General features: G+C 45.6%; 7 protein-coding genes and 4 long non-coding RNA genes across 25 annotated transcripts; 5 read left to right on the top strand and 6 right to left on the bottom strand.

Annotated features, from left to right (window-relative positions):
* Window positions 1-6,408: 6,408 nt before the first annotated feature.
* Window positions 6,409-37,051, bottom strand: LOC142828009 (uncharacterized). Its single transcript, XR_012902880.1, has 3 exons — window positions 36,448-37,051; window positions 10,786-10,872; window positions 6,409-7,836 (listed from the first exon to the last, which is right to left on the bottom strand). It is a non-coding gene; the product is annotated as an uncharacterized LOC142828009 (long non-coding RNA).
* A 204-nt stretch (window positions 37,052-37,255) lies between these two features.
* FBXO11 (F-box protein 11) lies at window positions 37,256-208,482 on the top strand. Of its 5 annotated transcripts, none has more exons than XM_075925095.1 (23): window positions 37,256-37,720; window positions 126,279-126,406; window positions 126,517-126,598; window positions 149,162-149,303; window positions 158,279-158,408; window positions 161,375-161,458; window positions 161,550-161,682; window positions 166,956-167,062; window positions 167,144-167,255; window positions 168,141-168,247; window positions 168,333-168,470; window positions 190,990-191,207; window positions 191,544-191,629; window positions 191,716-191,810; window positions 193,853-193,975; window positions 194,059-194,144; window positions 202,358-202,434; window positions 202,522-202,665; window positions 204,257-204,367; window positions 205,466-205,573; window positions 207,154-207,262; window positions 207,509-207,607; window positions 207,701-208,482. In XM_075925095.1, the coding sequence occupies exons 1-23, from the start codon at window positions 37,615-37,617 to the stop codon at window positions 207,828-207,830; spliced, it is 2,655 nt and encodes an 884-aa protein (XP_075781210.1). In that variant the 5' UTR covers window positions 37,256-37,614; the 3' UTR covers window positions 207,831-208,482. The 5 variants fall into 5 exon arrangements, with proteins under 5 accessions (XP_075781210.1, XP_075781209.1, XP_075781211.1 ...); XM_075925094.1 differs by having other exon boundaries at window positions 149,159-149,303; XM_075925096.1 differs by lacking the exon at window positions 37,256-37,720 and adding an exon at window positions 37,764-38,038 and having other exon boundaries at window positions 149,159-149,303.
* A 486-nt stretch (window positions 208,483-208,968) lies between these two features.
* Window positions 208,969-237,688, bottom strand: MSH6 (mutS homolog 6). Its single transcript, XM_075925093.1, has 10 exons — window positions 237,492-237,688; window positions 235,558-235,760; window positions 227,117-227,286; window positions 220,170-222,720; window positions 218,731-219,002; window positions 217,980-218,097; window positions 213,998-214,087; window positions 209,991-210,145; window positions 209,599-209,798; window positions 208,969-209,139 (listed from the first exon to the last, which is right to left on the bottom strand). The coding sequence occupies exons 1-10, from the start codon at window positions 237,686-237,688 to the stop codon at window positions 209,061-209,063; spliced, it is 4,035 nt and encodes a 1,344-aa protein (XP_075781208.1). The 3' UTR covers window positions 208,969-209,060.
* A 7,882-nt stretch (window positions 237,689-245,570) lies between these two features.
* Window positions 245,571-246,882, bottom strand: LOC142827528 (uncharacterized). Its single transcript, XM_075923131.1, has 2 exons — window positions 246,495-246,882; window positions 245,571-246,118 (listed from the first exon to the last, which is right to left on the bottom strand). The coding sequence occupies exons 1-2, from the start codon at window positions 246,880-246,882 to the stop codon at window positions 245,571-245,573; spliced, it is 936 nt and encodes a 311-aa protein (XP_075779246.1).
* Window positions 246,883-260,696: 13,814 nt separating this feature from the next.
* On the bottom strand, window positions 260,697-584,534 carry DAAM2 (dishevelled associated activator of morphogenesis 2). 4 transcript variants are annotated; one of them, XM_075925085.1, is made up of 27 exons: window positions 584,270-584,534; window positions 469,238-469,405; window positions 460,891-461,093; window positions 430,227-430,316; window positions 391,783-391,857; window positions 375,507-375,601; window positions 363,657-363,990; window positions 354,349-354,459; window positions 353,356-353,459; window positions 351,471-351,537; window positions 350,680-350,797; window positions 348,907-349,045; window positions 347,933-347,991; window positions 347,324-347,508; window positions 345,761-346,075; window positions 329,991-330,098; window positions 322,622-322,654; window positions 320,232-320,338; window positions 309,692-309,776; window positions 308,081-308,187; window positions 307,283-307,371; window positions 306,148-306,316; window positions 302,060-302,167; window positions 300,120-300,180; window positions 296,124-296,255; window positions 271,469-271,639; window positions 260,697-268,489 (listed from the first exon to the last, which is right to left on the bottom strand). In XM_075925085.1, exons 3-27 carry the CDS (start codon window positions 461,062-461,064, stop codon window positions 268,274-268,276), a joined length of 3,252 nt encoding a protein of 1,083 aa, XP_075781200.1. In that variant the 5' UTR covers window positions 461,065-461,093; window positions 469,238-469,405; window positions 584,270-584,534; the 3' UTR covers window positions 260,697-268,273. The 4 variants fall into 4 exon arrangements, with proteins under 4 accessions (XP_075781200.1, XP_006131818.1, XP_006131817.1 ...); XM_006131756.4 differs by lacking the exon at window positions 469,238-469,405 and having other exon boundaries at window positions 584,270-584,532; XM_006131755.4 differs by lacking the exons at window positions 469,238-469,405; window positions 584,270-584,534 and adding an exon at window positions 550,423-550,954.
* On the top strand, window positions 573,946-595,498 carry LOC142828007 (uncharacterized). The gene is made up of 3 exons (XR_012902877.1): window positions 573,946-574,081; window positions 581,308-581,388; window positions 595,362-595,498. It is a non-coding gene; the product is annotated as an uncharacterized LOC142828007 (long non-coding RNA).
* LOC142828008 (uncharacterized) lies at window positions 590,741-625,646 on the bottom strand. The gene is made up of 2 exons (XR_012902879.1): window positions 625,137-625,646; window positions 590,741-590,904 (listed from the first exon to the last, which is right to left on the bottom strand). It is a non-coding gene; the product is annotated as an uncharacterized LOC142828008 (long non-coding RNA).
* Window positions 625,647-625,651: 5 nt separating this feature from the next.
* KIF6 (kinesin family member 6) lies at window positions 625,652-993,428 on the top strand. 7 transcript variants are annotated; one of them, XM_075925086.1, is made up of 23 exons: window positions 625,652-625,778; window positions 629,096-629,205; window positions 630,968-631,042; window positions 661,368-661,515; window positions 683,019-683,128; window positions 704,932-705,061; window positions 750,300-750,506; window positions 765,549-765,692; window positions 767,224-767,310; window positions 787,810-787,913; window positions 810,493-810,598; window positions 811,865-812,000; window positions 815,283-815,495; window positions 888,433-888,541; window positions 897,576-897,631; window positions 936,492-936,542; window positions 960,333-960,414; window positions 961,041-961,176; window positions 962,802-962,896; window positions 982,581-982,643; window positions 985,099-985,205; window positions 986,624-986,841; window positions 991,835-993,425. In XM_075925086.1, the coding sequence occupies exons 1-23, from the start codon at window positions 625,701-625,703 to the stop codon at window positions 991,886-991,888; spliced, it is 2,619 nt and encodes an 872-aa protein (XP_075781201.1). In that variant the 5' UTR covers window positions 625,652-625,700; the 3' UTR covers window positions 991,889-993,425. The 7 variants fall into 7 exon arrangements, with proteins under 7 accessions (XP_075781201.1, XP_075781203.1, XP_075781202.1 ...); XM_075925088.1 differs by lacking the exon at window positions 765,549-765,692 and having other exon boundaries at window positions 991,835-993,426; XM_075925087.1 differs by lacking the exon at window positions 982,581-982,643 and having other exon boundaries at window positions 991,835-993,426.
* LOC102445920 (uncharacterized) lies at window positions 659,980-685,260 on the bottom strand. Of its 2 annotated transcripts, none has more exons than XR_331127.4 (5): window positions 685,078-685,260; window positions 671,971-672,121; window positions 666,971-667,199; window positions 664,466-664,598; window positions 659,980-660,126 (listed from the first exon to the last, which is right to left on the bottom strand). It is a non-coding gene; the product is annotated as an uncharacterized LOC102445920 (long non-coding RNA). The 2 variants fall into 2 exon arrangements; XR_012902878.1 differs by having other exon boundaries at window positions 685,091-685,260.
* Window positions 993,429-1,005,675: 12,247 nt separating the features above from the next.
* Window positions 1,005,676-1,020,263, top strand: KCNK16 (potassium two pore domain channel subfamily K member 16). The gene is made up of 5 exons (XM_006126554.4): window positions 1,005,676-1,005,888; window positions 1,012,517-1,012,631; window positions 1,014,692-1,014,858; window positions 1,017,785-1,017,950; window positions 1,020,046-1,020,263. Exons 1-5 carry the CDS (start codon window positions 1,005,676-1,005,678, stop codon window positions 1,020,261-1,020,263), a joined length of 879 nt encoding a protein of 292 aa, XP_006126616.4.
* A 10,003-nt stretch (window positions 1,020,264-1,030,266) lies between these two features.
* On the top strand, window positions 1,030,267-1,070,442 carry KCNK17 (potassium two pore domain channel subfamily K member 17). Its single transcript, XM_075925084.1, has 5 exons — window positions 1,030,267-1,030,592; window positions 1,054,932-1,055,046; window positions 1,061,403-1,061,569; window positions 1,063,284-1,063,452; window positions 1,066,314-1,070,442. The coding sequence occupies exons 1-5, from the start codon at window positions 1,030,380-1,030,382 to the stop codon at window positions 1,066,574-1,066,576; spliced, it is 927 nt and encodes a 308-aa protein (XP_075781199.1). The 5' UTR covers window positions 1,030,267-1,030,379; the 3' UTR covers window positions 1,066,577-1,070,442.
* Window positions 1,070,443-1,087,578: the final 17,136 nt, after the last annotated feature.

Below are 1,087,578 nucleotides of genomic sequence, written 5' to 3'. Positions count from 1 at the left end.
TAAACCCCTGGCATTCTTTTTGGGAAGCATTTTATACATACTTCCCTCACTTTGCTCAGATATAACTACACACGGGGCAAAGCAATAGAGAATCAAGTCCTATCATATGCATGGGAAGTAGGAGTGCATGGTATTGGGCATCCCATCTCTATGCCACTGCTGCCTAGGCTGGCTGCAGCCTGGTAGCTCTACTATTGGCCTCCCACTTGGCCCTGCCACCAACCCCTCATTCAGCCCCACAGGCAGCCTCACAATACCCCATTAGGCTATCAGCTCCCGCTCCCCCTACTTAGCACTGGGGTCCCAGCCAGCTACTGGTCTCATGCCTGGGAGATCTACCTCTGAGCCCCACATGAGTCTTTAGAACAGGCCATATGGAAGCAGACTCAGGGATACTTTGAACAGATTAAATAAGCTAAAGAAGACTCACAAGTACTGGCAGTAAAACATACTTTACTTTGAGGGGGCTGGTAAAGAAGTTGCTGAAGCCCACTGATCTAAAAAACTACTAGAAGCACCCTCCATATCTTATAGGAAATTAATTTTAATAAGTAATCAAAAGAGCTCTGCTATAAATAATGGGCCAAATTCTGGCACTCTTCCTCATGATGGCTGTGAAATACAATATTCAATGTGGTTATGGTAGCAAAAGCAATTAAACTAGATGCAAAGCAGAACAGCAGAACTATTTCTAGAGCACATACTTCTCACTGACCATGAGCAACAATATCAAAATATTTTTATCCAGTACTGCCGAGCAATACTGAGCAAAACCCAAACCCAGCAGTTTCCAAAGTACACAATGAGACTTTTTCATATTTTCACAATAGGAAGAGGGAATAGAGGCCTGTGTAATCTAAAAAGAGAAAAGCAGCTTTGCCTTGCTTTCCTAAATGTTGGAGTTAGAAAAATGGCACATATGCAAAGAAAGGGAAGAACAACTTCACAAGCAGGCTTGCAAACCAAGCTTTAAACTGGGTTTGTCAGGAGACAGAGATCTAAGCTCTGGTGTGTTTCTTCCTAATATCCCACTGCAATGGACAGAAGGAGTGCTGACCAGCACCCGGTGAGTAAGGGGTTAAACTCAGGTAGTTAGCAAAGGTGTTGGCAGGGAGAACCAATTGAGATAGAGGGATGAAATTTGAATTGGATATAGATTCTTTGCCTGCTTTCTTCGTGTGGGAGAGAAAAACTGGGAGTTGAGACACAGAATGATTTAAACCCAGACTGGACTACCATGTCTCCAAGGAATTTGGGGCATGGGAGTGGACTGAACAAAGAGAAAACTTGAAGTAAATAAAGGGAAAAGTTGCATTCGGGGTAATTTTTCTTTATTGTGTGGTTTAGTCTGAACTGCTCTGTGTGAATCTATGCCTCCCCTCCCCATTTACCATCTAGCACTGTGCCCAGAGACTTTTCTCTGTGTTTTAATTTGTTTTCCTTAGTTGTTCTCTAACATCTAGCAACCAAGTATGCTTTATCAAGTTTATCTTATGTGTTGTAAGGTGATTTGATTCTTGTGTCCTGAAAGGCCTGTCTGAGTGTCTCTGCATGCCTCAAACCGAGAGGTCAGCTACTAGGCTATGTTTAGATTGGAGGCTTCTTGCGCAAGAAGAGATCTTCCGCAAAAACTTTTTGCGCAAGACAGCATCCATACTGCAAAAGTGCACCGAAAAAGCAATGCGCTTTTGCGAAAGAGAGCATCCGCATCCAGACTGCCTGCGAGTGCTATGCACAGAATGGCCACCAGGACCTGTGCTTTTTCCTCTTCCCTCTTCTTTCACAAAAAAACCCCTTTTGCCTGTCCACTCACACATTTTTGCGAAATAACTCTTTCGCAAAAAGGAGTTATTCCTCGTAAAATGAGGAATACCTACACTGGAAAAACCCCTCTGTTTTTTAGGAATAAAAATCACTTGATGGTGGCAGCAATTCACCAAAATCTGTGTATTGTGATTTTTGTAACCACTGTCTGTAGAGGCAAAGTTTTTTTTCTTTTCTTTTTGAGCTTTGCAGGCCCTCACCTTCTGTACCTGGAGTGCGAGAGTGGGAAACAGCCCTGACACCCACTTATGTGGAGGAAAGTGCAACAAAGGAGGACCCCTGATTCCCCTACTGAAAGTAGGACAATCAACTAATTATTTAAGGAGTCTGTACATGAACACAAGAAGCCTGGGAAACAAGCAGGAAGCTGGCCCAGTCAAAGAACTATGATTTGATGGGAATAACAGAGACTAGGTGGGATGACGCACAGCATCAGAGCACTGTCCTAGAAGGGGATAACCTGTTCAGGAAGCACAAGGGAGAAAAGGAGGAGGAGTTGCACTGTTTGCTCAGAGCTCCAGTATAAACAGAAGAGAAGCCTGTTGAGAGTCTTTGGATTAAGTTTAGAGACAGGAGCAACAAGAGTGATGTCATGGTTGGTGTCTGCTATAAACCACCAGATCAGGTGGATGAGGTAGACGAGACTTTCTTCAGACAGTTAACAGAAGCTTCCAGATCACAGGCCCTGGTTCTCATGGGGACTTTAATCACCTTGACATTTGTTGGGAGACCAATTCAGCAGTACACAGACAAGTTTTGGAGAATGTTCTTGGTACAACTGCTGAAGAAACCAACCAGAGACCATGTTCAGTGTGACATGCTGCTCACAAACAGGGAGAAATTAGGAGAAGTAGATGTGGGTGGCAACCTGGGCAGCAATGATCATGGGATGGTTGAGTTCAGGATCCTGACCAAAGGAAGAAAGGAGAACAGCAAAACACACACCCTGGACTTTTCAGAAAAGCAAACTTGGACTCCCTCAGAGAACTGATGGGCAGGATTCCCTGGGATGCTAACAGGAAGGGAAAAAGAGTCCAGGAAAGCTGGCAGTGTTTTAAAGAAGCCTTATTGAAGGCACAGGAAGAAACCATCCCAATGCGCAGTAAGAAAAGCAAATATGGTAGGCGATCAGATTGGCTTAACAGTGAAATCTTTGGCGAGCTTAAACACAAAAAGGAAGTTTAGAAGAAGTGGAAACTGGGACAGATGATTAGGAAAGAGTGTGCATGTGTGTGTGTGTATATTGCTCAAGCATGCAGGGGTGTAATCAGGAGGGGGAAAGCACAATTGGAATTGCAGCTAGCAAGAGATGTACAGGGTAACAGGAAAGGTTTCTACAGGCATGTTAGCAATAAGAGGGTGATCAGAGAGGATGTGGGGCCCTTACTGGATGAGGAAGGTAACCTAGTGACAGATAATGTGGGAAAAACTGAAATTATTCAATGCTTTTTTTGCCCCTGTCTTCACAGATAAGGTCAGCTCCCAGACTACTGCACTAGGCAATGCAGTATGGGAAGGAGGTGTACAGCCCTCAGTGGAGAAAACAGGTTAAAAACTATTTAGAAAAACTGGACATACACAAATCCATGGGTCCAGATTTAATGCATCTGAGGATACTAAGGGAGTTGGCTGATGTCATTAGAGCCATTGGCCATTATGTTTGAAAACTCATGGTGATTCGGGGAGCTCCCCATTGATTGGACAAAGGAAAATGTGGTGCCCATCTTTAAAAAAGGGAAAAGGACAATCCAGGGAACTACAGACCAGTCGGCCTCACCTCATTCCCCAGAAAAATCATAGAGGGGGGGATCCTCAAAGAATCCATTTTGAAGCACTTGGAAGAGGGGAAAGTAATCAGGAATAGTCAACATGGATTCACAAAGGGCAAGTCATGCCTGACCAACCTGATTAGCTTCTATGAGAAGGTAACTGGCTCTGTGGACATGGGGAATTTGGTGGATGTGATACTCCATGACTTTAGCAAAACTTTTGATACAGTCTATCACAGTATTCTTGCCAGTAAGTTAAGGGAGTATGGATTGGATAAATGGACCGTAAAGTGGATAGAAAGTTGGCTAGATTGTCAGGATCACTGGCAAGATTGTTGGAATCAACGGCTCAATGTCTGGTTGGAGGATGGAATCAAGCTGAGTGCCCTATAGCTTGGTTCTGGGGCCTGTTTTGCTCAACATCTTTATTAATGACCTAGATGAGGGGATAGGGTTCAGAGTGACCTGGAAAAATTGGAGGATTGGGCCAAAAGAAATCTGATACGGTTCAACAAGGAGAAGTGTAGAGTTCTGCACTTGGGACAGAAGAATCCCAAGAATTGTTACAGGCCAGGGATCGACTAGATAAACAGCAGTTCAGCAGAAAAGGACCTGGGGATTACAGTGGATGAGAAGCTGGATTTGAGTCAAGTGTGCCCTTGTAACCAAGAAGGCTAATGGCATATTAGGGTGCATTAGGAGGAGCATTGCCAGCAGATCTAGGGAAGTGATTATTTCTCTTTATTCAGCTCTGGTGAAGCCCCATCTGCTGTACTGCATCCAATTCTGGGCCCCCAATTACAGAAAGATGTGGATGCATTGGAGAAAGTCCAGCGAAGGACAACAAACGATTAGGGGGCTGGAGCACTTGACTTATAAAGAGAGGCTGAGGGGTTTGGACTTATTTATTCAACCGAAGAGAAGAGTGAGAAGGGATTTCATAGCAGCCTTCAACCATCTGAACTGGGGATTCCAAAGAGAATGGAGAGAGGCTGTTCTCAGTAGCGATGGATGGCTGAACAAGGAGCAATGGGCTCAAGTAGTAATGGGGGAGGTCTAGGTTGGATATTACATAAGAACATAAGAATGGCCGTACTGGGTCAGATCAAAGGTCCATCGAGCCCAGTAGCCTGTCTGCCGACAGTGGCCAGCACTAGGTGCCAGAGAGGGTGGACCGAAGACAACGATCAAGCGATTTGTCTCCTCCCATCCTTCTCCAGCCTCTGACAAACAGAGGCCAGGGACACCATTTCTATCCCCTGGCTAATAGCTTTTATGGACCTAACATCCATGAAATTATCTAGCTTCTCTTTAAACTCTGTTATAGTCCTAGTCTTCACAGCCTCCTCTGGCAAGGAGTTCCACAGGTTGACTACACGCTGTGTGAAGAAGAACTTTCTTTTATTAGTTTTAAACCTGCTACCCATTAAATTCATTTAGTGCCCTCTAGTTCTTTTATTATGGGAATTAATAAATAACTTTTCTTTATTCGCCCTCTCCACAACACTCATGATTTTATATACCTCTATCATATCCCCCCTCAGTCTCCTCTTTTCTAAACTGAAAAGTCCCAGTCTCTTTAACCTCTCTTCATATGGGACCTGTTCCAAACCTCTAATCATTTTGGTTGCCCTTTTCTGAACCCTTTCCAAGGCCAAAATATCTTTTTTGAGGTGAGGAGACCACATCTGTACACAGTATTCAAGATGTGGGCGTACCATAGTTTTATACAGGGGCAGTAAGATATTCTGTGTCTTATTTTCTATCCCTTTCCTAATAATTCCTAGCAACCTATTTGGAAAAACTATTTCCCTAGGAGGGTGGTGAAGCACTGGAATGAGTTACCTAGAGAGGTGGTGGAATCTCCATCCTTAGAGGTTTTCAAGTTCCAGTTTGACAAAGCCCTGGTTGGAATGAGTTAGTAGGGGGATGGACTCTATGAGCTCCTGAGGTCTCTTCCAAGTCTATGATTCTATGCCTGAATAAAATGAAAGTAGAGATCAGAGATGCAGTTTGCACCAAAAGCTGTATTTTAAAAATAAAATATAAATGGCTGACTTGCAACTGTTTGTAATTTACCAATTAAATGTAATTTCTAATCATATTAATCTGTTTTTTAAAACTGTCATAAGGTTAGTATTTCAAATATAGAAAAATCTGTATTTTATAAAGAATTCAGTTTGCAATAATCAATATGTGATGGACTTGGAATTCAATAACTTGCAGTAGTAGTATTAGTTAACACTTTATAGTAGATAAGTTGCAAGAGGTATGCACCATTTATTCATTAAAATGTGTATGCTTTTCTAAGCTTGGTCATGGCAGGGGTGCCGACAGACTCACGGAGCTCCTGGATGAAGTGGGGGAGCCCAGCGCCGTGCTCCCAGAAAGGGTAGGACCTTAGGTGGAAGGGCCCTCAGCAGCACCCAGACTGCACTGCCCTTCCTCCCCCTGCAGTGCTGACTGGACTGCCCTGCCTGGGGCTCTGCAGCTTGGCACAGGGGGCTCTGGCCATGATTTAAAGGGCCCAGGGCCCCTTTGAATCAGAGCCCCATGGCAGTTGCCCCCTTTGCTCCCCATCAATAGGCTTGCATCAAGGAAAGTTTGTGCCATTATTCTGCACGTCAGACCATTTGTTCTTGGGCCGGGTGGCAAAGGAAGGAATGAAAAGGGTGTCGTGGCTGGGGTAATCAAAGTCCTCAAAGGGGCAAAGGCCAGAAATGCACTTGATGTCAATAAAACCTGAGAAAACTGTGCAGCTTATATTGATGCATGGTATAGCTAATTCTTTATCTGGTTACAGAAAGACATTGCCTTCAGCAAGCATTGTTTCAAGCAAAAAATTTCACTTAATCCCCCAAAAGTCTTATCTTCATGATAGTCCCCAAATTCTGCTAGGTCAATATTAATGATAGTTTCTCTCCAAACTATTTCTTGTCCAAACAATTAACTCAAATCTCAACATCTCGCTCTCCTTAAAGTTTCCTCTCCCTAACAGAATAATTGAGCATCTCGTCATAGCCATATGTTGCCCTACCATCCACTCCCCAATTGGTTCCTGTCCAAGCTTTGCAGAAATGCCATAGACCTGTTAAAGCAGCGAGGAGTCCTGTGGCACCTTATAGACTAACTGAAGGTTAGTTAACTATAAGGTGCCACAGGATTCCTCGCCACTTTAACACGGCTACCCCTCTGATAATAGACCTGTTAGTTTTTCTTCTCGCTGCCTGCCACTGTCTAGAGATTATGTGCTTTCTGAGGAGGTCTATGCTGTTTGATTATGCTGATGAGAAAGTTTTCTGAAAGTGCAATCCATAAAAGGCTTTAGCTAAACTCCAAGTCAGAAAAAACAGCTTTGGTTTCACTTGTATAGGATGGAAAAACTGCCACATGTGAGGACCATTTACAGAGGCTCTGGCTAGATATCCCTTTACTTGTAATTGCTGCTTTCAGATGACATTTCTTTACTGCATCTTGTGCTTTAAAATTTAGAAATTCTGCCTTCTAATCCATTAATGGCTTCACTCAGGATTCACAGTCAAAAGATTTTCTTGCTCTCTCTCAGAATGTATACGGGCTGGGCAGAGCTACTAATGTCTACTACCTGACTACAAATATTTTCACAGGGATATCAGTACTCTGTTGTTTCTGTAGTAAAATATCCAGAGCACAAGAAGCTCCTGCCAGAACAGGGTAACATAGCGTCATACTTTTCTCTTTTATTTCTATTTAAAATAGCAAGCATGTGTATGTCAGGGAGGGTTTGAGTTGCTTTTGTTTTGCTTAATCATGTTAAAATATTTGTAGACAAAATAATTTATTATAACCAGGACTAAGATGTAGTGCTAATAATATAATAACCGGTTGTATATAGGCCTAATCTCAGGAACTATACAATTACATTGTTCAGCATTACACATAGTTCTATATAGCTATAAATTGTAAGTTCTATCAAGCAAAAAAGGCTTTCAAATTTACAAGGGATTTCTACAGAGACTTTAGAGTGCAAAAACTTGTGTTGAGTGATATAAAACGATGACTGAGTTATGGGACCCTAAGTAGGATTTGTTTACCCATTTCTTCAGACTCCAGTTTATAAACAAATTAATTCCTTATATTACTAATAAACAATTTCACAGTCCATTTTGGATTGTTTCCTTAACGTATTTGTTGGGTTACAAGTGTTCGGTAGTTAGCCAGCTCTTTTTCTCCAAGCTTCAACAGAGGGAGGTAAACTGGAGACCTAGGGAGACAGAAGAACAATTTTAATCAGTGAGGGTACAGCAACATTATTTCAGAATAACTTAGTTTGCATCTACACAGCAGGTAGTTATTTCAAAATACGGTCAAGCTGGAAGACTTCTTACTGGGGACCTTTAACCCTCATTGTACGAAGAGTAAGGGAAGCTGGAGGCAGAGTGCTCTATTTTGAAATAAGTGCTGTGTAGATGCTCCCAGTTTCAAAATAAGCTATACAACTGATGTAGCTTATTTCGAGTTCAGCCCTGCTTGAATATCATGTACCAATGTGGTTGCCTCATCTCAAAAAAGATATATATTTTCTAGGGTACTGCAACGAGGCTGATATCTCAAGTGAGCACCCCCGTTTGATTGAGCATGTGTGCCTGCACTCTCTGTCTTTCCAAAACCTTGCAGCTACTCAGCCCTCTGGCCAAGTTACACAGCCTTATGTGCCATCATAACCCCCTTCCGAGGTATATCCTTTACCAGGGGCCCATCCAAGTACCTCCTGTAGTCCATTTTCTTAGTCTGTTTCCCCATTCATTATGGCTGTGTCTACATTGTGCGATCTTGTGCCAAAGCGGCTGCTTTCGCACAAAAACATGCTGCCTGTCTACACTGGCTGCGAGTTCTTGCGCAAGAACACTGATGTTCTAATGTGTGAAATCAGTGCTTCTTGCTTCTTGAGAACTATGATGCTCCCACTCAGGAATAAGCCCTCTTGAGCAACTGTTCTTGCGCAAGATGCCAGTGTAGATTTTCTTGCACAGGAAAGCCCAATTGTTAAAATGGCCATCGGAGCTTTCTTGCACAAGAGAGCATCTACACTGGCACGGATGCTCTTGTGCAAAAGCACATCTCTTGCGCAAAGGCACATGCCAGTGTAGACGCTCTCTTGTGCAAATACTTTAACGCAAGAGTTCTTGCGTTAAAGAGTATTTGCACAAGATCATGCCAATGTAGACGTAGCCTTCGATAGTGGTACCTCCAGGGCTTCTCCTCCTGAAGACAACGTTCTAAACAGGTCTCCACTCTGAACTGTTCTTGATTCTGTCAGCCAGCCACCCCTGACCTTCTCCCTTTCAGGTCTGGGCTGCAATTGAGTTGCCACTAGTCCTGCAGCTTCTCATGTAGTCCCTCCTAGTCTCTGATTGGCTGGTTTCTTCCTAGCCACTCTAGCCACTTGGAGGACTACTCTATGGCTCTTTCGGACTTAGGGCCTAGCCCTGTTACAGGTACTCATATAGTTCCTAAGGGAAGTACTATTATCCTCATTTAACAAATGTAAACTGAGATATAAAGCTGCTAACTGACTTGCCTAAACCAACACACAAGTATGTAGAGGGGCAGGGCCAGAAATCCTTGTCTCCCAAGTTTTAGGCTGATGTCTTAATCACTAGGCCAATGTTCTTCTCTCCTTACTGTTTGTAGGAGCACCTAAAGGTCCTAGAGTGTCTCTGCTCCTACAACTTCCAGTAAAAGGCCTTGCCCAGGGTCACTCAAAGTCCATGACAAAGCCAAGAATGTGACATACATCTCTTTAGCTCTATTTCACTGTCACAACCACAATACCATCCTTCTGTCCTCCAACTTTTGCAAAATGTGGAACTTAAAAACAAATGCAAAATTGAAATGTTTCAAAAGATTGATATTTTTAGGTTCTGACTAGGATGTTAAATGGTGTTTAATCAATTAATTGACTAGTTGATGTAATTTCCATCAACAGTCAATAAGGGGGGAAAAACTGCAGAGCTGCAGTGTGGTGAGCTCCCGGCTCTGGGAGCCAACCCTGCTGCTACTCTGCCTTTTAAATGTATTAAGAGCTAGTGGGGGGACCAGGTGCGAGCTGGGAATTACAGCATGTACAGGGCAGCCCTGCTATAAACCTGTACACCTCTGCCTCCCTTCTGGAGATGGTGCTGGGGGGGAACTGGCTCCTGCTCCCTTCCCCTCCCCCCCTTGCTGCCTCTCTCTGATAGAGGCAGCAAAGGGCAGGAGATGACTAGCTGAGTATCTGATAAGTTGCTTACATCCCTAGATCCGACTTCAGCAGGAATATCTCAAATGAATTATTTAAAATCTTCAGTGATGAGCTTGCATGCATTCTCCATCCATGCCAAGAAACTAATCCATGAGAGGCCATGTTAGCTTCAAACCTATAGGGGTTGAATGGTCATGTTAAGAATCTGTATTATTGCAAGAGCTTTCTTAAATAATGTTTTGTTTAATGTTTTATAACATAATTGGAATAGAACAACCAGACTCACCAACTAATTTCCACATTCCAGGAATCTGTAATCAGCAAATGTTTTTCTCAAACAATAACATTAGTGCAGTAATTCAAGAAAGCTCTAGCACCACATATGTAACAGTCACATTAAATTCATCTAACACATTGATCCCTTTAAGACAAAATCTTCATTAATTCAGAAATTCTAAGTCATTGGAATAATTTCTCTGACTGACATATTAGGGCAAAGTGTAGGACTTTTCATAATTTCCCATCTATAAACTTATATCTAAATGTCATTTCTGGTCCCCAATCTGAAGTGAATTTAATGATTATTAAATTATTATTTAATTATGTAATCATTATTTAATATTAGTATTTAATTATTATTTTACAAAACCCTCATGTTCATCAATTCTTACCAAGGAATTGAGTTGTCAGTATTTACGTGTAGAGGGCAATCCCACTATAAGTCACCCCGGTGTATGTTGATTCTGCACTAGCATCGTTAATGCTTGTGGGAACTATTCCATTTTAAGTCCTCCCATTCCTCACTCTTCTGTTGTGCAAAAAAAAAAAAAAAACCAATGTGTGCAAACTGAAGTCAGCTGTGGGAAAAAAAATCCCCACTTTATTGTCCTTCTGCTATATGTCCACTTGTATCTTTTTTCCAGACTTTAGTTTTCAAAAGCACCTTAGTGTATTTAGAAGCCTTCATACCATTTCCACAGTGATTTGCAGATCTTTACTCCGGCCCAGGTCTTACACAGGGATGGGATGAGGGATGTGAGGCTGAATGATGGATGCCTACGGGAGAACAGTGTCAGGGTACTCGTCAGTCCCACATTTCCTTTCTATTTGTGTCATGATCTGCCATTCCAGTTCATCTACAGGGGTGTAACCCTCATCCCGTTCCACCATGCGAGCCAGTTTCTGGAGGGATCACTATTCATGGGGGATTCCTTTGTCCCATTTCCCCTATGTGAGGTGGGATTGGGAAGGTCCCTGAGGCCCACTCCCTGCCTGGCCCCCATATGTGTAACCACCTCCAGGGGCTCTCAAGCCATCTGTGATGATCTGACTGGTCCTCCCTGCCTCCTCACACGAGCTAAATTGTGAGGAAGTTCTGAGTCCCTTCCCCAACCCCCATGAGCTGAGATGTGGCAAGGGGTTCCTCCTCCACAGTGGTAACTGAGCCCTACTCCTGGACACCAGGGACACTGCCCTACTACACAGGTTTGACACCCCCATGCTGACACCTCAGAGATAGGCAGAATAAGGTACACTTCAGAAACTGCACGAGTGGAGGCAGAGCAGGGGCTCTCAAACTTCGTTATACCAGAACGCCCTTCTGGCAACAGAAATCACTACACAACCACAAAAGTGGGGAACAAAGCCTCCTACGCCCAAATGCCAAAGCCTGAGACCCATTACCCTAGGATATGTCTACACTAGCCCCCTCGTTCAAACTAGGGTGGCTAATGTAGGCATTTGAACTTGCAAATAAAGCCCAGGATTTAAATATCCCGGGCTTCATTTGCACGTTCCTGGGCAGTCGCCATTTTTAAATCCCCTTAGTTCGAACTAAGGGGATTTTAAAATGGCACCGGGAACATGCAAATGAAGCCTGGGATATTTAAATCCTGGGCTTCATTTGCAAGTTTGAATGCCTACATTAGCCACCCTAATTTGAACTATGGGGCTAGTGTAGACATACCCTTAGAGAGTGAGGCCAGAGCCAAACCCCAAAGGGCTTCAGTCCCAGGTAGGGGACCTGTAACCAAGCCTCCTCCCATCCAGGGCTGAAGCCTGAAGGCATCAGTTTCTGCCCTAGACAGGCAGGCTCAGACTTCAACTTTAGCCCTGGGAAGTCTAAACCAGCTCTGGCAACACCATAAAAACCAGGTTGCAGCCCATTTGGGGGTCCCAACCCACAGTTTGAGAACCACTGTGTTGGAGGAAAGTAGGGAAGTAACGACAACAGAAATGTTTATGTGGCAGGGAGTGACTGTGTCAGGAAGATCCGTTATGGAGGCTTATTGGACTGCAACAGGAAATCCCATATGTTTTGTGAAAACAGGCTTATGATATGAATGTCACAATTCAGATATGCTTGATGCAAGATGGTTTATGTAACATTTTCCAATTTATGAAAAATTACAATTTACTAATTATTTCATTTGTATAAATGTATTATTTGTATAGGCTAAATTAGGAATATTGACCTATGTAGCTGTACTTGCATTAGGTTGCACCGACTGCAGACATTTCCAGTACAATAATGAAAGAAGCTACAGTGCTGATAGCTCATCAGCAAGAGACAATGAACTGTGAAAGAGTTGAAACTTCCTGGGAATGTGTAGACCAGCCCATGAAGAACAGTACAGAGACATGCAACCCTAGAATCCTAGGGTTAGAAGAGACCTCAGGAGCTCATAGAGCCCATCCCCCTGCTAAAAGCAGGGCCAACCCCAACAAACCCATCCCAGCCAGATCTTTGTCGAACTAGGACTTAAAAACCTCTAGGGATGGAGATTCTACCACCTCCCTAGGTAACCCATCCCAGTGCTTCACCACCCTCCTAGGGAAATAGTTTTTCCTAATATCCAACCTAAACCTCCCCCACTGCAACCTGAGACCATTGCTCCTCATTCTGTCATCTGTCACTACTGAGAACACCCTCTCTCCATCCTCTTTGGAATCCCCAGTTCAGGTGGTTGAAGGCTGCTATCAAATCCCTCCTTGCTCTTCTATAGACTAAACAAGCCCAAATCACTCAGCCTCTCTTTGTAAATCATGTGCTCCAGCCCCCTAATTATCTTTGTTGTCTTCTGATGGACTTTCTCCAATGCATCCACATCTTTCTGTAATTGGGGGCCCAGAACTGGATGTAATACTCCAGATGTGGCCTCACCAGAGCCAAATAAAGGGGGATAATCACTTCTGTAGAACTGCTGGCAATGCTCCTCCTGATATGCCATTAGCCTTGTTTGCTACTAGGGCACACTAACTCATATCCAGCTTCTCATCCACTGTAATTCCCAGGTCCTGTCCTACCCTGTCACCTGTATTGGAAAACATCTTGAATATTGTACTTTTCCACAAGAAGCTAGGAGGGGGTTTCAAACTCTGAAACAAAAGACTCCTGCTGTATGCAAATCATATTTAAGGGTAGGGAGTGAGGTAATCCTGTGTCAATTCTCCCTGCCTACCCCACTCAAGATGACTGCTAGAACCAACTAAGAGTGAATGGGGCAAAGGAACTGGGCCCAGGCTAGCAGAGTACCAGGTTTATGAACAACATTATTAGAACCACATTTAGGTTGAGATCTCACATGTAACTAGTTTATTTACTGTACTAAGCTTAGCTTGTGTGTTTGTTTATTTTGTTCACTTCTCTACTTTGTTCTGTATGCTACTTCATACGACCACTTAAACTCTACCTTTTTATACTTACTACAATCACTTTTGCTTAGTAATAAACCCAGTCTAAGTGTAACCCTTCTGCTAGGCTGAGTTAATAGCAGCAAGGGCTGGGTTCAGTACCTAGGGGTCCCCTCCCAACAATGTAATGCAACACTGGCTTGAGCCCCGACCCAGTGACCTGGGAAATTTTACACACACCTCTGGGCACCTCAAAAAGGCAATTCTTCCCCTCTTGCAAGCACAGAGCCTCGGTATAGCAACAAATCTTTAATAACATGACATCAGCATTAAATTGGGAAAACACCACAACTAGGATTCATAGATCAAACCATGAGCAAAGACCCACCCCTGTCCAGAATCACCTGAAGTCCCCAAAAGTCCAATACCCCAAGGCTATGTCTACACTGGCGGCTTCTTGTGCAAGAACATCTTGCACAAGGGTTCTTCTGCAAGAAGTCTTGCGCAAGAAAGTGTACACACTGCCATGTGGGAGCTGTGCTTTTGAGCAAGAGCATCCATGGCAGTGTGGACGCTCTCTTGCACAAGAAAGCTCTGATGGCCATTTTAGCCATAGGGCCTTCTTGCGTAAGAAATCCCTGCAGAGCGTCCACACTGCCCTCTTGCGCAAGAGCTCCTGTGCAAGAGGGCTTACACCTGTTAAAAAAGAGCGTAGCTGTTGCGCAAGAAGCCCTCTCTTACCACGCCGTACTGTAAATTTTCTTGTGCAAGAGCGGGCAGGCAGTGTGGACGCTCTGCGGATTCTTGCGCAACAACGGCCATACTTGCGCAAGACGTCACAAGTGTAGGCATAGCCCAAGAGTCTCTTGGTAGAGAGTCCAACACACCAAAAGTCACCTGGGTGGAACGGGGGAGGCAGGGAATTGATAAGGGACACCTTACATGGTCCAAGGTCGATGGCCCCGCCTCTCCATCAGATTCTCCTGCAGCCTTTAACGTGACGCGTCCACACAGCCCTCTTGCGCAAGAGAGCTTACACCTGTTCAAAAAGAGCATAGCTCTTGCACACGAAGCCCTCTCTTACCACGCCGTACTGTAAATCTTCTTGCGCAAGAGCAGGTGGGCAGTGTGGATGCTCTGCGGAAGAACGGCCGTTCTTGCACAAGAACCCGGCAGTGTAGACATAGCCTATAATGGATAAGATAGATTTATCTAGGGTTCGCCTCCCAGAGGAGCTGTGTACTTGAGTGCTGGGAAAAGGTCTCACATCTGTGGCTGCAGCCCTGTGCCTGTGTCTCAGTTGAAGCAGGCTGGAGAGCTAAGAACAACAAGAAGGGTTACAGGGTGCCTGGGCTATCAGGGGAAGCAGGCACAGTGGTGTCTCAGCACATCAGGTGACAGTCCCATGGGATCCTCTTACCTTTACTTCCCCACTTTCTTCTAACTCAGCAGTATAACAAGTGTTTGTAATAGTAAGGAGTAAGGATATCAGGAAAATAGATTTGCGGGTGCTTGCTGAAGGAAGAAATTCAGTAAAGGGGACAGGAGCACTTCTGGGGAGATGTTTGGAAGTAAGGGTGACAGGACCCAGTTAATGGGTTGCAGACTAGCTAATTCTGTATGCAAAATGTAGAAAGTGATGTGTACAACTGCCTAAAAGACTACTCAGTTGCTATCAAACAACCATCTGTACTTAAAGGTGCAGATCTCAGTGTGAGAGGGGCAGTGTGGCAAGGGCAGGAAGGAACCTGATGTGAGTGGAAGGAAAGATGGAAGCTGAGCTGAATCCAGACTCATTAATGAATAATCATTATTGACCAGAGAGTATATAAAAGTTTTTTTCAGCATCTGTGACTATGTGCACAGCCAGGGAATTGCATCCTTTTAAACCAGCAATTAGTGCAGGGCTGATCCAACTCCCTTCCCAGTCCACAGGAGTATCTTCATTGACTTCAGAGGCCATAGGCCTAATCCAACTCCCAATAACATCAATAAAGAGATTCCCGTTGGCAGCGGATTACCAGAGGGCCTGCAGCTGGTAGCACAGGTCTGGCCTGCCCCCCACACCCACCAGCGGCAGCAACCCAGCACCAGCCTGCTCTGCTCAGCCATCTCCCTGGCAGATTAGTTCACCTCAGCTCTCTTCATTCTCCAATGCTACTACTTGGAGTGCAGAGCACTTTCAACTGGGGGACTGAGTCATTCCCTTTCCAACCACTGCAATGAGTGTGGGGCAGGACTGACAGCTGCTGCTGGTGACACTCTCCCCTCCCCCTACCTCAGCAATCCCCCAGATCACATTGCTCAGGAAAGGATCTTGGGGGAAAGGGTGCCTCAAAAAATAAACCAACCACGCACAAACAAAAAAATCACTTTCCAGTGTTTTTAGCTTACAAATACAGTTTTGGTTTTGCATTTTTATCTTTGATACACAATCTCAACTGTTTTTCCTAAAAAGATAGGGTACGGCTACAATAGCCCCCTAGACCGAAATTGCTAATGAAGCATGGAATTTAAATATCCCGCTCTTGATTAGCACATTCCTGGCCAGTTGCCATTTTAGAAACTGACTAGCCTTATGTAACTGCTCGCGTCTACATGTGGCAGAGAAGCAGGATTCCGAGATAAACCCCTTAGTTCGAATTAAGTATTAAACCTCATTCCACGAGAAGTAACAGTTAATTCAAACTAAGGGGTTTATCTTGGAATCCCGCTTCTCTGCCGCATATAGACATGGGCAGTTACGTAAGGCTAGTCAGTTTTTAAAATGGCAACTGTCCGAGAATATGCTAATCAAGCATGGGATATTTAAATCCCGTGCTTCATTAGCAATTTCGGTCGCCCTCATTAGCCTCCCTAGTTCGAACTAGGGGGCTAGTGTAGGCATACCCATAGTGAAATGGGGATTCCTGACAGAATGGTGACTGGTGTCTTCACATGGCTTTCATATAGTCTCTGCACACATGCAAAGCAGATTATGGATAGTGCATTTTTGTTTCACCCCAGGACATTGAAAGAATCTTCCCTAACAGACAATACATTTGCATTGCTGATAGCATTAAAATCTTCATTCAGACTTCCTTATTTTAGTAGTCTTGTCTTTATCTTTTGTAAGATGAGAACAGATCAAATTCTTGAGTGCAAATAAGGAATTATCTTAAGTAAAAAAGTCCCAAGCTGATTTAAACCAGAGCAATGAGATTTGAATACAAATAAGACCATTAACCAAAGATAAGTTCTTTTGTTTTACATCTTTAAAAAAAATTTCCTAATAGGATATTTTGCTTTTTTAAGGGCAAAGGAATGGGCTGCTTTATCAGTTGGGATTACCTGAGAATATTACCCCGGGGAAATTCTGCACCATAATATTAAAAATTCTGCACATTTTATTTGTCAGCAACAGTATAATCACACAAGTTACCAAAGTAATTGAAACTGATTTCAAAATATCTGTAAGTCTAACAATACAGACAACAACAAAAATTCAGGAAATGTTTTTTGACAGATTTCTTCCTAGGTACACTAGTACAGAATTCTGAATAATTCATTTAAACTAGAATACAGAACCATATTTCTTGAGGCTGGGGTAGAGGGGGAGGAGTTATAACTTCTGGAGAAGTTGAGGGAGAGGCAGTAATTGCTGGGAAGGAGTCTGGGTGTGGCCTTGGAGGGTTGTTGTGTATATAGGTAAGAATTTTAAAAAGTACAGAACAAGAGAGGGAAGGGAAAACAGGAAGGTATTGTTAGGGAGCTTCCTCTGTGTGGTCCCTGGTGGCCCCCTACCCTCTTCCATCCAGTCATGCATATCTGCCCTGACACGTGTCTCTGACCTAGGGCTGTTCTTACCCATACACAGAGTATGCAGCTGCACAAGGCACCCAAAATGTGGGGAACCACTGGGTCTTAGCATCCATTCACCTGCCTCTTCCTAACCCTGTTCTGCAACTCTGCTTCCTCTGGAGATGATCTTAAAAGTGAAAGAAAAAATTGCAGGAGCTGATAGCAGAACACTGATCCTGAGAGAGCTATTCAAGTGGTAATGAAGCCATTTAATAGGCCAACCCTACGTGTATATACTTTTCTGAATGTACTGTGTTAGTCTATAGTGCCTCAGTTTAAAATATCATTAGTGTGTTCCTGAAGATAATAAAAAAGCATCTCTAAAAATATCCCCCCCTGTGCTGCCATTGGGCATAGGGGTACCAGTGTAATAGTACTGCATAGGGCCCCGTCAATACTAAGGATGTCCCTGACTGCCCCTCCCCTCTGTCCAAGTGTCACTCCATCCCCATTTGGACATTCACTCCCACCAGCCCTGCAGCTTCTCCCCCATTGCCCTGAACCCCTAGGTAGTTCTCTGCCCCCATTCCCAAGTATCTGTCCCCACTCAGTGACCCCCCCTTTCTCCCCTGTGGCCCTGTACCTCCACTCCCATTCAGCCTCTGCCTATCCTCCCACCCTAGCCCTTATGTACCCCAGTGCATGATCCCTCCAGCCACCTCCTGTGCACCATGCCATCTGTCTCTCCACCTCACCTGCCCTGGCTTGACAGGAGCGGTGAAGGAGGCACTGCCAGGCTCTTCCTCTTTCTTAAATGTAGCCAGTGCTAGCCAGGAGTGGCTGCTCTGTTCAGCACCACACCACCCTCTGGTGGGCAAAAGGCAGAACTGCAAATAAACTTTCCAACTGAAAATTTTGTTAAGAAAATAGAAAAAGTGTGCACGAAGTTTGCATGTGCACAGCCAGAACTTTCCCCTAAGTAGCACACACTCCTTGGCCCTGATCCTTCAGTTGATCTTTCAGAACAGTCTGCCTGCACAGATCAACTGGCAAATTTAAGCCTGACACACACTGACATTTTAACAAACAATGAAGGATAGCCATTCAAAACTAGTTCTTTGTTGAGGAAACAATGGGATGGTGGAACAAAGATTAAAAAAAACCTGTTGCGTGGTATGTTTCTTATCTCAGCTTCTCTGGAGTGAAGATATTTTACAGAACCTAGGACCAAATATGTAAGAAACAGATACAAAAATCAGACTTCTTTTAAAAAGTGATTCTGTCTACCTGAGACATCAAATGAAAGGCCACTCAGTGGATTCTGCAGGTAATCACAAGATCATCCCTTTGCTCTTGAACCTTACACTGAACATTGTAGTACAGTAAACTTCCGATAATCCGGCACCTTTAGGACCCAGGGGGTGCCAGATTATTGGAAGGGGGGGCTATGAGGGGTCTGGGGTGAGGTGCCCGAGGGGCAGCGCTACGGGACCAACCCGGCAGCACCCCAGCTGCTCTGCCCCCGGCTTCCCCGATTCAGCTGCTGGTCAGTTTCAGCAGCAGCTGAATCGGGGAAGCCGAGTGCAGAGCAGCTCCAAGTGTCTGGCTGCCTGGAGCACTTATGGATTCCCGATGGTGCCAGACCATCAGGAGTGCCAGAGCATTGGATGCCGGACCAATGGAGTTTTACTGTAGTTTACAAAGTTCACTTGTAGTTTCAGGGGTGCGGAACTTTTTTTGTGTTGGGGGCTGCTGACGCACAGGAAAATCATTTGATGGCCATACACAAGTAAGAAGCACAACAAACCTCCCTGTTATGGCCCCCAACTCACGGTGGAGTCTCAGGAGATGGATCCAGGCAAGCTGGGGGGTCACATCCAGTCCCCGGGCTTTAGGTACCCTACCCCTAAAGTTTAAACCATCCAAGCCTAGCTTCCTCTGTGTAAGCAGCGCTATGTTTTAATAGCAGACATATTTAGATTCTACCTCTCTACTTCCCTCAAAATGGTGACTAATGGAGAAGCTGGTAAGTAAGGATTACACAGAAAAAGGATCTAGGGACCACAGAGGCCCACAAGGTATATACGAATGAGTGTGACACTGTTGCAAAAAACAAACAAACAAAAAAACCCACATTCTGGGTTGTATTAATAAGCAGCAATAGCTAACAGAAAACCTGTAAAGGGGAACACTATCTTCTCAGGGCCCTTTTGCACTCCTTCATGGACAGGAATGATCTGGATTGTTGACTTGTTTCCCCCTGCAACCTGAGAAGACTGGCTTGTATACCTAAGTATAATAGAACACTAGAACTGGAAGGGACCTCAGGAGGTCATCAAGTCCAGTCCCATGCGGGACAAAGCTCCATCTAAATCATCCCTGACAGACACTAGCCACTGGCAGAAGGGAGAATACTGGGCTGGACCTGTAGGCTATGTCTACACTGACGGCTTTTGCTGGCAGAGTATGCAAATGAAGCACTGATTAGCATATTGTCGTGCTTCATTTGCATAATCTATTTGAGCTGGTTTTGTGCAAAAACAAGCAGTGTGGATGTTTCCTTTTTGCGCAAAACCTTCTTTTTGCACAAGATCCCTTCTGGAGAGCCATAAGGATCTTGCGCAAAAAGGGTTTTTTGTGCAAAAAGGAAACATCCACACTGCTTGTTTTCGTGCAAAAAAAGCCTCAAATAGATTATGCAAATGAAGTGTGACAATATGCTAATCAGCACTTCATTTGCATACTCTGCCAGCGAAAGCCGGCAGTATAGACAAAGCCGTAGTCTGACTCAGGCTACATCTACACAACTTCACTTTTCCGCAAAAGCCTATACAATGAAGCAGATTAGCATATTGCCATGCTTCATTTGCATAATTAGGAGCCATTTTTGCACAAAAACCCCCTCTTGCACAAGAGCCGTTCTTCCTCATTTTTTCAGGAAGAACAGCTCATGTGCAAGAGGGGGGTATTGCGCAAAAACGGCCCATAATTAATTATGCAAATCTGTGCTTCACTTGCATAGGCTTTTGCAGAAGAGGGATGCTGTGTAGACGTAGCCTCAGTATAGCTAGTCTCATGGTGCTGCAAAAGACTACTCACCAACATCAGGAAAAAACTGACTTGCAAAAATTTAAGAACAGAGACAGGTTTTCAGGTAAGTTACAGGAATAATAAACTAAAAAAGATATTGGCAGGAGTGGAAAGGGTTACTTGAGATCGTAATAGTCCATGTTCACACTGCCAGAAGATCTTCTTGATCAAAGATTGCCTGTAAAAAATGACTGAATGGCTCAGAACAACGTTGGAAATGACAGAATCTTTGGCAGTATGACTTCAGGAATAGACGACTGGACTGGGACTCAGGAGAGCTGAATTCTATTCCTGGCTTTGCCACTGGGTTATTGAGAGTCATTTCAACTCTGTCTCTCCTCATTTCCTCACTTGTGACATGGAGATGATGATACTCATCACCTATGTAAGCCACTATGAGAGCAACTAATCATAGGAGCCAACTCTGGATGTACTGAAGCGCTCACAGAAAAAAGCATGCTTAGTGGCAGCTTCCCTCCCACCCCCATCAGCTTCTCCCCCATCAGCTCCCATCTGTTCAATGGTGTTCAGGAGGCATTGGTGGGGAAAGGGAGGAGCAAGGGCAGGTCACACTCAAGGAAGGGGGCAGAATGGGGTGGAATAGGGGTGGGATCAAGCACCCCCAGCAACTTAGAAAGACAGCACTGCCACAAGTGAAGAAAACACTGCACAAGGATTGATACATCACCAGTTCAAATCCAGCTACTGTAAATAGTCATAGCAAAAGAGCCCCAGCCACCTGTTTTTCTCCCCCACCCCGAGCTTGCTGTAGCTTCCAGGGGCCTGATCTTTCCCCCTGCAGATTCCTCCAGTTCACGTGATCCCACTCCTGTCATTCATTTCCATATGAACAGTTGCCAGGGGCCTGTTCTCACCACTTCCAACCCCTCCCAGTCACCAGGGGCCTGTTCTCTTCCCACCCCTCTGGGGCTGTGCCCAAGGGCTGGGGGGGGGGGGGTTTCGAGCAGGGGGAGACTTATCCATGTGCCGGTAGGAAAGACGGCAGAGTTCAAGCCCTGCTGGCCACTCCCTCCATAATGTGGCTGCCCCCCGCCCTGGACACTCTGCAGGAGTGCTCTCCCCCGTGGGCTTGCTGCCCCCCAGAGGCCACTCTTATATCATGTTACTCTGAATGGTAGCCCCTCCCTTAGCTCTTTAAGGAAAAAAAACCCTGTCTTTTTCATAGAATCACAGGGCTGGGAGACACCTCAGGAGTCACTGAGTCCAGCCTCCTGCCCAAGGCAGGACCAACCACAACTAAATCAACCCAGCCAGAGCTTTGTAAAGCCAAGACTTAAAAACCTCTAGAGATGGAGATTCCACCCCCTCCCTAGGTAACCCATCCCAGTGCTTCACCCCCCCCAGTGAAACAGTTTTTCCTAATATCCAACCTAGACATTCCCCACTGTAACTTGAGACCATTGCTCCTTGTTCTGCCATCCGTCACTACTGTGAACAGCCTTTCTCCATCCTCTTTGGAACCTCCGTTCAGTAAGTTGAAGGCTGCTATCAAATCCCCCCCCCCCACTCTTCTGTAGACTAAATAAGCCCAAATCCCTCAACCTCTCCTTGTAAATCAAGTGCTCCAGCCCCTAATCATTTTTGTTGTCCTCTGCTGGAGTTTCTCCAATGTGTCCACATCCTTTCTGGAATGGGGGGGGGGGGGTAGGGGGGTGGAACTGGACACAATATTCCAGATGTGGCCTCACCAGAGCTGAATAAAGGGGAATAATCACTTCTCTAGATCTGCTGGCAATGCTCCTCCTAATGCACCCTAACATGCTATTGCCCTTCTTGGTTACAAGGGCACACTGTTGACTCATATCCAGCTTCTCATCCACTGTAATCCCCAGGTCCTTTTCTGCAGAACTGCTACTTAGCCACTTAGTCCCCAGTCTGTAAGAATGCTTGGGATTTTTCCACCCCAAGTAAAGGACTCTACACTTGTCCGTGTTGAACCTCTTCAGATTTCTTTTGGCCCAATCCTCCAATTTGTCTAGGTCACTCTGGACCCTAGCCCTACCCTCCAACATGTGTCTCTCTCCCCCAGCTCTGTCTCATCTGAAAACTTGCTGAGGGTGTATTCTATCCCCTCATCCTGGTCATTAATAAAGATGTTGAACAACTTCAGCCCCAGGACCGACCTTTGGGGCACTCTGCTTGATACCGACCACCAACCAGACATTGAGCTGTTGATCACTACCCAATGAGCCCAACAATCTAGACCGCTTTCTATCCACCTTAGAGTCCATTTATCCAATTCATTCGTCCTTTACTTGCTGGTAAGAATACTGAGAGAGTCTGCATCACAAGTTTTGCTAGAGTCAAGGTATATCATGTCCACTGCCTTCCCCGTATCCACAGAGCCAGTTACCTTGTCATAGAAGGCAATCAGGTTGGGCAGGCATGACTTGCCCTTGTCAACATTGATTGACTTATTCCTAATCACTTTCCTCTCTTCCAAGGGCTAAATGATGGATTCGTTGAGGATTCCCTCCATGATTTTTCAGGGACTGAGGTGAGGCTTTTCCTAGGGCTTCTGATTCTCCTGGCACAACCAAATCCTGACCTTGCTTTAAGTTAGGAGACGAAAAAGCTGAATTACCAGTTTTGTGGCCCTAACTCTTAGGCTGTGTCTACACTGGGCCACTTATTCCAGAAAATCAGCCGCTTTTCCGGAATAAGCTGCGAGCTGTCTACACTGGCCCTTGAATTTCCAGAAAAGCAACGACGCTCTACTGTACAAAATCAGCCGCTATTCTGGAAAAACTATTCTGCTCCCGCTCAGGCATAAGTCCTTATTCCAGAACACTGTTCCAGAAAAGGGCCAGTGTAGACAGCCCAGTAGTCTTTTCCGGAAAAATGTCCTGATCACGAAAATGGCGATCGGGGCTCTTTTCCGGAAAAGCGCATCTACATTGGCCACAGATGCTTTTCCAGAAAAAGGGCTTTTCCGGAAAAGCAGCCTGCCAATGTAGATGTTCCTTTTCCGGAAAAACTGAAAATGGAATAGTATTCCGTTTTAAGCACTTCCAGAAATTCATGCCAGTGTAGACACAGCCTTAATGTTTAAACTTAAACAACAAATAGTCTAGTAGCACCTTAAAGACTAACAAAACATGTAGATGGTAACATGAGCTTTTGTGGGCGCAGTCTTATATATCAAGACTGCTAATATAATTGAGCTTTGAGCAAGAGACAGGCCCTGCTCACACAGTTTGGCAAGAACAGGGCTGATATTACAGACACACTCCTAAATAGGAGGTACTAAGCACAGGCCATAAACACATTCCAGAGGGACGTTAATGGAACACCTGGTTAGGAGACATCTTGACACCAACACACTCCCCAGATATAATGGATCTAGGTTCAGGATAGAGTCTAGGATGACAGCATGATAGAAAGCAATGCGTTGCTAGGTGGTATCTAGGTATGTCAGAAGGTGGCAACCTGATACATCTGAAGTGATGTGTAACATGCTTGTACCCATGTATAAAAATTAGGGCTGTCAATTGACCTGCGTTAATGTCTGTGATTAACGCAGGATAGGATTAACGCGTTAAAAAAATTAACGCATTAAGCACAGGTGTTAATGCTGTGCTGCCCCTCTCAATGCCACTCCAGTGCTTCAAAGGGGCAGCACAAGCAGAGGTGGGGATCAGCTGGAATGCCCCGCTGATCCCAGGCTCCTAATGCGCTGCCCCTTGGAAACACCGCCACAGCGCTTCCAAGAGGTGACTCTGCATGGAGCCCAGGGTCAGATGGGGACTCCAGCTGATCCCGGGCTCCATGCAGCGCTTGCCCCATTGAAACGCTGAGGCGGCGTTTCGAGGGGGAGACACACGCAATTAATCGCAATTCAGTTTTTTAATCACTTGACAGCCCTAATAAAAATCTGGGCATGTCTACACTGGGTAGTTATTTCAAAATAATTTACTTTGAAATAACCTGGTAGTGTAGACATAGCCTCAGTTAGTCTTTTAGTGTAGTTTGATCTTTAAGGTGCCACAGAACAACCTGTTTTTGCACATACAGCCTAACATGACCACCCCTATGATACTTATGTATAAAAAGTATCCAGTGTCCAGACTAGAGAGCAGTAGAAAATTGCACCATTGATTGATTCTATTGTCAGAGTGCACTCACGTACTAGCAGAACTGTAAACACCTGATCTAGTGTTAGGATGTCACGAAGGTGTGGGGAATTGCCAGGCCCTGCACTCCCATTCGCAGCCAGATGCGACTCAGCCAGCATGTAGAGCAGAAGGCTTATTAGTTTACAGCAGGGTAGGTAGTTTTTTGGGGGGGAGGAGAGGAGGGACGCTCCAAGATTTTGGAAAGTGGTCAAGGGCTACACTTTTCTGTGGAAGATATGTGGGATCTAGGGTGGAGGTTGGGTGCAGAAGGTTGCATGGGGTAAGGGACCGGGGTGCAGGAGATGGTGTAAGGTCTGAGAGGGAGTTTGGGTGAAGGAGGGGATTGTGACCTGGGTCAGGGGTTTGGGGTGTAAGTTCAGGGAAGTTCTGGTGTGGCTTAGGGGATAGGACATTTGCCTAAGGAGCACAGCATGGGGGTTTGATTCCTGCCCCCTCGGGAAGCAGCAGGTAGCATAAAGGACCTGCTGGAGATCAGGAGGGTTCCGGCATGGCTTGTGGGATAGGGCATTTACTGGGGGAAGGCAGGCTTCTGGGTTTGAGTCCTTTCCCCATCTGGGAAGTGGCTGCACTGCCAACACAGGCCACCCCAAGGATGGAACTAGCTCCTGCACTAGACAGGAGGGTGCAGGAGAGGATTTTGGCCTGAAGCTCTAGGAAGAGGTGCAAACTACAGGGCTGCATCTAGACTGGCATGATTTTGGGGAAATACTTTTAACGGAAAAGTTCTTCCGTTAAAAGTATTTCCGCAAAAGAGCATCTAGATGGGCACGGATGCTTTTGCACAAAAAGTGCTTGATGCTTTTGTGCAAAAGCACTTTTTGCGCAAAAGCATCTGTGCCCAGTATAGACACGCTTTTGCGCAAGAAAGCTCCAATGGCCATTTTAGCCATTGGGCTTTCTTGCTCAAAAAATTAAGGTGCCTGTCTACACTGGCCCTCTTGCGCAAGAGGGCTTATCCCTGAGCAGGAGCGTCAAAGTATTTGCACAAGAAGCTCTGATTTTGTACATTACAAAGTCAGTGCTCTTGCACAAATTCAAGCAGCCAGTGTAGACAGCTGGCAAGTTTTTGCACAAAAGCAGGCGCTTTTGCACAAAATCTTGCCAATCTAGACGCATCCCAGGAGTTGTGTCAGAAAAACAGCCATTTTTCCAACAAAACTCGAGCAATTGTGTTCTTTTGATTTTTCTTGTGGAAGAACAGAGGGGTTCTTCCAGCATTGGTAATCCTCATTCTACAAGGAAGAAGCCTTTTTGTGAAAGAGGTCTTTCAGAAAAAGGTGCGTGTGGACGAGGAAGAGGGAGATCTGTTGAAAGAAGAGGAAAGAGGAAAAAGCACAGGTGCCCTGGTGGCCACTCCATCCATAGCAATCAAAGTTTGCATGCGAGAGAGTCCATTCAGTCTGGACACTCTCTTTTTTAAAAGCAGATGGCTTTTTTGATCCACTTTTACAGCGTGGATGCTCTCTTTTGGAAGAAGTTTTTTTACAAGATCTCTTCCAAAAAAGCCTGTTGTCTAGATGTAGCCAGGGATGGAACTGTTACCTGGGAGAAGGGGAAAAGGGGGTGCAGACTGCAGAGGGTTTGGGTATGACCTGGGGCAGGGGATTAGGGTGCAGGGTCTGGGAGGATGTTTGGGGGCAGGGGAAGATTGTAGGAAGGAGTACAGGGGTCTGGGAGGGAGTTGTGATCTGGGGCAAGGGGATGCAGAGGGTTTGGATGGTGACCTGGAGAGGGAGTTGGGATGCAGTGGGCAAGTGACCAAGGAGCTTGCAAACAGGTGAGTGCTAACAGGGAGTTTAGAGAGGGAGTTGGGAAGGGGGCGAGGTTCTCTTGCCTTTCTTTTTAAATCCCTTCTCCAGGACAGCAGCGATGGATGGTGATGGGTCTGCTGTTGTTACCTGCACAGCGAGTGCCATGTTTGTCTTCCTCCAGGAAGAAGGAATGGATTTCATCTGCACGAAGTGCAAGCTGGTCGACATTTTGGAAGAAAAAATTAGAGGACTGGAGGCCCAAGTGTCGACCCTATGCTCGATCAGAGAGGATGAAGACTTCCTTGATAGAAGGCAGTGTTTAATCCTTCAAGCACAGTAGGCAGAGGAGCCAGAGAGGGCAGTACATGACCAAGAAGAGAACTGGCAGCATGTAACTTCTAGAAGGGAAAAAAGGCTACCATGGGAATCCCCCAATGCTATAGAGGTAAGTAATCGCTTTCAAGCTCTCGCCACAGGCTCTGCAGTGCTGAATGCTTTGGAAGTGACCTCACATGGAAGAAACTGGAAGGGAACACCATCTACTGGAAGGCATGGGATGCATAGTCCTAGGGATGGGGGTTCCATGGCCACCAACCCCAAAAGAAAAACGATGGTGGTGGTCGGGGACTTCCTCCTAAGAGGGACTGAGCCATCCCTCTTCCGTCTGGACCTGGAATCTAAAGAGGTGTGCTGCTTACTGGGATCTCGTATTCAGGATGTGACTGAGAGGCTTAACAAGCTGATCAAACCTTCGGATTGCTACCCCTTCCTGCTTCTCCACGTGGGAACTAATGATACGACCAAGAATGACCTTGAGCGTGTTACTGCGGATTATGTAGCGCTGGGGAAAAAGGATCCAAGAATTTGGAGTGCAAGCGGTGTTTTCGTCCATCCTCCCTGTTGAAGGGAAAGGACTGGGCAGGGATCGTCGAATTGAGGATGTAAATGCGTGGTTGCGCAGGTGGTGTCGCAGAGAGGGCTTTGGTTTCTTCGACCATGGGACTCTGTTCCGGGCACAAGGATTGTTCGGAAGAGATGGGATCCACCTAACGAAGAGAGGAAGGAACATCTTTGCGGGCAGGCTTGCAAACCTAGTGAGGAGGGCTTTAAACTAGGTTCGTCGGGGGACGGTGACCAAAACCCTGAGGGGAGTGGGAAAGTCAGATACCGGGAAGAAATGCAGAGAGGAAGGAGCAAGAAAGGAGGACCCCTGTTTCGAATGGAGAAAATAGGATGATCAACTGGTTACCTGAAGTGTTTATATACTAATGAGAGAAGCCTGGGTAACAAACAGGAAGAACTGGAGGCCCTGGCCCAGTCCAAGAAATATGATTTAATTGGGATAACAGAGACTTGGTGGGATGACTTGCATGACTGGAGCACTGTCATGGAAGGGTATAGACTGTTCAGGAACAACAGGCAGGGAAGAAAAGGAGGAGGAGTTGCACTATATGTAAGAGATCACTACGATTGCTCGGAACTCCAGTATAAAGAGGGAGAAAAACCTATTGAGAGTCTATGGGTTAAGTTTAAAGGAGCAAACAACAGCAGTGATGTTGTGGTTGGTGTCTGCTACAGGCCACTGCATCAGGTGGATGAGGTAGATGGGGCTTTCTTTGGACAACTGAGCGAAGCTTCCAGATCACAGGCTCTGGTTCTCGTGGGGGACTTTAATCACCCTGACATCTGTTGGGAAACCAATATGGCAGTACACAGGCAATCCAGGAAGTTTTTGGAGAATGTTGGGGATACCTTCTTGACACAAGTGCTAAAGGATCTGACCAGGGGCCGTGCAAAGCTTGACCTTCTGCTCACAAACAGGGAAGAACTAATAGGGGAAGTGGAGGTGGGTGACAACCTGGGAAGCAGTGATCATGAGATGGTAGATTTCAGGATCCTGACCAAAGGAAGAAAAGAGAGTAGTAAAATACACACCTTGGACTTCAAAAAAGCAGATTTTGACTCCCTCAGAGATCTGATGGGCAGAATCCCCTGGGATGCTAACATGAAGGGGAAAGGAGTCCAGGACAGCTGGCAGTATTTTAAAGAAGCCTCATTGAAGGCACAGAAAGAAACCATCCCGATGCGTAGCAAGAGAGGCAAACATGGTAGGAGACCGGATTGGCTTACAGGGGAAATCCTTGGTGAACTTAAGCACAAAAAGGAAGCATACAAAAAGTGGAAACTTGGACAAATGATCAGGGAGGGCTTTAAATGTATAGCTCAAGAATGCCGGGGGGCTATCAGGAAGGCGAAAGCGCAAATAGAATTGCGACTGGCAAAGGATGTGAAGGATAACAAGAAAGGTTTCTACAGGCATGTTAACAAGAAGGTGATCAGAGAGGGTGTGCAGCCCCTAATGGATGAAGGAGGTAACCTAGTGACAAATGATGTGGGGAAAGCTGAAATACTCAATGCTTTTTTGCCTCTGTATTCACGGACAAGGTCAGCTCCTGGATTTCTGTGCTAAGTGACGCAAGATGGGATGAAGATGGACAGCCCGTGGTGGGTAAAGAACAGGTTAGGAACTATTTAGAAAAGCTAAACGTACACAAATCCATGGGTCCGGACTTAATGCATCCGAGGGTACTGAGGGAGTTAGCAAATGTCATTGAGGAGCCTTTAGCCATTATCTTTGAAAAGTCGTGGAGATCGGGAGAAATCCCGGATGATTGGAAAAAGGCAAATGTAGTGCCCATCTTCAAAAAAAGGAAGAAGGACGATCCAGGGAACTATAGGCCGGTCAGTCTTACCTTGGTTCCCGGAAACATCATGGAAGGGATCCTTAAGGAATCCATTTTCAGGCACTTGCAAGAGAGAAAAGTGATTAGGAATCGTCAGCATGGATTCACAAAGGGCAAGTCGTGCCTGGCCAATCTGATTAGCTTCTATGATAAGGTAACTGGCTCGGTGGACATGGGAAAGTCAGTGGATGTTATATTCCTTGACTTTAGCAAGGCTTTTGATACGGTTTCCCACAATATACTTGCAAGCATGTTAAGTGAATGTGGATTGGATAAATGGACAGTAAGATGGATAGAAAGATGGCTAGAAGGCCGGGCCCTGCGGGTAGTGATCAACGGCTTGATGTCAGGATGGCGGTCAGTTTCTAGCGGAGTGCCCCAAGGTTTGGTTCTAGGACCGGTTTTGTTTAATATCTTTATTAATGACTTGGATGAGAGGATGGATTGCACCCTCAGCAAGTTTGCGGATGACACTAAGCTAGGAGGAGAGGTAGATACGCTTAAGGGTAGAGATAGGGTCCAGAGTGACTTAGACAAATTAGAGGATTGGGCCACAAGAAATCTGACGAGGTTCAACAAGGACCAGGGTAGAGTCCTGCACTTGGGATGGAAGAATCCCAAGCATAGTTACAAGCTGGGGACCAACCAGTTAAGTAGTAGTTCTGCAGAAAAGGACCTGAGGGTTACAGTGGATGAGAAGCTGGATATGAGTCAACAGTGTGCCCTTGTAGCCAAGAAGGCTAATGGCATATTAGGTTGCATTAAGAGTTGCATTGCCAGCACATCCAGATATTTCATTATTCCCATTTATTCGGCTTTGGTGAGGCCACATCTGGAGTATTGTGTCCAGTTCTGGGCCCCTCACTACAAAAAGGATGTAGACGCTTTGGAGAGGGTCCAGCGGAGGGCAACCAAAATTATTAGGGGGCTGGAGCATATGACCTATGAGGAGAGGCCGAGGGACTTGGTCTGTTTAGTCTGCAGAAGTGAAGAGCGAGGGGGGATTTGATAGCAGCCTTCAATTTCCTGAAGGGAGGTTCCAAAGAGGATGGAGAGAGGCTATTCTCAGTAGTGACAGATGGCAGAACAAGGAGCAGTGATCTCAAGTTGTGGTGGGAGAGGTCCCAGTTATTTCACTAGGAGGGTAGTGAAGTACTGGAATGGGTTACCTAGGGAAGTAGTGGAGTCTCCATCCCTAGAGATGTTTAAGTCTCGGCTTGACAAGGCCCTGGGTGGGTTGATTTTTTTGGGATTGGTCCTGCCTAGAGCAGGGGGCTGGACTTGATGGCCTTCTGAGGTCTCTTCCAGTTCTATCATTCTATGATGCAAGAGGGGCAGGGGTCCTAGAGGCAGGCTGTGACTGGGAGGTGGTTACCTAAGCCAGCTCCTGGCCTGCAGCTCTCAGATACACAAAGGGGAAGAGGCTTGTGTTGTCCCCATCCTCCTGGCTAATGTCTCAGCTCTTATTGGCTGGTTGTTTCCAGCCTATAGGAGCTAAGGATTGTGAGGAGCTCATGAAGCTCCTTTCTCCCTGCAGAGTAGACAGCCACAGAGACTGCACTTTCAACCATGGCATCTATGTGCCTGAGGGTTCTGATGGCTGACCCATGGGCCGGATCCAGTCCTCAGGCCATATTTTGCCCACCCCCGGTTTTCAGGGATACAGCATAGAACAGGCGCGTCAGCACAGGAACCAGAGGCAGTCAGTACAATCCATTTTGGGGGAGGAGGGAGAGCAGAGCTAGTGCTCTGGGCCCCCTCCCTGTAGTCTCAGCTGGCTTAGGAAAACTCACACACTCAGCAACTGGTCCCAGCATTGCAGGCAGCCCCACCTCCCGCTTTGTCCAGCTTCCCAGGCAAAAGGTGTCATCTGGCTGCACCTCCCTCTCAGGCTCAGATTACAGCAAGCCTCACCCATTCTGTACACACTGAGCTTGGCAGCCTTCCCTCAGTGAGATTCACACCTGAAATCTCCATCCCCATCCAGGAACCTATGCAGTCCCACATGGTTACTACAGAACAGTAGACGTCACATGCAGAATGAATACAATCCTCACTTGGTCACATAGGCATGGACTTGATTTTAATCAATGCTACGCTAGGGCCTCTGGATCAGAAGGGCCCAAGATTTGGCTCTCTGGCTCGTCACCCATACCATGTCTCTATCACCAATTATCAGTCAAGTATGAAGGACACAACAGAGTGTTTGGTCCAACAGCTTTATCTAACAATGCCAAACCTAATTAATAGGACACCTTGGAATAGAGAACAAAACACAAAATCTGATTGTGACAAACAAAATAATGGTATGGAGCCAGAACCCAAAATATAAATAACAAAACTTGGCCAATACAATAAAGAGGGGGTCATGCCACTATGTTCTTGGGGATGCAAGGCAAGGTAGGAAGATGTCACAGGAACAGGAGCCACCATAGAAAGGGAACTCAGGATAACAAGTCACTGTCGTAGATGCTCAGGAGGGAGGTCTTTTCTCTTTTCCCTTCTTGACCTGTCATGTGTGTAGCATATGAACAAGAAGTCATTGACAGGTGTGTGTGTGTATGTCTGAAGAATCCAACTGCCTTAGCCCTACTACTGTTATTTTGACCAAGATCAAATATGCTCTATGCCAGTAACTACTACTGGTTGTGGGAAAACAGGGTTGTTGTTCCACCACTAAGGACTGCACCAGACTCTTTCTTTGGCTGGAGATTGCCAGTCTCTCAATGGTAGGCAAGCAACCAGGCTCCTGCCTCTGGCACCCTATTGAGCAGACTGACTACCCCGTTACCTGAAGGGGTTACCGTTGAGCAATTGCTCTAGCACTGCAGCAAGTGCACATAAAAACACCCATACTGAGTCAGACTAAAGGTCCATCCAGCCCATTACCCTGTCTGCTGATAGTGGCCAAGCCAGATGTCCCAGAGGGAGTAAACTGAACAGGTAATGATCAAGCGATCTTTCCCTGCCATCCATCTCCACCCTCTGACAGAGGCTAGGGACACCATTCCTTACCTATACTGGCTAATAGCCATTAATGGACTTAATCTCCATGAATTTATCTAGTTCTCTTTTAAACCCTGTTATAGTCCTAGCCTTCACAACCTCCTCAGGCAAGGAGTTCCACAGGTTGACTGTGCGCTGTGTGAAGAACTTCCTTTTGTTTGTTTTAAACCTGCTGCCCCTTAGTTTCATTTGATAACCCCTAGTTCTTATATTATGGGAACAAGTAAATAACTTTTCCTTATTCACTTTCTCCACACCACTCATGATTTTATAGACTTCTATCATATCTCCCCTTAGTCTCCTCTTTTCCAAACTGAAAAGTCCTAGTTTCTTTAATCTCTCTTCATATGGGACCTGTTCCAAACCTCTAATCATTTTAGTTGCCCTTCTCTGAACTTTTTCTAATGCCAGTATATCTTTTTTGAAATGAGGAGACCACATCTCTACGCAGTATTCAAGATGTGGGCATACTATGCATTTATATAAGGGCAATAAGATAGAAAATAAGACCGACTATCCCTTTTTAAATGCCTCCTAACATCCTGTTTGCTTTTTTGACTGCTGCTGCACACTGCGTGGACATCGTCAGAGAACTATCCACGATGACTCCAAGATCTCTTTCCTGATTAGTTGTAGCTAAATTAGCCTTCATCATATCGTATGTATAGTTGGGGCTATTTTTTCCCCAATGTGCATTATTTTACATTTATCCACATTACATTTCATTTGCCATTTTGTTGCCCAATCACTTAGTTTGGTGAAATCTTTTTAAGTCCTTCACAGTCTGCTTTGGTCTTAACTACTATGAGCAGTTTAGTACTGTCTGCAAACTTTGCCACCTCACTATTTACCCCTTTCTCCAGATTATTTATGAATATGTTGAATAGGTCCTAGGACCCTGGGGAACACCACTAGTTACCCCTCTCCATTCTGAAAATTCACCATTTATTCCTACCCTTTGTTTCCTGTTTAACCAGTTCTCAGTCCATGAAAGGATCTTCCCTCTTATCCCATGACAACTTAATTTACCTAAGAGCTTTTGGTGAGAGACCTTGTCAAAGGCTTTCTGGAAATCTAAGTACACTATATGTATAGGATCCCCCGTGTCCACATGTTTGTTGACCCCTTTAGAGATCTCTAATAGATTAATAAGGCATGATTTCCCTTTGCAGAAACGACATTGACTTTTGCCCAACAAGTTGGCTGTATCTAGACTGCATCCCTTTTCCGTAAAAGGGATGCAAATTAGACACATCGCAATTGCAAATGAAGTGGGGATTTAAATCCCCCCCCTGCTTCATTTGCATAAACATGGCTGCCACTCTTCCGTCTCAGAGCTTTGCCGGAAAAAAGCGCCAGTCTAGATGGGGATCTTTCGGAAAATAAAGCCTTTTCCGAAAGATCCCTTAAAGATTCCTCTTAAAGGAATAAGGGATCTTTTGGAAAAGGCTTTATTTTCCGAAAGATCCCCGTCTAGACTGGCGCTTTTTTCCGGCAAAGCTCCGAGCCGGAAAAAAGCGGCAGCCATGTTTATGCAAATGAAGCGGGAGGGGGATTTAAATCCCCGCTTCATTTGCAATTGCGATGTGTCTAATTTGCATCCCTTTTACGGAAAAGGGATGCAGTCTAGACATAGCCATAATGTTCTTCTATGTGTCTAACAATTTTATTGTTTACTATTGTTTCAACTAATTTACCCGGTACTGATGTTAAACTTACCTACCTGTAATTGCCGGGATTGCCTCTAGAGCCCTTTTTATACATTGGCATTATATTAGCTATCTTTCAGTCATTGGGTACAGAAGCTGATTTAAAGGATAGACTATAAACCATAGTAAATAGTTCCACAATTTCACATTTGAGTTCTTTCAGAACTCTTGGGTGAATGCCATCTGGTCCTGGTGTCTTGTTACTGTTAAGTTTATCAATTAATTCCAAAACCTCCTCTAATGACACTTCAATCTGTGACAATTCCTCAGATTTGTCACCTACAAAGGATGGCTCAGATTTGGGAACCTCCGCAATATCCTCAGCCGTGAAGACTGAAGCAAAGAATTCATTTAGTTTCTCTACAATGACTTTTGTATCTAGATTGTCCAGGGGGACCCCACTGGTTGTTTTGCAGGCTTCCTGCTTCTGATGTACTTAAACATTTTGTTATTACCTTTTGGCTACGTCTACACTGGCATGATTTTCCGGAAATGCTTTTAACAAAAAAGTTTTCCATTAAAAGCATTTTCGGAAAAGAGCATCTAGATTGGCATGGACGCTTTTCCACAAAAGCATTTTTTCCTGGAAAAGCGTCCGTGCCAATCTAGATGCACTTTTGCGCAAAAAAGCCCCGATCGCCATTTTAGCCATCTGGGCTTTTTTGCACAAAACAGTACTGTGCTGTCTATACTGGCCCTCTTGCGCAAATGATTTAGTATACAGAATAATTGTGTACTAAAGCATGTGTGAATGTACACCACCTGCAGAAACAAAAAACCTAACTGTGGCTGCTTTGCTAATCAGCTAGAGGGCATCTGAATGGCTGCACTAACATAACTTAACACGGAACACTGATGCCCAGCCAACAGCCACTGCTTTCTGGCCACCCAGCTCTGAAGGCAGTGCAAAATGTAAGGCTGGCAATGCTGTGACCCCCATAAAATAACCTTGTGACCTGTTTTCCCTCTAAGCTGCTTGGCAACACAGCTTCACAGGTGATTAGTCAGCCCCACCCATGAAGCTCCCTACAAGAAGCCCTAACCCTCTGACTGGGTGGGGTCGATTAGTCACTTATGAAGTTGTGCTGCCCCACAGCTTATGACCCCTATAAAAACTTCCTTTTGGGTTAGAACCCCCCAGTTTGAGAAATGCTAGTCTCCCCTCCCCCATGAAGTCTGTACAGCATAGGACCACACAAGAGACCAGATTTCATGATCTGTGATGCATTTTTCACAAATGCGAGTTTGGTCTTGTCCTACTTAAAACCTATGCACTAAAAGTAATACTGGTAGTGAAGAATTTAAAATAGTCCACTGGGACACTAAGATTTCATATATTACAGCTAGGTCTATTAGGAAAACACACAAATGGTCTGGTAGCACTTTATAGACTAACAAAACATAGATGGTATCATGAGTTTTTGTGGGCACAGCTCACTTCTTCAAAGTTATTTAGAAGAATATCTATAAAATAATATTGTACTTAAAGACTTGCAAGTTTGCAGAAGTTATATTTGTACATTCATTTGAGTTTCAGAACCAAAGTAATTATGAAATCAAGAGTAATTCAAATGATTGTTTAAAGAACATTTTAAAAAAGTCTCGTCTTACAACCATGATGGAAGTTTTGTAAAATCCTGCAAACTAGACCATACAGTCTGAAACTAGCAGTTTTGTTGCAAATAATTATAACCTACTCTGTTCTCAAAAGAGAATTATGCTATTGCTCAACTCCTTTAATGTGATTTATTTCTCACCTCTCTGTGGAAAGGGTGGAGTTTGAATGCTCTTTTCAGGCAAGAGGATAAGATATGCTAATTTGTTGACCATTTCTCAAGGCAACAAAATGGTACAGGCCACAACATACTGCTCAATGGATGGCATCTTGTCAGATGCAGACATTAAGTTACATTTTACCACTGTGTTATGCTAAACCTGAAACACACCAAAAGAAAAAAAACCCTCATCTGAATTCAAATTTATTTTAGAATATTTCCTGAAGCCTATGCAATCTACAGTTGTTCACTTGAACAAATTCACTTTCAGCCTTCTAGTGTTCACTAGCTATTTGCTTACACTTGGGATAGCTAACAAGTGTTTGTTATTGAAGCTAAGACATAAGTAGTTGAAGGCATTGTAAGGTCAGGACCTGAGTAAACAGGAATAACTCACATGCTCATAATTAAGCATGTTTGCTTGCAGAGTGTTTAAAGAGTAACTTTGGAGACAACAAACACTTTCTTCTTGTTACCACTAAAGGTTTACTTCCAAGTACATGATAAGCAAAGTGGATCTTTGCCCAGGAAAGCTTATGCTCTAAAATATCTGTTAGTCTATAAGGTGCCACAGGACTCCTTGTCACGTTTGCAGATTCAGACTAACACAGCTACCCCTCTGATACTTAACTACAGGATAGTGTTGTTGTTTTTAAACTCTCTCTCTCTCTAAAGTCCTCTGTTGACTACCAACTATGACAAGCAGGGATTATTTTTAAGAGTGTGTGTGTGTGTATATATATATATATATATATATATGAAATGCCAGAACAAAACAAACAATATAGTTAGCAAAAGCCAATACAAGTGAAACTTTGGAAGAGGGAAGATATACATTGCCCAAAAGAAAGAGTTGCTGAACATGATCAGGGAATAGGTAGGCAATGAGCAGAAGCCAAGAAAACCAAACTCCAAAACACTGAGGCCAAGTACACATCTACCAGGGCACACAATAAGAATCTATCAGTCATTTCATACCTACCTACCATTTTATTCATTAACAGAAGGCTCTCAACACTTATTCTCCCACCATGCTTCCTCTTGTTACTGCTCCACATTGCAACCAAAAATAGCAGACCCTGTAGAAATTTCAACTCAGATGCTACTGGAATCTTAAATCTGCTCTCTGACGATTCACATAACACCCACCCCAGCTGTTTAAATAGCCGCTTTCTTGGCTTTGCTGCTCCATAAACTAATCACTCCTCTTCATGAGATTTCCATGTGCTATTGTTATTTCCACCTCTCACAAATAAATGGATCTAGTTTCCCCTTTTAATGAAAAACCTTCACCCCCTCTCCACCTTCTTCCAGAGGCACACACATCTCCCATCCTTTCATCAACATTACTGCTCTTACCACTAGACATTCAAGAACCAGTTCTGCTTCGCCTAAGAAGGGCATTTGTAACCCTTGTGAACAAACCTTTTACTGGTTGTGACTCCCGCACAAAAGCCCCCTTTCTCCTCCCCCCCAGCATCCTCCTTTGTAATCCAAATCCTTATATCCGCTTCCTCCAAACACTCCCACTCTTCTCTCGCAGTATCTGTATTCCCCCCCTTAAACCCAGAGTCTAACAGCAGCCTTTTGTACTCCCATCAGCCCTCCCTACCTTCCCTATGGACTGTGTGTCCCAAACCCCTTATATCCTGCTTCTACCTCCAGCCACCCCACCCCGCTGCCCACAACCCCCCCTCCCCTCTCCGGCCATGATGAAAGCAGCCGAGGGATTGGCGGAGAGATTGCCTCATCTCTGTGTGGGAGATGCTCATTGGTAGAGAGCGGCCGCGAGTGGCTGCCTCTCGCTGAACGTCTCAGGCAGTGTCAATGGCTCCTCCTGCCACGGAGCAGCGACGGTCTTGAGGATTGCGGGGCTCCTTTAACAGAGGGTTTTGGGGGGGCTAGGGAGGGGGGTTGCGGAGCGAACATCCCCCACAGCGAGCGCTCGGGAGACTCAGGCAGCCGGCAGCTCCTGTTCTTCCATAGCGAGCCGGGGAGGAGACGGCAGCGGCGGCGGGACCCGCAACTGGAGACCTCCCCCCAGTCGCCGCCGTGAAGCGGCCACCCCCGGAGCTCCCCTTCCTCCCCCCGAAAAGGTGCCGGTTGCCGGAGGACACCCCCCCTCCTCTCCCGCCACCCACACGACCCGGCAAATGAACTCGGTCCGAGCTGCCAACAGGAGACCCAGGCGAGTGTCCAGGCCGCGCCCGCAGCAGCAGCAGGAGAGGAACAACGCAGCCGCCGCCGCCGGGGAACGGGGTAAGCGCCCGGGCCGCGGCGCCGAGGGCCCTGCCCTAGGAGAAGGCGAAAGCCAGAGCGGTGCAGCCCCCGCTTGCCCAGTCCGGCCGAGCACCGCCAAGGGAAGCCCAGGCTGCCTCGCTCGTGGCTCTGGCTCAGGCCGCGCTTTGTTTGGCTCGGGCTCTGCCCCGGCTCGGGCGGCTGGGCCCTGCCGCCGGGGGGAGGGGGGGAGGGCTGTGTTCTGCTCTGCTCTCTCCCCGGCGCTAGGAAGAGGCTCGGCCCCCGGACGCGGGAGCGGGAGCGGCTCCTCTTTCTCTTAAGGGGAGCCCCCTCGTTGAGGTCTGTGGGGAGCGGCCTTCTCCGCTCGTCCGGGGAAGAGGGCTGGGCGATCCGCTAGCGCTGGGAGGAGGCAGGATACAGCGACCCCCGAGGTGCAGCGCGGGGGCCGAGGGGATCCGCCGTGCCTGGGGACAGGAGAAGATGGTAACCAGGCGGCTCGGGTAACCGAGTAACGTATGTTAGCACCGTCTCCTCTTCCCCACCCCTGTCGGTTAAATGGTGTCTCGGAGCCAGCGCTAGCCGCCGTGGCTCTTCTCCCCCCCTCTCTTTCTCTGCCTCTCCCCAGTCTCCTGAGCCGCACAATGTTTGCTGCGCAGTTCAGATTCAGTGCTTTGGTTACACAGCTCCGAAGGGGGAGGGGGACCCATTACAGCGAAGCATTTCAGTGTAACACATCGGCCATTTATTTACCTCCACCTCACAACTCTCCTTTCCCTCCACCCGCTATTCTCTCACCGCGATTGCCCCTCCTGAGAAAAGCTAACGTTGGGATCCTGGGTGGGAAACGGGATCTGAATCCTGGTTGTTTTTTGTGTGTACGTTGTCCCAGGGCCTAGTGCAAAAATGTCAATTTGGACATAATCAGGGCATCACCATTGTCTAAAGGGCTGAGAATTCACCGAGGTGGGATTTCCCCCTCTAATAGAGACTCAGCACTAGCGTTTCTGTTAGGGTTTTTTTGGAGGGAGAATGGTTCCTTCGTCACTTAGCTCTGTAACTGTTGCCATATTAATTAGCTAGATTTGTGTGTGCAGAGTATTTGCTGGGGTATTTTTAAAGAAAAGATGGGGGTGGCATTGAAGAAGACATTTTGCATGTCTTATCTGGTGGATTGGATTTAAATTTTTTTATGCGGTGCTTATGACATCTCTGGCATGATAAAGGGAACATCTGTGATGCCTTTTAGATATACAAATATCTTCAAAATAAAAAAGCTTAATTGTTAGCTGAATGTCTTTTGTTTCTGAGTATCTGAGATGTTACAATAGAAGCAAGATGTATTTACAATAGTTACATTATGTTTTGATTGCATAAAAACACTAAACCGTCTTACAAATAAAATAAAGAATTTAAAATTAAGTATTTTAAATTCTCCATACCTCTCTTCTCCTCCTTTTCTTTTTCTCCTTCTTCCTGTCCCCACCACCACCACCACACATTGCTAAGAGAGAAATGTTGTGTATGTAACCAAAGGATTTGATGTCTTATGCCCAGTTATTGAGTTTGTGAAAACCTTTACAGATCTTCGGTAATTAGTCAATTAAAATGATTTCTTTGATAAACTTGTAGTTTTAAAATTATTTGGTCCTTTTATGTGATGCACACTAAATGCTTTTATCTCCCAATGTGTATAATGTAAAATTTTTTTCTAACTTCTCCTGGGTTGATGTAGAAAAAAGCAGCTAAAAATAATAATTTAGTAAAAGAGAAAAATTACACAGTTATAGATTAACTGCTGTGATTATTCAGTCTTCAGATTCTGCTAATAATTATAAATTGTTCCAGTTGTACTAATTTGTTAATGATATGAGCAGAAACTTTTTCAGTTAGAATGTCAGGCTGTCCTCACATTACATATTTGAGCTCTTTGTACTCTGAAATTCCTGGACTAGTTATTTACTGTTGTTTACCACATGATGAAGGAACTATAACAACATCAAGTTTCACTGTGGTTGAACCTTAGTGATCCCCCCCCTTCCACTTTCTGTGCTGCTGCTAATAAGTCTGACTTCACTGCAATTTGATTGTAAATTGTTGAGTGTTATGCCAGTTTTATTCTAAAATTTAGAGCACATGCTTGTCTCTTTTTCTGGAAGTCTAAGAGATTGAACTATGAAAGTTAACAGGAAGTACTCCAATCGCTTCCATGAGAGTTGGACTGTAAGTACAGAGGGTAGTCAATGAAGTAAATAAAATAGTACAAAATATTAAAGCTTTAGAGAATGACATTATGAAAATACATCACTGATTTATATTTGTATTACTACCTTTAGATGTGGTCACCCTTTTAATAAAGAAGTGAGCAGTACAAAATTATTAGTAAAAGGCTTTCATATGAAAGGAAATATATAATATTGGGATCTAGTTTAGTAAGCAAAGGCACAAATGTGGTGATGTATAAAATAATTAATGGTATTTATTTGCCTTAGGCCATAATATAGAAGCAAGGGGATTCTTAGATATGCAAATACAAAATAAAGTTTTTAATGCATTGTACTGTTTATCTGTAGAACTCCTTGTTGGTTAATGTTATTGAGACAAATGACATTGTTAATGTATGCAGATTAGACTTTTTATATGTTGTTGAATGCGATATGTATATATGATGCTTTACAACCACAAAAGTGAACTTGAGTAATAAGTAAAGGTTATACTTCCTGCTACAGGAAATAAATGGATCCCTAAGTGGAATAAAAAATAAATGTATCTCTTGGGACATTTGGATAAGTTCCTTATAAAGCTTTGCCCTACAAGTACAACCATGCCAGTGCTTCATGTGTGACTTGACATGACACAGTTATGGGCATTTGTATTCTGACATTTTGTATTTGAAGCGGCGATGTTAAATAGCAGTTAGTAAGCTAATCGAGTAGTTGAGGGGGTTCACACTGGCTCTGCTTTTTAGATATACTAAGAGCCACCAGGCTCTTACTACGCTTAAAAGGCAGAGTTGTAGCAGTCTAGGACTGGGCACAAGCCGGGACAGCTGGGTCCTGGCTTATGCCCAGTTCCTGATAATGCAGCCCTGCTTTTTGTCCCGGTTCATACTGGGTCCCTTGCTGTGCCTCTGCCTCCCTGTCCTCTCTGATACAGTCAGTAAGGGGCGGGGGTAGCGACTAGTCGAGTAGTGACTTGACTAGTCACTTACATCCCTAACTTACAGTGTGAACAGGACACGATGTAGTTTGGTCATGATATCTCCACATTATAAACTATTAAATAGCAGAAGTTGGTAACCAATGAGGTCTTTTTTGTTTGTGGTGTGAAAAGATCATCATCATACAAATAAAATCAAATAAGCCTGTTCCAGCATAGGTAACTGTGAAATATAGTTGTGAGGTGGTAAAGGCTATAATGGTGATGGGTCCTTTCATCTTCATCTGAAACTTGGGCAGATTCATTTCAGAGACAGGATGCTGGACTAGATGGATTTTTTTTGTTCTGTGCTTAAATATTTCCACATTTCCTATGCAGTTTCATTTTTCACTAATAGAAATAATGACTATATTTTGTGGAAGAAAACAAGGTTAGACCCATATCTAAAAATTCTTGCTCAGTACACAACTTAAAATTATTTCCATGAGAAATGGCACAGAAGAGGTTTTCCCCTTTGTTTGCAAAAAGCAGCTGTACACTTGTACATGTTGTTTGTGTCCTAGTCACTGGGTATAATCCGTTGAAATCCAGGGGTTATGTCCTGAACCAAGTTCTTAATGGAATTGGGGATCCTATCTTGTAAATCGCAGGTATATCTTGCAAGTGTGATTTTTGAGTCTATCTGTATTTTACCAAGTTAAAATCTGCTTTACCTTCCTGAGAATTTTTACTTAGGCCTCATTTACACCTAAATCTGCTAGAGATGTAAAACTCTGGTTAAAAATATAACTGTGTAATTGCTAAAAAAAACATAGTGGTAACAGGCACTATGGGCTCTTCAGTATAAAGCTTAAATACTTTAAGCTTTATACTGCATAGTCCACGCAAAGCCATCTTTCTGGGAGTGGGACTGGCAAGGGGAGCCAGCGTGTAACCTGCAGCAGGAGGAGGAGTGGCTTGGCCTGCCATGGACACCCATTAAGGCTAAGGCTTACCTGTTACCACATCCCTAAAATCTATATTGGCATAACAAAAGATGTGTGTTTAAAATTGATTTAGTTGTTTTGGTGTGCCAGTTCAGTCACTTTTATTGTGCAATAAGTGTTTCCACACACAAACTTACACCAGAATAAGTGAATAAGTTTCAGTTTATGTACAGATCTGTTCTTAAATGGCAAGAAAATGGAGAGCAGTTCTAGAAGTAGAAAGAAATGTGATGTTGATTTTTCATGTTCCTTTAAAAATCACATCTTGTTAAGAAAAGGTGATATGCTTATTTCTTAGTCTCTTAGTGAAAAATTTCTAAAAAGTATTTTAAGAAATAAAATTAATGGAAATTATACTCTATTCTGCAGTACTGCTTCAATTTTGGGCCCACATTTTGTGTTGTGAATTGTGGGATGCAGGATTCGATGCCCAAGTTAGTAAAAATGCTGTTGAAAAAAATCAAAGGTAAGTTTGTCTATTGTTAATTTCAAGACCATGACCTCATCTAGGGCACATCTACACAGGAGTGCTAAAGCCAAAATAAGCTACGCAACTAGAGCTACATAAGTTGTGTAGCTTAAGTCAAAATAGCTTATTTCGGCTTTCAGCGCTGTCAACACAGCAGGAAGTCCAAGAAAGCACTCTTCTTCTAACTTCCCTTACTCTTCGTAACTTGAGGCTTACAGGAGTCAGAGGAAGTAGTCCTCCAGCTCAATGTTATTTCGACATTATGTCAAAATAACTACTTGTAGTGTAGATGCAGACTACGTTATTTCGGAATATGTTATTCTGAAATAACACTGCTGTGTAGATATTTCCGCAGTAACCCCAAAGACGCTTTCCATGAATTTGAGAATAGTTGGGTCTGGATCTTAGTCTTTCTTGTGTGAGTATGATGTGTGCCTTTTTTTTTTTTTAATCCCAAATCTTAGTTATCTTGGCTCTGTCTTACAAAAGATTTTTATTTTTCATAGTTTCTTAAATTTCCTTTTTTTGTTGATTAAAAGAGAAATGTGTTATAAAGAGACCAGCAAATACATTTTTGTACCGTTGCTAATTTTTGTTGTGTGATTGCCTTTTGGTTTCCTTTTTTAATAAGAATTAAAGTCAAATATATTTGATATATAGAAAAAATAATTCAGTACTATATGATGTACATAGATTACACATACAGCATAAGGATGAAAGAATAGGAGGGAAAAATATTTTGTTTCGGAGTAGTAATTGTAGAATAAAAGGGATCAAGAGAAAGTAATGGCTATTACCTCTTTAATATTGTTTTTACTTAATCTTTTGACATTGTTTATACATTTCTCTTAATTGTTATACTTTAGTTAGCTCTTAGCTAAAAATCTTCGCTGTCAGTTTGAGTGGTGTTTGTAGTGGTGTAAAAATGCCTGGTAAACTTATTACTTGCATATGTGATCAGCACATAGCTCAGACATCTTTGGTTTAGTTCTTTGCTCATCAGTGAAATTAGTCTCCTATGAAAAGCAGAGAAAACAATTCGTTAAATAACCTCCATATTTTTTAAAATGTACAATTTTTTACTACATTTTTAAAAGGAGATTTTAAAAATATTTAATTAGAGCAAATTAACAAAACAAATGTTTGTGTGCATTCTGTATAAGTATTCTAAATTTTCCATACAGCAGTGGTCTCCAAACTTTCTACACCCAAGATTGCTTTTTAAATGTCAGGGCAAGCCAAGTTCTACCCCATCCCTTCCCCAGGACCCCACCCCTTATTTGAGACCCCTCCTTCTCCATTTCCCTCCTCTCCATTACTTGCTGTCCCTAGCCCTTACTCACTCTCATTGGTTGAGACAGGATGTGTGGGTTGTGGGGGTGGGAATGAGGGATTAGAGTTTGGGAAGGGGGGAGAGTTTTAAGCTCTGGGAGGGAATTTGGGTGCAGGAGGGAAGTGGAGAAGAGGATGCTGGCTCGGGAAGGAAGCTCCAGGCTGGAGAGTGTTGGGGTCAGATGGAGGGTTGGGTTGCTGAGCAAGCCACAGGCTTGAGGATGTGGTGGTGCAGGAGGTTGAGGTGGGGTATATGAGGGGCTCAGGGCACAGGTTTGCGGTGTGTAGGTGGTGCAGGAGAGTGTTGTGGAGCGAGACTGGGAATGTGGGGAGTGCACGAGTTTGGGGATGTTATAGGCTTAGGGCAGGGAGTTCAGGTATATGATAGGATCAGGTTTGGGGCTTGTGGGGGGTGCAGGAGTGTTATGATGCTGTGGCCAGATTGGGGCTTGTTGGCCAGGCTTCATTTTTAAATAAAAGATTATTTCCAACATAAAATGTTTCAATGTTGTCTTTATTTGTGGAAGAAGCAAGGAACATTTTTTGGGGCAGGGACCACTGACCCACAGAAAAATCAGTCAGGGACCACACTAGTGAGATGCAAAAAACCAACCCCTCCAAAATCCCCCAACCCTCACTGATGTGGCCAAAATTGAGATACCTCAATCCCCTGGCACTCCAGCCCTGATGGAGGGAAGGGTAGGTAGGAATAAGGTTCAAGGCCTCAGGCTAGATTAACTCTTCTGGAGTTCCAGGGTTAGTGGATTTTGTGGCCTCTCTCTAGGCTCTGAGCTGGGGCCGAAAATGAAGAGTTCAGTGTGTGGGACAGAGTTGCCAGTGATTGGGATAGTGATAGGGGTACAGCTGGGGGTAGATGTCTGGCCAGGAGGGAGGGGACAGGAGCAGGGTGCTGGTGGGTGTCTCGCCAGGGGGCAGGGTGCTGGGTGGTGACTGGCCAGGGGGCAGGGAGCTGGTGAGGGTCTGGCCAAGGGAAAGGGGGCAGGGGCATCTTGGCCGGGACCTGGGGGTCTCCAGGGACGAGGCTCTCTTGAGCAGGATCTGCAGGCAGCGCTAGAGGAAGCGTGCGTGCAGCTCTTTTAAGAAATCCAGCTGCTCCGGATCCTCCTCCATTATCTTATTCCTCCCTCCCACCCTGGCTCCCCGGAGCATGTGGAAGGAAGGGAAGAAAAGAAAGTGCGTGCGCTGTTGTGGGAGGGGAGGAGCAGCATGCATGCTTCCTGAGAAGCCAGATCTGGTGCAGAGCCTTGGGACTTTCCTCCTCACACCACAGGAAGCCAGAGCTAGCTCCTTTTGTGTGGGGCAGGAGGTTGTAGCGCCAGCGCGTGCTCCTTGTTGCGGGCAGATGGAACAAGGTGGGGCTGGGAAATCTGACTTGCTATCGACTGTCAGTGCCCCTGCGATCGACCAGTTGATTGTGATCGACTGGTTGGTGACCACTCCCATACAGGAACCAGTTGTTCATAAATCCTACTGCTTTCTATAGCAGATTACTCAGTGGTTACTCTGGTGTCTGGTAGTCCGATACTGATTCTTTTCCCTTTTTGGGTATGTCTGTTCTTGCACCCTACTTCGAACTAGGGATGCAAATGCAGGCATTTGAAATTGCTAATGAAGCGGGGATTTAAATATCCCATGCTTCACTAGCATGATAAAAAAATGAGGAGTAACGTTAGTTCGAACCAAGGGCTTTGGTTCGAACTACCATGTCCTGGCATGCACTCCCTGGTTCGAATCAGCTGTGATTCTAATTAGCGTGCCAGCGAGCTCATGCTAATGAAGCATGGGATATTTAAATCCCTGCTTCATTATCTATTTCGAATGCCTGCATTTGCATCCCTAGTTCGAACTAGAGTGCAAATGTAGACATACCCTTTTTGGATAGTTGGAGAGGTCAGTTCAAGGTCTCATCTACACTAACCCATGCCGTCAATCTAATCTACGTGACTTCAGTTACACAAATAGCATAGCTGAAGTTGACCTACTTACCGTGGCATCTTGTGTGCAGTAAGGTTGGTGGGTGTTGCTCTTTCATCAACGCTGGCAACTCTTCTCTTCCTGGTGGAGTTCTGGCATCAATGGGAAATCATCCTGAGATCAATTTATCATGGCATAAATTGATGGCTGGGTATATTTTACTGCAGAGTTGATCCCCAGCGTAATGGAGACAAGCCATAAGTAAAAAAACCACTGTTACTGCTTACCTATAGTTGAGTTGGAGCCAGTGTTTTGCAGATCCAGTTCGTGCAGATTTTGTAAATGGCAAATTCTATCATCCATTTTAGCAGGAGTTTTGTGAAAGGATATTTCCTTTTATAGATCTGTTCACATGCTATTCTCTGTAGGACATTATTTGGGTACCCACTTGTACACCTTTGATAGGATGTGTAAGATGCAAAGAGGGTTGAGTAACATTCTTGTGAGTTGAAGATTCTGATTCCTGTTATGATAGACATGAGAGGGACAAAGTAGGTGATGTAATATCTTTTATTGGACCATCTTCTGTTGGTGCAAGGAACAAGCTTTCAGGCTATGCATAACTCTTTTTCAGTTTGTGGAAGGAAGCAGAGTGTCTGCTATATTTGCCAGGCTGCTAGAGATGGGAGACTAAGATGAAAACCACACTTTTCCAGATGTAGACCTGTGGTTTGGCATTTGTTATCTATCCAGTCCAACTCTTATGAGGCATTAACCCATACAATTTGTGCTTTGATTCATATTATTGACTGCAAAGTTGATAGTTTAATTAGGCTGATACCATCCGTAATTGTTATCGGAAAGGCTCTCAACTTCATTTGTTTGATCCATGGATCTGTTTTATTTGGTGTGCTTTCTCTAGATCAGTGGTTCTCAAACTTCATTACACTGTGATTTTCTTCTGACAACAAAAATTACTACATGAGTTCAGGATGGGGGACCAAAACCTGAGCCCATCCAAGCCTTACTGCCCTGGGCAAGAGGGTGAAAGCCCAAGCCCCATACACTTCAGCCCAGGCAGGGGGCCTGTAAACTCAGGTTGGACTTTGTTCCTAGGTCCCAGCAAGTTTAAGACAGTCCTGGCAACCCCATTAAAATGTGATCACAACTAGGGATGTTAAGTAGCAACTACTTGGCTAATTGACTAGTCGATGGAATTTCCATCAACTACTCGATTAGTCTATAAAGAAGGGCAGTGTCAGCGCTCACTCCCAGCTGATGTCGGGTCTCAGTACAACCTCCCGCTGCCACTCTGCATTTTTAAAGGGAAGCTGGCAGGAGAGGACGCTGGCTGAATCCCTGTTCCTGAGTCTCAGCACTTGCGCCGGCTTCCCTTTAAAAATGCAGAACGGCAGCGAGCAGGGGTGTGCGTGCTGAGACCCAGGTACAGGGATTCAGCCAGCGTCGTGCTGGCTTCCCTTTAAAAATGCAGAGGGAGGAGGGGGGAATGAGTGAGTAGTCAATAGTGCTACTCCTTTACATCCTTGATCACAACCCACTTTGGGGCCCTTTTAGAACTGCTGCTTTAGATGGTTGTTTGGTTCAGCAGAAATAGAGATGAAGTTGGGGAGAGAAAGCAGTATTTGCATCTTGCTCCAAAAACTGATTCACTTTTGTAAGTCTGTGCTATGAGCCCCCGGATAGAGGTAAGTTTTGAGTAGATGTAGTATACAGACTGGTACTTAAGATTTCTGCTCTTTTTGACTGAGGTATCATCTTTGATATTGGAGTCAGCAGGGCTTGATGTCTTGAGTGAGTTCAACATCTAGGGCAGGAAAAGAAGAGGGGTTTCATAGTCCTTATGTCTGTATGTTTTATACCAAGTGTCTGCTTCCATGCACATGGAAGGGTGTACTGTGCACTCTCAGATGAGTGTCTTCTGGTTCTTGGTTTAGGGTAGATATAAGGTGGGGATGAGAATTACTCTTCTGTTACGACTTTTCATTCACTTGTAGTTTGAAGTTTGTGGCCATTTTATTACTATTAGGGTGGAGAATGCATTCCATTGTCTTCTTTACAGACATTAATGGGTATACAACATATGTTCCTTTCTGTTGATTGACATAATTGTATTTTGTCCTTGGCCATTCAAAGAATGACCATTGAATTCCTTTTGTAACATGTTATCCTCACATGTCAGTGTGTTACATACATGACCTGCAACAGATGAAATGTGTTAGTTGTGCTCAATGTAGCAAAAACTAATTTTTATGATGATAGTCCCGTTAAATAATGGAAATTAAGATCTTTCATCTTTCACTTTGTGAAGACCCAAATCATGTAATTTATTTTCAGGTGAGCAATAAGTAGCTGACATGGAACTGCTTCTAATTATAAACAGACAGACATGTAGAACCTGGAGAAGATAAATATGTTTTCTATGAGGTTTTGCCATTTTAGTTACCTATAATGTACTGCCTATACTTACTTTTTAATTGGGCTTTGCTTATAATTGGTAAACTGGACTTCTCCATTTTGTGGCTGATACAAATATAACTGGAGTGAGAGATTGAGGTTCATGGTTGTTTGTTTGAGATTACCAGCATTTCCAGACTAGAGATGTGCCAGCTTCCATTGAGTGGTGACTAGACTTTTGCTCCATAAACCCTCTCTTGAAATTGGTGTTCTTACTGACCAATGCCCCATCTCTATCTAACCTTTCTCTTTCTGGATAGGTTTATTGAGAAGATTGTTGGGAGGAAACTTTGGCCTCATTTGAAGTCTTCAAACTGACAGGTGAAGGAAATAAGCTTTTAAATAAATATTGTATGGAGACTATGCAAGTGAGTTGCATTGTTTTTGCTGTTTTAGACTTATCAGCATTCCTTAATACCATTGATTGTTTGTTGACTTGCTTGCTGACCATGTTTAACATAGGCAGGATTACATTTCAGTATCAGTTACTCATGGGATGATACCATATTGTAGTATTAAATAATGACTCCTCTGTCCCAAGAGTTCTGTTTTGAAAATTCTATTCTACCACTCCTTTAAAATGTAAATGTGGTAGCAAAAGAATATAGTTGGACAATTTATATTGTGTAGTGTTCAGTATATGGGTGGTGTCTCTTAGAAATTATATTCTTCCGCTACCCGGTGTCTAGCTGAGAAGTTCTAGAACAGAACATCCTGATGAAAGTTCTATTCAGACAAAATGAGAATGATTCTGGTTTGCTGAGGAAAGCGTTGGGAAATAGTTTCCCGGTATGATTTCTCTTCTGTGTATTGATCAGACAGGCAGATCATGATTCGGAATTGCTCTGGATTTTCATATCATGGTGGTGGTGAAGAAGCCTATCACCCGAAATGACCTGTTTGGGGGCTTATGATCTTTTCTTTAATATGTGGGACAATGTTTCCTCTAATCTTTTCCATCCACCTGCATTATAAATTTTTATGTGCACCAATGCATGTGCGACTGTGCACCAGTAGAAATAAAACCTAGCTGTGAGTGCTTTGCTAATCACCTGGGAGACATTTGAATCTCTTCTTAGTTGCTGCTCAAGTGTGCAGCTTACAGGGAACACTAATGTGGACCTCTCCAGAGTTTCCCATGTCTTACTTGCTTCCAGATTGGCTATGGCCACTGAATGCTGCCAGTAGCTACTCTAGATAACCGCTCAAAAGCCATAATGGTGCATTGTAGGGATGTAAAAATGCATGTATTTATGTAAATGTGTAGCCACTGACATTTTTCAGCGGCTACACATTTACACACAGAGGGGAGAAATGAGAGAGTTGGTGCTTGAGTGGAGCCTGCTTTTTAAGCTGACTCTATGCCAGCACCAGCTCCCACCTGCCTCCATCTCCCAGCCTCTGTATCAAAGGAAGAAGTGCATGGAGGAGGGGAGGTGGCTCCAGGAGCAAGTATGTATGGGGAGATGGCTTGAAAGCTAGCTCCCCCACCTGCCTTTGATACAGAGTCAGCGGGAGGATGGGCAGGTTGCGTGTAACAGAGGGTTAACCAATGAGCCTGGGCACAGTTCAGGTTAACATCCCTAGTGCAGGTGCAAACTAATCAGAAGTGCTTGTTATCGGAAGCAGGTTGCAGCTGTTAGCTGAAGTCTGTATTTCAGGGTTGGTTCTGGAAGAACTCAGAGGTGTTAATTGACCTATTGGTACTAAATGATTTGGGTCTTCACTTTGGAAACTGCCTTTGTGTACTGTAATGATTGAGGTGTTTTACTCCTAGTCTGTGGCCTTGAGTGGCTGGAAATTGGAGCTAGGACATTCTTTTATTGGATAATCCTCGACTTAAGAATTCACTTCTCCCTTTCATCCAGAAATGCCATAGAGTGTTTTTTAAAGTTCTTGGAATAAAAGCCTGTCTTTTTTATTGGGGGGGGTGGAGGGGGAGCAGGTTTCTGATAAAGTGCATTCTATAGGAATTTGCAAGCCGCTGGAAAATAAGATGATAAATAACAGTTGTCATGGATTTGTCAAGAACAAATTGTGTCATACCAGCTTTGACTGCCCTAATCTCTTGCTGCAGTTCTTCCTAGGTAGTCATTTCCCATTTTACAGTAGTGGGGATGTAAAAGTTGGTTGGAAAACTGTTCTCAGAATTTATCAATGGTTCACAGTCATGTTGGAAGGACATAACAAGTGGGGTTCCACTAGTTCCAGGTCCTATTCTGTTCAATATCTTCACCACTGATTTAATAATTGCATAGAAAGTACACTTACAAATTTGTGACTGATAGAAAGCTGGGAGAGGTTTCAAGAGTTCCGGAGAGAGATTAGAATTCAAAAGGATTTGGAGAAATGGTTTGAAATTTAATAGGATGAAATTCAATCATAACGAATGCAAAGTACTTAATTTAGGAAGGAACAATCAGCCATTCCCATTTTGTATGTGCATAACTGCCTAAGAAGGAGTACTGCAGCAAGAGATGCAGGGGGCCATTGTGGACTACAAGCTAAATTTGAGTCAACAGTGTAACATCTTCTGCTGTACTCTGTGCTGATTAGGCCTCAACTGGAGTATTGTATCCAATTCTGGAGTCTGCATTTTAGGAAAGATTTGAACAAATTTAGGAAAGTCCAGAGAAGAGCAAAACAATGATTGAAGGTTTAGAAAATATGACTTATGAGGCAAGCTTGAAAAACTGGCTTTGTTTAGTGTGGAAAAGAGAAGACTGGAACATAACTTTTCAGGTATATAAAAGGTTGTTACGTGGAGGAGAGAGAAAAAAAATTCTCCTTTACTTCTGAGGACAGGACAAAAAGCAATGAATGAGCTTAAGTTGCAGCAGAGATATTTAGGTTGGACAATAGGAAGAACTTCAGGTGGTCAAGGCCTGGAATAAATTGCCTATGGGAGATTGTCTAACCTGCTCTTATAATTTCCAATATGGAAATTTTACAAACACAAGCAAGGGATGGTCTAGATTAGGGATATAAGAGTGTAACTGTTTAAATGGTTAACCGATAAGCATAAGCTTGTCTATTACCATAATAGTTATATGCTGGTCCTTGCCTTGCTCCAGGGAGCCAGCTGTCACCACACTGCTAGCTCTGTATTGGGGCAGCAGCTTGGGGCAGCTGCTGGCTCACCAGGAGCAGCGAAGCAGGCAGGTGCCAGCTTCAAAAGTATGATAATGGCCAGGGCTTGACAAACGTCGGCGAAATCTACTCGCCAGCCCCGCACGGGTGAGTAGAAGCAGCGATTTGTCAAGCCCTGATAATGGCAATCACTTGTTGCTGTGTATGATCATTTTCCATGGTAGTTGTGTGCCCTCAGGTGGCTGATAAGGTCCATCTTTGAACCACAAGTTCTATTCTAGTGAGGACAGATGTTTCCAGGGACAGCAGGAGGCTGTTGACCATGACTAGAACCTAGTCGCCTCTTCTCCTCAGTTTGTCAATGGTCAAGTTCAAAATGCAGGGAGCCATTGTCTATGACAAGGGTTGGCAACCTATGGCATTTATGGCATACAAGCCAGTTTTCAGCAGCACGTGGGAGGGAATTCAGCCCTGCATCTCCTCCCCTGCTCAGCTGCTGGAAACGCTCCCTCCTCCCTGCAGCAGGTTAGGCTGCAGTGGGAGGAGGCAATGCTGGGACTGAGGTTCCTCAGCAGTGCCTTGGCTGGGACCAGAGGCACCGCTGCTGCAATCTTGAGGTCAGGGGCCGGCCCTGGAGGCTGGAGGTGCGGTTTGGGGCTGGCACCCCGAGGTACCGTTGCCGCAGCCACGTACTCCAGGACCGACCCATGACCCGTGTGGCAGTGGCATCAGTACCTCCATCCTCTGGGGCCAGCCCTGGGACATGTGGGCTGCAGCAGCTAGGCCTCTGGGGCCGGCCACAGACCTCAGTGGCAGACCTCTGGGGCAGCCCCGGACTGTGTCAACAGTGGCAGTGGGCCAATGGGGCTGGGTCCAGACCATGTGGGCCCCAGCAGCGGGGCCTCCATCTGGGGCGACCGGGACAGCATGGGTGTGGCAGTTGCTGCAAGGGGGCACAAATCCAGGTAAGGTCCCTCCTCATTTCCTGCAACCTCAATCCCTCACTTCCCTCCCCCCACCCCCTCCAAGACCCGACACCCCCAGCTAGCTCCAATACTCTCCCTTGTTCCTTTACCCTCTCTCCTGGCCAGACATCCCACCCTGCTCTTTCATCCACCTTGCTCCTGCACCCTCTCTCCTGGCTACACACTAGGGATCTTAAGGATTAGTTGACTACTTGGCTAGCCGATAAGCAAATGCTTATTCAGGATAGCTGACTAGTCACTTCCCGCCCCTCCCCCTCTCCCCTTGCTGCCTCTATCATGAAGATAGGGGTACTTCAAAGAGGCAGTGCCTCAGGGACCCTGGGCTCCATATGGCACTAAGCCTGGGATCAGTTGTGTGGCGCTGCTCCTTTGAAACACTGCAGTGGTATTTCAAAGTGGCAGCGCTGTGTGGGAGTGCCCATCCTTACTACACACTGCACCCTCCCTTGCGCCTGTTCCTTCCACCTGGCCCGACACTCTACTCCCAGCCTGCTTCTGCACCCTATCTCCCACCCACACCTTGCAACTTCTCCCCCTTCTGCACCCTACCTCCCTCCCAGATCTTGCACCCCATCCCATCTTACTTTCTGACAGCCCTGTTTAGCACACTGTACCCCATATTTTTGTCTTTACCTCAGAGCCTAAGGAGGGCCATCAAATTCACTAACTCTGGAACCCCAGAAAAGCAAATCTGGTCTATGGGAAGCCCCGAACCTCAGTCCCCCCCCCCCTTCCCCTCAGCCGGTGAGGCTAGGGCACCAGAGTGAGGTGTCTCAATTGAAGCCGCATCAGTGAGTGTTGGGAGTTTTTGCAGGAATTTTTTTTGCTTCTCACTTGTGTGGTCCTGAACTGATTTTTCCGTGGGTCAGTGATTCCCAACCCAAGAAACAAACATGAGAAAGTTAAAATGCTTAATTTGTTTCATAGTTTAAATTAAACCTTTCTCCCTAGCTGCAGCTGGTTCAGAAAATAAGGTCCCTGTGCCCAGCCTGCCCTTGCCTCCCCTCCCCCTTTTTTCCCCCGGCACACAGATCCGTGAATAAGTTAAATCTTGGTGCGCCACTTCTGAAACTAAAAGGTAAGATCTGTATGTTTGTTTATTAACGAAGCTGCTTGTAAGTAGCACTTTTATTGACTTTAAAAAGTATCACCGGTACTCAGACCTGTACATAGAGACGAATAAATCAAATCTCAGCACTCCACCTCTGAAAGGTTGCTGACCCCTGGTGTAGGACTTCTCTCTATTTTGAATGATCCTGAGCAAGTGTCAATGTCAGTGTTGCACTTCTTTAAGTTATCCTTTAGCAGGTCCTTATAACGCTTCCATTGTCCTCCCATTTTATGGTATCCATCTTTCAGCTGAGAAAACAGGACCTGTTTGTTCAGATGCCAGACCATTGCCTCCCAAATGTGACCAGTCCAGTGGAGTTGCTGATGGATGGTCATTGTCTTGATACTGGTGGTCTTTGCCTCTTCCAAGAACACTGATGTCAGTGTGCCTGTATTCCCATTTGATCTTCAAGATCTTTTGGAGGCAGCATTTGTGATGTCTGTAGGTTGTCCAGGTTTCAAACCCATACAGTAGTGTTGGGAGAATGACGGTTTGATAGACAAAAAGTTTGGTATCTGTTCGAATGTCATGATCTTCAAAAACCCTGGGCCATAAATTAGCAAAGACTGCACTGCCCCAGCTCAGATGATGATGGATTTCTACATCAATATCTGTCTTGGATGAAAGGTAACTTTCAAGGTAGAGAAAATGATTGACATTTTCCAGTGCCTCTTCATTGATTTTAATAGATGGAGCATATGGTACCTCATTTGGAGAGGGCTGATGGAGCACTTTGGTCTTCTTGATGTGAATGGTGAGACCAAGACTTGTGTAAACATTGGCAACAAATGCAGGATAGTTTGAAGATCTTTCTCAAAGTGGGCAAAAACTGCATTGTCTTCCACATACTGAAGTTCCATGATAGATGTGGTGGAAATCTTACTCTTAACTTTCAGCCTGCTAAGCCTAAACAGCTTTCCATCCATTCTGTAGATGATTTCAATGCCATCTGGGAGCTTCCCAGCAATTAGGTAGAAAATTACATCTCTAAAGACTGCAAACATGCTTGAAGCGATGATACAGCCCCGTTTGACTCCTGTTTGTACCTTGAAAGGTTCACTCTGACAGCCAGTGCTGTTCAGAACAGTCGTTTTCATGTCATGAAGCAACTTTAGGAAATTGTATTTATCAGGACATCCAATCTTCGAAAGTACAGTCCAAAGGGCATGGCAATTTACTGAGTCAAAGGCTTTAGTTACATCAATAAAAGCTATGTACAGTGGTCAGTTTTGCTCCTGACACTTTTCTTGCAGCTGCCATGCAATGAAGATCATATGCAGAGTTCCACAACATAGTTGGAAACCACTCTGTGACTTTGGTAAATTTTTTTCTGACAGGGGCAGAAGATGGGTTGCAAGGACTGTGCGTGCAAAGCAAGGAGAGAGAGAGAGAGCTTATGCTGCAGAGCTTGCAGTGCAGCCAGCTCCCCAGAAGTGGGACTAGCCAGTGCACAGATTTATACTGCAGAGCCTCCAACATGTAACCGCTAAGATTTTTAATGGTTACATGGTTACCTAATTAACCACTTTTTAGTCTAGATCAGAGGTGCCCAAACTTTTTTCAAAGAGGGCCAGATTTGATGAAGTGAACAAGCGTGAGGGCCGACCATTTTGCCTGACATTCTTTGAACCATTAAAATTAAATGCAAATTAACTATTTTATGCAAAGTTTATTGCAAATGGCATACTTTTCATTTCGTCACATGGATGACAAATCTAAACAGGTGTTAAATCACTCTGCCTTTCATATCTGAAGGCCAGATGAAAAAAAATCCAGGAAGCTGAAATATATGTCAGGAACATTGTAAAGTACATTACATATTATTGGTAATAAAGGTTGTCTGTCAACTTTTAAGTTAAAAAAATATGAACAGGAACATAACACCAAGTATACATGTTGTATCCAAATATATTTATAACTGATTTAGACCAACTGACATTAACTGAGATTTTACAATGTATTCATCTCAATACATATGGATTCGTTGGGGGCCATAAAAGATAGATATTGCCAAATTACCTGTGGGGCCGTATTAAACCGGAACACGGGCCGCAATTGGCCCGCGGGCTGGACTTTGGACATGCCTGGTCTAGATCAATGGTTCTCAAACATTTTGGCCGATGGCCCACCTAGTTCAATGAAAACCTTTCTGTTGACCCCTAATTGCTAATGGAAACTTGCATTTCCATTAATTACATAGTTAATTACATAGTTATGCCAGAGCCATTTTGCTAGTGCTGCAGCTAGGGAGAACGGTTTAATTTAACCAGTAAGAAGGGAAATATTACTTTAAAATATTAAACAGATTAAAAACTTTAACTTTCTTATGTTAGTTTATCAAACTTTATTTTAAATAAAGTAAAACATAAATTTACGTCCAACACAAAAGGTTCCCATGTTTTCTTTATTTATGGCAGGGGTGGGGAACCACTGACCCACAGAAAAAATCAATTGGGGACCACACAAGTGAGAAGCAAAAAACCCCTAAAAAACAAAAAAATCCTCCTAGGGGGAGGGACAGGGAGGATTGAGGTTCAGGGCTTCCCATAGGCTAGATTTCTGAGGTTTCGGGGTTTAGTGGATTTTGTGGACCCCACCCCAAGCTCTGGGGTTGAGAAAAAATGGGGGGTTCAGGGCTGCCAGGGAGAGGAATGGAGGGGTGCAGGATATGGGTGGGAAGTGGTGTACAGGAGTAGGTGAAGGTATAAGGTCTGGGTGGGAGGCGGGGTATAGGAGCAGGCTTGGAATAAGGTGTCTGGCCGGAGGGGATGGTGTAGGAGCAATGGTAGTTGCAGGAGTGGGTTGGGGGTAGTGTGTTTGGCCAGAGGGAGGGTGTAGGGGCCATGTAAGGTTCAGGAGCAGTTTGGGCGTATGGGGTCTTGGTGGGGGAGGGTGAATGAGGAAGATTGGGGTATAAGGTCTAGGCATGGGGGGCACTTACTTGGGTTGCACCCCTGCTGTTCCTAGGCATGCCTCCCACTGCTCCCATTGACCGCAACTCCGGCCAATGGGAGCAGCAGGGAAAGCCTCCAGATGGCATGTCACTGTGCTGCCGTTCCCCCTGCGGCCTGGGAGGGCAGTGCCAACACATGGAGCCGCTTTCTCCACAAGTTGGGTCTGGCAGGGAAAGGTGGGTCTGTCTTCTCTCACACGTGCACATGCGTACACGCCCTCCGAGCGGGAAGCTGGCGCTGGTGCTTTAGACTTGTAGCAGCTGTGTGGCTGGAGCACCACCACGAGCTCCCCACCGCAGGGGGAGGACAGGAGTGCTGAGCTCAAGCTGCAGACCACCTGTAAAGGCAGCTGCAGACCACTAGTGATCCACGTACCACAATTTGAGAATCACTGGTCCAGATGGTTCTTGGTCCTGCCATGAGTGCTGAGAACTGAACTAGATGACCTCTGAATGTTCCTTCCAGTCCTATGATTCTATGATTTAATTGTTTGTATTTCCATTAATAAAATCTTGTGTGTGTATTGAGAGAAGGGTTTTCAGTAGATTTTTAGAATCCTATACATGAGTTATTGTTGGTTATTTCATATTATCTTGGAAGAATTTTTATCAACATGAACAAAATTTTCATATCAGTTTCTTTTAGTGTGTGCTTACTGGTAAAGTATAAAAAGTCAGCAGGTTTTTTTATGCCCATTTAAAAAAAATCCCATGACTAATGCAACGTGTAAATATATGTATGCTCCCGTTTTCAAGGGTGGTGAACAATTGCTTATCCATTACTGTACATTTAGCTAAAGCTTTTTTGAAAGTGTAATGTGATTTTCTTTTTATGTAAAGATCTCAGTAGCTGTTGATGAAACATACCCTCTCGAGGTCTGCTTTTTAAATAATAAAGCATGTATTGCTTAAATAGCTAGGTAATGGAAAATGTCTCATTGCGTTGCCAAATATCCACATGTAAGCAGGGTGGATTGATTTCCTCCCGTTTTCCCACTGATACTACTTCATATATTAAACAGTGGTGCAGATCTCATCACTAAAACAAATTAATTACAGCTCAATGCAACATTTTACAGCATTTATAAATACATTTTTAGGTAACTTGATTTTTATTAATTTAGGAAATAGTAAAATATACTCCTTACATGTGTTAAGCTGCAGATGCAGTGTAGTATCTTCGGAATGATAAGAAGTAAATCACACACACACCCAATTGCAGTTATATTTAGTTAAACTAAATATTAAATGAATGTTTCATATTTGCAGTAGGAAAGTTAAATAGCGGTTAGGAAGCTAATTGAATAGTTGGTGGAATTTCTATTGACTGGTTGATAAGGGGGTTTGCTGTGGCTCTGCTTTTTAAATGTAATAAGAGCCTGGTGGCGCTCACTACATTTAAAAAGCAGAGGCACAGTGTCTGGTACCCAGCGTGAGCTGGGACTGCTCAGTCCTGGCTTGCACCATTTCCCCCTGCCGCACCTCTGCTTCCCCTCGCTCCTGCGGAGGCAGTGCTGTGGAGAACTGGTTTTTGAGCTGGCTTCCCCCAGCACTAGCTCCTGCTCCCCTCACCCTTGCTGCCTCTGATACAGAGACAGCGGGGGGAGGGGAAGAGAAGCAATTTAGTTGAGTGTAGGGATGTGAAAGACTAGTGAATTATCTGATAAGCAAATGCGTATCAGCCTGTTGACTAGTCACTTCCCTGCATCCCCCTTGCTGCTTCTATCAGGGGCAGCAAGAGGAGGGGTACTTCAAAGTGGCAGCACCTCGTGGAGCCTGGGGCCAGACTCCAGGCTCCACATGGCACTTCCACTTTGAAATGCTGCATGCAGCCTGGGACCAACTGGGGTGTTCCCAGGCTGCACACGGTGTTTCAAAGCAGCAGTGCTGCATGGAGCCTAGGTTCAGCAGAGGAGTCCCCAGATGATCCTGGGCTCCATGCAGTGCTTTTGCCTTTGAAGTGTAGCAACAGTATGAGGATGGGGTTCCCTTGAGAAAGTTTAGTTATGAGTAAAGTAGGGACTAGACTTATGGCATCACCATTATGGTCTGTGCCCTTGATGTTCCAAAAGAGTGGGCATCTATTTTGTAATATAAAATAATAAAAGGACACCCAGTGGCAGCTGGCAACTCTAGATTTCTCTTTCTTCAGCTTCCTGTATCATATGCTTGGGGGATAGAGTGTATACTTAGCTCATTCTTATGACTGGTTTAATTAGTTAACTAAGCCAAACTTTATTTTCTACCAGCATCCAACATAGCATACAATTTGGGGAATTTACCTGTTAAATCACACACTGAAAGGCAGAGAGAGAATCTTGAAGAAATCTTGGAAAGTGAATTATTTAGCTTATTAACCAGTTGATTCACATTCTTCAGACATATACACATCTTCATCCATATAATTTTCTCCCAATAATCAGTTTTCCTTATGGTGTTTTATTCTTTCAGCTAAACCCTGTGTCTTCTTGCATTTCATATATTTGACACATTTTCCTTTTTTACCTAGGGAAGGAATCTCTTCAAAATATTCCTGGATAGGATCTCTTTTACACCCAGAAGTCATGACAATTTCTCTGTGACAAAAGAGTGGGGGAAATATAGGAAGCTGTGTGTTTACTGAATAATACCTTCTCTTTTTCTTTTCAGAACACTCTGCTTTTTTCTAGTGTGCTTTATTCCTTCCTATATCTCTGTCTTTAAGAAAGTGTGTGAACTAAAGTCTCTGCCTTGCTTGGCCCAGCTCCACCATCACATAAGCACAAAACAACACTTATCCTATTCAGCCCATGTCTGTCTGCATATCTGACTTCAGTCAGATATGAAAGCCCAAAACTTTCAAGAAGCAAGAGTTGGTAGTTAGGCTGGTCTGATTAGAGCCATTAATTCATTTTTATGAGACTGTAAGTGTAGGGTTAGCATGTTTGTGATGAGATTTAGTTGTGTTTGTTTTTAATGAGAAATGTTAGTAATTTTATTGCTTAAAAATTAAAAATGATTTTAATTTTTTTTAAATAATTGATTTTTTTATCCATTCTGCACTTAACTGATTAAACAATGATAGTCTCTTGTGAACAGGGGAGGGGGACTTTCCCATATTAACTTAAACATTTTTGTTTTCTTTCTCACACTGGCCTTGAGTCTAGCTGGTTCATTGACTGCCCCAAGAGTGGTCCTATAGTTATGGTTGAAGAGGCACTTTTTTCAGCTTATCTTTTGCTCAAATTTTTCATGTTTATTTTTAGATCAACAATAACTTTCTTTGGAAAGCTTAGTAAAATTCAGGGTTGCCCAGTTATTTGAACATGAGCAAGTGAATGTGAATATAAGTTTTGTTTGTAATTCAAGCATCATATTAAAACATCATGGTTTGCATATTCTTACTGTAGTCCTTTGAGGATTATGCACTTCAAAAAAAAATTGTGAAAACACTTTTTTCAAGTGTTGGCAGTAAGTTGAAAGGTGGTATGCTGTGCACATGCAATATGTTGTCCTTACTAATCTTGGAGGAAAAGAAATTTATTGCACAGAAGTCCATTACAAATAAAATTGACATTTGGACAAGGAAAACTGTTTCCTGCCTACTAGACAAAGACAGCAGGAGAGGCTGAGAATAAATTTCTACTGTATTCATTACCAAATTATGTTGGCATCAACCAAAGTACATATAGCAATAATCCAACATATAGCTTTTCAGAACACTGCTTTTTTCTACTGTTCTTCTACTTTTTAGTGTGTATATATGGTTTTTTTTTTAACAAGTAGAGTATCTCATTTATCCTCAAGAAACACATGCATATGAGTTGAGGATAGTCGTGTAACGACCTTTGCAAAGAGTTGCCACTTGATTTTTCTCTGAAGATAGTAAGATCTTCCATGATCAACGTGACTTGTAGTGGATGGTCTCACCTCTGAAAAAGCTCTGTCTGCAGAAACTTTGCCTGCTAGCTCCAATGTTCCTGTTGATTAGATCTGCTATCTTGGGACATGGATAGAGAGGAGAGGTCAAATGCATGATAGCTTGGAAAATTAAAACTAGGATCCTGAAATGGATGTAGTATTGGTTAAGGATGTTAAAGACTAGTAGACTATCTGATAAGCAAATGCAAAGGGGCAGCACACAGTTGAACCAGGGAATAGCTGTGCAGCGCAGCCCCTTTGAAATGCCAGGGGGGCATTTCAAAGCAGCAGCGTCGCTTGGAGCGACTCAGTTGGGGAGTCCCCAGCTTGTCTTGGGCTCAGTGCGTCATTTCCATGGAACCCAGGATCAGCTGGGGACTCCCCAGCTGATCCTGGGCTCCACTTGGCATTTTCAATCAGCAGCGTAACATGGAGCCTGTGGTCCTTTAAAATGGTGTGCTTCAAACAGTCTTTCTTAATTAATAAATGAGACACTTCATTTGGAACTCATGAATTGCCTCTATTTTTATCTGCAAGTAAAAAGTTATACTGTAGTTGATCGTGGAAGTGACTGTTGTAGAGTGACATAGCTAGATCCTCAACAGGATTGAGTGCAATTCCTTGGCCAGTGGACAAGAAGGGAGAGGAGACCTATATCTGGGTGTTTAGGAGTAGAAGGGATTTGTAATTCTGTGTATTGCCTCTGTTGAGAATGGGTTTATACATTATCCACCATTGCCCAGTCTCCTAGGTATAATGACAGCTGGGAGGGTGCTTCCCAGGACATATGCTAGTTCTGCTCAAGCAAGAATGCTAAAAATAAGTGTGGCTTTGGCAGCCTGTGGATCAACATGGTCTGGTCACCTGAGTATGTTCCCAGGTTTTGGGTAGATTTCTACTCAAGTAGCTAGCCTATGCTGACACAGCTAGCACAAACTGCTGCTTTTAGTGTGCTGGCTTAAGAAAAGCTTCTGAATGTCCATATCTATGTTGGCATGCACACCTCTAGCTGATGTGTTAATATACCCTAGAGTCAGCAGCACCTCATGATCTGTTGACACATTTAACTATGTTATAGATATTTGCCATTGTCTGTTTTAACTTCAAATTAAGTGATTATAAGTGATTTGAAAAAAAACCCCACATCTCTGTGTGCTCAATGAGTATCTGAGAAGGTTCTGTTGTGATAAAACCACCATGATGTAAATAAATGTGTTGCCGTGGGGTTTTCTAAACATTATTTTTCTTAAAATATTTAAATTAGTTTTAGGAAAGACAAATACACATGTATGCCCAAATCATTGTAAGTATTGCTATCTCGTAAGCCTGCTGTGAAGAGCGTTATTAGCAAACATACAAGCATCATTTCTCACAGCAGACTTACCCAGCTAGGCTGAGGACAAATTAAACCATGGATAGGGGGAAGCAAGGGGAGCCAGGGGCAATAGGGGTGAGTTGGTGGTGGCTGGGGCAGGCATTATGGGGGGAAAGAGGGGCTGGAGCTCAAAGCCATGTAGTGGGAGCCTGGGGCTGAAGCCTAAGTTCATCCTGCAGAAGATGGTGAACTCACCAGCTGCACAGTCTTCCAGCGTTGTGCTCCAGGTGTCTCCAGAAGGGTTTGGGGCCCAACCTGTGCTGCTGGCCCCAACAGAAGGCAGTACAGCGAGGAGCAACAGGGAGGGGGAGGAACTGGTATTTCTACCTACCCCCAACAGCCCAGAAAACTGGCTGCAAGAAAAGCCTCTGGTCATCACATGCAGCCATGGTGACCACGTTTCAGAAATACTTTTAGTACAGCAATTGTAGGAACTCATCTCCTCCAACTCAGTGTCCTAAATGAAGTTTGAACATCCAAATTTAATTGAACTAAATGTAAATATTGTTAACTACAATGGTTTTTTGTTTTTGTTTACTTTCTAGCCCCTTCTCCACACTTAAATTTGTATTTTTAAAGCAAAACTACAGTGAAGAGTGAGCCAAAATTTGCCATTACGTTAATGGATACCTCAGAATATACAATAGCTAATAAAAATAGGACTGAACATTTAATAGGAAATTTAGGCATGCTGACTAAGTTAATAGTGCAGTAGGTGATCTAACTTTTTTTACATTTTATGCCTTTTTATGGAGTTGCTTGTATCTACCCCATAGTTAGTGAAATTTTCTTATTAAATCTTAACAGAAGCTTTAAACCTTGTGTTTTTTAAAAAGTAACTAGGTAAACTTGGAATGCTCTTAAAATTTTTTTTTTTTGGTTGTTTGATGGAAATTGGATTCAGAAAAAAAAACAGAGTTAACAAAAGACCCCTTGAAAGCTTTTTACTAGGTTGTCTGACTTGCTTGAGACTCTTTTTGCAAGAAATATCAAGTGCTCAAGGATCTGCTTTGCTTCTCTTATGTTGATTAATATGATATTGGTTAAAGATAAATGGTATTTGTTAGTGTTGTAGTTTATACTTTTTCCATAACTGAAAAGATATTCCAATTTAAGGTTATATAAGATCATTGCAGGCAATGTCAGGAATAGAGTCCAGGATTTAAGCCATGGTAAGTTTAAATCATAGCTACTTCCCTTCTCTCCCCCCCTTAGGCTTTTCAGATAGAGCGTGCTTTGTTTATCCTTTTTCTGTCTAGTATAGTCTTTAGTTTTAGCTAGGGACAGAAGCCAGTTTCCTGATCTCCAATATGTGACTGCTGTTCAGCAAACAGTTGTATAAACCAATGAGCTCCATGCTGTAGGTCATGTTAGAACAGTTTAGTGGTGTTTTAGCTCAGGGGTGGCCAACCTGTGGCTCTGGAGCCACCTGTGGCTGTTCTGAAGTTAGTATGCAGCTCCTTGCTCAGGCACCGACTCTGGGGCTGCAGCTACAGGTGCAAAATTTCCAGTGCTCAACTCATGGCTCCACCTCCTTCTCCAAGTGTAATGCGCCCTTGCTCCTTCCCTCCCCCACAGATCCTCCTGAGTTCCATGAAACAGCTGATTGCAGTGGGCAGGAGGTGTGGAGAAGGAAGAGGAGGTACTGATTGGTGGGACAGCTGGTGGGCAAAAGATGCTGGAGATGGGAGAGGAGGCACCTGATGGGGACTGCTCACAAATTACTGTAGCTCTTTGGCAATGTACATTGGTAAACTGTGGCTCCTTCTCAGGCTCAGGTTGGCCATACCTGCTCTAGCTGCACCACTGGTAGTGGCCCCTTAGGGCTTAGGGATAGTATGTCAATTGAAGATAGCTGGAGTATAGCAAATTCCATCCATTTTCCCTTCTCATTTCTGGACATGTCACCTGCATTGGCGGCTGTGGGGTGGAATGAGTAGAACATGAGTGTCCTCACTCTGTGTCTGCTAGGGGAGTTTCCATCAGGGGACTGATGGGCGGCTCCTTCCTTTGGCCTGCCTAAGAATCTGTCCCAAAGTATTGATTGTGACCTTTTTAAATTAGACTTTGGCCCTGATGTTGAAAAAGTTGGATCACCTTTTGGACCATGGGTTTGGCAACCTTTTGGCATAAGGCCTATCCGGATAATTCACTGAAGGGCCCAGAGATATTTTGTTATGTTGACTGTCCACAGGCATAGCCCCCCTCAGCTCTCAGTTGTCACAATTCAACATTCCTAGCCAATGGGAACTGTGGGAAGTAGGGATGTGAATGACTAGTCTATTATCAGAAAAGCATTTGCTTATCAATTGGAAAGAGGCAGCAAGTGGGGGGAGAGACAGGAGTGCTTCAAAGCAGTAGTGCCATGTGGAGCCCGGGGTCAGCTGGAGACTCCTCTGCTGACCCTGGGCTCCATGCGGCGCTGCCATTTTGAAGTGCTGTGGGGTGCATGGGGCCAGCGGGGGACTGCTTGAGTCCCCCGCTGGCTCCCTGCTCCCTGCAGAGCTTTCGCCTTTGAAGTACAGCAACAGCCTTGGGGTAATCGAGTAATGAATAGTCCTATGCAAATTGCATCAACTGTGTGATTAGCCAATTAATCGAAATTTTACATTCCTAGTGGGAAGTGGCAATCAGCGTGTGTTTGTACCACTTCCTACAGCTTCCATTGGTTGGGAACAGCAAACCACAACCACTAGGAGCTGTCGGGGACTGTTTGTGTGGATGGTGAATGTAAACAAAATGTCTTGCATCCCACCAGCAAATTACCCGTGTGGTGAAGAGTGCCAATATCTGCCCCACAGAATGGCATTTTTAAGCGAACTGCCATCACTTCCCGTTCCCCCCCCCCCCCCCCCCCCCACTATTTAGAGAAAAACTGGAATTAAAACTTAGTGTGAAGTTACTGTGCAAAATTCCATTTGGTCACTTGCCTGCTGCAAGTAGCTCTTTAATAGGAGAGGAAAAATATTATTTCAGCCAGAATGTGAACCTTCCTTTTTAGCATTTATTTGGCTAACAATAGTTTGACCACAACAAATACAGTTTTAAAAGATAAATGGTTTAAAACACATATTTAAAAAAAATCTACAGTGTGATTAAAAACATCTTTGATAACTGATTATCTCAGTATTTATGGCCAAACAGTTCAGAAATCTAAGATTATACCTAAAACTTGGATTTTCCTGACTTCAGACTTAATGTTTTACTCTGCTTCCTATGGATCAATTAGCACTGATGTCATCTCTGAAAAACATTACTTGTATTTAGTTTGTGGTCCACCAAGCCCCTCAGATTATTTTCTGCAGTAGTCCCTCCTAGGCAGTCAGAAAATGAAGCTTGATTGCTTTTTTGTTGTTGTTGTTGACAGTATTTGGTGTTTTATGAAGAAAAATTTAATAGTTTCTAGAGGCTGTTTTTTCTTGTTGTTAAGGAGGCCTTTTAAGGAGCTACCTTTTAAGCAACATTTTAACATTCAGAGAGAAGGGCCCCTTTCTTAGAATGAGAGAGGGGAATTCTTCCCTTGGCCTATATCTATACTACGAGTTTTTGCAGCAGAAAATATGCTAATGAGGGACTCATTAGCTTATTTTCTGCCATTTCTTGTTGTACAAGGCGTTTTTGCACAAAAAGAATCAGTGTATCTGCTTCGTTTTGCGCAAACCCCTTTTTTCCACGAGATCCTTATACATGGCTTTTTTTTTTTGCACAAAAAGAAACGGCAGTAAATATGCTAATGATATCACGACTCATGATAATGAGTCCCTCATTAGAATATTTTCTGCTGCAAAAACTCGTAGTGTGTAGACGTAACCTAGTAAAACTCAGAAAAGCAGCCACTTGGGCATCCTTATGTACTTGACCACTTCAAAAAGACAAGAAAGACTTGGCGGATGCTACCTTTTGTAGGCTAGTCCCGTAATCCTCTTCATTTTTCTGGTTGTGTGTATCTGATAAAATTGGGTATTAATGTAGAAGTTTCTGATATCTTTATTGGTATAGCTAAGAGATGGTGGGGAATAATTATATCTTAGTTTCTTGTAGTCTCCCTATATGAAACTAGAAAATTATACAGTAATTTTTAGATGATGGTAGAGTTACAGTTTTTGAACTATTTAATGCTGCATACATTTTAGTGTGTGTGTGTGTGTGTGTGTGTGTGTGTGTGTGTGTGTGTGTGGTTTTTTTTTTTTTTTGGTAACCAGATAAAGGATTGTAAACATGAAAGGAAATATCAGCCACCACTGCATACTGATCTGTTTTAAAGCCTGGGGTGTACTTGATCCTGTGCATTAAATGGGTATAATGCTGATTAGTCATGATGACTTAAATAATATGCTTTTAATATAAGTAGCATAATAAAATTATTTTACTGCTGTCATTCCAAATACTGTCCACTTGCTTGGGATGTGTATAATTAAATACATGTTTTTAATTGAGTTCATGGTTAAGATGCACCCACCCAGTGAAAACATAGGTTTAACATAACTTTCTAAAACAATTTTGGGGTATCATTTTGTCATGCTTTTTCTCAACCTGTGGTGGTCTAATCTAGAAAAACAGCCATGTAGGACAATTAACTATATTAATTTATGGTCAAATCTCACCTACAGTTCATCCCCAAGAATTTTATCCAAACCAATACATGAACCACACTCTGCACTAAGGATTTTAGATAATGTTTATCTTAGTAATCATGTAGCCACAAAGTTCTTCGAGTGGTGTCCCTGTGGGTTCTCCACTTTAGGTCTTGGTGTGTCTTTGCGCCGCTGATCAGACGTTTTTGGTGAGCAGTGCCCCCTGCGCTGTGCCTGCACAGTCTGCATCTCGCACTGCTGCCGCCTGCTGAGTACACACACAGTGCGAGCCCCCTCACTTCCTTTTCTACTGTCCTTGGAGTCATAGCAGTGCTCTTCTGTGTGATAGGAAAAACAAAGGAATACTATAGTTCAGGGGTGTCCAATCCATTTACCAAAAGAGCCAAAACAGTGGTGGAAAAAATGTGAAGAGCTGCACCAGAATTGTCAAGCAAACAGGAAAAAAAAGCCCCCAGAACAGAATTGTTGAGCAAAAACAAAAAAATTTTAATAAAAAGAAAAGGGAAGTTGCCCCTTTAAGACGGCTGCCATCTTGGGCACCATTTTTTAAAACCCCGCAGCTCTGACCCAGTAAGCACAGAGAAGTCGGAGGAGAGTCGGTGGGAGGGGGTCGTTTGGGGGGGCACAGCAGCGGCTTCATGAGCTTCACTTTTGGGGGGCAAAAGCCGCATGCTGCTATATTTAGTTTAGAATTTCTTAATAGTGTAGTCAGTTAATGATAGTTTCAATGTTTACTTAAAAAAAAAAAAGCCACAGTGGCTTTCTTTCTTCAACATGCCGGGTTCCTTCGGATTTAAAAGATGTGACTCATGTCAGGACTCGATGCCTATTTCTGATGGGCATGCCTCCAGTGCTAAATGCCTGGGAGAGACTCATACAGTGTGACGTTGTGGGGGTGCTGTCTGCTCTGTAACCCGGGGTTCCCCTGCGCTGTGATGTGTGATTCCCACTGACTCACTCACATGTGTATTGACCTAGACATCTAGTCCCAGCCTGAAGAGATAAAAAGGCTCTTCCCTGAAGGAAAGATGAAGGGAGGTGGAGATGGCCGCCTGGCTCGGGGGCAGGGCCTGGGAGCTGGGCAGTCTTGTCTGGAAAAACATGGAGAGAAGAGACTGAGCTGAGTACTGGGGGCTGAGTACTGGACCCCTACCCCAAGGAGTCTGAGGCTGCCTGGCCCTGACTCCTGTAACCATATTATGTCTATGCTGTGCTGTATCCTGGAGAAGCAATAAACCTCTATTCTATTCTCTATTCTACTGGCTGGCGGAGTCTCATCTTGCTGCTATGGGGGTGCAGGATTGGGGGGAGTCCCTGATGCACCGGCACATCACATAAGTGCCCGCATTGTCAGAAATGACAGCCAGAGCCAGAAAAGATGGTGAAATGCGGCTCAAAAAACACCTCTGGGAGAAGTCCCTTCAATGCCATGGGACAAATCTGAGGAGACACAGGGACAGCAAAAGGCCATTGACTGGGCCGTGTCAGCACCCCGTAAAGGCTTTCAAGTTTTGTGTGCTTCCCCGGCACGCTCATTACCAGTGCTGCCCCGAGTCTCTCATTCCCTGGTGCTGTCCGTCTCCAACACCACGGAGAAGCGCAAGTCTGCACTAGCCAGGAGAGCTGAGTCCGAACTTAAGCGCTCCGCACCGGTCAGTGCTGTTGAGGTGGCAGCACCTACAAAGCAGCATATGCCACTACCACCGGCTTCCACAGGTACCTCTATAACGCCTGAACAAGCCATCCCTGGTCAGCCTGAACTAGACCACACTCTGGTCAGCATAAAAAAGCATTGCACAAGACGCGTCATTTACAAAAATCCCCACAACCGGGCACATCACTCAGACCAGGAGCCTGCTAACCGTGCTCCTCATTGGTGTCTCATGCCCAGGGGCACACTCATATGCCAGAAAGGGCTCACCACTCTCCTACGCTCCTCCTACTCTCACCGCAAACTGATTACAGCAGCAGACATAGGAGTAGATTCCAGCAGGATCAGTGGCTTCCTGACATTCATATTGGGATCATGCCCTACAACATCTCCCCTGGCTTACCCAGTCATGGATGTATCCTCCACAACAATTTCAGCCTCAGTGGTCCCCTTAGGAACCATGGCAGGGGTACCGAGCATGTTCCTCCCATGCTTACCACCCAAGAGATACAGCTCCTGCATTACCACAGCACATGACTATATGTTTCCTGACTATATCTGCGCATTCCTTACTATCTCACCTGTCCTCAGTAATAACAAAAACTGGCTCCAAAGACAATAACTTACCTCACTCGGACTTGGAGATTTCCTCACATGATCCCAGATCCACTAGACCAGATGAGGCAGTTTTCCAGGTATCACCCTCTCCACCAGCGGATGATCTAAAACAATTTCAATAATTATTTAAATGGGGAGTTCAATTACAGGACATTATACTCCAAGACATGCAAGACAAACAACATAAACTTCTTCTGATACTACAACTCACAGCATCCTCAAAGATAGCCCTACCCATTAACGAAGCTATTTTGGACCTATCGGATCTGCTTTGGCAAACTCCAGCCTCTATTCCCCCCAACAAATCGCAGGGCAGACAGAAAATATTTTGTTCCAGCAAAAGACATGGACTTCCTCTTTGCACATTCCCAACCAAACTCACTAGTCATAGACTCGGTTAATCACAAGTCTAAAACCCCACAATTTAAGTCTGCACCCTGAGACAAGGAGAATAAGTGGCTGGATACCTTTGACTGTAAGGTATGCTCTTCTACCACCTTCCAATTCAAGATATCGAATTACACAGCCTTCCTGGCGAACTATGATCATGCACACTATGCTAAACTACAGGAGCTGGCACAGGACCTTCCTGAGAATAAGAGACCGTGCCTCCAGTACATTATTAAGGAGAGTTTATAGCAAAAACTGCCCTTGAGGCTGCAATGGATGTCACTGACATGGTGGCCAGGGCCACAGCTACAGCAGTTATGTATAGGGCCTCATGGCTGCACTTATCAGGGGTCCCAAAAGAATTGCAAGCTAAGGTGGAGGGCCTCCCCTTTGATAGAAACCAGCTGTTCACTACAAAACCAGATGAAGTCCTACACTTTATGAAGGACTCTCGTACCACACTCCGCACTCGGGGTATACGCTTCATCTAACAAAAGACGCAAATACGTCTCCTATCAAAGGCCAAGGGACTCTAACTATTACAGACAACAGCAGAGGCCATACGAGAACAGGCTCAGGCAACGCTCCAGCAGAAGGAGGATGCAACAGAACCTGTCCTCCAACACTCAATCGACTTCACACAAGCAACAAATTTGAAGTCTTGGTCAGGGGTCTGACTGATGACCCCACAGATCCAGTGCATTCAGATGTCACCTTCCATCACCATCTGAGACCCTTCTACCAACAATGGGCCCGCATCACTACAGACAAGTGGGTCCTGGAAATTATCAAATTGGGTTACACAATCCCCTTCATATCCATAACCCCAACCCAACCCATAACCTGTCCCTCTTCAGGGACCCATCTCACAAGCCCCTATTACAAGCAGATGTACAAAAGTTACCCTAGGGGCAATAGAAACTGTTCCCACAGAATATCGAGGAAGAGGCTTCTACTCCAGTTATTTCCAAAAAGCCGAAAAAACCAGGGGGATGGAGACCAATCTTGGATCTCAGGAAACTCAATAAGTTCATAGAATCATAGAGCTGGAAGAGACCTCAGGAGGTCATCCAGTCCAGCCCCCTGCCCAAAGCAGGACCAATCCCAACTAAATCAACCCAGGCAGGGCTTTGTCAAGCTGAGACTTGAAAACCTCTAGGGATGGAGATTCCACCCCCTCCCTAGGTAACCCATTCCAGTATTTCACCACCCTCCCAGTGATATAGTTTTTTCTAATATCCATCCTAGACCTCTCCCACTGTAACTTGAGCCCATTGCTCCTTGTTCTGCCATCCATCACTACTGTGAATAGCCTTTCTCCATCCTCTTTGGAAACTCCCTTCAGGAAGTTGAAGGCTGTTATCAAATCCCCCCTCACTCATCTCTTCTGTAGACTAAACAAACCCAATTCCCTTAGCCTCTCCTCATAGGTCATGCGCTTCAGCCCCCTTATCATTTTGTCACCCTCCGCTGGACCCTCTCTAATGCATCCACATCCTTTCTATAGAGGGAGGCCCAGAACTACTCCAGATGTGGACTCACCAGAGCTGAATAAAGGGGAATAATCACTTCTCTGGATCTGCTGGCAATGCTTCTCCTAATGCACCCCCATATGCCATTAGCCCTCTTGGCTACAAGGGCACACTGTTGACTCGTATCTAGCTTCTCGTCCGCTGTAATCCCCAGGTCTTTTTCTGCAGAACTGTTACTTAGCCAGTCAGTTTCCAGCCTGTTACAATGCTTGGGATTCTTCCGTACCAAGTTCAGGACTCTGCACTTGTCTTTGTTGGCACCTCATCAGATTTATTTTGGCCCAATCTCCTAATCTGTCCAGGTCACTCTGGACCCTATGCCTGCCCTCCAGAGTATCTACCTCTCCCCCTAGCTTAGTGTCATCTGTGAACTTGCTGAGGGTGCAATCCATCCCCCTCGTCCAGGTCATTAGTAAATATGTTGAACAAAACCAGTCCAAAAACAGATCCTTGGGGCACTCTGCTAAAAACTGACTGCCAAACTGACATTGATCCATTGATCACTACCCATTGGGCCTGACAGTCTAGCCAGCTTTCTATCCATCTTACAGTCCATTTATCCAATCCATATTCCTTAACTTACTGACAAGAATATTGTGGGAGACTGTATCAAAAGCTTTGCTAAAGTCAAGGTATGTCACATCCACAGAGCCAGTTACCTCATCATAGAAGCTAATCAGATTAGTCAGGCATGACTTGCCCTTGGTGAATCCATGTTGACTATTCCTGATCACTTTCCCTTCTTCCAAGTGCTTCAAAATGGATTTCTTGAGGTTCCTCTTCATGATTTTTTCCGGGGACTGAGATGAGGCTGAGTGGTCTGTAGTTCCCTGGATTGTTCTTCTTCCATTCTTTTTAAAGATGGGCACTACATTTTCCTTTTTCCAATCATCCAGGATCTCTCCCGCTCTCCATGAGTTTTCAAAGATAATGGCCAAAGGCTCCGCAATGACATTGCCAACTCCCTCAGTACCCTCGGATGCATTAAATGCATTAAACCCATGGATTTGTGTATGTTTAGCTTTTTTTAAATAGTTCTTAACTTGTTCTTTCCCCACCAAGGGCTGTCCGCCTCCTTTCAATACTGCATTGCCTATTGCATTTGTCTAAGAGCTGACCTTGTCTTGTCATCCTCTACACAAAATTCAGAATGGTGACCCTTGCAACTATCATACCTGAACTGGACAAAGGGGATTTGTTCTCAGCGCTCGACCTTCAAGAAGCATATTTTTGTGTAACCATCCACCCTGCCCACAGGAGATTTCTCAGATTCATCGTAGGTCAAGACCATTACCAATACCAAGTCCTCCCCTTTAGTCTTTCTGCAGCCCCTTGAGTGTTTTTGAAGACGCTAGCTGTGGTCACACCTTTTCTCAGAAGACAGAATATCATCATCTTCCCCTACCTCAAGGAATCCGCACATCAACAAACTATGGTGATGACAACGACTACTAGGGAATGTTTTTTCCCAACTTGGCCTGCTTATTGATGTATACAATTCCACCATACAGTCAACACAAATGATAGAATTTATTGGAGCACTTCTAGATTCAGGGACAGCAAGAGCCTACCTGCCATTGAAAAGATTCAAGATACTGTGTGACCTTATTTGGGGGAATCAAGCATACTCCCTTTTCCACAGTGCGAATGTGCTTCTAATTATTGCGGCACATAGTGGTCACAACCTTTGTAGTCCTATTTGCGAGGCTACACATGCACTGCCTACAGCATTGGCTCGCAACAGCCTACATTCCAAGCTGACACAGCCTCGTGAAGCATCTTACACTTCCTCTGCCAGTTCTACAAGCTCTCAACTGGTGGGACTTCTCCAGCCAACCTACTTACCTGTATACCCTTCCACCGCCAAGATCTGTCAGTAACTATAGTGACGGACGCATCACTTATGGGGTGGGGTGCCCATTGTGGCACAATGACAATACAGGGCACGTGGTCCCACTGGGAGAGAAACCTTCATATCAGCATCCTGGAGCTCAGGGTCATTCACAAGGCATGTGCTCGCTTCCTTCCCCTGATAAAAGGTAAAACCATTCGTGTCCTTACGGACAACACACCATCTATGTTTTACATGAGCCAACAGGGAGGTGCCCGATCACACTCACTATGTGCAGAAGCAATCAGATTTTGGAACTGGTGTTATCAGGAACCACAACTCCAACTGCCACATATATACTAGGACAGCAGAATGAGAGGGCCAACAAACTGAGCAGGCACTTCTCAGAGCAACACGAGTGGGAGATCAACACCAATGTTCTCTTCTCTGTTTTTTGCAAGTACGGTTTCCCAGGTATAGACCTTTTTGCAACAGCACTCAACCGCAAGTGCCACAAGTTCTTCTCCAGAGCAGGGGTGGGCAAGAGATCGAGCTGAACTGCTCCCCTGCTCTATGCCTTTCCACCAATCCCTCTACTCGCCAGAGCGATCCACAAGATTTGGTCCGACCAGGCCCCCACCTGGCCGAGACAACCCTGGTTCCCTTACTTACGCTACCTCTCGATAGATCAACCCATTCCTCTCTCCATGGTGCTGAACTTTTTAACACAGCACCATGACAAGACATGCCACTTGAACATCAGAACTCTGAAACTCACAGCGTGGCTTCTCCATGGTTCCAGAATGAAGAGCTTACCTGTTCAGACAGGGTCAGACCCATCCTACTGAACAGTTGACAGTCCTCTGCGAGAAGCACCTACCAGAACAAATAGACACGTTTTCAACAATGGTGCACGACTTGCCACTTACACTCCCAATACTGCCCACATACCTACTGTGTTGGAGTATCTCATGGACCTCAGTGATATGGGCCTCTCTATCAGACCTCAACCACTTTCCAAAATCTTACAGTGGCCCCCTATAAAATATTATTGCCCACCCCTGCCCCAGATAAATTGTATAAGCCTGAGTAAATGCCTTTCACTCTTTTCCAGTGCCAGTAATTATTGTAGTAGTATTTGCAAGAAGAAGATGAATATTTCTAGTTGACTCTTAGATTTGTTCAGCATCTTAAAGCTGAGCTGTGTGTGGATAATCTGCATTTTGGTGTGTTGACTAGCTTGAGTTTTTAGTAAGGGTAATGATGCATGTACTCCAAGTGTATTGTTAATTTTCTTTTTATTTGATTGCATATTAAATACCGCATTGCTCCTTGTTAACGATCCCTTGTTTATAATATATAGGTTTTTGGTTTGTATTGATGGTGCACATCCACACTTACCTCAATATTGGCATTGCACATAGTAAATTTCAACCCACCCAAAAGAAAATTCAACCTGTTCAAAGATAGAAAATGTTAAAGGGAACACTGCATGGGAACAACAGCAACACAGGGTGGCAGGCCGAGCTGGTCTGCAAGGAGAGCTGGTTAAAAATCTGCTCCTCATGCAGACCGGCTCTGGTGTGCTTCCCCATGTTGCTGTCTCTGATACAGAAGCAGGAGCACAGGGCAGCAGCAGCCCATCTTCAGGGGGCCCGAGCTGCCTGTGGACAGGCTTGTCCCAGATCCCATGGAGCAGCTGCGGATAGAGGCTGCTCTGGCGTCCGACCTTCGCCCCCCCGGCCCGGCTACCTTTGTTGGAGACAGCAAGAGGAAGAGGGGCACGCAGCTCTGTGGAGCTGGCATGTGCTGAGAGCCAGCTCAAAAGCTGGCTCCCCACATGTATCGGCTCCCACCTGCCTCTCCACTTCCTCCTCCCATGCTGCTGCCTCTGATAGAGAGGAAGTTGGGGGTAGGGAAGTTGGTTCTGCATGGGCATGAAAGCTGACTTCCCATGTATACCAGCTCCTGCCTACCCCTCTCACCCTCTGCACAGCTGCCTCTCTATCAGTGGCAGCAGCACGGAGGCAGGAGGCTCTGCGGGATTCAGTGCTCATGGGTAGCCAGCTTTTAAGATGGCTCCCAACAGCACTGGCTCCTGCTTGTCCCCCTGCGCTACTGCTTTTGTGGGTGCCCCACAGGCTCCCGCTCCTCCTTCGCCCCCATTGCTGCCTCTGATACAGAGGGTGTGTGTGTGTGTGTGGGGGGGGGTAATTAGGATTAATCAATGAGCCTAGGCTTATCTGTTAATTATTTAAACTAAGGATGTTAAAATGCAGTTAATTGACTTGTCGAATAGTTGATGGAATATCCATCGACTAGTCAATAAACACTTCTGCATTCCTCCTTTGAAATGTACAAGAGCCCCATCGGGGGGCCCCCGCTGGCTCTGGGCTGTACGCAGGTGTCTGCTTTGAAATGTATAAGAGTCCCCAGCTGCGCTGCATGCTGCGTGGAGCCCAGGGTCAGCTGGGGACACCCTGGGGAAATGTTGCTCGGAACACGTGGTTAGCTGGGGAGTCCCCAGCTGACCCCAGGTTCCACAGTGCTTTGGCATTTTAAAGGGGCAGTGCCCTGGCTCAGCTGTGTGGCACTGCTGCTTTGAAGTACCCTTATAGAGGCAGTGGAAGGAAGTGGGGGGTGGATTGACTAGTCGACTAGTCCTTAACATCTCTAATTTGAACAACTGTGTGTTAACATCCCTACTCTGCACTGGTGAAAAAAATTGCACATGCTAGATGGGTATGAGACTTTGTTTTATTACATCAACAGGACTGAACCATACACATTTTCTCTATCTATTTCTGGCTGCTCTTAAGTTCAGATCATTTCTTCAGAGAATATTAAAAAGGATAACTGAATGTGTTACCCACTAGTTGGTGTACCTTTCCCACAAAATGTTAAGCTCACTACACCAGAATTGAAGCGATAGTCTCTGCCTGCTTCAGGCCTGTGCAGATATCCAAAAACTGCAAAGCAGTGACATGAAGTAACCCACTAACCTTTCTCAAGCATTGCTTTTGGGACTTAGGAGCCATATTCAATGCCAAGCTCTTTTGATTGTTGTAGCTGAAACTCATTCCTGTCATCTTGAGGGGATCCTTCTTACCAGTTGCCTACAGTGGAATCCACACTGATCTATACTAAGGATGTTAAATTTAGATTAATTGGCTAATTGAGTATTTGATTAGTTGATAAGAGCACCTCTACCTTTAAAGTGTAGCAATAGCCCAAAGGCTGTTGCCATACTTCAAAGGCAAAAGCACTGCAGGGAGCATGGGGGCTGCTCGCAGCATTTTAAAGCGGCAGACCCCTGGGTCCACTCAGTGCTGCCACTTTGAAGCACCCCCTTCTCCTCTTCCCCCCCCCCCCCACTTGCTGCCTCTTTCTGATAGAGGCAGCAAAGGAGGGGGGAGGAGGGCAAAGTGATTAGTTGACTAGTGTGTCGACTATCTGATAAACCGTAACTGTAGTTTTTCCGTATGGTGTTGGTTTCACGAGGCTTACCTGTGCCGATGAAGAAAGGCTTCTTTGTCGGCGCGTCGCGTCCAGACTGCCCCGATCTGCCGACAAACAGCTGATCGGCAGATCAGGGCAGCCATTTAAATTTAAATGAAGCCGTGATTATTTTAATCGCGGCTTCATTTCCCTCTTCCGATCTGGCTAATCTACATGCCTCCGTCGAAGGAGGCATGTAGTCTAGACACACCCACTGTTAAGTCAACTGAGTTGACCTCCACAACATATCTCATAAAGCTCTGCTGTGACTGCTCTGGTGATCATTTTCAAATCTGCTCCACAACAGCTAGGTACATAGGAAACAGCCTCCTGTTTAAAGCTCTAGGAACTTTTGAATTTCCATTTCCTGTTCGTTTGGTATGGAAAGCTCAGCAGCCCAGCCAGTCATGCAACTCAGTGCGTCAGCCTGGATTTTACTAGTCTGTGGGGAAGAAGAATCGGTATAGACTAGGGATATGGAGATTTAACCAGTTAACTGGTAAGCCTCACCCTTAACAGTTAAGGTTAACACATGGGGCTGGAGCAGCTCCCCACCTGCCAGGAGCAGGGGCCTGCTCCAGTCCTGTGGGGGGCCTGCAATGGGCCTGGATGCCTTGCAGGCAGGGGTTGCTCTGGCCGAGCTGGAGCAGCCTGTACCTACAGCGGAGGGAAAAAAGGCATTCAGCACAGCAGCAAGTGGGGACTGTTCCAGCCCCCTTAATTGTCCCCCTGAATCAATTAACAACATGTTTAATCTGTTAGCCAGTTAAATGGGATTTTACATCCCTAGTGCAGACACAACAGTGCACCAGTTAAAGAAACATTAACATCTACGAGAACATTGTGCAGGGCATCGGGGAGAAGAGCTGTAGCAGGTACATGCAACAGTGTCATGTGAAAATCAAAAATTTTGGCAGGCATACTAGAAGACAAGGAAAGCAAACAGTTGTTCTGATTGTACACCACGCATATGATGCTCCTAAGTGATGACCTCACCACAACCTCCAAAAGCTGTAATGGGTTTTTCATAGGAATCTGAGTCCTAGCCCCATGTTCTCTCTGAGCTGCAACCCCCCTCCTCTTTTCCCTCTCCTCCGTAGGTGCTTCAGATATAAACAACGCTTTAGGAGGCTCAATGCTGGTGCTCTGTCTCCGTGCCCCATCAGTGTTGCTAAGTGGTGGAGACCTTGCCCACCTGTGTTCCCGATACGGATTTCCTGCAAATGGTAGCATAAGGCCATGCCCCTGGGCTGTACTCTATGGCTGGAAGAGCAAACCAGGTTATTGATTAGTAAGGGATGCTAATTATGTTCTGGCTTTCACTTCAGTGGAATAAGGGGAGTGATTTTTTTTTTAAATAATAATTCTGTTCTGGCTTTCACTTCAGTGGAATAAGGGGAGTGATTTTTTTAAAAAAAATAATAATTATATGCTAGACTGAGGGTGTGCTCTGATAACAATTGCCTTGTGCTTTGCATGGCTTCCAGTAGACATCTTGTAATGGAGACATTTTCCCAGATTAGGAAATAGAAAAAAAGAATATGATCACTGTCTCGAAGGGTATGTCTACACTAGCCCCCTACTTTGATCTAGGGATGCTGCTGAGGGTGACCGAAATTGCAAATGAAGCGCGGGATTTAAATATTAGCATTAGCATGTTCCTGGCCGGTCGCCATTTTAGAAATTGACTAGCCTGAAGTAACTGCCTGCATCTACACGCGGCAGTGAAACGGGATTCCGAATTAAAGCCCTAAATCGAATTAGCTGGTAAACTTCATTGCAGGAGGAATACCAGCTAATTCGATTTAGGGCTTTAATTTGGAATCCTGTTTCACTGCCGTGTGTAGATGCGAGCAGTTACTTCGGGCTAGTCAATTTCTAAAATGGTGACCGGCCGGGAACATGCTAATGAAGCGCGGGATATTTAAATCCCGCGCTTCATTTGCAATTTTGGTTGCCCTCATTAGCCTCCCTAGATCGAACTAGGGGGCTAGTGTAGACATACTCTATGATAATGAATATCTCTGGGACAGTGGGTATACAGCTAAGACCGTGGATGATTTCACTCTGAAAAATTGGATACAGACATGGAGAACAGGAGAGCATCCCTGGATCATCAATGTACTATGTAGTGTGAGATATTGTTGATTATGAAGGGCCAATCAGACATGTTGAGGCATCCAGTTGAGCTTCTGAAGATAGCAGAGCAGCCTGCAAACATTGCCCTATTTCCCCTCCACCTCTCCTTTCCCCAGACTTTCCATGAGGGAGCTGTATTCCTTCCTCTCAACACCAGGGATGGGTATGAGGGAAAAAAGGTGCCTATTCAATAACCTTAGATAAGTAATACTTCTGTGCTTTTATAGAGAAGCTGACTTAGTTTCTCCACTCTCAATATTTTCACACTGTTTGTCCAAGGTTAAATTGTTTTCCTGGTCTTCCTCCCGCAGGGCAGGACTTGCACGAACTGCTCTGGGGCCACCAGTTCAGCTATTTGTGCTGCTGTCCACTGATCCGGCTCTAGCCACCCGCAGCAATGATTCCTAATTCTCTGGGCCACTGCCCGGGGCCTAGCTCCTGGTGGGTATCGTTCTTGTTGCAGCTGCTGGCTTTGTGTCTGTGGGGTGACTCCGGCTTGATCTAATGTAGCTGCCTTCACCCATGGGTATTCCAGTGCCTCACGGGAGTCCAGATTTTGGTAGGCCATCTGAGCCAGACCCATCAGGTAGGGTGCCAGCAGCCCATGTGGTCCAGGGGCTATCTTGCGGCAGCAGCGACCCACTCAGATATCACCAGAGAGGATTCCGGCTTGTCGTGGGATCCATCTTTGTGAAGCTAAGCTGTAGGGAGGAGGGAGTGCCACCCTCCACAGTGTCATCATCTGCTGCAGCCTCTGGTCTTGCTGGGCCCATTGTTGTGTGATGAGTTTCCTCAGCAGCAGCTGCTGCTGCTTCTGGTGTTGGGAGGCCTACAGTTGTTGGTTCACCAAGTCTTGGAGCAGTTAGTTCTGCAGCTGCTGCTCTTGGGCTGTCTGCTTCTGCTGGTTGTCCATCAGTCACTCAAACAGCTTGTTGGGATCCATTGCGTCAGCCCACTTTTGCTAACTACAACCTCTTCCCTCCGCCCCCCCTTTTTTTAAACCAGCACCTGGGGAGCCCCTTCTGTGGTCTGTTCTCTTACTTATAGCAGGGGAGGGATCACTCTAGATGCCTATGTTCCCCACCAGTTGTCACGGTGGAAGCCGGGTGGTGGGCCTTTTGAGTCTGTCTTTGTGGCTTCACCCTGTAATCTGGCCTCCTGCCTATAGCTTCTAGTAGCAGGGCTTTAAGGCCCAGTGGCCTAGTCTGTAGTAACCCCCAGTTCTTGGGGCAGTATGGCCCAGCAGCTGAGTCAAAAGTAACCCCTGTCCACTCAACAGTAAGGCCCAACAGCCAAGTCAGTATCACATTAGGCATGCACCTCCCTCTGGGGGTCAGTGGGGGCGGGGGTAGGAGGACCTGGGTCCTCCCTCTCCACTAGGCGCCAGCCCAAGTCCCTGTCAGTGGTGGGTGTATCCTACCACTGGCTCAGCGGGGAATCCACCCGAAACATGCTGAGCTTGCTGGGAGGCCTCCAGCTCCCTGCTCTAGGCTACTTACTACCCTGTCCACCAGCCCGTGTCTTCCCTACATGCGACCTCCAGGTTAGTTGCTCTCCCTGGAGTTTTCTTGCTGCTGCTGTATTGGCGACTGTAGCGGTGGTTGCTCCTGTGCTTGGGCAGGAGCTCCTTCCTCTCCCTTGGTCACCCTTGACTGAGCAGCTCCCCTGGCTTTTATACTAGGCCTGCAGTTGCAGCATGCCCAATAGGCCTGTGGGGGAGGGGTCTTCTCAGCCAAGCATGCATGGTTAACCCTTCCGAGGCAGTGCGGGTTGGTACACACTGTCACACCCCTGCTAAAAGCAGGACGAATCCCAACTAATTACTAAGTCCATCACATATTCATAGAATCATGGAGCTGGGAGAGACCTCACGAGGTCATGAAGTCCAGCCCCCTGCCCAAGAAAGGACCAATAACTAAATCAACCCAGCCAGGGCTTTGTCAAGCTGGGACTTAAAACCGCTTGGGATGGGGATTCTACCTCCTCACTAGGTAACCCATTCCAGTGCTTCACCACCCTCCTAGTGAAATAGCTTTTCCTAATATCCTCCTTAGGTCTCCCTCACTGCAGCATGAAACCATTGCTCCTCATTCTGTCATCTGTCACCACTGAGAACAGCCTTTCTCCATCTTCTTTGGAACCCCCCTTGAGGTAGTTGAAGGCTGCTATCAGATCACCCCTCACTCTTCTTTTCTTTAAACTAAATAAGCCCAAATCCTTCCACCTCGCCTCATAGGTCATGTGCTCCAGCTCCCTAATCATTTTGGTTGCCCTCCGCTGGACTTCCTCCAATGTGTCCACATCATTTCTGTAATGGGGGCCCCAGAATTGGACACAATGCTCCAGATGTGGCCTCACCTGTACCGGATAAAGAAGATCTCTAGATCTGTAGGCAATGCTCCTCCTAATGCACCCTAATATGCCATTAACCTTCTTGGCTACGAAGGCACACTGAAGCTTCTCATCCACTGTAATCCCCAGGTCCTTTTCTGCTGAACTGCTACTTAGCCAGTCAGTTTCCAGCCTGTTACAGTACTTGGGATTCTTCCATACCAAGTTCAGGACTGCACTTTTCCTTGTTGGCACCTCATCAGATTTCTTTTGGCCCAGTCCTCCAGTTTGTTTTGGTCACTCTGGATCCTAGCCCTGCCCTCCCCCATCATAGTGTCATCTGCAAACTTGCTGAGGGTACAATCTGTCCCTTTATCCAGGTCATTAATAAAGATGTTGAACAAAAGAGGCTACAGTACTGCCCCTGGGGCACTCCACTTGATACCATCCAGACATCAAACCGTTGGTCACTACCTGTTGAGCCCAAAAATCTAGCCAGCTTTTTATCCACCTTCCATTACATGCATCCAATTCGTACTCCTGTAAGTTGCTGGCAAGAATACTGTGGGAGACCATATCAAAAGCTTTGCTAAAGTCAAGGTATATCTCATCCACCGACTTCCCCACGTCCACAGAGTCAGTTGCCTTGTCATAGAAGGCAACCGGGCTGTTCAGGTATGACATGCCCTTGGTGAATCCATGTTGACTATTCCTGATCACTTTCCTCTCTTTCAAGTGTTTCCAATTAGATTCCTTGAGGATCCCCTCCAGGAACCTGAGTCTGCCACGCAGTCCCAGTCAGCATCTTGCAGCTTGGGGAGGCATGCGGGGGAGCATCTGTCCGGTCTCTCCTCACTGCCAGCAGCTGTACAGGAGATGAACAAATCTGTCCAGTCAGAGCTAAGAAACTCCCTTTAACAGAACATTCCTAGGAACAAGGAGACATCGGATTTCACAGGGACGGGCTTATTTCACAGCTCCTGATACATTTTTCACTTTGTCGAAACTTGTAGGGCCCTAACTATGATGAGATTGGAACAACAGAGGCTTGATGAGGTAACTCACATGACTGGAGCACTATCAGGCATGAATATAAACTGTTCAGGCAAGAAAGGTAGAGGAGAGAAAAGGTGGAGGACTAGTTCCTTTTTATGTAAGAGAACGGTATGATTGCTCACAGCTCCAGAATGAAACTGGAGAATATCTTGCTGCAAGTCTTTGGGTCAAGATTAGAGGTGAGAACAACAAGACTGATGTTGTGGTGGACATCTGCTATGGACCACCAGACCAGGAGGATCAGGTAGACAAGGCTTTCTTCGGATAACAAACTGAAGTTTCCAGACCACACATGGGCTCTTGTTCTCATGGGGGACTTCAGTCGTCCTGACATCTTCTGGGAGAATGCAGCTATCCACAAACAATCCAGGGAGTTTTTGGAGAGTGTTGAGGACGACTTTCTGCTGCAAGTGCTGGAGGACCCAAGTAGTAGGTCATGCTCTTCTTGACGTGCTGCTCTCGGAGAAAGATTGGTAGGAGAAGTAGAAGGTAGGTGACAGTCTAGGCAGCAGTTACAATGAGGTGGTAGAGTTCAGTATCCTGACAAAAGACAGGAGAGCAGCAGAATATAGACTCTCAACTTCAGAAAAACAAACTGACTCCCTCAGGGAACTGATGAGTTTTATCCTCTGGGAGAATAACAAAAGGGGGAAACAAGTCCAGGAGAGCTGGCTGTATTTTTAAGAAGCCTTATAGAAGGCAGAGAAACAAACCACCCCAATAAGCAGAAGGAATCTCAAATATGGCAGGTGATCAGCTTGGCTTAAGAGAAGAAAGCTTCGGTGATCTTAGCACGAAAAGGAAGCTTACAGCAATTGGAAACTTGGACAAATGAGGGTGTAATCCATCTCATCATTCAGGTCAATATTAAAGATGTAGAACAACATCGGTCCCAGGACTGATCTTTGGAGCACTCTGCTTGATACCATCAGCCATTCATCACTACCCATTGATCCCGACCATCCATCCAGCTTTCTGTCCACCTTACAGTCAATTTATCCAATCCATAGTTCTTTAACTTGCTGGCAAGAATACTGGGGGAGACTTTATGAGAAGCTTTGCTAAAGTGGAGGTTTATCATAGGGATGTGAAGGACTTAGTTGACCAGTCTACTATCCAATAATCAAATGCTTATCAGATAGTCGACAGGATAGTTGACTAGTTGCTGCCCCCCCCTCCTTACTGCCTCTATCAGATAAATCCCTCCATCATCAATGGCTTGGCATTGGGTCACGTTTATTGGATCTTACAGGAAAATGCAGATCATTATTCCACCTGCTGTTGTGTGTTTGCCCCAAATTCTGTGTGTTGCCCCAAATTCTGTGTAAGGTGGGCTATGTGAGGTGTCTAATGAAAGCTTACGATATGCTGATTGTGCTACTCACATACATGTATGATTTTTGTCTGTAAGGTTATGAACATGGGCTCTGTGCTTGTATTTTAAATGTTTTCTGTATGAGAGAGAGAGGCAGGCGTCAACCACCTATTGTAAGGGATGGCGGTCCAGTGAATAGCAGTGCTGCATGGACAATGGCTTGTAAGTGTTGCCTATTGACACAATGGCCTCTTGCCTAAGAAGGACGTGGTGATCATGTGGTCAGCTCCATTTTGGGAGGTACCATCACTCAGAAGAACAATAGATTTCTCTCCCCATGGGGAAGGTTATAAAAGTATCCTGAGAGTTCCTTCATCTTTGTCTTTACTCTTGCTCTTGACTTCAGAAGGAGCCTTGCTATGGATGGAGAACCATGAAGGAGCGTTGACCCATCCTAAGATAGGATGTACTCCAGAGACTTCTAAGCTATCAATTTGTTACATCTCTGCTAAGGCCTGCATCAAGAACTTGGTGATTGATGTATGTAATGTGCCTTCTTTAACAATTTTACTCAACCTTCAATTTATGTATTAATAAACCTTTAGATTTTAGATTCTAAAGGATTGGCACAGCGTGCTTTTTTTGGGTAAGATCTGACGTATAAATTTACGTGGGACTGTGACCGGTCCTTTGGGATAAGTAGAACCTCCTCGCCAGATGAGGTGATAGTGGCTTTCCCCTCTTGTAGTGCCCCCAGATGACACGAGAGCTCACCAGGACCTCCTGAGGAGGGTGGCAAATGGCTTGGACCTTCAAGCAGAGGAGGTGCAGGAGATCTCAGACTCCTTGTTGGGCATCCTGGGACAGGCAGGACCCACCAAGATGGGTTTACCTTTACATGAAGCAGTAGCCAAGATCTCCAAGGCCTTGTGGCAGACCCCCTCCTCTATTCTGCCAATAGTGAAGAGGCTGGACAGAAAATACTTTGTCACCACCAGGGACCACGAGTATGTGTATGGGGGTGTGTACACACACACACACACACACCCCTACCCCCCCTCCAAATTCCCTAGTGGTGGAATTCATAAACTACCAAGGCCAGACCGCCCCCACCCCGAAGAATAAAGACTCTAAATGGTTGGATTTGTTTGGTAGGTAACTTGATTCTTCGGCCAGTTTCCAACTCAGGATAGTGAACCGCCAGGCTTTGGGTGTGTCTAGACTACTGAGTTTTGTCAACAAAAGTGAACTTTTGTCGACAAAACTATACCTGCGTCTACACTACCGCTGAGTTCTGTCGACATAACGTCGACAGAACTCAGCAGTTTTGTCGACGCTGGTAAACCTCATTTTCTTCTTCGAGTAGTGTCCCCGTGGGTGCTCCACTCTAGGTGAAAGGTCGCCCTGAGCCGCAGATCGGAGCTTTGCAACGCAGTTTCCCCTCTCTCGAGCCCTTTCCGCCCTCTGTAGCGCGCGGCTCAACCCCCTCCCTTTCAGTTCCTCTTCAACCGCCCTTGTCAGCGGACGGAGCGAGTAGGAGCTCCCTCTCAGTCTTTCAGACTGCATTTCTATTTGTTAGCTTACCACAGTTTTTCCCCTCTTATATTCCAAATTAGTTTTTTCCTTGTTTCTCTTTAAAATAATAACAACAACAACAACATTTTTTTTTATAAAAAGAATGAAATTGACAATATCTCCCTTCGGGGACTGAAACTCGCCTCAGACCGGAGCCCCGGTGAACCGGGGCTCTCTCTCCTCGGCTTTTCAGCTGGAAAAACAAATAAACCACATAAAAAGAAAGAAAGGACTATAACAAACAAACAAAACTCTGAAAACATCAACAGTGTAAGAAAATAAGAATCTCCCGAACTATGTCAGCCTCCTCAGGCTTTAAAAAATGTGAGCAGTGCCGCGAGCCTATGCCGGCTTCTGACGGCCACACAAAATGTATTAGATGCTTGGGGGAAACTCACTCACCCCACAGCTGCATACATTGTGCTTCCCTCACGGCGAGAGCTAGAAAGGATAGAGAACTCCGCCTGAGGATGATTCTTTTTGAAAAGGCTCTGCAGCCTACGGAGCAGGGGGAACCACATGAAACCCCCCCGCCGTCAAAAAGTACAAAGCAGAGAGCCTCACCGTCGCGCTCTCTCCCACCTTCTTCTTCCCCAAAGACACAGGGAAAGGGGCAAGGAAGTCTGAGGACCCCTGCTAGCAAAGCAGAGGGAAGATCCTCCCGTTCGGCACCGGGACCAGTGCGCGCTGCCTCCGAGCCGTCCCGGGAACACGCTAACCACCCGGGGCGGAAAGAAAAGCCGGCGCCGCTTCAAACAGCGGTGCCGCTGCAAGCCCCGGCACCGCTTCAAGCCCCGGCACCGCAAAAAACTCCGGCTCAGCTTAAAGGGACGGTGCCGCTCAAACCGTCGGCACCGCACCAAAAGAAACCCCATACACAGTCAGCACCGGCTGCAACTGTAAATCAGATCTCTCCACTGGTGCCGGCAGCAGACAGCGAGAGGCATCCTCAAGAGTCTGCTACAGAACACTCTAAGACAGTGTCTGACACTCACAGCAGGCAGCAGCATTCATGCCTGCCTCCCACTGACTGCTCACCTGGGAGATCCTTGGCAAGGCATTCCCCTCCCAGATCTATGTCTCCAGTGTCCTTGCAAGACGCTCCCTTACAGGATGATGACCGACATACGACATATTCTTCATGACACACGTCACCAAGGGGGTCTCGCTCATACTATCATAGGGCTGGACCACAACAAAGCCCATGGCATCCTTACTGGTCATACCCACTCCCACCCTACCCACCCCAATGGGGGCCCTGGGATCATTGGGACCCATACAGATGCCGGTCCTCAGCCCACTCCTCACCATCTTGAAGGAGCCTGCCTCATCTACAGCCCCTACCTCCGGCAACACACTCAGAGGAGGAGGAGGAGGAACGAATTTTGGACAATGAATCCGATAGTCAATCAATAAACATCACACACCTTGACGACCTAAGTGCCCAGCAAGACGAGGCAGTTATACCATCAGATACAGTAGCGATCGACGACCTCAAACAGTTTCAAGAATTATTCAAGCGAGTAGCGACAAGTCAGCATGTCTCCCTCCAAGAAGTGCAAAAGAAACATCACTTGTTAAAGAACCTGCATCCTACATTGCACAGTAAGATTGCCCTGCCAATTGACGAGGCAATCATGGAAACATCTGAGGATCTGTGGAAGACACCCGCATCCATCCAGCCGACTAATAAAAAGATTGACAGAAAATACTTCGTTCCACCAAAAGAAAATGATTTTCTGTTTACACATCCACAAGCCAACTCCTTAGTCGTTGAATCAGCACAGCAAAGAGCGAAGTTGCCACAATACAAAAATGGCAATATGGACAAGGACCATAAAAAGCTAGACTTCTTCGGCAAGAAGATATACTCCTCTTCTACAGTACAACTAAGAATATCAAATTATTCTGCCCTCTTAGCGAATCATGACTTCGATAACTATTCGAAGTTGGGAGAACTGATACCACATCTCCCTGAATCCAAAAGATCTATCTTGAAAGCGATAGTCCATGAAGGCCATACGATTGCTCGCACCGCTCTCCAAACCGCAATGGACGTCGCTGACACCGCAGCCAGGACTAGAGCTACGGCGGTAGTCATGTGCAGAACTTCCTGGCTACAGTCATCTGGAGTTCCCCGAGATCTTCAGCCCAAAGTAGAAGATTTACCATTTGATAGGCTAAAATTATTTGCAGCTTCTACAGACGAAATGCTTCACAACAGTAAGAATTCGAAAACCAGTCTTCGTACATTGGGCATGTACACACCGCCTTTCAAATGCAGGTGATACACCCCATATAACACATACAATCGCTACAGGTATGGGCAATACAACCGACCACAGAGACCATATGAAGACACTAGGCCAAGACAGCGACCTCAGAGGAGGCGCCCTAATCAGGGCCGCCCACCAACTGCTCAGTCCTCTAAGCAACAAATTTGAAGATGTGGTCGAGTGTCTGCAATACCTCCCTCACGATCTAGCAACAACGCAACAGGGCCATCTTTTTACCCACCGTTTTATGGCCGTTCCTTCCACAATGGGAATCTATAACATCGGACCGATGGGTTCTAGACATAATTCGAGTCGGCTACACCATCCCATTTACCACTACCCCACCTACCCTTTCCCCTACCCCGTCCCTTTTCAGGGACCCCTCTCACGAAACTCTACGAAGACAAGAGATCGATCGACTTCTTTTAATCGGAGCCATAGAAAGAGTACCAGTAGAGTTTCACAGGAAAGGTTTTTACTCGAACTATTTTTTGATTGAGGAAAAAACGGGGGGCTGGAGGCCCATATTAGACCTCCGCAAACTGAACAAGTTTCTCAGGAAACAATGTTTCAAAATGGTCACTTACAACAATCATTCCTGCGCTAGATCAAGGGGACTGGTTCGCAACCCTCGACCTGCAAGATGCGTATTTCCATGTAACTATCCATCCTGCCCACAGACGCTATCTACGCTTTACGCTCGGCCCAGATCATTTTCAGTACAATGTTCTCCCCTTTGGCCTCTCGTCAGCTCCGAGAGTATTTTCAAAGGTACTAGTAGTCATCGCTGCGTATCTCAGAAGACAAAAGGTCATTATATTCCCCTACCTAGACGACTGCCTTTTAAAGGGCTCGACACAGGACGAAACCGCCTCCATAATAAGTATGATCACATCCCTCCTCAATCGCCTAGGTCTTCTAGTCAACGAAAGCAAATCAACGCTTCACCCAGTTCAAGATATAGAGTTCATCGGGGCACGCCTGGACTCAATCACAGCTCGAGCATACCTACCTCGACAACGTTTCAGAACTATACAAGAAATTATAAGTGCGGTGTTTACAACTCCTACCACTACAGTACTTACTTGTCTCCGACTAATGGGCTTCCGCCACCTATGTAGTCCACCACATTCGTCTACATTTTTGATGCTTCCAACTCTGGATAGCAATTGTGTACATACCTTCACAACACTCCCTCAACAAGACAGTGACTATTCCACCAAACGTTCTTGCATCCTTACAATGGTGGACGGTACCGAACAACCTCCTGGCAGGAGTTCCATTCCAACAAATCGAACCCACTATACAGATTACCACGGATGCTTCCCTCCTTGGCTGGGGAGCACATATGAATGATCAGGGGGTTTAGGGAAGGTGGTCCCCATCCGAGGCACGACTACACATCAACCTCCTCGAACTGCGGGCAGTAAGGAATGCCTGTGCACACTTCGCCCCCAACATTGCCAGTCAGACAGTCCGCATCCTAACGGACAACATCTGCACAATGTTCTACATAAACAGGCAGGGCGGAGCCCGCTCCTGCTCCCTCTGTGCGGAAGCTATCCGCCTGTGGAACTCTTGCATTCGCAACCATGTCACCCTCATAGCATCCTACCTGCCCGGGGTGAACAACACCAGAGGAGATTCACTCAGCTCAACTTCACCTCGGATCACGAGTGGGAGTTACACACGAAGGTCGCAAACTCAATCTTCCGCCGATGGGGATGGCCATCTATAGACCTTTTTGTGTCTACCCAGAACGCCAAATGCCCCCAGTTCTGCTCACGCGCAGGACTTGCAGACATTCCCTGGGGGATGCCTTTCTAATCAAATGGACGGCCCCCCTACACTATACCTTCCCCCCCATACCGCTCATCCCAAGAATCCTACGCAAGATCTGCAGAGACGGAGCCCTAGTCATCCTGATAGCCCCCTTATCTACTACCAAACCGTGTAGACCTGATATCTCAGAGCAATGGCACGATACTACACCCACAGCTCCATACTCTACACCTTCAGGCTTGGCTGCTCTCTGGTTCTCGGAGATAGAGAATCACTGTTCCCAGCAAGTGAAGGACATCATCCTCCACAGTAGGAGATAGTCCACTCGAAAAACTTACCTGCAAAAATGGACACGATTCTCTCACTGATGCCAGCGAACCAAAGTAGAGCCCCTTGTCGCCCCACTGAATACGATCTTGGACTACATTCTAGACCTTAAAGTATCAGGACTGTCAATCTCTTCCTTAAGAGTCCATCTTTCCGCAATAGCAGTGTTCCATACCTTGATTGACGGCTTCTCCATATTTGCCCATCCTATCACTAAAAGATTCCTTAAAGGGCTCCACAACGTATACCCGCCCTACAAGGCCCCACCCCCCTTATGGGACCTAAATCTTGTTCTCCACCACCTCCCCAGACCTCCTTTCGAGCCTCTGGCTACAGTACCACTCCCCTTTCTCTTTATGAAAGTCTGCTTCTTATTAGCTATTACGTCTGTCAGACGGGTGAGTGAACTCGGGGCACTAATGTCAGAACCCCCCTACACAGTTTTTATGAAGGACAGGGTCATACTTAGACCTCACCCAACATTCCTGCCAAAGGTCTGTACGGAATTCCATGTCAATGAACCAATTGTACTATCTACCTTTTTCCCAAAACCGCATGCTTCACAGAAGGACGCCACCCTGCATACTCTGGACATTCGGAGGGCTCTCGCCTTCTTCCTGGAGAGAACAAAACCATTTCGTAAATCCGAAAGGCTTTTTATATCCATCGCTGAGCGTTCCAAAGGAACACCTCTATCATCACAACGAATCTCAAGATGGATCTCGACATGCATAGTCAAGTGCCACACCCTAGGCAATAAGCCGTTACAGGGCCCAGCACGAGCGCATTCCACTCGAGCCACGGCTGCTTCTACAGCCTTTTTGAACAATGTTCCCTTAAGGGATATTTACCGAGCAGCAACGTGGTCTTCAGACCATACCTTTGCCAGACATTATGCTATCCTACCACAACTTAAACATGACTCGGCAGTTGCTACGGCGGTGCTCTCTACCATCGCTAAACATTGACTCTGGCTCCCTCCAGCCATATATTGAATACTGCTTTGTAGTCACCTAGAGTGGAGCACCCACAGGGACACTACTCGAAGAAGAAAAGGTGCTCCACGACCCTCCCTTCCTCCCTTCTGCGCGGAGTCTAAATTACTTGGGCGGAGACGAGGAACTGAAAGGGAGGGGGTTGAGCCGCGTGCTACAGAGGGCGGGAAGGGCTCGAGACGCCTTCTGAGCATGCGCGGCTCAATGGGGGGAAACTGCTTTGCAAAGCTCCGATCTGCGGCTCAGGGCGACCCTTCACCTAGAGTGGAGCACCCACGGCGACACACATCTCGAACACTTGTTACTGCACGAGGTGAGTAACTCCCTTTTACAGAGTTCTGTCGACAGAAGGTGTTATTGCCTGTAGGGTTGCGTCTAGACTACAGGGTTTTGTCGACAAAGCAGCTCCCCGTCCCCTGTCCCTGAACTCTGGCCCCACTGGCACCCTCTCCTCACTTGCAGAAACCTGTCCCCACTGGCATCCTGTCCCCTCCCAGCAGAACCCTGTCCTCTTCCCTCCCAGCACCATGTTCCCTCTTCCCTGCCCCCCAGCTGCAAAACTCTGTCCCCATAAAATGTATAATTATAAATGCTTCATTTTAGATTTAAATAGCATGAATAAAAACCAGACCATTTATTTCATAACTATAAACACGTGATTTTAATTTTATATATCGCATAATTTAAAAATAAACTGTTTATCAGAGTGTGTAAGTAAGGGCTGGGGCTAGGAAGTGATGGACAGGAGGAGAATAGAGAGAGTGGGGCTTCAAGGAAGGGGTGAGGCTTTAAGAAAGGGGCAGGGCAGTAGGTCTTCACCTCTTCTGAGATTTAAAAAGTGATCTTGGGTGTAAAAAGGTTGGAGACCACTGATCTAGGGCCTGTCAGTTTTGCCATATGGATGCAGCACAAGCCACAGACTCAGTCAGAATGTCTGCGTAATGGATGTATAGCTGTGGTCACCAACAGGTTGATTGTGATCGACTGGTCAATCGTGAGGCCTCGACCAGTCACTTGCGAGGTGTCCTGTCCGCGTCTCCCCCCCCCCATTTCCCTCCCACCCCCGAGAAGCCCCACTACTTACCTCAAGTGAAAATGGAAGTAGTGTCGGCTTCCCGGGGATGGACAGAAGTCCCGCAACTTAGCGCCACTTCTGGTGAGTCCAGAAGTGCGCTAGCTGCTCTGCCGGGTGAACTGCGGGAGGGAGCATTGGCTCCCTGCACCGCACCGCACCGCACAGGAGGGGTGAGTCAGCCCTGGGGGAGGCGTGCGGGGGGGAGGGGTTGGCCCCGGGGCAGGCGCATGCACGGGGCTTCCCTGCACGGAGGGGGGTCGGTCTCCTGGGCAGGCGCGCTCGGGGCTTCCCTGCACAGGGGGGCTTGGCCCTGGGGGAGGTGCGCGGGCGCGGGGCTTCCCTGCGTGGGAGGGGGAGTCGGCCCCGGGGCAGGCACGTGCGGGGCTTCGGCCCCGGGGCAGGCACGAGCTGGTTTCCCTGGCGGGGGGAGATCCTGGGAGGAGGCAGATGCAGGGGACTCCCTGCCTCCCCTGTCCCCCCACTCCCCTGTCCCCAGCTACAGAACGCTGTCCCCACTCCCCGGGCCTCCCCTCCATTCCCCTGTCCCCGGCTACAGAACTCTGTCCCCTGTCCCTAGTTACAGAACTCTGTCCCCACTCTGTCCCCACTCCCCGAACTCTGTCCCCACTGGCACTCTGTCCCCAGCGGCAGAAACCTGTCCCCACTGGTGCACTGTCCCCTGCTGCTGCAGAACCTTGTCCTCTGCCCTCCCAGCACCCTGCCCCCTCTCCCCTGCCCCCAGCCGCAAAACTCTGTCCCCACAAAATGTATAATTATAAATGCTTCATTTTAGATTTAAATAGTATGAATAAAAACCAGACCATTTATTTCATAACTATAAACATGTGATTTTAATTTTATGTATCACATAATTTAAAAATAAACTGTTTATCAGAGCGTGTAAGTAAGGGCTGGGGATAGCAAGTGATGGACAAGAGGAGACTAGAGACGGCGGGGCTTCAAGGAAGAGGCGGGGCTTCAAGGAAGGGGCGGGGCGGTAGATCTTCGCCTGTTCGGAGATTTAAAAAGTGATCTTGGGTGTAAAAAGGTTGGAGACCACTAATGTATAGAGTAGACTGGATGTGCTCATGCAGTTATGAGAACTGGGTCCAGCTGTTGTAAACCCAATTTTACAGTGCATTGTGGACTCTCAGGCATGGGCTTGGAAACACCTGAGTCTGCAAGCAGTGGGGATCCAAAGAGAAGAATCTACAATTTAATGAAGACATTAGGGAGTCAACTTGTAGTTGATTACATGATTAACGGATAAGCCCCCATTCCCTTGCTGCCTCTGAGGGTGGGAGAGGCAAAAGTCAATGCCCATGGGGAGCACTGGATCTGTGGGGCTGCCTGCTCCTCTCCCTGCTCTGCTGCCTCTCCCCCTGCTCTGTTGCCTCTGATAGTGAGGCAGGAGCACAGAGATGAGGGGGCAGGCAGGAACTGGTACATGTGGGAAGCTGGCTTTCAAGCCAGCTTACTGTGCTTTTTGGCTCATGCAAGTTGCTTGCCTTCCCTCCCCCCCCCCCCCCACAGGGAGGGCAGGCAGGAGCCAATACATATGGGGCTCTCCTAATGTGCTGGCTCCATGAAGCTGCCTGCCCCTCACTTGCTTCCTCCCACCACAGGAGCAGGTAGGAATTTGTGCTCCCCCTGCTGCACTGCTGCCTCTATCAGAGGCAGCTGCAGTGTGGGAAGGGTAGGAGAGGCTGCCGCAAAGCAGTCTCTGTCTGTGGTGAGCCCAAGCTTGCTGTGGGCAGAGGCTGCTCCGTGGGATGCCAGCGCACAACTCTTGTCCTCACGGAGCTCGAACCTCAGAGGTAGCAGTGTGGGGTGGCGTGGGGCTTCCTGAGAGTGGGGCCAGGAGCACACTGTCTGCTAGTCCCGCCCCTTGGGGACTATCAAATAATTGTGTAATTGCTAAAATTTGATGCAGTTACATGATTATTCAATGAATCTCTATCGAACATTCCTAGTAGACATACCCTATATAAGCATGCTTTTTTATAATGAGGCATAGGTACTTCCACATGGTGAGGCACAGGCTTCTGAAATATCCTTACAGCATGTGACTGAAAATCTGAACCACTTGTTTTGATGCTGTTAAAAATGCAGTTGATTTTTGAGAAGTGGTAAAATACATTATTAGCATACTACATGTACTAATCTTCTTCCATACATTCTCTTCTCCTCCTCATCTTCTGCCCTGAAACAACAAGTACTATTGAGGTGTCATTATGAAGTGACTTCATTTTTGGCTTAAGTGCATAGGAGCGGGTCAATGAATGCTAGATTGCTGATAATTGTTACAGCATCCTTTTAAATACTGGTAAGGTTGGCATCTCTGAGCTCTGCAGTAAGGAGAAGCAGTATACTGGTTAGAGCTTTATAACTTTTCAACCTTGGGAATGTTAAAGCTACAGGAGTATTTGATTATTAATTATTTGAGCAGGCCTGTTTCAGTACTTGTCTGATTTATTATTTGGGGGCATCCTTTAGAATAGCTTATTCTTCAAACATGAAAAGCCTTTGTGTGTGGCATCTTTTTTTAAATGGGAAAATTACTTGTCTTGTAATTTTAAAGATGCCTTTATATAGGTTTGTTGCCTACCCACCTCAGTTGTGCCATTAGTGATATTGTTTTTTGAGGTACGTGTGCTGGGTCTCCTCTGCAGCAATTTTAGTTATTATTAATAAGCTTCATTTTTTTTCATTTAGAATTTTTCTAATAACAACAAGAATTCATTAGCTTAATCACACAACACACAGTCAACCTGTGGAACTCCTTGTCAGAGGATGTTGTGAAGGCCAGGGCTTTTAACTTGGTTCAAAAAAGAGCTAGATAAATTCATTGTGGATTGGTCCATCACTGTTAGCCAGGATGGGTAGGAATGGTGCCCTGAGGCTTTGTTTGTCAGAAGGCAACTGGGGATGGATCACTTGATGATTCCCTGTTTTGGTCATTCCCTCTGGGGCACCTGGCATTGACCACTGTCGGAAGACAGGACACTAGGCTAGATGAACCTTTCACTGTTATGTTCTTATATAATGGGAGCTCTTAATTTCTTTGAACAACAGGAAGTATTTAGAATGTTCTGAGAACTCTGAACTGCATATACAGTTGTGCAGAACCTTTGAACCAACCAAAACGTGCCCCAGAGGGAGAGCAAAAACAAACAAGGGAACTTCTTTGCATAATTTATTCTGGAGGCACAGAGGCACGGAAGTACCAGGCAAATAATTTTTCTTACCTTCCTGTATAATACATAGGAAATATCTACCCACGCTTTTGTAACATACTTTCTGAGCACTAACAGTGGACATTTAAGAGTCAAGCAAAGACTAATGAAACCTTGCTGTCTTTGACATTACTGAAACAGAGCCTGGAAATCAAGTTAGACAGGAGTACCATGGATTTCAGCACTCAGGCTGCAGCTGAGGCAGTTTGTATTGAGAACAGCAAAAGTTGTGATTCAAACTCTGTTGTTTCTTACATAGAGACTGGGGTGAAAATAACTTACATTTCTTACATATACTGTATCACAACCCCTCGGATTGTGTGTGTGTGAGGGATTAAGAGTTGGATGGAGTGCAGAGGTGGGTCCTGGGGGTGCAGGAGTCAGGAGAGGGGAGTTGGGAGGTGTGGGGGCTCAGGGCAGTGATGTGGGGGTGCAAGACTCAAGTCAAGAGGTTGTAGGCATGAGAGGACTCAAGGCAAGGGATTGGGTAAGAAGGGCAGAGGATTGAAGGCATGTGGGGGGGGAAAGCTCCGGGCTGAGAAATGAGGCCACTGTGTTGCCTGGCTGTCAGATCCCCTGGGGTGGTGGGGCCCACACTGCCGAGCCATCTGAGAACCAGGGCTGAAGACGAGGTAAGTGCACAGTGGTCACGCAGCCCCAGGTGCCAGCAGCATCCAAAGCCCCCAACCCCTAGCCAACCAGTTTCTTACCAGTGTACCAGCTTATGTTCACCATTGCATACAGCATATATTAATTTCTGTTTCTGCTCAGTCTCCCTGTTTGTTATCCCCACTGTTTTAATATTTGGGTCCCTTTTGAAGTTTAATTCTGCCCTTCTGTGTATTTTCCCCCTTGTCTAAATCTTATGGTGTCGGCATGTTTGATCATGGTTGAATTTATATCCAGGGAAAAGCAGACAAAGTCACATATTATGCAACCATGCTCATGTAAAGAAGTGTATTTTATATCTCTTTTTTTTTAGTCTGAGACTCCCTCAGCGCTTTTAGACAGGACAACTGAACCAAATTGCAAAGAGATTTGAAGAGATTGATGCAGTTGTGAATGTTAATAGAATGGAAGTAGTTAGTCATAGTTAAGGTTTTTCTTAAAGGAAAAATGGAAATTTTTAAAAATAAAACCCACTCCTTTCTTCTAAAAAGAAACTAATAACCCTAAAGTCCAAAATACCAGATCTAATTTAGGGTGTTTTTTTGGGGGGGAGAGGGGAGGTAGGGGAAGTCTGAGAAGGAACTTAAGAGTAAGTAGATGAAGTTTCAATTTTTTTCCTATTGACTGAACTGAAAATATTCCCACCTGTATTTAGCAAGGGAATGAAAGGGAGTTGTAGGGACCAGAGAGTATAAAGGTCAGGATGCATGTAGATTTGGAGACGTGTGAATGATGGCTGAAAGAGTCTGGGATGGGAAGTACAAGGCCGCTATGGATGAAACGGTGAGGGTGAAGGTCAAAGAAACACAAAATCTTTGTCCATGTTACACTGGGTAGTTCTTATAGAATTGTAACCATTTAGTTTTCAATTTAGGTAAAAAAAAATGAACTGTGGAACAGGGGTAGGTAAAAGATGACCCATGGGTCAGATGTGGCCCACCAAACATTTTCTGTCAGCCTGCCATGACCCTCCGGGTTGTGGCAGGAGGAAAATGTTCTGCGGCCCAGCAGTGCACTCGGTTACCCTGGCTACTGTGGCCACAACTGTGCCGCTTCCAGAAGTGGTGCGGCCAGCTGATTCTGGCAAGCATTTGTCTTTGCATCCCTTGGGGAAGGGGGACAGTGGTACACATGCTGCACCTGCCCACAGCAGCATCCGCTTAGTTGCAGGTGTGGTGCTTGCAGATGCAGGCAGCACATGGAAACCTTCTGTCCCCATCTTTCCATGTGGTACGCAGAGACACATTCACCAGAAGCAGCAAGGCACTTTGAATGGCATGGGACCACCATGGCATGGAATGAGAGCCTATCAAGGAAGTGCTAGAGCCTCCATCACGCATCCCCTTTGGCACCCTGCCCCAGGTCTCAGCCCCACCTGCACCCAAACTCCCTCCCAAATCCTGCACCCCTGTCCCAGGTCAGAATCCCTTCCTGCATCCAAACTCCATTCCAGATCCTGCCCCATGTCACAATACCCTGTCTATAATACAATGGAAAAGTGTGACCCATGACTGCTTTTCAAAATTCTTGGAATGCCTTCTCTGCAAAAATTATTGCCCACTCATGCTTTTAGAATGTTTGTTTGAATGAATAAAAGATGCAGCCAGTGCCTTTGCCTTGTAATCCACCACTCACTATCAACCAGTCTGATTTACATGGCCTACTTAAAATAGGTAGCCACTTAAAGCTGGCAGAAATAATACTCCTAAAGTGAAAATAACAAGTTGTTGGATCATAAAATTCTACTTTCTAGCCAAGGGATATGTAATGTTGTATTACAAAACTAGCAAATACTACAGCGTTTATTACAAAAATTTAGGCATATAAATTGTACATGATATAGTTAATATACTCAAGGGCCTTAAATTCTGCCATAAGCTGAGATGTAGATTTTGTGGTGTATTCCTGGTGTACCTTGGCACTTTGGTGCAACAAGCTGAAATTCTGCAGCAGCTTGATTTATTTTTTTAACATGACTTTTATTGAACAAATATTAAAATGGTATAGTAAACCTTTTTATTTTTATTTTAAATCCATCATTTTAATTTTTACCTCCTATTTTAACTTTCATTGTGCTACACATTTCTGTAGCTGCTATGCATAACTGCATTGCCAAAGTTGTTGAGGAAGCCTGGAGGAAATAGGGAGGATAGAAGACAGCTGGAGCTCTTTGTTTATATAACAGATAGTATAGTAGCAGGTTGGCCACATTAAAAGTGGGCCCTACTAGAATAATCATTGAAAGGTAGGGATTAAACAGATAAAACTGGATGTTTCTGCTTAAATGTCAGCAACAAAAATAGTTAAAGATGACAATTTTAAGTGTCGGCAATAAGGTTTAGAAACTTATTCAGATGAATGGGGGAATATTGTGCTGTATATTTCAGAATTATGGGAACTAGAAAAAAATACATTTCTGAAGAGTCCTGGAAGACATTTGTGTACTGTATGACTGAAAGTAGAAGCCCAAACCCATATTTAGGCATGTAAATAAATTGTCATGTTATTTTCAAAAGTTCTGGATGCCCATCAGCTACTTTTGACCTCCCATAAGATTTGGAGCACAATTCTGTGGCAAGCTGTGACTTCTGTGGCAAATTTAGCAGAATTGTAGGCTTCCTGGAATCTGACTGCGATTTAAAATTATAAATTTCTGACGTCTATTTACAATTAACAGCCACAGCATACAAATTCATAATAAAAACCATTGTAAACATTAATAAAATATACTTCTACATCAACACATTAAAACGTGAAAATTTACAGCGCTCTTTTAGAACTCATGCATTCTATGTTTCCTTCAAAATATTTATGCACATATATATATTAAAGCATCAATCACATTTCTACTAGAGAAGAAACCAAATGCAGAAAATGTTCAAATTGTGTAGGCATTATAAATTGGATAGAATTATAGAAGATGAGGGTTGGAAGAGAGCTCACGAGACAATCTAATCCAATCCTCTGCTCGAAGCAAAACCAATGCCAACTAAATCATTTAGCCAGGGTTTTGTCAAGCCTTGCCGTAAAATCCTCTAAGGATGGAGATTCTACCACACTCATTCCAGTGCTTCACCACCCTCCTAGTGAAATAGTTTTTCCTAATATCCAACCTTATTGGATAGCCTTGCTCTTTGGCACTCCCCTTCAGGTAGTCAGTTCCCTCTTGTTCATCTCTTCTGCTGACTAAATAAGCCCAGTTCCCTCAGCCTTTCATAAATCATATTCCCTGGCCTCCTAATAATTTTCATTGTCCTCCTCCATTTTCTCTACATCTTTTCTGTAGTGGGTGGCCTATAGCACTCCAAATGTTGCCCCACCAGTATTGAATAGAGAGGAATAATCACATCCTTCAGTCTGCTGGCAATGCAGCCTAATATGTCATTATCCTTCTTGGCAGCAAGGGCATAATGTTGATTCATATCCAGTTTCTCATCTGCTATAATCCCCAGGTCCTTTTATGCAGAACTGCCACCTAGCCTGTCACCAGCCTGCAGCAATGCATGGGAATCTTCTGTCCTAAATGCAGGACTCTCAATTTGTCCTTGTTGAACCTCATCAGATTTCTTTTGTCCCAATTTTCCAATTTGTCTAGTTTACTCTGTCATCCACAAACTTGCTAAGGGTGAAATCTGGATAATTTAATGAAGCTGCTGAACAAAGCTGGCTCCCAGACCGGACCCTGTGGCACTCCACTGGATACTGGCAGTTAACTTGATATCAGGCTGTTAATTATTACCCACTGAGTCCAATGATGATCTAGCCAGCTTTCTTTCAACCTTAAAAGTTCATTCATTCAAACCAAACTACTTGCTAGAAATAATATTCTGGGAGACTGTACCAAAAGTTTTGCTGAAGTCAAGCATGTCCACTGCTTTCCCCGTGTTTACAGAGCCAGCCTTCTCATCATAGAAGGCAAGTATGTTGGTCAGGCATGATTTCCCCCTTGAGGAATCCATGTTAACTGTTCCTGATCACCTTCCTCTCCTCCAAGTGTTTTAAAATGGATTCCTTCCAGGGACTGAGGTGAGGCTGACTGGTCTATATTACTTACTCTAGATCCTGCTTTTTCACTTTTAAAAAGATGACTACTACGTTGGCCATTTTCTAACCATCCACGACTCTTACGATGACTATGAGTTTTCAGATAGAATGGCCAGTGGCTTTGCAATTACATCAGCCAACTCTCTCAGTACCCTCCTGTGCATTAGGCCCCCTGCATGTCTAGCTTTTCTAAATAGTTTTTAACCTGTTCTTTCACTACTGAGGGCTGTTCAGTCTCCCTATACTGTACTGCCCAATCCAATGCAGCAGTCTAGGAGCTGACCTTTTCTATTAAGACGGGGAGGGGGGGAGAGGGAACACTTGAGGTGTTTCCACATCATCAGTCATTACGTTGTTCTCCCCCATTCAGTATGGATTACACACTTTCCCTGACCGCTTTTGTTGCTAACGTATCTGTAGAAACCCTTCTTATCTTTCACATCCCAGACTAGCAGCAAATCCAGTTGTACGTTGGCCTTCCTGATTAAACCTCTGCATGCTCGAGCAATGTTTATATATTCTTTCCTAGTCATTTGTCCACATTTCCACTTGTTGTAAGCTTCCTTTTTGTGCTAAGATCACTGAAACGTTCTTCTCTTAAGCCAAGCTGATCACCTGCCATATTTGAGATTCCTTCTGCTTATTGGGGTGGTTTGTTCCTGTGCCTTCTATAAGGCTTCTTTAAAATACAGCCAGTTCTCCTGCACTCCTTCCCCCCTTTTATTATTCTCCCTGAGGGACTCAGTTTGCTTTTCTGAAAATACAAGTACTAGTCTGGCAGCACTTTATAGACTAACAAAACATATAGATGGTATCATGAGCTTTCATGGACACAGCCCACTTCTTCAGATGACCGGAGTGTTGGATGTCTAGGACCAAAATAAATAGGGGAGGGGTAGGGTTTGGGTGGGTGGGTAACGGGGGAGGGGGACAAGAAAAGGCAATGGGTAAAAAATATATCCAGGGAAAGCTGAGCTGGAAAGCAATAGGGAAAACAAATAGTCTATAAGCACCTAAAGACTAGATAGTCAAAGGGGCAGATAAGATCCATTCATTAGCAAACAACTAAGAGTTAGGAAGCACTTATAGACTGATGAAACATCGAGATGGTATCATAAGATTCTTCAAAGACAAAGAACCAAGCAGATATCAGGACGACTGAAGTCCCCCATGAGAACAAGAGCCCATGTGTGATCTGGAAACTTCAGTTTGTTATCCGAAGAAAGCCTTATCTACCTGATCCTCCTGGTCTGGTGGTCCATAGCAGACGTCCACCACAGCATCAGTCTTGTTGTTCTCACCTCTAATCTTGACCCAAAGACTTGCAGCAAGATATTCTCCAGTTTCATTCTGGAGCTGTGAGCAATCATACCATTCTCTTACATAAAAAGGAACTAGTCCTCCACCTTTTCTCTCCTCCACCTTTCTTGCCTGAACAGTTTATATTCATGCCTGATAGTGCTCCAGTCATGTGAGTTACTCCATCAAGCCTCTGTTGTTCCAATCTCATCATAGTTAGGGCCCTACAAGTTTCGACAAAGTGAAAAATGTATCAGGCGCTGTGAAATAAGCCCGGCTCTGTAAAATCCGATGTCTCCTTGTTCCTAGGAATGTTCTGTTAAAGGGAGTTTCTTAGCTCTGACTGGACAGATTTGTCCATCTCCTGTACAGCTGCTGGCAGTGAGGAGAGAGACCGGACAGATGCTCCCCCGCATGCCTCCCCAAGCTGCAAGATGCTGACTGGGACTGCGTGGCAGACTCAGGTTCCTGGAGGGGGATCCTCAAGGAATCTAATTGGAAACACTTGAAAGAGAGGAAAGTGATCAGGAATAGTCAACATGGATTCACCAAGGGCAAGTCATACCTGAACAGCCCGGTTGCCTTCTATGACAAGGCAACTGACTCTGTGGATGTGGGGAAGTCGGTGGATGTGATATACCTTGACTTTAGCAAAGCTTTTGATATGGTCTCCCGCAGTATTCTTGCTAGCAACTTACAGACGTGTGAATGGGATATATGTATTGGATACATGTACTGTAAGGATACATGAATTGGATACATGGATACTGTATCGAAGGATATTGGATACATGTACTGTAAGGAGGATAGAAAGCTGGTTACATTGTTGGGCTCAATGGGTAGTGATCAATGGTTTGATGTCTGGATGGCAGTCAGTATCAAGTGGAGTGCCCTGGGGTCATTACTGTAGCCGGTGTTGTTCAACATCTTTAGTAATGACCTGGATAAAGGGACAGATTGTACCCTCAGCAAGTTTGTAGATGACACTATGATAGGGGAGAGCAGGGTTAGGATCCAGAGTGACCTATACAAAGTAGAGGATTGGTCCAAAAGAAATCTGATGAGGTTCAATAAGGAGAAGTGCAGAGTCCTGCACTTGGGACAGAAGAATCCCAAGTATTGCAGTAGGCTGGTGGCTGACTGGCTAAACAGCAGTTTGGCAGCAAAGGACCTGGGTATTATAGTGGATTAGAATTATAGACTAAATAGCACTGGAAGGGACCTTGAGAGGTCATCATCCCCTGCCCTCACAGCAGGACCAAGCATCTTCTAGATCATCCCTGATAGATGTTTATCTAAACTGCTTTTAAATATCTTCAATGATGGAGATTCTACAGCCTGCCTTAGGTAGTATATTCTGGTGGTTAATCTTCTTGACTGTTAGGAAGATTTTTGTTAAAGTCCAACCTAAGCCTCCTTTGGTGCAATTTTAAGTCCATTTGCTTCTTGTCCTATTATCAGAGGTCAAAGAACAATATTCATCCCGCCAGCTTTTAACTCCCTTTTAGGAGTTTGACAACTGCTATCATGTCCCCTCTCCGTCTTTTCTTTTCCAGATTAAACAAACCCACTTCTTCTTTCAGTCTTTCTCATAGGTCATGTGTTCTAGACCGTTACTCTTTTCTGGACTCTCTCCAATTCTCTACAGCTTTCTTGAAATGTGATGCCCAGTATAGGACACAATGCTTTGAGGCCTAATCAGCGCAGAGAAGAGTGGAAGAATGACCTCTCGTGTTTTGCTCACAACACTCCTGTTAATGCATCCCAGAATCAAGTTTGCTTTTTTTGTAGCAGTGTTCCTCTGACTCGTATTTAGCTTCTGGTCTACTATGACCCCTAGATCCCTTTCTGCAGTACTCCTTCCTAGACAGTCATTTCCCATTCTGTATGTGTAAAACTGATTGTTCCTATGTCGAGTACTTTGCAGTTGTCCTTATTAAACTTCATCCTATTTACCATTACCTTACTACATCCTATTTGTTCAGTTTGTTCAGATCACTTTGAATTATGACCCTATCTTCCAAAGCACTTGCAATCCTTCCCAGCTTGGTATCATCCACAAACTTTGTGTACTTTCTATGTCAGTGGCTCCCAACCTTTTTTTTTTTTTTTTTTTAAATAACGTGGAGTGGCAAACCCGTTCACAAACTTTTGGTGGACTGGTAAAAATGTATTTGCATATTTGCATAATCATTTATGCTAATTTATTTGCATAAAATCAAAGCCCCAGCTCCCAGAGCTGCCATGAACAGCTCCTCTTCCCTCACTCCCCAGCATGCAGAGGAGCCCCATGCGTGCTCCAATCCAACACACAAATGTCACGCACATGTTTGCCTCCCATCCCAAACCACATTCAAGGAACTGTGAGATCATTGCATGGTGAGACTGGGAGATGGTAGAAGGAGTGTGATGTACTGGTGTTTTCAAACCCCGCATCAAATCCAGCCTGGGAGGCAAACACTCAATCTGGGGTAGGCGGAGGATAATACACAGGGATTTTATCTTGAAGAATTTGCACTGAGACATTGCTAATCCACCCAACCAGCTCACCACCACCTTTTTTTTTTTTTTTTTTTTTTTTTTTTTTCAGCCTCCACTCCCAAATCCCCATTTGGGTCAGGACCCCATGGTTACAATACCATGAAATTTCAGGTTTAAGCATCTGAAAATGTGAAATTTACCAATTTTCAGATCTCATGGTGGTGAAATTGGTAGGGCCCTACTCATAATTCCTTGACTGTGTCAGAACTTCCACTTTTCTTTGAGATAGAATAGGATTTTGAATCTAAGGAAGTAAACACCACAGAAGTAAAATTGGAGGGAATATAATTAAACTTTTTTCCATCATAGTAGATAGTTACTTGCTTGGGGTGTATTTTTTTTCCTAATATGATTTCTCATACCCAAATGCTGTAACTGCTGCATAAATGTATGGATGAAAAGGATGTCTTTTATTTTAAAATATGTAAAATTTTAATACTTATATATTGTGACTGAAGGCATATCATGACATAAAAACTTATTCCCAGCTTAATTGTTTTCTGTTCTGAAAATGTGTATTGGTAGAATTGGATAGTGATATGTGTAACTTGTTTTGAAATTTAAATTTTTAGATTTGGTAAAAATTATTCTGCTAGGTCCAACACCAGTCCTAACTGAAAATAAAGGATGAACTATGTTCTTTAAAGGTTTATGCTCACATTTAAAAAGAATCCTAGATTAAGTTTACGATTGTTATTAGGGCTATAATAGATATTGATTGCGTTCCTTGTTAATAGCCACTGGCACAAAATGTAAAGTTGTACTTGAATTGTAAGTTGTGCAGATATTGAAGTTTTAGTACTTTTTTTGTTGAGGCAACATCATTATTCTGTCTGTATATATTTAGAGTGCATCTGTGTATGTGAGTCCATTTGTTTCAAGAGCTCTTCCTAAACTGTAAGAGTATACCCACCATATTTGGTATGCATCTTCCTCTTACCTTAACTTAAAGGTCAGGGTTTGGTTGTGCCAGGAAAATGGGAAGTCTCTGGAATGGGACTGTTTTCCATAATAAGGAGGGGGCAGAGAGGAGGGACATAATACTTCCAGTGGCCACTGGGGGGCAGTGAGTGCTGGGGAGAGCTTTGCTGCAGTGTGACCACTAGGGGCAGCTGCACCACTAAGAGTGGCTAGCTGGAGCGATGGCTTGCCATCTTACCTGCCACCAGACTTGGTAAGTAGCCCCCCTTTGACCCTTGATTGCAGCACGGGGTGGGAGGGGAGGAGCCTTCCTCCAGTGGGATTCCCTGCCCTGAGTCCTTCTTCATCCTCACTCATTCGTTCCATCCCCAGCCTTCTATCCCCCATGCTTCCAGTCATCTGCCCTGTCCCCCACCTCCACATCCCCAAGGCCCTGCCCCAACTCCTGCAACCCCTCCCCATACACACTGCCAGACCTCCCTGCCCTCAGGGCAGTGCCGAGTAAGTGTCCTAGTATTAATGTATGTAATTAGAGTTCACTAGAGGTGTAAGTAGATGAAATGGTGGAAGGGCTCTACTGTGTTTCATTATTAAGCAACTAGAGAGGTATTTTTTATCCCTCTTAGCCAAGCACTTTACAGTTCTTTGGTCTGCCCTTCCCTAAAATGTTACCAGAATAAAAGAGATTTCAAAGGTGAATAGTAATTAAGTGAAGTTAATTCTCCAGTACATGCAAACTCTCTTACAGTTAAAAATAGTCTAGTGTAAACTCAAATTTGTATAAAGTACATTAGATGGGACAAGAAAAGAAATTTGTCATACTGATTTTAGGATAATGAAAGCTTTTGTTCTGTTTCTGTCCTAGACCAAGTACTTAACAGAACTAATCAATCCATTTATAGGTTTCTGAAAGTCAGTGTTCAAAAAAGTCCATCATTGAGGTGCAGCCCTTCAATGAGTAAATGAACAAGAATTTCTTTCCATTCCTTTAATTTATTGATCTGTGATTAGCAGGGCTCGCCGAGCGGCGGAAAGCCCTGCTTGCCAGCTGTGCGGTTCTGCGCTCTGTGCACGCGCAGATCGCTCTGTGCCGGCTCTTCCGGGGGTATAATCTACTCACCACGGGCGAGTAGATCACATTGTTTGTCGAGCCCTAGTGATTAGTGCTTTTTGAAATTTCAACTGCATAGGGATTGAGGATGTTAAATATTGGTTAATTGAATAGTCAAGTAACCTCATGAATTCTTATTGGTTAGTCGACTATTCTGTAGTTCCTGCCGGTGGGGCTGGCAGCCACTGTGCTCCAGCTCCACTCCTCAGAAGTCCTCTGCCACTGTATCAGAGGCAGCAGCAGCACAGGGTGCTAAGCGGGAACTGGTCTATGAGGTGAGCCAGTTTAAAAAACAGCTCCCCATCACCCTGTTCTGCTGCCTCTGATAGAGGCAGCAATGTGAGGTGGCAGCAGCCCATGTCCAGGTGGGATCTGAGCTCCCAGACCTGGTGCAAGCTGGAACTGAGTCAGGCTGCCTGCCCACCTGGCTCCTAATACACTTGAAATGCAGAGCCACGGTGGGGGTTGGTCCTGGACCCTGCATGAACCAGGCTGATGATCACCCTGATAAAAAATTAACTGGAAGAGCGAAGGGGGGAAATTTATATAGTTTATAGCATTATCATATAAGCTTTTGCTTATTGGTTAATTGGTTAACCAACTATGCTATTACATAGGGATGTTGTCTGAATAGTTGCTGGCACAGACCAGTGAAACATCATTCTGAAATTTTTGAAAACTTAAGAAATAGTACTTGCTTATTACATCTTGGTTTTAGCAACAACAACAAAAAAGTGAAAGAGGATTAGCATTAGTGATGTTAGTGGTTTGGGGGAGAATAAGGAAATGAGAGATCTCATATTAGCTCTCTCAATTTGAGGAGTTTGCTTCCCTATTGTAACCCATGCAACCCATGCTTATAACTTAAGGGTGTTTATTAACATCCTTTTGGTGACCATTAGCCATTTTTTAATCAGCTATGCTCTAATTGTGGTTTGTAATCTCACCTTTTTCTATGGATCTGACCATAGTTAGCTATCCTTTTGTCATTTCAGATTAGAGATTTGTTGAAGATTCTAAATTGTCTTAAAATCTTCAACTGGTACAGAATATTGTTGCACATTTACACAAAAAGTGATTTCCCCCAAGGAATACATTATACTTCTGCTTCATAGTCTATGTTTGCTTCTATTCTGTTTTTAAGGAAAGTTTAAGATATTAACTTTGACTTAAATAAATCTAAGTTATGCAGTCTAGTGTAACCATGTAGGTCACAGGATATTAGACAAAGGTAGGTGGCCAGCTTTCAGCCAAGCACTCGGTTGATAAGGAGCCATCCTGTACCTGGTGAAAATGAGCAAGTGAGGGATGGTGGGGAAGAGGGAATGGAATGAGTGGGGTGTGGCTCTGGAAAAGGGCTAGGCCCAAGAGTGTTCTGTTTTATTCGGTTTAAAAAGTTGGCAACCCTAAAAGTAGGTGAGGTAATTTACTTCATGGAGCCAACTTCTGGTTTGAAAACTGAGCTTGTGAGCTTACAGAGAACTTTTTTGAGATCAATGTCACAGCTAAATAAAAGATGGAACATACTGTTTAGCATAAGTAATTCACACGCATTTCCAGGGATCAATTAAGGTGAAGTGGCCTGTTAAGATCCTTCCAATTATCGGGGGGAGGGAGTGGATTGAATACAGGGGGTCCCTGCTATAAGTCGCACTGGTATACATCCGTTCCACACTAAAGCCATTGACGTTTGTAGAAACTGATGCATAATAAGTCCTCTCATTCCCCACTATAAGTCGTGCGAAACACCTCCCCAAATTTGCTTAAACAGAAGTCAGACATGGGGAAAAAAATTACCCACTTTAAGTTGTTTCGCTATAAGTCCCAAGTTTTTTGGAACATATCTTGGATTTATAGCGAGGACCCCCTGTAGTAGGGAGAAAGGCAGCTGTGGGGTGTGTGTTTGAGGTTTATAGAGTGATGTAAATACATGGCGTCCCCCCTATAAGTCACCCCAGTATTCGTTGGTTCCACTCTGGTGTCATTGACGCTTGTGGGAGCTGTTCCGTTTTAAGTCCTCCCATTCCCTGCTCTTCCGTTGCACAAAAAAAAAAAAAAAAAAAAAAAAGACCAAGTCACGCAAATGGAAGTCAGCCGCGGGAAAAAAATGTCCTGATTTACGTCCACTATTTTAAAGTATATTGGATGTGTAGTGGGGACACCCTATAAGCCATGAATCCAGTCTTTCTATTCAGTCTGTGATTTTTTTAAGTATCTAGCAAAGTTATAAATATAACCCCCCCCCCCAGGCTTGTCTTTGAAAGTGGTGTTGTACGGGTATCCTTTGAGGATAGATGTATGTCGCAGGGGTGGCCAGCCCATTACAGATGAAGAGCCAAAATAGTTGTGGATGCAGTACACAGAGCCGAGGGGAAAAAAGTTGTTGAGGGCCCCCCCCCAAAAAAGTGAAGACCACCATTTTGAAGTCTTCATGTGATGCTGGCTCTGTCTCTTTCAGACAGAAACATGCTGCCCCTTTCAGAGCTGCAGGTTCAGGAGCTGCAGTTTTTTCTTTGAAGAGCTGCATGTGGCTTGCAAACTGCGGATTGGCCACCCCTGGTATATCGGATTGGGATGTAAACCTGAATATGTTCAAGACCATTTTCACAAAATAGAGACATTTTACCAGAGAAGTAGATCACATACTGGAACAGGCCCCCCCAAATATCCTGAGGTCTGGTCTACACTAAGAGTATAGATGGAATTTAGCTGCATAAGGTCAATTTTTCTGAACGATGCATCTATGTTACCAAGCCTGTTATGTCGACATTAAGGGCCACTGAAGTCGATGATGTTTGCTATTCTTGACCTTGCATGGTTGAGTTTACAGTTGGGTAGACTCAGCTCTGGTGAAAGTTGAGGCTTTTGGCCTCTGGAAAGCATCCCACTGCTCCCTGCTCTGGGCAGAACTTGTGCCTCCATGGCTCTCCAGGTGAGCAGAAAAAGCCCTGAGAAAATTTAAATTTCATTTCCCATGTGGCCAGCGTTGTGAGCACATCTGAAGAGCGAGCAGCACACTGCGGTACATGTGGACGTGACTTTTAGCAGGTCAAAAACTTCTGCTTTCATAGGCTCCAGTTCCCAGGGGTGCAGAAGAGCACCAATGTGGAATGTCCCAGGGATCTTAGACCTCCTCGTTGTGTGGGGAGACGAATCCATTCTCTTTGAGCTTTGAATCATTAAGTGGAAAGAGGACATTTTTACGAAGATTGCAAGCTGCCTGGTGGAGAGAAGATATTCCAGGGATGCCCAGCAGTGCCAAGTCAAAAATCTACAAACTGAGGCAGTCCGACAAAACTGAGGCAAAAGAGACTAATGGATGGTGTGGTGCACAGATGCTGCTTCTATGAATGGCATCCAGCTATTCTGGGAGTGAAGGGACGAGAGGAGGACAACCAGCTTCCCAAGCATGACTATGGAGTCCAGCCAGACAGGCTTGGCCTTAGTGTAGAGGACAGCATGATGGGGGAAAGAGAGGAGGAGGAGACTGGTTAGCCGTTGATCGACAAGTGCTCTTCATGATGGAGCCAGTCCTCTCCTCCCAGGATGTCTCCTAGTCAAGCACCGACCCCAGGGAGGGCTCTTCTGGTGAGAACACAATTTTTTCTTCCTACAAGCAGATTAAGGCAATTGGGTGATATGCAGCACACTTTGTACCAACACAGAGCAGGAAGCCTAGAACACCTTCGTAATGTGTTTGCAGATGGAGTGAGAGTCTTGCCTGCACATCTTCATGAAGCGCTCAGAGAGGAATTCTTTGATCATTTTCACAGGGTTTTGGGGCAGGCCAGCCTTATTCCGTCTACCACAGTAGGACGCCGTCCCACGCCAAGCCAGCAGTAAGTGGTCTGGCGTCATTGAACCACAAAGCGTTGCAGTGTAAAGCCCAGGTTTCTGACCACATTCAGTCAGCATCCACTCCTGATCACTCTGTGATTTGGAGAATCATAGAGCTGGAAGAGACCTCAGGAGGTCATCAAGTCCAGTCCCCTGCCCAAGACAGGACCAATTACAACTAAATCAACCTAGCCAGGGTTTTGTCAAGCTGAGACTTGAAACCCTCTAGGGATGGAGATTCCACCACCTCCCAAGGTAACCCCTTCCAGAGCTTCACCACCCTCCTGGTGAAATAGTTTTTTCCTAATATCCAACCTAGACCTCCCCCACTGCAACTTGAGACCATTGCTCCTTGTTTTGCCATACGTCACTACTGTGAACAGCCTTTCTCCATCCTCTTTGGAACCTCCCTTCAGAAAGTTGAAGGCTGCTGTCAAATCCCCCCTCACTCTTCTCTTCTGCAGACTAAACAAACCCAAATCCTTCAGTCTCTCCTCAAAGGTCATGCGCTCTAGTGCCCTAACCATTTTGGTCGCCCTCCACTGGACCCTCTCCAGTGCATCCACATCCTTTTTATAGTGGGGAGGGGGACCCAGAACTGGACACAGTACGCCAGATGTGGCCTCACCAGAGCTGAATAAAGGGGAATAATCACTTCCCTGGATCTGTTGGCAGTGCTCCCCCTGATGCAACCTAATACGCCATTAGCCTTCTTGGCTACAAGGGCACAATGACTTATATCCATCTTCTCATCCACTGTAATCCTGAGGTCCTTTTCTGCAGAACTGCTACTTAACTGGTTGGTCCCCAGCCTGTAACAATGCTTGGGATTCTTCCATCCCAAGTGTAGGACTCTACACTCATCCTTGTTGAACCTCATGAGATTTCTTTTGGCCCAATCCTCTAATCTATCCAGGTCACTCTGGACCCTATCCCTGCCCTCCAGCATATCTACCTCTCCCCCTAACTTAGTGTCATCTGCAAACTTGCTGACGGTACAATCCATCCCCTCATCCAGGTCATTAATAAAGATGTTGAACAAAACTGGTCCTTGGGGCAATCCGATAGAAACCGACCGTCAACCTGACATCGAGCCGTTGATCACTACCCATTGGACCCGACAGTCCAGCCAACTTTCTATCCATTTTACAATCCATTTATCCAATCCATATTCCCTTAACTTGCTGGCAAGAATATTGTGGGAGATCATATCAAAAGCTTTGCTAAAGTCAAGGTATATCGCATCCACTGACTTTCCCATATCTACAGAGCCAGTTACCTCATCATAGAAGCTAATCAGATTGGTCAGGCACGACTTGCCCTTCGTGAATCCATGTTGACTATTCCTGATCACTTTCCCCTCTTCCAAGTGCTTCAAAATGAATTCCTCGAGGATACCCTCCATGATTTTTCCAGGACTGAGGTAAGGCTGACTGGTCTGTAGTTCCCTGGATTGTCCTTCTTCCCTTTTTTAAAGATGGGCACTACATTTGCCTGTTTCCAATCTTCCGGGATCTCGCCCGATCGCCACGAGTTTTCAAAGATAATGGCCAAAGGCTCTGCAATGATACTTGCCAACTCCCTCATTACTCTCCGATGCAGTAAATCCAGGCCCAAGGATTTGTGTAAGTTTTGCTTTTCTAAATAGTTCCTAACTTGTTCTTTCCCCACCAAGAGCTGTCCACATCTTTCCCATACTGCGTTGCCTAGGTCCGGGAACTGACCTTGTCCTTGAAGACAGAGGCAAAGAAAGCATTGAGTACTTCAGCTTTTCCCACATCATCTGTCACTAGGTTATGTCCCTCACCCTCATTCTACATGCGTGTAGAAACCTTTCTTGTTACCCTTTACATCCCTTGCTAGCTGCAATTCCAGTCGTGCTTTCGCCTTCTTAATAACTCCCCTGCATTCTCGTGCAATATATTTATACTCCTCCCTAGTCATCTTTCCAAGTTTCTACTTCTTGTAAGTTTCCATTTTGTATTCAGGCTCACCAGAGATGTCCCCAGTGAGCCAGTCTGGTTGCCTAACATATTTGCTTTTCTTGCTGTGCATCAGGATGGTTTCTTCCTGTGCCTTTAATAAATCATCTTTAAAATACTGCTAGCTCTTCTGGACTTCTTTCCCCTTCATGTAAGCATCCCAGGGAATCCTGCCCAGCAGTTCTCTGAGGGAGTCAAAGTCTGCTCTTGTGAAGTCTAGGGTGTGTATTTTGCTACTCTCCTTTCTTCCTTTGGTTAGGATCCTGAAATCTACCATCTCATGATCACTGCTTCCCAGGTTTGTCACCCACCTCTACTTCCCCTGCTAGTTCCTCCCTGTTTGTGAGCAGCAGGTCTAGCTGTGCACGGGCCATGGTTGGTTCCTTCAGCACTTGTACCAAGACGTTATCCCAAGCATTCTCCAAAAACTTCCTGGATTGTCTGTGTACTGCTGTATTGGTCTCCCAACAGATATCAGGTTGATTAATGTCCCCCAGAGAACCAGGGCCTGGGATCTGGAAGCTTTTCTCAGTTGTCCAAAGAGAGCCTTGTCTACCTCATCCACCTGATCTGGTAGTCTAAACTTAACCCATAGATTCTCAACAGTCTTTTCTCCCTCCAAATATTGGAGCTTCGAGTAATCATACTGCTCTCTTTCATGCAATGCAACTCCTCCTCTTTTTCTCCCCTGCCTCTTCTTCCTGAACAGTTTATACCCTTCCATGATAGTGCTCCTGTCATGCGAGTCATCCCACCAAGTCTCTGTTATTCCAATCAACTCATAGTTCTTTGACTGGTCCTGGGCTGCTAATTCTTCCTGCTTGTTTCCCAGGCTTCTCGCAATTGTGTACAAACACCTTAGAAAACCAGTTGATCGCCCTACCTTCTCCATCTGAATCAGGGGTCCTCCTTTGTTGCTCATTTCTCCTTGTGATTCTTTCCAGTGTCTGACTTCTTCACTTTGGTCACTGTCCCCCAACGAACCTAATTTAAAGCCCTCCTCAGTAGGTTTGCAAGCCTGCCCGCTAAGATGCTTTTTCCTCTCTTGGTTAGGTGGATCCCATCTCTTCCTAACAATCCTTGTGGCCGGAACAGGGTCCCATGGTCGCAGAAACCAAAGCCCTCTCTCCGACACCACCTGTGCAACCATGCATTTACTTACTCAATTCGACGATCCCTATCCAGACCTTTTCCTTCAACTGGAAGGATGGACGAGAACACCACTTGTACTTCAGATTCCTTGATCCTTCTTCTTAGCACTACATAATCTGCTGTGACCTGCTCAAGGTCATTCTTGGCTGTATTGGTAGTTCCTAGATGAACAAGCAGGAAGAGGAAGCGATCCGAAGGTTTAATCACGTTCGGAAGGCTCTCTGTCACGTTCTGAATGAGAGCTCCTGGTAAGCAGCACACTTCTTGAGATTGCAGGTCTGGACCGCGGATGGATGACTTAGTTCCTCTTAGGAGGGAGTCCCTGACCACCACCACCCGTCTTCTTTTTTTGGGGGGTGGTGGTTGTGGAACCCCCATCCTTAGGACTACTACATGTCTTCCAGTAGATGGTATTCCCTTCTGATTTCTTCCCTTAAAGGTCCCTGCCAAAGCATTCTCCACCGCAGTGTCCTTGGAGAGAGCCTGATAGCGGTTACTTACCTGTACAGGAATGGGGGATACCTGAGTTGTCCTTCTTTTCCTTCTAGAGGTTAAATGCTGCCAGTTCTCTTCCTTATCGTATACTGCCCTGAGAAGATTGATATCTCGCATTGCAACCTGAAGGAAGGGAGGAGGGGAAGCTATTAGCATTCTCCTTGGAAAGCCGCGTGTGCTAGACATACCTTCCCATCCCCCCCAGGCCGAGAAAGTAGCATTGTTCTGGAAAGCTGCATTTGCCGTACACAGAGGGAAGCTACTTTTTCTCGTCCCCCAACGCTGCTCCTGCCTGCAGGCTCCTTCTCTGCCTGGCCCCTTACCATGCCTTCCTGCCTCTGAACTGAGTATGTCCAGATGCTCTTCTGAAAGCTCTGTGCATCTGCTGAAAAGTGCTACTTTAAAACAAACACTTGACCTGGCGCTTAATACATCTCATTGTCTTTTCAGAGTCCTTAGGTACAGGTTAACAGATATGGGGTAGGCTTAACACAGTGTATCAACTATAACGTGCTCCCTTGTAACTTTTCATTGCAACTGGGACTGCAGCCAGCTCAGTGCATACTCCTCCTCATCCAGCATGTGCCCCCCTGGCTCAGAGCTGCAGGTGAAAATGCACAAGGGAGGACATGTTCAGGGAGCAGATGTACTGCATGAACTGCCTTGTGGCAGAGAGGCATGATTGAGCACCAGGAGAGGAGAGCCATCAGGATGCAGCAGGAGACCCACCCTCTTTGCTTCCCTAACTGCTGTGATAGTTATGTCTAGAGAGGGACTCTTCACAGAACCCCATCCTCCTCAATGACAACACCATTCCCTCCTTTCTCAGCCCTATTGCTTCCACTTAGAGGGCCACCAGGATCCACCGGGGCCCCAGGACATGGGGAGGGAGGCAACTCAAGGTCAGCCTTATCCTCTGGGTCCCACTTTTTTAATTTCCCAGCTCTTTTCCCCAAATAAAAACGTATATTCTTTGAACAATGGTCTCTTTATTACTTGAACTGCACGGGTGAGGTGGGGGATTAAAGGCAAACATGGAATATGTGAGGCAACTTGTTGAGAGTCACATGAAAGAGTCTCAAAATTGTCCTTCAAGGTCTTTCTGATTTGCACTGCCACACACCGTGCTTTCCTTATCACCCTGGTGTTCAGTTGCTCAAACTCTCTACCTCAGTGCTCTGCCTTAGACCCCCCCACTCTTTCAGAAAAGTTTCCCCTTGGTCTCGCATAGATTATGGTGCATACAACAGGTCACAAAGGGCATGTCGTGTTCGCTGAGGTTCAGCTGTTTTAAAAAACTCCTAAACCTTCCTTTTAAACACTCAAAAGCACATTCACCCACCATTCTGCACTTGCTTAGCCTGTAGTTGAAACTTCACCTTTCTAGGGTCCAGGCTTCCTATGTACAGCTTCATAAACCTAGGGAGTAAGGGGTAGACTGGGTCGCCAAGGATCCACCTCTCCAATTCTGATGTTTTTGTCTGGGGAAAAACATTCCACTGTGCACTTTTTTATAAGAAGCAGGAGTTCCTAAAGATGTTTGTGTGATGCAGCTTTCCCAGCCATCCCACACTGATGTTGGGGAAATGGCCCTTTTGATCCACCAGTGCCTGCAGCCCTTGTGATCCACCAGTTCCTGTACCCCTTGCAATTTATATGTATCTTTATGGCAAGGTGGTTGGGGGCCAAGATAGGGATATGATGGGGAGTCTACTGCTCCACCACAGTTACCCCATTGCAGCAAAGCCATCTACTATGGCATCCATGTTTCCCAGAGTCACAACCCTCCATAGCACAATGGTATTGATCACCTTGGCTATCTGTACAATGACAGCCCCCACTGTAGATTTTGCTACTCCGAATTGATTCCCTACTGAACGGTAGTGTTACCAACTTCCAGAGGGCTATTGTCACACACTTCTGCAGGGTTAGAGCAGGTCCCATTTGGATATTCTGGCACCTCCAGGCAGGGGAAATCTAATTGCAAAGTTCCAACAAAGTGGCCTTGAGCATTCGGAAGTTTTGCAGCTGCTGCTGATTGTCCAGTATCCACATCACAATGCGGTCCCACAAGTCTGTTCTTGTGTCACAGCATCAGAACTGGCGTTCCACTATGTCTAGGGGATTGACTGGCGGCTGCACTTTCAGCAGCACCAGGGCTTGCACGTGCAGCGACTCCATGCCAAGCCAAGCTTCATCCTTCTCTTCCCTGGCAGAGCAACAGGCATACATTCTCAAAGGTAGTGCACTGTACGGCACACCACAGCACACATGAGCATCACTGTGGTTTGCTGAAAACCAGGATCCACGCTCGCACTGCTATGGCGTTTGCACAGGAAACCAGGGCACAAAAAGGCACGAGCACACTGCTTTTCGTTGATCTCATGCAAGGGGTGGATTGACTTGATGAGTGCATTATGGGATGCTAATGACATGAGCCCATAATCACCTCTGCACAGTTTTGGTCCCAGCAGGAGCATAGCCCAGAATACAAAGCTACCCATGGTGCATTGCTCTCTTGAGTCAATGTGGTAGGCTACTTAATGGGGACGCACTACTTCAGACTATATTGGATTCTTTCCTATAGTGAGGACACAGACCTTCAACTTTGTAAAATGGGGTCCCCAGAAGTGGGCCATAGTAGATTGGACCTTACCTTGTGGTGTAGTGTAGCCTGAGAAAATCTGCTTCAATGTAGAAATAAAATCCCCTCTGACCACACACCCTTAGTAGTCATCTATTACAATCCCTAGTTGATGGGGACCCCCATACTGAAAAATCTTCAAACAACTCCATTTTCTCCAAGCTCCTCCTCAAAAGCAAAGTGTATCCTAGTCTGTAGGTAGCATAGAGCTATCTGTAGAGGGGAGTGGTCTCTGGGACAACCCCTACCCCCTCTCCCCAGATCTGCTCCAGACTCTGTCCCACCACCATCTACATTCCATCCCTTTCCCCAAACCCTCTTCCCTGAGCGATGCAACCCGAAGTGTTAGCAGGGGGCCTGGTGCCAGTAGCAGGGGTTGGGATCACCCTTGAAGTCACCAGTGGTGGGAAGCAGAGCAAGTTCGCTTCAGTCTGTTCTCCTCCATTGACTCCCAGCCATGTTTTCTCACTTTCCTTTGCTGGCGAGTGCAGAGGACACTTCTGCTCCTTTCCTCAAGCCCTCTCTTCTGAGTGATATGGCTAGGAGCCAGGGGAGCACAGTGGGCTGGTCCCAGGTCATTCCACTTCTCTGCGCCCCTCATGAGTATGTGGGTGGGCCCAGCCCCTGCTGCAGGGCACCCCAAAGTGTAGGAACTGGGGTGGTTGCTCTGAAGCATGAAGAATTTTTCTTTCGTTCATTTATGGTCAGATTGCTCAAAAAGAATTTAGACATGCATCCTACTACAATTTTCAATGAACATAGTGCTTTTATGATCGTGATGTAGAATTCCAGATGTTCAGTACTACTTTACTTGAAAATGCCAGTTTCATTTACTCACATTATAACACTGTTTTTTATGTAGACACTACTGTGTGCTTTTATGATTTTACAGTGTGGATTGCAATAAAGCATCTTTGCAGAAAGTACTCCCAGTAATCCATAATTGCTGTCCTGTCTATACAGGTGACTCTCAAGCACACAGAAAAAAGCAGTTGCCCTTCATTGGGGCGGGGATGAGAGGGGTCACAGTAGCTAATGCATTGAGCGCTCAGGTTTTGCTTTGCCACAGTGAAGATCAGCAATTGATGATGATCTGTTCTTCAGAGAGCCATTTTCTTCCTTTAGAAAATGCTCCATAAAATTGGGGAGGGAGGCAGTGGGGAGGCTTTACCAAGTGATCTGCCTGTAATGGCTACCTATTAGGGACTAAAATTTCGGTAAAAACGAGGCACCTTAGAGACTACTATAAAAATGTCCTATATTTATTAGGACATAAGCTTTTGTGGGTAAAACTCACTTCATCAAGTTTTACCCACAAAAACGTATGCCCTAATAAATCTGAGAGTCTGTCAGGTGCCACAGGACTCTTCACTAGTTTTGCAGATACAGCCTACTCCTTTGAAACGCTTCATAAAACTTCTTTGTGTCTGAGATATGTGAAGTCAGACTTCAATCCAAACGTGGCAACTGCAAAGTTTAGTGATCACAGGCTGGCAGGGCCCTTGAGAGGTCATCTAGTTCCACACTGAGGCAGGACCAAGTAAACGATCTTTGACAGCTGTTTGTTTAATGTAGGGTTAGGCAATAATTTTTGCAAGTTGGCCACTCCAAGAATTTTGGTAAATAATCTCGGGCTGCACTTCTCTATTACATTACTGGACGTATGGGTGGAAGTCCTGGGATACAGTTTGGGTGCAGGAAGGGGTTATGACTTGGGCAGGGGTAGAGGTGTAGGACGGGGTGCTAGGTGTTAGGTTCTGGTTGGGAGATGCTTACCAGCATAAACAATGAGAAGTCTTGTGGCACTTTATAGACTAACAGATTTATTGGAGCACAAGCTTTCGTGGGCAAAGACCCACTTCATCAGATGCATGTAGTGGAAATTCCAGAGGAGAAACTGCTATTGCAGTTGGATAGCCATTCATAGTCTTTGTTTAATCCTAAACCAATAGTGTCAAATTTGCAAATGAATTGTAGCTCTGCAGTTTCTCTTTGAGGTCTGTTACAATTCATTTGCAAATTTGACACTATTGGTTTAGGATTAAACAAAAACTGGGAATGGCTAGCCAACTCCTCTCTTGCTGTTCACACCTCCACATCCCCTTCTAGAAGTGGACCTCATCTTCCCTGACTGAATTGACCTCATTATCTCTAGCCTTACTCTTGATAGGTACTCTTTTTCTTATGTCTACCTGCCTCTGGAATTTCCACTACATGCATCTGACAAAGTGGGTCTTTGCCCACAAAAGCTTATGCTTCAATAAATCTGTTAGTCTCTATAAGGTGCCACAGGACTTCTTGTTCATGCAGATTCAGACTAACATGGCTACCCCTCTGATACTTGCTTACCAGCATAAGCAGCTCCCAGCTGGCGGCACAGTGGGGCACTCAGGCAGGTAGGCTCCCAGGCGTGCCCTGATGACCCCATGCTGCTAGCAAGTGTGTCTCTGCATGCCCCTTGTAGAGAGAGGTACAGTGGGTTTCCCCCAGCACCATCCCCACAGCTCCCATTGGCAGGAAACAAGTGCTTAAATGCTGCCACCCCTCTCCTTCCCCCCCCCCCCCCACACACATATACACGATGGCTCTGCACTTGGAGCTGGCACATAGGCTTAGTCTTGGCAGCTAGACCCCTTCACAGGCTGCCTCTGCATACTTCTTTGCCACAAGCCACAACTACAAAACACTTCTAATTTTATGGAGGAATCTGTTAGCAGTAGGGCATACAAAAATTATATGTCTCACTACTTGCCATGCAAAGACGTCTGCTTAATGTAGGCTTTTGCTTCATATGCACATCTGCTTCATCAGAGGTGACTGGCATCTATAATTAGTGATCTGATTGTGAAACTGTACAGTTTGATCCCACCAAACCAAAGATTTCCTAAGGTTCTTCAGAGTGGTGAATTTCCTCTCCCAGAAGTAAAGCTTTTGATACGCATAGTGAGGAAATCACAGATCTAATGGGTAGTGAGAAATAAGTTAACATGTTAGGGATATAAGTGACTAGTTGACTATATGATAAGCAATTGCTTATTGGAGAGTCGAAGTGACTCAACTTGTCACTTCTCACCCTTGTTGCCTCTATCAGAGAGACAACAAGGGGGGGTGGGGGGGAATAGGATCTGGTGCTAGGGGGAGCCGGCTTAATAGCTGGTTCTCCCTTCCCCTGTCTCTGTGGGGAGAAGGGGCAGGGGTTCAGCAGGGAACTGGCAGCACTACCATCTTTGAAATGTAGGAAGAGCAGGACATTTCAAAAACAGAAGTGCTGTGAGGAGCCTGGGGCGAGTTAGGGACTCAACAGTCCCCCGCTGGCCCCGCATTTCCTGCTTTTGAAATGTACAAGAGCCCCAGGAGGTGCCCTTATTGACTAATCGAATAGATGCAAATTACATTGGCTATTTGATTAGTTGATTAATCTAAATTTAACATCCTTATAGCAGTGAAAGCAAGAAAGCCTTAATCCAAAGTTTTGATACTTGTCTGGCAGACAGAGCTAAGAGAACAAACTATTAGCAAGTGTACCATTTTTCCAAAAATCTTTCCATTAATACGTCTTAGTGAATTGTTCTGAATAGATGATAAAGAAATTGCTTCATCTGCTTATTGGTTAAGCAGTTGTTCAGTTGTTACCCTAACATTGTGAGAGATCATGAGGACATTGTCCATCTTCATCCCAAAGTAAATTTCAGCTTTAATGTAATCTTATCCTTCCTTCTATCTCAGTTTGAAATGTAACAAGAAAAGGATCTTGCACACGCTATAGATCAGAGGTGAGAAACCATTTCTGGGTTGGGGCAACGTTCCCTCCAAGCTGCAGGCAGCACAGCTTCACAGGTGAATCATCAGCCCCGCCCAGCCAGTCAGCTCCCTTCATGGAGCCCTGTGCCTCTGACTGAGTGTGGCTGATCAATCACCTGAGAATCTGTGCAGCTGTGCAACTTAGCGGGAACATAGTTTGGGGGCCACTGATCCACAGAAAAATCAGTCAGGGCCGCACACAAGTGAGGCTGTGTCTAGACTACAAAGAAAAGTCAGAAAAAAAGACACAAATTTTTCTACTTTTCTTCCAAAAGAGGCTTTTTTGACATTTGGCCCATCTACACTGGGCCAAATGCCAGGGAGAGGGGGGGGGGGCAGGAGCCTCTTTTGGAACATCCCTTCTTCCTTGTAGAATGAAGTTTACAGGGATATTGAAAAAATGTATCTGCTTTTCTGCAATTGTTTTCAGAAAAGCAGATCTGTTCCTTGGATGTGGCAGAGCTCTGGTATCCTGGAAAAACTCTGCAGTCTAGATGTACTCTGAGAAGCAAACACCCCCCTCACACTGCCCTCACTGACATGACACCCTGACACTCCCCACATTCTCCTTGCACGCCATAGCCTAGCAGGGCCCAGCCTAGTAGATTTTGTGTGTTCCAGCTCCATGGTGGGCCAGCAGAGGTGCTAGAGTGCCAGCATGGGCTCCCCAAAGTGTGGGAGGGATCTGAGCCTTGGGGGCCGGGCAGATCTTTAAATGTTGTTCGGAAAAGGACAAAAATACTTTGATCAAGTGTTCCCAATATGTTCTGGATCCGCACACCAAGGCAAAGCCATTTTCAGAGTATTACAGGTCAGATGTCCCTTATCCAGCACCCTTGGGACTCGAATGGTCCCAGACAACAGAGTTCTCGCCCTTGTTGACTCGCCCTTGGCGAGTAGATTACACCCTGGAAGAGCCGGCGCAGAGAGATCTGCGCATGCGCAGAGCGCAGAACCCTGCTTGTGATAATTTTCTTTAGTACCAATGAGGGACCATGGCAGAGAGCACTAGGGAGCCTCATCACCAAGGCCCGGTGCAAGCATGCAGCACTTAATTCCAATCACCAGTGCCTCACAAAGAGAAGAGAGAAGAAAGGGGCCACTCTGACTCAGCACACTAGTGGGGTGCCTCCTGAGTCAGGACAGCCTAAGCCTGCTGAGCCCACTACACAGTTGTTGACTCAGTCCATCCGTAGGGAGCTGTAGAGTCTAGTGTGTAGAGAATGTGGGCACCAAAGACCTAGACCTTCCTTCTATGCCAGACACCTTTGAGGTGGCCAGAGACCTGATAGTGCTGACCCAGACTGTGGGCCTGTCCTGCAGGACCTGATACTGCATTTCTCGGACACTGCAGTACAAGTCCTTGAGGGCAAAGTGATTGCTTTCACCTCTGTCCAGTCTGTGCTAGACCCTGTGGACTCTGCAACTTGTATCATGGCAACTGCTATCACTGTGCATAGGCGCTCCTGGTTGCAGATGTCAGACCTTCCGGCAGAGGTCCACAACTCTATCTGGGACCTCCCTTTCACTGTGTGGGCGTGTTAACAACCTCAAAGGCTCCAGAGTGACTCTATAAAGTTCCTGGGCATCCACATTCCTGCCTCTCAAAGAAGCCCTTCAGGTTCCAACCCCCTTGGCATCCTTATCCGGGAAGCTCACAGCAGGACTTTAGCAGACAAAGGAATTGGAACAGCAATTCTGGTAGATGAAGGTGCTCTAGATCCTCCTCCAGTGAGGGGGCAGGCTCCTTCAAGCAAACGTGGCTTCTCGTGTGTCTTATAAAGTGCATGGTGGTTGTAGTTGCCTTCCTCTGGAAATGTAGGATTCAGGTGCTCCCATACCTGGATGACTTGCTCCTCAAGGCCAGTTTGTGGGAACATGTGGAACACAAGTTGCTCCAGATCTTGCAACTCATGATGGCAACTAAGATTGTGATGCCTATAGACAAAGCCATAATGGTCCCACAGGGACACTACTCGAGGAAGTAGTTACTTACCTTATGCAGTAATGATGGTTCTTTGAGATGTGTGGTGTTCTGGGTGTTCTACAACCAACCCTCTTTCCCTCTACTTCAGAATACACATCCTCAACTCAGAGGTAGAGAAGGAACAGATGGGGCAGTGCTTGCAAAACGTTAAAGTGTGAACAACAAGGAACAATTAACAGCATATGCATAGCCCAACTGACTGCTGCTGGAAAAATTTCAGGTCGGCAACCTTTTCAAATGAAAGAGTCACGCTACATCAAAATTCAGAACAAGTGGTCAACAAAGAGCTGTATAAGAATGCTCATTTGGATGACTGAAAATATACAACTTAATATTATTGATAGCTAACATTATGATTAATAATAGCATAAATTAGATGTACTCACAGATCCCCCCTTAGGCAGTGCTCTGTAGTCACAAATAGGCTTGTGGGGGATCATGGGACCCCCAGAGAGCAACAATGCCCATGAGGGACAACACAAAGGGTGCTCCACCTGAGAAAAAGGGAAAGGTATGAGAAGAGGAGACGTGGCTCTCGAGAGTGCTGCCAAGGAACAATGCTGGAGTGCCGCAGGGCCGGGGCGGGAGGAGGAGGAGGCAGACCTACAGGTTTGACCTTACTCTGGCACCCAGTGGGCCCATATACTCACTGCAGGGCACCCTGTCCTCCCTCGTTGACCACAAGGAGCCCAGGCACTCACCTGCCAGGGGCTCCTGCCAGCCCTGGGGCAAGAGGAGGTGGGAAGCAGCTCCTGGCGGCAACCCAACGAGACAGGAGAAGAGAGGCAGGAGCCATAAGGCCTCTTCCCAGGGCTGGAGCTGCAGTCAAGGCCACCTGATGGCTGCTCAGCTGCTTCCGGGGTGGTCCACATGGTGGCTGCCGGAGCTTGAGCCTGGGCTGCAGTGCAGTTGCTCCTGGGGTGGTACACCCCAGCACTGGCCCTTGGAGCAGGCGCACCTTATACTCCGACCCTGGAGGAGTCGCTCCACAGCCCAGCTTCAGCTCTGGCAGCTGCCTGCTATCCAGCCCCACCCCGGGACCAGCTGGGCAGCCGCCATGTGACCCTGACAGTGAATTCCCAATATCAATGAGCGTCTATGCAATACAAATATAATAAACACTACTCCGGTCATCTGAAGAAATGGGCTGTGCCCACAAAAGCTCATGATACCATCTACATGTTTTGTTAGTCTATAAAATGCTACCAGACCATTTGTTGTTTTTTTCTGTAACAGACTAACTTGGCTATTCCCTGAAGCCACTACTACAGTGTTAGGTGGATGAAGAATTCAGTGGATCCTCCACAAGTTCAGCATTTATTTTGGAGAATTTCTTTTGTGAGAATTTACAAGTAAATAAGTTAAAGTAAATGTGAACTCTAATTTTAAAGGGATTCTTAAAAAATAAATAAAATTTGTATTTTGGTGTCTATTGTTGGTTCCAGATTTCAGTAATGGAATATCTCAGGCATTTCAACCTTGCATATAGTTAAAATTCATTGAAATCACATGCTTACATTATATATGAAGAAATTAAGTTGTAATACTTCTAAGTTACTGATTGCATGCAATTTGTTATAAATAAAGACTATAGAGGTAGGCAGTGGAGGTTACTCTTCGCTGGTGCCATTATAACATCAGAATTAACTCAACCTATCATTAATCTTCGTCTATGGCTAATCTGCCTTGTGTCAGTTTTGTTGATTTATAGTTAGTCAATTGCAGGACACACTGGACTTGTTTGAAGAGTTCTCATTAGTAGTTTACTATCACCCCAATAGTGTTTTCTCCTCAAAAGTTCCTAGGTCCACTGTTTACTTGGACACTAGTGCTTTAAAGGTTTCATGTGCTAACTTTGCTCCAGAGCACTGTGAGGCAGTACCTCTGTAGGGAAACTTCATAAAGAGCTCTGTAATGGCCCTTAAAAACAGTGGTGTTTGGACCCAAGGAATTGGGGTCTTTTGCCTCCAACCTAGATCTCCCCTTTGTGCAGTGCCAGTCTCCCTAGCAAGGCCCCTACCCCAAAGATAGCCTCGTTCCTCTCTGCTGTTCTTATCCATAACCTGTAGTTTAACTCTCCTCTCAATTGTATTTAGATCTTAAATTGTTCTTACATGATACTTTTGTATGTACATGTGAATCTTACCTTACACTTTTATGATCTTTGTGTGTTTTTTTTTTAAAAAGTCAAAAAATCAAACAGACTGTTAGGAATCATTTTAAAAAAAGGGATAGAGAATACGACATTATCTTTTTGCTTCTGTATAAACCCATGATGTACCCACATCCAGGATACTGTGTACAGATGTGATTGCCTCATCTTAAAAAAAGATATATTGGCATTGGAAAAGGTTCAGAAAAATGCAACAAAAATGATTAGGGTGTTTGAAATGGGTCCTCTGTGAAAAGAGATTAAAAAGACTTTTCAGCTTAGAAAAGAGGAAATTAAGGGGGGATATGATAGAAGTCTATAAAATCATGACTGGTGTGAAAAAAGTAAATAAGGAAAAGTTATTTACTTGTACCTATAATATAAGAACAAGGGGTCACCAAATGAAATTAATAAGTAGAAGGTTTAAAACAAACAAAAGGAAGTTTTTTTTTCATGCAGCACAGTCAACCTGTGGAACTCCTTGCTGGAGGATGTTGTGAAAACTAGGACTTTAAGGGTGTGTCTACGCAGCCCCCTTACTTCGAAAGAGCTTATTTCAAAATTTGGAGCTATACGTTTCAAAATAAAGTGCTATTCCAAAATATCCCTTAACACGTGATCAATGAGATTTACAGGGACGTTGGAATAGCGAGCCTGTTATAGTTTGATAAAACGGGCTTGCTCTTAAGATGCAGAATAGCTATTTTGGGATACCTCTGGTATCCCAAAATAGTTCTGCAGTGTAGATGTAGCCTAACAGGGTTAAAAAAAGCTAGATAAATTCGTGGAGGCTAGGTCTATCAATGGCTGTTAGCCAGGATGGGTAGGAATGGTGACCCTAGCTCCGTGGTCAGCAACCGGTCGATCGATTGCAAGGGCTCGACCAGTTGATCGCGAGACGTTTGGGCCCCCCATCCGATTTCCGCCCACGCCCAAGAAGCACCACTACCTACCAGCAGCAACAGTGGAGGGTGCCAGCTTCCTGTGGAGTGGACAGAAGTCTGGCAGCTGCGCGCCACTTTTAGGGGTTCCAGAAGTGCGCTGGCTGCTCCCCTCCCCCTGGTCTGTGGTGTGGTGTGCCGGGAACTTGCGGGGAGTCTCCAGAGGAGGCGCACGCCAGGGCTTTAACCTCCTTTGTGGGGGGAGAGGGGGAGTCCCGGCAGGAGGCGGGTGTGGGGACTCCCTGCCCCTCGCAACACCCTGTCCCCTCCTGCCCCCCCCCCCGCACCCTATCTCTTCTCCTCTGCCCCCTGGCACCCTGTCCTCTCTCCCCCACTGGCACCCTGTTCCCTGCCCCAGCACCCACTAGCACCCTTCCTAGTACCATGTCCCCTGCTCCCACCAGCACAGTTGGGGCCACATTAGTGAGGCTTGGGGTGTTTTTGGAGGAGTTATTGCATCTCACTTGTGTGGCACCAACTGACTTTTCTGTGGGTCAGTGACCCTGATTCAAAAAAGGTTCCCTGCCCTTCTCATAAATAAAGACAATACAGAAACTTTTTTTGTTTGACATAGTATTTTATTTAAAAATGAAGCCTGGCCAACAAACCCCCAATTGGGGCCAAGCCCCCATCTGGCTGCAGCATCATAACACTCCTGCACCCCCCCACCCCCAGACCCTAGATCTGAGCCTATCTTACACTGGAACCCCCTGCCCTGAGCCCCTGACATACCTCAACCCAAATTCCTGAACCCTCACATCCACAAGCCTGTGGCTTGCTTAGTACCCCAACCCTACATCTGACCCCAACACTGCCCGGCCTGGAGCCCCCTCACCGAGCCAGCGCCCCCTTCTCCATCTCCTCCTGCATCCAGATTTCCTCCCAGAGCTTGCACCTCTTACCCCTTCCCACCCCCAAATCCCTTATTGCACCCCCCCCAGAGCCTACACATTGACTGTGTCTACACTGCACCCCTTTTCCGGAAAAGGGATGCAGATTAGACACTTCGGAATTGCAAATCCGCGGGGGATTTAAATATCCCCCGCGGCATTTGCATTTACATGGCTGCTGCTTTTTTCCGGCTTGGGGATAAGCTGGAGAAAAGCACCAGTCTAAACGCGATTCTCCGGAAAATAAGCCCTTTTCCGGAGGATTTCTTATTCCTACTTTCCCGCGGATATGCAATTCCGACTCGTCTCATTAGCATCTCTTTTCCGGAAAGGGATGCCAATGTAGACGTAGCCATCCTGTCTCAACCCAGTGAGGGTATGACTAGACTGCAGGGGTTTTTTAGGATTCCGGAGATATCCCAGAAAAACTCTTCTGCATACAGGGATGTGTTTGTTCTTCTGCTTTTTTTAGTGCAAGAGCAAACATGCTCTTTCGGTCACCCCTATATTCCTCTTTCCACGAGGAATAAGGGGGCTTCCAAAAGAAGGGGTTTTTCTGACATTTGGTCCAGTCTAGACAGGCCAAATGTTGGAAAAACCTTTTCCTACAGAAGAATTAAAAATAAATAAAAAGCAGCAGTATAAGGGTTGGGGATAGTAAGTGATGGAGAGGAGGAGAATAGAGAGGGCAGGGCTTCAAGGAAGGAGCGGGGCGGTGGATCTTGGCTTGTTCTGTCATTGATCTTGGGTGTAAAAAGGTTGGAGACCACTGCTCTAGCCTCTGTTTTTCTGGAAGTGGATGACGGGAGGAATCGTGATGATTGCCTGTTGTCTTTACTCCTGGGGCATCTGGTATTGGTCACGGTCGGCAGACAGGATACTGGGCTGGATGGATCTTTGGTCTGATCCAGTATGGCTGCTCTATGTTCTTACGAACTGTGAAGCATGGCTTTTGTTTTGTTTTGTTTTTGTATTTTTCATTCTTAGATTAAGTACATTGACCACAGACTAATTAGCATATTTTGAAAAAAGGGGATTTACTCCTTAGATTTCTCTGCACAGCCTCCATCTCTCTCTTTTACTCTGTATTTCAAGTTGAACATGGTTTAGAATGAGACACCAGGTATGCTGAGTGCAGTTAAGGAAAAAAAGTTTTCTGAGGATTTCTGTGTAAGAACTATATGTTTCTTTATTAATAAAGAAGCCTCAAGTTTGACTTCCACATGTATTTGTTTTTGTAGTTTTGTTTAGTGTTTGTGGTACAACATGGTGAATTAATGGTTTAATTACTAAAGTATTAAAACAACAGATTATTCCTTTTTCACTGCATTAAGTGTATTCCTGTCAGAGCATTTTCATGAGGTACTACTAGCAGAGAATAAAACAGTAATAAAACAAAAGCCCTACAAATGAAATCTTATCATACCATTATTCTTCATTTTATTGAACGTTTGGAGGGAGCACACTTAATATTATCATCTTTTGTCTTTAGCCAAATAAACAAAAACCAAAGCAACTTTTTTCTTCTTTAGATAATGCTATGCTAGTTTCCCCCTTCTGTAAGAAAGAGCTAGCACATTGAAATGCATTATCACTGAACTGCATAGGAAACCCGGCTTTAAATTTTGTGGTAGATATGACGACAGAGTAGATGCCTTCTTGGTCGCTTATGATTAATTGAAAACTTGGGTATCTTTCAGCTGAAAGGTAGTGGTAAACAGAAGTAAAAAGCACTGAATCAGAAAAGTTGACTCTCCATTAGCATAGTGAATAATTTATTGATAAAATAAATAAAGTAAGCCCTAAAATAAAGGACACATCATAGAATTTGTAGCATAAATGTTGTATAATTAAAATGAAAAAATGGGTTAATATGTAGAAAATAATTGAAAATAAAAATATACAGGTCATACATGAAAATGAAGTTGTGCATGCACTTCTAGCGAGTGGATTATTGTGGCATCTTTCTGGTTGCATGTGCTTAGGAAAATGAATAGTTGATGCTAGCAGATGTTTCTTTTTTACCAGAAAAATACTAATTAAAATTTCCTGCACGCTTTTTCTGTGAGTTTTTGGAAGCTGTATAATTCAAATTACTGAATTTCCTTTTGACCTTTTGATAGATGATGATGTACCTGCAGACATGGTTGCAGAAGAATCAGGTCCTGGTGCACAAAATAGTCCATACCAACTTCGCAGAAAAACTCTTCTTCCTAAAAGAACAGCTTGCCCTACAAAGAGCAGTATGGAGGTAATTTTTTTTTTATAAAATATATTTTGTTTTCAGGAATAGATGGCTAACTCTTAACACTTTTACAAGTTCCATAATGTCTTAACTAATTTTTATTTATATGATTAAAGGGTGCCTCCACTTCAGCTACTGAGAACTTTGGTCATCGAGCTAAACGTGCTAGAGTATCTGGAAAATCCCAGGATTTATCAGGTAATATGTTTTGGCAAGAGGGAGATTGGAGAAGAAACATTTTGACAGTGTGCAATGTTGCAAAAGATTTTTTTTCAAATAGGTAATAAAAGAATGAAGTGAAGGGGGGAAAAAAAACCATGTTTCTGGTTCTTTTAACTAAAATTGGAAAGCACATAGGTGTGCAGATCTGGCTTTGATAGGTATAAAGGCGCACTGTTTATACAGAAAGTCTTGCTGCCTGACAACAGGTGCCTGTGCTGAAGGCTGGTCTTTACTGATGATGCTACCTAGTGGTTAGATCATTGGGTCTCAGTTGTTGGCATCCCTTACCAGCCATCACACCAAAGCTGCAGTGGTTCATCTTCTGTTAGGTAGCAGCTTGGCCTTCTGACCACATCACTATCTTCCCTTTTCAGACTACAAAGTCCAACAGAACATATAGGCTATGTCTACACTCGCGTAATATGCAAATGAGGCTAAGTGTTGAATATCGCAGAGCCTCATTTGCATAACTAATGAGCCGCCATTTTGCGGAAGAGGTTCTTGCGCAAGACGGAGCTGTCTACATGGCCCCTTCTTGCGCAAGAAAAACCCTCTTGCGCAATGCTGTTACACCTATTACTTGAGAGGAAGAACGGCATTGTGCAAGAAGGTTTTTCTTGCGCAAGAAAGGGCAGTGTAGATGCTCCTTCTTGCGCAAGAGCCTCTTCTGAAAAAAATGGCGGCTCATTAGTTATGTAAAAGAGGCTCGGTGATATTCAATGCTTAGCCTCATTTGCATATTACTCGCGCAAGAAGATGCGAGTGTAGACATAGCCATAGAGTCCAACAACCCCTCAAGATTAAGGACTTTCAGTCTGCCTCCAGAACTCTATGATTGGGTATACCCTTGACTTGAGACAGTGTCTCTACCTTCTCCTTTCTTCTAAGATGTAGAAGAAGCAAGTTTATGCCCCCTCTCCAAAAAGGGTAATTGTTAGGGTGGCCTGAACCTCCATTTCTACCAACCCATAACTGAGGCCCTATGAGAGGCCAAACACCCTGGAGTACTTTGGGGCTGCCTTCCTGAGCCACTCCTTTTCTTCTCCACATCAGAAACAACTAAATATTCAGCACGCCTTGGCTCAGCTTGTAGCTGCCTTCTTTACAGGCTAGCTGGCCTAAGTTCCTGCAGTTTGCTTCCACTGCTTGATGCTGTTGTGCTCTCTTTCTAGCTACAATTTTAGGCAGGTTGTAGTCCTTGATTGCCCTCCATCTCCAGTCAGGCGACTCCCAGCCCAAGAGAGATTCTAGCTACCTGTCTCTTGGGTCTTTTTCCTGGCCCTTCTCTAGAGCCTGGGGTAGTTGCCATTTGCAGGCCAATTTTAACTAGTATGGTTCTACTTCTGCAATTTCTTTTGTTAACTTGATTTGATCTACTTCTAGTTCCTCCACTATCTTTTGACTTAGGTTCTGTGTTTCTGTATGTCACAGTTTTTCACTGGCTCTTGATTTTTTTCTCCAACCTTGTTTGCTTTTCCACGTTGATGTAATGAATCACAAAAGCTATCTTCCTGACATAGAATAATAAAAGATTAGGGTTGGGAGAGACCTCATGTGGTCATCTACTCCAATCCCTTGCTCAAAGCAGGATTTACCTCAACTAAATCATTCAAGCCAGGGCTTTGTCAAGCCTGGCCTTAATCTCTAAGGATGGAGATTCCACCACTTCACTTTGAAACCCATTCCAGTGCTTCACCACCCTCTTAGTGAAGTAGTTTTTCCTAAAATCCAACCTAGACCTACCACATTGCAACTTCAGACCATTGCTTCTAGTTCTATCATATGTCACCACTGACATCATCCTCTATGGAATCCCTCTTCAGGTATTTGAAGACTCTTATCAAATCTCTCCCCCTCGCCCCCTTCTTTTCTGCACAGTAAATAAGCCCAATTCCCACAGGCTCTTCTCGTAAATTATGTGCCCAACCTCTAATCATTTTTGTGGCCCTTTACTGGATTCTGTCCAATTTCTCCACTTCCTTTCTGTAGTGGGGGGGGGGGGCACAAAATTGGACACACTACGCAAATATGGCCTCCCAATTTGCGAATAAAGGGGAATAATCACTTCCTTTCATCTGCTGGCAATGCTCTTACTGAAGCAGCCCAATGTGTACTGTTAGCCTTCTTGGCTACAAGGGCATATTGTTGACTCATATACAGCATCTTGTCCACTGTAATTCCCAGGTCCTTTTTTGTAGAACTGATGCTTAACCAGTCAGTCCCCACCCTGTAACAGTGCTTGGGATTCTTCTGTCCTTAATGTGGGATTCTTTACTTGTCCTTGTGGTACCTCATGATTTGTTTTGGCCTAGTCCTCCAATTTGTCTGAATCACTCCGGACCAATGTTCCCTCTATATTGTGTGGCAGTACAGCTTCACAGGTGATTAATCAGCCCCTCCCAGTCATAGGCTCAGGTCTTGGTGCAGGGGGCAAGTCTAATTAATCACCTGTGAAGCTGTACTGCCACACAGTGTAGAGGAAACTCTGCTCTGTACCCTATCCATGCCCTCCAGTGTATCTACCTCTCCCCTCATCTTAGTGTCAACTGCAAACTTGTTGAGGGTGCAATCCATCCCCTCATCCAGGTCATTAATAAAAGATGTTGAATAAAACTGGCCCTAGGACTGACTCCTGGGGCACACCACTTGATACCAGCTGCAAACTAGACATCGAGCCATTAATCACTACCGGTTGAGCCCAACTATCTAGTCAGCTTTCTAGCCAGTTTATAGTCCATTCATCTAAGCAATACTTTAACTTGATGGCGAGAATACTATGGAAGACTAGGTCTAAATATTTGCTAAAGTCCAGGTATATCATGTCCCTCTCTTTCCCCATATCCACAGAGCCAGTTATCTCATCATAAAAGGCATCATTAGGTTGGCCAAGCATGACTTGCCCTGGGTGAATCCATGTTGATTGTTTTTTATTACCTTCCTCTTCTCCAAGTGTTTCAAAATGGATTCCTTAAAGATCTGTTCCATATTTTTCCAGGGACTGAGGTAAAGCTGACCTATCTGTAGTTCCCTGGATTCCCCTCCTCTTTTTTTAAAGATGGGTGCTGCATTTTGCTTTTTTCGATCGTCTGGAACCTCCCCAATCACCATATGTTTTACAAGATTCTCTACTGCTCTCAGACATCTTTGTTCCATGCTGCAAGCTTTAGTTCTGGTTATAATTTTTTTCTACTCTGGATTCCTGTGTGGCACTCTGTTTGTGGGAGTGCAGTAGAGGCAGAGAATGTGGTGTCTCTGAGGACCATTTGTCGTAAGTAACCAAGAGATGGAGTGAGGCCTCAGCATCACTAGTACAAATGGTGGTGGTGGGGATGAATGTTTGGGGGGGAAAGAATATAGAGGACTTTGAGAATGTATTGAGGATAGTCTCTGTCATCGCATGGATTTTCCAAATAAAGAGAGACAACAAAAATATAGCACTGATTGATTATCGTGTCTTCAACATTAAAGGGAACCGCATGCAGTGAAAGAAACACATACCTCAGGTATTGGTTCTTAATTTTAACAACTCCCCTGGATTTGTTTCTCCTATAAAAAATGGAGTTTACTATTTCAAATGTTAACGCCTCTATACCAAGGATGTGAAAACCTGGGCTTATTGGTTAACCTTCACAGTTTCATGCAGGTTCCTGGTATGCACGGTGAGCTGGCTTAAAAGCCAGCTTCCTTTCACCCCACTTCCCCACACTGCTGCCACTGTATCGGAGGTAGCAGCACAGCAAGAAGGTAGAGTGTGGCAGATGGGAGCCACCTATCCTCCCACATGTAATTGTGTAACCACTGACATTCAGCAGTTACACGTTTACTTGATTAAATGTATTTTAACATCCCTATATAGTATCTAAAATGTGTCTCAATCTTATTTGGACAATTAAAGTTAGATTTCTAATCTCTCACTTTCTCTTCTTCAAGTGCTTGTTCACGTCCATTCAGTCTAGGTGTGTGTCCTCACCACATGCACCAGTGCTGGAAGATTTTCCCTCAGGAGTATCATAGGGGACCAGCTCCAGCGCCCCTTGAGTAGTATGCATATGCCATGCTTTATAGGACAGTGCTGGGCCCTTTCCCTCACTCAGTTCCTTTCGGCCACCAGCAATGGGGCTTAGAACTGCAGTGCTGCAACCCTTCCTCTGTTAGCGTTAATAGTTGTTTTCCTCTGTAAATAGTTTCCTCTTGAGCAGTAACTGTTAATAATTAGCAGTGATAGACCCCTTAGAGACATGGCTCCAGTTCCCTGGCTTTGAACACAGACCTATTCCCATCAGCAAACCACATGAAGAAAGCTTGTGGTTCTTAGGAGAGCCCATTTTAGTGACAACTGCTGGCTTTGTAACTCTAGCTGCAGACCAAGAGCCACTGAAAAGCTTTTCTTTTGGAATTGGCCCTTGCCCTGTAAGCTCAGCATTCGGACTCAGCACTGAACACCAGTGCCTCAATGCGTAATGCACCTCCAGCATTTTCAGGCCATTGGCACCTGTCATTATCTCTGATCCTGGCCAAGAGGCCTAAGAAGGTGAGCAAACATAAGTCTCAGGGCCCACATAAAGACAAGTCCGAGCAGGGAGGGGACTAGGACACTGATCACACATCCACCAAGGCCCCTCCTCCCAGACTGAGCAAGGTAGTCCACTTTGCTCCCACCATCCACTCTCGACAGCAGTGCCCACATTTGTGTGCCGTCAACCCTAGAGGCTTTCTAGGAGGCTCACAACATCATGTAGATGCTGGTGCCACCGATGCTGGTGGTGATGGGGCCACAGAAAAAAAGCCTTCGTTTGGCCCTCAGCAGTCCCCAGATAGCGTTCCCACTCCGGAGGGCCATTACATTAGGGATGGGAAGGACTAGTCGAGCAGTCCGCTATCCGATAAGCAAATACTTGTCAGACAGTCGACAGGATAATCTACTAGTCACTTCCCCTCTTCCCCTGCTGCCTCTATCAGAAGGGGACAGCAAGGGGGGAGAAGGAGGAGGTAGTTCAAAGTGGCAGCCACTGCACAAGGCCCAGGATCAGCTGACCCTGAGCTCCATGCAGCGCTGCCGCTTTGAAATGCTGCAGGGAGCCCAGCATCAGGCTCCTTTCGGTATTTCAAAGTGGCAGCGCCACTTGAAGCCCAGGATCAGCTATGGACTCCCCAGCTGACCTTGAGATGATGCAAAAATGCATTGACTATTTGATTAGTCAATTACTCGGTACTTAACATCCTTACATTGCACCGAAGTTTGCTCTTCCATATGGACAGACAGACTACCCGTAGCTCACAGGTGATGTGAGAGGGGTAGGTATCTCAAGACCGAGCTCACCAGCAGCCAGGTATAGACCTATAGCGGTGCATGCCCCCTGGCATTCACAGTACACCTGGGACTGCTTTTCTTCACAGTCCAGCTGAGGTTTGAGATACAGGTCGATCCCTGACCCAGTACTGCTCTCTGCACCACTGCCATTTGCCAGTACCTTGATCCTCGAGGCTTGTGTTGGCAGAACACAGAGGCTCTTCCAGATTCCACTCCAAATCTCAGCACCTGTCATCCAATGTTCTCTATGGTTCAGGTCACTGCTCCAGATGCTCCCTATGGTCGCTGAGATCAGCTTCATCCAGGAGCAGCCGGTACTGAGTGGAAGGGAGTACTGCCTTACCATCATGGTCACTGGGCAGTGACAAGTCCATGAGCTGCATGTTCAAGTCCTCCTCCCTTCCTCCAGCCCAGACATTGGTGTCAATTTCATTGCTCTCATCTATGGGCTACACAAAGGTGCCCTGGGAACCTGTGGGGGTTCCCTGTGTACCCCCAGAGGCCATGCTCAACATTTGAGGCTCTCTCTGCCTTCCTCTCCAGACACTCCCCAGAACCAGAATTCCTAGCCTTCCACCCCATCTTTGGAGGAGGAGTCAGTCAAGCAGTCCCCCCTCCCCTCCATACCTCAGGAAAGCTTGTAGGAGCAGGCATCCTCCTCCTTGTCCCTTAATGAGTATATTGTGGCACCTCCGCTGGTGGTCCCTCAGGATGATACGAGGCTCACTGGTCTTTTTGAAGTGGATGGCTTCCAACTTAAACCTCCGGGCTGAAGAGCTGGAGGAGTCTACTGACACCCTCTTTGGCGTGTTGGGTCAGGTAGCCTCAGCCCAAGGTAGGCCTGCCTGTACACAACAGGGTCACTAAGCTGGCAAAGACCTTGAGGCAAATGCCTTCCCCTCTCGCTCTGATTTTTCAAGAGAGAAAAAAGCAAGTATTTCATTTCTCCAGACTGACATGGCCACCCTTTGAACTCATGGCTTCCTGCTCCCTCTCACACCTCTCATTGCAGGTAGCCTTTTTGATAGCGATAAGATCTTTCAGGAGGATCTCTGAATTCTGCACCTTAACAGCGGAGCCACCTTATACTCTCTTCTTTAAGGACAAGATACTGCTTCACCCATTTTACCTTCTCAAAGTAGTCTCTGCTTTGCAGTTGGATCAGGACATTTTCCTACCATTCTTTTACCCTAAACTGCATAAGACCAGTGAGGAAAGGTGTCTCCGTGCCTTGGCTGTCATGAGAGTGTTTGCCATTTACCTGGAATGGATGAAGACATTCGGTAAGTTGTCCCAGCTATTTGTTGCATACGCCTATATGATGACAGGTCCCTCGGTGTTCTCAGATGATCTCTAAATGGATAACCTCCAGCATCCAAATGTGCTATGATTTGGCAGGGGGCACTTCGCCAGGGCGCAGGCCTGTTCAGTAGCCTTCCTGGCCCATATTCCAAGACCCTGCAAGGCAGCAAATGTGGTCTTTGCTGTATATGTTTACATCCTACTATACCATCACTCAGCAGGCCAGGGAGGATACTGGGTTTGTCAGAACAGTGTTGCTGTCAGCATGTCCTTGAACTCGTACCCACCTCCGAAGATACTGCTTGGAGTCACCTATTTTGAATGGACATGAGCACACACTTGAAGGAGAAAAGACAGTTACTTGCTTCCGTAACTGGTGTTCTTTCAGAAGTATTGCTCGTGTCCATTCAACAGACCACCCTCCCTCCCCACTGTTGGAGTTTCTGGCAAGAAGGAACTGAGGTGAGAAGGGGCCTGGAAGTACCCTATATAACATGGCATATTTCCACCATTCCAGAGGGCACTGGAGCCGGTCTCCTACAGATACTACTGAGGGAAAATCTTCTGGTACCAGTGGATGCGGTGAGCACATGCTCCTATGTTGAATGGGCAGTTAGCAACACCACTCAAAGAACACCAGTTACGGAAGATCATATTTAGTTGTTTTTATCTGAACAACACTATTTCTACTGTGTGAAATAGAATCTCTTTGGCACATATGAGAACCTTGATAAAAATGTAATATTTATATTAACATTCAAAATGAATGTCCTAATTACTTTATTAACATAAAAATTATGGATATGAAACACTCACCTAAAATAATTCAGTTCATAAACTGACAGTGTTGTATAGTATTTGTTTGAAATACTCAAATGACACTTAATTTAATTTCCAAACAAAAATAGAAAGATTTCTTTTCACTATACTTGAAACATTTACTTAACCTGAAACAATCTATAGGCAGATACACACCACTTCTACCTTGATCTGTTGCTGTCTTCTGTCACCTTAATTCTGTTTAAGTTGTCTAACTTTCACTGGCTTGTCATGTCACCTTTTTCATCTTTCATTTTCATGTCATTAAATGTTTGTACCTCTCCCATGATGGACTACCCTATTTTAACTGCTTTTGGAACTGCCTTTGATCTTGAGCTTCTTCAGCTCTTTCTGCTTAAAAGGCTTTTGAACTAGTGTAGATGCTAGAACATGCTAGAGGTATTACACAGTATTGGTTTCAGAGGGGTAGCTGAGTTAGTCTGTACCTGCAAAAACTTAAAAAACAACAAATTGTCTAGCAGCACCTTAAAGACTAACAAAACATGTAGATGGTAACATGAGCTTTCGTGAGTACAATCCATTTCTTCAGATGAATGGAATTTTAAATGTCCAGATCCAAGAATAAATCGAGGACGGGGGTGGAAAGGAAAGGGGGGGGGGGAAGTGAATTAGAGTATTCAAGTTACAAGAAGCTGATAACCAATACTTTTCTTATGTGGCAAGTTTGGGCTAAGCCTCCTGGGTCCTGCACTTCCTGGAGGGTCTTTTCGTGCACCCCAGAGGCTCGCGGTGCCCCTATCACTGCCGAGAAGGCAAGGGTACTGCCCTACTAGAGCCCTTTTCATCATTAGCCAGTCCAGGATTTTGGAGGTCAGTCCTTCCATTAGTCTACAGGGCCTCCCCTGTTCCTTACTGGTAGCCCACCAGCCAGGAGGAGGGTTGGGAGGAACCTGGTCCCACCCACTTTCTCCGGGTTCCAGCCCAGTAGCCCCAAGTAAGCTATGAGGCTTGCCTTACTGAACAGCGGCCCCTCCCTGGGCCACTTCCCCAATCCTTCCTGGGTACCTCCTCCCTGACACCTTGGAACAGGCTTTGTAGCTGGCTTCTTTGGGTCTGTGTTCTGTGCTGCGCTGCACTGCTTCTGCTTCTCCTTCTCTCCTCTGGTCTGTCCCTTTTCTCCTTCCCCTTGCCTTGCCTGGCCTGCGGGAAGATTTTTATTGTGTGCTCATCATCCTTAACTGGTAGGAGGTGCTCTAATCAGTCTACCCTCCAGGCTGACTCCAGATGGGCTTCAAATGTCCTAATTGGCTGGGCTACAGACTTTGGAAGCCTACTCTGGGAACATAAACCCCCATACCCAACTCCCCATGTAAGTGTCTTTCACCAGGCTTCTGCAGCCCCCTGTTCTTGGGCTGCCACAGTTATTACTCATCCATTTCTTGAGTGTATATGTACTCAGATAAATATGCAGATTCAAATATAATGCAGTTCCCATTGGCTGCAGTTTGCCATTCCTGGGCAATGGGAGCCATGGGAAGGGGTGGCCAACCTAGAGTGGTTTTCTTCTTCTCCTGTCCCCCACATTTTTCTTCTTTTCCCCCATTCCCTGGTCTCCTGTCCCTTGTGGTTATACCATTTATTTGAAAGGCTGTCAATTTTATACATAATTATATAAAAAATATTCTTTCTTTGTGAACTGAAGGCATCTCAGTAGAGGACAGGGAGAGGGCAGAGAAAAATAGTGAGGAGAGAGTAAACTGACTAGAGAGGTGTGAGGTTTGACCGTAGAAAATAGTGTGCATGTTGCTCCTCCCACACATACCAATGAACCATGACCATTTTCCATTCTCTTCATAGTTGCCCTGTTTGTGAGACTGCATGTGATATTTTATATCAATTGTTTAATGAGCTAATTTACCCTATGTGCAAAAAATTGTATATGACCATAAACTTTTGTGTATGGTCCAGACATCCTTCCCTGAGTAGCGCCTAGGATAGGACATAGAACTGCACAAAACTTGACAACTGTGATACTGCAAGAGATTAGGAGGGTATCTAGGGATTCAGTGATAGTACGGAGGAGTGCTTATGTGTGACTGGGATTTGCTAAACCAAATAGATGGGTGATGTGTGAGATGCTTGGCTTGGTGGGTCCTGATGAGTGTCTAGGGATAGTTGGAAGCTGGTTATTATTTTGGTATCTGGAGGAGTTAGGTGCTGTTCGATTACTGGGTAGGTTCGTAAGCACTGAGTGTCTGGGTAGATGGATACAATCTGGGCTTATCATGCTCTGAAGATAGTGTACTGTTATGTTTGAGAGTGCGAATGTTGCTGGGTGGATGCCGTCTGGTAAGAGGAGTGGGGGCAGCACTGAATTCTCTTTGAGGTTTTCCTATTGTCTTAGGCTTTGGCAGAGAGCCTGGGGTCTCTCTGGGAGTTTGGGATGTGGCTGGGATTCAGGGACTCGGGGGTCAGGTTCAGGGGCAAGGTGAGCTGAGAATTAGTATTAAGCCACCCTTATCTTCTGCTGCTACCTCTCTCTACCTGTCTTGCTGCTGCTCCTTTTCCATTTGAACCCTGCAGGAGCAGCAGCTAAAAGGCAGACAGACTTGTCTGAATCCAGACTCCACAGCTGTTGCTGGTGGCTTCTGGTAGAATTGAAGATCCTTGCTGCAGCTCAGCCAAATGTCTGACATTTAGTTTGAGCTGTGGGAATACAAACTGAGTTCCCTGATACATGAGTGTGACAATTGGTAACCTTGCTCAGTGTTAGGCTCCATAGTGGCAACTTTCTGGTCTCCATAGCAACTGAAGACAGACTATCTTTGGCTCTGAAATTAAGTTGAGGACTGGCTCTCAGGAAGAATTTCCCAAATGTGTCTGCCTACAGATCTGGACAGATGGCTGATTTCAGGTCTTCCTTTATAGCAGCTTTTCACAGGATTTCAAAAAAGAATGTTAACTAAATATCTATGTTTCTTCATTGGCTTTTAGGTTTTTCTTAAAACCTTTAAAATTGGTTGTCTGAGAAGGCCAGTAACTCCCCTCCCCACATCCCAAATGTCAGACAGATGGCTGTGGTAAGCAGCTTTCCGCCCCCCCCCCTTTAGTTGGAAGGTTCCTGGAGGCAAAGGTGACTCTCCGAGCCAGTGTATTGGCATTATCCCGTGAGGTGTTTGATCATGCTTCAAGGAAACTAAGGTCTTAGTCAGTATATAAGCAAAGGTCCATGTTGCTATGGTTGAGCAGGCTGTAGAGAAACTCTAATCTGAGGCCAGGTCAAGAAATATCATGGAGAGCCTCTCCTATTGACCAAGGCAGCAAGCCGAACCATCCACAATATTTGGAAACAGACTAGCTGAGTTTTATCCAGCCTGGTGTGCCATCACCACTGACAAATGGGTGCTGGAAATTGTGAGAACCAGCTACTGCATCCCATTTCTAGTTGTCTCACCTTCCTTGCCCATCCCTTTTCATCAGGGTCTCCTCCCACGAGAATCTGCTCATACAGGAGGTGGAACATCTCCTAAGGCTGGGCTCCATAAAAAAGCAACCACAGCTATACAGAGGCAACGGTTTTTACTTGGTATTTCCTCACAACCAAGAAGTTGGGTAGATGGAGATCCATTTTGGACCTCTGCAATCTCAACCTTTTTGTCAGATACCAATGCCTCAAGATATTGACTCTTGCCACCATTATACCTGCCTTGGAAAGAGGAGCATGGTTGTCTACCCTCAACCTCAAGGATGCTTATTTTCATATACCAATACACCCATCAAAAAGGAGATTCCTCTGATATACAATAAAAGACAGATATTTCCAGTACAGAGTACTACTATTTGGACTCTCGACAGCCCCAGGAGTATTTTCAAAGCTACTGGCAGTAGTAGCCCCGAACTTGCACAAAAGGCGCATCACGATATTTCCATACCTGGATGACTGCCTAGTAACAGGCCCTACGCAACAGGACACACAACAGGCTGTCTCAGTGATCAGAAACCTCTTTGACACCCTCGACTCTAGATAAACACGCCAAAGTGTACTTTGATTCTGACTCAAACCCTGGAATTTATAGGGGCGCACTTAGATTGCACAAAGGTCAGAGCCTCTTTACCACACCACATGTGGGTCACTATCAAGGATCTGATAGCAAAAGTGCAGACCAGCCTGTTCATAATGGCATGCCTATGCCTACAAATACTGGGGCACATGGCAGCAGCCACGTTCGTGGTACCCCATGCTCAGTTACATGAGAGACCATTACAGGCTTGGCTATGCACAACCTACCGGCCATGTATTCATCCCTTAAACAACTTTACCTTGCCAAACAAGACAAAATCCTCCCTCACATGGTGGACCCTACATGAAAATGTATGCGTAGGCGTCCCCTTCCAACACAAACCACCATCAGCAACAATCACGGCAGATGCCTCACTCCTGGGTTGGAGGGCACAACTACGCCACAGAGTAGTACAGTGACAGTGGACCCATGATGAAACCAAATACCACATCAGTTTGCTAGAACTAAGGGCAATAAGGAATGCATGCACTTTTTCCCCCTGGTTTAGTAGAGAACAGTTCAAATCCTAATGAACATCATCACCACAATGTATTACATCAACAGGCATGGAGGAGCATGTTTGCACCAACTCTGCCAAGAGGCTACCAGCCTGTGGGAATGGTCTATCCATGGAACATACACCTGGTCGCAACTTGCCTCCCAGGCAAGGACAACATACTAGTGGACAACCTAAGCAGACAATTTCCACAAACCCATGAGTGGGAGATAAATCACGCAGTGCTTACTCACCTCTTCAAGAAGTGGGTGTTCCCAAAAGTGGACCTATTTGCTACGCACACAAATGCTTGTTGCCAACAATATTGCTCCAGAGCAGGCATAGGCCCCTGCTCCCTGGGGGATGCTTTCAGTATACAATGGAAGGCGCCTCTGGCATATGCATTTTCACTGTTTCCCCTGATACAATGGGTGATTCTCAAGATCAGACAGGACAGGGCCAGAGTAATCCTAGTAGCACCCAACTGGCTCAGACAAACTTGGTACCCGTACCTTTTACAGATGAAAGATCGGCCACCAGTCACATGTCCGGCCAGATGCCCCATCCTGCCATCCACAAGTTACACCTTCAGGCGTGGATGTTGGCTGGTTAAACACCACGGAAAAGACCTTCCCGGAGTCAGTGCAGCTCATCCTCACAAAAGGCCAGAAGACGTACAACGAGAGAGACATATACTCAGAAATGGAGACAGTTCGTGGCCTGGTGCGCAACCCATACCTATGAACCTACCCACGTGGGAGTATTACAGATTCTGCAATACCTATTAGAACTGCACAATGCAGGCCTCTCCCTGAGCTACATAAGGATACATCTTGCCTCTATCTCTGCTCTCCATGCCCTCATACAAGAACACTCGCTCTTTATGCATCCTCTGTCAAATGTTTAATAGGGGGCCTCTACAACATGTTTCCTCCATGCAAGGACCCAATTCCAGCATAGGACCCGAACCTATTATTAAAAGTCCTTATGGGTATACCTTTCGAGCCTTTTGCCACTTGCTTTCTACTACACTTATCCATGAAGGTGGTCTTCCTTGTAGCGATCACCTCTGCCAGACGAGTTGGAGAAATGGCAGCTCTAATGGTGGTTCCCCCATACACAGTATTTCACAAAAACAAGGTGATTCTGCAGACTTATCCCAAATTGCTCTTGAAAATACTTACCTCATTCCATTGCAATGAAACCATAAACTTACCCGTATTCTTCACGAAGCCATAAAAGGACAACAAGGAAGTGGCTATCCATACTCTGGATGTCCGTAGGGCACTCGCCTTCTACCTACAACGGACAAAGCTCTTTCACAAAACTCCTCGACTGTCTATTTCATTTATAGAGAGATCGACTGTCCATTTCATCTATAGAGAGATCACAGGGATTGCCTATATCAAAACAAGACTCTCAAAATGGGTATCTAGTTGCATAAAACCAGCATATATTCTAGCACAGAGAGAGCCCTCACCCAGTATGCTGTCTCACTCTACAAGAGCCATTGTGTTCCCGCAGAACACATCTTCAGGGCCGCCATTTGGGCATCAATGCATACCTTCATACAGCACTCTGCCATCCAGACATTCACGGAGGCAGAAACAAGATTCAGCCAAACAATACGCTCGGTCACAGACTCTAACCTGCCGAAGCTCCCACCTTCTACTATGAATACTGTTTTGTAATAACATAAAGGTGGAATACCAACAGGGATACTCCTCAAAGAAGGGAAGGTTACTCACCTGTGAAGTAACTGGAGTTCTTTGAGATGGTTGTCCCCCTGGGTGCTCCTCCACCCGCCCTCCTTCCCTCTGTTTCGGACTGGAACACTTCTGGGTTAGAGAAGGAACTGAGGAGGCAGCTGGCTGTGCATGTACAGTAACCTCTTCACAACACATACCGGCACTCCGCGCACACGGCTGGCACTGCTCTCACAAATCTCCAATCAGAGGCACAGTGGCACTGACACACCTAAAGGTGGAGCACCCATCAAGACAACCATCTCGAAGAACTCCAGTTACTGCACAGGGGAGTAACCTTCCTTTCCCCTCACGGTAAGAAGGCACCAAAGAGAAGTTTCTCAGTACCTCAGTGGGAGACTGTCAGCAAGAGACAGGCAATTGGCTCACAGGTCTGGCGTCAGCACATATGACACCCTTGGCACCTTAGGCATTGCAGCACCACTGGCCATTGCTGCTTCTAATCACAAAGGCTCCAAACAATGCCTTAGTGCCATTCTGGTAACCTCTGTGGTATTGATGAATACCCTGGCACCGTTGGATACACCACAGGTGTCATTGATGGCACCAATACAGAAAACTGCAGTACCACCACCATTGGCACCGATGACAACACCGGCGACCTCGGTACCAACTACACCATTTTCCATCTCGGCACTGACAGCACCAGGCTTAGGCTCAGCACCGATGGCATCCATCTCAGTCTTGGTACCAATGGCACCAGCCCGCTCTTCGGCACTGACCGGACTTGTGGCTCCAATTATATATTTGTTACCACCAACATATCAACTGTCACTACTATCCGCACCATCAGCACTGTGCAAGCGATGTTGCAGACTCTGGCACCAATCCTGGCAGTATCACACTCATAATATGCACAATGGTGGATCTGGCAGTCACCATTGTTTGGTACAGATAAATCGCCGAGACTGGCCATTCCTCAGACACTGGCTCTGTTACCATGCAATTTTCCAGTGATGAAGATGACAGAGTACAGGCATCCTTTTCCCCCACAATGCCGCGCCCCCAGGCACTATTGCAAGATGCGTTACAACCCACATGCACCCTCTCCATGCTATGGCCACCACTGGATGCCTCCACCAATGCTACACTCTTCTCAGTGGCCTTAATAGAGCCCTTGGGGTTTCCATATGAGACAACACAGTGCCCAGCCCAGCCCTTACAAAGTGCCTATTTCCTATGCACCGTGCACAACCTCTCATGCCAGGTCCTCGAGTGCCAGGCTGCGGAGGAATCACTACCGGACATGTCACTCCGACAATTCATCATCCTCATCTGATGAGGCTGTGATGCCTCTTCCACCTTCGCCTGCGGATGACTTCGCTCACGAAGCGTCACAGCAGAGTTCAAGATCAACACTGAGGAGGTTGCCAAATCGCAGCATGAGCTCACAGACATCCTACAAGCTTCTCCAGCCTCCAAAATAGCCCTCCCCATCAACCCAGGTATCCTAGACCCAGCCAACATGATTTGGCAAACCCTGGCATTGATACCACCCATGTGCAAGAGAGCAGACAAGAAATATTACATGCCTTCTAAGAGTTTGGAGTTTTTAGTCACCCATCCAACAACAAACTCTTTAGTAGTGGAAGCAGCACACCAACAAGCCAAACAGAATCATTTTCATATCACTCCACCAGAGAAGGACACCAAAAGATTAGACCTCTTCGGTTGAAAGGCCTATACTTCAGCAACTTTACAGTTTAGGATCTCGAATTCCTCAGCCAGCTGGCAAAGTATGATTTTAGGAATGATTCTACCACTACCAACCTTATCAATGCCGTTGGTGTCCTGCTTACCTCAATCAACGCTCAGACTCCAATCCGAATAGAAACTGATCTCAGCCCCAGAGAGGCTCACAGTCATCAGGTTCAGCCTCTCCACCACCACCGTCCAAAAAGCAAATTTTGAGGCCTGTGTCGAGGGTCTCGAAGAGCTTTCAGAAGTTTCAGTGCCCACGTGCACATTCCAAAACCCTCTCCACCCATTCTATCACCAATGGGCTGCTAACACCACAGATAGATAGGATGATGTTGAGCACCCATCAGAATACAACATTCCCTTCCTTTCCAAGCTTTCTACTCTCCCTTGTATCCCATCCCTCTTCAGGGACCTCTGTCATGGTAATCTATTACGTCAAGAGGTGATACATTTGCTAGATCTTGGAACTAAGGATGTTATTGATTAATATTGATTAATTTATTGATTAATTTACTAGTCGAGTAGTCGATGTAATTTCCATCGACAACACGACTAGTTGATAGGCACTTCTCGCTGACTCTGGGATCCATGCGGGTGCTTCTGCTTCTACTTGGGCTCTTGTGCATTTCAAAGCGGAAGCGCCCGCGTGAAGCCCGGAGTCAGCAGGACTTCACACTGGCCCTGGGCTGCACACAGAATACCAGCTTTGAAATTTATAAGAGTCCCCTGGGGACTCCTCTCCTGTGCAGAGGCCATCCTTATTTGGAATGGTGCCTCAGCCAGGAGATTACTCTCCACACTGCAACTTCCTAGTGCAAGCAGTTGTCTTCCAGATACCTTCCATGATCCCATGTTCCACTCCCATCTTTCACCAGTAAGGCACACCTTGCTAGGATCTCGTCGCCACTGTGAACAATCACAAACTACATCTCTTTTACTTTAAGGAAGCCCTAGGCCTACACTTGCAAAATGATGCTCTTCTCCTGCCTTGGGCCACCAGTCACCTGTGCCTTGCCACTTATTTACCTGCTTTCATAAGTCCTTCAAAAAATAGTGACTGTCCTTGTGATTCCTGCTTGCCCTTGTCAATACTGGTTCCCACACCATCTTCTCTCTGGCTACGTCTAGACTGCAGGCTTTTTTCAGAAGAAGCTTTTCCAGAAGAGATCTTCCGAAGAAACTTTTTCTGAAAGAGAGCATCCACACTACCAAAGCGCATTGGAAAAAGTCATCTGCTTTTTTGAAAGATAGCATCCATTCAGTGGACGGAGAGGTCACCAGGGCACCTGTGCTCTTTCCTCTTCTTTTGAAAGAACTCCCTTTTCTCCATCCAATGTTGGAAAACCCCTCTGTTCTTTTGGATTTTTTCCCCCAAAAGAACGTGATTGCAGTGTGGACGTAAGTGAAGATTTTTTGGAAAAACAGCTGTTTTTTTCTGAAAAAAAACCCTTTGTAGTATCGACAATTGCCTCTGTCCTCAGTTCACTTTCCCAACCTTCCTAGTTTCCTGACAACAGGACTGTGGTCATACCCCAACCTTGGCTCTTCTTACCTTGTGGCCTGGTATTTGGATGGGGCTCATGGATAGATATGTTGTGCTCCACTCTTATCCATGACATCCTTACACAGATCCGGTACTCCTCCACCGGATAGCTTCATAGGAGCTTCCTATGAAGCCAAATGGCGCCACTTCACTCTTTGAGCATGTGATCATGGCTACTCCCTGGGCAACATCTCTGTCCCTGTCATTCTGCTGTACCTCCCACACCTCAGACAATCCAGCCTCTCCCAGTTCATGTCCACCTGGTGGTATTCAGTGCCTTCCTTCCTCTGGTATATAGCTTCTCCATTTTCACTCATTCAGCTGCCACCTACTTCCTCCCTAGCCTTTTCTTTAGTCTGCAAGCTGACCACTTCCCTGAGATCTTAACTTGATTCTCTTAGTTTTCACTGAGACACCCTTTGAACCCCTCACTTTTCCCTGATCCACCTTTCCATGAAGGTCATCTTCTGATGGTCATTACTTCTGCATGTCACATTAGCAAATTGGCAGCTATGATAGCAGACCCTCCCTTTTCTGTCTTTCACAAAAGTCTGCTTCCATCTCTACTCCAAATTTCTAACCAAGGTGATGGTATCCCCATTTCACCTCAGTCTGACACATTCATCTCCCCACCTTTTACTGCGAGCCATGTGCTTCCCCCAAGACACTCCTCGCTCCACTACCAGGGTGCTCGCATTCCACCTTCAATAGACCTGCCCCTTTCGCACTTCCCCCTGCCTCTTTGTTGCCATTGCAGACTTCTGTTGAAGCTGTGTACTTTACTCACAATGTATTTCCCTTTGGCTCTGCCACTGTATTACTGACTGCTTTACTTTGTCACATGTTCCTCTATTGCCAGCAGTCATGGCTCATTCCACACAGGCTTATGTCACTGTGTTGGCCTTACTTGTGGAGATTGTGTGATAGGACATTTTTTGTGTGGTAAGTTGGTCTTCTGTCCATACCTTTGATACAAATGCTATCACCCCCACTGCATTGGCAGATGTTATCATCAGACGAGGTGTTTCACATGGTGACTGCTATCAAGCCCTGGTGTATACCTCTGCTCTGAATACTGCTCTCTACTGCAATTGGAATCCACATAAGGGCCATCACTCAGAAGAAAAAGAGAAGGTGACTTACTGCAACCTGCAGTTCCTCAAGATGTGTGGTCCCTGTATGGATTCCAGTACCCATCCTCAATCATCTCCTCTGTGGGCTCTGTGCTCTTGCATAGACCTGGAGTGTGGTTGACCCGCATATCATGCGGTTTACATGTGATGCACGTGCATTTCAACGGACACTGCTATGAACAGCTCTGGTGCAGTGTGTGCATGTACACCCATAATTGGAATCCAGAAAGAGAGTTACAGTAAATACACACCCAGAAGTGGCAGCTCAGGTCACCTTATCTCATAAGTGGTTTCATATCTGCCCACCTCCTCCCCCGTAAGCCACTGAAGGTGAAATTAGTGATTATTTCAGAGGAACAGGCCAGCATGATACTGGTTATCTTTTGCTTGACACTTAGACTTGATTTGAATATAACTGGAGCTTTCTGTCAAGATACCAATATGAAAGAACATAGTGTAATGAGGGAATAACCTACATCAAAATTACATGCTGCTAAAATAGTTGGCCTAGCATACAAAGAAGGACCTTGTTCATTTTTTCGAAGTAAGGATAAACATCATCCTAGCATGTCAGTGGAGACTCATTGATGTCTGTGATTCACCTGAATGAGGTTAACATTCTGGTGTTTAAAAGGGATGCATCTGGACCAAGTTAGCTGAAGTAAAGCACTTTCTAGCGTTCCTTGCCTTAGGAAAGGCAAGTCTGTAGCTGCAAGAAATCAGGATACATCTTTTAATCACTGCTACCAGTAAGGCTCCTCCAGACTACCATTTTTATCAGTCTTTCAGTAATACACAGGTTTTTGTTGAGATCTTGACTGATGTGCAAGAAGCTTTTCTAAATCACTTTTCAATGAAGTATTTAAAAAGCGTTTATATTGTTTTTTAATAATTTACATTTTAAATTTGAAAGAACTCCATATGTTCAGGCCTAAGCTTCCTATAATCAATTAAAATTATTTTAATTAAATAAAATTAATGTTTAAAAGTATATATTTGTTTGCCGAATTTTTTTAAAAAGCCCAATAACTGCACAGGTGAAAAAACTGGGTAAATGTCTGTTTGTAGAAATGCTATACCAGATTTTAACACCAGTGGTCTGTCCTGCAGGTGCAGATAGAATACTTTAAATTCCATTTATAAAGCTAGGTCAATTCAATGATTCATTAAAAGTAAAGAAATGTGAAGTTGAAAAAACAGGAAACACAACTATCATCTTAATTAACAGAAAGGACCAAATTTAGTGTAAAATCTATGTGAGTTGCAGATGAACACAATTTCATGGTTACCAGCCTATGAGAATCTGCTTTCTTTGAGAAAATAATTAAAAACTATAAATGCAAGATAAGATTAAAATTATTATTTAAACCAAGGCTTACTGATTTAAATCATGATAAAAATCAGTGATTTGCATTGCTTTGATTTAAATCAGTCCACTTTTGTCTGTGCCTCTTCTTATTGAAAGTAACTTACCTATTTACCACATATTTGGCCAGGGGGATTTTGGAGGTTGGCATGCTCTCTCTGGAATCTCAGTTGTATATTTATCAAAGTACAGGAAGTCTCTGGGTTACATCAGTCCATGTCAGATCCCTAGTTACGAACGGGCAGGGGGGAAGGGGGGGGCGCAGCTAGTGCGGGGTGCCCAGAGGCCGCAGCCCGGCGCAGGGCTGGGTGTTTAATGGCAGAGGCGGATTCCCCTTTAATCTCCCCGCCTGCCTGCCCCTCCCCCCCCCCGGTCTCCCTCTTACCACAATGCACCGGGCGCGCCGGGCTCCCTCAGCGCCGCGTGAATGGAAATGCAGGACCAACCCGGCAGCACTCCAGCTGCTCTGCCCCAGGCGTCTCCGATTCAGCCGTTGCTGGTCAGTTTCAACAGTGGCTGAATCTGGACGCCTGGGACAGAGCAGCTGGGGCGCTGCTGGGTTGGTCCCGCCGCCTGCGTCCTCCGCGGCGAGAAAAGCCGCTCCGCGTCACCCTGGTCTGCTGGGGGGGGAGGGGGGTGCTAGCTTCGAGTCTCCCTGGTCTGCTGGGGGGAAGCACCCCCCGTGCCGCCAGAGGCGGCGACAGTGGGAGAGGCACCCCGCACTAGCTGCACCCCGGCAGTGGCATTTCCATTCAGGCAGCGCTGAGGGAGCCCGGCGTGCCCGGTGCATTGTGGTAAGAGGGAGACCTGGGGGGGGGGGGGGGGGAGATTTAAAGGGGAATCCGCCTCCACCGTTAAACACCCGGCCCTGCGCCAGGCTGCGGCCTCTGGGCGCTGCAGCGGCTGGTCGGGGCGCACGGGGCATGCTTGGCCCCAGCCCCAGAGACTGGCCACGGGGAGGAGCGGGGAAGGGGATGCAAAGCGCCGCCGGGGCCACTTTAAAAAACTCCCCGCGCCGAAGCTGACTTACATCCAAATTCAACTTAGCATACCAGTTCCGACTTACATACAAATTCAACTTAATAACAAACCTACAGTCCTAATTTTGTACGTAACCCGGGGACTTCCTGTATGGTAATTCCTCAAGCTGACCATGTGTTTTTCATAATCTTCCTCTTGATAAGAAGAAGTGGTACTGTTGTCACTTTGGCTAAAACCAGCATTATGCTGAAGTATAAACTTACACGTTTACATGTATGTGACCGTTAACAGAATATGTGTATTAGCAGAGGCATTCACAGCCTCAAGTGCAGCTCTTGCCAAATGTATTACTGCTATGTGTTTTAAAGGAGTGATGATCAATGTGGGCACACACATCTTGTGTTCCACCTGTTCTTTCTCAGAACATCACCCCTTCTGCAGATATTGACTCTCCTTTGCCTCCAGATAGGTGGGTGGTATCCTTGTAAATCACACAATGAAGACCGCCTGATACGGAGGGGATAGAGAAGAAAAGAATCTGTCCGACCATTAATTTTCTTTCCAGAATTTTACATGTCAGCTCATCTGACCCTCTTTGAGAGACTTGAGTTATGAACCAAGTCTGGCTTTTCCAAGCTTGTTAAATAATTTGAAAGGGGTGTAAGTTCCTTTAGGAGTCTACCTAATGTTCTCAATCCTAAAATTTGTTGTGGAGGCTCTGCAGGAAATGATTTGGGTTGAATAATATTGCTTAACTTGTGCATAGATTTATTTATTTAAGCTGTAGAATCTGTTGTTCTGTATAGTTTGTTCTGACAGATGACAGAACAAGGAGCAATGATCTCAAGTTACAGTGGGGGAGGTCTAGGTTGGATATTAGAAAATACTATTTCACTAGGAGGGTGGTGAAGCACTGGAATGGGTTTCCTAGGGAGGGGTGGAATCTCTATCCCTAGAGGTTTTTAAGTCCTAGCTTGACAAAGCCCTGGCTGGAATGATTTAGTTGGGATTGGTCCTGCTTTTAGCAGGAGGTTGGACTTGATGCCCTTCTGAGGTCTCTTCCAATCCTATGATTCTAAAGGAGCAGTCCCAAATACAATCTGAGCCAAAGGACTGGTCTGACTTCAGTGACTAAGGAGATGAGGAAGATCCAACCACTGTTAAGACTGTCAAAGGAAATGCACTAATGACGAATTTTTCCATTTTAAAATGCATGGAGAGAGTTCAGAAATGGAGAGTTGGAGTACAGTACTGGCTATAGTCCCTTTCTCTCCACCATGATGTCCTAACTTAATCCCCAGTATATTTTTAATCATATATAAAGGTAACATTTGAAATGATAAGCTTTCTTTGTTACAGTTTTTTCATATTAAAATAGAGATCAGAGCAAAGGCATTGAAGGGGAGGAATGGGGCAGAGTACATTGGGGTCATTGCTGGATAGTGATCTCTCACATCTCCAGTATTCTTCATCTTTCTTTTTAGTGTCAATGTGGAAAAACAAGGACATTTTATTAGAGGTGTTTTCTAGCAATTAACTCTGAGAAAATTATTTTGTGCTTTGGTGTTTGATATTTTCTCTGGGACTTGGATTTCTTGATTGCTTTCTATACTGAGATATGTGCCAAAAATTAATGACAAAATAAATTGAACACAGTTTTCATTGAATTTTTGTATTGAACTTTTCTATATAAAGATATGTATAATAACTTTAATATAATAATATGCAAACAAGATGGTTGCTCTGATCAGAAGGTAAAAGGAAAGGTTTACAAGTAGGATTTGAAGGAAGTCTAAATTAATCTCACAGCCAGTGCCTCCATCTCTTGCTGATTGTTCATTCTTGCCTCTGCATGTAGATTAAATTTACTCAATTAAATGTATTGTTTAAATAAACTGGCAGATTAAGGCTGCTGAAGGTGTAATGTTTAGTATTGCATGAGTTTAAATAGCTTTTCTCCTTGAATTTGTAGTACTACTCATATGTAAAAGACACTGTAATCATTAGAATAGTAAGGAAAATCACTGATCTGTTTAAATCAGACACTGGGTAGATTAAATGCATCAATAATCTGATGTACATTAATATTTTAATAGCAGCACCTGCAGAACAATATCTTCAGGAGAAACTTCCAGATGAAGTGGTTCTAAAGATCTTTTCCTACTTGCTGGAGCAAGATCTTTGTAGAGCAGCTTGTGTGTGTAAACGCTTCAGTGAGCTGGCTAATGATCCAATTTTGTGGTAAGTGAAAAGCTTTTCCTCATTATCTTGAGATATATTGTATGTGCTGCACAAAATGCCAAATACAGCAGAAAAATTAAAATGCTAGTTAGGAGTTATAATTAGCTTAAATTAAAACAAACATTGGTGGTTTTAATATGGTTAGCTTACATAAGCATTATCTGTTATATGCAGATGTGCGTATACATATCAATTATTTTCAGTTAAAAACAGCAATTTTTTCCCTAGACTTATACCTGTTTAATGATATCAGAAAGTTCAAATACTTATCCTTTTAGTACCTTCCCCCTTTCCACTTAAAGTTTATGTGGGAATTGTATGCCTAAATCCAAAATAACAATTCCTTTAAGTAATCTTCCTTTAAGTGTCAGGGAAGATCCTGTCTACAACTACACTAGGATTTTAATTTTTTTTTATTTTTAAAAAGAATTCATAGGTAATGAGAATGTGAATTTATTCTCTTTAGAGTTATTAAGATCCTGAGAAAATCTCTAACAGAGAGCCAATATGCTTGATTAGAAAAAAATTGAACTTGAATATCATTCTGTTCAAATAGTGTTAGGGTTACCTCTAATAGCAGCAGATATATTTTCAAATGGAAATGTGTCATTATGCCTATAAAACAGAACTTCCTTTTATACTATCAACAGGATGTGACAATGTGACAGTTTCCACATTCTAGGACTAGTTACAGCTTCATCCAGTTGTTGTGCACAAGTTTTTACAACTGTTTCATTTAAATATATTGATTGCTACAATTTATAATTTTTCAAATGTTCCCTGGTGGATGCTCCCCTTTTGGTGTGTGTGTCTATGCTTGTAATCAGAGACTTGTGGTACCAGTATCCAGCTGAGTTGCACATCCACAATACCCATCTCACACCACTTCAGGCAGTTATCTGGTGCAGTGTGAATAACCCTCTCCCCTCCTCAATTCCTTCTTTCCTGCTTTTGGCTTAAGTCAGAGCAGTGCATCAGAGCTTAGTCTTCCTTCTTCTTTAGCCCTAGTGTTGTAGATAATTTACTTTTCCCCCCATTTTTCTCTCCCCATTTATTTCTTCAAAAATTTTGTTTCTTCTCCCTTCATTAGAAGCTCAGGTTTCTATTAAACATTAGTATAGGACTCCTCGGTTCTGAAGATCTGAAATGACTTGCTCCAAAGAGGTGCAGAACCTTTTACTGAATAGTTGCAGAGCAATTATCTATCACACGTATCTATGCAAATGGAAATGCTGTGATTCATGATGACAAAAGAGGTAGATCATATCTCTTCATACTTACCTGTGATTCTGCACTACTTACTTCAACTCAAAGAATCAAGATTTTCAATTAGTTCTGTCAAGGTTCATCTTTCTACCACAAGATTGATGGCATATCTGTTTTTACACATCCAACCACCAAGCACTTCCTCAATATCTTCTCCAAAGTATGCATTCCTACACCTCTGTGGAAGCTCAATTTAGTTCTCTGGGGCATCACCAGATATCCTTTTGAGCCACTGCCAACCTCTTCCATCCTTCACCTTTCAGTGAAGGTGGCCTTCCTTGTCACCATTACTTCTGCAACTTGAGGCCCTTATGGCTGATCTGGAGGTAGGGCTGCAAAATCCTGTCTAAAAAATTAACTGTTTAAGCATTATGTTTAACAGGTTAACTAGGATACCACAGTAGGGCACTGCTCCAGCTTGCCTGGGCCCTGTGTGCTTTGGACTGCTCCACCCAGGCTGGGCTGAGTCCACCTCAAGATGGGCAGGGCCTGCTCAGGCTGAGACTGCTGCTCCATGGATGTGCGGGGCTGCTCGGGCAGGGCTGGGCATCGGTTAATTGCTTACCTCAGTAAGCATGCTGGTAAGCCAAATGCTTACTGGCTAAATGGTTAGCCCTTTACCCCTTAGATTGAGGTAATTTCTTAGGACTCCAAAACTGATCACTGATAAATCAAAAGAAGATGCCAAAAAGACAGCAGCTCTTCAACTACATTTCCAATTGCAGCAAACTCTGTTATAGTCAACATAACCTGAAATCCTCCTACTGGGATTTGCATGCACTTGGTCAGAGAAATATCAACCTCAGTAGCTTTTCTAAACACTGTTCCCATTACTCACATCTGTAGAGCCTGGGCATTGGCTCATACATTTATGCAACATTATGCGTTCTGGATGGTGACCCTTCTGAGGACCTTAAAAAATACATTCTTAGTGTAAAAGAAAAAGTTGAAGACTCTGGCACACTACAGGCAGTCCCCGAGTTACGCGGATCCGACTTATGTCGGATCCGCAGATATGAACACGGATTTTCTCGCCCCGGAGGACTGGAGCGGCGGGACGCCTGGTCCCGCCGCCCGCTTCCTCCGGGGTGAGAAAAGCTGCTCCCCGTCTCCCTGGTCTGCTGGGGGAGCCAGCAGACCAGGGAGACGCTGAGCAAAGCGGCGGAGGACCCGGGTCCGGACCCGCGGCGCTTCCAGCTGATCTGGAAGCGCCACGGTCCGGCCCGGGTCCTCTGCCGCTTTGCTCCGCGTCTCCCTGGTCTTCTGGGGGGGGGACACAGCTAGTGCCCCCCCCAGCAGACCAGGGAGACGTGGAGCAAAGCCCAGGGCCTGTGGTAGAGCAGGTGGGGCGCTGCCGGTTGGTCCCGCAGCACCACTCCTTGGCGCTACTGGAGCAACCCGGCAGCACCCCAGCTGCTCTGCCCTAGGAGTCCTGATTCAGCCACTGCTGATCAGTTTCAGCAGCGGCTGAATCAGGACGCCTGGGGCAGAGCACCCGAGCTGCTCTGCCCCAGGCGTCCCCAAGTCAGCCGCTGCTGAAACTGACCAGTGGCTGACAACAGGAAGCCCGAGGCAGAGTTGCTCTGCCCCGGGCTTCCTGGAATCAGCTGCTGATCAGTTTCAGCAGCAGCTGACTTGGGGACGCCTGGGGTTCTTAAGTTGAATCTGTATGTAAGTCGGAACTGGTGTCCAGATTCAGCCGCTGTTGAAACTGATCAGTTTCAGCAGCGGCTGAATCTGGATGCCAGTTCCGACTTACATACAGATTCAACTTAAGAACAAACCTACAGTCCCTATCTTGTATGTAACCCGTGGACTGCCTGTGCACTCCTGTGCAGATCCTGTTTGAGAAGGGAAATCTGTCTGCTGACACCCACGAGATATTAAAGGGCTCACTGTCTTCTCCCATTCAAGAAGGCATGATCTCTGGCACCCAGTTCTGGAATGCATCTAAAACATTGAAAATTCTAATTGAAGAGGGATACTTTGAGGATAAGCAAAATGTTGATAATGGGTTTATTTTGCCTCCTGTGATCAAATCTATCACATTAGAAAGTGACTCTCTGGAGCTATGTCTACAATGCAGAACTTTTCCAGGATACCAGAGGTATCCTGGAAAAGTTCTGCCACGTCCAGGAAATGTGCCCACTTTTTCAAAACTGTTTCTGAAAAAGTGCACATGTTCTTTTGGCATCCCTGTATTACTCATTGTATGAGGAAGAAGTGATGTTCCAAAATAGGAGGTTTTTCCAAAATTTGGCCGAGTGTAGATGGGCCAAATTTTGGAAAAGCCTCTTCTGGAAAAAAAAGAGGAAACTTTTTCCAACTTTTCTTTGCAGTCTAGACATAAAGCCTGGGTCTTGCTCCTGCCGAAAACTGTGGGTTAGCTCTGTCAGCTCTTGGTGGATGTGTCTTTTACCTCAAGAAATGCCTTATTGATTAGGAGCGCTTATCTCTGGCAAACTTTGAGGCGTATGTTCCTATGGATATTGATGTTACAAAAGCTAAGGGATCAACAGTGTTTTTTGCTAAAACTAATCAGTGGCTGGTGCTGGATGGGGTTACGCTAACAAACTTGGAAATCCTGCAGAATGGAACTACTGGCACTACAGAAGGCACGTTACTGGAAAGGTCTGACACTTGTTGTACTCCTTTTGGAAAGCGACTCTTGAAACGGTGGATATGTGCACCCCTCTGTAATCCACATTCTATCAATGATCGTGTGGATGCAATTGAAGATCTTGTAGCAGTTCCTGATAAAATGTTTGAAGTTAGTGAATGCCTGAAGAAACTTCCAGACCTTAAAAGGCTCCTGAACAAAATTCACAGTATTGGATCACCACTTAAAAGTGATACTCATCGAGACAACAGGGCTATTTTTTATGAAGAAGCAGAACCCCCCTCTCCCCCCAAAAAAAGAGATTGCTGACTTCTTGTCTGCGCTGGAAGGATTTAAAATAATGCTTGAGACCATAAAGATTATGAAAGAAATTGCTGATTTCAGATCTAATATACTTAACCAATTAGTCACCCTCAAATCTAAAAATTTCAAGGGTAGTTTCCCAGATCTGAGCGCAGAATTTAAAAGATAGGATACTGCCTTTGATTATAATAAGCAGAGGTGGGGAACCTAAGGCCCGGGGGCTACATGCAGCCCCCGGCTTGCCTGGTTCTGGCCCCCAAGGTTCAGTCCCCCCCCAACATTGGGGAGCCTTTGCTGATATCTTTGTTGGCTGATACTCCAGCCCCCCCCCCCCCCCCCGGTGGAACTGGAGCACTGAAAACTGTCTACCCTCTACAGTGCTTACAGTGACCAACCCATCCTTTACCTTCTATTTATGACCTTTCTTCCACGAATGAGAAGCTATCCCTTCAGACTCATTGGGTCCTGAAGATCATTTGATCAAGGTACACCATCTCATTCTCCTCACCACCACTCCTTCCTGTCCTTTTCAAGGACCCCTCTCACATGCTGTTACTCCTTTTAGAAGTGTAGCACCTTATCCACCTTGGAGCCATAGAAACAGTACTTACTGAGCGTAGGGGGAAAGGGGTTTTATTCCTGTTGCTTCTTGACTGAAAACTAAAATGGGGATGACTACCCATTCTAGACCTCTGGGGTCTGAACAAATATGTATAAAAACAAAAATTCAGGATGGTCTCTCTCTCTCCACAATAATCCTAGCACTGGCACAGGACGATTGATTTTTCAGCTCTTGACCTCCAAGATGCATATTTTCACATTAATACCTACTTGGCGCACGGGTGCTTCCTCTGATTTACACTTGAGAACACCGTTATCTATGCACTGCCTTCCCTTTGGTTTCTCCACAGCACCCTGAGTGTTTTCAAAGCTACTGGCAATGGTTACAGCATATTTAAGGACCCAAGACCTAATAATCTTCCTATACCTGAATGATTGTCTGCTGAAATCTCTAGCCCATTCTCACACTCTCCATGCAGCAAAGTTGGACCTACAAATAAATAGAGACATGTTAATATTAACACACCCAACAAATCCACTTCATAGGTGCCTTTCTCGACTCCATCACTGGTTGAGTCTCACTGCCACAGGAAAGATTCAGAGCAGTCTGCGATCTCGTAAACATGAGCCCACAGGTCACTGCCTGCATCTACTGGGACACACAACAGCCTCCGCCTTTGCTGTCCACAATGCCCATCTGCACATAAGATGCCTTCAAATCTGCCTGGCTTCAGTATGCAAACAAGAAATGGCACAAACTCCTACAGTCAAGGACTCATTATTACTGTGGTGGACCTTCACGCTACAAATATGAGAAGGGGTTCCATTTGAACAAGAATCCCCCACAATCACCATCACAACTGATACATCCCTCACAGGACAGGGAGCACACATAGGACAAACCACAATGCAGGGACCATGGTCCATTTCTGAAACCCCCTCCACATCAACCTCCTTGAGCTCAGAGCTATACTGTACGCCCGCCTCCACTTCCTTGCTATCATCAATATATCACCACATCCTTATTGCAATATAAGGATCATAACAGATAACGTAGCATGCATGTTCTAAGTGAACAGACAGGGTGGGGCCTCGTTCCCTCTCCAAGGAGGCCATCAAACTCTGGAATTTGTGTCTCAAACATAACATCACCGTATCCGCCGTATAGCTGTCATAGAATTGTAGGGTTGGAAGAGATCTCAGGAGGTCACTGAGCCCAACTCCCTGCCCAGAGCAGGACCAACCCCATCTAAATCATCCCAGCCAGGGCTTTGTCAAGCCGAGACTTAAAAACCTCCACGGATGGAGATTCCACCACCTCCCTAGGTAACCCATTCCAGTGCTTTACCACCCCCCTAAGGAAATAGTTTTTCCTGATATCCAGCTTAGGCCTCTCCCACTGCAACTTGAGACCATTGCTCCTTGTTCTGCCAACTGACACTATTGAGAACAGCCTCTCTCCATCCTCTGTGGAACCTCCCTTCAGGAAGTTGAAGGCTGCTATCAAATCTCCCCTCGCTCTTCTCTCCTGTAGACTAAATAAGCCCAAATCCCTCTGCCTCTTCTTGTAAATCAAGTGCTGTAGCCCCCAAATCATTTTTGTTTCCCTCCACTGGACTTTATCCAATCCTTTCTGGAATGGGTGGCCCATAACTGGACTAAATACTTCAGATGTGGCCTCATTGAATAATAAAGGGGAATAATCACTTCTGTAGGGCTGCTGGCAATGCTCCTCCTAATGCACTCTAATATGCTGTTGCCTTCTTGCCTACAAGGGCACACTGTTGGCTTATATCCAGCTTCTCATCCGCTGTAATCCCCAGATCTTTTTCTGCTTAACTGCTGCTTAGCCAGTCGGACCCCAGCCTGTAACAATGCTTAGGATTCTTCCGTCCCAAGTGCAGGACTATTCACTTCTCCTTGTTGAACCTCATCAGATTTCTTTTGGCCCAATTCTCCAATTTGTCTAGGTCACTCTGGATGCTATCCTTACCCTCCAGTGTATCTACCTCTCCCGCTAGCTTACTGTATCTGCAAACTTGCTGAGGGTGCAATCCATACCCTCATCCAAGTCATTAATAAAAATGTTGACCAAAACTGGCCCCAGTACTGACCCTTGGGGCACTCCGCTTGATACCAACTGCCAACCTGACATTGAGCTGTTGATCACTACCTGTTGAGCTCGACAGTCTAGCCAGCTTTCTGTTCGCCTTACGGTCCATTTATCTAATCCATACTTCTTTAACTTGCTGGCAAGAATACCGTGGGAGACCAAATCAAAAGATTTGCTAAAGTCAAGGTATATCACATCCACCACCATCCTCGTATATATAGTGTCAGTTACCTTGTCATAGAAGACAGTCAGATCGGTCAGGCATGACTTGCCCTTGGTGAATCTATGTTGACTATTCCTGATCACTTTCCTCTCTTCCGTGTGCTTCAAAATGGATTCCTTGAGGATCCCTTCCATGGTTTTTCTGGGGACTAAGATAAGGCTGATCGGTCTGTAGTTTCCTGGATTGTCCTTCTTTCCTTTGTTGAAGATGGGCACTATACTTGCCTTTTTTCAGTCATCCAGGACCCCCCACCCCGATTGCCTCAAGTTTCAAAGATAATTGCCAATGGCTGTACAATCACAACAGCCAGCTCCCTTAGCACCCTCAATTGCATTACATCCGGCCCCATGGGTTTGTCTATGTCCAACTTTTCTAAATAGTTCATAACCTGTTCTTTCTCCACTGTGAGGTACCCACCTGCTTCCCATACTGTGGTGCCTGGTGCAGTAGTCTGGGAGCTTTTCCCACATCATCTGTCACTAGGTTACCTCCCTCATTCAGTAACTGTCCCACACTTTCCCTAACCGCTCTCTTATTACTAATGTGCCTGTAAAAACCTTTCTTGTTACCCTTCACATTCCTTGCTAGCTGCAATTCCAATTGTGTTTTCACCTTCCTGATTACCTTCTCCGGGGCGAGAAAAGCTGCTCCGAGTGCCCCTGGTCTGCTGGGGACCGTCTCCAGCAGACCAGGGATACCAGGAGCAAAGCCGGGGAGGCGCAGGACTCCGCCGTCGCTGCGGCTTTGCTCCCGGTGTCCCTGGTCTGCTGGAGACGGTCCCCAGCAGACCAGAGGCACTGGGAGCAAAGCCGCAGCGGCGGCGGAGTCCCATGCCTCCCCGGCTTTGCCACAGCAAAGCCTCAGAGGCGCGGGACCCCTCCGCCTCCCCGGCTTTGCTCCGGGTGCCCCTGGTCTGCTGGGGACCGTCTCCAGCAGACCGGGACACCGGGAGCAAAGCCGTAGCGGCGGCGGGGTCCCGTGCCTCTGAGGCTTTGCCAGAGGCGTGGCACCCCACCACCGCTGCCGCTTTGCTCCCGGTGCCTCTGGTCTGCTGGGGACCGTCTCCAGGAGACCAGGACACCTGGAGCAAAGCCGCAGCGGCTGCGGGGTCTTGCGCCTCCACTGCGGCTTTGCTCCCCGTGTCCCTGGTCTGCTGGGGGGGGGGGGGGCGCAGCTAGTGCGCCCCCCCACCCCCCCCCCCCCAGCAGATTAGGCTTTTGTTGTGGACCTTGGGGTAGAGCAGCTGGGGTGCTGCCGGGTTGGTCCTGCAGGGACCTACCTGGCAGCCCAGCTGTTCTGTCCCAGGCTCGAGATTCAGCCGTTGTTGAAACTGATCAGTGGCTGATTCCAGGAAGCTGGGGGCAGAGCAATTCTGCCTCCAGCTTCCTGTAGTCAGCTCCTGGTCATTTTTAGCAGCAGCGGCTGAATCTGGAGCCAGTTCTGACTTACATACAAATTCAACTTAAGAACAAACCTATAGTCCCTATCTTGTACATAACCCGGGGACTGCCTGTATGTATCTAAATCATTTGCTGACCTGAGCCTTTAATTGTGCACCAAATTTATGTTACAAAATGCAACAGTGTCTTATCTCTTCAGTCTTCAACAGCTAGACTTGTTTTATCTTAAAGCTACTTTTACAAAATATTTTGAATTTAAAAACTTTGGGTTGAGAACTTTGAAACTACTCAGTACGTGCCAAACTCTGAAATCCATGGAGTTTTATCTTTGACTGCAGTGAGAGTAAAGTAAACAATGAATGCTTTTGAAAATTCCTCCCTTAAAGTTATAAATAAGTTTGTTCTAATTGTAATACATCTGTCATAACTTTTTACCACGTAAGTACACCCTTCATTTTCTGTTCTGATTGACTGACATTTTTTGTTTAGGAAACGACTGTATATGGAAGTATTTGAATATACACGTCCCATGATGCATCCAGAACCTGGTAAATTCTATCAGATTAATCCAGAAGAATATGAACACTCAAATCCCTGGAAAGAAAGCTTTCAGCAGCTGGTATGAATGTTGTTTTTTCACATCCTCAGGAAGATTCCATATTGTAATTTTAAAGACAGTTTGCAGGGGTGAAGTACCAGACTTCAGTAATTTGCCAGTATATGTACAGGAGTCTCTCAACAACTAGGCAGAGACTAGATGCATCTTTGTTTTTAAAATCTTGGAGGGAAAAGTTGGGGGTGAGGGTGTTGGGGCGACTTTTCCTCTTTTGTATTGCTTCTCTTTAGTAAAATTTCTAAAACGAGGAGGGAATCTTATATTTGCAAGTCACCTCTTAAAAACTCATATTCCTGTCATGCTTCGATGGTGATACAGAAGGTTTGCAGTGTTACAGTACAATATAAATAACTGTTTTAAAAATCATTGTACCTGTTTGAAAAAGTGCCTGTTTTTAAGTGACTTATCTTGGATCACTCTTTGCAAAAATTTGACTTCCAGCGGTGGAGTGTCTTGTGAGCTTTCCAGCTCAGTGTTTTGGCTGTGTGGATTGGCACACTCATCTTTGATTCTGTGGAGTTTTGTCATAGCCTTTGGCAAGCAGATAACCTCCAGAATTATTTTTGTTGTCCTAATGGAACTGACTTATATGAATACTTTCACTTTTCTTAGTAAGTTTAGAATTGACAGTAGCATTTGGTCTTGAATGAGAAAGGACATAATAGTTTATTTATATGCCAGGAGTTTAGCAGCAATTATCTTTTAAGGCAAATTACAGGAATTCTAATCCAAAATATAAGAATGGGTAGGCACCACACTTTCAAAAATGTGTGTAAAGGAGCAAGAAAGTAAGAAAATGAGTTCAGCTTAATATTTATAGTAGTATTCATGTTCTAAGACTTTGAATAAAGACACTTGGTTTGACTATAAGTATTGGAGTAATGGTTAGTCTAGAAAAATCAGGTGCAAAGATGCAAGGAATAGGGTTGCCAACCCTCTTGGATTGGCCTAAAGTCTCCAGGAATGAACGATTTCAGAAGGAATCTTCAGATAAGATAATGTAATGTGATAAAACTTCCAGGAATTCATCCAACCAAATATAAAGATTTGTTCAAATAAAATCTCCATCCTACTTTGGTAATGTCACAAATGGGCATAGAATGAAAATGGGGGATGGGCAAAGCTACCATAATCTAGTTACATTTTGATTAAATTTGATTCTTTCCCCTTTCTCTGAATTCCACCTGAAGCAATCAAGCACCTTTTAAAAGGACCTTCATGCTTTTATTTGTATGCAATCCTTGGATGTATAAGTAGAGGAATACCATATATATATGGGGAAGTAGTATTGCAATGTATACAGGACTGGTCAGATGCCAGTTCTGGTGTTCACAGTTTAAAAAGGATGTTACAGGAATAATCTGAGGTCTAGAGGAATGTGCCATACGTTGAGGAACTAAAGAAGGTCAGTATATTTAGTTTATCCTAGAAAAGGTTAGTAAGACAGTTTGTGATCAAGTAACTCATGTACCTTCATGGGAGGAAAAATATTTCTGATATTAGAAGGCATTTTAATCTAGCAAACAAAATCATAACCTCTAGTGTCTGGAAACTGAGTCTAGACAAATTCAGATCTAAAATAAGGTCTAGAATCACATTTTTCACAGAGAAGATAACTATTCAAAGTTTACCTATGGGATCTCCATCACTTAAAGTCTTTGAATCAAGATTTAATGCAAGGATGGGGAACATACGACCTGCAGGTCAGATTCAGCCCACGGCTTGCCTGAAATGCTCGGAATACCCACCCCCCTCAACTGGAACATCAACATCAGCTCCCCACTGCTGGGGGGAACCCTAAGCCTCGTGGGATGGATCTAGGCAAGCTGGATCACAGGCTCTGCGTGGGCAGGGGAGGAAGTGGCTCTGTGTACTGCTGTTCATCCTCTCCCTAGCTGAGGGAACAGCAGCACAGGGAAGCTCTGTCCCTGCACTTGCTTGCAGGCTCCACTAAGGATGTTAAAGACTAATCGACTAGTCAACTATCCAATAAGCAAATGCTTATCAGATAGTCAGTCAACTAGTTGATCCTTTCCCTTCCTCCCTTGCTGTCTCCATGTTGCTCCCACTGGTTGGGAATCGTGGTCAATGGGAGCAGCAGAGGGTGGTTCCTGCAAGTGCACAGCAGCAAGGAGGCACCTGTGCCCTCCCTGGGAGCTGCATCAGGTATATGTCCCAATTCCCTGCCCCCTCTCACACTCCTTCTCCCACCCAGACCCTGCACCCCACCTTCAATCCACTCCTGTACCCTCCTTCCTTCCTAAACTCTGCACCCCAACCCCCAGTCTGCTCCTGCAGCATATCTCCCTCCCAGACCCCACACCTTCAGCCCACTCCATAGCAGCCTATCCCTGCTTACCGAACCCTTCATATTTGGCCCCAACCCAGAGCTCAGGAGCTCCCAGTGAAATCTAACAACCTTGAGCCACCGGAAGAATTAAATTGGTCTTGTGTGTGGGCCCCAGTAGTGTTTTCTGTGGGTCAGTGGCACCTGACCTAAAAAAGGTTCCCCATCTCTTTTTAATGTTTTGGATATACTCTGTCAGAAGTTTATGAGCTTGATTCAGGAATGACTTCAAATTCTATTGTCTCTGCTATGCAGGATGTCAGATTAAGATGGCCATAATTGTTCTTTCTTCTCTTAAAAATTACAAATCTTTTACTGCTTTCTTGTTTGTTGATATCAGTGTTAATGTTACAACTTCTTCCTTGGTACTAAATAACACTTCGATATGTAGCTAAGGGAATCTCCTTTTTGTATACATGATGAAAATTGCAATTCATGGTCCTCAGATGAATAGTGAACACGATTTCCAAATTATTTTAAGGAACCTATCAGACTATTACAACTATACCCTTTTTGGTGATTTACTTTTTACAATGTTTATATATACATATAAACGTGTATATACATACACAACAAGCTTCCTTAGTTACAGGTTTATCTTGTAATATTTTCCTTATTTCAGTACAAAGGAGCACATGTAAAGCCAGGCTTTGCTGAACACTTCTACAGTAACCCTGCAAGGTATAAAGGAAGAGAAAATATGTTGGTATGTTTCTGAATTACTTTATATCAATATATGCATACTTTTCTCATTGTTATTTTTTCCTAAACTCATGTCTGGATTTCTTTGTTTTTAGTACTATGACACCATTGAGGATGCCCTTGGTGGGGTTCAGGAAGCTCATTTTGATGGACTTATCTTTGTTCACTCTGGTATATATACTGACGAATGGATATATATCGAATCTCCAATCACTATGATTGGTGCAGGTATTTTAATTTGAAAAGCATCTTTATTTCGGTGTGTAACCTTTCTTGTCTCTTAACAGATATATTACAAATAAATCTTAAGAATATCAGGTAGCACTTACAAAGACTTTTCTATATCAGTCCAGGCATAGTATATATTTTCTGTAGCAAGTGTCACCAGTAGAAACAATTTGGATATGTCCTGTCCTGTGTCAATAAAACACGTTGCAGATCAGAACGAATCAATTTGCACTCTTGGCATGCTGTCTTTTTCCATTTTTCTTGCCTTAGTTCAGGAAACATCTGATGATTCTGACAGGTGTTTTCTCTGCTTGTTAGTTATTGCTGAAGCCAGTTTTGTTTATAATGGAGTTTTGCTTGTTAGTTATTGCTGTAGGCAGTTTTTTTTTTGTTTAAAAAAAGAGAGAGTTTTAAAAAACTACTTCAAACTGCAGCTCTGCAGTCCTCCCCACCCCTTGGATATGCTTAGGGTTAGTCTAAACCTGGGGTCAGATATAGTCGGTGTGGATACGCTTAAGATTAGTCTAAACCCGGGGTTGGCAACCTATGGGTTGTGATGGAACCAAATATAGTTCTTTTGGCAGTTGCTACGCTAAGTTCCCTCGAAGTGGGTGCCTGTGCGGGAGCGCATAACGAATTTTAGTCTCCTTCATCTCCTCGCGCAGCAGCACTCACTTCTTTGGACAGGGATGGTAAGCTGCTGGTGGTAGGCTTGATGGGAGAGTGCGTGGGCCAATGCTGCATGGTGGCTTCCCCACAGCTGGTGCTGTAGTCATGGTGGGCCACATGTCAGCTGCCAAGAGCTGGAGCCGGGGCTGCGGTGTGACTGTCCCACTGGGACATCCACGCTGCAGCCCTGGCTCCAGCCTTGGCACATGCAGCAGCCACTTGCCATACAGCCTTGCCCTGGGAACAGCTGGGCACCTGCCATGCAGCCCTGACCCTCCCTTCAGAACTTCCCCAGGGTGGGCCGAATGGTGGGCGGCTACTAGAGCTGAAGTCCGGTGGCAGTGCAGCTGCTTTGGGGGCTAGGATTTACCATGGGTCCATCCCTGGCTCTGGCTCCAGCTCCAGCCTTGGCCCCAAGAGCAGCTGAACCACAGCCACCTGGCCTACCCCACGAACAGCCAAGCAGCCACCATGCAGCCCTGGCTGCAGTTCCAGCCCTTCCCCAGGGCTGGGGCTGCCTCCAGGGTCATGTGGCAGCTGCCCTACTGCTCCCAGGATGGGCCGGGTGGTTGACGGCTGCCCCATGTGCCGGAGCTGGAGCCGGGGCTGGGGCCTGGGCCACATGGTGGCTGCCCGGCTGCTCCAGAGACAGCTGTGCCACCACCCTTTAGAATGGATGCATTTTACTGCTATAAACATGCTTATCAATATGTTATCAGGCCTTTTCTCCACTTACCAAGAGATTGATACTGCAGAGATTGATCTCCCAGGGTTCAATTTAGCAGGTTTAATAAGCAGGGCTCGACAAACAATGTAATCTACTCGCCCGTGGTGAGTATATCACACCCCGGAAGAGCCGGCGCAGAGCGCAGAACTGTGCGGCTGGCGAGCAGGGCTTGCCGCCGCTTGGTGAGCCCTGCTAATAAGGACCCACTAAACTGACCACTGATCACATCTCTTGCTGCTCATGCCTCGAGGAATACTGGTGTCATTGGGGAAGTTGACAGGAAAGTTTCTGCCATTGACCCCCACAGTGGGAACACTGCAGAAATTTGAACGGAAGTACATCGACTCCAGCTATGCTATTTGTGGAGCTGGAGTTGTGTTACTTAGTTCGGCTTTTACCTCTAGTATAGACCTGGTCTCATAAGGATTTCCAAAGTGTTACAGTTAGAGTAAAATAAAAATTGTGTAGAGAAGCCCTTATTTCTGTCTGAGAGTATTCCATACAGACTCGTACCAAAATAACTAAAGATGTGAAATATAGTATAATTCACTATGGTATAGTTATTTCGGTTTCAGTTTGTAAATTGGCTCTTTTGCTTACTACTGTTTTTGAGCACCAACATCACTGATGTCAACACAGGCATAAGAAATATTTTTAAAACTTGTGCTCCCTCTGCTGGCTCTTAAGCAATGGCATGCAAAACACTTTTGTGTTTATTGAAATATTGGATCTAAATCTAGACTCAGTGTAAAGGACACTGAAGAACCTTACTAGTCACACCTCAAGTTACTGACTTTTGTAGATTAGCAATTTTAAAATAATTTCAACACTTAATTTTGATAACTTTATTCTGAACTGTAGTTCAGTTTTAAATTGTAATAGACTTTTAATACATTAAGTTTAAAAATACTTTTCTGCAGCACTCTGTATGTAGTTGAGAAATGAGGAGATACCACTTTTTATTTTATGTAGATTGTAAAGAACATTCATGCATTGGCTAGGATCTACTACAGGGGTGTGGAACCTCCAGCCTGCCAAACAATTTCATCTGCCTAGGGTGGGGGGGGGGGGGGGGGGGAGCGGCTGTAAAACACTGTGGGGAGTCCCAGGGGCTGCTTTAAAAACGTCCCCAGCCTCCCCTGCAGTACGGGTGGACACTTTCAGTTCCTCTCCTGCACTCAAGAGACCTGGCCAGAACTCCAGGTGCTGGAGCTTCTGAGTAAACAGGAGCTCTGCATTTCTGTGCTTGCTGCCTTCCCCACCCCCACCCCCAACAGGCAACTGTGAAGAGGCTGAAACTGATAAGGAGGCAGACAGGGACCAGGGAAGAGAAGCCCTCAAGCATGGGGAGGCCACAGCGGGCCCAGCTTCTCCTTCCCTCTTCCTCCCCCTCCCCCGGTTCCAATCTCTTCCTTGCATAGGGTGTCCACACCTGCCAGCAGTGCCCCCTAAACAGTCAAGGAGACGTTGGGGGGAAGGGGGAATCCGTTGTAGGAGTGGGAGGAAAGGAAACCTCCCCCCCCCCCCCGTCCTTGCCCTGCATGGGGTGTCTTTAGGGAGGAAGGAGTGGCCACAGTTGGACAAGGAAAAGCCAACTCAGACATCATGCTAAAATTAAAAAAATAATTACAGAAATAAAGACCATCACACCACTTTTGTGTGGCCCCTGGCTGATATCTCTGTGGGCTACCGAAAAAAAATCCCCACCCTTGATCTACTGTGTGACGGTGTACTGATTTCATTTATTAAATCTTAATTAAAAAAATTCATATCAGATCATACACAGCAGCAGATGGTAACCATTTTAGAATCAAGATAGTCTGAGCCCGGTTATCATATTCATTTATTAGAAAACCTACCTTGTATTTTGCAATCAGTTTTATTTTCCTACATATACTGTATTTTTATCTATTTCTGGTTTGTTTTAATGGGACACAATTTCATAGTAGTTGTAATAGAGAATTGAAAGGCAGAACACATGGGCCCAGACTGCACTAGAAAAGGTTTGTATATTCAATATTAATGTTAGGTGTGGCTTTTACACCATTAAAAAAGTGCTTCCCTGAAAAATGGAAGCTATACTAGCAAAGGCACTTTTATTCCAGTGTAACTGCTTTTAAACTAGGGCCACATCTATCCTTCAGATTTCTGCTAGAATAACTAGGTCAGGGATTTTCTTCAAACTCCTCACTAACAGCTGTACTGGTTGATGGTGGCAACAGGTAAGCTGTAAACAGGTAGCAAAACTGAATTGTTACCAATAGGGTTTGTCTGAACTTACTAAGTTGTGTTACTAAAAACTACCTTTTGGTGACAAAATAGTGAGTGTTCACGCTGCAATGTGACTTGTTGGGAAAAATACCTAGTTTCAGCAACAAAAAATTTCTTCCGCTACGATAGTCTTTTCTTTTCCCCTTCCTTTATTGTTGACAGAGAGCCAGTGTAGACTCTGCTGTTTGTTTTGTCCTCAGAACTGGCTTCTGCCAGTATCCCACAATCCCTGTCCTCTGATAGATCTGCTTTGTTTTGATCTCTGCTGCCTGCAGGCATGTGCCCCTCCACTTTCAAAGCTTTAGAAAGTATCTTACAGCTGAGTGAGGTGCTCCGTTTGGGGGAACAAACAAAGAACAAATCATAGAATCATAGAGCTGGAAGAGACCTCAGGAGGTCATCAAGTCCAGCCTCCTGTCCAAGGCAGGACCACTCCCAACGAAATCAACCCAGCCAGGACTTTGTCAAACCGAGACTTAAACACCGCTGGGGGTGGAGATTCTACCACCTCCCTAGGTAACCCATTCCAGTGCTTCACCACTCTCCTAGGGAAATAGTTCTTCCTAATATCCAACCTAGACCTCCCCCACTATAACTTCAGACCGTTGTTCCTTGTTCTGCCATCTGTCACTACTGAGAACAGCCTCTCTCCATCCTCTTTGGAACTTCCCTTCAGGAAGTTGAAGGCTGCTGTAAAATCCCCCGTCACTCTTCTCTTCTGCAGACTAAACAAACCCCCACATCCCTCAGTCTCTTCTCATAGGTCATGTGCTCCAGCCCCCTAATCATTTTGGTCACCCTCCGCTGGACTCTCTCCAATGCGTCCACATCCTTTCTATAGTGCGGGGCCCAGAACTGGACACAGTACTCCAGATATGGTCTCACCAGAGCCGAATAAAGGGGAATAATCACTTCTCTGGATCTGCTGGCAATGCTCTTCCTTGTGCTCTCTAATATGCCATTAGCCTTCTTGAACTGCATCTCCTCTGCCCAGTATTACGAGCATAGTGGCAGGCAGACGGCTGCTGCGGGGAGCGGGGGACAAACTGTGTCCTGCTTTGACCTTCCTCAGCACAGAGAACTCACGGAGCTGTTTATGATACCACTCCTAGCAGCTTGGGTTACTGTGGGAGAACTTGGAGGGAATTTCAAGATTTGCAAGGATCAGCTCTGCCATTCCACAACACTGCACTGTGGGACACATATCCACAGTGCATTGCTCATAGTATCAGTGATTGTGCCTCCAGTGTGGACATGATCTGTCAACAAAGGGAGCAAGTGTGAACATCCTCTGGTGACTTTTGTTTTGTCAACTTTTAAATGTTGACAAAACTTGGTAGTGTAGACATTCCTTAGTATAATTTGTTTTGCCTCTGGGAGTAGTTTTACTGTGCTAGTACAAAGCATAGCTTTACTGGTATTGCTGTGTATTAAGAGCACTTTTCCAGTATAGTACACTGATATTCTGTAGAATAAAGCACTCCTAATTTACATATGCCTGAGAATCTGTGTTGTTTTTACTTGTAGAACTTGAAATTGTTTCATATTTGTTTTCAGTTTTCAATAGGAAAAGAGTAAACATTTTAAAATAACTTCTTGTTTACAGCACCTGGAAAAGTAGCAGATAAAGTCATTATAGAAAACACTAGAGATTCCACTTTCGTTTTTATGGAGGGTTCTGAAGATGCTTACGTTGGGTATATGACAATCAGGGTAAGCAAGTGGAGTAGAACTTCTTAATTTCCAAAATTATGCTTTAAAAAAAATACAAAACACTACATTTTATTCTTTTAGTTCAATCCTGATGACAAATCTGCTCAGCACCACAATGCACACCACTGCTTAGAGATTACCGTGAACTGCAGCCCAATAATAGATCACTGTATCATTCGAAGTACCTGTACAGGTTAGTATCCTCTTCACTGTTTAAATTCATTTTTAAAAACTGCTACTGAAATTGGATAATTGTAGTGAAAAGAATTTTTTTCCATCCATATGCAGCACAAAACTTAATCATTAACATGTTTCCCTCCCAATGTGTATTTGGCTAGACACCATCCTAGTAGATGCAGATCTTGCTATAGTATATCACAGCCTTAGTCACTTTGAGATTTAAATTGTTACTGTGTGTGCTACATGAAGCTGTGCCTGAAGATCATTTGGAAATTACAGCTGGTACAGAGTACTCCACTCTGGTTAGTGATATTTACAGATATCATAGATGAGATCCTGGCGCTGTTGAAATTGTTTTTAGAAAGGAGCTCTTTACTCCAGAACCTGCTTTTCCTCCCCGTTAGTTAGACAGCGTCATACTCTGTTGATCATCTTGGAATGATACAAAATATTTATTTGCTCCAGGCCCTTGAAAATGCTGAATTACTGAGGGTGTACATAGTCTGAAATGGGAAAGTAGTTAGTCTTGTGAGAGTATAGAGTTGTTGTATCTTGTGTTTGTCTTCTGCTTATTGTTCAATGTGTGTGAAACAAGTTGGATAAACTATTTTTTATGAACCTAAATAAATACACAAAATAGTCTCCATTCTGCCAGTGATATGCCAGTGTGTCCTTTGTCATGTGACTTAAAGTCTCTGCCTCTGTTTCCATATCTACAAAATGAGAATGGTAATAGTTTCCTATCTGGATAAACTTTTTCATTGTTTTAATAAAATGGATTAAATTAAAGCTACATTTTTAGATGTCCGTATATATTGTTTTCTTGTAAGAGCAGGGCCAGACTATCTATAAATACACTATACTTCTAATATTTGATAACTGTATACTTTTCTTCTAGTGGGGTCTGCAGTATGTGTTAGTGGCCAGGGAGCTTGTCCTACTATCAAACACTGTAACATCAGTGACTGTGAGAATGTTGGACTTTACATTACAGACCATGCACAGGTACTTTTCTATTTCTAATTTTTTTCTGGCTTTTGTATTAATGTTTATTACTATTGATTATTGGGTTTTATTTTCTTTTTGCCAGGGAATATATGAGGACAACGAGATCTCCAATAATGCATTGGCGGGGATTTGGGTAAAAAACCATGGAAACCCCATTATCAGACGGAATCATATTCATCATGGGCGTGATGTTGGTGTTTTCACATTTGATCATGGCATGGTAATATACATTTTTGTTTTGAAGAGAGATTATTGTCCACTACCGTACATCTGTAGCTCTCAAATATCACTTCACAATAGTTTTGAAGAAATGTTTTTGTGACCATATATTTTAAAAATCTCTAACGTTCCTTCCTCAGCAACTCTCTTCATAGTCCAAACTTGTTTACTTCAAAGCATCGCATAGTATCATAGAGATTTTTATAGTAGGTTGGCAACACAAATCGATTAGATTCAGAATAACAAAAAATCACTGCTGCAACAAAATGTTGTAAATATTTAGGAGCACACTTATACTAGTTAAAATGGCTCTTAATTCCATATGTAACCTTATGAAAATACCTGAAAGATTTAAGAGTGTAGTAAAAGAAAACAGAAACTATGTGATTTAATGTTGCATCTTGGCAACAGGATATATCAAACCCCTTTTAGTAGTGGGTCCTGAGTAATATACAGGATGCTGGCTCTTCTGTCATGCATTTGGTGATGGAATCCATCTATTACCAGAGCTTTCATTTAGAAGAAAAAGATTCTACACTTAGTGGTTGCAAAGAAAACCTTAAAAATACAAACTAAATGAAACTGATGCAGAATCAAGACAACATCAGTGCACAGATCCTGAAACAATAACTGGAGTATACATTTCCATGAGTAATCCCAGTGGGTTATTATCTCTGAAATATGGAATTCAAGTGCTTGCTCATATCTATTTAACATAGGTATGTGTACCTGCCACATGCACCTGTGTGGGAAGAGTCAGTGACACGGGAGCTTGCAAAGAGGTGATTGCAAACAGGGAGTTTAGCGAGGGAGTTCTCCAGGTAAGGGAGAAGTGACTACAGGACTCTTGAGGGAAGTGGCTGCCTGTAGTGTGAGTTGTGTTTGGGGCTTTCTCGCTGTGTTCTGAGTTTGTGTTTGTGAGTGTGATGTGTTATTTTTTCTTTTTCTTTACCTTTTCCCCCACGCCCCTCGGAGTGTGTGCTGTGACTGGCAGCTGGAAACTGTTGGCATCTAATTAACATTTGAAATCTAGAAGCCTCTGCTGATTGGCTGAGCCTTGGTAGGGGGAGGGACTATCAGGCAGTCCAGTGCTTTATAAAGGAGTGAGTCAGCGACCAGGGAGCTTGCAAATAGGTGATTGCAAACAGAGAGTTTAGAGAGGGAGTTGGGAAGCGAGCGAGGTACTCTTGCCTTTCCTTTAAACCCTTTTTAGGACAGCAGGTATGGATAGTGATAGGTCTGCTGTTGTTACCTACACTGCGGTATGTACATGATTCTGGAGGGGGTACCTGAAAGGAGTTTTGTTTGCATGAAGTGCCGCCTGATCGAGCTGATGGAAGAAAAGATCCGAGGACTGGAGATGCAGGTAGAAACTCTGGTCGAGTTTAGAAGGGGGTTTGAGCAGATGATGGGGCAAAGGCATGACGTGGCTGAAGGGGAAAGTTTAGATATGCAGATGGAAGCAGGATCAAGGGCTTCAGAGGGGGGACTGCTGGGCGAAGAAAATGGACAGTGGAAGCATGTGACTCAGAGAACCAGGCAGAGGAAAAGATGGGTCAGTGAAGGAAAAATAGAGCTCAAGAACAGGTATGTGGAGCTGGAGAATGAAGAAGGGGTACAGCAGGTAGATAATGAAGATGGAAGGGTGAGGAAGAAGAGAAGAGTGGCTAGTCCCATAGATAAAGGGGAAGACTTAATGGAGACAACACCAATAATGAGCATTAGGATTACAAGGGAAAACAGGAATGGCAAGGACTTGCAGCCAGAGGAAGCTAGAGATAGACCAGAGAATTTCACTGTCACTAGGAAAAGGCAGGTCTATGTGATTGGGGACTCCTTATTGAGAAGAATAGATAGGCCTGTAACCAGAGCTGATCCAGAGAATAGAAGGGTGTGCTGTCTGCCAGGTGCTAAGATACGAGATGTGGAACTGAGGTTGAAGAGGATTATTAAGGGAGCAGGAAGGAATCCATTGATCATCCTTCATGTAGGAACAAATGATACGGCTAGATTCTCGCTGGAACGAATTAAGGGAGACTATGCTAGGCTGGGGAGGATGCTCAAGGAAATTGAGGCTCAGGTGATCTTTAGTGGGATTCTGCCTGTTCCTAGAGAAGGGCAACTAAGATGTGACAGGATTACGATGATCAATAGATGGCTTAGGCAGTGGTGCTATAAGGAGGGCTTTGGGATGTATGGTCACTGGGAGGCATTTATGGACAGAGGACTGTTCTCTAGGGATGGACTTCACCTAAGTAGGGAGGGAAATAGACTTCTAGGATGGAGGCTGGCTCAACTGATTAAGAGAGCTTTAAACTAGGAATTTGGGGGAGACAGTTGGAAAATGCCCAGGTAATCTCTATGCCAGATTTTAACACTGAGAGGGAGGAAAACGAAGTAAGAAAGGATATAGCTGGGGGTAGGAGAATGAACATGAGGAAGGGTGGGGTGGATACTAGTCTAATAGGTCATATTGGAGGTATAACGTCCGTGCCAAATTAGGTAAAGAATGTGAATGAGGCCAAACAGGAAAAATTAAGATGTTTGTACACCAATGCGAGGAGCCTAGGTAACAAAAAGGAGGAACTAGAGCTATTGGTCCAGGAAGTGAAACCAGATATTATAGGAATAACAGAAACATGGTGGAATACTAGGCATGACTGGAGTACAGGTATTGAAGGGTATGTGCTGTTTAGGAAAGACAGAAATAAAGGTAAAGGTGGTGGAGTAGCATTGTATATCAATGATGAGGTAGATTGTAAAGAAATAAAAAGTGATGGAATGGAGAAGACAGAGTCTGTTTGGGAAAAAATCACATTGGGGAAGAAAACTATCAGATCCTCCCCTGGGATAGTGCTTGGGGTGTGTTATAGACCACCAGGATCCAATTTGGATATGGATAGAGACCTCTTTAATGTTTTTAATGAAGTAGTGATAGAAATGTAGCCATGTTAGTCTGGGGTAGCTGAAGCAAAATGCAGGACAATGTAGCACTTTAAAGACTAACAAGATGGTTTATTAGATGATGAGCTTTCGTGGGCCAGACCCACTTCCTCAGATCAAATAGTGGAAGAAAATAGTCACAACCATATATACCAAAGGATACAATTAAAAAAAATGAACACATATGAAAAGGACAAATCACATTTCAGAACAGGAGGGGGATGCAGGGGTGGGGGGGAAGGAAGGAAGGTAAGTGTCTGTGAATTGATGATATTAGAGGTGGGGAGAGGGAGATGTTTGTGAGTTAATGGTATTAGAGGTGATAATTGGGGAAGCTATCTTGATAATGGGTAAGATAGTTCAAGTGTTTGTTCATTCCTTTTTGGAGAGTGAATTTTAACATGAATGACAGTTCAGAGGATTCCCTTTCAAGTGCAGATGTAAAAGGTCTTTGTAGCAGAATGCAGGTGGTTAAGTCATTGAGAGAGTGTCCTTTCTGGTTAAAATGGCAAGAAACTGTTTTTTCTTTGTGATCTTGTCTGATATCTGTTTTGTGGGCATTAATCCTTTGGCGAAGTGTCTGAGATGTTTGTCCAATGTACATAGCAGACAGACACTTTCGGCACATGACAGCATAGATTATATTTCTGGATGCGCAGGAATACGTGTTCTTGATCTTATAACTCACTTGGTTAGGTCCAATAATGGTATCAGCAGAATGAATATGTGGACAAAGCTGGCAACGGGGTTTGTTGCAAGGGAAGGTACCAGGGTTGGTATTAGTGTGGTATGTCTTGTGGTTGTTGACCTCATAGATGAAATGGTTGTAGGAGACAACCTTGGCTCTAGTGATCATGAGCTAATTCAGTTCAAATTAAATGGAAGGATAAACAAAAATAAATCTGAGACTAAGGATTTTGATTTCAAATGGGCTAACTTTAATAAAATAAGGAAATTAGTTAGGGAAGTTGATTGGACTAAAGAAATTATGGATCTTAAAGTGGAGGAGGCCTGGAATTATTTTAAGTTAAAGTTGCAGAAGCTGTCAGAAGCCTGTATCCCTAGAAAAGGGAAAAAATGTATAGGCAGGTGTGTTAGACCAAGCTGGATGAGCAAGCATCTCAGAGAGGTGATTAAGAAAGAGCAGAAAGCATATAAGGAGTGGAAAATGGGAGGAATCAGTAAAGAAAGCTACCTTATTGAGGTTAGAGCATGTAGGGACAAAGTGAGAAAGGCTAAAAGTCAGGTAGAGTTGGGCCTTGCAAAGGGAATTAAAACCAATAGTAAAATGTTTTATAGCCATATAAACAGGAAAAAAACAAAAAAGAAGAAGTAGGACCGCTAATTACTAAGGATGGAGTAGAGATTAAGGATAATCTAGGAATGGCCCAATATTTGAACAAATACTTTGCTTCAGTCTTTAATGAGGCTAATGAAGAGCTTAGGGATAATGGTAACTTAACAAATGGGACTAAAGATATGGAGGTAGATATTACCATATCCGAGGTAAAAGCCAAACTTGAACAGCTTAATGGGAGTAAATCGGGGGGCCTAGACAATCTTCATCCAAGAATATTAAAGGAACTGACACATGAACTTGCAAGTCCATTAGCAAAATTTTTTAATAAATCTCTAAACTCAGGGGTTGTACCATTTGACTGGAGAATTGCTAATATAGTTCTGATTTTTAAGAAAGGGAAAAAAAACGACCCGGGTAACTATAGGCCTGTTAGTTTGACATCTGTAGTATGTAAGATCCTGGAAAAAATTTTGAAGGAGAAAGTAGTTAGAGACATTGAGGCTAATGGCAATTGGGACAAATTACAACATGGTTTTACAAAAGGTAGATCGTGCCAAACCAATCTGATCTCCTTTTTTGAGAAAGTAACAGATTTTTTAGATAAAGGAAATGCAGTGGATCTAATCTACCTCGACTTTAATAAGGCATTTGATACAGTACCACATGGGGAATTATTGGTTAAATTGGAAAAGATAGGGATTAATATGAAAGTTGAGAGGTGGATAAGCAACTGGTTAAAGGGGAGACTACAGCGGGTCATATTGAAAGGTGAACTGTCGGGTTGGAGGAAGGTTACTAGTGGAGTTCCTCAGGGATCAGTTTTGGGGCCAATTTTATTTACTCTTTTTATCGCTGATCTTGGCACCAAAAGTGTCCTAATAAAATTTGCGGATGACACAAAGTTGGGAGCTATTGCCAATTCAGAAAAGGATCGGGATATCATACAGGAAGATCTGGATGATCTTGTAAATTGGAGTGATAGCAATAGGATGAAATTTAATAGTGAGAAGTGTAAGGTTATGCATTTAGGGATTAATAACAAGAATTTTAGTTATAAGCTGGGGACACATCAGTTGGAAGTAACGGAGAAGGACTTCGGAGCCCTGGTTGATTATAGAATGACTATGAGCCGCCATTGTGACATGGCCGTGAAAAAGGCTAATACGATCTTGGGATGTATTAGGCGAGGTATTTCCAGTAGGGATAAGGAGGTGTTAGTGCCATTATACAAGGCATTGGTGAGACCCCATTTCGAATACTGTGTGCAGTTCTGGTCTCCCATGTTTAAGAAGGATGAATTCATACTGGAACAGGTACAAAGAAGGGCCACTAGGATGATCCGAGGAATGGAAAACCTGTCTTATGAACGGAGACTCAAGGAGCTTGGCTTGTTTACCTTAACCAAAAGAAGGCTGAGGGGGGACATGATTGCACTTTTTAAATATATTAGAGGGATAAATACCAGGGAGGGAGAGGAATTATTTAAGCTTAATACCAATGTGGACACAAGAACAAATGGATATAAGCTGGCTAGTAGGAAGTTTAGACTTGAGATTAGACGAAGGTTTCTAACCATTAGAGGAGTGAGGTTCTGGAACGGCCTTCCAAGGGAAGTAGTGGGGGCAAAAGATCTATTTGGTTTCAAGATTAAACTAGATGGGTTTATGAAGGGGATGGTTTGATGAGATAACATGATCTTGGTAACTAATTGACCATTCATTATCAGTGGGAATAGGTCAATGGAGGGATGATAGGAGTTACTATAGAGAACTTTCTGGGTGTCTGGCTGATGAGTCTTGCCCACATGCTCAGGGTTTAGCTGATCGCCATATTTGGGGTCGGGAAGGAATTTTCCTCCAGGGTAGATTGGCAGAGGCCCTGGAGGTTTTTCGCCTTCCTCTGTAGCATGGGGTACAGATCACAGCTAGAGGATTCTCTGCATCTTGGGGTCTTCAAAGTATTTGAAGGCTTCAATATCTGAGATATAGGTGAGAGGATTATTCTGTGAGGGGTGGGTGAGATTCTGTGGCCTGCACTGTGCAGGGGGTCAGACTAGATGATCATAATGGTCCCTTCTGACCTTAAAGTCTATGAGTCTATGAGCATGTACCACGTTTGTCTTCCTCCCGGAAGAAAGAAGGGATTTCATCTGCACTAAGTGCAAGCTGTTCGCCATTTTGGAGGAAAAAATTAGAGGACTGGAGGCCCAAGTGTCAACCCTCCGCTCCATTAGAAAGGATGAAGGACTTCCTTAGTAGAAGGCAGCGTTTAATCCTGCAAGCAAGGCAGGTGGAAGAGCCAGAGAAGGCAGTACAGGACAAGGAAGAGAACTGGCAGCGTATAACTACTAGAAGGGAAAAAAAGGCCAGCACAGGAATCCCCCAGTGCTATAGAGGTAAGTAATCGCTTTCGGGTTCTTTCCACAGGCTCTGCAATGGTGAATGCTTTGGAAAGGACCTCACAAGGAAGAAATCGGAAGGGAACCACTTCTACTGGAAGGCATGGGATGCATAGTCCTAGGGATGAGGATTACATGACCACTACCCCCAATATAAGAAGGCAGGTGGTGGTGGTCAGGGACTCCCTCCTAAGAGGGATTGAGCCATCCATCTGCCTTCCGGACTTGGAATCTCGAGACATGTGCTACTTACCAGGAGCTCAAATTCAGGATGTGACTGAAAGTCTTACAAAACTGATCAAACCTTCGGATCGCTACCCCTTCCTGCTTCTCCATGTGGGAACTAACGATACAGCCATGAATGACCTTGTGCGGGTTACTGCGGATTACGTAGAGTTGAGAAGAAGGATCAAAGAATTTGGAGTGCAAGTGGTGTTCTCATCCATCCTCCCTGTTGAAGGGAAAGGACTGGGTAGGGATTGTCGAATTGAGGAAGTAAATGCGTGGTTGCGCACGTGGTGTTGGAGAGAGGGCTTTAGTTTCTTCGACCATGGGAATCTGTTCCGGGCACAAGGATTGTTAGGAAGAGATGGGATCCACCTAACAAAGAGAGGAAGGAGTATCTTCGCGGGCAGGTTTGCAAACCTAGTGAGGAGGGCTTTAAACTAGGTTCATCGGGGGACGATGACCAAAACCCTGAGGGGAGTGGGAAAGTCAGATACTGGGAAGAATTGCAAAGAGGAACAAGCAACAAAGGAGGATCCCGCTTCGAATGGAGAGGGTAGGGCAATCAACTGGTTATCTAAAGTGTTTGTACACCAATGCGAGAAGCGTGGGTAAAAAACTGGAAGAATTGGAGGCCCTAACCCAGTCCAAGAACTATGATTTAATTGGGATAACAGAAACTTGGTGGGATGACTCGCATGACTGGAGCACTATCATGAAAGGGTAGAAGCTGTTCATGAAGAACAGGCATGGGAGAAAAGGAGGAGGAGTTGCACTATATTTAAGAGAGCACTGTGATTGCTCGGAACTCCAGTATATAGAGGGAGAAAAGCCTGTTGAGAGTCTATGGGTCAAGTTTAGAGGTGTAAGCAACAGCAGTGATGTTGCAGTTGGTGTCTGCTACAGGCCTTCAAATCAGGTGGATGAGGTAGACGAGGCTTTCTTTGGACAACTAAGAGAAGTTTCCAGTTTGCAGATCCTGGTTCTCATACGGGACTTTAATCACCCAGACATCTGTTGAGAGACCAATACGGCAGTACACAGACAATCCAGGAAGTTTTTGGAGAATGTTGGGGATAACTTCTTGGTACATGTGCTGAAAGATCCGACCAGGGGCCATGCAGCTTCACCTGCTGCTCACAAACAGGGAGGAACTAGCAGGGGAAGTAGAGGTGGGTGACAACCTGGGAAGCAGTGATCATGAGATGGTAGATTTCAGGATCCTGACCAAAGGAAGAAAAGAGAGTAGTAAAATACACACCTTAGACTTCAGAAAAGCTGACTTCCAACTCCTTCAGAGACCTGATGGGCAGAATCCCCTGGGATGCTAACACAAAGGGGAAAGGAGCCCAGGAGAGCTGGCAGTATTTTAAAGAAGCCTTATTGAAGGCACAGAAAGAAACCATTGCAATGCATAGCAAGAGAAGCAAATATGGTAGGAGATCGGATCGGCTTACTGGGGCAATCCTTGGTGAACTTAAGCACAAAAAGGGACTTTACAAAAAGTGGATACTTGGACAGATGACTAGGGAGGGGTATAAATGTGTAGCTCAAAAATGCAGGGGAGTTATTAGGAAGGCAAAAGCGCAATTGGAATTGCTACTCTCAAGGGATGTAAAGGATAACAAGAAAGGTTTCTACAGACATGTTAGCAAGAAGAAGGTGATCAGAGAGGGTGCCGGACCCCTACTGAATGAGGGCGGTAACTTAGTGACAGATGTTGTGGGGAAAGCTGAAGTACTTAATGCTTTCTTTGCCTTTGTCTTCACGGACATGGTCAGCTCCCAGACTAGTACGCTAAGTGACGCAATATGGGATGAGGGTAGACAGCCCTTGGTGGGTAAAGAACAGGTTAGGAACTATTTTAAAAAGCTAAACGTACATAAATCCATGATTTAATACATCCAAGGATACTGAGGGAGTTGGCAAATGTCATTGCGGAACCTTTGGCCATTATCTTTGAAAAGTTGTGGAGATCGGGAGAGGACCCAGATGATTGGAAAAAGGCAATGGATAGTACCCATCTGTAAGAAAGAGAAGAAGGACGATCCAGGGAACTATAGGCCTGTCAGTCTTACCTCAGTCCTTGGAAAAATCATGGAGGGGATCCTCAAGGAATCCATTTTGAAGCACTTGGAAAGGGGAAGGTGATCAGGAATAGTCAGCATGGATTAATGAAGGGCAAGTCATGCCTGACCAATCTGATTAGCTTCTATGACGAGGTAACTGGCTCTGTGGATATGGGAAAGTCAGTGGATGTGATATACCTTGACTTTAGCAAGGCTTTTGATACTGTTTTTCACAATATTCTTGCAAGCAACCTAAGGGAGTGTGGATTGGATAAATGGACTGTAAGATGGATAGAAAGCTGGCTGGAAGGTCCGGCCCAGCAGTTAGTGATCAACAGCTCGATGTCAGGATGGCGGTCGGTTTCCAGCGGAGTGCCCCAAAGTTTGGTTCTGGGATCAGTTTTGTTCAACATCTTTATTAATGACCTGGATGAGGGGATGGATTGCACCCTCAGCAAGTTTGCGGATGACACTAAGCTAGGGGGAGAGGTAGATCTGCTGGAGGGAAGGGATAGAGTCCAGAGTAACTTAGACAAATTGGAGGATTGGGCCACAAGAAATCTGATGAGGTTCAATAGGGACAAGTGTAGAGTCCTGCACTTGGGACAGAAGAATCACAAGCATTGTTACAAGCTGGGGACCCACCGGCTAAGCAGAAGTTCTGCAGAAAAAGACCTGGGGATTACAGTGGATGAGAAGCTGGATATGAGTCAATAGTGTGCCCTTGTAGCCAGGAAGGCTAATGGCATATTAGGTTGCATTAAGCATTGCCAGCAGATCCAGAGATGTGATTATTCCTCTTCATTCGGCTCTGGTGAGGCCACATCTGGAGTATTATGTCCAGTTCTGGGGCCCCAGTTACAGGAAGGATGTGGATGAATTGGAGATGGTCCAGCTGAGGGTGATCCAAATGATTAGGGGGCTGCAGCACATGACCTTCGAAGAGAGGCTGAGGGAGTTGGGTCTGTTTAGTCTGCAGAAGAGAGGAGTGAGGGGGGATTTGATAGCAGTCTTCAACTTCCTGAAAGGAGGTTCCAAAGAGGACGGAGAGAGGTTGTTCACAGTAGTGATGGATGGCAGAAGAAGGAGCAATGGTCTCAAGTTGAGGTGGGAGAGGTCTAGGTTGGATATTAGGAAGAACTATTTCCCTAGGAGGGTGGTGAAGCCCTGGAATGGGTTACCTAGGGAAGTAGTGGAGTCTCCATTCCTAGAAATGTTAAAGTCTTGGCTTGACGAAGGATTGATTTAATTGGTATTGATCCTGCCTTGGGCAGGGAGCTGGACTTGATGGTGTTCTGAAGTCTCTTCCAGCTCTATGGTTTTATGATTCTATGATTCTCTAAGTTTTTCCCTAAGCAGTACCCATAGGGGCCAGGGTCCCCAGTGTCCCCTGGAATGGCGCGCATATGCAGCACTATACAGGACAATCTCCAGCCCCTCCCTCCTCGATTCCTTACCATCAGTGATGGTGCTTGGAACAGTGTGCTCCAGTCTTAGCTGTAGCTAGCATTCCCTATTCCATTGTGTTATAGTTACCTTCTTAGTTAAGTACCTTTAAATAGTTTTGTGAACTTTTTTGTTTCTCTTAGATACTTTGTCTGGGGGATAGGTATGATATCTGTAGGTCCTTCTATCTGAAAATGATTAAAGAAAGGGGCCTTCAGCTCCAAACTCTACTAACTGAGTCCGCACTTGCTCTGCAAGACCAAAGGTCGGACTCGGCACTGAGAACTGGTGCATCAGTGCACAGTAATGGCTTGGCACTGTTTACCATCTACAGCCCCAGCAAAGCATGCAAGGAAGCTGGGAAGGGACAAGTCCCCCCATAAAGACAAGGGAAGAAGGACGACCACTCAGCCGATCAGGAAGAAAAGGCCCAGATGGCACCAAATTGTTATAGCTAGTTGCTATCTCCAGTGCTGGAGGTCCATCTCTTCTCCACATCCAAAACACCTGGACCATGCTGGTACTGTGACAACCCCAGCACTAACAGGACCTTGGCAGAGCGGGAAGCTGCTGTTTGGCCCTCGGTTGCTAAGTACCATCAGGTCCCACTCTCCTCTGCTGCGTAAGTTGAGAGCACCTCGGAGGTCCGTAAGAGAGAGGCATGGGCATGACATGCTGTTCCCACATCGCCAGAGTTGGTATGCAGACCTGTGGAAGCACATGCCCTCTGGTGCCAGTGGCACCAGAGAAACAGCAGAGGGACATCTCCCCATGGCCACAGCACTGTTTGCTGCACCATAGGTACTTCAGTCTCAGAGGCTTGTCTTGGTGGTCCTTATCCCCATCACAGCACCTAGGCTTCCCTCTTTGATGCCAGTCCCCGCATTTGAGGGATACATCTGAGCACCATAGTTTGAGAAGAGAGGCAGGCACTCCTGGTCACCAAGGTCTCCGTTGGCAGTGGAATCCCAGTACCGGAGCAGTCGCTTTACAAGGTCCTCATTTTGGGTGTCAGAAAGCATTTGATACTGCAATGTGGCCTCACTTTCGGCTTCCATTCCTCCTGCACAGACATCCGTGCATCCATCGGCAGCATCACATTCAGTACTGCTTGTGTCATCCCAGGGTATTCCGTGGCTTCAATCAAATTGGAAGGATCAGTGGTGTCCATGGACTCCCTTGGGTTTCCAGGTCCAACCCCAGCTTACATACTGTCAGCAGAGCATTATAAGCCCCTTCGGTGCCCTCAGCACCTTGTGGGCAACCAGGCAAAGTGAGGGCATCAGCCCCTTCACAGTTGGTAGCTGGGGCAAGTGACCAACCCCCCTTTCAAAAGGAAGGTCAGCCAGCTCAGACTTTTCTTCCTCAGCACCAGATGAGGCTTCTCCTCTGGTGGTGCCCCTGAATGAGATGAGAGTCCCCCAGGACTTCTTAAGAAGGATGGTCAATGGCTTGGTTTTCTAGGCTGAGGAAGTGCAGAAGACCTTGGACTCACTGTTTGGAATCCTGGGACAAGTGGGCCCTGCCAGGGTGGCCTTACCCCTACGTAAGGCAGTTGCCACGATTGCCTAGACTCTTTGACAAACCCCTTTTTCTATCCTGTGTATAGCCAAGAGGGCAGAAATGAAGTATTGTGTCCCTGTGGGAGACCAAAACTACCTTTTCACCCACCCAACTCCCTTGTTGTGAAATTGATCAACTTCAGGGAGCACCAGGGATGGCCTGCACCCACATCCAAGAATAAAGACTCTAAATGCCTGGACTTGTTTGGCAGAAGATGTTATTTTTTGTCCAGCTTTCAGCTAAGTGGCAAAGTCATCCTGTCTGGAGCCTTCCTTCAGTCCCCAGAAAAATCATGGAGGGGATCCTCAAGGAATCCATTTTGAAGCACTTGGAAGAGGGGAAAGTGATCAGAAATAGTCAACATGGATTCACCAAAGGCAAGTCATGCCTGACCAATCTGATTAGCTTCTATGATGAGGTAACTGGCTCTCTGGACATGGGGAAGTTGGTGGATGTGATATACTTTGACTTTAGCAAAGCTTTTGATACAGTTTTCCACAATATTCTTGCCAGCAAGTTAACGAAGTATGGATTGGATAAATGGATTGTGAGATGGATACAAACCTGGCTAGATTATTGGGCCCAACAGGTAGTGATCAACAGCTCAATGTCAGGTTGGCAGGCAGTTTCAAATGGAGTGCCCCAAGGATCGGTTCTAGGGCCAGTTTTGTTCAGCATCCTTATTAATGACCTGGATTGCACCCTCAGGAAGTTTGCAGATGACACTAAGCTAAGGGGAGAGGTAGATATGTTGGAAGACAAATTGGAGACCTGTGCCAAAAGAAATCTGATGAGGTTCAACAAAGACAAATGCAGAGTTCTGGATGGAAGAATCTCAAGCATTGTTACAGGCTGGGAACCGAATGGCTAAGTAGCAATTCAGTAGAAAAGGACCTGGGGATTACAGTGGATGAGAAGCTGGATATGAGTCAACAGTGTCCCCTTGTAGCCAAGAAGGCTAATGGCATATTAGGGTGCATTAGTAGGAACACTGCCAGCAGATCTAGAGAAGTGATTATTCCCCTTTATTCAGCACTGGTGAGGCCACATCTGGAGTATTGCGTCCAATTCTGGGGCCCCCCACTACAGAAAGGATGTAGACACATTGGAGAGGGTCTAGCGGAGGGCAACCAAAATGATTGGGCCGGAACACATGATCTATGAGAGGCTGAGGGATTTAGGCTTATTTAGTCTGCAGAAGAGAAGAGTGAGGAGGGATTTGATAGCAGCCTTCAACTTCCTGAAGGGAGGTTCCAAAGAAGATGGAGAGAGGCTGTTCTCTGTAGTGAGGGATGGCAGAACAAGGAGCAATGCGCTCAAGTTACAGTGAGGGAGGTCTAGTTTGGATTTAGGAAAAACTATTTCACTAGGAGGGTGGTGAAGCACTGGGATGGGTTACCTAGGGAGGGGTGGAATCTTCATCCGTAGAGGTTTTTAAGTCTTGGCTTGACAAAGCCTTGACTGGGTTGATTTAGTTGGGATTGGTCCTGCTTTGGGCAGGGGGCTGGACTTGATGACCTCCTGAGGCCTCTTCTAGCTCCATGATTCTGTGATCGGGGTCTGTTCTACCAGAGCTCAGGCTTCATTGTGCGCTGATCTCATGCAAGTCCCAATTCAGGACATCTGCCAATCAGCGACGTAGTTGTCAGTGCACACCTTCACATCTCACTACGCCATCATACAGCAAGCTAGGAATGATGCTGTGTTTGGCAGGGCTGTACTGCACTCTGCATGGTCTTAACTCCCACCCACCTCCACAGACACTGCTTACAGTCACCTGTGTTGAATGGACGTGACCAAGCACTCGAAGAAGAAAACACAGTTCTGTAACTGGTGTTCTTCGAGATGTGTTGCTCATGTCCATTCAACTTCCCCCCTCTTCCTTCTGTCAGAGTTCTGGCTAAAAGGAACTGAGGAGGGAAGGGTCGGGCAGCGTCCTTTATAGCATGGCATGTGCGCACCACTCCAGAAAGAGCTGGGAACCTCGGTTCCTACAAGTACTGTTTAGGGAAAACTTGCGGCACTAGTGTATGTCGCAGGCACACACACTTATGTTGAATGGACATGAGCAGCACATCTTGAAGAACACCAGTTACAGAACAGGTAAGAGGTAACTCAAATACACTCTTATATTTCATTGCTGCTCGTATGAGCAGAAATATCTTATTGAATTGCATTGGAATCAAGCATTCCCTAACCATAACCCATGTATGCTAGAGCGCCAAGCATGCCAGCTTTCCACCAGACAGTTTTCAAAATCAGCAGTTTCCTCTCAACTCTTCTCACATGATCATATATATAAATAAGTACAGCACATTGACTGAAAATGTGGAGAGAAAATAATTTAATATAATATCAAATTAAAAATACGAGTCTGTGTTTATATTGTCAAATTCAACTCTAAGTAAGGGTAGACTCTGAACCAGGCCAAATACTACCTAATGATTATTTGGATCAACAGTGCCTTCAGGCACCTGCAGATGACGAGGCCCACTTTTGATTATCCATATGTGGAACTGGCAGCAAGTGGAGAGTTTGTCTATACTGCAGATTAAAGTGTAATTGCAGCCCAGGTAGGGTGTTAGGACTATGTTGTAGACAGTAGTAAGCACCTGCTGTGGAAAGCCAGCCTTTTAAGGGTGTCCAGAGTTGGACATCTCAAGTCACTCAAGACACTGGGAAGGGTGTCACTCATGTCTTCAGACTTTACCTTGATTATTCTGATTTATATGAGAAGATTAAAGAAGCTTGGTTCATTCAGTTTATGTTTAAAATGTTGATAAAAGCAATTTATGAACTGGGGGTAAGGGATCCTGGAAGTAAATGACTAATTCAAATGCTCTTTTCTCCACTGAAATGTAGTAAGAAAATATAGTAATTGGGGGATGGCAATAGAACAAATTGCAAGGAATACTTCCCATTTGCTTGTGCCATTTTAGTAGGTTGATTTGTTTTTGCAATTGTAGTTATGCATGGAGCTACATATTTTGAGGATTTTTGGCTACTAACTTAAGTAGCCTACTCTTAAATAGTACTTATTAGTACTCAATTTTCATTCCAAAATTTTCAGACATCTCATGGAGAATTTTTTGAAAAACACATAAAATATGTTGTTGTTATTATTATTATTATTATTATTACTACTACTACTACTACTACTACTGATGGTTGCATGAAAACAAATCCTTTTCTTTACAGTGTTTGTTACACTATTACTTCAAGTGAGAAAAATGCATCAGTTTAATGTCACAGTTAGTTGCTCTGGAAATGATTGATACCAAGAATATGACTTTAGGGAATAAGCACTGAATGAGGGAGTTTGCTGGACCAGGGGAGGAGAATTACACCACTCTGCTGACAGACCCTAGGAGAGCCCAGAGTCTGTCAGCAGACTGGGCAGAACTGCACCATCCCCCCTGGCAGCAGGAGTCCCCTGCCCCTTGCACGTGGGCTCCTGACTCCATAGCCAGCCCTGGCACTGTCGTGGCTTCGCCAGGGCTTCGCTGCCACTCCGCCACCCTAGGGCCGCCATGGCTCCACTTCTCCTGTGCTGCTGCAACCCTGGAGCTGATGGAGCCGCCTGCTGAATCCCCAGAGCAGGAGGCTCCAGGTCTACATGGCAGTCTGTAGTAATAAGGACCAAAAAAAGCCTGAAAAGCAGACGTATAAACTAACTTATTTTGGAAGTGGAATGCTGCTCGATGTCATGCCTCTTTTTCCCCTTCTCCTGCTGTAGTTTTCCATGTGACAGATTTTTTTTTTAAAAGATTGTGATTTGAAAGAAAACCTTAAGTGTGTTAAGCACTCAGTTCCCCTTGATAAATTATTTTTGTTTTTTTGCTGGATTAGGTCTTTGCAGTGCAATTTTGAAGAGACTTTTAAGCAGTACCTTTACTTTGATGAGCAGTCACAGTGACATCTAGTAAAAGTAATTACTTTTCAGAATCAACACCTCAAACCGTGATGGTTCTTATTTTGATTTTGATTGCAGTGTATTTGGGAAACACAAGTAAAGTTTTAGATTATTTTTATGTGGTTCATTTTGATACATTAACAGAACTCAGATTCAATAAAGCAGTTTCTTAACAGCAATTTTTGTATTTGTTTTTTGAACTTGACTCTCAGTATCAGTGTAAGAAATTCCAAATACATTAAAACCTGTGTTATCCGGTCCACTCTTGGGGATCAGGGTATTCCAGTTATCTAAAAATTCTGGAGCACAGGGGGTAGCCGAGTTAGTCTGTTACAGAAAAAACAACAAATATAGCACTTTGTAGACTAACGAAACATGTAGATGGTATCATGAGCTTTCGTGGGCACAGCCCACTTCTTCAGATAACCAGAGTTATGAGTTGGGGATACGAAAACTCGAAATAAATAGGAGAAAGGAGAGAAAGAAAAAGGGAGGAGGGTGGGAGACAGAGCATCATTAAGTATCCGGAGAATGGGTACTTAAACCTAAGCAGATAAAAATCAAAGTCAATAGATACCTAAATCAGGACGGATACCACTCAGGGAGCTGTTAGTACCTTCAGTGGTTATTAAATAGGTAGAGTCCCCACCAGCCTATATCACGATTGAGACCATTAGCATGTGAATTGAATTTGTGGATGAACTGGGATTCCAGGGCTTCTCTGTGTATTTGGCTTGTAGAGCTGGTTTGTGACAAGACAGCTACCTGCAGGTCTGTCAGACTGTGGTTAGGCAAGCTGAAATGCTCACCAACAGGCTTCTGTGTATTTCCTTTACATATATCCTATTTGTGTCCATTGATTCTTTCCTGCAGAGGCCGTCCAGTTTGTCCAATATATATAGCAGTGTGGCACTGCTGGCATTTGATGACATAGATCATATTACTGGATGTACAGTCTCAGGGTCCCAGCTGCCTGGCCCAGCTCCCAGGGCGTCTGCCCAGGAGGGGTCTTGGGGCAGCGTGTCAGGCCAGGAGGGAGGGTACCAGAGGGGACACGGGGACGCTTACCTGGCTTGGCACCCTGCTGTAGCAGAAAAAGCCTCCAGCATGCTCTTGTTCCTCAGGGAGGGTGGGGGGGGGGAGAGAAAAGGAGAGAGAGCTCAGTTCCCCCTCCTCCCCCCATGCAGTGGGGAACCCAGCGGAGCTGCAGCACCAGGTCAGGCTTCCTGCTAGCAGGGCGTGGGGGGCATGTAGAAACCCCGACCTTCCCTGCCAGATCAAACTCTGCCATTTCCCCAGTAGGCTGGAGAGGGGCATGGGAGAGAGAGCGGCAGTGCACAGGGGGCAGCAGAGCCAGAATGCACCCCGGGGGGGGGGGGGGGGGGGCAGCAGAGCCGGAGCCGAGTGCCATGAAGGTGGCAGTTTAAAAATGCCGAGGTCTAAGAGCAGCTACTCGGCTCCTCGGATCCACCACCTCTCCCTCTCCCAGCAGAAGCAGCCACTATAAAAGCTTCCACCTGCACACATGAAGGAGGAGGAGGTTGCACGGCACCGGAGGCCCCGTGGGAGGTGGGGAGGGGGACATGCCATGCACGGGGTGGGGCAGCCGCAGTGGGTGGTGGAACAGCCAAAGCCGGGCGCCGCCAGAAGCCCTCCCCTGGCTATGGGCTCTGCAGGGGGCGGGGGAGAAGAATTATTTCACGGAATCCCAGGGCTCTGCGGAGCACCATTTTGGAAACGCTGCCGTAGGAAATTTGCCGGTTTCTAAAGTTTTCCGGATAGTTAAGTTCCAGATAGTGCAGATTTTACTGTATGCAGCACTAGAATACTGAAAACAGACACGCAAATTCCTGGTAAATTATAGACTCATAGACTTTAAGGTCAGAAGGGACCATTATGATCATCTAGTCTGACCCCCTGCACAGTGCAGGCCACAGAATCTCACCCACCCCTCTTAGAGTAATCCTCTCACCTATATCTCAGATATTGAAGCCCTCAAATACTTTGAAGACCCCAAGATGCAGAGAATCCTCCAGCTGTGATCTGTACCCCATGCTACAGAGGAAGGCGAAAAACCTCCAGGGCCTCTGCCAATCTACCCTGGAGGAAAATTCCTTCCCGACCCCAAATATGGCGATCAGCTAAACTCTGAGCATGTGGGCAAGACTCACCAGCCAGACACCCAGAAAGTTCCCCAGCAGGCTGGAGAGGGGCATGATAGTAATAGAAACAAATCTCTAGTTATGATAGTAATAGAATCAAATCTCTTCTCACTTAATGAATAAGGTTTTCTGTATTTGTCTCAGAGTGGTAGCCTTGTTAGTCTGTAACTTTAAAAACAACAAAATGAGTAGTCCTTAGGGAGGGGCCCTTTCACAGAGCAACAGCTACCTGCTTCAAATGGAGGAGTTCAGAGAGCAGTTAGGGAAGGGAGATGAGGAGGAGGCAAGGAGGGAGTAAATGGCTGGGGGGTGTTCAGGGAGAGGAGAGAGAGGCAGAAATCCAGCACTCTACTCAAGCCCTCTCAGCTGGGAAAGGGGCTGGGGGAGAAGCAGACTGAATAGGGTAGGTGGAGGAAATAGAGGATTCCACCCCCTCCCTAGGTAACCCTTTCCAGTGTTTCACCGCCCTCTTAGTGAAATAGTTTTTCCTAATATCCAACTTAGACCTCCCCTACTGTAATTTGAGACCATTGTTCCTTGTTCTGCCATCCGTCATACAGAGAACAGCCTCTCTCCATCCACTTTGGAACCTCCCTTCAGGAAGTTGAATGCTGCTGACAAATCCCCCCAATGCTCCTCCTAATGAACCCTAATATGCCATTTGCCTTCTTGGTTACAAGGGGATGCTGTTGACTCGTATCCGGTTCTCATCCACTATAATTCCCAGGTCCTTTTCTGCTGAACTGCTACTTAGCCATTCAGTCCCCAGCCTGTAACATGCTTGGGATTCTTCTGTCATAAGTGCAGAACTCTACATTTGTCCTTGTTGAACCTTGTTAACGGCTTAAGATAAGAAAGAAAAAGATTTTGTAACAGAATATTTTGAATGTTATAGATATATAGAACTCTGATTGTAATGATTTTTATAATTTTGTTAATCTAACATGCTATAGGACCACTCATGGTTTTTTAATTTTTTTTTTTTTGAGTTACAGACTAACACAGCTACCCCTCTGGGACTAATTGATACATGGTAAATTTATTGCACTAAGGTCAGATCTTTGCTCTCTGGGGGTACCTCTACACTGTGTGGCTATTTAGGGATACCAGAGGTATCCTGAAATAGCTACCCCATATCTTCACAAGCCGCCTATTACTTCGAAGTACTTTTAGAAATAATGGATGCATTATTTTGGCATCCCTGTAACCCTAGTTCCATGGGAGTTAAGGAGTGTCTCAAAATAGTGCATTATTTCAAAATTTGGCACTGTGTAGACATGTCAAATTTCAAAATAAACTCAAAATAGAATTGAAATAAGATATACAATTTGCGTAGCGCAAATTGCGTATCTAATTTCAAGTTTAGGGTGCTGTGTAGACACACCTTAGTAGAGCTCTGGCTCTTGAGTCAGAAATAGCAAGTACACTCGGTGTGGTACTAGTTTTGTAGGATGAAACCTTATTTGCAAGCTCTTTGAAACTTGGATCATTTTACAATCCCTGAAGCCATGTCTTAATTTGCTCTGAAACTTCTTGCTGAGTTGGTGACACACACAGTGAAAGTTTCAAACTAGGAGAACTTTTATCTGTTTTTACAGATCTCTGTTTCACTTGTTCTTCTATAGCATGGCTCCTAAATATTCCCTAGAAGCTGTGTAATCCTGAATGATTGTCTTTTACACTCCTTTCCAGTGTTAGTAAATATTATATTAATGTTTGCAAGGAGAGTATGACTATTTCTAGTTGACTCTAGGGATGTGAAGGACTAGTCAACTATCCAATAAGCAAATGCGTATCGGATAGTCGACAGGATAGTCGACTAGTCATTTCCCCCCCTTGCCTCCTCTTTCTGATAGAGGCAGCAAGGGGGGGGGGGAGAGAAGGGGATACTTCAAAGCGGCAATGCTGCTTGAAGCCTGAGGCCAGACGCTGGCTCCATGCGGCGCTGCAGCTTTGAAACGCTGCATGCAGCCCGGGGCCAACTGGATTGTCCCCAGGCTGCAAGCGGCGTTTCAAAGTGGCAGTGCCGCGTGGAGCCTGGGATCAGCTGAGGACTCCCCCAGCACTTCAAAGCGGCAATGCCAAGTGGAGCCCCCAGTTTTCACCCTAGCGCTGTTGCTGCAGTTCAAAGGCAGAGGCATCCTATTGACTAATCCAGGGGTTCCCAAACTTTTTGACACAGGGACCAGTAAATACATTCACGAACTTGTGGAGGACCGGTAATGTTCATTTGCATATTTGCATATTCATTAATCAAATGAATATTCAAATAAGTTGTTTCTGGTCCTCCCAAAACCCCCAGTGCCAGCTTTAGCAAAGCTTTTGATATAGTCACCCACAATATTCTTGCCAGCAAGTTAAGGAATATGGATTGGATACATGGACTGTAAGACAGACAGAAAGCTGGTTAGACCAGGGTTTCCCAAACTTTTTACTTTAGTTGGAACCCTTTTTTTTCAGTTCTGCTTTTTGCAGCCCAAAAATATAAACACACAAAAAACAAACTGAGAAAATACCAGACATATAACATGTCTGGTATTTTCTCATTCGGTAAGTTGTATTATTACTAGATGTATCAGTTTGTAGTTTCGAACTGCCTGGCTGGTAAATGTGCTCAGGCTGCATGAGTGTGTCTACCAGCCAGACAGTTCACAACTACTCGAAGGGTGTGGGGGGGGGGGGAGACAATAGAATCCCCGGGCCGGACTAACTCACGCTTTGTGCTTTGCGGGGGGGAACAGGGGCAGTGTCCCAAGATCTACATATGGCTGGGTCAGTCCCACTCCCCGCAGGCCGATTCATTCCTCCCCCTTCTTCCCCCCCGCTGCGCCTCTGGCCAGCCCCACTTCCCCCAACTCCCTCCCAGGCAGCCAGGTTCCCTCCGCTTCTCCTCCCAATCTCCCTTGGCCAGCCCTGCTGCCCGCATCCAGCCCTCCTTCTGGTGGCCAACTCTCCCCTCCTCCTCACCCCAGAATCCCCTGGCACCTGCACATTCCCTTAGCCCTGTACCCTCCCGGTGTCTCCCCCTTCCCTTACTGCCCGTGCCCCCTTTGCCCTCTCTTTCCCTGATACCCACCCCCTCAGCACTCTCTTCCCCATCCCCTCCTGCCCCTCTGTGCCCTCACACATGACTTGCTCCATCCCCACCTCTCTCATGCCCACCCCTTCTTTCAAGCCTTCTCCCAGCACCTCCTCCTCCAGCCCCCCAATGCCCTTCCCCTCTCCTCTCCTCTCCCAGCATCACCCTGTCCCCCCTTCCACTGACACCTCCCCTCCTGCCCTTTCTCTCATTGTCTGCACTTGGCCCCCTGGCATTTGTCTCTCTCTCCTGCACCCTGTCCCTTGCTGCCTTCCCCTCCCCCCGCCCAATCCCCTTCTCATTCCACTCCTCCCCCACAGCGCAAGCCCGCCGCTGCCGCTTCCTTGCCTCTGCCCAAGCCCGTTCCCTACCTTCTGCCTTCCACATTGCGGGGCCGGAGGCCGCCAGAGCCAGCGTGGCCCTGCCACGTGCTTCCGAAGACTTTTAAAATCCCGGGCCGTGACGTCACGTCACGCCCGGGTGGCCTCCCCGCCCACGTGCAACGCCGCACATGGGGAGCAGCAGGCGGGGATGCTCTGGGGGCGGGGTGGGAGGATGCACCAGAGGGTGGGGGGGGCAGCACCCACGCCAGGCAGAGCTGGGGGAGAGACCCAGCTCCACATATCGATGGAGCAGGACCCCTGGCTCTGTAACTCGCCGGCACTTCCGGGTTCAGGGGCGCAGGGCCCAAATCGGCCTAAGGCCGGCCCTGCTGGCAGCCACCAGGCATGCTGAGGCCCAGTATTTTTTTCCCGTGGCCCGGTACTGGGCTGTGGCCCATAGTTTGGGAAACGCTGGACTAATCGAATAGTCGATGCAAAATTCGACACTTCGATTAGTCAATATTTAACATCCTTAGTTGACTCATGGATTCGTTTAGCATCTTAAAGCTGAGCTTTGTGTGGATAATATGCATTTTGGTGTTTTTACTAGCTTGAGTTGTTAGAAAGGATGATAATACATGTACTCCAAAGATAGTATTAATTTCATTTTTATTTGATTTCATATTAATTAACAAGGAGCAATGCTTATGATGTTTATCCCTTGTTTTAATATATTTTCTTCCTTACCTATGGATTGTTTAAAATATATATTTATATGTAGGCTTTTTTGTTTGTACTAGTGGTGCACATCCACAAACTACCTCGATATTAGTATTGCACATAAGAAATTTTAACCTGCCCAAAAGAAAATTCAATCCACCCACGGATGGAAAATGTTAGAGGGAACACTGCTTATGAGTGATGATGGCTACGTAATTACCTAGGTCTGTAGCAATTGAATGGTACTTTTTTTGGACATCGCTACCTTTTTTTTCCCTTTTTATATTTTCAGATTTTAGGGGGAGAATTTAATAACTACAATCTTAACATATTTTTAAAAGATTTTGTTACAGAAAACATTTTGTGTTGTTTTGTGTAGGGTTATTTTGAAAGCTGCAACATACATAGAAACAGGATAGCAGGCTTTGAGGTCAAAGCTTATGCTAACCCTACAGTAGTTCGGTGTGAAATCCATCATGGTCAGACTGGAGGCATCTATGTTCATGAAAAAGGAAGAGGACAATTCATAGAGAATAAAATCTATGCAAACAATTTTGCAGGTGTTTGGATTACTTCAAACAGCGACCCAACAATAAGGTTGGTTTGTTTCTTGGGTGGTTATTAATTGTTGTTTATAGGAATATTTTAGGAAAAAAAAGGACAATGTGTGCCCTATTATCTCAGTTTTTGAATAACGTTAGCATGCGTACATATATAAAAATGAAATTGATATGTTACAGTGCAGTGGAATTATATTTTTCATGTGTATGCATACATTACATTTTCAAATGTGTTTATTTCTTAAAATTCTGATACTTTTCTAGATGTCAGAACTTGGTACATTTTACATTATATTTATATTTATGTATGTTTAGATTATATGGTTCAGTGTAACTTCCTTTCATAGTTTCGTAACGTGGTTTTGATTCTTAGGGGCAATGCAATTTTTAATGGAAATCAAGGTGGAGTTTACATCTTTGGTGATGGAAGAGGCCTTATTGAAGGAAATGACATTTATGGTAAATATATACATTTATCTTACTGCATCTTAGACTTTTTATATTTTGTGTGCTAAATTTTTCTGAAGTGTGACTCCTTTCAACAGGTAATGCATTAGCAGGAATTCAGATTCGAACAAATAGTTGTCCCATTGTTCGACACAATAAGATTCATGACGGCCAACATGGTGGAATTTATGTGGTGAGTATTAACTATACAGAGACTCTAGCCATGCAGATTCTGCTAGGTAATATTTCTGTTGATGTTAAGGAAGTGTAATGTCTTCCATGCAAACTTTTTAAAAGTTTACAGTAAACATTTAAAGTTTTCTTTTCTGTTTTGTTATACTTTGATTGAAGTAGTGTGCATTCTACAGATAGTTAACCTAATTACATTTAATCTTGTTAGTATCCTTCCTATATATTGACTCTGATTCTTATCTGCTTTGTTTTAACTACCCAATCTTCAGGTGCTTACTGATTCCCAGTTCTGCCTTCCTGTTTTTCCCTTTGATATTTCTGTACCCTCTGCTCCTTGTTTCCTGACCCCTTCTTTTTTTTCCTCCCTTTCTCTCCCTCCCCCATTTCTCCTATTTATTTTGGGTCTGCACATCCTAAACTCAAAACTCTAGTCATCTGAAGAAATGGGCTGTGCCCACGAAAGCTCATGATACCAGCTACATGTTTTGTTACTCTATAAAGTGCTACCAGACCATTTGTTGTTTTTTAAGTTTATCTTGTTTTAATGTTGGTGAAGTAGCTCTTGAGCAACATTCAAGAGATTGCCCTGCAGTGGGTAGATAGTAAAATATCACCAATTTTTTTTATACAGGCAGTCCCCGACTTACGTGGATCCGACTTATGTTGGATCCGCAGTTACGAACGGGGCTGCCCCAGAGTACACGGACTGTGGGACCTCGCGGTCCTGCCGCCCGTGTACTCTGGGGCTTTGCTCTACGTCTCCCTGGTCTGCAGACCAGGAAGACGCAGCGCAAAGCCGCGGAGGGGCTCGGGCAGCGGGACAGCCCCGCTGCCTGAGGCCCCCCCCCCCCCCCCACGCGGCTTTGCAAAGCCGCGGGGAAGCCGGCAGCCGGGAAGCCCAGGCGCGCCTGGGGTGCCTTGCTGCCCGAGCCCCCCCCGCAGCTTTGCTCTGCGTCTTTCTGGTCTGCAGACCAGGGAGATGCAGAGCAAAGCACCAGAGTACACGGGCAAAGCCCCAGGCGTCCTGATTTAGCCACTGCTGAAACTGACCAGCGCTGACTACAGGAAGCCCGAGGCAGAGTTGCTGTGCCCCGGGCTTCCTGGAATCAGCTGCTGATCAGTTTCAGCAGCAGCTGACTTGGGGACGCTTGGGGTTCTTAAGTTGATTCTGTATGTAAGTCAGAACTGGCGGTCAGTTTCAGCAGCGGCTGAATCTGGACGCCAGTTCCGACTTACATACAGATTCAACTTAAGAACAAACCTACAGTCCCTATCTTGTACGTAACCCGGGGACTGCCTGTATATAAAGCTTTTACTTTGCATCTGGTTTTGCTAAAATTTTGGCTTCCTGTACACTTAAGTCTAGAAATCTTGGAGCATTTCACATTTACAACTAGACTGACTAAATCATATGTCCCCATCCCCAAACTGGCATAGATGAATAAAAATAGGCAGAGAAGTTACAAGTCAGACTAGAGTCTAGGTCTCTAGCATGTGAAACCAAGGATTATATAGAATGAACTGAATGAAGCTCTCAGACTAGAATTGTATAATTATTTGCTTAGTATCTGGCTCTGAGAATCTAATGTTGTTTTAATTTTAAATACTAATGCACCAGTAAAAATTGTTGTATGCCTTAAGTAAGAAACATGCCAATTTATATAACTTAATTTTTAACAGACAGTTCTAATCCAGTTCTAACCTGGTGTTTCCTACTAAACTGAGAGCAGATCTCTGCCAACAAAACTCAGCAGAGATTTCTTAACTTCAATACAAACCCTTGAAATGTCAAGTACTAAATCAGTTGTATAAAGAGAAATTCTTCATCTATTTTTAAAATGTTTAGAAATATAAAGTCCCATGAATAGTGCAAAATTATTTTTAAAAGGGTGGTAACTTGAGAACTTTGGGAGACTTCTACCATAGGAAAGGACTTTAGTCCTGGACAAAGCAATTTTTTTTTTTGGTAGTGGAAAAAAAAGACCATAAAACAGTATTTGTATGAGGCTATTTTTATTTTTTACTTATCTTGTCTATATTTAGCATGAAAAAGGACAAGGTGTGATTGAAGAAAATGAAGTTTACAGTAATACTTTGGCTGGAGTCTGGGTGACAACAGGAAGTACTCCAGTGCTGAGGAGAAATAGAATACATAGTGGAAAACAGGTGGGTCTTGTTTTTCATGGTAGAAATACTGTTTTCACACTTTTTACTTGCTTATAAACTAATTATTTCATTTTCAATGTCAGGTTGGTGTTTATTTTTATGACAATGGACATGGAGTGTTGGAAGACAATGACATCTATAATCATATGTATTCAGGAGTTCAAATAAGGTAAAATGCACTTTTATTTTGAATCTAAAATGAGATTTTATAATCTCCATTGTATTATCCTTATTTCTTTTTCTACTCCTTCTTAACATTTGGTTCCTAGATTTTACTCTGTGAGATTCCTTTTTCTATTGATAATTATGTGAGTTCATAAGTGTGTTTACTTGGAAACAGTCAAGGATTGCTCATGTTCAGAACGTTGGCAGGGAGCTCTGTGGAGTGGCGCTGGCATATGCACACATATAATCTCCTGCTGGCCCACCATCGCCTCAGTTCCCTTTTACCGCCCATGACAGTTGTTGGAACTCTTATCTCTCTCACAATTGTGATATCAGTGGTATCCACAGCTAGTTAGTGTTACTGTTTGAGTTTTTCATGTTCCAAGTTTCGAGTTTTTCATGTTCCAAGTTTCAAGTTTTTCATGTTTGTGTTTTTTTTCTAGTTAGTTAGTTTGGGTTGGGTTGGGGTTTTCCCACTGCATCCCCTTCTCTCCCCTTCCCTGAGGCATGCCCAGGCTTTAAGCCCTACGTGGACTGCCTTAAGCCTATGCTTTATGGAGACCTGCACGATTCATGCCTGAAGTGTTTGGGTGAGGCTTATATCTCCGCACACTGTAAAAAATGTCAGAGTTTTACGGCCTAGACTCAGTGTGCGAGAGATTTTTACCTTAAGATCTTCCAAATGGAGTCAGCGCTGTGCCCAGCACTGGCTGCTGATCCGGCACCGGCCTCACATAGCGCACTGTCTTCTGTGCAGGAGGCACCTGGGGCCTCTGGGGCCTTGTTGACATGGAGTTGCCCTGCCACCCAGCACTGCTCCCAGTCTCTGGTGCCTCAAAAGAAGAGGGAGACAGAGGCAGGTCTGCGTCACGGCATGCATCCAGGGTGCACCCTCAATTGGGGCACTCTGACTCTCCTGCTCCAGCCTTGAGGCCTTCTGCTCCATAGCCATATTTGGGCCAGCTGAGCACGGCCTGGAATCCCAATCCCAAAGAGGATCCCTGTTTCATGCCCTGTGGCACCCACACCGTTCCTGGGCACCAGCACCAGTACCAGTTGCAGCCTCATCCCAGGCCTATGGGGAAGGCATGGCACTGAGTGCCTGTTTCAGCAGCGCAGCCTGCGGCACCGGGATACCTGATGCCCCCGCCACCTATTTGGCACTGGAGCAAGCCAGCGGCTATAATCTGCCATGCCTCTCGGCACCGGTCTCTGGGCCCCTCCTCTGCACCCCTATTGTCGGGGTCAGACTAACTTTGGGACTCTGACATTGAGTCCACCTGGTCCTGGGCCATGGATTCCCATTCCTAGCACCAGTCCCGCTCTCAACACCACTCTCTTTCCAGTCATCACTCACGACACTACAGCACTTCCGGCCAGTTGGTGCAGCAGATTTGGCCTTCGCAGTGGTAGCACCCAGCTCAGTGGCCCTTCTAGACTCTTTGGGCCTATCATCAGGCCCAGGGGGTGCCCCCTCTGTGGTGGGCTCGTCTATTTGGGGTCCTGGGTACTGCCATCAGGTACACTGTTACCTCGCTCCCCGACACTGAACCAAGGACATTCGGCTCGGAGGCAGTCCCCCAGACGCTCTCTGGGAGGGGGTCAGCGAACAGAGCCCTAGAGGGTTACCAGACCAGTCAACGGCGTCCCAAGCCTCCGAGCACCCGCAGGAGCATGAGGACTCTGCTACATGGGAGGATTCTTCATCCTCCCCAGACGAGGCCCTCAGTTTGGCATCTCCATCTGCGCCATCCATGGATCCCAGGCCCACCAGGATCTGCTTAAGCACCTGGTCCAAAGCTTTGGGGGTGCAGGTCAAGCAGGTGTCAGAGGATTCTGACCCAACAGTGGACATTCTAAATGCAGAAGCCCCATCTAAGATGGCCCTGCCACTGAATAAGACAGTGGGTGAAATCACAAATACCCTCTGGTAGATAGCTGCCTCCGTTCCTCCCACTGACAAGACAGGGGAGCAAAGGTATTTCGCCCCTCAGGTTGGCTACAAGCACCTCTTCTCACATCCCCCGCCAGGCTCGCTTGTGGTCCAAGCAGCCAACCACCGGAAGTGCCAGGGCCAGCCAACACCTACCCCTAAAAACAAGAAGAATAAGAAATTGTATCTTCTAGGTCACAAGGCCTATGCCTGGTGGTGGTGGTGGGGAGGGGGTGGTTTCCTGTTCAGGATTGCCAACCAACAGGTGCTCTTGAGCAGGTACACCTTACATTCCTGGATGGCAGTGGACAAATTTAGGGAATTGTTGCCTCAAGATTCCAGACAGGAGTAAAAGGCCTTATCTGAGGAGGGCAAAGTAGTGTCCCGAGTGGCCCTCCAGGCAGCCCTGGACGCTGCTGACACAGTGGCTCGCACCATGCCAACCGGCCTGGTACTACATAGGAGTGTTTGACTCCAGGTTTCCGGCATCCCACCGGAGGTCCAGAACACAATCCAGGACCTGCCATTTGTGGGCACAGGTCTGTTTTCGGAATGGAATGCATGGGCTAAAGGACTCTAGGGTGACTTTTGAGTCCCTAGGGATATACACCCCAGCCCCAGAGACACTCTCTACCCCAGAGCCCCCTCCTTCCTTCTCCAGCAGGGCAATAGGTTGGACTTCCCTAAATGAAGAGGATGTAATAACAGTAACATCAGATAGCCATCCTGTTCCTCCTCTGACTGAGGGGCGGGCCCCTCTAACAAGCCTTTGAAGGTCTGCCCGGGGACAGCATACCAGCCAGTTCACCACGGCCCTTTGCCAACCAACTATCCCCTTTCCACCATGTTTGGTCGACTATTATGATGGACTCGTTGGGTCCTAGATACAGTGGAAAATAGATACTTGATTCCATTTCTGTCCTGCCCCTTCTCTCTCTCCCACTCCCATCCCTCTCATGAGTATCTCTTACATCTAGAGGTGCAACAGCTCCTCAATCTTGGAGCTGTAGAAGAGTTTCTGGTGGACCGCAGGGACAGGGGTTTCTCCTCCCATTACTTTTTTGGTTCCAAAGGCCAAGTGCAGGTTCCGTCCCGTTCTGGACCTCAGAGGCCTGAATGCCTTCAAAGTGAAGTCAAAGTTTAAGATGGTGACATTAGCCTCTATCATCCCTTCCCTAGCCATGCTGCCTCCAATCTAAAAGATGTTTACTTCCACATTTCAGATGTGGAACCTCACAGGTGCCTCCTCTGCTTTGCAGTGAGCCGAGACAATTTTCAGTTTACGGCACTCTCCTTTGGCCTCTCTGTGGCCCCCAGGGTGTTCACCAAATGCATGGTGGTCATCGCTGTTTTTTTGCACAATGGATGGGTTCAGGTATACCCGTATCTAGACGACTGGCTCAAAAGGGGTTTCCCTACTCCCCTGGTCCTGGATCATATATCTCTAGTCAAGGAAACCTTCCTCTTGTTAGGTCTCATTCTGAACAAGACCAAGTCCACCCTGATTCCCACTCAAGGGACAGAATTTGTGGGGGCTTGCCTCAGTGCTACAGTAGTCCTGGCCTTCCTGCCTGCCGTCTGTTTCCTAGCAATACCGGAGGCTGTTGTTAGGCTCCACCTGTCCCCCATCGCTACAGCCCGGTGTTGCATGAGGCTGCTAGGCTTTATGGCAGTGTGCACATATGTGGTACAGCACACCACGCTCAAGCTTTGCCCACCTCAGCTTTTGTTGACACGAGTTCACAGCCCTGCGGTTCCAGCCCATGGACATGGCGGTACCAGCGTCCAAGGATGTTATGAGGTCCCTCGACTGGTGGCTGCAGGATAACATGGTGTGTGCCAGGATGCCATTCAGCAGCCCTTCCCCGTCAATTCGGTTGGTGACAGATGCCTCCAATATGTGTTGGGGAGCCCAATTCAGGGACCTACAGGCTCAAGATATGCAGTCCCCCACAGACCTGTCCCTGCATATCGACGTCAGGGAGTTGAGGGCTATTGGTCTCGTTTGCTGCGCTTTCCTGCCACAGCTTCAAAACAGATGCTTTATCATCCTGATGGACAACACGGCAGCGATGTTTTATATCAGGGTTGGCAGACTTTTCAAACCAAAGAGCCAAACTACATCAAAATTCAGAATAAATGCTCAACAAAGAGCCCTATATGAATGCTCATTAGCACGACTGAAAATATTAAATATTAAAAATATTAATATTATTGATAATTGACATGATTAATAATAGCACAAATGAAACATTGTGCTCACAGTCTTTATTTAATGGGATTTCTGCTGCTGCATCTTTTTGCACATTTCTTTGACGTTTCCATCATAACTGGTCAAATCCAGCTTCATGCACGCATTCAGGCTATCTTCTGTCAATCTTATGGTAGGGGACTGGGGATGTGGGGGTGCAGGAGTCTAGGTTGGGGTGCATGAGGGGCTCAGGGCAGAGGTTTGGGTATATGTTGGGCTCAGGGTTGGTGTGTGTGACGAGGGGTGCAGGGGTGTTATGACAGGGAACTGGGGATGTGGGGGTGCAGGAGTTTGGGGATGTGGGGTTACGAGGGCCTCAAGGCAGGGTGTTAAGGTGTATGATGAATTCACAGTTGGTGTGTGCAGGTATGCAGGAGTGTTATGATGCTGTGGCCAGATGGGAGTAGGGCCCAAATTTGGAGCTTGTTGGCCACGCTTCATTTTTAATAAAGTAAAATATTATGTCCAGCACATAAGGTTTCAACAGGGTCTTGATTTATGGCAGGAGTGGGGAACCTTTTTTGGATCAGGGGCCACTGACCCACAGAAAAATCAGTTGGGGACCACACAAGTGAAAAGCAAAACTAAAAATAGTCCTCCGATCCCCATCCCCAACCCATACTGATGCGACCTCCAACTGAAACACCTCACTCCCCTGGTGCTCCAGCCCCTTAGTAGGTGCTGAGATTGAAGGCCTCGGGCCAGATGAACTCTTCTGGTGTTCCAGAGTTAGTGGATTTTTGGGCTCGCCTAGGCTCTGGGGTGAGATCAAAAATGAGGCATTTAGTGTGTGGGACAGGGATGGGAGTGCAGGAGGTGGGGTATAAGAGAGGATGAGAGGATGTGGTCTGTCCAGGGGCTTAGGAGGGTCTGGCCACGAGGAAGAGGGCTGAGGGTGTCTGGCCCAGGGACTTGGGGTGTCTGGCCAGGGAATAGGAGCCGATACGCTGTCTGGCCAAAGGGTGTGAGTGAGGAGGTGGAAGGACGCTTCCTTATTTTCATGCTGCATGTGTCAGGGAAATCTCGCTCCCCTGGGGTACAGAGTCCCCAGAAGGGTCCGAGGCTGGAGGTCAAAGCAGAGAGGTCTAAAAGGAAAATTTCATTATGCATGCATGCATGCAGGCTGCCAGCTACAAGAGTGGAGCAGCCCTGAGAGACAGTTTCAGGGATCCTTTATACAATATGTTCAGACAGTTTAGTTGTTGATCGTTTTCTTTAACATATCAAAGTCTCAGCAGAAGTACTCTGAGTTGTTTCTGTTCACACCAGGTGTGCTAGAAGTAAGTTTTACAGTACAAAGGCACATGAGAACCTGAGTGAGGAGTCTACAAGACAAACTGTGACAAGATAAGAGTTTACATGACAAACTGTGACAGACTAGGGGTCTCCATGAACTTGAGATAGGAGGCATTGTAAGGGTCTTGATTAGAGTTAAGATGATTTCTCTCTGTTACAGGGAGAGAGGCCTGGAAAACTTTTAACCCTTACAGTAGTTTTCCTTTAGAGAGTTTTGATTTCCTGCACAGTCCCCCCTTATTTGATTTTTCTCCCACACATGGCAGGCAACATGTAACCCACCTCCCTCTGCTCCCATTTCCCAGCAGGAAGCCTCCAGGAAGTGTTCCCCAGAGGAAGAAAATGGGCAATGCCTGGGAGCCATTTTCGTTGCTTGTTTCCCACAAATGGGAAAGGAGAATGCTGTCTCACCAAGCCATGTTTAGCTCTGCTTGTTCCCTGTACGTGGGATCCAATGCAGAGCCTTGGGGCTTTCTCACCCCTAGGTAGCCAGTGCTGACGTTCTAAACTTGCAGGGGACCATAAGGCTGCAGCACCAGAGCTGGCTCCCTGCTGAGGAGGGGAGCAAGGAGGAGCTGAGTTGGGGCTCCCGAAGAGCCTTATCTGGTTCCCTAGAGAGCCATATTTGGCTCGCGAGCTATAGGTTGCCGACCCGTTTTATACAAAGAGAATTCGCTCCTACCCTGTGTCAGGAGGCTCTCCTTTTGTGGGAGCTCTGCACCGCTCATGCCATTCACCCAGTAACATCTTGTCTGCCCAGGTCGCATTGTGCATTGGTGTGCCATCTCAGCAGGTGCTTTGATAGGCACAAATGGTCCTTCAGAGCAGATGTGCCTTGGACATTTTCTGCAGGTGGGGGTTTCCTACCTGGGTCTGTTTGCGACTCGCAGCAACAGGAAGTATCCTTGCTTCTGCTCGCTCTTCACCCATAGTCCCTGGGAGATGCTCTGCTAGTTCTCTGGCCTCCAGCCCTGTCATATGCCTTCCCGCCAGTCCCTCTCATTTACAAGGGCAGGGAGTTCCAAGCACTAGCATGGTCTCGTCAGCATTGGTTCCTGCCCCTGTATCTGGACCTGATCTCGCAGCACTTGGCTTCGCCACCCAAACATTCAGTCTCTGCATCTCATGGCATAGAACTCCATGGTTAATCACCTTGGAGAATCAGTGTTCAGAGCGCGTCCAAAAAGTTTTGCTGGGGAGCTGTAAACGCTTCACTAAGGCCATTCACTTAGCAAAATGGAAACACTCTGTGTTATGGTCGGAGTGGATGGGGTTCTCCCCTATGGAAGTCCCTGTCCCTGCCATCCTGGACTACCTTTTGGATCTTAGGATCCAGGGCTTCACCGCCTCGTCAGTCATGGCACCTTGCTGCCATCTTGGCTTTCCATTCAGGGTACCGGGGAAGACTGTTATGCCAACCCTATGGTACATCACTTTCTTAAGAGGTTGGACAGGGTGTATCTGCATGTGTGCCAGCCCCTGCCTCCCTGGGACTGTAACCTCATGCTCACTAAATTGGTGACTCCCCCCTTCAAGCCTTTAGCACCATCCTCACTGTTGCACCTTTCCTGGAAGGTTTCCTTTTTCTTGGGTACTACTTTTGCAAAGTGGGTTTCTGAACTGCAGGCCCTGACTTCATCTTCCTCCCCCCCTCCTCCCCCACACACACCATTTTCTTTAGGGATAAGGTTAGACTTCACCCTCACCCACATTCTTGCCCAAGGTGGTGTCTCAGTACCATGGCATTCAGGATATATTTTTGCCTGTCTTTTACCTGAAACTTCACGAGTCAGGAACAGAACAGGCTTTTCGCACTTTAGATGTTAGACGTCCTTTGGCTTCTTATTTGGATGGAACAAAACCCTTTCGTAATCCCCCAGTTTGTTTCTTTAACTGACAGAATGAAGGGCATGCCAGTGTCAGCATATTTCGTCCTGGATCACCACTTGCATCCAGGCCTGTTATGTGCTGACTCGTGTACTAGCTCCCCCATTACAGCACATTTCACTAGAGTCCAAGTTTCGTCTGCTGCCTTTGTAGCTCAGGTGTCCATCATAGATATCTGCCAGGCAGCCACCTAATTTTCGTGGCATACTGTTGCAAGCCACTACGCTATAGCGCAGCAGGGCAGGGACAACGCAGCCATAGATAGAGCAGTGTTGCACTCTGTTTCCTTGTAGTCTCCGACTTTGCCTCCTAGGGGCTAGCTTTGGAGTCACCTGCATGGAATGGACATGAGCAATTACTTGAAGAAGAAAAACGGTTACTTACCTCCTAACGGTTGTTCTTTGAGATGTGTTGCTCATGTCCATTCGAAATCCTGCCTGCCTCCTCTTCATCGGAGTGTGCTGGCAAGAAGGAACTGAGAAGGTGGCAGGCCACTGGAGGATTATATGCATGCATATGCTGGCGCCACACCAGGGGGCTCCCTGCCAGCCCAATGGATACTGCTAAGGGAATATTCGCCTATTTCTGTGCATGCGGTGCGCGCACACGTACGTGGAATGGACATGAGCAATACATCTTGAAGAACAACAGTTACAAAAGGTAAGTAATTGTTTTTTTCTAAAGGCTTGCAAACAGTGTCTTTTATATTTTTACATGGGGTCTGATGTGTAAGCCAACATAATGCTGATACAATAGGAAATGTACTATTTTCCCCCATCTTGAGATGTATTTTAAATGTTCAGTTTTATGAAACTGGAAACTTTAATAACCTTTTTTTGCTTATCTATAGAACTGGAAGTAACCCCAAAATTAGGCGCAACAAAATCTGGGGAGGCCAGAATGGTGGTATTCTCGTTTACAATTCTGGTAGGTCCATTCTTTCATTTTTTCAGACAGTAAGATGCTTTGCAATGTGGTTATTAGAAAGACAATGATGTTGAATTTTTTTTATAGGGCTTGGATTTATAGAAGACAATGAAATTTTTGATAATGCAATGGCTGGAGTGTGGATTAAGACAGACAGTAATCCTACGCTAAGAAGAAATAAAATCCATGATGGAAGAGATGGGGGCATCTGTATATTTAATGGGGGCAGAGGTAGCATTCTTTCCTCATTAGAATACACTAACTATGTTGGATTGTAGCCTATAGTCTTTTAAATTGCTCTTCAGAAATTTGATTATTTGACTTTATGAAGTAGTAAAATATTTATTTAAAATACACTAATACTTTTTTGTCATCAGTTAAATCTGTACTACTAAACTGTAAGAGGCAAAGGGGTAATTCACCTCATTCAGGAAGCCTGTTCCATACTGCTTCTATAAGGCCAGACTTCTTCTGTATCACCTGTAATCTACATTGGTAATATTTTGCCATTTAACTCAAAGAAAAAGTCTGATGTAACCATCAAATTGAAAATCCCAGATCTTGGATTTGGAGGGAAGGGGGGTGTTTTTGTTTTAAATGTATGGTTTTGCCAATAACAAAGATGTAGAAATAGCCTGATTTACCCTATGGTAGTAAAAAGGAAAATACCTTATTAAGAAATTAGGTAGCTAATCCATTGTGGATTATGAAGTTTTGAGTAGAGCTGCACTGCAGCAGCAAAGTACCAGTCAAAAATAGTGCTCTCCTTTTGAGATTACTAAATGCTGCTATAGATGAAAGAGCAGAGCACAAAAAGTCTGACAGATTTGGTTTCTTAAATACAGAGTAGCCTCTAGGTCAGTGTCTCTCCACCTTTCCAGACACTACAGTACAGGGGTACTGATTTATCTTGTATACTTCCAAGTTTCACCTCATTTAAAAAGCTACTTGGTTACAAAATCATATGTAAAAAATACACGTTATAGCACACTATTATTGAAAAATTGCTTGTTTTCTCATTTTTGTGATATAATTATAGATCAATTGGAATATAAACATCAGACTTTTACATTGCAGTGTATAAATACACAGAGCAGTAAAACCAGTCATTTTGACATTGCTTGTACTAATGTGGCTATTCCTTTTATATTGCCTGTTGTAAAACTTGGCAGATTTCTAAATGATTTGATATGTTGCTGTCTGCGTGCTCCCACTTGATAGCGCTGCTAAAGATATATTACTTAGGACAGTGGTCCCAATTTTTTTAAACACAAGCTCACTTTCTGAATTTGTCATTCCAGGATCTAACTCACACCCAATACCCCTGCCCCGCCCCTACTCCAAGGCCCCGCCCGCCTTACTCTGACGTGGGATACAGGAGAGGGGGACAGAATGACATCAGCACCCCACTGCCTCTGTCTTCCCCACCCTGCACAACAGCAGGATGCTCCAAAGGGGCAGCTGTGAGGAGCAGCAGGGCAGTGTGGGGAGGGGCAGCTGAAGTGCCAGCTCTTGATAGTCTCCTAGTCAAACTAGTCAGGATCTCCTGTCAGAAGCTCCAAGATCTACCGGTAGATCCTGATCTACTGGTTGGTGACCACTGACTTAAAAGCTTGTTTTAATGGGTCATGAGTCCCCTGTCTTCACTGAAAATCCTAGTTATATCCTTAAGATATGTATCAATTGAGAGTATCATCTCTAACAACCTGTTAATCCTTTCACTGAAATTATTGGTACTATGAGTAAAATATCATACAGATGGTTTATAGACAGAAACAAGATGATGGTTGGCTTTAAACTGGCGTTGTTGATTCTGTTGTAGGTCTCCTTGAAGAGAATGATATTTTTAGGAATGCTCAAGCTGGTGTTCTCATCAGCACCAACAGTCACCCTGTGTTAAGAAAAAATCGAATATTTGATGGATTTGCTGCAGGTTTGTATTCTTTAAATTATATTTGGAAGGATTAGAGCTAGAGATTTTAATTCAATATTTTAATATAACAGGCAAGCGTCCTTTTTATACAGCTGGGATTATTCATTTGGACAGTGTGAAATATTCTGCAGAATGTTCTAGAAATCATTTGGCATTTCAGAGCTGCTAAGTTACCAATTTTGCCGCATTCTCTGAAATTGTCAGGAAACTTAGGCATTTTCTGTCTCATCACATAGAATATTTCCTACTAACTGTTCACAGTTTTATTTTGAAAGTCCATCAGAGTGTATATATTATTGATTTGTTGAGAGTTGATTTCAATTTTCTTTCACTAATCCTGTCAGAGCAAGGAAAATTTTAGGAACATATTTGTGAAATTCTGGAATCACTTTGTGTGGAAGGCTTCAAAACTATTGAAAATTGTATTTTTAGAATCAGTTGAATATGAATACTAAGTCTTATTGTAATAATGATGACTTTCACATATGTCTGTTAGAAATTATGCTATAATCCTTAATTCTGTTCAGTTGAAATTCTATGCTTGAGTTTTCTCCATTTGTCTTTCAGAAGAAGCAAGCTTCTGTGGAGACCTTTAAAAGGTCTTCTGTGTAATGCTAGGGTGTTGCCTAAATCAAGTTTTGGCCAACTAACCTGAAGAAGTTTGATTTTTGAACAATTTGGGCTTAATCAACAGACTTTTTGGATGCCCAACTTGACACCTTTAAAATAGGGTATAATTACAAAAAATGTACAGTTTCTAAAATCAAGCCAAGATGGGCACTTAAAAAAATCACATCAGCTTTGAAAACTTTGGTCTACTATACTGTCCAGTTATTTGAGAAACTAGTGGTTTGATTACTACAGTAGTTGCTAATTGATACCTATAAGAAGGGATTAAGTGGGAAGGTTTGAACTTCAGCTCTGTCTGTCACAGCACAATTTCTAGATATTAGTCATTTTGTCAATGTTTTTCTTGATTTTCTGACAGGTAAGAGGAAATACTAAGTGCTTAAACTATAATTCTGGAAGCTATAAGACATATAAAATGCACACTGACTAAGGTTTTTTGATTCTGTGCTACTCCTCCCACAAATACAGGTATTGAAATAACAAATCATGCAACTGCAACATTAGAAGGCAATCAGATTTTCAACAACCGTTTTGGAGGCTTATTTCTAGCATCTGGTGTCAATGTAACAATGAAAGGTGTGTATTTGTTTACATGTGTCATTTCTTAAAGATGAATGCCAATGTCGTAGAGTTTGTCCTAATCCTAGTGTCTCATTTTTGGTAGTATCAGACTTTAAATTGTCCTGAACCTAAGAACTCTGTCTAAAAGAAATAAGATGAGCTTTGTTCAGAGTTAAGTCAATAGCTGAACACCTTTAAAGTACTGCAGATTTCAAGGGAATAAAACAAAAAAAAAACCCTATTTTTTATCTAAATGTTCCCTGGCAGAATGTATCCCTTTCCACAAATCACTTCATTATTTAATTCTCTTTATACTGTTTAAATTGGTTAATTCCTTCTAGTATGACAGACTAGACTAAATTTGTGTAATCATAAGTCCTTGCTACATGAGTGAAAACAGTTGTCCGTTATGGATTAGAAACTTGCTTTCCATGTCTGTTAAAGTAAGTAGCTATGAATCAGACACTAATGCAGCACCACTTTGCAAGTGGATTATACCAGTGGATGTGAGACAGCAGACTTGATTACCATGGTACCTGGGGCTTCTACTTGGTTCAAGGAGGAAAGTAGTATGGCCTACTGATAAGAACAATGTGTTTATAAATAGGCTTAGTGGATGAGACCTGTGTTCTGTCCCCAGCTCAGCTGAAAATAACTTTTTATAGTCTTTTACCTTATTTGAAAGCTAAGGGAAAATACCATCCTGCTCCCTAAAATATGGGTGTGAAGCTTTAGTACACCCTATTGACCAAGTCTAAAAAATAAAACCAGAGCTGTTTGTGTATCTTCTAGAGATGTTAAAATGTGGGGTTAACAATTAGCCCTGGTTCATCAGTTAACCATGTACACTATCTCATCCCTAGTATCTTCCATTCTGGTACATAATTAATAATCTTTTCAGAGAGTGCATTCCTGAGGGGATGCAGAAGCAGGTCTTTACATTTAGGAACTGACCCACTAATCTGGCAGCAATCCTGACCTGGAATCTAGAAGGAATAATTTAATTGTTTACATATCAGGAATATCTAAACTCTAGCTTAAAATCCTGACATTGAGAATTCAACCTGTTCCTGTCATTCCATTGCTCCTGGGGGAAATCTGTGCCCACTGTGTGTGTGCATAATTAATCAGCCATTCAATATTTTTAATTTTTTGTGCAGAAAAAAGCTTTTGATGGAAAGTTGCTGCAGTGTTTTTGCCCACTAGAGGGCACTGTGGCAATAGAACAGAGCAGCAGCTAACCAACCTGGCAGGGAAGAGAGGCCCTATTCAGAGCTGGTCAGGAGACAGGGAATAGGGAGAGATAAGAAAGCATAGGGTGCTGGTGGGTGAGATTGAGACGGGCTGAATGGGAGTGGAGAGGCAGTGTGTCATAGGAACAGGGATGTGGAGGGACAGGTGGTCCAAGATGGCATAGAGGTATAGGGACACATTGGAGAAGAGGAGGAAGTGCCCAAGTGAGAGGGCTAGAGGTCAGTCAGAATCTGTATGCCCCCACCCAGGACTGTGCTGTGCAGTTTACCATAGAGATAGGGGGCTGGAGGAGACCTAAAAAGGAATGTTCTGATAATCTGATCATTTACCCTTTATTACAGATAACAAAATAATGAACAATCAAGATGCCATAGAGAAGGCTGTCAGTAGAGGCCAGTGTCTATATAAGATATCCAGTTACACCAGCTACCCAATGCATGACTTCTACAGGTAAATTGAATATCTTTCATGATCTAATGCTGTTTATAATCTCCCCTGCCCAGCCTCTCTATGTAAATCTTAAATCAATTTTCTAGATCATACAAGTGAAGTACTCAGATGTTTGTTTTGGTTAAGAATAACATTACTCCTCCTACAAGGAAATCATTCTGTGCCTAACACATCGCCAACTAGAGATGTTCTGGTAACCATTTATCAAGTTTCAAATCATGCCTAATGTGCTGCATTTTACTTTAGATGTCACACTTGTAACACCACAGATCGTAATGCCATATGTGTGAACTGCATTAAGAAGTGCCATCAAGGACATGATGTAGAATTTATTAGACATGACAGGTATGTTATATATGCATCCATTGGCTGAGCAGATTTACTATTGAAACTTAAAGCAAGTTTAATTCTCCTACTGAAGATAATTTTTTCTTCTAGGTTTTTCTGTGACTGTGGTGCTGGAACACTGTCTAATCCATGTACACTCGCTGGAGAGCCTACACATGATACAGATACACTATATGACTCTGCTCCACCTATAGAATCTAATACATTGCAGCACAACTGAATTCCTTTCAGCAAGAAAATCCTGCCATTCTACTATCATTAACTGTTAAACAATTTTTGGAGGAAATTATACTTGCCCATTTCTGCAGAAAGAGACTGTATTAAAATGGATGTGTAAGGTATTGACACTATGGAGCTCAACCTACCAAAAAGAAAGTGGCAATATGTTGACTCAGGATAACAGAACTGGGTGTTTTAGCATTACTGTGTAAACAAAGACTTTGAGGGGACAGAAGTGAAGAAAATAAGCTGCAATTTTGTACAGATACCAACTTCTGAAAAGCTGGTGTTTTTACAAGTAGCATTGAAACGCAGTCCAATTTGCAGTAGTACTATTCTGTAGACCGGCAGCATTCTTTGTTGCTGCTGTTATGGACATGGGTACCAATTGCTTTTGTAACATGGTAAAATGTGAGCTAGCACTTCTGCATTTCTTTTGGTTTTTTTTTTAACATTTATTCAGATTGAAAAATATGATTTTAAATGCTTTAATCTCATGTAGTTTGTTTTTAATTTCAAGCAAAAAATCTTATTGTACTTGAATGTGTCCTGTTTTGTTAGCACACATAGACTTGCTGTAACTGTACTCATGTCCCAGTATGTATGTTCTTTCTATGAAAGAGAAAACACTAATCTTAAATTATATCCAGCAATTTTTCTGGTATTCTTTGAAAAAGTTAATCTCCTTCCCTGCCCCAGCAATGGTCTGTACTCAAATCACCCTAACAAAAAGCAAGTGTTTTAATGAGACTTTCTAGCATATACAATGCACTATAAAACAAAGTACCCATGTGAACTAAGTTTTTGTGAAGTACACATTAGAAAGTCTCCTCAAAACAATCTTGTATTTTACTGTTAGTTTTTTTAAAAAACAGTCTGGACATTATATCAACAGCGAAAATCACAGCAATTTCCTGCTATAATGAAACTGAGACAAGTATATATACAGCCCTATACAGTTTCATAGCTTTTTTCCATTTATGTGTATTGGTGACAGTGGGTAATCAACAGCCTGAAAGTGTATGCATGTACCATAACATCTAGACTTAATATATTGTGGAGTATTCAATAACCATTATGTAGAGAGTAGGTAAGAATTAAAAGGGTTTAATTTCCTAGGAAAGACAATGGAAAAATGGTCATTTTTAAAAAATAAAGTTTATTAGAGCATAATGTTGTCTGCAAACCACCTTTGTGAGAGAACCACCATGTTGCCACTTGTTACTGTATCTTACAGATTATTGAACGCAGTCATCAGTTTATGTACAGCTTTATCTCTTCCTGCATTTTCTGCCACCAGGCAAAGGTGCCTAAAGGGGAAAAAAAATTAAGTCCACAGTGCTAAACAACATCTATATTTAAAAATTCTATTAAGTTCTTCACTAAGTAATGTTTTCTAGGTAAATCAGGCTTCACCTTTTAAGGGTGAATCATGAGTATGTTTCAAAATAAGGGAGACAACCTACTTTTGACTGCAGTCTCCCACTGTGAGACGAATGAAATTTTAATTTTGAGAGGAGGGGCCATCTTATTCAAATACTTGATGGGTTTTGTATACATTTTTCAAGGACTGTTTCCCTGAAGTCATGTAGTACCCCAGAACTGCCAAGGCATACCTCTTAAAAAAAAAATAGGTGAATGGATCCCTAGCACCACTGTACTGAGAAAATGTCTGTGCTATAGCATAGCCACTTAAAATTAGGTGCTATGCCAGCTAGAGAGGTAACAAACAAATTTTAAAAAAAACAATCAAATGTAGGAAAGCTTACCTAAACAGTCTCAGTGAAAGTGTAACTTTCTCAAAGTCTCTGGCTTTTTTATGGCCTTTCTGGATAATTTCCTCTGGAATATTAGCAAGTTTTGCTGCATTGAAGCCATAGCTTTTAGGACAAGCTCCTCTAATGAATTTATAAAGGAATGTAATAGTTTCTTGGCTTGGATCTTCATTCTCCTTTTCAACCATACAGGCCTAAAAATTAAATAAATACTTATTCAATGCTTTTAGATTGTGTACATAAAACATTTCCTCCTTTCAAGACCCCTTTTTTGATTGCTGGTAAAGAAAAAAAATTGAGGCTCTGTACAAATTGTGGAACATGTTATACACCCCCCCTTTTCCCAAAGTGAGGCAAATACCTTTCCTTGAGCAGTTTGTACATACCATATGGCCTAGTCGCACAGCAGCACTATGTGAATAGTCCTCTACTAATGAATAATAGTGTGTCGAAAACAGTGTACGACACTTTATATTTTCTGCAAGTTCTTTAACAACTGCACTTGCTATAGCGGTACCATCAAAAGTAGCCGTCCCTCTACCTGCAAGAGAAGAAAAACCTTCACACATCCAAAGGAGGAGGAACAATTTTAAGTAAAATACAAGTTCAACCCAGGGATAACTTAAGCCAGATTCAAGTTATTTTACATGTCACTAAAAGTAGAGCCCACTAAATAACTAACAGCTTATCTACACAGGAAAGATGGTGCAAAACAACTCTGTTGGGATTTATTCCACATTAAGATCATCTATGGTATGGGGTGTTTTGGTTTAATTTACATTCCTCAAGGGTGAGTGACACAAATTATTCTGACCTAAGCATGCGTGTAAACAGTATTATTGTTAGGAGAGCTTTCTCCCACCCTCATAACTACTGCCTCTCCCAAAGACAGGAGTAGTTTAGCTGATGAGTGAACCTAGTGATTACTGCTGTGCATGTGGTGGCACTGCTCTAGTATAGATGTAGCCTAATTCTCCCTGTGGATGCTCATTCTGCACTAAGAATTTACAAGCCAATTCAACCTAAAGTAGGATGTGGATTTGAAACAGTTTATCTGAATAGAGGAAAAGTGCCAGCAATTATACTGATTACGCAAGATGTCAAATGTTTGTGTGAAATACCCATTATTTTTTAGATGCATCTCTTTGCTATTGCTGTTTGCATAGGTATTATAAAATCACTAACTAGCACGAGCAATCCAAGGCAGCAGTTGCCTTGGATATTCATTCCTCAGCAATCCCCTCTCCCAAATCTTAATTCCATGCCTGACAGCAGTCAGGTGTCCACCGCAGTGGCAGGAAGTGGTTGATGGGGGAGGGAAAAAATAGTTTAACAGTGGCTCCAAGGGTAAGACTGACCTGCAGTAGCCACTGGAAGGTGGCCACGGGAAAGCAGCCAGCTTTCAGTGGACATCCATCAATATTAAAGAACAAACAGCAGCAGCATTACAGCTAATCCATTTTGAAAGATCCAACATGCTACTGTCATTAGTACATTAACTCGCTTCATGGCCTATCCTGTAATCTTAGATTGTATTTCCTTATCTATAATGGAGTCATAGAAATGTGCAGTTGGAAAGGTGAGCAAGAGGTCATGTAGACCATTCCTGATAAGAACAAACACTTAAGTCTCCAAGTGACAGATTTCAAAACAGATTTTGAAGCTTATTCTAGAACTTAATTTACCCTTATTATACTTGTTAGATATTCAGAAAAATCTTTCTAATGCCTCTTGCGGCAGATTAAGCCTACCCTTCAGTAGCTGTGGGGAACAACTGATCACTCTTCTCTTAACATGCTGAAGGCTTATCAGACATTTCTCAGAACTGAACAAGTAGGCTGTGTCTACATTGGTGTGATCTTGCGCAAAACTTGCTGCCTGTCTACACTGGCGGGGAGTTCTTGCGCAAGAACACTGACGTTCTAATGTGTGAAATCAGTGCTTCTTGCGCAAGAACTATGATGCTCCCACTCAGGAATAAGCCCTCTTGTGCAACTGTTCTTGTGCAAGAGGCCAATGTAGACAGGCAACATGAATTTCTTGCGCACGAAAGCCCGATGGCTAAAATGTCCATCGGAGCTTTCTTGCGCAAGAGAGCGTCTACACTGGCATGGACACTCTTGCGCAAAGGCACATGCCAGTGTAGACACTCTTCTGGAAGAGTTTTTGCAAAAGAGTTCTTGTGCAAAATCATGCCAGTGTAGACGGAGCCGTAGAGTTTTCCTACCCTTTCCTCATTGACCAAGTTTTCTAAACTTACCGTTTTTGTTTTCCTTCTGGGCTCCAGCTGAAGCCTCACCAGTATGGAATATAATGTAAGACAACACTCGTATTGATGAGCTCCAGAATAATAGCCCTTCCCCTCTACTGTTGACTCAGATTATGATCCATTATAACCCCAAAATCCTTGTCACTTGTACTACTACTGAGCCATTTATTCCCCATTTTACAGTTGGACATTTGATTTTTTTCCTTCCTTAGTGCTTTGCACTTGTCTTTAAGGATTTTCACCTTGTTGATTTCACACTAATTCTGTAACATAAGATCATTTTGGATTCTAACTGTCCTCCAAATAGCTAGCAGTCCCTCCCAATTTGGTGTCATCTGCAAATTTCACAGGCATACTCTTCTCTCCAAAGCCAATGAAAATACTGAATACTCAACCTGGAACCCCTGTGGGGCTTGACTAGATACAGTCTCCTGGGTTGACAGCAAACCAGTCACTTGGAGTACAGCCTTTTAACCAAAAGCTACTAAATTAGTCACATTTTCCTAGTGTTCTAAAAGAATTATCTGAGACTGCATCAAAAGCCAATCAAGCTATAACATGTCTATAGTTTTTCCACCAGTAATCCTGTCAAAGGAAATTAAGCTGGTTTGGCATGCTTTATTCTTGATAAATCCATACTCACTATTTCTTATAAGCGATTATCCTCTAGGTATTCATAAATGGTTTTAGTTCCAGTAGCTTTCCAGTTAGTCTGACTTATCTATAATTTTCCAGATTCTCTTTTTTTAAAGGGTAAAAATATACTTACCTTTCTGGTCTCTTAAGACCTCACTTGTCCTCCATGAGTTCCTAAAGAAAAATTCTAATGGTTCCAAGATTGCTTCAGCTAGTTCCTTAAAGTACCATCTATGATTAATTTTACTAGGCCCTGCTAACTTGAATATCTAACCTGCTCTTAATATATTTTGGCTTGTTTCTTACCCCATATTAATACTAACTGTGATGATTACATGGTCACCATTAACCTTCTAGTAAAGACAAAACAGACATTAAACACCTCAACCATTTTTGCGCTGTCAGTTATTAGCTCTTCCCTTCCAAGGAGAGGACCTGAGTTTTCCTTCAACTTTCTCTTATGCCTGATATATCACCATCTTTTGTGGTTACACTTCTGTATATATTTTCTGCCTTAGCTTTTCTGATTGTCACTTACATGCCTATTCTAGTCTTCCCTCCTTAACAATTCATCCATGTTTCCATTTTTATAGGACTTCACTTTGATTTTTAGATCACTGAAAGTTATATTGGCTTATTATTCTTTCTGTTTTCCATCACATCAGGAAAGTTGGCAGTGTACACAACTGCCAACTCTCCTGAATATCTTTAGCCCTGAGATTTTCTTTCCCTGGCATCTTACTAACTAGTTCTCTAAATTTGTTAGTGTGCTATTTTGAATTCCATTGTGCTTAGTCTGCTGCTCATTCCTCCCTTTCCTTAGGATCACAAACTTTTATTTCATAGAATCAGAGCTGGAAGATACCTCAGGAGGTCATCAAGTCCAGCCCCCTGCTCCAGGCAGGACCAATCCCAATCATGATCACTTTCATCCAAATTGTCTTCCATCTTCAGATTTGCAACCAATTCCTCTTGTTGGCCAGGAAAAAAAAAGTCTAAAAGAGCTATCCCTGCCACTCCCCCAGTTATTTTCAGAAACAAAGCATTCTCCCCCATACATTACTAGACTTTATTAGAAATCATGCTGCTGTATTAATTTTGCTACAGATGTCTGGGTAGTTAGAAGTCCCCTATTAGAACCAGGTTTTATGTTTTGGCTATTTATTACTTGTTCTAGAAATGTCTCTTCCTCCTCATCTTGGTAGTCTAGTACACCCCTACCCTACCATAACATCCTTTGTTCTTCCACCCCTACTCAGACTTTCAACTGAGCTACTTCTTCTAGGCCTCAAAGCATGTATGTATTCTTGATGAATAATGCAACATAACAACCCCCCCACGCAATCCTGTACACGCAATATCTTTCTATACCAATATTCCAATCATAAGTTATCCACAAAATCTGATGTCAATTCAGTTATAATTTAGCTTATGTACTAATACTTCCAATTTTTCCTGAGTATTCTCCATACTTAAAAGTACAAATACCTAGTTCATCCACAAGCACAAGGGAATGCTCTGTTGCATGCTGGAGTATACTGGAAGTCTCGCTCAGTTCAACAAAAAAGGTACTCTCTCCTAAAAAGGACAAAAACAAAGCTTCGTTCAAAGTGTATCAAGGTTTTGCAGAGGCAGGCACCTACGACATACAGTTCAACAATACAATATGTTAGCTTGCTGAAAGTTTCCAGTTTATTCTGTGACCAGAGCTTTCGCAAGAGCATCTTACTAGGAAAAACTGAGCTTAGAACCCAATGACAGCTTGAGCAAACAATGGGTAAATTTAAGCAGGTGCTTGTCATAACATTTAACTCAATTTTATTAACATTTTGGAGAAAGAAAGCCCTTGTTACAGATTTCAATTTAAGATAAAATTCAAATATCCAACAGATTCTTCAACAACAACAACAAAATTAGGCCTAAACTTTCTGCTATTTCTAAAGACAGGTTACTGCTACTTCGATTCTATCACAATGCAAGACCTTTTTCTCAATGGGACTCACCTGGTTAGAATTCTGAACGCACACAAACATACATACAAGATGACAGACTTTGCAGCGGTTATTTTTAAACAGCCAGATTAACCAAAATATGAATTTATTCTCCCAGTCAGGGGAGGGCAGAGGGAAATCTTATATAGACTTAACCAGCAACACTTCTCAGCAAAACTGACTCCAAAAAAACCTTCCATCTTCTCAGAAAGAATTTTGAATACTTGCTGCTGCTTTAAATTAACTCTTCAGGTCTATCAATTTTCCTTCCGCTGACTGCCTTGAAGCTGCTCTCTCACCTCTCACTAAAATGTTTAAATGCTGATGTTGACAGTCACACTTCTAGCTACTGTTTGCATTAATTCAATATGTATGTGGTTTTCTAAGATTAAGGTTCTAATTAAGGAGGGGCCTATGTTAAATGCTATGATTGCTCTAGATCATGTCTTTAGAGAGGAAAGGAATTTCTGCAAGAACTTTTCATTAAGAGAAATAAAATTTAACACTGAAGAGCTAAAAATCCAATCCAATCCAAGACCGTATATATTCAGTTCCATGACTGCAAAGAAATGCCATGACTTTTTTTATACAAAAGTAGTCATCCATTGGAGTGCAAATATTTTTACATTTGTATTTCAGTGTCAATACCTGAATACTACAAATCGTGATTAAGTCTTGGAATTGAGAGGTTAAATCAGGCTCCAAATGGAGCTTCTGTTCTAAAAATACGAGACTTGCTTAAAAAAAAAAAAAGGAATTATGCAGTCAGTAGGGTTCAAATACTTTCTTGTGGACCCTTTAAAAACCACATCTATAGGGATTACAGAAAAGAACAACCCTAACTCTATTTTAAATTCAAAACCCCTACTTCCCAAGTTGTCTCTAAATGGGATCTTTCTAACTTTGTGTTAGGACAATATCCAGAATTCATTAATAAATTCAATATTTTATAGTTGCTTGGCTTTTGAGATTCTATACTAGTAGTGGATGAGATTCTACAACAAAAACATATCAACCTTTTCAGATTAGGACCAAATCTTTCTGAAAGATTATACAGAAAACAGATGATACACTACAAAAAATAAATGAATTATGGAGGAATGGATTGTATTCCTAGTACAACCAAACAGACCTGATGCAGCCAGAAGTCTAAATTATCCAGAATATGCAGACTGAGTAGTTCTGTTCTCCTTCTGGCCTTAGCCCTTTAAAGGGGCCTTTCCTAGCCCGACCTTATTTCAGAAGCATTGTTTGACCACCTTCGTTGGGCATACCTAGAGCTGAATTATCCTACTCCTCCTATCCAGAGGAATCAGTTGGGTAAAGCCTGCTTCTGAAGCCAGGAATAAACATTCTCTGCGTTCTCCCGCCACCAACTAATAGCGTAAGCAGTTTCTCCACCCCTACTAGCAAGCCCACGCAATCAGCTCCATTCAGTACAGTCACTTCAGATATTTTGAAGACTCAGCCACAATCCCAAGCAGCAGTAACTGAACGCAGTGAAGTGACAGTTCAATAGAGCAGGTCTTCACAAGCCTCTGTAGCAGCTTTACAGCAAAGGGTTGGTCTATGTCTACTTCCTGCTTGTGGCCTAGCAGCACCCACAGCTCTAGCAGCATCTCAGGCTACGTCTAGACTGCAGGCTTTTTGTGGAAGAGATCTTGCGCAAAAACTTATTGTGCAAGAGCACATCCACACTGCAAAAGCACATTGGAAAAGCAATGCACTTTTGCCCAAGAGAGCGTCCAGACTGCAAGAGCTCTTGCACAAAAAGGCTTATTCCTTGTAGAAAGAGAATTAAGTCTTGCACAAAAATGTGCTTGCACAGTGGACGCTCTGCAAGGTTTGGGCAAAAACTCTGCAGTCTAGACGTAGCGTCTGGAAGATGGATTACAAGGTGACTGCTATTCCTGCTCAGTTTATGAATCCATAAATCCTCATGTCCCCACCCCCCCGACACTTACACCTGTGCCCTACGGTCATGCCATCCCTCAAATTGCTGCTGGGCAACATTTTCCGCCCTGGCTTCCTTCTCTTTTCTCTCAGTAGATGGCTAAGATAAAACATTTCAAGAAATCTATGAGCCCTACTTTTCTCCATTCTCTGAGTAAACAGGACTCAAACAGAGGCATTTTGACATCAGAACCTGGACAAGACCCTTAACACAAGCCACTCTGTTTTGAAGACTTGAGGCAGATGAAGTTGACAAAATAGTTAATTATCTCTGTTCCAAAGTACCCAGAAAAGACTGCTACGCCCCCTGCTCGCTATACTCACCCTGTCCCCAGAGAGAGGGGAGTTGGTATCTGGCTAGGGATAAGTGTGTGGCCAAAGGCAGGGTGCAGGAGCAGGCTGGGGGTAGGTGTTTGGCCAGGGGGAGCGTGAAGGAACAGGCTGGAGGTGCAGGGTCTTGGCAGGCTGGTGAGTGAGTGGGCTTGGAGTGTGGGGGTCCAACCTCCACCCTCCCATGAGAAGGAAAGAGGAAGGCCTCCCTGCTCTGGACCCCCGAAGGAGGACAAAGGCATGTGGTTCCTGGGCCCCCTGCAAGGGGGGAGGGCACAATGCTCCCGGGCTCCCTCCTGCCCCGCTGGAGTACCAGGGAGGGGGAAGGAGGGAGGAGACAGAGCAGAGAGGACAGCAGGACACACAGTGACATGATGATGTCACTGTCATCCCACAGGACTTTTTTTTTCATATAGAGAGATTACCTGGACTTGGCATCAGCTGTTTAATTTTCAGATACCTCAAAATTTGTCTCCCAATGTAGACTTCAATTTCAAGGGTAATCAAGAGTAATCCTGGTCTCCCAGACATAATGGACAAGCATGTAGAATATCCACACACAGGGTCCTGTTTCAGCCCTGACAGTCACCCCTCTCCACCATGAGACAAGCAAGTGAAAAACTGTAGCTGGTTAGTCTCTTTAATGCAGGATGACATACACAGCTTCAGGCCTCAGACTTGATCCAGTAGCAAGGGAGCAGAATTGTACCCAAATATCTAGAGCGGGGGGGGGGGGGGGGGGGGGGGATAGGAAACCTTTTTTGGGTCATGGGCTGCTGACCCACAGGAGAAAAAAAAATCGGGAGCCACACAAAGTTTAGAAGAAAAAAAATACCCACAACCCCTCACTGACATGGCCCCCAACTGAGAAGGAGAAAAACACTCCTCACATTCCCCTCGCCCAGCAGAGTTGAGAGGGGCCCAGGCTGGTAGAATCTGTCTGCTCCAGTACTGTGGGAGGTAGACAGGGGGGCTGGAATGCCAGTACAGGTTCCTCTGAGCTTCAGGAGCCAGATCCAGGCAAGCTGGGGGCTGCATCCAGACCCCGGGCCTTAGGTTCCCCACCTCCCTAGCATTGGGGAACCCATGCTATTGCTTCAGCCCCCCTAAAGAACTACCAAATGAATAATTTGAATCTATTCAAGGACTTTTACCACCTACTCAGTTATATATTTGTACAAATTTTAGGAACTCACCTGACATAATTCTGTCCGAGGCACCTAGTCTTGTAAATACTCTGTCAATAGGAGTAAGCCTGCAAGTTTCAGCAGGTACATAGCATCCCAATTGAGCCATTATTACCAAAAGGCCAGCCTGCAGAAGGAAAAAAAGCATACTACTGACCTACTTTTCTCCTCCCACATGCTTTGCACAGTGATTTAGTTCCACAGTAAAAACCAAACTACATCTTCCCCCACAAATGTTACATTACTTTAAATGCCAGCTAAGTTTACAAGAGTGTCAGATCTCAAGTTAAGTAAAACTGAACCTACCTAATAATCAGACAGATCTCTGAAGAAACAAGACTGCAGGAAATAGTTTTGTGAGAGAGGAAGTAGTGAATTGCCAACACCAAATATTTCATTATCCCAAGAAAGGTAGTGTGTTATGAGAAGCACACACTGTCCAATATAATAAAATCCTGAATCCACCTACATTTATTACAGAATCCCTGCCACCCTTCCTGCAAACAAGAGTATCAATCTTGTTTCTCTGGCTAAATTATTTTAGGTAGGTTACATCCTTGTTATGTAAATATTTGTTGCATTTTTCAATCAGAAGATCTTTCACTTTATAGCCCAATTTGCTGACATGTTGCTGAGCGTGATCAGGCTGTATGACTACACTCCAACCTGGAGGTTTCAATGGTGCAGTTAATTCCTCGATGTAATGTTCTTTAGAACCCTGGAACAAAAGGTTTTTTAAGTAACTATATTTCATAATCACCTGTCTCATTAATGTAGATTTGCCACCCATGTTTGGGCCAGTCACTAAAACACAGTAGGCTTCACTATTGCAGTCTTCATCTTCATTTTTGGAGCCAATCACAATATCATTCGGAATAAAATCATCTCCAAAAAATGTTTTTGTAATGCATGGATGGCGTGAACCTTTAAGTTCCAAGAAAGGTGGAGTACTCAGTTCTGGCAGTAGAAGTACAGGTCGGCAGAATGGTCCATCACTCTCTTGACTATAGCGAGCAAGGCACATCAAGACATCTACAAAAGTTAGAAACATTCTAATTTGTTATAAATTATCCCCCATTCCTGTATTTCTCATTTTGCACGCAGCAGTTGAGAGGAGTTTCTAAAAAATAAATGATCCCTTCTTCTCGGGAGATTACCCTTGCAAACCTAATACATTTTCTGAAGTGAAGACTAGTGGAGACTAAAAATTTTGTATTCCCACCTAACTGATTTTATTGGAGCTGCTCAGAAATAATTTCTTCTATTGGGTATTACATATAAGCGTTCAATATCTTGCCCAGTGCTTTGGTTAGAAGGCAAAAACTCAAATACACTAACTAAAATATGTATGTTACTGTGCATCTTACGCTAGCTTCCCTCTGGGTTCTGACAGAAAACATGGGGAAAAATGATTTCCACAACAATGAATTTACAGCAAAAAGGGAGTCACAAGTTTTTCAGTTACATTATTCTAATAAATTTCAAATGAAGTTTTAAAATATTAAAAGTCCGTTGTCCTATTCTGATGGATACAATCAAATTAATGTTATTTCAGCCTAATACATCCCACAGCTGGAATGTTTATGGCTCTAACTTCAACGCATGGTCACCACAGCTGTGCACTCCTTAAATGTAATCCTTTCCTAAGCTTTTAATTGCCTCAGACTGGAGAACCCTGCTTTTTGGCAAGGGCCAGATAAGCAGGGAACTCATCCCAACAAATATGATTGACACCTATTTTAGGTGTCCTACTCCCAAGGAACTGCCTCTGCCAGCCCCAGTCCCAGAACACTGGGGGTATGTCTACACTACCACCCTAGTTCGAACTAGGGTGGTAATGTAGGCTACCAGAGTTGCAAATGAAGCCCGGGATTTGAATTTCCTGGGCTTCATTTGCATCTTGCCAGGTGCCGCCATTTTTAAACGTCCGCTGGTGCGGACTCCATAGTGCGGACTAGGTAGTTCGGATTAGGCTTCCTATTCCGAACTACCGTTACTCCTCGTGAAACCAGTTAACCAGCACCCCAGCCCAGCCAAAGCAGTCCACTGCCCACAGCACACCACGGGTAAGAGGAGCTCCAGCTCAGCTGGGCCAGACAATGTGGCAGGCCAGTTAAACATATAGCTTAAACAGGATTTTATTTCCCTACAATCATATAATAGGACAATTATCTTAACAAGCAATTTAAAAAGTCTTACCTAACACAGCAAAGCATTCCACTGCTGTTTGCCAGTCCTTGCTATTTTTATCAAAGTTGTAGAACAGTCTCCTCATACAGTCTTTCAGGGCTGCATCTCTCCGTTCTTCAGCATTGACCATCTCTGCCAGCATCTTCTCTATCTCCTTGGTCCAATAACGTTTATAACCCTTTCTGGTGGACTTCAGTTCATATTCCTCAGGCAAATTATGTGATATTGCATTTTCTGGGATTTCCATTTGGTAGCGGTTTTTGCCTGCTCCCCAATACAGCATAGCTCTGAGTCCAAGTCGTTTGCGTTGTTTAACTAAATATTCCTGAAGTTTCTCTTCAATGTCTTTAATATCCTTTAATGCTGTATCATAATCTGGGTCAAATCCAGCCTTAGGAGTGATCACTCCAGTCTTCCGAGCCTCATTATGATCAAAAGCAGTATCCCATCTTTTCAGTTCTGCACTCAGGTCTGGAAAACAGCCCTCTGGATTTTTAGACTTGAGGGTGACTAACTGCTTAAGTATTTTAGATCTGAAATCAGCAGCAATTTCTTCCATAATCTCTATGGTCTCAAGCATTATCTTAAATCCTTCCAGTGCAGACAAGAAGTCAGTGATCTTTTTTTTGCTGTATCTGGTTTCTTCATAAAAAATAGCCCTGTTGTCTGGATGAGTGTCACTTTTAAGTGGTGAGCCAATACTGTGAATTTTGCTCAGGAGCCTTTCAAGGTCTGGAAGTTTCTTCAGGCATTCACTAACATCAAACATTTTATCAGGAACTGCCACAAGATCTTCAATTGCATCCAAACGATCATTGATAGAATGTGGATTACAGAGGGGTGCACATATCCACCGTTTCAAGAGTCGCTTTCCAAAAGGGGTACAACAAGTGTCAATCTTTTCCAGCAATGTGCCTTCTGTAGTGCCAGTAGTTCCATTCTGCAGGATTTCCAAGTTTGTTAGCGTCACCCCATCCAACACCATCCGCTGATTAGTTTTAGCAAAAAAACTGTTTGATCCCTTAGCTTTTGTAACATCAATATCCACAGGAACATACTCCTCAAAGTTTGCCAGAGATAAAAGCTCCTGATCAATAAGGCATTTCTTGAGGTAAAAGACACATCCACCAAGAGCAGACAGGGCTAACTCACAGTTTTCAGCAGGAGTAAGACCCAGAGAGTCACTTTCTGATGTCATGGATTTGATCACAGGCGGCAAAATAAACCCATTATCAACATTTTGCTTATCCTCAAAGTATCCCTCTTCAATTAGAGTTTTCAATGTTTTAGATGCATTCCAGAATTGGGAGCCAGAGATCAAGCCTTCTTGCATGGAAGACGACAGTGAGCCCTTTAGTATCTTGTGGGTGTCAGCAGACAGATTTCCCTTCTCAAACAGGATCTGCACAGGAGTGTAGTGTGCCACCAAAGTTCTGAATCTTGAGCAGTGGCGGTCATCTGGAAACTGGCCCACAGAAAATTTTCCCACTGATGTGTCAACAAAACAGACACCATATGCACGGTAGTGCCCAGATGAGTCTTCAACTTTTTCTTTTACACTGAGAAGGTATTTGTTAAGTTCCTCAGAAGGTTCACCATCCAGAACACCATAGGTCTGTGTTCCTTTGGTAATTATCCTGCATATTTCTCTGCGTACAACCCTGTCAAACTTCGTTGGGTGGGCCAGGGATCTGCAGCGTGCTTCCATCATCTCAGGAGTCTCTGTCTGCTCAACCCGGACTACTTTGTACCCCTTTTGTACTAGAACATCAGAAAATCTGCCAAATGCAATTTCTGGAAAACCTGAATGGGCCCAAATACCTTTCATAAATATCAGTCCCAGCTCATTTACACCAGTGACTGCATCCATATGATACAACTCATAGAACTTCCCAACTTTGTAGAAGATTACAGCATCAAAGTTTTGAGACTTTAGCTGCCACCACTTCCGCATTCCTGGGGTACACTTGTTAAGGTAGTCGTCTGGCACATAAAGGGTACCTGGGTCATAATGAGGATCAGTTTGCCGTCTTCTACATCCATCTCTTTTTTTCCCTTCCTGAAGCCATTCAAGTTTATCATGTTCCCATATATTAGAACTACTAACTCCTCCACTGCTAACATTTGGCTGAGACTCAAAGTTTTCAGGTGCTACAAAAGAGGTAAGCCTTGACTTGATTTCTAATGAAATAGTTACCGCTCTTTTTGGTGTTTCAGGAAGGTCCTTTTCCAAGCTGTTCCTTTTAGTGGGCTTGAAGTCAGATTCTCTCTTTCGTTTAGAAGGGACTTTCACAGAACCATCTGTATCCATCTTTGTGTCTGACTCAGAGCTGGCAGATTCACCTTCCTCCAGTCTGCTGCTTGCTTCATCACTGCTTGCTTCATCTTTAGCATCTGGCTTAAACTCTTCATCTGAACCTTCATTATCACTGTCGGAGTCCAACACTCTTCGTTTTTTAGCTTTCCCGCCACTTCTCCACTTGCTTCCCAGCAGCTTTTTTTTTCTCTCCTCATCCTCGCTATCATAATCTTCACTGTTGCCAGAAGCACTTTCACTAACCTGTTGGAAAGCAAAAGGTAAATTTCTTAATCATCTACAAGGATAAAAAAAGGAGAGAGCAATCATCAACTAATCTATTCTGTTGTCCAGTACCAGCATTTAACAGAGGCTTAGGGATGCATCCTGACTACCTTGGTTAATAGCCATTGATGGACCTATCCAGCATGAACTTGCTTTAATGCTTCTATACACCTTTAACTTCACAACATCCCCTGGCAAGGAATTCAACAGGTTAGTTGTGTGAAGTACTTCCTTTTTGTTTGTTTTAAACTTGCTGTTACTTTTGCTTTGTGTGTTATTACCCCTTCCTATAACACTCCCATATTCACTTTCTCTATAATATTCATGATTTTATAGACCTCTCTCTCATTCCCGCCCCCCCATTTCATGTCTAAATTGAACAGTCTCAATATCTTTTTAATTTTTCATCATGTGGAAACTGTCTATACTATTATTCATTTTTGTTCTCTATTTTTTCCAAATTCTAATATATCATTTTTGAGATGGGGCAACCAGTACCAACCACTCCATTCAAGGTGTGCCTATAGCATTACTATCCATTCTTTTCCTAATGGTTCTGTTTGCTTTTGACTGTCAGTGCACACAATGGATATTTCAAGAACTATCCAAGATCTTTCTTGAGTGGTATCAGCTAATTTAGACCTCATTGTTTTGTATGTATCACTGGGAATATGTTTTCCAGTGTGTATTCCTTGGCATTTATCAACAATGAATTGAATTTTGTTCACTCAGTTTTGTGAGATCCCTTGGTAACTCTCCGCAGCCAGCTTTGGACTCAACTATCCTAAGTAATTTGATCGTATGCAAACTTTGTTACTTGTTTACCCCATTTTTCAGATAGTTTATAAATATGGTGAACCGCAACTGATCCCAGTACAGATCTTTGGGGGAACACCACTTTTTACCTCTCTCCATTCTAAAAATTGACCATTTATTCCTACCTTTTTTCCTGTCTTCTAACCAGTTACTGGTTGGCCCCGAGAGGACTTTGCCTCTTGTCCCATGGCTGCTTACTTTGTCTAAGAGCCTGTGGTATGGGATCTAGGCTTTCTGGAAGTCACAATATACGGTATCGACTAGGCATGTGAAAGATAACTGGTAAACATCACCCTAAATGAGCGGGCAGCGGGCTACTCCATCCCTACAGGGGGCCCACCATGGCCATGGGCTGCTCCAGCAGGGGCCAGGAGCCAGGCCCCAGCCCCTGCACGAGAGCCAAAGGCTGGGAGTAGCAGCTCTGAGGACTACGGGGCTGAAGCAGTGAGATCCTGTTTAGTCAGTTAACTGGTCAAACAATAGGTTAACCTAGCATTTAACCAGTTAACTGACTAACCACCATTTTACCTCCCTAGTGGATACTGATGCAAAGAATGAATTTAGAGTCTCTGCAACTGCCTTGTCTTCCAAGAGTGCTCCATTCACTTCTTGATCTCCCAGTAGCAGCACTGATTGTTTGGCAGGCTTCTTGCTTCTGATGTATTTTTTAAAAATTGCTGTCAGTTTTCAAAGTCTTTTGGTAGCTGCTCTTCAAATTTCTTAGCCTGCCTTATTAACCTTTATACTTGACTTGCCAGAATGTGTGCTTCTATTTTCCTCATTAGGACCTGATGTCCAGTTTTTAGAAAGAAACAAATCTCTCCATGCCTGTGTAAAATTAGAGATACAGCACTTCCCTACCTCGCAGAGGAGTTGTAAGGATAAATACATAAAGGATTGTGAAATTATCAGATGCTATGAATGGGCTACACAAATACGTAAGACAGGACTGGTGGACTTACGACACTGAACAAAACAGAACAAGCTTTAATTTATTAACTGAGGTAATTTGTTTTTTTTATAAACACTGATTTCATTTAACTATTTTAATTAAAAACAATTTTAACAAATAAATCTGATTTAAAAAAAAATAATTTAGTTCAACATTCAAAAATTCATATGCTTGTTTTAAAATATACGTTTGCTGTTGAAGAAAAAAATTCCAGAATACTTAACATTGTTGTTTTAGTTAAATAAAACAATTTAAATATCCATCTGGTGATGTTCTAATACAGCATTAAAAGGAAATCCTCCAAATATTAGTGATTAACCTGTTGAATTGGAAATAGTTCACCTTCCAATGACTTCATAAACATCTGCTTCCTTTACCTTTGGTAAATGAAATAACCAATCATTCATTTTCTGATATAGTTGTAAAACTAATCTGAAAAGTTTTCAAAAGAAACCACTGTTTAAAATGTATAATATATAAAATGCCTAGTATGTACCTCTAAAAGTGAAACCTACATATATCTCTGATTTGCAACGAATATGTATTAAGGTTATAAACAAACAAGAATGCACTTTTATGTGGAAAACCATGATTAAATAGACTGTGATTTAAATCAATTTGATTTAATCAGGTCCACCCTGCAGTTAACTATAATATAAGTGAAACTATGTTGATGCTGTCCCACTGAATCTAGTGATGATAATCTATGTACAGTATAATGTAGCTACTGCAGAGACGGCAATTAGGAGTCCACCAAAATTTGCAAAAATCCATGTTTGTAGTTAAATTCTGAAATTCATGTTTAAGCACTCCCCTCTTTTTTTAAAAAGAGAAGTCTTGGCCCTACTTTGTGGTCAGATGTACTTGTATCTGCCCTCTCCCCCACAAATATAGAACATTAAACCCAGTTTTCTTCTCTCCAGTTTTTAGTTACTGAATATTCAGAGCTTAATCAAAACCACTAGAAGATGTTATAAGTATCCCTTACCAGATGCACACTGTAATGGAATTCTGATTTATGTCTGACTGCTCATTTGTATTTACCATTAATGTCACCCGATATGCTACATGTGGACTGCAACTTATTATTGCAAGTCACCAGCTAAAATAAACCAGGAATAATTATAGCCTAGATCCCTTTTCAGATTTACAAACATGATTCTTCATGGTCCATGATTGTAGAGATCTTCAACAGAAAGATCTTAGATCTCACTAATTTCTTCATTCTTTAATCCATGCTTCAACAGAACCACCTCAAAATATAATACATTTATTATGGCTAGACAGCACTTGTATAGCATTCCATCATTCACAAACAGCTTCAGAGATAGATAAATATCCCCATTTTATAGGAAATCATTTACATGGGAATTCAGTGGTAAAATAGGAAACAGAGAACATGTTTTAAGACTTCCAGTCTAGCATCCTATCTGCTACACCCAGCTGTCAGAACGCCATCCTCAGCAGTGCAATGTAGTTAGTAGAGCATTACAGTAAGGCTCAGGAGTCCTGGGATTATAATCTACGTTCAAACATTTATCTACCAAGCCTGAGGGAGAGGCGAAGTAACTTGGCCCAGTTTCCCCATCTGTAAAATGAGCATAATGATATTGACCTCCTTTGTAAAGCATTGAGATCAACTGATAAAACAGTACCTATTAAACTAGGTATTAAATATGGGAAGGCCTGCAAGAATCTGTCTCCTCATCACAACCATCCATCATAACCACAGCATTTTTAATTAACATATCCCAAATGCATTTTATGTCCGTCTCCAAGAGACAAGGGCTAGGTTCCCCAAACTTCTGCTGAAGTGGAACACAGCCATTAGGATATGTTTTAAGGTTATTTTTGTGACGAACACAACTAAGAGGTTCTGTGTTTGATGTTTTTCTTGAAACAAAATCTGTAACTGACTGTAAAATAATGCTACTAGACTAATTGTTGGGTTTTTTTAAGTTTTCCATAAAAGAATGGTTTCCTTAACAGACTTGAAAGACGAAATGGACATAGGGTGAGATGTATTGCCATGGATTGCAAACTGGCCAGGAAACATGAGTATGAACAAACACTCAATTTTCCACATACATGACAGAAGTTTGCTAGTGAGGGTGCTCACATATCTTCATTAAGACCAATGATTTATATGGACCATTTGCACAAGAAAAGCATAGGGAGCAATTATGGAACATTCAAAGGCATGCAGAAGAATCAGAGAAAATACTGCATGAGACATATACAGGAATAAAAGTCTCAGAAGGGTAACTGTTACTCTGTAACTTTAAAAAAAAAAAAAAAGTAGTCCTGTAGCACCTTAGAGACCAACAAAAATATATGTATGGTATCATGAGCTTTCATGGGGAAACTCCACTTCCCCACATGAGTAAGGTGCTACAGGACTATTTTTTAATACGCAGGAATGCTATTCTTTGGCTATTAGCTAGTTTCATTAGAATCCATATTATTTCTGGATTATTCCTGATTCCGACAACGAAAGGGGTTATTTGAGAAAGGAAAAAGATAAGATACGCATAACAAACGCAAGCTCCTCTTCTCAGTTCTAACACCATTTCTGCAATGCAATCACAGAAAATGGGAAAAAGTTACCTCCATCTCTTCCTCATCTTCAGCATCTGAAGGTTCATTGCATACTGCCAGTTCAAGCCGCTTAGTTTTATCTTTGCGCATAGCATCATCTGCCATTTCCATTGCTCTCTTAATTTCAGGCTTTGAACTATAAAACATACCTCCCCTCTCTGTTTCCTTAACTGCTGACCCTACAAATAATATGCAAATAATATGTCAGAACATGAAGCAAAGGCTAGCAGGAGACCAGTCTTATTGTAGATGCTCTCTCCCCATTTAAATAAATATGGTTCAGACCACCAATATCATCCAGCATTTTTGAGATCTAATATGAGATTAAAATCAGATGGAACAAACACGTAAATGTATGTGTTCAGCCTGAAGTAGAGGATTAGTTTGTATTACTATCCAGTAAAAAGTGTACCTAGAGCACAAATTCTGGATAAATCTCACTTAGAATTGGATAGTCAGATCAAAACTAAGAAAATTTTAAACCAAGAATATAGTTAATTGCAAATGTTATGTTATATCTGACTGTATCTGTAATAGTTGAAAAATGACATTTTACAATGGCAGCATGGAAAGTCAAACTGAGACCATGATCTGGGAATGGGACCTATTCAACAGAGACTTATGCCCTTTCTGGGATCACTTTAAGAAACTGGGGTTGAATAATCCAGCTTCTACACACAGGTTTTTCAATTAGAACAGGGGGCACACCCCACCGGGGGGTAGAGAAATGAAGACGCACAGCTGGGGCCAGCCCCTAAGGAAGGGTGGAACGGGAGTGCCACCCAATCTCTTCCCACCTCCAGTTCTACTCTAGTCCAGCCCCCAGCCTCGACTCTGGTTCTCTGCCCCATCCCCAGCACAACTCTGCTACTAGCCCTGCCCCCATCTCCAGCCTCAGCTGTAGCTCTATTTCCAGACCAGGGCCAATGCTGGGGCCAGGGCCAGGAGCAGAGCCACATGTGGCCGTGATCCCAGCTGTTAGCCTGACTGAAGCTCCACTCCCATCCCTACCCCAGCTCAGTCCCTGGCCTCAGCCACATTCACAACCTCACCCCAGCTCCACAAGGGGGGAGGGAGCACGGAAAGGGGTAAGGGGTGCTGCAGCCCTCAAGTCTGGGGACTACTGATTTAGAAGAACTTGCATACTTTTACAGCTTAGTATAAATGACTCCCCAATACTCATAGGTTATGTTCTCATTTATTCATCTGCTTAATAACTTTAATAATTGATGCCTTGCATGATCTTAACTGGGTTTGGTTTGGTTTACTGGTTTTATAAATAATACACAATGTTGTTATTCATGTGGCATTTCCATTTCTTATATTTATATATGTTTTTATATTTTATATAAAAAAAGTTAATAAAGGTCTTTTTTCCCCCCCAAAATTCAGTACAGATAGTCCCCGACTTACGAACGAGTTACATACCAAACACTTGGTCGTAACTTGATCTGTTCGTAAGTCGGACTCCATTCATTTAAATGTGACCACACTGTTCGTAAGCGAAGATCGTGCATTCATAACTCAGGGACTGGCTGTAATGCACTTAATGGGAGGTTGGTCGTAAGTACGAACGGTTGTAAGTCAACGCGTTCGTAACTCAGGGACCATCTGTATGTGTGATGAGAATAGTCTTAGCCAGCAGTAATGCAGAACAAAGTGTTTTACAATTATGACTAGAAAAACTAAGCTAAAATTGCTCATTGCTTTTAAATAATTTTTTTCTGAACTTGTAATTAAATATTTTTAATGTTATTATTCTAATTGCATTGCTCATTCAATACAAAACATCAGAGTATAAATATTTTACAAACACCCTACAATAAAACCTGTGTTATCCGGCACGCTTGGGGATTAGGGCGTTCCAATTATCTAAAAATTCCGGTTATCTGAGGGTCCCAGAAAGGTCAAGCACAGTAGCGCGCGACCCCCATGCCTCAGGGGCCGCCAGCTACCCGGCCCAGCTCCCGACTGGCTGGATCATAGTGGCGTGCCATGAGGCTGCGCCCAGCCTCGCGCCGGCCAGATCAAAGTGCCATGCAGCCGACCCTGGCCGGATCAAAGTGCCACGACCCTGGGGAGAAATATCCGCAACCATCACTGTTTTAGAAGATACTGGGTGGCTTCAGAAAGGTTAATGGTTAGTAGATTGGTGAACTGTATTGGCCTAATAGGAAATTTGCCGGTTTCTAAAGTTTTCCGGATACAGTAAACTTCCGATAATCTGGCACCTTTAGGATCCAGGGGGTGCCAGATTATCAAATATGTCGGACTATCGGAAGGGGGGGGCTATGAGGGGTTTGGAGTGGAGTGTGTGTGTGTGTGTGGGGGGGGTGCCCTTCGGCGCTGCAGGACCAACCCGGCAGCACCCCAGCTGCTTTGCCCCGGCTTCCCCGAGTCAGCAGCAGCAGCTGAATCGGGGAAGCTGGGGGCAGAGCAGCTCCAATTGCCCAGCTGCCCAGAGCACTTCCAGGTTCCAGATGGTGCCGGACCATTAGATGCCGGACCACTGGAGTTTTACTGTAGTTAAGTGCCAGATAGCACAGGTTTTACTGTATTAAGGAACAATCCTTATCTTTGAACCCATAATATACATACAAAATATTTCGCAGTCATTTGGCCCCTACTACTGTCAGAGTCGCAAATATTGTGTTGACATTCAAAGGTCAATTTTTGGTTTAATTACACAATCATCTTGTTTGCATGTTCATTTGAGTAGACACAAAGGCCAATTCTGATCATCTGCAGATGTAAGGCTTGCAGTTTCACACATCTTATGTGCCCACATTATTTATATATATAAAATCTAGTGTCTATAAAGCAGATTTTCTGAACTATACCAAACAAAAGACCATATGTAACTTATCTACCTAGTTTCTTCCAAAAAGAGATTCTAAGAACTGTATTTATATTAAAAGGCAAATCATCTTATACCAATATAATACCTATTTCTTTACCTTTACCATCTTTAAAAGGTTAACCAAGAATTTCAAAATATTAAAAATGGAAATTTAAGACACTTTATTTTTTATTTAATTTTAAAAATGATTGACCTTATTTGCATCCTTCTGCATGTAAACTGAAAAAATGTTAATATATTAATCTAATGCTGTATTTAATTCTTGAATCGGTTTGCTATGAGGAAGATACAGAAGGTGTTGTAACCTGCACAGGATGTGCCATGTCTCCATATTGGAAGAGAAGGTTAAAGGACTAGAGACCCAAGTATCAACCCTGTGTTCCATCAAAGAAAATGAAGACTTTCTGGATAGGCGTGACAGAGGAGGAACCCTTGATTTGTACTGAGAAGTTAGGGCAATCAGCTATTTATCTAAGGTGTCGGTACATAAATGCAAGAAGCCTGGGAAACAAGCAGAAAGAATCGTATGTCCTGGAACAAAGAACTATGATTTGACTGAAATAACAGAGATATGATGGGATTATTCATATGACGGCAGCACTGTTGTGGACGGGTATAAACTGTTCAGGAAGGACGGATGTGGGAGAAAAGGTGAAGGAGTGTCAGGCTACGTCTACACTGGCCCCTTTTCCGGAAGGGGCATGTAAATTTCAGCAGTCGTCGTAGGGAAATCCGCGGGGGATTTAAATATCCCCCGCGGCATTTAAATAAAAATGTCCGCCGCTTTTTTCCGGCTTTTAAAAAAAGCCGGAAAAGAGCGTCTAGACTGGCCCCGATCCTCCGGAAAAAGTGCCCTTTTCCGGAGGCTCTTATTCTTACTTCAAAGTAAGAATAAGAGCCTCCGGAAAAGGGCACTTTTTCCGGAGGATCGGGGCCAGTCTAGACGCTCTTTTCCGGCTTTTTTAAAAGCCGGAAAAAAGCGGCGGACATTTTTATTTAAATGCCGCGGGGGATATTTAAATCCCCCGCGGATTTCCCTACGACGACTGCTGAAATTTACATGCCCCTTCCGGAAAAGGGGCCAGTGTAGACGTAGCCTCAATGTATGTAAGAGGGCAGTGTGATTGCTGAGAACACCAGTATAAAAACAGGAGAAAAGCCCGCTAAAGAGTCTTTGGGTTAAGCTTAGAGGTGTGAGCAATAAGGGTGATGTCATGGTTGGTGTCTGCTATAAACCACCAGATCAGGTGGATGAGGTAGACGAGGCTTTCTTAAGACAACTGATAGAAGCTTCCAGATCACAGGCCCTGGCTCTCATAGGGGACTTCAATAGTCCTGACATCTGTTGGGAGACCAATACAGTAGAACACAGACAATACAGCAAGTTTTTGGAAGATGTTGGGGACAACTCCTGGTAAAAGTGCTGAAAAAAACCAAACAGGGACCATGCATGCTCAGCTTGACCTGCTGCTCACAAACAGGAGAGGAATTAGTAGGGAAACTAGATGTGGGTGACAACCTGGGCAGCACTGATCATGAGATGGTCAAGTTCAAGACCCTGACTAAAGGAAGAAAGGAAAGTAGCAAAATACACTCCCTGGACTTCAGAGAAGCAGACTGACTCTCTCGAGGAACTGATGGGAAGGATCCTCTGGGACACTTAACAGGAGAGGGAAAGGAATCCAGGAGAGCTGGCTGTACTTTAAAGAAGCCTTACTGAAGGTGCAGTAAAAAAAAAATCCCAATGTACAGTAGTTAAAAAAAAAAAAAAAAAAAAATCAGATATGGTAGGTGACCAGCTTGGATTAACAGTGAAACCTTTGGCAAGCTTAAACACAAAAAATCAGCTCACAAGAAGTGGTAACTTGAATAAATAATTAGGAAAGAGTATGAATATACTGCTTGAGCATGCAGAAGTGTAATTAGGAAGATCAAAGCGCAATTGGAATTGCAGTTAGCAAGGGATGTGAAGGGTAACAAGAAAGGTTTCTACAGGCTTTTTAGCAATAAGAAGGTGGTCAGCAAAGGTGTGGGATCTCTTACAGTATGTGGGAAAAGAAGAAATACTCAATGCTTTTATTGCCTCCAGCTATGTCTAGACTGCAGGCTTCTTTCAGAGGAAACTTTTCCGGAAGAGATCTTCTGAAAAACCTTCTTCTGAAAGAGAGCATCTACACAGCAAAAGCGCATTGAAAAAGCAATCTTTTTCGAAAGATAGTGTCCATTCAGCGTGGATGCTCTCTCGCATTTAAGCTGTGAGTGCTATGGATGGTGGCCAGTAGGGCACCTGTGCTTTTTCCACTTTCATCTTCTTTTGAAAGAACTCCCTCTTCCCCATCCCCACACGCCTTTTTCCAAAAGTGCTCTTTTGAAACAAGGCTTCTTCCTTGTAGAAAGAGGTTTAGCAATGTCAGAAAAACCCCGCTGTTCTTTCAATTTTTTTCTCGAAAGAATGCGATTGCAGTGTGGACATAAGTGACTTTTTTTAGGAAAAACAGTAGTTTTTCTGAAAACATTCTGCAGTGTAGACATACCATCTATTTTCTCAGACACGATCTTCTCCCAGACCACTGCACTAGCCAGCACAGTATGGAAAGGGGGTGCGCAGCCCCTCAGTGGAGAAAGAACAGTTTAAGATCTCTTTAGAAAAACTGGACACACACAAATCCATTGGGCTGGATCTAATGCATCTAGAGTGCTGAGGGTGTTGGCTAATGTGACTGCAGAGCCTTTGGCTATTATGTTTGAAAACTCATGGTGATCATGGGAGGTCCCAGACAATTGGGAAAAGCCAAATGTAGTGCCTATCTTTAAAAAAGGGAACAAGGACAATCCAGGGAACTCCAGACCAGTCAGCCTCACCTCAGTCCCTGGAAAACTCATGGAAGGGATCCTCAAGGAATCCATTTTGAAGCACTTGGATGAGGGGAAAGCAATCAGGAATAGTCAACATGGATTCGCCAAGGGCAAGTCATAACTTGTCATAGAAGGCAATCAGGTAAGTGGCTCTGTGGATATGGGGAAGTGATATATCTTGGATGTGGTGTACCCTGACTTTAGCAAAGCTTTTGATATGGTCTCCCATAATATTTTTGCCAGCAAGTTAAAGTATGGGTTGGATAAATGGGTTGTAAGATGGATAGAAAGCTGGCTAGATCATCATGGGTCAACGGGTAGTGATCAAAGGCTCGATGTCTGGTTTTAGGGCCGGTTTTGTTCAACATATTTATTAATGATTAGATAAGGGGATGGATTGCACCCTCAGCAAGTTCAGAGGACACTAAGCTAGGGGAAGAGATAGATACACTGGAGGGCAGGGACAGGGTCCAGAGTGACCTAGGCAAATTGGAGGACTGGGTCTAAATAAATCATGAGGTTCAACACGGACAAGTAAAGAGTCCTACACTAAGGATAGAAGAACGCTATGCACTGCTACAGGGTGGGGACTGACTCGTTAAGCAGCAGTTTGGCAGAAAAGGACCTGGGGATTACAGCAGATGAGAAGCTGGATACAAGTCAACAGTGTGCCCTTGTAGCCAAGAAGGCTAACAGTGTATTGGGATATACAGGCAGTCCCCGGGTTACGTACAAGATAGGGACTATAGGTTTGTTCTTAAGTTCAATTTGTACGTAACTCGGAACTGGCTCCAGATTCAGCCGCTGCTGCTGAAACTGACCAGGGGCTGACTACAGGAAGCCCGAGGCAGAGTTGCTCTGCCCCCAGCTTCCTGGAATCAGCCACTGATCAGTTTCAACAGCGGCTGAATCTGGAGCCTGGGACAGAACAGCTGGGGCACTGCCGGGTAGGTCCCCTCAGGACCAACCCGGCAGCACCCCAGCTGCTCTACCCCAGGCGTCCACCACAAAGGCCTGGTCTGCTGGGGGGGGGGGGGGGGGGCGCACTAGCTGCGCCCCTCCCCCCCCCAGCAGACCAGGGACACCCCGAGCAAAGCCGCAGAGGCGGCAGGGACCCCGCTGCCTCCAAGGCTTTGCTCGGGGTGTCCCTGGTCTGCTGGGGACCCCTCCCAGCAGACCAGGGACACCCCGAGCAGACCAGGTACACCCGGAGCAAAGCCGTCTCTGCGGCGGGGTCCCGCGCCTCCAAGGCTTTGCTCGGGGTGTCCCTGGTCTGTTGGGGACCCCCCCCCAGCAGACCAGGGACACCCGGAGCAGCTTTTCTCGCCCCGGAGGACACGGTGGCGGGACCACTGCACGTCTGGGTGGTCCTGCCGCCCACGAGTTTCGGGGCGAGAAAAGCCCCGTTCATAAGTGCGGATCCGACATAAGTCGGATCCGCGTAACTCGGGGACTGCCTGTATTAGTAGTAGCGTTGCCAGCAGATCTAGGGTAGTGATTATTCCTATTTGGTACCGTAAGGCCACACCTGCAGTACTGCATCCAATTATGGGCCCTTATAGAAAGGATGTGAACTCACCAGAGAAAGTCCAATAGTGGAAAACAAAAATGATTAGGGAGAGGCTGAGGGATTTGGGCTTATTTGGTCTATAAAAGAGAAGGGGGATTTGATAAAAGCCTTCAAACCTAAAGGAGAGACGGTTCCAAAGAGGGTAGAGAGGCACTATTCTTAATGGTGACAGATGAATGAGAAGCAGTAGTCTCACATTGCAGTGGAGGAGGTTCAGGTTGGATATTAGAAAATACTTTTTCCACTAGGTGGACTTAAGCATTGGAATGTGTTATGTAAGGAAGTGGTGGAATCTCCATTGCTAGCAGTTTTTAAGCCCCAGCTTTACAAAGCCCTGGCTGGGAAGATTTTAGCAAGGGGTTGAACTCGATGACTTCATGAGGTCTCTTCCAACTCTAGGATTCTATGATTCCATGCCAGCAATTATAAAAAATGAAAACTGCCCAATTATTTAAACACAAAATAGATGAACAGAGGAATACTTTAGGGAGGTGCAATGTATTTGAGGGTGTATGATTGGAAAAGCATAATTACTGAGGGGTAAATGCAAACTAAGTTCCAACTGAATAATTAAACCGCCATCTAAATTCTGAATTGTATCAAAATTACATAGTCAAAATATATTCAAGTTACTGCTGTCATAAGATTTATTTTGTCATGATAGAGATTTGTGGTTTCTTGATAAAGTGATATATTCTTTTTTTCATTTTTTCTAAATTCACACGTTGCAAATCACGTTTATATCATTTCAAAGTTGTACTTAGCTAAACCAACCAAAATTTTAAGGATCCCCAGAACTGACAGTTGATTAAGTAATTTAAGACAACCATGTGTCTAATCTATTGTTCTCAGACAAATGGCAAACCTTGAGACTTCCCAAGGTTCTCCAGCAAAGTCAGGGAAGACCAGGCTTGACATTCATCATAAAAATCCAATAGGTGTTCTCTATATCTGGAAGAAGCAAAAAAGGACAAACTTTTTGTGCTTGTTTAAAACTCTTTAGAGCAGTGAGTTTCTGTTCAATGGGAACGGGATTTTTCCCTACACAAAGTCAGCAGAAGTGTAAGGAAGAAGTTCCTTAGTCTCAGACCCATGTTTATTCATTTAGACTAAACTTCCTTTCTCCTGTTCCCTTTTCAGACATTTACATATTATACCTCTTACCTTTATATGGCTTTAAGTATTTAACGCTAACCCAGCCCCTTGTTGGGCTCTCATCAAAAAACTGTACATGCACACGGGAAGATTTTCCTTTCACTCTGACTAGTGTTCCTTCAGTTGGGTGGTTATACACAAGACATGGCCACCAGGGGTACCCTTCCATCTTAGCCCAAACCAAATCACCAGGTGAATAATCACAGGAGACACTGCAAACACAAAGATACAGCTTGATTAACAGATGACAAGTCCCCAATCTTTAAGTCAGTCCTTCCATGAAAGTTACAGCACCACTTAGGCTATGTCTATACTATGTTCTATTTTTGAAAGAGGATATGCAAATTATGTGGGAATTTGCATATCTTCTTCCGATCTCACTTTCGAAAGCGAAAGTAGTCTGGATGTGGGGGGGGGGGGGGTTGGGGGGGGGGGCTTCCTGAAAAAAAACCATGCCCAGACTACTTTCAAAAGCTCTCTGCTTTCAAAAGTGAGATTGGAAGAAGATATGCGAATTCCCGCAGAATTTGCATATCCTCTTTCGAAAATAGAACATAGTTTAGACATACCCTCAGTCTCTACAGGTCTTGCTGGCTACTGAATTAACAAAACTTGCAAACACTTCTACTTAACAAAGTGAGGTTCTTCCACTCCCATCTCTAAGAAACCCTGTAGATTATCTATTGCGGGTGTAAAATACTGGACGTAATTTACTCAGAGGGAAAATTTAGATTTTCAAGAGTCATTAACACTAACAATTGAGGCCAGATTTTTGTTTTTGTTTTTTTAAACAGAACTCAGTTCTCACTAAGATACCTAGAACTTTCAAAAAAAAACTTCAGAAGCTAACAGTTGGATGCTGAGTACTTCTGAAAAGCAGGCCATTTTCCAATTGTTTAATCAACAAGAACTGGAATACAGTGCTGATTATCAGATATTAAGACAAACAAGCAATGATATTCAGGAAAGGTTAGCTAAATGCTAATTGATTCACCATTGTTTCCTTAAGCTAGAAGAAAAACTGTTCCTCCATAAATGCCTCAAAATCTAGTCACTGTTTCTTTGAATATGATTTTCACTGTGCATTAGGAGAAATGACTTCAAAGCTGCTTACAGTTTTATTCCATCTACATTAATACTGATTCATTACTAGCAACAAGCCAGTTTCAGTGAAAATGGATTTTCTGTATTAGAGACATAAACACTGTAACCGTTTACATGAAAGGTTTATGTGCCCCACCATAAATTTGCATGTTAAGAATCTAGAGCATTGTCGTTAATGTTATGATTAATTACAGATAAGAAAACTGTTAGAAAAAAATCACAAGATTAAGCATTCAGAAGCTAGGAAATGCCAGAATTATGGATGCAATTTCAAGTTAGCCTTGTGCGTATGCACATGATACAGTAACTTCCACAATACCCTCATCTCATTCAGCACATAGGATGGAGGATGCTCAGTGAAGCAGCTGTTCAGTATTTTGTTTTCGCCTTGTTTAGTGTGTGGCTATAGGATAGGTATACACTACTAACTTTACATAGGTGAAATTATATTGCGAGGGGACAGGAGGGGGGGGGGGTTGTTAAAAAGCCACCTAACTGACCTAACCCCGATGTCAATAGTGCTATATCGACAGGAGCATCTGCACTAGATGAACAGCCGAGACGGGCTCTCCCGTGTAACAGGGCCTTCGCTACAGGGCTGCGCGTGTGAACGGCACTTTCCACACCCTGCCGGGACAATACGGTCTCGCTCGTGTTTCCATGGGCATGCGTGCGGCTCTGGTCGGGGTGGCAGAGGAACCCCAGGCACCAGTCCGGCTGTGCAGTAGCCAGGCGGGGGGCTGAGCCACGGCTAGGATGGGAACCCGGCCTCAGGGCGCCTCTTGCTCCGGCAGCCCCGCCGGGACACACCGCCCCCCAACACCCGCCGGCGCCGTTACCTGGCGCTCCGCGCGGCCTTGCTTCGCCCCTGCCCGGGCCCCCGGGCCGCGACTCCGCCGGGCGTCCCCGTCTCAGCTGCAGCAGGGCCGCTGCGGGGAGCCCAGCCCCTGCGCCTGGCCGGGGGGGAGCGGGCCGGGCCGGCTCCCGGGGCCGGGGCCTTGGGGAAGAAGCGGAGCAGGGTGCTCTGCCGAGACATGGCCGCGGCGGGAACCAGCGACCTGCTGCCGCCCAATCGCGGGCAGCGCGCGAAAGCTGCCGCCAGCCCCGCCTCTGCCGGGCTGCAGGGGCCGGGCCCAGGCAGCACCTATCCAGAAGCCGCCCCGGCCGGGCCCGCCCCTGCGCTGCTGCAGCCGCCGCCACCACGTGGGGCCTCCCTCCAGCTCACGCGCCCCAGCCCAGCTTCCCCCACAGAACGGGGATTCCCAGCGCCGGGCACTCAGGGGCGGAGCTACCCCCAGACCATGATGGGGGTGGGGAGCCCCTTGCCCCCCCCCTTCCCATTAGGCAGCCCTGCCCTGGGAGAGGCTTGGCACCTCCCCCACCCCGGCACGGGAAACCTCCCCCTGTCCTGTGAGGAACACGCGGCTTTTTGTAGCGCCAGGCCAGAGCGGAGAAGGCTTCGTTGCTCCCTCACCCCCACGCTCTAATTGGATCCGGACTGCAGAGGCCCTTTTGCCCATCCCTGATGTGGATGCATTGGAGAGGGTCCAGTGCAAGGCAACCAAAATGAGTAGGGGGGCTGGAGCACATGACCTATGAGGAGAGGCTGAGGGAGTTGGGTCTAGTTAGTCTGCAGAAGAGAAGAGTGAGGGGGGATTTGATAGCAGCCTTCAACTTCCTGAAGGGAGGTTCCAAAGAGGATGGAGAGAGGCTGTTCAGTAGTGAGGGATGGCGGAACAAGGAGCAATGGTCTCAAGTTACAGTGGGGGAGGTCTAGGTTGGACATTAGGAAAAACTCCTTCCTTAGGAGAGTGGTAAGCACTGGGATGGGGGTGGAGTCTCCGTCCCTAGAAGTTTTTAAGTCTGGTCTTAACAAGTTGACTGGCTGGGTTGATTTAGTTGGGATTGGTCCTCCGCTTTGCGCAGGGGGCTAGAATCAATGACCTCCTGAGGTCTCTTCCAGCCCTCAGATTCTGTGATTTAATCCAGTGCCCTGCATCCCTGTATGCCACCTACATCCTCTTCTCTGCTAATTAGCTGCACAACCAGTACAGCAAGGTGAGTCTGAATTTTGGTTCTAAAAAGGCCCCTAGATTTCCACAGCCTGGTAGATTTGCTGCAGTAGAGTGTAGATCCTGCAGCAGATTCAGATACATTTAAAAATGAAGGCTTTTATTGTATTAAATATGGTAAGTGGATACTACAGTGTTCCCTGTGCTATTTATTTATTTATTTAATAATTTCAATGTATTTTCCCTATCTTTCTATAAGCCTGGACTATAACAACAGCATGATTTGAACAAAGTCTTGGCCATCTAGGATTTGTTTTCAGATAGTTGCCCAACTTGGAAGCTGGGATTTTGAAATATGGATCTACTCTAAAACATGACTCCAAAATAGCTTGTACTTACAGCAAAAATAGCTTCATTTAAAAAGTGTCTCCCCAATTTTGATTTTAAGTGCCCAAGAATCATCAGATAGCAACCATCCTCAAGTAAATGAGAGATGCTTCCTGAAAGAAAAAGGATGTACAGGCAGTCCCCGACTTACGCGGATCCGACTTACGTCGGATCTGCACTTACGAACGGGGCTTTCTCGCCCGGAGGTCGGGGCGAGAAAGCCCCGTTCGTAAGCTGCTCCGGTGCCCCTGGTCTGCTGGAGACCGTCTCCAGCAGACCAGGGGCACCGAGCGGGTTCCCGCGCTTCTGAGGCTTTGCCAGAGCAAAGCCTCAGAGGCGCGGGGAACCGCCGCTGCTGCCGCTTCAGTCTGGGTGCCTGTGGTCTGCTGGGGACCATCCCCAGCAGACCACAGGCACCCAGACTGAAGCGGCAGCAGCGGCGGTTCCCCGCGCCTCTGAGGCTTTGCTCTGGCAAAGCCTCAGAGGCGCGGGACCCCCCTGCGGCTGCGGCTTCAGTCCGGGAGCAAAGCCTCAGAGGCGCAGAGCCAGAGCAAAGCCTCAGAGGCGCGGCACCCCGCTGCCGCTGTGGCTCTGCTCCCTGTGTCCCTGGTCTGCTGGGGGGGGGGGGGGCGCAGCTAGTGTGCTCCCCACCCCAGCAGACCAGGCTTTTGTTTTGGACTCTGGGGCAGAGCAGCTGGGGCGCTGCCGATTGGTCCTGCAGCGCCCGCTCTGGGCACTACTGGACCAACCCGGCAGCACCCCAGCTGCTCTGCCCCAGGTCCTGATTCAGCCGCTGCTGGTCAGTTTCAGCAGCGGCTGAATCAGGACGCCTGGGGCAGAGCAGATGGGATGCTGCTGGGTTGGTCCAGTAGCACCGAGGAGCGGCGCTACTGGAGCAACCCAGCAGCACCCCAGCTGCTCTGCCCCAGGCGTCCCCAAGTCAGCTTCTGCTGAAACTGACCAGCGCTGACTACAGGAAGCCCCAGGCAGAGTTGCTCTTCCCCGGGCTTCCTGGAATCAGCTGCTGATCAGTTTCAGCAGCAGCTGACTTGGGGACGCCTGGGGTTCTTAAGTTGATTCTGGCGGTCAGTTTCAGCAGTGTCTGAATCTGGACGCCAGTTCCGACTTACATACAGATTCAACTTAAGAACAAACCTACAGGCCCTATCTTGTACGTAACCCGGGGACTGCCTGTACTAAAAAAAACCCCAAAGCAATAGTTGCCCATTAATAAAGAGGGGCTAAAGAGTGATTATATTTTTAATATTTTATATTATTTATTCACTTTTTTCCTGAAGCTTGATCTGGTACAGAATATTCATTAACTTAAAACTAACAATGATGGCTTAATCAGTGTAGGCCAGGAAAGATTAACCTGACACAGAATCACAGTAGCTCCCCTATCTCCACAAAAAAGCATAGGTGTGTATGTTGTAGATTTTGTTTATTGATATCCATTTTGGTCCAGATTCACTAAGATACTGAGAGAAAACATTAAACAATTTTTAAGCACCTAGAAGGTAATAGATTGATAAATTGTGATGTTAGATTGTGAGATGAACATACAAATCCCTGTTGCAACCACTGTTATATGTTTGCACCAAAACTTGGGCCAAGTGAAATGTCTATAGAAAGTTTATGATTTTCTGATTTTGTTTATACTGCTCATATAACTTCAAATACAAGAAATATTCCTGCATGAGTATTGGCTACATACTTGTATTTCAAATGTGTGCCTCTTGGAGAGATCAGCAGGAGGCTTGGCCAATCTATTGTGAAAGGGTTGCTAGCCAAGTGAATAGGAGTACTTGACTGACACGTGCATCTCAGGTGGTGCCAATCCACTTCCAATAAGCTTTGCTGTGAATATTCAGACCAGCATGTAAGCAGTTGCTGCTACCTAAAAAGGATTGAGTCATGCAAGGGCAGGTGACTTGCTCATGTGACACACTCCATATTGGGACATAAGTTCACACAGCAAGAACAGTGGAATTCCCTCCAAGGTGTGATGAAGTGAGGATTGTATTTGCTCTGTTCACGCCATTATGGTGCATGTGATTTCTACTGTCCTGCGGTAACCCTGTGTAAGTGATTCAGTTTCCCTGGGCACTGCACCAATACCTAGATGGGGATGGGAACTGTGGGTGTGACTCTTAATGAAGGAGGTTGCCCTAGGGCTAGCACTTACAGAAAGTCTGGACCATTGTGTAACATGAGCCTGCTAGGGGGGTGCAACCAGGTGACTCCTTTTGCCCAGGAAGCTGGTCAGTGGAGGAGGCAGGGCTGCTTGCAGGGCTGGAATGGTTGCTGAGTGCATGATTTAGTCTCTGCTAGTTTGCTTACAGTGAGGGAGCCCAGGGCCTTGTCTCTGCTCTCCTCACAGCCACAAGATGGATTGTTCTGACTGCTTCTGGTTCCTGTGCTAGTAAGTCTGTTATACGCTGTATCCCTGTGAACTAATAAACCTTCTGTTCTATCTACTGACTGTCAGTCACATCTGGCTGCCGATGGGGGTGTAAGACTCAGTGACTTCCCACACCTCGGTGACACCAGGTTATAAAAAGTACCTTAAAGGTTCCTCTAAGACAGGACTGAGCCAGTCTTCAATCCTGCTAAACACCTATGAAGGATCTCTGCCATGAACTAAAGCCTGACATCCTAACAGAGGATGTATTCCAGAGACTTGTTTTAAGACAGCAGTTTATTCCATCTCTTCTACAAGCCTGCACTAAGGATGTTAAAATGCAATTATCTGGCTAATCATATAGTCAATACAGTTTGTATCAACTATACAGTTAGTCGATAAGCACTGTGGTGCAGAGCCACAGCGGAGGTAGCTCCAGGAGCCGGCACCGGAGCCACCCACACTGCTGCTCTGCATTTTAAATGTGGTAAGAGCTGTATTTAAAATGTAGAGGCGCAGCAATCAGCGCCAGCCGGGACTGCTCAGTCCCAGCTCGTGCTGAATCCAGCAGCCTCTGTTTGCAGCGGGCAGTCCTAATAGAGGCAGCAAGGGGGAGTACCATAGAGACCATGGGGGTCCCTGGAAGCGCAGAAGCGCTAGTAGTGGGAATGCCATTTCCCCACTGTGCCTCTGCTTCCCCTGCCCACCGTAGATACAGTGCTTGGGGGAACCGGCTTGGAGCTGGATCCCCACAGCACCGGCTTCTGCTGCTTCCCTTCTTGCTGGTGGGACACGACTAGTCGAGTGTCTGCTTAACTATCCAATAAGCATTTGCTTATATCAGATTGCTGACTGGTTGCTAACATCCCTAGCCTGCACCAAGAATTTCACAGTTGGTGTGCAGAGTTTCATCCCTTTAACAATTTTACTTTCACCCTTTCTTTAAAATCTGGAGGTTTATTAATAAAAAGAGATTCTAAAGGATTGGCACAGTGTGCTCTTTTGTGTAAGATCTGAACTATAAATTGACCTGGGAATGTGTGGTCCTTTAGGAACCTGTTTGGATTTGGTGAGATTGGTTTTCACATCCTCTCATCAGTGTAAGGTGCAGTTCTGGTTGTGGCACAGGTAAAGCTGGAGTGCCTAAGGGGGTTGCTTGTGTGACTTCTTGCTGGCTAGTGTGGCAGCTGAAGTATTATTGGGGACTGATGTTGTGCCTGATAATGGAGGACCCCAGTGTGGAGCTATAAGTCGTCATGTTTCTAAGCAATTTGCCCTGATTTGACCCTCTCAGCAATGCCTCCAGAAATCATTATAGTCTAGCTCCCGCAGGAGTTGTGCTTGAGCCATGGTCAGCTGGCTGAGCATAGCAGGTGCCTTCAGGAGAAGGAAAAGCTCTGGGACAAGCTCAGGAAAAGAAGGGGTATGCCATGAGCCCTGAACAAGGCTCCTGTGAAAATTGCTAAGACCAGTACAAGTGCCAGCAGTAGCCCGATCCTCTCCAAGAAGGAATTCTGGCTGCTCTCATATACTATCAGCTCCTCCACCAAAAGGTGGTGAGGAAGAGCCAAAATTATCCATGGCACCTGTCAGGGCTAATCCCCTCTCTGGCACTCCGAGAGCAGAAGATGGGGGCGACAAGAAACTTTGAGTACCTTGCCTCTATAGGTTCTGCTTACAAAAACTCACCAGAGTCACAGATGCACTAGTTCTGAGAAAAAAAAAAAACAAAGCTGCCACCATCAAGTGAATTATCCTAAAAAGAAAATGGGGGAACACTTGAATTCCTCCACCAGGGGTACCCAAAGCTCTTTTGCCCCAAAAGAGCTTGGGAAAAAAAGAGAAAACCAAGTGTAGGGGTGGGCACGAGGGCCTCCGCGGTCTGGATCTGGCCCACCAAACAGGTTGATCCAGCCTGCAGAGGCCCTGCCGCTCCCCTGCTCCCAGGTCAGTCAAGGCCTAAGGACAGAGGGAAGTGCACAAAGTTTCCTCTGCCCTGCCAGGAGCACACGGCACTTCGTGGGGGAGCGCAGGAAGTCTCTTCCCACCACCAGGGGCATGGGTGATTAGTGGGAAGGGGTTGGGGAAGCCCGAAGCCTCCTGCCCCTTCCTTTTGAAGCCCCGCCCCTTCCGGTGCAGCCCACCCCTGAACACCCGTTGCTCTGCTCCTGCAGCTGCCTTTGCTGTCCCTTGAGGAATTTTGCAAGGCATTGCAGTGCTGCTTTGGAGTGCTCAGCTTCCTGGGACACCCCAGCAGCTTTTTTCTTTTGAGGTTTTTCTGCTTGCAGACCCTTATTTTTGGCATGGAGCCAGAGCTGCCCCTGGGCAGGCGATGGCCCCACACCACCATACTGCAGCTGTTGCTGCATCTTCGTGAGACAATCATGAGGCTCCTTCCCGAGCTGGACCCAGACCAGAGGGACGAGGGGTTCCCCCGTCCGGCAGCCACACTGCCCTTGCCTCCGAACTTTTTCGTGGACAGGCGTGTTTGGAGGTTTGACACCAGCTCTGACTGGTGGGACCGGCTCGTGATGGAGATCTGGGATGACCAAGACTGGCTACGGAACTTCCGCATGAGAGAAACCACTTTCCAAGAGCTCTGTACCTGGCTCGCCCCTGCTCTGCAACGGCAAGACACCCACCTGCGGCCCGCCATCCCCCTGGAAAAGAGGGTCGCCATTGCCCTCTGGAAGCTGGCAACCCCCGACAGCTACCGCTCCGTGGGACACCAATTTGGCGTGGGGAGATCTACTGTCGGGGCCATCTTGATGGAGGTAAGTCATTGTCTGGGGACAGTCACAGTTTGGGGTGGGGGGAAGGGAGACTGTCAGGAAGGGCCAAGTGGAGTGAGAGTGGGAGTGGGAGTGGGAGGGAGCTCCTCCACTCACCCTGAATTGTGGGGGGGGGGTTCTGAGGAGGGGATTCCCGGGCTGTTTGAGAGGGAAGGTGGGCGGTGGGTTCTCCTCCTAAGACATAAGGCACCCCTTCTAACACTTTGTTGTCTGTCTCATTCTGCAGGTGGTGAGGGCCATCAATTCGGAGCTGCTCAACAGGCTCATCTGTCTACCGGATCTGGACAGCGTCATGGCCGGCTTTGCTGCCCTCGGCTTCCCCAATTGCGGAGGAGCGCTCGATGGGACACACATTGCCATCCGTGCACCGCCCCATCGAGCAGCCCAATTCATCAATCGAAAGGGCTACTTTTCTATGGTCCTCCAGGCCCTGGTCGACCATCGTGGACAGTTTTCGGACATTTGTGTTGGGTGGTCAGGGCGGGCACACGATGCCCGCATCTTCAGAAACTCGTACCTGTACCGGAGGCTTCAGGCAGGAACATTTTTCCCCCATCGCCAGTTTGCGGTTGGGGATGTGCACATGCCGGTGTGCATAGTGGCTGATGCCGCCTATCCCCCGATGCCGTGGCTGATGAAGCCCTACACCGGCCAGCTGGATGCGAGCAAGGAGCAGTTTAATGCTCGCCTTAACCGGGCTCGCAACCAGGTGGAATGTGCGTTTGGCCGTTTAAAGGGCAGATTCCGGTGCTTGCTCACATGCCTAGACATGGGGGAGACCAACATCCCCGAGGTGGTGGCCGCGTGTTGCGTCCTCCATAACCTCGTGGAGAGGAAAGGGGAGGCCTTCCTACCAGGGTGGGGGAGAGCTGCTGATGCCCAGGAGAGGCTCTTTGCCCAGCCCCGGACAGCTGCCATCCGCCAGGCTCACCGGTCTGCAGTTGGCATCCGGGAGGCCCTCCGGGAGCAATTCTCCAGTGGAGGCCACTGAGTGCACTGAGGGGCTTCTGCCTGGGGACTGGGCCCTGGCCCCCAGTAGAAGCTTCCCTCCACAACCCATCTCCTGACCAAGTTTGGACACATCACTTACACCAGGGTGTGTTTCAAAATAAAATGTTCTCTTTACTTATTTATAATTTTGTACATATTATCAAACAATGTGGCAAAATAACAAAAAAAAATTTCATTTTTGTTGTTGCCAAACTATATACAATAAACAAACAGTTCCTTTAACCCTTTGTTTGTGCTTAATAAGTGGGGTGATGGGGGTGATTGAAACCTGGAGGGTGGAAGGGGACTGGAAACCTGGAGGTGGGAAGGGGATCAGGTTGAACGGGGCTTGGCAGATTTCCCTTTCCTGGCTGGGCCTCGTGTTTGGGGTGCTCCCCGGCTACGGGATCGGGTGATGCACCTGTCGGTTGGCTGGCTGCTGGGGGGCTCTTGGGACGTGGAAGCCTGGGGGAGAGGAGGGCCAGGGGGAGAGAGGGGCTGGGGAGCTGGGGGGGCTGGGGGAGAGGGAGGTCCAAGGGGGGAAAGGGCTGCTGTTGTGGAAGGGGGGTTTGGTGGGGTGGGGTCATGGGGTGCTGGAGGAGCAGGACCAGGCACAGCAGCAGGCAAGCCGCTGACCTCCCTCAGGGTGGCGTACAGCACCGTGCGCTGCAGGACCAGCTCATTCATGAGCCGATCACGCCACCGCTCCTCTGCCTCCGCCCTCTGTAGCAGGATGGCGTTCTGCTCCTGCACAGCCTCGACGTGCTGCCGGAGGATGTCGGCATAGACACGCCTGTGTCTGCGGCTCCCATGTCTCCGAGATGGAGATGGAGATGGAGGTGGGGCTGGGGTGCTGCGGCCCTCTTCCACGGCTGGTCCGGCTGTGGAGGAAAAGAAGAAGACACAATCAGTCCTATAAACTGGACTCTGTAGCACTTACAATACTAACAGAATGGTTTATTAGGGGATGAGCTTTCCAGGGCCAGACCCACTTCCTCAGATCAGAGTAACACGGCTACATTTCTATCACAATCAGTCATGTGTGCAACAGCTGTCCAAAAGGGCATGCCCTCTCCCTTGAGACAGGGGAAGCAGACATTCTGAAGGTCACACTGTGTGTGTGTGTGTGTGTGTGTGTGTGTGACCTGGGCATCAGCCTGAGCATGACAGGTTTCCCTTGTGCATCACCCACTGTGCACCCACCCACCTACCTCCCCCTCCCCCCCCCCGGGTGTGACACAACCTCACTGTACTCACCTGCTGCTTCCTCTCCCGCGCCAGATGACGCCTGGGAGGCCTCAGAGGTCTGGGTGACTGGCTCCAGGGTGAGGGTCGCCGTCTCCTCGCTGTCCTCCTCCTCTGGGCCCATGTCCCCATCTCCAGACTGCTGTAGCTCCCGCTCTGGAGCGTCCACCACCGGGTCTGCCAGTCCGGACTGCACGAACCTCCGTGGTGTGCGTGCTTCTGCACTGCCACTCAGGATCTGGTCCAGCTCTGGGTAGTAGGGGCAGTAGTGGGGGGCTGCCCCAGACCGGGAGCTCTCCTCCCTGGCTTTGGCGTAGCCCTGCCGCAGCTCCTTCACTTTGGAGCGCACCTGGTCCTGTGTGTGGGGGTAGTGGCCCTTCTGGGCCAGGGCTTCAGCCATGCGGCCATAAATTTCGGCATTTCGCCACCGGCTTTTGAGGGCCTGTAAGGCCTCCTCCTCTCCCCACAGCTCCAGCAGGCTCTTGATCTCTGCGCCGGACCAGGATGGTGCCCGGCGCTTGGAGCCTTTGGCTGGGTCCCCAGAAGGCTCGGTGGAAGGGCCAGGACGCTCTTGGGGCTGTGACATGCTGCAGCAAGGTTGCCGTGTGCTCTGGCTTCTTGTCTGCAACAAGTGGCTGTGAGGGTGCGCCTGTCCCTTTAAGGAATGGCTGCAGCCAGGAACCACAGACGTGCAACCCATGGCCCAGATTGTCCACCAGGGCTTGTTCCTGGAGGCCAATAATTTCGAAAGAAAGGGCTCCCCCCGTCCAGACTCGCGTTCTTTCGACGGATCTCCCTCGAAAAAGGTGTTCTTCCTCGTGAAACGAGGTTTACCGCCGTCGAAAGAAAAGCCGCGTTCTTTCGATTTAATTTCGAAAGAACGCGGCTTGAGTCTGGACGCAGGGGAAGTTCTTTCGAAAAAAGGCTACTTTTTTCGAAAGAACCCCTGAGTGTGGACACGGCCTTAGTGTCCCATTGGACCTCTTCACTAGCCTGTTGGACTGGGGTGATACGTTTAGGCCCAGGTGTGCCAGACCATACACTTCTCCCACAAGAGGAATGTCCTCTGTCTGCAGGCAGCCCGCCTCCCCCTCTGTCACCTGGTCACACCTCTCAGGCACAGGCTGATGGGCGACATTCTCTCTCAGTGAGTCAAACCTACAATCTCCATCCCCCTCTAGACAGCAGAGCAGTGTCCAGAGAAACTGAGGTACACACAGGGGGGAACCACAGGACAGTAGAAATCACCCATAACGGGACAAAGCAAACAGAGTGAACACAATCCCCACTTCGTCACATCTCTCCCCCCTTCAAGATTGAACTGAGCAGGTTCACTCAGCCAGTGGCCTGGGGAAGTTCAGACCCCCTGCGCTGGGATGAAACATCAGCCATGACATCAGTGCTCCCCTTAACATGGACACTCCATGTCATGATCCTGCAGGAGCAGGCTCCATCTCAGCAGCTTGGCTCTGGCCCCCTTCATCTGGTGCAGCCAGGTCACGGGGGAGTGGTTGGTTACACGGTGAAGCATCACCCAAACAGTTACGGCTGCTGCTTTCCAAGGGCCAGCCAGGCATTCCTCCTCTATGGCTGCGTAGCTCTTCTCCCAAGGCACCATCTTCTTGCAGAGATACACGATGGTGTATCTGTAGGAAAGCCTGGACTTCCCTGCCTTGGCAATAAATGGTGATGTCTGCCTTTAACACAGTGCAGATCCCTAAAAAGCAAAATCCATAATAAGCCGGTCTCAAGACTGGTGCACGTAAGCACGCATGCAGGCATGGTTTGGGAGGGAGAAGCTGTGTAAGAGAGGAATGTTTTGCATAACAATGCACATTAGGCATGGTACACGAGACCACACCAAGAACACATGACAAGCAACCTTGTGCTGGTTCTTCTGTTTCTGATAATCAAAAAGTCCAGATGCAGCCATACAACTGTCAGCTACACACAAAGCAGCAACATCCTGAGTGGCAGCATGAACCCCAAATAGGGAATGGGGCATTTTACATATCCTACACAATACGTAATCAAATGGTAAATATTATTAGAATGACCAAGTCTCATTGTGCTATAAAATGGGCTTAGTAAGAGCAAGTGGTAGGAGGGAATGAACAGGATTGACCCACATGTCCTGCTCGATGTAACTAGAAGTAAATAGGCCCTTCACACTGGTGACCCAGTGCATGGTGTTCCATTGCGTGGGAAGAAAAGGAGCCAAAACCTCCTGCCTGGCACTGTAGGTAACGTTCGGTTGACGTGTAAGTGAACTAGGCTTTATTATTGTATTATAGTAGATCTTCTAGTAATTGCGTTTTCATTGCTTTGTGCTGTATTATTTGCTTTAGAATTTATAGTATTTAAGGTTTAAATTGTATAGTAATTGTTCTTAAAGCAAGGAGTTTGGAGTCACCAGGCCCTGCACCCCCATCTGCAGCCAGAGGTAACAGGGGAGGGATCACGTGAGGATTACCTGGTGTGTTCCCTCCCTTTGGGGCATGTGGTATTGGCCACTGTGGGCAGACAGGATACTGGGCTGGATGGACCTTTGGTCTGACCCAGTGTGGCCATTATGTTCTTATGATTCTCAGCCAGCAGGCAGAACAGAAGGTTTATTGGTTCACAGGGTTACAGCATCACACAGACTTGTTGTTAACGCAGGAACCAGAAGCAGTTAGAACAATCCAACTTGGGGAGGGAGCATAGCCGTGTGTACGGGGCGTGCCGGGTGTGCCCAGGCACATCCTAATGTCTCCCAAAAAAAAGTGGCTTTGCATTTTAATTTAATCGCCTAATGCGCTTGTTGTACTATGGATTGTTGTACTATGCAATAAGCACTGTGAAAGTAGAAAGAATTATACTGTAAGAGAAAGATGAATTATGCTGTAATAATTGAATAAGTTGAAGGAATACTGTTTGTCTCTGAACAGAAAGAAGAAAAGTATGTTAATGTTATTTGTAGGTATGCAGATTCCAGAGTGCTAGCCAGAGTTAACAGGAAAAGGAACATTAGGTATTAGGCAGAAAACAATTGAGATAACCAGGGAGATATGGACAGGAGATTGCTGTGTGCTTGATGTTGAAATGAAGATACTTGACTAGTCTCACACTAATTATGTGAAGTTTTGCCCCTCTTTTAATCCTGTTAATTTGGCTTTCTTTTGACTGTATAAATCGAGGGGTTTGAACCTTGTATGGAGCTCACATTTTCTGAGTTAATTTAGCAGAGCAGCTTTGCTAAATAAACAGAGCGGTCTGACAAATCTGTGAGTCCTGTCTGACTTTGACAGCACCGAATTGCATAATACAGATGTTGTAGAAATATATAGAAAGCCCGCGTTCGCTCACAGCATGCATCCCCACTACTGCAGCGCCGCATTACCGTTGGTCCTCCCCTCCCCCTCCAACTACAATTCTAGAAAATTCTTTGACCTATATAAGCAGCCGCGTCAGGCATGCCCAGTACAGTGTCTCGGACTCCTCGGTTAAGAACTTACATGAAGTTAATGCCTCCACCAGTTCCAGTGCGTGCAATAAACTGAGTAATGACCAACAGAAACGGACTTTGTCTCTTAGTACAGGTTAGTGTAGTTCCTATTCAAAGCCATCATTCCATCTGATGACCCAGTCTGTGATATTCCAAAAAATAGATTAGATTATCTAGAGCAGTGGTCCCCAAACTTTTGGGGCTACTGGGCACCTGGGGGCAGGGCCGCTCATGCGCCGCACGTTCAGGGGCGGGGCTGCGCATGCACCGCGCATCAAGGGGCGGGGACGCGCATGCGCCGCGCGTCCAGGGGCGGGGCCACATATGCACTGTGCGCCTGGGGCAGGGGCCACGCATGTGCCGCGCGCCTCGGGCCCAGGGTGCAAGAATGGCTTGGGCCAGCCCTGATCACTTGGCAGGTGCACATAAATGCCCCAGTGGGTGCCATGGCGCCCGCGGGCACCACGTTGGGGACCACTGATCTAGAGGTCCTTATCAGCCTAGACTGAGCATGTTTCCTAGAAGCAAAATAGGGAATAAACAAAGAAGTTTTCAGTCCGATTGGTATGAAAAGTATAGGTTGTTAGAATATAGCCCATCAAAGGAGACAGCTTTTACTGTTGTTTCTTCTCCTCTGATGATACAGCAAACAAAGGTCACACTGACCCAGCATTTATTGATAAGGGATTCAGAAACTGGCATAGGGCTAATGAATGTTGTAAAAACCACCAACTGTCAAAATCTTATGTGTTGAGCTGTTCTTCATGGTCAAGTTTTAATGAAGGGAAACCTATTGATGTATTGTTGGATGAGGGCAAGCAGGCTTATCTGTGTAAACAAGAAGAAGAGTGGTGCCATAACAGAAGTGTAATGGAGCGACTGATTAACATTGTTCTGTGTTTGGCAAAAGGTGGGAGACTATTCAGGGGTCACAATGAAAAAGCTGACAGTTTTGAGAAAGGTTTATTTCTAAATCTTGTCAATATGCTCCTGTAATGGCAAAGCATGCGCAACAATCTCCTTGAAACGCTACATATCTGAGTAATTGCATCCAAAATGATTTAATTGTGGCCTTGCACAACGTTGTGCAACAAAAGATTGTATATTCACTAAATGAAAAAATGGTCTCAATAATTGCAGATGACACTACTGACTCTGGACACCATGAACAGATGTCCATTGTGGTGCAGTATTTTGACAATGAAAAACAGTCCAGTTGAACATTTTGTGTCTGTTCAGAGACTATTAACAGTTGATGCTCAGTCTATTTTTGACCAGTTAAATGACGTCCTTGGCATTCTTAAAATTGACTGGTCATCAGTGATGTCTGTCTGTTTTGATGGTGCATCTACTATGTCTGGATGTACTGCGGGAGTTCAAATGAAATGTAAAGAAAGGAACAGTGAAATATTCTATGTACATTGCTACGCGCATTGTTTGAACCTCGTCCTGGTAGATGCATGCACTTCAAGTAAACAAAACAGAACTGTCTTTGATTTTTTTGGTGTTATTCAGACTCTTTATGCCTTCATGGAGGGGTGTCCTGTGCGACATGCAGTAATGGAGAAGATTTCACAAGAAGTAGGATCCCAGTTGAAGACTTTGAAGTCACTATCAAACACAAGATGGGCATGCAGAGCAGAAGCAGTGGCTGCTGTAAAACAAAACTACTCCATCATTTTGCGAGCTTTACAAGAGATTATCGAAACTCGCCTTGCTGATGCTAAAATAAAAGCCAGGGGCCTTATCCATGAACTAAATTCATTCAAGTTCATCTTTGCCCTGCACATGAGGCACCCTATTCTTCAGATAATGGTAAAAGTGAGTAAGGCTCTTCAAGCTCCAGATCTCAACTTACGTACTGCAATGACAGGGGTGAAAAGCTTGTATAACTCTTTGGCTGTGATGAGAAGTGGCCCAGAATATTTTCAATCTATTTTCAATGACAGTGTGAAAATGTGTGTAGAGAATGATATATAGATTCCCCCAGTAAAGAAGAGAAAAACATCCACTCGTATTGATGACGCGTTTGAGTCCCAGCATCACTTTGATACAAAAGAGGAGCAGGAGAGAATAACTTCATTTTACTACTCCTAGAGTCAATGATTACCAGCATTGACCAGCGATTTGAACAGGAGACTTGTAAAATTGTGACTGCAATGGGAAAACTGCTGAGCTTAGAAATTGGCAGGGACAATATGAGAATCATTGCCAACAAATTTAAAGTGTCCTTGAACGAGTTGGAAGTTGAAGTCAGATTGCTTCGGGGTTATGACAGATCTGTTCCTAAAGGTAGCACTACGAACACCACCAGAGAATGGCTTGATTGGCTAAAGGAATCGGATCGGTCTTCCATGTTCCAGGCCTTTTCCAAATCTATTCAATGCTTTGCAGTCTTACCTGTTACAAGCTGTTCATGTGAAAAAGCCTTTTCGAAACTAGCACATGTAAAAAAACCCTAAGAAGTACAATGTCCCAACAGCACCTCAACACACGCATGATTTTGTACATTGAACAAGAATTGGCTTTGTCAGTTTGTTACAATGATGTGATTGAGGAATTTAAGTCCATAACACCTGGTGAGTGACGTCTCATTCTCTAGGACAGGAAGATGAAGAAACCTTAATCTGTTTTGGTCAATTTGGGTTAGCTCATTATCTGGTTAAAGATAAAGATTGTGAAAATTGACTGTATCTTTGTCACCTGGTTATCACTACAGCACAAATTTGGTATTTTGTGTGTCATTTTTTAAGTTTGTATTTTTTAAGTAAAGTTTAGTTGTTGACGGAGCCATGTAGTTTAGACACACCCAGGCTATGTCTAGACTGGCAAGTTTTTCCGGAAAATCAGCTGCTTTTCCGGAAAAACTTGCCAGCTGTCTACATTGGCCGCTTGAATTTCCGGAAAAGCACTGACGATCTCATGTAAGATCGTCAGTGCTTTTCTGGAAATACTATGCTGCTCCTGTTCGGGCAAAAGTCTTTTTCTGAAAGACTTTTGCACAAAAGGGCCAGTGTAGACAGCACTGTACTGGCAGTCCCCGGGTTACGTACAAGATAGGGACTGTAGGTTTGTTCTTAAGTTGAATTTGTATGTAAGTTGGAACTGGTACATATTGTAGGGGAAACTCTAGCCAAACATTTCTCCAGAGCTCAGTTTTATTCTCCCACACCTCACTTCCCTCAGTCCTTTATTCTCAAGCTGAGGTGTCTGCTGAGAAAAGCCGCTCCACGTCTCCCTGGTCTGCTGGGGGGGGGGGGGGAGGGGCACTAGCTTCACATCTCCCTGGTCTGCTGGGAGGAAGCAGCTAGTGTGGGGTTGCCTCACCCCGTTTGTAAGTAGGGATCCGATGTAAGTTGGATCCATGTAACCTGGGGACTGCCTGTACTGTTTTCCGCAAAAAAAGCCCCGATTGCGAAAATGGCGATCGGGGCTTTTTTGCGGAAAAGCACATCTAGATTGGTCACAGACGCTTTTCCGCAAAAAGTGATTTTGCGGAAAAGCATCCTGCCAATCTAGATGCGCTTTTCCGAAAATGCTTTTAACGGAAAAGTTTTCCATTAAAAGCATTTTCGGAAAATGATGCCGGTGTAGACGTAGCCCCAGAGTCTAATAAATAATAAATAGAGTGAATACATAGAGTGCCACTTCATCACACCCAGGTCCTAGGGGGACATGGGCCCCAAGCCTCAGCTGGATATGGGCCCTGGGTCCCTGGGAGACACTGACTCCAGGCCCTAGGGCTGCAAAGGCCCTGGTCCCTCAGTCCTAGGGGACATGGGCACCATACCCCTGGGGGACATAGGCTGGGCCCTGGTGGGACATAGGCCCAGGGGTACACAGGTCCCCGGGGTATACAATGCCCAGGTCCCAGGCCTCAGACTGGCACAGGCCCCAGGGCTGGGACAACACAGGCCCAGGGCCCCAGGGTGACATGGGTCCCAAACCCTGGTGGGACATAAGCCCCGGGTACCAGGAGCACACAGGACCTGGGTCTCATGGGACCTGGAGGGGCACAGGCCACAGGGGGGACATAAGCCCCACACCCTGGTGAGGATACAGTTCCTAGCCCCAGGACCTGGGGGAAAATGGACTCTGGCCCAGGGTGACACAGGCCCCGAGCCCCAGTGTACACTGTCCCCGGAACCCAGGGGGACATAGGCCCCGAGCTCCAGTGTACACAATCCCGGAACCAAGGGGGACACAGGTCCCGGACCCCTGGAAACATGGGCCCCATACCCTGGGGTACACACACAGGGGCTTTGGCCATAGAGGACACGGGCCCTGGGCCTCAGCGGGGACACAGGCTCCAGGCCCCAAAAGGACACAGGTGCTAGGCCTTGGGGTACCACCAGCTGCCTCCTCACTTCCCAGGATTCAGTTTGTCATGGACCAATCCATTACCGGTACAGAAATCCCTTCTTCCACAGGAACCTCTCCCTGCGGTCCTCCTACAGGTACCCAGCACTGCCCTGGCCAGCCAGGGCCCTCAGCTTCTCTAAAGAAGGATCCCTGTGCAGCTCCATTTGGAATTCCACTGCTGGACTGGTTATGGCCCCGAAGGGTTGTGCCTCAGTTTCCCTACACTGGGCTTGTGGCTATGGGCTGCCCCTGTCTAGCTCTACCCATGGTGCTCCCCTTCCCCTCCTCTGGGGTGTCCCGCACCTCTTGCTGATTCTGACTGAGGACCAGGGTATTTTGCGTGTTCTTCAGGGTCAAACCGATGCAGATCAGAAGCTATCTTGAAGGCAGTAAGGTCGGCATCTATGTCCTCCCCCTCTCTAAATGGAGGTGCAGCTTGGAGTCCAGCTTCCCCCCAAGTGCTGCCATCCCAGAGCCCTTCCCCACTTGCCCCCAGGCAGGCCCTCTTGTCCCAACTCTCCTCCAGCTCCAGCTCATGGTTCTGCTGCTCTGCACCGTCCTCTCACTCTCTCTGCCTGTCCACCAGTCGCTGCTCCCCAGCTCACGCTGCTTCACTTTCAGCTCCAGTTGCAGCCTCCACAGCTCCCCCAGGGAGAGCCTGAATTGGGGCTCCCCTGAGCTGACTGGGGAGTCAGCTTTGACAGACTCCAGGCTTCTATACTGACTGCCTCTGCTCCCCCTCCCCCTCTCCTTCCCCAGCACTTCCCTGGCTCTCCGGGCATCCCAGGAGCCCCACTGGGACTCAGAGCCTGTAGCTCTGACCAGTCATTCTCCACCAGCGGCGCTATTAGCTGCTCCTTAGTGAGGCTCCCAACACTCAGCCCCCTCCCCCTACACAGTCATGCCAGGTCGCTCGTATGGAGCTGGGCCTGGGCACAGGCCATTTCCCTGCTGATTCCTTCAACACCCTCATTTGTTGCTAGCAGCCCCTCACTGCAAAGCGCCTGCACCACAGCCAATGCAAGGAGTGTCGAACCCGCGAACGGGAGTGCCAGGAATGGGAGAAGGAGCACCAGGAATGAGAGAGCAGCAGCATGAGCAGGCCATGGTGGAGCTGAGAGGCAGGGAGGCCTCAGCTGCGGGCTGCGGTGAGTGGGGAGGCTGGGACTCCAGGTCACTGTGAGAGGTACATGTCCCAGTGTAAGGACACGGGAGACATGGATGCCTTAATTCCTTTGAGCGAGCCTGCGAACTGCACCAGGTCCCCCCCCTCTCCCAGCCGACTGGCTCCAGCCACTCACCTCGTGTTGGATCCCAAGGCTGAAGGGTTGCTCGGCCTGGTGGAGGGGCTTCACAGGGGGATGGTGAATGGTTCAAATAAGCCCTGCTGCACATGTCTGAGCTGATCCCTGAGGCGTACAGGAAAAAATGCCGGAGGGCGCTGAGGAGACCTACGTGGAGCTAGTCTCCCGGATGGTGCAATATCTCCACAAGTGGGTAGTCTGGCTTTGGGCCAGATCCCAGAAGACCTAGTTAAGCTGCTGGTCTTGGAACAGCTCTAAGAGAGTTGCCTGCCTGACCTGAGACTGTGGCTGATGGACAGGAAGCCGGGGGACCTGTACAGTGCAGGGCAGCTGGCTGATGAATTTACAGCCAGCAAGTCCGGGTGTGAAGGGAAAACATTGTGAGACTGACCCACAGCTGTGCAAGACAAGAGACAAGAAGAAAGAGGCCTTGAGGTCCCTGCCCATCATCAAGGAGCTTTTCCAGAAGGTGGCGATGGACCTAGTGGGCCCCCTCAGCAGGGCGACCCTATCAGGGAAGGAATGCATCTTGGTGGTTGTGGATTAGGCTACTCGCTACCACAAGGCAGTGGGTCTCCCCATTTGAGCTGTTGTACAGGAGCAGGGTGAGGAGGCCCCTGGCCTTGTTTGAGAGATGCATGAGAAGGGGAGGCCTCCCCTGATGGGGAATCAGTGGTGAAGTACGTACTGACTTTCTGAGAAAAGCTGCCTGAGCTCATGGGCCTGGCCAGCGAGAACCTGGGCAGGGCCCAAGAGAAGCAGAAGGTCTGGTATGACTGCACCACATAGGCACGTGCCTACACCACTGGGGACCAGGTGATGGTTCTCATTCCTGTGAGGATGAACAAGCTGCAAGTAGCCTGGGACAGCCCCTTTAAAGTGGCCAAGCAGCTGAATGAGGTGAACTTTGTGGTGGAACTGTCCAACTGGGTGCACAGACACCAGCTGTACCTTGTCAATATGACGAAATTGTACTGGGGCAGGGAGAATTTGGTGCTGGCCATGAGTAGGCACTGGGAGGGACAGCTAGATGGTCCCCTGGTGGATGCGTTCCCTGGGACCAGAGCTGACTCCTTGCTGGAAGCTATTTCCCTCTGGCCAGCTTACCTCTAACCAGGAGACAGAGATCAGAGAGGTGCTGCATTCCCACGAGAACTGTTCTTCACTAGCCTGGCTAACCACTGCATAGACAGGCACCCACCCTACTGTGCATTGCTCTCCATTCACAGCCACGGGAAAGACAGCCCAGGGCCTAGAAAGAGAGGTCTAGGACATGGGGTGATCCAACCACTAGTGGTGCTAGTCCCCAAGAAGGACGAAGTGAGCTGATTCTGTGTAGACTAGTGGAAGCTCATGTGTCCGACGCCTAGGCTTGATGAGCTCCTGGACAAGCTGGGGGGGGAACTTGCTACCTCACCACCATGGACCTCCCCAAGGGCTATTGGTAGGTGCTGCTAGATCCAGATGACAGGTTGAAATTTGTGTTTATCACCCCTTTGGGGGCTCTATGAGTTTCTGGCCCTGCCGTTCAGCCTCAAGTGGGCACCTGCCACCTTCTAGCACCTGGTGGAACAGCTGCTGAAGGGAATGGAGAGCTTTGCCCTGGCTTATATTGACCATATTTGCATTTTTAGCCTGCCCTGGGAGATCCATGTGTCCCAGGCCAGCCAAGTGCTAGACCGGCTGCAGGGGTCTGGGCTCACTATAAAAGTTGGAAAGTGCATGTTGGGCCTGGCTGAGGTGTCCTACATGGGCCATAAGGTGGGGCATGGCTGCTTAAAGCCAGAGCCAGCCAAGATGGAGACCATCAGAGAATGGCCAGTTCCCCAGACCAAGAAGCTGGTAAACCCAGACTTTGACCAGCCCTTCATGATGTTCACCAACGCTTCAGACACTGGGCTGGGGACGGTGCTGATGCAGGTGGGTGAGAAGGGGGGGGTGATGACACCCCATCATCTACCTGAGCAAAGAGCTGCTATCTTGGGAGCATAGAGAGGAATGCCTGGCTATGGTGTGGGTCCTTAGAAACCTGCAGCCGTATCTGTTTCACCATGTTACCGACCACTCCCCCCCTGACCTGACTGCACCGAATGAAGGGGGCAGAGTCAGGCTGTTGAGGTGGAGCTTATTCCTGCAGGATTGTGACATGGGAGTGGTCCATGTTAAGTGAAGAGCCAATGTCATAGCTGACGCTTTATCCCAGAGCAGGGGGTCTGAACTTCCCCAGGCCAGTGGCTGAGTGACCCAGCTCAGTTCGGTCGTGAAGGGGGGGAGAGATGTGATCTAATGATGATTGTGGTTACTCTTGTAGTCACAGTATTCACTCTGCTTTTTTGTGTTGTATGTGATTCTACGGTCCTGTGCTGTTCTGTAGTGTGTGGGGGTGTGTCTCAGTTTCCTAGGCACTGCAGCACTATCTGGATGAGGAGTGGGAGGCTGGGCATGACTCTCACTGTGGGAGCATGTTCAGCCTCTGAGGACCAGGCGACAGCAGATAATACCTTTTGCTTGGGAAGGGGAACAAAGGGAGAAGCGGGGCTGACTCAGGCTGGGGACTGGGAATGGGGCAGTTTCCACCAGATGAGGGATTAGAGAGAAGACTTGGAGCAGGAGGGGGTGCAGGGCTCAGGTTTTCTTCTCCCCACAATGGATGGTAGTGACTGCTCCTGGTTCCTCTGCTAACAAGGCTGTTCGCTGCTGTGTCCCTATGAATCACTAAACCTGCTGGCTGAGTCTCACCTCTGTCTGGGAATGGGGGTGCAGGGCCCGGTGGCTCCCCATACCTCGGTGACACTGCAGCATAAAGCTAGCATTCATACTGCACAGCCACAGCACATGTAACTGCAATGCGTTTTAGTGGTTACACAGTTGCTGTATTAAATTATCTTTAATTGTGCTAGCCTGTAACTTTAAAAACAATGAGTAGGCCTGAGGCACCTTAGAGACTAACCAAAATATATATCGTGTCATGAGCTTTCACGGACAAAACCCACTTTTTCAGATGAACTGGAAGCTGGGCTAGAAATAAACAAAACCCAGAATTTATAACAGAAAGGAAGGGAAGAAAAAAACGGTACCTATCAATAGTAGTTCAGGCACTAATATTACAAGGCTAACTGAGCAGGCTGGCGGTGTCCCATACTTAGCTTTTGATGTCAATGAGGTGGTAAGTGAAGGGAAGGCTGGCTTTATAATGCAGCAACATCCAGTTAATGGCTTTGCCCAAGCCCAGGGAAACAGTGTCAAATCAGCATACATGATTTTAACATCCCTCTTTCCAACATATTTCCCCGGCCCTCCTTGAAGTACACACCATTCACGTTGTCTCTTCCTTTGCCCTCCAAGATGCTGTTCCACTCTCACTGCTTCTCCTCTGCGTAGCATGCCCTGTTCCCTCCCCCGTCCCCTTTTCCTAGATCAGTTTCTCAACTTTTTTTTATAAAGTACCCCTTTAAAAAAATTAGACATACCCCCAGCCCCTCCCCCACACTCTAACCCAATACATCCACCCCTCCCCCAGGGCCAGGCAAACCCCTGAGCGCTACCCCACTGCCCCTCCCCTTCCCCAGAGCCAGGCACTGGACGTATGGTAACCCTACCTTTGAAGTGCCCACTCCTGCCACCCAGCCCTGCCTCAGTGGCTTGTCTGCAGGGAGCAAGTGACCCACCAGCACCAGGCTCACCGCGTGGGGCTGTGTGCTCCTACCCCTGCCCGCCCCCCCCCCCAGCATGGTGCCTGGGGGCAACTGCCCCCCCCCACCTTCCTTGCTACGCCACTGATGCGGGGAGGAGGGGGGTGTCCTTTGGAGCAAGGCTTATTGTCCTGCTTCACCACCTTTAGCTCCTCTGCACAGCGCCATGGGGAAGGGGTAATGGGGCTGCGTTGTACTGCGCTGTTGGTGGGGGCGGGGGTAATGCGCGTCTCCAGGTTCAGCCACCCTCCCTGCTGGAGAACCCCAGGGAGGCTGCTGGAGAGGAACTGAACTAGGAGAGGTAGCCGTGGAAGTGATTTTATTTTTCTCCCCACTCAAACCCTCCCCCCAACTTGGAACTGCCCTGGGTCTCACGGGAGCCGACGCCGCAGCCACATGCTTTTCCCACCAGCGCTGTTAACGTTGCGGAGCGTGACTCTGACTGTTCAGTTTGACAGGCACGTGCCACCACCACCTCCCCAATCCCCTTTGCAAGTACCCCCCAGACTTCTCTCACATAGCCCCTAAGGGTACGTGTGCCACCGGTTGAGAAACACTGTCCTAGAAAGCTTTATCCATCTTGGGGATGACCCTTCTATCTCTAGCTTCCTTTCAGCTGGCCTCATTCAATTGCTACCTGGGATCTATTCCCTGACATATCCTAGGGTCACTCAGTTGGAAATGTCAAGGTCATCAAGATGATTCTTAGCTAAGCCAGCAGTCCTATGACCTGGATCATGCTCCCTTCCCCTTGCTCTGAGTGTTGCTGAGAATTAGTTTATGTTGACCTAAACCATAGTGTAGGCCAGGGCATCTGTTTCTCTCTTAATATTGTAGATGGTTGGCACTTAACTCAGGTTTGGTGGCACCTGGTGTTGTTCCAGTGATTTTCTAGATACCACAAAGTTAAGTGTTACAATACTTAGCATTGCAGTGCCTAGCTGATCTGTTTTTACCTCTCTGCCCTCTAATATACAGAATGGCACACAACAGGTCTTTAGAAGGGTTACCAACAAAACTATGCTCCAAAGAGGACACTGGATTGGGCTGGGTTGGTATTCAGCAACGCCACACGAAAGGCACAAGTTCTTGTTCTGGCTTGTTGCTGGCTCCCAGCTCTGATATCCTACAGTGGTGGGGTAACAGAAAACAAAGCTGTATTGTCTCAACAGTGGGCAGTGAACACTTTGCCCAATTGTTGGGCTCCAGAGAGGGTTCTCAGTCATGTCTTCTCACCCAAAGAAAGGTCACAGAAAGATAGTGCTTTGCATAGAGGGGCATTAGAACAGCCCTCTCACTTATCAATCAGGTGTGCCCTACTGACATCCAATAAAACATGCAAAATTCAATCATAAAATAACGGCAAAAACTGGGGACAATATATCTTTAATTTTTTTAAGTATTACAGTATATTCTTATAAAAAGGTGCAGATAAAAAGGACACTACAGGTTTTGTACATTTAATTCATTTATAGTCTTAACCTGATCCAAGAAATGAGGATACACCAAGGCATTACAGCAGCACCGGACCCCACTCAAGCTCCTGTGGGCAAACTTTTCTAATTTAGCATTTGTGAGACTTCAAAAGTCTCAAGCCCTGATGGAGAGCAACCTGATCTGAAACATCTGATGTTTGCTTTCAGCGCCTAATGGCTAATGGCATATTAGGGTGCATTAGGAGGAGCATTGCCAGCAGATCCAGAGAAGTGATTATTCCCCTTTATTTGGCTCTGGTGAGACCACATCTGGAGTATTGTGTCCAGTTCTGGGCCCCCCACTATAGAAAGGATGTAGACACATTGGAAAGGGTCCAGCAGAGAGCAACCAAAATGATTAGTGGGGGAGGTCTAGGTTGGACATTAGGAAAAACTTTTCCTAGGAGGGTGGTGAAGCACTGGGATGGGTTACTTAGGGCAGTGGTGGAATCTCCATCCCTAGAGTTTCCAAGTCTTGGCTTGACAAAGCCCTGGCTGGGATGATTTAGTTGGGATTGGTCCTGATTTGGGCAGGGGGCTGGACTAGTTCGGACCCCGTGCCTCACAGCTACACGCTTCACGGACTAGCTAGTTTGGATTAGGCTTCCTAATCCGAACTAGCTGTACAAGAGATTGCAGCCAGAAAGGAATGATAGCCTGGAGCGGTGAGGCCTATCCCAGTTTGTCTCAGTGACTTGTTAATTCTGAAGCCTAACATTGAGATTTTTAAGGAGAATATTGTTCAGAGTTAAGCACTTTTGTGGAAACATTCAGGTCCACAGGGTTGCTGGTCCAAGCTGGGGATTGTGGGCAGAGCTTAAGGAGAGCGCTAATACCTTTTAGCCCACTGTTCAGACTAGGGATAAAATAAAATTAAAGTGTGCACAAAAGTAGCAATCTGTCATTGGTCTAAAAGATAAAGCTCTTCTGGGTCAGCTTATTACTTTCAGGGAGGCACAGGCCAATGGGATACAAAAATCCAGAGAACGCTCCCTGTCTCCCACATTCGCCCTTCATACAACCTATGATACACAGCCCTCGGCCTTTGACCGCCCAGCCCAGAAGTGCCAAGCAGACCGGCTAGCTGGTGTAATGCCCTGGCACAGTCTCAATAGTCTTTGCTGTAGTGCGGTGCATACATGCAAACGTAGCAAACTAAAATAAGGCAAAATAAATAGAGGTATCAGATTTACAGCTTCCCCCTTGAGCTCCCTAAAAACCTTAATTCTTTTAAAAAACATTTAACCAAAATAAAAAAAAATTACCCAGAAACAAAACTGCATATATCATGTACATCATGAACTGTACAACCCGTCTCCATTCCCTTCAAGGACACTTCAGACACATGCCTCCTCCCACAACCCAGCTCAGTACACGAACGCTCCTGATGAGTGGAAAGAGTCTTCCAAAGAGGCTGACCCTCACAGAAATGCCCAGACCACAAAGCCCCTCCCAGCCCTTCTCTTTTCCTCCAACACCAGAGCATGCTACAGAAATGCTTCTGAAGAACACTCAGGTCATCTTCCCAAAAGTCACTGAGCACTACTCCGGTGGCACTACTACTGCGAGAGTGGTTTTGGTGCCTGGCTCTTCAGTTATCTGAAGAACATGGCCTGGCCCTTCTGCTCCAACGTTCTAGAGCTGCTTTAATGTCAACTGTCCCGAGCTCTGGAAAAGTGACATTCACAAGAGTGACCCCGACCCGAGAGAGAGTGACGAAGAACTTGTGCTAACCACTTTACAGTGGCCACCTGGTGCAAACCTCTGAACCATCATGGGCTTGCACTAGGCTAATGAAGGGCAGCCTGGAGGGCCGGTTCCAGGAGCTAGAACGTAGTGGTCTGTAGCAGTGAGATGCCAGGGGAGGGCCTTGCCTCAAGGCAGGAGAGTTAGGCTAAAAACTGAGGGGCTGTGCGGGTGAGGAGAACTGAAGAGGGTGCTCAATTGGCCCACACATCAGCCTGTCCACAGTGGGGGCTAGGCTAGCTCCTTACAGATTCCTCCTTGCAGAAGAGCTTGAACCACTGTTTCCTGGTTCCCTGGCAGGGGGGACTTTCCCTTGCCTGAAGCCTTTACACTGGTCTGACTCTAGAATTAACCAAATCCCAGTTCTGCTGGCAGTTGCCCCAGATAGGCTTGTTTGTCCTCTTTCCCTTGCACATGCTCTGGTCCTTGCGCCACGGTTCCCATCTCCCTTCCTTCCCTGGGAATTGCTGGTGCTTAGCAGGCCACTGTCAGCATTCCTCTGTGGCTGGCAGGGGGTGTTTGGAACAGTGGCTGAATCATTCTTGCTGGGGTAAGTACCATGAAAACTGCTGGGAAGGCTGCAGGAGGTGCCTCGGTTAAGCTAAGGAGAGGTTTAAAAAAAAGTGATGATGATGATGTCATAATGTAGGAGAAAAATGACCAATTCAAGTCCAGCTGCCCGAGGCTGTCCCTTTCTCTTTCTGGAAGAGGGGAAGGTTTCCTGGGGGTGTTCCAGGGATGGGTTTTCTTGCTTTATGATAGCCACCAAATGAGTGAGCTGGGTCTCCTACTGATGCAGCCCTCCCATGGGCTGCCTTTGCCTGCCAATGTGCTACACTGGGGTTTGAGCTGAGCAGCTCCTGCAGGAGAGTGAATGGAATGGTAGGAGACAGGAAGGTCTGTGTCCATGCTACTGCTCTTCCCCATGCCCCTTCTAGCCACAATGCACTAAAAGGGCGAGCTACACACTAGTGTGCAGAGGCACCTGGGGCTAACCAATGCAATGCGAGAGAGGATTTAGGCTCTAGCACAGTCCTGGGCCAAACACCCTCTGCAGGCCGGATCCAGCCTGCCAAGCCACCGGATCTGGCCCACAGACATAGCAGGGAGCCTCAGGCAGTCTCCCCTGCTTGCCCTGCTCCTGCACACCACTCGGAAAAGTGAGATTGTGCTGGGGGGATGGAAGGGGTGCTTCATGGCTGCTCCCGCCCCCCAGCACAATCCCATTGGCTGGTTTCTGGCCTATGGGAGCTGCCTGTAGCATGTGAAGCACCCCCTCCTCCTCAGGCTCTTAGTCACCAATCACACGGCCACTGCTGCCTGTGTGGGGGCAGGGCAGGCTCCTGCCTGAGATACGTGCTGGGCTGCTGGCCAGGAGTCTCACAGATAAGTCTCCTGGCCAAAGCCTGCCTCTGGCACCCTGGACCCCAGCCCTCTGCCCCCCGTACTCCTGTCCCCCTCTCACACATATGCCAAACCCTCTGCCCCCCTCCTGTGCCCATATCCCATGCACCCCAATCCCCTGCCCCGGATCCCAATCCCTTCCTGCACTAGGTCACAACCAAACCCCTGCACCCCAATACCATGCTCCAGGTCACACCCAAATGACCTCACAGGCCCTCCTGCTCCCAAATCCCTTACCCCAGAGGTGGGCAAGACCACCTCCATGGGCTGGATCCAGCTCACAGCCACCCTACCACTCCCCCATCCCCAGGCCAATCAGGGTCTATGGGCAGGGGAGCACAGGAAGCCTCCTGCCCCTGCCCCTTCTGCCTGAGGCCTTGCCCCTTCTGGGGTGGCTTGCAGCCACTTCAGAAATTTGTGAAGTGGCCCCACTTAAAAAATCACTGCCCACCCCTGCTCTAACAGCAAGTCCTGGAGCTGTGAGATCAAGGGCAGGTCCATACATGTGCAGGACTCCCTGTGATTGCAGCTTATCCCCTTACGGTGAACATGCCACTGGGTTCCCCCAAGGGAAACACTGAGGCTGCACCAACCCTGAGTGTTTCAGGGAAACTCTTCCACAGTTGTAGCGTGATTCATCTGCACTCATGCTCGCAATGGCAAGTGTGGACTGGCTGGGCTGAGCTAGGACCAGAGCAGGTGGAGATGAGACAGCTCCTAGGATGCTGCAGGGTTGGATTGAGCCAAGGTGCAGAAGAGCACAGGGGTGATGGAAAAGCAGTGGCGCCATTATGACATTGCAGGACAAGTCTCAGCTCAGGGATCAGATCCATGGGATGAGGGAAGATGGGAAATTGGGAGAAAGCCCAGCAGAGGGAGCCCCTTCATTGAACAGTTCTCTGTCTTCCCTTTCAAGCTCAACACTCAGTTCCTCCCTTGTTCGCGTGAGATGGACATTTATTTCAAATCTTGGGAAATGCTGACTCCTAGGACTTAGCCAGGGAAACAACCACTGCAGCCAAAACAGCGGAAGGGAGCTCCTGCAGGTTCATATGGTCTCACAACCTTCCTTTTCCTTAGCCAGTTAGCTCCCCAGAGAAGTGTGTTTGAATGGCACAAGGGAACTACACGAAGTCACAGCACCTGTGGGTCTAAAATCAAAGTGGAATGTGGTCCCAGCATGAAGGTAGCTGCTCCTCCTTTCCCATGTGGCTGGCCACTTCACAAAAACAAGTGAATGGGCCTTTCTCCCTGTTGCCAACCTTCATGACTCAAAGCAAGTGGGTCCAAGCCCTTGCCAAGAGATTCCTCGTCCCAAGAACATTTTACCATTGGGCAGATGGTCAGAGAAGAGGAATGGGCTGAAGTTGCCCTAGGATGGAGAAAGCAGCCTTGAACCAGCATCAGAGACTCAAACTCCTGATGCTGAGAAAATTAAGCTGGAGTAGATCTAGGAGGTGAATAGGGGTTCCTTTAGGCCTTTCACTCTCAGCATGGCTTACAGCTGCCCAGCATGACCTGATGTGCTATGGACACCAGTCTGGGAGCTGTAAGATTTCATCAACTCCTTTTGACTTGACTATCACACGGAGCTCTCTGCAAATCTTGGGCTGGACTTTGTAACATAGCCTGCCTCTCTCTGCCTTTTCTACATTCATGGTACTGCAAGGTGACACAAATGTCAGAAAGCCTAACACAAGCCTGCTGGTGGGAAGATGCTCTCTCAAATTCCAGGCTCTTCACCCAAGCTGAGTTTTCTTTTATGTCTCAACCTCTGTTGAATTTTTTTAATGAAATGGGTAAGTCTTAGATGGGGGGACCAAGAGGGTACAACTCCAGTGAAACTAGGGAGTCAATCACATCTGCTTACATCAAGGATGAAATCTGACCTTGGTACTAAAACTGAATTAGTAGGTGAACACTAAACCCAGGAAAGATGAAATAGGTTAAAAAGGACTAATATTTATCATCCTTAAAAATCTCAGGCCTGGAATTTGGAGACTATCAAAAACTGAACTCAGTTGTATACCTATTTGGCACATATTATGATCTCATATGGCTCACACAAGGTGGGTTACACGGCATGTTTTAAAAAATAATGTTGGAATATAGCACAGATCTAGTATGGGGGCAGTGAGGAGCTTATTAATATAATTTACAAAACTTTTTTTTAATCTTATTTTGGAGTTTTACAAAAATTGCTTAAAATTGTGAGGTTTTTAAACTTGAAAAATCCTGTATGAAAATACAATCTCTCTCCTAAAAAGGTGCCAACATCTGCCACAACGGACATTTCTGTCAACTGCTAATCCCTGAGGGGATAGTGAATAATACTGAAGGAGAATGCACGCAGCTCTTGTAAGATACCAACTCTTTACCACGAGTATTCTGCAGAGGTGCGGTGGTCTGGAATGTCATCAACAGGGAAATTCTAGGCTGGAAGACTTAAAACACAGTAAAGCATTACAGCTTTCAACTTTTTTCTTATCTCCATAGTTTACATAATTATTTAACTTTCCAAGAGTTCAGAAAATCTCCACAGTGTGATTTCCCGATGTTTTCTGAATATAACACTGATCAGGCATTGTGCCTGGGGCATTGAGTTTTGTTGTGCAGACTGAATGTCGAGCCTGAAGTTAAATGACATTTGAAGAAAAATAAAGCCAAGCAATTAAAGTGGCAAACTGAGCTGTTTCTGATTTTCTCCAGATTTCTGCGCAATTTCCTGCTATTGGTTTTTTATGCTATTTTGTAGAGGATGGGTCTTTTTCTCTCATCAAGTATCACATCCAGAATGCTCCTTTCTTTCTCATCCTTTTTCTGTCTGTGGGAAGATATCCAAAAATCTCATTTAAGGAAGACAAAAGGAAGTGTGACAATCTGCATAAGCTAGTCTCATTGCTAGAGTCATGAAGTTGAACAGAAATAGCAATAAAACTGTTTTTCTGGTTGATTTGTTTGGTTTTGGTTGTGTGCTTTGCATTTTTAGTTTTTAATAAAAAATTCCTATTAACTGTAATTTTCAAAGCTCTCCTGATCCCTTCACATCGGTTTCCTAATTAATTCCTGGATTTTTTTTATGGTCCCTTCATTGTGAGCAGCTCCTTCCACGTGCAAAAGTCCTGTGGTGCCATAGCTGTCCTTTGACATGTTCATATATTATGATGTTGAATGGTTCCCTCAGGGGTTTGCTGAGAAGGCCAACTTGTTAGATGCAAGCTCCAGTTCGTCCCAATGAAGTCATAGCTGGCACCAAGCGGAAAGAAAATATCCTATTTCCACTGCCAGTGACCCCATTTGACAGTTTCTATTTAAGACATGATGATCCCAGACAGTTCCCACTTTCCATTTGGTGATGCTAACAAAATGATGCAAAAGCAATATGAAATTATAGCCAGTAGGTGCTATTCCCTGCCCACCCTTGGACAATTACAGTAGGCTGTAGGATCATCTAGGTCTGGCTCCGATCAGCTGTGGGTTCTTTTTCTAGACTCCAAATTAGAACACCTATTCTACAACATGTATTTTGCCTTCTCCCATCTTCTTGGGTTCTAGAATATCCCTTAAAGCTTCAACAGGTTCCAGAGAAAGGCTTTAGAAAAAAAATCAAAGTTTTGTAAATGCTTTTCTTTTATCAATTCCAATTATGGGCTTTTGAGCCAGGACTCCATCTTAGTCCAAACCCCATTCCTTCCCTTCTGAGTGCCACTTGCTTTGGATACTACAGGCCACAAAAACACAAATAAAAATACACAGTATGTGAGATCAAAAGCATTTTTCAGGTTCTAGTCAACGACTCTTTCTAAATCCAGTTCTCTTAAAACTACTCCATGCAAACTCCCGAAGGCTGCTCCAGGTCTCGACGAAGTGTCATATGTGTTCAGAGCCAGTCTAAAATAGTAATGGTCTTGCTTATTCTCAACAGGCAGAGAACACTACTTATTTGTACTTTGGCACATAGTGAACGACCTTCCCCCAGCTGCCCCGTGGTCCACAAGGCCCAAGTACTTCCTGTTGTCATCAATGGGCCTTTGATGAGCTTGGAGGCAAGACTCCCAGAAGTAAATTGGCCAATAATCTGAATGGCCCAGTCACAAACCCTGGTGGTTCCCCAGAGGCACTTTTCCAGCCATTCCGCATTAGGTGCACGGGGAAGGAGAAGGAAGGGAGGAAAACTGATCTCTGGCCAAGGGCTGGTGAGCCCTTGCGGGCAACCATCAGCCAATTGCTGTCACACATATTCCTCTTTCTTGGTTTTTCCTTTGTCGTCATCTTCTTTGTATTGGTTCTTGCTCTTTACATCCCCTCCTTCCTTTTGTTGTTAATAATTTAGTTTGGTCACTGCCCTCTCCCGACTTGTCTCCAAGCCTTGGTTCCCTGAACGCTTGCGGCTGCGCTTGAGCTTGGATAAGTCTTTGTCAAAGACCTCACCCGACCTCAGGGCTGACACCAGGTCATCAAACTCTCCACTCTCCTCGGAGACGCTGCCAGCTTGTGCTTTCTTTTGTCGCCTCTCTTTCTCCCTTTGTTCTTTCAGCTGTGGAGAAAGACATGTGGATTTAGGCGTGGATGGGGCTAGACAGAACACTGATTGTTAAACGACATTGTCAAGCAGGCACTAAGATTCTAGTGTGTCTTGGAACCTGGATAACAGAAGGGGCCTAATCCTGAGTCCTGCTGCACATGGGGGAGAAAGGAGGCATAAGAAACCCCCTCAGATCTTATGCCTGAGCCGGGAGGGAGGGAATAGCAGCCATTCTTCCGTGCAGGTAGGTAAGGAGTGGGTAAAGCCTTGTTTACACCCCATACCCCACAATTAACCAACCCTTAATTGAACCCAGCAATAAAGGGGGAAGCAAGTAATTTGCAGCTTACAAATACTTCCCTCCTGGGACACTGGAGAAGCAGAGACCAGACTCAGAGTTACAATCTGGTTCCTGTCCTACTCTTGGGGCAGTGGCAGCGACATGCTATGCCTTCTTCAGAGTGAGTTGGAGGGTTACACTTTAGCCCGCAGGTGAAAAGAGGAGAGAGAGCACAGACAGATGTAGCTTAGGCCCCAAACTAAGGCTCGGGAGTGCAGATAAACCCAAACGGGTATAGAAATGTGGCTATTCAAGCCATATGCAGTGGGATGGAGTCAGTCTTTTGCAGGGAAAGGAGCACAAAAGCAACAGAAATAGATTCAGAAATAGAAAACAATTATAAACAGAAAGTGAAGCAGACCAGCCAGACTGCACCGTCCAACCTGAAGGAGAGTCAGAAAGTCAATTAACAGCATCAATGATGAGCAAGAATGGTTAATTTTTTTTAAAAAAAGCTTACTAGCCAAGATCTTCCCTTGATGATGCCCTGCTTCCCTGGAGTGTGGCCACATGAGTTTGTCTCACTGATGTCCATCTAAGCTCCCGGCAATGACTGGCTTCTTGGGTTAGGGCTGGTGACCAGTCCCACATGCACATACCCAACTGCAACACTCTGATTCTGTGTCAGCCTCTGAGATGCAGGAGCAGCACCGCCATATATCAAGTACAACCCTTCGTTAGGGCAGCGAAGGGGCCCTACTCACTACCTCTTCCCTGAATCATGGTGGCTGATGGAAAACATTCTGTAAAGTAGGTTACAGCAGGGACAGATTTCAAGGAGAGAGGCCATCCCATCAAGTTTGAATATGGGACCTGGTGAGAACTTCCCACTTCTCCTTCAACTTACACAGCACATAGACTCCAACTGTGATGAGTTACATCCCTGGTTATTCTAGTCCTGATCTCACACAGTTCTCTCCAAGCCCTTCACCTCTGCCCTGCAGTGCCCCCCTGCTGCTATCCCAGCCCTGGGCTCCCCACACACAGCTCTGCCAGTGCCCCTCCCCCTGCCCTGCAGCCCCCTGCTATCCCAGCCCTGGGCTCCCTACACACAGCTCTGCCAGTGCCCCTCCCCCTGCCCTGCAGCCTCCTGCTATCCCAGGCCTGGGCTCCCCACACACAGCTCTGCCAGTGCCCCTCAGCCCCGAATACAATACCTGTGGAACAACAATGAACCACTTCACTTTTAATACTAAGCACTAATACATTGGTGCCTAGTAGTGGCATTTTAAATGCCCTCATATAGCAGTTCCAAGGACAATACTGAAGACCTGGAATTTCTCATTAATCTCCTCTCTGTCTCTGAACCAAGCCAAACAGAGTGGTTTAAAACCATCCCAAATCAGCAATCATCTGAAGCAAAGTGTGTGTGTGTGGAGGGGGGGGGGTGCTGCAGCTATACTTCAATGTGAGACCACCGAAGCCCGGGATCAGCTGGGGACTCCAACTGATCCTAGGCTCCACGTGCCACTGCTGCTTTGAAACACCGCATGCAGTCTGATGCAGTGCTCCCCGGGGCATTTCAAAGTGGCAGCACCGCCTGGAGCCCAGGGTCAGCAGGGGACTCCCTAGCTGATCCCAGGCTCCATGTGGCGCTGCTGCTTTGAAACACTGTGTGCAGCCTGGGGACACCCCAGCTGGCCCCAGGCTGCACACGGCATTTCAAAGCTGCAGCACTGCATGGAGCCCCGGGTCTGGCCCCAGGCTTCAAGCGATGCTGCTACTTTGAAGTACCCCGTCCTCTTCCCCCCTTGCTGCCACTTTCTGATAGAGGCAGCAAGGGGTGTGTGTGCAACTAGTCAACTATCCTGTCGACTATCTGATAAGCATTTGTTTATGGGATAGTCGACTAGTCCTTCACATCTGTACATACAAGTTCTCTCTGTCCTCTCAGGGCCCAAGGCATTTAGGGCAGCCAGAGGAAAATGCTGCTAGTGTCTGTATGGAAACCACTGGGCACAGCATGCTCCCATCCTGTGCACGATGCGCTGCTCTGGGATGGGCACAGAACGGGCACTGTCCTGTTCTGTGAATCCAGTCTGCATAGAAGTAGCCCAGTGGGAAGAGTGCCCACAGAGTGGGATCTGGCATTCAGAGCTTCAGAACAGGAATTTCAGCCCTAAACCAGGATGGTATCCCCAAGGTGGGCAGAGAAAGCAGCCCATCTTCCAAGTGTGTGGGGGAGGGGGCACTCAGACATCAGCGAGGCAGCTTGCGAGCTGGGACAGCATGCCCTGATTTGACAGAGCAGCCTTTTCTGGGGAGAAGAGTGCGGAACAGATCCCTGGGGCAGATCTCCTTGCCCCAGTCTTGCTGGGAGCCCTGTGATTTCCAGAGAGCCAGTAGGTGTTTGCCCTGGTTACTGAGAATTCTGGGTCAGTAACAAGGCCTGCAGTAGGAGGGAAATCACGCCGCCAAGGGGCATTTTGGCAGGAGGAAGAGCGGGAGGACAGGGAGAGGAGAGGAGTAATGAGGAGACAGGTGGAAGAGAGCCAGGCTTGTGGGAGCAAAGGAGACAGTGACAGATGGTGTGTGAAGCAGTGGCAGAGATGGAGCTTGAGTGGGGGAATTGTCTCATTTGGCCCCTGTTCTTGAGAGGCAGGCAAGAAAAGGAGTATCCCATTTCCCTACCCCCTTCACCAGATTCTCACCATGGCCTCCATGCGTGCCCTGCGCTCCTCCTCCTCCTTCTTCTTCCTCATAGTCTCCAGATCTTGCTTGGCCTCTGCGAACGACTGAAGGAAGGTGTCAAAGATGCCAAAAAATTCATCTGGCTGCATCTTACCCTCGTTTTCTCCAAAAAGCTTCACCGCCTTGGCGTACTGCCAGACAGGGAGAAACACAGAACATGAGCATGGCCATGAGCAGGCTGTTCCATGAGGACATGGCGATGAAGCCCGAGGGTGGTCTGGCACAGCATTCAAGCCTCCTTGGGGTCTTTTGTGGCCAATGGGAAATCGCCTCCACAATCTTTCTAAGGAGAGGGCACTGGGTCTCAACCTGTGGGTCTCCCTGAAGAAGCTGCTCCCTTACCTAGCCAGTCAGCCTATGCAGGCAGATTTGCACCAGTTAAGAAGCAATGTAATAAATCATAAATCATAAAAAAAAAAAAAACCCTAAGGGCCTGAGGTTGCAAAGTAATTTGAGGGAGCAGCTGTTCAACCACAACTCAGCAACATCATTGTAACCAATGAGTGCCCTGCCGAATCAGCCTCCTCCCCCATGTCTCTCCTCGGGGTCAATCCTTTCATGGCTGAAGTTAAGGGACCTTTGCCACAACACAGTGGCAGTCTGTTCCGTCACGCACCTTTACCTGTGTAGTCTGTCCCTGTGGAGACCACTAAGTAAACCTAACAAGTGTTGCTTGGCTACAGAAACCAGGCCGCAAACAGACAGGGCAAGAGAGTGGGGTAAACACAACAGTCAGCACTCCCAGGAGGACTTAAAAGAGAGTGGAAACATCAGAAATGGCCTTTATTTTACAAGGCTAATGCTGAGGCTTTAGGAAGCATTTGAGGGCTGCCAACTGGCAGGACTTCAGTCACTGGGCAGCCTTGATTTGGATGTGGTGAAGTCACATCAAAGCCTGGCTCTGGGTTACGAGCCCTGAAACAGACATGTTGTTACCAGTACACTCAGACAGTGCCATACCCACCCACTTGGACACAGCTGTAAACGCGCACACACCCACATGCCCTGTCGCGACTACTCAGACAGAGCCACATGCAACCTCACGCACTGTCCATGGCATACTCGTCCCCTACACTGATCCACACACAAGCACTCAGCCAACACACGTACATATCCCCCAGCACATATGTTCCCCCCCATCACAGGATTGTCCATTAAACCACATCTGGACTCTCTCAGCCATAGAGTGCTTCATATGATCCCTACTTCAGGGGCACACCCAATTAATGCACATGATGACAGTCCTGGTAGGGTGACAATCCAGGTTCCCATTCCCTACTTGGTGTTTTTATAGCACATGAGAGGGACCAGGAGCCATGCATGTTGTATCTCAAACAGTAAATGAACTCAAAATTCTCTGATCTACCTTCAGAAACCCCTGCAATTCTGATGGCTGCACGAGGACAGACACGGGGAGAGGAACAGCACAAAGACCTGCACCGAAGGTGAAAGAAATCCCTTAGCAAAAGTGAATGAAAGAAGGAACAGTTTCTTTCTCAGGCTGCCTGGAAAACTGTGATTCTCCCCACCCTCTTTGCTCCTCCTGCCAGTGCCAGGCTTGTACAAAGTAGCTCGCAGCCACAGTTTGACTTTTTTAAACAGTTGCTTTCTAGCCAAAAAGAAACAAAGAGAAAATCAGAGCAGCTGACATTAAACAAAATTTGCTGCAAGCATGCAAATTGCGAGCATACTACGAGTCCAAGGAAAAATAGAATTTGTTGTGTTGAATTTAACCCCCATCTCTGGACATATATACTTAGAAAATTACACTAGAGAGCAAGCATCATATGTTTCAACTGTCAGGAGACATGCCAGAGGTTGTCAAGACAGCCTTTAATGGAACTTGAAAAAGAAGACCTTTTGCTTAGTTCTCTCTTTTTATCGCTAGAGGCCAAACATCCAAGGGGAGCAGGGGAGAGGGGAGACTTTCATAGTGCACAGACCCCGCCACAGAGAGCCAAGAATGTTCTACAGCCACCGGGCATAGACCTAGTTGGGGATTCCCTTCCCATTTCATTCATTCCTGTGGCTTGCAGAGAACTAAACAGAAAGGCACAAATAGGGATATGAATGACTAGTCGACTATGTGATAAGCAAATGCTTATCAGATAGTCAACAGGATAGTCTAGTCACTTCCTACCCCCACCCCCCATGCTACCACTATCAGAAAGAGACAGCAAGGGGGTGCGAAGAGGAGTGGGTGCTTCAAAGCAGCAGTGCTGTGTGGAGCCCAGGGTCAACCAGGGACTCCCCCACTGACCCCAAGCTCCATGTGGCACTGCCACTATGAAATGCCACGGGGAGCATGGGGCCAGCAGGGTACTGCTTGAGTCCTCCTCTGGCCCCGCGTTCCCTGCAGCGCTTTGGCCTCTGAACAGTAGCAATAGCCCTGGGACTGTTGTTACATTTCAAAGGCGGAAGCGCCCTTATCAACTTAGGGTACGTCTAGACTACATGCCTCTGTCGCCAGAGGCATGTAGATTAGGCTACCCGACAGAGTAAAATGAAGCGGCGATTTAAATAATCGCCGCTTCATTTAAATTTACATGGCTGCCGCGTTGAGCCGACAAACAGCTGATCAGCTGTTTGTCGGCTCAGCGCGATAGTCTGGACGCTCCCCTGCCGACATCAAAGGGAGTTGTCGACAACCCAGGTATGCCTCATCCCAGGAGGCATACCTGGGTTGTCGACAACTCCCTTTGATGTCGGCAGGGGAGCGTCCAGACTATCGCGCTGAGCCGACAAACAGCTGATCAGCTGTTTGTCGGCTCAACGCGGCAGCCATGTAAATTTAAATGAAGCGGCGATTATTTAAATCGCCGCTTCATTTTACTCTGTCGGGTAGCCTAATCTACATGCCTCTGTCGCCAGAGGCATGTAGTCTAGACGTACCCTAATTGAACAGTTGATGCAAATTGCATTGACTATTCAATTAGCCAGATAATCAAAATTTTACATCCCTGGGCACAAATCAACATCAACGACATTCATTCCCCCCACAAAACATGCGCAAAAACTGTCACTCTCTTGTTCTAGGCAATTTGAACTCCCACAAAATTTGCCGGAATGGTTCTTATTTACTGAAAGGCAGTCCCAAATAGAAATTCTCAACTCTGTCCAGTTGTCTGTGTCTTAAAGGATAAGAGGCCATTATTGGTGTCTGCAGAAAGAATTGTTCTGTTAGAGCAAGTGGCAGAGGAGTGTGCTTTGAGCACTGGAGATCCTGGTTTCAGCCTCTGGAAACACCACACAATGAGCAATCATTACACAGACAGAGTCAGTCACAGGGGTTCCTGTAGGTAGCGATGGGAGAAGCAGCACAGAAAGGGGAAGAACCCTAACACTGCTGTGGATTACAGGGTTTTGGGAAGGTGAGATGGTGCAGATAAGCCAGTTGAATGTAAAACCACAGCGGGGCAATCCCACAGACTTGGGCTGTAAGCGCTTCCTAGAACTCTCAAAAGAGCTGGCCTTTTCCCGGACCTCTTGAATCCTGCCAACTAGTGTGTAGTTTCCAGGGGCCATTCTTAATTCCCCCAGAAGAAGGGAGCCTGCGTGCACACACTTTACACTCCCAACAGCTATCCTGCATCAGCTACTCTTGCTTCCCCAGCAAAGGTGCTCTGATCAGTGCTCCTCCCACTGCATAGAGTCCTGGAGTTCCACTGCCTCCTATAAGGCACACTGCCCTCGTTAAAGAAAAAGAACGGTCAGCAAGGCTTCTGGGTATAACGGGCTCCTGATTTTGCAGCGACACCGAGGAAGGACTGCTGGATGCACTCTGAAAACACCTCATGCTGCCACAATTGCTCGCTGTAAAGCAGTGGACTATGAAAGGTAGAAACATACAAGCTACCAACTATGAAACAGGTGATTGCTAACAGGGAGTTTAGAGAGGGAGTTCTCCAGGTGAAGGAGAAGCAGATACAGGACTCTTGAGGGAAGTGTGTTTTGTTGTTGGGGCTTTCTTACTGTGTGCTGAGCTTGTGTTTGTTTGGTGTGTGGTGGTGTTGGGTTTTTTAAATTTATTTATTTATTTTCTTTCCCTGTTTGAGTGAGGCTTTAGAGAAGGAGTTCTCCAGGTAGAGGAGAAGCAGATACAGGAGTCTTGAGGGAAGTGGGTGTTGTGTTTGGGGCTTTCTTGCTGTGTGCTGAGCTTGTGTTTGTGAGTGAGGGTTGGTGTGTGTTCTTTTTTGGGTTTTTTTTTGTTTATTTATTTATTTTCCCATGTGTTTGAGAGTGAGGCTTTTTTTTTCCCCCCCCACCTCCCCTTTGCCCTCCCCCTTCCCTTAATGGAGTTTGTGCTGTGATTGGCTGTGATTGGCAGGTGGAAACTGTTGGCTTCTAATTAAAGTTTGAATTCTAGAAGCCTCTGCTGATTGGCTGAGCCTTGGTAGGGGGAGGGGCTTTATAAGGCAGTGGGCAAGCGACAGGTGATTGCTAACAGGGAGTTTTGAGAGGGAGTTGGGGACAGGGAAGGGCAGGAGGTTCTCTTGCCTTTCTTTTTAAATCCTTTTTCCAGGACAGCAGCGATGGATGGTGATGGGTCTGCTGTTGCTACCTGCACAGCGTGTGCCATGTTTGTCTTCCTCCCAGAAGAAAGAACAGATTTCATCTGCACCAAGTGCAAGCTGGTCGACATTTTGGAAGAAAAAATTAGAGGACTGGAGGCCCAAGTGTCGACCCTACGCTTGATCAAAGAGGATGAAGACTTCCTCGATAGAAGGCAGCATTTAATCCTTCAAGCACGGCAGGCAGAAGAGCCAGAGAGGGCAGTATGTGACCAAGAAGAGAACTGGCAGCATGTAACTTCTAGAAGGGGAAAAAGACCAACACGGGAATCCCCCGATGCTATAGAGGTAAGCAATCGCTTTCAAGCTCTCTCCACAGGCTCTGCAGTGCTGAAAGCTCTGGAAGGGACCTCACAAGGAAGAAACCAGAAGGGAACACCATCTACGGATGGGGGTTCCACGGCCACCACCCCCAAAAGGAAACGATGGGTGGTGGTGGTCGGGGACTCCCTCCTAAGAGGGACTGAGCCATCCCTCTGCCGTCTGAACCTGGAATCTCGAGAGGTGTGCTGCTTACCGGGAGCTCGCATTCAGGATGTCACTGAGAGGCTTATCAAGCTGATCAAACCTTCGGATCACTACCCCTTCCTGCTTCTCCACGTGGGAACTAATGATACGGCCAAGAATGATCTTGAGCGTGTTACTGTGGATTATGTAGCGCTAGGAAGAAGGATCCAAGAATTCGGAGCGCAAGTGATATTCTCCTCCATCTTCCCTGTTGAAGGGAAAGGACTGGGCAGGGATCGTCAAATTGAGGACGTAAATGCGTGGTTGCGCAGATGGTGTCGCAGAGAGGGCTTTGGTTTCTTCGACCATGGGACTCTGTTCCGGGCACAAGGATTGTTAGGAAGAGATGGGATCCACCTAACGAAGAGAGGAAGGAGCATCTTCACGGGCACGCTTGCAAACCTAATGAGGAGGGCTTTAAACTAGGTTCGTCGGGGGACAGTGACCAAAACCCTGAGGGGAGTGGGGAAGTCGGATACCGAGAAGAAATGCAGAGAGGAAGGGGCAATAAAGGAGGATGCATGTTTCGAATGGAGAAGATAGGATGATCAACTGGTTACCTGAAGTGTTTGTACACTAATGCGAGAAGACCTTTTATAAATACATTAAAAGCAAGAGGAAGACCAAGGACAGGGTAGGCCCACTGCTTAGTGAGGAGGGAGAAGCAGTAACAGGGAACTTGGAAATGGCGGAGATGCTCAATGACTTCTTTGTTTCGGTCTTCACCGAGAAGTCTGGTGGTGTGCCTAAGGTAGTGAATACAAGCAGAGAGAGGGTAAGTTTAGAAGATAGGATACACAAAGAACAAGTTAAAAATCACCTAGGAAAGTTAGATGTCAGCAAGTCACCAGGTCCTGACGAAATGCATCCCAGGATACTCAAGGAGCTGATAGAGGAGGTATCTGAGCCTTTAGCTATGATCTTTGAAAAATCATGGCAGACAGGGGAGATTCCAGAAGACTGGAAAAGGGCAAATATTGTGCCCATCTATAAAAAGGGGAATAAGAACAACCCAGGAAACTACAGACCGGTCAGTTTAACGTCTGTCCCAGGGAAGATAATGGAGCAGGTAATTAAGGAAATCATATGCAAACACTTGGAAGGTAATAAAGTGATAGGGAATAGCCAGCATGGGTTTGTGAAGAACAAGTCATGCCAAACTAATCTGATAGCTTTCTTTGATAAGATAACGAGCCTTGTGGATAAGGGAGAAGCGGTGGATGTCATATACCTAGACTTTAGTAAGGCATTTGATACGGTCTCGCATGATATTCTTATTGATAAACTAGGCAAAAATAACTTAGATAGGGCCACGATAAGGTGGGTGCATAATTGGCTGGATAACCGTAGTCAGAGAGTTGTTGTTAACGGTTCTAAATCCTGCTGGAAAGGGATAACAAGTGGAGTTCCTCAAGGGTCTGTTTTGGGACCCGTACTGTTCAATATCTTCATCAATGATGTAGATATTGGGATAGAGAGTACCCTTATTAAGTTTGCAGATGATACCAAACTGGGTGGGGTTGCGACTTCTTTGGAGGATAGGGACATAATTCAAAATGACCTTAGCAAGTTAGAGAAATGGTCAGAGGTAAACAGGATGAGGTTTAATAAAGAGAAATGCAAAGTGCTCCACTTAGGAAGGAACAATCAGTTCCATACATACAAGATGGGAAGCGACTATCTAGGAAGGAGCATGGCGGAAAGGGATCTAGGGGTCATAGTGGACCACAAGTTGAATATGAGCCAACAGTGTGATGCTGTTGCAAAAAAAGCAAATATGATTCTAGGTTGTATCAACAGGTGTGTTGTAAGCAAAACTCGTGAAGTCATTCTGCCGCTCTACTCTGCACTAGTTAGGCCTCAGCTGGAGTACTGTGTCCAGTTCTGGGCGCCACATTTCAAGAAAGATGTGGAGAAATTGGAAAGGGTACAGAGAAGAGCGACAAGAATGATTAAAGGTTTAGAGAACATGACCTATGAAGCCAGGCTTCATGAACTGGGCTTGTTTAGTTTGGAAAAAAGAAGATTAAGGGGGGACATGATAGCGGTTTTCAAATATCTAAAAGGGTGTCACAAGGAGGAAGGAGAAAATTTGTTCCTCTTGGTTTCTGAGGACAGGACAAGGAGTAATGGGCTTAAAGTGCAGCAGGGGAGGTTTAGATTGGACATTAGGAAAAAATTCCTAACTGTCAGGGTGGTCAAATATTGGAATAAATTGCCAAGGGAGGTGGTGGAATCTCCCTCTCTGGAGATATTTAAGAACAGGTTAGATAGACATCTGTCAGGGATGGTGTAGACAGAGCTTGATCCTGCCTTGAGGGCGGGGGGCTGGACTCGATGACCTCTCGAGGTCCCTTCCAGTCCTATTATTCTATGATTCTATGATTCTATGATTCTAAGCCTGGGCAACAAACAGGAAGAACTGGAGGCCCTGGCCCAGACCAAGAAATATGATTTAATTGGGATAACAGAGACTTGGTGGGATGACTCGCATGACTGGAGCGCTGTCATGGAAGGGTATAGACTGTTCAGGAACAACAGGCAGGGGAGAAAAGGAGAAGGAGTTGCACTATATGTAAGAGAGCTCTACGATTGCTCTGAACTCCAGTATAAAGAGGGAGAAAAACCTGTTGAGAGTCTATGGGTTAAGTTTAAAGGAGCAAACAACAACATTGATGTTGTGGTTGGTGTTTGCTACAGGCCACCGAATCAGGTGGATGAGGTAGATGAGGCTTTCTTCGGACAACTGAGCAAAGCTTCCAGATCGCAGGCCCTGGTTCTCGTGGGGGACTTTAATCACCCTGACATCTGCTGGGAAACCTATACGGTAGTACACAGGCAATCCAGGAAGTTTTTGGAGAATGTTGGGGATAACTTCTTGACACAGGTGCTGAAGGATCCGACCAGGGGCCGTGCGCAGCTTGACCTTCTGCTCACAAACAGGGAGGAACTAATAGGGGAAGTGGAGGTGGGTGACAACCTGGGAAGCAGTGATCATGAGATGGTAGATTTCAGGATCCTGACCAAAGGAAGAAAAGAGAGTAGTAAAATACATACCTTGGACTTCAAAAAAGCAGATTTTGACTCCCTCCGAGATCTGATGGGCAGAATCCCCTGGGATGTTAACATGAAGGGGAAAGGAGTCCAGGATAGCTGGCAGTATTTTAACGAAGGCTTACTGAAGGCACAGAAAGAAACCATCCCGACGCGTAGCAAGAGAGGCAAACATGGTAGGAGACCGGACTGGCTTACAGGGGGAATCATTGGTGAACTTAAGCACAAAAAGGAAGCTTACAAAGAGTGGAAACTTGGACAAATGACCAGGGAGGAGTTTAAAGGTATAGCTCGAGAATGCCGGGGGGTTATCAGGAAGGCGAAAGCGCAGATGGAATTGCGACTGGCTAAGGATGTGAAGGATAACAAGAAAGGTTTCTACAGGCATGTTAACAAGAAGAAGGTGCTCAAAGAGGGCGTGCGGCCCCTAATGGATAAAGGAGGTAACCTAGTGACAGATGATGTGGGGAAAGCTGAAGTACTCAGTGCTTTCTTTGCCTCTGTATTCACGGACAAGGTCGGCTCCTGGACTTCTGCGCCAAGTGACGCAAGATAGGATGAAGATGGACAGCCCGTGGTGGGTAAAGAACAGGTTAGGAACTATTTAGAAATGCTAAACGTACATAAATCCATGGGTCCGGACTTAGTGCATCCGAGGGTACTGAGGGAGTTGGCAAATGTCATTTTGGAGCCTTTGGCTATTATCTTTGAAAAGTCGTGGAGATCGGGAGAAATCCCGGATGACTGGAAAAAGGCAAATGTAGTGCCCATCTTCAAAAAAGGGAAGAAGGATGATCCAGGAAACTATAGGCCGGTCAGTCTTACCTCAGTTCCTGGAAAAATTATGGAAGGGATCCTTAAGGAATCCATATTGAGGCACTTGGATGAGAGGAAAGTGATTAAGAATAGTCAGCATGGATTCACAAAGGGCAAGTCGTGCCTGACCAATCTGATTAGCTTCTATGATGAGGTAACTGGGTCGGTGGACATGGGGAAGTCAGTGAATGTTATATACCTTGACTTTAGCAAGGCTTTTGATACTGTCTCCCACAATATTCTTGCCAGCAAGTTGAGGGATTGTGGATTGGATAAATGGACGGTAAGATGGATAGAAAGATGGCTAGAAGGCCGGGCCCAGCGGGTAGTGATCAATGGCTCGATGTCAGGATGGCGGTCGGTTTCTAGCGGAGTGCCCCAAGCTTCGGTTCTAGGACCGGTTTTGTTCAATATCTTTATTAATGATCTGGATGAGGGGATGGATTGCACCCTCAGCAAGTTTGCGGATGACACTAAGCTGGGGGGAGAGGTACATACGCTTAAGGGCAGAGATAGGGTACAGAATGACTTAGACAAATTGGAGGATTGGGCCACAAGAAATCTGATGAGGTTCAACAAGGACAAGTGTAGAGTCCTGCACTTGGGACGGAAGAATCCCAAGCATAGTTTCAAGCTGGGGACCAACCGGTTAAGTATTAGTTCTGCAGAAAAGGACCTGGGGGTTACAGTGGATGAGAAGCTAGATATGAGTCAACTGTGTGCCCTTGTAGCCAAGAAGGCTAATGGCATATTAGGTTGCATTAGGAGGAGCATTGCCAGCAGATCCAGAGACGTCATCATTCCCCTTTATTCGGCTTTGGTGAGGCGGCATCTGGAGTATTGTGTCCAGTTCTGGGGCCCCCACTACAAAAAGGATGTGGACGCATTGGAGAGGGTCCAGCGAAGGGCAACCAAAATGATTAGGGGCTGGAGCATATGACTTATGAGGAGAGGCTGAGGGACTTGGGTCTGTTTAGTCTGCAGAAGCGAAGAGTGAGGGGGGATTTGATAGCAGCCTTCAACTTCCTGAAGGGAGGTTCCAAAGAGGATGGAGAGAGGCTGTTCTCAGTAGTGACAGATGGCAGAACAAGGAGCAATGGTCTCAAGTTGTGGTGGGAGAGGTCCAGGTTGGATATTAGGAAAAACTATTTCCCTAGGAGGGTGGTGGAGCACTGGAATGGGTTACCTAGGGAAGTAGTGGAGTCTCCATCCCTAGAGGTGTTTAAGTCTCGGCTTGACAAAGCCCTGGCTGGTTTGATTTAGTTGGAATTGGTCCTTCCTAGAGCTGGGGGCTGGACTTGATGACCTTCTGAGGTCTCTTCCAGTTCTATGATTCTAAACAAAACTATGGTTTGTTTAAATAACTGTTTCCTCTCTGGCCCCCACTCAGAAAAAGTATTAGAGCAGAGGGATATGAACCATAAGACCCCACTCTGCCACTGATCTAACCTTCTGCTAGTCCAGCAGCAGTCAATAGGTGGACCGTGGGCCCAATCCAAACTGCTAGGCACTTTGAATGGACCCCAACATCTTTTTCTTCTTATTCATTATTATTATTTTCCATCCCTGGAGTCTGGACCTTGACCATACCTTGACCAAGACATTTGAACTTTGACAAAAAATAATTGCCTACCCCCGTACCAGTCACTTTCCCTATCTGTACCTCAGTTCCCTTACCCTCTATTTCATAAGGGACCTGGAAGCTGATATCTGTAGAGCAGAAGTGGGCAATAATTTTTTGCCAGTGGTCATTTCAGAAATTTTTGAAGTGGCCCTGGGCTGCACTGGAAGGGGCTGGGCCTCAAGCAGAAGGGGTGGGGCCAGGATACTTTCCTACTTTCCCACCCACAGACCATGATTGGTCTGCAAGGTGCAAGAGTGCACCCCAGAGGTTCCCCATAGGCACCTATGCCCCTGGCTGTGGGAGGTGGTGGGTGGCTAAGGGAGATTAGAGAGGCTATCAAATTAAAAAGCTCAGTAAAAGTGGAGGATTTCAACTATCCCCATATTGACTGGGTACACGTCACCTCAGAACAGGATGCAGAGATAAAATTTCTTAATACCTCAAATGACTGCTTCTTGGAGCAACTGGTTCTGGAACCCTCAAGGGGAGAGGAAATTCTTGATTTAGTCCTAAGTGGAGTGCAGGATCTGGTTCAAGAGGTAAATATAACTGGACCACTGGGAAATAGTTACCCTATTGTAATGCTATTTAACTTCCCTGTGGTGGGAAAAACACCTCAGCAGCCCAACACTGTGGCATTTAATTTCAGAATGGGGAACTACACAAAAATGAGGAAGTTATTTACACAGAAATTAAAAAGTACAGTGACAAAAGAAAAATCTCTGCAAGATGCATGGAAACTTTTCAAAAACACCATAATAGAGGCCCACAGGGACGGCCCGTGAGCCTAGGCAAACTAGGCAGTTGCCTAGAGCGCCGCTGGCCCGGGCGCCCTATGATGACATCACGGCCATTGACGGCCGTACAGGCGGGGGCGCCAATTGCTCTGCCTGCCTGGGGCGCCAGCTGCTGCAGCCAGCTTCGGGCCGCTCCTGGAGGCCCAACTTAAATGTATATCCCAAATTAAAAAACATAGTAAAAGAACCAAAAAAGTGCCACTGTGGCTTAACAACCAGGTAAAAGAAGCAGAGAGAGATAAAAAGGTATCTTTTAAAAAGTGGAAGTCAAATCCTAGTGAGGAAAATAGAAAGGAGCATAAACTTTGTCAAATTAAGTGTAATAATATAATAAAAGCCAAAAAGGAGTTTGAAAAACAGCTATCCAAAAACTCAAAAAGTAGTAATAAAATGTTTTTTAAGTACGTCAGAAGCAGGAAGCCTGCTAAACAAACAGTGGGGCCCTTGGATGATTGAGATGCTAAAGGAGCCCTCAAAGATGATAAAGACATTGTGGAGAAGCTAAATGAATTCTTTGCTTCAGTTTTCACGGCTGAGGATTTTGGGGAGATTCCCAAACCTGAACCATTCTTTTTAGGTGACAAATCTGAGGAATTGTCCCAGATTCAGGTGTCATTAGAAGAGGTTTTGGAACAAATTGATAAACTTAACAGTAACAAGTCACCGGGATCAGATGGCATTCACCCAAGAGTTCTGAAAGAACTCAAATGGGAAATTGCAGAACTATTAACTATGGTTTGTAACCTATCCTTTAAATCAGCTTCCATATCTAAGGACTGGAAGATAGCTGAAATGACACCAATATTTAAAAAGGGCTCTAGAGGTGATCCTGGCAATTACAAGCTGGTAAGTCTAACATCAGTACTGGGCAAATTAGTTGAAATGACAGTAAAGAATAAAATTGTCAAACACATAGATGAATATACAGTAGACTTCCGATAATCTGGCACCTTTGGGACCCAGGTGGTGCCGGATTATCATAAATGCCAGACTATCGGGAGGTACTCTGGCAGGGGCAGGTCTCGTCGGAGGGGAACAGCACCGCAAGGGCCGAACCCTCCGCCATTTTAGAAGAAGGCAAAGCCTGCGAGCTGCAGAAGCAGAGGAGGAGAGAGGCAGGCAGCCGCTTCAAGAAGTTCTAGTCAATTGCACTGCCACTGCTGGATCAACAGGCTCTCAATCTACCTTTCCCCTCTACTGCCTGGGTAGGGGGTAGGCGGGCAGGCGGGGGGGTGCTGAACCCTCCCTCCTGTTGCAGGCTAGATCCACAGCCGACAGGATCATCTCCCCTCCCTTGTGAGTTTCAGCAGCAGCCTGTCACCTATGGATCTACCCGTTCCCACCGCCCCTCTCCCCATTAGGCAGTAGAGAGGAAAGGTAGATTGTGAGCCTGTTGCCTGGGCAGTGTAATTGATTAGAACTTCTTGAAACAGCTGCCTGCCTCTCCCTCCCTCTCTTGTTCTGCCGCTTACAGGCTTTGTCTCCCTGCAGCAGGAGGGAGGGTTTGGCACACCCCCGCCCCCTCCCCCGCCGACCCCTACCTTCCTCTGCCCCCCCTTCTCCAGGCAGTAGAGAGGAAAGGTAGATCGAGAGCCTGTTGGCTGTGGATCTAGCCTGGGGCAGTGAAATTGACTAGAACTTCCCGAACGCGGCTGCCTGCCTCTTGCCCCCTCTCCATCACCCTGCAACATGACGGAGAGTTTGGCGCCCCTGCCCCTGCCGCCGAGCTCGGTCCCCTTCCCTTCCCTCTCCACTTCCCCTCCAGAGGCAATAGATAAAGATAAATTGCAAGCCTGTCGCCTGCAGATCCAGCCACAGTTAATGTAATTGACTAACAACTTGAAGCAGCTGCCGGAGCACTTCTGGGTTGCAGTTGGTGCCGGACCATCAGACGTACCGGACCACTGGATGCCGGACCACCGGAGTTTTACTGTAATTTGTTGGGGGGAAAGTCAGTATGGTTTCTGTGAAGGGAAATCATGCCTTACTAATCTGCTAGAGTTCTTTGAGGGGTCAACAAATTGAGTCAACAAAGTGGATTAGGGGGATCCAGTGGATATAGTATACTTAGATTTCCAGAAAGCCTTTGACAAGGTCTCTCAAAGTAAAGTAAGTTGTAATGGGATAAGAAGGAAGTTTCTTTCATGGATTGATAACTGGTTAAAAGGCAGGAAACAAAGGGTAGGAATAAATGGCAAGTTTTCTGAGTGGAGAGAGGTAACTAGAGGGGTCCCTCAAGGGTCTATCCTGGGACTCATCCTATTCAACTTATTTATAAATGATTTAGAGAAAGAGGTAAACAGTGAAGTGGCAAAATGTGCAGATGATACCAAACTGCTCAAGATAGTTAAGACCAAAGCAGACTGTGAAGAGCTTCAAAAAGATTTCACCAAACTAAGTGATGGGGCAACAAAATGGCAAATGAAATGTAATGTTGATGAATGTAAAGTGATGCACATTGGAAAACATAATCCCAACTATACATGATGGAGACTAATTTGGCTACAACTACTCAAGCAAGAGAGATTTTTGAGTCATTGTGGATAGTTCTCTGTGAAAACACACACTCAGTGCGCAGCGGCAGTGAAAAAAGCAAACAGAATTTTAGGAATAATTAAAAAAGGATAGGGAATAAGACGGAAAATATCTTATTGCCTCTATATAAAACTATGGTACACCCACATCTTGAATACTGTGTACAGATGTGGTTGCCTCATCTCAAAAAAGATACATTGGCATTGGAAAAGGATCAGAAAAGGGCAACAAAAATTATTAGGGGCTTGAAAAGGGTGCCATATGAAGAGAGATTAAAGAGACTTGAACTTTTCAGCTTAGAAAAGAGGGGTATGTCTACACTACCCCGCTAGTTCGAACTAGGAGGGTAATGTAGGCATACCGCACTTGCTAATGAAGCCCGGGATTTGAATTTCCCGGGCTTCATTAGCATAAGCGGGGAGCCGCCATTTTTAAATCCCCGCTGCTTCGAACCCCGTGCAGCGCAGCTACACGGGGCTCGAACTAGGTAGTTCGGACTAGGTGCCTATTCCGAACTACCGTTACTCCTCGTGAAACGAGGTGTACCGGTAGTTCGGAATAGGCACCCTAGTCCGAACTACCTAGTTCGAGCCCCGTGTAGCCGCACTGCACGGGGTTCGAAGCAGCGGGGATTTAAAAATGGCGGCTCCCCGCTTATGCTAATGAAGCCCGGGAAATTCAAATCCCGGGCTTCATTAGCAAGTGCGGTATGCATACATTACCCCGCTAGTTCGAACTAGCGGGGTAGTGTAGACATACCCGAGGAGACTAAGAGGTCTATAAAATCATGCGTGGTATGGAAAAGTGAATAATGAAAAGTTATTTACTTATTCCCACAATAAAAGAACTAGGGCTCATCAAATGAAGTTAATAGGCAGCAGGCTTAAAACAAAGAAAAGGAAGTTTTTCTTTACTCAGTGCATTGTCAACCCGTGGAACTCCTTGCCAGAGGATGTGGTGAAGGCTAGAACTTTAACAGGGTTCAAAAAAGAGCTATAGATTCATGGAGGTTAAGTCCATCAATGGCTATTAGCCTGGATGGGTAGGAATGGTGTCCCTAGCCTCTGTTTCTCTGGAGGTGGGAGACAGGGGAGGGAGCATGTGATGATTACCTGTTGTGATCCCTCCCTCTGGGGCATCTGATATTGGCCACTGTCTGCAGACAGGATACTGGGCTAGATGGACCTTTGGTCTGACCCAGTATGGCTGTTCTTATGAGGAGACTTTGTGTGCTCCCCTTTCTGCCCCCAGGCCAATCAACGCTTGGGGGCGGGGGAGTGTGCAAAGTCTCCTCCTACCCTGCCAGGAGCCGCGCACTCTTGGCAGGGTGGAGGAAACTTCATGCGCTTCCCTTCACTCCCAGGCCATAATTGGGTGAGCAGTATCTGGCCTGTGGAGGCCCTTTTGCCCACCCCTGCTGTAGAGTAATCTATAAATGCAAGTATCACAGAACACGGGATGCTAAGGACTCCTCACACTGTCTTTATACTCTTTACATTCCATCCCATCGCTCTATTTTAGGACTTTATCTACCAACAGTCAGTTCTGCCACATGTGCTTCTCAGAATCTACCATCTCTTGGACATCCAGTTTCACGAGGCATACCGGAGTGGTCGACAAAGGCTTCCCTTGTTGACCATGCCGCGTCTAGACTGCTGCGCTGTGCCGGATCAGCTGATCGTCGGCACAGCGCGGAAGCTATTTTTATTTTAATTAAGCGGGGATTATTTAAATCCCCGCTTCTTTGATATGCCGAGTAAACTATTTTACGTGGCTCCGTTGACAGAGCCATATAGTCTAGACGTACTCCAGGGCTACGTCTACACTGGCCCCTTCTCCGGAAGAGGCATGCTAATTTCAAACTTTGGAATAGGGAAATCCGCGGGGGATATTTAAATATCCCCCGCAGGATTTAAATAAACATGTCCGCTGCTTTTTTTCCGGCTTGGGGAAAAGCCGGAATAAAGCATCTAGACTGGCGCGATCCTCCGGAATAAAGCCCTTTTCCGGAGGATCTCTTATTCCTACCTGAAAGTAGGAATAAGAGATCCTCCAGAAAAGGGCTTTATTCCGGAGGATCGCGCCAGTCGAGACGCTTTTTTCCGGCTTTTCCCCAAGCCGGAAAAAAAGCGGCGGACATGTTTATTTAAATCCCGCGGGGGATATTTAAATCCCCCGTGGATTTCCCTATTCCAAAGTTTGAAATTAGCATGCCTCTTCCGGAGAAGGGGCAGTGTAGACGTAGCCCAGGTGTCTCCTTCATTTAGTGCCCTATACCACAGTCACAGGGACCCTGAAGAAGAGTTTGTCATGAACCTCTTTCCGCCTCCACTCTTGGACAAGTGAAATATTCCCAGAGGGCCATCAGGGCCCAAAAGATAAAGGCTTGTTTGCCGCAGGTAATTGTGGGTTCGCTATAGGCATTCTCGATGGACAGACCCCTACGATGTAAGAAGGGCTATTGAGCAAGTGACATCTTTTGGGATAGAGCTACATCCCAAGCCTTCATGAGCAAACATAATAACTGATCAGTTTGCCAAACAGGCTGAACCCACAAGAGGCAGCACGCCCTGTACACAGGCCACTGGCCCAGGAATCAGAACTCCTGACTTTGCCATTGATGCTTTAGGTGGCCCTGGTCAAGTCACTTAGGTTACTTCTACACAGCAATTAAACACCCAGCACTGACCAAGATCTGCAGACTAGGCCTAAGGGGCTGTTTAGGGGTGTAGCGGTTCAAATTTGGGCTGCAGCACAGACTCTGGGACCTGTGAGTTCGAGTCAGCTAACTTGGGCCAGCCATAGGTCTTTTATTCCAGTGTAGACATACCCCAAACCTCACTCTGACTCAGCTTTCTTTTGTGACATGGGGACAATGGTCCTTATGATAGCTGCCTCTTTTGTAAAGTGCTTTGAAATCCACATGTGAAAATCATTATGGAAGCACTAAGAATTACATTATTTTTTCATGTTCTGTGATGTCGAGTGCTGGAACACGGACAGAAACTTGCTAATTACTTAAGTCATTTGGGGAAAGATATATGGGGAAAAGCAAGATGGAAAACGTGCGGGAGAGGGTGGTTAAGGGGGTAGGAAGGATTGTAACATGGTCTGGTCTATATTTTTCATTAAAATAAATTCATTTCTGCAACTTACCACTCCTCCATCTCATGCGATAACAAAGCTGAATTCCTCTTTTTGCCAGAGCAAATGGTTTAGACAGTTCTTTATTTCAAAAAGTTGTTTTCAACATGGAGATGGAAAATAGGACAGCAGCACACACTTGCACCTGTACCTGCCACTGAAACATCAAGTAGCTGCAGAGACCTTATTGGAAGCAGCAGGAACTGGGGACCCATGCACAGAAGAGAAAATAGCAAAGTGAAAATTAGTTGGAGGCTCCAGTATGTTATTGAGGGACTAGCATGGGAAGAATGGATTATACCTCCTTGCCTGAGCAAAACTCAATATACTTCCCTAGTCAAGCAATATCCAAGTCTTTACTACAGGTTGAACCTCTCTAGTGTGACACTCTTTGGTCTGGCAACATCTATGGTCCGGCATGATTTAAGTTAGTCAGATGGCCATTTCTCATGGGTGTGGCCAAGTTGCCCACAGTCCCATAACGTTTACAGCCACCAGTCTTGGCTCTCAGTATTCTGTGCTGTTATTTAGCTTTAATTTACCCCTAAGGGTATGTCTAGACAGCAGGGCTGTTTCGGGATCCCCAAACAGCTACTCCTCATCTTTTAAACTTGCCCATTATTTCAAAATACTTTGTGAAATAACTGGTGCACTATTCCGGCTTCCCTGAAACCCTTGTTCCATGAGGGTTAAGGGATATCTCGAAATAGTTTGTTATTTTGAAATTTGGCACTGTGTAGATGCTCCAAATTTCGAAATAGGCTATTTCAAAATACAATCAAAATAAGATACACAATTTGTTACACAAATTGTGTATCTTATTTCAAGTTTAGGAGGCTGTGCAGACACACCCTAAATGTCTTCAGAGAGCCCAGTAAGCAGTGGGGGTGTGTCTAGACTACATGGCTCCATCAATGGAGCCATATAGATTAGACAGATCGGCAAAGGGAAATTTAAATTTACATGGCTGCCGCGCTGAGCCGACAAACAGCTGATCAGCTGTTTGTCAGCTCAGCGTGCTAGTCTGGACACTCTGCGCCAACCTGAAAGCCTTTTATCGACATCCCCGTTATGCCTCGTAGGATGAGGTTTACCGGGGATGTCGATAAAAGGCTTTCATTTCGACAGGGGAGCGTCCAGACTAGCACGCTGAGCTGACAAACAGCTGATCAGCTGTTTGTCGGCTCAGCGCGGCAGCCATGTAAATTTAAATGAAGCCACAATTATTTAAATCGCGGCTTCATTTCCCTTTGCCAAACAAACAAATCTACATGGCTCCGTCGATGGAGTTTTGACGTACCCTGGCAGTGTTGGTAATGCTGCTGGACAATACTGACCTCCCGTAATTCAGCAAATTCTCTGGTTTGGTGCTGGTCCAGTCATGAGGGTGCCAGACTGGAGAGGCTCAACCTGTGCTAACACTCCAGTTCTTCAACAAGGCAGTTCAGCTACAATGCTGTTCTTTTCAGTGGAAAGACGTCCATCAATTTCAACAGAACTTGGACACAACCCTACATCTCCTCAAAGCCTATTGATCATAAAAGGGGTTTTGAACTAACTCCCTGGTGGCCAAGAGCAGCCCTGCTTATGCAGGAAAGACACCATGAGTATTTTTGACATATTAGATCATTTGTCCTGGGGCCATCTGCATTTCTAGTTGAATGTACGGTGGGTATGTGATTTATTTACCAAATGGCTCTGCTTGAGAGGGTAAGTTTTGGTATCTGTCCATGTCTCTTGGAGCACACCCCAGCTTGACTCCAATAGTCTATTAGTCTCAGTAGCTGACAGAAGGAACTGGTTCCAAAAGATGGAGGGAGGCCAACTTTTGTGTTTGAAATGGTTTCTCTCTGCCATTTGGACTGTAGTATCCCTGCGTGCCTTGTAGCTCTCAGCCATTAATGGCTATTATCTTAGCTGGATTTTCACTTTCAACTGCTGCTCTTCAGAACAGAGACCCTGTGTTTGCCAAATTTACTGGCATCCAGCAGCTGTGCAGATTTTGACCTCCCATCCTAATGATACTTAGTATTAGTTCTCTGCTTGAGGTCTCATTTCAGTCAAGTCATAAGAAAGGCCGAGAATAGGCCTTCTCACTTCCCTTTCATCTTAACCTTGCCACAATTATTCCTTGGCCTTCGTTATGCCCCTGCACTAGATGTCCAGAAGCGGCAGGACACTTGCTGTAGCTTTTATCTAATTCTGACCACTATGGTCGTGATCATGTCTGAAATATACTTTGGATCCTTCTGGAAGAAATACATTAAGCATTTAACAGATTTTGTTATAAACTATACACACAGGTGAAGTTCACCCATGTGCTGAGAACAGATACAATACCATTGCTTCACTTCAGTTCTATCGTCAGTGCTTACATAGGACTTTCATGATATAGCCACGCCCTTCTTAGCAAGTAGGAAAATAAAAAGTATACCCTAGGAAATAATGGTGAAAAAATCACATTGATTTGGCCTGAGCTTTTGCACCTTTTTTTTTTTTTGGGCACAAAAGCAAGGACAGTTTTTTCAGTTGACATTCAATCTAATCCTGTATTCCCAACAAAAAAAACAATTTCTATCTTGATCAAGTATATATCAATTGGGATTAGGTTTCAGGATAGAATTTCTCTCACCCCTCCATCCCAGAAATGGCAGAAAATAACCTTTAATTAACTCTGTGAGTTCTCCTAAAAAAACTACCTCTCCGATGTCACAGTGTACTGAAGATGAAAAACCAGCAGGAGAAAAATGCCCAGCTTTATGAGTGAGTGTCAGGAGAGTGGGGACCAATTTTTCAGCCCGATCTTAACTGAGCATGTTTTGGGCATGCACAGATGATGGTGATCAGTGTTCCCTCTAAGCTGTGCACATCTGTGGCCACTCAGGAGAGATTTAAATGCCACCCAGCTAATTAGCAGAGCGCCCACAGCCTCAGTGCACATAAAAATGTATTCCACACACAAATGGGAAAAATCTGCACATGGATGGAAAAGACTGGACCAATGGTTACCAACCAGGAGATCGGGATCTACCGCTGGATCTTGTAGCCTCTGACAGGTGATCCTGACTGGTTTGGCCAGGAAGCTATCAAGTGCTGGCACTTCAGTTGCCTCTCCCCCCACTGTCATGCTGCTCCTGCCCTCTGCCTTGGAGCTGCCCCTTGGGAGGGAGAAGAGGAGGGGGCTGATGTCAGGGTGTCCCTCCTCCCCCGCTTCTGTACCCCATCTCCACACAGAGAGAAGGGGCTGGAGGGAGCTTGGCAATGCAAATCTCTGTCACTCACACACAGTGTGTGTCTCCATCATTCTCACAAACACACACTGTCCTTCCCTTTCATCTCCTGACCCAACACAAACATGAGAGGTTGTTGTAACTTCCGTTACTCCTTGCAAAGTGGGTTATCTTTGCGTCTTGACTGGCCTGTGCATTTCATCATTTTCATTTCTCTCTACGCTTACATTGAATTCTTTGAGCAGTGAGTTCTCAAATGCCGAACCTGTCGTGGCTGGAGTCATTATCCCTGTGGTAATTGCTGTTCCTGGATGTGGCTGGCATCTCCCTACAGCCCCTGAGAGAGGCAGAGCAGAGAGGCTCCACATGCTGTCATTGCCTGCAGACCCCACTCTTGCAGCTCCCATTGATCAGTATCGGGGAACTGTGGCCAGTAGAAGCTGTGGGCTCAGAGGGTCAGCACATGGCACCATGGAGCCATTGCTGTCCATGTCAGCTGCTTTCAGGAGTGGTGCAAGGTCAGGGCAGGAGCAAGCACACCTTAACCTCACTGCTCCACCAACCGGAAGCCATCTTTGTTAAGTGATACCCAGCCAGAGCCTGCTTCCTGAACCCCTGTTCCAGCCCTGAACCTCCTCCTGCACCCGCCCTCCTGGCCCAGATGCGAGTCCCCTTGTACCCAAACTCCTTCCCAGAGCTTGCACCCTGACACCCCTCCTGGATTCCAATCCCCCACCCTGGGCTAAGCCTGGAGCTCCTCCCTCACTCCAAACCCTTGGCCCTAGACCAGAGCCTGCACCCCAACCCCTTACTCCAGCCTGGTGAAAGTGAGTGAGGATGGGAGAAAAAGGGAGATCAAGTGAGCAGGGTGAGGCCTCAGAGAAGGGGTGGAGCAGGGGCAGGGCCTCAAAGAAGGGGCGGGAAGGAAGCAGGACTAGGGTATTTGGGTTTGAGGTAGATCTTACATTGCACTTAAATTGGAAAAGTGTCTTGTGGGTAAAAAGGTTGGAGACCACTAGACTAGAGGGAACATTCATGGTGGTTATAGCATTTGGTTTGCAAAGATAAAGGCTAGGGTCTGAAAATCTAGACCTTAAAATTTAAAACATCATTTCTTCTGCATTGTGACAGTTGACACCAAGTGGTCCTGTTGCTGTCTGTCTGAGCAAAAAGGCCAGAGACTGCACGGGCCACGTGAGACTGAACACATCCCCCCCCACATTAGAGGTGGTGGTTTGAAGGTAGGGTTGAGGTGCATGGGTAGCACTGTGTGGGGAAAGCTGCAGTACCTGCACTATACCTGCTCTATATTTAGAATGATATTCAACACCTGCTGTGAAAGCCATAACTTCACTATTAAAATCGGTGGACCAGCCCCTTTCTCCCAGGCCTCATTAGCATTTTTATAAACTTAAAAAAAACAACAAATGGTCTGGTAGCACTTTATAGACTAACACAGCCCACCAAAGCTCATGATCCCATCCACCGGTTTTGTTAGTCTATAAAGTGCTACCAGATCGTTTGTTGGTTTTTAAGTTTTTAAGTTTTTCCTGTTTCCTAGCTCGGCTACCCCCTCGGATTTTTATGTCATTTCCCCTCCCCCAGTATGTTTCTAGCAATCAAAAGGAACAGGATAGTGAGATCTCCATGGGTGCTCTGCCCTCCTTTTGCTGAGCAGTTGTAGTTTCCACAGCAGGGACAGGGTTCACAATTCAGCGAACACAGAGAGTCTGTGGAGCACGGGAGCCATCATGGCCTCCGGGAAGCACATCTGTTTTGTTGAGACTTTCCAGTTGTGAAAAAGGAGCAAGGGAGGGGGGAATGGAGTGAACATGAGAACGAGCACAGTGCTGGCAAGGACAGAGTGTTCTCTTTCAGCAGTCCAAGGCAGCTCAATGCCAGTGGGAGAACCCAAGGTCTAGATTCAGCAGAAGCTGGAAAGGCATATGTTCAAGAAGAGTGGGGTGCATTAGGAGAAGGTAATAGGGAACGGGGGAGAGGTTTCCTAAGTATGGTAGAGTCGTTAACATAAAACCTCTCTTGTTAAATGCTTTATGTTGGCAAATGTTGAAAAACATGTGCAACAAGTTCCAGACATGTTGGTCTGACTGCGGGGAGACTCTCCAAAATCTTTAAAGCAACAGGATTCCCTTTTTCCTGCCCTGGCCTGATCAAGGAAATGTTGTATCCCTGCCTTGAGTGAATGATTTTATGTTTTTAACCCAATATCGATCCCTAAATGAATGGCCTTGCTCACACTCAGTACCTGTCAATAGAATGCACCCAGGGCTGGATTTTCAATTAGGCACGTGCATAAGAGCACCAACATTCTAGGGGCACCTCACCTCTCAAACTGTGTGCAACAGAAAGGTCAGCTGGGGGCACTGAAGATGTTGTGTCTAGGGGCACATAAGGTGTAACTCCAGGTCCAAAATACTCCAAGGAATGGCAGCTCTCTTAAGGAAGCCATGCTATAACAGAAGTGGAGGGTCTGAGATATAAACCACCCTTCCTTGCTGAGAGTGCCAGCTAATGACTTCTGTGCCATTTTGCCATAACAACCAACCAACTCTTGTTGGGACCTTGGGATTCCTGTGGTGGGGGTGCTGTGAGACAAATGCTGCAATTCTAACAAGCCAAGTCATGCCCATTGTGATGAAATGTTAGGTCAAAGCAAGGGTGCCCCATGCTGACAGGACACTGACCACACAGTTACTGAGGGGTTCAAATTGTCCTGATCCTTCTCCAGTATCTTGCTTGTCTCCTGAAAAACAGGAGGCCTGGCAACTCAATTACTGATATTTTATTCACTGTGCAGTTTGGTCCTTCACATCTCTCACTTCAAACTATCGACACCAGCAATGGAAACCAACATGTCCCAAGGAAATACTTGCTCACTGTGGACAGCCACTTTTAACATTGCCAGCCGACCAGCACAGGGTTGCCATTCCACATTTATTTTAGGCCTCGTTCCTTTGAACATTTTCAGATCCTTAGGAGCTTTTCGTGCATGTTCTTTCCCATTCAACCAAAAGACGGAGGGATTAATGCCAGCTTCAAGTCATCAGCAAAGAGCTGGCACCTCGGCAGAGGTCTGCACTTCCCTTATTGGATTTGTCCAAAGAAGCAAGTGCAAGCTGATGACAATAATAACTGAACATTAATACACTTAGGGAACTTTTTAACATGAAGGATCCTAATATTTTTTGCAGATTTACATATTTGGGAATCACCCACCTATTACTGAAATGCAGCGTCCTACAGGCTGGGATGAGTAACCACTCTTAGTCAGCAACCTAACAGGGTGTTTCTTTGTTTTCTGAAGAATATAAGAACAGCCATAGTGGGTCAGACCAAAGGTCCATCTAGCCCAGTATCCTGTCTGCCAAAAGTGGCCAATACCAGATGCCCCAGAGGGAGGGAACACAACAGGGATTCCTCATGTGATCCCTCCCCTGTCAGAGGGGAGGAAGTAAAGAATTCATTTCTCCAGTTGAAAAATTTCCCTTCCATTACATCATCAGTGTTTACCTTATTCTTGAAATGTGTGTCATGAGATCTTTAAGAACCAAAGGGGATCTTGTTTCTGACCAAAAGCCAGCAATCCCAGTAACACAACACCTCCTAACAGCACGTCACACAACCCTCCCGTCCCTTTTCTTCCATACACACCACGCTCCACAGTGAGCTCTAGAGAAGCAAAAGACATAATGGGCAAAACCTCAAGGGTGATATGGGTTGTATCCATTCAGTGAATGGGACAGATAGGCCAAATTCATCACCTTTACCCTGAAACTCTTTGAATGTCAAGATGCTGCCTTCCACCTCACGCCACTCACACTAATGTCCTGGTGTTGTAATCTGCTGCTTCCATTTTGGCTCCAGGAGATACTGACCCAAGATGGCCAAAATCTCTCAAGAGCTGCTGGTAAGCTTCAGACTCTGCCCAAGATTCATCTAGGAACCCAAGACCTAGCCTACGTTTAACCCATGCCTGAGTGCTACCACCATGGCCTGCCTCTAGGGCGTAGATGAACTCAGTCCCCAGGGCTACCAATCTGGCACTTTCCACTGGAAAAAAGATACATGAAATATGAAAAAGAAAGTAGCAACAATATCTGTTGGTTAGGGGATTTCCTTCCCTGTGCTTACACAGAAATTGAAGGTACACAATTTGTCCCAGGTATCCCTACAAGCCCACTCATCTGGATCCAGAGGAAGCAGAACAAAGGAGCTTCCTAGCTGTCAGAGTCAGTAAAAAGTCACAGAAGTTGGGTGTGAAAGCTGCTGGCTGAAAGGCACAGGTTCCAGACAAACACTTTCAGGGGTTTGCCTACCTTGTCTCTCGCCTCGTTCAGAAGGTCTTCCAGCTCCGAGAAGCTGAAACTGGCCACAGTGATGAAGTCACTCATGACAGGCACAAACCTGTCCCCTGTTTCCCGCATGCGTCTTTTCTGATAGTCCAGTTCCTGGAAGAGAAGAGGCGAGAAGTGTTGATTGGCAGTCGGCAGTGAGAAGAATGGGGCTGGGTAAACCCGCTTGTTTCGGTTAACATAGGGCACGCTCTCTTTCCCCAATATACCTATCAGCAACTACTGTTCAGAACCACCCCCCACCTCTGCTTTCACCTATTCAAAAGGCAGAATTCTCGCAAGATGGAGGTAGATCTTACTTGTTATCTCCTGGATCCTGCAACTCTAACCGAAGAGTTCCATACTATCCATCTAATTTACTGCGTTGCTAAAGTACCTCTAGTATCTAACTGTCACAGAGCTGGGACACTATGGTTTTACTTATACTTTGATTGGGAAATAACTGTAATTCAGATAACTCCATGGAGTCACTGGAAGTAAATGCTAATCTATTTAATAGTGCAATTGTACTGGGGATCACAGGACATTGCAGGAAGCTGCTCTGCCCTGGAGCTGGGCTGGTGGCAGAAAATAGCTTCCAGAGAGCTGTTGAAGCATCCTGGGCTGCACTGTCCCTTGCACAAAGGGGCATTTTGAGTTTTGCCAGTGTTTGTCCCTAATTAATATTTGCAAAGAGCTTTGAGATCTTTGTACTCAAGACATAGAAGAGCAAAGCCTTGTGAGTGTTCAGATATGGAGCTGACCCTCCACATGGTAAAGTAAACACAGTTTCTGATGTTTGCCTTGCTCTTATTTTTTAAATATTTTACAATCCATTATCCAAGGGCCAGGATTTGGGCTTTTACTGTAGTATACTGCAGTATTTCTATCAGAGGTGAAACAAACCTGCTCAAAATGATCACCAAGGAAATTTGCTGACTCACTGGTTAAAGCCCTAGCCTAGGACTTGGGAGATCTTTGTTTAAGTCCCTACTCTACCACAGATTTCCTGTGTAACCTTGGGCAAGTCACTTAGTATCACCACACCTTAGTTCTCCAGCTGTAAAATGGGTATAATAGCACTTCTTTGCCTACCCGGGGTTTTTAGAAGACAAATGCATTAAAGATCATGAGGTGGACAGGCTCTACAGTGTTGGAGGCCGTACAAGTTTCTCGGATGGACAGACTGGCTAGCTGAATTGACCTTTGTGCCTTCGATAGCAAGTAGAGGGGAGCTCAGTGTCAGAATATGGGAAGCATTTCCTATCTAGCTGGGAGACTGGTTTTACAATCAGGACAACTTTTAATTATGGATCAACATGTATGTGCTTATACATGAAAGCTCTCCTTCTGCTGACTGAGGCACCCCTTCAGCTGGATGGTCAGAAATCCCGTCTTCAGAACAAGAGTTTGCATACCCCTACCACCTCCCTTGGGCTCCCCAGGCACCTTTTCAGCACAATGAATGATCATATATAGAGGCCAATAAATACCAATTGAAGTTTACAAATTTAATCACCAATGTATCCTGCATGAGAAGCCATGGCTGGATGTGTATCTTCAGATGTGTGATTTCTAAAAACTGGACTGAGCGAGAAAGGGCTGTCCAAGCTTTAAATTACACTGTAAAGGTAGGAAAGGGAAGGGGTACAAGGACCTTTAAGAGCAGCTGGCTGTGAAACTATTTTTAGTTTTCTATTCTTATGGGGCCTTGAAGAATCTTCTCAGTCAGCGAAGCCAGGATTGTGGTGAGAATACTTTGGAAGGTGAACAAAAGTTACACCTTCTCCCCCACACCCGACAATGATCTTCTATTGTTGCTCTAGTGTTGTAATTTAAGTGCCAAAAATGTGAAAGAAATGAGACTGGGAAGTGCTGGCAGCTCAAACTGAAAAGCATCATGTAAGGGAGGGGAAAGAGGGAGGATGGTGACTGAATGGGGAGGGGATTTTGCCCCTGAATTCACACATAAAGGTATGCTGGCCATATGTCCTGATCTTTCCAGGCCAGTCCCAAATTTAAATGCTCTGTCCTGGTGCCCCATCAAGTAGTGAAATGTCCCAGAAAGCCCTGCTGGACATTTCACTACTTGATAGGGAACCTGATGTGGCACAGGAATCTCATCCTCCTTCCCCCTGCAGAGTGCGTAGGGCAGCCGGGCAGGTTCTGGTGGCACACAGCCCCTCGCTCTCCTCTTCCCTCACTCCTCCTGTGGGACCGTCTCTGTCATGCAGGGTCCTGGTCCAGCAGCACTGCCTCCTCCTCCTCAGGACCACCTTGGAGCCCCGGCAGGAGCTACATGGAGCCAAGCTGGGGCACTGCAGAGTGGGGGGCACTCGGGCTCGGCAGGTGCCGGGACTGGAGTGGAGGCCACCCACAGTGCTATTTTTAGTACTGTGGTCCAGGTCCCCACAGGTGGTCCCATCTCCAGCTGGAGACAAGTGGCAGCTGCACGAGGTGTGTTGCAGCTGGGATAGCCTCACTGGAATGGGCCTTGTGCAGCTGCCACTTGACTCCAGTTGGAGCCAGGCAGCCCACAGGGACCAGGACTATGGTACTAAAAATATCACCGTGGGCGGCCTTTGCTCCAGTCCCAGCATATGGTCCAGCACATGGTCCTAAAAATAGTACCACAGCCCGGCTCCAGCCCCACAAACTGCTTTCCATGTCAAAGGCAGGTAAGGGGTGGGACTTCTTGTGGCAGGGGCATGGCTAATGTGGGTCAGGAGGCGTGGCTAACGTCCTTAATTTTGCTTCAGAAAATATGGTCTCTGTATATATGGGAGAGCAGAGGAGAAGTAGCTAGAAGGACAAGAGGGCAAACAACCCACAAACAAAAGAAAATGAAGTAGATGCTTGCATTTTGAGGAAGGAATTGCTTCCACGAGGAGTAACGGTAGTTCGAACTAGGAAGCCTAGTTCGAACTACCTAGTTCGTGCCCCGTGTAGCCGCGCTGCACGGGGTTCGAACGAGCGGGGATTTAAATATGGCGGCGCCCCGCTTATGCAAATGAAGCCCGGGAAATTCAAATCCCGGGCTTCATTTGCAATTGCGGTATGCCTACATTACCCTCCTAATTCGAATTAGGAGGGTAGTGTAGACATACCCTTTGTGATTTGGGTTTACTGTTGAATTATGCCTTCATTTCTTTTTTCTTTAAATTCTAATCTCCACATTTCAAGCTCCTCACCCTTCCTTAATAAATATGCCATATCAATGGATACCACTTGTTAGCTACCCTCCTGAATTCCACTCATTTTGCAAGTGCCCTCATGTTGACTCAATACTGTGTATTTTTCTGGCCATCTCTAGGTGGAGAAACCATGTGCTGACATGAAAAGCTCAATAATTCACACCTGTGCCTCAGCTTTAGCCCCTGAGATGGGGTTACATTGAGTGGAAGGCCGGTTCATCCCAATGCAATACTTTGCATTATTCTGTTTTCAGAGAATGTGCTGCAAAAGTGAGCCAGCAGCCCAGGAAGCAAAGGAAGCAGAAATGCAACCGAGGGGACTTTCAGCAACAGTGGGAAGAAATGCCATTTGCCTGGTGTCTTACAATTTCTTCATCCTTGTCCTCTCTGCCTAGTCTATGTCTTTCTTCTCCCTCTCCTGCAGCTGCTCAGGTTGCTGGGAGATAGAGCAAGTGATAATTGTGGCAGAAGGGCATGTGAGACACCTGCTAAGCAACAAGTGATTTCTCAGCACCAAGCAAAGAGGCTTATTTCATTTCATGTCTGCGCCATTTGTCAGTCTCTTGCTCTCCAGACCAAACTCAAACGAGCCTTTTGTTAAGGCCAAAGTCTGCTAGGATCATCACCAAGAGCTTTGCAGGAGCAGCTTTTATTTATTTTCTCCCATGAACGCATTGTGCTAAATGAAAGAAGAAAAGCCCCCTTCTTTTCTCATAGAAAATATAGTGCCCCAGATCCCAAGTGGCACATTCTTAGTGTGGAGATTTGGAAATCTTGACATACTTACAACCTCAACGGCTTTCAATCCAGTCTTTATGTTGTTAACTTCCTTCTCAAGCTCCATCAGGCTGCAAGGGAGACACAGAGACGCAGCCGTGAAAACAAAAAGGGTAGTGTTACACAGGGATACAGGAACTGCTGTAGCAGAACAGACCACTGGTCCATCAAGTCTGGGATCCTGCCTCTGGCACCAGCCATGCCAGATGCTAGGCTTTGGGGGAAGGGGTCTGTGCTTCCTTTTGTATGCGAAGTAAATCCAAGGTCCTAACTGCCTGTGGTCAGATTAAAGATGCCATGATATTTATGGAGAGGAGAGAAAGGTTTAAATTCCAAACATCTGTTACAGGGTACAAGATACCGGGCTGTGAAGTCAACCCAGCTCTAGCATGGAGTGCTAGTCACAAAGCGAGTTTGTAATAACTGCCTGATTCATTGCTTCAGCACACACACCACATGGGCCTCAGATCAGTTTCACAAAACATCTTCTCCCTATCTAATTACAGAATCCCATTAGGGGCAGTTTTATTACTAAACTATCTTTTGCCATGCACTATCCAAATACTGTTGTTGACTTTTTTTTTTAATCACATAGGAGTCCATATCTAGATTACATAATCCTACCCTAGTGATCACTAACAGACAAACTCCTTCTAAACTAGTGTTGAATTGGATATTTCCTTAGCATACAAAAATCAGGGTACTTTTCATTACCACGAGGAGATGAAGTCTGTCACCTCTCCATCACTGGTTAGAAATTGGTTGTAGGTTACTAGTGAGTGAAAAATTGTTTCTCAATCTCTTCATTAAGGAATTGGTTGAGAAGTGTCCACATCTCAAAACACAGCACTGATACTACCTAATCTCTGCAGGAGAGCTGGGAGCACAGAATGTCTCTTTTTATAACCTTCATTCATTCTTCCCTTGCTTTTCACAGGCTGTAGAGGTACCAGACCACTCCAGCTGCTCACACAAAGAACAATGGCTGGGCAAATATGCACCCAAATATTCTGGAACAGTGTTTTGGAAAAACTCCTAAGTAGTTTTGATGGTAATTGAAACCTTTTTATTTGTTTTCCACAAACATCCATAGGAATTTATAACAAGAACTGTAGTGACAGGTTTCAAAGGTAGCCATGTTAGTCTGTTTCAGCAAAAACAACAAGAAGTCCAGTGGCACTTTAAAGACTAACAATTTTATAATAATATAAGCGTTTGTGAGCTGCAACTCACTTACGCAGATGTATGAAGTGAAAGAAAAAGAAGCAGCTGATAGGGATACACAGATGTAATACTCCCATCTCTGTATCCTTACTATCTGTTTCTTTTTCTTTCACTTCATGCAGCTGATGAAGTGAGTTGCAACTCATGAAAGTATAAGACAAAAACTTTAGTGAAAAATGAAAGTATCCCAAACCCTTGTGCAAAAGTCTGTACAAAGGTTTGCACAATCATCTTGAAAATGGCTTAAACAGCCTGGGACTTATTTACTGGGTTTGTTTTACTTTTATGTTTCTTGTTTTTTTAAATAACCTCCAACTCCCCAAAATGGAGCATAAACAATATTATATGATTTAGATTACCAATCGCACAGCACAAGTAGTGACTTACCAAAAGTCTAGTAATTATGATGACTAGTTCAGGTATATTATACAGGATATATGACTAGTTCAGGTATATTATACAGGATATATTTGCATAAAACTCTCAATGATTTCATAGATGACAGAGGCAGGTAGCTATAAGTCAGCACAGCTCCATGGATGCCAATGGACTGAGGCAATTAACACCAGCTAAGGAGCTAGTCCTTACTTGGGAATACACTAGCAGAGCAAGGCCATAAGCGACTAAATGTCTGATTAAAAGCCTACTGAAGTCAATGGAAGCTTTTCCTTTGATTTCAACAGACTTGGAATCAAGATCCAGGACCCACAGTAGCACTGGACTTACTTGACTTTTGCTGCTTCTGGAAGATGCTGCAGCTCAGCCTGCATGTCTAGGATATCTGGGTAGTTCTTCTCAAAGATCATAATTAAATAGTGCAACAGTGTAATATTCCTAAAACAAAAAGGACACGGATGAGAAATGAAAGGAGGAAGGGGAAATGCCAGCCAGCGCAAAGCATTTGGTGCTGGAAGGTGGTACATCAAATGAAGTGAATTTCAGAGAACAAATCAGCAACTCTGTGAATAAAATGAAAGCATCACCAATTAAAAGAGACTATTCTCCTAAGAATCATTCTTTCCAAAAATTAAAGGGACTTGGGTATGCCACAGGATCTGTAGAGTACATTCCAAATATTGAAACTCAAGTTCCACTATGACAAAGGGAAAAAAACCATATCTAGGCAGTAGCCTCCTAGGGAACGAGTAACCTCAGAGTTAGGGTAGCCAAGTTTCTGATGGAACAAAACTTACCACCCTTGCCTCAACCTCACTTGCTTGCTCTCCCCCGCCCTCACTCATTTTGACAGAGGTGGAGACGGTCCCTTTATGACTGGGTGTTTGGTTGAAAACAGGATATCTGGCCATCTTACTCAGCATATGTCTACACTACCCCCCTAGTTCGAATTAGGGGGTGGTAATGTAGTCATACGAGTTGCAAATGAAGCCCGGGATTTGAATTTCCCGGGCTTTATTTGCATAAATCCGGCCGGCGCCATTTTTAAATGCCGGCTAGGTCGGCCCCCGTGCCGCGCGGCTACACGCGGCACGGACTAGCTAGTTCGGATTGGGCTTCCTAATCCGAACTAGCTGTACACCTCGTTCCACGAGGCGTACAGCTAGTTCGGATAGGAAGCCCAATCCAAACTAGCTAGTCCGTGCCGCGTGTAGCCGCGCGGCACAGGGTCTGACCTAGCCGGCATTTTAAAATGGCGCCGGCTGCCTTTATGCAAATGAATCCCGGGAAATTCAAATCCCAGGCTTCATTTGCAACTCCGCATGACTACATTACCCCCCCCCAGTTCGAACTAGGGGGGTAGTGTAGACATACCCTCAGTGTGCAGGGTCGGCCATAGGCCGATTCGTCCGATTCCCTCGAATCGGGCCCCACGCCTAAAGGGGCCCCGCGCCCTGAACCCAGAAGCATGGGCGTTGAGTTATATGGGCTCGTGGTGCCCGTGCTCCAATATTCAGAGCCAGGGGCCCTGCTCCACCAATATGTGGAGCTGGTTCTCTCCCCTGGCCCTGCCTGGAGCAGGCCCTGGCCCCCCCATGTATCCTCCCACTCCGGCCCCAGAGCATCCCCTCCAACCCCAGCCCATCCCTGCCGTGTGCAGCTTTAAGTCCGGCTCTCCCTCTCCGGTGTGTGCTGCCGGCTGCTGCTACCATGCGCAGCATTCCCAGGTAAGTGGGGATACGCCTGGGCATGATGTGACGTCACGGCCCGGGACTTTAAAACTTCTCAGTGCCGCGTTGTGCCACGCAGTCTAGTTCCGGGTTCAGAGTCCGGGGACTTCTGGGGCCCGAGCACAGATTCCAGCCCCGCAAAGTGAAAAGCAAAAGGTAAGGGAATGGGAATAGGAGCAGGAGGAGGATGGGGAGGAAGGGGCTTGTGAGGAGGGGGAGTATGAAAATAGGGGAAGGGGTGGGAGAGGAAGGGGCTTGTGCGGAGGGAGAGGGGGAAGAAAGGGGAAGGCACCAAGAGACAGGGTGGAGGAGAGACAAATGCCAGGGGGCCAAGTGCAGACAATGAGGAAAAGGGCAGGAGGGGATGTATCAGTGGGAGGGGGGACAGGGTGATGCTGTGAGAGGAGAGGGTAAGGGCATTGGTGACTACAGGGGGGAGGAGGAGGAGCTGGGAGAAGGCTTGAAAGAAGGGGTGGGCATGAGAAAGGTGGGGATGGAGCAAGTCATGTGGGAGGGCACAGAGGGACATGAGGGAAATGGGGGCAGAGAGTGGTGAGGGGGTGGGCATCAGAGAAAAAGAGAGAAAAGGGGGCAGGGGCAGTGAGGGAAGGGGGAGGCACCAGGAGGGTGCAGGGCTAAGGGAAGGTGCAGGTGCCAGGGGATTCTGGGGGTGAAGCAGAAGGGCAGACACCTGCAGGGGAGGGACCAGCACCAGAGGAGAGAGGCAGGGCAGGTGTGTAGAGGGAGGTGTTAGAAGAGAGAATGAGGAGGGGTAGCTCACATGATCAGAGTGGGGCTACTGGAGGAGTGGGCACAGGGGGCAGAGAAGGGCTGGTGGAGGGGGGCAGGTCGCAGGAGGTCTGAGGGCAGTGAGAAGGGCAGGAGTCAGGACAGCGAAGGTGTGTGAGGAGTTGGGAGGGAGGGCAGCAGGCACCAGGGGAGCTGATGGAGCAAGGGGAGGAGACATGGCAGCAGAGAGAAAAGGTAAAGGTTTATAAAATATTTATAAATAACTTGGGTGCCACAATGGCACATCCAAACAAGCCACATGAACTCAGTACTGGTACACAACACCATTCATTCTGCTCATGGGAGGAAACTCTTAGGCTATGTCTACACTGGCGGCTTCTTGCGCAAGGGTTCTTGTGCAAGAAGTCTTGCACAAGAGCACGTCCACACTGCCATGTGTGAACTGTGCTTTGTGCAAGAGTTGGACGCTCTCTTGTGCAAGAAAGCTCCGATGGCCATTTTAGCCATAGGGGTTTCTTGCATAAGAAATCCCTGCCAAGCATCCACACTGCCCTCTTGCGCAAGAGAGCTTACACCTGTTAGAAAAGAGCGTAGCTCTTGCGCAAGATGCTCAGTCTTACCACGCCGTACTGTAAATGCTCTTGCGCAAGAGCAGGCGGGCAGTGTGGATGCTCTGTGGGTTCTTGCACAAGAACAACTGTACTTGCACAAGAAGCTGCAAGTGTAGACATAGTCTTAGAGGGAACACTTCCCCCAGCCTCTCTGCCCCTGAGATAATGTCACACACATTGGGTTAATGCAACTGCAGGATAGTTGCATGAGGGGGGTTTGGTGGGGGCCAAACTAATCCCTGTTGGTAGGAGGATGGTGGGAAAAGCCCTTAGAAGGGGGTAACATGACACCTTTTACTTCTGTTCATGTGTCCATCTTGCCCTGAACGTGTTACCTCTGGAGGCCTGGTTAATAGAGGTCAGGGGGTGTGGCTAATGGGGCACCACCAAAAATTATACAAACCTGCTGCCCCTGCCCGGAAGTGTGCCGGGCGCGCTGTGGGAGAGGGTGTTGGCCCCGGAGGAGGAGTGCAGCGGCTGCTTGCGCTGCAGGAGGTGTGAATTGAGCACAGGGTTTCCCTGCGCTGTGGGGGTGGTGATGGGGGATGTGTGTAGTTTTTTTTTTTTTTTGCTCAACCAAAATTGCTGTGGGGCCCCGTCGAAATTGTTCGAATTGGGCCCTGCACTACCTAAAGCTGGCCCTGCAATGTGTGTATTCAGAAAGCACATAGTAACAGTTAAAAAATAATTCAGGTTGATTGGTTTAACGTTTTTAAGACAGGGATTTGTTCCACAGGACTTCTTACTGCAGTTACTCATTCTATGACAGCCCAAAGCTATTCCCCCTGAAGCTGCTGTCTCATCAGATCCCAGCAAACCGGGGTACAGTCTGGTTAATACCTGCATGGGAGTCATGCAAGGAGAATCTAAAGTGCTGCAGGGTGTTATTGGTTCAGTAGGTGGCGCTCTTTCCTCTAAGTCAGTATCGAATCTATACCCCAGAACGGTGGCAGGGGATGTGTTGTGCTGTCAGAGCGACTGCTTTTTGGATAAAATGTAAAATTGTTGGCCTGTTTTTTTTTTTAATCTTCTAAAGATTAAAAAAAGAAAGAAAGGCTATTAAGCAAGGGTGTGTCAGGCAAATTCTACGGAAATTATCCATGCCGCTTAAATTAGCTGTGGAATATTAAATACAAGTATCGTTGTTGTTTGTAGTTAAACAGCTGACGAATTTTGCCCAAGAAGCAAACGAACTGCAGTGCTGTTTTAATAGAGTCAAATGCTCTTTCGGGCCCTCAGCACCATTTGAAATTTTCTACAGTTACATTACCTGAGGAAGCAAGATGCAACCTGGTCGCTTTCATTTGCTGGGTACTTTCAAGCCTACCTGTCTATGCTGGATTTGGTGTCTGCAATTTTGTTCAGGCTGGAGACTTTGAAGCCGTACGCACTTCCCCTCTGGCCCTTGTTCATGTAATTGCCAAAGGCCAGGACAACCTCAAGGAGCTGCTTCAAATGCCTGCTGCGAGTGAGCTCCTTGGAGGCTAGAAGAATGGCTTGAAAAGAAGTAAAAGATGACCCAAGGTTATGGCTCCGCAGCTTTTCTTCCCCCGACTCTAAGCAATCCAAAGCACAGCCCCAGGGAGCCCCACTTTCAAAGCATCCAATCCTGGGGCTGATCACAGCCTCCCCCAGGGCAATTTGAAAATGCTGACTGGCACATGCTCTTGTGCTCACTGTAATTCCCAAGGAGGAAGAGTTTAAATACCGGATGAACCCCACTTTCCCCTACTCCCTACCTTCCCCTACTCCAAAGGGCTAAGTTTATAAAAGAGCACTAGGGACCATGTGCTCCGGCTGTCAGAGCCTGACGGGGGACGTCCAGGAGTTGGGGCTGTGATGGAAGCCTGCTTTTGAAAAGGACACAGGGTATGTCTACACTACCACCCTAGTTCGAACTAGGGTGGTAATGTAGGCAACCGGAGTTGCAAATGAAGCCCGGGATTTGAATTTCGTGGGCTTCATTTGCATCTTGCTGGGCACCGCCATCTTTAAATGTCCGCTAGTGCGTACTCCGTGCCACGTGGCTACACGCGGCATGGACTAGGTAGTTCGGACTAGGCTTCCTATTCCGAACTACCGTAACTCCTCGTGTAGCCACGCGGCACAGAGTCCGCACTAGCGGACATTTAAAAATGGCGGCGCCCGGCAAGATGCAAATGAAGCCCGGGAAATTCAAATCCCGGGCTTCATTTGCAACTCCGGTTGCCTACATTACCACCCTAGTTCGAACTAGGGGGGTAGTGTAGACATACCCACACTGAGTGCTGCTGGTTTAGTGTCACAGGGTAACGTACAGGGCAGCAGTTAGGGTACATTCTGCCAAAACAACAACTTTATGGAACCTTCCCACAGAATGACCATCTTAGCTGGTGTTCTTGCCTGGTACATGCTTCGCGTGTGTGTAAATCTCTCAGACACTCCCTGCCCCTCACGACTCTCTACAGAGGCCCTTGTCGTACCTTCCACTTTTGGCTTGCATTCCGCCAGCCTCTCTGGGAACTTCTTCTTAAAGAACAACGCCTGCAGCCGCTGCTGGTAGTGATCAATCCTACATGACGGGAAGCAGGGGGAGCTCATGAAGCTTGGGCCACCTGTGAAGGCAGCCTTCAGGAACAAACAGATTCAGCACAGGCACCATTCATTTTACACAAAAAACTAAGCCAGATATGGGATTACTGAAGCAGCCTGGGCATAGAAAGACCTATTGCTCCCAATGCCTGTCAGTTAGCATCAGGTGCTATTCCTCAGAGTGCAGCAAACACAAACTTTGTACTGTAACCATATCTCCAGGGCAGCTGGTTGGTTTCCGTTCTCTTTGAGAAAGATGTGTTTTTATAGCAGGCTTCAAATGGAAGAGAGATTCCCACCCAGTAGAGGTGCCAGGTTGGGTTGGGAAAAGGGACAGATCTCAATGGGAGGGGATGTGATCAGCCTCAGGAAATTCAGAAGCTGAAAGCCAGAGCTGAACACCTGAAGGTGTGAACGGTGTTGGAAAGGTATGGCAAACATGTTCTGATCAACCCAAAGTGCTCCCTAACTGGGAGACAGAGAGAGTTCTTAGCACCCAGAAAGGCTGATACAATGACTTAAAATGCCTTCATGTTGTGTCTCAGAGCCCCAGGGTGTGATTCAGTGCAGAATCGGGCTCACAATATATTGATTGTTTCCCACCAATGCCACATTATCTATTTTCTATCACAATTACAGCAACTTCCAGAAAGTCCCCAGGGCTCTTTCTCAGCATATGTCACACAGACCTGCTCATTTCATAGAGGAATCGATCAGCCCGGGCCATGCGGTCAATTTCGTGTTTATGTTCTTCCAATAGATCGATGTCACTCTTCTCAGGAACAAACTTCAGCAGCTAGAACCATAGAGACAAATCAAAAACAAGCATGAGGGACCCAGCAAGAGAGGGGGATACACTCACGCAGATGGGAGGCGAAACAGCATGCAAGGGAGAAAGAGTGAACTGTGCTACTGTGAGGAAGCACAGCTCAGATTCCCCCAACTGACTGTAATATCCAAGCCATGCAGCTGTGGCTACAGAAGTGACCATGTTAAAACATCTGCTTGCTGTTCTGCCTTTATTTTCCCTCACTGATCTCATTAGATTCTTTTTAGTTTCAGAGAGTCTTTCCCATTTGTAACTATTAAGCACCAAATTCTCTTCTCATTTACATCAGTGTAAACCTAGAAAGAACCCCTTAAACTAACACAGCAGATTTACACTGATGTAAATGAGAGTAAATCCCCTCCAAATGTAGATTATCTACCCCACTCACTCTACAGTGCCACACAAAGCTCCAACTATCTCTCTCCTTTCTTGCCCTGCTCTGCAGAAACAATAAACAATATCTAAGTCAGTGTATGTGTGCCTGACACAGGCTGCTATTTATGTGCTGACCTTAAAAGCTCATACTTTGACAGATTTTTGACATATTTGGTGGGAGTTGTGCTTCAATTTGATTATAAATATCGTCATGCACACATCCTAACCCACATTCACAGGATGCAAATTGTGAGGAATACCAAGCAGCGGATCTGTTTTTCATCACTGCGCTAATATTTTATTGCAAGAAACCCACAATCTGATATTGAGATGCCGAGCACCTGAATCTCTCTGGGACCTCAAGGGAATGGGGAACAGACTTGTAAAATGTCAAAACTTTGTGTATACAATTAAACATTAAGATGGAGCATAAAAAGGCACCATCTTTTATGGAGGGGTCAGAATGAAAGCAATATTTTGCACTTTTTAATCCAAGGCTCTCTAAGCACTGTTCAAATATGAATAAGCATCATTACTGCCATTTCACAGATGGGAAAACTCAGGCAAAAAGCGAACCAACTGCAGAACAGAGAACAGAACCAAGATCTCTAGAGTCCCAGTTTGCTGCTCTAGTCAACAAACTGAGAAATGAAGGAAATGAGAATGGTCAATAGAAAAAAGAAGTTGGTTAAGCAGGAAAGAAAGAGTTAAGGGCCAGTAGAAATTAGAGGAAAGAAAAAATAATACTAGTAAAATCATAACCACATATTCACTGGATCAGGAAACTTCAGTTATAATGTAATAAAAAAAGGGCTTATCCAAACTCCATCAAAATCAGTGGAATTATTCCAGGGATGCATTTGGCACACTGGGTAAAATATTCTCTCTCTCTCTCTCTCTCTCTTTTTAACACAAGCAGTTATGTCTCGGAGCCAAATTCAGACTTACTATAAGTAGAGGCATTTCCAGTGAAATTGAATGAGCTGCATCCACTTATCCTAGGTCTCAAATGGGCTGAACGAGCTGCGCAAAGAGGAGAAACTGGCCCTTTATCCTTAGACCAACCATTATAAGAAGTAACTGTAATTCTTCTCACCTGCTCTAGCATATCTTTGGCCAAGTCTTCTTGTTCATCCATCTTCAAGATCGCCTGTTTGATTTCGTCATTGGACAGCTTCAACCTTTCAATAGTGTTAATACTGCTGCATTAGTAATTTGAGGAATACAAACCACTTCCCCCCCAAAAGCACAAGGCATAAAAGGCCACATTGACAGCTTCAACATATGGGCTGTGTCTAGACTGGCAAGTTTTTCTGCAAACACAGTAGCTTTTGCGGAAAAACTTGCCAGCTGTCTACACTGGCCGCTTGAATTTCCGCAAGAACACTGACAATCTCATGTAAGATTGTCAGTGCTTCTTGTGGAAATACTTTGCTGTTCCCGTTCAGGCAAAAGTCCTTTTGCGCAAAAGGGCCAGTGTAGACAGCTCAGATTTGTTTTGCGCAAAAAAGCCCCAATCGCGAAAATTGTGATCGGGGCTTTTTTGAGCAAAAGCGTGTCTCGATTGGCACGGACGCTTTTCCGCAAAAAGTGCTTTTGCGGAAAAGCGTCCGTGCCAATCTAAACGCTCTTTTCCACAAATACTTTTAACGGAAAACTTTTCCGTTAAAAGCATTTGCGGAAAAACATGCCAGTCTAGACGTCGCCATGGTGTCTTACGACACTCTCCATGCTTTGCCAGTCTAAAGAAGTCAGTGGCTGTGTTAAAGATGATCTAATCAATTCTGGTGTACATTGACATTCCAGATCATACTTTTTCTCTTCTTAAGCTAATCAATGCCACATCAAAAGCAGGAGGAGAACAATTAGCTTCCCATAAATCAGAATTGTTTAAAATCTTCCCTCATTAGAGACACCTTGGTTTTCAAACACCTTTACTGCTCACACGCTGAATCCACATGCCATTGAATCCAACTATCAACTTACGGTTCACCTCTGGGAATATTAGGGTATGTCTACACTACAGCGCTAATTTGAACTAACTTAGTTTGAATTAGTTAATTCGAACTAAGCTAATTCAAACTAACGGATCCACACTAAAAAACTAGTTCGAATTAGCGTTTTAACCGGGGTTAAGGATGGCCGGAAGAGGTGCCGGCAGGGCAGGGCAGGGCAGGGCAGGGCAGGGCATCAGATGAGGACTTAGAGTGTGGAGCTGCTGCCTCAGGCTAGCCGAGGGCTGTGCTTAAAGGGACCTGACCCCCACCCCGGACAGACAGTTCTCAGGGGTTCCCCGCTTGCAAAGCAGTCCTGGCTTGGAGTGCCCTGAGTGCCCACACTGGGCACATCACAGCACTCGGCCATCAGACCGGCTGCACTTGCCGCAGGCTGCCATCTGGGGAGAGGGGGCAATTGGGGGGCTGCAGGAGAGCTTCCACCCCCAGAAGCCCACAGAGCCAGCCCAGTCCTCCCCATCAGGGGCTCGTACCCCATTCCTCCCTCACCTCCTTCCACTTACCCTTTCCTAGCCCCCCTTCCTGATGTACAAAATAAAGAAAACGTGTGGTCAAAAATAGAATCTCTCTTTATTGAACAAAACTCAGGGAGACTGGGAAAAGGAGGTGGGAGAGGGGAAGAGAGAGGGTGGGAGAGGGGAGGGCAACTAAAATGATCAGAGGTTTGGAACAGGTCCCATATGAAGAGAGGCTAAAGAGACTGGGACTTTTCAGTTTAGAAAAGAGGAGACTGAGGGGGGACAGGATAGAGGTCTAGAAAAGCATGAGTGGGATGGAGAGGGTGCATAAAGAAAAGTTCTTCATTAGTTCCCATAATAGAAGGACTAGAGGACAGCAAAGGAAAGGAATGGGTAACAGGCTTCAAACTAGTAACAGAAAGTTGTTCTTCACAAAGCAAAGAGTCAACCTGTGGAACTCCTTGCTGCAGGAGGCTGTGAAGGCTACAACTAGAACAGAGTTTAAAGAGAAGTGAGATAAAGTGATGGAGGTTGGGTCCACGGAGTGGTATTAGCCAGGGGGTAGGAGTGGTGTCCCTGCCCAAAGTTTGTGGAAGGCTGGAGAGGGATGGCACGAGACAAATGGCTTGGTCACTGTCTTCGGTCCATCCCCTCAAGGGTCCCTAGGGTTGGCCGCTGTCGGCAGACAGGCTACTGGGCTAGATGGACCTTTGGTCTGACCCAGTAAGGCTATTGTAAGCTCAGGGCTCAGGGTCGGGGGTCTCAGTGGAACCCCTTGATTTTCATGCACACCTGCTCCTGGGTGGCCAGGCTGGCAGCTATCCTGCCCTAGCCGGCCACTTTCCTGTGCCTAGTGCGGAGGTCGTGGACGAGATCCACGATGTCCGCACTAGACCAGGCGGGTGCCCGCCTCTTGTGGTCCCGGGCAAGCTCCCGGGAGCCGCCAGCCTGGTCCCAGGAAGAGGGGGAGGGCTGGGGGGCATCGGGTGGCTGGCTCGAGCCGTGCCAGGTGCAGGGTCTGCTAGCTGGGTGCTGGCAGGCTTGCACCTGGCACGGGCACCGTAGCCAGCCCGTGCCCCTTTAAGGGGTCCGGGGCCGGGAGGGGGGCAATAGAGTTTCCCTGGTGTTGGCCAGAGTGGCCACCAGGGAAAGCTGGGAAGGACTAGCCTCCCACTAGTTCGAATTAAGGAGCTACACAGCCCTTAATTCGAACTAGTAAGTTCGAACTAGGCTTAGTCCTCGTAGAATGAGGTTTACCTAGTTCGAACTAAGCGCTCCGCTAGTTCGAATTAAGTTCGAACTAGCGGAGCGCTAGTGTAGCGCCTATCAAAGTTAATCCGAACTAACGTCCGTTAGTTCGAATTAACTTTGTAGTGTAGACATACACTTAAAGCCTCTCCCAGACCACTGAGTAATGGTGCTGAACCTTCCCTTCTGGATCAGGGAATAGGTTGGTTTTGTACAAGCGTATTGGTTTTGCTTGAGACATTCACAGTGTCAGTATCCACAGCTGAAAAGGGAATTGACACCATGAATCTGGGCAAGTAATGCGTTACCAGCTCCTCATCACCCCTCAATAGAGCCGGGCACTGCAACATAGGAGCTCCTGAGCCAGATGACAAAGTGGTAGAATTCTCTTCCCCCTCTCCTCAGCCTCTACCCTTTTCTTATAGTTCAGCAGTTAATTAGGCAATGAGTTATTGCAAAACAAGCAGGGCTCAGTGAATTGATCAAAGTCTCTTCACCTCTAGGTCACCAGTTCAAATCCTATGCAGACCAGCAGCAATCAGAACTTGTTGCTGTCTTAATGGCTGCCATCTGCCTTGTCTGAAATGGGCCTGGTTCACAATCCAGTTCTTAGTGAACAGCTGTCCACACACATTTAACACCCTCATTGACTATTTCAAGCTGGAATGAAGCACAAAAGGCGCTGCTATCTTACTCCCCAAAAACGTCTCTACATCGTGGTGAACTCTACAGGCTAGGCAGGGATGGGAGAAGAAGAGAAACTTTTGTGCAGCAAGGACTTCAGTCTTCACTGACTTTCCACAATCGATGCATTACTTAACAGTTAGCGGGGGAGGGAAAGCAAAAATAAATGAGTCATGGGGTTGATGAAGGCAGCAGAATGTTTTTGTCGTCAATGCTGAGAAACACCACGGTAGCATTTCATGCTGCTATTGCCATTTGGATGTGATTGCATTTTTGGAGCTATGCAAAACAAATGTAAATGCTTTATTTTTACAGACAGGAACTATTACTAAATCTGAGAAATTTAAATCATTTTAATGTTGCCCAATATAATAAGCTGCTGGAAATTAAAATATGAATCAATAGTCATCCAAAAGCTTTTTAAAAATTATGCCTCCTAACTAGCTTCAGCTATGCTGTTCCCAACTATTCATCTAGTCTGTTTTAGAAATTAAGCTATAGGTAGAACTGGTGCACAGAACCAACTGACAGCCCAAAAATAAGGAAACTAGATATCCATAGAAGGATACAATTAAGCCAGAGTTGGAAGTGATGGGAGGATTAAATGAAAGGTTGGAAAAAAACATGTTACTCCTAGGTTACCAGGTTGACTCAAGCTCAACTTAACATAGGGGGAACTGGCTGAAATTCTATGGCCTTCATTAACATACAAATCTGACTATATGATCTAATAGTCTGACTCATTCTGCCCTCAAAATCAATCGGTTTCTGTGAGTCTATGAGCTTGCTAGTGATTAAAACTTGTTACAATCTGATGGCTGAAGAGCCTAAGGGGAAATGATTTGGTGGGTCTCTGCCTATTTCCTAGTAGAAACGCACACACACTGTAGCTACGTAAATGGCATGGCTTTGTTTTTCTTGGGACTGCACTTCAACATTTCTAGGAGTCTGCTCTCTGCAGGAGGTAGGTGTCATTTTATGTATCAGAGGAGACATACACATACTGTGCTCTCACATGAAACCTAACTTTGCTCCCATTTCCCCCTTGACCTAGAAGAGAAACAATTCAGGCTGAGAGGATATGGTAAAACATAGCCTTTACTACCCTAGACCATTGTCTCCACCTGGTACCAGTTTCAACAAGGGGCCCAAACCAGAAAAGACAGGTTTGAGGTACATTGGCAAGGACAATGGGGGAAGTTCATGCTGCTGCTGGTTACCTGCCCTGCAGCCTAACTGAAGACCCCATTGGCCTGGCACCTTTCACCGGCCCCCAGATCAGTTCATGCATCTTTTGTTCAAAAATATTTGAGAGCTCCAAACAGACCCCCGGGTCTAAAACCACCTATTCCTTGAGTGCATCCGGGCCCAATGACAGGCACTGGTCTGTGTTTGAAAGTGCCAGAAAGCTTGACCACTCATCTGCAGGGAGACAACTGAATTTGGTCACTTGCAAGTCTGCAATGGAGTCATGAAGCCAGCAGGTGGGCATCCCAGACTATATTAAATCTGATAGAAGGAGCTCATCTAAATGGGGTTTATTTTTCTATTGGGGTCAGTAACTGCTTGTCATTCGGGAAATGTCAACAGCACAGTCCCACAGTTAGGGTGTGTCTAGACTACATCCCACTGTCGGCAGAGGGATGTAAATGAAGCATTTTGAAAGAGCAAATGAAGCCAGGATTTAAATATCTCATGTTTCATTTGCATAATCACATAATGGTGCTCTTTTGAAAAAGTGCGATTTTGAAATTGAAACTGCAGTCTAGACGTGGTCTTTCAAAATCGGGGCGCTTTTTCAAAAGATCTTATAAACCATCTAGACTGTGGTTTCAATTTCGAAATAGTGCTTTTTTGAAAGAGCGCCATTACGTGATTATGCAAATAAAGCGTAGGATATTTAAATCCCCGCTTCATTTGCTCTTTCGAAGTGTTTCATTTACATCCCTCTGCCGACAGAGGGATGTAGTCTAGACGTAGCCTTAGAGCCCAGCTAAACGACTGGCCCAAAGAGTTGTTAATCAAACAAGTCTTGTTATATTTTAAATACTCCCAATCAGCCCTGCCATAGATCTGAAAATTGTCCACAGTAACGTGAAACAGATGTGCAGCTTTTAAACAGAAACAGGTGAACTGATTAAATAGGAACCTAAAGCAGATGCGTAAAATCTTTCCATTTTGAATATTGCTTTCCCCGGCGTGACGCCAAATTAAAGTGTAATTATGTCCCAAAAAGTGACACTGTAGAAATTACTGTTCAGCTTTGGAAAGCTGTTCTCCAACATCAGTGGAGAGCTGCAGAGCCAAAGATTATTTATCCAACTGCCACAGTCCTCTAGACTCCAAATGGCATGTGTAATTCCAGCTGTGTCTTCTCTACTTCATATATCTTCAATGACAACAGAGATCCTGGCCTCAAACCCAGTTGGTGACGGGACTTAAAAGTGTATGCAGCACCCTCTTCTTCAGCTACAATAGACCTTGTCTATAGTGCAAATAATGTCCAAACCTACATTCATTCCTGCCCCAGACTTGGAAAAGATGGAAAAGCACCTAAAGAGCACTGGAAGCAATCCCACCCTCTTCTCTCCCCACAGCCTCGAGTGGTGGAGCAAGGAGACCCAATTGCTTGTGACTTCTTCCAGTGGCATTAAAACGGAACAATTACCAAATAGCTTCTAATATGGTACTTAGCTTCTTTCCCTCCATCCCCTCTGGACACATAAATAATCCCTATTGACTCTACAGAGTCATTCATCACCAACCTTCCCCAGGACACCTCGGCTGATTTAATGCCAGCTTCACTTGCAGACATCAAGTGGCTTATTGTTTGCAGAGAAAGATGTCTGCCCAACTGGGAAAATGCCTGGGAGACACGCCATAGTTTTGCATCAATCTCCCTTACTGACATCCAGCACTTTCTCATTTTTCTTCCTTAAAGATATCCATTGATTCAAGCTGGGGTTACCTCCTCCCCTTCCACAGCAAGACCCACACAGTATTCCCATCACTCTTTAGCTAACTCTCTCCAGAAAGGAAAGAGCAACTAGTTTACTGCTTCACTCCTGGGCAGGCATTCTTAGGTCTTGCTCAGCTTTATCCCACTGCCAGTGTACCATGAAGTTATTCAAGTATGCTACATTTTCCTACCAATAAGCTGTCATTCCCACCCAGAAATCTCTCATCTTTGATGAAGACCATTTGTCTTTTCCAAAAGGATTGCAGTTCTTGTGACAGGGACTGGGAATGGCAGCCCTGAAGGCCACAATTTCTGTTTACACACAGACTAGGCATATCAGCACTGAACTCCTTCTCTACATATACATTAGCAAATGCCCCACTGAACCTCAGGCTCCATGGCCCATCTGAAACTTCCATAAAGGCTGATACATTACATGTTTTGGGAGTGTGGATATTAGCCTTAAAGACAATGGATTAACACCTCTCCCCAGCCCCACAACCAATGTTCCCTCTAACTTCTTCCGTCCATTTGCAGAATACGTTTTGTTATGTGCACCAAGGCATGTGAAATTGTGCACCACAAGTAGAAACACAAAACCTAGCTGTGAATGCTCTGCTAATCAGCTGACCGGCTTCTGAATCTCTCTTGAGTGGCCGCGCAAATGCACAGCTTATAGGGAATACGGCCCACAGCATACTTCATACAGCCACCATGCAGCCATTTGATAATAGTGCCTCCTATTCATTGCTACACTGGGCTGGATTTGATCTGGTGGCCACATCCCATTATTGATCCCCCAAGCAATCCCTAGAATACACTGGTATAAGCTAAAGTGATACAACGCTGGTATAAGTGTCCACACATACAGCTGCACTGGTTCAATATCATATCTTGCATTAAGTCAGTGCAACTCCTGTGTGCCGACGAACCTTTCCAATTACATGGAGAGAAAGTGCTAAATGTTTTCACTGCACTTTGCTTACAGACAAACTTCACTGGGCTCCAATGAACTGTGTCCAGACAGAGGTTAATTACTTCATCCCAGGAAGATGGTCACTCCACCTGTTCCCTGCTTAAGAGCTGAAGAGAGATGCTGCCATTACTCCTGGGTGATTTGGTTGCCATGGCAGAGGGTCAGGGCTAGGAGTGCTGTATGGGCAGTGGTTCCATACCCAGTCCCCTTGATATCTGAAGGGGTTGTAGACAAGTGCCGAGAAGGCAGTGAGTACCATGTGGCAGACTGGTGTGATACTCAACCCCTTGGAAGGTGCATTGCATAGCCATAGCTGGGACAGCTGATGTGTGCTCACAGAACACAGGCTGCAGGGCTAAAAATTGCAAAGGGTAGACATTTGGGTTGAGTTGGAACTTACACCCTTAGAATCACTCCCTTCCTTGGCCCACTTGCATGCAATAGTCCCAATGTAACAGTCTTTGCCAGGCCCTCAGCAAGCCAGTTGTAGAGTGGCCCACAAGTACAAGCTTTCAGTACAATACTTACTGTAAATAACGGTTTTCATACAAACTGCCCATGTCCACACTGATTTACAGAGATAAGCAATATAAGTCCTCTAACTACACAGGGCAAACACTACATGGAACTGTGAAAAGCCACCATATTAAATCAGGAAATCCTAATGCCAGGAACAGACACAGAGAGAAGAGGTATAGACAAAGGAGAGCAGAGGAATTTTCAGCTGAGAACTGAAAAGAGATGCAGAGTTGATGTTTCAGGCCACAGAAATCCTATCTCAGACCTCTGGGGATATAAGGAATATCATGAGGGAGGCTGATATTTGATGGTGCGTGTCAGAAACACCACAAAAGAAGCTAGTTTTGGACCTTCTGGGAGCCAGAACACATCACAGAAAGTGGGTCCCATGACCTGGCTCAAACAGGATGCACCGGAAGTACTGTGAGGAACTGACATTGTGAAACATTCAGACCAGAGTTTTGGATGTTTATCTGAGCCCTCTGCAGTTGGCTTATAGCTGAGTGACATGGACTGGGGCTTAGATCTAGACTCATTAGGCTCCACAACATGAAGAATGCTGCACCCGCCACACTGGAGAAAGCTCCAAAATTACAGCAAAGGTAAATGGCTGAAGAAAACAAATCCAGAAACCCTTTCCACAAGGAAGAGGATGAGGAGGAAGGTTGCCCCTAAAGACATTTATCAACCAATTTCCATGTCAACACAAATGACCCAGCATTCTAATTTTCATCCCCTTTAATTTAGCCCAATTAATTCCTTCTGCCACAGCCTTGTTAAATATGAGAGAGAGGACTATTTCTCATTCCAGCTAGGATTTGGCTTGCTGGGCCCTATGAAATATGAGCTCTGCCTGACCCTTTCGAACAGTGTTAGTAAAACAAAATCATTCGAGCAGTGGAAAAAACCCTCATACAGCTCTTTTACTTTAAAGGAGACGACAGTTTAGTGTAAACAAAGGAGGAATAAACTACAGGGATGTATGTACAGTTACAGCCAATTGGAAACAGCTGTTGGAAAGTAATGCAGCAATCTGAGAATTGGATCTGCAACTCTGGATTTTAGGGTTTCACAAATGCACTCTTATTGTGTGGGCATGTGTGTGCATAAGATGCATTGCAAAGAGGTCAGGGAAAGCAACATGCCCATGAATGTCAAGCCCCTTCCATGATTGGAGCATTTCACCTTCAAAGGCTTGGTGGAGGTCAGAAGGGAAGGAGAAAAGGGAAGGAAGGAAGCAGCAAAAGCACGATAAAATCCCTTTTAATTATTGTTTGCAACCAACCCAAAAAAGTTGCACACTGCACTTAGAAGTAAATCTGTCTATAGTCCATGGAGCATGGAGGCATGAATTTAAAGGAAGCTTTTGCCCAAGGATTTCTGCTTCTTTTGTCTTAGATGGGTATTGTGAGGTTGAGAGGGAATTATGGAGCTGTGAATTCTAAATAAAATAATTATGGGCCAAAGTGTTATGCCCCTACTCAGCCTTTACTCAGGGAAAGCTCCCATTGTCCATGATAAAGTTTTAATTTTCTAGGCTATTTAATGCACATAAAAATGCTGGGTCGATAGCCTTGGAGATGCGTGTTTCCTAGTTGCACAGATGATACTTTAAGTCCCCCCATTACTTCATCACTAATTAGGCTCAAATCTGGTCTCCCCAAAGAAAGAAAGGAGACTTCATTTTCCATGATTCATTCAGTCTGTGGCCCCTCTACTAAAGCTGAATGTCTTGCTGTGGGCACCAGTTAACTTGGGTTGTTGGTAATCATAGAACTGGAAGGGACCTCGAGAGGATGCCCAGTTTGAATCCAGTCTAGATCAGTAGCCACTAAAAGGTCATGTTCATTTGACGGTTCGGTGGCCCATGTGAAGTGAGCTGATGGTTAAAGCCTAATTCCTAGAATACGTGTCCACATCTCAAAACCATTCCAAGGCCCATTTGCTAGCAGTTGGAGAAGAGAAGACAAAAGCCCTTCTTACTCTTTCACAGAATTCCCCCAGGTCAGAGGTGAAGGACTTGAGCTGGGCACAACCAGGGCTGTGTGGGAAAACTAGTGCCTCAGACTGTCCTTGTTCTTTTGATAGAGACGCAAAATCAGTCTATGGAGACAGCTTCATGCTGATGCCTTTAACTGGGTGACAGTTAAAGAAAGATGTGGAACCCCCCCCAAACCTCTTATTGACAACACAAATAAGGGCTCCCATCCTGGGATCCTTCCCTATCACCATACAATATAACCCACGTGCCCAAGAGAGTCAGTTTGGGTCCCAGAGTGGTTTTCACTGCCTTCCTCACAAAGGCAAGAATGCAAAAGGGCTGGAGAAAACCACCCTGGCTATACAGGAGCCTCAGAGATCTGATGTACTCCTCAGGGGTTCCTCTGAGCAATATGCAAAGAAGAGTGTGACAGAAAAAGTGCTTCCAAATGACATATATGGAGCACAGTTTACATCATTATGGGTCAGCCCGTGTACTATTTGATTGCCCAATGGCCATATACACTTGCTTATGTGTGTTTATTGCAGTTGAGAGTCTATCTGTGGGGTGCCTGTATTTTGGGTGGCTAGGTGTAAATACATACATTCAGGTCTCCAGGAACAGATGCAATTCCAATTAAGTAGGGTGCTTATATCTCATCTGTGTGCATGTGTAGTGTCCATGAGCTGATCTCAGTGAGCATTTGGGTGTCTGTGTGTTGGGTCTGTCTTTATCTTTATACACATTAACCATGCTTTATCTTTATACACAGTGAATTCACAGCTACTATACTTACTTGGAGAGGAGAATGACACAATTCTGAGCCCTTCGGCCATCAATAACAGAAAGCTCTTTAACCTTTCGTGTGGACAAATATAAGTCCTCAGTTGACCCCATCTCTTTCTGTAAATAACCAGAGAGAAAAAATAATCAATGCCCTGTTTTTAATTCCTCTTCTCACTAGCCCACATCCACAGAACAAACCAAGTGTACTAAGCAAGAGCCTAGCCTAACCCGCTAGGGTGGAATTTGTGGGGAGATCCATTTAGGAAGCAGAATAGGAGATAGGAAGTGCCAGAAATCAACTTCTAGAGCAGGAAGGACTCAGGTAGACCGATTTTCACTCCAATTCACCAGTCAAACAAATGCCGATCACTAACTGTGCAGGGCCAGCCCAGCTTTCAAGGCTTTGGGCCTGACTATGATCTCATTCCCATGTAAGTCAGGACTAACTCCATCAACAGAGTTATACTGGTATAAAAACCAGTCTGATAACAGAACCAGGTGCATTATAGTGCAATGCACATGTGTGTGTGTATCCCCAGGAACACAGTAGAGATTACCCAGTCGTATGGAAAGGTTGCATCCCAGCTGGAGACAGCTGGGCAAGAGTCCTTATATATTGTCTCTTATCTATCGAGTTCACCATTGGAACACAGGCCTGCCAAATTCCCATGGAGTGAGAGATGCCAAAAAGCCACAGAGGAACGACATGATGAACAGGATCCCTGGAGTCAGTCGGTCGTACTCGCCACACAAAAATGTGGACCAAACCCACGTGGCTGTTCCGCAGGAACATGCCTCTGTGCTGTCTCAGTCAGATTCTCCAGAACAGGGAGGGCCAGACACTGACCCTGGAGAATTCCCTCTTAGGGGAATCTCCACGGGGGATGCTAGCAGAGGCAGCATAACCATCTCTTATGTCAGGTGCCTCCAGACCCCAGCATAAGGAAAAGGAAAGGGATGAGTCAGAGGCAGGAAGGGGCATGCTGGAGCAGATCAGCACTTGCTCTCATTCTCCACTGGAATCAGGGCTGCTAGGGAGCATACGCCAGCAGCAGAGTAGCTCTCCTTGGGGGCAGCTCTAGCTTCTGCCTGATAGCTGATAAGAGAATAAGAGGATAAGAGAACTGCAACCAGCTCCCTGCACTTGTCACTGTCTGCTAGTAATGGAGACACAAAGATAGAGTCTGTTCTCCTCTCAAAGGGCTTGAGTGACTCTGAATATGGTTAACAGAAGCTCTGTACAGGCATGTCTAGAACAGACCTTTTTAAAATGTTTCATCTGCAAACTACATGAAAGGCCCCAGTGAGCACGCTCACATGGCAGAGAAATTACTGGGGTATCTATGTTACAGTTGGCCATAAGAATAAGGCTCCCACTGGGAAAATTTCCCTTTGGCTCGTGTGAAAATCCCAACCTAAGAAACTTGCCTTGTCTCATCCCTTGTTGTCCCTTAACATGCTGGAAAATATTGACCCAGTGGCTGAGGTTCTAATAGGACTTTATGGGAAGTGCATTTCCCAGAGAGTTGGTGACGAGGATTCACTATAGGACAGCAGGGACTGAACTGCAGAAGCCTCTTTTGAAAGCTATGCCTTCCTCTGACGTGTTCTCTGCTTTGCTTTAATGTAAGGTGGCTGTAGTGTCATGAGTGAGCCGGAACTTCACTGCATGCGCACACACTTCCTTCCGTCTCTCCCTCCTGGTCTTTGAGGACTACAAGACTCCCAAATAAAGCGGGTTGAAGCAGACTCCTCTCCAGTCTACTTCTCTCTCTTCAATTGCCCTAAAGGGTCACTGTTGAATGACCTGGCACTTTCTCTCCAGTTCAAGCCTGAGCATCTTCTTCCTGCCCCACAGACAGACATTTTTCATGTTACTATCTTGCAGCTGGTGAAAAGGACATGAAGGGACAGGCCTGGCTACTGAAATCTTCTCCAATCTGGGTGTGGGCAGGGCAGTGTAAATTTTCCCCATAGTGCCTCCCACACTGAACGGCAGAAAGCATTGCCAAGGTGGAGGAGGAGTTCACATTCTGTGTTCCATTTGGTCCTTGCTTCTCTGCTAAAAAACAAGTCAACAAGGGGACCAAAAAGAGCAAGCCGCACTGAGGGGGTACCTATGATGTAATCACCTGGCAGTGGAAACCAGAGACCACATTTGTCACAGTTGAGTGGAAGGATGTTGCTTATATTCAGCTTCCTTCCACCCCAGATGAATGTAAGTATGGAGGTTTCTTGTACTTCCTCCTCACCCAGGCAGGAGCTTGTGAAAATTATTCACTAGAGGAGCACACAGCCCCTTATTTGCATGGGGCTGTGTTTGTCTTTGGTCTGCATGCTGTAGTAGTAGAATCTTGCAAGCCAACCATTTGTTTTTAGGGACCAGACAGTGGTACTCACCTGCTTACAGGAGGAGGGGTTAGTTAGCAGGTCCTATGCAGGCAGCAGCCGCAAATAACAGAGAAGGAAACATGCCAAACATTAGCCATGGAGATAAAGATATCAAGTTTAACAAAGAGGCAGATTTTAGCCATACACTGCTTTCTAAGAGAATACAATGATTTGCAAGTAACATAGGCCTAGATTGTGAAATGCATTGCTCTGCTCATTGAAAGTCAGTGGCACTTGGACCTTGACACATTGAGTGGAGCAACACGCACCTCAATACCTTTAAAAATAGGCCAAAGTCCTTATCAAAAGAGCTGCCAAGGTTAACACTCCAGGCTCTGTTCTCCTGTCCTCATACCTGCACACAGCCTCCCATTATTAATCATAACTCATTATGCTTCTAGAGCAACTCCCATCTAAGGATCTGAAGGCACTTTACAAACTACTCAATAATTAAAGCGCATGATAATAATTAAATAATTAATAATAATTAAAACCCTTCTGCAGTTAGTATTATCCCCATTTTATAGATAGGCAATCTAAGACAAGGAGAGCTCAAGTGATTTAGTCAACATCATACAGTCAGTGACAGAATCAGAAGACGAGTCCAACAGACCCGACTCTCAGTGCATGCTCTTCTACTGGATGCAACACCGCTGCTGCCTACACTTCCTGCAGGAGATACATGTGCCAAGGGAGGGGAGAACAGATCCTTTTGTCTTTAAAAAATCAAGAAGCAGTTTAAAAAATGAAACTGGAAAAATATTAAGACCATGTTAGTAGCAGTAAAAGAAAGAAATGCCTTATTTATACGCTCACTTTCTGCGATTTGCTTTGACATTTTTCTTTATAGATATTTGGATGAAATGTAAAAGTCATGAACCCAGAGTAAACACATAGTTGGCCAGAGTGGAGCATTCCTAACAGTAAAAGAGAAGAAAAGACCAAGTGTGAATTAACTGGAAAAGTTCTTATCAGATTTTAATTCATGAGGAACTTCGGTTGGTTGGTTTTAAAAACCTACAAGGGTTCTTGATTGGAATCCAGTTTGCATTGGGATGCATATAGGTGAAAAAGGAAGTATTACTTAAAGGAACAACAAAGGAATCATATATATAGTGGCCCAATGTCTGTGAAATGCTGGCGGTTCCCTCTGGGTGGCGCTGTTGCTTCCTGCTGTGCTGCATGGGAAGAGCGGGGCCCAAACGGTCACTTGTGCCGCTTGCTCCCCTGCGGCAGCTTGGCTGAGCGGTGCAGAAGTCAGCTGAGCGCCACGGCGGGAGAGGAAGGGAATGGGGCGGTGATTTACATGGCCAGGAGGCAGGGCCTGGCCATGTACGTCACTGCCCTGCCCCCCTTCTCCTCCCGCCGTGGCACTTGGCTGACTTCTGCGCCGCTCAGCCAGGCTGCCGTAGGGGAGCCCAAACAGCCACTTGGCCCTCCTCAGTGTCCCTGCTGAGTGGTGCAGTAGTCAGCCGAGTGCCATGGCAGAAGGCAAAGCGGGGTGGGACAGAGACGTGCGGCGTGACAGCAGCTCCAGGCCCTGCCCCCTGGCCATGAATGTCGCCACCCTGCCCCCCTTCGCCTCCCACCGTGGTGCTCTGCTGACTTCTGCGCCACTCAGCCGGGCCACCGCGGGGGAGCAAGCGGCTGTTCAGGCTCCCCCGTGGCGGCCAGGCTAAATGGCGCAGAAATCAGCCGAGCGCCACAGTGGGAGGCAAAGGGGGACGGGGTGGTGACGTGCGGTGAGATAGTGGCTCCAGCCCTACCTCCTGGCTGTGAACGTCACCGCCCCACCCCCCTTTGCCTCCCACAGGGGCACTCAGCTGACTTTTGTGCTGCTCAGCCAGGCCGCCACGTGGGAGAAAGTGGTGCAAGCAACCATTTGGGCTCCGTGCTCCCCATGCAGCATGCGGAACGTGGAGCCCAAACAGCCGTTTGGGTGCCACGATCCCCTGAGTGAGAGGCAGGAGGGGAAGGAGAAGAGAAAGAGAGAGACAGAGACAGAGGCAGGAGGGGGAGGAGAAGCAGGGCCAGACGGAGGCATGGGTGAGCCGGGCAGCTGCCCAGGGCACCAACCCATGGGGGGCGCCTGATGGCAGCTGTAAGGGGCGCGCGGCATCCCTTCCAGCTGCCATCAGGAGCTGCATGCCCGGCTCCCGCAGCGCCGGCCCCACGGTGCCGGAAAGCAGCGCCCTTGCCCCTATGGCCATGGGGCCATGCATGGCCTGGCGCGTGCGGTAGCAGTGCTGGCTGGGCTGGGCTGCACCGCGCACGTGGTGTGCACCCCGGGGGTGGGCCACGGGCTGCGCACCAGCAGCTGTGGCCAGCGCGCATATGCGCCATGCGTCCTGGGGGCGGGCCCTGGGCTGCACAACAGCAGCTGTGGCCAGTGCTCACATGCGCCGTGTGCCCCGGGGGTGGGCTTGCGCATGCGCCCAGGGGCGGCGCCACACGCCCGGGCCCAGGGCACCAAAAGGGCTCAGGCCGGCCCTGAGGAGAAGAGAAAGAGAGAGGGGGGAGGCAGTAGGTGGAGGAGGAGAGAGAGACGGAGCGAGAGACCGGAGGCTCAGGAGAGAAGACCGACGTGGAGGAGAGACCTGAAAATCCCGCCTTATGATGGGCTAATTGGCTAGTACTAAAAGAAAAATGTATAAAACTGAACCCAGAGCTGGAATATAGTCTATAACCTTTAGTACAAAAACATACTCCGGTATTCTACACTAGTATATCTTACATCAGTGATGCTGCAGTGTCTGGGGCTATTGTTATAAAGCACTATAATAGTTTTATAAGGATCAAAAAGACCATTCTGAAACTCCTGGAGGTCACACTCAGAGGATGGCTCCATTCCAGTAGGGAGGGGTTAAGGTCAGGTTAGATTATGGTGGAACAGGCCAACTGCTTTTCAGTGGTTGGTAATGCAGCCATAAATATTATGTTTCTAACTAAGAGTTGGCAGACAAGGACAGCTTTGGCTTTCCATTTTGAGGCCCAAAGAAGGCAAGATTTTGGAAAGCCTTTCCTAGCAATGAAGCTCCAGTACTTACTTCTTGATGTCATGGTTTGATGCAATACCATTGCACTGGGATAGGGTCCTACTGCTATTATGGCTGCTAACACATACATAAGGCAACTTTGGTGATGTCCAGGGTTCCCCCCCACCAGCTGTGCTTTCTATAAATGCCTACAATCAGCATTGGACAAGGAACGAATTCAATGTACTTTAGACTTAGTCAATGGGATTCTTACTGAGGAGCAAATACCTTAGGGGATATTTTGGGGTTTTTCCTCATGCAAATAATCTGCATATTCTGAACATCCCAAGATTACAAGAGTTCTGGTAGGTAATCCTAGCAACCCCATTGAAATGGCAAGATATTTGCACAGGTAGAATAAGGAATAAAGTGCAACATTTTAATCTTATAATGGAATCACAGAAGCTTCAAAGTTGGGATGCTTGTCTAGACAACCAGGGGGTAAGTAAATTTGAAGAGTTCTGCTCACTCTGTTTTTATGACAGCTGGAGATATTTTGCCTAATCATTGCTTCACTGGAAACAATTTGCCAATGCCTGATATCTAGTGTGGATTCAGTGGTACTGGATAAAAATGGAAAGGGAAGCCTCGACTAAACTCCTCATTTTGTGCCATTAAATAAGACTATGCACGATATTTGAATATAGTTATAATTTAACACTGGAGGAAAAATTAAACAAAGAGGAGTGAGAAAGGACAAAGCCAGCTAAGTCTCCATTAATAATTCTGTGGCACTATATGAGGCAACTTTTAAATGTCAAGATGGATTCTAGTTACCATTTCTGTGTCTGATTTCAAACTCAGGAGCAATAGCCTGATTCTAGTGCTGGAAGAACGTTTCCCTGAGTACATTCCAAATGCTAGAGAAATCTGGTGATAAGAAGGGGGCAGAAAAACTATGCTGTTCCTGCTGAATCTTATTCCTGGGAAGCAGACAGATTGCAGGTGACTTGCTTTCCAAGAATAGGAGGAGGGGAGAAAAGACCTTCTAATGAATAGCTGCTGTTAAAGTATGTTGCTTATAATCTGTTACTCAGACACGTTCTGTAACTCAGCCAGATTGGCCAATATGTTGGTTGGGGGGGAAGGGGAAGAGACAAAGCAAAACACAGCTAATTCTGGTCACATTGCTCAATATTCTGAAGCTGCCCAGAGTTTTACCCTGGATGAATAAGAAGAAAAAAAGAAGGACAGAGACTAGAAACACTGAATACAAAGTTCAAGAGCAGGAGTGACCCACAGAAAAATCAGCCAAGGGCTGCACACAAGGGAGAAGCAAAAACAAAACAAAACAAAAACACCCTCACTGGCGTGGACCCCCAACTAAGAAGAAAGACACTCCCCACATTTCCCTTGCACACCAGAACCTAGCTAACAGACTCGTAGATTTTGTGTGCTCCACCCCTGTGGTTGGGCAGGAGGGGGGTGGAGCACCAGCGTGGGCTCCCCAATGCTAGGGGGAGCTCTGATTTACAGGGGCCAGATCCAGGCAAGTCAGGGTCTGCATACGGTCCCTGGGCCTGAGGTTCCCCACCCAGTTCAAGAGCTTTACAGAAGCTAGCTGCTGCTCAGATCAAATTGAAACATTACCGGATGGGATCTGTTGTTTCCAAGGGCTGTCCATTTGGATTACATATCTAGGCAACAGCAAGCTGTACTTTGGTCAACAGTTCCTCACCCACCTCCCCAGTCTTGGACTCTTTTAGGGAGCACCAGACTCTCAAGCAGAGTAGCCTTGTTTGTCCCCTCTCCACACTGCATTCAGTCACTAAGGCTACGTCTATATGGCAATGCTATTTTAACATACCAGAGTATCCTGAAATAGCTATCCCACGTCCTCACGGCAAGCCCATTATTTCAAAATATAATGGGTTCACTATTCCGATCTCTCTCATTCCACGAGGAGTACAGGATGTTTCGGAATAGCATGTTTTTTCGAAATGATAAGCTATTTCGAAATAAGATTAGCAATTTGTGTCGGTGAAATTGTGTATCTTATTTTGAGCTCCGGTGCAGTATGGATGCACCCTAAATGTGTCTTAGCCTAACGGTAGCCCCCCTTCTGACGTTGGAACCTCTAGAATTCATACTTGAAATTTGCTTAAAGCGTCATACTCTGACTCCAGAGGCAAGTCAATTGCAATAGTTTGAGCGGCTTGCAGCTTTGCCTTTGGAGCAGGGAATTTGTTATAAAAAGAGGGAGGGGCAGGGAGATTAAGAATAAGAAAAGGCTGGGCATTCAAGCAATTGAAGGATCATTAGATCATCATGGGTATGTCTACGCTACCCCCCTAGTTCGAACTAGGGGGGGTAATGTAGTCATATGGAGTTGCAAATGAAGCCCGGGATTTGAATTTCCCGGGCTTCATTTGCATAAAGCCGGCCGGCGCCATTTTTAAATGGTGGCAAGTTCGGACCCCGTGCCGCGCGGCTACACGCGGCACGGACAAGCTAGTTCGGATTAGGCTTCCTAATCCAAACTAGCTGTACACCTCATTCCACGAGGCACGGGGTCCGAACTAGCCGGCATTTAAAAATGGCGCTGGCCGGCTTTATGCAAATGAAGCCCGGGAAATTCAAATCCCGGGCTTCATTTGCAACTCCGTATGACTACATTACCCCCGCTAGTTCGAACTAGGGGGGTAGTGTAGACATACCCCATGAAAACATTGCCAGTACTTCACTTAAAAGATATGAGGGGGGGAAAAAAAGAATAGGAATGAGTGTTGTGTTGCTGAGATTTGCATTTGAATCTCTGCTGCTTTATTTAAATGTTCTTGGAAATGGGGTGAATAATGACTTCAATGAATCCAAAGCTGACTGCAAAGAGTTACAAAGGGATCTCACAAAACTGGGTGATGGGGCAACATAAGGGCAGATGGAATTCAGTGTTGATAAGTGCAAAGTAACCCACATGGGCTAATATAATCCTAACTATAGATACACATATGATGGGCTCTCAAATAGTGGTTACCATTCAAGAAATAGATCTTAGAATCCCTGTGATACTTCCCTGAAAACATCTATTCAGTGTGCAGTGGCAGTCTAAAAACTAAAAAGCTAACAGAATGTTGGGAATTATTAGGAAAGGAATACATAAGGCAAAACACCATATTGCCTCTTATATAAAGTAATTCTATGCCCACATCTTGAATACTGTATGGAGACCTAGTCACCCCATCTAAATAAAAAATTTATTGGATTTGGAAAAGGTACAAAAAGGGCAACAGAAATGATTAGGGAGTAAGGAACAGCTTCCTTCAGAGGAGAGATTAAGAAGACTCTGACTTTTCAGCTTTGAAAATAAATGACTAAAGGGTAGTGGTGGTGGTGGGGAGATATATTAGAAGTCTAAAAAATCATGAATGGTGTGGAAAAATAGAATAAGGAAATGTTATTCATTCCTTCACTAACATAATACAAGAAGCTGACCCAATTAAATGTATAGGCAGCAGATCTAAAGCAAGCAAAATAAATTATTTTTTCACAGTCAACTTGTGGAACTCTTTGCCAGGAGATGGTGGAAAGGCTCAAACCATAACAGGGTTTCAATAAGAACTAAATACTTTCATGTAGGTTAGGTCCATCAGTGGCTACTAATCAGAATGGGCAGGAATGGTGTCCCTAGCCTCTGTTTGCCAGAAGCTGGGAATGGGTGATGGGAAGGATCATGATGATTGCCTCTTCTGTTTATTACTTCTGAAGCACCTGGCATTGACCGCTGTTGGAAGACAGGATACAGGGCTAGAAGGACCATTGATCTGGCCCAATATGCCATTCTGATTGTTTTATATAGATCTGAAATGTATGTGCCCCCTTGCTGTAATCCATCAGAACCCAGTCCCCTCCCACAGAGTTAGTAACAAAGTAAGAATATATATTAAAATTTTAAGGCTAACAATTTTCCCTTAAGTGACTTGCCACAAGATGTCAGAATATGTTAGTGTTAGAACTGAGTGGGTCCAATATTTATTTAATTTTCTTTCTTTTATATAGGAATTAGATACAGTGCTTCTGTCAGCTAACTATTAAGTTATCTGCCAAAAAAGCAGAGTTTTCCAGTGCCTTGGTAGCCCCTGGATAGAGACAATGTGTATGGGGGGAGGGCAGATGAGGTTGATTTTCCCTTCCCCGGTTTGGCGCTTGGCTTGTACTGAGCATGCTCAGTATCACTGCTGAAGCCGCTGTCCTCAATCTGCCTCCCATGCTCTCATTCTCTCGTCCCACACCATAATGGCATGCATGGGTCAGTCCCCTCTACCAAATTCTGAAATAAAGCCCCTGTATCCAAAGTCTCAGGAAATGCAAGGCCTACAGTGTTGGGGGAAAAGCCCCACCCTTACCTGGTGTCTTTGATAGGCAGAGAACATTTTTTCAAAATCCTCCAGATCCAACACCTTGAAAGCCTTTAAATCATCGATTTCATGCCAAATGGTGCCATGAATCTTCTCCTACAATCCCAAAAAGAAAACCATACAGTCAGGAGATGAACCACAGTGAAAACTTATAGCTAACCACAACCAGTTTCAGAAAGGCATACCCAGCTCTTGCATCCACTTGGCACAGCAGATGCTGCTGCTGCCATTTTGGTGAGCATGTTTTGTTTCTGGAACATGTAGGAGAGTTTTCTAGTCCAAAGAGAAACAGGAATACAAATGACAGGGCTGTTTTTTTAACCTGGGCATTTTGCAATTTGCATTACATCGGTCCCTCTTTTAAAATGCCGCTTTCCACAACTAGAATAAATCGTTGCAGATACCACTCAAAGTCCCAGGTGTATGTTTCCATCCAACAGTGGCAATTGCTGCAACAGATGAGCATGATTATTGTCGGGGCTTGACGAACGGCGGCGAAAACCGCTCGCCAGCCCTGTACTGCACATGCGCAAGAGCCGCATTGCGCATGCCGCGAATGAACGGGGCACGCAGCTGAAATCTATTCACCACGGGCAAGTAGATTTGTTGAGCCCTGATCACTGTGACATACTGGGGACTATATTCATTGTTTTCTTTGTAATGCTGGAAGTGAGTCCTACTGCCTGTGCTGCTCGTGAGTGAGTGTGTGTGTGTGTGTGTGTGTAGTATCCAGCAGGGGATGGTATTCTGGGGTGAGAACTCCAGAGGGAAGGCATGTAGGGAATGGCCCAGGCCGATCTGCCACCTGATCCTAGGGGGAAGATGCAACCAGTGATAGTCAGATAACACCTGGGGCCTGGGAAGCAGGACAAAGGAGGAGGTGGGGCTGTCTAGAGGGCTCGGACCAGTTGCTGAGTGTACAGGTTAGTTTTTCGGCTGGCTTAGGGAGAAGGGAGTCTAGCTGCCTTGCGGTGAGGGGGATGGGCAGGAGCCTAGAGCCCTGGCTCTGGGTCTGCCTATCCCCAAGATGGAGTGTGCTGACCGCTCCGGGTTCCTGTAAAGAAAAGTCTGTGCTACCCTGTGTCCCTGTGAGCCAATAAACCTTCTGTTCTACTTGCTGGCTGAGAGTCACGTCTGGCTGCGGATGGGGGTGAGGGCCCGGTGACGCCTGCACACAACCATATTGCAGCAGGGGTTGCTGTCATAAGAAGAACTCTAATGTGTGGAAAATCCCAGACACAATTCTCTCCAGCAGCAGATTTTGCAAGAGCTTGCTGCAGACCTTACCTGGGTGTAGAATACAACCTGTGCATGAGTCAAGGAGTCAAAATTTTCCCCTCCAAGTGACTCCCTCCCCATCTTGAAAGGCAAATAATCTCCTCTTGGACATGCTCCCCGTCTACACGAGAAGGTACCGATGGGTCTCAAACAGATGTGATCCAAATTTCAGCCTCTCAAACAGCTGCACTGACAATCATATTGAGGAAAGCAGCAAGACGCAGGGCACACTTTCCCCATCTGATGGGTGGTAAGCATGAAAGACAGAATCACCGGCATGGGGAAGCCAGATTCCCTCTCAGTACTACATGCTCACCACTGGCACAAGGAAGCTTTAAAAACCCTCTACGTTTTAAAGCCAGCTGTCATTCCAAGCTAGGAGAAGGATTTTGTCATCTTTTGCAGACTCAGCAGAGGCACCATGTATCATTGAACACTCCCTAGAGACTGAACTACATTCTCCTCCCAAACTTTGTGGCAGGGCAGTGTGGGGCAAGCTTAGTGCAATCACTCATTCAGAGAGGGCTGATGATGTGGCCTCTTTGAATAGCACTCCACTGAGGTGAAAAAGGTCAGCCTGCATAGAAAGAGAAATAGAAACATTCTGGGGGAAATCTTGGAGATGAAGGCCCAGCAGAACATCACCATAAGAAGGCCTTGAGGACAGGAAGTAAGGAAAGCCAATGAAACTGTCCCTATCAGGCTCTAGTTCTGAAGTATCTAAAGTACACCAAGGCAGTAAAATGCATTAACACTTCATTGTAGGAACAGGTTCTGCTTCCTAGTCACACTCAGAGGAACAAGCGAAAAGTTATGAGCCACAAAGCAGAAGCAAGCAGAAAAAACCTGAAGTGGGGACAAAGAAAAGGGGGAAGCACGAATAAAAGAGAGTTGAAGCATCTGAAGGAAATTCCTGACAAGGTAGAAAGCACAAAGCAAAATCACCCTCCTTCCTCTCTTGAGGCAGGTTGTGGACGCCTATACATAGGAAGGAGGAGCAGTGTGCGTGAGAGATACACATCACAGCTCTAGAAAGCCTCCTGAGTGGGAGGAGAAGAGGGGGTTATTCACATTGGCTATAACTAATGTTCTCCAAGATGAGCCTCCCTGGGGGTGCTCCACGGCAGGTGTTGGTGCGTCCCAGCACTGCAGAGCAGATTCTTCCTAGCAGTGCATTGGGGGCTGCACATGCGCTGTGTGTGAGGAGCACGGTGCCCTCCAGCACTACTGCGCATACCCAGTCGCCCTCCCCTCAGTTCCTTCTCTATCCAGAATCTGGCATGGTGGAAAAGATTTTTTTTTTCTGGCTCCAAAGTAGAAGGGAGGAAGGGAGGGTAGTGGAGCAGCCCCAGGGACACTTTTCTCGAAGAACATCAGTTACAGCCAAGGTGAGTAACCTCCCCCTCTTCTTCTTCAAGAGGTGATCCTCAGCAGGTGACTTCAAAGCAATTTGTACTATGGAGCTAGGAGCTTTGGATCAGGAAGGTAAGCTGTCTTTAGTAAGGCCTTTGCTACCCTTGTGGAGTGCAGAGGGCCGATGGAAAGCACATAGTGCTTAGTGAAAGTTTGTTCTGATGTCCATGTAGCAGCAGCACATATTTCGTCAATGGGAATCTTCCTCAGGTAAGCGACTGAAGTGGCGACCGCTCTCATGGAGTGTGCACGGACTGAGGTAGGTGGTGATAACTAAGTCAAATTGTAGCACATTGTGATGCAGTCAAAGATCCAATGGGATAGTCTTTGATATGATATCTGATGCCCCTTGCTATGCTTTGCAGTGTATTGTTTGATGAAGGTGGAAGGCAGAGCGTACTTTGGGTAAGAACTTTGGATGCGTCCATAGAGAGACTTTGTCCTTAAAGATGGTGAATGGTGGGTCTGCCATTAGGGCAGCCATCTCTCCCACCAGACGTGTTGATGTTATTGCAACTAGGAATGCTGTTTTGAGTGTTAAGTGGAGAAGGGAGCATGTAGCTATAGGTTCAAATGGAGGTTTCAGGAGCATGGTTAGTACCAGATGTAGGTCCCACAGTGCCTGTGGGGCAGTAACATCAGGATATAGGGCATGTAGGCCTTTGAGGAAGCACTCAGTTTTGGGATGTGCAAAGACCATAGTGTTATTACTACTCTAATTGAGCTCATGGAAAGGTGGGATTGCTTGAAATGCAGTAAGTGTTCAAGGATTGCAGGCAGAAGGGCATCATCTGGCTATATGTTACAGGAAGCAGCCCAACATACAAAATGAGACCATTTGTGTCTTCCTCATTGCCGGGGCCCTGCTGTGAAGAAGCACATCTCGTACCTTATCTGAACATTGTAATTCTATGCCTGTGAACCATTGAGGTACCATGCCTAGAGGTAAAGCATGAGAAATTGTGGATGGGGAGCTTTGGTTCCTGGTTGGAACAGCATGCTCAGGTTGTGTGGGAGTGTGAATAAGCGATTTACGGTCATTCTGTTCAGAAGGGGAAACCACAGTTGCCAAGGCCAACAAGGTGCTATTAGGATAACTCTTGCTTTGTCCTTCTATACTTTGATGAGTACCCCATTGAGAAGGGGAAAGGGAGGGAATGCACAGAGTAGGTGATCATCCCACTTGAGGATAAGAGTGTCTCTGAGTGAGTGCTTTCCCATGTCTGCCCTGGAGCAATAAAGTGGGCACTTTTTTGTTTGTTCTGGTAGCAAATAGGTCTATGTGAGGGTAACCCCAATGGTACAAATATCTTTGCCAGAACTGAAGAGTCTATCACTCGTGATCCTGTGGTAGGGTTCAACTTAGGGTGTTGGCTGTGGTGTTTAGGTTGCCGGGGAGATGGCATGTGGTTATGGAGATACCATGATTGAGGTACCAGTTCCAGACTGTTATGGCTTCCGTGTATAGGACATGGTGGGATTGTGTTCTGCCTTGTCTGTTTATATAAAACATACTTTTTTGTGTGTGTATATATCTTCCGGTGATATGAGGTAGAAAATGCTGGCATGCAAGCCAGACAGCCCTGAGCTTGAGGACACTGATGTGTAGTGTCCTTTCTGCTGGAGTTCATATGCCCTGGCTTGTGAAGTCTTTCATGTGTGCTCCCCAGCCCACAAGGAAAGTGTCAGTGGTGATGACCACTGTGGGTTCTGAGGTTTGAAAGGATATGCCTCTACATAAATTGCACAGTTTTGTCCACCATAGAATTGCACTTTTTACTGTGTTGGGGACTGACAGTGTTTTGGTCAGAGAGTGTAGGCTGGGCTTGTAGTTCAATCTGAGCCATCCCTGGAGGCACCTCATGAATACATGGGCACTGGGGACAATCGGATTGCAGGACACCATGTGTCCCAGGAATTGTAAACAGTTGTGGACTGTGATGCATGGCATTATGTGGAGCAATTGGACTAGCTTGCAGATCCTTAGGAATCTGTTGGGAGGCAGTGGCCGAGGCAGGGCTGAGGTGCACCCCAATAAATTGCATTGGCTGAATCGGTGTAAGGACTGACTTGCTCTCACTGATTAGGAGTCCCAGAAATTGGAAGCAATGTTGTATCAGATGGGTGCAGCAATAGGATTTTTCTTGAGTTCCTGTCTTGATAAGGCAATCGTTGAGATATGGATATATATGGTAACGTCCTGTTTTCTGAGGTGGGCCGTCACCACCGCTAACATCTTGGAGAAAACCTTCAGCCTCATGGAAAGTCCAAAGGGTAGCACCATATATTGATAGCGCTGCATACCTAGGATGAAACGGAGAAACCACCTACGAGTAGGTTGAATGGACACATGAAAATATGTAAGTCAAGAGATGAAAACCAATCACTGAACTCCAGAGCGGGGATAATGGTGGCTAATGTAACCATTTTGAACTTTTGCCTGTTGATGAATTTGTTCAAGGCCCTCAAATCAAGAATTGGATGCCAACCTCCAGTTTTTTTCTGGTGAGGAAGTAATAAGAATAAAATACAGTCCTCTGAAATTCTGGAGGAATAGGTTCTATAGCACCCAATTGGAGAAGGTGATCTACTTCTTGTTGTAATATAGTCTCATGAGAGGGTTCCTTTGAAGAGGGATGGGGTGGGTGTGTGGGATGGGGGGATGGACAGGCATGGAATGGTGTATCCAAATGAAATTGTCTGTAGCAGCCATTTGTTAGATGCTATGTTGCTTCATTTGTCAGAGAATGGCAAAAAATGATAGATGAAAGGTTTTCTAGTATTAGGGAGCTCTGGAGAAGGTAAGATGGCTTTCAGTTTCTCAATGGATACCTCAAATTTGCTTATTGGGCTGAGATGGTTGCTTATTAGTTGGTAGTGTTCCCTGATTGCCCTGGTAGTGCTGCTGTCTGCCATGGCCATGTTGTTGGTGTGACGAGTGCTCTTCCCTTTGGTATTGGTACATGAACTGTGGATATCTCGGCCTCTGGTATGGCTGATATCTAAACTGTCTTCTTGTTGCAGGTGCTGAATGCCAAGGGAACATAGCGTGGCCCAAAAGTCTTTCATGGAATGGAGGGCTTTGTTGGTTTTAGATGAGAAGAGCTTTTCGCCCTCAAACAGTAGCTCTTCCATGGATGACTGGATTTTGCAAGGGAAGGCAGAGAAATTGAACCATGAAGCCTGTCCCATGACAACCACCATGGCTGTTGCCCTTGTGGCCATGTCTACTGCGTTTGGGCAGCTTGAAGGACTGTCCTCAATATTGCCTGGCTCTCTGTGATGAATGCTCTAAAGTGCAGTTTTTTCACCTCTGGTATATCGTCAATAAACGTGTTAAACTTTGTGTAATTGTTAAAATCATATTTGCTGAGGAGCACCGCATAATTGGCCACTCTTAGTTGCAATATGGCTTAGGTGCAAACCTTTTTACTCACCATGTCAAGTCTTTTATTATCTCTGTCTGATGGCATGGAATGGTTTTGCTGTTGTTTATTTCTTTGCTGAGCCATGCTGATTACCAAGGAGTTTGTTGGTGGATGAGTAAATAAAAACTCTGACCCCCTAGGGAGAACTTAATAATTTCAGTCTGCCTTTTTGCAGGTGGGAGGAATTGAGGCAGGGGTTTTCCAAAGACTTTTGGCAGGTTCCATGATGGCTGAGTTGATAGCCAAGGCAATTTTTACAGAAGGTGTAGTCTGCAGGATGTTGGTAAGCTCCTGTTGTGTGTCCTGCACTTCCTCCATCACAATACTTAGGTCAGCTGCGACTCTCTTAAAAAGTTCCTGGAAAGGGGTGAAGTCTTCATTGGTTGCTGAGGGCGATGGCATGATAGCCGCGCCTGTCACAGATTGGGAGTTTGTGTCTAATAATGTATCTGGGCCTAAGTTGTTGAACTGTTGCTCATCGATTTCATTCTATTCCCTCTATATTAGAGGGGATAGGGAGAGGGGAGAAAGTGTTTTTATAGTGCACTTTGTCTTAGATAGCCTCTTTTTGTGATGTTGAGGCCATGGGCTCCAATATTACCATTGCAGTGGATAAGGTATGGGTGGTGGTATCCATGACTATGGAGCTCAGGGGCCACGCCCACACTGGTAGGGTGGGCTAAGTTGCCATGGGATGAATGTCTTGAGGTTTGTGTGTGTGGTGACAGCTGGGGTGAAAAACCCCTGGCTACTCACTGTCATCACTTGATAACACAGTAGGTGATGCCGTGTGCTTGGATGGTGGTAAGATGGTTTGTCAGTGCTTAAAAATGGAGAGTTATAAGTTGAGGAGACCATAAGGTCTCTCTGATGCTGGTAGCCTAGTAGTAGGAGTAAACGGCACTGAGCCTAGTGGTGTGCATTCAGTGCCGTGCCTGTGGTATTCCAACTGCTGCAGTGCCACGCTAAGCACTTCTGGCGCCATGGTCTCAGGCACTGCGCTGTTCAGGCCGTACTCAGTGCTGAGTTCTACGAGGCAGGCACTGAATGACCTGTAGCCTCTATACGGGCATCATGTCAGGCGTGTTTGTGGAGAGCTCGGTCAGCACTGGAGGTGCCCTGTTTACTGGCATGATTTGTCAGCTTTTCTTGCCTGTCTCTTGATCAAACACCATTTAGGTGACTGCAGGTCTTGTGGCAGAGAGGTGGCATGTTTCTTTGGGGATTTCTTGGGTTTGTCCCCCTTATTGTTGGCTATCTGCTGAGAGCCTAGGTCTGAGGAAGAGTGTTTGCTCTGCTCAGTCATGAGCAGTGATCTTGCTTAGATCTTAACTGGAGATCCTGCTCTCTCTGCATTCGTGCCCTAAGTTTAGCACAGTGTGGGCAGTCCCATTGAACACGGGATTCCCCAAGACACTTGGCGCATTTTGTGTGGCCTTTTGAGGCTGACCTTGCCTTGCTGCAGTCCATGCAACGTGTGAAACCCAGTGAGCCCATCATTCCAGATGGGTGATCTTAAGCAGCAAGAAAACCAACTTGGGGACGAATGGTGGTTTGCTTGTTTGTTTGTTTTCTTTTGTGAAGAGCTTGGTAAACAACTAGGGAGAAGAACTTGGAGTTAACTAATCTACTTATCTACAGGGCACTATTGAGGAATGAAGAGCACTGCGGAGGTCTGTCTTGAGCTGGGTATGGTATGAAGAAACTGAGGGGAGGGTGGCTGTGTATGCATGGTAGTGCCAGATGGTGCCACGGGCCTCATGCACTGCACATGCATTGCTAGGAAGAATCTGCTCTGAGACACTGGGACGTGTCTGTGGAGCACCCCCAGGGAAGTCTCTCTTGAAGAACCCAGAATCTAATAGGCTCACCAATGGTTTTGTGACTTTGTCCTGCATATAGGGTAGACTTTTCTAGCAACTGAAAAATCATGATCATTGTCATGACATTTGAAACTTGCAACTAGAATGGGATGAACTGGCTGAAATAACAAGCAGCCCAGACCTCAAGGTTTAGGAACGAAAGCTAATTTTCATGTTCTCCCAACCATGGGTATGATTTCCAGTCTCAACCAGAAACATCCAGACAAAGTCAGTTCTCATGAACTTCCTAGCCTGGTTTTATAGACCTTAAACTTCCAGGAAAACACCAAAACTTTTTGAGGTTTCTCTGAGCTCTCAGCCCTAGTAATGGTCACCTCATCACTAGCTGAATGTGCAGCTGTACTTCTTTTTGGGGAATGAGGAGAAGTGTCTTTCAGGAAAAGCCCCATCAAAATTATAAGCACTGAGTGGTCTGTGTGCTACATGTTATGTATAGTGAAAACTTAGATGTGACCAAAACAGCTGCTCAAACTCTTGTTGATCAAGACACCAGGTTGGATATCTTTAATGGGAGCAAAATTTCCTTGTGACTGGAAGGAGGGAAACAAGTCTCACCGGATTTCTCATTTGCCTGGGAATAAAAACTACAAATGAAGCATCAAAGCAAGTTTCCCCCATCACCTGCTCCCTGAGGATAAAAAGCAAACTAGCGGTTATCCCCACTTCTTCAGATTTCTGAATATATTCATTCTGGGTAGGGTCTTATCTACGCCGATTTCCCATCTTTGTTGTATATTAGACTGTTGTATACAAAGGCACATCCAACACTGGGACACTTTATTTTGCTGTGCTCTTATGGTTTAGTTAAGAATTAACTGGACAATCATTTCTTGTCATCGGCCAGAGAGACAGAGGAGTTTAAGGGACACAGACTCACATAGTATGGTTGCTATGATAAATGATTCCTTCAGCTCCATAAAAATATTTATGGTCCCTAACTAGCAATTTAAAAATAAAATAAATTCTTTGCTTTTAAAAAAATGTTACAAACCTGCCAAAATCTGTGGTTCCTTTGCTTTGCACAAGTTTTAACCCACACTGAGAAACTAAACTACACTTCCTAGGTCCCCTAGGGACATCTACACTTATTTTAGAATAAGCTATGCTGGAAGAAATATTCCGAAATAGCTTATTTTGAAATAGAGTGTCCACACTACAGAGAAGCCTCACAACTATTTGGAGGCAGGCTTCCCTAATGTAGACATGCTAATTTGATTTAGAGCCCCAAGAAGCACTGGGGAGAAATTACTTAGAAATGGCGTTGGAGAGGAGCTATTTCCAAATAGCAGCAGTGGAGAATCCATACTACCACTATTTCGAAATAGCTATTTCTGCAGAGGAGTTGTTCCTAATGGAATGAGATTTTACAGAAGTCAGAATAAGCTGTTTATTATTTCAATATTATTTTAAAATAAAGGAATTGTTGTGTAGATGCTCGCATTGTTATTTCGGAATAACGGTGCACTGTAGATTCATAGACTCATAGACTCATAGACTTTAAGGTCAGAAGGGACCATTATGATCATCTAGTCTGACCCCCTGCACAGTGCAGGCCACAGAATCTCGCCCACCCCTCTTAGAATAATCCTCTCACCTATGTCTCAGATATTGAAGCCTTCAAATACTTTGAAGGCCCCAACATGCAGAGAGTCCTTCAGCTGTGATCTGTGCCCAATGCTACAGAGGAAGGCGAAAAACCTCCAGGGCCTCTGCCAATCTACCCTGGAGGAAAATTCCTTCCTGACCCCAAATATGGCGATCAGCTAAACCCTGAGCATGTGGGTAAGACTCACCAGCCAGACACCCAGAAAGTTCCCTATAATGAATGGTCAATTAGTTACCAAGATCATGTTATTTCATCCAACCATCCCCGTATCATAGAATCATAGAACTGGAAGAGACCTCAGAAGGTCGTCAAGTCCAGCCCTCCACTCTAGGCAGGACCAATCCCATCTAAATCAAACCAGCCAGGGCTTTGTCAAGCCGAGACTTAAACACCTCTAGGGATGGAGACTCCACTACTTCCCTAGGTAACCCATTCCAATGCTTCACTACCCTCCTAGTAAAATAGTTTTTCCTAATATCCAATCTGGACCTCTCCCACCACAACTTGAGACCATTGCTCCTTGTTCTGCCATCTGTCACTACTGAGAACAGCCTCTCTCCATCCTCTTTGGAACCTCCCTTCAGGAAGTTGAAGGCTGCTATCAAGTCCCCCCTCACTCTTCGCTTCTGCAGACTAAACAGACCCAAGTCCCTCAGCCTCTCCTCGTAGGTCATATGCTCCAGACCCCTAATCATTTTGGTTGCCCTCCGCTGGACCCTCTCCAATGCGTCCGCATCCTTTTTGTAGTGGGGGGCCCAGAACTGGACACAGTACTCCAGATGTGGCCTCACCAAAGCCGAATAAAGGGGAAAGCCGAATAAAGGGGAACCCCTAGTGATGCACCCCTAGTGATCAGCTAAGAAATGGTGGGAAGTGGTATAGTTTGAGAACCATTGGATTAGTCAGGATGAATCATAATAAGGCATTTGCTCTATTGAGATCAGCTTTTGGTGCATTATATTTATAACCTTAGTTCTTGCAGTGACTTCATTTCTACACTTGGGTGTTTGAAATGACATACAGTTTGCTAGATGGTTGTAGGGTTGTGAAGATAACAAAGCAAGGAGCTACACGGGGCAGGCAGTCCATACAGCCTTGTTCTCCACTGTAGCTACCAAATGTTTCCAAGTCATCAAACACCATCATATCCCAGAATGAGTGAACCATGACTTCACTTTGGGAGGTACTAAATAAAGTCAGGCCTCTCTAGCTGTCCCACAAGTCAAAAGAAACCCGTGAACATTGTAAGGGTCAAGTTAATTTTAGAACAGGCAACCCCTAGATGCCTACAAACTATGCACAACCAAGAGGTGAAACTACTTGGAATTTGAATTTTTTTTCCACATTTCTTTGTGAGTTTCAAAATGTGGTGAAAAGGGATTTCCCCTTTTAATAAATGGATCCCTTTACCCATGTAAATAAATATATTTGGGGCTCATTTTGAGCAAAATGAAGCTTCCATTTTTTTTTGTGGGGGGCAGTGCATGGTTTTTGACTGAAAACATCTACTGTGTGCCATTTCATTTCAAAGCAAAATCTGTGAGGTAATTAACTGCTTGAAACAACAGTGAACATTTTCAGGCTAGATGTTGCAATCCTATATCCCCAAGTACTTCTGTAACAGGGTGGCCACCTACCCCATGCCTTCTCAGGGCCTGGCATGGCTCTTCAGCAGCCCTGCTGTTGTAACTTGCTGCAGTGCCTTGGGCCTCTAGCTAAAGTTTTAACTCATGTCCAACCCATCCAAAAAGTAGAGTTCTAAAACCCCCCCACAAAACATGAAGTCTTTGCCCCAGTCTCAAACTAGGTCCATGGTCTCTTTCCCAAGAAGTCTGTCTTTCCCCTAATTCTTTCCCCCACCATCTCAGCTTGGCTTGCAGCTTTTCCCCAGCCCCTTTCCCTTTTTCTCTTCAGTCCCTCCTGGGCTTGTCTGAGTTGCTTCTCTGGTGTCTCCTAAGAGCCATCCCCAAATGCCAGCCTACCCGGAGCAATATTCCCACGAAACAGAGCTTATGAAAAAATTACAGTGTCCTCAGCAAAGCAGGACACTCAAGGGTTCTTATCTTGTGAATATCTGTGCAAAATTACTGTTTTTATCCATATTAATCACTTGTGATGAAGTGTATTTTTGCAAATGTCCACCAGAAACTACAATTTTTCACAAGAAAATCTCACCACGTGGTCATGAATCCATCACAAGTGTTTCAGGGGGGTAGCCCTGTTAGTCTGTAACTGGAAAAAACTTAAAAACAATGAATAGTTCTACAGCACCTTATAGACTAACAAAACATGTAGATGGTATCATGAGCTTTGGTGGGCACTTCTTCAGATGAATGGAATTAAGGGTTCCAATTGGAAAATCTGTAAGGTGGCTGGAAAGCTGGCTAGATTGTTGGGCTCAATAGGTAGTGGTCAACAGCTCGATGTCAGGTTGGTGGTCGGTTTCTAGCGGAGTGCCCCAAGGATCAGTTCTAGGGCCAGTTTTGTTCAACATCTTTATTAATGACCTGGATGAGGGGATGGATTGCACCCTCAGCATGTTCACAGATGATACTAAGCTAGGGGGAGAGGTAGATATGCTGGAGGGCAGGGATAGGGTCCAGAGTGACCTGGACAAATTGAAGAAATCTGATGAGGTTCAACAAACACAAGTACAGAGTCCTACACTTGGGATGGAAGAATCCCAAACATTGCTAGAGTATGTCTACACTGTCACCATAGTTCGAACTAGGGTGGCTAATGTAGGCATTTGAACTTGCAAATGAAGCCCGGGATTTAAATATCCCAGGCTTCATTTGCATGTTCCCGGGCGGGCAACATTTTTAAATGCCCGTAGTTTGAACTACCTGCCTGCGGCTACACGCGGCACAGACTAGGTAGTTCGAATTAAAGCTCCTAATTCGAACTACCGTTAAACCTCCTTGCAGGAGGAATAACGGTAGTTTGAATTAGGAGTTTTAATTTGATCTACCTAGTCCATGCCGCGTATAGCCGTGGGCAGGTAGTTTGAACTATGGGGCATTTAAAAATGGTGGCATCCAGGAACATGCAAATGAAGCCCGGGATATTTAAATCCTGGCTTCATTTTCAAGTTCGAATGCCTACATTAGCCACCCTAGTTCGAAGTAGGGTGGCAGTGTAGACATACCCCTACAGGCTGGGGGACGACTGGCTAAGCAGCAATTCAGCAGAAAAGGACCTGGGGATTACAGTGGATGAGAAGCTGGATATGAGTCAACAGTGTGCTCCTGTAGCCAAGAAGGCTAATGGCATATTAGGGTGCATTAGGAGGAGCATTGCCAGCAGATCCAGAGAAGTGATTATTCCCTTTTATTCGGCTCTGGTGAGGCCACATCTGGAGTATTACATCCAGTTCAGGGCCCTCCATTATAGAAAGGATGTGGACACATTGGAGAGGATCCAGTGGAGGGCAACCAAAATGATTAGGGGGCTGAGCACATGACCTACGAAGAGAGGCTGAGGGATTTGGGCTTATTTAGTTTGCAGAAGAGAAGAGTGAGGGGGGATTTGATAGCAGCCTTCAACTTAAAAGACACCTCAGCATTTCCATAATGCACAAGAGATTGGCACCTTTCTTCCCAAGCCAATATTAATGCCAGTGAAAAGTACTGGATCAGCAGCCCTGGATGTCACTCAGCTCTGTGGAGCTAGAGAAGAGGTATCCCACAGACCATACAAGTTTCAGGCACGTGAATATAGAGCCCTAGCCAACGTGGACCACAATAAAGGCAAGAGGGAATTTTACTTTCCATGGCCAATTCAGCACTTGTCTCTCTGGTGAGCCCAGCAGCTTTTCAAAACAAGAGAACAAAAGCAACCTTTGTGACAAATTTACATTTCTCAAGACATTTGCAGAGGAGGTCGCCTGGGATTCCTCCCATTTCCATTCACTCCACCCTCCTAAAAATGCAGCAAATACAAACTGCTCCTTCTGAAGATTGTCAGTGCTATTCCCTGTTTTGTCCAGAGGGAATGGGTTACTCTCTATAGAATTAGGAGTCCTGCTGGCCTGGGTATGAATCCTCAAACCTTTATCCTGATTCACCTCAAAACATGCTGAGGTCCAAGAAATCACCAAGTTCCTTCATCAGCTCTTTGGGGAGAAAGGAAGGTATTGTAGTTAAGGCACAGGCTGAGAATTAGGAGATTTGGATTTCATCCCCATTTCTGCCACAGATGCCACATGTGACCTTGTGAAATCACTTACAAAACTTTTCTTTTGCTAGCCATGTCTATTTAGATCACAGGGCCCTGTCTCCATGAGTATGTACAGTACCCAGCATATTGGGCCCTGGATCTGGACTGGGGAAATCCAGATGCTACTGTGATACAGATAATAAACCACTTCTATGCCTCAGCTTTCCTATGTGTACGCTAGAGCTACCACCTTCTATAAGGTGGATTGGTTGTGAGGCTTAATGAGTATTTGAGCGGAGCGCAGAGCCCAGAGGGATGCGCACCATAGAAATGCCAATAAATAAATAAAACTAAAGATGACTCCCTCAAACTAGCCACGCTCTGGCTCAACACTGGGTTTCGACAGTAGAGTTAAAACCTGTAAATTACTCTCCGCAGCAATAAGCAGAGAGGTAGTGCCCAGTGGCAGCTTGGGGAAACCCCAGCTCTGAGAGGAATGGCTCACACATGTTCCTTCCCCTTCCAGTGAGCCATGTCTACTGATGCTTCAACAAAATGTGCCACAACCAACCAACCAACCCAAATACCCATGCCCCCACCTCTGATAGCATCACAGTCTCAGGGATCTACAGAGAGTTCACTAATACTGACCAAAGCTCCCAAAAGAATATCCTGCCTTCTACAACTCCCCAAACTGGTTCATGTTTCCCAAAATAGCAACTTTTACTCACCTCACTGCCTATGCCTTCAATATTAGCACAGCTGCCTCCAGTCCTAACCACAGGGCAGGAGAAGCCTGTGGTTACTATGCACTAACCAGAAACACCTGTGCCTCTCGCTTTTTTAAACTACATACAGTGTTATTATTTCTTTTCTTCAGCGCACTAAGTCCCATGTTCTGGAAAGGAAAATAACTCCCTACTCTGACATTCTCTCCCACACCCCCATGTGGCCCTGACAGACAAGCACAGACGGCGCAGCAAATATTTCACTTTGCTTTATTTTAAAGAAAGGGAGAGAGAGTGAATTCCTGTGGCATTCCAGAGGTCCCCAGACACTCATTCTGAATGCCTGAGTAGGGCCCTGGGTGAGTTTCAGTATAAAAAAGAACGTGGGTTTCTAGGCAGCTATCCAAATTCAACAGACATTTTAAAAAAATTCTGTGGAAAAAGAACACCCAAAAGAGAAGGGGAAACAAGGAAAATCCAGCAGAAGGAAGAGAAGCAGAGGGGTGGGAGTGGCTGCAAGGGTGGCAGAAAAGGAGTGCATTAGGCAACAGCAAGTTTGAATTCTTCTCCCTTTCTCATGGCAGCATCACTGAGAAATTCTCCTACCCAGAGGGAAAGTAAAGGCAATAAGCTGCAAGCCTGACTGTGAAAGGGGCAGATATGGGTTCACGTACAGCCATGACAACATGAGCCGTACAGTGATGAGCAGCTGTCTCCTCTGAGAGGCTGCCCCTGCCAAGTTAATGGAGGCCAATTTAGAAATAAACTTCACAACGTTTGTGTTGCCTCTGCCCGAAACGTACTGGCTGATCACTCTATAGGGATGCTCCTGTTCCCTGATGGGAGTCTACAGGAAGGGGCTAGTGCTAGGTTTTAGCGATGAGGACACCTGGTTCTGGTTTTATGTCATAAGATCCACTGTGACTGGGCCCTACTTACAGACCCACCTGGATCTGATTCAGGAGAGTCTAGGCAGTGCCTTGGTCATAATGCAGTCCATCAGGATGAGATTCATGGCTGAAGTCCTACACTAGGGCCTGCTGAAAATACAACTGGTTCAGACCCAAGGGTTCCAGTGCAGCTGTGAAACCTTGTGGAAGAGAATACAATGCCCTCTCCCCTCCTCAGCCAGAAACCTTGATCTGAAGAGAGACACTAAGGCATCAACTTCTGGCACCCAGAAAGTCTCCCCAGAGGCACCAGCCAAGCCCAGACAATGCTTGATTAGGACAGCTGAGGTGTGGAGGGTGTTGCAGTGCCTTACCTCACTCAGTTTGGCCCAGTTGAAGGATTTCAGAGGGTGAGAAGGTTGTGGGACAGATTTCTTCCTCAGATTGGTCCCGCTGCTGCTGAAAGTAGTTGTGGGAGGGGGCATCATCCCCAGACTGAAGAAAGGAGGGGCTCCCGGTGGGGGCGGTGGTCCGCCTGGTGGAGGTGGTGGAGCAGGCGGAGGGGGACAGCTGGAGAATGGGAGTGGAGGTGGCACGGGGGGTAAACACTCCATCAGAGAGCAGGGTAAAACTAAGGGGCCACCAGGAGGAGGTGGGGGAGGAGGTGGAAAGGAAATGCCACCTCCTTGCTGGAAAACAAAACAAAATAAAAAACAAAACAAACGAACAAACAAAAAGAGAAATAAGCAGAGAATGTTTAAATATGCAATAACATCATGTGGTCCACTCATGTATAATTCTCTCTGGTGTTTTCCTTAAAGCCCCAGATTGCAGAATTTTGTGATAAGGAAGAATCTCACCTTTCATTTAGAAGTCAAAAAGTAAGTTTCTAGCCCTCATGCTAGCAGAAAAGAGCTCGAAATATGACCCTTAAAACACTTAAAACCACAGAAAGCCTGTGAAAGGAGGCAAAATGTAGTTTTGATTGTAATCTCACAAATTGGGAGGAAGGGCTGATGCATGATTTTTAAAATAGCGAATACGTGCCAATTAACCCCGCCAGCAGCACAGACAGGCGGGAAGCCCCTATCCATAGTGACCAGCTTCTAAGGGCTGCATTTAGGCTTCTGGAGGCAGAGGCACAAGGGGAGTGAAGAAGGTGCTGTACCAGGCAGGAGGTAGCTCCTGGAAAGGTTAGGCCTGTAGAGTGCAGCCACAGTCCCTTCAAAGGCCCCCCAGTGAGCATTTATCACCTCCATTTCCTACACTCTGAGAACTGGAGACATCTGCATTCCTCCAGCTGCCCCTAGGAGCGAGAGGCTGTCCCACTTGGGGTTTTCAACACAAACTATGGACAAACGCTGCACTGTGGGGAAGGACATGTATCCCTCGGCTATTTGTGCATGGGTAAATGAAGAGGGTGATTACAAAGAAAGAATGGGACAGACTAGCTATAGCCATATGGGCACTGACCCCTATTACCAGGGCACTTACCATGGTCCCTAATGCAGACCTATGTAGCCTTTACTGGTGCATCTTTGCTGCCATCAGAGGTGTGATTGCAACATTGGCTGGCATATCTGTACTAGTTTTAATTAAGGTAGAAGATGTACAAACAGCTGAGAAGATGCAGCAGCATGGGCATCAGCACAGGTTAGCAGTGCAGACATGCTTGGAGGATTCTCGGTGTGCTTGTGCAAGCTAGACTGAAGCCCATGCTGCCATGTCTTCATTGCTACTTGTAGCCATGTTTGCATGGCATGGGTAATGCTGGTGCAGGTGTGTCGACCCATGCTGCAATCATACTTCTGACTGCAGCACAGATCAGCCTACCTCCATGTGGGGGAAAGACACAATCTACGGTACTGCACCTTTGCTCACTGTTCACTTCACTTCTGTGGGTGAAAGCAGGAGAGGAAAAGTTCCCAACCTCGTACCGAGAACTCATTGAATTGTGCTACCAGGTCAGTCATTTGGCCCCGGGTCTGACGCAGTTCCAAGGATTCTTTCTGCAGCTTGTCCTTCATCTTGTTTAATGTCTTCATCATTTCATCTTTCTCTTGGGTCTTTATCTCGCATTCTCTCTCTTTCTTTTCCAGTCTGCTCAACAGCTCTGCATGTTCTACAGAGGGCAGTGCAAAGAGAACGAGGGAGCATGACTGATGAAGCAAAACCTATGAAAGCTTGCTAAGCAGATGTGAGATAGATTGAGATAAATAATGCACACTGGTAAGGGATTATTACTCAACGCAATGGGATGAAACTGGGCAAAGGAATATGTAGACTGACTTTCAGGATATATTACTTGGTAGAGGTGGCTTCTCTGGCTGTGGAATAATCATCTGTGAAAATCTGTGGAAACCCCATCAGTTGAGTAATTTAAACTAGACTAAAGAAAGCATTGGGAAATATACCACTAGGGCTATGCAAACATTCTCCCAAGGGGATATGGCCTGGAGGGTGAAAAATGTCATCTTCATCTCTACTCTTCATCATTGGGTGGTTAAAGGCAGGTCATCTCCCTCTGTTCTTCAAAGACCACGTACCTTTTCTGAATTTTTCTGCCTGATCCCTCCATTGTTTCACTTCATTCTCATTCACCAGCCTGAAAGATGAAACCAGATCATTTATGGTCTGTTCTGAGCTATTCTGTGGGCAGCTAGCTACAATGAAAGATGAGTGGAAGAGACAACTTGCTGTATTGTAGTACAGGCAGTCCCCGGGTTACATGGATCTGACTTACATCGGATCCCTACTTACAAACGGGGTGAGGCAACCCCGCACCAGCTGCTTCCCCCCAGCAGACTAGGGAGATGCAAAGCTAGAGCCCCGCCCAGCAGACCAGGGAGACACGGAGCAGCTTTTCTCAGCAGACACCTCAGCTTGAGAATAAAGGACTGAGGGAAGTGAGGTGCAGGAGAATAAAACTGAGCTCTGGAGAAATGTTTGGCTAGAGTTTCCCCTACAATATGTACCAGTTCCGACTTACATACAAATTCAACTTAAGAACAAACCTACAGTCCCTATCTTGTACGTAACCCGGGGACTGCCTGTAGTTCTATACTGGGTCAGACTACTGGTCTAGCTAATTCAGTATTTTCAGTAGCCAATATTTGATGCTACAGATGATGGATACACCTGCATTGTTGTTTAATGCTATACATTGAGCGGGTGCAGGGAGGGGGGTGGATGAAGGGTTCATGTGACCACCTCTCTCACATGAAGCAGCTCATAGAATGTAATACAATTTGTTAACATTTTGTGGTTTCTTCTTGATTTTCCATCACTCCATAGCTAACAGAACTCAAAGAACAGAGGAAAGTAATATAGACACTGGAAAATAAGGAGCAGATTAAGTTGTAGTTTGGAAAGTAATTAACTAGAAAATTTACAGCAGACTACAATAAATTATAACACAGATGGAAATTCCACCATGCAGGAACCTGGCATTTTTTTAAGTACCCTTTACAACTAAAGTGCTGGATTACAGGGTTAAGAAAGAATAATTAATACAATTTACATCTTAATGATGTTCTTGACATTGAAGTTGTCCAGTGGAGCTATATCTGGATCATCCCCTTTCTCATCCTGAAGAATGATTTGTTGTAGTATTCTATCTAACAGCTGCCACTGCTGGAAATGTCCCCCATTCCGCTTATCTGCAGGGAAAAACACCAATGTACAAAAGGTTGCTATTAGCATCGGAAAGTGCTTGGAATCTCTGTATTCCCCACATGACAGAACAATTTTCCTTGCTTTCTTTTTACCCACCTTAACAAAACAGTTTGGAGAGGTGGTGTTATTGACCCATTGCAGGTAAGTTATAGAACACAGGTCTTGGTTCCATGGTATCTTGCGTTGTCATTTACACTTGAGGTGTAAAATCCTATTAAATCAGACTAGTGTGAAAAGCACATGCACAATCATGCGTTGAATTTGCACACCCAATTTTCATGATTCCTACTGCAGATCAGGAAAGTGTGTACAGAAATGCACCTACAGCTATGTTTCCATAAGTCAGACTTGTGACTTTGCTACTTATGGGGGGCTGATTTTTTGGGGAGATGGAGGTACCTACATACCATGTGGCCAGGTACTTTACAAATATTTATAGTCACCATTTACATGCTCAGCTATCTGTAATTTAATTCAAGAAAAAAAACTTTGTGGCCATAACAAGCTATAAAAAAATTACCCATTTGTTTTTTTTTAAGAGACTGGTCCCTCTGGTATGTGTTAGAGGGGCCAGGATCCATCACAAATAAGAATATATAGAGCGTATACCCAACAGTGGGAAATGCACTACAGATTAGCCCAATGGATTTCAACGTCTGGCTCTTTAAAACGTGTTTTTATTAAATACTTCAAAACTTCTGAACTGTGTCTCTAACCTGACAACATTCCTATCATGTTTAGCCCTCTTCCGGTAGCATATTCTGGGCTCTCCCTGAGCAACCAAAACATATGTGATGTCTTGTACCACATTAAAGAATTAACTGTGTCATATAGCTGGTAGATGGTTGCCTGTACTTTGAAATCCAGAAGATGCCTCATAACATACTGCATGTAGCCTCTTGGAAAGACATCAGGAGGGTTATCCCCACCCCCCCTGCTAATTTTCTCAGTCTCGCTGCTCAAGCCTAGGTGAAGTTTACTAAAGCTACTGCATAATGATCCTGTTAAAGCCCCTTTCTTGGCCACTACCTTTAGAAGCATCAATCAGTAATTACCGTACCAACTGATTATTTAATGAAATAACCAAGAACCCCATTCAGGCCATGACCTTCAAAAAAAAATGCTGATATGGTTTCTGATTAAAGTCTTAGAGCCTGATGCATTACCGTGAGACAGCAGCCCAAAAACATGTTTACTGAGCATTTCCCATCAACAGACAACAAAGGTTTTAATTAATTTTTTTACATTCCTTACTGCATAGTGGTAAAAATCAAACTGGCATCCACTCCTGGGCAGACCTTGAGCACAAGAGTTCTGTTTCTCCTTTGAACTTTCTACTTTAACTCCCCCACAAAAAACCCTTGGTTTGTGACAAATAGGAGGCCCCCAATTTCTTAATTTTGTTTGCAAATACAGAGTGAAGTGAAGCTGCCACTTGTTAGTTTGCAAGCTTCCAAAATCCACAGGCTGGGGTCAGTGTCAAATCCCAGCTCCTTTACCCACAGTGTCTGTACAACCTGCATCAGAGAGAAAGTGCATTTCCTCCTGTGATCTATTGGCCCTTTTTATAGCAAGGCATCCCACATCCCTTTGACCTAAGAAGCTAAGATGTACTCACAAGGCATCTGCAAACAATGCTGAAGGACTGACAGCAAATAGGGATAGGCATCCGTGTGCTTCAGTCTCTTCTTGATCATCTCAAACATCTGAGAGGCGCTTTTGGTATCAATGTGAATCTGGAGCAGGCACAGAAATAACATGTAAGAGACTGAGAGAAATATACAGAATGGGAAATGGATCTAGGAGTGAAAAGTCTTTAAAAACAGACACGGGCAGACCTCAAAAGGCAGCATTTGCCTTATGATAACCTAGCAGAGGGGCTTCACTGAGAAGGGGGCTTTGGGTTCAGCACTGCTACACCTGGTTGTAGTAAGCACTCCTCCCTCTAGCCCTCTCTTCTAAAATTCCAGCCTGTCTTCACAACTGACAGCTTTCAGAAACATACCACAAATTTGCTATTTGAAAACTCGGAAATGGTCTGCGCCATGCCCAGAGCTCAAAATGGTCTGCGCCACGCCCAGAGCTCAAAGTAAAGGCATATTGGATCCAGAATTTTGGTTCAGCCCATCCCTATTGGGAATGTTCCCAACAACCCAGCCCTCTTCTGTCACTGACATGCTGCATAATGCCGTTGTCCAAAGCCCTTCTGCAGGAGCCATGTCAGTGTTCAATATAGTCATCATTCATAGGTATGATCCCTGTTCTGTACATGAGAAACAGCAAAAGAGCAGCCATTCTCCCTCTAGCAGCCAAGGCTGTTCTGTGCTGCTGACAGCTTGGGAAGCTGCAGGCTTTTTATTGAGCAGTCAAAGCAGATATTCAACTCCAGCTCCCACAGAAGCAACTCACAACATCAAACTGCTTCGCAAGTTCCAGATCATCTTCATTCCTCACCATCTCAAAGAAATCCAAGTGCCTAGGAAAGAGGAAAACAAATCCAACCAATTTGTGTGGACCGCAGCTGTGGCAGGGAGAAGGGGAACTCTATTCCCTTCAAGAGGGTGGCAATATTGGCAGGGATGATGAGGCAATTCCCTCCTCCCTCCCCTGTCAAGGGACTGTCTGAACACCATGGGATATTTACATTCAGAGGACTGAATGTTTCATGGGACTGAATGACTAAGCTGGGAGATGTGAATGGCCTCATGTTCGATGAGTTGTTAATCCCCATTTAACTCCATAGGGCAAGGTTATTACTGCTTTTACAGCCTAAAAATGAAAATAGGTGTATGACATGCTGTATCGTGACTGGCAATACCATCTACTACACAGGGGGAGAATCCATATGCCTTGCTTGCTGGCCAGACTGCTGGAAAAAAATCGCATTTTGTTTATGACATGTAGCACAGAGAATTTCAAGTATTCTATGAAACACAGGACATTTTGTCATGGTTCTTGGGGCCCTCTTCAATCACGCTAGCCCTCAGGGCTTCTTGCTCTTAGTTAAACCTTGTTCCAACTTGTGAGTTCAGCAGCCCGACTGAAATCCTGTTGGACATACTTGGTTATTTGGATAAAGAATCATCAACAGTCAAATGGGCCAGATTCTCACATCATGTACAGTGGTGCCAGTCCAGAGTAACATATCTATCTTCCACCATTTAACCAGTTTTTGACCAGCATAATAGAGCGCAATCTGGCTCGATACAGCGCTAATACAATGGGACGTGTGTGTAAAAGGCAAAGCCCAGCAACACACTGCCATATTCAGAGTCAAAGACGTGAGGCACTATCCTTCATGAGAGGCAATTGGATTTAACCCAGTATTTATACAAAGTGTTAGGCTGAACCATGTCATGCTTTAACCCTTGGGTAGAAATTTCACGCACAGTATTCCCAGCCAGACCGAGGTTTGAAGGAAACTCTAGTTTTGATGGGACACTTGCAAACTCCATATATAATTTATGGCCATAAACTCACTGACACTCTCCAAGCCATTTGGTGCCTCCAGACCAGCCCTGTCCTGGGTTATTTGAACTAGAATAATGAGGGTGATAGCAGGGCAGCAGCAGGGCATTTCCTCTCCACGCATAGGTGGGCCACAGGAGAGAGTTTGCTCCACAAACCCTTCTCTAAACATCACCCTCCATAGCTTCTTAGGTTTCTAATCTGATAAACTTCTACAGGCTCCTCATTATTCTGCACAGCTCATTCAAGATCCTCAAGTTTCTTGATCAAATCACATAGCTTGGTTGTTATAAGGAGTTTATTTTGGGTTGTAGATTTCTGCAGAGCCCAAGGTAAGCTGTCTCATTCAGTGCAGGAAGCTACAGAATTTAATGTAAGTCACCAGGGCCAATGTGCCACACTGGAGAGCCTATTTAATATTCTAGCGTATAAAATATGAGTTTAAAAACCAGAACATTGATCCTGTGTGCTAGGTGTTGATTTGACGTATGTATTGAATGCTGGTTCTGTCTCTTTCCTATCAAAGTTGGGGGGAGGAGTGTTTGTTTGCTTTTAAAAGTGGCAAAATAAACTCATTTTAAACTCATTTTGGATTCTGGTGGTCATCTATATCTCAGAAGCACAATTCTGGAAATTCTTGTTCAAAAATGTTCATGTTGCCTTCACAACCAATGTACCAATTGTGATGAAGATACTCCTTTTTGTGGTGACTTTTAGAGAGAGAGCCAAAAGCAAGCTTACATTGAAACTCAGATGGAAACCTTATTTCTATAACAGCTACCACTGCTCCATAACTGAGCAACTATGGTAAAACATCATGACTCACCTGTCTAAAGTTGCATTTTCATGTCCTCTTAGCTTGTCAATAACAGGTTGAATACCCAGCATCAGAAACTCATATCTCAGGTGCAATCGGAATTCCAAATTGTCCTTACAGAAAGGGGGGAGGGGGGAAAAACAACTCAGCAGATTCCAAAAGATTTTGACAGATGCACTTACAGGTAAATTCTTACTTTGAGTATCACTTCTCCCACTTTTCAGAGTGTACAGGTAGGCTCATATCCCCTGCTTCTACTCAGAATTTCTCTCAACAATCCTGCTCTTGCATCAAAAAGCAAGTTTAAATCAGGTCTTCAGTCACCATATGTCATTCTAGAGTGACTGTGTATCCTACTATTCCCCTTTCAAACCTAGTCCTCCTATAACTGCCATCAGCTCCATGTATCCCTGTGGAACTGGAGCACTCAGAGACAAAAAGGTGCTCCACAAATTCTTCAGCAGAGGACAGAGGAAGAGCAAAGCAATCAGCATTTGTTCTATGAGCCAAGATCAGGTCACTTCGATGTCAGGGTCACAAGTGAAAAGGATTTTGGAGGCTTCATTCAAATTCCATGTATGCTCCTCACAGGGTCCCCACATGTGTGGGGGAGGGGAAGTGTACACTCTGCTGGAGCCTGGCCCAGACTGCAAATCATGGTATGTGTGTGCGACGGGGCCCATGTTTCAAGTTTGTACAGAGCCTGGAAAAATTATGTTCAACCCCGGGCTCCTCACAACCTCCCGCCCCCCCCCACCCCCCCGCACTGGTATATTTGGAAGTCTCTGCACAGGAGGCAAGTTCAAGGGGGAGTCACAAGCAAAGAGTGAGAAAGAGGATGTAAGTTAGGATTGCTATGACCAGTCGAGCACCTTTTCCAAGAACTAAGTCCACTCGATAACACTGTGAGGACTTGCACATTGGTCTAATAGACCTTTCCAAAGCAAGTAACTCAGTAGCAACGGCTCTGCTGCAGATGGGATTTTCAGGGCAGTGACTCACCTCGCCCGCACCAGCATTCAGAACAGCATTGATAAAGGACATGATGGCTGTTTTGAGATTCACCTCGTCCCGATAGCGCCCCATGCTTCGGTCTAGCTCATTCAACAGTGTCTGAAACACAAGGGGGGAGCTGAGAGAGCCTAGAGCAGACGTTCATTGTTTCCCCTGCACAGCCCCCACATTGCCCTCTATCTATTCACAGCGAGCTGTACTCAGCCTGCCTTTGATGGGTCACATCGCTGCTTAAAATGCTTCGAGGAGGGGCTACATCTACCTGTCCACATTCATTACAATTTGGGGCACTCAGTGACAATAATAAAATACCCACTTGATTCTGAGAGAGAATTCCTGCAAAACCCCAATTTCCCATTAAAGTCCTTGCCAGTATGATCTATATGGCAGCTGTAAGAGACGATTGCCTACCCCAGATCTGCCAGTCAGTTTAGTTCTGCACTTGCTAGGCAGAATCTCCATGGTTAATGCATCTTGGCCCATTTATACAAGTGGCATCCAGATAATTTATCATTCTTTTCTTGAACCCTAGCACAGTGGGTTCTACCAGTGCCGAGAGGGAAGATAGAGCATCCCACAGTATTAAGTACCCTGAGGGGAGAAGAACCCCCAGAAGTGCATGTAGACCTTGGAGGGGGTTTAGTTTCCACTTGTTCCCATGGTTCTGTTAAGTTGACACATACAGCAGAGTTTTGCCTGAGTTGTTAAAAGCTTCTCCTGTGTATTTACATACAACAGGAAGGGATGGGGCTCCCCCCAAAACACTGGGAAGCCCGAGTTGGTGCTTCAGCCTCCCCCGCACTGCCCCACCACGGGGCTGGAACACACAAAGTCTACTAGCTTGGGCCCCCAACGCTCTGGTGCATGAGGGGAGCATGAGGAGTGTCTTTCTCCCTCTCAGTCAGGGGCCACTTCAGTGAAGGCTTTTTTGTTTCTCACTTGTGTGCAGCCCCCGACTGATTTTCCTGTGGGCAGTGGCCCCGACCCTGAAAAGGTTCCCTGCCCCTGCTTTAGAGCTTAACAGTGAGTGGCACAGCTAATGTGGAAGTGGAGTTAAACCCAGATATCTGCTTTGATGTCCCCCCCTCCCCCCCCCATCACAAAACAAGCTACAGCAGCATTTGGCACTCAAATGGCTTTGAGCTAATCTTTATTAAATCTTGCCGGGTCACTGGCGATATCCCAGAGTACATCACTGTCACTCACAATGATCATGGAATCCAATATTTATGGTGTTAGAAAACAATTCTTTCTGGGATATCACCAGTGGGCTTAGGAGCACTGACAGATGTTATTGTGGGGTAGAAAAGAATTAAAAACAAATACAATAGTTAACGTGTTTTGGTGCCAAGCCTGGTTAGGCTCAACTCATGAATAGAGGTGGAGCCGGATCCTCATTTGGTGTAAACAAGGGATGTCAATGTGTAAACAATTACATAATCAATAAGCCTGGGCTTATTGTCAACTACACACATTCCTTCCCCCACCCCCTCTACTGCCTCTGCATCATAGGCAGCAGCGTAGCGTGGCAGGCGGGAGTTGGTCTGTGTAAGAAGCCAGGTTTTTTTTTTTTTAAGTTTGATACAGAGGCAGCAGTACTGGGTGGCAGGAGGCTCCCCAGGAGTTGGACCAGTAGGGCCTCAAATAGTTTTGTAACTGCTAAAATGTGATGCAGTTACATGATTATACAATTGCATGCTACCAGACATGCCTAGTGCAAACTGTTGTAACTACACTCATTTCAATGGAGTTACAATAGTTTGGGTCCTGACCGTCGTTTGGATTCTGATCCTAGCTCCACTGGTATAAAACAGGAGTAATATCTCTTAAATTAAAAGAGTTACACCATAGAGTTATAGCAACTTAACCAAAATAAGCAATTGGCCCAAAGTGCAAGCTTTCCTTTTGTAATCTCCCTACTACTTTTTCATTTCCTGGTGTGTCTCTGTGTTGTACTATAGTAGGCATTCTGGGTAGTAACATTCTTGCCCGGGAGGACAGAGATGACTTAAGACTGAGCATCAACCTGTACCAAGGAGAATACAACGTTCTTTGGTTCAGAATTAAATGTGTCGTCTCCATACACTCATCCACCTCCCGTAGGCATGTGCAAGTTAGAAATGATCATTTTTCCAATCTGAAGCTATCAGTGAGTTATATAGAGGCTGAAGACAGCTGCCAATAAATAAAACTGACTCTCACTTCCTTGTTCCTGGGGGGAGGGGGGGTAAAAGCGAGGAAAAAGGAAAATCATTAAGGAATTCCACCAAGAAAAGACAAGAAACAGTGAGAAGGGAAAATAAAACTAACCATTCTCTGGGAGAAAATGGTTCCAACAACAGCTGTCTCACATTTACTCATTGACTCCTTGAGAGAGGTTGCCAAAGAAGATCCAAAAGAGAGAGAGAGACACACACACTGACATTCATTGCTACTGCTATTGGGAAAATGATAAATACAAACCCAATGAGCAGCTGTGATGGAGAATGGGGATTTCAAGAAGAATAGGGGTCAGTTGGTAACAAGAGGGGCAAAGGGGAAAAGGATATGGTGTACCATTGCTGTCAAGATGGGAGAACTGCACTGTTACCATTGTGGAGTGGGAAAGAAAGGCCACTTTCAGAGTCACTAAAAACATAGTTCATGGTCTTCATTATTAGTGATGAATGCTGTTTGTTCTTACAAAGAAGCCATAAAAAGTCATGAGTGAGGGACTAACTGGCTCAGAGAACTGGTAACGGCATATGGAGCTTTTCACCTCTATGTCCCATGGGTTCAAATCTAACTTGAGTTAGTGTTGGCCAAAAAGTTGTAATCATCTGATGCCTCGTGTGAAATGAATTGTCAGATCTCAGTCCAGTCCCAGGAGCACAGGTTTTCACATGATGCAACATGCCATCCAAAGGGGCACCCTTCTTGGCAGTTTCAGCAGAGAATCTGACAAAGTGACTAGAACCATAGAACACTAGAAATGGAAGGGACCTTGAGAGGTCATCGAGTCCAGTCCCTGCTCTCACTGCAGGACCCAGCACTATTCCTGACAGGTGTCTGTCTAACCTGCTCTTAAATATCTCCAGAGATGGAGATTCCACAACCTTCCTGGGCAACTTATTCCAGTGTTTAACCACCCTGACAGCTAGGAACTTTTTCCTAATGTCCAACCTAAACCTCCCTTGCTGCAGTTTAAGCCCATAGCAGATAGGACAAGAAGCAGAGGCCAAGGAGAACAATTCCCCCTCCCCCGCCCTCCTCCCTATGACACCCTTTTAGATACCTGAAAACTGCTGTCATGTCCCCTCTCAGTCTTCTCTTTTCTAAAGCCCAGTTCTTTCAGTCTTCTCTCATAGGAAGAGTTTCTCAAAGTAGTCCATGGATCCACACTGAGGGTACGTCTGCACTGCGGCTCTATTTCGGGATATTTCTGGATATCAAAATAGCTATTCTGTGTCTTGACAGCACGCCCGTTATTTTGAAATATCTTTCGAAATAACAGGTGCGCTATTCCGATGCCCCTGTAAACCTTCTTCCATGAGGATTAAGGGACATTTTGGAACAGAGGTTTATTTCGAAATTTGCTGCTGTAACCAAATCATGAAATAAGCTATTTCGAAATACACTCAAAATAAGCTACACAATTTGCACTATGCAAATTGTGTAGCTTATTTTGAGCTAAGAGTGCTGTGTAGACACACCCTGAGAAAATTGCTAACTGGCCGATGGTTTGTTTATTTATCTACTCTGCAGCCATGGAGCCTCATGGCTCCCATTGGCTCTGGTTCACTGTTTAAAGCCAAGGGGAGCCGCAGGAAGCAGCGGCCCAGCCCACACCACTTTCCATAGCTCCCCTTCGCTGCAAACAGCGAACTGGAGCCAGTGGGAGCCATGAGGATCCGTGGCTATGGAGCTGATACACAAACCGGAGAGGCCAATGAGAAGGTTTTTCAGAATGGATCTGTGAACCACTTTGAGAAACACTGCTCATTGCTCATGTTCTCTAGATAGACCTTTAATCACTTTTGTTGTTCTTCTCTGGACCTTTTCCAATTTCTCCACATCTTTCTTGAAATTGTATCCCAGAACTGGACACAATACTCCAACTGAAGCCTAATCAGCGCAGAGCAGAGCGGAAGAATGACATCTTGTGTCTTGCTCACAACACTCCTGTTAATAGCCAATGAAGCCAGAGTTCCTCACTCATCCTTTCACAGGCTGGTCCCAGCTAGTGAGGGTTGAAACACAGTAACGAAGCTGCATAGCTGCTGTCTCTGTTCTCATCTACTGGTGTCAGTCCAGCAGCTTTCACCAGCACAAAATTCAACTCTAAAGCAAAAGTCCAGACTTTTAGCACTTCTTCATCTTTAAGTTACTGTGCAAGACACAGCAGTGAGTCGTTTTCTAAAAGATGTGCTCTGGTTCAACCTAAGATGTAAAGGAGTCGGTATCTGGCTAATTTGTATTGACTATACAATTAGTCAATAAGGGGAGGCGCTATTCAGAGCTGCAGCTGGGGTAGCTCCTGGAACCGGCGCGAGCCAGGATTGAGCAGTCCCAGCTCGCACCGACTCTGGGACTGCTGCAGCTCTGCCTTTTAAATGTAGTAAGAGCCTAGATCAATGACAAAGATTGAGCTCAGGCCAGGTTCCAAAGAAGACCTATTTTCCACTTTCTATCAACCCAAAAGTCTCACATATGCCAGCTTCCAAGCCTGATATCCTGAAATCACCTTCCTCTTTGGCTCATCTGCTGTCTCCTTAAACAGCGTATTGTATCATCATCTATATGGAAACAGAGCAGAGCCTTTTGGGAGGTCCCAGACATTCTTTTCATGAGGCCAATCAACAATTTCATTTTTTTGTCATGAAGAACAATGGAGCCAGAGAAATTTATTTCCATGCTGCATGTTCAAAATATGATTCTCCTGTTCCTTCTGTATAGTGTTTGCTTTTGATTAACCTTCAATGCTCAGGAAGAATTTTAATTGATTACTTGTGTTGATGCCAGATCGGGGTGTTGTGAGTCAGCGTGGCCTCCCACTGATGCAGATAAGGACACTCCCTCAAGAACCCCTTGGTGGGTGATGCCAGAACCACCCAGCCCCGACCACAGGAATCAGGAAGGCAGGGCTGGAGGTATAAAAAGAGGAGCTCCAAACTTAGTTGGAGCTTGGCTGCCAAGCAGGCCAGAGGCTCTACCTCAGCCCCAGAGGAGAAAGGCTTTGCCATGCTGCTCTCAGAGGCTGCTGCCGGGCCCTGAGAACTGGACCAGGCTGCCACGGCTGCTGCCGGGCCATGATAACTGGACCAGTCTGCGGAGGCTGCTGCCCAGGCTTGCCGATTCATCCGGACCCCCAGGACCCTTGCCAGGCCCAGACAAGTTGGCAGGTATAAGAGGCAAGGGAAGGTCTTCCCAAACTGCCTAACTGGCCCTGCCCATACTCTGCTCCCAGACTCTGCATTCAGCATGGCTTTAACAGTCTCTTGGCATTGCCTGGGCTTCAGCCCTGCCAAGGCTGGGGCCATGTACTAACAGTCCTCCCCAGCTGGGGAGGCGGGGGCCAGGTATTGACCGTGCTCCAGGGACAAGAGAGGGTGTCCCTTCCCCATGATTCGGGAAAGACTGGGTCTGTCAGGCTCTCCATGGCGGGGGGGGGGGGGGAGAAGGGAGGGGCGTGGGGGACAGGGATGGGGTCTTGGGTGCCAGGGGAGGGGCTGGGGATTTGTCTCTCTCTCCCGGTCCTAGGTTCACACACCACCCATGAGCAGGAAGCTCTAAACCCTTCAGAGAACTTTTGCACTGAGAGGTGTTATGAAATGCTCATGTGATGGGAGACATTTCCCACCAGTTATCCTTGGAAGCTAAAGGAGCTGTAAAGCATCTGCAAAATCTTGGTTCTAAAGCTGCAGACCAAGACACAGAATGAAGAGCTGCTCAGAAAGGACATTGTCATTGTTTTCTTGTATTAAATCCAGACTCAGACCTCTATTATCTCCCAGCCACATACAGTAAAAGGCACAAGCTGGCTTGCGTAGTACGTCCTTGGGCTCAGCCACCTCACCCCCTTCGTGAAAGTTCCAGATCTCCCAGTAAAGCAGAGACAAGCAGATCCTTCTTCCTAAGCCCAGCTGTCAAGGGACTGGCAAGACCAATGCCAGCATTAGAGGGTAATAGTGGATCACACCTGATAGATGATCTATGAAGCTTTATGTCACAGGCATTAACTGAGAACCTTAGAATGTGACACTAGCTTCCTTCTTTGCCTTTCACTGAGCATTGACCACATTCACTTGCTGTCACCACTGATCCATTGTGAAGCACAAATGAGTGGAGGGTGGCAGGAGCTGTAGAAGTCACCAGTGTCAAGATAAGAACTGCTTGGGTTCAATCTGGTGGAGAAAGCGCGGAGGAAAATGCCATTCCAGCTTTCAGACACAGACTTTCCAAAACTAGTAAGCAGGAGCGTATCCCTGCTGTTCATCCTATTTTTTTTTAAAGAGGAAGCAAACACTTATATTTTTCCCTAATGCAAAAACATCTGACAAGGGCAATTATTTGTGCATTCCATTCATTCCTGGATGAGATAGTAAGTAAGTTTCCCCAGGCTCACAAAAGCTTCTGTGAATCATTCAATGTGACGTCTCAAAGGCCCAGCTATACAAGATGAGATGTGTTACCACACACTGACCCAGCAATGATTTATCATCAATTGGAGAAAAATTTAAAAAAGATACACAGAGGAGGCACTTGAGTTGACTTGGGTTTGTTACGACATATGGGTTTATTCAGCAGATCAACTCAGTCAAGATGGGAAAAAGAATTAAAAATCGATTGAAAGTTGCCAGGACTAAGCATGCGAGGTCACCCCAAAGCGCCTACAATGTAAACAATCTCAGGCTTGCTCATCTAGGCTAATTACCAGAAAACTGGCAAGATTTAAGGTTGTCTGCTCTTTTTGTTGTCCGTACTGGGACCAATCCTATTCAATATATTCATAAATGATCTAGAAAAAGAGGCAAATAGTGAGGTGGCAAAATTTGCAGATGATATTAAACTGTACAAGATAGTTAAGACCAAAGCAGACTGCAAAGAGCTTCAAAAGATCTCACCAAACTAGGTGACTGGACAACAAAATGGCAAATGAATTTTAATGTTGATAAATGCAAAGTAATGCACATTGGAAAAATAATCTCACCTATATGTATAAAATGATGGGGATTAGATTAGCTATTACCATTCAAGAGACAGATCTTGGAGTCATTGTGAATATTTTTCTGAAAACATCTACTCAGAGCGGCAGTCAAAAAAGCAAATAGAATGTTAAGAATAATTAAAAAAGGGATAGAGAATAAGACATAGAATATGCCGCTGTATAAATCCATGGTATATCTTGAATACTGTGTACAGATGTGCTTGCCTCATCTAAAAAAAAGAGATCTTAACATTGGAAAAAGTTCAGGAAAGGGCAACAAAAATGATTAGGGGTTTGGAATGGCTTCCATTTGAGGAGAGATTAAGAAGACTGACTTTTCGGCTTAGAAAAGAGGAGGCTAAGGGGGGATATGATAGAAGTCTATAAAATCATGACTGGTTTGGAAAAAGTGAATAAGGAAGTTATTTAATTGTTCTCATAATAGAAGAACTAGGGCTCACCAAATTAAATGAATAGATAGCAGGTTTAAAACAAGAAAAAGGAAGTATGTCGTCATACGATGCACCGTCAACCTATGGAACTCCTTGCCAGAGGATGTTGCAAAGGCCAGCACTTTAACAGGGTTCTAAAAAAAGCTACATAAATTCATGGAGGTTAGGTTCATCAATGGCCAGGGCTTGACGAACAGCGGCAAAAACCGCTCGCCAGTCCCATACTGAGCATGAGCAAGAGCCGCATTGCGCATGTGCACGCCGCGAATGAACAGGGCACACAGCTGAAATCTACTCGCCACGGGCAAGTAGATTGTATTGTTTGTCGAGCCCTATCAATGGCTATTAGCCAAGATGGGCAGAGATAGTGTCCCTAGTCTCTGTTTGTCAGAGTCTGGGAATGGGTGACATGAGTGGGATTGCTTGATGGCCACTTTTGGAAGACAGGATATTGGGCTGGATGGACCTTTGGCCTGACCAATATGACCATTCTTATGTTCTTATGTTTTCATACATTCAGACCACAGCATACTAGCCATCATACTCTCTCCATATTTGGCTTCTATTCCCCAGCTCCCTCCTCTGTATCAGCAATTCCCTAACTCTTACTGGTACATTAATCTTATGTGGCAGAGCCACATAAGGGAAATAGAACTAGGTCTCTTGAATCCTTGTTGTGTATCCAGATACAAAACCAGCTGTACTCCCTGAGTCTCTGTACTAGGATCCCTTGAAGAAAAAGGATGACGTGAGCAGTTGTCAGTGACCAGCGACAATTTCCCACTCCGCTGTGAATGCTGCAACCTTCCATAGAACTTGAACTATGTTTATCACCTCAGTTGTACAGCAGCTCAAGATCCACTGAAGCTTGGAGTGCAACAACTGATTGGGAGGCAGGGAATATGGCTGATGTACACAAGATCTGAGGGCCTAATTGTATCTCCTCCTCAGAGTAGTCAGGCAAAATCCAATTGAAACTTCACCCCTGGAAAGAATATCGGATTGTACTGTAAGAATGGTACAGTGCCACTCTGTTGAGAAACCACTGCTCAACAGCGCAGCTCATGAGGTCTGTCTCATCAAGATGGCTGTTTCATTAGGAAGAGGCAGGTCATAGCAACAGTTTATGATCCCCACAATCAAAACCCACCAACCAGAAACTCAGTGATCTGCCTTTCTAAGCTTTTCCTCTATACTTCGGAAATATCTGTGCTAACTGTGGGGCTTATTAATGGCTTTTGCTGCAGGTAATTTACTCCATACTTTCTGCATTATGGTAGCACTGACTTGAAAAGCATCACAGAAGCTACTGGGGCTACCTGCCCTAAATAGCAAGTAAAGGGAGCCCAACAGATACCATTGATCTAGGTTAGCGTGCAAGAATACTGAAAGCCTTTCATTAGTACAACAAAATACAATTGTAAGGTAAAGCACAGTATCTTATATCAGCACTGATGGCAGTGACCGGCTGTAGAATAAGTGTAATAAATAATCTGTGTGGGGAGTTGACACTTCTTTGGTTAATCCAAAATCCAGGTGAGAAAAATGGTCTTTATACCTCAGATAACGTTATACGCAAGTATAATGTGTATGTAAGTGCAAACCACCCTTTTCAAAGATGTGCTGTGCTGGGAATTGTTGGCTGAGCATGTTTATACCTGAAATCTTGTTCTCTCTGCAGCATAGACCTGGTAGTGAAGCATGGCCTGTAGGACCTTCTTATGGCCATCTGGCACCAGGCAGACAGCCCCAAGGATCTCTAGCACAGCGATCTTGGTCTTGATGTTCTCAGTCCGTAAGCTCTGGGAGATGATATTGATACTTTCTGGATGGGCCAGGACATGTGCCCGTCCCTGGGAGTTGTTCATTAGTGCCTTGATACACCCTATAACGGATGTGTGTATGCGGCTCTCTGAGGTCTCATAGTCCATGCTCTTCAGGAAATTCAACAAACAGGTCAAGCCATCTAGTTCAATAAACCTGGTCACAAACCTGAAGGGAAAGGGAGGAAAACTGAATTGAGGCAAATTGTACAGCAGGCATCAAATTAATAGAATATGAAACTATGATGCTAAGAACAGAGGAGTTTGTAGCCTGAAGAACTCCAGAGCACATCACAAAATCAGATGGTCAGTCTTGTTGTCATGATCATTTTCAAACTTAGGTAATTACATTTCATCTGCTCAGAATCCCAACCTTTTTCCCCACCCTATGTGCTTGAACAGTGTTACTGTACAACAACTACCATGTTCAACTCCAGCGGTTGCTGCCTTTCAATGTTTAGTGAAAAGATTCCTATATACTGGTAAATCTATAGGGCTCAGACCTACATCCTGGATCAGGCAAAACTCTTAAATAGCTTGTGTGATCTCTGCTGCCAGGACGAGTGGTTAAGGAGGGAGCTAACCAGTGACAACCTTGAATATTACAAGAGTATGGCATGAGGACACAAAGGCCATGTCTAGACTACAAGCCTCTTTTGAAAGAGACTTTTTAAAAAGCAGTGGCGGCCCATCAATACAGGCGACCTAGGCGATTGCCTAGGGTGCCAAGATAAATGGCTATTGAGGGCTTTGGAGGCGGGGGCGTCGATCATGTGTTTTGCCTAGGGCGCCAGTTGCTTGCAGCTCATCTAAGGCTGCTCCTGTTCAAAAGAATATTTCAAAAAAGCCTCTTTTGAAAAAGAGCATCTAGACTACAACCAATACTTTTGAAAAAGAAAGCCACTTTTTTGAAAGAGAGCACCCAGACAGTCTGGATGCTCTCTTTCGAAAAAGCACAGTTTGCATTACATAGCGCCTTTTTTCGAAAGAGCACTTTTGAAAAAAGACGTTATTCCTCGTAAAATGAGATTTTCCGCAGTCGAAAAAACTACCGCGTTCTTTCGATTTACTTTTGAAAGAACATGGCAGCAGTCTAAATGCAGGGGAAGTTTTTTCGAAAAAAGGCCACTTTTTTCGAAAAAACCCTGTAGTCTAGACACATCCAAATAGACTAGCTATGTAGATAATGGATTTTGCAGAAAGAAGAGCATGGAATAAAGCTGTATTGGAACACATTTTGGGTGACTTTTCAAGTCACTAGGGCTGTGTGTCTTACATTCATCATGAAACCAGGCAAAATATATCTGGTTTCAGATAAAGATTATACACCAGTCTGACTACATAAAACATGATGGGTCATGTGACCCATGGAATTAATCCACTGAAGTCAACTGAGTCCATTGAAGTCAGTGGAATAATACTAGGGACAAATTCACATTAGTTTTACTGTGAGTTTCCAGTTGGCTTAAGAGTTTGGGGTCTTATGCAAAATGAAGTGAATAGGATCCTCACCCAATTCCCTGTCCAACCTATGAACACAAAGGATCCAAATGTGTGTCTCATTGCTTTCTGTTCCCTTTTCTGTGCACAAGAACATTCCCGAGCCTCAGTTACGTATTGATATACAATGCACAACAGAAATATCCAGGTCACTCCTGTGGTTGGTACTCCACTCTATCACACAGGAATTTTCATGGACTACCTGAAAGTTGTGCCGGCTATACTAGAAAGCTTGTCACCCAGCAGCTTATTTGGATCAACGGTTCTGAGCAGAAACCAGACAAAACCTGGTTTCAGATGAGTTTTGCTCGGAGGTTTGTTCAAATTTGAAATTCAAAGCAAATTCAGAAGGGACCAAACACCCATGCACTAACAGTGAGAAAAGGAATTTCAAATTAACTCAGCTCAGCAAGTCTCAGAGGGGCAGCTGTATTAGTCTGTAACTTTAAAAACGAGTAGTCCCGTGGCACCTTAGAGACTAACAGAAATATATATAGTATCATGAGCTTTCATGGGCAAAACCCACTTCTTCAGATGAGCTTTAGTGGAAAAAAAAGGGGGGGAAGCTCAGCTAAGCAAAACTGCCAAGTGCCACACTGTTCTGATCACAAATTACTTGTGTAATAGCCTAACTATCTATATGAACCATAGGAACAGAAGCCCCTCTCTCTCCAGGTAGAAAGACAGATTCACTCAGAGGGCACAAGGAAGCCAGTAAGACATTTAACATGCTTCTTTTGCTTTTTTAAGTGGTTGCAAGAAAACTAAAGGGCAATACAAAACCTGAGACTCATTTGATTGCTGCTCTTTTGGCTGAGACTGCAGTTTCAGCAGTCACTACCAAATGTGGTGATGCTGTGTCAGTCCAGGATGTGCCCACTGAGAACCAGACTGAGACCAAAATCATTTTGCCAAGACTAGTGGATGTCTGTGAAAAGATAACTCCAGTTGTGGCCCAGAAGGCCTGACATTTTCTCTGCTCCTGAGCCCAGTGGTTCTCAAAGTGCGGTGTGTGGACCACTAGTGGTTCACAGCCACCTTACAGGTGCTCTGTGACCCAAGCTCAGTCCCCACCCCTCAGGCAACAGGGAGCCCATGCCAACACTCCAGCCTCATGGTCATCTCTCGGAAGGCACGTGGCTGGTGGGAGGGAAGTGAGGAAAGCCCCGCCTTCCCCACCTGACCTGGCTCTCACAGAGAGGCAGAGCAAGCGGCTCTGTGTGCTGCCGCTCCCCCTCCTCTGCACCCTGCTGATGGAATGGCAGCGCACGGAGCCACTTTCTCTGCCTCTCACCGCAAACCAGGCCTAGTGGGGAAGAACAGGGCTTTCTTCACCTCCCTGCCCCCCACACTGAGCACCCTCGGAGTGGAAAGCCAGAGCTGCATGGCGACCGCGAGGCTGGAGCAGCAGCGCGGACTCGCAGCTGAATGCAAGAGAAGGGGGGCTGAGCTCCCCCTTTCACCCTGTTGGGGGCACAGCAGCAGCACAGTGACTTGTAGTCTGGAGGCTTCCCTGCTGCTCCCATTGGCCGGCCTGGTTTTTGGGTTTATGTCCTTTTGGGTTGGACATAAATTAGTATTTTACTTTATTTAAAATGAAGTTTGATAAATTAACATGAGAAAGTTAAAATGCTTAATCTGTTTTATAATTTAAATTAAACCATTCTTCCCAGCTGCAGCACTAGCAAAATGGCTCGGGCATAATTATGTAATTATCAGTGAGTTTCCATTAGCAACTGGTGCTCCACAGAAAGGTTTGCATTGAGCCAGGTGGCCATGGGCCAAAAAGTTTGAGAACCATTGCTCTAGCCTGAATGGTATGGTACAACATACCTTATATAGTCTCAGCTCTGAGTCGAACATGTCTACTTCAAATCTATTTATTTATTGTGACTCTTGCCAAGTTCCTCTGTGAATCAAAGGGCGTGAAAACTCATTACCAAAGCCCAGTGGCAAAAGCATTGCTGTCATCAAAGCTCCAGGACTAAGGGGTGGTTAAGACTGACACTGTCCTGAGGACACAGCATCCTCTAACAGTTCAAGAAAACCACTCAGAGCCTGATGGATCTAAGTTTCTGAATTCCATTTCCAGATGGAACACTGACTACTGGTGCAAGACACAGAAGTCACTGTGACCTTCCTGTACCTCTGCTAGCCCAGCTCTGAAGACCAAGTGACAAATCATTTTCAAAAGGCACAATGACATTCTCAATGAGTACAATTGGCAGAGCACAAATAGCAGAGAAATGCTGCTAGATTTCTAGGGTGAGGTCACTCCAACAGGAGCGTAGGTGCAGGAAAGAGATTAATGTCATGGACCTTGATTAATGACACAGTTTCAAACAATGTCAGGCTTTTCCTGTACCCTATCTGGTCCAGAAAGCAAAACACTAATCTCGGTTACTCAATAGGAAGTGAATAGAACTACCTCCCAATCACAGCTGACATCAGAAGTAGAAATAAAGCTATGGTTTTCATCTCCCCTTTTCAAAACACTCGGTGCCCTGTTACCAGGAAAAGCTATAAATTGTGTTCAGAGGGGTAGCTGTGTTAGTCTGTAATGGATAAAAACTTAAAAAACAGTGAATAGTCCTGCAGCACCATAAAGACTAACAAAAAATGCAGATGGTATCATGAGCTTTTGTGGGCAAAACCCACTTCTGATTAATGGAATTAAGGGGTCCAGGATGCGAATAAATAGCAGATAAAGAGAGGGAATGGGGAGGGAAAGAGAAGAGGGAAAAAAAGAAAAAAATATGGTCAATTAGAGCATCTATGCTAAATGAAGCTAACAGAGTGGGCTCTAAGTATTCAAAGTACCGAGTACTTGGCTTTTTATGTCATTAGGATGTGGAAAGTAGCAGCCCAGGTTAGGTCTTTGTTTAAACCTGTATTCAAGGTGTCAGACTTGTAAACGAAACCTAGTTCTGCAGCTTCTCTCTCCAGGTGACTTTTAACATTGCTTTGAAATTATATAGACACATTTAGATCCATTACTGAGTCCCCGAGCAAGTTGAAATGTTCCCCCATGGGTTTCTGGCAATTACTGTGATGGGGTGTGAAATAGGTGTGGTTAAAACCCTGTGGGTAGAGGAAGTCCTGCCCCTTCAGCCAGACTGGGCATGCTCCAAGTGCTGGAGCAGTATAAAAGACAGCAGAACAGCTCAGTCTGGGCTGGTCACTGAAGGAGAAGGACCTTTGGCTGGAGCGCCTAGGGTGCACCAGCCAATGACCCAGAGGGAGATAGAGCTCCAGGAGACTGCTGTCACACAGCTCCCGAACAACCCCAGGGATAAGCATCTCCAGAGGGAATGGAAGACCCAGTCACTTCATGGGCGGTCATCCCACCAGCACCAGTAGGAAGTGACCCAGGAAAGGTGCTCGAGTGGCTTCTCCCACCCAGGTAAACTCAGTATGTTTCCGTTGGATTCCCCACTGAGGGAGTGGTGGACTGTTCCGCTGCTAACAGGGCCCTGGGTTGGGACCCGGTGGAGTAGGGTGGGCCCAGGTCCCCCTACGGGGCGATTAGCCCTCAAGCCCCCAAATTATTGACTTGAGTTACCAAGCTGTGCTGCCCTGCGTTTAAGGGCCCTACTCTATTGACTTGGGCTACCAAGCCTTGTGGCCCTGAGTTAAAGGCCATCCCATATTGACTTTGGCTACCCAGCTGTGCTACCTGAGTCAGGGGACACCTTTCTGATGCTAGCTGTTAGGCCATACCACCCTGGACCAAGAGTTGGGGTTCACAGACAATGAGACTGCTGACAATCAATGGCTGACTAGGTGGTATCTACACCCTCGTGTGACCTTCCCCAGCAGACGGGGTTTGCATACGATGTGACAGTTACAATTCTGAATATCTGATTTGTGTCCATTAATCCTTTGTAGTAGAGACTTTCCAGTTTGGCCAATATACAAGGCAGAGAGGCACTGCTGGCACTTGATGGTGTAGACTGCATTGGTGGATATGCAGTTATATAAGCCTCTGATATGGTGATTTGTGCGGTTAGGTCCTATGATGATGTCGTTTGTGTAGATGTGTGGGCAGAGTTGGCACTGGGACTGATTTCAGGGGTGGGTTCCTGGATGATTATGATGGAGATGTGCTCCATGGTTGCTGGAAAGAATTTGTTTGAGGTTAGGGGGTTGTCTATAGGCAAGGACTGGCCTGTCCCCCAAGGCCTGTAAGAGTGAAGGATCATTTCCCAGGACAGGTCGTAGATGGTTAATAATGCAGTAGAGGGGTTTAATTTGGGGGCTGTAGGTGACGACCAGTGGTGCTCTGTTTTCTTTGTTGAGCCTGTCTTGAAGAAATGCGAATGTTACCAGATCTCCAAAAGTTTGTGAATGGGTTTGCCGGTGCCTGGTATCAAAAAGGTTGGGAACCACTGGCTTAGTGCATCTGTGTACACATAGGTGCACACATGTATATGATTGTGCATATCTGAGGCATGCAGACCAGTTTCTAGGGAAGTGTGCTTTCATCGTTGTGTTCTGCATGTGAACATCTAGCTTCCCCATTCCCCACATGTTGCATGAGAGCCTTTTTAGATGGAGATTTAAAGGTGTGATGTCACAATGTGTTTGTTGACACATCTCATGTAACACATTCTAAAACTCCACTGGAGACAAGGCAACATGGGCTTGAAACAGGTGCTAAACTGTTTGAATTAAACCCTAGGATCTCTGCAGGCTTTAGCTTGACTAGCTTAACACACATTAAAAACAGGGTTCCCTTTCCACCCTAGCATTATAAAACACGCTCATTTGAATTTTAGCAAACATATCATACCATAATCCTCCCCCTCCCCCTTTGCAGTGTCCTATTCTCTGCTTTAACCCTGAGCACAGATTGTGTTGTTGCCTCACTGTGAGAAATGACACAGCTTGGGAAAGACGGAAAGACTATACACTGGAAGGGGGTGTATGTGTGGAGGGCAGGATGTTCCCACCCTATTGACAGTGAAGGCAATGTTTCCCAGGCTAGCTGCAACAGTGGCCTTTGGATCAGGAGACATGCACAACCCCTGACAACCTTGGACCTCTGCCCGCCTGAAATTCAAAGCATAATAGGCTACATTTTCTGGGGAGGTTAGTGATCAGCTAAGTACACAGGAGTGTGACATTGTTAAACCAAGCCAAAATAAAGAGAGCCTGACCTCCATTTAATTTAAGTCTGGGTAAAACAGGCTTGGAGGAGGGCAAAACAGTGATATTTATTTATTATGATAATTCAGATTATATAAGATGTTTTCCTCCTTGTCCTCAAACTCCAAAACTCTCCCAAGATTCCAAAAGATTGGATTGACTTCTTGTGCCCCTCATCAATTTTCATTATGCTGCTGCACTTCCAGGGTGAAGTGCTGAAATACGAAGAGCAAAGCTGTTCTCTCACCAGTTCTAGCAATAACCTTTTAGGAAATCAAAGTAAAATCAGTTCCCTTACAATACATATTTTCTTGGATGTTACAGTTGTTCCTAAGTGCTGGGATCCATGCAGTGGCTTATTTTTACACAGCTGCTACTGAAATCCATGTACTTATTTATTATCGCATGGACACTTAGGGTATGTCTACACTACATGGCTCCATTGACAGAGCCATGTAGATGAGCTCTGCAGACATAGCAAAATGAAGCGGTGATTTAAATAATTGCCACTTCATTTACATCAAAATGGCTTCTGCGCTATGCCAATCAGCTGTTTGTCGGCACAGCGCAGTAGTCTGGACACTCAGCGGTCGACATCAAAAGCCTTTGTCAACCACCCTGGTAAACCTCATCCCACGTGGCATGGGCGGTTGACAAAGGCTTTTGACGTCTTTTCAACTACTACCGCGCTGTGCCGACAAACAACTGATTGGCACAGCGTGGCAGCCATTTTTATGTAAATGAAGCGGTGATTATTTAAATCGCCGCTTCATTTTGGTAAGTCTACAAAGCTCATCTATATGGCTCCGACGACGGAGCCATGTAGTGTGAACATACCCTTACACTGGCTTATTAGAAATGGAATGTCCACATCCCACTCATCTGAAAGCAGAATGCTTTAATAAATTAAGCCTCACAAAGACATTTGAGATGCAGGTTTCTATCATTTCAGATTTGTATCCCAGTTAAAAGAAATCAGTTCTACAGTATCATAAAGAACTCGTCCAGATGGGGACATTTTGTTCAGTGATTCCTCTGCAAGACAATCTGAACAGGTGCCCCATCAGTATCTTGTGCCTGCAGACACAGATTCTGTTCAGTTCACTCAATACAAACTTAGGTTTTCATTTGCCATGTTGCTCAGGGATCTAATGAAAAGAAGCAGCTTGGAAAATTGGATTCATGTCCAAATTTAAGTAGAAAGTCTGGTCTCTTGAAGGTCTATGTACAGAGCTGCTTACAGAAGGGAACTGATGTAATTGCAGCCCTCCACCTCCACATCCTTTTCATCAAAGAAGGAATTGACTTGCTGATCAGGCACTGGCAAATGGCCCATTTGGCAGCTAAAAAATTGAGTCACTGAAAATTAGTTAAGACGTGGACTTAATTCAGAATTTGACTTTGGATTAGAACACCCTCCCTTCTCCCCCGTTAAGCACTGTCAGCAATTTAAGAGGGAATGTTTTATGACAGTTCACTGATGCTGGTGCAGATGTTCATTTAGTCTGCAGAAGAGAAGAGTGAGGGGGGATTTGATAGCAGCCTTCAACTTCCTAAAGGGAGGTTCCAAAGAGGATGGAGAGAGGCTGATCTCAGTAGTGACAGATGGCAGAATAAGACACAATGGTCTCAAGTTGCAGTGGGGGAGGTCTAGGTTGGATATTAGGAAAAACTATTTCCCTAGGAGGGTGGTAAAGCACTGGGATGGTAAAGCTCCATCCCTAGAGGTTTTAAAGTCCTGGCTTGACAAAGCCCTGGCTGGGATGATTTAGTTGGGGTTGGTCCTGGGTTGGGCAGGGGGCTGGACTCAGTGACCTCCTGAGGTCTCTTCCAGTCCTAGGATTCTATGATTCATTATTATAAACAAATTAAATGAATTCCTGTTGTCAGGGGGACCCAGCTAAAGCCGCATCAGAGTGTTTGGGAAAGCCCTGTGAATCTGATCTTTGGCTGAAGACACTTCCTTTATCCAACTTACATTCCCATGTCACCAGAAGAGAGGGGGAGTGGGGGGACATATTATTGGAAAGGCCTTCTTGAAGGAAACTGTCGTTGGTGCCTGTGAATACATGTTTGAGCTGAACACTCAAGTCCATGGAGATGCCTTGCTCCACCCTTGGTGTCAGGAACCTACTCATTTGACATAGCGAAAGTCTGTCAATATCACATAATATGCCCCAAAATAGGATTACACCTATGCAAAGGAATTATCCCACATATACTGAAACACTAGCACCTGCCCTACAGGTGGGAAAGTTTTGTGGCAAGCTGCAGATTTCCTATTTATCCTTGAAGTCAATTTGCATGTATGCTTTCCTATGCAAATGGAATACAGGCAGACAAGATTGTATGGCCACTTGCCACTAGGTTGTGCTCAGATGCTAACACCATCTTCAAAACCATTGCACCACTTTTGGCTTCACTGACCAGAAACTCAGTATTTCCTATGAAGTTCTATAAAAAATGCCACAAAGGATTCAGGGTTACATTAGATGAAGTCAGATTGCGACAGGCAGAATATGGGTTCATTGTATGAACAAATTTGAGAACAATATTCTTCCAGGCTAATAAGCCAGTTTTCCTTCTCCACTTAACAGTTACATGCTCACCCAGTACCTGAGCATGTATTCACCCAACCCTGAGGAAGACCAAAGGCTAAAGTGATGGACCATTTGAATTTGCTAAGTGCGTCAGAGAGTAGATGTGAGTGCAGAAAGGTTCTCTTACATTCAAAGAGCAACACAAATAGATTTTTCTGTGACATGTTTCACCCATGCTAGTTGGTGGTTATATTTTGGGAAAACCCTGCACAGCACAGGCTGATTGCTCAGGGTAAGGGGCTTATCAGAGTTCCTGTCTCACTTATAACCAAAGTCAGGCCACATGAAAATACTGGCTCTGCATCCAGATCCAGCTTCCTAAAGCTCAGATCTGAAGCCTCCTATCTGCTGTGTCCCCACTAGAGTTATAAGTAGAGAAGGTCCCAAACCCAAATCCTAGACCTGAACGTTCCTGAACTTGATTCCAAAATCAGACCCAGCTCAGTACTTTGCAAGTGGCCAGCCTCTTTCTCTCTCTAATAGACCAAATTAAAACTCTGGATCCAAAAACTCAAGTTTGAGGGACTGAAACCTGCATTCAGAATTCCTAGCATCACACGATCCTAGAGCTGTTAAGAGAGAGGCCGTTTAGAAAGGATGCACAGGCATCTGTCTGCTTTTTAGATGTTTCCTCCATATCCCTGCAGAACAGAGAACAAGTTTCATAATAAAAGTTGTTTTCACTCCTGGAAAGCAGGTGGCTAGCACACTAGTGAGTTCTTAATGGAGCCTGGCAAAGAAAAGAAGAGTGGGTTACTTCTACTCAGATTAATGTTTTTCTCACTCTTGGGATTTTGGCATTAGCTGCTTTCTCATGCTGCCTCCAGTTGGGATGCTCACCAGATTATCAGTGGGTATGAGGTGAGAGGGGAGAAACCCAAACATATGGAAAGCATGCGAACAAGACACCTTGGTGTTCTCTCTCAGAGACACATTTTCAAGAGCTATGAGTGGACTATGTTTTCCTAGTGTGGAGGCAGAAAGGAAAAAAAATCCTGACAAGGGATGACTGGCTTCCTTCTAGTTAAAAATGATTTATATGGGTTATAATTATGATAGAAGACTTGGCATAATGAATCAGGTAACTGGTTCATCAATGTCTCCATCCTGCCTCCCACAGGGACTAATACCTTATGCTTCGAGGGAAGCTAAACAGGCGCGTGCACATATCACCCAGCTGTGCAAATCTCCGCATAAAGGCAGAAAGCAACCTGTTTTAATCATTGCTCCCAGCAGCTTGATTTGGTTAACTGGAACCCTGGTCCAGAATTATCCCTGGTGTAACAGCATTGACCACATTCAATTTGACCCTTTGCTAAATTCACCTGTGTATAATTCATGTTCACAAGAAATGGCTGCAATAACATGAAGGGTACAGATGTGCAAAACAGCCACTTGGTTGTGCAGCAACACTTGAGAAGAATTTCTTCCTTACTTGCCATTCACCCGGTTTCCCAACTCTCTTGGGGGAGGCTCACAAAGCTGGACGGTTTCAGTAGGAGTTTTTGGTATCTCTCTTGGTGGCACTTGGAGCTTTGGCTTCAGAACTCACCACAGAATGGTCATGCTTCATCAGGATATGTACTGAAGCCTCAAAAAACTAACTTCTACATTGTTTGGATGCAGATACATTAATCAATCTCAGGCCTATTTGAAATATTCATGAACTTTTTGACCAATGTGCTCTGATTCTTAAGATCATACCTGTTATGGTTCTGTTCTCTGTGCACTGTGCTTTTAAATGTGAAGAGTCTCTAAAGTAGCAAGCATGTAATTATTCATTATTACTGCACTCAACAAACAAAAGTTGACCTCACATTTTTAAAGGAATAGCACCCAAATACACAGAAGACAAAAAAGTAAGAATATAGGACGGGAAAGGGACTCCAGGATCACTGAGTCCTCTGCTATCACAGACAAACACATCGTATCATCGAATATCTTGCTTCATTCTCATAGCTATATGCATCATCAGAACAAATCTCCAAACCAGGTGCATGTCAGATGAATTGGATGTTTCACACTTTGGATTTTTAGTTGCTCTAGATGAGATGATTTACACCCATTAAAGTTCAAGAGTTAAGACTGACATGCCATCCCCACTTCACTAATATATGCAGGGAGTATTGCAGGCCATGTGGTATCAAATCTGAGCACCCACAACTTTCACTCATATTTTCAAAGACTTTCTACAGGTTTCTAACGGTGCTACTTTCCTGGAGGCAGATTTTTAAGTTCCCACATGCACCTGGATGGAGTGTGTGGAGGTGAGGGCTGCAAGGTACCCTATCAAAATTATGAGCTACCACAGGCCACTTTCTTACTGTCTTTGAAGATGAAACAATTGGGTAGTTGCCTATGATCTGTTGAAGGTTCTCTCACTGCCACCATTTTGTGTGAGAAGGAGCAGGTGAAAGAGGAGATGAACAACAATTACCTCATGGGTTGAGTCCGCAGAGCTGTTTTTAAATCTTCAACTATTTTATTCCTCATTTCAGTTTCTTCTTCATCAAAAGCATACAAGGTCTGCATCTGTTTGGAAAGCAGAGAGATTGTTACCAAAGCTAGGGCTAGCTGATGGAAGATCAGAGAAAACAGACTCTTACGCAGCCCAGAGGCTATCAATAAGAAATATTCCACCAAATTACTTAGAGGGGTTTGATGCTTCAAACTGGAAAACTAAGTCTAGATGAGGCTGCTTCTAGTCTTGTGGATTGGCAGTAGTGTGTAGGATAGACCAGTGTTCTCAGATTATCAGAAGTAGCCACAGATGCCTTCAGAAAAATAAAATAATGCTCTTGTGTTTTATCTGAAACTTTCACTTCAATATTTCTGAGAAAACAATTTAATTCTCAGCATTTCTAAGAGGCAAGAATTGCTGCTCATATTTTTCAGACAGGTAGCCCAAAGCACAAAGAGCCAAAGATTTACATTTTCAGTTGTATTTACAGCTGGTCCCCGAGTTACAAACGCATTATGAACCAAACACTTGGCCGTAACTCAGAATGGTCATAACTCAGAAACCATTGAGGTACGTTGCGACCGCACTGTTTGTAAGTGCGGATCACCTTCATAACTCAGAGCCCACATTTATGACCACTTTGGTCGTAAGTGCAGATGGTCGTAAGTTGAGGTGGCTGTAAGTTGGGGACCGGCTGTATTGATTTTGGGAGGCGAAGGTTACTCACCTTGTGCAGTAACTGGAGTTCTTCGAGATGGTGTCCACATGGATGCTCCATGCTTGGTCTTGGTGCCGTTCTGGCACCTGGATCAGAGATTTGGAAGCAGTCCCTGCTGGGCTGCACATGCGCAGCACGAACCAGTGCGTGCCGTGCCAGCTGGCACCACACATGTGTGGCCCGAGCCCTCCAGTTCCTTCTCTACCCTGGAGGTCCCCATCTCTGAAGCAGAGGGGAGGCGGGTGGGTTCTGGAGCATCCACGGAGACACCCTCTTGTAGGCTCCGCGCTTGGTGACTAACAAGCAGTTTCGCCCCTTGGTGGCTGGGGCTTCGGAATATTGTGGTAAGCAGATGATCATACCGTGGAGCCCATTGCGTTGTCCACCACATAGGAAAGTGCATAGTGCTTAGCAAAGGTAAGTTGTGATGCCCAGGTGGCTGCCTTCCAATGTCCGTTAGTGGCCTGTGGCGTAGATACGCAGTGAAAGCAGATATGGCCCTGGTGGAATGAGCTGTCAAGCATAATGGTAGCTGTAGGCCCTTGAGAGTGTAGAAGATTTTTATAAAGTCTGTAATCCTTTTCGATATAGGTTGTCTCTTAATTGGCGAATGTGAGGAATAGGCAAGGTGATTTTTCTGAAGGGCCTAGTTCTTTCTAGATAAAAAGCCAATTCTTGACGAACTTCAAGGGCAGACTCAAATGCATTTGCGTTTGGCTTTGGGAAGAATACCGGTAGGTTTACAGGTTCGTTTATATGAAATGAGGAAGGAACCTTAGGTAAGTATTTAGGATGTTTGCAAAGGATAACCCTATCAGACTGAAGGTGCTAACAGCTCTGTGAGTGGTATCCTTCCTGTCTTAGCATCTATCTATTTACTTTAATCTGCTTAGGTTCAAATACCCATTCTCCAGATTCTTAATGATGCCCTGTCTCACACACCCCTTCCTTTTTTTTCTTTTTCTCCCCCCTCTCCTATTTATTTAGAGTTTTCATATCCCCTACTCATAACTCCGGTCATCTGAAGAAGTGGGCTGTGCCCATGAAAGCTCTTGATACCATCTACATGTTTTATTAGTCTATAAAGTGCTACCAGACCATTTGTTTTGTTTTTTTTCTGTAAAAGATGAGTCAGCCATGAGTGCCGTTATGTCTCTGACACGGTAGGCCGATGTGATGGCAACCAGGAATGCAACTTTCATGGAGAGTTGCAAAAGGGAGCAGGAGATGAAGAGCTCAAAAGGTGGCCTGGTTAGGGTTCGCAGTACTAGCCCAAGATCCCAGACAGGCACTGGTTATATGTTATCATGATGTAAAAGATGCAAACCTTTGAGAAACCTTTTGGTGCTAGGGTGAATAAACACAATTCATCTGTCAATTTTGCAGTGGAAGGCTGTAATGGCTGCTAGTTGTACCTTGATGGTACAACGAGAGCAATGATTGCTTTAAGGTGAGTAGATATTCAAGGATAAAAGACAGGGGTGTTGATTTTGGGTCCTGCCCTTTCAATGTACACCATGCTGAGAATCGCTTCCACTGTAGGAGGCATGGGTAGAATCTTTACAGCTGGGGATGAGGATTGTCCGAACCTGTTCCAGGAGATCTAGTTCTAAATGGGAGAGTCGCAGAGGAGCCATGCTGTTAGATGTAGCTTGTGTAGATCTGTGTAGGTTTGGGTTGTCTGTCCCATAGTGATTAGATTGTGCTGGAGAGGGAGATTGATGGGTGTGTGAATTGACATCGTAAGCAGGAAGAGATACCATGGGTGTCTCGGCCAGGTGGGAGCTATCAGGATGACTGTGGAGCCATCTGTCCTGATCTTCTGAACAACCTTGGCCAGAAGTGGTATGGGGGGGGGGGGGGGTGAAGAAAGCATAAGAGAGGTCGTGATTCCATTGGATGAGGGAGGCATCCCCAAGAGATCCTGTCCCTATGCCCACTCTTGAGCAAAACTGAATGCATTTGGTATTGTGTGGCATTGCAAATAGATCTATTGACAGTTGGCCCCATTTGTGAAAAAGGAAGCATGCTATTGAAGGGTGGAGCACCCATTCATGATGTTGGGGAAAGTGTCTGCTGAGAGCTGTCACATTGGAGACCCCTGGTATGTGAACTGCAGAGAGGTGGAAGTTGTGGCTCATGCAAAAATTCCAGTTTTATGGTTTTGGTGCAAAGGGAAGGAGATCTGGCACTGCTCTGTCTGTTGATATAGAAGACACAGGCAATGTTGTCCAGAGAACATGGACATGTTTGTTGGCAATGGCTAGCAGGAAATGTCTGCAAGTATTGTGTATGGCGCGCAGTTCTAAGAGATTTATGTGTTTGGACATCTCTGGAGTAGATCAGAGCCCTTGGGTGGTCTGATCTCAGAGGTGAGTACCTCATCCGGTGGGCAAAGCATCTGTTGTAATCATGTGTGAGGGGCAAGGCTGAAGAAACAGGATACCTGTGCAAAGATTGGCTGGTCTGGTCCACCAAAGGAGCGATGCTGTGACCTTTTACGGTATGGTGAGCAGAAGTGACATGGGGTCAGAGGCTTGCATGCTCCGGAAAACCAAACTTGTAGGCAGCATATTTGAAGTTGAGCATGCAATACTACGAATGTTGTGGCAGACATGTGGCCAAGAAGTAGTAGACAGTCCTTGGCAGTAGTGTGAGAGGAGAAGTAAATCATTGTGGCCAGTGTCTGAATGGTGAGGAAACTTTCGTGAGGCAGATAAACTTGAGCCGCTGTGGAGTCTAGGTGGGCCCCAATTAATTGTATGTTCTGGGAAGGGTGAATAGAAGACTTTTCCCAATTAATTCAAAGGTCTAAATTTTGAAAGCACCGTATGGTCACTGCTGTCACGTGTGCTGATTCAGTCTGTGATGACACCTTGAGAAGGCAGTCCTCGAGAAAGGGGAATAGGATTATTCCCATGGAGTAAAGATGCACAAACTATGGCAAGTACTTTGGAGAAAACTCAAAGAGCCGTGGAAAGAAGCGATTTTGGAAAGTTTGTGTGGTCATTCTCGGCATTGAAATTTGTAGGGGGCTTCAAGGCCCTCAATCAAGCATTCAAATTTCCTTGTTGGCCAGTGGCGGTTGAAGGGCCGACCCCGATGACTGTCTTTACCTCTGAGGCTGGGTTTGATTTCTGGTGGGGTTGTTATCCTGCTGTTGGTTAAGATAGGCAGGATAGCATGGTTGCTAACAGGGCCAATATTGGTATTATTGACACCTGTTGGCGGGCATATGTATCCCTAATGTGTGGAGAGTGGCACGCAATTCCTTCATAGGTAAAGGACCTTGTTGGTCTTATCTGCAAATAGCTTTTCTCGATCAAATGGTGGGTCTTCCACTGTGGACTGAATCTCATGGAGGAATGTGGCTAGGGAGAACCAGGAGGCTCTACATATCACAATGGTGGTGGCCATGGTCCTAGCAGCTGTGTCCATGGTGTCAAGTGCCACCTGGAGGGCAGCGCGGGAAACGGTGTGCCCCTCAGATACTATAGTGGTGAATTGAGGTCTCTTCGCCTCAAGGATGTTGTCAGCAAACTCGAGGGGTTTGGAGTAATTGCAAAAGTCGTATTTTGCTAGCAAGGCTTAATAGTTTGAAATTCTGAACTGCAAAGTTGCAGAAGTATATGTCTTGCGCCCAAATAGATCAAGCCTCTTAGTATCTTTATCTGGTGGAGTGGTGTGAAAGCAATGTTTCACCCGCTGGTGTGCAGTTTCCACCACTAAGAAGTTCGGCGTGGGATAAATGAAGAGAAATTCTGAGGTATTTCTTGTCTGCACGCTTGCATATAGGTGGGATTGATGCAGGAGTTTACCAAATTGTGTTGGCTGGGTCCAAAATAGTGGGATTGATGGGGAGCACAATTTCAGAAGATGGGGAGGCTTGGAATATATCTGTGAGCTCATACTAGGGTTGTGAAACTTCCTCTGGCAATTTTAGGCTCAGCCTCAACTCTCCGAAAGAGAGAGTTAAAGTGCTCAAAGTTGTCTGAGGCTGAAGGTGAAGGCAGCATCACGGCCTCGTCCAGTGAAGACAATGAATTGATATGTCGTGATGTATCAGGAGGTGACTCATTCATTGGTTGAGGCACTGGGGGTCTGACTGTTGCACTGATGAGGTCGTGCATGGTGTAAGAGAGGTATTCTGTTTGTAAGGGCTCAGTTGCATGCTGTAGTGTCTCCTGCATGAGCCCCAGGGCTCCAATATGGCTATTGTACAGGATGAGGTACTGGGGGAGGCATCCAGAGGCCCACACCCTCTTGGGCCATAATGAGGCTTATAATATTGTACCGGAGGGCTGCGGTGCAGAGAAAGAAGGAGGCTTGTACACCTTCCTCATTGGCGCTGGAGTAGTGCGATGACACCGGGGATAAAGCGTGTGATGTCTTCAGTACCGGCAACACATTAATGCCAAAAAGTGGTGACTGAGGAGCAGATGTCACTGCTAGGTGAGCATTTCGCTTGTATGCCAATGGTGCTGCAAGGATCGGTGCCAGGGTTTGCAGTGTCTGTAGGGTGCCAACGGCATGTTTGGCACGGATAGAAGAGGTTGCTGGTATGTTGGCAGTACTGAGTATGACCAGTGCCACCGCTCTGGTTGGTGCTGAGGAGAGTATGTGCACCGTTGGTGTGGAGGAAGTGGTCGGTGCCATCGAATGCACCCGTGGTGCTGGTAGTGGTGTTGGTGCCAAAGTTGTCAAAGGCTTAGGGCAGTGTTTGGGCCCTTTGCAGTTGACGCTGCCGGCAGCCGATGGTGCCTGAATGCATCCCAAATGCTGAGCTGATGGCCTGGTTGGAGACCACTTTCTGGAGGAGGGGGGACGATGAGGCACTGGGGAACTCCTCTTTTTCGGTGCCTTTTTGCCCTGAGGGGAGTCTGGGGGTGACCGTACCTCCCTAGGCTGCATTCCTGGATCCGAAGCAGGATGTGCATTTTTTCCCCCACAGGATCAGCTTTAGCTGAAGGTCCCTGTCCCTGCGAGTCCTGGCCTTGAGTGTGGCACAGTGGGGACCATCTTGCAGTGGGCTCCCCTAAACACTGGACGCTTTGCAAGTGCCCATCCAAGATGGAGATTGAATCTCTGCAGGAGGCGCACCATTTAGAGCCCCGAGAGCCAGGCATGACCAAAACCTTCTTTTTTTTTAAAGAATTACAATCAACTAACTATGTAACAAGAATAGTACTAACTAACTAACTACAGACTAAGAACTACTTGAAGAGTGTCAATAAGGCAGAGAACTATAGAGCTCCGTCTCAGGCCGAGGGTGGTTGAGAAGGAACTGGAGGGAATGGACCGTGCTTGCACAGTGCCAACTAGTACGGCGCATGCTGGTTCGTGCCGTGCATGCACAGCTCAGCAGGGACTGCTTCAAAATCTCTGATCCAGGCGCCAGGACGGCACCAAGACTAACTGTGGAGCATCCACAGGAACCTTTTGAAGAAACAGCACAAGGTTCTGAGCATCTCGGCCGAAGGCGAGCATTCCTAATCTAGTCCCAACCAGCTCTTCTGCTGACTTGCTATTGGACCTTGGGGAAGTCACTTAAGTTCAGGCTTTCAAAAAGCTAGAGACCTAAATTCAGAGCCAAACAACTGAAACGGGTAGCTAGATGTTCAGCGATATTAAGCAGACATGGGTTTCAGTGAATTCAGTTGGACTGGTTTAGTGCTCAGCATCCCTAAGAAACAAGCCACATGTGAGCATTTTGGCCTATGCCTTTCTCTGCCTCAGATTCCTTAACTGTAAAAGGAGGAATGGTCGTTCCTACGTCATTGGCAGAGGTATTCTGGGGCTTCATAAAACAATGGCAAAACTAGGAGAACCTCAGCTCTCCGCTCAGGCTCTTCTTGAATTAATACTTTAATTAAAACATTATTATCCAGTGGGGTTCTTGTACTGAATCCCTTCATAGTAGAATCTGAGCACCTACAATAATGACCGGTTACAGCAGAATATTAGTGTCTTTATTTTAATGGTTCAGCAAGCAAGTCCCAAAGAAAATCCTCCTTTCACTGGAACATCTCTTCCCTCCCCTCTTTCTCATGTGGTGCCAATGCATGTCAAATCCTGAGGATAGTCACTTGACTAAGAGCCGGGACTGTTTTATGCTACACAGACTCCAGGGGTCCTTTCTCTGATCCATGCTACAGTCAAATTCACTCAGTAATAGAGTGAGAGATTTCCTGCCCTAATGGAATGGCAGAGCACTACTAAAAATGTGCTGACAACGTTTTATCTTCTGCCAACACCCCACAACAGCCAGAAACATATATGAAACACTCAAGCCAAGCCATATACAATCCCCTCTTCAAAAAAAACCAAACAAACAGAAACCATGAAAACACACATTGACATCTCAATGGCAGACTCCTGGGAGGGACTTGGGGCTTGATTTGTATTTTCTTGGGGGAGGGTCCATTTCATCAACTTTTCCTGGCCCATAAACGTTCCTTTGAAAGGCTCCCATTTTTACAACAGCTTACTTTCTCCTCTGACCCATTGTTGGAAAGAGGCTCATGGATGGCAGGAGGATGTTCAAAGATATTTTGATGAGAGTAAACAGAGCCTTTTCTCAAGTGAAACAAACATAAGTAATCCTGTTTTGCAGCAGATGATTAATTATAGAAAAACCTTTTCTGGAAACTCTGATTAACCAAGAGCCCTTCACTTCTCACTGCTACACAAGGCCAGGAACATGACTCCTTGTGTCTCCTCTAATGACAGAAGGGTCTTATATCCACATCATGAAATGACAGTGTGAAAATTACATGATCATCAATAGGAGAGAAGGACAAGAACATGTTGTATCTGGGGATAGCTGTTTGTGGCTTTTTTGGATAGTTGTGTTTGGCTGGAAAATAGTTTTTCTAAACTAAAAATGGCACTAAAGGGATAATGTTGAGCTGCTTTAGGAATCCATTTCTTTTATTTCACAGACAAAAAAGGAGGAGCAAACTCTTCATGGAGTATCTCAGGCTGGTTGAAGTCCCTGAAATAATTACATACAGAGACTCTTTTTCACAAGTAAATTTTTGCATGTTCAGATAGGTTGATTTGAATGCATCAGGGAAATCTGATATCTAGCTACTGAATTTGCATGAATTACTTTGAGACTACACATGTGCAAAAACTGTATGCAAGGAATTGTGTTCAAAATGACAGGAATCCGTCCATAGTAGAATCTGAACACCTACAATAATTTTGTTCAAAATCCAGGGTAGAAAGCTCTCCAGCTTCTCTTGTGCCCAAGCATCCCCCTGAAATTCTAGAAATCCAAAACACAACAGCATAATGACTTGGAAAGTAAAACTGACTAGAAGCAGAAAATGAACTGAGCTGTCTACTTTCATTTGCCAAGCTGAATCAGATGGAATAAAGAAAATAAATAGCAGAATTTTTTTAAGTGCAAACTTTTTTTAGATTTTTACAGTAATAATCCAACTTTCTTATTTTGATCTCACCTGTACCTTTTTTCAACATGTTGTTCAACTGACTTCAGTGAAATTACTTCCAATTTAAACAAGTATAAGTGGACCAAAATCAGGCCCTGTGCTATAATTAGAAAAAGGCCATTTATTAATTGTTATTAATGTGACTTGTATCTGTGCAATATGCCTTTAAAATATTTCTTCAAAGAAATTAACTCAGGTAGAATTCATGCTGCTATGACATCTCTGCTAAACTGGATTAGGGATATTCCAAAAGCAGAAATTTTCAATTACAGAATGAATTTAAAACCCCAAATAAATGTAAGATGCTCTGTGCAAACAACAGTTTAGAGCAGCATGAACCAGATGGTAGATGGAGTCATCCCCCACCTGTTAGAGTCTGTTGAAAGATTTTTTTGTGTTTTATGAAGCTGTTTTGCCCTGAGCAAATGATTTCTGAGCCAGAGAAGAGGGTCTGGCAACAGCTGTATTTATTGATCTTGACCCCATTTCATACTCTCAACACAGCTATCAGTCCAAAGAACTGTATCTGCAGCTACTGTTCGCCGGCAAGCCCTTCTGCACAAGTAAAAACAGCCAAGATCATAAAAGCAACATGGTGGTGTCAAAAGTAATCTTCCTTCTCCCCAGTACATGGGGGATTTCATTTATTAAGGCTGCCAGGCAGACAGTATCACAGAGAGATAGACGTGCTAGAAACAGGGTAGCTGCTGTATCCCACGAAGAGAAGTTTCATCACTTGATGAATCAGCTGAGATGATGATGACCCTGATATTTACAATGGCATATGATTTTGTGTCTGCACATAATCGCTGGTATAACTTGTTGTTCTAGAATTCAAGTTACTGGATTTGCAGGAACAAAATTACAGATGTAGAACTGAAGCCAATCTTCTAAACTAGGTCACATTAGCTCCCTTTCTTCCAAGGATTGATGCAGGATGCAGCCCATTTGTGAACTTGTTGATATTGTCCTGCCAATTAGACCATCCAAAAGATAACTCGGTCAATTGTAATGAATCATTATAGCTACAGTGCAAATCAGTATGTGAAACCACAAAAGTCAATGAAGTTATACTGACGTAAACACACTGTGGAACTGGTGAAAGAATCATAGCAATGTCAAGCTGGAAGGGACCTCAAGAGTCAAGTCAAAGCTTCCCCACTGACACAATGCCAAGTAAAGCTAAACCATGCCTGACAGGTGGTCTTCTAACATGTCCTGAAAAAAACTCCAATGACGGGAACTCAGCAATATCTCTTGGAAGCCTATTCAAGAGCGCTAGCTTTCTAGGTAGAAAGCTTTTCTTAATATCTAACCTAAATCTCCCTTGCTGCAAATTAAGCCAATTAGTTCTTGTTCTACCTTCAGTGGAGATTGAGAACAATCACAGTCTTCTACAGAACAGCTCTTAATATAATTGAAGACAGTTATGAGGTCTCCCTCATGCTTTTTTATTCACGCTAAATACGCCCAGGTTTTTTTAACCTTTCCTCATAGATCAGGCTTTACTGACCTTTTACCATTTTTGTTGCTCTTCTCTACATTCTGTCCAATTTGCCCACATCTTTCTTAAAGCATGCTGCTCCTAACTTGACATAATACTTAAGCTAAGGCCTCACCAGTGCTGAGTACAGCAGGACAAATTCTTCCAGGGTCTTACATACAGTGGTCCTATTAAGAAACCCATGACTGATATTAGCCTTTCACAACTGCACATTATTGACGCATATAGTGGATCACAAACTGAATAACCCCCACATCCTTTTCGACAGTATTACTACCTACCCTGTTGTTTCTTAGTTTGTATTTGGGTAGTTGATTGTTTCTGTCTAAGTGAAGTATTTTGCACTTGTCTTTGTTGAATTTCATCTTGTTGATTTCAGGCCAATTCTCCAATTTGCCAAGTTCTTTGTGAATTCTAAACCTATCCTCCAAAGTGTTTGCTTATAAAATCTGCAGATGACACCAAGCTGGGAGGAACTGCAGACTCTCTAATCCATTATCCAAGTCATTAATGAAAATATTTAATAGTACTGGACCCAACGCCGATTCCCTGATAGATCCCACTAAATTCATCTTCCCAGTTTGACAGTAAATCACCAATAACTACTCTGAGTAAGATCTTTCAACTAGAGAACAGAATTCACCCAAAAGCATTCAGGATGCTTAGCTGAAATAGAAACCTGTGACCTCCAGTCCAATGAACAAAGTGCTTCCTAACAAACTGACCTATGGCTGGGAATGCCTAACCTAGCATCCCAAGAGTCACCACAGTACTTGGTCTTCTGGTAACACTATTATTGAAGATGTGGCATTGGAAAGACAGGAACTGATCAAAGATCTTTGAAGTCAATACAAAGACTTTCACTGACTTCAATGGGATTTGGAACAGGGTTTAATTTTATTAGTGAGTAGACATTCTTTAATATAGGTCCCTATAACTAAGCAATTAGGGACAAGAAGATATGAAGATGCTGTTTAAAAGGTCACTGATTGATTTGCAGTATGTTCAAAATCCCATTTTTGCAAAAAAACAGGGTATGACATTTGAAAACAAAAGAAATGTCTATAAAGTTTTTAAAATTCTAATAATAGCTGTGTTTCAAGTTTAACTTTCCCTTGCAGAATCTACAATCTCAATATTGCAGCATGTATTAATGGGAGAGCCACTAAGTGAAACTGACTAGATATGGATTGGAAACAAATATAAATAGGATTAGTCAGTTTCACTAACACTTCATTCAGGGTGGAAAATGAAAAAAAAAAAGCGATCATTAATAGTGAAGGTGAAGAAGCATTTAAAAAATTCTGTTTTAAGAATCTCAGAGGTCTTATTAACACAGGTGAGGACATTTCTTACAAAGTACCTTGATTCACTGCTGTATTCCAGTTTTACAGTGATACAACTCCAATGAAATGAAATCAATGTTGCTAAACTTGCATAAAGGTGGAGCATGTACACGGTAAATGAGGCCCATTAATTTTAAACCATGCAGCCCTGAAATAGCCCTTATGATAGGGTAAAATAGATAAATTGAAAGATTGGGTCACGAGAAATCTGAGGTTCTGATGGGAAGCTGGATATGAGTCAACAGTGTGCCCTTGTAGCCAAGAAGGCTAATGGCATATTAGGTTGCATTAAGAGGAACATTGCCAGCAGATCCAGAAAAGTGATTATTCTCCTCTATTCAGCTCTAGTGAGGCCACATCTGGAGTATTGTGTCCAGTTCTGGGCCCCCCACTACAAAAAGGATGTGGATGCATCGGAAAGGGTCCAGCAGAGGGCAACCAAAATGATTAGGGGGCTGGAGCTTATGACCTACGAGGAGAGGCTGAGGGAGTTGGGTCTGTTTAGTCTGCAGAAGCGAAGAGTGAGGGGGGATTTGATAGCAGCCTTCAACTTCCTGAAGGGAGGTTCCAAATAGAATGGAGAAAGGCTGTTCACAGTAGTGACAAATGGCAGAACAAGGAGCAATGGTCTCAAGTTGTGGTGGGAGAGGTCCAGGTTGGATATTAGGAAAAACTATTTCACTAGGAGAATGGGGAAGCACTGGGATGGGTTACCTAGGGAAGTAGTGGAGTCTCCATCCCTAGAGGTGTTTAAGTCTCAGTTTGACAAAGCCCTGGCTGAGTTGATTTAGTTGGGATTAGTCCTGCCAAGAGCAGGGGGCTGGACTTGATGACCTTCTGAGGTCTCTTCCAGCTCTATGATTCTATGAAAATATAAGGAAAAAGGACAACTTAATCAATCGTTGTAAAGCTAGCGCTTGTCAAAACAGCTTTATCAGAATCTGAGGTTTATTGATATTATGTAGTTAAAATCAGGAAAAATAGGCCAAAATCTGTTCTCAATCCCTGATGCTGCTCTAGCTTTAGAATATTCTCTTCAAATGATTCATTCTAGATTTACACCAGGATAAATTTAGGGTCTGATCCAAATTCACTGAAATTATTGGAGAGAGTCCAATGGTTCTAGGTGGCTTTGGATAGAGCACTCAGATCAGAATTTAGAGTGGTGAGGTTGCTAGGGCTACCTTACCAGGTGAGGCTTACCAGTTCTGGTTAGCTGTTAGTGGCTGGAGCACCTTCCCACCCATCCTGGGCTGGGACCTGCTCCAGCCCCACCAGAGCCCCTCTCTGCGGCAGACCCACCGGGCTCCCTATCACAGGTTGCACACTGGCTCCCCGGGAGCAGAACCAATAGGGGTTGCTGGCCCCTACCCCCATGGAGGCTTTGCTACAAGCTCTGCAGCGTAAAGCTGATTTAAGCGTTATACTGCAGAGCCCACAGCACACGTACCGTGGAACGCTTTTTAGCGGTTATATTTGTAAAGACTTTTTACATCCCTAGTGGGGACCCTGCACAAATACATCCAGCGCTTTCTTCTGAGTCTGGTGGAAACGAGTTGTTGGTTGGTAATTTCTTGGATCTCTTCATTGGAAAACTCTTATCATCTGATGCCCAGAAATCCCAGGCACTAGCTTCCTCCCTTTCCCCACAGATGCTCAATCCCATCATGCTCCATCCACTCCTTAAAGACCCTGCCTCTTCCTGATCACTTCCACTTTCCCCCTCAAGTGCACCCTTTCCCCACTCATTACTCTGCCTCCCCAGTGCCGCCTGCACACCATGGAACAACATACCGTGGTGGGTGAAGGCACTGGGAGGAAGAGGGAGGAGCTGACTGGTGAAGCTGCCAGAGGGTACGAGACACAGGGTGCTAAGCACCCAGTAATTTTTCTCCAACCTTGAAGCACCCACAAAATCAGTGCATAATGACAGAAGCTATCCTAGAAAACTCAATATCTTTGAAAATAAGTACTGTGGAAAGGGCCCCTATTACCCAGTCCACTGCTTGGGCCAGCCTCTATCCTCCTTCCCTGGGGTCAGAGCTTGCAGCTGGTTTCTGGGGTAGGGAGCCCAGCCATTCCTCCTGGGACTCCCTCCCCTGCTGTTTCTGCTCTAGAACTGTACTGGTTTACTGCCAGTCTCAGTCTCTCTCCTTCCTTCCTCACTCCACTTCCAACTGGGGAGGCTTTTAAAGGCCACCAGCAATGGAGTCACCTGGCCCCAGTCTGCCTGAGCCAGCTCCCTTTCGGCTGCTTCTAATTGTCCTGCCAGCCTCTGCTTCTATTTAGCAGGTCTTTTGCCCTTTTTGGGCTGTCTTTCTTCCACTCTGCAGCAACCCTTGGGCCTGACCCTGCCAAAGTACCTAATATTTCAATAGATCTCTGGTGCTTGCAGCCATATATTTTAGCACCATTGGAAATTCTCAGGTTTTGTTTCGGCACTGCATCTCTTTGATTTCTATGCCTTGTTACATTTAGTGAAAGCTGTGGAGGCATGTCCTATCCTTGACATCACTTCTTTCTTGAGCTCTCTGCTGCACTTGGGGCCAAGTTAACCCTAACACCAGGGAAGCACAAAGGTGACATAGCTATTTCTTGCCCTTCCATTTAGGTTCTGTGTTGAAAAGACTTTGGTTAAACCTAGGGTGACCATCCATCCCCTTTTCAGTGGGACAGTCCCGTATTTAAGCCCTCTTGCAGCTGTCCAGGAGGCAGGATCAGCGTGCTGGTGGGGGTCTGGCCAGGGAGTTGGTGGGGGGTCTGGCCAGGGGGCAGGATGCTGGTGGGGATCCGGCCAGGGAGAAGGAGCAGGGTCCTGGTGGTTGTCTGGCCTTGGGCCAAGGGCCAGGATGCTAGTGGGGGTCTGGCCAGGGAGAGGGGGCAGGGTGTTGATGGGGGGGAGGGGGTCTGGTCAGGCAAGAGGGGGCAGGAGCAGCTTGGCTGGTACCTAGGGGTCTCCAGGGATGAGGATCTCTGGAGCAGGATATGCAGGCAGAACTGGAAGAAGTGCATGTGCAGCTCCTTTAAGAAATCCAGCCACTCTGGATCCTGTGTCACCATCTTAACTACCCCCTCCCCACCACCTTCCCGGAGCATGGGGAAGGAAGGGAAGACAAGAAAGCTCACGCACTGTTGTGGGCGGGGGGGGGGGGGGGTGCACACTTTCTTGACTTCCCTTCCTTTTCTGGGTTGCCTTCCTTCCTGTGGGGGGGGGGGGAGGGGGAGGAAGTCTGAGACTCCGTGTCAGATCCAGATCCAGATCCAGATCTGGTGCAGAGCCGCAAGACTTCCACCCCATGCCACAGAAAGCCAGAGCTAGCTCTATTTTTGTGGGAGTCTGTAGCGCCAGCACGGGCTCCTTGTTGGGTGGGAGGGAACAAGGGAGGCTGGGAATACTGCCTCACCGTCGACTGGCAGTGCTCCCGCGATTGTTCAGTCGATCGCAATCGACTGGTTGGTAACCACGGTTCTATATGAAGACACATAAGAAAAAACAGGAATACAAAAATCTCCTATGCAGAGATAAACATCTAATTTAAAGGTTAAACTCACCCTCAGACCAAGCAAAATCCCTTTACAGTAACAGAATTAATTACGACTTTCAAAACCTCTAAACTATGCAAAGACTGTAAACAGCATTTCATAACCAATCACAGAAGCTAGTCCAGTCTCCTGTCACACACAGAAACTCAGACATGACCAAAAAATTAGCAAAGGCCTGAGGTCACACAATGATTTAAATCAATTTTTTGCAGGTATATAGAGCTTCCCTTGTTGTCTCTGCAAGGTGTATAATAAATGGAAATGACCTAGTAGAAAAATGTCAAAATCTGAGGCCCTCCTGAGGCCCGGGCCAAATGGCCCTCCTGGCCCCAACTCTGACGAGGCCTGCCCAGGGTGGGCCACAGCAGTGTGGCCAAGGGCTACGGGGATGGGTTTGGCATAGGGGGGCACTTACCTGGGGCAATGACCAACAAGATGGTAAGCCCTGGCACCATCTGGCCCCTGTCTTGCTCATGCAGTTGCTGCTACTGGTCACTTGCAGTATAGCTCCTCTGTCAGCTCCTGGCCTTTCCATCAGAGGTATAGTGAGGGTGTTATGTACCCGGGGCCAAAGGCAAAATTTGCATCCTCCCCCCCCACCCGTGCAGCGGGGTCCCAAACCTGGCACATGGCTGAGCCCGACCCTGGGAAGAGCCAGGGGAGCTTGGACCATGTCTTCTCCCACCCCCAGGCCAGGCCCCCACATGCACTAACTCACCAGTGGAGATGCAGGAGGATCAGGCTGGGGGTAGAGAGGTGGGGAGGAGGAGCAAGCGAGTCGAGGAATGACAGGGGAAGTGGAGAGGGACTAAATTGGTGCCCCCCCAATGTGGCACCTGGGGGCAACTACCCCTCTCCACCCCCCTCATCACGTCACTGCTTTCCATGTTATGGAAAACAATAGAAGTCCAGGCACATCCAAACCCTGACCTGGCTTTATATTTGGATAAGAGGAAGTTGCATGCGATATTTGGTGGTCCTAGATCTTACCATTTAGGAGGAGTTTTGGGGCAAATGGAGTCAGACAGAGAGACAGACAGATGCGTATTTCTAAAATAAATAGTAAGATAATAATGCAGTGTGTCTTTTAAAGGAGGCTCAGTCACCTTACTGCTATTTTGAAGACTCGTTTTGATTGCTGTTGTAATCACCTAAATCAGAGCAATTTTACCAAATTTGGCATAGGGAAATATGGTAATCCTAGTTAAACCCATGGGTCAAGGCCATGTTTTTATTACTGATTAGGATCTTACGTTTACATTGAAATATGTCTTTAAAGCTTTTAAGATCACCTTTAAGCATGGTTCAAACAGAGGAGAGAGAATATCTGTGCATGTGCACACACACATGTACATGTACACAGGAACACAGAAGAAATTCCATTGCTGATATGCAAGATAAAAGCAAGGTGACAATATCACACCTCATTAATATAATTTGGAGTTTCCAGTGAAGACTCCAATTTCATCATTTTCAATGCTGTGAATCACAGAAATAAGAGCTGAAAAGGCCTGTAGTTCATTCACTCCATCTCTCTGCCAGCGCAGGATCTTATCTACAAAATATGCTCCCCTCTTTGCCAGCTCATTTTTAAATGAATCAAGCCTCTCACCACTCTGAAGAGATGGTTTCACAATCGAAAACTGTTCAGAAATTTTACAGGCTGTGTGCAGAGGTAACTTACTGCAGCCATGGAGTTGATGCGGTCAATGTAGTAATCCGGCCAGCTGGTAGCAAGTTTATTAGGGTCCTCTTGTTCCTGTAATAGAAAATTAAACTTAGGGTTTACATTATATGAGCAGGCTTAAAGGATAAATAGTTTTCATTTGGTTAAAATCTGGGATTTTTGACTGTCTTACCTTCCTCCCATTCCTTTATGGGAATCTTTATGGAATTTGTTACAAATGATATCAAAGGTATAATGCTAAAGCTATCTTTGTGATGGCAGAGAAGGAAAGATCACCTTTCAAGTAAGATTATTGAAAACAACACTGCTGAACTGAGCAAAGGTTGTCCTTTAGTGACTGAATGACAAAATTCCTCTCTTTACAGTATGCTGACAAAGATTGTGCTGAAAGGACAGGGCCTTCAGGGATAACAAACTTATATTTTCAAGTTTTACATTTTACAGATTTTAGAAAATATTTGGTGTTAAGTCTGCTAATTGGATGGGCGAGATTCACCAACATGCATTACAGGAAAAAATGCCAAGCCAAGGTTAAAATGATTTCTTCAGAGGGAGTTAAGTACAACCTCAATGAGTCCAGATGAACAGAAGTGTAACCTGTGAATTACAGTGAAAGCTGCATCAAAAAGACCAACACCAAGAGTGGTCTTAATCACTTTAATATATCTTCATACATTTTGCAGTGCAACTAAATTCATCTTTCAGTTGAAGGTTTACCTCAGCTGGGCAACTGCTTTTAGCTTGTTTTTTGGATGACCACTTGAGAGGTTTCCCCACTTCAGATTTTATTTTACTTTACTTTGAGAAAAGGAGAGACAGATAGAACAGAAACCAGTAAGAAAATAAAAATGGGGTTCTGGAGCCCAAATCTCCCACCACAAGACAGAAATAGCTTACGTTAAAATCAACTGAATTCTATCTTGTGGTAGAAGAACCAAGTCCTTTACAGTTGTACTAAAGATAGTTGAATGGAGATTAGCGAGACAGACAGAAAGATAATCATCCTAACATTCTACTGTCCTGCAAATATCAACAATTATTCACATCAACAGGCTTAGCTCATAAAAGTTATACAGATGAACATTAAATAGCCAGATCTTTATCAGAGCACATCAACTCTTTTGGTAGTGCTACATACTTATGTCATTTGGGGTATGTCTAGACTACAGGCTTTTGTCGACAGAAGTTTTGTCGACAGTATCAGTCGACAAAACTTCTGTCGACAAAGAGCGTCTAGACACATTCAGTTCTGTTGACAAAGCAAGCTGCTTTGTCGACAAAACTCTGTAGTCTAGACACACCCTTGGAGAGAAGAAATATGTCTACACTTTCCCAAACTGACCTGCCTTCTTAATACTCGTCAAGCTCATTTTAGGTTAAATTTAAATTATAGTATGTTTTCCGTGGATTTGTTACAATATGTAAGGTTTCAAATTTGGAATTCATAGCAATAGCAAGGGATAAAAAACTTAGATATTCCTGTTTCAAGACCACAGGTGCCAATCACTTGAACTAACGGAAAGTCTCAATTAGCTATTAGCAGTACACAGTCAATGACATAATAGAGCAGTTCTGCTTCTAAGCAGTAGAAGGCAAAGGTACATACACCTGCCAAGTCAGTTCATTACAGTACCAACTTTGGAGTTATACATAAAGCATAAGGGACTGTCAAAAGTGGCAAGAGGCATCAAATGTATTCCCTGACCCCACAATTTATCACATATACCATCTGCCCATCGGTGTGCTATGTTTGGAAATTCATGCCACACGTGCACACTTTTCCAGTGCATAGTAGAAAAGCCTCCATTTTTCTTCTCTCTGTTTCTCTGATGAAAGCAATGGTCTGATAGAGCTAAATCGTTGCTTACCAACAGATCACCACAAGTAACCAACTGGATTTCTACACCTCATTTCACAGCAGACTGCCTCTTAACATCTACTCTCTACTAGATGTGGTCAGACAACTGTTCTGCTCACAGGAGACCTTAACCTCCTTTCCAAGAGTCAAAATATGACCTTGCTGAAGGAAAAAACACCACCAAAACATGCAGTTGATAAAGACAGCCTTATTTTTAGAAAATAATCTTATCATGACCTGAGTAGCACAGGAGAGACAGAGAGCTAATCTAATGCTAGTTAAAGAAAGGCCATTGCACAGGGCATCATGACACATACAGCAATCTATTTGCAAGGGGACATCAGGCCAAGACACTGATTTGCAGTATAAGTTTTGATTTGTCTTCCTGGAATTTTCCTGTGTGAAGGAGCTTGAAAGAGCAAGTGACCGATGCTACAGTTGTTTCCTATTAAAACGGAAGTGAGAGATGCTATGTATATTGTTCCTCGTGTCCTACTCAATGAACCCCAGGGTAGGAAAGAGGAAATGTATTTATATAAAGAGACAACTACCCAGATCCATTCTCCAAATCTCAAGAACAGTCTCGATGAAAAATTGTCCAAGATGCTTAAAAAAGCAGAAGTATTAAAACACGGTGAGAAATCCTGCTCTTGCTAGATTTACAGCCTAGACATATAGGCTAAAAAGCATTTAAGACAGAAGCATTTGAAAACTTGAGTAGGTCCCTGTCTGAGCCCTTGAAGCTTTCAAGGTTTGACCAGTTGTATGAAGGACCAGGAACTCAGACCTTCCTAGATAGGATTTTTTATTTTTGGTTGGCTGAGCAGATGAAGATAGTTACCTCTGTAATTTACCTCCTGTCCCACTACTTTATACCCTTTATATCCATCATCTATGGTGGTCCTAACCTAAGACCAAAGGTTTATGTCTCCTCTATGCCTATCATGCTACTTTTGAGCTAGAGCTGGGGGGAACTGATTTGGATGGAATAAACATTGATCTGGAATTCAAAAGTTTCATTTTCTTTTTCTGTGTGTGAAACTGCTGTAAGAAGGGTCTGAATCAATGCTTCCATTACAGCTATCTAGAATGAGAGAGAAATCCTGGGTGTGGTTATGTAAAGACAGTTCACTCAAGTTTGCTTAGGCCTGCTAGATATTCAATTGTTAGAATGGTGTTTTGCCCATTGTAACCAAATTTGGCTGTTGTGGGGGGTCATAAAATGCGTTAACCCTAAATGCAGGAATTGTAAGATATGACCACCAATGCTTGCAGTTATTGGGAATGCAAAAAAAGTCTAACTCCATTCAAAGAGGAGAAACTGGAAACTTTCAGTGTAAAGAAACTTGGATGGACAGAGGCTCAACTTCCAGAGCCCTAAAAATTAGGCTGGGGAGGCAAGAGAATCAGCAAGCTGCATGTCCTCCAGGCGTGAGCTGTAAGACCGGTTTGACCTGTTTCTCCCCACTCTTTCAATTATAGAGTTAAAGAAAGGCTCCATAAGGAGTCTCTATGGTATGTAACTGTACTCCAGTGGCTGCTGGAAGCTCTTGTGGCTGGAAGGTTCTCCAGTCCCACCTTCACACAACAGGTGGATGGCGAGTGACCAGCAGAGTAAGATGCCTCCCACCTCTCTCTCAAGTAACTGTGAGGGGGTGCAGAGAAGGGGAGATTTACATTGGTGGACTTGAGAGCCTGAGAGGACAAGGACACTATCCAACCCACTTGACCTGGGACATTTACTCATGGTTTTGGTTATCAACTATGTTTGTGGTGTTTTCTCAAATTCATGCCATGATACTCTCCCCCCCCCCCTTTATTAAAGGTTTCTATTCTACACTCAGACTCCGTGCTGGCAAGTGGGGAAGCGTTGCCTCCCAGAGGTGCCCAGAGGGTTGTGTGAATTTCCCAGGACACTGGGTGGGGGCTCAGGTCAGTTCTCTGTTGGATGGATGGAGAGGAACTCCTAGATATTGAACCTGGCTCTGGCTGCTGCTGGTGCTACCTGGAAGAAAGGTTACATTGCATTTTCTGGTTCTGACCAGAAACAGAAGATCCAAAATGCCATAACAAAAGTTGTTCTGTTTACGGGCCTAATCTCAAAAGCATTCCTCAGTCCTTATTCAAACAAAATTGTTATTGAAATAAAAAATTGTCTTGCTTGGAAAAGGTAAAAAAAAAAAAAAAAAAAAAAGTCAGAGAATCAGAGGACTTGAAGAGAGCTCAGCCCCATGCCCAAGCCAGGACCAATCCCAATTAAATCAAACCAGCCAGGCTTTGTCAAGCTGAGACTTAAAAAAAGTCCACTTTTGTCGACAAAACTTGGTAGTCTAGACACACCATCAGTCTCTCCTCATAGGTCATGCGCTCCAGCCCCCTAATCATTTTGGTTGCCCTCCGCTGGACCCTCTACAATGCAACCACATCCTTTCTGTAGTGGGGGGACCCAGAATTGGATGCAATTCTCCAGATGTGGCCTCACCAGTGCCGAATAAAGGGGAATAATCATTTCTCTGGATCTGCTGACAATGCTCCTCCTAATGCATCCTAATTTGCCATTAGCCCTCTTGGCTATGAGGGCACACTGTTGACTCATACCCATCTTCTCATCCACTGTAATCCCCAGGTCCTTTTCTGCAAAACTGCTGCTTAGCCAATCGGTCCCCGGGCTGTAACAATGCTTGGGATTCTTCTGTCCCAAGTGTAGGACTCTACACTTGTCCTTGTTGAAACTCATCAGATTTCTTCTGGCCCAATTCTCTAATCTATCCAGGTCACTCTGGACCCTATCTCTGCCCTCCAGTGTATCTACCTCTCCCTCTAGTTTAGTGTAATCTGCAAACTTGCTGAGGGTGCAATCCACCCCCTCATCCAGGTCATTAATAAAGATGTTGACAAAACTGGTCCTAGAACAGATCCTTGGGGCACTTTGCTAGAAACCGACCACCAACCTGACATCAAGCTGTTGATCACTACTCATTGGGCCCGACAGTCTAGCCAGCTTTCAATCCATCTTACAGTCCATTCATCCAATCCATAGTCCCTTAACTTGCTGGCAAGAATATTGTGGGAGATCATATCAACAGCTTTGCTAAAGTCAAAGTATAATTATATCCACTGACTGTCCCATATCCACAGAGTGTGTTATCTCATCATAGAAGCTAATCAGATTGGTCAGGTATGACTTGCCCTTGGTGAATCCATGTTGACTATTCCTGATCACTTTCCCCTCTTCCAAGTGCTTCAAAATGGATTCCTTGAGGATCTCCTCCATGATATTTCCAGGAACTGAGGTTCGTCTGACTGGTCTGCAGTTCCCTGGATTGTCCTTCTTCCCTTTTTTAAAGATAGGCACCACATTTGTCTTTTCCAATCATCTTGGATCTCTCCCAATCTCTATGAGTTTTCAAACATAATGGCCAAAGGCTCTGCAATGACATTTGCCAACTCCCTCAGTACCCTTGGATGCATTAAATCCAGGTCCATGGATTTTTGTATGTCTAGCTTTTCTAAATTGTTCTTAATTTGTTCTTTATCCACTGAGGGCTGTCCATCTCCTTTCCATACTGTGTTGCCTAGTGCAGTAGTCTGGGAACTGACCTTGTCTGTGAAGACAGAGGCAAAAAAAGCATTGAGTACCTCAGCTTTCCCCACATAATCTGTCACTAGGTTACTCCCCTCATCCAGTAAGGGTCGCACACCTTCTCTGATCACCCTCTTATTGCGAACATGCTTGTAGAAGCCTTTCTTATTACCCTTCACATCCCTTGCTAGCTGCAATTCTGATTGCACTTTCGCCTTCCTGATAACTCCCCTGCATTCTCGAGCAATATATTTATACTCCTCCCCAGGAGCGGTCCGAGGCCAGCTGCAGCAGCTGGTGCCCCAGGCGGGCAGCACAATCAGTGCCCCCACCTGCACGGCCGTCAATGGCCGTGATGTCATCACGGGCTGCCCCGGCGCCCCGTGACGTCATCGGGCGCCCGGGCCAGCGGCGCTCTAGGCAACTGCTTAGTTCGCCTAGGCTCACAGGCCGCCCCTGTTCCTCCCTGGTTGGTTCCTTCAGCACTTGTACCAAGAAGTTATCTCCAACATTCTCCAGAAACTTCCTGGATGGTCTGTGTACTACTGCATGGTCCCTCTTTATTGTTAATTCCTTTTGTTGTCCTCTGATTGCTATCTTAGTATTGTCCATTTATTTTGTTTATTGTAAACAGGGTATCTATATGCAGAATCCAGAAATTGTCCTGGTAATTGAAATATTGGTGTGGATGGGTGGAGGCACCATTGTGTGGTCACCATAGTTTGGTTTGACCAAGGGGTGGATAACGTTGCATAAAAAGCCTCTGCCTGAGCTATTATCTGATTTTACACATGCATTTTCTGGAAATACAGTAAACTGTAAGATCCTGCTAACACATGACTTAGAAACAAAAACCTCCTGGTGACTGCATTGCTGGGGGAAAGGGCGGGGAGGCAATTGTCTTCTAAGTCACTTCATTACTGTTGATTTGTAAATGATTCTCTGAAGCTTTGTAACTGCATTGCCTTTTAAACTCTGCAGCTCATTGTAATCTTTGTTAAACCTTGCAACTTTGTAACTGTCAGCAACTTTGCTTTATAAGTTCAGAAACTCACTGTAAGCTTACTCTAAACTGCATTCTCCCCTGAGATATGAATGTGTTTGTGATTGGATACTGGTGTGTGTTTGCAATCGCAAAGCTGGGCACATGGTGAGGAGTCATACCAAAGTGGAGCAAACAAAGGAGACTGCTGCTTTGCTGGATCAAGGGAAGTCTGGGCATGCTCTCTGGTGACGACGGTGGATGAGTCACAGGAGCTGTACAGAGGCAATAAAAGGAGAGAGCTTCTTTCTGAGAAGCTCCTCTTTCTACAACCAGTTTCTTTTCTGACCAGCTCCCCAGCCATAGTCAGCAGACAGACCCTCCAAAACCAACATGCCTTGGCTCCTTCTGCAACCCATATGCCTGTGTAAGTGTGTGAGTGCCTGAGGGCAGAAATGAATGTATGTGAATGAGCAAATGAATGAAGGTGTGTGTGTGAGAGCTGGTTCCTGCTTTAGTTGAAACCTTTGGTGGCAGCTCTTTCTTCTTTAGTTTATCGATAAACCCACGCTAGTGTAACCCTGGGTGGTCGCTAGTGGGGATTTTTGGGGGTTACAGAACTGGGAGATCACATTTTGTAGGAAAGCTGGGTGTAGTCTAAGTTGCACTTTGTGGAAAACTGTGTACGGTGGTTCTGATGTAGGAAAGAGCCATCGGTTCAAAGGGGAGACCCAGAAGCTTACTGAGTACCAGGTTCATGTCCCATGCAGGTACAAGTGGATGACAATACAGGTACAACCTGTCCAACTCCTTTCTGAACCGCGTTACCATGGGGAATGCTGAGAGGCAAACATCACCGCCAAGTGGACTTTAACTGAAGAGGGTTCCAGGCACTGTGATTGCAGGTGCAACAGGTACTCCAACACTACTGGAATAGATGCCTGCCCTGGGGAAATTTCCCGCTCCGCGCACCAGCTGGAAAACCTCTTCATTTGGCCAAATATGCCACCCTGGTGGAGGGCTTTCTACTGCCCAATAGAAACTCTTGTACCTGACACAGGCACTGAAGCTCTAACGAATTGAACCATCCAGCTTCCACGCTGTCAGATGGAGCGAGCACAGATCCGGGTGCCTGAGGGTCCCTGATGCTGCATCAGAAGGACTGAGTACAGGGAAAGGGCTATCAGGGTTTCCACCAACAGGTTGAGTAGGGTAGAGAACCAATGTTGGCCCGGCCATGCTGGTGCCAACATGATTAGACGGGCTCTTTCCCTCCGGGCTTTCATGAGGACCTGATGTACCAGGGGAATCAGAGAGTATGCACATAGGAGAGGTGCTTCCCCCCAGTGGAGAGCAAACACATTGCCTAAAGAATCCCAATAGTGATTCTGGAATGAACAAAAGGCGAGGCATTTTTTGTTTTCTGGGGTGGCAAACAGGTCTAGATGGGGAGTCCTGTGGAAGATCAATTTTATCACATCCTTCCTGTTTGACCAAAAAGGTTCTGCTGAGGGCATCTGCCAATGTGTTTTATAGCCCTGGGAGATACTGGGCTTCGAGATGAATTCTGTGTTTCACACAGTAGTACCGTAAAATCTGCACTTCATTGCATAGGGGAGATGACTTCGCACCCCCTTGTTTGTTTATATAAAACATTGCAGTCATATTGTCCATACACACCAAGACGCACCGGCCCTGCATCTGAACCTGAAACACCCGGCCTGCCAATCTGACCACTCTCAGTTCCTTCACACTGATGTGAAGACTTATGTCTATGGGTGACCAGAGTCCTTGTATCTTGAGGCTGCCCTGGTGGGCTCCCCACTCCATGTTTTGATGCGTTGGTTACCAGTGTCAGAGTGGAGAACTACACTTCCTCTTGACAGATTGCGAGGATCCGCCCACCACTTGAGGGACTCTATCACCTTCTGGGCAATGGATTCTACCATGTCCAGGTTGTGACATGCGGGTTCATACACCTAAGTGAACCACCCCTGAAGAGGCTTTACGTGTAGATGTGCGTACCTGATCACATAACAACATGATGCCATGTGGCCTTGAAGCCCGAGGCCCATCCTTGCAATAGTGATTGGATGCTGAGTGAGGGAATCTATGAGGACCTGAACACCCTTAACCCTGGACTCTGGATAACAGTGTCTTCTATTGAGTCTACTGTTGCCCCTTTGCAGTGAGCAGTGGTATATACGCGCTGATATAGTGGCATCACTCTAGGGGTCTCCATGGGAGCTGCTAGGGGAAAAGTTTCTGATGTTCATGTACACAGTGCGTGTACACCTGAATTGGAATCGACATGGACAAGCACTCAAAGAAGAACCTGAAGACACAGGTTTATTTTTTTAACCAAGCCTGTTTAGAGGCCTCAGACCCAATTTAAATAAACTAACGACAGCCTTTAAAAAAAGTTTAAGTTTTGCAGTAATTATCTGGCATGGGTCTTTCCATAGGTTGCTCCAGGATACAATCCCATCTGAGAGAAGTTGAAATTATAGAAGGCCGTACAGTACATATTTAGTTTTGCAAACTCCCTTGTGTTCCTTCCCCCTCCCCCTTTTGGCTCTTTATCATCACCATCATTGGTGTAGACAGATGTAAACTTGTTGGCAATGCTGATAGCATCAGCTACATCTTATTTTTAGTGGGTGCAAGTATGCTTGTCCAAATATAGAGCCCCTGCTGTCTGATAAGGATAGTGTCAGAATGAACCGCTGATTCACAGGAGGAGTGTAATGACAAAAGGGCACCCTCTCCCTGAGTTCACCAGTCTGATTAAATACATCACTGGAGCTGGGACAGGAGAAATGTACCCAGTTCCCCCAACCCCAAAGAGAAAACTTACTTACATGATGGAAATAACTCAAGTTGAGCTCCCACTGTAAGCCATGTTTCTTTCTATCTGATGCCGTATTGGCTAGATCTAATAGGTCATATTGGAGGTATAGTGTCCGGGCCAAATTGGGTAAAGAATGTGAGTGAGGCCAAACAGCAAAAATTTAGATGTTTGTACACCAATGCGAGGAGCCTAGGTAACAAAATGGAGGAACTAGAGCTATTGGTCCAGGAAGTGAAACCAAATATTATAGGAATAACAGAAGCATGGTGGAATACTAGGCATGACTGGAGTACAGGTATTGAAGGGTATGTGCTGTTTAGGAAAGACAGAAATAAAGGTAAAGGTGGTGGAGTAGCATTGTATATCAATGATGAGGTAGATTGTAAAGAAATAAAAAGTGATGGAAAGGAGAAGACAGAGTCTGTCTGGGCAAAAATCACATTGGGAAAGAAAACTATTAGATCCTCACCAGGGATAGTGCTTGGGGTGTGCTATAGACCACGGGGATCTAATTTGAATATGGAAAGAGATCTCTTTAATGTTTTTAATGAAGTAAATACTAATGGAAACTGCATAATCATGAGAGACTTCAACTTTCCAGATATAGACTGGAGAACAAGTGCTAGTAATAATAATAGGGCTCAGATTTTCTTAGATGCGATAGCTGATGAATTCCTTCAAGTAGTTGCTGAACCAATAAGGGGGGATGTCATTTTAGATTTGGTTTTGGTGAGTAATGAGGACCTCATAGATGAAATGGTTGTAGGGGACAACCTTGGCTCGAGCGATCATGAGCTAATTCGGTTCAAATTAAATGGAAGGATAAACAAAAATAAATCTGAGACTAGGGTTTTTGATTTCAAAAGGGCTAACTTTACTAAATTAAGGAAATTAGTTAGGGAAGTGGATTGGACTAAAGAAATTATGGACCTTAAAGTGGAGGAGGTCTGGAATTATTTTAAGTTAAAGTTGCAGAAGCTGTCAGAAGCCTGTATCCCTAGAAAAAGGAAAAAATATATAGGCAGGTGTGTTAGACCAAGCTGGATGAGCAAGCATCTCAGAGAGGTGATTAAGAAAAAGCAGAAAGCATATAAGGAGTGGAAGATGGGAAGGACCAGCAAAGAAAGTTACCTTATTGAGGTTAGAGCATGTAGGGAAAAAGTGAGAAAGGCTAAAAGTCATGTAGAGTTGGACCTTGCAAAGGGAATTAAAACTAATAGTAAAAGCTTTTATAGCCATATAAATAGGAAAAAAACAAAAAAAGAAGAAGTGGGACTGCTAATCACTGAGGATGGAGTGGAGGTTAATGATAATCTAGGCATGGCCCAATATCTAAACAAATACTTTGCTTCAGTCTTTAATGAGGCTAATGAAGAGCTTAGGGATAATGGCAACATAACAAATGGGAATAAAGATATGGAGGTAAATATTACCATATCCGAGATAAAAGCCAAACTCCAACAGCTTAATGGGAGTAAATCAGGGGGGGCCAGATAATCTTCATCCAAGAATATTAAAGGAACTGGCACATGAAATTGCAAGTCCATTAGCAAACATTTTTAATAAATTTCTATAATTCAGGGGTTGTACCATGTGACTGGAGAATTGCTAATATAGTTCCTATTTTTAAGAAAGGGGAAAAAAGTGACCCGGGTAACCACAGGCCTGTTAGTTTGACATCTGTAGAATGCAAGGTCTTGGAAAAAATTCTGAAGGAGAAAATAGTTAGGGACATTGAGGTTAATGGCAATTGGGACAAATTACAACACGGTTTTACAAAAGGTAGATCATGCCAAACCAACCTGATCTCCTTCTTTGAGAAAGTAACAGATTTGTTAGATAAAGGAAATGCAGTGGATCTAATCTACCTCAATTTCAGTAAGGCATTTGATACAGTACCATGTGGGGAATTATTGATTAAATTGGAAAAGATGGGGATCAATATGAAAATTGAGAGGTGGATAAGCAACTGGTTAAAGGGCAGACTACAGCGGGTCATACTGAAAGGTGAACTGTCAGGTTGGAGGGAAGTTACTAGCGGAGTTCCTCAGGGATCAGTTTTGAGGCCAATTTTATTGAATCTTTTTATTACTGACCTCAGCACCAAAAGTGGGAGTGTGCTAATAAAGTTTGCGGATGATACAAAGTTGGAAGGTATTGCCAATTCAGAAAAGGATTGGGATATCATACAGGAAGATCTGGATGATCTTGTAAATTGGACTGATAGCAATAGGATGAAATTTAATAGTGAGAAGTGTAAGGTTATGCATCTATGGATTAATAACAGGAATTTTAGTTATAAGCTGGGGACACATCAGTTGGAAGTAACGGAAGAAGAGAAGAACCTCAGAGACCTGGTTGATCACAGAATGACTATGAGCCGCCATTGTGACATGGCCATGAAAAAGGCTAATACGGTCTTGGGAAGCATGAGGCGAGGTATTTCCAGTAGAATAAGGAGGTGTTAGTGCCCTTATGCAAGGCATTGGTGAGACCCCATTTGGAATACTGTGTGCAGTTCTGGTCTCCCATGTTTAAGAAGGATGAATTCAAACTGGAACAGGTACAAAGAAGGGCCACTAGGATGATCCGAGGAATGGAAAACCTGTCTTATGAAAGGAGACTCAAGGAGCTTGGCTTGTTTACCTTAACCAAAAGAAGGCTGAGGGGGGACATGATTGCACTCTTTAAATATATTAGAGGGATAAATACCAGGGAGGGAGAGGAATTATTTAAGCTTAATACCAATGTGGACACAAGAACAAATGGATATAAACTGGCTCTCAGGAAGTTTAGATTCGAAATTAGACGAAGGTTTCTAACCATTAGAGGCGTGAGGTTCTGGAACAGCCTTCCAAGGGAAGTAGTGGGGGCAAAAGATCTATCTGGCTTCAAGATTAAGCTAGATGGGTTTATGAAGGGGATGGTTTGATGAGGTAACATGATCTTGGCAACTAATTGACCTTTCACTATCAGTAGTAAATAGGTCAATGGTGGGATGATAGGAGTTACCATAGAGAACTTTTTCCTGGGTGTCTGGCTGGTGAGTCTTACCCACATGCTCAGGGTTTAGCTGATCGCCATATTTGGAGTTGGGAAGGAATTTTCCTCCAGGGTAGATTGGCTGAGGCCCTGGAGGTTTTTTGCCTTCCTCTGTAGCATGGGGCACGGATCACTTGCTGGAGGATTCTCTGCATCTTGAGGTCCTTAAACTATTTGAGAACTTCAATATCTGAGATATAGGTGAGAGGATTATTCCAGGAGTGAATGGGTTAGATTCTGTGGCCTGCATTGTACAGGGGGTCAGACTAGATGATCATAAGGGTCCCTTCTGACCTTAAAGTCTATGAGTCTATGAGATCCCTTCAATTACTGTGGGCTGTGGCCCAAAGTCATCAGTTTCCTTCCAGGGGAACTCTGTGCCACCACTGACTAGTGGGAGCTCTGACACAACCTGTTCAGTGGGGTTGCTGAGAACCATTGGACCAAGCAGTAAACACTGCATATGATAGAAATCACTTCAACCCAGAAGATGCGGCAGGTCCTCCCAGCATCACTCGATCCAGCACTTCTGACAAATACCACCACATAATTGAATGCTGGGCAGCGGTCTACCCCCAAAGCAAGCAATAAATGCTTTCCACTTCTCCTGAAAACCCAACACATATCAAGGCTATGCAGCTCAATTTCCTCCCTCCTTCCACTTTAAATCAATTTATTATGGAGAAGGGGCAATATAGTCCCTTCAATAAGTCAAATTATGCTGATTCCAGGCACAGAGTCTTTTAGGAGTGTCAGGAGTCCTCTTCCATGGTAGTAGGGGGATGGGAGACTGAATTTTCCCTCCTTTTAGAGCAAACCCCAGTCCACTCAAAATTAAGGAGCATTGGGGTGAGGAGCAGGGAGGCCCTAGCCAGCCTGGAGACCAGAGGCAGCTGGCTCCCTGACTGCCATCCTAGCAGAGTTTTCTCTGCTAGGCAGAAGGGTGGGGGGATGTTGCCACCATCCAGAAAAAGCTTCTGAAGGGATAATAGCACCTCACTCTCCACTCCCACCTACATCTTCCCAATTGTCCAGTCCCTGCAACTTCTAGCTGTCAACTTCTAGCTGTAGTGTGGGAGTCTCTGTTAGTACCAATTCTGCTTAGTTTGTGGTAACTGACAGGGTCTTGGACCAAGGAGGCGTGCCTAAGGTCACGATCTGCTCCTTGAATGGACTGCCTGTAACTCATCTTGTTCCTTTCAGCAGCAGCCTTTTCAATCGTTTGCCTAAACAACTGATATGTCATTCTGGCTGAGAGAATTTCCTTTTTCTATTCCTTCTGCTTTTTCTTGTCAACCTTTCAGCAGCTTGGTGCAAAGCCAAAGTCACTGTCACTGAACCTCCCAACCTGCCACATGCTTGCACTTGAAGTTTCTCTTTCTGTGCTGATTTGTTTATTTCAACGACTTATTTTCTCTTCCAAACTAAAAAAAAAATTCCCCCCCAATGAAAAGGAAAAAAATCATCCTTTCCTCAAGATACAGGGCTATTACCCTCTGGTAAGCTGGTAATGGAAATCAGACTTCACTCCTCCTCAAAGGTATCACAGACTATTCGCTGTGGGAATACACGTACCTAGAACTAACTAGGGAAACGGTTTGACAGAGCCCTCTTTGCTATTCTGCCCATCACAAAAAAGCTACTTTGCAAATACTTCCCATCCCACTCTTCCATATGCTGCCTCCCCGCTCCCACTCGGGGCCATCTGCTTGCAAGGACAATTGGAGTTTTTGTGGTAGAATGGTTTTCCTTTCACAGGTGCCACTACGGACTAAATGAAGTGCTGGCTATCGTCAGAACTTTTGCAGTAGGAAAGATGGGCTTGCGGTTAAAGCACTAACCTGTACTCATAAGGATCTGACTTCAATTCCTGGTTCCACCACAGATTTCTTGTCTGATCTTGGGTAAGTGATTTAATTCCTCTGTGTTCCCCTTCTGTGAACCATAATACTCGCTCTTTACCAGCCAGCATGTCTCTTGCACATTCAGTTAGTTCACTGCTTGGGACAAACGCTTTCATTTACCATACCAGAGCCCAGCACCTAACCCAATGAGGCCTTCATCTTGGTTTGTGCCTCCAGAGGCTACTGTCTATAAACTTAAAAAAAAAATAATGAAAAAAATCACAAGAGGCCTTCCAAAATCAGAAACCCAGAGAGATGTGTTCGGTTTCTTTTTCTTACAGGCCATAGAGTCTGAAAACATTCTTTAATTTGCTTGTTTCAGAATCTACTGCCTCTTATTTTAAATAACTGGATTTTTAAAAAAAATGTATTTAACTAATTCAAGTACAGGGAATAGACTTGAAGCAGGAATTAATACAGAGAATTCCTATGTCTGCATTTTGCAAGAGGTCAGCCTATATAATCACAATGGTCCCTACTAGCATTAAACTCTATGGCTATGTCTAGACTGGCCGCTTGAATTTCCACAAGAACAATGACGATCTCATGCAGCTCCCATTTGGGCAAAAGCCCTCTTGCGCAAATGCTTTTGCGCAAGAGGGCCATTGTAGACGTGGTATTGTTTTGTGCAAAAAAGCCCCGATCGTGAAAATGGCAGCATTCCTTGGTAAACATGCTTTGTGATTCATTGGCCTCTCATCATAATGATATGTGAAGGAAAGCCTCCAAACAATTGCAACAGTGCTGGGAGAGGTTCAGCTACTTTCTGATCCTGTCCTCCCCCATAATATGGACAGCTGCGAAAGCAAGTGTGAATTTGAAGGCGATGGATAAGATCTGGAAAAGTAAAGCCATTAGCTTAGGAACGAAGATAAGCGTCTTAAAAATGTGTGTATTTAGCAGCATGTTGCATGGATGTGAGACATGGGTGATAACGAAAGATTCAAAGAGAAGGATACTGGCATTCGAGAGGAGTTGTTATGAAACCTGAGAATAGGATGGATGCAGAAGGTCACCAACAAGGAATTATATAGGAAGATACAGCCGAAAGAGAACCTGCGGCCGAAGGTTATACAATAGGGCTGTGTCTACATTGGCACCCTTTTCCGTAAAAGGGATGCTAATGAGACCAGTCGGAATTGCAAATGCCGTGGGGTATTTAAATATCCCCCGCAGCATTTGCATGAACATGGCTGCCGCTTTTTTCCGGCTCGGGGTTTTGCCGGAGAAAAGCGCCAGTCTAGACGGGATCTTGCGGGAAAATAAAGCCTTTTCCGGAAGATCCCTTATTCCTACTTGAAAGTAGGATGCTATACAATGTAATATTTTTGATAATTGACATAATGATTAATAATAGCATAAATGAAATATTGTACTCACAGACTTCTTTGACGTTTACACCATAACTGGTCAAATCTAACTTCATGCACACATTCAAGCTGTCTTCTGTCAATCTTATGGCAAGGAGTTGGGGGTGTGGAGGTGCAGGAATCTGGGTTGGGGCGTATGATGGGCTCAGGCAACAAGATTGGGGTGTGTGGGGGTGCAGGAGTGTTATGGCAGGGGGTTGGGATGTGGGGGTGCAGAAGTCTGGGGATGTGGGGATTGGGGTGTATGATTGGCTCAGGGCACAGGGTTGGAATGTGTGAGGTGCAGGAGTGTTATGGTGGGGGACTGGGGATGTGGGGGTGCAGGCATCTTAGTTGGAGTGTATGAGGGGCTCAGTTCACAGGGTTGGTGTATATGTGGGGTGCAGGAGTTTTATGGCAGAGGACTAGGGGTGTGATAGTATGAGGGGCTCAGGGCAGGGGGTTCAGGTGTATGATGAGCTCAGGGTTAGTGTGTGTGTGTGGGGGGGGGGGTGCAGGAGTGTTATGATGCTGTGGCCAGATGGGGGCTGGGCCCCAACTGAGAGTTTGTTGGCCAGGCTTCATTTTTAAATAAAGTAAAATGTTCAACACAAAAGGTTTCAACATTGTCCTTTATTTATGGCGGGGGTAAGGAACCTTTTTTGGGTCAGAGTTTGGGTGAAGGAGGCAGCTGTGACCTAAGGCACAGGATTGGGGTGCAGGAGTTTGGATTCTGACCTAGGGCAGGCGGGAATTGTGATCTGGGGCAGGGGACTGGGGAGTAGAATCTGGGAGGGGACATGGGCTTAGGAGGCAGGCAGAGGGTTTGAGTTATGTGGGATGGAGGGGAGGCTGGAGAGGACGAGAAGGGAGGGGCAGGGGTACCAGAGGCAGGCTCCAGGCCAGCAGCCCAGCACATTTCTCAGGAGACTGCTCAGCTCCTGCACAGGCTGCCGGGCCATGTGCTCTCTGAATAAGAGCCTGAGGGGATTGGTGCTTCGTGCGCTGCCTGTTCTTGAAACATGTAGCTTCCATGGGATTCTGCAGGGGGTGGGAGCAATCCTGAAACACCACTCCCGCATCCTCTCCTGGCTCACAGTTTGTTTTTCACAAATGGCCCCGCAGCTGCTTTTCTGAGTGGTGTGCAGGGGTGGGGCAAGCAGGGGAGTCTGCCTGAGACTCCCTGCTGTGTCCACAGGCCAGATTGTTTTGCTCAGACCTGCTGTAGAGCCACTGCAGGCTCCCAGCTGCGGGGCAACAGGGCGATGGGGGGGAGAGGGCAGGGCTTGAGCTTCAAGAGAGACCTCTGGCTCCCTGGTGAGCCACATTTGGCTCAGGAGCCATAGGTTGCCGACCCCTACTGCACAGCATACTCATCCTTCCTCTCTCCATAAGTGGTCTAGTGCCATTACATGGGACAGTGAGTGGGTGCGTGAGATACCCTGTGACATCACATCATCAACTGATGGGACAGATAGTCATACTATTCATATGCCTGTCATAGGCCCGTATATCTGCATTTGTTGGTCCGTATTACACGTTTAGTTATACCACAGTAACTCTTGAGATGTCATGATATCTAGATTAGAGAGAATGGTGTGTCCCTGGGACAGTATTAGGCTAACAAATAATCCTACGTAACTGAGCATTAAATCATTCTGTTTAGAGGAAAAACAGAAAATACTGGCAGGAAAATAGCAAGTTAACTCCCAGGAGGCTGGCTTTCTGAAAACTTCCAGCTAAAGAACAGAGAAAGTTACTCACCCTGGGCAGTAATGGAGGCTCTTTGAGGTGGTTGTCCCTGTGGGTGCTCCACCTTAGATCTTTGAGGTGCTGCTGTGCGCTTAGTTGGAGATTTACAGTAGCAGTGCCCTCTGGTGGACCATGCAGGTGAGGCAGATGGCATGCGTGGTGCTGCTACCATGCATGCGGGGCAACCGTCTCTTCAGTTCCTTCTCTGCCCCGGAAGGACAACAACGAGTCCCAAGCAGAGGATAGGAAGGGTGGGTGATGGAGATCCCAGAGGGACAATCATCTCGAAGAACCTCCGTTACTGCACAAGGTGAGTAACCTTCTCTTCTTTGAGAGTGTCCCTGTGAGTGCTCCACCTTAGGTGACTTTATAGCAGTACCAGTAACAGGAGGCTAAGTGCTGTGTTGAGCTTTTATAAGGACTGTGTGTCTGAATTCATTGCCCCCTTTCAGGTAAGCCTTCAAGGTATAATGTCTGGTGAAGGTGTGTGCAGAAGACCAGGTTGCAGCTCTGCCAATGTCCATGAGAGGGATGCTGCTAAGTTAGGCCGTAGAGGTTGCTATGGCCGTTGTGGAACGTGCATGTAACTGGAGTGGTGACTCCTGGTTAAAGCTGGCGCAAGCCAGACAGATGCAGTCTACAGTTCACCTGGACAGTGTCTGGGTAGAGATTTGCATATCCAGGGGTCTTTCAGAAGTGGAGGTGAAAAGTCAGTTTGTTATGATCTATGGACCTTGTGATCTATGGACCAAGACCATAGGTGAGCTGCCTCTTTGCATAGGCGATAAGATCTGGCTCCACCTTACCTGTTTATCTAGTGCATTGTGGCTTGATTGTCTGCAAAAATTTGTACAGTGTTGCCCTGTGTCTGTTGCAGGAAGTTCTGACATGCATAACGCTGATGTGCAGGGAACACTCATATGGATGCCAATGGCCCTGGACTCTGAGGGAGCCTGAGTGTGCATTGTGATCGTGATCAATAGGGGACTACTGCAGAACAGTCACCCAGCATGCACATTTTTTGGATCAGCCCACCAACTTAGTGAGTGTTTGATTCTGTTTGGGATCGAAATCCTTTTGTTGATACTGGTGTAATGGGGTCTGTAGACCATTCTGAGCCATTGCTGCATTGGCCTCATATGCAACCTGGCGTGCAGTACCACTGATGTGGCCGCTGCCATGTGGCCTAGTAACTGGAGGCAAGTTCTTGCAGAAACTCGTGGGCTAATCTGCAGCACCTTGATAAAGTGCTTGATAGACTGGAATTGCTGGTACGGCAGGGAAGCTGTTGCCTAGACACAATTGAGATATGCTCCAATGAATTCTATAGCCTGAGCAGGTTGGAGCTTGCATTTGGATAGGTTTATTTGTATTCCCAGAGTCTGGAACAGAGACGTGGCTAGGGAGACCACTTTGTGGGCCTCTTGGCTCTTCGTCGCTCTGATCACACAGTTGTCACGATAGGGAATATGGGTATCCCTTGTTTGTGGGCAGCCACTACGATGATAATTTTTAGAAGATCCTTGGGGCTGTGGTGAGTCTGAAGGGTATCACTGTGTATTGGAAATGTGCATGTGTAAACCTCAGGTATTTCTGGTGTCCTGGATGGATGGATGGATGGATGGATGGTCACAGCTTGACCTTCTCCTCACAAACAGGGAGGAACTAATAGGGGACGTAGAGGTGGGTGACAACCTGGGAAGCAGTGATCATGAGATGGTAGATTTCAGGATCCTGACCAAAGGAAGGAAAGAGAGTAGTAAAATACACACCTTGGACTTCAAAAAAGCAGATTTTGACTCCCTCAGAGATCTGATGGGCAGAATCCCCTGGGATGCTAACATGAAGGAGAAAGGAGTCCAGGACAGCTGGCAGTATTTTAAAGAAGCCTTATTGAAGGCACAGAAAGAAACCATCCCGACGCGTAGCAAGAGAGGCAAACTTGGTAGGAGACCGGATTGGCTTACAGGGGAAATCCTTGGTGAACTTAAGCACAAAAAGGAAGCTTACAGAAAGTGGAAACTTGGACAAATGACTAGGGAGGAGTTTAAATGTATAGCTCAAGAATGCCGGGGGGTTATCAGGAAGGCGAAAGCGCAAATGGAGTTGCGACTGGCTAAGGATGTGAAGGATAACAAGAAAGGTTTCTACAGGCATGTCAACAAGAAGAAGGTGACCAAAGAGGGTGTGCAGCCCCTAATGGATGAAGGAGGTAACCTAGTGACAGATGATGTGGGGAAAGCTGAAGTACTCAATGCTTTCTTTGCCTCTGTATTCACGGACAAGGTCGGTTCCTGGACTTCTGTGCTAAGTGACGCAAGATGGGAAGAAGATGGACAGCCCTTGGTGGGTAAAGAACAGGTTAGGAACTATTTAGAAAAGCTAAACGTACACAAACCCATGGGTCCGGACTTAATGCACCCAAGGGTACTGAGGGAGTTGGCAAATGTCATTGAGGAGCCTTTGGCCATTATCTTTGAAAAGTCGTGGAGATCGCGAGAAATCCCGGATGATTGGAAAAAGGCAAATGTAGTGCCCATCTTCAAAAAAGGGAAGAAGGACGATCCAGGGAACTATAGGCCGGTTAGTCTTACCTCGGTTCCTGGAAAAATCATGGAAGGGATCCTAAAGGAATCCATTTTGAGACACTTGGTTGAGAGGAAAGTGATCAGGAATAGTCAGCATGGATTCACAAAGGGCAAGTCGTGCCTGACCAATCTGATTAGCTTCTATGATGAGGTAACTGGCTCTGTGGACATGGGGAAGTCAGTGGATGTTATATACCTTGACTTTAGCAAGGCTTTTGATATGGTCTCCCACAATATTCTTGCCAGCAAGTTAAGGGAATGTGGATTGGATAAATGGACGGTAAGATGGATAGAAAGATGGCTAGAAGGCCGGGCCCAGCGGGTAGTGATCAACGGTTCGATGTCAGGATGGCGGTCGGTTTCTAGTGGAGTGCCCCAAGGTTCGGTTCTAGGGCCAGTTTTGTTCAATATCTTTATTAATGACCTGGATGAGGGGATAGATTGCACCCTCAGCAAGTTTGCAGATGACACTAAGCTGGGGGGAGAGGTAGATACGCTTAAAGGGCAGAGATAGGGTCCAGAGTGACTTAGACAAATTGGAGGATTGGGCCACTAGAAATCTCATGAGATTCAACAAAGACAAGTGTAGAGTCCTGCACTTGGGACGGAAGAATCCCAAGCATAGTTACAGGCTGGGGACCAACCAGTTAAGTAGTAGTTCTGCAGAAAAGGACCTGGGGGTTACAGTGGATGAGAAGCTGGATATGAGTCAACAGTGTGCCCTTGTAGCCAAGAAGGCTAATGGCATATTAGGATGCATTAGGAGGAGCATTGCCAGCAGATCCAGAGATGTCATTATTCCCCTTTATTTGGCTTTGGTGAGGCCACATCTGGAGTATTGTGTCCAGTTCTGGGCTCCCCACTACAAAAAGGACGCGGACGCATTGGAGAGGGTCCAGCGGAGGGCAACCAAAATGATTAGGGGGCTGGAGCATATGACCTACGAGGAGAGGCTGAGGGACTTGGGTCTGTTTAGTCTGCAGAAGCAAAGAATGAGGGGGGATTTGATAGCAGCCTTCAACTTCCTGAAGGGAGGTTCCAAAGAGGATGGGGAAAGGCTGTTCTCAGTAGTGACAGATGGCAGAACAAGGAGCAATGGTCTCAAGTTGTGGTGGGAGAGGTCCAGATTGGATATTAGGAAAAACTATTTTACTAGGAGGGTAGTGAAGCATTGGAATGGGTTACCTGGGGAAGTAGTGGAGTCTCCATCCCTAGAGGTATTTAAATCTCGGCTTGACAAGGCCCTGGCCGGGTTGATTTAGATGGGATTGGTCCTGCCTAGAGCGGGGGGCTGGACTTGATGACCTTCTGGGGTCTCTTCCAGTTCTATGATTCTATGATAAGGGGATGGTTGGATGAAATAACATGATCTTGGTAACTAATTGACCATTCATTATCAGTTGGAAATAGGTCAATGGAGGGATGATAGGAGTTGCTATAGGGAACTTTCTGGGTGTCTGGCTGGTGAGTCTTGCCCACATGCTCAGGGTTTAGCTGATCGCCATATTTGGAGTCGGGAAGGAATTTTCCTCCAGGGTAGATTGGCAGAGGCCCTGGAGGTTTTTCGCCTTCCTCTGTAGCATTGGGCACAGATCACAGCTGGAGGACTCTCTGCATGTTGGGGCCTTCGAAGTATTTGAAGGCTTCAATATCTGAGATATAGGTGAGAGGATTATTCTAGGAGGGATGGGTGAGATTCTGTGGCCTGCACTGTGCAGGGGGTCCGACTAGATGATCATAATGGTCCCTTCTGACCTTAAAAGTCTATGAGTCTATGAGTCTATGGATGGATGGATGGATGGATGGATACATGAAAATAAAAATCCTGGAGGTTGAGCGTCGATAACCAGTTCCCTTTATTTAAGGCTGATATTATGGTAGCAAAGGTCAACCATCTTGAAGCTTTGGCATCATATGTGACAGTGGAGCCTCCGGAGATTTGAGAATTGATCTCCATCCTCCTGATTTCTTGGTTGTGAAGAAATAATGGGAGTAGAAGCCTTTGCCCTTGTGATGTTGGGGTACGTGTTCTATGGCCCTTAGGTGGAGAAGGTGCTCGAGCTCTTGGAGTAGAACGCTCTTGTGAGATGGGTCCCTGAAAAGGGACGGGGATTGTGGGAGGGTAGAAGGGATATTGGTAAAGGGTATCCGGTCTTCAGGAGGTCTAGCACCCACCTGTCAGTCATAATAGAAGACCAATGGTGGAAGAAGGGTAGTAGAGGTTGGAAGAATAGCAGATGGGTTTCGGGTTGTTCCAGATGAAGGGGTGATATCAGACTGTCAACCTGACCTTCAAAACGTTTGCCTCGAGGTCAATGGCTGATATGTGGCAGATTGCTCAGTGGTCTGTCTACGCCTGGTTTGTCATTGCCTCCTCCTGTTATCAAATGCTTCTAAGCCCGGTTGAAAGGGGAGGATTAATATCTTTGATTGAAATATCCATTCCGTTTGTATCTGGCTGCAGATACAAGAATACCAATGGGTTTCAATGTCGTCCTGGAATCCTTGAGTGAATGAAGAGACGTGTCGGTAGTGCCTGCAAACAGCTTTGATCCTTGTAAGGGGAGATCTTCTACCACGGCCTGTACCACATGAGGAAAACCTGACAAGTAGAGCCAGGAAGACCTTCTCATCATGATGGCAGTAGTGATCAATTGTGATGCTACGTCAGCTGCATCGAGGCTGGCTTGTAGGGCCATATGAGAAAATCAGTATGCCCTCGTTTATGTTGTCTGTTAACTGGTCTCTTTTATCCTCTGCTAAATTGTGAATAAAAAGTGAAAGCTGTTTGAAGATATAGTGGGTGTATTTTGCCAACATTGCCATGTAATTTGACATACAGAGTTGAAGGGAAGCTGAGGAGTAGGCCTTTCTCCTCATGAGATCTAGGCATTTCCAATATTTGTCATATGGGGTGACACATGATGCTCTGTTTGCCCCTCTGATTGACTGTATCCTTCACGATAGAGTTAGGGGAAAGATGGGAGAATAGAAAATCCACACCCTGTGGGGCCACGTAATATTTACGGTCTGATCTTTTGCAGACCGGAGGTATCGTGGCTGGCATCTGCCATAAGATCTTGGCAGGATCTATAAAGGCAGGGTCCATGAGTAAGGTCAGTTTGGAGGCAGGTGAAGCATGGAGTATGCTAGTCAGCTTATGCTGAGTTTCAGGGGGGCTAACTAGGGAGACTTCAAGGGCTTGTAGAGTTCTTGAAAAGAACAGAAGTCATCTCCTGCCGTAGGAGATGGTGGAATAAGAGTGTCATCGGGAGAAGAGGATGTGTGTTGTGGGATGGGAGGAAACAGAAGACTCCTTATCAGTAGATGGTGGTTCCTCCTCCTCCTGGTAGAACAACCTGTCCAGTGTTGGCAGGGATGCTGCTCTAGAGGGAGGTGCAGTTGGTGTATAGTATTGCACCTGCTGTGGATGTTGGGTTCGATATGGTGCCCATGGGTCCCAGTAGGGCCAGTTGGAAGGGAGCGGCACTGGAGGGGGTAGCCATTATGGGGGTTGCAATTGCATGGTTGTATGCTGTAGTTGTGGTTGCTTTGGGGAAGAATGCCTTGCGGTGTGTCTCCTGACCAAGGGCTCTTCATCTTCATCTCTTGACAAGGGCGGAGTGGAGCCTGGAGTAGCTGAGCACAGGAAACTAATTGACGCGGGTGTGCAGTCGGTGCTGAAGACAGGCATTGTAGGTACCGAGGATACCCTGAGCTCCTCCACAGCGATGAATGGGGCCGGTACCAAGCAATAAGGCACATCAGGGGACAGAGCAGGGGGTGGTTTGGGTGCTTGCACCCATTTTTTTGAGGGAGAGTCACTTTTCCCCAAAGAATGAGATTTCTTCCTGGGCTGGTTGGAGGAAGAGTCTCTCGAGGTCGAGCTGGTGGACATGGCCTTTTCAGACATGGGGAACAACTGGCGCGGGAGTGGGGCAGGTCTCACCATTTTCTCCAGCAGAAAAGTTTTAATTGGAGCTCCCGTGCCTTCCACGTGTGAGTCATTAACTGCTTGCAATGCTGGCAGTGTTCAGTGGTGTGTGCCTGAGCCAAATAGTGCACACACTGGGAAAGACCATCAAAGATGGGGACAGACAGCAGACAGGAGAGGCAACACTTAAAACCTGGGGGACCAGTCATCCCAGGTAATATAAAATCTGCGAGGCCTTCTAATAGATGAAAGGTGTTTTTTTGTCAAAATGAAAACAAAAAAAGCAAACCTTAACACTAACTGTAATGCTAACTAGCTAGACACACATTTAAAAATTACAAGAATGGAGAGCAACCGCGGTTCCGACTGATGCCAACGGCGGCAGAGAAGGAACTGAAGGGACGGTTGCTGCGCATACGTGGTAGGTGCCGCCTGCCTCACGTGCACGGCCTATTGGAGGGCAGTGCTACTGTAACTCTCTGACTAGGCGCGCAGAGGTGCCACAAGATCTAAGGTGGAGCACCCACGGGGACACTCCTCCAAGAAGCAGCAGCTGTTTCCAAAGGGCAACATTCTCCTTGAGATTTTGCTGAACAACAGTAACTGAAATGCAAGACTACTTTCAGAGACTCCTGTTTTGTGAAAATCTGCATTTCAGGCTAGTTTTTCCAGCAGTAAGTCTCCGAGGCTGAAGCCATGCAGAAATCTGGCTGGGAGTGACTGCAGTGCCAGGCACTTGTAAGGGAATTAAGGAGAACTAGAAGTTTCAGTCTGTTTTAAGGAGCAGATCTCCTTGTGATGGTGCAGGAGATGAGGGATGAATCCCAGTCAGGGTAAATATAAGAGCTACACAAACACGGAGACTCACTCTTGCCAGAGTTCTTGTGGGCTTCTGAGGCCCTGCCTAGAAGCAGTTTGGCCTATGGACTCATGTGACATTCCTATTCAACTTACAAGATTGAAGCATTAAACCTCTGTAACAAATTGAGGAGGAATAAGTGGGGAGAGGACCTGCCACCTTTGGTTCCAAAACATAAAACCAAACCACTTCAGCTAAAGCAGTAACTACCTTGATTAGATAGATGTAAGAAGCTTGTATCTGACATATGGATCAGCCACTGCCAAGATGAGGTATCACATACTCAACCAGCTCCCCGTGACTCTGATTTGGGGCTTGATCAACCAGCTATTAGTAGCTCTTACCTCAGCAGCAATGCTACTCTGGATTTAGTGCCTCTCACTAGTTGGACCAAGAGAGCTCCATCTCCTTAAAAGGCACAATATTCACAATCAAGGGAAAGAGCTATCACACAGTCATCGAGCTCTGATCCCCTGGGATACCTAATCAAATGCTTCTCAAGTATTGTACCATATCAGATACTGAGTACGGACACTTCAGCACTGCAACAGTTTCTGAGTGCTGGAGAACAAAGTTAAAGAAGGGCATTAGCGTGTGTCTACCCCACCATTTAAATCCAGGGTTAGTGAAACTTGAGTCAGACTCCAGGCTTGTTAAGCCAGAACATGTGTGTCTACACAAGTTTATAACCACATTTTAGGAATTGTTGAACCTGAGGGTTCCAACCTAGGACATCAGCATTTATACTACATTTAGGCGTGAGTCCAGACATTCGTACCTCAGACTTCTTAGTGCCTTCCAGAAATGTGGCCACTCTAGTCCTTTGTTCATGGTGCAGTATAAGAAAATGTGAATGTCCACCAACTTTGATGGTCTGGAGGACAAAGAAAGATGGCCCAAAGAAGTGTAAGATACTCTTGATGGACTCTCACAACACAAGTCCAGTGGTACTGCTTCTATATTGCAAAGCAATAGGGCTTGAACTCTGGGTCCTGCCTTGCCTGTGTCTTGGACCCTTCATTCTTGTGAGGATCGGTGACTCTGGATTAACATGACCTGTGTGAACAGAAGAGGGGTTATAAGGGCTACAGCCTGAGTGCAAGCCCTAGGCTTACACTGCAGTATAGACATATCTTTAGAGAGGAGATTAAATACGCCTTAGAAATATAAATCCCCCAAAAGTTTCAGATCCTAAATCAGCAGCAGATTCTATGAACAGACTTTCAAATCAACTCCCCCAAAGAGTTGAAAACAATGAAACTAATTTCCATCATGATTAATTATTCACCAAGCATGTGGTTGACACTATACAAATGTAAAGGAAGACATGGCTCCTGCCCTGGATGTTTCATAATCCAAATCAGACAATACAGGAAAAAAAAGGCAAAACCTCACTCGTAGACAATACAATGGTGAGACCGCCATCTGGTGTGTTGTGCCCCTACTTAAGAGCAAATGAAGGCCCGGTTTCCCCCTCTGCTTCTATAGAACATTCCTTTCCATGTCCTCACAGAAGAGAGGTGTCCGAGGGAGGGATTTGAAGGAAATGAATACTTTCCCTTGCTGCAAACAATGGTGTGGCTAAGACCTAAAGCTCCCTGCTCTGCCTTAAACATCAGTGATGAGATCAGCTCTAGCAAGAGTAGTGTGGAGACAAGACCTCAGAGCTTGAGAAGAAACAGCTTTTCAGCTCCCATTCAAGCTGAGAACTTAATACAAGTTATATACTATCAGGTTTTTTAGCCTCAGTAAATCAGGGTGCAAACACAGCATGCAGGGTCCTCAATCAGTTCAACAGGTTTCACCTAAGAGATATGGAAGACTGATTTCATTATTGTCATTTTCTCCCACTCTTACCTACATATGCCATGGAGGTTAGGTCCATCAATGGCTATTAGCCAGGATGGGTAGGAATGGTGTCACTAGCCTCTGTTTGTCTAGAGGTGGATGACAAGGGAGGGATCTTGTGAGGATCACCTGCTGCGTTCCCTCCCTCTGGGGCATCTGGTATTGGCCACTGTCAGCAGACACTGGGCAGGATGTTCTTATGTCAAAAGACATTAAAGCTGCTCTGATTTCATCAGCAGACACCAGAAAGAGAGAAAGGAGATATATCCATGGCCTAGGACAGTGGTTCTCAAAGTGCAGTCCTTACAGGTGGTCCACGACTCGCACTCAGTCCCTCCTCCCCCCACACCCACCTCAGGGAGCCCATGCTGCTTTTCCAGCGTCACAGTCACCACACAGCTGAGAGACTGAAGCATCAGCTCTGGCTTCCCGCTCGGAGGGTGTGTGGGTTGGGGGGACGTAGATGAAGAAAGCCTCAACCTTCCCCCCAAGACCCGGCTTGTGGAGAGAGGCAGAGCAAGTGGCTCCATGGGCTGTCACTCCACCTTCTCTGCACCCTGTTGGGGGAACAGCAGCGCACAGAGCTGCTTGCTCTGCCTCTCTCCATGAGCTGGGGCTGTACCCTCCCTCCTAGCCACACACTGCAGCCGCTCTTGCTTCTTCTCCCTGGTCAGACACCCTACTCCCAGTCTGCTCCTGCACCCTACCTGCCACCCAGACCTCGTAACCATATCTTATCCCACTTGCTGGCAGCCCTGTCCCACACAAGGAACCCTTCGTTTTTATCCCCACCCCAGAGCTTACGGGGATCCATAAAATCCACTATCTCCAGAACCCAGAAAAGTAAATCTGGCCTAGGGGAAGCCCTGAACCTCAGTCTCCCTCCCCCTCCCCCTCCCTGGAGCACCAGAGGAGTGAGGGGTCTCAGCTGGGGGCTACATCAGTGAGGGTTGCAGGTTTTTGGAGATTTTTACTTCTCACTTGTGTGGTACCCAATTCATTTTTCTGTGGGTCAGTGGCCCCCAACCCAAAAAAGGTTCTCCACCGCTGCCAGAAATAAAGAAAAATATTAAAAGCTTTTGTGTTGGACATAAATTAATATTTCACTTTATTTAAAATGAATTTTGATAAACTAACATGAGAAAATTAAAATGCTTAATCTGTTTAATAATTTCAGTGAAGCCATTCTCCCCAGCTGCAGCACTAGCAAAATGGTTCATGTGTGATTATGTAATGAGCGGCGAGTTTCCATTAGCAACTGGTTTGCACTGAGTCAGGTGGGGACAGGGACCAAAAAGTTTGAGAATCACTTGGTTAGGACAAAATGCTGTATGTAGGCAGGCTGGGGCTTGGTGTCGAGTAGCAACTGCTGTTTGGATTATGATAGGAGCTGGATTTAGGATTCTGGTTAGAGAGGACACCGAGGACAGATCTGGGCCTAGACAGAAGCCTCTAGCTTCTACATCCGGTTGCACAATATCATGCTGCATTTTTATGGGCAAAATATTTGTCTGCTGCCAATGTAAACCACAAGGGCAAAGCACAGGTGAGAAAAGAAACTCTCTCTAGGGATATTAGACATTCTCTCCATTAACGTTAGACAGATGGTATGGGCACCGGCTGGGACTCCATGTGACACTGCACTGCACGGCTATAAAAAGCCAGCAGTGAGTGCTGCTCAGAACGAAAGGTCTGACCCTGAGAGGTACTAGGTACCTCTCATTCCTAACACAGTCAGCAGAGAGCACATCATTTGGGAATGTATCCTGCAATGAGCAAACACCCTAAATAATGGGTTTTTACTCCACACAGTCTGAGCAGCAGAACTGAGACTTGGGACGATCTGCAGACTCGGACAGAAAATACCTCTGTACCCCTCGGGCCAGGTGTGCATATTGTAGAGGAGGAAAACAGGACACTTCCATGGAATTGACTAGTTTTACCATAGGTGAAGTTTGTCTCAGAGCATTCTATATTTATAATTACACACCAATTAATAACCCTTGGCCCTAATACAGCAAGCTACAGCAAATAACTGTACAAAGAATTGGAAATAACTTTCAGCTCATTCCAGTGAGACTGGGTGGAGATCATCACCTCCATTTTCCAGATGAGGAAACAGACAAAGACACAAAATGACTTGACTGATTCTATGCAGTAAATCAATGGCAGGGTTAAGTTTCGAGTCAATGGGCTCCTTCCTCCGAGACAACAACTTTATATACACACATGAAGGATAGTAGGAGGATTTTTCAAAAGACAGTCATCCTCACTGAATCCAATTAATAGCTGACAGGAATAAAATGGAGACAATTCTGCTCTCTCTCAAGTGCTACATTTTTTTGGCGGGCACAGCATGGTTTCCACAGAATGCCTCCTTGGTGGCTTTTTTAGATAGCATCTTAGTCATCACCTTGTCACTGAAGAATGGCTTCTCCATCTGTATGGGATTAGGTATTAGTATGGGAAGTGTCACTGCTTGGATGATTAAAAATGCTACAGGATCTCTCAGACACAAGTGCCTCCTCTGGCAGAGCTAGACTGGACTGGCTATTTCTTCAACACCCTGGGGCCGTGCCTAAACTACACTCCTCTGGCAGCAGAGGGATGTAAATTAGATGTATCTAAAGTGCAACTGAAGCCGGAATTTAAATATCCCATGCTTCATTTGCATAATGACAGATGCTGCTTTTTTTTTGGAAATGAGGCTTTTCGAACCCCCCCGGCAGTTTACACGGGACATTTTCGACAGAAATGCCCCATTTCGAAAGATCCTGTACTGCTCATTTTGGCTACATCTACACTACGAGTTTTCTCAGCAAAAAATATGCTAATATGGGGCTCATTTGCATGACTTGTGATTCATTTGTATATTTTCTGCTGATCTGTTTTTTCGCTAGGGTTTTTGTGCAAAAACAAGCAGTGTGGACATTTCCTCTTTGTGCAAAAACCCCTTTTCCCTTTGCCAACAGAAGGGTGTAGTTTAGACGTAGCCTGCCCTGATTCTCTCCTCACTCCCGTCCTCACCTGCTCTGGTATAAATCACAATCAAGTCTCTAGAAGAGAAAGGAGTTACTTCAGGGTAAGATCAGAATCAGGCCATCAAGCCTTCTTTCTGCCACTTCTGCTTCAGCCAAGAACCCTCTGTTATCTCACAAGAAGTGAAACAAAGTAGGAAACAGAGTGCCATAGCCAGAGAGTTTTAACATACCAGGTTCTTTCAGTCAGATCATCATTTAGAAACAGATCTGCTTTTTGAGTCCAAATCAAAGCAAATGACAAGGAAAAAAATCCATCCAAATGCACAAAATCTACTCACTTCCCACTGAAATTTGGTTATTTGGAGGTTTACAAATTAATCTCTGAAGGCAGCAAGGGCTGTGAAAAGAAAATACCCTCACTTGTTTATCTAGCAATAAGAAGTCTAAGCAAGCCAAGTGTTACTGAGATTGTTCAGATGGCACTAGGTGATAACTGGCATGTTAAATCCTGATTGAGGTGCAGAATGTTCCAAAACAGTATGAGTTAAGGTTGCTCAGCAATTCACACCTCTGGCTCTTACAGAACCCTGGTCAAGTAATTTAACCAATAACTCTTTTCCTGGTGAAGCAATAATTAATACTATGTGCATGTGTGTGTTTGAAAAAGTAACTTTAAAAGTTAACAGTTTTTAAGCATTGGTGGTACCACAAACTTTATTATTTCTAAACAGTAATCTGATTGCATCATACAGAGCCTGATCTACAGTTTATGCAAACAAGTAATTCCCAAGAAATTTGCAGGGTGTGTTTTATATGGGCATAATTGCATCAGTAGCTTTACTATAGTCTGGATTTCCACTGCTGTCCAGATGAGAGGCACACAACCAACAAAGGCAGCATATGTTACATGAATGGGTTGAAGGTATCATAAGCTGCAGTCAATACATACACTCCCCTTTCACAATATAGAGATAGCAGAGGGCAATATGCAGACCCAAAGCAGGAATTTGATGTCTGAAGATCTCATAACCCAACTGGCTAAAATAACATAGAAGACTGAATCATGATTTAGTCCTATATAAATGAAATCCTGTGTAATAGCATCAGCACTGAATAGATCTTCCCCCATCCTCCCTTTGGAAACACTCTGAAGGAGCAGAGGGAAGGACATGAGAAAGGTGCAAATGTTTCATGCTGGGACTCAGTAGATCCTTGTCTCCCATCAGTGGAAGATCCATAGAATAGGGTAAGAGTCTACTACAACTAGGAGATAGAGGTGTTATACGCCTTTAGCTCAAGTGGCGATGGATCTGCTTTTAATACTAGCAGTACTAGTTTCAAAATGCCAGTGGTAGCCAGAGTGGAGTTGGTTACACAAATGGTAGAGAATTCTAGATAACTGCAGTTTAGCAAATTTATCTGAAATAAGAGACAGGCCCCCAAAATCAAAATGTTTGGATCCATATTTGAATGTCTGCAAGTCCTGGATGGTGTATTTTGGCTCAGGCCTATTTTTTTTTAAAGTTTGCCTTCCTCCATTTCTTAACAATAAATGATGTGAAAAACAGATTGTAATCATGTCTAAGTGTACCACAGTGACCTTTCACGAGCACCGTGGTAACCACCACCATTAATAAATTAAATCTAAACGATAATTGTCAAGATAAATGAACCAAGTGACTTCTTGAGTGATGTATGAGCCTCATTTTTGTAAAAGACATTTGTTTACTTAAGACAGTCTGTGGGACCCAGAGCCTTTGAGGCAAATTTGGGAGCTTTGACCTTCCATTTGTCTTATACTGGAAATGGCATCTTGGGTTAATGTGTGTGAATGAGCCTTGCAATTTTTACTTCTTAGCACTCCCATGCCAGAGTATACCTCCTATTCCAGACTGGCTGCTCACTTCTCCTGCAAGGCAACTCTCCACTCCCCATTCATCGATTCCAAGGCCAGAAGGGACCACTGTGATCATCTGGTCTGGCCGTTTGTATAGTACAGAGTGCAGAACTGCCCCAGAACAATTCCCAGTGCACATCCGTCATGTCACATTCGGTCTTGATTTAAATGAAACCAATGGGCCTGGAGAGTGCTCAGCACCTTGCAGGATGGCACCTTCCTTGCAGGGCACATCCCAGGAACCTGACAGAATGCTTTACATTAGAGAATTGGAGCCTTTCATCTCTAATATGAGATTGCAAATTCTTTCAAGAAGGGACAATGACTCTCCATGCTGCCTGACATCTAGCAAATTTCTGTCATAGTAGAATAATAATAGATTGATTGGATTGGATACAGACAGTTGGGGAGGAAGATAGAGATCAACACCGATATTCTGACTGTCCTTTGGGAAAGAAAGGGGGTCAGAGTGGTAGAGAAAGCAAAGAACATCAGATAATTAAGAGTATTTATTGTCCAATTAAGGGACATCTGGCACCAGCACATGTTTTTCAGTTAATAGGACACTTCAGAGTTTGCACCATCTATATATTATGCAAGATTTTCCCATGTGTGGCCCCTTTAACTCCAGAGGTCTTTGGAATTCTTATATCAAATCTACTGCCTTAAAAAAGTGTAATGTAGTGAATCCAACCAACATATTAAATACATTAAAGTCTGCAACTTCCTGCCAAAGCTGGCTGGTCCAGGAGATGGAATGTGTGGTTCTCTAAGATGACTACAAATAGATCCTCTCCCACTAGAGCTGAGAAAGCCAGATGAATCTGCCAGCAAAAACGTAAGGCAGACATTAATCACAGAAGCCTGCACCTTGTCTCCACATGCAAGCTCCATGTACCAGCAGGAAGGATAATGTAAGCCACCAAACAGAACAGGCATATGGAATTCTCAGAGCTGAAGAGGTTCTTCGGTATTTCCTGGATTACTGCTAGGACACTAATACTTTATTCATCATCATCATCATCATCATCATTTCCTGGGTCATAGATTTCATCTTTTTGGTTTTTGTGAATAAAATCGTATTTTTTAGGTGATGATTTGACTCTTGTGTCCTAGAAGGTAGCAGGTCTCTATGTGTGCCTGCCTAGACTGAGAGGTCAGCTATCAAAGACAGTTTGTTTTCTCTGTTTTCTTTTTTCAACCTCTCGTGGCAGAAGAGCTTGGGGTACCTCTGGGGGAGGAATTCAAGTGTTCCATCCTGTTTTTTTCAGGGTTCTTTAAAAATTACTTGATGGTGGCAGCCTATCTTCCAGAGTCAGTGCATCTGTAACTCTGGGGACCATTTTTTGTAAGCAGAGGCTAGAGGCAAGGTATTTAAGGTCTTTTGTGGGTCCCCATATTCTCTGCATATGGAGTGAGAAACAGCTCTGATAGTTGGATCATCTGCAGAGTTTGAATCTGGACTCTTCGGTGCTAAAAGAATGAGTCTACTGTCTGAGGCAACTCAATTGTCAGAATCAGAACATTATCCTCTTACGTGGATGAGGTTCTAGAAGACAAAAACCTAAGACCTCCTGGTGGGGCGCGTGCTTGTGCTCTCTTGTGCTCTCTCTCCCCCTCCTGCCCCCAGTGGTTCCCAACTGCTGATCTAAGAACCAAGGCTGCCAGGCCCCGGCACACTTCCAGGCCACACTCATACCTTGATGACTGGCTCGGAGGGACTGGAACAAGTTCCAGAAACCCCCCTTCTCCTCTCCCCAGGACTATCTTCTCCCCGCGCTCAGCGCTGCGTTGGCTTCTCTGCATGACTCTGCCTTGATGCAGGGGACGCTGCTCAAGCCCAGGGGCGGGAAGGTCCCCAGGGACAGGGGCTGCAGTGCGCGGGGTTGCTTGCTAGGACCCAGCAGCAGCGGGCAGGGGCTCTGGTGGCCAGGGCTGGGCTCAGCCCCCGCAGTGCTCACAGGAAGCGAATGGCAGCCGCTGCTTGTGGTGACTCTAGAGCCAGGCTCCAGTTCAGATTCTTGAGTCCCGGTGGGGGCTGCTGCTGGGTCCCCAGAGCCCGGCCTGCAGCCGGGAGAGAGAATCCCCACCAGGGCCAGTCCTACTGCTGGGCCGCGCACCCAGCCTGGCCAGCCCCTGGCCCAGGGCAGGCAACTCTTGAGAGGCAGGTAAGAGAGTCTTCCCTCCCCCACCAAGAGCACTGCCCCCAGTGCCCCGCAGCTGCAGGGGAAGAGTTTGCCCCAAGCTGCTCCCAGCGCAGCTGGCTGTGATCCCTGCCTGGGGGCAGGGAAACTGCTGCCAGCTCCCAGTGTCTGTGGGGTAGGGGAGCCAGTCCTGGGGGGCATAGGGGACTGAAGAGGGTCAGGGCAGATAAGGGATGTGAGGGGGAAAAGGGATGTGTGAGGCAGGGGCAGGGGGTGCTGAAGGGACATTGGAGGGATTCAGGGGAGACTTATGGGGCAGATGGGAGGAGGGGTACAATGGAGGAAAAGGCGGGGGATGCAGGGAGGGGAGGCTGGGGGGAGACTGTGGGAGCCAGAGCAGCCTGGCTGAGGAAGGAGGAGATAGAGGGCAGGGGTTGTACAGAAGGAGATGGGGGAAGATACAATGGCAGCTCCCCCACCCCATGGGGCAGGAGTCGTGGGAGGGCAGAGATGACTGATGGTAGCACTTGGGGGTAGCAGCTCCTATGTCCCTGGCAAAATTTCAGTTGGTAAATAGGGTGCCCCACATGGCCCCTGTCTGTGCCCTTCCCTGTGCCCCTCCCTCTGCAGGCACCAATCAACCCTGGGTAGGGGCTGCCCCACCCAGCAGGGAATTTTTTCTGTGATTTTTTTTTAAGTGTTATAGATATCTGAAGACTCTGACATGTATTGAGTGTATATAAATGTGATGTAAAATTACATGTGACCTCTTAAAATTAGATACCATAATGAATATGCAAATAAAAGGTTACCAGTCTGCCAAAAGTTTGTGAATGGGTTTGCTGGTCCACGATATAAAAAAGGTTGGGAACAACTGTGCTACACCATCAGAAAATGCTTCTTTCTTTATTTCTTATGGACCAGCAAAAATATCCAGGGCTCTACTCCTGGGGGAGTCTCTCAGGGTGTGTCTAGACAGAGGTGCTATTTTGGGATGCGTCCGGTATCCCGAAATAACATTTTCTGTGTCTTAACAGCACACCCGTTATTTTGAAATGCAATTGAAATAACGGACTTGCTATTCTGACATCCCCGTAAAACTCATTCCACAAGGATTAAGGGACTTGTCAGAATAGTGGTTGAAATTTGGCACTCTCTCGAAATAAGTTTGAAATAAGCTATGCAAATTGCATAGTACAAATTGCATATTTTATTTTGAGCTTGCACTGCTGTGTAGATACGCTCATACATGTTTCCAAAGGAGTTAAAAAAAAAATCAAGCCACCTCTCCTAAACTGTCCCCCCCCCCCATTTTTTTAGTGACAGGAGTCTGAGGAAATTAATGTAGGTATCAGCTACAAGTCCTTGCCCTTCTAGTCTCTCTCTTCTTTGACTGCAGTTTTAAAACATTCCTGTTTAGTTGAATAAGGAACTTAGCTCTAGAAACTCACATGAGCTAATCTCTCTCAGATGGGATATATACCACTTGCTGCTTGCTCTGGGGGACACTGAAATATCAAACTTTACAACAGCAACATTATTACACATATAATAAGTTACCTATAGTGGTTCCTAAAAATATTTGTTCCACTCTCTGAACCTTCTATGATTGGATTTATGGTAACTAAAGAAATAAAAAACTTTAAAAATTCCATAAAACATTCTTAATTTTTTGCCATAACATATGTGGCATATACAAAATTTATGATGATGCAGTAAGGGAACAGACAACTGAGAGAAGCTTCCAGATAACAGGCCCTGGTCCTCATGGGGGATGTTAATCACCCTGGGTATGTCTACACTACCCTCCTAGTTCGAACTAGGAGGGTAATGTAGGCATACCGCACTTGCAAATGAAGCCCGGGATTTGAATTTCCCGGGCTTCATTTGCATAAGCGGGGAGCCGCCATTTTTAAAACCCCGCTGGTTCGAACCCCGTGCAGCGTGGCTACATGGGGCTCGAACTAGGTAGTTCGGACTAGGCTTCCTATTCCGAACTACCGGTACACCTCGTGGAAGCCTAGTCCGAACTACCTAGTTCGAGCCCCGTGTAGCTGCGCTGCACGGGGTTCGAACCAGCGGGGTTTTAAAAATGGCGGCTCCCCGCTTATACAAATGAAGCCCGGGAAATTCAAATCCCGGGCTTCATTTGCAAGTGCGGTATGCCTACATTACCCCGCTAGTTCGAACTAGCGGGGTAGTGTAGACATACCCCCTGACATCTGTTGGGAGACCAATACAGCAGTACACAGACAACTCAGAAAGCTTTTGGAGAATGTTGGGGACAACTTCTTGGTACAAGTGCTGAAGGATCCGACCAGGGGCCATTCGCAGCTTGACCTTCTGCTCACAAACAGGGAGGAACTAATAGGGGAAGTAGAGGTGGGTGGCAACCTGGGAAGCAGTGATCATGCGATGGTAGATTTCAGGATCCTGACCAAAGGAAGAAAGGAGAGCAGCAAAATACACACCCTGGACTTCAGAAAAGCAAACTTGGACTCCCTCAGAGAACTGATGGGCAAGATTCCCTGCAATGGCTTACATAAAGAGGAAAAGAGTCCAGGAGAGCTGGCAGTATTTTAAAGAAGCCTTATTAAAGGCACAGGAAGAAACCATCCCAATGCGCAGTAAGAAAAGAAAATATGGTAGGCGATCAGATTGGCTTAACAGTGAAATCCTTGGTGAGCTTCAACACAGGAACTTGCAAGAAGTAGAAACTTGGACAGATGACTAGGGAGGAGTATAAATATATTGCTTGAGAATGCAGGGGAGTGATCAGGAAGGCAAAAGTGCAATTGGAATTGCAGCTAGCAAGGAATGTGAAGGGTAACAAGAAAGGTTTCTAAAGGCATGTTAGCAATAAGAGGGTGATCTGAGAGGGTGTGGGGCCCTTACTGGATGAGGGAGATAACCTAGTGACAGATGATGTGGGAAAAGCTGTGGTACTCAATTCTTTTTTTGCCTCTGTCTTCTCAGACAAGGTCAGTTCCCAGACTACTGCACTAGACAATGCAGTATGGGAGGGAAGAGGGCAGCCCTCAGTGGAGAAAGAACAGATTAAGAACAATTTAAAAAAGCTAGACATACACAAATCCATGGGTCTGGATTTAATACATTCAAGGGTACTGAGGGAGTTGGCAAATGTCATTGCAGAGCCTTTGCCATTATTTTTAAAAACTCATGGAGACTGGGAGAGATCCCGGATGATTGGAAAAAGGCAAATGTAGTGCCCATCTTTAAAAAAGGGAAGAAGGACAGTCCAGGGAACTGCAGACCAGTCAGCCTTACCTCAGTCCTCCAAAAAATCATGGAGGAGAGCCTCAAGGAATCCATTTTGAAACACTTGGAAGAGGGGAAAATGATCGGGAATAGTCAACATGGATTCATGGAAGGCAAGCCGTGCCTGACCAATCTGATTAGCTTCTATGATGAGGTAACTGGCTCTGTGGAGATGGGAAAGTCAGTGGACGTGATATACCTTGACTTTAGCAAAGCTTTAGATACGGCCTCCCACAATATTCTTGCCAGCAAGTTAAGAAAGTATGGATTGTATAAATGGACTATAAGATGGATAGAAAGCTTACTAGATTGTTGGGCCCAATGGGTAGTGATCAACAGCACAATGTCAGGTTGGCAGTCGGTTTCTAGCAAAGTGCCCGAAGGATTGGTTCTAGGACTGGTTTTGTTCAATATCTTTATTAATGACTTGGATGAGGGGATGGATTGCACCCTCAGCAAGTTTGCAGATGACACTAAACTATGGGGAGAGGTAGATACACTGGAGGGCACGGATAGGGTCCAGAGTGACCTAGACAGATTAGAGAATTGGGCTACAAGAAACCTGATGAGGTTCAACAAGGACAAGTGTAGAGTCCTGCACTTGGGACGGAATAATCCCAAGCATTGTTACAGGCTGGGGACCAACTGGCTAAGTAGCAGTTCTGCAGAAAAGGACCCGGGGATTACAGTGGATGAGAAGCTGGATATGAGTCAACAGTGTGCCCTTGTAGCCAAGAAGGCTAATGGCATATTAGGTTGCATTAGGAGGAGCATTGCCAGCAGATCCAGAGAAGTGATTATTCCCCTTTATTTGGCTCTTGTGAGGCCACATCTGGAGTATTGGTGTCCAGTTCTGCTCCGCCCTCCTCCGCCCCACTATAGAAAGGATGTGGACGCATTGGAGAGGGTCCAGCGGAGGGTGACCAAAATGAATAGGGGGCTGGAGCACATGACCTACGAGGAGAGGCTGAGGGATTTGGGTTTGTTTAGTCTGCAGAAGAGAAGAGTGGTGTGGGGGGGGGGGGGGGGGGATTAGATAGCAGCCTTCAATTTCCCTAAGGGAGGTTCCAAAGAGGATGGAGAGAGGCTGTTCTCAGTAGTGACGGATGGCAGAACAAGGAGCAATGGGCTCAAGTTACAGTGGGAGAGGTCCAGGTTGGATATTAGGAAAAACTATTTCCCTAGGAGGGTGGTGAAGCACTGGGATGGGTTACCTAGGGAGGTGATGGAATTGCCATCCCTAGAGGTTTTTATTTCTTGGCTTGATAAAGCCCTGGCTGGGTTGATTTAGTTGGGATTGGTCCTGCTTTGGGAGGAGGCTGGACTTGATGACCTCCTGAGGTCTCTTCCAGCTCTATGATGCTAAGGCATAAAAGCATTAACTTGTTCTCTATGCCCTTCATAAATCACTTGTGCTTTCACTACTCATAAGAAAGTTGTCCCAATATCACGTCAATAAAGCCTTTCCACCACACCACTATCTATTCTGTATAGATTTAGATGGGTAAACACTATACATGCACGCACATACATAATTACACGCAGATACAGTTTATTATGTATCTACTTTAAAAAATCAAAAGGCAGTACCTTCTTTTTGCTGCAGTATATCTGCCATTTCTTCTCTGGCGGGAGTGCAAACATAGCCTCTCTGTTCTTATCCGTGAGATCCAGTTCATCCTGGGATTATAAATGCAACACAGTCAGTTACATGGATACCTGCTGCTACTGTGAGAAGAACATGGATTAAGCATATTCACACACACCTCCGCCCCGCCCCACTCCACCCCAGGTAAAGAGGCAGAGTGTCTCCCTGTAACAATGGACCTTTAACATTTGTACTGAGTGCGTCCCTTTCACTCCCGGCCTATGGTCACATATTCTGCCAAAGGTACCCCCAGTCAGAGCAGATGACAAGCAAGCACAGTGTCTGACTCCTCTTGTGAATTATCGTTACACCTGTGCTCACTTGGCTAAGAGCAATCACTGTTTGATGAATAAGTGATATGTCCTAATATAAAGGTGATATGTCAAGAAAGAGTTGAAGTGAAAAAAAGCCTGTTGTTCTGGCTAAAATAATCAGACCCTAACCTTTCTCGGAGATGTACAGAGAGTCAATATACTGTTTTCCAAGCCCAAAATACCAACTTGTTTCCTGCCCAGCCCTATCCTAGCCTTGCCAAAACACTTCAACACTGACCTGCACCAACCTCTAATAGCACCCTAACTCCCACCCCACACTACCAATGGCATGAAAGGATCCATTTCCACTTCCTTATATCATCCACTTCCCAGTAAAAGATGGAAGTAACACCTCATGTTTGGGGGAAAAAATCAACATATTCCAAAGAGACAAAAATCACCCTTGGTGTAAGTGGGCAAATACCTTTGCCTGTGGATGAGAGCAGCAAGCATGGCACAGTATTTCTGAGAGAGGAAGGGTTACCTTGCTATTAGGAAACTATATTGGATTCAGGAGATCTGAGTTCAACTCCCAGTTCTCCCACAGGTTTCCAGTGGGATTCTGGACATGGCACATGACGGCTCTGTGCCTCGGTTCCTCTTCTGCAAGGGGATGATAATATGCCATCTAAATAGCATGGGAAAGGGGGAAAACTGTTCAGGGTGGGATCTGTTTTTCACTGTGTATGTTAAACACTTTGCAAAATGGGGCTCCACTGTCAGGTGAAGTTTGTAGGTTCTGGTGGGATATAAATATTATTCTCAAGAGGACACATCAACATGTTTTGCTCTGTTTGGTCCTCTGTGCTGACCATGCAAAGACAAGCGGCAGAGGGGTGTGCTTGAAAAAGAGCAAGAGCACGCACGTGTGGTATAAAAACCATGCAGTCTGATCTTAAAGTTTCAAACAATGCTTCAGAAAGTTTTTTTTTTTAAATCTACCTACCTATTGCTACATCTATTTGAAGGAGAAAGCATTCAGGGGTACTATAATAAGATGACATTGTGAGGGCTAACAGAACTGTAAATGCAGCACCCAGCTAGGCCTGCCTATTGCAGGGACAATACCTCTAACTCAGCCCCACAATGGATCATTTGGAAAGCCTTCAGGGCTGGGAAACTTGTGAAAACAGTGAGCTAAATTGCATACTGAGCCTGGTAGCGGCTGCTGACAGATTTAAAGGTCAACAGAGACTTAAGCAGCAGAAAGGTACAAAAGAAACGCAAACAGTAACAAGGCTAGGTCATTGCCAGCAGCAAAAGGTAGAAGAAGCTGAAGGATTTCTTCAAAAATGTTTAAAGAAAAAAATGTTAGTTGTGCATGAAGAACGCAAACCATGTGGAAATGTTTAGGGTAAGTTTCCAACCAAGGGGGCAGCGAAACAAGACAAGGAATTCTGTAAGTTCCAACCAGAACACTATTCTTTTGGGGGAGAGGGACAGAAAAAACTACATGAAAGTTTGTAAGACAAGCAAAGGAATGCTGTTAGAGGTCAAGCGTGTGGGAACAGTGGGAGGATTAGGGAGCAAATCGGAGTTTCCAGGTTTGGAAGAAGAGCTGCTAGGGCTGCAATGAAGTGAGCCAGCCAGTCTCAGCTAAGTACTTAAAAACTCATCATTGCTCTTTTTATTTAAATGACAAATGAGTTTATCATTTGTTTTAAAAATAGCATCTAACCAGCTCTCCTCACCCACACAGCTCTATCAGGAGTAACAACAGGCAAGAAACTGCAGGCAAATAAGATAAACAGCAGGAGTTCTATTACAAAGCTTAATTCATGTACAAGAGAAAGTTGAGACACAGCCAGTTCTGTGTGGTTTTCACAGAAGCTCCCACGTACCATACTGAATGACAGCACACTCAATCAATAACAGATAAGACAAACATGACATGGGAACATCAATGAGCATACCCTGCAGGCAAGATGCTTTAACCTAGCCACTTCCAAAAAGTTGCTGAACCCTTTTTATGGGTGTGTCTCTGAATCTATAATTCATAGATTATAAGGCCTCAGAGGACCATTGAGACAAACTAGTCTGACCTCCTGACCAAGGTGCATGCTGTTGTCTTTGCCCCACCTAGCATACTGCCATTTAAATTATGAATTTTGCATCCTGATAGCATGAGCAGCCTCACAGAACAGATAGACAATAGTCTGATAGAAGAGGCAACAGCAAAAAAGCTTGCCATACCTAGGGTTGCTAGATGGTTTCAACAAAAATACTGGACACACTTGACATTACATCACAATCTACATTACATCTTATTTAGAAAATACCGGACATTTATATTTTCTCAATTTGTTTCCCGAACAGAAAGCTCAAATACTAAACTGTCCGATTCAAAACCGGACACCTGGTAACCCTAGCCATACCCTAACATAACTCCATAACCTAACAAAGTGATCAGACTGAACAAACAGTAAGGCATTGCCCTACCCGTCATCTTTATGTTTTAGGGCATAACTGGCTCACTAACCAAGAAGCATGAAGGAACCTAGTTTCATGGAACAGCATTTACGTGGTCACAGGTGGGCTACTCCTTCCCTCTTCTGAAACAAGCACCAAGGTCAGAAGGCCAAACCCTGGACTCCAGTTCACAGACTAAATGGCAAGGTTGCCAGTGAGGCCACTTCCAGAGTGGATGAGGAAAACCTCCCCTATGGGATGCAGAGCAGCAGCAAAGCCACTCCCTAACCATCAGTGCAGTCATTCTTCTGGCAGCTGTGCTCTCCTTCAGTGAGGGAGGAAAGCCAGTGAAACGCCATAGTCATGGATATATCAGCCTTATTTTTCTTCCTCCCCTTGCCCCAACACCCAAAAGCCCCTCATGCTGAGGTATCAGTTGTCCTGTAAAGGTTCTCCAGATCTTGCCCTTCTCTACCCCTTTGTGCAGTGGCAGGGTGAAGCACCTCTAGAACTGCAGAGGAAAGGGCAGACACTGGAGCACATCGACCATTTGCCTGCTCCAATATGGAATTCTCATGGAAGGCATCTTATGAATCCCACTGCCTAGAAGACTGGTTGTAACAAGCACCTCAGGCTCTGAAGAGCTTTTGGAAGGCTATATCTGATGTGTGCATGAACACGTCACGCTGGCCTGTTTTCAGAGTGAGACTAGTCATCAAGTCAGGGACTCGGTGACTAGATGGCTGGAGGGAGAGTGCACTAACTGTGGCTGCCCACTGAAGGAAAAGAGACCAAGAAGAGAAGGCAAGAGAATATGGTCACTCAGAAGAGGAAAACAAAAGAGGAGGAGGTAGGAGAGTATAAAAGTTGCAAGGACCTTGAGCAATGTCATCTAGAACACCAACAGAGCCAGTTGAGGGAGCATGTGGAGGAAGCTGAGAAATTCTGTTGGGATTAAGAAGAAAAAAAATCCCTCTCTCTCTGTTGTGGTGATTTCCCTACAGAAATGTAGTAGCTCTTCTTCCATGTTTTGAATGGAGGGCTCAGTTCCAGAGACTAATGCCAACAGGCTCCAGTACAACACAGCTCAGCTGCCTGGCTCTCAAAAGCACTTCAAGCTGCAGGTGCTCCAGTGAAATAGAGATTAAAGACATTTGCCAGGGCAGCCTCAGGGAGATGTAAAAAACCCCTCCAGTTATTATTCCTTACATTGCACTCTGTTTTCCATTTCCTTTTTTATTTTACTTACTGAGGATGGGATACTTTCAGTTAATTTCCCTTTTATGTGGGCACTTTTTACAGACAAAGACTGAATTTTGATGATACAACATTAAAACCTATTGGAGTTGGTTTTGAGGTTCAAGCATTTCTAGTCCATTTCTGTGTGCCAAAGGGAAAAATGGTGTGCATTCAAAATGGCTGAAACTCTGGAAAACAAGAGAGGGAAGAGGTGGAATGGACAGAGAACAGAAAACAGTTTTTGTGGTATTAAAAACATAATTACGTCCCATGTTTTGGGGAACATGAAACCTGGATCTTTTGTTCAGCAGCCATTTTTTTTATGATAATAATGTTCCAAGTCCAGCAGAAGCGGAACAAAAGGGAATTTCTCACAAAAAGCCAAACTAAAACCAGCACCCCCCTGGAAAAAGTGTTGCATTAAATTAACACAGGGAAAATAATGTGGAAGAAAATTAAAGTGCCCCATGGTTATCTTGAAGAATCTACATATTAAAGACTGTGTGTAGCGTTAATTTCACTGATCTCTAAATGAATCCATGATTGGGCAGCGTCACTGGGCCCGTCTCAGCTTTTTAGAACAGGAGGAATAATTCATGTCATTGGAACAGTAGGGATTAGGTGGGTAGAACTGTATATACACTACAGAACGGCGATCCTAATAAACTCTTGTGAGGTGTGCTGGGACAGTCTAACTATGCTGTGTGCGGAATCCCGTCACAGCAGTAGGGCTCTTCTTTGACAAAGTTCTTTGTTACCTACATGGACTTTTCTGATTACTCTTCTGAATGTTCCTGGGAAGAACGTGGACGTGGTGTATATGGACTGGCATTGAAGAGAATTACCAAAACGTACTCCTGCATCCTTCCCCACTATTGTAACTCATCTGGAATTTGGCTTAATGTACATTGACTCCACCTACACAATTCTCGTAGCTGGAGTTGTGCATCTTAAGTCAAATTTCTGGGGTAGTGTAGACCTGGCCTCAGTACAGTCACTTAGGTGGTGGAGGTGGAGTGAGCAATACTGAAATGCAGTCCAAGCCAAACCAGATAAAAAGCCCCAGTGTCTTTAAGATTGGAGAGAGAAATGACGGAGGGGCTGATCATAGAGTGATCCTTTCCAATGCAGGATCCAACCCAGCCTAGCTGTTACGGTGTTAACAAATGAACCGAGTGAGACCACATTGCTAACATGTTATTTATATTGCCTGACAGCTACATTTTGGCATTAGTAACAGTGCCAGGAACCATTTATTTTTTCAGTCCCCATTCTATGTGCCAGCCCCATCTTGGCAAGCTACAAATGGGTTACACTGATGGCTTTCACATTCTGTCTGCACTTTTCCCTGCTGAGAAGAAAGAGGAACAGAAACCCCTTCAAAGGTTCACAGTCAGCAGTCCTATAAGCCACTTCAAAGCCACCCAAGAGGGGATGGATAAAATAATCCCTTTTCAGATCTCAATCATGCCACATAGAGATATGAAATCACAGTACTCAGAAATAGGGAAGAATTATTTATTCGATTATTTTGTCCATCTCCAAGGGGCAGTATAGTACTGTTCCTCTGCACTGTAATTTTCCAGTGTTCTCTCCAATCTAGTTTGTCACACTATCTACATATTTTGTTAGTCTTTAAAGTGCTACCAGACTATTTGTTGTTTTTAAACAAGTCACAGTATGCTGGAGAAATCCATGTTTGGAACATAAGGAGTCTGGCAGGATGTGTTGAAAACCGACAACTGAGTTTTCACTGAGAGAGATTAAGTCAACTCCACAAACTGGCTGGAGTCGTCAGCTCAACATAATGTGTGAGAAATTCCATTCACCAAGCTCCACAGCAGGGAAAGAGAGAGACTGCGTTGGATATTCATACTAAGCAGGAACACACTACTGTCACTAGATAGGTGTGGCTCATTATTTTCCCAGTGCAAATCAGAAGTAACTTCATTTAGGTCAATGGTGTTACACTTGTGTGAAATTGGTGTACATGAAAGAAGAATCTGGGCCTGAGTATCTTTCCTCTTCCCTGCCACCTTAGCAGCTGGCTGTCCGTTCCCAAAGTTCAGGACTAGAGCAAAGATGTCACCTGTAAAGGAGAAAGCAGTTCACCACTAAAGAGAAATCTCAGCAGTTCCCCCGAACTCCTGCTGCTTTCTCGCTCCTTCATTAAGCACTGGCTAATCTCTTGTTTAGTTCCTGGAGAAAAGTTGGGGCCCACACAGATCCTAGTCTCAAAGCAGTATCATTCCACATACTATTAAAAAGGTCGATCCCAACAGGCTGCAGGGGTCCTCCCGCCCTGGCAGAGACTTAAACACTTGCCCTTGCGGCTCTTTGCTTCTCCCTCCACGCAGGAGGAGCAAGCACAAGAAAGCTGGTAACCAACTGCACTGCTACTGAGGTGTGTGCATGCACACGCACACAGTACCAGTCAAAGGGCTGAGTGTGTACACGCACACACAGAAATAGTACCTGCATGACTGTCTCTCTCTCTCCCAACATTTGTATGTTGCTCACCATCTTTGGTTGTAAGCACTTTGGGTCCAAGCCTCATGTTTATCTCTATGTTTGGACTTTACCATCACATGAGAGACCGGTCACTTGTCTGTGATTAGAGTCACTGGGTGTTACTATTAACATTGAACATCATCAAGATGTGCTGTTTCAGCACAAGTGACCCTTCCCCACCCTCCATTCCCCTTCCCCTTCCTCCCCTCATTTCCCTTCCCCCTCTCCCTCCCTGCCCATTGTTTGTTTTTCATGTCAGAGCCCTTTAGATGAAACTCTGCATGGGAAGCTAGGTGTAGGAGAAAGGTTATCAGGAAACAGCCCTTTCAACTGTTACATTTCCAGCATCCCCGCCCTAGTATCCCCAGACCCCTGAAGTCTCTGTTCTTCTGTTTAATACTAATGAGTTCAGAGGAGATTCCTGTACTAGAGCAATTCACGGCTCCATTTGTGCCAAAGCATACAGACACACACCTCTTTGATCACTTCCTGCTCAAAACACAGCTCTGCTGGCTCACCCCACAAAACATGGGCCAGAAAGGCACAGCAGCAGAATCACTGCTGCCAGATCTCCATGCCAAAGGCAGGCTGGGTTTCCAGGGGTGGGGAGTACTGCCCTCTCCTTCCCCCTCAGCTCTATCCCCTTGTGTGCATCCTATTGACCATATGCCTTTGCTGAGGAAAACAAATACAAGACAAAGCCTTGGCTGACCTTTAATTCTCTGGGACAACATTATGTAAAAGGGCAGGAGAAACAGAGGACTAATAAGATTTCCAGAGAGTGAAATTAATAAATTGTCAATGTGCACTATCGGATCTCAGACTAAAAACTTTGCTCTCACACAGATGGAACCCAAAGGAATTCTAATCCAATGGGGAATTAGAGGAGTTATTCCAAATTTATACAGGCATAAGTGAAATCAGAAATTGGCTCCAATTCTACTCAGCTACTCCAAATTTGCAACAGTAACTAACCGCAGAATCTGGCCCTAATTCTTTTAAATTTAGTATAGTTACACTTGGTTGACAATGGCACAAATAGGAACACAATCCTCCCCTAACTCAAATGAGGTCAGTGATCTTTCGATTTTTTACCAATGCAACAGAATATTCCCCACAGACTTCCAGGATAGAAGAAACCTATTAAATAACATTTAATATTTTACAGTCTATTCCCTGAATCAGGCTACGCCTAGACTACAGGCTTCTTTTGGAAGAAGCTTTTTTCGGAAGAGATCTTCTGAAAAAAGCTTCTTCCGAAAGAGAACATCCACACTGCAAAAGTGCATCAAAAAGCGATCTGCTTTTTTGAAAGAGAGCGTCCAGACTGATTGGGTGCTCTCTCACATGCAAGCTTTGATTGCTATGGATGGAATGGCCACCGGGGCACCTGTGCTTTTTCCTCTTTCCTCTTCTTCCAAAAGATCACCCTCTTCCCAGTCCACACACATCTTTTTGCAAAAGGGTTCTTTTGCAAAAATACTCCTTCCTCATAGACTCAGAGAGTTTAAGGTCAGAAGGGACCATTATGATCATCTAGTCTGACCCCCTGCACAGTGCAGGCCACAGAATCTCACCCACCCCTCCTAGAATAATCCTCTCACCTATATCTCAGATATTGAAGCCCCCAAATAGTCTGAAGACCCTAAGTTGCAGAGAATCCTTCGGCTGTGATCTGTACCCCATGCTACAGAGGAAGGTGAAAAACCTCCAGGGCCTCTGCCAATCTATCCTGGAGGAAAATTCCTTCCCGACCCAAAATACGGCGATCAGCTAAACCCTGAGCATGTGGGCAAGTCTCACCAGCCAGACATCCAGAAAGTTCTCTATAGTAACTCCTATCATCCCTCCATTCACCTATTTACCACTGAATGGTCAATTAGTTACCAAGATCATGTTATCTCATCAAACCATCCCCTTCATAAACCCATCTAGTTTAATCTTGAAGCCAGATAGATCTTTTGCCCCCACTACTTCCCTTGGAAGGCCGTTCCAGAACCTCACTCCTCTAACGGTTAGAAACCTTCATCTAATCTCAAGTCTAAACTTTCTATTAGCCAGCTTATATCCATTTGTTCTTGTGTCCACATTGGTATTAAGCTTAAATAATTCCTCTTCTTCCCTGGTATTTATCCCTCTAATATATTTAAAGAGTGCAATCATGTCCCCCCTCAGCCTTCTTTTGGTTAAGGTAAACAAGCCAAACTCCTTGAGTCTCCTTTCATAAGACAGGTTTTCCATTCCTCAGATCATCCTAGTGGCCCTTCTTTGTACCTGTTCTAGTTTGAATTCATCCTTCTTAAACATGGGAAACCAGAACTGCGCACAGTATTCCAAATGGGGTCTCACCAATGCCTTGTATAACGGCACTAACACCTCCTTATCCCTACTGGAAATACCTTGCCTAATACATCCCAAGACCGTATTAGCCTTTTTCATGGCTATGTCACTGTGGCGGCTCATAGTCATCCTATAATCAACCAGGACTCCGAGGTCCTTCTCCTCCTCCATTACTTCCAACTGATGTATTAGTTTAGCTTATAACTAAAATTCTTGTTATTAATCCCTAAATGCATAACCTTACACTTCTCACTATTAAATTTCATCCTATTGCTATCACTCCAATTTACAAGATCATCCAGATCTTCCTGTATGATATCCCGATCCTTTTCTGAATTGGCAATAGCTCCCAACTTTGTAATAGAAATGTAACCGTGTTACTGTGGTGTAGCTGAAGCAAAATACAGGACTATGTAACACTTGAAAGACTAACAAGATGGTTTATTAGATGATGAGCTTTCGTGGGCCAGATCTGAGGAAGTGGGTCTGGCCCACGAAAGCTCATCATCTAATAAACCATCTTGTTAGTCTTTAAAGAGCTACATAGTCCTGTATTTTGTCCCAACTTTGTGTCATCTGCAAATTTTATCAGGACACTTCCACTTTTGGTGCCAAGGTCAGTGATAAAAAGATTAAATAAAATTGGCCCCAAAACTGATCCCTGAGGAACTCCGCTAGTAACCTTCCTCCAACCTGACAGTTCACCTTTCAGTATGACCCGCTGTAGTCTCCCCTTTAACCAGTTGCTTATCCACCTCTCAACTTTCATATTAATCCCTATCTTTTCCAATTTAACCAATAATTCACCATGTGGTACTGTATCAAATGCCTTACTAAAAAGTCGAGGTAGATTAGATCCACTGCATTTCCTTTATCTAAAAAATCTGTTTCTTTCTCAAAAAAGGAGATCAGGTTGGTTTGGCACGATCTACCTTTTGTAAAACCATGTTGTAATTTGTCCCAATTGTCATTAGCCTCAATGTCCCTAACTACTTTCTCCTTCAAAATTTTTTCCAAGATCGTGCATACTACAGATGTCAAACTAACAGGCCTATAGTTACCCGGGTTGCTTTTTTCCCCTTTCTTAAAAATAGGAACTATATTAGCAATTCTCCAGTCAAATGGTACAACCCCTGAGTTTAGAGATTTATTAAAAATGTTTGCTAATGGACTTGCAATTTCATGTGCCAGTTCCTTTAATAATCTTCATCCAAGAATATCTGGGGCCCCTGATTTACTCCCATTAAGCGGTTCAAGCTTGGCTTTTACCTCGGATATGGTAATATCTACCTCCATATCCTTAGTCCCATTTGTTACATTACCATTATCCCTAAGCTCTTCATTAGCCTCATTAAAGACTGAAGCAAAGTATTTGTTTAGATATTGGGCCATTCCTAGATTATCCTTAACCTCCACTCCATCCTTAGTAATTAGCGGTCCTACTTCTTCTTTTTTTGTTTTTTTCCTATTTATATGACTATAAAACCTTTTACTATTGGTTTTAATTCCCTTTGCAAGGTCCAGCTCTACCTGACTTTTAGCCTCTCTCACTTTGTCCCTACATGCTCTAACCTCAATAAGGTAGTTTTCTTTATTGATCCCTCCCGTCTTCCACTCCTTATATGCTTTCTGCTTTTTCTTAATCACCTCTCTGAGATGCTTGCTCATCCAGCTTGGTCTAACACACCTGCCTATAATTTTTCCCCTTTTCTTGGGATACAGGCTTCTGACAGCTTCTGCAACTTTAACTTAAAATAATCCCATAAATTCTTTAGTCCAATCCACTTCCCTAAATAATTTCCTTAATTTATTAAAGTTAGCCCTTTTGAAATAAAAAACCCTAGTCTCAGATTTATTTTTGTTTATCTTTCCATTTAATTTGAACCGAATTAGCTCATGATCACTCGAGCCAAGGTTGTCTCCTACAAACATTTCATCTATGAGGTCCTCGCTACTCACCAAAACCAAATATAAAATAGCATCCCCCCTTGTTGGTTCAACAACTACTTGATGAAGGAAATCATCAGCTATCACCTCTAGGAAAATCTGAGCCCTATTATTATTACTAGCACTTGTTCTCCAGTCTATATCTGGAAAGTTGAAATCTCCCATGATTACACAGTTTCCATGAGTATATACTTCATTAAAAACATTAAAGAGTTCTCTATCCACATCCAAATTGGACCCTGGTGGTCTATAACACACCCCAAGCACTATCCCAGGGGAGAATCTGATAGTTTTCTTCCCCAATGTGATTTTTGCCCAAACAGATTCTGTCTTCTCCATTCCATCACTTTTTATTTCTTTACAATCTACCTCATCTTTGATATACAATGCGACTCCACCATCTATACCCTTATCTCTGTCTTTCCTAAACAGCACATACCCTTCAATACCTGTACTCCAGTCATGCCTAGTATTCCACCATGTTTCTGTTATTCCTATAATATCTGGTTTCACTTCCTGGACCAATAGCTCTAGGTCCTCCATTTTGTTACCTAGGCTCCTCGCATTGGTGTACAAACATCTTAATTTCTGCTGTTTGGCCTCACTCACATTCTTTCCCCAATTTGGCACAGATGTTATACCTCCAATATGACCTATTAGACTAGTATCCACCCCACCCTTCCTCATGTACATTCTCCTACCCCCAGCTATATCCTTTCTTACTTCGTTTTCCTCCCTCTCAGTGTTAAAATCTGGCATAGAGATTACCTGGGCATCTCCCAACCGTCTCCCCCAAATTCCTAGTTTAAAGCTCTCAATCAGTTGAGCCAGCCTCCATCCTAGAAGTCTATTTCCCTCCTACTTAGGTGAAGTCCATCCCGAGAGAACAGTCCTCTGTCCATAAATGCCTCCCAGTGACCATACATCCCAAAGCCCTCCTTATAGCACCACTGCCTAAGTCATCTATTGATCATCGTAATCCTGTCACATCTTAGTTGCCCTTCTCTAGGAACAGGCAGAATCCCACTAAAGATTACCTGAGCCTCAATTTCCTTGAGCGTCCTCACCAGCCTAGCATAGTCTCCCTTAATTTGTTCTAGTGAGAATCTAGCCGTATCATTTGTTCTTACATGAAGGATGATCAATGGATTCCTTCCTGCTCCCTTAATAATCCTCTTCAACCTCAGTTCCACATCCCATATCTTAGCACCTGGCAGACAGCACACCCTTCTATTCTCTGGATCAGCTCTGATTACTGGCCTATCTATTCTTCTCATTAAGGAGTCTCCAATCACGTAGACCTGCCTTTTCCTAGTGACAGTGCGATTCTCTGGTCTATCTCTTGCTTCCTCTGGCTGCAAGTCCTTGCCATTCCTGTTTTCCCTTGAAGCAAAATGCAGGACAATGTAGCACTTTAAAGACTAACAAGATGGTTTATTAGATGATGAGCTTTCGTGGGCCAGACCCACTTCCTCAGATCAAATAGTGGAAGAAAGTAGTCACAACCATATATACCAAAGGATACAATTAAAAAAAATGAACAAATATGAAAAGGACAGATCACATTGCAGAACAGAAGGGGGATGCGGGGGGGTGGGAAGGGGGAGGAAGGAAGGTAAGTGTCTGTGAATTGCTGATATTAAAGGTAGGGAGAGTGGGATGTTTGTGAGTTAATGGTATTACAGGTGATAATTGGGGAAACTGTCTTGGTAATGGGTGAGAAAGTTCAAAGTCTTGTTAAGTCCTTGGTGATAATCACCAAGGACTTAACAAGACTTTGAACTTTCTCACCCATTACCAAGACAGTTTCCCCAATTATCACCTGTAATACCATTAACTCACAAACATCCCACTCTCCCTACCTTTAATATCAGCAATTCACAGACACTTACCTTCCTTCCTCCCCCTTCCCACCCCCCCGCATCCCCCTTCTGTTCTGCAATGTGATCTGTCCTTTTCATATTTGTTCATTTTTTTTAATTGTATCCTTTGGTATATATGGTTGTGACTACTTTCTTCCACTATTTGATCTGAGGAAGTGGGTCTGGCCCACGAAAGCTCATCATCTAATAAACCATCTTGTTAGTCTTTAAAGTGCTACATTGTCCTGCATTTTGCTTCAACTACCCCAGACTAACACGGCTACATTTCTATCACTGTTTTCCCTTGTAATCCTCTTTAACCCATCCTGTATCTGCCTAATGCTCATTATTGGTGTTGTCTCCATTAACTCTTCCCCTTTATCTATGGGACTAGCCACTCTTCTCTTCTTCCTTACCCTTCCATCTTCATTATCTACCTGCTATACCCCTTCTTCATTCTCCAGCTCCACATACCTGTTCTTGAGCTGTATTTTTCCTTCACTGACCCATCTTTTCCTCTGCCTCATAGAATGAGGATTACCAGTGCCAGAAAAAACCCTCCGTTCTTTCAATTTTCTTGCAGAAGAACGCAATTGCAGTGTGGACGTTCCTGAAGTTGTCGGAAAAAAATTAGTTTTTCCGACAAAACTCTGTAGTGTAGATATACCCTCAGTAAAAATCCATTATACTTCCTAGCAATTGGTTCAAAGTAGTTTTAATTCTCCCATGCCATGATACATCCTCCATACACCCCACCCACAGTGGGAAACTATTCCATAGGTAAGTACATTCCTTGCCTAACAAAAAATGATGCATATTGTCTGAAGAGAAAAAGTGCATTTGAATCACCTATGCAAACACTATGGAGAAGTTGTGATGGTTGTGTGCACTTAGCCACTCATACTCTTGTGTACCTCACTGATCAAAACTTCTGATGGCACCTACTACGTTGACATCATTTTAGCTAATAAAACATAAGCCAAAGATATTTTTCTTTTACAACACCTTTTAAAAAGAGCATTAAACAGGAAACCTCATAAAACTTGGGGAAAGGAACAGGAGAGAGTTGGGCATTTGGCCTTGTGGATCCTGTGCATTTCTTCAATGCAATTACCATTCTTGGTTATTATCGTGTCAAACAATTGTAATACGAAACTCATCACAGCTAGATGAAGCGGCCAACATTTTCATACAGACAGATTCAACCACCTGTTAGCATTATAGCTCAATGTTGACAGCAAGGTCCTGACCTCTCTTGGCCATTAAAAGTCCCATAGTCTTTTTCCATGACTCAAGGGTATCCCTGGCCAAATTCCAAACTGGGTATTTGAATTTTGCCTGCACAAAATTTCCCTTCGATTTCAACCAAAGAAGTTATTCTTTACCGCCCCCTTACTAAATGGTAACATGATTATTTTGAATATTAGTAAACACACTGTGCCTGTGCTGTAGTTTTGGGCAGGTGATTCTGTACATAGTCAGCAAAGATTTTTGGGGCTCCTAAGGGATGAAAAGTTGCTACAGAAATGTGAGTTGCTCTTATTACATTTGCACTCAGGACTCAGAATGGGGATGAGTGCCCTGCCATGTAAAGCTCTGTACACAGAAACAACAGAAAGCCCGTGTCTCAAATAGTTTACAATCTGCTCAAGAGCACACGCACACCAGAATTGTTACTGAGGAGAGCAAAACAAAGTCCATGAACACCGTGATGGTGATTTGCTGCCGAGATCCAGAATACAGTGGTGATCAGAACTGCATGTTTCACTTTCCTTATAAACTGCTTGTGCCATGGCTTGGTGAATAGTACACAACACTTTACACAGAAGTGCTCTTAATTTCATAGATGGGGATATTGAGAGACAGAAGCAAAGTCATTTGCTCAAGGCACCAGAGGGACTCAGTACCAGAGCTGAGAAAAGAACTCAGGAGTCCCTAGGTTCTCGGGTCTGAACTCGGACCACATTGCTTGGAGGAGAGCATTCCCTCCCACACAACTTCAGGGCTATTGTTAGACTTGCTGAGGCCCAGGGCAGAAAGGAAGGAATGGGTTCTCACCCCGACTCCAACTCCCTTCTCACACATTGGATTTCTGCACCATTTCTGAAACCAAAGCCCAAACCAGGTGGGATCCTGGGCAATAGCCCCGCTTGCCAACCCTAACACCAGCCCTGTCTTTAAAAAATGCAAACAGGCTTTCACAGGATTATTTTAGCTTGCAATCCAGCCCCAGGTGGAAAGCATCAGCCTCTTTCCTTCCCCATGGCATAGTACCTCTGAGGCAGAGCAGTTGCTGAGAGGGCCTAGAGTGATGAGCGACACGGAAAGCCTTCCTCAGCAGTCTCCCTTCCCCTTCCCACAACAAAAGCTCCAGAGGATTTTCCAGTCAAATTCCAGAGGAATGCAGCAGAACGGCTGCTGATTTGTGGTATCTGATGACACTAACATTTTTTTCCCATTCATCACAGAGGAAAGCACCAGCCAGCCACTTACCCCAAAAGAGGGCACCCTTCCAGTTCTCCGCAAGATGTGGTACTGCAAAGATACTGAGTAGAGAATTACAGCCCCTGCCATTTACACTAGGGAACGTAACCAACTGATGCTTATAGGTTAATGGTGTTCGTAACACTCAGCCAGCTTCCAGGGAGGGGACTGAGCTATGGCAGAGCCATGACACCTCCTCCCAGAGAGCCGGGCAGGCAGGGGCTGCCCACTCCACTCCTAGTAGTAGGAAGGAGGCTTCCTGCTCCCAGGGAGGCTTTATACTGCAAGGTGGGCAGACTGACTCAGTCAAAGAAATGAAAAGGAAGTGTCTGAACAGGAGATGAATTAGCTGGGAAAAAACAAAACAAAAGACCCACCACTGCTAAAATTAGGTGAAAACACCTCTCAGGAAAAAAGGTGAAAGACTGACAGGAGGACTTCTATCTGTAGAGCTGGTACCCAGGACAGAGATGAGATACATTAGTTGGGGGCAGGGCAGAATTTATCCAATGGAATATATGCTAATGTGTTGTATTATCACACATTCTCTCCTAGTCTCTGCTTTCTTCATACTGTAGTTTGGTAGGTCTTCCTCCCACCCTGTCCCGCTCTTCATGGGATCCCACCAAGTTCCATTCTTTCCTCTTCTCCATTATAATTTCTCTCATCCGCTTCCACAACTCTGACTACCATCTCTATAATGATGACTCTCAAATCTGCCTGAATGGCCTTCACTTTATCTAATCCCACATTTTAGCCTCTGATATCTCTGCCTGGGACCAACTTGACTCTTCCTTAACTGAGTCCTTAGATTCAAGTTGTATAGGGTTCCCATCTCCACAGGAGTTGATGGTCTCCCTCTCCCTTGTATCCTTGCCACAGCCAAGTCCTGCCCCTTCTTCCTTTACAGCATTATGATGAGATCTTTCCCTACTCCCCCTACAACACACACAGGCATTCAGCATTCCCCAAATCACTACAATGCCTCTTTTCTTTCTGCCACCCACATTGTCCCATTTCAGTGCGTGAAAACCACAGTTGCAAAGATTACTTTACTGGCCTGTTGTTCAGACCTTGTAACATACATCCCCTTTGGAGCCATCCACCTGCTATCCTTTCAGTGCCACATGAAGGTGAACACAAGAAAAAGCCAAAGCCCTAGAAACTCTGCCGTACCCCTCTCTAGTTATCTACATCACTTCATACCCTCAACACCCATACAAGGAGTAGCTAGATTAGAAGACAGACAAAAGAATATACTATTGTGTAGGCTCCTTTTCCTATGGGAGCCTCTGGATTTTACTGGGAGGATCCTTTGTGCCTCAGTCTAGCCCTAGAGACTACAACTCCCATGAGCCCTTGTGGAAAAAGGAGGGAAAAATCTCTGGCTCTCTTCTAGGCAGGGAGAGAGGGAGAGATAGAGTTAGGGCAGGCTCCACTTTGGAAAGAGGAGCCAGATTGCTAGTGTGGAGCCTTTTCCAGGACAGGAGCTGCTGTGATGAAGCTAGAGCCTGTTATTGAGAGCCTGCCAGGACTTGAATGTAGCAGGCTGCTTCAGAGGCTGTTGGTATTGTCCCTGGAGGGGAGAGACCCAGGCTGTGCCTATGGCTGAGAAGGGCCTGTGTAACCCTACATAGAAGGTAACTGTAGCTCTTTGGGAAAGTGCTGCCTGGGACAGAGCACAGAAGGCAAAATGACTCTGGGTCCAAAGACAGCCAGAGTGATCTGCCCAGTGAACCAGAGCTGCTGGCATTCGGTGGGGCCTGCTCCAATGGAAGAGGGATTTTGCAGCTGACTGCCTGCCTGGACTGACACACACAGGACCTGCACAGTGCTGTCTCCATTCCAGTTGCAGACCTTCAAGTGTGTCCACGCAAGCAAGTGAATCCAGAGGAGTGCACACGCTGAGGTGAGATAAATGATGGCCATGTAAATGCCAGACAGATATGTTTCCTTTATTTTTAAGTACTTTGCTAATTGATTTTATTCACTTTTAATCTGTTAAACCCTGTTCCTTTAAGTAAAGGTGTGTTGATTCTAATTTAATCAATTGCATGTACATTATTTATAATTGTTGTTTTGGAGTTAGATCCAGATTGTTACTGGAATAACTGTATTCCTGGAGGCTCCCAAGGCATACCATTGAGTGTGCACGGGGCCAGCCAGGTGGAGGCACTGCCATTGTATATTCCTTTAGGAGCAAGGAGCTGCAGCAAGGGCATGGATAGGGCATCCCCAACTAAACATCACCACCACTGGGGTACTCAGGATCTCCTTTTATGTTAAAATCAGCAGGTGCCCAGGCACACATGTGAGTGTGACCTGCTCCCGAGTAACCCAGAGCGAGAAGACGGGGTTACAATTGTATTGCTAGTGCTACTCTGTTCCCATTGAAGTGAGCAGAAATTACCAACACCAGTCAGCAAGATTATAAGAATAACTGCATGGCTAGAGCCCCAAGCGGACACAAATTGGCATCCACATCTGCATCTGTAAAAACGATTTGGTAGATATCCAAACACATAAAGCAGATATATTCAAATGTGCAAAATTGGCATACACATCTGCAAAAAACGAGCCATGGATCTCTACATGGAAATGTGAATTCATACACAGGAAAACTTCAGAAAAATAGGGGAGGTTGTATGCTTTGTACTCAAAACTGGTGCAGAACAGATCTAAGCAACAGAGAAAGCAAGCAAGACTGCCAGCAGTATCTGCACTCAGAGTGTCAATTCAGCATCTTATTTCAACCACATCTTCTTGCCACAAATTAGGGTATGTCTACACTGCATTCCTCTTTTGAGAGAGGAATGCAAATGCAGATGAATGAAATTGCAAATGAAGCGCGGATTTGAATTTCCCATGCTTCGTTTGCATAATCGCATCTGGGCGCTATTTTGAAATACCCTATTTTGAAAAAAGAAACACTGTCTAGACACAGTTATTTATATAAAGAAAACCCTTCTTTCGAAATTACCCTTAAGTAATTTTTTGAAAGAGACCACTTTTTTGAAAGAGACCACCGGGCAGTCTGGATGCCTTTGAATTCAAGAACGCCTTTTTTCGAAAGAGCACTTTCAAAAAAAGGCATTCTTCCTCATAAAATGAGGTTTACCGCGCTCGAAAAAAACTGCCGTATTCTTTCAATTTACTTTTGAAAGAACGCAGCAACAGTCTAGACACAGGGGAAGTTTTTTCGAAAAAAGGCCACTTTTTTCGAAAAAACCCTGTAGTCTAGACACACCTTTAAGAGTAATTGCAAAAGAAGGGTTTTCTTTCGAAATAACAGCATCTAGACAGCGTTTCTTTTCTTGAAATAGGGTATTTTGAAATAGCGCCCGGACACGATTATGCAAATGAAACATGGGAAATTCAAATCGACACTTTATTTGCAATTTCGTTCATCTGCATTTGCATTTCTCTCTCGAAAGAGGAATGCAGTGTAGACATAGTCCTAATAGGATGCACAATTGTCACTGTATGAACAGCACTGCAATAAGAAACAGGCCACAGTGCAGTTTTATATAAACTTGTCACTCATACTTATGCTAAGAGCTGTGTTAACTTTCAGCTCTATCAGATCATGCAAGCATTTTCAAGTCAGTTGGTAATGTATTAAAGACATTGTGGAAGGATGGTTTCTTAACAGTTAACGTACCAACACTACAACTTCCAAGCAGTCAACAGTGGATTGATGTCAATTTAGCTTCTCAGTGCATCATCCTCTGTTCTGAAAAAGTGACAGCCACCACAGGAACTTATAGCAAAGCTTGTACTTCTACCAACTATTCTGTTCTTCACCCTCTTTTGGATGGTCTACACACCTGCTCCACGCTGCTGAAATTCAAGTAATAGTCCATTGAGAAAAGCAGATTGCTTGGATGGATGATGTGCTTTCCCTCTGCACTGCAAGGGCATCCTACCTCAAATGTGCCTGCCATAGTGAGTGGGTCCTACCTGGGATGTTTTTAGGAACAGCAGGCGTATTCCATCTGGAACGTATCCAAACATTTCACAAGCCTAGTATTTGCACACTACCTAGACCTTTAAGCAGTACAGCAAGTACAACCTGTGGCATTCAGTTGCAGCTAGTCACCATGGAACAGACCCAAAACATCACATGGGCCAGATCCTCCATTAGTGGAAATCAGCATGGCGCTGTTGACTTCAGTAAAGATGGACTAATACTAGCCGAAGATCTGGCCACGAGTTCTGTGACAATGCAGCAAAGTTGCAACACATTCTGTGAGGTGATCCCTTCTAGGTGGTTTCCCTTGGCACTAATATTTCTGACCAGAAATTTCACAAACACATGGCTAATTTTGTAGCCCCTGGCTTCCCTACACCCAAAATTTGGCAACAAGCATAGACCCTAGTTTGTGCTTACTTATAGAAATGTGCATGTCAATTAGGGCTTGCCCAGGAGGTGCAAGGCTTGTGCATGAGTTAAGCAGAATCACATGCTTTAGAAAGTCTGGGCCTGCAAAATCAGAACCTCAAAAGAGGAAATCTATTGGACAGGTTCACCACGGACCAAGGACAGCCTGATGTGAAATGGATTACCTGCAGTTGGGTGGGCCACCTCCCAATCACTCTTTCATGGTCAGGTCTGCAGCACCTTGCTTCAGTTTCCCTTCTTCCCTCAAATGTTACAACACAGGTTTTTCTCTGTGCAACCCAGGGTGTGAGCTAATTAATATCAAAATTTCACACACAATTCAAAGTCTCACCACAAAATTCAATCCATTTCCCTGCTTTTAACTTATCTCTCCCAGCCCTACCTGCCTCGAGTCTTCTCCTTTTGGTGAGTCCAGCTCTCTGCAGCTTCCTTCTCAGAAGACTTAGGTGCTGTCCCTTAAACCCATTTGGACAACAGGGAATGAGTCACAGGTGCACTCAACCTCACTGCCTCTGAAAGAGGCTGCTCACTCTATAGAACACCCATTGCAGTCTCCTATTAGGTCTAGCTTTTCCCTTTGTCTTTTCCATAGGACAGGAAAGAGGGGAAATGTCTGAGGAGAGCAAGACATCCAGGACAAGAATGGAGAGCCTTTGCCTTTAAAGGACTGCTCTCTGAACAGCCTAAAAAATCTGAATCAATAGCCCATTGCATTGGTTTGTTATTTTAATGGAAACTAAACACACCTGATAGCAGCTTTACTTGGGCAGCTACAGTCTAACCTGACAGAGAGAAAGGAGGCTTTGTGGTATGGCTTTGCTCAGCTAGGCAGACAGGCCCCTACTGATCTCTCTGCCTTCAGAGGATCACCTCAGATAATGACTCTTAAGACGGCTGCCCTGTCCCTGGCTCCTGTAATAGCTGAGAAATACCACTTCATCTCTTTATTGGGATTTTTTCATAACCTCCACTGAATCATTCCTGTTTAAACAGCCTCATTCCTAAACAGTAATTAGGAACAAGGAAAGTCTCTGTTGGCCCAAAGCCAGCGAGTCTCCTGCTCTACTGGAACCAGAGCTCATCGTATGAGAATGAAACAGAGGGGTCTCTCTAGATCTTGATAGCAGTTGGCACAAGAACACTTTCCTGGATAATTAGGAACAGCAATTCAATATATAAATGTATAGCAGCAGTGGGCTTAGGCCACGGGCAGTTGGTGCAGCTTGGGCTGAGGGAGATACGCCCCTAACCCCACCTCCTCTGCTGAGGCCCTACCCCCTCATGGGGAGGGAAGGATGCAGGGCAGAACACCGAGCATACCCCAGCCTCCCCAGAGCACCAGGGGAGGAAGGAGGCTGCACAGTTTTAGCCTCCCTAGCCAGGAGCACAGGTGGCTGCTGGGGTAACAGGACTTCTGGGGGTAGAGTGGGGGCAGGGCTGTACCTAGCAGTTTGGGAAGGCAAAGCCCTCCCCTGCCTAGGCTACCAGATGCCTATGGCTCAAGTAGCGAAAAGGCCACATGTCTGAGGGGACAGGAGATCACATACATTTTCAGTGAATTTTCCACAAGTCAATGGCCTTGTTGATTGAAAAAACGTATATTTAGCCACCAAAGTGGTGCCGTATGAGCAGGATCAGTGTGTACCGAGGCAAAGCTCCTACAAGAACTCAGGGGGTGTGTCTAGACTGGCAAGATTTTGTGCAAAAGCAGCTGATTTTGCGCAAAAACTTGCCAGCTGTCTACACTGGCCGCTTGAATTTGCACAAGAGCACTGACGTTCTAATGTAAGAAATCAGAGCTTCTTGCGCAAATACTTTGATGCTCTCACTCAGGGATAAGCCCTCTTGCACAAGAATACTTGTGCAAGAGGGCCAGTGTAGACAGGCACCTTAATTTTTTGTGCAAGAAAGCCCAATGGCTAAAATGGCCATCGGAGCTTTCTTGCACAAAAGCGCGTTTATACTGGGCACGGCTCCAAGAACAAAGTGCCTCTTGCCCTTCAGTGCTGGGGAGACTTCCATCTCCTCTTCCAGACCATAAGGGCCAATACGACTACTTTTTTATAGCCTTCTGCTCTGACCCTGCCACAGTATACAGGGCTGGACTCTAGGCAAACATACCTTTCAAGGACTCTACCTTCTAATATGAATCCAATTTTTCTGTTTTGCAGAGAATTCTAAGGTTCTGAAATGTTTTCTGTTCTAAAACAGAAGTAAATAACATTTTTTTGATGTTTCCTGTGAAATCAAAATCTGAAAAGATGCCATCATGAAGTGATCAACATGTTTTGTTTCAATAAAATTCAAACATTTCATTCTGGATTTGACTTTCTGTCTGTTATAAAATTGAAACTTCCACTTTTTCAAAGCACTGTTCCTTTAATTCTTTCCCTACCCTCTGAAAAGAAGTTTTGTCACAAGCATTCATTTCTGCAAAACGTGACACTTTCAATGAAACAGGATGTTCTGAAAGGGAAATATTCCATTGGAGAAACTCTGTTCAACTCAGCTCTCTGCTTCCCCTACACATGCACCTCATCTCTATCCTGAGTACCAACTATACAGATAGGAGTCCTCAGTCTCCAGAAAGGACCCAGTCTGTCTTTCACTTTTTTCCAGAGACAGTGTTGTTTCCTAATTTGTGCAGTGGTGGGTCTTTTGTTTTGTTCTTTTAAATAGGGACCCTTATCCACTGGGAGCTGGATTGATAAACAGTAATGTCATTTAACATAACCCACTGAACAACCATCTCAGCATGGGGGGTGGAACAGTAACAGCATAACTAAGGCCTGGTCTACACTAGAAAATCAGGTTGGTTTAATTACGTCAGTCAGGGATGTGAAAAATGCACATCCTAAGCTGACCTAAATCCCCAAGTAGATAGCGCTAGGTCCATTCGTGACAGAAATTTTTCTGTCAACATAGCTACCAGCTCTTTGGGCAGTGGATGTCAAATGGGAAAACCCCACCCACAGGGATAGGTAGAATCTATACTGAAGTATTACAGAGTTTTAAGTGTAAACATGCCCTAAAGGAAAGATTATCAGCTTTGCCCTCTCTCTCCAATTTTCATTATAGCCTCTACTAAGTAAATTTCTTGTATTCACTACAGTCTAGGGTTACCTGCTGACTGAGTTCCCTTGACAACCATACGTTTTGATTCTTCAGGATTTGTCCTTCATGCTACAGGATATTTTTAAAACTCAATTTTCCTTTAGAGAGAGAAAATTCACTTTGGCAGAAGAATGCAACAATGGTGCATTGTGACAGAATACACTTTTGATAGCCATGGTGTACTGTCAGTCATATTTTTGTCTTGTATGAAATGTGGAAATACCGCATGAAGACAACCCCTAAATAGAAACAGTACACAAAGAGACTACATGCTTTAAGCAATGTAGCACACAGTTATCAAGAGTTACAAATCTGTATAAAACAAAGATAGCAGTTACAAACAGGTGAACCAGTCTGGTGAATGTTAGAACTACCTCAAAACTTCGCCCTTATGGAAAAAAATGTGCTGATTTAACAGCCCTGGAGATAGATGTCCTACACAGAACAGGTCTAAGCTGAACATTGTGGAAGACTATATACAGTGGTTCTTAGGCTAGGGCCCTCAACTCAGACACTCATCTCGCTGATGTGACAGCTACCAGGAAAGTCAACTTCATTGAGTGATGTAGCAAAGAACACGGAGCCATCGGTTCAAAGGGGAGGCCCAGAAGCTTATTGAGTACCAGGCTCATGTCCCAAGCAGGTACAAGTGGATGACAATACAGGTACAACCTGTCCAACCCCTTTCTGAACCGCGTCACCATAGGGTGGTTAAACAGGGAATGCTGACAGCAACCCAGGAGAAAGGCAGACATCACCGCCAAGTGGACCTTAACTGAGGAGGATGCCAGGCACTGTGATTGCAGGTGCAACAGGTAATCCAACACTACCGGGATAGACGCCTGTCCTGGGGACAAACACCGCTCTGCGCACCAGCTGGAAAACCTCTTCATTTGGCCAGATATGCCACCCTGATGGAGGGCTTTCTACTGCCAAATTGGAACTCCTGTACCTGAGCCGGGCACTGAAGCTCTAACAAATCGAACCATCCAGCTTCCATGCTATTAGATGGAGCAAGTACAGATCCCGGTGCCTGAGGGTCCTCGATGCTGCGTCAGAAGGACCGGGTACAGGGGAAGGGCCATTGGAGTTTCCACCAACAGGTTGAGTAGGGTGGAGAACCAATGTCGGTGCAGCCATGCTGGTGCCAGCATGATTAGATGGGTCCTGTCCTTCCGGGCTTTCATGAGGACCTGACGTACCAGGGGAATCAGAAGGTATGCACATAGGAGAGGTGCTTCCTCCAGTGGAGAGCAACATGTCTCCTATAGAATCCTGATAGTAATTCTGGAATGAACAAAAGGCGAGGCAATTTTTTTATTTCTGGGGTGGCAAAGAGGTCTAGACGGGGAGTCCCCCATGTGTGGAAGATCGATTTTATCACGTCTTTCCTGATTAACCATAAAGGTTCTGCTGAGGGCATGTAGCAATATGTTTTGTAGGCCTACGAGATACTGGGTTTTGAAGTGAATTCTGTGTTTCACACACTAGTGCCATAGCCTCTGCCTCTCATTGCATAGGTGAGATGACCTCGCACTCCCTTGTTTGTTTATATCAGTGTTTTCCAATTTTATTTGGCCATGGAACCCTTTTGAGCTTGAAAGAATTTCAAGGAACCCCTAGGGTTCCTTTGTCGAGAAACAAAACAAAACAAAAAAACCCAAGTCACGCCGTAATTTGTCTCTGTCTCTTTAAGAGGGGGCAGGAGAGTGCCGGGTTCTCACGGAACCTTTACTTTCACTTCACGGAACCCTGGGGTTCTGCAGAGCACCAATTGGAATCCCTCAATAGAATATTTTTTGCCAAGAAAACTCGTAGTGTTGATGTAGCCTAGGAGAGTTTCTTAACAGGTGCATCTTAGTGGCCCTATGGTCGGGGGCGGGGAGGGAGGGAATGGTCATTCCACTCACTGCTAGGCTGGATGGAAAGAGCAGTGATCATAGGCAGAGAGGTAGATTTCAGGCAGACTGGAAGCACTCCGGAAGAATCCATCCCCAGAGAGGATTGCACTCATGTAAGGAAGGAGCTTCTAGGACCCTCTGTAAGGGACAACATACATTAAAACTGTAGGGAGACCAGACAGCAAGTGAGAAAAATCAGGATGCAGAGGTGGTAATAGGTATCTATATAAGATAAAGTCCCAGATGTTGGGACTGTCCTCATAAAACCAGGACATCTGGTCACCCTATAGAGTTGACTCCTAATTCAGAAACCAAGAGATGTTTAAGGTGCCATAGAAAACAGCACAAAGGATTATATGATGTGTGGTAATAGGAGAAGGAAAAAGGAGCAGAGAGTCCTTAGGCTACCAGTTAATGCTGCACATAGCTGTGTAGGCAAACTGGGCTTGCTTGCCAGTCACAGTTAATCTCATTCCCAGGATCCGGAAGGGACAAGAGTACTGCAGATGTTGGGTCCTGGGGAGAAAGAGGTTCATTACTTGGTCTCTTCTCTACCAGATCTTTTATGGAATTGAGAATACTGCAAAGGTAGTGAGACTTTGGATACCCAGTCTATTGCTGCTCAGGCAGGGACCCCTGCTGGAGCAGTGATGGGGAGACACGCTTAGTATCTGTCTTGCTTAGTACCTAGGCCCCTAGGCCAATGAAGGCCAGGAGGGTTAGAATCAGTGTTCCCTGTAACCTGTGCACTTGTGTGACCACTGAGGGGGGAGTCAAATGCCACCCAGGTGATTAGCAAAGCACTCACAGCTATGTTTTGTGTTTCTATTGCTTTGGTACACACAAAAATATTTATTCCACACATGGATGGAAAAGATTAGCGGGAACATTGGCTAGCATGCTCAGTACCTTAAAGGAGAGAGCAAGCTATCCCAAATTAAGAGAGGAAGGTAGGACAGAGTCTTCTTTATTCAAAAGGATGAAAAGTGGATGAGAAGGGGTGGAAGGCAGGAGGAAAACTATGGGAAATCCTCATGTTTTCAGACACAGTGAATGGAAATTCTTTGTCTTAGAAAATGTCTGGAACATCAAAAATGTTTCTATTGTTCTTTGGCATATGACTTAAATAGAGCACTCGCTGGGAGTTTAGGCTTAGAGTTGACTTGTGGATTTTTAAAAGTAACAAACAGAAATATTTCATTAAATAAGTTAGTATTTTTTATGGGGCCAGAGAGAGAAGATAGATTTAAACATTCTTCCTCCTACTGGGAACCCATGACACCACAGCATCACATACAAGAGAAAAAGTGAATCTGAATTCAGTGTCCCAGCTGAGCAACGTGCAAGAAGTATTGCAAAACCAACAACAGAAAGAGGGAAAATAAATGAATTCTTCAAGTTCTTTGAGATCTAATAATCAAATGTGATCTTGGTAACCTAGGAAAGCTAAAAAGTATCACTAATTTGTTAAGCAGCACGTGCTCACATCTGTGAAAGGTCACAGAAGATGACTCAATCTCATTTTCCGGTCTAAATAGTGTATGTGCGCGTGTGTGTGTGTGCGCGTGCATGTGTGTGTGTGCGTGCATGTGTGTGCGTGAGAGAGAGAAAGAGAGAGAGATTATTTTGACAATGTACTAAAAAAACCCCAAACCAACCCACAATACCTATTGTATTTATTTTTTGTCTAACAGCTGACATTCCAGTTATTTTTCTGGGTCTGCTGCAGTCAGCAAATTACCTCCACTAGCAACAAAAGCTTAGTTCATAACCTTGTAATACCTATGAAGTTCAACAAGGAATTGAGTGTTTTTTGGGAAAGAGGATTAAATGAATTCTCCTTCTTTTGCAATAGATTTTAAAACAAATCTTCCAGATTCACTGTAGTTCTTCTTTAGTCAATAATATTGTGCAAAGGAAAACATATAATCCTTAGTAAGGTCACATTTGCCAGCAAGCACACAACCAGCTTGGCACACAGACAGCTTGGGAGACCACCAACTGCGGCAACTCTTAATTACATGGCAGCATGCATGATGCCAGCTGGGAAGAAGAGAGAGAGTGCACAAGAAAAGGTGGAGGCAATGAGCAAAAAGCAATTTAGAATTGTATGCTAGGGCCAGCTTTATCATTTCTGGGGTACAAAACCACCTCCACAGGTATGCCAGGATGCCGGGCCTCCACTACTTTCATTCCACCACCAAGAGAGGTGGAGAAGAGAATCTAGTTCCACATGATCTTTTCCTTCCTAGCGTGGGGCTAGAAGAAGAATTAGGGCTGGCCCTCAAGATGCAAAGCTTAGTTGTCCTAGAGAGACCCAAGAAGCACAAGGATCCAAGGTGGTTGTTTGCTTTGTGTCTAGGGCTGCTGCACTGGACATGGACACATTATGGGAACAGCATTTGCTTTGTACTGCCTACCTCTGTGGGAAGATGGCTTGTGAGTTAACAGTCCCACTGGGAAATGGTACATGCCACATAAAAGGCAATTTCCAGTGAGATCAGCCATGGCTTCAGTTTGCACCCATGATGGGAATGAAAACCCTCTTTTCTTTCACAGCGAGCCTGACTAGGGAGACAGGACCCCAAACATACCATCCAATTGCTAGATTAAGTATCCCAACATAGTCCAAACTCCATCTCCAAATTTGCAAGACTGGGCTCCCAGAAAGCTAGCTCTTTGAAGAAGAAGTTAACATCATGAGAAGAGCAGGCACACAGACACGCACCTGAGCTACAATGTCCCATTACCTGGGCACCCGAGGGGATCCTTTACAGAAGCTAATTCCCTCAAAGAGGGAGGTGGACTGTCCAGAATACTGAATAGTCACTGGGCTAGAAAATGGCCATGCTGAAAAATATCCTGTGAACTAAGCTTAGGTTTTCCACATTGCTGTCTACAATGGGGGACAATGCCCCAGATTTTAGCTGCACAAAGGGAGAACAGGCATGGGCTTTTAAAGGAGAGAGGAGTGCAGTCAATTGCAGGAATATTTTTCATTACACCATTTTACAGAACAGATGGTGCAGGCCAAGCTATGCCCTCCGGACATACTCCGGGAATGCAATGCAACATTTGTCTCACTAGAGATGTCAGACTGTGTCAGTGCCACCATTTTACTCAGGGATTTGGGTCAAAAGTCTCCACAATCATATTTATTTTTTGTCTCAAAGACCATAAAGGATAAAGAGTGATGTGTAATGCAGAGCATCCCCAAACACTTCCAGGTCGCTGATTTACACTGGCACATTTACAGACTGAACCTTTCTAATCCAATTAAAATCTCATCCTAGACATCAATACAAATGTGGTCTGTTCTATTTTAGTGTTTCAGAGAACATACATTAGCCTGGAACAGTGGGTGACTCAGGCCTCCCGGGCAAATCCTGCAATCTGCCAGCCTAGTTTCTATCTCAGGCAACTACATTCAGAAATCTTTCGCTATTTTCTCGCTATCTACCTCTCTAGGAACTTAGACAACTTCCATCACTGTAGTACTTGAGCACCTTCCAAAACTAAGCAATACTTCTTTATCCTTCTGAATGAGAGAACTTCTCTTCCACAATTAATTCCTCAGAAAGTTATAGTTCTTACGGTATCAAGAAATACATAGAAATTGATTTGGGTCAGTTTTCAATTTCAATTACTTCTTTTTTTAAAAAAAATGTAGACTCTGGACTAGGCATACACATGCACTATAATAATGACTCCTTCTAACTTCTGTTCCTCCACCCCCACCCCCACCTCCACATGCAAAGTCTCCACCCAGGAACTTATCCTTTCCACCAGGAAAAACCTGACAAATAATCATAGACCCGGAAGTGTGACTGAATCAGCAGATTCAGGTTCTGGCAAACCAAAGTGGAGAGCAAACACTTCAGAGACCGTCATTGGGAAAACTAGCTGCAGTGTTTTGGTTGATTTTAGCCACCATGTACAATATTCATAGAAAGATAGGTTGAGCTAGTCAAGGCCAGACATTTAAAGATTTGCAGGTAAGAAAATCAACACTACCAACGGTTCCCAAAAATAAATTGCAGATAATGTAGCTCACAGAACACTGGGGGTAATGCAATCCCCCATAAGAGACACCAATCAGCAAGCAGGCTTTTATATTGAGCACCATCTGCAGTTTCCAATACACTAACGGTTAACCATCTATAGAGAACATTGTAGTAATCCAGTCTCTAGCTGACAAAAGCTTAGGTCAGTGTGGTGATAGCCACAGCCAACAGAAAAGGTTGCAACCTTCTGACTAACCATACAGGATGCAAAGCCCTCTTGGCCACTGTAGCTGTTTGGTCATCTTGAAGAAGCTGGAGCAGAAACGACTTGGCATATAACTCCAATTGAGGGAATCAGCATGCAACATTAGAGGAACCTTGGGGCAACTGAGAATTTGCTCAAAACGGTTGTTTTGCAGCTAGAACAGCTCCCACTATTGCTGCCCACGCTTGCAGCTGTGTCAGCACCACCTTGTGGCCAAAGGTATCAAAGGCAGCTGACAGATGCAACAAAATCCCTATGGTTACTTTGTTCTCATCTGTCACCAGCAGGACAACACTGAAAGGTAGAGTCTCCATTCCATGTCCAGATCAAAACCCCTGGGAAGCCTAGTTCGAACTACCTAGTTCGTGCCCCGTGTAGCTGTGCTGCACGGGGTTCGAACCAGCGGGGTTTAAAAAATGGCGGCTCCCCGCTTATGCAAATGAAGCCCGGGAAATTCAAATCCCGGGCTTCATTTGCAAGTGCGGTATGCCTACATTACCCTCCTAGTTCGAACTAGCGGGGTAGTGTAGACATACCCTAAGAGAGTGCATTTCATTCCAACGGCAGCCATATGAAAGTGATCTCTGGAGCAATGACCAGGAATGGCATCAGTGATGCCAAAAGTAGCCCTATCTGTATGCCCTGGGAAAACTGCATTCCAACCCTAAATCTGGCAATCTGCCTAACCCTGTAAGAAAGAATCATCATCATTAACAACTGAATCCCATTCATACCTGAAATATTATTGGTGCCCAAGCAATTGCCCAGCTTCACCCTTGGAATTTCAGCGAAGAACTATTCAAAGCAGCAGTTTATTCAAGAGTGATTAATTAAATTCTACCACAATATATGGAAGCGGAGTATGCAACTCACTGGAGGATTTTCCCCAGCTCCCAGGAAGTCCTTAGCATCTGTCATGATTATGAGGGTTAGCCAGCAGCCTGGGGACTAAGGGGTTAATTACACCTAGCCAGGTGGAGTGGCCAATAGGAATGTAGGTAGGACTTTCAAACTGTGACAAAGGAATTTGGTTTTTTTTCCCCCCTCCTTTGTCTCTCTGTGTGTGAACTCTCTGCAGCTACAAAGAGAGATAAACATGTCTCTCTCTCTCTTTCTCTCCCTCTCAGAAACAATTCTTCATTTTTTGTAAGTAGGGTAAAGTTTAGATAAATCCGTCAGGTTTTCTTGTTTTGTGATTTGGGTATGGGATCTGAGATCTGTATATGTTTTAAAATATGTTTTGGCTTTTCTTTGTAACTAAGTTCTAGGTGCATGGAGTTTCTCCATGAGTATATGTTGTTACTTTCTCATCTAGTCATTATGCTTGCAACAGGAATATTGATGTAATAATAAAAGTTCTTTCTTTTCTTTTTATTAACCTGGCATTGGTTAACTGTGTGCCCTGATTTTTATTTTAGGGGTGAGATTTCCCAAATGATCTTTCCCCTGATTCCTTTATTAACATTTGGGTGGTGGCAGCGGAAGTTTTATTCCCAAAATCTAGGGTTTTAAGATTTTGGGGGAAGTTTTATACCAAAGCCTGGTAGATAAGGCTTTGGGGTACACCTGCTGGCCCCCACTTCTGCATTAATCATGCCAGAGTGGGGAAGGAGCCATGACAGCATCATCAAGTGTTTGTTTTTATCCTCAGAGGATGTAAAAGTTCCAGTCATGGGTTAGGATCCTATTGTGCTAGGTGCCATAGAAAATACAGAGCAAAGAGACAAGTCCCTGCCCCAAAGTGTTCACATAACCCCACGGGAAAACTCTCCAAACACTATAAAACATATGGTCAATCAATGGTAGAAACTCACCACAAGTTCAGAGAACCTCGCATTGAGCTCCTCCGCTGGTGGGATGGGGACAGAGAACTCCAAGAACTGGAGGGGGTTATTATCCTTGAGGTTGATTTCAGGGAGGTCACTTCCCCCGAAGCAGCAAAGAAACCCCAACGTATGACGATTCCTTTTCCGGGGAGCCATGGTCATGGTGTGGGTTGCTATCTACTGATCATGATCTGCAGAGAAGACAGGAAGAGAAGCCATTAAATGACAATCTGCACTACCAACCACAGACTATTTATGTAAGAGGCAGAGAACAGACTGATTTGGACAGGCTAGTCAATGTTTAATACATCACCACCTCCCAGGGTAATATAGCATCTTGCATTCCAAAGGTTCCCAAAAAGGTTTGACAGATGTAGATCAGAACTTTCAATTAAGTAAGCATGACTTAAGTCTGCTCCAATCAAAATCAATTGGAATTTTAAAATTGACTTGAGTGGGAGAGGAGTTAGGCCAACAATAAGCCTTATGGAAAATCCCACCCATAAATGGACATACACAGCTGCTCAATTCACCTACAGCTGACACACAACCCCCCTGGAACAGAATGAAACAGTTCTATTACCCCACACAGCAGATGCTAGTGACATGGAAAGAGAAGAATACAGTATTGCACAACAGTTTAGGACAGGAAGTTCCAAAGAAAATTGAAGCAGTTGAAATGGCAGGGAAAAATGCAGGTTAGCTAACCAGGAATGCTCGGTGCAGCAAAGGACTGGGGTGTTATATTTACAGTTTAGAAAGAAATCACTGAAAACACAGAGCTTGAGCATTTGCAAGTGTCCATTTTATTTCATAACACAGAATTAACTAAAGCCAGCCCAAGCCAGCTGGGCTGACTCCTAGGGTGTGTCTAAACTACATGGCTCCATTGATGGAGCCATGTAGATTAGGCTGATCGGCAAAGAGAAATGAAGCCACAATTTAAATAATCGTGGCTTCATTTAAATTTACATGGCTGCAGCGCTGAGCCGACAAACAGCTGATCAGCTGTTTGTCGGCTCAGCGCGCTAGTCTGGACGCTCCCGCGCTGACCTGAACGTCCTTTATTGACCTCCCCGTTATGCCTCGTAGGATGAGGTTTACCGGGGAGGTCGATAAAGGGCTTTCATGTCAGCAGGGGAGCGTCCAGACTAGCGCGCTGAGCCGACAAACAGCTGATCAGCTGTTTGTCGGCTCAGCGCAGCAGCCATGTAAATTTAAATGAAGCCACGATTATTTAAATTGCGGCTTCATTTCCCTTTGCCAAACAAATAAATCTACATGGCTTCGTCGACGGAGCCATGTAGTTTAGACGTACCCTTAGTGACCTAACTCAGTTACTATAACAAGAAGATCTATATCTACAACCCAATACACAACAAGGAGGATTGGGAGCACTGTTAGTTTTGGTGGCTAAAAACTCCCTCAGAGGCTACGAAAGAAGACTGCAGGCTTCTTTTGGAAAAAACTTTTCCGGAAGAAATTTTCTGAAAAAACCTCTTCTGAAGAGGGTTGCCAGGTGTCCGGTATTCAACTGGACAGTCAGTTTTTTGTGCCCTCTGTCCAGTAAAAAAAAACAGAAAATACTGGACACGTGCAATGTCCGGTATTTTCTGCTTTTCTGGCTGGGTGCCTGATGGAAGCCTGGTGGGGCGGGGGGACTGGCTGGGGAGGCGGGGCTTCGATCAGCACTGGGAGCCCTCAGCTCAGCTGGTTGTATGCGGAAGCCTGACAGGGGCGGGGGGAGTGGCTGGGGGATCGCGATCAGTGCTCCAATCCGTTAACATTGCTTAAGCCTAGCTCTCCTGCCCATTATTGTATTCACCTTCTGCTTTATGTGGCAATTTGCCTGGTTTCCCTCAGGTAAGGCTCATTCTGAGATCAAATAGGCTTAGCACCAGACTTTCCAGCCCTCAGAACAAGCCACTCTGTGATACTGGGTTCCCCTCACAATTCTGTTCATAGTATAGTATAGGGCCTAAGAACCCTGTGTCAAATTTATCCTTATTTGAGCACATACAGAGAAAGCAACTGAGGCAGTGACATTACCTAAACACATGCATATAAAGGAGAGTTAAGAAAAATGTGTGCTTCTTTGTAAGATTGCTTAAATACTGCTAAGTGATAAGTAACTGCAGAGGCAGAATAATACAAGCATTCAGTAGGGAAATTATTTATTTTATTATGATGAAAAGAATAAGCCCAAATAGCTCTTTGGACAAATTTAATTACTAGATTTGAGAGCTCTTAATCTATATCAAATTAAACAATTTCATGGCCTTTAACATTTGGTTTGGAAGTTTCAAGACAACTGCAGCACTTATTTTTCAGCAAACCAGAGAGAATTTTAAAGCACTTCAATTCAGTACAGTATTCTCTAAAGAATCACCAGCTCAAAGTATAATTATGCATAAAAAGAAAGGTGATAAGGTTTTAGTTTATGAACATGCGAGAGAGTTTTAATGTTGACCCAGCTATAGAAGGGAAAATAATGATCAATATTAATCCAACAACAACTAATGGTATAACTATATTTTACAGTGTACAAATAGGGTTGCCAAGTGTCTGGTTTTTGCGTGGACAGTTCAGTATTTTGCCTTCCATCCGGTAAAAAAACCCCAGAGAATGCCAGACATATAAAATGTCCAGTATTTTCTGTTTTCCTCAGATGGATAGCCGGGATTGTCTGCGAGGGCGGGGTAGTGAGGAGCGTGATAATATTCTTTGTTGGTCTTTTTTTTTTCCTCAACCAATTTTTCCCTGCCTGTTTGGGATTTTTTATGAAGTTATCTGGCAACCCTACTTCTGAAAGAGTGCATCCACATGCAAAAGCGCATCGAAAAAACAATCTGCTTTTTTGAAAGACAGTGTTCACACTGATTGGATGTTATCTCACATTTAAGGCCACCCGGAACCAGTTCAGGCAGGGCTTTAGGTCACCAGTTGCTTCTGAGTGCTGGTGCCGAAGCCTAGACACACGCTTAAAGGGACCCCCTGGACAGCTGTTTCTCTGCTTCTGCTACATGTTCAAGGGACAGCAAAGTTCTCACAACACCTGCTTTGGTTGCCCCGCTTTTTTGGACGCCACAGCTTTTTTGTTAGTGCCATGCAGCTGGAGCTGCCCCACGGCATGTGATGGCCCCACACAGCCATACTGCAGTCGTTTGTGCAGGCTACCTTCCTGGCCCTGCATGAGCCTGACTCACAGCTCATTCTGGAGACCCGCTCCCTGTGTGGGGGAGCAAGACTTGTACAACTGAGAGGCATTTTTGGAGGCTGTGCACTAGTTCTGATTGGTGGAACCAGCTGGCCATGGAGCAGTGGGATGACCAGCAGTGGCTCCAAAACTTCTGCATGCGGAAGGCCACCTGTTTGGAGCTGTGTGCTTGGCTCGCCCCTACTCTCTGACAACCCGACACCCATCTGCATCCTGCCATCCCCCTGGATAAGTGGGTCGCAATCGCAAACTGGAAGCTCACCACCGCCGACAGCTACCAGTTGGTGGGCAACCAGTTCGGCGTGGGGAAGTCCACCATTGGGGCCCTCCTCATGGAAGTAAGGCACTCTCAGGCTGCAGTCCCTGCATGGGTGGGAGGGAGGGGAGTCCTGGAAAAGGGGTTCTCTAGGGAAAGTGGGGTTGGGGAGAGCACCATCCCTGAGGAGTTGTGTCGTCCTGCCCTCACACAACTCTGCTGCTAGGGGGGTGGCCTCATAGGGGGTAGGATGGGAAGGGAAGGAAGGAGGCAGCCACCTCCTAAGGGCTCAGGCACTCCCTCTCATTCTCTGTTTTGTGTGTTTGTTTGTCTCCTTCTGCAGGTGGTGAGGGCCATCAACTCCATCCTGCTGCACAGGGTCATCCACCTGGGAGACCTGGACCCAGTCGTCACAGGATTTGCAGCCCTGGGGTTACCAAACAGTGGTGGAGCCCTAGAGGGGACCCACATCCTGATCCACACACCTGAACACTGAGTGACTCAGTATTTCAACTGCTAGGGCTACTTTTCAATGGTGCTGTAGGCCCTGGTCAACCACCGTGGACAGTTTACAGACATTTTTGTTGGGTGGTTGGGCAGGGCACATGATGCCTGCATCTTTTGTAACTCCAGCCTCTATGGCAAGCTGGAGGCGAGCACATTCTTCTCCTGCTGCAACTTTGCAGTTGGGGACGTGCAGATGCCACTGTGCATCATGGGAGACATGGCGTACCATCTGATGCCACAGCTGATGAAGCTATACACTGGCCACATGGACCCCAGCAGGGACCAGTTTAACTCCCACCTCAGCCAAGCGAGGATGCAGGTGGAGTGCACTTTCAGCTGCCTCAAGGTGCATTTCAGGTGCCTCCTGATCCGCCTTGACGTGGGGGAGCACAAAATCCCTGAGGTCATCTCAGCATGTTGTTTCCTCTACAACATTGTGGAAGGCAGAGGCCAGCTGCAAGGGGAGACCCTTTGGAAAACCTCTGGTGGAGATCTTGATAGTAGGGGCAAGTGTGGGGTCCTGCCCCAGAGTGCGAGCTGCACTCTCTGGCCCTCACATATCCCTGGCGGAGCTCCTTTACCTTACTCTGGACCTGTTCTAAGGTCCAGGGTAGGCATCCCGGCTCCGCAAAGGATTCGGCCATCCGGCCATAAATCTCCGCATTGCGGCATCTGGAGCAGAGATCTTGTAGTGTCTCCTCCTCGCCCCACAGCTCGAGGAGGGACAGGATCTCTGCTCCAGACCATGAGGGCGCCCACTGCTTGGTACCTCTCGGTGGTATCTGGGAGCCCTGGTGCTGCTCCCTGAGAGAGCCAGGGTGATCTCAGGGGGCTTGTGGCTGTGCCATGGGTGAGCAGGCTTGTGGCAGGGAGAGCCATGCAGTCAGGGTGCTGCTCCAGGGCCGGCTTCCTGCCACCTGGCTTGTCCAGGGTGCCTGCAGCTTTAAGAGGGGCCAGCAGACAGGAACTATAGAGTTGTGATTACTTGGGACCAAGTGGCCACCAGGGCACCTGTGCTATTCCCTGGAGGCCTCTTCTTATGAAAAAACACTCTTCCCTGTTCACACACGTCTTTTTCCAAGTGTTCTTTTGGAAAAAGGCTTCTTCCTCATAGAAAGAGGTTTACCGCTATCGGAAAAACTCCTCTGCTCGTTCAATTTTTTTTCGAAATAATGCAATAGTAGTGTGGATGTAATTGAAATTTTTTTGGAAAAACAGTCGTTTTTCCCAAAAAAACTCTGTAGTGTAGACATAGCCTCGGAGTCTGGAAGAGGCTGAGGGACAAAACAATCAGGCAGAATCACTGCTTAAAGACTGCTGCACACCACCACTCCCCTCCCCCACAGTGACAGTGGTTCTGCATATGACTCTTGTTTGAGTACTGCTACCTCAGCAGGGGAATGATGGGTGACAGTTCAAATAACTAGAACTACTCAAAATGCTTCATTCCAAGTGGAGGATTTTAAACAACACCCTCCCCCACAATATTCCCCCCTCACACCCAAAAACAAACTCACTCCAAAGCCTGGCCTTTTTTCAAAATTGAAAATGTTCATGTTTTCAGAATTTTCAAACCTTTTCCCCCAACATCCCATATCTGGATTTTTAAAATGTTTTGGTTTGTATGTAAGGATCAATCATTCTTGGTCAGGGCCAAGGCATATTCATTTGTGAGGGAAGCTTGCAGGGCTGCTGACTATGCTACATTTGCTCTAGGGATAGACAGAGAACTCCAGTCACTGACAGCTCTGTGGCCTTCAATTCAGCAAATTCCATCAGAATTACACTCACTTAGTGAAGAAGAAATAAGGACGAGAAACTCTAACATTAACATACCATAGGTTATAAGCAGGAATGAGCTTCTCTTAGTCCAACTGGTCTCCATTAGCACTTTGCCAGTGAAGGGCAAAAATAACCTGGGCGCTTTTTATGAGCATCCCCTGCATCTGAGAGCTGTTATTATTGATCAAGTTTTTACTGGCTTCACCAATTCATGATCAGCTGTTTACAGTAATGGGAAACATCTGTTTTTATTTCTCCTTCTATATGCTTGTGGTTTAACTCAGCACAATACCATCTCCTACCGTCTCCTACCTGACTCACTGATATAACTCCTCTGATATTACGAGTGGGCAGAGGGCACAGAAAAATAGCACAGTTCATGATTGATTAGAAGAATGGGAGAAGTCAAGCTAATCAGACAGCAAAATATTTGGTAACCTCCCCTCTCCAGCCCCTGTTCCTCCCAGAAAACAGACAAGTGGGGTCACCAGCCTGAGGTATTGCCCTGGAGAAAACAAGGATCATAGATCTTTGCTTTTATGAGCCCTTCATAGCTGATTCATTGCAAGAATTTGCTCCTAGATATTATGCTGATACCTCAGGAAGCTCAGAGAAATGCTGCCATGTAATTAAAACATTTCATCCCCTGGAACTATTCTACAGTAAAACTAGTAGTCCTTGGCTCTCCCCATCTAATGGGATTAATTAGATCCAAGCCAGCAAGTGAGAAAATTATTTTCCTTTGTCTTGTTCCTAACATGCCTGTTTACTAGGTGAATCTGTGTTATAAAAGTTAAAGTTTGCCTCCAGTCACTTGTGCACATTCTAACCTGAAACAGGTATTTTGGCTATTCACCACAGATGCTGAGATTTGGAGCAACCAAACTGCACTGTGGGTTTCAGTGGGGAATTGGCTCTGATCACACAAAGTTCCAGATCACAAGCTTATTGAAAGAAAAAAGGCTACAGGCCCCAACACGAAAGTTGTAGGTACCAAATGATATGCATGCCAGAACTTGGGAAGCAGTAATTTAGCCACTTTGTTGCTGAGTGATTGTACACAGGCCAATATACATACTACATACCAGGCACATGGGTTTGAAATGCTTAAGAACAGTCCAGACCTGGTCTTTCATTTACACAAAGACTATTAACACCACTCGAGTGATGAAAAGGGGCCTTAGCCACTTTAAGACCCCCTTCCACTGACAGAATACAGGCAGTCCCCGGGTTACATGGATCCGACTTACATCGGATCCCTACTTACAAACGGGGTGAGGCAACCCCGCACTAGCTGCTTCCCCCCAGCAGGCCAGGGAGACACGAAGCTAGCGCCCCTCCCCCGAGCAGACCAGGGAGACGCGGAGCGGCTTTTCTCAGCAGACACCTCAGCTTGAGAATAAAGGACTGAGGGAAGTGAGGTGTGCGAGAATAAAACTGAGTTCTGGAGAAATATTTGGCTAGAGTTTCCCCTACAATATGTACCAGTTCCGACTTACATACAAATTCAACTTAAGAACAAACCTACAGTCCCTATCTTGTATGTAACCCGGGGACTGCCTGTAGTTTTAAGGGCCTTAGTATAATTCAGGATCTGACCCAATTCAAGATTCCTTACTCTGGAGAACGCTCACTCCCACTGTAAAAGATAAGGAATAAGAAAGGGTATGTGTACACTAGCCCCCTAGTTCGAACTAGGGAGGCTAATGTAGGCATTCGAAGTTGCAAATCAAGCCTGGGATTTAAATAATCCTTTGTTGTATACGGTCATGCCAATTCACTTTCAGAATATGATCTGAAGAAGTGGGTCTGCCCCACAAAAGCTCATCACCTAATAAACCATCTTGTTAGTCTTTAAAATGCTACATATTTTTTTTCCTTTTGTTTTATCAAGATCAGACTAACATGGCTACTTCTCTATTACAAAATGAAGTGTTTCAGTTTAGTTTGGGGAGGGTTTTTTCCCCTTCCTCCTTGGATATTTGGGCTTCTTTCAAACCTGAAATGCAAAATGAAACTGAGGGTGTAAATCCATGTTACTCAAATAAAAAAGTTTGATAGAAACCAAAGAATCAAGTTCCATACTGTATTATCAACTTTAAATTAAGTTCCCGTCAATGTCCTTCAAAAATCACAGACAGCTGCAAAGAGAGTGAATGCTAAGTTGAGCAAACAAGATTTTTTTTCCCCACTTTGCAAGGTTTCATGTTCTCACAATATGTTGTTGTTTCAATCAAAGGACATTTTTCCATTGCTAACCCAGCACACTTTATTTTTGCAGGTAAAATGATGAAGATGCACCAGAACAGAAAAAATGTATCAATCTTCACTTTTCCCTGAGTGAGAGATACCGATGGGGGAACTTAAAGTTTTGGAAATTTGTTTGAGTCAGTATAATTGGGCTGGAAATCATATGACAATAGGCCCATTGACTGAACTGTTTGCTTCCAGTCAGATCAGGAAAAGTCTCATCTAGAGTTTCACTGTCCTACTTCTGGGAGAAATATGTAGCAAGGTGCAACAGAAAAGATTACGGAGGAGAAAGCAACTATCTGGAGGAGAAGGAAACTCACACAAGCTACTCTCCGTTCCCAGCAATGAGACTCATCAATAAAGCTCAGCAGCCAGCATAGGACACAAATTCTAGCTTGATTTCTCTTTTCATGGCCGTAGTTTAGAGATCCAAGTGTTTGTGAAGGAGACTCCATCTGCAGGTTGTGACAGGATCAAAACCACTCATTCTGATCAAACAAAAACCAATAATAGACCCAAGTTAGGAGAAATCAGTGCTTCATGCCCAGCAGCGAGACAGGTCATGGCATAGATGAGCCCTTCATGGACTGCAATAACTCAACAGGGCCAATTTTTCCAATCACATTTTAAAATACATAAGTACTTTGGGACTGTTTCATGAATCAAGGGGTTATTCCCTGTTGGGAAGAGGAGGGGTTGTTCACAGCTAACACACTCCTTCTCGTTTACATTTTAACTGCCAGATCTAGTCTTGATGGGACCCAGGCATGAGGGGCTTGTAAATGCTGTGATGGAAGGGGTGAGGGTTTGGAAGAGGAATGGGGGAGGGGTGGGATATGAGTGATCTCAGACACACAACACTCATTCCGAGCACCCTTTCCAAACAGGAAGTCTCCTGCCAGCAGTATAAAAGGAGGGATCTGTGCAGTCCACAGAAAGCTGCATATTTTGCCCTTTTAAGGGACTTCTTGTTTGACAACTCAGGAGTTTATTTGTGTTTTTAAGGGCTGCATTTTCCCACTTAATGTGCACAATAAACTGTATTTTGAGCGTAAATAAGTAAAGCTCTTTGCAAAGTCAGGCTTCTCTGGGGACAAGACAAGGAATAGGCCCAAAGGCAGGTGAACTGAGTCACGGGATGCCAGATCAGCTGCAACACAGCTGATCTTTGTCCCAAATGCTATTGCTGTACATTTGTCCTAACCTGCCACAGAACCCTTTCTCCTGTTTGTTTGCCAGATTTCCTTTGGAGAGATCAAGTGTATGGGCTAGAAAAGTGACTTCAGAGGTCAGTTGCTTAGGGAGACTAACACAGCATCATGTCAAGCCAACAGCACTTCATGCACATCCCACATAGAAAACACACAGTCTGCCTGTATCCGTGAATGTTTGGCACAGCATGTGTCCCGTACTCCCCAACCTGGATTATTTTATCTAGATCACCCTTCCTTCCCAAGGGCATTGGCTATTTTTTTCATGCAGTGAGAGGAAAAGGGGCAAGACATGGTGAGAGGGGTCCCATTCACAGCACTTGTGAAATGCCCACACTCCCTTGCTGTCCATGTCAAAGCTAACCAGTAATGACTGGGATGTGTCTTTGGGATCTCACTGGAGTAGGCCAACAGCCAACCTAAGTTTGGAATCCAGTCTCTGACAGTGGACCATGCCAGGAAAGGCAAACACCCCCCCATACCAGCAAGGGAGGGGATGTGTTGTCTCTTTGTACCTGGTGAGCAGCATTATGCCCTGTATGTGTTCACAAGAGCGACTCAAAAGAGAGGTTTCCCTTTTCCAGTCCACTCCCTCAGGGTCTGCTCCTTGTCTAATGTTCCAGGCCAAAGATGGAGTTATAATGATAATTATACTTACTTCACATCTCCTAAAAGCATCCCCAAACTCTTAGCCAAATTCTCATGATCTCTCCTGCAATCTAGGACTGAGATATTCCATTGATGACTGCAAAGTTATTGCTTATTGGCCTTGGTGTAACTGCATTCAAAATATGTTCCCATGCCTGCAGATCTTTTCACCAAACTCCAAAACGCAGCAACATTTGGAGAGCATGGAGGTGTCATTACCCACATGGAAATTTGACCAGGATACTGGGGGTATAAAAGAATGTAATGAGATCTTTAATCATTAGCAGTGGCCCAGACTTCTGCTTTCTCTCTTGTGTCTAGAAGAGAGCATCTGTTCACCGGGACCTGGACTTGAGACCCCTCAGCACAGCTATCAAACTTTTATTGCCATTTGTTAGGGAAGACGTACAGAGCTCACATGAGTAACGTGGTTATCCCAAACTCATAGCAGTCAAAGCTTTCCAGCACTCCATTCCATCGTATAACCTATATTTAAAACAGCAGCATTTTCCAAGTTCACATCCCGGTCCCCTGCTGGAGTTCCACACTGACTCAGAGGTGTGACATTCCACCTACATATTATTATAACACTAACTGTAGACAAACGAGATGTATGGAGGGTTTTAAAATATATATATTACTGAGAATTAGTGAGTGAAACACAAAGTATTTTTAAACTGGATCAGGTAGAGAAGGTGAGTTTGAATAGGAATACTGCCTCTCATACCTGGGCTTGCCAGTCAGAGGGTACCAGGACCCTTACATTTTTAATTACCACTAGAGTGTGTTTTTAAAAAGTGATGACATTTGCCCTTTTACATTAAAAAAAAAGGGGGGAGGGACCTGGTATTTTTTTCAATAAAATCCCCAGAAATGGTTTTGTTTTTTCCTCTTTCAAAGCCAAATTAGAAAAAAAGGGATTAAATAGAAGGCAGATGATGGGGGAAAATAGTAGGAAATAATCCCCCTCCCTACACATACCCCTTTCCTCACTGAAAATTATTAAGAAGAAGTTTGGCAAAAAACTATCCTCTCCAAATCTATGGAAAGAAAAAAAATTAAGTCTCAAACATATTAAGTGAAAACTACCTTTTCTTGACCACTTCAATGATTCTATACCCTTTCAAATGTGCTATAAAAATAGCAAACATTTGGTATCTGCTTCTAGACAGTTGTAATGAGAATCAATCGGAAAAAATGCTCCCTGGAGGAGTCCAACTATAACACATGAAATACCCGGCCCTCCTGTTCTTGGCTGTACAATCTTGGCCTTTTCTACAACACAGAACAGCTCACTGTCATTTGAGATGGTAACTTCAGTCCTTGCTTTCACCCACTGCCTAGTCTATGGCTACGTCTAGACTGCAGCTCTTTTCTGGGATCTCCCGGAAAAGTTATGTGCCGTGTCTAAGGAACACGTCTGCTTTTTCGGAAAAATTTCTGAAAAAGCGGATGCATTCTTTTGCCATCTCTGTAAACCTCATTTCACGAGGAAAAAGGGATGGCTTGAAAGAAGATTTTTTCCAAAATTTGGCACCACATAGATGTGCCAAATCTGTGAAAAGCCTCTTTCGAAAGAAAAGCGGAAAAAGATACGCAAATTGAGGTTCGCAATTTGCATATCTTTTTCCGACTTTTCTTTGTAGTGTAGGCATAGCCTCTGGTTTGGCTCATGTTGGGAGGTGAGATCTGGAACTTTGCCTGAGATCTAATTATAACGATTGTCCTCTTTCTTTGACAGGGAGTACGTGTTCGTTTCTAATCCACTTGGCTCGTGACCAAACAAAATTAACCTAATCCAATTTCCCCAAGACTTATCAGATGGATTAGCCACATGTGACGAGATAGGACTCTTACAGGCAATTGTAGTGTCTCTCTCTAGGGCAGCCTCTAAATCCCTTCTTCAGTCTGCTGGGAGGAGAGGAGACAGAAACATCTTTTTCTTGTTCACAGAAATTATGTTCCATAAGCAAAAGGTCCAGAACAGTATGTGCTCACTCTGTACAGAAAGTCACAAACTTAAAGCCATGTGCTAACTCAGCAGTTGCGAGCAAGTCTTTCTCTTCACTGTTCTGTCAGACAGAGCTTAGGTCTGATAAATGTCCAGAGAATTCTTTGTTCAACTGTTGTCACTGCAAAGGCTGGGAAGGAGATTCCCGTACCTGAGTTGTTCTTTTTAGGTGATAAATCTATGGAACTTTCCCAGACTGACCCCCTCAATAGAGGCAGTTTTGGATCAAATTGATAAACAATAATAAGTCCCCAGGGCTACCTGGTAATTCACGTAAGAGTTCGGAAGGAACTCTAATATTACACTGCAGAATTTCTAACTATGGTATCCAATTCCAAGAGGCTTTGGTGAGGGAAAGAGAAAGCAAGCACCATGGCTCAAAGCTACACAGTGGGAGATTCAGGATTAAAGCCAATTTTTTTTCCATCTTTTACCCTGTGCTCTGTTTTGTAGGCCAATTCAATGCTCCAATATATGGATAATCTAACAGTACATTCCAGAGCATGTTCTGATTACCACAGGGGACTTCTTATGTATGTTAAAGCACTTTAAGCCAGATTCAGCATGGGATAGTTTGGCCCAGAGGCAGATGCAGCCCAATGGTTTGATCATAAATAGGAACTCCTAGATTGCTATCATCCCTCATGAAAAGTAATTTCTGGGTTCAGAGTGTACAGAAAGCACTTAAACAGTCCATTACAAGTAAAATATTCACTTAAGAGGGATGCTTACCACTTCCTGAAAAGTGTACCTAAAGCACTTGCATGGGAGGATAAATACTCAAACAAAATAGGATGGGTGGTTGCGGGGGGAGAAGAGTGAAACTTCGCACTGAAAAGCAAAGGACGTTCATTACAGCACTAGTGATGCATTTCCTAAGCTGGTCTGCAGTGCCTATAGCTAGCTATACCACCAGAAAACAAACCTTAGTTCTGAACATACTGCATAAGTACTACATTTTAAGTTGAATTGCTGATTTCCCCTCCCCACCAAAGTTAGACTCTCCTGGAAAAAGAAGCCAGACAACCAGTCCGTCCACCTAAACTTTTACAGCTCTGCTGTACTTGCCTTGTGCGACTCCTTCACAGGGCAAATTCAACTCATCACTTATCCAGTGATGAATTTTTCTATTAAGGCACAGATGGTTGAGAACTTCAGAGATTCCATGGTACCTGTAACTTCTCACAGGCATAGAGTACATTTTATATTACTGGGTAGGCTATGAGATTTATGCCTGAAAATCTATTGCCTATGCAAGCAGAGGACCAAGGAGCTGTTGGGCAATATACAGATCAGCATATAAAGACAGAACTACAGTCAGCCCCTGACTTATGAACGGGTTATGTACCAAACACTAGGTTGTAACTCAATCTGTTTGTAAGTCAGATTACATTCACTTACATCATGGCCGCGCTGTTTGTAAGTGAGGATATCGTTTGTAACTCGGTTTCCGGCTGTATAAGAGGTTGGTCGTAAATACGAACGGTCATAAGTCGATGCGTTCGTAACTTGGGGACCGGCTGTATATCAGCCAAAGTATATCATCTACAGATTATACTTGTTTACATGATAAAGAAATGTGCTGAAATGTAAATAGGCCTAAAAATCTATTTCCTAAAAATAGACTTGACAATCAATAGTCAAAGTGAGGCTGGGTAAAATGTGAATGAATGAAGTAAGAATTTAGAAGCAAGCTAGAGATAAGTTAGGGCGTAGAACCAAAACATGGTTACAACATGACCAGAAGATCACTGGTTTTACAAGCATTTAAATACAATGTTAATATTTTGGAAAATGCCATCTCTATGGATAGCTAATATAGTATGGCACATACACAGATATAAATCAAGATGATGCTTGCTATTAAATAGCCAATGAGAAAACAGAAAATATGTAATTGTTGTAGCAGAAACAGATATGCTAAAAGGTTGCTGAATGCTAATTAGGAGTTTTAAAAGTGACGATAAAAAGTAGAATGCTAATTTTAGGGTAGGCATGCTTATCTGCCAATGTGTTGTTGGAGAAAGGTTTATATTAAACTTCCAATTCAGGGAGTGATCACCCTGAGATTTTATGGTTATATTGTAATGCTCATTTGCTTTTACTATTTTATCTAAATAAAGTCTTTAATTTGATCACTTGTGGTGTCATTCACAGTCCTCTGCTAAATTAGGTTATTTAAACTGCCCTGGAAGAACAAACTAAAGAACTCAGTTCGGTTTTTATACCTAATTAGAACTAAATCAAAGTATACAACGGATGCTTTAAAATGTGGCAGCTGTTAATGACTATTGACATTATGCTTTCAGTGTCCTCAAATCTAATGTTATTTTTGACTCTGTCCTGATGCCAGCTCGCCAACTAAGAATAGATATAAAGAGTTGCAAGAGGCATGCCTTATTGTCTGGAAAAACCTCCCTTGCTCTGTCAGCAAAGCATGCAGGACTCTCATTCTTCTGTTAACTTTATCGCCAATTCAGAATGCAGCTATAAAAACAGATTTTAAAATAAACACAAATCTAGATTCAGGAGCATGAAAGAGGAGGGGAAATAAAGGTGTAGTGGCTAAAACAGAGAGTCAGGACTCCTGTGTTCTCTATGCAACTCTGCTAAGGATTCTCTGGCCTTGGCCAATTCTCCTCCCTATGCCCTGGTTTCTTTATCTGTCTAATATGGACCATAATATTTCTCTACCTCACAGGCAGAGCTAGGTGATCAATTCATCTGAGGAATTACGTCTTTTCTCTATTAATTAATTATTTTAATTTTCAAATATATTTATTATTTATACCTGTTCAACACTATGCAACCTTTGGATCATTTACAAACTATTGAGTTGATCTACATTTACAAACTCAGTCTTGGATCTCCTCAGCCAGATGCCTCTCAGTTACAGCGTACCATTCTGCGGACTTCAACAACTCTAAATTAGAGCTCATTTAATCCACATTAACAAAAGAACTAAGAGGAGATATCCCTATCCACCTATCCAGGCAGAGGCATGCTCCTCATCACCTTTGTGCTTTGTGGTACATCTACACTAGTGCTGGAAAGTGTCTTTTCCAGCACACATTGACATGCTAGAATGATAAAATTAGTTACGGTGGCATGAGCATCAGCACCTCTCCCTCACCCTAAAGTATGTGCCTAGCGTCTCACAGGATCATACCTATGACAGCTAACCATTCCTTCTGATCATGCCAACTACATTTTTACTTTTACTGCACTAGCTCAATCCAGTCTAGTGCAGGTAAATCTTCTCAAGATGGAAATTACATCTTCCAACTCCACTGTAGCTGTATTCCAAGTTATCAAAGACAGAGCTGGAGGAAGGAACAGATATTAGACTGAACAGCTATGGACAAAGCTAAGTTTCCCATTGCAGTTATTAGTGGGTATGAACGTCTGTTTCTTTTCCCACCCTAAATTATTTCATTGCTTATGCACATTCATAGATTCCAAGCCCAGGTGAGACAGCTGTGATAATCTAAGTCTGACCTTCTGTAGAACACACACAGGCCATAGTACTTGCTTAAAATAATTCCCAGAACAGAGCTTTTAGAAAAGCATCCAATCTTGCCAGTAATGGAGAATCTACCACAACCCTTGCTACATTGTCTCAATGGTTAACTGTACTCACTTTTTAAAACATCCGCCCTATTTCCAGTCTGAACTTTTCTAGCGTCAGCTTCCAGCCATTGGATTATGTTACTTACACCTTTCTCTGCTAGACTGAAGAGCCCATTATTAAATACTTGTTCCTTGTGGTGATATTTATAGGCTGTAATCAAATCATCCCTTAACATTCTCTTTAATTAAGCTAAATAGATTATGATGAGCTCTTGAAATCTATCAAAGTATTTTTCCAATCCTTTAATCATTCTCTTAGCTCTTCTCTGAACCTTCTCCAATTTATCAACATTCTTTCTGAGTTCTGAGCATCAGAACTGGACAAAGTATTCCATCAGCAGTTACACAAGCAGCAAATAGAGGTAAAATAACCTCTCCACTGAAAAGTCCCCTGTCTATGGATCCCAGGATCATGTTAGCTCTTTTGGCATGTTCAACTGATTATCCACGACAACCCCCAAATCTTTTCAGTTACTGCTTCCCAGGATAGAGTCCTTCATCCTGTAAATATAGCCTACGATCTTTGTTCCTAGATGTATGTTCACATTTAGGCATATTAACATGCATTATTAGCATGTGCCCAGTTTACCAAGTGATCCAGGTTGCTCTGAACCAGTGACCTGTCCTCTTCAGAATTTACCACTCTCCAGTTTGTGTCATCTGTAAACTTTATCTGTGATGATTTTAAGTTTTCTTCCAGTCATTGATGAAAGTGTTATAAATAGCATAAGAGTAAGAACCAATCCCTGAGGGACACTACTGGAAAAGATACCCAGTGTTCATGATTCCCTATTTATAATTATGTTTTGAGATCTAGCCATTAGCAGGTTTTTAATCATTTAGCATGTCCCATGTTAATTTTATATCCTTCTAGTTTCAATCATGAAGTACCAAGTCAAACACCTTACAGAAATCTGAGTCCTAGTCACAGTAGGAGGTTAGGTCGAAGTTAGCCATGTTCAGTTGATTTTATAACTAATGCGTCTACACCACCAAGCCAATACATCAGTATTATTACCTTTATCAACCAAACTTATATTGTCAGCAAAAAGACATGTTTGCCATCATCCAAAGGTCTATGGATCAAATTCTGATGTCACTTCCCAATGCTGGAATCCATGGGATTACATTCGTTTGAATGTGAGACATTTTTCAAAATTCACCATTAGCCCTCTCCCTTCTCTTCACTGTCTACACCATCATCACCATTTTTCTAGTTATCAAACCTGGGTATTCTCTCCAAATCTTTTATTTTCTCCCCACATCAAAGTTCTGGCTCTGTTATCAGGATCATCTTTCTTTCCCTCAACTATGATTCAGTTTTCTTGCTTCCTCACCCAAGCCATTTTCTTCACATAAAATTCAAGTTCCTTGTCCTAAATCTTCTCCCATGCTTTGTTTCACTAAACTTTCTTCCTAAGTTTTCTTTTTTCTCCCTTGCCTCACTCCAGTCTTCTTTGCTTTCTTTCATGCCAACTCTTATGCCCAGAACAACTTCCAGTTCCCAGTTACTGCACTTCAAACTCCAGTACTCCTCTCTTAAAAAACAACCTCCTGAAAATTCACCGATCCCATGACACAATCTGTAAAGTCTGCACCCCACTATATTTGTTCTGTTTTTATTGTATTATACTTTGTTGTCCCAGCTGGTGCCCTCAAGTTGCAAGCCCGCCAGAGGACGGACTTTGTTACATATTTAACCCAGTTAAGTTGCTCTACAGTGCCATGTAGAATTATGGTACTATACAAATAACAATAAACAGTAGGTAATCATAATATTTTCACCCACATTGGAATTTGTCTAGGACTCTGGAGTTCATACACCTAAAATGAAGAGTTTGTTTGGGGCAGGTTTAGCGAAGCCCACCAGTTCAGTGTAAAGTTATATAATGGCTACAGATGGATCGCTTTATGCTTTGTGAAATACAGAAATTAATGGAATGGTTATCATGACCACATTTGTGGCAACATTAACTTCATGAGATTAACTTACATGGCATGTATCAGTGTTTTCTTGCAAGTCTCTGTGGAAGGTCTCTGGGAATCTATCTGGCAAAAAACAAAACAAGGGGGAAAATCCCATCGATTTCACTGATGCTGTCCAAGGGCCAATCAGAAGCAAAGCCAGTCCCTCCACCATACAGTCACTTCAGACACTCTCCATCATCCCCAGACATTTCCACTGTTGCAAATGATCTTCTACCTAGAATGTTATTTTTAGGCCTGTCCAAAGAATCCACTGTAACATTACACCAGGGATGGGCAAAAGGACCTCGGTGGGCCGGATCCGGCCCACCAAGCAGGCTGATCTGGCCTGTGGAGGCCCTGTGGCTCCCCCACCCCAGGCCAATCAGAGTCCGGGGGCGGGGGAGTGTGTAAAACTTCCTACCATCCTGCGAGGAGCACGCTGCACTTCAAAGAACTATGCGTTCCTCATGGGGCAGGGGAGTCGTCACGCGCTCCCCATCTCCCTCTCAGGAGCACACGCAACTTCAAAGTGCCGTATGCTCACACAGGGCAAGGGCAGGGCGAAGGGGCCTGAAGCCTCCCCAAACCCTGCAAGGAGCGAGTAGCACTTTGAAGTGCCGCATGGTCCTCGCAGGGCAGCGGTAAGGCGGGAGGAGGCTTCGGGTGTTTCCCCCATCCCCAGGCCAATCAGGGTCTGGGGGCGGGGGAGCTGCATGAAACTTCCTTTGCCCTGCCCCGGCCCTGTGAGGAGTGCGTGGCACTTCAAAGTGCCACATGCTCCTCGCAGGGTGGGAGAGGCTTCGAGTACTTCCCCACCTCCAGACCCTGATTGGCCTGGGGGTGAGAGGAGTGTGTGAAGCCTCCTCCCGCCCTACCACCGCCCAGTGGGAGCCTAGGAGAAAGGGGGGGCAAAGGGGCTCCCCCACCCCAGACCAATCATGGTGTGTGGGTGGGGTAGCTCAGAAGCATCCTGGCCCTGCCCCCTTCCGGTTTAGACCCTGCCCCTTCCAGGCAGCACGGGGGCACTTCAAAAAATTTTTAAGTGGCCCTCAGCCAAAAATTATTGCCCACTCCTGCATTACAGCCACGATCACCTCCACAGTTTAATCAATTCTGCTGGAGGCATGCACAAGGATGCTGTGCTTGCAATTCAATGTGTCCCTCTGCTACTCAGCTGAGCGGGTCTAAATCACCTCTCCTGAAATCAATAAACTGAAGTAGTCTGGGTTTCCTCAGCATCATTAGTTTCCTATTCTTCGTTAAATGGCACTAAAATGCCAAATCTAGCAACTTTACCTAAGAGAGGGTGCTAAAGACAAGATAGCATTGCTGAATGAAATCTCTCTCGCACACACATTCCTAGTCAGGACAAAAGCTCTGCTCCTTCCAAACACGCAGGACTCAACCTCCCCATCACTGGAAGTGGAATATAACAGTGTCACTTACACATGTACATGCAATTACTCCAAATACCATTACACCAAATTGTGACTGATATCACTGCTTTGAAGCCACAGATTGAATGGGTCTGCAAAATTGGAAAGGTGCAGTGGGGTGGAAATGTATGTTGCCTTCCTTGTTGTACTCCACTGGGTACAGAGGAAGTCAGTCTCACAGGCTGGCCAATCCTGATCTTTCATTAGCACCAGCAAACACAGCCTTTTAAAGAATGAATGAGCAAAGCACCATTCCCAAGAGCCTCCCTGACTTGTCTGATTCATCTTGATCTTTCCATGCTATCACTATCCAAATATTTCCAGATGTGATGTCACTGTTTTGCAAAGGGATTTGGGAATCAAAATTGTGTTTATTTATTCGCTATCCTGGGTGCTCGAATCTTCCAGACAAAAATAAGCCACAGAGGGAATTAATGCTTTTTGCAGGGAAAAGGAACATTCTGTAAGAATTGCCAGTGTGCTCCAAGCAAAACAAACAAATGGTCGTGCTCCAATTATAGCTTCCCAAACTTCAGCCCCTTCCATGTGAATTGCTGTTTTCTTTTCCAGACAATTAGCAGAAGAATGTTTCATCCCTTGGTACAATGTCATCATTGCTGTACTGCATTTGACTCCTATTCTAACACTAGATCAGGATCAGTACTTCTCTATCGGTTTGGTAAAGACTACCCAGGGAGTTTGCCCTAATCACAGCAATCAGTAGAAAGCCACACGTCACTGTCCCAGTTCACCCCCCAGTGTAATCAGGCAAATCTACTACTTGCCCTAGTGATACTTTCCTTCATGTCAAGCACAAGCATGCTCCATTGGTGCAAAAAACAGTGTTACCTTTCTCCCCTGATGGTTGTAGCAAGGGCAAGACCCCAATATCAGTAAGGCCTAAGTTGTTATCTCCTTTATATGACTGGTACAATATCCTAATAGCTACTGTTCTGCAAGGCCATGTGGAAAAGATGGGTCCGATTTGTGGACCCGCTCATTCCCCATTCTGGAGCCACTTAGTGCTGACTATTCTTTTGATGGCCATTTGCAAGACTAAGAATGTGTCTACACTCCAGTTGAACACCGCTGGCTGGCCAGCATGAGCTGACTCGGGCTTGCAGAGCTCAGGCTTTAGATCTGTTTGACCATGGTGTATACATCTGGGCTTTGGCTGGAGCCCAGGCTCTGAGAACACTGTGGGGAGGGGCCTGAGCCCTAACATCTCCACCACAGCTAAGAACTCCCACAGTCTGAGGCAGAGTCAGCTGTCACGGGCCAGCTATCGGAATTTAATTGCAGTGTAGATGTATCCTAAATTTAAGGAATTGGTGGGTCTCCATTTAATTCTTAGCACACAGATGTCTATTTTTAAAAATACATTAGCCTAAATGAATTGATGTGTCATTCTCATGTATAGTTTAAGCTGAAGATGGCTTGAGTCTCTAGTTTCTCTCTCAGTTCTAGCGATGGTTCCTCCAGAGCAAAGCTGACACATCTTGATAGTGTGAGGTGGCACCCATGCTATCCCAGTCTCTGGACAAATGCAGTGCTTCACACAGCAGAGCTGTCAATCTGGCACCAGCATTAAAATAATGAAATTAAGAAGAGGGTCAAACAAAGTATTTTATTCCAGCAAACAAAGTATTTACTTTCTTTAAGCGTTTTGACAAACACTAATCTGGGTTCAGTGCCCTGAAACCTCAAGATTACGTAAGTAGACTTGCGCTTGGAGCCAGCAACTTGGTGAAAATGCTGAACTTTTAACCTAATGCATCTTCATGAAGAATGGCTAGCTGGAGAGAGTCCTGCCTGATGGATTATTGGTGGTTTTCTGTGGACGTTTTTAAGTAGGCTCCAGATAAAATATTTTCTGGCTGCCCAGATACTTGCAGGGGCAAGAGATTACAGACCAGCTATGGAACGTCTAGGGTTACAGCCCTAGACTTAAAGCTTTGTATTTTGGGGCCAGTGAGTGTGGTTATGTGGATATACTAGAGTGAGCTCTCTGTGGAAACAGTGCTCAGAATGACACGGAAAAGAAATTGTACTGCCTAGAAAAATAGTTGGCCGCTGCTTCTCTGAGCAGTGACTGTCTTTGACAAATACTGTGATGCACACCACCCACTGCTAAGACAAGAAAAGCAAGCCCAGGAATACCTGGGGAAAGTACACCTGTAGTCAGCACTATTTGACTCCAAGGGGGTGGGCGGGCACAAGCCCTCCTGTGACAGGGCGCTTGCCCTGCACTGCCCTGTAAGGGCAAACCCCAGCCCGGAGCAAGGGTTGGGAGTAACACCACAGCTGAGGCAGGCCTCATTAATTAGGGCCCAGCTGGGGCCTATAAAAGGAAGGACTCCTGGAGGGAGGAGGAAGACGGGCTGCTGCTCTGGGAGGAGAGCAGGAGGGCCTAGCTGCTAGGGGAGCAGGAGGCTCCCTGGAGTGAAAGCAGTGCTGGGGAAGCAAGGCGGGGTGAGGAGGGCTTGGGCAGAGTAAGCTCCCAGGCTGCTGGGCCTGACACACGGCCCATGGAGTAACAACTACCCCCGGAAGGGGGCCCAGAGACTGGCCAGAGGGCAGTGTCCTGAAAGGGATGCCGTGACCGGGAGAAAGAGGGGAGACATCACCTGGAGGAAGGCACCCAGCAAAGGCTTGAAAGAACTAATTCCCAGGACAGCCGCCTGGTGACACTGCGGTGGTGAGTCGGCCCCTTCACACCACCCAATACAAAAGGCCCCTCCTCCAGCCTTGCAGGAGGGATCCCATGACCCAGGACTCAACAGATTATGGGGGACAAATGATAAAAAAAAACAGGGTCAGGTGAAGGTCAAAGGTTTAAAACAAGGGAATCCGATGGGGACACCGAGCTGAAAACCTCAGACAGCGCCCACTGCTCCTCAAAGCTGTCCGGGGAGCCAGTGGATGCTGCCCAGAGGAACTCTGCCCGGATTTGTGAGATCAGGGAGGAACAGAAATAGCCCCACAGTTGCAGAGCACCCCCTTGTTCAGCATCCTCCTCCTGGTGCTACAGATGGCAGCTTTCGCCAGGGCCAGGAGGAGGTTGATGAGGAGGCCTCATGACTTTGTGGGGCCATGGATGGGAAGTGCATAAAGAGGTGAAGGGAAAAGTGCAGCTAGAACCTCAGCAAGAGATTCTGGAGGAGCTGGAAAAGGGGCTGCAACCTGACACATTCAAGGAAGGAGTGAGCAAGGTTTTCCCTCATGTAGGCATCTGAGATGGTGGTGAACCACTCCAGGTACACACTCGAGCTCACGGCTGCATGGAGGAGCCGCCAACTTATGTCCCCAATGGGCCGTGGGATCAGGGTGGAATACACACTGGCCCAATGGGGTTCCTCACCTTTGATAGGTCTTAGATGGTCCTGCCATTTGGTGTCGGAGAGGGACACGAGGGTGAGGAAGTGTAACGTGTGGAGCACAAGCGTGTACAGATGGTCTCTGGGCACAGTTTGGAAACCGACCATCTGCAAATCCTACATCTGGCTGGAGGTCCAGGGACAGGGAGGCCAGGGGCACGGGGAACAAGGGCCCGAGAAACAGGGCTGGAGGGTTTGCACTGGGGGGGGGGGGGGAACGTACACTCTCACAGGGCTCGCTGCTGGAAATTGAGAGCGGGTTGTGACAAGGCCACCTTCACCTCCTGGAGCAAGCACAGGGGGTTCAGGGGATGGAGAGCTCCATGCACTAAGCAAGCACCTGGGGATCCATCCAGTCCCCCCTGTAGTAGTCCAGGAGATCTCCGACCTTGGTGGTTTCTGCCAGGACCAAACTCCAGGGCACCGACAGAGACTCCACCACTTGCATGCACAAGGCTGGATTGTGGAGCAGGGGCTTCACAAGGAGGTCTGCTCCCTCGGTGGCCACAATGGACCTGGTCGCTGATAACAGCTTCCAGGTCTGGAGGAGTTCCTCTTAGAACTCTGGCAGCTCTGAGAGGTCTTGTGGAAGACCTCTTGGGTAGAGAAAAAAGAGCTCCCAGTCATATCAGAGCCCTCGGAGGGGGCGGAGGAAGGCGTGTGCCAACGTGCTCCACACTGGACTACGTGGCTGCACATGCAGACTACCTAGGAGATTCCTGTGGTCCGCCCTGTCAAACACCTTCTCCTGGTCCAAGGACAGAAGGGCAAAGGACAGACTGTTCCTAAACCCAAGCTCCAAGAGATCCCAGACCAAATACAGATTGTGGAAGATTCTGCGGCCTGGGATAGTGTAGGTCTGGTCATGGTGGATCACGTCCACCAGCACAGACCACAGCCACAGAGAGATGGCTTTTGCTATGACTTTATAGTCCATGCTGAGGAGTGAGATGGGACACCAATTCCGAAGGTTGCGGAGGTCCCCCTTCTTTGGCAGCAAAGCAAGCACTGCTCACCAGCATGACAGAGGGAGGACCCCAGTCTCCAAGGACTCAGTCTAGTTGGTGATGAGGTCTGGGCCAAGGACATCCCAGAACATACTGTAGAACTCCACAGTCACTCCGTCCATGCCTGGGGTTTTGTTAGTGGGCATTAGACATAGGGCTTCTGAGAACTCGGCCAGAGTGGGAGGCAGCTCCAGCCTGTTTCGGTCGCCTGCACTGATAGTCAGGAGTTTGGTCCAGAGCACTCTGGAGGCGCCAGCATCAGTCAGATCCAATAAACTGGTCCCTAGCTCTCCCACGCATCTCCTCTGGATCTGGGAGGGGGATACCATCCTCTGCCCAAAGGCAGGTGACAAGCTTTTTGGCCCCCCTCTTTTTCTCCAGGGCACAGAAGTGGGAGCCATGATCCATCTGCTGAAGGAGATGGATGCAGGATTGAACAAATGCCCGGCGGTCCTTGAGGGCCCAGAGTTCCTCCTGCTTCTCCCAGTATGTCTCGCAGACGGTGGATCCTCAGGGTTGGATGCCAGGCGCCTCTCAAGCTTCAAAACCTGCCACTCCAGCTGCTTTACTGCCGCATGGCATGCCCATGAGGATCCACCCCAGCCCTCAACAAGAAGTATACCACTACCACGACATTAAATGCCTGGGGCTGTAGGGCCGGTCTCCACAGGAGCTGGGTGCTCTCCTTCCTTTGGAGGGCAATACGTGGTGGTTTTCCTGCCAGAGACCCACATGAGACCAGCCGTCAAGGCAGGGGTCCTGCGTCTCCCACTGGAGGAGGGGGGCCCAGGGCCTAGTCTGAATGTGCAGCCAGGTCCGGACCGTCTGCCTCCAGGCCCTGCAGAGGCTCCTGTATAGTACAGGTAGTCCAACACCGAGGATGTTGGTGCACACCTTCCTCCGCTGGTGCATACCTATCCCGTTTCCACCTGGCATGGGTCCACTCCTCCAGCGTCCAGACCACCCTGTTCATGGACCACCACCTGGTGGCCGTGAAAGCCTCTCTGAGCAAAGAGAGGCTGGGGCTGGCCTACTGGCACTTTAACAACAGTCTGCTGGATGATGTGGGCTTCGTGGCATCCTTCCGGGAGTGCTGCTTGGTCTGGCAGGGTCACTAGCCCGCCTTTCCCTCAGCAGAGCGATGGTGGGGCATGGGGAAGGGCCAGAGCTTGCAAAGAGAGCCAGGGGACAGGGGACATAGCCTTATGTCTATGCTACTGGGCTGCGGCGCCTCCCAAATGTGGTCTGGGACCGAGGAGACGGAGGTGGGGAGGGGGCCCGCACTGACACTGGGCTCAGATGGCTGGGTGGAGCTTGTGGCGGGGGCACCCACAGGCCTGGGACCTAGCTGCTCTGTGCTGGCCATCACCCCTAGAGGCTCGGCAGCCTCAGAGAAAGTGCTTCTGGTGCCCGGGCCAACGGGCAGTATTAGGGGAGTCCCAAGAGTGAGAGCGGAAGTGGCTGCCTGGATCATGGTGGAGGGAGGAGGAGGTGCAACTAATTCACCACCCAGACCGAGGCACATTTGCAAGAGGTCATCCTCCCCCAGGGCCTGAATCTCCTTGAAGATAGAGCTGAAGTCCAGATCCTCCAATGGCTCCAGGGGCACATGCACACCACCTCCCTACCCCACTGCCAGGTTCCTCTCCACCAGTTCCTGGGCAGCAGCCTCCGAGGAAAGGAATAATACGACTTTCCAAACTTTTTGGAGGCTGCTATTACAACCGAGGACCCACCACTCTTGCCAACATCTGCACGTACATTTTGACATGGGGTGAGGCGGGGACCAGGAGACAGCGGACGCCGTGCTTCTTGGTCAGGGTGGGGAAGGGGCCTTGGCCACCAGAGATGGAACTGAAGGCGGTGGTCAGGGCAGAGGATGCGGTGGCCATGAGGCGGTGATGGCCACCTGAGCATACACTTTGGTATGTATCATCATGTATAGTATCTTTTCAGGTTCATTCTTGATGTGTGTCCAAACCACTGCAGCCCTCTTTCTTAAATCTCCTACAACCTTGTTGTTACAACCTTGCCCTATTATCTTGTCACTTTGCATTTTCTGTTGTCTTGAAACTCTCAGGATTTCCCTCAACCAGCATATTTATGTAGTTAAAATATTTTGTTCCTCAGCTTTCCTGAGTAGTATTAGCAGGATGCTTCTCATATATATAGATTTTTGTTTCATCAAAATCTCTTTAGGCTTCCAGATCTTGCAGAGCAGTGTCTGATTTTTCTTTTTAAGCCATCTTCACAATTCCCATTCTTTGATAGTATCCAAGGTACGCACCATTTTCCAAATTACTCTAGCTCTTTAACTCAGTTTGATCTTCTTTCTCTTGGCTTCAAATTGCCATAATATTTGTCTTCTCTAGATGGATCTTCAATCAGAATTTCCTACTTTTCTACTCAATTTTGTCAGTTATACTCCATAAATCCTGCTTGGTCAATGATATGAGGTCACTATCATGTGCAAAACTAAGGTTACACACTGTCCTACCACATAATATGACTCCTTCCTTTTTATCTCCCCATGCTACAGCCATTACAGAGTCAAACAAATCTGGTGATAACCTGCATCACTGTCACGTTCACAGATCATCCAGAGCCATTCCCTCAGCTATCTGTCTACTCTCACTGCACTCGTGGACTTGCTATAGATGTCGTCCATCAGCTTGAACAAAGCACAGAATAAGTGATAGAAAGACTATTTTGAAGAGCTGTCCACTGTGCAGAACACAATAAATGCAGCCATCCCGGAGAAGCTTTCCAGCAACAAACAAGGAAGAACAGATGCCAGAATTCTTAGAAGAAAATATCTCTGTAGAAAGTTTGAAAAAGCAACACTCTAACCACAAAGCGGTTGCAGGTGAGAAAGATACAGTAAAGAGGATCCCTAAGCCAGGTGACAAGATCTATAAGCAATTGCTGAGTGAATAGGGGAAAGCAATAATAGTAGTGATCCATAACAAAGAAAATAAGAAGAACTGCAAGAACTACAGAAGAATCAGCTTATTGAGTCTGCTGGGAAAAGCATTCATTAAGAAGTTGCAGAGAAGAATGAAGATGTTTGAGGAACCAGTGCTTGTAGAGAAACAGGCCAGATTTAGACCAGGAGGACATTAAATAGTTACTTGTGATAAGACAGATATTAGAAAATACCTAAATCACAACCAAGGCTGCTACAGCAACTTTGTTGATTTCAAACAGGCTTTTGACAGCATTTGGCAGAAAGAGTTTCGCAAATGAAAAATTCAAACCTGGAACCTAGAAAGTCAAATTATCAAGAGTTTATTTCCAATCCCCAAATTCTGCCATTCTCCATTATTTATCAACCAGCTGATCCAAACATGTTCACTTCTATAAAGTTCTATTATGGTTTCAGAAGAGGAGCTGCTTCATGCAACTAATACAGCACCCTGCCCATTGTTGAAAAAGGAGAACATCCTATGCTAAGACTAACCATCTGGCAATTTCCCCCTTCTGGCTCCTCTGTTAGAGCTTCAAATAAAATATATCACCATCTTCATTCCTTTGAGTGGTGCAAATATCTTTTCTGCATTGTCTCCTGGCTTTGCAACATGTGATCATTTCACCTTTCCTTCTGCTTTTGTACAGCAGGAAACTGTCTGCCAGGTTTCATGTGTCTGTATCCAAGTCATCACCTAAAGCAGTTTCTTTTGCCACATTCTTCACAAGTATATGCTCAGTTTGCTAGAGAACCATTGAAGCCTTGCTTTTATGTAAAGGATAGGTACAGCTTAGAGAGTAGTAGGACAAGCTTTCCCTCTGCTTCCCAGCACTGGCAGTAACATGATGATGATAGGTTAGCACCTATCATGATGATAGGTTAGCACCAGTGTACATGTGAACAGAATCTGTCCTGTAGATAGTGGGCCAAATGCAGCTCTTTGTGGTCTGTTCATTTCTTGACTTTTCTGCAGACTCTGCCAAGTAGGGTCAATGCTTGGAGTTGAATGTATGATACAAGACCACTCCCACCCTGCTTCAAGAGAGACAGGGATAAGGCGTTTGCTGATTTTTACTTGTGAGGCAGTAAAAATCCTCACCTGAAACCCAATGTTTGCACAGGTAGGTTATTACACTATACCACTATGAAACATCTGAAATAAATGTCACCACACTAGAAGCCTCCTGAAAAATACATTGGGGCTGACTTTTGGGGTTGCTGAGTGCTAACAAGTCAGGTAAAGTCAGTAGGAGATGCCGGCTCTTAGCACTTAACAAATCACATCCCATGTATATCAGAATAGTTGGTAAACCTAGACAGATATTGCCAACATACTTTATATGAATCTCCAGTCAACCACTCAAATCATACCAATCCTTGGTCCCTGGCCTATATTCAAACAAGCATCTGAGAGGTCAAAAGGCTCTCTTCCCCCATTCCAGCCAGGCCCCATGCTCCTCTTCGGTCATGTAAAAAAGGAACCCACTCCTCCTTGAGATCTACTGTTGCAACAAAAAAGCGGAGCACTGAGATGCGGCTCTACTTCCAAACACCTACAAAATCGGGATATTAGAAGGTGGCTTATGCAATCGGTGACTGAACCGTGCTGAGTTGCTCTTGTGAGGGACCTCTTTCAGAAACGGAAAGTCTCCCATTGCTTGTGCAATCCACAGCCTATTCTCAATAAATACAGTTCACATGGTCCACATCGGATAGAACTACATGACTGTGAGCAGGAAGCCCGCAAAGCTCTGGGTTCAAACTACTACCCACTATTCAACTATATTAGGTTTCAGTGAAGTCACCCCAACACAATTAAATTGATCAGATCAGGTGGTTTAAATTCATTGTCTGAATGGATTTTTTTGGGGGGGGAATGGTTTTTCTCAACAGGAAAACTGACTCAGAGAAGAAAAGGCTCCTCTGGCAGGAGTGAGTCTGCTAGGAACCAGCCAGAATATACTGCTCACACTGAGATTTCAAAAATAGTATCAGAGATTATATCATGGACAATGATTTCCTACACTCCTGAAAGGTCATGCTCTAGGGAAAGCATTTTATCTCCTGCAGAACCTCCTGATGACAGCACTGACTCACTCTGATCCCTAGGGCATATTTCAAGAATAGACAGTGAGACCCAAGAATGCGTCTCAGAGTCCCACAGCTAGGAGTTCCACCACTTCTACTCTGATTGCTTAATGCGCCCCACTAACATTCACCCTGCTACCTGCTTCTCAGCAAACACCCTGTGGGAAGACTCCTCACAGCAGGTGGTCCCTATATTAGTCCAAGAATCTGCTGTTTAAGAGGGAGGGTGACATAACATTATGTAACAAGAACAATACATGCTAGTGTTGAGACTGGCCCTGCTGAGAGATGGAGCTTTGGTATCTCCCTTTAAAAGGAGACAAACCAACCCTGACAGCACCTTGGAAACAGGATTGACCAGCCCCTCCTCAGCGATCACTCCTGCTGCCCCAGGAAATCATTTCTCTGACTTAGAAAAGTCTAAGAACTGAGGCCTGGGCTTCAGTTACTAAATATTTGAAGCCAAGGAAGCCATTTATCATAGAGACTGGAGCAAAGGGCAACATGGGAAGATCAGCTTTCCGGGTGGAAGGCTGCTGTGCTCTGTGGAGATTCTGTAGCAGGGTTGTGTTGCAGAAAGGTGTGCAGGCAAGGTAAGTGGATCAGTCAACCCATGGTTCAAACTAGGAAGTGACCACATGCCTTTATAAGAAGATCTTCTCAGATATCTAGGATGAGATGACCTCAGAGGGAATTGCTCTCATCTCTTATCAGAGACCAAAACTCTTCAAAGCTAGGTCCTGTGGAGGGGGAATGTTTTCCTGCCGTGACCAGGAATCCCAGAAAATAGACCCTCTGTACATTCTGAGGATGGAGGAGGAGTCAACAAAGGCCTTATAGTTTCTCTTCATCTCTAAACAGACCTGGGATATGTTACTCAAAAAATGTTGCTTGCATTTAAAAAGCAGAAATTTCAAGATTAAATGAATTGTGGGTTGTAATGCCTATAGCTTTTGGAGCTCAGATGAGCAGACCACCAACAACTTTGTCTATACATTTGTCTCTCCTTGGGTACGTGAGACTCCTACAAACACTGAGAGAAGGACACGCCCAGACTCACGCTCCCAAAACGCAGCTCATTCTTCTGGTGTATGGTCTTTGACTGTACCAGACACACATTTGGGCCCAATCTCCTTATCCCACAAAGAGGGTGGGAAAGACTTTCATCCCTGCAACAGCATTCTCTGGGCTGTACCCCTGAGCAGCACTCTGCTATAGCCAAAGAAAAGACCCTAGCACTGCCATCAGAACCCTGCCGCATCCATCCCAGCTACACACAAATCACAGCACAGGCTGGGCATCAATCCCCTCCTGAACTGGCACATCTTTCCCAGTGCAAGCAAGTACCACTCTGTGGAAGCCTCTTCCCCACCCCAGAAGGAAAAGCAGCAAGACAAAGCAGCCAGTGCTGTGACGAGCTCTTCCTCTGTTCAGAGAACCTTGTTAAGAATTACTTAGGTCTAGAGAAAATGCGTCCTGTTTGTTGGCTCTAAAACTATGCCCTTTGCCATAATTTAGCAGAACTCGGTGAAATGGAGCTCCACCTAAGAGGAGTCTCTCATGATAAGGCAGAAGATACTGGTCATGTTTCATCAATGCCATGTGGCTATTTTTGCTAGGATGGACACACTCAATAAAACTCCTAGTACTCAGCCTTAATAGCAATAACTCCATCTAAGTTGTTGGGCATACACTGAAGTGAGAGAAGCATCAAGGCCTGTGTGTCAGAGTGTCTACATAGCAAAAGCTGGGCATTGGCAAACCTACCCACACTAGACTGAATCCAGCTAGCATTACAAAAGAATAGTGCAGGCATCAGATAAGAGAAGGCTAGCAAGCAGAGTACATAGCCAGGGTCCATGCAAAGTTTGTACCACTCACACTGCACTGTCTTCAGTGGTATTGATCCCATACTAGCTGCATTGAAGCTCACTCAGATGTGCTATTCCATGTCCAACTTTTGCTGAGTAAGATATACCCCTAGAAGGCTCCAACTACATTTGTACCCAAGAGAAGTCTCATTCTAGAGTCTCTCCACTTCACTGATTTCTCAGTCCTTTGCAAATGATAATGCAACCTGCTCACCTCAGCCAGGAAAACAATGCCTAGCCAAGGTCACTAGAAACCAAAATGGTGCTCCTGAAACCAAGCCAAACAGGCAGGCTCAGGTCTACTCATGCCACCAAATTGGGGTTTTCATTATGGCTCCCTCTCCTCCGCAATCATCTTCAGCTTTATGTGAGCGAGGGACTGTGTGTAGGGACAGGAAGGATAGCTGCAAAGCCTTCCAGGAGAGGTTTCATGTTGGGTGATCTGAGTGGCACTCACTTCAGAAAGGGGAAACATATCAAGGGAAAGCAATTTAAGACACTCTTCTTTCTTCCCATGGCGTGCATGACCTCTTGCAATCTGCTACAGTGTTTTATGAATATCACCCATTTATCTAGTTTGAAAAGATCTCTCATGCTCGCCCCCTTTTGGACCTTCCCCCCCCCCCCCAAAGCCCAGGGTACTGGAGAATGATATTTATGCCACCCGCCAAGCAATCCTGCACAAGCAAGCCTACACTAACAAAAACATACAAACAAACAAACAAACCAGCAATTGCAAGCAGCGCTATGACAACAATTCAGGTACAAAGTCTAATGTGTCATACAAAAATAGACCAGCATCTGCAGGCCACACTCCCAAGCAAGCCTACCACAACAAACAAGCTCCAGAGCTGGACATTCACAAACTTATAACCAGATGTCCCAATTTGATAGGATAAAAGGAAAAACTGTGTAGCACATTAAAGACTAACAAGATGGTTAGTCTTTAAAGTGCTACACAGTTTTTCCTTTTGTTTTAGCAAGATCAGAATAACACGGCTACCTCTCTATTACTATTCAATTTGATAGGAACAGTCCTAGTATTTCCAGCTTTTTTTAATAGATGCCTATTGTCCCTCTCCAAGCCTTGTCCTGATTTTTCACACTTGACATCTCATCACCCCAACAACAGAGCAGCATTCAGAACCTGGCACACTTGCTGAAAGAACAACAGAACGGCGTGCTAGTGTGCACGATGAAGAATATTGGTCACCAAAGCTCCCTGGGCATTGTTACAAGTATCCGTGAACAAATACATGCATTTAAAGGTATCTCTTTAAGAAACCTCAACCCCGAACACTGAAAGATCTGCCAAACTAGCAGCTTTCTTTCCTCTGTGGGAGCCGCATTTTCCCAATTTTCAATGAAAGGTGCTCCCACATTGTAAATGTTTACATGCTGCAAAAAAAGTCATAGCAGTTCAAAGGCAGAGATAAACAAGCATTCCTTTCATGCAGGTTTCCTGGACTATTAAGTACAAGCCAGCCCTACCCATTTACAAACAATAAAACACTCTAACCCCCACTTTGCTTCCCCTCCTTAAAACAAAGGATCAGGCTTCACTCCATTGCCAGAGGGAAGACTTCAATTTCTTATTTTCAACCCCCTTTGCACCCAACATACAACCAAAAGCAACAGCTAAAAGGCTCAGGATGAAGGCAAAGGCAACATGTAGATGTCCTGGCACAGTGGCAGCTAGTGGAAGCACATCCATCAGTTCCATTAAAATCCATTGAGAATTTAGAGACCTGGATTTCTTGCCTTGCACCTGCTCCAGGCTACACCTCTAGGATGGACTCTAGGGTTATGCCTAGACTACATGGCTCCATCGACTGAGCCATGTAGATGCGCTTTCTAGACATAGGGAAATGAAGGGGCGATTTAAATAATCACCGCTTCATTTACATCAAAATGGCCGCCGCGCTGTGCTGCCAAACAGCTGATCGGATGAAGCTCTGGATTTTTTTTACCAGGCAGAGGGCCCCAAAAGAAGACTGTCCGGTAAAAACAGGACACCTGGCAACACTACGAGTCGGACCTGGTGCAGGCACCAAGTAATGGGGACTGCCGGAACTTTGGGAACAGAGACTGCAGATTGGGGGTTTATGGCCCAAAAGGGGGCTGAGAAACCTAAGAAAGACAGAGTAGGGGGAGCAGCAGAAGGGTGACAGTCAAGGTGACCCTAGAACTCGGTTACAGACCAGCTGGCGGTGCTGGAGGAGGAGGGAAAAATAGGGAGAAAGGGTCGGAGAGGAAGGGGCTTGTGCTGAGGGGAGGGGGACAGGTCAGGAGAAGAAAGAGAAAGGTGCCAAGGGACAGGGTAGAGGAGAGAGACAAATGCCAGGGGGCCAAATGGAGACAATGAGGAAAAGGTCAGGAGGGGAGGTGTCAGTGGGGGGGGGGGGAACAGGATGATGCTAGGAGAGGAGAGAGGAAGTGCTTTGGGGGCTAGAGGGGAGAAGGGGAGGTGCTGGGAGAAGGCTTGAAAGAAGAGGTGGGCATGAGGAAGGTGGGGATGGAGCAAGGCTTCTGTGAGGGCACAGGAGCATGAGGGGAACGGGGGCAGAAAGTGGTGAGGGGTGGGCATCAGGGAAAAAGAGGGAAAAGGGGGCAGGGGCAGTGAGGGAAGAGGGAGGCACCAGGAGAGTGCAGGGATAAGGGAAGGTGCAGGTGCCAGGGGATTCTGGGGGTGAAGCAGAAGGGCAGACACCTGCAGGGGAGGGACCAGCACCAGAGGAGAGAAGCAGGGCAGGTGTGTAGAGAGAGGTGTTAGGAGAGGGGACGAGGAGGGGTAGTTCACATGATCAGAGTGCGGCTACTGGAAGAGTGGGCACAGGGGGAGAGAGAAAGGCTGGTGGACGGGGGCAGGTCTCAGGAAGGCTGAGGGCAGTGAGAAGGGCAGGAGTCAGGACAGCAGATGTGTGTGAGGGATTGGGGGGGGGGCAGCAGGCACCAGGGGAGCTGATGGAGCAAGGGGAGGAGACAGGGCAGCAGAGGGGAAAGGTAGAGGTTCATAAGATATTTATTAATAACTTGGGTGCCACAGTGGCACATCCAAACAAGCCACAAACTCAGTACTGGTGTACAACACATTTATTCTGCATTAACACATTGGGTTAATGCAATTGCAGGATAGTTGCATGAGTGGGGTTTAGTGGGGGCCAAACTAATCCCTATTGGTAGGAGGATGGTGGGAAAAGTTCTTAGAGGGGGGAATCACATGACACCTTTTACTTCTGGTCATGTGTCCATCTTGTCCTGAGAGTGTTACCTCCAGAGGTGTGGCTAATGGGGGTCAGGAAGTGTGGCTAATGGGGGTCAAAGAGTACATTTTTAAAAAAATTCTTTGGGTGCACACCCTAATGAAATGTGCTGCACATGTCTATGTGTACAGATGTGGTCACCTCATCTCAAAAAAGATATCTTGACATTGGAAAAGGTTCAGAAAAGGGCAACAAAAATGATTAGGGGTTTGGAACGGGTCCCATATAAAGAGAGATTAAAAGGACTTGGACTTTTCAGCTTAGAAAAGAGAAGACTAACAGGGGATACGATAGCGGTCTATCAAATCATGATTGGTATAGAAAAAGTGAATAAGGAAAAGTTATTTACTTATTCCCACAATGTAAGAACTAGGGCTCACCAAATGAAATTAATAGGCAGCAGGTTTAACACAAACAAAAGGAAGGGTTTTTTTTACCCAGCACACTGTCAACCTGTGGAACTCCTTGCCAGAGGATGTGGTGAAAGCTAGAACTTTAACTGGGTTCAAAAAAGAGCTAGATAGATTGATGGAAGTTTGGTCTATTAGCCAGGATGGGTAGGAATGGTTTCCCTAACCTGTGTTTCCCTGGAGGTGGGTGATAGGGAAGGGATCACATGAGGATTACCTGTTGTGATCCCTCCCATCTGGTATTGGCCACCATTGGCTGACAGGATACTGGGCTAGATGGACCTTTGGTCTGACCCACTATGGCCATTCTTATATTCTTATGGGGGTTCTCCAATGCAGAATGGGCTACAGAAGAATGTGTGTGCCTCCCTCATTCCCCAAGCCCTCTCCTGCCCCTGAGCGGCCCTATCCACAGCATCCCATAGCCTGGGGAAGGGGTGTGTTCCCCTTAGCAAATCCAGGGCTGGGAGCTGTACAGTACTGAAAAGCTGACTAAACACACTTCCATAGCTGAGGTGAAACCCAGAGAGAGGAGAACCCTGGTGCATGTTATCTAGGCCACAGGCTGGTGCTGCTGAAACTTAGTCTTTTTGAGTGGATTCAGCAGTTTTGTCAGAATTTCTGGTTCATTCAAATCTGAAGTAGAAGACAGACATGAGCCCCGCAGGAAGCAGACCCACACGGAATGTCCACACTGTAGCTGGGATGAACCTCCGAGCCCGGACAAAGAGACTCATGTGCCCAGTGTGGATGCTGAGGCTTGGACAGCAGCCTCGGCACTCAAACCCACCTGACACTTTGTGCCTGAGTTTGAGTGCCTCCTCCAGAGCCACAATGCTTACACTGTTATGTTTAGGACCCTAGCTCGAGCTGAACTAGTGTGAGTCTCTGACTCTCCAGGCAGCGAGGCTCCAAACCGCAGAGTACAAATGTTGTATGGCTTCAAATATCCCAAGAGCACCCAGTTTCATGTAGCTCTATTCCTGTTCCCACTATCATACATCTACATTCCCTTCTCTATGACAAAGTTTTAGTTCTAACCCAAGCTTTGCAGCTAAGGACCAACTCTATTAACATCAGTGTTTGTGCAGCAGAAGCAGTTGTGTGTCCATGTCAGTTTTGCTAGCATCAAAGGCTACTGCACTAAGTACATGGAAAAAAGGTCAGAGGGAGGTGGGGGGAGGAGGATGAAAAAATTGCCTTCAGCCTTATAGAAATTCTCATGAAACTATGCTTCCTTCACAAGCTTCTATAAAGGGTCTGCAAACACTGCATGGTTAAATAACAGAACAAACCAAACCCTGGCTTAATAATAATAATAATAAACAAAAGAGCTGACAGTCTCCCTTTAAAAGGCAAAAGCCAGGGCGAGCCAATTCTTGGAACCTCGTGCATAGAGGTTAGTCAGCACACGCCCTTCATTCAGAAATCGAAAAATGAATCCTGACCAGCTGGCAGAGAAAGAGGAGGAGGATGGGATGGTGTGAAACAGCAAGACACTCAAATAAACTCCGCAAAGGAAATGGCAGGCCTGCGAAGAATGAATTTGGTACAGGAGGGGGAGAATGAAAGATGCCATCTGCGTGTCTATTCCATAAAGGTTCTTATACTGCACTCACTGTACTGTCAGAGCACCTTCTTGCTGTGCATAAGCAATATCACTAACATCTGCCATATGTTAGTTCTCTCCTCCCATCCCCAGAGTCAATGCTGTGGAGTGGAATGTTTTAAATATTACATTACACACACCGGTCACTATACATTTATGTTAGAAAAGAGGACATCAAAGACATATGCCACGCATTTAGATCAGAACAAGGAAGCAGCTATACACGAGAAGAGCCATCAAGCCAGATTCATTCCTGGGGTAATGTCACTAAGTAAAGTATAGAAGCGAATTTAGCCTGTTTTGTTTTTCAGAGTGCACAATATCAGAGTTAACAGGAATTGTATGGGGCGAGGTAGAATCATAGAGCTGGAAGAGACCTCAGAAGGTCATCAAGTCCAGCCCCCTGCCCAAGGCAGGACCAATCCCAACTAAATCAACTCAGCCCGGGCTCTGTCAAGCTGAGACTTAAACCTCTAGGGATGGAGATTCCACCCCCTCCCTAGGTAACCCATCCCAGTGCTTCACCACCCTCCTAGGGAAATAGTTCTTCCTAATATCCAACCTAGACCTCCCTCACTGTAACTTGAGACCATTGCTCCTTGTTCTGCCATCCCTCACTACTGAGAACAGCCTCTCTCCATCCTCTTTGGAACCTCCCTTCAGGAAGTTGAAGGCTGCTGTCAAATCCCCCCTCACTCTTCTCTTCTGCAGACTAAACAAACCCAGGTAGTCATCTGTCCCACTTGCAAATTGCTCATCATTATTAAATACCAGCAGGGGACAACCACACTGCATACAACTTTAAGGCCACATCAATGTTTATGATTATTTTGAATGTTTCTTCAGGGACTATGTGAACAAAGCACTATTCGTTATTTTATCTTGAAAATGGCAGCAGAGGATACCTGCGGTGGAGGGGGGAAGGGGCAGCCCGTCCATATAGGCGAACTAGGCAGTCGCCTAGGGCACCAAGTTAAATGGGGCACCAAATGGTGGCGCAATATCATTGAGGGATTTGGAGGTGGGGGTGCCAATTGCATGGTTCGCCTAGGGCGCCAGTTGCTGGCAGCTAGTCTAGGGCAGCTCCTGGAGGGAGGTGACTGCACATGCCCATTCATGGGCCCATGGATCTGTCAGAGTGTATGCGTGCCTTCCTTCCATGTATTTGGCCCTTCTGATCTTTGCATCGGCCCCCAGCCCCGTGTATCTTCCCAACCACCTTCTGCTCATCACCCGAGCAGGCTCCATGCATTGCAGCCAGTCCCCTTTGGAACATGCTTCACACTCTTCACTTCCCCACCCTCATGTCCTGCCCAGATACCAAGCAGTGGGACCTCGGAGGGTGGGGAGCCTCGCGGGGTCAGTCTTTACTCCACCTTGGTTCTGTGGCCCATTGGGGACATCAGCTGGAGAATCCTACACAGCTCTGTGACCACGGGTGTGTACTTGGTGCGGTTCACCCGTTCCCAACACTTGCCCCTTCTGTGGTGTGAGGGAGACCCTGGCGCATGTTTACCTCGAGGGCCCCAGGTTACAGCCCCTCTTTCGGCTCCTCCAGAACCTCTTACTGAGGTTCTGGCTGCATTTCTCCCCTCACCTACTAATCTATGCACACCCCATCTGGGGCCCCACAAAGTTGCAGGACACCTTGGTCAATCTCTTCCTGGCTATCACCAAGATGGCCATTTATCAGACCAAGGAGCAGAGGTTGGCTAAGGGAGTGGCCTGTGACTGTGGGGCCTATTTCTGCTCCAGTGTCCATTCATGCATCTGGACAGAGTTCTACTGGGTGGCGTCCACTGTCTCTATCAAGGCCTTCAAGGGGCAGTGGGTGCTGTCCAGGGCTCTCTGCTTGGTGTCCCATCTGGTTCCCTTGTTCTAGCCCCTTGACCCTCACGCCCGTCCCTGTTTTCTTTTTATTTGTCCCTTGGAATTAGTTGGTGTCTAGGGCTCTTTGGATCCTCCCTGTAGGCTAGGGAAGCATCCGGTAGATGTGGGAGGGCTTATGCCCACCCACCTCTCTGACCCGAATAGGAGGCATGCATTGGGGTCTCTTTGGCTTGCTTATGAGCATGTGGACAGAGATAGGCATGTGTGTTTGCTCATGTATAAGTAGCTGGGGGCTTACATGTTGGTGCAGGTCTAGATAGAGCATTTGCTGGGGGTGACTATCTTTGGGCCTGTGTATTTGTGAATAGCAGTGATAGAAGGGCTGCAGAACTAAAGATCAATGCATTAAACATGCCATTTTTGAAATATAACAAAAAACCCATGACAGTCCAAATGTGCTGGTATGGATCATCCTCTCTGCTTGCAGATCCAGACAATTTTTAGGGCCGATGTCTGAGCAACAAAGGACCAACTGTGCCAATTTCTTGTTTGCAAAAGGTTAGACTGCACAAGCTCTCAAATAGCCCGCTGTGTGCATACTGCTGCCCCACCCCTTTCCCAAGCCTGGCTATTAAACTACAGAAAGCACTGAGCACTAGAAACTCCTGGGAAAACTGCAGCTTTGACTGCAGTAGGAGCCCTTCCAATGTTAAAGGAAACCTTAGTCTCATTCATATGAACATTTCCAACCCCTGCACCTACTCAACATACAATATCGCTTTGTAAAGCTGTGTCGCTGCAACTGTAGTCTTATTACATCCCAGCACAGTAAATTTAACCTCTTAGCTGCTGGTTCCCACATCAGCTCTGGTGTGATGGTGGCATAATGCACTGGCCTGTTCTGAAGATCAGATACTTCCCTGGAACACATGAGGAGACATACCAGGTAAGCCAGTCAGCATTTGATACTCTCTTCCACTCAGCAATCTACAATTAATTTACCCCAATTGGTCCAGCTAGCTGAAAAGGGATCGCTGGTACTGGACAAGAGCCCAAAATGCAAGATTCAGATCCAGATCTGAATTTCTCCAAAGTTCAAGGAGTTTCCAATGCCTCCTGTTGGTTATGACCCATCCCTATCCATTGTTCCTGCTCCTATGTAAGTCAAGAGGTGACCCCCCCTCCCATGTCACTGAGAGCAGGAATGGATGCTGGTAGCAATGGGATTGCTGATCAAGTGTCATCCGACCTTTGCTCTTAGGCAGCTTTTCAGGACAAATGTGTGGAAAGCAGACGAATTCAATTTTGGTGAGCAAAAACCCTGTGAGAAGCCAAAGGAGGTGCCCTGGCCTTTCCCAGAGTTCAAGCCCTATTCCCTGAGGTCTGAGAGCAGTAATTTGGCAGGGCTTTTCCGGAGCCTGCTGTAAGATAAAGAATGTGAACGATTTCCTGCTCGGCGGCATTTAACTCCCAAAGCATCTGACAGTTTATGTACTGGAGACTGTCTCCACAGAAAGCTGGCTTGAGAGACCAGAACACCAGCAAGTGCCAACTTTTCAGCAGTGAGAAACTGATCTGCCCTCACCTCTTCATTGCCCTCTTCTTTCTAGTCTCAGCATCCTCTCAGGCGGCTCCCCACAACGCACCCTCAACACACAGGAAACACATTCTGCCTGTCTCCAAACCAGGCTAGAGGGAGGCTCTTTTAATGCCCACATCAATGCTGCACATAAGGTTTCTCCCAGATCTATAGGGGGATCAAATACACTCTCCATTCGACTGAGGTCAACCTCTCGGGCTAGACCAAGGCTACTCAGCTTTCAAAGCCCTGGGGGCCACAATGATACTCACAGCACGTGCCAAGGGCCACAACTAAAGTGTGGTTCTATATACTTGCAAATATATATGCAAATATATGCAAATTGCTTCTTCTACACTGATGGGCATGAATACAAAGGTTAAGCCTTAAGCTGTGGTACCGAACTCAAACGTGGCCAGTGTGAGCCAGTCAGCACCTCTCAGGTTCTGACCACAAGGCTAACAGCCAGCGCTTCCCACAATGCCCCAGTGCTCCCAGCACCTCCTCCCTGGGGGCTAGAAACACCAACACCCTGTACCCATCTGTTCCAAACAGCCCGTCCACTTGCGTCTTTCAGTGCTCACCCCACCTGGGAGACACCTCGCCGTTGTGGAGCATGTTCCCAGTTGGAGGCCCTCTTCAAAGGATCCCACCCATGGGCTGCATGTTGAGCCCCATGTAAACCCAGACCACACTGCGAGCCACAAACAAATAGGCTGTGAGCCGTATGCGGCCCGTGGCCCGAGTGTTGAGTAGCCCTGGGCTAGACAAACACAGTACTGATACACTACTTACACAACCTCTAGAAAATACCTGGGATGGAGTCTCAGAGGGGAGCTTTCTTTTTCAATTGCTCCATAATTCACATCTTTGCTTCCCATCTAGAGAAACAGATTTTCAGAATCTTAGCAGGTAAAAGTTGGAAAGAACCAGAGTAGGTGTTCCCACTCCTGAACAACAAGACAGACACATGATGTGAGGGCCCAAAGAGAGGTGTGGGCTTTGTCAGGGTGTACCATGGAGGGCCTCAGAGTTCTTTCTTCTCAGATTAGGCCCTACTATGCTGCTAGTGCACTGGAGTTTTCCAGAATCTTTCCCATCTGGGATATTCCTGGGAGATGCAGTATACAAGTTCTCACTCTCCGGACCGTCACCTTATCGTGGTGAGTGGGCTTGTGTGTTCCAATGAACCTGAGAGCGATGCCGTAGGGAGTCTTGTACTTCTGGTAGGGTCACCCATGGCAGAGAGGTAAAGGGGGAGGGCCCAGACAAAGAACGAAGAAGCCATCATCATCTACTAACAACTTTGTCGGACTGGTCACATGGTCCATATGCCTGATCAGTGCCTCCCAAAACAGATTCTGTTTTCCAAGCGCAGAAGGAAGGACGGAGGAGCATTAGGGGCCAGAGGAAGCAATTTAAGAACATAAAATCATAGACTGGAAGGGACCTCGAGAGGTCATCGAGTCCAGTCCCCTGCACTCACAGCAGGACCAAATACTTTCTAGACCATCCCTGATAGACATTTATCTAACCTACTCTTAAATATCTCTAGAGATGAGGATTCCACAACCTCCCTGGGCAATTTATTCCAGTGTTTGACTACCCTGACAGTTAGGAACTTTTTCCTAATGTCCATCCTAAACCTCCCTTGCTGCGGTTTAAGCCCATTGCTTCTTGTTCTATCCTCAGAGGCCAAGATGAACAAGTTTTCTCCCTCCTCCTTATGACACCCTTTTAGATACCTGAAAATGGCTATCATGTCCCCCTTCAATCTTCTCTTTTCTAAACTAAACAAACCCAATTTTTTCAGCCTTCCTTCATAGGTCATGTTCTCTAGACCTTTAATCATTCTTGTTGCTCTTCTCTGGACCCTCTCCAATTTCTCCACATCTTTCTTGAAATGCGGTGCCCAGAACTGGACACAATACTCCAGCTGAGGCCTAACCAGCGCAGAGTAGTGCGGTAGAATGACGTCTCATGTCTTGCTCACAATACACCTGTTAATGCATCCCAGAATCATGTTTGCTTTTTTTGCAACAGCATCACACTGCTGACTCATATTCAGCTTGTGGTCCACTATAAAACCCTAGATCCCTTTCTGCTGTACTCCTTCCTAGACAGTCGCTTCCCATTTTGTATGTGTGAAACTGATTGTTCCTTCCTAAGTGGAGCACTTTGTATTTGTCTTTATTGAACTTCATCCTGTTTACCTCAGACCATTTCTCCAATTTGTCCAGATCATTTTGAATTATGACCCTATCCTCCAGAGCAGTCGCGACCCCTCCCAGCTTGGTATCATCTGCAAACTTAATAAGCGTACTTTCTATGCCAATATCTAAATAGTTGATGAAGATATTGAACAGATCCAGTCTCAAAACAAAACCCTGCGGAACCCCACTTGTTATTCCTTTCCAGCAGGATTGTGAACCATTAATAACTACTCTCCGAGTACGGTTATCCAGCCAGTTACGCACCCACCTTATAGTAGCCCCATCTAAGTTGTATTTACCTAGTTTATTGATAAGAATATCATGCAAGACTGTATCAAACGCCTTACTAAAGTCTAGGTATACCACATCCACCACTTCTCCCTTATCCACAAGACTCACTATCCTATCAAAGAAAGCTATCAGATTGGGTGACATGATTTGTTCTTTACAAATCCATGCTAGCTGTTCCCTATCACCTTGCCACCTTTCAAGTGTTTACAGATGATTTCCCTAATTACTTGCTCCATTATCTTCCCTGGCACAGAAGTTAAACTAACTGGTCTGTAGTTTCCTGGGTTGTTCTTATTTTCCTTTTTATAGATGGGCACTATATTTGCCCTTTTCCAGTCTTCTGGAATCTCTCCCGTCTCCCATGATTTTCCAAAGATGATAGCTAGAGGCTCAGATACCTCCTCTATCAGCTCCTTGAGTATTCTAGGATGCATTTCATCAGGCCCTGGTGACTTGCAGGCATCTAACTTTTCTAGGTGATTTTTAACTTGTTCTTTTTTATTTTACCTTCTAAACCTTACCCCCTTTTCCACTAGCATTCACTATGTTAGGCATTCCTTCAGACTTCTCGGTGAAGACCGAAACAAAGAAGTCATTCAGCATTTCTGCCATTTCCAAGTTTCCTGTTACCGTTTCTCCCTCCTCACTGACCAGTGGGCCTACCCTCTCCTTGGTTTTCTTCTTGCATCTAATGTATTTATAAAAAGTCTTCTTGTTTCCCTTTATTCCCGTAGCTAGTTTGAACTCATTTTGTGCTTTTGCCTTTCTAATCTTGCCCCTGCACTCTTGTGTTGTTTGCTTATATTCATCCTTTGTAATTTGTCCTACTTTCCAGTTTTTAATATGACTCCTTTTTTATTTTTAGATCATGCAAGATCTCGTGGTTAAGCCAAGGCGGTCTTTTGCCATATTTTCTATCTTTCCTACGCAGCGGAATAGCTTGCTTTTGGGCCCTTAACAATGTCCATTTGAAAAACTATCAACTCTCTTCAATTGTTTTCCCCCTCAGTCTTGATTCCCATGGGACCTTATCTATCAGCTCTCTGAGCTTACCAAAATCCGCCTTCCTGAAATCCATTGTCTCTATTTTGCTGTTCTCCCTTCTACCCTTCCTTAGAATTGTGAACTCTATGATTTCATGATCACTTTCACCCAAGCTGCCTTCCACTTTCAAATTCTCAACCAGTTCTTCCCTATTTGCTAGGATCAAATCTAAAACAGCTTCCCCCCAGTAGCTTTTTCAACTTTCTGAAATAAAAAGTTGTCTCCAATGCAGTCCAAGAACTTATTGGATAGTCTATGCCCTGCAGTGTTATTTTCCCAACATATATTCGGATAGTTGAAGTCTCCCATCACCACCAAATCTTGGGCTTTGGATGATATTGTTAGTTGTTTAAAAAAAGCCTCATCCACGTCTTCCACCTGGGTAGATGGCCTATAGTAGACACCTAGCATGACATCACCCTTGTTTTTAACCCCTTTTAACCTAACCTAGAACATGTTGAAGGCAAACATGAAAAAGTGCAGTATTGGTGTCGACACTTGGGAGAACCTTGCCCAGAACCATCCCCAGTGGAGAACAGTAATCTGTGAGGGGGTGGCACAATTTGAGAGGTCCCGCCGCAGCACAGATGAGGAGAGGCAGAGAAGGAAGAGTGGCAAAAACCGCTCCCACCCCTCCAAGAGCCACCAGCACCTGCCACTTCTGCAATAAAATCTGCGGCTCCAGTATCAGGCTGCTCAGCCAACTACGGATCCACAAATAGGAGGGTGACAAGAAGACATCCTACTCGATATCGAGTGACTACTGAGAAAGAGAGGTATCCAAGTTTCACCCCAGTGAAGCTGGGTAGCATGGTAGGCTCAGGCCTTTGTTCTGCAGCTTCTGAGCCCACACAATCCTCATGAGAGCTATTATGGTCAGACAGAGTCAGGTCTAAGGAAAGGAAGGAGGATTTGGCACAACACCCATCAGATTCATCAGTTCCAGCCCCCGTCTTAGAAAGGTTCCAGAAGGGGTATTTGGGGTTCTGTGGGCTATGCTTGGCCCTACAGGGAATTTTTGTAAAGTGGGGTCTAATGCAGGGAACATGTTTGTCAATTCCATGCACTATGTCCAATTACATGACATGAACAGAGGGGCCAGAGGAGGACTGAGCATGCTACTCTGTGGAGAGGGGGGAGGGTAGCTGTCTAGGGATGGGATCCTGATCCCAGAAACAGCATGTTCCTGTGCAGTGGGGCTCTGCATGTATAAGATGGTGGAATCGTAAGTCGGGGGATGGGGAGAGCCCGATGGGCACTGTGGAACAAGCCCCTGACCATGCTCCCAAGCCATGTACCTAATAGGGAGATAGCCCTGGGGGCCTAGGAGTGAGTTGTGTTTGGATCATTGCTGCTAGGCAGATTTTAGCATTGCATACCTAGAAGCTTCTGGAATTGGGGGTGGTAGTTTAGGGTCTGCTCCAGTAGGGTCTGTCACTGTTCCTGGGGTCAGACTCCATGAGCAAACAGGCTGGGCAGCTGCTTTGTTAAGGGCCTTGTGCCCTGGGCGAGCTGGGAGAAGTTGAGCCAGGAGCAGAAAGCAGGCTGCTGGCCCTCACTCTGCAGCACTGTGCAGCACGTAGTAATGGTGTTAACCCTCTACCGGGGCACATGGGCAAGGGGAAAAACACCTTCTTCTGTGTTAGTTGTCTGCTTTCAATGCTGGTTTGATTTTAGCCAAACTGTTCTAGTCACTTTCTCCGTCAGTGTGATTCTTCAGCTCCTCTAAATGTGGCAATGGGGAGTCATTTCTATTTTGTTTGTGTATTGTCTTGTACCAGAGTTTTCTTTAAATCTGTTCACTTGTGAGTTATCTGACTGGTTAACCAGTGAGCTGGCTGCCTAGTAGTGATCCCCCGCAGAGGAAGAGGCTGCCTGGACGGCACTGAGGATCCCTACAATCAAGTGGAGACTTGGTTCAGACTCAGCATATGGTGCAGATTTGATGATCAGAGGCACAAACTGAGACTTTGGTGAACAAAATCTCAGCTTCTGCGATCTCTGTCTCTTCTTACTGTGTTTGTGTGGACTGAAGTGTTCAAGTTTTACTTTTGGTTTTCTCTTTGTGTTTGTTGTAACTGTAAAGGCAATGTGGGCTATAAAATGTTACATTGTAAAAAATAGATTATTCTTTGTTTCTTCATCATAAGATTTTATAAAGTCATTTAATTCACTTCATTTCTTTAGTTCCTTTTGGCACTCGACTGAAGGGAGACTGACACTGGGCAATCCTTGCTGAAATTCCTTACAGACTGAACTCTGGGTCTCTAGCTACTTTCTATGGGAGCTGAGGGGTTTTCTTTATAGTACATACTGGAGAAGGGCAGTGTGATCTACCCCACCCAAAGGTGAGCCTAAAGGGACAGAAAAAAGTATCTGCTGGGCCAGATGAGACCCATGGTGTCCCTACCCCAATGTATGAAGGTTTCAATCAGTATTTTTTAATGCATTGTTCAGTTCTGCCACCCGTCCACCCTTCACCACCATTGCCACCTTACAAATAAAGGCTCACACATATACTCTACAATTTTAATAGGACACTTTGTATGCAAGACATGATGTTTAGAGTCAGATTTTCCAAACAGCTTAACCCTGAAACCAGGCCACATTTACACACAAAGCTCAGCTCATCAAGGCACCAAAGCAAGGGAAGAGATTTTCAGAAGACCTTGGCATGCTGGGTGGAGCTGATAAACAAATATACTTATAAAAAGATTCCAAAATATGTTTTGCTCTAAAACAGGAACTTAGGCCATAGGGTGTCCCTTAATTCGTGTGTATTTGAAGTACAGTATATATTTTAGAAAAAAAACACCTTGATTTTAAGATTTCCAGTAATGGAAGATCTAACATGTCCCTGTATAAGTTGTTCCAATGGTTGCTAATTACCTTTACTGTTAACACATATGCCTTATTTCCAATAACAATGTTAAGAGGCAGGTAATTGACTAATCATGTAGTCAATATAATTTGTATCAACTGCACGATTAGTCAATAAGGGAAGGTGCACAGTCCCAGTTCGTGCCGGTCCAGGAGCTACCCCCGCTGCAGATCTGCAGTTCAAATGTAGAAGGAGCTGAGAGCGAAGGCAGCCTGGCTCCTACTACATTTAAACTGCAGAGCTGCAGCAGAGGTTGGTCCCAGACTGGCGCGAGCCAAAACAGAGCCAGGACTGCTGAGGCTCTGCATTTTAATTATAGTAACAGCCACCCAGTTCTTACTGCATTTAAAATGCAGAGCCACAGTGGTCCTGGACTGACGCAAGCCGAAACTGCTCAGTCCCAGCTCACTCACTTTTTAAATCACACGATTAAAAAATTTAATTGTGATTAACTGCACGATTAATTGCATGCCTCCCCTTTGAAACGCGGTGGCAGCGTTTTAACGAGGCAGCGCTGCATGGAACTCAGGATCAGCTGGAGTCCCCAGCTGACCCTGGGCTCCATGCAGAGCCGCCCCTTGGAAGCGCCGTGGCGACGTTTCCAAGGGGCAGCGCATTAGAAGCCTCGGCTGTGCTGCTGCAAAGCCCCTTTGAAGTGCCGGAGGAGCACTTCAAAGGGGCAGCGCAGCATTATTGCCTGCAATTAATGTATTAAAAAAATTAACGTGTTAATCCCGTCCTTCATTAATCGCAGGTGTTAACGCAGGTCAATTGACAGCCCTAGTACTTACTAGGGATGTTAGATATCATGTAATTGAATAGTCTTGCAACCACATGAAATCGTAACAGTTACACTATTTGACAGTCCCCAGAGGACAGTCCGATAGTCCCCAGTAGCCAAGAAACTCGTGCTGCTGTTTCTGTATCAGAGCCAGCAGTGTGAGGTGGTAGGTGGGAGCCAGTCTGTGAGGGGAACCAGTTTAAAAACCAGCTCTGCACTCAGACCGGTTGCCTACTGCCCCAGGCTGCTGCCTCGGATACAAAAACAGCAGCATGGGGTAGCAGCAGCCCCTGTTCACGGGGAGTCTGAGCAGAGGCAGCAAGGGGGGGAGAAAATGTGAGTAGTCAACACAATTAACCGATAAGCCCAGAGTTATCAGTTAATTGTGTAGTAGTCTACATGATGACGTCCCTAGTACTTACAGACAGATCAAGTCACCTCTTAATCCTCTCTTTAAGAAGCTAAAAGAGAGCTCCTTCAGTCTTGCCAATCACTGTAGAGAGTTGGATAATGGAAACATTTTTCTAATACGTGGTGTAGATTACTACAAGTTGTGTATTATAACATTTTGCACTGGAGTAGCATCTTCTAACCAAAAGATTTGAACTGTGCTCAACAAAGCAATGAAATATGACTCACTCTTGTACCTCACAGGTTTGTTGAATTATCCCTATTTAACCGGCATAGAGGGCTTACGTGCTTTACTTAAGGTTACATACCAAGTCACGGCCAACCTCGAGATAGTGCCTATACCTTCTGACTTGCAATCTTGTGCCTTAACCTCAAGTTGCCTATGGACAGACTCTATCTAAAGACCATCCCTGGAGCTAGGTTTTCATGTGAATTTTGCTTACATTAAGTGTAAGTGTAGCGCCAGCCTTCCCATGTATCACTTTCCTCTTGATTATTTTGGGGCATGACATTCCTACATTTGACCTGTAATTAGGTCCCTCTTCCCCTGGGTCTTCAGTGGTATTTCACAGGAGTACAGGGTCCTATAACAGTGGAGCCAATCTCAGGATCAAAGCCTTCATCAATATTTATTTACCCAGTTTGTAACATTTAAAAAGAGTGAACAAAATAGCTTCATTTTAAATTGTCATTTCTAAGACTGCCCAACAAGTTCTCATTCCCATTTTGTCCCTTAAACAATATGACATATTTTGTTTTCAACATTATTTTCAAGTCACTTCTCTCTCTCAGCTGCCAAGGGTGGCGTCTGGGGCTCTGCCTTTCTTGCACTGATGAAATCACTGCCCCCACCAGAAGCAATGCAAACAATGCAACCCAGCATTTGGAAGCTTCCAAGAAACCCTGGTCATTTTCACCTTTAATGATTTTGAGTGTAACCCTTCTGCCAAGTAGCACCAGCAGCAGCCAGAGCCAGGTTCGATATCTACGGGTTTCTCTCCAGCCATCCAACACAGAACTGGCCTGAGCCCCCACCCACTAACTTGGGAAATGCACACAACACCCCTGGGAGCCTCTGGGAAGCAATGCTTCCCCACTCGCCAGCACAGAGTATGAGCATAGAAAAGAAACCTTTAATAAAAGGGAAGGGAAGTAACATGGTATTAATTTGAGAAAACACACAAAGTTCATAACCAAAACCATGAGTAAACATCCCAGCTCAAGTAGGTTGGGCAATGTCCTCTCAGGTTCTTAAGTCCACCAATGTAAATGTCCCCTTTATGTGTCCAAACCTTCTCTGCACACCACTCACAAGTTGTTGCCCTTGGTCAGGGCAGACCCAGAATTCAGAGGTGCAGCTGCAGAGTTCACCTCCCATCCTGAGAGGGGGAGGTAGGAGGCATCTTATTCTGCTGATCACTCGCCATCCGCCTGCTCACTGCTCTCTGGTGCTGCTCTGCTGGCCATTCGTTGCCCCTCACTGCTGCCGCTCTGCTGGCCACTCCTTATTCCTCTCCATTGATCCCTCCCTCGCTGTTGCCGCTCTGCTGGCCTCCTCTTATGCCTCTCCATCGCCGTCCTGCAAGCTGTCCATCATGCTGGCTTGGCGTGGATTTGACTCTGGCCCAAACCTAGTGACTTCATCTCTCAAAGATTTCAGCTCTTAGCCCAGAGCACAGTCCAGCCACAAGAAATTCCAGCATCCACTGGAGGAAATCTAAATATTGAAGAGACTCCTTGTGGAGCCTTTTTAAGCTCTATCATTGAAAGAGTGGGGAGAAACAGGTTGAACCAGTCTTACAGCTCACACCTGGAGGACATGAAGCTTGCTGACTCAGAGTCCTCCTTCTCCAGATTAACCTCACAGGGCTCTGGAAAAGCCTCTGTCCGTCCAAGCGTATTTACACTGACAGGGGCTCTCCTTTTAACTGCGTTAAACACAGTCTGACTTTCTGCATTACCACAATAAATGCAAACATTGGTGATCATATTTAATAATTCCTGCATTCAGTGTACCACAGTTTATGACCCCACAACAGCCAAATTAGTTACAATTGGCAAAACACCATTGTAACAGTTGAATATCTAGCAGGCCTAAGCAAACCGAGTGAACAGTATGTACATGCACACACCCAGAATCTCATTCTTTAAACTGAGAGTTTGTGCTAAGTACAGACTTTCTTCTTTGCATTCCCCCAATATTTACAGACGTTGCAATTAGTATTAACACAATTTGTGATCAACATCAGAAAGTTTGATTACAATGAGCAAAACTCCAAATATCTAACTCATCTAAGCGAAGCAGGGGCAAACTGTATTTACATAACACACCCAGAATTTCTTTCCCATTCCAGCTGGCTATAATGGAAGCATTGATTCAAAACCTGCTTACATGAGTAATGAATTTCCATTTAGATGCAGATGGAGACCCAACCCATGCAGTACAGCAGAGAGATGCAACTGACATCCTTAATAAAGGATCCCCTTTATATTCATTACAACAGAGTCTTGTCTTCTCTACCATGAGGGATACTATAGGAGAAGGGATTAGTAGCTAGCACTCAGAAGAACCAAAGTCTTCTAACCATGCAGAGCCCAAGTGGAGTCTTGTGTTCAACAATATGGATCTCACACTGTGCATGGAGTTCCAGTTTCTTTTGTATTCCTGAAGCCTCAGCTTTTTCCTAGCTGGGGCTCTTGTACATTTCAAAGGAGAAATGAGGAAGTGCCTATCGACTAGTCAAGTAGTCAATGGAAATTCCATCGACTACTTGACTAGTAAATTAACTGCTAGTTAACATCCTTAGACTGACTGGAGGAATAAGTGAAGGGGGGGCTTGGGCATGAAGGGGTGGGGAGGCAGCTACTTGTTTTTGTGCTGCGCGGCAGGTACCGTGTAACATGCCTCCCACTGCTCTCATTCCCCGGAAGTCTCCGGGAAGGGTTCGCGAGGGAGGCCTGCAGGAAGTGTGTAGCGGTGGAACAAATTAGCAATGTGCATGGAGCCATCTTTGGTTCCTGGTTTCCCACATGCCGGGGGGAGGAGGGGAAAGGGGGAAGGAAAACTCTGTCACACTGAGCCATGTTTAGCTCTGCTTGTTCCCCGTATGCTGGATCTGCTGGGGAGGCTCAGGGTTTTCTGCCCCCTCGCTCTCCGCCGGCAGGAAGCTGGCGCTGGCGTTCCAATCTTGTGGGGGCCTATGGTTGTAGTGCAAGCACTGGCTCCCTGCTTCAGGGAGGGCTTGGGAGGCTGAGCTGGGGCTCCAGAAGAGCGCTATCTTGCTGCTTAGTGAGCCATATTTGGCTCTCAAGCTACGATTGCCAACCTGTGTAGTACATGCTCCCAGGAACAGCATAATGTTATCTGGAGCTCTCTCCTGGAATCAGGATGAATTTCCTAGTGTGGCAAGCCACCTAGAGAAGCTGATGCCTGGCTGTGCTACCTCCAACCAGCCATGTGTCCAGGCTTCTTGAGACTGGCTCAAGAGCATACAACTTCCATGTGCAACACAAAAATTGCTCTGCAACACACCAATAATGAAGCATTGGTCATACAATGAAAGGCAATGCTATTTATTCACGAATACAGGCTTTCTCCACTTATTTCCACATAGCAGGATTTCTGCTCATATGCAGAATGTCTAGGTAGGTGCACCTGGCCAGATGCAAGTGCCCTAAAACCACTGACTGCTGCCTACACCTCAGATAGCCTGCATGCACACAAACAGCTCTGTCCACAGGCCAGTACACCACAAGCTTTTCTGACAGACCTTTCTTAAAGTTCACTTGCTTGTCTCTTACCAATGGTCCAAAAGTTCAGGATTCCTGTAATTTCCTGTCCCTTGGATTAGCATGCAAAGATGTCCTGTTTACATTTCAGGACTGCGGTGGAAATAAACATGATGTCAGGATATTCCATCAGTGGGCTTCAAACACAATTATGCTGAGCTTGAGGCAGGATGCTAAATAAAATACAGTCATCTTTTTTATCTTCCTTCCTCATGTTTCACACCAGGAAGTGCCCACTGGTTAGTCAGTCCTTGGAAATGAATTAACACAGTGGAAGGATCTCCACAGCTGAACTTGCTAATTCCCACTCATGACTGTAGGACCTGTTACAAAGCTACCAAATAGAGTGGGTTATCCAGTGAGCAGACAAAGACGATGAAGGAGCAAGGTCACTGTAGCGTAATACTGACTGTTTCTTTTGAAAATGATCATCTCAAAACCATTCATAGAGATTGTTTCCGAACCACTCTACCCATTTTACAGATGAGAACATGGAGGGTAGACAAATGGAGCAATTTTCCCTATGAGACCACACTGCATTCTGCTCTCTGCTACACTGGAGGTAAGGTATAGTTGAGATTAAAATTAATTATTCATGACAGTATATCATAACGCACTAGCCAATGTAAAAAATAAGAGAGATCTCACTACAGCATCTGCTACTAAATCTCATCCAGGATAGCTTATAATGGGTTATACAATTTGGTAACTAGTAAAGGGCCTATGTTCTCTTGTGTTATGATTAAAAACTCGGTACATTGTGCTGTTCATTTACCCAGTGCTTTACAAACAGCAATTAGTTGTCATTTAGTTAGGCAAACAAATATTTTGAAGAATCCTCTTGAAACAAACAGAAAGGCTACCAAGAACAAACTAAGCACTCACAATATGATGTGTTCCAGAACACAATGAGTCTCCTACCATCATGGAAGCTAGAGAGGGGAAAGGTCCATCAACGAATGTAGTCCATCTCCCTTTGGCCAACACAGCTTTGCACCTCACAATGCACTTTTGAGTATTTGGTGCAGTCTAGATGTAAGTAATCGCATCAAAGAGACTAGTTTTTTGGGGGATTTTGCAAGTTACGCTGCATGGTTTAGTCCATAATGGTGTTGACTAAAACAGGAAAACAGAATGGCCAGTGCCATCTTATCTCAGGTGAAGGTGATTTTTCAACGTAGGAACATAGGCAGCACAACTCATTAGGTGACCAGCAACACATAGGGGACTGCATGGCTCATTGCATTTGGAATGGAACATTGAGACTTGCATCTTCAGATTATAGCCCAGCTTGGTGTTGATCTCAAGCCGATGCTACATGTCACTGCAGTCATTCAGTTTTGAGATGACAAAGGCATAGATATCTAAAGTACCCATCAGCCTATTATCTAGTTCACTGAAACTTCCTGGGATTAACCTTGAAGGCCACCTGGAACCTTTAGATAGTATGGAATAGGCATGTAAAATCCCGGTTAACCAGTGAACCGGTTAAACCTTAGGTGGGCTGCAGGCGGGGGGACTGCTCCCAAGTGCAGGTTAACTGGTTACCCATTCACATCCCTACTGTGGAATACTACTCCCTACTTCCAACTGGGACAGACAAAGGGGAACACGTTAGATCTGTGCCACCGTCTACACAAGCTGCTTATACTCTTCCACTATCACCAAAGCCCACCTCTTTTCTGAAATCCTAGATCCCTCTGAGCGCTGAGAATGCCTCTGTCTTACCATGCTGCCTAGACATTAAAAGCACTTGGGCTCTACTTCCCCAAAGCAATAAAGAAAGCTCAGCAGAGCCCATGTAGGGTGCTCTTTTTCCAATGGAATTTGCTTCACCAGAAACACATGCCGGCCTAAGCCTGGCCACATTTAGACAACAATACAAGATTCAACCTTTATCCGAGGCTTTCCACTAACTGCAGGCTCTGGAATCCCTGGCATTTTTCCCATAGGCTGGATGTTCTCCATCCCTTCCTTTAAATATAGCAAGCACAGGGTTGGAGGGGGTAGGGGATTGTGGTGTCTTTGCTCCCTCTATTTGGGAAGATGTTATTTATTCTTGATCTAAACCATGTGCGCTCCTGCAGTATCTAGACAAGGGCTCTATAAATGCATGTAGTGACATGACAGCTGATGGCAATCAACAAAAAATGAGTTTGCTGGGTCTCAGTCCAGTTCCTAATCAACAAGCAACCTCATCAAGCCCCACAGCTGGCACTAATCAGCATTGCAGTGAGTGGTTGCACTGGCATGGCCAGCGATTGCACTGCCCTCTCACCCCTTCCGCATAAGCCCGAGGCATTTTATCAGGCCAGGGAGCGGGGCCGCTTGCTCAGTCACTACCCCTGCTGTACCTGTCTCTAGAACCTTTTCTCTGGAGAAACTTTCACAAATACCATCCGAACTGAGAAAAAAGGAATGAGCCTATGTTAAAAATAAAAAGCAAGTTTGCTTCTGTGAGAAAACAGAAAGGGAGCTGATGCCATTTATAGTCATTCGAAGTGTCACTGAATAGCATCATTTTTATAAATACACTGAAAGCCGGACATGAAATAACTGGTTAACAGGTCCCTAATCAAAAGGGCTTCCTCCTTGCTACACATTTTTCCTATTTATCCAATGGCTTCTGTTTTATATCTAGTTTGTTAATGGAAAGAGGGGGATGGGGAATTGGCCTAAACTGATTCAGCAGATGCACAGAGCTGGGGCCTCAAACACAGGCTTCCTTTTTGCAGCCACCAAATAAAAGACTTTTCAGCAGAATTCTTTCTTTGGAGAAAACTACCACAGAAACACATTCTCCTCTGTTTGGAGCAACTCAAAATAACTGCAGCGCAGATGCCAGGGGAGTATTTCATGCTGTCTGCATCCTTAGTTCCCAGTAAGGTGGTATCAACACTGCAAGTTATGGACTTGATTTTTGTTTGTTTTAGTTTTACCATATGGAAAGAAAAACAAAAATAACCTTAAAACATTTGTTCTTCAAAGATCACAAAGTGTTTTACAAACACCATTGAAAGGTAGACTATATTTTGAGACAATCTGTCTTCTCTTCTGGATCATCCAGGGCAGATGGATTTTTAGAAGTGTTCAAGTGCATAACGTGTACTTACTATTACTATTCCTGTACATACCAATTGGGCTAGCAGAACTGCAAATCAACAGAATCCTTTGCAGTCTCAATAATTGTGAATGCACATATTATGTATATATATTCTGCATGCATAGTTTGTAATACTACAAGTCTTTGCTTCTGTGCCACAGTATAGAAATTTAAGAACCTTTGCAGAGGACTGTCTGTCTCTATGGCTGAGCGCATGGTAAATATTAAAGTTAAAAAAATCAGCATTGTTTGATCCATTTTAAAGAAAGGGGCACAGAGCAATTAAGCGTCTTGTCCTAGTTCAAACAGCTAAAACCCTACATGAATACAAAATTTGTATATGAATCCACAAAAATGATCTGTGGAATATCCACATCCATATCCGCAGATATAAAGTGGATATCCACAGATTTGCAGGACTCTACATACAGCAAATCAGCAGCACAACCAAGAAGAGAACATAGTTCTCCTGATTCCTAATAGCAGAACTAAGGAAAACCTATCCTTGAGATGCTTTCCCAAGCATAAAAGTGCTCATAGATTAGTTAATCCCTTACCTCAGATTCACTCAGCAGGGTAGGGTAGCCAGCCAGGTGGCTTCACGCTAGGGATGTAATAGTGTAGTCAAGTAACTGATAAGCAAAAGCTTATTGGTTAATGCCATAGACTACATGTGTTTCTCCCATGCTCCTTGCAAGTGCATTTTTAAGCAGGCTGGCCAGCAGCCTGGCTGAGTCCTGGCTCATGCCCGATCTGGGACCTACTCCCGTTGCAGCTCTGCATTTAAAGTGTATTAGGAGCCAGGTGGGCAGCCAGCCTGGCTCAGTTTTGGCTCGCGCTGAATCAGAGGCAGCAGCGTGGGGTGACAGGCAGCCAGTTCGCAGACCAGCTCTCTCCTGGCACCCTGCGCTGCTGCCTCTGATACAGAGGCAGCAATGCAGAGTGGCAGGGAGCTTCTTGGGAGTGGGTCCAGAGCACACTGGCTGCTGGCCCCACTCCCAGAGACTATAGAATAATCAAATAACCAATAAGAATTCATTAGGTTAATCGTCTATTCAATTAACCGATATTTAACATCCCTATTTCACACTGCTGGTAACTGGATGATCTGAGGTCAGGTCTGGAGCTTGGCAGCAGGGGGAGGGAGAGCAGCAGGGCTAGAACAGGAACTATGATCTAACAGACACTTTGAGCACTGCTGACAAGTTGTCAAGGGAGGCACAGCCAAGCTCTTTTTGGCCCTCCCAAAAATCACCATGCTACAGGGCCTCAGAAGATAGGTGGGAGTAGTGACTGGCTAAAGAGGAAAATGGGGCCAACACTTGGAAGTCCCAACAGTTAGAGCTGAAATTAACTGCATACCTCAGCAGTTCTGCCTCAGGTAGCAAGGCCTCTGTCTCTCACACACATACTTTTCAAAAGGGGTCCCAGTGCTAACATAACTCCCATCAGATACATAACAAATTTAGCTAACCAGGTGACTCAAGGGAGAACAGCAACATTCAGTTATGAGCCTTGCTGCCAAGAAACTGAGAACTCAAATTACCCTACCAAGACCGAGTTTTGCAGAGGATACCACCACTCCAAAACTCCCCACCCTGCAAGGCCCATGAATAAGTCACACTGTTAATTGACTTCATCATCATTATCACATGAGAGGCCCAACTTACATGTATACCTCAAATTGAAAAACACAGTAAGAGAACCAAAAAACTGCCACCGTGGCTTAACAACCAAGTAAAAGAAGCAGTGACAAATAAAAAGACATCTTTTAAAAAGTGGAAGTCAAAGTCTAGTGAGGAAAATAGAAAGGAGCATAAATTTTGTCAAATTAAGTGTAAAAATATAGTAAGAAAAGCCAAAAAGAAGTTTGAAGAAACAGCTACCCAAAAACTCAAAAAGTAATAGCAAAATGTTTTGTACATGCATCAGGAGCAGGAAATCTGCTATACAACCAGTGGAGCCCTTGGATGATTGAGATGCTAAAGGAGCACTCAAAGATGATAAAAGTCACAGCGGCGAAGCTAAATGAATTCTTTGCTTCAGTCTTCACAGCTGAGGATATTGGGGCAATCCCCAAATCTGACCTATTCTTTTTAGGTGACAAATCTGAGCAATTGTCCCAGATTGAGGTATCATCAGAGGAGGTTTTGGAACAAATTGATTAACTTAACAGTAACAGGTCACCAGGACCAGATGGCATTCACCCAAGAGTTCTGAAAGAAATCAAATGGTAAATTGCGGAACTATTAACTGTGGTTTGTAAACTATCCTTTAAATCGGCTTCTGTACGTAATAACAGAAAGATAGCTAACATGATGCCAATATTTAAAAAGGGCTCTATAGGTGATCCTGGCAATTACAGACCAATAAGTCTAACGTCAGTAACAGGCAAATTAGTTGAAACTATAGTAAAGAATAAAATTGTCAGACACACTGATGAACATAATTTGTTGAGGAAAAGTCAATATGGTTTCTGTAAAGGGAAATAATGCCTTACTAATCTTCTAGAGTTCTTTCATGGGGTCAATAAACATGTGGACAAGGGGGAATACAATGGATACAGTATACTTAGATTTCCAGAAAGCCTTTGACAAGGTCCCTTACCAAAGGCTCTTAAGTAAAGTAAATTGTCATGGGATAAGAGGGAAGGTCCTTTCATGGATTGATAATTGGTTAAAAGACAGGAAACAAAGGGTAGGAATAAATGGTAAGTTTTCCGAGTGGAGAGAGGTAACCAGTGTGGTCCCCCAAGGATCTGTCCTGGGACCCATCCTATTCAACTTATTTAGAAATGATCTAGAGAAAGAGATAAACAGTGAGGTGGCACAATTTTGCAGATGATACCAAACTGCTCAAGATAGTTAAGACCAAAGCAGACTGTGAAGAGCTTCAAAAAAGATCTCACCAAACTAAGTGATTGGGCAACAAAATGGCAAATGAAATGTAATGTTGATAAATGTAAAGTAATGCACATTGGAAAAAATAATCCCAACTATACATACAATATGATGAGGACTAATTTAGCTACAGCTACTCAAGGGAGAGATCTTGGAATCATTGTGGAGAGTTCTCTGAAAACATCCACGCAGTGTGCAGTGGCAGTCAAAAAAGTAAATAGACTGTTAGGAATCATTTAAAAAGGGATAGAGAATAAGACAGAGAATATCTTATTGCCTCTATATAAAACCATGGTATGTAGGGATGTTAAATTTAGATTAATGGGCTAATCAAATAGTCGATGCAATTCCCAGTGCTGTTGCTATTCTTCAAAGGCAAAAGTGCTGCGAGAGCATGGGGCCAGTGGGGTACTCAAGCTGGCCCCATGTACCCCACAGCGTTTCAAAGTGGCAGTGCAGCATGGAGCCTGGGATCAGCTGGGAATTCTGAGTCCCTAGCTGACCCCGGGCATCAGGCAGCTCTGCCACTTTGAAATGCCACAGGGAGCGTTTCAAAGTGGCAGCGACACATGGAGCCCAGGGTCAGCGATGGACTTAAGCTCTAAGTCTTCTCTGTGGAGTTGGCTTGTGGAATTGGCCTGAAATGATACAGTGACTTTGAGGTCCATTAACAAGTGCTCAGGCAAGTTAAAATGTTCCCCAGCAGGTTTCTGTGTGTTACTTTTTCAGATATCTGATTTGTGTCCATCGATTCTCACTCACCTCACTTCTGTCAGATAAGATGTGAGGAGGGTGCAGAGAGAACACTAAAATCCAAGTCTGTCACTGGCAGAAGTAGTGCATTTGTTCACATGAAATAGCCCTGGCTTGCTGCACATCCCAGTGAAAATATTCCTGCTTAATTTGCCCGGGCTTCTACAGCTAGAGAACTGCATGACTGTTATGGGGGCTGGGGACTGGAATAGATCCATCTGTGACCTGGGGGGAAAGAGATTAGCAGGAAATTCCCCCAATTCGTTGCTCAGGTCTAGAAATCAACTGCAGTTTGGTCTGAATAAAAAGGTTTCTTAAATAAAATGGAAAGCAGACAGGTTTCGTATCGCCTCTCTACACTGCATCAATGTGTCTCAGGGAAGTCCTTTTGGGTAAAGATCAGATGCTTTCCTCCTGTCGTAGACAGAGCAGTTGCTTTACACATATCCCCCAGGACCATTGGTATCTCGGATCCTCCTCAAAATGTGACAGGACAAAGCAGCAGTCATACTGATAGCACTGGCATGGCTGAGGCAACATTGGTTCACCGTGCTACTGTCCCTGTCAGTGATCTGGACCATAATGCTCCCCCCTGGTTTCAGATCTGCTGCTCCAGGAGTTTGGCAAGCTGTGCCATGCAAACTTAGAGTAAGCTCTCTACCAAGACGACATACATCGCTAGGGCTACGTCTAGACTGCAAGCCTCTTTCGAAAGAGGCTTTTTCGAAAGATATTTTCGAAAAAGCTTCTTTCGAAAAAGAGCATCTAAACTACAATCAGTACTTTCGAAAAAGCAAGCTGCTTTTTTGAAAGAGAGCACCCAGACAGTCTGGATGCTCTCTTTCGAAAAAAGGCGTTATTCCTCATGAAATGAGGAGTACCACCGTCGAAAGAAAAGCCGCGTTCTTTCGATTTAATTTCGAAAGAACACGGCTGTAGTCTGGATGCAGGTGAAGGCTACTTTTTTCGAAAAAACCCTGCAGTCTAGACACAGCCTTAGTAGAAGAGGTTCTCTCTGTGGTGCCTTGCTAAGGGTATGCTCCCTCAGCAGGCTCCTAGATTACCTCCTTCACTTAAAGCAACAGGGTCTGGCTGTCTCTTCCACTGAGGTACTCCTGGCAGCTATTTCTGCTTTCCACCTGGGTTCACGAATGAAATGTCTTTGAAGACCTGGTGGTGGATCACTTCCTTAAGGGCTTCAAGCAGCTTTACCTTCAGGTGGGACCTGAATCTCGTGCTCTCCTGATTTATGACGCCTCCATTTGAGCCTCTCACCACATACTCTCTAGCCACCTCTCTTACAAAGTGGCCTTTCTGGTAGCTATTACTGCCACCAGATGCACGTTGGAGCGGAGAGACTTTACCTTCGAGCCCCCATATACTGGTTTTTATAAGGACAAGGTGAAGCTGAGGCCACATCCTGCCTTTCTGACAAAGACAGTATCACCTTTTCATGTCAATCAGGACATTTTTCTCTGTGTTCTTTCCAAAATCGCGTACCACAGACAGGGATTGGACACTGTACTCACTAAATGTGAAGCGTGCCCTTGCTTTTTATCTTGAGCATGCTAAACTGTTCCGGCAGTCGACGCAGCTCTTCGTCTCTATTGCAGACTGTACGAAGGCCCTCCTGATTACATAGCAAAGCCTGTCACCCTGGATCACTATGTGTATCAGACTGTGCTATGACTTGGCTAAGTTGCCAGTCCTGTCTATCACAGCATACTCCCCTCAGGTGCAAACCGCATCAGTGACCTGACACAAGCCCTCATACTGGACATCTGCAGGGCAGCTGTGTGGTATTCAGTATATACCTTTACAACTCATTACGCCCTCACTCAGCCATCTTGGGATGATGCGGCATTCGGCAGAGCTATACTGCATGCAGCAACAAGTTGAGATCCAACCCCTCCTCTGTACAAACTGCTGGTAAGTCACATATTGGAATGCACATAAGCAATCACAAGAAGAACGAATGGTTACATATTTCTGTAACTGTTACTCTTCGAGATGTGTTGCTCATGTCCATTCCAGCCCCGCCCACCTCTCCTCTGTCTGACTGTTCCGGCAAAAAGGAACTGAAGTGGGAGTCAGTTCAGCAGGGGTATATATGCAACACCATAAGGTATTATGCTCAGCTCTGAATGCCTACCAACTTCCTTGTGAGAATCATCTTTTGACTTTGACCCACTGAAAGCAAGATGAAAAGGACCCTCCAGAAGAGCTATAACATGATGGCTGTATGGCATCAATAGACATCTGTCCCTCCGAGGCATCCTATTCCATCACATGTTAGATTTGGCACAGAACATCATGAAAGTGTCTAAGGCATTAAGTAGCCTCTAGTCTACACTGTCCAAGTGACAGCATTAGAACTAACCAAAAGCGCGAAAACCCCACTTTCAGAGGATTAAATGCATGTCAGAATGTAGATCTCCTGACTCCCTCCCCTTGGGACAGCGGGTCCCTTAAAACTACCCAGGGAATGCAGGAAAAATGTAACTTTAAAAACAGTTTCTTGTTGTAAAGCCCAGAAGGGACTATTCTGATAATCTAGTCTGACAGCTTGTATAATACAGGCTAGAGGTTTTCACTAAGTGATAGAACACCGGGCCCTGATTCTTGCCTGCATAACCTCTCATTCAAGTGCAGCAACACAAACTCCTGTTGGATGCTTTCAAAAGGACACTTGCCTTAGGCCAATCCATAACATAACCGCAGCTCTGAGGTAGACAGGTTTCCCCTTGAGGTCCATCTATACCTCAGCTATTGTTGCTTCCCAGTTCATTCATCATTGTCAGATGTCTAAGTTGTGGCTAATCAAATCCATCTAGAAAGCAAGGGTTGCCTCCCCTGCACCAAGGCAACCTGAGGAATCCTATTTGCACTGGATCTTTCCTCTTTCCACCCTGTGCTTGTGTCTCACACCAGAAGAAACACCTTAGCTAACACTAGACTAACAATACCTTTCCACAAGTGCGACACCGTAGGCCACGTTCTCCGCTCATGTATACCAGAAGAAGCAGGCTGACTTCAGTGGCATTGCACTGTATTTCTTAGGTCTTCTTGCTTTGTTTACTTGAAGCCATACATAAGCAAGGAATTTAGTTCAAAGCTGCCTTTTGGGACCAAGTCAGTGTCAAAATCCCTACCAATTTCAATGAGACCAGGATTTTACCTTTGAAAATGCTGCTCAAACAAAGGTTTTCCTTTTATTCCCTGGTGGGAGCCATCTGGGAAACAGAAAGCATTCAGCGTGTACAGTCATTTTCTTCTCTCTCCCCTAAGAAGGCTGGAAGATCATGTTTACATTCACATAACTGAAATCTACATGGACTAACTGTGGTTCCTAGGCTTTTGATCCCATTTCTTCTCACAGTGGTGCCTAGCAGTTTCCCGCAAACCTGGTATTAACATGCTTGTGTGCTCTCAGGGTTTCTCCTCTCAGTGGTGAGGCAGTCCTATGCCCACTGACTTATAGTAGGATGAATGTAGGCTGGACCAGGATGCTCAAAGCTATTGGATGTAGCTGTGTCTGCAGATGCACTAGCTAAAACACAATTCATAATGGGATAAAATCCCTCATATGTCACAGCAAACACCAAACTGGACTGACAGATGTCAGGAAGACCCTTCCTTCCTGGAGCATAGAATCACAGGACTAGAAGAGACCTTGAGAAATCCATCCAAGTCCTGCCCCTTGCACTCAAGGCAGGGTCAAGTATTATCTAGACTGTCCCTGACAGGTGTTTGTCTAACCTGTTCTTAAAAATCTCCAATGGTGGAGATTCCACAACCTCCTCAGGCAATTTATTCCAGTGCTTAACCACCCTGACAGGTATCAAGTTTTCCCTAAACTTCCCTTGCTACAATTTAAGCTCATTGCTTTTTGTCCTATCCTCAGAGGTAATTTTTCTCCCTCCTTGTAACTACATTTAAAATACTTGAAAACTGTTGACTCCCCTCAGTCTTCTCTTCTCCAGACTAAAGGAACCCTTTTAAAAAAAAATCTTTCCCTGGGTCATATTTTCTAGACCTTTAATCATTTTTATTGCTCTTCTTTGGACTGTCTCCAGTTTGTCCACATCTTGCCTAAAATGTAGTGCTCAGACCCAGAGACAGTACTCCAACTGAGATCCAATCACAGAATGGAGTGGAAGAATTACTTCTTGCATCCTGCTTACAACACTTTTGCTAATACATCCCAGAATTATGTTTGATTTTTTTTTGCAACAATATTACACTGTTCACTCATATTTAGTTTGTGATTCAAAATGATCTGGACAAACTGGACATAGTGTATTTTAATTTAAGATGTAATTGTCATTATGATGTCTCTTTCACCTTCACCTACTTGTTATTGGCCACAGATCTAAGACTAGATGGACTGACTATTCACCAGATTCTATATTGCAACTAGTTCAGGACCTTTCAGCTATAGGATGTGTATAGTCTGAAGGAAAGTCCATCAGATTTATTCCATTTTTCAGCATGCTGCATTTCCAGTTTTAAGTGCCAAAACTCTTCATGCTTCAGGATATAAACTGATTATTACCTGAAATCAGGGAGGACTTCCTGTACAATAGGTGAAGTGAGTTGCTGTGGGTGGCCTTCATTTAAAGCATCTTTCACTGACCTCAAAGACAGGATTCCAAATTGAAGGGACTATTTATTCTCTGGAGGCAATGATAGTCAATAGGTGAACTGCAGGCCAAATCTAGAACATCAGATATTTTGGGTTCTGTTCAAAAGTCTTTTTATGTACTTATTACTGTTATTTTTTATTTTGTCTTAAGTCTGGACCATGACTATACTTTGATCAAATAATGTGGACCTTGACCAAAATATTAACTACCTTTGCCTCAAGTTCCTAAGTTGCTAAAACTTTGCTAGTGTAACAGGGCTTTTCAGCTTTTGTTTCTGTACTGATTTGATAATGATTTGTTTAAATTGCTGCCAGTTGGGCATACTGAAATCCCAGGTCCCATCACAGAAAGGGAAGAAAGCATAATAGAACCAGAGAGGAGATTTAAATATGCACACACACATCCCTCTTCCTAAGAACATTGTACTTGGCTGAAAAAGAAACCCATGAATACATCTCACAAAGCATCCAGGATTACAACTGTCATGAACAGGAGGAGTGCTGACCAGCACCCGGAGACTAAGGGCTTAACTCAGGTACCTAGCAAAGGTGCCAGGGGGCCAGGAGAGCCAATCGAGATGAAGGATTGGAATTTGAATTGGATATAGGTTCCCTGCCTGCTTTCTTTGTGTGGGACCCACCTCACATGACCTGCAATGTTCCACTATAAATGTTGGTATGGGGCCTCTGAGTTCTGCTTTATCTCAGACATACTTTTGTGATGCATGAGCTATGTGCTGGAACAAAATGCAATAAAAATGAGCTTCAAATAAAGAAAAACAGTGCAAGCAACAATGCTTATCTTCCTATCTGCATCATAAAAATGCAAAGACACTCATACGGCCCATTGCAAAAGAATGAGTTTCCTGCAGGCATTGTGCTGTGTCACTGGTTCACATACACAAGATGTACTGTATGCAGTTAAGGAAATCACAAAATGCCACTGCTAGCAGGGGAAAAACCTCATATTTCATAGCTAGGATGTCATCACATAGATTCATTTCACAACAGATCAGAATGGCTGAATCAGGACTTTTCCAAAAGGCCAAAGCATCAAAATATTTTCTAAGGCTAAGATTCAGAGTTCTCTCTAACATTTTCTATCCTTGGATGGGTTGAATTTTCTTTTGGGCGGGTTGAAATTTCTTATGTGTACCACCAATATTGAGGTAGTGTGTGTGGATGTGCACCACCAATACAAACAAAACACACACACATAATTTTAAGCAGTCCATATGTGTGGAAGAAAATATATTAAAACAAGAGATATTTAACACGGAGCAATGCATACGATAGTTAATATGAAATTAAATAAAACAAAAATTAACACTACCCTTGGAGTACATGTATCAACCTTTCTAATAGCTCATGCTAGTACTTGCTACTTCTGACACATAGCATGGTGTCCCTAGCCTCTGTTTCTCTGGAAATGGATGACAGAGGAAGGATCACGTGAGGATTACCTGTTGTGTTCCCTCCATCTGAGGCATCTGGTATTAGTATGGTGATTATATTTTCTGAACCAAAATTATGGACTTGTTAGCCATGCCCACTGACCTCCGTTAGCCACACACCCTGATCCCAGTTAGCCACGCCCCCTGCCACAAGAAGTCCCACCCCTGAAGTACTCCCGGGGTCAAGATGGATTCATGACCAGTAGTAAAGGGTGTCACGTGACCCCTCTAAGAACTTCTCCCACTGTCCTCCTCCCAATAGGAATGGGTGTGGATCCCACAGGACCCCCCCACACGCCCCCATGCAACTATCCTGCAATTGCATTAACCCAACTTGCATTGTATTTACTTAGCGGGAGAGGCGGGGGGAAGTGTCCCTCTAAGATTTTCCTCCCATGAGCGGAGTGAATTTTGTCATGTGCACCAGTATTGAGTCCATCTGCACTTGTTCGGATGGGTGCCACCATAGCACCCAAGTTATTAATAAATATCTTATAAACCTCTCCCTTTTCCCTCTGCTGCCATGTCTTCTCCCCTGCCCTTGCCCCCTCTGCTCCCCTGGTGCCTGCTACTGCCCCCTCCCCCACCCTCACCATTTTCTTCTGTCCTGACTCCTGCCCTTCTCACTTCCCTCAGTCCATCCTCCTTGACTAGACATTCTCTTCCTCCTGTGCTCACTTCTCCTCTAGCCCCACTCTGATCATCTGTAGCTAACCCCTCTCCATCCCCTCTCCTAACCCCTCTCCAGCCCCTCACCACCCTCTGCCTCAGTTCTCCTCATGTCCCTCTGTGCCCCCACACATGACTTGCTCCACCTCATGCCTTTCCCAACCCCTCTTCTCATGGAACCCACTCCTCCCCTCTTCTCTTCCTCCCTCTTGCCCCCATTGTCCCTCTCTTCTCCCAGCATCACCCTGTTCCCTCCCTTTTCCATCCTGCCCCTTGACACCTTCCCCTTTCTTCTCCTGCCCTGCACAAGCCCTCAGCACAAGCCCGTTTCTCCCCTCACCCCTACCCCTTAGTTGTCACCCTGCCCCTTCCCTCACCTTCTGCCTTCAACGTGGAAAGCAGTTTGTGGGGGCTAGAGCCGGGGCCACGGTTCTGTTTTTAGTACCATGATCCCAGCCCCAGAAGCCCCCACAGTTCCAGCCACAGCTGCTCCTGGGGTGGGACTATGAGCTGGGACTGAAGCAGAGGCCTCCCACGGTGGTATTTTTAGTACCATGGTCCCTATTCCCAGCTGAAGTAAAAGTGAGGCTGCCCCGGCTGGAACACACCTCTTGCCACTGCCGTTTGACTCCAGCTGGAGCTGGGGATGCCCGTGGGGACTGGGACCGTGGTACTAAAAATAGCACACGGGCAGCCTCTGCTGCAGTCCTAGCATCTGCTGAATCCCAGAGTACCCTGCCTCACAGTGCCCCACTGGCAGTGGCTGCTGTATTAAAAGGTGGCCTGAAGGAAGGGATTGTGCTGCTGGACCAGGATCTCATGCAGCAGAGGCAGTCTCATGGGGGATAGGAAGGGCCGCATGCCACCAGAAGCTGGCCCAGCTGCCTGCTGGCAAAGCTCCAATGGAGTGTCCATGCACCTTGCTTGGGGCGGGGGAGATGCTGCAATGCGCAAGGAGTAATGGCACAAAAGCCATTTCTTGGTCTCTTCTTTCCACAAGCCGGTGTCCCCATCAAGTAGTAAAATGTCCGGCAGGGCTTTCCAGACATTTCACTGCTTGATGGGAACACTGGGACAGAGTATGTAAATTTGGGACTGTCCCAGAAAAATTGAGATGTACGGTCAGCGTAGGTATTGACTGATCTTTGGTCTGACCCAGTGTGGTCAAATAGCTACCAAATAGCAAAGATGAATACAATACAATACAATGCAATACAATATACCATGTATTAATTAGTAACAGATTTTTTTAAAAGTCATTAAGTTCCGAATTTTAGATACATGCAACAGGCCAAAAACATTGTTAAAGAATCTTTTTCTTATCTTAAGCCATCAACACCTTATGCAAACTTTGGTTGAAATGCAATCATGCAAACGTCCTGGCACATACACTTCCCTTGCAGCCTGCTCCTCCCGTTCCCTCTCTCAACCCAGTTTGACAGACAGTCAGACACCCCAAACAAACTGCCCCCTTTCTCCATCTCACTGCACAGATGCCAATACCTTCCCTCCCTCTTTCTCCCACTTACCCCATGCAGTCACCGCTTATCTCCCCCTTCCCAGGAGGCTTGAGTGTGCTGAGTTTCTGCCTCTCTCTCCTCCTGCAGGGGGGGCTCTAAACTCCCCTCCCCTCTGACTTCTAATCAATCAATCAATCAATCAATCAATCAATCCGTATCCCTCAGCCACCAATTGTCTCCTTTTCACCTGCTCTGGGAGCTCCTCAATTCAAGCAGGCAGCTAACTTGGTTTAGCTGCTGGCTCAGTGAGATGCCCCTCCCCCTCTGCAAATCAGCTGAGCTCCCTGATGCGTGGGACCTTTGAACTTCCAAGAGGAGCTCAGGAACCTGCTGCGCAAGCGCACATGTGTGCATCTTACAGAGAACCTTGGCTGAGATGGAAGGTTTCCGTTTACAACAGAAAAGCATGTTCCAGCTAGAAAAAACTAGATGGAAATCATTGTAAGATGATGTGTCAATGTATGTAACAGTACTAGCCAAGAAGAGCAAGCCTTCGGACACAGAAGAAACAACGTGTGTTATGTTCACAAGGGGTGTGTGCACGTCTGCCAGTGTACATGTGGTCCTGAGAATGTAAGCATACCAGTGCATTTGCAGCCTGAGGGTGGGGATGTACCTGAGCAACATGTGCCTCTTTTCCAGGGGCAGATATAGGGCAGGGCGAGCGGGGCGGCCGCCCTGGGCCTCGTGCTTCAAGAAGCCCCACGCATGCACCGTGGCAAAGGGGGGCCCCACAAAATTGTGCTGCCCTGGGCACCGCAAAATGGTGATCTGCCCCTGCTCCTCTCTGTATCCAAAAAAAAGTGTAGAGGATGAAGATTGTAACTTTGCAATCAGAAAGGGGCGAGGTTTCTCCTATAATAAACAATACCCTAGCTACAAAAGCCATTTGCTTCTCTTCTGTTCCATTTCATGTGCTCGGCACTTCCTGCAGGCATGATATTTTTGTGTATTTCCAGGACCAGCTCATTTGGCTTTTCTGTCAGCTAACCAAAAACTGCATAGACCATAGAGAAACTCAAATGGTTAAGCTTGGGGAAAACACCCTCCACAGAAATCTTGGAAATCCAAGAATTTCAACAGAGTCAAAACCATGGTAAGGTCATTTGGTGACTGAAGAAGACAGAAGCTTCTATAGGCTCTTATCCAGTTTGCCTCTGCAGCATTAATAATCTGGGAGCTCTGACATTCATAACAAGATCCAATCCTTTTCTGACAAAAACAACGGAGAATGATGCATGCTTCGTTGTACACAACAGTATTAATTGAAGATTTCAAGCAATGCTGTGGGTCTTGGATGGCTTTCTTGTATTTTTAAGCCACTGTCTGCTTCAGTTGGAACCAAACAGTGTGACATGTCTTCCTTCACAGGCATTATTTTCCTGGAGCATGTTAGGCCATCTAAAAAACCCAAAGGATTGTTTTGGACTCTGCCTGCCTGAGTCAGCTACTAATTTAAGAGCTTTCAAGGTCCCAGAAAGCACAGAATCCAGGCGCTCCAATTACCTGAAGCCATGCCAAAGAATCTATGCTTTCACCCTCCTAGAACTTCAGTAGCATTCTACACATTTCATTGAATTCCAAGGGTGTAAATTAATACTAATTTTGTAGTGACAAAATGTTGTTTCCAGCAAATGAGGGTGCTGCATCTCATCTATGTAATGAATTTGCTGTTTCCCACCAAGGATAGGTGCCCACAACAGAAATAAAAAGTCGAACACAACAGGCTCTGACCACTGACAATGTTAGCAACATGGGCAAGAACTGAATAGACTTCTCTTGGGCCTGGAGATGGTCACACTAAAGCTAGATTGGAGTATGTTTGATGGGGACTAGAGGGTGAGTATTATTGTGCACTCAGACCTTTCTTTACCAAATAGGTTGCAAGTAGGAAGGTGGCATAACATCTCCCAGAAGCTGGGTTGGCCCCAGCAACAACAAAAAATGGAAAAATCCAAAGCAAAGAAGTTAATTATAAACAATTTTTTTTCTCTTCCTCACTAACAATGCTCTATATATTGCAAAACAAAATGCATTCAAACAACACCTATAAAAAGGCTGCATTTGCCATCTAGGAAACTGAGATTCATCACCACTTTTTAAAGTGTGACCAGAGTCCCCAAATAAAAATTTAGCCTGATGTCAGATAGCTGAGAATAATTTATTCTCTTTCCTAATATATTCAGCTATGCACATTGGGGAAGAGGGCCGAGAACATGTTATCGAGGAACCAAGAGCTATGAATTCAGGCAATGTTTCACAAGCATAGGAGGGGAAATTATTCCTGTGCCAGGCTATTTTTAAGGCCTCCCTTCCTACAGCATCATCACCTCTATAGTAGACGTAACTTTGCAGCAACTTCAGTAGTGAAAACATGAAAGCTATCTGAGACAGCAACTGTCAGGTGCACGTCCTGAAGACCACAAAGCCTCCTCTTCTCTGACACTTTTTGTTTCAGTGGCCTGATATAATTGATCGTCACTGAGCTTTCCCATTAATAGTTCTGCAGGAACCGATCGCGTCGCAAGTTGGGAGCCGCCTGTACAAACCCCCATCGAAATAGCGCAGTTTTATATTGAAATAGTGAGTCTACACTGATTGAAGCCTGAATCGCATTTAAAGCCCCCCAAAAGCACTCCAGGCAGGGCATGAGGACAGTAGTCACTTCCTGTAACTGCATCCAGAGGCTTTTGCTTAAAGGGACTCCTCCTACACGTGTGTCTCAGACTTGTCTTCATTTACTAATTCCTTGAGGGACAGCAGGCTCACCCCATGCGCTCTGGTTGCCCTTGCGGACACCACGGTACTCTCTTCACGCAGCCAGACCTGCTGCAAAGCAGTGCCAGGCTCTTAGACCACTTGCTGCAACTTCTGGCACAGTTTATGCAGGCTGCCCATGTGGTGCTGCAGGAGAACAACGAGCAGCCAGGAATGCTGTGGAACCTCCTCACACAGGCCCAGGCACCCCTGGTGCACCACATACCCGTCCATCCTCCCCTGCCCACCATGCACCTCTGCTTCTGGTGTTGGGAGACCAGTTTTGATTGGTGGGACTGCATCATCATGGAGGGGTGGCGACCAGCAGTGGCTCCAGAACTTCCACAGGCAGAAGGACACCTTTCTGGAGCTGTGTGAGTGGCTCGCCACTGCTCACCAGCAATGGGACACCTGCATGAGGCCCACCTCCCTCTTCAGAAGTGGGTCGCCATCGCACTTTGGAAGCTCGCCAAACTGGACAGCTAGCACTCTGTGGAGAACCAGTTCAGTATGGGGAGATTAACCATCGGGGCTGTGCTCATGGGCTTTCCAAAGGGTCTCTGAATTGACACTCTGTCCTGTGCTATCTGTCCCTCCTGGAGATCTAGTCAATTACTTGTGGGAGAAAGGGAACAATAAGGGCCTTTAAAATTAGACTAAACTCTATAGGAAAGCTGCCCACGGCCAACGGAGAAGTGGCAGACCTGGAACAACTTGACATGCTGCACTGTGCCCGTTCCATCGCCTGTCTCCTGAGGGGGAACAGCTGCACAAAGCCACGCAGTACAGGAAAACTGCTGTATGAAGGGTTGTGGTTGCTGTTAAGTGACTGGAACAGGAAGTTTATTTAAACACCATAAAAAGTCTTGTCTTGGGGCAGTTTAATAGTTTGATAGTTCGTGAGGAGTTAAGCTTTTGTTTAGGAGGGAGGAAGGTCCTGGGAAAGCACATTCCTGTGTCCAAGCGTTTGAAGTAGCATTAACTGACCATCTGTGGCAGAGAGAGGGAGGCAGCAAGAGCAGGAACTTAGAAATGAAGTGGGGAAGGAAAAACTTCAATACAAGTTACAAAATTATTAACTTCCCCACTCCCCAAACACATGCAGTGGACATCATCTCTTCTCATGAGGGAAACAATCCTGCAAAAAGGGGGTGAAGGTGTCTTTCAAACTAATTCACTATAATCAGTGCAGGGACCTGGGCTGTCAGGCCAAGCCCCTCCTATCAGCTCTTTGAATGTTAAGCATGTGGAGCATTTATTTTAAAGCCAAATTATGTCCCTAGAAAATGCAAAGCTCCCACTGGCCTGCTAATCTAGGCATTTGTAACACATCCATTACTGTAGTAACTCAGAATCTTGTAATGTTCTATCAAGCCATTTGAGTGGCTACAAAGTCCTGAGTTCTGACTTCTCTCCCACTCCCTAAAGTGAGGTAGGAGCACTAGGAATTTAATTTCACTTCTCTTTGCTGCTTTTCCCTCAACTGGAAGCATCTGGATTTACTGCAAAAAGACCTTACAATTGACTTCAAGCTTTCACCTGCCTATTGCTAGTGGTGTATGAGTGAAGGACCTCAATTTAAATCTCTCAGTTACCTGCTAGTACAGCGTAAGCATGGTAAGGGCCTCCTTATTAGCTCTTAACTCAGATGTCAGATCCCTGGGGTTCGTCCAGGCCAAAGACAATGCCATATTCACGAAGCTGCTCTGAACTCTCCAGCTGATGTAAACAACATGTGTGCAATCACTGTTTAACACACTACAAAGAAAATCCCCTTATAATCACAGAACTTTAATAATATGTAACAAAAACATACTGGGCCAAATCTTAGTGCCAACAAAGTCAGTGGAAAAACTCTGGGGGATGTCAATAGAGACCAGATTCTTGCCAATCTTTTTGGATTGACAAATTATCTTTATTCGCCTGCTTTGACCTGTCTGTTTTCCAACCAACAGCAAAATTCAACTGAGTCTCAAATAAACAATCTCTGCACAGTGTAAATCCCTTTCTAAGGTCCACCAGCAATCCTCCACCCTGCACACTTGCTAACAGCTGCGGCCATTCTGTCTGCAGCCTTGGCATACAGTGATCGTACAGAAATGGCACGCTCACCTCCTATGTTACAGAGGAAGCTGTCTATCAATGCCTTGGTATTCTTACCAGGAATCAAGTCAGGATGCAATACGGGAGAAACTGTGCCCACAATTTTCAGTGAATGAAACACAGCATGTGGAGAAATAGCATTAAGGGTGAATCAACGTTGCACCCTTACCTTGATATAAGCTATACAATTTGTGCTATGCAAATTGCATAGCTTTTTTCGAGGTAATTTCTAAATAGCTTATTTTGAAATTTGGTGTTGTCCACACAGTGCCAAATTTCTAAATAAAGTGCTATTCCAAAACATCCCTTAACCCTTGTGGAACAAGGGTTATAGGGCTGCCGGAACAGTGTATCCATTATTTTGAAATAAGGGGCTGCTTTAAAGACATGGAATAGCTATTTTGGGATACTTCTAGTATCCCCAAAAAGCTCCACAGTGTAGATGTAGCCTAAAGGTCTACCAAAAACAAGCAAAATGTGTTGACAAGATTTCATTCCTCAGAATCAGCAGGTTTCCATATTTCAGCAGCGCATGAGCAAAGGGACTGAAACCACCCAGAAGGAAATTCTCAGCAATACTACAATTTTGTAGCATAGCGGTCTACAAATAAACAAGCCCAACTAGTGAACAATCGCACTGCTTAACATTTCCCATTATAATCTAAAGTATCATTGACAAGTCAACTTTTACAAGTGATTTTTACTTCCCGCCACCCCTAAGCATTGTGTTGGGCTTTGGCCATTGAAACAGAAAGGTGAATGAAGATGATGCTCTTGCAGTCAACCAACCAGATTGTTAGAGAGCCCAAATCAGAACAGAATGTACCAAGATTCCTCTAAAGCTGCATGGCTGGCTATTACTATTTATCATTTGTATTGCGGTAGCCTCTAAGAGCATGTCTATGCTAGGAAGTTATTTCAAAATAATAACTCCTCCAATAACTGTTTTGAAATAGCATGTCCACACTACAGGGAAGCCTTGAAATTAGTCCAAAGCTACCTTAATGTGGATGCACTACCTCGACAGAGCCCCAGGAAGCACTGGGGTGTAATTACTTTGAATGACTCTGGGGAGGAGCTATTTTGAAATAGCAGCAGTGGAGCGTCCACACTGCTGTTATGTCAAAATAACTACTTTGAAATGAGCATTATTCCTTGTGGAAACAGGGATACTATTTGGAAATAACCTGTCCATTATTATTAAATATTATTATTTGGAAATAACCAGCAGTGTGTGGATGCTCTGCTTGTTATTTAGAAATAACTCCCTAGTGTAGACCAGGGCTAAGAGCCCTACTTATGGACCACATCCCCACTGTGTTAGGTGCTGTACAAACATAGAGTAAAAAAAAGACCTTCCCTATCTCAAAAATTTACAATCTAAGGTCAGTTTCTCTTGCACCAGAAGGTATTTGCCTTCTGGTCAGAAAAGCTTCTCTAATGGTCTTCTCCTGTTGCTGCCACCTGCAGCAGCATCTCCCCTCCCACATTTCATTGCTCAGAAAGCATTAGGCCCTTTACATTCTTGATCTGTTATACCTCCTTTCTGTCGCATCTGCCACAGGACAGAACAGCACAGCCAAGTGAGGAATTTTCCAGTATGAGCAACAATTCCTTCTATGGAAATTGTATTCCCTTAAGTTCATTTATTACTGGTCCGGCCTGAACCCTCTGTCCAGGATCCCAGAGGGAAAGAGAGGAAATCTAACTTTGCTGTTGTCATTCCAACATCCTTCAGCAGAAATCCACGAGGGATCCTTGTATGTGACCCTCTCTCTGTATTTCCATTCAAAATTCAAGGAACGAAGAAAACAGCACAGCAAGGGACTGTTTACAGATATATGAGAGAGTCCCTGAGAAGCAACAGCATCTGGACTTGCCGGATCCTGGGAATTCCACCTCAGTACCTATGGGAAGTCTCAGAATCCTTCTCCCACCCACAGGGTCCTGGGAATTCCCTCAACCCCTTGCTCCATGAGCCACTTTCCTGTGAGCTAGATCCCAGGAAGTCACACTGTACCTGCTAAATTAAATCAGGCTCAGATCGCAGAGTCTGCCTAGCTATTTTCATCCTTCCGCATATGTAACAAAGGATGAGCAGGGGAGAGATACAAATCAAGTCTAGATCCTCTTCCTGACTCTGCCACAGACTAACCATGTGGTCTTCAGCCAGTCACTGCTTCTCTATTCCTCTCACCTGCAAAATAGAGGTGGCACTTTCACAGCATTCTCTCCAGAGGTAAAAGAAGCTTACCTGGGTTAATATGGTGTTTTGAGAGCCTCCAAGTCTAATAAATTAGCCCAATTTATCCCAGGATTGCTGAGCTCTATCATCCCCATTTTACTGCTGGGGAAACAGAGGCATGGAATGACAGACCATTTATACCAGATGACAGTGGCAGCAGGACGACTAGCACGTTCATCCGTAACTAAGTCCCACATACGCTCCAGGAATTGGTTCTGTGACCCTCCAATGCACACAGAGGGGTTGTAGAGCTATTCTAACTAATATATCTCTATCATAAGAACAGCATAGGGAGCACAAGACGTATGGAGCTATCGCAGCTGCTGTGGGCCTGCCCCATCACTGCACTCACAGCAGAGGCAGTGCAGAGTTACCTCAGCTGTTGAACTGGTTCTGAATCACCTGTGACATGTTCTGTAGCTAGCAGCCAGTTGCGATTGTGAAATGGCTGTGATTGGAGGCCAGACCCTTTGAGTCCCAGTGGTCTGGCGCACGGAGGATGTGCTGCATACGCCTTTTGGCATTAGGTAGAAGATCCCTCAGACATTAATAATGACACTGCCAAGCGAGCCTGACTGCCCAGGGAGGGAGGCTGCATGGAAGTGTATCAAGGACACAGCAAGCCAGACCCAGCCTCCCCTGGCTTGCGCATAGTGTGGGATCCTGTCAGCAGGAGATTCCCACTACACATCTTTGGCTGCAGCTCTCCCTCCACCCCATGATTCTTCACTCTTCTCAGGGACTCCTCATCCGCTCAGAAGGGAAACAATGGATTCCAGGCATTCACTGAGCATTTCTTCATCGGGAGCTCTGTGAGCCACTAGCCTCATTCCTGCTGGGAAAGTACCTGGAAGGTTGTTTTCTATTTATTCCCCTGGCACTCTCAAATGCTTGTCTGTGATCTGCATTCCCTCCAAAGCCTGTCAGCTGACTCTTTTCACGTGGGTGTTGAAACACAGGGATGGGCAAGCTGAGGCGGATGAAATAACTGACCCAGACCTCCACCAGTCCCAGGAACAACTCCTCCCCTTCTCTATTCCTAGCACCCCATCATCCATTTCTTCCATTAAACCTTTAATGGTTATTTAAACAGTTTTCTCCCTCCCCTTCAATGTACTTCCTGGTCCCGGCTAGGGCTGAAATAGCCAAAATGCTGTACAAGTCTTCTAACTAGTCCAGGGGATGGGAAGTGAGCATCTTTTCCTGTTTTTGTCTAGATGGGCACTTGGGGGACCAAGGACATCAAAAAGCCCCTAAAGCTGTAGACCATCTTTGCCCTATGCCCCCAGGTTGATGCCATTAATAGCAGGGAATGTTGTAGGAAGCAGAAAGGTCTTCATTGCATTTCTGTCTTCCTACCTCGTCTGATCTAAGGAGTTAACATCTACACAAAAGGTAAGGAATGGAATGTAACAAGAGCAAGAGGATATTATCAATGTGGGCTGCAACTGAGCAGTGCAACTTATCAGGGGATAAAACATAGTTTCAGTCAACCCAGAACTATACCCAGATTGAAGCTGAGATTTTTCTTGGACAGGAAGGGGAGGTGGAGTGTCTCCTTTATAAGGCTGAGCCCAGTGTTTAGGGTACTTGTCTGGGACGTGGAAGACTGAGACTGAGATTTGAATCATACACTGGAGCAGGGCCAGGAACTAAGGTATTCTGCATCCTCCCCTGTCTACCGCCAGGTAGGTGCCCTAACCAGTCTATAAGCTGTTCTAGGGATATTCTACTTAGATTAAATACTTAAACATTCATTGTGCCAAAGAAAGAGTAACTTTATAACCTGATGGTTACAATACTCACCTGGGAGGAAGATGTGGATTCCAATTCTTCCTCTAAATTAGGTTCAAGATTACAAGGCTAGGTGATGGGAGCAAAGCCTTCCAACCTGAAATGAATTTTACTGGTTTGCTGACAAATTCTTGACATTTTTAGAACTGAACCAAGTTTCCCCAAACTTTTTGGTTTGCTGAATGGAGCAAAAAATATACATGCAGCTCTAGTTGGCACATCATTTAATTCCATGGAGTTTCCTTAATTTGGTTTTTACTAAAGGAAAAAAAGAATCCACACAGCTTTGAGGTCTGGGCTAGAGTTTACAGGACAATGGGGAGATAGAAATGTGGTTCACACAGGAGAGTCATCATAGAATCCTAGGGCTGGAAGAGACCTCAGGAGGTCACTGTGTCCAGCCCCCTGCCCAAAACAAGACCAAACGTAACAAAATCATCCCAGCCAGGGCTTTGCCAAGCCAGGACTTAAAAACCTGTAGGGAGGAAGATTCCACCACCTCCCTGGGTAACCCATCCCAGTGCTTCACCCCCCTCCTAGGGAAATAGTTTTTCCTAATATCCAACCTAGACCTCCTCCACTGTAACTTGAGACAACTGCGCCTTGTTCTGCCATCCATCACTACTGAGAACAGCCTTTCTCCATCCTCTTTGGAACCTCCTTTCAGGAAGTTAAAGGGTGCTATCAGAGGTCATGTGCTCCAGCCCCCTAATCATTTTGGTTGCCCTCAACTGGATCCTCTCCAGTATGTCCACATCCTTTCTGTACAGGGAGACCCAGAACTGGATGTAATAATTCAGCAAGTATTGGCCTCACCAGTGGCCTTTATTAGGCCTCAGTAGTGCCAAATAAAGGGGAATAATCACTTCTCTAGATCTGCTGGCAATGCTCCTCCTAATGCACCCTAATATGCCATTAGCCTTCTTGGCTACAAGGGCACACTGTTGACTCATATCCAGTTTCTCATTCCCTGTAATCCCCCGGTCCTTTTCTGCAGAACTGCTACTTAGCCATTTGGTCCCCAGCCTGTAACAATGCTTGGGATTCTTCCGTCCCAAGTGCAGGACTCTGCACTTGTGCTTGTTGAACCTCATCAGATTTTTATTGGCCCAATCTTTCAATTTATCTAGGTCACTCTGGACACTAGCCCTGCCCTCCAACGTATCTACCTCTCCTTCTAGCTTAGTGTCATCTGTGAACTTGCTCAGGGTGCAATCCATCCCCTCATCCAGGTCATTAATAAAGATGTTGAACAAAACCAGCCCTAGAACTGATCCTTGGGGCACTCCACTTGAAACTACTAACCGTACATTGAGCCGTTGATCACTACCCTTTAAGCCCGACAATCTAGGCAGCTTTCTATTCGCCTTACAGTCCATTTATTCAATCTGTATTTCTTTAACTTGCTGGCAAGAATATTGTGGAAGACCATATGAAAAGCTTTGCTAAGTCAAAGTATATCGCATCCACCAACTTCCCCACGTCCACAGAGCCAGTTACCTCATCACAGAAGGTCAACAGGTTGGTCAGGTTGGCATTCAGGACAATCATACTTGGAACCTCCTTCCTGGCCCAGTGTAAAGGAGCCCCATAGAACAAGGTGAGGAGATGAGTCTCTTTTCCACACCATGTGGGGAATAGGTAGTCCCAGAAATCAACAGCAAAAAGAAATACACAAAGATGACATTGAATCCAGTCCAGAGCTCTCAAAGGAGATGAAGCAATGAGAAACTATGTGAAAAACCTAAAGAAAGCAAGTTATTCGTGAAGTATCATTGCTAAACAGAAAGTTTGTCTTATTTGAAATGGTAGCCCATTGCTCTATTTGCATGTCAGTCTTGTTCCAGCCTTGTTTCAGGTAGGAATGGGATATCACTAGAAAGAAGCTGATGAAATCATTTAAAAGCCAGCAGGAAGCAATATGTCTGTACTATTCACTTCACTGAGAAATCCACGGTAACGCCTCCATAGTTCAAGAGACAGAAAGCCATAGCACCATAACATAAGGAGTCAATTGTGATCTCTCTCCACAGCACATCAAACGTGAGGCATTCATTCATTCCCACAGAGTCAGCATTGATCTAAAAGCTGCAGCCCTGTATTACACATTTCAGTATCATCCATTTAAGTCATGGAAATGTTCCCAGGGGTTTGAAAGAACCCAGCTACAGCAAGTTATGCATCTATTCTGGATCATATGACGGTATCAGGCACTGGGATAAAGCTCAATAAGGCAAGTAGAATAAGCAAAGCTACAATGCTTTCTCCATGCACATCATCATATTAATACAATTCCCTGCAGATGTTCACAGAGACATCCAGACAACCACATACAGACAACTGCATGTTCCCATAGCCACACCCAGCCTCAAACCAACATTCATTTAACCATACCCCTATATAAACACGGCATGACACACACCCTCATGTGTCCAGCTACACAGTCATATCAACACTGCATAAAGGAGTTGCTCTGTTGCATTTGTGGGAACACAGGTGAATGGAAACCTCCATTATGGTATGTTGGCTCCATACTGCCAAACACTGTAGGAGTCTATTCAACTTAAGGGGCCATGGTGGGGGTATATTAAGGAATGAGGATTTTTAAAAGTAAAGTAGAGAAGACTGATTTCTTTTTGATTGCTCAGCCTTTACTTCATGTGTCTTGACCCTGCATGCTCCCAAGAGAAATCAATAATTCAGAGGTCTGGCAGAAAAACCTGTGGCATTGTAAGGCCTCTCTGCTGGGAATTTAGGACTGCTGAGGTTTGTGTTTGGTTCCCAGAATAACTAAGATGACAACATGCAAGTGCTCACTCCTTTTAGTCAAGGATCTCAAAAATTCTTCAAAGATTTACCTATACCTTTCTGCACCCTCTTAGACAGGCAAGACTATGTGTGTCTCTGTCAGATGAACAGAGATGAAGGGTCAGACTTGAATAAAGCTAATGTTTAGGCATGACAATAAGGGGCTAGATTTTCTAAAGAGCTCAGCATATTGAATGATCTGCTTTTTTGAAAATCCAGCTGTGGGAGTTGCTAGGGGCTGAGCTCTTGGATATCTGTCCCCAATTGTCATTGCTGATTACCTGCCAACCTGGGTTGGAACTCTGTTGAAAATCCAGCCTTGCATAACTTGCCCAAGATAAAATAGCGAGGGAGTAGCACTACCAGAAATGGCGTCTCAACCCCTGATCTTTACTCTCTTGCTCTCATCACTGCACTGCTCTGAGAGATTTTCCAATTGACTCTTCTGTCCAAACTGAAACATCTTAAAAATGAAACCACCAAAATAAAAAAAAAATTAAAAAAAAGAGAAAAAGAAAACTGGCCATGGTTCATCCTTATTTTAATTACACCTACTAAGAATAGCCAAATTAGCTTCCTGAAGTATGACACCATCTGGCTTGCCTTTGGCCCAAGATTTAGGTGAAAATCTAAAATAAATAGAAATAATATCACAATTAGGTTTTTTTTAAATGAAAACTTTTCTTTTTGTTTGGATGTAAATTTATCCCTGTAGTATTTCCAGCCAAAACAGTCCATGTCTTAGTGCGTGAAAGACTGATAGTGAAACTCACAAAAATTAACACTGACGACATTTGTTTTGCTTTCTAAACTGAGCAACATACAGTGAGTAAATAAGCAGTATAAAGAGTGAAAAGTAACTTTAATTTTAAAAATGCTTTCAGGTTTAATTTTCTAGTGATCTATAAATATAAGTTAGGAATTTATTTAGACTATATTATATTTAATAGGACAATGCTTTTTTATAGCACAGAATCTTTTGAAAAAGCACCCCGTTGTCGAAAAAACCGTGTCTAAACTGTGGTTTCAGTTTTGAAATGGCTTGTTCAAAACAGCACCATAATGCGATTATGCAAATGAAGTGCAGGATATTTAAATCCCCACTTCATTTGCACTTTTGAAACATCTAATTTACATCCCTCTGCCAACAGAGGAGTGTAGTTTAGATGTAGCCTTGATTGTTATCACACTCTTTATATCACTGACCCACATATTCTTTTAACCCTACCTTCAAGTCTATGAACTAGGGATGTTAAATATTGGTTACTTAAATAGTTGAGTAACTTCATGAATTCCTATCAGTTACTTGACTATCTTAAAGTCCCCAGGGGTGGGGCTGGCAGCTGGTGTGCTCTGGCTCCACTCCCGGGACGCCCCCTGCCACTCCGTGCTGCTGCTTCTGTATCAGAGGCAACAGTGAGGGGTGGCAGGCAGGAACTGGTCCACAAGGGGAGCCAGTTTAAAAAATAGCTCCCCTTGCAGACCAGCTGCCTGTTGGCCTGTGCAGCTGCTGCTAATAAAGAGGTAGGAGCGCAGGGCTGCAGCAACCCCTGCTTGGGGGGGTCTGTGCTCCTGAACATGGTGCAAGCTGGAACTAAGCTGGGCTACCTGCCTGCTTAGCTCGTAATACACTTTAAATGCAGAGCTGAAGCGGGGGTAGGTTCTCGACCTATCACAAGCCAGGACTGAGCTAGGCTGCTGGCCAGCCTGCTCAAAAATTTAATGGCAAGGGGTAGGGAATGCGTGTAGTCTATAACATTAACCTATACACTTTTGTTTATTGGTTAATCGGTTAATCAACTACACTATTACATCCCTACTATGAACACCAATCTCTTCTTTTTTTAAGCTTAGACTGATCTTCAAGTCAGACACTAACAACAAAAATTCACAAATCACAGTCTTCCCAAAGGTTCCAAGGAGCCCCAGTAAGTTGAAGGGAGAATGGAAAGCCTGGAAACAGACTTTGTACAACTTGAAGAAGTATGGAAAAGTTACATCAGAAGGACTGAAAGATATGAAGGGCTGATAATGGGATACAGAACCTCTCCTCACCAGATCAGTTTGTCAATTCATTTGTGATAAGGACCAAAACTCATCATCAGTCAGATGGCTGTTCAGATGAAATGAGTTGGAAGAGTCTGGTCAGCTCCTAATGAACAAGACACCACATACCATATTATTTACTCCTTGTAGTAAGGTAGACTAAGTACCCCAGTCAGAATTAGCAAATCACATATAGGCAGATAAGATCCCTGATCCAAACAGCCCACAATCTGACTACCATCACAATTGTACCTAATTGCCCGCCTGTTGGCAAACGATGACATTGAACAGGGAGACCGAACATGGCACTTGGTAATGTAGGTCAGTGGAAACACAATGGCAAAGGGAAGGATGGGGGAGTTTACTGTCCAAGCTACATTTATTCTGTGCATGAGGAGACGACTACTGTCTTTAGGGCTGTCTCTTTGGCACCTTCTACGAACACTAAAAAAATCACTTGAAGAAGGAAACATGAATACAAAAAAAAAATCACTTGTGTAGCTGCCCAGAATTTGGGAAAGATAAGTTTCCCAGACAGTGAAGTAAAGTTAATTGATCAACATGGGAGCCAATAGAAGTATGCTGGCCCCAGTTCCTCATGGCCCTTTCTTTTCAAGTGAATACTGCTTTCTGTTCGTAGAAAGGAAAAAGGGACATCAAATCAAGTACCTTCTCATTTTATTGAAGGATTGCCTGGCTATACAATTATTTTGTTTGAATCATAGAATCCTAGGGCTTGAAGAGACCTCAAGAGGTCACTGAGTCCAGCCCCCTGCCCAACCCAGGACCAACCCCAACTAAATCATCCCAGCCAGGGATTTGTCAAGCCAGGACTTAAAAACCTGTAGGGTTGGAGATTCCACCACCTCCCTAGGTAACCCATTCCAGTGCCTCCTAGGGAAATAGTTTTTCCTAATATCCAACCTAGACCTCCCCCACTGCAACTTGAGACCATTGCTCCTTGTTCTGCCATCTGTCACTACTGAGAACAGCCTCTGTCCATCCTCTTTGGAACCTCCCTAAGTCCAGGAAGTTGAAGGCTGCTATCAAGTCCCCCCTCACTCTTCTCTTCTGCAGACTAAATAAGCCCAAATCCCTCAGCTTTTCTTCATAGGTCATGTGCTCCAGCCCCCTAATCATATTGGTTGCCCTCCGCTGGACTCTCCTTAATGCATCCACATTCTTTCTGTAATGGGGGGGGAGGGGCAGAATTGGATGCAATACTCCAGATGTGGCCTTAGCAATGCCTAATAAAGGGGAATAATCACTTCCCTAGATCAGCTGGCAATGCTCCTTCTAATGCACCCTAATATGCCATTAGCCTTTTTGGCTACAAGGGCGCACGGCTGACTCATATCCAGCTTCTTATCCACTATAATCCCCATCCTCTTTGGTCCTGTTCTGACGAACTGCTGCTTAGCCAGTCGGTCTCCAACCTGTAACAGTGCTTGGAGTGCTTCTGTCTCCCTGCACTTGTCTTTATTGAACTTCATCAGATTTCTTGTGGCTCAATCCTCTGATCTGTCTAGTTCACTCTGGATCCTATTCCTGCCCTCCAGCGTATCTACCTCTCCCCCTAGCTTAGTGTCATCTGCAAACTTGCTGAGGGTGCAATCCATCCCCTCATCCAGGTCACTAATAAAGATGTTGAACAAAATTGGCCCTAGAACCAATCCTTGGGACCTTCCACATGAAACAACTACTAACCAGATATCGACCTGTTGGGCCCGACAATCTATCCAGCTTTCTATCCACCTTATAGTCCATTTATCCAATCCATACTCCCTTAACTTGCTGGCAAGAACCCTGTGGAAGACTGTATCAAAAGCTTTGCTAAAGTCAAGGTATATCACATCCACCGACTTCCCCACGTCCACAGAGCCAGTTACCTCAACATAGGAGCTAATCAGATTGGTCAGGCATGACTTGCCTGTTGTGAATCCTGATCACTTTCCCCTCTTGCAAGTGCTTCAAAATGGATTTCTTGAGGATCCCCTCCATGATTTTTCCGGTGACTGAGGTAAGGCTAACTGGTCTGTAGTCCCCTGGATTGTCCTTCTTCCCTTTTATAATGATGAGCACTCCATTTGCCTTTTTCCAATCGTCTGGGACCTGTCCCAATCTCCACAAGTTTTCAAAGATAATGGCCAAGGGCTCCGTAATGACATTTGCCAACTCCCTCAGCAGCCTTGGATGCAAAATTCAGCCCCATTGATTTGTGTATGTTTAACTTTTCTAAATAGTTTGCCTAACTAGTAGATAAGATGGTACCTTTAAAATGTTTTTCCCAAAAAGCCATTCATAGGCAAATACTTAGTTTCCACTTTATGTTCTTCAGTCCAAATGTTTTAGTTCTAGTAAAATAAACTCCCAAGAATTGGGAGGAGAAAAATACTCCTCCTCCATTGGTTTCATGCCTTTACCTGATAGCACATTGCATTATCTTGGCAGCTGTGTAAACCAAGGGCGGTCAGAGCAAGGGTGAAGTGTATTTGTAAAACTGCCTCTGTAAGTGATTAGGGCTTACTTTTTAATAAACTGAAAATGATAACACAGGGACTTTTCATCTCGCTCGTGCTTAGGCTTCTTCTGCTTCCGGAAAAGATTGTCTCAGAGAGCTGAAATTACAGTGCTTCTCCATGTTCTTTCAGTGGCTTTCCAAATAAACAGCTATATGATCATGCCTCTTAGTAGCCAGAGATAGGTAAGGTTACATTTAGAAAGAGGCTTTCAGAGCTAGACATATGAGGCATACATACCACATTGGTTAAACCACAGAATGCCAGGTTGAAGCAATGCCTCTGACACTAGTGGAAAAAGCAGATGGGAAAATCAGAAAGAAGGCTCCCTGCATGTCCTTAACCCACCTTCCTGTGCATGGATATAGCATTAGGCATCACATAGTATGGAATCCTGTGAACCCTGCTCAACCACCCACACTACTCAGCCTGCCAAAAACCAAATACGAGACCCAGTAGGAGACAGAGGAGAGTGTAGGAAGCTGAAAATGAGGAGAGATGAAGGATTTTGTCCTTAATTACATTTACTATCTGCACCTCTTCCCACATCAGTAGTTCTGCCCTAAACACTGTAAAGTAATAAACAGGACAGCAGGAGAGGAAGGTGACTTGGGGTCTAAAAAACAGTTAAGCTTCCACCTTACAATGACAGAGCTATGTGGCGGCAGTGACTCAGCAGCACCTTGGGCTTTCAATTAGGGATGTGTTAGTGTACAGATTTAAAGGGTGTACACAGGCTCATCGGTTAACCTTCACAGATACTTGCAAGCTGCTGAATCAGAGGCAGCAGCTGTATCCGAGGCAGCAGCACAGGGCAGAGGGGAGCATGTGGGAGCTGTTGCTCACAGGGAACCAGCTTGTAAGAAGGTTTCCCACGAGCACCAGCTCCAAGGGAGTCAAATGCTGCTTCCTTCCTTCCTTCCCCCCCCCCCCACACACACACACTGTTGTTTCTGATACAGAGGCAGCAGCATGGGCAGGGCTTGCATGTATCAGAGACAGCAGGGGGTGGGCAGGTGGGAGTCAGCTTTTAAATTGACTTCCTGCACATACCAGCTCCCATGAAGCTGCCTGCCCTCTTCCCCCCACCTCTGCTGCTGTTGACTCCCCGTGAGCACCGGCTCCTGCTTGCCTCCCTCCCACTTCCTGTGATACAGAGGCAGCAGCAGGGGGGGGGGGGGAGGAGAGGAGCTTGCAGTGTTGCCCTCCAATGTGTAAATGTATAATCACTGAACATTTCAGCAGTTACACATTTACCAAAAAAAAAAGAAAGAAGAAGAAGAAGCTTTTAAATGGCCTTAGTTTTAATGGGGATGCTCTATAGTCTCGGATGTCTTGAAATTATCTTGTCACAACAGTGAGTGGGACTTCCAGTGAGGCATTTCTAATCGGGCCCTGAGACTATGGAAATCGTTCTGTCCTTGCCCCCCACTTCATCATTAGCTTGGCTGAGTTAGTTTCTGAACTATGATTATTTAATGATGCTGGGTGATCATTATGTTTCTGAAAATTTAGTAAAATGTTAGGGTGGCTAAAAGCTTTTTGTTGCTCAACTCAAATGAAACATAAAATAAAAATAATAATAAATCATAGACACTGGAGTCCTTGTGGAAACTGCACTGGTGCGAGAAGAGGAATAAAACTCAGAATAATAGGCTCTGTCAGTAGAAACAACTAAATACTAGTAGATGGCATAATGAACTCCCAGAGAACAGATATGTAAGCATTGGCAGGTCTGATTTAATACATCCAGAAGAGTCACTCAGGACTAGCTTTATCTGGGTATCTTCAGCACAGTTATTCTTGGAGGAAACTGACCTTTCAATCTCTTCCCCTCCAAATCCTTTTAATCTCATCTCCTGGCCTTCATCTTCTCTGCAGGTCAATATGGTCTTGTAATCACACATGCCAAGTATACATTAAACACACCAGCAATTGAGACTCCCACTTTTATGAGGTTTCCACAGACTCTTGGGGAAAAGGTGCACTTGCACAAGCCACAGAGGGCATCAATACATAAATGAGCTACAGTAGATGGCAGTTCTACAGAGTCCTAGAAACACAAATGTAAGTGTGACGGGGTGCGGTCACAGGCAATCCCTTGGGGTGCCTCCCAGAGTGCTAACATGGCCATTGCCACTTGCATTCCCGCTCTCTGGGGTTCCTCACCATCCGGTCCTGCTGGGCCAGCTCTGCTGGTCTCCCCCAGCCAAGGCCCTGAACTGAGGTCCCTGTCCTTCCCCCACCCCCTTTGAAGCAGTACAGATCCTGAACCTCTTCAGATCCAAGGAGAGTGTAGTTTAGGACACAGTTTCCTGGGATACCACTCCCCAGATGAGATCAAACCCCAAAGAATTAGATACGGGTAAGCCACCTTTAACAATGAAACACTGGTTTCCTCCCCACCCCCACTCCGGCAACAATTATTTACACTGCAGTTGATAGAAAATAAAAATGATTTTAAGTACAAGCAGTAGGATTTAAGTGATAATAAGCGAGAACAGGCAGAGCAAAGTAGGTTACAAATCAAAAGAAACGAAATGCTTGGCTAATTCTACACTGAGCCCTCGGAACAAACGTATTCAAACTCACTCTAAAACCTCTTGTCCAGCTGCCCCTCCAAACCAGGGCCGTCTCCCCACCCTGGGGTCTTCAGCTCCTTTCCTTCAGGTGCATCCCAGCCAAAAAACCCAGGCCCCTGCTTTCCTGTTCTTTTTGCTAAAAATTGAGGCCAGTCCCTACCAACCACTGCTAGGACTTAAGAACAAAAGATATTGTTTAACTGTTGCTCATCAAGACTTTGAGGGTAACACTCACACCTTTGAAACTCACAAAGTATACCCCACTCCGTATGTCTAATGTTACACACACAAATGATACATACATCAAAGTAAGATAAACAGAACCAGCGAATCATGACAAAGATTAATGGGTTACACAAAATAATTTGCTCAACACACCTTAGCGTTATGTATATTCATGTCCATAAGTCTATTTCATAAAGCATGGGGGGGAGGCAGTCCATCACAGTAAGGCTAGAAGGGACCTCATCTGTGCATGTGTTACAATGTTTAAAATTAGACGTAACAGTCTAAACCCCTAGCTTCCATCCTTCACTCACTCCTCTTTACATTCATAAAGCATCTCTTGTGCAAAGATAAAAGGGGATTGACCAACCTGAGAACAGCAGAGAAACCCAAAACAAATCAATCCCATTCCATTTTATAAACGGATGGCAGATCTTAAAGAGCAGAAGATGCTATTGATATACTGGCTACTAGAAATGGTATTGAGCAAGTAATGTCAAGAACTTGGAAATAAAGCAACCTGGTAAATAAGAAAGAAATCACATGAACAACAAAGAGCAAAGTCAGATCCAGCTCTGTTAGGTAAATATCAAAAAACTTTACAGTTCTCTTATAGTTCTGCAGGAAGCCAAGACTGTTCTCAGCGAAGGGATGCTATAGGAAGACGTGATAAGCAGACTATGATAGAGGCTAACTTCTTCATTAAGAACTTAAACTGGAAGGCCTGCAAAACAAAGCCTACTAGTCACAGAGCAGAAGTGACCCAGTATTAGGAGCTGAACTGTCAGCAACTAGCATAGTGGAATCTCCATCCCTACAGGTTTTTAAATCCAGGCTTGACAAAGCCCTGGCTGGGATGATTTAGTTGGGATTGGTCCTGCATTGGGCAGGGGGCTGGACTTGATGACCTCTTGTGGTCTCTTCCAGCCCTAGGATTCTATGAGTCTATAGTAATGATAGGTCTCAGTCTGGCTAGACTCACAAGGTGATATCACTGAAGGTACGTCTACACTGCAACACTATTTTGAAATAACTAGCGCTATTCCAAAATAACTTAGTCCACATCTACACAGCAGGCAGTTATTTCAAAATAGTGTCAAAATACTGTCAAGTGGATGACTTCTTACTCCGACTCCTGTAGCCCACATTGTCCGAGGACTAAGGGAAGTTGGAAGAAGAGCACTCTATTTCCAAATAAGTGCTGTGTAGATGCTCCCTCTTTCGAAATAAGATACTCAATTGACATAGCTCAATTTGCATAGTTCATTTTGAGTTAAGCCCTGCAATGTAGAAGTACCCTGACAGCCTAATTGAATGTAAGACAAGAGTTCAAGCTTCATAGTCACTCCAAGGTCATGGGTATCCTTTGGAGGATAAAGACAAAATACTGTGGTGTTACAGAAAGAGCTTGGCATGGGTGACCCCGGAGGCAGCAGAGCCAGGAAAAAACATTCAAAGAAGCCCAGTTTTATCTGTGTCAGGTTTAAGAAAACAGGGAGGGTCTCTCCAAATTTCAGAAATCACAGACAGATAGCAAACAAAGAGGATGTAATGCAGATGCCAGAATTAGATGTGAAAATACACTACATTAGAAAATAAGGTCTGCTTAGCTATGTCACTCAGTGGTGTGAAAAATCCATACCCAAGTCCATACCAATTGTAATATGGATACCAAACAACCGAAGTCCCTAGGTAGACAGCACTATGTCTACAGAAGAAGAGTTTCATCGTTTGGGGAGGTGGATTACTAACATGGATGGGAGAACCCCGGGTATGTCTACACTGCCACCCTAGTTTGAACTAGGGTGGCTAATGTAGGCATTCGAAGTTGCAAATGAAGCCCGGGATTTAAATATCCCGGGCTTCATTTGCAACTTCGAATGCCTACATTAGCCACCCTAGTTCAAACTAGGGTGGCAGTGTAGACATACCCCCCCTGACAAAGGCACAGAGGCAGCAGCACAGAGTGGTAGGGGGCTACTGGGGAGTGGGGCCCAAGAGAGCTGGCTGGTGGCCCCGCCCCTGGAACTACAGATTAGTCAACTAACCAATATGAATTCATGAGGTTACTCTGTCTTCACGGACAAGGTCAGATCCTGGACTAATGCACTAGGCAACACAGTATGGGGAGGAGATGGATAGCCCTTGGTGGGGAAAGAACAAGTTAGGAACAATTTAGAAAAGCTAAACATACACAAATCCATGGGTCCGGATTTAATGCATGTGAGGGTACTGAGGGGGTTGGCAAGTGTCATTGCAGAGCCTTTGGCCATTATCTTTGAAAACTTGTGGAGATCAGGAGAGAGCCGGGAAGATTGGAAAAAGGCAAATGTAGTGCCCATCTTTTAAAAAGAGAAGAAGAACAATCCAGGGAACTACAGACCAGTCAGTCTTATTTCAGTCTTTGGAAAAAATCATGGAGGGGATCTTCAACTAATCCATTTTGAAGCACTTGGAAGAGGGAAAAATAATCAGGAATAGTCAACATGGATTCATGAAAGGCAAGTCGTGCCTGACCAATCTGATTAGCTTCTATGATGAGGTAACTGGCTGTGTAGATATGGGAAAGTCGGTGGATGTGATATACCTTGACTTTAGCAAAGCTTTTGATGCGGTCTACCACAATATTCTTGCCAGCAAGTTAAGAGAATATGGTTTGGATAAATGGACTGTAATATGGATAGAAAGCTGACTAGTCTGTCGGGGCCCAATGGGTAGTGATGAACAGCTCCATGTCAGGTTGGTGGTCGGTTTCTAGCAGAGTGCCCCAAAGATCTCTTCTTGGACCAGTTTTGTTCAACATTTTTATTAATGACCAGGATGAGGGGTGGATTGCACCCTCAGCAAGTTTGCAGATGATATTAAACTAGGGGGAGAGGTAGATATGCTGGAGGGTAGGGATAAGGTCCAGAGTGACCTGAACAGATGAGAGGACTGGGCCAAAAGAAATCTGATGAGGTTCAACAAGGACGAGTGTAGAGTCCTGCACTTGGGACAGAAGAATCCCAAGTATTGTTACAGGCTGGGGACTGAATGGCTAAGTAGCAGTTCTGCAGAAAAGGACCTGGGGATTACAGTGGATGAGAAGCTGGATATGAGTCAACAGTGTGCCCTTGTAGCCAAGAAGGCTAATGGCGTATTGGGGTACATTAGGAGGAACATTGCCAGCAGATCCAGAGAAGTGATTATTCCCCTTTATTTGGCTCTGGTGAGGCCACATCTAGAATGTTGTGTCCAGTTCTGGGCCCCCCACTATAGAAAGGATGTGGACGCATTGGAAAGGGTCCAGCAGAGGGCAACCAAAAAGATTAGGGGGCTGGAGCACATGACCTATGAGGAGAGACTGAGGGATTTGGGTTTGTTTAGTCTGCAGAAGAAAAGAGTGAGGGGGGATCTGATAGCAGCCTTCAACTTCCTGAAGGGGTGTTTCAAAGAGAGAGACTGTTCACAGTAGTGATGGATGACAGAACAAGGAGCAATGGTCTCAAGTTACAGTGGGGGAGGTCTAGGTTGGATATTAGGAAAAACTATTTCCCTAGGAGGGTGGTGAAGCACTGGAATGGGTTACCTAAGGAGGTGGTGGAATCTCCATCCCTAGAGGTTTTTAAGTCTCGGCTTGACAAAGCCCTGGCTAGGTTGATTTAGTTGGGATTGGTCCTGCCTTGGGCAGGGGGCTGGACTTGGTGACCTTCTGAGGTCTCTTCCAGTTCTATGATTCTATGACTAGTCAATTAATTGATATTTAACATCCCTACTCTGAACCTCCTTCCTTTTACCTTTCCCAGTCCTAACCACTTGACAATATTTCGTTCATTCATAAGAGTAAAATTTCACAAAACTACGTTTCCATCCCCTGCACTAATCACTGGACCATGTTTGAAACAAACCGGTTCCAGACTCGGTGATCTACTTCCTACCTGAAACTTGGTCAACATTGAATTAGACCTTGAAAAAAAAGCATTTGCAGATGCTAACAAACCTTTCAGATTTGGCATCACCCAAATTCTAATCCAGACTTACTCTAAATGTGCAGCACAACACACAACAGAGCACTACTAGCAACAAACATTTTGCATGTTTAGTGGTTGTATAGCACTATTTCTTTGTAGTCCTTAAAAAGGTGTGTCAGTGAGTAAAATGCCAAAAAAGAAAAACAAGAAAATATCGATTAAATATCGATTAAATATTTAACTCCTTTCAGCCAGGAGTCTAGAATCTATTTTTATAAGTAGTCTCTGACTTGCTTAACAGAAGTTTTAGTCTTATAATAATTCAAATAATTAACCTAACTTTCATCCCCTGAAGTGCAAAAATTAAGCCACTGAATGGATGCACCTATGTTGGATAGTACACTGGAGAGATTGCTGCTCCAATGTATCTTTTTTTTACCAGTTTATACCATTAAATTATTCATAAATGAGTTCCACCAAATTCTTTCACCAGTTTACTATGAATTACTACCATATGCAACACCAGTGCCCTCTGTCTGCCACTGAGAAAAAGGCATTTTATGCATCTGCCTACTCTCTCAGATCTACCAATACATTTTATCCGAAACAAATGAACTATTCACTAGTTGCCTAAAAGTAATTTGAAATCTGACTGCAGTCAATAACATTAAAAAAAATCCATCAGTACTACACACAGTCAACAGAAATTTTGTAAAAAATTGGTAACCATGAAATGTTTTACCTCTTTAAAGTAAATGACAAGTCACTTTACTTCAAACTACTTGATTTTTTATTCTTTTAGATCTCCTTCTTGATTCATCCTCACTACAAAAGCCAATTAGCACTTTTACCAGTGTCCTCCCCCCACACAGAAGCACTTGCTGGCTTTCCCTTTTCAGCTCCTACAGCCAAGTGTTAATGTGGAAAAGGGATTTTAAAATAGGAGCACAAATGCTGACACATGCTAGAGATCTACTTTTATTTTCTCCTCATGTTTTCCCAGTTGCTCTGTTCAGAAGACAATATTACAAAAACCCTGTCTGCAAAGAATATTAAAAATAAAGAGACTAGAAAGCTGCATTCCAAAGAGGAGGATGTGACTTTAGTTTGACTTACCAATTTTATCCAGCTGTATGTTTTCCTACTTGCTTTTTACAGCAGCTGAGCTCAGTGCTCAGGAACGTCCATCCTGTGTCAGGGAGCCAGGCTGGAGTGCTGATCTCCACGCTAGATGTTACTGTGGGAGCTGGAGTTGGGGTGGCTGCCTATGTGTGTGTGTATTGTATTCCGATGAAGATCAAGAACTGTTTCCCCTTCCACAGCCCAAGTAGAGTGCTACAAGCTCTGGGAGGCAGGGCCTTCCTCTGCTACTGGGCTACACTTTTCTTAAAGAGACAAGCTCCAGCCTCACAGGCAATACCAATGAACAGACTCTTGAAAAAACCTGAATGGGATGGTGTTTGAAGCAGGAGAGGGGGGAGTTGTGTTCTCATTGTTTAAGGCCTGACTGATAACCATCAGGATATGAAACAGTTTCCTACATGCCTCATTAACAACAAGATATTACTCTTCCACACAGCCTTTCATTCAAAGCTGTCAGAGCACTTTTCAAAAGTGGGTAAGAATTGTTATATGGACAGAAAAGCTGAAAGAAAGAGAGAGAGAGAGATTGGTCTACTTGCTCAAAATCACCTGTCAAGTTTGTGGCAGAGATGGAACTAGAATGCCAGGGAATTGACTCCAGATACCTGATCTAAACACTAGAGCACGCATTCACTCCTAGTGAAGAATGACTACACACACACATTATCCAATCAGAAATGGCTGCAAGTCACTCACATTACATTGTCCTTAAAAGTATTTACTCCCTTGTAGGGCAGAGAGTACACTTTAACAAATGGAAACCTATAATTATCCTCACTCACTCTGAAAATAACTTTAGGTTGGTAACAATGCACTGTTTCTAAAGGATTTTCTACTCCCCAGCATCCCATTCAGGAGATGTGTCTGTTTTCAGTGCATCACATCCTAAAATGAAAGGAGTTACAACCTCTGTTGGTTAGGGGGGAAAGCTGAGAGTTCAAGGCCAATGGCAGTTACAGAGTAACTGTTTCCAGAGACTTTATGTTTGTTCTTTCTTCTGTTCTTTTCCTTATTCAAAAAAGCAAGTAACACAGCCTGAAAGTATGCTCTTTGTATATAGTAAACACTGATTCGTCATGCAATAACTAAACAACACACCAAAATACATTACAAGGAAAAATCTTACGTTCAAAAAAGTATAATCAAGAAATAAAAGGGCAGGACATATTTCAGTGAAAGAAAAAGCAACATAATCTGAAAAAGGCAATACCTTCAAAACAACAACTTAGTTGAGAAAGCGAGGGTAATGCACTGCTGCCTTGTGCCTTGCACAATCACTCACTGTAGCACAGAGTAACTGTTGCAGTGTTAGCATTTTACATCCATTTTGCATAATGGTGACAATTATACAAGGTGCAGGACACTGAAGACCCTTCCTAAATGGGCTCAGTGGATGCCAGCTAACCAGAGGGAAGGTGCATCAGTGGAGAAGCCAACCAACCACCCAATGAAATGACAAACTTCAGCACCAATAGCCATGGGTCAGACCAGCAGGGCCCATTATTTTTCTTCTAGCATGAGATCTGCTACCTACCTTGGCTGCAGGCTGGAGACAATGTCAGATGATTGATACATTAAGGTAGCATAAGATACCCAGAGGAGAAAAGGCCTTTATACCCCAGTCCCCACACCAGTGTGTTAGTCTTCCAGTCCTCCATTCCACTCGTCCCCTGCTCCCTTGCCCTTATCTCCCACTCCCCCAAGCCAGATGCTTGTCCACAGCCACTTCTGCTCTTCCCTTTCCCCTACCAGCTGGTCCCGCACCCAACTCAAAGTTCCTTCCTTATCTCCCTTTGAGATCTTATTGGAGGTGGGTGGAGGGAGTGAAAGGTGCTGACTGACTAATCAGGGGACAAGGCAGGGAGACTCAACATCTGCCCATTTGGCAGAGAGCCTGGAATCACAGATTTAGCCAAGAGGCTAGAAAAAGCCTTCTGGCCAAAGGTCATGAGTTAGGCAGATTCGTGCGCTATTAACACGCTCTCCCTTCTCACCTTACCTCTCACAGTACCTATACTGTGTGTGTACATATGCTAGGGAAACAAGATACCCTAGAAACCCTACCAGGTCATCTAAAATCCCCCACTAGACTTTCAGTTCAGCGCACAGGCATGTGAAACAGGGATAGAGAGCTTGGCTGAGAGGACAGAGGAGGAACATTGCCATGTGCACATGTTTGATGGGGAGGGACACCAAAAATGTAGAAGAATGACAGGACAGAAGGGGAACACAGGAAGGGCCATATCCCATAAGAAAGGATGGAGGCACCACTGCAAGGCACCTTTAAAAGTAGACAGGACAAAATACAAGCATCTGTCCTGTAACGGACAGTCCTACACTGTCCCCAGAGAGAAGGGCTGGATATTTTGGCAGCTCTTCTCCATTCCAACATTTAGGATTATAATTATTTTATACACCTATGCAAAAATGTGAGCATCCAAACATGGATTTGGCTGGTATATTGATAGACCATGGTCTAGTGATTATACCAGGACACTTAGGTTCTCTTCCTGGCTTTAGGAGGGAATGGTGTATAATGGTTAGAGCAAAGGACTGGCAAGGAGAGGCACTGCACTCTGTTTCCTGCTTTGCCACTGATTCAGTGTGTTGCACTGGGCAGATCTCCTAACCGCTGTGTGACTCAGTTTCCAGCTATACAATAGATACCTTAAAACTAACCTACATCACTGAGGTGTTGTGAGGATGAATTCATTCATATTTGCAAAATGATTTCAGAGCCTTGAAAGGAAGCAGCTCTACAATGTAGAGCTTGGTTATTATTAAGAGATCCTGATGCCTCCCTGAAGACTAAGAAGTGTTCTGTTTAGCAAGACCAAGACCAGTCTTACAGCCCTTACTCAAGAAACAACCATATACTTTCAGGAGGAATGGCTTACTTTAGATTAAGGGGAAACACCGAACAAAAAAAAGTTTCTGAATAAGAGCAATGTGCGTGCATACCTGTGTCTTCCTGTCTCCCTCCAACATGAACAAAATGCCTCACAATGTAGCAATCGCCCCTGCAGATAACCAGCTTCCCTAGAAATGCTAGGGTGCAATATAAAACAAACGAGGTCCACAGAGAAATCAAGGAACTACTTAGGCACTGCAGGATTTGGTCCAGAATTATGTGTTTTCAGGTTGTGTACTCCAAGGATAACAGAATCTATGCTACTTATGTGTTTTTAGGGTAACAAAATAAGAGTGAAATCATGGCCCCATTGACTTTAGTGGGGACAGGATTTGTCTGCATTACTCCTTACTTTGTTAGCTGTTCCTGCAGCTTATGTTTGATGGCTCAAATATGGGGTTATTAATCCAGATAGGGAAGAAGCAACAGGATCATATAAAAGCTGGAATAAACAAAGTTGTATTGGATCTGTAGCGAAAGAAAAGGAACGGTCTGGGAGAACAGGCTTTTTAAGATGATCCGTTATGCCACAAGCACAAAATAATGGATTCCACACTGAATGTTCTGCAAAGGTTTCTGTGAGATGTCACGCTGCCTTTGGAGATCTACATTGTTTGTTAGAGCCATTCTCAAAACAAAGAGACAGGGCATTATTAATCTGAGAACAAAGGTACCCATTGTGAATGGCGCTCCAGTGCCAGGCTTGCTTCTCCAGCCAGCAAGGAGATTAAACACCACGGCTTTGTGGGCAGGGCTGAATGCCATGCCTTACACTATCACTCAAAGGCAGCTACCAGGCCCAGTGACTGGACCCTCTTATTGCTCAATCACCACAGGCTACAAAACTAGCAAGTCTTTATTTCAATCCCTTCTCTGCAGATTCATCATGCCCCCCTTTCTAAAATGCCATGTGGCGCTCGCAGTGTCTCCTGGCTGTAGTGAGAGCATGCAGAATGGTTGGTACTGCACTGCCAGCAGATGTGCCCGTGAGGAGGTGTTATGTTTAACCATATTGCCGCAGGAATGATCTGTTCCCTTGGGAAGGGCAGTGCTAAGAAATCTATTAGTAATAAACATTCATGCAGCTTCATTTAGTTAGTTCAACTCATTTTATTAGAATGTTGAGGTCAAACCAACCCCCCAGATCTAAGGGCTTGATCCTGCTCCCATTTACTTCAATGGTGGAAGCTCATGGCCAAAACCCACTAAATCCGGGAGGCTTGAGTTCAAAGTTCAAACTTTTCACCTTGGCCCATCTGTAAAGAATCAAGCCAGAATCCCAGACTTGAGCCACCTTTAAATGTATTGAGATTAGGAGCTGGACTCTGCTAGTCTATAAAATGAAAAGTTAAAAAAAAATTAGGGGGCTGTGCCCCTTGCTCGCTATGCTCTCCACCTCCTCCCTCTCTTGGGGTAGGTGTCTGGCCAGGGCGGAGGGGCAGGGGCAGGTGGACGGTGCAGGGTCTCAGAAGGGGATGGCGGGGGTTGGGCTTGGATGTGGGGCAGCCCTGTTGTGGTGGTGTCAGGCTTGGATAGTGGAGGGGACCCATGGCAGCCTGGGGAGTGGGGACCAGGCTTGGATGGCAGAGGGGACCCAGCCCAGTGCAGCCCAGAGTGAGAGTTGGGCTCACAGGTGACCCAGCGCAGCTTGGAGGGGAGGGGTCAGGCTTGGATGGCAGAGGGGACCCAGCCCCAGAAGCTCCTCCCTGGCAGTACAGCTCCTTGGGGCATGAAGTGGGAGCCAGGTGCTGAGGCTGGCCACAGAAAGTGGCTGAGGACAGAGGCAGAGGTGGGCGGCGGTGGCATGAGGACACAGATGACGTCACTGTCGTCCCACAGGAAATTGTATATATATATGGAGAGAGAGAGAGAGAGAATCAACAAAACTAATAGGCCGGATCTGGGAGGAGGGATGGGGGGCAGTGGAGTAGAGGGGCAGGAGCAGGGGGGCAGAGGGTTGGGGAAAGGAGGGGCTGGGGTGCTAGAGACAGCCTCTGGCCAGGTGACTTACCAGCCAGCAGCCCCTTCCTTAATCAGCCTCCCTCCCTGCCCTCCCCCCCCCCCCAGGCTACAGCCATGTGCTCTGTGAATAACTACAAGCCCCTTGTGCTTTGTGGCTGCCTGTTATGGAAACATGCAGCCCCCATTGTCCAGCTGGCCAATGGGATTGTGCTAAGGGTGGCAGCAGCTTTGAAAGCTTCCCCCCTGCCCTCTGGGCTCAGTTTTTAAAGTGAAACTGCCCTACAGCCACGTTTCTGAGTGGCATGCAAGTGGGGCAAGACAAGTGGGGAGTCTGCCTGGGGCTCCCCGCAGCATCTGCAGGCTGGATCTGGTGGCTTAGTGGGTCGGATCTGGCCCAGGGGTCATATTTTGCCCAGGACTGTCCTAAGGTATTTCAGTTTGAAATGGACTAAAATTGATGTATTGGTTTGCTTCGGCTTCTGAACTAAAATGGTTTGCTTTTTTATAGTACTCTCACTAGCATGCCTCTGGGAAGATGGCTGATTAGTTAATCACTGCTGCTAGAAGAAGAAAAGATATTTGTTGTTGCAGGTCCAATATAAAAAGAGAAGGTTGCTTAGTTTCTCAGTGAATATTGTTAAAATATGAATATTTAAAAAAAATAGTATTTAGAGCTAAAAGTCCCTCCAGATTAGTAACAGATGTAAAGTAATTCAACGTTCTGGACAGCATCCTTTGTTCAAAGGAAGTCAATTTAATAGCTACCTAATTACTTGTAGCAGTCTTCAGAATACTACAGCGGGAGGCTCTCGGTTGTTCCAACATAACTATACTAGCCCAGATATTGCTCTGCTAAATTAAAATCTGTGTTGGCCCCAGAGAAGGGCCTGAACCACAACATTCAGCTCCAGACCTGAATGTTCCCAAAACTGGGGGACATTTCAATCCAGGGTTAGGGATTGGCCAGTTAAAAGAGTTTAGGCCAAGCCAAACACTAAGTTCTGACCTGGATCCAAAGGGTTGTTTGACTCTGGGGTATTGGTTTGGGCCTTCTTATTGCAGCCTCCCCTCTTTGAGTTCCAGTCTCCCCCCTTCTTTCCCAGACCCCTTTTAACTCTGATTCTGTATCTCTTTAGATTTTGTGATTTAAGACAGCTGAACCTGGAGGGAGGGGAAGTAAGGGCTGGCAGCACTGAAGTGAGAGCAGCTGGGGAAGGGGCTGAAAGGCAGCCCTTTATTTTTAGACAGTGGAAAAGTTTCCAAACTATTGGAAGAATGAAGGGGGGTGACCTAACTGGGAGTGAGGAGGGAAAATTAAAACTTTCTAAAAGTAAATTGTCTCCCTAATTATCTCCTGTCACTGGGCCTGCTCTCCCTGTGCACCCCCTTATGGCCAAGGGGCATGCTATTGGCTGTCTGACCAAGTAAAGGTTCTTTCAGGCTTCTGGTCAAAAATACCCCACCTTGAGGTTTATAAATATAAAAAACTGCAAATAATACTTGACATCCCCAAACCAAGACCATTCCTAATTCCACACAAGATTTCTCTTCCCTGGGGCCTCCCTCCCTGGGTACTTTGCAGTCTCTCTCAAGCACCTACAACAGCTTCCCTGTTCTGAGGATCTCCTCAGTATACACCTTTCCTTACTCCCCACATCTTTTTGCACTTCCTCCTTCAGTGCTGCCAACTGCTCCCTGTAATAGGGAACTACCTGATTTCACACACACACACACACACACACACACGCACACACACCAAAAACGTAAAAGACAATGAATGATCTTGTAGCACCTTAGGGTATGTCTACATTACCTCCCTAGTTCGAACTGGGGGGGGGCGGTAATGTAGTCATACGGAGTTGCAAATGAAGCCTGGGATTTGAATTTCCCGGGCTTCATTTGTATGAAGCCGGCCGGCACCATTTTTAAATGCCGGCTAGTTTGGACTGCGTGCCGCGCGGCTACACGCGGCACGAACTAGCTAGTTCGGATTAGGCTTCCTAATCCGAACTAGCTGTACACCTCGTTCCACGAGGCGTTCAGCTAGTTTGGATAGGAAGCCTAATCCGAACTAGCTAGTTCGTGCCGCGTGTAGCCGCGCGGCACGCAGTCCGAACTAGCCGGCATTTAAAAATGGCGCCGGCCGGCTTTATGCAAATGAAGCCCGGGAAATTCAAATCCCAGGCTTCATTTGCAACTCCGTATGACTACATTACCCCCCCCCCAGTTCGAACTAGGGGGGTAGTGTAGACATACCCTTAGAGACTAACAAAAACTATAGACAGTATCTTGAGCTTTGGTGGGCATAATCCACTTCTGATGCATCATCTGAGAGCAACAAAGTAGCTGGAGCAGGTTGCTGACCTGGTAACAGCTTCCCTGATCTTTGGCAAGCCACTTAAAAATCTCTGTAAAATGGGGACATTAACACCTGCCTACCTCCCTACTTTGTGGAAATGTGATAAGAGTTAGTTAGTGAACTAACATGGTACAGTGTGCCATGTGAATTTTAAATACTAATATTCTATAGTGATTACAGGCAGTTTAATTGGCAGAGCCTTAGTAAGAGGCTGTGATCAATTAGGAAAGAAGCTGATCTTATTATAGCAATGGATGATAAATGACGTTTGGTCTCTGTGCTCCAAAACCCTTCATCAGTTTTTGCTCTTGTGCCATATTTAACCCACCCTAATTTTCCTGGACATGGCATGACTTCCCATCACACAGAAATTGTCCTAGTCTGTGACACACAATTTCCTGAAGAATACTTGGCTTTTCTAACAGGAATTCCTGTATACTTAGGAGTCCTGGAAATGTGACAACGTTCCTACGGAAAGGTGGCTCCGTGTTCTTAGGCACATGGTGCCAAGTCATTAACTTGAAAAGCTGCTTGATCTCGAGGGGTGGAGGGGAGGAAAAAGGAGGGGTTAAAAGCGGCTTTACTATACTTGGCAGGACGGCTGTCAGTGCATTAAGAATGATGCAGAGAGGTGCTAAGTGGTCCATAAGTATGATTGCACAGCTCTAGAAACAAAAAAATGCATTATTTGGTGAAAGAGCTGACTGACACCCAGTCAACACCAAACTTAGACCAACATACCTGCATTGCCAGGGATGTGAAACATTCTTAGCTCTGAGTGTCATAGCTCTGCTGGCCTAGCCACCAGCTTGGGCTGATGGAACAATCCTTCTGTTGACCCAGCTACCTCCAATCAGAGAATGGAGTTCCTGTAGGACAGGGGTCTCTAACCTTTTTAACCACAAGATCTCTTTTTGAATTTGACTGCAACCCAAAATCTACCTCAGACCCAAATACCCTCACCCCGCCTCCTTCATGCCCCTTCTCCGAGGCCTTGATCCTGCTCACTTGGTCCTCCATTCCTCCCTCCGCCATTTTTCCTCCCTCTCACCAGGCAGGGGCAGAGGGTTGGGGCACAGGCTCTGGTCTTGGGCTAAGGGATTTGGAGTATGAGGGGGCTCTGAGCTGAGCCTGGGGCAGGGAGTTAGAGTGCAGGAGGGGGTTCAGAGTACAAGCTCTGTAAGGGAGTTTGGGTCTAGGGAGCTCAGGGGCTAGGGCAGGGGCTTGGGTTACAGGAGGGAGTTCCTGACTGGAGCAGTGGTTTGGAGCTGGCTTCAGCTGGACACTGATTACCTCAGGTGGCTCCTGATGGTGGGGCAGTGGGGCTAAGGAAGGCTCACCCCTGTCCTAGCCCTGCACTACTCCCAAAAGCAGCCAGCAAACTCCATCCATCCCAAACCCTGTTGTGCCCCCGCCTCCCCACTGTTCTGTGGAGATAGAATACAGGGTGGGAGAGGGGGCATCCTGACATCAGTGACCCTGAGCTGTGTGCTGTGTCCTGAGCTTGTGTTTGTGAGTGAGGGTTGGTGTGTGTTCTTTTTTGTTTTTTGTTAATTAATTTATTTATTTTCCCCTGTGTTTGAGAGTGAGGCTTTTTTTCCCCCTCCCCACAACCTCCCCTTTACCCTCCCCCTCCCCTTGATGGAGTTTGTGCTGTGATTGGTAGGGGCTGTGATTGGCAGGTGGAAACTGTTGGCTTCTAATTAAAGTTAGAATTCTAGAAGCCTCTGCTGATTGGCTGAGCCTTGGTAGGGGGAGGGGCTTTATAAGGCAGTGGGCAAGCGAGCAAGGAGCTTGCAAACAGGTGAGTGTTAACAGGGAGTTTTGAGAGGGAGTTGCGGAGAGGGAAGGGCGGGAGGTTCTCTTGCCTTTCTTTTTAAATCCCTTCTCCAGGACAGCAGTGATGGTTGATGATGGGTCTGCTGTTGTTACCTGCACGGCGTGTGCCATGTTTGTCTTCCTCCCGGAAGAAAGAACGGATTTCATATGCACGAAGTGCAAGCTGGTCGAGATTTTGGAAGAAAAAATTAGAGGACTGGAGGCCCAAGTGTCGACCTTACGCTTGATCAGAGAGGATGAAGACTTCCTCGATAGAAGGCAGCAATTAATCCTTCAAGCAATTAATCCCTCAAGGAGCCAGAGAGGGCAGTAAGTGACCAAGAAGAGAAATGGCAGCATGTAACTTCTAGAAGGGGAAAAAGGCCAGCACGGGAATCCCCTGATGCTATAGAGGTAAGCAATCGCTTTCAAGCTCTCTCCACAGGCTCTGCAGTGCTGAAAGCTCTGGAAGGGACTTCACAAGGAAGAAACCAGAAGGGAACACCATCTACTGCAAGGCATGGGATGTGTAGTCCTAGGGATGGGGGTTCCATGGCCACCCCCCCCAAAAGGAAACGACGGGTGGTGGTGGTCGGGGACTCCCTCCTAAGAGGGACTGAGCCATCCCTCTGCCGTCCGGACCTGGAATCTCGAGAGGTGTGCTGCTTACTGGGAGCTCGCATTCGGGATGTCACTGAGAGGCTTAGCAAGCTGATCAAACCTTCGGATTGCTACCCCTTCCTGCTTCTCCATGTAGGAACTAATGATACAGCCAAGAATGACCTTGAGCGTGTTACTGCGGATTATATAGCACTGGGAAGAAGGATCCAAGAATTCGGAGCGCAAGTGGTGTTCTCGTCCATCCTCCCTGTTGAAGGGAAAGGACTGGGCAGGGATCGTCGAATTGAGGACGTAAATGCATGGTTGCGCAGGTGGTGTCGCAGAGAGGGCTTTGGTTTCTTCGACCATGGGACTCTGTTCCGGGCACAAGGATTGTTAGGAAGAGATAGGATCCACCTAACGAAGAGAGGAAGGAGCATCTTCGCAGGAAGGCTTGCAAAACTAGTGAGGAGGGCTTTAAACTAGGTTCGTCGGGGGACGGCGACCAAAACCCTGAGGGGAGAGGGAAAGTTGGATACTGGGAAGAAATGCAGAGAGGAGGGGGCAAGAAAGGAGGATCCCTGTTTCAAATGGAGAAGATAGGGCGATCAACTGGTTACCTGAAGTGTTTGTACACTAATGCGAGAAGCCTGGGCAACAAACAGGAAGAACTGGAGACTCTGGCCCAGTCCAAGAAATATGACTTAATTGGGATAACAGAGACTTGGTGGGATGACTCGCATGACTAGAGCGCTGTCATGGAAGGGTATAGACTGTTCAGGAAGAACAGGCAGGGGAGAAAAGGAGGAGGAGTTGCACTATATGTAAGAGAGCACTACGATTGCTCTGAACTCCAGTATAAAGAGGGAGAAAAACCTGTTGAGAGTCTATGGGTTAAGTTTAAAGGAGCAAACAACAGCAGTGATGTTGTGGTTGGTGTCTGCTACAGGCCACCGGATCAGGTGGATGAGGTAGATGAGGCTTTCTTTGGACAACTGAGCAAAGCTGCCAGATCACAGGCCCTGGTTCTCGTTGGGGACTTTAATCACCCTGACATCTGCTGGGAAACCAATACGGCAGTACACAGGCAATCCAGGAAGTTTCTGGAGAATGTTGGGGATAACTTCTTGACACAAGTGCTGAAGGATCCGACCAGGGGCCGTGCACAGCTTGACCTTCTGCTCACAAACAGGGAGGAACTAATAGGGGAAGTGGAGGTGGGTGACAACCTGGGAAGCAGTGATCATGAGATGGTAGATTTCAGGATCCTGACCAAAGGAAGGAAAGAGAGTAGTAAAATACACACCTTGGACTTCAAAAAAGCAGATTTTGACTCCCTCAGAGATCTGATGGGCAGAATCCCCTGGGATGCTAACATGAAGGGGAAAGGAGTCCAGGACAGCTGGCAGTATTTTAAAGAAGCCTTATTGAAGGCACAGAAAGAAACCATCCCGACGCGTATCAAGAGAGGCAAACATGGTAGGAGACCGGACTAGCTTACAGGGGAAATCCTTGGTGAACTTAAGCACAAAAAGGAAGCATACAAAAAGTGGAAACTTGGACAAATAACCAGGGAGGAGTTTAAATGTATAGCTCAGGAATGCTGGGGGATTATCAGGAAAGCGAAAGCACAAATGGAATTGCAACTGGCTAAGGATGTGAAGGATAACAAGAAAGGTTTCTACAGGCATGTTAACAAGAAGAAGGTGATCAGAGAGGGTGTGCAGCCCCTAATAGATAAAGTAGGTAACCTAGTGACAGATGATGTAGGGAAAGCTGAAGTACTCAATGTTTTCTTTGCCTCTGTATTCACGGACAAGGTCAGCTCCTGGACTTCTGAGCTAAGTGATACAAGATGGGATGAAGATGGACAGCCCTTGGTGGGTAAAGAACAGGTTAGGAGCTATTTAGAAAAGCTAAACGTACACAAATCCATGGGTCCGGACTTAATGCATCCAAGGGTGCTGAGGGAGTTGGCAACTGTCATTGAGGAGCCTTTGGCTATTATTTTTGAAAAGTCGTGGAGGTTGGGAGAAATCCCGGATGATTGGAAAAAGGCAAATGTAGTGCCCAACTTCAAAAAAGGGAAGAAGGACAATCCAGGGAACTATAGGCCGGTCAGTCTTACCTCGGTTCCTGGAAAAATCATGGAAGGGATCCTTAAGGAATCCATTTTGAGACACTTGGATGAGAGGAAAGTGATTAGGAATAGTCAGCATGGATTCACAAAGGGCAAGTCATGCCTGACCAATCTGATTAGCTTCTATGATGAGGTAACTGGCTTGGTGGACATGGGAAAGTCAGTGGATGTTATATACCTTGACTTTAGCAAGGCTTTTGATACGGTCTCCCACAATATCCTTGCCAGCAAGTTAAAGGAATGTGGATTGGATAAATGGACGGTAAGATGGATGGAAAGATGGCTAGAAGGCTGGGCCCAGCGGGTAGTGATCAATGGCTCGATGTCAGGATGGCGGTCAGTTTCTAGCGGAGTACCCCAAGGTTCGGTTCTAGGACCGGTTTTGTTCAATATCTTTATTAATGACCTGGATGAGGGGATGGAGTGCACCCTCAGCAAGTTTGCGGATGACACTAAGCTAGGGGGACAGGTAGATACGCTGGAGGTGACTTAGTGACTAAGTCCAGAGTGACTTAGACAAATTGGAGGATTGGGCCGCAAGAAATCTGATGAGGTTCAACAAGGACAAGTGTAGAGTCCTGCACTTGGGACGGAAGAATCCCAAGCATAGTTACAAGCTGGGGACCAACCAGTTAAGTAGTAGTTCTGCAGAAAAGGACCTGGGGGTTACAGTGGATGAGAAGCTGGATATGAGTCAACAGTGTGCCCTTGTAGCCAAGAAGGCTAATGGCATATTAGGTTGCATTAAGAGGAGCATTGCCAGCAGATCAAGAGATGTCATTATTCCCCTTTATTCGGCGTTGGTAAGGCCACATCTGGAGTATTGTGTCCAGTTCTGGACCCCCCACTACAAAAAAGATGCGGATGCATTGGAGAGGGTCCAGCGGAGGGCAACCAAAATGATTAGGGGGCTGGAGCTTATGACTTATGAGGAGAGTCTGAGGGAGTTGGGTCTGTTTAGTCTGCAGAAGCGAAGAGTGATGGGGGATTTGATAGCAGCCTTCAACTTCTTGAAGGGAGGTTCCAAAGGGGATGGAGAAAGGCTGTTCTCAGTAGTGACAGATGGCAGAACAAGGAGCAATGGTCTCAAGTTGTGGTGGGAGAGGTCCAGGTTGGATATTAGGAAAAACTATTTCCCTAGGAGGGTGGTGAAGCACTGGAATGGGTTACCTAGGGAAGTAGTGGAGTCTCCATCCCTAGAGGTGTTTAAGTCTCGGCTTGACAAAGCCCTGGCCAGGTTGATTTAGATGGGATTGGTCCTGCCTAGAGCAGGGGGCTGGACTTGATGACCTTCTGAGATCTCTTCCAGTTCTATGATTCTATGATAAGGGGATGGATTGATGAGAGAATATGATCTTGGTAACTAATTGACCATTCATTTTCAGTGGGAAATATGTCAATGGAGGGATGATAGGAGTTACTATAGAGAATTTCTGGGTGTCTGGCTGGTAAGTCTTGCCCACATGCTCAGGGTTTAGCTGATCGCCATATTTGGGGTTGGGAATGAATTTTCCTCCAGGGTAGATTGGCAGAGACCCTGGAGGTTTTTCGCCTTCCTCTGTAGCATGGGGTACAGATCACAGCTAGAGGGTTCTCTGCATCTTGGGACCTTCAAAGTATTTGAAGGCTTCAATATCGGAGATATAGGTGAGAGGATTATTCTAAGAGGGGTGGGTGAGATTCTGTGGCCTGCACTGTGCAGGGGGTCAGACTAGATGATCATAATGGTCCCTTCTGACCTTAAAGTCTATGAGTCTATGAGACCCCTCCTTTCCCTTCATTGCTCTGCACCACAAGCAGGAGGCTCCCAGGAGAGGGGGGAGCTCCAAGGGAAAGAGCAAGAGGTGCCCAGCAGTGATGGGAGGGGCAGATGAAGTGCTGCGCTTAACAGCCTCTTGGCCAAACCAGTCAGGGTCACCTGTCAGGGGCTCCAAGATCTACCAGTAGATCAGGATCTACTGGTTGGTGACCACAGCTGTAGGAAATGTCCACGCTACGGCACTACAGCAGCATTGCTACAGCACCATAGCAGTGCTGCTGTAATGCCTGTAGTGCAGATGAGAGGCAAACCTAGCCCCATTTGACAGTGATAGTGAGAGCCAGCAGAAGATTCAGTCTGTTCCAGAACAGCAGCAACATTTATTTGTGACAGGCTGTGTCTACGGTGTCATGATCTCGTGCAAGAGCAGTCGCTCTTGCGCAGGGAGAGGGGTGCATGTTTCCTGGCTGGGGGGGGGGGGGGGGTAGACATACTGCCCACTGACAAACAGACACACAAACAAACTCTCTGAAATATATAGTAGATATCTATCCCTTTCTCCACCCCTACCCCTACTAGCCCAATGGCGTTATAAGTGTCCTGGTTTCCATCCCTGGCTCTTTGCTATCCCCTCTGGCCATTTTGCAGTGTAACTCCCTCCTACCAAACCCCTCCCTTTCCATTTTATGAGAAACAATTGAATTTCATGCATACCCCATTATCCTGGCACAACCAAACCCTGATCTTGCTTTAAGGTTTGGTAAGAGGAAGTTGCATGCCAAATTTGGTGGTCCTAGCTCTTACCATTTAGGAGTTCTTGAACAAACAGACTCATGGTTGGACAGATAGATGCACATTTTTAAAATACAAAGAAAAAGAAGATGTGGGTGCAGAACAATTGTCTCTGTCTGTCTTAGGCTTTACAGGTATCAGCTGCTTCATACAGATGAGTGCTTGTATCCATTGTTCCAGAAAAGACCTAAAGTTCTAATACAAATTATTTCGTATTAATTGGTTTATTCTTTTTAAAAAGAAAAGATGCCAAATCATTCTGCTCCAAGACATTTCTTGCTGATGCACTATTGCCAGTCTAGGAAATACCATCAAAAAGACCTTCTTCTTGTTCTGTTTCCATGACATTTCACTAAACAGTTTTAAGAGAAACTTCATTAAATAGTAGGAGTCTGTTCTCACATGGATGCATTCACATAATTCTCAGAAATGTTAACCTTTGGGAGACTGAAGACACATTGGACTTGATTCTCTTCATTATCCCAGCTCTACACTGATATAACTCCATTGATTTTAATAAAGTTATATCAATGCAGAGGAAAATCAGGCCCATTTTTCCCCCTTCTGTGAGAATTTGGTGCTAGTGAAAGATGCCACATTAAAAACTCTTCAGAGTGAAGTTCTCTTCTTAAACTCAACACTGACGCAGTACAGACAGCAATGCTTCTAGCACCCTCCAAATCATCCCTCCACACTTCCTCATCCTGCCCTCTAGTGACTCCCCCTCCAGTAAAATAATAGAGTAGCTTACATATCCCATTTAGTCCTTGGCCTCTGTACAACTGACAGCAGTGATGACAGCTTTTGTGAGGTGGACAGTAGAGGCTACTAGAAACTGGATTAAGATAAAGCGCAGCTGCTACCTTGATACTAAGGCCATGACTTCGTTACACAATAAATTAGATTTAAATAAGAAACTTCAGCTACAAGAATTGTGTAGCTGGAGTTGACGTATCTTAAATCAAATTTCTTCGGCATCACCAATGAAGAAAGTCAACAGGAAAAACTCTCCCATCAAGTTTTCTTATTCTGTGCAACCCCATGGAGTACTGGGGTTGACAGGGACATCATCAGAGTTCAATTTAGTGAATTCTTACTAGAACTGCTAAATTGAACCCCAGAAAAATCGATCTCTGGAGTGTCGATCTTCCCATAAGTATAGACAAGGCCTCTGTGCCATAAGTTAACAGCCAGGATTCATCGAATCCACCATCAAGACCTTCCACTGCCTTAGTTTGCCCTTCATTAGCTCCTCAATAACTATACATAGGGGGCCATGTCATTCAAGCCTATCCCTTTACTGGGATTCTATCTTTTATTAAACCAGCATCACCATTCTAATGTTGACTTAAAACAAAGTCACATTTTTCTCAAATCTGGCTTCTTCAGCTCCTTGTTGGCTCAGGAGCTCCTTCCCACTCTGAAGTCCTACTAGCTGATATTCCGTCCACCACATTTACATAGAAGCCACATAAATGTCTTAACCGTTCTGGCCTCTGCACCTCATGACAGCTAGCTCCATCCAGGCCTTTCCATCTGACTGGTATAGAAAGTGATTTCCCAGGTCTTCTTTAGTTCTAGGTCTCCTACAGATTTCTTTTCCAATCTCTCCCCGTTCCACCCCACAGACACCCTGAAAAACTAACCCCCTCACTCTCTGAGATATTTAAGAACTAACTGCTGTTAATTTCAATAAGCATTAAACACCCTGAAAACCCTGAACCTCACCCACTGAATTAATGCTGTCCTTAAATTCCTCCGAAAGCCTGATTCCTAGTTGTGTACTTTCATCACATGACACCTGGACTGAGAGATAAACTAGTCATAATTGAGGTTGAAAGTGAAACTCACTTTAAGGCCCAGTTCATTTTGTGACATATCAGATTGTGACAATCTTCCTTTATGAACAGCTGGAACTCCTGATCAATACCCTATCTTGATTCAGTCACCCATACTCAAATATCTAACTTCTCAAGCAGTTGTTCAGTGCAACTACTTGCAAGGTACTCGACTACTCAATATGGGTGAAGGTGTTAGAATTTAGTCCTATGTCTTTATATAACACCATGGTATGTGAGCCCTGATCCACAAAGAGATTTAGGTATTGTCATACTCAAAAGAAAACACACACACACACACAAGGGGGGGAAGAAAAAGACAGCAAAGACACACAATGTAGATTATGTCACTACGGATGGTGATGGTGCTTAAAACTGGGGATTAGGCGTTTAAATCTGGGGAACAGGAACCTAAATACATTTCTGGGTCCAACTTGAATGCCTGAGCCATACAATTCACTTCTATTTATTAACACCATATATGAAGTCAAAATAATCATGACGTAAAGTCCCATAGGTCACACTACCGTTTTCAAACTGTTATACAGACTGGTATATATACTTCACTTAGTATTGAAACTAAACCCTGTCTTCACTAGTGACATTGTTTCATAGTAGCTAATGTACTTCAAAGGGGAAAAGGGGCCAGCCAAGAAAAAAAGAGGTATGAATAAAAACCTTGGTGACGGGAGGCGCGTGAAAGCATTTATTGGCATTTATTTGGGATGACTTGCAAAATCTACTCATGATCCAACCACTCATCAGTAATGTGGTCACCTCAAACACACTGTAGTAAAAACTTTATAATACCTTACACCTTCATTCATTCAGTCATTCATTCATACATTCACTCATTGGTATAAAAACTCATTCCCAATTTTAACAGAGTCAATTAAAATCCTCTGATTAGCTTTTCAACTAGAGCAATCGCCATTAATCAGAGTACTTGTATCCCCAACTACCTAACTGTGAGGCAAAACTGGGAAGGTAGTGGTGAAAATAATCATATTTGTGCTCACAACTGATTTTGCTATGACAAAATGTCAGTTCAAATTGTTCCTTAGTCTCAAAATAAAGAAACTTGGCTTGAACACTTTGGAAAATATACTTCCTAATTCTCTCTGTGCTTTGGTTTCCCCAAATCTATACTAGGGCTAATACATTGTCACACACTTTAGAGGTCTTCGGGCAGAATGTGCTTTGTGTAAGTGTAAATTCTATATTATCCAACCTTCTCTGTATATCCCTTCCGATTTTCTTCATGACTGGGGACAGTTGCACGAAAACAGTAACCTTTTTTCTTGAATGTTCATCTGGTTTTGTTTTGCATTCTTGAATTGAAATCAGAATCTTCCGTTTGTGACAGCACAGTAATTGCCACAGCACCTATTCATAATGCTACAGAGAGAAGGTACTAATGCTTTTTCTCCCAAGTGTTAATGGGGCCAAGGTAAAAGAAGGTCTATTAACTACAGAGAGAGACCAAAGGCACAGGTTCATAGCTGACCTTCCTCTTCCCCTCCCTATGTCGTTGGCAAGGAGGTACATCCCTTGTCTGTACCTCCAGATCTGCATTCAAAGGCTACCTCTTTGGCTTGCCTCTTACTAACAGTACTAGTTTCCAGTACATTGCACTGGCCATAAGTACAATATAAAAAGAATACTTTTGTTCCTCTATCCAAGATATTAAGTTGATCCCCCATCTCTTCACCTGTCTTACCCTAGGTCAGCTCCATTTCTATTCCTTTCCTCTTTGCTATAAGGGAGGACTTGCCTTCTGGTCATCCAGCCCCTTCTTAAAGCCTGTGGTCCTTGAATGGGTTCTTGATTCTTGGAGTTTCTGGGAAGCCTCTTATTGCAGCCTTCACTTTAGGGATCAATTTCTGGGGAATAAGAGTGTGCTAGGTCTAGCTATGCCCTATCCCACTTTCCACACACAATGGCTGTGTCTACATTGGCACCCTTTTCCAGAAAAGGGATGCTAATGAGACAAGTCAGAATTGCAAATGCCGCGGGGGATTTAAATATCCCCCGTGGCATTTGCATGAACATGGCTGCCGCTTTTTTCCGGCTCGGGGCTTTGCCGGAGAAAAGCGCCAGTCTAGACGGGATCTTTCGGAAAATAAAGCCTTTTCTGGAAGATCCCTTATTCCTCTTAAATTCAGGAATAAGGGATCTTCCGGAAAAGGCTTTATTTTCTGAAAGATCCCGTCTAGACTGGCGCTTTTCTCTTGCAAAGGCCCGAGCTGGAAAAAAGCGGCAGCCATATTCATGCAAATGCCGCGGGGGATATTTAAATCCCCCACGGCATTTGCAATTCCGACTTGTCTCATTAGCATCCCTTTTCTGGAAAAGGGTGCCAATGTAGACACAGCCAATGGGTTTTCAGAAGAGAGAGCTCTTCTGTTTGGAAGACACCTTACTGCAGCAAATATACTCCTAGAGTCGGTGCATATCTCCTAACACTCCATTTGGTCTCCCATTAAGCCTATAGTTGAAGGTCCCTGAAAAATATAAGGGCAAGATCATGCCTGACTGTATGAATGCACATGGTTGGGGAGGGAACCTAAGGACCCTTCCCTTCACTCCCATGTGTGACGGGGTATATCAGTCCCACACTGGAGAGCAGGGAGTGAACTCTGCCCAACTGGTTGAAAGAGCCCCTCCCCAACAGCCCTGCTGGGCATGCTCCTGGTGGAACCAGACTATAGGTACGGACATAGGACATGGAGCCATATTACACTCCCCTCCGCCCCGAGAGGAACCCATTTAGAGACCCCGGCGCACAGGCTGCAAAAGGGGGCTAAGCTCGAGGGACCCCCCCAGGGAAGGTCACCCCTTGACACATCCCTCCTCAGAAGAGGCACTCAAATCCTAGTCCTTGCTTTCCTAGGCAGTTTAGTACTGGCAGAAGCTCTAGATTTTGTAAAAGGAATTGAAAGGGTGGGACAAATGTGGGACCAACCCCCCACCTCTCCAATAGAGCACCAGCCAGAAGGACAAGCTGTGCTTTGTAACAGGGACTAGCAGCAGGCACTGCTCACAAAGGCACCGTGCCTGCCTAAAATGCTATTGCGCCTCTACATCATTAGTAGCAGCAGCACTATGGCTTTGTGTCTTAAATCCATAGTCAGCTCTAAGTGATTTGCTTGGGAGGTTTGGCAGGGAGGCAGGGGACAGAGAGGATTAATGTCAAATTTCTTTGCTTGATGCAAATGCCAGTTCCCTTGAGTGTTAATTAAACTTTCATTTGCACAGATATACTTTCCTTAAGAAACATTTACCTTTCCTTTTTTTATAATCTTAAGAAAATTTGGGAGGAATGCAAATTGTTTTGTTTTCCATCTTCCTGTGAGGACAGCAATTTATTTATAGTCAGAAACCAGAGGACAGTTCTCACGTGGCTGCTGAAAATTAAAACAGCATGTGAGGTTTTATTTTGTTTTGCTTTTATGCCTTTGCAGTTACAATCTCTCTCTCTGTGTTCCCTAAATCCTTGTTATTGTAACCAGAGCCGCATTTCACATTGCTACAATTCTGGGGTTATGTAAATCCTCAGAGCTTTAAAGGAAAGGGACTGCACACTCTGTGCTGGCCATGGGGAAATTGACAAAAACAGTTATGGCTGACATTTAGTGATGGCCTAAAGTAGTCAGATAAATTAAGGACAGGAAATTTAGGTCAAAACTCCACAGTCAATGGAATTTATTTTTGAAATGCAAAAATAGAGTTGCATTAACTTTATCATCCCATCATTTTAATTTTTGTGCATCTCTGCATAGCAAGGGAAAGTTTGATTAGCTGCTTTCAGTTTTTACTAAGCTGTAGTGGTTTCCACAGGAGATAAGTGGTACAAATTTAGCCGTGTTAGTCTGGTGCAGCTGAAACAAAAAACAGGACTGTGTAGCACTTTAAAGACTAACAAGATGGTTTAATAGGTGATGAGCTTTCGTGGGCCAGACCCACTTCCTCAGATCAAATAGTGGAAGAAAATTGTCACAACCAAAAAAATGAACACATATGAAAAAGACAAATCAAATTTCAGAACAGAAGGGGGATGGAGGGTGGGGAAGATGCGCATCCAGAAATATAATTTATGCAATCATGTGCCAAAAGTGTCCGTCTGCTATGTACATTGGACAAACATCTCAGACACTTCGCCAAAGGATCAATGCCCACAAAACAGATATCAGACAGGATCACAAAGAAAAAACAGTTTCTTGCCATTTCAACAAGAAAGGACATTGTCTCAATGACTTGATTACCTGCATCCTGCTTCAAAGACCTTTTAAAACTTCACTTCAACGAGAATCCTCTGAACTGTCATTCATGCTTAAATTCGACACTTTACGCTCAAATTTGAATAAAGATGCTAATTATTTTACCCATTACAAAGATAGCTTCCCCAATTATCACCTCTAATATCATTAGCTCACAGACATTTACTTCCCCCCTTACATCCCCTCCATCCCCCTTCTGTTCTGAAATTTGATTTGTCCTTTTCATATGTGTTCATTTTTTTAATTGTATCCTTTGGCATATATGGTTGTGACACTTTTCTTCCACTATTTGATCTGAGGAAGTGGGTCTGGCCCACGAAAGCTCATCACCTATTAAACCATCTTGTTAGTCTTTAAAGTGCTACACAGTCCTGTTTGTTGTTACAGGAGATAAGTAACCACAATACAAAATAGATTTTTTTTACATAACAATGAGTATACTTTTTGTATTAATTTAGAAATACATGCACTACATTGTCTCAGAGGGGTAGCCATATTTATAATCATCGTGAAGACCTTTACTTTATAATGAATGAAAACCAAAAAAAGAGCAAGTCTTAATAAATGGGGGAGAGAGAGAGAGAGAGAGAGGGTATGTCTACACTACCCTCCTAGTTCGAACTAGGAGGGTAATGTAGGCATATCGCACTTGCAAATGAAGCCCGGGATTTGAATTTCCTGGGCTTCATTTGCATAAGCGGGGAGCCGCCATTTTTAAAACCCCGCTGGTTCGAACCCCGTGGAATGAGGAGTACCGGTAGTTCGGAATAGGAATCCTAGTCCGAACTACCTAGTTCGAGCCCCGTGTAGCTGCGCTGCACGGGGTTCGAACCAGCGGGGTTTTAAAAATGGCGGCTCCCCGCTTATGCAAATGAAGCCCTGGAAATTCAAATCCCGGGCTTCATTTGCAAGTGCGGTATGCCTACATTACCCTCCTAGTTCGAACTAGGAGGGTAGTGTAGACATACCCTCAGAGAATAGTTATTAACGGTTCAGTCATGCTGGAAGGGCATAACAAATGGCATTCTGCAGGGGTCTGTTTTGGGACTGGTTATGTTCAATATCTTCATCAACGATGTAGATATTGGCAGAGAGAGTACGGTTATTAAGTTTGCAGATGATACCAAGCTGAGAGGGGTTGCAAGAGCTTTGGAGGATAGGTTCATAATTCAAAATTCCAGTTGGACAAACTGGAAAAATAGTCTGAGGTAAATAGGATGAAGTTTAATAAGGACGAATGCAAAGTACTCCACTGAGGAAGGAACAGTCAGTTTCACACATATAGAATGGGAAACGACTGTCTAGGAAGGAGTATGGCAGAAAGGGATATAGGGGTCATAGTGGATCACAAGCTAAATATGGGTATGTCTACACTACCCCCCTAGTTCGAACTGGGGGGGTAATATAGTCATACGGAGTTGCAAATGAAGCCCGGGATTTGAATTCCCCGGGCTTCATTTGCATGAAGCCGGCCGGCGCCATTTTTAAATGCCGGCTAGTTCGGACTGCGTGCCGCGCGACTACACGTGGCACGAACTAGCTAGTTCGGATTAGGCTTCCTAATCCGAACTAGCTAGTTCGTGCCGCGTGTAGCCGTGCGGCACGCAGTCCGAATTAGCCGGCATTTAAAAATGGCACCGGCCGGCTTCATGCAAATGAAGCCCGGGGAATTCAAATCCCGGGCTGCATTTGCAACTCCGTATGACTACATTACCCCCCCTAGTTCGAACTAGGGGGGTAGTGTAGACATACCCTATGAGTAGTGTGAGACTGCTGCAAAAAAAGCAAACAAGATTCTGGGATGCATTAACAGGAGTGTTGTGCGCAAGACACGAAAAGTCATTCTACTGCTCTACTCTGTGCTAAATAGACCTCAACTAGAGTATTGTGTCCAGTTCTGGGCACCCCATTTCAAAAAAGATGTGGAGAAATTGGAGAGGGTCCAGAAAAGAGCAACAAGAATGATTAAAGGTCTAGAGAACATGACGTATGAAGGAAGACTGCACGAATTGGGCTTGTTTAGTTTAGAAAAGAGAATACAGAGAAGGCACATGATAGCAGTTTTCAGGTATCTAAAAGGGTGTCACAAGGAGGAGGGAGAAAAATTGTTCTCCCTGGCCTCTGAGGATAGGGCAAGAAGCAATGGGCTCAAACTGCAGCAAGGGAGGTTTAAGTTGGACATTAGGAAAAACTTTCTAGCTGTCTGGGTGGTTAAACACTGGAATCAATTGCCTAAGGAGGTTGTGGAATCTCCAGAACTGGAGGTTAGATAGACATCTATCAGGGGTGGTCTAGATGGTGCTTGGTCCTGCTATGAGGGCAGGGGACTGGACTCTATGACCCCTCAAAATTCCTTCCAGTTCTTGTGTTCTATGATTCTATGATCCAATCCCCACTCAGATCAATAGAAAAGCTCACTGAATTCAATGAATATGAATGAGGTTGTAAGGTGTATAAAACTGGGAACCCAAAACTAATGGATATTTTTGAAAATGCAGTCCTTAGCAACTAGCCCAGCGTAGTATTTCTGGTACATTCTATTGTACAGAGAACATAAGAACAGCCATACTGGGTCAGACAAATGGTCCATCTAGCCCAGTATCCTGTCTGCCCACAGCGGTCAATAACACATGCCCCAGGGGAAGGGAACACAACAGGGAATCATCACGTGATTCCTCCCCTGTCACTCATTTCCAGACAAACAGAGGCTAGGGACACCATTCCTACCCATCTTGGCTAATAGCCATTGATAGACCATGAATCTATAGCTCTTTTTTGAACCCTGTTAAAGTCCTACCCTTTACCACATCCTCTGGCAAGGAGTTCCAGTGTCCCTGTTCCATAACATTCTAAACTGTCATTATAGACTACATTTCAGCCCAGTTTTATGTCTGCCTCCTATTTTTGAGGAAGGAAGAAAATAATCGCAGGTGCAGCAAATGTCACTGTGTTGTCTAAGTCCTTGATTGTTCTTTCAACTCCAAGTCTAGGTGACCTGGAATGTAAACAGAAATGATTGTGCTGCCATTTGCACCTGCAAAAATGGATCCCAATGAAGGCATGTTATGTGGAAGCAATATTTCATAATACCAGTTTTCATTAGTTCTTTTTCAGACATATAGAAACTTGGTCTGAATATCAAAGTACAGGCCTCTGGAGATGGACCATGGAATGTGAGTATTAACAATGTCATGATTAATACAGGAGATGGGGGGATTAAATGGTTACCTATAAAATTTTGCCTCCATTTAAGCATAAAATGTATCATGTGGGGCAGTTGGACATTCACAGCTGAACATGAGTCCCTCAGTAGCTGTATAAATCTATTCTTGATAGGCCCAGGCATAGGTGGAAAACTATTCATGTGTCCCCTGGGGAAAATTTCACCTACTCAGAAAGTGCATCTATTCTTCTCCCCATAGCTCAATAATGCTGAGTGCTAGAGATACTGCTACACTCACACAAGCTAGCTGCCTGATCCCCGCTGCTGAAGAAAGGTTAGGGTCAAGCTTTCTACTTCTGTCACCGGCAACATAGTTCAGAGCCTCTGAACCAGAGCCACAGGGATTCATTCACTGGGACATATGACCCGTAGGGCAGCAAAAATATAGAAAGAAGCAATGAGGGCATGTTCATATCTCAGTAGGGCACAGCAGGAGAACAGTCTGTATTGGCAGGGCTCTGATGTTGTTATAACTTCCTCCCTGTATAATAGTGTCAAAGGAGGCTGACAGATCAAAAAATAGGCAAGAACCACAACTGTCTCACCATGCATTCAGCTGCTGGCATCACAGTTTAATTGGTTCCCGCTGTCTACGTGGCTTTGAAAGTAGCAAAGGACTAAAGTCTCCTCATATTTGGTTAAGATGTTGCTTTCTTTAATCTGATGTGCAGACAGAAATGGAGTCTCCTGCATGGAGGGGATCAGGATTCTGCTGAGGTGGATTAAAGCAGGGGACTCATATCCTAGGCATCCAGACAATACAACCAGCAGTGAGTCAGTGAGAAATCAAGACCCCATTTGCACTAACACACTGCCCTGTTCAGAGAATGTTCATTAGGGAACCAAATCTTCAATCTCTCTCTCTACAGAGGTGTCAACAATTGTTTTGTCCTGTTTACTCTAGCAAAGAAACCAATTTCAGCCAGTTGGGCCAGATCCATTACTGACAATCACTATCAACGAGTCAGTTTTCTAGTGTAGACAAGAATCTAGGAGGCTTAGGCGGAGCAGAGAGGAAAGATAAAAATCAGCAGGGGAAGAAAAATGGAAGGTGACATGCATTGACAACAATGACCATGGAATCCCAGTTAAGAGGAGCCAAATGCGGGAGGGGCATTTGTTTTCTTGAGGGGGCAGTGTAACTTTGGTGTCATAATGTATGTCTGCCAGCAGGTAGGCTAAGAACAGTACTGCAAGAACATTTCCATTATAATCTCCTATTTCAGTTGTTTATAATTTTGGCACCCAATACACACCTCGTTACTCCTCATTTAAAGTAACTTGAGAAATATAGTTCTCCAAACTAAATCTTCTTTCTTTATCCACACTCTGGTTTTTAGGGCAGCCATAAGTTTCTGCCATATATTTTAGTCAAATTGGTCTGTTCAGGCTTCTGAGTGTCACTTTGGCTACATCTACACTGCCGAGAAAAAGTTGGAAAAATATGCAAATTCCAGTTTGCAATTTGCATATCTCCCCCCCCCCCCCAAAAGAAGCTTTCCCAAAATTTGGCCTGCTTACATGAAGCCAAATTTCAGAAAAACCTCCTCTTTTGGAATATCCCCTATTCCTCTCACGGAGAGGAATACAGGGATGCCAAAAGAACACGTCCACTTCTTTGGAAACTGTTCCAAAAAAGCGGAAACATTCCTTGGATGTGGCAGAGCTTTTCTGGGATACCTCTGGTATCCCAGAAAAGCTCTGCAGTCTATACATAGCCTTTGACAGATTTGGCTTCTTTTCCTATTTTGCATAATGTTTCTCGAGGTTTTCCTCTTTTCCTCTTTCTAGTGGTGTCCAAATCATTACTCATTATAGAAATTGCCCTAAATATGTCCATTGTCTTCATGAGGGCAGGGAACTGGACTCGATGCCCTCTCAGGGTCCCTTCCATTTCTAGTGTTCTATGATTCATACCATATTTGAAGCTTTAGATTGGTTTGTTCTACTTAGAATTTCTAATACAGGCAGTCCCCGAGTTAAGCGGATCCGACTTATGTCGGATCCGCAGTTACGAACGGGGCCCGTCTCCCTGGTCTCCAGCAGACCAGGGAGAGGAAGCAAAGCAGCGGAGCACGCGGGCAGCAGACAGCCCAGACGTGTCTGGGCTGTCCGCTGCCCGCGTGCTCCGCGGCTTTGCTCTGCTTTGCTCCCCGTCTCCCTGGTCTGCAGGCCAGGGAGAAGGGGAGCAAAGCAGAGCAAAGCTGCGGAGCACGCGGGCAGCGGACAGCCCAGACGCGTCTGGGCTGTCTGCTGCCCGAGTGTTCTGTGGCTTTGCTCCCCGTCCCCCTGGTCTGCAGACCAGGGAGAGGGGGAGCAAAGCAGAGCAAAGCCGCGGAGCCCGAGGGCAGCAGGACAGCCACGGCACGTCTGGGCTGTCCCGCTGCCCCCGTGCTCCGCGGCTTTGCTCCGGACGCCTGTGGTACAGCAGCTGGGGCACTGCCGGTTGGTCCCGTAGCGCTACGGGACCAACACGGCAGCAGCCCAGCTGCTCTGCCTCAGGCGTCCTGATTCAGCCACTGCTGGTCAGTTTCAGCAGCGGCTGAATCAGGACGCCTGGGGCAGAGCAGCTTGGGTGCTGCTGGGTTGGTCCAGTAACGCCGAAGAGCGGCGGCGCTACTGGACCAACCCAGCAGCACCCCAGCTGCTCTGCCCCAGGCGTCCCCAAGTCAGCCGCTGCTGAAACTGACCAGTGACTGAGTACAGGAAGCCCCTGCTCCGGGCTTCCTGGAATCAGCTGCTGATCAGTTTCAGCAGCAGCTGACTTGGGGATGCCTGGGGTTCTTAAGTTGAATCTGTATGTAAGTCAGAACTGGCGTCCAGATTCAGCCGCTGTTGAAACTGATCAGTTTCAGCAGCGGCTGAATCTGGACGCCAGTTCCGACTTACATACAGATTCAACTTAAGAACAAACCTACAGTCCCTATCTTGTACGTAACCCGGGGACTGCCTGTATTGCAAGAAACCTTTTCCACTGAATTTTAAACATCTTTCACAGATATTTATTTTGGAATGAGTTGATCTGATTATCAATTTATGTTGTAGATTTTGTGACTCTGCTTCATACAGGAGAACAGATATGATGGGCCCCATCATGCTACTTTTTATAATCTTAACAAGTTTATGAAAGTAGTCTGCTGCTTTTGATATTTGTGCTTCACTTCTAGCATGGTGACACCAATATTGTGCATCACAAGGTGAAAATGACATTTCTTCTAGTGTTTGTTCACTTTAATGATTAATTTTTGGGACATTGATAGCCATATATTGCAGATGAACAACCAACTTGTTTTACTGCGAAAACAACAAGGAGTTCAGGGGCACTTTAAAGACTACAATTTATTAGGATGTTAGGGAATAAGCTCTCAGGAGATACAACTCACTTCCACAGATGCTTGAAAAGAAAAGAAAGCAGATTATACAGCTATCCTCTGAAACCTTGTTTGGCTATATTTGCCAAAAGTGAGGTCTTTTCTCCCAGTTTTCCTGGAGACGCATCTTCAGTCCAGGTCTTAAAAATTAAATGGCATCAGTGTACATTGTCTCAAAAAATCTGGGTGTTTTCCCACAAGTCTCTGTAAATTTTAAACAATCAGGACTTCATAGCTCATAAACTAAGTCATCAAACAGCTAAAAGCATTTTTCTACCCTTCAAACAAACAAAAAAGATCTAGGTTTGTTAATGGTCATGAATCAACAGAAATACACATTAAAAATGCTGCTTTGTTTACAGTCAACTTTTTAAAAAAATCCACCAAGGACAGGGAACTGAGAAGAGTTTCTGGGGCTCAAAGCTTGGTTTGACATACAAATGGAAGCTGAACTGGGCAGGAACATGTTTCACCAGCATGAGTCATCTTGGGACACAGTTAAGAGAAAAATTCTTCTTGAACAAAAACAAATGTGGACTTCAAAGCTTGTGACAAGAAACGTCGACTTTAGAGATGATTGTTTTGAGACCAGAAAATCCTGAAAGTAAGCAAGTATTGGCTGTTTAGGACTGGAGTTCATTCCCTGTTGGTGGCAGCATGTGATGGGTCCTTGAAAGTTTATCTAAAGCTTTTCCCAACCTCTTCAGGTTACCTCTCTTTCTCCTGCTCTTCTCCTTCCAGTCTAGTAAAAGCCATTGTTCCTTGCCCAACCTCCGGCTCCAATTCCCTAATTTCTATAAGGGCCTCTGATCCCAGACCTGGTTCCCTTTTCCTGCCTTAAACAAGTCTCTCTGTATCCTTTTCTGTGACTACAGGGAAACACCTTTGATGATAATCCATTCAAGGGGGCTCACGTCTAGACTTCTCATTGTAAGGCTCTGAGTAGCTTCAAATCCCACAAATTGATGGATTTCTCTGGGTCAAATGCACTGCCCCACTTCCCTCAGACATTCCAAAATGCATCAGATCAGAGGTCAATAACTGACACAGGAGAGTGATAGAAATGTAGCCGTGTTAGTCTGGGGTAGTTGAAGCAAAATGCAGGACAATGTAGCACTTTAAAGACTAACAAGATGGTTTATTAGATGATGAGCTTTCGTGGGCCAGACCCACTTCCTCAGATCAAATAGTGGAAGAAAGTAGTCACAACCATATATACCAAAGGATACAATTAAAAAAATGAACAAATATGAAAAGGACAAATCACATTGCAGAAGAGAAGGGGGATGCGGGGGGGTGGGAAGGGGGAGGAAGGAAGGTAAGTGTCTGTGAATTGCTGATATTAAAGGTAGGGAGAGTGGGATGTTTGTGAGTTAATGGTATTACAGGTGATAATTGGGGAAACTGTCTTGGTAATGGGTGAGAAAGTTCAAAGTCTTGTTAAGTCCTTGTTGGCAAGTGTCGAATTCCTCTGAACTGTCATTTATGTTAAAATTCGACAGAATCCTCTGAACTGTCATTTATGTTAAAATTCGACACTTGCCAACAAGGACTTAACAAGACTTTGAACTTTCTCACCCATTACCAAGACAGTTTCCCCAATTATCACCTGTAATACCATTAACTCACAAACATCCCACTCTCCCTACCTTTAATATCAGCAATTCACAGACACTTACCTTCCTTCCTCCCCCTTCCCACCCCCCCGCATCCCCCTTCTCTTCTGCAATGTGATTTGTCCTTTTCATATTTGTTCATGTTTTTAATTGTATCCTTTGGTATATATGGTTGTGACTACTTTCTTCCACTATTTGATCTGAGGAAGTGGGTCTGGCCCACGAAAGCTCATCATCTAATAAACCATCTTGTTAGTCTTTAAAGTGCTACATTGTCCTGCATTTTGCTGACACAGGAGAGACCACCAGACATGCCAGGTAGTGATTAACTACCAAGGTGACAGATACTTTGGATATTAGAGGGACTCTAATGTGAACCAAAAAGCAAACACCATGTGAGAGTTAAAAATTCTACCAGAAAAACTGTTGTGAGAAGCCTATTATTGATTCTCTTCAAAAGTTATATATGTGAATACAGGACTGACATCCAAAAGATTTCAAGATTTCTGTAAGCCCTAACACTGACTCACTGGACCTAAATCTTCTATTACTTAGATTACCATAAATCAGGAGTAAAGCCATTGACTTCAATGGAGTTACACCAGTGTAAAACTGGTATAAGAAGAATAAAATCCACTTTGTAAGTTTGGCACTGTCACTTGGGTCAGCCTGTACAAAAGCAGCGGCTTATTATTTGTGGTGTTACAGTTTGTGTGCACAGATGTCTTAATCTGGGACCCAAAAATAGAGCGCTTCAAAATCTGGTCCTCCATTTCTCTGGGCCAGCTTCTGCTGCCATTTGAACTTTCCAATACAAATGTGTAGTAAATTCACTAAAGTGCCTGGGGTTACTAAAGATTTTCACTAGTGTAAATGTGAGCACACATGGACAGTCTAGTCTGTGCCTCATTTCATCCATTTTTTAAATTGGAGACAATGGGCCAAATTCTCAGCTGGTATAAATTGGAATTCAATTACCACTATGCTAATTTCCCATCTGTGGCCCCACAAAGTCACGGCACCTCCTCCTCAGCCTCCACCTGGCTATGGCTAAGATGGCCATTTATAAGACCAGGGAGTAGAGGTTGGCTGAGGGAGGGGCCTGCGACTCTAGGGTCTATTTCTGCTCCTCTGTCTGTTCACGCATCCAGGCAGAGTTCCATTGGGCGGCATCTACTGGTTCTCTCAAGGCCTTCAAGGGGCAGTGGGTGCTGTCCAGGGCTCTCTGCTCAGTGTCTCCTTCCAGTTCCCTTGTTTTAGCCCCTTGACCCTCACACCTGTCCCTGTTTTCTCTTTGTCTCCCTGGAATTAGCTGGCATCTAGGACTCTTTGGATGCTCCTTGAAGGCTGGGGGAGGGTCCTTTAGATGTGGGCGGGCTAACATCCATCCATCTCCTGGACCCCAATAGGACCACTATGCCAATTTATACCAGCTATGATCCTGGTCCACTCACATTAATCTACTGAGTTTACAAGGGTATTGTGAAACACAGTTAATGTACAGAACTTTGAATGTAATGACCCTGATCCTGTATCACTTACTCCAGTATAAACCAGGAGTGATTCTGTTGAAGTCAGTAGAGCTAGTGGTATAAAACAGATGTCGATGAAAAAAGAATAAGGTTTGACACATGTTATTACACAATCTACCTATCAGAATGGCAGAATATCTAAGGAGGTACATTTTAGGGAAGGAGATTGGAGAGAAAAGCCTAACGTGAAACCACTATCCATATGTAGTTTGAAAAAAAAAACCATGACAACAAACATATGAATTGTTTCATTTGATTATAAATAGAGCAGTTAGGTTTTGTTTGGTTTGGGAACATGATGCTTTCTCTGTGGTGGGTCAGATCTCCAGAGAACTGACCTAAGTTTGAAAATTTACACTAATTAATGAGCTCAGAGCCAGATCTCCCACACACCTTCACCCTTAGTGTCAGGAAATGGGATTCTCCCATTTCTCAACAGTTAGGACATGTGGCTGCCCTAGAATGGCTGGTTATGCTCCTAAGATTCCACAAAAGCCCATGGGAATCTTCCAATGGCTGTCGGGGATGAATCAGAAACAGAAATGCTCCATCTGGAGGATGACTATGTGAGACTGCTCAGCTCTGGTGGGATTTCACTCACCGCCTGAAGAAAAAGAATAGATTCAACAGTTTACAGTCAGTATTCCTTGATTTCAGGCTCAGTCATGCTGGAAAGATTTCCAACCGATTTCAATGAAAGCAGGATCATATCCCAGAGGTACAGAAATCTCAGCTAAGGTAAACTGCAGGTATAGTACCAGTAAGTAAAAAATTACAGAGAAACAAGATGTCAAATGGTTAAGCTGCTTACTCAGCTTTGTAAGATCAGCGGATTGGATTTATAGCATACAATGAAGTTATTTTAAAACTTACTGGGCACACAATGCTTGGCATGAAGCTTTTATCGAGAAATTGTCTCACAGCACCGTGAAGCCAGAATGCAACAAAGAAATCCCCACTGTCCTTTTAGTACAGCATTTGCTTTCTACTGCCTTCCAAAACTCTCCTCCATTTTAGGGTTAGTGCCTATTAATGAAGCAATCAAGTGCAGGCTCTTTCTGTTGAAGCAATCTGATCTATATCAGGGATCATATTTACATATAGCCCAACCACTCATTCTGGGCCACCATATTTTTCTCCTGTAATGTCAGTGGCTCCCCTCCTCATTTGCCCCAAGCAGCTGTGTATGTTGTACTACCTCTCTAGATCATTATGGAAGATCTCATATCCCTCAAGCCTTTTTCAAGCTTTCAAACCTCTCCAGGGAGAGTTGCTCCCCAGCCAGCTGCTCAGCCATGGGTGTATAGGGGGAAAAAAGACATGATCAGCTCTTCAGCACTAATTCCTGAATGTGACGTTCTCTCCTCCATCCCCCACCAGCTCCAGCAACACAGCATGGTACCAAAATACTTCAATGCCAGGCTGAGTCACTGCTGAGCCACCTGAAATTGTCTGCCCAGTCATTGTTACCCTTGTTAATGCTGCCAGCATTTACAGGGGAAAACATTTTTAGCTCCTAACAACTTGTTAAACCCTTTTTAAAGCGTTTTTCTTCATGTAGCCAGCCAGCCAGTGCAATTAGGCTGTTATGAAAAAATGCTTCTTGGAAAAGCAGCTGCCAAGTAGCTGGAAATAAAACCCTATGAAAAATAAATTGAGGACGTTGAATGCTGCTGTGCTATGCCAGCATAAACCCAGAGCTAATGCTTTAGAAGTCACTAGATTTAACTCCAGATTGACGCCATGGTAAATGACGGCAGGATTTAAGCCTCAGCACACACACAATCATGTTCCTTTTCAGTACAATTTAATTTCCTTTAGCTCAGGCAAGCTTGTGTTGCATGGCATGGCATAGTTCAGTCGGATTAGCCCTTGAACATCTGTCCATTGAAACATTGCCCCATTTCATTAGCTGGTATAGGCATTATACCACCCACTCAAGCACTGAGGGAGATTTCTGCAGATGCTCTACATACAAGAAACCTGGATCTGCCTGATTCAGCTTAAAAGAGCCAAGTATATTTTTTCAGCTTCTCCTCATCCAATTCTGTCTCCACTCCCAAGAAGAAACATATTTGCAGACTTATAGTATTACAGAAACAGCAGCATTTTTGTGTGTGTGAGATTGCTACTTGGTTGAAGCCAATTACTGACATCACCAACTATCTTGTACAATTCACACCACTTCTGCTGCTCATCGTAACTCATTGCCATCCCTCGCAATACCTGCATTGATCAAATTCCCTGTCTGTCTCTTGCTAATGAGGTTAGTGTCCCTGAACAATACCAAACGCTCTTGCCTGTCTGAACAAGGAAATCTAAAATGGATTATTGACTTCAAGGTGCTGTGATCTGGTTAAAGGAGACAAAATCTAAGCAGCAATGATCACATTGAACAACTCAGTGTGGCATTGGCAGCATCCAGATCTGTTCAGAACAACTATTCATGACACAGATAGAGACTTGTCAGAGTGAATGTGTATGTACAGAGGTGGCTAATTTAATTACATTAACAATAGCGAGTACAGTACATTCAATTTTTATAAGAAATAAGTACCTAAAACCTTTGCCCTGTAGTTAATATGCCTTTTTTAATGGAGAAGACTTCACAAATTGCTTGAAAATCCTCTGGGTTGTAAAGATAGAAAACAATTATTTTCATTGGGATTCAGAATGCTGAGCTATGCTGTCAGTCCCTTAATGTGTTATTCCTGGGGACATATGTTCACCATCCTCCTCCTTTCTATAGCAGCTACCTTCCTCAGGGCACAGTTAATTTTTTGACTTGAGAATTAGCAATTCCTTCCTTCTATATAATAACCAAATTCCCCCAGAGAGCAAATGGCACAAGGTTATACAGCACTGAGGTGCTTAGTATTCAGGTCTTCATAAATGGTAGCTAATAAGCATTTACGTATCTGCTCCCCTGAGAAGCCTGACAAACAGGATTGGACAAAAGCTTCAGAGGGATAGCCGAGTGAGTCTGTAACATGAAAAACTTAAAAAACAACAAATAGTCTAGCAGCATCTTAAAGACTAACAAAACATGTAGATGGTATCATGAGCTTTTGTGGGCAAAACCCACTTCTTCAGAACTCTGTGCCAGTCTCAAGGACCTTTGCTTCTGAAAATGATAAACAAATCTCTCACTGTTAAATGTTAGAAATGAAAAAGTTAAAAATAAATTATATAATGTGAAAAATCTGAAGAAAGTTTTATCTTGTCTGGGGTTTATTTTGGGTTTAATTGTCCTGCTACCAGAACATTTCAATCCCCAAATAATTTGGTAGCTTTCTAAAAATCTCTCACACACACACACACACACACACACACACACACACACACACACACACACACACACACACACACACACACACACACACACACACACACACACACACACACACACACACACACACACACACACACACACACACACACACACACACACACAGTTAGCCCCTATGTATACACATGAGAGAAACAAACTGCCAAACTCAAATCATCTGAGCTCTCAAACTGTCTCCAGATTGTTTTAGAAAAGAAAGGAAAGCAGAGCTTGCCTGAAGGGTTTTTTTTTTCATAAAGAAATAAGAAGTGCTGCAGAAGCTGCACTTACATTGTAGTCCCCATGTCCTACGCAGTTTCCCCCTTTCTGCAGTCCTATAATCCACACAGAGCAGGACTTGTCCTTCACCTTTCGCTCTCTGCTCCGTACTGTACTGGGACTGGAACTGCTGCTGTTTTCACTTTCAGACCAGCCTCCCTCTTCAAAGCCTCTGACGTCATTCAGCCTCTAAGAGATATTTATGGCATGAATGGTTTAAAGTTTCCCTAGGTAGAGTTTGGATTGCTGTTCTTTGGGATTTCTAACTTTCATACTTTGATGAAAAACCTCCCAAAGGGGAGGGTGGTTGTCTGGGAGGGGTACAGATGTGGACGGGGGAGAGGGGTGGAACAGTAGGAAGCAGACAATGAAGGCAACTGTTTCAGGCTCTGGCCAAAACAAATCAAAACTCTTGTTCCTTTCTGCCTTCTGTAAATACATCCAGGTCCAAGAGGTAAACGTCTTCCACACAGAGCCCCATTTACAATAGTAGTTTTTTGGAGGGTGCCTCAATTGCAGTGTGCAGTCCACAGATGCTATTCATATTGAGCCTGTTGCGTTTGGCAGAGAGGGCATCTTTAGCATACCACACCCTATGGCACTGGACTATCCCTCTGCTGTTTCCCGCCTGTGTCAGGATTTAAGTCAGAGATGAATGAATCAGTCCTTCCCTAGCTTCCCCTTTACTGTCTGCCCCTTATGTTTGGAAAAGTCTCCTCATGAACATATGCCCAGCTGAATCCCTCTCCCCCTCTCATCCCTTAGAACATTCTAGCACAAGTGGCAGTCCTTCACTGTGTTTGCTGTGTATTGTATTCTATCTAGAACAAGAAGCAATGGGCTTAAACTGCAGCAAGGGAGGTTTAGATTGGACATTAAGAAAAAGTTCCTAACTATCAGGGTAGTCAAACACTGGAATAAATTGCCCAGGGAGGTTGTGGAATCTCCATCTCTGGAGATATTTAAGAGTAGGTTAGATAAATGTCTATCAGGGATGGTCCAGGCAGTATTTGGTCCTGCTGTGAGGTCAGGGGACTGGACTTGATGATCTCTCGAAGTCCCTTCCAGTCCTAGTATTCTATGATTCTAGTCATAGCTCACTTTTTGAAGCAGGGACCTGGTATTTCTTTAGCACAGCTCACATATTGCACAGCGTGGCACAGTTTACCTGCTGTGCTGGGTATATACTTACAATCTTATACAGGCAGTCCCCGACTTACGCGGATCCGACTTATGTCGGATCCGCACTTACGAACGGGGCTTTCTCGCCCCGGAGGTCGAGGTGGAGGATTGCTGCCTGCGAGCTCTGGGGCGAGAAAGCCCCGTTCGTAAGCTGCTCCCGGTGCCCCTGGTCTGCTGGAGACCATCTCCAGCAGACCAGGGGCACCGGGACTGAAGTCGCAGCAGCGGCGGGTTCCCGGGCTTCTGAGGCTTTGCCAGAGCAAAGCCTCAGAAGCGCGGGAACCCGCCGCTGCTGCGGCTTCGCTCCCGGTGCCTGTGGTCTGCTGGGGACGGTCCCCAGCAGACCACGGGCACCGGGAGCGAAGCTGCAGAGCAAAGCTCATAAGTAGTCAGCTCATAAGTAGTAGCATTAATGTACAATTGGACTTGAAGAGCTAAATTTACTCCCACTGTAATCCTATTGAGGAAATGGAGATATGTTAAGGATGAATTTGGCCCCAGAGCCCTAAAGCATTATTACAGACATTAACTAATGAATCCCGAGATCCATGTTGTAAGGTCAGTAAGTGTCATTAGCCTTACAGATAAGGAAACTGAGGCCCAAATTTGCCCACTGAGGACACGTCTACATAGTAGGGCTACAGTCAAATTAAGCTATGCAACTTCAGCTACATCAATTGTGTAGCTTAAATCAAAATAGTTCCATTTGGCTTTAGGCGCTGTCTACACAGCAGGAAGTTGAAGGAAGAACACTCTTCCTTCGACTTCCCTTACTCCACATGAAATGAGGGTTACCATTAGTTGGAGTAAGAAGTCCTTGAAATAAAGGCTTGTAGTGTAATTTTGAAATAACGTCAATTATTCCAGCGTTTCTCAAACTGTGAGTCCTGACCCCCCCGAAGGGTTGCGAGCAACTTAGAGGAGGGTCATGAGCAACTGAGAGGGGGGTCGCGGTATCACAAGTTTGAGAACCCCTGAATTATTCCAAAATAAGGGTTCATCTACACTTCACCGGGAGCTCAAAATAAGCTACACAATTTGAGCCACACAAATTGTGTAGCTTATTTTGAGTTAATTTTGAAATAACTTATTTTGAAACTTGGCACTGTCTACACAGCACTTATTTCAAAATAAATCACGAGGAGTAACGGGGAAGCCTAGTGCGCACTAGTGGACATTTAAAAATGGCGGCGCCCGGCTTTATGCAAATGAAGCCCGGGAAATTCAAATCCCGGGCTTCATTTGCAACTCCAGTTGCCTACATTACCACCCTAGTTCGAACTAGGGTGGTAGTGTAGACATACCCTCACTTATACTCTCAAAAATAGACCTTAAGCAAGGCTTGGCTGGTGTATAGGCCTCAGGCTGGCATTCTGCATATGGCGAATTTCACCACTGGTGAATATTCACAAACGATGTCATCCCTTCTGCAGTTTATCTTGCAGATTCTCAGGCCATCATGTACAGCAGGGTTTTTCAACTAAAATATAGAAACTATCATATATCTAGATATTGATGTTTAAATACTGGCTACTATGCCTATACAGCAACTTTCAAAACAAGGCTTACATCTGCATTTACATCCTGACAGTTCCCCCAGGAGTAAGTATAGTCACTCTTCAATAACATCATAACGGTAAAAACATTTTTTTTTATTTTCCTTGTATAGCTGTGCAAATGAGCATGTAAGCACAGTCCACAGCAATTCCACCAGGGGCATGTGTTATGCATTTTAAAATTTGCCTCAAAATGCATTCACAGGACTGGCTGCAGCCTTTTGGTGCTACAACACAAGAAAAAAAAGGAAATTAAACCCCAAAGCCTAATTTCAAATATTATCAATGCTGCCATAGAGGAGCACCATTGGCCTCCCTTGTCTAGTATGCTGCCTCCAGCAGTGGTTAAATACCTGGTGATTCAGAACAAGGAGAATGGAGAACACAATGAACCTGGCAGTTGTTGGATGGAATATTCTATAGAGAAAAGGGGGAGGAATTCTTTCTCCCCCTCCCTGAGATGATCAGTTTACACCCTGAAGCATGAGGTTTGAGATGCTGGGTTTCTTACTCTAGCTGGCATAGCTGTGGCTGTTATTTCTGTATATAATTCAGTTTGGAAACCTACCAGGTTTCACTCAAATCCACAAAAGTCAGGAAATGCAGAGTTATGGCATATGGTAGTGAGTATAGGGACTCAAAAGCCTGCACAAAGCTTTCCATTTATTCTCGGAAGCACAAGGTGTTGGCCAAGGTCGACTGTATACACTGGAGCCGGAAGGTGGAAATTCCACCTCATGCTAGCTCTGATTAAGCTAGCACACTAAAAATAGAAGTGTGCCCTGGTGGTGGGAGCAGAAGGAGGGGCTAGTCATCTTGAGTACAGAGGTCTCAGATGGGACTGTACTGAGAGCAGCTCACGTGTCCCACTGCTTCTCATAGGCGTGCGCAGCACATTTCATTAGGGTGTGCACCTAAATAATTTTTTTAAAATATACTCTTTGACCCCCATTAGCCACGCCTCTGGAGGTAATACTTTCGGGGCAATATGAACACATGACCAGAAATAAAAGGTGTCATATGACACCTCCCCCCAAGAACTTTTCTCACCATCCTCTTATCAATAGGGATTAGTTTGGCCCTCACCAACCCCCCCGCCATGCAACTATCCTGCAATTGCATTATCCCAATGTGTGTGACATTAACTTGGGGGGGGGGGGGGGGGAGAGGCTGGGAGAAGTGTTCCCTCTAAGAATTTCCTCCCATGAGCACAATACATTTTGTGTTGTGCACCAGTACTGAGTTTGTGGCTTGTTTGGATGTACCACTGTGGCAGCCAAGTTGTTAATAAATATCTCATGAACCTCTACCTTTTCCCTCTGCTGCCATGTCTCCTCCCCTTGCTCCATCATCTCCCCCTGGTGCCCGCTTCTCCCCCCCCCAAACCCTCACACATCTCTGTTGTCCTGACTCCTGCCCTTCTCACTGCCCTCAGCCTTCCTGAGACTTGCCCCCCTCCACCAGCCCTTCTCTCCCCCCCCCGTGCCCTCTTCTCCAGTAGTCCCACTCTGATCATGTGAGCTACCCCTCCTCATCCCCTCTCCTAACACCTCTCTCTACACACCTGCCCTGCCTCTCTCCTCTGGTCCTGGTCCCTCCCCTGCAGGTGTCTGCCATTCTGCTTCATTCCCAGAATCCCCTGGCACTTGCACCTTCCCTTACCCCTGCACCCTCCTCGTGCTTCCCCCTTCCTTCACTGCTCCTGCCCTTTTCCCTCTTTTTCCCTGATACCCACCCCCTCACCACCCTCTGCCCCGTTACTCTCATGCCCCTGTGCCCTCACACATGCCTTTCTCCATCCCCGCCTTCCTCATGCCCAACCCTTCTTTCAAGCCTTCTCCCAGCACCTCCCTTTCTCCCCTCTAGCCCCCAAAGCCCTTCCTCTCACCTCTCCTAGCATCATCCTGTCCCCCCTCTCACTGGCACTTCCCCTCCTGACCTTTTCCTCATTGTCTCCACTTGGCCCCCTGGCATTTGTCTCTCTCCTCTACCCTGTCCCTTGGTGCCTTCTCCTTTCTTCTCCTGACCTGCCCCCCTCCCCTCAGCACAAGCCCCTTCCTCTATGACCCTTTCCACCTATTTTTCCCTCCTCTTCCAGCAGCCACCAGCTGGTCTGTAACAGAATTCTAGGGTCGCCCTGACTGTCACCCTTCTGCTGCTCCCCCTACTCTGTCTTTCTTAGGTTTCTCAGCCTCCTTTTGGGCCACAAACCCCTACCCAGCAGTCTCTGGTTCCCAAAGTTCCGGCAGTCTCACCATCACTTGGTGCCTGCACTGGCTCCGACTCGTAGGGTTACCAGGTGTCCAGTTTTCTACCGGACAGTCCGGTTTTTGGGCCCTCTGTCTGGTAAAAAAAATCTAGAAAATACCCAACACGTGCACTGTCTGGTATTTCCTGGTTTTCCGGCTGGGCGCCAGACTGAAGCCTGGCGGCGCCGGGGGAAATGACTGGAAGGTGGGGCGTGATGGGCACTGGGAGCCTCTAGTCGAGTCTGATGTCTTGGGGAGGAGGAGAAGCCCTGTCCCTGAGCATGTTGTGGAGCTGCAGCTGGGTTATCAGGTAGACCACCCCAAAAAAAACAAACACACTTGATCATGGATGGGAGCGGGGGCTGGCCAGGAAGAAGGGGAGGCGGGAAGCAGAGGTGGTGGGGGGTCAAAGGCCACAGGGCTGGCTGGGAGGAAGAGGGGGCCGGGAGGAAGGAGGTGCAGGAAGCAGAGCTGAGGGTTGAGGAACGTGGGGTTGGCTGGGAGGAAGAGGGGGACTGGGAGGAAGAGGGGATGGGAAGCAGCTGTGGGGGGCAGGGGCCAGCCGTGCTGCCTCCAACCCTGGGCCCCCCTCCCTAGGCCAGCCGCACTGCCCCCGACTCCAGGCCCCCCCCGACCTCAGCCCAGCCACGCTGCCCCCAACTGCAGCCCAGCCGTGCTGTCCCCTACCTCGGGCCCCCCCTCTCCGGGCCGGGCCAGGCCAACCGCGCTGCCCACAACCCCGGGTCCCCCCTCCCCGGGCCAGCCGTGATGTCTGCGACCCCAGCCTCCTCCTCCCCAGGCCAGCTGCGATGCCCCCGACCCTGGGACCCCCTCCCCAGGCCAGCAGTGTAGCCCCGGGCCAGCCACACTGCCCCCAACCCGAGGCCTCCCCGACCCCAGCTCAGCCCCGCTGTCCCCAACCGCAGCTCAACCGCGCTGTCCCCGACCTCGGCCCCCCCCCCTCCGGGCCGGGCCGGGCCAACCGCGCTGCCCACAACCCTGGGTCCCCCCTCCCCGGGCCAGTCGCACTGGTCCCAACCCACCGGGCCAGCCGTGCTGCTCCTGACCCGACCCCCCCCCCCCACCAGCTGCACTGCTCCCGAGCCGAGCTGAGCCGAACTGATGCCTGGGCTAGCTGCACTGCTCCCAATCCCCTGCCCGGGGCACACCCCCCACCTTCCTGCCTGGGGTTTAAACTTACCTCGCTTGCCGGGGAGGTGGGGTGACGATGCTGCTCCCTGCCTCCTGTTTCCCTGGGGTCCTAAGACCTGCCACAGTTGGCCATGCATGCGTGGCAAACCCGGTGCAGCATCCATTCCCCAGTGCCCCAAGGCGGCCTTTTGAAATATTAGGGTGTGCCTGGGCACATCTGGCACACCCTGTGTGCACACCTATGCTGCTTCTGTTGCTGAGCTACACTTGTATTTCTAATGCCCTCTTATTGACCTAGTGCACCTATGTCTATCTGAGTTGAAGTATATCACCAGCTCCAGCATAAAGGGAAACTCAGATGCACCTGGCTCTTTTCTATTTGCTTTGCAAGCCAGAAGCACAGAATCCTCCTGCATATTCAGCCTCGAAGGCCTGATTCTCCATAGCCCTGCACTTGCATCCTCCTCCTGGTGTACAGGCCTCAAGCTTGCATTCTTATGCAGAGTATCTGTAGAAATATGCCAGAGAAACAGCATGGGCAACTTTAATTCTGGCATTTCCATACTCTTGAGTGTTTAGCTTAGCCCCTTAAGGTTCTTTTTTGTATGTAACTTGATAGGATTTTAAAAAGAAAACAGACCCCCCCACACACATGCCAAAATTCCATACTTCCCCCCCCCCCCACACTTAATGGTCAGCAACCTCAGGACATTCATATTCAGCACACAAAAAGAATAATGGCTAGCAATAGGAGGCTGTTATGGTCTATGTGGATCAGCCATTTCACGGTGATGTGCCATACACTTTGGCAGTGAGTTTTAGAACTATTTGCTAGACAACATAAGTACATAAGAACAGCCAGACTGGGTCAGACCAAACGTCCATCCAGCCCAGTATCCTGTCTGCCCACAGTGGCCAATGCCAGGTGCCCTAGAGGGAGGGAACACAACAGGTAATCCTCACGTGATCCCTCCCCTGTCACCCATTTCCAGACAATAAATTAACACTGGATATCAAGGCTCCTGGGTTCTATTTCTGGCTGTGCAGGTAAGTGTGGTCTAGTGGTTGCAGTCAGCATAGCCATTCACATATATTTGGCATATCCGTTCTGAAACACAGTGCGATTAATTGAGACTTGACTGTCATATTAGAGATTTATGTTTAATTACCAGATCTTCCAAAACTGAACTTGTGAAATCTTAGTTACTCCATCTACAAAATGGGGTAATTATGCTTGCCTGCCTCCTATGATAGGGTCATGAGAGCTTGATCAATATTAATTCTGTGCACTTCACAACGTTCACAAACACTAGTCAATAAAAAAGTGAGATAAGTTATCTGGGCCTTCTGGCTCCCAGATGAACACTCCTATTACAAGTCATATGTGAAGAAGTGAGATCCATAACCTCATGTATGATAAATACATTTATGATTTGATCAAAGCTATTTTTAGTAAAAGTCATGGACAGGCCACAGGCAAGAAAAAAAATCATGGCCTATGACTTGCCCATGACACATACCAAAAATATCCCTGATTGAATTGGGGGTGGAGGTGGCTTTTAGGGAAGCAGCACACAGTAGCAGTAGGGGAAGCCCATGGCACCAGCTGACGGAGATGGGGGGACCCATAGGGCCTGCTGCCAGGGAAAACCCCAGGAACTGCTCCAGTCACCACTGGGAGGAGCACCAGGGCCAACCGCTGCTCCAGCCTCCCTGCAATTGCTGCCCAGAGCTGTTGAGCTGTAGTGGCTCCCAATGGTCCCAGGACTGGTGCTTAGGTGATCCCTGGGGCCAGCCATGTCAGCCACTGCTCAGGCAGTTCCCAGGGTGACTCATATCAGCTGATGCTCAAACAGTTCCTGGGGCCTGCTATATAGGCTGCTACTTGGGACCAGCTGCCCGGGGCTGCCAAAACAGTGACCGGTGAGGCTGGCTGAAGGGCTGACCTAGTGGCTGGCTGCAGTGCTTCTCCAGCAGCAGCTGGTGTGGTTGTTCCCAGGTCTGTGCTGGGGTCAGCCACACTGGCCCCTGTGGAAGTCATGGAAATCTCAAGAAGTCTTAGAATCCATGACTTTCACTACCACTGCAACAAATATGGAACCCTAATCATGTATCTTTAACCTCCTTTGGTGCCCTCTGTCCAACAGTTAACTCACATGAGTAACAGTTTGAAGGATCAACCTTAAAACCCTTGAACTGTGGGATATTTGTCTCTTTAAGTGGATGAAAAACAGGCCTACTAGGTAAATGAAGGATTATGGCTGTGGTAGGGTAAACACTTGGCAGAACACAAGTTTGGATTTTGGACTCCCTGGAAAGCAAATACGTGGGACCAGCACCATCAAACCACTGGAGAAGAGAGACAAAAGTGACAGATCTAAAAGTGTACATTAAGGTTAAAATCTTAGTTTGATGTTCTGAGCACCTTCGACTCCTATTGACTTCTATTACCTTTGAGTATGCTCAGTACTTCACAGAGTCAAGTCTCTTATGCTTATGGCCAGGCCTGATTATTACTTAACAGACAGGGGAAAAAAGAGTCTTCACAGCAGGTTGTGGTATACTGTCCAAGGAGGCTAATGATATCATTAAATTCTTATTACCACTTTGTACTAGGACTGCACAGCTGCAAGACTTGAGTCTCCTGGGGGACAGGAATGAGCATACATGTATTCATAGACTCCTGAAGGAAGGGTGATACAGCAGCAGAAAAATGTCTCACAGGTAGCCACAAGTATGTGCTACGAACCTTCCTGGAGACACCGAAACTCTGATAGAAAGTATAAAAGTGCATGGAATAAATTCAGAATTAGTAAGATATAATGCCTACTGATTTCGGTAGAACTGTATCCTTTTACACCAATTCTGAATTTGGTCCCACTTATTGCATTTTCTTTATCCAGCCCTTGCTGCAATGTAACCTTGCTCAAAGAATTGAAGCAGAGGAAACCAAGGGCTACATCTACACTGCAGACTTCTTGAGCAAGAATAGCCATTCTTGTGCAAAAACTTGCGGAGCATCTACACTACATGCACATTCTTGCGCAAGTAAATTTACAGTATGGCATCGGAACAGAGGGTTTCTTGCGCAAGAGCTCTGACGCTCCATACAGAGAAGAAGGCTTCTTACGCAAACGCTCTTGCGCAAGAAGCCAGTGTGAACGGGCAGCAGGGAGTTTTTGCACAAGAACTGACCTCCGAGGAAAAAACGCAGGTGGCCGCTTGGATGCTTCGTACCCGCACTCACAGCTCGCTACTTCCTGCTTGCCAGACTCCCCCTTAAAGGCCCAGGCACCCTGAAGATGCTGCATGGCAGCAGCAGCATAGCTGGCAGCTCTCCACCACATGGCTCTGCCCTGCTGCACCTAGGAGCTCCCAGATCTCCACTCCAGAGCCACCCTGTGAGCCTGCACCCTCACCCGAGCAGCCACCCCAGGGCTCCCAGCAGACCCGGAGGGGCAGCAAGCGGTGAGCCCCTTGCTGGTCCAGGGCTGAGGTCGAGGCCCTCCTGGACCTTTGGGCGCAGGAGGAAGCCTTCCATGACTCCTGGTCCCAGCGACGCAACGCGGACATCTTCGGCTGCATAGCACAGGCACTGGGGGAGCAGGGTCACCCAACCCGGAGCCTTGAACAGGTCTGGGCCAAGGTCAAGGAGTTGCGCCTGGGCTATGTCAGGGCCACTGAAGATGAGGGGGGCAGGAGCCGACACCAGCCCCCACTATGACCACCTCCATGCCATCTTTGGGGTGATGGCAGTCCAAGGGCCCTCGCCGGCAGTCGACACCGGACTGCGCACCCCGGTGGTCAGGCCGCCTGACCTGAAGGAGGAGGGTGACCTGACCACCACATTGGAGGATGAGGGAGAGGACCACACCAGCACCATCGCCCTCCACATCAAGCCAGTGCCCAGCAGCCAAGACGTCTCCTGGACCTTGTCCGAGGCCAGTGACGGATCCTCCAGTGAATGTTGTGATTCTCACTCGCAAGGGCGGGGGAGCTGGGTGCCCAGGGCGGGAAGGGGGGAGCATCACTCAGGCAGTTCGATATGCATGCCATGCAGCAGTATGCAGCACGTACAACCTAGTGCAGCCTGACTGTGTGGCATGTGGCTGTGGTAGGCAGCTCCAGGGCATACCTGGAACCCTGCTGCTCTCACACGTCCTTGCCCAGGGGAAGGAGGATGCCGTCTGGAAGCAGACAAGCCCCAAGGGTGCAGGCCAGACCCCACTCATCCTGAAGGGTGCCATACACAGACAGCACGCATCCATGCCTGCCTGTGCGACACAGCAGCTGCTCCTGGGAAAAGCGCAGCGAGCCACCCCTGTGAGCGCAGCCCCCATGGAGCCCCTCGGCTGCTCCCGACCCCTCTGCTGACCCCACAGGAATCTCCCCACTGTAGCCACACACTTCCCTGGGCTACTTGTCCGAGGGCTGGGGGAGGAGGTGCGTAGAAGCAGGCAGCCCGAGCCTCTGGCCCAATGAGTCTTGCTGCAGGGACAGAACACTCCCCAGTAGCCCTGGCTCTGTCTCCAAGGAAATCAATGACAGTAATCCAAGAACCTCGTCTGCCACACTTGCTCCCATGCAATGTGGGGATGTGCACGCAAACATGACTACAGCATCAACAGTGTATGCTCACAGACAGTGAGAAGAGTAGAAGTCATGTGCTCAATCTTGGAGAGGGAGTGTGCACAGTGCTGCGCAGACACACACTGCAGTTAAGTGGCTAGGACACAGACAAAGTCTTCATTCACAGTTATGTGTTCCAGTGTTACAATCCATGGAGGATCACTTCACTCCCAGGATTTTGAGCTAGTCCTTACGTGAACACACACACAGGGGACCAATTGGGCCCAAGCCACAGTTGTGTGGTGTCACACAAGGCTCAAGGAGGAGGGCACGGGGCTCAGGGACACTGTTTGCAGGGCTGACTGACCATCTCGCCATTTTCTGTGCTTTCTGCAGTGGGACCACCCGGGAGTGAGGGACCCTCCAGCCCTGTGGCAGTAGCACTGATGACCCAGGCACCAGTCAGATGGGCCAGGCAGCGTGACCAACTTCTCCAGTGTCACACGCAGGCCATGGAGAGGATGGAGGAGGCGATCAGCACCAAGCTGCATGCTGACCAGGAGTGGCAGCAGCAGGCATGGGGCCGGTTCCTCCACCGCTGCAACCACATGTACCACAGCATCACTGGGCTGACGACGCACATTGGCCATGTGGTGCACTATGGTATGGCCTTACCCCACCCTGTTGCCCTCCCTGCTGTGCCCATGCCCCCTCCCCCACGCTGTACCCTGTCCTGCCCACCTCCCTGTGCTGCCTGCCCCAACCTGGGCTGAAGGGCACCAAGGCCTCCACACCTGCAGATGTGCTGGGAGAAGCCACCCCTCTGAACAATAACTCCCCCTCCTAGTTGAGAGCCCCTTCCTCCTCCCCCTCCCAGTTCAGAGTCCCCTCCCACTGCCCACCCTTCGTCCCCATGTAAATAAATACAGTTTATTGTTGTTTACACAAAAACAGTTGTGTTTATTGGGAGATGAGGGAAGGGGGGAGGAAGGAAGTGTTGAGGATGGGAGGGAGATGTAGATGGGAGACAGAAGTGACTCTAGTGTGGGCTTTGGGAGAACATCTCCTTCAGGGCCTCCCAGATGCGCACCCCATCATGGTACACCTGCCAGATGGTGGCTGTCCAGGGTTGCTCGAACGCCTGACCCTTACCTGCCATCCACCTTGGGAGAAAGGCCTCCCTCTTCCACTCCACTATGTTGTGCAGCACTCAACATGCTGCTACAATCTCCGGGATGTTCTGCCCTCCCACATCAAGAGACAGGTGAGCAGGCAACAGAGTCTCGCCTTCAGCCATCTGAAGGCGCACTTCACCTGGTTGCGGGCCCGGTTCAGGTGCAGGTTGAATGTTTCCCAGCCAAGGTCCATGTGTCTGGTGTACGGCCGCATCAGCTACAGCATGAGGGGATAGGCCGCTTCCCCCACAGTGGCATGCAGACATCCCCAACTGTAAATTCCTGCTGGGGAAAGAAAGTGCCCACCTCCATCCTGCGAAACAGGCTGGAATTTCTTAGGATGCGGGCATCATGTGCCCTCCCTGACCATCCCCCATAAATGTCCGTGAAGTGGCCTCAGGGGTCCACAAAGGCCTGGAGCACCATTGAGAAGTACCCCTTCCAGTTGATGAAGTGGGCCACTCGATGCTCCAGTGCCCGTATGGGAATGTGGGACCCATCCACGCCTCCCCCACAGTTGGGGAACCGCAGGGCAGCGAAGCCAGCTATGGTTGCGTTCACATCCTGCAGGCGGATGACCCTCTTGAGCAGGATGTCATTGATGGCTCTGATGACTGCAGGGCACACAGAAACACTGGGAACACACAGAATGAGGCAGGGTGTGCCCAACCCCCTTTTGATGCCATCTCCCCTCAAACACACAAGGGCCTCCTTACCCCGGACCTCCCCACACCAGCAGGGCCCTCCCCCACCCCGTCTTCGCCCCAGCCTGGAGTCTTCCCTTCTCCCGGGGATTTACCTGCAACCCTCCACCCCCCAGGGATTTACCAGCATCAAGATGGCACCCACCGAGGACCTGCCCACCTGAACTGGTGTACCACCAAGCGGTAGCTGTCCGGGGTGGCCAGCTTCTACACGGCAATGGAGACTCTCTTGTTGACAGGGATGGTGGGCCACAGCTGAGTGTCGTGTCTGAGGAGTGCAGGGGTGAACCAGGCATACAGCTCCAAGAATGTCTGCTTCTGCAACCTAATGTTCTGGAGCCACTGCTGGTTGTCCCATTGCTCCAGGACCAGCCGATCCCACCAGTCAGAATTGGTGTTGAGTCTCCAGTGATGCCTCTCCACAGTGGGGCAGGGATGCCACAGCAAAGCCACCGCATCCAGGGAGAGGGAGTCCAGAGTGAGCTCGGCATCATGCTCATGCAGGAGTAGTGAGGCAGCATAGAGCAGAAGCTGCATGCACTCCACAATGGCCGTGTGAGGCCATAGCAGGCACAGGGCCATCTCTGGCTCCATGGCAGAGCAAGGAGAAGGCAGAAGTCCCCAAAGGCACTAGGGCACAAGCTGTGGTGTCCAAAGAGGCTGTGGGCAACCACAACAGGCACTGCTACAGCATTCAGTCCCTACCAGAGGTCCCAAAGCATGCAGCAGCAGAAACAGCTGTCCACAGAGATCCCTTTAAGCATGCGTCTCAGAGGAGCTCCAGCCCCCGCCCCCAGAAGGTCCTGGTGCCCTTTTGCCCTGTCCAAAGTGGTTCTGGGTGGGGTGGGCTGAGGAGGAGATCTTTGCGCAAGAGTATCCCACAGGCATGGACGCTTTCTTGAGCAAAAGTGCTTCACTTTTGCGATACATTTTGAGCAGTGTGGACACGCTCTTGCGCAAGAAGCCTGAAGTGTAGACATAGCCAAGGAGATTTTAAAACCTGACTGCAGCAGGAAAATTAAAGAGGCATATTTCAGAATGTGCGTATGCACTTATTCAAACTGATTTTAATAGTATTGTATCCAAACTTATACCCTAAACTTGACTGAGTCCTTGTACAAGTTCAAAGTGTTACTGATAAAGCTATATCTATTAGTCAGTTTCATTAACCCATGCCTGAGAACCCCTAGGGCTTAGTGTCTGCTCCTGTGAGAGGATGAAGTCAATAGAAGTTGGTGTACTTAGCACCTTATAAGGTCAATCCCTAATATATTTTCAGTTGTGCTTATGAATCAGTCTCTTTTGTACTAATGTTACAATTTCTAGCAAAATCAGAGACACCTATTAAAGTATAGGATGGGTGAACTTGATCAGATAAAACCACCTCAAACATTTTCACTACATTTTCTGAAGGTCAAATATGACCTTCCCCGATTTCCCTTCACACTTTGCTTGTGAGATAGGAAGAGGGGAATGCTGAAATATTATTAAATGGGGTTTTTAGATGGTTTCTAGTCTGACCAGATATAGGAAGATCCAAAATGTAGGTAGGTTAGTTGCTGTAATTTTTTTCACCCTAATTTTGTGAATTCAGAGGTTTAAGTAGTATAACTGAACCTGAGATAAACTGGATATAGTGGTCAAACCACAGCACTAGGAAGACTGGGTTTGGCCATGGAATTACTGTGTTTTCTTGCACAGGTCACTTAATCTCTCTGTGCCTCAGTTGCTTCATGTACATTTATAAAGTTTGCAGATAGTACCAAGATGGGGAGGATTACAAGTGCTTTGGAGGACAATAATTCAAAATGATCTGGACAAACTGGAGAAATGGTCTGAAGTAAATAGGATGAAATTCAATATGGCCAATTGCAAAGAAGTCCACTTTGCACACATATAAAAGGGAAGCTGACTGCCTACATAGGAGTACTGTATAAAGGGATCTGGGGATCATAGTGAATCACATGCTATATATGAGTCAACAATGTAACACTGCTGTGAAAAAAACCAACATCATTCTGGGATGTACTAGCAACAGTGTTGTAAGCAAGATATGAGAAGTAAGTCCTTCCACTTCACTCTGCACTGATTAAGCCTGAACTGGACTATTGTGTCCAGAGATGAGCAACAAAAATTATTAAAGGTCTAGAAAATATGACCTATGTGAGAAGACTGAAAAAATATGGATGTGTTTAGTCTGGAAAAGAGAAGACTGAAAGAGGACATGATAACAGATTTAAAGAATATAAAAGGTTGTTACAAAGAGAAGGAAAAGAAATTGTTCTTAACCTCTGAGAATAGGATAAGAAGCAATAGAGTTAAACTGCAGTAAGGGAGGTTTAGGTTGAATATTAGGAAAACTTTCTAACTGCTAGGTTAGTTAAGCACTAAAATAAATTGCCTAGGGAGATTCTGGAATCTCTATCATTAGAGATTTTTAAGAGCAGGTTAGACAAACAACTGTCAGGGATGATCTAGATAATATTTCGTCTTGTCACTGGACTAAATGGCTTTTCAAGGTCCCCTCCTGTCCTATGATTCTATGAAAAAAGGGATAACAACACCAACTACTCAACAAGGGTATTATGAGGACAAATTCATTAATATTAGTAACGTTCTCTAACATTTTCAGATAGAAGGTATAGATTATAGGAAATTACTCTTACTATTTAAGTTTTGGGGTGCTTTGCTTCTCTGAACCAAACCTAAGATCTAAAAAATCGCTAACAAAATACATGTATACAATGAAAAGTTAAAAAATGTAAACATAAAACGAGTTTCCTTACTCTATGCATGTTTCCAAGTTACCTTATTTACAGGGCTTCAGATAACTTGTTTTTATGGGCGAAAGCCAACAACAACAAAGTAATCATTTGTTACTCTCCTTTGCCTTGATAATAGAAACAGTTCAGTTATCTAAAGAAATAGCTAGAGTCTGTGCAAATACCTTTCTCTGTGCACATCAATAGGAAACCAGAAGCATGTTAACTAACTCACAGTACTTCACATTAGTTTATGGAAAAGGGGATTGCTTGTATCACTCCAAACATTAGATACATGCACAATTGTAGTAGCCTCTCCACTCTGTTCTGTTTTGGGATGCTGATTCTATTAGTTTTCAGAACAATGTTGATGTGTACATAGAGGATAGTCAGTAGAGGCAAGAGTAGTCAAGGTAGACAAGGCAAGAATAAAATGTTGATTTCCAGGAATAAGATTTATTTAGAAAAGTACCAAGAACACAAGCACAGAAGGTAATAACTGCAAGTCCCCATGATATCCAAACTGTGAGAAGGAACAGGAGGAGGTTTAAACACAGAAAAGAATTGAAAAGAGCAAATAAATTACAACATTTTAAAAGTCAATCTTGACCATTTAAATTCATTATAGAACTAGCATTCAGATTAATATGAACCTTCCTTGGACTATTTTATAAATATATATGTTGCTGTTTAAAGAGATTTGCATGAAGCTATATTGACAGCAAGGCATCTGTTGAGGGCTGGCAGTACTCCCTAGTGGAGGTCCTTGAAGGCATGACTTAGGGTATGTCTACACTAGCTCGTTAATTCGAGCTAGGTAGGCAAATGAGGTGACCAGAGTTGCAAATGAAGTCCGGGATTTAAATATCCCGGGCTTTATTTGCATATTCCCGTCCAGTCGCCATTTTGAAATTTCACTAGCCCGAACTCACTGCCGCGCGACTACATGCGGCAGTGAAGCATTAATTCGAACTAAGTCCTTAGCTCTAATTAACTGTTACTCCTCATTCCACAAGAATGTTACTTCTCATTCCACGAGGAGTAACAGTTAATTTGAACTAAGGACTTACACCAATTACAATAGCTTCGTGGCTTCTGCACAGAGGGATCTGGATCGGGATCCTCCTTGTTGGTTGATGTAGTACACCATGGTGGTGTTGTCGGAGAAGACCTGGACCATCTGACCACTGATCCTGGGAAGGAATGTCTTGCATGAATTGAACACCACCCTGAGTTCTAGAAAACTGATGTGTTGCAGGGCTTCGTGAGCATTCCATTGGCCTTGAGCGAATTTGCCCTCGCAGTGGGCTCCCCATCCTAGGAGAGAAGCGTCCAAAGTAACTTGGACAGTGGGATGCAGATGGTGGAAAGGAACCCTGGAGAATGTCCATTAAGTGAGGGATTGTAATGGTCGGAGAAGTCCATTAAGTGAGGGATTGTTTCACTGTCGATGGCAATGTTACTAGCCTGCGTAGGTCGCAATTACCCAGATGATATATGGACGCCAGCCAATGTTGAAGGCACCTGAGGCGTAGTCTGGCGTGCTGTACTACGTATGTTGTTGCCACCATATGCCCCAAGAGTTGGAAACAGGTAAATATTGACACTCTTGGGCTGAGGGACAGCGTCGGTGTGAGGCTCTGTATCCTGTGGAACCTCTCTGTAGGAAGATAGGCCTTGGCCGCCGTAGAATCTAACCGTGCCCCAATGAACACGAGGGATCTTTGTGGTCGAGCGAGGACTTTGGGACGTTCAACACAAGTCCCAGATCCGTGAATTAGTCTCTTGTGACCTGAGTGGCCCACAGTGCACTTTCGAATGAATGAGCCTTGATCAGGCAATCGTCTAGATATGGGAAGATCATGATGTCTTGACGATGAAGATACACTGCCATCACTGCAAGGGTCTTTGAGAAAACTCTGGGTGCGGAGAAGAGGCTGAATGGAAGGACTTTGTACTGAAAGTACTGTGTGTCTACGACGAACCTCAGAAAATGTCTGAGTGCTGGGTGTATCGTCACATGGCAATACGCATCTTGCAGATCGAGGGACGAGAACCCTTTGTTCAAAGCTGGGAATATAGAAATTAGAGTTACCATCCTGAATCTCTGCTTCCTGAGATACCTATTGAGATTGTGAAGGTCCAGAATGGGTCTCCATCCTTCCGATTTCTTCTCGGTGAGAAAATAGCGGGAGTAAAATCCCTTGCCCCAAAATTGATCGGGTACTGTCTCCACTGCACCAATCTCTATGCAACGGAGAACCTCTTGCATTAGGAGATTCTCGTGAGATGGGTCCCTGAAAAGAGACAGGAATGGAGGGGAGGTGAGGGAAAGGGAAAGAAGAGGGATGGGAGTATCCTGATGTTATTAACTCCCGGACCCAGCGGTCTGTGGTGATGGCAAACCATCTGTGCTGGTACAGCCTCAATCGATGATGGAATAACTTCTGTGTTCCCAGGTCATACGTTAATGGAATGGTTCTCAGTCCCTCGATCAGCTCATCAAACTTGCTGTCTGTTGTTTTGGGAATTAGGGTTTCGTTCAGTTTGCGGTCTTCGCTTTCGCTGGCGTGGTCTGGGTCATTGTTGTTGTTGTGGATGGTCCTGTTGTCTAAACCTGGGTGCCCCATATGAGAAAGATCTCTATCAGAAGTAGGGCATATACCATTTGCAATGATATGGAGGTGTATACATCCCTAACATTTTCAGGGTAGTTCTAGGATATTTCCCAGAATGCAAAACTTGGTCTGATTTCTCTGCAAATAGACTGTCAAAGGGCAGGGCTTCTACCTTTGATTGTAAATCCTTAGGTACGGATGCCATCTGTAGCCACGAAGACCCTCTCATGACCACTGACGTTGCCGTGGCCCATGCCTCAGCATCGGCAATATTCAGGGAAATTTACAAGGCCGTTGTTGAGGCCATATAACCTTCCTGGATAACTGATTTTAAGAGCTGCTGTTTCTCGTCAGGTAAGTTCTCTAAAACTGCCTCCATCTTAGAATAATTATCGAAGCTATGGTTAGACAGATGAGCAATGTAGTTCACCATTCTAAGTATAAGTGTGGCAGAAGAAGAAACCTTTCATCCAAAAAGGTCTAAGCGTTTAGATTCTTTATCAGCAGTAGCATTCCTATGTTGTGGCATCTTGGATTTTTGCTGAGCTGCATCCACAACTAATGAATTCAGTCGAGGGTGCATGAACAGAAATTCCATTCCCTTCGGGGGAACGAAATATTTCTTGTCTGCCCTCTTGTGAGTGGTCTGAGAGGATGCCTGTGTTTGCCATATATCATTGGCAATTTCTAGGATTGCATCATCAAAGAGTAATGCCATTTTGGATTTTTGAGAATTTTGAAGGTTCTTCAACAGCTTATGATGCTTTTGTTGAACCTCCGCTACATGCAGGTCCTGTGATTCTGCCACTCTTTTAAAGTGTTCCTGAAATTGACGAGAGTCATCTACTGGAGAAGAATCACCAGGGAACACTACATCATCCGGAGAGGAAGAAGCAAAAGAGTGGTCCACTGGGGATTGCTCCTGCGGTTGTGCCTGTTCCGGTGTCACTAATTGTACTGGTTCTGAGTGTGCTTGAGAGAGAGAGGCGCATTTGCAGATGGTGTAGAGGGTCGAGTGCAAGCACATGGTGGCGTGGGAACCCTGGAGCTGTTGTGAGAGCGATACTGGTAGCGTCGTGGAGACCAGGAGGAAGAGTGTCCAGAAGAGTATCGTCACTCATTATGATAGTCACTATGGCAGCAACGATGATCACGATAATAATGAGACGATGAATATGCAGGTGAGTACTGTCGTTTCTAATTGTGACGATATCGAGATGAAGATGAGCATATAGGCGATCTAGGTGAGCGAGATCTGCATCTGGTGTATGATGATCGAGAACGTCTGTGGTAATGATGAGGTGACTGAGTATTGTTGAGAGTGTCTTCGCAAGATAGTGACAGCATGAACCTCATGTCTGTGCAGCTCAGAGAAGGCAGAAGAAGGTGATCGGGTCTGTGAAGAAAAAGCTAATTGTTCGGGACTTGGTGAAGAGAGAAGAAGAAGTTACTCACCTTGTGTAGTTAACGATGGTTCTTCAAGATGTGTGTCCCGTGGGTGCTCCACTGTTGGTGTCGGGCTTGTCCCGGTGCCACAGATCAGAGATTTTTCCAGCAGTATGCTGGATCACGCATGCGCAAAGTGCGGCTCATGGCTCATGGCTCATGGCTTTTCGCGCCGTTTGAGTGCGTGTGATCTGGCCCCCGCCAGTTCCTCCTGCCTCTTGATCTGAAAGACATAAAATAGAAAAACTCCGAAGAGGGGAGGAGGGCAGGTCATGGAGCACCCATGGGACATGCATCTCAAAGAACCATCGTTATGGCACAAGGTAACTTCTTCTTCTTCTTTGAGCAGTGTCCCATGGGTGCTCCACTGTTGGTGAATGTACAGCAGTAGCTCACGAATGGAGGAGGGTTCGGAGCTAATGTGCTGTAACTGTGGATAACACCGCAGATGCCACAGCTGTATCTGGTATTAGGAGATTGGGGATGGTGTAATGTGTAGCGAAGGTTAAATTCGAAGACCACGTGGCAGCCCTACAAATATCTCTCAATGGGACTCCCTTGAGAAAAGCAGTGGATGTTGCAACAGCTCGAGTCGAGTGGGCTCTCAATGCCGATGGTAGTGGTTTGTTTTGCAGGTTATAGCAACTCCTTATACACTGCCACAATAATGGAGGAGATGCGTTGTGCAGATAATGGACAGCCCTTAGAACATTCTGCTATAGATACTAGTAGTGAGTCCGCCTTTCGGAAAGGTCTAGTTCTTTTGATATAAAAGGCCAGCGCTCGTCTCACATCCAAAGCGTGCAGGCGTGCATGTTTGGGCAAAGGATGAGGCATGGGGTGGAAGATAGGCAAAACTATAGGCTCATTGATGTGAAAACGGGAGTTCACCTTGGGGAGAAAACGTGGTTGCGGTCTCAAAATCACCCCTTGGTGAGTGAATACCGTATAGGGAGGTGAGGTTGATACAGCAGCTAGCTCGCTGACTCTCCTCGCGGAGGTAATCGCCAGCAAGAAAACGACCTTCATGGATAGGTTATGAAGGTTGCACATTGCTAAGGGTTCAAAAGGTTTACCCATCAAAGCATTGAGGACCATTTCAAGATCCCAAGGGTTGCAGGCTGAGTATGGTGCGGATACAAGTTGGTCATTCCTTTCAAGAACCTTTTCATTATCGGACGGGAGAATATTGAGTATCCTTCGACAGATTGGTGAAAGGCGGTTATTGCAGCGACATGTACTTTAATGGAGGCATAGGCAAGGCCGGAATATCTGAGATGCACCAGGTAGTCTAGGGTGCTCTGTATGGGTGCAGAGGTCGGATCCAGACCCATTTGGAAGCACCAGGATGGGAAGCGAGACCACTTTGAAAGGTAAGTAGTTTATGTGGATGATTTTCTACTGTTTAGCAATATGTGTTTGACGGATTATGAGCATGGTATTTCTGACTGTTGGAACCAACTAGGTACCACGCCATCAGTGCGAGATGAATGATCTGTGGATGGAGCGGGGAGCGGTGATTCTGCGAAAGCAGATCGTGTCGTATCGGTAAAGCATATGGAGGACGTATCGACATACGATGCAGGTAAGGATACCACGTCTGCCGTGGCCAAGCAGGGGCTATTAGGATCACTGTGGCTCCGTCCCAAATAATTTTCTCCATGAGCCTGGGTATTAGAGGTGTGGGGGGGAACACGTATAATAGGTGATGACTCCAGTTGCAGAGGACAGCATCCCCTTTTGAATCTCGTCCAATTCCCACTCTTGAGCAATATTGAGGACACTTCGCGTGGTGGCGAGTAGCAAATAGGTCTACTGACGGAAATCCCCATCGGTGAAATATTGCAGAAAGCACCTTGGGATGTAACTCCCACTCATGGTTGAGAGAAAAATGTCTGCTCAGGGCATCGGCTGTGACGTTGTGCTGGCCCATGAGATATTCTGCAGTTAGAGAAACATTGTGATGGTTGCACAGATTCCATAGACGTACCACCTCTGCACACAAGGAGTGGAATCTGGCTCCACCTTGTTTGTTTATATAATAAACGGTCGTCATATTGTCGGTGAGTATTTGTGTGACTTGTTCTCGAATAATGGGAAGGAAATGCTGGCAAGCATTGTACATTGCCCTGAGTTCCAGGAAGCTGATGTGCCTCACGATTCGTCGGGAGTCCACAGGCCTTGTACTTGCTCGTGCCCAAGGTGAGAGCCCCATCCGATGAGTGACGCATCGGTTGTAAGCTGTACTGACAGCTGTGAGCGATGAAAAGGTACACCCAACATTTGATTGTCTGGAACAGTCCACCAAGCTAGTGACACTTTGACGTGGGTGAGAATTGTTACTGCCATGTGTATGCTGCGGACATTTGGGGGGCATACCGTTGCCATCCAGTGTTGAAGGGAGTGAAACGTAACCTTACGTGTTTGATGACATACGTCGTGGAAGCCATATGTCCCATAAGATGTAGACACCATAGTATGGGAACCATTGGGCTGATTAGCAAAATCTGAATCAAATCCTGTATCATCTGGAACCGTGCTGTTGGCAAGAAAGCTCGTTCACGTGTACAGTCGAAATGAGCTCTGATGAATTGTATTGATTAGTGCGGTTCCAAGGACGACTTGGGGATATTGAGAATAAGACCCAGTGCTTTGAAGACTATGAGTGTGGTGTCTGTGGCATGCTCCCTCCAATGATTGAGCTCTAATTAGGCAGTCGTCGAGGTACAGAAAAATCATCACGTGCGGACGATGAAGATAGGCAGTCACTATGGCAAGGGTCTTGGAGAAAACCCGTGGTGTTGCTCATGTGGCCTGTATGGAGGAGGCTGCCGAAGAAGTGGTCTTTGCCTTTGATAAGGATTGTATCATTTGCGGTGTTACTGTGGTATGTACATGCCCAACGTATTTAAAGTAGTCCTAGAATCTTTTCCCAACTGAAGGAGTTGATCCATCTCATCGGAAAAAAGATTCTGCCTGTTGAACGGTAGATCCTCAACTTTTGACAAAAGATCCTTTGGGGCAGACGACTGTTGTAGCCAGGATGCCCTGCACATCACTACCAATGTCGCTGTCGTGCGTGCTGCAGTGTTGGCCGTATCCAGAGCAATATGTAAAGCTGTTTTGGAAGCCGTGTATCCTTCCTGTATTACTGCCTATAAGATGTCCTGTTTGGTGTCTGGTAGGTGTTCAAGTAGCGGCACTAATTTAGCATAATTGTCAAAATTGTGATTCGCCAACAATGCTGAATAGTTGGCCATGAGAAAAGTAAGTGTTACCAAGGAATGATACTTTGCGACCAAATAAGTCAAGGCACTTACTCTGTCCTTGTCTGCAACAGTAGGCTTATGTTGGGGCATCTTCGCTTTTTGTTGTACAGCATCCACAACCAATGAATTTGGCTGTGGGTGAGTAAAAAGAAACCCCATCTCTTTGGCAGGAATGAAGTACTTTTTATCTGCCTTATTTGTGGTTGGGGCGGAAGCGGGCAGCTGCCAAATATCATCAGCTATCTCCAGAATAGCTTCATCCAATGGCAGGGAGATTTTGGCCTGGTGAGACTGCTTGATGTTACAGAGGAGGTAGTGGTGTTTTTGCTGAACATCCCCTACCTGAACCTTTTGGCTCTCTGCCACTCTTTTAAAAAGCTCCTGAAATTGATGGAGATTGTCCAAGGGTGAAGTGTCCCCTTGAAAAATTGTGTCATCTGGGGACAAGGAGGATTGGTCCGTACGTGACCTATTGGGTTCAGGCTCTCGAGTGGAAAGAAATTGCTGTATAGCCTGGGTGTGCGATGGAGACCCTAAGGAAGTTGGTGGTTTTGAAGATGGGGAAGGGTTAGGGTATTCCCTCGTGATAGAGGAGTGGAAGCGTGTATGAGGCGACCTCTGGTGATGGTATGGTGATGAAGAATGTCGGTACTGTCTGTAATAATCAGAATGGGTCAAGAGCGTGGGTGATATGGGAGACCGTGACCTTTCTCTATAGTAGGTGGTATAGCTGGACGATCGGTGATCATGACAGTAGTGATGTCTTGGTTGTGGAGAAGTATGGCGGTTACTCCAGTATCTGGAGTACGCTGGAGATGGTGATCATAGCTCAGGCAAGAATTCTGGGCTTGGTGATAGCAAGGGCAGTTTCCTGGTCTTATGTTGAGTAGGTAATGTCAACAGCTGCTCCAGTGGAGAGGAAGTTGGAGTGGAGAAAGCTGTATAGAGAAAGAGCTGCACTGGCACTGAGGAGGTCAGTGCCACAGTGCCCTCCAGTACTGAGGGGCATGCCGAAGGGATGACTGTTACTGGGGAACATCGCGGTACCAGCGATTGTGTCGGTGCCAGCATGCGTTTAGAGGGAGAGGATCGTCTCAAAGGCAAGGGACGTCTTGGTGCTGGAGAGTGTGTTGATGGAGAGGAGCGCCTGTGCGTCAGCGATCAGCCTGATGCAGAAGGGTGACTCAGTGCTGGCAAGCGCCTCGACAGGGAGAAGCATCTTAGTGCTGGTGAACACCTCGGCAGTGATTGATGCCTCGGTGCCGAGGAGTATGAAGGAGGTGAAAGACTCCTTGGTGTTGGCGGTCAACTCAGCACTGGGAAGGTTATGGGAGACAAAGGGCACTCAGACGTTTCAGAGTGCTTCTGCGCCAGTAATCTTGGTGCCGGTTGTCTCAGTGCTGGCAATCATCGAGACGCTGGAGAGTGTCTTAGAGGCAAGGGACGCCTCGGTGCCACATGTGCTTGGGGTGGAGCGCGACTCCAAGCTGGCGATCATGCTCGTGCCAGCGTATGAGTCGGTGCCAACGAGCGTTCCTGTGCTGTGGAGCGACTCAGTGCTGGGTTACGGGTCAGTGCCAGGGAGCATCTATTACTGGGAGAGGGTCTCGGGGCCATGGAAGTCCCTGGGAGTGGTTTGGAGACCTAGGGAACGGCTGAGACTGTCGAGCCCAATATAGAGGGGCTTGGAGCTGATTTACTTCGGCTGATCTTTGGTTCTCCAGTGCCCTGTGCGGCAGGTGCCCCCGAGGTCCCTGGCTTATCCCCCATGGTCACCCGTGAACGTGGAAAGGATTGTGATGGAGACGATTTCCTCTTCGCTTTCTTGGGTTGTTCTGCGTGCCCCTTAGGTTGTTGAGTTTTGGGCTGCAGGGATTTGTCGAATAATAAGATTTTCAAACGCATGTCCCTATCCCTTCTTGCTCTAGCCGTGAGCTTTGAGCAATGGGAACATTTTGAAGGTATGTGGCCTTCCCCTAGACACCTGATACACAGGGAATGGCCATCGGAGGCAGGCATTGCCTCGCAGCATTCACCGCACTTCTTAAAACCGGGCATTGAAACTATTTACAGTAACTATAGAAGGAAAAATGGTTTTGTTTTTTTTCTTAAACAACTGAAACTAAACTGGTTAGGAACAGTAACTATAACTATACTATAACTATATACAACTAAACGTAAACTATCTCTCTTTCTGACAGGAGTTAAGGATAGAGCGTTGAGTCCGTCCGCGGCCGAGGACGATCAGGAGGAACTGGCAGGGGGCTGGATCGCACGCAAATGGCATGAAAAGCCACGAGCCGCACTTCGCACATGTGTGGTCTGGCAGACTACGGCTGGAAAAGATCTCCAATCTGCAGTGCCGGGACAAGCCCGACACCAACAGTGGAGCACCCATGGGACACTGCTCGAAGAAGAAACCTTGTGCCTGTTGAATGGTCAACTCCTGCACGCAGTATTGACTGGTTTGACCTTGGGGGGAGCCCTGATGCTGCAATGCCGGTGAATGGTCTGGAAGCCTGCACGGTGCAGACCTGGAGGCTAGTTCACTAGCGCTTTGGCACTTGTTAATTTCAAGTGGTGAAGCCGGTGCCGGCAAATAGCATGATGTTAATGAGTTTGGCGCTGGTGACAGTGCTGGGGAGAAGGGGTTTGGACCCCACACTGAGACAGCCGGCACTGCGATAGGTGCCGTAGCAGCAGGCACCGAGGCAGCCGGTGCCACAATAGTTGGTGCCGAGACGGCTGGTGCCGCAGTAGCCGGAGCAGAGGCAGTCGGAGTGGACATTGACAGGATCAGTGCCGCTGATGCTAGGGCCGATGTTGGAGCCGCTGGGGCTGGGGCACCCGCAGCTGCGGGTGTCTGAGAGTGCCTGTGAACTGGAGCCGGTGCGTATTCCAGTCTGGGTGGCACAGCCATTGCCCGATCTGCCCCCCGGGAGAGGTGCGGCTGGGCACGGAAATACTGAGGCTCTTTCCCTGCTGCTTGCCCTGCTGCGGTAGCCTGGTCGGTTTTTGAGCCCTGCTCTTTGATGAGACAGTCAGGGTTTTCGCTGCTGCCGGAGTCTTTTGAACAGACTGTCCCAGTGATTGAATATCTTGCGGTTGAAGTACCTTGCCGTATAGTAGCAGCTTCAGCTGCATCTCGTGGTCCCTTCTTGCTCAGCCAGTAAATTTTAAACAGTGTGGGCATTTATGGGGTACATGCCCCTCGCTCAAACACTTTACACATAAGGAGTGTCCATCAGATGCTGGCATTGCATCATGGCACTGAGAGCATTTTTTGAAGCTGGAGGAACACGGCACTACGAACTGAGGAAAAAAAGTTGTTGGTTTTTTTTAACGGAAAACTATTGAACAAGCACTAACTGATTAACTAACTTACTATTAACTATTGGCTGACTAACTATTTACACAATTCTTCTTTAACAGATGAAGAGAAGGGAGTTGCACCGCCTGCGACCATTGAACAGTAAGGAAGAACTGCTGGGAAGCCGGACTGTGCACAAACTAGCAATCAGCGCGAACAGCATGCGCTCCACGCATGCACGGTCCGGCTGGACCACGGCTGACGACTCTCCGACCTGAGGCACCGGGATGAGCCCAACACCTCAAGTGGAGCCCCCACGGGGACACCACTGAAAAAGCATGCCATCTGTGGCATTTCCTTCATTCAAAGAGCAGCTGCAGCCTCTTTATGGTGCTGCTCAGATCACTCAGCAGTTACCCTTGGGTAGAGTCTTTTCTGTTCAAGGGGCATCCAGCAGTCCTTATACCTAGTGCCATGATCCTGTCACTTCTGCAATCTTCCAGTTCACTGCTTTGAGGTGTCACACCCCCAGTGGTGTGAAGGAAACCCTAATAAAGCACTGGGAGGGAGTGTTTGTGTGTTCTGCTCCCCATTCTACTATTAAGATGTTGCGTAGTCTTGAGCAAAGCACTTAACCTCTGTGTTATTTAGTTTACTTACATGTCAAAATAACTATAATGATACATACCTAATGTACCTCACTGAGATGCTTTGAATCCTTGTGGGCCAAATTCAACCCCCAAAATAGAAGGATGTAATTCCACTTATACTAAGCCAAAACTGACCAGTTTGGAAAGTGCTTTGGGATCCTTGTAAAGATGTGCTATGTAAGCACAGGTCTTTCTTAAATATATTATTAGTTATATCAAATAATTAAATCAGTAATAGTATTTGGAATGAATGAAGTAAAGCCCAAATTTTTAAAGGTTGTGACGGGGAGGAAACTCCCCGCACTGACAGCCCCGCCCACGGGGAAGCACCGAGCGGCGCGGCGGGGCTAAGCCCAGGGAAAAGCACCCCGGCGGACGAACCGCGGTCGGGCGCCAGGGAGGAGGACGAGCGGGGGCGCGCGGCCACAGGTAACCCGGGCGTGGCAGGCGGCAGGACCCAGGAGGAGGCGGGCAGGGGATGCAAGGGGGAGCGGCACGTCTCCAGCGTACCGGCTCAAAAGGGGGAGGGGCCGGAAGGGAAGGAGGCTAACGGCATTTCCCTTGATCCCGCAGGTAACCCGGGGAGCGGAGCCGGCGGAGCCGGGGAAGGCGGAGGATCGGAGGAGGAGGCCCGGACCCCCGCAGCCCATACCTGGGGCGAAACCACCCGGCCCGGGACTCCAAGGACCGGGGCCGAAGGTGGACGGCTTCACCTCCGACAACCGAGGAGGACCGAAGGCCGGGCCCGCCGGAGTGCAAGCCCCCGGGACTGGTTTGCTGAGCGTAAGCCCGGGTATGGCGGGCACAAGCCCGGGGGCCCGGACAGCGGGGCCGGAACTCGGGGGCAGAGACTGTGGGTGAGAGACGCAGGCGAGGGAGCGGCCTGGGGGCCGGCGGGGACCAGGCGGCCCAATGTCGCCACACTGGTGGAGAATGTGGGCATCCTCATAGTAGGGTGACACCCCCCCCCAAAAAAAAAAAAGACCCTTCGGGGCTGACGGGTGGTGGGGTAAGACCACAGGAGGAAGATAGCATGGAGGTGGGGGGGTTGCTGAAATGGTTGGTAGACAACCAGCAGCAACAGCAGCAGCAGCAGACGCAGCTGATAAAACAGCTCACGGACCAGCAACAACTGGTTCGGGAGGTTTTAGAGCTGCAGAAGCAGTCGGGGGCGATGATACCCCCAGGAGCGACTAGTGGGGCGGCCCTGGCCCTACCCTTACGGCTGGTAAAGATGATGGCCGAGGACGACCCGGAGGCCTTCCTGGTGACATTTGAGAGGGTGGCCACGGCCGCCCGTTGGCCAGAGGAACAGTGGGCAACTCTCTTGGCACCCTACCTCACGGGCCCGGCCCAGGGGGCGTATAGGGGCTTAGCCGCACGAGACGCCCTACACTACCATAAAGTAAAGGAAGCCATCCTCGACCAGGCAGGGGTGACCCCGGAGACCCACAGGCAGAAATTCCGGGCCGAGAGGTACTGGCCAGGGGAGCGGCCCCGAGCGGTGGTCCAACGCTTAAAAGAGGCCGCCACTCGCTGGCTGGACCCTGAGCGGCTGACCGCGGTCCAGGTGGTCGACATGATCATATTAGACCAGTTTTTACAGATCCTTCCACCCGAAGGATGGATGTGGGTACGGCGCCACCAGCCCACCACCCTCGGAGAAGCGGTCACGACCATGGAGAATTATCTGGCGGCCGAGGGGGAGGAGGATCGGAGGCAAGGAGCCAAGAACCAGAACCGGGGCCCCGCACCCTCAGGGCGAGCGCGCCCCACGAAAGGTCGAGGGGCAGGGGCCGGCCCACCCATCCCGTGGGCACGCTGGGAGAGCGGAGGCGGTCCCGCGACCTCGGAGAGCCTGGAGACAACGGCACCCGGGGGTACCAGGGGGGCCTCCCACAGTCCGGCGGAACTAGGGAAGCGTGGCACGTGCTTCGAGTGCAGCCAAGAGGGGCACTTCCGCAGAGAATGCCCCTTCATGGACTGCTCGTTCAGGCGGGCCTCAACGATTGATCGGCGGTCCCCACGCGCAGGACCACCCCGAATCACTCTGCCGGTAAGCCTTGACGGGCGGGCAACCTGGGCCTTAGTGGACTCCGGCTGCAACCAGACCCTGGTATGCGAGGAAGTGGAACCACGGGGAGAAGAAGGGGGACCCCCCCCGTGACCGTACAGTGCATCCACGGGGAGGTGCAGCGGTACCCAACCCGGTGGGTGCAGATCGGCGAGGGACCAGTCAGAGGCGTTGCCGAGTGGCGGTGGCCCCGCGCCTGGCCTACCCCGTGATCCTGGGGTGTGACTGGCCAGGCTTCCGGCAAGCCATCCAGCGATGGGGGCGGACCCCAGACAGGGTGGCCCCCCCCGTGGCCCAGGAGAGCGGGGACCCAGGCGGGCCAACGGAGGCCCAGGCCGGCGAAACCATGCCGCAAGGAGCACACGGCGGTGGGGTCAAGGAAGGAGAGGACTTCCTGCGGGAGCAGAGGGAGGACCGCTCACTGGCCCACGCGTGGGAGCAGGCCCAGGTGGAGACACCCTCGGGACGTCGGCACACCCAGAGCCCGCGGTTCGAGGTAAGAGCGGACCGGCTATACCGCGTGGTCACTCGGCCGGGGGAAGGGGGTGAAAACTGGCAGCTGCTAGTGCCGGCGCGGTTCCGGTGGCAAGTCCTCGAGCTGGCACACGCGAACCCCTGGGCTGGCCACTTGGGGGTAGAAAAAACATCACAGAGGGTCCTGCAACGCTTCTATTGGCCTGGGATCCACAGGGAGATCAAGGACTTCTGTGTGTCCTGCCCCGAGTGCCAGCGGGCCGGGGGTGAGGGGGTGCCGAAAGCCCCCCTGATACCACTTCCCGTGGTAGACACCCCTTTTGAGCGGGTGGCGTTGGACCTGGTGGGCCCTCTGGCCCGGTCCAAGAAGGGCAACCAGTATATCCTCGTTCTTATCAACTATGCAACCCGCTACCCGGAAGCCGTGCCGCTAAGGAACACAAAGACCCCAGGGCTAGCGGCGGAGCTGGTCAAAATCTTTGCCCGCGTGGGCATACCCCAGGAGATCCTGACAGACCAGGGGACAAACATATCCGGACGGGTCATGACGGAGCTATGTAAGCTGCTGCTGGTGAAAAAGCTGCAGACCTCCGTCTACCACCCTCAGACCGATGGGCTGGTAGAACGTTTTAACAGGACGCTAAAAACAATGCTGAGAAAATTTGTGGGGATGGATCCCCGGGAATGGGACCACTTCCTGCCCGCCCTCCTGTTCGCTGTACGGGAGGTGCCGCAGGCTTCAACCGGCTTCTCACCGTTTGAGCTGCTCTACGGCAGGCAGCCGAGGGGCATCCTCGACCTCCTGAAGGAGGGATGGGAAGAGCAAGACTCCCGCGCGAAGGGGACAGTCCAGTACATCCTGGAACTGCGCAAGAGACTGCAGGTATCCGGCGAGCTCAGGCCCAGGCACGCCAGGCCCGGTGGTACAACCAGGGGGCCCGCGAGTGGACGTTCACGCCGGGCAACTGAGTGCTACTCCTCCTGCCAGCGACAGATTCGAAGCTGTTGGCAACCTGGCAGGGCCCCTACGAGGTGTGGTGGCAAGTGGGACCCGTAGACTATGAAATCCAGCTGACGGGTAGGCGCAAAAAGACCCAGATTTATCATGTGAACCTTCTCAAGAAGTGGAACGCGCGAGAGAGCCTACTGGTGACCACCCGCCCTTCGGAACCGGAGTTGGGGCCCTGGGGAATAGATCTCAGCCAGCCAGGGAGGGAGCCGCACCTGGGGCTCGCGTTGACCAACCCCCAGAAAGAAGAAATGCGAACCCTACTCCGGTCCTTCGCGGCGGTTTTATCGACGCAACCCGGACGCACCGAGGTGGCACACCATCACATCCAGACCACACCTGGGCGGAGGATGTGGGAACCGCTGCGGCCGCTCCCCAGGAAGTTATGGGGGATGGTGCAAGAGGAGTTGAGGAAAATGTTACAGATGGGCGTAATCCAGAAATCGAAGAGTGAGTGGCGGAGTCCGATTGTCCTGGTACCCAAGCGAGACGGGACGCTGCGCTTCTGCATAGACTTCCGCAAGGTGAATGCTCTCTCCAAATTCAATGCATACCCTATGCCACGGACGGAGGAGCTGCTGGAAAGGCTGGGGAAGGCCCGGTACCTGACGACCCTCGACCTCACCAGGGGATACTGGCAGATCCCCCTCACGCCGGCGTCCCAGGAAAAAACCGCATTTGCGACACCATTTGGGCTCTACCACTTCCTGACCATGCCCTTCGGATTGAACGGTGCCGCCGCCACGTTCCAGCGGATGATGGACCACCTCCTGGAAGAGCACCGGGCATACGCGGCGGCATATATTGACGACGTGGTAGTGTACAGCACATCGTGGCAGGAACACCTAGGGCACATCCGCGCACATCCTGGAAACTCTAGAAAAAGCCCGGCTGACCGCGAACCCCGGCAAGTGCGCTTTTGCTCAGGACGAGGTGGCCTACCTAGGGTATATCGTGGGGAACGGGCAACTGAAGCCCCAAATGGACAAAGTCGAGGCTGTACGAGACCACCCAGCCCCCACGACGAAAAAGCAAGTTCAGCAATTCTTGGGCCTGGCGGGCTATTACAGGCGGTTTATACCGCGCTTCGCTACGATAGCCGCCCCTTTAACGGACCTGACAAAGGGCGGGCCCACCCAGAAGGTGCAGTGGACCCCACAATGCGAGGAGGCGTTCCAACAACTGAAGAGGGCCCTTACCCGATCCCCGGTGCTGGCGCAACCGGACTTCACAAAACCCTTCCTGGTACAAACCGACGCCTCTGACGTGGGGCTAGGGGCAGTCCTAGCCCAACGACAGGGCAACACCGAGAGGCCGATACTCTACCTGAGCCGCAAACTGCTGCCGCGAGAACAGATGTACTCCACTATCAAGCGGGAGGCCCTGGCAGTGCACTGGGCAGTAGAAGCGCTCCGTTGCTACCTGTTAGGGGGCACGTTTCAGTTGGTAACCGACCACGCGCCCCTGCAATGGATGCATAATATGCGGGAGGCAAACCCGCATATAATGAGGTGGTACCTGTTCTTACAACAGTACAAGTTCTCGGTGGCGCACAAGGCGGGGCGGGAACGCAGATTTCTTGTCGCGTTGTGGGGGAATGGGGGTGTGGAAGGAAAGGACTACGGGACTGGAAGGGGAGGTGTGTGACGGGGAGGAAACTCCCCACACTGACAGCCCTGCCCGCAGGGAAGCGCCGAGCGGCGCGGCAGGGCTGAGCCCGGGGAAAAGCGCCCCGGCGGACAAACCGCGGTCGGGCGCCGGGTAGGAGAACAAGCGGGGGCGCGTGGCCAAAGGTAACCCGGGCGCGGCAGGCGGCAGGACCCAGGAGGAGGCGGGCGGGGGACGCAAGGTAGAGCGGCACGTCCCCGGCGTACCGGCTCAAAAGGGGGAGGGGCTGGAAGGGAAGGAGGCTGCCGGCATTTCCCTTGACCCCGCAGGTAACCCGGGGAGCGGAGCCGGCAGAGCCGGGGAAGGCGGAGGATCGGAGGAGGAGGCCCGGACCCCCGCAGCCCATACCCGGGGCGAAACCACCCGGCCCGGGACTCCAAGGACTGGGGCCGAAGGTGGACGGCTTCACCTCCGACAACCAAGGAGGACCGAAGGCCGGGCCCACCGGAGGGCAAGCCCCCGGGACTGGTTTGTGGGTGGAGCTGAGTGCGGGGGGCCCACCGGCGCACATGGGCTGAGCGTAAGCCTGGGTACGGCGGGCACAAGCCCGGGGGCCCGGACAGCGGGGCCGGAACTCGGGGGCAGAGACTGTGGGTGAGAGACGCAGGCGAGGGAGCGGCCCGGGGGCCGGCAGGGGCCAGGCGGCCCAACCTTGCCACAAAGGTATTTAGGTATTATTGTGCTCAGCATCATAGAATCATAATGCCTACCTGATTTAGGAGCCTTTTTTCAAGTACCAAAATCCCTTTTGAAAATGAGATTTAGGGTCCTAGAGCAGTTATGTGTTATATTTAATGCAGCAACTCAAAATACCTTTAAAACTCTTTGGCCTAATTACTAATATGTACTATAAACACACTGGACAATAAACAGAGTTGCTAGCAGTAATTGGGTGAACAGTTGGGCACCTTCCTCCAGTCTTTCTGAAGGAAAATTAGTGGTGAGGATAGAGAAGCAAAGTCAAAGTTGGGTAAATATATTAATATTTTTAAAACACGTCTTTTTGGCCACTGATGAATCAGACAGGAAGTCTGCCTTTGCACAGTGACAAGCAAATGATGTCTGCATCCCTTAACTACCAACTCTTACCCATTTATAGGATTTCTTAACTACCACTCTGGGCACAAAATACTAGCATATGACAAAATCACTCAGCACTGACTATACCTGGCATGTGGGGCTTGAATGAGTTATATTAGTTGGTTTATTTTAAACAAAAAGCTGGAAGCTGTCAAATAAACATATCTAAAAGCCTAATTCTCTTTTCCTCATTGTTTTAAAATATGTAGCCTCGTAAAAAAAATTAGATTGCATAAACACTGTTGGAAAATGCATGAATAAAAAAAATCTTGTATTTTGTTTGAAAGGGTCAGAGAACGTTTCTAAGTTGCACGTTACTTTTAAGCAGATGTTCCCCTCAGTATGTTTTAGAGTATGGTAAAAATTATTTTCAGAGCCAATTAAAACTCTGTGTGCAATTCAGTAACAGAATGTATGTGTCCTACACACTCACAGAATTATGAAATCAATCTTAGGACAACCTAGTTAGCCCCCAAAATACCTGCATTTCCTTCTTTGGGATAAGAAACCTCTGTGAAGCTAACCCTAACCCTTATCCAGCCTTCCCCCTGTGGGAGCTAGCTCCAGTTTTGTCCCTCTGCTCCCCAGGTCAGGGTCAGGCTGAATTAGAAGCCACCATCCTGTGCTCCTCAGGCAAATGCCCTATCCAGTAAGCCATGCCGGAAACCACTCTACCACCCTACCTTCAGGGTGCCCCTCATCCTGCCTGTCCCCCTGCCAGGGCCAGTTCTGTCCCTCCGCTCCCTGGGGGAGGGAGGTGCGCAGGAGACTAGAACTCAACAACCTGAGCTCCCCTGATGAACATGCTACCCACTAAGCCACAGCAGGACCCACCACACCACCCTTCCTTCAGGTGCCCTTTATCCTGCCTTCCCCCTGACACAGCTAGCTCCAGTTGCGTCCGTCAGCCTTGGGGTTCTAGAACCCACCACTCTGCACTCCAATGCCCTATCTGCTCAGCCACCCCTGGACCCACCCTTCCACCTTAACTTCAGGGTGCCCTTTATGCTGCCTTTCCCCCTGCCACAGCCAGCTCCCAGTTCTGTGCATCCGCTCCCGGGGTCGGAGTCAGTGGACTAAAACCCACCACCCTGCGCTCCCCAGGAAAGCACTCTCTCCGCTAAGCCACCCCAGCACCCTACCTTCCTGCCTTCCCCTCTCGGAGCCAGCTCCAGTTCTGTCTGTCCGCTCCCATGGTTGGGGAACTAGAACCCACCACCCTGCACTCCACAGGTGAACGCGCTATCCGCTCATTTTATAAAGAGTAAGGGTTATTTCAAAAGAAGTGTATTTTCTCAACATAACCGCACCTAAACAGTGTTTTTTTATCTTGAAATAGGGTATTTCAAAAATGTGTCCGGTTGCAATTATGCAAATGAAGCACGGGAAATTCAAATCCGCACTTCATTTGCAATTTTGTCTGTTTTAATTTGCATTCCTTTCTCGAAAGACGAATGCAGTGTAGACATACCCTTTATTAGAATATGCGTTATTCTTCACAGAATGATGTTTACAGATTTCAGAATAAGCTGCCCGTTATTTTGGAATTTATTTTGAAATAATGCCTGCCTCTGGAGCATGAGCTTGAGGGTTCGAGCCCCACCTGCCCTTTCTGGAAATCGTGGCTCACAGATATTGTTCAGACTACTGCTAGAAAGATAATTTCTGTAGTTTGTTGCTTTAAGTAGGACAAATTTGTCTTTGAAGACTTCCACTGGCTCCCCTTTTCTATTACATCAAACAAAAGATTCTTTTATTCACTTTCAAGGTGCTTCACAGTATATCCCCACCCAAATCTATTTTTCATTCACTACTGAAATGTTTGCTCCTTTCTCCAATTGGTCCATTTTGCCAGCTTTCATTACCCACCTGTTAAATTTTCAAACAAGCACTTTCATATTTTTTTTCCCCATGCTCCCACTCAAGCTTTGGGGATCTTCCTGCAAACATCCACACAGCTTCCCATTATCCTTCTTAAAACTCTCCTTTGCCTCCAATGCCTATGACAAGTTTGAGAATGATCAGTAGTAACCTAATCATTCTCACCAATATTGCTTCCTTGTACTCCCGTCTCTCCGCCCATCTCCATCTATCATCTCTTGTTGTATGCCTTGGTTGTTAGTTGTTTGGGACAAGGACTTCTTTTTATCCTGAGTTTGTACAGTGTCTCCCACAATGGATCCTCCTAGATGCTATAGTATTTGAAATAATACAGAAAAAAGTTTCTCGGTCTTTTGCAAAGTCTGATAGATTGCCTTTTTCATGGAAGAGAAGAGACTTGTCTTGTATTGAATATAAAATAGATTATTCATTGAGGACACTGAACAGACAGAAATTTGCAGATCTCTTTGGTTCCTTTACAGCCCAGGATCACTCTGCATTACAGTTGTCCCAAGGCGGGAGAAGATTCAGGACTGAGGATTGGAATGGGAAGGTTCAAGAAGAGATGATGATTTTAGAAATTTGTCCCCATTATGAAGTAGCAGAAAACAATGGGGCAGAAAGCTTGAGGAGAAGGAGTCACTAGAGCCGTGGTCACCAACAGACCTCGACCAGTCGATCGCAAAGTGTCCTGTCTGCCCCATCCCCATTTCCCTCTCACTCCAGAAAAGCCCCATTACCTACCTCAAGTGAAAATGGAGGTAGTGTCGGCTTCCCGAGATGACTGAAGTCCCGCAGCTTAGCACCACTTCTGGCGATTCCGGAATTGTGCTAGCTGCTCTGCCGGGTGTACTGAGAGAGGGAGCATCGGCTCCCTGCACTGCACAGGAGGGGTGAGTCAGCCCCAGGGCAGATGCGCACAGGGCTTCCCTGCACCGGGGGGATATCAGCCCTGGGGCAGGCACGCGTGAGGGGCTTCCCTGCCTGGTGGGGGGGAGGAGGGGAGGCCCCGGGGCAGATGTGCGTGGGGCTTCCCTGCACCGGGGGGAGGGGGCGTCAGCCCCAGGGAAGGCGCACGCAGGGCTTCCCTGCGCTGCGGGGGGGGGGGGGGCCCGATCCCGGGGGAGGGGGGACGAGTCGGGCCCAGAGTAGGCACGCGCTGGCTTCCCTGGGGGAGGGGGGGGAGGAATCCTGGGAGGAGGCAGATGCAGGGGATTTTCTGCCTCCACTGGCACTCCACTTCCCAGCTCCCACTCCCCACTCCTCAGCCCCCACTCCTCAGCCACAGAACTCTGTCCCCATTCCTGTTCCCACTCCCCAAACTCTGTCCCCACTCCCTCGTCTCCAGCTACAGAATTCTGTCCCCACTCCCCTGTCCGCAGCTACAGAACTCTTTCCCTATTCCCGTCCCCATTCCCCGAACTCTGTCCCCACTGGCATCCTGTCCCCAGCTGCAGAAACCTGCCCCACTGGCACTCTGTCCCCTGCTGCAGAACCCTGTCCTCTGCCCTCCCAGCACCTTGTTCCCTCTGCCCTGCCCCCAGCCGCAGAACTCTGGCCGCACAAAATGTATAATTATAAATGCTTTATTTTAGATTTAAATAGCATGAATAAAAAACAGACCATTTATTTCATAACTATAAACATGTCATTTTAATTTTATATATCGCATAATTTAAAAATAAACTGTTTATCAGAGTGTGTAAGAAAGGGCTGGGGATAGCAAGTGATGGACAGGAGGAGAATAGAGAGGGTGGGGCTTCAAGGAACGGGCGGAGCGGTAGATCTTTGCCTGTTCTGAGTTTTAAAAAGTGATCTTGGGTGTAAAAAGATCCACTAGAGATAATATCAGCACTGCCGTATAAGTATATTAGTTTAAATTTGCTATCATTGTAGTTTCCAATAGGGGACTCAGCTGATAATTTAGAAAAAAAAAGTCTTCAGCCAAAAATGTTATTGGCTCCTGAAGCAGAGTCCTAGAAGTTCCTTATTTTGTTCCATATTCTTTCATGTGTTTTTCATTTGCTTTATAAAAATTCCAAAATGAATAAAAATAAAGTACTGGGGAGGGTATTTTAAGATTTTCCCAGTCTTGGCTTTGTCTAACAATACCTACATTTTTAGAAAAAAAGAAATGTGTTTGGTACGAATGCCACGAAATGGACAAAACAGCAGGGATAATTCAAGATATTTGCCAAGCTTAACCATTACACGTGCCATGATGTAGCTTTGTCTTCAAAGAGACAAAATGTACAAGTAATCTGAAAGGGAGAGGAGGGAATGAAATCATCCCATATCCTCTCAATGGACTGTTAATACCAAACTCAGCTGTTGACAATTTAAATGTCAATGCTGTTAACTATTTAACTGATGAAGATTTAGGCTAAAACACCAAAATATTCTGAGATGGGGTACAGTTTGGGATTATGGGCGGGATCTTTGTAGACTGTGTATACTATCTCATCCTCCATCTTCTGCTACCCCCAAATGTTGCAGTCCTTTTTACAAATACCAACTGTAGTCCCCAACAGAGTTTCTATCAGATGCTAAAGTTGTTGTATTTGAACTTTCATCCAAAGGCCAAGTTTCATATTTTAAATATTGTTCATTTTAAAAGGCACAAGAGGTTGTCTGACCATGTGGAAGAGCCACATAGAGACACAGGTTTCCCAGGAGCTGGATGACGTGACAAATTTAGCCTTTGGCAAAAGAGCTTTGGCCCTGCATTCATCCAGCTGATCCATGGAAACATTTGAGTGTTCTAGCATCTAACTGTCATCCCAGCCAAAGAGCCATGGTAGCTGCCAAGAATAAATAAAGCCTACAAAATGCCAAACTTACAAAAAATAAAAATAAAAGTTTAGGCTATTATGAAACTTACAAGGCTGTTTATTTGGAGGCATGTAGGTTGCTAAGTGACATCATGGAATATACTCCCTGAACTTCCATTTTCCAGTATCTATTGTGAGCCATATTACTTATTAATTAGATACAAAATAGGGGAGTCAAAGAGATGATTAATTATAATATTTAAACTACTAATTCAAAATTCTATGAGCAATTTTACCATGAAATTACCAGAAACTGGAATTTATATATAAGATGCAACTCTATAAAATCCTCAGCTGCTGGAGTTGCTGAAATACTGTGGTCTTTTTTTCAAAAATAGTATTTGGTAGTATGCTAATTGTACCAAAAACTCATAGGCAAGAGCTGAAGGCTCTTCAGCAACTAGGTTTAGTCGAGTGATACATTCCCAATAAGGAGTCTTGCACATGCCTCAAACAAAATGATGTACTACAACTGACAGAAGAGAAATCCCCAAAATCCCCTAAACTCAAAGTTAGGGTCAGTCCATCCGAGGGCTTGGACTTCTCAGGGCAACTGGCTATGCTGCTGTAGCTAATTGGGGGAAATTATTTTGAGGAAAATCAGGTATCATCTATAAGCAAGATTGAGTTTCATAGTCTGGTGGGTCATTGGAACTCTCCACACTGTCTTCCTGATGCTCACAAAAGGTTCTTTCCATATAGCAGGGGATGGCAACCTTTTCAAACTGAAGAGCCAAACTACATCCAAATTCAGAACAAGTGGTCAACAGTTGTATAAGAATGCCCATATGCATGACTAAACATATGCAAAATAAATTTTTGATATTTGACATAATGATTAATAGTAGCATAAATGAAATATTGTACTCACAGACTTTATTTAATGGGACTTCGGCTGCTGACTCTTTTCGCATATTTCTTTGAAATTTACATAATCACTGGTCAAATTCAGGTTCATGCACGCAATCAAACTACACGAGTAATTATGTGTTTTTAAAATTTTGAATTAATTTTTGTATTTTAATTTAAAAAGTTGCATGTATTTTGGGAATGACAAAAGAGCCATATTTGGTACATAAGAATGGCTATACTGGGTCAAACCAAAGGTCCATCCAGCCCAGTATCCTGTCTGCCAACAGTGGCCAATGCGAGGTGTCCCATAATGAGCAATATTTGGCTTGAGAGCCATAGGTTACAGACCTCTGACATGTAGTAACAATTAGTGCATAAGCCAGTGGTCTCCAACCTTTTTACACCCAATATCACTTTTTAAATCTCAGAACAGGCAAAGATCTATGGCCCTGCCCCTTCCTTGAATCCCCGCCCCTTCCTTGAAGCCCCACCCTCTCTATTCTCCTCCTGTCCACCACTTGCTATCTCCAGTCCTTACTTACACACTCTGATAAACAGTTTATTTTTAAATTATGCGATATATAAAATTAAAATGACATGTTTATAGTTATGAAATAAATGGTCTGCTTTTTATTCATGCTATTTAAATCTAAAATAAAGCATTTATAATTATACATTTTGTGCGGCCAGAGTTCTGCGGCTGGGGGCAGGGCAGAGGGAACAAGGTGCTGGGAGGGCAGAGGACAGGGTTCTGCAGCAGGGGACAGAGTGCCAGTGGGGCAGGTTTCTGCAGCTGGGGACAGGGTGCGAGTGGGGACAGAGTTCGGGGAATGGGGATGGGAATAGGGAAAGAGTTCTGTAGCTGGGGACAGGGGAGTGGGGACAGAATTCTGTAGCTGGAGACGAGGGAGTGGGGACAGAGTTTGGGGAGTGGGAACAGGAATGGGGACAGAGTTCTGTGGCTGGGGAGTGGGGGCTGGGGAGCGGGGAGTGGGGGCCTGGAAGTGGGGCGCCAGTGGAGGCAGAAAATCCCCTGCATCTGCCTCCTCTCAGGATTCCCCTCCCCCCCCCCCCGAGGGAAGCCAGCGCATGCCTCCTCCGGGCCCGCGCGTGTCTGCCCCGGGATCGACCCTCTCCCCTCCGTGGCACAGGGAAGCCCCGCATGCGCACCTGCCCCGAGACCGACACCCCCTCGGCGCAGGGAAGCCCTGCGCGCGTCTGCCCCAGGCCAACACTCTCCCCCGCACAGGGAAGCCCCATGCGCACCTGTCCCAGGGCCAACGCTCCCCCCCCCCCGCGCAGGGAAACCCCGCGCATACCTGCCCTGGGGCCGACACCCTTCCCCCGTGCAGAGAAGCCTTGCGCATGCCTCCCCCGGGGCTGACTCACCCCTCCTGTGCAGTGCAGGGAGCCAATGCTCCCTCCCACAGTACACCCGGCAGAGCAGCTAGCGCACTTCCAGAATCGCCGGAAGTGGCGCTAAGCTTCGGGACTTCTGTCCATCCTGAGAAGGTGACACTACCTCCATTTTCACTTGAGGTAGGTAGTGGGGCTTCTCCGGGGTGGGAGGGAAATGGGGGCGTGGCGGACAAGACGTCTCTCGATCCACTGATCGACCTGTTGGTGACCATGGGCATAAGCCATAACTCAAGAGTTCCTGCAGTTTCCCCCACAGGCTTTGTGCATCTGTATCTAGCAGCAGGCTCCTTTTCCAACTGCAATGCTACTTCTTGCTACTGCATCACCAGAAAGTCTGATCACTTCTTTAGATTTTGTAAAGGGTTTCCATTCCAACCCCCTCATCTTATTGTCAAAAATTGAGGGTTGGAGCTATTCTTTTCCCCTCATCACAATTGTCCCTTTTTCTCCATTCTGCCTCATGTCATTCTCAAGGGTGAAAAACTGCTGTTCCCTCCCCAAAACTGCACATAGTGCCAAATGATGAAATAAGCTATCTACATAGTGCCAAATTTTGAAATAAAGTGCTATCGTGAAACATCCCTTACTCCTCGCAGAATGAAGTTTACTGGGATGTCCAAATAGTGAGCCTGCAATAACGGGCTTGCTTTGAAGATGCAAACACTGAAATAAGGTTGCAGTGTAGATGTAGCCTTAGTGAATATAATAAACATGACCAGACCTAAAATGTTATCATGTGCCATACCCATAGACTTGCCCTAACTCACTTTGCTGTCATTTATCATTGTCCTTTGTGACTCTACATACACCCTCCAGTCCATGTTCTTGTACCTAACAATTTCTCTCTCAAAAGGGTATAACAATATCAATTGCAGGGTCACCCAGACTGAGATTCAAAAAACACGAATCAGGCCCCCCAATGAATTGATTTAAACCACAGGAGACTTACTCTTAAACAAGTACAGTGTGTCTGTTTTGGTTTGATTGATGGGTCAGCTTTTCTCTGCCCTGAGAGCTAGCGAAGTCTCACGCCGCTCAAGGAGCAGTGGCTTAAGGCAACCCCCCAAACGCTGCAGACTCTGGCTCTCAGCACAGGGGCCTTGCCACGCTCTCACTGACCGCCCGCGCGAGGCGAGGGAAGGGCGCACCGTTCTGGCAGGGACCACAGAACCCCGGGCCGGGCTGCAAATAGCGGCGTTCGCGGGACGCAGCCCATGTTACAGGCCTGGGCGAGGGCCCGGCACAGGGAACAGCCGGGGCACCAAAGTGCAGCCAGGGAGCGAGCAGGGCACCGCCGCGAGCCCTGCAGGTCCTGGGAGCCCCGCGCGGCGCTCGCCACCGGAATAAAGCAGGCCCCGGCGCCAGCCACCGCTTAGTTACCGCTCTCCAGGGCGCACTTGCGTAGCTCGCGGGCGCGCCCCCGCCTCTCGCCGCCTGGCGCGGAGCATGCTGGGTAGTGTTCCTTGGTTACCGTTGCTATACAGGGCCTAGTTCCTCCTTTCCTCCCCGGTCCATGAGCGGCGGGATGGTGAAGCAAACGATCCAGATCTATGCCCGGGTGAAGCCCCTGGGTAGACGGCAGCAGGCAGGGGTAGGTGCCGGGGGGGGGGGGGGAGGCAGCTGGGCATCAGCCGCACATGGCGCCATGGGGGAGCGAGGAAGGGGTGGCAGGGACGGGGCGGGGCCCCGGGCAGGCGGCGCAGCGGCGTGCCACGGGGGCGGGGGAGGCAGTGAGCAGCCGGGAGGGAGCCGATAGGGTCTGTGTGAGGGTCCTGTTCCTACCCTGGCAGGTTCATGCACAAGAACATCTTGCACAAGAGCATGCACGGCAGTGTGGAGCTCTCTTGAGCAAGAAAGCTCTGATGGCCATTTAGCCACAGGGCTTTCTTGCACAAGAACCCCCTGCCCCACATCAACACTGCCCTCTTAAGCAAGCGCTATTGCACAAAGAGAGCTTACACCTGTTAGAAAAGAGCCTCGCTCTTGCGCAAGAAGCCCTGCCTTCCCACGCTTTACTGTAAATCTTTTTGCGCAAGGGCGGGCGGGCAGTGTGGACGCTCTGCAGAAGAACGGCCATTCTTGTGCAAGAACCCGCCAGTGTAGACATGGCCCCAGTGTATGAGGCTGGCTGCCAGCCTTGGAGGGAGGCGGCTGTGACGTGCTTGGGGCGGAATAGGGGGCTGGTTGTGGAGCCGAGACAATGATTTTAAGTGGCCCTCCCAGGGCAGAAAGGCCTACACAGTGTGAAAGACTTTTACCGTGAACATATTTTCTGAACCAACATCAGAAAATATGGAGCACATTAGCCATGCCCCCTGACCCTCATCAGCCATGCCCCTGGAGGTAGTACTCCAGGGGTCAAGATGGACAGGGACCAGAACTAAAGGGTGTCATGTGACACCTCTAAGACCTCCTCCCAATGTCCTATACCAATAGGCAGGTCTACCCATGGCAAGTAGATTTAAACCCGGAAGAGCCAGCGCAGAGCAATTGGCGCATGAGCAGAATGATCTGCGCATGCACAGAGCGCAGAACCGCACGAAACCGTGCTGTTGGCGAGTGGGGCTGCCAATAGGGATGGGTTTGGCCCCTACAGGACCTCCTTCTCCCCCGGCAACTATCTTGCAATTGCATTAACCCAATTTGGATTGCATTTACTCAGGGGGATAGTCTGGGGGAAGTGTCCCGCTAAGATTTTCCTCCCGTGAGCAGAATTTTGTCTTGTGCACCAGCATTGAGTCCACTGCGGCACCTATGTTATTTATAAATATCTTATGAACCTCTCCCTTTTCCTTCTGCTTCCATGTCTCCTCTCCTCCCCTCCCCTCATCTGCTCACCTGATGCCCCCGCCCCCCGCTGTCCTGACTCCTGCCCTTCTCACTCCCCTCAGCCCTCCTGGGATGTGCCTCCTCCCCTGTGCCAGCTCTTCTCTTCCCTCTGTGTCCACTCCTCCTCTAGCCCCACTCTGATCATCTGTAGCTACCTCTCCCCATCCCCTCTCCTAATACCTCCCTCTAGCAACCTGCCCTGCCTCTCTCCTCTGGTACCCGTCCCTTCCCTCCATGTGTCCGCCCTTTTGTTTCACCACAATCCACTGGCACCTGTACCTTCCCTTACCCCTATCCAGTGCCTCCCCCTTCCCTGACTGCTCCTGCCCTCCTTGCCCTCTTTGTTCCTGGTGCCCACCCTCTCACCACCCTCTGTCCCAGTCCTCATGCCCCTCACATATGACTTGCTCCATCCCCTGCCTTCCTCATGCCCACCCCTCCCTTTAATGTCTCTTCTCCGGGCACCCACTCCTCCCCTCTGCTCTTTCTTCCTCTTGCCCCAATTGTCTCTCCCCTTTTCTCTCCCAGCATAACCCTGTCCTCTCCGCTCTCCCCTCCTGCCCTTTTTCTCATTGTCTCCTTTTGGCCCCCTGGCATTTGTCTCTCCTCCACCCTGCTCCTTGGTGCCTGCCCCTTTCTTCTCCTGCCCTGCCCCCCTCCCATCAGCACAAGCCCCTTCCTCTCCCTGCCTCCCTTTCCCTTAGTTTTTTCCCTGCCCCTTCCCTCACCTTCTGCCTTCCAGTTTGCGGGGATGGAGCCTGCGATCTGGCCCCAGAAGGCCCCGCAGCCTCAGCCCCAGCTGCTTCCGGGATGGGACTGCTTGCTGGGAGTAGAGCTGGGGCCCCCCTACCATGCTGTGCGAGGTGTATTCCAGCTGGGGCAGCTTCACCAGAATGCGCCTCATGCGGCTACCGCTTGACTCCAGCTGGAGCTGGGCCACCCGCGGGGACCCCGACTGTGGCACTAAAAATAGCTCCACAGGCAGCCTCCGCTTCAGACCCGACTGAGCTGAGCGCACCTCACCCTACAGAGCCCCATCTGGGCTCTGCGTGGCTCCTGCCGGGCTCCAAAGAGGCCTGGAGGAGAAGGAGGCGGGGCCGCTGGATCAGGACTCTGTACAGCAGAGACTGCCCCACGAGGGGAGGGAGAGGACAGAGAGAGAAAGGGGAGGGTCACTGGAAGCTGGCCCGGCTGCCCTCCGTGCCCTGTTTGGGGAGGGGGATGAGGCTGCAGCGTTCCGCCGGTGTCCCATCAAGTACTGAAATATCCAACGTGGCTTTCTGGGACATTTCACTACTTGATGGGGCACTGGGACAAAGCATTTAAATTTGGGACAGTCCCAGAAAAAACGGGACATATGGTCAGCATAGCTAAAGGCAATTTTTAAAACTGTTAACTGGTGTTCTAGAAAAGCTTGTAACCTTTGGGGGTAAGGAAGGAGCTGATTTTCTACATTATGTACAGGAACCTTGTTTTATGAATCTTTTGGCCATTGGAAGGATTTGAAATATTTCACCTCCATTGAAATGAAAAATAAAAAATTTAAAGAAAATGTTTTCATAAATGGTAGGTAGGTTTTGCTATAAACCTCTTAAAAACAACCCCTCCCCCCCAACAAACAAACAAACCATCCCTTGAGCTCCTTAAACTGTGGTCCAAAACTACCCCATAAGCACCTTATTAATCTCTCACAAAAAACACTTCTTTTTAAAAATAAATCTCTGATCAGATATTTTAAAGTCAGTGCTTGTTTTAAGTAAATTTGATCAAGGGACTTGGTCTCTAATTGCATTTAGATATTTTTGAAAGTTTTATTCTGGGATGGGTGGGTCAGAAAGTCAGCTCTACTGTGTAATGCAGAATCCCTTGTAACTCAAGTGGCAAAGGCAGTATTTTTGAAGGAGGCCAAACTGCATTTTCTCCTTTTTGTCACCATAGAATTCTGATTAGTGCACAATAGACTGACAACTCGAAAATTCCTGTGTATCATCTCAATGAGATGATGCAGTTAAACATATCAAGGTGATATAGCTATGGTACAAACCACTGTTCTACTGTTGAAGTAATTTTGTTTTCCAGATTTATTCAGTTGGTGAAGATGAGAAGTCAGCCTCCAATTTAGAAATTCTTGTGCCGCGTGACTTGGCAGAAGGATTTGTTAATAATAAACGAGAGAGCTACAGGTTTAAGTAAGTTTACTTTTTCCCCTGATTTTTCCTACTATGTTTTACACTAAGATCACTTACAACAGTACCAGATCAGGGTTATAGCCAAACTTATTATTTTTCTTCCTACTAAAGACAGTCCATTTTCTATACTCAGTATCACCATTGCCCACAGAGAACATTATTGGGAAGGATCAGATGCTGGAGTCACTGGGACAGGCCTGTGGAGATTCAGTAAAAGTTCCTTGTTGATCTCTGATCCACACAATACAGTTTTGGTATGTTTAGTAAGATTTTTTAAACGATGTGTTAATAAGAGGAAACTTTGAGTGGTACACTACATTATACTCAACCGTAATTTCAGGGCAACACATGATAAAACTAGAAAAATTTAAAAGTTGAGCTTATATGCTTCATCAAACTATTAAAAATGTGTGAGACCTGTTTACAGGCCTGCTGCACCCATGCAGCTGGTTACATACAAAGTTTTACTATATACGAGACCAGAGTGAGGGATGGACCCGATGCTCATGCATAAGCTAACAAGCCAGCACAGGGTGGACAATGATGTTAGTCAAAGATTTGATGACAAAAATCACTTTCTAACTGGAATTTGTTGATTTCAAGGCCCAACTAAAATGCAGTAAAGAAAATCTGTTTTGTCAAATGAAAAGGGAAACCATCAGCTTAGAAAAAATGAGAAGTAAAAACAATTACTTGATAAATCCACATTTTCCATACAAAGAATGCTAGCATTTTGTATGAAATTTCATATCAACTGAAATTTGATGCTGAAAAAAATCTAAAATTTGCTGTGGAGTAGCACTTCCAAAAGTCATCTGTAGCTCATGCTGATGTCACTGGGCTGGGGTCTATGCAACACCAGTTTAGGTTGCAGATGGTCATGCCAGTTTAATGGATGCTGAGATTCTCTGTATTTTTATTTTATATCATGATTTTATTGTTAATGTGGGATTTTGTGCGAATAAATTCTGAAAAAATACTGAGCATTGTGATCCTTAAGGAAGTTATTTGTTTTTTCATTTTTTTTATAATAAATTCATACATACAAAAGGAATACTACATGCCAGACATTTTCTCTTGCCTCCTTAAAACTCAGCTGTTTTTTATTGAAGTGACTATTTTATTGAAGTGACTATTTTTATTGAAGTGACTAATAGTCATGAACTGACTATTTTCCCATGTATTGCATTTGTCTGTATAACTGTGAATCCTTTGAGACCCAGACAATATTTTTGTTCATGATCTGTGATAAACTGTAAACTTATAATGCCAAACAGAACAGCAGCATATGTTGGCGTATGGTAAATAATAGATGCTTAGATTTTTAAAATGTGATGTCCATCTATTGACTGCAGTGTGTCCTAGTTGCTACCTTTCATTGTAGATGAAAAATTGGAAGCCTGGATGTATTGTTTATATATATGCTGATTGGTTATAATGTAATTTATTTATCCAGTTTTCAGTGTGATGCCAGTTGCACACACTGATCTCCTTGATATCTGTAAAATACAGTTTCCCCCCTAAACTGCATCTTTTTATCAGAGGATTTTATTATACAGATCTTGTCAAAGCAGTACTGTTTACAATCTCTGTGTATACAATAGCACAACAGCATGCTGTGGTTAAGGCTACAGGGAAAACATTGTACTAGGTTATGCAAGCCCAATGGGGTAAACAGAGGCTAGTTACAAACAGAAAAACAAGAATTATGAATCAAGTAGTGTTTTAAAATGCTGCATGATGATTTGTTTATTATTTTCAGATTTCAGAAAATTTTTGATCAAGAGGCAAAGCAAGAGGCAGTTTTTGAAAGCATTGCCAAACCAGTTGCAGAATGGTAGGTTTTAAGCTTATAATTAGTAGTTAATATGGGGTCATCGGTAACTTTTCATATATCTTTTGAAAACAATCTCCTAATCATTTGCCATGGTGATTAAAAAATGGGTTTTGCTTTTCTCTAAATGTTGATCTATCTGAATGTGATAGGTATGCAAGAATTCCCTAGAAGTTCTGCTTATAGAAGGACTCCATCATCAGCTCCTGACTTAGCATTGCTATTTTTGCCTGTTTTGTTGACATTATATGGAAAAACAGAGTTAATATTAGGTTAATTCTTCCTATTACACTGATTTATTTCCATTAGTCATTCAGAAAAGTTAATTTCATAGCTCTCATAGTATGCAACTTCAAAAAAAAAAGGTATGCATGAGGAAATCTAATCTCACTGTTCAGTTTGTATTTATAGAATTCTAGAGTTGGAAGGGATGTTGTAAGATCAAGATCAAGTCCAGTCCCCTACTCTCATGGCAGGATCAAGCATCATCTAGATCAGTGGTTCCCAACCTATTTTATACCACAGACTAGTAAACACATTCATAAACTTTAGGTGGACCAGCATAATTTTATTTGCATATTTATTATGCAAATAAAAATATGCAAATAAATGTTACCTATCCGCCAACCCGCTCACCCATTGAGCCTGTATTGTCAACCTCCAACCCCAGAACCCTCTCACTCCGTCCAGCCAACTCTGGAACTCTGTGTCTTTGTATTATTAAACCTGCCAACCCCATCATCTGATATCCCCTATATCCCACTAATCCTGTTACCTCACAGTCTGTCTTGCCAAGTCTGTCACCCCAGTGCCCACTGTCTCTTGCATCTCAGCACCCCCTTCTGCCAACTTCCTTTTGTCAACCACCTCTGTCTTGCCTGGAACTTGTCTTGCATCCGTTGTCACTGACATCCTTGGCACACTGTGTCCCAGCAACTCCTGACTTAAATTGACAATGTCCCTGGATCCTGCCTCACCACTCCAATTGCTTCCTGATCCTGCCCCACTACTTCCTGGTGCCCCTTGCTCCACAAACTTCATGACTGCCTCTTGCGCCAAATCCTGATCCTTCAATTGCCTGTTCAACAAGTTCTGAGGCTGCTCCCCGACCCTGTTCAGACATCCTCAGATCTGATGCCCCTGAGACAGAAGCACGAGCTATGCTGCACTGACCCTCTGCAACCCAACTCCTCTGACCCCTACAACCCATGCCAACACCCTTTTGCTCTGTGACCCCACCACGCCCTCACCCAGCACCCCTTTACTCTTTGGCTCCATCCCAACCTTGCACTCCCCAAAACGAGGCTGCCCCCTTCAGGGAGCGTGGCCATTACTGCGCATGCTTCCTCCTCCTTCGTGCCCCCTTCCTTGTGCATCTTGTGCCCCCATGGGTCTGGGCATCCATCTTACCTGAGTAAGAGATGGGAGGAGGGAGGAAGGCACCGCCTGCTCTGCCTCCTCCTTCCGCTGCCTCAGCCCCAGTGTTGCCATTGGGGAAATCAGCTGCCATGGCTGCCGGAGCTGAAGCTGGCTGCTGTGCGGCGGCTCAGCTGCCGCAAATAGCCAGCTTCAGCTCTGGCAGCTGCCACAGCTCAGCAGCCAGTGGTTTGTGGCCCAAAACCAGTTGGCGGTTGGGAAACACTGGTCTAGATCATCCCTGATAGATGTTTATCCAACCTGCTCTTCAATATTTTAAATGTTTCCAGTATGATGGAGATTCCACAACCTCCCTAGGCAATTTATTCCAGTTTTTTAACACCCTGACAGTTAGGAAGTTGTTCTTAATGTCCAGCCTAAACCTCCCTTGCTGCAGTTTAAGCCCATTGCTTCTTGTCCTATCCTCAGAGGCAAAGGAGAACGATTTTTCTCTCTCCTCCTTGTGACACCCTTTTAGATACTTGAAAACTGGTATCATGTCCCCTCTCAGTCTTCTCCTTTCCAAACTAAATAAGCCCAGTTCTTTCGGTTTTCGCTCACGGGTCATGTTTTCTAGAGCTGTAATCATTTTTGTTGCTCTTCTCTGAACCTTCTCCAATTTCTCCACATTTTTCTTGGAATGGGGTGCCCAGAACTGTTCTCCAAATGAGGCTTAATCAGTGCAGAGTAGAGCAGAAAAATGACTTCTTGTATCTTGCTCACAACACTCCTGTTAATGCATCTCAGTATCATGTTTGCTTTTTTTGTAACAGTGTCACACTGTTGACTCATATTTAGCTTGTGGTCCACTATGACCCATAGATCTCTTTTTGCAGTACTCCTTCCTAGATAGTCACTTCGCATTCTGTGTGTGTGAGACTGATTGTTCCTTCCTAAGTGGAGCACTTTGCATTTGTCCTTATTAAACTTCATCCTATTTACCTCAGACCATTTCTCTAGTTTGTCCAGATCAGTGTTTCTCAAACTGTGCTTTGCGGAGCCCCAGGGATCTGCGAGATATCGCCAGGGGCTCTGCGAGGTTGACAAACTGGAAACATTGATAGGTACAACACATACAATCAGTGGTCCACGGGGGCTCCGCATAAGTACAATACATGTATGTACTTATGTATGTACTTTTACAGTACTTTTACGCGTGTAAAGGGCTCTGGAGCCCAAAAAGTTTGAGAACCACTGGTCCAGATCATTTTGTATTATAACCCTGTCCTCCAAAGCACTTGCAAGCCCTGGGTATCACCAGCTTGGTGTCATCTGCAAACTGTATTAACTTTAATAAGATTTAAGGACAGTTATGAATGGGCCTCCAGTTTTGTCCTTACTACTTTTTGCTTAACTTACATACTTATGGTGGTATTGGTGACACTGTATATTAATTTCACAATATAATAACTAAAAATATTAATGTTGTAGATTTAAGCTCTCAGAAATCTGCAGATCCTAAAGTTCAGATTGTTGTAGGGCCATGGCTTCATTTATTGTGCAAGTTGGATACTACTCTGTGAATAGTTGTGGTTTTTCTTTATATTTATTGTACTTGTTCAACTTGTGGCCCCATGGCTGATGTAGTCGACACCATGCATCCTGCACACTGAATTAAGCAAGGGCCCTGTGTACTGTTCAGAGCTGTCCCATCCATAGGACGGCTTGGGATTGCTGCCCCAGGCCCTCCACTTTGGGGGAGCCTGTGGTGGCCACCCCAACTGTCCTATGGATGGGAATCTGGTGTGGAAGCAGCCGGTTCTCCCCCCCCCCCATACACACTCTCTGTAGTGGTGGAAGCCGGAGCGGGCCGACAGCCTGCTCTACTCTGTTCTGTTCTACCACTCACTTCTCAGTGGCAACAGGAAGCAGAGAACTCTAGCCCCAGGGCACTCTGCTTCCCACCACTGTGGTGAAGCAGGATGCAGTGGGCTGAGAGGGCACAGGGTGGGACGGAGCAGGCTGGGATGCTCTGGCTTCCACTGTCCACAGGAGTGGGAGAAGGAGGCAATCTCCCCTGCCATCATGCCAGGCCCCCTGTAATCCTCGGAGCCATGCTGGGAGGGAGCAGAGGTGAAATGGGTGGGACTTGGGGAAGGGGTGGAGCGGGGGTGAGGCCTGCAGTGGGGTGTGGTTGCCCCAGGACCCAAACTCCCCTCAGGATGGTTCTGGTTCTATTATCATTTGTTTTTAAGCCTTGCTTTATTCACTGCACACAATCCAATGTGGAAGTTCCATTTCAGACTCTGGCCTCATTCGCTACACAAGCTTATCTCATTCATTGTGTAACCTGCATACTAAATCAGGATGTGGGCCTGCAGGAAAAAGGAGTATGTGTTCAGATAATTAATGATTGTATTTTAATGCATATACCCAAGTGGCAGAGTTAATTTTGTACAGATTACAGAAAATATTGCGATAGTTTAATGCGTTTTGATGTGTGCTGACATATTTGAAAGAACATGATCAGCATGAAACTGGGTCCATTTCAAAATATTTATTGAAGGTAGTTTCATGTAGCACACTTAACCTTCATTAATTGCTGTGGCTTTACAATTTTTCTCTGTTCGTTTTTTCATTGTATGTTTTTCTTTCCCCTGTTGTTGCATAAAACATCCTCACAAATAAGGGGAAATTGACTATGCAGAGGAAACAGTCAAAGTGAAATTGACAAGCACAAATTGACCAACTGGAAACATAGAGAGAGAGAGAGAGAGAGATGCAATCTCTTAATAATTTCTTTCAATTAGCAATCTTGGGCATTGCTTGTAACAGTTTCAGGGGTTTTTTCAAGTTGATAGTGTTGTTTGTAACTGTAACGTGTCCAACCATTAATTCCTCCATTAAGTCCTTATCTGGGCATAAGCTCATTAATCTCAACAGGAGTTTTGCTTTCATAGTACTTTCAGGTTAGGCTGTAAATGTGGAACAGCTTGTCAGACCATTATATTGGTGATAACAGGTTAATTAAAGGCTGGAAACATACTTTCGGAGTTAGAATTTAGGTAGGAATCTTTGCAAAATACCAAACTTTTATGTGGAAAAGATGGATTTTTTAGTCTAACCATCTCTACTGAAAATGGAATTTTGCTAATTTAGCTATAGAAGGAGAACATTGTGTTTTCCAATTCTGTGCTTAAGAACTTGCTCTTTATGGTTATAAATTGGTAGTACAGGACGCCCCTGACTTGCGACTGCCCGATTTCTGACCCCCCGCACTTACAACCATTTTTGTAAGTGCGGAAGGGGCCGAAAACCCCTGCCTTACTTCTTCGGCCCGCAAGTCAGGAGCTTCCTGTACTGCAATTTTGCATGCATCAGACAAAAGGACAATGCAGTTGTCTCGCACTTAAAATAGACGAGACTTTCCCAGTATATATCTTTAATTTTGTGAAGCCTCACCACATTGCTGATCCCTGTAAAATGTGCCGGTCAACATTTCCCTTGTTTTATAGTGATATGGATTTGTTCAGGAAACCTTTTAAACAGTATCTTCTGTTTAACTATACTATGAATGCATGCACTTATTCCTTCATTTATAACTAAAATAAATACTTTGTTTTTAAAGTTACTCATTTGTACTGATTTCTTCTGCAAAAGATTTTGGTAGGATAGATCAGTGTTTCTTAATGTGTTCCACAAGCCCGCTTTGGAAAAGCCACTTAAGGGGCTGTGCGGTTTTTTTTGCCTCACAGATTTGTAGACAGAGCCTCGTGGCTCCCATTGGCTCTGATTCACCATTTCCATCCAAGAGGAGCCACAGGAAGCAGAGTGGCACAGACCAGACCGCTGCTTCCTGCAGCTCCCTTGTTTCTCAAACAGAATGGGACCATTAGGTAAACAAAGCGGTGTGGTCCCACTCTCAGTTTTCTCAAGCAAGCCTGCAGAACACTTTGAGAAGCACGGGGGTTGATGAATTTGGGCTGTTCCTGGCAAGTAGAGAGTTAAAACCCTGTCTTAAGCATGCCAGAGATTGTATTATCAGTATTTTTAGGAAACACAGGTTACCAGAGCTAACTGACAACAGGCATCCATTTTTTCCCCTAGAGAGCTGGGCTAGAGGGAAGCTGGAAAACATGAGGGACTAGCTCTATGTGTTCCATAGCTCACTTCTGTGGTGCTTCTGAGCTGCAGGAATCTACACCTTTTTCATATTTTTATTTGAAACTATATTTGATGTGAACCATATTCTTCATTTATGTAGAAAATCCATCTTGTTTGAACTTTTGCTAGAAGAAGCTCTGATTTTACATTAGGAATAAAAAGTGCAAATTCTATTTACCAGTATGACCTGCTACTACACTGATCCAGGTCTTCATATGGGCTTTATCTTTAAGCGATAAATGCCAAACTATATATTCATTCTAATCAAATCAAGGTTATTTGATTTCCTTGTTTGATTGTTCTTAAGGTGATACTTGTTTTTAAATAGTTAAATATGTGCTCTGACTGTTGATAAAACTACAGAATATTTCCAGCATTGCTACAAAGCCAATTATCTGAACAAGTGGATTGTAAGCACATTTAAAACTTTTACCCTTTCCGCTAGGGTTGCCAGATGGTTTAACCAAAAATACCGAACCCTCCACCCCCCCCCCCAAAAAAAAACCAAAAAAACCACTAGGGAAAAAATTCGGGGGGGAGGAGGAGGGAGACCAAAGTTATTAAGCAAATAAAGGGATCCCAAGAGTTATAAAGCAAAACCAAAAAAACAAAAAAACACCACACCAGCATGGCCCCTTTTTTGCCCTAACAGGCTTCCTGTTGTCTTCCTGTTCTGGGCCAGACAGCTCCCCTGCAGAATCAGGTAAGCACTCCGTATTTTCACCTCCTGGCTGGGAAAAAAATCAGAAAATACCGGTCTTTTTAGGTGTCTGGTATTTTCTGAATCTTTTTACCGTACAGGAGGCGAAAATACCGGACTCTCCGGGTCAATACTGGACACCTGACAACCCTACTTTCTGCTCATTACTCTTCCAAGGCAAAAGTACATATTTATAAATGTGTTCTTACTCACTCGATTCCTTAATTCATCAATGCACCTCTCCCCTTCACCATGTCCCAATTTCTAATGATTTAATTACATGTCAATCTGCAATTAACAATGCAAAATTCCTTTTATTGGGGCAAAATAAGAATCACCATTGTTACTCCTGAAAGATCACAGTTGTTCATAACAAACCTGTATTCATTGTATTAAAAAAATTAAGCTGAAAGCTCAAGTCTACATGTTTCTGAAGAGGAAATAATTTTATTAAATACAGGCAGTCCCCGAGTTACGCGGATCTGACTTACGTCGGATGCGCACATACGAACGGGGCTTTTCTCGCCCCGGAACTCGCGGGCGGCGGGACCACCCAGACGCGCAGTGGTCCCGCCCCCGCATCCTCCGGGGCGAGAAAAGCTGCTCCGGGTGTCCCTGGTCTGCTGGGGGGGTCCCCAGCAGACCAGGGACACCCCGAGCAAAGCCGCAGAGGCGCGGGACCCCGCTGCCCCGCGGCTTTGCTCCGGGTCTCCCATGTCTGCTGAGGGGGGGGACGCAGCTAGTGCGCCCGCCCCCCCAGCAGACCAGGCTTTTGTTGTGGACGCCTGGGGTAGAGCAGCTGGGGTGCTGCCGGGTTGGTCCTGGGGGGACCTACCCGGCAGCGCCCCAGCTGTTCTGTCCCAGGCTCCAGATTCAGCCGCTGTTGAAACTGATCAGTGGCTGATTCCAGGAAGCTGGGGGCAGAGCAACTCTGCCTCGGGCTTTCTGTAGTCAGCCCCTGGTCAGTTTCAGCAGCAGCGGCTGAATCTGGAGCCAGTTCCAAGTTACGTACAAATTCAACTTAAGAACAAACCTATAGTCCCTATCTTGTACGTAACCCGGGGACTGTCTGTACACAGAATTTGGTTGTGTTCTGCCATGGAAAATAAAACAAAAAATATCTACGAAACACGTCAGCAGTATTCCAAAGCTGTTTGTCATATAATTATATGGAAACATGACTGACTATTTGAAAACAAACAAATTTCAGACACCATCAAAACTAAAAAAAAAAAAAGGAGGATCAAAGCATAAAATATTTATGATATTAAGATCTTTCTAGTGACTTGCTAGATAGATGAGATTGGGCTTACTTTCCTATTTATATATTTCATTTAAATTCACGTTCTTCAGTGTTACACTATTCTTTTATTTCTATTTCATTAAAAAAAGTCTGGTCTTACTATCAAACTGCTTCTGGTCACAGACACTTCTTCAGCATCATTTCTGCTTTATGTGGTTAATATGGTGAGTCACCTCTTGATTTTTTCTTTTCCTCCCCTCTTCTTTTCTTTTGATTTTAAATAATTACAGTCTTTAAAATGTATTCTGTGTTCTTTCTCATGTGTGTAGGAGGTGGGTGCAAGACCAAAGTTGGGGTGTGAGGTCTAGGTGGGGTGGAGGGGTGCAGGAGTGGGTTAGGGGTGGGGGTTATGGCAGGGGGTGCAAGAGTGGGGTGGGGATGGAGGGTCCGGGCAGTGGGGGAAAGGGGTTGCTTACCCTGGTATGGCTCCTAGGGATGCACATGGATCTGTGTCTCCCGCCGCTCCCAGGCACATCCCCCTGCTGCTCCTATTGGCTGTGAAGCAGGAGTGGCAGCATGCAGAGCTGCTTCCTCTCCTTGCCAGGCAGAGCCCATAGGTTGGATCCAGCTCTGGCGTAACTGATTCCAGCCTGCCAGGCTCGGGGCTCCCCACTTCACAGTGGGAAGGAAACATTAATGCTTCTACTGTGTGGATGGGGGGAGTTCAGGGCGGGACCACCTGCGCCAGCTCCCTGATGCTGGGGGGTGAGCCCTGTGCCTTGGAGACCAGATCCAGGGAAGCCCATATGTTCTCCACCCCTGCCTTATAACATTCTAGTCAGAGAGACTTTGTTACCTCCTTTATCAGTTACCTGCCTCTGTTTCAGGTACCCACAGTATTAGTGCCAGGCTTTAAATATCTAGAATGAAATTCTAGGCCAATTAAAGTCAATAGTAGTTTTGCTGTTGACTCCAGTAGGATCACAGTTTTCCCCCTAGCCTATTCAAGTATAAGCAATTTACTTCCTTTTAGATGGATATTGTGGGTACAAATAAGAAACAATTAAGCTGGCAATGCACCTAGTTGGTGATCTTGTGAAATATTATAAAGACATTGTAGACTTCTCTGTTCTTGTCTGACTGGTGTTCCTCTGGGATCTTCACAAAAAAGATGAGCATTGTGACAGCTCAGCATTCATAAATACGACAGTCCCTTTATGATCCATCTTTTTCTGACTATAGCATCTTGAGTACATATTGTCTAACTTCTTCAACCTTTCTGTCACCCATTAATGGTATTGCTTTAAAAATAGGTGCTACTTCACTTCATGTTAGACACTGTATAGCTCATGATGCACAAAGATCACTGCAACTAGATTTTAGGGCTATGAGGGTGTAAAACCCTCAAGATGTATTTGGTTTAAATAGGAGAGTCTGTTGAATGTCTGTTTTTAAAACACATTTTTAAAATCTACCTCTTGCCTGATTCACTAAGTATAGGCAGTCCCCGGGTTACATGGATCCGACTTACATCGGATCCCTACTTACAAATGGGGTGAGGCAACCCCGCACTAGCTGCTTCCCCCCAGCAGACCAGGGAGACGCGAAGCTAGCGCCCCCTCCCCCCAGCAGACCAGGGAGACGCGGAGCGGCTTTTCTCAGCAGACACCTCAGCTTGAGAATAAAGGACTGAGGGAAGTGAGGTGTGGGAGAATAAAACTGAGCTCTGGAGAAATGTTTGGCTAGGGTTTCCCCTACAATATGTACCAGTTCCCACTTACATACAAATTCAACTTAAGAACAAACCTACAGTCCCTATCTTGTACGTAACCCGGGGACTGCCTGTAAATATTACAGGATAATCTGGTAAAGAAATTGAAATAATGGGCCACTTCACCTACATTTTCTTATAATAAAATATCCTGAAAATTATATATTGTGAAAGATGTACACGCATTCCCAGAAGTATGCTTTGCCATAAATGGAAATGCCACTATATGTAATATTGGAAAATGGGAGGGCTCTTGTGGAGTGAAAGAGTGTTGAAGAAAGACAGAGTTTCTTTCCTTTCATTGTGTCTCTTTTAGGATCTGTGCACTCATCTTTACACAGTACCGCTCAATTTAGTGAACTGTATTGTATAAAAATGGGGGCATGGGTCAGGGAAGCTGAACTGACCCTTCTGATCATGTGGGACTCGTTTAAGTAATTTGTTTATTTATATCTAAATGTTATTGATATTAAAAAAGACTTAACATAATCAAGCTGTGCATGTACCTGAGCTATAGTAAGTGCACGTCTTCCTCCCTTCGACTCACCTACTGTTACATTATGTTTGAAATTAGGTTGTAAACTCTTTGGTGTGTTTGTATTTTAGTAAAATATCTAGCAATAGGGTTCTTGTTCTGACTGGACCTCTAATCATCTACTAAAGTAATAATTATAATTATAATAATTCATTAAAACCCCCAGAAGACAAAAAAAGTAGTAACAAGAGGTCTGCCACTAGGAGATTTGTCTTATGTGCTCTGTACCAGTAAAACAACCTGAAATGTAGTACAAATGACAATCTTCACTTCCTGTTGAATAATCAGCATCAGGTCTCTATTATAAATCCCTTGAAGCAGGGAGCCTGTGTTAATCTTAAGTGCAGAACTGAGTGAATTGATGATGCCAAATAAAGACATTATTAACTCAGTTTCTGAATTATTAGAAGATAAAAGATACATGGCATGTTCCCAAGTTCTGTGTAATCTTATTTCTAAACTTTCAAAGATCTGCACTAGTTTTAAAATTCTCCATTCCATTAGATTCAGATGGAAGTCTCCTTTCTTTGTAGCATCAGAGATGGCCACAGCTGGAGATAGGACAATGGACAGGGTAGGCTGATGCTCTGAGCTGGCACTGAGCATTATCTTAGTCAGGTGCTAGCTTGTTCTTCTTCACATGCTCAGGGTCTGATCACTTGCCATATGTGGGGGCAGGACGGAACTTTCACATGTCAGATTGGTGGTGACTTTGGGGAGAGTGGGCTGGCTTCTTCTGCAATATGGGGTGCAGGTCACTTGCAAGGATCGTCTGAGTATATTTCACTATTTACTTCCCTGCTGTTGCAGGGGCCTCAGGCCTTTTATTCTCTGCTTGAGGCACATCTTCTGAGGAAAAAATTATTATTATATTTTTACTGTTTTTTACTTACATCATTTTACTTTTCTGCACAAGCTGAAATAAAATATATATTGTCAATACAGGCAGTCCCCGGGTTACATGGATCCGACTTACATCAGATCCCTACTTACAAACGGGGTGAGGCAACCTCGCACTAGATGCTTCCCCCCAGCAGACCAGGGAGACGCGAAGCTAGCGCCCCCCCTAACAGACCAGGGAGACGCGGAGCGGCTTTTCTCAGCAGACACCTCAGCTTGAGAATAAAGGACTGAGGGAAATGAGGTGTGGGAGAATAAAACTGAGCTCTGGAGAAATGTTTGGCTAGAATTTCCCCTACAATATGTACCAGTTCCGACTTACATACAAATTCAACTTAAGAACAAACCTACAGTCCCTATCTTGTACGTAACCCGGGGACTGCCTGTACTTAATAACAATGGTTGACTATTCAGTTCCAAGGATATGTAACACTTAATGCATTTAAAAACTATTTACTTAGTATAATCAGTGAGCTAACTGATTCACAGATAAGTATGAAGATTTTAAAATACAGATAATACATTTATAGAACAGGAAATCAGCAGGCTGATGTGGTTGTTTGTATCTCACAGAAATGGCTGGACAGAAGTCTTCTAGGAGACATCTCCTGTGCTGAGGAACTTAGGGTATGTCTACATTAGCTCATTAATTCGAGCTAGGTAGGCAAATCAGGCAACCGGAGTTGCAAATGAAGCCCGGGATTTAAATATCCCAGGTTTTATTTGCATGTTCCCGTCTGGCCGCCATTTTTAAATCCCCCTTAGTTCGAACGAACTGACCACGGCTAAATGCGGCAGTTTAAAGTTAATCCGAACTAAGGATTTAGTTCAGATTAATTTTAAACTGCCACGTGTAGCTGTGGGCAGTTCATTCAAACTAAGGAGGATTTAAAAATGGCGGCCAGGCGGGAACATGCAACTCCGGTAGCCTGATTTGCCTACCTAGCTCGAATTAACGAGCTAGTGTAGACATAACCCTTACAATTTAAAAAGGCTAGATGGAGCATTTAGGCTCATTCTTTTGTAAGGGGCAATTCACTGCTGCTTTGGCACAGGAGGAACTTGGGGAAGGAATTGTTACTCAATGTCCCAATTCCTTCCCTCCTCCCTGGTTTGCTTCCTTGGGGAAGTAACTAAGGTGGTATCATTTCCACTGGCTGGTGCAAAGCAATGAGTAGAAATATATTTCCACCTATTCTCCATAACTCTATTTCTCCATTCCACCCACTTGTTTTGAGACTTGCAGCCCCTGCTATCCCCCCACATGCCCATCCTAAAGCCATGATGAAAGGATCCCTAATGGAGGAGCGCAGGAGGTTCTTCCTTCCCTTCATTACATTAGTCTGAGTCACAATCTGGTCCTAAAATAAAACTAGACAAAACAAGTAGGTATAATAAATCAAGGAGGACATGGGAGAATGAGTCAAATCAACAGAAGCAGGAGCATATGTTTATGTAGAAAGACTATGTGTATGTTTTGCAAATTTGAATCTTTATATGGAAAGGAAACATGGATGTTACCAGTAGCCATTCACCTGCCCATCAGACATTGTGGCATATCACCAGTTTCACAATTATTTGTAAAGAACTTTTCTTCTCCTCTTTCTTGCATTCCTTTCTCCCTTATTGCCAATTTTGGCAATTATTTTTGGGGGCTGGGAGCATTGGGTTTATAGGCTTCTTGAAGTATGTTTTAAGGAGAGACTTGAATGGGAGGTTAGAGATGAGGCAGGCCAGGTCAGGAGTGAACTTCAGGACGCATATTGGGACGCATGAATAGAAAATACAAGAGTGGGTGGGAGGAGGACTCAAAGGGTCAGATAGTTGTGCATGATGACAGGAGCAAAGGCAGGCAGCAGGAAATGACAAAATGAATTTTCTGTAGATATTTTGTTGAATTTTTCCAGAACTCAGAAATAAGGTCTACATTGCAGTGTTTTTCCAAAATAACGGGCGTTATTCCTGAAAAACAATACTTGTGTCCACACTGTAATTACGTTCTTTTGACAAAAAGTTGAAAGAACAGAAGGGTTTTTCTGACGGAAAAGAACAGAAGGGTCTCTTTCTATGACGAAAAATGCCTTTTCTGAAAGAGCTTTTTTGGAAAAAGGCGTGTGTGGACATGGAAGAGGTAATTCTGTCAAAAAAAAAGAGGCCTCGAGGAAATAACACATGTGCCCTAGTGGCCACTCCATCCAAACTCGTCACAACTTTATAGTTCCTGTCTCCTCCAGCTCTTAAAGGCTCAAGCATCTGGGACAAGACTTGTGGCAGGAAACTGGCCCTGGGAGCTGCCACTGCCACACTTTTTCTGAGCCATGGCCCAGCCTCAAGTTCCCCGAGAGCCCACTGGCTCTCCCAGGGAGCATGCCTAGGGCTCCCAAGATCTAGCCAGGGGCGCTGTTGTGGTTTGGGGCAGAGATCCTGGCCCTCCTGGAGTATGGGGTGAGGAGGAAACCCTCCAGGATCTCCTCTTCAGATGGCGCAACGCTGCCATATATGGCCGGATAGCCAAGGCCCTGGCTACGAGGGGCCACCACCCCAGGAGCCTCAAGCAGGTGCGTAACGAGCTGCAGCAGGGCCACACCAGCTCTTGCTCCAGGGCAGGAGCCCACTCTCGCCCCTATTTCAATGAGCTGCACTGCATTCTGGGGGGGCGGTGCAGCCCCTTCCCCACCCCTTGTTTTCGATTTGGGGCTGGAGACGCCCGTTGTCGCCTGGGTGAGAGTCCCAGAGGACGAGGAGAAGGAGGAGGATGCCGAGCTGGAGGAGGAGGAAACTGCCAGCACCCCTGGACCTGGATGTATCCGAGGCACCCTCCGAGGCCAGGGAGGGATCATCAAGTGAGTGCTCTTAGTTTTTCATACACACATGGTGGGGGAGGTGGGCGCTGAGGGGCTGGGGTGCGATTGTCTCTCGGCCTGGCCCTTGCGCTGCAATCTGTGCACACGGATGCACATGCAGCGCCAGTTTGCACCATGCAGTCCCAGGAAGCAGACCCAGACTCCCCCTGCTCCTCCAGGCTCCTGCTCACAGGCTCTGGGGAGGCCACACACACGTCTGACCCCCAGAGGGAATGCCCTTCCACCACCGTCACCACTGGAAGCACGCTGGGGACAAGGGCACATGAATGCCTGCACACAGACTGAGGATTGCCATACATGGGAATGCCTGCCCGCTCGAGACACCACCTGCTCCCGGGGATAGTGCTGCTAGGCGCAGGCATGTGTGCGGCTCCCATGGATGGTCAGGCTGCTTGAGGCCCCTCTCCTGCGTGGATCCCAGGGGATATATGGTCTGCTGTTCTCCCCTCGGGCAGCTGACTGCTGCTGATCAGGAGCTCTAGCCTGAGGTCTTTCTCCTCCAGCAGTCAACCCAGACTGAGCCTCTCCCCAGGCTTTTATACCTGGGCTACAGTCTGAGCATGCCTAACAGGGCTGTGGGGGCAAGGCTCCTTCAGCTGAGGTTACCTGGCTAAATCCTGCTAGTTCAGTGCGGGGCTGGTACACCCCGTCACAAGACCACACATGGCCTTGGTCTTGAGACATCACTGTCCTCTGGCCTGAGGACTGCAGCTCATGGCTCACAGAGAAGGGCAAGGGCTCAGGGACAGTGTCTGCATGGATGACAGACTACCTCTCCCTCTTTATTCTCCACAGGCAGACTAGGGGGTGATAATCACCACCTGAGGCAGCCACCTGACCCTGAGAAAGCCGCAAGCGCCAGAGGGTCCATGAGGACCTCATAAGGGAACACGTGGGCATCCTCCAGGACATGCAGCAGACCCTGGCCCAGAAGGTCCAGGATTACGCCCAATGGTGGAGCCAAATGTAAACCGAGCTGATGCAGCAAGGCTGCAACATGTGTGCCATCATACTGGAGATGATGGAATACCCGGCTCCTGCCCCCGCCCTCCTGCCATGGCTATGCCAGCTCTCCCTTCCCCTGCCATACCTGACCCCACTCCAGCCCCTCTCCTGATTATCCCCCTGTTGTCCCTGCTTCCCTCCCATTCCCTGATTTCTCCGAGGTCTCTGGATCCAAAGCGGAACTTCCAGCCACACCACGCGCTACTCCCAGCCCCAGCTCTGAGCCCCCGTTTTCACTCCCCCCATCCAGGTTCTGAGCCCTCCTCCTCCCTCCTCCTGTCCATGTTCTCAGCTCCCCTCCTCCCCAGTTTCTTTGTTATAAAAAATATAAAGATTGTGTTTGAACACAAACTGTACAGGGAAGTGGGGAAGGGAGGGGTGTTGTGGGAAAGGCAGAGAGGGGCAAGGCACAAGCCCCTAGTGCGGAGGTCCTGGGGAGAGTGACTGGGGTCCTTGAGAGAAACTCTCCCTCAGGGCCTCCCAGATGCGCCCCCCCCCCCCGATGGGCCTGGCGGATGGCAGCTTTGCGCAGCTGCTCAAAGGTCCTTCCCTCCTGGCTGGCCTCTGCCCCCCATCCCTGAAGAAAGCCCCCCACATTTGCTCTCCACAATGTTGTGGAGAACACAATAGGCCTAACTCACCTTGGGGATGTTGTGCTCCCCAACATCCAGGCAGGTCAGGAGGCACCTGAACCTCGCCTTCAAACATCCAAAGGCTCATTCCACTTGGATGTGGGCCCAGTCCAGCTGGGTATTGAAACAGTCCCTGCTCGGGTCTAGGCGGCTGGTGTACGGCTTCATCAGCCACTGCACGAGGGGGTAAACCTCATCCCCCATAATGCACAGTGGCATCTCAACGTCCCCGACCATGATGTTGCACTGGGGGAAGAATGTGCCAGCCTCCAGCTTCTGGTAGAAGCTGGAATTCCTGAAAATATGGGTGTTATGTGCCCTGCCCCACCACCCGACAAAAATGTCCATGATCTGTCTGCGGTGGTTGATCAGGGCCTGCAGCAACTATAGAAAAATAGTTCTTGCGGTTAACGTGCTGGGTGGCTCAATGTTCTGGTGCTTGGATGGAGATGTGGGTTCCATCTATGGCTCCCCCGTAGTTGAGGAAGCCCAAGGCGGAAAATCCGGCCACGATAGGGTCCAGGTCTCCCGGGCCAATGACCCTATGCAGCAGGATGGTGTTGATGGCCCTCACCACCTGCAGAAGGAGACATAGAAACTCATAAAACAGAGAATCAGAGGGGGTGCCTGAGCCCTTGGGAGGTGCCCTCTCCCCTGACCCCCTCAAACACTCCAGGATTCACCCCTTATGAGGCTACCCCCACCCCCCTGCAGGGCTGTGTGAAGGCGGAACTGCAGAACCCTCCGAGAATGGGGCTTCTCCCCCATCCCAATCCTACCGCCACCCCTGTTCCCCTTTCCCTAGGGTCCCCCTTTCCAGTACCCTTCTCCCTCCCCTCCCCCCAGGGACTGCAGCCTAAGAGTGCCTTACTTCCATGTGGAGGGCCCCGACAGTGGACTTTCCTATGCCGAACTGGTAGCTGTCTAGGGTGGTGATGGCAATCTGCTTCTCCAGGGGGATGGTGGCCCGCAGATGGGTATCCCATTGTTAGTGGGCAGGGGTGAGTCAGACATACAGCTCTATGAAGGTGGCCTTCCTCATGTAGAAGTTTTGGAGCCACTGCTGGTTGTCCCACCACTCCATCACCAGCCAGTTCCACCAGTCAGAACTAGTGTCCAGCCTCCAGAACCAACCCTCCACCATGGGGTGGGGTTGCAAGGGCCTTGCTCCCGCACACAGGCAAAGGGTCTCGTTGATGAGCTTGGTGTTGGGCTCCTGCAGGGCCATGAAGGCAGCCTGCACAAACCATTGCAGAAACTGCAGCATGGCAATGTGGGGCCATCGCACGCCTGAGGCATCTCCGGCTCCATGGCAAGGGGTCCAGTGTCCCAAAAGCTGGGCAACCAGAGCATGCACTGTGAATGCTTTGCTGTCCCTTGGAGAGGTAGGCAAGCAGAGAAACGGCTGTCTGGGGGGTCCCTATAAGCACATATCTCAGCTAGCCTTAGGCAACAGCACCTGGAAGCAACTGATGACCTAATGCCCTGCCTGAACTGGTTCCGGGTGGCCTTAAATGCGAGATAGTGCCCACTCTGATTGGACACTATCTTTTGAAATAGCAAATCGCTATTTCGTTGTGCTTTTGCCGCCTGGACGCTCTCTTTGAAAATAAGCTTTTCTGGAAGATCTCTTGCAAAAGAAGCTTGCAGTCTAGACGTAGCCCCAGGTACAAACTGCATTCAGTCAGGGTATGTCTACACTACCCCACTAGTTCGAACTAGCGAGGTAATGCAGGCATACCGCACTTACAAATGAAGCCCGGGATTTGAATTTCCCGGGCTTCATTTGCATAAGCGGGGAGCCGCCATTTTTAAAACCCCGCTCGTTCGAACCCCGTGCAGCGCGGCTACACGGGGCTCGAACTAGGTAGTTCGGACTAGGCTTCCTATTCCGAACTACCGGTACACCTCGTGGAACCCATTTGCAAGTGCGGTATGCCTACATTACCCTCCTAGTTCGAACTAGGAGGGTAGTGTAGACATACCCTCACTGAGCCAGTATGTTTTGGTCTAGATAAATATAGATGTGTGCCAAAATCCAGTTAAGGTATTGGAAATGTCTTCCTGCCTAGATGAAAACTAATTAAATGTTACCAGATAGTGATGTAGGAGATTTCTTCTGATAGGGGAAATACTTGAAGTTTTGCTGATCTCTTAAAGCAAAAGCTGCTTATATAGCTGCTGTCTTAAGCAAACTACAGCTGACCATTGTCTCTTTCATTTACTCTTAAGATAGCTAAATGTTTAACCATTTTAATGTTACCGCTAGAGAAATGAGAGACCCAGAGAATAATTATTAAAAGATACATGTGCATAAAGAAAATCAGATCTAAACAATGAGAAATATTTCAGCAATTCCAATATTCATTAAAACAAGGTCATCCTCAAGAGCTCATACTAAGTTTTGCAAATATGAAACAAGGATGAATTATTGTGCATTATACATTTTTGGTACATAAATGCTGTTTGAATTTGTCAACCTTTTTTGTTCTTCAAGTTATGTAGGTGATTCTTTCTCCCTTTCTATCTATCTCAAAAATAATTGCCCATTATTCTTTGTTCATTGTCTCCATCACTCAGCTGTGCTGTAACGTAACAGATTTCCCATCTTGGGTTTGGTTTGTGGCATTTCTGAGTGCAGCTGCAGCATGTTGATTCTGGATTTGTAGTATTGGCTGCTACAGTAGGTTGCTGGGTGACTTAATTGGCAGACAGAACTGTTTACAACATAGTGGCCTCCAAAAATAAAAACCTTCTTATATATTAATGCTACTGGGATACTGAAAATAAAGATATTCTCAATTCTCTTGTCACAACCTATTGTGGCTCGTGGAATGAGGAGTAACGGTAGTTCGGACTAGGAAGCCTAGTCCATGCTGCGTGTAGCCGCGCGGCACGGGGTTCGAACGAGCGGGGATTTTAAAATGGCGGCGCCCCGCTTATGCAAATGAAGCCCGGGAAATTCAAATCCCGGGCTTCATTTGCAAGTGCGGTATGCCTACATTACCCTCCTAGTTTGAACTAGGAGGGTAGTGTAGACATACCCTTAGAGTGTTCAAGTTACAAGAAGCTGATAGAGGAGATGCAAATTGTTCTTAAGTATCCATTGTTTAGTATGGGTACTTAAGAACATATGGACCCATGGGAAAGAGACCTTTTAAGAATTTCACAGGGATTTCACTAAATAATGGGTGAGGAAGATGAGGTTACTCCCCTTCCTGTAACTGACGTTCTTGAAGATGAGTGTCCCTGGGGGTGCTCCACTACCCTCCCTGCTTCCCCTCTACGTTGGGTTGGGAAAAAAAGAAGCTGTTTTCCTATGTCGGGTTCCAGGTAGACAAGGAATTGAAGGGAGAGTGGTCGCGCATGTGAGATGGTACCGGGGAGGGCCTGCGCGTACCGCATGCCGTGCATGCGCAGCCCCAATGCACTGTTATCAAAAATCCACTCTGAGATGCTTATCTCAAAGAACATTAGTTACAGGAAGGTGAGTTACCTCCTCCCTTCCACTCTGGCACAACGAATGCAGAAGTTGGAGGCCTTGCATCTACAGGCTCTGGTACAAAAACTTCCCCCTACAAAATCCTAATACCCAGATTCTGGGGGATCCACTGCCACCACCAAAGTAATTCCAAGAAAACCAGGGAAGAGATCACTTCGGAAATCCCCTCCCTACAGTAAAACTCTCTCCCCCTCCCCACCCCAACCTCCCTTTTGCTTAGAGTTGAGAAAACAGAAGGAATCTATGGACAACAATGGACTCTGCCTTTTAACTAGGCACTGAGATCTAAGAACACAACAATCAACCAATACTGGTTAATTAAAAAAAACCAATCTTTTATTATCAAAACAAAACTACAGTTGCAAGCATAGTAAATTGGCTAGATGGAAAGAGCCACCATTTGATATAAAGGAGGCCCCTGACTTGCAACCACCTGAGTGCTGACCCCTCGCACTTACAATCATTTTTGTAAGTGCAGAAAGGGCCAAAAACCTCCAACTTACAACCACATTCACAACGGCGCACAGCGCCTATCATAAATGCGAGATCGAGTCACAACGCTTCTTGTAGATACTCAGAAAACCCCTGGGCTGTAAGACTTAGTTACAAAAGAGAAAAAAAAACAATTAGCAAGCTCAGACATGATTTCCAAACCTCCAGACAAGGAAAACAATAAACCTTGATGGACTATTTCAACTTTTCCCTAGTTACACATTTTAAGAAGTCCGTTCTTGGAGAGAGAAGTGTCTCTCATCTCCCTCAATACCTGGGAGAAACTGCTCTGATCTCAAACAAGAAGAGAGAGAGAAAACCCCTCTTTTCCAATTTGAATTTCTTACCTGCATTGTTATTGGCTGACTGCCCGACACCTTGGCTAGGTGCAGGAAGTTAACCCCTTAGTTACCGGGTGATGGTCAGCACTTCTGATTATGACAGCTACTAAGTCAGAGATGGAGATTTGTCCATAGCCATGCTGGCGGTCTGTGTCAGAGCTGGGACTAGAAGTCATAAGCTCTTGGTTTCTTGTCCTGTCTTTAGGTCACTAGACAATGCTTCCTGGGACCTCAGTGAGCATAAACATCAATATGATTATTAATTTCATTAATTTTGATCCTGATCCCAGGTATGTGTCCATAATTTGTCACCTGCCTTGGAAAAACTGTAAGTTTAGTTGTGCACAGTACAATGAAGATAGTCTCCCCATTTTATACTGAAAAATGTTGCTGACTCATTTTGTCAAATCAAAGAAGAACTGCTGTGATTCCAAAAGTCATCAGTAGATGCTTATACGGTTAATCAGATGGCAAGGATGTAATTTCATTAATATAATGTAACAAGAAAAATAGCTTCACTTGTAAAAGAGGCAAGTGATTAGTGAAGAAATGGTCTCACATTCCTGTGACTTAACAGATTGAGTGACAGGATGATATAGACATGTGCCTGTGTTAAAATAATTACTGGGGATTAAGAGGTAATTTGGTTACAACTCAGGCTGCTAATCTAGTAAAATGGCTATGTTCATGCTAACAATATCCCCTCTTGAATTGTTTTATTGGTACTATTTTTTTCAAAGTCTTTTATCCATGATGGATATTTGTTACTATTTTTAGCAATTTTGGAATGTTGGATGACATGAACTCTTTACAGATGAGTTGTTTAAAGAACGTGTGTGTGTGTGTGTGTGTGTGTGTGTGTGTGTGTGTGTGTGTGTGTGTGTGTGTGTGTGTGTGTGTGTGTATAGATGCCCATTCAAGGATTAGGACCACACTGTGATGACCTTTTACAAACATTGGATGTTTACCTAAAAGCTATGCTCTGGGAAATATTTTGAGGACCTTCTATGGTCTGTGTTATACAGGAGGCCATTCTGGATGATCACAATGCTCCCTTTTGGCCTATGAATCTATACATAAATAAGAAAATCCTTGACCCAGAGTGTTAAGTCCAGAATAATGACAAGAAATGAATACTGTAACATATTCTAAATGAGATCATAAAAAGAGACATTTAAGTAGTTTGTGTTTAGCAGTAGGAGCAAAATCTAATTAATGCTTCATTTATTTGCTGAATAATTGTTATAAAATCCTTTGCCATGACCACTGTCAGTATTTATTTAGTTGAATTAAATAGGGGCCAAAACTTCACATAGGAAAAGTTCCCATTGAAATCAGTGTGAACTTTGCTTGACTGTGGACTGCTGGATTTGGTTCTTATTGAATGAAACAATGTTTTTTTTTCTTATATAGTTCAAAAGAAATATGCTTCTCAATTCTATAAATAAATGCTGTTACATTAAATACTAGCCCATAAGTAAAATGTATCTCATAAAACAGGTTTCGGAGAAGTATGTTAACATTTTCTTTGTAAATGTGTAAGCCCTGACTTTCAGTGGTTACATATTTACACGCAAGGAGTCAGATGGGAGTCAGTACTACTACCTTGCCCCATGCACTGCTGCCTCTGTAAGAAGCAGTTTGCTCTGTGAGAACTACATGCGCAGAGAGCTGGCTTGAAACCTGGCTCTGTATGTGTACCAGTTCCTGCCTCCCTCCCTTCCCCTGCTGCCTCTGACATTGAGGCTATGTATAGACTTCAGGCTTCTTTCAGAAGAAGCTTTTCCAGAAAAGATCTTCTGAAAAATCTTCTTCTGAAAGAGAGCGTCCACACTGCAAAAGTTCATCAAAAAAATAATCTGCTTTTTCAAAAGATAGCATCCACATTGAATGCGCTATCTCGCATTTAAGCTGTGATTACTATGGACGGAGTGGCCACCAGAGCACCTGTGCTTTTTCCTTTTTCCTTTTCTTTTGAAAGAGCTCCCTCTTCCCTGTCCACAAACACATGCCTTTTTCCGAAAGAGCTCTTTCGCAAAAAGACTTCTTCCTCGTAGAAAAAGGTTCACCAATGTTGGAAAACCCCCTCTGTTCTTTCAGTTTTCTTTTGAAAGAATGTGATTGCAGGGTGGACATAAGTGAAGTTTTTTCTGAAAAAACTCTGCAGTGTAGACATATCCAGAGACAGCGGGGGGAGAGAGGTGCATGTAACCATGCAAGTTAACCGATGAACGCTATGCCATAATAAAATTGTTAGTCTTTAAGGTGCCACCGTACTCCTTGTTGGTTTCCACCATACTCCTTGTTGTTTTTTCTTATAAAACAGATTGCTTGAGAATAGGAGAAATTACAAATTAGAATATATTTAAGTTATCCCATTTTACAAATTTTAATTCTCTGTAGACTCTAGTTCTAAACTTGATATTTATTATTAAGGAAAGATGTCCCTCCAAAAACTTGGAAAATCACAAACAGTAGTAATTTTGGCTATGTCTAGACTGAAAGCCTCTTTCGAAAGAGGCTTTTTCGAAAAAGCGCGTCTAGACTGCAAACAGTACTTTCGAAAAAGCAAGCCGCTTTTTCGAAAGAAAGCAGCGAGTGAGTCTGGATGCTCTCTTTCTAAAAAGCCCTGTTTGCAGTCAAGAACACCTTTTTTCGAAAGAGCACTTTCGAAAAACGGCGTTCTTCCTCGTGCAATGAGGTTTACCACCATCAAAAGAAAAGCCACGTTCTTTCGATTTAATTTCGAAAGAACGCGGCTACAGTCTAGACGCAGGTGAAGTTTTTTCGAAAAAAGGCTACTTTTTTCAAAAAAAACCTGAGTCTGGACACACAGTTTATGAAAGCATACTGGAGACAGATCTCTTCAGCAACATCCTGGCCAATCTGCCTGGAATTAGTCCAGCAGGTTCTGAACATGAAGTCTTGCAACATTTCATAAACTCACAAAGATCATTTCAGCAAGACCTCTTCTCTTGGATAATGTATCCTTGATGTGTTTTGTTTGAAGTAGTTAAGAGGCAATTCATTGAATGAAACATCTCTTTAACCATGCCAAAGCTCAACTGCCTGAGAGAAAAACCTGCAAGATTTACTGGTGTTTTGATGCCGCTTTGAAATTTAGAATGTTTGGGTGTAACTTTGAAGAAATACTACATATGTGGCATCACATATGACTATTTCAAAATCTAAACGAGATTTCAATTAGTAACCAGGCCAGTCTTTTTAGTTAAAGATTAATTATTTGGACAGAGCTTAGAGGGCTATATTTAATGCAAGGAGATGCACATTACTAGCTTCCTGCAAAATGGGATGTTTGCTCCAAGTAAGGTCTGTTAGTGTTTCCCTGCTGTTTTCCCTTGATGTTTCTACTGCTTTTGGAGACAGCTTTTATTTGTGGCTGAGGTCTTCAGGAGGCCGTCTGGTGGAAGACTCTAAGGCTGCATTTCTCAAACTCTGGGTCCCAACCCCCCAGGTGGTCACAGTATCACAGTGTTTGAGAACCCCTGCTCTAAGGAAATGTATCTAGGCTGTACCTCCTTCCCAAATAGCACCATCAAATTTTTGGGCTGTAGTGACCATTCCCAAAAGGACTAAATATTTCAACACCTAATTTTTAGGTGCTTTGCCACCAAGTAGAATTCCCAGCTCCTAAGTTAACCCATTTAGACTGCGTACACAGACCTTCTGACTCAGGTCTGCAGATTGACCTACATAACTCTTTATAAGCTATAGTTGCTGAAAAAAAGAGTTTAGCATTCCTGAATCTAAAGCTTTTATAATCTGTTTTGTCAAATGCAGACTGTTGAGTTATAGTTCAATTGGCTATATGAATATTGTAGTTAAAAGTAGGCTGAACACTTAATCCACTTTCTAATTTTAACTACTTTTGGGTGATTGTTTCCAGTAAACAGTCCATTTTACAGTAAAGTGAAAATACAAAGTAATGACCATAATATCTAACTTGGGTATTTATATATTGTCATTCACCATAGGGTATAGGACATAATATCTGTATACTGTAGATACCAGAGTATTTGTTTTCTAGGAATAGTCTCAGGCAGTTTACACAATCTGAAATGAAATTACAAAAAAAAATTAAAAATTACAAAAATAAGTCTTTATTCAAAACAAACTTGGACAAATAAAATATATAACTAATATCAAATAAAATCAATACAGACTTAAAGGTATACATGAAATTAAAAAAAGAAAAGCATAATACATATATCAATGTACTCTCATATATGTATTATCTGGGAGGTCTGGGTAAGTAACCAAAACTTACTGTTATACCTCAGACATTCCCTGTTCAAGGTCTTATTCAGCAAAAAGTATGAGTCTCTGCTGGTAGTGAAAGGAACATTTGCCATGTATGAATAAAAAAGGCATTAACCATATTTTCATATACAAATAGTTCCATCAAACTATCACCTTATCAGTAATGAAATCCAGATCACTATAGATAAAGGGTATGTTCTTTGTTGCATTAAAACTATCTCTTTGCAAACAAAACCAAGACCAGAAACATTCACATACATATTCTCATATACTCTAAATTAATCAAATTTGTTAATAAAAAATGTCTCAGTTGATCATGGAAGTGGGATGACACATCTCCATCTGTTTTTCACAGCATATAGCAATATCACTGTTACCATGATTGTCCAGTGCTTAGCCAAAATCAGTTTATGGATGAAGAACAGCTGGCTGAAGTTACATTCAAATATAACAGATTATGCTAAGCTCTCATGCAGCAATGTCCATGAGTAATGTGCTCTGCCATATACAGTTAACTAGGAGACTTTGTGCTTGTATTGGACTCTTGGATTCATAACTGACCTAAACTCTCACATTATAGTGTCCACATGTTCTGTCATCTGCATTTACCTAGGAGAATGCATCTTAACTTTTCAAAAGGTGATCCAGCCTTATTAGTATGAACCTTGACTACCTCTTAGTGGGATAACTGCAGTGCACTCTGAGCATGAATTAGTTACTCAAGGGTAAATTACAATTACAGAGCTCAGCAGTGCATCTTCACAACAACAGATGATTCTAGAATTACGCAAGACCTATTGTCACCTCACTACACTGAACCCCCATGAAATACTGGGTCAAATTCAAGTCTCAGTCCTTATCTTCAAGATTTTTAATGGCCTGGGTCCAGATTCACCTCAAAGATTGCCTAAAGTTCCAGATTGAGGACTGTGAGAGGGTGATCCCTTGATGCGGCCTCGGACGTGGCCAGGCCAAGCTCCCGGGGTTCCCTCCCTTGGTTTATTCTAGCCCTATCGGTGCGGTGTCCCCGGCATAGGGCAACCAATGGCCCTGTTGGAGCCCCCAAACCAGATGGGCACAGTGACAACCTCCACCCTTGCTCCAGCAGGGCTAACACCCAGGGTCCTCAGTCTGGTCCCTTGTATGGCTTTTCGTCTCGCTCGCTCTCTCTGGAGTGCTGCCTCCTGTAGCCTGGCTCCCGTACCGGCCGGTGCAGGATGGGGTCTCACCTATTGTTCTCCTGCAGTGTAGGGGGATCCGGGCCCACCCTCACTCACAGGTCCCAGCCCAGGGCCCTGAGGACAGGGTCAGCGCAGTCCCTGCCTGGCTGGTGGGGGATCCTTCCTTAGCACAGCCCTGCCCTTGGCCACTTCCTACCCCTCCTGCTCCTCACTTACAGCCATACTGGGGCTATGGGTCCATCCTCGGTGCTCCTCAGACCTGTCCCCCCCATCTCCGGTCCGCTTTCTCCCCTGCTCTGGAGTTCCGGTATGCTTTTCATCCTTCCGCCATCCCTGATCTTTGTGTAGTGCGGGGTGCTGTCGGCGAGGGCAGCCCTTCCTTCTACACCGGGCGGGCCGCTGTGCCCTCGTTCAATCCCGTCTCCTCCCAGCTGTGCCGAGCAGGTGGCACAACAGGTCTTGCACATCTCCCGTCAGGCGAACCAGGTTGCGGCGGGTTCCGAGGTCCCTCAGAACACCAGCGCCCCGTCACAAGGACCATCATCAGTAACTCTACTCTTATGGCACAATAAAAGTATCTGTCATAAAGCTAATTTTTGTTTATGCAGTGTGGAGGGTAGGTCCCACTTCTGGGCCCCATAACCCTGTTCAGTCCACTAACTCAGACTTAAGTACAGCAGTGTGGGTCCTGCTTCTCCTTGTTGGCATTTGGGCTTCTGTCCTTCGGTTAAAAGGGCATTGAGTCTGGTGCCCCTGTTCAGCCTGGGCTGGGTAACCAGTCCTTCCCAGCTACAGGCTGGGCTCTCAGGCTGCTTGGGTAAAGAAGTCCAAACCCTCCTGGTAGGTCCCCCTCACCTACACTGTTATCTCTGGCAACCTTGCTGTTCTCTCTTTCAGCTTTTCTGATTCTTCTCTTATCAGTTATGGCTTCTCTCCACCTCGCTCCAAACTCCTCTCTATCTGTCATTCCCAGTCCCTCTTCCACTCCTCCCCCCCCCCTTGGCTTTTTAAAAGTCCCCTTTAGCTGCCTGGAGCCATTACCTGGCCCTTAATTGTTTTGTCACAGCCCTGCCCAGCTGCTTCCATTCCGCCCTTAATATTCTCAGGCTAGCTGCTCCTGACTGCTCTGAAGTATCCTTCTCTCCTTCTGTCTAGCCCTTTAACCTCCCCTGTCATGATCTTTAGGTGGAGAGAGAGGGCCACTTCTCTGGAACCCTATAGCTCTGCCTCCACCTGAGTGTAGCGGGCTGTTGGTCTGGGTCTGAGGTCCTGACACCTGATGCAGTGAAGGGCGAGATGCAAAACTTCTTGGAAGACATCTGTGGCTCCAAGAACATAGTGGCTCTCATCCTTCAGCGCTGGGAAGATTTCCATCTCGTCCTCCAGACCGTAAGAGCCATTTTGGGGGAGGGTAAAGGGACTGGGCAGTGGGAGGCTGAAGCCTACCAGCGGATCCGCGGCTTCCGTGACACCCTGCTCATGTTTGGATATGGTCACGGTTTGCTGCGGGGCCCAATGGGTGCTGCCAGCACTCCTGCCAGTGAGGATCTTCCCCAGCCCTCTCAATGCCCTCATTCGTCCTTGCCATTCTGAACACCCAGAGCTGCAGGCTGGGTCTCCACAAGTGTCAGGTATTCTCCTTCCTTCGGGAAGGGGGTACTCTGTCATCTTCCTGCAGGAGACCCTCACTGCTCCAGCTCTGGTGTCTGAAGTGGGGGGACAGGGTCTACTTCAGCCACCTGTCAGCCTGTTAATTCGGGTTGGTGACCCTGTTCTCCCTGAACCTGCAGCCCGAGGTGCTGGTGACTACCGAGGTTGTGCAGGACTGCCAAGGTTGTGCAGGGCTCCCTGCTGCACCTCCAGGTCCGGGTGGAGGGGCTGACATTAAATCTCATTAACATCTACGCCCCGACATCTGGCCTGGAAAGGCTCCACTTCTACCAGCAGGCGTCTGCCTTACTCAGCTCTCTGGATCCTCACGAGTGCCTTGTCCTGGGTGGGGATTTCAATTGCTCCCTCGAGGAACGGGACCACACGGGAAGCGAGCAGTACCCAGCCACTACAGGTGTCCTCAGGGAGATGATAGACCAACACTCCCTGGTGAACATTTGGCGTGACCTCCACCCGGATGAGGATGCAGCATTTACCTTTTCCAGGTAGAGGGTCAACAGTTGTTTCACTCCCGGTTGGACCACATTTATTGCTTTCGTCATCATCTATTTCAGGCCCACTCTTCCAGCATTCAGCATTTGGTGGCCGTGATGGCCTCTCTTTCCTCGGAGAGGCTGGGGCTGGTTTACTGGCATTTCAACAACAGCTTGCTGGAGGATGTGGGCTTTTTAGCGTCCTTCTGGGAGTTCTGGCTGGCCTGGCATTGGCAGCAGTGTGCCTTTTCTTCGGCACGGCAGTGGTGGGATGTGGGGAAAGTGTGCATGTAGCTCTTCTGTCGCGACTACACCCAGGGAGCCAGCCAGCAGAAGATAGAGCAGTTGGAGCAGGAGGTTTTAGAGCTAGAGATGTGGCTTGACACCGGCCCCAGAGACCCATCCCTCTGCGGATCGTGCTAGGAGAAGCAGGAGGAACTCCAGGCCCTCGATGACCTTTAGGCCTGGGGTACCTTTGTTCGTTCTCGCATCCACCTCCTCCAGGAGATGGATTGCAACTCCTGCTTCTTCTACACCCTGAAGAAAAAGAGGGGGGGGGGCGCAAAAATAATCTGCCTTCTGGTAGAGGATGGCACCCCCCTCATGGATCTGTTGGAGATGCGTGAGAGGGCTCGTGCCTTCTATGCCTCCCTTTTCTCCCCAGATCCAACTGACACCGACACCTGCAGAGTTCTCTGGAATGAACTCCTGACTGTCAGCATGGGCCACCAGGACCAGCTAGAGTTGCTCCTCTCTCTGGCTGAGTTCTCAGAAGCCCTCCATCTCAACAAGTCCCTGGGCATGGCCGGGCCCAGCATCTGGGCTGAGTCCTTGGAGAGCAGGGTCCTCCCTGTATCGTGCAGGCAAGCCGTGCTCATCTTGCTGCCCAAGAAGGGGAACCTTCACGGTCTGAGGAATTGGCGTCCCATCTCACCCCTTGGCATAGACTATAAAATCATTGCCAAAGCCATCTCACAGAGATTCAAGTCCGTGCTGGCAGACATGGTCCATCCAGACCAGACCTATCATAGAATCATAGAATCATAGGACTGGAAGGGACCTCGAGAGGTCATCGAGTCCAGCCCCCCGCCCTCAAGGCAGGACCAAGCTCTGTCTACACCACCCCTGACAGATGTCTATCTAACATGTTCTTAAATATCTCCAGAGAGGGAGATTCCACCACCTCCCTTGGCAATTTATTCCAATATTTGACCACCCTGACAGTTAGGAATTTTTTCCTAATGTCCAATCTAAACCTCCCTTGCTGCACTTTAAGCCCATTACTCCTTGTCCTGTCCTCAGAAACCAAGAGGAACAAATTTTCTCCTTCCTCCTTGTGACACCCTTTTAGATATTTGAAAACCGCTATCATGTCCCCCCTTCATTTTCTTTTTTCCAAACTAAACAAGCCCAGTTCATGAAGCCTGGCTTCATAGGTCATGTTCTCTAGACCTTTAATCATTCATGTCGCGCTTCTCTTCCAATTTCTCCACATCATTCTTGAAATGTGGTGCCCAGAACTGGACACAGTACTCCAGCTGAGGCCTAACTAGTGCAGAGTAGAGCGGCACCATCCTGGGCCATACCATCTTCGACAACCTTTATTTGGTCCAGGATCTCCAAGAGCTGGGGTATAGGGATGGTCTGTCATTTGCCCTCCTGTCCTTGGATCAGGAGGTGTTCGACCGGATGGATCACTGGTATCTCCTGGGCACTCTGCGGGGCTTTTGGCTTCGGGTCTGACTTTGTGAGGTTTCTCCACGTGCTGTACGCTTCCACAGAGTGTTTGGTCAAGCTCAACTGGACCCTGACTTCACAGGTCAGCTTTGGGAAGGGAGTGCATCAAGGCTATCCGCTGTCAAGTCAGCTGTATACTCTGGCCATCAGTTTTCATTCCAATTGCAAACTTGTCCTACTTTTCCTCATAAAAATAAATAGCATAAGCGATTTTTTAAAATCCACACGCAGTTGACTTCCTAGAAAAAGGAAGAGAAAAAGAGAGACTGACACATGACTGCTGCTAGTCCTGTCACAATGCACTTCTGGAAGGTACTAGGATAGGTTGGTGAGTGGTACAGTATAAGAACCAGAGTAGAATAGAATCCATGAACTGTTTTCTAATTCTTTATTGTTTCCACAAAATTTTGTACATATTTACTTTTCCTAAAAGATTGTTCATACTGGAAACAAAGGACCATTTAGTGCTCTGTATGGGAGATACCACAATTATGAGAATTATCAAAAATATTAATGGATTTGACACTGAATTTCAATTTATGGGATTTCCTATACATTGTTCAGTTGTGGAGAAGGTGGGCAGTAAGCTTGGCCTTCCAAATATGTGGATGTTGTAGGAGTATGAGTAAAATCCATGGATCTCAGGCTACCTTTGAAAGACGGAGATGGAATGGATGGTTTGATGGATGGAATACTTCATTTCCTCCACACTATATTATGCTCTTTCTGCCCTTTCAGGATAGCACAAAGGGTACGTCTACACTTGAACTGTAGTTTGAACTAGGGATGCAAATGCAGGCGACCGAAATTGCTAATGAAGCGGGGATTTAAATATCCCGTGCTTCATTAGCATAATCTCGCCTGTGCACTATTCCGATCTCCAGCTGATTCGAACCAGGAAGTGTGCTCTGGGCCATGGTAGTTTGAATCAAACCCCTTAGTTCGAACTAACATTACTCCACAAGAGGACAGTTGGCTTTTTGGCTTCTCTGTTGAGACTGTCAACAAGACTAACAGGGATGGTTGTGAATCACAAAAAATCACACACTTTTCTACTAGAAAATAGACTGGGGCCATCAAACTCATTTAACACAGGTTATTGGACAACTATCAGATGCTGTCTAATTTAGTCATCACCAACTGACTGGATTAAAGAAGGGTTGGGTTAGAGATTAAATGTTCTCTATAGCCCTCTACTTTTTTAACGTAAACACTAAAAGTCTGTATATAATAATAAACTTTGTTAGAATTTAATGGTAATGCTAATTTAATTATAGAATGAGTCAAAACATCATTGCTTTTTAAGTTAATGAAAATCTTGAAACTCCATCTGATCTAAAATGTGTTTTACCCTGCTCCAAATGCACACCAAAGACAATTGAAACATTTGGCATTGGATCAGGGTTTGGATGAAGCTGTAAGAGATAACCATGGGAGAGGTACTGTATGCCACATGTGTATCTATTTCTTCCTTTTTTAGTGCTCTAGCAGGATATAATGGCACTATCTTTGCATATGGACAGACGGGCAGTGGCAAGACTTTTACCATCACTGGGGGAGCAGAACGTTATAGTGATCGAGGCATCATTCCCAGGACTCTGTCTTACATTTTTCAGCAGTTGGAGAAGGTACAGATCTTTGTCATTTTATTTTTTTTTAAAAATCTGATTTACTAGTACTGCATTGAATCATAAGAAACAGTCTTAGTGGTAATGTTATAATAAATCCTGGCTTAAATGTATCAAAGGAAAGAAAATGACTACTTGAGGTGAAATCAAGCCTTACACTGTATAACCTTACAATAAAGTCATCATGAGTGGTTGATGACCAGGTTGTTCCCAGGCATTGAAAAATAGTGGACACCATTGGAATTAGTTCAGTTTCTTATTTTTTTAGAGCACCACACTCAGACTTGCCTAGAGTGGTGTTTGATCAAATATTTGGCTGTGTGATGCCTATACTAGGTGTTGCAATGCATAGGTGAAGTATTAGAATTATTTGTAATCCCATATAACCTTAGGTCAAGAAGAGTAATAAAAGGTGGACCATTAATCATTTGAACCACCTTGCTTTTTGTATGTTTCAATAAAGCTCATAAAATTAATTTCTTCTTCGAGAGTTGTCCCCGTGGGTGATCCACATTAGGTCGGTGCACTGCCGACAAGCTACAGAGTGGAGATTTTGTAGCAGTGTCCCTGGGGCCGCGCATGCGCGCACCAGCAGCCGCGCGCTGTTAGGCTACAGGCATCGTGCTTGCGCGAGCCCCCTCCCCCCCACTCCTCAGTTCCTTCTCTACCGCCTCCAGCTACAGACAGACTCAGCAGTGCTCCCTCGCTTCTTCGCCTCTACATGATCATACTTCTCTAAAACCAGTTAAATTCATTATAGTAGTTAGTTAATGAGTTTAAATAGTTAGTTAATTAATTAATTAGTTAAAAAAAATCTAGATTAGTATAAGGGTTTTTATTTCTCCCAGTTAATCCCTTCTTGCAGTCCCTGACTGGTTCCACTGGCATGCCTGGCTCACCAGGGTTTAAGCTCTGCACCTCATGTAAAGAACCTATCCGATATCAGATGGTTACTCACAATGCATCCGCTGCCTCAGAGAGCAGCATATCTCTCAGAAATGCCCTCATTGGACATAGCTAAAACTGTGGGTGTGGAAAGATAGAGACCGCCGCCTCAAGTTATTTTTATTGGAAAACTTTCTTAGACCAGCCTGTGACTCTGGCCAGCAACCCGAGAAACAAACAGCAGGGATGCAAGAGCCTCCTCAGCACCACAAGGGGCTACGGCATTGAAGCAGCCATCTCTCTCACAGTTGGTGCCAAGAGCAGTGGCGGCACCATACCTCAGCACGAATGACACCACTGGTGTCTCTGGAGCCCTCAGTACAGAAAAGCAATGGGCATGCACTAACTCACACTCCGAGGTGACAGGCTTTAAGTTGCCTGCCTCATTAGGTGCAGCACCATCTGGCAATGATACAACTGATGCGGCATGAGAGCGCAGTGCCAATCACGTTAACAGATGCCTTACCTACCACCACAGAGGCGCCTGATGCGGCACAACTGCCTTTGGCACCGAGGCATGATTCAGCGCCTCAGATAGAAGTGCCTCCCATGACAGCACCTGTTGGGCATTACACCCAACACAGACATTTATTAGTCTCATCCACTTTTAACTCACCATTTTTACAAGCTGAGTACTCTCCCGCTATGTTCATATCACAGAGATCACTCTGGGTATGTCTACACTGCAGAGTTTTCCTGGAAAAATGGGAGTTTTCCTGGAAAAACTACACTTACGTCCACACTGTTATTACATTCTTTCGACAGAAAGCTTTTTTGGAAAAAGGCGTGTGTGGACATAGAAGAGAGTGTTTTTTTCGAAAGAAGAGGCCTCCAGGAAAAAGCACAGGTGCCCTCATGACCTCTCTGTCCACAGTAATCACAACTGAATGCAAGGCAGCATCAAAACAAAAGCAGCTCGCTTTTTCGTTGTGCTTTTGCTGTGTAGATCTCTCTTTCAAAAAAAGTTTTTCCGGAAGATTTCTTCCGGAAAAGGTTCTTCCGAAAGAAGCTTGCAGTCTAGACGTAGCCTCTCTCAGAAAAGAATTTCATCCAAATGTGATGATGTCTTCTTTAGGGGAATTTCACCAGAGAATGCTCCTCACACAGCTCAGAGTATTTACTCTTCCAGATTTGGGAATATGCCTCCGTATTATGGCAATCCCTGGGTACCTCTACCAGAGCCTTACCTCTGTTGGCAATACTGGAACAAATGGCAATATTATCAGAAACACCAGCATGGCCAGAAATGACACAAAGTGCAACACCCCACCTCCAAACAAATACAAGAAGGGGACACACCCACACAGGAGGCAGCACCTCCTCCTGACCAAAATGACACCCCCAAGTAGAGGGAGGGTCTCTGGCCCTAGCTTCAACTACTTTAGATGACTCTGCACATTTACAAGACTTTTTTAAACGTGTAGCTGCTGAATTAAACATTCCTATTCAAGACGTGGAAAATCAGCACAAGCTAACAACATTAGTTCGAACCAAAGAGTTTGATTTGAACTAATGCGTCCCAGAGCGCACTTCCTGGTTCAAATTAGTTGGCGAGCAGAATAACACATGGGCGAGATTATGCTAATGAAGCACGGGATATTTAAATCCCTGCTTCATTAGCAATTTCAGTCAGCTACATTTGCATCCCTAGTCCGAACTAGGGAGCAAGTGTAGACATACTCTTTGTGTCCGTACCCCCTCCCACCCTCCTTCCCCTCCCTTTTTCAGGAACCACTCAAAGAAGATCCTTCTTCTACAAGAATTAGAGCATGTCTTACACATAGGGTTGATTGAACCCATCCCCCCACAATTTAGGGGCAAGGGATTCTACTCCCATTACTTCTTGATTAAAAAAAGGTCGTGTGGTTGGAGGCCTTCCATCTTAGACCTTTGAGCCCTCAATAAATTCATTCAGAAACAAACATTCAAGATGGTAATGCTTGCTACCATATTATCAGCATTGGAACAGGATGATTGGTTCTCATCCCTCAACTTTTCACATTACCATCCACCTTGCTCACAGAAGTTTTCTTTGTTTCGTTGTAGATTCTCAACACTACCAATACAAGGTGCTTCCATTTGGACTCTCTGCGGCCCTGAGGATCTTTTCAAAGGTTCTGGCAATTGTCACAGCGTATCTGAGGAAACAAAGAGTTATCATATTTCCTTACCTAGACTACTGCCTCCTCAAGTCGCGCTCACACATTGATTTCTGCCGTTTTCTGTTAGTCACAAGACACCTATTCCGACACCTCAGCCGCCTTCAGGTAAATGAAACCAAATCAACGGTCTCTCCTACACAGAAGATACAGTTCATAGGAGCATGCCTCAGCTCGACAGTGGCCACTGCATCCGTACCTACAGACTGTTTTCAAAAAATCGTGGCCTTGATAAATACCATACAATCCGGCCCCTTCATAACAGCACTTGAATGCCTTTGACTGTTGGAGCATGCAACTTCATAGTCAACAAAGTGTGCCTGCACATGAGATGTTTACAGAGCTTTCTGGGACAGGTGTACAAACTCAATGTACATCTGCTATCCAAATCCCTAGCCCTCCCAGAGATAGTAAAGGAATCCTTACGTTGGTGGATAAGCCCATGGAACCTTTGTTCTGGAATCTCCTTCCATCCACCAGAACCATCCATGCATCTTCACCTACGACATCATACCTGCCTGGGCCTGTGGTCCAGCACTGACAAGAACTTGCACATAAATGTCCTAGAACTGCATGCACTCAGGAATGCATGGGTCATATACCTCCCATTCATTGCCCACACGTCAAACTGTATATAGACAATAAATCATCAGGGCGGAGCCCCGATCTCAAGGGGTCTTTGCCCAGAGACCATAGCACTTTGGAACTGGTGCCTGAAATACAATACAATTATCACCACAGTGCATCTTCCAGGCACCCTGAATACAAAGGCAGATGCACTCAGCAGAGCTCTTCCATCCAAATACGACTTGCAAATGAACCCACACATATTGGAGGACATTTTCTGCCTCTGGGGTCACCCAACCATAGACCTGTTTGCCATGTAATCCAACAAGAAATGCCCCCTATTCTGTTCCAAGGTGGGCATAAGCAAGGGATCAAAGGGAGATACCTTCCTCATTGCATGGACATCCCACCTACCCTATGCCTTCTCTCCTATACCCCTATTGAACAGAGTTGTTCACAAGATAAGGAGGGACAAGGCCCTCCTCATATTTATAGCTCCAGCATGGCCATGCCAGTCATGATTCATCTTCCTAGTGGTAATGTCTCGTGCCCCACCAATCCACCTACCTTGCATTGAAAATCTTCTGCACCTGGGCTCCTATGATGACCAACTGAACCTCCACTCACTACACCTGGAGCTGTGGCTCCTGGATGGTTCTCTGACCTAGAGTTGACTTGCTCACAAGTACAAACGGTCCTTCTACACAGTAGGGCGCAGAGCACCCACAAGACTTACCTTCAGAAATGGAAAAGATTCTCGATGTGATATGTATATCACCAGCTGGTTCCTTCAACATCCTCCTTACCTACCATCTTCGACTATCTTCTGCACCTTAAACAAGTGGGCCTTGCAATAAGCTCCATTAAATTTCACCTTGCTGCTATGTTCCACTCTAAGATAGACAACTCGTCCATATTTGCTCAACCACTCACCAAGAGGTTCTTAAAGGGCCAGTAGGCACTTTATCTAGATATCGATCCACCAATGCAACTGTGGAACCTGCATTTGGTATTGAATGCTCTAACTAGGCCGCCTTTTGAACTAATGGCGACCACCTCCTTATTACACTTGTCCATGAAAATTGTTTTCCTCATAGCTATTATCTCGACCAGATAGGTAGGAGAGATCGCAGCCCTAATGGTGGATCCCCCAGACACCACCTTTTTTAAAGACAAGGTTACTTTACATACCCATCCCAAATTTCTCCCCAAAGTACTCTCATCCTTCCACATCAACCAGACAGTACACCTTCACACCTTATTTTCCAAACCACATGCCAACTTTTTCGAGATGAAAATGCATACCCTTGACCTGCGCAGAGTGCTCTCTCTTTACCCGCAGAGAACAAAACTGTTCTGGTCATTTCCCAGACTATTTGTTTCAATAGCAAACCACAACAAAGGCCAGGCTGTCTCATCACATAGACTCTCCCACTGGATCTCCGATTGCATCAAGCTTTGCTACGCACAGTCAGACTTGCTGTCTCCAGATAGCTTAACGGCACATTCAGCCAGAGCCATAGCTACTTCGGTAGCATTCCTCCACAAAGTACCCATAACAGACATCTGCACAACTGCTACATGGTCCTCCGACCACACATTTGCAAAGCACTACGCACTTATGCAGAGACCTCTTTCCAAACTGAAACTAGCTAAGGCCGTTCTTTCCACCGCTTTTCTGCCAGATCCAAAGTCCCTACCTCCCTAAAGAGAAATATCTTTGTAGTCTCCTAATGTGGCACACCTAAAGGGGCATCTCTCTCGAAGAAGAGGAGGTTACTCACCTCAATAGTAACTGACATTCTTCTTCGGGTAGTGTTCCCGTAGGTGCTCCGCTTCAGGTGTTGGGCCACATCCCGGCACCGCAGGTTGGAAAGTTGTTAGCCATGGTTCGGCCAGCCCACGCATGCACGGGGTATGGGTTGTTCACGTGCTTCTGAGCATGCACGGGATCTGGCTCCCGCCAGTTCCTCCTAACCGTCCACAGGTGGCAGGCGGAGCGAACTTTCTCTCCTCCGGTCAGAGAAGAAAATTTGTTAAAATTTACAGTTAGCCATTAATTAGTTAGTTAATTAATAGTTATTAGTAAATTAGCTAAAGTTGAGTATCAGAGGGGTAGCCGTGTTAGTCTGAATCTGCAAAAGCGGCGAGGAGTCCTGTGGCACCTCATAGACTAACTGAAGTGTAGGAGCATAAGCTTTCGTGGGTAAATACCCACTTCGTCGCATGCATCTGACGAAGTGGGTCTTTGCCCACAAAAGCTTACGCTCCTACACTTCAGTTAGTCTATAAGCTGCCACAGGACTCCTCGCCGCTTTAGTTACAGTTATCGTTCCATATTCCAGTTTAAAAAAAAATTCTGTCAGAATGCCGGGGTCATCTGGTTTTAAAAAGTGCACTCAGTGCTGCGATGCAATGTCTGCGTCCAATGGGCACTCCATGTGCATAAAATGTCTGGGAGAGGGGCATATACCCCAGAAATGCCCACATTGCACAAAGCTCATGGCCCGTGCCAGGCACAACCACGAAATGTACCTAAAGTTACTCTTATTCAACAAAGCCCTCCTGCCACCTCAGCAGGAAAAGCTGGATGTGCCACTACCCGCGGCTCCACCGCGAGGTACAAAATCGTCTTCCCAATCCTCTACTTCGCGCCGGAGCGTTGATGACAGACCAGGGACCTCTGGCGCGTGGCCATCCAGACACGGGGAGCGGCATAAGAGCCAGTGCACCTCGGAGCCTAGCCCTTCCCGCCACAGGGAACGGTCTTCTGCGGCTGTATCTCTAAAACCTGAGTCGGCCCCGGCTCCATTGAAAGACAATCTACAGATACCAGTTTCTGGACCTGTTTCAGACATTCCGAGACCGGTGCCCATATCGGCATTGACTGCTACAGCACCGGCTGCCTCGGCGCCGGCAGCCACGGCACCATGAATGCTGGCTCAGACTCTCCCACCCACATCAACGCTGACGGCACCGCATGGTCCTATGGCACTGTCTGCTTCTGTGGCACTACTGGCACCGTCTCCCTCTTCTTCATCTGCAGCACCGGCGGCCCCAACACGGCGCGTACGCAGAGAGTACCCTTCATACTGGCCAACTCCATCACCACTGGGACCGTCGCGTAGCAGATCTTCCACTCCATCTGATCACAGCATATCGGTGCCAAGTATCTCCCACCAGAGCTCAAGTCCTTCCCCAGTGCGCAGAAAGGCTACAGGAAAGGCAAAGCGCATAAGAACGCCATCACTTAGCCCTGAACCACCGGAGATGCTTACCCATCTGCAGTCTCCAGCTTCGGTCTTTTCTGTGCCGTTGCATCAGGAATCCCACATTACTACTGTCTCTCATTGTGGACGTTCACTGCGGCACTTGATATTACCTCATAGATATAACAGGGATTCGGGATCACCGTCCTACGCCTTTCATCGATCTTGCTCTTCCAGGTCGCTTACGAGATCATCTTATTCGAGACACCGTTACAAATACAGAAGATCATGTTCACGAAGATACTCTTCCAGACATCACTACGATGAGTGCTGCCATCAGCCCCATTACCATCGATGCTTCTCATTGGACCATTCATCCTCCAGGTCCCCACGCCATTATTACTCCCGATCCTGCAGTAGATCCAGACTGCCAATACCGCCACCTGATCCGGTGCGTCCACCCCGCCATTGGGAGATGTCCTGATCACTCCAGCTCAACCAGAACCACCAAAAGTACCAATTTTGGAACAGTTCCAACCGCAAGCTAGTTCCCCAACAGATATGTCCTTGTCATCACCCAATGATGTGGTCTTTCTGGATGATTCTTCCCCCACTGACGATATCCGTCAGTTTCACGACCTCTTCAAGAGGGTGGCAGAATCACAGGATCTACATCTTACTGAAGTCCAACAAAAACAGCATCATCTCCTCAAGAATCTACACTGGTCCCAGAAAGCCAAAATGGCCTTGCCTTTTGATGAGGCAATTTTAGAGATTGCCGATGACATTTGGCAGATGCCCGCATCTGTGCAACCCACCCATAAGAAGTTTGACAAAAAGTATTTTGTTCCTCCAAAAGGTACGGAATTCCTATTCACCCATCTCCAGCCAAACTCACTGGTTGTTGACGCTGCATAACAAAAAACCAAAATACCCCAGCATAGAAATGCAGCCACAGACAAGGAAGCCAAATGCCTTAATCTCTTTGGGAGAAATGTTTATTCTTCTGCCACCCTTATCCTTAGGAGGGCGAATTAAGTGGCACACCTATCGAACCACAGCTTTGATAACTTGCTAAAGTGGTAATGGCTCTACAACATTTACCTGATGACACGCGACAATTGATGAAGTCTGTGATACAGGAGGGCTACGTAGCCTCAACAACAGCCCTGCAAATTGCCCTGGACATTGCTGACGCAGCCGCACATGCCACACTGACATCAATCATTATGAGGAGATCGTCATGGCTGCCATTAGCCTCAGTCCCCAAGGACTTGCAGGGCAAAGTGGAGGACTTACCCTTCAACAGGCAGAGCCTATTTGCCGAGAAGACTGACCAAGTCCTACACTCCGGGAAAGACTCCAGGACAACGTTAAGGACCTGAGGGATGTATATGCCCCCATATTGCCATAGACGTTACACGCCTTACTTTAGACAAAGACCCTTCTCTTACACTGGTCCCAGATACAGACAACAGGACCAGCAACAACAGCAAAGAGGCAGACCTCACCCTCAAAAACGCAGGGTGCCGTCTAACAGGGGTTCTAACCCCCAGAACAACCAGCAGCAGGTTTGACGGCCAGATCGAGGGACTGTGCAACATCCCCCGTACCTACCCTCCGGAAGTGCACAAACTGTTTCCCCATCATCTCAGACCTTTTCAGCGCAGATGGGCATCCATTACCACAGACGAATGGGTACTAGAAATAGTAGCATCAGGATACTCCATACCCCTCCTCTCTCTCCCCCCTACCACCCTCTCAAACCCGTCCCTTTTCAGGGACCCATCTCATGACAGTCTTCTAATGCGAGAAGTCGAGAGACTTATGGAGATAGGGATGGTAGAGAGGGTACCCGACCAGTTTCAAGGCAAGGGGTTCTACTCCAGATACTTTCTCATGGAAAAGAAGTCGGGTGGATGGAGACCCATCCTCGATCTGCGCAACCTCAACAGATATCTAAGGAAACAGAAGTTCAAAATGGTGACCCTCGTTTCCATACTTCCAGCACTAACTACAGGGGATTGGTTCACATACTTTGATCTACAAGACACCTATTTTCATGTCACAATCCATCCAGCCCACAGACGTTCTCTCAGGTTTGTCACAGGCACACAACATTTTCAGTACAAAGTCCCCCCATTCAGACTGTCCTCAGCACCAAGGGTCTTCTCCAAGACCCTGTCGGTAGTGGCCGTATATCTACACCGACATGGTATAATGATCTTCCTGTATTTGGATGATTGCCTCATCAAAGCACAATCCGTGCAACCGAGCTAACAAAGATGTTGTTTGCAGACTTAGGACTCGTCCTCAATCTGACAAAGTGGTCGCTCACACCTCTAAGATAGCTCGTGTTCATTGGTGCACAGTTAGATTCTATCATGGCCAAAGCCTATCTGCCCGTACAGCGATTCCACAGGATACGGACTCTTATTCAAACTCTTACAATCAGCCCGAAGGTCCCGATAATTGCTTGTCTTCAACTGCTGGGGCACATGGCCTCCACCACTTACATAGTATGACATGCAAGGCTACGTCTCAGGCCCTTGCAACAGTGGTTGGCTTTGGTGTACTGCCCAGGCAACCAGGACACCCACAGACTGGTCCAGGTTCCGCTGACAGTCAAGCGACCTCTCAAGTGATGGATGTTACCGGTCAACTTGCTCACCGGGGTCCCTTTCCACCATCCTCAGCTGACGGTGCAGATTACATCAGATGTGTCTCATAGGTTGTAGAGCACATTGCGAGGGCGAATTTGCTCAAGACCAATGGAGCACACAGGAATCTCTCCAGCACATCAACCTACTGGAACTCCGGGCAGTATTCAATACCTGCAAAGCCTTCCTCACACGGATTTGAGGACAAACAGCTCAAATACTTACTGACAATACCACCACAATGTATTATATCAACCGCCAAGGCGGAGCGCGTTCCAGATCCCTGCGTGCAGAGGCCATAAAACTGTGGAATTGGTGTATAACCCACAGTATCACCATTATCAGCATATATCTTTCAGGCAAACAGAATACACTTGCAGATGCTCTGAACAGACATGTCTTTCCCCAACGTGAGTGGGAGATCGACCAGGAATTAATTCAATGCATATTCCAACAGTGGGGACGCTCCACTATAGACCTCTTTGCAACACATTGGAACAAGAAATGTCCACAGTATTGTTCCAGAGTAGGCTTGGGACCAGGTTCCCTCAGGGATGCATTCCTTCTGAACTGAGGTCATCACCTTTTCTTTGTCTTTCCCCCAATTCCGCTTGTACCGAAAGTGTTGGAGAAGATTACCCTTGCTCGAGCTATAGTGATACTTATAGCACCGTTCTGGCCCAGACAAACATGGCTTCCTATGCTGCTACAAATGTCCATACAAGCCACATACTATCTACCGAAATAACCCAATCTACTCACACAACCCGATTTTTCGATTCCACAGGCACAGATCGACAGGTTGCACCTCACTGCGTGGTTCCTAAATGGTTCCACAGTACAGAGGTCCTCTGCTCTCAAGAGGTCAGGCATATCCTGCTCTATAGCAGGCGGGACTCCACCCGCAGAACTTACCTTTACAAATGGCGTCGATTCCATGCTTGGTATGTAGACAGTCATTGTGACGCAGAGTCCATTCCGATCCACCGCATCTTGGATTACTCACTGCACCTACATCACACGGGGCTGGCAGTCTCCTTGATTAAAGTGCACCTCTTAGCAATCTCTGCGCTTAGAAAACCACAGAAGGATTATCAGTAATGTCTCACCCACTTGTAAAACGCTTCCTGAAAGGACTGGAAAATCTACATCCTCCACACAGGACACTTACTGCACTTTGGGACTTGGAACTTGTACTCAGTATGCTTACTTACTCACCCTTCATACCCTCAGCTACCTGTGACATAAAATTACTTACCATGAAACTGGCCTTTCTCTTGGCCATAACTTCGGCCCAAAGGGTAGGAGAGCTGGCAACACTCTCTGCCAACCCTCCATACACACTATTTACAAACACGGGAGTAATCCTTCGGCCTCACCCATCATTTTTACTGAGTTCCACATTAATGAGCTGATCATACTCCCCATATTCTGCCCCAAGCCACACCCATTGTCCCACGAGGCCCACTTGCACGCACTCGATGTCCGCAGGGTGTTGGCTTTTTACTTAGAAAGGACTCGTCCTTTCCATCAGACGCAATGCCTCCTTTTGTGTTCCGACGAAAGAACAAAGGGACAATCACTGTCGTCACAATGCATTTCCAAATTAATTGTGAACTGCATTACAAAGTGCTATAATTAAAGAAACAAGCCTACTCCAAGCTCACTCGCAGCCCACTCGACTAGAGCAACAGCATCATCGCTCGCGTTCCTTAGGGCGTTCTGATGCAGGACATTCGTCGTACGGCCAAATGGTCATCAGACGTGACATTTGCTAAGCATTACACTATCGATGCAATTGCTCGAGACTCTGCAGTAGCCTCTGCTGTACTATCCACAGCAAGAAAGCAGTAACTCCAATCCCACCTCCATATGCACAGCTACTGCTCTGAATTCATCTGAAGTGGAGCACCTACAGGGACACTACCCGAAGAAGAAGAGGAAGTTACTCACCCTGTGCAGTAATGACGTTTCTTTGAGGTGTGTTTCCCGTAGGTGCTCCACGACCCGCCCTTCTCCCCTCTTCGGAGTTTCCTGCTATGTTTTTCAGGAATGATCCGATTAGGAGGAACTGGCAGGAGCTGGATACCGCGCATGCTCAGAAGTGCGTGAACAACACGCATCCCGTGCGTGCGTGGGCCGGCCAAACCACGGCTAATAACTCTCCGATCTGCGGTGCTGGGACAGGGCCTGACACCTGAAGTGGAGCACCTATGGGGACACACACCTCGAAGAAATGTCATTATTGCACAGGGTGAGTAACTTCCTCTTCTTCGAGATGAGTCTCCCCATGGGTGTGCCACAACCCTCCCTTCCTCTCTTCTGCTTCGGGATCCTGGCCTTCCCAAGCCATCATTTCGGGGGAGAGAAGGAATTGAGGAGTGGGGGAGTGGAGCGGGAGGAGGCTCACGCATGCTGATGCCTGCAGCCTAACAGTGCACAGCTGCTGATGCGTGCGTGCGTGGCCCCAGGGACACTGCTATGAAATTTCTGCTCTGAGGCTCGGCGGCAGTGCACAAATCTAATGTGGAACACCCACGGGGACATCTCTCGGAGAATGCCAGTTACTAGCGAGGTGAATAACCTCCTCATCATGCAATATTTGTCAAATTCATAATACAACTTCATTTTCTAGATAAACTTTAGTAAATGTGTTTAAAAGTCAGGTTACTTACTTAACAGAATTTTTTTATTAGATTGTCTTAATCCATGTTAATTGCATGGTAGGAGCTTACTATGATCAATTAAATATCACAGATCCATAATCACAACTATTTAATAAAATATTATGGGAAAATAGTTTTAAATTTCAATATCTCAGCCAGTTTAATTTTTTAAAAGCCAAGACATCCAAACCAAAATAATCTTTCTGTATGTGTACCTCTTCTTTCATTCTAAGAATGTATGTAATATATTTATACATGCTCATTCACTGAGGTACATCTAGACTGTGGCACATTTTCGGGATACGAAGTATCCCGAAATAGCAACACTGCATCTTTAAATATTCATGCTATTTCCCGAAATAGTGGGCACTCTATTCCAGTATCCCTGTAACCCTTGTTCCACGAGGGTTAGGGATTTATTGTAGTAGTGCCTTAGTTTGAAATTTGGCACTGCCTACACAGTGCCAAATTTCAAAATAAGCTTTTTCGACATAGACTCGGAATCAGATATGCAATCTGCGTAGGTCAAATTGCAAAGCTTATTCCGACAGAAGGGTGCTGTCTAGATGCACCCTGACTGAAGTATGGCACAAAGTGGGCAGACATTATGCAAGTTTCTCAGCATAGCTACACATGTGTGCCACATGGACAAGTACAGCTGTAAATAGTAAAAAGATGTGATTAATTTTTTTGTCTATAATGCATTCTTCTTATGATGTGCTTGTATGTCATCTGTTACATATTTAACTTAATACTGTCTTTAGATATACTTTAAAAGGTATCTAAACCTAAAAAACTAGTTAAAAGTGGTCTCTAGAAAACTTTCATAGGTAGTAAATTATATTCATAAGACCAGTTTTGCAGATGTTTCATATGTAGCACTTCTATTGAAACTTGTGGAAGTTCTCTGTGTCTAGAGGCTATGAATTTGTCTATAGTGTTAAACTATGTCCACACTACACGTTTTTGCGGCAGAGAGTATGCTAATAACAGACTCATTAGCATGAGTCACGATGTCATTCACATATTTTCTGCCAATGCTTTTTGCATTGCCACTTCCGTTTTGTGCAAAACCCCCCTTTTGTGCAAGATCCTTCTGCCTCGGGAGAAAAACTCCTTGCACAAAAAGCATTGGCAGAAAATATGCGAATGACATCGCAACACATGCTAATGACTCTGTCATTAGGATACTCTCTGCTGCAAAAACCTTGAAGTGTAGACAAAGCCTGAGAGAAAAGTGGTTAGTATTAAATAATAAGTGGTTTACACAATTTCTCAATATCTTTCCTGTGCCCTTTCTTTGGAGTCTCTTTCTGATCCACAACTTCTAATCTACTCTTTTTCTAACTTTACCTGTTATTTCATTTCTGAGGTTTTTTTAAGCAAAGGCTGACCCTAATAATAATTATCAGACAAAAACTACATTAAGATGCAGTTACATCTGAAAGCACGTATTAAATAGTCAAGGTAAAATACATTACAGAAATGTTTGTTGTTATTTGAAATCCTAGTGCTTAGAAATCTGGTTAATTCAGAGTTAAAGTTAAATTTGAAAGAAATCTAGCCATGTCTAAGTATTGGAAAGTGGTTAGGCTATCCAAGCAACATTATCTTAGCCATATAGGCTGTGTCCAGACTCCATGCCTCCGTCGACGGAGGCATGTAGATTAGCCAGCTCGGAAGAGGGAAATGAAGCCGCGATTAAAATAATCGCGGCTTCATTTAAATTTAAATGGCTGCCCCGATCTGCCGATCAGCTGTTTGTCGGCAGATCGGGAGAGTCTGGACGCGATGCCCCGACAAAGAAGCCTTTCTTCATCGACACAGGTAAGCCTCGTGAAACCAGGTTTACCTGTGTCGATGAAGAAAGGCTTCTTTGTCGGGGCATCGCGTCCAGACTCTCCCGATCTGCCGACAAACAGCTGATCGGCAGATCGGGGCAGCCATTTAAATTTAAATGAAGCCGCGATTATTTTAATCGCGGCTTCATTTCCCTCTTCCGAGCTGGCTAATCTACATGCCTCCGTCGACGGAGGCATGGAGTCTGGACACAGCCATAGTGACAACATAGAGGAAGAAAAAGAAGCAATCTAATATGTTTTTAAAAATCATTATAATAAAATCTGCAATTATTCATCATATGGTTTTGCATGGTGTCATTACAGAGTGAAGTTAAGGTTATTTGAATGCCCTGACAGTGCATTTCTGTTTGGATTTCTTTTAAATGTAACCTTACCTGAATTTCCTGAGTTTATAGTAATTTTGAGGATTAAGTAGACATCTATGTAATGTGTCAGAATAAATTATTTGTATGATTTTTTTATTGTGATATCAGCTAGTGTCCTCAGTCAAGTAGCAGACCCTGTATCTATCAGGCTCTTTATGAACATAACACAAGGGCAGCCCACACCCTTAGGTGTTTACAATCAAAGTCAATGTAGTTTTTAAATGATATGTACTTTCAACTGTTACAATTTTAATGTAGCATTTTCTGGAAATGTACATTTTCTAAATTTCTAAATTAAAAAAATATCATATATGATCACTAAACAAGAAACAAACAAAAAAATGCTTCTGTGTGATATTTTCAATGATTTTAAGATTTGAAATACTAATCTTTAATAATTTTTAAAAATTAATTTTATAGCCAGTTTCACCAGTATGCTTGGCTATTTATGCATGAGGGAGCAGTGCTTGGCAGCAACAATATATTTGCCAGTCCAGCTGGGTTTACAGCTGCTGTGTTTTGGCTAGTGCATCACAAAGCAGCTGGAACATATACCCTAGTTTTCCCCTGCCTCCTTCACTTCTAGCATTCCCCTGCACATGCATGTGCACAGTTCTTGTGGAATTCTGTGTAAAGGAGCATTATTCTTCATCCTCTTCTGAAGAAGAAATGGTCATTTATGAAGAACAGCAGGACTATTCATCTGGCCATAGTTAAAAATAATTCATTGCAGTGTATGTACTAGATTTATGTGAATTTAAACTATATGGGAGGTTTGGCGCATCCGCGTTATTCTGTTGTTAAGTTCATTCAGGATAACAACAACCAAGGCTGACAGCATGTCTACATTTTTTTAAAGAGGCCATTTTAAAGTTAATTTTAACTCCTAGGGGCACATCCACACTGCAGCATTATTTTGAAATAACTTACATTATTTCAAAATAACAAAGTGAACATCTACACAGCAAGCCTGTTATTTCAAAATATTTTCAAAATAATGGGCTTCTTATTCTAAAATCTGTAACCCTCATTTCATGAGGAATAACACCTACTTTGAAATAGTTATTTTGAAATAGGTGTGTATAGACAGAGCAGCTGTGATTATTTTGAAATAATTGGCCTCCAGGGATTCTCACAGCTGCCCTGGTGGCCTCTCTGTCCACACTCACCATGAGAAGTAACAGTTAATTCGAACTAAGGGGTTTATCTTGGAATCCTACTTCTCTGCTGTGTGTAGACGCGGGCAGTTACTTCGGGCTAGTCAGTTTCCAAAATGGCGACCGGCAGGTAATATGCTCATCAAGTGCAGGATATTTAAATCCCACGCTTCATTAGCAATTTTGATCACCCTCATTAGCCTCCCTAGTTCAAACTAGGGGGCTAGTGTAGACGTACCCTAACAGACTAACTCGGTTATCCCCTGAAGCTCCTATCACTCCATATGACAGTTCTGAAGGGGACTTCCTCATTTTTTGAGTGTGAAATTCACACCACTTTTCATAAAGCATGACTTTTTCCAGGTAACTAAGCATGTGTGGGTGGGAATAGATTCCAAGATCCTGCTAGTGGGCCAAATTCTCCAATTTGCAGGCTTGCTGTGGAGTTTTAGTGTGTCCCCCTCCATAGCTATTATCCAGTGTAAGATGAGTTTTGTACCCATGTAACCCCATAAATAGTGATTCAGTATCTTCTCCCATGACAGTCCCTTTTGTGCTGGCCCACTTGGACCTGCCATAAAGCCCCACGGTGTGACAAGCAAAAATTACAGTACTTTTCCCACCCTGCATGACTGTTCAGCCTGTCCCTCCCTCTCTCACACAGGATGGCCACTGTTGCAGTGGACATTGTATGGAGCTTATTCATCTGGGTGCATTTTTTCTCCTTAAAAAAAGATATTAGTGTTCCCTTAAGCTGTGTGCTTTGGTAGACAGCCAGGAGAGATTCAGATGCCACTCAGCAGAGTGCCCACTGCCAGCAGCATGTGTTTCTACTGATGTTGCACATCCACACATGCCTCAGTGCACATAAGAAAATGTATTCAGCATATGAATAGCAAAAAATAGAGGAAACATTGGTTCCAACACCTGTGCACTTCATTAAATAGCATAGAAGAATCTCAAATGGTCTAAAACTTGCTTTTTTATCCTCCTTTCTTAAATAAAATAATTTAGTTGGAAAGGCTATGATGTAGTTTAATCAAGAAATTAAAATTATTTATTCTACCAGTAAACAACAGGTATTCTTTTAATTTTATATTGACATTATTTTTAGGTCAGTGACTCTTAAGTAGGAATTGTTTTTGGTGACACACATAGGCCAGAAAGATTGAGAACCAAGAACTGTTAACATGGAAAAAATGGAGGATTGGGGGAGTCCATTGAAGGATCTTATGAACTGGTCCTTGACATCAAAAGTGTAAGAACTTCTGCTAACATTTAGTTTTCACTTCAACCAAAATACAGTAAAATGATCTAATTTCCCATCAGACAAAAGCAAAATCAGTGAGGCAGTAATTATTATTGTCAATTTTCTAAGAGGTTGTGACAGAGTGACATTGATAGTCAATTCATTACATCTTTGCAAGAGGAAAATAAATGAAATAATCTTGGCAATTTAATATCAATGTTCACCAAAAGAGAAATAAAATTTTGTTTACATGTTGTAATTTGGAAACAGTATAAATCATTCTGCTACTCTATCAACTATATCAGGCAAAGCCAAGAAAACAAAAGAAAAAGTAGTGTATTGTTTGTCTGACCGCATGTGTTCGTTGTCCCTCTTGTTCCACAAAGTACATGACTGAATTATACATTATTTCTTTAATGTTTCTACTTTGTTAAATTGTGAAAATGAAATATATGTGAAAATAGATAAGTTGATCAACCAGCTTACTTTTGTGTTCTGGTTATCATCTGCTCAGCCATTACATTATAGGTTTGTACTATATTACTTGTCTAATTTAGAGCTGTAACCTTCCAGTCCTTATTGATACGAATAGATTTTAGTTACATGAATACCTACATGAATAAGTGTGTATAAGGTGAAGCCCCTAGAAATAATAAATCCTTGAGATTAGGTATGGTACAATGCTGATTAAATAATAATGTGGGTTGAAGGAGCCATCTGATCTGTAGTAATTTCATAATTATTTCTATCAAGAGTGCATGCAGAAACATTTGATTTTCAGACTTTTTTTGGCACTTAAAGTGTCTAGCATTTTGTAATATTAACTAGCCATACATTTAGGGACACTGTTCCCTCTCTTGTCTCATACTGGACACTTTTACGTTTTGTGAATGTTTTACTTTCCTCCCTTCTTTCTTCTTCTTTCTTCCTGCTTTCATCTTTCCATACTTGTCTCTTCTCTCATGTACTCGGATCTCAGGGTATGTCTACACTGCCACCCTAATTCGAACTAAGGTGGCTAATGTAGGCATTCGAACTTGCAAATGAAGCCCGGGATTTAAATACCCCGGGCTTTATTTGCAGGTTCCCGGGCGCCGCCATTTTTTAATGCCCCGTAGTTCAAACTACCTGCCCGCGGCTACATGCAGCACGGACTAGGTAGTTCGAATTAAAGCTCCTAATTCGAGGAGTAATTAAAGCTCCTGCAATGAGGAGTAACGGTAGTTCGAATTAGGAGCTTTAATTCGAACTACCTAGTCCGTGCCGCGTGTAGCTATTTAAATAATCCCTGCTTCATTTACATCAAAATGGCTGCCGCGCTGTGCTGATCCGCTGTTTGGCAGCACAGCGGGGCAGTCTGGATGCACTGCGGTCAACAAGGGAAGCCTTTGTTGACTGCTCCGTTATGTCTGGTGAAATGAGGTTTACCGGAGCGGTCAACAAAGGCTTCCCTTGTCGACCGCAGCGCATCCAGACTGCCCCGCTGTGCCACCACTGCTAATCGGCACAGCACGGTGGCCATTTTGATGTAAATGAAACGGCGATTATTTATGTGACTCCGTCGACGGAGCCATGTACTCTAGACATACCCTCTGTGGGCATTTAACTGACAAAAAGGGTTTTTCACAGAATGCTGGAGGAAGCTGAGTGACATCCACAAAAAGTGGATTACATAAAGACTGTGAATGGCTTGCTAACTACAAAAGCAGCTTCTCCTCTCTTGGAATTCACACCTCCAGATCAGCTATTAGAAGTGGGCCTCATCCTCCCTGATTGGATCCACCTTGTCATCTCTAGCCTGAGTCTGGCCTGTATATTTATACCTGCCTCTGGAAATTTCCACTACATGCATCTGACGATGTGGGTCTTTGCCCACGAAAGCTTATGCCCCAACACTTTAGTTATTCTATAAGGTGCCACAGGACTCCTTGCCGCTTTTGCAAGATTCAGACTAACACGGCTACCCCTCTGATACCATCCACAAAAAGTGACATCTGTTTATCAATTCTTTCCACAATACAAATTACTTCTCTTAGGAGAAATTACTTTTTCTAATCTGCAATCCCAACAAGATGTATTCATTTATCTTTAAAATGTATCTATTTTAAAAAATAAAATGGAAAGACAAAGCTAGGACCATTTTAATCATTCAAGACCAGATTTGCCAGTGTGCGAAGAGCATTTGCAATATATAAATGGTCCCAAATTGCCTTAAAATATCTACAGATGATTAGAGGAATTCATCCTTTGTAGAAGAATCTTCTGTTGCTTTAAAGCTGGAAGAAGTGCCATAACTACTTCCTAAGCCAGCAGCACCCCTTCTCACTTTTGGCCTAAGAAAGCAAAGGAGTATGATAGAGCCGAGTGACTTTGTACTGAATTTTACAGCAATTGGCCTGTGGGCAGCTCACGCTCATAGCGGCACAAAAGGCTCCTTATGAATAGAGTAGAAAATTGAGCTCTCACTGTTCAGAAATTCCCCTTGCCATCTACATAGTGCTGTGGTTTAACAGTTCCATAATACAGATCTTTTTTTTTCATCTACCCATCTACTCTGAAACACTCTTCTGTCATGGTCAATAAAAATCTCACCCTGAAAGTATTTTATTCCATGATAATAAATGGTTTGTATTTAAGATAACCTTTTAAATAAAACAAGGGCCTGTACCGCCTGCTTGCTACACTCACCAACTTCCCCCCCATCTGCCACAGCCGGATCATGGCTTCCCTTCCTGCCCACGCTACAGCAGGAGGAGAGCCACCATGAGCCCTTCCTATGGCCAGATGGGGGCTGGACCATGTGGCTGGACACTGCGTCCAGATGGGGCTAGGCCCTGATTGGGGCCTTGTTGGTCAGGCTTCATTTTAAATAAAGTAAATATTATATCCAACAAAAAAGTTTGCAACATTGTCTTTGTTTATGGCAGGGATGGGGAACCTTTATTGGTTCAGGGGCCACTGATCCACAGAAAAAAAATCACACAAGTGAGAAGAAAAAAAAGCTCCTCCAAAACCCTCTAATCATCACTGATGTAGCCCCCAAATGAAACACCTCACTCCCCTGGTGCTCCAGCCCCATGGGGGAGGGCAGGGAGGACTTAGCTTCAAGGTCTCAGGTCAGTTTAACTCTTCTGGGATTCCAAGGTTAGTGGATTTTGTGCCCCCCTGCCAGGTTCTGGGATGAGGCCAAAATTGAGGGGTTCAGTGTGTGGAACAGGGCTGCCAGTGAGTGGGATAGGTATGTGGGTGCAGAATTAGGGTGGGAGGTGGGGTGCAGGAATAGGCTGGGGGTAGGGTTTCTGGCCAGGCAGGAGGGTGCAGAAGCGAGGAAGGGTGGAGGAGCAGGTTAGGGGTATGGTATCTGGCCAGAGGGGAGGTGCAGGAGCAAGGGAGGGTGCAGTAGCAGGGTGTGGGTAGGTGTCTGGCTGGGGGGGGGGGGGGTGAGGGTGCAGGAGTGGGTTTGAGGTGCAGAGTCTCAGGGGAGGGGCTATGTGAGGAGGCTGGGGGGTGTAAAATCTCATAGGGCAGTGAGTGAGGAGGCTGGGGGGGGTGCACGATCATGGCTTGGGATGGCTGGTGGCAAAGGAAGCATGGTGCGAGGAGGGACTTCAGCTGGTAGAGCTGTGGGGGAAGAGGCCGGTCAGCATAAAAGGCAGATAGGATCAGGGGGTAGGCCCAGCCAGCCAGCAGCGATGGAAACGTGGCGCTGTGTGAGGAGAGGCTGTAGATGAAGAGGCTGGTCAGGGCAGAAGGCAGCTGGGACCAAGGGTGGGAGCAGGAGCTGGTGGTGCCCTAAATTGACACTCCCCCCCCCCCCCCATGCGGGAGAAATGGAAGGCCCAGAGGAGCTGCCCAGAGTGGCTAGTCTGGAGTTAAACATGGGCTGGGGGGTGACACCGATGACATGATGATGTCACTCTGTCATCCCATAGGAAAATTGTTTATAAGTATAGTGACAGATTAGCACACTGGATTAGAAAACTGCTGCTGTAAGTGTGATGAGTGCTTTCTCAGTGACTTCATCCAATTAAATAAATTAATTCACTTATACTTTGGAAATTGTAGTTCGTTATTTTGAGATTTGTATTATTTGGCTTTGGGGAAAGAGATAACTCTGTAGAAACTGGTTGGGTTATATTGCATTCTGGCAATACAGAATACAGGAAGAAAGTAGGGCTACAAAGGATAGCTAACAACATTTGCTGTGTTTAGATATTTTGATAAAGAACATGGAAAGCAGTGTGCCACTGGAATTTCTAAAATGAAGTAAATATTCAATATATTTTAAGGATCATACCTCTATCTATAATATTTAGAAGTACCTTTTTATAGTAACATGCTTGTTTTGTCAGAAAAGTGAAAAATGGTATACTACATACTTCTGCAACCAAGTTGCCGCATTCTAAGTGTACACAGACTTTTTTAAATATATGGAACCAATAAAAAAGCAGACTAAACTTGCTTCTAATCATGGGCGTAGTCTTCATGCATATGCCAGTGGGCAGACTTGAAAGTGTCATGAACTGAAAATGTAAAACATATCCTGCAAAAGAATGAGAGACAGGGTGAGGAGGCATCATGGAAGCTGTAGTGATAAATTTATCCAGCTGACCTAAGGCTTTGGCTGCTATTCATAGTCCCTTTTTATTTTATTTTCTATTCAGGACAGCAGCAACGTTTATACAACCCATGTTTCCTACTTGGAAATCTACAATGAATGTGGTTATGATCTGTTGGACCCAAGACATGAAGCCTCCAGATTGGAAGATTTGCCGTGAGTAACAAAACTACAAAGAATCAGCAGGGATAAAAAAATCACTTTTGTATTCCCTGTTTTGTTATTTTTCTTTGAAACTGTATGTTCTTCTTTGAGAAATGTCCCCATGGGTGCTCCATTGTTAGGGTGTGTCTAGACTACAGGGATTTTTTTGAAAAAAGTAGCCTTTTTTCGAAAAATCTTTACTTACGTCTAGACTGCCACCGCGTTCTGTCAACAGTAAATCGAAAGAATGCTGCGGTTTTGTTGACAGTGGTAAACCTCGTTTTACGAGGAATAACGCTATTTTTGACAGAGATCTGTTGAAAAAAGGTATGTGTGGACATGGGGAAGGTTTTTTTTTTTTTTTAAATAAAGGCCTCCAGGAAGAAGCCCTGGTGGACACTCCTGTCAGACCTTTCACCTCTATTGTTCCTGCCTGTAGCTATCTTTTAAAGGCACAGGCACCCAGGAGTAGCATTGTGGCAGCAAGCCAGCTCCAGCTAGGACCCTGATTGCTTGGCTCTTGCTGGAAGGCCCACACAGAGCCATGTCCCAGGGACAAGCCCCCCGAGACACTCCTGGTCCTTCCAGGGACACATCCCCGCACCAAGCCAGGGGCACCAAACACCGGGCACCCTCCTGATGTGCGCCTGAGATCAAAGCCCTCTTGGAGCTCTGGTCTGAAGAGGAGTCTCTTCAGGCTCCACAGTCCGAGGAATGCAGACATTTATGGTAGAATGGCTGATGGCCTTGCCAAAAAAGGACACCATCCCTGCACACTAGACCAGGTCAGAGCAAAGGTGAAGGAGCTGCAGCAGAGGTATGTTAAGGCCCATGAGTACAGCTCCCGCTCTGGGGAAATAGCACACTATTGTGCATACTATGAGGACCTGGACTGGATCCTGGAGCCAGGGGAACCCCTGTCTCCAGAGAAGGTAGTAGAGTCTGGGTTGGAGACCCCTGTGCAGCAGCGGCCGCAGCTCCAGGATGACACCCCAGAGGACCAGCAGCTCCAAGACAAGGAGGAGGAGGACACCAGGAGCACAGCGACCCTCACCCTGGAGCCGGACACCCAGACGCAAGAAGCAGAAACTGTTTGCAGCCAAAACTGAGGAGGTGCTACACAGCAGGAAAGACTTACAAACCACCCTTTGTACCCTTGGCATGTATACCCTGCCTTATCGCCACAAGCGGTAAACCACATACAGTTGTGAGAGGGATGGGCAGTACAACCACTCGCCACAAAGATCTTATGATTTCAGCTGATCGAGACAGCAACTTCAGTGGAGATGCTATAACCAGGACCATTCCTCTGCTACTCAGACCTCAAAACAGCAGGTTTGAGGCAGTGGTCGAGGGTCTGCATGACCTCCCTCATGATTCAATGCCTTCACAACTGTGCCATCTTTTTACTCATCGGGTACACCCCTTTTTACAACACTTGAAGTCCACAACATCGGACCACTGGGTATTGGAGATTATCCTTACTGGATACATCATCCCCTATATTTCCCTCCCCCCTACCCTGTCTCCTACCCCATCCCTCTTCAGGGATCCTTCCCATGAAAAACTACTAAGACAGGAGATTGATTGATTCCTGCTTTTAGGAGCCGTAGAGAGGGCATCCAAATGATTCCAGGGAACAGGGTTTTATTCAAAGTACTTTCTCACAGAGAAAAAGACAAGGGTTTGGAGACCGATCCTCAATCTTTTCCCAGTGGGGCTGGCCACCCAGAAATCTCTTTGCTTCCTGCCAGAATGCCAAATGCCCCCAATTTTGTTCTTGAGCGGATCTTAGCAAAGGCTTTCTCAGGGACGCATTCTTACTCGAGTGGAGTGCGCCTTTGCTTTATGCTTTTCCTCTGATCCCACTCATCCCCAGGGTTCTAAACAAAATTAGTACAAATGATGCACATATCATCTTAATAGCTCTAGCCTGGTCGAGACTACCCTGGTTTCCATACCTTCACCACTTACTGATAGAGTCTCCATACCCACTGCCTCATCAGCACGACCTTCTCTCCCAGAATTGCAGGATGATGCTATATCCCCAGCCGCACACTCTCCATCTCCAAACGTGGCTCCTGTCTGGTTCTGGGAATTAGAGACCAGCGCTCTGAGCAGCTGAAAGAGTCTTCACAGCAGGAGACTTTCTATAAAAAAGAACTACAGGCAGTCCCCGACTTACGTGGATCCGACTTACGTCGGATCCCTAGATACGAACGGGGTGAGGCAACTCCCGCACATGCGCAGCAGCATTCCCGGGGCTCGCTCACCTGGGTCCTAGGATCCTCCTCCTCCTCGGGCCGGCTCCGACTGGGGTCCCGCAGAGCTGCCGGGCAGAGGAAAAGTGCCTCCCCACGCCCGCTGCCTCCCCCCACCCCCCTGCCAGCAACAGGCTGCCCCCTCCCCTGAGCAACAGGCTGCCGAACAGACAAAAGCAGCCTCTCTGCCCCTCCTCCCCTCTATACATGCCGGGCTCCCGGAGCACAGCAGCGTCCCCGGGGCTCGCTCACCTGGGTCCTAGAATCCACCTCCTCCTCCTCTTCGGCTGGCTCCAACTGGCCTCTGCCTGCAGCAGCTGGCCACAGGGACAGGGATCCCGCAGAGCTGCAGGGCAGAGGAAAAGTGCCTCCCCACGCCCGCTGCCCCCCCCTGTGGCCTCGCATCCTGCATGCCTCCCCCCTCTCCTCCTGCCAACAACAGGCTGCCCCCTCCCCTGAGCAACAGGCTGCCGAACAGCAGACAAAAGCAGCCTCTCCGCCCCTCCTCCCCCTATACATGCTGGGCTCCCTGGGCAAACAAAGACTCCACCAAAACAAACAAAGTGCTGGCCTCATTGTGTTAGCAAAAAAAGGACCCTCCTCCTAGAACCCTGGGTGGTGTGTGGAAATAAAGCTATTAGCTCAAAGCATGGTGCAGAGCTGTTTGGTATTTGATGAGTTACTCCTTTAGTCCTGAGTTTGTCACAGGGACAGAAATAGATGTGAAATCTTCTGAACAGGTGAACAGACAGCAAAACAAACATTAGAGGGGAGTTAACCTTTCCCTATGCTATCCAAAACTAAAAAAAAAATGTTTGGCTAGAGTTTCCCCTACAATATGTACCAGTTCCGACTTACATACAAATTCAACTTAAGAACAAACCTACAGTCCCTATCTTGTACGTAACCCGGGGACTGCCTGTATGTAGAAAAATTGGCTCGCTTTTCTCTCTGGTGTTGGCAGGCACTGATTTACCCTCACATGTCCTCACTCCATACCATCCTGGACTATATACTAGACCTCCAGACAACTGGGCTGTTTCATTTTTAAGAGTCCACCTATCTGCAATAACAGCATATCATGATCTCGTTGATGGACTCTCAATATTTGCACACCCAGTCACAAAAAGATTCCTTAAAGGTCTTCAGAACTTGTGCCCGCCTCATAGAGTTCCGCCATCCTCATGGGACTTGAATCTCATTCTCGACTGCTTGATCAGACCTCCTTTTGAACCTATGGCTATTGTTTCAGTCCCCTTCATTTTTATGAAGGTCTGCTTCTTACTAGCCATCATCTCCATAAGAAGAGTTGGTGAGCTTGGGGCCTTCATGGTGGATCCCCCTTATAAGGTTTTTACAAATGACAGTTACGTTGAGACTATGCCCTTCCATTCTGCCAAAAATTTGTACTTAATTTCACATTAATTAATCCATCATGGACATGACGCTGCATACTTTGGACATTCAGCAGGCACTGGCCTTATTTTGAAAGAGAATGCGAGCATTCGGCAAATCTCAGCGCCTTTTTATCTCTATTGAGGAATGGTCCAGCGGTACACCAATTTCAACCCACTGCATTTCTAAGTGGATATTGACCTGCATAGTCAAATGTCATGCTCTTTGCAATAGACCCTTACCGAAGCCACCACGAGCACATTCCATTTATGATACCGCGGCCTCCTCTGCCTTTTTGAACAATGTCCCCCTCAAAGACATTTACTGTGCTACTGCATGGTCATCCAACCACACTTTTGCTACACTCTAAGTGATCCTTCCTCAGCTATCCTAGGACTCAGCGGTGGCATGGCAGTCTTATCCTCCACCACCAAACAGTGGTGCCGATTCCCACTGTCCCACTGAATGCTGCTCTATAGTCACTGAGAGTATGTCTACAGTAGCCCCCTAGTTCGAACTAGGAAGGCTAATGTAGGCATTCAAAGCTGCAAATGAAGCCCGGGATTTAAATATCCTGTGCTTTATTTGCATCTTCCCATCCGGGCGTCACTTTTAAATCCCCTTAGTCCGAACTAATTGCCCGCCGCTGCACGCGGCAGTCAAACATTAACTCGAACTAAGTCCTAAGGATTAATGTATGTTCTAAGGACTTAGTTCGAGTTAACGTTTGACTGCCGTGTGTAGCCACGGGCAGTTAGTTCGGACTAAGGGGATTTAAAAATGGCGCCCAGACGGGAAGATGCAAATAAAGCCTGGGATATTTAAATCCCGGGTTTCATTTGCAGCTTTGAATGCCTACATTAGCCTTCCTAGTTCGAAATAGGGGACTAGTATAGACATACTCCAACAGTGGAGCACCCCATGGGATGCTCAAAGAAAAAAAGGGAGTTACTCACTTTGTGCATTAACGACTTCTTTGAGATATGTGTCCCTGTGGGTGCTCCACAACGCTCCCTTCTCAGAGTCTTAGCTACTCAGGCATAGAGGAGGAACTGAAGGGGGAGTCGGGCCACGGACACAAGGAACTAATGTATGAATGCAATGAGGCTCCTTCTTGTGCATGCACAGCCATATGGGGGAAACTGCTTTGGAAGGCAGTTTTGGAAGTGATGCCCAGACGGGAAGTGACGCCCGGATGGGAAGATCTGCGGCTCCAGGCAACTTGTCATCAACAATGGAGCACCCACGGGGACATAAAGCTCAAAGAACTGTCATTACTGCATGAAGTGAGTAACTCCGTGACCTCACACTTAATTAACTCAAATAGTTCATTTTTATCAACTTTTTCAAAAGCTTCCATTATTGTATTTTGTGTCAACATTGTGCAAAAAGAATATGAATAATTGAATAACTGATATTATTGGGGAAAAGGTTCACAGGAGCCAGAACAAGAAAAGAAAGGAGTAATTGTTCTTCCACTTGCAATTTCATCCACTTCAATCTATTCTGTGGGCGTGACAAGACAAACAGAACAGGGAATCATTGCTTTGAATCTAGTACACAGAAATGTATTTCACTTAAGTGCGTTTTCCTTCAGTAGTAATTATTTTTTTAAATTGCAGGACCAAGAAGTATTTGAAAACACAGTAAAATATTTCACAATAGATGATCATCAAAGTGCAGTTTCTGCTGATGAAATATTTAGTAATCTATTAACATTTGTTTGAGTGGAGTAAATCACAGTGTACACAGACCTAAATTCAGTCTAGCAAAACCTCTTCATGCCCATTCTGCATCATTTGAAACAAAAGTGGTTTTGATAATTGATTTATCCCTGTATTGAAGAGCATATGTTTACTGCAAAGTTATAGTTATTTAGGAATAACTTCATGCAATGACCATGAAAAATTGATTTTTTGTGTGTGGCATTGTTACAGCCCTCGTATATTCTTCAGTTATGTAGCTGTGGAATTTATAGCAGAATTCACGCTTTTGCCATAGTTTCACACTCTAGAAACTAAGTTTTAAAATAAAAAAAAAAGTTGCCAGTCCTTATGATTGTGAAGGTAACCTTAAGTATGGAATTCAGATATAAACTAATACACTGTCGAGTTCCTGAATTTGCAGCTAGCCTAAAGTAATAACTCTGAGAAGCATGAATTGACAAATATATTTGATATAGGATAACTTAAGTGCTGTCAGGAAAATGGGGTGGCATATTGAAAACTGGAGATCTGGAAATGTCATAATTTCAGTATCAAAATAAATTACCTGTTTTCATATTAACACACAAATCATTTTAAATGTATGTAACATTTATATAAATTTTCCACTGGTATGCCACAAAACCTCACACAGTGTATAGGGAGTGAATACAACAGGGAATCATCACATGGTCCCTCCCCTGTCATCCATTTCCAAACAAACAGAGGCTAGGGACACCATTCCTATCCATCCTGGCTAATAGCCATTGATGGACCTAACCTCCGTGAATTTATCTAGCTCTTTTTTGAACCCTGTTAAAGTCCTAGCCTTCACCACATCCTCTGGCAAGGAGTTCCTGAAGGATCACACAAAACCTAACATATCAGTTAAACCTTATATAAGCCCTATGGCTATGTCTACACTGGCCCCTTTTCCGGAAGGGGCATGTTAATTTCAGCGATCGCAATAGGGAAATCCGTGGGGGATTTAAATATCCCCCGCGGCATTTAAATAAAAATGTCCGCCGCTTTTTTCCGGCTTTTAGAAAAGCCGGAAAAGAGCGTCTACACTGGCCCCGATCCTCCGGAAAAAGCGCCCTTTTCCAGAGGATCTTATTCCTACTTCAAAGTAAAATAGAGGAAGTAGGAATAAGATCCTCTGGAAAAGGGCACTTTTTCCGGAGGATCGGGGCCAGTGTAGACGCTCTTTTCCGGCTTTTCTAAAAGCCGGAAAAAAGCGGCGGACATTTTTATTTAAATGCCGCGGGGGATATTTAAATCCCCCGCGGATTTCCCTATTGCGATCGCTGAAATTAACATGCCCCTTCCGGAAAAGGGGCCAGTGTAGACGTAGCCCAGGTGTGGAGTTTAGGTTTCATATAGAGCCTTGTGGGCTCTGAGTTAAACATAATGAACACAAACTCTGGAAAGTGCACAGTTGTCTCATAAATAGTGCTTGAAAAACTAAATGTGATGGCAGTATCTAATGAATGGGAAGAAAAGAACTGAAGTTTTGACCACAATATATTAAAAGAAAACGTGATAGAACGTGATAAATGAGTACAAAATTGACTTTGCTTGATATGCTAACATGTACTTTACAGTTGTCTTTACCATTTCCTCTTTCCCCCCCTACATTTAAACCTGACACTTATTCTTGTAATAGAACTAAAATAATAACAAACAGCTATGATCCAAATTTACTGGTTGACATTTAAATTAAAATTATCAGTGACTTAGCAAGGTCTTAGATTTCCTCTGGTAGAGTAAGAGTGTATATAATATCTACTATGATAATAGTGCACCTGGGGAAAAAATTAAGTGATCCCATAAGGGAATAGCTCCCTCTTCCCCCAACCCATAATCCTCCAAGGAAGACTATTGTTGCTTAAACCAAAGATCATAATAAACTGCTCTTTCAGCCTCTAAATACTGTAACACAGGAAATGCTAAAGACTAAGAACAAAAGATGTAACTGCCCAAAGCCTCTCTCATTGCACAATCTCTTTGATTTCCTCTCTCATTGCACAATCACTGTGCAGAGGTTCTAGGCTCCATTAAGGTCATCTAGAGCATTTTTTATCTTGAAATCTATTGTTCATAATCATTGAATTCTTGAAATTACTTCAAAAAAGTTCCCAATCCTGTTTATTTCTCTACTGCCCTCCAAGGGCTTAAAAGTTCACCAAATATTATACGAAGAATGTATAGATCACTTAATAAAGGAAGCCACAGAAAAAAAATTCTATACACAAGATAAAGGACAGTTTTTCTTCCATCTGGTTTATAATGCAAAGAAACCAACAGGCTATCGCCTGATTCTAGGCGAAACAATGTGTGTGTCAGCTATTCCCTCTTTCAGTAGTTATACAAACTATATAATCTGGAGACTGAATACCATCCATAGATATACAAGACCCATATTTTACATACCAGTAATTCTTAGCATACTGAGAATTCCTGAGGTTCACAATATTAGGTCAAGCCTTTCACTAAAAGTTTATCCTGTTGGAATGAAGAGTGTTCAATGTATGTTTTAGTTTACACCATGAATATCTGTTACTATTGCATATCAAAGGTTCACAGGATATCTAGGTTTGACAGTCCATGTTTTTCTCTATGCTAATAGAAAGAACCAGACTGAAAATCATATTGGGGATAAATGGTATTGATTCATTCTTTCAAAGACTGGATTTGATATAATCCACAAAAGATATTACAACTGGAACTCACCCAGACCTTGGAATGTGGAAAAGCTAATTTCAGCATAGAGTATGAAATATTCCTTCCCATTCAGGAAAAGATATCTTAATTTTGTCTATTAATCCATTTCGCCAAAATAAGGAAGGATCAGTCAGTGAAACCTTTTCTGAAGCCACTACTTCAAATCATGCTATTAACTCATTGGAATGATCTAGCAAGATTCCATATGTGACCACTGAAGTCACTCAACTCATCTTATTCCTGTGTTCTTTTTAGGAAAGCTTTACAGCGGTGGTTAACAACCTGTGGTCCCTGGGTCCTATGCTGCCTATTGGGGTTCTGTGTGTGGCCCGCAAAACATTTTGTTTACCATTGCCGACTGTGACAGAGTGAGCGTACCCTGCACTCAAGAGGGGGAGGGGAGGCTAAGACTCTATGGGTGGAGGAAGTTCCTCCCCTTTTCCCAGACTGGGCATGCTCCAAATGCTGTATAAGAGGCAGCAGAGCAGCTCAGTCAGGGGAAACTGCCAGAGAGGAAGGAGCTCAGGCTGGAGCTCCTGAGCTGCCCCTGAAGCAGAAGCCACAGCCGCCCTTGGAGCAGCAACCCCGGCAGCAGCCCTGCACTTGGGTAGGGAAAAGACTTTGCAGTGGGTGGCACACTGCTTCCTTTGGCCGGGCATACATCATGATGTCCAGGAATACTGTGCATCATATCCAGAGTGCCAACAAGCAGGACCCAAAGGGATGGCTAAGGCCCCCCTAATACCGCTTCCAGTCATTGTCATACCCTTTAAAAGGATCGGTTTGGATCTGGTCAGGCTGTTGGAGAAGAGTAAGACAGGGAACCCATTTATCTTTATGATCGTAGATTACGCAACCCGGTACCCAGAAGTGGTCCTGTTCAGAATAGCGACAGCAAAGCATATAGCTGATGAGTTAGTGAAGGTGTTTGCCAGGGTGGGAATACCCAAAGAAATCCTGAATGACCAAGGCACTAAAGTCTTGTCTAAGTCAATTGGAGAATTGTGCCAACTCATGCACATTTGAACTCTTCAGACAGCGGTGTACCACCCTCAAACCGATGGGCTTGTGGAACAATTTAACTGTACACTCAAGTCGATGTTATGCAAGTTTGTGGAAAATGACCTGCAATATTGGGACACGCTCCTACCAGCCCTCCTCTTTGCCATAAGGGAAGTCTTCCAAGCCTCAATGTGGTTTTCTCCCTTTGAACTTCTTTATGGAAGACAGTCTTGGAGCATACTCGATTTACTGAGGGAAGATTGGATGATGCAGGAGACTCGGGCACTCGGCACTACTCAGTACGTGTCATGCTTCAGAGAGTGGCTCCAGCGGTGCCTTTGTACAGAAAAACCTCAGATAAGCACAACAAGCTCAAGAAAGACAGTATAATAAGGGAACAAAGGTACGCACCTACCACGTAAACCTGCTAAAGGCTTGGAAGATGAGGGAGGCCATGATGATCGCCTGAATCAGAGTTGGGTCCTTTAGCAGGTGAATCCCTCAAACTAAAGCCGGTGGAACTGGGGGAAGGCTTCAGACCAATTCATTGAGACCAGGTGCAACAGCTTCTGGAAGACTTCCAAGATGTACTGTCTGCCCGACCCAGACAAACCCACATGATATGATGTTGTGACAGAACCAGGTCAGAAGGTAAGGGACGCCCATAGGCCAAATGTGGGATGCCGTATGGCAGGAGCTCAAGACAATGCTCAAGATGAACCTGATCGAAGAATCCCAGAGCGAGTGGAGGAGCCCTATTGTCCTTGTGCTGAATCCGGATGGAACCATCAGGTTCTGCATTGACTTTTGGAAAGTCAATACGATATCCTGCTTCGATGCTTACCCAGTGCCCTGAGCCAATTAATTGTTGCAACGGCTAGAGGAGACCAAGTACCTATCCACCATCGACTTAACCAAAGGGTACTGGCAAATACCCCTCACACCTAATTCAAAGGCAAAGATAGCCTTCCCTACACCCTTCAGGTTTTACTAGTTTGTTACTATGCTGTTTGGAATACATGGAGCAGCTGCCACCTTCCAGAGGCTGATGAATAAACGGCTACAGCCACATGATCAATACGCAGCCGCCTATATAGATGACATTGTCATCTACAGCAATGACTGGGAGGAACACCTACACCACCTCAGAGCAGTCCTGCAGGATCTCCGAGAAGCTGGCCTCACGACAAACCCGGCTGTAGCCAGTTAGGTCTCCAGGAGGGGTTCTACTGCCTCCGGGTCAGTGGGTGGCCACTCCGCCCACTTCAGCGGGGGCTAAAACAAACTCCCAAGTTAGTAGTCCAATACCCTGGCCTTGTTCAGGTCGGGGTGAGAGGCAAACTGTTCAGAGCCAGGCCTTGTTTCAGGAGGGCGGCAGACGAAGAAGTCAAAAGCCCTAGCCCCAAATACAGGCTGTTCATGAGTTCTGAGCCCCAGGCCTGGTTCAGGCGGGGCAGTAAGCCCTCACAGTTATAACAGTTAAGAAGCCCTTGCCCTGATTCAGGGCGGGCAGCAAACAGACAGAGTTAACCAGGAGTTCAGAAGCCCAGGCCTTGCTTCAGGCAGGGCAGCGACCAAACACACAGGTAAGGGGCACTGGCCCTGATTCAGGGTGGAGTAGTAAACAGATAGTTAGAGGCCCTGGTCCTGGTTCAGGGCAGGCCAGCTCACGAACCCTTAGGGTTAGCAATTTTAGAAGTCCTGTCTTTGGTTCAGGCAGGGCTGCAAACAACACGCTGGCTGCGTCTAGACTGACAAGTTTTTCCGCAAAAGCTCTTGCTTTTGCGCAAAAACTTGCCAGCTGTCTACACTGGCCGCTTGATTTTGCATAAAAGCACTGACGTTCTACTGTCCAAAATCAGTGCTTCTTGCGCAAATGCTTTGACGTTCCCATTTGGGCAAAAACCCTTTTCCGGAAATGTTTTTGCACAAGAGGGCCAGTGTAGACAGCTACAAACTCTTTTGCGCAAAAAAGCCCCGATGGCGAAAATGGTGATCGGGGCTTTCTTGCGCAAAACTGTGTCTAGATTAGCACGGACGCTTTTCCGCAAAAAGTGCTTTTGTGGAAAAGCGTCCGTGCCAATCTACAGGACTATGTAGCACTTTAAAGACTAACAAGATGGTTTATTAGATGATGAGCTTTCGTGGGCCAGACCCACTTCCTCAGATGAAATAGTGGAAGAAAATAGTCACAACCATATATACCAAAGGATACAATTAAAAAAAAAATGAACACATATGAAAAGGACAAATCAAATTTCAGAACAGAAGGGGCCAGCAGGCGGGTGGGGGGTGGGGAAGGTAAATGTCTGTGAGCTAATGGTATTAGAGGTGATAATTGGGGAAGCTATCTTTGTAATGGGTAAGATAGCTAGGGTCTTTGTTGAGACCCACGCGTAGAGTGTTGAATTTTAGCATGAATGACAGTTCAGAGGATTCCCTTTCAAGTGCAGATTTAAAAGACTTCTGAAGCAAGATGCCGGTAATTAAGTCGTTGAGACAGTGTCCTTTCTGGTTGAAATGGCAAGAAACTGTTTTTTCTTTGTGATCCTGTCTAATATCTGTTTTGTGGGCATTGATCCTTTGGCGAAGTATCTGAGACGTTTGTCCAATGTACAAAGCAGACGGACACTTTCGGCACATGATAGCATAAATTATATTTCTGGATGCGCAGGAATATGTATTCTTGATCTTATAACTCGCTTGGTTAGGTCCAATAATGGTATCAGCAGAGTGAATATGTGGACAAAGCTGGCAACGGGGTTTGTTTCAAGGGAAGGTACCAGGGTTGGTATTAGTGTGGTATGTCCTGTGGTTGTTGGTAAGAATCATCATGAGGTTAGGTGGTTGTCTATAGGAGACTATGGGTCTGTCTCCCAGAGCCTTTTGGTGTATGGTATCCTGTTCCAGTATAGGCTGTAGTTTATTGATAATGTGTTGGACAGGTTTAAGTTGGGGGCTGTAGGTGATGACAAGTGGTATTCTATTGGTGGTTTTCTTGGGTCTGTCTTGAAGTAGATGGTTTCTAGGTATTCGTCTGGCTCTTTCAATTTGCTTTTTTATTTCTCAGGGTGGGTAGTTGAGGTTTATAAATGCTTGGTAGAGATCCTGAAGTTTCTGTTCTCTGTCAGTGGGATTAGAGCAGATGCGGTTGTATCGAAGGGCTTGGCTATAGATGATGGATCGTATGGTGTGTGCTGGATGGGAGCTGGAAGCATGTAGGTAACTGTATGAGTCCGTGGGTTTTCTGTAGAGAGTGGTGTCTAATATTCCATTGTTGATTTGTACTGTGGTGTCCAGGAAATGGATCTCTCGTGTAGAATGGTCCAGGCTGAGGTTGATGGTGGGGTGTAGGTTGTTGAAATCTCTGTGGAATGTCTCCAGTGTTTATTGGCCATGCGTCCAGATCATAAAGATGCCATCGATGTAGTGTAAGTAGAGAAGGAGTAAAAGGGGACGGGAGTTGAGGAAACATTGTTCTAGGTCAGCCATAAAGATATTAGCATACTGTGGGGCCATGCGTGTACCCATGGCTGTGCCTCTGATCTGGAGGTATAAGTTGTTCTCAAACTGGATAATTGTGGGTGAGAACAAAGTTACATAGGTCTGCTATCAGGTTGGCAGTGGTGTCCTCTGGGATAGTGTTTCTAATTGCTTGTAATCCATCTTCATGTGGGATGTTGGTGTATATAGCGTCTACATCCATGGTGGCAAGGATGGTGTTATTGGGGAGGTTATCGATGTTTTGTAGTTTCCTTAGGAAGTCAGTAGTGTCTCAGAGATAGCTGGGGGTATTGGTTGCGTAGGGTTTGAGGAGAGAGTCTACATAGCTGGATAGACCAGTAGTGAGTGTGCCAATCTAGATGCTCTTTTCCGCAAATGCTTTTAACGGAAAAACTTTTCAGTTAAAAGCATTTGTGGAAAATCATGCCAGTCTAGACGCAGCCAGTCAGTTTATAAATTCAGGGCCCAGATCTTGGTTCAGGCTGGGCGGCAAACAAAGTGCAGGACACCCTGGCCCTAGGTCAGGGTGGGGCAGCCATCAATACAGTTCAGCAGTTTAGAAGCTCAGGCCTTGGTTCAGCCAAGGGCAGCCAACACACATGGTAAAGGGTCCTGACCCTGGCTCAGGGCAGGGTAGAAAACAACCACAATTTAGTCAACAGTCTGTCTCCTTGCTCAGGAGTCAAAGTGAAGTCAAAGTTCAAGATGTTAATGTTGGCCTCAATTGTCCCATCCTTAGCTGCAGGGGACTGCTAGACTGCCCTTGACCTCAAAGAAGCCCATTTTCATATTTTGATTGTGCTTTCTCACAGGAGCTTGCTACAATTCACAGTGGGCCGGGACTATTATCAGTTTACAGCCCTCTCCTTTGGCCTCTCTACAATCAAAGATATTCAGGTCCATTGGAAAGAGTTTTTTTGCAACATCAGAAATTCCAAGTAGAGCAAACCAATCTAAAACATCACATATCCTTAAAAACAACACATTTAGTACACACTTTAAGGATGTCATAAACTGACTATAATGCAGTATGTATACATCTTCCCATCCTTTGTCTCAGTGGTGAGTTTGCACCTGTTTGTAAAGATTTTGAGATCTTCAGCTGAAGTGTATTATGTGCAGGTAAGTGCAAGCTATTTATTATGATTCCCATTTCTCCAGTTTCAGGGGTATTGTGGATGGATACTCAAAAAATCATGGCCAGAAGTTTATCTTTGTGTATTTTTTTCCAATCCTTATCTCCTTTTGAATTTTACATAATTCAGTGAGCTAGTATCAACATCTCCAGAAGATACTGGTGGCTTATAATACTAAACAAGAATGCATTCAGATTCAAGCATTCAGTATTTGGTGTTATCTTTATTCATTCTCTACTCTGATGATGCAAGGAAGGACCTTAGTTAATATCATACAACTTGGCTGATTCTGTTTTACATGTTCTCCAGTCAGCTAGAAAGGACTCTATAAATTCCATCTATTTATCAGAATGGAAAAGATCATCTGTTATAGTGAAAACATAAATCTGATCTCTGCCTCCACCTTCTCTCAGTCTCTATGGATAACTTAACAGAACTTCTCCACTTCAGCATCAAAGTTGGGACTATTTCTTAGAAATATAAACACTGGACATTTTCAAGAAACCTATCACAAGAATATTTAAAATATTTTTTAAATATTTATGTCATCTTCTTGAAGTGCGACTATTCTGGGGGATCTAGCAAAAGCCCCTGTCCATTTAGATATCTTTCTGGAAATCTTTTTGGCGATGTCTACGCTACCACTCAGTAAAACATCATTCAGCAGTATGAAAAACCATACCCCTCAGTATATAAATTTCACTGGCATATGTGGTAGTGTGCACAGCACTAGCTTGGTGGGAGAGCTTCTCCTAACAACATAACTACCCCTGGGGGTGATTGAATTGTGTTGACATCGATACATCTGTGCCACTGTAAAGTTTCTAGTGTAGACATAGCCTTTAGCAATATCAGATGAAAGAGTGAGATAGAGTACTAGACGTGGTTTTGCCTCTCCCCTTTTATCATTGACATTGAGTCTACATAATACTTTTTACCCAAATGGTCTTCATTTTCTGCAAGAGTGGAAATTGGTTACAGGATAAAAGGAAGTCTGACAAGAATCAACAAAAGGTGAACACCTGACATAATATATCAAGTGTGCTACATAATTCAGGCAAACCACATTGTTTCATCAAAGAACAATGGAAGACATGTATCAAGCAGTTTCAAAACACCAAAATTATTCATGCACTGCAGATCAATCTGTCATTTTCTAAATTCAGACAGTGTACATGGAATTGCACAGGAATATCTTAGGGCAGAATGAAATCTGATTTTATCAATAAAACATTGCTTTCTAAGGGCAAAGTCATGCCTATGAATCTGGTATCTGTGTGAGTGATGAGAGGAGATGGCTTAGGCAGTGGTGCTATAAGGAGGGCTTTGGGATGTATGGTCACTGGGAGGCATTTATGGACAGAAGGACTGTTCTCTAGGGATGGACTTCACCTAACTAGGGAGGGAAATAGACTTCTAGGATGGAGGCTGGCACAATTGATTAAGAGAACTTTAAACTAGGAATTTGGGGAGACGGTTGGGAGATGCCCAGGTAATCTCTACGCCAGATTTTAACACTGAGAGGGAGGAAAACGAAGTAAGAAAGGATATAGCTGGGGGTAGGAGAATGAACATGAGGAAGGGTGGGGTGTATACTAGTCTAATAGGTCATATTGGACGTATAACGTCCGTGCCAAATTGGGTAAAGAATGTGAATGAGGCCAAATAGCAAAAATTAAGATGTTTGTACACCAGAGCGAGGAGCCTAGGTAACAAAAAGGAGGAACTAGAACTATTGGTCCAGGAATTGAAACCAGATATTATAGGAATAACAGAAACATGGTGGAATACTAGGCATGACTGGAGTACAGGTATTGAAGGGTATGTGCTGTTTAGGAAAGACAGAAATAAGGGTAAAGGTGGTGGAGTCGCACTGTATATCAAAGATGAGGTAGATTGTAAAGAAATAAAAAGTAATAGAATGGAGAAGACAGAGTCTATTTGGGTAAAAATCACATTGGGAAAGAAAACTATCAGATCCTCCCCTGGGATAGTGCTTGGGATGTGTTATAGACCACCAGGATCCACTTTGGATATGGATAGAGACCTCTTTAATGTTTTAAATGAAGTAAATACTCATTGAAACTGCGTAATCATGGGAGATTTCAACTTTCCAGATATAGACTGGAGAACAAGTGGTAGTAATAATAATAGGGCTCAGATTTTCCTAGATGTGATAGCTGATGAATTCCTTCATCAAGTAGTTGCTGAACCAACAAGGGGGGATGCTATTTTAGATTTGGTTTTGGTGAGTAGCGAGGACATCATAGATAAAATGGTTGTAGGAGACAGCCTTGGCTCGAGTGATCATGAGCTAATTCAGTTTAAATTAAATGGAAGGATAAACAAAAATAAATCTGAGACTAGGATTTTTGATTTCAAAAGGGCTAACTTTAATAAATTAAGGAAATTAGTTAGGGAAGTTGATTGGACTAAAGAAATTATGGACCTTAAAGTGGAGGAGGTCTGGAATTATTTTAAGTTAAAGTTGCAGAAGCTGTCAGAAGCCTGTATCCCTAGAAAAAGGAAAAAATATATAGGCAGGTGTGTTAGACCAAGCTGGATGAGCAAGCATCTCAGAGAGGTGATTAAGAAAAAGCAGAAAGCATATAAGGAGTGGAAAATGGGAGGGATCAGTAAAGAAAGCTACCCTATATTCCGGCGTACAAGACGACCTTTGAAGTTAAAAAACATCCCCCAAAAATCGGGGGTCGTCTTGTACGCCGGATGCCCCGCCGCCGGAGCCCCTCCGCGGCTTTGAAAGCCTCGGGGGAAGCCGGTGGCGGGGCATCCCAGGCGCGCATGGGCTGCCCGCCCGCCGGAGCCCCTCCGCGGCTTTGAAAGCCTCGGGGGAAGCCGGCGGGGGGGCATCCCAGGCGCGCATGGGCTGCCCGCCCGCCGGAGCCCCTCCGCGGCTTTGAAAGCCTCGGGGGAAGCCGGCGGCGGGGCATCCCAGGCGCGCATGGGCTGCCCCCCCTCCGGAGCCCCTCCGCGGCGGCGGGAGGGGGGGGGAGCCCGGGATCCCAGGCGCTCCTGGCGGCTTTGCTCCCGGTGCCTCTGGTCTGCTGGGGAGCAAAGGAGGCGGAGGGGTGCTGGGGTATAAGATGAAACCCTATCTTTTAATTAAAACGATAGGGGGTCGTCTTATACGCCCAGTCGCCCTATACGCCGGAAAATACGGTACCTTATTGAGGTTAGAGCATGTAGGGACAAAGTGAGAAAGGCTAAAAGTCAGGTAGAGTTGGACCTTGCAAAGGGAATTAAAACCAATAGTAAAAGGTTTTATAGCCATATAAATAAGAAAAAAACAAAAAAAAGAAGAAGTAGGACCGCTAATTACTAAGGATGGAGTGGAGGTTAAGGATAATCTAGGAATGGCCCAATATTTGAACAAATACTTTGCTTCAGTCTTTAATGAGGCTAATGAAGAGTTTAGGGATAATGGTAACTTAACAAATGGGACTAAAGATATGGAGGTAGATATTACCATATCCGAGGTAAAAGCCAAACTTGAACAGCTTAATGGGAGTAAATCGGGGAGCCCAGATAATCTTCATCCAAGAATATTAAAGAAACTGGCACATGAACTTGCAAGTCCATTAGCAAAAATTTTTAATAAATGTCTAAACTCAGGGGTTGTACCATTTGACTGGAGAATTGCTAATATAGTTCCTATTTTTAAAAGAGGGGAAAAAAGCGACCCGGGTAACTATAGGCCTGTTAGTTTGACATCTGTAGTATGTAAGATCCTGGAAAAAATTTTGAAGGAGAAAGTAGTTAGAGACATTGAGGCTAATGGCAATTGGGACAAATTACAACATGGTTTTACAAAAGGTAGATCGTGCCAAACCAACCTGATCTCCTTTTTTGAGAAAGTAACAGATTTTTTAGATAAAGGAAATGCAGTGGATCTAATCTACCTCGACTTTAGTAAGGCATTTGATACAGTACCATATGGGGAATTATTGGTTAAATTGGAAATGATAGGGATTAATATGAAAGTTGAGAGGTGGATAAGCAACTGGTTAAAGGGGAGACTACAGCGGGTCATATTGAAAGGTGAACTGTCAGGTTGGAGGAAGGTTACTAGCGGAGTTCCTCAGGGATCAGTTTTGGGGCCAATTTTATTTAATCTTTTTATTGCTGATCTTGGCACCAAAAGTAGAAGTGTCCTAATAAAATTTGCGGATGACACAAAGTTGGGCGCTATTACCAATTCAGAAAAGGATCGGGATATCATACAGGAAGATCTGGATGATCTTGTAAATCGGAGTGATAGTAATAGGATGAAATTTAATAGTGAGAAGTGTAAGGTTATGCATTTAGGGATTAATAACAAGAATTTTAGTTATAAGCTGGGGACACATCAGTTGGAAGTAACGGAGGAGGAGAAGGACCTCCGAGTCCTGGTTGATTATAGAATGACTATGAGCCGCCATTGTGATATGGCCGTGAAAAAGGCTAATACGATCTTGGGATGTATTAGGCGAGGTATTTCCAGTAGGGATAAGGAGGTGTTAGTGCCATTATACAAGGCATTGGTGAGACCCCATTTGGAATACTGTGTGCAGTTCTGGTCTCCCATGTTTAAGAAGGATGAATTCAAACTGGAACAGGTACAAAGAAGGGCCACTAGGATGATCCGAGGAATGGAAAACCTGTCTTATGAAAGGAGACTCAAGGAGCTTGGCTTGTTTACCTTAACCAAAAGAAGGCTGAGGGGGGACATGATTGCACCTTTTAAATATATTAGAGTGATAAATACCAGAGAGGGAGAGGAATTATTTAAGCTTAATACCACTGTGGACACAAGAACAAATGGATATAAGCTGGCTAGTAGGAAGTTTAGACTTGAGATTAGACAAAGGTTTCTAACCATTAGAGGAGTGAGGTTCTGGAACGGCCTTCCAAGGGAAATAGTGGGGGCAAAAGATCTATCTGGCTTCAAGATTAAACTAGCTGGGTTTATGAAGGGGATGGTTTGATGAGATAACATGATCTTGGTAACTAATTGACCATTCATTATCAGTGGGAATAGGTCAATGGAGGGATGATAGGAATTACTAGAGAACTTTCTGGGTGTCTGGCTATTGAGTCTTGCCCACATGCTCAGGGTTTAGCTGATCGCCATATTTAGGGTCGGGAAGGAATTTTCCTCCAGGGTAGATTGGCAGAGGCCCTGGAGGTTTTTCGCCTTCCTCTGTAGCGTGGGGTACAGATCACAGCTAGAGGATTCTCTGCATCTTGGGCTCTTCAGAGTATTTGAGGGCTTCAGTATCTGAGATATAGGTGAGAGGATTATTCTGGGAGGGGTGGGTGAGATTCTGTGGCCTGCACTGTGCAGGGGGTCAGACTAGATGATCATAATGGTCCCTTCTGACCTTAAAGTCTATGAGTCTATGAGGTGTCAGGTTGGGTGGGTGCCTTGAGTCAGCAGTATTGCCTAATGTTGAAACTATGAGAGTGAGGATGGGGAACATTAAAAAGGGGCCACTTCCGCAAGTGGCAATATCAAGGAAAGGTTCACTTTGAGTGGCAAGGGTCCATGAGGCTGCTTTACCTAGCAGCAAGAAAGGGGAAGGTGGAGAACTGGGCCCATTATACTCCAGGGCCCTTCAAAATAAGGTACATTGACACAGGATTCAGGTCCCAGTACCCTAAGCATGTTCTCTCCTCATCCCGGTCTCTCTGGCAGCATCTCCATGGTTGGACATATCCTCTCATGTCCCTTCTCCTTCATTTTTGGCAGCTCCCCTCCTGGCAACAAGTCATCCCTTTCAGTTTCTGAAGTTGGCTGCCTTCCTGCAGTGCAGTTGGGAGGCTTGACCTTGAGTTGTTCCAGTGCTTCCCAGCAGGAGGCTGCTGCACATATAACTGCTCTCCTCCTTGGTCAGTCCAGTCTGAGTTGAGCTGCTCCCTTTTGACTGCTCTCTCTCCACTGGAAGCATGCCTAGCAGAGTAAGATTGGTGTGATCTTGTGGGCCAAATATTACTTTTTCATCCCTGCTTCACCAGTGCGAGGTTCATATAACTGTTACAAGGTGCTAACCTGATTTAGGAGTCTAGATATCTTAGTGAGGTAGGGCAGGAGACTTAGGCTAGGTTTATACTACAAGGAAAAGTCAGAAAAAGATACACAAATTGCGAACCACGATTTGTGTATCTTTTTCCACTTTTCTTTTGAAAGAGTCACATTTCAGAAAAACCTTCTCTTTTGAGCCATCCCTTCTTCCTCGTGAAACGAGGTTTACAGGGATGGTGAAAGAATGCATCCACTTTTCTGAAATTTGTTTTCGGAAAAGCGGATTCATTCCTTGGACATGGCATAGCTTTTCTAGGTTACCTCCAGTATCCCAAAACCTTATCTTTACAGGCTTTGGTATAAAATCTTCTCCCAAAATCCTAATACCCAGACTTTGGAGAATAAAAACAGCTGCCACCACCCAAGTAGTCCAAGAAAACCAGGGAAGAGATCACTTGGGAAACATCTTTCCAACACCTCAAGGTTACCTCAAACTCTCTTCCCCCAAAAGAGCTTGAAAAAAGAGAAAAGTGAAAACACAAGCTGCAGTCTGTGATAGCTGTCCCCTAGTCAGAGGCATGCAGATAACCACACACAGATTTTCCAGGACACAGAAATGAACCAATACCAGGTTAATTAGAAAAAGAAAAACTTTTATTATCAAAACAAAATTACCATTGCAAGCATAGTGACTAGATGGAAAAGAGCCACCAACTAATCTAGATACTCAGGGGGACCCCTTGGGCTCAGGACTTAGTTATAAAAGGAAAAACACTTCTAAAGAGAGAGAGAAAAAACACTTTGAACAGCTCAGACATCAATTCCAAATTCCCAAACCACAAAACAATAAAAACTGATGGGTTATCTAGACTTTGCCCTACTTACACATATAAGAAATACATTCTTGGAAGAGAGACAGGTCTTCCCATCTCCCTGTTACCTGAAAGAAACCGCTAAGCCTCAGACAAAGGAGGGAAAAGTTAAACATTCCTTTGCCCCAGTTTGAAACCCCTCCCTGCATTACTATTGGCGGACCAGATACCTGGCTAGAGCCGGAGACATAATTAACTCCTTAGTCCCCAGGTGCTGGCCAGCCCTCATGGTTATGACAGACTATTTGAATTATATTGTTTAAAATTGGAAAGTGCTCAACATGGGCTTGATCCAAAACCCATTGAAGTTGTTGGAATGGAAGGCCTCCATTTTCATTATAAGACAGTCTTAGCTCCTAGAGTCCCTAGAAAGCACTCATTCCAGCCAAATTTTTCTCTTGTTTATTCCTGAAAAAAAATTGTCCTAGGAGCATTTGGAGCAGTGAAAGATTTCACTGACAGTAAGTAACTATTGTGCCTCAGAAGTTTTGCTATGTATTTATTCCTCATACCTCACTCCATTTTTTCTGAACTTTCAAAGCTTTAAAAGAGCAGTTAACTATACAATCAGCCTTAATTAAAATAAATAAATATGTCCTAATTGTTTTTCATCAAAGGAAGACATAATTTATTTTTTTCAATCCCTTCATTGTATGAAGGGGATAGAAAAGAGGAATAATTTTGGCAAATGCTGTTTTAACAGGGACATGTTGGCTATAGTTGGTTCTGAAATATCCCCTATCAACTTTTACTCAGCATGATTGTGTAACACCTTGCACAATGTTTGTAGTTAAATAATGATGATAATGGTTTTTCCGCAAAAGCACTGACAATCTTACATGAGATCGTCAGTGCTTTTGCGGAATTTCAAGCGGCCAGTGTAGACAGCTGGCAAGTTTTTCCGCAAAAGCAGATGAATTTGCGGAAAAACTTGCCAGTCTAGACACAGCCTTGGTGTCCAGGAAAGTTCTCTGGCTGTCAAATGCCTCTCCATGAGGGCCACTAAGCTACTTATTTTGTATTTATTTTAATGTTAGTCTTGTTTTAGTACTTCATCTCTTTTCTGCATATTTTCCAGGCCTGTTCAAATACCTGCTATTTTATATGAAATCAATGAAAATATTAGAACAAGGATCACTTGTAAGCAGCTCTGGTATGTTCTCATTCTGTCCTTTTATATTTATTTATTTTTGTAGAAAAGTAACAATAATGGAAGATCCTGATCAGAACATTCATCTGAAAAACCTGTCTCTTCTGCAAGCAAGCAATGAAGAGGAAGCACTGAACCTTCTTTTTTTGGGAGACACTAATAGGATGATTGCAGAGGTAAGGATCAAGCTTACTGGTATAAATTTTACTTTGGATCACCTGAGTTAAAATAGTTATAAATATTCTTGTATAAAAACTGTTTAACCTGTGCAAGGGTCTGAAATTAAATGGAAGCTGCTTTTTGAACAGATACCCATTGGCTGTGTCTACACTGGCATGAATTTCCGGAACTGCTTAAAACAGAATACTATTCCGTTTTCAGTTTTTCCGGAAAAGGAGCGTCTACATTGGCAGGCTGCTTTTCCGGAAAAGCCCTTTTTCCGGAAAAGCGTCTGTGGCCAGTGTAGACGTGCTTTTCCGGAAAAGAGCCCCGATCGCCATTTTCCCAATCGGGGCTTTTTTTCCGGAAAAGACTACTGGGCTGTCTACACTGGCCCTTTTCCGGAACAGTGTTCCGGAATAAGGACTTATGCCTGAGCGGGAGCAGAATAATTTTTCCAGAATAGCGGCTGATTTTGTACAGTAGAGCGTCGTTGCTTTTCTGGAAATTCAAGGGCCAGTGTAGACAGCTCGCAGCTTATTCCGGAAAAGCGGCTGATTTTCCAGAATAAGTGGCCCAGTGTAGACACAGCCATTGTGAAAATGGAATAAACATGTTTCCATTTTCTACTCTTACGTTTTTCACTTTGTGAAGAATTTTCAAATGTTTGTACTTTGTTTTTCTAAACATTGTGTCAGAAACAGTAATAATGTGTTTCTCTGTGCAATTGGTATGCTGATTGGTGGTCAGCTATGTTATAATTATCATTGTAATTAAACATAAATGCAGTCTTTGAAAAAAAAAAAGCACAGACTGATTTTGAAATATTATGTGTGTCCCACATGTATGCACATAAAAAAAACGGAACAATCATCATTATATATGACATTGTTAAACTTCTTCCAGACATACTGCATTACATTTGAAGTGGTTATAGTAACGGCTAGTAGTTCCTGTATTTTTTCCTCAAACAATATGCATGTGTAGTATATATTTCATGGGAAAAGAAACAAACACTGGTATACTGTACTTTTAAAATGAACATTAGTAGATATGCTAAGATGAGGTTACTTTATATGAATTTTGCAGAATCAATTAGCTTAAGATATTTGTTTATATATTGTGGCCATTCTGAGCTCAGAAACCTTCAGGATTTTTTTGTCATATTCAGTAATTGAAAATGAAATATAGACTTAAAAGGCACATTACTGTAGCAGGGTATTATCAACCTTTGAAATTATGAGATGTCTTCTCTAGCAACATGCTCTACACAGCTATTCACATCTTAGAAGTTTGTAATTTATTCAAGGGACCTTTTCTGAAAATATGTCTGTCGAAGGGCGGCCTTATATGGGGGAGGGGGGGCCTCTCAAGCTTAGTCCCCCTTGCGTCCTACCTGCTAGCGTGCCTATACATGTCCCTTTTGAAGTGCATAATACAGCCCAGAGGCCAAAGTCCATACACGGGCCCTTGTAGTAGGGTTAATACGGCCTGGTGGCCAGAGTCCTGTCCTCAGGCCCCTCTTACTAGACGTAATACAATCCAGAGGTCTCACAAGTCCCCTCTAGCATGAGTAATATGGCCTAGTGGCCAAAGTCTACACTCCAGTCCCCTCTACCAGGAGTAAATCAGCCTAGTGGCCCGAGTCCACACACAAGACTCCTCTAACAGGAGTAATACGGCCGAGAGGCCTAGACAAAAGGACTGTAAGAAAACGTCACCCTCACAGACTAGCTTCTGAGGGGGCATGAGGACCTGGGCCCTCCCATTCCACCAGGTTCCAGCCCAGGGTCCTGTTGGCAGTAGCTTGCTCAGCGGGGAATCCTGCTGCAACATGCTGAGCTCCTGGAGAACAATTCCCACCCAAGACTACTTCCTACTGTTCCATGTCCAGTGCTCTTCTCCGCCATCTTACTACGGGGTTATAGCTTCTCTCAGCCTGGCTGCCACTGTCTAGTCTGGTGGTGCCTATGCCTCCTTCCCCTTCTGCAGTCAGCCCAGACTGAGTTGCCCCAGGGCCTTTTATAGTCTGGTGCCACCGAGAGCATGCCCAGCAGGGCCGTGGGGAAGGAGCTTTCTCAGCCAGCGGGGCCCTGATCAGTCCCTGTTCTTCAGCACATGGTTGATATACTCCTTTACAATGTCTCTAAATGTTGGAAACGTGTAAGATAGTAAGTTAGTGAGAAGATAATAGTGAAAATGTGTTCTTCATCGAGTAGTGTCCCCGAGGGTGCTCCACTCGAGGTGCTGGGCTCGTCCCGGCGCCGCAAACCAGAGGAATTTTCACTAGCAGTAGCCCCCTGCCGGACCGCGCATGCGCGAGTGCCCCTTCGCGCCTTTCATCTGAGCGCGGTCCGGTCTTGTCAGTTTCTCTCCAACCGTCCGCAGCCGCAGACGGAGTTAGTTCAGGCTCCCTTCTCCTCTCTGAGGGGAAAGGGAAAAACCTTCCTAGTTATAGTTGTTATTTGGTTAGTGATAGGTAGTTATCTGTTACACTGTTCTAGTTGTAGTTCCCCCTTTTAAAAAAAAAAAGAAAAGAAGAAAAGAAAAGCCGCGTTTCTTCAGCGGTCGGTCAGGGCTTTCCTGACTGAAATTGACTAATAACCAAAGGACTCAAGAATGCCAGGATCACCCGGCTTCAAGAAGTGCCTCCAGTGCCAGGAGGCTATCCCCATCTCAGATGGACACTCCCGGTGTGTCAGATGTCTCGGGGACACTCATGTCCCAGCCAAGTGTAGTCACTGCGCGAAGATGACAGCTCGCGCTAGAAAGGATCGGGAGCTGAGGTTAAGAGTCCTTTTGTTCAATAAGGCTCTCCAAGCTCCGGAGGTCTCTGAGCCGCACTCTGCATCTCCTGAGCAAGCCAGGCAAGCCCCCAAGATCCACGGGACACCGAGCGCCACTGCGGACAAGCCGGGGAGCTCTGGCTATGCGCCGAGACTCCCCGCGGGCAAGGGCCGTAGCTCTTCTTCCCCAACTGCAGCCTGCCCCAAAAGCTCCGCTCCGACACCCAAGAAGGGGTCGAGAGCGGAGTCGGTGCCGGCAACGGCTTTAACGGCCATTGCGGAGCCGGCAAGAGAAGCCCCGGCACCGGGAGTTCCGACGCATGCGCACCCTCAGCCAGCTGTGACGGCACCCACAGCGCCTTCCATAGGTGCCGCTCTGGGCTCCTCGGTGCCGGGCATATCGGCACCGGATGCACCTCCGCCGCAAGAGTCTCTGCCAGCCCAGCCTCCTGCTTTTACCTTTCCGGGGGATCAGGCTGCACCGAGCCTTTACTCTGCCGTTCACGTGGCAGACGTTCAAGTGGCAGAGGCTTCTTCACTGTCTGCTGTTCTGACACAAGCACCTCCTCAGCCTGCCTGCAATGCCTCGGTGCCAACCAAAGCGCAACAAAAGACTGCAAGGGTCCGGACACCATCAATAACGCCGGACAGTGTCACCTTCTCACCTGGACCTGACTCACCTACCTCGTCCCATGCTGATTACCGTCATCGTATTCACCGTTACACGACCTCCAGGGAACCCTACTATAGGTCACCTCGTCATTCATCGCCACGTCGGTACTATCGGGATCGCTACTCGAGGTCTCCCTCACGCTACTATAGGAGATCCCTTTCACCAAGATCCCCAAGGCGTGCAGACTGCCATCGCCGGTATGACACAGTGAGAAGATACAGCCGTTCTCCCTGCCGCAGTCGGAGGGAGGATCGATATTATCACGAGTACTCTTCTCATTCATCTCACCGCAGAAGGTATTCGCGATCGCGATCACTGCAATTTTCTCGGCATCAATCTCCACACGGTCTGGACGAGTCTACTCCTTATGTTGCGCCACCATCCTTGGCTGGGGATTTGGATTCGCAATATCAGGAGGATAAGCAGGACCACACTCCTCTTCAAGGACAGCAGAGCCCTGATTCCCCGGCGCAGCGTTCCTCATCCTCGCCGGATGACGCCGTGGTCCCTGCGGACTTGTCTCCTACGGAGGACCACAAGCAGTTCCAGGAGCTCTTCAAGAGAGTTGCACAATCCCAGGACGTTCAGACCGTGGACGTGCAACAGAAACAACATCGATTGCTTAAGAATCTACAACCTTCCCAAAAGTCAAAGCTCGCCTTTCCCTTTGATGAAGCTATACTGGAGATCGCCAACGACATCTGGCAGACCCCGGCCACTTCGCTACCAACTAATAAGCGGTCGGACAGGAAGTACTTCATCACTCAGAAAGATATGGAGTTTCTCTTTACGCATCCTCAGCCTAACTCCCTTGTCGTGCACGCCGCGCAACAGAGAACAAGATCATCTCAGACCAAGAATCCCTCAAATGACAAGGAGGCCAAACGACTGGATATCTTGGGCAGGAAAGTATATTCCTCCTCTACTTCTGCCCTGAGGATGTGTAACTTTGCGGCACAACTAGCAAACCACGATTTCGATAACTATTCGAAATTGATCCCCTTATTTGAGCACTTGCCGGATTCCAAACATCAGATGCTCAAGGCAGTGATACAAGAGGGCTATACAGTCGCCCGAACAGCCTTGCAGATCGCCCTTGACACGGCTGACGTAGCTGCTAGATCCGCAGCTTCGGCCATAGTCATGCGTCGGGCGTTTTGGCTGCATCAGGCCGCTGTCCCGAAGGAGATGCAGGCCAAGGTGGAGGATTTGCCCTTCGATCGCAAATCGTTATTTGCTCAGTCGACAGATCAGGTCTTCCACTCGGGCAAGGACACACGTACGACTTTGAAAACGCTAGGGATGTACACCCCCCCCTACAAACGTAGGAGATACATACCCTACAATAGACAAAGACCATTCTCATATGCGACGCCTCGCGCCAGGCCATACGAGCAACAAAGGCCGAGATAACGGCCCCAGAAGCATCGCCAGCAACCCAACAAGACGCCTGTCCAGCAGCAGAGCCGACAGCAGGTTTGATGGGTTGATCGAGGGACTTCGGACCACCCCGTTAACAGAGACTCCGGATATCACAAAAGGCGTATTCCATCATCGTCTCAGACCTTATCAGCATCGTTGGGCTGTCATATCCACCGACCGGTGGGTTCACGACATAATTACTTCAGGATATGTCATCCCCTTCACCTCTCTTCCCCCTCCCTCCCCTCCTGCCCCGTCCCTTTTCAGGGACCCCTCTCACGAGACGCTTCTACATCAAGAGGTGTCACGCCTTCTCATGTTAGGGGCAGTGGAAAGGGTGCCGACACCCTTTTTGGGGAGAGGGTTCTACTCTCGCTATTTCCTCACCCAGAAGAAATCAGGGGGTTGGAGGCCTATCCTGGACCTATGTCGGCTCAACCGTCATCTGAGAAGGCAAAAATTCAAGATGGTCACGTTATCTTTGATCATCCCGGCTCTCGACAAAGGGGATTGGTTCACGTCCCTCAATCTTCAGGACGCCTACTTCCATATAACGATATACCCGGCGCACAGAAGATTCCTTCGGTTCACAGTGGGGTTCGACCACTATCAATATCGCGTGCTGCCTTTCGGGCTATCGGCGGCCCACGGGTTTTCTCCAAGACCCTCGCGGTAGTGGCGGCCTACCTGCGATGCCTCGATATTACAATCTTTCCATACCTGGACGATTGCCTGCTAAAGGCTTCCACACTCGACGAGGCTACGAGGGCAGTGTCTATAACTACCGCTTTGTTCACAGCCCTCGGGCTCATAATCAATGTCGAGAAGTCCTTCCTAACACCTACTCGCGACCTGGAGTTTATCGGTGCAAGACTCGACTCCCTAACCGCGAGGGCATACTTCCCGGTAAAGAGGTTTCAACTCATACAGGACCTGGTACAATCAATATCAATTTCCCCGAAGTCCCGAATACTTACCTGTCTGCAACTACTGGGACACATGGCAGCCACCACGTATGTGGTTCCGCATGCCAGACTCCATATGCGAAGTCTTCAACATTGGCTGTTCACTGTGTACACGCCCCAGGTGCGCAGTACGAACAGGATGGTTTCTCTGCCCAGTCAGGTGCGGTCTTCCCTGGCATGGTGGGACAACCCCTTCAACATGCTAACAGGGGTCCCCTTTCATGCCCAAAAACCATCTCTACAAATCACTACAGATGCCTCTCTACTCGGCTGGGGCGCCCACCTTCGGGAGCTCCGTGCGCAGGGTCTCTGGACGCCCCAGGAATCGCTACAGCATATAAATTTTCTCGAACTAAGAGCAGTCTTCAAGGCTTGCAAGCACTTTCTGCCCATCATCCGAGGACATTCCATACAGATTCTCACCGACAACATATGCACGATGTATTTTATCAACAAGCAGGGGGGGTCGCGCTCCCGCTCCCTGTGTGTGGAGGCTGTGCGCCTGTGGAATTGGGCTATTCAACAAGGTATCACCACAACTGCAGCATACCTCCCTGGCAAGGACAATGTAATTGCCGATACTCTGAGCAGGCATTTCCTCTCACAGCACGAGTGGGAATTGCATCCCGAAGTGCTCCGCGACATCTTCTTGCAATGGGGTTTTCCCAAGGTGGACTTGTTCGCCACTCGACACAACAGGAAATGTCCTCAGTATTGCTCACGAGCAGGCATCGGCATGAACTCTCTCGGGGATGCCTTCCTTCTAGACTGGAATCATCACCAATTGCTGTACGCCTTTCCTCCTCTTCCACTCATTCCAAGGGTTTTGGAGAAGATAGCACTGGACAGCGCAACAGTGATTCTGATAGCACCTTTCTGGCCCAGACAGATTTGGTTAACACAGCTGTCGAGAATGTCAGCAGCCTATCCACGATGACTACCGCAGCTGTCCAACTTGCTATCCCAGAAACACGGCACGGTTCTTCACTCAGCCATCGACCGCATGCACCTCACAGCATGGCTCCTAGTTGGCTCCAAGCTTCGGAACTCTTATGTTCCCAAGAAGTGAGACGCGTGTTGGTTAACAGTAGACGCAGTACAACGTGTAAATCCTATCTCTATAAATGGCGCCGTTTCCATTCGTGGTGTTTGGCAAAGGATCTTGACCCTCACTTATCGTCTATACAACAGATACTGGATTATGTGATGCATCTAAAGACGACGGGACTAACTATTTCTTCCCTGAGGGTGCATCTAGCGGCAATTTCAGCCTTCCGTCTTCCCGTTGACGGCTATTCAGTGTTCGCCCATCCTATCACCAAGAGATTTCTGAAGGGGCTAGGCAACTTGTATCCGGCCCACAGGATCCCACCAGAGCCTTGGGACTTACCTCTGGTATTAGACGCTCTGACTCGCACACCCTTTGAGCTGCTTGCAACGTGTGGTCTACGGATGCTCACGATGAAAACTGTGTTTCTACTTGCCATCACATCGGCGCGTCGAGTAAGCGAATTAGCAGCTCTTTCTGCCGATCCGCCGTATACGCAATTCTTCAGTCATGCGGCAGTCCAACCAGCGTTTTTGCCAAAGGTCAACTCTGCTTTCCATATAAATGAGCCTATAATTCTACCGACCTTCTACCCAAAGCCTCACTCCTCATTGGAAGAAGCACGTCTACACACCCTAGATGTCAGGCGAGCGCTGGCCTTTTACCTTGACAGAACTCGAGTCTTTAGAAAATCTCAACGGCTTTTCCTTTCTACAGCCGAACGCTCCAAAGGCAAACTACTTTCTGCACAGCGTATTTCCTGTTTGGTCGTTGCTTGCATCACGCAATGTTACACCTTGCGCAACAAGTCTCTTCCGAGCGGTCTTCGTGCTCATTCCACCTGGGGCATAGCTACATCCATTGCCTATCTTCATGGAGTACCATTGCAGGACATATGCCGTGCAGCAACCTGGTCGTCCACCCTCACATTCGCTAAACACTATGCCCTTGCGAACATACTTACCTCCGATTCGAGGGTAGCTCAGGCTGCCTTGTCTACAGCCCGAAAGCGATAGGTCCGAAGCACTCAGGTCACGCTGGACCACTGCTGTGTACTCACCTCGAGTGGAGCACCCTCGGGGACACTACTCGATGAAGAAAAGAGAGTTACTCACCTGGTGCAGTAACGTCTGTTCTTCGAGATGTGTGTCCCCGTGGGTGCTCCACGTCCCACCCTCCTCCCTGCTTCGGAGCCTCTATTTATGTCTTTCAGATGCTTCCGGATGGGAGGAAACTGACAAGACCGGACCGCGCTCAGATGAAAGGCGTGAAGGGGCACTCACGCATGCGCGGTCCGGCAGGGGGCTACTGCTAGTGAAAATTCCTCTGGTTTGCGGCGCCGGGACGAGCCCAGCACCTCGAGTGGAGCACCCCCGGGGACACACATCTCAAAGAACAGACGTTACTGCACCAGGTGAGTAACTCTCTTTTTCACACCAGGAAACCATTCAAGTATATGGGGAAAAACACAAAATAGTTGTCACTGCCATGCATCAGTTCAAAGGGTGAGAATCCCAAACTGGGATGTGGGTCATCTCTAGGGGCAAACAGTGACTGTTGCAAAGCCACATCCCAGTTGTTGGAATGTTCATTCATGAATTTGCGTATCATGGCTCGCAAACTCCCATTAAATTGTTCCACAAGGCCATTTATTTGATGGTGGTAGAGGGTAGCAATTCGGTGCTCTACCTCATGAACTTCCCAGAGGCATTTCATGGCCTCAGCCAGGAAATTAGTCCCTGAATTTGTGAGGATCTCTGATGGCCAACCTACTTTGGCAAAGATATCTGTTAATGTCTGGCACACGTTCCTGGCTGTAGTGTTCCCTAGAGCTACTGCTTCAGGCCATTGGGTGGCAAAATCCACAAGGGTCATTATGAACTGTTTCCCTGTTGAAGTTTTTTTAGGGAAGGGACCCATAATATCCACAGCTACACGCTGGACCATGACCTCTGTGATGGGGAGGGGCTTGACCCAGGGGCGGATGAAAGTTTTGCGCAGCCCAAGGCAGCACAATTTCGCGGGACTCCCCCCCCCTTTGGAGAAAAAATATAAAAAAGGTGTCAACTGCGCAAATTGAAGGCTCTTTTCATATTAAATGTGAATTGGGTAAATTTGATAGGAACTTAATTTAGTTGGATAATTTTTATTTTAATTATATTGTAAGTCATTCTTAAACAAAATTCTGCATTAATAATTAAAAATTTTCATTTATATTTAAGTCTGTTATAGTTGTCTAGCTCTTTTGGCAGCACATTCTTCAATTATGTCATTAAAGTCCATTTCTTTACACAGGTCGTTTTCAATCAATATGATCGAAAGACCTACAAAACACTCCTGGCTCATAGTAGATCTTAAGTAATTCTTTAATAGTTTTAATTTTTCCATAGTGCCTGTTAGACTGAGATTACATTCTTCAAGTTTTCTTTTTTTCTCTAATTTCTGGCTTCCCAACAAATATTTTCTACCTGCTAGTTATTTTATAATTTGGGGTTGTCGGCGAATTTACACTTATAAAATTGTTATTTATCTGTAAAAAACGGAGTGAGTGACATGGCGCATGCACCACGGCCACAGCCGACAGTTTGTAGCATGTGTGCAAATCAGTTTCAATCTGTCACCCGTTGTGTATTCACATTACTTCATTACACGTTTCACATATCAATCTTAAATTGTTCATTATTAAAAAAACTAGCCAATAGCCCATCATAAGACGGGATTTTTGGGTCTCTCCTCCAGGTCTGTCTCTCTCTCTCTCTGTCCTCCTCCTACTGTCTCCCCCCCCCTCAACTCTCCTATGCCTCCTGCCTCTTTCTCCGTCTCTCTTTCTCTTCTCCTCCTGCCTGTCACTCTTTCTCTTCTCCTCCTCCACCTGCCTCTCACTCTCTCTTTCTCTTCTCCTTCCTCTCCTGCCTCTCACTCTCTCTTTCTCTTCTCCTCCCCCTCCTGCCTCTCACTCGCGGAGCCCAAATGGCCGTTTGCTGGCTGAGCGGCACAGCAGGAGGCGAAGGGGGGCAGTGATATATACGACCAGGGGGCAGGACCTGGAGCTTCTGACACGCCCTTCGCCGCCCGCCGTGGTGCTCGGCTGAGTTCTATACCGTTCAGTTGGGCTGCAGCATGGGAGCAAGCAGCGCAAGTGGCCGTGTGGGCCCCGCACTTCCTGTGGAGCATGAGAGTGCAGAGCAGGGCCCACACGACCACCTGCACTGCTGCTTGCTCCCGCGCGGCAGCTTGGCATGGGACCTATTGAAGCGCGGGGCCTGGGGCAGCCGCCCTGCTTGCCTTTCCCTATATCCGCAGATGCCTTGACCTGGTCTCAAGGCTTCCCCACCCGCTGGCATACCTCACAAGTCCAGACATAGCCAGTCACCTCCTTGCCCACTCCCTTCCAGTAGAATGACCTTTTTAACTGGTCTTTGGTTCTGTTCACCCCAGCATGGCCACTAGGGTGATCATGGACTAAGCTCAAGAGTCTCTGAGGACATCAGTCCTCCTTGTGCCCACTAGAAATAGACTCTCAGTATGAAAGTCCTTTTTCTACACAAACCTGGACCTGTTAGAAGAGCTGAGAGGTGGTGGGTCACTTCTGGCCACCATCCAAGATCCCTTGAGGCTCTCATCTGCTTCCTGTTCTGCCTGGAACTGCTCTCTCAATGGTAGAGACATCAGTTCCTTGCTGGGCTGTGGACCTGGTCTTGGACCCTCCGGAAGTGATGCAGGTGAAGTGGGTAAACCACTTCTGATGGGGAACCACTTTCTGCTGGTGCACTGGGTTGCATTGTAGGCTCAGGCGGGGCCTCTTGCACAGATTCAGCTGCTGCAGCAGGCATCGTGGTGCCCTCTGCAGCACATTCTGATCCTAGTACTGTTTGCTCCACCCATTCTGGCTTATGGACTGGTTCCACCTGGTGTTCAGTAACTGGATCCACTGCTGCGATTATAGTCATGGGTGTAGGGTCTGGGTCTCCAGTGCTAGGGTGTCTGGAAGCACAAACTGGTCCCTGGCAGGAGGCTCAGGAACAGTTTTAGATGTGGAGGCCTGTTTAGACTTGCTGCGAGTGACCACTCCCACCTTCTTAGCCTGGTTCGGTTGGCTATGTTTTCCCCCACCAGGATAGAAATGGGGTCGTCATCATAGACTGCAAAAGTCCAAGTTCCTGGTCAGTCCTTGTACTTAATTGGTAACTTGGCAGTAGACAGGTCAAGAGGATCTGCCTTGAAGGGTTGAATGGTGACTAGGGCCTCTGGGTCAATGAGTTTGGGGTCCACCAGGGATTGGTGGATCACTGACATCTGTGCTTCAGTGTCCCTCCATTTAACAATCTCCCTTCTGCCCACCCTCACAGTCTCCCTTTGCTCCAGAGGAATCCATGAGGCATCTGGGCCAGAGGTCTCTTGGTATGACCCCGGTGAGATGAGCTGCAGTCTGTTGGTGCTCTTAGGACAATTGGCCTTTACATGCCTCAGTTCATTATATTTAATCATTGCACGATAGGCGTATCACTGGAGCGAGTTTGGTTGCCAGAGGACGGGGTGTGGGGACAAGAGGATGTCTATGGTCTCCCTTGAAGTGGATATGGCCCTTCCCTGCGAGGTGGATTGTAGAATGTCCCCCTGTTGTGAGATGCCATTTCTGCGTGGCCCTTCTGATTTTCCCTTAACTGGCAGTTATTTTCCTCTGTCACCTCCATCCACCTGGCTCCTATATCTCCTGCCTCTCTTTTATCCTTCAGGTTCCCATCTTGGATGTATCTCTGAAGATCTATGGGAAGGCCCTCTAGGAGCTGTTCCATTTGCATCAGGAACAGCATATCTAGCTCTTCCATAGTCTTCACCTTTGCTCCTGATACCCATGCATCCCCATTCCTTTTAATCTCATAGGCAGTTTGGGGCATTGTCATACCCAGTTTCCACCTTAAGGCTCTAAAGCAGCATTGAGCATGTTCAGCTGTGAGTCCAATCCTAAGTCTGATCCTTTGTTTAAAAAGTTCATAGTCATTCATGTTTCCCCTAGGCATTTCAACTGCCACTTCTGTTAGGGGTCCACTGAGTTGTAATCTCAGCTCCACCATGTACTGGACTTGGGGGATGCTGTACAAAAGACAGGCTCTTTCAAAACTTTCTAAGTAGGCCTCTACATCATCTCCTACCCTGTACATTGGGTATTTCCTGGGCTGTTCAACAGTGATTGGAGCAGGATTGTTGGGTGAGGTATCTGGAGTGTCTGACCTTTTAGCGTTCTCCAGCACGACTTTGGCCTCTGCTTCAGCGCACCTCGCTTGTGCTTCTGCTTCCGCTTGCCTGGCCTGTGCCTCTACTTCCGCTCACCTCACCTCCATTTCTGCCTCTTTATCTAAGTGTTTCATTTCTACTTCCACTTCTACTCGCTTCACTTGTAGTAAAAAATCCATCTTTTCCTTAGTTAGAGGTCTGCCTGTCTTAAAGGCATTCTCCCACAAAGAAGACAGTAGTGAGTGAGGAGAGGGGAGGCCATCCATTGCCCCTGCCCCCTCAAGGTTACTTCCCCCTGGACTCACAGGGATATCCTCCTGTCTCCCCTCCTCGGAGTGTGAATCTTCCCTGGAGCTGGACATCTTGCCCTGATCTGAGGGTGTTTTCACCTCAGGATGTTGCTTAGGAAGAGTTGGTTGCTCTAGGGTTACTTTGCCTGATAGCAAAAGCATGCACTGGACTGTTTCCCTACCCTATTCTAACCTAGCTATCCAGTTGCCCCGAAAGTCAGAAATAAAATCTGTTTGGGTTGGATTGTCTGGCTTTATAGGATTCACCTTCTGTATTCCTTTCCCCAAGGCGGCAACAGAAAAGAAGAAAGAAAAAACCTCCAAAGCTTGCAACTAGTCAAAAGAAAAATCTATATCCTTTTAAAATTCTCAGTTCTCAAATTGATCTCACTACTACCACCATGTCATGGCTCAATTCCCCAACCTGACACTCTGTGTGCAGAGATGGCGGGGGCTGGCTAATAGAATAAATAACTTCAAAACCTATCTCTGTGATTCCCAGAGACACTTATTCAATCTCAGTCCTCCTGAGATTAAAAATAAATAAATAAATAAAAAACACATGCTGCCACCACCCAAGTGGTTAAAAGAAAATATATATAAAAAACTTTTTCAGGGAAGACATCACTTGGGAATCCCCTCCCTAAAACAAAGCTCTCCCACCTGCCCCCAACCTCTGTTCTGCTTGGAGTTGGGAAAACAAACAGAGGGAATCCGCAGAGAACAATGGACTCTGCCCGGGTAACTAGACATTTAATCCTAAGGATACAACAATCAACCAATACTGGTTAATCAACATAAAAAAGAAAACTCTTCTATTATCAAAACAAAAATACAGTTGCAAGCATAGTACATTGACTAGGTGGTAAATAGCCACGAATTGACATAGACTCAGGGAAAGTCCCTGGGCTGTAATCCTTAGTTACAAAAGAGAAAATAATTAGCCAGTTCAGACATGATTTCCAAAGCCCCAAACAAGGAAAACAATAAACTCTGATGGAGTAGCTAAACTTTTCCCTACTTACACATTTCAATAAGTCTGTTTTGGGAGATTCGATCATTAGAAATGTAGATAACTGGGTTTGCGATACCTGGGAAAACCGTATGGTGACTTGCCTACCTGGTGCGAAGGTTGCGGATCTCTTGAGGCATCTAGATAGACCTATGTGAGTGCTAGAAGTCTAAAAAATAAGATGGATGAACTAGAGTGCCTCATGTTAAAGGAGGATATTGATATAATAGGCATCACAGAAACCTTGTGGAGTGAGGACAATGAATGAGACACAATCACTCCAGGGTACAAAATATATCAGAAGGACAGAACAAGTCGTGTGGGTGGGGGAGTGGCACTATTTGTGAAAGAAAATTTAGAATCAAATGAAGTAAAAATCTTATAAGAATCAACATGTTCCATAGAATCGCTATGGATAGTAATTCCCTGCTCTAATAAAAATATAAAGTAGGAATCTATTATCGACCACCTGACCAGGACAGTAATAGTGACTATGAAATGCTAAGGGAGATTAGAGAGGCTATCAAAATAAAGAACTCAATAATAGTGGAGGATTTCAACTATCCCCATACTGACTGGGTACATGTCACCTCAGGACAAGATGCAGAGACAAAATTACTTGATACCTTAAATGACTGCTTCTTGGAGCAGATGGTACAGGAACCCACAAGGGGAGAGGCAATTCTTGATTTAGTCCTGAGTGGCACGCAGGATCTGGTCCAAGAGGTAACTACAATAGGACCTCTTGGAAATAGTGACCATAATATAATAACATTTAACATTCCTGTGGTGGGAAGAACACCTCAGCAACCCAACACTGTGGCATTTAATTTCAAAAAGGGGAACTATGCAAAAAGAGGAGGTTAGTTAAACAGAAATTAAAAGGTACAGTGACTAAAGTAAAATCCCTGCATGGACATTTTTCAAAGACAACATAAAAGAGGCCTATCTTAAATGTATACCCCAAATTAAAAAACATAGTAGAAGAACTAAAAAAGAGCCACCGTGGCTTAACAACTATGTAAAAGAAACAGTGAGAGATAAAAAGACATCTTTTAAAAAGTGGAAGTCAAATCCTAGTGAGGGAAATAGAAAGGAGAGTAAACATTGCCAAATTAAGTGTAAAATTTAATAAGGAATGCCAAAAAGGCATTTGAAGAACAGCTAGACAAAAACTCAAAAGGTAATAACAAAATGTTTAAGTACATCAGAAGCAGGAAACCTGCTAAACAACCAGTTGGGCCGCTGAATGATCGCGATACAAAAGGAGCACTTACAGACGATAAAGTCATTGCAGAGAAATTAAATTAATTCTTTGCTTCAGTCTTCATGGCTGAGGATGTTAGGGAGATTTCCAAACCTGACCTGTCCTTTGTAGGTGACAAACCTGAGGACTTGTCACAGATTGAAATGTCACTAGAGGAGGTTTTGGAATTAAAACCAGATGGACCAGATGGCATTCACCCAAGAGTTCTGAAAGAACTCAAATGTGAAATTACGGAACTATTAACTGTGGTTTGTAACCTATCCTTTAAATCAGCTTCTGTACCCAATGACTGGAAGATAGCTAATGTAACGCCAGTACAGGCAGTCCCCGGGTTACGTACAAGATAGGGACTGTAGGCTTGTTCTTAAGTTGAATCTGTATGTAAGTCGGAACTGGCATCCAGATTCAGCCGCTGAATCTGGACACCAGTTCTGACTTACATACAGATTCAACTTAAGAACCCCAAGCGTCCCCAAGTCAGCTGCTGCTGAAACTGATCAGCAGCTGATTCCAGGAAGCCTGGGGAAGAGCAACTCTGCCTCGGGCTTCCTGTAGTCAGCCGCTGGTCAGTTTCAGCAGCGGCTAACTTGGGGACTCCTGGGGTAGAGCAGCTCGGGTGCTGCTGGGTTGGTCCAGTAGCGCGGCCGCTCCTCGGCGCTACTGGTCCAACCCAGCAGCACCCGAGCTGCTCTGCCCCAGGTGTCCTGATTCAGCCACTGCTGAAACTGATCAGCAGCGGCTGAATCAGGACTCCTGGGGCAGAGCAGCTGGGGTGCTGCCGGGTTGGTCCAGTAGCGCCAAGGAGCGGTGCTGCGGGACCAACCGGCAGCGCCCCACCTGCTCTACCAAAGGCCCCGGGCTTTGCTCCACATCTCCCTGGTCTGCTGGGGGGGGGGCACTAGCTGCGTCCCCCCCCAGCAGACCAGGGAGACGCGGAGCAAAGCGGCGGACTACCCGGGGCCAGACCCGCGGCGCTTCCAGATCAGCTGGAAGCGCCGCGGGCCGGCCCGGTCCTGCGCCGCTTTGCTCCGCGTCTACCTGGTCTGCAGACCAGGGAGACGCGGAGCAAAGCGGCGCAGGACCCGGGGCCGGACCCGCGGCCGCTTCCAGATCAGCTCCCGCAGCAGACCAGGGAGACGGGGAGCAGCTTTTCTCGCCCCAGAGGAGGCGGGCGGCGGGACCAGGCGTCCCGCCGCTCGAGTTCTCCGGGGTGAGAAAATCCCCGTTCGTAACTGCGGATCCGACATAAGTCGGATCCGCGTAACTCGGGGACTACCTGTATTTAAAAAGGGCTCTAGAGGTGATCCCAGCAATTACAGATCGGTAAGTCTAACGTCAGTACCGGTGAAATTAGTTGAAACAATAGTAAAGAATTAAATTGTCAGACACATAGAAAAACATAATTTGTTGGGCAAAAGTCAACATGGTTTCTGTAAAGAGAAATCATGTCTTACTAATCGGTTGGGGTATATCTACACTACCAACCTAGTTCGAACTAGGGTGGTAATGTAGGCAACCGGAGTTGCAAATGAAGCCCGGGATTTGAATTTCCTGGGCTTCATTTGCATATTTCCGGGCGCCGCTAGGTAGTTCCACAAGGAGTAATGGTAGTTCGGAATAGGAAGCCTAGTCCGAACTACCTGGTCCGTGTCGCGGTACGCCCACATCTTGAATACAGTAGAATCCCGATTATCCGACCTAAAAGGGACCGAGGGGTAGTAGGATTAATGAAAATGTCGGATAAAATGGAAACTGGTATGAAATCAGGTTTATTACAGAACAACTAACATAATAACAGAACAACTAACATAATAGAATACAGAACATTTAGTATGCAGTATGGCAAAACGCTAAAGTTATTGTTTAAAAAAATTAGTGATTGAACTTTGTTTCCAAGCTTTGCTTCTCTTCCTTGCGGCGAGGTCGCGCCAGCATCTCAATAACATAACATCACTAGCAGTTGCATCCCCTTGTTGTTCAACATAAGCCAGTGCCACCTCGAGAGCCTTAACCCCTTCGCTATGACTAATTCTCTCCATTTTGTCATTATCATTTGTATCTTCATCTTCATTGTCATTGTCATCCCGATTCACCAGAGCTATTATGTCGCGATCAGTTCTTCTTCGGGTAGTCCCCATGGGTGCTCCATGTCTGGTGTCGGGCTGGTCCCGGCGCCGCGAATCGGAGCATGCCAGAGCTGTCATCGACCGGGTCGCGCATGCGTGAGCAGCCTTCGCGCCTTTGAACAGCCACGCACGACCCAGTCCCCGCCAGTTCCTCTCATCCGCCCCTGGTCGCGGACGGAGCTCTCCTCATCTCCTCATTTACCTCAAAACAAAACAAAACAAAACAAAACAACTCTGATATATTTAATTTCTAAGACTGATAGTTCAGACCGTGGTTCCCGATACTGTGGCCGCGGCAGCTTTTAGCCTCGCCGGCTCATTCAAAAAAAAAAAAAGAGAGAAAAGAAAAGAAAATAATAAAAGAAACGGGAATAAGAGAGCTAGTTAATATAGAGAGGTGTGAAACAAACCCCTCTCCACCTGTCAAAATGCCGGGTTCCCCCGGTTTAAAAAAATGCGGCATGTGTAGAGAGTCTATGCCGCTCTCAGACGGTCACTCTGCCTGCGTTCGTTGCCTTGGGGAGGCACATATTCCCCAAAAATGTGTCCACTGTGCTAAACTTACGACTAGAGCTCGCAAGGAGCGAGAACGGCGACTCAAAGAAATTCTGTTTGATAAGGCACTGATGCCTTCTGCTTCAACAGGCTCTTCTGCCTCAGACCCCACTTTGGAAAAGCGGAGGGCTCCTTCCCCGAATGCGCCTTCACCAAGGAGGAAGAGAGCCTCTCCTGCTAGGTCCCTGCCAATAGCCCCACAGTCGCGGGGCAGCGCAGGAGAGAAGCCGGGTGCCTCTGGTTCCAGGGCAGCCCACGCACCGGCAGCAAAAAAGCCGCCCGGCACGTCCAAGCCTCGGCCGCCGCCGGCACCACAGGAGCCTCTTAAAGGGCCAGCTCCATCGGCACCTACGCTCCTGGTGCCAACCCCACCAGCCCCCTCACTTAATTCTCCTCACAGGGAGCTGTCCTCAGCACCGCCCGCACCGGGGGTGCATACTACTGAATAAATGCCTGCCTCAGCACATTCCACTGAACCTACAGCTCTGCAGCCTGCAGGTCAGGAACAGCTACCACCACAGCCTTCTAAGGCAGCGTGCAGACCGGATGCGCAGGCGATTTCTCTTTCACCCTCTCCAGAGGCATCACCTCATATATCTACTCATGCTGACCGCACAGCGGCACACAGGAAACATTACAATCGCAGTGCGTCATCGCATCATCATTACCATAGGGAGCGTAGCTGTTCTCATCACAGGTGTTCCTTATCTCGATCTCCTCCCAGACACTCCCTAACACACTCACCACGGCGCACGTACTATGGCAGGCACAGCAGCACTAGATCTTCTAGACACTCGTCGCCTGCAGACTTGATCCGACATGACTCGCACTATCATAGTCGCTACTATGGCGAATTCTCTCCATATAGCCGGTTGCGATCTCGCCGTAGGTCGCCATGCTCCTGTCGGTCGATCAGTCCGTATTCCACACACTGCAGACCGCAAGAGCAGTTCTCGCTCAGGCCGGCATTGCCTTCACGATCTCCCACCCCTCGATCGCAGCAATCTGACCCGGAGGAGGGACAACTTTCTGAGTCAGAACCAGACAGGTCACCTCATGCTAACTCCTCCGTACCTTCGCCACATGAAGCTGTAACTCCGGCTGGACCGTCACCCCCGATGACCTCAAGGAGTTCCAAGATCTTTTTAGACGTGTAGCACAATCCCAAGAGGTGCAATTTACCGATACCCAGGGCAAGCAACATAAACTGTTCAAAAATTTACACCCGAAGCAGCAGCGGAAGATTGACCTACCGATAGATGAAGCCATTATGGAGGTGTCCGAAGAGATTTGGCAAACGCCAACATCAGTACCACCTACTAATAGAAGAGTGGATAAGAAGTACTTCGTACCATCCAAAGGGCTGGACTTTCTTTTTAATCACCCCCAGCCTAATTCACTGATTGTTGACGCAGTCCGCCATAAGGCAAAGACTCCTCACTTCAAGAACTCCCTTTCGGACAGGGACTCTTAAGAAACTAGATTCATTCGGACGTAAGTTCTACTCTTCCTCAACCCTGCTCCCCCAAATTGCTAACTATGCTGCACTCTTATCAAACCATAATTTTGATAACTATTCCAAGCTCCCCGAACTCATGCAACACCTTCCGGACAGCAAGAGACCCCTTTTGAAAGCGGTAGTTCAAGAAGGATTCGCGGCATGCAGAACATCCCTTCAAATCGCCGCTGATGTAGCGGACACCGCAGCTCGAGTCATGGCATCAGGTATCGCCATGCACAGAGCCTCATGGCTATTGTCGGCTGGAGCTCCTAAGGAGCTACAGACCAAAGTGGAGGATTTGTCCTTCGATAGACAAAAGCTGTTTGCCTCCACAATCGACGAAATTCTACACTCGGGGAAGGACTCACGTACTACCCTCAGAACTTTGGGTATGTACACGCCGCCCTTCAGGCAAAGGAGATACTACCCATTCCAAAGGAGGTACGATTATTCGTCATATAAGCAACAGCAACGTGGACCTGAGCAGCCAAAATTCCGACAGCGTCTGCAACGCAAGCGCCAACAGCAGAATCGCCCACCAACCCGACCAGCTTCTAGGCAGCAGGTTTGACTCCTGCGCCAAGGACTCGAACATGTCCCCAGTGGTCATCACACTAAAGCCTGTTTCCAGCGTATTCAATCATCGGCTGAAACCCTATCTCCATCAATGGGCCAGCATTACGTCGGACCGATGGGTATTAGAGCTGATAACATCAGGCCTCTCGATTCCGTTCATCTCAGTTCCCCCCACTATCCCTCCCACCTCGGCACTTATCGTGAACCCATCTCACGAGACCGTTCTTCGGGAAGAAATCCTCCATCTTCTAAGTGTAGGTGCCATAGAACGAGTTCCAAGGGAGTTTCAGGGAAAAGGGTTGTACTCCCGGTACTTCCTGGTTCCCAAGAAGTCAGGGGGCTGGAGGCCAATCCTCGACCTAAGAGGTTTAAATCGTTTCATCCACAAACAGCGCTTCAAAATGACCACGCTGGTCAAGATCATACCAGCACTAAACAAAGGGGACTGGTTCGCAGTCCTAGATTTACAGGACGCATATTTCCACATCTCAATCCATGTAGCACACAGAAGATTTCTACGCTTTGTGGTAGGGGACGATCACTTCCAATTCAAAGTACTTCCTTTCGGCCTCGTATCAGCACCAACGGTGTTCTCCAAAACGCAAGCGGTAGTAGCGGCCCACCTACGCAGAACAGGAGTCACAATTTTTCCCTACCTAGACGACTGCCTGATCAAGGGTCGCACTTACGCAGAGACCTCCCACATGGTGAGGGCCACGCTGGCTCTATTCAAATCCCTCGGCCTTGTTGTAAACACAGTAAAATCCCGACTACAACCGACACAAATCCTTACCTTCATAGGAGCTCGGCTGAACTCCCTCGAAGAGCGTGTACATCTGCCAGTCGAGCATTTCCAAGCCATAAAAGACTTGGTGACGACACTCTTGCAGTCCCCTATACTACCAGTCCGCGTATACCTGCAGCTCCTGGGTCATATGGCGGCTACTACGATCATCGTGCGGCACGCAAGACTACATCTGCGGTGCCTACAACACTGGCTGACCACCGTGTACAATCCCATCAGACACAGTATTCGCAAAACCGTGGCGATTCTCGTACGAGTCAAGCAGTCCCTACACTGGTGGACCGACCCCAGCAACATACTATCAGGAATTCCGTTTCACACGCCGCAACCAGTAAGAGAGATTACCACGGACGCGTCTCTCATGGGCTGGGGTGCTCACATGGGTGCCGAAAAGGCCCAAGGCCGGTGGTCCCCAGTAGAGATGTTGTTGCACATCAACCTCCTCAAGCTGCGGGCAGTATTTCATGCATGCAGGCGGTTCAAGAGGCACATAAAAGGCACAACGACAAAAATTCTCACAGACAACATCGTAGCGATGTACTATGTGAACAGACAAGGCGGTGCTCATTCCAGGTCCCTTTGTGCAGAGGCAGTTTGACTGTGGAAGTGGTGCATTCGAAACAACATTTTTCTCGTGGCTGCATACTTACCCGGTGCAGACAACACCATCGCGGATGCGTTGAGCAGACATTTTTATCAGGACCACGAGTGGGTAATTCGCACGGATGTCCTCTTACCCCTTTTCCACCGCTGGGGTCACCCGGAGATAGATCTCTGCCACAAGGACCAATGCGAAATGCAGAACTTACTGCTCCAGAGCGGGAGTGGGCGCTCACTCCCTGGGAGATGCGTTTCTTCTTCACTGGGGAACATCACTGTTATATGCATTCCCTCCTGTTGTGCTCATTCCCAGGGTACTAGAGAAGATTGTCATGGACAGGGCACGAGTACTGCTCATAGCCCCTGCTTGGCCCAGGCAACCGTGGTATTCGACCCTCCTGCAGCTCTCAACACATACACTGCACCGATTTCCTCACCTGCTGTCGCAACAGAACGGCTCCCTTCTTCATCCGAAGCTGGACACCCTACACCTAACAGCCTGGTTCAGCACGTCTGAGATGCTTTGCTCAGACCAGGTAAAGTGCATCTTGCTCTATAGCAGGAAAGAATCTACCAGAAAGACCTATCTATCTAAATGGTTGAGATTCGCTCGCTGGTGCGCTCCTAAGGACCTCGATCCTCTTATCTCACTACTGAATGTCATACTGGATTATATTATCCAGCTGCAGACTTCTGGTCTCTCCATATCATCGCAAGAAATTGCGGCCTTCCACCTTCCCATCGAAGGGAAGTCAGTGTTTTCCCATCCCATGGTGACAAGATTTTTTAAAGGTCTCGTTAACCTCAATCCACCAGTCAGGCCCCCGCCACCTGCGTGGAGTCTTGACTTGGTCTTAGATGTTCTAACAAGACTTCCGTTCGAACCCCTAGCAACCGTACTGTTGCCGGTCCTTACAATGAAAGTACTTTTTCTCCTTGCTATAACGTCGACACGCAGGGTGAGTGAGCTCGCAGCACTGATGTCATCACCCCCTTATACAGTTTTTACTAAGGACGCTGTAACATTGAGATCTCACCCAGCCTTTCTACCGAAGGTCTGTACTGAGTTTCACATCAATGAACCAATCGTTCTGCCATGCTTTTACCCAAAACCTTACACGTCAAGGCAGGACGCTCTCCTGCACACTCTAGACGTCCGTCGGGCGTTAGCTTTCTATATAGATAGAACCCGTGATTTTAGGAAAACGGACCATCTTATTGTTTCCACCTCGGGACACTCTAAAGGTCAAGCTTTATCTGCCCAACGCATCTCGAAGATCGTCATCTCTTGTATTACTACCTGCTACAACATTTCTAAGAGGCCGCTTCTATCACAGCCTAGAGCCCACTCTACGCGAGCAATGGCTACGTCAACGGCCTTTGTCAGAGGAGTTCCATTACATGACATATGTCGTGCGGCTACATGGTCTTCCAACACGACTTTCTCAAGACATTACGCGATAGTGCAGCCCTGGCTTCAGCAGTGCTGCCAAACCATCGCATTAGTGATTCCATAGCCCACGTCTAGTGGATTACTGCTCCGAAGTCACCAGACGTGGAGCACCCACGGGGACTACTCGAAGAAGAAGGAGAGGTTACTCACCTTCGGTGCAGTAACGATAGTTCTTCGAGGTGTGTCCCCGTGGGTGCTCCACGACCCGCCCTCCTCCCCGCTACGGAATCTTGTTGTATTATCTCTTTCAGATGGCGGTGAGAGGAACAGCGCGGGTCACGCACGGCTGTTCAAAGGCGCGAAGGCTGCTCGCGCATGCGCGACCCGGTCGATGACAGCTCTGGCAAGCTCCGATTCACGGCGCCGGGACCAGCCCGACACCAGATGTGGAGCACCCACGGGGACACACCTCGAAGAACTATCGTTACTGCACCGAAGGTGAGTAACCTCTCCTTCTTGTTGCTCGTCTTTCTCCATCCATTCCTGTATATCATCATCATTCACCTTCTCACAGCCTGGAATTTGTTGTAACAAAGATAGCAGATTATCACAATTTTTTTGCACCATTTCTTGTGTTTTTTTGTCTTTCGTAAGTAACTTTCTCCATGATCTTGCCAGTGTTTGTGGTTCAATCTCTTCCCATGATTGTGCGATCAAATAAATAACATCTTTTATGTTCACTGTCCTTAGCTTATCTAGCATACCATTTCCATCATCTATCACCTCAATGAGCATAGTTAAAAGCTTACGACAATATTTTTTCTTTAACACTTCAAGCACACCCTGGTCCATAGGCTGACACAATGAGGTGATATTAGGAGCAAGAAAAATCACTCTAATGTCCCCACTGAGCAGTTCATCCTCACGAGGAGGAGATGGCACATTATCAAGGATTGCTTTCTTTGGTAGGTTTATCGAATTCAAAAATTGTTCAACCGAAGAAAGAAATTCAATGAAAAACCAGCCTTGGAAAATTGCTGAAACTGAAATTGAAGAATTCCTCTGATTCTTGTACGAAACTTGTAGAGAGCACTAGGTGATATGTTTTTGAAAGCTCGTGGGTTTTTTGCCTTTCCAATAAATGTGAGTCTTAGTTTGTGGTTACCAATAGCGTTACTACAGGCTAGAATCATCATTCTTTCTTTACTTTGTTTATACCCAGGAGCTGAAGCTTCAGCCTGGGAAGCTAGAGTTTTTGAAGGCAGCATTTTATAGTTTAAGTCTGTCTCATCACAGTTATATATCTGCTCACATGATAATCCCTCATTTTCTATGAGACAATGAAAATTTGCTTTAAATTTCAGAAACCCTTCCTGATTTGCCAATAATTTTTCGCCACATATACTGAGCAGCCTTAACCCGTATCGTTTTTTCCAGCAATCACGCCAGCCTACACTAGCTGTGAAATCAGGTTCCCCTTCATTAAATTCCTTTTGGAAACTCAGAGCTTTCTCTTGCAGAATCTGGCCTGTGATAAGCATGCCCTTATCCCTTTTCTGTGTGAACCATAAGAACAAAGCTTCACTCACTTTTTCATATTCACATTTTTTCATTGTTTTTCTGTCCTTCAGTCCTGCAATTGAGGGTTGATCAGAGCACCACTTTTCTAACTCACTTCTTTTCCTCTTCCAGACACCAACTGTAACTCGCCCCACACTGAGTTCAGATGAAATTTGAACTTTCTCTTTAACGCTTCAAGTTTTTGTTCAATGGAAGGAACCACTTTTTTTCTCTTTTTACATGCCATGTTCCTCAAACAATAAAATTATTTTATACTAAGGGGAAAATGCAATTGGAAAAATGAAACACAATCACAGCACAAACATAAATCACTGGCGCAAAGGAACAAACAAAGCTACGGCCACGGCAGTATGTGACGATGGACACGTAATAGCACATCGAATGGCTATGTCGGATAAACCGGAAGGTCGGATAAGTGAAGGTCGGATAATCTGGACTCCACTGTACTGCATACAGATGTGGTTTCCTCATCTCAAAAAAGATATACTGGCATTAGAAAAGATTCAGAGAAGGGCAACTAAAATGTTTAGGGGTTTGGAATGGGTCCCATATGACGAGAGATTAAAGAGACTGGGACTTTTCAGCTTGGAAAAGAGGAGACTCGGGGTATGTCTACACAACAAAGTTATTTCGATATAACAGCCATTATTTCGAAATAACTTCACTAGTGTCAACACAAGCCAGCTGCTATTTCGAAATTAATTAGAAATAGTGGAGGGCTTATTTCGAAATTGGTAAACCTCATTCCACGAGGAATAACACCAATTTCGAAATTGCTATTTCAAAATAAGTGCTGTATAGACACTTATAGACACTTATTTCGAAATAGGGGGCCTCCAGCCCTTCCCAGGGTGCCCTGGTGGCCACAACCAGGAAAACTCCTCTCCTTCCCACCCTCCCCGGACCCCTTAAAGGGGTAGAGTCTGTTTGGCTACAGTGTCTGTGCCAGCTCCAGGACTACCAGCCCAGAGCCTGCAGTCGCTGCCCCTGACCCAGTTGCCTCAACATGAGCATGGCAGCCAGTGCCAGCCAGCCCTCCACCACTCCCCAGGAGCAGTCTGTAAGCTCCCAAGAGCCTGCCAGGAGCAAGAGAAGGCAGGCGCCTTCCTGATCCAGTGCGGAGATCATAGACCTGATTGAGTTTGTGGGGAATCCTCCAACGTCCATGATCTCCACACTAGACAGAGAAACACGGCTGTCTAGAGGTGGATGGCTGCCAGCCTGGCCACTAAAGGAGCAGGAGCAGGTGCGCATGAAAATAAAGGAGCTGCAGCAGGCCTATGCCAGGGCCACAGGGGGCAGCTCCCAACCAGGGGCAGACCCAGTCCCTTGCCCCTATTTTGATGCCATAGACTGCATCCTGGGGGTCTGGACAGTCTGTGCCCCCCAGGTGGTCATCAGCCCTGGGGCAGTTGGCCCTGGCCATGAGACCGAGGAGGAGGATGGCCAGGAGCTGCAGGAGCCTGGAGGGAGCATGCTGTTCACCCAGGACGCCTGAGCCGTCCCAGCGAGCCTGTTACTCAGAGTATCTATCACTCTCAGATCTTGTACTTCTGTCTTCCCTGCAGGGAGGCCTTGTAAACAAGTTCCAGCAGGTCTTAATGGGCTGCAGGGACCCAGATTAGCCTGCTATGTCCAGCAAGCTCTTAACTGGCTCCAGGTGCCTGCATGACTATCCTGCACTTGGCTCAGTCCTGTTTACTCAGGGAAGAGGAAACTGTTCATCCAGAACCCAGCATACCTTCCCTGCATTATAGTGGCCAGCTGGTCTGGTTTTTTCATAGTACACATGCTAGGTTTAGACAGGAACACTAAAATTATTAGTGTGTTCATTCAAGATGTTGAAACTCTCAACTACAGCAGTGCGGGTACCTTTGTTCTTGAATTATTTAGAACATTGAAAAATTTAGAAGGATCAGTATTCATGATGATGCAGATATAGCTTCTGCTTTTTGGTTTTGGTGGGGTTTTTTTGTTTTGTTTTTTTGATACCTGAAAGGCAATTATCACATAATTTGACTTCTGTAAAACATCATGTGCTAGCTATTTCAAGTTATGTGTGTTACATATACATGTAGATGCTGAACCCAACATCTGGATATCTTGTCTAGAATGTGAAGAAAAATACGTTTTGGGATTTTACCTGGCTCACAGAATTAAATTTCTGAGAAGGAAGAGCTTAGTGCGGGGAAGGGAAAGGACTTAGTAATCAGATTTTTAAACTAAGTTACCAACTTCACATTTACAGAAAGAATTCAGAAGCTACTATGGTAACCAGAAAACATTTGAAAAACATAATCCCAAGATCTGGTATACAAAATCAAGTTTTCCTTAGGGTTTATTTTCATGTACTCTAGTTGCAGCCAGCATTTTCTGGAAAAGTTATTAAGATATATACTTTTTAGTTCAGAACACTAAAAACAATCCCAAAACCTCTACAGGTATTTTTCATGCAACTTAGTATTTTCTTACAATTAGTAATGAGAACTGCATGTTAATTAGTGTTCTTGAGCTCATAATTCCAAGCGAAAAAGATGAACTAAAATGTCTTGGGAAAATGCCAGCTGTAACTGAAGCCTCTACTGGTTGAAATTACAATAAGTATTTTCACGTTACTTGTAGTACTACTACGGGAAGCACAACTGTTTAGTGCCCACATAAGATTCTTATGGTTGTTTTTTATCCACACTTAGATATATAAAGGGCTATTTACTTTTAGCTAAGTGGTGATCTTCATGTCTAAATGCAGGATTTTGTTATCATGTTAAGATATTCATGTTTGAAAATCATATTGTGTTACTTAATGTAATAAACTTTGTTGCTACCTCTTTAATTTTAAAGGGACAATTTGACTTACTTGTTTGTTCATAATCTTTCATTCATCATTATTAATGAACAAACAGTATAAGATGTTCATGCTTACAGTCTGATCAAGGCAAGACACTGGGCAGCAGTTCAGGAAATAGAGCCTATTTGGAAAGTATTTGTGAAGGGAACAAAATAGAAAGGATTCATAAAAAAAAACCTGGCTCTTTGAAAGAATTTGAAGTTCAGAGTATACTTCATGGAAAGGTTGTGGGAAAGTGTGCCAAGTTTAAGGGCACCTAGAAGCCCAGAGAAGAATGAGAGTAGCACTGGGGCGAGAAAAAAGAATAAAAGAAAATCAAAACACAGAAGTGGGCATGTAACAGACCGGGCCAGGTCTGGGCACTGCTGAGGGTGTCCGCTAAGGGCGAATTGCTCAAAACCAGGGCTGCCCTAGACTGGAGACCTTTACCAAACAGGTCACAAACGAGTCACACCAAGTGCTCCAGCCACCAATCCGGCCAGCAGGAAGCCTCACAAGCAAAACCCTTCTGACACCCCAGCTGTCCCTGAGCCACAATCAGCCCCGGGCCTACACACAGGTGAGGGGTTATAGGACCCAATCTCACCTACCCCAAACAGGTTCTTCCGGTCCCAAAGAATCAGCCACAGATCTCTCGTCAATTTACACTTTAAGTCTTACCCACAAGATCACACTGGGCCAGTCCTTTAGAATCTTAAATCTAAAGGTTTATTAATAAAGGAAAGTAAAGGTTGAGAGTAAGGTTATTAAGGAAATTACATTACGTACATCAATTACCAAGTTCTTGATGTAGGCTTTTAACAGAGATGTTACAGACTGCTAGCTTAGAAGTCTCCGGTGTACATCCTATGTCAGGATGGGTCAGCAATCCTTCCCGGCTCTCTGTCCCTTGCAAGGGATCAGTAGCAGAATTGAAGACAAGATGGAGTCCACCTCATGGCATTTTTACATCCATTCCTGGAACCTTCCAAGGTGGAGCGGGTCACATGGTCAAGTGATCTATCCCTTTGTCCCATGCCAGCAGCTATTAGATACTGACTGGTTTGCAGGTTTCCAGACACATTCCTCAGGTGTGTATTGGGCACCTTGAGAGCCATTGACCTTGGGGCCCTGCTAATTAGCATAGTACTTCTTTTCAATCCTTCTTTACAACAGGCAGTCCAGGCCCATTGTTCTGTCTCAGACAGAGAACATTCACAATACCAGCACAGAGTCCATAATCATAACTACACAAGTATATGAATAGCATACATAGAATCAGTAGAACATAAGCTTTCATTAGACACGTCACATGGCCCCCTGTGTATAGACTTTGGGGTAAACACCCCCTGTGGATGCAGCAGTGATCTGGCTGATCCCCTTAAAATCCAATGCCATGATAGGGCATGAGGAAGATTTACATACAACTCTGATGGTGAATACAGAGAACTTTAATGTGATAGAATATGAGAGTGGAAGGTAGTAAAAGTTTTCAAGGAGAAAGAAACTTGTTCTTAATGGTGGGAGGGGAAAATGATTTTAGTAGTGGTATTTTGAGAGGCTGGAAGGAGAACTGATCCAAGATAAGAGAATTAATCAAGTCATGGTTAAGGCTGTTAATAGTGGGGATGGAAATGAGGGAAGGGTCTATTTTTGGTGATATTAAAAAGGAAAATCATTCAGGCTTACTAAGGGGAACTAGTAAAGACAAGAGTCAATGATGACACTAACATTACAATCCTGGGAAATAAAAAAAATTATGCTCTTCTCAATGGTGATAAGGAATGTGGTGAAGAAGTATAAAGAGGAAGTCTGAGACCAGTTTTGATGAGACTGAGAATGAGGCAGGACACCAAGACGGGTGAAGTTGGTGAATGAAAATTAGGTGGCTCATTGGCAAAAAATATGTGATGCCATGGGCGCAGAGGATGTTGCTGAGAGAGAAAATACAAGAAAACATTCAGACTTGCATCAGAGTGAAATAGGAGAAAATAACTCATGAAAGATTTGGATGAAAGAGTTAATAACAAAGCCATAACCATGTGTATTTAAGTAAAGTAACTGAATGATAAACATAAAAACACAGGGCCATGGAAGCCAAGAGAAGGGAGAAAGCAAAAAGAAATCAAGGGCTGTGTCTAGACTACACCTCTCGGTCGACAGAGAGATGTAGATTAGGCACATTGAAATTGCTAATGAAATGGGGATTTAAATATCTCGTGCTTCATTAGCATAAACGTAGCCACCGCTTTTTTTGAAATGGAGCTTTTTTGAAAAAAAAGGCAGACTAGACATGGATCTTTCGAAAATACAACCCTTTTTCGAAAGATCCTGTAAACCTCATTTTATTTTCGAAAGATCCATGTCTATACTGCTTTTTTTTCCAAAAAAGCTCCATTTAGAAAAAAAGCGGCAGCCATGTTTATGCTAATGAAGCACAAGATATTTAAATCCCCGCTTCATTAGCAATTTTGATGTGCCTAATCTACATCTCTCTGTCGACAGAGGTGTAGTCTAGACATATCCAAGGAGGATAACATTATAGAAGTGTCCCTCTGACTTAGCTAGGAGAAGGTCACTAGTGACCTTGGGGAGAATGAATTGTAGTGGGAGGAGGTCAGATTTGAGGAGAATCAAAGAGAGATCTGAGAAAGAGAAAATCTATGTCACAAATATAGATATCATGCTCAAGGATTTTGATGACAAATGGAAGGGAAAAGAGAAAGGTAGTTATTGATGATGAGGATTGGGGATGAAGGAAAATGTCTCTACTCCTCTAAGATAGAGGATACAGGAACATATTGGAATCTAGAACCAAGATAAAGGAGAAAGATTGCAGATCTTAATTTTGGAAATGTGTACACAACAAAGAAAAATCTGTGGTTGGTCCATGCCAGCCAACTAGGACTCATGGGGCTTCTGCTTTGGGGCTCTTTCATTGCTGGAAACTTTAAGACCCAGTGAGGTGTCATAAATAGGAGCTGCTAAGGAGAGTCTGACTTACCTGAAGAGTGAAGAAAGGGTTAAGCAACTGGAGATGTACCTGCGGGAGGGTGCTCAGACAGTCAGCCAATGAAATGCAGATAGGAATTTCAAACCAAGAGAGAGAGGGGTTTTTCTTTCTTTCTTTCTTTCTTTCTTTCTTTCTTTCTTTCTTTCTTTCTTTCTTTCTTTCTTTCTTTCTTTCTTTCTTTCAGATCAGAGCAGTTTTTTTCCATGTATGGAGGGAGACGAGCTTTCCCAGGAATAGACTTCTTGAAATGTGTAAGTAGGGAAAAGTTTAGATAGTTTTGTTAGGGTTTATTGTTTTCCTTGTCTGGGGGTTTGGAAGTCATGTCTGAGCTGGCTAATTGTTTGTCTCTTTTGTAACTAAGGATTATAGTCCAGGGACTTTCCCTGAGTCTATGTCAATTCATGGCAATTTACCACCTAGTCAATTTACTATGCTTGCAACTATAGTTTTGTTTTGATAATAAAAGTGTTTTCCTTTTTGTTTTGATTAACTGGTATTGGTTGATTGTTGTGTCCTTAGGATTAAGTGCCTTGTTACCCCAGCAGAGTCCATTGTTCTCTGCAGATTCCCTCTGTTTGTTTTTCCAACACCAAGCAAAATGGAGGTTGGGAAGGGGGGAGAGCTTTGCCTTGGGTTGGAAGGGGGGGGGGCAGGTTGGCAGAATTCCCAAATGATGTCTTCCCTGGAAAAGGGTTTAATTTACCTTTTCTTTTATTCACTTGGATGGTGACAGCAAGCAATCAGTCTTTGTTTTTTAGAATCTCAGGGGGACTGAGATCGAACAAATTTGTATCGCCGAGTCACAGAGACAGGTTTTACAGTGTTATTTTACTAGCCGGCTCCCCATCTTGGAGTGTCAGGTTGGGGAACTGAACCATGACACAAGGTTAGAAGGTCTCAGAGCTCCTTTACCAGAGGTTGTGTCCCTAAGAAAAGTTACATTTGATTATGAATTCAAATTATTGTCCCTAAGTGGTGTCATGAAGTTGTTTCAATTGAAATGTTTGAATCAGTGCCATTTTCTCAACTGCCCTATTGCATTCCTATGAGCAACTTTGATATGAACCAGAATGCTGGACAGCTGTTGTCCCTTCTCTGTGACAGCTGCCCATCAGCTCTCTTTAAGGTCTGCTTCTCTGATACTCTGGAAGCCCTAGGAAGAACAGAAGAGCTTGGCTGTGTCTGCCAGAATCTAGGGAAGTATCTGACAAAGGATGGTTCTCTTCTCACACACAACAGGAAAAAGAAAAAAACAACTCTTGTCCCCTCCACCTCTCAGTCCTTTGTTCTAATGATGAGAATCTCTCTCTGCTTCCCTTCTCCCTCTAGGTAATTGGTTGGTAGATGCCAATGTCCTGGTGATTCAGCTTTCCATTGTCTTCTCATATATTCCATTGACATGGGCCAGTCTCATTCAGTCCGTTTTAATCACCCATTCAGTTCATTCAGACAGCTTGATGACAAATACATACCTATGTCTCTCAGCCTGCTTTGAAAGTAAACCAAATGCTATATCCCCCACTGAGTAACAATGCAAAACATAGGGGGAAACTCAGGCACATCTAGGATTCATTAAATTATTACAAAAAAATTTCACTTCATCATAAATGTCTTGTGATATTTGGTGTTATTTTTAAAGCCTTACTTCCTCAAGTCATTAAAATGTATTAAAATCTCACCAGATTTTTTGAATAAAAGATTTTAGTTCATGTGGTTGTAGAAAAGAATTGAAAATGTTCTAAATATCACGTAAATGCTAAAAAGTAAATAAAAGTATATAAACACAGATAAATAAAAAATAATGTATAAAGTTAAAAAAACCTCTTAATTAAGCTAGTTTCATGATCTAGGGTGAGCACAAAATAATTTCAAAACTCTTAAGGTTAGCAGTTCTTTGATTGTTGTCCTTTTTGAAATAATATATGTGGCCTGCTGGCTGAAAAGTTTAGATACCACTGGTCTAAGTAGTTCCTCTCCCACACGTCATCCCAGAAGGCTAGGGTGTTTCAGGTTGCAATCCATCCATCTGGACAACCTGATAAATTATCTAAAACAGCAGTTCCAGATGGGGACCAATTTTGACAATTCAGGAAGACTTGGTGACCCTGGGCAATTCAAAAAATGTGTGAATGGCTCCTTAAGAGCCACCTGGGGAGACACCTGGTGACCCTTTTGAAATGTAATAGCAACCCATATTTGGGTTCTGACCCATAGGTTGGGAAACCCTGATCTAAAAGAAGGTTACTTACCTCTACAGTAACTGACATTCTTAAAGATGAGTGTCCTCGTTGGTGCTCCACATTAGGCCAGTGCACCGCCGCCAAACCCAGTGACAGAGATTTTTGACAGCTGTACCCCTGAGCCGCACATGCGCCAGCCAAGACAGCCACATGCTCCCTAACTGCCTAGGCTGCACATGCACGAGCCTCCCCCTTACCCCCAGTTTCTTCTCTACCCCAGAGTTTGCTTCCAGATGAGCATAACTCTGAAGTAGAGGGGAGGAAGGGAGGGTACTGGAGCATCCACGGAGACACTCATCTCAAAGAACATCAGTTACTGTAGAGGTAGATAAACTCCTTTTTTTCAAGAGAGATGTCCCGTGGGTGCTCCACATTAGGTGACTACAAAGCCATGTCTCCTCAAGGAGGTAGGGACTTCGGGTCACGAAGGAAGGCATGGATAAGACAGATTTTGAGAATGCGAAGTTCGATAGAGGGCCCTGCAAGAGCATGTAGTGTTTTGCAAACGTGTGATCTGAGGACCATGTAGTGGCCGAACATATCCATTGCTACAGTCTCTGCAAGGATTGTGCACTGCCCTTATTGTGGTTTGCTATGGAGACAAAGAGTCTAGGAGAGGATCGGAAGGGCTTGGTGTATTGTAGGTAAAAATAAAGAGCTCTGTGGAGATCAAGGGTGTGCATCCTGATTTCAGAGTCATTCGCATGAGGCTTTGGAAAGAAGGTAGATAAATTAATGGTCTGGTTGAGGTGAAATGAGAAATATATCTTTGAGATGAATCTGGGATGGGTGTGTAATGTGACCTTGTCCTTAAAGAAAATGATATAGGGAGGATCAGCCATGAGGGCTGTGATTTCTCCAACTCTTTTAGCCGAGTTAATGGCAATGAGGAATGCTGTCTTCATGGACAACAAATAGTCTGGTAGCACTTTAAAGACTAACAAAACATGAAGATGGTATCATGAGCTTTCGTGGGCACAGCCTACTTTAGATGACCAGAGTCCTGGATGTGTAGGACCAAAATAAAGAGGGAGGAGAAGTGAAGGAATGAAAAAATGGGAGGGAGGGGGACAAGAAGAGGCAGTGGGTAAAAAATATATCAAGGGGAAAGCCAAGCAGGAATGTAATAGGAAAAACAAATAGTTTCTAAGTACCTAAAGGCTGGATAGTCAAAAGAGGCAAATAAGAACCATTAATTAGCAAACAACAAATGGTCAGGTAGCACTTAAAGACTAACAAAACAGGTAGATGGTATCATGAGATTCTACATAGACAAAGAACCATTGTCGCCTTCATTGTTTGGTAGGTTGATAATGACCCAGCCATCTAGTATCTTTATTCAGTCCATGGATCTGAGAAAAGAATTTGTGAATGAGTTGTAGTTCCAGTCCTTCCCTGTGTATTTGGCTTGTGGAATTGGTTTGTAACAAAACAGCTACTTGAAAATCTGTTAATATATGCCCAGGGAGATTAAAGTGTTCTCCAACAGGTTTTTGTATGTTCCCTTTGCGGATATCTGATTTGTGTCTATTAATTCTTTCCTGTAGGGACTGTCCAGTTTGTCCAATATATATTGCAGTGGGGCATTGCTGGCAATTGATGGCATAGATTAAATTACTGGATGTGCAGTTAAATGAGCCTCTGATTTGGTGGCTTATGTGGTTGGCTCCAGTAATGAATTCATTAGTATAGATATGTGGGCAGAGTTGGCACCGCAGCTGATTGCAGGGCTGGGTTCCTGGATGCTTATTATGCAGTTGTGTAGCATGGTTACCGGAAAAAAATAGTCTTGGGTTGGGAGGTTGTCTGTAAATGAGAATAGGTCTTTCCTCCAAGGCCTTGTAAGGTGAGAAATCACTGCAGGCTCTGCTTCTCAGCTTTGCTAGCCCCTGGTGCACTGAGGATGAACAGGAAATTAAGCATATGCTCAGTGGCAGAGTTACAATAACACAGAGGTTTGGTATAATCTATTGAAATGAAACAGTGTCATTGCACAGACTGTGCCCCCTGGAAAGAAAAAGAAAGGGAGCTCTCTGAAATCTTTCTTCCTGCTTGATTTGATCAACTTAAAGGTAAATTTAACAGCAGAGGACTAGCGGAGCACTAGTGTAGCGCCTATCAAAGTTAATTCGACCTAACGTCTGTTAGTTCGAATTAACTTTGTAGTGTAGACATAACCTTATAGAGTCGGTGTTATGCCCAGGTCACTAGGAAGGCATCGCCCAAGAACCTTGCCAATGCCTGCCCTAGAACAGTAATGTTGGCATTGTTTGTTCATGGTGGTGAATAAGTCTATGATTGATCGGCCCCAGTGGTGGAAAATGTCAGACAGAATGTTGGGGTTTAGTTGGTATTCTTTTTCCAGAGGAAGCGCTCTGCTTAGGGCATCGTCAGTATTATTGAGTATGCCCAGGAGGTTGACTGCTGTGATATTGATATTGTGCCTTATGCATCAATTCCATAATGCGACAGCCTCCGAGCAGAGTGTGTGAGAGCATGCGCCTCCTTGTCAATTGATGTAGAACATCATGGCTATTTTGTTGTTGTATAGTCGGATCTGGTAATTGGCTAGAAGGGGCAGGAATTCTTTGCATGCGAAGCGAACAGCCCTCAGCTCCAAGATGTTTATGTGAAGGAGTTTTTCTGTTTGAGACCATAGGCCCCAAGTGATGTGTTGACCGATGTGAGCTCCCCATCCCAACAGGGAAGCGTTCGTGATCATGGAGATTGTAGGCTCTGGAGTGCGGAAGGGGAGGCCCACGAGTAAATTGCAGGGATCTGACTGAGCTCCCTGGCAGAGTTCTTATAGTCCTAGCCACGCCCCTTGGCTTCCGGTCAGGTGAGGGGGCGGGGCTAGGCTGTGCCCAAAATGGCTCCCAGAGGGGTTCCTCCGCTTCCGGCTCAGCGGGTGGCCACTCCGCCCCACTACATCTCCATTTTCCAAAGTGTGGAGTGCGCTTTCAGGGAGAGACGGCACAATTAGCTCATGTGGAGAGGTAGATGGAAGATGTATTAAAAATTACTGTGTCTTTAACAACACATGGTAGACACAATTGATTTCATTTTCAGTTTTCAAAAGGTTCATGGAATCATAGAACAGCAAGGAGCCTCGAAAGATCATCAAGTCCAGTCCCCTGCACTCATGGCAGGACCAAGCACCATCTAGATCAACCCTGACAGGTGTTTGTCTATCCTTCTCTTAAAAAGCTCCAATGATGGAGATTCTATAACCTCCCTAGTTTGGGAAAGACTTCAGTATGTATATAGAATAGTATTACATCAATAATTTCTGTTTATCCATTCAATGCATATAGCCCGTCTTTCCTCACATAGTACTGTTGTTAATTTAATACAGGCAGTACATCATTCCATTTCTTCTAATTCTTTTATTCTGGTCAACCACATTTCTATAGATGGTATTTGTTCCTGCAACCATAATGATAAATTACATTTAGTGGTTGCAGTCACAAAAATTCTAAACAGGTTTGTTTTAATTTAAACAATATAAGATATTTTCCTACCCCTATAGCAATGGGAATTTGGGGGGATGTGTGTCTGCAATGTCTCTTGTATTAATTTTCTAACATCAGACCAGAAGTTGATGCATTACTAATGTTTTTACAAGATATAAATATTATTGGGTTCCTGGTATCAGCATTTGACCTGCAATTAATTCCTTTGTATTTTCATATGATATCATAGAGGATTTGAGTTTTGCTTTTGTGGTGTATGATGTCACAGAATTCCGGGAAGGAATTATTTCTTTGCAAGTCATGTAGTTCATCTGTTCTATTTATAGCTTGATATATAGCTTTCATAATTACAACCATCTGCTCTGAACCGGGCCCCCGTTACTCTTTTTCCCCCTCCCTCACATTAAGTTAATCTGAAAGAATGACTTCATATACATATGGAAAGAGTGTTGCTAACAAAACCAAGATCAGCTTTGAAAGCTACCAGCAGAATCTTTATAGTAGGCATTGAGATCCTGTCTAAAATCATTTTAATTTTTTTCATTTCCAAGCTGTCAGAACAGCTGCTCAGTGAAGTTTTGTATGTAACGTGCTCGCGCGCGCGCACACACACACACACACACACACACACACACACACACACACACACGAAAAGAAAAGAACAGGGACCTTATTGTTTGGCTGGAGTTTTTTCTCTTGCTTTGTGCCTTATATCTATGTGTGTGGTACAAGCCGGGGAGTGAAGAGGAGGAGGGGGATTATGGTTGCAATTAACATTCCATAATCACATCCCATTTAACAGTTTAAATTTTTATTGACTTATATTTCCTACACTAGCTCTGTTGGAATTTGCCGTATGTGGGAACACTTTAGTTGAATATATTTGAACTGGAAAGTAGAAATCATATTATAAAGAAATGGTTTTGTTTAAAACACCATTCTATTCTGAAAAATGAATTTGTGAAAATGGCATTTGGTGTTTCCACATTACGGTATCAATAATTTCCAGATCAGATTTGCTCACTTTATATGTAAGTAGACTGTAAGGGGAGTTCTCACTGCCAGCTCCACAGTCTGCGTTGTGTATGGGAAATAAGCTCTTCTCTTTGTGACTTGTGCATCACCATCAGCAATAGGGACTCAGTAGATCAACATGCTGTCTTGTGCTATCCAAGACTCTTGAAATTATGCCCTCAGTTACACCTCTGTTGCCCTGTGGCCATCAATGGATAAACAGATGTCACTGAGGACATAATTTGAAAACAGTGGGGTTCTAGTGGTTGCCACGCAAATGAAACTTGTTTAATAATTCAGTTGATAATGTATAAGCCAGAAAATTATGCACTTCATTCCAGATCTTTGAGTAGTAAAATCATACTTTTTCCACTACAATGATTCTAACTCTTCAGTTTTCATAGAAACAGAATTGGTGAAATAAAGAAGGTACAGTTTAACATTTATTATTTCACAGTGTAGTCACACCTTTAGAAAAAATACTTAAAATATATTTGGTCATCAACCATTGCATGAACAGTGACATTTTCCCTTATCTCTCTCTTCTCACTCTTTTATTTATATATATAAACACCAGTTAATTTAACAATGTACAAAGACGATTGCCTTGATTTTTTAAAATCCTTAGTACAAATGGCCAGTTGTAACAAAAGCATAGTGCAGTGGTAAAGCACAGGAATGTGAATTCACAGTTCTATACGCCCTTTTTTCATAGTCACAAATAATTGAGGGTAGAGTTAGCTTGCAAACTCAAATTAAGGCGATTTTATATTTAGCTACCTTATTATGCCTACACATCAAATAAGTCTTGTTGCATCTACTACTGTTTGCAAGTGACAATACAAGAAAACTTATTTAAATATCAGAGCTTTATTCTCACTACCAGCCGATAAACTGGAGGTGATAATATTTCTTGACAAAGATTTTGTGAGTGTTACTGTTTGTAATAATAGCTTTGAAGGCATTTTAGATGTAAAAAGATATTATTAAATATATAATAAGAAACCAAACATCAAATAATGGTACTTTACCATTTGGGATCGTCAGTTTTCTAGTTATAAGGTTCTCTGTTCTGATTTTCAGAAATACTGAGCAGCTGTAACTCCACTAAAATCAGAGGTCAGCTCCTTTGGAAATCAGTCCATACATTTCCACTTGTCAGTGTGCCATTAGTTAGAGAATTATTACAACAGTCAACCAAATAGTAAACTATGAAGTTCCATCCTTTGTAAAATGATTTGTCCAAATTATACTTCTGTCTGTATCAGCTGAGTCAGACATTTTTTTGGTAACTAAGAACACTGAAAATGTAACAACTTGTTACATAATTTTTTATTCAAATGTCAGTTGTCAGTGGTGAGTATCTAGTCAGAAGCATGTCACAAATGGGAAAGTTGTGGTAATTGCACTAAAAAACGCAGCCAAGTTTCTGTATGAAGCAGTGTCTGAATTAACATGTTGTCAGGAAATTGAAGTGCTGCACTGTAGTTCTGTGTATTAATTAAGTCATAATACTAATTTATATTTGTAGAAAACTACATTTTCTACCCCTTGTAATTTTATAGATATCAAATTAATTAATTAAAACAAAACTTCTTATTCTGTATTCTAGTACAGATTTTAAAAAAGAACAGTTATGGAATTTGATCTGCCTTTTCTCCATCTCTCCTCATTTTAAAAATCAATATTGAAGACATTCTGCACAAAAGAGTGTGCTTCATAACCAAGCACAGTTTATAAAACAAGAGAGCATAACCAACCATACTATACAAAATGGGATGTTTAAGTACAGTAGTTGAGGGAATGTATTCCAAATTTTTTAGCCCCGCTGATCACACTATAAAATTATATGAAGTGAAATTAGAGGATGATATTTTTCCACATTTTTTCCATTCAATGGTTTTGAAAAGATTCCATTAGTCTGCTATTTTTCTTATTGCTCAAATTCATCAGCTCCATAAATACTAAAAACATACACATTTGCGTATAGACCTGTCTCTGCACAAATTAACTGTGTCATTGGTTGAAACTGTCTTCTGTTATAATATGACACCCCCTAACCACATTCATAGTGAGAGCTAACCTCTTAGGGTACGTCTACACTACAACGTTAATTCGAACTAACTTAGTTCGAATTAGTTAATTCGAACTAAGCTAATTTGAACTAACGCATCTAGAACTAAAAACTAGTTCGAATTAGCGTTTTGCTAATTCGAACTAGCGCGTCCACATTAAGTGGACCCTGAACCAGGCTTAAGGATGGCCAGAAGCAGTGCCGGCAGGGCATCAGAGGAGGACTTAGAGCGTGGAGATGCTGTCTCAGGCTAGCCGAGGGCTGTGCTTAAAGGGTCCCGACCCCCACCCCAGACAGACAGTTCTCAGGGGTGCCCCGCTTGCAAAGCAGTCCTGGCTTGGATTGTCCGGACTACCCACACTGGACACATCACAGCACTCGGCCATCAGCCCGGCTGCACTTGCCGCAGGCTGCCATCTGGGGAGAGGGGGCAATTGGGGGGCTGCAGGAGATCTTCCACCCCCAGAAGCCCGCAGAGCCAGCCCAGTCCTCCCCATCAGGGGCTCGTGCCCCATTCCTCCCTCACCTCCTTCCACTTACCCTTCCCTAGCCCCTCTTTTTGATGTACAAAATAAAGATAACATGTCTTCCAAAATGGAATCTGTCTTTATTGAACAAAACTGGGAGAGACTGGGAAAAGGAGGTGGGAGAGGGGAAGAGAGAGGCTGGGAGAGGGGAGGGCAACTAAAATGATCAGGGGTTGGGAACAGGTCCCATATGAAGAGAGGCTAAAGAGACTGGGACTTTTCAGCTTAGAAAAGAGGAGACGGAGGGGGGACAGGATAGAGATCTCTAAAAGCAGGAGTTGGGTGGAGAGGGTGCATACAGAAAAGTTCTTCATTAGTTCCCATAAAGAAGGACTAAAGGACACCAAAGGAAAGGAATGGGTAGCAGGCTTCAAACTACTAACAGAAAGTTGTTCTTCACAAAGCAAAGAGTCAACCTGTGGAACTCCTTGCTGCAGGAGGCTGTGAAGGCTAGAACTAGAACAGAGATTAAAGGGAAGTGAGATCAAGTGATGGAGGTTGGGTCCATGGAGTGGTATTAGCCAGGGGGTAGGAGTGGTGTCCCTGCCCAAGGTTTGTGGAAGGCTGGAGAGGGATGGCACGAGACAAATGGCTTGGTCACTGTCTTCGGTCCATCCCCTCCAGGGTTCCTAGGGTTGGCTGCTGTCGGCAGACAGGCTACTGGGCTAGATGGACCTTTGGTCTGACCCAGGACGGCCATTGTAAGTTCAGGGCTCAGGGTCGGGAGTCTCAGTAGACCCCCTTGATTCTCTTGCACACCTGCTCCTGGGTGGCCAGGCTGGCAGCTATCCTGCCCAAGCCGGCCACTTTCCTGTGCCTAGTGCGGAGATCGTGGACGAGGTCCACAATGTCCGCACTAGCCCAGGCGGGTGCCCGCCTCTTGCGGTCCCGGGCAAGCTCCTGGGAGCCACCAGCCTGGTCCCGGGAAGAGGGGAAGGGCTGGGGGGCATCGGGTGGGTGGCTCGATCCGTGCCAGGTGCAGGGTCTGCTGGCTGGGTGCTGGTAGGCTTGCACCTGGCATGGGCACCGTAGCCGGCCCGTGCCCCTTTAAGAGGTCCGGGGCCAGGAGGGGGGCAGTAGAGTTTCCCTGGTGTTGGCCAGAGTGGCCACCAGGGAAACCTGGGAAGGGCTAGCCTCCCACTAGTTCGAATTAAGGGGCTACACACCCCTTAATTCGAACTAGCTAGTTCGAACTAGGCTTAATCCTCGTGGAATGAGTATTACCTAGTTCGAACTAAGCGCTCCGTTAGTTCGAATTAAATTCGAACTAACGGAGAGCTGGTGTAGCGCCTATGAAAGTTAGTTCGAACTAACGTCCGTTAGTTCGAACTAACTTTGTAGTGTAGACATACCCTTACTTTCTTCAGAGGAGTAGCCAAGTTAGTCTGTAACTGGAAAAACTTAAAAACAACGAATAGTCTAGCAGTACCTTGGAGACTATCAAAACATGTAGATGGTATCATGAGCTTTTGTGTGTACAACCCACTTCTTCAGGTGACAGGAGTATTAAAAGTCCAGATCCAAGAATAAAAAAGGGAAGGCGGATGGGAAAAGGATGGGGGGGAAAGGAAAAAAAATTTAAAAATTGTGAATTGGATTGTTCTAGTTACAAGAAGCTGATAAGAACAATTTGCACCTTCTCTAGGTACCCATTGTTTAGTTGGTTAAGTTATTAGGATGTGGAAGGTAGTGTGCCAGACGATACCTTTATTCATTCCTCCCTGATAGGAATCAAACTTGTAAATGAAATTAAGTTCCAACCCTTCCCTGTGTATTTGGCTTGTGGAATTGACCTGAAGCAACATGGTGACTTTGAGATCCATTAATGAGTGCCTCTAGCTTCCATCCTAGACTCATTTCTCAATCTATTGATTACAGCCAAGCCCTAAGATACAACCAGATTTGCTCCAACCCCATAGAGACAAAAACCTATAGAGCATTCTTAAAACTAAAATACCCACCCGGAGAAGCAAAAAAATAGATCGACAGAGCCAGAAGAGTACCCAGACATGAACTACTTCGAGACAGGCCAAGAAGAGGAAACAACAGAATCCACTTGTCATCACCTATAGTCCACAATTTAAACCCCTCCAACATATATCAACATTGTACAACCTATTCTGACCCCTCACTCTCACAGGCCTTGGGGGAAAGGCCAAACCTCACCTACAGACAACCCCCTAACCTCAAACAAATTCTTTCCAGTAACCACGCAGCACACCTCCATCATAATCATCCAGGAACCCACCCCTGAAATCAGTCCCAGTGCCAACTCTGCCCACACATCTGCACAAGTGATTTTATCACTGGATCCAACCACATCAGCCACTATATCAGAGGCTCATTTAACTGCGCATCCACTAATGTGATCTATGCCATTAAATGCCATCAGTGCCCTTCTGCCATGTATATTGGCCAAAATGGACAGTCTCTATGGGAAAGAATTAATGGATACAAATCAGATATACAAAAAGGCAACACACAGAAACCTGTTGGAATCATAGAATCATAGAATACTAGGACTGGAAGGGACCTCGAGAGGTCATCGAGTCCAGTCCCCTGCCCTCATGGCAGGACCAAATACTGTCTAGACCATCCCTGATAGACATTTATCTAACCTACTCTTAAATATCTCCACAGATGGAGATTCCACAATCTCCCTGGGCAATTTATTCCAGTGTTTGACTACCCTGACAGTTAGGAACTTTTTCCTAATGTCCAACCTAAACCTCCCTTGCTGCAGTTTAAGCCCCTTGCTTCTTGTTCTATCCTCAGAGGCCAAGACGAACAAGTTTTCTCCCTCCTCCTTATGACACCCTTTTAGATATCTGAAAACTGCTGTCATGTCCCCCCTCAATCTTCTCTTTTCTAAACTAAACAAACCCAATTCCTTCAGCCTTCCCTCATAGGTCATGTTCTCTAGACCTTTAATCATTCTTGTTGCTCTTTTCTGGACCCTCTCCAATTTCTCCACATCTTTCTTGAAATGCAGTGCTCAGAACTGAACACAATACTCCAAATGATGCCTAACCAGCACAGAGTAGAGCTGCAGAATGACTTCTCGTGTCTTGCTCACAACACACCTGTTAATGCATCCCAGAATCATGTTTGTTTTCTTTGCAACAGCATCACATTGCTGACTCATATTCAACTTGTGGTCCACTATAACCCCTAGATCCCTTTCTGCTGTATTTCTTTCCAGACCGTCGCTTCCCATTCTGTATGTATGAAACTGATTGTTCCTTCCTAAGTGGAGCACTTTGCATTTGTCTTTATTAAATTTCATCCTATTTATCTCAGACCATTTCTCCGATTTGTCCAGGTCATTTTGAATTATGACCCTATCCTCCAGATTAGTCGCAATCCCTCCCAGCTTGGTATCATCTGCAAACTCAATAAGCGTACTTTCTATACCAATATCTAAATCGTTGATGAAGATATTAAAGGGAGCAGGTCCCAAAACAGACCCCTGTGGAACCCCACTTGTTATGCCTTTCCAGCAGTATTGTGAACCATTAATAACTACTCTCTGAGTACGGTTATCCAGCCAGTTATGCACCCACCTTATAGTAGCCCCATCTAAGTTGTATTTACCTAGTTTATTGATAAGAATATCATGCGAGACCGTATCAAACGCCTTACTAAAGTCTAGGTATACCACATCCACCTCTTCTCCCTTATCCACAAGACTCATTAGCCTATTAAAGAAAGCTATCAGATTGGTTTGACATGATTTTGATTTGTTCTTTACAAATCCATGATGGCTGTTCCTTATCACCTTGCCACTTTCCAAGTGTTTACAGATTATTTCCTTAATTACTTGCTCCATTATCTTTCCTGGCACAGAAGTTAAACTAACTGGTCTGTAGTTTCCTGGGTTGTTCTTATTTCCCTTTTTATAGATGGGCACTATATTTGCCCTTTTCCAGTCCTCTGGAATCTCTCCTGTCTCCCATGATTTTCCAAAGATGATAGCTAGAGGCTCAGATACCTCCTCTATCAGCTCCTTGAGTATTCTGGGATGCTTTTCATCAGGCCCTGGTGACTTGCAGGCGTCTAACTTTTCTAGGTGATTTTTAACTTGTTCTTTTTTTTATTTTACCTTCTAAAACTACCCCCTTCCCACTAGCATTCACTATGTTAGGCATTCCTACAGACTTCTCGGTGAAGACCGAAACAAAGAAGTCATTGAGCATCTCTGCCATTTCCAAGTTTCCTGTTACTGTTTCTCCCTCCTCACTGACCAGTGGCCCTACCCTCTCCTTGATCTTCCTCTTGCTTCTAATGTATTTATAAAATGTCTTCTTGTTTCCCTTTATTCCCATAGCTAGTTTGAGCTCATTCTGTGCCTTTGCGTTTCTAATCTTGCCCCTGCATTCCTGTGCTGTTTGCCTATATTCATCCTTTGTAATTTGTCCTACTTTCCATTTTTTATATGACTCCTTTTTTATTTTTAGATCATGCAAGATCTTGTGGTTAAGCCAAGGCGGTCTTTTCTATCTTTCCAACACATCGGAATAGCTTGCTTTTGGGCCCTTACCAATGTCCCTTTGAAAAACTACCAACTCTCCTCAGTTGTAGTCTCCTATGTCCATCTCCACCTCACTCCAAGTGTGTTCATTTTTATGAACTGGTTTATCGCGGCTAAAAGTATGTGTCGCTTGTTGTCGTTTGCGAATAATGTTAGTCTGTGTGTTGTTGCGGAAGCTTTGTATATAGAAATCCAGATTGTAATTCCGACCGTCAGGGAGAGTCTATATAGAATTAATTTTCCTTCGATACAACAGCATCTGCTCTAATCCCACTGACAGAGACCAGAAACTTCAGGATCTCTACCAAGCATTTATAAACCTCAACTACCCACCCGGAGAAATAAAAAAGGAAATTGAAAGAGCCAGACGAATACCTAGAAACCATCTACTTCAAGACAGACCGAAGAAAACCAACCATAGAACACCACTTGTCATCACTTACAGCCCACAACTTAAACCTGTCCAACACATTACCAATAAACTACAGCCTATACTGGAACAGGATACTAAACTCCAAGAAGCTCTGGGAGACAGACCCATAGTCTCCTATAGACAACCACCTAACCTCAAGATGATTCTTACCAACAACCACAGGACATACCCCACTAATACCAACCCTGGTACCTTCCCTTGCAACAAACCCCGTTGCCAGCTTTGTCCACATATTCACTCTGCTGATACCATTATTGGACCTAACCAAGTGAGTTATAAGGAATATTCCTTCTCATCCAGAATATAATTTATGCTATCATGTGCCAAAAGTGTCCATCTGCTATGTACATTGGACAAACGTCTCAGACACTTCGCCAAAGAATCAATGCCCACAAAACAGATATTAGACAGGATCACAAAGAAAAAACAGTTTCTTGCCATTTCAACCAGAAAGGACATTGTCTCAACGACTTGATTACCTGCATCCTGCTTCAAAGACCTTTTAAGACTACACTTGAAAGAGAATCCTCTGAACTGTCATTCATGCTTAAATGCGACACTTTACACCTAAGCTTAAACAAAGACATCAATTATCTTACCCATTACAAAGATAGCTTCCCCAATTATCACCTCTAATATCATTAGCTCACAGACATTTACCTTCCCCCCCCCCCCATCTCCCTTCTGCTCTGAAATTTGATTTGTCCTTTTCATATGTGTTCATTTTTTTAATTGTATCCTTTGGTATATATGGTTGTAACAATTTTCTTCCACTATTTGATCTGAAGAAGTGGGTCTGGCCCACGAAAGCTCATCACCTAATAAACCATCTTGTTAGTCTTTAAAGTGCTACATAGTCCTGTTTTTTGTTTCAGCTGCACCAGACTAACATGGCTACATTTCGATCATTATTAGTCTCGGTTACACTCAGCTGACTCCTGGGGAGGCGGCTTCATTGCAATAGAGGCTGGCAGTCCTGCTCGCAGGGAGGCTTCGCTGCAGGCTTTATACTGCAGAGCCGGTAGTGCAGGTAGCTGTGTATCCACTGAGATTTTCAGCATTTACACGGTTACCCTAATGCATGATTTTTAACATCCTTAGTCCCAGTGATTTCAGTGGAAATTCTCATATGTGTTACTGGTATACTAAAGGGAATTAATAGGGTACAACGTAGGCCTTTCTTTGCAGAGATTTATAAGATAAATAAATCTAGTTTAGTCAGTCTTGGTGTTACTGCAGTTATTTTGTGCAATTTTCTTTAGTCAAGTTAGTAATCTTTTCTTCACAGACTCCAATGAACCAAGCCTCAACTCGTTCTCACTGCATCTTCACCATTCACATCTCAAGCAAGGAACCAGGATCTGCAACTATTCGACGCTCCAAACTGCACTTGGTAGACCTGGCTGGTTCAGAGCGTGTTGCAAAGACTGGAGTTGGAGGCCAGCTCCTGACAGAAGCCAAATATATTAATCTGTCATTACTCTACTTGGAACAGGTAAAATTAGCAGAGCATGACATTTCTTATTCAAATTCAAAATTTTCAAACCTTCCCCTCCACTTCGTATTTACATTAAAAATAACACTAAAACTGTGTCAATGCTAACAATGCTTAGCCCTATCATTTATTTGTATTTCCTTTTGCTATAGAGACTCTTTTAAGGGGAAAAAGCATTGCTTGATATTTTTTCAGATGACACTATAAGCCTGTGTTGAGAAAGGTGGAAGTCATTCACAGGTGATAGTTCTTGAATTGCTGAAGTTCAATATTGTTGCTTTGTCTTTAAAAGGACAAACTCACAGGGAGAAAGAAAAGAACAGCAAAGGTGAGAAGATGCAATTTTTGTATGATTTTTTTTATTTACTAGCAACATAATTGTTCACAAATTTACAGATATGGCATTTGGTGTTATTAGCCTTTCCTGAGCCTGAATAGACCAGATTACTCAAGCATTGTTTTTAGCATCCTTTGTCAGTTATAGCAAATGATAGCAAGAGTAGTTTCTTTCTAGCTGGTGTAACTGAATTTTTTTAGACAGAAGATTAAAAAGAAGAGCCAGAAAGCATAATAAGAATCTTTGGGTCACATCTTAATTATCACTCATCATTCAGGTGATCCTGTTGAATAGCATTTGATTTCTTTTTATCAACTGATTTGCTCATGATCTCTTTCAGGATCATAAAAATGATAAATGTCAGGGTCTTAGCAAGCGAGAGGCAAGTGGTGATGACATTCTTAATGGTGAAGCTTCTTGACATTCAATGGTACTGTGACAAACCCCTGGGATACTACCTGTACTGTGGGACTGCTGTGTCCCCTTTTATTCTCATCCTGCTCTGGCATTATATCTGGCATTAATACTCTACAAGCAGGCCCGCTGATGGGGATGGGGGTCAAGGGGGCATATTCCCCAAGGCTATTCAAAAGGGCCAAGGCCTCCCAGCCACTGCTACTGCAGGAGTGATGGTGACTGGAGCCCTAGGCCCTTTATATTGACACTGGAGTTCTGTGTGGCATGCTCTTGCCAGGTCTTATGGCTGGCTGGGGCTAGAGGAATCAGTGTGATGTGCTCTAGATAACACCGAAGACTGGTTGCCCCCAGCTTCAGCCTGAGGCCCTGCTCCTTCCAGGTGTGCAAAAATGGGGTCCCGCATCTTGTCCAGGGGCCCCAAAAGTTGTCAGCCTCTCTGAACACAAGTAATTGTCTCTTCTTGAATTGTAAATATCTTGTTTCTCATTCCTCCACTGGGTGAAGGCTAGTTGTTCTTCCAGTGATTGCTCATGTCCATTCCATGTAAGTGTGTGCGCCCCGCATGCATGGGTTGTCGGAAGGTTTTCTCCTCAGAAGTACCCATTGCGTTGGCAGGAGAGCCCCCTGGAGTGGTGTCTGCATATGCATTACTTGCTCTGCAAGTGCCCCTTAGCAGTTGAATTCAGTAGTTTAGTGTTTCTATAGCTGTAGTAGTACAAGTTCTAGTTCTAGTTTACTCACTTGCTGTTAGAGTTAGGTTTAGTTAGTAGGGGTTCACTTGTTGTGTCCTCTTTTTTCCCTTACTGGGGCATGGCTAGTCCCCAGGTCTGTAAGCCCTGTTCAAAGTGCCTCAAACACATACCCTATGGTGATCTGCATGATACGTGTCTCAAGTGCTTGGGTGAGGCTCACCTCTCAGCAAACTACAAGATTTGTTGCTGTTTCAAGCCTCGCACCAAGAGGTAGAGAGATTCGTGCCTTAAGATCTTGCTCATGGAGCCGATGCTTTGCCGAGCACCGGCCGGTGATTTGGCATTATCACCTACAGTGCTCAGCCTTGGTACGGGAGACTCCGGCACTGTTTAGAGCTTTTCCGGTGCCAGGGTGCTCTGCTGCTCAGCACCGCTCCCAGTCATCAGTGCTGCAGAAGAAGTGGAGGTCTAGCAGGGGCAGATCTCCCTTGCAGCACATGCATAGAGTGTGTCCTCTGTCAGGACACTCTAGTGCTCAGGCCTCAATGGGCCCTGTGTGACTTGGAGCCGCATGTAGTGCTGGTCGAGCCCAGTCAGGTTCTGGCAAAAGTGAAACAGCCCTCAGCTCCAGACACTTTTGAGGCAGCCAGGAAATTGTGTGAGTTGATCTCCTCCCGTCTCTCCTTTGGTGCCTGCACACAGATATGACTCCTGTGCACCATCTTGTACTGATGTCTTGGTATCTATGGGTCAGTGAGGTTTGGCTCCTACGGGATCCTTGACCCCGGCTTCATCACCGGCAGAGTTGGTGCCCTCTACCTCCAGAGAGGCCACAGCATTGTCCTTTTCCATGGCACCACTAGTGGGTCAGGCATCAGGGCATATGTTTCCTCCCCCACCAGTTCAGCACCAGGGTAAACCAGAGGTCATGACATGGCTCACCTCCCCGCACTGTTCTCCGGGCCTAGTCTGCATTGGAGTATTCTTCAGACTCTGATGTCGAGTTGGTGCACTCTAGAGCAATGGCCTCACACTCTCATTCACTGCACTGATCTTTCTCCCAGTACCGGAGTACCTCGGTGCAGCCTGTGCAGCCATTCAAGGCCACCTGGCCTCCCCAGTGGCAGCCTCAAGTACAGTGATCCTTCTGGACCCTGTGAACGTATTACCAAGCCCAGGGATTGCCCCCATCGCACTCTGGCTTATCTTACTCTGGTCCTTGAGTTCCTCTGTCCGCTAACCCACTTCCTTCCACCCTGGCCTGTAACTGTAGGCACTTGGCAGTAAGGGCTCCCCAAGGCTCCTCCCGTCCCCCGTCCCCCCCGGAGGGTGGTGCAGACCCAGGCCTGCATAAGTCACCATCGCAGTCAGTGATCTGTCATGACACCAAGCAGACTCAGGAGCAAGCCCTTCACGAGTTGTCCTCCTCATCCCCTGATGAGGCGTTGGCTGGGTTGTCTCCGTCCATGCCTTCCATGGATGCCAGGACCCATCAGGACTGCTCAAATACTTGGCCCAGAGCATTGGGGTCTAAGTGGACTGGGTTTTGGAGAACTCTGACCCAACTGTGGGCATTCTTAACCTCGAGGCCCCATCGAAAGTAGCCCTGCTGCTTAATAAGGTGGTGGCTAAAATCACCAAAATTCTGTGGCAACCCCCCACTTCGATCCCTCCTACTGATAGATGGGTAGAGTGGTGGTGTTTTGTCCTGCAGATTGGCTATGAGCACCTTTTTTCTCATCCACCCCCTGGTACGCTGGTAGTGTAGACCGTTAACCATTGAGATCAGCAGAGTCAGCTGGGCCACACCCTGAAAAACAAGGAGACCAAGGAAATGGATCTCTGAGGCCATAAGGCCTATGCCTCCAGTGGTCTGCAGCTCAGGATTGCCACCCTGCAGGTGTTCCTGAGCAGATATGCTTACAAGTCCTGGTTGGCCCTGGACAGGTTTAAAAACTTGCTACCCCAAGTTTCCTGCCAGGATTTTCAGGCATTATCTAATGAGGGCAGAGTTGTCTACTGGGCAGCCTTGCAAGCAACACTGGAATCCGCTGATGCCACTACCTGCACCATGGCCACCGGCCTCATCCTGAGGTTTAGTTCCTGGCTTCAGGTCTCAGTTATCCCCCTCAGAGGTCCAGATGACCAACCAGGGACTGCCTTTTGAAGAGGCAGGCCTGTTTTCTGAACAAACTGATAGCCCTCTCCACAGTCTAAAGGACTCTAGGGCCACCCTCAAGACATTGGGGATTCATATTCCTGACCCACAGAAGTGCTCTCTTCTTGTGAGGTTACAATCAACAGCCTCCCAGAATTCCATCCCCAGCGGCTACAGCCCCTTTTCCACCCTGACCAGGAAGCACTGGGTCTCATGGTGCCAGCTTTGCCCAACATAAAGACCTACATGAGGGCATTGGCACATGTGGTGGGGTACACAGCCATGGTGGTGGCCTCTAAGATGTTCAGAAAGGTGGTATTCTTCTTGGCATCCCAAGTTGCTGCCCAGGAGGCAGTGGAGAAAGGTTGGCAGTGGGAGGAGTCCACATCCTGCTTGAGCCTCTGGAGGACCTGGGTGTACAGGTGGTATTTTCCTCTGTTCCTCCCTTCCTCCCTAACATCACCATACTACCTTTCCTCTCCACCCTTGTTAGTCCTGAGTTCCCTTTCTCTGGGCTGCAAAGATCCTGCCCTCTACCACATCCCCTCCTTCTGCCAGCAGGTCCAAATCCAAATGCTGCTGGTGAGGAGAAGCCCTAGAATGGTCATTTCTGGTGCCCCAGTACCGGATATGTTATACAATGGGGAGGCTTGTCTACATTGGCCCCTTTTCCGAAAGGGGTATGCTAATTTGACAGGTCGTAATAGGGAAATCCGCGGGGGATTTAAATATTCCCCGTGGCATTTAAATAAAAATGTCTGCCGCTTTTTTCCGGCTTTTAGAAAAGCCGGAAAAGAGCGTCTACACTGGCCCCGATCCTCCGGAAAAAAGCCCTTTTCCGGAGATCTCTTATTCCTACTTTGATCGGGGCCAGTGTAGACGCTCTTTTCCGGCTTTTCTAAAAGCCGGAAAAAAGTGGCGGACATTTTTATTTAAATGCCGCGGGGGATATTTAAATCCCCCACGGATTTCCCTATTATGCCCTGTCAAATTAGCATGACCCTTTCGGAAAAGGGGCCAATGTAGACGTAGCCTGGGGGAGTCCTTATGCCTTTTCTGCCATTGACAGGGCATGTCTGAAGGGACTACCCACTGGCCTGGCCCAGAGAGGCACTCGGGACCCCCCATGCACCAGCCCTACCATTGCCGGTGACCCTGATGGTCTGGAACCTGGGGTCGCCCCTCCTCCAACTTTGACCATTGTCAATCCCACTCAGGCTCTGCAGGGCCCAGATGAGCATGCGGATGTCAGTGCCACCCTGATAAGCAATAAGGCTGGGCCCACGGTGGAGAGGGTGTCAGGGCCAGTGACAGAACTCAGATAGGGCTTATCCCAGGGGGAGGTTTTCCCTTCCCCTGCTGCCCAACCCCTGTCTTCTCTCACTCTCCCACTGCTGCCCTTGTCCCTGGCCCTTCCTCCTCTAAAGTACAGCTCTCCTCTTAAGAAGGCTGGGAGCTTGTCATGGGGAGGCACCGCAAGTGAGTCTGGTGCTCCACCCCACCTGCTGACAAGGAGGATACCCTCCTCATTCTTCTGCGCCTGGATATCAGAGTCTGCCCTTTCTCTAAGCCCCTGGATGCTTCATAGCCTGGGGGGCAGCTAAGGTGAGTGCGGCAGATGCAGGGGAGGTGAACACCTCCTTCCTGGAGACTGGCTTGAGGAGGCCATGGAGGATGCACCCTGTGCCCCCTCTTCTTCTGTGCCCTCCCCCTGTGTGGAGAGCAACCATGTGGTGGTGGGTGGCAGACTCTCCTTCCTCCCCAAGAGGTTGAAGCATGAGGCCTTGGAGAGAGGGAGCTTCGCATCCAGGAGGGAAGATAGCTGCCCTTTCCTTCTCCCTCACCCACCAGCCTCCCTTGTCCCTGCCTCTGAGTTGCCCAAGGATGCAACCATCTGCCCAGCCATCAGCAGCGCTTCGGCTGTGCCCACTGAGCCCCTGGGTGCTTCTAGTGTATGGAAGTTCCCATTGTTCCCCAACACCGCCAGTGCTGGGGCCTCCAGTACTGCACTCCCGGTAACGCTGGGCCTGGAGCTGGGAAAACACCACCTTCCCCTGCATCCTCCACTGATACCCTGCCCTGCAAGGAGGCACTGCATCACAGTGCCTCCACTGTTGGGACTGCTGTCCCTGCTCCTGACCCTTGTCCTACCCCTGCTTCCTGCTCAAACCCTTTGCTATCCGAATATTCTACTCCTCCTCCTGTTTCCCCTCAACCCCTTCATCTTACTCCTTTTCTGGATCCCTTTCCTCTTCCTCCCCCTACTTTCTTTCCTTCTCTTCCGCCTTTCTCTGATCCTCTCCCTGACCTCTTCCCCTCCACTTACCCTATTGCTGCCTCCTCAGGTTTGCTGCATTTACCTCAGATGTTGGCCCCTGAGAAGTAGTTTTAATTTCTCCCACTCCCAGAAGTCTGGGGCTGTTCTTCCTCTGCTATGGCCACTATCTTCTTTGCAGCAGGAACTTCATGGTCCCTGCTTGTCTATGTCGGTCGGCCACAGGGGAGTCTATCCCAAAGATATTCGAGGGCCCAAGACCCCGATGTGCTGAGGCATGAGATGTGCAGTTTCTTGGAGGCCATCTGTGGCTCCAAGAAAAAGTTGGCTCTTGCCCTAAAGCACCAGAAAGACTTCTATCTCATCCTCTGGACCACAAGGGCCATTTTTGGGAAGGGCAAAGGGACTGAGCTGTGGGAGTCTGCAGCTTACCAGGGAACCCGCTGCTTCTGTGATGCTCTGCTCACCTTCAGGTTTGGTCAGTTTGCTGTGGGGCCCAATGGGTGCTGCCAGTGCTTCTGCCAGCGAGGATCTTCCCCATCCCTCCCAATGCTGCCGTTCATCCTTGCCACTCTAAATACCCAGGGATGTAGGATGGGTCTCTACAGGAGTTGGTGCTTGCCTTCTTTCAGGAGGAGGGGTAATCCATCATATTCCTGCAGGAGACCCACACCGCTCCGGTCATCGAGGCTAGCAGGTGGCTGGAGTGGGCGGATGGCCTTTTTAGTCACCTGTTGGCTCATCAAGATGGAGTGGCAACTGTGTTCTCCCTGAACCTACAACCTGATATACTGGGGACTGCTGAGGTTGTGCTGAGTCACCTACTGTATCTCTGGGTTCAGGTGGAGGGGCTAACTTTACATCTTAATGTCAACACCCTGATGTGCAGCCTGGAGAGGCTCTGCTATTTCAAGCAGGCATCTGCCTTCCTCGGCTCTCTGGATCCTGGCGAGTGCCTGCTCCTGGGTGGGGATTTCAACTGCACTCTTGAGGAACGAGAGCATAAGGAGACTGAGCAGTGCCAGGCCACCACAAATGTCCTCTGGGAGATTATAGATCAATGCTCCCTAGTAGATGTCTGGCGTGACCACCACCTGGATGAGGACACCATGTTCACCTCTCTCTGGGTAGAGGGTTGATAGTTGTTTTACTCCTGGTTGGACTTTCTTGTCATCATCTTTCTTGGACCCACTCCTCCAGCATTCTGCCAGCCCCATTCTCAGACCGCCACTTGGTTTCTGTGATGACCTCTTTCTTCATAGAGGCCAGGGCTGGCCTACTGGCATTTCAACAACATGTTGCTGGGGGATTTAGGCCTTTCTCTCTGAGAAAGATTTAGGCTTTCTCTCTCTTTCCGAGGTCAGTTCTCGGAAGTCTTCTGTCTCATGTCCAGCAGTAAGTCTTCGGGCATGGATGGGCTAAATGTGGAGTTCTACCACGTGTTCTGGGATGTCATTGGTCTGGACCTTGCCAGCGTGTGGGCCAAGTCCTTGGAGAGTGGGGTTCTCCCTTTATTGTGCAGGCGAGCCTTGCTACCTAAGAAGGGGGACTTTTGCAATCTGAGGAATTGGTGTCCCATATTACTCCATAGCACGAATTATAAAATCATCATCAAGGCCATCTCACTGAGGCTACAGTATGTGCTGGTGGACATGGTCCACCCAGTCCAGACCTACACCATTCCGGGCTGTGCCTTCTTTAATAATTTTTATTTGGTCCAGGATCTCATAGAGCTCAGGTATAGGGATGGTCTGTCATTCACCCTTCTGTCCTTGGATCAGGAGAAGGTGTTTGACTGGATGGACCACAGGTATCTCCTGGGCACTCTGCTGGCCTTCGCCTCCATGCCCCATGTAGTGAGGTTTCTCCAGGTGCTATACACTTCTGCAGAGTGCTTCGTCAAGCTCAAATGGACCCTGACTGCACTTTCAGCTTCTGGCGGGGACTGAATCAAAGCTGTCTGCTATCAGCTCAGCTGTATACGCTGACCTGGCCATCAAGCCTTTCCTCCATCTCCTTTGGATAAGGTTGATAGGGTTGGTGCTCCATGAGCTGGAGATATTGGTCCTGTCAGTGTATGCCAACGACGTGCTCCTTATGATCCAGGACCCAAGCGACCTGGTGGAGGTGAAGGTCTGCCAAGCAGTTTACTCGGTAGCCTCCTCTGCCTGCATTAACTGGGTCAAGATCTTCAGCCTGGTGGTCGGGGCCAGGTGGCAAGTGAGCTCCCTCCCATCCACACTGCAGGTCATTTGGTGGAGTGTGGGTCCGTTGCTCTATCTCAGTGTTTTTCTTTCTGCCATGCATCTCTCCCTGCCAGAGAACTGTCTACGTTTAGAACCAGGGTGGCTGAGCATTTGCCAAAGAGGGCAGGACTAATCCTGTGTCTCTCCCTGTGTGGGAGGGTGCTGGTGATTAACCAGCTGGTCCTGTCCATGCTCTGGCACTGTCTCAACACTCTGGTCGACACCCCGGGTTTCCTGGCCCACATACAGCAGAAGATGCTGCAATTCTTCTGGCCAGGACTGCATTGGGTCTCTCCATCTTCCCTTGGAGGAGGGAGGACAGGGACTGATGTGTTTGCACATGCGAGTCCATGTCCTCCTCCTCCAGACCTTGCAGAGACTCCTCTGCAATGCAGAGAATCCGGCATGAAGCAAATTAATGAACGTTTTCATTCACTACTTCTGAGGGCTCCCACATGACCATCAGCTCCTTTACTTGAGAGGTCTTCTGCGAGACCTCTCTGAGCTGCTGGCCTTCTACCAGGACCTCCTCCAGACCTGGAAGCTGCTTTTGGTGACCAGATCCTTGGGGCCCACCGTGGGGGCAGACCTCCTCACAGAGCCCCTACTATACAATCCCCATCTCTGTGTACAGGTGCCAGAGGTTGGTCCTGGCAGAAGTCATCAGTATCGGAGACCTCCTAGGAGACTATGACCATGGAGACTGGGTGGATCCTCTCTCCACCCTTTGTACTCCCCTGAACATACTTAAGAATGTGAGGGATGCTTTGCTGCCTGCTGCTCAGGTTTATCTTGATTGGGTCCTGCAAGAGAGTGCACCTCACCCACCCTTTACCTCTGGACCTCTAGATTTCTCTATCAGCTCCCAGCCCAGTGTGCCTTCTTGACCGCCTCTCCCACATCACCCGAGCAGGCTGTATGCATTGCCATTGGTCCCCTTTTGAACAGCATCAAAAAATCATCTGTACATGCTCATGTTTCACACTCTTCGCTTCCCCTCCCTTGTATCCCACCCAGATACCAAGTGGCAGTATTTCTTACTTCCAATAGAGAGTGGGGATCGCCGATGGGTCAGTCTTTACTCTATCTTGGTTCTGAGGCCCACTGGGTACAGTAGCTGGAGAATCCTCCACAGCACTGTGAGCACAGGCGTGTACTTGGTGCGGTTCACCTCTGTTCCCAACACTTGCTCCTATTGTGGTGTGAGGGAGACCTTGGCTCATGTTTACCGTGAATGCACCAGGTTACAGCCCCTCTTTCAGCTCCTCCAGAACCTCTTGTTGAAGTTCTGGCTGCACTTCTCCCCTCACCTATTAATGTATGCACATTCCTTCTGTGGCCCCACAAAATCGCAGGACCTCCTGGTCATTTTCCTCCTGGCTATGGCCAAGATGGCAATTTATAAGACCAGGGAGAAGAGGTTGGCTGAAGGAGGGGCCCAGCAACTGTGGGGCCATTTCCGCTCCTGTATCAGTTCATGCATCCAGGCAGAGTTCCACTGGGCGGCGTCCTCTGCCTTTCTACAGGCCTTTGTGGGACAGTGGGTACTCTCTGGGTCTCTGTGCTCAGTGTCTCCTTCCAATTCCCTTGTTTGATCCTCACACCCATCCCTGTTTTCTCTTTATTTGTCCTCCGGAATCCATAGGGCTCTTTGGATCCTCCCTGTAGGCTGGAGGAGGGTCCTTTAGATGTGGGTAGGCTAATGCCTGCCTCCCTCCCAGACCCCAATATGGCTACTTTTTTATAGTCTTCTACTCTGACCCTGTCACATCAGATATTATTGCATATCAATGGCATAGAATTTCTATAAACCAATGTAGTGATAATATCCATATGATAAGCTCTGTATTTAAGGCTTTATTATACTTCCATTCAAGTTCATGGTTTAAATTAACATTGTCACTCTCAAGCCCTGATCCTGCACACTCACTTAGACCCCAGAGCAACTTTATGCAGGCCTACATTTTATAGTCCACACTTTAGAATATATTTTAGACAGCTGCCCTGTTAAAAATATTTAAAAAGTGTCAATGTTTTGCTCCCCAAATATGCAATTTTCCCCTTTAAATTACAGTGATGTAAGCTGACAAATTTCAATCCTGGATTAATGGCATTGTGAAGAAGGTCTGTTATTATGTGAACCACCAGCACTAAAACATTTGAAATATTACTGAAGAGATGGAAATGCCCTCTTCATTGTGGTGTAAAGGCAAGGATGATTTTGTGCTTAAGGAATCAGAGTGTACCTCAAGAGATCTGGCTAAGTTCGTGGCTTTTCCAAAGATGTCTTGTGTGAGTGTGGCCTTCTAAAAGTCACTTAAGCTTGTCTTTGTGTACATTTCATTGGTGACAAGATGGGAGGTGAATCTACGCTGCCATGAACTGACTGTTGATTTGGACCTTGCTGTTGTTCACTAACAGTTCATTAGTTCATTTTGATCTAGTTCCATTTCAAGAGGACTTGATCAAAGCGTCTTATGCAGGGCTGGGAGTATGGAGATGTGCTCCTCCACCAGTTCTTCCTGCATTCTCTGGCACCTGTGGCTCCTCTGGTGTCAGGAGGCTACTTTGGATAGTGTCACTTGCCTCCCGGTTGCAGCTGGTCAGGCTGGGGAGATTAAAGAGAGACAGTCAGTCATCCCTGGAGACACAGTCCCTGAAGCCTTGCCCTCTTCTGTGAGCTGAGACCAATATTTTCGGGTAAGATGAAGGTGATATCATGGGAGCTAGGCCATATGTGACTGCACAGCAGGCCCTTTCTTACAGGGGCCCAGATGTCCCCAACGGGAGCAGACCTCCCCCCCTCATATGCCGGGAACAAGCAGGCATGGGAAGTTTGCTGGTCACACTGGGATCCAGTGTGCGGGAGGGGGACCTCGGATTGGCTAGGTTTGCCTCAGTGCTGTGCACATGCTGGGTCCGGCAATAGTGGCATCCCAAGGGGAGAGAACTTGTATCTGAGGCTGCTGGAGGAGAAGAGATAAGAGTGTAGGGGGATGGGAGTGTGAGCAGCAGACACACCTATACCTGGCAGCACTGTCCCCGGGAGGGGGTGCTGTCTCAAGTGTGCAGGCATTCCAGTGTGCTGCGTGTGGCACTTTTGAGTGTGTGTGTCCTTGGCCCCCGCCTCCTTCTAGTGGTGACTTGTGGTGGGAGGGTGCCCCAACCGAGTGTCTGAACTGTGTCCAGCCTCCTCAGACCCTCTGAGCAGGAACCCAGGTGTGCGCAGATGCAGTCTCCTGGGGCTGTGTGGTGCAGACTGGCATGTACTGCAGCGTGATTCCCCAGACCAAGAAGGCCAAGCGAGGAGCACCCCCCAACCTCTCGCTGTCTGCAACCTGCACCTTGTCTGTGTGAGAATAATACAGTCACTCACCTGATGTTCCCTCCCCAGGCCTGGGGGATGCCTGGGCACATCTAGGCCATGGGGATCCAGCTCCAGTGTCACCAAGGTGATGGGGTCCTCCTCCTCCTCCTATCATGGAATCTTTGCTATTTTATAATAATTAAATATTTTAATGTAGAAAGTTGAGAGGAGACTCAAGAATGGTCAGGGTATCATTTCCTTTGTAACTATGTATCTGTACTGAAACTAAGCCTATTTTAGATACATTAGGGTATGTCTACACTACAAAGTTAATTCGAACTAACAGACGTTAGTTCGAATTAACTTTGATAGGCGCTACAAAGGCAAACCGCTAGTTCGAACTTAATTCGAACTAGCGGAGCGCTTAATTCCAACTAGGTAAACCTCATTCTACGAGGACTAACGCCTAGTTCGAATTAAGTAGTTCGAATTAAAGGCTGTGTAGCCACTTAATTCGAACTAGTGGGAGGCTAGCCCTCCCCAGCTTTCCCTGGTGGCCACTCTGGCCAACACCAGGGAAACTCGTCTGCCCCCCTCCCGGCCCCGGAGCCCTTAAAGGGGCATGGTCTGGCTACAGTGCCCGTGCCAGGTGCAAGCCTGCCAGCACCCAGCCAGCAGACCCTGCACCTGGCACGGCACGAACTGGCCACCCAGTCCGCTGCCACCCAGCCCTCCGCCTCTTCCCGGGACCAGGCTGGCGGCTGCACTAGGCACAGGAAAGTGGACGTCTAGGGCAGGATAGCTGCCAGCCTGGCCACCCAGGAGCAGGTTTGCATGAAAATCAGGGTGGTCCAGTGAGACCCCCGACCCTGAGCCCTGAGCTTAAAATGGCCGTAGTGGGTCAGACCAAAGGTCCATCTAGCCCAGTAGCCTGTCTGCGGACAGCAGCCAACACTAGGGACCCTGGAGGGGATGGACCAAAGACAATGACCAAGCCATTTGTCTCGTGCCATCCATCTCCAGCCTTCCACAAACAGAGGCCAGGGACACCATTTCTACCCCCTGGCTAATACCACTCCATGGACCCAACCTCTATGACTTTATGTCACTTCTCTTTAAACTCTGTTCTAGTTCTAGCCTTCACAGCCTCCTGCAGCAAGGAGTTCCACAGGTTGACTATTTGCTTTGTGAAGAACAACTTTCTGTTAGTAGTTTGAAGCCTGCTACCCATTCATTTCATTTGGTGTCCTCTAGTCCTTCTATTATGGGAACTAATGAAGAACTTTTCTTTATGCACCCTCTCCACACCACTCGTGCTTTTATAGACCTCTATCATATTCCCCCTCAGTCTCCTCTTTTCTAAGCTGAGAAGTCCCAGCCTCTTTAGCCTCTCTTCATATGGGACCTGTTCCAAACCCCTGATCATTTTAGTTGCCCTCCCCTCTCCCACCCTCTCTCTTCCCCTCTCCCACCTCCTTTTCCCAGTCTCCACGAGTTTTGTTCAATAAAGAGAGTTTCTATTTTTGAACACACGTTTCTATTTTTGAACACACATCAGAAAAGGGGGGGCTAGGGAGTGGTAAGTGGAAGGAGGTGAGGGAGGAATGGGGTATGAGCCCCCAATGGGGAGGACTGGGGTGGCTCTGCGGGCTTCTCGGGGTGGAAGCTCTCCTGCAGCCCCCCCCGATTGACTCCCCCCGGATGGCAGCCTGCGGCAAGTGCAGCCGGGCTGATGGCCGAGTGCTGTGATGTGCCAAGTGTGGGCACTCAGGGCACTCCAAGCCAGGACTGCTTTGCAAGCGGGGAACCCCTGAGAACTGTCTGTCCGATGTGGGGGTCGGGTCCCTTTAAGCACAGCCCTTGGCTAGCCTGAGGCAGCAGCTCCACGCTCTAAGTCCTAATCTGATGCCCTGCTGGCACTGCTTCTGGCCATCCTTAACCTCGGTTCAGGGTCCACTCAATGTGGACATGCTAGTTCGAATTAGCAAAATGCTAATTCGAACTAGTTTTTAGGTCTAGATGCACTAGTTCAAATTAACTGAGTTTGAATTAACTAATTCGAATTAAGTTAGTTCGAATTAGTGCTGTAGTGTAGACATACCCTTACATAGTAGGGAGTTTTGGTTTTGGGTTTTTTTTCCCGACATAGACAAGTTTCAAGACAGTTTACAGAAAATATGTGAACAAGTCCCATGAAGACCATAAGAACAGGAGTACTGGGTCAGACCAAAGGGCCATCTGTACCAGTATCCTATTTTCTAATAGTGGTCAATGCCAGGTGCCCCAAAAGGAATGACTATAATAGGTAATCATCAAGTGATCCATCCTTTGTTGCCCACTTCCAATTTCTGACAAGCAGAGGCTAAGGACACCATTCCAGCACATCCTGGCTAATAGCCATTGATGGACCTAACCTCCATGAATTTATCTTGCTCTTTTTTTGAACCCTGTTAAAGTCCTGGCCTTCATAACATCCTCTGGCAAGGAGTTCCACAGGTTGACTTCATGCACTACATTGCATGAAGAAGTACTTCCTTTTGTTTGTTTTAAACCTGCTACCTATTAATTTCATTTGGTGAAATTTCATTAAGTTCTTGGTTTATGGGAGCAAGTAAGTAACTTTTCCTTATTTACTTTCTCCATACCAGCCATGATTTTATAGATCTTTATCATATCCCCCCTTATTCTCCTCTCTTCTCAACTGAAAAGTCTCAATCTCAGTAATCTCTCCTCATATGGCATGTAATGGACAGGGGAAATGCTGATCAGCACCCGGTGACTAAGGGGTTAAGCTCAGATAGCTAGCAAAGTGTTGACCAGGGGGCTGGGAGAACCAATCAGATAGAGGGTTGTAATTTGGATTGGCTGTAGGTTACTTGTGTGCTTTCTTTGTGTGGGAGAGATAAACCAGGAGTTGAGAGACACAGAGGCTACGTCTAGACTGGCATGATTTTCGTCAAATGCTTTTAACAGAAAAGTTTTTCTGTTAAAAGCATTTGCGGAAAAGAGCATCTAGATTGGCACTAGATTTTGTGCAAAAGCACTTTTTGTGGAAAAGCGTCCGTGCCAATCTATACGCGGTTTTGCGCAAGAAAGCCCCAGTCGCCATTTTCGCCATCGGGGCTTTTTTGCGCAAAACACTTTTCAGCTGTCTACACTGGCCCTTTTGCGCAAAAGCATTTCCGGAAAAGGGCTTTTGCCCGAACGGGAACGTCAAAGCATTTGCGCAAGAAGCACTGATTTCGGACAGTAGAACGTCAGTGCTTTTGTGCAAAATCAAGAGGCCAGTGTAGACAGCTGGCAAGTTTTTGCGCAAAAGCAATTGCTTTTGCGGAAAAGCTTGTCAGTCTAGACGCAGCCAGAATGATTTAAACCCAGGCAGGAATGCCATGTCTCCAAGGAATTCAGGGCATGGTCCTGCCAGATCCATGGGTGTAGTTGCTACCCTGCCCACGGCTGGGCAGCTGGGGTCAAGAGCTTAATGTTAAAAATGTGATTAAGTCCCTGCAACATCAGAGGCTCATTTGCAGGTTGGGTATTTCTTCTTTTGGTGCATATGACAAGTTCATGTGGAGATTTGAAAGTCTTATGCATTGCTGGTTTATTTCAGGTAATAATTGCCCTAGCAGAGAAACATCGATCTCACATTCCCTATAGGAACTCTATGATGACTTCGGTGCTCAGAGACAGCCTAGGAGGAAACTGCATGACCACCATGATTGCAACACTCTCTTTAGACAAAAGAAACATAGATGTATGTTATCCTTTTTGAACTTGTGGTTTTATAAATATTTGTTTTTCAGGGTTGTCTGCTTAAATTTCTGATACACTGAAGTTTAAAAATCTGTTTTGTCAGTGCCTCCAACATACAATCCTGTCAATGGAAATTACGGTATGAGAAACTAAAACCATCTTCATGTCCAATACATAAGGGTTCTTTGTGTAACTGACTTCACATTTCAAAGCCAAATTCTGATCAGTTATGTGGGTGAATATAATCTCTCTATATAATATTATCTGCCCCTTGTGCATGTGCATGTGCCTTGCCGGGGCGGGGCAGCTTGCGTGTTCTTATGATCCCAGGAGATATGCCAGCAGGAGCTTAGTGCACACCGGTCCTGCAGGATTGGGGTTTTGGCTCAGGGCTTTGTTACAGACACAGCAACAAAGAATTCCTTCTCAACTGTGGCCAGAGACAGACAGAAGTGGAGGACCTTTGTTGCTGCCCTATATGCCTGTGGGTGTGAAGGACGACTATGATGATGATGATATAATATTATAATATCCTTGACAGATCTTACAAGATAAGCAGCAGCATTAAACATTAACTAGGTTCAAAATCAGGCTGTAATGTATCTTTATTATTTGTTTTATTCTTTAAATAATTTCATATAGAGGAAAAAACTGACAAAGCAGATATGTAATAGTGATAAATAGGTGCACACTTAACACCAACTTCCTGATAATGAAATAGGTGATTTGTGAATAAGGTTTGGCAAGGAATTTTCTCAAGGGCATATTGATAAGGATTGCTGGTGCAGTCCTGCCCCACTGAAGTCCACATGAGCACTTCCATTGACTTTGGTAAGGTCAAGAAAATAACAGCATTTATTTGCCCATGAAAGGCTTCTCCCAAAAGACTAATGGAAGTAAAAGAATACTTGACTTCTTGGGGAGAGGTAATAGAGTACAGTGACAATAATACTAATTAATAAAAACATCAACACTCTTTTCTAAAATATGGCCTAAACTTATTGAGAGTTGTGAAAAGGTAATTGTATAGGCACAATTTGTAGAGGCTTACACAAACTGCATTATTCTAGCCATGCAAGTACCCATACTGTGTGTTTCAGTCTCTCATTTCATACATCCAGTTACCCATTTGTATCCTGATACGTCTCTCTGTTATTGGAATTCAGGCTTCTATTTTGAAATATTTAATTCACTCAATGAATCAGCCAAAATGATCCAGCTAATAATGGTGAAGTGACAATTTTCAATTTCTTGGTGCAATATCTATTAGATATTATATTTTCTTCATTGTGGCTGAAATTTTCCAAAAGATATGGATATAGGTGTCTTTATTTGAGAGTTTTATCTGGCAAATTAATGTGTTAATAGTTAGAATAGCTACATTGACTTGTGTTTTCTTAGATTTTTGAAGCACCAGGAATGTAAGACTGGTACAATAAAATCTAACATAAATAAAAAAAAATCCCCCTTAAAATAAGTAGCAAATCTGTATACATCAATGCATGCTAAAGGAGTTATTTTTTTCCTTCCAGGAATCTATATCAACCTGCAGATTTGCACAGCGAGTTGCACTTATTAAGAATGAGGCTGTTCTTAATGAAGAAATTGACCCTAGACTGGTAAGAGGATTTGTTAACCAAAAAAGATACAGCCACATAGATGTTGAAATTTTCATGATCCTGTTCACTCATGTTTAGATACAAATCCCAGCCTTTGTTGTAAAATTGCTGCTATTATTTTTATTTGGCCTCCTGAGGATAATTATGATTAAACTGACCTTTTAAAAAAGCTCATAATGTCATGGGAAACTCCTACAGTCATTTAAAGGGAACCACAATGTTCATAACAATCTTTTCACATCCTTCAGGGCAGTTGCTCCCAAACTGTGGTTCACAGATTGCCAGTAGCATACAGAGCTCTTGTTAGTGATTTATAGAGCACTGGCTGGACACTTGATGGTCCCATTTTCCTGTTCTGCCACTTTCTGTAATACATAAAAATCAATAAAGCATGCATTCACCATTTTCCTAATACTGTATTACTGTTTCATATAAGAAGTTCCTTACAATAGCCACAAGACATATTAGATGATGAGAAACATAGAGTTTGATCCTGTCCATTGAATTTGATAGTAATTTCCCCCATTGACTTCAGTGGGAGCAAGATGAAGCCCTTTGAGGGGAAATGGACCAGGCAATGGCAAATGAGAGGGCAGATGGTCGAGGACAGTCTGTGTTAATATGTGGTCTATATTATAGAATCTTAGAACCACAGAGCTGGAAGAGACCTTAGAAAGGTTATCAGGTCCAGCCTCCTGCACTAGGCAGGACCAATCCCAACTAAATCAACCCAGCCAGGGCTTTGTCAAGCTGAGACGTAAACACCTCTAGGGATGGAGACTCCACTACTTCCCTAGGTAACCCATTCCAGTGCTTCACCACCCTCCTAGGGAAATAGTTTTTCCTAATATCCAACCTGGACCTTTCCCACCACAACTTGAGACCATTGCTCCTTGTTCTGCCATATGTCACTACTGTGAACAGCCTTTCTCCATCCTCTTTGGAACCTCCCTTCAGGAAGTTGAAGGCTGCTATCAAATCCCCCCTCACTCTTCGCTTCTGCAGACTAAACAGATCCAACTCCCTCAGCCTCTCCTCATAGGTCATGTGCTCCAGCCCCCTAATTATTTTAGTTGCCCTCCGCTGGACCCTCTCCAATGCGTCCACATCCTTTTTGTAGTGGGCGGCCCAGAACTGGACACAATACTCCAGATGTGGCCTTACCAGAGATGAATTAAAGGAAATAATCACTTCTCTGCATGCTGGCAATGCTCCTCCTAATGCACCCTAATATGCCATTAGCCTTCTTGGCTACAAGGGCACACTGTTGACTCATATCTAGCTTCTCATCCACTGTAACCCCCAGGTCCTTTTCTGCAGAACTACTACTTAGCTGATTGGTCCCCAGCCTGTAACAATGGTTGAGATTCTTCTGTCCCAAGTGCAGGACTCTGCACTTGTCCTTGTTGAACCTCATCAAATTTCTTGTGGCCCAATCCTTCAATTTGTCTAAGTCTCTCTGGACCCTATCTCTGCCCTCAAGCATATCTACCTCTCCCCGTAGCTTAGTGTCATCTGCAAACTTGCTGAGGGTGCAATCCATCCCTTCATCCAGGTCATTAATAAAGATATTGAACAAAACCGGTCCTAGAACCGAACCTTGGAGCACTCTGCTAGAAACCAAACCATCCTGACATTGAGCCGTTGATCGCTACCCGCCGGACCCGGCCTTCTAGCCAGCTTTCTATACATCTTACTGTCCATTTATCCAATACATGTTCCCTTAACTTGCTGGCAAGAATATTGTGGGAGACCATATCAAAAGCTTTGCTAAAGTCAAGGTATATCACATCCACTGACTTTCCCATGTCCACAGAGCCAGTTATCTCATCACAGAAGCTAATCAGATTGGTCAGGCACGACTTGCCTTTTGTGAATCCATGCTGACTATTCCTGATCACTGTCCTCTCTTCCAAGTGCCTCAAAATGGATTCCTTAAGGATCCCTTCCATGATGTTTCCAGGAACCGAAGTAAGACTGACCGGCCTATAGTTCCCTGGATCGTCCTTCTCCCCTTTTTTGAAGTTGGGCACTACATTTGCCTTTTTCCAATCATCCAGAATCTCTCCCGATCGCCACGACTTTTCAAAGATAATGGCCAAAGGCTCCTCAATGATATTTGCCAACTCCCTCGGTACCCTCGGATGCATTAAGTCCAGACCCATGAATTTGTGTACATTTAGCTTTTCTAAATATTTCCTAACCTGTTCTTTACCCACCAAGGGCTGGCCATCTTCATCCCATCTTGCATCACTTAGCGCATTAGTCCGGGAGCCGACCTTGTCCGTGAATACAGAGGCAAAGAAAGCATTGAGTGCTTTAGTTTTCCCCACATCATCTGTCGCTAGGTTACCTCCTTCATCCAGTAGGGGCCCCACACCCTCTCTGATCATCTTCTTCTAGTTAACATGCCTATAGAAACCTTTTTTGTTATCCTTCGCACCCTTTGACAGTCGCAATTCCAGTTGCATTGTCACCTTCCTGATAACCCCCCGGCATTCTCAAGCTATACATTTAAACCCCTCCCTGGTCATTTGTCCAAGTTTCCACTTTTTGTATGCTTCCTGTTTGTACTTAAGTTCACCAAGGATTTCCCCTGTAAGCCAATCCAGTCTCCTACCATGTTTGCCTCTCTTGCTACGCATCGGGATGGTTTCTTTCTGTGCCTTCAATAAGGCTTCTTTAAAATACTGCCAGCTTTCCTGGACTCCTTTCCCCTTCATGTTAGCATCCCAGGGGATTCTGTCCATCAGGTCTCTGAGGGAGTCAAAATCTGCTTTTCTGAAGTCCGAGGTGTGTATTTTACTATTCTCTTTTCTTCCTTTGGTCAGTTTCCTGAACTCTACCATCTTCCGAGGTTATCACCTATCTCTACTTCCCCTATTAGTTCCTCCCTGTTTGTGAGCAGAAGGTCAAGCTGCACATGGCCCCTGGTCGGATCCTTCAGCACTTGTACCAAGAAGTTGTCCCCAAAATTCTCCAAAAACTTCCTGGATTGCCTGTGTACTGCCGTATTGGTCTCCCAACAGATGTCAGGGTGATGAAAGTCCCCCACGAGAACCAGGGCCTGCAATCTGATGAAAAAGTTTGCTATTATCACGTTCTAAGGATTACATAGAACCATAGAATAATAGAACTGGAAGGGACCTCTAGAGATCATCAAGTCCAGTCCTCTGCCCTCACGGCAGGACCAAGCACCATCTAGATCATCTGTGATAGATGTCTATCCAATATCTCCCGTGATGGCAATTTCACAAACTCCCTTGGCAATTTATTCAAGTGTTTAATCACCCTGACTGACAGTTAGGCAGTTTTTCCTAATGTCCAACCTAAACCTCACTTACTGCAATTTAAGCCCATTGCTTCTTGTTGTATCCTCAGAGGCACAGGAGAACAATTTGTCTCCCTCCTTCTTGTAACACCCTTTTAGATACTTGAAAACCGCTATCATGTTCCCTGTCAGTCTTCTCTTTTCTAAACTAAACAACCTGGCTGTGTCTACACTGGCATGAATTTCCGGAACTGCTTAAAACGGAATACTATTCTGTTTTCAGTTTTTCCGGAAAAGGAGCGTCTACATTGGCAGGCTGCTTTTCCGGAAAAGCCCTTTTTCCGGAAAAGCGTCTGTGGCCAATGTAGACGCGCTTTTCCGGAAAAGAGCCCCAATCGCCATTTTCGCGATCGGGGCTTTTTTCCGGAAAAGACTACTGGGCTGTCTACGCTGGCCCTTTTCCGGAACAGTGTTCTGGAATAATGACTTATGCCCGAGCGGGAGCAGAATAGTTTTTCCGGAATAGTGGCTGATTTTGTATAGTAGAGCGTCGTTGCTTTTCCTGAAATTCAAGGGCCAGTGTAGACAGCTTGCAGCTTATTCCGAAAAAGCGGCTGATTTTTCGGAATAAGTGGCTCAGTGTAGACACAGCCCCCCAGTTCTTTCAGCCTTCCCTCATAGGTCATGTTCTCTAGACCTTTTATCATTTTTATTGCTCTTCTCTGGACCTTCTCCAATTTCTCTACATATTTCTTGAAATGTGGTGCTCAGAACTGGACACAATACTTCAATTGAGGCTTAATCAGTGCAGAGTAGAGTGGAAGTATTATTTCTCCTTTCTTGCTCACAATATTTCTCTAGTTTGTCCAGATCATTTTAAATTATGACTCTGTCCTCCAAAGCAGTTGCAACCCCTTGTGGCTTGGTACCATCTGCAAATTTAATAAAGCGTATTCTCTATGCCATCATCTAAATCATTGATGAAGATATTGAACAGAACCGGTCTCAAAACACTCCTGTGGAACCCACTTGTTATGCCCTTCCAGCATGACTGTGCACTGTTAATAACTACTCTCTGAGAATGGTTATCCAGCCAGTTAGGCACCCACCTTATAGTAGACACATCTAGGTTGTATTTCCCTAGTAAATTGATAAAAAGGTCATGTGAGACCATAGCAAATTCTTTACTAAAAGTCTAGGTATACCACGTACATCGCGTCTCCCTTAACTACAAGACTTATTATCCTACCAACAAAAGCTATCAGATTAGTTTAACATGATTTGTTCTTTACAAATCCATGTTAATTGTTACTTATCATCTTATTTTCTTCCAGATAGTTGCAGATGAATTCCTTAAGTACTTGCTCCATTGTCTTCCTGGCACAGAAGTTAAACTGACTGGTCTGTAGTTTCCTGGGTTGTTTTGATTTCCATTTTTATATATGGGCACTATATTTGCACTTTTTCAGTTTTCTGGAATCTCTCCTGACTTCCACGACTTTTCAAAGATGATAGCTAAATGCTCAGATATATTCTCTATCAGCTCTTTGAGGATTCTAGGATACATTTCATCAGGCCCTGGTGACTTGACGACATCTAACTTTTCTAAGTAATTTTTAACTTTTTTTTTCATTTTAACTTCTAAACCTACCCCATTTCCACTAGCATTGACTCTGTTAGGCATCCCGTCACAATCAGACTTCTTCTTAAAAACCGAAACAAAATCATCAAGCACCTCTGCCATTTCCAAGTTTCCTGTTATTGTTTCTCCCTCTTCACTGAGCCTACCCTGCTACCAAGGCCTACCCTGTCCTTGGTCTTCCTCTTGCTTCTAATATATTTGTAGAATGTCTTCTTGTTACCCTTTATGTCTGTAGCTAGACTGAGCTCATTTTGTGCCTTTGCCTTTCTAATCTTGCCCCTGCATACTTACGTTGTTTGCTTATATTCATCGTTTGTAATTTGACCAAGTTTCCACTTTTTATAAAACTCCTTTTTCGTGTTTAGATCATAGAATCATAGGGCTGGAAGAGACCTCAAGAGGTCACCGAGTCTAGCCCCCTGCCCAAAGCAGGACCAACCCCAACTAAATCATCACAGCCAGGGTTTCGTCAAGCCAGGACTTAAAAATCTCTAAGGATGGACATTCTACCACCTCTCTAGGTAACCCATCCCAGTGCTTCACCACCCTCGTAGGGAAATATCCAAACCTAGACCTCCCCCACTGCAGCCTGACACCATTGCTCCTCGTTCTGCTGCCTGCCACTACTGAGAACAGCCTCTCTCTCCATTCGCCCAAATACCTCAGCTTCTCCTCATAGGTCATCTGCTCCAGCCCCCTAATCATTTTGGTTGCCCTCCGCTGGGCCCTCTGCAATGCATCCACATCCTTTCTGTAGTGGGGGTCCCAGAATTGAATGCAATATTCCAGATGTATTCTCACCAGTGCCAAATGAAGAGGAATAATCACTTTTGGCAATGATCTACTGGCAATACTCCTTCTAATGCACCCTAATATGCCATTAGCCTTCTTGGCTAAAAGGGCACACTGTTGACTCATACCCAGTTTCTCATCTATTGTAATTCCCTGGTCCTTTTGGGTATGTCTACACTACAAAGTTAATTCGAACTAACGGACGTTAGTTCGAATTAACTTTGATAGGCGCTACACTAGCGCTCCGCTAGTTCGAACTTAATTTGAACTAGCAGAGCGCTTAGTTCGAACTAGGTAAACCTCATTTCACAAGGATTAACGCCTCGTTCGAACTTACTAGTTCGAACTAAGGGCTGTGTAGCCCTTTAGTTCGAACTAGTGGGAGGCTAGCCCTTCCTAGATGCCCTGCTGGCCACTCTGGCCAACACCAGGCAAACTCTACTGCCCCCCTCCTGGCCCCGGAGCCCTTAAAGGGGCACGGGCTGGCTACAGTGTTTGTGCCAGTTGCAAGCCTGCCAGCACTGTGCCAGTAGACCCTGCACCTGACACCTCATGAGCCAGCCACCCGATGCCCCCTAGCCCTCCCCCTCTTCCCGGGACCAGTCTGGCAGCTCCCAGGAGCCTGCCCGGGGCCGCAAGAGGAGGGCGCCCGCGTTGTCTAGTGCGGAGATTGTGGACCTCATCCAGGTTTGGGGGGAAGCCTCCAATGTCCATGATCTCTGCACTAGCCCCAGGAACGTCACCGTCTACAGCCGCATGGCTGCCAGCCTGGCCGCCAGAGGCCACCACCGCAGCAGGGAGCAGGTCCGCTGCAAAATAAAGGACCCATGGCAGTCCTACTCCCAGGCCTGCCTGCCAGGGGCCGACCCGGAGGCCTGCCCCCACTTACTGGCTCTGGACCGCATCCTGGGGTCTCACGCCTTCCCTGCCCCCAGGGTGGTCATCCACCCCGGGGTGGAGGGACCACTCAGTGACACGGAGGAGGAGGAGGAGGACGCCGAGAGCCAGGAGCCTGCCAGCAGCCTGCCCAGGACCCAGGACCCCCGAGGAACCCCACAGAGCCAATCGCCTGTGTCGTCAGAGGCCAGGGAGGCCTCCACATGTGAGTACCATCATGCTCCCCTTAGGTGTACGGGGGGCTGGGGGGAGAGGGAGCCCAGGGACCGTGCGCCTGGCCCTTGCCCACCATGGAGCAGCAGCTGGGTGTCATGCAGGGGCCCTGGCCTTGCAGAGGGGGGCTGGGTTTCACACACCTGGGCCCCAGGGATAATTGACTGCTGCTCTTGTTTCACCACAGCCGCAGCACCTGGGACTGCAGGGTGCACCACCCCGCCTGCAACAGCCACCTGCGCCCGGGCCAGCAGGACAGCCAGGAACCAGGAGGACTACCAGCGGTGGCACCTGCGGTTCTTGGAGCACCAGCTCCGCACCCAAGACCACTGGGTCCAGGAGGACCTGCGGCTGCGCCAGCGGAGCTTGGAGGCACTGGAGGAGCAGGGCCGTGCCCTCAGAGGCCACCTCCAGAGCCTGCTCGACCGGTTCCCGCCTCCTCCTGCCCCTGCTCCCCCTGTTCCCCCCGTCCCTCCTGCCCCACCCTCCATGCTCATTCCCCCCCGAGGCCCCTGCACCCTCAGTACTGCAAGATGGGAGAGGCACGCTGACCCCCACCCCTGAGCTTTCCATTCCCTTCCTCCCTTCCCTCCCCTTCCAGCTCCCTCCTCCCAGGTTTCCCCCTCCGCTCTCCCACCCTCACACCTCCCTCCCTCCACCCCACTTATGTTAAATAAAAAGAGATTTTTGTTGGCAAAACAGGTGTCTTTATTTGACATTAGGAAGTGGGGTTAGGGAGGGGAAGGGGAAAGGGGGGGAGGGTGGAAGAAGGCCCCATTGGGGCATGCAGGGAGAGTTCAGTCCTCCTCCTCCTCCACCTGGAAGCTCTCCCGCAGGGCTTCCCGGATCCGGACGGCCCCCCGCTGGGCTTCCCGGACGGTGGTGGTGCGGGGCTGACCGTAGTGGCCAGCCATGCGGTCAGCCTCAGCCATCCAGGCTGGCAGGAAAGCCTCCCCCTTTCTCTCACACAGGAGCACACAACATGCTGCCACTACAGGAGGTATATTGTGCTCGGCGAGGTCGAGACGGGTGAGGAGGCATCGAAAGCGGGCTTTCAGTCGCCCGAAGGCCACCTCCACCACGATGCGGGCCCTGGTCAGCCTGGCATTGAAGGCCTGGCAGGACGGATTGAGATGCCCCGTGTAGGGCTTCATCAGCCACGGCTGTAGGGGGTAGGCCACATCCCCCACCAGGCAGACGGGCATGTCCACGTCCCCGACCCTGATGTGGCGGTCGGGGAAGAAGGTCCCGGCCTGCAGCCTCTGGCACACGGAGTTCCGGTACATCCGTGCGTCGTGTGCCTTGCCGGACCAGGCCACATTAATGTCCGTGAACTGTCCCCAGTGGTCACACACGGCCTGCAGGATCACGGAGAAGTACCCCTTGCGGTTGACGTACCGGGACGCCTGGTGTTCCAGGGCACGGATGGGGATGTGCGTCCCCTCGATGGCCCCCCGCAGTTGGGGAAGCCCAGGGCGCCGAAGCCCCAGATGACGGCGTCCGGGTCGGCGAGGCGGACCACCCTGTGGAGCAGCACCCAGTTGATGGCCTTGACCACCTGCGGAGAGATACAGCAAAGCATGAATCAGTGGGGCGCCCGGGTGGCTGAGAGTGTTCGTGCCCTGGAAGTGCCCCGTGCCCCACTCCCGGAAGGAAACCCCCCCCCCCCCCCCGGGCGGCATATAGTACGTCCGGGAGAGACCGGCCCCTCCGGAGCGGGGCACTTTCACCTCTTTCCCCCCCTTCCCCTGTTTTCCCTGGGGCGGCCCATCCCCTCCATGCAGCCTCCCTCCCCCCCGGTCCAGTGGCCGACGAGTGCCGTACCTGCATGAGCACCGCTCTGACGGTGGATCTCCCCACGCCAAACTGGTTCCCGATGGATCGGTAGCTGTCCGGCGTGGAGAGCTTCCAGAGGGCGATGGCCACACGCTTCTGGAGGGGGATGGCGGGCCTCATGCAAGTGTCCCTACTGCACAGGGCAGCAGCGAGCCACTCGCAGAGCTCCAGGAAGGTGTCCCTCTTCATCCTGAAATTCTGGGTCCACTGTCAGTCTTCCCAGCGCTCCAGGACGATGCGGTCCCACCAGTCGCTGCTGGTGTCCAGACGCCAGATGCGGCGGGGCACACCGGCGTCCGGGCACCGCCGCGGCTCCTCCATGGCCCCCAGGGCGGCCAGGCAGAGAGGCAGGGGGCTGACGTACACCAGGTGGTGCCAGGCAGCCTCCAGCCATTGCTGGCAGGCTTGCAGCAGCAAGTCCACAAAATGCACCAGAAGGTGCAGGGCGAGCTCTGGCTCCATGTTTCCACTTGCGGCGGCAGCCCCGAAGGGAAGCACCGACACAGACGGGCACAGAGACAAACGCTTTGCTGTCCCTCGTCGAGGTAGGCAAGCAAGCAGGAAAAGCTGAGAACCGGCTGTCCAGGGGGGTCCCTTTAAGCACGAGCCTCAGATAGCCTCAGACAGCAGCCACACAAAGCAACTACTGACCTGATGCCCTGCCAGAACCGGTTTCAGGTGCCCTTAAATGCGCCCCTGTGCCCAATCAGTGTGGACTCGCTAGTTCGAATTAGCAAAACGCTAATTCAAACTAGTTTTTTAGTCTGGATGCGCTAGTTCGAATTAGCTTAGTTCAAATTAACTAATTCGAACTAAGTTAGTTCGAATTAGTGCTGTAGTGTAGACATACCCTTTCTGCTGAACTGCAGGGCCCAGCCTGTAACAATGCTTGGGATTTTTCCGTCCAAAGTGCAGGACTCTACACTTGTCCTTCTTGAACCTCATCAGATTTCTTTTGGCCCAGTCCTTTAATCTGTCCAGGGCACTCTGGACCCTATCCCTGCCCTCCAATGTATCTACCTCTTCCCCTAGCTTAGTGTCACCAGTAAACTTGCTGAGGGTGCAATCCATCCCCTCATCCAGGTCATTAATAAAGATGTTGAACAAAACCGGCCCTAGAACAGATCCTTGGGGCACTCCGCTAGAAATCGACCACCAACCTGACATCAAGCCATTGATCACTACCCATTGGGCCCCACAATCTAGTCAGCTTTCTGTCCATCTTACAGTCCATTTATCTAATCCATACTTCCTTAACTTGCCGGCAATAATATTGTGGGAGGCAGTATGAAAAGCTTTGCTAAAGTCAAGGTATATCACATCCACTGTCTTCCCCATGTCCACTGATCCAGTTACCTCATCATAGAAGCTAATCAGATTCATCAGACCTAATACAGCTCCCAGGAAATTAATAGAGATTTTACCATTGGCTTTAATAGGAGTAAAACTTTAAAAACTACAAATAGTCTAGAAGCATCTTGGAGACTAACAAAACATGTAGATGGTGTCATGATCTTTCATGGGTACATCCCACATCTTCAGATGAATGGATTATTAAAAATCCAGATGTAAGAATATTCAAGGGTCGGGGTGGGGGAAGGAAGGGCAAAGAAAGTGAATTGGAGAGTTCAAGTTACAAGAAGCTGATAATACCAATTTTCAACTTCTCTAAATGCCCATTGTTTAGTTAGTTAAGTCATTAGGATGTGAAAGGTAGTGTGCTATACAGCTAATCGTGTTATTCATACCTCTATGATAGGAATCAAACTTGTAAATGAGGTTAAGTTCTAACCCTTCCCTGTGTATTTGGCTTGTGGAATTGACCTGAAACAACACGGTGACTTTGAGATCCATTAATGAGTGTTCAGGCAGGTTAAAGTGTCCTCCAACAGGTTTTTGTGTGTTGCCTTTTAGGATATCTATTTTATGTCCATTAATTCTTTCCCATAGAGAATGTGCAGTTTGGCCAATATACATGGCCAAGGGGCATTTCTGGCATTTGATGCATAGATCATATTAGTGGATGTGCAGTTAAATGAGCCTCTGATGTGGGGGCTGGTGTGGTTGAATCCTGTAATGATATTGTTTGTGTAGATGTGTGGACAGAGTTGACACTGGGGCTGATTGCAGGGGTGGGTTCCTGGATGATTATGATGGAGATGTGCTGCGTGGTTACTAGAGAGAATTTGTTTGAGGTTAGGCGGTTGTCTGTAGGCAGGGTTGGCCTTTCCCCCAAGGCCTGTGAGAGTGAGGGGCCATTTCCCAGGGTAGGTTGTAGATTGTTGATAATACATTGGGGGGGGAGGGGTTAAGTTGTGGGCTCTAGGTGATGACAAGTGGATTCTGTTCTTATCCTGTCTTGAAGTAGTTCATGTCTGGGTACTCTGCTGGCTCTATCAATCTGTTTTTTCACTTCCCTGGGTGGGTATTTCAGTTTTAAGTATGCTCTGTATAGATCCTGTAGGTGTTTGTCTCTGTGTGCTAAGCACTTAGAATAATTGTACCAAATATCAATACAAATAAATATTAACTAATATGAGTAAGAAGCGCTCATCACTGAAGCTTGTGAATTCACACCAATTCTGAATGGTGACTTTGAGATTAAATATTATTATTAAATAATGTTGGTAATTATTTAGGGGTTGATTCTAATCTCAGTCTCCTTGTTGTTTCCAAATAGTTGACTGTTGACTTAAGATGTCCGTTTTATGGCACTGTAAATTATCTCATGGTGAATCTACAGCAGTAGTGACTAATGTTTAATGAGTCATTCTGTTCTGTGCATTATTTCCAAGGAAGGCTCATTACCATGCCATATGAGCCAGATCACGAACAAATATGCAGTCTAAGATTTGGTAAAACTAAGGAATATCCATTTTGTGCTTGATCTAAAAGCCCTAAAATGAAGCAAGTCTGAAACTGTTGTTCGAGGATGGGCCACTTCTCTTGTTAGTGCAGGATGAAGACTTTTTAATTCTCAAAAGAAGGATCATATATATGAACATCTCATAGTTTTAACTATTTGCTTTTGAAATTAAAACCTCTGAGAACTGTTCACTTTGTAAAATTATCATCAGGGCTGACTTTGGGCAAATTCGACCGATTCCTTTGAATCGGGCTCCGCGTCTTAAGAGGGTTCCACGCTGGCTGCTCCCACAGCTCTGTGGTGTGCTGGGCGCATTGCAGGAGGGGGCGTTGGCCCCGGAGGAGGAGCATGGTGGATTTAAAGGAGCTGTGACTCTTTTTTTGTGTGCGGTTTTTTGGTTTTTTTTTTGCTCAACAAAAAATCCTGGCTGCTGGGTCCCCGTCGAAACTGTTTGATTTGAGCCCTGCACTTCCTCATTGATAACCTGGCTGTACAATGGAAAAATCATTCCTCAAGATGACTTCGCTTAACTTTAACACTTTTTGTACATGAGACCATAAATGTATTAGAAATCAAAATCAAACTGAATTTTTACATAAAAAAATATAATAAATACACAATGAAGCAGCATTTTCTAAGATTTATATTTTGTAGTATCAGCCAATGATAAAACTGTTAGGCTACATCTACACTGCATAGTTATTTTGGAATAAGATCTTCCAGAATAGTTATTCCGAAAGGGTATGTCTACACTTACACCCTAGTTCGAACTAGAGATGCAAATGTAGGCATTCAAAATAGTAAATGAAGCTGGGATTTAAATATCCCATGCTTCATTAGCATAATCTCAGCCATGCGCTATTCTGAACGCCAGCTGATTCAAAAGTGAAAGTGCACTCCGGGTCGCATTAGTTTGAATCAAACCCCTTGGTTCGAACTAACGTTACCCCTCACTTTCTGCTGATAGTATTTCTGTTTCTTGGTTACAGTACAGAATAAACCTACATTCCTCTCCTCTTTACAATGTGATATTTATATGAGAAAGGCAAACTCCTTTATTTGTTTGAATCTTTTCAATAATTGGAGTATCAGTGTTTTTATGAAGGTTGCTTGACACTTCCCATTTTAAGACCCTGTTTGCAATTACTTATAATTTTGCCAAATCTTAGCGGTGAAATTTTCCATGCAGACCCCTTACTCAGGCTGAATTACTACTATTACTATTGCTATTATTAATTTGAAAATTTCAGTCAATTTTTTTAGCTGATCCTTAGGAGAACAAGATTATGAAAAAATGGTTTGTGACCTTTTATTTGTACAGCTGTAGTGAATCCATGCTTTGGGGGCACGAACTTGAAATTTGGCAGAGTAGTAGACTTTGTGTCAGGAATATCTCTTCTCTGGAAAATACACCCACAGTTTCCATATGCTCAGTAGGGACAACTTAGATTTTACTCACATTGAGCATGCTCCAGCTCAGAGCTTAGCAGGACTTTCTCTTTAGTGGTAGCTCTGGGCAGCTTTGGTGCCCTGCTAGATCTGAGAACCTGAACTAAGGAGAGGGAAACATGTTTTTCCTGTCTCCTCAGTGACCCTTTACTTGGCCTGTCAGTGTGAAGGGAAAAAGCTGCCTGATTTGACTGTGGAGCCAGAAGTGCAGAAGAGCCAGAAGTGCAGTGTTAGAGTAGTAGAGGGAGTTGATTGGGACAAGAGTCGAAACTGGGAAAGGAGATTGTTGGATGTGGGAAGACAAAAATTGATATTGGGAGTTCAGATAAGTTAGTCATTAGCATAATAAAAAAAGCTGATTAGAAAATTAATAATTCTGTTTTCTGAGAAGGGTTTGAGTAAATAAGGCGCAGCCCACACATTGGACATTTAGCAGAAAATAAAATATTGACTAGCTGCTCTTTAAGTGAGCACTGTATTATATCCTGTGCCCTAAATGCAACAGGGATCTTGTGAAAAAAAGAGTATGATAAAATAATTAAAGACCACATTAAAATGCATACACACAGAGGGCTGAATTAAGTTTACACAGGCAACTTTAATTCTGACATTTGCTATCTTTTTGAGTCTTTGACTCTGTAAACTTAATGTTTTTCACATTGTTGGCTTGTTTATGTAATATATTCAATAGCTGGTTCCTGACTTCATAAGATTTCATTAACAAAAACTGAGACAAAAGTTAACTGCAGAAAGACTCCAGTTGCCAGAACAATGAAGTTTAGAATTAACATGAAATGGCTTTACAAGTGTTGCTTTAACTGCAGTTTTCCAAATGGCTGCCATTGATGTAGTAGCCAAGTCTACCATGTCCATTAAACACTCCAGTCTGATTGGTTTACTTTCCATATTTCATTGCCAAAATTCCTTTCCACAATAACACATAATACTTCTTGGGACATGTTTCAGTGCAATTATTACACTTCCTGTGTAGGTAGAGTAATTTAGTTCTCAGGCCCATGCTTTTTTCTATCTTATCTTTCTCGAGCATGCTGAAGTTGCTTGTTTACTGCTTCCATATGCTATTGCTTCTTTACTGTTCACAAAGTCAGTATGTGTGCATGCTTCTCTGTTACATATTCTAATTTTGTTTTCATCCATATGTAATAATTTTCTTATTAAAAATGACCAGAAAGAAGAAAAAAGGGAGGAAAAAATAACATCTGGTAGACACAAGACCATTGATGGGATTTGTGTCAGTGTGTACTTTATTGTTTAATATTGATGGCTTGAGATCAGAGAATTCTAAATGTAATCCTCATGTATATATCATCATCTGTCTCCCCTGATTAGTAATGGCATAATCTAGTCGGAAGATGGTACACCACATTTAGTACCACAAGCATCCTTACATTTTAGCTGAGAAAAACATCTTAATGCAGACATATTTTCCCATGGCATTAACATTACCATCTTATCATTTCAATTTATGTTTTTAGAGACACTGGGTTTCTTTATATTATCTGTTAATGATGAAACTATTTATTTAAGCCATTTATATAGTTTTGATTCTTTAGAAGTTTGGTTATATAAATACTACAAAAATAGAATTTACTTTTCTGTGCTACAGTTAGTGATGTACAAAACTCCTAGCACAGAGAAGTGATGGTTCTTTATAGCCCCTTACATAATTAAATAATCCCCAAAGTCAAAATCCTGCACCTTCTGGTAACTTCACTAGGCTCTGCTAGGTGTTCAGAGTTTTTGAAAATTAGGACACTCAGACATCTAATAGGGATTTAGAAATCTAACAGCCATTTTTAAACCTTGGCTGTAAGTTTTAATTATTGCTCTATAATCCATTATTGCTTTTTACTAGCATATTAGAAGTTTAAGTATAAGCAAAGATTTCAGCAGTCTGAAATAAGAATTTCAGAGAGTTTTCCATTTTTCTGTGATAGAAGTGAGTCACTATATCTCAGAGGAAGGAGGAGTGGGTGTGCTATTTACATATGTGTTGTTCGTGATAAATATTTGCTCATTGAAATGGCAGAGATAGCAGTGCAAGGTAGAACTTACTGTAGTTAGGGTGGACAGAAATTAACATTTTTACTGAGTTTTAGAAATTAACTATTCTTTCTAGGCATAAATTTGGCTTCCTTTGATCTCATGTTCTTCTATAACAATAATTATTGATCCATGTTTGTTTAAAGGGTTATTTAAAATTTCGAGACATTCAGCAGAAATGAGAGGAAAGGATGGTAGTAATAGCAGTATTAGGGCATTTCTACACAGCAGGGTTTAACTCAAAATAAACTACACAAATTGAGCTACGTCAATCTTATTTCAAAATAGCTTATTTCAAAATAGGGAGCGTCTACACAGCACTTATTTCGAAATAGAGCATTCGTCCTCTGACTTCCCTTACTTCTCATACAATGAGGGTTACAGGAGTTGGAGTAAGAAGCCCTCCAGCTTGACAGTATTTTGACATTATTTCAAAATAACTGCCTGCCGTGTAGACGTGGACTAAGTTATTTCAAAATAATGTTGCTGTGTAAACGTACCCTTAGTGATAAAATAGTCCTGGCTTCAGAGCACTGTAGAAATAAGGTACGCTAGAGATGTGATAAGTGTATTTAGCACTTAGTATCAAGCTAGGCTTGGAACTGTTTCTTATAGCTGTCTTCTTGCAAGTCTGCTATACTTCATTCTATCAAAGAAAAGAGGTTCCACTGTTCCAGTCACAATTAAGGAAAGGGGAGAAAGAACAAATTGGGAATAGAAATGGGATTTCTATATAAAGCATTAGTCCATGTACAGCTCCTGAAGAAAGCACGGAGGATTGAGGAACAGAAAGGGGCTGAAATGGGGATTCCAGAAGAGCAGATGGGTAGTAATTCACACTCATAAAAGGAAAATTTGCCAGAAAAAAAAAAAGACAAACTGCTGCCTATGAATTAGAATATACACATTTGCCTGTTTTACTGATGGCTACTCTTTCCATTAAAAGATTCTGTATGCAACACTCATATTCATTGCATATTGGCTTCATTTGATGAGAAAGTCTGTACTTTTGAAACTTGGGATACTATTAAGTAAATAAAAAATGAAACGTTCTGCACTGGTTACAGAACCACTAACTTATTTCCTTTGAAATCTCAGAGCATCATTTTAAGAAATGATCAGTTCAATACACTAAAGCACATAATGATAGCTGTCTCAGCAAGTGAGCTGCATATTCAAGATCAAAAGATATTCTCTTCTGACACAGAGCAACATTTGGGTAATGTTACATAAATTTCTCCAGAGGGGGGAAGCTTGGGTGCAGTGAGGAAAGATTGATAAATGAGTTGCAGTATATGGAGAACAACAAAGATCTCATAAGTAATATTGGTTCAAGATAAAATCTCCTTATAAACTTTTGTTGATTCCCAACTACTAATACTGGAATCCATAATTCTTAGTGGACATAAAATTGCAGAAATGGGGGCTATCTTTGAAAACTGGACCATGATTGCTCATCTTTGAAGAACACAGAATTTGAGTGATTCTAATTGAACTACTTTGTGCCTTTTTTGTTCAGATAACTAACCACAATCAATTCTTTTTAATGCTCTAAAATAATCATTATAATTTCTGAAGCCTAACACAGTTACATTGTGATTGTATATTTGTATTTCTGAGGACCTGTAATTGGTTAATTTTAAAACAAAAGAAGAAAGGGTTTTATATGACAAAGGAGACAGTTGATTCCTCAAGCATGTTTTTTTTTCTTTTGATTACTGAGTATCCTAACTGTGACTGACATTTATTGTTATCTCAGGGTATGTCTACACTACCCCGCTAGTTCGAACTAGCGGGGTAATGTAGGCGTACCGCACTTGCAAATGAAGCCCGGGATTTGAATTTCCCGGGCTTCATTTGCATAAGCAGGGCGCCGCCATTTTTAAATCCCTGCTCGTTCGAACCCCGTGCAGCGCGGCTACACGGGGCACGAACTAGGTAGTTCGAACTAGGCTTCCTAGTTCGAACTACCGTTACTCCTCGTGGAATGAGGAGTAATGGTAGTTCGAACTAGGAAGCCTAGTTCGAACTACCTAGTTCGTGCCCCGTGTAGCCGCGCTGCACGGGGTTCGAACGAGCGGGGATTTAAAAATGGTGGCGCCCCGCTTATGCAAATGAAGCCTGGGAAATTCAAATCCCGGGCTTCATTTGCAAGTGCGGTATGCCTACATTACCCTCCTAGTTCGAACTAGGAGGGTAGTGTAGACATACCCTAACATATTTCAGCCACCCCGTTAATGGCTCTGTGTTTATTTTAACTTGTTCTGAAAGTTCAGAGGGGAAGGAGTGTTCCTTCTGGGCCTTCTCACACTTTGCTATACATTCTTTTCCCCACAACTGTAGGTATTAAAAAAATCTTAAAATGAGAGACAACATGAAGGATAATAGAAGTTTGACATTACATGAGACTTTGTTATCATATAGAGTTAAATCCTGCAATGCACCCTATTCATAGCCAAAGATGTCTCAATTGCAGTGGAACATTTGCGGAGCCCCCAAAATGTACACTGTAGAGCAGGGGTGTCCAAACTTTTTTCAAAGAGGGCCAGATTTGAAGAAGTGAACATGCGTGAGGGCCATCCCCGCACTCTCAGCCCCAAGGCGGAGGGCCCGCAGGGTTGGAGGCGGGCGGAGAGCGCAGGGCACGCCGGCCTCACGCCGGCCCGGGGGCAGGGCGAACCCGTAGCCGAGCGAGGGAGCGGGGCTGCGGACGTGCCCTACAGGGCAGGCTCTAGGACCGCGGAGGCCATGGGCGGCGGCGGCGCGGCCGGAAGCAGCGCGCTGGGCGCGCCAGTTCAAAAGAGCGCCAGGGAGCCAGGAGAGGGGGAGGAAGCGGGGGCCATATTAAATCGGAACACGGGCCGCAATTGGCCCGCGGGCCGGACGTTGGACATGCCTGCTGTAGAGCTTTCCTCCCCATGTTCAGCATTCTGCAGTCTGCAAGGCTGTTTGGGGAGTAAAACACGGTTGGTGTAAGGAAGGTTAGAATTGGAGTTGGTGAATCTGTGATTTTATGGGTCTATTGGCTTCTCCCTCCCATGGAGTAAGGGAGTAAAGCATAGGAACCAAAGAAGCTACATGATTGCATGACCACACTGTGATCTAAGAGAACTCCTTGTCTTTCATCACTATCAAAGTAATCATCCCAGTGCACGGCTGCTTCTGGGTTTATGATTTAGCACATTAAATTTCATACAATAATAGTTTCATGATTCATCATCTTCACTGTAACTGCAGGTCATACAATGGGTGTGTGTAACAGCTTAGTACTACGAAGGTAAGTTTGACTCTGATATGAATTTTATTCCTCACTATGAAGAGTCACTGTATGTTTTTGACTTTATATCTCAGTTAAGCTGACCAATAGATGTGGAATCTTTTGATGTCCATTTTCTTTTTTCTTTAAAGCAGTTTAGCTTTGACAGCTTCTGTTTCCTAATGTGAATGCAGCACATTTATGGTAGCAATCTGAAGTTTGTACTGAGATATTTACCAACGTACTTACTTCCAATATAAAATACGTTGTTAAGTTGGAGTAAACTTTCAAAGTATATATGATACCAATTACTTGAATATTTAAAAAAAATCTTTCAGGAGCATTTGTTATTTAAAAAAAAAATCAGACATATAGGAAAGTCTTGGAAAGGTAGTTGTGTTAGTCTGTAACTTAAAAAAAAGTAGTCCCGTAGCACCTTAGAGAATAACAATATATATATATATATATATATATATATATATATAGTATCATGAGCTTTCATGAGCAAAACCCATTTCTTCAGAGTTACAGTTAGATTCAGTTAGATGCCCCAAATTTAGGCCATGTAACATTTGGAAGAACTGCTGTTTTTTAGCTGTTGCATGTGGAATTAAGCCCCTAATTTTTATTAAGGGCATTAAAAAATAATGTGGCACTTTTGATATTTCTCTAACCCATCTTAAGTAGGGCCCTACCAAATTCATGGTCCATTTTGATTAATTTCATAGGATTTTAAAAATGATAATTTTCCTTATTTCAGATATTTAAATATGAAATGTCATGGTACTGTAATTGTAGGGGTTCTGACCCAAACTGGAGGGATATTGTATGGGGGTTGTGGGATTGCTGCCCTTACTTCTGTGCAGCTGTTGGCAGCAGCATTGCCATCAGAGTTGAGCAGCTGGAGAGTGGCGGCTGCTGGCCGGGAATTGAGCTCTGAAGGTGGAACTACTACCTGCAGCAATGCATAAGTAAGGATGGCCAGGTATGATATTGCCACCCTAACTTCTGTGCTGCTGCCTGCAGAGCTAACTGAGTCAGCAGCTACCACTCTCTAGCCACCCAGCTCTGAAAGCAGCAGTACAGAAGGGTGACATGGGTATGGCATTGCCACCTATCTGCACTGCTGCTGGCGATGTGCTGCCTTCAGAGCTGAGCACCTGGCCAACATTACAACCACTGCTCTCCAGTTGCCCAGCTTTGAAAGCAGCATAGAAGTAAGGTTGGCAATACTATGACTCTCCTAAAATAACCTTGTGAATCCCCTGAAACTCCTTTTTTGAGAAACACTGGTCTCTCCTGGGAAATCTGTATAGTATAGGGTAAAAGGACACAAAAAGCCAGATTTCACAGGACACCAGATTTCATAGTCCATGACACGTTTTGCATGGCTGTGAATTTGTTAGGACCCTAATCATAAGATCTTAATTCATTAAAGGGCCAAATCATGAGAGTCACCAAATACATGTAGTTTATATTTCAGTCAGGGGAATTGCAGGTAGTCAACACCTCACAGAATTCATTCCTAGGAGGATATTGTTTTGCCAGAAGTCTCATCATATAAGCTGTCTGTTTTAGAGCAATGAGATCCAGGCTCTAATAATGACAAAATTAGGAAGTGCAATATGAATGTTAAAATCACCTCCTCAATCACTTCTATTTATTAATGTGGTTTAATTCCTTATCATTATGTTGATTCATCATATTTGATGGATTTTGACTGTATATGAATGAGGCACAATGTAATTTTGTATTGGAGAATATTGACTTTTATATTTAAAAAATGTAAATGAAAAATTTGGTTTACATTTAGAAACTTCTTTTTCTAAAGAAATACATGATCTGGGGTGTGGTTATCCAAACCTTTACCTTTACTCTTTTGGCAAAGACAAAATAATAGGCAAAAGTAAAAACATGAAATTCTCTTCTGCTCCAATGACAAATTATTTTCTTATATATATTATTTTGAAATCATGCTGTACATCCATTTCTTCCAACACTGAATTTGGATTTGTTTCCCCATCTTTATAAATGGAAAATACTAAATAATTTCCACATTTTAAGTCACTCTGACTTTTTTTTAAGGAAATTGTAAAATAAGAGTGAAGGAAACAAAGTGTAATGTGCTGTTTATCTCATGTTTCTAAACCAAAGATCATGGTCTAGCCATTAATCAGAAGATGATGCTTGTTTTATTGCTTGGTCATTTGTAGATGATTATCCATCTGAAGAAGGTGATCCAGGAATTGAAGGATGAGCTGGCCATGGTGACTGGGGAGCAAAGAACAGAAGAACTTATGCCAGAAGAGCTACTTGAGTAATGCTTAATAGAGTTTTCTTTTTCTACATTCACAGTGAAAGTCTTTGTTAACTTCTCTGTTGGCATAATGAGGTTCAATTGACCTCAAATCATTACATTCCCCAGAGACAAAGAGAAAAATCACAAACACCTCTCAATACTGGGTATAATATCAGAAAAGAATTCAAGAAACGTCTTTGTATTGAGTAGTATCTTTCTAGTGTGAGTTTGTCCCATATGAAAGAAAACATGCACTACTAATACATCGTACATCCATGGCTTAAAAGCCAAACATTTAGAATTGTATCATGAATGGTATTCAAGGAACATGTTCAATATATATCAGTGATTTGGGAGCATAGAACTTTGCTGTAATACAACTGTAGAACGTAATGGAAGGTATTGCTGTGCCTGGTCTAGAAATAGAGTCTGGAAATCTGGAGCTGCTATAATCTGTTTCAGTGGTTCTCAACCAAAGGTGCACAGAAGTCTTCCTGGGTACATCAGCTCATCTATATATTTGCTTAGTTTTACAATAGAGTACATAAAAAGCAAAAGCAAAGTCAGTACAAAGTAAAATTTCATGGAGGTAGTGACTTGTTTATACTGGTCACTGAAATGTAAGTATAATGTTTATTTTTTGATTCACTTATAATTAAATTGTAAAAATGAGCAAGTAATCAATTTTTCAGTAGTGGTGTGCTGTGATACTTTTCTAGTCATATGCCTGATTTTGTAAGCAAGTAGTTTTTAAGAGGGGTGAAATCTTTGCGTACACAAGACAAATCAGATTCCTGGCAATGTTGAGAGTCATTGCTCTATTCCCAACTCTGATGATTATCTATGTGGCTTTGTGCAGCTCATTTTATTTCTGTATGCTTCATCTGTAAAAAGAAATTAATATCCACCTTACAAAATGTGGAGAGGATTAATTAATTAGTTAATAGTTACATGATTTTATTTAAATGCTAAATATTTATTACTATTAATATGTAATATTCACATTTGAAGAAGGGCTAAGAGCACTAACAATCTCCATTCAGAAGCAGTGGCAAATTTAAGTGGCTTTAGTAGCCCAGAAACATTAATGTGCATTTTGTAGTTAGGTCGTGTGTCATAATTTTTTATTTATAAAAATCCAAAACTTCAATCAATGTGTTGAGGATGAGGAACCAGACAGAAATCTGTAAATATTAAAACTTACAAAGCAGATCTGAACCATTCACAACAGGGGCAATTATATTTTGCTTATCTAAAATGTCTCTGAAGTTTTTACTAGATTGTTAATTTATCATCTGCCAAAAAATGGGGAGGGTTCTCTCTCCCAATACAATCTGTATCCCCAAATACCTTAGAAGCTAATATCAAATATTCTATAATGAGGGAGTAATAAAATAGCAGGGTTGAAAGATAGGGTTAACATCTGTGAGGGTATGTCTACACTACCCTCAGGGGGTACCCTAAGCAGGGCGCCGCCATTTTTAAATCCCTGCTCGTTCGAACCCCGTGCAGCGCGGCTACACGGGGCACTAACTAGGTAGTTCGAACTAGGCTTCCTAGTTCGAACTACCGTTACTCCTCGTGGAATGAGGAGTAATGGTAGTTCGAACTAGGAAGCCTAGTTCGAACTACCTAGTTCGTGCCCCGTGTAGCTGCGCTGCACCGGGGTTCGAACGAGCGGGGATTTAAAAATGGCGGCGCCCCGCTTATGCAAATGAAGCCCGGGAAATTCAAATCCCGGGCTTCATTTGCAAGTGCGGTATGCCTACATTACCCCGCTAGTTCGAACTAGCGGGGTAGTGTAGACATACCCTTAGATACTGGTTGTTTAAAAAGTGCTAATGACAGCAGAAAGGAGTAAAGATTTTTTTGTTTCTTAATAGAAGAAATGAATTTCTTTATTGGCTAATTTCTTGTTGGTGTCACAGAAGTGGTCTTGATGAAGTTGAAAGAAGCATCACTCTGCATGTAGAATGTAAAGACTTTAATTTTTTCACTTTTGTCTTTGGGGTTTATTTTTAGATTCTTCATTAACTTATGGTTTTTGACATTTGTTAGAACAAAAATTGCTTGAGGAAACATCAAAATGTTATTTGTCTGGCAACATTTTGCTAACAAGTAAATACATGAAACGTTACATGCATTACATCTATCTCTGAGGGGTTTGCATTGTGTTTTGAGATGCTGGGTCTTTTCATGGTTTTTGAGGTTGTGTTCACAAATCCCACTTATTGAAATTTCCTATCTCTGCTATATTCTTCCCTAAAGTTGACAATCAGATATGGTGGTACAATATGGTAGATGTGTGCATCTGAAAAAGCTACTTTCAGAAATATGTGAGCACATATGCACACATTTTGAAGGGCCTGAATTGAATAAAATTAAATGTTGTTTAGTTATGTCATCACGTTTTATCTTAATAAAAATATACGGTACGCAAAAACACGTTATTCTGATTTCCCAGAAAAAGTAACATGGCTGCCTTTGGAAGTAGTGACATGGAATTTCACATTCTAAACCAATCAGAGAAGTATGGAGATGATTGTCTGCCTCTAACGAACACTGAGTGGCATAAAGCAAAATTGCTTAGCAGGATGTAAGTAAGTTGTGTCAAGACAACTATTTTTGGAATATGGACCGGAAAATTCTAAGTTATCTTAATTTTGTGTTTTAGTTACAATTAGTTCAGAGTTGTGCAATGTGGATATTTGCCTTTTTAAAAATTATTCTTTACTGGAACTAAAAGCTGTGTAATTAAGATAGAGAGCCAAACTTACCTACCAGTGATTGAGAGATAAGATATTTTCTGGAGTTTAATAATCGACAAGGAATGCCCCTATCCATTAACTCCACTGAGACATTAATCCCAAAGAATTGCCTTGCTCCAAGGTCATTCATGCTATTATAGACCCAAAATAGTAAATAGAAATAGGTAAATGGAGAGGGGCAGGTAATGATTGATGTAGTTTCAAAGGATGTGTAGATGGCATGGCTAGAGAATTGATGTTCTGTACTCAAGACAGTCAGATTGTTTGAATCTCAACATTCTATTAAGTTTATAATGTTGGTAAACCCAAGTTTGGATAATTAAAGTGGTGAAAGTTTCTAATGTCAGAATCTAGTCACTTGTTTTGTTTGTGTGTTTTTGCATGTATATTCTAGAAAAACAGCTGGAGGTGAACTGAACAGCCAAATGAAAGTATAACGCTTATGCTTTAGTGAAAAATACTTTATTTGTTAAAACTTCTACACATTTCTTCTGATGGTTCTGATGAAGTAAGTGTGTAAGTAGTTGAAAAGTATTTATTATTATTACTAGAAGACTTATCTAGCATTGCCCACGTCCTTCAGGACAAGGAGCTGACGGTGTGGGGGTGCAGAATCCAAAGCAGGCCCTTGGGGATGTTGGGAGGGCATTGCAGGAAGCTGAGGAGGGGGGGCTGTGAGACTGAGGGTTGGGGGGGTGAGGAGGATTTCAGGGTGGGGGTCCCATGCAGTATGGGCCTTTTCTCTCTCACCAGACCCACCCTCCACTGCCAGGGGCCTTTTCTCTTCCCCCAGACCTCCCTGGCAGCCAGGGGCCTTTTCTCTCCACCCTACCCCTAGCCTCCCTCCCAGCTTTCAGGGGCCTTTTTTCTCCACCTAGCCCCCTCCAGCCACCGGGGCCTTTTCTCTTCCTCCCCTCCTGTGCTGTGGCCAAGGACTGGGATGGGAGAAAAGGGTTTGGGTCAGGGCACTACTTACCTGGTGTGTCAGCAGGCAAGATGGCAGAGTCCCAGCCCTGCTGTCCACTCTTTTGATGGTGCAGCTGCCCCCAGTGGACACACACTCTGCAGGATAGCTCTCCCCTGTGGGCTCGCTGTCCCCCACTGGCCACTCTCAGTATCATGTCTCTCTCTGTGCCCCTCCCTTTCCATGTTATGGAAAACAGTCCCTTTTCTGGCTCTTCCAGTTGTCCTGGAACAACTAAACTCTGACCTTGCCTTAAATTAGGAGAAAGGGAAGCTTCCAAATGTGGTGGCCCTAGTTTTTACCATTTAGGAGTGCTTGAACAAACGAACTTGCAGACAGACACACAGATGTACAAATCTGATAGATAGATAGATAGATAGATAGATAGATAGATAGATAGATAGATAGATAGATAGATAGATAGATAGATAGATAGATAGATAGATAGATAGATAATGTAGGGAATGCAATTCTTTAAAAACATATATGGTGAAAAAGATGCAACTGAATAATTGCATGGCCAGTCATCAGTGTAACTATATCTGCAGAGACATGACCACCAAGAGGTAGCATTTAAGAGTACAGCCCCGTATGCCTAATACTGAAAACCTCCACTCACAGGATTAATTTAATTTATTCAGACTGTCATGAAGAAGGACTGTTCGTAAGAGTGAGAGTTTTCAGGAACAACCCTAAACTAGGGAACAAATATAAGTGGGCCATTCTCTATGTGTTGGCATGATGATTGAGTGTGAGAGTGTGAAATCCTCTTTGTTATAAATTTGCATCAGTTCTCATACATTTTAATTTAAATAGAATGCTCAGTAGGTTAGGAATGGGGCAGGTGGTTCTGACACACAGTAGGGGAGAAGAGATGCTGTGTATAGGATCTTCATACTTCAGCAGTTTTGTTGTGTTCCTTCGCTTAAATTTCAGGAAGGGCAAAATAAAATTAGACTTTTACAGGCATTTTGTATTATGTGGTGTAATCAGTTTATTTGCTCTTTGATGATGGTACAGGCACCCAAAAGAAACATTCAGCTACAAAACATCTGAGCTAAAATTATTCAAGTTCTAAACAAATACTTAATTAGCTATCTTTGTATAATTGCTTAATTCAGTTAGGCTCTTTTCATATAGGGGGGATACAGAAATGGCCATTATATTTTTCAAATCTAATCAACTTTATAATGTGTCCATGATCATGTATCTCATCACTAACAAAGATTTAATAAGCATCCAAAAAGATTGTATCGGAAAGATTATATTCTCTCTTTTTCTCATGAATGGGCTGGGCTACACATAGAAAGTGGTGATAGCACATCTCTATCTCCTTACTTCTCCCATCTTCTCAAGACTAACCAGTAAAATAGACATAGTGATACTTCTGACTGTTGTTTCCTAGATTTACTGTAGGAATTAGGTTGTGTTCGAGTGTTCTGGTTATATAATCAGTTATATAAGTTTTATATTTCAAATTACTTAATTCATCATGTTCTGCTAAGTGCATCTTGCATAATAGTCTATATCCCACTTTTAGTGCTCCAATAGTCCCCAATACAGTCAATGGATTATTCATATCAATAAAATGAATAGTGTTTGGCCCAGTACATAAAAATATGTTTCTGTAGCTGGTTCTTCCATTTTATTCTCATTTTTTTCAAAGAGAGGGAGGATCTTTTGGTTGTTTTTTTAATTAGTGGAAAGAAAAAATATCTCTCAGGGAGACCACATAATGCTACATTGTCACATTGTTTTTCACAACATTCAAAACAAAATGAAAAACAAATGTGTTTGACTCTTCTAGTATACAGTACACTATTACACAGCATAATCATTGAGAATAACACTACTACTGCCTCTGGAATTATAACCTTAAATTCTATCTTGTTTAGGTAGCATACACATTATTTCTTTATGTTTAAGGGTTTTATATTTATTTTTATACTTAGTTAAACCTTTGAAAGTTCTGCTACTTTCATTTAGGTTATTTAAATATATTACATTACCGTAAGCTACATGGTTCATTATGTAGTTCATAAAATGCTGTCAAAATATGAGTTGCTTGCTTTGACTCTCATAATCATAGAATTATAGAATTCTAGAACAGGAAGGGACCTCAAGAGGTCATCGAGTCCAGTTGCCTGCCCTCATGGCATGTTTAAAGCACTAGATCTCTTCTGTGTTAAATCATAAGAACTCAGGTGTCTTGGATTTAAATATGCTTACCCATGGATGAATTTATGCAGGAGTACTCTGGGGCAATATTACTATAATTATAGATCCTACTGTGTCATTTGTGAGAATACAGCCTCCTTCCTTTGTTGCCTAGAAGGTATTATTTGTTGACAGGTAGGCAACATAAATAGACTAAGGTCATGAGAGTCAAGAAAACCAAACCTTGTATTTTCTCCACATCTCAGCTTCCCATCATGAATGGGAATATTACTTATCTATTTTGTAAAGAGCTTTGAGATGTAGAATCATAGAATCATAGGGCTGGAAGAGACTTCAGGAGTCATCAAGTCCAGCCCCTTGCCCAAGGCAGGACCAATCCCAACTAAATGAACCCAACCAGGGCTTTGTCAAGCCGAGACTTAAAAACCTCTAAGGATGGAGATTTCACCACCTCCCTAGGTAACCCATTCCAGTGCTTCACCGCTCTCCTAGGGCGTGTCTAGACTACAGGGGGTTTTTTTTTTCGAAAAAAGTAGACATTTTTCAAAAAAACTTCACCTGCATCTAGACTATAGCCGCATTCTTTCGAAAGTAAATCGAAAGAACATGGCAGTTTTGTCAACTGTGGTAAATCTCATTCTATAAGGAATAATGCCTTTTTTCAAAAGTTATCTTTAGAAAAAAGGTGCTATTGAATGAAAACAGGGCTTTTTCGAAAGAGTGTGTCTAGACTCTCTTTCGAAAAAGTGAGCCGCTTTTTTGAAAAAATCTTCTTGTAGTCTAGATGCTCTCTTTTGAAAGAGGCTTGTAGTCTAGACGTACCCCTAGTGAAATAGTTTTTCCTAATATCCAACCTAGAGCTCCCCCATTGTAACTTGAGACCATTGCTCCTTGTTCTTCCATCCATCACTAATAATCTGTTTCCTTAACTATAATGGACTGATCCCTAAATATTCCTTGAGTTAAATAATTAGTTCCTTGTTTACAAAAAAAAAAAATGCTGGAATCCTGTGCACATTTGAAAAAACATGTATAAATAGCAACATGTGTACACCCACTAGAAGGTAATTATATACTCAAAGATTTCTGTATTCTAATTTAAAATGTAAAAAAGTTGCACTTAAATAACACTTTTTCCTTTTTGGCTTTGTAAGTAGCATGCCAGAAATAAAAGGGAGGGGCCTTTTCATTTGAATGATGTTGGTATAGTTTCCTTCTCTGAATGAGCTCACTAGCAAACTTAGCTTCGTGCCCAGAAAATCAGGATTTCAAATCAAAATGTTTGTGTTCTATAGCACCCACGCTTCCAGAATCTATGCCAGTTGGAACTCTCCAAACTTAGGACTGGAAATGCTGATTTAGCAGTTCAGTCTATTAATAACTTTAACTTACTTTGTTCAGGTACACACACTATTGTGGGAGGTTTTTTTTATTTCTAACTTAATCAATCAATTATCGTTTATCTTTTTCAAGCGCTGGACTTGTCATTGGTCCCTTCTGGCTTTTATTTCCCCAGTTTAACATTTTGACATCTTTATGTTAGCACAGTACTAACCATATAGTTCTGTGTTATAAAATATGGAGCTTTAATAGTCACACAAGGCTTAGGCAGCTATACAAACAATGAGGACAGTATTTTCACTTACAAAAGGGGAAATATAGATCAAGAGCTCTTATTGCCTGATAGTGAGTTCCTATCAACTACGGAGTGTAGGTAGCAAAGAGTATAATTGCCTTGTCTCAGATCAAGATAGCTATGAAAGGTCTTGATGTGAAAAAGAAAAAAAAAATCTTTACCATAGTCTCCCTTGGCTATACCTGAATTCACTACAGACTGGTGATGTAGCTTTAGGTATGCAGACGTGCTGTACTTCCACAAAATTATCTTCATAAAATGCATCAATTTGATGGACAGATTCATTTATATTAGGGTTTCACACTGCAACCCATCACTGTAGCATCTGAGCACCTACATTTATAAGAATATAAGAAAGGCCACACTGCGTCAGACTAATAGTCTATCTAGTCTAGTATCCTGTCTTCCCACAGTGGCCAGTGCCAGCTGCTTCAGAGGAAATTAACAGAGCAAGGTAATTATTGTTTGATCTGCCCTTTAATGCACTCCTAGTTTCTGTCAGTTTGAGGCTTAGGACTCCTAGAGCATGGTTGCATCCCTGACCATGTTGGAGGCATCATTGCTTTACTTAAAAATTAATAGAACAGCAATGGGCCTGCCCCTGAAAGAACTGAACATCTTCAATTCCATTTGGCATCACTGGAAGATGAACAGACTTGGCACCTCAAAGGATCAGGCCCAATGTTTGTGGCAGTGTTAGCTTAAAAATGTTCATGCTACTGGGTGCAACTTTAGAATTTTAAGTGCTGTCCCAAAAATCTGTTCAACTACAGTGAGTGTGGTTCACATTAATAAACTGACATTTATTATTAATAATAATATTTAGATCTTACCTAAGGCTTTTTTATTCATAAATCTTAAAATGTGTTACAAAGGAAAGTATAATTATCTCTAGTTCACAGAAAGAGAAAGGAAAGTTGAAGTGTCTTGCCCAAGGTCATATAGTGGGTCAGTGTCAGAGCTGAGGATAGAACCCATATCTACTGACTTTCAGTCTGGCATATTATTCACCAGGTATATTGACTGATGTCATCACTATCACCACTATCATCTTGTTTCTCATAATCTAGCATTAAAATGCAAGAAAAAGTGCAAACAAGAAAAACAAAATAGAAAACCCCTCGGAACTTCCACATATAGCATGAGGAAGGGCAAGAGGGAAATTATCTGTATATTTTATCACAATTTTCAGCAGATTTCTGTTGTTTGTGACCAGAGCTTTCCCACTGCATGTGTGACAATTTCAGCTTTTCTTTGTAGTTATCTAGTTAGAGAGTTGGAAGAACTACTAGAACAGAGTAGCAAAACAGAAGGATCAAATCTGTGTTCTTGCAGTCTGACAGACAACCACACTGAAGCTTGATTCTCAGAGCTATGCAGACATCTAAGAAACTGGCACAATGTTTACCAGAAGAGTTTTTTGTGACTTTACATGGTTACTAACTATATTATTAAAAAAAGGAAGGAAAACAAAAGTTCTCCTTACAGACATGGCCAATGAATGATATAAGCCAAAATTAAGGCTAAATCTAGCTTGCCTCATTTACTGCAGCAGGATTAATCCCAGGAGTAAATCAAGCAAGATTTGGCCTTTTAAGCCAAGAACCTCTGGATGGAAAAATCAGATGCCTTAGACTTGGTTTGTACATAAAAGTTATATCAGCATGTCTATGGTGATCAGCAGTGTAAAAACCCACACACCTACATTTATAAGAATATAAGAAAGGCCACACTGCGTCAGACTAATAGTCTATCTAGTCTAGTATCCTGTCTTCCCATAGTGGTCAGTGCCAGCTACTTCAGAGGGAATTAACAGAGCACGGTAATTATTGTTTGATCTGCCCAGGCTATCATCTCCCACAGCTCCCATTGGCCAGGAATGGTGAATCATAGTCAATGGGAGCTGCGAGTAACCATATCTGCATACAATCAAGTAAATAAAGCTTCTAGTGACCCACTAGGGGCTAACCTTGGTGAATTTCATCTGGCCGCAAGCCACTTATTGCCTACTCCTGGACAAAAAAGGCACAGGATGGTAGGAGAGACAGAACACACAAGCAGAGTGAACAGTGTGATGGTGAAAAATGTCATGTTAGTTCCTTAATTTATTTGCTTGGTTTTCGATGAATTAATTTAGGAGAGGATCAGCTAAATGGAAAGGGAGCAGAAGGGTAGTGGGGGTGAAGGGAACAGGTCGGGGAGGAGAGTGTAAGAGTGGCAGATACGTTGTGAAGCAGCAATGAAGAGATTGAGGGATTGGAAGAGAGAGGATGGTTGGTGCAAACACCTAATCAGCACAGGGCAGAGACGGTCAGAATGGCATACGTTTTTTACTGGAATGCCTTGGCTGGTTTTGTTCCTCTCGGCTAGAGTTTCTGGCTGGCTGCTTTCTGCTGTTCTCCCTCAATGCAGCATAGAGAGGAAAGGGAGGCAAAGTCTAGATCCTGGTGGTCCCAGAATGGGGCTGTTTCTCCTGCACAGTCCTTTGTCAGGGGTGGCCCCAGCTGGGCTCCCTTTTATCCCCTTCCTGTGAGTGCAACAGTACCTGTTTTGGCTGCTTCACCACTGTTGCTGCTCCAGTGGTAGTAACTAGGGCTGTGTCCAGACTCCATGCCTCCGTCGACGGAGGCATGTAGATTAGCCAGCTCGGAAGAGGGAAATGAAGCCGCGATTAAAATAATCGCGGCTTCATTTAAATTTAAATGGCTGCCCCGATCTGCCGATCAGCTGTTTGTCGGCAGATCGGGAGAGTCTGGACGCGATGCCCCGACAAAGAAGCCTTTCTTCATCGACACAGGTAAACCTGGTTTCACGAGGCTTACCTGTGTCGATGAAGAAAGGCTTCTTTGTCGGGGCATCGCGTCCAGACTCTCCCGATCTGCCGACAAACAGCTGATCGGCAGATCGGGGCAGCCATTTAAATTTAAATGAAGCCGCGATTATTTTAATCGCGGCTTCATTTCCCTCTTCCGAGCTGGCTAATCTACATGCCTCCGTCGACGGAGGCATGGAGTCTGGACACAGCCTAGGTAAGAATGCCAATATATGGCACATTCACTTTTTTACCATCGTGTTGTCTAACTGCTCAGAACAAATCTGGATGACACAGAACTGCTGTCATTTATGCTACCGCTCCCTGCTATTGTTACTATTTGTGGAGTTAGTGCAAAGGTGAAAGATTTTCCCCTAAAAAGTGTAGATGATGCCTAAATGCTTCTAGACAACAAGGTAAACATATCCTTTGAAAAAACTGAAACCAGACCCCACTAAAGACTATGAATAACAATATAAATTCTTATATAGAAGGTAGGGATGTGAACGGGTAACCTGTTAACCTTACTGGGTGATGTTTACCAGGTACCAGTTAACCAGTACCCTGGACTCATAGGAGTTGGGAGCCGGCCCCCGCACAGGAGGGTGGAGCAGTGGCAGCCCCAAAGGCAGGGAAGTGGAGCAGGAGCAGAATTCCATGGTCAGATGTCTGCTCTTGCTTTTTTTGTGGATTAGGATCATTATAAAAAATAATTTTTTCTTCAAAAAGTAAACTAGCAGGGCATGGTATGAATTAACAGTAGCAGGCCAAAGACCCTATTGCATAGGTTAAACCTCATTTTATAAGGAGTAAGGGTTATTTCGAAAGAAGGGTTTTCTTTCGAAATAACTGCGTCTAGACAGCGGTACTTTTTTTGAAATAATGCTATTTTGAAATAGCGCCATAACTCGATTATGCAAATGAAGCATGGGAAATTCAAATCCGCACTTCATTTGCAATTTCACTCATCTGCATTTGCATTCCTCCCTCGAAGGAGGAATGCAATATAGACATACCCAGACATGTTTCAGTAGCTTCTTTCGTTTACAGCCTATTTTTCATTGTCTTGGATTTCAGGTTCACATGTCATGGAGTGCACAGCTCACATTAAATTGTGAATTCATTGTTCTCTATTTGAACTTCACTTTTGTATGTGATATATGGTACCAGTGGTCTGTGGTTAAAAAACAAGCACTTCCATAAATGAATCATCATACACAAAGCAAGGGCAAAATAAGGGCTTCCAAAATCCCTAGAAATCTTGAATTCTTGCCCCTGCGTTTGAGACTCTCCATCCTACATATTATCAAAAGCTCTAAACTTTTAAAAACATAATGTAAAAGCTGGCTGATGGTGCTGTCTCTGATGTATTTCAGCTGTGTCATTTGCATCCTGGTTCATAAAAACATGAAGTGGTTCAGACATGGGCTGGTTCAGAAGTGGAAATGCAAATTGAATATTCTTTAAAGAAGTAAAAGTCAGTTGTTCAAGAGGATAAAACTGCAGGCCAGGAGATATTAGCTGATCATCTTTCATGTGAATTATTGTAGAATCTGCCTCCCATCTAAGGTAATATGGATAGGCAGCTTTTGTGGGGTTTTGTGTGGTTTGACTAAAGTGTGGGCAGTCAGGCTTAATTAAGGAAGAACTCATGAGAGGATGGAAGGTGGTAAAACAGAGGTAAAGTTGATATTGTAAATCTGTCTGTAATTGCCAAATAGTTAGAAATGTCATTATTTACCACATAAAAACATTATAAAGAAAAGGGTAATAAAAGACCAAAGAGTTACTACGCCTCAATACCTGTACAAATATGGGATATTAAGAATGGCATAAGATGGAAAAGAGACAAAATTAAAACAAGAAAAGGAGGAAAAGTTGGTCATTAGAAAATACATTGTTTCTGCTAAAATTTTCACTGTAGTGTTGCCACTGTAGTTATAAGAAGCAATTCAAGTCTTTTGAAATTAAACTGAAAAGAAGAGGGGGGAAATTAAGGGATTCTTAAGGATATATAGAGTCTCATAACATGTTTTGATTTTTTTCTTTACACACAAAAATCCAAAATAAACTTTCTGCTTTATTTGTACATTCAGAATATCAGATCCAATCTTCTTTCGATTCTTATTTATTATTTATTTGGTGTTAGGATGAGGACTTTTGCAATATTTTTGGAAGACCTCTCCATCCTCTGGCTAGGTGTACACTGGAAATTGTGTGGTAGCACCTGCTAAAACCCTGATGGAAACAGAACAGTTTTTATTTTAACACATATTAGCTGATAGCATCTAGCTTAGGGTTTACCTTGACTAACTACTCATGTTAGAACTACAACTTGCCTTACCTTACCCATTGTTTGATTAACACTAATGCAGGTATGTTGACCTGTGCTACAATAATCCCTTCATCTGCAGTGTGCACATCCAAACTACTGCTCAGAACTTGTCACAATGCTAAATTGGTCATCTGCACAATGTTATTACAGGTTGAACTTCATTAGTACTGTATTCTTGGAACCTAACCAGTGCTGAACCAGAGAATTTTCCTGATCACAGGAGGTCAATATTGTGTAGCAGCATTACCAACACTTATACTGCTTACTGGCCTCTTAGAAGATATTTAGGGCTAAATTAGAGCTAACTAACACCACAGAACACTGGGAGCCAGGACAAGTGGCTCTAAATAAACTTTATGGGACCGCGAGAAACTTGATCACTCCCATGGAAAGTGGACATCTGGTCAAATAAAGTCATGCTGGACCCCGGGTGTTGCCAGACCAAAGAGTACTGAACTAGAGAAGTTCAACCTGTACTTCCAGTGGAAATACAGTTTAGGGACAGTGAAACATTTATTTAAAAAAAAAACAAAGTGAAAAGGTAGAACCAGTTACTTCTAATACTAATTGGGAAAAAAAATCCAAATATTTCTTTATATACCAGGCAGGAGGAATATTTTGTTTTCATTTACAGTTCACCATACAGACAAGCTGTTATCTTAGAAAAGTATAACCTACTTTTTGTTGTTGTTAATTGTTGCTTTTTTTTTCCCTGTCTTAAACACTTAATGCTACCTTCCTATCCTTGGCTCCCTGGATGTTGTCTTGTAACTAGATCAACTTTAAATGAATTTTTAAAACTGGCCCTAAACTTAATCGCTGCTGATTGTTTTGAAAATAATGGAATTTTTTTTTGGAGGGGGGAGGGGGTCTTACTAACTTGAGCTTTCTATTTGTTCATTTTTCTTGGATGAGCATTAAGCGAGAAAACTCTTTGTTTACTGCTGTTTTTCATAAAGAAAAGAGCCTTTGTATGCTACTTTTTTTCTTTCTTCTCCAGGGAGCTTCTATTAGGGGAAACTATTCTTCCTGAGGCAACAGGGTTCTGGCAACTGACTTCAGCACACTCTAGCTTCCAACGGTGTGAGCCAGGCCTGCTGCAGTTAGGACAGAACCCAACAGTACTGAGAGGAAGTACTCTGTGTTTTGAAAATTACCTTTTGGAGATGGCTGCAGCTTCTAGGTTAGCTGTAACTAGTTGAGCTTTAATAGCTTACAATACCCTTACTCAAGAACAAAGGGGGAGAGGGAATACATAAAGGGACACTTTTGGATTTATATGTGTTTTCACTATAATGTGTCTACTTGGAGACCACTCAGAAGCTACAGCTAATGAAAAAAGGGGCAGCCTATATACTTATTTTATTAATTACAGGGAAGCTATTACCTATTGTGATGGGGCCAACAGGCCCCGCACTGAAGGGCAGGGGATAATCCAGGCCCAGCTAGCTGAGAAGGCCCCGCCCCTCCAGCCCTGCTGGGCATGCTCCCAGCAGAGCCTAGGTATAAAAACAGAGAGAGCCCAGCTGCGAGGGAGGCCGCAGGGGGAAAGAGGAGTCCAGGCTGTGCTGGTGTTTCTGCAGCAGCTGAAACCAGAGTTGCTACCTTGAGGCAGAGCCAGCAGTCACCAACCCCAGGAAGGCAGGACTGCACTCACAACCCCGACAGCAGCCCCGGCAGGTACAGACTCCGAGGCAAATGGACCGCAGGAGAACCAGGGCGTGGTAAGAAGCAGCCCGGGGCAAAGGACTAAAAGTGCAGCTCAGCATTTAGCGGTCAGATTCCCTGCCGAGCGGGCAGGAGCCATAGTTCCTGCCTTAAAGGGCCCTGGGCTAGGACCCAGTGGAGAGGGATGGCCTGGGTCCCCCTACCACCCATTTTCCCTATCCTGGGCAATCAACCCCTGGTCCAGGACAGGCTTCACTGGGCGGCTAGGCCTTAAAAGATGTATTTACCCTGATAGACGGGCACTGACTTCTGAACAATGCTGTTAGAGCCGGGTTTACCCTGATAGAGGGGCACTGACTTTGGAACCAGGATGTTACAGCCGGACTTACCCTGATAGGGGGATGCTATCCTTGGGGACTAGGCTGCTAGAGCCATATTTCTACCCAGTAGAGGGGCATTGACTTTGTGGTGTAGCCATGGGCAGGGGGGATGAGTCCCCCAACACCTATGCTTTAAAGATTGCACTAATTCCTTATTAATTTTCAGGTGCAATTTAGTGTGTGTCAAGATTGACCTTTAAAACATAAGGGCTTGTTTACACAGAGACTGAAGGTAGAAACACATTAACTTCTCTTATGGGCAGGGGACTAAACATGGTAACCTCCTGAGGTCCTGTCCAGTTGCATGGTTCTGTGAAATAATTATGATTATTTGTTATATCGTAGCACCTAGAAGCTCCAGTTATGGACCCAGATCCCCTTTTATCCTGGAGGTATAGAAAAAAGACATTTTCTGCTCTAAAGAGCTTACAATAAGAGTATAATACAGGAGACAACTGAGAGATGCAGGCAAAAAGATGGGATAGTACAAGAGAACAAATGGGACAATAGTGGTCAGCATGACAGACAGTGGTCTCAGAACACCAGTAGTCTAGCAATTATCAAGTTTTGTATAGGGCTAATGGCAAAGGAGAGTGCTAAGGAGGGTTTCAAAGGAGAATATTTAGTAAGAATTGCTGATATTTACAGAGAGCTGCGGGTGCGAGGAGCAGCACAGGAGAAAGCACTTAGATGCTTGCTTGAAGATAAGAACGGCCATACTGGGTCAGACCAAAGGTGCATCTAGCCCAGTATCCTGTCTGCCAACATTGGCCAATACCAGATGTCCTAGAAGGAGGGATCACAACAGGTAATCCTCATGTGATCCCACCCCTGTCATCCATTTCCAGACAAACAGAGACTAAGGACACCATTCCTACCCATCCTGACTAATAGCCATTGATAGACCTAACCTCTATGAATCTATCTAGCTCTTTTTTGAACTGTGTTAAAGTCCTAGTCTTCACCACATCCTCTGGCAAGGAGTTCTACAGGCTGACTGTCTGCTAAGTGAAGAAAAACGTCCTTTTGTTTGTTTTAACCCTGCTATCTATTAACTTCATTTGGTGAGCCCTAGTTCTTATATTGTGGAAATAAATAAATAACTATTCCTTATTCACTTTATCCACACCACTCATGATTTTATAGACCTCTATCACATCCCCCCTTAGTCTCCTCTTTTCTAAGGTGAAAAGTCCAAGTCTTTTAAATCTCTTTTCATATGGCACCCATTCCAAACCCCTCATCATTTTTGTTGCCCTTTTCTGAACCTTTCCCAATAGCAAAAGATCTTTTTTGAGATGAAGCAACCACATCTGCACGCAGTATTCAAGATGTGGATCTGCCAGGTATTTATACAGTAGCAATAAGATATTATCTGTCTTATTCTCTATCTTTTTTTAATGACTCCTAACATTGTTTGCTTTTTTGACTGGCTCTGCAGAGAGTGGATGTTTTCAGAGAGCTATCCATAATGACTCCAAGATCTCTCTCTTGAGTAGTTGTAGCCAAATTGAAAATTTAATAAGTGGGCACATAGGTGCTGACTTTCCTTCTAACCACGAAGTGCTCACCGTCCCCTCACCCCAAGCTCTGCCCCCACTCCACTTCTGCCCCCACGCTCCCACCCTGTTTTGTGTCTCCACTTAGTTTGATCCCGTTTTGTGCCTTAGCATTTCTAATTTTGCCCTTACATATGTGTGTTGTTTGTATTCATCCTTTGTAATTTGACCTTTTGGTAGGTAGGTAATTTCCACTTTTTTATTTTTACATCATTCAAGATCTCCTGGTTAAGCGAGGGTGGTCTCTTGCCATACTTGCTATCTTTCCTATGTGATGCAATAGTTTGTTCTTTGCCCTTAATAATGTCTCTCTGAAAAACTGTCAGCTCCTTCAATTGTTTTGCCTCTTAGGCCTTGTCTACACCAAAAGGAAGATCGCCGCTGCTGTGATCAATCTTGTAGGGTTCAATTTAGTGAGTCCTAATTATATTAACTAAATCAAACTCTTGAGGGCACCCCTGCTGGCATCCTGTGCTCCTCCTTTTGCCCAAGGGAGTGTTTGCTCCCATCAACCACCCACTGTGAGGCCGCCGCCAAGCTCAGCTTAAGGTAAGGCAACTCCAGTTATGTATTCTAAACAGCTGGAGTTGAGTACCTTAAGCTGAGTTGCCAGGTCTAATGTAGACCTGAAACAAAATACAGGACTATGTAGCACTTTAAAGACTATTTTGTTTCAGCTACACCAGACTAACAGGGCTACATTGCTATCACTTTTCTAATGTAGACCTGGCCTTAGATTTGCTTCCCATGGGCTCTTAACTACCAGTTCCCTGAGTTGGCTAAAGTCGGTCTTCTTGAAAGCCATTGTCTTTATTTTGCTCTTCTCCCTCATACCATTCCTTAGAAACCTGGTCTAACCTGACCATTTAAACTCATAGGCTACGTCTACACTGGCATGATTTTCCAAAAATGCTTTTAATGGAAAAGTTTTCCATTAAAAGCATTTTCGGAAAAGCACGTCTAGATTGGCAGGATGCTTTTCCGCAAAAGCACTTTTTGCGGAAAAGTGTCCATGGCCAATCTAGACACAGTTTTCTGCAAAAAAGCCCCGATAGCCATTTTCGCGATTGGGACTTTTTTGCGGAAAACACTACTGTGCTGTTTACACTGGCCCTTTTGCGCAAAAGTCTTCCGGAAAAAGACTTTTGCCCAAACGGGAGCAGCATAGTATTTCCAGAAAATCACTGACGATCTTACATAAGATCGTCAGTGCTTTTCTGGAAATTCAAGCGGCCAGTGTAGACAGCTGGCAAGTTTTTTCCGCAAAATCAGATGACTTTGCGGAAAAACTTGCCAGTCTAGACACAGCCATACTGTATATAAGTTTGTTGATCTACGGTCGGTATCCTTCTCTCACTCTCCTTATTTACTGTAGTTGCTTCTCCTCCCTTTGTGTTGTCTTGTATTCTGTGGTCATTGTTTGTGTTATGTTTCTAATTTAACCTGGGGTACATGAGTGGTGGGGGAAATAGCTTTGTTGTCTCCTCTGTAACACTGTCAATCATAGCATATATAACTAGTATGAGGCTGTTTAAATTGTCATGGTCTTTTCACTGATAAATCCTTCTGAAAGTTTTGCTCAGTGGATGTAAGATATGTTCAGCAAGAAAAGAAACCTGAGACTGCCTCTGTATCCAAACGCTTTACCACCGTCATTCCTGCCTTGGAGAAGGGAGCATGACTGTCTATCCTTTACCTCCAGGATGCTTATTTTCATATCATGATACATCCAGCACACAGACACTTCATGCGATTTACTATTTGGAACCTGCACTTCCAATAGAGTTCTGCTCTTTGGACTCTCAACAGCCCCACTGTTTTTTTCCAAAGTCCTAGCTGTGGTTCCAGTACATCTACAGAGAATGGGGATTACCATATTCCATCCCAGACAACTACCTACTAAAAGGCTCCACAGCATGCAACATGGAACAGGCAGTCAAGACCACCAGAGCCTTATTCAACAACTTAGGGCTCCAGATAAACTTACAGAAATGCATACTCACTCCCACTCTAAGTGTGCTCCACTATTCTGACTGCACAACAGCAATAGCTGCTCTGCTGGAACAGAGGTTCTCAGCAATCATGGACCTTGGATCGTTGGCACAGGCCAGCCCACACATAATAGCTCAGTATTGCCTTCAACTTCTGGGACATATGGCAGCAGCTACATTTGTCATACCATATGCCCACCTCCACATGAGACCACTGCGGTCCTCATTACTCTCGGAATACAGACCACATGTCCTTCATATAAACAAACAGCTCGCCATGCTCTCCAAGATAAAGAACTCTTTGACTTGGTGGACTGTCCACAACAGTATATGCAAGGTGGTTCCCTTCCAACCACTGCAGCCATCCGTAATGATCTCCACGGATGCTTCGTTAAGAGGATGGGGACCTTACGTAGACCATCAGGTTATCCAAGCACAATGGTCTCCGAAGGAAGCCAAGCAACATATTAATCTGCTTGAACTCAGTGCAGTCTGCAATGCTTGCTTATACTTTCTTCCTCAAGTCCAAAATTACAAATACTTATGGACAATCTCACAACAATGTACTGTATGAACCAGGGCTGCTCAACTTTGGAAGCCCACAGGGCCACAATGATATTCACAGCACATGCTGAAGGCCGCAACTTAAGTGCGGTTGCATGTACATGCAAATATATATGCAAATAGCTTATTTCACATTGATGGGCATGAATACAAAGATTAAGGCAAGACTACACAACACACAGGCCCCATTTAAGTCAGTTCTGCTGGTATTAATAAAAGGCAATATTTACCCTATTTCCACCCATATGATAGCACTTTTAATGAGCAATGACAGTCCAGGAATTGAACTACTAAAACACATATAAACAGAAGACCATTATATTGACTTGCTATTATGGAGTGTGTTCCCAGTGGAGGCTATGTTCAAAGGATCCCACCTGTGGACCGTGTGTTGAGCCCCTCATAAACCCAAACCACATTGCGGGCTGCAAACAAACAGGCTGTGGTCCGCATGTGACCCACAGGTCGCATGTTGAGTAGCCCTGATATAAACCAACAAGAAGTAGCCTGATCTTACCAACTATGCCAGAAAGCAGTTTGCTTTTTGGAATAGTGCATCCCACAAAACATACACTTGATCATAACTGACCTCCCATGCAAAGAAAACATGCTAGCAGACAACCTCAGCAGGTACTCTGAGGTGTAACCTGAGGTAGCTGAGGGATAACCCGTTCTGGTGCAAACTAGATGGAATATAGTTATGTTCAGAGCCCTCAATCAACTCCTCAATGCTGAATCCTTCATTCAAAAGGTGGGGATTCACCATGGTGGACTTGTTCACAGTGAAGTGGGACACTCAATGCCTACACTACTGGTCCAGAGTAGGCATAGGCCCCCTCTCACTAGGGGACACATTCAGCATAAAATGGGAAGCTCCCCTGCTATACACATTCCCACTGTTTCCACTTCTGCAACGGGTAATCTTGAAAATCAAGCAGGACAAGGCCGGGGTCATTCATATAGCCACCAAATACATCATCCCAGTATGCAAACGTTCCCTCTCCAAGCATGGCTATTAACTGGCTAACTCCTCTTGAAATGGCGTGTCCAGCAGCTGTACAGGAAGTCATGATGAACTGCCACAGACCAACTACGAGAGACATATAAACACGGCACCATTTCACAGTATTGTGCTCTGAACATAACTATATTCCATCTAGCTTGCACCAGAGTGGGTTATCCCTCAGCTACATCAGGGTACACCTCACCACAACTGCATCTCTACATGTCCCCCATAGAGGGTCACTCAGACTTTATACACTCATCCGTCAAGCATACATAATAAGTTTCCCTGACTAAGGGACCCAGCTCCAGCATGGGACTTACACCTTGTGCTCAGAGCAATAACAGGCACATCCTTCGACCCCTTTGCTACCTGCTCGCTACTTCATCTCTCAGTGAAGATCTCCATCCTTGTGGCAATTACTTCGTCAAGTAGGATGGGCGAGTTGGAAACCCCGATGGCAGACACACACACCCCAATCTTCCATAAAGTGGTCCTCCACACACATCCCAAGTTCCTCCCAAAAGAACTTACCTTGTTCCATTGCAACAAACCCATTTACTTACCTGTAGTCTTCCCCAAACCCCAGAAGGATACCAGGGAGGCGACCTTGAACACTTTAGATGTCCACGCTCACTCCATAAGACCAATGGTGGCATCCACTTCCTTTCTCCAGGACATATCAATAAAACAAATCTGCATAGCCACCAGATAGGCTTCAGCATATATATTCATGGAACATTAGACCATTCAGCCTTTTGCCACTTCTGATACCCCACTTGGCCGAACAATACTCTTGGTCACCAATTCAGATCTCCCAAAACTCCCACCACCAAGCACAACTACTGCTTCGTAATCACCTAAGGTGGAGCACTCACAGGGACACTCCTCAAAGAAGGGAAGGTTTCTCACCTGGTGCAGTAACTGGAGTTCTTTGAGATGGTTGTCCCTGTGGGTGCTTCACCACCCAGCCTCCTCCCCTCTGCTTCAGAGTCATCTGTGTCCGGGTCAGAGAAGGAAATGAAGGGACAGCTGGCTGTACATGCAGAATAGCCATTTCAAGTATTGTGTACCAGCAGTTCCATGTACACAGCTGTTCCCATGACTGGCAATCTAAAATCTCCGATTAGAAGTACAGCAGCACTCAGACATCTAAGGTGGAGTACCCACAGGGACTACCATCTTCAAGAACTCCAGTTACTGCACCAGATGAATAACCTTCCCTTCTCCACGTTTCCCAATCATGACACACAAAGGCCACTTGTGGGTGTGAAGTGGTAGTTCTGAAGCCTATTTATTCCTTGCCTATCTGCTGAAATTAACAGTAAGGTTCCCACTTGTAGTACTGGATACTTATCCATAGAGACCAATAAATGTAGCAGTAATTAAAGCTATTTATTACCCAATAATTTTCGCCCTGCTTCACCTTGAGAAACAAATGCCTTTACTTCCAGTGACACTTTGTTTCTAACTAATTTAAACTGACTTTTTAAATGTCCCAGTCCTTTATGCCCTTTGCCCATGCAACTCACCCTGACTTCAGTAGGTGTTCTATGAACTTTCAGGATCCTGCCCACATTTTGGTTTAATGAGATTTAAGAGTGTGCCTTACTGTGACTCAGAATAAATTTGTTGGCAATAAACTGTTCTTTTTCAGGACACACACTCAAATTCCATTTAGGTGGTTGTTTAATTTTATGAATGAGTAGAAGAATTAAAAAAAAAATCAGACATGCATGAATTTAGACGAGAAATTAGCTTTTGCCTGCATTTTTGAGGCTCTGTTGGTTTTAGTAATTTAGTTGAAAATTAAACTAGCAAAAGAACTCTTCCTGAATTTGTAGAGGTCCGTTTGCCAATCATTTGCTATCAGTGACTATATAATTATAAATGATAAACACTAAATATTTTGCCCATATATTTTCCTCTGATAATGGAAAACCTAGCTGAAGCTGACCAAGTTCATAGAAATGCTGGGTGCAACAGCTTTAAAGCATGTTGCCCTCTTTGTGCTGACCCTATAAAAACCTAACTGCTCTTACTCAACGGGGTTGAGGCTTTCCGTTAAAAGCATTTTCGGAAAAGCACGTCTAGATTGGCAAGATGCTTTTCCGCAAAAGCACTTTTTGCGGAAAAGCGTCCGGGGCCAATCTAGACACGGTTTTCTGCAAAAAAGCCCTGGTCGCCATTTTCGCGATTGGGGCTTTTTTGCGGAAAACACTACTGTGCTGTTTACACTGGCCCTTTTGCGCAAGTCTTTCGGAAAAAGACTTTTGCCCAAACGGGAGCAGCATAGTATTTCCAGAAAATCACTGACAATCTTACATAAGATCGTCAGTGCTTTTCTGGAAATTCAAGCGGCCAGTGTAGACAGCTGGCAAGTTTTTCCGTAAAATCATGCAGCACGGGCCACCCAGAGGGAACAGCCAGCATTTCAGTGTTACAGACTCTCAGACACTGGGCTACTATATTTATGATAATTATCAGAATAATTTGTGGTCCCTCCCAAGTTAAGCCCAGAATCTAGCATCAGCAAAAGAAGTTGATTGCTTATATCATGAAGTTGTCTAATAGAATGGATCCCAAACCAAAAGTCAAAAGTCTCCTGGGAAAAGCAGTAAACTTGACAACTCTGATGTTTAACAAATTGCTAACTTGAGTCAGCCTTGTCTGTTCTTTTGAAAAGTTTTAAGTTCCATCAAAAATACATTTGTTAATTTCACTTTTATGTGCTTTCAGGCTGGATAAGCTAATTAAAAGATTTCTGGAAGATCCTGATCCTGAGAGCACACTGGATGTTGGCGCTGATATGCGCAAGATCAAGCACTGTTTTAATTATATAAAGGTATATACTGAACACATAACAAGGAAGTGCAAAGGGCCCTAAGAATGAACAGGAAGAATTAGAAGACATAGGGGAGGGGAAGATGAAAAGCAGCAATAAACCTGTGTAGAAGCGGGGAGTGTACACAGGGACTCAGTAGGTCTAGAAATGATTGAAGAACTGGAATGGATTTGAGAAATAACCTAGCAAGAATCTGAGGGAGCTAAAGGGAATGCCCAAAGGGTATTAGAGGTGGAAGGTGTGATAGAGAGGACTGAAATTTACAGGAAGTACTGTGCTGAAGTTATCCATAAATGGATAACGTATATATCCAGATATGTGTGCAGCTAATAAGGAACTTATGTTAGACTAGCTACTCCAAGTGGGGTATCAGAAAAGAGAATTTGTGTCACTGAACCATCTGCATAAATTGTGTTAGTTATATGCTATGCAGGATACTATGCACACAAGATATATATGAGATGAAGAGTTGCAAAGGAAGAAATGAAACTGGGGTCAAGCTACAATTTATTCATGGGTATTTTTAGTAAAAATCACGAGCAGGTCATGGGCAAGAAAGAAAACATCCTGACCTGTGGCCTATCCATGACTTATACCATAACTAATCCTGATTGGGTCTTGGGCATGAAAGGCCTGCTGCGGGTGAGGAAATCCTGGAGGGGCGAGAGCCTCTTCTGGCCACCCCGAGGCTGCTGCTTAAGCAGTCTCCAGGATCAGGTACTCAGAGCAGCGGCTGGTGCAGCTGGTCCTGGGACTGTCTCAGCAGCAGCCAATATGGCTGTCCCCAGGGCTGCCCAAGCAGCTCGCCCTGAGGTCAGCGATGCTGGCCATGGCAGAAGTCCTGGAATCCATGTCTTCCATGACTACTGTGACAACGAGCCCTAAATATGAGATACATTTTTTGTTTATGCTTTGCTATAAAGGATTCCACAATTTTCTAGTTTAGTAAAGTACAAGACACAGTCTCTGAATTTGATTTCCAGATGAGAAGGAATTAGTTATTGCTGGTTTGTTTTCCTACTACCGTGGAAGTTCTTTACCAGAGAGACTTGTGTGGAGCTTAGACATTTTCACAGTGGAAAACTGATCAGTGGCTATCAGGAGATATCTCAGAGGCTACCAGTGGCAGGATTTTGCTTTTCAGAAATCCTGAAGAGGCTCTCAAATCAGTTAGCATAGATAAACAGTCACACAGGGATAGTGGGAAATGAATGGGATATGGATAGAGTGGCAAGGACCCAAAACTATTTTTATTTTATTTCACAGCAACTGATAAATCGTACAAACATTCCTGACAGAAGTCTGCTCTCACCAGACATCACTGGAGCTGAGGATACCCCAGAGAAGAAAGAGGAGTTAAAGAAGTTGAAAGATCTTCTGCACCAAAGAGATAATGAAATCAGTATCCTTTATGAAACAGGATTTATTTGGATTTAAACTAATCTGGCTGCAATCTGAGATATGGGTGTATATGCAATGGGAGATGGTGATCAGCAAAGAATTTCTTCCTCTTCAGACTCATGTATCAATCCACACTCTTAATCTAAGGGCTTGTCTACATTGGCATATTACTATGTTGTAACTTTCTCGTGCATGGGGTGTGAAAACACACACACACGCCCCAAGCACAACAAGTTAAGAGTGCTGCAAAGTGCTAGTGCGGACAGTTCTACAGAACTGGAAGCCACACTCCCAATGCTGTTAGCTACTTCCCTCCTAGAGGTGGGTTACCTAGAGCACTGGGAGAGCGCTCCCTCAGTGCTCTTACACGACCAAACTCCTGTGTTGCCACAGCAGTGCTTTAAAATTTCATGTGTAGACTGTAGACAAAGCTCAAGAGTCTCATACCGCTCTTTCTCAGAATCCTATTGTTGCACTTGATCCCTGTTACTGTTATGAACTGAACTAAAATCCTGGATCCAAATACCCTCCAAACAAATGAAAAATTGGATCTAGCATAGAAAACTATATAAAGAACAATTTATTACATTACAAAGAATAGAATTTCCTCTATTGTTATTATTAGCCAAATGAAATGGTGCTTCAGGGACTACTGGACTCTCTTCTTTTAGACTAAATGTAAAACTGGTGCTTATTACATCCAACTTTAAAATTTAGATTAAAGCTGAGCCTTTATGTGTATGTATAACAAAAATTAAACTACTCAGATGTACTGTGTCCACTTTACTGCCTCATGGAAAACATATGAGTAGCTATAGCTTAGTAAGATGAAGAAAGGGCAGTTATTTTAGCTGGCTGACAAAAGTGCAGGCAGATCACAGCGTCACCATGTCCCTGAATTTGTGTCTGATCTGCAGACAAAACTTCAACAATGGTAGAAAATTGACAAATAGCTTTCAAGTTTATAGCAAGCAGAGGTTCTTTTGCATTCAGCTTTTATTAAAAACAAGATGCACTGCATTCTTTGTGTTCAACAAGTACTCACAGATTTGATGTATCAAATGTGAGTGAGTTGTACTTCAGACTGGTAGCTTGCTTTACCCTGATGAAATCAAATGATAGCGAAGCCTTTTTGTCTACTGCATCCATCCCGAGAGCCAACGTATTTATTTTGAAGAAACACTGTCTAGTTAATTTGGCTTGAAATGGACTTATAATGCCTTTTAAAAGTTTCTTATTTTAGTTCAACCTCTGGATCTCTCAGAAGAGTGTCTTCTTAAATAAATAATTAAATGGCTACTTGTAATAAAACAACAAAATTCACAATTAAGAGTGTCTGACGTGTTCACACCAGATAGGCATATGTGGCTTTCCTTGTGGAAGCACAAGGAAGGCATTTATTGCATCCATCAATTTTAATTAGAGCTATATACAGGCAGTCCCCGGGTTACGTACAAGATAGGGACTGTAGGTTTGTTCTTAAGTTGAATCTGTATGTAAGTCGGAACTGGCGTCCAGATTCAGCCGCTGCTGAAACTGACCACCAGTTATGACTTACATACAGATTCAACTTAAGAACCCCAAGTCAGCTGCTGCTGAAACTGATCAGCCGCTGATTCCAGGAAGCCCAGGGCAGAGCAACTGTGCCTCGGGCTTCCTGTAGTCAGCGCTGGTCAGTTTCAGCAGCGGCTGACTTGGGGACACTTGGGGCAGAGCAGCTGGGGTGCTGCTGGGTTGCTCCAGTAGCGCCGAGGAGCGGCGCTACTGGACCAACCCAGCAGCACCCCAGCTGCTCTGCCCCAGGCGTCCTGATTCAGCCGCTGCTGAAACTGACCAGCAGCGGGTGAATCAGGACGCCTGGGGCAGAGCAGCTGGGGTGCTGCCGGGTTGGTCCAGTAGTGCCCAGAGCGGCGCTGCGGGACCAACCGGCAGCGCTCCAGCTGCTCTGCCCCAGGGTCCACAACAAAAGCCTGGTCTGCTGGGGGAGGGCACACTAGCTGCGCCCCCCCCAGCAGACCAGGGACACAGGGAACAAAGCCGCAGCAGTGGGGTGCCTCGCCTCTGAGGCTTTGCTCTGGCGCGGGACCCGCCGCCGCTGCGGCTTTGCTCCCTGTGCGCCTGGTCTGCTGGAGACGGTCCCCAGCCGACCAGAGGCACCGGGAGCAGCTTTTCTCACCCCGGAGGTCGAGGTGGCGGACCGCTGCCTGCGAGCTCCGGGGCGAGAAAGCCCCGTTCGTAAGTGTGGATCGACATAAGTTGGATCCGCGTAAGTCGGGGACTGCCTGTACTGAGAATCGAAATATTTAAAGTTAAAATCAGAACTAGCATGCAAGGTATTGTAAGTGGATTTTGCAACCTACATAATTTTATAATTTACTTTCAAAAATTAACATCATGATTGGTGCATTAAAACTACTGCGGATATGGAGGCTCTCCTGGCATAAACTTTGAGAGATCATTCTTGTCTTTATGCACATGACAAGAGCTATGATAAGAACCAAGATGTAAGACAAATAATTTTTGCCACCTAATCAACTTGATTCTTATAATTCCTTGCACCTTGCATAGATTTTTCCATGTATTTATCAGATAAATTGAAAAACATATAAAGACTATCTCATCATCTTTATAGAGATTCATATTACCTTTGTTTTTGCTAAACTTTTAGTGAATTCCATCATAAAATCCCTGCATGCCTTCATTTAAGATGTTATGTCAAAGGTCTTTCTATAGAATAGGTATGTGATTGGCAAGAATTTATTTAAAATCCTGTTTTGTGTTTTTGTAATCTTTTCTATTGTGGTGTGCTTGTCAGTCTTCCTATAAAGTTTAAGATTTCTGGCTAATACATTTTAAGTTTGACATGGGAAATTTGCAGGGTCCAATTGATGTTTCAGTGTTACAAAAATTAATAAAGGAAATGTCAACCATTTTAAAGTACATAGAATTTAACATTTCTATTTTTGTACAAAACCTTACAGTATTTATTGCTTTTATCTGAACACTGATTGACCTTAGACAGTTATACCACTCAGTAATGTCATCTTACTAGATGTCAGTAATGTCATCTTCAGAGCAGATTGAACTGGGTATTTGGAAAGATATTTAGGCATAACATATAGTTCTAATCCTGTAATCCATATTCATGTGAATGAGCCTTGCATATGTGACTAGTTCCATTCAGTTCTACAAAACTACATTAATGAACAAGTCACCTACAAAGCAAGTGGATTGTTATAAATGGAAAGAAGATCTCATATAATTTCCTTAAAATGTCCTGCAGATATTCTAGTAAATATGTTAAAGAAAGAAAAGAAGAAAGCACAGGATGCCCTCTTTCAGCTCAGTGCTGGTTCCAGTGGCCTTGCAGTCTCCAAGAGTTCCCTTTCTATAAGCTTTGAAGAAGGTCACAGGCCATCTGCATGTATTAATGTGAAAAATTCACAAGATTTCAGCTCCTCAGCCCATAGAGCTGCTTTTCTTCCCAGGCGAGCAGGTTAGTAAAATGAATTATATACACAAGTATCCACTTGATGACTCACATGATGACTTTAAATTTTATCATTTGTAAGTGTGCAGTTTTACAAGAGTTTTACTTGCAGCATCAGCTTTCTTGTGCTCATTTGCTTTTGTCCTACACTTTACAAACAGAATTACCTTGATTTCAGGCCACCTCAATGCATAGGTAACTTAATATGCTGACAGCACTCAAATGTTGGAAATGTAAATGATTCTTGAGGACCTCATTTATAATATAATCAAGGGCATCTTTCCCATGGAAAGCTCAAACCACTAACTTAACAAAAATGATTCTCCTTCATTTTGTCCTTCAAAATAGGAAAGTAATCCTCTCTTCAAGTGAAAAGAAAGTTGATTAGTTCTCTCTCTGGCTGTCTAGCAAATCACAGTGTTCCGCATTATGTAGAACACACTGGTTTTATTTGACATTTTTTGTGAACCATTATAATGTTTTTTATCATTACTATGTAAATGCAATCAGACATGGACCTCTTTTAGCAAGTTACTTCAGCAGAGAACTAACTTGAAGCATGTGAATAGTTCCACCGACTAACTACCTTGCTGAACTATAACATTGGTTTGTAAGAATAAAACCAGAATGCTTATATTTTCATATGTTGAAGCTTTCTATGAAAAAACATTTAAATCACAACAGAGAAGGAAAAGTATTCAAGAATGCAGCTCTTGCCAAAGGAGATTAGGAAACAGCTGAATTCACAAATACTGTATTTGATTAGGCTAGCCAGTACACAAAATACAACTTAACCATGTGATAATGTCATTTTCAGGAGAAGGGCAGTTTCTCTGCGCATACATAGAATTCAAGCCCTTCCTAGTGATGATAATTCATTTATTTTAATACTTTCTTCTGGTGAGGAAGATTTTCTAAAGAGCATTTGTAAAGTCACAGCTTAAGGTTTTTGACTTAGGTATAAGCATGCCAAATGCAATTACTTAAAAAAAAATATTGCTTTACAGGAGGTGAAAGGATGATAGTTAGAGCATGTGCCTATCATGCTGGAATAATGTCTTGGGAATTAATAAAAATAAATTTGGATTCATTTTCTGAGAGCATCATGGAAGAATGAGTCTTAAGGAGGCATCTGCCTGAGGAGAGGATAGTGGTTTGGCATAGGGGTTGTGGTATAAAAATATAAATTACACCATCTAAGCACCATTTTCTATTTCCACAAAAGATTCTGAGCCAGATTCATTCTTTCCACTCATCCTCAGACCAAAGACAAACATCAGTCTGCATGTAACACATTTAAAAAACATATTTTTTTACAATCTAAAAAATATACACAATATTTGGAACTGTACTATTTTATAGTAGGTAGAGTATTATAATAACAATTGGAAAAGCAGTTTAAATTTCAGTGTCCTATTAAGTTTACCACACTAATTTAGAACCAGCAAATAATGTCAATAGTACAGGCAGTCCCCGACTTACGTCGGATCCGCACTTACGAACGGGGCTTTCTCGCCCCAGAAGTCGGGGCGAGAAAGCCCCGTTCGTAAGCTGCTCGGGTGCCCCTGGTCTGCTGGAGACAGTCTCCAGCAGACCAGGGGCACCGGGCGGGTTCCCGCGCCTCTGAGGCTTTGCCAGAGCAAAGCCTCAGAGGCGCGGGGAACCGCCGCTGCTGCCGCTACAATCTGGGTGCCTGTGATCTGCTGGGGACCGTCCCCAGCAGACCACAGGCTCCCGGACTGAAGCCGCAGCCGCGGGGGGGTCCCGCGCCTCTGAGGCTTTGCTGCTGATCAGTTTCAGCAGCAGCTGACTTGGGGACGCCTGGGGTTCTTAAGTTGATTCTGTATGTAAGTCAGAACTGGCGGTCAGTTTCAGCAGTGTCTGAATCTGGACGCCAGTTCCGACTTACATACAGATTCAACTTAAGAACAAACCTACAGTCCCTATCTTGTACGTAACCTGGGGACTGCCTGTATTACATACAACAAAATGATCTGTGTGCGTTTTGAAAATATTGCTATTTTATCCCAGCATTATATGATGCTATAAATTAGCTAAATCAGAGAAAATATCCCCATTATTTGCATAGGATGATGTGTATTTTATCCTTCTTTCACCTAGAAAGTAGGCATCATATTACATGGGATTTTAAAAAGCTCCTTTTCTGGCTAACATATCTTCTTTCAACTTATTTCTGTTTAAAAAGCAAAATGAAATGGAATTCATGGCTCACTTGAGCCATGGCTTTTTGAAATGTTCAGCCAAGTGAGAGAAAAGTTAGGGATTTTTTTGTTTTGTTTTTTGGTTAAACGTCTGTTTTTGTTTTATTGAAATAATGAGAAAGCCTGCATGTTCAATTCCAATGCTGAAAGGGGCCATATTGTTCTCTTTAACATAGCAATGGTCTTAGTGTTTTTATGTTTCTTGAGTGTGTGTTCCAAATAGTCACCTGGAACTATTCAGCTTTCCAGAAGCCCCCAGATGACTCACTGCATCCTTTAACTGTTTGATTTTCTAACAAAACCAAACCACCCTCCAAAGTGATGCCAAAGGAACTTTTAAAAGCACATCATGAGCTGCAACTATCAGAGAAGGAAGCTTTAATAAAAATATCCACACTATTGTGATGCTTGTTTTGTAGAAGATTCCTCAAAATGGTTCCTCAAAAGCTGCTTGACTTTTGAAATGAACTGAGGGATTAATGCTGCCACCATTTTTAAAGTAGTAAGAAAAAATGTGTGCACACAGGGTGCGTCTACACTGCACCATTATTCCAAAATAACAGCCATTACTGTGGAATAACAGAACATCTATACAGCAATTCCGTTATTTCAAAATAAACTCAAAATAATGGACAGCTTATTCCGACTTTTGTAAACCTCATCACATGAGGAATAACACTCTTCTGAAATAGCTATTTCAAAAGGGGATGTGTGTGGATGCAGCACAGGGAGTTATTTCAAAATAAGGGCTTCCAGGAAATCCCACAGGTGCCCTGCTCTCTACTCTGTCCACACACCTTAGGACTCTATAGTTCCTCTTCTCCTGTAGCCCTTATAGGGGAAAGGGCTTGTGGCAGGAAACTGGCCCAAACAGCCTCCAGCCACACTGCTGCCATAGCACATCTGGCCAGGATGGCTGACCATTGAGCTCCCTAAGAGTCCTCCATCACTCCCAAGGAGCAATCACTCCCAAGGAGCACTGAGGTGCGGGGCAAGGAGGAAAACCTCCAGCATCTCTGCTGCAGATGGTGCAACAATGATATATACAGCTGGCTGGCTGATAGCCAGGACACAAAGGGACACTTTGAGAAGGTCTGGCTGAAAGAGCTCCGACAGGGCTACACCAGGGCGACAGAGCACAGCTCCTGCTCCGGGGCAGAACCCCACTCCTGCCCCTATTATTCAGACCTGCACCGCATCCTCTGGGGTGGTAAAGCCTCTTCCCCACCCCTGGTGGTTGATTTGGGGCTGGAGATGTCCATCATCACCTGCTCAGGGCTCAGAGATGGTAAGGAGGAGGAGGAGCTCAAGCGGTCAGCACTATGACCTCGCTGACCCTTAAGCCAGTACCCCAGGCACCATGCAAAGCTGGGAGGAAACATCAGGTGAGTGACCTTATTTTTCTCACACAGACAGGGTGGAGATTGCAGGTGGCAAAGGTCTGGGGTCACTTCTCCCTTGGCCTTCTCGGCCTGGGGAATCATGCGGCAGTCCGTGCACATGGGTGCAGGTGCAGCGCCAGTCTGTGCCACACAGCCCCAGGAGACTGCATCTGCGCACCCCTGGGCTCCCACTCACAGGGTCTAGGGAGGCCAGGCACACTTCAGTTACCCAGGGAGGGAGACACCCTCCCACCACAACCCACTGCTAGGAGGAGGCTAGGGTCATGGACACGCGCGCACACACTCAGGAGTGCCGCACACTTGAGACAGCACCCCTTCCTGGGGACAGGGCTGCCAGGTATAGGTGTGTCTGCTGCTCACATCCTCCTCCCCCTCTATACTCTCACTCCTTCTTCCCCCAGCAGCCATGGATACAGGTCATCTCCCCTTGGGAGGCCACCACTGCTGGACCCGGCATGTGTGGCACTGAGGCAAGCCCAGCCAGCTTGAGGTCCCCCTCCCACACACAGGATCCCAGTGCGGCTCACAACTTCCCATGCCTGCTCATCCCCTGGACTTGGAGTGTGGGAAGCCTGCTCTCCTGGGGACATCCAGGCCCCTGTAAGAAAGGGCCTGATGTGCAGGCCATGTGTGACCTTCCTCCCATGACATCACCTTCATCTGACCCAAGAACTGTCAGTCTTGAATCACAGATGATGGCAGAGCTTCAGGAACAGGGTCTCCAGGGATGACTGACCGTCTCTCTTTATTGTCCTCAGCCAGACCAGCTGCAAGAGAGGGGCAGGCAATACTATCCATGGTAGCTGCCCAACACTGGGGGAGTCGCAGGCACTGGAGTACACAGGAGAGACTGCTGCTGGAGCACATCTCTGTATTCTGGGCCCTGCACGAGACTCTGGTCCAGAAGGTCCGAGAGGACATGCAGTGGCGGAGAGAGAGCTGGACGGAGTTGCAGCAGCAGGGACTTGACATATGTGCAACCATGCAAGATCTCTTGACCCACCCAGAGTCAGCTCCTGCTGCTGCTTGTGCCCCTGTCCCAGTTCCTGGTCCTGCCCCCTGCCATGCCAGCACCTGCTCCAGCCCTCCTCTTGCTTCTTCCCCTAGCCTCCCCAGGCCCCCCCTCACCTCTGTAGTTGCTAAGGTCCCTGCACACAAGGTGGATGAACTACCCGACCCAGGTACCACTCCCAGCCCCAGCCTCTCCTCCCCCCTCGACCCTGTTTCAGCTCCCTCTTCCCTCATTTCCAGGTTCTTTCCCTGGTCCCTCCCCCGTTACTTGTACCCCAAATAAATCACCAAACAGTTATTGTTTTTCAAAACTAAACAGTTTTTTATGCTCTCTGCAGGGGAGAGGGGTGGAAGCAGGAAGTGGGGGTCTTGGTGGAAAGGCAGAGAGGGGCAAGGCACAGGTCCCTAGTGGGGAGGCCCAGGGGAGAGTTACTGGGGTCCCTGTAAGAAACTCTCCCTCAGGATCGCCCAGAGGCACACCCCTGCCTGATGGGCCTGCTGGATGGCAGCTGTGCACGGCTGCTCAAAGGCCCTTCCCTCCCGGCTGGCCTCTGCCCCCCACTGAGGGAGGAATGCCTCCCCCTTCCTCTCACAGAGTTTGTGCAGCACACAACACATGGACACCACCTGGGGGATGTTCTGCTCCCCCACATCAAGGTGGGTCAGGAGGCATCAGAAATGGGCTTTGAGATGCCCAAAGGCACCATTCCACCTAAAAGCCTCTTTTGAAAGAGAGCGTAGAGACTACAAGCAAATTTTTCAAAAAAGTGAGCCGCTTTTTCGAAAGTCTAGACACTCTCTTTTGAAAAAGCAGTTTGCATTCAATAGCACCTTTTTTCGAAAGAGTACTTTTGAAAAAAGGCGTTATTCCTCATAAAATGAGGTTTACCACGATCGAAAAACTGTCACGTTCTTTCAATTTACTTTCGAAAGAACACTGCTGCAGTGTAGACGCAGGGGAAGTTTTTTCAAAAAAAGGCCACTTTTTTTGAAAAAACCTTGTAGTCTAGACACACCCAAAATGTTGAAAACTGAAAGCATCATGTGAATATAGTGTAGCTGGACTCCATCATGTGTTGTGAAACACTAGTCATATTATATCCTGCTGTTACAGTTGTTACACTAGTGATACGGTTCTATCAGCACTTTCATTTTAAACTTTAAACAACAAAATAGCAACAAAATAAAATTATTTGGCATAGAAAAATATATGTCTTAGAAGGGATGAGGCTATATTATAATGTACCTCATGGCTGATTTCTATAATTGTATTTAGACATGATCTATAAAGTTTAATCATGCTGAGATCTGAACATGAGAATCTGTTAATATAGAACATTAATATTAATAATACTTGAATACAATGTGTAGTCATTCTAATTTAAGGACCAGCTTTTTAAATTTAGGTATTGCAGGCACCTAATTTATTCACAGATTTCCAGTCTGTACTCAGTATAGGAATTTGTGCAAATATCTGATGAACAAGGTTCCTAAATACCATGTTGGGTATTTTTTCCATATGCATGGAAATTTTAGTAACAATTTGCAAGTATCTAATTTTGGAAAATTGGCTCTTAATAGCCTTAACTAATATAGTGACTGGGTGACTACAATCTTCTGTTTAGTAGAATTTATTTCAATAACTTGAATCAGCTGTAACTTAGTTGAATATAATGGCACTCTTGTGATTTATGGTGTCATCAAAATTCTGATAAACTATTTCCGTGTGACCCTTACTAATCTTTTTGTACAGTATGAAGTGCTTTAAGGATGTTAGATCACATGAACTGAATCTGCCTAATCTTTTATGTTAAAAGATGACTAGTGCCCTAGAGCTGGTTTGGTATCTTGGAATCCATTTTAATATGTTTTTTAGAGGTTAATGGGAAAAATTTTTTAAATGTAATAAGACAAGTTTTAATTACTTTGCTTAATTAGCTATTTTTCATTTGTACTATAATGAACTGGCCAAAGACCAAGTGAGCCACTGCCTTCTCCTTATAGGTGGCACAAGTGCTAAACTGTTCCATAACTCCTTGCGTCAATGCATCCAAATGATAAGGTAACATATTATAGTCCTTTCTCACCTCTGGTGCCCCCTGCAAGCTGCCAACTCACTTGGCCGGTCTTCCATGACTTGGCCACCTGACTGAGTCTCAAGGAGCAACTGAACCCCTTGCAGAATATTAAAGAATCCAAAACTAAGCAGGCCATTACTTTTTACTAGAGTCTTCAGCTGCAGCTCTGATCCCTTAAAATGCAGGGTTTATTCTAAGTCCTCTTCTTGGGGTTCCTGTGGCCAGGAAGGAAACCCAGACCTACCTACTAGTATGGGTTCCAACCTAAGGAACCTAGACACAACAGCCATATTCTTCTTACTGCAGACTTTGCTGCTTCCAGGGCAGGCTGTATTAGGATTCTGGGATGTATGTAAGTAGCCTCAAAGACAAGACATACCCAATCCCTGTCCAATATTAATATCAGATTCTTCTTTAACCCAAGTAGCAGAGACCTGTGTCAAGACTTTCAAAGCCAACTGAGGACTTAACTCCTAATAATTTCAATGAGAATTATGAGGCAATGAGCTAAATCCCCCTACCTGTCATGATTGCTTCTCTCTCTCCATTTTTGAAGATATCAGCCATAGGCTTTTGAAGCAGGCAGGCCTAATTCAATGTCCCACATTGTTGTGAAGTTCCATATAGTACCAATTCATATCACAGGGTCAGCCATGCAATCTTGGAAAATGATAGTGCTTAACTATGAATCCTGAAACCTAAATGTAGGCACCCGTTCTGAAAATCATGACTATCCTCCTGTGGGGACTAGAGAGAGAGATTGTTCAGACTGCTGCTCTGTATTTTTGTTTGCACCCTCCCTAAAGTTGTCAGATTTTCTGCCCCACCCAGATAGTAATGAATATTGGTATCATTTGGTCTTTTACTTTCCTGCTGTGTACAACAGTAATGATAATAATAACAGCAAAATAATAATTAATAACGACATATCTTATAGTGGTTTTGTTTTAAGAAATTTGTGTGTAAATATTGTGCTTCAGAAATGTGATTAACAGGACAGCATTGGTTGTATACTGTCCATATACCTCCCTCTTGACCTGGAGGATCCACAAAATGCAGGCATATTCCTGAGTATCCGTGCCTTTTCATTCCTTCACCTCTCTACTGAGTATGCCAATACTGTTTTATTAAGTGTAATAATCACATTGTTTTGCTTTTACTTTCTTTGTGGCGACTGCAGGTTTCCTTTCTAAGGAGGTTCAGTATTAGCTCTGTATTATATTAAAACGGACGAAGAAGAATAGACTGTGTACATACAGTATGGGTTGTGGTTTTTTTCAAATCTGCCCATAGTTTTCACTGTTGGATTCCCACTTATGGCAGGAAGAGTGATTTAGCAAACTTCCCCCTGTATAACTTGGGAAATGTGCCCAGAGGTTTCATAAGTGGGTACGGACCAAGATCAGTCTGTGTAGTTGTAAACAGTGTACATAAAACCAGCAGGTCATATATATATATATATATCGTTCTGTTATAGAATAAGCCTTCTAATGGCATATGCCATGTTTATCTTCCTCCCGGAAAATAGAAGAAATTTCATCAGCACTAAGTGCAAGCTGGTCGCCATTTTGGAATAAAAAATTAGAGGACTTGATGCCAAAGTATCAACCCTACATTCCATCTGAGAAGATGAAGACTTCCTCGATAGAAGAAAGCATTTAATATTGCAGCACAGCAGGCTGAAGAGCCACTGAGGGCAGTACAGGACAAGGAAGAAAACTGGCAGCATGTAACCTCTAGGGCTGTGCCCAGACTCAGGGTTTTTTTTGGGAAAAGTAGCCTTTTCCCGAAAAAACTTCCCCTGCGTCCAGACTCAAGCCGCGTTCTTTCGAAATTAATTCGAAAGAACGCGGCTTTTCTTTCGATGGCGGTAAACCTCAATTTACGAGGAAGAACGCCTTCTTTCGAAAGTTCCTCTTTCGAAAGAAGGCGTTCTTCAATGTAAATAGGGCTTCTTCAAAAGAGAGGATCCAGACTCACTGGATGCTTTCTTTCGAAAAAGCAAGCCGCTTTTTTGAAATTTCTCCGTGCAGTCTAGATGCTCTCTTTCAAAAGAGGCTCTTTCGAAAGATGCTTTCGAAAGAGCCTCTTTCGAAAGAAGCCTGCAGTCTAGACAGCCTCGGAGAAGAAGGCCAGATCAGGTATCCTCAATTCCAGCAGAGGTAAGTAACTGTTTTCAGGGTTTCTGCACAGGCACTGCAGTGGAGAATGCTTTGGCAGGGACCTCTCAGGGAAGAAATCAGGAGACACCATCTACCAGAAGGCATGGGATGCGTAGTCCTGGGGATGGGGATTCCACGACCACCACCGCCAAAAGAAGATGGATGGGGGTGGTCAGGGACTCCCTCCTAAGAGGGATGGAGTCATCCATCTGCTGTCCAGACCTGGAATCTCAAGAAGTGTGCTGCTTACCAGGAGCTCGAATTCAGGATGTTATTGAGAGTCTTCCAAAACTGATCAAACCGTCGGATTGCTACCCCTTCCTCCTTCTCCATGTAGGAACTAATGATACGGCCAAGAATGACCTTGAGCAGGTCATTACAAATTATGTAGCGCTGGGAAGAAGAATCAAGGAATTTGAGGCGCAAGTGGTGTTCTTGTCCATCCTCCCTGAAGGAAAAGGTCCAGGTAGGGATCGTCAAGTCGTGGAAGTAAATGCGTGATTGTGCAGGTGGTGTCAGAGAGAGGGCTTCGATTTCTTTGACCACGGAACTCTGTTCTGAGCACAAGGATTGCTAGGAAGAGATAGGATCCACCTAACCAAGAGAGGGAAGAGCATCTTCATGGGCAGGCTTGCAAATATAGTGAGAAGGCTTTAAACTAGGTTAGTTGGGGGATGGTGACCTAAGCCGTGAGGTAAGTGGGGAAGTGGGATACCAAGAAGAAACACAAAGAGGAAGGAACAACAAATAAGGATCCCTGATTCAAATGGAGAAGGTAGGGCAATCAACTGATTATCTAAGGTGTTTGTACATGAATGTGAGAAGCCTGGGGAACAAACAGGAAGAATTAGTAGCCTTGGCACAGCCAAGGAACTATGATTTGATTGGAATAACAGAGACTTGGTGGGATGACTCACATGACTGGAGCACTGTCATGGAAGGGTATAAACTGGTCAGGAAGAACAGGCGGAGGAGAAAAGGAGGAGGACTTGCACTGTATGTAAGAGAGCAGTATGATTGCTTAGAGTTCCAGTATATGGCGGAAGAAAAGCCTATGAGAGTTTATGGGTTAAGTTTAGAGGTGGAAGCAACAGGGGTGATGTTGTCTACTATTAACCACCAGATCAGGCAGTTGAGGTAGACGAGGCTTTCTTCAGACAACTAAGAAAAGCTTCCAGAACACAGACCCTGGTTCTCATGGGGGACTTGAATCACCCTGACATCTATTGGGAGACCAATACAGCAGTACACAAACAATCCAGGAAGTTTTTGGAGAATGTTGGGGACAACCTCCTGGTACAGCTGCTAAAGGAACCAACCAGGGGCTATGTGCAGCTAGACCTGCTGCTCACAAACAGGTTGGAACTACTAGGGGAAGTAGATGTGGGTGGCAACCTGGGGAGCAGTGATCATGAGATGGTAGATTTCAAGATCCTGACCAAAGGATAAAAGGAGAGTCGCAAAATACACACCCTGGACTTCAGAAGAGCAGACTTTGACTCCCTCAGAGAACTGATGGGCAGGATTCTCTGGGATGCTAACATGAAGGGGAAAGGAGTCCAGGACATTTGGCAGTATTTTAAAGAAGCCTTATTAAAGGCACAGGAAGAAACTATTCCGATACACCGTGATTGTGTCAACACTGGCGTGATCTGGCGCAAAAGCGGCCACTCTTGCGTAAAAACTTGCTGCCTGTCTACACTAGCTGCGTGTTCTTGAGCAGGTAAACTGATGTTCTAATGTATAAAATCAGAGCTTCTTGTGCAAGAACTCTGACACTCCTGCTCTTCCAGAAGAGGCCAGTGTAGACAGGCAACATACATTTCTTGCGCAAGAAAGCCCTATGGTTAAAATGGCCATCGGAGCTTTCTTGTGCAAGAGAGCATCTACATTGGCATGGATGCTCTTGCACAAAAGCACATGCCAGTGTAGACGCTCCCTTCTGGAAGAGTTTTTTCAGAAGAACTCTTCCACAAGAGTTTTTGCGTGAGAATGCGCCAGTGTAGACGTAGTCAGTAAGGAAAGCAAATATAGTAGAAGACCGCATTTGCTTACCGGGGACATCCTTCGTGAGCTTACACATAAAAAAGAAGCTTACAAGAAGTGGAAACTTGGATAGATGACTAGAGAGGAGTATAAATATATTGCTTGAGAATGCAGGGGAGTGATCAGGAAGGCGAAAGTGCAATTGGAATTACAATTAGCAAGGAATGTAAAGGGTAACAAGAAAAGTTTCTACAGGCATGTTAACAATTAGAGGGTGGTCAGAGAGGATGTGAGACCCTTACTGGATGAGGGATGTAATCTAGTGATAGATGGTATGGGAAAAGCTGAAGTCCTCAATGTTTTCTTTGCTTCTGTCTTCACAGACAAGATCAGCTCCCCGATTACTGCACTAGGCAATGCACTATGGGAAGGAGGTGGACAGCCCTCAGTGGAGAAATAACAGATTAAGAACTATTTAGAAAAGCTAGACATACACAAATCATGGGTCCGGATTTAATGCATCCAAGGGTACGGAGGGAGTTGGCAAATATCATTGCTGAGTCCTTGGCCATTATCTTTGAAAACTGATGCAGATCGGGAGAGATCCTGGATAATTGGAAAAAGGCAAATGTAGTGCCCATCTTTAAAAAAGGGAAGAAGGACAATCCAGGGAACTACAGACCATTTTGCCTTACCTTGGTCCCCCAAAAAATCATGGAGGGGGTGCTCAAGGAATCCATTTTGAAGCACTTGGAAGAGGAGAAAGTGATCAGGAATAGTCAACATGGATTCACGAAAGTCAAGTAATCCCTGACCAACTGATTAGCTTCTATGATGAGGTAACTGGCTCTGTGGATATGGGGAAGTCAGTGGATGTGATATTCCTTGACTTTAGCAAAGCTTTTGATACAGTCTCCCACATAATTCTTGACAGCCAGTTAAGGAAGTATGGATTGGATAAATGGACTGTAAGTTGGATAGAAAGCTGGCTAGATTGTCGGGCCCAATGGGTAGTGATCAATGGCTTGATGCCAGATTGGCGGTCGGTTTCTAGCAGAGTGCCCCAAGGATCAGTTCTAGGTTTCGTTCAACATCTTTATTAATGATCTGGATGAGGGGATGGATTGTACCCTCATCAAGTTTGCTGATGACACTAAGCTAGGAAGAGAAGTAGATATGCTGGAGGACAGGACTAGGGTCCAGAGTGACCTAGACGGATTAGAGGATTGGGCCAAAAGAAATGTGATGAGGTTCAACAAGGACAAATGGAGAGTCCTGAACTTGGCACAGAAAAATTCCAAGCATTGTTACAGGCTGGGGTCCAACTGGCTAATCAGCAGTTTGTCAGAAAAGAACCTGGGGATTACAGTCGATGAGAAGCTGGATATGAGTCAACAGTGTGCCCTTGTAGCCAAGAAGGCTAATGGCATATTAGGGTGCATTAGGAGGAGCATTGCCAGTAGATCCAGAGAAGTGATTATTCTTCTTCGAGCAGTGTCCCGTGGGTGCTCCACTATAGGTGTCGGGCTTGTCCCGGCGCCGCAGATCGGAGAATTTTCGTAGCCGTAGTCTGCCGGACCACACATGCGCGAAGCGCGGCTCGTGCTCTTTCGCGCCGTTTGTGTTCGCGCAGTCCGGCTCCCGCCAGTTCCTCCTGACCGTCCTCGGCCGTGGACGGAATACTGTTTTCTCCTCAGACTCTGTCAGCCTGAGAGAGGGAAAGAACTTTTAGGATTTAGTTAGTTTAGTTCATAGTTAGTTCTTTCCAGTTATATAATGACATTACTTTTAGTCGTAGTCGTTAGTTAAAAAAAAATTATTTTCTTCATAAGTTACCTGTAAATAGTTTCTACTGTAGATAGTTTTCTTCTTACCCCGTCGGAAGAAGACAGAGGTGACCATGCCGGGTTCTCCCGGTTTTAAAAAGTGCAGCTCATGCCGCGAAGCAATGCCTGCCTCCGACGGTCACGCTCTCTGCATCCGCTGTTTGGGTGAGGGGCACATACCCCAGAAGTGCCCTCACTGCTCCAAGCTTACCGCGAGAGCGAGGAAGGACAGGGACATGAGGCTCAAAATGCTCCTCTTTGATAGGGCATTACAGCCACAAGATGGAGCAAATCCCGGATCCCTCCCTGCTCCTTCAGCTGAGCCGTCCCCAAAGAAGGCGAAGAAAAGACCATCGCCTTCTCGTTCCCTTCCCGCGTGTTAGCGTGGGGGACAAACCTGGTACCTCAGGCGTGCATGGCTCTAAGGCGAAGCCCAGCCGCAGTACCTCGGCGCCACAGCCCGCGACTATTCAGGCGCCTAGGTCATCGTCGGCACCGAAGCCGTTCCCGGCACCGACGTCACATGTGGCACCGAGAACACCCGCTGCGCCACCGACGGCGACACCGCAAGCGACCCTGACGCAGACCACTCCTACGGCACCGATTCCCACCTCGGCACCGAAGGAACCTCTGGCACCGAACGCGTCGCTGGCACCGCGTCGCCCCCCGGCACCGTCAGATGCTCGGGCACCGCGCACTTCGCCGGCACCAAGTAACTCGCCGGCACCGAGCGATTCTTCGGTGCGGGAACTCACTCTGGCTTGGGAGTCTGTTCTCCCACAATGTTCTCTGCCTTCTGACATGGACCGTCGGCACCGATGGAAGGAAATGTGCAGCCTGTACGACCTTCTGCGGGACAAACTGCGTCATCCACGCACCGAACATCGAGGAGAATCATTACACCTTCTCCCTCACCAGAAAACATCCAATTTTCACCTGAACCGCCTTCTCCTTCATCAGGACTCTCTCCCCAATCTATCAGACATTCGCAGAGGATTTACCATTCTCCACGTGTCTCACCAAGACGCCGTTATCACCGGTCACCTCCACTGACCCCGAGATCCAGAGAACGATCTCGATCTCCCCGGTCTCCATCATGCTCTGGGCGCTATGGGTATTATACCTCTCACAGATCCCGTTACTATTCTAGATCTCCGCACCGCTCCTCATTTTATCATAGGTCACCGGAACACCGTTATTATAGGCACTACTCCCAGTCTCGACATTCCTCGGTGTCCTACTCTCCTCATCGTTCACACACACCACCCAGCAGGGACTGTCAATCCTTACCAGCAACAGCCAGACCACCAACTCCATCAGGTATCCCGCCGCCCCAACCACCTGAGCCTCAGGTACTCCTACAACATACCACTGAGGATGAGTCTCAACATCAATCTCCTACCGACCAATCCTCTTCCTCTCCGGATGATGCTGTATTTCAGGAAGACACATCTCTGTCGGACGACCTTCGTCAGTTTCAAGACCTTTTCAGAAGAGTGGCGGTATCACAAAAAGTACAGCTTGCGGAAGTTCAGCAGAAATCCCACCACTTGCTTAGAAACCTTCATCCTTCACAACAGGTGAAAGTGGCTCTCCCATTGGATGATGCCATCCTGGAGATTGTTGATGACACATGGCAGCTGCTGGCTTCTGCACCGGCCACCAACAAAAAGGCAGACAAAAAATATTACGTTCTGGTGAAAGGGATGGAGTTTCTTTTCTCTCATCCTCCACCGAATTCTCTGGTCACCGATGCGGCCCAACAAAGAACGAGGGGCCCACAGCAAAGACCGAGTGTCCCGGACAGGGACATGAAACAGCTAGACCTTTTCAGACGAAAGGTCTACTCGTCTGCTACCCTTTCACTCCAGATGGCAAATTATGCAGCGCTATTAGCTAACCATAGCTTTGATAACTATGCCAAACTAGCGCCCCTACTGGACCATCTACCTGAGGGCAAAAGGGAGGTCCTTAAAGTGGTGGACCACGAGGGCTATACAGCTTCCAGAACAGCTCTTCACATAGCTCTGGACATGGCTGATACCGCAGCGCGTACCACAGCTACATCCGTGGTCATGCGCAGGGCCTCGTTGCTACACCAGGTGGCAGTTCCTAAAGACCTTCTGACCAAAGTCCAAGACCTACCCTTTGACAGACAGAATCTCTGTTCTGACAAAACTGATCAGGTGCTTCATTCGGGTAAAGACTCTAGAACCACACTCAAGACTCTGGGCATGTATACTCCTCCCTTCCATCGGAAAAGGTATACTCCATATCAGAGACAGAGATCGTTCGCCTTTCAGCCATCCCAATACAGACAGCAGGACCAGCAACACAACCGGCAGCGACAGCAGAAGAGAAGACCTCAGCCAAAAACATCTGGCCGTCTAAATGCCAAGCAACAAGTTTGACATCCCAGCCGAGGGACTGTGCACCATTCCGCTGAACACCCATCCCAAACTTCCACAGGCATTATTCCACCACCGCCTGAGACCTTTCGAACACCAATGGTCTCACATCACCACCGACAGATGGGTACTACAAACAATCACACTAGGGCATACCATTCCATTCACCACTCTACCACCACCCAATCTCCCTGCCCCATCCCTTTTCAGGGACCCATCTCATGAGCCTCTCTTACAACAAGAGGTCGATCGCCTCCTCGCCATTGGAGCAATAGAAATAGTACCAAAACAGTTCCGGGGACGGGGGTTCTATTCTTGATATTTCCTAACAGAGAAAAAATCAGGGGGATGGAGACCGATCCTCGACCTCAGAGGATTAAACCGGTACAATGTAAGGCTTGCATCTGACGAAGTGGGTCTTTGCCCACGAAAGCTTATACTCCTACACTTCAGTTAGTCTATAAGGTGCCACAGGACTCCTCGTCGCTCTAATCCCCAGAATACTAGAAAAGATACTGATGGAAAAAGCCACTGTAATCCTGATAGCTCCTTTTTGGCCAAGACAAACATGGTTTCCTTCCCTCCATCATATGTCAGCGCGGTGTCCATTCCCTCTGCCCAAGAGGCGCGACCTCCTTGTCCAGAACAGGCAGCGCCTGTTCCATCCCCAGATCGATCTTCTGGCACTGACGGCATGGTTCCTAGTTGGTTCCAACAAACAGAAATGATCTGTTCGCAAGAGGTCAAACATATTCTTTTACATAGCAGGAAATTATCCACGAGATCCACCTACCTTCACAAATGGGCACGATTTTCCGCATGGTGCGCGTCGGCATCCCTGGATCCTTACTCTGCACCCATCCACCGTATTCTGGACTACCTCGTGCACCTCAAGAGCTTTTCTCTCAGCTGCGCCTCTATTAGAGTGCACGTCGCCACAATCACTGCGTTACACCACACTGTGGATGGTTACTCAGTTTTCTCTCACCCGATGATGCGACGTTTCATGAAAGGCTTACATAATCTCTTTCCACATCGAACACAACCAGCACAACCATGGGACCTAGAGCTCGTTCTTAATACGTTAACTCAAAAACCCTTTGAGCCCTTGGCCACATGTGACTTGCGCACTCTCACAATGAAAGTTATCTTTCTCACGGCTATAACCTCTGCAAGACGGGTTGGTGAGCTGGCTGCCTTATCGGTCTTACCCCCATACACTCTGTTTACTGATCAAGGAGTCATTTTACGTCCTCAACCCACTTTCCTTCCGAAAGTAAATTCAAAATTTCACATCAATGAGCCGATAGTGCTTCCCACTTTCTACCCAAAGCCCCACATCTCGGCAGAACAAGCTCGGCTACACACTTTGGATGCCAGATGTGCCCTGGCTTTCTACATAGACAGAACCAGGTCCATCAGGAAGACAAACAATCTGTTCGTGTCTACAGCCGATCGTTCTAAGGGTCAACAGTTGACAGCACATCGCATTTCGTCAATCATAGTGAACTGCATAAAGGAATGCTATACCCTACGTAGTAGACCGCTGCTACAGAATCCGACAGCGCATTCCACGCGTGCAGTTGCTACATCAACTGCATTCTTGAAGGGCGTACTTCTAAAAGACATTTGTAGGGCTGCTACATGGTCGTCAAATTTCACCTTTGCCAAGCACTATGCCATTCCCAACCTCCACCTTCCAGAAGGAGCAGTGGCAACAGCGGTGCTGTCCACAGCTGCAGCACGATAGCTCTGAACCCCCCTCCTTTTAGGCGCTACTGCTGCAAATTCACCTATAGTGGAGCACCTACGGGACGCTGCTCGAAGAAGAAGAGGAAGTTACTCACCCTGTGCAGTAACGATGGTTCTTCGAGATGCATGTCCCGTGGGTGCTCCATGACCCGCCCTCCTCCCCTCTTCGGAATTTCTATTTGTCTTTCAGACCAAGAGGATCAGGAGGAACTGGTGGGAGCCGGACCGTGCGAACACAAACAGCGCGAAAGAGCACGAGCCGCGCTTCATGCATGTGCGGTCCAGCGGACTACGGCTACGAAAATTCTCCGATCTGTGGTGCCGGGACAAGCCTGACACCTATAGTGGAGCACCCACGGGACACGCATCTCGAAGAACCATCGTTACTGCACAGGGTGAGTAACTTCCTCTTCTCCTTTATTCAGCTCTGGTGAGGCCCCATCTGGAATATTGTGTCCAATTCTGGACCCCTGCACTATAGAAAGGATGTGGACGCATTGGAGAGGGTACAGTGGAGGGCAACCAAAATGATTAGGGGGCTGAGCACATGACCTATGAGGAGAGACTGAGGGATCTGTGCTTATTTAGTCCGCAGAAAAGAAGAGTGAGGGAGGATTTGATAGCATCCTTCAACTTCCTGAAGGGAGGTTCCAAAGAGGATGGAGAAAGGCTGTTCTCAGTAGTGACGTATGGCAGAAAAAGGAACAATGGTCTCAAGTTACAGTGGGGGAGGTCTAGGTTGGATATTAGGAAAAACTATTTCACTAGGAGAGTGGTAAAGCACTGGGATGGGTTACCTAGGGAGGTGGTGGAATCTCCTTCCCTAGAGGTTTTTAAGTCTTGGCTTGACAAAGCCCTGGCTGGGATGATTTACTTGGGATTGGTCCTGCCTTGGACAGGGGGCTGGACTCGATGACCTCCTGAGGTCTCTTCCAGTCCTAGGATTACATGAATCTATGCTAAAATTAAATAAAATTTTAATAGACTGCCTAGAGATTTTTGATAGAGCTTTTTTTTTTTTCTTAAAGATTATTTAAGATACAATTTAAGATTTAGGAAGAAAATAAAAAAAAACAAATGGATAACAGATGCTGATCTTAAGCCTACGGAAAAGAAAATAGCTATTTAAGTACAGGGAGGGGTAGTTTCCGGTGAGGGCCAAAGAGGGTTGTCAAGAAGAAAAGGTTCCTTAGGGTCAAAAACAGCAGAGAGCATAGGCACCAGGATAAGTGATTACTGCCAGAGAATATGAGAACAATAAGATTACGAATTACAGTATGGTTGAGTGGATGTCATATGAACAGAAAGAATGTACCCGTATTTATAAGTCAGTCTGCTTTCTTTAGAGGGAAGTTACTAGGATTAATTAACGTTTATGAAGTGTTTTGAGATCCTTATCTGAAAAGAGGTATAAAAATTGAAATTAGGAGTAGTAGTATATTATTTTATTATTTAAGTGCAAAGAGATGTTTGTGCATTCCAGGGCAGCAAAAAAACAAAACAATAAACAAATAAAAACAAAAAAAACCCACCCAATTTCATCTGCTAGTGGCTAGGACAGGGGTGTCCAAACTTTTTTCAAAGAGGGCCAGATTTGATGAAGTGAACATGCCATTTTGCCTGACATTCTTTGAACCATTAAAATTAAATGCAAATTAACTATTTTATGCAAAGTTTATTGCAAACGGTATACTTTTCATTTCGTCACATGGATGACAAATCTAAACAGGTGTTAAATCACTCTGCCTTTCATATCTGAAGGCCAGATGAAAAAAAAATCCAGGAAGCTGAAATATATGTCAGGAACATTGTAAAGTACATTACATATTATTGGTAATAAAGGTTGTCTGTCAACTTTTAAGTTAAAAAATATGAACAGGAACATAACACCAAGTATACATGTTGTGTCCAAATATATTTATAACTGATTTAGACCAACTGACATTAACTGAGATTTTACAATGTGTTCATCTCAATACATATGGATTCGTTGGGGGCCATAAAAGATAGATATTGCCAAATTACCTGGGGGGGCCGTATTAAACCGGAACACGGGCCGCAATTGGCCCGCGGGCCGGACTTTGGACATGCCTGGGCTAGGAGATGGTTCTCTTTTCTGTGTGACTCAGATCCTGTCTCATTTTCAACCCTCCTGGTTTGATTATACCAATAAATTTATGTCTAGGAATGAAGCAACTCATCCCCCAAAATCTTCAGTGAGCACAGAACATAATAGCCAACCTGCCTAGCAAAGGAGGTGGCCATGAACACACCATCCTAGTATTTTGCTTCCAACCAAATTCATAGTCTAATTTAGGGTTTCTGTCCTGAAAGTCAAAGTCCTGCATGGGCTTAGTCCTACTTGTCAGGTATTGCCTCTCTCTCTCCCCATGAGCATGGAATCATGAAACTGCCAAAAGATAGAGGAGGTTTGTGGTCGTAAAAGAATTTTCAATGGAGCTGGACCTACACTATGGAACTTGCTCCTCCTGCAAGAGTTAAGAATTACCACTGACCTCACTACCACTAGAAGTAAAATGCAAAAGTCTTCTCTTTGACTTGCAACATACACTCTCTTATGGTTATGTCTACACAGCAGATGAGGGTTCAAATGACAACTTGTGTACATGTACCTAATCCACACTAGCTATTCTCTAGTTTGCTCACTAAAAATGGTGGGGATGCTGTGGCATAGGACCTAGGCTATGTCAACATTGGCAAGATTTTGCGCAAATACTTTTAACGCAAGAGATTTTTGCGTTAAAGTACTTGCACAAGAGAGCGTCTACACGGGCATGTGCTTTTGCGCAAAAGCATCCGTGCCAGTGTAGACGCTCTCTTGCGCAAGAAAGCTCCGATGGCCATTTTAGTCATTGGGCTTTCTTGCGCAAGAAATTCATGTTGCCTGTCTACACTGGCCTCTTGCACAAGAACAGTTGCGCAAGAGGGCTTTTTCCTGAGTGGGAGCATCATAGTTCTTGTGCAAGAAGCACTGTTATCTCACATTAGAACATCAGTGTTCTTGTGCAAGAACTCCCCGCCAGTGTAGACAGGCAGCATGCTTTTGCGCAAAATCATGCCAATATAGACACAGCCCTAGTGTGTAGTTCACAAGTCTCCGACCCCATCCCACCATAGAGGTACTTGTCCATGCAACCCATGTTATAACTCAGGGGTGGGGAACAGTATTCCCGCTAACATTTTCAATCCTTGGGCAGGTTGAATTTTCTTTTGGGTGGGTTGAAATTTCTTATGTGCAACTCCAATATGGAGGCAGTGTGTGGATGTGGACCCACTAGTGAAACAAAACCCCTAGATATAAATATATATTTTAAACAGTCCATAGGTGTGGAATATATTTAAACAAGGGATAATTAACTAGGAGCCATGCTTATGATGTTTATTTAATATGAAATCAATTAAAAGGAAAAACAACCCTTGGATTACATTTTACCATCTTTGCTAGCAATTCAAGCTAGTTAACATACCAAAATTAATAATATCCACATGGATCTCAGCTTTAAGATGCTAAAGAAATCTATGACTCAACCAGAAATAGTCATGGTCTCCTTGCAAATATTAATTTAATGCTACTGGAAAGAAGAGTAAAATGCATTTACTCCAACTTATAGGCTGCGTCTAGACTATCATGATTTTGCGGAAATACTTTTAACGGAAAAGTTTTTCTCTTAAAAGTATTTCTGCAAAAGAGCATCTAGATTGACACAGATGCTTTTGCGCAAAAAGAGCGTCTAGATTGGCACGGCTGCTTTTGCGCAAAAGCATCCGTGCCCAGTATAGACACGCTTTTGCGCGAGAAAGCTCTGATGGCCATTTTAGCTATCGGGCTTTTGTGTGCAAAAAATTAAGATGCCTGTCTACACTGGCCCTCTTGCGCAAGTATTCTTGCACAAGAGGGCTTATCCCTGAGCGGGAGCGTCAAAGTATTTGCGCAAGAAGCAATGAATTCTTACATTAGAACGTCAGTGCTCTTGTGTAAATTCAAGCGGCCAGTGTAGACAGCTGGCAAGTTTTTGCGCACAAGCGGCCACTTTTGCGCAAAATCTTGCCAGTCTAGACGCACCCATATAGTTTATCTGGGGAATGTTTAGGATCCATGCAAGTACTGGCAAGAAGCAGTTCATTCTTTTACCCCTCTTTTCTAAAATAGAATTATTTTAGGGACAGGTTTATATTTTTAGATGACTTACTAAATCCTAAATTTCAAAAATTTTAATAAGTTTATAGCATTTTAAAAAATGATATATGTTTTGTATGTACAAGGTTATGTCTGTATTGCAACAAGGGATGTGAATGGGAGCTGGTGGGGATCTATCAATCTAGCTGTATTTTAGCCAGCTCACTAAAAATGGAACTGAGAGCAACTGTGGCATGAGTTATAACAGGGGTGGGGAACCTTTTTTGGGCAGACCCACAGAAAAATCAGTCAGGAGCCACATACAAGAAAGAAGCAAAAAAGAGAAACCAAACCCTCACGGATGTGAGGAATTGGCCTGGCAGGGATTTCCTGTTTTCTCCTGTGTCACACTCCTCTGCTGTCCATTCAGTTGCCTGTTTACTTCTCTACCTGCTACTTTGCCCCTGTTCTCTTCAATTTGCTTCTCTCCCCCGCACTGCATGGTAATAAAATAGCACCTCTCACTTCCCTGGCAACTGTTCTTTCTTACTGTCACTCCATTTGGAATCAGGTCAGTATCTCCTCCAGTGAGATCAAGACCAAACTTCTCCCTGCGATGTCACTGAAAATGGGAAACACCCTCCAGTTTCAGCCATCTCTCTGATCACTTTAGCCCCTCCCCTTTTTTAACTCTTGGTGAGTTCCATGCTTGGAAGGCTTCCCTCCCCTGTTATTTCAAAATTATTTTGAAATAATTGATGGCTTATTAAGACATCTGTAAACCTTGTTGCATGAGGAATAAGGAAGACACGAGAACAGCGCTCTATTTCAAAAGAAGCTATGCAAATTTGCGTAGCTCAAATTGCGTAGCTTATTTTGAGCTAAGTGTGACCGTGTAGATGTGCCCTGAGAAAGGGAGAGGGAGAGAGAGAGATGACATGTTTCTGCCTATTTACATTGGTGTGTAAAAGTAGGAGTTGCCATGTCAAATAATATCATGGTTCATTTGATCTGATATCCTGCCTTGAGAAGTGTCGAGGGCCTGATGCGTCACAGGAAGATTGGTGAGGGAACCTATGTCTTTCCTCATCAATTGTGCAATAATATAGCTTGAGGTAGTAGAGAGATTGTGTGTCTTTACAACACAAAGGCTCATTTTGTGCAACTCTTCTCACCACAAATAATGTTGATAGTCATAAAGCTATCTAATCCTTTCTTAAAATCTTTCTGAACAATAGATGGATACATATGTCTCCTTTTGTATAGATTTTATGAGTTTGATAAAGATGTGAGAGAGAGCTTGTGCTGGAGCCAATAATATAGAATTCCCAAGTAGAGCCTTTAGTGTGCTATGAAAGCCACTCTTCATCATTTAAATCTTTTCCATATCCTCGCTCAGTTTTTCATTATTTCAGTTTACATATGTAGTTGATTTCACATGCACTTTAACAGTTTTGACAATTTAGTTAGTTTCATTTTTAACTGAGATTTGCATAGTCTCAACGGCATAATTGGCCTGTTTTAATGGAACACAAAATTAGATAGTTTAAGCCTTATGAAGTTTGTTCACTCTAATCACTGCCACTTTATGAATAAATTTGATTAAAATTAAGTTTATTTGCCAACATTAATGTAATTTTGATGTGCAAATGAATGCATTATGTTTTCCATTCACCTATCCTATTGCCTTAGCCTGAAAACAGTTACACTAAACCATCAGGGAAAAGGTATATGGAAAGAAAATCTTTAGTTTGGGTGCACATTTTTGGGAGATCTCAGGCTACATGTACACTTCTGACTGGCTGTACAGACACTGCATGTCCATGGATATAAATAATACTGTGGATTGTGAGACCCTGCTTAGGCGAGTAGAGTGGAGTGTTCTACATGCCTAAATCCTCAGGGCATGGACCCTAAATGGCTCCCTACATTCCCAAGCTATGCCTCCAGTGCAAAAGCAGTGGAAGTGCCCTAAAGGTGTGTGTGTGGGGTGGGAGGGAAGGGTCCACAGGACACTGAACTGTGGCCATGTACCCCTGCACTGTGCCCCTGCTCTCACACAGTCCCTTCTCCCTGAGCTCTCCCCGCTTACACTGCCCATTCCTACTGAAGTTTCACCCTCTTGCCTCCCCTTCCACCAAGTCCCCACCCTCACACGTCTCCTGCCATGTTGCACCCCTCTCACACTATCCCTTCTCCACAAGTCTTGCACCGACTGGGTCATCTGTATCCCCCCGCTGTATCCCTCTGAGGCCTTGCACCTACACTGCCTCTTCCCCCCAGGACTCTACCCTGCCAGTTCACTCCTCCCGGCTCTTGTCTGTGCTCTCTCATTTTGTAAAAGCTTCACTATACCTATTTAGATTGCATAGGTGACCTGTGGTAGCACTTGGGAGGTCCACCACCTCCTGTCCCCCCACCAACATTTTAATTGTAAATGGAATGCCCCCACATGCCCTTTCCCTGCACCTCTGCCCTACAGGCATCAGTCGCCCCTATTAGATTTTAACCTTTTGGGGATAGGGACTTTTTTTTTGTACTTTTTGTATAGCAGCGGGTAAAGTGAGGACCTGACCCATAACTAGGGCTCCTAGACACTATGGTAATACAAGAAATAAATAATATTCATCAAGGCATCTTCAGATCCCTCAGAAAAATCTCATTTCTATTATGCTATCTATGGATAGTGAGGGAAAAGAAAGTAAATACATTCATGCAGGTACACAAACGCTTTCTTCCTCTCAGTCTTTGTGCCTTATTTGTTATACCATGGTTACCTGAGTTTGTATGGAATCATTTATTTTTTATGTTGGCACAGCACCTAGCACAGTGGAGCTTCAATCCTAACTGGGGGCCTTGTTAGTAATAGTAATAAACTCTTCCTGAGTCTGTTCTTAAGTGCTTTCCTAAAAAGAGAGAGGCTAATGTAGAAGCTTAATTTTTTTCCTGAATCAGGCCCTAAATCTTGAGTAACTCTTGACAATCCACTATTAATGTAATTTCAACAATGTGAAACCCATATAAGTGAGCTTGCAACTAAAGACATAGACTCCATTACCATCCTTCATATTGTGGTATTCTACATATTTTACAGTCTACTGCAGTTTTCTACTTATAAATATTATTATTATTAATTATTTGTATTTTTGTACTGCTAAGGAGCCCTAGTCATAATGTCCACAGGTATCCCAGGGAAGCCAAAGAAAGGATGAAGCTGAGAAATACACAACCGTCATGTCCTAGTTAGACATGGCTAATGACAATGGGGTTAAACGGCGTTGGTGTCTCTAGTTGAAAATTATACCAATTTATGTGCTGACAGATCTGTTATTCTTGGATCTCCAGAGTCCCCTTTTAGAGGAAGGAATGGTGGGTATCATTCTAACTCTAATTCAGTAAGTCAGCAGCACAATGTTGTCTGTTTATATTGGAACATGTCCTGCAGCTGACATCTTGGCAGGCTGGTTGCTGTCACTGTGAAACGTTTACAGATTGCATAAGACAATCAGTTTAGAGTGAGCACACTAAAGTTTTTAGATTAGTCCAACTATTCTGCTATTGAAAAGGCTGAGTTTACTATATGATACCTGCTCTAAACACAGCACACACTAAATCATAAATCTATAAAAACATGAAGACATAACGGGGTGAACAACATATTCATATCATATTCAACAGCTGTACTGAGTGCCTACTGTTATATATTGCATTGTAACATCTTTCATAGATCTCAAATACACACACCTTTTGACTATAAACTTAATTTATGTTTGAGATGAACAGTCCATAAAATGTAAAGCTACATTACAGACCTAAAATGAAATTTACATAGTCTTCAATTTTTTATTGAATTCAGACAATAAATTAGCACAGTTTAAAGCCTATTCTATAGCTTTCATTATATTCCTATTTTATTGGTGATAGATTTGTTTATATGTGAAGACTTTATTTAAATATAGAGCTGAGTAGAACATCTCCACTGAATGGGAGCATCAGTATGGTTCACTAGTTCTAGGGGAGATGGAGACATGACAAAAACCTGGGAATCATAGAATCATAGAATACTAGGACTGGAAGGACCTCGAAAGGTGATCGAGTCCAGTCCCTTGCCCTCATGGCAGGACCAAGTACTGTCTAGACCCGTGGTCACCAACCAGTAGATCGCGATCTACCAGTAGATCTCGGAGGCTCTAAGAGTAGCTCTTGAGCCCTCTCTGAACTGCACACCTGCACAGTACATTTACATTAGATTTCCTCATTTGAGGAGCAGCTACTCACCGAGCAACAGTACAGGTGAGTAGCTGCGAGGAATGGTGGGAATTTTTTTTTTAAAGTAGCAGTATAAGGATTGGGGATAGCAAGTGATGGAGAGGAGGAACAGAGAGAGGGCGGGGCTTCAAGGAAGGGGCAGGGCGGTAGATCTTGGCTTGGTCTGTCATTTAAAAAGTGATCTTGGGTGTAAAAAGGTTGGAGACCACTGGTCTAGACCATCCCTGATAGACATTTATCTAACCTACTCTTAAATATCTCCACAGATGGAGATTCCACAACTTCTCTGGGCAATTTATTCCAGTGTTTAACCACCCTGACAGTTAGGAACTTTTTACTATGTCCAACCTAAACCTCCCTTGCTGCAGTTTAAGCCCATTGCTTCTTGTTCTATCTTCAGAGGCCAAGATGAACAAGTTTTCTCCCTCCTCCTTATGACACCCTTTTAGATACCTGAAAACTGCTAACATGTTCCCCCTCAATCTTCTCTGTTCTAAACTAAACAAACCCAATTCTTTCAGTCTTCCTTCATAGGTCACGTTCTCTAAACCTTTAATCATTCTTGTTGCTCTTCTCTGGACCCTCTCCAATTTCTCCACATCTTTCTTGAAATGCGGTGCCCAGAACTGGACACCATACTCCAAGGCTACGTCTACACTGGTCCCAAATTCCGGAAAAATCATGCAAAGCAGGTAAATCAGAATAGGGAAATCCGCGGGGGATTTAAATATCCCCGCGGATTTAAATAAACATGTCCGCCGCTTTTTTTCCGGCTTGGGGAAAAGCCGTAAAAAAGCGTCTAGACTGGCGCGATCCTCCGGAATAAAGCCCTTTTCCGGAGGATCTCTTATTCCTACTTGCTCCTCCGGAGCAAAGCCTTGGAGGTGCGGGACCCCGCCGCCTCTGAGGCTTTGCTCGAGGTGTCCCTGGTCTGCTGGGGACACCTCCCAGCAGACCAGAGACACCCCGAGCAGACCAGGGACACCCGGAGCAAAGCCGCAGAGGCGGCGGGGTCCCGCGCCTCCAAGGCTTTGCTCCGGAGCAAAGCCTTGGAGGCGTGGGACCCCGCCACGTCTGCGGCTTTGCTCGGGGTGTCCCTGGTCTGCTGGGGACACCTCCCAGCAGACCAGGGACACCCCGAGCAAAGCCGCGGAGGCGCGGGACCCCGCCGCCTCCGTGGCTTTGCTCCGGGTCTCCCTGGTCTGCTGGGGGGGCGCAGCTAGTGCGCCCCCGAGCAGACCAGGCTTTTGTTGTGGACGCCTGGGGTAGAGCAGCTGGGATGCTGCCGGGTTGGTCCCGGGAGGACCTACCCGGCAGCGCCCCAGCTGTTCTGTCCCAGGCTCCAGATTCAGCCGCTGTTGAAACTGATCAGTGGCTGATTCCAGGAAGCTGGGGGCAGAGCAACTCTGCCTCAGGCTTCCTGTAGTCAACCCCTGGTCAGTTTCAGCAGCAGCGGCTGAATCTGAAGCCAGTTCCGAGTTACGTACAAATTCAACTTAAGAACAAACCTATAGTCCCTATCTTGTACGTAACCCGGGGACTGCCTGTACTAGAAAATTGTGTAAACATTTTGACATTGGACTGAGGAGCTAAACTTTGGGAATAGTTTCAAACGATTCAGTGTGCTAATCTATTTGGGATAGACTGTTCTGCTCTCACAAAGGACCTTATTAGGGTTACTTTTTTACTAAGTTTCTTGTTTTTTGAATATATTTTTTAGAATAAAGCTATTCTTCAAAAAGAGTTTCACACATAGCTTGCCCACCACACACCCAGGGATAAGGGCTCCATTATGCTTAGTGCTGCTACAAACATGAAAAAAAGTTATGGTCCCTGCCCTAAAGAGCTTACAGTCAATGTGTGAGATGAAAGGCGACTGATGGGTACAGGAAACAGATGGGAGAAGTGCCAGAGAGCAATATGATTAACAGCATGATAAGCAGTGGCAACACCAGTTGCTATTTGCTCTAAAATGTACTCCTCTTTCATAAGGCTTCATTTTAATGTTTTTCTTGGCTTATTTAATCCATTAATGTAATAACTTGGAGGCGAGCTTTCCTGCTCCTGAGGAAGAATTCATAAGAAGATCCCTTAGGGCAAAGAACATTCTTTCAAGTGTGCAGCACTATTTAGTCTACCTTCTTCCATTCAGATAATGTGAGTTTGCAGCCTCCAGCTGAAAAAATCAGGCATTCACCAGCCAAACCACATATGTTCCTTGAGAACCAGGTAAAACATAGGGATGTAGTGGATGACCTTTACCTCTGTACCATGCCTACAGCCCATCCTGGCTCCCTAACAATATAGTTCTACTAAAATCAGGAGTTTGTGTGTCCTATGAAAGAGGGTTCCACAGATTTAGGAGTCTCCCTTTGGGTTGTATAGAAGAATGTATCATGCACATTGGCTCTCCAATATATATTATTTCTGGATGCTTCAGTCACCATGCTCATGACTTATCATTTTAGTGGATCAGATGAAGAATGATCCTTGGTGAATCAGGGCATTACAGAGAGTTTTTGATCTTTACTAGATTTTGTGCAATGCTACTACAAGAAGAAAGTGAAAGTACATGAGCTACATTATTGATACCAGGAACAGACAAAGAGTTAAATCAAATTCAGATTCCATCTGAACTTCTCCCAGTGCTTAGTGGGATACAGTGAACATTTTATTTTCTTTGTTACCTTTTGTAATTAACAAAAAATCCCGTGTGTCAATTTGGAATATCTTGCATTTGCTACACTACAGAGTGCTATAATCATTTCCTACTAATGAGTTTCTGTTGCTGTTTACAAATCAAATGGAAATAAATGACCAGACTCTCTACTTCTCTGTATACAGCTCTTCAGGAATGTCCTTCAAAACAAATCAAGTAGCTATTGATGGGTTTAAATGTTTTGTTCCTATTTAATTGGAATGCATTTTTGACTGACTTTGCAAACTCCTTTTCTGGTATTTGAAAGCATTGGAAAAAAATGACCCAGCAATACTCTAATTATGGAAGGTAGTTAAATATAAGTCTAATTTTAAGCATGTGGGTGGTGCCTTTGGTTTAGTGGAACTAATTATGTGCTTAAAGTTATGCACATGCTTAAATAACTTTCTGAATTGATGCCTACATCTGCCTACTTTTCCACCACTCTCCCATTCACTTCCACATTGGTTTCTAATTCCATTCTTCCCTGAGATCTTTATCTAATCCCATAGTTTTACCCCAGCCTACTGGCTTCCAGTCCCAGCCTCCCCTTTTCTCTGGTCCCAGTCCCAGTCCCCTTGTCCAACCAGTTCCATTTTTCCTTCCTCTCCAGCTCCCAGTTCAACTTCACTCTTCCCTCCTCACAGACCTAGTCTCCATGTCCAGACAGATTCTCTCCTTCTCACCCTTCAGGACTCCTTATCCTTATCTACTCCTTTCACTCTTCCTGGTCTGGCTTTTGTACACTCTGCATTCAGACCAGACAGCTTCCTCCTCCACATTGCTCAGGTACCAGCAGAAGGATCATTAAGAGCCCAGAAGAAACTGGATCCTTGCTCTCAGCTCCAGTGCTTGACACCAGCCAGACAACAAGTAACTGGGAACAGGCATTATAGGGGAAGTCTGGCTTTGCCCTTGTCACTCAGGGATGTAACATGCTCAGTAACTCTGTGGGGGTGGCATATGCACAGGCTAGTCTCATGTAGGAGCTATGAGGGGATGGAATATGTGCTGTATGCTGCTAAAAATTAATGTCTCTACTGAGCATGTACAAATTGCAGGGCTGGCCTTACCATGAGACAAACTGAGGCAGCTGCCTCAGGTGCCAGACTGTGGGGGGGCGCCACTAGGAACCAGAGTGTAGAAAATTGTGTCTGCTGCTGGTGCATATGTATTCTCTCTGCTCTAGATGCACAGAGATGGTGGAGTGCTGTGCTGGAGGAAGAAGGGCATGAGATATAACAGGCAGGCAGGAGAAAAGGTGGCATGGGGAAATCATTTGAGCTCCCGCCTCAGATGCCAAAATGTTGTGGGCCAGCCCTAACAAATTGTGATTTTCTCAAAGATTTCTTGCTTGGGCAGATTTGTACAGATTTTCATAGGGATAATAAAAGGCATTTTCCTGAAATATAGACCACTCTTGCCCCCAATTTTAAATCCCTCCTACAAAGCATGGAGCTAGAACAGCTAAAAGAAAAGGCCTCCAGAATTTTTTATATGGATAAAACAACATATTTTCCCTAAACTCAATTTCCAAAATGGCTGAACCCAGGCTGACCAGATAGCAAGTGATGACAAAAATCGTCATGAGGGGTGGGAGATATAGGTGCCTATATAAGATAAAGCCTCAAATACCAGGACTGTCCCTATAAAATCAGGATATCTGGTCACCCTAGCGGAAGTAGTTTGGCTGATAATTTCTCAGAAAAATATCAGACTGTCAACTGGCATGGAAAATTTCAGCCTAAACAGTTAAAGTTCAGTAAAGATATAAACAATTTAAAACATGGTCTTATAATGGGAAATTCTGGAAACCTTAGTTACAAGAGGAGTTCCTAAACATACCCATAACAGTCACTGATGCATGCAAACTTTGCTGACAATGTCTTAGAATTGAATATATTCTTGTACACTTTTACCCCATGTAATGGACATGCAATTACCAATAAGCTGTCATCCAAACGATACCTGCAAATTTCACACTGCTTCAGGTCAGTATATATGTAGGTGCTGCAAAGTCACTTGATGCCTTTTTTCTGCCTTCTCTTTATTTATTTTAATATAATATTGCCCTGTGTTAATTTTTGTAAAGTTCATTGTATGTTATTGACAGGAAGAAAAATGGGCCACAGGTCCCAGTTGATATAGAATTGCATCTTTATAGCTAGCAAACTGTTTACTTGACAGTACTGTGTGCAGTCTCATGACAGCAGTAACAAAAAAGTATAAAGAGCCTTTTCAGGGAGATTCATAAATCCTAGCAATATCTCCAGCTGAGTTACTGATTGCTTTCTTTGTTTCCTGCTCGTAGCCATCTGAAAATCAAAGTGAAATGGGCAGAGATTCAGGGGATGTGTACACTGCAATCGGTGGTGTGGTGACAACACATAAAACAAACACAAGCTAGCATTTAGGCTTTAATCTAACCTCTCACAGTGAAGCTGCAAGCAGCACAGTCTTCAAAGTGGGATAGCTACCCAGGTAAACAGAGTTTCAGTCAGGCTTATACGTCCGTCCAGTGCTGAAGTCTGTGCCACTGTGTCTTCACTATTTTTGATCTCACACTAACTAGATAAAAGCCAACTGTGTTATGTCTTCCTGTGTTTGTTTATATACTCTGATTGCAGTGCAGACATTCCCTTAGTAAAAGGTACCAGGAGGAAGGAAATTTGTCTTAGAACTTCACCATTTCTATTAATGGATTTTTTTATAACGTATGTTGGCTTTTATAATTACCTGGAGGCATATTCCACTATTGGTTTTTAAACTGAAAGCCTCATGGAGATCAAGCTGCTGTTTTTATATGTCCTGATTTCTTCTAGGTGCTTTTTATAACTTATTTTTCACTGTGGGCCTAATCCAAAGTCTTTGTTTAATCAGCTCCTATTGACCTCAGTCGGAATTTTGCATGAAGTAGGACTTTGAATTGAGCCCATTGTGATTTATGAATTTCAGAAAAAGTAAACATCTTGAGAAGGTAAAAAATGAGTAGGAAAATCTATTTAAAGAAACTGTAGGACAAATGTTCAAATTTTTATTAGGAAAAATATTAACATATAAACCTGTGCTACATCCAAGTTTGAAATATAATTGCTCTTGGAATCAGCAATTTAAGAGGAAGCCTTCTGTAAGAATTTTTTTATTGTTTTAACTAAATATGGACATAAGGCTATTTTTAGGAGATGCAGCCCAGATTGTGCCTTTTGGAGCTAGACCTACATTTGAAACATCAAAGGCTAGTTTTGTAGTTTAGAAGGGTTTGCTGGAAAAAAATAATTACAGTACTTTATTAATTTTTCAGAGATGTTGAAACTCAATTATCTCATGTATTGAAAATGTCGTGCAAAGCCATGTATTTTTTTAATGGCAATCAACAGCTCTTATTCCACATTTGTTTAGTTATGCAAAAGCTTTTTGGCTTGTCTGAGATGGCCATCATGTCCTCCTCTCGACTTCACAGCCGGGAACCTCTTCTGATGCATAACGTATGTTTGGAAGCTTCTTAAAGATGGTTTGGCAGCTTTCACTGCCTTCCTTTTGAGTCCGTTTAAATGGGACAACTTTCCAGTTCTTTTGTGTGAATTTACTCTTTCCTTATGCAGATTAACCTGCTGAATTGTAACCTAATGTTTCCAATGATTTTTTTTTCTTTTTCTGTGACTGAAAGACTTTCATTTCTTGATGTTCTGGAGGATGGTGCTTGCTTATGGGGTGATGGAATTCTATTATTTATTGACAGTCAGATTTGGCACAGGCATCTGTGAAACTTTTTCCATATTGCTGTTACATAAGCATCTGCCAAAGAGCCAGCAGTGCCTTCTCCAAGAGCCATGCAGTGCCCTCTATCTGTGTGTGTATAGACGATGGATAATTATTATTTGTTAGGCCCCTCTCATATTAGGTCACTCTTCAGATGTTTCTGAGCAGAGCACTAATCCTGTAATGGAAGATTCAGAAGCTGTTTGGTTAGCTCTTCCTTTGTGGCTCTACCCTTAGAAATGGTCTGTTTGAGCAGGTCCAAAAGCAGATGTCACGTGAGAAACTAGTTACAGTGTATTTAAGTATAAGCCAAAACTATACATTATGGGAAATTTCCCCTCAAAATCTGATTTGACTGACTTTCTGCTGTAATTTACAACCCAATAAATTAGATAAGCTTCAGACAAATATTTGGGGCCCATTTCTCTGCTGGTGTAAATGGAGCCATGGCAACTTACTATCAGGAGAGAATTTGACCCTTGAACTCTTGAGTGCTTCTTCCAGGTAAAGTCAAACCTTTGGTAGTTCATTCATCACAATTTTCCCTATGATTTTATATATGAAGTGCCTTTTTAACAGTTGTGCTGTTGTGTTCCTTGTAGCCACTGTTCTGCTGTAGAGCAAAGTAACACTCTTAAGTGGGGGATAGGCAAAAGGGGCCTCTGAGGGCTGGATCTGGCCCACCAAGTGGGTTGATTCAGCCTGCGGAGGCCCTGCCACTCCCCTGCCCCCAGGCTAATCAGGGCCTAGGGACCCTGGCAGTTGACTCTAAGCACCACGTACTAGAGGGCAGAAAGCGAGATTTCCCCCACCCCCAGGCCTATCAGGGTTTGTACATTTGTACAGGGCTCTTGTACATTTCTAAAGAGGAATGCGAAAGTGCCTATCGACTAGGTTGTATATCTCAGTCCTAAGAGTCTATTATGCTTCCAAAGATCACTAAAGTGTAAAGTGCTGCAGCCACCCTCTTTAGATCAGGGATGGGTCAGAAGCTGCTGAATGGCAGAAAAATCAGTCAAGCCCAGGCTAGTAGATTTTGGGTGCTCCAGCGCCATGGGGCAAACAGCGGGAGGAGGGGGGGAGACTGGAGCACTAGCACAGGCTCTCCAATGCTGAGGGAGAGCCCTGAGCCTCAGGGGCCAAATCGAGGCAAGCCTTAGGTTCCCCACCCCTGCTTTAGATAAAGGAATCCTCTGCTGCCTTGCCGTGGCCACTTTGTTTCTTCTGTGTATGGAGCAGCACACCGGAGATATTTTAAGAGGCTGGAGATTTACCCCTTGTTAATAAAAGATTACCTGGAATTCCAAATGATGATTTTAAAAAAACCACTTAAACCACATAATATATATGTCATTGCCTAAATTTAAAATTATAGTGTTAAATGTTATTCTTTTTCATATCACTGACTTTAGAATAACACAACCAGTTTGCCTCTTATGTTTCATGAATAAGGCAAACATTCTTCAGTATTCTATCATCCGATAAAGATGTAATCCTTTCAACTTTAGGGGTACATCTAGACTACAGGCTTTTGTCAACAGAAGTTTTGTCGACAGATACTGTTAACAAAGCTTCTGTCAACAAAGAGTGTCTAGACTACATCCAGTTCTGTCGACAAAGCAAGCTGCTTTGTCGACATGACAGTGTAGATGCAAAGGACAGTGTAGATGCAATAATGCTTTCTGTTGACAGAACTTTGTTGACAAAAGGCGTTATTCCTCGTAGAATGAGGTTTACAGCCGTCGACAAAACTGCTTAGTTACAGTGTAAACGCGGGTATAGTTTTGTTGACAAAAGTCCACTTTTGTCAACAAAACCCTATAGTCTAGACACACTCTAGTTGTTTAAAGAAGAAGAAATAATTAAAATAAAATAATAATAATGATTATGGCAGCATATTTAAATTTATTTTCTGGCCCTCAGATGTGATGTATTTCTTCCAGAAAATTGGGATACAAGACTTTATCCTAAATGTTATTCACTGTTTCACATTACTGCTTCATGAACGTTCTGTAAATATTACTGATTTTAAAATATTCTGTAAAGATGTAAGTGTATTTTAGGGAGCCTTCATATCAATCCCTATATGTAAGTTGTCCAACCATTTCCATTAGAAAACATTCTTGCAGCCACTTTTGAGACCTTCTTACACCACCAGTGTTTGCAGCAGGCCTTTGCTCTTTTCCCTTCCCACAGCAGCGTGCACAGTTCCCTGCAAGCTGAAGCTGCTGCGGAGCCTTGGGGTCTGCCCCCCCGCCCCAGAAGCTGGTGTCGGTGCTCTAATCTTGTAGCGGGGAGGGGAACGAGGCTGGAGCACCAGACGGGTGGTGACCCAAGTACCTGGCCTGAGGCAGGCGGAGGCAGGGTCTTCACTGGATCCCAGAGCACCAGGGCCCCAGAGCACCGTGAGGAGCCGCTGCCATTGCCCCCTGGCTCAGCCCTGGTCCTCCTTCCATGGCTGGAGTGGGGCCAAAAGACTGGGGCTGCGGCCTGGGAAGGGTGTGGGAGGGGCTGAGAGGCTGGGTTTGGTGCGACCCCGGTGGCTGGGTGGGAGACAGTGGGACTGAGAGGCTGGGGCTGAAGTGGTCCTGGCCCTCTCCCTCCCATCCCTGGTGACCCGGGGGGTAGGGAACCAAGAGGCTGAGTCTTGTGTGGTCCTGGCCCCGGCCCTGTCCTCCCCAGTGGCCAAGGGGAGGCCCAAGAGGTCGGGGCTGGTGCAGCCTGGCCCTTCCCTGTGGCCAGGGAGAATGCCAGGCAGAGGTATAGCGAAGATGTTTTGCGCCCGGGGGCAAAGGCCAAATTTGCGGGCCCCCCCAATCATTTGTTACCAAGCAAATAATTTTACACATCAAATTATTGTATTATATTAAAACAAGACCTGAAAAATATTATAAAATATACCTAAAACATAATCTATAATAATAAATAATTACAACTGTCCTATAGAAGTACATTATCTTTGGTGTCCCTGAAAGCTATCAGTTTTCATTTGTGTGGCCCTCAGAGGGCCTGATCTACATGTTTGTTGGTTTTTAAAATGCTACCAGATTATTGTTTAAGTTTTTCCTTGTGTTATAAAGTATCTTTTATTTAAAAAAATAAGTAACCCCAATACACTCACCCATACCCCAGAGCCAGGCACCCCCCATTCCAATACAACATCCCTTTCCCAGAGTAGGCACCCCAGGCCCCTTCATACCAATGCAACTATAGGTAAATCTCATTAATCTCTGTATTAATCATTTTCTCAATTTTTTTTAATTTTAACTTTGTATCAAGTCCTTTTAGTTTTGTAGTAAATCTTTAGTTTTTCCTTTTATAGAAACTTTGTATACTTTTACAGAACAGAGAAACTTTGTACAGTAGTAAGCCTTTTTACATAGAAACCTTGTATCTTGTAGACTTTTTTAGCCCCCCCCCCCCCTTTGCTAAACTGAGTGAATGAGGTGTGAATGGATAAGGCATGAAAGAAAAGCATCTCTTGCAATGGTTGGAGAAAGGTGGAGCCAGATTCAAGAACAATGGGACCTGTGAGTGAAGTGGGCTCATTGAAAGAAGGTGTGGACCTATGGATGCCCCAGAGACAGCCCCCCCCCCAATACCTCTCACCCCAAAGGCACCCACCGTCTTCTTCTGAGCCAGCCCCCCCACAGCGTTCCCCATGTCATCCCTATACACTCACCTCACCCCTGCCCCAAAGCCAGCCCCCCCATGCACTCCCCACAGGGCAAAGCACTCCCAGTGCAGGAGGGAGCACTCCCCCAATTCCCCCAGCCAGGCACGGAGGAAGGTACCCTTCTCTTCAGAGCACTGCTCCTCCCACTCATCAGCTGGCTTCTTTGGCTTGCACTTTGGAGAGAGACAGTGCCTGCAGCGGCCCTTGGCTGGCAGCTTGCAAGAGCAGACTCAGAGTGGCTCGGTCGGTCCCACCGCACCCAGCCTGGCACCCCTCGGGGGGGGGGGGGAGAAGGGGAGTACTCCCACAATCAAATGCACGCCCCCCAGCCAGGCACGGAGGAACTTACCGAGTCTTACTCCTCAGAGCACTGCTCCTCCCACTCAGCTGGCTGCTTTGGCTTTCACTTTGCAGAGAGCCGGCGCCGGCAGCCAGAGCACCATTGGCAGCCAGAGCACCATTCAGCCGGCAGCTTGAAAGAGCAGCGTGCGCGCCGCTCGGTCCCACACCAATTTGGCGCCCCCCTAGCGTGCAGCCTGGAGGCAATTCCCTCCCCCCAGTCCCTTTCCCTACGCCTCTAGAGCCAGGCCTGTCTACCCTGAGACAGGGGGGTTGGTGAGCATAGCGAGCAGAGGGCACAGCCCCCTGGTATACCTGTAACAAAATATTGCACCTACACATCTCTGGCCAGATTTATTTTTGCCAAAAGAACCCAGGCCGAAGGCTTTTCAAAGCAGAAAGTCTAACAGGAGCAAGCACAGAGCAACAGAAAAAATCCCAAACTCCTGCTCTGTGGGGAACCCTAAAGCTGGCTGGTATATCCCACAAAGTGGAAAGAATTGACCAGCATCACTGCATCTGCTTGGCAGCCTCTACTGTTAGTGCTTTACCAGTCAAATTTTGGGCCCTAAATCAGCAATGCACTTAAGAACATGGTCAATTTCCTTTGACATCCATGAGACCTAAACAGATGCTTAAAGTGAAGTACTATGTTTAAGTATTTTTCCGAATCAGGACCTTAAAGCCCTGTTCCCTGCTCTTTGGACTAAAAAAGGTCTGTATCCCATTCCCAGATCATCTAGTCTCTTCCCTTCCCTTTTCTTATGTATTTATTATTTTTTCAGGTCACTTTTAGATGTTATTTATCTATATGACTGTGGTCAAATTAGGACTGAATAGAGCCTAGATCTGCCAAAATTTTGAGTTCCCTACCAGGAAAAAATAAAACCTGCCTTTCTTCCCCAATTTAGACTTAAACCTCTTACTGACACAAGTCACTTGATTGATTTCAATAAACTACTTATGTGAGTAACTGCTCACTATTTTGATTAAAGTGTTCACAGTATGGCTTTGAGATTGGGTTTTAGGTAAGGATTAATTTTCAGAAGCTCACTTTGGGTAAATCAGAGATAAATGTTAAGGGAAGCAACTGGGGAGATTTATGGTAACATCCTTGACTTAGAAAGGCCTCCTGTAGTTTGTAATGTGGGTTCACAAGATGGGATTTATTAGATCACAAGTTGTTCGTGGTTGCTTAGGTTGTAGCTGTTATTGAAAAATTTATTTTTCTCCTGCACTTGAAAAGATGAGTTAGATGCTTTCTTTCAGATATAGGACTGTGCTAGTGTTCCATGCCTTTCTTGCCTTCAGGTTAGATTACAGTAATACACCCTGCATTGGGTGATACCTTAGAAACATTTGAAAAGTGAAACTAATGTAGAATGCAGTTGCTTGTCTATTAAATGGAACTGTTTGCTTTGAAGATGTGACATCGATGTTCTATGTTCTTCAGTGGCTGCCTATTGATTTCTGAGTGGAGCTAAAGGTGTTGGTCTTAAGATGTGAATTCCTAAATAGTTTGTGGCCTGCTGATTTGAGAAACCACTAGAACCTGAGCACCTATCACAAATGTAACAAGGAATCCAGTGGCACTTTAAAGACTAAGGGCATGTTTACACTACAGAGAAGATTGACCCTCTGGAAGTCGATCTTCTATCGTTTGATGTAGCGGATCTAGTGTAGATCCCCCAAATCAAATGCTGAGGGCAGCCCTTGCATCCAGTACAAATGGATCAGTGAGGAGTAAGGGAAGCTGATGGGAGCATGTGCATTTTGCATAGCTGCATGGTGTACCATAAGCCAACTTGCCTGATCTAGTGTAGACCAGGCTTAACAAATTTATTAGGGTATTAGAGTATAAGCTTTTGTAAGCTACAACTCACTTCTTCAGATGCTGTAGAAGGAGGGATGGAGGAAGGAAGGAGTGATTTTTTTAACCTATACATTTCTGCCAAGTGGGCACAGGAAGTGGCTTTGGCATTAGTGTCTAAAGAAGTAACTTTGTTTTCTGTAATCTTCTTCTTGCAAATGAAGATTATAGGAAAGAAAATAGCAAAGGGGACATTAAAGGGAGAAGGAAGAATCATGACCAAAAAAGTGCATGAAAGCAGTTTGACCCAATGTCACGTTATTGGATTGTGAGGGGAGCAGCCGGGTCACTGCTGCACCCATGGGTTCTGCTCTGATTCTGCTCTTCATATATCTGTATAATGTCTGTGTGTGGAGTTAGGAATCTGTACTCTGTATGGAGACTGGAAGTCTTTCTGAATGTGTTTGAGTAACAGGCTAGGAATGTTTGCCTATGGACATGCTAATGAGCAAAGCTCCAGGGAACAATGGGCCTCTGAAGGCCAAAGACACACCTGGCCACTGGCCATGTGACTCCCCCCAGCTTGGAAGAAGCCAGGAGGGGGTATAAGTAGGCCATGTGGCGGACTCCAAGTTGTCTTCAGATCTGTTTCTGACCCCAGATGCGGCCTCACAGGGAAGAACTGTGGACACATCCTGCTATAGGATGTGCAACAAGGACTTTTAAGCCAGCAGATATAATAACTCTGCTAGAGCCTGTATTGAGAACTGGGAGATTTGATTCATGTAATGTATAATAATTTAACAACCTTACTCTCATGCTTTTTTTTCTTGTAGTAATAAACCTTTAAATTGTAGATTCTAAAGGACTGGCTCAGCATGATTTGTGGGTAAGATCCAGAGTGTACATTGACCTGGAAACTGTGGCTGGTTTCTTGGAACCGGACAGAACCTGTTCTAAAACCCCTCACCTGTGTATGAGGCCTGGGGCCATTTGGGCATGGATATTGCTGGGGTATCGGAGTGGTTTTGCTCATGAGGCTTCAGGCAGGCACCTGAAACACTCTGTGGAACTGGTTTGTGGCCTGTTTGGAAAGGTCTCCAGTCTGGGGACTGTGAGGAGCCCCGAATTTGAGCAATTCGCCCTGAGCGGATGCCCTCAGCTGTGCCCAGACACGGCCTGTTCCGTCACACCCAAACTGTCAAAAGACTTGATCCATTCTCTAAAGCTTAATCAAGGTAACATAACATTTTTCTAATTTGTAGATTCCTCAAAAAAAAAAAAAAAAAAAAAAACCTTTTGAGAATAGTTGGTGCCTAACCATTCCACTTATTGTCTTAACCAGGTTCCACTTTAAAATTTATTAGATAATGTATGGAGATTTTGAGGTTGGCAAAGATAAAAGGCTGTTTATTGGTAAGGCAATTTAATGCATCTGAGGTTATTGAAGGAATTGGCAAATGTCATTGCGGAGCCTTTGGCCATTATTTTTGAAAACTCATGGAGATCAGGAGAAATCCCGGAAGACTGGAAATAGGCAAATGTAGTGCCCATCTTTAAAAAAGGGAAGAAGGACAATCCAGGGAACTACAGACCAGTCAGCCTTATTTCAGTCCCTGGAAAAAATCATGGAGGCGATCCTCAAGGAATCCATTTTGAAGTACTTGGAAGAGGGGAAGTGATCAGGAATAGTCAACATGGATTCACAAAGGGCAAGTAATGACTGACCAATTTGATTAGCTTCTATGATGAGGTAACTGGCTCTATGGACATGGGAAAATCAGTGGATGTGATATACCTTGACTTTAGAAGGGCTTTTGATATGGTCTCCAGTGCTGGCCTTACCATGAGGTGAACTGAGGTGTTTGCCTCAGGTGCCAGACTGTGGGGGGGGGTGCCACTAGGACCCAGAGAATTGAGACCTTTCAAAGTTTTGGCCCAAGTTAGGAGCCATGGGGGCATGATTTGAGCTCCCTGCCTCAGGTGCCAAAATGATGTAGGCCTGCCGTAACGGTCTCCCACAGGATTCTTGCCAGCAAGTTAAAGGAATATGGATTGGATAAATGGACTGTAAGATGGATTGAAAGCTGGCTAGACTGTCAGGCCCAATGGGTAGTGATCAACAGCTTGATGTCAGGTTGGTGGTCAGTTTCTAGGAGAGTGCCCCAAGGACCGATTCTAGTACCAGTTTTGTTCAACATCTTTATTAATGACCTAGATGAGGGGATGAATTGCACCCTCAGCAAGTTTGCAGATGACATTAAGCTAGAAGGAGAGGTAGGGATAGGGTCCAGAGTGACCTAGACAGATTAAAGGATTGGGCCAAAAGAAATCTGATGAGGTTCAACAAGGATAAATGTAGAGTCCTGCACTTGGGAAGGAAGAATCCCAAGCACTGTTATAGGCTGGGGACCAACTGGCTAAGTAGCAGATCTGCAGAAAAGAACCTGGGGATTAAAATGGATGAGAAGTTGGATATGAGTCAACAGTGTGCCCTTGTAGCCAAGAAGGCTAATGGCATATTAGGGTGCATTAGGAGGAGCATTGCCAGCAGATCTAGAGAAGTGATTATTCCCCTTTATTTCAAACTGGTGAGGCCACATCTAGAATGTTGTGTCCAGTTCTGGGCCCCCCACTATAGAAAAGATGTGGACGCATTGGAGAGGGTCCAGCGGAGGGCAACCAAAATGATTAGGGGTCTGGAGCACATGACCTATGAGGAGAGACTGAGGGATTTGGATTTATATAGTCTGCAGAAGAGAAGAGTGAAGAGGGATTTGATAGCAGCCTTCAACTGAAGGGAGGTTCCAAAGAAGATGGAGAAAGGCTTTTCACAGTAGTGATGGATGGCAGAACAAGGAGCAATGGTCTCAAGTTACAGTAGGGGAGGTCTAGGTTGGAAATTAGGAAAAAATATTTCCTTAGGAGGGTGGTGAAGCACTGGGATGGATTATCTAGGGAGGTGGTGGAATCTCCATCCCTAGAGGCTTTTAAGTCTCGGCTTGACAAAATCCTAGCTAGGTTGATTTAGTTGGGATTGGTCCTGCCTTGGGCAGGGGGCTGGACTTGATGACCTCCTGAGGTCTCTTCCAGCTCTGATTTATTTCCAAAATTATGGTTAGAAGGGGGTCAAAGTGTATGACCACATATATTGTATAAGCCATCAGCAACAACTTTGACTCAGAAGAGGGGGATAGTAATTTTTGTTTTAAATGTCTTCTAACAATACTATAAGATTTCATCACTTTTTCAATCATTTTAAATTGAAAGGATCCCACAGCCTCTAGAAAAAGATGTCTGTTGTTGTTCCTTTACAGTAAAGCTTTTTTCCAGTTTAATTTGTTGATTTTGAATGTGTTGTTGTGGCTTGTTTGTTTCCATTTCTCTTTTCTCCCTCTCTCTTTTAAGGCAAATATCCTGGATATTACAATAACAACCCCTGAAACTTTCTTTGCAGTGCTGGGTAACTGCCTGTAATAGCATCAGAGCCTTCTTGTGCTTGTGCCCTTAATCTTAGGGTCAACTCCTAAATCTTTATCAGATGCATGAAATGCACTGGTTGTAAAGCTGTTTTATATCAGTTGATTTTAAAGAGTTATTGCAAGTGAAAGCTTGTTTTTAAAATGCTAAAAGAGAAATTCTGGCATTGAACAAAGGAATAAGAAATTATAATGAGCTGCAATGTGGATCATGTGGAAAAGTTTAAAAAAAAATACTGTTTCCTTATAAATTTGGCTACAGAAACCAGAAGTTTTAGAGAAGAAAGTAATTGCTTTTTAATGCAAAAAAAAAAAAAAGTCTTGTATGTAAAAATGATATAAAGTTCACAGGTAATGGACAAATTTAAAAAAATGAATTCCTGGTGCTACCTGATGTGAAGCCACTGTTACTGAAAGAATAGAACATTACCAAATTGTTTAGTCTGAGTATTTATAGTTTTCTCTCACATCTTTTTTGGGACATTTAAATTTTCTCTTGCTTTTAATAGTTGTACTGTAGACAAGAAAATAATGTCTTGGAAACAGTGATTCTTCTAAGCAATAATTAAGGCAAGCATAAATACAGGCAATCATTGTATGCACCTCTCCCAGTTGGCAAAGGTTCTCCATATTAAGTCACAAACAGCTGCTGCTATCAATCTGCTGTTGGGTGAAGGCTTTATCTGTCTTTTGCCTCTTTGCTTTTTGTTTCTTCTCTGCAACAACTATGTATTTGGTTTTGTGTTTCTCTTTTCATCAGCGGTGAAAGTAACTTACAGTTTCTTACAGGTATTATCCTATTGCAACCCAGGTCCCTGCCATCTCTTTAAATAGTTCCCTGCTGGCTTTTGCCACAGCTCAGCCCACTCTTGCTGGAGCTATGCACCAGGGTGCACCCTGTTACTTTCACCTCTATATTTCATCCTTCAGTGTTCAGCAAAAACTTCATCTGCTTTCTTTTTAGTGACCTGTTTTCATTTTTGTCGTTTCTTTTTTGGGGCCTCCATATTGGTATCTAGTTTCATGTTTGATTTCCTGACATTTTTACAAATAACGTGACATATTGTTGTGCCAAAACTTTTGCCACAGACAGAAATTCCTCTCAATCAGAATCTTTGCATCATGTATTGTATTGTGGAAGCACTCTGGTCCAGGGGATGGGACTCAGATTCAATGCACGTGGTTTTTATTCCTTTTTCACTTTTGTTGTGAACTTACTCAAATCCCCTCACCTATCTGCATCCGTTTACCCATCTGTAAAGTAAATAAATGAGACTAGCCTGTCTTTCTAAAACACTTCATAATTTTATGCACAAAGGTCATCCAAAGTTTAAAGTATTACCATTATATTATAAAACTGTTATGGGATTGTGTAAACAAAGTAGTTATATTACTTGTGCTAGTCCAGTGGTCCCCAACCTTTTGGGGATGCCCGGTGCCCAGGGGCGGGACCACTCATGTTCTGGGCACCCGGGGGAGGGGCTGTACCCGCGCCCGGGGATGGGACCACCTATATGCTGCGTGCCCAGGGCCGGCGCTACTCATGCACCGCACTCCCAGAGCCGGCACCGCTCTTGTGCCACACGCCCAGGAGTGGGGCTGCCGATACGCTGCGTGCCCAGGAGCTGGCAGCGCCCATGTGCCGCACGCCTGGGGCCGGCGCCGCTCCTGTGCTGCGTGCCCAGGGGTGGGAACGCCCATGTGCTTTGTGCCCAGGGGCAGGGCCGCCCCTGTGCCACACGCCCAGGGCCGGCGTCACTCCTGTGCCACATGCTTGGGGCCGGCGCCACCCATATGCTGCGTGCCCGGGGCTGGCACAGCTCTTGCGCTGTGCACCCAGGGGTGGGGCTGGCCCCGATCACTCGGCGGGCACACAGAAATGGCCCGGCGGGCGTCATGGCGCCCGCGGGCACCACGTTGGGGACTACTGTCTAGTTACACAATGAGTCAGCGGCAGAGCCTGGAATGAAATCTAAATGGCCTTAGCAGTGAGCCCCTAATCCTAACCACCAGACCTCATTCTTCTTTCTGTCATTTACCTTTGCCAGTGATTAACATATCTCTGTTGTTGGTGGCCCCTAGTTATGTTATTCTGATTGGTAGCAATTCAGTACTGTGGTGAGTGGACTCCTTTGGTCCTTGATCAAAACCTCATAGTCCGCAAAGAGAACTGTGTTGATTGTTTATTTTTGGTTCCAGAAGCAAGCCGTGAGCAAATATATTTTATAGACCACTATTTGAAGCTGGGATGCCAGGGAAGCAGAACAAGATGGCAATAAGTAGGGTGTAAGCACTATTGTATTTTTATTCTGCACTCTTTCAGCTGCCCAAGTTAGCTGAGGCTCTGGTTTTTCATTTCAGATGAACTGCAGTCAGGCTATGTAGAAAGAACAAAACCAAAAAAAACTCAACAACCAAGCGGCCTCATTAGTTCATAGAATGATTTTTAAGTTCAGAAGTAGGCAGAGATGGGATGGATGATGAGGACCTTGTTATGATCTCCACAGATTTGCTAGCCCCTTGAGACCAGGCTAGTTATTCTGGAGAGAAACTATTCTGAATATTGAATGGAGTGAGGAGTTGCTAATCAAAATTAATTCTATGTACAGACTGTCAGAATTAAAAAACAGAAGTTGGATGGCTGGTGTCCATACTGGGAGTGTTACTATGTCTTTACATCTGGAAATATTCAGAAACAATCATTGTTTCTTTTGTGGAAGTATCCCAGAAAAACTCTGCCGCATGCAGGGAATGCTGTCTGCTCTTCTGACATTTTTTGCTGAAGAGCAGACGCGCTCTTTCGGAAGCCCTGTCTTCCTCATGCCACAAGGAAGAAGGGCTCTTCTGAAAGAGAAGGTTTTTCTGAAATTTGGCCCAGTGTAGACAGGCCAAATTTTGGAAAAGCCTCTTCCAACAAAACTATTGGGAAAAGGTACGCAAATCAGGGAGTGCAATTTGTGTACCGTTTTCCAACAAAAAGCAGCAGTCTAGACATAACCTCTATACTAGAGTCGGACACAGTTAAAATGCAAAATGAAACAAACCTCTTCAAGATCATACTGAGCCTTTTAAAAATGGCTCTGTCCCTCTCTGCTGTTTTATATCAGTAAACACTTGGAAATTCACAGGAATGAAATGTCATGAAAAATGATATATAGACATTGTATTGAGTTTAAATTAAGATCACATTTCCAAACTCATTAAATGACATTGCATGCTGGGGTATTAAGATCCCTGAATTGGATTAAAGAGCCCATTTTAAGCTTCAAATGATTTGAAATACTGTTTTAAAATATGGATTATTGGCAATAATCCTGTTTTTTCCCTAATATTTCTAGGTCCCCTCTGATGAGTGCTTTTGCCCAAAAGAAATAATCTGGGACAATTTGAACATTCATGACATTTCACAAAAGCTTTTTTATAATTTCATTTGAACAATTTGAGCCAGGGATGTCGCATTAGCAGACATATTTTTATCATTTTTATCTTCGAGGGGTGTGTCTACACAGCAAAGTTATTTTGGAATAATGGCTGTTATTCCAAAATAACTATGTGAGGGTATGTCTACACTACAAAGTTAATTCGAACTAATGGCTGTTAGTTCGAATTAACTTTGATAGGCACTACAAAGGCAAACCACTAGTTCGAACTTAATTCAAACTAGCGGAGCGCGTAATTCGAACTAGGTAAACCTCATTCTACGAGGACTAATGCCTAGTTTGAATTAACTAGTTCGAATTAAGGGCTTTGTAGCCACTTAATTTGAACTAGTGGGAGGCTAGCCCTCCCCAGCTTTCCCTGGTGGCCACTCTGGGCACCACCAGGGAAACACTTCTGCCCCCCTCCCGGTCCAGGAGCCCTTAAAGGGGCACGGGCTGGCTATGGTGCCCGTGCCAGGTGCAAGCCTGCCAGCACCCAGCCAGCAGACCCTGCACTTGGCACGGCTCGAGCCAGCCACCCACTGCCACCCAGCCCTCCGCCTCTTCCCAGGACCAGGCTGGCGGCTCCCGGGAGCCTGCACAGGTCCGCAAGAGTCGGGCGCCCACCTGGTCTAGTGCGGAGATTGTGGACCTCATCCACGACCTCCGCACTAGACACAGGAACGTGGCCGTCTAGGGTAGGATAGCTGCCAGCCTGGCCACCCAGGAGCAGGTGTGCATGAAAATCAGGGTGGTCCAGTGAGACCCCCAACCCTGAGCCCTGAGCTTAGAATGGCCATCCTGGGTCAGACCAAAGGTCCATCTAGCCCAATAGCCTGTCTGCCAACAGTGGCCAACACTAGGGACCCTGGAGGGGATGGACCGAAACAATGACCAAGCTATTTCTCGTGCCATCCATCTCCAGCCTTCCACAAACAGAGGCCAGGGACACCATTTCTACGCCCTGGCTAATACCACTCCATGGACCCAACCTCCATGACTTGATCTCACTTCTCTTTAAACTCTGTTCTAGTTCTAGCCTTCACAGCCTCCTGCAGCAAGGAGTTCCACAGGTTGCTTTGTGAAGAACAACTTTCTGTTGTTAGTCTGAAGCCTGCTACCCATTCATTTCATTTGGTGTCCTCTAGTCCTTCTATTATGGGAACTAATGAAGAACATTTCTTTATGCACCCTCTCCACACCACTCGTGCTTTTATAGACCTCTATCATATCCCCCCTCAGTCTCCTCTTTTCTAAGCTGAGAAGTCCCAGCCTCTTTAGCCTCTCTTCATATGGGACCTGTTCCAAACCCCTGATCATTTTAGTTGCCCTCCCCTCTCCCACCTCCTTTTCCCAGTCTCCCCGAGTTTTGTTCAATAAAGAGAGTTTCTATTTTTGAACACGTGTGTCCTTTATTTTGTACATCAGGAAGGGGGGCTAGGGAGGGGTAAGTGGAAGGAGGTGAGGGAGGAATGGGGTACGAGCCCCCAATGGGGAGGACTGGAGTGGCTCTGCGGGCTCCTCGGGGTGGAAGCTCTCCTGCAGCCTCCCGATTGACACCCCTCCCCCCCCCGGATGGCAGCCTGCGGCAAGTGCAGCCGGGCTGATGGCCAAGTGCTGTGATGTGCTGAGTGTGGGCACTCAGAGCACTCCAAGCCAGGACTGCTTTGCAAGCGGGGAACCCCTGAGAACTGTCTGTCCGGGGTGGGTGTCAGGTCTCTTTAAGCACGGCCCTCGGCTAGCCTGAGACAGCAGCTCCACGCTCTAAGTCCTCCTCTGATGCCCTGCCGGCACTGCTTCCGGCCATCCTTAACCTCGGTTCAGGGTCCACTCAGTGTGGACATTCTAGTTCGAATTAGCAAAACGCTAGTTCGAACTAGTTTTTAAGTCTGGATGCGCTAATTCGAATTAGCTTAGTTCGAATTAACTAATTCGAACTAAGTTAGTTCGAATTAGTGCTGTAGTGTAGACATACCCTGAGTGTTTACGCAGCAATTCCATTATTTTGAAATAACAGGCGGCTTATTCTGTGTTCTGTAAACCTCATTCTACAAAGAATAATGCCTATTCTGAAATAGTTGTTTCAGAATAGGGGTTGAGTAGACAGGGCAGCAGCTGTTATTTCAAAATAGGGGGCCTCCAGCCCTTCCCAGGGTTCCCTGCTGGCCGCTCTGTCCACACTCAGCCAAACTCTATATCCACCCCCTCTTCCCCTGGAGCCCTTAAAGCTGCATCCTCAGGGGAAAGGGCTTGTGGCTACCGGGAGGCCCTGACAGCCTATAGCCATAGAGCAGCTGCCCCTACCTCGCTTTTCCCAAAAAATGAGCCAGTCTGCTGCTCTCAGGAGCCTGCTGGGGCTGAAAGAGGCGGGTGCCTTCCTGGTCTGGTGCTGAGATCGTGGACCTTAGTGAGATTTGGGGTGATGAGACCAGCCTCCAGGATCTCCGCACAGGAATATGGATGTCTATGACCTCATGGATGAGAGCCTAGCCAACAAGGGGCACATCCACACACAGGAGCAGGTGTGGATGAAGTTTAAGGAACTTCACCAGGCATATGCCAGGACCAGGGAGGACAGCTCCCACTCTGGGGCAGAATCCCATGCCTGCCCTTATTAAAGAGCTGTACCACACCGGCCCCCTTCATTGTGGACTCAGGGCTCAAGATGCCCATTGTAGTCCTCATGGGGGGGAGAGACGAGGAGGAGGCGGAGGAGGAGGAGCCGAACGAGGCCAGCACCAGCACCCTGTTGACCCTGGAGCCAGTACCCCTCCCTGTGCATGTGTCCCAGATGCCATCAGAGGCTGGAGAAGGAACATTATGTGAGTGCCATCACATTCCATTCACACAGAAGGTGGAGCTGGGCACTCCACGCTTGGCTCTTGCAGCCCAGGTATCGTGCAGCAGCCTGTGCACATGGCTACTCCTGGGTACACAGCCCCAGGAGGCTGCCACAGGAGACCCTTGTGGGGAGGCCTGCCATGCTCGTGACCCTGGGGTGGGACACCATGGGACACCCTCCTTCCACTAGCCACCTCTAGAAGGAGGCTGGGGATGGACACACACACACACTTAGCGGTCCCGCACATGGCATAAGGGCATACCCGCACTCTCAGGGCAGCACCCACTCCTGGGGACATCTAGGCCCCTGTAGGAAAGGGCCCACTGGCCAGAGCACACATGGCCTTGCTGCAAGCACGTCACCTTCAACTGAGCCAAGAGCTGTCGCTCTCGGCTCACAGATGAGGGCAGGGCTTCAGGCACAGTATCCCCTGGGATGACTGACTCTCTCTCTTTATTCTCCACAGCCAGAACAGCTGTGAGAGGGGGGCGGTCGACAGCACCAGGGGCAGCCTCCTGAACCCCAGAGACCCACAGGCGCCACAGACCCATAGACAAGTTCTAGAGGCAGAACCTCGTGGCACACTGATCCCTGGAGCAGACCATTGACCGCAGGCTAAAGGAGGACACCCAGCTGTGGCAAGACACCTGGCGGGAGCTGCTGGAGCAGGGCCGCTCCCTGTACATGGCCATGCAATCCCTCCTTGCCAGCATGATGTCTGCTTCTGTTGCTGCTCCTGACATTGCTTTAGCTCCTCCTCCTCCTCCCACTCCTGCTCCCCCTCCTGCTTCTCCACCAATACCCTCTCCCCCCATTGGATGCTAAGGCCCCCACAACCATAGCAGTAGGATCACCACAGCTAGGTGCCTCTCTCAGCCCAGCCCTGAACCTCTCCTCACTCTTCCTCCCCATTCCAGTTCCATCCTCTCCCCTCCTCCTCCAAGGCTCTCATCCTCCCGCTTTATCCTCCCCTCTCCCACGTTCTTTCCCCAGTTTCTTTGACCCCAAATAAAAAGATACAGAGTTTATAGTTTTTCAAAAAAACAATGTTTTTGTTTATTTTGTCAGCAGGGAAGGGGAGAAGGGCGGGGTTGTTGGAGGAAAAGCAGTGAGGGGTGAAGCAGAAGTCCCTAGTGGGGCAGCCCAGGGGAAGGTGTCACTGGGCCCCCGAGGAGAAACTGTCCCTCTGGGCCTCCAGGAAGCGCACAGCCCTGATAGGCCTGCTGGATGGCAGTAATGCACAGCTGTTCGAAGGCCCTGTCGATGTGGTCAGCCTCCCTCCCCCCACCCTGGAAGGAACGCTTCCCCCTTCTGCTCACACACATTGTGGAGCACACAACATGCGGCCGCTACATGTGGAATGTTGTGCTCTCTGAGGTTCAGCCGGGTGCAGCATCTGAAATGCACCTTCAAATGGCCGAAGGCACCCTCAATGACCATGCCGGCCCTGCTGAGCTGTTCTCGAGAGGGGCTGAGGTGGCCGGTGTATGGCTTCATAAGCCAAGGCAGGAGGTAGTAGGCCACATCCCTGGGCATGTCCACATCCCCAACCCTGATGGTGTAGTTGGGGAAAAAAGTTCCAGCATACAGTTTCTGGAATCTGCTAGAGCTCCTAAAGACACGTGCGTCGTGCGCCTTCCCCAACCACCCAACAACAGATGTCAGTGAACTGACCCTCGTGGTCCATGACGGCCTGTAGGACCATTGAAAAGTGTTTCTTGCGGTCGATGTAGAGATGCCTAGTGGTCGGGGCGGTAGGTGCCATCACAGTTGGAGAAGCCCGTGTCAGCAAAGCCGGCGACAATGGCGTCCACGTTGCTGAGGCAGGGTGACCCTGTGCAGCAGTATGGTGTTGATGCCCGTACCACCTGCAGAAAGAAACACACAGATTCACAGCAGTGTCATGGCCCCTGGAAATTCCCCCAGCCCTCCCCCTCATTTCCCCTCCCTGCCACTTACCAGGAGCAACCCCCCACTCATCCCATCCCATCCCCTGGCAGGGCTTTGTGAGGGCGGGACTGAAAACACCTCAAGGGTGGGGTCTTGCATCCCCCCACCGCTCCTTTTTCCTAGGGAACCCCATTCCTGCAGTTCAGCCCCCTCCTGGGACAGTAGCCCTAGAGTGCCGTACCTGCATGACCAGGGCCCTGATGGTCAATCTCCCCACACCAAACTGGTTCCCCACGGATCAGTAACTGTCCGGCGTGGCGAGCTTGCAGAGGGCGATGATGACATGCTTTTGGAGGGGGATGGCGGGTCTCATGTGAGTGTCCCGTCACCTGAGGGCAGGGGTGATCTACTCACAGAGCTCCAGGAATGTGTCCTTCCTCATTCTGAAGTTCTGAGGCCACTGCTGGTCACCCCACTGCTCCATGCATGACAAGCTGGTCCTACCAGTCTGCACTGGTATCCAGACAGCAGAGGCAGTGGTGTGCCGGGGAGGGGGGCGGGATTCAGTTCCATGAGCCGTACCCACAGAGATCCAAGGAGGGTCTCCCAGAGGAGTTGGGGGGTTGGGTTCCTGGGCTGCCGCCTGCAGAAACTGCTGCATCAATTGCCACAAGCTACAATTGCCATCGACTGCCCAGAGGCAGCTACGGCTCCATGTCTGGCAAGCTGATGTGTCCACAAGGGCAACCACAGCAGGCAGAGGAAAAGGCTTTGCTGTTCTCAAGGAGGTAGGCAAAGACAAAGCCTGAGACACTGCTGTACAGGGGGTCTCTTTAAGCAAAAGCCTCGGGGGGTATGTCTACACTACCACTGTAGTTCGAACTAGGGTGGTAATGTAGGCAACCGGAGTTGCAAATGAAGCCCGGGATTTGAATTTCCCGGGCTTCATTTGCATAAAGCCGGGCGCCGCCATTTTTAAATGTCCGCTAGTGCGGACTCCATGCCGTGCGGCTACACGCGGCACGGACTAGGTAGTTCGGATTAGGCTTACTATTCCAAACTACGAGGAGTAACGGTAGTTCGGACTTGGAAAATGTCTGTGAGCTAATGATATTAGAGGTGACAATTGGGGAAGCTATCTTTGTAATGGGTAAGATAATTAACATCCTTGTTAAGACCCCAGCCCGTAAAGTGTCAAATTTAAGACATTCATGTATCACTTTGGTATATATGGTCATGCCTATTTTCTTCCACAATTTGATCTGAGGAAGTGGTCTGGCCCACGAAAGCTCATCACCTAATAAACTATCTTGTTAGTCTTTAAAGTGCTACATAGTCTTGTTTTTTGTTTCATAAAGCTACATAGGATTTAACTGATGCACGTGATTTTATGGCTCCTCTCCACAGGACTGTGTTTCACATATGTTACCTTTCTCCAGCTATGCATCCACACAGCCTAGATATCTGAAAGTAGCTAAGCACTTGTTTGGTGACAGGCAGTGGTACATGTTTTAAGCTTTCAATGTGTTTTTTGTAAATTGCAAGGAACAATAATTTTCTTAATTTCTGTACAGAACATTTTGAACTGCAGTTTTGCCTTAGATTTGTTGAGATAGAGTTCAGGTTTTTTTTGTCTGGCTGTTGGTCTTTGTTTTGTTTTGGTTTGGTTTGGTTTAGTCTTTGTTGATTAAATTTGCAAAGGCAATACACAACATTACTAAGCAGAAGCACCACTGAGGTGGATCAGTTGACAATCCAGCTGCTGATAGAACTATGTCAATAGAAGTTCTTCTAGTATATAAGGAATTTTGAAGCATGTATCCTGTAGTTTCCACTAGGGATGTTAAATATAGGTTTATTGAATAGTCGAGTAACCTCATGAATTCTTATCGGTTAGTCAACTATTCTATAGTCCCCAGGCAGCCCCTGTCTGGGGGAGAGGAGTCTGAGCTCCTGGACCCAGCACAAGCCAGAACTGAGCTGGGCTGGCTGCCCGCCTGGCTCCTAATACACTTTAAATGCAGAGCCACAGTGGGGTAAGTCCAGGACTCAGTGCAAGCCAGGACAGAGCTGGGATGCTGGCCAGCCTGCTAAAAAATGTACTGGCAAGGAAGGGTGGGGGAGAAGAAGACATGTAGTCTATAGCATTAACCTATAACCTTTTGCTTATTGGTTAATCGACTACACTATTACATCCCTAGTTTCTACTCCTTTCTTACTGATTTACAATATCACTAGAAGAGAAAAAGCACCTACATAGGATCTTAGATGCCATGGGCACATATTTGAATATAAAGTCATAACACAATAAAATAAACAGCATTCTCTGATTCTAAACCTAGGAAATAACAACTGGGGGGAAAAGCCCAGAACTCAGCCTAGCTTCCCCTAGCCTACTTCACCAAGAAATATCTGTGCATCTCTCACCCTTTCATCCCTCAAATATATGGAGCATGTTTGGAAGGTCAATGGATTCAAGTAGTTTTCACCCTAGAAAAGAGTAGATTCCAAAGTTAAGGGTTCCTTGAGGAGTACATTCTGATAGCAGCCCCTTTTCTTTTGAACTGCCTCCAGCTTACATAGTCCTGCTGCCCCCTAGTGGAGCAGTGGAGCACTGGGCAATAGATGGGATCTCTTACATAGGCCATTGCCTAGGAGAGCTTATAACAATATTGAAACAGAAAAATATTTTAATTGGAAAAGTTTGATTTTTGTTGTAGCCAGTATGTGAAATCAGCACATGTGGCCATTTATCCGTATAATCTGATCGGTATGAAGAGTCTGACTGTACATTCTTCTAGTGCCTTTTGCCACATGATGTAATTGTAAGCTTGAGGGATTGTGAATGAATGGTTATAAAAGAAAAGTTCAAGCTCCTTGAGCTGGAACCATACTGGAAGCTGAACCATGTGGGAGATGAAGCATACTCTTCATGTGACGGTTCCTGCAGTCACTATGCTTACAAGCTGCCAGTGGTAGAAATAATGCTTTCCGGAACAGAGCTGGTCAGGAACTTTTTAATAAAATGGTTTTTCATTAGAAAATACCCATTTATTGAAACTGAAACTTTTTAAGGGAATGTATGGTTTTCAATGCAACTGTTGTGCAAAGGTTTCTCAGCTCCAAGATTCAATTTCTGGTCAGAGAATTCTGGTCAACCCAGAATTGGCAGCTAGGCAGGGCACTCATGTGGGATATGGGTGATACAAGTTTAAGTCTCCGACCTATCTGACTTGGAGCAGGGTCTTAAACCTGAGTCTCCCATATTTCACGTGCGATCTGGCCACCATGCCATTGACTCTTCAAGGGTTCGGTTTGTTTCTTTTATTGTAGCTGTGACACTTTGTATAATTAATAATATGGTGAAGTGCAGAGGTTCCCAAACTTTTTGACACGGGGACCAGTAAATCCATTCATGAGCTTTTGGAAGACCAGTAACATTCATTTGCATATTTGCATATTAATTAACAAATGAATATTCAAATAAGTTGTTTCTGGTCCTCCCAAAGCCCCCAGTGCCAGCTTTAGCAAAGCTTTTGATATGGTCACCCACAATATTCTTGCCAGCAAGTTAAGGGACTATGGATTGGATAAATGGACTGTAAGATGGATAGAAAGCTGGCTAGACCAGGGTTTCCCAAACTTTTTACTTTAGTTGGAATCCGGTTTTTTTTTCAGTACTGTTTTTTGCAGCCCAAAAATATAAGCATGTATTAAAAAAAAGAATTAAAAATGAATACATTTTCAGTGTTTCAGCCGGCTGCATTCTCCGCCCAGCCTGGGCCAGGGCTTGGGGGACCCGGCGCCACATGGGAACTCCAGGAGGTGGGAGCAGGAGCAGATTGGGGGTAGGGTATCTGGCTAGGAGGGAGGGTGCAAGGAGGGGTAGGGTTGCCAGGTGTCTGGTTTTGTATTTGAGGTTTCTGTCCGGGAAACAAATTGAGAAAATACCAGATATATAAAATGTCCAGTATTTTCTAACTAGGTACGTTTTATTATTATTAGGTATATCAGTCCGTAGCTGCGAACTGCTTGGCTGGTAGATGTGCTCAGGCTGTGTGAGTATGTCTACCAGCCAGGCAGTTCACAACTACTCGAGGGAGGTTATGGGGGGGGGACAAAATAGAATCCCTGGGGCCGGACTCACTCATGTGCCCAGGTCTGCATGTGCCTGGGTCAGTCCCGCTTCCCACCAGCCAATTTGCTACCCCTCCCTCCCACCCCACTTCTCTTCCCAATCTCCCCCATTCAGCCCTGCTGCCCTTGTTCAGCCCTGCTTACAGTGGTTGGTTCCTCCCCTCCCCCCCACCGATCTCCCCCGGCCAGCCCCGCTCCCCCCCCGGTCCCCCAACCAGTCCCACTCCCCCCAACCCCCTCCCAGCCAGCCGATTCTCCCCCGCTTCTCCTCCCAATCTCCCCTGGCCAGCCCCGCTGCCCCCATCCAGCCCTCCTTCCAGCGGCAGCGGTTTGTTCTCCCGTCCTCCTCCTCCTGATCTCCCCCATCCAGCCCCCCCATTGCCCGTCCAGCCCTGCTTTTGCTGCCCACCTGCCCCCCCACCCTCGATCACCACCAGACAGCCTCGCTGCCCCCAACCATGCTTTCTGGCAGCCGGTTCCCCCCCCCCCCACACACACACCTCCTTCCAGCCCACCCTGCTTCCCTCCCAGCAGCCATGCTGAGGCCTGGTATTTTTTTCTTGTGGCCCGGTACCGGGCTGCGGCCCATAGTTTGGGAAACGCTTGTGCAGTGGATTGGGTGAGTAGGATGTCTTTCACATCACAGGTGGTGTCCTATCCTCTGGGCAAGAGTGACCTTCCTTCCTTCCTTCTTTTCCAAAAGGTCTCAGTTTGGCTTCAGTTTGTAATGGGAAGATTTCTGAAATCTTGAGGCTACTCTAGGATAGGAATGCCATTTCCCACACAAGCTCTAGTAACAAGTGCTGAGGGAACTACCCTTACTGTATTAGAAGTCAAATTATGACTGCTTTCTATTGGTGGAGAAAAGGGGTACCCTGCATCTTCTCCTTCCTCTATGATGATCCTGCATCAGAGAGGGCATGGAATGGGCAGAGTAAAGGCTGCATTCCTTTGTGCAAAGAAGCCATAATCATGCCATAGTATTTCTTTAGCTCTAAAATAAATCTTTCATTTTCTGGCCTGTGTAAATGCTCATAGTTTAGCATCTTGATCCAAAAATGTGCTTCTATCTTTGAAATATTAGCCAATACCAGAAAGTCAAGTCCTGCACTGCTCTTGAGCTCTAGTGCTATTATCTTGTATTACATTTTTACTTCTGAGAAACTAAGGCACAGAAAGGGTAACTGAATTGTTCATGATCGCACAGGAAGTCTGCAGCAGAGCAGAGCCAGGCTACTGCACTAACCACTGGGCTGTCCTTTCTGTCCACTCCAGAGTAGCTACATCCTTTGGCAGTGCTTTGAATTATGGAGAGAGGTGTACTTTCATTTTTCGATCTCAGGTCAGAGTACTGTGACTCCTAAAGACTAAAACAAAACCATAATGGTACAAAAACTATACACAAAACAGCTTTAAATTCTGTGGGATGCATTCCTTCACCATAATACATTTTCACAGATCCCTTTTCCCAAGTCAGCATCTCAAATGTAAAAAATTTGTACTAGTCAAAAAGGATCCACATAAGGAGTTAAATTTTGTTACAAACTAAGGAACACTTGAAAATCATGTCTCAAAGCCTTACGTTATATAGTAATATCGTTTATCTATACTATAACACATTAGCTAATCTGAAGCAGATAGGAGACTTCTCGGGGTCATTTTTTCAAGGGATGGCTCAGAGTTACATATGCACACAAATCCCATTATCCCTCAGAAGAAGTACAGCCAAAGTAAATGTGGTTTAAATTCATGCTGGAAATGCAGATGTTCTAAAATTGTCCGATAGACAATCTCTTTAATAGATGTAAAGCATATTTTGTTTTCCCATTACCACTATATAAAAAAGCACTTTATGCTTGCTTTCCTCAACAAAAAATCCTACCGATGACTTTTATTAAACTTTCAGGATAACACAGGATGAAGAGAAAGCTGAATATTTATTCTTAATTGTGTCTAAGTTAAACTCTAAGTTTGAAGAGCGGCCAGAATAGACCAGAAAGCCACTGGTCCTTTAAGGAGTGTAGTCACTTTAACGGTACGTCTAAACTACATGGCTCCGTCGACGGAGCCATGTAGATTTGTTGTTTTGGCAAAGGCAAATGAAGCCGCGATTTAAATGATCGTGGCTTCATTTACATTTACATGGCTGCCGTGCTGAGCCGACAAACAGCTGATCAGCAGTTTGTCCGCTCAACGCGCTAGTCTGGACGCTCCCCTGTCGACATCAAAGCCCTTTGTCGGCAGCCCCAGTAAACCTCATCCCACGAGGAATAACGGGGCTGCCGACAAAGGGCTTTGATGTCAGTAGGGGAGCGTCCAGACTAGCACGCTGAGCGGACAAACAGCTGATCAGCTGTTTGTCGTCTCAGCACGGCAGCCATGTAAATTTAAATGAAGCCGTGATCATTTAAATCGCGGCTTCATTTGCCTTTGCCTATGTGTCTAATCTACATGCCTCTGACGACAGAGACATGTAGTCTAGACACAGCCTAAGACTCCCCTGTTAAGGCATCCTATTAATACTAACAATACTTTGCACTTTTATCATTTGTGTGATCGAAAAAACACTCTGTGGAACTTCAGACTGCTGCATTCTGAAGTTCCACAGAGCGCATGGGATATGATAAATAAGGTCCATTTTGCCTAGCAGGACCCCTATGCAAAGAGGGAAACTCACCAAAGGCTGCTCTGGTTGCAGGATCTGTTCCTAGATTGCTGAACAATTGTTTTGAAATATTTTTTTCCTAATCCAAATTAGGAAGTTGTTTTACGGGCTTGAAAGATAATTGCATACATTTATTGTTTATCAAACTGCTGCTTTATAAGCATTATTTTACATTGTTCAATACTGCAGTATCACACGCTAAAGATACATCACACAGTAGATAAGTTAAATGAAAATGTTTGCATAGTGTACATAAGTTTAATATGTGGGCAGTAAAAATACCAGCTGATGCCACCATGCAAATAATGATTTCAGCCTGAGAAAGGGAAAGGTCTTAAAATAATTAAAAAGAAAGTGAAAAACTACTTCATTCCCTCCTGCCCAAAGAACAATAAAGCAACTGTGAGTAGGAATAATTTGCAACTTTCTTTAAATCACAGTTTTCAGGTGTGCCCCAAAGATCTCAAAATTGCTGAAAGCTATTCAAGACATTTGACCAGCCATTTTGTGTTTTATCACGTTCTTACTCTTTGAAGCATTTTACCTTTTGCTTAATCAGACATGATTGCTGTGGAGTTGAAACTTATGCTAGAAAGGAAGGTTGCTCATGGTCATGATTCAAAACTGAGTACCCGAAATGAACTTTGTATGGCATCTTCAGTAGACTCAAATTAAAATTAATCTTTTGGTACAGAATTTTACAGATCTGAAAATTGTATGTGTAAATATAAAAGAACAGCATGTTGATGTGTTTTGTAATCCCATGTTTCAATTGTGATATGTATATACCTTTTTTCTTGGCCGTTAGTAGGATTGGATTACATTTTTGCCTGTATGTTCTGGAAAGAATAGTTCATCCTGTTCTCTTTTAGCAAACTGTGTTCTTTTAATAAAGATGTTCTTTTTTTAAAAAAAATTAGGTGTGCCAGAGTTGATCAGACAGTTTGCTAACATATTAAAACTGACTGTTTGCTTAAAGTTCAGCTGGCTTCTACCAGATGGTGAGAGCACCATGATTCCTAATTATACGTGGGTGCATACAGAGCACACTTGTTAACAATGGTTAGTTAGCAACAAGGTGAAGATGAGGGATGAAAGAGATGTCTAAAGCATTCAAAATTAATTTATATTTGACAGCATACGAAAGCCTCTTGGGTTCTCTTTAAACCTTAGCTTCTGCTTGTGGTCATGTACAAAGCCCTCTATGTTTTAATGCAGGTGTGGGCAAAAGGACCTCCGTGGGCCAGATCCGGCCCGCCAAGCAGGTTGATCCAGCTTGCGGAGGCCCTGCTGCTCCCCCACTCCCAGGCCAATTAGGGCCTGGGGGCTGGGGAGTGCACGGAACTTCCTCCTACCCTGCGAGGAGCACACGATGCTTTGAAGTGCCATGTGCTGCTTGCAAGGCGAGAGGAGACATCACGCACGCCCTCGCCCCCAAACCCTGATTAGCCTGGGGGTAGGGGAACTGCGCAAAGATTCTTCCACCCTCCCCTCACCCTGCAAGGAGCGTGGGGCACTTGAAAGTGCCATATGCTCATGCAGGGTGGGGGCAGGGCGAAGGAAGCTTTGCGCAGCTCCCCCGCCCCCAGGCCCTGATTGGCCTGGGGGCAGGGGGAGCATGTGAAGCCTGACTCCCACTCTGCGAGGAGCATGGAAGTGCCACATGCTCCTCTGCGGGGAGGATAGGGTGGGAGGAGGCTTCGTGTGCTCCCCCGCCCCTAAGTCCTGATTGTCTTGGGGGTGGGGGAGAGTGTGAAGCCTCTTCCCACCCTGCCAGAGGCCTTGGTGCCTAGTCAGTGCAGTGGGGGGGAGGGGCAAAGAGGCTCCCCCACCTCCAGACCAATCATAGGCTGGGGATGGGGAAGCTCAGAAGCACCCTGGCCTTGCCTCTTCCTATTTAGGCCCCACCCCTCCCGGGGTGGCACCTGGCCAAAAAATATTGCCCACCTCTGTCTTAATGAAACCAAGAAGCTTAGTCCCTGAGTTCACAGTTAAGTTCCATGAGGAGTATGGTACATTTGAGGGGTGGTTTTTAGGCTACACCTCTTTCTTTGGCTTAGGTAGCTCCCCACTCAACTTACTAGTTTCTGTGAATCCCTCAGGTGCCTAGCTCTCCTCAGGTATTGTAGGGGGAGCTTAGATTCAGTTTGGGGAAGAGGATTCCATTGGGTGGCTGGGCACCTAAAAGTTACACTTAACATTGTCACACCTAACTCACTCAGTGCTCTCAACCCCCATTTGCTTCAATGATAATAGAGGACGGTCAGTGTCAAGCCACAGGCACTCAGCACCTTACAGGATTAAGTCTCTGGTGGTGAGAGGTCTGCTTTTCATCATTATTGGATATCTGCTGCTCCAGTGGACTTTAACTGGATTCATAGGTGTCTAGAGCCTCTTAAAAGCAGACCTGATATTTGTCTCAATAGGTAATCAGCTTTCTTCTCAGGCTATGTCTACACAGCAGCATTATTTTGGAATATTTAACGTTATTCCAAAATAATGTAGTGTGCGTCTACACAGCAAGTCCATTATTTCAAAATAAATTTGAAATAATGGGCTTCTTACTCCGACTCCTGTAACCCTCATTATATGAGGAGTAAGGGAAGTCAGAGGAAGAGTGCTCTATTTTGAAATAAGTGGTGTGTAGACAGCACCAAAAGTTGAAATAAGATATTTCAACTAGCAAGTTGCATAGCTTATTTCGAGTATAGCCATGCCCTCAGGGACTAACTCGTATCATGTTTCAACAAATCAGGGACCAAAGTTGTTTGTGGCATTCAGTTTTCCTAGTCCGTTGAGCACTGTTTTTCACTAGCCAAAAGCAAGCAGGATTAATTCAGCCTATGTGTAAGTGGGCATTAGATCTTTGAAATAAATGAATTTATCATTCACTTGCACCTACCCTGGATTGGACTTAAATGTCTCCTTGCATACAGCTGAAGACTCACTCATACCAACTACAGTATGTTCACATTAGCAGATGAGATTTCCAGTGACATCAATGGGTGCACCAAGTTCTTTCCAAGATAATTTTTCCTCTTGTTTCCAGTTCCCACACAAAAATGTGGTAACTCATCTCTGTGTTTTCTCCATCTACTCTTAATTCTGCAGAGACAGTAGACTCTCCTGCAGAAAACTTTACATGCTGCTGCCAACATAGGCATGTCTACCAGAGGTGCAGGATATATAGCCTTTAATTGCAGAAAATCTCAGTTACCTTAATAAAGAAAAGAGCTGTTGCTAAACAAAACTGTGAGAACAGAAATAATTTGGAATTTAAAGTTCAGTGAGTTTCCAAACCCAAATATGTATTTGTAACAAGCCAGTTTTCCTTTGTTGGACTCCAAATTTCTCTGAAAACTAAATATGCCTTTCTGTGGTTTCTAGTGTTACTGTCAAGACTGGAGTTGAAGCTGGTTCTCCAGGCACCAGAAATATATGCAGAGTCATATAGTTGTCTCTGGGGAAAAAACGTATCTTGTCTCTGATCCAAGCTGTAATGACTTCATTGGTGGAGGCAGACATTTTATAGGGCTTCAGAAATATTCTTGCCCTATCATTCACATTAATCTTCCAGGGATCCAGAGAGATATGTGGAAAGGCAGGAGGTGAGCTCCATTAGTCATATTACTATTTAAAGGTAGTGTTCATTACATATTTTGTCATATTTAAATGCAGAATGTCAAAATGTATGTTTTTAGTTAATTATAGGAATTTTGAACTTTTATTGTGCTGTCGTCTATTCTTCATCTGAACCGTGTAGTATAACACAAGATGATAAATGGTCCAGCTGATCAGCAAACAGCCTTCTTTTAAATGAATGTTAATTGGATTCTGAGAGAAGAATCTTAAAATATTTTAGCAGCCACCTCTTTTGTGAAGCACAGCATTTCCCTTGTGTGATATTCTACAGTTCATGATTTGAAAGATCAGGTATAAATTTAAATTAAGCCTATCAGCTGCACTTGTAATGCTAAAAATCTCATGATTGCCATGATAAGATAAAGCTGCAGTTTTCACCTACATCACATGAAATATAAATGTAAGTACAGCTCAAATAGTAGAAAAGAAGTAGTTTTACATCTAGATGATATAAAGCTACGCTAACATGCCCCTCTGATTAGCATTCTTGGAAGTTGAGCAAGAAGGTCCAGTAGTGAATAGGCCCAATACCATGCAAAGGATGAATGTGTCAGGTCAGCATTTATGATGTAGCTTGAACATTAAAGCCGCAAAATATATTTGAATGGAAACAGGTCAAAATAAACCAAGATGGTATAAGAAGAAATCCAATCTGAGTCTCCTTGGAGAAGTAAATGTATGGCTGATGTTAGACTTAGTTTCGGAGGAAGATGAGGGGGAACATTCAATTTACTTCTGGAAAAAATGGCTGTGATATGCTATTGCTCCTCTCACTAGCTGAGGTATGGTTGGTTTTCAATGTGGAGTACTATTTGCCAACTCACTGTTCAGGAACTAGACAACTAAGTGGGAATTAATTTATGTGCCTTCCTTCTTTTATTCCTTCTGAGTAGAATATGTTGTTCTTTTTCCAGAACAGTAGACATACGTCTGTTTTTTCCATTTACTATGTCTTTTAGGCTATGTCTACACTACGGGTTTTCCCGGAAGAGGCAATGCAAATGAAGCGCTGATTAGCATTTTCTTGTGCTTTATTTGCATAATCTCTTCCAATGTGTTTTTGCACAAAGGGTTTTTGCGCAAAAACAAGCAGTGTGGACATTTCCTTTTTGTGCAAAAAACCCTTTTTGTGCAAGATCCTTATGCCTCTCTGGGATTCACATAACACCATTGAATAAGATTGATTTATGTTGCTAAGTCTTACAAGACAATATGGAAAATAACTCATGTCACTACCATAGCTTTAATAGCACCTGCAACCGCCTGCATGTAAGGATTAGTTTCACAGGATCTGAACTCACTGGGCTTACACTTTAGCTCTCTCTCATCCTCCTCCAGCAAAAACCTTGCAATAGCATCAACAGTGGAGCAAAGGAGAATTAGACACTGTTACTAAGACGGAAAAAAAACATAACCTGTTTTTAATGCCCAGCCCTTAATATAAACTGAGCAGTGTGGTGTGTGATATAGAGCCTGTTTGTCAGAAGCTATGTGAAATGTGTGATTTCTGGCATAGGCAAACATGACTCCTTTTTATTTATTTAGATGTGGTGGCACCATTGGGTGGGTCTCCTAAAGTTCTTGTGGGTTTGACTTCAGATTTTCCTTTGTATGCTCTTGTGAGCATCTGCCAAGACTGCCATGCTTTAGCACAACTCACTCCTTTCTCTGTGTACCTACTAATTAAATGTGTGTGTATGTATGTGTTCATGTAAAAAGCAAATATGTAAACTTATAGGCAGGCTTGATCAAGGAATTGATCAGTAGATAAAAGAACCCTGGTGCATGAGATGGAAAATGTTTCCTTAGTAATACTTATATCAGAACATAAAATACATGGTTTGGCCAAACTTGTGTGTACCAACAAATATTCTACTTCACTGCTGACATCTGCAAACATTTTGTTTATGGTAAGTGGTTTTTTTTGATTCCCAGATTCTGTGTCCTTACTGTCCCTCCACCCCCAACTTAAATCTGGGAGCAGTACTATCCCTTGGCTCTTTAAAAGAAAACATAAAAGCACAGCTAGGCAACATTATATATTAACTGTAGCCACTGTAAATCCTTGATGTTAGAACAGATATTCAGTAGCATCTTGCAGCCATCCCACTTCAAGCTGTGAACTTGACAGATCACATAAGTTAATCAGAGTCAGACCAAAATAGTCCCAGGATCAAAGCCCCCTATAAAGAAATGTAGGGTTCTGCAAGGAAGTGGTTTTGATAATTCATTAGTTGTTAAAAACACTTAACATTTATTTAGTACTTCTTATTATCATAATTAAAAAACTTTTTTTTCAATACGTCTGTGGGGTAGGCATCCCCATTTTACAGGTGAAGAAACCGAGGCAAAGAGATTAACTGTCTTCCAAGCACTTGTCTTGTATGGCTAGTACTAAACTACTGCCTAGGGAGGGATGTTGAGGAGCACTGTACTAGTAGAGGTGCCAGCATATCAATGATATATAAAACTGAAGTCCTGACCCTCTGGACATTAAGAATTATATGGCCCTTGTTGTGAGAGTTGTTAGGATGTTGAAGAGGTACTGATAGATTAGGTTCTAAAACAAATTCCCTTATCAATGACTTGGATTCATAAAACTGAAGGAATTTTTAAAGATCAAGATAGTTTTCACAAGTATGCTGCTTGATTACTTTTTTACATCACTCTCATCTTACAAGTAAAAGAGGTTTAACCAGCTTTGCTTTATTTAAAGTCAAGTTTGTGGTCAACTGAACTTTCAGGTTCATATTCAATAATACACACTACAATATTAGGATTATAACACCTGTGAAGGAATAGGCATTGTTTTTAAAAATATGTTTCTGCTGGAATTTTTGTAAACAATTTTCATGGAAGTATTTCTGTGGATCTTAATTTTTGTAAATGCTTCTTTTTACAAAGTCTATTTTTTGTTGCACATTTAAACGGGTGTCCTTTAAATCCTGGTAATCTTGGCCTGATTCCATATTGGGTAATCATATGCTGTTTATCCAAGTTTTTCCATTGGAAATTGTATTATTTTTCCATTTTTCTTGGATGTTATACTTCAGCATTGTCTGCTAGCAAACAGCTGCAGCATTTCACTCTGAAGAGCTTCACTTTGATGATGGGTTTCATGACCCCTATATATACACACTGAATACTCTGGATTCTGCAACCAGTTTTGTGTGAATGTAATGCACCCATGTGCAAAGGCACCATTACATCTCACTGAAGACCTATTTTGAGGGTTTAAGTTGGATTTCTCTGATGCTTGTACTAGCCCTCTGCAAAGGGAAGACCATCATCCCTTTGGATGAAATGCTTTGGAGCCAATTGCTTCAAAGGGGTTATACTCAAATTTATGTGATCACCATCTAAAAAAGCTGCTCTTTTTTCCCCACTCTGAAATTATCATCATGTATAAGCAGATTAAATGCCAAAGGTATTAGTGAAATTAGACTGTGCCAGAATTTAATTCAGCTCATTGAATCTGGGCATTGTCATCGTTCTGCTGTTTGCCACTGCAGGGATGCAAGGGTTTTAAGTCTTTCCCATTTTGTACCAAGGAAGGTAGTATGATATACAGTATTGCACATACTCTTCATGCAGAAGTGAGCTGAGATTTACAGCAGGGGAATATTTCTGCTGGTTTTTTTTGGTCTTATAAAGTGTTTATCTTTTATTAGTTCATTATTCTCCAGCAAGGTAAAACGTTTACTATTTTGCAGGCTAAGCATATGGATATGATAATATCCAAGGGATCCTTGTAGAGAGACAATGAATGATGCTTATGTGTAAACGCGCAAACATTTCTAATAGTCTGTTTTACTACAAAAAACATTTCACATTCTTTTCAGCATAATTTAAAAAGTGGCCATAATTCCTTTGTTAATATTTGATATTAGTAGATAAGTAGAAATGTGTAATGGCAGGAACAGATCCATCACTTGAACTATCTCCAGAAAGAAGCTTAATGTTTTAAAGTAGGCCCCATCCAGTCATGTTCTCTACCCTGGGTGTTTTGCCTGAGACAAAGGCAAATTCTTGTCTTATTAATCTTAGTGAAAACTTTGGCAATCATTGACTTCAGTAATTGGGCAGTAGGTAAGAATGGCAAGATTGAGCCTAGACAAATAGTTTTCACCCAATTTCCAAAAGGAATACATGAGCAGATGCATTTTTCAACCATCTCTAACAGGAAGTTCACAGTAGAATAGTAGATGCATATGCTCAACAGTATTCTCTCTAACATTTTTCATCTTAGTGTGGGTTGAATTTTGTTTTGGGTGGGTTGAAGTTTCTTATGTGCAACATCAATATGGAGGTAATATGTGGAATCCAGGACAAACAAAAATCCTAGGTATAAATATGCATTTGAAATAGTCCATAGGTGTGGAATACATTAAAACAAGGGATAATTAACAAGGAAAAATGCTTATGATGTTTATTTAATATGAAATCAAATAAAAGGAAAAACAACATTGCCCTTAGATTACATATATTATCATCCTTTCTAACAACTCACGCTAGTAAACACACCAAAATTATCCACACATAGCTCAGCTTTAAGATGCTAATGAAATCTATGAGTCAACCAGTCTCATAGACTCACGTTCTCCTTGCAAATATTAATTCAATATTTATTGCCACTGGAAAGGAGAGTAAAAAGCATTTACTCCGGCTTACTGTTTATCTGGGGAATGTTTAGGATCCATGCTAGACAAATACAAGTGAAACCGACCTCTAAAAACAGAAGTTTTCCTGTTTTGAAACTTTCACCTTTGTGTATGTCACCAGCTCAAAGAGTAGAAGCCCCAGAACAAATTAACACATGGTTTCAGGGTTTGTAGACAGATCCATGTTTCAAAGAGCTTGCAAATAAGGTTTTATCCTACAAAACAGCTAGCATCACATCTACTACTTGCTACTTCTGACTCATAAGAGCCAGAACTCTATACCAGATAGCAAAGATCTGGCCTTAATGCAATACAATTTACCATGTATTAATTAATAACACAGGAGGTAAAAATCATTAATACCACAGCTTTAGATATCTACAGCACTCCAAAAGAAATCTGTTAAGAGAATCTTTCTTACCTTAAGCCATGAACACCTATGTAAACTGTTTAAAATGTAATCATGCAAATGTCCTGCCCCTCCCATCCCCATGTAGTTTGCTCCCCCTCAGGTCCTTTTCAAGGAAATTCCAAGAAGTCACCCCTCTCTTAACTCCCTAAGCGAACATCTGCAGAACAAATTTACCAGGGGCTCCAGCTTGCACTGTTCCCAAGGCCACACACAGCTTCACAATCACCCCCCTCTTTTATCCAAAGTCTTGTCCTACCATGTGTTTCATCTCTCACAATGTCTCCTCACAAGGTTCTTTCTCTTCCCCCCAAAATCCTTATCCAATGTCTTGATTCAACCAAAAAACTGGCCCCTTCCCCCAACCCATTTGCAATCTCTTCACATGTAGACTGTGGCTGTCCTGTTTCCTGCAGCTGGGGAGGGAAGCTTTCCAAACATGTAACTCACCAAGAGTTAAAAAAAAAGGAGGGGAACCTAAAGTGACCAGAGAGATGGCTGAAACTGGAGGGTGTTTCCCATTTTCAGTGACTGTGCAGGAAGAATTTTAGTCTTGCTCTCACTGATGGAGATACTGACCTGATTCCAAATGGAGTGAAAGTAAGAAAGAAAAGGGGAGGGAGAAGTTAGAGGTGCTGTCTTCTTAGCACAAAGTGTGGGGTAGGGGAGCAAATTGGAGAGAACAGGGACAAAGTAGCAGGTAGAGAAGTAAACAGGCAAGTTAATGGACAGCAGAGGAGTGTAACACGGGAAAACCGGGAATCCCTGCCCAGCCAATTCCCCAACAAGGGGGCTAGGAGAGAAGCAGGAAGTGGGGGGCTGCTGCCCTGTTAGCAGTTCACAGGTCAGGGGAGGATTTGGGGACAAGTAGAGAAGTTGACCCAATATGGCTGCACTTGTAACTTACTCAGCTTTTTTCACGTGGCCAGTAGCAGGCAATAAAGCACTGATCCCTCCTCACCTTCAGCTGGCAGCTCTTGATCTGGATCACATGATCCTCCAAGTACTTCCTGTCTCCCTGATTGGAGAACTTGCTCATCCCCAATGAGTACAAACCATTCACAAGGGTGAAGAGGGAATGGAGGAGGACTGGAAAAGAGGCTGGAGCCAGCTTCTCCATTTGGAGCAGGCAGCTGCTCCTCCTCATCGAGAGGGTGAGTGTCCCATCTTTCCTTCACTAGCCAGTCAGCTGAGCTCCCTGTGCGGAGCTCTGAACTTCTGAGCAGAGCTCAGAAAATAACTGCATATCCACGTGGGCACGCAGCTTACAGGGAACTTTGATGCTCAGCCTCTTCCAGGAGTTTACTGTCTTAACAATTAAATTAACAACATAAATTCAAACTCTCCTCAGTCATGGATGCTCCTAGGGTACCTCTCTTGGGATGGCTCATTCTCCACCTAAGTACCTCTCTCTAGAGAATTACTTCCATCTCCTTCATATCCAGGCTGAATACAAGCCACCTGATTCAGAGAGTTTATAGAATCCACTTCAGTTTCTCCTAGCAAAATCAATACCCGATGACCAAGTGGAAGGTTTCCAACAAATAGTGCCATTCTGTTACATAGCATAGCAAATACCTGAAAAAACAGTGGAGGAAAGTTATAGGTAATTTCTTTTTTCCTATCTTTGGCCTGAAAATTAAGTTGAAATCACTTTTATTATTCTTACTACTTTTACTTCTGTTGCCTTATTATTTGTGTTACTGTAGCACTTAGAAGCCCTAATCATGGACCAACATGGTAGGTGCTGTATAAATACAGAAATCGAATAAGTATAACATGCAAGTATAAAATATGGATATCCTGTTGCACCATATGATTTTACCTGTTGTAGCATTTGGTAAGAATGAGAAACTGTTGGTATTTGGTTATGTATTCAGTGTTTTTTTTATGCATGTGTGAATGTTGTTTTTCTCATTTATTTTATCTGAAGCCTAGTAGAAATCTCTTGAAAGTATAAATTTGTGTTTAAGCATTTGATGAAGGCACATTATTTTGTAAAACAAACAAACAAACAAACAAACAAACAAACAAAAAACCATTTTCTATTGTTGTGCTAGATTTTAAAGCAGGCTCCCCTGGGGCAATAGACAGTTTAATTGCACTTCATTGACTCAATTCTACAGCATCTATTCATGTTGTCATTTAGCAAACCTTCCAGATTAGCTCAAGGGACCTGTAAATGTTTTCTGTTTAATTCACAAGTTCCGTTTTATGAAGCTCCTTCTGTTCTAATTATAAAAAATAAGCTTCTTTTTGTTTTGAAGCTGGTGAATATGACTCAGCACCCTACTGTGCTTCTCTGTTGCTTCTTGAAGTTCCCTTCCTAATTCTGACATCTTGGAAGTCCTATAAGGCAACTGTGAAAGAAATTAAACATTTCAAACTTGTGCCCCTAAAACTACTTTCAAAAGGATTTAGTGGTGTTCAGCACATTGGCAAGCCAGGCTGCTAATTTAGGAGCCTAAATATAGATTTAGCAGCCTAAATTTATATCCCATGTTTGGAAATTTTGGCCATTAACTAAGCACTAAACTCTGTCAACTTTGCTTACACACCTAATGACACTTATTCTTTTTGTAGTTGCAATGGATACTAGTCAACATGAGTAAGGCTGTCAGCTCATTTTGCTCATGGAAATCAGAATACCCACATTTCAGTTTTGTACAACAGAACTAGTGTCAATATGATTCTGTAGATCCACTGCTTCACAGCAAACTGGTGACCACTGAACAGCCTGAAACAAGGAAGATGTTGCCTCTAAACATACATCCATGTCTTTTAAACATCCTCCAGGGCCAACTAAAAGATTGAAGGCACTAAAGCAGACTGAAGAACACGGATTGACATTTTCAGTTCTTGTATTCTTCACCAACTGTTCCATACTGAATGTCAGAACAAGATCAGAAATGAGGATGTACAAAGCTGAATGCAGTAATCATCTCCATCAGCAGTGGTTCAATTTCAGCTGCTTTCTTGGTATGGACATTATTAGAACAGAAAACTAATGAATTCTGAAGCATATGTACCAAGGAATGTCCTACATAGCCAATGATTAGATCAGCATCAAAAGCTTTGATGGCACAAGAAAATTGCCAGTGATAAACATAAACTTAATTTAGATGGCCATAAGCATCTTTCTAGAGATTCATCTGGATGATGGATGATTAGTAACATGGCCACATCCCTTTGGTATTAGCACTAATCATAGAATCAGGGAAGATTAGAGTTGGAAGAGACCACAGAGAGTATCTAGTCTAATCCCCTGCTCCAAACAGGACCAATTCTGGTCTTAAAAATCTTAAAGAATGGAGAAAACACCACCTCCCTAGACAATCTATCCAAGTAGTTCACCACTACCCTTGTGAAATAGTTTTTCCTAATATCCAACCTAGACCTCCCTACTGCAACTTGAGACCATTGCTCCTTGTTCTGTTATCTGCAATCAGATAATAGCCCAGCTCCATCCTCTTTGGAACTTCTCTTAAGGTACTTCAAGGCTGCTCTGAAATCTCCCCTTGGTCTTCTCTTCTGAATATTAAATAAATCCAGTTTCCCCAGCCTCCTACTGCTTTTCATTGTCCTCTGCTGAACTCATTCCAATTTGTCCACTTCCTTTCAGTAGTGGACGGCCCAAAACTGGATGCAATACTCCAGATGTGGTCTCTCCAGTACCTAAAGGAGGGGAATAATCGCTTTCCTCAATCTGCTGGTAATGCTTCTACTAATGCAGCCCAATATGTTATCTTGCCAACAAGGGCACCCGTTGCCTTGCATCCAGCTTCTGGTCCACAGTAATCTCCAGGTTCCTTTCTATAGAACAGCCACTTAGTCAGTCCCCAACGTGTAGCAATGGGATTCTTCCATCCTAAGTGCAGGACTCTTCACTTGTCTTTGTAGAACCTTATCATATTTCTTTTGGCTCAATCCTCCAGGTTGTCTAGGTCCTCTGGATAATATCCTTACCCTCCAGGCTTTCTCTCTCTCTGTCTCTTTCCAGCTTAGTGCCATTTGCAAACTTGCCAAGGGTGTAATCCATCCCCTCATCCAGATCATTAATGAGGCTATTGAACAAAACCAGCCCCCGAGCCAACCCATTGAGCCGGACGATCTAGTCAACTTTCTATTCATCTTATAGTCAGTTCATTGAATCTATACTCCTTTAACTTGCTGGCAAGAGTACTGTGGGAGCAAAAGCTTTGCTAAAAATCAAGGTATACCATGTCCATCACTTTCATCTTAGTCACATTTTGTATATATATGTCAGCATAGTATAAAGGAACTTTGATGTTTAAATTAGTTTCCTGGATTTGTGCCATCTGAATAAGGCATTATTGACTAATAGTATTTGTAAAATGCTGACCAATATAGACATGTGGCTAAGTGCTGGAACCGTTTTATTGTTTGGCATCACTTTAAAAGATTTTGCATCAACTCCTGAGGCCTTACTCCATTTTATTCCGTCTATTTCGAGGCAGAACTATAATTGACTTCAAAGCTTCTGGTAGTGGAGTGCTAAATCTGCCCAGCAAAGTAACACTCAACTCCTACCTCCCCACAGGGGTCTCTTAAAGAGATAGCTCCCTAGTAGGTGCATGGATGGCAGAACAAGGAGCAATGGGCTCAAGTTACAGTGGGAGAGGTCTAGGTTGGATATTACGAAAAACTATTTCCCTTAGAGGGTGGTGAAGCACTGGGATGGGTTACCTAGGGAGGTGGTGGAATCTCCATCCCTAGAGACTTTAAAGTCTTGGCTTGACAAAGCCCTGGCTGGGATGATTTAGTTGGGATTGGTCCTGCCTTGTGCAGGGGATTGTACTCGATGACCTCCTGAGGTCTCTTCCAGCTCTATGACTCTATGGGTTACAACTACATTATCCACAGATGTATTATTAATATTAATTAAAACTAACAACAATATTTTAGAGTATACTTTTATTGAAAACTTTTATTTTATTGCTTGTTTTGATAGTTTATTTTTGAAAGATGCTGTTACCTTCTTTCATGCTGAACAGTGCCTCACTCTGCAGGCAGTAATTATGGAATAAGGTATTCTCAGCATGAGTAGTATCATAATATGGACCAGGTGATTTTAATACAAAGTTTTTCCGTACATACTTGGCTGGGTTCAAATACACTTAATTCAGCTTATCTCAAGTGCTGTTCAGACTTAAGTTTTAGTGATATCCATCTCTGTTACATTTAAATCAAAATAACAAAGCATGCAGCCATGATATTTTGCATGTGTGTATATAATAGATGAGATTAACTCCGTAGGCTGAATGATGTGGAAGACTGATATGCAGCAAAACTTCCATAATTGTATAGGGCTTGCAGCCGCTGTTGCTACTCAGAGGATAGATTAATAGCGATGAAGAGGCTGCTTGGCTATTTTGTGCCTTTCCCATAGTGTGAGTGCTTGATTCCATCTCCTCCTCTTCCCCTCCATTCCCTGCAAAGTTCTCATGTGCTTCCTTAAGAATCTCATCCTGTATTCATCAGTATTTATTGACACATAAGTAAATAAAAGAGATTTCTGGCAGCTTGGAATCACCTTAAAATATTGAATTTCTATGTAAATAGTTGATATCAAACTCATCAACTGCTTTTAGGGAGCTGTTGATCAATTAGCACTGAGAGCTAATGAATAATAGCTGTGTACTATGACACAATCAGGATATGTCTACACTTGCACCCTAGTTCGAACTAGGGATGTAAATGTAGGGATTCAAAATAGTCAATGAAGTGGGGATTTAAATATCCCGTGCTTCATTAGCATGATCATGCCGGTGCATTACTCCGATCAACAGCTGTTTCAAAAGTGAAAGTGCGCGCCGGGACGCGTTAGTTCGAACCAAACCCCTTGGTTCGAACTAACATTGCTCCTACTGTTAGCGCAGACCCAACCAGCCCTCCGCCTCTTCCTGGGACCAGGCTGGCGGCTCCCGGGAGCCTGCCCAGATCCGCAAGAGGCGGGCGCCCACCTGGTCTAGTGCAGACATTGTGGACCTCATCCACGACCTCCGCACTAGGCACAGGAAAGTGACCATCTAGGGCAGGATAGCTGCCAGCATGGCCACCCAGGAGCAGGTGTGCATGAAAATCAAGGAGGTCCAGTGAGACCCCCAACCCTGAGCCCTGAGCTTAGAATGTCAGTACTGGGTCAGACCAAAGGTCCATCTAGCCCAGTAGCCTGTCTGCTGACAGCAGCCAGCACTAGGGACCCTGGAGGGGATGGACTGAAGACAATGACCAAGCCATTTGTCTCGTGCCATCCATCTCCAGCCTTCCACAAACAGAGGCCAGGGACACCATTTCTACCCCCTGGCTAATACCACTCCATGGACCCAACCTCCATGACTTGATCTCACTTCTCTTTAAACTCTGTTCTAGTTCTAGCCTTCACAGCCTCCTGCAGCAAGGAGTTCCACAGGTTGACTATTTGCTTTGTGAAGAAGAACTTTCTGTTATTAGTTTGAAGCCTGCTACCCATTCATTTCCTTTGGTGTCCTCTAGTCCTTCTATTATGGGAACTAATGAAGAACTTTTCTTTATGCACCCTCTCCACACCACTCGTGCTTTTATAGACCTCTATCATATCCCCCCTCAGTCTCCTCTTTTCAAAGCTAAAAAGTCCCAGTCTCTTTAGCCTCTCTTCATATGGGACCTGTTCCAAACCCCTGATCATTTTAGTTGCCCTCCCCTCTCCCAGCCTCTCTCTTCCCCTCTCCCACCTCCTTTTCCCAGTCTCCCTGAGTTTTGTTCAATAAAGAGAGTTTCTATTTTTGAACACGTGTCCTTTATTTTGTACATCAGGAAGGGGGGCTAGGGAGGGGTAAGTGGAAGGAGGTGAGGGAGGAATGGGGTATGAGCCCCCAGTGGGGAGGACTGTGGTGGCTCTGCGGGCTCCTCGGGGTGGAAGCTCTCCTGCAGCCCCCTGATTGATTCCCCCCCGGATGGCAGCCTGCGGCAAGTGCAGCCAGTCTGATGGCCGAGTGCTGTGATGTGCCGAGTGTGGGCACTCAGGACACTCCAAGCCAGGACTGTTTTGCAAGCGGGGAACCCCTGAGAACTGTCTGTCTGGGGTGGGGGGTCGGGTCCCTTTAAGCACAGCCCTCGGCTAGCCTGAGACAGCAGCTCCACGCTCTAAGTCCTAATCTGTTGCCCTGCTGGCACTGCTTCCGGCCATCCTTAATCTCGGTTCAGGGTCCACTTAGTGTGGACATGCTAGTTCGAATTAGCAAAACACTAATTCGAACTAGTTTTTAAGTCTGGATGTGCTAATTCAAATTAAGTTCGAACTAAATTAGTTCGAATTAGCGCTGTCGTGTAGACATACCCTGGGAGACTAAATTAGTATTGCTCTATCTGATGGACAGGCAAGGGAGCACAATTATTTTATTGAGATACAGGTATGATTGGAGGTTATGCATAGGGGCAAATAGTGTGTGGCAAATGATGTAATAAGACTCAGCCCCCTTGTGTTCCTGCTTTCTTGTTCATGAACACATAGGACACAGACAAAAAAAGGGGTAAAGGATTAAAGCAAATTCAGAGAATGGGCAGGTCTGTAGAAACAAGGCACCACCCTATGATGTACAGGGTTTTTTGTGTGTTTTGTGTCATTCTCATTTCTTTTTCCCCTTATGCGTCTATACTCAACTGTGTTACTCTGTTGTGCAGGATTCAACCTAGTTCTATGTATTCAGTACTTGACCTGTCTTTGAAGGAAGTTCACATTGATGCGCAGTTAAATGAAGCCCAAAGTCTATCTCCACACGTGAACTGAAAATATCAGTATGTGATCTTTGGGCTAAAATGTGATATGCTGTAATGTGCTCCATGGCATTTGCATAGTGATGTTAACTGGAAACCAGCAGTGGGGGATGGAAGAAGAATACAGAAAAAACATGCAATTTGCCATTATGAAAATATAGATGGTTTTCATGTGCCATGTTTGAGTTGTACTTTTTACACTCTGGTTTTATTTAAGGAAGCATGAAAAGTTATTTTGAAAAATTAAGATTTCAGGTTTGAAGACACCCAACTGAAGTGAATCAATGAAATCTGTCAGTAAGAAATTTACCTGGTCCCAAAATGCCTTTTCTCTTGACAGAAGCTGGAGTCTGGTGTGCTAGTGACTGTTGATTGCTAATGGACTGATATACTGGCTTGCTGTAATATTTGTCTGCAACAATAATAAAGCAAATGTGAACTATCTTTTCCTGCCACTGAGCCAGTTTTGACTTTTTTTGTGGGCAGGATCGAGAGGAGAAATGTCACTTGGACGTCAGGAGGCTTTTGAAATTTTCAAGAGGGATCATGTGGACAGTGTAACCATTGAAGACAACAAACAGCTTCTTAAACAGAGGTGAGTGAGTGTTACATTGAGATACAAACACAACCAGGACTCTAAGGCTACGTCTACACTGCAACGCTATTTCGGAATACTGGAGTATCCTGAAATAGTCATCCCGTGTCTTCACAGCAAGCCTGTTATTTTGAAATATAACGGGCTCATTATTCCAACGTTCCTGTAAACCTTATTCCACGAGGAGTAAGGGACAATTGGAAATAGAGGGTAATTTTAATATTTGGCACTGTGTAGTCAGCACCAAATTACAAAATAAGCTATTTTGAAATGAGATTGAAATAAGATACACAATTTGAACTATGCAAATTGCGTATCTTATTTCGAGTTACGGTGCAGTGTAGATGCACTCTTAGGGCTCACAATGACTCGTGTGAACTGTGTTTCAAGTTTCGAATTTAAACTTGGGCAACAGCAAGCTGTGTCTGCTGGAAAGATTTATTGTTCATCAGGTGCTCAAGAGCATAGCATAAGAACTTGAATAGAATAGAATATGAACAGCAATCAGACTGGTCACAGAGCATTATTATTCTCCTCTCACAAGTCCTAGAGAATATATATGGCAGTATGGTGTTGACAGTTGTGAATTATGCAAGGGAAGTTGGAGTCATATAATTACTGCTTTCATTAATAACAGTTTATAGCACAACACCATCCATGTCAGCTGGCCAACAGTGTTATGTCATTCCCACTTCCCACAGCATTCAATGACAAAGAGGGTATTTGAGAGGGGATCAGAGGGCATGAAGATGGATCTATAATACCTCTCTCACTTTTGTATACTCTTGTACTCTCTTTCAACTTTTCCTTTTGTCTCCTCCCTTTCTTAGCTTCATCCTTGGAATTGTCAATAATCCCCTCTACACTTACAGTCTTAGTTTTAGAGGCACTGAACACCTGCCATTCCCATTACCTTCAGAGTATTTCTGAAAATCAGGCCTCAGGTTATCTCTGCGTTTTTTTCTGAAATGCACTGAGCAGGAGAGGGCATTTGTTTTTTGTTCACCATCTCTGAACAGCATGATTTCATTCTTATGTCTACATCTTCCATCCTCTGACAGCCCGGTACTAACATGATGGGAGTGTAAGAAGCAGATAAGTATATATCTGTCACTGTAAAATATACATATTGAACCATCTTGTTTAGAAATGTCTGTATTATGCTGATCAATGATAGTGCATGAGTAATTTAATGTGATAAATTCTTGCATCTCATTCTTTCAAGAACAAAACAATTTATAAAGAAAGATTTCAGTGATGTTATATCAACATAAAATTGGAGTAACACAGTGGTAAACCAGGACTGTGATTTCTTTGATTTAATACATGTTCTTATTAATTTCTCTGACATAAATCATTGTGAGGGAAAATGCATATTTCCTTTTGTATTTGGCCCAAACTACAAATTTGGTACCAAATTCAAATTTCCCCAAATTTCAAGTGAGTTCAGACCCACATTTTTGGGATTTCTAATATATAGTAAATGTCATTATCCACAAGTGCTATGGGAATCTTGATAATTTTGGAAATCATTTCTCAGGCTGCTTGCAGTGAACCTTAGCAAAGGAGATTTTCAGCTTAAAATTGTATTACATTTGTTAAAAATGGATTTATCACAAATCTGTAAATTAGAATTAAGCCACTGAACTACCAGAGGCAAATTGCACAGTGAGGATCTTATGCACAGCACATATGTAAAGGTTACCATGCCTTTCCCATAGAGACAAGCCTCTCCTTCTGATACTTTTGGCTATAATAGCATAACCATTTCTGTCATATGATGGCAACATTAGATTCCCAGTTTATTATGTTTTAATTGCTTTTTTCCTTCTCTTTTTTATCTTCCTTCCCCCTTCCCCCCGCTCTCCTTCCCCCCCCCCCTTATTTTGGGTGAATGTTTTAATTTCCATTTTAGTTATATTATTTGTGTTGGTTGTGAGTTTAACATAAAATATATAAAACTGGAGGCTTGACTGTAATGCTAAGAACTATAACAATTCAAATGACTTGGGCACTGGGAGCCAGATCTATAGATGCCTTTGAATAACTGAAATACAATAAAAATCTTGAATTTTGTTTAAAAGATTGAGAAGACTTCATGTGCTCCTTTAAAACAATGTACATAAGAGAAAGGTGTATTTTAAATTTTGTAAATAATGCTTTACCTCTGTAAATCACAAAGCACTTTCCAAAGGTGTTTTAATATTTCTTTCCCTGGATTTTACAGATGGGAAAACTGAGTTACATTAAGGTTTAGTTTCTTGGGGAATGCCTACACTAGCCCCCTAGTTCGATCTACGGAGGCTAATGAGGGCGACTGAAATTGCAAATGAAGCACGGGATTTAAATATCTCACTCTTCATTAGCATGTTCCCCGCTGGTCGCCATTTTAGAAATTGACTAGCCCGAAGTAACTGCCTGTGTCTACAAGTGGCAGTGAAACAGGATTCCGAATTAAAGCCCTAAATCGAATTAGCTGTTATTCCTCCTGGAATGAGGTTTAACAGATAATTTAATTTAGGGCTTTAATTCGGAATCCCATTTCACTGCCGCGTGTAGACACGGGCAGTTACTTCGGGCTAGTCAATTTCTAAAATGGCGACCGGCCGGGACCATGCTAATGAAGAGTGAGATATTTAAATCCCATGCTTCATTCGCAATTTCAGTCGCCTTCATTAGCCTAGATAGGGGGCTAGTGTAGACATACCCTTGGTGAAGGTCACACAATAAGTCATTGTACATGTGAGAAACAGAATGTAGGGTTTCTAGACTCAATAGATTTTAACTGCCTCGTTACTTCTGTTGGACATGAGAACACTAACCAAGGGTACAGCTACACTAGGTCGTTAGTTTGAGCTAGGTAGGGTAATGAGGGCCAGCGGAGTTGCAAATGAAGCCTGGTATTTAAATATCCCAGGTTTCATTTGCATGTTCCCGGGCGCTGCCATTTTAAAATTCCACTTAGTCTGAACTCCATGCCCACGGAGGAGTAACAGTAGTTCGAATTAGGATCTTTAATTCGAACTACCTACCCCATGCCACGTGTAGCCGTGGGCACAGAGTTCGGTCTAAGGGGGATTTAAAAATGGCGGTGCCCAGGAACATGCAAATAAAGCCCGGGATATTTAAATTCCAGGCTTCATTTGCAACTCCGCTTGCCCTCATTACCCTACCTAGCTCGAACTTATGAGCTAGTGTAGATGTACCCCAAGTAATTTGAGATAAAAAGGGCACTCCCGAAGACATGAATGCATCTGGCACAAAAACAAAAACTTTTGCTACCTACTAGCACTGCCTAAATGCCTATATTTGTAAAAACATAGAGGCAGAGTTCTGGGCCTTTAATGTCCTATGCTAGAGCTCCAAAAAGGTTAATAATGTCTGTGCCTGCCAAGGCATTAAGGACAAGATAGGCTTCCCTTAGTATCCATTCCTTGAAGTGAAGAAAAATCTTAAATCTAATTTTCTAGTGAATCATGGGTAAAAAATCATCCCATTCAAGTGACTACAATCAGAATCATCCTTACACAGATAAATACACAGATAAATATAGAGCACCTGTGATGGATAGGAGACATGTGGGCCAGCACTCGGTGACTAAAGGATTAAACTCAGGTAAGTAAGGGTATTTTTAGCAGGGAGCCAGGAGAACCAATTAGATACAGTGCTGAAATTTAAATTGTAAATATTTATCTGCTGCATTTTCTCTTTGAGTTTTAAGCCAGGAGTTGGGAGAAAGAGAATAATTTGAACCCAGGCAGGACTACCATGCCTTAGAGGAAGTAGACTGGACCATGGAGGAATCATGAATAAATAAGGGAAAAGATGTATTTACTCATGATCAGGGTATTTTTCTTTGTTTTGGTTGTTTAGTTAAACTTCTCTGGGTACGTCTAGACTGCAGGGGTGGTGGTTTTGGGATACCAGAGATATCCTGAAAAAACTCCGCCATGTCCAAGGAACACGTTTGCTCTTCCGCTTTTTTTTCACAGAAGAGCAATCGCACTCTTTCAGAAGCCCTGTCTTCCTCATTCCACCAGGAAAAAGCGATCTTCCAAAAGAGGAGGCTTTTCCCAAATTTCAGAAAAGCTTCTTCCAACAAAAGTATCGGAAAAAGGTATGCAAATTGCAGAGCACATTTTGCGTACCTTTTTCTGAAAAACCATCATAGTGTAGACATAGCCTCTGTGTGGATCCATGCCTTCCCTTCCCCACTCATCATATTTAAGCTACAGCCCAGAGATATAATTTTCCTCTGTGTTTTAATCTGTTCTTTGCTCAGCTGCTCTGTAACGCCTAGCAAAGTATGCTTTATCAAGTATATCTTTTTTATTTTATTAAAGAGCCAATAAAGGCAGGCTATCTAAGGCCTCTTGCAAGCACCCCACTTTGGAGTGCCAGAGTGGAGAACAGCCCTGACACACCCAAAAATTTGGGACACCACTGGCTCTTAATGCTTACCTTCCTGCCTCTTCCTATCCCTGTTCTGTGGCTCAGCTTTCTCCAGAGAGGATCTAGTTAACTTGAAAGTAAAAATACATGCCAGATCAATTAGCAGAACATCACAGGGGAAAGCCATTCATGTGGTAATTAAGCCATTTAACAGGCATTTGCCAGCCACAGGTATACACTGTCAGTTTCTGAAATTACTGTGTTAGAGTACAGGACCTCAGTTTAAAATTTGTTTAAAAAATATTTAGTGTGTTGCTGGAGATTATAAAATCACATCTCTAAAAAATCATTGCCCCCTGCTGCCATGAGGGCACCAGTTTAATAGTACTGTGTAGGGCCCCATACATCCTGAGGACATCTCTGACTACATTATAGTTTCCCATGCTGCATCAGGCATTCTAAATCCAGCCACAGCATATGTTTCCAATTATAAGATCATACTGAACTTAGAGGTATAATGTAAAGCTGGTCTAAGGGCTTGTTCTTATGGGCTATGTCTAGACTGCAAGCCTCTTTCGAAAGAGGCTTTTTCGAAAGATACTTTCGAAAAAGCCTCTTTCAAAAAAGAGCGTCTAGATTGCAAGCGGAACTTTCGAAAAAGCAAGCCGCTTTTTCAAAAGAAAGCAGTGAGTGAGTCTGGATGCTCTCTTTCTAAAAAGTCCTGTTGGCATTCAAGAACGCCTTTTTTCGAAAGAGCACTTTCGAAAAAAGGCGTTCTTCCTCGTGATATGAGGTTTACCACCGTCGAAAGAAAAGCCGCGTTCTTTCGATTTAATTTCAAAAGAACATGGCTGTAGTCTAGACGCAGGTGAAGTTTTTTCAAAAAAAGGCTACTTTTTTTGAAAAAACCCCTGAGTCTGGACACAGCCATGGTTCCTTAATGTGTGCCAGAGGGGTGTAAATTCTAGTGCACACTAATGTGCCATGCACTGTTTGGCCTGTGTGGATCCTAATGATGGTCCCATTTGACACACACCGTGTAGACAAGCTCTTACTTTCTTCTCCTTCATCAGATTTCTTACTTATTTTCCTCTTTAAGTCTTACATTTCTAACCTGCCAACTCAAGCTATTTTTGCCTTTTCTTCTCTGCTCAGAAGTTTTCATTAATATGCTTTGATACCTCAGTGTCAAATTGACTTCTAATTTAACTCTGTTGTGGTCAGTAGTTAGAATTTGGCCTATAGTGATTAAGTCTGCAATAACCCTTAATGGATTCTAGCTTTGCCACCTAAAGTTCTGTAATAAATGAGTGCTAAAGCAAGTATATTGGTTCTCCCTTTTGATGGCCTCTATAAGCATCAGCTTTTATGCTGATTGAATGAACAGCAAAAATTATTTTGGATATATCATATTTGCATTTTAAGGATGAAGTCTTTACCCCTTTGAAGTCAGTGGCCAAATTCCCATTTATTCCAATGGGACAAGGATTTCATCCTATGAGTTTTCCTTATGATGGCAAGCAGCCAAAATCCACGTCTTAGCAACAACATTCTTCTTGACGGACTTGTATATGCACTCTGGCTACATGTGAATTTCCTACAGACTGCACAAATACTGTTGCTTAACTCACTGGTAACTGACTGTTTACATACTGAATACCAGTCTCCTTTGAGATCACCCTTATGCTGGATTTCTTCCTGGAAAAGAACCAGAAACAATACTTTTCCCTGAATTCAATGAGCAGGTTGAACCTAGAAGTCTTAATTTTATTTTTACTGAATCATAGTTTTACCTGAATAAAGACTAACAAACTGTGAGGAAGGAACTCAGGATTTGGCCCATAGGTTGGGGGGAAGAGTCAGAACTTCCCTGCTGCCATGGCAGACCCCAGTGCTCCCTCCAAGCCCCCCATGGCTGCAAGCATGTCTGCAGCTACCTTGGAATCTCTTGGCCAGGGGCAGAAGAGGGCCACATCCTGGATTGGTGCAGAGATCCTAGATCTCACTGAAGTCTGGGGTGAGGAGTCCAATCTCCAGGATCTCACACCAGGAACACTGATTTCTGCAGATGGATGACAGCACGCCTGGCCCAGAAGGAGCACACCTGCACCCAGGAGCAGGTGCAGATGAAAATTAAGAAGCTCTTGCAGGCCTACGCCAAGGCCAAGGGACAAAGTTCCCTATCTGAAGTAGAACCTCAGACCTGACGCTTCTATGCTGGATGGCATCTTGGGAGGGGGGTTTCCCCCCCCACCATTGTGGACTACAGCCTGACCATGCCTATCACTTGTCCTTCTCGGCCTGGGGATTGCACAACAGCCTGTGCACATGGTCCCGCTGCGGGCGTCCTCCGAGGCTTTGCTCCCCGTTTCCCTGGTCTGACCAGCAGACCAAGGAGACGGGGAGCAGCTTTTCTCGCCCCGGAGAACACGGGCAGCGGGACCGCGGCTCATCTGGGCATCCCGCCGCTCCCGTCCTCCGGGGTGAGAAAAGCCCTGTTCGTAACTGCGGATCCGACATAAGTCGGATCTGCGTAACTCGGGGACTGCCTGTATTGCAAACTGAGAACAAAAAGATATCCTCTACCCCAATGAGCTTACAGCCTCATCTGTCACTCAAACAGGCAACTAATTTTCCATTATTTACATTACTTAAACTACTAATATTGTACTTTATGAGGAGAAATTACTATGAATACTACATCAAGACAACATGGTATAGGTGACTGAGCAAAGAAGTAGGAGCTAGGAACTTATGAATTTCACTACACTCATTGTGTGGCCTAGGCCAAGTTACTAACTGCTCTGTGTTTCAGTTTCCCCACCTTTAAAATGGGGATACCAATACCTTCTCCCTAAGGATGTTATAGAGGTTGTTTGTACAGTGCTTTGGAAATATACAGCACTAGAAGTATTATTCATTACAGTATGATATATCCAGAAGGGCCTAAAATAGCTGCACATGTGTTACACACAGAAGAATCAATCACCTGCCACTGAAATGCAGTCATCTTTATGATACAATAAAGCAACAATTTAGGCAGACATAGAAATACCACACAACAGGTTAGGACTGAAGGTTAACAATAATTGAAAGTTGCAGTAGGAATGTTATTGCCAGCATTAAATCTTGCCCAGGCCACCAGGATTAACATTCTTACTCTGGCAAAAATTGCCATGGGATCTTTATTTACCACAAGTGGTCAAAACCTCAGTTTTCTTTTTCAACACTCCCAAAAACATGAGCATTAATTATCTCAGTACAAAAACAGAGGGGAAAGACATTTACGGAATCACCAACACCACTTCCTGCAGCTGACCAGCTTGTCCTTAGTCTTCCAACCAAGTATTGACCAAGGTCAATTTTTCTGTCAAACCACTATTCCAAGATGGTAAAACTATAAGGGCTCAACCTGTGCCACTATAAGGAGGGTACAAATGTGCAGTATTAAGTAAAAGGAAAATGTAGTATTACTGGAACAATGTAAAAGAGAATTAAGGATAAAAATGTGATTATAAGAAAAGGTATTTAACTTATGGGCATTTATTATGTATTTGCTGGGAGAATATAAAACTTCTACATAGTAAGAAATAAAATGAGTGAAATGTCCTATTTTAAAACCTCATTTCCCACTATGCGTAGAGCTAGTTAAATACTGCAAAGACTGTTTCCATACATTTATTTGGATTTTCAAGTCATTGATTCAATTCCACCATGTTCTGGCACCATGTTTGAAAGGTTTCATATGGATGCTTTGCAGTTCAACAAATGTTTGCAAAACTGGCTGGGTTTTTTGTTAGAAGACCTACATTCACATATAAAGAAGGGTACCTGTGGACAAACAAGAATATTAATAACTTCATCTATTCATCATTTCTTATTCTCCTATCTAATATTATATTAGGGAGCCTTACTACATGATTTGGGTGACAAGATACACACCACAAATAACACATAGTGATGTGAGCTGTTTACATATAGCTCAGACACTGAAAAATTTTCATCCAGACTATTCGGTGAATCTTTAAAAATACAAATTGGAATTTCTGTTCCCTAAGAAATTCTGACATTATGGGTTTTTTAAAATATTCTGAATTATAATGAAAAGCTACAATTTCAAAACTTTTCATGAAATAAACTTCCCACAAAATTTCAGTTTAGGGCCATCAAATCATTTAATTTCGATAAGGTAAAAAGCAGTTTGTAATAGGTAAAAAGGTTTAATTTTGACTTTGTCTCAGTTCATTTTGATTTGATTTTTATATTATTGTATTAAATGTGGCACATAATATTAAAAGTACTATGTTCATATAGTATAAAAGTCAAACCAAAATTAAATGAAACTTTTTGATTTTATCAAAATAAGACAAGAAAATCATTATTCATTTAGAATATTTTCTGTCAAATTTTATCAAAATTGATGCTTTCAGGTTGAGTAAAATTACCTTTTCCAATGGAAATCTGTTTAATTTAAAAATAATGTTGACCAGCTGTACTAACAAATATTTACCAATAACCAGGATGAGTTTTCAGGAAAATTGCAAAGACAAATATGGTCTTGATTTGTTAGAAAATTTATTCTGAACCAATATATCTAGCTGTAGTTGAGTAACTCTACCTATTCCTGTGTTTCTGTCATTAGGTTTGCTGAAGCAAAATCCCTGGGAGAAAAAGTAAATGAATTAAGAAATGAAATAAGTAAGTAGATTTGTTTTAATTTTCTTATCTATGAAATTGTTGTTTTAACATAAATTCATAATACAATGGGGAGATGGTTTTCTGATAAGATATTAGCCAATCCATTACTAATAAAAGTCCCTTTAAGAATAGTTTCTAGCTGATGACCAGAAATATGGTAATTTTAGGTACCAACTTTGATTATTAGAAAGTCCATAATGTGAAAGCCAAGCATATTCTTCATTTGGGGCTTTAGATAATAGCTGTCACATATCTGAAGTGGTATACCCTGATAAAAGATGTTTAGCATTTGCAGTGCAGAATCTGATGGGCGGGGAAGGATATGAAATACCAACTGTTTTAGAAAGATGTAAACTATGTGGGTCAGGGATTGCATTTACCTGTGTGTTTGTAAAGAACCTATCACACCAGGGCCCCTATACTGATAGGGCCTTTGTGCATTACTCTTGTACAGTTAATAAATTGGAATGTGAGAATCATATGGAAAGGGTGAGTGTTTAAACAAAAGAAAAAAATTAGAAGTTCTTATGGTTCATGAGAATGGCCTCTGTACCAGGAGGAAAATACTTTTTTAATCTAGCTCTTTTAGAAGAAACAACACTGTTAATATTCCTGGAAGCCAAATGGTTTCTCTAGTTCTCAAGCCAAACAACCAGCCTATCCAATAGAGCAGTGTGTGCTTCATGGAGCCCCAGAGCTCCGCAAGACATCTTCAGGGGTTCCGCAAGGTTGACAAATTGGAAACATCGATAGGTACAACACATACAATCAGTGGACCGCTGGGGCTTCACATAAATTTTTACACATGTAAAGGGCTCCAGAGCCCAAAAAGTTTGAGAACCGCTGCAATAGGGAAATCTTCACTGGTCCTGAGAGAAAGAATCCTTTTCCTCAGACACAGAATGGCAATATAGTCACTCTGGGCATTACCTCCGCTTTAAGCTTCAGAGCTTTGATAGAACCCCTCGCTCCCCTTTGCAGACTAAGACCATTTTACTTGTGAATGCCAGCATCCACACTGAGGTTTAGTGTACTTCAACTTCACACCTTTAGTTCATTCAGCTTAAATTCCTGAGTATTCCCACAGAACACAAGCCTGCAGAGTATCCTGCGAGGCGGTATATACTGGCAAAATGCTGTTTTACATAGATGAAGAGCCACGCTCTTTTAGTGAGTGTTTAAATTGTTTTAATGGTTCCCAGTCGAATCTAAACAAAAGTGTCAGCTTTGACTGCAGTATTGTTTGCTTTTCCTTTCCCCAAAAGATAGGCAGAAGTGTTGACCAAAACCCTAGAACAGAATTGTGATTTTGCAGCATTTACAAACTTCTGTTAAATAATTCCTCCCCAAGCCTTCTATTGACATAATCTAAATTAGTTTTATTTACTGTTTCATTGATAACACGGAAGAATTTCACCATCATTTGGTGCCTGTTAATGTGTATAAAGAATAAAAGTGAATGGATTAGTAGTAGCAAATAACCAGCCCTTCAATCACTGGCTGCCACTATGTGCAGATCAGTAGAACTATGTTGAACTTCAAAATACATACCTGCTATCTTCAGGTAATTCTGATAATAAACATCCATACTGTTACTAACAGGCTTCTTTCAAAAATTGGTCCAGAAATCCCTTTACCCTTTACTTGTTTTCATGGACATCCTTCAGAAGACTTTACTTGTGTGTTTTTTGTTGTTTGTTTTAAATGTCATGGCCCAACATGATTTAAACATACAGATTTGTTGTTGTTTTTTCATAAAATAAATCCTTTTGAAAAAGTTTTCTTTTTTTCTAAAACAAGGTCACTGCCATTTCTAAAAAGTAATCACCTAAACAAGCTGTTGCCTAAAGTCTGATTATTGTGAAAATGTTGCTGCTCTCGTGGTTAGATTGGGTAACTGGGATGAAGGAGTTTTATGTTTCTCTTCATGATTCTGCTGTAGTCTTACTGTGGTACTGTGGGGAAGATATCTAACTTTTCACGTCAATTTCTCCATCTGTAGAATTGTAGAATCGTAGACTCCTAGGGCTGGAAGTGACCTCAGGAGGTCATCAAATCCAGCCCCCTGCCCAAGGCAGGACCAATCCCAACTAAATCCCCATCTTTGAGAGTGTCTTGAGATCCTTGAATGAAAGGTGCCATATAAGTTCAAGATATAATTATTATTATTATTTTGGTTGTTAATATAATTGTGATTATTCTAGAATCTGCTTCAGATCCATTATAAAGACACTTTTTCCTAAGATACACCCAACTTTTCCTTAATGTATTCTAGGTTGAAACTTGGCATTCGAGATCTCACTTTAGGTGTGTTTTTTGTTGGTTTTTTTTTAATAGTAGCAATTTGAACTAATTTTAGTTTAAATTGATATGGTATATTTTAAGTGATAGAAGGACTGTTTTGGAGTCATCCACTTACTCCCCCTCCTCACGCCGGGAGAGCAGTTGAGTCCTAAGGACTTTTGAAATTATGCCCCAACATAAAAACATAAAAATATAAGAACTTAAGAATGGCCATACTGGGTCAGACCAAAGGTCCATCTAGCCCAGAATCCTGTCTGCTGACAGTGGCCAATACCACATGCCCCAGAGGGAGGGATCACAACAGGTAATCCTCACGTGATTCCTCTACTGTCACTCATTTCCAGACAAAGAGAGGCTAGGGACACCATTCCTACCCATCCTGGCTAATAGCCACTGATGGACCTAACCTCCATGGCTCTATCTAGCCCTTTTTTTTAACCCTGTTAAAGTCCTGGTCTTCACCACATCCTCTGGCAAGGAGTTCCACAAGTTGAATATGCACCAAGTGAAGAAAAACTTCCTTTTGTTTGTTTTAAACCAGCTGCCTATTAATTTCATTTGGTGACCTCCAGTTATTAAATTGTGGGAATAAGTTAATAACTTTTCGTTATTTACTTTTTCCACACCAGCCATGATTTTATAGACCTCTATCATATCTCCCATTATTCTCCTTTTTTCTAAGCTGAAAAGTCCAAGTCTTTTTAATTTCTCTTCATATGGGACCCGTTCCAAACCCTAATCATTTTTGCAAAAGCGACGAGTAGTCCTGTGGCACCTTATAGACTAACTGAAGTGTAGGAGCATAAGCTTTCGTGGGCAAAGACCCACTTCGTCAGATGCATAAGCTTTTGCCCACGAAAGCTTATGCTCCTACACTTCAGTTAGTCTATAAGGTGCCACAGGACTCCTCGTCGCTTTTGCAGATTCAGACTAACACGGCTACCCCTCTGATACTAATCATTTTTGTTGCCCTTCTCTGAACCTTTTCCAATGCCAATGTATCTTTTTTGAGATGAGGCAACCACATCTGCGCAGTACTCAAGATGTGGGCACACCATGGTTTTATATAAAGGCAAGAAGATATTCTCTGTCTTATTCTCTATCCCTTTTTAATTATTCCTAACATTTTATTTGCTTTTTTGACTGCTGCCGCACACTGAGTAGATGTTTTCAGAGAACTATCCAAGATCTCTCTCCTGTGTAGTTGTAGCTAAATTAGTCCCCATCATATTGAATGTATAGTTGGGATTATCTTTTCCAATGTGCATTACTTTACTTTTATCAACATTAAATTTCATTTGCTATTTTGTTGCCCAATCACTTAGTTTGGTGAGATCTTTTTTGAAGCTCTTCACAGTCTGCTTTGGTCTTAACTCTCTTGAGCTGTTTGATATCTGCAAATGTTGCCACCTCACTGTTTACCCCATTCTCTAGCTCATTTATAAATAAGTTGAATATGATTGGTCCCAGGATGGACCCTTAGGGGACCCCACTAGTTACCTTTCTCCACTCTGAAAACTTACCATTTATTCCTACACTTTGTTTTCTGTCATGGGTACCCTTGACAGATTGCCCCCAGCTCTGTCCTCTGCCAGGACAAGGGTCAGTGCAGACCTCCACAGGGCAGCTATAGAATCATAGAATCATAGAGCTGGAAGAGACCTCAGGAACTCATCAAATCCAGCCCCCTGCCCAAGGCAGGACCAATCCCTACTAAATTAACCCAGCCAGGGCTTTGTCAAGCTGAGACTTAAAAACCTCTAGGGATGGAAATTCCACCACCTCCCTAGGTAACCCATCCCAGTGCTTCACCACCCTCCTAGGGAAATAGTTTTTCCTACTATCCAATCTAGATTTCCTCCACTGTAACTTGAGATCATTGCTCCTTGTTCTGCCATCCGTCACTACTGAGAACAGCCTCTCTCCATCCTCTTTAGAACCTCCCTTCAGGAAGTTGAAGGCTGCTGTCAAATCCCCCCTCACTCTTCTCTTCTGCAGACTAAACAAATCCAAATCCTTCAGTCTGTCTGCGTAGGTCATGCACTCCAGCAACCTAATCATTTTGGTTGCCCTCTGCTGGACCTGTCCAATGCGTCCACATATTTTCTATAGTGGGGGGCCCAGAACTGGGCACAATATTCTAGATGTGGCCTCACCAGAACCAAATAAAGGGGAATAATGACATCTCTGGATCTACTGGCAATGCTCCTCCTAATGCACCCTAATAAGCCATTAGCCTTCTTGGCTACAAGGGCACACTGTTGGCTCATATCCAGCTTCTCATCCACTGTAATCCCCAGGTCCTTTTCTGCAGAACTGCTACTTAGCCATTCAGTCCCCAGCCTGTAACAATGCTTGGGATTCTTCCGTCCCAAGTGCAGGACTCTATACTTGTCCTTGTTGAACCTCATTAGATTTCTTTTGACCCAATCATCTAATCTGTTCAGGTCACTCTGGACCTATCCATGTCCTCCAGCATATCTAACTCTCTCCCTAGTTTAGTGTCATCTGCAAACTTGCTGAGGGTGCAATCCATCCCCTCATCCAGGTGATTAATAAAGATGTTGAACAAAACCGGTCCAAGAACAGATCCTTGGGGCACTCCGCTAAAAACCGACCGCCAACCTGACATCAAGCTGTTGATCACCAACAGTCAAGACAGCTTTCTATCCATCTTACAGTCAATTTATCCAATCCATATTCCCTTAACTTGCTGGCAAGAATATTGTGGGGGACTGTATCAAAAGCTTTGCTAAAGTCAAGGTATATCACATCCACTGACTTTCCCATATCCACAGACCCAGTTACCTCATCATAGAAGCTAATCAGATTGGTCAGGCACAACTTGTCCTTTGTGAATCCATGTTGACTATTCCTGATCACTTTCCCCTCTTCCAAGTGCTTCAAAATGGATTCCTTGAGGATCCCCTCCAAGGTCTATAGTTCCCTGGATTGTCCTTCTTCCCTTTTTTAACAATTGGCACTACATTTACCTATTTCTAATCTTCCGGAATCTCATCTCCATGAGTTTTCAAAGATAATGTCCAAAGGCTCTGCAATGACACTTGCCAACTCTCTTAGTACCCTCGGAAGCATTAAATCCGGACCCATGGATTTGTATATGTTTAGCTTTTCTAAATAGTTCCTAGCTTTTTCTTTCCCCACCAAGATCTGTCCACCTCTTTCCCATACTGCATTGCCTAGTGCATTAGTCTGGGAGCTGGCCTTGTCCATGAAGACAGAGGCAAAGAAAGCATTGAGTACTCCAGCTTTTCCCACATCATCTGTCACTAGATATCTCCCTTATCCAGCAAGCGCCCACACCCTCTCTGATCATTCTGGGTATGTATTAACTAGCCCCCTAGTTCGAACTAGGGTGGTTAATGTAGGCATTCAAACTTGCAAGTGAAGCCCAGGATTTAAATATCCTGGGCTTCATTTGCATGTTCCCGGGCGAGTGCCATTTTTAAATCCCCTTAGTTCGAACTGACTGCCCGCAGTTACATGTGGCAGTCTGAAGTTAATCTGAACTAAGTCCTTAGTTAGGATTGACTGTTACACCTCATTGCAGGAGGTCCCTTTGGTGGTTCACCTGCAGGAGCACTGGCAGGACCTCCTTCCTCCTCCATAGCCAATCCAGACTGAGCCTCTCTCCAAGCTTTTATACCTGTGCTGCAGTCTGAGCATCCCCGACAGGGCTACAGGGGTAGGGCTTCTTGCGCCAAATGAGCTTGGTTATGCTCAGCTTTCCCAGTGAGGGGCTGGTACACCACGTCACAAGGACAAACTCCCCTTTTGTGGTTATAAACACTTTTCATATATTGCATAGGCTTCTAGGCACCAAACCTATAAAAAGATCTGTGTGAATATACACAGCTGAACGCCATGCTGACTGTTTTGGGATTGGTTCTGTTCAATATCTTCATCAACAATTTAGATGAAGGCTTATTAAGTTTGCAGATGATACCAAGCTGGGAGGAGTTGAAAGTGCGTTGGAGGAGAGGGTCAAAATTCAAAATGATCTGGACAAACTAGAGAAATGATCTGAGGTGAATAGGATGAAGCTTAATAAAGACAAATGCAAAATACTCCACTTAGGAAGGAACAATCCATTTCACTCATAGGGTGCGTCTAGACTGGCAAGATTTTGCACAAAAGCAGCTGCTTTTGTGCAAAAACTTGCCAGCTGTCTACACTGGCCACTTAATTTTGTGCAGGAACACTGACGTTCTACTGTCCGAAATCAGTGCTTCTTGCGCAAATGCTTTGATGCTCCCGTTCAGGAAAAAGCCCTCTTGTGGAAATGATTTTGCACAGGAGGGCCAGTGTAGATAGGCAGCTAAGATGTTTTGTGGAAAAGCAGGCTAAATGGAAAAAAGCCCTAATGGCTGCTTGGAGACTCCGTAGCTGCGGTCAGCTCCCAGACTTTCTGGTAACCCGAGCCTCCTTAAAGCAGGAGCAGGCTGCTAAGGTCATGAGGCAGGAGCCCTTCTCGGACCTCTGGCCAGAGTTCTGCCACGTGGCCCCTGCCATCCTCAACAGCCACCCCAGACCACAATGGCAGCTCCAGAGGGGGATCAGGCACCCACACCCCCAGCACAGGAGGCCCCCAGGGCCAGAAAAAGATGGTCGTCGGGGGAGCTGCCATCCTGGTCGTCGGGGGAGCTGGAAGCCCTCATGGACCTGTGGCAGGAGGAGGAAGCCCTCCACGACACCCGCTCCTGGTGCCAGAACACAGACATTTTTGCCCGCATGGCCCAGGCGCTCGCTCAGCAAGGCCATTCAGCCTGGACCCTGGAGCAAGTCTGGGCTAAAGTTAAGGAACTACTCCTGGGCTACGTCCGGGCCAGCGAGGGCCAGGTGGCAGGAGCCCACACCTGCCCCCACTACCGACGGCTCCATGCCATCTTGGGCCAGCTAGCACCGCAAGCACTGGACGTCCCCGTGGACAGCAGCATGCGCCCTCCCCCCCCCCCCCCCCCCGTCACCAGGACCACTGAGGCGGGGTAAGGAGACACCAGCAGCGGGTCGGAGGACGAGGCCAGCACTGTCACCCTGCAGGCCCCCTCCGGCAGCCCTGACATCTCCCGTGCATCCTCGGAGGCCGGGGAAGGATCCACTGGTGAGTGTTGCACTTTGCACTCACAAGGAGTGGGGAGGGGAAGAGCACGTCACTCAGGCCACGTGAGCTGCATGTTGTGTAGCATTAGGCAGTAAGCAGCACGTGCAACCACACACCTGGGACCGTGCTGCTTACACACATCCGTCAGGAGCAGGGGGGAAGAGTGGATGCGGGCTGGAACCAGCCAGGGCCCCAGGGACACAGGTCAGAGCCTGCACCTCCGCAAGGGTGAATCAAGCAGAACGGCACACTGTCCCATGCCTGGCCATGAGGCACAGCCAGCTGCTCCTGGGAAAACCACAGCATCACATCCCTGTGAGCGTAGCCCCCACTGAGACCCTCACCTGCTCCCGGTGTCTTGGCTGGCCCCCCGAGGGAAGTCTCTACTGTGGCCACACATGTCCCTGGGCTACGTGTGTGAGGGCTAATGGGAGGGGGAGGGCGAGAAGCGCTTGGGCCAGCCCTAGGGCCACCTCAGTTTTGCTGCAAGGCTGGTATACTCCCCAGTCACCCCTGGTTCCGTCCAGGAGACATCCCACATGATGGGGATCTGAGAGCCCAGACCATGTCTGCCAGATGTGCTCCCAGGCACTGTGTGGGGATTCATCTCGCTCCCTGTCAAACACCATTGATTAGCCCAAAGCCTCACAGCCTCTACTGGCAGAGAGTTCCACAGGTTAACACAACACAAGCACCCTCCCACCCTCCATGGGGCCAGGACACAGACCGGTGGTTCCAATACATGGAGGAGGACCCTACTCCAGGGCCGGTCCTGTATGCAAACATACAACACGGGGGGGAAGGGGGTCACTGAGTGGGCCTAAGCCACACTACTATGGTGTCACCTGGGCTCAGGGGTGGAGGGCATGAGGTGTGGGGACAGTGGCTGGACTGCCTGAGTGACCCATCCTTTCTTCTCTTCCCTGCAGCGGGACCAAGCACAAGCCAAGGACCCTCTAGTCCTGCAGCAGCGGCAGCAACAGCACCCCCAGCCTCCCAACCACCGAGGCAGCGGCTCTGCCACTGGGACCAGCTCCTTCGGCGCCATGTGCAGGCCGTCGAGCGCATCGAGGCAGCCATCACTCGGCGCATGGAGACGGACCTGCAGTGGTGCCAGGAGGCCTGGGGCTCCTTCCAGGCCCAATGCGTCCGCATGGCGGATTCTATCGCAACCCTCACTGCCCACATTGGCCATGCCATCCATTATGGCATGGCCTTGCCCCATGCACCCGCCATCCCTCCCCTAGCACTGCCCCGTCCCCTCCTGCAATGGCCCTCCTGCTCCTGCTCCTGTCCTTGTCCCTCCTGCTCCTGCCCCTGTTCCTGTCTCTCCTGCCCCTGTCCCTCCTGCTCCTGCCCCTCCTGCCCATCTCCCCGTGCAGCCTGCCCCGATACAGCCTGCCCCCCATGTGCAGGTCCGCCCCTGCAGGAGCGGTTGCAGGGGCCACCCCTCCCAGGAGTAGCTCCTCCCCCTCCCAGTTTAAGGTCTCCTCCCCCTCCCATCCTAGATCTCCCCTCTCCCCATTGTAAATAAAACAAAGACAAGTTTTTGTGTTCAAGAAAAACTGTGTTTGGTGTTTATTGGAAGGTAAGGGAAGAGAAGGAAAGCAGAGGGGAGGAAAGGGGAGGAAAGGGGAGGGGGAAGTGTAGGGGATGGGCGGGAGTTGTAAAGGGAGACCGAGGCAACCCTACTATGGGGCCTGGGAGAACATCTCCATCAGGGCCTCCCGGATACGCACCCCATCCTGGTGCGCCTGGCGGATGGCAGCTGTGCGGGGCTGTTCGTAGGCCTGGCTCTCGGCTGCCATCCATGTAGGGAGGAAGGCCTCCCCACTTCGCTCCACAACATTGTGGTGCACGCAGCACGCAGCCACTACCTCCGTGACATTCCACTCACCCATCTCGAGACGAGTGAGCAAACACCGGAAGCAGGCTTTCAAGCGGCCGAAGGTGCACTCCACTTGATTGCGGGCCTGGTTGAGGTGGTCACTGAACCGGGCCCGGTTCTGGTCTGGCCACTCCATGTAGGGCTGCATTAGCCAGGGCAGCAAGGGGTAGGCCGCGTCCCCGATGACACAGATGGGCATAGGCACATCCCCGACAGTAAACTCCTACCGGGGGAAGTAGGTGCCTGCCTCCAGCCTGCGAAACAGGCTGGAGTTGCGTAGTATGCAGGGGTCGTGTGCCCTGCCGGACCAGCCTGCATAAACGTCCAGGAAGTGGCCATGGTGGTCCACTAGGGCCTGGAGTACGATCAAGCAGTACCCCTTAAAATGGGCTGCTCATAAAATGGGCTGCTCGATGCTCTGGGGCCCGGACGGGGATGTGGGTTGCATCCAGGGCTCCCCCGCAGTCCACGTCGCGCAGCCGGATGACTCTCGGGAGCAGGACATTGTTGATGGTATGGACGACCTGCAGAAGGGTGCAGAGAAACACAGGGAAACACATCACATAAGGCAGGGTGAGTGTGCGCTCCCTTGGGGCCCCCCGCCCGTGATGCCCTCTGTGCTCACGCACACACACACACCAGGGCCCCCTCGCCCCATGGCCCCCCACCCCCACCAGCAGGCCTGTGCAAGGCAGGGATGGCCCAAACCCCTGGGTGACCCAGCCTGGAGTCTTGGCTGCCCCGGGCATGGAGTGCAACACCCTCCCTCCACCCCACTCCCCCTGGCACTTACCTCCATCATGATGACACCGACGGTGGATCTGCCCACCCCGAACTGGTGTGCCACCGATCGGTAGCTGTCCGGGGTGGCCAGCTTCCAAAGTGCAGTGGCGACCCTCTTGTCGACGGGGATGGGTGCCTGCAGCTGGGTGGTGGTTCTCTGAGCGCAGGGGCGAGCCAGGCACACAGCTCCAGGAATGTCCGCTTTTGCATGCGGAAGTTCCGGAGCCATTGCTGGTCGTCCCATTGCCCCAGGACCAGCCGGTCCCACCAGTCCGTACTGATGTCCAGTTTCCACAGTGGCCTCTCCACGCTGGGGTGGGGATGCCACAGGGACGCCATGGCCTCCCTAGTGAAGGAGTCCAAAGCGATCTGCACCTCCAGGTCCTGGAATAGGAGGGCAGAAGCCTGGAGCACCAGCTGCAGGCACTCCAAAATGGCTGGAAGAGGCCAGAGCAGGAACATGGCCACTCCTGGCTCCATGGCAGAAAAAACAAGGGAGATGAAAAAAAAACAGGCAAAGGCACTAAGTGTCAAAAGGCAGTGGTGACCAAAAAGGCAGAGGGCAACCACCAAAACTGCTACGGCTGTCAGTCCCTGCAAGAGGTCCTGTAGCACGCAGCAGAAGAGAAACGGCTGTCCAGGGAGATCCCTTTAAGCACGTGTCTCACAGGAGCTCCAGCCCCCGCCCCCAGAAAGGGCTGGTGCCCTTTTGCCCTCTTCAAAATGGTTCTGGGCTTCTGATTTTGTGCAAAAGCATCCTGCCAATGTAGACGCGCTTTTGCGCAAAAGCGCATCGCTATAATGATAACTCCGGGACCAATCTAGATGCGCTTTTGCGGAAATACTTTTAACGGAAAAACTTTTCCGTTAAAAGTATTTCCGCAAAATCATGCCAGTCTAGACGCAGCCATACAGAATGGGAACGGATTGTCTAGGAAGGAATATTGCTGAAAGGGATCTAGGAGTCATAGTGGACCAAAAGCTAAATATGAGTCAGCAGGGTAACACTGTTGCAAAAAAAGCAAACATGATTCTGGGGTGCATTAACAGGAGTATTGTGAGCAAGACACGAGAAGTCATTCTTCTGCTCTACTCTGCGCTGATTAGGCCTCAGTTGGAGTATTGTGTCCAGTTCTGGGCACCCCATTTCAAGAAAGATGTGGAGAAATTGGAGAAAGTCGAGAGAAGAGCAACAAAAATGATTAAAGGTCTAGAGAAAATGACCTATGAAGGAAGACTGAAAGAATTGGGCTTGATTAGTTTGGAAAAGAGAAGACTGAGAGGGAACATGAAAGCAGTTTTCAAGTATCTAAAAGGGTGTCATAAGGAGCAGGGATAAAAATCGTTCTCTGAGGATAGGGCAAGAAGCAATGGGTTTAAATTTAAGCAAGGGAAGTTTAGGTTGGACATCAGGAAAATCTTCCTACCTGTCAGAGTGGTTAAACGCTGGAATAAATTGCCTAGGGAGGTTGTGGAATCTTCATCTCTGGAGATATTTAAGAGCAGATTGGACAGACACCTGTCAGGGATGGTCTAGCCAGTGCTTGGTCCTGCCGTGAGGGCAGGGGACTGGACTTGATGGTCTCTTGAGGTCCTTTCCAGTCCTAGTGTTCTATGACTCTATGTTTCTATATTGAACTATTCTTTCAGCCTTTGCACATCACCTCCCTTAATAAACTTTTCTATTAGTACCTCTCAAACAATTATTAAATCCCTTTGTCAAGAAAGTTACTTTCTGGTTTCTGTAGCTAAACTAGAGCAATTAGGCCAGTTTACAAAGCTAAGCAGTTTGAAATAATTTTTCAGTTAAGCCTGGCTCATGCATAGTTTGCATATTCAGACAGAACAGCATTAATGATGCCACGTAAGGTTATTAATTTGCCAAAATTATACTAAAAAAACCCGATAGGAGGAATAATAGTCAACTGGGCCTACAACTAGGTCTTTAATTCACTTTTATTGTTGTTTTAGTTTCCTTAAAACATTCCTGGCTCAGTTGATGTTCAAAATTAAGAACAGAACTCATCAATATCAGTTTCTTCTGTTTCCAAGTTACACTTAATAATATAAAACTATGCACCACAGAGGTCATTTGAGGACCCTCTTGGTAAGCCACTTGGTGCAATATAGAACCCATTTCACATGGTCTGATTATATATAGCAATATTGACAATAGTTGGCTATAACCTATTTTTGTATCCTGTGTATCATAACTACCCTCTCATTCTGACTTTCTTTTGGAAGTATTACAGTATTTTGCAATAGGAGGTATGCAAAATACTGCAACCACTTCCCAAATCCATCAGCATTTTGAAAAACACATAAAGCATTTGGAACTGAGCAAAGAAATTCACAATGTGACTGTTGCTGGTAGGCTTTTGTGGTTGCTGTTGTTGATTTTACAAAAAGATAAAGGAAAGACATCCTAGGAGTCAGGAGGAGTTTAAGTGCAAAATGACTATAATATCAGTAATAAGATACTGCAGCTAGCATTCCTCTATTTCCGTGGTCCCCAACACGGTGCCCGCGGGCGCCATGGCACCCGCGGGGGCATTTCCATGTGCCCGCCAGGTGCTCGGGGCTGGCCTGGCACCGGGCGCATGGCGGGGGGAGCGCCGGCCCCGGGCGCGCGGCGCTGGGTGTGGGGAGCGCTGGCCCTGGGCGTGCGGCGCTGGGCGGGGGGAGCGCCGGCCCCGGGCGCGTGGCGCTGGCGGGGGGAGCGCCGGCCCCGGGCGCGCGGTGCTGGGCGGGGGGAGCGCCGGCCCCGGGCATGCAGCTATGGGGGGGGCCGCCCCCGCGGCGCAAGTGTCCCTACCCCCTGGCGCCCGGCGGGTGAACGGCCACGCCCCCTGGCGCCCGACAACCTGGAAAGGTTGGGGACCACTGGTCTATTTTAATTCTTTTCTGCAGCTACACCACAGAGAATTAAATCCTCTCCTTATTTATGTTGATTAGTATCTGAGGGTATGTCTACACTACCCTCCTAATTCGAACTAGGAGGGTAATGTAGGCATACCGCACTTGCAAATGAAGCCCGCACTTGCAAATGACACCACTCCTACCCCCTGGCTAATAGCACTCCATGGACCCAACCTCCATGACTTGATCTCACTTTCCTTTAAACTCTGTTCTAGTTCTAGCCTTCACAGCCTCCTGCAGCAAGGAGTTCCACAGGTTGACTCTTTGCTTTGTGAAGAAGAACTTTCTGTTACTAGTTTGAAGCCTGTTACCCATTCCTTTCCTTTGGTGTCCTCTAGTCCTTCTATAATGGGAACTAATGAAGAACTTTTCTGTATGCGCCCTCTCCACCCAACTTCTGCTTTTAGAGACCTCTATCCTGTCCCCCCTCCGTCTCCTCTTTTCTAAGCTGAAAAGTCCCAGTCTCTTTAGCCTCTCTTCATATGGGACCTGTTCCCAACCCCTGATCATTTTAGTTGCCCTCCCCTCTCCCAGCCTCTCACTTCCCCTCTCCCACCTCCTTTTCCCAGTCTCCCCCAGTTTTGTTCAATAAAGACAGATTCCATTTTTGAACACAATTGTCCTTTATTTTGTACATCAAGAAAAGGGGCTAGGGAAGGGTAAGTGGAAGGAGGTGAGGGAGGAATGGGGTACGAGCCCCCGATGGGGAGGACTGGGCTGGCTCTGCGGGCTTCTGGGTGTGGAAGCTCTCTTGCAGCCCCCCAGTTGCCCCCTCTCCCCAGATGGCAGCCTGCGGCAAGTGCAGCCGAGCTGATGGCCGAGTGCTGTGATGTGCCCAGTGTGGGTATTCCGGGCACTCCAAGCCAGGACTGCTTTGTAAGCAGGGCACCCCTGAGAACTGTCTGTCCGGGGTGGTGGTTGGGAGGCGTACAGATAGATCGGAATGGCTACATAGTTCGAACTATCTAGCCCGTGCCGCGTGTAGCCGCGCGGCACGGGGTTCGAACAAGCCGGCTTTTAAAAATGGCAGAGCCGGCTTTATGCTAATGAAGCCCGGGAAATTCAAATCCCGGGCTTCATTAGCAAGTTCGGTATGCATACATTACCCCCCTAGTTCGAACTAGGGGGGTAGTGTAGACATACCCTGAGTGACTCTGTTCTTTGTCAGGTCCGTCAGGGGTGCAGCTATGGTGGCAAAGTGCGGTATAAATCGCCGGTAGTACCCGGCAAGGCCCAGGAACTGCCGCACTTGCTTCTTCGTCACTGGCGTCTGGTGGTCCCACACTGCCCTCACTTTGTCCACCTGGGGTTTCAGTTGCCCTTTCCCCACAGCATAACCTAAGTAGGCCACTTCGTCTTGGCCGAAGGTACATTTACTGGGGTTCGCTGTCAGCCGGGCGTTCGCTAGCGTCTGTAGAATCACCTGTACGTGCTGTAGGTGGTCCCCCTAGGATGTGCTATAGATTACCACATCGTTGATATAGGCCGCAGAGTAGTCCCGGTGTTCCTCTAGGAGGTGATCCATCAACCGCTGGAAGGTGGCTGCGGCCCTGTTTAACCCAAATGGCATGGTGAGGAAATGGTAGAGTCCGAAGGGCGTCGCAAACGCAGTCTTCTCTTGGGATGTAGGTGTGAGGGGAATTTGCCAGTAACCTCTCGTCAAATCTAACGTTGTTAGGTTCCGAGCTCTCCCCAACCTCTCTAGCAGCTCCTCCGTCCGGGGCATCAGGTAGGCGTCGAATTTAGAGAGTGCGTTGACTTTTCTGAAGTCTATACAGAACCGGAGGATCCCATCCCTCTTGGGTACTAGGACTATGGGGCTGCGCCATGCGCTCCTGGACTTCTGGATCACCCCCATCCGCAGCATCTTTTGCAGCTCTTCTTGCACCGTCCTCCACAGCTTCCTAAGGAGGGGTGTGACAGGGCGCCTGCCCTGCACTGGCCCTTTAAGACCAGGACTCAGGCCCTGAGCCGGGGCGAGAAACAAAGAGGCCAGCTGAAGCTGTTTGGGCTAGGGAGAGCCCAGCTGGTAACTATCTAGGGCAGCACAATTAGCTTGTAGAAGCCAGCTGAAACCATTAGGGCGAGTGTGAGCCCAGCTGGCAGGTGTATATAGAGAAGCACAGTTTGCTTAGAGGGAGGGCCAGTGGAGGGCTGACTGCCGAGGAAGCAGGAGCTCCTTGGAGGGAGACAAGTTGGGGATAGCCAGCAAAGGCTGGAAGTAGGCCAGCCAAGATTTCCCTTGGCTATGGGCTGGAGACAAAGCCTCTGGTTTGCGGGCCTATCATGAGGCCGACTAGGTAAGCCGAGCCATTGCAACAGATGCCAATGATGAGCAACCCATACAGACTGTAACTTGCCCTGAGAGGGGCTATATGAGGACAGTCAGGGGGCACTGAGGCACAGCGGGGGGCTTGCACCCCTGACAAGGGGTCAAAGGGGTTCCCGCACCTTCCGCCCGGATGTTGTTTGTATATGGTGGTAGGTAACCGTGGTACGCCCGGGCTGCGTCGACAAGACCGCCTCAAACTCCTGAAGGAGCGCCCGCATTTCCTCCTTCTGCATTCCTGTCAACGCGGGCCCGGCCGGCTCCTCTTTTGGGTGGCCCAGGTCCCCGCCTCAGGGTCCCAACTTTGGGTCCGTTCGTCGTGTGGTCGCCAACAGGCTTTCGCGTGCATTCCATTTTTTCAACAAGTTGACATGGTAAATCTATGTGGATTTGCGTTTGCCCGCCAGCCGGACCTCATAGTCCACGGGGCCCACCTGTCGCAGGACCTCGTAGGGGCCCTGCCATCTCGCCAAAAGCTTGGAGTCCGTGGTCGGCAGGAGCAGTAGCACTCTATCCCCCGGGGTGAAGGTCCGGCTCCTGGCCCCCTGGTTGTACCATCGGGTCTGCCTCGCTTGCGCTTCCCGGAGGTTGACGCGGGCGAGCTCTCCTGCCACTTTCAGTTTTTTTCGCAGTTCGAGGATGTAGTGGACTGTCCCCTTTGTGCGAGAGTCCTGCTCCTCCCACTCCTCTTTCAGGAGGTCCAGGATACCCCTCGGTTGTCGTCCATATAAAAGCTCAAAGGGTGAGAAGCCAGTGGACGCTTGCGGCACCTCACGCACCGCGAACAGCAGGGCAGGCAAGAAGAGGTCCCACTCTTGAGGGTCTACTCCCATGAACCTCTTCAGCATTGCTTTTAGTGTCCTATTGAAACGCTCCACGAGCCCATCCGTCTGGGGGTGATAGACGGAGGTCCGAAGCCTTTTTATCTGGAGCAGTTTCCCCAGTTCAGCCATAACCTGCCCCGATACGTTTGGGCCCTGGTCCGTCAGGATTTCACGAGGTATACCCACGTGAGCAAAAATCTTCACCAACTCTGTGGCCAGCCCCGAGGCCTTAGTGTTCCGCAGGGGTACCGCCTCTGGGTAGCGGGTGGCGTAGTCTATGAGGACCAGTATATACCGGTTACCTCTTTTTAGATCGTTCAAGGGGTCCTACCAGGTTGAAAGCCACCCGCTCAAAAGGGGTGTCCACCACCGGGAGGGGTACGAGTGGGGCTCGGGGGATCTTCTTATCCCCGGCATGCTGGTACTCTGGGCAGGGGACACAAAAGTCTTTGATTTCCCTGTGCACCCCTGGTCAATAGAATCGCTGGAGTACTCTTTGCGAAGTCTTTTCGATCCCTAAGTGGCCGGCCCACGGACTAGCGTGGGCTAGTTCTAATACCCGCCACCTGAATCACGCCGGGACTAGTAACTGCCGGGTCTCCCCCGGCTCTCCCGGCTGGGTGGCCACCTGATAAAGTCGGTCCGCTCTTACCTCGAACCGGGGGTTCCCTTGTGGCTAAGGTCCGTCCGGTGGGCTCGTCTGAGCCTGTTCCCAGGCGTGGGCGAGTGTGTTGTCCTCTCGCTGCTCCCGCAGGAAGTCCTCTCCTCCGCCCATCTCCTCTGCCCGGTTGCTTCGCGTCGCGGTCTCGCCCGCCTGACCTTCTGCAGGGCCGCTTTGACTCCGAGGATCCCGGGGTGCGACGGCTGCCTTGCCCCTAGGGGCCTGGCCCCATCGCTGCACGGCCCGCCGGAACCCCGGCCAATCCCGTCCCAGGATTACCGGGTAGGCTAGTCTCGGGGCCACCGCTACCCTGCACCGGGCCTGGCATGCCCCATCCTGGATATGCACCCAACGAGTAGGGTACTGGCGGGTTTCGCCATGGATGCATTGTACCACCATGGGTGGGCCCCCGTCGCCACATCTCGGGATCCCCTCTTCCTGCACTAAAGTTTGATTACAGCACAAGTCCACCAGGGCCCAGGTTGCCCGTCCGTCGAGGCGTACCTGGATAGTAATTTGGGTAGGTCTAGGTTGCTGTGGGTCCCTCTTGGCGGTTGCGGCCCGCCCAAATGAACAGTCCATAAAGGGACGGAAATGCCCCTCTTGGCTGCACTCGAAGCATGCACCCCGTTTGGCGCTCTCCGCTGGTCGGGGTGGGGGTTCCATGGCTTCCTTTTGGGGCGCCGGCTCTGGATTCCGGTATCTCTCTCCCAGAGGGCCCACGGGATGGGTGGGGCTACCCCTACCCCCCGGCCTCTGGCAGGGCGCGCCCACCCTGGCAGCGTGGATCCCTGACCTGAGGGCCTGGCACCCTGGGGGCTGCTTTCCTCCTCAGCTGCCAGGTAGTTTTCCATGATAGATACGGCCTCTCCCAGTGTTGTGGGTTGGTGACGCCTCACCCACGTCCGTCCCTCGGGTGGTAGTATCTGCAGAAATTGGTCCAAGATAATCATGTCTACCATTTGTGCGGCCGTGCACCGCTCAGGGTCCAACCATCGGGTGGCCGCCTCTTTTAGCCGCTGCACCACCGCCCTCGGGCGCTCCCCGGGTCGGTACTTTTCGGCCTGGAATTTTTGCCTGTGGGTCTCAGGCGTCACCCCCGCTTGATCTAGTATAGTCTCTTTTACCTTGTGGTAATGTAGGGCGTCTCATGCGGGCAACCCCCTATACGCCCCCTGTGCGGGGCCCGTAAGATAGGGTGCCAACAACGTTGCCCATTGTTCCTCTGGCCAACGAGTTGCCGTGGCCACCCTTTCAAAGGTCACTAGGAAGGCCTCCGGGTCGTTGTCGGCCGTCATTTTTACCAACTGTAACGGCAGCGCCAGGGCCGCCCCTATGGCCCCCCTTGTGCAGTAGACCCCCCGGCCCCTGCCTCCGGCTGCTGTCGTTGCTGTTCTAAGACCTCCCGCACCAGCTCCTGCTGGTCGCTAAGTTGCTGCAGCAACTGGGGCTGCTGCTGCTGCTGCTGTTGCTGATTCTCCACCAGCCATTTCAGCAGCGCCCCCACCTCCATCTTATCCTACTCCTGCGCTCCCCACGCACCGCTCTCCCACACCGCCTAAAAAATTTTTTTTTTCCCACTCTCTCTCTCTGCCTCTCTTGGGATCCCCTACTGGAATGCCCACATTCTCCACCAGTGTGGCGGGAGGAGCTCCCCAGCTCACCCCTCGCCTTTTGCCCGCCCCAGTCTCAGTCCCTTTGAGTCCGCCGCGGGGGGCCCCCCCCGTCCTTTGGTCTCTGGGTCCCCTGTGCTCCGGGTTCCCTGCGCTCCGCTTGCGCTCCCCGGCCATCGGGTTCGGAGCGCCCTCACCCGCGCTCAGCCTTCCCCGGCCCTTGGGCGTCCAGTCCGGCCGGCCTCGCGCCTGCCCGCTAGGTCCGCTCCGCCATCTTGGGCCCGCCGATCTCGGGGTCAGTCTGCGGTCCTCCCTGGTTCGGGTCACTGCTCCCCTGGAGCTGCCTGTGGGGAGAGGGAGAACTCCACCAGCCCTCGCTCCCACTTCCTCCCCCCTTCCCGGCCCCCCAGCGCTCTTTTGAACTGGCGCACCTGGCGTGCCACTTCTGGCCGTGCCGCTGCAGTGGCTTCTGCGGTCTTAGGGCCCGCCCTGGAGGGCGCGTCCTCTGCCCCGGTCCCCCACTGGGCTGCGGGTTCACCTTGCGTCCGGGTGGCCGGTGTCCCCCGAGCTCTCCGCCCGCCTCCGGCCCCGCGGGCCCTCCGTGTCGGGGCTGAGAGTGCGGGGACGGTCTTCCCCGTCACAGGGGGGAGGGAAGCAAAAAAAACCAACCAACCAAACAAAAAACCTGCCAACTCTGGTTGCTGACCACTCAGTCTAGGAAGGCAGACACACACACACACAGACTGCCTGTTACTTTCCAAGACACAAGAATCAAATCATCACCTTAAAAAGTGATGTTTATTAACAAAACAAGAGATAGACTTGATAAAGCATACCTGATTGGCAGGTGTTAAAGAGCAACTAAGTAAAACAAATTAAAACTGAAAATCTATGAGAACAACTCTTAGATAGTGAATGGAGGAGGGAAGGCATGGATTCACACACAGAAGTTCAACCAAACAACCAAGATAAAGAAAAAACACCCTGATTGGGACTAGATACACTTTTCCATCTACTCATGATCAGTGCTGATCCGTATTTCCAGGTCCCAGTTCACTCCCATGTCAAAAAATATTTCTGATCCTTGCATCTGCTCCCTCCAGCCCTTAGCTTAGAAGACACACAAAGGAAGAGCAGACCAGGTAGCTCTATCCTATTCAGATTTATGCATTGTATACTCATTTGTTCTTCTGGACCCCTGCCAACACCCTTGCTAACTATCTGAGGCTATGTCTACACTCCAGGGGTCTATCAGAAAAAGGTACGCACATTGCACAGTGCAATGTGCATACCTTTTTCCGATAGTTTTTGGAAGAGGCTTTTCCGTAATTTGGCCCGTTTATGCTGGGCCAAATTTTGGAAAATCCTCCACTTTTGGAAGAGCCCTTCTTCCTCATGGAAGGAGGAAGACAGTGCTTCCAAAAGAGTGCTTCTTCTCTTCCACAAAAAAAAGCAAAAGAGCAGACACATTCCCTGGATGCGGAGGAGTTTTTCTAGAATACCTCTGGTATCCCAGAAAAACCCTGTAGTGTAGACATAGCCTGAGCTTAGCCTTTTAGTCACCGAGTGCTGGCCAGCACTCCTGCAGTCCAGCACAGCCTCAAAGGCAGTGATACTCTCAGAATTCTACTGCACGAGGGATCTTATCCAAGTAAATCCTCACTGTAGGAATTCTCTTTCCCAGCATGCACAACAATTCACGTCACTCTTCTGTGAAAGAGTTTGGGGGCAGGGAAAGGGGGTCTGCAACCACACAAACTGCTGGTCAGCACTTCTCATCAAGTGGTAGCAAAGAGGCCATGAGCACCACGTCAATGGAATTGGAACAGAGAATCATAAGGCCCAATGAGGCGATTTTAGAAAATGTGCTCTCCACGAGGACAATGAAGCTGGTCTATTGCTGAGTTTAACAATGAAAAGAGCTGCTCACATGCAAGCATGCAACAGACAAATATACAGGAGATGCATAGATGAGTAAAGCTTTCCAATGCTTCACTGTAAATGTCTGTTTTACTTGGGATGTTTATACCACGATTTGATCTAATTTTTCCTGAGGGAAAAATTGGGCCAAATGGTATTTGAAAACCCAAAGGGAGGCAGCTGTTCCTTTTATTCTGTCCAGAAATCAGCTAATGCTATAATTGAAGCTGGGAGAGGAAAGGCAAACTTGTGTGGGAGTAATAGCTATGCAGGCAAACAACAGGCCCTCTAATAATGAAAAAGGCTAGGTGGGTGGATTATGTGCATGTGATGTTGACCATGCAATTTCCCCAGGAATGTTGTGATGTTTCATTGGTCTGCCTTCTCTGAAACATTATGGTGAGGCTGATTAATTCATGAGATCGTATGATAGCCAAGGTAATCATACACTTCAGTGAGGCCAAAGCACTACTATTAGAAAATGAGATTACACAATACTGTTTAATTAATTTTTATACATAGCACCTATATCATTTTCACAGTATGCTGTGATACTGCCAGTGATAGAGTAAGATGGTGAGAGTTGTTGGGGACAGTAGAAGAAGAAGAAATGTGCAGGTCTAATAATAAGAGGAGACAAAGAATAAAATACCAGCCAAGACTGTCCACTGGCTTACATTTTACACACTTTTATGAGTACAAAGTGGGGTATAAAACACTATCACCTCAGTACTCTCCACTCAATCAGTAGCAACGTTTAATACCCACTTTGCCCTGGTATAATTGATGACAGATTGTAAGACAGTGGGAAGTCAGAACTACTGCTCACAAAAAACTATATTAAACTAATAGATGAGACTTGCAAAGAAACAACATCTAAGGATAAGGTTACTATTCCAGTCAGATTACCCCATCCCCAGATATTGCAATACATAGTCTCATCTGGAAGGAGAACTCAGACATCCCTTAGCAGATGCAGGACTTTGTCTTAGTTAGGGATGGAGTACTATCATAACTCCGAAATGTTGTGGTGTTGGTTTTAGTGGCTTGATTTCAACCAGTATATTACATATATTTAGTTTTGGAACTGCTGTTTCCAAGTCCTGGGTCTATCAGCATCATTTTCTCTTTTCTTCCTGCCACTTCACATACACACATATGTACATAGACGCTATCATTCAAATAGAAGATGGTACTTTATAAGTCAAGGACAGCTAAAGAATGAATCCCAAGTGTCCTCATCTGCTGTTAATATCCTGTTTGGGGATTGCGAAAACATCAGTCTCTCTTCATCCACCTGGCACATGAAACACTGAAGGAAATCATATTTTTACAGAGTCTCTGCTTTGTAATAATATCTCTGAAGGGGAGTTTAATCAAGACCCAGCAAATGAATGTGACAAAAAGACGAAAAGCAAGAAAGAAGTTGAGTGTAATGAAAACAAGCTTACACAGCTAAGTGAATATATAGTTCAATGGTGTCTGATGGTACCAAGTCATCTCCCTTTTTAAAATACTTAATCAAATGAACTATTCTCAAGTGCCACATTAGCCTAGCCAATATTTCATGGCTGAGTTTGTGTGGCTGTGACAAGAGAAGTAAGTCTTTGAAGGGTAGTAGGAATGTGGTCTTAAAGTTTTGCTCATGGAAGGTGCGAAAGAAAGCCTGAAAACTTGTGGGAGAATGGGCAAATATGCATTTGAGGCTGATATGGTTATCACCATAGAGGGGGGACATGAAAAACTTTGTTATGTTCATTCAAAGAGAATCTGGGTACGTCTACACTGCATCCCTAGTTCGAACTAGGGATGCAAATGGAGACAACCGAAGTAGTTAATGAAGCGGGGATTTAAATATCCCGCGCTCCATTAACATGATCTCGCCGGCGCGCTAGTTCGAATCACAGCTGATTCGAACCAGGAAGTGCGCGCCGGGACGCGTTAGTTCGGACTAAAGCCCTTAGTCCGAACTAATGTTTCTCCAAAAAACTACCTAGTTCGAACTAGGCTTAATCCTTGTGGAATGAGGATTACCTAGTTCGAACTAAGTGTTCCGTTAGTTCGAATTAAGTTCGAACTAACGGAGCGCTAGTGTAGCGCCTATGAAAGTTAGTTCGAACTAACATCCGTTAGTTCGAACTAACTTTGTAGTGTAGACATACCCTCTCTCTCTCTCTCTCCCCTCCTCCTACAACCTCCCCTTCTCTCTCTCTCAGCTCTCCTCTGCCTTCTGCCTCTCTCCATTTCTCTCTTTCTCTTCTCCCCCTCCTGCCTCTCACTGTCTCTCCGCTCTCCTCTGTCTCCATTGGGGATGCACGTTCGTCCAGGCCCTGCCCCTTGGGGGTGTACGTCACCGCCCCGCTCCCCTTCATCTCCCGCTGTGGCGCTTGGCTGACTTATGTGCTGCTCAGCCAAGCCGCCGCATGGGAGCAAGCAGCACAAATGGCCTCTCTCTCTCTTCTCCTCCTACTGGTTCGCCCTCTCTCTCTCTCTCTCAGCTCTCATCCATCTCCTGCCTCTCTCTCTGTCTCTCTCTTTCTCTTCTCCCCCTTCTGCCTCTCACTCTGTGTTTCTCTTCTCCTCCTCCTGCTGCGTCTATCTCACTCTCTCTCTCGCTGTCCTTCACTTTCTCTCACCTCCTCCGTTCTTCTCTCTGTCTCCTCTGCATCCTCTGCGTCTGCTCTGCTTTCCTCCTTTTGAATCTGGTGCCCTTTCCTGACATCAGAGACGCCCGCTCGTCCAGGCCCCGTCCCCTGGCTGTTCCCTCTGGGTGGCACTGTTGCCTCCCCCAGTGGCGCTTGGCTGACTTCTGCGCTGCTCAGCCGTGCCGCCGTGCAGGAGCAAGCAGCGCAAGTGGCTGTTTGGGCCCCGCGCTCCCCATGCAGCACCCCCATGCTGCATGGGGAGTGTGGACCCCAAACAGCCTCTTGCGCCACTTGCTCTCACGTGGCGGCCCGGCTGAGCAGCGCAGAAGTCAGCCGAGCGCCACTGCGGGAGGCAACAGCACCGCCCAGAGGGAACAGCCAGCGTTTCAGCGGTATAGAGTCACAGACATTGGGCTACTATATATATGATAACTGATAAACATTTTCCTGTGTAGATAAAGCCTTAAGTAAACAGTAAGATTTCTACAGACAGAGATGATGCAAAACACGGCTGAAGCAATGTCTGGAGTCACAGTTGAAGAAATCAATTCTGGGGAGTTTTTATCCTCACTTGCCAGTATAAGTTACACAATTTGAGAAATGAGAACTTAAGCAACAGTAACTGTAAGGAAGACTATGGTGGATTCAAATAGTTGTGGAAAATCATGCATGAGCCAAAAGCATTTTTTTAGCTTTGTAGTGAAGGGGTATATAAATTAACAAATTCACCCTCTGTTGAGGTTCAGTACAATGCCTATGCACCATTGAACTCCTGGTATTGAGGAACTTAAATGGGGCATAGATAGATCTTGTGCTGGTTTCCTACACAGTGATGAATTTCATCCAAAGTACTTTACAGCTTTCTAGAAGCTCATTATTAGTAATATTACTTATGAATTGATCATGTACTTGGTCATGTAAAAGTTCAGAATCAGAACCCTAGCTCACCGGACATTAATTGTTCCAGTCATTTAGGAAGTGAGAGTAGAAGCAGGAGAGAATTGTCCAGGTTTAGAATGCAGATCCAATTTCCAGCACAGTATTCTGAAATGCATTTTGTTTTAATGAAATAAACATTGAAACTTCATAGTTGCTGATTACTGTAATTCGCTGTTTTAGTTTGCTTCCAGAAAACCTCAAATTTTTTCCACTGTTATATCGGATGTATATGTTCAATGAATTTTATTGGAAATGTCTAGTGCATAACAAAAATTATAAAATTAGGATTTAAAGGGCACTGGGAAAGTAAAAAAGAAAAACAATGTTACATTCCAGAGGCAAACCTAGATCAAATGAAAAGTAAGCAGTTCACAAGTAAATGAATCCAGTATGAAGATTTAATGAATAGATAACTCCACTAAAATATCACTACATAGTGTTTCCCCCTTCAGGTAGCATAGTAGGAATTGTTATCTCCAGCTGAGACTTGTAAATTCCAGGGAACAAATCCTGAAGTTCTTACTCAAGCAAAATACCAACTGAGATTGGCAGCAGTTCTGCATAAATAAGGATTGAATACAAATTCTGAAAAGACTTCTGATGATGAGCAGAAAACACTGGGTTTATTAATACAGCAAAGAAATAAAAAATCATTTTGTGAAGCATACATATTTCACTGAGTTTGCATTCTGATAACTACGGTCTCTGTGCCCATTTAATTCTTGGCCTTTCTGCTGAGACCATTAAGAAGCGTGTCAATTTGAGCCAACAGTGACAGTATTTTGTATTATGTGAACATCTATCCGCAAGCAACTGGACTCACCCCACCAAATTCATTTCACAAAGACTGCCAAATAGTTTTCCGATAGTAATCACTATCAGTTAAGGCAGTGGTATCCAATCTTTTTATAGCCAAGAGAACTTTTTAAATGTCAGGGCAAGCCAAGATCTACCCCATCCCTTCCCCAAGACTCCACCCCTTCCCTTAGGCCCACCTGCTCCATTCTCCTCCTCTCCATCACTTGATGTTCTCAGCTCTTACCCACTCTCACTGGGTTGAGACAGGCGGTGCAGGTTCTGGGGTGGGAATGAGGGATTTGAGTGAGGGAAGGAGTGAGAGATTTAAACTCTGGGAGGGAATTAGGTGCAGGAGGGAAGTGGAGAAGGGGATGCTGGCTTGGGAAGGGAGCTCAGGTGGAGGGTTGGGGTACTGAGCAAGCCACAGGCTTGTGGATGTGAGGATGCAGGAGTTTGAGTTGTGGTGTATGAGGGGCTCAGGATTGTGGTGTGTGGATGGTGCAGGAGTGTTGTGGCAGAAGACTGGGGCTGTGTGTGGGGGGTGCAGGAGTTTGAGGCTGTAGGGGACTCTGGGACAGGGGGTGCAGGAGTTTGAGGCAGTGGGGGGCGCAGGGGTGTTATGTTGTGGCCAGATGGGGGTGTGGCCCCAACTGGGGGCTTGTTGGCCAGGCTCCATTTTTAAATAAAATAAAATATGATGTCCAAAACACAAGGTTTTAACATTGTCTTTATTTATGGGAGGGGCGGAGAACTTCTTTTGGGTCAGGAGCCACTGACCCACAGAAAAATCAGACAGGGACCACACAAGTGAGATGCAAAAAAACCAACCCCTCCAAACCCGCCCCCCCCCCCCCCAAGCTTCACTGATGTGGCCTCAACTGAGACACCTCCCTCCTGTGGCACTCCAGCGCCATGCCCCTGCTATCGACCAGTCAATTGCGATCTGCTGGTTGGTGACCACAGAGTTAAGGTCATTCTCAGTTGTACTTAAACTGATGGGCTATAGGGCAAAGGCTCCAAATACCAAGTCACTTGAAATTCTGAGGACCTCATCCAACTCCCCCCGAAGTAAATTCCAGCAGAAATTGCATTGGGAGGGACCTTAGACACTCTGGTCATAAATACTATAAATAAGGCCAGATCCCCTCTTCCTTTTTTTCCTTTCATTTATTTAATATGAAATATTTCCATCCTTGGTCTGATCATTACAGACTGATCACTTAGGCTTTGTGTACGCTGCAGAGTTTTTTCAGAAAAATGGCCTTTTTCCCCAAAAACTTCCCTTACGTCCACACTGCAATCATGTTCTTTTGGGAAAAAAAAATCGAAAAAACTGGGGGGTTTTCTGACATTGGTAAACCTCATTCTATGAGGAAGAAGCCTTTTTGTGAAAGAGCTCTTTTACAAAAAGGGGTGTGTGGACAGTGAAGAGGGAGTCCTTTCAGAAGAAGAGGAAAAAGCACAGGTGCCCTGGTGGCCACTCCATCCATAGTAATCACAGTTTACATGAGAGAGAGCATCTATTCAGTGTGGACATTCTCTTTCGAAAAAGCATATCACTTTTTTGATGCACTTTGGCAAGGTGGGCGCTCTCTTTTGGAAGATGTTTTTTCAGAAGATCTCTTCCAGAATAGCTTCTTCCAAAAGAAGCCTGCAGTCTAGATGTAGCCTCTGATCAGCTTCCTAGTGTGAGATTAAATTTGCATTTCTAGAATAAAACAACTGTGCTAGCATTTTGATCATAGGAATAGCATATTCACTGTCATTTGAGGCCCTTTATCTAAGGCCATATGTACTCTTGTGCTAATACTGTCATCCAGAGCCATAATGTAAGAGAGGAAGGGGAGGACTCTAGCTCTTCCACAGACTTGATACAGGAATTTAGACAATTCCCTTGATCTCTCAGGCTATGTCTACACTATGGGGTTTTTCTGGGATAACAGAGGTATACCAGAGGTATCCCGGAAAAACTCTGCCACATCCAGGAAATGCTTCTGCTCTTCCGCTTTTTTTTTGCAGAAAAGCAGACACGCTCTTTTGGAAGCCCTGTCCTCCTCATCCCACGAGGAAGAAGGGCTCTTCTGAAAGAGGAGGCCTTTCTGAAATTTGGCCCAGTGTAGACAAAGTGCAATTTGCATACCTTTTTCCAATAGATCACTGTAGTGTAGACAGAGCCGCGGTGCCTCGGTTTCCATCCGTTAAATGAGAATTACACTCCTTCCTTTCTTCTGCTCTTTGTCTGCCTTGTCCATTTAGATTGTAAACTTTGAAAGAAATGGTTGTCTCTGCCTTTATGTTTGTACAGCATATAGCACAACGAGGCTTTCATTCTAACAGGAAGGCTCTAGTCATATAGAGAAGTCATAACAGCACCATGATTTCACTGTGAAGCAAAGGCAGGAATAAAGTGTAATAAACTTGTTTATAAAATCATGCCATACAGTAGGGCAAACTTCCAGAAGTACTATAACTGGTCTTCATAATCAGGCAAAGTTAAAACACCAGAAAATAAAATCTATCCTTTTATGACCTGGAGATTAAAACTATTAATTTCTAATTGATATATGAGATGGGCCACTGGATCAGTGATCTTAGTGATAAGAAGGACACAAGACAGAGGCTATGTCTACACTATAGGGTTTTTCCTTGTGTCCTGGGAATGCATCTGCTCTCTGCTTTTTTTTGTGGGAGAGAAGATGTGCTGTTTCAGAAGCCCTGCGTATATGCTTGTTGTATACCCAGACCCTGCATCACTGAGGTCTCATTCACTAGGGAAGCTAACCTGCAAAGTCCCAGATGCCTGCTACTGCTTTGCAGAGTGGTGATAACAGTATCAGAAGGGAATGCTGGTATCAGAAGATGGGGCAATGACAAAATATAGTTCAGTGTGTCTTTGTTTTGTGCAGCACTTTAAGTGCCATGCCCTAATGATTGCTGTTTTGAAGTGGATCTCTACAATGTTGCATCTTAATATTTGAAATGATAGGGTTAAAAACAAAAGAACTTGGGTCAACATAGCTACAGCATTATGTAGTGTGAAAAATCCACACCAAGAGCACTGTAGCTAGGCCTGACTTAACCCCCCAGTGGGAATGAAGCTAGGTAGACATTGAGGGTACGTCTAAACTACACCCATCTGTCGGCAGAGGGATGTAAATTAGACGTATCAAAAGTGCAGATGAAGCGAGGATTTAAATATCCTGCGCTTCATTTGCATAATGGCAGTTGCCACTTTTTTTCGAAACCGGGCTTTTCAGTGGTCTTAGCTCCTACCATTTAGGAGTTCTTGAACAGACAGACAAACACATAGACAGACAGCCATGCAGACAAACTCTCAAATATATAGTATATGAAACAAAAATGTCTATACTGGCATGTTTGGGGGTAAAATTAAGATCAGGAGAAACAACAGTGAACAAATTTTGCTCCTAGTGTAAACCAAAGTAATTGTATACTGGAGTTATACTGACTATAAATGGGGTGACAATGTGAACTCTGGCCTTTTAGTAATAGAAAATGTTAGGTTCACAGGCTAGCTGCAGAATAAAAAACAGAAAAAGTAAAGACAATGTGGGTGAGGTAATATCTTTTATTGAGCTGACTTCTGTTGGTGAAATAGACAAGGTGAAGGCCCTGGTATATTTTATCACTGTGTTTTGCTGCTTTATGAGGTTAATAATGTGTTCAGTCTAGTAAATTTTTCTCTGAGGCTATGTCTAGACTGCAGGCTCCTTTCGGAAGAAGCTTTTTTCAGAAGAGATCTTCCGAAAATACTGCTTCCAAAGGAGCACGTCCACACTCCAAAGCACATCAAAAAAGTGATGTGCTTTTGCGTAAGAGAGCATCCAGACTGATTGGATGCTCTCTCGCATAAAATGCCACCCAGAACCACTTCAGTCAGGGCTTTAGGTCACCAGTTGCTTCCGAATGCTGGTGCTGGAGTCTTGCAGAGATACGTGCTTAAAGGGACCCATCAGGACAACCATTTCTCTGCTTCTGCTAGGTGCTTGCCTATCTCTTTGAGGGACAGCAAAGCTCTCACAGTGCCTGCTATGGTTGCCTTGCTTTTGTGTATGCCTCAGCTTTTTCCTATGTGCCATGGAGCCAGAGCTGCCCCTGGGCATGCGATGGCCCCACATGGCCATGTTGCAATTTTTGCAGCACTTTGTGCCAGCTTCCTTCCTAGTCCTGACCGAGCTCGACCCCAAGCTTATTATTGGAACCTTCTCCCTGGGTGTTGGAACTACACTCTGGCAACCACAACCCACTGTGGAGAGGCGTTTCTGGAGGCTGGACACCAGTTCGGACTGGTGGGACCAGCTGGCCATGGAGCGGTGGGACAACCAGCAGTGGCTTTGGAGCTATGTGCCTAGATTGCCCCTGCCCTCTGAAGACATAACACTCACCTGCATCCCGCCACCTCCCTGAAAAAGGGGGCCCCATCGCCATCTGGAAGCTCGCAACCCCAGACAGCTACCGGTCGATAGGCAACCAGTTCGGCGTGGGGAAGTCCACCATCGGGGCCCTTCTTTGTGGGGGTAAAGCACTCTCAGGCTGCAGTCCCTGCATGGGAAGGGGGAATCCTGTAAAAAAGGGACCCTAGGGAAAGTGGGGTTGGGGGCTATGGTGGTGGAGTGAAAGTGGGGGGAAACCCTGTTCCCGGGGTAGGGGGGGTTGTTCTATCCCGCCCTCACACAGTCCTGCTGCTGGGAGGGGTGGCCTGATAGAGTGTGGCTCCTGGGGTGTTTGGGAAAAGGTATGGTATGGGAGGGGGGCGAGTACCTCCTAAGGGCTCAGGCACTCCCTCTCTCATTCTATGTTTTCTGTGTTTGTTTGTCTCTTTCTGCAAGTGGTGAGGGCCATCAATTTCATCCTGCTGCAGAGGGTCATCCGCCTGGGAGACCTGGACCTAATCTTGACCAGATTTGCTGCCCTGAGGTTCCCAAACTGCAGCAGAGCAATTGATGGGACCTACATCCCGATCCGCGCACCCGACCATTGAGCGGCCCAGTACATGAATCAGAAGGGCTATTTCTCAATGGTGCTGCAGGCCCTGGTTGACCACCATGGACAGTTCATTGACATTTTTGTCGGGTGGTCTGGCAGATCACTAGTCCTGAACAGTCGCTTACAAAGGAATTTTTCATTTTTCCATATGGACACGCCTTTACTGAAAGCTGGATGACTTACTTTGATCATTTTTGTTTTAGTTTGGGGTCTAGCATAAATCATAGGGCTTGATTCTCCACCCCATTTACACCAGCTTTGCACTAATATAACTCATTTCACTAGCTCACTGACCATCGGTAATGGATTGTTCCTTATCATGCATAGAGAAAAACCATTTCTAGAATCATGTGACTCATTTACTGACCTGACAGCATTCATACAACTGTTGTAGTAAAATATAACATTGTCCATTTTCTAATTTGATTAGTTGTTTAATCATATAGGATTAGTAGTGTCCACACAACATTTTTTTATGTTACAGCAGCAGAGCAGTCTACAACAGTGAACTATCGACCATACTATGGGGCACACTCCTTTCAGCCCTTTATAATTAAGGTTCAGTAGAGCTCTCTGCTGATCAGATCCAAGTGCTCTGAAATCTACATGCGTAGTTAGATTGGGGTGAAAATTGTTGTTCTGCTGAGGAATTACTTTTCAAATGACCCTATGTCAGATTTCACCAGGATGCACACACAACCCTCAGAAAGACACTTCTTAGGGATGTATGTGGCACAATAGAGCCACAGAATTATGAACACCAGTGTTACAAATTGACCCGTCAACCATGCACCCCATTTGGAACAAGAAGTACTCAATCAGGCATCAGCAGAGCCAAAAAAAAGGGGAGAGGGGAAAGGAACAAACACAATACAGTACTGTGTTAAACTGCTAAAAAATACAGGGGAAGTTTTAAAAGATTTGACAGACTAAGGAAATTGTTTCTCTTCTTGTTTCATTTAAATTGAAATGGTTAAAAGCAGCATTTTTCTTCTGCCTAGTAAAGTTTCACAGCTGGATTATGTCAATATTCAGTTGTAAACTTCTGAAAGAACAACCATAATGTTTTATTCAGTGTTACAAAGATTACAAGGTTACAAACAATGTCCATTCCCAAAGTGTTCGTAACTCTGAGGTTTCACTGTAAATAGGAAAAATGAAGGAATGGAAAAGCACGCCACCCTCACTCCTTTAATCCTACTTACATTAATCTTCCAAAACCCTAACATTCCTGAGTTACTTGTTTGTGTCTCACAGCTCCAGGCCTTCAAAAAATATTTTGAAAACTTCATCCATAGTGGACTTTGTGCCCCATCTGTCAAGTTCTTAGCTCTAGGCCAATTTTGTCTCATCTGACAAGGGATTACAGAGTAAATTGAGCACAATTCCTAGGCAACAACTCGGGTAGGCTACCACAATTTTAAATCAAGTTGGTTGAAAGCAAAGCATATTCTAATAGGGGCCTGGAATTCTTTAGTGAGTTTCTACTGGGCAGCTACTGGGCAGAAAGGGCAACACGAGATGAAACTAGACTGCAAGTAAGTACATAGGTAAAATAATGGTACAAGGTCCTGGGTGCAGTGCTTTAACAAAAACTTGCTTTTCTGTCTCCTTTGTTTTTGGATCTGGTTATTGTCAACTCAGAATAGGAATGGAGATCAATATAAGATCGTCAGAAATTTGGTCAGAAAAAGAAAATACCTTTGTATTTATCTGTCTATGAATTGCTGTCTTATTGGTGTAAGTATGGCGCTTTTTCAGCAATGGCCATTTGAAAAAATGAGAAGCACAAACCACTACCAGTTCCTCTTATTTTCTTTCCTTGCTGTACCTCCATACATTAATTCCTAAGAATTAGTGAAGATACAAACTGCATTTGGTCATGTCTAAAAGCATCTAGCACATTAAAGACTAACCTGCAGTATCAGCATTAAGATGGGATTGGTTTATATAGAGTATCCATATGGCATTGGTTTGAAACAACAGTAATGGGCCAGCTCTTTATTTAATTCATGGACAAATAGATACGAAAACAACTCAGCAATATATTCCAGATGTGCATCAGTTCCCTGCATGCCCTCCAACAGAGGAGATGAAAATATGTATGCTTATAGTTTGAGCATACATACTAATTTAGGACTTTGAGGTGGCAAGATAAGACCCCAATTTGTGTTAAGACAGCATGCTCCCAGAAGACAGTTCTAAAATAATAATATCAAAATATGCATTGGCTTGCATCTTAGAAAGCACAATTTCAATGTTAGATGCCAAAAAAGGTTGTTAACATCACTAAACTGGAGAGTTCAGAGGGCACTTGGAAACTATTACAGTTAATAATGCACCTGAAAATCTCTTTGATTGGTTATGCTCCGGACCTCATTTATTCAGTGATTTGTAACAGGATTGTGCTCCAAAATCTGAGAGTTCATTTAGCTCCTGCCTAGATTAGGAAACCAGGTCAGATTTTAAAATGTGTTGGTTAAAGCATTTTAACCAACACTTTTTTAAAAAAACTAGTATGATCAATGTTTAACACCTTTAAAAATGTTTTGGTCATGGTCAAGCCTATGGAGCAGTCTCCAAGAGTTTCCTTAAATTGTACCACGTTGCCCATAGTCCCATTGGAATATTCTGAGAGTTGTAAATTACCAGAGTATAGGGGTGCTCTGGCCAAGCACAAGTGGTATTGTGGCACTACAGCAAATCTATACCATTAAGAGAATTCTCAATTCAGAAGGACTCATAAAAAGTTATTCCATTTTATGCCCGTTTGCGACCACAATAGCAGTGTGATCCAAAGACCTCGGTTTTCATTCTGAATTTGACACTTACTTACTGTGAGCCAGAACAGAGGCCAGATTTAAAAACAACAACAACAAAAATCACCACAACAAACTGGGTCAGCTCTTTTGCAAATCTGACCAGAAGTGTCATGATGAGAGTTCCTGAATGTTGAGCAATTTTCAAAATCTGTCCTATATAAAATGGTCTAATGAGAGCTGGGAAGTTCTGAAAATCTGTGGCTGTGGTTCTTGTACAGTAATTCCTCATGTAACACTATAGAAATGTTTCAGAAAATGATCGTGTTAATGAAAACGTGTTATGCAGGGTCAATTTTCCCATTGAAAATAATGGAAAAGGTGAGGGTTGCGTTTCAAGTGGTGGTGTCTGTTGGGACTGGGACATAAGGTTGGGGGAGAAAGGAGACTGGATTACAGCACGGAGTGGAGGTGTTTGGCTCTGGAGAAAGGAAGAGGAGGAGAGGGGAGGGGGATTGGGTTGGGAGTATGCCCCTGTGATGGGTCTGCTGGGACCCGCACTGCGTCTGGCGATGGGGGGGTCGCCGGGAAATGGTGCGGTGAGTGGCGAACCCTCCGCTGCTTTGCAGGGAGGCCGGGGAAGCCCTGAGCAGCTGCCAGCAATGGGCTGGCTGGGGAAATAGTGTTATTCCGAGGATGGTCATGTAATTCAAAAAAGGTTCCCTAAAAAAAATGATGCTATCGTGAAAACATTTTAAGCAGGCACGTGTTAAATGAGAAATTACTGTATAATGCAATACTACTACTGACTTATAATGAAATAATGTAAGAATTATAAAATGAAATGAACAATAAAACAATGAAAAAAGCATAAAACAAAATGAAATTCTGCAACAGCCAATACAAAATTTTAAAATTACAAAATAAAACTTTTCCAAAACTAAAACATTTTGCAAATTCCATTTCTAAAATTAATTTTGCTCCAGTTCAGAACAAAAAAAAAAACAATTTTGAAACATCAAAATTTCCTGCAAGATGGAAATTCTCATTTGGATCAGTTCTAGTTGCATATGCAATTTCAGTGTCAACATTTCCAGACTTTTCATTCTTAGGCCTGCTAACTTCACAATCTCTAATGTAATCATTTTGTGGAATGTCTGATTCAACATAAAAGAAACTTCAAATGTGATAAAAATTCAAAAGAAGCCCTGAAAAATCTTTCCCCCCAATATTTCTAAAATTTCGGAGTGCTCATTTCTTTTATGTGGTGAATCAAAGCTTTCTTGTCTGTGATATTTTGGAACATAGCTCCCTTCGGATCTCTGAAAGAGTCTGAAGTAACATTATTAAACACAAAAAATGTTACAGTAGATTTTCATCTTGCCTAAATATTATCCTCCATTAGAAGGGAAATTCCTAAACTGGTTCCAGATCCTCGCTGTAGGAGATGGCAAGCACTGTAGTTCAGCTGAGATTGTACAAGTTTGGTATTGTATTTAAACTACATACAAGCTGGAAACATTCCCATTTAATGGCATCTTCCTTGGTGAGGGGCTCTCTGACTTCATTATCGAGTTATGAATGCAGCCATTTAGTAACAGGCTTGCTAAAATGGAAGTTGAAGGAAAACTTGGCATAGTTTGTTTTCACACTAGTTGCTAGTTAATTACATGTAATTTGAGAAGAAGTCTGTAGCCCTTAAATCACTGAATATGATGTTTAATTAGCAGCATCCTCATGAATGAAGCTTTTTCCATGCTTCAGATTATTCTTCGGTTACCTTTTTTTTTTCTGTTTGTCTTCTCTGTGCCTTTTTACTCCTGTCACAAGGCTAGAGTTTTCTGTTACTGTTCCATCTCCTTTCCATACCTCAGGATGGTACATGTGTCCAGGAACAGAGGCCAAAAACAACAGATTTATCTCAGCCCTGATGACAGCAAGCTGCATGCTGAGTGAATTTTTAAATTCCCCAAAACTACTTTTTTGCCAAAACATGTGGAGTTGCAGCATTCAACATTTTATTGAGACTGTTATCTCCAAATGAAGAATGACTCCACTGGAAAAAATGATTTGGTATCAGCTGCAGGGCTATTTTTAGCTGCTTGTTTGGTGAGACTTCAGAAAACATAATTAGTCATCAGGAAAGAGATGTTCGCCAAGTCTTAAATTCAGTTTTTGCAAACCACATTTAAAAGTACCTTGTCTATAAGTTTACATTATTGGGATCAAGAGATATTTTTCTTTGTGAGCATGTGGTTCCTCATTGTACTTCGAATAAATATTTGTTTGTGAAGATTATAAACTGGAAGTACTAGAGGCTGAAATCTTCTGTTTATTTATATGAAAAGGTTTGTACAGGTAATAGTTCTGGAATTATCTCCTAATTCTGTCACTAATTAACTTTCAAACTTGCTTTAGGATTACCTGTGTTCTAGAGCAGTTGTGAGTAGACATGGACAAAAAAAATTTTCACTGAAAATGTAAATGAAAACAAAAAAAGGGAAAACTTTTCTCCACAAAATTTCAACTTTTTATTGAAAACCAAGAATTTTCACCTGAAACCCAAAAGTTTCTTTTGGGAAAATCCAAACATAATATCAATTTTTTGCTCAAATTGATCCAAACTGAAATATTTCAAACCATTTCAGGTCAGTTCAATATTAAACCATGTCCACCTGAGCCATTGCAGTGCCTCATGGGAACAACATTTTGAGTGCCTAACGCCATTTCCCCCTATAGGCAAGGCTTCCCAGTCAAGCTACATCTCCCATGAGGCAGTACAATCAGTGTTCCCTCTAAGGGGTGTGCCTGCACCACTGTGCACAAAAATTCTGTGCCCACCCACCTCCCCTGCAGAGCTGCAGAGTAGCACTCACCACTCACTGTCCTGATGGAAGGTGTGTGGTGCATTCCGGCTCAGCCACAGTGAGGCTGTCCCTGCTGGGCTTGTATATCTGTTTGAGCTGGGAATCACTTCTCCTGGCTCTTGTGCAAACATATTATTAGACCCTTCAGTATCTGGCCAACTCAGAATTGGTGAGCTACCACGATTGGTTAATATCCAGCTTATGCCACTCCCATCCTTTGCCAGCAGTGCTGACAGTAAATTCAAGACACCTGAGCCGTGGAGAGAAGGGGAGTCCGCACTGTGATGTTTAGTGCCAATGGAAGTTTTCAGTACACAAGAGATATGATTGATCCCTTTTTTGCAAATGTCTTTCCAAATTTGATAAAGGTCCCATGTTCTTCTCTGTACTAAATGCTCTTCTTAAAATTATTATACAGATATAGATCTTTGAATATTGAGAAGCAGATTAATTGAAGGAAATGTAAAAAATACCAAAACAACCTTCCTCCACCCCTGGAACTCAAACTCTCAATCAAATGCTGCTATTTTCAGTACTGATTTAACTAGAGAGAGTGGACCACATGGAAGTGGTTGTTACAGATAAAGATTCAGTGAAATGATTGTTCACAACAAACATCTTTTGAAATCCTTAGACTACAACTCCCTTGGAGAGACTTCTCAATGAAATGTGATTAAATACAAAATTGCTTTTTATTGGTTTGAATATTTAACAACTCATATGCTCTGTATTGTGTTCAGCTGGTCACACTGTACTGAGCCAGGCAGCAAGTATACAACAGTTCGTGAGTGGTGGATGAACTTAGGGATGGGGTAGGCATGCCCCACACTTTCTCCTTCTGTCCCAAGCCCTGTCCCTAACCCCCAAGGCCCATGGGAGCCAAGCCCCCACCATTGTCAGGCCCTTAGCACTCTCCACCCCCTCCCTCCCACTGAGTGGATGGTGCCTGGCACCAACCTTCGTGGCCCCAGAGCAGGGGGAGGGCAGGTGGCTCGAGCCTCCCCAGTCACGGAGCAAAGGCAGGGCAAGTTGCCCCAACCTTGGTGCCACTGATGTCCGAGCAGCCTTAAATCCAAATGTTTCTGGAAGCCCACTGTGGATGTGGATAGATGGCGCTACTGTCCTGATATAATCAGAGGAGCGTAGGGCAGGGCTACTCAACTTTGGAAGCTCCGGGGGGGGGGGCACAATGCTACTCACAGCACATGCCAAGAGCTGCAACTTAAGTGTGGTTGCATATACATGCAAATACATATGCAAATATATGCAAATAGCTTCTTTTGCACTGATGGGCATGAATACAAAGATTAAGGCAATACTAAGCTGCTGTTTGCGGCATCTGGGGCTGGCCATGAACAGAGACTGCGTCAGCAGCAGCCCCTGTCCATAGGGGGTCCCAGCAGGGAGTTGGTACCCCTGTGGATGGGGGCTGCTTTACCACAGCAGCTCCTGTCCATGGGGGATCCCAACTCCACTCTGGGACACAGTCCCGCACAAACAGCAGCTGCAGCTGGAGCAGCTTCCCTTGGCCCTCTCTTTCACCCCAGCATGGGGGAAGTGGGGAAGCAGCAGCATGCTGATGGTGCTGGGGGGAGCAGTTCTTTAAGCCAGCTCCCCCCTGCACTGGCTCCTGCTTCCTGTCCTCCCCCCCCCCCTTTGCTGCCTCTGATATAGGCAGCAAGGGGGGTGGAATGTGAGTAGCTGACTTGACTACCCCATAGGCCTAGACTTATCAGGTAGTTGACTGATCAACTACTATTTTACATCCCTAATACTGCTATAATACACTGGCCAAAGCCTCTTTGTGTGGATGCAGCCTAAAAAAGCAAAAATGTACCTTCTAGACCCCTCCTGAGTGAAACTAGCTATACTGATAAAGGCACAGTTTTGCAGGGATATACTTGTCTACATTAAGGACATTTGCTGTACACGTCTGCTGGTCACAAATCATACTGATATCATACCTGGCAGAAGTTTGCAATATTGATTTGGTCCAAATTATCTTAATACAAGTATAACTGTGTCTAATTAGGGCTTTTTCTGGAGTAAGTATTTCTGTGGGGGAAAAAAATCACACCTTTTACCAACATGGTTATACCAGTAAAACTGGTAAGTGTAGCCCAAACCTGACTAATATAAACACCCCTTTCTGTTCAGCTCTGTGACTCAACTATTTGTATTTTTCAACAAAAAAATCAAAATTAGAAACCTAATCCGAACTAGCTACTCCGTGCCGCATGTAGCCACGCAGCACGGGGTTCGAACTAGCCGGCATTTAAAAATGGTGCCGGCCGGCTTCATGCAAATGAAGCCTGGGAAATTCAAATCCCGGGCTTCATTTGCAATTGCGGATGACTACATTACCCCCGCTAGTTCGAACTAGCGGGGTAGTGTAGACATACCCTGAGACATTTAACTTCTTGGGCTCGTCTACATTGGCCCCTTTTCCGAAAGGGGCATGCTAATTTTTCAGATCGTAATAGGGAAATCCGCGGGGGATATTTAAATATCCCCCGCGGCATTTAAATAAAAATGTCCGCCGCTTTTTTCCGGCTTTTAGAAAAGCCGGAAAAGAGCGTCTACACTGGCCCCGATCCGGCCCGATCCTCCGGAAAAAAGCCCTTTTCCGGAGGATCTCTTATTCCAAAGTAGGAATAAGAGATCCTCCGGAAAAGGGCTTTTTTCCGGAGGATCGGGCCGGATCGGGGCCAGTGTAGACGCTCTTTTCCGGCTTTTCTAAAAGCCGGAAAAAAGCGGCGGACATTTTTATTTAAATGCCGCGGGGGATATTTAAATATCCCCCGCGGATTTCCCTATTACGATCTGAAAAATTAGCATGCCCCTTTCGGAAAAGGGGCCAATGTAGACGTAGCCCTTATGTTTTACTGGTTCTCAGGAAATGGACCGGCCTAGTGGTAAAGATCTTTAATGGTTTACATTTTCCTCCTTCTCTAAGACAATCCTCTTAAACACATGCCATCTTTAATGGTTTAATTTGTTCATATTTATAAACAGAAAGTCCCACCTGTTCTCAAACCACACATAATGGCCGAAGTTGTATTTTTAATTGGTTGAACTTTTATTCATGAATAATGGTTATTCATCCAGCAATTTAATTATGGTATGAAATAATTGTTGCACTAAACCAGTGGCACAAGATCAAAGGACAGCTGATAACAGAATTTTGAAGGGAAATTGCATAGGTCATGGCAACATACTTAGCAGTAAGAAGATAATGATATTAAGAAAGGGAACACTCAGTGTTTCTTATATTTTAGGGTATATGGAACTGAAATAGACCTGGTCCAGTTTAGCTATAGTAGGTAAGTTGGGGAGAGTTAAGAATCACTTCCACTCCTGTGCACCCATGTAATTTGGCTGGCCTCATGGGAAATTTCAAGTGATGAGATGCAAGTAGGACTTCATTAGTCTTGCACGCTTTTGAAAGCTGTTTTACCACTTACACTTTGTGTCTTTCACAGACCATCTGAAAGGAGAGATAACCCAGCGGCACATTCAAAGGGCAGCTCTAGGTAAGAGCAGAATATTCTTTGTATGGATAATAAATTGTGCATTTGGGAAGAGAAGGTTCTTTCCAGTGTTTACATGGAGTGTAAACATAAAACATGCAATGGTCACAGAGTGTGGGGGGACCACCGGGCTCTGCACCCATATCAGCAGCCAGATGTAACTCTCGTTTAGCAGGTAGAACAGAAGGGCTACGTCTACATTGGCAAGATTTTGCGCAAATACTTTTAACACAAGAGTTTTTGCATTAAAGTATTTGCGCAAGAGAGCATCTACACTGGCATGTGCCCTTGCACAAGAGATATGCTTTTGCGCAAAAGCATCCGTTCCAGTGTAGACGCTCTCTTGCGCAAGAAAGCTCTGATGACCATTTTAGCCATCGGGCTTTCTTGCGCAAGAAATTAACGTTGCCTGTCTACACTGGCCTCTTCTGCAAGAACAGTTGCGCAAGAGGGCTTATCCCTGAGAGGAAGCGTCAGAGTATTTGTGCAAGAAGCACTGATTTTATACATTAGAACGTCAGTGTTCTTGCACAAGTACTCTCGGCCAGTGTAGACAGGTGCCAATGTAGACACAGCCAAGGTTTATTGGTTCACAGGGATACAGCGTAGAACAGACTTGTTAGCACAGGAACCAGAAGCAGTCAGCACACTACCCTTTGGGAATAGGGGGCCAGAGCCCTCCCTTTCCCCAAGCCAGCTAGACTCCCTGTATCCTAAGCTAGCGGAGACCAACCCACACACTCAGCAACGAATCCCAGCCCTGCAGGCAGCCCCATCTCCTTTGTCTGGCTTCACCTGATTGAATCTCTCACCTAGGCTCAGGTTACAGGAGAGCCTCAGCCATTGTGTACATGCTGGGCTGGGCAGCCTTCCCTCAGTGAGAGTCTCTCCCAAAACTCCCATCCACGGCAAGGCACCAGTGCAATAGCCAGGGAAACTGAGGCATGCACACAGAGTTACTACAGAACAGCCCAGGACAGTAGGAATCACATACAGCATAACAAAGAGACCAGAGTGAATAAAATCCCCACTTCATCACATAAACTCAAGCCCCAAGGAGGAGGGGGGCTTGATTCACAAACTAAAAGGCGGTAGTGATGATGGCGCCCAGTCATAACTTTTGGCCAAGTAGTTTGGGCGCTCGGACTGTGGAGCAGGAGCTTGGGTATCCGATCTCCTAAGTGCATGTCCTACCCATGAGGCTATGGAGTCATTCTCACTTTGCTTCTTGCTCAATGACTTTTAAAATATTTGACACAAAGTGAAACACTTTCAAAAGAAGAGTCTGAGAGAGATCCACCTAAGCATAGCCTGTTGTAATTGGGGCACTCACATGGGAGGAGAGAGATATGGGTTCTTCGAGGACTGTCCCTGTGGGTGCTCCACTTTAGGCCTTGTGGCGCCACTATGGACCTAGTCAGAGATTTACGGTAGCAATGCTCTCCAGTAGGCTGTGTACGCGAGGCAAGCAGCATGTGTGGTGCCGGTACCACACATGGGCAGAAAACATTCCTTCAGTTCCTTCTCTGCCGCCGCCAGAACTACAGTTGCTCTCCTAATTCATCTTGTAGTTCAGCACTTACCCTGTTAATAGTTAGTGTTACAGGGTTGTTGGGGTTTTTGTTTTTTTTTGATAGTTTAGAGTTAAGGTTTTTCTTTATTGAAGGGAAAAAAAAGAAGAAGAAAGACTTTCTCTGTTAGATTGCCATCAGTTTGGCCAACAGTTCTACTCTCCCTGGGATGCCTGGTTGCCCAGGATTCAAATGCTGCGTCTCCTGCAGGCTTTCCATCCCCGTCACAGATGGTCATTCCCAGTGTGTGTGCTGCCTCGGTCAGGCACACGCTACCACACAGCGCCAGCACTGCAGACAACTAACAGTTCATACATGGAAGGCATGGGAGTTTCAATTAAAACACCTTTCATTGAAGAAGATGGTGAGACTGGCCTCTGACCCGAAGCACTTCTCTCCCCGGCGCCAGCTGTCACCTCTGGCCATGTCCAAAAGAGCCATGTCTGGCAGCTCTGCTTCAAGAGACTCTTCCTCTGATCAACCTAGGAAGAGATCTCACTCCTCCATTAATGATGATTTTCCCTCAAAAACATGGGAGCAAGCACCCAAAGTGCCCCTTGCTCCATCCCCAGTTAGGGCTCCACGCAGGGAGGTTCCAGGACTGTCTGGCACCAAAGGTTCCCGAGGGTCCAAGGACCTAAGTTGAGCAAGGTTCCAGGCAAAGACAAGTAAAATCCACACCATTGGCACCGTCAGCACACACATCTGTACTGAGGAAAGATAAGACCAAGCCGTCTATGGTCATGGCACCGCTGGCACAAAAAAGCTGAAGTCTCATATGGCATCATCAGCACCCATGCCACTGCCTGCACCAAAGAGGCACAAGCATGCGGCACCGACACTTTCTCAGTACAGTTGGCTCTGCAGGTACTAGCCATAGTCCCATCTCATCTGCCCTCGGCACCACATACGCAGGTACTGGCCCCATTCACAACTGCGGAGGATCTCAGGGTGTCCTCAATGCCCAAAACACCTCTGTTCAGCACTAGCGGCATGCCTTCGTTGGGCAGCTTCTTGTGCTCAGGCACGCCAGGCTCAGCACCACCATTGTCAAGTGATGATGAGGAGAAGCCCTTGGTCGGCACCCCCTCCCCAAGGCATTCCTCCCGAAAGCAGCCTCAGCCACAAGTACACCATGCAGTGGTACAGCAACAACCACTGCAATGGCTACCCCCTACCATACAACTTCCTTTCAGTTGGTCCTTTTGGGACCTGTGAGCACCATATCGAGCCCAACACCCACAACAGGTACAATAGCTCATGCCAACTGCTCCTATCTCCAGAGTAATATCCCTGCCATCACTGGACAGATCGCTTTACCAAGAAGAAGAGACAATTTCATCCATTGATGAGGAGTTGTCTACTTCCTCCTATCCTACAACACACATTTCCTCCTCTTCTCCAGACGACACCGTCATGCCCCCTGCCTTCTACTGCAGGAGACGAGTTCTGTTCTTTCCAAGAACTTTACAAGTGCATTGCAGATTTCCTTGAGGTCTCCCTGGTCACCCTTCCTGAAATTCAACACAAGCTGACCAGGTATACTCCATGCCTCACTGGCCTTCAAACTGGCGTTACCCATGGACCCTGCGCTTAAGGACTCTGCCAAAATCATAAGGAAGACACCAGCCACAATCCCACTAGTCTGGAAGAGACCTGACCATAAATATTGCGTGGCCCCACGGGGCGCAGATTTCTTATTTTCCCATCTGTCCCTCAATTCGATAGTGCAGGGTGCAATTAATCAGAGGGGCAAACAGAGCGCCACGCACACAACCCCATATAATAAAGAGTGGAAGCAGCTAGACTTCATGGGCAGAAAGGCCTATTCCTCATCCTCTCTTCAGCTTCGTATAACAAATTACACAGCAACGTTTGCAAAATACACCCACCACATCTTTGAACAGCTCTCACTCTTGATTGACAATGTATCAGATGACAGACAAGAACAGTTTTCTGCCAATATAAACAAAGCAATTCTGATCTCCCGCACGGCCCTGCAGGCTGCCCTCGACACATCCAACACAGCTTCATGATCCATCACTACTGCCATCGTGATGAGAAAATCTTCCTGGCTCCACCTGTCAGGGTTTCCTCTTGAAGTTCAGGCCATGGTAGATGATCTCCCTTTCCAGGGATTAAAGCAGTTCGCAGACACTACTGAAGCATCTCTCCATTCACTCAAGGATTCCAGGATGAGGTTGAAAATCCTTGGTATTCATGTATCTCCAGCCAGACACAAACAGAACAGATATTTCAATCAAAGATACCAGTCCTCCCCTTTCAACCAGATTCAGAGGCATTTTGATAACAGGAGTAAGCAATGACAAACCAGGCATAGATAGGACACTAACCAACCTGCCACATCTCCGCTGTCTAGAACAGCCCTAGGCCCACTTGCTATTCCGCCAACATCTACTACCATTCTTCCACCATTGGTTTTCTATCATGACTGAAAAGTGGGTGCTAGACATCATGAAGATTGGATACTGCATTCCTTTTACAAATATCCCTTCTACCTCCCACCATCCACGTCCCTTTTCAGGGACCCATCTCATGAGAGCGTTCTACTCCAAGAGATTGAGCATCTTCTCCACCTACGGGCCATAGAACCTGTACCCCAACATCACAGGGGCAAAGGCTTCTACTCCCATTATTTCTTCACAACAAAGAAATCAGGAGGGTGGAGACCAATTCTCAAGCTCAGGAGGCTCTATCATCACATATGATGCCAACGCTTCAAGATGATCTTAGCTACCATAATACCAGCTTTAAATGAAGGGGACTGGTTATCAACTCTTGACCTCCAGGATGCTTATTTTCATGTATCCATCCTGCCAGCACACTGGAAATACCTGAGGTTTACACATGGCAACATATATTTCCAATACACAGTTCTACCCTTCAGACTCTTCACAGCCCCAAAGGTCTTCTAAAAAATTATTGTAGTGGTGGCTGCCCATCTCCGCAAATAAGGGATATCCATATTTCCCTATCTTGACAACTGTCTGATCAGAGCAACCAAGAGCCAAGAGGCCCACAAAGCGGTCTCCTTAGCCATGTCCCTATTCCAGGCTCTGGGGAATACAAATTAACCTATCCAAATGCAAGATCCAACCCACTCAGGCTATAGAATTCATCGGAGCATATCTCGATTGTGTTCAGGCAACAGCTTCCCTGCTCCACCAGTGATTCCAGTCTATCAAGCATCTTATCGAGGTGCTACAGATCAGCCCACAAGTTCCCACAAGAACTTGCCTCCAGTTACTAGGCCACATGGCAGCAGCCACATCAGTGGTACCGTATACTAGGTTGCATATAAGGCCAATGCAGCAATGTCTCAAAAGAGTCTACAGACCGCATTACACCAGTATCAACAAGCTGATTTCTATCCCAAACAGAATCAAATGCTCAGTAAGTTGGTGGGTGGATCCAAAAAGCCTGTGCGCTGGAGGACCCTTCCTCAGAAGTCCCCCGACAATCGCGATCATAACGGATGCCTCCTCCTGGGGTGGGGAGCGCACTCAGGCCCCCTCAGAGTCCAGGGCCAATGGCATTCACACGAGTGTTCCCTGCACATCAACGTGTTGGAGCTCAGAACAGTACAATACGCATGTCAGAACTTCCTGCAACAGACACAGGGCAACTCTACAGATTTTTACGGACAATCAAGCCACAATGTACTAGATAAACAAGCAAGGCAGAGCCAGATATTATCGCCTATGCAAGGAGGCAGCCCACTTATGGTCTTGGTCTATAGATCACAATGTGCGCACGCAAGCCTCTTAGGGTACGTCTAAACTAGCCCCCTAGATCGATCTAGGGAAGCTAATGAGGGTGACCAAAATTGCAAATCAAGCCCGGGATTTAAATATCCCGCACTTGATTTGCATGTTCCCGGCTGGTCATCATTTTAGAAATTGACTAGCCCGAAGTAACTGCCTGCGTCTACACGTGGCAGTGAAATGGGATTCCAATTTAAAGCCCCTACATTGAATTAGCTGGTAAACCTCATTGCAGGGATATTTAAATCCCGGGCTTGATTTGCAATTTCGGTCGCCCACATTAGCCTCCATAGATTGATCTAGGGGGCTAGTGTAGAGGTACCCTTAGCTCCTGGGCAAGGACAATATTAAAGCAGACACCCTCAACAGGAAGTTCACCTCCAACCACAAATGGGAGATGGATGACAACATACTTCATATTATATTCAAATGCTGGGGATTCCCCACAATCTACTTATTTGCAACCAATGCGAACAAGAAGTGTCCATAGTATTGTTCACGTGCGAGCATTGGCTCACACTCTCTGGGGGATGCCTTTACAATACTTTGGAATGCACCCCATCTATATGCCTTCCTGCTAATCCATCTTCTTCACCAGGTAGTCAACAAAATAAGAATGGGGGCAGCATTAGTAATACACATTGCTCAAGCATGGCCACACCAGACCTGGTACACTTACCTGCTCCACATGCCTACGTGACCTCCTTGGCAGCTTCCAAGACTCCCTCATCTTCTGATTCAACGAGAGGGTCAAATCCAGCATCCATCCCTCCAGATCCTTCGCCTCCGGGCCTGGGTCCTCACTGGCTCTCCTTAATAGAAGCCACATTTACAGATCAGGTCAGGTAGATCTTAATAAATAGTTGCAGAATCACAACAAGAAAATCCTACCTATACAAGTGGCGCAGATTCTCTCTCTGAGCGGGCTAAAGATCGGCAGATCCATCTACAATTCCACTGGCTGATATATTAGACTATCTGTTAAACCTAAAACATTCAGGTCTTTCATGTGGTTCATTAAAGGTGCACCTCGCAGCCATAACAGCCATTTCAAAAATGATTAGGGTTTTGGAAAGGGTCCCGTATGAAGAGAGATTAAAAAGACTTGGATTTTTCCGCTTAGAAAGGAGGAGACTAAGGGGGGATATGATAAAGGTCTATAAAATCATGACTGGTATGGAAAAAGTGAATAAGGAAAAGTTATTTACTTATTCCCACAATTGAATAACTAGCGGTCACCAAATGAAATGAATAGGCAGCAGGTTTTAAAAAAAACAGAAGGAAGTTTTTCTTCACTCAGCGCATAGTCAATCTATGGAACTCCTTGCCAGAGGATGTGGTGAAAGCTAGGACTGTAATAGGGTTCAAAAAAGAGCTAGATAGATTTATGGAGGTTAGGTCCATCAATGGCTATTAGCCAGGATAGGTAGGAATGGTAGCTTCTGTTTCTCTGGAGGTGGTTGACAGAAGAGGGATCACATGAGGATTACCTGTTGTCTTCCCCCCCTCTGGGGCATCTGGTATTGGTCATTGTCAGCAGACAGGATACTGGGCTGGATGGACCGTTAGTCTGACCCAGTATGACTGTTCTTATGTTCTTTTCACCAAGCCATTGAAAACAAATCTCTATTTGCCCACCTGACAACTAAGCACTTCTTAAAAGGTATTCAAAACACGTTCCCGCCTGTTAGAGTACCAATTCCAGCCTGGGACCTCAATCTCGTACTTCGCGCTCTCACCCACGCACCATTTGAGCCTATGGCTATGTGCTCAATGCTGCCCCTCTCAATGAAGGTCGCTCTGTTAGTCACGCTTACGTCAGCCAGAAGGGAGAGAGAAATTGGAGCTCTAATGGCTGACCCACTCTTCACCATATTTTGCAAGGACAGGGTGGTTCTGTGACCACACCCTAAGTTCTTACCAAAGATACTTTCCTCTTGGAATTGCAATGAACCTCTGGTGTTACCCATCTTCTGTCCAAAACTTCATGCCACCACCGAGGAAGCTAAATGGCACATGTGTGGTGTGCGCCGCGCTGTTGCCTTGTATTTGGAAAGGACAAGGTCAATTCATAAAACCAACAGACTTTTCATCTTCACTTCTGAAAGACCCCTGGATATGCAAATCTCTACCCAGACACTGTCCAGTTGGACTGTAGACAGCATCTGTCTGGCTTGCGCCAGCTTTAACCAGGAGTCACCACTCCAATTACACACACATTCCACAACAGCCATGGCAACCTCTACGGCCTAACTTAGCAGCATCCCTCTCATGGACATTGGCAGAGCTGCAACCTCGTCTTCTGCACACACCTTCGCCAGACATTATGCCCTGAAGGCTTACCTGCAATGGGGCAGTGAATTCAGACACACAGTCCTTATCAAAGCTCAACACTTAGCTGAAGCCCCCGCCTCCTGTTACTGGTACTGCTATAAAGTCACCTAAGGTGGAGCACTCACAGGGACACTCCTTGAAGAAGAGAAGGTTACTCTTCTATTTATTTTATTTTATTTTATTACTTAAAGCACTTTTGTGATCATAACACTTTAAAGAGCTATTTAGTTGGATTTTTAAAAATCGTGATCTTTTCCCCCCATTTCATATGAGGACTTCTCATTGACAGAAACCTCCCTGTTCAGCTAATTGTTCTTAGTGTCTCTCTTTTAAATCACTGTTTTCTGCATATGACAAAGCACTCCGTCAAATGGAGGATTTCAGTGGAGGCAGAGGTCATCAGATCGTTCTAATCATCTAGTTCTGTAATGAAGAAACTGCATAAAATTGCAAAAGGGCCTTATTCTGCCATCCTTACGGATACTCATTAGCACTTTACCATGCAAATAATTCCATTCTTTTCAATAGCAACTTTCACAGAGATGAGTATACCGAAGCATCATGAAAAGTAGCAGAATCAAGTCCAAACTGATCAGATTAACATTTTATTTTCTCTTTAGTTTGTCCATTCTTTCTGCTTCCTCTTTTCCCTTTCCAGTGCTCTGATCGGCATAGAAAACTATCTTCCCAAGCAGCATAATAAGCTATGTCTATGGGAGAAACTCTCCCACTGACAGCGCTGTGCACACCGATGCTTATGTCAGAGTAACTCATGTTGCTGTTGCTCACTGGGGTGTAATAGTCACACCCTGCGCTACATACATTTTTATTTTGATGTCAGCTGGAGTGTGAACATAGCCTCAGATGTCTCATTTCCCTCATCTATTCTCTTTTTCCCTGTCTTTCTTTTCACCTTTTTGCTCTTGGATTTTCTCTCTCTCAAGCCTTCTACTGTCTTTCTCTGCTCTTCCTTTTAACTCTGTCTCAAGTTAAGCCTCTGTTTTTAGATCTGTCTCTGACATGTGGGTGCCTTTGTATGAGCATATACAGGATTACAGTCCTAGAATAGCACAGCCTTTGGGACACTAGTCGGCTTCCATTCCTCGAGAAAAAGGAAAAACATCCCCCTGAGTTTGCTGTGCTGTAGAAGGCATAGTTACAACTGATGTGATTCAGTGGGCAGTAGTATCACAATATACTATCAAATGGAATTCCAGTAAAATATAGAAAGTCTCATTCTCCACTATTACTTCAGTTTTATATAGCTGTAATTCCCTTGAAGTCAATAAAGCCATTGGAGTTGCATTAATATAAAGCTGGAGTAACACAGTTTCAAAACTACAGGGTCTTATAAAAGCCACAGTGAAACTAGAAAATCTTTTAGTCTGTTTATCCAAAATGTTGCAGGTGAAACAGTTATAAATAGTGAGCAATGTCAGCTAATACACATCTATGAGATAAGAACTGTCCTCCAACCACAGCTTTTCTGCAGGTATATTCCTCCTTCCCTTTTTTAAAGGGTTATTACCCATTATATTAGTAAAAGCAACCATTTCCCAGTGTCTTCTTTCACAGTTTAGTGTATCTGTGCCTGCATTTCCCCTCTGTGGTCCAGAAAAGGCACCCCTCTCAACTTCTGGCTCCCCAGTTATTGCCTCTTCCGGGTGGAGATATCCATCTCTCTTATCAGACTGCGATATTTCTGGGCTGAAGAGTTCCTTGACTGTACTGTCATCTCTGCAGCAAAAGACAGACTGTCTAAGCAGGCCTGCTTCATGTCTTTCTTCAGAGACAGGACACAGGTCACCCTGGAGAACCCTGAGTGCAGTCCCAGCCTATGACTTCACCCCCAGGCCATCATGCCCAGGGCAGGTGGGAGGTCCGAGGCTCCCCACATTGGCCCAAGCGCCTTAGGTGGCTCTTACCACAGCCCAGCTGTGGCTTGTAGCCTGGCCAGGGGCAGGGCCTTAGGAGGAAGAGGAGCAGCAAGGACAAGGCCATGGAAAGGGGCCAGGCCATATGGCAATTGGAGCCTAAGGCCTACCTCATCATCCCCAAACCCACTGGAAAGAGGCTGGCACCACTGGTAGCGGTTGTGGTTCACAGCAGGGGAGCTGATACCTTGCCACAAAGCCCAATCCCTGCCAACACCACTTCACACCTGCATGAGGCGTGCAGTTTGAGGGGACAACACACTGTCCCCCAAACTTACGCCCATGTTAAAAAGTAAACAGGCAAAGCCCTCTCACTTATGAAAGCCGGGAGGGAGCTATATCCCTGTCACACATGCACACACACAGAGGAGTAGAGGAGTTCCTGAGAATGTATGCTTGTAGCTGGTTAGGTGTTGGGGATGTAATTAGCATCCATTGAAATGAATAGGTCAGTTCACACCTCATAGCTATTGTCTCTGAAAACTCAGGCAAAGGTTGCTGCATCAGTTATACTTAGATCATGTTTTGTAGTTTTCTCTACAGCCATAGCAACTGGAGATATACTTAGTTTTTAAAGACTCCGGAGAACAGTTGAAAGATCTATCCATGATTTTCAACTAGTTGTTTGCATGCCACAATTTGGCTACATCTAGACTACAAGCCTCTTTTGAAAAAGAGCATCTAGACTACAACCAGTACTTTCAAAAAAGCAAACTGGTTTTTCGAAAGAGAGCACCTACGCAGTCTGGGGATGCTCTCTTTTGAAAAAGGACAGTGTGCATTACATAGTGCCTTTTTTTGGAAGAGCACTGTCGAAAAAAGGCGTTATTCCTTTGTAAAACAAGGTTTTCCGCAGTCAAAAAAACTGCCACGTTCTTTCGATTTACTTTCAAAAGAACGCAGCAGTAGTCTAGACGCTGGGGAAGTTTTTTCGAAAAAAGGCCACTTTTTTCGAAAAAACCCTGTAGTCTAGACACACCCTTTGGGAAACACTGGTTTACTTCACGCTTATTCTCCCAATATAACCTGAGTTCAGTTTCTTCCATCACCTTATATTTCATAACCAAGAAACCATTTAAAATTGTTCATGTGAAGAAACCAGTTCTGTGTCTGTAGTAATGCCATGATAAAATGACACACAAGTGTTTTCAGTCATAAAATGGCAGAAAAGTGGTAGTCTGAGTTTTCCCACATAGGCAGTCCATGGAGGATAACAGCTTTAATTGAAATAAAAATGATCTGATTTAACATAATCATTTCTGGCATTGAAAGTCAATCCAACTATTGTCTACTAAACAGCCCTGAAGTTTTAAGGATTATTTTCTCCTCACTAGTGTGAGATAACCAAAAAAAAAAAACCACCCACGCACAAAACAACAACAAAAAAGACTGCCCTGTGCAGCTTGGTGTCAGAAGAAGTTCTTGTAATTCGGTACTTCCTATAGTTGTGTATATATGAGCATATATTTATACATAGCTGAATTTTTCAGTCTTTAAAGTTCACTAATTTCTAAGCAAAACAGAAGCAGTTTCTCTTAAATCTGCTCAATCAGTGTGTAATGCTACTGAATGACCTAGAGATGATGGAATGAATGGAAATGGTAAAAAAGAGCAATTTTTCTTAACATTGCACAATTTTGATTATGTTACAATATTACAGTATGTTCTGTTCCTCTGGATATTTGTGTTTGAAAGCGGAAGCAACAATATTTCTGTAAGGGTACCTCTACACAGCAAATGGTGGTGCAAATTGCATATCTCACTTAGAATCTATTTTAAAATAGCTTATTTTGAAATGTGGCACATCTACACAGTGCCAAATTGCAAAGTAATGGGCTATTTCGGGCCATCCGTTATCCCTCGTGCAATGAGGGATGGTGAAATAGTGCGCCCGTTATTTTGAAAAATATTTCGAAATACCTGGCAGCTTGTATAGTTGTGGGGTACCTCTGGTATCCTGAAATAGCCCTGCAATGTAGACGTACCTACCCTAAGAGTTCACAGTTGCTCCAAGCAGCTTGCAGTGTACTGATTCAATTCTTAGAGTGACCTCTAGTGGCATCAAGGCCACTTCTCTTAGGACTAGATTTCATTTCTCCAGTGTTCCTCCTATTAGTTTGATGGGAAACAATTGGAAATGCTTAGTCTTGAGGTCTGTTTTGGAATTCTGACTCTGAAAGGAGGTGGATCAGGTTATGTTTGTTTAAAAGCTTCAGTTCTCTTCTAATTCTAGCACAAGGACATCAATAGCAAAGCTGAGCGAACATTCCATGAATATTTGCTTGGATAAAAAAATGGAATTTATGTTGACTGTGTTCATGCTCCTTGGCATTCACTTTCCTCGGCTGTTGTAGCAAATTATTTTACTAGCAGGAATGTTTGCAGAAACAGCAACTGTTAAACAAATATTAGAACTATTCATGTATGGTACATTTTGAACACACAGACACACAGAGTATTTTCAGAGGAAATTGTATGAGGGTATTTCACATCTTCCATCATTGTAGTACCTATAGTACACTAAAGTCAGTGGACTTATTCCAGATTTGCACTAATGTAAAAGAGACCACAATTTGGTCTGCAGAGTAGTAATAAAAGTGGCTTGTTGGTATCTTAGCAGATATTGATTCTGGGACTGGACAGGTTTGCATTGGCCCCAGTTTAAATCAGAGTAGCCTCTGCCCATAGACCCAAAGAGCTGTAAAAGTAGCCAGGGACAGCTAAAGTACAGGAATCCTCCATCTGTATCCCATTTTCCCTAGACTTCACCCTCTCCACTAGAGGCCATAAGTGGTAGGTGTGCATAATTGTTATGCTGGTTCTGTGCCACTGAAGGATTTCTGTGTCAGTGTGATGTGTTTATGAACTCCATGCTGGGAAAGAAGGGGTTAAGGAGCAGCTCTGGTCCTACCTAACCTCAAAGGTAAAAAATTATTGCCCACCCCTGCTGTACAGCAATGTTTCCCAAAGTAGCCATCAGGGCACACAGAAGTTATATACATTAAAATATGTAAGCCTTTAACAGCACATGGCAGCGGGTATGCAATCCGTTTCATTCCTCTGAAAGGGGGCTTCCCTTTCTAATAATTGAGAAACATTGCATTAGAGCTACTGGAAATTGTCTGATTGTCTGATCATCTTCTTTTCTGAGTTTCCTGTTGTCATAGTAAATAGAATTGTCAGTCATTGAAAATGTGAGAATGTGCTTATTGTCAGTCTGAGAGAAGAATAGTCAAAGGTTGATTTCACAGGATGTTTCCCAGTTTGTATTGTCTTGTTATCTCAGTGTGATTCCGTGTCTAGAAACAATGTTGTTCCCCATAGTCAACCTCAACTGAATTTGATAGTTTTCAGACCTCTTGGAAAGAAGCTATAAAACTGTCTTTCCAACACTTTGTTCAGATCCTTTCCAGCAAAGCTTCTGTTGCTGCTGATGCTGTTGCCACGTTGATTTTCTCACTTCTCTCATTCTGGAAGTGTCTGGCAGCCATCTGCTCTTCACTGAGCAGATTTGGATGTCACACGCAGTGCAATCCCAAATTCAAAATCTATTGACTTCATGAACAATGCTGCAATACTAACAATACTTTGTCCTTCTTCCCTTTTGCCCCCTCCACCATCATCTTCACTTTTTATATTGGATAATTGAGAGGTGGCTCAGTTTCATTTACAGTTGTAGTGGTATTAATTCAAACAGCAAAATAACTTGCACTTCTGGTTTCCTTGGTCAAAATCTGAATACAGGATGCACAAGATGGCATGGTGGAATATAAAGGTGTTACCAGGATGAGTTTGAGATAAACCCTACCTTAGGTTGAAGTCTTACATTGCCAAAAGTGGGTAAAAAGTGTTGGGGTGGTCATTTTAATCTATAGACATGTTATGTTAAAATTGTTCTTGAAGGCTTAGAGCAAAGTCCATTAAATGATATAAAATTCATTTGTCTGAACTAAAAATAACATTGATTGCAGTTTCAAGGTTTTGGTAAGGCTACCAAATTATTATAGCAACAGATCAACATGTTCTTCAAACAAGAAGCGTGCACGTGCAAGCCATTAGAAAGGTGTTTAGAGAGATTGATTTTGGATCAGGTAAGTTTGCTATCCCTTTTAGACATTTCTTTTCTGGGGAGTACAGCATAAACAGTGAACTCTCCGGGTGTGTCTAGACTACATGGCTCCATCAACGGAGCCATATAAACTAGTTTACCCAACACAGTCAATGAAGCGGGGATTTAAATAATCCCCGCTTCTTTAAAATAAAAATGGCCACCGCGCTGTGCCAACAATCAGCTGATCCGGCACAACACGGCAGTCTAGATGCAGATCGGTCAACAAGGGAAGCCTTTGTCGACCACTCCCTTATGCCTCGTGAAACGAGGTTTACAGGAGCTGTCGAAGAAGGATTCCCTTGTCAACCAATCCGCATCTAGACTGCCGCGCTGTGCCGGATCAGCTGATTGTCAGCACAGCACGGTGGCCATTTTTATTTTAATGAAGCAGGGATTATTTAAATCCCCGCTTCATTGACTGTGTTGGGTAAACTAGTTTACATGGCTCTGTCGACGGAGTCATGTAATCTAGACATACCATCAGAGGGGTAGGGTAATTGGAGGTTTCTTCAACACTGCTGATTGTAAGCTCTAGTGAAAAACATTAAATGTCTATGTTACCTCAATTAAAGGGGCAGGAAAAACGTCACCACATCTTCCAATTGCTTTCCCCAACCTACCAACTTTCTCTTGCTATTGAGATTGAAATTCAAACATCAGGATTTCATCCATTCCCAAACACCTCCAAACATGGAGTAAAATGTTTGATGGTACTGGCGAGATTATATGGGGGCAATAAATAGATGTAGGTTTCATTGGCTCACTGAAAACATAATAGTCCATTCTTCCTCACTACTCTATTCAAAGATCCCATATTTACATGAAAAGAGAGGTGGACAATTTGGATCCCTGCAGAGCACCCAAAGATAGAAGAAAGGGCTTTCTGGAATCTCCTCAAGAGTTAAGAGCAAAGACACCAAAAGGCTGCACAGTTTATTTGTTCAGAAGCTTCGGGGGGGCAGCCGAGTTAGTCTTTACAGGTAAACTGAAAAAACAACAAATAGTCTGGTAGCACTTTATAGACTATAAAGTATATAAAATCTATAAAGTGCTACCAGCCTACTTGTTGTTTTTTCGGTTTATTTGTGTTAGCGTTAGCAGACAGACTAACTTCTCCTTGTGATTTATGGTATGGAAGACAATTGATAACTCTTACAAAATATCAGCATGCATACACAGTCTTTGTGCAGCACAAGGAGGAAGGCTTCTACAAAAGCTGCCTAAGTGGCTCTGTGCAGCACAGGCCATATTCACGACAAGAATCAAGGAAAGCGTTAAGTAACCAAGTACTGTATACTGAGAATTGTTTCACCAATATTGATTTAAAGTCAAGCAGAGAAGAAGTGGCATTTGTCTCCATTCACCTGTGGATGAAGATAGCCTCTGTCCAAACCTACTTGATCTTATCTACATAATTATCTTGAATGTCCTCACAATGATTCTCTCTCTAATTAGCCATCATATGAAGACAGATTGGATTAATTTGAAATAAATCTACTAATCAAGACTTAAAGATGCTGTTGAGGACAAAAGGGACTTTTCTTCACCACCCATGCAGCTACTGCATGAAATTTCAAAAAATCTCTATCATGAATTTGGTCAGAATCAGCATGAAATTTATACTGCCAGGGCTCTGACTGTCTGTCTTTCCCCTTCACTTGTCTCAATTAATGTGATGACCTGTCAGGATGAAGTTGAGAACATGAATATCACTTCACTGACGATATGGGCCACTTCATTGACGGTTTAGTACATTTGATTCAAAACCTACATTCTAAATACTTCAACCTTTGAGAAAGTTTAAATCTAGATTTGAATTTTGCAATTCATGTCCATTTCTGTTTTTGTATAAAATATGTCCATGATGTCCTCCTGGAGAAAGTCATAGAATCACAGAATACTTAAACTGGAAGGGACCTTGAGAGGTCATCAAGGCAAGACCTCTGTACTCATGGCAGGACAAAGCACCATATAGATCTTTCCTGACAGATGTTTATCTAATCTGTTCTTAAAAATCTCCTATGACGGAGATTCCACAATCTTCCAAGGCAATGTATTTTAAGGCTTAAACACCCTAACAGTTAGGAATTTTTTCCTATTATCCAACCTAAACCTCTGATGCGGCAATTTATGCCCATTGCTTCTTGTCCTATCATACGAAGCCACGGAGAACAATTTTCTCCCTCCTCCTTGAAACACCCTTTTAAGTACTGTTATCATATCCCCTCTGTCTTCTCTTTTCCAAACTAAACAAACCCAAATATTTCAGTTTCCCCTTATAAATCATGTTTCCTAGATCTTTAATCATTTTTGTTGCTCTTTTCTGGACCTTCTTCAATTTTCTCCACATCTTTCCTGAAATGTAGTGCCCAGAACTGGACACAACATGCCAGCTGAAGCCTAATCAGCGCACAGTAAATCAGAAGAATTATTTCTCATGTCTTGCTTACAACACTGTTGGCAAATCCACTCCTCCTCAATCAAACGATTCATGTTGAGCTGGCCTAAGGGAGGAACCAAAATATAAAGAAGAAGTCTGAGGATATCCTCTCCCCGTATGAACAAAAAGAAAGGGAAATTCTTTTTAAATCAGCCCAAACAGTGTTGTATGCTCTAGCGTAATGGCACAACCATATCAGGGCTGAGTTTGCCAAGAGTAGCAGAACTGATAAATAAAAGCAATACAAAGATTAATTGGACATTGAAGACAGTTCTGTGATTATTTTCAAGAGACTATAAATTTAAGTAGTTGAACACAAGATTGTCTGATGCTGAAATGAAAACATGTGACTGCAAAGGTACAGCTGAAAGGCAGGACATAATGTTAATTGAGGTACTAGGACAATAAATCTCTAGAGTGTCTGACTCCTAGAACAAATTCAGGGCCAGTAATATATGGGCTCCCTAGAGAAATTAAAGTTCAAAGTCAGAAAGTTTCTTTACGAAATTGATCTTCAGTTTGATAGTGTATAAAAATAAGCCAGAATTTTTCAAGTCTGTTGACTACAAAATCTGCCATGGTTACACTGCTGATAATGCTCTGTATCACTTAATGAAAAGAGTGCTTTCCATCCATGTTTGTGTAACACTAATAGACCCAGGTTGTCAGCAGGCAGGATTGAACTTGGGACCTTTGTGGCTAAGGCTTTAGCTTCTACCACATCATTCAAAAGCCAGCTCTCCAAGCTAAGGCTGTAGAGCAGACTACACTTGCCATGGTCTCAGTGCCTCTGAAGTACACTTGTCTCAATGCTTAATGATGGTGGATAAGTAATATCAGTTGCCTTGTGCATTTTTTGATTCCCTGGCCATAGAATTTGCTGCAATATTTACCCATTGCCTCAATGGTGCTTCACCGTCTCAGCTTTCATTTTCAACATTGTTTCTAACTCTTCTGGTTATGAAGAAAACCTTAGATATGAAATGAGTGCAAACTGATGCAGGGTGGTATTCCTGAGTCAGCAGACAGCCTGCAACAATAGGTGAGACGGAGGAATTGCCTCACTCATCTCAGTGGGTTGTCATCTCTGAAAACTGAAGATGATTTTTAAAACAAATTGCTAGCTCTTTCACTGGTGATCATTTAAGAAAAAAGTCTGGATATGTGCTTATCCCACAATCCGAAATTGCCTCCCACACTTCTCCAAGTGCCAAAATTGCAACTGTCCCCTCCTCAGCTGTCAAAACTTGCAGCTTCCTCAGTGCAGTTGACCACCGTTAATAGAAGACTCAAAGGACTTGTCTAAACAGAAAATTAATTTGCTACAAGCTTAGGTGGAAGTCTACTGCACACTATTCTGCCATGCTCTCACTGCGCTTGTGACCATGCTGTCCCACCACTAAACGTTCCATAGCTCACTTTTATCTGTCGCTGTTTGAAACATCAGTAGGTTGAAACACTATGAACTTCCAATTCTCAGCAGCAGGGTAAAAACTAGTTAGCACATTGCAGACTTATACCCCAACTTACCAAGCATTAACTCATGCGGATATACCTATCTCATAGAGCTAGAAGGGACCTTGAGAGATCATCAAGTCCAGTCCCCTGCCATCTCAGCAGGACTATGTACCATCCCTGATAGATTTGCTCTAGATGCCTAAATAGCCCCCTCAAGAATTGAGCTCACAACCATGGGTCTAGCAGGACAATGCTCAAACCACTGATATATCCTCCTTTCCCTGTAGAAAAACATAAATGTCTAACCTACCCACAGTTTTTTTCACAAGAATAATTATGTTGGTCAGGGGAGTTGATTTTTTAATTAATATAGTTTTACTGGCACAACTCCTCATGTGGACACAGTCATACTAGTATAAAGGTGCCTTCAGCTTGGTTTACGCTTAGTAGTTAGATCGACATAGCTGCATAGGTCAGGGATGTGAAAAAACACACCCTGACAGAAGTAGCTATGCCAAGCTAATGCCCAGTCTAGATGCAGTTGTGTCAACAGAAGACATGTATCTAGCTACCTAGATGCTTTGTGTTCCTGTTTTACACTGGATCTGTCTGCCTAGTGGCATCCCTCTCAATCTATCAGGCATGCTGTTGTAATGGAAATATGTGATAAATAACAAAACTTGGACTGCCCAAGTGCAGGAAAAGATATTGGTGAACCAGCAAATCAACACCTCAGTAATCACATCCTGGGGCTCTGTCCTACAATGTGCTTGATTCCTTCTCATGACTGGCTCGTGTGAGGGTATGTTCACACTATGGCATCCTATCTGCTATGGTAATTATTTAGTGCCCAATTTTATTGCTGAGGGCTACATTAACTAGCAGTTATTACAGTTTGCTTGATTGTTCTGTGAAGATGATGCTTCTCACTTTGCACCTGTCCATACCTTGGTTTTATTCATTGCTGGATTTTTGCAACTGCGTGGCACACCTGCCTCTCAGGGTTCTGAATACCGATGGCAATGTGACATTCAGACATTGGTTTGATGCACAGTTTTATTACTATCGCTTAATGCAATTTTTAACAGGCTGTTCCTTTTCACCACCAAGAACACATGTCCATCTATGTGTATATATATGGGCCCAGATATGGCCTTGTTTTTGCTCAGATTCAGAAAAGGAGGTTAGGAGAGCTCCAGGTCCGGTCCCCATTTGCTCTCCCTGGGCAGTATTCATACAAATGGGCATACATGAGGATGCAGGTTTCCAGGGTCATGGTCCTGCCTCACTGCTCCATGACCAGTAGATCTGACTGAAAATGGAATTGACTCGTTACAAATTCCTAAGGGTGATGCACAGGGAACACACACTATTGCTTCTCAAGAGCACCAGGAGTCTTTGACTTCATTGTCTCTAGTGTATACTCCACTCTGACCCACTAGATTTGTTCTACCTACGGTGACTCACATTGGAGGTATGAAGAGGTGAGGGAGGAGATCGGGGCTACGTCTAGACTGCAGAGGTAAAACAGAAAAAGATACGCAATTTGCAAAATGCAAATTGCATGTCTTTTTCCAATTTACTTTTGAAGGAGGCTTTTCCAAAATTTGGTGCATTTACGCGGCACCAAATTTCAGGAAAAATGCTCTTTCGACACATCCCTTATTCCTTGTAGAAAGAAGTTACAGGGATGGCGAAAGAGCACATTCGCTTTTTTGAAAATGTTTTTGGAAAAGTGGACACGTTCCTTGGATGTGGTGTTGCTCTTCTGGAATACCTCTGGCATCTCAGAAAAGCGGTGCAGTCTAGGCGTAGCCTAGGAGTACAAGCCTGATCCCACTAAAACCAATAAGTGTTTTACTGTTTACTTCAATAGGGCCAGGACTTCACCCAAAATCACTAAAGTTTTGCCATTATTTTTTTTTATTGCAGTGTTTTCATATAGCACTACTGAATTTTGATGCATGTTCTTCCATGAGTCCAACATTTCTTTTGATTTGTTTGTTGTTTGCTTTAGAACCCAACAGGGTTTCATTTGTGAATATACTCAGAGCTCCCACTCCAGCAAAGCCCCACTCAGCCCTACCTGCCTTTAGACTCTGTTTGGATGGAATAGAAGTTTTGTGTGTGGTTTTTGTTCACCTTGGCTTTTAGTCTGTATTTACACACTTGACCTTACGTGCGTTAGTGAAATTAAATATGTTTCAGTCTCATTTTTGATTAAGCTACAGGGTGTTATAAGAACAGATTAATGATTTTAGCTTGAGCACTGGCAGGCAAAGAGAAGTCTTTACTGCCCTCATGTTCTAGCCAGAATTCCATTCCTTGAAGCTAGGGTACACTCCTTAGACCTAATGAAAGGTTCACATATAATTTATTTTTTTGGCTGAAATAATAATTGAGATGGAAACCTAAGTGTATTGTACAGCAAATCTTTTGTTCCTTCCATTTCTCTTTAGTTAAAAAGTCAAAACTTGTTTTCTTGGGAACCTTCAGACACTCCCTACAAATAGAAAGTGTTTTTATAATAGTTGTGCTTTTTTTGTAGGTAACTTGACATTTCCTTTCATTGCAGAACTGAGCCCAGTTATTTTAACCCTTGTGGGGCAGGCTGTCTCCCAGAACAAGAAAATAAATGTGTATGGTAGTTCAGTGGAAGTTTAGTTTTAGGGCCCATTTTGACTGTCAAGCTGTCCTGTAATGGCAAAGAGCAGGAGTACCAAACTCAGGGAAGACTGTAAAGAAGTAGGGCAAAACCCCCAAATTGGTTGTGAGTCCTATATTCAGATTTCATCAACTAATTATCTAGTCTATACACCTGAAGTACTATAACAGCCTTAACATTGAGCCCCAGACAGTTATCTGTCTTATCACCCAGGTAAGCTTACCTTTGTGAAAGATGGTCCCTTACATCAAAGGTCACAGCTGGTCATCTGAAGAAGTGGGCTGTGCCCATGAAAGCTCATGATACCATCTACGTGTTTTTTTAGTCTATAAAGTGCTACCAGACCATTTATTGTTTTTTAAGTTTATCCTGTACAGTCTAACTCGGCTACTCAGGTTACTCCCAGTCCCAAAAAACCAGTCACTTACTGCAGGTCAATTGTACCTTAGATTTCACATCACAGACAACAATTGTAGCCAATCCTATAATAAACTATCTAAAGATTTATTACATAGGAAAGAAAAGAAAATAATTATTTATAACGTTAAGGCAAGCAAACACACACCCAAATGAGTTCTAGTCTTAAATTACAAAAATTAAGGGAAGTTTCTATAATAAGCCAACTCTCTGTGTCCCTTCAGGCTAAACCAGGCTAAGCACTGAGAACTCCCTTGTTTATACCTAGGAATCTTGTCTCCTCCTCTCAAGATTCCAAGCAGCAAAGAGATACAATTCCTCCTTGTGTGGTCTTTTTATTCCTTTCCCCCTTCTGCTTCATGTTGCAAATTCAGTGGTTGGAATTAATTCACTTGCACATCTTCATGTGGAGCAGAGGGCAATTAATGAAATCCTGTTTCCCCTGATGATCCCCAACAGGTCATAGGTGTTGATGAGCCTCCTTTTTCTGGCAAGAGTTGACACCTAGGGTATGTCTACACTACAGGGTTTTGTCAGAAAAATGACCATTTTCCTGACAAAACTTGAGGAACGTCCACACTGCAATTGCATTCTTCCGCAAGCAAATCGAGAGAGCAGAGGGGTTTTTCTGGCATTGGTAACCCTCATTCTATGAGAAAGAAGACTTTTTGCAAAAGAGCTCTTTGCAGAAAGGTATGTCTGGACCGGGAAGAGGGAGTTCTTTCAGAAGAAGAGGAAAGAGGAAAAAGCACAGGTGCTATGGTGGCCATTCCATCCATAGCAATCACATGCGAGAGAGTGTCCATTCAGTCTGGATGCTCTCTTTTGAAAAAGCAGATTGCTTTTTTGATGCACTTTTGCAGTGTGGACGCTCTCTTTCGGAGGAAGTTTTTTCGGATGATCTCTTCCGAAAAAAGCTTCTTCCAAAAGGAGCCTGCAGTCTAGATGTAGCCCTACTCTTGGAAACTGGTATTTCATGCTCATTCATTTCACGCTCATTCTGGTGACTAGCAGTTACAGAGCAAACCAGGCCTCTATGCAGCAGGGTGCAAGGGGTGCAAATGCATCTCCCAATGCCCCCCAGAGTTCCCCAAATGTGAGAGGGAGAATTAGCTCCTCTTTGTGTCACATTTTTGCTTAGAGTGTACTGAGCATGCTCACTGGAATGGAGCATGCTCAGTAAGAGACACTGTGGCTGCTACACTCCGTGCTCAGAATTTGCTACTTAGAGTGTACTGAACATGCTCACTGGAACGGAGGGCCTTGACATGAGCTGGCATCTAGTCTGCCAGCATCACACCATCAGAACACTCTAGCATTGTGGTGTAGAAACCATCTAGGAACTTGTGACTCCACTAAGACCTAAAGTATCGTCTACCTCCTGACTTTTCAGCAAATGTTGGGGAAACTGCCACTGAAGCACAGGTATACTGTCCAGCAGCAAGGCTAACAAAGTTAAATAAAAAATAAAAAGATCCTAAGTTGCTTTGCATACATTTTAGACTCTATCCGATGGCAGTATTTCCCCTCACATTTCTTTTTGCTTCATCTAACCTCTTGCAGCACATCAAGTTTCAAGCAGTTCTCCTTGTTTATATTCAGTAGTTGAATGTAGTGCATATCAAAGATAATCTTCCCCACAGTTTGTAGATCAGTGCTCCTTTTTGCTATTCTAGTCCCAGGCACTTCCTCCCAGACACCCAACTTTGGGAGAAGGGTACACTTTACTGGGGCCCAGATGCCCTGCGGGGGCCCAGCCCAGGCTGCAATCCCTAATACCATGAGGAACAAGCGAGGCTAAATTGTAGATCATGCCTGAGTATATTTAGAGAAATGTATTTCCCTGTATCTATGCATCTATTGTCCAGATCTTGCAAGATTTGCTGGAGCCAATCAAAAGCTGTGTTAGAGCAATTTCAAGTAACATTCTGAACAGTGAGCTTTTTCTAGAACAGATAGTTCATGCTTGTGCACTTAAACTAGGCCTTGTTGTTTGAGACAGAGAAGAGATTTGTGGTCCTCTATGTAAAATGGTCTGTCATATGAAGAACTATCAGGTCCAGAGTTTCTTGTGCATAAGTGGAAGGGAGGGACAGCCAGTGAGAGCGGCAAAGCACCATTTGGCAGGGAGAGCAGTGCTGCTGCTTCTTCTAGTAGGATTTGCAGGCCCATAATATTTGTTAGGGTGCATCTACACAGCACCCTAAACTCGAAATCAGATACGCAATTTGCTCTATGTAAATTGCGTACCTTATTTCAAATCTATTTCGAAATAGCTTATTTTGAAATTTGGCGCATCTACATAGTGACAAATTTTGAAATAACGTCCTATTTCGAGACATCCCTTAACCCTCATGGAACAAGAGTTACCAGGATACCAAAATAGCATGCCCATTATTTAAAAAAATATTTCAAAATACCAGGAGGCATGTGTAGATGTGGGATAGCTATTTCGGGATAGCTCTGATATCCTGAAATAGCTGTGCAGTGTAGACATACCCTAAGTGTCTAATTCGCTCACTATCACACATACATCCTATATGCCCTATCTGTTGGTAGCAAATAATACAAATCAGGCAGCCAGAAGCATAAGGAGGTAAAAGAAAGTACTATACACTTGTATTCTGTGTTGTAGTTGAATTCAACATATTTGAAAATATAGACAACATCTCAAATATTTAAATGGTATTCCTTTATTGTTTAATTGTGTGATTAATCATGATTAATTTTTTAAATCTCTGTGGCCCTAGTTTTAAGATGTAGAGAAATGTCCACAAGTGACTACACTGAGAAAGACAAGTTAATTTTTCTATGTAATTTACAATAAGGGCCCAGTTCTGATTTTTCATTCATATAACTCCACATTAAGTCCACTGAAGTCACTGGAGTTGGTGTGAGTAAAATCATAAAAAGGCCCAAGGTAGTGTTTGGAACCCAGATCCCCGGTGGGGAAGAATTAGTGGGACCCTATGATACAACTTAGCACTTGTCAGGTTGTTATGCTAATTTAAATGCTTTTCTCTTTTTCATCCCTGCTCTGAATGATCAGAGCTAACCCCTAATAACTTCTGTTTGTAGGAGTTGCCAATCCTGAAGAGCTGAATGAATCTGATCCCAAGGAAGAGAAGCTTCGAACACAAATTGAAGAGGAGAAAAAAAGGTGTTTCTACCTCATCAAGTACTTCAAATATCAATTGAAAATGGCATCTGGATATGCACAGGGTGTCCCCATAAGACTTCAGTACTCACTGCTAACCTCAGTTTTGCTTTGATATTACAAAAATGCCATCTTTCTGGTTCACAACTAACTTTCCACTCTCAGTCAAAAATGTCAGCAGGTTTCCTGTAAGATATAATAGCACATCAATGGGAAACCTGTAAGCCTGGTCTGGCAGTCTAAAAATAGTACAGTGTACTAACAATGAGAGTTTGGAGCTTGTTCATTGGGAACAGAATTAGATATTTGCTCTTTGGTCCTGAACAGATAGGGGTTGTGAGTGCTACCAAGACAACGTATTTATCTATCTATTATTTGCTGCTGTGGCTGATTCAGGAGCAATAAATTATTTGCCAGGGTAGAGGTTTTGTATCTGTGATCATAAGAAGCTCTAATAAAATATGAGATATTTTCTCATCCCTGGCTTTGAGAAGTTGTTTTGAAGTTCAGGGTTGGTAACTGCCCTGGGTAGCATAAAACCACACTAATGATCTGTTGACATGTTTTCCCAGAGTCAAAAATAAACCTTGTATGATCTGAACAAATGCTTTTCTTCTTTCTCACTGCAGTTATAAAACAATGTTCAATCGCTTGAAAGGGCTGAAGATAGAGATTGAACACTTGCAGTTTCTTATGGAAAAAGCAAAGGTGAAGTTGCAAAAAGACTTTGAAGTCTGGTGGTCTGAAGAGGCATCAAATCTGCAGGTATCGGAGTGTCTCCTTCAACACTGTGCAAGTGTAAAATTAAATCTGTATGTGTTGCCTAAAGAAACCATTGATTTGATAGGAAGTGGATTATTACAGCTGAAACGCTGGGTCAGTTCATCTCTCTCTCTCTGGTGTAAATCAGAACTCAATACAATTATAGTAGTGTAAAGCTGGTGCCAGTGAAAGGACTATCAAGCCCTTTTACCCCACAATGGGTATGTCTACACTGCAATGCTATTTTGAGATAGCCCGAAATAGCTATCCTGTGTCTTAACAGTAAGCCCGTTATTTCAGGCTCACTATTCTGATGTCCCTGTAAAGCTCATTCTACGAGGAGTAAGGGATGTTTCAGAATAGCGCTTTATTTCAAAATTCAGCACTGTGTAGATAGTGCCGAATGATGAAATAGCATCGAAATAAGATACACAATTTGCGTAGCTCAAATTGTGTCTCTTATTTCGAGTTACGGTGCAGTGTAGATACACTCTATGTGCTCTAGTTTGGCACCCTTTGAAACATCTTCCAAAGAAGCCGTTTTCACATAAACCCTAACTCAAAAACAGTACATGTTAATCATGTTTTCAATTCCTTTTAACTTGATTTTAAACTTTTTACTTCAGAAACACCTGTCTGAGGAATTTCAAATGGAATTAAAAGATCTTGATGACATTTGGCAACCTGCCTGTTCTGAGATGGGGAAAGGCTTCCTCAGGAAGTTGTTCACTAGCATACTGAGTACAGTTGAATGATCCATTTGATTCCAATGAATTTTAAAGAATGTAAAGTGATTGGAGGAGACTTAGGGCCATATTATCTCTTACTACTCACCAAAATTAGGATTTACATGGGATTTGGAAGATTACGGTCACCACCAATAGCACATCCACGAAGGCCCACACAGCAACTGATTTCCACCTTCCCCTGGTTCTGATGACTGTTATAGCCCTACAGATCTTCTACGCTACCCTGTGGTTCACCTGTTCTCAGTTCACAATGCCAGCACGGTTCCTGGCTCTCCAACCAACTTTTTCCAACTGATACTCAACTAGCTTAAATGCAAGCTTTGGTAGCAAAAGAGATGTCAAGTCAAAACATTTTAACTATGTGGTTGGCAATGGAGAGGAGAAATTAAGGATCTTGACTGCAAACACTGCCTTTCAGAGAACCGTGTGAGGTATAATCCCTGTATTCACTGTCCACAAGAGAGGCTCAAGATCAGTCTCTCATGATTCATCAGTGGAAGATTTATAAAACTGGATGAACTAATAACTTTGATTCCTTGAACCCTGACCTATCTAAAGATCTATACACTCTAAGTAACTCAAGTCAGCCAACACCTGCTGAGAATTTTTGAAAACCTGAAACCAGAGCTCAGAAATTCTTAAACAACTCCTAACCATTTTCTCCTAATGCCTGCAGGAGTTCTTATGCCAGTGATAAGATCTGCAGGAGGATGCATATGAACTGGAAAGTATTGTGTGGTTACAAGGCTTTGGCTGTGATTCCTGAAAGCACTGAGCATTGGCCTAGCTCTGTTGCCATCAATAATAAAACTCCCATTGACTTTAATGGGAACAGAATTAGGCAAAAGAATCCTACCCTGCACATTTCTGTTTCTGTAGAGCCAGCAAGAGAAACCACCTACGAGCAATTCAGCAAGTGCCTTAAGGGCTTCCCCCCAGGTTCTTGAATCCCAGCAAGATCTGTACAACAACAGGTAAGCTGAATGGTTTCTTTCCCTTACTCAGACACCATCCATGTAGCTAATTACAGTATTCACTGGCACTTTTGCCTCTCAGCTCTTCTTTAGGTAACAAAAACATTTTCTATGGAAAACAGCTTTGTAAAAAGTATGTACTGCTGAGGTCCCACAATGATGGGCATGAAATGTATAAATAGATACAAAAGAAGGGTGGCTTGTTGTCATGTGAAACCATGTTTTACTGTTAAAAGTCCCCTTTGTATTAGTTATTGTTCTTCACTTAACTTTGCTAACAAATCTGATATCTCAGACTAGGGAAGCATTTTCTAAAGCTAGAAAAGGCAACAATCTTTCCCACCCTGTCATGTGTTTCTTTTGATTTCAAAGCCTACAATTTTAGGATGAGAAGATAACTGTTGCAATCCATCCATTTTGTGAAGTGATGTCATTTCACAGATGGAGAGAGAGTTCTCACATGAATCTACCAGTTTCCATGCTCAAAGATTCAACCGATGAACACACTCTGTTTCAGTGTGTTCATCTTCTTCTCTCATCCCCTGCTATGGATAGCCTCATTCCCTGTTTATAAAGATACCGTACTACAGCAATGTACTTGGCTTTGGAACCACTCAAGTTACCTCATGCGTGCCAGTAAATATTGAACATTGTGCTATGCATGTGGCTGAGACACAAGTTAATTTGTACTTTGACATTATTACATCTATGTGCAGTGGGTGCCATAACATATATTGTATTATAGTAATACATTTACCATGGTATTGGAAGTATTTAGAATGGGGAATGTTACAAATACAATAGTTAATGTACCCACTGTAAATGATCAGTGTGTGTCTGCTTACAGCATTTTGCTTAGGATAAAGAAAAAGGGCTGCTGAACTGAAAGAACTGAAGAAACCCAATAGGGAAAACATGATTTATCCTGTGTAATCTTTACCTTACACTGGAGGTATCCCATTGTGCCTGACGTGTTTGTATTTACTGTCATCCTAGTCATGGAGTTCTAGGTGCTTTTTATATATTCTAGGCCTAAGTCATTAAGCACCTTGAAGGTGAGAACAGAAGCCATGAACTGATGTGATGTTCTATGAGGAGCAAGTGTAGTTGTAATTTTGTTTTCCTGGATCTAATTTAATCTTTGGTGATACTTTTTTAATGACATTTTGAAATTCACTGTTCTTTTCTCATTGTTTCATAGAGAGTTAATTTTATTTTATGTTAAGCTCTTTAAACCAGTTACACAGATACATTTTCAGTGCATGCATGCATAATTAGAAACACAGCTCTTTTAGGGCACGTCTACACAGCAAAGCTAAATTCAAAATAAGGTATGCAACTTGAGCTACGCTAATTGCACAGCTTAAGTCGAAATAGCTTATTTTGACTTTTGGCACTGTCTGCACAGCAGTTATTTTGAAATAGAGCACTCTTCCCATTAATTATCATCGTTATATAGGATGAGACTGTGGCTATAACTTCCCCTCTCTGTTACATAGTCCTGGTTCACAAATGGCCCTTTGTTATCCAATTCACCAAGAAACTGGCAATATTTTTGTATAAATTGATACTATCATCATCACCATCAGGCAGACTGGTCACAATACTGGAAGCTGACATGAATCATACACCAAGCAATGTTGTATGTAGATCAGTGGAAATAGGACATATGAAATAAAGAATAAGAGATATTTTACTAAAAAGTATACCTGCTGAAATTCCCAAAACATCTGAAGGAAAAAGCACTCACTTAAACACATTGTCACTAGCTTAGTATTTCTTAGCTGCTCTGCTCCAAAACACCAGGAGAATGTCCTGTTGATCTGGGTGGATGGGCATTCCTGGATCCCTCTATCCCATTGTTTTCTATTTAGGCAATTTATCAGATTTGTATCTTCATCTTTACTCTCTCAACGAATGACTGCTAGTGAAGGCTGGAACTGTTCACAGAGGCAGCCAGCAGTTAGTTTTAGCAGTGGCCGGCGATGGCAGGAAGATGTGAGCTACACTGCGGGCTTACTCACGGAACAAGCCAGCACGGGTAGGCTGTCCAGCATGGAGCTTGCCACTGGCTGCAGGGACAGGACCCAGGCTGCCGTGCAGCAGCGGGAGAGGCAGTTGCTTTGCTCCGGTTACAATATCATCCTTATGGAACCTTCATGCACTCTGAATATTTAGATTGACTGCTAGTGAAGGAGGGAACGGTTCACATATTGCATGCGCATTGAGGCTAGAAAATGTTGGTTCTTATACAAATCATCTGAGGGTATGTCTACACTATACAACTTTTAGCAACACGGCTGTGTCAGCACAGCCATGTCACTAAGGGTATGTCTAGACTGCATCCCTCTGTCGGCAGAGGGATGCAGATTAGGCAGGTCAACATGGCAAATGAAGCGGGGATTTAAATATCCCGTGCCTAATTTGCATAAACATGGCCACCATTTTTGCTGACTCAGCACTTTCTTGGCAAAAAGTGGCAGTCTAAACGGGGATCTGTCGAGACAGAAAGCCTTTTTCGACAGATCCTGTAAACCTCCTTGCAGAAGGCATAAGGGATGCAGTCTAGACATACCCTAAAAGTCAATCAGTGTAAACACTGTTTGGTGACACTTCTGATGACAAAAACCTTCCACCCCCCATGAAAAGCATTTGCTTTGTTATCAGGGAGAGCACTCCCTCTAACAAAGCACTGGTTACACTACACTTGCCTTGGGAAAGCTTTTGTGGTGTGTGTGTGGGAAGGGGGTTAAGCACCTGTGCCCAACAAAAGCTTGGTTACACAATTGCCAGTGAGGACAAAGCCTCAGAAACTCCGGAAAGTTCCCTTCTCTCATTCCAATTTCCATGAGCTGTTGGTGCAGTTGGGGCTGGTGGAGATAGGACCCCAGTTCTACCTACTGCCCCGCCCTCTCTGCTAAGGCCCCACCCCCCATGGGGAGGGGAGAAGGTGGGGCAGTGCAAAGTGTGCCCTAGCGTCCCCGGAGCACTGCGGAGGGGAAGAGAGGTGAGCGGGAGTGTTCCCCACCTCCCCAGAGTAGTGGGGGAGGGAAAGAGAGGTGAAGGAATGCATGCATGCAGCACAGCTCCCCAGCCTCCCTAGAGCACTGGGGGGCGGAGGAGGAGGCTGCGTGGCACTGATCCCAGAGCACCAGGGGAGGGAGGAGGCTGCGCAGTTCCAGTCTCCCCGGCCCAGAGCACAGGGAGAGTGGGTGCTGGGAACAGCAACACTCTGCCCCCAGAACACCTACTGCCGGTATTCTGGGGACAGAGTCTGGGTGGGACCATTGGCTTCCTGCTGTGTGGATGCTGCCAAGGCTTGGCTTAAGGTAAGCATTTTACATAGCTGGAGTTGTATCCCTCATGCCAGCCTTCCTGGTCGAGTGTAGACCAGGCCTTGGATGTTTTTGAAAATGTTACTCAAGGTCTGAAGTCCTGCATTGATTTGATAGCTCTGAAGAAAGTAGAATTTGTTTTGTGTCTTGTTATTCCATCATAATAATAGTGTATCACACATCACCCATTTTCTTAGGCCTTTGTAACACCCGGACACAATAGGGTGAGTGAGCTAAACATGAAATATTAAACAGCTATTGAAACTGTATTTTCTATTTAACTAATTTAAAGTGAGTGTCATTTCAATGCAGAGGATGCAAGGGTTAAAGAGAAATGTTCAACCCCAGAATCTACAAACTGCTCATTTGAAAACATCTTGCACTCTTGGGCCCAGTATATTCTGCAAAGCTGAACCTGGCATGATGTAACACAGTAAAATATTAGTAATAAATGTCTTTCCTTTTTCAAGTTCTCTGCCAGAAACATCAATTTATAAGCCAAAGTGAATAAACCACTGCAGGGTTAAAAAAGCAAGAATACACCAAGCCCACCACCTAGCGGAAACATACTGCTCCCGAATAATTCCATCTGGTAATTCTCTCTTAATACTGGCATAAGCAACACTGCTGTATATGCTAACCCCATAGACACAGGAAAGCTGCTGGACAAGGGGAAAATGATATCCCCTCACAGAAATCTGCCTTCTGAATGGCATGTCTCCAGGGGAAGAATGTGCTTTTGCAGTAAGTATTGCTAGAATCAACAAGCCCACATACATAGGTCCTCACACAGTTTTTATCCCGTCTCCCTTTTATTTCAGTAATAATCTTGCCTGTGTAAAGGCTGAGTAGAAATTGAGTTAAGGCCTCGGCATTTGGCACAGTATAAATTTAAGAAGAGAAAAAATCCACAAAATGCATTTCTAAAATATACCAAAATACTCCATCATGAAATTAAAACTCCTGCATAGAAACTAAAATGGTGCATTATCTTTTGATTCTTTACCACCTTAGGGTATGTCTACACTACAAAGTTAGTTCGAACTAACTTTGATAGGCGCTACACTAGCGCTTCGTTAGTTCGAACTTAATTCGAACTAGCGGAGCGCTTAGTTCGAACTAGGTAAACCTCATTTTACGAGGATTAAGCCTAGTTCGAACTAGCTAGTTCAAATTAAGGGCTGTGTAGACCCTTAATTCGAACTAGTGGGAGGCTAAGGCTTCCCAGGTTTCCCTAGTGGCCACTCTGGCCAACACCAGGGAAACTCTATTGCCCCCCTCCCGGCCCCGGACCCCTTAAAGGGCCACGGGCTGGCTACACAGTTTGTGCCAGTTGCAAGGCTGCCAGCACCAGTGCCAGCAGACCCTGCACCTGCCACACTATGAGCCAGCCACCCGAGGACACCCAGCCCTCCACTGCTCCCCAGGACCAGCCTGGCGGCTCCCAGGAGCCTGCCCGGGGGCGCAAAAGGCGGGCGCCCGCTTGGTCAAGTGCGGAGATCGTGGACCTCATCGAGGTTTGGGGGGAAGCCTCCAATGTCCACGATCTCCGCACTAGCCACAGGAACTCGGCCGTCTATGGCCGCATGGCTGCCTCCCCTCTCCCACCCTCCCCTCTCCTTCCCCCCTCCCCACTTATGTTAAATAAACATACGTTTTTGTTTGAAAAACAGGTGTCTTATTTTACAGTAGGTAGGGAGGGGAAAGGGGAAGGGGGGTAGGGTGGAAGAAGGCCCCAGTGGGGCATGCAAGGGAGAGGTCAGTCCTCCTCCTCCACCAGGAAGCTCTCCCGCAGGGCTTCCCGGATACGGACGGCCCCCCGCTGGGCTTCCCGGATGGCGGCGGTGCGGGGCTGACCGTAGTGTCCAGCCATGCGGTCAGCCTCAACCATCCAGGCTGGCAAGAAAGCCTCCCCCTTTCGCTCACACAAATTGTGGAGCACACAACATGCTGCCACCACGGGAGGGATGTTGTGCTTGGCCAGGTCCAGACGGGTGAGAAGGCATCGAAAGCGGGCTTTCAGTCGCCCAAAGGCCCCCTCCACCACGATGCGGGCCCTGGTCAGCCTGGCATTGAAGGCCTGGTGGGAGGGATTGAGGTGCCCCGTGTAGGGCTTCATCAGCCACGGCTGCAGTGGGTAGGCGGCATCCCCCACCAGGCACACGGGCATGTCCACGTCCCCGACCCTGATGTGGCGGTCGGGGAAGAAGGTCCCGGCCTGCAGCTGCTGGCACACGGAGGAGTTGCGGTACACCCGGGCGTCGTGTGCTTTGCCGGACCAGCCACATTAATGTCCGTGAACTGTCCCCGGTGGTCACACACGGCCTGCAGGATCACGGAGAAGTACCCCTTGCGGTTGATGTACCGGGACGCCTGGTGTTCCGGGGCACGGATGGGGATGTGCGTCCCGTCGATGGCCCCCCCGCAGTTGGGGAAGCCCAGGGCGCCGAATCCCCGGATGACGGCGTCCGGGTCGGCGAGGCGGACCACCCTGCGGAGCAGCACCCGGTTGATGGCCTTGACCACCTGCGGAGAGAGACATAGCAAAGCGCCAATCAGTGGGGCGCCCGGGTGGCTGGGAGCGTTCGTGCCCTGGCAGTGCCCCGCGCCCCACTCCCGGAAGCAACCCCCCTGGCGGCGTGTAGTACGGCTGGGACAGACCGTCCCCTCCGGTGCGGGGCGCTTTCGCCTCCTCCCGCCCCCCCTTTGTGCCTGGGGCGGCCCATCCCCTCCTCACAGCCCCCCTCCCCTCCCCGGCTCAGTGGCCGACGAGTGCCCTACCTGCATGAGCACCGCTCCGACGGTGGATCTCCCCACACCGAACTGGTTCCCGACGGATCAGTAGCTGTCCAGCGTGGAGAGCTTCCAGAGGGCGATGGCCACCCGCTTCTGGAGGGGGATGGCAGGCCTCATGCGAGTATCCCTTCTGCGCAGGGCAGGGGTAAGCCACTCGCAGAGCTCCAGGAAGGTGTCCCTCCTCATCCTGAAGTTCTGGGTCCACTGTCGGTCGTCCCAGCGCTCCAGGACGATGCGGTCCCACCAGTCGGTGCTGGTGTCCAGACGCCAGATGCTGCGGGGCACACCGGTGCCGGGGCACCGCCGCGGCTCCTCCACGGCCCCCAGGGCGGCTAGGCGGAGAGGCAGGGGGCTGACATGCACCAGGTGGTGCCAGGCAGCCTCGAGCCATTGCTGGCAGGCTTGCAGCAGCAAGTCCAGAAAGTGCACCAGAAGGTGCAGGGCGAGCTGGGCTCCATGTTGCCACCTGCGGCGGCCCCCCCGAAGGGAAGCACCGACACAGACGAGCACAGAGACCAACGCTTTGCTGTCCCTCGGCGAGGTTGGCAAGGAAGCAGGAAAAGCTGAGAACCGGCTGTCCGGGGGGATCCCTTTAAGCTCGAACCTCAGATAGCCTCAGACAGCAGCCACACAAAGCAACTACTGACCTGATGCCCTGCCAGAACCGGTTTCAGCCGCCCTTAAATGCGCCCCTGCGTCCAATCAGTGTGGACGCGCTAGTTCGAACTAGCAAAACGCTAATTCGAACTAGTTTTTAGTTCTAGATGCGCTAGTTCGAATTAGCTTAGTTCGAATTAACTAATTCGAACTAAGTTAGTTCAAATTAGCGCTGTAGTGTAGACATACCCTTATTTATCACTCTGGACTAGTGGTTCTCAACCAGGTGTAAGCTGACTCAGGTATATATAGAGGTCTTTCAGGAGTACATCAACTCATCCAGGGTATGTCTACATTACAGCACTAATTCGAACTAAGCTAATTCGAATTAGTGCATCTAGACCTAAAAACTAGTTCGAATTAGCATTTTGCTACTTTGAACTAGCATGTCCACACTGAGTGGACCCTGAACCGAGGTTAAGGATGGCCAGAAGCAGTGCCGGCAGGGCATCAGGTTAGGACTTAGAGCGTGGAGCTGCTGTCTCAGGCTAGCCGAGGGCCGTGCTTAAAGGGACCTGACCCCCACCCCGGACAGACAGTTCTCAGGGGTTCCCCGCTTGCAAAGCAGTCCTGGCTTGGAGTGCCCTGAGTGACCACACTCGGCATATCACAGCACTCGGCCATCAGCCCGGCTGCACTTGCTGCAGGCTGCCATCTGGAGGGGGGGTCAAGCAAGGGGCTTCAGGAGAGCTTCCACCCTGAGAAGCCCACAGAGCCACCGCAGTCCTCCCCATCGGGGGCTCGTACCCCATTCCTCCCTCACCTCCTTCCACTTACCCCTCCCTAGCCCCCCTTCCTGATGTACAAAATAAAGGACACGTGAGTTCAAAAATAGAAACTCTCTTTATTGAACAAAATTCGGGGAAACTGGGAAAAGAAGGTGGGAGGGGGAAGAAAGAGGGTGGGAGAGGGGAGGGCAACTAAAATGATCAGGGGTTTGGAAAAGGTCCCATATGAAGAGAGGCTAAAGAGACTGGGACTTCTCAGCTTAGAAAAGAGGAGACTGAGGGGGGATATGATAGAGGTCTATAAAAGCATGAGTGGTGTGGAGAGGGTGCATAAAGAAAAGTTTTTCATTAGTTCCCATAATAGAAGAACTAGAGGACACCAAATGAAATGAATGGGTAGCAGGCTTCAAACTAATAACAGAAAGTTCTTCTTCACAAAGCAAATAGTCAACCTGTGGAACTCCTTGCCACAGGAGGCTGTGAAGGCTAGAACTAGAACAGAGTTTAAAGAGAAGTTAGATAAAGTCATGGAGGTTGGGTCCATGGAGTGGTATTAGCCACGGGGTAGAAATGGTTTCCCTGGCCTCTGTTTGTGGAAGGCTGGAGATGGATGGCACGAGACAAATGGCTTGATCATTGTTTCGGTCCATCCCCTCCAGGGTCCCTAGGGTTGGCCACTGTCGGCAGACAGGCTACTGGGCTATGTGGAGCTTTGGTCTGACCCAGTATGGACATTCTAAGCTCAGGGTCGGGGGTCTCAATGGACCACCTTGATTTTCATGCAAACCTGATCCCGGATGGCTAGGCTGGCAGGTATCCTGCCCTAGACGGTCACTTTCCTGTGCCTAGTGCGGAGGTCGTGGATGAGGTCCACGATCTCCGCACTAGACCAGGCGTGCGCCCGCCTCTTGCAGACCTGGGCAGGCTCCCGGGAGCCGCCGTCCTGGTCCCAGGAAGAGCCGGAGGGCTGGGTGGCAGCGGGTAGCTTGTTTGTGCCGTGCCAGGTGCAGGGTCTGCTGGTTGGGTGCTGGCAGGCTTGCACCTGGCACGGGCACCGTAGCCAGCCTGTGCCCCTTTAAGGGCTCCGGGGCCGGGAGGGGGGCAGACGAGTTTCCCTGGTGGTGCTCAGAGTGGCCACCAGGGAAAGCTGGGGAGGGCTAGCCTCCCACTACTTCGAATTAAGTGGCTACACAGCCCTTAATTCGAACTGCTTAATTCGAACTAGGCGTTAGTCCTCCTAGAATGAGGTTTACCTAGTTCGAATTAAGCGCTCCGCTAATTCAAATTAAGTTCGAACTAGCAGTTTGTATGTGTAGCGCCTGTCAAAGTTAATTCGAACTAAAGGCTGTTAGTTCAAATTAACTTTGTAGTGTAGACATATCCCCAGATATTTGCCTAGTTTTACAACAGGTTACATAAAAAGTACAAACTAAAATTTCAGACAGACAATAGCTTGTTTATACTTCTCTATGTACTATATTCTCAAATACAATAAGTAGTCCTGTAGCACTTTGGCTTTGCCCACAAAAGCTCATGATACTATATATATTTTGGTTCATCTCGAAGCCCTGGTCTACACTAGGGACTTACAAGTGGAGCATCCACACTACCAAGCCCGTTATTTTGAAATAAGGGGCTGGTTATTTTGAAATAATAACTCCTGTTTTCCACAAAGAATAATGCTAATTTTGAAATTGCTATTTCAAAATAGCATGAGTGTAGATGCTCAGCTGCTTCTGTTTCAAAGTAACTGGCCTCTAGAGGCCTATCAGAGCTGCACTTGTGGCTGCTCTGGCCACACACCTGACATCTCCAGTGCTCCCCTTCACCTGCAGAGCTTAAAGCAGCAGGCTGAAGGAAAAGGGCTTATGACATGTGGGGACCTTTCACAGCCTCGTGCCACACAGCACCCATCCCAGGAGCCATGTTGGACTTCACACTCCCTCTGAGCCCCCCACAGCTGCCAGCACTCCCACAGCACCCTGGCCTGCCCCTGGCCAAGGAGGAAAGAGGGCACCCGTCTGGTCTGGTGCAAAGATCCTGGACCTCATCGAGGTCTGGAGCGAGGAGACCAGCCTCCGGGATGTCTGCCCCATAAGGAGGAACGCTGATGTCTATGGCCAGATGTCTGCCAACCTGGCAGAAAAAGGTCACATACAAACCCTCAACTAGGTCTACATGAAAATAAAAGAGCTCCGGTAGGACTACAACAAGGCCAGGGAACAAAGTGGATGCTCTAGGGTGGTTCTTCACACCTGCTGCTATTACAAGTAGCTCAGTGCCATCCTAAGAGAGTGGCCTGTCACACCCACACACCATCGTTGGTGAGTCCAGGAAACACCCATCATCAATGGAGGTTGTGGAGGACAAGGAGGAGGAGGATGAGTAGGCCAGCCAGGCCACCATGCCTGCCAGCCACGAGCTTCTTATCAGCTTGGAGCTGGTCTCCCCATCCCAGGGTGTCTCCCAGGCCTCAGAAAATCCTGGCAAAGGCACTTCAGGTGAGTTCTATAACTTTCCCTATACACATGTGGGAGAAGGCAGTGGTCTGCGAGCAGTGTTCCCTCTAACATTTTCTATTCTTGGGCGGGTTGAAATTTCTTACGTGCAACACCAGTATGGAGGCAGAGTGTGGATGTGCACCCACCAGTACAAACAAAAACCCTAGACATAAATATATATTTTAAACAGTCCATAGGTGTGGAATATATTAAAACAAGGGATAAATAACAAGGAGCAATGCTTATGATCTTTATTTAATATGAAATCAAATAAAAGGAAAATTAACACTGCCCTTAAAATGAGGAGTAACATTAGGTCAAACCAACAGGTTTGGTTCAAACTAACGCCTCCCGACGCGCACTTTCACTTTCGAAACAGCTGTTGATTGGAGTAACGCACTGGCGAGATCATGCTAATGAAGTGCGGAATATTTAAATCCCCACTTCATTAGCAATTTTGGTAGCCTACATTTGCATCCCTAATTTGAACTAGGGTGCAAGTGTAGACGTACCCTAAGATAACACCTATAGAACAAATTTACCAGGGGCTTCAGCTTTCACTGTTCCCAAGCGCGAACAGGAACAGCAAACAGGAGAGTTTGGAGAGGGAGTTCTCCAGGTAAAAGAGGAGTAAAAACGGGACCCTTGTGGTAAGTGGCTGTCTGGAGTGTGTGTTTGTGTGTGGGGGAGTTATTTGCAGTGTGCTGAGCTTGTGTTTGTCTGTTTGGTTTGTTTGTTTGTTTGTTTGTTTGTTTGTTTGAAGGAGCTTCTAAAAGGTTTGAAATCTAGAAGCCTCTGTTAATTGGCTGAGCCTCAGTCAGGGGGAGGGGCTACCAGGGAGAGCGCGAACAGGAACAGCCAACAGGAGAGTTTGGAGAGGGAGGTTAGAGGGCACCAGTGACTTCTGACCTTCTTTAAAACATAACTCTTAGAATAATCTATATTCCAGAGGTTTAAAAAGAATCCCAGTTTATACTTAAACTTATTCAGTAGAAAAATGGAGACAGAAGCCCTGCAGCAGAGTGAGGGCTATCCTGTTTATTGCGTCGAGTGTAACATGTATGATTACCTGCCCTGTGAGTGGGTGGCATATGTGTGCACCCGTTGCAAGGAGCTCCTGACCCTCAGAGACCGAGTTCGGGCTTTGGAGGCCAGGGTGGCTGAACTGGAGGAGCTAAGGGAGGTAGAGAGCTATGTTGATGAGACTTTCCAGGACACTGTAGTACTGTCCCACCTCCAGGCTGAGAGCCCCAGTGCTCTTAAGGAGGATGAAAGTCTCAAGGCAACAGAGCATTCAATGGGAGCAGAGGGAAACCATCCCGTAGTTGGGACCCTCCTCCCAGAGGATGTTGCGGTATCCTCTCGCACTGAGGATACCTCTGAGGGGGAGGGAATGCCAGTTAGGAAGAGGCAGGTGTTAGTAGTGGGTGATTCGATCGTTAGAAACATAGATAGTTGGGTTTGTGATGACCGGGAGAACCGTATGGTCACTTGCCTGCCTGGTGCGAAGGTTGCGGATCTCTCGAGGCATCTAGATAGACTTATGTGCAGTGCTGGGGAGGAGCCGGTGGTCGTGGTACATGTAGGTACCAATGACATAGGGAAGGATAGGAGAGATGTCCTGAAGGCCAAATTTAGGCTGCTAGGAAAGAGACTGAAATCCAGGACCTCTATGGTGGCGTTCTCAGAAATGCTTCCAGTTCCACGCGCAGGACCAGGCAGGCAGGCAGAGCTTCAGAGTCTCAATGTGTGGATGAGACAATGGTGTAGGGAAGAGGGGTTTAAATTTATTAAGAACTGGGGACACTTTTGGGAGAGGGGGAGCCTATACAGCAGGCATGTCCAAAGTCCGGCCCGCGGGCCAAATGCAGCCCGCGGTCGGATTTAATACGGCCCCCCGCTTCTCCCGGCTCCCTGGTGCTTTTTTTAACTGGCGCGCTCAGCGCGCCGCTTCGGGCCGCCGCCGCCGCCGCCGCCGCGGTCCCAAACCCTGCCCCTGCACTCCGCTTTGGGGCTGAGAGTGCAGGGACAGCCCCCGCTTCCTCCCCCTCTCCTGGCTCCCCGGCGCTCCTCTGACTGGCGCCGCTTCCGGCCGTGCCGCCGCCGTCCATGGCGGCCGCTGCGGTCCTAAAGTCCACCATGTAGGGCACGTCCGCAGCCCCGCTCCCCCGCTTGGCTACGGGTTCGCCCTGCCCCCGGGCCGCTGTGAGGCCAGCGTGCCCTGCGCTCTCCGCCCGCCTCTGACCCTGCAAGCCCTCTACCTTGGGGCTGAGAGTGCAGGGACGGACTCCGCAGCTGCTGAGATCAGGGACGGACTCCGCAGCTGCTGAGATCAGGGACTGCCTTTGAACCAGACCTAGCCTATGTACTGCAGTCCAGATCTCAGTTTCACCCTTCACATTAGTGTAGGCAAGTTTTTTTTTCAATTGAGATGAATACATTGTAAAATCTCAGTTAATGTCAGTTGGTCTAAATCAGTTATAAATATATTTGGACACAACATGTATAGTTGGTGTTATGTCGTTTGCCGTTTGCAATAAACTTTGCATAAAATAGTTAATTTGCATTTAATTTTAATGGTTCAAAGAATGTCAGGCAAAATGGTCGGCCCTCACGCATGTTCACTTCATCAAATCTGGCCCTCTTTGAAAAAAGTTTGGACACCCCTGCTATACAGGAAGGATGGGCTCCACCTAAACCAGGGTGGAACCAGACTGCTGGCACTAAACATTAAAAAGACCGTAGAGCAGTTTTTAAACTAAGAGATGGGGGAAAGCCGATTGGTGCGGAGATGCACGTAAATCAGAGGGAGACTTCTCTTAGAGGAGAATCCATTGATAGAGATTCTCTAAGCTGTAGTCAGAAAGAGAGGTGGGGAGAGGGCGAACCATGGGCCAGGGCAGACAAACAACCGCATATAAATGAATCCAATGCATCAGGGAAGGGCACACAAATAAGCAGTGGCAAATTTTTTAAGTGCCTGTACACAAATGCTAGGAGTCTGACTAATAAGATGGGTGAACTAGAGTACCACGTATTAAATGAGGAGACTGACATAATAGGTATCACCGAAACCTGGTGGAATGAGGAAAATCTGTGGGACACAATCATACTGGGATATAAAATATATATAGAAAGGATAGAGCAGGTCGGATGGGTGGCGGAGTGGCACTGTATGTGAAAGATAATGTAGAATCAAATGAAATAAAAATATTAAGTGAATCAACATGTTCCATAGAATCGCTATGAATAGTAATTCCATGCTCCAATAATAAGAAATTAGCAGTAGGGATATATTACTGACCACCTGACCAAGACATTGAAATGCTGAGGGAGATTAGAGAGGCTAACAAAATAGAGAACTCTATAATAATGGGGGATTTTAATTACCCCCATATTGACTGGATACATGTCACCTCAGGAAGAGAACCAGAGATAAAATTTCTCAATGGCTTAAATGACTGCTCCTTGGAGCAGCTGGTGCAGGAACCCACAAGGGGAGAGGCAATTCTCGACTTAGTCCTGAGTGGAGTGCAGGATCAGGTCCAGGAAATAACTTTTACAGGACCGCTTGGGAATAGTGACCATAACATAATAACATTCAACATTCTTGTGGTGGGAAGAACACCTCAGCAGTCCAGCACCCTGGCATTTAATTTCAAAAAGGGGAATTACACAAAAATGAGGAGGTTAGTTAAACAGAAATTAAAAGGCAAAGTGACTAGAGCCAAATCCCTGAAAGCTGCATGGAAACTTTTCAAAGACACCATAATAGAGGCCCAACTTAAATGTATACCCCAAATTAAAAAACATAGCAAAAGACCTAAAAAAGTGTCACCGTGGCTTAACCACCATGTAAAAGAAGCAGTGAGGGACAAAAAGGTATCTTTTAAGAAGTGGAAGTCCAATCCTAGTGAGATAAATAGAAAAGAACATAAACACTGTCAAATCAAGTGTAAAAATGCAATAAGAAAAGCAAAAAAAGATTTTGAGGAACAGCTAGCCAAAAACTCAAAAAGAAATAACAAAATGTTTTTTAAGTACATTAGAAGCAGGAAGCCTGCTAAAAAACCTGTGGGTCCCCTAGATGATTGAGCTATAAAAGGAGCAATCAAGGACGATAAAGCCATTGCGGAGAAACTAAATGATTTCTTTGCTTCAGTCTTCACGGCTGAGGATGTTGGGGAGATTCCCGAATCTGCACCATCCTTTGTGGGTGATGAATCTGAGGAACTGTCCCAGATTGAAGTGTCATTAGAGGAGGTTTTGGAACAAATAGAAAAACTTAATGTTAACAAATCTCCGGGACCGGATGGCATTCATCCAAGGGTTCTAAAAGAACTCAAATGGGAAATTGCTGAGCTAATATCTGTGGTTTGTAACCTATCCTTTAAATCGGCTTCCGTACCTAATGACTGGAAGGTAGCCAACGTGACACCAATATTTAAAAAGAGCTCTAGAGGCGATCCTGGCAATTACAGACAGGTAAGTCTAACTTCAGTACCGGGCAAATTAGTAGAAACAATAGTGAAGAATAAAATTGTGAAGCATGTAGAAGAACATAATTTGTTGGACAAAAGTCAACATGGTTTCTGTAAAGGGAAATCCTGTCTTACTAATCTATTAGAGTTCTTTGAAGGGGTTAACAAACATGCAGATACGGGAGATCCAGTAGATATAGTATACTTAGATTTTCAGAAAGCCTTTGACAAGGTCCCTCACCAAAGACTCTTGTGTAAATTACATGGCCATTGGATAAGAGGGAAGGTCCTCTCTTGGATTGAGAACTGGTTAAAAGACAGGAAACAAAGGGTAGGAATAAATGGTAAATTTTCAGATTGGAGAGGGGTAAATAGTGGTGTCCCCCAAGGGTCAGTCCTGGGACCAATCCTTTTCAACTTATTCATAAATGATCTGGAGAAAGAGGTAAACAGTGAGGTGGTAAAGTTTGCGGATGATACCAAACTGCTTAGGATAGTCAAGACTGTGAGGGACTCCAAGAAGATCTCACCAAACTGAGTGATTGGGCAACAAAATGGCAAATGAAATTTAATGTGGATAAGTGTAAAGTAATGCACATCGGGAAAAATAACCCCAACTATACGTACAGTATGACGGGGGCTAATCTGGCTACGACAAATCAGGAAAGAGATCTTGGAGTTATCGTGGACAGTTCTCTGAAAACTTCCACGCAGTGTGCAGCGGCGGTCAAAAAGGCAAATAGGATGCTAGGAATTATTAGGAAAGGGATAGAAAATAAGACCCAGAATATTTTACTGCCCCTGTATAAAACTATGGTACACCCACATCTTGAACACTGTGTACAGATGTGGTCTCCTCACCTCAAAAAAGATATTTTGGCCTTGGAAAGGGTTCAGAAAAGGGCAACTAAAATGATTAAGGGTTTGGAACGGGTCCCATATGAGGAGAGGTTAAAACGACTGGGACTTTTCAGTTTAGAGAAGAGGAGACTGAGGGGGGATATGATAGAGGTCTATAAAATCATGAGTGGTGTGGGGAGGGCCTATAAAGAAAAGTTATTTATTAGTTCCCTAAATAGAAGAACTAAAGGACACCAAATGAAATTAATGGGGAGCAGGTTTAAAACTAATAAAAGAAAGTTCTTCTTTACACAGCGTGTAGTCAACCTGTGGAACTCCTTGCCAGAGGAGGCTGTGAAGGCTAGGACTATAACAGAGTTTAAAGAGAAGCTAGATAATTTCATGGAGGTTAGGTCCATAAAAGGCTATTAGCCAGGGGATAAAATGGTGTCCTTGGCCTCTGTGTGTCAGAGGCTGGAGAGAGATGGCAGAAGACAAATCGCTTGATCGTGTCTTTGGTCCACCCTCTCTGGGGCACTTGGTGCTGGCCACTGTTGGCAGACAGGATACTGGGCTAGAAGGACCTTTGGTCTGACCCAGTACGGCCGTTCTTATGTTCTTATGTTCAAGGCAACACAAAGTTTCAAAATCACTTTTATCCAAAGTTTTGTTCTATGATATGTTTCGTCTCTCACAATGTCTCCTCACAAGGTTCTTTCCCATCCCCCAAAAAATCTTTACCAAATGTTTGCATACAACCAAAAAAACTGCCCCCAACCCATTTGCAGTCTCTGCACATGTAGGCTGTGGCTGTCCTGTTTCCTGCGGCTAGTGAGGGAAGCTTTCCAAGCATGGAACTCATCAGAGAGCTAAAAAAAAGTAGGGGAACCTAACATGATCAGAGAAATGGCTGAAACTGGGGGTTGTTTCCATTTCCAGTGACAGCGCAGGGAGAAGTTTGGTCTTGCTCTCACTGGAGGAGATACTGACCTGATTCCAAACAGGGAGAAAGTAAGGAAGCATAGCAGAAGGGGAAGAGAGAGGCGCTGTCTTGTTACCATGAAGCAGAGGGGAGGGGTGCAAATTGGAGAGAAAGGGGGCAAAGTACCAGGCAGATAAGTAAACAGGCAACTGAATGAGGAGTGTAACACGGGAAAACGGAATCCCTATCTGGCCAATTCCTCAATGAGAGGGCTAGGGGATAAGCAGGAAGTGGGGGCTTCCATCCTGTTAGCAGTTCACAGGGCAGGGGAGAATTTGGGAGCAAAGCAGAGAAATTGACCTGATCTGACTGTGCCTGTTACTTACCCAGATTTTTCCACATGGCCAATGGCAGGCAATGAAGCACCGATCCCTCCTCACCTTCAGCTGGCAGTTCAAGATCTGGGTCACATGATCCTCCAAGTCCTTCCTGATTGGAGAACTTGCTCCTCCCTGGCAAGTACAGTCCTTCCACAGGAGTGGTGAAGGGATGGAGGTCCAGAATAGAGACTAGAGCCAGATCCTCCATTTGTGGCAGGCAGCAGCAGCTAACCCTAACCCTAAATCCCTCCAGGGGTTGCCGGGGCCCCAGAACATATGGAGGTGGGACTTCTTGGCAGCCAAAGCCTCCCAAGCTACCCAAAGCAGGCGCCAGTCCCAGCCTCATCCTAAGCCTCCCACACTCCTCCTCCCCTCTTCCCCATTCCAGGTTCTTTCCCTAGTCCCTCCTCTGTTGTATATCCCCCAAATAAACAGAGGATTTTTTTGAGAGAGGTTTCTTTATTTACTGTGCAAGGGCGGGGAGAGAGGGGGAGAGGGAAAGCAGAGGAAGGAAGTGGTGGGGAAGGAAAGGCACACAGAGGGAATGCAGGGGCCCTTTGTGCAGAAGCCCAGGAGAGAGTCTCACACGTGGCCTTGGCTGAAACTCTCCCTCAAGGCCTCCCGGATGAGCACAGCCTCCTGATGTGCTCTCTGCATGGCACTGATGTCCAGCTGCTCATAATCTCTGGCCAGCCATTCAGTCTCTGCCCCCTACCCTGTCAGGAAAGTTTCCCTCTTGCTCTCTGTAGGTTGTGGAGCACACAGCAAGTCACCTCCACATATGAGATATTGTGCCTGCTCATGTCCAGGCAGGTGAGGAGACTCCTGAACCTCCCCTTTAGGCAGCCGAAGGCACACACCACAACCATGCGGCACCTGCTCAGCCTGGTGTTGAAGTTCTCATTGGTGGGGTCCAGACTGACCATGGAAGGCTTCATGAGCCAGGGAGCAAGGGGTAGGCTGCATCACCCAGGATACAGATGGGCATGTCCACATCTCTGACCCTGATGGTGCAGTCCTGGAAAAAAGTGCTGGCAGGTGTTCTGGAAATTGTGGGCCTCGTGCACCTTCCCTGACCAGCTGACGTTAATGTCCGTGAACTGTCCCTTGTAGTCCACAAAGGCCTGCAGCACCACAGAGAAGTGCCATTTTCTGTTTATATAGTTCAAGTCTCAGTGGTCGGGGTCCAGGATAGGGTTGTGAGTGTCATCTAGGGCCCCCCCGCAGTTGCGGAAACCCAGGGCAGCAAAGCCATCCATGATGGTATCGATGTTCCCCAGCGTGATGACCCTCCGCAGCAAGATATTATTGATGGCCTTGACTATCTGCAGGAGCACAGCCCTGACCATGGATTTCCCCACTCTGAACTAGTTCCCGACGGAACAGCAGGGCTGCGTCTAGACTGACAAGTTTTTCCGCAAAAGCGGCCACTTTTGAGGAAAAACTTGCCAGCTGTCTACACTGGCCGCTTTGAATTTGCATAAGAACACTGGCGATCTAATGTAAGATTGTCAGTGTTCTTCCGCAAATACAATGACTCTCCCGTTTGGGAAAAAGCCCTTTTGCGCAAATGCTTTTGCACAAGAGGGCCAGTGTAGACAGCTGAGAACCATTTTACACAAAAAAGCCCCGATGGCGAAAATGGCGATTAGGACTTTCTTGCGCAAAACTGCGTCTAGATTGGCACGGATGCTTTTCTGCAAAAAGTGTTTTTGCGCAAAAGTGTCCGTGCCAATCTAGACGCTCTTTTCCACAAATGCTTTTAACTGAAAAACTTTTACGTTAAAAGCATTTGCGGAAAATCATGCCAGTCTAGACGTAGCCTAGCTGTCCAGCGTGATGAGCTTCCAGATTCTGATGGTGATGCACTTCTGCAGAGGGATGATGGGTCGCATTCAGGTGTCCTGTTGCCTGAGGGCAGGGATGAGACACTCACGGAGCTCCAGGAAGGTAGCCTTCTGCATGTGGAAGTTCTGGAGCCACTGCTGGTCATCTCATCTCTGCAGGACAATGCGGTCCCTCTAGTCGAACTGGTCTCCCTCCGCCAGAAGTGGCATTCCATGGTGAGGTTCATTTGCTGCAGCAGGAGCTCCAGGACTTGGGTGAATGGGTTCTCTGTTTGGGGCTGGTCGTCATCCTGCTGGAGCAACATGTGGGCAGTCTGCATGAACTGCACCATGATGTGTAGCATGAGGCCCATGAGCCTGGCATTGCATTGCAGCAGCTCAGGCTCTGTGATGTGAATGTTGTGGCATCCACAAGGGCAACCAGAGCACACAATGTGTGCTTGGTTTCCACAAGGGGGTAGGCAGTGGAGGAGTGGCGTGTGAGATGCGGCCGTAGAGAGGAGCCCCTATCCCAGATAGCTTCAGCAAGCAGCCACAGGAAGTGTCTGCCCTCCTGGTGCCTCTCTGGAGTGCTTCCAGGGGCTTTCAATCCAATCAGTATGGATGTGCTATTTCGAAATAATTTTGAGCTATTTCGATGTTGCCTTGTAGTGTGGACATGCCATTTCGAAATGATCATTTCAGGAGTTATTTCAAAATAAGTTACATGTATTTCAAAATAATTTCCTAGTGTAGACATACTCTAAGGCCAGGTGCCACAGGACTACTCGTTTTTAAAGTTACAGTCCAACACGGCTACCACTTTCAGGGTTACATTTGAGAGTGTAAGTACAATATTTATATTTGAATGGATTTCTTTTTAATCATGTGGTGAAAATGAGAAAGTATGCAATTTTTCAGTAACAGTGTACTGTGACACTTCCTTATTGTTATGTGTGATTCTCTAAGCAATTAGTTTAAGCAAGGTGAAACTTGGGGTACACAAGACTAATCAGACTGTTGAAAGGGGTACTGTAATCTGCAAAGGTTGAGAACCAGCGCTCTAAACATTAAAGCCTGTGAGTGACTTTTCAAGTCATATGCTCTATGCACGCGCTGTCATCATATACTTTGGGCAGAAAATTCCTCTTCTTCCTGCAAGATTTAGAACTTTCCTCCACCCAAACTCTTCATTACCCTTGTGTTTTCCCCCTCCAGTTCTTCAGATCCTGGTAGGAAAAACAATGTGAGCAGTCTCAGCAACTCAGCTTCAAGTACAAGGTAGGGAATATGTTTCTGTCATTCAGAGGCTAAGATAGTCTGGCATGTTATCTTCTGTTTATTAGAACCCTATATGCTCCATAGTCCTCTCTCTGTGTCTCTTAATAACATGCTAAAGCTGCTAATTTTGAATCTAAATTTATAATTAAGAGCAAGTCTGTGTCTTCACTTGTACCGCATGCACCCTCCTTTCATACACTGCCTGGTTGACTGAGGCAGTTTTCAGATGGTTCATATTGTCAAAACTCTATCATAACAACTTAAAAGGATCTTTTGTATTTTTAAAATGGGGATATTAGAATTTTTAGACCAATGTAGGATGCAGAGATGCTAAAATCAAGAGACCCACAATATTTTTAACCCCTCGTTTTCATCTGTCCTGAGTGTTAAAGCAGAATTTTTAAGTAGGATTTTATTGTGTCTATTTCTTTAAGACATTCCCAATCATCCTTTTGCAAATTATTCCAGTAATAACCTGAAAATAGCAACTCCTGTGTCTCCCAGGATCGACAGTGAGAATTTGTACTGTTTCCTCAAAGTAGACATAGCAGCCTTATGCTCAATGAATTTCTTAGCAGAGGACACTGAGAGCTTTTAGGATCACTTTTTGTGCGCGCGCGTTCACTCCCTCTACCCCCAAACTCAACATAACCCATCTGTGCTTCAAGTTTAACACTTTTTGGGGTTGCCATATCTAAGAAAATGTGGTGAGAATTTGATTTATTATTTATTAATTTGCAATAGGAAAAAGAGCAGACAGTATGTTTCTCATATTTTCTAAAATAATTGACTTTTGGGAAAGAGGCAAAACGGAGAAAATGTCTTCCCCAAAAATGAGTATTTCAGAAATGTGTTTGTGTGTGAAAAAGATAGAGAAAACAAGTTAAAAATGGAAGTTAGTCAGTACCTGCTCTTATGTGCTGTACATTTTTCCACTGTTAACATGGCTGCTAATTAAATTCAGCAGAGGGTATAGAAAATGTAACATTTATATGAACTAGTCACGGTATTGTACAGAATCATTTCTTGATAATGGCTGCTTAGCGGCCTTAGGCTGAACCCAGGAGATGATGCACAGCAGTAACTCCAGGTCACAACGGAGGATGTAGATATTCATGTGACAAAGTGCGTTGTAATCTACTTCCTTAACTAAGAATATCTGACTCTCCCCTGAGGTCCTCAGTTTTCACTCAGCCCTTATAGTTTTTATAGAGATGTCTCTACTAATAGCTACTAGAAAGATCATCCTAAGAAACAGACTTCTGTTGCAATTTTAGAATATCCTTGTTAAATTAGATAAAATAGACATTGTGGAGTTTATAATGATTTGGGTACAATTGCTATTTTGGTTCTATGCCAGGAGACCACTATTTACCAACTATAGACTTAGTTAGCAGCATATAGACATGCATATCAGACATCAACCAAGATTACAAACTGCCATAATAGTTACCTCACCAGCAGAATAGTTACTTAGGTAGTAGTCTGTGTATATCATTATGATTCCTCTCCTCATTTCTTATCATGCTTTGATTAAAATAGTTTCTGTTTGGGAAGTGTTGGTATTATTACTATTATTTAATATCTCACCAGTTGTGGACTAGTTCAGTGGTGCGCCACCACAGCACTTAGATCTGACTGGCTGGGGGCTGGGCCCGGCAGTTGGTGGCCCCTGTGGCGCGGCACTTAGATCTGGCCAGCTGGTGGCTGGGCCCAGCAGTTGGTGGCCCCTGCAGCGCAGGGGTTGCAGATCAAAAAAAGTTGCGCACCACTGGACTAGTTCATCTCTAAACCAGTGTGAAGACATATGGGCACAGGGACTCAGTATTGGATTAGAACTAAAATAGACAAAAAGATAGCACCATAAACTGTTGTTTATCCACTAGGACTGTCCTGGGTACAGTGCCTGCTGACCGATGTCATGAACATCAGATGATCAACAGTCTAGTTCTACATGTACAGCCATGTGGTCATGCTGTTCCAAGAACCAGAACCTGGAATGCTCATCAGCTTGCCTCTAGGAGGCAAGGATGCAACAGACTTGTACAATGCAAATAGTAGCATTAGTTCTGTAGCAAAGAGCCGCATTGCACAGATATACCCAGCATTTCTCTAGTAACCTCCTTGTGTTATGCCAGTAATTCTCTATGGGTTGACATTAAACTATTTTAAAACTCTGTGTGAGGGGAGGGTGTGTAATAACTAAACAGGCTGCAGTTTGTTAGAGAGTTGTGGGAATACAGGTGTATTTTAAAAGTCTGTACAGATCAGAAAGTTAAAATGACATGGTCTTGACTGTGCCCTAACTTAGGCTGACTTCTGCCCACACAGCCTGAAGAGAAAGCCCTTACACATCTATCTTTTTTTCCCAAACAGAAAAAAGGAGACTGATTTTATGTTCTCTGTTCCTCTCTCATTACTCAGCTGAATCCTTGAATATACTTGCTTATTTCAGGACCCCTCAGACTTCAAGTACATCTATCCCACTCACAGGAGACAGCCAGACTGATGCTGATATTCTGGCTTTCATTAAAGCCAGACAGAATCTCATGCAGAAGAAAGGTAAATTCTCTCTCTATATACACTCTAGCAGGGTCAGCCCCACTCCTGGGTCCCAGGCCCCTGTTCTGCCCCCAATCCCACAGTTTAGGGGCTGAAGTATAAGTCCCACTTGCCCTTTCTCAGCATTTGGCCTTCTGTCCCTCAGAAAAACAAAGGGGTGTTGGGGATGATGCCCCGGCCAGTTGGGGCTAAGAAAACAGCCCTCCCAGGCCACCAGCTGAAGTTTCTGGCCACCTGTGGGGAAGGGAGCCTCCCAACACTCCATGTCAGAGCCCCTTACCTCCCCCTGCTGCCTGTAGCAGTGCTGATTATGTTCTGCTCAGCTCCTCTGAGTCTCCTTATCAGTTGTTCGTTCCTCTCCTCCTCCACTCTCCAAACTCCTCTTCCACCCTCCCTTCCTCTCCCCCTGCACCCCCTGCTCATTGGGGGTAGCTGTCTGGCTGGGGTGCAAGCATGGGCTGGGGTAGGGTGTCTAGCCAGAAGGGAGGGTGCAGGAACAAGCTTTGGGGAAGGGTGTCTGGCTGGGTGAAGGGTGTAGGAGCTAGGGAAGGTGCAGGAGCAGGTTGGGGGTAGGTGTGGCCAGGGAGGAAGGGAGCAGGCTCAGGGTGCAAGGTCTTGGCTTGGGGGAGTATGAGTGAATGGGCTGGAGGTGTGGGGTCTCAGACCAGGGTGTGTGTGAGGGAGCTGGAGGGGTGGGGAGGGGGAGGCCACACAGGTCCCTGGAGCACCGGGAATGGGGGAGGCCACATGGCTCCCTTGGCTCCTTGGAAAACCAGGGAACCTACACAACTCGCAGGTCCTGTGGCTCCCTGCAGCACCAGAGAGGGGAGAGGCCATGCGGCTTAGGGCAGAGGCAGGCAGTGGGACACAAAAAATTTGTTGTATAGAGAGATATTTAGAAACATTTTTTTGTGGGATGACAGAGGTTGTGTCTAGACTACACCTCTCTGTCGACAGAGAGATGTAGCTTAGGCACGTCTAAATTGTTAATGAAGCAGGGATTTAAATATCCAGTGCTTCATTAGCATAAATATGGCCTCCACTTTTTTTCAAAATGGAGCTTTTTCGAAAAAATTCAGCAGTCTAGACTCTGTCGAAAATAAAGCCTTTTTCGAAAGATCCTGTATTCCTCAAAAATGAGGTTTACAGGATCTTTTGAACAAGGCTTTATTTTCAACAGATCTGCGTCTAGACTACCATTTTTTTTCGAAAAAGCTCCATTTTGAAAAAAAGCAGCAGCCATGTTTATGCTAATGAAGCGCTGGATATTTAAATCCCCGCTTCTTTAGCAATTTCGACGTGCCTAAGCTACATCTCTCTGTCGACAGAGGTGTAGTCTAGACACACCCTGAGTGACGTCATCACATCATCTGTGTTCTCATGCTGCTGTCCTCGCTTGCCTCCATCTCCATCCTCAGTCGCTTGCTGTGGCCAGCCTCGGCGCCATCCCCTCCGGGCATGGGCTGCTCCTGCTCCAGCTCTGCTCCAGCTCCTGCTTCACACCCTGGGGGACTGCGCCACTGGGGAGGAGCTGGGGCTGGGGCTGGGGCTGGGGCTGGGTCCCCTCCGCCATCTGAGCCCAAACCCCCAGCTGCCTCACATCCCCTGGGGGAGATGCCGCCGCAGCTGCACACAGGTAAGTGCTCCAGTGAGGCAGGAGCTGCGCGGCCTCCTCCCTCCCCCTCCCACACATGCCCCCTCTCGTATCTGCCAGTGAGAGAGATAGGGATGGGGGTGCAGGATCTGGGCGGGAGGTGGGGTGCAGGAGTGGATGAGGGTGCAGAGTCTGGCCAGGAAGGATGGTGCAGGAGCTGACTGGTGGTAGGCATGGGGCTGAAGGGGTGCAGGAGCAGAATGGTGTTAGGGCTAGTGGCCAGAGGGAGGGGGCATTGGCATGCATAGTGGCCGGGGGGGGGGGGTTAGTGACCATAGTGGCTGGAGACGGGAGGGCGGTTGGCAAGCGTAGCGGCTGGGGGAGGGTTGGCAAATATAGCATCCAGAGAAGAGAGGGGCTGGGATGTTTAGCGGCCAGAGGGGAGGTATCGGCATGCTTAGAGGCCGGGGGGGTTGGCGTGCATAGCAACCAGAGAGGGGTTGGTGAGTTTAGCGAGCAGGGGGCACAGCCCCTTAGTGTGTGTGTGTGTGTGTATAAAGTTTTTGTCAATGCTAATATAAATCTCCTAAGTCACTAAATCAGAGTAGTCATAGCTGGGCAGTAAATTTTACTCTATCATGTGAGTAAATAAACCTGACAGTAGATAGAAGGCACTGAACACACAGAGGTGGCCTGGGAATAATTCATCACAATAAAGGAAAAGTTTCTTCAACATTTTTTTACAACAATTTTTAATGACAGTAGCAAATTGGAGAGAAGATGAAAGCAGCAGTGATTACTGAAGCAATAACTTTCCATCACCATTCAAGTGCTGATGACAGCATTACTCTGCAAGCTCTCAGCCCCTGGCAGATGGCGTTAGTGTTATCACAGAGTGGTGCTTTAGTATCACTCTGCTTATCAGGAATAACTGTCAGGTAAACAAACACAGGCTGCAAATCCAGTCACCTCATGCCCATCCAAAGCAAACACTCAGCACACTTAGGCTCTGAGTTCCCTTTTGTCTTAATTTAGTAAGGCTGTTGTCAAGTTTTTTCTGGAGCAGTTATTAAGGTGAATTTGTAGGCAGCTCTCCTAGGAGCTAGGCTGCAGAAAAAAGCAACATTTAAAGCAAACATCGAAGGCTTTTGGAAGATTCAAGAAGCATCCCATTTACAACATGTGAAAAATGAGCTGTGAATTACAAGGGCACATTTTGTCATGAAACCATTTCGAAAAGCTCATCACGAATGAATCTGTCAACTGCCTTTTGTAACCTGCTTGTGTTTGCCTGTTGCCCAGCACCCAGCCTCCTGTGTGGATCTGAGAGGAAGCTAGGCACTACCAACACGGATAAACTAAGTTTCAGGCCATGTGTGTCTGAAAGATTCTCCTGCGGAACAGAGGGTGGGAAACACATTTTAAACGGTTACGTTCCCTTATAAATACTATGGAGATAAATGTGATACATGTTGAACCTCTGTTATCTGGACTTCCCTAGTCTGGCAACACCCATGGTCTCTGGTGTCACTGGTGACCTCCATGGGTACTCCTGGGCTTAGCACTCCTGGAGAAAAAATGTCAGGCTGTGACCAGGCGTGTTGCTGGACCAGGGAAGAACAGAGCCCGAGCAGGTGAGCCCTGGGGACAGGCACCCTGAAAGCCAGAGTGGGGGAGACATAGTGACACAGGGGTCCGGCAGTTGGAGCAGCGGCTCCACAGTGCCCTGGAGCCAGCATAGAGGAGCCCCGGCAATCCGGAGGGGGAAGGGGCGAAGCAGGGGAGCTCCGGTGCCCCTGGGGACAGCAGCTAGAGCCGCAGAATCCAAGACACTGGCAGCTGGGAGCAGAGCCAGGCCAGCTGCTGGGAGTAGAGGGGCCAGCATTGATCTCCCCTGGTCTGGGAAATTCCCTGGCTAAGGATCAGGCTAAGGGTGCTGGACAGGAGGGTTAAATCTGTACCACCTGTATGATGCTTACCACAGTCAGCTTGGTAGTGTGACTCAGGAAGTGCAGTGTGGCTTTCAGGAGAAATGGGCAGCCTGCCAAGTACTGCACATTACAGTGCACTGGAGAGGTGGGGCCTGGCAAAGTTCCTAGCCAGCAGATTATCCACCAGGTCCCTCTCTGAGCTCTCCTTTGGATGCCAGGTAGGAGGCTCTGTGCACTTCTCACCGAGACCCAGCACACCCTTAGTACACGGGATTGGATTTGGCCCCAAATGATTTCAGCTCTCCTCATCCCTCAGCAGGGATGTAAGAGTGTAGCCGGCTAAATGATTAACCGATAAAGTGGATGCTTCTCAGTTAATGCTACCAGCTATGCACAGCCCATTCCCCTCCCCCCCTCAGTATGCCAGTACATTTTTTAGCAGGCTGGCCAGCCACCTGGCTCAGTCCTGGCTCACACCTGGTCCTGGGAGCTACCCCTGCTGCAGCTCTGCAGGAAAAGTATTTCAGGATCTGGCAGGCAGGCTGGGCCAGTCCCAGCTCACACCTGATCCCAGGAGCTATCCCCACTGCAGCTCTAAGAGGGTATGTCTACACTGCAAGAGGGTATGTCCTCCTGCAATGAGGAGTAACGGTAGTTCGAATTAATAGCTTTAATTCAAACTACCTAGCCCGTGCTGCGTGTAGCATTTAAAAATGGCGGCGCCCGAGAACATGCAAATGAAGCCCGGGATATTTAAATCCCGGGCTTCATTTGCAAGTTTGAATGCCTTCGTTAGCCACCCTAGTTCGAACTAGGGGGCTAATGTAGACATACCCAGCGTTATTACAGAGCTGCAGCAGGGTTAGCTCCCAGGACCCAGCATGAGCCAGGACTGAGTGCTTGCAGTGCTAACACTGATCAATTAACCATGCAGTCGCCAACATTAATGCATTACTTGCTCCTTACCATCCTTGTTTCTCAGACACACACCCAGCTTCCTGAGACCCTCTTGTCTCTGTTCTCCATTATTTCTCTTCACCTTCCCCTCCAATGCTTTCCATTGCAAGGGGAGTCTGAACCACACCACATTCGGGCTAAAGGCAGGAGACAATGGTAGTAGCCATTGCAGTGACTGTTCATGGATTAACATGAGAGCAGCTGGGCCCAGGGCAAAGCAAAGGGAGGGGGCCCAGAGCAGGGCTTGTTAGGTAAAGAAATCTCAGGTAAAGTTCAGAAGAAGCTGAGTGTGGTGGGAAGAGGGGTTGCTCACTATGGGTGCTTTGAGAGAGGGGGCAGGAATTTTTAGATCTCAAACACTGTACAGAGAAAATCAGTATCATTCCTTATTCCCGTTTTAGAAATGGGGAAACTGGGTCACGGGGAGCTGGTATGACTTGTCCAAGGTCACCCGGCGGGCTAATGGCAGAACCAGAGATGGAACCCAGGGTTCTGAGTTCCTGCCCAGTGCTCTATCCACTAGGACAGTGTGGTGGTGGGAGGGAATATTTTTTGATGGAAGGCCACTCTCAGAATGTGGTAAGTGGCCAGGGACGGCACTTTCCTATGCTATTAATGGAGGGTATGTGGTGGCTGGGATGAGTTTGGGTACAAGAGTAGGAGATTGGCGTGCAGGGTTGGGAGGGAGTTTGGCTTGGAGCAGGGGTGACGGGGAGGGCAGGATCAGAGGGAGTTTGACTGCAAGAGGGGGTTGGGACCTGGGGCACAGGTGTAAGGGGTGGGGCAGGGAGAGAGTCTGGGTGTGGAATGGGGTTGACAGCTGGGGTGCAGCCAGAGGTGCAGGATCTGGCTGGGAGGCACTTACCATAGATATCTCCTATCTGGAAGTCCAGTGGACCCTCAGGGAGGCTCCCTGGCTGCTACAGCCTCACATGCCACTCAAAACACCTGGCTCCTCGGGCTGATGTGAGTATCTGTGTGCAGCACATGCACCTCTTAGGGAGGGTGTCTCCACACCATGCCCCTCTCCCAGCATTATCCTCATAGCCTTCCATTGGCTGCTTTCCAGCCAATAGAAGTTGCAGCCGAGGTGCTTGTTGACATGTACAGCCTGCTGCCCCACTCTCTTCAAGGGGCGCACTGTGCAGTGACATTCACACTGGCCCCAGCAACCAGCCACTTTGAGTAGCGTGTGGGGCCATGGCAGGCAGGGAGCTTGACTGAGGGTCCTGCTGGGCCACAGTGGGCTGGATGCAGCCCACTGGCCATATTTGGCTTGCCCCTGCACTAAGCCATAGTTCCTACCAAATGAGTCCAAATCTTTTAGACTTCATTCTCTAAACATTTCAGCTCTTTTCCACAATGGTACTTTCTACAGGGCTGTTACATTTCACTCATGGACCTTGGTTTTCTTCATGGGAAATCCCCCCAGGTGACTCCAGCAGAAAACATTGTCTGAGCCAAACCAAAGTCTGCTAAGCCCTGGAAGATGTCCTCATACTTCCTGTGCCTTCCTTCAATGACCCTGGCCTTTTGAAACTGCTCCATGATATCAATAGCCCAGAAAGGCTCTGCTTTGTCTACCTGAAAAGAGGATGAAATGTATGCAGAGGCCAATGGTGTGGAAAACAAGTTTCATAACTAGAGAAAGCATCAGCGTGGGAATGCACATCATCCTTAATTAAAGAAATACAGTGGAAAACGGCTCTTTGAGGGGTCCCGGAGGGAGATTAACTGGGTGCTCACAGATCATTGCTGTTCATGCCTCTAAGCTTTACAAACAGACATTAATTAAAGCAGGCACACATGCAGTACTTTACGCTTGTTCAGCTATGTCTCTGTTCATCAAGCTGCCTTGGAGTAGCTTGCTGGGATTGCTAGAGTTATTGTTCTTGAAACGTGGCAACATAGTCAGCTATTAAAGTTACTTACAAAGAGCCAGTCTGTGAGCATAAACATTTGCTTCATCCTTCATTCTTGGGGTAAAGAAGTGAACACAGTTGGAAGTCAATGACATGTTGATCTAAAACTCTGGATTTCAAATCTCTTCATGCATCCGTTTTTGTCTGTGGAGTAGCCATTGGTTTAAAATTGATGACAGTGCATTGAGTTACCATCTGATTAACAGTGTCCTTATCTCCTTTCAGGCTTGGGGAACAAGTGAATTTCCTGTTGCACTCCAGTACTCCCACTGTAAATGAAGAAAAATGGACAATTCCTAATTCTCTCCTCTTCCCCCACCTGCTCTAAGAACCAGGAATAACTCATATCTTTTCAGCTTAATTTAGGGGGGGAAGGGGATGAATGACTTGTGTATGTCAAACATGTGCAATCATACATATATTTAGCATGGACAAAACTCAAGCAAAACAGAAGCAATTAGCCAGGAAACCCTTTTTTGCGTAAGGAATTTGATGGTCATTGTGTAAAACATCACAATAAGCTAGCACTTTTTAAAACCGCTTTTCCATCACTATCCCCAGTGGAACAATTGTTTGCTGCTGATTCAAGTTTTTCTCTTTTTCTGATTGTACCTTGGAGACCTATGAATATGGTTATATGAAATTCAACAGTCTTCCCCACAGGTTTTTGTACAAAGCATTGTTGGATTTAATTCAGGCAGGTTTCACAGCTGTGCTTTGCAAAAATAGTAAATATTTGGAGCCTGAAATTTAGCAGTTTTATTCAGGACCATTGACTGATGCTACCACATCACTTTTATTGTTGGGGGTGGGTGGAGTGAAAGGGAGTTTTCATACAAAATGTCTGAAATTTTGAGATCACAAAGTATAATATGAAAACAGATCTGCTAAAAGTGAAATTTCATAAATCAAAGTTTCCAGAAATGTTAGGACTTTCACTTGGATACATTACATTTAATGTAAACATGTATAGTCCCCAAAATTTCGAGATTTTAAAAAGAAAAGCGTTATTTTGCAGCTGTAAAGTTAAATTGAGGCTATTTTGCTGAAATTAAACAAAATATGAAAATTTAAATGTGAGGTTTTAATGTTTTGTTGCAAACACTGTTATTTGTATAATCCCACTTTGCAATTCCATGTCTCACTTTCAGTTTCAGATTCAAGCAAATCTAAAACATATACTCAAAATTCTGTTTCCAAAATTTATATAGTTTAAGACTGAAACCACCAAATTTCATGCTAGTGATCAACTTGCAGTGATGGAATCTAAAAGCTCTTTGTTATTTATGTCCAAAATACAGGCAGTCCCCGGGTTACATGGATCCGACTTACATCGGATCCCTACTTACAAACGGGGTGAGGCAACCCTGCACTAGCTGCTTCCCCCCAGCAGACTAGGGAGACGCGAAGCTAGCACCCCTCCCGAGCAGACCAGGGAGACGCGGAGCGGCTTTTCTCAGCAGACATATCAGCTTGAGAATAAAGGACCGAGGGAAGTGAGGTGTGGGAGAATAAAACTGAGCTCTGGAGAAATGTTTGGCTAGAGTTTCCCCTACAATATGTACCAGTTCCGACTTACATACAAATTCAACTTAAGAACAAACCTACAGTCCCTATCTTGTACGTAACCCGGGGACTGCCTGTACATATAACTTCATCTTCAAATGGTACTAAATTTTGCAGCAACTGAAAATTATGCAGCAGCATTTAATGAATTGGAAAATACTCAAAGCCACAGGTTTTCATCAAATAAACAATTAAAATATCTTTAATGTTATCTGTTATTAAATAAAGAAATTACTGTCCAGGCATTTGAGTTTACTGCAGAAATCAACATGGGTACCATAGAAATCAGTATGTGTTAACACAGACTTTAGCAAGTAGCAGCTGAAATGGGAAAGGTTTGTGATTATCATCAGCTAGGAAGTGAAGGTTTTGATCACTTGTTGCAGAAAGCACATAGTTCTTCCTGCTCTGGAGAATCCCAAACACTCTATTTTCTGCAAGGGTTTTTGGCCCTCACCTTCCTGAGAATGTTACTTTATACACACAAACACACCCCATTCTGGCTGCCTGCAGTGGATGTGGCCTCTGTCTGCTGTCCTTGACTCTCAGGGCTCATCTACATTGGCCCCTTTTCTGGAAGGGGCATGTTAATTTCAGAGATCGTAATAGGGAAATCCGCGGGGGATTTAAATATCCCCCGCGACATTTAAATAAAAATGTCCGCCGCTTTTTTCCGGCTTTTAGAAGTAGGAATAAGATCCTCTGGAAAAGGGCACTTTTTCCGGAGGATCGGGGCCAGTGTAGACGCTCTTTTCCGGCTTTTCTAAAAGCCGGAAAAAAGCGGTGGACATTTTTATTTAAATGCTGCGGGGGATATTTAAATCCCCCGCGGATTTCCCTATTACGATCTCTGAAATTAACATGCCCCTTCTGGAAAAGGGGCCAGTGTAGATGTAGCCTCAGTGATATTGGGGAAGAAAACTGTTTAATGAGCTGTAGCAGCTGAAGGTAAGAGCAAGCTGAAGGTAAGAGCAAGCACCTTGTGATCAGCCAGTTCTCCACAGAGCATGGTTTAGGAAGTGCTGTGTTAGAGAATGAATGCATTGCCTATGCTGTTCCTCTGTAGAGTTTCTCTTGAGCAGAGAGCACCAGACATGTTGAATTAGTTTATGGGGTAGCATTGAGCTCAGTAGATCACTGGAAGTGAACCAGAAGGTCAATGTTGAAAGTCTATACTGCTATTCACTTACATGGCTTTCTCTTCCTATTATCAGTAAAATCCCCATTGCAATTACTAAACATTGGAGGATATCAGGAAAGAAGTCTTGGGAAAATTGTTCGTTTCTTTGAGACTTAGACATGTTTGTCAATTGCCTGTACGTAACTAACTAACGGTACGTCTACACTACTCCACTAGTTTGAACTAGCGGGGTAATGTAGGCATATTGCACTTGCAAATGAAGCCCGGGATTTGAATTTCCTGGGCTTCATTTGCATAAGCGGGGAGCCGCCATTTTTAAAACCCCGCTGGTTCGAACCCCGTGCAGCGCGGCTACACGGGGCACGAACTAGGTAGTTCGAACTAGGCTTCCTAGTTCGAACTACCATTACTCCTCGTGAAATGAGGAGTAACGGTAGTTCGAACTAGGAAGCCTAGTTCGAACTACCTAGTTCGTGCCCCGTGTAGCCGCGCTGCACGGGGTTCGAACCAGCGGGGTTTTAAAAATGGCGCCGGCCAGCCTCATGCAAATGAAGCCCGGGAAATTCAAATCCCGGGCTTCATTTGCAAGTGCGGTATGCCTACATTACCCTCCTAGTTCGAACTAGGAGGGTAGTGTAGACATACCCTATGAGATTTGTCCCTGCATTGTCCTGACATGATCTTGTGTGACATTGTCCTCTAATATTGTATTTAGATGTTGCCATATAATCACAGAAATCACAGGTAGAAGATCTATCTAGCAGTTGCCCTGATCCAAAATACTATGGTCCTGGTTCTGATTTCACACAAGTTTTATGTCAGTGTGACTCCATTGATTTCGGCAGAGCTACTCCCAATTTATGGAATGGTTTGAGATCAGAATCAGGCCAATAAACACCAGGAAGGCCTGGCAGAAAATAAAACTAGAGACATGAAGCTACAGAACTAGATAGGAATGCTGAAAATGAGCCTGCCACATATTTTTGATACGCCTACAATACAGCTGGTTTTGGAAGACACAAAAAGTTGCACATCTTAAGTACTTAGTCATTAGTCCAAAATTAATTGTCGACTATTTTTTTTCAATGAGTGCCCAATAAAGACAACTTCTTCGAGATGGATCCTATTTTTGAATGACAGTTGGGTTGATTGCAACATACTAATGCTATCCATCACAATAGCCCCTCTTTAGATCATCTGAGCCATTGGAAAAGGCCCTGCTGTTTACCAAGAGGAAAGTTCAGTCAGTGGCATGTGTTTATATTTGGATTTGAGTCTGCCTAGCCACCTGTGAAGCAGTTTTTCTAAGGATCGAGGTTTTTGTGCATGACTGAGTACTTGTCCATTGACCGTGCTAGCCAGCCAGTGGTTATGCAAACGTGTAGATACAGGTATTTCTATTTACTCAGTGTCTCCAGCTAGAGAAGCTCTCTTCTAAATTCTTGATTGCAGAGATGTCTTGGGGCAGCAGAGTGCAGTCATGAGTGGTGGGTGAACCACAGGCTCAGAGAGGCTAGCCCATAGCTTGGCCCTCCTGCACAAGGTCTGTCCTCTTGCTCTCTCCCCCTCCCCCCCCCCCCCCCCGCTTTCCTGGCTGAAGCCCAGAGCTACTGCTCTGCCCTCCCCTCCCCTCCCCACCCCCATCCCATTGCTGCCAGATCCTGAATTCTTGGGCTGCCTGAGTGCCTCCAGCCCTGGAGCAACTGGTGGTCAGTGTGCCCCCAAACTCTGGGTGGTTGGTGCAGTCCCCGGTGACCCCAGCCCTGCAATAATGGGTAGGCAGGCCCATGAGTGCAGATGTTCCCACGATGCCCTCGTGCCAAGCACCAGGGGCCACATCATCCACTCTTGTAATAAAACATAGACGTTGCCTACCCTTGTATCCCCTTCCACAGCTTTTACCATAAGAGAAGAGGTGTCTCCACTGATCTACCCTATAGCATTGTCACTTCCAGGATGGCCAAGGTGGGTCCAAATATTTCCAGAAAGGGCCAGAAAGCCTGCTTCCCCTTGCAGTGAGTCCCAGGGCTCCATGTGTGGGCCAGAGACATGCATGTGGATGCCTTGTGCTCACTAACTTTTGCCACTGGTCACCCCTTCCATTGTCCCCTGGCCGCAATCGTTGCAGGAACTGAGAAGAATCAAGGGTTATACAGGCACAGGCTTAGCTACTCCTGCAAAGAGAATGAGCTAGCCCTAGGAATTGAATGCTGAGATTCACACATGGCATCATCAGTATATTACAGTATCACCCTTCTGAGGGCTGTTACGCTTCTCCTGGTTCAACCAGTCTTAGAATGGAAGCGTTTAGTGTCAGTAGTATCAACTGAAAGTGCTTCAGCTGGATAAAGGGGTTTAGCTTTTCTTAATGCCATTTGTGCTATTTGCTCAACTGGAGAATATGGATGTTGGGCTTGTTGTCGGAGGCACATATGGCATCTCTGTATAGAATGTATTTAGTTTCCTCTTCTCCCTTCACCTGCCCTGCTATATACCAGTAATTCAAATTGCATGAGTACAAAACGAAAGTGAGATCAAAATCTAGGTCAGAGAATTGCTGAGGATAGTATCATTCATGGAAAATTACAATATGGTCATGGGTTTTGTGTTTGTTGCACCTATGGGGTATGTCTAGACTACATGGCTCCATCGACGGAGCCATGTAGATGAGTTTACTAGACATAGGAAAATGAAGCAGCGATTTAGATAATCACCGCATCATTTACATCAAAATGGCCACCACGCTGTGCTGATCAGCTGTATGGTGGCACAGGAGGGCAGTCTGGATGCACCGCGGTCAACAAGGGAAGCCTTTGTCGACCACTCCAGTATGCCTCATGAAATGAGGTTTACTGGAGCAGCCGACAAAGGCTTTCCTTGTCAACCACGGCACATCTAGACTGCCCTCCTGTGCCACCAAAAAGCTGATCGGCACAGCACAGTGGCCATTTTGATATAAATGAAGTGGCGATTATTTAAATGGCCACTTCATTTTCCTATGTCTAGTAAACTCATCTACATGGCTCCGTCGACGGAGCCATGCAGTCTAGACATACCCCTAAAGAGTGCTTTAGGTTCTCTACTCTTGCTCTGAAACTTAAGCTTTGCCTACACTGAAAAGTTTTCCCATGCTGGTTGAAGGTGTGAAGACATCACACTACTAACCAGCAGAGCTGTGCCAGCTCAAGCCCTAATGTAGATTTATGTGCACTGGCAAAACAGTGCTTTTGCCAGCATAGCTTATTTTGGTGAAGGAACTAGAATAAACTACAGCAGCAAAAGAACTCTTTTGCTGGTATAAGCTGCATCTATTCAGGGAAGGCTTGCCAGTAAAGTGGTACATCTACGTCTAGACTGACATGATTTTCCGCAAATGCTTTTAACGGAAAAGTTTTTCTGTTAAAAGCATTTGCGGAAAAGAGCGTCTAGATTGGCACGGACGCTTTTCCACAAAAGCACTTTTTGCCAAAAGCGTCCGTGCCAATCTAGACGCGGTTTTGCACAAGAAAGCCCCGATCGCCATTTTCACCATTGGGGTTTTTTTGCACAAAACAGTTTTTAGCTGTCTTCACTGGCCCTCTTGCACAAAAACATTTCCGGAAAAGGGCTTTTGCCTGAATAGGAAGTCAAAGCATTTGCGCAAGAAGCACTGATTTCGGACAGTAGAACATCAGTGCTTTTGTGCAAAATCAAGCAGACAGTGTGTAGACAGCTGGCAAGTTTTTGCGCAAAAGCGCTTGCTTTTGCGGAAAAACTTGCCAGTCTAGACGCAGCCATACCTGTATCACTATACCAGCAAACACTTGCTAGTGTAGACAAAGCCTTGCGGAATAAAAACCACTCCAGTAAAAAAAGGCCATTTGAGGCAAATCAACAATTCAGTTCTGGCCAGAAGCAAAACCCCACTGCCCTACTGTAACCTTATATGCAGACTGGCACTTAGCCTTCTGCTCGGAGAAATGTATGCCAGAAAACCAGTCACATCCGAATTTTGCGCCACACAGGATCAGCCAACATAACTGTCAGCTGCGCCTCATTACTCATTTTAGACCCAAATTTAACCGCTGTCCCACACAAACCTGTTCTTATCCCACATTTCATTACTGTATTGCTTTTGGCACTGGAAATACAGAATCAGGAAACTGAAGTTATGGGCAGTGTTATTTACCTTAAAAAAACTAACATTAAACATCAATTTAAGCTTCCTCAGCTACTTTTTTTAAGTGTGTCCTTTATTTTGCAGCTGTCCTCAATTTTGAGAGACTGTGTTCCACGTTTAGCACATGGTATTTTTAGAACAATGCCAGAGATGGACGCAGCAGAACTGAAGAATTTGGGGGGGCTTCATTTGCCTAGTTGTAATGGACAGGGGGAGTGCTGAACAGCAGTTGGTGACTAAGGGGCTAAACTCCAGGGGGCTGGGAGAACCAAATGAGATAGAGGATGAAATCTGAATTGAATATAGATTCCTTGCCTGCTTGCTTTGGGTGTGTTTTACACTGCACTGTTTTCCCAAAATAACGGCCATTATTCAAGAAAAACAATACTAGCGTCCACACTGAAATTGCATTATTTCAAAAGAAAATGGAAATAACGGACAGCTTTTTCCGACATTGGTAAACCTCATTCCACGAGGAGTAAGGCCTTTTCTAAAAAACCTTTTTTGAAGAGAGTGTGTGGCAGTGGAATAGGGAGTTTTGTCGAAAAAAGGCCTCCAGGAAATCCCACAGGTGCTCTGCTGGCCACTCCATCCACACTCATCACAACTCTATAGTTCCTGTTCCCCTGTCATTCTTAAGCTGCAGACACAGGGGACAGGGCTGGAAGCTGGCCCTCAGAGCTTCCAGCCACAGTGCAGGTGCCAGTGCCTGATGTCTGGGCACCAAGTCCCAGGCACAAGTCCCCCCCAAAACCCCTGCCCATTCCAGTGAGTATGCACAGGGCTCCCAGGAGCCTGCCGGGGTTGCAAAAGGTGTGCACCATCCTGGTGTGAGGCAGAGATCCTGGCCCTCCTCGAGGTGTGGGGTGACGAGGATCCTCCAGGATCTCTGCTCCAGATGCAGGAATGTGGCCATACACAGCTGGATGGCCGAGGGCCTGGCCACAAAGGGCCACACTAGGAACTTGGAGCAGGTTCACAGTAAAGGAGCTCTGCCAAGCCTATGCCAGGATGAGAGAGCACAGCGCACGCGCCAGGGCAGGACCCCTCTCCTGCCCCTCTTATGACAACCTGCCCTGCATCCTGGGGGGCAGTTCAGCCTCTTCCCCACCCCGGGTGGTGGACTCAGGGCTAGAAACACCCGTCTTGCCTGCCTGGGGGTCCCAGCCCATGGAGAAAAGGAGATCACCATGACCATGCTCACTTTGGAGCCAGTATCCAACGGCCTGGAGGCCGGTGAGGGATCATCAGGTGAGCAGTCTTAGTTTCTCACACACAGGGTGGTGGTGGCGGGCGCTGAGGGGCTCTCATCCGATCATTGCTCGGCCTTCTCATCATGCTGTAGTCTGTGCACGTGCAGCACCCGTCTGCAACACGCAGCCCCAGGAGGCAGCACCGGAGCCCCTCTGGTCTCCTGCTCACAGGCTCTGGGGAGGCCGGTCACACTTTTGACCTCTGGGGGGATGTCCTCCCACCACGCGCCATTGCTGGAAGGAGACTGGGGACAAGGACACACACGGGCATGCACACAGACTCTGTAGTGCCACACACGGGCATGCCTGCACCCTCGAGGCAACACCCACTCCTGGGGTCAGCGCTGCCAGGCACAGGTGTGTGTGTGGCCCAGGTAGCTCGAGGCCCCTCTCCCAGCCATTGGATCCCAGTGTGGCCAGCCATTTCTCTTGCTTGCTTGTCCGAGGGACAGGGAGAGGGGTGGGAAGCATGGGCCCCTGGGGCTCTCTGTGTAAGACAGGGCCCAGTGTCCTGGCCACACATGCTCCCGGGACATCACCATCCTCTGACCCGAGAACTGTTGCTCTCAGCTCACAGATGAGGGCAAGGCCTCAGGGACAGTGTCTCCAGGGATGACTGACCATCTCGCTTGATTGCCCCACAGTCATGGCTGATCTGGCTGGGGAGAATAGACACTACCCAAGCCAGCCACCCCACCCCAGGGGAGCCGTGAGGATCTCAGGAGGGAGCACATCTCCATCCTGTAGGATGTGCAGCAGATGCTGGCCCAGAAGGTCCAGGACAATGTGCAGTGGTGGGTCCAGATGTGGACTGAGCTGCTGCAGCAGGGACGCAACATGTGTGTGACCCTCTGGGAGCTCCTGACCGATCTGGCACCAGTCTCAGGCTCTGCTCCTGCCCAGTCCTTGGCCCTGCTCCTGCCCCCACTCCAGCCCCCATTCTGCCTATCCCCCATCCTCCCTGGACCTTCTCCTCCTCCCCGCCTTGCCCCATGGTCGCCAAAGTCCCTGCACATGAGGCGGAAGAAACACCCAAGGCCCATGCCACTCTCAGACCCAGCCCTGAGCCTCTCCTCTCCCCTCCAAGGTTCTCAACACCCACCCTCCTCCCCATTTCCAGGTTCTCATCCTTCCTCCTCCCCAGTTACTTCTATCCCAAATAAATAAGCAAACAGTTATTTTTGTAAAACAATTTTTTATTGTGTCTGCAGGCAAAAGAAGTGCAGGGGGGAAGGGAGGGGTTGTTGTAGAAAAGGCAGAGAGGAGCAAGACACAGACCCTAGTGGGGAGGCCCTGGGGAGAGTTACTGGGGTCCTTGAGAGAAACGCTCCCTCAGGCCCTCCCGGATGCGCACCCCCACCTGATGGGCCTGGTGGATGGCAGCTGTGTGCAGCTGCTCAAAGACTCGTCCCTCCCAGCCAACCTCTGCACCCCAGCCTGGAGCGAATGCCCCCGCCCTTCCTCACCAGGATGTTGTGGAGCACACAACAAGCAGAAATCACCTGCGGGATGTTGTACCCCCCACATCGAGGTCGGGAGGGACCTGAATCTCGCCTGCACGTGCCCAAAGGTTCATTCGGCCTGCATGCGGGGCCTACCCAGGTAGCCATTGAAGTGGTCCTTGCTCGGGTCCAGGTGGCCAGTGTAGGACTTCATCAGCCACAGCATGAGGGAGCAGAGTCACAATACACAGATTCTGGGGAATCGCTGCCACCATCAAGTGATTTTTATCTGTAAAAAATCCAGGGTGAACACTTGAACCACTTCCTTCTCCAGCAGCAATACGTCAACAGGCTAGGATGCGCTTTTACTGAAGTGCCATATATGGGAGGGAGCATCACTTAAGTGTGGTTTGCCCCCTTTCTTACAATTTATCAACCGTTTATTGTTATTCGTATTAGAAGGCACAGGCCCAGGAGTATATGTGTGCCAAAGGCCCAGTGAGAGCTTAATCTGTCCCCGTCCCAACTAGCTATGGGTTAAAAAAAGTCTGACCACAAAGAACAAAGTGGGATTATGAAGCGGGATTAGATTTTATACTTCATCTGATCATCAGAAGGAGGCTTCCAATCTTCTTTTTTCTAGCGTGTTCCCTTATTGAATTCTGTCCTGTGGAAGCCAAATAGTATTTTGGTTCACTTGGGACAAGAGAGTAGTAAGCACATTCTGCCAAATTTAGAACTCACTCAGACGTCATCAGTTCTTGGTTTAGGACTCTGAAATTGCAGGTTTGAATTCCATCTGGATCTAGCTAAACCTAAGTTCTCAGCTGGTGACTAGGGCCTTCTGGGTTGGATTTTTGATCGTTTTGGTATAATGTAGGCCTAGGGCAAAAAGACTTTCCCAGTGAGAATCTTTACAGTGTCCATTGTGTGAGCTGCTTTTGGGAATCAGTGGTTTAAATCTACGGCTATGTCTTCACTGCCAGTTCTTCTGGCAGAAAATATGCTGATGAGGGACTCATTAGCATAAGTCTCAATCTCATTAGCATATTTTCCGCCATTTTGTTTTGAGCAAGGGGTTAAAAAAATCTGAACAGTCTGGGACAGGCATAAGGATCTTGTGCCAAACGGGGATTTTGTGTAAAAACCCACATCCACACGGCTTTTTTTGGCGCAAAACCCCCTTGCGCAAAAAGAAACAGCAGAAAATATGCTAATGAGATAGCATATTTTCTGCCAGCAGTGAAGCTGAAGACTAGGAGAAAAATGTACTGAAAAGCACAAGGGGAAAAGCAGCAACCCACAATAAAAAAGTTCTAAATGGTTTGCTGTAAACTCTAGAATAGCAACCAGTTTTGTTGTGTTTGTACAGCAACTAGCACAGTAGCATCCCAGCACATGACTGTGGCTGCTAGATGCTACATACAATACTACAACCAATAAATAAACACAACTGAGTTGTTCTGTCCAACATCTCAATAATGGGAGAAGTTTCAAATCAGAGGTTTATTCGCTGCATTTTTAGTCTTTTTAAAGCATTTTGAAAGTTCTAACAAATGGGAGCTTGGAAGGTGGTACAGTACTGATGAAGGGGGAAAATGAAATATGTTAAAGTTTCCAGATTCTAGAGCAAAAGCAACAAAATCCAAGAGGTATTTCTTAAACCCTACAACTGTCTCTACTGAGGGGACAGATCTCAAATAGATTCCTCACCTGAAGTGTGATTTTCCCAGAGGAGGAGATGACAAGGGCGGACTCGATGTAATCATTTTATCTCATGTTTTAGTCGACATTTTCAGAACACACTGTTCTGTTCACTTGCATGGCATTGTGTGTGTGCGAGTGAAAATGCCTTTGTTAAATGGATGCTGTGTGGTTTTTCTCCCTGCACTTATCTTCAAGCTTATTCAGCTGGAACGGCCCTCATCCCCAGCTGTGTATTTACTCTGCATTTTCTCTCTCGCACACATAATCGATCTGCTTTTCTCTTTTTCCCACTGAAACCCTGCTTATTAAGTCATCCTCAGGACATCTCTTATCACATGCTCCAGGTCTCTTTTCAACTTTGCCACAGCTGCTGGCTAGATTTTATTTTCCATTAATTGATTTTTGGTGCCTACTGTTTTGAAATGCATTTTAGGTTCTAGTTAATTCCTGCCATTAAAGAGAATGTCACCTCCAGTGAAAGTCCATTACAAATCATTCCATTCAGCCCAGCCAAATGGGGGTCCATCTCTGATGCATGCAAAAGACCCTTTAACGACAAGTGTCTCAAGTATTGTGATGAACAAACATCAGCAAACTTAGAGGTTCAGTTTATAAAACTCCCTGGTACTTACAATACTCACTCAAGTTAGCTAAACCCACAAGAACATTTTCTTCTCATGTGATCATCTTTCTTCCTCCTGACCACCAGCATCACCAGATGTCTCTCCTAGGATACATTTTGTAGGCTTCAAATTCTGATCATTGGCCCCAGGTGTTGAAAGGAACTGGAGGGCTGGGGGAAGAGGGATGTCTGCCTGAACTCTGATCAAAGAAAGGTTCTTCAATAAGGCAGGCCAATTTTTTTTATTAGTTCTTCATTTAACTAATTGCTTTAGCACATTGCATCAGGACATCTCCTTCAACGGTGGGAATTTAACCCAGTTCATCAAATGCTAAGCAAAATGAATAGACTTCCAGCAATCCCAGAAAGTTGCTGACTAGTTTCTGATGGGTCTCCAAGAGGAAGAGGTCCCGGATGCATGGGCAAGGAGGACTCAGCCTCCTACACTGTGAAAATGAATGATCCCAGCCAGCAGACGCTGAGTATGCAGATTTGCTTTGCAGCCACTCCCAGATGGTCCAAGGCCATGTCCCTACAGCATCCCCCAAAATCCACAACAAATGGGCTCTGCCTCTGTGCTGGGCAAGCAGAAAGAAAACAGCAGTTGTTGCTGCAGGTTCTCCGGCTGGGCCCTTGCCCTCGTAGCTATCAGAAGTGCTGCCTAGCCAGCCTGTGTCTCTTGATCAGTTTGCTTTGCCATTTCATTGGGAGGGTTTGCTGGACTTGGGCGCTATCAGCCTCACTTCTGCTTCTGGCTCCTCTCTCCCTCTCCTCAACTGAGGACTTGCCCAGAACTGAGATTCTAACCCTCTGGGTCCTCTAACATAACATCTGTTACCAGACTCCTTCCTCCCCTGCCCCTCTCTCCCCAGCAACACAACAGTCGTCACTGCGCTGAGCCAAGTCCCAGGAATGCTCTATTCATAGGCAGCTTGCCAGGAGCTTCCAAGGCTGAGCTGCCAGTCGGTCAACATGTGGAACGGCAGGATTTGGCTCTTACAAACAGCAATTCAAATGGAGCATGTGAAGTTTCTCCCAGAAGTGGACCTGACCCTGTCACAGCCTTTCCTCTACTTCCCCAAGCACCATTTCCAGGCTGGTGAAAAAACCCTCCACCGACAACCATTGCGCAGAGCATTTGAACAGGGAGGAAGTTTGATAACAAAACCACGCACCAGACGTGGCTTCCTTGCCATGGCTGTTTTCTCTCAGCCACATTCTGGCCACAAGCCATTGGCTCTTCCTCCTATACAATACAAAACTCTAGCTCCCTTCCAACACATGAAAATCATTGAGCTTCCCATGAGTAAGTCTATGGGACTGTTTTTAGCTAACGATTAACCTTTAGCCCTCCTCCTGCTCTGTCGTTTGGATTAAAAGGGCAACCTGGAGAGCAGCAGTAAAGATGAGTGATTGATTTCCTAGCCTGAGAGACTAGGGGCTTTTCCAGCGTGGAGTCCACTGATAAAGAGTTTGAACCTGCAAGCCAGACAGCCAGGAGAGTGGAGTCACTCGACATTCCACTTTGTCACCAAGCTTAACTCAGGATGGTTGAGACCTTCATCCTGTTGTGTTCAATGATGCCACCAATGCTTGTATGGTGCACCCTGCAGCTACTGACTTTTCAGTGCATTCAGCTCCATACTCTCGTCTGTTCTGGGATGCCTCCTCTCATTGGAGATATTGTAGTACCTCCTTGTATTGAAGTCTAGTGGTTACAGCAAACTGCTGGGAGTCAAGACGGAGTCTCTTCCTGGCTTTGCCACTGACTTACTGTGTGACCTTGGGTAAGTCACTTTCCAACTCTGTGCCTCAGTTCTCCACTATAGAAAATCAGGGGTGTGATACTCACCTCACAGGGGTAGTGAGGCTTCATTCGTCAAAAGCTGGAAAGCCTGGTGAGATTCTTGGATGAAAAGATACTTTAAGAGGAAAGCTTTCCTGCGGCTTGCCAGTCAGTTCACTCCTGGCTACAGAAAAGACGAGGGGAGAGGAACGCTGTTTGCACACGTTTCATTTCAGACAGGCCTGATGTCTTTCAGCTGTTTAAACAGAATATCAGCAGCAATTGCTGGAATCGTGACCGTGTGATTCCTGGGCGCTTGGGGCAGCGTGCCTCATGGCACATTAACCCAGTGAGTGCTCAGCAGGGAGAGCTACATCTTGCCGCAGCAGCATGGCTCAGCTCGTTGTATGCGGCTGGCGGATCAACTGGACTCTGGTACTGGTGCTGGGGTATCTCTTTTACCTTCTCCTAGGGGCCATGGTATTCCAGTTGCTGGAGAAGCAAGCAGAGGCCCAGACTCGGGACCAATTCCAGCTAGAAAAACTCAAGTTCCTGCAGAACTACACTTGCTTGGATAAGCAAGCCCTGGAGCAGTTTGTGCAGGTAAGAGGAGCAGGCTGCCTCAGTCTCAGGTCAAGGCTTAGTTTGAGCCTGGAGGGTTAATCCACTTTTACTAATACTGCCTAGGTTGATTGAATGTCCAGGAATCATAGAACACTAGGACTGGAAGGGACCTCGAGAGGTCATTGAGTCCAGTCCCCTGCCCTCATGGCAGGACCAAATACTGTCTAGACCATCCCTGATAGACATTTATCTAACCTAGAACTTGTCTAAAGAAAGGCAGAGGCAGTGCAAACTCTGTCCACATTGCTCTGCCATTTCACTTCTGCACTTCTTGCTGTTTTCCATTTTGAGGAGCCCCATACACATGCCTCTGCTGATGCAACTCACTGTAGTTCTGCTTTCCTGGTCCTGTGCCCAGCTCAGCCCTCCAGTACTGCACTGATCAACACTATTGAAAGCCTTAAGAGGAGGAAACAGTTCTGCCAGTGCACCTCCACCCAGATCTGTAACATCTCTACACCCTGCCCTGCACCATGCCTTGCTATTTCAGTGTGTACCAAGTTAAGATGTGTAAACGCCACTTCAAGTGTTACCTCAGGCAGTATTTGAAACTGGCTCTGTAAAGGTGAAAGCACTGGGTGAGGGAGGTAACCTAGTGACAGATGATGTGGGAAAAGCTGAAGTACTCAATGCTTTCTTTGCCTTTGTCTTTACAAACAAGGCCAACTCCCAGACTGCTCCACTAGGCAACGCAGTATGGGAAAGAGGTGGACAGCCCTCGGTGGAGAAAGAACAGGTTAAGAACTATTTGAAACGCTAAACATACACAAATCCATGGGCCCGGATTTAATGCATCCGAGGGTACTGAGGGAGTTGGCAAATGTCATTACAGAGTCCTTGGCCATTATCTTTGAAAACTCGTGGAGATCGGGAGAGATCCCAAATGACTGGAAAAAGGCAAATGTAGTGCCCATCTTTTAAAAAGGGAAGAAGGACAATCCAGGGAACTACAGACCAGTCAGCCTTACCTCAGTCCCTGGAAAAATCATGGAGGGGATCCTCAACGAATTCATTTTGAAGCCCTTGGAAGAGGGGAAAGTGATCAGGAATAGTCAACATGGATTCATGAAGGGCAAGTTGTGCCTGACCAACCTGATTAGCTTCTATGATGAGGTAACTGGCTCTGTGGACATGGGGAAGTCAGTAGATGTGATATACCTTGACTTTAGCAAGGCTTTTGATATGGTCTCCCACAATATACTTGCCAGCAAGTTAAGGGAGTATGGATTGGATAACTGGACTATAAGATGGATAGGAAGCTGGCTAAATTCTCTGGCCAAACGGGTAGTGATCAACAGCTCAATGTCAGGTTGGCAGTCGGTTTCAAGCAGATCGCCCCAGGGATGTTTTCTAGGGTCAGTTTTGTTCTACATAGTTATTAATGACCTGGATAAGGGGATGGATTGCACCCTCAGCAAGTTTGCAGATGACACTAAGCTAGGGGGAGAGATAGATACGCAGGAGGGTAAGGCTAGGGTCCAGAGTTATCTAGACAAATTGGAAGATTGGGCCAAAGGTAGGGTTGCCAGATGGTTTCAACAAAAATACCGGACATACTTGACATTACATCACAATCTACATTACATCTTCTTTTGAAAATACTGGACAATTCTATTTTCTCAATTTGTTTCCCGAACAGAAAGCTCAAATACTGGACTATCCGGTTCAAAACCGGACACCTGGCCACCCTAGCCAACAGAAATCTGATGAGGTTCAACAAGACAAGTGTAGAGTCCTGCACTTGGGATGGAAGAATCCCAAGCATTGTTACAGGCTGGGGACCAAATGGCTTAGTAGTTTGGAAGAAAAGGACCCAGGGATTACAGTAGATGAGAAGCTGGATATGAGTCAACAGTGTCCCCTTGTAGCCAAAAAGGCAAATGGCATATTAGGGTGCATTAGGAGGAACACTGCCAGCAGATCCAGAGAAATGATTATTCTCCTTTATTCAGCTCTGGTGAGGCCACATCTATAATATTGTGTCCAGTTCTGGCCCCCGCCCCCCCACTACAGAAAGGATGTGAATGCATTGGAGAGGGTCCAGCGGAGGGCAACCAAAATGGTTAGGGGGCTGGAGCACATGACCTATGCAGACAGACTGAAGGATTTGGGTTTGTTTAGTCTGCAGAAGAGAAGATTGAGGGGGGATCTGATAGTAGCCTTCAACTTCCTGAAGGGAGGTTCCAAAGAGGATGGAGAGAAGCTGTTCAGTAGTGAGGGATGGCAGAACAAGGAGCAATGGTCTCAAGTTGCAGTAGGGGAGGTCTAGGTTGGACATTAGGAAAAACTATTTCACTAGGGCTGTGTCTACACTGGGCCACTTATTCCGGAAAATCAGCCACTTTTCCGGAATAAGCTGCGAGCTGTCTACACTGGCCCTTGAATTTCCAGAAAAGCAACGACGCTCTACTGTACAAAATCAGCCGCTATTCCGGAAAAACTATTCTGCTCCCGCTCGGGCATAAGTCCTTATTCTGGAACACTGTTCCGGAAAAGGGCCAGTGTAGACAGCCCAGCAGTCTTTTCCGGAAAAAAGTCCCAATCGCGAAAATGACGGTCGGGGCTCTTTTCCAGAAAAGCGTATCTACATTGGCCACAGATGCTTTTCCGGAAAAAGGGCTTTTCCGGAAAAGCAGCCTGCCAATGTAGACGCTCTTTTTCCGGAAATACTTATAATGAAATCTATTCTGTTTTGAGCATTTCCGGAAATTCATGCCAGTGTAGACTCAGCCTAGGAGAGTGGGGAAGCACTGGACTGGGTTACCTAGGGAGGGGGTGGACTGTCCATCCCTAGAGGTTTTTAAGTCCTGGCTTGACAAAGCCCTGGCTGGGATGATTTTGTTGGGGTTGGTCTTGCCTTGGGCAGGGGGCTGGACTCAATGACCTCTTGAGGTCTCTTCTTACAGTGCCCTGGCATTCTATGATTCACATACATTAAGTTCTTTAAAACTCATTGGGTGCATCTAGACTGGCAAAAACTTGCCAGCTGTCTAAACTGGCCGTGAGAATTTGTGCAAGAACACTGACGATCTAATGTAAGATTGTCAGTATTGTTGCGCAAGAACTCTGACACTCCCGCTCGGGAAAAAGCCCTCTTGCACAAGTGTTCTTGCACAAGAGGGCCAGTGTAGCCAGGGACAGGAATTTTTTGTGTAAGAAAGCCCCGATGGCGAAAATGGCCGCCGGAGCTTTCTTGCGCAAAACCGCGTCTATACTGGGCACAGATGCTTTTGTGCAAAAGCAAATCTTTTGCGCAAAGGCACTTGCCAATCTAGATGCTCTTTTGCGGAAATACTTTTAACAGAAAAACTTGTCCATTAAAAGTATTTCCGCAAAATCATGCCAGTCTAGACGCAGCCATTTACTTCAGCATTTAAAGGAATCAGCACAACATATATTTGCTTGTGGTCCAATGTGTATTCTAAATAAATGGGTTTTAAACTTAAAATAGATTAATGGCCAGTTACAATACCCTCTATGGTTACTGAAAGCTGGGCTCCTTGGTAGTATCATGCAATAACAGGACAATAAGAAATCCTTGAATCAATAAGATCTTTTCTTCATTCTTGCAATTTCTGTAGCAGCAGACTGGGAGCCTTTCCCTCTGCTGTTTCAGTAAGGCCATTAAACTATTCCAAAGGGGATGGAAATTTGCACTGTATTCTTCGTCTGATGGGTTTCCATAGATCAATTGTCTGATCAACAAAGAACCCTGGTGCAGTAGATGCACTGATAGAACAGTGGAGTACAGATTACAAAGGTAACAGGAAGTGAATGATTCTGCCTGACTGTTGGTGCATTGAGACCGCTTGGTGATGACTGATACTCTAATCTATTACTTGGTGAGTGCTTTGCACTGTACAGAACATGACAGTGGCAATGCTGCCAGAGAAGAGAGCCCTGATGCCATGGTGCAACGAGAGGGTGACTTCCAGTTTGGAGCTTACTTGGCATACTTTCATAGGTTATTTAGGCCAGGCCCAGTAGCCTAGGAAGCTCACAGGGGACCAAACTCTCCAGTCTTACACCAACTGAACTTTATTAAAAGTCAAGGGGATGCACTGGTGTTGCTGAGAGAAGAATTTTGCTGAGTCTCTGGTTGTATTGAATACTGCAAAAAGAGTTTCAACTGCAAGCTACTCTAGCAAGAACCAGCAGAGGGCACCAATGTATCAGACACCATGTATCAGACCCTACTCAAGAGAAGCCTGGCTACCCCCAATCTAAAGTTTTGCTTTACTCTCAAAAGCGGCTGTAAAAAAAGCATCGTGGCTACACGATGGGGGGCATGGGAAGTACCTGTCAATTGTAGGACCGGTGCTAATGAGGCTAATTAAATGGGCTGGAAGCATCCCATTCTTAACTTTCATGTAAAAAATGCAGTTGTTAGGGACCAGGGGAGACTGGCTTTATAATGTGACATCCAGTTAATGTCTTTATTAACAATTGAGTCAATTCTGCAAAAATTCCTGCAGATTCCAGTTATTCCATATCTGTTCAAGGTGTTGGTTGTGCAGTTTGGACTTTGAATGAGCATCCCCCAACTTTGAATGAGCATCTCATGGTCATTGGGCCCATGGCAGCAGCACACTCACCCCCTTTATATCTTGTGTTACTCAGAAGCAACCCTTTCTACTGGCTAAGGACAAGTGGGTGGGTGCACAAACAAGTCTCATTATCACCTGGTGGAAGGATGAGGTTGCTCAGAAGTGGTGAGGGGAAAAGAGAACAGATCCTCCCAAGTGGATGGACTATCCCAGCAGCTAAGCAGCATTCTGTAGCGGCATGTCGCTGGATATAAGGATCTAGGGATTGCAGTGGATTACCAATCGCATATAAGCCAGCAATGTGCTGCAGTTGCAAAAAAAGACGAGCATCATTCTGCAGTGGGTGTATTGTACATAAGACACAGTGACGGGTGGCAGCTGTCTCACACTGCTCAGCACTGGTGAGGCCTCAACTGGAGAACTGTGTCCTGGGCACCACACTTCAGTGAACACATGGACAAACTGGAAAGAGTCCAACGGAGAGCAACAAAACTTCTAGAGGAAAACCCAACCTATGAGGAAATGTTAAATAGCAGGATGGTTAATCCTGAGAAGAGATGTTCAAGGGGGGACCTGATAACGGGTTTCACATGTTACGGGCTGTTATAAAGCAAACTGTGATCAATTGTTCTCCATGTCCTCTGAGGGTTGGCCAAGAAGCAATGGGCTAAATCTGCATCAAAGAAATTTAAGTTAGATGCAGGTCGGACCTGTCTGATCCAGCACCCTTGGGACCTGACCGGTCCCAAACAAGGGAATTTGCCAGACTAGCAGAGGTCCCCTGCTACCAGCTCCCCAACTCACCCTCCCACCCCCTGCCAGACTGCCAGGCTGCTGTGGTCCCGGCAGCCCGGATTGCCACATCTCTGGCCACAGCCCCTCTACTGGGGCTGTTGTGGCTGCTATATCCCTAGCCCCAGCTCCGCTACTATGGCTGCCACATCCCTGGCCCTGGCTTCGCTACCAGGGCTGCCAAATCCCCAGCCCTGCTCCTGATGCTACAGCAGCCCCAGCTGCGCTACTGGGACTCCATCCCCAAACCCAGCCTCCGTCCCACTGGGCTCCAAGCCACCAGCCCTCTTTCCACTGGGGCTCCCAGCCAGGACTCCCTGGTCCAGGAACACCCATGATGTTGCCGGATGACAGAGTCCTGGTTTTGAGAGATCCAACCTGAATTACGAAACCTTTCTAACGAAGGGTAATTAAGCTCTGGAAGAGGCTTCCAACAGAGGCTACAGAATCCCCATCATTAGAGATTTTTAATAACAAGGACAAGTAACTGCCAGGAATGGCCTAGGTATAGCTCGCCTTGAGCGGAGCAGGGGGATGAACTAGATGAAGACTTGAGGTCCAGTGGAGCAGTAGGAGTCTATGATTTTTGATAGACAAGTAAAATATTTCACATTACAACTGAATTTGGGGAGCTGCACTGCCTGAGCCCTCATTGACTTTGACCCTCTGCAAAATCCAGCCAACGAGAGCAGTCCAGAGCAGCTGAGGATGTCTCATTAGTTAACTCCAAGCTGTCAGATGGGAAGAAAAGGGCTGGAGATGATTGGGAGATACTGAGAAGCTAGCGCTAAAAACAGAACTTGCCCTCACCACGTAGTGGTAATCCAGCCATTCCTTCCCCGCTACACACATGCATAAGTTACATCAGTTTGGGCTGAGATGGGGACTGGGAGGGAGGGAGAGAGAGGAGGAACAATCTTTGGTTTGTGGCATAACATCACATTTTCCCCTAATTCAAGCACTTTTAATGTCCTTTGCATTTCCTTACCTTCAACCCCCACCAAGTTCCTGAAATGTCCCTGCTTGGGTACTCTTCTAAGGACCCTAGCCAGCTTTATTCCTCTGTCATCCAGTGAGCCACTGAGAGAGTTTTATCAGATCCTTCTGGTCAAACTCTAGCCTGTCTAGAAAGTTCATTGGTTATTGCACATCTAAGCCTCAAGACATCCATCAACAGTCACTGGTCCATCTTTTTAACTGACAGCCTCTTTGTCATGAGCCAATACATGCTGCTCATCTGAGCTGTCTTGCTTCTTCTTCTGCTTCAGGTCATACTGGAAGCATGGGAGAAAGGGGTCCACCCAGAAGGAAACTCTACCAACCCCAGCAACTGGGACTTCAGCAACTCTTTCTTCTTTGCGGGAACTGTTGTCACAACTATAGGTGAGGTAGCCTCCCTTCCTATTCGGTCTTTCTCTGTCGGTAGATGTTCCCTCCAATTGGTTTGTGAACCACTGGCTCACATGACTGCTGATTTGGCCAGACCTCTCAGGAGAGTCTCTACCAGTGCGGGGACTATCTAAAAGATCGCATCTTTAGTCAGCCTCCAGCGCTGAATGTTTATGTTCAAAAGTGGGCACCATTCTGCATCTGCAAAGCCTTTGTTTGCATATGCAAATTGGGCGACTACTCTGTGTGTGCAAGACACGTACAGAATCTGCTTACACAAACTATTTTGCATGTGTCCCAAAATTGAAAAAAATCACCTCCTAATAAGGCATCTTTAAATAATAATAATAATTTGTCACATCCAGTGTTCTTTTGATAGTGACAATGATTTGGGGCCTAAGGAGCCCCTGTGCCAATTGCTGTAGCCTGAATTCTGTTTAGAAAGGTGTAGAGAAGCATCCAGACCTCTGGGCCTTCATGGAATTGAACTAAACTGAGCTTCCAACCCTTTGCCCAGCAGAATGACTATACAGCCTTTGAATGTAATTGAGGTGGTAAAGTTTGCGGATGATACCAAACTGTTTAGGATAGTCAAGACAGAAGCAGACTGTGAGGGACTCCAAGAAGATCTCACCAAACTGAGTGATTGGGCAACAAAATGGCAAATGAAATTTAATGTGGATAAGTGTAAAGTAATGCACATCGGGAAAAATAACCCCAACTATATGTACAGTATGATGGGGGCTAATTTGGCTCTGACAAATCAGGAAAGAGATCTTGGAGTTATCATGGACAGTTCTCTGAAAACTTCCACACAGTGTGCAGCGGCGGTCAAAAAGGCAAATAGGATACTAGGAATTATTAAGAAAGGGATAGAAAATAAAACACAGAATATCTTACTGCCCCTGTATAAAACTATGGTACGCCCATATCTTGAATACTGTGTACAGATGTGGTCTCCTCACCTCAAAAAAGATATTTTGGCCTTGGAAAGGATTCAGAAAAAGGCAGGTAAAATGATTAGGGGTTTGGAACGGGTCCCATATGAGGAGAGGTTAAAGCGACTGGAACTTTTCAGTTTAGAAAAGAGGAGACTGAGGGGGGATATGATAGAGGTCTATAAAATCATGAGTGGTGTGGAAAGGGAAAATAAAGAAAAGTTAGGGTATGTCTACACTACCCTCCTAGTTCGAACTAGGAGGGTAATGTATGCATACCGCACTTGCTAATGAAGCCCGGGATTTGAATTTCCCGGGCTTCATTAGCATAAGCGGGGAGCCGCCATTTTTAAATCCCCGCTGCTTCGAACCCCGTGTAGCGCGGCTACACGGGGCTCGAACTAGGTAGTTCGGACTAGGGTACCTATTCCGAACTACCGTTACTCCTCGTTTCACGAGGAGTAACGGTAGTTCGGAATAGGTACCCTAGTCCGAACTACCTAGTTCGAGCCCCGTGTAGCCGCGCTAGACGGGGTTCGAAGCAGCGGGGATTTAAAAATGGCGGCTCCCCGCTTATGCTAATGAAGCCCGGGAAATTCAAATCCCGGGCTTCATTAGCAAGTGCGGTATGCATACATTACCCCGCTAGTTCGAACTAGCGGGGTAGTGTAGACATACCCTTATTTATTAGTTCCCATAATAGAAGAACTAGAGGACACCAAATGAAGTTAATGGGTAGCAGGTTTAAAACTAATAAAAGAAAGTTCTTCTTCACACAGCGTGTAGTCAGCCTGTGGAACTCCTTGCCAGAGGAGGCTGTGAAGGCTAGGACTATAACAGAGTTTAAAGAGAAGCTAGATAATTTCATGGTGGTTAGGTCCATAAAAGGCTATTTACCAGGGGATAGAAATGGTGTCCCTGGCCTCTGTTTGTCAGAGGCTGGAGATGGATGGCAGGAGACAAATCGCTGATCATTGTCTTCAGTCCACCCTCTCTGGGGCACCTGGTGCTGGCCACTGTCGGCAGACAGGCTACTGGGCTAGATGGACCTTTGGTCTGATCCACTACAGCCATTCTTATGTTCTTATGTTCCTTTTTTTCTCTTCTTCACTGCAGGTTATGGTAACTTGGCCCCCAGTACGGTGGCTGGGCAGGTGTTCTGTGTGTTTTATGCCTTGTTTGGGGTGCCGCTTAACCTGACCTTTCTCAATCAGCTGGGAAAAGCACTCAACGCACACCTGATCACTCTTGAGAGATGGGTGCATAAGCCAGGCCGGGCACAGGTACAGTGTCCCTTTATCATTGGTCCGCATCTATTTTAAAGCTAATCGTTTTTCACATACAGATGGCGCTTAGGGCCACACTGCTGTTTATTTGTCTGTATCACCTGGGACACAGTAATCATATCTTCTCCCTAGCAAGAAGCTGACATGTCACGTTTATAGATGAGGATTTGGAAGTAATTTGCTCTTGTCTGAAGGAAAGGATCTTTGCCCATCCTAAGCCCTGATTCACCAAAACCTATTAGCATGGTCTTAACTTTGAGCCTGTGCCCAAATCCCATTGACTTTAACATACCACAAGCATGTACTTATGTGCTATACTGAATCAAGCCTTAGTAGTTTAAAACTACAGAAGAAACTCAGAGTTATGAATGGAGGAGGCTGATTGTAACACTGAACAAAATGATATGATTTTCTTGTAAATTTTTACAACTGACAATTCACTCAATACATCTTTGAAATTTTACTATGTGGAAGAAAAATGCTGCTTTCCCTTTATTTTTTAGTAGTTTACAGTTAACACAGTATGGTACTTTATATCTTTCTCTTTCTCCTGCAGTTGCCCAGTCACACACTTCTGGACCCAAAGGAGATGTGTGGTTAATTGTCTAGCTTATAATTCTGGTGCTCATAACTCTAAGTTTCTACTGTATGCCAAGACAACTTCATTTTTATTGGTCCATTCTCATCTGACATCCCTTCACCAGTTGGCCCAGCATCTCTACACTTAATTTCACTCTGTTATTCTCTTTTACCGTAATTCTAGATATTCACTCATGGTGGGTAAGGTCTGTCAGTGGGTTACACAGTCTGAATCAACCCAGATTTTGAAAAACAGGGTACATGGAGAAAATGTGTTTCTGAATAAAGAGTCAGTGACTGGCCCCTGAAATTGGAGATAAAAGATAAGACTCTCAAATACTCTATTGGTGAATCTATGGCCCATTCAGAACCTCCAACACATCATTTTCTCACGGTGGAGTCTGTCTGTCTGTCTGTCTGTCTCTCTGAACCACTCATTATATCTAGGACCAGCTTTAACTGCTTATTCACTTTGAAAGTTACAATCCAGGAAAATAGGTTACCTTTGCTCAAACATCTTTTAAAACTAGTGTTAGGAAATTAATTGATTTTGTTTCTAGCCATTCCTGGCTACTCACCCTCCCTCTCCTTACACTGTGTGATAAAGTTCTGACACCCAAGACCCCTGCACAACATTTTAAAAAATGGAATGAATAATAGTAATACTTAGCTCCTCCTCTGTTCAAAATTTTGTGCAGATTTTATCATTAATCCTCACAATACCCCTGGGAGACTGAGGCAGGGACAATCAAGCCCACATTTTCAGACCTGCTAATTCAATAGTCATGACTAAGTCCATTCAAGGTAAATGCACATGCAGAATAAGTCACCTATTGATTCTACGGCCATTGGCATCAATGGGAGTTTTTCAGTTGTCTTCAATTGACTATGTATCAAGACCTAAGTGACATGCCCACAGGGAGACAGTCAACTTTAGAGTTCACGTGACTGACACCCAATCCCATGGTCAAACTAGACTATTCTTCCTTCAGTTACACATACCTTGATTGTTTGCATGTTTAAACACTGAAGCCATATATTTTGCAGGTATAATTTAAACAGTCACTAGTGAATTCACCCACAAAGCAGACATTGGTATTAAGAGAAATAAAGATCTACCTGATGCTGGCTGCTCTTTTACATGTCTACATTTAAACCACAAAGAATCAGGCAAACTGATTTCAGCTAAAACTAATCCAAAAACAATGTGGTACTATTGTAAATGGAGTTATAAATGCTAGAAAACAGAGCTCATTACAATAGCAATTGATAGCCATGGGCTGGTCAATGGATTTTGTTCTACAGGTTGAACCTCTCTCGTCCAGAACTCTCTTAGCCAGAAATATTCATTATCCAGAATGGTTTTAGTTAGCCGGATGTCCACTTTTCATGGGTGTGGCCGAGTTTCCCGCAGTCCCATAATTTGTTTACAGCCACCAGTCCTGGCTCTCAGTGTTCTGTGCTATTATTTAGCTCTAATATACCACCAAATGTCCTTTTAAAAAGTAGTGGAAGTGTAGGTAATACTGCTAGAAAATACTGACCTCCCATGGTCCAGAAAACTCTTGTTTGGAACCGGTCGTTCTGGTCCTGAGGGTGCCAGACAAGAGAGGTTCAACCTGTAGCAGTGGATTCATCAATGGTGTGCATTCAAAACTCATGAGACAGGCCCTCCAAAGTTGTGGAAGTTGGAGAAAATAATACAGTACGGGTACTTTTTATTTGCCTCCTAGTTTCTGAATCTTTTGAATGAGTTCTGATCACATTTTCAAACATCTGTCTGCAACCAAGAGAACTAGAAACTAATTTTTGTTTTTACATGAAGCTGAGATTTTCACATGACTCTAGGGGCATGTCTACACTACAGAGTTTTGTCAGAAAAATGGTGGTTTTTCTTACAAAACTTGAAGAACGTCCACACTGCAATTGTATTCTTCTGCACGAAAAATCGAAAGAACAGAGGGGGTTTTCCGGCATTGGTAACCCTCATTCTACGAGGAAGAAGCCTTTTCTTTTTTGTGTGGATGGGGAAGAGGGAGTTCTTTCGGAAAAAGAGGAAAGAGGAAAAAGCACAGATGCCCTAGTGGCCACTCCATCCATCATAATCACAGCTTACATGCACGAGAGCATCCATTCAGTGTGGATGCTCTCTGTTGAAAAAGTAGATCACTTTTTCAATGCACTTTTGCAGTGTGGCCACTATCTTTCAGAAGTTTTTTCAGAAGATCTCTTCTGCAAAGAGTTTCTTCCGAACGAAGCCTGCAGTCTAGATGTAGCCTCGGAGCTGGACCTTTAATCAAAAACACCAAATATACTGAGCTGCCATTTTCCTTCTCTCCTGCAGGTGGTGCAGACACTGGCATTGGCCCTCTTTCTGACTGCTGGGACCTTGCTTTTTCTAGTATTCCCACCTATGATCTTCAGTTACGTAGAAGGGTGGAGCTATGGAGAAGGCTTCTACTTCACATTCATCACCCTCAGCACCATTGGATTTGGGGATTATGTAGTAGGTAATGAAGGGGGTGAGCTTGGATGAACTTTATAGGCCTGTGTTCTTAGACCACTGTAAATTGGGAGTAACTTTGCAGAAGTGAATGAGTTACATTAGTGCGAGTCCAGAATACGTGAGATCAGAATCGGGCCCTATGTCTCTACTGAGACTGCCAACAAGACGGCTAAGTTTTACCAATTGTAGTGCTGGATATGAAAACTTCCCCATTAAAAACTACACTAAAGCCCACCAATTTCATTTCACACAGCCCACTGAACACCGATTAGATAGTAACTGTTCCCAGCCTGGTTTAGAGTGAAAGACTAAAGAGGTGAAAGACTCTCTCTCACATAACCAATCCTTTGAGCTATCTAGTCCCAATTAATGCCACCTACATATGGAGTAAAGAAACCCTGACAAATATTTTTGGGAATCAGGCCATCTCTTAACATTGTACTGCCAGGAGTTCTCATTACAGGGTGAATACTAGTAGCAAGGAGAGACCCTTGTAAGAAGATGTATCAAATGGCAACATGCAATCTGCCAAGGCACTGGCTGTGCCCTAGAGTTGCGGCCAGAGAGGAAACCTTTCGCTGCACCATCTCACTCACACAATGTTCTTCACAGGCAAGGTATAGAATGTCCACGTGTGTAGAAAGGACAATAGGTTCTGTCAGCTTCTCTGGCGTTTATCCTCCCTTCACTTCCCAGAAGTTGTGTGTGCATTGAGAGCGTGTAAGATCTTGCAGTAACACTATGAAGATCTGTGGAGCACTTGGCCCTCAGAGTCTCAGCAGAGTTGTTGACGGGAATACTGCCTGCAGTGCTTGGCCGATGAATTCATTCTCTAGAACTGCCAGATGGGTGTCAGTGACTCCCCCGGCCCCATAACTTCACATATGCAAAATGGCATTGGTAATACACTTCCGCAAATGCTCTCTGGCCCTCTCTGTCCAGAACTCAGGCTTTGTGCATAGTACAGAAAGAACTATGGGTGCAATGAATCATGTTTGTGGCTAAAATTATATTCTAACATGTTAGAGAGCCAGATGCAGACTAAAACATGCCTTTCTCATTTGGTTCTAACATGGTCATTTCCCATCAGAACGGGCTGGAATGAATCATTTTACATAACCCTGGTTAAGGTTAAACATCACGGGCTAACTGAAGTTTGATGAAAGTAACAGCTTGAAAGCATGGACAGGCCGCATGGGGAGTGAATCAGTCACATCAGTTTCTTGTCCTGTTTACCAGCTATATAGCAGGTATAGTAAAGTGGTCATGATAGAGTTGACTGGATTACCCAGAGCATATTAGGATGGAGCCATTCTTATTCATTATTCAATGGGAGTTTTCCCCTCACTCTGTGGTGATGCACTTAAATAAAGTAGCAAGTTCCCAGTCTATAGTTCTATATGTAGATGGGGCCTTAAAGTTTTTATCCAAGCCCCACCTCAGACACTGAAGGCAAGCTGTGCTGCTGTAGCACTTCAATGAAGACACTACTTTTGCCAACAAGAAGGTAATCCACATCCAACAAGAAGGTAATCCACATCCAACAACCAGAGGGAGTAATAGCTCAGTTGTTTGAGCATTGGCCTGCTAAACCCAGGGTTGTGAGTTCAACCCTCAGAGGGCCATTTAGGGATCTGGAGCAACTCTGCTGGGGATGGTACTTGGCTCTGTGGTCAGAGCAGGCGACTGGACTCAAGGTCCCTTCCAGTTCTATGAGATAGGTATATCTCCATACATTAGATTATAGGTAATCCATGTCCCTAAGAAGCAGTGGATAGAAAAATTCTTCTGCTGTCTACATAGCCACTGAAGTTGGCTTAAGTACCCTATTCAGGGGGTGAGGATTTTTCATAGCAACATAGTTAAGCTGACCTAATTTCTAGTGTAGGCCAGACCAAAGCAAGAAAACAAGAGAATCATTCTAGGATATAGGCCCACATCCACTAAGTATATTTTGTATGTGAATGTGTATAGCTCACATGATCTCCTAATAGGTCAGGCATTATTTGCATGAGGTTATGTGTCTTGCATCCTGTTAGCCTGTTTGCCAGGCCCCGGGGTATAGTCTACTATGTGAAGTGTCTTGTTTTTTTTTCCAGGCACAGATCCTAACAAGCACTACATTTCAATGTACAGGAGCCTAGCAGCGATTTGGATTGTTTTTGGCTTGGCCTGGCTTGCTCTGGTCTTTAACCTGGGAGCTGACCTGATGGAAAAATTCCTTCAGCTAAAGTGGCATAAGCCTGGTACCACAGAAGAAGTCATTACCAAGATGGAGGATGACCCTGATCAACCCAGAATCCACATACCTAGCTGAGAGAGCACTTTAGAAAGAGCAAGTCTCTCCTGCTGCTACCTCACACACACCAAGCAAGCTTTCTGGGTAAGAGATTGCTGCATCTAAGCCACAGGTTGTAGACCATCTCCAAGGGAGAAGATAATTTCAGAAGAAAAGAAGTATAAAGGCAGCAGCCAAATGAAAACCTTGGACAAAGTGGAACTGTAAAACATCACTCACTTTCCAGTCAATAACCCCCTTGTGCAATTTCTCAAAAAATAATTACTATCCCCCCTCTGATTTGATCTTTATCTACTAGCATGGAATTCTGTTGATCTGTGGCTTTCAGAAATCCATGGTGACTGCCTTGCTGCTAGGCTGAGAAATACTTGATATTAAGGGAGCTGAGCTTGAAAACTTTGAGTAGAAATCACCCTTCGCATCCAAGCAGACACAATGAGAGAAACTTGACCAATTCTGGTCACATTCAGCAAAGGAAGCTTTTTCTGAAACCTCTTGGCAGACTTTGTCCAATATGTTCAGGGATTACATTTCAATTGTCCTCCAGCAGGGCTGAAAAGCTTTCCCTAAAATTGTTTAGAAACACTGTGCCCATTTCAGAGCTGTTTGCATTGTAATTGCTTAATCTACAATAAACAGAAATCCAATAGCAAATTCTGATCTCAGCTCATTTCCCAAGTCCTTTGGTAATACCAGTCCCTTGATCAGGGACGGTTGATAGAAGCAGACGCTGTTCCATGCATAGCCTTAGTTGGTCAGAACAGGCAGTCTGATTTTCTCACAATTGCTATCAACCAAGAGTAACAGCTATTACATTGGTCAAGCAAAATGAAAGCCACACACATCTAGAACAATCCTGTCGCCGAAACGTAGAAATATTGGGTCACACATACAACAAACTTTATAGAGTGTCAGTCAATGACATCTTCTACAGATATGCTCGCAATCATTATGATATGCTACTCCTGTCTGTGACATGCTAACAATATAAACTAATAATTTATTAACCCTTCATCACCTCTTCTAAATGGAACCTTCATGTACAGTTTGCTCCAAACACAATCTGACTGACAGAGTTAACCAGCAGTGGCCCATGATTTATTGATTACAGTTCACCATATGACAGCCTCTCAACTAGAAACTTGGATATTTCACTGTGGGAAAGATGTCAATAAAATCTGCCACAAATTGTGCTTCCTGGAGAAGGTGTGCAACTCATCCCAAGCATCTGCTCTGCTGGATTCTGTGTTCCGAGAAGATTCACAACAAAGGTTTCATCTGGCATCTTACCCGGTACCTGTTTTCCCCACTGGTGGATAGAACCTGGAGACTTCATAATGGGTGCTCAAGTCTGAAATGCTGGCGAATAAGGGTGGAGAGTTCCCAGTTATTGGGCTTGCGAAGTAAACCCCATGACAACATCACCCCATTCTCACCTTGCTACAACCTACTACAGGCAGTCCCTGGGTTACGTACAAGATAGGGACTGTAGGTTTGTTCTTAAGTTGAATCTGTATGTAAGTCGGAACTGGCGTCCAGATTCAGCCGCTGCTGAAACTGATCAGTTTCAACAGCGGCTGAATCTGGACACCAGTTCTGACTTACATACAGATTCAACTTAAGAACCCCAGGCATCCCCAAGTCAGCTGCTGCTGAAACTGATCAGCGGCTGATTCCAGGAAGCCCAGGGCAGGGGCTTCCTGTAGTCAGCCACTGGTCAGTTTCAGCAGCGGCTGACTTGGGGACGCCTGGGGCAGAGCAGCTGGGGTGCTGCTGGGTTGGTCCAGTAGCGCTGCCGCTCCTCGGCTCTACTGGACCAACCCAGCAGCACCCAAGCTGCTCTGCCCCAGGCGTCCTGATTCAGCCGCTGCTGAAACTGACCAGCAGTGGCTGAATCAGGACGCCTGGGGCAGAGCAGCTGGGGTGCTGCCGGGTTGGTCCAGTAGCGCCCAGAGCGGCGCTACGGGACCAACTGGCAGTGCCCCAGCTGCTGTACCACAGGCGTCCGGAGCAAAGCCGCGGAGCACGGGGGCAGCGGGACAGCCTAGACGCGTCTGGGCTGTCCGCTGCCCGCGTGCTCCGCCGCTTTGCTTCCTCTCCCTGGTCTGCTGGAGAGGGCCCCGTTCGTAACTGCGGATCCGACGTAAGTAACTCGGGGACTGCCTGTATATAGATCTTGTCTGTCTCACTCTTCTAACACTGATCTTCCCTCTGTCTCCTTCACACAGTTTCCTGAGTATAAGACCCATCAGCTCTGTAGCCTCTGACATCTGGAACAGCTATCTTGTATCTCTGTGAGTTAGTTTGTGTTCCATATTTTTGCAAATCTCATCTGAAAAAGTCTTACCTATATCCACTTTTTTCCCTCCCCCAGGCCAAATGCTCACATAGTAAGCCCATGTCCTTGTGCAGGGTGGGGCAGACCAACACACTGATCACTGGCAAGAGAGGGGGAGACTGCCATCGAGTATGTGGGGGTCACAGGGAGAACACGGGCCCTCCCTACTCCACCATGTCCTGGCCCAGGGCCCTAGCAGTGGTAGCCTGGACTGCCACTGGGGTCAGCAGGGATCCAGCCCGCAACACGCTGACACACTACACAGAGGCACAGCGAGGGTGTTATAAAATTTGTGCCCTCCCTCTCCCTCCCCACCCCTGAACCTGGCACACAGCTGAGCCTTACCCTGGGAGGAGGCGGGGGAGCTTGTATCGTGTCTTATCCCTCCCTCCTCCAGTTTGGGGCCAGGCCCCCACATGCACTAACCCACTGGCAGAGATGGAGGAGGGTCAGGCTGGGGGCAGAGAGGTGCGAGGGAGGTGGCTCCAGCTGGTGGTGGTGGGTGGAGGAGAAGCAGGCAAGCGGAGGGATAACAGGGGAAGCGGAGGGGGACTAAATTGGTGCCCCCCTAGTGTGATGCCTGGGGGCAACTCTCCCCCACCCTTCCCTCGCTACACCACTGTAAATAATCCACCTCTTAGGATATTTATTGTTTAATGAATTACTTATTTTACTAACTACAGACAAATATAAATTTTAGTTTTTGTGGTTTACATTCCGTTAAATAATTTTTTCTCTTTAATTTGTTATATCCCATTCTCATTAGTTTTATGTCTTTTACATTAAAAATGTCAAATACTTAAAATATGTAAGTTTTATAAAACACAAGAGAAGTAAATGTTAAACAACCTAAATATGAATTTCATCACTGTATTTCAATCAAACATTTAAAACCACTGTTATAGAAAACGAGTAACTCGTTGCTTTAATGAATAAAAGGTAAAAAAAGATTTTGAGCATATCAAATTTATATGTTTGATATGCCATCTGCAATGTTTCCTTACTGCCTAAGTACTTACCCAGTTAACCTAGTTGTTTTACATAGTAGCGCGCAGCAAAGAACTACATCATAGTTATGAATGTAAGAGATTGACTTACCTGTTAAAATAACACTAAGAAAAACTTTTAAATAAAACTAACACACAACATGAGAATTGCTCTCACTTGAAGGCACTTAAAGCAATAAGTAGCCTAAGGCTGAGGTAACACAAGCGTGGCTTTCTGTCTGCCACAAGGACTTTTTCCTTCAGGCTTCCGTAGGATTCTATCCTTAAGTAAAGGAGTGAGGACTCATTGAGCTGCTCTTCCAAATTTCACACAAGCCATTCAACTGAAGCCATAGATGTCAAGATTCAAGGCCAGCCTTGCCTTTGGCAGACTTCTTCGCCAGGTGTTCATAATCACAACATCTGAACAGGTATAAGACTTTTAGTTGAGAAAGCCACGTTAATCCCAAGTCTCTGCTAGGACTGGGAGATGTGGGTGACCCATAGAAAACACCAGCACTTTGTTTGGAAAATCTGCAACAAAACGTGGGGGTTCAATCACCTCAGTAATGCGAACTCCTTTAGAATGGAGACCCTGATTATCCAGCACCAGCTGAGGTAGAGCAGGCACTGTGTGCATGGCTGATATATTTTTACCAAAACTGCTGCCCACCCATCTCACCAAAGGAGAAAGGAAACAGGAAGGCCAAAGGAATGGTTTAGAGCAGTGTTTCTCAACCTTTTTTTATAAAGTACCCCTTTTAAAAAATATATATAAGTCCCCCAATGCACCCACTCCTCCCCCTGATATTGCCCATCAGCCACCAAAAGCACTTCCCCTGAGGCTGCCGAGCCCCTGTGGACAATGGGTGACACTGAGCATCTGGGTCCCAGGCCTGTGGTCACCCCTTCCATCTCTGAGGCGGAGCGGTCACCTTCCCTTCCTGTTGGGGCCCACCAATCATCACCATCCTCAGCGATGTCATGGCTTCAGACCTACAGTCCACCCAGGCATTTGGGCCCAGTGTCAGTGTGGGCCCCCTCCCCACCATTGTTCCCTCAGTCCCAGATCACCCTTCAGAATTGGGGGGATTTTCATGCTATCCTCTGGGCCACAAAAGCCCTCTTGTAGGAGGGGAGATGGACCAAAAGGACCATCGTGGCCTACCGCTGGACCTGCAAATTTCGTGACACTCTCCTAGGCTTCAGGGTCTGCTGCAGGATCTGCAAGGGGCTGACGATCGCCCTGCCTGCAAGGATCCACCCCAGCCCTCAATATGAAATATACCATCTTTGCAACGTTAAATGCCCAGGGCTGTAGGGAGGGTCTCCACAGGAGCCGGGTGCTCTCCTTCCTTCGGGGGGGGGGGGGGGAAAGGAGAGTACTCGGTCATTATCCCGCGGGAGACCCACACAACTCCAGCAGTCGAGGCTGGCTGGTGGCAGGAGTGGAGCTATGGGGTGTATTTTAGCCACTTCAGCACCCATGAAGCTGGGGTGGTCACCCTGTTCTTTCCTGTCCTATGGCCCAAGGTGGTGGGGTTTGCCGAGGTCGTCCCAGGCCACCTTCTGCACGTCTGGGCACACATAGAAGGACTGACGCTGAGCTTAGTCAACGTCTACGCCCCGAATGCAGGCCTGGACTGGGTGATCTTTTACTAGAGGTGCCTACTTTCCTCAGCACCTTGGATCCTCATGAGTGCCTGGTTCTGGGCAGCTCAGGGATCGCTGAGGACTGGGATCACTCAGGACTCAAGAACTGCCAGGCTGTGGCAGGCATCCTGGGGGAGATTGTAGACCACCACTCCTTGGTGGATGACTGGCGCAACCTCCACCTGGATGATACCACCACCTTCACCTATGTCGGGGTGAGAGATGATGGGTCGCACCACTCCTGATTGGACTGGATATACTTATCCCACTTCCATGTAGCAAGGACTCACTCTTCCAGCATCTGGCCGGCCCTGTTGACGGACAACCATTTGGTGGCCATGAAGGCCTCTCTAAGTGCAGAGAGGCTGGGGCCGGCCTACAGGCACTTTAACAATAGCCTGCTGGAGAACATAGACTTTGTGGTGTCCTTCTGGGAGTTCTGGCTGGCCTGGCAGGAGCAGCAGCCTGCCTTTCCCTCGACGCAGCGATTGTGGGACATGGGGAAGGTGCACACCTGGCTCTTTTGCCGTGACTATTCCCGGGGCGCAGCCAGCGGAGGGATGCAGCGATAGAGCAGTTGGAGTTGGAGGTTTCAAAGCTTGAGAGGTGCCTGGCATCTGACCCCGAGGATCCACCCCTCTGCGAGGCATACTGGGAGAAGCGGGAGGAACTCCGGGCCCTTGAGGACCATCGGGCCTGGGGTGACTTTGATCCCACATTCGTCTCCTCCGGAAGATGAATCGCAGCTCCCACTTCTTCTATGCCATGGAGAAAAAGAGGAGGCTAAAAATCAAGTCACCTGCCTCCTGGCAGAGGACAGCACCCCCCTCACAGATTCGGAGGAGACGCGTGGAAGGGCGAGGGCCTTCTACGCCAGTTTGTTCTCCCCAGAATTGACCGACACTGACGCCTGCAGGTTGCTCTGGACTAAACTCCCAACAGTCAGCGTGAGCAACTGAGACAAGCTGGAGCTGCCTCTCACTCTGGCCAAGTTCTCGGAAGCCCTACCTCTAATGCCCACCAACAAAACCTTGGGCATGGATGGGCTGACCATGGAGTTCTACCACGTTCTGGGATGTCCTCGGTCCAGACCTCGTCACCATCTGGGCTGAGACCTTAGAGAACGGGGTCCTCTCTCTTGTGCAGGCAAGCAGTGCTTTCCTTGCTAATGAAGAGGGGGGACCTCCGTGACCTTTGGAACTGGTGTCCTGTCTCGTTCCTCTGCTACAAAGTAGCAAAAGCCATCTTGCTGTGACTGCGGCCCATGCTGGCATACATGGTGCATCCCAACCAGACCTACATTGTCCTGTGCCACAGCATCTTTGATAATTTGCATCTGGTCCAGGATTTCTTGGAGCTCAGGTGTAGGGACGGACTGTCTTTCGCCCTCCTGTCCCTGGACCAGGGGATACCCATGGTCCACCCTGTTGAACACAGTCTCCTAGGCAGTCTTCAGGCCTTTGGCTTCAGGCCCCAGCCAGTTTGCTTCCGAACCATGCCCAGAGACCATCAGTACATGCTCATGCTCCACATGTTGTATTTCCACACCTTCATGTCCCACCCTGACACCAAATGGCAGGACCTAATAAAACCTGCTGAGAGTGACGAACTCTGATGGGCCAGTGTTTATGCCCCCTTAATCCCACGGCTCACTGGGGACAAAAGTTGGCGGCTCCTCCATGGAGCCGTGAGCATGGGCGTGTACCTGGTGCGGTTCACCACCATCCCAGATGCCTGTCCCTTCTGTGGTGTGAGGGAAAACCTTGCTCACTCCTTCCTTGAATGCGTCAGGTTGCAGCCCTTTTTCCAGCTCCTCCAGAACCTCTTGCTGCACTTTTCCCCTTACCTCTTTATGCACTCCCCATCCGTGGCCCCACAAAGTTACGAGGCCTCCTTGTCAACCTCCTCCTGGCCCTGGCGAAAGCTGCCATCTATAGCACCAGGAGGAGGATGCTGGACAAGGGGGAGCGCTGCGACTGTGGGGCCTATTTCCACTCCTCCCTTGTCTCACAAATCCACGCAGAGTTCCTCTGGGCAGCGTCCACTGGCTCCCTGAGCAGCTTCGGGGGGCAGTGGGCGCTGTCCGAGGTTCTCTGCTTCGTGTCCCCATCCGGTTCCCTTGTTTTAAACTTTTGACCTTCACCCCGACCCTGTTTTTTTTTATCATTTATCCCCATAATCTGTTGAGTCCTGGGTCATGGGGTTCCCCCTGCAAGGTTGAGGGAGGGGCCTTTAGTATTGGGCAAGCACCCCCTTGGATTCAAATAGTGCTCACTACACAGAGTAACTTTCAGTGAATGCCAGGAATGATATAGATTTGGTATCAATGTATTTACTTCTTCCCAGACACTTGTAGAGACAAATTGGCTCATGCATTTTGCATAAACCACAAAAATGACAACTTCTAAATCACCTCTCTATAAACAACATTCCTGACAACCGCTTCATTTGAGGGAATCTATTGTCCAGATGCTCTGGGAATAGGAAAGGGGCATTGATCACAGAACACCCTGACATTCTGTGGGTCTCTAGTTCGGCTCCTAGCAATATATGTTTGTCCATGTGTGAACACCGGCACCAGTAGACATATATCACACTTCTGGAGGCTTTGCCCTTGGCTTTTGTTGATGGCCATTGCCAAGGCTGGTCTGATGGGAAATTGGTAGGGCTGCATTGTGAGCAAGTGTAGACTCTTGTGCTTTGTTTCTCTCAAACAATAGATGGAACCTAAGAAATGTATCTTTTCGGAGCTACTTTGATTGAGAAGGGGGGGTGGGGAGGAAGAGATTTTACACAGATCCCCTACAGCTGTCCAGAGTAAAAGGCTCACTTACAACTATGGTCATCCCTCTTCAGGGGCATTCTCAGGCCGTGCTGGGAGGGATGGTTTTATCAATTGGCTCATCGATACTCTCAAAACAGGGCAGTCAGTGAGCAGCGCATGTTGGCCAGCGCCTCACAGCTTTCCGTCTGGTGCGCGCCTGCACCCTCGCACGCACAAACTTTGCAGGCTCTCGCTGCGGGCCTGAGCAGGACCTTTTGTTAGAGCCAGGCCGCTGCCAGCAGAGCCCTGGTGAGCCCTGCCTCACAGCTGCAGTGCAGCAGGCTGAGGGGCGGTGAGGTGGGGCGGGTGAGCAGGCATCACAGGGGGCAGGTGCTCAGGAGGGCAGGGCAGAGGAAGACTCAGGGGGCCAAAGGAAGGATGGGCAGAGTGCGGCGGGCAGGGACTTACCGCCAGCCCCACTGCTCGCAGCACCTCCTGCTTCTCTTTGTCCCCGGGCCTGATGTGCTGCTCGGAGAAGTCATCATGGCACAGCAGCAGCTGCTCGATGGACAGAGGGAGGGACAGAGTAGCAGAGTTCCCCCACACGGGGCCCCAGCCCACAAGCTGCCTGCCCCAGTGGGCTCAGATCTGCATGGTACCGTCGCCACTGCCAGCTCCTCACCACACCTGCAGGCCACTAGCTGGGGAGGTGCTAAGCCCTGCCTCTTGCCCCCGCCAATTGCAGCCCAAGGGGAGGGGCCCCAGCTGCACCCTGCCCAACCCAGCCCGCCGGGCCAGCTGTCACTGCGTCCACTCCCGCCACAGGGTGGGGTTCCCTTCAGTTCATCATCTCTCACTCATGCTGGCATTTTCTCGAAACTTCTCAAGCCTTCTAGTGTATTCTCCAGTGTTCTCTGTGATGGACACCTCTCTTTTTAGAATAGTTTAGATTCTGCCTTACATTATCTAACCCTATGAAGCATTGTGCACTGTATATTTTTGAGTGACACGAGCATGTATCAAATAAAGTTGTACTAACTTGTGTGTACAATCCAGGTTCCACCCCACCCCTCCTGTCATCCACACCTTCCTGACACAACCTAGTCAACTCACACCACTTTTGCTGTGCCATGGGCTAGCTGACCTGTCTCAGTCTCTCTCTAAATTAACCCCCCCCACACACACACACACACTTTTGTGGACATTGGGGTGTCAAGAGAGACAATGTAGCTTTGTCAAGGGTGGCTCTAACTTCCCTATATGGTCAAAATCTGTCCACAAATTGTTTTGCTTTGTTTTATGGAAATTAGTCTGTGGTGATGGAGTATACATACTGTATATGCTCTACTTGAGATTCCAGGTAGCATCCTGCAAACAGACTAAGCCATCAAAGTAGCATATTCAGCATGGAAAGCATCTGCCTTGTCGGGGTAAGAAATAGGTTAGCTGAGGGTTTCGGGAGGTCTCATATTTTTCAGAGAAGGGACTGCACCTTGATAGAGAGATTGCGTCCTGGCCTCCTTCCCCCACATTCTCCCTCACCTGAAGAAGCCATACTATGAAAATATTTTAACTGCCTTTTCATGTCATTTCGAAGCAGGAAAGAAGGAGAAAAGCTGGGTCTCCGCAGCTCACTGGCTTAGTTAATGAAGGGCAGTTTCTCCTGGGGGAAGGTGATGGAGAGCGGAGGGCCTCAAACAGCTACACAGGGCCTGCTGGTATTAATTGCCGAGTACAAAGGACTCGGGGGCATGTTCCATCGGTAAGGGCGCCGGGCTTGTGGATGACAACAGTGGGCCAGTGGAAGTAAGGGACCGCACACAGAAAGACAGGGATGGTTTGGCGCTGGGGGGGAACTAAGGGTGAAATAGCGCAGTGGGGTGGGGCGCAGCAAACACATTGGTTGTGTGGACAAGGGGGGAGACCCAGGAAGGCTTGTTGAGGGCAGCACAGAGCCCAAGTGGGCAGAATGCCCCACGAAGAGCCGGTGAGAGGCCGCTCGGGGGATGCTGGCCTTCCCAAGGGGCCCAGAGCACACCCCATTAGAGGAGTGTGGCAAAGAGGAAGGGTGGCTCAGGGGACCGGCTCTAAGCTCTGGAGGGAGCCTGGAAAGCGGAGCTAATGGCCCCGCCTACTCCCCTGCCGGCCCCAGGGCTGCAGTGCCAGAGAACAAGCCGGGAGGGGCGCGCCGGGGGGCTGCCCTGGGCGCCGCAAGGAACCACTGCCGGAGTGTCAGGCGCTCCTCGCTGGGAGGGGCTGGCTGCCTGCGCCCTCCCCCAGCCCGCCTGGCGGGGCCACCCCCCTGAAGCCGGAGGCGTCGGGCTTAGTCGGAGCCGCCTCCCGCGGTGCCTCGCTGGCCCACGCGCGCCCGGAGAGCGGGCAGGCGCGGCGCGATGTGCCGGGCGCAGGGGCGGCGCTGGCGGCTGCCCGGGACCCTGCTGCTGGCGCTGGCCTACGTGGGCTACCTGCTGCTGGGCAGCGCGGCGTTCTGGGCGCTGGAGGGCCCGGCCGAGCGCCGCTCCGCGCAGCTGCTGCTGCAGGAGAAGTGGGAGCTGCTGGCCAATTACACGTGCCTGCAGGGGCCGGCCCTGGAGCGCCTCGTCCAGGTAGGGGGCTGCGGGCTTCCCGGGGCAGAGCGGCAGGGTGAGGAACCTGGGGAGCCCCGCCCCCGGGAGTGGGGCTGGAGGGGGTGGCCGGTCTCCCCACGGGAGTACAGAGCCGGTGCAGAAGCCAGGGGTGCCTATGGGGACGGAGGTGCGGGGAGGGCCGACCAGAGGGGGGGGAGGGAGCATGTGGAGGCACCCAGTTTAGCGATGAAATGTTGGTGGGAGCAAAGGGGGTTGGTGCACCTCCCCCAGGAGCTAATGTAACCACCGCCGGGCGGGCGGCTTTGGATTTGCACCTGGGACCTCTGGAGCTTAGTGTAGGAGCCTCTACAGCTGGAGATAGAAAGTCAGCTGGCTCCCAGCTTAGGCTGCAGCGCCCCCCCCCCCCGCCCCTTTGTTCTTATCTCTGGCTGTAAGTGGTCTGACTGCCACTCCATGGGACAGCGACCCACACTAGCATGAATCAGCTTGTCTCCATTCCAGCTCACCAGGGTCTGGGAGCTTAGACACCCCTTTCCCCCATAGGGGCTGCTGCCAGCCTGCCCTGCTGTCTCTGTGTCAGAGGCAGCAGCACGGGCAACAGGCAGCCAGTCTGCAAGGGGAGCTGGTTTTTGTTTGTGCCAAGTGCTGTTCCAGGTAGGTGCCGGGTTTTGCCAGAGCACATGCTGGTGGTGGTTTGGATGATCATGCGGCCCTCTCTGACACCAGTGGGTCTTGGACAAATCTTTCCAGTTTTGTTTCATCTGTACAACACCCCACCATCACCACTGAGCTTTGAGAGGAGTCTTAGCAGAAATTGTGAGCGTTGACATGGAAAAGGTAGCTGATAGGAAGGGGGCTTTTCAGCATTGGTGACTAAGCTATAACAAGAGCCCACTACTGGAAGTTGAAGTTAGATAAAGTCAATCTCAAAATGTGATGCAGTTTCCTAGCAGGGAGGAACAAGAACATTGGAAGAGCTCACCAGGGCAGGCAGTGGACTAAGCATTGTTTTGTCTTCAAGGTGAGATCAGATAGTTGTCTGGAAGAAATTCTACAGCCAAGGGCAGCGGCGAGATGGGGGAGGCTGGGATGGATGGTCATGATGGTCCCTTCTAGCCTTGGATTCTGTGACTACGGATTCAACTGTTCATCCCTTCCTTCAAAGGTCACAGAGAGAACAGGAAGTTCTTCTTTGCCCTTAACATGCTCATAACACTTACAGCTCTGCATTAAGACATATGATCATAACTAGATTTCATGCTTCAGGACTTCAGACCTGCAGGGATCAGGAAGGAATTTAACAACCAGGGCCCCCTAGTCACAATTGACAGATGTATTCTTGACAGGGATAGAGGAATGTTTCACCTTCCCCTGAGGCATCCAGGATGAGCCACAGCTCCAGTCAGGACTCCAGATAGGATGTAGCCATGTACTGAGAACCTGCTTCATCAGATGTGTGCCTGGTGAAACTTACTCCCATGATCGGGATCAAACTGATTGCCAGATTTGGGCCAGGAAGTAATCTTCCTTCAAGTGGCATTGGCAGATGCCTAGGGGTCTTTTTCTCCTCCTTCTGCAGTATGAACATGTATCACCTAGGATTGGCTAGGCATATCTCATGTAATCAATTCCCTGCCATTGCAGGGGTCTCAGGCATTGGTCTCTATACCTGTGAAGCCCACAGTTTAGTTTCCTGTGGAACTGAAACATTTTACCCTCATTCAAGTTATTGACCTCAATATACAGTGAGTAGGGTGAAATTAAGAGCCTGTGATACACAGGAGGTCAGAGTAAATGAACAAATGATCCCTCCTTGCCTTAAATGCTGTGAAACACTGTTATGCTTATTGTCCCATTCTCTCTCCTCCTCCCGCCTCCAATCTTTGGGGCAGAGACTGTCTTTTTATTATGTGCAGTGCTGTGACTAGCACAATAGGGCACTGATATGTTCTCTGGCCCCTAGGCTTCACCGTAACAGAATGAATAATGCCATCCAGTTGTGCGCTAGCTGTACAAACAACCTAGGGCAGAATCTGAGTTGCGCTGATTAGCCGGAGGAAGTGGGAAATAGAGCTGATGAGTCCAGGTTCAAAGTGTCACTTTTATCCTTGAAAGACCAAGCAACATCTGACAGACTTCAATCTGGTTGCTTAAAAGTGGAAGGCGTGCCAGTACTACAGCGATGAGCACACTATAGATAAGCCCTCTATAGTTGAGAAGCCTTGCGAGGCCCCGCAGCGCATGCTGGGCACTTTACCCAATCAATACAAATTCATGGCCTTTGCTCTGAGGTGCTTACCAAGCAACTGTAGGTGAAAGAGAGCAACAAACAGTGAGGGGGGAAGAAGGACAAAGTTTACAGTTAAGGAGATGGACGATAAGCTACTCCCAGTGCCACAGAGAAGGGAAAGCCCTTCCCACTGTATTTTTACTGATTTGTTTGTACCATGTGCAGTGATCATGGGAGACCCAGGTACTGTTCTGAGTTCTGACTTCTCGCTGCTTGGTGTTGTACTGAAGGCAGTTTTGGAGCAAGTCCTGGCCTGCCTGACCCGAGATTGGGACCTAGATGGGGAAGGAAGTGAAAGGGTATTTTTTCTTACTCTTGTTCTTTAATTGTACCGGACTTCCTGCTATGTGAAAGTCTGGTATGATCTTGATAGCCCTATTTATTTTTGTGTTCAATAGGTTTTCATGATGAGTCTCATTAAAAAGCCCCAAACAAATCACACAAGAACCAACTTGTCTTCCCATTCCTTTTCCAATTTCCTTTTTGGCATTGCTTGGATACAGACACACACACACAGAAGAAATGAAATAAAACGATGTCCTTCCCCAGTCATCTGCTTACCCACCGGTTACCTGGCAAAGTCATGATCGGTCCTATCTTGATAGCATGTTGGTATTCTATACACATAGTTTGATTACTAGGAAAGAACTGGAGACTGGTTATAAAAACGCAGAAGCAGTGGATGGGCTTTTTAATTATTCTCATATTTTATAGTCTGTGAAGCTCTTTGGCACTGTTTGTAGACAAAGCTTTTTCATTAGGGTTAACTCTAAATGCTGTAATTAACTGCATTTATTGCGATAGAGCCCTGGGACCCAACAGAGGATGGAGTCTTATTTTGCTACATCCTGTGCAAACATATAATTTATTTTTCTTTTTCATCCCATTCATTATGGTTTCCTTGTACCTGATCCAGATTGGGGCTCCATTGTGCTAGGCACTGTACAAACACAGTAGTAGACAGTCCTGCTCTGATGAGCTCAGTGTAAATCAGAGGTGAAAGTAACTTACATTTCTTATAAGTGCTGTCATATTGTGCATCCGCGTGCCCTGGGAGGACACTCAGGGCAGGGAGTTGGGAGGGGTTGTGACATGACAATACCTGTAAGAAATGTAAGTGTGGGATGGAGTGCGGGGGACTCAGGGAAAAGGTTGTGGTGTGGGAGGGGCAATGGGCAGAAGGTGGGGATCTGGGGGCACAGGAGCCAGGGAAGGAGCTTGCAGATATGGGGGCTCAGGGCAGAGGGCTGAGGTATGTGGGGGCAAGAGCACTATTTAGGGAGGGCAAGGGGGCTAAAGCCCCTGTACTGGGATGCTGCTTGCTCTTCCCCTTCATCACTGTCAGAGAGAGAGGGAAGCACACAGAGTGGGTCATTCACTTCTCTGCCATCTCCCTACCCCCCTCCTCCCGCCCTCCCCAGCTAGGCATGCTGCACACTTTCTTCTCAGCCTCTGTTTGCTGGTCCCCTCCTCATCAGGGTGAAAAGGAAGGCGCACGGTATCCCTGTGTTCCTCTCCCTCCGGGCTGCGATTGAGTGACCCACGCTGTATGCTTCCCTCTTGCTCTCCAAGGCTTGGCTACGCTGCGGTGCTATTTTGAGATACCTCTGGCAACCCGAAATAGCTATCCCGTGTCTTCACAGCAAGCCACTATACCCAAATATTTTGGGCTCGCTATTCTGACGTCCCTGTAAATCACATTGCATGAGGATTAAGGGACGTTTTGGGATAGTGCTCTATTTTGAAATTTGGTGTGGTGTAGACAGTGCCAAATCACAAAATAAACTATTTCAGACTAAGAGATGCAATTTACGTAGCTCAAATTACATATCCTGTTTCGAGCTCCAGGTGCAGTGTAGACGTACCCTCACAGTGACAAAAGGGAACAGCAAACAGCATCCTGGTATGCATCTCGGGGTGAGCGGGGTCTTCAGTCCCCTCTGCCCTCCCTAAATAGCGCTGCAGTGTTTGGGGGTGGGGCAATCCCCTTTAACATGCCTGGCAGCCTGCTGCTTAGCCCAGCAGCCTACAAAAGAGTCCCAGGAGTAGGCCAGGGAGCACACCGTGCCTCCTCGGCAGCCAGGCACCCCAACCTGCCAGTTCCTTCTTACAGGAGTGGTGCACCAGCTTATTTCCCCCTCGGGTGTAACTAGACAAGACAGACACAGCAGTAGTGCAGGTTTTGCCCACCTGCTACTGCTTCCCTTTCAAGATCTCGCTGCTGAACGTGGAGAGATGACCTTTCAGGGGGAGAATCAAGTGCAGTGTCCTGGGTCTATTTACTCCTTGGCCATACTTCTGAAACTGTAAACAAAGGTTCTGTGTGTGATGTGGGCACCTGATCCCATGGAACTAAACTGAGCACAGCTCATGTTGTGCACACACCACCAGTCAGCCAATAGATAGCAACAACTTGGGGTTGATGGAGTCAGACAGATGGTCTAGATGGGAAAGGCTTGGTAATCAAGAGAGGATGGCTTAGGTGGCTAAGCCTGGTGTTATATAAAGCATTATTTGCTTTCCAGGCCCCTTAGCCATCTGGTCCCCTGCATTGTTTTCATTCTGTTGAAAGTGTATTCACCACCTTTTCCAATCCCATCAGGCTCCTTTCCTGCCTCCTTCTACATTACATTTCTCCACACGAGAAGCACTGGTGCAGTGAAGCTGGGTTGTGTTGGTGGGTTTCATGTATCTGAATCCTCTTGCCCATGCCGGCTCCTCCCCCGTTGTCTATTTCTGGTGTAGAGGAATTTCCTAGCACACCGCACCATCCACACATGAATCAGACATACACTTGTAATGATGTAAGACTGGAACAGAACATTCACAGCTCAGAGGAAGGTTTCTGGAGAGAGACTTTCAAGTCAAAGCTCTAAATCTAAACTTCCTAATCTTGGAAGAGGCCCAGTCTTCCTTCCAGTTTTGAGATCACCTGAAACAAACCTACTTTCCTTTATGGTTCATAAGACATTCTGCTCTTCAGTAGCTGTTTGATGTATGGGATGGAAGCATTGTTCTGCCTGAGGTCAGTGGGCTTTCCAGTCATTCACTCACTCCCTTTTTGTGACATATGCCAGGATAGCGGACTCCACTGCCACTACCATTGTTGCACTTCTCCATAGTCCCTGGGGTGTGTAATAGACTTAGACTTCTGTGCAGCATTGACTAGGCACCACACATTTTGACTCAAATATTAGGATATAAAATTAACAGGTCACACCTTCAATGGATTTAAAACCGACTGATCGGTAGGTCCCAAAAGATTATTGGCATTGAGTGGGTGTGTTTCTAGTGGAGTCCTGAAGTGAGCGGTTCTTAGCCCTGTACTCTTTAACATAATTATCAGTGACCCAGAAGGAAAAAATAAAATCCTTGGTAAATTCTGCAGTTGACCCAAAAATGCGGGAGTAGTATTTCGTGAAGAGCGGTTCACTAATATCGAATGAGCTGGTTCATTTGGTGGACTGAGTGCATGCAAACCATATGCATTTTCATATGGATAAATGTATATGTATACCTAGAAGCAAAGAATATGGCTCATACTTACAGGATGGAGGACTCTCTCCAGGGAAGAGATGACTCTGAAAAAGATTTGGGGAGGGATGGTGGATAATCAGTTGAACATGAGCTCCCAGTGTGACAGTGTGATCAAAAGAATGACTGCAGTCTTTGGGTACATAAACAGGGGAAACTCCTGAACAGGTTGAACCTGTCTTGTCCGGCACCCTCGGGACCTGAGAATTTTCCAAACCTCGGGAGATCAGTATTGTCTAGCAGCACTACTGACACTTTCACTGCTTGCTGCATTCTTTAGAAGCCATTCAGGGGTAAATTAGAGCTAAATAACAGCACAGAACACTGGGAGCCAGGACTGGAGGCTGTAAACAAACTTTATGGGACTGCAGGAAACTTGGCCACACCCTTGATAAGTGGACAGCTGGCTCTCAGAAGGCAAAACTGGAAGAACACCACAGCAGGAATTTCTCCCCCTTCCTATTTTAACACTGATGCCGCACAAATGATCAGTTGCAACCTGACCTGATTGATCTGTTCTGAAAACTAAAGAAATGCTGTTCCTTATTGCTCTGTTCAGGATCCCTACCTAGCAGATTTGGGAACAGTTCCACTAGTCTGGATCTAGTAGATGGCTAGAGTCCTGTGCAGATACAAAATTTGTAACCACATCCACATCTGTATCATCTCTGCAGATTTGCGGGGCCCCAATTTGACCAGGTGAGGTCACAGATGACCACTTGGGGGTACTTTCCGGAGTGCTGACAGGCCACTGCCACTCACCTTGCTGCACTCTGGGGCTTCTCACCGCCCTGTCCTGCTGGGCCAGCTCCCTGGACTCCCCTAGCCAAGGCACAGAGCTGAGATCAGTGCCCCCCAGAGGAGCAGTACAGACACTGAAACTCTTCGGCTACGTCTACACTGGCGTGATCTTGCACAAGAACTCTTTTGTGGAAGAGTTCTTGTGCAAAAACTCTCTCAGAAGAGAGCATCTACACTGGCATGTGCTTTTGCGCAAGAGAAGTGCTTTTGTGTAAGAGTGTCCATGCCAGTGTAGATGCTCTCTTGCGCAAGAAAGCTCTGATGGCCATTTTAGCCATCGGGCTTTCTTGCGCAAGAAATTCATGTTGCTTGTCTACACTGGCCTCTTGTGCAAGAAGAGTTGCGCAAGAGGGCTTCTTCCTGAGTGGGAGCATCATAGTTCTTGCGCAAGAAGCACCGATTTCACACATTAGAACGTCAGTGTTCTTGCGCAAGAACTCCACGTCAGTGTAGACAGGCAGCACATTCGCGCCAATGTAGACACAGCTTTCAGGTCTAAGGAAAATGCAGTTTTCTGCCCAGCTTCCTGGGATATCACTCCCCAAATGGGACCAAAACCCCAAATGAATTATTTAGGTAAGGCCCCTTTAACAATGAAAGGGGGAATGTACACACTGATTGCCCCCCCAGGGAACGATCATTTACACTGGGCTTGATAGTAGGTAAAAGTGATTTTGTTAAGTACAAGCAGTAGGATTTAAGTGGTTATAAGCAGGGCTCGACAAATCATGTAATCTACTTGCCCGGGGTGAGTAGATTACGACCCGGAAGAGCCGGCGCAGAGCGATCTGCGCATGCGCAGAACGGCGCGAAACCGCGCGCTTGGTGAGCCCTGGTTATAAGTGAGAACAGGCAGAGCAAAGCAGGTTACAAATTGAAATGAACAGAAAGCACGTAGCTAATTCCAACACTAGAACTTCAGTACAAACTCACCCTAAAATGGTTCTTGTTCCAGATAAGCCTTCAAACCAGGGAAGTTCCTTCTCCCTGGGGTCTCTGGCTCACTTTCTTGGGAGTGGCACGCCAGCCAGAGTCAAACCCTGCTAAGCTTCCCATTGTTTTATGGGTTCCCTTTTACAGGGGGAAGTTACTTGGTTAGTCCCTAACGGTTGGGGAGACCATGTGACTTCCTAGGAGCAACCACTGCTAAGACTTAAAGGACAAGGGAGCGTGTTTACATGTGATTGCCCAGACATTGAGGCATCCCAGCATTGCAGACCCCCTTGCTGGCTTTCCTTTGCACATTTAAAACCATGCTGCACTCCATACGCCCCATGTCTGACTTTACACACAAGGATGATACAGATGCCCGAATCAGATGCACAGATCCAGCGGATTATGACATGAAGCTTGATAGGTCACATGGGGTAATTTGTCCAAAGCACCCTTGAGTCAGGCATTTCTGTGTCCACAAGTCCATTTTCTAAGGCACGGGGGCGGGGAAGAGGGGCCCATCACACCCGAATCAGAGGCTACCTGGTCTCCCAGACTCTGTAAGCTCTGTCAGCAGCTGCACTAACTTCCTTGGTGGAAGGTGAGAATATTGTTGTTTGGGGCTGGGCCTGGCTCCATCCCAGTCTGGTGCAGAGGCCTGGAGGGGGCAGGAAAGAGAGTGAGCTCGCCCCACACTTATCCCAGGCAGTGCAACTCTTCTCCTCTCCCTATGCGCTGGGCACAGGATTCAGACAGTGAGCCCAGGCAGCCTTGGCTCCCTTCTGGTCCCTGGGCTGGCCTGGACCTGGTTGGCCGCTCCAGCCTATTGCCCCTCACTTCTAGGAGGAGGACAGAGGATAGCATGATGGCATTACATGGGGTGTGCCAGGTTTCGCTGAGCTGAGAGGAGATAGACTGAGGGGGGCAGAGTCCCCTGTAAGCTTAGCCCTCGCCACCTATGACTAAAGGATTCAGGTACTCTGGTCATACACAACTGCACAGGATCACATAATTTGCTATTGAGCCAGGGCTGTGCTGGAAACATTGGCAGGTGAAGTTATGTTGATGAGGGGTATGGTGTTTTCTTTCTTTTTTTTTAACAGTATTTCTAGCCAGTAAAAATCAAGGCCGGGTTAATGAATTTTGAGGGTCCCCTATGAGCCTCTATGAAAATAGGGGATGCCACCTTCCTTAGAGAGTCCCCACCCCAGTACACCATGCCCCTCCCACACACTATACACAGGCCTTTGATTGCCCTTCCCATCACACATAGACCCCAGCCACCCTCCACAGCCCCAGCTTATCCTGACAGTCACCCTCACTCACATCCATGCCCCTCACAGCCTCCAGCACCTCAGTCACACTGGCCCCAGCTCCGACCAGCCCTAACTCATCTGCAACATCTTGGCCCCCCGAGCCCTCCTCCACACTACTCCCTGTCCACCCTCCCCACAGTCCCTACAACTTGGCGAGCCATAGCCTAGAGCCCATTGGCAGCTCACCCCCAGCCCTTGCCCATTGCCTTTACGATCGTCCAGTCCACTCACGGGTTCCATGCTCCCCTCCCAAGCTAGGGCAGCTCCCCTGGACCTCAGCTTCCCAGCTCTGCTTGCTCTCATCCCCTGGCCTTGTACCACTCAGGCTGGGCACGGCTGCCACTCCGTCATGAGAGAGGAGCAACCGAGCCAGACTTGACTGAGTAGCATTGCAACCTGCTGTACAGGATGCAGAACTGCTCAGGTTTGGGTTTTGTGGGGCGGGGGGTGGTTCTGGGTCTCCCTGAGATGGGGACTCTATGCAAGTGCACCAAATGAATGTTGGTTAATTCAGGTTTGGCCAAAAGCCCTTGTGTAGGCACCATGCTACTGGCATAGCAATGCTTTTACATTCAGGGAACTGGTTCAAACGCTATCTGCAAAAGCGCTGTATGACCAGCATCTCCACTAGAAGCGGTTGCTGCTGTAGTTACAGCTGGATAGCCACCACAGCAAACATTTTCTACTGTAAAGTAGGCCTAATGCACACGAGTATAGACGTGGGAAGGAACCTAGTAGAAAAGTCAATTAAGCAGGTCTCAGTTTGTTCAGTGGTACTAACTAAGGCAGCCACTGTTTTCAGTCCAACCCATGTCTTCTCTGCTTCGGGCAGAATTCAAACACAGGGCCTCCTCCCACCAGGAACTGGGATTCTGTGCCAATAAATGACAGTGGTTTGATTAGGGAGCTTCTTTCCTTTTGAAGCTGATTGACCTTTGTTTTCCTAATCTGAGAGTGAACCTTATTAATGTAATCTGATTGCTCCTGTTATCCTACAAGAGCCCTGCAATTGTACATACTAATCTTAAGAATTTCCAGTACATAAGAGATAGAAACTCATTGAAAGGTGAATTGGTCCCTTATCAGAGGTCCTGTGCCTTTGAAATGCCTCTCTCCCACATAGCTGGGGGAAGAATGGCAGTTTCTGAGAGCAGGTAAACAGTCACCAGAAGAGACAAGCTGATTTCAGGTGAATGTGTGAAAGCCAGCCAGAGGAATTGGGTGCCAAGATGCATCTGGTCTTTTTTCTTATTCTTTTTGCCTTTCCTGAGGATGTCTCTGAGGCACACTGAGTTTTACATGGGAAAGCAGCACTTCATGTTGAAATACCACTGTGAACTCTGACATTCCTTTTTATCTGCCTCAATACTTCCATCTCCCATCATCCCATCATGTGCAGGTGGATGATCATCATTTTCTGGAACAGTGGCAGAAAGAAGAGAGCTAAGTTGTGGTCCAATGCAAAGAGTGTGGGTGTGTAGTGGTGTCAGGAAACCTCTTAGTAGTTCTTCCAGTGACCTTGGGAGTCTGTTTGCCCAGATCCTCAAAGGTATTTAGGTTCCTCAGTAGGGATGTAAGTGACTAGTCGATTACCCAATAAGCATATACTTACTGGGTAGTCAAGTGGTCACTTGACTAGTTTCTCTCCCTCCCTCTCCTCCCCCTCCCCCCCCCCCCCCCCCCCCGCCTTGCTGCCTCTATCAGGGAGCAGGAGCCGGTGCTGGGGTGAGCCAGCTTAAAAGCCAGTCCCCCCCAAACACTGTCTCTGCGGGGGGGCAGGAGAGGCAGAGCTGTCCCTACTTCTGCTCCTCTCTCTTTGAAATGTACAAGAGATGCCCGTGGCTCTTGTACATTTCAAAGGGAGAGGCACAGGAGCAGGGACCTAAGCAGTGCCAGATCTACGCAGGTATCTCTTGTCGACTAATTGAGCATTTGATGGAAATGCTATCGACTACTCAGTTAGTTGATTAATCAAAATGTAACATCCCTATACCTCAGCGGAAATGTGGGAGACTCTGTCCCTCGTTCCCCATTTCTCCCCAGGGGTAGAGAAGGTGAATTTGAATGAAGAAGAAACTGCTCCAATCATCAGTTGTTTATAGAGAACGCTTTGTCCCTGCCTACTGATGTTCAAGGGGGAACTAGGTCAGCTGCCTGAAAAGGTCATGCTCATATGGAGGGCAGCATCTCAGCTTAGTCATATGCATGCACATGCTCTGACCATGCTTTCTGCGCGCCTCTTTAGATCTACTTTAGTCAAACACAAGGTAACTGCCTGAGTGACTGGGAGAGATTCTGTCCTATGAAGCACAGGGAGTCAGACTGGATGATCTCGTCTAGCCTTCCTGTGAATTTGTGAAATATGGAGAAAGTTCTACTGGATTCCCTTCATATTATGTGTTGAGATGTACAGATTAAGAGCCCCAGGTGACAATGAAGGAATTCTGGCTTCCGGAGCAAACTGAAGGGCTCAAGAGAGGGAGAACAGAACCCCAAAAGACACTTTTTGGCTCTCAGCATTAGGAAGTGGTGGTGGAGCTAGACACTGATGGTTGATGCACACACAGACAAGGGATGACTGGAGGGAGCTGTTGCCATGTGCTAACAAATGATAACCTAGGCCGCAATTAGCCCTAAGAACGCACATGTCTGTGCCTACACTGCAGACTGCTGGCGGCCGTGTGCAGGGTCTGCGTAGCGTAGGATTGCCAGATGGTCGAAACAAAAATATTGAACACCGCCCCCCCCTAAAAAACAGGAAAATTTCTGTTGAAGGGGGGGAAAAAGGGTGGGGAGACCAAAGTTGTTGAGAAGAAAAAAAAAGGACTCCTAGGATTCCAAATTAAAAAAAAAAAAAAAAAAAAAAAAAAGCATTAAAACAGCACGTCCCCTTTAAGAGTGAGTGCAGGGATAGGAACAGGGGAGAGGTTGAGCACTAGGTCTTTTGGCCAGCAGCCATTTTGTGCTGGGAACCAGGTAAGCATGGGAGCTGGGGTCGGGGGACTGGGAGTTTTGGGGGCCAGGGGAGGGCTCGGGGGGCCAAGGCCGGGCACTGAGTGTTTGTAGGGTTGCCAGGTGCCCAGCGTTTTCGCCTCCTGGATGGGGAAAAATTCAGAAAATACTGGACATCTCAGGTTTCCGGTATTCTCTGAATTTTTTTTACCGGACAGGAGGTGAAAATACCAGACTGTCCGGGTGAATATCGGACATCTGGCAACCGTAGCGTAGCCACACGGAGCGGTGAAAAGCCAGTTGCCTGCACTCTGCAGCGGGTAGCTCCATGCAGCAGTGAAAAGCTTTGGCAGGGGGAAAGCAGTAGGGGGAGCACTGCCAGATCCTTCCCTTTGCCCCCTCCCCCAGAGTCTTTTCCCCACTGCCTCCCACATCCCCTGCCAAAGCCTCTCCCTGCTGCCGCTGTCTTTTCCTACAGCAGGAAGCTGCTGGAGCCTTTTGATGATGGCAGAACCTTTTCCCAACTGCTGTCGTCTTTCCCTATGATGAGGAAAAGTCTCTGGCAGCAGGAAAGCAACAAGACACTGAAGGGGGATGTAGAGGGTCATGAAGGGTACATATCCATGGGGGTCCATGCATGTTTTTACTCTCCTCACTCAATCCATGCCTGACAGTGCACACTCCTATTTATACCTATGCTAAGGGGTGTGCAGTTTATGTGTACTACTCACCACAATAGGGTTTGTGCAGTGTGGACATATTGATAGAGAGAAGAGAAGAGGCGAGGCAAGGCCGGTGCTAGAGCCTAGAAGAACTCCATAGCAGAAGGGGTGTGGGTGAGTTTTACAGCAATCACAAGAAAGGAAAGAAGAGAGAACTGGGGATACCAGCTTCTTTCTTGGAAATCTAAAGGAGAAATTGTGCTCCATAGTCCAGGCCTACACTAGGGTTCTGTCTCAGCTAGAAAGGGTTGGCCAGCAGAGCTAAATCGGCAAACTCCCCAAATGGAGCTGTAGCTTCTTTTCCCAGGAAACCAGCTCTGTTAGCAAAAGGAGACTTTTGTCAGAGTAGCTGTGTCTACATTAGGGGGTCTGCTAGCACAGCTGCATTGTCAGGGATCACATCTTATCACACCTCTGGCCCCCATAGCTATTCTGACAGGGGGGGCAGAAGAACATGACCATGGTGTTTGAGCAGCTCCAGAACAGGCCACACAGATGTGAGACATCTGAAAACCTGGCCCAAGGAACAGCCTGGAGAGGAAGCAGTATTAGGGCAGGAACCAGAATCACAACTGGGTAAGTGGCCACCACCATCTTTGCTGTTATTGTGGGGGGACATTGTACTAAGAGTGGGAGGGATTTCTGAGTGATGGCCAGTAAAAAGATTGCTGTGGAGGAGGCTGGCCTTAACCGTCTGCTTAGGCAAAAGCCATGCCATTGTCCCAACCCCCTTCCTCTGGCCTAAGGCCCCAACCACAACGTGTGATTCAAGCAGGGGAAACCCAATTTAACACACAGCTAGTTGATCAGCCTTACTAAATAGATGAAAAATGAATGTACAGGTTTAGAAAGCAGAAGTGCAGTTGTCAGCCTACACGGCTCTCTTAATAATTCTGTCACACCAGTAGACTGTTACCAAGCATTAGCTCAGACATCCTGGATGGTAAATTCCAATGACTGTATTCAGTTAAAAAAGTTCCATGGAGCAGCAGTACTTCACCTTTCAAGGCTTCAATTTGCGGCAAACTTTCCAAAGTGGGGTGGGAGAACAATTCTGCAGTAAGCAAGTCTTTGCATCCTGACTCATCATCCCATTAATGTGCACCTGAATTTTCCCCCACTCCTGGCTGGTGATGCTTGAGAATTTTTCATTCAGGATACACTCAAGATGGTTAGTGAAATTGCTAGGTAGGGCAAACTTCCAACATTTGCCTCAATAGCATATAAGTCCTCTCCACTCCTTTTCTGTCAGCGGGTAATATAAAATGTCCTTTGCAGAGCTAGAATTTCACCACTAGCCTGGAGAAGTTGCTCTCTCTTCCATTCAGGGAACTCCAGATGATTAACATCCTCTCAGGTTACCGTTGTGTGGGATAATATTAAAAGCAATGGTAGTAGCAGACCTTTGGTCTGATAGCGCTAGTCACTCCCCCCGCTCCAGAGATGCACATACCAGGTCCAAAAAATGTCTGTTTCTTTTCTTTTAATGCATTACATCTGAGGTTGTTACCAGAGTGTGTCTGTGGCCTGCAGCAGCTTGGAACTGGCTGAGGTGTAAGGGGTGAAATAAAGCCATACCAAGTAAATAAAAAGTATTAAACTGTTGTCTTGCCATGACACACAATGTAAAAGGGGGATTCTCATCTTGCTTTCCACAAATAAAAAATATCTCCTTTTACTTTCTTGACCTGACCTTCCACCTCTGCTGAACTGAAGTAGCCACCCAAGCCTCTTGGAGCGAGGATCCTGATCCTGCATGGGAAAAGGAAAAGGCTCAAGGATGACCTGTTCCATGAATGCTCTAGGGGTACTTGTTCCTGCTTTGGGCAGGGGGCTACACTGGATGTCCCTTCCAGCCCTATATTTCTATGATTCTATGAAACACATTGTGATTTTAGACATGTCTCAAATGCCTGGACAAGCAGAGAGGTAAAGGAGAGCAGGATGTGGAAAGGAAGAGGAGACGGTAGAGTGGGAGAAAAAAGGGCTCACACACTACCTCGGGCATGACTGGAGGATGAAGGAACAGGACCGAGGATGAAGGAGATGTTTGAGCCGCTACTCATCCAGTGGCTACTAGCCAACAGCACCTAGCCCCTGCATCAATTCAAGCATCATCATCAATGTGAGCGGATCCTTCTCCTTGCTGACAGGTCTTGCAGCCTGATTGCATTTCAGATGATTGAGAAAGCTACCAGGGGGAAGCTGTTCTAGATTTGATTTTAACGAATAGGGAGGAACTGGTTGAGAATTTGAAAGTGGAAGGCAGCTTTGGTGAAAGTGATTATAAAATCATAGAATTCAAGATTCTAAGGAATGGTAGAAGGGAGAACAGTAAAATAGAGACAATGGATTTCAGGAAGGCAGACTTTAGAAAACTCAGAGAGATGGTAGGTAAGGTCCTAGGTAAAGCAAGACTGAGAGGAAACAACTGAAGAGAGTTGGCAGTTTTTCAAAGGGACGTTAGAAAGGGCCCAAAAGCAAGCTATTCCACTGTGTAGGAGAGAGAGAAAGTATGGCAAAAGACCACCTTGGCTTAACCAGGAGATCTTGCATGATCTAAAAATCAAAAAGGAGTCATATAAAAAGTGGAAACTGGGTCAAACTATAAAGGATGACTGTAAGGAAACAATACAGGTATGCAGTGGTAAGATTCGAAAGGCAAAGGCACAAAATGAGCTCAATCTAGCTAGAGGCATAAAGGGTAACAAGAAGACGTTCTATAAATATATTAGAAGCAAGAGAAAGACCAAGGATAGAGTAGGCCTATTGCTCAGTGAGGAGGGAGAAACAATAACAGGAAACTTGGAAATGGCAAAGGTGCTTAATGACTTCTTTGTTTCAGTCTTCACCAAGAAGTCTGATGATGGAGGAATGCCTAACATAGTGAATGCTTTTGGAAATGAGGTAGGTTTAGAAGGTAAAATACAAAAAAAAAGAACAAGTTACAAATTACTTAGAATAGTTAGATATCTGCAAATCACTAGAATCTGATAAATTCATCCTAGAATACTCAAGGAGCTGCTAGAGGAGGTATCTGAGCCTTTACCTATCATCTTTGAAAAATCATGGAAGATGGGAGAGATTCCAGAAGACTGGAAAAGGGCAAATATAGTGCCCATCTATAAAAAGGGAAAGAAGAACATCCTAGGAAACTACAGACCAGTCAGTTTAACTTCTGTGCCAGGGAAGATAATGGAGCAAGTAATTAAGGAATTCATCTGCAAAGATCTGGAAAGTAATAAGGTGATAGGTAACAGCCAGCATGGATTTGTAAAGAACAAATCATGTCAAACCAATCTGATAGGATAACAAGTCTTGTGGGCTGTGAGGGCAGGGGACTGGACTCGATGACCTCTCGAACTTCAAGTTCTAGTGTTCTATGATTCTATGCTAGTATGTGAGTGCTCAGGGCAGAAGAAAGAGTCAGGAAGTTGTAACCAGAGGTTTTAATGAAGTACCCAACACCCTTATAATCACAGAAAGCCAAGAGCAAATAAATTGACCTGTATGCTTTGGCACCACATCCCTCCCTCATGCATGTCACCCCAGTGGTGCTAGGGCATGGGCACACAAGGCAGCCCATATTTCCTGTGCACCCATTCCCACGTGCCCTTTGTGGCTTCCTGTACTTCCCTGCTCTTTATGAAGAGCAAGCTGTGGGCACATGAGTGCCGTTGGTGGCCCCAGGACAGAGTGCACACCGCATTCTCTCAATACCAGCTGCTATTTCAGAGACCTGTGCAGTGTCCGCCCCCTGTGGGGAAATGATGGCAAAAACTGCCTCACAGGCATACCCACAACAGTTGACTTGCCAAAGCCCAAATGAGATCACCAACCTGTTGCCGTTGGGAGGAGCCAGAGTCTAGATACCGAGAGCAGCGATAGCCTGGGCTTCTTCGGTCTTCCTGAGCTGCGTGTCGTGACACTGGAGGGTCAGGGCAAGCGCTTCCCCAGCTCAAGGACATAGCCTTCCTCCTGTGGGCATTGTGATGCCACTGAGGGTCCCCCTTGTCCTGCATGACAATGTGATCCCACCACTCTGTCTCTATCTGGGAGCTACATAGCAACTTTCTGCAGCACATGTCTCTGCTCTGCCATGCCAGCCTCCCACATGGCTGAGTTCCTCTCCAAAGGTCAGCTACTGAAAGGCTGCCCATCATTTCCCATCCCCTCTGTCTTAATCCTGCCCCAAGCAAGAATACCCGTGCTAGGTCCCTGGTGTCGCCCCAGCTGGAGTGGGCAGAAGCTAGAGGCATGCAGAGCTGGAAGTCCCTCCGCCAAATACGTCAGCAGGCGAAGAACTCTTCTGCCACAAGACACAACTGAACTGCGTCTAGACAGGCTCAGATGAAGGAGCCCTGGGGTAACTTCTCCCTCCGTCACGCGCAAAACCGTAGCACCAAAACTAGGAAACTGTGGTGCCAGTGTGAATACAGCCCTGGGGGTAGGTTTATATGGCCCTGCGGTGCAGACAGTCACAGGTGGCTTGGACCCGGGTACCCTCTGCAGTGTAGCTGTGCCCCAAGTGTGGCATCTGAAGGTCAGACTGGCGCAGTGAAGGTGGCTGTGCTGGGGCAGGAGACTAGAAGGTTGCTTTGGAAGCTTAAAGAGGAAGAAACAGCAGGGCCCGTGGTGGCCATTGGCGAGAGAAATGGGGACAGTCCCCTCGGCCAGGTCAGCATCCAGCATGAGTTAGCTCCCAGAGGTGACAAAGCCCACTCGGCAGTTTGCAGGAAACTGAGGCCCAGAGGATCTTTGAAAGAGTGAGTGCTGAGGAACACAGCCCCTCCATGAGCGGCCAGTGGGTCTGGGTTAAGAGGCAATGCTGGGGGCTGTGGTGTGTGAGAGGAGACACAAGATGAGGCTGTAACTGGTACCAGGAAATAGGGATTTGAAGTGCAGTTGGCCTGCTGGACGGAGGGCCAGAGCTGCCAATGGCACCAGTTCCTGTGGCAGGTTTCTGGCTGCAGGGTGGAGTGAAGTGACTGCTGTTCCTTGCCCAGGGTCGCGCCTCTCACTGAGCATGGCATGTGCTGCTGGCATTTGCGGCGCCAGGAAGGCAGCGGGGCAGGAAGCTGCTGTTAGATAATGCAGTTAGACTGGGAAAGCCAAACAGGGTGGGACGTTGCAGTAGATTTTTTACGAGTGTGTTGAAGTGGGGCTTATACCACAGATGCTGCCTCACCTAAACAGATGAGGCTTGATCGTGAGGAAGAAGTTAACTTCTACCAAAGTGACATTTTGATACATCGGGATATGGAAATCTTGAAGGTCCCACTGAATGAACGTTACAGTAACCTGTCTGTCCGAGGAGCTCACTATCATCGCCACACCCCCGTGAGCTAGGGAAAAGCGAGGAGCATGAAGCACAGAGAAGGGAAATGACTTCTCTGGGGTCACACGGCACGTAGCTCAGCAGAGATGGGAGCAGGATCTTGATCTGCCTTTGTCGTTTTGTTTAACCACTAAGAGTCCACTTCCTCCATGCACTTCCTCTTTTCAGTGCTGTTGTCCTTTGACTGACACACATGACATTTCAGGCTCTCAAAACATCAAAGTCAAGCACAGCAGTTTCATGACTGGCTGTCTTTATTTCATGCAGTTTATTTGTAACTGTGTCTGTGCCCAAGATGTGAGAGAGGCAAGGTGAGAAAGGTAATATCTTTTATTGGACCAACTTCGGTCAGTGAGAGAGACTAGCTTTCAGAGAAGAAGATCTCTGTGTGGCTCAGAAATTTGTCTCTTTCCTCAACAGCTGTTGGTCAAATAAAAGATACTACCTCCCCCATCTTGTCTCCATATTTATTTCAAGTGCACCACATGTAACTCACCCTCCAGCGATTGTTGGCATTAATTGGGCCTGATGTCCAGAGTTTGAGTTCTTAGAGCAGCCTTTCATTCTGAATAATTGGAGGTGAAACACTCATGTCTTACTAGTTGATTTTAAGTGTCAGGTCTTGAAAAAGTTATCTGATAACTGTTCTAAGTGAGGGTAATAGGAATCCTTCTATATTAATCCATGGTACGCCCACATCTTGAATACTACATACAGATGTGGTCGCCTCATCCCAAAAAAGTTGGGCAATAAAAATGATTAGGGGTTTGGAACGAGTCCCCGAGAGATTAGAAAGTCTTGGACTTTTCAGCTTAGAAAAAAGGAGACTAAGGGGGGATATGATAGAGGTCTGTAAAATCATGAGTGGGGTGGAAAAAGTGAATAAGGAAAAGTTATTTACTTATTCCCACAATATAAGAACTAGGGCTCACCAAATGAAATTAATAGGAAGCAGGTTTAAAACAAACAAAAAGAAGTTTTTCTTCACTCAGTGCATAGTCAACCTGTGGAACTCCTTGCCAGAGGATGTGCGGAAGGCTAGGAGTTTAACAGGGTTAAAAAAAAGAGATTCATAGAGCTTAGGCCTATCAATGGCTGTTATCCAGGATGAGTAGGAATGGTGTCCCTAGTCTCTGTTTCTCTGGAGTGACAGGAGAGGGAGCACCCGAGGATCACCTGTTGTGTTCCTTCCCTCTGGGGCATCTGGTATTGGCCACTGTTTGCAGACAGGATACTGGGCTAGATGGACCTTTGGTCTGACCCAGTATGGCCATTCTTATCCTTAGCCAAAGCTCTGAGCTTTTCTTCTTAAATCTGTAGAATATCTGTGTGTGTGAATAATGAATGAGGTTATTTCTGCTTTCTGTTCTGTTTACCCCCATGTTTTATATACAGATACCAAACAAATCTTATTAACTAAATGTTGCCATTACAATGAACCAGGGCTGCATCTGGATAGAGTGCTTGTCTATACAAGGCTCTTTGCAGGGTGGTTCTGTCCCCTGGGGTGTTTATTGCTTTCAAAACTTGGTGTCCTGTGCAATTTTGACTAGAGCTGAGCTGAGCTGACACGAAAGCAAGGCTTGACAGGAAGCAGGGGGCGTGCAGCGTGCACAGAAGCTTTACTATATTTTCTTTTTAGTTGAGCAATAAAAAGCCCTTCAGAAACCCTAGGAGTCTTGGGCTGGGCGGATACTAGCAGGACACCGCTAGTGACTGTGACGCTCCCTGGGGTACTCAGGGTTGTGAGACACCAGCCTTTAAAGTGTGAGGCACAGTTCTGCCTGTTGCAGCTTAGTCCCTAAGCCAGCATCCCCTGACCACCAGCAAGCACTGGGCTCCAGGCCTGCACACAACTCCCCCTCTCTTTGCAGCCTAGTGACAGACACAGGGCACCCTCGAACGCCTCTGCCAGCTCCCACTCTGTGGCCTTTAGCCCCCAGTGTGGCCACTCCACAGCAGTGGCTGGGTAAATTGTCCCCAGAGGACAGTGCATGATCACACACACGCTTGCTCCGTTCAACTATTAGCTCCCTTGTAACAAGACAACGTTCTAGTTCATAGTGAAAACAAATCAGTTTATGAGCAAAGGCTGTGATTTTAGGAGATAGTAAGCCAGGGTAGTAAGAACTGGTTACGTGTGAAACTGTCTGTTGAGTTTTCTCAGTGATGGATAAAGGGGAGTTCTCTTGCCTTCCTCTTATAGTTCAATAAACCTTTGAACTACACCCCTTCACAGGGCACTCCCAGATAAACCCTTTCTCTCCCCTGGCCTGTTCTCCGGTGTGCCGATCCCTATGTTAATTTCACATCCTGAGGTAGATTTGGAGTGCAGATGTAGGTCCCATTGTGTTTAGCTTACAATGTTTGTCCAACTAGCTGATGTGAATCAATTCTGGTCTGAGAGAAAACCTCTCTCTGCTGGTGTCTGATAACCTGACATGCTTGCAGCATACACACATAACTTTTTAAATTGTCATCTATGTAAGATCTTAATGACCAGTCTCACCAGCTATCATATGATACCGCACACAATGTTCTTTGTAGATAAATAATATGACAGCTCTGTGTTGAGTGTAGTAGGTTTGTCAGGCCTGTTAGGAGTTGCTGACATGGGTAAAGAACCCCTGACCTGTAGGCATCAGTGAAGTTTCATTCCTCAGTGAGATAGAGGCTTCTTCATTATTACAGAAACTTCAGCCCCTTAGAACTCATAGCTCTCAATCCATGGTGTGTGGGAGAGGAAATAGTCTCTAGTCTGGCACTCTCAGGTCTGGCAATATCCATGGTCCAGCATGATTTTAGTTAGCTGCATGTCCACTTAGCATGGATGTGACCGAGTTTCCCACAGCCCCATAAAGTTTGTTTGCAGCCACCAGGCCTGGCTCTCAGTGCTCTGTGCTGTTATTTAGCTCCAATTTACCTCTAAATGTCATCTTAGAGCCCAGCAAGCAGCCATATCAGGGCATATTCAAGATTAGAGCCTAGATCCCTTGCACCTTACAAACCCCAACACTGATATAGGGAAAGTTGGAGTGTGACCGACTAGTCAACTACTCAATAAACAAATACTTATCGGATAGTTGACATGCTTCTGCCGATCTAGCTCAGGGAGACGGAGTTCCTACAGTGGCAGAAAACCCCTTCTATTGATGCAGGCTGCGTCTGTATCAATGTTCTCTCTCTTTGTTCTAGCCTTGTGTGGAATACATTTTTGCTCACTGAGGGATGTGCCCCCACAATAGAAATGCCTGTTGCTGGCTGTGGGAGCTCTTCTAATCAGCCTGGCGGCATTTGAATCTCTCCCGGGTGACCGCTGAAATGCTCAGCATACAGGGACACTGCCAGGGTTACAGCAGCACAGCTTGCAGGGAAAACATAGGCAAAGTTCTACTCAGTGTGAAAGGACAACGTGGCCCTCAGATTGTAGGCTCTTTGGGACAGGCACAGGGACTGTCTCCTGCACCTTGTACAGCACCAAGCAAGTTGTCAAGGCTTAACAGGTGCTTCATGTGAACACCAGCCCTGAATGAACTTGAGCGCTGGGAAAATGGAAGACGTGCCTCTGATCATGCCACCTGTAAGCAATGTTTGTGCCTTGGAAAAGCAGCTGTTTTGATCTGGGATTCAAGTGCCGTTCTCACCAGAACCACCGAACCAGCACTAGCAAGAGGAGAATTTTTCAAAACTAGCCTCGTAGGCAGGGCCTCCCATGGGGGCTAACGGGCTGCTTACTGCTGTCTTTTCAGAGTGGGAGGGGGAATCTTTTCTCACAAAGGTTTCACCTTTCCAAGAATTTCTTCTCCATCTTTTTGCTGGATGACATCCCTCTAAAGATGTAAACATTCTGTATCTCCAATCAGATGTTGTACCAACAGAGGAGAGTGTTCTCATTCCTGCACTTCTCATCACTGAGTTACTGTTCATCACCTGCTCTGCTTGTTTTCTTTTTTGCATTGCTCTCCTTAGACTGACAGTTGGGGGAGAGAGGTGCTGGTCATTTGCCATTTTTTGCTTTCTTGCTAACATCATTTTTAAGTGCTTATTCAATGGCGTCATGCCCAGTGTATTTGTCTGGGGAAGGGAAGAAATAGGCATCATTTGCCATTTTAAAAAGGATCCAGAAACATTTCTGTTGGTTTTTAGGAAGACCTCATGATTAAGGCTCTAAACTGGGACTCAGGAAGCCAGAATACATGTCAAGCCTTGCTGCAGATTTCCTTTGTGGCCTTAGACAAGTCATAGCCCAGCTCTGTGCCTCAGTTTGCTCCTCTGGAAAATGGGCCACTTCCTTACCCACTCATTAAATCCGTTGATAGTCACCTGATGCTATAGTCCTGGTGGCCTCTAAAGTACCTTAATGGATTATTAATTTAAAAGAGTTTATCTTTACACAATCCAGATCTGGGTGGTAAATTTGAGCAGAAAGTAACTCTCCTTATTGTGAAAGCGGAGAGCATTATCCCTGGCACAGTGACTGTCTCTTACTACAAACTCCAAGGAGTCTGGTGGCATCTTAAAGACTAACAAATGTATCAGAGCACAAGCTTTCAGGAGCTACAGCTCACTTCCTCAGATGCTGAAGAAAAAAAGGATGCAGAGATGGGACTATGACATCAGTGCTAATTGACTTAATTAGCACTGATGTCACAGTCTCATCTCTGCATCCTTTACTATTATTATTATTTATTTCTCTCTCTTTCTTTTTCTCTTCAGCGTCTGAGGAGGTGAGTTGTAGCTCACAAAAGCTTATTCCCTGATACTCTACATTTGTTAGTTGTTAAGGTGCCACAGGACTCCTTGCTTTTGCTGAAACAGATTAACACTGAAACCTGGCTCTTACTAGATATCTGCTTGGCTTGGCTTTGCTCAGGGATGATGGGTTTAGTGTACTCTTGATTCAGCTTTACATTGTAGGATAATTAATCTCCCAAGGGTGCCAGGAGGATTAGTTAACGTTGTAAAGCGGCTTATGTGTGTACTAAGGATAGTGCTATTTTAAGATCATTTTTTCCACATCAGTAACTTTATTGGCATGACAAAGGGCAGGAAGGTGTCAGCATAGTTATCTGATCAAGGGCCCAACTTGATGTAATTACTGACTTTCAACATAGTTACTCCAGCTTTACATTGTTGTGAGAGTAGAATCACGCCCCAGGTCTTTGTGCATGTGACCAGTGTAACATCAGTGCTGGGGCAGTGTCTGTACATCTGGCTCATTGCTTGGTTTCTGATGTGACTGCCCTGCATGATTAGACTGGTCCTATTATATAATACATCTCCTTTCTCACAGTCAGAGAGCTTTCTTCTACTGCATGCATTCCTCCCGAGAGTGAGGAAGGGATCTGGTACGTATCATCCACATGGAAAGGCTTACTTATTGCTTCGTGCTTCCTATGAGATGCAAACGCCTTTCAGGAGCTTTTGCTTTGGGGTTACATGGATTAACCCTTGTTGGATTTTTATGTGGGAACCCCCTCTCTGTCCTACTCCACCGTATAGTAGGGGTAACTTGTGACCCACTTACAGAATGCCCTTTTGGCCCTTTTATCCTTCCCCAGACTCTTTGTTCTGTAGGTTCCCTTGACCTGCAGTCAGCATCGTTTCTGTTAGGCCTGGTCTACACTGTAACCTTAGCTTGAAATAGCTGTAACTCTCAGGGGTGTGAAAAACCCACATCGCTGCACTGTGCCGACCTAACCCCTGCTGTACATGCAGCTAGGGCAGTGGATAAATGTATCCATTGGCCAAGCCTAGCCCACTGTGGACAGAGGCTGCTTCGTGGCAGTCTCCCCTGCTCCCCTCCCGCCGCCACCTCACGCTGCTGCCTCTGCGGCACCATGGAGCTGCTGCAGGGGAGGAACCAGCTTTTAATATGGCTCCCCCAGCACCAGCTCCTGCCTCCGAAGAAGGCAGCAAGGTGGGGGGAAGTGGATCTGCAGAGCCAGCACATGTGGGGAGTCTGCTTGAAAGCCGGTGTCCTGCGTGTATCAGCTCCAGACTGCCCCCTCGCCCTCCGCACTGCTGCCTCTGTGTCTGATACAGAGGCAGCAAGCAGGGGTGCGTGTAGTCGACAATATTAACCGATAGGCCTAGGCTTATCGGTTAATCGTGTAGTCGACTGCACGTTGTCATCCCTACTAAATACCATACTGTAGTTAAGCTGCTGTAGTGCCTGTAAGTGTAGGCATGGCCTAAGGTGCTACTCAGTGTACCAGAAGAACTCAGTCCTTAGACTGCAAGCTCTTTGGGACAGGGACAGCTTGTACAGCACAGTGCCCGTAGTTGGGGTTTAGCAGACATCCCAGCACTTGGCTCTCTAGGCTCACATAGATAACATCTTCTAAGAGAGAAGCCACTGGAGCAGTGGGGGGTTATGATTTAAATTATCGTCAGTTACACAAAGAGCAGCTTGAGTTGCCTCCTCATGGGCTGATAGTCTTACCTGTGTTCACTGCCATGTCTTTGCAGGGGATCATCAAGGCCTATAAGAGCGGCCTCACCCTCCAGGAAAACTCCACCATTCTAGGGAGATGGGACTTTGTCGGCTCTTTCTTCTTCTCCGTCTCTGCAATAACAACCATCGGTAGGAGATCTCTGCTGCTTGTCACACGTAACCTGGGTGGAACCTGAATAGCACGGGTATGAACAGCCATGGGAACACACGCTGCTCCCTCCCTGTGAGACACTGGTTTTCCCAGCCACTGGTGTTCCAATAGATGCAAACTGCAATGCAGCTTCCAAGTCTGCTTTTATTCTCATGAGCGTCTGCCTGACTTCAGTTGTTTAGTTTGGAAAAAAGAAGATTAAGGGGGGACATGATAGCGGTTTTCAAATATCTAAAAGGGTGTCACAAGGAGGAAGGTGAAAATTTGTTCCTCTTGGTTTCTGAGGACAGGACAAGGAGTAATGGGCTTAAAGTGCAGCAGGGGAGGTTTAGATTGGACATTAGGAAAAAATTCCTAACTGTCAGGGTGGTCAAATATTGGAATAAATTGCCAAGGGAGGTGGTGGAATCTCCCTCTCTGGAGATATTTAAGAACAGGTTAGATAGACATCTGTCAGGGATGGTGTAGACGGACCTTGATCCTGCCTTGAGGGCGGGGGGCTGGACTCGATGACCTCTCGAGGTCCCTTCCAGTCCTATTATTCTATGATTCTATGATTCTATGATTCTGCTGAGTTTTGTGGCCGGCCTGCTGATCTGTGTCGCAGTCAAGGACCCATCTAGTTTGGTACTGGTGTAGTGAGTGTGATCTCTAAGCCCCATACTGCAGGGCATCGGGGCTGTGGCTGTCACTCCAGAGCTAGCGTGTAAAAAAAATATTGTGACTCCCCCCACATTCTAATGATTATGTATTTATGCTGTGTTGGTGCCCAAAAGTTCCACTCAGATTTCGGGTCCCCTTTGCGCTGCGTGCTGTACAAACACCTAGAAGATGGCATTTGTCCTGAAGGGTCTAGTGCTTTGTTGAGAAACAAGCTGCAACAGATGGATGCTCCACAGAACCAAAGCACGTAGGGTTACAAGGATTAGCTCATATATAGAACATTAATAAAAGCCTGTGGCCTCCTGTCTAGCCATTGTCTATCCAATGGCTCTGAAAGCTTGTGCTTGTTGATTGTGCCAATATATTAATAGCCCTGACATGGGATTTAAAGCATCAGCCAGTGAATGCCGAAGGAGTTGCCTAAGGGTCATTCTGGATCTCCAGCTTTACATTGTAATCTTTGATGTTTGAGCCATTGTGATCTTTGATGTTTTCAGACCCAAATCTATCTACATGTCATGCAGATGGGGAACTTGTACTGCTCTGAAAATGCACTGACGTCAGAAATGCTGACCCAGGAAAACAAGGATTATAGCAGTAATAATACAGTAGCTCTTCTACAAGCTGGGAAAAAGAAAAGACACGCGCATAACTTTATCGGCTTTTCCAGGACACTCTGGTGACCTTTTCATGGGCTTTGACTCTGAAAAGGCTGAGATCTACTGTATGTGCTTGTGTCAGAATAAGCCACAGGAGGGCAGTGTAGTCTCATTCCAGAATACAGATGGAAGCTTTTATCTGCTCAGTTAGGAGCAGGGAAGTTTGGACACTGGGTGCTCTGAGCTCTGACTTAAAACCAAACTACCTGCTCCAGTAATTTCCAGGCAAACCAGAGTGAGTCTATTCCCTCACAGTCATTTTAGCCGCACTGTGATTAACTACGTTCCAGGCAAAACTAACTTGTTTAAAAATGATTTCCTAGCAGGGTCTTTTCTTGTAGTGTCAAGAGGGTTTTAGATTCAATGGTTATTAGCCAGGATGGGTAGGAATGGTGTCCCTAGCCTCTGTTTCTCTGGAAATGGATGACAAGGGAGGGATCATGTGAGGATTACCGGTTATGTTCCCTCCCTCCCTCTGGAGCATCTGGTATTGGCCTCTGTTGGCAGACAGGATACTGGGCTAGATTGACCTTTGGTCTGAGCCAGTCTGACCGTTCTTATGTTCTTAGAATGTCAGAAGAGGTGTCCCATCTAATGCCTGGCTGGAGACTGGCCTGTGTCCTGCTAGCGTAGATGATGTGGAGGACACGAGGGGTCACATGCCCCCCGGATGGGACATGTGCCCTCCTACATTTTAGTTGATGAAGTATGGTGCTCTCCTTCCTCCCCCTCTCCTTCCTCCCTCCCGCACAGGGCATGGGTTGCCTCTGCCTGCTAGTGAGGAGCCCCAGGGAAATCAGGACGAATCACAAGGAAGATTTTATAATTATTTGTGTGTTGGGCTTAATATCCTAATTCTTCTATATTCTAAGCTGGTACTTTTTTGGCTTAATGCAGATTTTTTATCTGAGCAGTATCAGAATGTTTCTCTTTTTATTAAAGGTACATTTGTATGGGCCAACAGTATGATAATTGGGGGGTATTGAAGTACTGTCATAGCTAGGAGTGCAAGAAAGTGAGGCAGGGTGTGAATTAGGATTCAGTAAGTTCCATGCCAGCTGACTCAGGCTCCTGGGACTTGGGCTAAGGGGCAGTTAAGTTGCAGGGTAGACATTTGAGCTTGCCTGGAGCCTAGGCTGGAGGACCCTGCAAGGTGGGAGGCTCCCAGAATTCGGGCTGAAACCTGAACGCAAGCAGCTACAGTGAAGTTAGAGTCCCTTGGCCTGAGCCCTGCAATCTGAGTCGCCTGGCATGGGCTGGCTGCATGTGTCTAATTGCAGTGCAGACCTACCCATACATTCCAAGGCCAAAAGGAACCATTGTGATCACCTCATCCGACCTCCTATATAACACAGACCAAGGAACTGGGCCAAAATAACTCCCAGAGCAGAGCTTTGAGAAGGACTTCCAGTCCAGATTTAGAAAATTGCCAGTGAGGGAGAATCCCTCTCAACTATTGGTAATTTGGTCCAGTGGTTAAACATTGATTTCCAGTCTGAATTTGTCTAGTTTCAACTCCCAGCTATTGGATCATGTTACACCTCTTGCCACTTGATTGAAGAAACCATTATTATTAAATATGTTTCCCATGCAGACTGTCACCAGTCTCTTTGTTAAGCTATATAGAGTCCGCTGGTTGACTCAATCACTGTAAGGCCTGTTTTCTAATCCTTTAATTATTCTCATGACTCTTCCTGAACCGTCTCCAATTTTATCTACACCCTTCTTGAATTGTGGGCAGCAGTACTGGACACAGTGTTCCAGCAGTGGTCACACCAGTGCCCAATACTCCCTACTTCTACTTGTGAGTCTACTGGGGTACGTCTACACTACAACGTTCATTCGAACTAACTTAATTTGAATTAGTTAATTCGAACTAAGTTAATTCGAACTAACAGATCCAGACTAAAAAACTAGTTCGAATTAGCATTTTGCTAATTCGAACTAGCATGTCCACATTAAGTGGACCCTGAACCGGGCTTAAGGATGGCCGGAAGCAGTGCTGGCAGGGCATCAGAGGAGGACTTAGAGCGTGGAGCTGCTGTCTCAGGCTAGCCGAGGGCTGTGCTTAAAGGGACCCGAACCCCACCCCGGACAGACAGTTCTCAGGGGTGCCCCACTTGCAAAGCAGTCCTGGCTTGGATTGCCCGGAGTACCCACACTGGGCACATCACAACACTCGGCCATCAGACCGGCTGCACTTGCCGCAGGCTGCCATCTGGGGAGAGGGGGCAATTGGGGGGCTGCAGGAGAGCTTCCACCCCCAGAAGCCCGCAGAGCCAGCCCAGTCCTCCCCATTGGGGGCTCGTACCCCATTCCTCCCTCACCTCCTTCCACTTACCCTTCCCTAGCCCCTCTTCTTGATGTACAAAATAAAGGACAATTGTGTTCAAAAATGGAATCTGTCTTTATTGAACAAAACTGGGGGAGACTGGGAAAAGGAGGTGGGAGAGGGGAAGAGAGAGGGTGGGAGAGGGGAGGGCAACTACAATGATCAGGGCTTGGGAACAGGTCCCATATGAAGAGAGGCTAAAGAGACTGGGACTTTTCAGCTTAGAAAAGAGGAGACGGAGGGGGGACAGGATAGAGGTCTCTAAAAGCAGGAGTTGGGTGGAGAGGGTGCATACAGAAAAGTTCTTCATTAGTTCCCATAAAGAAGGACTAGAGGACACCAAAGGAAAGGAATGGGTAGCATGCTGTGGTCTCCCACCTTATAATTTTCTGGCCTTCCCGTTAGTTGCAGGATTCCACTACGCTCTGTGCAAAATGCCACTAGGCTCACTTGCAGCTCTGTTCCCTTCCCACCCCCCATTGCATGTACGCACACACGCATACATGTCTTCCTTCTCAAACTCTCTGCATCACCTTCAGCACCTACTTCAAACACCATGTCACCTTGCTCAAAGATCTGTCATCGTAGATCCTTCTGCTTCACATTCCAATTAATGATCCATTTTGATCAATTTCACAGTCATGGAAATAGTGAATTTCATGATTTCACATATTTAAAGCTGAAATTTCTTGGTGTTCTAGTCGTAGGGTCCTGACCCAAAAAGGAGTTGTGTGAGGGTCACAAGGTATGGGAGTTGCAATATTGCTACCCTTACTTCTGTGCAGCTGCTGGCAGCAGCATTGCCTTCAGAGCTGAGCAGCTGGGGTACATCTACACTGGATGCTTATTTCGAAATAAGCTATTCCGGAAGAAATACTCGAAAATAGCTTATTTCAAAATAGCATGTCTACCCTGCAGGGAAGCCTCAAAATGAGTCCAAGGCAGGCTTCCCTAATGTAGACGTGCTGTCTCGATTAGAGCCCCAGGAGGCATGGGGGGGAATAACTTAGAATGGCCTGGTGAGGGGCTATTTCAAAATAGCAGTTGTGGAGAGTCTACACGCACCTTAATTCAACATAGCTATTTCGGAATAGGTGTTGTTCAGATTTCAGAATAAGCCGTCAATTATTTTGAAAATATTTCGAAATAACAGAATGGCTGTGTAACAATAATGCTCACATTGTTATCTTGAAATAACGGTGCAGTGTAGACACACCCCTGGAAAGCAGTTGCTGCTAGTCAGGAGTCCAGCTCTGAAGGCAAAACTACCACCAGCAGCGCAGAAGTAAGGATGACCTGGTATGATATTGCTACCCTCACTTCTGCATATTAACTGAGGTATCTAACCTATTGCAGAGTTTATGCTCCTTATTTTCTTCACTAGAATTTGCTTCAGATTTAAAAACATCACTTTTTGTCTCTACCTCCCTCTCTTACCCAATTTGGCTCTGGTGTTTTTTCCAGTTGGTCGGTTGGTCCTCTGTTTCTTGTTGTCCTTTTTTCATTTGGGATATCATACAGCTGCTGCCACTCTCTGGCTACCCTTACTTCTGCACTTCTGCTGGCGATGTGCTGCCTTCAGAGCAGAGCTACCAGACAACGTTACAGCCTCTGCTCTCTAGTTTCCCAGCTGTGAAGGCAGTGCAGAAGTGATGGTGGCAATACCATGACCCTCCTAAAATAACCTTGAGACCTCCCCACAATTGTTTTTAGGTCGGGACTCCAATTTGAGAAATGTTGGTCTCCCATGAAATCTGTATAATATAGGGTAAGAACACACAAAAGAGTCGGCTACTCCCTTACATCCCTACTGGCGTGTCCTCCTTGATCTTCCACAGAGCCTCCATTTCCCCCTCATCCTTTCACATGTCTCTCCTTCCTTTCTCAAAGCCCTCCAGTAGTGGTTATCTAGGTCCCTTTAAAAATAGTAGCAATGAATACACAAGAATGCAGCAGACCTTATCACCAGACAACTCTATAACCTGTTTTGTGTGATGCCCATATTACCACCAACTCTTCCCACCATGACTTCTCTTGCCACGATCAGTACAAATTATCAGCTCTTCAGGGTAAAGAGCTTGTACCTAATGGTCTCTCAGAGTACATCTACACTGTAACACTATTTTGAAATAACAAGCGCTATTCCAAAATATCTTAGTCCACAGCTACACAGCAGGCAGCTATTTTGAAATAATGTCGAAATGCTGTCAAGCTGGAGGACTTCTTACTCCAACTCCTATAGCCCTTATTGTCCGAGGAATAAGGGAAGTCGGAGGAAGAGTGCTCTCTTTCCAAATAAGTGCTGTGTAGACACTCCCTATTTTGAAATAAGATACGCAATGCGATGCAGCAGTTGCCTAACAAGGCCTATTCCCAATGCTACGCTGGCATCAATAATACTCACTCTGGAGCAAATAAGTAAATGTGCCTGCCAGATCCCTGGCTAGGGTAGAGGTGAACCAGTGACTGGCAAATGGAAACAGGAAAAAATGGGCAGGGAAAGACCTGTTATTTTCCATGTTTTGAAAGGATGTTACAAACAAGGGGGGGGTAATACAAATTATATATAGAAGGGGATGGCATGGTCCCTTTCGAGCAGAAGATGGAAGGCTAGCTCTGCAAGAGAGGAGGACAGGCAGAAAGTGCATCAGAATTTACCCTTGTGTTCTTCTCCTGCCAGGCTACGGGAACTTGAGTCCCAGCACTGTGAGTGCTCAGATCTTCTGCATCTTCTTTGCCCTCTTTGGGATTCCTTTGAACCTCATCCTCCTGAATCGGATTGGGCAGCTGATGCTGTGTGGGGTTCAGCGATGTGCCAAGCACCTAGGGGAGAAGTTGCACTGGCAGGTAAGCAGGCTGACCATAACCACCTGAGCAACACATTAAGGTGGAGGAAGCGCGAATTACTCTGCCTTAACCTTTGGTTTATAGAAGCCAAATCATCTGTACTGTTATCACAAAGCACTGTAGTTAATTGATAGCTTCATTTACTGTTCTGATGAACAGCTTCCTATAGCAATAAAACGCCAGGTTCTGGGTGCACTTTGCAGTGCCTGTACATTTGATCTGCTTGTCATCCACCTTACTCAGAATTACACTCTCAAATTGCTAAGGAGCATTTGTGGATTAGATGTGAAAACAGATCTGAATTTAGTGCTCACAGAAGCAAGTATACTGGCTTGAGTCAGATGCTATGCACTCAGGTACAGTGAAAATCTTCCAGCCACAGCCGTGCTATTGTATCTCAGTTCTGATCTGCCGCACACCTTGCTATTCCAGACCTGGCCTGATTATTCCTCCACCTTCCTCTCCTGATCTGACAATACACCTCATTCCTGCCCTGTACCACACCCCCTGCTATATCCCCTCTCAATTGCCGAAGAGATTGCCCATCATGCTGAAATACACTAATATCGTCAGTGCACAAATCTGAATGAAGGAGATTCCTACCATCATTTCCCCTAAGCAGGGATGAGTATTTTGTTTCACTTGTGTTGCCTCTGTATGTTTCATTCAGAATTTAGTTAATAGCCCTTTCCTGTTGGGTACAGTATGTGCAATTCCAAATGCAACTTGAGTCTCTCTGTCACAAGAGAGTTCCTTCCACTCTCTTCTGTTGTTTACTAGCTAATCTTGCACTAACCATTCCCCCTGCCACACGGACATTGTTTGCCCTATTGAATCCCTGACATGGAGCTCAGAAATAAACACCGCACACCCAGACATTTTAAATGTGCATCCTGTATTTTGTTGGTTATGGAAAAGGATTTCTCTCCAAGGCACATGCCACTAACACATTTCAACTTTAGGCTGTGCGGTCAATCCCTGAAAACTGACTGATAGCACAAGTGCTGATACTGCCTTTTCTACAGCAAAAGTTTCCCATTGCTGGTCAAGGAAGATATGAGGATTCACAGCAAGCTGTTTTTTTCCTGGACTATCACTCCTGGTCTTCAGCTCCAATAAAAGAAGCTAGTAACACATGAAATACTTCCCTAATACGAATTCCCAATAACAGTAATGAGATGTAATTGTGGTAATTGCCACAGAGATGACAGATGAGATCCTGGCCCCACTAAGACAGTGAGGGGTTTTGAAGTTGGGGTCAGGATTTCGCCCTTGGGGGTGTGATCGCAGGTGGGAGGGGAGGTGCTCCACATGACTGTGACCATGAAGGGAGGTGTCCAGAAGCCAGTTTCTCTATTAACAACTGGTCTCTAAGGATAGACTGTTTAAGACTCCCTGTTCTGTAGCATTGTGAATGGTGCCATTGATATCCTGTAAAAAGATATAAATGCCCTAAGGTTGTAATAGAGACATATGGGCAAAGAGCATGTGATGTCTCTTTACACAGGCTGAACTTGGCCTGGCCTGGACAAGACAAAAACCATTGGTTCTGCCCCAGCCATCTTAGCCAGTGATAGCAGATCATCGAGGTGCTTCCATGACATGTCTATCATCTGAGCAACCTGCTCAACAAGAAGTTCTGAGTTCTCTGTAGGCTGTCTGCTCTAACCTTCCCGCCTTATGTTGAGTGGCTTTTTCTTGTCTGTTGGACTAGGCAGCAGCAACCGTATTGACGAGGACCTGTGCACTGGTGACTGGCTTGTTGCTGTTTCTTCTGCTGCCTCCGTTTCTGTTCTCTGTGGTAGAAGGCTGGACCTACGAAGAAGGATTCTACTATTCCTTCATCACCCTCAGCACAATAGGCTTTGGAGATTATGTGATTGGTAAGCAGCTAGGATTTCATCCCTCTCGCTTAGGGGAAAGCAGTAAAAACTGTGTGGCAGCCTCCTGGAGCCCCAGGTGGCATCCTTTTGATGAGTCCCAGGACTGACAGCAAATGCAATGTGGCAGGTCGCTGACTTGGAGGAGAAGGAGGAGATGGTTTCTGTGATAGCCGGGCCATGCATGGTGACTCCTCTGCATGGCAGGATGTGAAAAGCAGTCTCCTGCATCCAGTCACTGTGCCCTTTATGAGACCAGAACTAGCCTGATACTACAAGTTTGATGCGCTGCAATGTAAAGCCTCAAGACTTGGAGCATTTTGTCTCATCATGCTCCTAATCTACCAAGCCCATAACATTGTACTTCCTTTCTCCTTTCTCAAGAGCCAATAGAGAGACTTCACTTGAGCCTGTCAGGCCCCCAGACAGTATCCTCAGCTTCCAAAACTAGAAGAAATGAATTAGGCCCAGGCACATGCTTTTTGATAAAGCTTTTCCCAGCCAAAACACACGATCTGTAGAAACACACATGCCTTCAAGGCCCGAGAGACAGGAACAGGATACCCCTTTCCCATAGACTCTCCTGCCCTCCTTTCTTCGCAGCTCTTCTTTGGTGCTTAATTACCGGTGATTGGGCTCTGTAGACAGGCAACAGATGTAACTTCCCAAGTTATGCAGTCTTGACTACTGAGGAGCTTTGTAAGCTGCCTTCCATCACCAGCTTAGTACATAAGCATGTTGGGCTCAGTACAGGAGTAATGGTCAAACTCTATGGCCTGTGTTACACAACAGTGGTGCCTTTTGGCCTTGAAATCGATGAAGCTACACTCCTGGTCAACCCCCCTGCTGTCAGGATGTTGCCGCATGGCTCCCCCACCCCCACCAAACAGGGCTGGCCTTAGAACCGAGCTAACTGGGCCCATGCCAGGGGTGCCAGAGACAGAGGGTGAGGGGCAACTGGGCATGGGGTTGCTGGCAAATGGTGGAGGGTACTGAGCAGGGGCAGTGTGGCAGGGCATACTGGAAGCACAAGTCGGGGGCTGGGAACACAACTGGAAGGGAAGCACAGGGGTGGGGACGAAGGGGGCACTGTGCAGAAGTTAGGGGGAAAGGAGGTGCAATGCAGGGCTAGTGGTAAAAAGAGCATAGGATAGGAGTGCAGGGGGTGAGGAGCCCAAGGGTGCCAGGAAAAATGGGTGGTGCTATGCCAACAGGGATCAGAGGACCAAAACACAAGTTTGCCCAGGGCATCATTTTCTCTGATGCTGGCCCTTACTCCAGCCCCTTTATTCAACCAGTGAACTCCAAGGAGAAAGGTTTCCTGTCCAAAGGTCCGAGTGATCTGGCACCTTGTGGCTTACGCTCCTTTTCGAAGAAGCTTGCGGTGCGCACTGCGAATGGCTGTTAAGCCTCAGGATGAAGTTCTCACTGGTGAAAGGGGCCTGCTTGATATCTCGGGAACCTGCAAGCGTCTCTAGCTGAAATTCACCTTTGGGCACAAAGCTAGTGTGAAGCCCAAGGGTTGCTTGCATCCTGGGGTTACATGGGACAGAGGTGGGCCTAGATTTTGTGTTCATCTCTGTGTAGTGCTGACTTTTGCCCTTTAGGCCCAGAGGGGAAGAATGTAGGCAAAGCAGCAGACTTGCTTATTCCAGGACAGGGCTCTTTGCAAACCAGTGGTGATTACTCAACGTTACATAAATAAGATCATAAATGACAAGGTGAGAGCTGCCTGGCAACTTGGCATGTGCGGGTATGTTGTTTAATTCTGCCATTTTCTGTCCTTTTCTGTAATGTTTGCATAGCCCATGGGTTTCAGTGGTGAAAATGTCAAACCCTCCCATTAAAAATGACTGCTAGGAGCCAAGTGCTGATAAAGAAAACAATAATGCAAGCACTTGTCATCTCCTGCTTGTGATTCTTATCTTGGGAACATTGGTGTCAGCCAGCAGCTGCCTTTCTAAATTGCTTTCTCAATACAGTCTATGCAGGAGGTAGAAACCAAAGGGGTTTGACTTATTGTAATGCCATAGCACCCAGGAGCCTTGACAAACAAAGGGCATCTTCCCAAAGAGCTTACAATCTAAATACTGTAATTAAGAAATCAGCTAAAGGTAACCAAGTTCAGTTCAGGCCTCCTAGGCATGGCTATTCTGAGGGGTTCTTTCAAAGGGTGCTCATCCCTTTCCTGAGGTCCCTCTCACCCTCAGAAACTCACTCCCACTTCACTTATATGCCAGATGGCTCAACAAAGCATCGACATGTGTAAGTAAGCAGAAGCCAGCCAAGAACACCTTTAAATACCGTAGGGTACTTCAAGCAAATGGTGCCATCCTGTGACAGTATTCTAGTACTTAACAATAGCTGGAGGAAAACAGGACTGGGGAAGGCACATCCATGGCCACAATTTCAGTTTGAAAGTGGATCTAATTTTGGTTTAATTTTTCTTTATGGTAATATTGACAATTGACAGTGACTTATGGGGGTGTTACTGACATAGCCATGAAACAAGTCTGGCTTACAATGCGCACCTGGCTGCGAAACAGCTGGCACGTTCATGTTTTGTACAGGGAGCAGCGCCATTCTGCGATATTTCCACCATGCCACACCAGCCAGTGTGGGGAGTTATAGCTGTCCCATATATCGATCTGATCAGTTACATTTTTATACCGCCCCATCCCCGTATTGTCTGAATACCACCCTTGCCATGCTGGGCGGATCTTAAGGGTACATGGCATATCCCAAAGTTGGTGATGAGCAGATGCTATGAGTCCTTCCCAGCCCAAGCCTCTGCTTTACCTTTAGCTATAAAATGTCTTTTATGGCACGCTTGGTCTTTACATGTTTGGGTGCTTTTCTTGCAGGGATGAACCCAGACCGCACCTACCCCTCCTGGTACAAGAACCTGATATCTTTGTGGATCCTGTTTGGGATGGCCTGGCTGGCCCTAGTCATCAACCTCTGCATCTCCTTGCTAGAGAACTCTAGTGACCTCTGCCAGTGTGGCAAGAAGAAAAGCAAAGAGGTAGAGCAGGAATGTATGGATGGCAACAAAATTAGCAGCCCAAGGCCTGATGATGTGGAGAGCTGCAGCAACAAGGACATGAAGCTTGAAGGGGCAGACTGAATGGCACACACCGAGTGTCTCTGAGCCAGTGTGACTTTTGCAGGAGGAGCCTCTGATGAGCCTTTGGCCAGAGATAAGTTCCAGTACCCTTCTTCTTAGAATGGTTGGTGTAGTGTGGTCGTGAAGTTCAGCCAGACAGCAGAATTGAGTTTGGAGAGACTACTTTGGCTCAAGTGGTAAATACAAAATGTGACATTTCCATATGTTGAGAGCCAGAAAGGAAACCCAAAAGCACTTTTCAGTGCCCAGTCATCCCCAGGCTTATCTGCTGATTACAAAGCCTACTTTTGATCTGGTCTGGATTATAAATAGATTTCTATTTATATAATTCTGAAAAGAAAATTGTTGAGATTCTCATGGCATAAAGACCACAGTCATCTGTGCATTCCTGTTAGCTTGCTGGCCTGTGGCTGGCAGTACCTCCTGATGGATGGAATGCTAGAAGTGCTCCTGGGACGTTCTGTCAAGCTCAAGAGAGTGATCAAGGGGTTTCTTGTTGAAATCCTTAAAGAGAGCTGATGGATTTGAATGCCTGGTTCCCTTAAGACACATTCCCAGTCTTCTCATTCAGTCTTTCCTGTTGTACAACCCCCCCTCCCCCCCGCCCCCAAATCATTCATTTTGAGAATTTGGGGTTTTTTTAGGCCAAAGTTTGAACTTTTGGAAGAGCTACTCACTACCAGCATGAGACCTGTGTTCAAGAAAAGCCGTGGGCAGAAGAAAACTTGGATGCAAAAGGCAGGTTTTTAGGTATAGGGTTCAGCATTTGAAAATATAGATGGCCAGAAGCATGACTATATGGATATTTGAGTGGTTGACACTCTCCTGGAATCAAAGATCCTGCAATGTTTCCAAAAAGTAGAAATATGGACACATTGCTAAGGCTGAATGTGAAAGAGTAGCACAAACATACAGAGACAAAAAATGAGATGCTCCTAGAAAGCAGTGTTCCCTGCATGCTGTGCACTTGTGCGGTCACTCAGCAGAGATTCAAATGCCAGCTAGCTGATTGGCAGACCACCCTCAGCTGGATTCTTTGCTTTTACTGGTGGTGCACATAAAATACACATGGGCTTTGGTGCACATAAAAATGTATCCTGCACATAGATGGAAAAAATCTGCACATAGATGGAAAAGATTAGAGGAAACATTGCTAGAAAGGAGCAGAAAAGGCAATCAGAAGAAGTGCTGAAAATACACTGGAGAAGCAAGAGAAAGATGAAGAAAAGTGTAGGTTCACTACTTAGCATGAAAGCGGAACTAATAATGACTGGAAACCAAGTTGAGGTGTTAAATACCTGTTTTATTTCACTCTTCACTAAAAAGGTTAATCATCACCAGATGGTTAGTGCAATATTAACAACAAAAGAGAGGGAACATCTTTGAATGCTGTGTGCAGGTGTGGTTGGCTCATCTCAAAAAAGATATCTTGGCATAGGAAAAAGTTCAGAAAAGGGCCACAAAAATGGTTAGGGGTATGGAACCAGCTGCCATATGAGGAGAGACTAAAAAGACTGGGACTTTTCAGCTTAGAAAAGAGAAGACTAAGCGGGGATTTGATAGAGGTCTTTAAAATCATGACTGGTGTGGAAGAAGTGAATAAAGAAAAATTGCTCCAATAACACAAGAACTAGGGGTCACTAAATGAAATGAATAGATAACAGGTTTAAAACAAACAAAAGGAAGTATTTCTTCATGCAACATGGAGTCAGCTTGTGGAACTTCTTGCCAGAGGATATTATGAAGGCCAGGGTTAAAAAACAAAGTTAAAAATTAAAACTAGATACATTTCTGGAGGATGGGTCCATCAATGGCTATTAGAATGGGCAGGAATGTTGTCCTTAGCCTGTGTTAGAATCTGGGAATGGGCAACAGGGAATGGACCATTTCTTGATTCCCTGTTCTGTTCATTCCATCTAGGGCATCTGGCATTGGCCACTGTCAGCAGACAGGATACTGGGCTAGATGGATCTTTGGTCTGACCCAATATGGCCGTTCTTATGAATGCAAGCTAGAATAGGAAAAGAGCAGTTTAAAGAATATTTAGATAAGTTTAGATGTTTTCAGGTCAGCAATAGCTGATGAAATTCACCCTAGAGTACTTAATGAAATTTCTGATATAATCTTGGAACCATTCGTGATTTTCCTTGAGAAATGCTGGAGCATGGGTGAGGTCCCAGAAGACTGGAAAGGATGAAATTACAATAAATTGGGTCCACAACTGGTTGAAGAGACTGCACTCAAAAACTTGCTAACAATCATTTGCTGTCCTATCGAAATAACATATCTAGTGAGGCCCTCAGGAGTCTGTCCTGGGTCTGGTGCTAGTCAGCCTTTTCATTAACAACTGGAATAATGGAGTGAAATGTTTGCTTATAAAATCTCTGGGTGACACAAGTTGAAGGGGTTGCAAGCTCTTTGGAGGACAGAAATAGACTTCAAAATTACCTTGACAAATTGGAGAATTGGTCTGAAATAAAAAAGATGAAATTCAATAAATTCAAATGCAAAGTATTGCACTTATGAATGAAAAATCAAGGGCACAAATGCAATTATTGGGTAGGAAGTGGTACTGCTGAAAAGAATCGGGGTTATAGTAAAGTATAGGTTGAATATGATGTGGTTGCAAAAAGAGTTCATATTGTTTTGGAGTGTGTAAATAGGATTGTCTTTCTTATGTAAGATATGGGAAGTAATTGTATCACTCTGCTTGGCACTGTTGAGATCTGACCTGAAGAACTGTGATCAGTTCTGGGCAACCACACTTTACAAAAGATGTAGACACATTGGAGAGTTCTCAGAAGATGGTGAAAAAATGATAAATGGTTTCAAAAACTAACATATGAGGAAAGATTAAAAACCGGGATGTTTAGTCTTGAGAAAAGAAAGCTGAGGGCGGTCCTGGCCATTGTCTTTAAATATTATAAAAGCCTCTTATAAAGAGGACAATGACCAATTGTTCTCTGTGTCCAGTGACGACAAGATGAGAAGTAATGGGCACAATCTGCAGCAAGGAAGATTAAGCTAGATATTAGGAAAAACATATTAACTATAAAGGAGTTAATCTCTGGGGCTCTGTCTGCACTGCTGGGAAACGTCGGAAGAAGATACATAAATTGGAAACTGCAATTTGCAAGTCCTTTTCTGCTTTTTTCTGAAAGAGGCTTTTCTGAAATTTGGTCCATCTACACGGGGCCAAATTTAGGAAAAAAGCTCCTCTTTCAGAACATCCCTTATGCCTCTCATCAAGAGGAATACAGGGATGCTGAAAGAACACGTCTGCTTTTTCGGAAACTGTTCCGAAAAAGTGGACGCATTCCTTGGACGCAGCAGAGCAGCGTTTCCCAAACTATGGGCCGTGGCCCAGGCCTCAGCATAGCTGGTGGCTGCCGGCAGGGCCGGTCTTAGCCCGATTCGGGCCCCGCGCCCCTGAACCCGGAAGTGCCAGCGAGTTACAGAGCCGGGGGCCCTGCTCCACCAATATGCCCCGGCTCCCCCGTGCGTCCTCCCACCCCGCCCCCAGAGTGTCCCCGCCATGCGCGGCGGCTCCTCACTGCCTGCTGCTGCTCATGTGCGGCGTTGCACATGGGCGGGGAGGACGCCTGGGCGTGACGTGACGTCACGGCCCGGGATTTTAAAACTCTTCGGAGGCACGTGGAAGGGCCACAGTGCCTCTGGTGCCGGCCTCCGGGGCCTGAGCGCGGCCTCTGGCCCCACAATGTGGAAGGTAGAAGGTAGGGAATGGGCTTGGGCAGCGGCAGCAGGCTTAGGCAGAGGCGAGGAGGTGGCAGAAGGGATGGGGGGAAGGCACCAAGGGACAGGGTGTAGGAGAGAGAGACAAATGCCAGGGGGCCAAGTGCAGACAATGAGGGAAAGGGCAGGAGGGGGGGCAGGGTGATGCTGGGAGAGGAGAGGAGAGGGGAAGGGCATTGGGGGCTGCAGGAGGAGGTGCTGGGAGAAGGCTTGAAAGAAGGGATGAGCATGAGGAAGGCCAGGATGGAGCAAGTCATGTGTGAGGGCACAGAGGGGCAGGAGGGGATGGGGCAGAGAGTGGTGAGGGGGAGGGTATCAGGGAAAGAGAGGGCAAAGGGGGCAGGGGCAGTAAGGGAAGGGGGAGACACCAGGAGGGTGCAGGGCTAAGGGAAGGTGCAGGTGCCAGAAGATTCTGGGGTGAGAAGGAGGGGAGAGCTGGCCACTGGAAGCAGCACTGGACGGGGGAATCGGGGCAGGCTGGGGAGACTGGGGGGCCAGTGGAAGCAGGGCTGCCAGGGGATGTGAGGTTGGGGGCAGGGAGCTGGCCGGGGAAGATTTGGGGGGGGGAGAAGCGGCCACCGGAAGGAGGGTTGGACGCGGGCAGCGGGGCTGGCCAAGGGAGATTGGGAGGAGAAGTGGGGGAGAACTGGCTGCCCGGGAGGGGGTTGGGGGAAGTGTGGCTGGCCAGAGGCGCAGCAGGGGTAGTGAATCGGCCGGCGGGGAGTGGGACTGACCCGGCCATATGTAGATCTTGGGGCGCTGCCCTGTTCCCCCCTCCCCCACACAAAGCGTGAGTTAGTCTGGCTCAGGGATTCTATTCCCCCCCCCCACCACACACACACCCTTGAGTAGTTGCGAACTGTCTGGCTGGTAGACACACTCATGCAGCCTGAGCACATTTACCACCCAGGCAGTTCGAAACTACAAACTGATACATCTAGTAATAATACAACTTACCGAATGAGAAACTACCAGACATGTTATATGTCTGGTATTTTCTCAGTTTGTTTTTTGTGTGTTTATATTTTTGGGCTGCAAAAAGCAGAACTGAAAAAAAAGGGTTCCAACTAAAGTAAAAAGTTTGGGAAACCCTGGTCTAACCAGCTTCCTGTCTGTCTTACAGTCCATGTATCCAATCCATATTCCTTAACTTGCTGGCAAGAATATTGTGGGTGACGATATCAAAAGCTTTGCTAAAGCTGGCACTGGGGATATTGGGAGGACCAGAAACAACTTATTTGAATATTCATCATTTGATTAATGAATATGCAAATGAACATTACTGGTCCTCCAAAAGTTCGTGAATGGATTTACTGGTCCCCGTGTCAAAAAGTTTGGGAACCCCTGCAGCAGAGCTTTTCCGGGAGACCTCTAGTATCCTGGAAAAACTCTGCAGTCTAGGCATAGCTTGGAAAAGGTGTCCAAGGGAGGCTGTGGAATCCTATGAGGGATTTAAGGTCTGATTAGACACACACTGGTCAGGGATGGTCTAGGATAAATTTGGTCCTGCCCTACTACATGGGAATGGATTAGGTGACCTATCTAGGACCTTCTTTCCAACCCTTTATTTTGATTTATTTGATGTGTCAGATACACAGCTTAGCAGTCAAGTTGATGGTATGTAGTGACACCAGTGTCATGAAGAACTTCAGGAAAGGAATCCTTTATGCTGAATTTTGTTTGGGGGAAAGCTGATGTCCAGAGATTCCATGGTCATATTCTCTGATGTACTATTTCAATAGTCAGGAGCATCAAGATGGGGCTACAAGAAACTTCAGTATATAGTTTGGAATATGGTGTAGAATGAATAGCTCAAATTCATTGCACACAAGTTAATTCTCTGGCGAGTTTTGAAACACTCCAACTTTTCTGTGTGGTTCATATATTTTATTTTATTTATTTTTCATGGACAGATGCTGATAGTTTTATTAATGCTTATAATAGATTGGCTTAATGTTAAATAGTAAAAGAGTCTTCTCTCCCATTCTTCCAAGTGCAGAACTCCCCCTCCCCAAGTTTGACAGCTGTGATTAAAGCCAGATGAGTGGAAGATTGTGTGAGGAGGAGACTGGATTTGAATGTGGAAAAGGTTAAGACTCACTGGCTTACCACATTCTTGAGTCTAAGTTGAAAGGTCTTGGGTCCTAGAGTTTCCCTCTTTAGCCCCATTCCATATCCTGAGAGCTCAGCTTAAAGCAGATTTTCTTGCTATTAATTTTAAATGTCCCTTTGCTCCCCCTTTCAGTTTTACCCCATTTTTCCTAATTTTCCTCCTTCACGATCCTGGAATATTTCCAATCCCTCCTTCAAATATTTACCAACCGTGAATGAGACTTGCAATTTCAGTAAGAGCTGGGTACCTAATTTCTTTAGGCCATTTCAAAAATCCCACCTCCTGGTTGCATTATGCCCTGTACACACACATCCCTAGTCTCCAGGCCAAGCTATTCATATACATCTTTTAACTCCTGCTTTTAACTTCTTGGTTTTTCTGATCTCTCTCCTGGGAGTCTGCATCAGTCAGTATCATTCTAGTGACAAAATGCCTGGAATTGCTCTTCTAATATCACTATGTAGATATGAAATAACACTGTACCAAATACCATCTACCTGTCTGGGTCGTTCTGTGACTCCCGCTACCAACATATCTGAGTGCTCTCTTCTTAACGTTGCTTTAGACCTCATCCTCCAACTAAATATGTTTTCTTAGTACTCTTTGTTGACAGTCTTTCAGACAGATGAATACAGTTTCAATGCAAATGAAGTCCATCATCATAGTTAAAAAGTCCCCCTCACAGTATCAAGTCTTTGGCCTTTCCCTGACCAAATGACATGGATAAATATGTTCCCATATGGAAGAGAAGAAACAGGGAGGAGGGGAGATTGTAACATAGTGAAAAATATTATCAACCAGTGTGTCTAAAGAAAACAGACTCCTCTACCAAAATCTGGAAGGTTATCTGTTCAAGGGTAAATAAAGAAAACAAAACCACTGTGCTGTCATCATTCTTGTCACAGCTCACTTGGGATATTCCATAAACTGCATTGGAAAACTACAGATGTTCTTGACTTTTTAGTTCTACAGACGGGCCTGGTGGATCTAACATGCTTGTCTTTACCCAAATAATTGTGCAGTGCCTATTAGTGATTTCAACCCAGCCCTTTGCTGTTGTTATCCACAAACTTGTTCTTCCCTGGCTCCTTGAGCTGGGGGGAGGGGAGAGATTGCAGCGAGATTATTATTACTTTGATTAAATTAACTAATTATTATACATTAGTACCCAGAGATTCACTCGACATCAGGACCTCACTGGGCTAAGCAATTTGCAAACACAAGCTTCCTCACAGAACAATCTCAGAAGCATGATTATGAAATGTGCTTAGACTGCTTTGTGCTGCTCCAGCAATGTAAACTTACTTTGAAGCTGATTTAATAGCCCGAGTGTATCATTGACTCTGTCCCCCCCATTTTTTGTCTATGTATATTGAAGCTCCAGCAAGGGCTCTCTGCACTGCATCTTTGACAGTCCTCAAGTAAGGGCGTTCAGCATTCCAGACCATCTCCCAAGCCTGGTTTCAAGCTTCACCAATTCAAATTCCCAGAGTACTCAAGTGACAGCTGTGAAAGGCCTTCCTCCGGCCCTGACAGACGGCAGGGATAGACACCTCATAAGGCATATTTTTGGCAAAGACTATTACCACAGTGTGTAGGGCATGAATACAAAAGTAGTTTCAGTCACAGGCCCATCTCAGGACCTTAAATGCATGGCAGAGGCATTCTGATGAAACCGGAATCTAGTACCCCAAATACTTTAGCAGACATAGAAAGCACAGCTGGCTAAATTAATTTAACTTTGGTGTAACTACAGTGTGTGTACTCAGTAGAGTTAAAGTACACATTAACTGGCTAGTCATAGTGGAAGTAGCTGCCAGCATCCATCTTAAACATTTGTGCTGGCCCATCATGCCTCATGATTCAATGAAAAGCTCAGAAAAGTGATGTTCAGTCCCATCTGGTTAGATTAAGCAAGTATCCCACATTCTTCCATACTGCTTGCTCATTAGTCAAGGAGGAGCTGTCAGAGCACACTAATTAGCACTGACACCCAGCACTTTGCCCTCTCTTATCAGATGCTCAGCAGTGCCAAGCTGATTAAATTGGAGAGTCTGAGATTACTGACATTATACCTGGTTTGAGATCAGATCAGCACGGGATGATGTGTTGAGTTGCACTTGCTGACTTCAAGTTGGTAACAAGAAGGCTGCTCGTTACCAGATATAAGATTTGTGTTTCTGTTTAGAGCGCATTCTGTACTGTTAGAGTCGCCACCTCTGAAGTACAAAAAGTGGGGAGGGACATCTGGGATGAGCCTGACCTCCTAAAAATGGCCAGCAGTCAGTGCGTACTGAGCACCTGCTCAGATTGCTCAGGGTAGCTACCTCAGAAAAAAGGATGATCCTTGGAAAACATGGACAGGCAGCAAACTATTCCTTGTAGTGTTCTGGCAGTTCTTATGAGTGAGCAGTGGTTCTCAGCAGGCACACGCAAGGTGGTATTTGAAATCTCACACACACAATAACTAACCACAGAGGATTGGATTCACAAAGCTATGTGGCCACCTAACACCCATTGATTTCATCTAAGTACCTTTGCAAATCCTACCCATATTTACACCCTATTTCAAAAACAATTCATATCATAGAATCATAGAGCTGGAAGAGACCTCAGAAGGCCATCAAGTCCAGCCCTCTGACCAAGGCAGGACCAACCCCAACTAAATCAACCCGGCCAGGGCTTTGTCAAGCCAAGACTTAAAAACCTCTAGGGATGGAGATTCCACCATCTCCCTAGGTAACCCATCCCAGTGCTTCACCACCCTCCTAGGGAAATAGTTTTTCCTAATATCCAACCTAGACCTCCCCCACTGCAACTTGAGACCATTGCTCCTTGTTCTGCCATCCGTCAATACTGTGAACAGCTTCTCTCCATCCTCTTTGGAACCTCCCTTCAGGAAGTTGAAGGCTGCTATCAAATCCCCCCTCAATCTTCGCTTCTGCAGACTAAATAGACCCAACTCCCTCAGCCTCTCCTCATAGGTCATGTGCTCCAGCCCCCTCATCATTTTGGGTGCCCTCTGCTGGACCCTTTCCAATGCATCCACATCCTTCCTGTAATTGGGGGCCCAGAACTGGAAACAATACTCCAGATGTGGCCTCACCAGAGCCGAATAAAGAGGAATAATCACATCTCTGGATCTGCTGGCAATGCTCCTCTTAATGCAACCTAATATGCCATTAGCCTTCTTGGCTACAAGGGCACACTGTTGACTCATATCCAGCTTCTCATCCACTGTAATCCCCAGGTCCTTTTCTGCAGAACTGCTACTTAGCCAGTTGGTCCCCAGCCTGTAACAATGCTTGGGATTCTTCCGTCCCAAGCGCAGGACTCTACACTTGTCTTTCTTGAACCTCATCAGATTTCCTGTGGCCCAATCCTCCAATTTGTCTGTGTCACTCTGGACTCTATCCCTGCCCTCCAACGGATCTACCTCTCCCCCTAGCTTAGTGTCATCCGCAAACTTGTTGAGGGTACAATCCTTCTCCTCATCCAGGTCATTAAAAAAAGTGTTGAACAAAACTGGTCTCATGCATGGAGAAGACAGAGAAGTCCAGAAGATGGACCCTAAGACCGTATGGTCACTGACTCAGGCCTTATCTTCACCAGGAAGGGTTTGCCAGAGCCAGCAGCCCTCCTAGAGGTGGCATTGTTTATAAAGCAACAGAATGCTTTTGCCAAGATAGTTTGTACCCAGTCTCTAAAAAAAGGAAGCTATACAACATCCACATGAGAGTCTTGTGAGCATAGCTATGTTGCTTAGGGGTATGGGTTTATTTTTATGCTACTAACTGATGTAGATATGCTTGTAACACTTAAGACTAGCCTACACCTCAAGTTATGGCTTAAGCAAGTCTCTTAACTTCTCTGTCCCAACTTCCCATTTAGTAAAATGGAATTAATTCTTATTTCTCTGCCTAATGGTGGCGCCCTGGGGTCTCATTAGTTAAGTGGTTGTACAGTATTTGGGGCGGAGAGAAGAGCTCTAAAGTACTATGTAAATGCAGCTGAGTAGTGCTAGCATAATATAAACTCCCACACAATTACTTACCCTGGGTATTGTCCCCTGCTGGTTACAGTAGGTAACCTGCTGCTGGGAGAGAGAGAGTTGTAAGTCTGCCAGTTTCAGTGAAGTAATCTAGGTGCTACCAGTGGCAGATGATGCATAAGCAAACTCTGGCATTAGCAGAGACCAAGCGGAGAGCTGATAGCTTTTGTTCACACTTGTCCATTGACCGGGCTTTTATTGTTCCTGGGAATATTAAAAATCTCACTTTAATTCTATTATTTTTACAAAGCTTCAATGAAAATACTCCAGTCAGTTTTGCTTTTGTTTTAGGTCATTGCCGTGTTTTGGTTTTCAGGCATTTGCCCAATGCCACAATGTTTAGTTTGCAAATGCTCCAGGGGAAGGCTTCAATCCAAACCAATTATTTTCTTTAAAATGTGAAAAACTCAAAAGAAAAACTGTAATAATAAGCATTGTAAAGCTTTCTTTGGTTTTAATCAAAATGCAAACTTCAGGCCTTAGCTATGTTAAAATATTAAAACTTTCCTACTGCTTTTAATTCAGAACATTTTATGGTTTGATATTTGTTTTCAGCTGACATGGGAATTTTTAAACTAAATTAAACTAACCCAGTCCTCGAGGCTGCTGGTTTTCAACCAGTGGTCTGGAGTTCCCATGGGTAGGGGCGCAAGCAGGTTTCAAGGGGGCTGCCAAGCAGAGCCAGCCTTAGACCAAGTCTACACTGGCAAGTTACTGCACAGTAAATCAGCTCCCAGCTCTAACTCCTGAGGTGTCCCCACTGGCAAGGCACTTAGTGCCCACTAACACTGCAGTTGCTGGGCTCTAGGTAAACCACCTCGACAAGAAGTGCAGAGCTTGCTTCTCTTTGGATACTGCACTGCGGGGACAGAGTGGACACTTGAATTGATTCTTGTGTTCTGACTGCTCTCCAGAAATGGCCCAAAATCCCTCAAGTCCCCTCTGTGCTTTGTTTGTAGAACTCATTGGTTTGCCCTGGAGGTATCCCCTTTCAGAGCTCCATTGTGGGCAGATGAAACGCTTGCGCTGTTGAACACAGAGTCAGGTGTCTATGTGTGAGAGTGAGAGAGAGCGAGGCTGTGCAAAAAGTAAGGACATTAAGAAGGGGGTAATGGACTAATTGCGTAGTTGATACAATTTTTACTGAATACATGATTAGTCAATAAGGGGCCTCACTGCAACTCTGCAGTTTAAATGAAATAGGAGCTGAGTGCGCAGGCAGCCCAGCTACTACTGCATTTAAACTGCAGAGCCACTGTGGGTCCCAGACTTAAGTCAGCTCCACCCCAGTCACCAGCTCCTGCTTCCCCTTCCCCTTGCTGCCTCTGATATAGAGGCAGCAAGTGGTGGTGGGGGGGATGTGAGTAATTTACTATTCTTTTACACCCCTAGCAAAAAGCTGGGGAGGGAGGCAAGAGGAGCTGAGATATCAGGGATTCTCCCTTCCCCTGCCTTAGAAGGGCTATTTCCTGCCACTTCTGAACTCACGAGATAGCATGCCCACATCTGCCTAAACCATGGGCTGTCGGTGCAGCTGGGGCTGGAGGAGGCAGGCCTCTAGCCCCACCCCCTCCACTGAGGCCCCACCCCCAGCACAGGCAGGGAGGAGGCAGGGAAGCATGCTGAGTACATGAGTGTCCCCCTGCCCCACCATAGGGAGGGGAAGAGCATGCACACTTCAGCGTTCCCAGAGCACCAGGGAGGGAGGAGGCCTCACAGCCCAAGCCAACCCAAGCCTCCCCCACTCCTGGAACAAGGGAAGGGGGGAGGCCACATGGCTTGAGGTGGCATGCTCCCCAGCTTCCCCAGGCTGGAGCAGCAGGGAAGGTGGGCACTGGGGCAGCAACACTCTGCCTTGGGCTGTGTGACCTGCTCCCTCCCCAGTGCAAGCACTCTGGGGCAGTGGATGGAGGGCCATGCCTAGTGGTTTGGGAATGCAAAGCCTCCCTCTCATAGCATACCAGATGCCCATGACCAAAACACACTCTTCCTCCCGACCCACACAGAAACACACACAGACTCCCTGTCACACTCTCTCCCCAACTTTTGTTGAAAAGCAACTATCAGTGTAGCATGATGACCAGGGAGCAATGGGATTGGGAAACCTGTATCGTGTGACCCTTCCCAAAGCACCCTGCAGGCAGTGGCACAGTAGGATAGCTACCCCAATGCACCTCTCTCCGGGGCTGAAAGAGCTGCTCATGTGATTGTGTTGCAGTGTGGACACACAACAGCAGTTTCCCTGTGGCGCTCTATACAACGCTGTAACTACCACGCTTCACATCTGCTAGTGTAGACATGGCCTTAGACTTGCAGGGGCCCATGCCAGAAAGCCAACCCCCTCGCATATGGGTGGGTCTCTGAGCCCCACCACTTGGGGCTGAAGAAACCTGCGCAATATTATTAGGAGAGAGGAGGGACATACTATGGTACAAGGCCCCAGGCAATTGTCCTGCTTGCAACCCCCTACTGCCCACCCTGGCGTTTGTTTGCAGAAAACCAGTTACTGTGGCCCAAGTGGACCGTGGAGTGTTACAGCATGTTGGGTGGGCCTCAGAAAGAAAAAAATGGAGAACCCTTGCTCCGGGCATCAGCAGACAGCATGGAGTTCATCAGATACTGTTCTCATTTCTCTCAATTGCCTTGCAACTCCAGGTGCTTCCTTTTGAAGTGACTTTAAAAGTAAAGTGGTTCTTACATTCTTGAGATGATATCAGCAGGGCCTAGCGTAAATTCTGCAGTGATTATAAATAACATCTAAGAAAAAAGCTGGAGGTCAGATGTCAATGTAACCATTTCCCCATTTTAAAATTCTTTAAAACACCAGATCGAATGTGAGGCAGCTCGCAGGTTGGATTTGCATACGCTGAAAAAAGGTCTAAAGATTAAGATAAGAAAACAAATTTTAAACATACAAGTCAGATCCACAGTTGGTGTGAATCATGCAGTGAACAGCCAAGACCCTTAAGTGGTGTAAAGGGGTTTTGCTCTGGTGAAGTCTGCACCTATACTGACTTGTATTACTCTGGAGGAGAGGCTCAGCTGGTATTTTCAATATCTCTCAACCTAGCCTTTCTGTATGCAGATATCATCACAGTCCCTGGGGGGAAAAGCCATCTATCTGCTTGTCAGTTCAGTGGCTGTCTGCTGCGGCTCTGTAGTTCTTCTTGGAATGCATTATGTGGGAATTCTGAAACAAAATAAGTCCTTAGGCATTCTTCTTTGCAGGCTATTACCCCAAATACCAATTCACCCTGGCTATTGTATGGCTGCACTGTGATTCCTCTGAACTGAAAGAGGGTTTGTGGGTTTTCTGGGTGCTTTGTGAAAATTGCTGAAATGGTTTGCCACTGGGTTTTTATTAAATATAAGCTTATCCAATGAAGAAAAGAGGGCTTTTGAATCTCTCTGTATGGATAAGAAAGATGTATTAATTATAGCACCATGATATGATAGCAGAGAGAGGAAAAAAAATGTATTCAGAGAATAGCTTCAGATGCAGAACGTGAACAGCTCCTTCTACCAGAGGTCGACCATACTCTTCCTAATGACAAGGGTTTTGTCCCAAACTGTTTTAGCTCTCGCATTAACAGGCCATTTCCCTAGTATATGCAGGGCTAGAGAGTGCTCAAGCCAAAGTCTTTACTTTGCTTGTTTGCTAGTGTGCTGACGTATTAGGATTGCCAACACAGCTCTCGTGCTGGTGAAAAGTGCCAAGAGAGGGGCAGTGAAGGAAAAAATAATCTTGATGAAGCATTTGTATGGGCACGTTAACAAGCGGCATCTGGTTCTCACACTGTTGGAGCAGTGTCAAGCAACCTCAGTGTAGGTGAGAATCAAGCCCAACACGTAACTCCAAACGGATGAGTGTAGCCCCTTGCCAACAGGCAGGCTTGGGGAAAGGAGGGATTTTTTCAGTTTAAAGTAAGTCACAGAACAGGTGAATGAGTGAACAGGCTGAGGCCCAGAGTGGTAGGAGGCCAACTGAGTCAATAGGTGCCTTTCTGGGCAGGGGATGAGCGAGCTGGTGGAGGAGGTGATGAGCATTCAGAAAGCTGCATGACACTCACTGCATGCCCATTTTAAGTGAATGGTTTCTGGGGTTGCACTGGAGACTGCTGAAGCCAGGGACCCACTGGATGGGGGGCACCTATAACTTTAGACTCCTCACTCTCAACTTACTGGCACCTTTTTCCCTATTATCAGGCGGATCAAGGCCCTGTCCCTACAACTGGCTGGAGGGAAACACTGTTAAAAACCTCTGGCCCTGGCATAAATTCTATTTTGCAAGGGTAGGCCCTCCTCTCCCCTCAGCCCTGGGCGCCTGCAGGGACTACTCCCAGCAAAAGCATCCGCACCACAACGCCCCTTTTCTGGATGCCACCAGGAGGTGTTCAGTTCTCCCACATCCTTTGCTTCCTGAAGAGGAGCTGGATGCTTTGACTTGCATGAAGCCATTAGCTGTGCAGCCTGCAGGTCAGAAGCTGGGCCTATGGTTGAGCTCATTAAAGTCCATTAGGCACCACTGGCTCCATCAGGTTCACCCTGACCTCTTGCAGACTTTAGAAGTTATTTGAGTGGGGAAAGAAAAAGCTGACAGCTTTGTCCAGCTGAGTATAAAAGCCAGTGAAATCCCTTTGAACAATTCCCATGGTAAATGCCATAGACATACCTCTCATTCCGATTACCTTATTGATCACTGTCAGACCCAGGCCTGGTGTTATCCCAGTTTCTTATTATTGCTGGTCTCAGAGATTCCAAAGAGTGAGAAGGGGGGAAGGGGAGAAAACACTGTTCACTGGAGCAGTGGGTAGGATTGTTCATCATTTTCAAAGTCACTTTCCTTTATCTCTTGCTCTAAATCCCCCAGGCCCACAAAAGATACTTTGTTGATGAACAGGCACTCCATTAGCCTGACCTTCCTTGTGAAAACCCAGGGAAGGGATTAATCAGAGCCCTTAAAAGAATCCCAGAAGCAGGGCACATTATGTTATGGTAAAGTGCTTCCGTTGGTCTCAGGCAGTGCTCGACACAATAATTGTTTATTCAGGATGCATTCTCTCTGTCTGAGATCCCTCGAATCGAGTAAGATTTCCCCTTGGATGCCTATAACTGATGGGTGGGAAGATGAGAAATTAGGCCAGTTCTGGCAAGGAACACTCTGGTAGTGAGGTCTCTGTCTCCACTGGCACCGACGTGGGCCTGGGAATACTCCTTACGTCGGGCTCTCTGATCTTCTTCATTGAGACGTCACTTGATCTCAAAGTGTCGGGCACCTTCTTGATAGTGGTCCTCCAGGTTACCCGATCTTTTACCTGCCTGTCCCAGGTGTCAGCGTCAATACCACACTTTACCAAGGTGTTCTTAAGGACAAACCTGTAGCATTTCCTCTGCCCACCATAAGACCTCATCCTGGTCCTCAGCTGAGTATAGAAAATCTGTTTAGGCAAGAGCATGTCAGGCATTCTGACCACATGACCAGACCATTGTAGCTGCCTGTGGGCGATTATTGCCTCAGTGATGCAGGAATCAGCCTCTACAAAGACACTAACATTGGTCCATTTATCCTGCCATGTGATGCCCAATAGTCTCCTCAGGTACCTTTGGTGGAATTTCTCCAGATCTTTAATATGACGTCTATAATGAGTCCAGGCTTCAGCTCCTTATAGCAAAGTTGACATTATAGACATTGATCTTGGTCTGCGCCTTGATGTCCTCGTCTTCGAAGAGTTGTCTCCATAAATGTCCATAAGCTGCACTGGAAATTTGATGGTGGATTTCATTGTCAATGTCAGCATTGCTGGACAGATAGCTTCTGAGATAGGGGAAGCTGTTATTCTCTAGCACTTCGTTGTCCACCATGATGGTTGGTTCGAATAATGATATGGCAATTGTTGGCTGAAAGAGAACCTTGGTCTTCGTGCATTGAGGTCAGTTCTAACCAGCGGTAGGCCGTGGTGAAATCATTGATTGCTTGGAGACCATCTTCCTGTGTGGCACTGACCTGAGCATTGTTAGCATACTGAAGTTCTACCAGTGATGTTGTTGTGGTCTTGGTGTTGGCTCTGAAGTGGCCCAGATTGAAGAGGCTACCATCCATCCTGTAGGTTATTTCAACTCCACCTCGGAGGTCATCTCCAATAATCTGGAGCATGGCTACCAAAAGATATTAAATAGCGTAGGTGCTATCACACACCCTCGTTTGACTCCAGTCATCACTTCATTTGGTTGAGTTGTGCACTGTCATGAATTTATATGATGGTCTTTTAGCACACTTTTGTGATACTCTCGATACATTTCATGTGTTTGAGGCAGCTGTGAAAGATCTCACACCTTCTGACTGCAATGAGACCACACAACACAAATGACTGAGAAAGCAATTTTTTGATGAAGTTTGTATGGATAATACTGTCTGAGATTTGAGTACCAGGGACAAATTTCACACACACTGTTTCCATGGATAAAGTGATTCTTGAGATGGTCAGTCGATGAGCAGTATATGCCACATTGAATGAAAGGTTCAGTTTTTTTGTGGCTAGATCAGTGCCCAGTGCTGAAGTCACCTCTGGAGCAAGGGCATTAATAGATATCCATCCATCGGATCTCAAACGTGCATTTACAGATGAATTTCTATTGTTCTCACATATGTATGCAGAGAAGAAATCTGTAGCAGCAATGATCAGTGCACATATAGCAGACAAGTTGGTGACAAGTTTTCTTGTTGCTGTCAGAATGTATCTCTCCAAGTTGGGCACAACCTGTGAAGGGCAGCACTCTTTTTCAAAGTTAAAATGTATCAAGAACTGTCTTCAGTCTACCATGGGACAGAAAGGATTATGTTCCCTTGCACTGATTTCAATGGAGAGTGAACTTTGGAGGAAAATGACATTTGATTATGTAATCTGTGATTTTGCTAATAAAAAGAGTCACAAAGTCAATATTTAATTGTAAGTTACACTTGTGTGGTGTTTGTTGGCTAATGATTTAATACACCTGCATTAAATTGATCTTCAACAGTTATACATGTATTCTAATAAAAAATAGCAAATTATTAAGTGTGATTTAGCAGTTTTCTTTTCTTATTTTTGAGTCAATTATGAATTTGTTTAGGTCCTAAATTTTTGTAGGTCCTAGGCATTGTGCCTACTGGATAATCTGGCCCTGGGGGAGTCTTAAAGGTAGATGGGAGAAATGGAGGGGAATTTCCTGTACTGTAGTCACCTGCCATCTTGGGGGGAGGAATTAAACAACCAATCCCAGCCTAAATACTAGGGATTCTACAAATAAGCAGGCCCTTTTCTTCCTGGCTTGTTGGGTTATGTTACCTGAGATTGGGATTCCAGTTAATCTTACGCTAACCTCTACCATACCTGTATACCTTCTACTGTATCTTATAGGGCAATACTAGGGATGCTGAGGAAACCAAAATGCTGGTTGTGGCAGCACCAGAGGCACCATTCTAATGTGAGAGGCCTGGGAGACAATGCCCCCATGATCCTAAATTTGGCCTTTCCAACTGTTGGTCACAGTAAGTTCTCCGGGCACCAAAGGGATATATGAAGATCACAATATTGTTTAGTGATCACACCGGCCTAACTGCTCAAAAATACTCAGGTTCCTAACTTCTAGGATTGAGGTCACAATACTGCAATGGCTGACCAGCACCCTGCTCCATCTTTGTATGGGAAGTTCAGCCTCCAATACCTCAAATCCAAACAGAGATTCTTTCCAGCAGATCCCACCCTGTCCCATGCACCTTGCTGGCCATAGAAGCTCTGCTGGCGCTGAACCAATGAGAGAGGAACATCGCTTCCCAGAGACTTTCATGTAAACAAGGTTTGCCACACAGTGAATTATTTTCTACCTTGTGACCCTTTTTTTAAAAAAAGTCTGACCTTGATGTTAATTTTTTAATCATTAACAAAATCTCTTGCTGATTCCATGCACTTGGTATTTTTAATTACGTCACTGGAACATACTTTTCAGAATTGCTGCCAAAAGATTAGGCCAGTTCTGTTTGACTTAGCTGATCATTGGAGGGTCTAGGCCTTTATGCTGCTCGTGTAGGAGTCAAGCTTTGGGCAGTTTAGTGTTGAGATTATTGTAGAAGGATGAAATCATTCAGGACCTGTCTTCTCTCTAACTCAGCCAAAGTTCCTTCAACTAAAGGCAATGCCATTTGGTTTCCCTCACACTACAGGTTGAACCTCTCTGGTCTGGCATGATTTTAGTTAGCTGGATGTCCACTTAGCATGGGGGTGGCCAAGTTTCTCATGGTCCCATAAAGTTTGTTTACAGCCAGTAGTCCTGGCTCTTAGCGTACTATGCTGTTATTTAGCTGTAATTTACCCTTAAATATGTTCTAAGGGCCCAAATAAGCAGTGGAAGTGTAAATAATGCTGCTAGAGAATATTGACCTCCCATGAGTCGGCAAATTCTCTGGTTCAGCACTAGTCAGGTCCTGAGGATGCCGGACTAGAGAGGGTCAACCTGTATTACATGTGGTCCTAAATAATTCAAGTTATTTTGCATACTAATTGCAATAATGTTGTGCTCCACCAAGGAAACAATTGTCTATTACTGAGAAAAGGGGTGGGGGGGAGTGAATGACTCACTGATCTGGGAAATCAGTCTTGAACAATTTATGTTGTTGTTAAATTGCTGAATAATGGACTGTCTCTCTGTAGCACACCAATGCAAGGCCAGATCTAGGTTGGTTGGTATATTTAAATGGTCTTCTATTCAGGTGGAAGCATCTTGGGATAATAGGTTTGCTGAGATCTACAGAAACCAGATGGACCAAGTGTCTCTGCAAGTGGCTGCAGAAGTGGGGAATAGAAAATCTTTAGCAGTAGCACACAAAAATCATAGTATTGATGCTGGCCTTGAAAAATCAAAGGGGAGAGCTCATAGAGTCACACAGGAAGGTTTGGACGGGACAGAGGAGGAGACAGGCAAGTGTGTGTACCTGTGGGGGTGGGGGGACTGATTCAACGACAGGGCTAGCCATGGTCCGAGAAAGCTAGATGGCCTACACAAGTTCTGTGTTTGGTAGGAAGACACTTTAGCTGCAGGAGAAGGATCCTGGACCTCTCAAAGGACTCTGTCCAAGCTCAGTACTGGGGCACCTGAGGGAAGGGCATAGGCTTCGCACACCTCACTCTGTGGAGGAATCTGGCCAGAGGCAGAGCTCTGCCACATCTCTGTATGTGTGACAATCCTTTCTTTCAGGGTCATTTACCCAGAATTATAGTTTAACTGATCGCCTGAGCATGAATCAGGAAACTGAACGATGTCCAGGGAGCGAAGAAAAATAAGTGATGTTTCCTCATTCCTTTTCAGGTGCTATGCAGAACATTCCCTGATGGGGTGGGTTGTGTGGTTTTGTTTGTGTTCTCTCAATCCCCATAGCTTCCATCAGGCTAATACCTGTCACAAATGTAGAAGATTTGTGCAAAAAGGGAAGACGCATAAAAGGACTTGTTTGCAAAGGACAATTGGGTTCTTGATAGATGGTTTCACCTTCCCTGACATGACTAGGAAATTAGTGCTTTGCTGTGGAAAAGAGGCCCTCTCCTGCTGTGTTTGTTACCTGTGAAACTAGGTATGTCATGGCCAGCGATACCACAGAATTTATTAGTAGCGCACAAGTCCACAGTCTGGATCTTAGGGCTTTTATCTGAGGCTACATCTATACTTTGAGCCAGGGGTGTGATTTCCTGACTCATGTACACACACTTACAGTAACTTACTGAGAACTGCCTTGAATATCAGTGGTAGCATCGCTGCAGTAGCATGGGTAACAGCAGAAGCAGCACAGCTGACCCACGCTGGGTACAGCTTGAGCTACAAAGCTGAGCCACCACAGCCTGAGCTGGGTCCCCCCGTGGACAGGAACTTCTGCCAGAGCAGCCTCTGCTCGCAGCCAGACTGGGCCCCTGGAGACAGGGGCTGTTCTGGCTGGGCTGGCAGCCAACTCAGTCCTGGCTCATGCCAGGGCCGGGACTTACCCCCACTCCAGCTCTGCAGTTTAAATGTAGTAGGAACAAGGCTGCCAGGGTGTGAGCCAGGACTGAGCACTTCTTCCCTTATCGACTAACTGCATAGTCGATAAAAATTCTATTGACTACACGATTAGCGATTACCTGCCTCTTAACATCCTTAATTACAAGTGAGCTTGGAAGCTTGCACTGGAAATACCGATAACTTCAAGACAAATAATTACTGTCGAGCAAAGCAAAGTACAGCCTGGGTTGAGTGGACTCTTGTAATCCACTGAGATGGCCCATTTAGTAAGAGGAGCAAAACTCAGTGTCTTAGGGTACCGAATCTCAAAACGGGGCCTGTGGTCTGAGAAGTGCATGTTGATCAGACTGCCAGACTCTGGCAAGTAGAGGTAATTTGTGGCAGTGCACTTCAAACTTAGATTGACCTAGCTACAGCTAGGGCTACTTTCAAAAGTTTCCAACCTAGTTATGTTTCTCGGGTGGGGGTGTGTGTGGAAAATCCCCCCCATCTGTGTGATGCACTTAAGCTGACCTTGTTCCTGGAGTAGACACTGCTAGGTCAATGGAAGAATTCCTCTGTCTACCCAGTGCCTCTCAGGGGGGCGGATGAACTGCTTCTAAGGAAGAACCCCGCCCATTGCTGCTGTGAGTGTCTACACTGGAGCCCTACAGCCATCCATCATTCGAGTCTATGAAAAATGTTGGCCCCTATGCAATGTACTTCGGTTGACTTCACCCCCACTGCGGATACAGCATGGTTGACGGAAGAATTCTTCCATAGACCTAGCTGCTGCCTCTTGAGGGAATGGGTTTGCAGTGATGGAAAAACCCCATCTGTCACGGTAGCAAGGGCCTACACAAGAGCAGCACATCGGCAGTGCCCACAGCTGCGCTGCTTATAGTATAAACATACCCTCAGATGATGAAAGGTGCCAAAAGGTGGCGCGGTGGCTACACTTGCTACGCTGCACCTAGGAGTGCCTCCAAACCATCCACACAGGAAAACACAGCTGGGCTGTGTGAGGACGGGGAAACCAACAGCCTTCACAGGCCCCTGAGCAAAATGGAGGGGGCAGCT

This window comes from Pelodiscus sinensis, chromosome 3, assembly GCF_049634645.1.
Source record: "Pelodiscus sinensis isolate JC-2024 chromosome 3, ASM4963464v1, whole genome shotgun sequence".
NCBI classification, from domain to species: Eukaryota; Metazoa; Chordata; order Testudines; family Trionychidae; genus Pelodiscus; species Pelodiscus sinensis.
The sequence above is the reverse complement of the archived record's forward strand: the minus strand, read 5'-3'. Positions and strand labels throughout refer to the sequence as shown.

Bases quoted from the DNA above. Each gene is read 5' to 3' on its own strand.
- KCNK17 (XM_075925084.1), top strand. From the start codon at position 1,030,380: ATGTGCCGGGCGCAGGGGCGGCGCTGGCGGCTGCCCGGGACCCTGCTG. The intron at 1,055,047-1,061,402 runs GTAGGAGATCTC...TTCTCCTGCCAG, and splicing joins CTCTGCAATAACAACCATCG to GCTACGGGAACTTGAGTCCC. The intron at 1,063,453-1,066,313 runs GTAAGCAGCTAG...CTTTTCTTGCAG, and splicing joins CTTTGGAGATTATGTGATTG to GGATGAACCCAGACCGCACC.
- LOC142827528 (XM_075923131.1), bottom strand. From the start codon at position 246,882: ATGGCTGAAGCCCTGGCCCAGAAGGGCCACTACCCCCACACACAGGAC. The intron at 246,119-246,494 runs GTGAGTACAGTG...TTTCCTCCACAG, and splicing joins CGCGGGAGAGGAAGCAGCAG to CCGGACCAGCCGTGGAAGAG.
- MSH6 (XM_075925093.1), bottom strand. From the start codon at position 237,688: ATGTCTCGGCAGAGCACCCTGCTCCGCTTCTTCCCCAAGGCCCCGGCC. The intron at 227,287-235,557 runs GTAAGAGGTATA...TATTATTTGTAG, and splicing joins ATACTTAAAGCCATATAAAG to GGTCAGCAGTTAAGGAAACA. The intron at 214,088-217,979 runs GTGAGTTCCTAA...TGTCCTTTTTAG, and splicing joins CTCGGACAGAATTATGTCAG to GAGAGAGTACCTTTTTTGTT.
- FBXO11 (XM_075925094.1), top strand. From the start codon at position 37,615: ATGAACTCGGTCCGAGCTGCCAACAGGAGACCCAGGCGAGTGTCCAGG. The intron at 126,407-126,516 runs GTAATTTTTTTT...ATATGATTAAAG, and splicing joins CTACAAAGAGCAGTATGGAG to GGTGCCTCCACTTCAGCTAC. The intron at 193,976-194,058 runs GTGGGTCTTGTT...TTTCAATGTCAG, and splicing joins GAATACATAGTGGAAAACAG to GTTGGTGTTTATTTTTATGA.
- KCNK16 (XM_006126554.4), top strand. From the start codon at position 1,005,676: ATGGCTCAGCTCGTTGTATGCGGCTGGCGGATCAACTGGACTCTGGTA. The intron at 1,005,889-1,012,516 runs GTAAGAGGAGCA...CTTCTGCTTCAG, and splicing joins CCCTGGAGCAGTTTGTGCAG to GTCATACTGGAAGCATGGGA. The intron at 1,012,632-1,014,691 runs GTGAGGTAGCCT...TCTTCACTGCAG, and splicing joins AACTGTTGTCACAACTATAG to GTTATGGTAACTTGGCCCCC.
- KIF6 (XM_075925086.1), top strand. From the start codon at position 625,701: ATGAGCGGCGGGATGGTGAAGCAAACGATCCAGATCTATGCCCGGGTG. The intron at 767,311-787,809 runs GTAAGAGGATTT...GGTCATTTGTAG, and splicing joins AAGAAATTGACCCTAGACTG to ATGATTATCCATCTGAAGAA. The intron at 985,206-986,623 runs GTAAATTCTCTC...CTCCATCCTCAG, and splicing joins GAATCTCATGCAGAAGAAAG to TCGCTTGCTGTGGCCAGCCT.
- DAAM2 (XM_075925085.1), bottom strand. From the start codon at position 461,064: ATGACCATGGCTCCCCGGAAAAGGAATCGTCATACGTTGGGGTTTCTT. The intron at 353,460-354,348 runs GTGAGTCACTGC...CCTTTCTGTAAG, and splicing joins TGAATGCTGGTGCGGGCGAG to GACAATTTGGAATTCCGATT. The intron at 296,256-300,119 runs GTAAGTATGTCA...CTTCTCTTCCAG, and splicing joins GATTGAAAGCCGTTGAGGTT to GAACTGGACTATCAGAAAAG.